The sequence below is a fragment of the Hyla sarda genome, chromosome 11 (genome assembly GCF_029499605.1).
Source record: "Hyla sarda isolate aHylSar1 chromosome 11, aHylSar1.hap1, whole genome shotgun sequence".
Classification (NCBI taxonomy): Eukaryota; Metazoa; Chordata; class Amphibia; order Anura; family Hylidae; genus Hyla; species Hyla sarda.
Window position 1 is genome coordinate 59,917,687 of NC_079199.1, and position 1,153,433 is coordinate 61,071,119.

Sequence of the window (1,153,433 nt, forward strand, 5' to 3'; positions counted from 1 at the left end):
TTTACTATTTTTTAGTTTTCTACCTTGATATTGCTCTGTATTTTCTGTAATTTTTGTCAGATTCAAAGACTGTGAAGGGGCGTTCCCCAGCAGGCGTGTTATCATTTGAAGCCATACAGGGGAGAACTTCCTCCCTCACTCTGCTACACACAGCCAAGAGCAGTTCAGTGTGAGATGAGCGATGATTGGCTAAAGCTGAAAACCCTCCTCAGCACTCCAGACTGCATTTCCTGATTTTGGACTTCTGCTGGGTCAGCAGAAGTCCAATGTATGTGGGAGAGATGGGGGGAAATGTGCTTTGGACAGGTAGGGAGACACCTATTGGCAGCTTTTTTAAACACAAATAGAACATAGAAAACTTATATGTTTTTTTTTTAAACAAAGTACATTAGAAAGATTTTTTATTTACCATAAGGAGTGCAATAGCAAAAATTAGCTTAAATGACAGTGCCCATTTAAGCTTAATTCTGTGCCCCCCTCCTAACCTCACCACCTGTCCTGAGTACTGCTCTAGTTTAAGCAAGACTAATTTATTTATTTATTGTTTTTGTTGTTTTTATTTTCTTGTCTATTGCATGCCGGAAATATTAAGTGATAATGGTGATGTAAGAATAGAATTAGGCGGGAATTATTTGTTTGTATTTGTATATAAAACTAAATAAAATAAATTAATAAATAAGACTAATACGGCAGCCAGTAAAGGACAGGTGGTGAGTCCAGAAGGGAGGCATTTAATTAAGCTTAAATACATATTTTTGAAAATGTTATATTTGGAAATGTTCTAATACATTAGGCTATACCACCCCAGTACAACCCCTATTACTTTTGGAGCAGTCCCATATTGCATATTTTCCCCCTCTTGTGCAAATTACTGAATTGTGCTGCTGTGGAGATCTGTGATACTGATATGATGCAGTATAATGTGAATTGTATTGCTGTGGAGCCATGTGATACACTGCTATGCTGCAGATTAATGTTTGTATTGGTGTGGAGTTCTTGAATATCCAGTGGGATTTTATGCACCAGTACAAAGAAAGGACATAATGGAAATAGAAATGTTTTAGAGACTGACAATTTTGTCCTCATGATATGTAATGGCAGTACTTTTTTCCTTTGGTGGGGGCAGCAAAATGTTTTGGGCCAGTCCTAGTGGGTATCAATGAAACTTACTCTGGTTGGTTGACAGTTACAAGTGGGGTTCCACAGGGGTCCGTACTGGGTATACTTGCATTCAATTTGTTTATTTATGACCTTGTAGAGGGATTACAGAGTAGAATTTTGATAGTTGCAGATTACATTAAACTGGACAACCACCAGAGGAGGATAACCTAATATTGTAGAGGGATTTGGAAAAGCTGAAGAACCAACATAGCAAATTAAGTTTAACCCCTTCCTGACCATAAACGTACCAACATGTCATGGGTTGAGTGAGGGGAACATGGCGCAGGCCTGAAAGTTGGGTCCATGTCGTTACCGGCACATACCCGCTTCTATCAAGAAACATCTGCCAGTAATAACAGACATCAGAGATTGCTCCAATATCTGTCATTTGAATGTTTAAATACCATGATCTATACTGATGGCTTCATTAAAAAATTAAATGCTGGTAATCCCTGATGTCTAGTGGTTCCATTGGTACCCCCACAATGAAATTGTGGGGTGCTGATGGGTTGCTGTAATAGCCCAGGGCCTTACCTGTGCTTCTGGGTCTTCTATGGATTGGCAATATTTAAAGCCTGCCTTAACCCCTTAAGGACCAAGGGCGTACAGGTACGCCCTTGGTCCTGCTCTCCTGATATAACGCGGGGTTACACAGTAACCCCGCGTCATATCACGGCGGGCCCGGCGTCATAGTGAAGCCGGGACCCGCCTCTAATAGCGCGCAGCGCCGATCGCGGCGCCGCGCGCTATTAACCCTTTAGCCGCGCGCTCAGAGCTGAGCCGCGCGGCTAAAAGTGAAACCGAAAGTTGCCGGCTAGCTCAGTCAGGCTGTTCGGGATAGCTGCGGCTAATCGCGGCATCCCGAACAGCTTACAGGACAGCGGGAGGGCCCCTACCTGCCTCCTCGCTGTCCGATCGCCGAATAACTGCTCAGTGCCTGAGATCCAGGCCTGAGCAGTCATGCGGCAGAATCGTTGATCACTGGTTTCTTATGAGAAACCAGTGATCAGCATAGGAGATCAGTGTGTGCAGTGTTATAGGTCCCTATGGGACCTATAACACTGCAAAAAAAAAGTGAAAAAAAGTGAATAAAGATCATTTAACTCCTCCCCTATTAAAAGTTTGAATCACCCCCCTTTTCCAATAAAAAAAAAAAACACAGTGTATATAAAAATAAAAATAAACATATATGGTATCACCGCGTGCGGAAATGTCCGAATTATAAAAATATATCATTAATTAAACCGCTCGGTCAATGGCATGTGCGCAAAAAAATTCAATTTTTGTGCATTTTTGGTCACTTTTTATTTCATTTAAAAATGAATAAAAGCGATCAATAAGTCCTATCAATGCAAAAATGGTACCGTTAAAAACTTCAGATCACGGCTCGAAAAATGAGCCCTCATACCGCCCCATACACGGAAAAATAAAAAAGTTATAGGGGTCAGAATATGACAATTTTAAACGTATTAATTTTCCTGCATGTAGTTATGATTTTTTCCAGAAGTCCGACAAAATCAAACCTATATAAGTAGGGTATCATTTTAATCGTATGGACCTACAGAATAAAGATAAGGTGTCATTTTTACCGAAAAATGTACTACGTAGAAACGGAATCCCCCAAAAGTTACAAAACTGCATTTTTTTCAATTTTGTCGCACAATGATTTTTTTTTCCGTTTCACCGTAGATTTTTGGGCAAAATGACTGACGTCATTACAAAGTAGAATTGGTGTCACAAAAAACAAGCCATCATATGGATTTTTAGGTGCAAAATTGAAAGAGTTATGATTTTTTAAAGGCAAGGAGCAAAAAACGAAAATGCAAAAACGGAAAAACCCCATTCCTTAAGGGGTTAAGCAAGCTTTAGCAATCGAATGTCGATAGCATAGATCAATGTAATGCAATACCCTAACACAGCTTCATAGGTGGAAAAACAGAAAAGTTATTGGAAATGAGAACACGCAATGATCAGATGATCATACTTATTTTTAGGCTTTCTATTAGGCTTTTAAGTTTGGTATCATTGGAATCATAATGACCCATTGAATAAAGTTAGCATGCCAGTTCTACCATATTGTGAACTCCCAAAAAATTGTTGCCCCACAAAATTTAGCAATTCCAATTTTTTTTATATTTTGCCCGACATATAATTATTTTCTGACTTTGTAATACATGAAATGATAAAATAAAGTGCACCAATGAAAAGTACAACTTATCCCACAAACAAAAAGCTCTGCTACAACTTTATCAGTGAAAAAAAAAGTCATGGGTCTTGAAAAGGAAGAAAACGTAATCTACAAATCAAAATTCGAGGGTTGGTGAATGGGCTAATGTGGACTAATGTAAGGTTTGCATTTGGGCCGTCAAACCAAAATGTACAATTATGTACATGTGTTAACTATATTATGTGCTATGTAAAAAAAAAAAAAAAAAAAAACAATGGGTAAAACTGCTACTGAAAAGGACTTGGGATGAACTTTAAAGACCATAACAAATTTGGGATTACACATCATCAGAATATCCTAGAGGGGCATTAGGATATAAGGCTATGTGCATGTATGTTCAACCTGGGAAATTCTCCTACTCTATACAGTGACCCCCCCCCCTGACATACGATAATTTCAACATGCGATGGCCTCTCAGAGGCCATCGCATATTGAAGGCAGCATCAACATACGATGATTTTGTATGTCGGGGCAATCGCATAAACGGCTATCCGGCAGCGCTGACTGCTTCAGCTGCCACCGGATAGCCGTTTACGGTACCACAAGTGCTCCGGTGAGTGTCTCTTACCTGTCCTTGGGGCTCCAGCGCCTCCTCTTCGGGATCCCTTGCATCGCCGGCGCTCTCCATCGTCGTCATCACGTCGCTGCGCAGCGTAGCGATGTGATGGCGGCGCCGGAGAGCGAAGATGCCGGGGAAGCAGAGGCATTGCCGGAGCATCGGGGACACGGCGACAGCGATGGAGGGCGACATATAGGGCAGTGGTGATGAGCGGTGACGGTCCAGAGCGGCGGGGACAGGTGAGTACAACTTTCTATACCAGTGGTCTTCAACCTGTGGACCTCCAGATGTTGCAAAACTACAACTCCCAGCATGCCCGGACAGCCAACGGCTGTCCGGGCATGCTGGGTGTTGTAGTTTTGCAACATCTGGAGGTCTGCAGGTTGTAGACCACTGTCCTATACTTTACATTGCACGGATCCCTCAACATACGATGGTTTCAACAAACGATGGTCTGTTTGGAACGGATTACCATCATATGTTGAGGGACCACTGTATACACTGTATAAACACTTCTATACCTATATATATTGTCCAATTATATAGAGCTCAACGAGCCACGTGTACAACTGTGTGGCATACATTTGCATGTGTTTAGACGATAAACTTAGCATATCCTTCGAGAGTTTTTCCCAGCATGGAACACAACGGTGCTCCATAGCATAATGTGATCAAGGAATAATTTACTTATTAATGACCTTGTAATTGCTAATATTATCTTGTCTCTCTTCTCTATCTAGTATTCATGATGCAAATCAAAAAATGTTGCAGTATCTTGTAATACCTTTTTTTATTGGACTAACAGCATTTTGTAGAGACAAGCTTTTGGGATTCCTCCCTTTATCAAGTCCAAAGCAAATCTACTCATTGCATCTGCATCACTGGACTAATACGGCCACTCACATTTACTATAGTATTCATGACATACAGTACACACTTGTCTCCATCTTCCCTCTCACCTCCCATCTTTTCCTCTTACAGATGGTAAATCCATACCTACAGGGACAGAGGCTGGACAACGTTGTAGCCAAGAAGTCTGTTCCGCATTTCTCTGGTGAAGAGGAAGAATAAGCAAAACCAAATGAGTGAGCCGTCTTTGCTATCTGCTGCTCCAGAGCCTCACTGACTGGCAGCATGTTTATTATTTATAGACCTGTGAATGGGAAACAGCTGGATTTATAACATTATGTTGTCATAGGTAATAAAAAATATAGACTTCTGCTCTCTGTTAAATTAGAGGAATGGTATCTTTTTTCTTGTGCATTTCTTGTGATGCTTTCAGGGGAAGTTTAACCAATTGCTTGCTGCCAAATTCTGTCAGTGTTAAAATGTAGTTACCAGTAAGATCCCATCTCCTGTGTCTGGCTGCAGAGATCACTCACTACTTTCCTAAATTAGTACTGTAAATTAGTAATAACTGCAATAAAAATTAAATCCCCCCAAGCATTGTACAGGATTTGTTTTGAAGCATTAATACAAGTTTATTTGGATTTCTACATGTCTGATCCCTTTGGTAAGTCTGGCTGTGGCTTACCCCTTCTCTTGATAACACATGAACAATCTGGCGAGCCGGACATTCCAGTGTATGTGGAGAACAAGAGAGATGGCTGTCGCCTGAATGCACGTTTGGCTAACAACTATATTCACACAGCGTAAAATGTGCAGAATGGCCGCTCAGAAAGCCCGCATTGACATAACGCACATTCGAATGATATGGCGGGAGCTATGACCACACGGAAATGTGCCGTCTCATAGATGGCAATGTATTTCCGAGCAAAATCCGCAGAAAGAATAGACATGTCTGTTCTTTCTGCGGACGTCAGAATCAAGATTTCCACTGTGTGCGCAGTGCAGCAGAATCCCATTGAAATCAATGCAGCGGAATGTTCGTGCGGAATATTCCAGCAGAATTCTGCACGGACATTCTGCCGTGTGAACATAAGACTTAAAGCCATGGCCACTATGGGCAACACCTCCAGTTCTTTTCTGCACAAGGTTTTAAGGGGTACTCCGCTAATTGATTAAAAATCAACTAGTGCCAAAAGGTAAAAAGATTTGTAAATGTTTTCTATTTAAAATATTAATCCTTCCAGTACTTATCAGCTTCTGTATACTACAAAGGAAGTTATTTTCTTTTTGAATTTCTTCTCTTTCTGACCAAAGTGCTCTCTGCTGACACCTCTGTCCATGTCAGGAACTGTCTAGAGCAGGAGCAAATACCCATAGCAAATGTATCCTGCTCTGGACAGTTCCTGACATGGACAGAGGTGTCAGCAGAGAGCACTGTGGTCAGTCAGAGAAGAAATAAAAAAAAAAGAAAAGAACTTCCTCTGTAGTATACAGAAGCTGATAAGTACTGGAAGGATTAACATTTTTAAATAGAAGTAATTTACAAATCTGTGTAATGACCATAGGGATGACTGTCCCCAATTACTCTCTTGTGAGATGTGTGTAATGGGCGGGTGGGGGGGGGGGGCTGGGGGGGGGAGTGGAGGGGTGGGAATTGGTAGAGGGAAGTGAGTAGGAGAGAGAAGATGAAAGAAAATAAAGAGGAATAAGTGATCGCTTGACCACTAAGAAAGTGTGATTATTTATTATAAACTATGGGATGGGTTAGTGGGTAGATGGACCACAGGGCCCTTGAGTCCAAATTCCCACTATCAAATAGACTTGGAGTAAATATATTTAATGAAATTACACTACAAGTATAAACAACACACTATAAAAACTATAAACATGAAAATGTGATGACCCATGGTGATGGCCGGACCACGGGGTGTAGCGGTGTAGATAAATGGGGCAAGGTGGTATTAACCCCAGGGGCAAGGTGTTGTTAACCCCTAATGTTCGTGATGCCAGAGTGGTTGTTTGGTATAGTAACCACAAGACTGGTATCTCCGCTATTACATAGTTACATAGTTAGTATGGTAGAAAAAAGACATACGTCCATCAAGTCCAACCAGGGAATTGAAGGGAAGGGTGTAAGGGGATAAAGGAAAGGGATTTAGTTTTATAATTCTGCATAAGATTTAATGTTATTTTGTTCCAGGAATGTATCTAACCCTGTTTTAAAGCTGTTAATTGTTCCTGCTGTAACCAGTTCCTGAGGTAGACCGTTCCATAAATTCACAGTCCTCACGGTAAAAAAGGCGTGTCGCCCCTTTAGACTAAACCTTTTCTTCTCCAGACGGAGGGAGTGCCCCCTCGTCCTTTGGGGGGGTTTAACCTGGAACAGTTTTTCTCCATATTTTTTGTATGGGCCATTTATATATTTATATACGTTCATCATATCCCCCCTTAAACGTCTCTTCTCAAGACTAAACAATTGTAACTCCTTTAATCGCTCCTCATAGCTAAGATGTTCCATGCCCCATATTAGTTTAGTCACGCGTCTCTGCACCCTTTCCAACTCCGCAGTGTCCCTTTTATGAACAGGCGACCAAAACTGAACAGCATATTCAAGGTGAGGCAGTACCAATGCTTTATAAAGGGGGAGCATTATGTCCCTGTCCCTTGAGTCCATGCCTCTTTTGATACATGACAATATCCTGCCGGCTTTGGAAGCAGCAGCCTGACATTGCATGCTATTCTGTAGTCTGTGATCTACAAGTACATAAGAAATAAAGTTCTCTCAGCTCACCTCCTCCACGGTCTGCAAGGACCCGAGCCCGGCCAGGCTTTAAAATTGTAGGTAAATGAAGAAAGGTAGTCCAGCAGTCCCTTAAAACGTAGATTCTTTATTTCACTTTTCTTTAAAAATACAGAGCACACACCATCCACCTTCACCTGGTCAGCAAACAACTCCTATGGACGCGTTTCGAATGCATGCGCGTTCTTGATCACCACACCACCTGTGTGTTCCTCACCTCCTAAATACCAAGTTCAAGAGGGAGGAGCACTAGCTTCAAGAAGACTTGTATAAAACACCGTTCGTGTACATTAAAACTTCTTACAAAAACAGGTAACTATTAAAACTTACTATTGCATGAAAAATGAATAGAACGGAGGAAAAACTATGTTGTCTGATTCTGCTCGGTGTGTTTTATGAATCAACCAGTAAGGTTATACGTGTTCTACACCGACAGCAGGTTATTAGCAACAATCGCATTGTGTGTAATGATTCTGGGAAATCCCCGTAATTTCATTCACGAGAATTCCACTGAATGAAATGTTTTTAATAATGCAACATTAATTCCTTCCGTATGTTCAGACCGTGCGGTATTCTGGTACGCAGAGTGTACTGCCAGAAGGCCTCACGGTTGAACAATTTTCTTTGTATGTCACCACCTCTTATGGGTTTCTTCACCTTCTCAATGCCATATGCTAAGAAATTATTTATGTTTCCATTATGTGCCTGTGCAAAATGTGTGGATGCACCCGATTTGTTTCTATTACTTTCCATTTTGACCGCGTCGTATAAGTGCTCGCGGATCCTGATTTTTAATGGACGTGAAGTGCATCCTACATATTTTAAATTGCAGGCAGTGCATTCAATTGCATACACGACATTTGTCGTATTGCAATTGATGTACTGTTTGATGTCATATCTGTGGTTATCTGTACTATCAGCAAAATCTTTGCACACCTTAGCAACATTGCATAGTTTGCACCGATTTGCTCCACACTTGAAGAAACCTTTGTTACTTAACCATGTGTTCACACATTGCGTTTCTGAGACGACTAGGCTCGGGGATAGACTATCCTTTAAATTGCAAGATTTTTTCGGCACCACAGCCACTCCTTGTGCCAAAAGACCTGCCAAGATCTCATCTTCCTTTAGGAGGTGCAGGTTTTTATAAATTAAACCACAAATGTTTTTGAAATGTGGATTGTGTGTGATTGCAAGTACCGGTTTTTGTGTTGTGTTATTATATATTGTTTTCTTTTGATTTGTCACAAGATTTTCTCGACTTTTGTTTTGGACAATTTTCATGGCTCTATTAAATTGTTTGTGGCTATAGCCTCTTTTTGTGAGCCTGTCCTTTAATTGTTTTGCCTCTTCCTGGAATGTGGAATGTGAAGTGCAATTGCGTTTCAACCTGGTAAGTTCTCCGACTGGAATGGCTCTTATGGTTTGTGTGGGATGGTTGCTATTGGCCCGTAAAATAGTGTTACCTGATGTAGGTTTGCGATATGTAGAGCTTTGTATTGTCTGTCCTGGTATGCCTGTGAGCTGTAAATCCAAAAAATTAACTGTAACTAAATCAACATGTTGTGTGAACCTTAAATTGAACTGGTTGTCATACAGATATTCCATGTACAGTGGTATGGAAGACATATCTCCTCTCCAAATGAGGAGAAGGTCATCTATGAATCTTCCATACCACTGTACATGGGTGGCAAAGGGATTGTGGCTTGAGAAGATGGTGGTCTCCTCCCAGTAAGACATGGTGAGGTTGGCCAATGAGGGGGAGTGTTTGGCCCCCATTGACACCCCACTGCACTGAATGTAAAATTGGTTATCAAAATTGAAAAAGTTATGTGACATTAAAAACCATGTAACTTGTTTAATGAATTCACACAAATCGCTTGTATAGTTGCTGTGACAATCTAGAGAGATTGGCCATGATAGCCTTAGAACACCATCTAGATTGTCACAGCAACTATACAAGCGATTTGTGTGAATTCATTAAACAAGTTACATGGTTTTTAATGTCACATAACTTTTTCAATTTTGATAACCAATTTTACATTCAGTGCAGTGGGGTGTCAATGGGGGCCAGACACTCCCCCTCATTGGCCAACTTCACCATGTCTTACTGGGGGGAGACCACCATCTTCTCAAGCCACAATCCCTTTGCCACCCATGTACAGTGGTATGGAAGATTCATAGATGACCTTCTCCTCATTTGGAGAGGAGATATGTCTTCCATACCACTGTACATGGAATATCTGAATGACAACCAGTTCAATTTAAGGTTCACACAACATGTTGATTTAGTTACAGTTAATTTTTTGGATTTACAGCTCACAGGCATACCAGGACAGACAATACAAAGCTCTACATATCGCAAACCTACATCAGGTAACACTATTTTACGGGCCTATAGCAACCATCCCACACAAACCATAAGAGCCATTCCAGTCGGAGAACTTACCAGGTTGAAACGCAATTGCACTTCACATTCCACATTCCAGGAAGAGGCAAAACAATTAAAGGACAGGCTCACAAAAAGAGGCTATAGCCACAAACAATTTAATAGAGCCATGAAAATTGTCCAAAACAAAAGTCGAGAAAATCTTGTGACAAATCAAAAGAAAACAATATGTAATAACACAACACAAAAACCGGTACTTGCAATCACACACAATCCACATTTCAAAAACATTTGTGGTTTAATTTATAAAAACCTGCACCTCCTAAAGGAAGATGAGATCTTGGCAGGTCTTTTGGCACAAGGAGTGGCTGTGGTGCCGAAAAAAGCTTGCAATTTAAAGGATAGTCTATCCCCGAGCCTAGTCGTCTCAGAAACGCAATGTGTGAACACATGGTTAAGTAACAAAGGTTTCTTCAAGTGTGGAGCAAATCGGTGCAAACTATGCAATGTTGCTAAGGTGTGCAAAGATTTTGCTGATAGTACAGATAACCACAGATATGACATCAAACAGTACATCAATTGCAATACGACAAATGTCGTGTATGCAATTGAATGCACTGCCTGCAATTTAAAATATGTAGGATGCACTTCACGTCCATTAAAAATCAGGATCCGCGAGCACTTATACGACGCGGTCAAAATGGAAAGTAATAGAAACAAATCGGGTGCATCCACACATTTTGCACAGGCACATAATGGAAACATAAATAATTTCTTAGCATATGGCATTGAGAAGGTGAAGAAACCCATAAGAGGTGGTGACATACAAAGAAAATTGTTCAACCGTGAGGCCTTCTGGCAGTACACTCTGCGTACCAGAATACCGCACGGTCTGAATATACGGAAGGAATTAATGTTGCATTATTAAAAACATTTCATTCAGTGGAATTCTCGTGAATGAAATTACGGGGATTTCCCAGAATCAGTACACACAATGCGATTGTTGCTAATAACCTGCTGTCGGTGTAGAACACGTATAACCTTACTGGTTGATTCATAAAACACACCGAGCAGAATCAGACAACATAGTTTTTCCTCCGTTCTATTCATTTTTCATGCAATAGTAAGTTTTAATAGTTACCTGTTTTTGTAAGAAGTTTTAATGTACACGAACGGTGTTTTATACAAGTCTTCTTGAAGCTAGTGCTCCTCCCTCTTGAACTTGGTATTTAGGAGGTGAGGAACACACAGGTGGTGTGGTGATCAAGAACGCGCATGCGTTCGAAAAGCGTCCATAGGAGTTGTTTGCTGACCAGGTGAAGGTGGATGGTGTGTGCTCTGTATTTTTAAAGAAAAGTTAAATAAAGAATCTACGTTTTAAGGGACTGCTGGACTACCTTTCTTCATTTATCTACAAGTACACCCAGATCCTTCTCTACCAGTGACTCTGACAGTTTAATCCCCCCTAAGACATACGACGCATGCAGGTTATTAGTACCCAGATGCATAACTTTACATTTATCCACATTGAACCTCATTTGCCAAGTGGATGCCCAGACACTGTCTATCCAAGTCATCTTGTAACTTATGCACATCCTCTATAGACTGTACTGTGCTACAAAGCTTGGTGTCATCTGCAAAGATAGAAACAGAACTGTTAATGTCATCCTCTATATCATTGATAAATAAATTAAACAACAGCGGTCCCAGTACTGAACCTTGGGGTACACCACTAATAACCGGGGACCAATCAGAGTACGAATCATTGACCACCACTCTCTGGGTACGATCCATGAGCCAGTGTTCAATCCAGTTACAAACTAAAGTTTCCAAGCCCAAGGACCTTAACTTACCTGTCAGACGTCTGTGAGGGACAGTATCAAACGCTTTGGCAAAATCCAGAAACAATATATCCACAGCCATTCCTCTGTCAAGGCTTCTACTCACCTTCCTCTTTGACAACTTCTATCCTTAGTAAACCCATGCTGGCTATCACTTATAATACTATTATCCCCTATGTATTCCTGTATGTAATCCCTTATAAGTCCTTCAAACAATTTACCCACAATGCACGTTAGACTTACCGGTCTATAATTGCCTGGCGAAGACCTAGAGCCCTTCTTGAAGATTGGTACCACATTCGCCTTGCGCCAGTCCCTTGGCACAATACCAGACACCAGAGAATCTCTAAATATCATGAACAAGGGTACAGATATTACTGAACTTACCTCTCTAAGAACTCTTGGGTGTAGTCCATCCGGCCCTGGAGATTTGCTTACATTTACTTTACTTAACTTACCTTGTACCATCTCTACATTAAGCCAGTTCAATACATTATATGATGTGTTACCAGCACTGACCTGGCCAATGTCAGCTCCTTCTTCCATAGTATATACAGAACTAAAGAACCCATTCAGTAGCTCCACCTTCTCTTGATCGCCCGTGACAACCTCCCCATTATCATTATTAAGGGGTCCTACATGCTCTGTCCTTGTTTTTTTTGTATTTATATATCTAAAAAAATATTTAGGATTAGTTTTGCTTTCTTTGACCACCTGTTTCTCATTTTGACTTTTTGCTGTTTTTATTACATTTTTACAGATTTTATTAAACTCTTTGTACTGTTTAAATGCTATAGCTGACCCATCAGATTTGAATTTTTTGAAGGCAATTTTTTTGTTGTTTATTGCTCTTTTAACCTCATTTGTCAGCCATGTAGGATTTAGTTTTAATCGTTTATATTTGTTCCCCTTTGGTATATATTTAGCTGTATAGTTATTTAGAGTTGATTTAAAGATGTCCCATTTACCTTCTGTATCAGTATTTGAGAACACCTCCCCCCAGTCTATGTCCTGTAGTGCAGCTCTCAGCAAAGGGAAATTTGCCTTTTTAAAGTTATATGTTTTAGCTTTCCCCGTCTGTCTTTGTTTTCTACATTTTAAGTCAAAAGTAACTATATTGTGGTCGCTATTACCAAGTTTTTCCCGCACAGTTACATTACCAATCAGCTCTGCGTTGTTGGAAATTATCAGATCCAACAAGGCATCACTTCTTGTTGGGTCTTCCACAAACTGGCCCATAAAATTATCCTGCAATAAATTTAGGAATTTTCTCCCCTTTGTAGTTTTAGCCAGCCCCCGTCCCCAATCTATATCTGGATAGTTAAAATCTCCCATTATTACCACTGTACCTGCCCGGGCGGCCCTCTCTATTTGTTTATACAGCCGACCTTCTATCTCTTCAGTGATATTAGGGGGTCTGTAGATTACACCAAATATAATTTTTTCAGTATTTCCCTCCTTTTGTAATTCTACCCACAGTGATTCCACCTCCTCAGAATCATCACACACTATGGCATCGTTCACACTGACTTTCATACCACTTCTTACATACAGACAGACTCCACCACCTTTTCTGTTCATTCTATCTTTGTGAAACAATGTAAACCCCTGCAGATTAACGGCCCAGTCATGCGAGGAGTCCAGCCATGTCTCAGTGACCCCAACTATATCAATATGTTCCTATTTATTTGCTAGGCTTCTGGCATTTGTGAACATACACTTTACATTTCCATTAAGTTTTACACATATAGTCTCACTAATGGGATTTTCAGAGTTATTGGGGTTAATGTTATTTTTTGAGTTATAAGGGCTAATTGTACTATTTAAGTTATTGGGGCTAATGGTATTTTTTGAGTTATTGGGTCTAACGTTATTATTTAAGTTATTGGGGCTAATGGGATTTTTTGCGTTATTGCGTCTAACGTTGTTATTTAAGTTATTGGGGCTAACGGTATTTTTTGAGTTAATGGGGCTTATTGTAGTTATTGAGTTATTGGGGCTAATGGAATTTTTTGAATTATTGGGATTACAATTTTTCGGGCTACATTTATTTTTACAGCTGGTTTGTAACGCATGAATCTCCTTATCCACTGCTCTTAACCTCCCCCCATAGGACTCCTCTCCACCCACCATTATGTCCTGACCCCTCTCTAACCTATCCATCCCACTGTCTGCTTTCTTTGCTTTATTATCCTCCCCCCACTCACCTAGTTTAAATACTCAGCCACCCCTTCCAGGATTCTCTCCCCAGCACAGCAGACCCCTTCCATTCAGGTGCAAATTATCTGTAGAATAGAGTTTGTACCCCAATGAAAAGTCAGCCCAGTGCTCTAAAAACCCAAACCCTTCCCCCTCACACCACGACTTAAGCCATGCATTTAACTCCCTAAGCTCCCGCTGTCTTTCCTGCAATGCGCATGGCACAGGAAGTATTCCAGAGAACACAACCTTAGAGGTCCTTCCCTTCAGCTTGGCACCTAGTTCCTTGTAATTATTCTTCAAGGACCTCCACCTACCATGTATTCTGTCGTTGGTTCCCACATGGACCACGACAGTTGGGTCATCCCCAGCCCCCCCTAGTAATTTGTCCACCCTTTCCACCACATGCCGAACCCTGGCACCAGGGAGACAGCAAACCATTCGGTTGAGGTGGTCTTGGCCACAAATTATTCTATCCGTCTTCCTGATTATAGAATCCCCTACCACAACTAACTGTCTTGGCCTACCTGCGTTACCATGCCCTACACTACTAGTTGAGCTGTTCCCATGGCTGTTAGGGAGACCAGTATCCACTAGGGTTGCCATCTCTGATACTGAGGCCCTCGCATCATCGCCCAACTTGGCAATTTTACTTGGGAGATCAGAAGCAGAAGTGACCTTCCTTTTCCTTGCCCCCTTTCCAGTCCCTCTAACTACATTAACCCAGCATTCTAATGGCTAGGAAGTGAAAGGAGAGTCCACAACCAAGTTATGGTTTAACGGAGGCTTTACTGAGTTAAGACAGGTGTTATTATCTTCACAGCTAGGCAAGAATCCCAGAGAGTCGACCAGTAACACGGAAAGGGCCCTGCAGCTTGCTGGGACTTGTAGTTGTTGTAATAGGTTTTAGTTCAGCCACGCAGACTAGAATAGACTTGATCAGTGTCTTGACTTTAGTAGAGACAGCAGACATAGATGAGATGACTTACTGACAATGTGATGTCTGTGCTTTGCTGTCCTTAGCAGAAAGAGAGAGAATTGTAATGGCCGCCCCCTTATATAGAGGGGGGCTGAGCCAAAGTCCATTGGTCAAGCTGTGGGTCATAGGTTAACCTGCTGCCCTCTGGGTAACATGAGACAACATAGACATAACATGTGACACACAGGTCCTTCAGACATCTCACAGGTCCTTTAGACTAGCTATACATTAAAACACTGACTATATTCCTACGACAATAAATGACAGTATAGTAACAGCAGGGGAGACACTGCAGAAGAGCCCCAGGTCACTGAGGGACTCAACCTGACAGGGCCTAAGTGTAGTGCAGGACCATGTCCTGTACTGGGACATTACAAAAACATGTCCCCTTTAAAAAATAAAAATAAGCATGGTATAAAAACAATATCATTTCATAAATAGCCAGACAGTCTTAAAAAGAGCTCAGTGCTTGTGGGGCAACCTGTAAAGGAAATGGGCAAGAGAACAGACACAGCAGGAGTACAGACACATGTCAGCTACTGAAGAAAGGGAAAGATCCCTGAAACACGTCTAGCCTGAGAACCCAACATCCTCAGATCACCAGCATCATGTCCAGATAGCCAAAGATCTACTATGCGAGCGAGCTAGTGTTTGCTTCCCACCGCAACACACGTGCCTCTCCACCACAAGGCTGCAGAGAACACAGCCCTCCACTCTCCGCATATGCTCACTGGGAGAGACGGTCTACCGGCAGCCACCTCGTACAGCTTGTAGCACTGCTGATCGAGAACAAGAGAAGGAAGGCTCGGACCACACTACAGGACGGGTGAGCGGGGACATAGTCCCCATATGACTATATCATTACACCTCTCCCAGGATTACATTGCAGAGAGTTATCACGCTGCGTGCTATAACCTCTTGCATAGAAGAACACAGCACTGTTGTGGAAATGTACAGAGTACTTTTCTCCACAGGAATACAATAAGTACAAATTGCTACATAGTAGCACCCTGTATCTACTACTAAACTATTAGAACTATATCTAGTACTTTTTTCCACAGGAATACGAGTGCAACTGCTACACATGTAGCATCTCTAGACTTTCTTTATTTGGCACCAAATCCCCATTTCTTTTACAGGTTGCCACACAAGCACTGAGCACTTTTTAAGACTGTCTGGATATTTATGAAATTATATTGTTTTTATACTATGCTTATTTTTATTTTTTAAAGGGGCTATGTTTTTCATTTTTATAGTTTTTATAGTGTGTTAACCCATCCCATAATTTATAATAAATAGTCTTTGCACCCTTTCTTAGTGGTCAAGTGATCTTATTCCTCTTTTTTTTTCTTTCATCTTTCCTCTCCTACCAGCATTCCTCTACCCATTCCCCCCCTCCATACCCCCCCCCCCCCCCCCCACCACCACTCACATCCCACAAGAGAGAACTTGAGGACTGTTACCCCTATGGTTGTTACACTAATTGTCTATCTATAAGCACATTGGGTGCAGTGCCTGACAGTTAGCCTCAGTACTCTCTATAGTAATTGTGAGCTGCACCACCTCTCCACTTTGCTCTACTAGTTTACAAATCTGTTTAACTTTCTGGCACCAGTTGATTTAAAAAAAAAAAAAAAAAAAGGCCCTTTGGTTGTAAAACCTTCAATATATTCCAATGCTGTTTTTCCTATTCTTTGTAATTTTACTTCAAATTGATTTTTATTTTTTTTCACACTAGGGTTATGGCTTGATGATATAACTGAGTTGTGAAGGCTATAAACAGATTTCTTTTTTTTATGACTATTGATAGATCCTATTTACTCTTATAAGATCAGGGTTCTAGTATTTTGAGAGCAAGAAACGTACTGCAGACTACGCTATTCTGGTTAAAAATGTTGGGACTCCTGACAGAAAGCACACAAATAAAGCCCAAGTGGCACTATAAATTGTATTACTTTATAATTCATTACATTTTATAGAATTTATAGTCCCTGCAGGACTGTAGATTATACATTCTCAGGAGCTGGGGGTAAGTAGTAGAGATTGTATACATGACTTTGGAAATACATTTGCTACAAATTTACTTAATTTATTAGTTCATTCCAGATCTTGCAGGTCACAGGTTATCACAGTTTGACAGGTTATATAAACACCAACACCTTTTTCCTCCTCCTGTAAGAAATTATGAAAGTCATATGTGACAAATATTGTGTAACATCATTCTATTCCATGGGCTTTACCAGTCACTGTAGAAGCGGTTCTAGATGCAGCAAGCCAACAGTTAGGATAGGGTACGTTGTCTTTGAAACACGCTTCCATAATAACAATAATAACAAGTATTCACAAAATATTATAAGGCCCTATTCCCACTGTGGAGATTCCACATACAGCAGCCTCCCATTGATTTCAATCGGATTTCTACTGCTCTGTTCACACGTCGGACATTCAGCAACAGAACTTTCAACAAGGGATTGAATTTTGGCAGAAGATTTTGGCAGGAAATGGCAGTTTATTATGTGGAGGTTAAAAAACGATTTAATTTTTTTAAATAAACTGGTGCCAGAAAGATTTGTAAATTATTTCTATTTAAAAATCTTAACCCTTCCAGTACTTATCAGTTGCTGTATTCTCCGCAGGAAATTCTTTTCTTTTTGAATTTATTTTTCAATCTGACCACAGTTCTCTCTGCTGACACATCTGTCTGGCTCAGGAACTGTCCAGAGCAGGAGCAAATCCCCATAGCAAACTTATCCTGCTCTTGACAGTTCCTTAGACAGACAGAGGTGTCAGCAGAGAGCACTGTGGTCAGACAGAAACTAAATTTAAAAAGAGCATACAGCTCTTTTTTTTATAGAAGTAATTTACAAATCTGTTTAACTTTCTGGCACCAGTTGATTAAATTTTTTTTTTCTCTGGAGTACCCCTTTAAACGGGAAATTCCACAGTAGAACTTTATCAGCACATCCCATTGACAGCGGTGGGAGGCTCCTGCAAAGCGGATTCTGTCAAGAATTTTCAAGTGGGAATCTTGAACTGAAATTGTGTGAACTGGCCCTTTCTGTAAGGCTGGTGTCTGCCAAAATTTTTCGTGGTCTACAGCAGGGGTATTTAGTGTTATGAATTTCTCCCACTGGTTCCTTAATGTTTTTAAATGAAGCACAACATAAAACATGTGTATTCCTTATCCTCGCACCTATTTATTTTAGCCTTGAAGCCCTAGTCTGGGTGACTCCTAGTTACCGCTTCTATCACATATTAAGGAATCCGAGTAGAACATAAAAAAGAGAAAAAGGGGAACAGGGTGCAGATGCTATCAAAGTGCCATTAAATCTTTTCACAGAGGATAATAGATGTACATATACTATCCTTTTGCGGGGTGAATCTAAAATCAAACAGGTGAGAGACTTTCTTATACCCACCTACTCGTGTTGTGCTGCAGGCACAACACTGTTAAAGAGGTTGTCCATCATAAGGTGATCTGTGTACGTACCTGGCAGACAGTAATGGACATGCTTAGGAAGGATCTGCCCTTGTCTTGGGTCTAAATGGCTATGTCATGAGATTACATAACACTGTGGCTAGCTTTTAGTGAACTAGTATTTCGTGTTTGACTTTTCTTTTTTTGACTACAAATCCCACAATTCCATTTGCCTCCCTCCCACACATCAGCCCCCCCACCCATTGAAAAATAAATGAGCTGCATCAATTCAAAAGACCTGTGGTGCCTACAGCTGTTGCATTAGTTGCAGATTGATCCCTCTCCCACCAAGCGATCACTCCACCCACTGAGGCAGACAGGCTCCCTGTCATCAGCTGACTAGTGAGTCAGGTCTTGGCCGCATTTCAACCTGGGAAAAATCTGAGACAACAGTCATTTTGTAGGCTGGTAAAAATAAATATTGGGGTGAAAATCACAGAAGAATTGTGAGAAAATCGTCACACACAGGTACAGACACTATATTATGAACTACACTAACTTTACAGCCCCTGTAGCATAGTCAAATAAAAAAAATTCCTGGAATACCCCTTTAACCCCTTGGGGACGGAGCCCATTATGACCCTAAGGACGGGAGCATTTTTTGCAAATCTGACCACTGTCACTTTAAGCATTAATAACTCTGGGATGCTTTTACTTATAAATTTGATTCCGAGATTGTTTTTTCGTGGCATATTCTACTTTATGTTAGTGGTAAATTTTCGGTGATACTTGCATCCTTTCTTGGTGAAAAATTCAAAAATGTCATGAAAAATTAGAAAATTTTGCATTTTTCTAACTTTGAAGCTCTCTGCTTATAAGGAATATGGATATTCCAAATAAATTATATATTGATTCACATATACAATATGTCTACTTTATGTCTGCATCATAAAATTGATGAGTTTTTACTTTTGGAAAACATCAGAGGGCTTCAAAGTTCAGCAACAATTTTCCAATTTTTCGCAAAATTTTCAAAATCGGAATTTTTCAGGGACCAGTTCAGGTTTGAAGTGGATTTGAAGGGTCTTCTGGTTAGAAATACCCCATAAATGACCCCATTATAAAAACTGCACCCCTCAAAGTATTCAAAATGACATTCAGTAAGTGTGTTAACCCTTTAGGTGTTACACAGGAATAGCAGCAAAGTGAAGGAGAAAATTCAAAATCTTCATTTTTTACACTGGCATGTTCTTGTAGACCCAGTTTTTGAATTTTTACAAGGGGTAAAAGGAAAAAAATCCTCTCAAAATTTTTAACCCAATTTCTCTCGAGTAAGAAAATACCTCATATGTCTATGTAAAGTGTTCGGCGGGTGCACTAGAGGGCTCAGAAGCGAAGGAGCAACAATGGGATTTAGGAGAGTGAGTTTTTCTGAAACGGTTTTTGGGGGGCATGTCCCATTTAGGAAGCCCCTATGGTGCCAGGACAGCAAAACCCCCCACATCGCACACTATTATGGAAACGACACCCCTCAAGGAACGTAACAAGGGTGAGCCTTAACACCCCACAGGTGTTTGACAACTTTTTGTTAAAGTCGGATGTGTAAATGAAAAAAAATATTTTTCCACTAAAATGCTGGTTTTAGGGTAATAGGAGAAAATGCCCCCCAAAATTTGTAACCCCATTTCTTCTGAGTATGGAAATACTCCATGTTTGGACGAAGAGAAGGAGCGCCATTGAGCTTTTAGAGAGATCATTTGTTTGGAATGGAAGTCGAGGGCCATGTACATTTACATGGCCCCCGACTTGGAATGGAAGTCGGGCGCCATGGTGCCAGAACAGTGGACTCCCCCACATGTGACCCCATTTTGGAAACTACACCCCTCACGGAATATAATAAGGGGTACAGTGAGCATTTACACCCTACTGGCGTTTGACAGATCTTTGGAACAGTGGGCTGTGCAAACAAAAAAATTACATTTTTTATTTTCACGTACCACTGTTCCAAAAACCTGTCAGACACTTTTGGGGCGTAAATGCTCACTGTACCCCTTATTACATTCCGTGAGGGGTGTAGTTTCCAAAATGGGATCACATGTGGGTATTTATTTTTTTGGGATTATGTCAGAACCGCTGTAAAATCAGCCACCCCTGTGCAAATCACCAATTTAGGCCTTAAATGTACATAGTGCGCTCTCACTCCTGAGCCATGTTGTGCACCGCAGAGCATTTTATGTACACATATGGGGTATCTCCGTACTGAGGAGAAATTGCATTACAAATTTTGGGGGTCTTTTTTTCCTTTTACCTCTTGTGAAAATAAAAAGTAAAGGGCAACACCAGCATGTTAGTGTAAAAAATTTTTTTTTTACACTAACAGGCTGGTGTAGATCCCAACTTTTCCTTTTCATAAGGGGTAAAAGGAGAAAAAGCCCCCCAAAATTTGTAGTGCAATTTCTCCCGAGTACGGAGATACCCCATATGTGGCCCTAAACTGTTTCCTTGAAATACGACAGGGCTCCGAAGTGAGAGAGCGCCATGCGCATTTGAGGACTAAATTAGGGATTGCACAGGGGTGGACATAGGGGTATTCTATGCCAGTGATTCCCAAACAGGGTGACTCCAGCTGTTGCTAAACTCCCAGCATGCCTGGACAGTCAGTGGCTGTCCGGAAATGCTGGGAGTTGTTGTTTTGCAACAGCTGGAATCTCCGTTTTGGAAACACTGCCGTACAATACGTTTTTCATTTTTATTGGGGGGGGGGGGGGGGACGGGGACAGTGTAAGGGGGTGTATATGTAGTGTTTTACTCTTTATTAGGTGTTGCTGTAGTGTAGTGTTTTTAGGGTACATTCACACTGGCGGGTTACGGTGAGTTTCCCGCTAGGAATTTGCGCTGCGGTGAAAAATTTGCCGCAGCTCATACTTGAAGCAGGAAACTTGCTGTAAACCCGCCCATGTGAATGTACCCTGTACGTTCACATGGGGGGGGGGGGGGCAAACCTCCAGCTGTTGCAAAACTACAACTCCCAGCATGCACGGTCTGTCAGTACATGCTGGGAGTTGTAGTTTTGCACTGGTTGGAAAACCTTCAGTTAGGTTCTGTTACCTAACTCAGTCTTTATCAACCAGTGTGCCTCCAACTGTTGCAAAACTACAATTCCCAGCATGTACTGATCACAGAAGGGCATGCTGGGAGATGTAGTTATGCAACAGCTGGAGGTACGCAACTACAACTCCCAGCATGCCGAGACAGCTGTTTTCTGTGTGGGCATGCTGGAATTTGTAGTTTTGCAACATCTGGAGTGCTACAATTTAGAGACCACTAAACAGTGATCTCCGAACTGTGGACCTCCAGACCTGTTGCAAAACTACAACTCCCAGCATGCCCAGACAGCAAACAGCTGTGTGGGCATGCTAGGAGTTGTAGTTTTGCAAGATCTAGAGGGCAGTATAGAGATCACTGTGCAGTGGTCTCTAAACTGCAGACCTCCAGCTGTTGCAAAACTACAAATTCCAGCATGCCCACACAGCAAACAGCTGTCTGGGCATGCTGGGAGTTGTAGTTTTGCAACATCTGGAGGGCTACAGTCTAGAGACCACTATAGTGGCCGCCCGCCCGCCGATCCCCGTCGCTCCGCAGCCTCCGGAGGGGTAAGTGGACTCCGGCGCGGCTCCTTTTCGTTTTCCCTGTTCTGCCCCGCCTATTGTGGGTGGGCAGAATGGGGAAAACGAAAGTAAACCCCCCCGCCCCCGATCTGCTATTGGTGGTCGTGTCTAGACCACCAATAGCAGGGATAGGAGGGGTGGCACCCGTGCCACCTCACTCCTATTGCTTTAGGGGGATCGTGGGTGTCTTAGACACCCGCGATCCCCCTTCTATTCCGGGTCACCGGGTCACCATAGACCCGTAATGACCCGGAATCGGCGCAAATCGCAAGTGTGAATTCACTTGCGATTTGCGCCGATCGCCGACATGGGGGGTCTAATGACCCCCCTGGGCATTTGCACGGGGTGCCTGCTGATAGATATCAGCAGTCACCCCGGCCCGGTCCCCCCCGGCGCGCGGCGGGGACCGAAATTCCCACGGGCGTATGGATACGCCCTTTGTCGTTAAGTACTAGGACGCAAGGGCGTATGCATACGCCCTTCGTCCCCAACAGGTTAAACACGTTTGTGAGTGATGGATCACTCTCAAAATTCCTTGTGGCAGTCCAGCATCCAAACCCGGTCATCAGCAATGGCGGTTATGTAATGGGAAGGACACTTTACCGTACTTTGCCGGCGCCTAAGGGAATTGTATCGATGCTTCTGCAATCACAAAGGTACAAGTACTTTAAATTAAATAAGACACTTGTTTATTGGTATCATCACAGGTAAAACAACGTGTTTTGTGAGGGGAGTGGTAAAGCACCCGTTTTTGTCTGGGAGACAAACAAGCTGTATACTCCCAGAGTGTCCTTCCCATATTTAGGAATCCAGGATGGGGGATACATTTTTGGGCATGATATATCTCCTTTATATTGGTCATCAATGGGTGCACATGATCTGTTTACACAGGGTGATCTGCGGCCGATCATTATTATTTAAACAACCACTCAAAAGATCCCATAAGCCAGCGAAAAAGCTGCTGATCTTAAGAGTGGCTCAGACAGGTGTGACCTTAAGGGTGTGTTCCCACAGGGCGTATACGCAGCGTATTTGACGCTGCGCAAAATGTATGGCAGCAGCGGGAAATACGCTGCGTATCCCTTGCTCACTATACACACAGGGCTTTCCGGCGGCAGCCCTATGTGTGTAGTGAGTTTTGTAGGCGGGGCCGTGTGCCGGCGTATCTGTGACGCGCGGCTCCGCCTCCAAAACTCACTACACACATAGGGCTGCCACCGGAAAGCCCTGTGTGTATAGTGAGCAAGGGATACGCAGCGTATTTCCCGCTGCTGCCATACATTTTGCGCAGCGTCAAATACGCTGCGTATACGCCCTGTGGGAACGCACCCTTAGGCTGGAATTCCACTGAGAATGTTCAAGCAAAAACGCTTAAAAAAAGAAAAAAATGTCCAGATGTTAGCTGCAAGTCCATAGTAAACTGCAAGATGCCAGATCCACTTGGCATTTTTCAGTTTGGCTTTTTTTTTAATTTTTTTATCCTTTGGGCGTTTTTCAGCTATTTTGGGCTCAGAGGCTGGTTTTCAAAAATGCCCTGCAAATCCTAGTTTGGTGTTTTTTGCACAGAAATCATAGTGTTTTCCTCCCAGAGAAGACTATGGGAGAGCAAAAACGCAAAGAAAAATGCCATGTTGATTTTAACTTTGGCGTTTTGCTGGCGGTTTTTAATCTTTTTTGGACTTAAGCGATCCAAAAAAGTGATGGAGATACCTTTTTAAATAACATTTTGTAGGGTTCCATTAAACAAAAATAATAAAAAAGATACAGTAGTGATGGAAAAAATTGTATTTAATGAAATGTATCTTTTTTATAACTAAATTTTTATTAATTTTTAAACAGGGATCAATTTATGTGTGCGGGCAGGGCAATAAAAATGTAGCCGGCAATAATAAAAATGTAGTGTGTGTGTGTTTTTCACTTTTTCTTTACAAGTTTTAGGTAGTACTACTACTCACAGCATGGAACACACTGTTCCATAATGGGGGTAGTAGTACCTGTACTAATTGACAGATTGCCACAGGTACGTTGCGATCCTTCTGTATAATTTATAAATGCGGCCGGACGCTGTTCTATGGTCCCCTGCACTGCCGTATATATACACCTATTCATATTTCCCGCAGAGAGCTGTGATTGGCCAGATGGTTCCAGCCAATCACAGCTCTCTGCGGGGAATATGAATAATAGGTATATCAGTGCCGGGGACCATAGAAGAGTGGCCGGCCGCATCTATAAATTATACAGGAAGATATAATTGGTGCATAAAAACAAACATATGTGACTGATAAAACGGGGGGCTGCTGTATTTTTAAAGGGAACCTTACAGACAGAACATGCTGCTGTTGCTGAGGGCAGCACAATGTAGACAGGCATGCCGTTTCCAGCAGTCTGTCGCTTCTGCAAGTATGTACAGTAGTTTAGTCAAACTTACATATGGGAGAGAAGAGTCCAGCATATTTATTAGGCACCGCTCCCCTGCCCATCTGATGACTGACAGGCTTCACTCTATGTACAGTGAATGGGAGATTCTGGATGAATACGTCATATTCATCACTAGTGTTGAGCGGCATAGGCCATATTCGAATTCGCGAATATTCGCGAATATATGGACGAATATTCGTCATATTCGCGGATATTCGCATATTCGTAATATTCTCGTTTTATCTGCGCATATGCGAATATTCACGTGTGCGAAAATTAACATATGCGAAAATTTGCATATGCAAAAATTAGCATAAGCGGAAATTCGCATATGCGAAAATTAGCATATGCATATTTTCGCATATGCGAAAAGTCGCACATCAGTTTCACACAGTAGTATTAGAGTCTTCTTACACCACATAAGCTGGAAGCAGAGAGGGATGATCACTGTGATGTGTACTGTGAAAAAAAAAAAATAGAATATTCGTAATTACGAATATATAGCGCTATATTCGCGAATATTCGCGAATTCGCGAATAAAATTCGAATTGCGAATATTTGCGACCAACACTATTCATCACTTGCTACACTGGGCGCATACTGCAGACTTCAACATGTACTGTGTATCTGCATATGAAAGACCGTTGGAAACGGCATGCCTGTCTATATTGTGCTGCCTTAAGCAACAGCAGCATGTTCTGTCTGTAAGGTTCCCTTTAAAAACACGGCGGCCCCCGTTTTGTCATTATACGGGAAGATCACAGCGGGTGTCAGGAGTGACACTCGCTGCAATCTGTCTATTAATGCAGGTACTACCATCCCAGCATGGAGCAGAGTGTGCTCCATGTTGGGAGAAGTAGTACCTGCAGTTAAGGACTGATCACAGTGGGTGTCACTCCTGACACCCGATGCGATCGTCCTATCTATTGCAGAGATGCAGAGCGACTTTCTCCTGCACTCCACATCTCTGCACTATACTACGGCCAGTGATATGAATAGAACATCACTCATTCATATTTCCCTCTGAGAGTGGAGATTGGCTGCAACCATCCGGCCAATCCCCACTCTGGGCGGAAAATATGAATGAGTGATGTTCTATTCATACCACTGGCAGGAGTATAGTGCAGAAATGCGAGCGCTGTATAGAGCCGCTCCGCATTGCTGCTATATTATGGGCAATTGCATCGGGTGTCAGGACGGGTAACACCCAGTGAGATCTGTCTATTAGTAAAGGTACTACTACTCCCATCATGGAACAGTTTGCTTCATGCTGGAAGTAGTAGTACTACCTAAAAAATGAAAAAAATTTAGAAAAAAAAGTGAAACACACACACACTTTATTAACCCCTTAAGGACTCAGGGTTTTTCCGTTTTTGCACTTTCGTTTTTTCCTCCTTACCTTTTAAAAATCATAACCCTTTCAATTTTCCACCTAAAAATCCATATTATGGCTTATTTTTTGCGTCGTCAATTCTACTTTGCAGTGACATTAGTCATTTTACCCAAAAATGCACGGCGAAACGGGAAAAAAAATCATTGTGCAACAAAATCTAAAAAAATACGCCATTTTGTAACTTTTTGGGGGCTTCCGTTTCTACGCAGTGCATATTTCGGTAAAAATTACACCTTATCATTATTCTGTAGGTCCATACAGTTAAAATGATACCCTACTTATATAGGTTTGATTTTGTCGCACTTCTGGAAAAAATCATAACTACATGCAGGAAAATTTATACGTTTAAAAATGTCATCTGCTGACCCCTATAACTTTTTTATTTTTCCACGTACAGGGCGGTATGGGACTCATTTTTTGCGCCGTGATCTGAAGTTTTTATCGGTATGATTTTTGTTTTGATCGGACTTTTTGATCACTTTTTATTCATTTTTTTAATGGTATAAAAAGTGACCAAAATACGCTTTTTTGGACTTTGGAATTTTTTTTGGGCCTACGCCATTGACCGTGCGGTTTAATTAATGATATATTTTTATAGTTCGGACATTTATGCACGCGGCGATACCACATATGTTTATTTTTTTTTTACACTTTTATTTTTTTTATGGGAAAAGGGGGGTGATTCAAACTTTTTATTAGGGAAGGGGTTAAATGACCTTTATTAACACTTTTTTTTTTACACTTTTTTTGCAGTGTTATAGGTCCCATAGGGACCTATAACACTGCACACACTGATCTCCTATGCTGATCACTGGCGTGTATTAACACGCCTGTGATCAGCATTATCGGCGCATGACTGTTCCTGCCTGGATCTCAGGCACGGAGCAGTCATTTGTCGATCGGACACCGAGGAGGCAGGTAAGGGCCCTCCCGGTGTTCGATCAGCTGTTCGGGACGCCGCGGGATACTTTCAGTTTCACTTTAGAAGCGGCGGTCAGCTTTGACCGCCGCTTCTAAAGGGTTAATACCGCACATCGCCGCGATCGGCGATGTGTGGTATTAGCCGCGGGTCCCGGCCGTTGATGAGCGCCGGGACCGAAGCAATATGATGCAGGATCGCGGCGCGATCCCGCTTCATATCGCGGGAGCCGGCGCAGGACGTAAATATACGTCCTGCGGCGTTAAGGGGTTAAAAATTAATAAAAATTTGGTTATAAAAAATTTGTAAAATAAATTTTTTTCCATCCCTACTGCATCTTTTTTTGTACCAGACAAAATTTTGAAAAAAATAAACACCAAAGGGGCCAAAAAGGAAAATTCCACACAAAGGTAAAAACGCCAGAAAAAAACTGCCAAGATGCAGGGAAAATAGTGGCAGTTTTTCTGGCGTTTTTAAGCCTAAAAAACGCAGTGCAAAAACCTCATCAGAATCCTAGCTTTGTGTAGGGTCTCATGTGCTGCATTTTGCTGTGTCTTTGCTGCTCCATGTTTTCCTATCCATTGAAGTCATTGGGTAGCAAAATACACAGCTGACTTCAATGGGTAGGAAAATACGCAGCAAATATACAGCAAAATACGACATGTGTGACCCTACCCTAAGTGTACGTTTACGTTCACACATACATATTTTTGCTGCAGATTTGCTGACCTGGATCATACTACTTCTGAGGCTGGTACCTTGGAGCCTGCAAGTTGCTCTGGGGCCCAGCTTACTGCAGCATCTCTCTGGTAAGCCAGGCCTCCTTTGCAACTCCTAACCAGTGTGCCTACAGGTGTTGCAAGACTACGACTCCCAGCATGCCCGGAGAGCCTCTGGCTGCCTGGGAATGCTGGGAGTTTTAGCTTTGCAACAGCAGGAGGCACCCTGGTTGGGAAACACTGATTATGGATAATATTTTATATATATATATATATATATATATATATATATATATATAAAAAAGATATCTAATACGCACAATTACTTGTATGAAAAAATACATACGTGTGTGTATGTATTTTTATTCAAATATATGTGTGTTTATGTAATGTATATATACAACCTATGTATAGAGCTTTATCGGGGAGATATATCTCTGTCTATCTATCTATCTATCTATCTATCTATCTATCTATCTATCTATCTAAGGTAGTAATCTGCAGCACTCCAAGAGTTGGTGCAAAAATAAAGTGCTTTATTCCATACTAATACAGAGCAACGTTTCAGCTGCCATGCAGCCTTTCTCAAGCATCATAGTAGTGACAAACAGGAAGTATATAAAGGTGTACAAGTGATTAAAACATTATGAGTATGCAATCAAATCATTAAGGCATACATAAATATAAGTGTACAACAACATAAGATACAAGGTAATAACACCATTGTAATTTAAGAGGAGCAGTGAATAGTGTATTAAAAATAGAAATGCAGGTCAAAGGCTGCAAAGTATTATAAAAAATCGCCAAAGTACATTAACAATCGTAATTAATAAACATGTGCAAAGTTTAAAATAGCGATCAGGTAGGCGGAGTATGTCGGCTGCACTCACCCCCATATCCATATAAGGAAAACGCCATGATGGCTAATTCATATCCCGGGACGTGTGGCATGTAGATAGATGGAAACACCCGGTCACATGACCTGTTTCATCACCACACGTCACGTCCGGTGTTAGGGTAAACAGTTTTGGTTGTCATGCAGGGAGTCGGGCAGGTCGATGGTTCCGAAAGCGAGGTCGGTCATGTGATAGTCACATGACTCAGTCTCGCTTCGTCCGCATCATCCTGTCCTAGTTTCCCTTCTCTGCGCGGCCGCGCTGATCAGGGGAACATCTCTGTAAATAGGTGCAGTAGACGTTGTGTGGCCGTCACCCTTAGCAACACCTAATAATAAGTAGAAGAAGTATAATATAGAGAAAATATAGTGAAGATAGAGAGATGGTGGATAAAGGTAGTTAGAGTAAAAGGAAAAAGTAAACATAAAATTAAAAATAAAGATATATAAAAGATAAATAATTAGAAATAAATAAAAATCAGTTAAAAATAAAAAATAAAAAAATAAAAAAATATATAAAAAATAAAGAAAAATAAATCAGCAAATAATAATAAATGAGAAATAAATGAAATAAATGACATGATACTATGTTGCACAATGTCTGTCTTGTTATTACACTGTGGCACATCCTTCCCTCTCACCTCTAGGTTTTTTTCTCTTACCCCCGCATTGCGTGCTTGGACATATGCTGACAGGGAGACCTCCTGTACCCGCGGGCATTCTAGATGTCCGCTGGGGATTCAGAGTGAGATTAACCATAAACAAGGTGGGCATTTCACCGGGGGGTGCCTGCGTCAGTGAGTGGAGCCATAGTTGGAGTTTTACTCTCGCTTACATAGCCATTATGATCAAAAAATAAAATAAAAAAATAAGAAGATAAAAAAAATGGAAAAATAATAAAAAAATAAATAATAAAATAATACCATGGTATTATTTTATTATTTTATTTTTTATTTTTTAATTATTTTTCCATTTTTTTATCTTCTTATTTTTTTATTTTATTTTTTGATCATAATGGCTATGTAAGCGAGAGTAAAACTCCAACTATGGCTCCACACATTGACGCAGGCACCCCCCGGTGAAATGCCCACCTTGTTTATGGTTGATCTCACTCTGAATCCCCAGCGGACATCTAGAATGCCCACGGGTACAGGAGGTCTCCCTGTCAGCATATGTCCAAGCACGCAATGCGGGGGTAAGAGAAAAAAACCTAGAGGTGAGAGGGAAGGATGTGCCACAGTGTAATAACAAGACAGATATTGTGCAACATAGTATCATGTCATTTATTTCATTTATTTCTCATTTATTATTATTTGATGATTTATTTTTCTTTATTTTTTATATATATATTTTTTTATCTGATTTTTATTTATTTCTAATTATTTATCTTTTATATATCTTTATTTTTAATTTTATGTTTACTTTTTCCTTTTACTCTAACTACCTTTATCCACCAACTCTCTATATTCACTATATTTTCTCTATATTATACTTCTTCTACTGATTATTAGGTGTTGCTAAGAGTGACGGCCACACAACGTCTACTGCACCTATTTACAGAGATGTTCCCCTGATCAGCGCGGCCACGCAGAGAAGGGAAACTAGGACAGGATGATGCGGACGAAGTGAGACTGAGTCATGTGACTATCACATGACCGACCTCGCTTTCGGAACCATCGACCTGCCCGACTCCCTGCATGACAACCAAAACTGTTTACCCAAACACCGGACGTGACGTGTGGTGATGAAACAGGTCATGTGACCGGGTGTTTCCATCTATCTACACGCCACACGTCCCGGGATATGAATTAGCCATCATGGCGTTTTCCTTATATGGATATGGGGGTGAGTGCAGCCGACATACTCCGCCTACCTGATCGCTATTTTAAACTTTGCACATGTTTATTAATTACGATTGTTAATGTACTTTGGCGATTTTTTATAATACTTTGCAGCCTTTGACCTGCATTTCTATTTTTAATACACTATTCACTGCTCCTCTTAAATTACAATGGTGTTATTACCTTGTATCTTATGTTGTTGTACACTTATATTTATGTATGCCTTAATGATTTGATTGCATACTCATAATGTTTTAATCACTTGTACACCTTTATATACTTCCTGTTTGTCACTACTATGATGCTTGAGAAAGGCTGCATGGCAGCTGAAACGTTGCTCTGTATTAGTATGGAATAAAGCACTTTATTTTTGCACCTACTCTTGGAGTGCTGCGGATTACTACCTTGGATGTGTGACTGCCCTGACCAGGCTATATCGCCGCTGGCACCGCTTTATTTATCTACCCTTTTGGATGTGCTGCTCTGTTGGTTCTTTGGAAATATCTATCTATATATACCTATCTATCTATCTATCTATCTATATATATATATATATACAGTGACCCCCCTACCTGCGATGGCCCCGACATACGATCATTTCAACATACGATGGCCTCTCAGAGGCCATCGCACGTTGAAGGCAGCATCAACATACAATGCTTTTGTATGTCGGGCCCATCGCAAAAACGGCTATCCGGCAGCGCTGTCTGCTTCAGCTGCCGCCGGATAGCCGTTTACGGTGCCCCGTGTACTCCAGTGATGGTCTCCTACCTGTCCTCAGGGCTCTGGAGTGTACTCTTCACACTCCCCTCCATCGCCGGCGCTCTCCTTTGTCGCCATCACATCGCACGCACGCCGTCCCTTCATCCAATAGGAGTGGCATGCGTAGTGACGTGATGACGGCGATGAAGAGCGGAGAGCGAGGATACCAGGGAAGCAGAGACGTCGGGAGCGCCGGGGACACCACGGGGACGCGGCGAGAGCGATGGAGGGCGACATCCAGGGCAGCGGTGACGGGTCCGAAGCGGCGGGGACAGGTGAGTACAGCTTCTTATACTGTATATATATTATGTAGCAGTTTTTTCCAAAAAGGGTGCCTTCAGCTGTTTAAAAACTTTAAAACTTCAACTCCATGCATGCACAGATGGACTTTTTGGGAATGCTGGGAGTTGAAGTTTTGCAACAGATGGAGACAACCATTTTGTGAATCATTGCTAATTAGTACAGCAGACGAAGCAGGATGAGAATGGTTGCCTAGTAACATTCTGAACGTTGGGGCTGGTCAGGTGACTGGGGCAGAAAACATCAGTAAGGAAGAAGTAAGCACAGAGCAGCATCAAAGAATGCTGTGACCTGTAGTTCATAGACAGCGTGTGGGGAAGGGAACAAGCAGGAAGGCAAAAAGGTTTATTGGAACCACGCACAGGAGATACAAAGGTCACAGTAGAATAACAGAAGCAAGGTTACTGTCCTTTACTGATCTGAGTTTTTTTTTTTTTTAATTCCGTTTGTTGGATAACCCTTTTAACCTCTTAAGGACGCTGGGTTTTTCTGTTTTTGCATTTTCAGTTTTTCCTCATCACCTTCTAAAAATCATAACAATTTCAATTTTGCACCTAAAATTCCATATTATGACTTATTTTTTGCACCACCAATTCTACTTTCCTGTGAGATTAGTCATTTAGCCAAAATATCCACGGCAAAGCGGAAAAAAAATTCATTGTGCGACAAAATTGAAGAAAAAATTCAATTATTTAAATTTTGGGACTTCCGTTTCTACGCAGTGCATTTTTCGGTAAAAATTACATCTTATCTTTATTCTGTAGGTTCATATGGTTAAAATGTTACCCTACTTATATAGGTTTAATTTTGTATTACTTAAGAAAAAAAAATCATAACTACATGCAGGAAAATTTATGTTACGCTGAGCGCTCCGGGTCCCTGCTCCTCCCCGAAGCGCTCACGGCGTTTCTCTCCCTGCAGCGCCCCGGTCAGACCCGCTGACCAGGAGCACTGCACTGACATTGGCGGCGGGGATTCGATTCGCATAGCGTAACGCGCCCGCTCGCGAATCGCATCCCAAGTCACTCACCTGTCCCGGTCCCCGTCTGTCATGTTCTGGCGTGCGCGGCTCCGCTCTCTAGGGCGCGCGCGCGCCAGCTCTCTGAGATTTAAAGGGCCAGTGCACCAATGATTGGTGCCTGGCCCAATCACCCTTATTAGCTTCCACCTGCTCCCTGGCTATATTACCTCACTTCCCCTGCACTTCCTTGCCGGATCTTGTTGCCTTAGTGCCTAGAGAAAGCTATTACTGTGTTTACCATTAGTGTTGCTCGCGAATATTCGCAATTCGAATATTATTCGCGAATATCGCATATTCGCGAATTCGCGAATTTCGCGAATATAGCTCTATATATTCGTAATTACGAATATTCGTTTTTTTTTTTCTTACAGTACACATCACAGTGATCATCCCTCTCTGCTTCCAGCTTGTGTGGTGTAAAGAAGGCTGTAATACTACTGTGTGAGACTGGCGTGCGTAAATTCGCATATGCGAAAATTAGCATATGCTAATTTTCGTATATGCGAATTTTCGCGTATGCTAATTTTGTATATGCTAATTTTCCCATGTGTTAATTTTCGCATACGCGAATGTTCGCATATGCGAAAATTAAACGAGAATATAACGAATATGCGAATATTCGCGAATATATGACGAATATTCGTCCATATATTCGCGAATATTCGCGAATTCGAATATGGCCTATGCCGCTCAACACTATTTACCATTACTGTGTTCCTGACCTCCTGCTATTACTATTGACTACGAACCTTGCCGCCTGCCCCGACCTTCTGCTACGTCTGACCTTGCTCTTGTCTACTCCCTTGTACCGCGCTTATCTTAGCAGTCAGAGAGGTGGAGCCGTTGCCAGTGGATACGACCTGGTTGCTAGCGCCGCTGCAAGACCATCCCGCTTTGCGGCGGGCTCTGGTGAAAACCGACACGGTCCACGCCAATCCCTCTCTGGCACAGAGGATCCACCTCCAGCCAGCCGAATCATGACAATTTATACCTTTAAAATTGTAATTTTTTGATCCCTAGAACTTTTTTTTTCCCACAAACGGGCCGGTATAAGGGCTCATTTTTTGCGCAGTGATCTGAGGTTTTTATTGGTACCATTTTTATATTGATCGGACTTTTTGATCGTTTTTTATTCATTTTTTCATGATCATGGTGGTCACAAAAAGTGACCAAAAATACTCTATTTTGGACTTTGTATTGCACATACGCCATTGACCGTGCGGTTTAATTAACAATATATTTTTGTAGTTCAGAAATTTCCGCATTCGGCGATACCACATATATTTATTTTTATTTACACAGTTTTTTATTTTTATATGGGAAAAGGGGGGTGATTCTTACTTTTATTAGGGAAGAGGTTAAATTATCTTTATTAACTTTTTTTCACACTTTTTTTTGCAGCGTTATAGCGCCACCTAGTGGCTATTACCCTGAACATACCGATCTCATACACAGATCATTGCCGTGCATTGACACGGCAAAGATCAGTGTTATTGGCGGTCAATTGCTCAAGCCAGGATTTCAGGCTTGGAGCAATCAATCGCCGATCGGACGTCGCGACGGAGGCAGGTAAGGGGACCTCCGCTCGCGTTCTAGCTGATCGGGACATCGAGATTTCCCCGTGATTGTTCCGATCAGCCTGACTGAGCTGCTGGGAAGCTTTTATTTTCATTTTAGACATGGTGATCAACTTTAAATGCCATGTCTAAAGGGTTAATAGCGCGCGGCACAATGATTGGTGCCACACGCTATTAGCCCAGGGTCCCGGCTGTCATTAGCTGCTGGGACCGACCCGTTATGACGTGACCCCGCGTTATATACCGAGACCGGGCGATTTTGACCTTAAAGGAAATTTGTCATCAGTGTCACCTGCACTAAACTGTCGGTACAGACAGGTAGTGCAGGTGACACTAATGACAACGGTTCTTACCTTGTCCTGTTCTGCACAGTCTTTCTTCGGTAATCTTCTCCGGTATCTTCAGCTCCAGGGTCGGCTTGGAGCATGGGCGGAGCTTAGTGACATCACTGCTACTGTTCTCTGCTGGGTCCCGCTGCTAGAGAACAGCAAAGGTGATGTCACTAAGTTCCGCCTATGCTCCAAGCCAGGCCCGGAGCTGGAGATATCGGAAAAGATTACCAAAGAACAACTGCACTTAACGGAACAAGGTAAGTACCGTTATCATCAGTGTCACCTGCACTACCTGTCTGTACCGACAGGTTAGTGCAGGTAACACTGATGACAGATTTCCTTTAAGGACCAGAGCATTTATTGCAATTTTGACCTGTGTCACTTTATGCATTAATAACTATGAGATGTTTTTACTTATCATACTCATTCTGAAGAAAAAATTTCGTGACATATTCTACTTTCTGTTAGCGATAATTTTTTGCTGCTACTTGCACCGTTGTTTGTGAAAAATTCCAAAGTTTCATGAAAACTTGGAAAATTTTGCATTTTTCTAACTGAAACTCTCTGCTTGTAAGGAAAACGGTAAATACAAATAAATTATGTATTGATTCACATATACAACATGTAAACTTTATGACTGCATCATAAAGTTGAAATTGTTTCACTTTTTGAAGACATTACTGGGCTTTAAAGTTTAGCAGCAATTTTCCAGTTTTTCACGAAAATTTCTAAATCTGAATTTTTCAGGGACCAGTTCAGTTTTGAAATGAATTTGAGGGTCTTTATGTTAGAAATCCCCAATAATGGACCCCATTATGAAAACTGCACCCCTCAAAGTACTCAAAATGACATTCAGAAAATTTGTTAACCCTTTATGTGTTTCACAGGAATAGCAGCAATGTGGAAGAGCACATTTTTCTGCCGTGATAAGTGCATAACGCATACGTACATCCAAGTAGTGTACTATTTTGTACCTGTTAATCTGTCAAGGGCCTAGATACTGTGAAAGGACAGACAAAAGTAATCACCGGGGAGGATGCAGCTGTGCTTGGGGAGAAGATGGCTAGAAGGGTGGAGAAGTGTTTAAACTAGGGACTTGGGGGGCGGGAACCTACAGCAAAGAGGGGGAAGATAGCGTAGATAGAGAGGTGGGAATTATTAATGTACCTGGGGGTGGAGCGGAGGAAGGGGTTAGAATAGTTAATAGATATAGGCTTCATAGGAAAATAAAACATATACCCTTGAATCCCATTAACCCCAATAACATAAAGGATGGAAATGTAAAGTGTATGTTCACAAATGCCAGAAGCCTAGCAAATAAAATGGGGGATCTGGAGGCCTTGATACTGGAGGAACATATTGATATAGTTGGGGTCACTGAGACATGGCTGGACTCCTCGCATGACTAGGCTGTCAATCTGCAGGGTTTTACATTGTTTCGCAAGGATAGAATGAACAGGAAAGGTGGTGGAGTCTGTCTGTATGTTAGAAGTGGTATGAAAGTCAGTGTGAACGATGCAATGGTGGGTGATGATTCTGAGGATGTGGAATCACTGTGGGTAGAATTACAAAAGGAGGGAAATACTGAAAAAATTATATTTGGTGTAATCTACAGACCCCCTCATATCACTGAAGAGATAGAAGGTCGGCTGCATAAACAAATAGAGAGGGCTGCCCGGGCATGTACAGTGGTAATAAGGGGAGATTTTAACTATCCAGATAAAGATTGGGGTCGGGGGTTGGCTAAAACTACAAAGGGGCGACAATTCCTAAATTTATTGCAGGATAATTTTATGGGCCAGTTTGTGGAGGACCCAACAAGAAGTGATGCCTTGTTGGATCTGATCATTTCCAACAACGCAGAGCTGGTTGGTAATGTAACTGAGAGGGAAAACCTTGGTAATAGCGACCACAATATAGTTACTTTTGACTTAAAATGTAGAAAACAAAGACAGGCGGGGAAGGCAAAAACATATAACTTTAAAAAGGCAAACTTCCTTGGGCGATCAAGAGAAGGCGGAGCTACTGAATGGGTTCTTTAGTTCTGTATATACTAGGGAAGAAGGAGGAGCTGACATTGGCCAGGTCAATGCTGGTAACACATCATGTAATGTACTGAACTGGCTTAATGTAGAGATGGTACAAGGTAAGTTAAGTAAAGTAAATGTAATCAAATCTCCAGGGCCAGATGGATTACACCCAAGAGTTCTTAGAGAACTAAGTTCAGTAATATCTGTAGCCTTGTTCACAATATTTAGAGATTCTCTGGTGTCTGGTATTGTGCCAAGGGACTGGCGCAAGGCGAATGTGGTGCCAATCTTCAAAAAGGGCTCTAGGTCTTCCCCAGGAAACTATAGACCGGTAAGTTTACCGTGCATTGTGGGTAAATTGTTTGAAGGACTTATAAGGGATTACATACAGGAATACATAGAGGATAATTGTATTATAAGTGATAGCCAGCATGGGTTTACTAAGGATAGAAGTTGTCAAACCAATCTAATTTGCTTTTATGAAGAGGTGAGTAGAAGCCTTGACAGAGGAATGGCTGTGGATATAGTGTTTCTGGATTTTGCTAAAGCGTTTGATACTGTCCCTCATAGACGTCTGACAGGTAAGTTAAGGTCTTTGGGCTTGGAAACTTTAGTTTGTAACTGGATTGAACACTGGCTTATGGACCGTACCCAGAGAGTTCTGGTCAATGATTCGTACTCTGATTGGTCCCCGGTTATTAGCGGTGTACCCCAAGGTTCAGTACTGGGCCCGCTGTTTAATTTATTTACTGTCGGGGTCCGCTTCCCTAGTTAGCCCCTAGTCACCCCTTAGTAACTTGATATTTATAAATATTATCATTGTAAATATGTATATTGTGTTGCTCATTTGTTTAGCGTCGCCGGACCTGCGGGTCATGTGACTTGGTTCAGAACTCTATGGTATGTTGAAGGACCTTAGGTGGCTCTTGAGTCACGTGTTTTCCCATAATGCCGTGTAATGGTGAGTGACAGTTGTTTTGGACCAATCCAAAACGGCCAGCCCCTGCCCATATAAGGGAGCTGCGGCCATTGATCGCTCTCTTGCGTTGCTGACTCTGAATGAGGTAGGACCTCCGCAACTTTCAAATACGTTTACTAGGCCAAAGCCTTGCGGCCTCGGCCTATACCACAGCGGTTATATAGATATAATTCCCTGCTACTCTCCGCAAGATCACTGGACCTAAACGCACAACTAAATCCAGCGGATTTATGCAATGGAATCTTCCTAAAGCTAAATTGAGCTTATCTGATTTCAACCAACTGTCAATCGCTGCTCAACTACAAATAGACTTTGTTATCTGGACTGTTATTGCTATTGTCTGCTTCAGAAAATCTTCAGTAAAAGTTCCTGCAAGTTTTCAGTTGACAGTGGTTGTGGACAATCCATTTATTTCGCACTCACTTATCGCTCTTGGGAGGGGTGGCAATAGGCCGTAGCCACATTACAGTATTTAACCCTCACCCTGGTGTCACAAGTGACAAGGGTTAACAGCGCCCTTTATAATCTAGAACAGCAACACCCCAACTTCCCTACACCCCGCCAAGGCACCACAAAGCCATTTTGGTGTAACGAACAGGATTCGGGTGTGTGCCTGCTGCTGTTGCCACTAGTGAAATAGTACTCCCCCCAATAACGGACTTTATTCATGGACTGTGGATTACATTCTAGTGTACGGGTCTGTGCTGTGTGGAGAAAGTGCGTGGTAAAGTAAGGGGGGAGACGAAGATTTATTCGCAGCAAGAATGTGCAAACTGCAAAATGAATACATGCTACGTTCCTCTGGTCCGGTCAGCACAGGAAGAGTTAACCTGCTGCCAGAGAAGCGTGCAAAAAAGTCCCGCGCTGTGCCACGTCCCGCCCCTGGGCGTGGCTGTCAAGTTGCTGTATCACAGCCGAAAGGGAACTTGGAAACAGAGGAGTCGTTTCTGGGAGGACCGGAATTCGGGGCTGCACCGATGACGTCCTTCCTGCCGGCCGCCATTTTGGGGAAGCCCAGTATAAAGGACACCCTGCACAATGACCTCTTCAGTCTGCACAAGGAGCCGGAGAGTACAGACATGGAGGAGAGCAACGTTCCACGTGGTGAGAACAGAAAAATGGCGCCTGTGCAACGGAAAGTTGTGGCGGTCGCAGTCCAACTATTCTAGGATATTGCCAACCATCTGCAGAGGTTGTCATTGGATGAAGAGGGGGCCTGCAATCTTCCCCCACTGCCCAATAATGATGATGACTGGCCGAATACACCTCCAGGAGACTGCCCCTCACCACAGGACTTTGGGCTCATGGGCCGAGATCCCATCAGAGGAGTCTGCAGTGAGTACCCCTCCAGAGGCGGCCTTTTCTTCCCCCTCCAGCCCTGAGCTTGAAATACCCCTGTCCAGCTTGCCGAGTGCACGACCGCACTCACCAGATTTGCCCCAGTGGATTTTTGGGGACGAGCCGGGACTCATCGAGTATATGCACGCGGTTCTACAACCTATACCTGGGAAGCCACTCCCACCAATTCCAACCACACAAAGAGAAAGGGCCCTTCAGAAAGCCGAGTTGGCTGAGTATATGGACAAAATAAAGGCCCAACAGAGAACTGTACGCCTTAAGCATGTGCATTTGCCTCCTGAGGAGAGAATTCGTTATCAGGAGAATACTAAAGAATTGGCAGCACTCTACATCCGCAAGTGGGATCATCTCCAAGAAGGGGAGGAGCCTTTAGAACGACGAAGAGCAACTGTGGCCAAGTTCGACAAGGTCAGAGGTTATGGGACACTCCTAGATTGCCATACAGGGCAAACCATCCTCGTAAACCGGCGAGCAGTACAGAGGCCATATCTTCATAAAAAGTTCTACTCTCTGGAGATGGGTGAGATAGTGGAGTACATCCCTGTCCAGGGCCTGCGTGGAGAATGGGATGATGTGGTCACCAGACCAACAGCCCCAACACAGCTTCCCTTCAAATACTTTCTGTCTACAGATTGGGAATCGGATCCCTTCAACCTGAGGCCGAAATGGTCTGCTCCAGATGCCTCCACCCCCATACTCAAGGAGGAGGAGCCTCCCCAACAACAGTCATCTTCTGTGTACAGCAAAGTGCTAAGACCTGCTCAGGACCAAGAAAGTAGGCCCAAATTGCGGGCACCAAAGACTGTACCTAGGCCCTCTCAGAGCAATGAGAGTTGGCCTCCTGCAAGGGTGCCAGCGAAAGTGCTCTGGCCCGCTCCTAGCATGGAGATGGAGCTAAAACCTTATGCACCAACCTTGATCCCGACCAGTAAACCCCTGGTCACCTTGAATCCCACTGTTACCCATTCTACTCTCACCAATGTGGTGTGGGAGAGTTACATTAACACCCAGCCAGCCCCTGATATTGGAAGGGCTAGGGGGTCTATAAGAGGCACAAGAAGAGTATGGAAGAATGTTTTCTGAAGGACTGTAAAGTAATGACTGTTGCTTTTCTTTGCTAACCACTTTTGTTTTTCAGTAACCAAGTTCAAGAAAATTGTGCCTAGCAGGACTATGCTAAGACTGTTCCAGTTCCAAGTTCATCAACGTAACCATTAAGCTTTGTGCCTAATCATTGGGTCAAGAGACTCCTAGCCAGTAGCAGATTCGTAAGTTTTGTGCCTGGCTGATTGTGGTAAAGCCGTGTTTCCCATAGACTCCTAGTGTAGGTTAGTGTTGAGCGGCATAGGCCATATTCGAATTCGCGAATATATGGACGAATATTCGTCATATTCGCGAATATTCGCATATTCGTAATATTCTCGTAATATTTTCGCATATGTGAATATTCACATGTGTGAAAATGCGCATAAGCGAACATTCGCATATGCGAAAATTTGCATATGACAATTTTCGCATATGCGAAGATTCGCACACCGGCCTCACACAGTAGTATTAGAGCCTTCTTTACACCACAAGATGGAAGTAGAGAGGGATGATCACTGTGATGTGTACTGTGAAAAAAAAAATAAAATAAAAAAAAAAATTAAAAAACGAATATTCGTAATTACGAATATATAGCGCTATATTCGCGAATATTCGCGAATTCGCGAATATGCGATATTCGCGAATAAAATTCGAATTGCGAATATTCGCGAGCAACACTAGTGTAGGTGGACTGCAGATCCTTACACGCCAGTTTTGTGTATATACCTCCATATTCATGAGACTTTCTTGCTAAAAATTCCACTTATCAGGTGTATGCGCCTGAACCTTGTTGGAGAGTTAATAAATGTGTAAACTTGTATAATAAAAATGTACATGGTTCTTATACACAGAAAAGATAACTTTGTGTTTGTGTACATAAAAAGTAGGTAAAGGTTGTACACGGAAAATGCCCGTTGGATGCACGTGTACACTAAAAACAAAAAACGTAAATAATTCTTGTATACATGTACATACAAATGTATAAAAATACTAAAAAGGTGTTTTAGTAGTTGCTAAATAGGTGACTCTCCCGGCTCCTCCGAGAGTAGCATTCCAGTCGCCAATCGCTAGCACCTGTCTCGGAAAAAAAAAATAACAATAGTAAACTACCCTTAAGATATCAAGACTAACTTCAGGACTTGCACACATAGTACCTTAAACTGCTCACTTAAATGTACTACCTCAGTCTTTAGTACATACACAAAGTAAAATAAAAGATATGTCTCACACTCAAGAAACACTTTAGGAATTGTAGCAAATTTATACTCAATTCCTGTCACTGTTAGGTACACTAACTCTCTTCTCTTTATTACGTGTGTGAGATGCTCTACCTGGCCAGTAGGTGCTCTTGCGAGCTAAAGATTAGACACGTATTTCTAAAGGTAACCTAGGTAGGTTATACTGTTGTGTTCTAGGGGTAAGTAGCGTGTAGCCGATAGAACCTAGTAGCTAACCTTATTGGTAGATAGCCTCAGGCAAGCCAATATACCCTACTGTGTACTAACAGGTGACTCATCGTGGCAAAACAAAAGAAAATGTCTTAGTGAGATATATATGTCTAGACAGATTGAGACTAAATGTATAGAGAGCTGTGTATAAAAATCCAAGGAGCTAGAGACTAAATGTTAGATAGCTTCATAATGTCTAGATAGCTTCATAATGTCTAGATAGCTTCATAATTGTCTAGTAAGGATACTGGCCAGACTAAAAGAAAATTTTGTCAGAATGTATATAATGTTTAATAATTCTGTCCTTGTCCTAGTCCCTCTGCCTTAGGGGACAGGCGTCGGGGTCGACTTGTTTTAAATAAGGGGGTTTGTGGTGTCCCAGCACCGTATTTCATACTGTGCCTTAGTTAGGGGGGTCCCCAAAGTCAGAGTCCCTAGGACTGTCGGGGTCCGCTTCCCTAGTTAGCCCCTAGTCACCCCTTAGTAGCTTGATATTTATAAATATCATTGTAAATATGTATATTGTGTTACTCACTTGTTTAGCGTCGCAGGACCTGTGGGTCATGTGACTTGGTTCAGAACTCTATGGTATGTTGAAGGACCTTAGGTGGTTCTTGAGTCACGTGTTTACCCATAATCACTGGACCTAAACGCACCCCTAAATCCAGCGGATCTATGCAACGGAATCATCCTAAAGCTAAATTGAGCTTATCTGATTTCAACCAACTGTCAATCGCTGCTCAACTACAAATAGACTTTGTTATCTGGACTGTTATTGCTATTGCCTGCTTCAGAAAATCTTCAGTAAAAGTTCCTGCAAGTTTTCAGTTGACAGTGGTTGTGGACAATCCATTTATTTCGCACTCACTTATCGCTCTTGGGAAGGGTGGCGATAGGCCCTAGTAACGTTACAGTATTTAACCCTCACCCTGGCGTCACGAGTGACAAGGGTTAACAGCGCCCTTTATAATCTAGAACAGCAACACCCCAACTACCATACATACCCCACCAAGGCACCACATGTTCATCTAAATAGTGTACTATTTTTTACGTGTTAATCTGTCAAGGGCCTACATGCTGTGAACGTCCAGGCAAAAGTACTCACCGGCTGGTGTTGTATTCAGATACTTTTTAAGTGTACTGTAGAGCATTTTTCTGCCCTCATAAGTGCATACCACATACCTACATCTAAGTAGTGTACTATTTTGTACCTGATAATCTCTCAAGGGCCTAAATATTGTGAAAGGCCAGCCAAAAGTGCACACCTGCTGCTGTTCTAGACAAATAGTGTTTTAAGCATAGTGAAGCTTATTGTACTCTCCTCATTTATGCACAAGTATGTCAGGCAGAGAAGGACAGAGGCAGAGAATGTGCACAGAGGAGTGGCAGAGGACTAAATCCTTCAGGCAGAGGTCACAGCAGACTAGGGGCGAGTGGCAGCAGGAGTTGCAGCGAGAGGCCTGATCTCCCGTTATCAGCCAGCGGTCGTGTCTCGACCAGCAACCCATCTGCCGTCGTCGATTGGTTAACGCGGTCATCTATTTCATCACAAGTGACATCTGACACCCCCAGTCAACAGTCGGTGGGTTCCTCAGACACAACCCTCAGTTAACATGGGCCGGGAGCAGTCCCTGTCCTCCCATTGCCTCTGTTCTATGCTGTTCCCTCCCCTACAGAAGTATATTATGCTGTGGGTTCAGCTCCACTATTCACTGAGGACGATCTAATAGAGGACAGTCAGCAGCTACTGCCCAGCCAAGAAGTGGAGGAAACATCCACCGCTTCTTTCGCTAGGCGGGCAAGTAGTGATGAGGAGAGTGACATGGGAGGCGGTGTTGCCAGGGTTCAGGGTCATGAAGCAGACACTGTTGAGGAACCTGAGGAGGACATCAGTGACGTGCAGACACTTGTTGATGATGAGGAAGCCGATCGCAATTGGAAGCCGGATGCAGAAGGGGCTTCATCATCATCAGAAGAGAGTTGCAGGTTGCCCGTGAAGCAGCAGCTGAGCCAGCAAGGAGGTAGCATAGTTGGCAGTCAGCATGGTGGCAGAAGTGGAAATTCTGGAGCCAAAGGTGCCCGGGGAAGACCACCTGCTTTGCGGCAGCCTACCTTCCCGGGAGGTAGTGGAACAGGGGCACACCCTCCTTGAGCTGCAGCGTCAGAACGGTATCCCACAACAGTGGAATTTGTGACGTTGCCACACGTTGGAATTTCACCCTCCATATGTTAGACCGACTGTACGAACAGAGAAAAGCCATCACCGATTTCTTGATGATCCAAGAGGATAGGGGTACTCCCCTGTGTAACTTCAATGTGAATCAGTGGCAGCTCATACGTGACACCTGCCGTTTGCTCAGGCCCTTTGAGGAAGCCACATTATTAGTAAGTCGCCAGGATTACGGGATGAACGAGGTCATTACACTGCTTCATTTCTTACAACATGTGTTGGAAACGATGGCTGGTCAGAGCACTGAAGACGTGGCGCCTACATATCACGACCACATGAGCCCTGTGGGGGCTGAACTGGAGGAGGGGCACAGTGGAGCACAGTTTAGGTTTCACCAAATGGGCATTTTTTTTCGAGTAATCTGACTGCAGAGGAAGAGCAGAAGCTGCCAGAGGAGATAGAGGGTTATGAGGAAGGCGAGACAGAGGACCCAGACTCACCGTGGCAGTATGCAGTGGAGATGGAGGCAGGGATTCCCTCTTTACACAAATGGCACGATGCATGCTCACCTGCTTGCGTAGTGACAGCCGAATTGTCATTATTCGGCAGCTGGATGACTTCTGGATCTCCACCTTATTGGACCCTCGCTACAGCCACAAAATAGGGGCCTTTTTTTACACCCACTGAGAGGGAGGACAAAATGACCTACTACAGAGGCATCCTAAGTAGTCAGTTGTCCGACACCTATCAGCACCATCGTCCATCCTCTTTCAGATCTGAATTTGGGGGGCCCCCTGCGCTCACCTTCCACTGCCATGGCGGCTGGGGAGGGGTGGGGTGGCAGCAGCAGTATCAGCTCCATCAGCAGCAGCCTGAGTCTACAGTCGCTGATAAGTAGCTTTCTTCACCCGCATAGTGAAGCAACTCATAAGCAGCAGGTAGACCTGGAGCAGCATGAGAGTAGATTGTCCATGGTGCCACACCAACACTTCACAAATATGGATAGTGCCAAACAGATTTAAGGCGCTGCTCCCCAGTTACAAACATTCTTCCACATTCTTTTGCTCTTCTGAGTGTTGCTGTGTAAGAGTGGGCGTGAAAGAGGAGTTTCAAAAACAGGAGTTTGAAAGCAGGAGGTTGAGATCGCTGTGAGTGTTCAATTCTGAACCCACAAGGTCTACAAAAAATTGAAGTGTAATTTTGACTGTCTGTTTTTTGCCTATACATTTGTGAAATCCCCATAACTAGATGGCCTCCATGTTGGAAAATGCAGTCCAATGTACATCCTGTTCAATGTATGCAATCCTTGAACAGCAGTTCGAGGGTGCATATTGTTGTGCGAGATGTGTGCTAGTTGTCCGTTTGGAAGCCCAGATCCTGCATCTAGAGGGGCGACTGGCAACAATGAGAAGCATTAACAACATGGAGAGGAGTCTCCTTCTCACTGAGCAGGCACTCTCGGGAGTAGAGGTGGGGGAGGACAGTGGGACGGAGTTGCAGGACAGTCAGGCAGTTAGCTGGGTTACAGTTAGAAAGCGGGGTGGGGGAAAAAGTGTCAGGGAGGCTAGTCCTGAACTGGCACACCCCAACAATTTTGCCCACTTGGCAGATGAGGGGGATGCCATTACAGAGCTAGCAGAACTGCAGCAGGATACTGCCTCTGACTGCCAGGGGGGTGTCTGCTCCAGTAAGGAGGGAGGGAGGAGTACAGGGCAGGCCAGACAGGTACTAGTGGTGGGGGACTCAATTATTAGGGGGACAGACAGGGTGATCTGTCACAAAGACCGGGATCGCAGAACAGTGTGTTGTCTGCCTGGCGCACGAGTTCGGCACATCGCGGATCGGGTTGACAGGTTGCTGGGCAGGCTGGAGAGGACCCAGCAGTCATGGTACATATTGGCACCAATGACAAAGTAAGAGGTAGGTGGAGTGTCCTTAAAAATGATTCCAGGGACTTAGGCCGCAAGCTAAAGGAAAGGACCTCCAAGGTAGTATTTTTTGAAATACTACCAGTACCACGAGCCGCACCAGAGAGGCAGCGGGAGATCAGGGAGGTAAACAAGTGGCTCAGAAGCTGGTGTAGGAAGGAAGGGTTTGGGTTCATGGAGAACTGCGCTGACTTCGCTGTCGGTTACCAGCACTACCATAGGGACCGGCTGCACCTCAATGGGGAGGGTGCAGCTGTGCTTGGGGAGAAGATGGCTCGAAGGGTGGAGGAGTGTTTAAACTAGGGACTTGGGGGGAGGGAACCTACAGCAAAGAGGGTGAAGATAGTGTAGATAGAGAGGTGGAAATTATGAATGTACCTGGGGGTGGAGCGGAGGGAGGGGTTAGAATAGTTAATAGGAATAGGCCTCATAGGAAAATAAAACTTACACCCTTGAATCCCATTAACCCCAATAACATAAAGGATGGAAATGTAAAGTGTATGTTCACAAATGCCAGAAGCCTAGCAAATAAAATTGGGGAGCTTGAGGCCTTGATACTGGAGGAACATATTGATATAGTTGGGGTCACTGAGACATGGCTGGACTCCTCGCATGACTGGGCTGTCAATCTGCAGGGGTTTACATTGTTTCGCAAAGATAGAATGAACAGAAAAGGTGATGGAGTCTGTCTGTATGTTAGAAGTGGTATGAAAGTCAGTGTGAACGATGCCATAGTGTGTGATGATTCTGAGGATGTGGAATCACTGTGGGTAGAATTACAAAAGGAGGGAAATACTGAAAAAATAATACTTGGTGTAATCTACAGACCCCCTAATATCACTGAAGAGATAGAAGGTCGGCTGCATAAACAAATAGAGAGGGCCGCCCGGGCAGGTACAGTGGTAATAATGGGAAATTTTAACTATCCAGATATAGATTGGGGTCCGGGTTTGGCAAAAACTACAAAGGGGCGACAATTCCTAAATTTATTGCAGGATAATTTTATGGGCCAGTTTGTGGAGGACCCAACAAGAAGTGATGCCTTGTTGGATCTGATCATTTCCAACAACGCAGAGCTGGTTGGTAATGTAATTGTGAGGGAAAACCTTGATAATAGCGACCACAATATAGTTACTTTTGACTTAAAATGTAGAAAACAAAGACAGGCGGGGAAGGCAAAAACATATAACTTTAAAAAGGCAAACTTCCCTGGGCTGAGGGCTGCACTACAGGACATAGACTGGGGGGAGGTGTTCTCAAATACTGATACAGAATGTAAATGGGACATCTTTAAATCAACTCTAAATAACTATACAGCTAAATATATACCAAAGGGGAACAAATATAAACGATTAAAACTAAATCCTACATGGCTGACACATGATGTTAACCCCTTAAGGACCGAGCCCTTTTTCACCTTAAGGACTGGAGCGTTTTTTGCAATTCTGACCACTGTCACTTTAAACATTAATAACTCTGGAATGCTTTTAGTTATCATTCTGATTCCGAGATTGTTTTTTCGTGACATATTCTACTTTAACGTAGTGGTAAAATTTTATGGTAACTTGCATCCTTTCTTGGTGAAAAATCACCAAATTTGATGAAAAAAATGAAAATTTTGCATTTTTCTAACTTTGAAGCTCTCTGCTTGTAAGGAAAATGGATATTCAAAATATTTTTTTTTTGGGTTCACATATACAATATGTCTACTTTATGTTTGCATCATAAAATTTATGAGTTTTTACTTTTGGAAGACACCAGAGGGCTTCAAAGTTCAGCAGCAATTTTGAAATTTTTCACAAAATTTTCAAACTCGCTATTTTTCATGGACCAGTTCACGTTTGAAGTGGATTTGAAGGGCCTTCATATTAGAAATGCTCCATAAAAGACCCCATTATAAAAACTACACCCCCCAAAGTATTCAAAATGACATTCAGTAAGTGTATTAACCCTTAGGTGTTTCACAGGAATAGCAGCAAAGTGAAGGAGAAAATTCAAAATCTTCATTTTTTACACTCGCATGTTCTTGTAGACCCAATTTTTGAAATTTTGCAAGGGGTAAAAAGGAGAAAATTTTTACTTGTATTTGAAACCCAATTTCTCTCGAGTAAGCACATACCTCATATGTCTATGTTAATTGTTCAGCGGGCACAGTAGAGGGCTCAGAAGGGAAGGAGCGTCAAATGGTTTTTTGGGGGCATGTCACCTTTAGGAAGCCCCTATGGTGCCAGAACAGCAAAAAAAAACACATGACATACCATTTTGGAAACTAAACTCCTCAGGGAACGTAACAAGGGGTAAAGTGAACCTTAATACCCCACAGGTGTTTCACGACTTTTGCATATGTAAAAAAAATATTTTTTTTTTACCTAAAATGCTTGGTTTCCCAAAAATTTAACATTTTTAAAATGTGTAATAGCAGAAAATACCCCCCAAAATTTGAAACCCAATTTCTCCCGATTCAGAAAACACCCCATATGGGGGTGAAAATTGCTCTGCTGGCGCACTACAGGTCTCAGAAGAGAAGGAGTCACATTTGGCTTTTTGAAAGCAAATTTTGCTCTGGGGGCATGCCGCATTTAGGAAGCCCCTATGGTGCCAGAACAGCAAAAAAAAAAACACATGGCATACCATTTTGGAAACTAGACCCCTCGGGGAAAGTAACAAGGGGTAATGTGAACCTTAATACCCTACAGGTGTTTCACGACTTTTGCATATGTAAAAAAAAAAATTTATTTTTTACCTAATATGCTTGGTTTCCCAAAATTTTTACATTTTTAAAAAGGGTAATAGCAGGAAATACCCCCCAAAATTTGAAGCCCAATTTCTCCCGATTCAGAAAACACCCCATATGGGGGTGAAAAGTGCTCTGCTGGCGCACTACAGGTCTCAGAAGAGAAGGAGTCACATTTGGCTTTTTGAATGCAAATTTTGCTCTGGGGGCATGCCGCATTTAGGAAGCCCCTATGGTGCCAGGACAGCAAAAAAAATAACACATGGCATACCATTTTGGAAACTAAACTCCTCAGGGAACGTAACAAGGGGTAAAGTGAACCTTAATACCCCACAGGTGTTTCACGACTTTTGCATATGTAAAAAAAATAATTTTTTTTTTACCTAAAATGCTTGGTTTCCCAAAAATTTTACATTTTTAAAATGTGTAATAGCAGAAAATACCCCCCAAAATTTGAAACCCAATTTCTCCCGATTCAGAAAACACCCCATATGGGGGTGAAAATTGCTCTGCTGGCGCACTACAGGTCTCAGAAGAGAAGGAGTCACATTTGGCTTTTTGAAAGCAAATTTTGCTCTGGGGGCATGCCGCATTTAGGAAGCCCCTATGGTGCCAGAACAGCAAAAAAAAACACATGGCATACCATTTTGGAAACTAGACCCCTCGGGGAAAGTAACAAGGGGTAATGTGAACCTTAATACCCTACAGGTGTTTCACGACTTTTGCATATGTAAAAAAATAAATTTATTTTTTACCTAATATGCTTGGTTTCCCAAAATTTTTACATTTTTAAAAAGGGTAATAGCAGGAAATACCCCCCAAAATTTGAAGCCCAATTTCTCCCGATTCAGAAAACACCCCATATGGGGGTGAAAAGTGCTCTGCTGGCGCACTACAGGTCTCAGAAGAGAAGGAGTCACATTTGGCTTTTTGAAAGCAAATTTTGCTCTGGGGGCATGCCGCATTTAGGAAGCCCCTATGGTGCCAGGACAGCAAAAAAATAACACATGGCATACCATTTTGGAAACTAGACCCCTCAGGGAACGTAACAAGGGGTTAAGTGAACCTTAATACCCCACAGGTGTTTCATGACTTTTGTATATGTAAGAAAAAAAATTTTTTTTTACCTAAAATGCTCGTTTTCCCAAAAATTTTACATTTTTAAAAAGGGTAATAGCAGAAAATACCCCACAAAATTTGAAGCCCAATTTCTTCCGAGTACGGCGATACCCCATATGTGGCCCTAAACTGTTGCCTTGAAATACGACAGGGCTCCAAAGTGAGAGTGCCATGCGCATTTGAGGCCTAAATTAGGGATTGCATAGGGGTGGACATAGGGGTATTCTACGCCAGTGATTCCCAAACAGGGGGCCTCCAGCTGTTGTAAAACTCCCAGCATGCCTGGACAGTCAGTGGCTATCTGGCAATACTGGGAGTAGTTGTTTTGCAACAGCTGGAGGCTCCGTTCTGGAAACAGTGGCGTACCAGACGTTTTTCATTTTTATTGGGGAGGGGAGGGGGGCTGTGTAGGGGTATGTGTATATGTAGTGTTTTTTACTTTTTATTTTATTTTGTGTTAGTGTAGTGTAGTGTTTTTAGGGTACAGTCACACGGGCAGGGGTTCACAGTAGTTTCTCGCTGGCAGTTTGAGCTGCGGCAGAAAATTTGACGCAAGCCGGATACTTACTGTAATCCTCCGCCCATGTGAGTGTACCCTGTACGTTCACATTGGGGGGGGGGGGGGACATCCAGCTGTTGCAAAACTACAACTCCCAGCATGTACGGTCTATCAGTGCATGCTGGGAGTTGTAGTTTTGCAACCGCTGGAGGCTCCGTTTTGGAAACAGTGACGTACCAGACGTTTTTCATTTTTATTGGGGAGGGGAGGGGGGCTGTGTAGGGGTATGAATATATGTAGTGTTTTTTACTTTTTATTTTATTGTGTGTTAGTTTAGTGTAGTGTTTTTAGGGTACAGTCGCATGGGCGGGGGTTCACAGTAGTTTCTCGCTGGCAGTTTGAGCTGCGACAGAAATTTTGCCGCACCTCAAACTTGCAGCTGGATACTTACTGTAATCCTCCGCCCATGTGAGTGTACCCTGTACGTTCACATTGGGGGGGGGAAAACATCCAGCTGTTGCAAAACTACAACTCCCAGCATGTACGGTCTATCAGTGCATGCTGGGAGTTGTAGTTTTGCAACAGCTGGAGGCACACTGGTTGTGAAACACCGAGTTTGGTAACAAACTCAGTGTTTTGCAACCAGTGTGCCTTCAGCTGTTGCAAAAGCTACAACCCCCAGCATGTATGGACAGCGGAAGGGCATGCTGGGTCTTGTAGTTATGCAACAGCCGGAGGCATACTACATTGGCTGGGGATGCTGGGGATTGTAGTTATGCAACAGGTGGAGACACACTGGTTTACTACTTAACTCAGTGTGCCTTCAGCTGTTGCAAAACAACAACTCTCAGCAGTCACCGACAGCCAACGGGCATGCTGGCAGTTGTAGTTATGCAACCACCAGATGCACCACTACAACTCCCAGCATGCACTTTAGCTGATTGTGCAAGCTGGGAGTTGTAGTTACACAACAGCTGAAGGTACACTTTTACATAGAAAGAATGTGCCTCCAGCTGTTGCAAAACAACAAGTCCCAGCATGCCCATAAGGGCATGCTGGGAGTTGTGGTGGTCTGCCTCCTGCTGTTGCATAACTACAGCTCCCAGCATGCCCTTGTTGCATGCTGGGAGCTGTTGCTAAGCAACAGCAGGAGGCTGTCACTCACCTCCAACGATCCTCGCCACACAGGTCAGTGCCTTGTCGTCTCCGCCGCCGCTGCTCCTGGGGCCCCGATCCCAACATTAACGCCGGGGATCGGGGTCCCCAGCACCCGGGGTGCACGTCCCGCACCCGCTCACGTCCTCCGGAAGAGGGGCGGAGCGGGTTGCGGGAGTGACACCCGCAGCAGGCGCCCTGATTGGTCGGCCCCGATCAGCCAGTAATTCTGGGTCATCGGGTCACTGGAGACCCGATTGACCCGGAATCCGCCGCAGATCGCTGGACTGAATTGTCCAGCGATCTGCGGCAATCGCCGACATGGGGGGACATAATGACCCCCCTGGGCGATATGCCGGGATGCCTGCTGAACGATTTCAGCAGGCATCCGGCTCCGGCTCCCCTCCGGCTAGCGGTGGGGGCCGGAAATGCTCAGGGCGTATCCATACGCCCTCGGTCCTTAAGGACTTGGAAACGGGGGCGTATGGATACTTCCTTTGTCCTTAAGGGGTTAAAAGAGCAATAAACAACAAAAAAATAGCCTTCAAAAAATACAAATCTGAGGGGTCAGCTATAACATTTAAACAGTACAAAGAGCTTAATAAAATCTGTAAAAATGTAATAAAAACAGCAAAAATTCTAAATGAGAGACAGGTGGCCAAAGAAAGCAAAACTAATCCTAAATATTTTTTTAGATACCATATATACTCGAGTATAAGCCGAGTTTTTCAGCACAATTTTTCGTGCTGAAAACACCCCCCTCGGCTTATACTCGAGTGAACTCTCCACCCGCAGTGGTCTTCAACCTGCGGACCTCCAGAGGTTTCAAAACTACAACTCCCAGCAAGCCCGGGCAGCCATCGGCTGTCCGGGCTTGCTGGGAGTTGTAGTTTTGAAACCTCCGGAGGTCCGCAGGTTGAAGACCACTGCGGCCTTCGACATCATCCAGCCCCCTCTCGCCCCCCTTTAGTTCTGTACAGTACTCACCTCCGCTCGGCGCTGGTCCGGTGCTACAGGACTGTCCGGAGAGGAGGTGGTCCGGTGGGATAGTGGTTCTGGGCTGCTATCTTCACCGGGGAGGCCTCTTCTAAGCGCTTCGGGCCCGGCCCCAGAATAGTCACGTTGCCTTGACAACGACGCAGAGGTACGTTCATTGCCAACGTACTTCTGCGTCATTGTCAAGGCAACGCCTCTATTCCGGGCCGGAAGCGCGGAGAAGAGGCGCCCCCGGTGAAGATAGCAGCCCGGAACCACTATCCCACCGGACCACCTCCTCTCCGGACAGTCCTGCAGCACCGGACCAGCGCCGAGCGGAGGTGAGTACTGTACAGAACTAAAGGGGGTGAGAGGGGGATGATGATGTCGAAGGCCGCAGTGGTCTTCAACCTGCGGACCTCCGGAGGTTTCAAAACTACAACTCCCAGCAAGCCCGGACAGCCGATGGCTGCCCGGGCTTGCTGGGAGTTGTAGTTTTGAAACCTCTGGAAGTCCGCAGGTTGAAGACCACTGAGGGCGGATGATGAGAAGAGGATGATGAAGGGGGGGGGGTGGGATGATGATAAGAGGATGATGAAGGGGGGGTGGGGATGATTACAAGGGGATGATGAAGGGGGGGTTGTGGGATGATTACAAGGGGATGATGAAAGGGGGTGGGGATGATGACAAGGGGATGATGAAGGGGGGTGGGGATGATGACAAGGGGATGATGAAGGGGGATGGGGATGATGACAAGGGGATGATGAAGGGGGGTGGGGATGATGACAAGGGGATGATGAAGGGGGGTGGGGATGATGACAAGGGGATGATGAAGGGGGGATGTGTGGGATGATGACAAGGGGATGATGACAGGTAATGAGGATGAGGGTCTGGATGATGACAGGCGGTGATGATGATGATGAGGATGTTAATGACGGGTCTGGATGATGACAGGGGGGGATGATGTATTTCCCACCCTAGGCTTATACTCGAGTCAATAACTTTTCCTGGGATTTTGGGTTGAAATTAGGGGTCTCGGCTTATACTTGGGTCGGCTTATACTCGAGTATATATGGTATATAAATGCAAAAAAACCAAGGACAGAGCATGTAGGACCCCTTAATAATGATAATTGGGAGGTTGTCACAGGCGATAAAGGGAAAGCGGAGCTGCTGAATGGGTTCTTTAGTTCTGCATATACTAGGGAAGAAGGAGGAGCTGACATTGGACAGGTCAGTGCTGGTAACACATCATGTAATGTACTGAACTGGCTTAATGTAGAGATGGTACAAGGTAAGTTAAGTAATATAAATGTAAGCAAATCTCCAGGGCCAGATGGATTGCACCCAAGAGTTCTTAGAGAGGTAAGTTCAGTAATATCTGTACCCCTGTTTATGATATTTAGAGATTCACTGGTGCCTGGTATTGTGCCAAGGGACTGGCGCAAGGCGAATGTGGTGCCAATCTTCAAAAAGGGCTCTAGGTTTTCCCCAGGAAACTATAGACCGGTAAGTTTAACGTGCATTGTGGGTAAATTGTTTGAAGGACTTATAAGGGATTACATACAGGAATACATAGGGGATATTAGTATTATAAGTGATAGCTAGCATGGGTTTACTAAGGATAGAAGTTGTCAAACCAATCTAATTTGCTTTTATGAAGAGGTGAGTAGATGCCTTGACAGAGGAATGGCTGTGGATATAGTGTTTCTAGATTTTGCTAAAGCATTTGATACTGTCCCTCATAGACGTCTGACAGGTAAGTTAAGGTCTTTGGGTTTGGAAATTTTAGTTTGTAACTGGATTGTACACTGGCTCATGGATCGTACCCAGAGAGTGGTGGTCAATGATTCGTACTCTGATTGGTCCCCGGTAATTAGTGGTCTACCCCAAGGTTCTGTACTGGGACCGCTGTTGTTTAATTTATTTATCAATGATATAGAGGATGGTATTAACAGCTCTGTTTCTATCTTTGCAGATGACACCAAGCTTTGTAGCATGGTACAGTCTATAGAGGATGTGCATAAGTTACAAGATGACTTGGATAGACTAAGTGTCTGGGCAACCACTTGGCAAATGAGGTTCAATGTGGATAAATGTAAAGTTATGCATCTGGGTACTAATAACCTGCATGCGTCGTATGTCTTAGGGGGGATTAACCCCTTAAGGACCAAGGACGTGCCGGTACGTCCTTGGTCCTGCTCTCCCGATATAACGCGGGGTTACACAGTAACCCCGCATCATATCACGGCGGGCCCGGTGTCATAGTGAAGCCGGGACCCGCCTCTAATAGCGCGCAGCGCCGATCGCGGTGCCGCGCGCTATTAACCCTTTAGCCGCACACTCAGAGCTGAGCCGCGCGGCTATAAGTGAAAGTGAAAGTTGCCGGCTAGCTCAGTCGGGCTGTTCAGGAAAGCTGCGGCTAATCGCGGCATCCCGAACAGCTGACAGGACAGCGGGAGGGCCCCTACCTGCCTCCTCGCTGTCCGATCGCCGAATGACTGCTCAGTGCCTGAGATCCAAGCATGAGCAGTCATGCGGCAGAATCGTTGATCACTGGTTTCTTATGAGAAACCAGTGATCAGCATAGGAGATCAGTGTGTGCAGTGTTATAGGTCCCTATGGGACCTATAACACTGCAAAAAAAAAAAGTGAAAAAGAAAAGTGAATAAAGATCATTGAACCACTCCCCTATTAAAAGTTTGAATCACCCCCCTTTTCCAATAAAAAAAAAACACAGTGTAAATAAAAATAAAAATAAACATATATGGTATCACCGAGTGCGGAAATGTCCGAAATATAAAAATATATCATTAATTAAACCGCTCGGTCAATGGCGTGCACGCAAAAAAATTCCAAAGTCCAAAATAGTGCATTTTTGGTCACTTTTTATATCATTTAATCACTAAGTCCTATCAATGCAAAAATGGTACAGTTAAAAACTTCAGATCACGGAGCCCTCATACAGCCCCATACACGGAAAAATAAAAAAGTTATAGGAGTCAGAAGATGACAATTTTAAACGTATTAATTTTCCTGCATGTAGTTATGATTTTTTCCAGAAGTACGAAAAAATCAAACCTATATAAGTAGGGTATCATTTTAATCGTATGGACCTACAGAATAAAGATAAGGTGCCATTTTTACCGAAAAATGTACTACGTAGAAACGGAAGCCCCCAAAAGTTACAAAACTGCGTTTTTTTTCCAATTTTGACGCACAATGATTTTTTTTTCCGTTTCACTGTAGATTTTTGGGCAAAATGACTGACGTCATTACAAAGTAGAATTGGTGGCGCAATATGGATTTTTAGATGCAAAATTGAAAGAGTTATGATTTTTTAAAGGCAAGGAGCAAAAAAATTAAAAACCACCGGTCCTTAAGGGGTTAAACTGGCAGAGTCACTGGTAGAGAAGGATCTGGGTGTACTTGTAGATCACAGACTACAGAATAGCATGCAATGTCAGGCTGCTGCTTCCAAAGCCAGCAGGATATTGTCATGTATCAAAAGAGGCATGGACTCAAGGGACAGGGACATAATACTCCCCCTTTATAAAGCATTGGTACGGCCTCACCTGGAATATGCTGTTCAGTTTTGGTCACCTGTCCATAAAAGGGACACTGTGGAGCTGGAAAGGGTGCAGAGTCGCGTGACTAAACTAATATGGGGCATGGAACATCTTAGCTATGAGGAGCGATTAAAGGAGTTACAATTGTTTAGTCTTGAGAAGAGACGTTTAAGGGGGGATATGATAAACGTATATAAGTATATTAATGGCCCACACAAAAAATATGGAGAAAAACGGTTCCAGGTTAAACCCCCCCAAAGGACGAGGGGGCACTCCCTCCGTCTGGAGAAGAAAAAGTTTAGTCTCAAGGGGCGACACGCCTTCTTTACCATGAGAACTGTGAACTTATGGAACAGTCTACCTCAGGAACTTTAAAATAGGATTAGATACATTCCTGGAACAAAATAACATTAATGCTTATGAAGAAATATAAAATCCCATCCCTTCCCCAATATCGCGCCACACCTCTACCCTTCAATTCCCTGGTTGAACTTGATGGACATATGTCTTTTTTCGAGGGTACTAACTATATATTCACAGACCTTTTTTCACCCACCTTCTTCACCGGGTACTGGTATTGCCATTCACCGCACCACTCTGTCACTGGGTCACTTTCAGGACTCCTGAGTCCTGATGCTACTGCTGCCACCTCCAGGCTGTCTCATTCAGCCACTATATGGTCTCTTCTCATGCTTCAGCCAACTCCAGGCTGTGTCATTCAGCCACTTTATTGTCTCCTCATACTGATGCCACCTCCAGGCTGTCTCATTTAGCCACTATATTGTCTCTACTCATGCTCCAGCCAACTCCAGGCTGTGCCATTCAGCCACTGTATGGTCTCCTCCTACTGATGCCACCTTTAGGCCCTATCATTGTGCTGCCATGTGACATGTGACTCCTTGTTAGATTTGGTCCTTTGTACCCACATGCCGGGGCCCGGGACACTAAAACTTGGGAGTTAAAAGTTCAAATTAAAAATCTTAAATTTAAATTTAAAAATCTTAAATTTTAAAATCTTAAATTTCAATGGTCTCCTCATACTCTGACAACTCCAGGCTGTGTCATTTAGCCAATATATGGTTTACTAATGCTGGTGGGCCTGGGTCTGGGCCTTAACATTTTTTATGGTAGCACTAGCTACCCTAAATCTTTAGTTTAAATTTCAGAATTCACTTTTTAATCTTAGGGATTGTGAATCCCTAGTGTCTACTCATGCCGCTGCCAACTCCTGGCTTTGCCATTCAGACACTATATGGTCTCCTCATGCTTCAGCCACCTCCAGGCTGTGCCACTCATCTAATATATGGTTTACTGATGCTTCAGCCAGCTCCAGTCTGTGTCATTCAGCAACTACATGGTTTAGTGATACTGCTGGGCCTATGACATTACCTATATATGTTTATGGTAGCACTAGGTACCATACATCTTCAATGGAAATTTCATCTTTTATTCTTAGAGATTGTGAGGCCCTGTTGACTCCTCATCTGCCACAAACTCTAGGCAGTCATTCAGCCACTATATTGTCTCCTCATACTGATGCCAACTCCAGGCTTTCTCATTCAGCCACTATATGGTCTCTACTCATGCTTCAGCCAACTCCAGGCTGTGCCATTCAGCCACTGTATGGTCTCCTCCTACTGATGCCACCTTTAGGCCCTGTCATTGTGCTGCCATGTGACATGTGACTCCTTGTTAGATTTGGTCCTTTGTACCCACACGCTGGGGCCCGGGACACTAAAACTTGGGAGTTAAAAGTTCAATTTAAGGCTGGGCCTGGGAATAAAAATTTTGCTATGGTAGCACTAGCTACCCAAAATCTTCAGTTTAAATTTCAGAATTCATCTTTTAATCTTAGGCATTGTAAAGCCCTGGTGTCCACCAGGGACGTGCACAGACATTTTGGAGGGCAGGGGCTCAAATAAAAAAAGGGCATTATAAAAAATAGCGCATTTATTATACCATAACATTTTTTATAAAAAGCGATCAAAACAAAAATGGAACCGATAAAAACTTCAGATCACAGTGCAAAAAATGAGCTCTCATATCGCCCTGTATGCAGAAAAATAAAAAAAAGTTATAGGGGTCAGAAGATGACAATTTTAAACACAAATTTTGGTGCATGTAGATATAAGTAGAAAAATAAAATAAAACCTATATAAATTAGGTATCCTTGTAACCGTATGGACCTACAGAATAAAAATAAAGTGTCATTTTTACTGAAAAGTGCACTGTGTAGAATCAGAAGCCCCCAAAAGTTACAAAATTGCTGTTTTGTTGTTTAAATTTTGCCCCACAAATATTTTTCTGGTTTTGCCATAGAGTTTGTGGTGAAATGATTGAAGTCATTACAAAGTACGATTTATGATGCAAAAAAACAAGCCCTTATATGGGTATATAGGTGGAAAATATAAAACGTTATGATTTTTAGAATGTGAGGAGGAAAACACGAACGTGAAAAAAATAACTTCTGTAGTTCTATTCTTCTTTTATTTTCTTCTGGGAATGTTTGATTCAGAGTTTCCCAACCAGGGTGCCTTCAGCTGTTGCAAAATTCCCAGCATGCCCGAACAGCCAATGGTTGTCTGGGCATGCTGGGAGTTGTAGTTTTGCAACAGCTGGAGACACCTTGGTTGGGAAACACTGGTTTGGTTATAGGCCATTATATGCTTGATCTCCTCAAAATCAACCCCCTCCCTCCCCGGCTCCACCCAATAGCTCAACTACAACCACCAGTATGTAAAGGAACATAGCACTACTACAACCACCAGTATGTAAAGTAACATAGCTCTACTACAACCACCAGTATGTAAAGGAACATAGCTCTACTACAACCATCAGTATGTAAAGGAACATAGTTCTACTACAACCACCAGTATGTAAAGGAACATAGCTCTACTACAACCACCTGTATGTAAAGGAACATAGCTCTACTACAATCACCAGTATGTAAAGGAACATAGCACTACTACAACCACCAGTATGTAAAGGAACATAGCACGACTACAACCACCAGTATGTAAAGAAACATAGCTCTACTACAACCACCAATAGTATGTCCCGGTTGTCGGGTGATAGGAGTCCCACATCCCTGAATATAAATATGTATGTGTATGTAAGTATGTGTGTGTTTCCCAACCAGAGTGCTTTCAGCAGTTGCAACAGCTGGAGGCACTCTGGTTGTGAGACAATGATAAATACACATACATGCATAAATCAGTGTTTCATAACCAGGGTGACTCTAGCTGTTGCAAAACTACAACTCCCAGCATGCCCGGACAGCCTATACAGCTGGCCGCACCCTGGTTAGGAAACACTGATTACAGACAAATATAAAAACTTATATACAAACATAAGTGTACTTCAGGGGCGCCATGCGATTTGCAACCACCACTGCGATAAGTGCTGTATCAATCCTGAATATCAATTCCTATAGATCACCAGGGTGATCCAAAAAAAAAACTATTTCCCATATATCCCAAAGCTTTATTATTAATTATTATTAACATTATGTGTGTTAATAATTAATAATAAAGCTTTGGGATATATGGGAAATAGTTTTTTTTTTTTTTGATCACCCAGGTGATCTATAGGAATTGATATTGAGCATTAACCCGCCATATATTGGTCTTTGTATGGCTGTATCAATCCTGGGCCTTGTTGGCCTAGTGACAGATACAGCACTGCATATAACATACATAAAATACTATACATATACACACTTACATTCACATACTCACACATATACCATACATGTGTATATACATGCAGTACATACACACCACACTATACACACAGGCTAGTAAGTAACAGACATTACACAGACATGTTCACACAATACATTTGCATACACATTACACACACATGTTCACACAATACATCTGCATACACATTACACACACATGTTCACACAATACATCTACATACACATTATACACAAATGTTCACACAATACATCTGCACTTACTTTTTTAGGAAGCTGGCTGGGCGCAGGGAATACTTCAGTAAATGGATGTTCAGGCAGGACTCTGTGCTTCCTGCTGCCTGCAGGAAGCACAGAGCTGCACTCATCGGCAGACAGGAAGTTACACTGTGCGAGATCGTTCAGCAACAGGAGGAGGAAGACGGAGGAGCTGGGGAGGAGGGGGTGGGGGGGGTTGTTAAAGGAACCGAATATCTCCAAGAGTGCCAGCGCTATACCAGTGACCCCTGCAGAGAGGCTCACTTCTAAATGAAGGGCAGGGAGATGCTCGGCTAAAGGGCAGGGTCAGGGCAGGGACTGGAAAGGGCAGGGGCTGAAGCTCCCTTTGAACCCTATGTGTGCACGTCCCTGGTTAAGCATGGGGGTGGATCAATCATGCTTTGGAGTTGTATTGCAGACAGTGGCACAGGGAAGATCTCACGAGTAGAAGGAAAAATGGATTCAATAAAATTTCAGCAAATTTTTGATGTTAACTTGATGCAATCTGTGAAAAAGCTGAAGTTAAAGAGAGGATGGCTTCTACAAATGGATAATGATCCTAAACACACCTCGAAATCCACGGGGGATTACATCAAGAGGCGTGAACTGAACGTTTTGCCTTGGCCTTCACAATCTCCTGACCTCAACATAATTGAAAATTTATGGATAGACCTTAAAAGAGCAGTGCGTGACAGACAGCCCAGAAATCGCAAAGAACTGGAAGACTTTTGTAAGGAAGAATGGGCAAAGATAACTCAAGCAAGAATTGAAAGACTCTTGGCTGGCTACAAAAAGCGTTTACAAGCTGTGATACTTGCCAAAGGGGGCCGTACAAGATATTAACACTGCAGGGTGCTCAAACTCTTGCAGATGCCATTTTTTTGTTTTCTGTTATTTTAAAAGTGTAAATGATGGAAATAAAATATAACTTTTGTTGACATATTAGAAGAATGTTAATCTGTAATTTGATGCCTTTTGGAAATGTGTCCATCAATCCTTGGCTTCTTTATGCACATGAATATAAATTTTTACCTGGGGTGCCCAAATTTTTGATCCCCACTGTATTCCCTGCTGTCAGTTCTGAGCCAGAGCCTCCGAGTGTCATGGATCTCTACAGCCGGATGAAAAGTGACGTGTGCGCAAGACAACATGACACGGAACAACGTAGAGAAGGCGAGAGAAGAAGATAGTGCTGTAGGGACCTAATGACAAAGGGGACCGGAGAGGAAGTGCACATTGCTGAGCATACATGCCGAGGAAGACACCGCAGACAAGACAACAACCATAATGTATGTAATGGACAAAAAGGAATAAGGAGATCATTCATTATATAAATATGGTATAATTTGAAGATTATTTATTAATAATAAAAATTCATAAATACCGTATTTTTTGCCGTATAAGACGCACTTTTTCTTCCCCAAAACTGGGGGGGGAAAAGTTGTTGCGTATTATATGGCGAATACACCCCTATCGCGGCAGTCCCTGCGGCCATCAATGGCCGGGACCCGCGGCTAATACAGGACATCACCAATCGCGGTGATGCCCTGTATTAACCCTTCAGACGCAGCGATCAAAGCTGACCACGGCGACAGCGATGGAGCGACATCCAGGGCAGCGGTGACAGGTCCGGAGCGGCGGGGACACGTGAGTATTACCTCCTATACCAGTGGTCTTCAACCTGCGGACCTCAAGATGTTGCAAAACTACAACTCCTAGCATGCCCGGACAGCCAACAGCTGTCCGGGCATGCTGGGAGTTGTAGTTTTGCAACATCTGGAGGTCCGCAGGTTGAAGACCACTATTGGGTTCAAAATCTTAATTTTTTTAGATTTTGCACCTGTAAATGGGTGCGTCTGATACGCCGGTGCGTCCTATAGGGTGAAAAATACGGTAATAAGGCACAATGTAAAAAAGGCAAAAATAAATAATTAAACACTCACAAATAATGAAATTGGATTGTGTCATGTGAATAGAGGGTATATCAATTAAATTAAATAAACTAAAAACTAGTGGCGAATTTAAGAAAATACTGTGTAAATTAAATGTAAAATGGGCAGACGGCCGCAAAGGTAAGTATACAGAGCACATGGGTCGAACTGCAATAAATATTAAAAATGTCAAAGGTGCAACAAAGCACGAGCAAAAAGATACCAGACCTACAGGAATACTGTGAAACTAAATATAATGGTGGAAAAAGCAATAAATAAACAATCCAAAGGTCAAATTGTGGTGCAAAAGTATTTATTAACCCCTTAAGGACCAAGCCCATTTTCACCATATGGACACTTTAAGCAGAAATAACTCTGGGATGCTTTTACTTTTCATTCTGATTCTAAGAATGTTTTTTCGTGACATATTCTACTTTATGTCAGTGGTAAATTTTCGGCGATACTTGCATAATTTCTGGGTGAAAAATTCCAAAACTTGATTAAAAATTTTAAAATGTTGCATTTTTTTAAACTTTGAAATGATCTGCTTATAAGAAAAATGGATATTCCAAATAAATTATACATTGATTCACATCTACAACATATCTACTTTATGTTGGCATCATAAAGTTGACATGTTTTTACTTTTAGAAGACATCAGAGGACAAAGCTCAGCAGCAATTTTCCAATTTTTCACAACAATTTCAAAATCTGAATTTTTCAGGGACCAGTTCAGTTGAAGTGGATTTGAGGGGCTTTCATGTTAGAAATACCCCATAAATGACCCCACTATAAAAACTGCACCCTACAAAGTATTCAAAATGACATCCAGAAAGTTTGTTAACCCTTTAAGTGTTTCACAGGAATAGCAGCAAAATGAAGGAAAAAATTCTAAATCTTAATTTTTTACACTTGCATGTTCTTGTATACTCATTTTTATTTTTATTTTACAAGGGGTAAAAGGGGAAAAAGCCCCCCGTAATTTGTAACCCAATTTCTCTTGAGTAAGGAAATACCTCAAATGTGAAGGTAAAGGGCTCTGCATGTGCACTACAAGGCTCAAAAGGGAAGGAGCAACAATTGGATTTTAGAAAGGGATTCCTGAGATGGTTTTGGGGGGGCATGTTGCATTTAGGAAGCCCCCATGGTGCCAGAACAGCAAAAAAAATAACCCACACGGCATACTATTTTGGAAACTACACCCCTCAAGGAACGTAACAAGGGGTACAGTGAGCTTTAACCCCCCACAGGTGTTTGACGACATTTTGTTTAAGTCAGATGTGTAAATGAATATTTTTTTCACTAAAATGCGCCCCAAAATTTGTAACCCTATTTCTTCTGAGTATGGAAATACCCAATATGTGGATGTAAAGTGTTCTGTGGGCGAACTACAATGCTCAGAAGAGAAGGAGCACCATTGAGCTTTTGGAGAGAGAATTTTGTTGAAATAGTTTTTGGGGGGCATGTCACATTTAGGAATCCCCTATGGTGCCAGAACAGCAAAAAACAAACAAACAAACAAAAAAAAAAACACATGGCATACTAGTTTGGAAACTACACCCCTCAAGGAACGTAACAAGGGCCTTAACACCCTACAGGTGTTTGACAACTTTTCATTAAAATCGGATGTATAAATGAAATAATTTTTTCCACTGAAATGCTGTTTTTTCCCCAAATTTTACATTTTTACAAGGGGTAATAGGAGAAAATGCCCCCCAAAATTTGCAAAACATTTCTTCTGAGTATGGAAATACCCCATACGTGGATGTAAAGTGCTCTGCGGGCGAACTACAATGTTCAGATGAGAAGGAGCGACATTGAGCTTTTTTCCCTATTTTCTCTGTGAAATTGAAAAATTTAGGTTAACAATGGCATTGTAGTGAAATATATATATTTTCACATCCAACTTTAATAAATATTCGGCAAACACCTGTGGGGTGTTATGGCTCACTATACCCCTTGTTACATTCCGTGAGGGGTGTAGTTACCAAAAAAGGGTCACATGTGGATATTAATTTTTTTGCGTTTATGTCAGAACATCTGAAAAATCAGCCACCCCTGTGCAATCACCAATTTGTACATGGCTCTCTCTCTCACTTCTGAGCCCTGTTGTGCGCCTGCAGAGCATTTTACATCCACATATGGGGTATTTCCGTACTCATGAGAAATTGTATTACAATTTTTGGGGGTCCTTTTTCCCTTTTTCCTTGTGAAAATGAAAAGTATGGGGCTACACCAGCATGTTAGTGTAAAATTATTATTATTTTTTTTACACCAACAGGCTGGTGTAGAACCCAACTTTTCCTTTCTATATGGGGTAAAAGGAGAAAAAGCCCCCCAAACTTTGCAACACAGTTGCTCCCAAGTACGGAAATACAGGTGTACATGTAGTGTTTTACCCTTTATTTTTTGGTAGTGTAGTGTTTTTAGGGGACATTCACACGGGCAAGGGTTTATGGTGAGTTTCCCGCTAGGAGTTTGAGCTGTGACGGAAAATTTGCCGCAGCTTAAACCTGAATCAGGAAACTCACTGTAAAGCCGTCTGGGGGAATGTACCCTGACAGACTATGCATGCTGGGAGTTGTAGTTTTGCAGCAGCTGGAGGCACTGGTTGGAAAACCCGAGTTAGGTTCTGTTACCTAACTCAGTATTTTCCAACCAGTGTGCCTCCAGCTGTTGCAAAACTACAACTCCCAGCATGTACTGATGCTGGGAGTTGTAGTTATGCAACAACTGGAGGCACACAACTACAACTCCTAGCATGCCGAGATAGCCGTTTGCTGTTCGTGCATGCTGGGAGTTGTAGTTTTGCAAGATCTAGAGGGCCACAGTTTAGATGCCACGGCACAGTGATCTCCAAACTGTACCTCTAAATCTTGCAAAACTACAAATCCCAGCATAACTAAAGAGCAAATGGCTGTCTGGGCATGCTGGGCACGCCCTGTTACCGGTGGTGAACAGAAACGCAGAGAGCCCTTAAGTCCCAGGATGCCCTTAGTCTTGGTGGGGTTAAAAGGTCAAAAGATTAAAATACATAAACTAAGAAGACACTGTGAAGTACGGGGATATACATGGTAGGCCTAGAGTAATATTTTTCTAAAAGATGCATTTATGTACTTGATGTATTTCTCGGTGTATATTAATATATATATATATATATATATATATATATATATATATATATATATATACACAAATCAAAAACATTTGAAGTATCTTGTAATACCTTTTTTTATTGGACTAACAGAATTTTGTAGAGACAAGCTTTCAGGATTCCTCCCTTTATCAAGTCCAATAGTCAAGGACAAATGATCAAAGGACTTGATAAATTATCAAGGAGGAATCCCGAAAGCTTGTCTCTACAAAATTCTGTTAGTCCAATAAAAAAGGTATTACAATCTGCATCACTGGACTAATACGGCTACTCATATTTACTATATATATATGTACACATACCTGAAGATGGTTTAGAACCCTGTGATGTCACACATTCTTGTGATGATGTCACCGTAAGCTGTACAAGGAGGTGCGCGCTGACTGCAATCTCTTCAGTGTGTTTTGCATTCACAACCTGTGGTGCAAAGTATTTGTTAGAGAGTTTCTATTTGCGATAGAGAATTCAAGATTTTGACCGTTCCTTGTCTGAAGAGAGAACCACAAGGTAAGTCTCAGCCTCTTCTGTTCACACATAAACAGGGCATTTTGTTTGTCAGTTTTTTTTTTTTGTTGTTGCTTTTTTTTTTTTTTAGCAAAAAAAACAAGAAATTAATTTCCAAAAGAAATAACAAAAGTTATATTCCTCATAGCATTGTGATAATACTTGGCTTAGGCATTAAACATAATAAAACGCACAGATAGTATCATGACCAGAGCTTTTTCTTGCTAAAATGCAATTATGCCCAAAAAAGCCCCCAAGAAAATAAGTCCTAATTCATGAAGTTCTAAAAGATATAAGTCTATGAGAAAGATTTGGTGGTGTAGTAAAAGAATGACAGAAATATTAGGGCAGAAATATAATATTATATAATAGTATTCTGTGTGTACTAACAATAGAAATACTCCGGGTACTCGGAAAGGGAAAACATTTTTCAAATCAACTAGTGCCAGAAAGTCATATAGGGTACGGATAGATCACAATGAGGTGGGGTAGGTTCATTAATAGTAAATGTATATAGCAGAATAGCCCAATTGTATCTACAGTATGAAGTTCACATGGCCCAGTGACCATACAGCCAAGCCCTTATAATCCGCCATTACTAGGACAGATTCAGGGTTGTCAGATATTACTAGGACCGGACAGGTTTAGGGTTATCAGATATTACTAGGACCGGACAGGTTCAGGGTTATCAGATATTACTAGGACCAGACAGGTTCAGGGTTATCAGATATTGCTAGGACCGGACAGGTTCAGGGTTATCAGATATTACTAGGACAGGACAGGTTCAGGGTTATCAGACATTGGAAACCTCAGGGAAGATGTCTCCATATAAAACACTTATAGAGAAGCGTCTTCTTCTGAGGCTGCGATGGTCTTAGTGTTATCTTGTGGTTCTGTGCTGGACATTTCTGCTCTGTATGAAGGATCTATTGTATAATGACAGTAATGATGACATGTTGTCTAATGTGTTCACTAATCTCTCTCTCTCTCTTTTTCTCTCTCTCTCTCTCTCTCTCTCTAGTGTTTTCAGGCTCTGACCTGTGACCATGGCCTCTCCACAAGACCCATTGCTGAAGGAGGAGGAAGAAGTAATGGAGGACCATAGTGATATGGATGTAGAAAGGGGCGATATCCCTGAGAGGCAGAACCTGCCATCTCTAAGCAGCAAATCCACCGCACTTTCCATCATCACCGTAGTGATCCTCGCCTTTGTTAATTTGCTCATCTATGCAAATCGCTCCAGCGTGGCGGGGGTGCTGCCTTATATACAGAAAGCATATGACACCAATGCTAGTCTGTCCGGCTTATTGAATACATTGTTCATTGGAAGCTACGTGCTGGTCGCACCAATTGCCGGATATTTGGGCGACCACTGTAATAAGAAATATACTGTTTGCGCAGGAGTCATCGTTTGGCTGAGCATGACACTTACCCTGTCATTCATCCCTGACGGGTATTTCCTGCTCTTCCTGATGACGAGTGGACTGGTCGGAGCCGGAGAGGCGACTTTCTGCACCATCGCCCCCTCCATCATTGCAGACCTTTTTACAAGTGACCAGCGGACCCGCATGCTGAACGTGTTTTACTCCGTCATACCTGTAGGCTGCGGACTAGGATACATCATCGGGCCCAAAGTGACTGATGCAGCAAGGGGCGATTGGCACTGGGCGTTTCGGGTCACCCCTGGCCTGGGCCTCATAGCTGTGGCTTTGATGATTTTGGTCACAAAGGAGCTTCCAAGAACGACTACAAACGGGAAGAACAACAAATCCCAGAAGTTTGCCAAATGGGCGACAGATCTGAAAAAACTATGTAAAAATCGAAGTTTCATGTTAACTACCATGGGATCGACGGCTGTATCCTTCATAGTGGGAGCCATAGGTGTATGGGGTCCATCATACCTGACCCACGCACGAACACTCCTACAAGAGAAGGACCCCTGCCGTGCTGAACAGTGTGACCATCACGACATCCTAATATTTGGTGTGGTTACAGTCGTCTCCGGCATTCTGGGAGTTGTAGCAGGGTCGGAGATAAGTAAAAGATATCGCAAATCCAACCCTCGGGCGGACCCGCTTGTGTGTGGCTGCGCAATGATGCTCTCCGCCCCTTTTCTTCTGTTGGCATTGACTTTTGGCAACATCAGCCTCGTTGCCACCAACATCTTCATCTTCATCGGAGAGACGCTTCTGTCAGTAAATTTCACCCTCATATCTGACATTATACTAAAAGTAGTAACTCCGTGGAGGAGATCTTCAGCCCTGGCCGTGCAGATGACAGTCTATCACCTCCTAGGTGACGCCGGCAGCCCGTACCTCATCGGCCTGATATCTGACACCTACGAACGAGGATATGCCAAATCCCCTCTTCTGAAATACCACAGCCTGGAGTATGCCCTCATGACCAGCACCATAATGGCAGTCATCGGAGGGGCCTTCTTCATGGCCACGGCCCTATTTATAGAGAGGGACGAAAAAGAAGCAGAGATGGAATCAGAACCTCCGTCATCCTCCTCCTCCTCCTCACTGCTTCCTGCCGATGAGGACCGCGCCTCAGACTGAGGAAAAGTCATTGCTTACCTTTATCTTGTTTACTTCATAAAAAAAAAATAAAAAAAATTGCTGCATTTGTTCTGTTCCACTTTACCCCTTAAAAATATTCTCTACCTACCCAACTGTGTCCAAACCCCAAATAGAAAAATGTAAATCTCCTCCCAAGACCTTAAAAAGACTATTAATAACAAGAGGGATATATATATATATATATATGATGTGTATGTGTTTGTGTATATGTGCATGTGTATGTATGTGTTTGTGTGTATATGTGTTTGTGTGTATATGTGTTTGTGTATGTACATGTGTGTATGTGTTTGTATTAGGGCTGCACGATATGTGTGATTGTGTTTATGGAGGTAAATATTGTGATTTCGATATTATAAACAAACGGTGAAGTTCACCCTATTTAATGTCCAATCCCCCTATTTTATATAGCCATCTTCCCCCAATTTCATGTTCACTGACTAAACAGAAAATGGAGGGAATTGGATATGAAATGGGGAGAAATTAGCTTAAAGGGGTACTCTGCCCCTAGACATGTTATCTCCTCTCCAAAGAATCAAGGATGTCTGATCTAGGAGTAGCCGGCCCCTAGTACACAGCCGTCACATCTCCTCCCATAGACATGAATGGAGGGGGTGTGGTGGCTGTGATCGCCAGTGATCTGGCATGGAGTGGAATTCGCTCCATCCACCGGATGACTGGGGTGCTGCGGTGGAGATCGCAGGTGTCCCCAGCAGCCGGACTCCCATGATCAGACATGTTATTCCCTATCGTTTGAATACGAGATAATGTCTAGCGGTGGAGTACCTGCCTGGTCTAGTGTAGTCTCCACCCGCTTCGGTGTTGTTGCGTTGCTCTATGGTGCAGCACAGCCACGTAGGAGGGAGCAGGAAGGGAGGAGGGGTGTTGTTTTTTTCCTCCTCACCTTCTCATAGCCACAACACTTTTATACTTTTTAATGACATCTCTCATTTTAACACCAAATAAATCTAAAGTGAAACTAAAGATAGTTTTAGACAATATCATTTTGGGGAGAAATTGGAAAAAAGGCAATTTAGCAAATTATTTTTTTGTGGGGGGGGGGGGTAGATTCCAGGCAGTGCACTTTTTGATAAAAAATGACATTATCTTTATTCTTTATTCTGTTTTTATGTACTACCTAAAAATTTTACCTTTTTGTGAAAAAATAAATTTGTATGATTAAAATTGTACTCTTCTGACCCCCATAATACTTATTTTTCTACATCAAGGGATATATGAGGCTCATTTTTTTGCTCCATGATCTGCAGTTTTTATCGGTGCCATTTTTGGTTTTATGGGACTTTTTTTTTACCACTTTTTAATATATATATTTTTTAACATTTACGCCATTGACAGTGTGGTTTCATTAATGTTGAATTTTAACTCCATAAGATGCGGGGCGTACCTGTACACCTTGCGCCCGCTCCTCTTACATGACACAGGCTCAGGAGCTGACCCTGTGTCATAGTGGGATGGTTATGGCGGCTAACAGCCGCTAGGACCCGTGTCTAAAGCTGGACATCACCGATTGCGGTGATGCCCAGCATTAACCCCTTAGACACTGCAATCAACTTTGAAATAAAAGTAATACAGTCCTGACAGCTCAGCGGAGCTGATGTGGACCATTGGGGTAAAACTGTGGTGTCCCGATCATCTGAGAGGATGGTGGGAGGGCCCTTACCTGCCTCCTTGCCGTCCGATCAATGATCTGATGCTCCAGCCATGGCAGGTGGAAGCAGCAGAGCACAAATAACACTGATCAATGCTATGCTATGGCATAGCATTGAATGGTGTATGCAATCCAAATAGTGTAAAAATAAGTTAATAAAAGTGAATCAACCCCTTAATGTGTGCAGGGACGTGCACAGACATTTAGGAGGGCAGGGGCTCAAGTTAAAAAAAAAGGGCAATTCTAAAATGTATAAAATGTCTGCCAGACTTAATGGGAATGCTCTGCAGAAAGCAAAGTGACGTCACAGGGGAGATGTACTGCGGCCCAGGGACACAGAGGACTCCCGGCTAGGCCCCCTTGACATTCGTAGCCCCCATAAAGGTTGGTGTTTTTGTAAAATAAAGTTAAGAACATTTTCTATGAAGGTCTGCCATGTGTATATACACTTTGGCTGCCCTATACTATACTGTATTATAGAGGAGATTCATCAAAACCTGTGCAGAGAAAGAGTGGTGCAGTTGTCCATAGCAACCAATCAGCTTGGTGCATTCATTTTGCAGAAGGCTTTTCCTCTGCAAATGTTTTAATAAATCTCCCCCTATATGCCCCGGTCTGACCTCTATATGACAGAACCCATCACCCACCCACCTTATGCAGGAATCTCCACACAGCCCTGGTTCTTACACTAAAGAGATGAACATCACACAAATATATGCTAACATTCTACAATATACAAGAATTGGCAAAAAAACAAGATGTGAGAACGAATAATTATAATTATGAAAAGACAGCCGGGCATAGCACAGCATACAGGATGGAGGCAGGGAAGCTCCGCCTCCATTGCACACAAGACTGAGTTTTCATACTAGCAATGTGGGGGCAATACCTAGAAAATAGGTAGACTGATTTTAGTAAGTATAACATTATCTTTCTCCTGTTCACCAGCACTGTAACCTAGTGTATTGGGTTAAGTGCGAGAAAACAGCCTGTCAGTTTCCCTTTAATTATATACCGTACCCCCCTTAATGAACTATATTCTGTGCCACCATTCATCTATTAATTCCCTATATACTGTGCCACCATTCATCTATTAATTCCCTATATACTGTGCCACCATTAATGAACTATATACTGTGCCACTATTAATGATCTATACACAGTGCCAGCATACATAAAAAATAATGTTCCAATATAAATGAAATATATACTGTGCTTCCATAAATTCCCTATATATTATGCTTCCATTCCTCTATTAATTCTCTATATACTGTGCTTCCATTCCTCTATTAATTCTCTATATACTGTGCTTCCATTCCTCTATTAATTCTCTATATACTGTGCTTCCATTCATCTATTAATTCTCTATATACTGTGCTTCCGTTCTTCTATTAATTCCCTATATACTGTGCTTCCATAAATTCCCTATATACTATGCTTTCATTTCTCTATTAATTCCCTATATACTATGCTTTCATTTCTCTATTAATTCCCTATATAATGTGCTTCCATTCCTCTATTAATTCCCTATATAATTGTGCTTCCATTTCTCTAATAATTCCCTAATAATGTGCTTCATACAATAGATACAAGCACATAACATAAAAGCACATACAGGACATTCCGTATATACTCGAGTATAAGCCGACCCGAGTATAAGCCGAGACCCCTAATTTCAACCCAAAATCCCAGGAAAAGTTATTGACTCGAGTATAAGCCTAGGGTGGGAAATACCTCATCCCCCCCTGTCATCATCCAGACCCGTCATTAACATCCTCATCATCATCCCCTTGTCATCATCCCACACATCCCCCCTTCATCATCCCCTTATCATCCCACACATCCCCCCTTCATCATCCCCTTGTCATCATCCCACACATCCCCCCTTCATCATCCCCTTATCATCCCGCACATCCCCCCTTCATCATCCCCTTATCATCCCACACATCCCCCCTTCATCATCCCCTTATCATCCCACACATCCCCCCTTCATCATCCCCTTGTAATCATCCCACACCCCCCCCCTTCATCATCCCCACCCCCCTTCATCATCCTCTTCTCATCATTCGCCCTCAGTGGTCTTCAACCTGCGGACCTCCAGAGGTTTCAAAACTACAACTCCCAGCAAGCCCGGGCAGCCATCGGCTGTCCGGGCTTGCTGGGAGTTGTAGTTTTGAAACCTCCGGAGGTCCGCAGGTTGAAGACCACTGCGGCCTTCAACATCATCCAGCCCCCCTCTCACCCCCTTTAGTTCTGAGTACTCACCTCCGCTCGGCGCTGGTCCGGTCCTGCAGGGCTGTCCGGTGAGGAGGTGGTCCGGGCTGCTATCTTCACCGGGGGCGCCTCTTCTCCGCGCTTCCGGCCCGGAATAGAGGCGTTGCCTTGACAATGACGCAGAAGTACGTTGGCAATGAACGCACCTCTGCGTCGTTGTCACGGCAACGTGACTATTCTGAGGCCGGGCCCGAAGCGCTTAGAAGAGGCCTCCCCGGTGAAGATAGCAGCCCGGAACCACTATCCCACCGGACCACCTCCTCACCGGACAGTCCTGCAGGACCGTACCAGCGCCGAGCGGAGGTGAGTACTCAGAACTAAAGGGGGTGAGAGGGGGCTGGATGATGTTGAAGGCCGCAGTGGTCTTCAACCTGCGGACCTCCGGAGGTTTCAAAACTACAACTCCCAGCAAGCCCGGACAGCCAATGGCTGCCCGGGCTTGCTGGGAGTTGTAGTTTTGAAACCTCTGGAGGTCCGCAGGTTGAAGACCACTGCGGGTGGGGGAGTTCACTCGAGTATAAGCCGAGGGGGGTGTTTTCAGCACGAAAAATCGTGCTGAAAAACTCGGCTTATACTCGAGTATATACGGTAGGTAATATACACACATACAAAGAGACACTTTGACACATATTTACAGGCCCAAATATACATTAAGAAACATAAATACACAGACACACATATAACATGGAATATATACAAACAGATATAGCCAACAAGCACATCATACATACAGGTACACGCATATATTCACTAACAGATATATACACACATACATAGATTCACTTGTTCATATATATATATATATATATATATATATATATATTATATATATATATATATCATAAAATGTTGCAGTATCTTGTAATACCTTTTTTATTGGACTAACAGCATTTTGTAGAGAAGCTTTCGGGATTCCTCCCTTTATCAAGTCCAAAGCAAATCTAAGCTCACAAGTAGAAGACACAGGTTACATGTCACCAATATGCAGGGGTTAAGACAATAGATGTGGAGAATTCACACTGATTCAAGATGGGCCATAAATTGTCCTGTTATAGGAACACAGACTAAATAGATAAGGATGAGAAAAAGGGGGAGGGAGGGGGGAGCAGGGGGAGACTGGTAATAAGCAGGACATAGTGAGATGTAAAAGAGAATCCAGTATAGTACAGGTTATAAGAAATGAGCTTCTTATCTCATTATCAAAATTTCTTATAACCTGTACTATACTGGATTCTCTTTTGCATCTCACTTTGCCCTGCTTATTACCACTCTCTCTCCTGATCCCCCCTCCCTCCCCCTTTTTCTCATCCTTATCTATTTAGTCTGTGTTCCTATAACAGGACAATTTATGGCCCATCTTAGTGTGAATTCTCCACATCTATTGTCTTAACCCCTGCATATTTGTGAGATGTAACCTGTGTCTTCTGCTTGGGAGTAGAGATGAGTGAATCGAACTTGACGAACCCGAATTTGTTACGAATTTCATGAAAAATTCGATTCGCAAGGAATACGAATATCGCCGCGATTCTATCGCACGAATCGCTTCATTAAACTCCATTTTACAGCGTTCGTGGCTATTGTAGAGCTAAGATGGCGGATCCACATGTGAGTACATGGGGCAGGGGATTATGGGAGGGCGGGAAACAGCGGCGGGAATGAAGGTAGGCGGGCTGACCCTGAACCACATGTGAGATGCAGCCTATCAGTGTTCACTGACCCCTGTGATGTCACAGCCCCTATATAATCGGCAGCCATCTTCCCTCTCTTCATTTCATCTATGCACTCAGATGGAGAGGACAGGACTGTGTGTGTGTGAATAGCTCATACCACAGCGTTACACTGCAACTGCTAGTCACATCAGCATTAGGGAAAGACAGGAGGGCAGAGTGCTGTGCTGTTACACTGAGAAGGATCATTGATAGCTAAACCTCCTATTCACGTTATTGAGCATTGCAGCAGAGAGGGGCAGATAGCTGTCAGCTGCCTCATACAGATCTCCAAGCTGCCTGAACTTTCTGAAGCATCTTATCTCCTCATTTTTCAGCCCAATTGAGTTTTTTTTTTGATCCACAAATCTTCTGCTGCTCAGAATTGTGTGACAGAGTGCAATTTAGGGTTTAATCCCTGGATTTTTTTTCTCTTAGCTGTGCTGCACTGTTGGGTCCTGCTGCTGTTCAGAAATAAGTCATATTAGAGTGGACTTTAGTGCCTTTTTACCATTTTTCACCTGTTACTCAGTCTCTGTGCTAAATTCAGTGTTATACCACACATTATACACCTGCCGGTGTATTCAAGAAACATTTTTTTTTCCTGAGTACAAATACGCTTAACAGTGGCCTTATCATTGCAAAAGGCCTAAATACAAGCACATAGCGTACCATATACCACCTTTTTTTCTGTCTCTGTGCTAAATGAAGTGTTATACCACACGTTATACACCTGCCGGTGTATTAAAGAAATTTTTTTTTTCCTGAGTACAAATACGCTTTTTCAGTGGCATTATCATTGCAAAGGGCCTACAAAATAGCATACCATATACCACCTTTTTTTCTGTCTCTGTGCTAAATCCAGTGTTATACCACACGTTATACATCTGCCGGTGTATTAAAGAACAAAAAAGGTTTTCCTGCGTAAAAATACGCTTAACAGTGGCCTTATCATTGCAAAGGGCCTATAGTCAAGCAAATAGCGTACCATATACCACCTTTTTTTCTGTCTCTGTGCTAAATTAAGTGTTATACCACACGTTATACACCTGCCAGTGTATTAAAGAAAAATATTTTTTTCCTGAGTACAAATACGCTTAACAGTGGCCTTATCATTGCAAAGGGCCTAAATACAAGCAAATAGTGTACCATATACTACCTTTTTTCTGTCTCTGTGCTAAATTAAGTGTTATACCACACGTTATACACCTGCCGGTGTATTAAAGAAAAAAAGTTTTTCCTGAGTACAAATACGCTTTTTCAGTGACATTATCATTGCAAAGGGCCTACATACAAGCAAATAGCGTACCATATACCAACTTTTTTCTGTCTCTGTGCTAAATTCAGTGTTATACCACACGTTATACACCTGCCGGTGTATTAAAGAAAATAATTTTTTTCCTGAGTAAAAATACGCTTAACAGTGGCCTTATCACTGCAAAGGGCCTAAATACAAGCAAATAGTGTACCATATACTACCTTTTTTCTGTCTCTGTGCTAAATTAAGTGTTATACCACACGTTATATACCTGCCAGTGTATTAAAGAAAAAAAGGTTTTCCTGCGTAAAAATACGCTTAACAGTGGCCTTATCATTGCAAAGTGAAAATAAAAGGAAAAAGAAGAGGCGTGCTCCTAGTGTGATACTGTTTGAGGCAGAAACGGGTACATGCGAGTTAGATGCACCTTACCGTGGTTAGTTGTGCTGCGGGCACAACACCTTTGTAAGCCTTCAGATAGCAACAAGCCGTTGGTATCCCTGGTCTGAGATCCAAGCGTGAGGTGGCGTTAGGTAGGTGGCTGCCTCTGCATCCCTAACCGTGACTGGCAAGTCCGGTTGTAACGTATAGGAACAGGGAGAAAAATTGGGATGAGATCCGGCGCCTCCTCCGATGTAATGAAGATATAACAAAACTGCCTATATTTAAAAAAGGCTGTTTTATTAGAGGGTGCAACTTAAAAGTTTCGAACCCGAACCGGGTTCTTCGTCAGGCAATGGGATAAAACACATACATGGCGCCAGTTTTAAATACACAGATCAGCTGAGTGCTACCGGGTCAGCGGGTCAAGGTCAGCATGAAGGTTAAACAAAGACATTTTATATTACAGTAAAAATGACTAAAATACAATAAAATTGAAACAAAATATATGATGCTGATATGTTATGAGATAGAACAAACACCTAGGAGAGTGTAATCTAGGTATTTGTTGTTTGACATAATGCCACGGCTTCCCGGCATCATGTCATGTCCTCGGGAATCCGTGTCCCGTTTCTGAGATTCTGATTAGATGTGTGGACATTATTGCAAGTATTTTTCAAATCTTGCATAGATGTATGTTCTTTTCAGCTTCGAGGTGTTATTCGTTTTTAACTTTTTAAGCTTTTACTGGGCAGCGCTGGAGGGCTTTTTTACGCATAATGGTTGTTATATCCATGGACCGGTATCCATGTAGACAGCGCAGGTGAGTATTTTTGCGTGACTAATGTGGCTGTTATTACATGGTTATCCTTCTGAGATTTGTCTATTTCTGGGTTTATAGTTTAAGTAGTTAGATATGGAGCATTTTTTATGCATGCTTTATTACTGTTCCGCTTCTTCCAGGGTAAAAACGCGCTGGAAACCCATAATTGTCATCCAACTCGGAGGTGGAGGAGTAAGGAGAATTATATTATATTATAGTTTCAACAATTTCATTAAGACCTCGCGGGAAGATGGTTTCTAGTTTATACATCCAAAAAACCTCCCGTTTTTTGAGTGTCTCAAAACGATTAGAACATGTTTCAGATATGACATCAATCGGAGTTATCTTGATTGGTTCTGTTATGGTTGGGTGAGCTATAGAGCAATGTCTAGAGAGGCCGTGCAGTTGGAATCTATTCTTTATGTTCTGTCTATGTTTATTCATTCTGCAGTGCAACGGTTGTATTGTTCGACCCACATACTGCAACCCACACATGCAGTCGATGAGGTAGATGATATACATTGACTGACAGGTAAGTCTGTGCTTAAGTACGTGTTCCTCTTTTGTTGTATTGGATGTAATTGTTTTCACATTATGTTGTATTTCCTTGCAACATTTGCATCTTTTTTGCCCACATCTGAAGCTTCCAACCGGTAAACTATTTTTTGGATTATTTACTTTATGTTGCCGTATTTGACTTGGAGCCAGGAGGTTTTTTAGAGTGGGGGCTCGCCGGAAAGTAATTCTTGGTTTTTCCGGGATCTTGCCTCTCAAATGTATGTCATTTAGTAGAATATGCCAGTTCTTTTTTAGTGCTGTCTGGATCTTATTGGCAGAATCACTGTATGTGGTGATAAAATTGTTTTTTTGTATTTCCGCATGTTTTTCTGGTTTCTCCATATTAGTTGGCTTTGTAGGGATCAGACAGTCAGATTGTGATTTACTAGATGCCTTTTTTAAGGCTTGCTTGATGATAGGCTTTGGATATTTCTTTTCTTTAAATCTGCTTTCAAGAATTTTTGCTTCTTGCATGAACGTAAGGTCCTCTGTACAATTTTTCCTGATGCGTTGAAACTGGCTGTATGGTACATTTTTGAGCCACTGTCTGTAGTGTCCACTGTTAAAGTCCAAATAACTATTAACATCGACTGTTTTGAAAAATGTAGAAGTGATAATTTTATTATTATTATTTTATTGTTAATGGTTGTAAGAAGAATGTCGGTGGGATCTTCAGGCCCGTCCCAGATAAAAAACAGGTCGTCAATGTACCTATGGTACATGATGATGTGGGACATGAGGACAGGATTACTAGTGATGAACTGGGATTCGAAGGCTCCCATGAACAGATTTGCATAGGCTGGTGCGACCTTCGAACCCATCGCGGTCCCTTTGTGCTGTTGGTATGTTGTTTTATTATATAAAAAATAATTATTGTGAAGAATAAAATTGAGACCTTTGATGAGAAAGTTTTTTTGTTGGATTTGTAGCGTAGTATCCTCATCTAGGAATTTTTTAACGCAGTCGAGTCCCAAATTGTGTGGGATGTTTGTATAGAGAGATGTTACATCACTTGTGACCAAATGATAACCAGGTTTCCATTTAATATTGAGTAGTGCTTGTATCAGCTGCGTGGAATCACGTAGATAGCTGGGAAGTGCTGTTACGTATGGTTGTAAGAAAAGATCAATATAATGTGCTAAATTGCTGTTGGATGAATTGATACTGGATATGATGGGACGCCCAGGTGGATTGGTTAATGATTTATGGATCTTTGGTAGAAAGTAGAAATATGGTTTGTTTGCATTACAGGTTTTAAGGTATCTTTCTTCATTTTTGTCCAAGATATTGCTCTCAGTGCCTTCTTGAATTAATGCGTGTAGTTGTTTCTCCACAAGTGGGAAGGGGTTGTGTCGGATCTCCATGTAGAATTCTTTGTCCGAAAGGATCCTCAGTGCTTCCTTTTCATAGTAGTCATGTTCCAATATAACCAGTCCCCCTCCCTTGTCAGCATTACGGATTACTATATTGGTGTTTTTTTGTAATCCTTTAAGAGCCTTAAACTCTTAATTTGTCAGGTTTTTCCTTTTGGTATGTCCTATAGATTTTTTGAGTTCCAGAGAGACTAGCTCATGGAACACATCTATGTTGGGGCCCCTCGCATGCGTGGGATAGAAGGTGGATGGCACTTTAACCGCTTGATGTATGATACCATCATTAGTTATATTGTCAGTATCAGTGCTTCTTCTGGGGTCCTGCCCTGATTGAAGTCCTTGTTCCTTAATTGCAAAGAATCTTTGTAGTGTCAGCTTTCTGATGAACCTGTTAAGATCCAGAAACAGTTGAAATTCATCCCCTTTATTAGATGGACAGAATGAGAGTCCTTTTTCCAATAGGGATATCTCAGCTGTTGACAGTTGATGTTTAGATAAATTAAAGATTTTTATTGTTCCATCGTTTCCTTCCTTGGTGCTTTTCTCGTTTCCATTTCTTCTCTTGTGCTTTCCTCCGCGCTTTCCTCTGTGTCTTCTATTTTTCTTTTGCTCCTCTTTTTCTGAAACATCTGTGGAATTTGTAGTTGCTTCATGGGGCACATCTCTAAAAAAGATTCCGATGTTTTTACTTCTTCCTCAAGGATTACAAAAAAACACCAATATAGTAATCCGTAATGCTGACAAGGGAGGGGGACTGGTTATATTGGAACATGACTACTATGAAAAGGAAGCACTGAGGATCCTTTCGGACAAAGAATTCTACATGGAGATCCGACACAACCTCTTCCCACTTGTGGAGAAACAACTACACGCATTAATTCAAGAAGGCACTGAGAGCAATATCTTGGACAAAAATGAAGAAAGATACCTTAAAACCTGTAATGCAAACAAACCATATTTCTACTTTCTACCAAAAATCCATAAATCATTAACCAATCCACCTGGGCATCCCATCATATCCAGTATCAATTCATCCAACAGCAATTTAGCACATTATATTGATCTTTTCTTACAACCATATGTAACAGCACTTCCCAGCTATCTACGTGATTCCACGCAGCTGATACAAGCACTACTCAATATTAAATGGAAACCTGGTTATCATTTGGTCACAAGTGATGTAACATCTCTCTATACAAACATCCCACACAATTTGGGACTCGACTGCGTTAAAAAATTCCTAGATGAGGATACTACGCTACAAATCCAACAAAAAAACTTTCTCATCAAAGTTCTCAATTTTATTCTTCACAATAATTAATTTTTATATAATAAAACAACATACCAACAGCACAAAGGGACCGCGATGGGTTCGAAGGTCGCACCAGCCTATGCAAATCTGTTCATGGGAGCCTTCGAATCCCAGTTCATCACTAGTAATCCTGTCCTCATGTCCCACATCATCATGTACCGTAGGTACATTGACGACCTGTTTTTTTATCTGGGACGGGCCTGAAGATCCCACCGACATTCTTCTTACAACCATTAACAATAACCATTGGGGCATATAATTCACAATGGAAGCTTCTACAGAAAAGATTAATTTTCTAAACCTGACCATCTCTCACATTGAGAATAAAATTATCACTTCTACATTTTTCAAAACAGTCGATGTTAATAGTTATTTGGACTTTAACAGTGGACACTACAGACAGTGGCTCAAAAATGTACCATACAGCCAGTTTCAACGCATCAGGAAAAATTGTACAGAGGACCTTACATTCATGCAAGAAGCAAAAATTCTTGAAAGCAGATTTAAAGAAAAGAAATATCCAAAGCCTATCATCAAGCGAGCCTTAAAAAAGGCATCTAGTAAATCACAATCTGACTGTCTGATCCCTACAAAGCCAACTAATATGGAGAAACCAGAAAAACATGCGGAAATACAAAAATCCAATTTTATCACCACATACAGTGATTCTGCCAATAAGATCCAGACAGCACTAAAAAAGAACTGGCATATTCTACTAAATGACATACATTTGAGAGGCAAGATCCCGGAAAAACCAAGAATTACTTTCCGACGAGCCCCCACTCTAAAAAACCTCCTGGCTCCAAGTCAAATACGGCAACATAAAGTAAATAATCCAAAAAATAGTTTACCGGTTGGAAGCTTCAGATGTGGGCAAAAAAGATGCAAATGTTGCAAGGAAATACAACATAATGTGAAAACAATTACATCCAATACAACAAAAGAGGAACACGTACTTAAGCACAGACTTACCTGTCAGTCAATGTATATCATCTACCTCATCGACTGCATGTGTGGGTTGCAGTATGTGGGTCGAACAATACAACCGTTGCACTGCAGAATGAATAAACATAGACAGAACATAAAGAATAGATTCCAACTGCACGGCCTCTCTAGACATTGCTCTATAGCTCACCCAACCATAACAGAACCAATCAAGATAACTCCGATTGATGTCATATCTGAAACATGTTCTAATCGTTTTGAGACACTCAAAAAACGGGAGGTTTTTTGGATGTATAAACTAGAAACCATCTTCCCGCGAGGTCTTAATGAAATTGTTGAAACTATAATATAATATAATTCTCCTTACTCCTCCACCTCCGAGTTGGATGACAATTATGGGTTTCCAGCGCGTTTTTACCCTGGAAGAAGCGGAACAGTAATAAAGCATGCATAAAAAATGCTCCATATCTAACTACTTAAACTATAAACCCAGAAATAGACAAATTTCAGAAGGATAACCATGTAATAACAGCCACATTAGTCACGCAAAAATACTCACCTGCGCTGTCTACATGGATACCGGTCCATGGATATAACAACCATCATGCGTAAAAAAGCCCTCCAGCGCTGCCCAGTAAAAGCTTAAAAAGTTAGAAACGAATAACACCTCGAAGCTGAAAAGAACATACATCTATGCAAGATTTGAAAAATACTTGCAATAATGTCCACACATCTAATCAGAATCTCAGAAACGGGACACGGATTCCCGAGGACATGACATGATGCCGGGAAGCCGTGGCATTATGTCAAACAACAAATACCTAGATTACACTCTCCTAGGTGTTTGTTCTATCTCATAACATATCAGCATCATATATTTTGTTTCAATTTTATTGTATTTTAGTCATTTTTACTGTAATATAAAATGTCTTTGTTTAACCTTCATGCTGACCTTGACCCGCTGACCCGGTAGTACTCAGCTGATCTGTGTATTTAAAACTGGCGCCATGTATGTGTTTTATCCCATTGCCTGACGAAGAACCCGGTTCGGGTTCGAAACTTTTAAGTTGCACCCTCTAATAAAACAGCCTTTTTTAAATATAGGCAGTTTTGTTATATCTTCATTACATCGGAGGAGGCGCCGGATCTCATCCCAATTTTTCTCCCTGTTCTTATCATTGCAAAGGGCCTACATACAAGCAAATAGCGTACTATTTAGTACCTGTATTTCTGTTTTATACCACACCTGGTTATATACCTGCCGGTGTATTAAAGAAAAAAAAGGTTTTCCTGCGTAAAAATACGCTTTTTCAGTGGCCTTATCATTGCAAAGGGCCTAAATTCAAGCAAATAGCGTACCATATACCACCTTTTTTTCTGTCTCTGTGCTAAATTAAGTGTTATACCACACGTTATACACCTGCCAGTGTATTAAAAAAAAAGTTTTTCATGTGTACAAATACGCTTAATATGCTCATCATTGCAAAGGGCATACATAAAACCAAGTAGTGTACTATTTAGTACCTGTATTTCTGTCTCGATGCTAAATTCAGTGCTATTCCACACATTAGTATACACTGGCTGGTGTATACAACAAAAAAATAGTCTTTTTTCTGCGTATAAATACGCGTAACAGTGCGCTCATCATTGCAAAGGGCATATATACAACAAAGGAGTGTACTATTTAGTAACTGTTATTCTGTCTAGGGCTTATATACTTTGAAAGGACAGCTGTAAGTAATCGCCTGCTGCTGTTCTATACCCTCATAAACGCACTAAGTATGTCAGGCAGGGAAGTGCCAGGACGTGAACAGAGAAGAGGGAGAGGCCTACATATGTCAGGCAGAGTTGGCAGCAGACTTGGGGCGAGTGGCAGCAGGAGTCGCAGCAATAGGCCTGAGCTCCCGTTATCGCCCAGCGGTCATGTCGTCGACCCATCTCTCCTCGTCAATTGGTTTGCACACTCATCCCCATCATCACAAGTGACATCTGACAACCCCAGTCAAGAGTCGGTGGGTTCCTCAGACACAACCCTCAGTTGGCATGGCCCGGGAGCAGTCCCCGTAATCCCATTGCCTTTGTCCTATGCTGTTCCCTCTCCCAAAGAAGTATCTCATGCTTTGGGTTCAGCTCCACTATTTAGCAAGGACGATGTAATAGAAGACAGCCAGCATCTAATGGGCAGCCAAGAATGTGAGGAGACATGCGTCCCTTGCTCCGCAAGGCGGCCAAGTAGTGATGCGGAGAGTGACGTGGGAGGCGGTGTTTCAATTGTTCAGGGTCCTGAGGCAGACACTGTTGTGGAACACGATGAGGACATCAGTGACGTGCACACATGATTTGATGATGATGAAGCCGATCGCAATTGGGAGCCGGGTGCAGAAGCCGGGGCTTCATCATAATCATCAGGAGAAGAAATTTGCTCTTTGTCTATGAGGCAGCAAGGCGGTAGCGCGGTTGGCAATCAGCGTGGTGGTGGCAGTAGTGGAAATTCAGGAGCCAAACGTGCCAGGGGGAGACCACCTGCATCGCTGCAAGCTACCATTCAGGGAGGTAGTGGAACAGGGGTTCCTGGAGACGGCACCAATAGAAGTGAAATTGTGCGAACTGCGGGTGGGAAAATCAGCTACTCTGCGGTGTAGTTGTTCTTCATAAAGAATCCAGAGGACCTTAGCGTAGTCACATGCAAAATCTGTGGGCAGAAAGTGAAGCGTGGCCAGGGTCCCATTCTCGGCACCACGGCCCTGCGTCAACACATGATTCGCCACCATAAAGCGGCCTGGGATAACCGTGGCTCCGAGGTAGTGGTCCAGCCTGCCGCATCACCCAGTGGCCATCCGCTCCCTTCGTCATCCAGCCAAGGCTCCACCACCTCAGCCGAAGGGAGCATTGTGTCAAACCCTCCTTCTTGCGCTCCTGCTTCCTCCGCTCGTAGTCAGCCATTCCGCCAACAATCGATCGGTGAAGCCATGTCCAAGAGACAACAGTATGCGCCCACTCATCCAACGGCGCAGAAGTTGAATGTGCTCCTGTCCAAGTTGCTGGTGTTGCAGTCCCTCCCTTTCCAACTGGTGGACTCTGCAGCTTTCAGGGAATTGATGGCTTGTGCCGAGCCGAGGTGGAGAGTCGCAAGCCATCATTTCTTTGCGAAGAAGGCAGTACCAGCCCTGCAGTTTGTACAAGAGAAGGTGGGCCAGTCCTTGAGCCTGTCGGTGTGTTCAAAAGTGCACGGAGCTGTAATTATGGGCAGGGACAATACATGTCTTTTACGGCCCACTGGGTAAATGTTGTTCTTGCACAGCCACAACAGCAACTTGGACAGGTCACACCGCTTCCTCCTCCACGCTCTCACTCCCAGGCAGTTGGTCCTTTTACAGTGTGCGCCTCCTCCTCCTCCCCCGTGTCCTCGGCCTCCACTGCACGTCCAAATCTCGGCGGCCCTTCATCGTACCACGTGTGTAGGGCACAGCGGTGTCAAGCCGTCCTTCACATGGTTTGCCTTGGCAAACGGAGTCACACAGGGGAGGAACTGCTGAAGTTCATTAGGGAAGAAATCCGAGTATGGCTTATTCCACGAAATCTGGAAATGGGAACCATGGTGACCGACAATGGGAAGAACATTGTGGCCGCACTGCGACAAGGAAGTGTGAACCATTCGCCCTGCATGGCACACGTGTTGAATCTGATTGTCAAGAAGTTCATCAATTCTTCACCCCATTTGCAAGATGTCCTGACAATGGCAAGGAAACTGTACATGCACTTCAGCCACTCGTACACCGCCAAGCACATTTTGCTTGAGCTGCAGCGTCAGAACGGTATCCCACAACATAGTCTCATTTGTGACGTTGCCACACATTGGAATTCCACCCTCCATATGTTGGACAGACTATACGAACAAAGAAAAGCCATCACGGATTTTTTGATGATACAAGCAGATAGGAGTACTCCCCTGTGTAACTTCAATGTGAAGGAGTGGCAGCTCATACGTGACACCTGCCGTTTGCTAAGGCCCTTTGAGGAAGCCACATTTTTTGTTAGTCGCTCGAATTACGCCATGAATGACGTAATTCCACTCCTACATTTACTCCAAAAAATGATTGAAAACATGGCTGGTCACGGCAATGGAGATGTTGCGCCTACATCAGAAGGCTACATGAGTCCTGTGGAGGATGAACTGGAGGAGGATGATGAGGGGCAGAGCGGAGCACAGTTTACGGTGGATGAGATGGCCGGTGTTTCTGGTCATTGGACAGGAGAGGAGGAGAAGGAGCAGCCAGAGGAGCTGGAGGGTTATTACGAGGGAGGCGAAACAGAGGACCCAGACACACCGTGGCAGTATGCAGTTGAGATGGAGGCAGGTAGTCCCAGCGAGTCACTGTCACAAATGGCACGATGCCTGCTGAGTTGCTTGCGTATTGACCCCCGAATTGTCAAAATTCGTCAGCGCGATGACTTCTGGATCTCCACCTTATTAGACCCTCGCTACCGGTCCAGAATGGGGGCCTTTTTTACACCCACTGAGAGGGAGGACAAACTGACCTACTTCAGGGAGCTTCTACGTAGTCGGTTGGCCAATGCCTATCGGCCACATGGTCCATCCACTCGCAGGTCTGACTCGGGGGGCCCTCTGCGCTCACCTTCCACTGCCACGGCTGCTGGGGAGGGGTGGCAGGAGCAGTACCAGCTCAATCAGCAGCAGCCTGAGTCTACAGTTGCTGATGAGTAGCTTCCTTCAGCCGCATAGTGAAGCTACATCAGCAGCAGGTGGACATGGAGCAGGACCTGAACCAGCAGGTGATGGCTTACCTCGACATGACCCTGCCAACAACCGTTGAAGATCCTTTGGACTTCTGGGCAGCCAAACTCGATTTATGGCCGCAACTAGTGGAGTTTGCCTGGAAAAGCTGTCTTGCCCGGCCAGTAGTGTGCCATCAGAGCGGGTGTTTAGTGCGGCCGGGGCCATAGTCACCCCAAGGTGAACTCGTCTGTCCACTAAAAATGTGGAGAGACTGACGTTTGTCAAGATGAATCAGGGATGGATCAGCCAGGATTTCCAGCCACCAATGACAGATGGGTCTGAGTAGATTGACCATGCTCCTACAACAAAATGTTCTCTATTGTGGTTGGTTATGAAACCCTCTGGGGCAGACCTGGGGATTGTATGGCCCGCTTGACACATACGGCCCTTTGATTGGCTCTGACCGGCCCACGCTGATTGGGGGACATCTATGCTGCCTCATCTGGGGGACATCTTTGCTGCCTAATCTGGGTGACATCTATGCTGCCTACTCTGGGGGACAACAATGCTCCTAATCTGGGTGACATCTATGCTGCCTAATCTGGGGGACAAGTATGCTCCTAAACTGGGGGACATCTATGCTGCCTACTCTGGGGGACATCTATGCTGCCTAATCTGGGTGACATCTATGCTGCCTAATTTTGGGGACAACTATGGTCCTAATCTGGGGGACATCTATGCTGCCTAATCTGGGCGACAACTATGCTCCTAATATGGGGAAAACTGAAGCTTCTGGCCTTAGGCCTATAATTTTTTTAAGTTTAGCAGTAGCTAAATACATGCTTAATGCAAATATCAACATTGATCTTTAAATGTAAGGGGTTATGAAACCCTCTTGGGCACTGCGAAGGACTGCTCCAGACTCATTCTGTGTCTTTCACAAACTACTTGCCTCCCTGGTGCCTCATGCCTTGGGCCTATAATTTTTTGAAGTTTAGCAGTAGCTAAATACATGCTTAATGCAAATTTCAACAATGATGGTTAAATTCTCTGCGCTCTGCCAGGGCCTTCTCCTACCCCGCCTGGGCCGATCCGAGGACCTCACTAACCAACTCACTAACTAATCCAATCGCTTATAGCGACGGGCGGTGTGTACAAAGGGCAGGGACTTAATAAACTCCAGCTTATGACCCTCACTTACTGGTAATTCCTCGTTTTAAGATAAAATAATTGCAATCACAGATCCCTATCACGAACTGGTTTCAGCGTGCAACACGCACCTGTCCTTGAAAGATTGAGAGACGCTAATCTGTTCAGTGGAGCGCTAGTGCGGCCCAGGACATCTGAGGCCATAACACACCTGTTATTGCTCGATCTCACAATTGATCGGGCAAGGTAAGGGGTTATTAAAGCCTCTTGGGTACTGCTGAGGCCTACTCCTGACTGCTCCTGGTGCAATGTATGGGGTACTTAAACACTCTTGGGTAGTATTATTGTTAAATTTACTGGTAATTTTATCAGTAATAAAATTGAATTTTGCAGAATACTAACCGTTACACAACGGAACGCTTGTTGCGTGTGATTTTTTTATGAAAAAAAAAATAGATGGAGAGGGATTAACTCTGCTTAATCATTTTTGGCGAATAGAATTCTTTTGCCTTTTGATTTTTTGGAGACAGATGCACTTACACACATGCAATAATTTTTTTAACCAAATTTCAAACATTGTGTGGTTTATTACTTTTGAGAAGAATGTCTTTGGGTAGTCCACCATCCTGCATTATAGAGTCTTCTGAACTGCTGTATATGCGCTTGTTTTAAAAAAAAAAAGGTATTTTGTCCGACAATTTCGATAAAATTTAGCATTTTTTGGGGGTGGGATTGTGAAGCCCGGGTGACGGGTGTGTAATGTGTACTCGTGCATCAGTCAACTCCAGTCTGTGTCTGTTAGGCAATATATGGGTTACTGATGCAGCAGAGGTGGGGCCTTGGTCTTGGAATTTCAACTATTTAAAAAAATTTAACATATTGTGTGGTTTATTATTTTATAGAAGAATGTCTTTGGGTGGTCCACCGTCCTGCATTATAGAGTCTTCTTATCAAAAAGGTATTTTGTCAGACAATTTAAAAAAAAATTGGGGTGGATTGTTTTTTTTTGGGGTGGATTGTGAAGCCCGGGTGTGTACTCGTGCATTATCCAACTCTAGGCTGTGTCTTTCAGGCAATCTATGGGTTACTGATGCAGCTGAGGTGGGGCCTGGGTCTAGGAATTTCTATTTAAAAAAAAAAAATCAACAATTGCGTGGTTCATTATTTTTGAGAAGAAAGTCTTTGGGTGGTCCACCGTCCTGCCTTATAGAGTCTTCTGAAATGATGGATATGCGCTTGTGCTTACACAAAGTTGTAGATAAAAATAAAAAAATGTATACAATTTTGTTGATTTTGGGGCGGATTGTGAAGCCCTGTGTGTACTGGTGCATCAGCCAACTCCAGGCTGTGTCCTTCAGGCAATAAAAGGGTTCCTGATGCCGCAGAGGTGGGGCCTGGGTCTGGGAACTTAACATTTTTGGATTGTGGGTGCTACAAAAAAAGATGAACACACCCTAATCCGTTCAGTGGAGTGCGCCTGTGGCCCCGGACATCTGAGGGCATAACACACCTGTTATTGCTCGATCTCAGGAGAAGGGGGTTCATCATCGGGAGAAGAGAGTTGCAGGATGCCCTTGAGTCAGAAAGGCGGTAGCACGGTTGGCAGTCGGCGTGGTGTGGCAGTACTGGAAATTCTGGAGCCAAACGTGCCCGGGGGAGACCACCTGCTTCGCGGCAGCTTACCTTTCCGGGAGTTAGCGAGTTACCAGCACCGGCCGATGAAAGATAGAGACACGCTAATCCGTTCAGTGGAGCTCGTCTGCGACCCCGGAAATCAGAGGGCATAACACACTTGGTATTGCTCGATCTCGTAATTCATCGTGCAAAGGTAGGGGGTTATTAAAGCCTCTTGGGTACTGCTGAGGCCTATTCTTGACTGCTCCTGGTGCAATGTATGGGGTAATTAAACACTCTTGGGTAGTGTTTTTTATTTTTATTTACTGATAATGTTATCAGTAATAAAATAGAATTTTCCAGAATGCTAATCGTTACACAACGGAACGCTTGTTGCGTGTGATTTTTTAATGAAAATAAAAAAAAATTTAAAAAAATTAACGGACAGGGATTAACTCTGCTTCATCATTTTGGGCGAAAAAAGTCCTTTGGTGATCTGATCTTTTGGAGACAGATGCGCTTGCACACATATTGAATTAGTTTTTGTAAAAAAATTTCAAACATTGTGTGGTTTATTATTTTTGAGAATAATGTCTTTGGGTGGTCCACCGTCCTGCATTATAGAGTCTTGTGAACTGTTGGATATGCACCTTGTTCTTACACAAAGGTATTTCTTTAAAAAATTTCTAAAATATTGTTGTTTTTTGGAGGGGATTGTGAAGCCCGGGTGTGTACTGGTGCATCAGCCAACTCCAGGCTGTGTCCTTCAGGCAATACAGTGGTCCCTCAACATACGATGGTAATTAGTTCCAAACGAGCCATCGTTTGTCGTATCCATCGTATGTTGAGGGATTCGTGCAATGTAAAGTATAGGAAGCTGTACTCACCTGTCCCCGCCGCTCGAGATGGTGTCCCCGGGCCTCCACTGGGCTCTCCGCTGTCTTCTCCGGTCCTCTGCTGTCTTCTCCGGTCCTCTACTTTCTTCCGCAAGGCCTTACTGGGCCTGCGTAGCGCCGTCATTATGTCGCTGCGTACGCCATTCCTATTGGATGACGTGCGCAATAGCGTATTGACGTCATCGGAGAGGGCCGAGAAGACACCGGAAGACCAGCGCTGGACCCGGAGGGCACCCCGGAGCATCGTGGAGGGGTAAGTAATACTTATCGCACTACACAGGGAACATCCGGCAGCAGCTATCCGGCAGCAGCTTAAGCATTTGGCGCTGCCGGATAGCACTTAATGCGATGGCCCGGACATAAAAAAGCATCGTATGTCGATGCTGACATCGACATGCGATGGCCTCTGAGAGGCCATCGTATGTCGATTTCCTCATATGTCGGGACCATTGTAGGTCGGGGGGTCACTGTATATGGGTTCCTGATGCCGCAGAGGTGGGGCCTGGGTCTGGAAATTTCTAATTTTTGGATAGCGGGTGCTACCAATGAGAAATCTTTGACAAAAATTTCATATATTGTGTTATTTTTTTTTTTTTGGGGGGGGGGGATTGTGAAGCCCTGGTGTGTACTCTTGCATCAGCCGACTCCAGGCTGTGTCATGCAAGCAATATATGGGATACTGATGCCGCAGGGGATGGGCCTGGTTCTAGAAATTTCTAATTTTTGGATAGCGGGTGCCAACAATGAGAAATCTTTGACAAAAATGTCATATATTGTGTTGGTTTTTGGGGGGGATTGTGAAGCCCTGGTGTGTACTCTTGCATCAGCCAACTCCAGGCTGTGTCATGCAGGCAATATATGGGTTACTGATGCCACAGGGGTGGGGCCTGGTTCTGGAAATTTCAAATTTTTGGATAGCGGGTGCTGCCAATGAGAGATCTTTGACAAAAATTTCTCATTGTGTTGATTTTGGAGGGGGGATTGTGAAGCCTTGGTGTGCACTGGTGCATCAGCCAACTCCAGGCTGTGTCCTTCAGGCAATATATGGGTTACTGATGCCGCAGAGGTGGGACCTGGGTCTGGAAATTTCTAATTTTTGGATAGCGGGTGCTACCAATGAGAAATCTTTGTCAAAAATGTTATATATTGTGTTTTTTTGGGGGGGATTGTGAAGCCCTGGTGTGTAGTGTACTAGTGCATCAGCCAACTCCACGCTGTGCCATTCAGCCACTAAATGGTCTCCTCTTGCTGCCAACATGTCCACGCTATGTCATTCAGTCACTATATGGTCTTCTGACACTGATGCCACCACCAGGCTCTGTCATTGTGCTGCTGTGCGGCAGTGTTTCTAAGAGCGATGCCGGTAATCTGCATGCTATTCTGAATAACAGTATTATTTCACTACCCCAGCACACTCCATATGCGTTTTAGGACACAGCAAAGTGTTCTACACCCCTACAGAGGCTGTATGTAGGCTAGAAATAGCCTTTTTTAACATTGATTCGCCGCGAATAAATTCGGATCAAAACAAACTTTCCGGGAAAATTCGGCGAATCGGCCGAATCGAATTTTTGAAAAGTTCGCTCATCTCTACTTGTGAGCTTATATTTGCTTTGGACTTGATAAAGGGAGGAATCCCGAAAGCTTGTCTCTACAAAATGCTGTTAGTCCAATAAAAAAGGCATTACAAGATACTGCAACATTTTATGATTTGCATCACTGGACTAATACGGCTACTCAAATTTACTATGTATATATATATATATATATATATATATATATATATATATAGATGTGTATGTATATATATATATATATATATATATATATATATATATATATATATATATATATATATATATCTCAATCACACATATACATAGATTCCCTTGCTCACATATATACACATACATAGATTCCCTTGCTCACATATATACACATACATAGATTCCCTTGCTCACATATATACACATACTTAGATTCACTTGCTCACACACAGACACACACACTGACATACATTTTCTCACATATATACACAGAATTGCTTACATGCTAACAGTAAGGCCCCATCCTCCTCTGCACAGGAACATACATGGAGGTGCACACATACACACACACACACACACACACACACACACACACATAGACACATCATACAGACAGACACATATACACACACAAACACCCATATAGACACATCATACAGACACACAAACTGACATACAATCACTCACATAAATACACAATTACTTACAGTAAGGGCCCCATGCCTCTCTGCACAGGCTGGAGATTCTTGGCCGGACAGACAGTGGGCAGGACTTCTCTCTGCCACATCTGCCCTTGTCTCCTCCGTGTGGAGAGGAGAAGAGAAATGGCAGATTATGACAGGGTGAGTGGCGCCCCCTTCCTGCAGGGAGGGCACAGCACCCTGCATCAAACCACATACAACTTCCCAACAAAAGATTATTTTACTGCTCCTGTCACCCAGTCCTGTCATCCAGTCTGTAGCTCCTTTTGTGAGGGCACTAGAGGGGCAGGTGAGGAAAAGGGGAGGGGCTCCAGACCCCTTTCACTCCTATGTGTGCACGTCCCTGGTGTCCACTCATGCTGCTGCCAACTCCAGGCTGTTTCATTCAGACAATATATGGTTTACTGATGCTGCTGGGCCTGGACCTAAACATTTTTTTATGGTAGCACTAGCTAGCCAAAATCTTCAGTTTAAATTTCAAAATGTATATTTTATTCTTAGGGATTGTGAAGCCCTAGTGTCTACTCATGCTGCTGCCAGCTCCAGGCTGTGTCATTCAGCCACTATGTGGTCTCCTCATGCTGCCAACACCTCCACGCTGTGTCATTCAGCCACCATATGGTCTCCTCATGCTGCCAACACCTCCACGCTGTGTCATTCAGCCACTATATGGTCTCCTCATGCTGCCAACACCTCCACGCTGTGTCATTCAGCCACTATGTGGTCTCCTCATGCTGCCAACACCTCCACGCTGTGTCATTAAGCCACTATACGGTCTCCTTATTCTTCAGCCTCATCCAAGCTGTGTCATTCAGCCACTATATGGTCTCCTCATGCTGCCAACACCTCCATGCTGTGTCATTAAGCCACTATATGTTCTCCTCATTCTTCAGCCTCATCCAAGCTGTGTCATTCAGCCACTATATGGTCTCCTCATGCTGCTGCCAGCTCCAGGCTGTGTCATTCAGCCACTATATGGTCTTCTCATGCTGCAAACACCTCCATGCTGTGTCATTCAGTCACTATATGGTCTCCTCATACTGGTGCCACCTCCAGGCTCTGTCATTCTGCCACTCTGCGGCAGTGATTCTAAAAGCGATGCCTGTAGTCTGCATATCATACTTAATAACAGTATTATTTCACTGCCCCAGCACACTCCATATGCGTGTTAGAACACAGCAAAGTGTTCTACACCCCTATTGAGGCTCTCTGTAGGCCAGAAATAGCCATATTTAAAATAGATTTGTGGCAAATAAATTAGGTTCGAACCAAATTATTTCGAAAAATTTGGTGAATCGGCCGAATCGAATTTTTCGAAAGTTCACTCATCTCTAGTAAGAAGCTTACTTGTGGTTATAGGAAGCGACTGATTTCAGTTATTTTTTTCAACCAAATATTAAGTTAAGGGTGCCAATAATTTTGTCCAGCCCATTTTTGGAGTTTGGTGTGACAATATTTCCAATTTGCTTTCTTTCCTCCCTTTTTTGGTTTAGTTCCAATACACACAAAGGGAATAAACATGTGAATAGCAAAACATGTGTTACTGCAATCCTTTTCTGTGAGAAATACTTCATGTTCTTGAAAAATGTCAGGGGTGCCAACATTTACAGCCATGACTGTAGGTTTTATTTTATTTTGCTTCTTTGAGAAAATAATGGGGGAGATTTATCAAAACCTGTCCAGAGGAAAAGTTGCTGAGTTGCCCATAGCAACCAATCAGATCACTTCTTTCATTTTAGAAAAGGCCTCTGAAAATTGAAAGAAGCGATCTGATTGGTTGCTTTGGGCAACTCAGCAGCTTTTCCTCTGCTCAGGTTTTGATAAATCTCCCCCAGTTTTTTTTCGTATACAGGGATGTTTGTGGTCTCATTTCTGGCACATTGATATTTAGTATTTATTGGTATCATTTTTGTTTTTATGGGACTTCACTTTTTATACATTATTTATGGTATAAGAAATGATCAAAAATTTTATGTATGCACCATTGACCCTGCAGTTTAATTAACATTATATTTTTTTAATACCACATATGTTTATGTTACTTTTTGTTTACATAATTTTTTTTTAAATGGTTAAAAGGGATGGCTCAAACTTTTATTAGGGAAGGGGTTAATTCACATTTATTAACATTTTATCAGCTATTAGCAGAAGCCCTCAGCTACAGGAATAAGTTCATTCAGTTATTTTATGCTCCGATCGTTGCTGGGAAGGGCGGCGATAGGCCGGAACATTGATTCAGCATACCAGCCCTCAGCCTGGCGTCACGAACTCTAGGGTTAACATTAACCCCTTATATATCTATACCATACCACCACTACCATACAACCCCCCAAGAGCTACCACAGTTTTTTCGTGACATATTCGATTTTATATTAGTGGTACATTTTCGGCAATACCAGCATCATTTCTTGGGGAAAAATTCCCACATTTCAGATTTTTTTTATATTTTGCATTTTTCAAACCTTGAAACTCTGCTTGTAAGGAAAATGGACATGCCAAATAAGTTATATATTGATTCACATATACAATATGTCTACTTTATGTTGGCATTAGAGATGAGCGAATCTAATCTGAAGAATCCGAATTTGTTATGAATTTCATGAAAAATTCGATTTGCAGAAAATGCAAATATCGACGCGATTCTATGGCGCGAATCGCTTCATTAAACTCCATTTAGTGCGGTCCAGGCTCCAGGGCATCTAAAATGGCGGATTCAAATATGAGGACAGGGGGCAAGGAACTCTGGGAAAGGGGGAACAAGGGTAGGTGGGATGACCCTGAATCACATGGAGGATGCAGCCAGTCACCCCTGGGATGTCACAGCCCTATATAATCGGCAGCCATATTCCGGCTAGCCACTTCATCTTTTCACTGCAGAGAGATAGGGCAGCACTGTATGTTACACAGACAAGCTTTTTCCAGCAGCGTTTCACCTCGTAGTCACATCAGCGTTCTAGTGGACAGAGAGCAGTGCATTTTTCACAGAATTTTTTTTTACTGCAGTCATTAATCTCCAAGTCACTTTCTACAGCAGTGTATTAAAGAGAGGGGCAGAGAGCTGTGTGTTGCCTCATACATTTGAACAAGTTGGCTCAGCTTGAGAAACCTTAGTAGAGGATGAAGGAATAATTTTTCAGCGCAACTCTTTGTCCTTGTTCCACAAAGAATGATGGTTATACTAGTCTGATGGTTATACTAGTCTGTAGACGGTATAATACCCAGCAATCCACTCCTAATGGTCTTTGAGAGAGTGCAATTTTGGGTTTAGTACACAGCAACTGTGTGCTTCAGCACTGTTGTGTACTGCTGGTGTGCAAAAATATAGTTTTTTAAGAGTACTGTAGCACACTTTTCTATTTCATAAGTGCATACCACATACCTACATCTAAGTAGTGTACTATTTTGTACATTTTAATCTGTCAAGGGCCTCGATATTGTGAAAGGCCAGGCAAAAGTACTCACCAACAGGTGTTTTACGCCACTACTTCTTTAAGCGCACTGTAGCGCATTTTGCTGCCCTCATAAGTGCATACCACATACCTACATCTAAGTAGTGTACTATTTTGTACCTTTTAATCTGTCAAGGGCCTAGATACTGTGAAAGGGCAGCCAAAAGTACACGCCTACTGCTGTTCTAGACAAAAACTGTTTTAAGTATAGTGAAGCGTATTGTACTCCCCTCATATATGCACTAAGTATGTCAGGCAAAGAAATGCCAGGACGTGCACAGAGAAGTGGCAGAGGCCTAAATTCATCTGGCGCAGGCAGAGGTCGCAGCAGACTAGGGGCAAGTGGCAGCAGGATTCGCAGCGAGAGGCCTGATCTCTCGGTATCAGCTAGCGGTCTTGTCTCGACCAACAACCCATCTGCAATCATTGATTGGTTAACACGGTCATCTACTTCATCACAAGTGATATCTGATACCCCCAGTCAACAGTCGGTGGTTTCCTCAGACACAACCCTCAGTTGGCATGGCCCGGGAGTAGTCCCTGTCCTCCCATTGCCTCTGTCCTATGCTGTTCCCTCCCCTAAAGAAGTATCTTATGCTGTGGGTTCAGCTCCACTATTCAGTGAGGATGATCTAATAGAGGACAGTCAGCACCTACTGCTTAGCCAAGAAGTGGAGGAGACATCCGCCGCTTCCTCCGCTAGGCGGGCAAGTAGTGATGATGAGAGTGACGTGGGAGGTGGTGTTGCCAGCATTTGGGGTCCTGAAGCAGACACTGTTGAGGAACTTGAGGACATCAGTGCATGCAGACACTTGTTGATGATGATGAAGCTGATTGCAATTGGGAGCTGGATGCAGAAGGTGCTTCATCATCATCAGGAGAAGAGGGTTGCAGGTTGCCCATGAGGCAGCAGTTGAACCAGCAAGGTGGTAGCATGGTTGGCAGTCAGCATGGTGGCAGAAGTGGAAATTCTGGAGCCAAACATTCCCGAGATGAGACCACCTGCTTTGAGGCAGCCTACCTTCTCGGGAGGTAGTGGAACAGGGGTTTCTGGAGACGGCGGCAGTAGCAGTCAATTAGTGCGGACTGTTGGTGGGAAAATCAGCTACTAAGCGGTGTGGCAGTTATTCATCAAGTATCTGGAGGAGGTTAACATAGCCCCATGCAAGATGCGTCGGCAGAAGGTAAATCGTGGCCAGGGTCCCAATGTTGGCACCAGGGCCCTGCGTCAACATATGCTGCGCCACCATAAAGCGGCCTGGGAGAACCGTGGATCCAATGTGGTGGTCCAGCCTGCTGCATCACCCAGTTGCACGCTGCTCCCTCTTTGAGCCAGCCAAGGCTCCACCACCTCAGCCGAAGGGGCCTGTGTGTCATACCCTCCTTCTGTTTCTCCAGATGTTCCTGCTCCTCATACTTTTAGTCAGTCATTCCGCCAGCAATCCATCGGCGAAGCCATGTCCAAGAGACAACAGTATGCGCCCACTCATCCAACGGCGCGGAAGCTGAATGTGCTCCTGTCCAAGTTGCTGGTGCTGCAGTCCCTCCCTTTTCAAGTGGTGGACTCTGCACCTTTCAGAGAACTGAGGTGGAGAGTGCCAAACCATCATTTCTTTGCGAAAAAGGCAGTACCAACCCTGCACAATTTTGTGGAAGAGAAGGTGGGCCAGTCCTTGAGCCTGTCGGTGTGTACCAAAGTGCACGGCAAAGCCGACATCTGGAGCTGTAACTATGATCAGGGACAATACATGTCCTTTACGGACCACTGGGTGAATGTGGTTCCTGCACAGCCACAACAGCAACTTGGACAGGTCACGCTGCTTCCTCTTCCACGCTCTCAGGCCGTTGGTCCTGTGACAGTGTGCGACTCCGCCTCCTCATTCTCCACCGTGTCCTCAGCCTCCAGTACACAGACAAGTCTCAGTGCCTCTTTAGCATACCATGTGTGCAGGGCACGGCGGTGTCACACTGTTCTTCACATGTTTTGCCTTGGCGAACAGAATCACACAGTAACTGCTAAAAGTCATTCATAAAGAAATCGGAGCATGCCCTACTCCACGAAAACTGGAAATGGGAACCATGGTGACTGACAAAAGGAAGAACATCTTGTCTGCGCTGCAACAAGTAAGACTGAGCCATGCTCCCTGCATGGCACACATGTTCAATCTGGTTGTCAAGCAGTTCCTGAAGTGTTCCCCCTATTTGCAAGACATCCTAACAATGAGAAGGAAACTGTGCATGCACTTCAGCCACTAGTACAACGCAAAGCACACCCTCTTTGAGCAGCAGCGTCAGAACAGTGTGTCCCCCAACATAGTCTGATTTGCAACGTTACCACATGTTGGAATTCCACCCTCCATATGTTTTACCGACTATACGAACAGAGAAAAACCATCTCCGATTTCTTGATGATTCAAGAGGATAGGGGTACTCCCCTATGTAACTTCAATATGAATCAGTGGCAGCTCATACATGACACCTGCCGTTTGCTCAGGCCCTTTGAGGAAGCCACATTATTAGTCAGTCACCAGGATTGCTGGATGAATAACGTAATTCCACTGCTTCATTTCCTACAACACGTGTTGGAAACAAACGCTGGTCAGGGCACTGGAGATGTGGTGCCTACATCTCACGGCCATATAAGCCATGTGGGGGATGAACTGGAGGAGGAGGGGGAGGGGCACAATGGAGCACAGTTTAGGTTTTGCGAAATGGGCGGTTTTTTTAGTCATCTGAAAGGAGAGGAGGAGCAGGAGCAGCCAGAGGAGCTAGAGGGTTTTGAGGAATACGAGACAGAGGACCCACCGTGGCAGTATGCAGTGGAGATGGAGGCAGGGAATCCCTCCGAGCCACTTGCACAAATGGCATGATGCATGCTCATTTTCTTGAGTAGTGACCGCCGAATTGTCACCATTCGGCAGCGGGATGACATCTGGCTCTCCACCTTATTGGACCCTCGCTACTGCCACAAAATAGGGGCTTTTTTTTACACCCACTGAAAGGGAGGACAAACTGACCTACTACAGAGACATCCTACATAATCAGTTGATCAATGCCTATCTGCGCCATCGTCCATCCTCTCGCAGGTCTGACTCGGTGTGGCCCTCTGCGCTCACCTTCCACTGCCCTGGAAAAGCTGTCCTGCTCTGCCCAAAGTGTGCCATCAGTGTTTAGTGTGGCGAGGGGCCATAGTCACCCCAAGGAGAACTCATCTGTCCATGAAAAATGTGGAGAGACTGACCTTTGTGAAGATGAATCAGGCATGGATCAGCCAGGATTTCCATCCACCAATGCCTGATGCATCAGAGTAGATTGACCATGGTGCCACACCAACACTTAGTATAGTAACATAGTAACATAGTTAGTACGGTCGAAAAAAGACATATGTCCATCAAGTTCAACCAGGGAATTGAAGGGTAGGGGTGTGGCGCGATATTGGGGAAGGGATGGGATTTTATATTTCTTCATAAGCATTGATGTTATTTTGTTCCAGGAATGTATCTAATCCTGTTTTAAAGCTGTTAATTTTTCCTGCTGTGATCAGTTCCTGAGGTAGACTGTTCCATAAGTTCACAGTTCTCATGGTAAAGAAGGCGTGTCGCCCCTTGAGACTAAACTTTTTCTTCTCCAGACGGAGGGAGTGCCCCCTCGTCCTTTGGGGGGGGGGGGGGGGTTAACATGGAACAGTTTTTCTCCATATGTTTTGTATGGGCCATTAATATACTTATATACATTTATCATATTCCCCCTTAGACGTCTCTTCTCATGACTAAACAATTGTAACTCCTTTAATCGCTCCTCATAGCTAAGATGCCCCATATAAGTTTAGTTGCGCGTCTCTGCACCCTTTCCAGCCCCACAGTGTCCCTTTTATGGACAGGCGACCAAAACTGAACAGAATATTCCAGGTGAGCCATTACCAATGCTTTATAAAGGGGGAGTATTATGTCCCTGTTCCTCGAGTCCATGCCTCTTTTTATACATGACAATTTCCTGCCGGCCTTGGAAGCAACAGCCTGACATTGCATGCTATTCTGTAGTCTGTGATCTACAAGTACACCCAGATCCTTCTCTATCAGTGACTCTGCCAGTTTAATCCCCCCTAAGACATACGACGCATGCATGTTATTAGTACCCAGATGCATAACTTTACATTTATCCACATTGAACCTCATTTGCCAAGTGGATGCCCAGACACTTAGTCTATCCAAGTCATCTTGTAACCTATACACATCCTCTATAGATTGTACCGTGCTACAAAGCTTGGTGTCATCTGCAAAGATAGAAACAGAGCTGTTAATGCCATCCTCTATATCATTGATAAATAAATTAAACAACAGCCGTCCCAGTACAGAACCTTGGGGTACACCACTAATTACCGGGGACCAATCAGAGTACGAATCATTGACCACCACTCTCTGGGTACGATCCATGAGCCAGTGTTCAATCCAGTTACAAACTAAAATTTCCAAACCCAAAGACCTTAACTTACCTGTCAGACGTCTATGAGGGACAGTATCAAATGCTTTAGCAAAATCCAGAAACACTCTATCCACAGCCATTCCTCTGTCAAGGCTTCTACTCACCTCTTCATAAAAGCAAATTAGATTGGCTTGACAACTTCTATCCTTAGTAAACCCATGCTGGCTATCACTTATAATACAATTATCCCCTATGAATTCCTGTATGTAATCCCTTATAAGTCCTTCAAACAATTGACCCACAATGCACGTTAAACTTACCGGTCTATAGTTTCCTGGGGAAGACCTAGAGCCCTTTTTGAAGATTGGCACCACATTCGCCTTGCGCCAGTCCCTTGGCACAATACCAGACACCAGTGAATCTCTAAATATCATGAACAGGAGTACAGATATTACTGAACTTACCTCTTTAAGAACTCTTGGGTGCAATCCATCTGGCCCTGGAAATTTGCTTACATTTATATTACTTAACTTACCTTGTACCATCTCTACATTAAGCCAGTTCAGTACATTACATGATGTGTTACCAGCACTGACCTGGCCAATGTCAGCTCCTTCTTCCCTAGTATATACAGATCTAAAGAACCCATTCAGTAGCTCCGCTTTCTCTTTATCGCCAATGACAACCTCCCCATTATCATTATTAAGGGGTCCTACATGCTCTGTCTTTGTTTTTTTTGCATTTATATATCTAAAAAAATATTTAGGATTAGTTTTGCTTTCTTTGGCTACCTGTCTCTCGTTTTGAATTTTTGCTGTTTTTATTACATTTTTACAGATTTTATTAAGCTCCTTGTACTGTTTAAATGTTATAGCTGACCCATCAGATTTGTATTTTTTTAAAAGCTATTTTTTTGTGGTTTATTGCTCTTTTAACCTAATTTGTCAGCCATGTAGGATGTAGTTTTAATCGTTTATATTTGTTCCCCTTTGGTATATATTTAGCTGTATAGTTATTTAGAGTTGATTTAAATATGTCCCATTTACCTTCTGTATCAGTATTTGACAACACCTCCCCCCAGTCTATATCCTGTAGTGCAGCCCTCAGCACAGGGAAGTTTGCCTTTTTAAAGTTATATGTTTTTGCCTTCCCCGCCTGTCTTTGTTTTCTACATTTTAAGTCAAAAGTAACTATATTGTGGTCGCTATTACCAAGGTTTTCCCGCACAGTTACATTACCAACCAGCTCTGCGTTGTTGGAAATGATCAGATCCAACAAGGCATCACTTCTTGTTGGGTCCTCCACAAACTGGCCCATAAAATTATCCTGCAATAAATTTAGGAATTGTCGCCCCTTTGTAGTTTTAGCCAACCCCGGACCCCAATCTATATCTGGATAGTTAAAATCTCCCATTATTACCACTGTACCTGCCCGGGCAGCCCTCTCTATTTGCTTATGCAGCCGACCTATCTCTTCAGTGATATTAGGGGGTCTGTAGATTACACCAAGTATTATTTTTTCAGTATTTCCCTCCTTTTGTAATTCTACCCACAGTGATTCCACCTCCTCAGTTCTGTAGATTACACCAAGTATTATTTTTTCAGTATTTCCCTCCTTTTGTAATTCTACCCACAGTGATTCCACCTCCTCAGAATCATCACAGACTATGGCATCGTTCACACTGACTTTCATACCACTTCTAACATACAGACAGACTCCACCACCTTTTCTGTTCATTCTATCTTTGCGAAACAATGTAAACCCTTGCAGATTGACAGCCCAGTCATGCGAGGAGTCCAGCCATGTCTCAGTGACCCCAACTATATCAATATGTTCCTCCAGTATCAAGGCCTCAAGCTCCCCAATTTTATTTGCTAGGCTTCTGGCATTTGTGAACATACACTTTACATTTCCATCCTTTATGTTATTGGGGTTAATGGGATTCAAGGGTGTAAGTTTTATTTTCTTATGAAGCCTATTCCTATTAACTATTCTAACCCCTCCCTATCCCCACCCCCAGGTATATTTATAATTCCCACCTCTCTATCTACACTATCTTCCCCCTCTATGTTGTAGGTTCCCTCCCCCCCAGCCCCTAGTTTAAACACTCCTCCACCCTTCTAGCAATCTTCTCTCTAGCCAACAGATTTAAGGCGCTGCTCCCCAATTACAAACATTCCTCCGCTTCAGACCTTTTTTCACCCACCTTTGTCACTGGGTACTGGTATTGCCACCCACTGCACCACTCTGTCACCGGGTCACTTTCAGGACTCCTGATGCTGCTGCTGCCACCTCCAGGCTGTCTCATTCTGCCACTATATGATCTCCTCATGCTGCTGCCACCTCCAGGCTGTGCCTTTCAGCCACTATATGTTCTACTCATGCTGCCGCCAACCTTAGGCTGTGCCATTCAGCCACTATATGGTCTCCTCAACTGCTGATAAACACCAGGCTGTGCCATTCAGCCACTATATGTTCTACTCATGCTGCCGCCAACTCCAGGCTCTGCCATTTAGCCACTATATGGTTTACCAATGCTGGGCCTGGGACATTATCTAAAAAAATTTATGGAAGCACTAGCTACCATTAATCTTCAATTTAAATTTGAAAAGTCATCTTTTAATCTTAAATGGGCACTGTCAGATACAAAAAATTTTCATATGCTGTAAAGCAGGTATAATCAATCGTTTTTGCAATTGCTTTCATTAGAAAATTTTCAGTATTTCATACTGAAAAAGCCAGTTAAACAACTGCCCCCCTGCCTGCTTGTACACATACTAGTCCTGCTGTGTCCATGCATCATCACCTATGTCATGGACACATTTCCTTGATTGACAGCTGTGAGTGCAGGGCTCACACCTGGAGGAAAAATCCTCCCACTGTCACCTTGTGTCCCGCTACTGTCAGTGAGGACAAGCTGGGAGTTGTAGTTTTGCTAATGCTGGGGGAGATGTAAGCAGACAGCATACTGAGGGAGGGGGCGTAGACCTGCACAGTGAGGCCATGCCCCCTCCCTTTGAGAAGAATTCAGACTAGGGAGCTACATTAAAGTGTAATAAAAAATAAATAAAGGTGCTAGACAAATAAAAATGTACATGGTCATGGTGATGTACATGGTCAGGATTAGGTACAGAGTTATATATTAAAAAAAAAAATTTGTTGGATCTGACGTGTACGCTTTAAGGATTGTGAAGCCCTATGCTTCCCTTATGCTGACACCAACTCCAGGCTGTGTCATTCAGCCACTATATGGTCACCTTTTGCTGCTGCCAATTCCAGGCTGTGTCATTCTGCCAGATTATGGTCTCCTCATGCTGCTGCCACCTCTTGGCTCTGTCATTGTGGCGCCATGTGACTCCTTGTTAGTTTGGGTTTTGTGGCCATACAGTATTAGTTCAAAGTAAACACCGGGATTTTAAACTTGGGAATCTAATATAAATCTTAACTTTAAATTAAAAAAAATCAATGTAATCTTTTCAAGACTGAGGCCCTATGGACGTCAACGTCATATTACCGGGGGAATTAATACAAGAATCAAATGAAACAGCTTAGAGCGATAACAATGAACCATAACTGATTAAATGAAACATTTGCACTTTCACAGTCAGGGGGTGCTGAGAGGCAGAGGCTTGAACTGGTGGTATCTCGCCTGGCGGAGGACCGCCAGCTCGATTTTAAGATACAAGTACAAGCTTTTTCACTGCAGCCACTTCTAGCTTTATGCGCCCACTTACCCAATGGCACAGAAGCTGAATGTGCTCCTGTCCAAGTTGCTGGTACTGCAGTCCATCCCTTTTAAAGTGGACACTCAGAGTATTGGGGTGTGCTGAGAGGCAGGGGCTGTAACAGGTAGTAGCTCGTCTCACGGCGGATCACCAGCTCGGCGTTCACCAGAATGGATAATCAAAAAATTTAAGTAAATTAAAATTAAATAATATCAAAATTACATAAAAATCTGCCACATCCAGATGCTCTGGGCAGTGATTCTAATAGTGATGCCTGTAATCTGCATGTCATACTGAATAACAGTATTATTTCACTAACACAGCACACTCCAATACGTGTTAGGACAAGCAAAGTGTTCTACTCCCCTATTGATCTGTAAAACAAAGAAAAACAGGCGCTCCCTTGTCGAGAATCAACGAGATCACAGGTGTGTGGGAGGGGAAAGGCTCACCCTGCCAGGTTGTGTGCACTCCCACACAACCAGGATATGCATTTGGTAAGATGATCCCGGTCTGCAGCCTTCCTAAAAACAGTAAGGAGTCGTATGGCAAACTTCGAGGAGGATAGGAATTCCGGCGCTGACCAAGGAGGAGACAATGGAGCCAGGTGTGTAACGAACAGATTTAATCCAATGCGACGCGTTTCACCGCGCTTGCGCGGTTTCATCAGGCATGGCAAACACTTCTCAGGGAGGGGTTTATATACATGCAGGTATTAACCCCTGCCTGACAAAGTGGATTTTCACATCAAATATATAAATGTAAACATATATAATCATAAAATGCGTATAGACACTTGATAAAAAAAAGGAAAAATGAATAATGATAGATAAAAATAGGAAAGGAAGAAGGGGGGAAAAGGGGAAAAAGAAACGCATAATGTGTGTAGAGACGTGGATCATGAAAAATATGTCATCACAACCCCTTATCTACATGTGGTCAGGATGTAACAAATGACAAATATATATATACGTATATATATATATATATATATATATATATATATATATATATAACGTAAAATGTGTAATAGATGAAACAGATTATATGTGGGTCAAAAATAAAAAATAATAAATAATTAATAAATAAAGTATTTTACTACATGGATATATATCTCATAAAAATGTCTCACATAAAACGAAGTGTCACATAACAACCTTATACTAGAAGGAATCAAGACCATCCCAGTAGTCCAAACGGGCGATATGAGGTATCTGACTATTGAAAAAAATGCTCAATGTGTGCTATTACTTAATATTACTTAATAATTATTTAAGGCAATCCTGTATTAAAAAGAATGGATCGTTGGCATACAGCTGTGGAGGGGACAACAAGAAAAAATGGGGCCACATGAGACCACAGAGAAGTCCAAAGAGGGGAGAGAAAAAACACCACACAAAGGTAGGTGTTATTTAATATTCTCTATGCTCTCATTAAGCCCATTAGGGGTCAATGTTAAAAGCTTGTGAATCCAGTAGGATTCACGATTAATGAGACTTTGGTACCTGTTTAAATAATCGGATGGAATTGTTTCAAGGATTGTTAGTTTTAAAGACTCTAAATTATTATCATGTTTGAAGGTGAAATGTTTTGACACGCTATGTAGCAAATACTTATGTTTAATGTTCCAACGGTGCTTATTCATACACGACCGCACTGTTTGTACAGTGCGGCCCACGTATTGAAGATTGCAACTAGAGATGAGCGAATTTACAGTAAATTCGATTCGTCACGAACTTCTCGGCTCGGCAGTTGATGGCTTATCCTGCAAAAAAAAGTTGAGCTTTCAGGTGCTACGGTGGGCAGGAAAAAGTGGATACAGTACTAGGAAAGAGTCTCCTAGGACTGTATCCACCTTTTCCAGCCCACGGGAGCACCTGAAAGCTGAACTCATTTATGCAGGATAAGTCATCAACTGCCGAGCCGAGAATTTCGTGATGAATCGAATTTACTGTAAATTCGCTCATCTCTAATTGCAACTGCATGTTAATAGGTATATTGCAAAGGAGGTATTGCATGTAACATTATCCTTAATTTTATATGATAACCGAGTTTGGGAGGAACAAAATGATGTAGTTCATTCTTTAATTAAACTACAACAAAGGCAACGTGAAATTCCACAGGGGGTACAAGAGCCGTCTTTAGATGGTGATTTAGTCTTGTATTTACCTGGAGCAACCATGTTCTGCAGGGTGTTCGCCTGTCTGAAGGTAACTCTGGGAATGGAGGGAATTAACTCCTTAAGAACTGGATCTTGGAGTATGATTGGCCAGTGTTTGTGTAATATTTGTTTTATATGTGAAGCTTCCTTATTATAATTAGTCACCAAATTTTTTTGAATTCAGAAGTTTGTACACATGAAGAGCTATTTTGATTATTGGTAGAGCTATTTGAAGTATTAATAATGTGTACTTTGGGAATGACTAGGTCTGACTGTTTTTTGTTTTTAACTTTGTTGTTTGATAAGGAGTTTTTTTGGGTACCCCTTTTCTGAGAAACGTCCCCTAAGGACAGCAAAATCCTCATCCGAGGTACAATTTTTTCGAATGCGCAGGTACTGTCCATACGGATAATGTGCACTGTCAAAATTAAGAAAGCTGTTAATATCTACTTTTAAAAAAAATGTTTTAGTGGAAATTTGACCTGTTGCTAACCTGGTTAGTTCTAAATCAAGAAATTGAATGGTATTAGTAGAATAATGCATTGTAAATTGTAGATCCCAAGAATTCTGATTCAACTCATAGACGAAATTTTCAGCTTCAGAAAATGTGCCCCCCCCAAATGAAAAAAAGGTCACAAATATACCTCCGGAAAAAATAAACTAACTGTGCCATGATAAGGGACTCGAAACGCCCCATAAAAAAATTTGCATAACTTGGGGCGAATCGAGTCCCCATGGCACAGCGCCGGGTCTGTCTGTACAAATTATTATCAAAACAAAAAAATATCTGATGTGAAAATCCACTTTGACAGGCAGGGGTTAATACCTGCGTGTATATAAACCCCTCCCTGAGAAGTGTTTGCCATGCCTGATGAAACCGCGCAAGTGCTGTGAAACGTGTCGCATTGGATTAAATCTGTTCGTTACACACCTGGCTCCATTGTCTCCTCCTTGGTCAGCAACGGGATTCCTATCCTCCCCAAAGTTTGCATCTCCTTACTCCCCTATTGAGGCTCTCTGTAGGCCAGAAATAGCCATTTTTAATAGCGATTCGCCGTCAATAAATTTGACCTGAACCAAATATTTTCGGAAAATTCGGCGAATCGGCCAAATCAAATTTTTCAAAAATTCGCTCATCTCTAGTTTGCATCATAAAGTTTACATGTTTTTTACTTTTTGAAGACATTAGAGGGCTTCAAAGTATAACAGCAAATTTCCAAATTTTCACGAAAAATTCAAAATCTAAATTTTTCAGGGACCAGTTAAGTTTGAAGTGGATTTGAGGGGCCTTTCTGGGGAGAAATACCCCATAAATGAATCCATTATAGAAACTGCACCCCTTCAAAATTACATTTATAAAGTTTGTTAACCCTTTAGGTGTTTCACAGGAATAGCAGCAAAATGGAGTAGAAAAATTTAAATCTGCATTTTTTTACACTAACATGTTCTTGTAGCCCCATTTTTTTATTTTATTTTATTTTTTTCATTTTTACAAGGGGTATAAGGAGAAAAAGCCCACAAAATGTGTAATCTAATTTCTCTCAAGTATGGAAATACCTCACATGTTGACATAAAGTGCTAAGAAAGCTCGCAACTTGGCTCAAAGAGAGAATGAACAACTGTGGGATTTTGGAGAGCAAATTTTGCTGTCATGGTTTTCAGGGGGCATGTTGCAATTAGGAAGCCCCCATTGTGACAGAACAGCAAAAAAACTTCCACATGGCACACTATTTTAGAAACGACACACCTTAAAGGGGTACTCCGGTGGTTAATTTTTTTGACTATGTGGCATCTTCTTTGTAAGTTTAGTTTTTTTGCAATATAGATGTGTTATATGTTTTGGCAGCATGTGTGTGTTTACCTACCTGTTTGTTCGGCAGGAAGTTCGGTAGTTCAGAGGATTTTCTTTTACTGTCGCCTACCATGTTCTGAATCTTCTGAATCTCTTGTGGACAAGACGTCAGAGCTTTTTTTTTCTCTCTGTCTGCATGACAGGAATAAGCCATGCCCCCTCATCTCCCCCCCTCCCGGAGTTCTGCATGAGAAGCCATAGTACACAGCTCCTTATCTCCTCCCCCCCCCCCCGCTCTGCTCCTGAGGACGCAGGTCTGCACAGGAGAACGGAACACAGAAGATAAATGTTTTATCTGGAGGGAAGGATTACAAGGTGCACGGGCCGGGGATGTACAGACTGCAGGGGAAGAAATCTCATACTGGATCTCTATATGTGAAGGGGGAGGGGAGGGGGACTCCTGAATGACACATGCTGGGAGTTGTAGGTTGTAGTCCCTGTTATGTGTGTGTATGCTTGTGTTTCCAAACCAGTGTGCCTCCAGCTGTTGCAAAACTGCAATTCCCAGCATGCCCTGACAGACTTTGGGCATGCTGGTGGTTGTACATTTGCAACAGCTGGAGGCACACTAGTTGGGAAATACTGTTCTAGCCTATTCAGGATACACATCATGTTACACCAGTGTTTCCCAACCAGTGTGACTCCAGCTGTTGCAAAACTACAACTCCTAGCATACCCAAAGGGCATGCTGGGAGTTGTAGTTTTGCAACACCTGGAGGCACCCTGGTTGGGAAACACTGGTGTATGCCCTACAGAGGTGTGGTGAACTACAACCCCCAGGAGACTACAGAGGCAGCTTGCTGGTGTTATACCACAGACTGAAGAATCCTGAATGACACATGCTGGGAGTTGTAGTCCCTTTTGTGTGTGTGTGTATGACAGTGTATCCCAACCAAGGCTGATTATATTAGTGTGCTGTGTATAAGGGGGCTGACCCGGGAAAATAGTAGGATGGGTAAAGGGCGGAACAAACAAACAAACAAAAAAAAGGAGCCGCCCCAAACCAGCAAGGCATGAGGCATGCTGGTGTGGTAGCCCTTGGGGGGTGTATGGTAGTGGTGGTATGGTATAGGTATATAAGGGGTTAATGTTAACCCTAGAAGAGTTCGTGACGCCAGGCTGAGGGCTGGTATGCTGAATCAGTGTTCAGGCCTATCGCCGCCCTTCCCAGTAACGATAGGTGCATAAAATAACTGAAGGTCCACAAGGAGATTTGAACTTGAACTTGCTTGAATAACAGTTACTGAAGTGCTTGCAATATTCACGGCACAGTAACAGTCTCATTCAAACAGTCCTTAGGTTGCTTAGTGACTGGCAATAGTTGCGGACCTTGAGTTAGACAATAAGTCTCTGAATTAAGGAAGAGATTTGCAGATCTGTCCGGATTTAGGGGAGGTATTAGGTCCGGTGATACTGCAGAGTGTTTGGGAGGTGATACACTCTATACTTATAAGAATTCTGCTGTACAGGTCCTTCTCTCATGAAAGCCCAGGAACAAGAGAGAGGTTGCAGGCTTGGCTGCACAGGAACAAGAGAGAGATAAGAAGGCCGCCGCTCCCTTATAGGGGCAGGGGCCGTGGCGAATCTGATTGGTCCGAACATCTGCATTACATGGTGTGATGGGATTGCTTACGTCACAGGGCCTCCAAAGGTCCTTAAGCTAAATACCATAGAGTTCACCTCGTCACATGACCCGCAGGTCCTGCAACACTAATGGAAATGAGTAATTAACCATTTATTTACATATACTATGCTATTTACATTAATCTATGCATAAATTACTAATTATACATTAGGATAGAGGTGACTAGGGGTAGAATGATAGACTAATAGGGATCCCTACATCCTAGGGACTCTGGCTATGGGGACCCATAAATAAACAAGTACCGTATAGTATGCGGTACTGGGACACCACACTGGGATTTGTAGTTTTCAGCACAGCAAGAAACAGGAAATAGAAGCAAAGATCGGAAAACAAAGTGGGGGATGAAAAGACAACAAAGAACAGAAATAGAGTAGGCTAAACAATAAGAAGACAAATGAAACAAAACAAATAGGGTAAGTTAAAAATGGAAAAATACGTTGACCACCGGAGTACCCCTTTAAGGAACGTAAAAAGGGATACAATGAGCCTTAATATCCCACAGGTGATTGACAAACTTTCGTTCTCCAAAAGCCCATTGGCACAACTTCTCTTCTGAGCATTGTAGGGCGCTCTCGGAGCACTTTATATCCACATATGAGGTATTTCCATACTCAGAAGAAATGGTGTTACAAATTTTGGGGGGCTTTTCATCTATTACCCCTTGTGAAAATGAAAAATTTGGGGTAACACTAGCATTTCAATTATAAAAATCTAATTTTTCATTTTCAGCTTTAACAAAAATTTGTCAAACAGCTGTGGGGTGTTAATGCTCATTGTACCCCTTATCATCATCCTTTAGGAGTGTAGCTTCCAAAATGTGGTGTTTACTTTTTTGCATTTATGTCAGAACTGTGCAAATCACCAATTTAGGCCTCAAATGTACATGGTGCGCTCTCACTTCTGAGCCCTGTGGTGTGCCCGCAGAGCACTTTTGGGGTCTTTTTTTTCCTTTTACCTTTTGTGAAAATTACAAGTATGGGGCTACACCAGCATGTTAGTGTAAAAAATAAAAAAAAATTACACTAACATGTAAGGGTGTGTATATGTAGTGTTTTACTCTTTATTTTGTGTAGTATAGTGTAGTGTTTTTAAGGCACATTCACACGGGTGGGGGTTCACAGCGAGTTTCCTGCTGGGAGTTTGAGCTGCAGCTGAAAATTTGCCTCAGCTCAAACCTGCAGCAGGAAACTCACTATAAACCCCCCGCCTGTGGGAATTTATCCTTTACATTCACATGGGAGGGATTGCTCAAACTTCCAGCTGTTGCAAAATTACAACTCCCAGCATGCATGGTCTGTCAGTGCATGCTGAGAGTTGGAGTTATCCAACAGCTGGAAGCACACAAATACAACTCCAAGCATGCCCTGACAGCCACTTGCTTTTTGTGCATGCCGGGAGTTGTAGTTTTGCAAGATCTGGAGAGCCACAGTTTAGAGACCACCACACAGTGATCTCCAAACTCTGCCCCCCAGATCTTGCAAAATTACAACTCCCAGCATGCCCAGACAGTAAACGGCTGCGCAGTGGTCTCCAAACTGTGGTCCTCCAGACCACCAACCATGATCGCCGCATCACTCTGCCACCTTGATCGCCGCTGCCGCTACTTAAAAAATATCATGTAAAATTCAGACCAGCTCTGACCTATATGATTTTTTTTTTTTTTTTGTACTAGATGTTATGTTAAAAGCCTAGACAAATAATATATAGCTGTAAATAACTATTAAAAGCAGTTTAACCCCTTAATTACTTATATAATTGCACATTATTCATTTTTGCAACACTCATTCTGAGTCCAAAGCTTTTATTTATTCACCTAAACACCCCTATAATTTTTTTTAACCCCTTAAGGACTAAGCCCATTTTGACCTTAACCCCTTCCCACTATAGGACGTATGCATACATCCAAACATCCGACACACTCGCGCATTTGGACGTATGCATACGTCTTAGCAATCTCTGGCACTGCCGCCGGCAGCGCAAGAGATCGGCGACGGGACCTGGCTGTTAATCACAGCCGGAGTCCAGCTGCAGCTGCCGGAGCCGCGATTGCGCCGGTCCCAGCAGCATTGACCCCGTAGATGCCGTGATCAATCCTGATCACGGCATCTATGGTGTTGACAGGGGGGCGCTCTCCCCCTGTTCATCGACGGCGGCGCGGATCAATGCCGTGATACGATCGCGGGTCCCGTTTGTTGCTATGGCAGCAGGAGGTCAGATCATGACCTCCTGTCTGCCTGCTACGGAAGCCTGTGAGATCCAGCCGCAGGCTGGATCGTACAGGCTGTAGTGTGTGCAGCTCAACAGGTCATACTGTGCTGCAGTACAAATGTATTGCAGCATAGTATAACCTGTAAAAAGTGTAAAAAAAAAGTTCTTTAATAAAAGTATGAAGTGTAAAAAATAAAATAACAAAAAATGCCCCTTTCCCAATAAAAGCCCTGTATTATCACCAAAAAAGATCAAAAACACAAATCATATACATAATAGGTATAGCCACATCCGTAATGACGTGCACTATAAAACTATAATGTAAATTATCCCGCACGGTTCACGCCGTAAAAAAATAAAAACATCAAAAAAAGCTAAAAATTCGCCAATTGTGGTACAAATAGCGGAACAAGAAAGATCAAAAGATAGCACGTATCACAAAAATTATACCAATAAAAATGCAGCTCATCCCGCAAAAAATAAGCCCTTACTCAATGGCGTCAGACGAAAAATAAAAAAGTTACGGCTGTTGGAAAATGAATGGCAGAAAAAGAATTTTGCTCAGAAAAGGAAAAAGTACATTGAAAGCTATATAAAATAGGTATCGCCATAATCGTACTGACCTACAAAATAAATATAACATCACTTTTACCGCACAGTGTACACCATAAAAACGCCAGAAATTTTCCAGTTTTTCACAATATTTTTAAGTTTTTCACAAAAAATGCTGCATGTGTCAACAAAAATGCACCACTTATATAAAGTACAATATGTCATGAAAAAACAAACTCAGAATAGCTCCGCTCAGAAAAAGCGTTAAAGTTATTACCATTTAAAGAGATACATGTCAAATAAAAAAAAAAAGAGCCTGGTCATTGAGGTAAAAAATGGGTCCGTCCTTAAGGGGTTAAGGACCAGGCCATTTTTATTTTAGCATTTTCGTTTTTTTCTTCCTCAGATATAGCTTGTCCTGCCTGTTTTTTCCCGGGTTTGAAATTTTGGTGCATAGCCCGGCAAAAGTGGCGCAGGATTGTAACTACATGGTGCAAAAAATCTAAAAAGTGGCACAATTTTTTTAACCATATATAAAAATAAGGGGGGAGTCTTTGAGAATCCCAAGTAAATTAATACCGTATTTATCGGGGTATACCACGCACCGGCCTATAACACGCACCCTCATTTTACCACGGATATTTGGGTAAAAAAAGTTTTTTACCCAAATATCCATGGTAAAATGAGAGTGCGTGTGTGTGCGCGTGTATACCCCGATACACCCCCAGGAAAGGCAGGGGGAGAGAGGCCCGCTTCTCTGCCCCTGCCTTTCCTGGAGTTTAGAGCCCTGCTGCCGCCGCTTCTCTCCCCCTGGCTATCGGCGCCGATATCCAGGGGGAGAGAAGTGGCGCCGACAGCCAGGGGGAGAGAAGGGGCAGCGGCACCCATTGCCGGCGTCGCTGCCCCGTTGCCTCCCCCCATCCCCGGTTGCATAATTACCTGTTGCCGGGGTCGGGTCCGCGCTGCTTCAGGCCTCCGGTGTGCGTCCCCTGCGTCGTTGCTATGCACTGCATGGCGCGGCGCACTGACGTCATGCACTGACGTCCCCGCCTCGGAAGTCCGGAGGTTTCCGAAACTTCAGACGCAGCTACGCATAGAATGTGGGCTGCTGCAGGGAGATCGCGGGGGGATAAGATGTTTTTTGCCTGGAATAAAGATCATTTAACCCCTCCCCTAATAAAAGTTTGAATCCCCCCCCTTTTCCCATTAAAAAAAAGTGTAAATAAAAATATACATATGTGGTATCACTGCATGCGGAAATATTTCGTTAATTAAACCACATGGACAATGGCGTACGCGCAAAAAAAAAATCCAAAGTCCAAAATAGCGTATATTTGGTCACTTTTTGTATCATGAAAAAAAGAATAAAAAGCAACCAAAAAGTCAGATCAATACAAAAATGGAACCATGCAAAAAATGAGCCCTCATACCGCCCCATACGCGGAAAAAAAAAGTTATAGCGGTCAGAATATGACAATTTTAAACGTATAAATTTAGATTTTTTCTAGAAGTACGACAAAATCAAACCTATATAAGTAGGGTATCATTTTAATCATATGGACTTACAGAACAAAGAGAAGGTGTCACTTTTACTGTGTAGAAACGGAAGCCCCCAAAAGTCACAAAATGCTATTTTTTCTTCAATTTTGTCGTACAATTATTTTTTTTATCCGTTTTGCCGTAGATTTTTTTATCCATTTTACTTTTGAGTAAAATGACTGATGCCATTACAAAGTAGAAAGAATTATGATTTTTTAAAGGTAAGGAGGAAAACCCTGGGTCCTTAAGCGGTTAATGGAAAGTATTTAGTACATATTATTATTCCAGACAATAAAGAAAAGACTTGGTGAGACTCACATTGGGAGTTGTATAGGCAATAAACCTTTATGTGGGGATTTGCTTCAAATGTGTAAAATGTAGGCATATAGTAATATGACAAATAAAAATTTTAATTTTTTTTTTATAAAATTGATAAAATGTACAAATATTTAACATTCTTCAATTATTCATTCTTGTTATGTGCGATCATTTGCAAAATGTTTTCCTCCATGAAGCCTATATTTTCAAGATGTTAAGAACTGCTCCAAAAACCATTCCCAGATGCCCTGGGGTATAGGTCCGCCAAACACATTTTCAGATCAGATCCTCCCAATTAGTTGGTTTATTAATTATGGGGGGCTTTACCGCGAAGCAGTGTCTTACCTGGTGTCTTACCTCCACTACCGTGAAGCAGTGTCTTACCTGGTGGTAGAATATCAGATCCCAGTTAAACCTACTGTATAGGCTCTGTTCACATCTGTGTCAGGGTCTTTGTTGTACATTCTGTCATATTTGCAGATACCATGCCGGAATTAGGTTAACCCTATTATATCTCAATTGGGTCCATCCAGCTCTGGATTTGTCATAGCACCAGTGACGTGGTGCAAAGCCACAACACTTGTGTGATGATAGCTTTAGAGGATAACAATATTCTTCTAATACATAGCATCTGGAGGGAAATGTAAATTTTGAGGCATACTAGAAAGCTTAATTTTCTGAAACATCAAGTATGAACACTCATCTCAACCTGATGAAAAGTTTATGTTTTTTCCCAAGGAATCTCTTGTTTTTCTCTCCCATGACATAGGGCTGATACATAATTGTAACGGAGCTGGATGTGGATCCTATTACCTGTGTGGCTGATGACTCGGAACGTATCGGGGAGCGGAGACTAAGGTGCCGCTGGTCTTCACCAGAGCCCGCCGCAAGGCAGGATGGGCATGCTGCGGCAGGCTACACCCAGGTCACTACCCCCGACACGGCTCGACCACACAGGTAGTTGGGCAAGGCAAGGTACCGAAGGATAAGGCAGTACCATAGTCAAACATTACAGAAGGTCAAGGCAGAGGTGCGGAGTCTAGTAACGTAACAGAAGGTCTGAATACACGGGAAAGACAAACAGGCAATAGGGAATGCTTAATCTCAGGCTAGTGGCACTGAAGATCCGGCAGGGAAGTGTGGGAGGTGCAGGGATTTATAATGTGGTGTCAGGTGCAAACACTAATTATGGGCACACTGGCCCTTTAAATTTAAGAGCTCCAGTCCCACGATGCAAATCCCAGCCCCGCTGGCAGACAGGGATACAGGAAGCGCAAGCTCCGGCCGTGAGTGCAGTGTGTAACAATAATTATTACCGTATCTGAAATGAAAAGAACACAAAAATGGGTTAACACAGTTTTTGTGCTTGAGCTATACCCCCTACACTGCCCCCCTGCGCTATGCACTGCTATATACCTTACATTCAGCAGAGGTAAGTAGGGATGCTATGCATCATTACTTACCTTTTTACACCATGTGTGCTGGGCACATTGCATCCAGCTCAAGGAGTGGTATCCTGAAGGCAGTGAAAAATGGCATTTTCACACAAGTGAAGAAAAGCCGCAAAAACGCTGCAAAAAGCAATGGCGTTTTTTGTGGTGTTTTTTTCTGCACCTAGCTGCAGTGTTGTGTCTGTTGCTGCACAATTATACAGGGTAATAAACAGTACACTAATAAACTATATTACTAACAGGTGAGGTAATTACCAGGTTTACAGGTCCTGTACCACTCACTACCTCATTTGGGGATGCTTGGTAAAGGAGATCAGGAAGACTTCCCCGAGATGTATTATTCACTAATAATTCTGGAATGTATTGTAGAGGATATAGCTTGAATGATTTAAAGCGGTACTCCACTGCCCCACAGCCACCACACCCCCTCCCATAGACTTGCATTGAGGGGCGTGGTGTTTTTACGAGGGGTGCGGCCGTGATATCATGACCCCTGCAACTAGCACCCAGCGTTCAGAACTAAATGTTCTGGACGCTGGGGCAGTGGAGTACCCCTTTAAGTAAGAATGCACAGAGTAGGTAGGTAGCAAGTGGGCATCCAATGTCACTGATACTGTAATTGCGCAGGGTAGGGATGAATGCATAGGGTTGCCATTTTTAGGGTTAGTGCTTTGTAGGAGACATAGGCCCAGATTTATCAAAGAATGTCTATGGTAGAGCTATTTTCCCACGATTATTTGGGTGGTGGGTTTGACAAGCGTGCATCTTATTTATCAAGAAGGTGCAGCAGGATGATGAATTTTGCACAGCTCTGCTGTGGTGGGAAAAGCTCTGCCACATACACTTTTTCTAGACGCTTGTGAGGGAGGGAAGAAGACAGTTTCGCTGGTCCTGAATTTGGAAGGTTAGGTGTTTTTACTTAATTTCTCAGAGTTGCTGGTACATTTTTACTGGCATTTTAGACACTAAAATCAAATTTGATGGCGGTGTCTAAGGGGTTAAAGCCGGGCATGAACCAGCTATGAGCGTGTGTCATAGAAGCTCCTGAGTGCGTGTCGAGAAGGAGAGTGGGACGCTTGTCTTCCACAAGGGGTTAAAGGTTAAATTGTGGAAGGTAGAAGTGATTCTCACGCCTACTGGTAGGTGGTGTAGCTTTGCACCTAAAAAAGTACCTTTGCGCACAAAATAGCGACTTTTGATAAAAATCGCAAATGATAAATACGTCACCACTGCATGGTCAAAAAGAAAAAGTTCTACGGTTAGGCAAAAAGTGAAACTGTCTATATCAAAAGACGCATTAAAGTCGCTAAATATGCTGCTTGCTCCTGAACTGCGCCAAAACATAGACAAAAAAAATGCTCTAAAAGCAATTATAAATCTCCCCCCATAGTGTAGGTATATAATAGACCTAGAATATTTTCTTTCTTTACCCCTAGTTGCCAACAATTCATATGGCATTGGGGGATATGTAACTACGTCACATCCTCAGTAATATTTGATCCTCAAATCCTGAAGTCATCCAAGCTACATCCTCTAAATCCGTTGTATGTAAATTGTTTGAGGGTTTTCTAAGAGATGCTATTTTGGAGTATCTTAATAAAAATAAACATATGACCCCATATCAGCATGGCTTTATGTGGGATTGGTCCTGTCAAACTAACCTGATCAGCTTCTATGAGGAGGTGAGCTCCAGACTGGACCAGGGGAAATCGCTGGATGTCGTACATCTGGATTTTTCCAAAGCATTTGATACAGTGCCTCATAAAAGGTTGGTGCATAAAATGAGAAGGATGGGGCTTTGGGAGAATGTGTGTAAGTGGGTAAGTAACTGGCTCAGTGATAGGAAACAGAGGGTGGTTATTAATGGTACTTATTCTGATTGGGTGACTGTTACTAGTGGGGTATCACAGGGGTCTGTCTTGGGTCCTTTTCTGTTTAATATATTTATTAATGACCTTGTAGAGGGGTTGAATAGTAAAGTAACAATCTTTGAAGATGATACTAAACTCTGTAAAGCGGTAAACACTATAGAGGACAGTGCACTGTTACAAATGGATCTGGATAGCTTGGAGGTTTGGGCTGGGAAGTGGCAAATGAGGTTCAACACTGATAAATGTAAGGTAATGCACATGGGGAGGAAAAATCCGGGCTGGGGTTATGTATTAAATGGGAGCACACTTGGGACGATTGACATGGAAAAGGACATAGGAGTCTTAGTTAACTGTAAATTTAGCTGTAGCGACCAGTGTCGGGCAGCTGCTGCCAAGGCTAATAAAATCATAGTGTGCATCAATAGGGGCATAGATGCCCACGACAATGAAATAATTCTACCGCTGTACAAATCACTAGTCAGACCACACATGGAATACTGTGTACAGTACTGGGCACCAGTGTACAAGAAAGATGTAGTGGAGCTGGAGAGGGTTCAAAGACGGGCAACCAGAGTAATCCGGGGAATGGGAGGACTACAGTACCCAGAAAGATTATCAGAATTAGAGTTACTTAGTTTAGAAAAAAAGAAGGCTTAGGGGAGACCTTATAACTATGTATAAATATATCAGAGGACAGTATAGAGATCTCTCCCATGATCTATTTATACCCAGGACTGTATCTATAACAAGGGGGCATCCTCTACACCTTGAGGAAAGAAGGTTTCTATACCAGCACAGACGAGGGTTCTTTACTGTAAGAGCAGTGAGCCTGAGGAGGTGGTCATGGTGAACTCTGTAAAAGAGTTCAAAATGGGTCTGGATGCATTCTTGGAGAGCAATAACATCACTGGTTATGTATACTAGATTTATAGGGACAAAACGTTGATCCAGGGATTTATTCTGACTGCCATATTGGAGTCGGGAAGGAATTTTTACCTCCAGTATGGGACTCATTGGGGATATAGGTTGAACTTGATGGACTCTGGTCTTTTTTCAACCTCATGAACTATGTTACTATGTTACCATGTTACTACAATACATTGAACAATCATTGGTGGATGATGCACCTTAACCCCTTAAGGACTCAGCCCATTTTGGCCTTAAGGACTCAGACAATTTAATTTTTACATTTTCATTTTTTCCTCCTCGCCTTCTAAAAATCATAACTCTTTTATATTTTCATCCACAGACTAGTATGAGGGCTTGTTTTTTGCGTGACCAGTTGTCCTTTGTAATGACATCACTCATTATATCATAAAATGTTTGGCGCAACCAAAAAACACTATTTTTGTGGGGAAATTAAAACGAAAAACGCAATTTTGCTAATTTTGGAAGGTTTTGTTTTCACGCCGTACAATTTCTGGTAAAAATGACATGTGTTCTTTATTCTGAGGGTCAATACGATTAAAATGATACCCATTATTACATACTTTTATATTATTGTTGCGCTTAAAAAAAAATCACAAACTTTTTAACCAAATTAGTACGTTTATAATCCCTTTATTTTGATGACCTATAACTTTTTTATTTTTCCGTATAAGCGGCGGTATGGGGGCTCATTTTTTGCGCCATGATCTGTACTTTTTTTTGATACCACATTTGTATATAAAAAACTTTTAATACATTTTTTATAATTTTTTTTTAATAAAATGTATTAAAAAAGTAGGAATTTGGGACTTTTTAAATTTTTTTTCGTTCACGCCGTTCACCGTACGGGATCATTAACATTTTATTTTAATAGTTCGGACATTTACGCACGCGGCGATACCAAATATGTCTATAAAAAATGTTTTTTACGCTTTTTGGGGGTAAAATAGGAAAAAACGGACGTTTTACTTTTTTATTGGGGGAGGGGATTTTTCACTTTTTTTTTACTTTTACTTTTACATTTTTTTACATTTTTTTTACACTTGAATAGTCCCCATAGGGGACTATTCATAGCAATACCATGATTGCTAATACTGATCTGTTCTATGTATAGGACATAGAACAGATCAGTATTATCGGTCATCTCCTGCTCTGGTCTGCTCGATCACAGACCAGAGCAGGAGACGCCGGGAGCCGCACGGAGGAAGGTGAGGGGACCTCCGTGCGGCGTTATGAATGATCGGATCCCCGCAGCAGCGCTGCGGGCGATCCGATCGTTCATTTTAATCGCGAACTGCCGCAGATGCCGGGATCTGTATTGATCCCGGCACCTGAGGGGTTAATGGCGGACGCCCGCGAGATCGCGGGCGTCGGCCATTGCCGGCGGGTCCCTGGCTGCGATCAGCAGCCGGGATCAGCCGCGCATGACACGGGCATCGCTCCGATGCCCGCGGTTATGCTTAGGACGTAAATGTACGTCCTGGTGCGTTAAGTACCACCTCACCAGGACGTACATTTACGTCCTGCGTCCTTAAGGGGTTAAGGGAATGGAAATCAAGTCGCCTAATTTCCTGTACCAAGCATCACCAAATACCACTCAACTGCTCATTCTCTTATGCTATTATAGCTTGGTACTATCTTTTAGTCTAATGTAAAATAAAGTTACATTTTAAGGTCACAATAAAATGGTCACAGTTCTGTAATGTTATGGTAAAGAGCTATTGTCCTTCATTGAGAATGGGTAGATGAAAGGTGGGGGATTTTGGTAGAGCGCTCTTGCTGTCAAGGGCGGACTCAGAATGCCATGGTTGCACAGGACAAAGTTTCGGCGCTCACATGCGCCTTCATCAGGTCCAAAAAAGGGTACTAAAATAGTGTAGGGACAAAAGGATAAACATAAGCAGGGGCATCCTAGAGCATTTGGCACCCGGGATGGACCCTTTGTTTGGCACCCCCCCACCCGCACCCCCCTTAATTACACCCCCTCCCCCCCTTTTATTTACCCCATCCTCCCCCCCTTAATTACACCCCCTCCCAGGAGCGGACTGACAACACTCAGGGCCCACGGACCAAAAAAAAGCAAGGGCCCCTACTAGGCTCTGCAGCTCATCAATCTTCTGCCACGCCCCTATTCCACATAAATCCCACACACAATAAACTAAAATGTATATATGTAAGAAACACTTTAACGTAGGTAAATTTCCATGACCAATAATACTGGTATAGAAGGAGTAAATATATACCACCACACAATAACTGGATAATACCGTCATACTGTACTGAATAAAACTACTATACACAGACCAGTATACTATAAAGGATCTGTATAAGTGATTATATACAGGACCATATGGCGTTAGATATCAGCTGTACACAGGATGTATATACCATATAAGTGATTGCAGTTACATTTTGGGACTCACAATTACGTATTTTCTGATCAGCGGCGTCCTCTTTCCTTTTCTTCTCCGTCTGGATAAGACCGCCATGTGGATCTCTTAACATCTGCAGGAAAAACATGTCAGACTTTGCATTTTTCCAGTGCCCTCCTCTACACAATCTTTCCATCTATAGGCCCACAAACTGTAATAATGCCCTCCTTGGTGTCCTGCACAGTAAACGGGCAGGTAGGTAGCCATGTAAATAGGTAACTAGGTAGGTAGATTAGGAAGCCAGATATGTAGGTAGGTACGGGGCTAGCTAGGTAGTTAGGCAGCCATGTATGAAGGCCAGGTATGTACATAGTTAGGTAGCTGGGTATGTGGGTAAGTAGTTAGGCATCCAGGTATAAAGTTAGGTAGCCCCCCTTCCCTGTAGGTATAGGCAGCAGAGTTAAACCCCCTTCCCAATAGGTATAGGAACAGAGTTAACCCCCCGTTCTCCTTAGGTGTAGGCAGCAGAGTCCCCCCACCCCCTTTCCCTGTAGGTATTGGCAGAGTTAAAAAAAAAAACTCCCCCCCGTTTCCCATAGGTATAGGCAGAGTTACCCCCCTCTTCCCCATTGGTATAGGCAGTTACCCCATCCCCCCTTTCCTCCCCTTTCCCCATAGGTATAGGCAGAGTTACCTCCCCCCTCTTTCCCATAGGTATAAGCAGGTACACCCCCCCTCTTTCCCATAGGTATATGCAATTACACCCCCCCTCTTTCCCATAGGTATATGCAGTTACACCCCCCCCTCATTCCCATAGGTATATGCAGTTACATCCCCCCTCTTTCCCATAGGTGTGTGCAGTTAGACCCCCCTCTTTCCCATAGGTGTATGCAGTTACATCCCCCCTCTTTCCCATAGCTATATGCAGTTACACGCCCCCTTTCCCATAGGTATATGCAGTTACACCCCCTTTCCCATAGGTATATGTAGTTACACCCCCCCTTTCCCATAGGTATATGCAGTTACACCCCCCTTTCCCATAGGTATATGCAGTTACACCCCCCCCCTTCCCATAGGTATATGCAGTTACACCCCCCCTCTTTCCCATAGGTATATGCAGTTGCACCCCCCCTTTCCCATAGGTATATGCAGTTACACCCCCCTCTTTCCCATAGGTATATGCAGTTACACCCCCCCCTCTTTCCCATAGGTATATGCAGTTACACCCCCCCTTCCCATAGGTATATGCAGCTACACCCCCCTCTTTCCCATATGTATATGCAGCTACACCCCCCCTCTTCCCCATAGGTATATGTAGAGTAACCCCCCTCCCCTATAGGTATATGTAGAGTAACCCCCCCTCCCCTTCCCCATAGTTATATGTAGAGTAACGCCCCCACCCCTTCCCCATAGGTATATGCAGAGTAAACCACCCTCCCCTTCCCCATAGGTATATGTAGAGTAACCCCCCTCCCCTTCCCAATAGGTATATGTAGAGTAACCCCCCCCTCCCCTTCCCCATAGGTATATGTAGAGTAACCCCCCCTTCCCCATAGGTATATGTAGAGTAACCCCCCTCCCCTTCCCCATAGGTATATGTAGAGTAACCCCCCTCCCCTTCCCCATAGGTATATGTAGGGAGTACCCCCCTCCCCTATAGGTATATGTAGAGTAACCCCCTCCCCTTTCCCATAGGTATATGTAGAGTAACCCCCTCCCCTTAGGTATATGTAGAGTAACCCCCCCTACCCTTCCCCATAGGTATATGTAGAGTAACCCCCCCCTCCTCCCCTATAGGTATATATGTAGAGTAACCCCCCCTCCCCCATAGGTATATATGTAGAGTAACCCCCCCTCCCCTATAGGTATATATGTAGAGTAACCCCCCCTCCCCCATAGGTATATGTAGAGTAACCCCCCTCCTCCCCTATAGGTATATGTAGAGTAACCCCCCCTCCTCCCCCCTATAGGTATATATGTAGACTAACCCCCCCTCCCCCATAGGTATATGTAGAATAACCCCCCTCCTCCTCCCCTATAGGTATATGTAGAGTAACCCCCCTCCCCCATAGGTATATATGTAGAGTAACCCCCCTCCCCTATAAGTATATATGTAGAGTAACCCCCCCTCCCCTATAGGTATATATGTAGAGTAACCCCCCCTCCCCCATAGGTATATGTAGAGTAACCCCCCTCCTCCCCCCCTATAGGTATATATGTAGAGTAACCCCCCCTCCCCCATAGGTATATGTAGAGTAACCCCCCTCCTCCTCCCCTATAGGTATATGTAGAGTAACCCCCCCTCCCCCATATGTAGAGTGAGAAAAATAAATAAAAAAAGGATGCTCACCTAATATCCCACGGAGCGAAATCCCCTAGGGGTGGTTTCTTCTTTTTTCTTTTGGGTGGATCGGGGTGGGGGGGGGGGAGGGGCACCAAGGGGGGAGGTGGAGGAAAGAAAAACGAGGGGGGGATAACTGGGAGGGAAGGAGGGAAACGGGGGGGGGGGGGGTAGAAAGGGGAGGAGCCGGGAGATGGGGGGAAAACTGAACTAATGTTAAAGTTCAATGCATTCATTCAGACGCTCCGGGGTCAGGCATTTTAATTTGTATATCCAATAAGCTACTCTGCAGTTGAGGGCAGTTAGTCTGTTGTCGGCGTCTTCTGCGATTTGTTCAATGGGTGTGATTTGGATGCATGAAAAATCTTTATCATGTTTTTCAGTCAGATGTCTGGACACGCTCTGTTTGAGATAGCCAACATTACAATTGTGTCGGTGGCCATTCAGTTGTTTCCTCAGTGTTTGTGAGGTTCTACCGACGTAGTAGAGGCCGCAAACGCAGTCGATTAAATACACTACATGAGTAGAGCTGCAGTCCAAATGTGTCTTTATTGCATAGGAAGCGGAGATGTTTTTGGTGGAAAACGATGTTCTCCCATGTTGGATGTTTAGGCAGCAAAGACATCCCTTGCTCCTGCATTTAAAGGAGCCTGGGGTCGAGGAAGTGGTTCTTGTCGTTCTGGCCTTCCTTAGGCGGCTGGGTGCTACAATGTTTTTGATGGTATGGCCCCTGCGGAAAGTTAGTTGAGGTCGTCCCGGAATGACTTTTCTTAGAATGGGGTCCACTAGGAGCGTACCCCAATGTTTTTCGAGGATTTCCTTGATTTTCTTGTGTTCCTGGTTATAAGTTGTAATGAAGTTACAGCCATAGGTGTTATTTTGTTCTTTGGTTTTTCCTTTTTTCTTTGGAGCTGTGGAAGGTGGGAGGTTGGAAGGTTCTTCAGGTTTGTGATGAATGCGTCCTTGAGGATGGAGGACAGATAGTTTTTTTGTTGGAATCTTTTTGTAAAATTTTGGACTGTGTTTTGTAGTCGGATGTGTTTGTGCAATTGCGATGGATCCTCCTGTATTGGCTATGGGGAATGTTGATTAGCCATTTTTTGTAATGGGCACTGTGGAAATCTAGGAAACTATTGGTGTCAACCTTTTTGAGATGGGTTTTGGTTGGGATTTTTCCCAGGTGGTGGCCAATGTTGACGTCCAGAAAAACTACTGAAAGCGGATCTAGGGTGGGTGTGAACTCTAGGCCCCAGTTGTTGTTATTGAGGTGTTGGATAAATCGATTAGCGGTGGTAGTGTCACCTTTCCAGATTATGAATAAATCGTCAATGTATCTTTTGTAATATGCGATGTGGGCTCTGAAGTCAAGGGGGTCCATGATGTACTTGACTTCAAACCCCCCCATGAAAAGGTTTGCGTAGCTGGGGGCCACCTGGGTCCCCATTGCTGTTCCTTTTTTCTGATGGTGTAGGGAGTCTCCATAGGAAAAGACATTATAGGTTAGTATAAATCGGAGGCCCTCCAATAAAAAATTGACTTATTCTTTTTTTAGGGTGTTTTTTTCTATCAAAAATTTCCTTGTCATTTCAATGCCCAGGTTGTGGGAAATGTTCGAATAAAGGGAAGTTACATCTAGAGTGATGAACAAGTGGTCCTCTTCCCATGAGAATTGAGAGAGATCATCAATTAAACTGGATGAGTCTCTGAGATATGATGGTAGCTCGGTTACGATCTCTTGTAGGAATAAGTCAATATAGTGTGACAGTTGAGCCAATGCCGGAAATGATAGGCCGTCCCGCAGGTTTTGTTGTGCATTTATGTATTTTTGGCAGATGGTAAAAAAATGGCAATTGGGGGGTTGTGGAGGTCAAGAATTGTTTTTCTTTTTTGTTGAGTAGCCCGTCTTTATGCGCTGTGGTACTGAGATTGGTATATTCTTTATGGTATTCAGTAAAATCAAAACCGAATGACCATGGATTCAGGAGTTTGTCTGGCGCAGAGAGGAACCATCAGGCAGCCAAGTAAAATCAATGGATTTATTAGATGCAACGCGTTTCGCTGCGCATGCCCAGCTTCATCATGCCTGATGAAGCTGCGCATGCGCAGCGAAACGCGTTGCATCTAATAAATCCATTGATTTTACTTGGCTGCCTGATGGTTCCTCTCTGCGCCAGACAAACTCCTGAATCCATGGTCATTCGGTTTTGATTTTACTCTTACCCAGGAGGGCTGCAGTGGACCTTCTTCTATATTTCTTCTGCATTTTACCTTGTTGTGTGTGGGCGCACAACCAACTTTGGTAAGCGGCTTGGGAATTACCGTCCCCTACCCCCACTAACAAGATCTACTGATCCCGCACATGAGGCGCCTTCCTCCCTCTCTCTTATGGTATTCAGATGAAGGATCGATGGTGAGTTGTTCATAGTAAGCCGTGTCAGAGAGGATGCGGATGGCTTCATCATGATAATCTTCGTGGTCTTGGATTACCACCCCTCCTTCTTTGTCTGCTCCTCTAATAACAATTTCCAGATTTTCTTTGAGACTTAAGGGCGATGTTTTCAGTTTTGGTGAGGTTCCTTTTCTGGCGTGCATTGTTCTTGGTGTTGAGTTGAAAAAATTCCTCCATGACGGAGTTGTAAAAAGCGTGAAGTTGGTGGACCTTATGGTGGTGTGGATAAAACTAACTTTTGGGTCTGACCTCCTGATGTATGTAGTCGGAGGGGGGGGGGGTTCTCAGTGGGGGGGGGGGGGGTATGGTTAGTTTTTTGAGCCTCTAGTTCGAAGTGCCTCTTCAGGGTGAGTTTCTGAGTAAAAGAGTTGAGATCAAGAAATAGGTTAAAGTCATCTGCCCCTTTTGTAGGGCAGAAGGATAGACCCTTAGCTAACACTGTGTGTTCCGCGTCCGTGAGTTGATGGGAGGAGAGGTTGAATATCCTGATGGGTTCTGCTTATTTTTCTATTGGGTCTTTTTCCATTATCAGACTGATGTTTAGATCGGCTTCTTCCTCCTCTGCAGCCCCGAGTTTTCTTTTTTCCGGTGTTTTCAGTATCGGGGTTACCGTAGTCATTGGTCTGAAGTATTGCGTGATTTTGTTGTTTCTTGCTGGATCCACTGAGTGTGTTCTGGCCGGAGTCTCGGTTCTCAGAGGGGGAAGTCTAAAAAAGACACCTGTGAGATGCTGCTCTGGGGTGATTGGACGTTGTTGGGGGAAATGGATTCTGTTTCATCTATGTGATTATGGAGAAGGTTGGATGGTATGATAGTCACTTCTCCGTTGCAGAATGGATCGTGGGGGGAGTTTCCCAGGTCCGACATGTCATGGTGGCGGTAGGAGCAGGTGGGAGAATCATCATATGTAGAGAAACATATGCTCACTTGTGAAACAGATCCCAACGATTCCACAGGGCTGGTGGTTGGTTCTACAGGTGCTGGTCTGTGTAGTACAGCTGGTGTAGGCCTTGGGGATTTGGGAGTAGGGTTCTTGGGGGGTATACCTTGTTGTGTGTAGAGGAAGCCTGTTGGTTGGGCATAGTGTTGGACAACGTATTGTTCTTAGTGGTAGTGTTGGAGTTTCTGAAGGTTTTAGTAAAGTGGGACCCTTTCCCTAAGCCTTTGTGGGGTTGTCTGGATTCGTTCCGTTCAGGGGTAGCACCTTGTTTGTATTTTGTTAGTGAGGTAGGGGCCTCTGTATTTTTTTCTTCACAGGGGTTACGAACTGGAGGTATTTTCTTGCGGTTTGCAGGATGTAGACAATTAGTGGCATAGTCGGTTCGGTCACTTTTCAATTTTTGGGATTTCGTTTTGATTAAATCCTTCTCAAAGTTTTTTATCCTTTGAGTTAGTCTGTTGTTGTTAATGTGAAAATTCGGATGAAGACTAAGTTGTTTCGAGTTGCTCCATGATGTGTCCTTCATTGTTTGCTTATTAAAAAGCAAAAGGCCAGAAGATATATTTAGTGTATTTTTTTCTATAAACCAAATTTTAAAAAAATGTTACCCTGTTAAAGCTTAACTGAAGGAAAATATGACAAATATTGTTAGGGATTTAACCTAAGTGCTTGCAGCAAAAACACTTTGTTAGGTTAGTATACATTAAAACCACCAAAATAATTCATCTTAGTATCTTCAAGTTTAAAATATATTTCTTTGTACTGTAAATTGTATACTGGTTTTAACAAATCTGGTCCTGGTTTATAGTTAGGCATTTATGCACCCAGACACACCGAAAATAACCACTAATAAATGGAAGATAGCAATGACTCAGACCCCGTTTTCCATCAGTGATCAACTGCGCAACCAAACAAATCCACAGTGTCTATATCCTTTTTGTGGCATCATATATCTTAGTTATTTAATATAGTTATGTTTTGTTTTTTTTTTTTTTTTTTTTGGGGGGGGGGGGGGGGGAGGCTTGGTTTATAGGGATATATTATAGTTGCCAAATAGTAGATCCACTCATAGTGGGCAATTGGGGATTTTCCTAGCCTTGGTACAGGAAAATATAGATTTAATAAAAGACAAGGGATGAGTATTATACAAATTACTTTCTTTTTACTACTGCAGCAGCAGCCAATCATGTTACAGAAAAAGAGAAAAAATTTATGAATGTGTAAATGAAGTATAGAAAGTCATCCAATCAGCAAGTAGCATGGTCCATAAAACCACTGGACCCAACTGTGACATCCTCTTTTTTGATGCGAACTGTATCTGTGAAGAAAAAACTGGAATAACTTCTTAACGATTAGGTCTGGAACATGTTGAAGAATTCATAGAACAAAAACTCCAGAATTTAATCTGAAAAAACATAAAATAGGGATGGGTTAATAGGGTGGGATAATACTCGTCTCTTGTCTTTAATAAAATCTATATTTTCCTGCACCAAGGCTAGGAAAATCCCCAATTTTATCACAAGACAAGAGACTCCTATTATGCAATTTTAAAGCTGATATAAAAATTAAATATGACATCTAAATGACATTTAAGAAATATATAGTGATGAAAGAAGAACCATGGAGACATGAGGTTCTGGTCTTAACCCCTTAAGGACCAAGCATTTTTCTGTTTTTACACTTTCATTTTTTCCTCCTCATAACCCTTTCAATTTTGCACCTAAAAATCCATATGAGGGCTTATTTTTTGCACCACCAATTCTACTTTGGAATGACATGAGTCATTTTACACAAACATTTATGGCGAAACGGAAAAAAAAATCATTGTGCGACAAAATTGAAGAAAAAACACCATTTTGTAAATTTTGGGGGCTTCTGTTTCTAGGCAGTACATTTTTCGGTAAAAATTACACTTTATCTTTATTCTGTAGGTCCATACGATTAAAATGATACCCTACTTATATAGGTTTGATTTTGTCGCACTTCTGGAAAAAATCATAACTACATGCAGGAAAATGTATACATTTAAAATTGTCCTTTTCTGAGCCCTATAACTTTTTTATTTTTCCACGTACAGGGCGGTTTGAGGGCTCATTTTTTGCGCCGTGATCTGAAGTTTTAAACGGTGCCATTTTTATTTAGATTGGACTTCTTGATCGCTTTTTATTCCTTTTTTTATGGTATGAAAAGTGACCAAAAATACGCTATTTTGGACTTTGGAATTTTTTTGCGTGTACGCCATTGACCGTGCGGTTTAATTAATGATATATTTTTATAGTTCAGACATTTATGCACGCGACGATGCTACATATGTTTATTTTTATTATGGTTACATATTTTTAATATGGAATTTGGGAAAAGGGGGGTGATTTAAACTTTTAATAAAGAAGGGGTTAATGTGTGTGTTTTTAAACTTTTTTTAAACTTTTTTTTTTTTACACTTTTAGTCCCCTTAGGGGACTTTTAGGAGGAATCATTTGATTCCTCATACAGATGAATGGGATTGCATACAATCCCATTCATCTGTGTGCTCTGCGCTCGATTGATAAAGCCTGGTCCTGCCAGGCTTTATCATTCAGAGAGCCGGAGCCGACTCAGGCTACCTCAGCAGTGGATCGCTCCCCCGCGATCACGCTGCGGGGGAGCGATCCACCCCACTAGCCCACCAGGGACTGGATACAGGCACCTTTAGACGCCGCTGTCAACTTTGACAGCGGCGATCTAAAGGGTTAATAGCCGGCCGCGGCGATCGCCACATGTCGGCTATTAACGCCGGCCCCCAGCTACAGGAATCAGCTGGGGGCTGGCCGGTATGACGCGGGCTCGAGTCGGGAGCACGCGTCATACCCCGGTAACGGCCATTGGACGAGTATAGACGTCCATGGTCGTTATCGGGTTAAATAAAAATCACGAAAAGTAGATTCAGAGGACCAATCTGCAGCTTTGGGGATATCAGATAAAGCACCACCATATACTGTAGTAGACATAGCGCCCTTAGTGGAATGAGTGCCAAAAATAAGGACATAGCATATTTGACCCATCTAGCTAGAGATGAAACTGGAAGATGAGGTTTAACATAAGATAAGAGAAGTTGAGAAGAGGAAGGAAGACATAAAGGAGATGTCCTTGATTCATAAGCTTTTAAGCAATGAACAACACAAAGATGTTCATTATGAGGAAAAGAAGGATGAAAAAATGTTACATAAACTAGTTTTTGTGCGTCTAAAAATAGAAAATTGAACACCATGAGGAGAAAAATTACGATGAGAAATATCCAAAGCCTTAACATCTGAAACACTTTTGAAGGCTATCAGGCATAAAAGAACCGTAAGTTTGATGTATAAACGTTTTAAAGATAAAAGATCATTAGCTTGCCAAGAAGTTAAAAGACTGAGTAGAATATGAACATCCCAGGTAAAATTGTATTTGGGAGTAGGGGGATGTTTGAAATGAATACCCAAGGCAAATAAAATCTGCCAAGGCAAATAAAATCATGAGGTGTATCAATAGGGGCATAGATGCCCACGACAAGGAAATAATTCTACCACTGTACAAATCACTAGTCAGACCACACATAGAATACTGTGTACAGTACTGAGCACCAGTGTACAAGAAAGATATAGTGGAGCTGGAGAGGGTTCAAAGACGGGCAACCAATGTAATACGGGGAATGGGAGGACTACAGTACCCAGAAAGATTAGCAGAATTGGGGTTATTTAGTTTAGAAAAAAGAAGGCTTAGGGGAGACCTAATAACTATGTATAAATATATCAGGGGGCAGTACAGAGATCTCTCCCATGATCTATTTATACCCAGGACTGTATCTATAACAAGGCGGCATCCTCTACGTCTAGAGGAAAGAAGGTTTCTGCACCAGCATAGACGGGGGTTCTTTACTGTAAGAGCAGTGAGACTGTGGAATTCTCTGGCTGAGGAGGTGGTCATGGTGAACTCTGTAAAATAATTCAAAAGGGGTCAGGATGCATGCATTTTTGGAGAATATTAATATTGCTGGTTATGTATACCAGATTTATAGGGACAGAACGTTGATCCAGGGATTTATTCTTACTGCCATATTGGAGTCGGGAAGGAATTTTTACCTCTAGTATGAGGGTTTTTTGCCTTCCTCTGGATCAACTCAGTAGGGACTCATTAGGGTTATAGGTTGGGCTTGATGGACTTTTTCAACCTTATGAACTATGTTACTATGTTACCCCAAAGCAATTTACAGATAAGAGGATGTTTGCCTATAGCTCAAAAAAAAAAAAAAAAAGGGGGTTTGTAATGAAAAGAAATAGTCGAGTGATAAACATTAATAGTATGGTAAGCCTTTCCTGAATCAAAAGAATCAGATAAGAAATTCATAATATGATTTAAAAATGCATGTATTGGGATCCAGATCCCATTCCAAGCACCAATGACACCAGAATTTCCATGCGGAACAATAGGCCTTCCTTGTACCTGGAGCCCAGGCTTCTGATAAGATGTTTTAAGCTGATTGTGAAAGTCCAAAATCATGTCTTTCTGACCCGATATGAACCTGGCTACTAGAGAGAGAATTCCCGATTGAATGAGAGGGGGAGGAAAACCCGATGGATTGAGGAGAATGGAAAGAGAGGACGGAAGAATTCTGGGAAAGTCGATTTTTGAGCTTTTGCATGTAGTAGGAATCTCGGAATGAGAGTGAAGGGAGGGAAGGCATAGAGAAGTTTTGAAGACCATGTCTGAAGAAAAGCATCCATGCCCAGGGCTTCGGGATCCAGACGCCAGCTGAAAAATTGAGGTATTTGATGATTCAACCGAGATGCGAAAAGATCTAGGTACAAAGGTCCCCAACGAAGATCGAATTTTTGAAAGATTTCTCTATCCAACATCCAATCGCTTCAATCAACAAGATATCGGGAATTCCAATCTGCTACTGAATTGGAAATCCCGGGAAGGTATTCTGCTTTGAGGATGATATCCCTGTCTAGGCAGAAATGCCAGAATTTCTTTGCAATGTCTGTTAAAAGTTTCGATTTTGTACGGTTCACATATTGAACTGCCGAGATATTGTCCATTTTTTATAGGATACAGCAATGAGATTTGTCCTTCGCAAAACTCTTGAGAGCGAAGGAGGCTGCTAGTAATTCCAAACAGTTGATGTGGAGGAGAGATTCCTCTATGGACCACTTGCCACCTGTGGAAAAGGAGCTGCACCATGGGCCCATCCAAGGAGGCTCACATCCGATTGTATGAGGAGGTCTGGCATGGAATTGAAGATTGTTTTTCCATTCCAAGCCTGATAGTGATCCAACCACCAAAGGAGTTCTTGTCTGGCCTCTGAGTCTAAGGTAATTCAGTCTGAATAACCTAGACCATTTCGTAAATGTAAGACTTTTAGACGTTGAAGAGCCCTGTAATGCAAAGATGCATAGGCACCGTTAGGTAAGCGTCTTTTAAGTCTATTTTGACTAACCAATCTCCTTGCCAGTGTAGATCTCTCAACAAATGGATGCCCTCCATCTTGAAATGTTGGTATTTTACAAATCCGTTGAGATGTCTTAAGTTGATTACGGGGCGGTGACCTCCATCTTTCTTTTTCACCAGAAAAAGGTTGCTTACAAAGCCTGGTGTGTGAAAAAGTATTTGACTGATTACTTTTTTGGAACATAGTTCCTTGATTTCTAATGTAATGAGATCTTTGTCTTGGTTGGAAAAATGTATGTGATGAGGCATCTCCCATTGTATTGGAAGGGAGTAAAATTCAATCTGATATCCCGTGATGGTGTTTAGCACCCAAGAATCTGACATTATGATTAATTTTCCTCCTAAAGGAGTTTGAGATTGTAAAGGAAGAAAAAGACTTACCTGAAGAAGGTCGAGATCTGAGGTATCCTCTTTAACCTCTAGCCCTCCATGGGTGACCTCTGGGTGGGAAGAAGGGTGTTGGTTGGTGAAAGGTAGGAGGTTAAGGGGTGCGGTCATAGAATAAAGAGCCTCTGTAGGATCTACGATCCAAGAATTGGCGGCTGGGAAAACGGCTCCTGCCTCTCCCGGCCTTGCCAAAAACCTTGGTATTAAAAACTTTTTTCATGGAGGTTTGTGCTTTCTCCAAAGAAGAAAATAAACCAATGTACTTATTCAACTCTTTTATAGAAGAGTCTCTGAAGAAGAATCCTTTGGTGGAAGTAGAGGGTACAGATTGGGCTAAATTGACCAATTGTGGGTCCAGTCTGGTAAAACAGACTTTCTGCGCTCACAGAAGGTCAAATTCCAGTTGTGGATAATACTTTATTCCTCCCTATCATTCCTGGGACGGGTGGCGGTAGGATACATATACAGAGAGGAACCCTCACCCTGGCGTCATGACAGTTAAGGGTTAATCCAACACCCTTTCATCACTGCACAGCTACACCCTACCTACCCTACACCCCCATGCTATCACATAATAAAATGTAAAAAAAAAAAAAAAATATATATATATATATATATATATATATATAAATAAAGTACATATATAAAATATTGAATATTGAATACTACTACATACTAAGAAAATATATAGGACTAAATGCAATGATATATATATATATATATATATATATATATATATATATGAGATTAAAGTATATATCAGAACAAGAATTAATCACAGCAGAAATAAATACATATACATGGAAAGAGACATTTTTTTCCTTATCTTGTGTTGTTGATTGGATGACTTTCTATACTTCATTTACATATTCATACATTTTTTCTCTTTTTCTGTCACTAGATTGGCTGCTGCAGTAGTAAAAGAAAGTAGTTTGCATAATAGGAGTCTCTTGTCTTGTGATAAAATTTGTTACATACAAGGCACATGTTTGTGTAAATTTTGAAAGGTTTTCTGTGACTCCAGACTTCTGGCTGAACCATGGTTTTCATGACCCAAACCAAAAGCATCTGAGGAGCAAGGTGAGACTAAACAGATTATATTTAGATGAATTTCGGGAGCAGGGACTTCTGTCAGATGCAGGAATCCTGTACTGTATGACTCATTGCTTTGGTAACATTTGTTGGGCTAAGTGCTTTGATCTTGCATATACTTTGGATGGCATCCTACACTGATAGCATAGGGTGTCCCAGTCAAAGAAAGGAATTTGTTGACCACTTTTAATTAAATTTTTGTTCTTGAATGTGAGGTGACCACAAGGCATTATTGAGAAGTTTGTTTGTTTAAGGTGTTCAACATGGGATCAATAATATGTTTATATAGTTTGGCCTTTTTTTGTTTAGATTTTTTTATGGTAAAAATGGGAAAATATGTTTTTAATTTTTACTAGCGGGTGCTTTGTTATTGTGGTGTCCCGGTAATGGACATGGTCCTGTACCTTGTGTCGTAAGTCCCCATAGTCAGAGTTCCTTCGTGCTGTTAGGATTCTCTTAGTGGGATAACCCTCAGTCGCCTCATGCTCTCTGCTGACATCTCTGTCCATTTTAGCAACCATGCATAGCAGATGCATAGCAGATGTATGCTAAGGGCAGCATGGTGGCTCAGTGGTTAGCACTGCTGCCTTGCAGTGCTGGGGCCTTGTTCAAATTCCACTAAGGACAACAATAAAGACTTATTATTACTATTATAATAACGTCAGCAGAGTGCACTGTGCTCGTGATGTCATCAGAGAGCATTTCAAAAAGAAAAGAATTTCCTCTGTAGTATTCAGCAGCTAATAAGGATTACGATTTTTTTTAATAAAAGTAATTTAAAAATCTGCTGGTAACAAAGAAATAGGGGGTCCGGCAACTTACAGTTAGACGCTAGCTGCTAATCGACTTGAGGTCCGTCCATGGGGCAGGGATAAGTGTGGGACACTCAGGAGGCGATTAACCGGTTGATTTCGTGCAAAAGCACTTCGTCCGGCCTCTAAATTACGTCATCGCAACCCCACTTTTATATCCGGATCAATTTGTTCACGTGACCCAGTTCATGTGGAAAAAAATAAAAAACTTTATTATATTCCTACAAAAAGTCAAAAATGTGCATAACATCATAAAACTATGATAGAACACAGGAACCAATTTGCTTAATAATAGCAGTTATTCTATAAAAGGAGAGAGATCCCCTTTATCGTTCAAGCCTGCCGGCCCTTGAGCTCCAAGGCGGATGATCCACCTGGCTTCTGCACGGATCAACATCGCATCACGGTCTCCACCATTCTCCGGTGGTTTAACTCTTTCCAGACCTCCAAATCTCAGATGGTCTATACTACTATTCTGGCATTCTTGCATATGTAGTATAAAGTGGGTTGTACCGCGGCCAGTTCTAATTGTATATAAATGTTTGCGGAACCTGGTATTCAGTTTTCTTTTTGTTTTTCCAATATAGTATCTCCCACATTTACATATTATAAAATATACTACAAAAGTGGATTTACAAGTTATTAATCCCGGAATTTTGTGCATATATCCGCCCAAGGATACTGTTTCAGTTGCTGCATTAAATTTGCAGTAACCACATCCACCACATTTTTTATTTCCTCTCGGTTCATATTTGGTTAACCAGTTCCTTTGCGTTTTTTGCACAGTATTTCATTTTTTATTCTTTTTTATATAATCAGCGATAGTTCCATTTTTTTTATATGTAATGATAGGGTATTCTTTAGTTATTTCAGCGATGTCAATGTCATTTTGAAGCAGAAACCAATTATTCAAAATGGCACGTTTTATTAAATTATTCATTTGACTATTCTTAAATGCAAAAAAACATCTTTCATTATTCTTATTCTCATTTCTCTTTCTACTTCCCTGCAATAATTCTTTCCTGGAGCAATTATCAATCTTATTTCTTGCTTGTTGTAGAACCTGGTTGGGATAGCCCCTTTTTCTTAATCTAGAGGGGAGCTCGTTTAGTTGCTGTTCACATTTATTGTCATCGCTATTTATCCTTTTCAGTCTTGTCATCTGGCTGAATGGTATTGAATCTTTAATGTTGACTGGATGTGAACTACCATAATGTAAATATGCATTTTTTGCTATTTCTTTGTGGAAACCTTCTGCTTGAATAACATTATCTCTGATAGTAATTCATACATCCAGAAAATCTAAAGTATTACCCCTAAATGCACTGGTAAATGTCGTATTTTTATCATTAACAGAATTCAAATGGTTAACAACGTTGTCAAACACCTCCTTTGAACCTTCCCATACTATCAATATGTCGTCTACATATCTCATGTAGCCCTTAATATTTCTGATAAATGGATTTGATGTTGTATATATATATATATTCACGCTCCAATATTGCCAGAAATGAATTTGCATAGGTGCAAGATGTAGGTGTCCCCATGGCCGCTCCATATTTTTGCTTATATCAACCACCATCATATTGAAACGTGTTGTTGGTTAAAATAAACATTAATGCTTCACATATGAAGTGTACAAATTGTGGAGATTTGTCCGTCTCTAAAAGGGCTTGTCGAATCGCCTGTATACCCGCATTATGTGGTATGCGAGTATACAGGCTCTCAACGTCAATTGAGCATAACTGGTATTCTGGTTGCCATGGGAAACTACCAAGAAATTCAAGTAAATCTCCCGTATCTTTAAGATAAGATGGAGTAGTCTTCAGAATTGGGCACAATATCCAATCTATGTATTTAGATAAATACTCGGTCACACTACCCATGCTTGCTACAATTGGTCGACCAGGAGGATTTATTAACGTCTTATGTACCTTAGGGAGTATGTATATTTTAGGTTTCGAGGGGTTGAGTGGAATCAATTTTTCAGCTTCTTTTTTATTTAACACTCCTTTACTCACTTGTTCTCTAAGAAAGGTACGTAGTTTTTCTAAAGTTTTTTTAGTGGGATCACTAGTTAGTTTTTCATATGTATTGTGATCGCTAAGTTGACGTGTAACTTCCTTATTATATTGTTCAGCGGATAATATAACAATGCTCCCTCCCTTATCTGAATGGGTTACTATGATATCTGGTCTCGAGGCAATCCAGTCCAATGCTTCTTTCTCCTGTTTAGATATATTGGAAATCTGTTCAGGGTATATCAGTGCTTTAACTTCCCTTAAGACTGCATTACCAAATAAATCCAATGGGGACACAGGGGCTATTGGAGGGTTAAAGGAAGAAGGTTTCCCTTTTGTAAATCTCATACCATCACTCTCGCCATGTGTGTTAACATCAGCGACAGTGGTGGAGGCATCACTTTCAGCCAGGTTGGCAAGTGCATGTACAATTTGTAATTCTGAACTATTGAAATCATAAGAAGGTATAAAACCCAGTGGGCCGATGGCACATGGGGCATTCTCATTACTACCAAAATCTTTACCAGTGTATTTCGAAAAAAACTTCTTAAGATTAATCTTTCTCATAGCTCTAAAAAGATCTATTTCAAATTATACAAAATCAAAGTGTCACGATTCGGCTGGCTGGAGGTGGATCCTCTGTGCCAGAGAGGGATTGGCGTGGACCGTGTCGGTGGATCGGTTCTAAGTTGCTACTGGTATTCACCAGAGCCCGCCGCAAAGCGGGATGGTCTTACAGCGGCGGTAGTAACCAGGTCGTATCCACCGGCAACGGCTCAACCTCTCTGACTGCTGAGATAAGTGCGGTACAAGGGAGTAGACAAGAGCAAGGTCGGACGTAGCAGAAGGTCAGGGCAGGCAGCAAGGATCGTAGTCAGGGGCAACAGCAGGAGGTCTGGAACACAGGCTAGGAACACACAAGGAAACGCTTTCACTGGCACAATGGCAACAAGATCCGGCGAGGGAGTGCAGGGGAAGTGAGGTATAAGTAGGGAAGTGCACAGGTGAAAGTACTGATTAAAACGTCATGCGCCAATCAGTGGCGCACCGGCCCTTTAAATCGCAAGGACCCGGCGCGCGCGCGCGCCCTAAGGAGCGGGGCCGCGCACGCCGGGTCAGCACAGACGGGGAACGGGTCTGGTAAGCGAGTCGGGATGCGCATGGCGAGCGGGCGCGTCCCGCATCGCGAATCACATCCAGACTGGGAGCATTATCGCAGCGCGCCCGGTCGGCAGGTCTAACCGGGGCGCTGTGAATAAGAGCACGCTGTGAGCGCTCCAGGGAGGAGCAGGGACCCGGAGCGCTCAGCGTAACAGTACCCCCCCCCCCCTAGGTCTCCCCCTCTTTTTGGAACCTGAGAATTTGAGGATAAGATTTTTGTCCAGGATGTTGTCCTCAGGTTCCCATGATCTCTCCTCTGGGCGGCAATTCTCCCAATCTACCAAAAATTTTTTTTTACCTCTGACCGTCTTGGATGCCAGGATTTCTTTCACTGAAAAAACGTCAGAGGACCCGGAAACTGGAGTGGGAGAAACAACTTTGGGAGAGAAACGGTTAAGGATGAGTGGTTTAAGGAGAGAGACATGGAAAGCATTGGGAATACGGAGAGAAGGAGGAAGAAGGAGTTTGTAAGAGACAGGGTTGATCTGGCACTGGATTTTGAAAGGACCAAGATAACGTGGTCCCAGTTTATAACTGGGGACACGAAAGCGGACATACTTGGCGGAGAGCCATACTTTGTCTCCGGGAGAAAAAATGGGGGGAATTCTTCTTTTCTTATCGGCATGTTTTTTCATCCGGGATGAAGCCTGTAAGAGAGAATTTTGAGTCTCTTTCCATATGGTGGCGAGGTCCCGAGTCACCTCATCAACAGCGGGCAGATCAGAGGGCATGGGAGTGTGAAGGGGGGGGGGAAGAAGGCGACGGCCGTACACCACGAAGAATGGGGATTTAGCAGAAGATTCGGAAACTCTGAAATTGTACGAGAATTCGCCCCATGGTAGAAGTTCTGCCCAGTCATCCTGGCGGGAGGAAACAAAATGTCGCAAATAATCACCCAGAACCTGATTAATTATTTCTACTTGCCCATTGGATTGGGGATGATAAGAAGATGAGAAATTTAACTTGATTTTGAGCTGATTAAAGAGGGCCCTCCAGAATTTAGACACAAATTGAACGCCTCTATCCGAGACGATATGCGTGGGCAGCCCGTGGAGGAGAAAAATGTGAATAAAAAATTGCTTCGCCAACTGAGGCGCAGAAGGAAGACCTGGAAGAGGGATAAAATGTGCCATATTGGAGAATCGATCAACGACCACCCAAATAACTGTGTTGCCATGGGATAAAGGTAAGTCAGTAATAAAGTCCATACCAATCTGAGACCATGGTCGTTCAGGAACAGGCAGAGGATGGAGGAGACCAGCAGGTTTCTGGCGAGGGGTCTTGTCCCGGGCACAGACTGTACAAGCCCGCACAAAATCAACAACATCAGCTTCCAAGGTAGGCCACCAATAAAATCGAGAGATGAGCAGGATGGATTTTTTGATGCCAGCATGGCCTGCGAGGTGTGAGGAAAGTCCCCACTTGAGAATCCTGAGGCGCTGGCGTGGAGAGATGAAGGTCTTCCCTGGAGGAGTTTGTCTGATGGAAGCTGGAGAAGTGGATATCAGACAGTCCAGAGGAATAATGTGTTGCGGGGAAGCTTCCACTTCAGAGGCATCTGATGAACGAGAGAGGGCATCAGCCCTAATGCTCTTGTTAGCAGGGCGAAAATGAATTTCAATGTTAAATCGGGCAAAGAACAACGACCACCTAGCCTGGCGAGGGTTCAGCCGTTGGGCAGACTGAAGATAAGAGAGATTTTTGTGATCAGTGTATATAATAACTGGATATTTGGATCCTTCCAGTAGGTGCCTCCATTCCTCAAGCGACAATTTTAAAGCCAGTAGTTCTCGATCACCAATGGAGTCGTTTTTCTCCGCCGGAGAGAAGGTCCTAGAAAAGAAACCACAAGTAACAGCATGCCCAGAAGAATTTTTTTTGTAGGAGTACTGCTCCAGCTCCCACCGAGGAGGCGTCTACCTCCAACGAGAAGGGCCTAGATGGATCAGGTCTGGAGAGTACGGGAGAAGAAGAAAAGGCAGTCTTGAGATGATTGAATGCGTCTTCCGCTTGAGGAGGCCAGGACTTAGGGTTGGCGTTTTTTTGGTTAGGGCCACGATAGGAGCCACAATAGTGGAAAAGTGCGAAATAAATTGTCTGTAATAATTGGCAAACCCCAAAAAACGTTCGATAGCACGGAGTCCGGAGGGGCGTGGCCAATCCAATACGGCTGATAGTTTTTCTGGGTCCATTTGTAGTCCCTGGCCAGAGACTAAGTATCCTAGGAAGGGAAGAGATTGACATTCAAAGAGACATTTTTCCATTTTGGCATATAATTGATTGTCCCGAAGTCTCTGAAGAACCATGCGGACATGCTGGCGATGTTCTTCTAGGTTAGCAGAAAAAATCAGAATATCGTCTAGGTAAACCACAATACAGGTATATAGAAGATCACAAAAAATTTCATTTACAAAGTCTTGGAAGACGGCAGGGGCGTTGCAAAGCCCAAAAGGCATAACCAGATATTCAAAGTGTCCATCTCTGGTGTTAAATGCTGTCTTTCACTCGTCCCCCTCCCTGATGCGGATGAGATTATATGCACCTCTTAAGTCCAGCTTGGTAAAGATGTGGGCGCCTCGTAGGCGGTCAAAGAGTTCCGAGATAAGAGGTAGGGGATAGCGTTTTTTTACCATGATTTTATTAAGTCTGTGGTAATCAATGCAAGGGCGTAGGGAGCCGTCTTTTTTGGAAACAAAAAAAAATCCAGCTCCGGCAGGGGAGGAAGATTTGCGGATAAACCCCTTTTTTAAACTCTCTTGGATGTACTCCGACATGGCTTGTGTTTCCGGAGCAGACAGAGGATAGATTCTGCCCCGGGGTGGAGTAGTACCAGGGAGGAGGTCAATAGGACAGTCATAAGGCCTGTGAGGAGGCAAAGTCTCTGCTTGTTTTTTGCAAAAAAACATCAGCATAATCCAGATAGGCCTTGGGGAGACCAGATAACGGAGGAACCACATGGTCTTGACTGACAGTACAGGGAGCAGGTTTAAGACAGTTCTTGTGGCAAGAAGTACCCCAGTTCTTGATTTCCCCGGAGGTCCAATCGAGGGTTGGGGAATGGCGTTGAAGCCACGGTAATCCAAGAAGAATTTCCGAAGTGCAGTTAGAGAGGACCAGAAATTCTATTTTTTCGTGATGGGGTCCGATGCACATTAAGAGGGGTTCCGTGCGGTAACGCACAGTACAGTCCAATCTTTCATTATTAACAGAGGCGATGGAGAGGGGGCTGGCGAGACTGGTCACCGGGATGTTGAACCTGTTGATGAAAGAGGCCAAAATTAAATTTCCTGCAGATCCGGAATCCAAGAAGGCCATAGCTGAGAAGGAGAAGGTAGAAGAAGAAATCCGCACAGGCACAGTAAGACGTGGAGAAGCAGAGTTCACATCAAGAGCTGTCTCACCTTTGTACGGAGTCAGCGTGCGTCTTTCCTGGCGTGGAGGTCGGATAGGATAATCCTTCAAGAAATGTTCGGTACTGGCACAGTACAGGCAAAGGTTCTCCATGCGGCGTTGTGTCCTCTCTTGAGATGTCAAGCGAGACCAATCAACTTGCATAGCCTCCACAGCGGAAGGCACAGGAACGGATTGCAGTGGACCAGAGGAGAGAGGAGCCGGGGAGAGAAACCGCCTCGTGCGAACAAAGTCCATATCCTGGCGGAGCTCCTGACATCTTTCGGAAAAACGCATGTCAATGCGGGTGGCAAGATGAATAAGTTCATGCAGGTTAGTAGGGATTTCTCGTGCGGCCAGCACATCTTTGATGTTACTGGATAGGTCTTTTTTAAAGGTCGCGCAGAGGGCCTCATTATTCCAGGACAATTCGGAGGCGAGAGTACGGAATTGGATGGCGTACTCGCCAACAGAAGAATTACCCTGGACCAGGTTCAGCAGGGCAGTCTCGGCAGAAGAGGCTCGGGCAGGTTCCTCGAGGACACTTCGAATCTCCGTGAAGAAAGAGTGTACAGAGGCAGTGACAGGATCATTGCGGTCCCAGAGCGGTGTGGCCCATGACAGGGCTTTCCCAGACAGAAGGCTGACTACGAAAGCCACCTTTGACCTTTCAGTTGGAAACTGGTCCGACATCATCTCCAAATGCAGGGAACATTGTGAAAGAAATCCACGGCAAAATTTAGAGTCCCCATCAAATTTGTCCGGCAAAGACAATCAGAGGCTGGATGCGGCCACTCGCTGCTGAGGAGGTGCAGGAGCTGGCGGAGGAGATGATTGTTGAAGCTGTGGTAGTAGCTGCTGTAGCATCACGGTCAGTTGAGACAGCTGGTGGCCTTGTTGCGCTGTTGCGACTGCTGGACGACCACCGTGGTGAGGTCAGCGATAACTGGCAGCGGGACCTCAGCGGGATCCATGGCCGAATCTACTGTCACAATTCGGCTGGCTGGAGGTGGATCCTCTGTGCCAGAGAGGGATTGGCGTGGACCGTGTCGGTGGATCGGTTCTAAGTTGCTACTGGTATTCACCAGAGCCCGCCGCAAAGCGGGATGGTCTTGCAGCGGCGGTAGCAACCAGGTCGTATCCACCGGCAACGGCTCAACCTCTCTGACTGCTGAGATAAGCGCGGTACAAGGGAGTAGACAAGAGCAAGGTCGGACGTAGCAGAAGGTCAGGGCAGGCAGCAAGGATCGTAGTCAGGGGCAACGGCAGGAGGTCTGGAACACAGGCTAGGAACACACAAGGAAATGCTTTCACTGGCACAATGGCAACAAGATCCGGCGAGGGAGTGCAGGGGAAGTGAGGTATAAGTAGTGAAGTGCACAGGTGAAAGTACTGATTAAAACCTCATGTGCCAATCAGTGGCGCACCGGCCCTTTAAATCGCAAGGACCCGGCGCGCGCGCACCCTAAGGAGCGGGGCCGCGCGCGCCGGGTCAGCACAAACGGGGAACGGGTCTGGTAAGCGAGTCGGGATGCGCATCGCGAGCGGGCGCGTCCCGCATCGCGAATCGCATCCCGACTGGGAGCATTATTGCAGCGCACCCGGTCGGCAGGTCTGACCGGGGCGCTGCGAATAAGAGCACGCTGTGAGCGCTCCGGGGAGGAGCAGGGACCTGGAGCGCTCAGCGTAACACAAAGTTTTCACTAATACCATAATTTAAGCCTTTTGACAACACTTCATAAAACATCTGCGGTATTTCTATGTCAGACAGATTAAAAACTAGTCTATCTTCTTCTAATTCCTCCAGGATACCGTTTTGTGTTTGTAATAGGGGCGGTGTTGATACATTTCTCTGTTTTTTTCTTCTTTTTCTTCCACCCCTCCTCGTTCTTTTACTAAAGGGACACTCGCTCCTTGTTCACACCTTGAATTGGTGGCGTCTTTTGACGATTCATCTGAGGTGTCTGACTCAGTGGTCCAATAATCGGGGCTTCTTTTCTTTCTATTATTTCTTTTCCTATAATTCATATTCCTACCTTTATTATTCACATTACTTCTCCAAGAAAATTCATTATTGGTATCGTAATCTCTTTTGTCCCTAAGGAATGTATCCCTTTTCTTCTCTTTTATTTCTGCTTGAAGTACCAAATTCTTTTTTTCTAGATTTAAAAAAAAATTCTCATATTGGCTTGCTGATACTCTTGTTTTATATTCCTTCTTTGATTTAATCAAATAGCAAAGAAATAGCAAAAAATGCATATTTACATTATGATAGTTCACATCCAGTCAACATTAAAGACTCAATACCATTCAGCCAGATGACAAGACTGAAAAGGATAAATAGCGATGACAATAAATGTGAACAGCAACTAAACGAGCTCACCTCTAGATTAAGAAAAAGGGGCTATCCCAACCAGGTTCTACAACAAGCAAGAAATGAGATTGATAATTGCTCCAGGAAAGAATTATTGCAGGGAAGTAGAAAGAGAAAGGAGAATAAGAATAATGAAAGATGTTTTTTTGCATTTAAGAATAGTCAAATGAATAATTTAATAAAACGTGCCATTTTGAATAATTGGTTTCTGCTTCAAAATGACATTGACATCGCTGAAATAACTAAAGAATACCCTATCATTACATTTAAAAAAAATGGAACTATCGCTGATTATATAAAATAGAATAAAAGAGAAAATACTGTGCAAAAAACGCAAAGGAACTGGTTAACCAAATATGAACCGAGAGGAAATAAAAAATGTGGTGGATGCGGTTACTGCAAATTTAATGCAGCAACTGAAACAGTATCCTTGGGCGGATATATGCACAAAATTCCGGAATTAATAACTTGTAAATCTACTTTTGTAGTATATTTTATAATATGTAAATGTGGGAGATTCTATATTGGAAAAACAAAAAGAAAACTGAATACCAGGTTCCGCGAACATTTATATACAATTGGAACTGGCCGCGGTACAACCCGCTTTATACTACATATGCAAGAATGCCAATATAGTAGTACAGACCATCTGAGATTTGGAGGTCTGGAAAGAGTTAAACCACCGGAGAATGGTGGAGACCGTGATGCGATGTTGATCCGTGCAGAAGCCAGGTGGATCATCCGCCTTGGAGCTCAAAGGCCGGCAGGCTTGAACGATAAAGGGGATCTCTCTCCTTTTATAGAATAACTGCTATTATTAAGCAAATTGGTTCCTGTGTTCTATCATAGTTTTATGATGTTATGCACATTTTTGACTTTTTGTAGGAATATAATAAAGTTTTTGATTTTTTTCCACATGAACTGGGTCACGTGAACAAATTGATCCGGATATAAAAGTGGGGTTGTGATGACGTAATTTAGAGGCCGGACGAAGTGCTTTTGCACGAAATCAACCGGTTAATCGCCTCCTAAGCTTCCCACACTTATCCCTGCCCCATGGACGGACCTCAAGTCGATTAGCAGCTAGCGTCTAACTGTGAGTTGCCGGACCCCCTATTTCTTTGTTGCCAGCAGTATCTTGTTTGCATTTTTCTTTCCTGGCACCACTGTTACGCAGGACATTTTGTATGTATATGGACTACCACTTTAGTTTGATATTTGTGAGACCTCTATTATTGATTGTGTTGCATTTTTTCAGTATACCGTTAGTTGCCACTGCCACTATCTATTTCTACTTTATATAAGTTAATTAAAAAATCTGTTTAACTTTCCGGAGCCAGTTGATTTAAAAGAAAAAAGGTTTTCACCGGAGTACCCCTTTAATGCTACAACCTTTCATCACTGCACTGCTACAACCTATTCACCCTGCACCCCACCAGCTACCACATTATATTTTTGTTATATTTTTGTTACATTTCATTTTTTTTACCACTATGCTAGTCCATCTAGGGACTATGGCAGGCTGTTAAAGCAGATCTACCATGTTGGCCACGGAGACCTTTAGAAGACCTCTGGATGCCATGACAACCAATTGGAACCCCACAATTACATCACAGAGGTGCCAGTTAGACCCTACAACCGCCCGTTTGTGAGGAATCGAATTTACTGTAAGTTCGCTCATCTCTAATAATGAAACATAGAAAACACAGAAGGTAGCAGCACACCGAGTTGCATGAAGGGTTGGGTGCAATTCAGTAGGGGACCCAAGGTCACAGGGCTCCAGAAAGTATAGAAACACAAAAAATACTGCAGCACTCCAGGGTACAGGTGAAAAAACTGTGAAGGTAGTTTTATTCCATCAAGGTGCAAAAAGCAACGTTTCAGCTGCTGGCATGCAGCCTTTTTCAAGCAGTTTACAAAGTGCAATACAAGGAGTATAAATATGGTGGATGCAGTGACATCACTGCTTACATCATTAATTTGCATAAATATCATAACAAACGCAATGCATACAAATATCACATAATCAGAACAATGTGCAAGTGCCAAAACAATACAGTGTGAAAGATGGCAGGACATACATACAAAATATAAGTAGCCTGGCAACAAAAGTGTAATACACTGAGACACAATTTATTATTTCATTATTGGATTTTGTGTTAGCTAACAATTATTTTATGTTTAATGACACCTTTTATGCACAGATCGCCGGAACCGCCATGGGGACCAATGTGGCCCCAACGTACGCCAATCTGTTTGTGGCGTCGTTGGAGGAGTCACACATTTATGTGTCCTACCACTTCAGTCATGTGCTGGGGTGGTGGCGATACATAGATGATGTGTTCCTCATTTGGAGCGGTTCCGGCGATTCTCTTCTTCAGTTTCACAGTTTTCTTATTAACATCAATTCTCACATTCAGTTTACACTTAATTATTCCCACTCATCAGTTCAGTTTTTAGACACTCTAGTCTCCATTGCAGACAATAAGCTATCTACTAGCTTATTTACTAATCCAACTGACTGTAACTCTTTGCTACATTACACTAGCAGACATCCACGACCTATGATCCAATCGCTCCCGCGGAGCCAGATGCTCTGCGCTAGGCATATTGTGAGTGACAACTCTCAAATCTCTAATACTCTTGATACCATGGCCTCTAATTTTTCTAAGAGGGGATATCCACGTTCACTTGTCTCTTGTTGCAAGGACAAGGTACTTGCCACTGATAGACAAGATTTACTCTCTAAACCATCCGTCAAGTCACATAACAAGAAGATGGCATTTGTATCACAATTCAATGATCAATCCCCTGCCATCACACGTATCATTAAACAACATTGGCATCTTTTACATTCTGCTTTTCCAGACATTTCAGAATTTGCTCAACCACATTTGATGTCTTATAGACGTGCCCCAAACCTACGTGACAAACTAGTAAAGGCGGATTGTTCCATTAGGTCTTCTGGTCAACGTTATTTAACTGTCAAAAACAAGGGGTGTTTCCCCTGTTGTAATTGTATTAATTGTGGAAAGATGATAAAGGGATCTTCATTTACTCATCCCGGCACAGGCAAAGTGTATAACATCAGACATTATTTAACATGTACTTCTAGCTTTGTTATTTATATTTTGGTGTACCCATGCAATTTGTTATACGTGGGTGAGACAACTAGCGAGTTTCGTGTCCGTTTTAATCAACATCGGTATACGATAAGAAAGGGTAGACTCGATCTCCCCGTTTCAAAACATTTTATTGATGCTGGCCATTCCGAACGCGACCTTAGATTTGCAATTATTGATCACATCCCGCCTCTTAACCCCTTAAGGACGCAGGGCGTAAATGTACGTCCTGGTGAGGTGGTACTTAACGCACCAGGACGTACATTTACGTCCTAAGCATAACCGCGGGCATCGGAGCGATGCCCGTGTCATGCGCGGCTGATCCCGGCTGCTAATCGCAGCCAGGGACCCGCCGGCAATGGCCGACGCCCGCGATCTCGCGGGCGTCCGCCATTAACCCCTCAGGTGCCGGGATCAATACAGATCCCGGCATCTGCGGGAGTTCGCGATTAAAATGAACGATCGGATCGCCCGCAGCGCTGCTGCGGGGATCCGATCATTCATAACGCCGCACGGAGGTCCCCTCTCCTTCCTCCGTGCGGCTCCCGGCGTCTCGTGCTCTGGTCTGTGATCGAGCAGACCAGAGCAGGAGATGACCGAAAACACTGATCTGTTCTATGTCCTATACATAGAACAGATCAGTATTAGCAATCATGGTATTGCTATGAATAGTCCCCTATGGGGACTATTCAAGGGTAAAAAAAAATGTAAAAAAATGTAAAAGTAAAAGTAAAAAAAAAGTGAAAAATCCCCTCCCCCAATAAAAAAGTAAAACGTCCGTTTTTTCCTATTTTACCCCCAAAAAGCGTAAAAAACATTTTTTATAGACATATTTGGTATCGCCGCGTGCGTAAATGTCCGAACTATTAAAATAAAATGTTAATGATCCCATACGGTGAACGGCGTGAACGAAAAAAATTTTAAAAAGTCCCAAATTCCTACTTTTTTAATACATTTTATTAAAAAAAAAATTATAAAAAATGTATTAAAAGTTTTTTATATACAAATGTGGTATCAAAAAAAAGTACAGATCATGACGCATAAAATGAGCCCCCATACCGCCGCTTATACTGAAAAATAAAAAAGTTATAGGTCATCAAAATAAAGGGATTATAAACGTACTAATTTGGTTAAAAAGTTTGTGATTTTTTTTAAGCGCAACAATAATATAAAAGTATATAATAATGGGTATCTTTTTAATCGTATTGACCCTCAGAATAAAGAACACATGTCATTTTTACCAGAAATTGTACGGCGTGAAAACAAAACCTTCCAAAATTAGCAAAATTGCGTTTTTCGTTTTAATTTCCCCACAAAAATAGTGTTTTTTGGTTGCGCCATACATTTTATGATATAATGAGTGATGTCATTACAAAGGACAACTGGTCGCGCAAAAAACAAGCCCTCATACTAGTCTGTGGATGAAAATATAAAAGAGTTATGATTTTTAGAAGGCGAGGAGGAAAAAATGAAAACGTAAAAATTAAATTGTCTGAGTCCTTAAGGCCAAAATGGGCTGAGTCCTTAAGGGGTTAAGAGAGGTGGAAACCGTGCTGCGGCTTTACATCGCTGTGAGTTACGTTGGATTTTTGACCTCAAGACTCTTAAACCACATGGCCTTAATGCTGAATTTCCTATTATGAACATATTCTGATGTGTCCACCCCCATTTGGTTTTAAGCCTGTAGATTGTTCGATCTGTATTGCTGAGATCTACATTGTGTATTATAATTCCTTCTTAAAATTTTTACAATTTTTTTTTTCAAATCACTTTTTGTCTTAAATATATATGTCCTCTTTTTATTTCAGAGACGAAGCGACATGTCTAGATACATCTTTATATACTTCTATATATTTGTTGGCTTTGATCACCAAGGATTGGCCGGAACCTTATTAGTATTATATCTTTTTTGAGTACATTTAGTAACATGGATTTAGTGGGCATGCTATGCTGGCAGACAAATTTCAGCTATTTATGCTGTTTATTTTGCAGGTGATCACCACTAGCAACGGGTCGATGTGAATGGACTTCATGAATGTGACACTTCTGGTTTAGGCGGAACTTGCCACCCCCAATTATGGATATAACTGCATGCTCAACTGTCTCGCCCGTCGGGTATTTCAGTTGCGCTGCTAATTGACTGCCATTGGCATCACCAGTGTATGTATTGTGCATCTGTTACCCACTTTGGTTATTCTCTACACATTGCTTCTTATATGTTGCCATTCTCTGCTATATTTATGCATGCATGCCCACTTGTGTTATTGCTTATGGTTTATGCCCAAACTTTTGCATGTTTATTCTTGCAGTCATGCCCACACTTCTGCCCTTAACCCATGCCCATACTTTTGCCCTTAATCCATCACCTACGCCTGCGCACACACCCCTGTAGGTGTGTGTTGCGACTTATTGCATTCACGCTGCGTATCAGGCTCCTTTGCGCATGTGCCGACATCTAGTATGTCCGCGCGGCGCTGCGTTAATTGTCACTTCCGGCCTCTCCCTCGTGTGCTTTGTTTACTTCCGCACACGCCAGCTCGCGCGCGTCTTTTCATGACAGCGCGGCTGACGTCTTTTCAATTGCCATGTCGGGTCCGCCATAATGCTCCGCCTCTGTAAGTGTTTATCTTTTTATTTGTACACTGTATTACACTTTTGTTGCCAGGCTACTTATATTTTGTGAGTATTTGTATGCATTGCGTTTGTTATGATATTTATGCAAATTAATGATGTAAGCAGTGATGTCACTGCATCCACCATATTTATACTCCTTGTATTGCACTTTGTAAACTGCTTGAAAAAGCCGAACATTGCTTTGTGCACCTTGATGGAATAAAACTACCTTCACAGTTTTTTCACCTGTACCCTGGAGTGCTGCAGTATTTTTTGTGTTTCTAATAATGAAACATAATGATTTTGTTCTTATGCTTTTTTTTAATAATTTTCCTGTAAGATAAGGTTCAACAAAGTTTAATAGCAGCTAATAATCCATCTGGTCTCCATAGACATCCAGCTGAGCTAAATGTACATGTTAGTGTAGAAATTAGTAATTTTAGGTTTAGAAGCATTACTAATACATCTATTTTTAAGTACTAAACCTTTGTAAATGTTTGTGCAGTATGTTTATCTTACTGTAAGTTGAAAGAAAAAAATATTTTCATATTCAGAAAAAAACCTTTAGTTCAATGAGGAAGGAAGGAGGAAATATTATCACCATACACCATCATACTGTTACTGACTGATGGCGAGGAGGCAGGTAAGGGCCCTCCCGCCATCCACTTAGCTGATTGGGACTCGCAATTTTGCCGCAGATATCCCGATCAGCTCCACTGAGCTACCGGCACTGTTAACTCCTGCATTTAGACACCGTGATCAGCTTTGATCACGGCATCTAAAGGGTTAATGCCGCGCATCAGCTCGTTTGGGGATGCCCTGCATTAACCGTGGGTCCTGGCTGCTGATAGCAATCGAGACCCATTGGGTAAGAAGTGTGATGAGCTCATGAGCGCGCTTCAAACTGGGGGAGAGGAACCAAGGCATATACGTACAGCCTTGGTCCTTAACAGGTCATGCTCTTTATATTGTTTGGATAGGCCCCTTTGTTAAAGGAGTACTCTAATGCCTATTCCTCCTCCGTTGTACCCGGGCTGAAAAACAAAAGTTAAAATAAACTTTCACTCACCTTCCTCTGCTCCCCCGGTGCACTGCTACAGCTGATCAGTCTTCTGGTCCCGTCTTCTCCCTTCTTCCTGTGCACGGATTGTCACACAGTGCTCAGCCTATCACCAGCCGCTAGATGTGATGATCAGCCGGTGATAGGCTGAGTGCCATGTGACGATCTGTGTACAGGAAGAAGATAGAACCGGAGGACCGATCAGCTGTAGCAGCGCTCCGGGGGAACGGAGTGAAAGTTTATTTTAAAAATGTTTTCAGCCCAGGATTAACGGAGGAGGAATAGTCAGCACTACAGTACTCCTTTAATAGTTTCCCCCATTATGGAGGCAACTATTATCAGAGGGGCCTACCTAAACTTTATGGGGGCAGCTATTAGAAGAGGGGCCTACCCAAACTTTATTTTGGGTAGGTCCCCATGTTTAAGTTGCCCCCATATAGTTATGGTAGGCCCCTCTCAAAGGGGCCTACAACTATATGAGGGGGTAACTATTAGCTAAAAAAGGCCTACAAAAACTATATGGGGGCAACTTGCTCTTCCTTTGCACTGCTCCGCTCTGTCAGACAGACTGCTGCTCCACACCGCTGCGCTGGCCTCCTTTTCCGAACTCCGCCTCAGAGATTCTGCAGGCACGTGACGTCAGGGCCGGTGTCAGCATGCAGAGCGCAGCGGACCTACCTCCCCGCGACCACTGCTGCAGTTTTAAAGAGACAGTGGCTGCGGCCCCTGAGGTACATCCTGTACAGCAGCAGCACTGCCGCACTGTGTGATCTGTGACTGATTTGACTGACTGTCACTCACTGACTGCTGGGGCCAACACATTGTACACTGACTGATTGACTGACTGTACTCGGTACAATCACTCACTAACACTGGTTATTGCTGGAACCGGCTGGGCCTCCTGGGGGTCCAGGCCACTTACAGGGATATTGGTTGTACCCCCCTGATGGCAGCCCTGGTTACATCAGACATATAGGCTATGCTGAGCTACACAGGTTTCCATAAGATGAGACATATAAAAAAGATCCAGTAAAAGGTCAATCTTTTAAGGGCTTGTCTCTGGAGGGCTGCACTGACTAAGTCATTGACATTCCCTTACCAGTTCAGTCTTTAATCCCTTAAGGACCAAGCCAATTTTCACCTTAAAGCGCACCCGTCAGATCCAACAAAAATTTTTTTTTTTAAATATATAACTCGGTACCTAATCCTGACCATGTACATCAAATTTTTTTGTGTCTAGCACCTTTATTTATTTTTTATTACACTTTTAATTTTGCTCACTAGCCTGAATTCCTCTCAAAGGGAGGGGTCGTGGCCTCACTGTGCATGTCTCCGCCCCCTCCCTCAGTATGCTGTCTGCTCACATCTCCCCTAGCATTAACAAAACTACAACACCCAGCTTGTCCTCACTGACAGTAGCGGACACAAGCTGACAGTGGGAGGATTTTTCCTCCAGCTGTGAGCCCTGCGCTCATAGCTGTCAATCAAGGAAGTGTGTCCATGACATAGGTGATCATGCATGGACACAGCAGGACTAGTATGTGTCCAAGCAGGCAAGGGGGGCAGTTGTTTGACTGGCTTTTTCAGTATGAAATACTGAAAATTTTCTAATGAAAGCAAGGTCCCTAGTGGTGGATGATGGATAAATATACCAACACTGTTGCTGTATAGAGATGTCGCGAATTGTTTGCCGGCGAACAGTTCCCAGCGAATTTAGCATGTTCGCTTTCGCATCGCCGGGCGAACATATGTGAAGTTCGATCTGCCCCCTATACTTTAACATTGCAGTGAACTTTGAACCTGTGAGTCAGAGTCAGCAGACACATTACAGCCAATCAGCAGCAGTCCCTCCCTTCCAAACCCTCCTACCTCTTGCACGGACGCCATTTTACCCTCATTCAGCATGCTGCAGGCTTAGGAAGTGGAGGGTCAGAGAAGCTGCTCCTGCTGTGCAGGGAAAGCGATAGCTAGGTTGCTGCTAGGTGGTGTATTCAGGGTCCAGTTTACTTCTAAAGCACTAGTGTAACATCTGCTTTAAGGACAGCACACAAAAAAGCCCTTTTTAGGGCTGAAAGATATCAGTCCGTGTGTCTTGCAACAGCTGGAGGCACCCTGGTTGGGAGGGAACCGCTGGTTAAAAGGTGTACTCCAGTATAAAACTTAAATTCCTTCAAGCAACTACAACAGTATTCAAAGGACTGAAAGATATCAGTCCGTGTGTTTTGCAACAGCTGGAGGCACCCTGGTTGGGGACCACTGCTTAAAAGGGGAACTCCGCTGGCAAGCTTTTTTTCTTTAAAGCAACTAACTACTACAGTATTCAAAGGGCTGAAATATATCAGTCCATGTGTTCTGCAACAGCTGGAGGCACCCTGGTTGGGGACCACTGCATAAAAGGGGAACTCCACTGGCAAGCTTTTTTTTCTTTAAAGCAAGTAACTACTACAGTATTCAAAGGGCTGAAATATATCAGTCCGTGTGTTTTGCAACAGCTGGAGGCACCCTGGTTGAGGACCACTGTATAAAAAGGGAACTCCGCTGGCAAGCTTTTTTTCTTTAAAGCAACCAACTACTACATTATTCAAAGGGCTGAAATATATCAGTCCATGTGGTTTGCAACAGCTTGAGGCACCCTGGTTGGGGACCACTTCGCTGGCAAGCTTTTTTGCTCATTGTCACACTAGTGCAAATCACATTAGGTTTGACAGTTGTGTGACAGCAAATAATAAAAAAAAAAAAAAAAAAAAAACGTTTTTGGCTGTTAAATAAAACCAGTTGTCACTGTCAGTTCATGTCACAGTTGCCAGTTTTTTTTTGCCTGCAGGGCAAATTGTGTCACCCTAGTGCAAATCACATTATGTGTGACAGTTGTGCAAATTAACCCCTTAAGGATCGGGGGTTTTTCCGTTTTTGCATTTTCGTTTTTTGCTCCTTGCCTTTAAAAAATCATAACTCTTTCAATTTTGCACCTAAAGATCCATATGATGACTTATTTCTTGCGCCACCAATTCTACTTTGTAATGACATCAGTCATTTTGCCCAAAAATCTACAGTGAAACGGAAAAAAAAGTCATTGTGAGACAAAATTGAAAAAAAAACACCATTTTGTAATTTTGGGGGCTTCCGTTTCTACGTAGTACATTTTTTGGTAAAAATGACACCTGATATTTATTCTGTAGGTCCATACGATTAAAATGATACCCTACTTATATAGGTTTGATTTTTTCGTACTGCTGGAAAAAATCATAACTTCATGCAGGAAAATTAATACGTTTAAAATTGTCATTTCTGACCCCTATAACTGTTTTATTTTTCCGCGTATGTGGCGGTATGAGGGCTCATTTTTTGCGCCGTGATCTGAAGTTTTTAACGGTACCATTTTTGCATTGACAGGACTTATTGATCGCTTTTTATTTATTTTTTCATGATATAAAAAGGGACCAAAAATGCACTATTTTGGACTTTGGAATTTTTTTGCGCGCACGCACGCAGAGTTTGTTACTTAACTAAGTGTTTTGCAAACAGTGTGCCTCCAGCTGTTGGAAAACTACAACTCCCAGCATGTACGGTTTATCAGTGCATGCTGGGAGTTGTAGTTTGCAACAGCTGGAGGCACACTTGTTGCGAAACACTGAGTTAGGTAACAAACTCAGTGTTTCGCAATCAGTGTGCCTTCAGCTGTTGCAAAACTACAACTCCCAGCATGCACTGATAGACCGTACATGAAGTTTTGTAGTTGTATAGAATTTAATCAGTGAGATTATGGATCTCAAAGACCACATTTGAACATGGTGCAATTGCCATGGTTTTGGTTGACAACCAACAAAGGACTGAGGTTTACTGTGGTATCATAGAAACAACCCTTAATATTGGTCATACCATGTGAAATACTATTACATCTATTGCACCATTAGGGTACATACTTACAGGCAAGTATATCTCAGCTCTATATTAAAGGCAATCTGTCATCAGTTTCACCTGCACTAACCTGTCGGTACAGACAGGTAGTGCAGGTGATACTGATTACAACGGTACCTACCTTGTCCCATTCCGTGCAGTCTTCTTCAGTAATCTTCTCTGGTATCTTTAGCTCTGGACCCGGCATGGAGCATGGGTGGAACTTAGTGACGTCACCGCTGATGTTCTCTGCTGGGTCCCGCTGCTACAGAACAGCAGCGGTGATGTCACTAAGCTCCACCCATGCTCCAAGCCGAAGCTCCAAGCTGACAGAGCTGAATATACCTGAGAAGATTACTGAAGAACGACTGAACGGAACGGAACAAGGTAAGTACCGTTGTCATCAGTGTCACCTGCACTACCTGTCTGTACCGACAGGTTAGTGCAGGTGACACTGATCACAGATTTCCTTTAATAAAAAATGGTAGGGATCCAGAAAGAAAGAAAAACGCAGAGCAAGTCAACAAACTATAACTCTCAACAGAGCTGACATTTAATAGATGATTCACCACAGGAAGTAGAGTGTTAAAATGGATTTCTTAGCACAGAAATTTTCGGCATAACCACAGGATAGGCAGGAGACCCTTAAGTCCCCCACCTATTTGAAGAAAAGGGACTCATATTTTTCATATATTTATGCTTCAATGAATGTGAAAGGAAATATGCAGCAAAAACAACTTATCCCCTATCCACAGGATACGGGATAAGTGTTTTATCGCAGGGGGGTCTGACCACTGGGGCCCCCACAATCTCCTGCACAGGGGCCATGGCTCTCTTGAGCAGAAGGCGTGTCGGGAAGCATACCGCATCCATGTATCTCAATGGGAGAGGTGGGGATGCAGCCTTCGTGCTTCCCCCTGTCTCTCATAGAGCTGTATGGGGAGGGGGCATATTGTCAACCTCACTGAGGTCGGCGCTACACGCATTAGCCGGCACACAGCACGGCAACGCGGGGGCCCCATTCGGGAGATCGCAGGGGGTCCCATCGGTCGGAACCCCCACGATCAGACACTTATCCTGTGGATAGGGGATAAGTTGTTTTTGCTTCAGATGTCCTTTAAGCCTCCATTGCAACATATATGGCAAATCCATTCTTCTTAGATCTATTTAGATTGCAAGAAGAATTGAAGCACATCACAAGGCAGGGGAGAAACATGTTTCCCCTCATCCTAAAAGAAGTACTCTAGTTTTTTGCCTATATCTTGCACACTAACCATCACTTTTCCTACAGTGTCATCTGTTTTATTCTCGAGAAAGGAAAGAAGGCGCTCCATGTGCGGGATCAGCAAATCTTGTTTGTGGGGGAAGGGGAGGATATTCCCAGGCCGCTTACCAAAAATGGTTGTGTGGTCCACACACAACAAGGTCTAGCGTGATATGAATGGTAAGGTTCACTGCAGCCCTCCTTGGTAGAGAATGAAACGGGAGTAGGATGACCGTAGATTGAGGAGTTAGTCCGGCGCAGAGAGGAACCGTGAGGCCAAGTTAAAATCAAAGGATTTATTGGATGCAACGCGTTTCACTGCGCATGCGCAACTTCATCAGGCATGATGAAGCCTGATGAAGCTGCGCATGCGCAGCGAAATGCGTTGCATCTGTTTTATTCTGGCACAGCTGCAACCATACATTTTATTACTGTAGCAGGGTCATGTAATCGCTAGTCTGACCGACTCAAAATCACAGTGCACAATGGGCCAGTCCTGGGTCAGCTGATTTCCTGTGAACTTTAGACTTCATTATCACCTACCAGAGTACTCAGGCTAGCTCCTAGATCTTTCTAAACAACCTAATTGTGATTATAGTTCAAATCACTTTTGCCTCATGGCAATATGCAGACATGGGATATTTACCTAAGGCTATCATAGGTGTTGTGGTCTCAGCGCAACCCATCTCGGTGAGTGCAACTAATATACTTGTCTTCATCTCACCTAAACATCCTTCACTAGGGGCCCATATCCCTGTTTTTCCTTTATTTCTCATTCATTACAGATAGGACATTCAGTCAGCCACCCACACCTCATAGACATTCAGGTTATTCTCCCCATGTTTTGTGCTTGGTCTGGCATCCATATTGGATATACATGGTATTATGTACTGCTTACATGTGTTCACATAGGAGTATTTGTGTACTGTTTGTGCTGTGCACTTTATCACCTTGTGTAATTCAGAGTTGCTATTTAGTTGTCTAGAGGTTGGTGCAAGCAGACGTGTGCCATATTTGTGGGACCCTCCCTTTGAGCCATGGTAGCCAGGATATGGGGTATAGTGTATGAGGATTAAATTCCTCCACTGGTATATATGTAATTTTAAGTGATTTTACATGTTTGTGTATTTTTTTGTGTCCAATAAAATTCATATTTCTACATATACTATAGTCATTTTGGTGTGCATCTACTGCTTATAGTTGTCAGCTTTTCCCCTTCTTTCTTGTATATGTCTTGTTATTGGCAACTGGTTGCACCCAAGTTCAGTAATTTATGGTGCTGTGCCCATCATTTTCTTTTGTTGTCGCAGGTACTCAAAGGGGCTTGGCTGCTTTGTCTCTTGTGTCGCAAACCCCTGATGATGTTTGCGGCACGTAAGTGCATGCTTTTATCTTCACATAGATCGTTATGTTGTGTGACACCTGATGTCGGCTGAATCATGTGATGAAAGGAGGTTTGGATGTTTCGTCGCTTGTGTGAGAAGTCAGCCCCAAGATGCTTGTGGTGTCATCAGGTATCTGTCACGTTATGTTGCCAGTGTTGTCAGTGCCATATGACAGCGTGAGGCAAAATCATGTGACACCTAGATGATGCCAGAAATATCAGCAGGGGCTGTGCTCTGTGCCTAGCTACCTGAACTCTGTGGTCCCTTTTTCAATCTTGTGGGCGCTTTCAGAGTTTACAGAAGTTCTAATGTAATACCCAAGAAAATTACACAGAGACATAAAATAGTGAAAAAGTATATATAGTCTTTATTAGTAGCGACTGATTTTAAAAAACAGAATTTAAAAGGAACGACAGTGGACAGACTACTAAGGCGTCTGGATGAGGGATAGAAACAGAGCTGGGCTACAGAACATCAATAAGAAATGGGAGATAATAAAGTGACCCCCATCCGGGTGTATATACATGTAAAAGGTATAGGCTGTACAAAAATATACTAGCAATTAAATACCAACATATGTAAACATATACACTCAGAATAACTACCGTATATACTCGAGTATAAGCCGACCCGAGTATAAACCGAGACCCCTAATTTCAACCCAAAATCCCAGGAAAAGTTATTGACTCGAGTATAAGCCTAGGGTGGGAAATACCTCATCCCCCCCTGTCATCATCCAGACCCGTCATTAACATCCTCATCATCATCCCCTTGTCATCATCCCACACATCCCCCCTTCATCATCCCCTTATCATCCCACACATCCCCCCTTCATCATCCCCTTGTCATCATCCCCTTGTCATCATCCCACACATCCCCCCTTGTCATCATCCCACACATCCCCCCCTTCATCATCCCCTTATCATCCCACACATCCCCCCTTCATCATCCCCTTATCATCCCGCACATCCACCCTTCATCATCCCCTTATCATCCCACACATCCCCCCTTCATCATCCCCTTGTAATCATCCCACATCCCCCCCTTCATCATCCCCTTGTAATCATCCCACATCCCCCCCTTCATCATCCCCTTATCATCCCACACATCCCCCCTTCATCATCCCCTTATCATCCCGCACATCCCCCCTTCATCATCCCCTTATCATCCCACACATCCCCCCTTCATCATCCCCTTGTAATCATCCCACACACCCCCCTTCATCATCCCCACCCCCCTTCATCATCCCCACACCCCCCCCCCCTTCATCATCCTCTTCTCATCATTCGCGCTCAGTGGTCTTCAACCTGCGGACCTCCAGAGGTTTCAAAACTACAACTCCCAGCAAGCCCGGGCAGCCATCGGCTGTCCGGGCTTGCTGGGAGTTGTAGTTTTGAAACCTCCGGAGGTCCGCAGGTTGAAGACCACTGCGGCCTTCAACATCATCCAGCCCCCTCTCACCCCCTTTAGTTCTGAGTACTCACCTCCGCTCGGCGCTGGTCCGGTCCTGCAGGGCTGTCCGGAGAGGAGGTGGTCCGGTGAGGAGGTGGTCCGGGCTGCTATCTTCACCGGGGGCGCCTCTTCTCCGCGCTTCCGGCCCGGAATAGAGGCGTTGCCTTGACAATGACGCAGAAGTACGTTGGCAATGAACGCACCTCTGCGTCGTTGTCACGGCAACGTGACTATTCTGAGGCCGGGCCCGAAGCGCTTAGAAGAGGCCTCCCCGGTGAAGATAGCAGCCCGGAACCAGTATCCCACCGGACCACCTCCTCACCGGACAGTCCTGCAGCACCGGACCAGCGCCGAGCGGAGGTAAGTACTCAGAACTAAAGGGGGTGAGAGGGGGCTGGATGATGTTGAAGGCCGCAGTGGTCTTCAACCTGCGGACCTCCGGAGGTTTCAAAACTACAACTCCCAGCAAGCCCGGACAGCCGATGGCTGCCCGGGCTTGCTGGGAGATGTAGTTTTGAAACCTCTGGAGGTCCGCAGGTTGAAGACCACTGCGGGTGGGGGAGTTCACTCGAGTATAAGCCGAGGGGGGTGTTTTCAGCACGAAAAATCGTGCTGAAAAACTCGGCTTATACTCGAGTATATACGGTATGTAGATGTAAATCCCGTATTGCACAATGCCCAGAGAAAAAAAGTTTTTTATGACCGCACCATGGAACAAAATAAAGTATGCAATTATGAGAGTGATAAACGGGTGAAAGGGTAGAGAGTCCCAGGAACCGGGATAGAACCATACACCAATGTTCAGCAATCACCGAGGTCCTGGAAAATATGACTCAAATATAAATCACCCATCTCACATCACAAGAGCATACAGCGGACATCTTACCCTAATACAGAACGCCACCCCTACAACGTTGTTTCGCAACAAGCTTCCTCAGGGAGTACTCCCTGAGGAAGCTTGTTGCGAAACAACGTTGTAGGGGTGGCGTTCTGTATTAGGGTAAAATGTCCGCTGTATGCTCTTGTGATGTGAGATGGGTGATTTATATTTGAGTCATATTTTCCAGGATCTCGGTGATTGCTGAACATTGCTGTATGGTTCTATCCCGGTTCCTGGGACTCTCTACCCTTTCACCCGTTTATCACTCTCATAATTGCATACTTTATTTTGTTCCATGGTGCGGTCATAAAAAACTTTTTTTCTCTGGGCATTGTGCAATACGGGATTTACATCTACATAGTTATTCTGAGTGTGTATGTTTACATATGTTGGTATTTAATTGCTAGTATATTTTTGTACAGCCTATACCTTTTACATGTATATACACCCGGATGGGGGTCACTTTATTATCTCCCATTTCTTATTGATGTTCTGTAGCCCAGCTCTGTTTCTATCCCTCATCCAGACGCCTTAGTAGTCTGTCCACTGTCGTTCCTTTTAAATTCTGTTTTTTAAAATCAGTCACTACTAATAAAGACTATATATACTTTTTCACTATTTTATGTCTCTGTGTAATTTTCTTGGGTATTACTTGTATTTCTCTGTATGCCAGAGACAAGGTTGGACCATAGGTCAGTATTTTGTGCCCCTCTCTTTTGGTTATTAGAAGTTCTAATGTGCTTCAGTATTTTTTTTTTATTTAGCAATCATGTGCACTATATAAAAGTCAAATGCCATTCAATAAAATGTGGTCATCTTATCCTGTGTGTTGGAAAGGTTATTTATGCAGCAGGTTGTGCAGGACATTTCTGGGTAGATCCAAACAACCAGGTGGGTGTCAAGGTATTTAGAAATGAGCATATGTTTCTGTACATTAGCAGTTATATCTATTGATATATAACATATCCAATATATATAGATAGAGAGATAACAATATGTACATCTAGGTAAAGGCATAGGGGGACATTTATCAAGGTATTTAGAGCCTTGTTTTGCTTCCTCTGGGTACACAAAAAGTATCACAAGTGCCTAAGCACTTTTTCATGTGACTTTTGTGGATAAGCAGAAAGTTACTAACAGCTTTACCTAAGGAAACTTCAGTTTTCACTTTGCGATTCACGATTTTATGATGTGTGAAAGTCGCATGTAAGCAGAAAAAGTCACAAACCCCTTACAAAAAATCACAAGTCTGCTCCAGGAGCAAATTTAAAAAGTCGCTAAAAAGTCTCAGCTGTGACATTTTTGTTTTGCTTATGTGCTCTAAATTTATCAACCCCTGTGATAGTATGGTAAATATGCACATAAGACAAAAAGGAGGGAGGGGGAGACAAGCAGAGGGCACAGCTGTGCAGTTAATCCGGTGAAATGTGGTGTGTGCACAGTGTAATGGACAGTGCTCACCTGGTAATGTTGTACGCAGAGTACAACATCTTATGAAGCATGTCACCCAGTCTTAGGGTAGTATGCCGCGAGCTGCCCGAGGAAGTCCCGTGTCTAAGATGCACTCTGACCGGTTTAGGAAGACTGGAATAGTCCCGTAGGAAACAAAAAAAGATCCTCGTGGTGGCGCTCAATCAGTAGTCGCTGGCAGTAGCCAATGAAGAAATGTAGATCCCCAGCGGACAATAACCGATGCGGACAGGTAAAATAAAGAAATGATTATATTTATTAGGATAAGATAAACGGACTACGCGTTACGAGGGGCTAGACCCCCTCTTCATCAGGTCCAAGAGGGGGTCTAGCCCCTCGTAACGCGTAGTCCGTTTCTCTTATCCTAATAAATATAATCGTTTCTTTATTTTACCTGTCCGCATTGGTTATTGTCCGCTGGGGATCTACATTTCTTCATCGGCTACTGCCAGCGACTACTGGTTGAGCGCCACCACGAGGATCTTTTTTTGTTTCCTACGGGACTATTCCAGTATGATTAAATATCTAAAGCAAAAACAAAAAAATGCCTTCAGAACTTGCTTACCAAAGCAGACAATGATAAATGTCACGCATACAGTGTATATACATATATATATATATATATATATATATATATATATATATATATATACACACACTTAGCTTTCTGTAGCCAGATGACAGGTTATGAAAGCTGTTCCTTTTTACACAGCCTGTAGACAGAGTCACTAACAGATGGTGAGAGGGAGCAAATTCAGCACAGGGTTGCAGGGGAGATGTCAATTCCAGCACAGCACGGAAGGAAGTGTGGCTGTGCTGCATTGGGTATGGTGAACGCATGGTGGGAGCAGGTATTAAAGTGTGAAGAAGGGCAGGGAAATCGGAACTAGCCATTTCTACAAAATGGCAGAGCAGCATTATGGGGGAAAATGGAAAAGGCCATTTACCACTAAAGAAGGCAGGGATCCTTGGTAAGCATGTCTATAGCAATATGACACTTAGTCACTAAAGTAATCTTATGTTGGATAATGCCTTTAAAATAACAAACTAACAATTTACCTATCTGATCTCGCGATGGTCCACCATTCAGACTTCTGTAGAAAACCAGTCTTTTTTGGAGCAGACACCACTTGACCACTGCAGCTAATAAGCTTACTTGATGGTTACAGGCTCCAAGCATCATGGCTCCAATCACTGAGCAGTGATGCCTGAGGTACAAGTCATGACTGCCGAGGCTGCTGATTGGCTTCACCAGTGCACCATTATTTCTGCACTGCTTTGATTGAGTTATTCCACAATAGAGAAGCAGAAGCAACCTATTTTTACTGACCTGGCTGCTGGAGGTTGCTGTTTTTTTTGCAGTGTACCATTATATACATAAATAAAAGACATAAGAAGAATCAGCCAACAACAGTTTGTTGTTTCTAAGCAACAAGAAATTTTACTGCACCTCAAAAAGTTAAAGACAGAGTAAAAGTAAAAAATGCAGAAAAAAAAGGCATGGAGATACAATACAAAGATGCCAAGATTTAGGTCAGCTAATTATAGAGTCAATGTTTATTAGATTCTGATGTTTAAAGTAAAGGACAAGATACTTTGGATTTTTTAAATACTACGTTAAAGGGGTATTCCAGGATTTTACTTTTATTTTACTATGATACAGGGACTGTAAAGTTAGTGTAGTTCATAATATAGTGTCTGTACCTGTGTGTTCTCACAATTCTTCTGTGATTTTCACTGCAATATTTATTTTTATCAGCATACAAAATGACTGCTGTCTCAGATTTTTCCCAGCTTGCAATGCGGCCGAGACCTGGCTCACTAGTCAGCTGTTGACAGGGAGCCTGTCTGCTTCAATGGGTGGAGGGATAGCTTGGTGGGAGAGGGATCAATTTGCAACTAATGCAACAGCTGAAGGCACCCTGATTGAAAACCACAGGTCTTTTGAATGGATGTAGCTCATTTATGTTTCAATGGGTGGGGTGGCTGATGTGTGGGAGGGAGGAAAATGGAATTGTGGGAGTTGTAGTCAAAAAAAATAAAAGTCAAACAGGAAATACCAGTTCACAAAAAGCTAGCCAAAGTGTTAGGGTGATCTCACAACATAGCCATTTCTCCCCAAGACAAGCGCGGATCCTTCCTAAGCATGTCCATTACTGCCGAGCAGGTACGTACTAAAATCACCTTATGGTGGATAATCCCTTTAAGAGTTAGCATAAATACTGCAAAAGGACCAGAGGCGTAGGAACTCTCAGAAATCTGGGAGGGGGGGGGGGGGGGATAGCATTCGTACCATGAGGGCAGAGTCACAAAAGGGGAGGAACCATTCAATGTTGCATGATGCTATAAAATCAAACTTCAGGCTCCTCAGCACAGGTACCTTCAGGAAGCAGTGAATTCAGGAGACAAGGATCTATCTGGACGGTGGGAGGCATGCTTTGTGTGAGGTCAGGGCGGGAGGGTTCTCTACAGCCTGTGTAGGCACCTTAACACCTTAAAGGGGTACTCTGGTGGCAAACTTTTTTTTTTCTTAAATCTACCGGTGCCAGAAAGTTAAACAGATTTGTAAATTACTTCTATTTAAAAATCATAATGCTTCTAGTACTTATCAGCTGCTGTATGCTCCAGAGGAAGTTGTGTAGGTCTTTCCAGTCTGACCACAGTGCTCTCTGCTGACACCTCTGTCCATGTCAGGAACTGTCCAGAGTAGGAGCAAATCCCAATAGCAAACCTATTCTGTTCTGGACAGTTCCTGACATGGACAGAGGTATCAACAGAGAGCACTGTGGTCAGACAGAAAACTACACAACTTCCTCTGGCGCATACATCAGATAATAAGTACTGGAAGGATTAGGATTTTTTAATAGAAGTCATTTACAAATCTGTTTTACTTTCTGGAGCGAGTTGATATGAAAAAATGGTGTTCCTCTGGAGTTCCCCTTTAACCCCTTAAGGACCAAGCCCATTTTCACCTTAAGGACCAGAGCATTTTTTGCACATCTGACCACTGTCACTTTAAGCATTAATAACTCTGGGATGCTTTTACTTATGAATTTGATTCCGAGAATTTTTTTTTGTGACATATTCTACTTTAACATAGTGGTAAATTTTCGTTGATACTTGCATCACTTCTTGGTAAAAAAAAAAATCAAAAATTTCATGAAAAATGTGAAAATTTTTATTTTTTCTAACTTTGAAGCTCTCTGCTTGTAAGGAAAATAGACATACCAAATAAATTATATATAGATTCACATATACAATATGTCTACTTTATGTTGGCATCATAAAGTTGACATGTTTTTACTTTTGGAAGAAATCAGAGGGCTTCAAAGGTCAGAAGCAATTTTCCAATTTTTCACAACATTTTCTAAATTGGAATTTTTCAGGGACCAGTTAAGTTTTGAAGTTAATTTGTGGGGCCTTTATATTTGAAATACCCCATAAACTACCGCATTATAAAAACTGCACCCCTCAAAGTATCCAAAATGACATTCAGTAAGTGTGTTAACCTTTTAGGTGTGTCACAGGAATTGCAGAAAAGTGAAGGAGAAAACTCAAAATCTTCATTTTTGTTCTTGTAGACCCTCCATTTCTGTTCTTGAATTTTTACAAGGGGTAATAGAGAGAAAAAGCCCCCCAAAATTTGTAACCCAATTTCTCTCTAGTAAGGAAATACCTCATATATGTATGTCAAGTGTTCGGCAGGTGCAGTAGAGAGGGCTCAGAAGGGAAGGAGCAACACTGGGATTTTGGAGAGTGAATTTTGTTGAAATGGTTTTGGGGGGCATGTCATATTTAGAATGCCCCTATGGTGCCAGAAAGGCAAAAAAAAAAAAGAAACACATGGCATACCCCCCATAAGGAACATAACAAGGGGTACAGTGAGCCTTAACACCTCACAGGTGTTTGATGACTTTTGTTAAAGTTGGATGTGTAAATGGGGAAAAAAAATTCACTAAAATGCAGGTTTTTCCCCAAATTTTACATTTTTACAAAGGGTAATAGGAGAAAATGACCCCCAAAATTAGTAACCCCATTTCTTCTGAGTATGGAAATACCCCATGTGTGGACGTCAAGTGCTCTGCTGGTGCACTACAATGCTCAGAAGCGGGGGAGTGCCATTGAGCTTTTGGAGAGAGAATTTGTTTGGAAATGAAGTCAGGGGCCATGTGCGTTTACAAACCCCCCGTGGTGCCAGAACAGGGGACCCCCCCACATGTGACCCCATTTTAGAAACTACACCCCTCACAGAATTTAATAAGGGGTGCAGTGGGCATTTACACCCCACTGGCATTTGACAGATCTTTGGAACAGTGGGCTGTGTAAATGAAAAATTAGGTTTTTCATTTTCACGGACCACTGTTCCAAAAATCTGTCAGACACCTGTGGGGCGTAAATGCTCACTGTACCCCTTATTACATTACGTGAGGGGTGTAGTTTCCAAAATGGGGTCACATGTGGGGGGGTCCATTGTTCTGGCACTATGGGGTCTTTGTAAACACATGTGGCTTTCAATTCCGGACAAATTTTCTCTTCAAAAGCCCAATGGCGCTCCCTCTCTTCTGAGCATTGTAGTGCACCCGCAGAGCACTTTACATCCAAATATGGGGTATTTATATACTCAGAAGAAATGGGATTACTAATTTTGGGGGGCTGTTTTCCTATTTTCCTAATTTTTCATTTTACCATCCAACTTTAATGAAAATTCTTCAAACACTTGTGGCGTGTTAAGGCTCACTATACCCCTTGTTACGTTCCGTGAGGGGTGTAGTTTCTAAAATGGGGTCACATTGTAAAATCAGCCACCCCTGTGCAAATCACCAATTTCGGCCTCAAATGTACATAGTGCGCTCTCATTCCTGAGCCTTGTTGTGCGCCCGCAGAGTGTTTTACGCCCACATATGGGGTATTTCGGTACTCATGAGCAATTGCGTTACAAATTTTGAGGGTCTTTTTTTTTCCTTTTAGAGCTAGTGAAAATAAAAAGTATGGGGCAACACCAGCCTGTTAGTGTAATTTATTTTTTATTTTTTTACACTAACAGGCTGGTGTAGCCCCCAACTTTTCCTTTTCATAAGGGGTGAAAGGAGAAAAAGCCCCCCAAAATTTGTATCGCAATTTCTCCAGAGTACGGAAATACCCCATATGTGGCCCTAAACTGTTTCCTTGAAATACGACAGGGCTCCGAATAGGAGTGGACATAGGGGTATTCTACGCCAGTAATTCCCAAACAGGGTATTGGGGGGGGGGGCAGTGTAAGGGGGTGTATATGTAGTGTTTTACCCTTTCTTATGTTAGTGTAATGATGTGTAGTGTTTTTAGGGTACATTGGCACTGGCAGGTTACGGTGAGCTTCCGGCTAGGAGTTTGCGCAGCGGTGAAAAATTTGCCGCAGCTCAAACTTGAAGCAGAAAACTCCCTGTAAACTAACCCGTGTGAATGTACCCTGTACATTCACATGGGTGGGGGGCAAACCTCCAGCTGTTTCAAAACTACAACTCCCAGCATGTACTGACAGACCCTGCATGCTGGGAGTTGTACTTTTGCAACAGCTGGAGGCACACTGGTTGGAAAACCTTCAGTTAGTTTCTGTTGCCTAACTCAGTATTTTCCAACCAGTGTGCCTCCAGCTGTTGCAAAACTACAACTCCCAGCATGTACTGATCGCCAAAGGGCATCCTGGGAGATGTAGTTATGCAACAGCTGGAGGTACACAACTACAACTTTTAGCATGCCGAGACAGCTGTTTGCTGTTTGGGCATGCTGGGATTTGCAGTTTTGCAACATCTGGAGGGCTACAGTTTTGAGACCACTGCACTGTGATCTCCAAACTGTGGTCCTCCAGATGTTGCATAACTACAAATCTCAGCATGCCCAGACAGCAAACTGCTGTGTGGCATGCTAGGAGTTGTCGTTTTGCAAGATCTAGAGGGTTACAGTTTAGAGATCACTGCACTGTATAGTGGTCACAGATTGTAGCCCTGCAGATGTTGCTAGGCAACTCACCGGCTTCCATAGGATCCAAGGAGCCGCATCGCCATCCTCTTTCACCATAATGGTCCTCTTTGACCACTATCATTATACCAAACTGATACTAAATATAACCACTGTACACAGACCAGAATCACCAATAAAACCACTATACATAGACGAGTAACTCTAATCATACCACTATACAAGGGACAAATATACCGACACAATATGACCACTTCCATTACCACCATATAATGACTAAATATTATTACCATGATAATGAATAAAACCACTGTACACAGACTAATATCCCCCATACAGCAGTGACAATATAGTAGTGACCTTGGCTCTACAGTTACACCAGGTGACTTTGTCTGTGATCGGAGTCATTCACTCATAGGCCTGTTAGTTTAACCTCTGTTGTATTTAAATTGTTTGAGGGTTTTCTAAGGGATGCTATTTTGGAGTATCTTGATAAAAACAAGTGTAAGACTCCATTTCAGCATGGGGTTATGAGGGATTGGTCCTGTCAAACTAACTTGATCAGCTTTTATGAGGAGGTGAGCTCCAGATTAGACCAGGGGCAATCACTGGATGTCGTATATCTGGATTTTTCCAAAGCATTTGATACGGTTCCACATAAAAGGTTGGTGCATAAAATGAGAAGGTTTGGGCTGGGGGAAAATGTGTGCAAGTGGGTAAGTAACTGGCTCAGTGATAGGAAACAGAGTATGGTTATTAATGGTACTTATTCTGATTGGGTGACTGTTACTAGTGGGGTACCACAGGGGTCAGTATTGGGTCCTGTTCTATTTAATATATTCATTAATGACCTTGTAGAGGGGTTGAATAGTAAAGTAGCAATCTTTGCAGATGATACTAAACTCTGTAAAGCAGTAAACACTATAGAGGACAGTGCACTGTTACAAATGGATCTGGATAGGTTGGAGGTTTGGGCTGGGAAGTGGCAGATGAGGTTCAACACTGATAAATGTAAGGTAATGCACATGGGGAAGAAAAATCTGGGCTGGGATTATGTATTAAATGGGAGGACACTTGGGACGGCTGACGTTTAGGAGTCTTAGCTAATAGTAAATTTAGCTGTAGTGACCAGTGTCGGGCAGCTGCGGCCAAGGCAAATAAAATCATGGGGTGAATCAATAGGGGCATAGATGCCCACGACAAGGAAATAATTCTACCACTGTGTACAGTACTGGGCACCAGTGTACAAGAAAGATATAGTGGAGCTGGAGAGGGTTCAAAGACGGGCAATCAGGGTAATACGGGGAATGGGAGGACTACAGTACCCAGAAAGATTATCAGAATTAGGGTTATTTAGTTTAGAAAAAAGAAGGCTTAGGGAAGACCAAATAACTATGTATAAATATATCAGGGAACCTTACAGAGATCTCTCCCATGATCTATTTATACCCAGGACTGTATCTATAACAAGAGGGCATCCTTTACCTCTAGAGGAAAGGAGGTTTCTACACCAGCACAGACGGGGGTTCTATACTGTACGAGCAGCGAGACTGTGGATTTCTCTGCCAGAGTCGGTGGTCATGGTGAACTCATGGTAAAATAATTTAAAAGGGGTCTGCATGCATTTTTGGAGAATAATAACATTACAGGTTATGGATTCTAGATCTATATCAACTGAGTAGGGACTCATTAGGGTTATAGGTTGAACTTGATGTACTCTGGTCTTTTTCCGACCTTATGAACTATGTTACTATGTTACTTTTGCTTTTTCTTCTCCATCCAGCCCAGACCGTCATGCCAATTCTTTCATCCACAGTTCATCTCCACAGAACCTGCCAGACAAACATTTTAGGATCCGTACTCTTTAACTACCTATAGCGCTCCATACAGTAATAATAAACCCTTGGATTCTCACACAGTAGAGTAAGTAGATATGGGGATTGGGGAAAGAGTAGGTAGGCACCTCCATTAAGTAGATCCCTTCACATGGTTTTCCTCATTACCGAGGTGGCCCAAGTAGGTAGGTCCCCATGTAGATCCCTGTTAGAATTTACTCCCTGTAGGCAGTAGCAGTCTCCTATAAGTAGGGGTTACTCCCTGTAGGTAGGTCCCATTGTAGATGGTTGCCCCCTTTACTAAGTTGAAGTCCCCAGTATATAGTTACAGTCCCCCACACACATCTATCATACATAAGCTTATCTATCATACAGACACCCACATCATACATATACACACATAATACATACATGCACACATCATACATACACAAACATCATGCATACACATCATACATACACCTGCCCCCCTACATCAAACATTACATACACACATCATACATATACACACTCCATACTTACATATACACCATTCCCCCTTCCAAACCATTCCAACCAAACACCTAAACCAACAGAACCCCTCCCCCCTGCACTTCCTCGGCCTCCTCACCTGTGTCGGCCATGAGTGGAGATCGGTACTGAGGTCCCCGAAAAACAGAGTTGGAGGCTCAGCCTCTCGCAGCTAGGCCGCACAGACTCCTTCACCAGGGCTGGATTGGGGATAAAAACCAGAACTGGAAATATTTGTATACCAGCCCCACAGCATTCAATCATTGTGGCAGCCGCAGGTCGCAGGGAAGGGACAATGAAGCCTGGCATTTGATTTGCCAGACTTCTGTTTCCTCATGTTGCAGGCTTGATACTGTTCACTTTGACTCAAGCTTTGAGTCAAGGGGCGCTGTATCAAGTGCGCAACATGACAGATTCAAAGGGAACCTGTCATCAGTGCAATCCCTACCATTACCTGCCCCAGATCTGTGGTCCCGATCGTCTGTTATCTTCCCTATTCTGGCGACTACCAACAGGTGACACTAATGACAGATCCCCTTAAATAATAATTATATACATATATATATATATATATATAACTTGAGGCGGTAGGCAGCACTTCCGATAGAATGGATATGGTGCAAGCAGTCTGGGGGCCCTGGTTTTGGGTCCAATTCATACAAAACATAAAGGATTCAGTGCTGCGGTCATCCTTTATGTTTTATATATATATATATATATATATATATATATATATAAATAATGTTGCCACCCCTGAAATTTTTTCAAGGAAATGAAGTATTTCTCACAGAAAAGGATTGCAGTAACACACGTTTTGCTATACACATGTTTATTCATTTTGTGTGTATTGGAACTAAACCAAAAAAAGGGAGGAAAAAAAGCAAATTGGACATAATGTCACACCAAACTCCAAAAATGGACTGGACAAAATTACTGGCACCCTTAACTTAATATTTGGTTGCACACGCTTTGGAAAAAATAACTAAAATCAGTCGCTTCCTATAATCATCAATAAGCTTCTTACACTTCTCAGCCGGAATGTTGGACCACTCTTCCTTTGAAAACTGCTCCAGGTCTCTCTTAATGGAAGGGCACATTTTCCCATCAGCAATTTTAAGATCTCTCCACAGGTCTTCCATGGGATTCAGATCTGGACTCATTGCTGGCCACGTCAGAACTCTCCAGCGCTTTGTTGCTATCCATTTCTGGGTCATATGTTTCTGGGACATATGTTTGGGTCATTGTCCTGCTGGAAGACCCAAGATCTTGGATGCAATCCTAGCTTTTTGACACTGGGCTGTACAGTGCGACCCATAATCCATTGGTAATCTTCAGATTTCATGATGCCCTTGCACACATTCAAAGCACCCAGTGCTAGAGGCAGCAAGTAAACCGCAAAACATAATTGAACCTCCACCATATTTCACTGTAGGTACTGTATACTTTTCTTTGTAGGCCTCATTCCATTTTTTTGTAAACAGTAGAATGATGTGCTTTACCAAAAAGCTTTATCTTGGTCTCATCTGTCCACAAGATGTTTTACCAGAAGGGCTTTGGGGTCCTCATGGGTCTTCTGCCATATTGTTTAATTTCATTTAAATGTCGACGGATAGTGTGCGCTGACACTGATGCTCCCTGAGCCTGCAGGACAGCTTGAATATCTTTGGAACTTGTTTGGGGCTGCTTATCCACCATCCGGACTATCCTGCCTGACACCTTTCATCAATTTGTCTCTTCTGTCCATGCCCAGGGAGATTAGCTACAGTGGCATGGGTTGCAAATATCTTGATAATGTTGTGCACTGTGGACAAAGGCAAATCTAGATCTCTGGAGATGGACTTGTAACCTTGAGATTGTTGATATTTTTCTACAATTTTGGTTCTCCAGTCCTCAGACAGTTCTCTTCTTCTCTTCCTGTTGTTCATGCTTAGTGTGGCACACACAGAAATTCTCTCCTTTTTATCTGCTTTGAGGTGTGATTATTTCATATTGCCCACACCTGTTACTTGCCCCAGGTGAGTTTAAAGGAGCATCACATGCATGAAACATTCTTATTTTTCCACAATTTTGAAAGGGTGCCAATAATTGTGTCCAGCCCATTTTTGGAGTTTGGTGTGGCATTATGTCCAATTTGCTTTTTTTCCTCCCTTTTTTTTGGTTTAGTTCCAATACACACAAAGGGAATAAACATGTGTATAGCAAAACATGTTTTACTGCAATCCTTTTCTGTGAGAAATACTTCACTTTCATGAAAAATGTCAGGGGTGCCAACATTTACGGCCATGACTATGTGTGTGTATATATATATATATATATATATATATATATATATATATACACACACACACACGCACACACACACACACACACACACACAAAACAAACAATAGCAGCAGCACATTCAAAGGGGTACTCCCATGGAAAAAAAAAAATTAAGTCGACTGGTGCCAGAAAGTTAAACAGATTTGTAAATCACTTCTATTAAAAAATCTTAATCCTTCCAGTACTTTTTAGGGACTGTATACTAAAGAGAAATCCAAATAAGAAAGGCATTTCCTCTGATGTCATGACCACAGTGCTCCCTGCTGAACTCTGCTGTCCATTTTAGGAACTGTCTAGAGCAGCATATGTTTGCTATAGGGATTTTCTCCTGCTCTGGAAAGTTCCTGAAATGGATAGCAGAGGTCAGCAGAGAGCACTGTGGTCATGAAATCAGAGGAAATGCCTTTCTTTTTTTGGATTTCTCTTTAGTATACAGCCCCTAAAAAGTACTGGAAGGATAGAGATTTTTTAATAGAAGTGATTTACAAATCTGTTTAACTTTCTGGCACCAGTTGATTTAAAAAAAAAAAATGTTTTCCACGGGAGTACCCCTTTAAGATAGAAGCCGCCAAGCAAAAGCAGCTTCAGGCAGTCTGTGAGAGAACAAGTCCCAATAAGGATACAAAAGCAAGTCCACTGCAACACTCCAGGTAAAACCAGGACACAAGATATTACATCAATGTGTACAGGAAAGGTTTCAGCTCTCTCCAGGACTTTTCTCCAGGAGAGATGTTGCCTGTGCACACACTGTCATACAGTTACTAAATAAAACAGTACATAAGGTATATAAGGAAGAATATTGGAGGAGATTCATCAAAACCCATGCAGAGGAAAAGTCCACCAGTTGCCCATAGCAACCAATTAGCTTGCTTTTTTTATTTTTCAAAGGCATTTTCAAAAATGAAAGAAGTACTCTGATTGGTTGCTATGGGCAAATAGTCGACTTTTCCACTGCACAAGTTTTGATGAATCTTCCCCATTATCACCAAACATATTACCATCAAACTGCTACTGACCAAATCCTGTATACTGAGACCAATATTACCAATAATCTCAGTATACAAGGAGGAATATTATCACCATACATATTACCATCATACTGTTACTGACCAAATCCTGTATACTGACCAATATTACCAATAATACCAGAATACAAGGAGGAATATTATCACCATACATATTACCATCATACTGTTACAGATCAAATCCTGAATACTGCAAAGCTTAAAGTGGTACTCTGCTGCTTTACTTTTTATTTCCTAACCACAGGATAGGGGGTAAGTGTCTGATCACAAGGTGTCTGACCACTGGAACCCCCTGCAGTTTCTTGCATGGCACTCTCCTAGTTCATTCATCTCTATGAACATGAGTGCTGTACTTGTGTACCTCCAGCTCTCACAAAGAGATAAATGAAGATGCAGTGTTGACCCTCACTCCATGGGTGAAGAGAGCTAGGATGCCATGGATAGGGAACAAGAAGTAAAGTAGTGGACTACTCCTTTAACAAATTTCTTTTGAATCTATAAAGTTTTTTTTAACAACCAGAGCAATGTTTTAGATTTTGAGAGGTGATTGTTTAAATATGTTTTTTTTTTTTTTTTTACTATTTTCCCAGCTAAGGCTTCTTTCACACTATACTGTTGCTCGGTTACAAACGAACGTTAATGCCTTTTTTTTCCCCCCTATTTTGGCTGCCATTAACGTCCATTATTGTAACAGAGCATAACGGCAGTTATAACGGGCAAAGAGGATCCTGTTCACTCAAATAGGATTCCTCTAACGTCTGTTAGAACTCCCGTTATTGCGGCTGAAGATAGCAGGAGAAAAAGAAGTGTCATGCACAAATTTTCCTAACGGCTGGTACACTGACGGGCATAAACGTCAGTGTGAAAGAAGCCAATATGCACAAGGAGCTGGGTACCAAGTCACTGGACCCACCCCAAGGACAAGTACCCTTGTCACCTCTCATCTAGGTATTAGTAATTTAACAGTTTATTCAGGATTTATATAAATATAATTGTACAAATGTATATAATTGGTTAATTACCTGTACAGACCGTAGCAGGACCTGCGGGTCACGTGATCAGGTAAACTCTATGGTTTTTGCTTAAGGACCTTTGGAGGTCCCCATGACATATTGCACCCATCGTTCCTTGTAACGGTGAGTGACAGTTATTCGGACCAACCAAAGGGCCCGCCCCTGCCCATATAAGTGCATGGCGGCCATTGCTCGCGCTCTTGTTCCTGTGCAGCCAAGCAAGCAACATCTCTTTTCCTCGTGGGCTGTTTTGAGAGAAGGATCTGCGCTGCTGTCATCAGTGAGTTAGGCCCGAGCCTTGGGCGACGGCTGATTATTACAAAACCGTGAGTGTATCAATCCCTAAGCACTCTGGAAGATCAATGGACCTTATCTATCCCCTAAATCCGGACGGATCTTCGCAATTAACCCTAAATTCAGAGACTTATATCCAAAGTCAAGGTCCGCAACAACTGTCAGTCACTGAAGTGTATAGAGACTGTTTGAATTAGACTGTTGCTGTTCATTGGATGTACCGAAAGCCTTTTAAGTAAAGTTTATCCAAGTTCAAATTCAACTACCTTGTGGACCTTCAGTCATTATTCGCCGGAGAATTACCTCAGCATATTAGCCCTCTGCCTGGCGTCACGAACAATAGGGTTAACCTTAACCCCTGATATACTAAAGCCAAACCCTGGTTACACTACCACTACCCCAGAGGCCTACCACAAAGACTATTGCGCAAAATTTGCAGGGACATTTAGAGTAAACCCAATGATAAATGTCCCCCTATGTGTTTATGTATGTATCTCTACCAAACAGTGTGTAGCTAGCTTTTGCAAAAACTACAATACCCAGCATGTCCGGACAGCATTTGGCTGTCTGGACATGTTGGGAGTTGTAGTTTTGCAACAGCATGAGACCCACTTGAAGACCCACTATGAAGCTGCACTGAGGCCGCTTCCGTGTGTACCTAGGAAGCTGTACCTGCGCAGTAGATGAGAATACAGAGCGGGGAAGGGCAGAGGAAGGCAATGAATACTGATCAGCAGGGCCGAGCACTGAACAAACAGTGCTGATATCACAGTGCCCTAGACAAGGATTGTAGCCCTGCCTGTGCCACTTGTTGCTCATTTGCATATTTTGAAAAATGAAGATAGAGCAATGGATGCGGGCACGGTGAGCATTGTTTTTTATCAGTGTCACCTGCACTACCAGACAGTATCACTGGTTAGTGCGGATGACTCTGCTGACAGGTTTCCTTTAAATATAGTAAAATATACTTAATTGAAAAACAATAAAAAATAAATAAGAAAATTACATTGCAAAAAAAGAGGACCAAAGTGCCCAGCAGGTCTTCCCTCTTCAGCCCCCCCCTTTAACACTTCACCCCTCTTCAGCCACGTTTCCCCTCTTCAGCCCCCCTTTTAACATGTCTCCCCTCTTCAGCAACCCCTTATAACATGTCTCCTGTTCAGCCCCCCCTTTTAACACGTATCTCCTCTTTAGCACCCCCTTATAACACGTCTCCCCTATCCAGCCCCCCATAAACATAGTAACATAGTTCATAAGGTTGAAAAAAGACCAGAGTCCATCAAGTTCAACCTATAACCCTAATGAGTCCCTACTGCATTGATCCAGAAGAAGGTAAAAAACCCTCATACTAGAGGTAAAAATTTCTTCCCGACTCCAAATATGGCAGTCAGAATAAATCCCTGGATCAACGTTCTGTCCCTATAAATCTAGTATACATAACAAGCTATGTTATTACTCTCCAAAAATGCATCCAGATCCCTTTTGAACTCTTTTACAGAGTTCACCATGACCACCTACTCAGGCAGAGAATTCCACAGTCTCACTGCTCTTACAGTAAAGAACCCTCATCTGTGCTGGTGTAGAAACCTTTTTTCCTCTAAACGTAGAGGATGCCCCCTTGTTATAGATACAGTCCTGGGTATAAATAGATCATGGGAGAGATCTCTGTACTGCCCCCTGATATATTTATACATAGTTATTAGGTCTCCCCTAAGCCTTCTTTTTTCTAAACTAAATAACCCTAATTCTGATAATCTTTCTGGGTACTGTAGTCCTAACATTCAACGTATTACTCTGGTTGCCCGTCTTTGAACCCTCTCCAGCTCCACTATATCTTTCTTGTACACTGGTGCCCAGTACTGTACACAGTATTCTATGTGTGGTCTGACTAGTGATTTGTACAGAGGTAGAATTATTTCCTTGTCGTGGGCATCTATGCCCCTATTGTTGCACCCCATGATTATATTTGCCTTTGCCGCAGCTGTCTGACACTGGTCACTACAGCTAAATTTACTGTTAACTAAGACTCTCAAGTCCTTTCCACGTTAGTCGTCCCAAGTGTGCTCCCATTTAATACATAATCCCAGCCTGGATTTTTCTTCCCCGTGTGCATTACCTTACATTTATCATCTGCTACTTCCCAGCCCAAACCTCAAACCTATTCAGATCCATTTGTAACAGTGCACTGTCCTCTATTGTGTTTACCGCTTTACAGAGATTAGTATCATCTGCAAAGATTGCTACTTTACTATTCAACCCCTCTACAAGGTCATTAATGAATATATTAAATAGAACAGGATCCAAGACTGACCCCTGTGGTACCCCACTAGTAACAGTCAACCACTCTCTGTTTCCTATCACAGAGCCAGTTACTTACAACTTACACACATTCTCCCACAGCCCAATCCTTCTCATTTTATGCAACAACCACCGTATCAAATGGTTTGGAAAAATACAGATATACAACATCCAGCGATTGCCCCTGGTCCAGTCTGGAGCTCACCTCCTCATAGAAGCTGATCAGGTTAGTTTGACAGGACCGATCCCTCATAAACCCATGCTGATATGGAGTCATACATTTATTTTTATCAAGATATTCCAAAATAGCATCTCTTAGAACACCCTCAAACAGTTTACATACAACAGAGGTTAACCCCTTAAGGACCAAAGGCGTACAGGTACGCCTTTGCACCCTTGTACTTAAGGACCAAGGGTGTACCTGTACGCCCGTGGGAATTTTGGCCCCCGCTGCGCAGGGACCTGACCGGACTGACTGCTGATATATATCAGCAGGCACCCCGAGCAAATGTCCAGGGGGTCCTGAGACCCCCCCCCCCCCCCCCATGTTGGTGATCGTCGAAAATCGCCGGTGAATTCACACCGGCGATTTGTGGAGATTCCAGGTCATACGGGTCTCTGGTGACCCGGAAAATAAGGGGGATCAGGGTTGTCCAAGACACCCACGACCCCCCTGAAGGGATAGGAGTGAGGTGGCAGGTGTGCCACCCCTCCTATCTCTGCTACTGGTCTTTCAGAAGTTACAACCAATAGCAGATTGGGGGCGGGGGGGGGGTTAACGTACGGTTACCCCGCTCTGCCCACCCACTGTTGTCCGGGCAGAACGGGGGAACTGACGGGGACCGGCACCGAAGGTCCATTTAACGTCGAGAACGCGAGTTGCCTAGCAACATCTGGAAGGCTACAGTTTGGAGCCCTGCAGATCTTACAAAACTACAACTCCTAGCATGCCCACACAGCAGTTGGCTGTCTGGGCATGCTGGGATTTGTAGTTTTGAAATATCTGGAGGGCCACAGTTTGGAGATCACTGTGCAGTGGTCTCTAAACTGTAGCCCTCCAGATGTTGCAAAACTGCAAATCCCAGCATGCCCAAACAGCAAACAGCTGTCTTGGCATGCTGGGAGTTGTAGTTGCGTACCTCCAGCTGTTGCATAACTACATCTCTCAGCATGCCCTTTAGCAATCAGAACATGCTGGGAGTTGTAGTTTTGCAACAGCTGGAGGCACACTGGTTGGAAAATACTGAGCTAGGCAACAGAAACGAACTGAAGGTTTTCCAACCAGTGTGCCTCCAGCTGTTGCAAAAGTACAACTCCCAGAATGCACGGTCTGTCAGTACATGCTGAGAGTTGTAGTTTTGAAACAGCTGGAGGTTTGCCCCCCCCCCCCCCATGTGATTGTACAGGGTACATTCACACGGGTGGGTTTACAGTGAGTTTCCTGCTTCAAGTTTGAGCTCCGGTAAATTTTTTGCCGCAGCGCAAACTCCTAGCGGGAAACTCACTGTAACCCCCCGCCAGTGTGAATGTACCCTAAAAACACTACACTACACTAACACATAATAAAGGGTAAAACATTACATATACACCCCTTACACAGTCCCCCCCAATAAAAATGAAAAACGTATCGTACAGCAGTAATTCCAAAACAGAGCCTCCAGCTGTTGCAAAACAACAACTCCCATTATTTCCGTACAGCCACTGACTGTCCAGACATGCTGGGAGTTTAGCAACAGCTGGAGGCACCCTGTTTGGGAATCACCAGCGTAGAATACCCCTATGTCAACCCCTATGCAATCCCTAATTTAGTCCTCAAATGCGCTTGGTGCTCTCTCACTTCGGAGCCCTGTTGTATTTCAAGGAAACAGTTTAGAGCCACATATGGGGTATTTCCGTGCTCGGAAGAAATTGCACTACAAATTTTGTGTTTTTTTTTCTCCTTTTACCCCTTATGAAAAGGAAAAATTGGTGGCTACACCAGCCTGTTAGTGTAAAAAAAAAAAAAAATTACACTAACATGCAGGTGTTGCCCCATACTTTTTATTTTCACAAGTGGTAAAAGGAAAAAAAGACCCCCAAAATTTGTAACGCAATTTCTCCTGAGTACGGATATATCTCATATGTGGGCATAAAATGCTCTGCGGACGCACAACAAGGCTCAGGAGTGAGAGCTCACCATGTACATTTGAGGCCTAAATTGGTGATTTGCACAGGGGTGGCTTATTTTACAGCGGTTCTGACATAAAGGCAAAAAAAATAAATACCCACATGGAAACCACACCCCTCACGGAATGTAACAAGGGGTATAGTGAGCCTTAACACACCACAGGTGTTTGAAGAATTTTCATTAAAGTTGGATGGGAAAATGAAAAAAAAAATTTCACTAAAATGCTGGTGTTACCCTAAATTTTTCATTTTCACAAGAGAAAATAGGAAAACAGCCCCGCAAAATTTGTAACCCCATTTCTACTGAGTAAGAACAGACCCCATATGTGGATGTAAAGTGCTCTGCAGGCGAACTACAATGCTCAGAAGAGAAGGAGCACCATTGGGCTTTTGAAGAGAAAATTTGTCCGGAATTGAAGACCACGTGTGTTTACAAAGCCCTTATAGTGCCAGAACAATGGACCCCCCCCCCACATGTGACCCCATTTTGGAAACTACACCCCTCATGGAATGTAATAAGGGGTGCAGTGAGCATTTATGTCCCACAGGTGTCTGACAGATATTTTGAACAGTGGTCGGTGAAAATGAAAAATTAAATTTTTAATTTGCACAGCCCACTGTTCCAAAGCTTTGTCAAACGCCAGTGGTGTGTAAATACTCACTGCACCCTTTATTAAATTCTGTGAGGGGTGTAGTTTCCAAAATGGGGTCACATGTGGGGGAGTCCACTGTTCTGGCACCACGGGGGGTTGTGTAAACGCACATGGCCCCGGAGCTCAATGGCGCTCCTCCTCTTCTGAGCATTGTAGTGCACCAGCAGAGCACTTGACGTCCACACATGGGGTATTTCCATACTCAGAAGAAATGGGGTTACAATTATTACCCCTATTAAAAATGTAAAATTTGGGGAAAACCCAGCATTTTAGTAAAAAAAATTATTTATTTTTTTCATTTACAAACTCAACTTTAATAAAAAGTCGACAAACACCTGTGAGGTGTTAAGGCTCACTGTACTCCTTGAGGGGTGTAGTTTCCAAAATAGTATGCCATGTGTTTTTTTGCTGTTCTTGCACCATAGGGGCTTCCTAAATGCGACATGCCCCCCAAAAACCATTTCAGCAAAATTTGCTTTCCAAAAGCCAAATTAGAGTCCTTCTCTTCTGAGCATTGTAGTTCGCCCGCAGAGCATTTTACATCCTGACTTGGGGTATTTTCATACTCAGAAGAGATGGGGTTACATTTTACATTGTAAAAATGTAAAATTTTAGGGAAAAACTGCACTTTAGTGAAAACATTTTTTTTTCATTTACACATCCGAATTTAACGTAAAGTCGTCAAACACCTGTAAGATGGTAAGGCTCACTGGACACCTCGTTACGTGCCTTGAAGGGTGTATTTTCCAAAATGGTATGCCATGTGGGGGGTATTCTGCACCATAGGGACTTCCTAAATGTGACATGCCCCCCATTTCAGCAAAATTCACTCTCTAAAATCCTAATGTTGCTCCTTCCCTTCTGAGCCCTCTACTGAGCCCGCCGAACACTTGACATTCACATATGAGGCATTTTCTTACTCCAGGTTACAAATTTTGGGGGGCTTTTTCTCTTATTACCCCTTGTAAAAAATCTAAAAACTGGGTGTACAAGAACATGCCAGTGTGAAAAATGAAGATTTTGAATTTTCTCCTTCACTTTGCTGCTATTCCTGTGAAACACCTAATGTGTTAACACACTTACTGAATGTCATTTTGAATACTTTGAGGGGTGCAGTTTCGATAATGGGGTCATTTATGGGGGTATTTCTAATATGAAGGCCCTTCAAATCCACTTCAAAACTGAACTGGTCCCTGAAAAATTCCGATTTAGAAAATTTTGTAAAAAAATTGGAAAATTGCTGCTGGACTTTGAAGCCCTCTGATGTCTTCCAAAAGGAAAAACATGTGAATTTTATGATGCAAACATAAAGTAGACATATTTTTTATGTGAATCAATATATAATTTATTTGGAATGTCTATTTTCCTTACAAGCAGAGAGCTTCAAAGTTAGAAAAATGCAAAATGTTCAATTTTTTCATCAAATTTTGGAATTTTTCACCAAGAAATGATGGAAGTATCGACAAAGATTTACCACTGACATAAAGTAGAATATGTCCTGAAAAAACAATCTCGGAATCAGAATGAAAAGTTAAAGTATCCCAGAGTTATTAATCCTTAAAGTGACAGTGGTCAGATGTGCAAAAAACCTTAAGATGAAAATGGGCTTGGTCCTTAAGGGGTTAAACTAACAGGTCTATGATTCCCAGGGTCACCTTTTGACCCCTTTTTTAAATATTGGCACCACATTTGCCATGCGCCAGTCCTTGGGAGCATTCCATGTTACCATAGAGTCCCTGAATATGAAAAATAGGGGTCTGTCTATTACATTTCTTAACACGTCGCCCCTCTTCAGCCCCCCCTTTTAACATGTCTCCCCTCTTCAGTCTCCCCTCTTTAGCCTCCCCCTTATAATACGTCGCCCCTCTCCAGCCCCCCATAACACGTCTCCCTTCTTCAGTCCCCCCTTATAACACGTCTCCCCTCTTCAGCCCCCCCCTTTAACATGTCTCCCCTTTTCCACCCCCCCATAAGACATCTCCCCTCTCCAGCCCCCCTCATAACACGTCTCCCCTCTCCAGCCCCCCTCTTATAACACATCTCCCCTCTCCAGCCACCCTATTATAACACGTCTCTCCTCCCCAGCCCCCCCCCCCCATTATAGCAGGTCTCCCCTTGCAGGCCTCTCAGCTCCCCTCTTCCTTCCACATAACTGGCCCCCCTATTTAGCCTCAACCCCCTGTTCCCTCCAAACAACAGCCCCACCTATCCAGCCCCTCACCACATACAAGGAACATGGAAGGACTCTCAGCCCCCCCCCCCACACACACACATAGCAGAACTCCCAACTCCCCTCCCCTCACACATAGCAGAACTCCCAGCTACCCCCCCCTCACACGTAGCAGAACTCCCAGTAATAAGATCAGGTTCCTCTCACCCAGTGCAGCACATCTTCCCCCGAGCAGCATCTGTTTCTGTGTGCCAGCAGGAGGAGGAGCCAGAGGAGCAGAGAGGAGGCAAGAGAGGAGAGGCAGCCAGGAGTGTCCTTTCTGTACTGTAAGTCAGACTCTGCAGCCTCCGCTTACTGTGTGATCCTGTCGGTTGGACAGGAGAGAAGAGTGGAAGAGCTGCTCATGGAAGCTACAGCTCTGCCTGTAAGTACCCATCAGCCGCTACCAGCTGCAGCTCTGGGTAGATCCACTCCCCCCCCCCCCCACCTATTCCTACACCCCTGAAAAGGACATTTTGTAGGTCATTTTGCATCACAAAAACTTGGTAAATTGATCCACCAAAAAAGCGGAGCACTGATTACAAATCCAACCAGCAATTAAAGGAGGTAATTGATTACAGGAATTCATAAACTAATCTGGATACATTTGTTATATGTAACAGCAACTTTTTAGCCATGTTATGCTAAGGCCACAGATCCTGTTATATTCAAGCATCAAAACTGATTACTTGAAGGCACTCGGGAGTGGAAACATACAGCTTGTGAACCTCCCTGAGCAATCTAAGCATTTAGATAATAGCATTAATATAACATATTAGAGGGTTTTACGTACCTATATTTATCCTTTGTATCCTTTGTTTAAGAATTAAGAATTTAAACATGTCTGAAGGAAATGTTGTACAACTTATAGCAATTTACATGAAATAAAAAAAATGACTATGTAACAGGTTGTAAGAAAATCTTTATATTACATGGCATCATCTGGAGCTTCAGTCTGTAGGTCTCCCACATCTGATAGGAAGGAAAGCATTCAGGGAACTGACAGTATGCTATAAACAATTCTCCATCTCCTTCTGGGAGGTTCAGGGGTTTGCAAATTATATAAAAAACAGTATTGTTCCGCATGGTCTAAGGGTCCCAATCTTACCAGCTGCGAGACTGAGGACTCCGGGAGTCTTGAGTAAATGGGAACAGGAAGCGACAAATTGTTCGCTGAAATTTCTCAATATCCTCCTTGAAGAGGAAAAGGCCAATCTGGAGCTGGCTCAAACTAAACTACAAACACAAAGAGAGGTGGCACTAAAATTTTAATCAGATCCAGAATTCAGTAATAAAGAAACACAATTGCAAAATAACATTGAATGTTTCCAATACCAACTGAAAATGAGGAAGCACATACAATTTATTAGAGATTTCCAGGACTTTAAGGATAATTAAAGTCTATTCGGTCCTGGAGAAAGGTGGTAATAGAGAACCAGATACAGAGGCATCAACCACTGATACAGAGGTATCAGAGAGCGAAAGATCCAGCAATAGAGGAGGAAGGGGACGAGCATTGGGAAGAAGCAGAGGCTATCGAAATAGGGGAAGAGCAAGAGGTAATAATAAGACATGTTGTCCTCCAATGGCTCCTTCCTCGTCTTCTTTTTTGAGAGGGACCCCTGCCAACTGCGTCCTCCGCAGAATCTGTAAAGAGATGCAAGGGGGAATATGCTCCACAGATTATTAATCTGTCCCAACATCAATTGAGTGATCCTCAGCTATAAGTGCTCTGTAAAGGCTTATCCTTTGTTCCTACCATCAGATTCGACTCTTTTGAGTGGACTAAAGATTTGAGTTTATTTGGCCGTAAACTTAAATGTCACAAATATCTCAAAATGTGTGAAAAACGGGAGGCACTCGAGTCGGGCCTGACGGTGGAAGATCTAAGAACCACCAGGGATCTGGTGTAGTGTTGCTCGCGAATATTCGCAATTCGAATTTTATTTGCGAATATCGCATATTCGCGAATTTGCGAATATTCGCGAATATAGCGCTATATATTCGTAATTACGAATATTCTTTTTTTTTGTTTTTTTTTGTTTTTTTTTCACAGTACACATCACAGTAATCATCCCTCTCTGCTTCCAGCTTATGTGGTGTAAGAAGGCTCTAATACTACTGTGTGAGACTGGTGTGCGAATCTTCGCATATGCGAAAATTTGCATATGCTAATTTTCGCATATGCGGATTTTCGCATATGCTAATTTTTGTACATACAAATTTTCGCATATGTTAATTTTCGCATGTGCGAATATTCGCATATGCGAAAATAAAACGAGACTATTACGAATATGCGAATATTCGCGAATATGACGAATATTCGTCCATATATTCGCGAATATTCGCGAATTCGAATATGGCCTATGCCGCTCAACACTAATCTGGTGGACCTTTTGGAGCAAAATGAGGAACCAATAAATGAAGGCCCATTTTCTGATTGTAAGTCTAAGAATAAAACTTTCCCGGCCATTGGTGAAACAGCACATATTGATGTATTTTTAGATCTAGTCTTGAGGGACCTTAGGACTCTTCCATCTAATCGAGGAAGGGATAACTTGTCTCGAGGTGAAAGAGAAGCCCTAAAAGAACTGCAGTGTAAAGAAAACTTTATTATCAAACCTTCCAACAAGGGAGACAATTTGGTAGTCATGGATAAAAAAATGTATATTAGGATGTGCCTCAGTTTATTAAATGATAAAAACACGCACGAGATACTATCAGAAAACCCTACATCTAGGTATAAACAGGAATTGGAAACAATTGTAAATAAAGCTTTTAAAAAAAAACTGATAGATAGAAATGAAAGAGAATGTCTGGTCCCGAAATGTCCGGTAACCCCCACGTTTTACGCTCTCCCAAAGATCCATAAAGGAACAACTCCCTTAAAAGGAAGACCAATTGTCTCGGGAATTGAGGGTTGAGCCAAAACGTGGGGGTATACATTGACAAAATTGTAAGACCATTTGTGGAGTCATTACCATCGTATCTTCGTGATACTACGGATTTGCTTAAAAAACTGGAGGGAGCATGTGTGGGGGAGACTGTCCTTCTATGTAGTATCGACGTGGAAGCCCTATATTCGTCTAATAGACATGAAATAGGACTCCAGGATGTGGCACACTATTTGTCATCAAGAGGTGTACAGTTAATGGAGCATAATAGATTTGTGTTGGAACTATTGAATTTTGTCCTGACAAAAAATGACTTCTTGTTTAATGGCCACACCTACCACCAATTAAAAGGGATGGCCATGAGGAGTCCATGCGCCCCCTCCTATGCAAATATGGTATTGGGGTGGTGGGAGTCCACGGTCACTTTCTCAGATGAGAGGGAAAAATTTAGTGATCTAACCGAGGTTTGGGTCCGCTTCATCGATGACGTGTTCATCATATGGAGCCGATCCAAGGAAGAATTTGATCAATTTGTCCGATCTCTGAATGTGAATGAGTTTGGCCTATTCTTCACGCATGAAACACATCAATCTGAGCTAGCATTTCAAGATGTAAAGATAACTAAGGGTCCGGATGGGTCTCTACACAGTACAGTGTTTCGTAAAAAAAAACATCCACCAACAGCCTCCTGAGGTGGGAAAGCTGCCACCCTGGGCCCCTGAAAAAGGGGATACCCAGGGGGCAGTACCTCTGCCTCAGGAAGAACTGTTCAGAAGTGAATGAATATAAGGCACAGGCAGAAGATACAAGACAGAGATTTAGGGCAAGAGGGTATCCAGTATATGTCCTAAATCGGGCATATAAACATGCAATACATACCCCACAAGAAGAACTTCTTATCCCTAGACCAAACAACAAAGAGAGTGGACCCCTGAGAATTATAGGTACATATAATGAGGTAAGTGAACAGCAAAAAAAAACCACATGGCATACCATTTTGGAAACTAGACCCCTCGGGGAGTGTAACATGGGATAAAGTGAGCCTTAAAGGGGTACTCCGGTGAAAACCTTTTTTCTTTTAAATCAACTGGTGGCAGAAAGTTAAATATATTTGTAAATGACTTCTATTAAAAAATCTTAATCCTTCCTGTACTTATTAGCTGCTGAATACTACAGAGGAAATTCTTTTCTTTTTGGAATGCTCTCTAATGACATCACAAGCACAGTTCTCTCTGTTGACGTTATTATAATAATAATAACACTTTATTTATTGTTGTCCTTAGTGGGATTTGAATCCAAGTCCCCAGCACTGCAAGACAGCAGTGCTAACCACTGAGCCACCATGCTGCCCTTAGCATACATCTGCTATGCATGGTTGCTAAAATGGACAGAGATGTCAGCAGAGAGCACTGTGCTCGTGATGTCATCAGTGTTCCCATAAGAAAGGAATTTCCTCTGTAGCATTCAGCAGCTAATAAGAACTGGAAGGATTAAGATTTTTTAATAGACGTAATTTACAAATATGTTTAACTTTCTGCCACCAGTTGATTTAAAAGAAAAAAGGTTTTCACCGGAGTACCCCTTTAATATCCCACAGGTGTTTCATGACTTTTGCAAATGTAAAAAAAATTTATAATTTTTACCTAAAATGCTTGTTTTCCCAAAAATTTTACATTTTTAAAAAGGGTAATAGCAAAAAATACCCCTCAAAATTTGAAGCCCAATTTCTCCCGATTCAGAAAACACCCCATATGGGGGTGAAAAGTGCTCTGCTGGCGCACTACAGGTCTCAGAAGAGGAGTAGTCACATTTGGCTTTTTGGAAGCAAATTTTGCTCTGGGGGCATGCCGCATTTAGGAATGATACCAGGACAGCAAAAAAAAAAAAAAAACACATGGCATACCATTTTGGAAACTAGACCCCTCGGGGAACTTAACAAGTGGTTAAGTGAACCTTTATACCCCACAGGTGTTTCACGACTTTTGCATATGTAGAAAATTTTTTTTTTTTTTTTACCTAAAATGCTTGTTTTCCCAAAAATTTTACATTTTTAAAAAGGGTAAAAGCAGAAAATACCCCCCAAAATTTGTAACACAATTTCTTCCGAGTAAGGCAATACCCCATATGTGACCCTAAACTGTTGCCTTGAAATACGACAGGGCTCCAAAGTGAGAGCGCCATGCGCATTTGAGGCCTAAATTAGGGACTTGCATAGGGGTGGACATAGGGGAATTCTACCCAAGTGATTCCCAAACAGGGTGCCTCCAGCTGTTGCAAAACTCCCAGCATGCCTGGACAGTCAACGGCTGTCCGACAATACTGGGAGTTGTTGTTTTGCAACAGCTGGAGGCTCCGTTTTGGAAACAGTGGCGTAACAGACGTTTTTCATTTTTATTGGGGAGGGGGGCTGTGTAGGGGTATGTGTATATGTAGTGTTTTTTACTTTTTATTTTATTTTGTGTTAGTGTAGTGTAGTGTTTTTAGGGTACAGTCGCACGGGCGGGGGTTCACAGTAGTTTCTCGCTGGCAGTTTGAGCTGCGGCAGAATATTTGCCGCAGCTCAAGCTTGCAGCCGGATACTTACTGTAAACCTCCGCCCATGTGAGTGTACCCTGTACGTTCACATGGGGGGGGGGGGAACATCCAGCTGTTGCAAAACTACAACTCCCAGCATGCACTGACAGACTGTACATGCTGAGAGTTTTAGTTTTGCAACAGCTGTAGGCACACTGGTTATGCATCACTGAGTTTGTGACCTAACTCAGTGTTTCACAACCAGTGTGCCTCCAGCTGTTGCAAAACTACAACTCCCAGCATGTACGGTGCATGGTGTACGGTGACTGCTGAGAGTTGTAGTTTGCAACAGCTGAAGGCACACCGGTCGTGAAACACTGAGTTAGGTAAAAAAAAAACTCTGAGTTTCACAACCATTGTGCCTTCAGCTGTTGCAAAACTACAAGCAGTCACCGACAGCCAACGGGCATGCTGGGAGTTGTAGTTATGCAACCAGCAGATGCACCACTACAACTCCCAGCATGCACTTTAGCTGTTTGTGCAAGCTGGGAGTTGTAGTTATACAACAGCTGAAGGTACACTTTTCCATAGAAAAAATGTGCCTCCAGCTGTTGCAAAACTATAAGTCCCAGCATGCCCATAAGGGAATGCTGGGAGTTGTGGTTGTCTGCCTCCTGCTGTTGCAAAACTACAGCTCCATGCATGCCCTTTTTGCATGCTGGGAGCTGTTGCTAAGCAACAGCAGGAGGCTGTCACTCACCTCCTGCTGCTGCTCCGGGACACAGGTCAGTCCCTCACCGCCGCCGCCGCTCCTGGGGCCCTGATCCCAACATTGATGCCGGGGATCGTGGTCCCCAGCTCCCGGGGTCCACGTCCCGCACCCGCTCACGTCCTCCGGAAGAGGGGCAGAGCGGGTTGCGGGAGTGACACCCGCAGCAGGCACCCTGATTGGTCGGCCGGTAAACCGGCCGACGAATCAGGGCGATTGTGAGGTGGCACCAATGCCACCTCACCCCTGCAGGCTATGGCTGATCGGGGCCGTCAGTAATTCCGGGTCACCGGGTCACTGCAAACCCGATTGACCCGGAATCCGCCGCAGATCGCTGGATTGAATTGTCCAGCGATCTGCTGCCATCGCCGACATGGGTGGGCATAATGACCCCCATCATGCAGCAGGCATCCGGCTCCGGTCCCCAACCGGCTAGCGGTGGGGACCGGAATTCCCACGGGCGTATGGATACGCCCTCGGTCCTTAAGGACTCGGAATTCAGGGCTATGTCCTGAAGAGGTTAAAAAAACTATAACTACATGCACCAAAATTAGTATGTTTATGCACCAAAATTAGTTTGTTTAACATTGTCATCATCTAGCCCGTTTACCTTTTTTTTTTTTTCGCATACGGGGAGGTATGAGGGCTCATTTTATGCGCCGTGATCTGTAGATTTTATTGGTATCTTTTTCGTTTTGATGGGACTGTATGACTCCCCATAGGAGACTATTATATGCAATCTTCTGATTGCATACATTGTTCAATGCAATGCCATAGCATAGCATTGATCAGTGTTATCGGCGCTCTGCTGCTCCAGCCAGGATATTAAGCAACGGAGATGGAGGCAGGCAGGGACCTTCCCCCATCCATACAGCTGTTCGGTACACCGCAATTTAACCGCAGCGGTCCCGAACAGTCCGACTGAGCTTCTGGGAATGGTTTAGTTTAGTTTTAGATGCGGCAGTCAACTTTGATCACCACATCTAAGGGGTTAATGCTGGGCATCACCGCGGTCGGTGATGTCAGGCATTAACCATGGATCCTGGTTACCCTGTTCACCCTCACCAAACTCAAAATACTGGGCAAGGATAAGGACTTGTTCACACAAGCGGATTTTGTTTCAAACTCACAGTGGGTTTCTGGTGGCAGATTTTAATCAGCGGAATCTCCACAGTGGAGATTCTGCAGCATATTCTGCGATGAGCATAAACACTGGGCTAGCCAGTAGTGTTGAGCGGCATAGGCCATATTCGAATTTGCGAATATTCGCGAATATATGGACGAATATTCGTCATATATTCGCTAAATTCGCATATTCGTAATATTCTCGTTTTATTTTCGCAAAAAAAAAAATAATATTCTTATTACGAATATATAGTGCTATATTCGCGAATATTCGCGAATTCGCAAATATGCGATATTCGCGAATAAAATTCAAATTGCGAATATTTGCGAGCAACACTACTAGCCAGTAGCAGCCCTGTGTGTACAGTGAGGTTGCTCGCCCAAACTTCACTGAACACACAGGGTTTCTGCCCATGTGTATGCTCATCGCAAAATATGCAGTGCATTTCCCGCTGTTCAGAGTGAATTTTTTTTTTAGTGCCTTTAACGCCCATTCTTGTGTCGGGGCACAACGGGTCCTGACGGCTCCCATTTACTATTATGTGGTCCAATGGGTACCATTGTTTTTTTTTACTGGAATAGTGGGAGAAAAATACAGTGCAAGCAGTCTTTTTTCTACCGCTATTCTCTCTAGCTCCCTCGACAGAGGTCACACTGCCATGTCCATACGGCAGTGTGAAAGAAGCCTTAGGTTCACATTTTAGAAATTATTTGCCCCCAACACCTATTTGTTATATTGTTTGCAAGATTGTGAAATATACAGCCTGTTTTTAGTGTTATATCACAATTTGTATGTGTAAAAGTTTTTAGAGGTTCCACTGTCCTTTGGTAGTAAACAAAATAGTAAAGACATAACCAATGTATGTGTCATCCATTCTGTTTCTCATCTCAAAGGGTGCACAATGTTCCCTTCTGTTGTCCAATAAAGTTGTTGTTTGACATACCTGAAATCTAAACTATTCATGAACTTTTTGGCTTGCCCGTCACTCACCTCCCTTATCGGTTGTCCCTCCTGTGTTCATGCAGCGTTGGCGTGCGTGCCCCCATCTCCTAGGGCGTGCCTGTGCCGGTGCTCAAAGATTTAAAGGACCAGTACGCCCTTAATTATTAGTTACACTTGCACCTCAGTTATAAGTTTTTACACCTCCCATCTCTCCTTGCCAGATCTTTGTTTGCCTTGTGCAATTGTGAAAGCTTTATTCTGTGTTTGCCCAGCAGTATTCTATGACCTGACCTTGCTCCTGTGCCGCCTGCCTATTAACCTTCTGCCACGTTCCTGACCTCGCTTCTGTACCGCCTGCCCTGATCTTCTGCTATCCTGATGACAAGTTGCCTGCATCCTCCTGTGCCACGTATCTCCTCAGCAACCTGTGTGGACGAGTCGTGTCAGGGGTAGCGACCTGGGTGCCGCCTGCCGCAGCAAGTCCATCCCGCTTTGCTGCGGGCTATGTCGAAAACCAGTGGAACTTTAGACTCCACTCCCTGACACGGCCCAAGTCAACATCCACAAAGGTACAGTGGATCCCCTATAACATGACTGTTACACTTGTGTGTGTATAGTGCAGCTGAAGAGATCAAAGTTACAGGAGTGCGGTGATAGAGTATGTAAATCCCTTCAATCCTTGACACTACGGTTCCCTCATTCCTACTTCTTAGAATTGACACAGAGAAAGTCTCACTGCTCTTACAGTAAAGAACCCCCATCTGTGGTGGTGTAGAAACCTTCTTTCCTCTAAATTTAGAGGATGCCCCCTTGTTATAGATACAGTGCTGGCTATAAATAGAACATGGGAGAGATCTCTGTACTCCCCCCTGATATATTTATACATAGTTATTAGGTCTCCCCTAAGCCTTCTTTTTTCTAAACTAAATAACCCCAATTCTGATAATCTTTCTGAGTACTGTAGTCCTCCCATTCCCCGTATTACTCTGGTTGCCCGTCTTTGAACCCTCTCCAGCTCCACTATATCTTTCTTGTACACTGGTGCCCAGTACTGTACACAGTATTCTATGTGTGGTCTGACTAGAGATTTGTACAGAGGTAGAATTATTTCCTTGTTGTGGGCATCTATGCCCCTATTGATGCACCCCATGATTTTATTTGCCTTGGCAGCAGCTGCCCGACACTGGTCACGTTTACTATTAACTAAGACCCCTAAGTCCTTTTCCTGGGCTAGACAGAGTCCTAATCTCCCACATCCCCAGACCCCACTGATGAATAACCTTCAGAACCGGGGTAGCATAAGCCGGGAGATGCCCATGTGGTGTGCGTAGATCCTTCACTTGCCCTCCTGTCTCCCATTCCTGGAAGAAAGGCCAAAACCATCCCCTACAGGAGGATACTCACAGAGGAGCCCTCTCTTTCCAGATGTTTACAATATTGGTCTAAAGAAAGGTATTCACTAAGAATACCATGGGGTTGACCATACATAACCCCCCTAGTCTCCTTGTACGGTAAGTAACCTCCCTCTTGACTAGGTTCAGTCTATTCCCCCATAACACTTGGAAGAACACACTGTATACATGGATCTAGAGAGGTTCTGGCAACATGCATACACTGCCCAGATATATCAACAGTGGGAGCAGAAATGTTTTGACAAGGTTAACCCCTTCCTGGAGGGTCAAAGACTAACCCTTCCACTGATCCACCTTCTGAACGGCGATCTTAAGCTTGCTGTCCCAGTTTTTTTTGGGGTATTCTTCTTGGCCAAATTTGATGCCGAGAACTTTTGCAGATTCCTGGGGCTCTGGAAGGGCGTCTGGGAGATCAAAACCAGGATCTCCCCCTCCCAGCCAGAGACTCTCGCACTCATCCCAGTTGATCTTGGACCCGGATGCCTCCGAGTAGCGGTCCACCTCTGACATCACCCATCAGCCCCTTCTCTTGTGAGGAGACAAACACAGTGACATCATCAGCATATGCTACTGCTCTCAGAGACGAATCCAGCACCGCTAGTTCCATTCCCACCCCTGCCAATGGTCCACAATCAATCCTCCTAAGGAAAGGATCAATTGCAAACACGTACAGCAACGGGCTCAAAGGACAACGCTGACGGACACCAGACCAAGCCTCGAAAGAGCGGCCAATCCAACCATTCACAAGTGGGAAAGCTTGTCTCTGGAACCTCCCCTGTCTTGAGGCCTTGTGACAGCATTAAAGTCCCCTCCAAAGACCACCTGCCGACTTGTAAAAAGATTGGGCTTTATCCTCATAAAGAGACACTTCCGGTCCCTCTTAGACTGTGGGCCATAGATGTTAATAAGGCAAAGTTTTTGTCCCTTTATGAGGATATCTAAGATCAAGCACCTCCCCATTTCTAACTCCATAACTAGTCAGGCATTCTACCGCTGCGGTAAAAAGGACCGCCTCTCCGCTATATGGCTCTGCCGCAAGAGACCAGTAGGAGGCCCCATTCTTCCACTCTCTTTTAGCCTTATATATAGATGACAGGTCTGTAAGCCTGTTGTCCTGCAAAAAAAAAAAAATTTATATCAGCATTAAAATGGGGAAAAAATCATAGGCCACAAATCGAGCCGTATCTGACTTAATGCTGGCAACGTTAATGAATGCCAGAGTCAACGGAGTGGGTGCCGTCATCAACGGTGATTGAGTTAGACAGCTTTTTTTTTCCCACCATCCTTCCCATCCACCCTACCACCCTCCTCATCAGATGAAGGTTTACTCCTTTTTAGTGACATGGATGTGTCCATTTTCCCTTTATTTACATTTTCCTCATCCCTTGATTCTGGGCCAGTCCCCCCCCCCCCCCGAAGACATAGGTTCCCCAGGGAGAGAGGACTCAGGGTCTCCTGTGGGCCCCAACGCAACATCCAGAACCTCACCTAAAGCCTCCTCCTCCGACGAGGAAATGTCGCGGAGGATTTGGAACCTGTTCGAGAGACCAATCAGAAGGGGGTCAGTTGTACCTTCTTTTGGCATCTGGCGGGTGGGAGAAGATCTTAAATCGCCCTTTTTCTTATTCCTCCGAGTACCCCGCTTTGATTCTGCCCATCTCCCACTGTCCTCATCCGTGCTCTCACCATGGGAGGACAGCGAGGAGACAGCACCTCCTCTATCTGGATCCTCCCAATCTCCTCATCCAGGGCCTCAGCAGTAAGACTGGTCGCAGGGACAGGATCAGAAACCACCTCAGTTGGTTCCTGTGACTCCCGAATCTCCCTATCCCTTTGACGCTTCTTGAGACGCCTCAGTTGGGCAGGCGTCTTCTGCTTACTTTTCTTCCCTGACCCCTGCACCCCTTCATCCCCACCAGCCGTACCCCCAGCAGAGCCCACCTCTCAAAGGAATGAGGGCAGCAACTGAATGAGTGACCTAAGTCCCTACATAGGTGACACCTAATCTCCGCACAAGATGCAGCGATGGCCTATTTCCCCACACAGAGTGCACTTCTACACAGTACAACTGGCACTAAAATGTGTGGGGTCGCCACATTTGTGACAGAGCTTCCGCTGACCCTGGTAGAAGATCTGGATACGATCTCTTCCGAGGAAGGTTGCAGATGGTATATGGGTAACAGTGTTTCCTGAACGCCTAAGCTTGACCATAAACGTCCAGGCCCCTGACCGGATGCCATATTCATCCCTATACTTTTTTGGGACCTACCTAGCCACGTCATGATGTCAAGACAAGAGAGTGATTTGTTACGGGTTAAAACAGTGACTTTCTTGGCATTGTTTTGGCGAGACACCGCCTGGATGGCAAAGTCTCGCCAGCCAGACTCGTTCTTTACCAGCTCATAATTCGACCAGAAGAGCTCAAGCCCCTCTGGCAGAACAAAGCTGATATCGAACTCAGGGGTACCATAAGGATGTATCAAGGCATAGATGTCAGCTGCCTTAAAGCCCAACTTCAGCAGAAGCTCAACAACTTTAGATCTTGGAGGAATTGTATCACTGCCTCTCCACCTCAGCCGGACCACATTCCTTCGGAGCCCACCTGGCCCGGCTGTCTCTTTCCTCTCGGAAGGTTGAAAGACCATGTCTCTCTATCCAAAAGGATAGATCAACCTCCCTACCTTTTAAATTGATTGATCTCTCCCCTCTCCTAAACGACGAAGGACGTATATTTACGTCCTCCGCCGACTCCCGCGATATGTCCCCACGTCACATCGGGTCGGTCCCGGCGGCCGGGACCCGCGGCTAATACAGGACATCACCGATCGCGGTGATGTCCTGTATTAACCCTTCAAACGTGGCGATCAAAGCTGACCGCCGCGTCTGAAGCGAAAGTGAAAGTATCCCGGCTGCTCAGTGGGGCTGTTCGGGACGGCCGCTGTGAAATCGTGGCATCCCGAACAGCTTACAGGACACCGGGAGGGCCCTTACCTGCCTCCTCGGTGTCTGATCAGCAAATGACTGCTCTGTGCCTGAGATCCAGGCAGGAGCAGTCAAGCGCCGATAATACTGATCACAGGCATGTTAATACACACCAGTGATCTGTGTAAAAGATCAGTGTGTGCAGTGTTATAGGTCCCTATGGGAGCTATAACACTGCAAAAAAAAAAGTAAAAAAAAAAGTGTTAAAGGGGTTCTCCGTGTGACCTCACGCTCCGCCCCTCAATGCAAGTCTATGGGAGGGGGCGTGACAGCTATCACGCCCCCTCCCGTAGGCTTGCATTGAGGGGCGGAGCGTGACGTCACACGGGGGAGGAGGCGTGACGTCACAGGCCGTCGGTCCTGTGGTCGCCGGTGATTAGTCCCGGAGTAAACACGCTCCGGGGACAGATTACAAACGGGGTGCCACGTGCAAGATCACGGGGGTCCCCAGCAGCGGGACTCCCGCGATCAGGCATCTTATCCCCCATCCTTTGGATAGGGGATAAGATGTCTAAGCACTGGAGTACCCTTTTAATAAAGATCATTTAACCCCTTCCCTAACAAGTTTGAAACTTTTCCCATAAAAAAAATAAAACAGTGTAGATAAAAATAAAAATAAAGATATGTGGTATCGCTGCGTGCATAATTATCCGAACTATAAAAATATATCATTAATTAAACCGCACCGTCAATGGCGTACACGTAAAAAAATAGTATTTTTGGTCACTTTTTATACCATTAAAAAATGAATAAAAAGTGATCAAAAAGTCCGATGAAAACAAAAATGGTACCGATAAAAACTTCAGATCACAGCGCAAAAAATTAGCCCTCATACCGCCCTGTATGTGGAAAAATAAAAAAGTTATAGGGATCACAAGAGGACATTTTTAAACGTATACATGATTTTTTCCAGAAGTACGACCAAATTAAACCTGTAAAAGTAGGGTATAGTTTTAACCATATGGACCTACAGAATAATGACAAGGTGTCATTTTTACCAAAATATGCACTGCGTAGAAACTGAAGCCCCCAAAAATGACAAAATTGTGTTTTTTCTTCGATTTTGTCGCACAATGATTTTTTTTCCCGTTTCGCCATGGATTTTTGGGTAAAATGACTAATGTCACTGCAAAGTAGAATTGGTGACGCAAACAATAAGCCATAATATGGATTTTTAGGTGGAAAATTGAAAGGGTTATGATTTTTAAAAAATAAATAAAAAGTGATCAAAAAGTCCGAACAAAACAAAAATGGTACCGATAAAAACTTCAGATCATGGTTCAAAAAATTAGCCCTCATACCGTCCTGTATGTGGAAAAATAAAAAAAGTTATAGGGGTCAGAAGAGGACATTTTTAAACGTATAAATTTTCCTGCATGTAGTTATGATTTTTTCCAGAAGTACGACAAAATTAAACTTGTATAAGTAGGGTATTATTTTAACCGTATGGACCTACAGAATAATGACAAGGTGTCATTTTTACCAAAATATGCACTGTGTAGAAACGGTAGAAACGGAAGCCCCCAAAAATGACAAAATTGATTTTTTTCTTCGATTTTGTCGCACAATGATTTTTTTTCCCGTTTCGCCATGGATTTTTGGGTAAAATGACTAATGTCACTGCAAAGTAGAATTGGTGATGCAAACAATAAGCCATAATATGGATTTTTAGGTGGAAAATTGAAAGGGTTATGATTTTTAAAAGGTAAGGAGGAAAAAACGAAAATGCAAAAACTGAAAAGCCCTGCGTCCTTAAGGGGTTAAGGCCCCCAGGAGACGCTGCTGCAAATTTCTCTCCCCAAAGCCCCAGGTGCCCCCGCTGGGGTAACGTTGCTGCCGCCGCTGGGGGTTCAACTGGACCAGGCCCTACATCCCCACCATTAATCTGTACCCCTTCACCACCCTCCTCCACATAATCCATAGTCAAAACGTTATTACCTGTTTTGGTTGATGTGCCCCCATACCTCCACCCGTGCTACAGCCCATATCACCGTTCAAAGCCCCAGACAGATTTTTATTAACAGATGAATTTTCCAGCACATCCACTCCTTCATTCACTCCAACATTAACCTTCTCATTCATACTGGCTTGACTGGTGCGTTCTGGTGCAGATATTGTACCATCAGCTTTGGGTACCAGAGCTGGAGCCACCGCCACAGGACAGGTCACCGATCCCTTATACATGGACCGGGAAGCCTGCCTAGCCTGTTTATTAGCAGCCCCAGCCCTGTTTTTACTGGTATCCTCCGCCTCATCAGTACTGGAGTTTTCTGCTCCTGGGCGCCGCTGATCCGGATAAGCGGCTCCAATACAAAATAAAGGTTTAAGTCCAGTCTTCCTGGGAGGCGAAAGCATCTTAGCCCCGGCAGCTCTTTCATGATGACACCGCTGCTCCAAAGGAACAGCAGTGCCAACGCTCAGAGCCGCTGGAGCTCCCGCAGCCGACTCTGGCACAAAGCCACCCCCCTCCCATTAGGGAGAAACCTAATGTGCCAGAGCCTTTACTGCCCATCGCTGGGCCAATATCACTGTCCGACCTCTCGGTAGATACTTTGTCTGCTCTACCACTGTTACTGCAAACAGCGATGGAGCTCACCAGCACACTAGACTCCATACTCTCCCCATTTTCCACAGCAGAACTCAGGCTGGGCTGAGAAATGGGGTTCACACAGTGAGCTGACCCTGTTCCTGGAGCTTGGTCTTCTTTGTCGTCTTCATTTTCCTTCCCCCAGGCGCCTCCTCTGGTAACTTATTTCCAAAGTCCTGGAGGTGACCTGGGGACTCCAGGAGCTGGATCTGGGCCATCAGCGCCCCTCCCTGGTGACTGGTGCTGCTCTCAGCCCTGCACTGCTAGAACCATGGCTAGATGACATTGCCACTTGGCCTGCAGGGAGCCCACTGTATGGGGTCAAATGTTGCAGACCTCCAGGTTGATTCGGCTCAACATTATTGGCCTCCGCAGCATCTCCTTCCTCCTTTACCCATGGCTGAAGCCCCCTCAGCTGTCTCTGCTTCTATCTCTCTCCATTTTATAAATCGGTCATCATTTAATAGTTTTTCATTGAATGGCCCGCTGTTATCCAAAAGAAAAGTTCTCTTTTTCTTTATCTTTTTCATTCAATTTTTCAGCTGTTTGATTTTTGCTGACAGCTCAGTCTTTTGCCGTGTGGGCGCAGTGTCCAACAATGCTTTAACCTTGCGTTCCTCATCCTGGAGTGTATACAAGGTGTTCCTGGCTTCTTCATACCCACAGAGGTATTCCACAACCCGGGAGCTTTAGGTGACTCCTGGCTCATAGGCATTCCCCATTCCTTTTCCACACCTCCATGGGCATTTAGCCTTGCTCCAGGAGGAGTGTCACAGTCCACATTTCCAGGGTTTCCACAGTACCTGTAGCAGTACTTGCATGCATGGTCCCGCAACTTGCTGGAGCAGCCTTGCGGCTACTCTTGGTCCCAACGGGTTCAGGGAGGGCAGGAGCTGCATCACTGCATCGCCTGGCAGAACATCTCAACCCGGAGATCTCCTCTGTAGCTGGTTGCTGGCTTCCCCTGCACGCCACGGACCTGGTTCGGGGAGAAGGTGTTGGGGTTCTCCTCTCCTCGCTCGTACCAGAACACACGCTCTCCCTCTGGGGAAGGAAGAACAGTGTCCAGCACAGATGTTCAGATGCAGAGCACACACACACCATACAATTCACCAAACGACCCACACTCCACACTCAGCAGGCTCACAGGAAGATGCTCCCTCTTATTGCCAGACTCCAGAGCTGGACTCACTATTCTGCTGGTGGGGTCACTATGTTTGTAATAGAGATGAGCGAACTTTTGAAAAATTTGATTCGGACGATTCGCCAAATTTTTCGAAAAAATTCTGTTCGATACGAATTTATTTGAGGCAAATCTATATTAAAAATGGCTATTTCTGGACTACAGAGGGCCTCAATAGGGGTGTAGATCACTTTGCTTTGTTCAAACACGCATATGGAGTAAAATAATACTGTTATTCAGAATGACATGCAGATTACAGGCATTGCTTTAAGAATCACTGCCGCAGAGTCTGGAGGTGGCATCAGTATGAGGAGACCATCTAGTGACTGATTGACACAAGGTGGAGGTGTTGGCAGCATGAGGAGACCATACAGTGGCTAAATGACACAGTGTGGAGGTGTTGGCAGAATGAGGAGACCATATAGTGAAGCATGAGGAGACCACCCTAAATGACACAGCCTGGAGTTGGCTGAAGCATGAGGAGACCATATGGTATCTGAATGGCACAACCTGGAATTGGAAGCAGCATGAGTAGACACTAGGGCTTCACAATCCCTAAGATTAAAAGATGAATTTTGACATTTAAATTGAAGATTTAGGGTAGCTAGTGCTACCATAAAACATTTTTAGGCCCGGACCCAGGCCCAGCAGCATCAGTAAACCATATATTGGCTGAATGACACAGCCTGGAGTTGGCTGAAGCATGAGAAGACCATATAGTGTCTGGATGGCACAGCCTGGCGTAGGTGACAGATGAGTAGACAATAGGGCCTCACAATCTCTAAGAATAAAAGATGAATTTTGACATTTCCATTGAAGATGTATGGTACCTAGTGCTACCATAAACATATATAGCTAATGTCCTAGGCCAAGCAGCAGCACTAAGCCATGTAGTTGCTGAATGACACAAACTGGAGCTGGCTGAAGCATCAGTAAACCATACATTGAATGAATGCACAGCCTGGAGGTAGCTGAAGCATGAGGAGACCATATAGTGGCTGAAGCATGAGAAGAGACCATATAATGGCTGAATGAGACAGTCTGGAGGTGGCAGCAGCAGCATCAGGAGTCCTGAAATTGACCCGGTGACAGAGTGGTGCAGTGGGTGGCAATACCAGTACCCGGTGAAAAAGGTGCGTGAAAAAAAAGTCTGATGCGGAGGAATGTTTGTAACTGGGGAGCAGCTCCTTAAATCTGTTTGGCACTATCCATATTTATGAAGTGCTGGTGTGGCACCATGATCAATCTACTCTGATGCATCTGGCATTGGTGGTTGGAAATCCTGGCTGATCCATGCCTGATTCATCTTCACAAAGGTCAGTCTCTCCACATTTTTCGTGGACAGACGAGTTCTCCTTGGGGTGACTATGGCCCCCGCCACACTAAACACCTGCTCTGATGGCACACTACTGGCCGGGCAGGACAGCTTTTCCAGGGAAAACTCTGCTAGTTGCGGCCACAAATCAAGTTACATAGTTACATAGTTAGTACGGTCGAAAAAAGACATATGTCCATCAAGTTCAACCAGGGAATTGAAGGGTAGGGGTGTGGCGCGATATTGGGGAAGGGATGGGATTTTATATTTCTTCATAAGCATTAATGTTATTTTGTTCCAGGAATGTATCTAATCCTGTTTTAAAGCTGTTAATTTTTCCTGCTGTGACCAGTTCCTGAGGTAGACTGTTCCATAAGTTCACAGTTCTCATGGTAAAGAAGGCATTTCGCCCCTTGAGACCCTGGCTGCCCAGAAGTCCAGCGGATCTTCAAGGTGTGTTGGCATGGACATGTCAAGGTATGCAATCACCTATTGGTTCAGGTCATACTCCAGGTGTACCTGCTGCTGATGAGTCGCTTCACTATGCGGGTGAAGAAAGCTACTCATCAGCGACTGTACACTCAGGCTGCTGCTGATGGAGCTGGTACTGCTCCTGCCATCCCACCCCTCCCCAGCAGCCATGGCAGTGGAAGGTGAGCGCAGGGGGGCCCCCCGATTCAGACCTGCGAGAGGATGGACGATGGCTCCGATAGGCATAGGCCAACTGACTACATAGAATGCCTCTGTAGTAGGTCACTTTCTCCTCCCTCTCAATGGGTGTAAAAAAAGGTCCCTATCTTGTGGCGGTAGTGAGGGTCCAAAAAGGTGGAGATCCAGAAGTCATCCAGCTGCCGAATGGTGACAATTCGGCTGTCACTACGCAAGCAAGTGAGCATGCATCGTGCCATTTGTGCAAGTGACTTGGAGGGACTCCCTGCCTCTAACTCCACTGCATACAGCCATGGTGTGTCTGGGTCATTCCTCATAACCCTTTAGCTCCTCTGTCTGCTCCTGCTCCTCCTTCTCCTGTCAGATTACTAGAAAAAACACCCATTTGGCAAAACATAAACTGTGCTCCACTGTGCCCCTCCCCCTCTTCCTCCAGTTCAGCCCCCACAGGGCTCATGTGGCCGTGAGAGATGTAGGCGCCACGTCTCCAGTACCCTGACCAGCCATCATTCTCAACACGTGTTGTAAGAAATGAAGCAGTGGAATGACGTCGTTCATCCCGTAATCCTGGCGATTTACTAATAATGTGGCTGCCTCAAAGGGCCTGAGCAAACTGCAGGTGTCACGTATGAGCTGCCACTGGTTCACATAGAAGTTACACAGGGGAGTATCCCTATTCGCCTGGATCATCAAGAAATCGGTAATGGCTTTTCTCTGTACAGTCGGTCCAACATATGCAGGGTGGAATTTCAACATGTGGCAACTAGATTTATAGGGACAGAAAGTTGATCCAGGGATTTATTCTGACTGCCATATTTGGAATCGGGAAGGAATTTTTACCTCTAGTTTGAGGGTTTTTTGCCTTCCTCTGGATTAACTCAGTAGGGACTCATTAGGCATATAGGTTGAACGTGATGGACTCTGGTATTTTTTCAACCTTATGAACTATGTTACTGTTAGTGATGTCGCGAACATAAAAGTTTGCGAACAGGCGAACCGGGCGAACCGCTATTGACTTCAATGGGCAGGCGAATTTTAAAACCCACAGGGACTCTTTCTGGGCACAATAGTGATTTAAAAGTTGTTTCAAGGGGACTAACACCTGGACTGTGGCATGTCAGAGGGGGATCCATGGCAAAGCTCCCATGGAAAATTACATAGTTGATGCAGAGTCTGGTTTTAATCCATAAAGGGCATAAATCACCTAACATTCCTAAATGGTTTGGAATAACGTGCTTTAGCCCCCTTTAGGCAGCACATAGAGCCCCCCTTTAGGCATCATATAGTTAGATCCCCCCTTTAGGCAGCACATAGATTCCCCCATATTGGGCAGCACATAGTTAGAGCCCCCCTTTAGGCAGCACATAGTTAGAGCCTCCCTTTAGGCAGCACATAGTTAGATCCTTCCTTTAGGCAGCACATAGATTCCCCCATGTTAGGCAGCACATAGTTAGAGCTCCCCTTTAGGCAGCACATAAGATTCCCCCATATTAGGCAGCACATAGTTAGAGCCCCCCTTGAGGTAGCACATAGTGGGATTTGAACCCAAGGCAGCAGTGCTAACCTCTGAGCCACCATGCTACCGTTAGCATACATCTAATATCCACGGTTGCTAAAATGGACAGAGATGTCAGCAGAGAGTACCAGAAAAATTAGGCATGTACACATGGATGAAAAATTGGGTATTGTCGCAGCCGCAGCTGTAGCAGCTGCCAGAAAAATTGCAGCACCATAACAAGTGCAGCAGCAGAGGCCAGAAAAATTAAGCATGTATACATGAATGAAAAATTGGGTATTGTCGCAGCCGCAGCTGTAGCAGCGGCCAGAAAAATTGCAGCACCATAACAAGTGCAGCAGCAGAGGCCAGAAAAATTAGGCATGTACACATGGATGAAAAATTAGGTATTGTCGCAGCCGCATCTGTAGCACCGTCCAGAAAAATTGCAGCACCAGAAAAAGTGCAGCAGCAGAGGCCAGAAAAATTAGGCATGTGCACCTGGCTGGAAAATTTGGTATTGTCGCAGCTGTAGCAGCGGCCAGAAAAATTGCAGCACCATAACAAGTGCAGCAGCAGAGGCCAGAAAAATTAGGCATGTACACATGGATGAAAAATTGGGTATTGTCGCAGCCGCATCTGTAGCAGCGGCCAGAAAAATTGCAGCACCAGAAAAAGTGCAGCAGCAGAGGCCAGAAAAATTAGGCATGTACACCTGGCTGGAAAATTTGGTATTGTCGCAGCTGCCACGGCCAGAAAAATTGCAGCACCATAACAAGTGCAGCAGCAGAGGCCAGAAAAATTAGGCATGTACACATGGATGAAAAATTGGGAATTGTCGCAGCTGTAGCAGCGGCCAGAAAAATTGCAGCACCATAACAAGTGCAGCAGCAGAGGCCATAAAAATTGGGCATGTACACATGGATGAAAAATTGGGAATTGTCGCAGCGCAGCTGTAGCAGCGGCCAGAAAAATTGGAGCACCATAACAAGTGCAGCAGCAGAGGCCATAAAAATTAGGCATGTACACATGGATGAAAATTGTGCATTGTCGCAGCCGCTGCTGTAGCAGTGGTAAGAAAAATTTCTGTTTGTTTCGCCATGCAGAAAGTGCCCTAAAACATTGCGACTTGAACCCTACTTGGTGGCGGATAAGTCACGCAACTCATCCGGCATTCAGAGTTCAAATACAGCAGCGTGTGGACCATTTTTAGCCCAAGACAGCTCATCTGATTGCCCAGTGTCAGTCCCTTTGGGATCCATCCCTCATATATCTTAATAAACAGCAAAGGAATAGAGAGGGCGCTACCTAGCGCATTACCACTAAAAACCAGGGTGAACAGAGGTAATTACAATGCTCACCCAGAATGTTACACTCGCCAAGTGTAACAATGGAAAATAACTTGTGTGTAAGTATGCCGGCAGCCGGTCCACCTTCAGAAAGATGCACAAGGAAAACAAGGAGCCTCCAAGGAGGTGGCGGACATCAGGAGGCGCTGGACACACTCGGAGGGTAAAATCAACTTTAATCACCCATCATGCAACGCGTTTCACAGATTATCTGCTTCATCAGGCATTATCTGCTTCATCTGCCTGATGAAGCAGATAATCTGTGAAACGCGTTGCATGATGGGTGATTAAAGTTCATCTTAATAAAGGTGAGGTAATCCAGACTTTTTTGACCAAGGCGACTCCTCTTCTCAGTGACAATACCTCCTGCTGCACTGAAGGTCCTTTATGACAGGACACTTGAAGCGGAACAGGCCAGAAGTTCGAGCTCAAATTGGGATGGCTCACGCCACAGGTCAAGCCGGCACACCCTGTAGTCAAGGGGTTCATCGCTCCTTAGAGTGTCGATATCTGCGGTTAAGGCCAGGTAGTCTGCTACCTGTCGGTCAAGTCGTTCTCTGATGGTGGACCCAGAAGGGCTGTGGCGATGCGTAGGACTTAAAAAGTTCTGCATGTCCTCCATCAACAGCATGTCTGTAAAGCATCCTGTCCTTGCCAGCGTGTTCGTGGGAGGAGGAGGATTACTTTCACCTCTTCCCCTGTTAGATCCCTGTTGTGCTGTGACATGACCCTTATACGCTGTGTACAGCATACTTCTTAATTTATTTTGGACCTGCTGAATCCTTTCTGCCTTGCTGTAATGCGGTAACATGTCATGCACTTTGTTTATACCGGGGGTCTAGTAGCGTGGACACCCAGTACAGGTCGTTCTCCTTCATCCTTTTTATACCAGGGTCCCTCAACAGGAACGACAGCATGAAAGACCCCATTTGCACAAGGACGGATGCCGAGCTACTCATGTCCCCTTCCTCGTCCTCACTGATGTGAGGGAAGGTATAATCTTCTTTCCCCCAGCCACATTCAAGACCACGGGAACCAGATAGGTGACAAGGAGCACCCTGGGATGCCTGCTGTGGTTGGTCTTCCTCCTCCTCTTCAAAGCCCAATTCCTCCTCTGACACCTCTTCATCACAATCCTCTTCCAGCATTGCCGCAGGTCCAGCAAGCAATGCTGATAAGGCTGTTTCTGGTGGTGATGGTGTAGACAATTCGTCCTCTTCACGCTCATCTACTGCCTGATCCAGCACTCTTCGCAGGGCATGCTCCAGGAAGAAAACAAACGGTATGATGTAGCTATGGTGCCTTCGTTGCGACTGACCAGGTTTGTCACTTCCTCAAAAGGATGCATGAGCCTACAGGCATTGCGCATGAGCCTCCAGTAATGTGGCAAAAAAATTCCCAGCTCCGCAGATGCTGTCCTAGCACCCCGGTCATACAAATATTCGTTGACAGCTTTTTCTTGTTGGAGCCAACAACATGCCAGTGAGGCACTTGATTTGCGACAGCCCGACACGTTGGAATTCAACACTCCTAATGGTCGACCGCCTGCTCCAACAAGAAAAAGTAAAAAAAAAAAAAAAATCCCCAACACGCTGGATATCTGACAAGTGCGCCATGGCCATGTAGGAACGCCTGAAATGGCTGCACACCTTCCTGGACTGCTTCAGGACATCCTGTAAGCCTGGGTACTTGAGCACAAAGCGTTGTACAATCAGATTACACACATGTGTCAACTTGCCCAACCTCAATGCCGCCAACAAATTTGTTCCGTTGTCACAAACCACCTTGCCGATCTCCAGTTGGTGCGGAGTCAGCCACAGGTCCACCTGTGCGTTCAGGGCCGACAGGAGCGCTGGTGCGGTGTGACTGTCCGCTTTGAGGCAAGTCAACCCCAAGATGGCGTGACACTGCCGCATCCGGGATGTGGAATAGCACCTGGGGAGCTGGGGGGGTACCGGTGATGTGGAGCAAGACGCAGCAGTGGAAGAGGACTCGACCGAGGATGTTATGGAAAAGGATGGAGAAGGAGGAGTAGAGGAGGTGGCAGCAGGCCTGCCTGCAAGTCGTGGTGGTGTCACCAACTCCTCTGCAGAGCCACGCATTCCATGCTTGGCGGCCGTCACCAGGTTTACCCAATGCGCAGTGTAGGTGATATAACTGCCCTGACCATGCTTTGCAGACCAGGTATCAGTGGTCAGATGGACCCTTGCCCCTACACTGTGTGCCAGACATGCCATAATTTCCTTTGCACAATGGAGTAAAGGTTGGGGATTGCCTTTTGTGCAAACATTTTTTGGCCGGGTACCTTCCAATGCGGTGTCCCAAGGGCTACAAATTTTTTAAAGGCCTCAGACTCCACCAGCTTGTATGGTAAAAGCTGGTGGGCTAGCAGTTCCGACAAGCCAGCTGTTAAACGCCGGGCTAGGGGGTGACTTTGAGACATTGGCTTCTTGTGCTCAAACATCTCCTTGACAGACACCTGACTGTGGGCAGATGAGCAGGAACTGCTCAAGGCGAGAGACGGAGAGGCGGATGGTTGAGAGGGGGCAAGGAGGGCAGCAATGGTTGACATAGCTGAAGATGCTGGACCAGGAGGAGGATGGCGGCTTTGAATTTGTGTGCTGTTTGTACTGACGTGTTGATCCCATAGGCGTTTGTGATGTGACATCATGTGCCTTCGCAAAGCAGTTGTGCCTAGGTGGGTGTTGGACTTCCCACGACTCAGTTTCTTCTGGCACAGCTTGCAAATTGCCTCGATGTTGTCAGAGGCAGACACACAAAAAAAAGGCACACTGCTGAGCTCTGCGATGACGGCATTCTGGTGGTGGCAACAGCATGCGTTGATTGACGTCCCGTCTGGCTTACCCCAGGTGCCGATGCATGCTGTCTGTCTGTGCCACTAGATCCTTGTGACGACCTCCCCCTGCTTCCAACTCATCTCCTCCTCCTGTCTCCCCATCTGAACTTTCTCCCTCTTCTTCTCTTCTAGCGGGCACCCACGTGGCATCCACGGACACATCGTCATCATCAACACCTTTACCACTATCTGACACCTCAAGAAAGGAAGCAGCAGCGGGTACAACATCATCATCACACCGTACATCCATGTGTGTAATGCTGCCTGACTGAGACATATCCCTGTTAACTACATCCTCTGGCAATAATGGTTGCGCAACACTCATGTCTTCAAACTGATGTGTAAATAACTCCTCCGACGGATCAAGTAAAGCTGGGGTGTTGGTGGTGGCGGCAGGTGGGCAAGTGGAAGCATGCGAGGTGCCCGAAGTTAGGCTAGAGGAGGAGAAGGATGGTGCGTCAAGGTTCCGAGCGAAAGCTATAGTAGATTGGGTGTCTTGTGATAGCCAGTCAACTAAGTCCTAAGAACTTTGGGGGTTCAGAGTACATGGCCTTTGAACACTGGCCATTCTAGGGCCAAAGGGAATCCCAGCACCATGATGGCCCCTGCAGGGTGGCCTTCCTCTGACTGTCATTTTTTTGGTTAAATTTGCACAAGTGTCACACCAAATGTGATTTGCACTAGGGTGACACAATTTGCCCTGCAAGCAAAAAAAACTGGCAACTGTGATGTGAACTGAAAGTGACTGGTTTTATTTAACAGCCAAAAAAGGTATTTTTTTTTTATTTGCACAACTGTCACAGCAAATGTGATTTGCACTAGGATGACACAATGTGCCCTGCAGGTAAAAAAAACTGGCAACTGTGACGTGAACTGACAGTGACTGGTTTTATTTAACAGCCAGAAAAGGTATTTTTTCTTTAATTTGCACAACTGTCACACCAAATGTGATTTGCACTAGGGTGACACAATTTGCCCTGCAAGCAAAAAAACTGGCAACTGTGACGTGAACTGACAGTGACTGGTTTTATTTAACAGCCAAAAAAGGTTTTTTTTTTTTTTTATTTGCACAACTATCACACCAAATGTAATTTGCACTAGGGTAACACAATTTGCCCTGCAGGCAAAAAAAACTGGCAACTGTGACGTGTACTGACAGTGACTGGTTTTATTTAGCAAACAAAAAAGGTATTTTTTTTAACTTGCACAACTGTCATACCAAATGTGATTTGCACTAGGGTGACACAATTTGCCCTGCAGACAAAAAAAATTCCAACTGTGATGTGAACTGACAGTGACTGGTTTTATTTAACAACCAAAAAAAGGTATTTTTTTTAAATTTGCACAACTGTCACACTAAATGTGATTTGCACTAGGGTGACACAATTTGCCCTGCAGGCAAAAAAACTGGCAACTGTGACGTGAATTGACAGTGACTGGTTTTATTTAACAGCCAAAAAAGTTTTTTGTTTTTTTTATTTGTATAACTGTCACACCAAATGTGATTTGGACTAGGGTAACACAATTTGCCCTGCAGGCAAAAAAAAACTGGCAACTGTGACGTGAACTGACAGTGACTGGTTTTATTTAACAGCCAAAAAAGGTATTTTTTTTTAATTTGCACAACTATCACACCAAATGTGATTTGCACTAGGGTGACACAATTTGCCCTGCAGGCAAAAAAAAACTGGCAACTGTGACGTGAACTGACAGTGACTGGTTTTATTTAACAACCAAAAAAGGGTTTTTTTTTTAATTTGCACAACTGTCACACTAAATGTGATTTGCACTAGGGTGACACAATTTGCCCTGCAGGCAAAAAAACTGGCAACTGTGACGTGAATTGACAGTGACTGGTTTTATTTAACAGCCAAAAAAGGCTTTTTTTTTTAATTTGCACAACTGTCACACCAAATGTGATTTGCACTAGGGTGACACAATTTGCCCTGCAAGCAAAAAAACTGGCAACTGTGATGTGAACTGACAGTGACTGGTTTTATTTAACAGCCAAAAAAGGATTTTTTTTTTTAATTTGCACAACTATCACACCAAATGTGATTTGAACTAGGGTGACACAATTTGCCCTGCAGGCAAAAAAACTGGCAACTGTGACGTGAATTGACAGTGACTGGTTTTATTTAACAGCCAAAAAAGTTATTTTTTTATTTGCATAACTGTCACACCAAATGTGATTTGTACTAGGGTAACACAATTTGCCCTGCAGGCAAAAAAAAAACTGGCAACTGTGACGTGAACTGACAGTGACTGGTTTTATTTAACAGCCAAAAAAGGTATTTTTTTTTTATTTGCACAACTGTCACACCAAATGTGATTTGCACTAGGGTGACACAATTTGCCCTGCAAGCAAAAAAACTGGCAACTGTGACGTGAACTGACAGTGACTGGTTTTATTGAACAGCCTAAAAAGGTATTTTTTTTTATTTGCACAACTATCACACCAAATGTGATTTGCACTAGGGTGACACAATTTTCTCTGCAGGCAAAAAAAAACTGGCAACTGTGACGTGAACTGACAGTGACTGGTTTTATTTAACAGCCAAAAAAGTTTTTTTTTTTTTTTTTTGCACAACTGTCACACCAAATGTGATTTGCACTAGGGTGACACAATTTGCCCTGCAAGCAAAAAAACTGGCAACTGTGACGTGAACTGACAGTGACTGGTTTTATTTAACAGCCAAAAAAGGTATTTTTTTTTAATTTGCACAACTAACACACCAAATGTGATTTGCACTAGGGTGACACAATTTGTTCTGCAGGCAAAAAAAAACTGGCAACTATGACGTTAACTGACAGTGACTGGTTTTATTTAACAGCCAAAAAAGTTTTTTTTTTTTATTTGCACAACTGTCACACCAAATGTGATTTGCACTAGGGTGACACAATTTGCCCTGCAAGCAAAAAAACTGGCAACTGTGACGTGAACTGACAGTGACTGGTTTTATTTAACAGCCAAAAAAGGTATTTTTTTTTAATTTGCACAACTATCACACCAAATGTGATTTGCACTAGGGTGACACAATTTGTTCTGCAGGCAAAAAAAAACTGGCAACTATGACGTTAACTGACAGTGACTGGTTTTATTTAACAGCCAAAAAAGTTTTTCTATTTTTTATTTGCACAACTGTCACACCAAATGTGATTTGCACTAGGGTGACACAATTTGCCCTGCAAGCAAAAAAACTGGCAACTGTGACGTGAACTGACAGTGACTGGTTTTATTTAACAGCCAAAAAAGGTATTTTTTTTTAATTTGCACAACTATCACACCAAATGTGATTTGCACTAGGGTGACACAATTTGTTCTGCAGGCAAAAAAAAAACTGGCAACTATGACGTTAACTGACAGTGACTGGTTTTATTTAACAGCCAAAAAAGTTTTTTTTATTTTTTATTTGCACAACTGTCACACCAAATGTGATTTGCACTAGGGTGACACAATTTGCCCTGCAAGCAAAAAAACTGGCAACTGTGACGTGAACTGACAGTGACTGGTTTTATTTAACAGCCAAAAAAGGTATTTTTTTTTAATTTGCACAACTATCACACCAAATGTGATTTGCACTAGGGTGACACAATTTGTTCTGCAGGCAAAAAAAAACTGGCAACTATGACGTTAACTGACAGTGACTGGTTTTATTTAACAGCCAAAAAAGTTTTTCTATTTTTTATTTGCACAACTGTCACACCAAATGTGATTTGCACTAGGGTGACACAATTTGCCCTGCAAGCAAAAAAACTGGCAACTGTGACGTGAACTGACAGTGACTGGTTTTATTTAACAGCCAAAAAAGGTATTTTTTTTTAATTTGCACAACTATCACACCAAATGTGATTTGCACTAGGGTGACACAATTTGTTCTGCAGGCAAAAAAAAAACTGGCAACTATGACGTTAACTGACAGTGACTGGTTTTATTTAACAGCCAAAAAAGTTTTTTTTATTTTTTATTTGCACAACTGTCACACCAAATATGATTTGCACTAGTGTGACAATGAGCAAAAAAGCTTGCCAGCAGAGTTCCCCTTTTAAGCAGTGGTCCCCAACCAGGTTGCCTTCAGCTGTTGCAAAACACACGGACTGATATATTTCAGCCCTTTGAATACTGTAGTAGTTAGTTGCTTTAAAGAAAAAAAGCTTGCCAGCGGAGTTCCCCTTTTAAGCAGTGGTCCCCAACCAGGGTGCCTCCAGCTGTTGCAAAACACACGGACTGATATATTTCAGCCCTTTGAATACTGTAGTAGTTAGTTGCTTTAAAGAAAAAAAGCTTGCCTGTGGAGTTCCCCTTTTTAGCAGTGGTCCCCAACCAGGGTGCCACCAGCTGTTGCAAAACACATGGACTGATATCTTTCAGCCCTGTGAATACTGTAGTAATTAGTTGCTTGAAGGAATTTAAGTTTTATTCTGGAGTACCCCTTTTAACCAGCGGTTCCCTCCCAACCAGGGTGCCTCCAGCTGTTGCAAGACACACGGACTGATATCTTTCAGCCCTTTGAAAACTGTAGTAGTTAGTTGCTTGAAGGAATTTAAGTTTTATTCTGGAGTACCCCTTTTAACCAGCGGTTTCCTCCCAACCAGGGTGCCTCCAGCTGTTGCAAGACACACGGACTGATATTTGAGCCCTAAAAAGGGCTTTTTTGGGGGCTGTCCTTAAAGCAGATGTTATACTAGTGCTTTAGGAGTAAACTGGACCCTGAATACACCATCTAGCAGCAACCTAGCTACCGCTTTCCCTATACAGCAGGAGCAGCTTCTCTGACCCTCCACTTCCTAAGCCTGCAAGATTGCTAAATGAGGGTAAAATGGCATCCGTGCAATAGGTAGGAGGGTCTGGAAGGGAGGAACTGCTGCTGATTGGCTGTAATGTGTCTGCTGACTCTGACTCACAGGGTCAAAGTTTATCTCAATGTTAAAGTATAGGGGGCGGATCGAACTTCACATATGTTCGCCTGGCAAGGTGAACGCGAACATTCTAAATTCACCGGGAACAATTCGCTACATCTCTAGTTACTATGTTAGGTACTGAGTGATATATTGAAAAAAAATGTTGTTGGATCTGACGGGTACGCTTACATTTTTCCAGTGCTTATTAGCGGCTGTGTACTACAGAGGAAATTCTTTTCTTTTTGGATTTCTTTTCTGTCATGACCACAGTACTCTATGCTGACACATCTGTCCATGTCAGGAACTGTCCAGAGCAGGAGAAAATCCCCATAGCAAACATATGCTGCTCTGAACAGTTCCCAAAATGGACAGAGGTGTCAGCAGAGAGCACTGTGGTCATGACAGTAAAGAAATCCCCAAAAGAAAAGAATTTCTTCTGTAATATACAACTACTAATAAGTAATGGAAGGATTAAGAATTTTTAATAGAAGTAATTTACAAATCTGAAAAATAATTGAATAGTAAGCGCTGTATTATACACACAAGTTACAAACTGACCTGTAGATAGTACAGTTGCTGAGCTGATAAAAATCTGTGGTTGCGGTGTAAGTGTAATGATCCCACAGCAATGATGTTACAGCGCGATCGCTGTGTATAGCAGTGAAGGAGGTGCCGCTCTGCAGATACGTGGGCTCCCTGAAGTGGTGTTCCAGAGGTTGCAAGTGGTTCTTACCGAATTGACTCCCGGATATAGCGGGTTACTTCTTTTAATGTTGTTTCCCAGAGTGTTACTTCATGAAGGGTCCGGTCTCTAGGAAGGAGCGTGGATTGCAGTGGGAGCGCGCCCCAGCCGGTGGCGCCTCTACCAACTTGCACGCATGCTACGATCAGGTTAAGGTTCCGACTGAGTGTGTTGTGAGTGACGTCACTATGGTATCCTCAGCAGTCCACAAGGCTATGGACGTATTTTTCGGAAGTCTCGGCTTCCTTGTCTGGAATCCAGACGAAGGAAGCCGAGACCTCCAAAACGTACGTCATAAGCCTTGTGGACTGCTGAGGATACCATAGTGACGTCACTCACAACACACTCAGTCGGAACCTTAACCTGATCGTAGCGTACTTGCAAGTTGGTAGAGGCGCCACCGGCCGGGGCGCGCTCCCACTGCAATCCACGCTCCTTCCTAGAGACCGGACCCTTCAGGAAGTAACACTCTGGGAAACAACATTAAAAGAAGTAACCCGCTACATCCGGGAGTCAATTCAGTAAGAACCACTTGCAACCTCTGGAACACCACTTCAGGGAGCCCACGTATCTGCAGAGCGGCACCTCCTTCACTGCTATACACAGCGATCACGCTGTAACAGCATTGCTGTGGGATCATTACACTTACACCGCAACCACCGATTTTTATCAGCAACCGTACTATCTACAGGTCAGTTTGTAACTTGTGTGTATAATACAGCGCTCACTATTCACTTATTTTTCAGTATATTACTTTCTACACAGTGTGCATCCATAGGGCAGCACATTTATAGTAAAGCAGCAGTACAATCACACATCAAACCAGACCCATCCAGCGCTAGTGATCTTTTTTATTCTCTAATTTACAAATCTGTTTAACATTCTGGTACCAGTTGATTTAAAAAAAAAAAGTTTTCTGCCGGAGCACCCTTTTAAGCCCAGTGGATAGGGAATAAATAGCTTTTTGCTAGGTTACCTCTTTAATAAACAATCTCTGTTTTCTATAACTAAGCCAGTTAGTTACTTACCCACCTTACACACATTTTCCTCTAGCCCAGGTATGAAATGTTTTGCAAAAATCAAGATGTATGACATCAGCGATTCACCCTGGTCCATTTTTGAGCTCACCTCCTCATAAAAGCTGCTCAGGTTAGTTTGACAGGACCGATTCCTCATAGACCCATGCTGATATGGAGTCATACATTTATTTTCATTGAGATACACCAAAAAACATCTCTCAGAAAACCCTCAAATAATGTACATACAACAAAGTTAAACTAACAGGCCTGTAATTCTTGGGGGCACCTTTTAGCCACTGCCATGGCTGTTTGGAGCATAGGAGTGCAGACTGGATAGCAAGGAGGCAGGTAAGGGCCCTCCTGCACACCTCTCAGCTGATTGGGACTGCTAAGGTGAAATTGTGATGTCCCCATCAGCTCAGCAGAGCCACCTGCAGTATATTTTCTGAATTTTAGACACCACAATCAACTTTATGTTCAAAGCGTTAATGCCAGACATCGGATCAGGGGCGGATCATCATTGGCGCTCATGGACACAAGGATGCCCCGGCGGTTACCTCTCTGCGGCCCCGCATTAACCTTAAAAACACAGGGGCCGCCGGGAGGGAGCGCACGCAGGGACGTGCGTGCACCCATAGAAGAGCAGAGCGGTGCAGTGAGGAGGACGCGCGCGCATGGTAAGTCACCAGCGGCACGTCATCTTCAGTGTTCCAACCACCTCTCCTCCGGTCCCTGGATCTACTGCTATGGCCCATAGGCCATAGCAGTAGATTGTGACCCCGGAGCGGTGGTCGGAACACTGAAGTGGGGCAGTAAACAGGCATACAGCCTCCAGCCATACACTGTATATGGCTGAAGGTTGTATGTCTGTGGGGGAACTGTACTGCACGTAATGTGGGGAACTATACTGCACCTAATGTGGGGGACTATACTGCCAACCTAATGTGGGGGACTATACTGCCAACCTAATGTGGGGGACTATACTGCACGTAATGTGGGGAACTATACTGCCAACCTAATGTGGGGAACTATACTGCACCTAATGTAGAGGACTATACTGCACATAATGTGGGGGACTATACTGCACCTAATGTGGGGGACTATACTGCACCTAATGTGGGGGACTATACTGCCAACCTAATGTGGGGAACTATACTGCCAACCTAATGTTGGGAACTATACTGCCAACCTAATGTGGGGAACTATACTGCCAACCTAATGTGGGGAACTATACTGCACCTAATGTGGAGATCTATACTGCACCTAATGTGGAGAACTATACTGCACCTAATGGGGGGGGTCTATACTGCACCTAATGTGGGGGAACTGCACAGAACCTAATCTGGGGAATTATACTGCACCTAATGTGGGGGAACTGTACTGCACCTAATCTGGGGGAACTATACTGCACCTAATCTGGGGAACTATACTGCACCTAATGTGGGGGAGCTATACTGCACCTAATGTGGGGGAACTAAACTGCACCTAATGTGGGGAACTATACTGCACCTAATGTGGGGGAACTGTACTGCACCTAATGTGGGGGAACTGTACTGCACCTAATGTGGTGAACTATACTGCACCTAATGTGGGGTGAACTATACTGCACCTAATGTGGGGAACTGTACTGCACCTAATGTGGGGGAACTGTACTGCACACCTAATGTGGGGAACTGTACTGCACACCTAATGTGGGGGAACTGTACTGCACACCTAATGTGGGGGAACTGTACTGCACACCTAATGTGCGGGGAACTGTACTGCACACCTAATGTGCGGGTGACTTGTGCTTCCAACCTAATGTGCGGGGACTTATACTGCACCTAATCTGGGGGAAGTACAACCTAATGTGGGGGAACTATACTGCACCTTAAGTGGGGGAACTGTCGGGGGGGGCCCATCATAATGAAGTGCTCCATCTTCCAGGAAGCCTTAATCTGGCCCTGCATCGAATAGCAGCCGAAGGACTGAACGAATTTGTACGAACGAATATGTAGCAATCTCAGCTCCTGAGCTCGCTTCACAGACCTGCCACAAGGCTCTGCCTTATTTATACTGGGCAGTCATTAAGGGGGTTAATATATTGATTTTTTTTTCTTCATCGCCGTCTATAATTGCTCCCACACTACATTTTAAAGGGCCAACACTTTCAATTATAAGCGTTTTACAATTTATATAGTTAAAGAACAGTGAGTTCTGCTTTTATCATTTTTTACATGTTTTATTTTTCCCCTATAGCTTTTTAATGATCTGTCAATTACTTCTTGTTTTAGTAGCCTGCATGTTTTTTTTTCATCATTTTTGCCATCTTTACATTTTTGTTAATCTATGTTGACATATTCATGTTTTCTTTTGTTCTTGACCCTTTTATTTCCATAAGGTATGTACCTTTCACAGTGAGAATTTAAGATATAAAAAAAAATATTCCACAGAGTGTCCATATTCTGTTTTTAAGGACATTATACCTATTTATAATGTTAAGGAATTCTTTGAGCTGTTGTGGTTCCTCAAAGAGTTCCCTTATTGAAGGATAAGTTATAATGTTTTATATTGGGGTCACTATTTCCTGTGTGTCCTTCTACCTGCACATTCGTTACTCTGTCAGGTCTGTTGGTTAATATTAAGTCCAGTAAGGCTCCCCCTCTTGCCGGGTTCTGCACCATTTGGGACAGACAAATATCTTAGCTACAGTCAGCAAACAGTTTTTTGTTATGAGTTTCACAGGTCTCAGTTTCCCAGTTTTCTCTTACTTTGTCATTGGTGCCAATGTGCACCAACCCCTCCTAGTAATCTGTCAACTTGATCTGTGATGTGTTAAACTCGAGTGTGAGGAAGACAACACACTGTTCGACGATCCTGGTTTGTGACAGATTGCCTGTCCCCTAATAATTAAATTGCCCACTATCATCACCATCAGATTTTCTATAAGTTTTCAGCTAAATGTTGACCCACAGCTGATTTTCCAATGTGCAAATCCGCCGCAGACTTCACTGATGTCTAAATCTGCTGCAAATTTTCTGTGGAAAATAACTTGCAAGACAATATATACTGTATATATAAACAAATATAGATGCAAATCAAAAAATTTTGCAGTATCTTGTAATACCTTTTTTATTGGACTAACAGAATTTTGTAGAGACAAGCTTTCGGGATTCCTCCCTTTATCAAGTCCAAAGCAAATCTAAGCTCACAAATGGAGGAATCCCAAAAGCTTGTCTCTACAAAATTCTGTTAGTCCAATAAAAAGGTATTACAAGATCCTGCAACATTTTTTGATTTGCATTTGCATCACTGGACTAATACGGCTACTCAAATTTACTACATAAATATATATATACTGTATTTATCGGCATATAACACGCACTTTTAAAACTTAAATTCAAGGCAAAAAGTCTGCCTGCGTGTTATACACCGATAAATCTTTTTGTCACTGATTTAAAGTGGCCGCAGCAGCGGCTGCTTGTTAAGGATTAGCAGCCTGGCCGCGGCTCCCCCTTTGTTTTTTTTACATTTTCCTTCTTTTCCCCTCTGCTTTTTATTGTATTGGTTTTTTTTTTATCTTTGTTACCTAGCCGCGCTCGGCAGGCCAGGTCCGGTGTCGGCTGCGGTCAGTGAAGCCGGATGAGTGATGTCCTCTGCTAGCTCCGCTGCACAAGATCAGGGACGTCCCTCATTCAATGCTGCTGCCGCTGTGACTATTCTAAGGTGGCTGCGGTTGGGCTGCCAGCGGCGACCACACTGACCAGCGGCGGATGCAGCTAATGATGAGTGACGTCCCTGATGCTGTGCAGCCGGCAGAGGACGTCACTCATCCAGCTTCACTGACCGCAGCCCGCAAGACCCGACACCGGACCTGGCCTGCCGAGCGTGGCTAAGTAAGGAAGATGGGAAAAATTTATATATCAAAAACGGAGGGAAAGGGGATGATGAAAAGGAGGCATGATGAGAAAGGGGCAAGATGAGAGCGGGCATGGTGAGAAGGGGGCATGATGAGAGGGGGGCATGATGAGAAAGGGGCAAGATGAGAGGGGGCATGGTGAGAAGGGGGCATGATGAGGGGGGCATGATGAGAAAGAGGCAAGATGAGAGGGGGCATGATGAGAAGGGGGCATAATGAGAAGGGGGCATGATGACAAAGGGGCAAGATGAGAGGGGGCATGATGAGAAGGGGGCATGGTGAGAGGGGGCATGGTGAGAGGGGGCATGGTGAGAAGGAGGCATGGTGAGAAGGGGGCATGGTGAGAAGGGGGCATGGTGAGAAGGGGCATGGTGAGAAGGGGCATGGTGAGAAGGGTGCATGGTGAGAAGGGGGCATGGTGAGAAGGGGGCATGTTGAGAGGGGCATGGTGAGAGGGGGCATGGTGAGAGGGGGCATGGTGAGAAGAGGGCATGGTGAGAGGGGGCATGGTGAGAAGGGGGCATGATAAGAGAGGGGTGGGGGAATGATAAGACAGTGGGGAATGATGAGAGGCTAAGGGGGTGGGGGGGGGGGTAGGTGTAAATGTGGCACACGGGCTGATAAAAGGGGAGGAATGATGTGGCACTGGAAGGGGGGACCAAACTGAAGTTCAGGCAAAATCAAAGTTAGAGGGATGATATGGCATTTAGTCTTTCATTTATCTTATATGTATTTTTTTTTTTTTTACTTAAATTTCCCTATTAAAATGGGGGTGCGTGTTATACGCCAGTGCGTGTTATATGCCGATAAATACGGTATATATATATATATATATATATATATATATATATATCGTATTTATCGGCGTATAACACACATTTTTTAGGCAAAAATTTTTAGCCTAAAGTCTACCTGCGTGTTATACGCCGATAAGCCGATGCAGTGGCTTTTTCAAGTGCAGAGACCGCCACCGCTGCCGTCTATCGGTGCTGCTGCCCCTTCTCTCCCCCTGGCTATTGGTGCTGCTGCCCCATTGCCGGAGCCGATAGCCAGGGGGAGAGAAGCGGCGCCGGCAATGGGGCAGCGGTGCCGACATACAGGGGGAGAGAAGGGGCAGAGGCACCCATTGCCTGCCCCGTTGCCTCTCCCATCCCCGGTTGTATAATTACCTGTTGCCGGGGTCGGGTCCGCGCTGCTTCAGGCCTCCGGTGTGCGTCCCCTGCCTCGTTGCTATGCGCTGCACGGCGTGGCGCAATGACGAGTGACGTCACTCGTCATTGCGTCTCGCAGCGCATAGCAACGACGCAGGGGACGCCACACCGGAGGCCTGAAGCACCGCGGACCCGACCCCGGCAACAGGCAATTATACAACCGAGGATGGGGGAGGCAACGGGGCAGCGGCGCCGGTAATGGGTGCTGCTGCCCCTTCTCTCCCCCTGTCTGTTGGCGCCGGCAATGGGGCAGCGACACCGATAGACAGGGGGAGAGAAGGGGCAGCGGCGCCGATAGCCAGGGGGAGAGAAGCGGCGGCAGCAGGGCCCTAGACCCCAGGAATGGCAGGGGGAGAGAAGCGGGCAGCGACGGCCTCTCTCCCCCTGCCTTTCATGGGGGCTTCTGCCGGGTAAGAAACAGTGTATCGGGGTATACACACGCACACACACGCACCCTCATTTTATCAAGGATATTTGGGTAAAAAACTTTTTTTTACCCAAATATCCTTGGTAAAATGAGGGTGCTTGTTAAAGGCCGGTGCGTGGTATACCCCGATAAATACGGTATATATATAGTTCAAAGTCTTTTGCAGCACTACTTTAAAGCATATAATAAATGCCACTAGGTGCCAGCGTCCACGGCCTGATCACAGCTCCACGAATATCCAAACAAGGGCGCAGCACTCCATTTAAATTTCAGTGCAGTTTTATTGTCTCATGTCACAGCAACGTTTCAGCTTCTCAATTAAACCTTTATCAAGCATAGTGATAGACACAAAGTCAGGGGCTTTTATAACAAAGTGTACAATCATCAATCCATAGTGCATAATTACTGACAATTGTAAATCATTACAATGATATAACAATAGTGTACAGTACATTAATATCAAAGTGCCACTGGTAGGTAAGGTGCTCATTAGTATATTGTTCCTAAGAACAAAGTACAAGTGCATACATAAAAGCAGGGCTTGATCATCAAAACTCCATAGGTAAGCTGTTAATTAGATAATATATATTGCAGGTGCATATTGTGTCATAAATATTAAAAAATATTAAGTTAATCAATGGGAGAAGGACTCGCCCTCTATTCCTTCTGTCATGGTGCTAAAACATATGCGCATGTGCTGGCGTCAGTGATCTTGAGGTCAGGGATCATGTGATCTCCTCACATGACTGCAATGCGGTCATGTGTCTCGCTCAGCTGAGCGATCATGGGACCTACTGCAAACTCCCCATCTGTTGCACGACAACCGGGATGCTAAAAGCACCCCGGCAGTCAATTGCAAGATGCCAGGAGTAATATCACAGTGGCTGCAACAGAACCAATAATTGGAGAACCCGATATACATACACAATGTAAAATGCCCTTTTAAAATAACAGAGCAATGTGATCGTGTATGAGAATTTAGACCTAGAACTAAGAACTCTCCCGCCGCTCCTAGCTGGTCTTCACTGCGCATGTCAGGAAGTGGCACATGTGCAGTTAAGACCAGTTAGGAGCGGCGGGGAGGGGGAGAGCCGGAGGGGGATCAATATTCTTAAGCGGGCACTGCTGCAGACGGCGATGCTGACATCACAGTGCCACTAGGCTCCTGAAAATCCTGCCCGTGCCAGTTACAGCCACATTTGCATATATAGAAAAACTAAGATTGCAGGCGAACGGCTAAACGGAGACGGCCAAGGTAGAGATCCTATGAATCAGCATCCCCCCACATTATCCGTCAGTACCTGTGGTTAGTGCGGGAGTGAACATGTGCAGTTTTCCTTTAAAGTCCGTATTGCCTTAATTTGTATTGTGACTCTTTCTTGAGAGAAATCATGAGTGTTTTTTTCCCTGTAAAACATGTAAGATGTGCCTTTAAAAACTGATAAACTGAAAAATTAATGTAGTATTCAAGGAGCAGGTATGAAGAAGGAGATAAAAGATTTGATAGCATCCATGTTGCCTATGTATTGGAGTGTAAATGTGGCCTCCAATTTGTAGGATGAATGTGCAGAAAACCAAAAACCACAATAGGGAAATGCCATTGGAGCCCTTCAAAAGGTTTTATGATGTCTTTCTGCTCATTTTGTGGAGCAACAATGCAAGAATCCTATAGGTCCTAAATTGACAGGTGTTTGTAAAATGAAAGAGCATACAAGGGGGGGGGGGGGGGGGGGATTAAATGAGCACTCTCCCTAAAGGAAATATATTTAAAGGGGTATTCCGGTCAAAACATCTTATCCCCTATCGAAAGGCTAGTGGATAAGATGTCTGATCACGGGGGCCCGTGGCTGGGACCCCCCGCGGTCTCCCTGCAGCAGCCCGCATTCTATGCGTAGCTGCTTCTGAAGTTTCGGAAACTGCCGGGCTTCCGAGATGGGGACGTGACGTCAATCCACGACCCCTCCATTCATGTCTATGGGAGGGGGCGTTGTGGCCGTTACACGCCTTCTAAGTGGCGGGCCCCCTGCGATCAGACATCTTATCCCCTATCCTTTCGTTAGGGGATAAGATGTTTTTGCCCGGAATACCCCTTTAAGCTGGATAATCCGATTTTAAGAAATGTAAACGTGGGACTTAAGTTAAACTGTTTTTTTAGGGTAAAGAGTGGTGAAGGGTCGGATCCCACTGAATACAGAAAGTTGCGCCCTTTTACAATAAATATATGGTTATCTGTTCAGTATATTAATTGTGCATCATTGGTGTCACATCTAGATCAGTGCTCTTCAACCAGCAAACCTCCAGATGCTGCAAAACTACAACTCCCAGCATGCCTGGACAGCCAACGGCTGTCCGGGCATGCTGGGAGTTGTAGTTTTGCAAAATCTGGAGGTCCGCAGATTGAAGACCACTTACCTAGATACATATGAAACCCTGAAAAAGAGTACATGGGTCTCTATTTAATCTAAGGAACACTTAGCAGCTTTATGTGTTTCTAGAGTTTGTATTAGTATGATTTTGAAATTTTGGAAGGAGTTTTGTGTAGTCGGATGAATCCCTGATGAAGTCGGTGGATGGTGACACTAGTTGGGTCTGACTGCCTTTAATTTAATTCTATGTGATATGCTACAAGAAGCAATTTCTGTGAGTAAAGTAAAAAATGACATCTTGACCTTTGAAAAATCACTCAGTGTGTCCCTCTTGCTTTTCCTCGTGTCTGTGCTTCTGCCTGCACTGTTCCTTGAGGCATTTGGATAGAGGAGCAGGGGTTAAACTGCAGAGAGGACGGACGGTGAAGGAGCCAGTCTGGGTGTGAGAACCAGAGAGCAGAAAAGAACAGAGCAGTGGTACAAGCTGCCCAAAGAGGAGGGATCCCTGGGTTATTGAAAGATTTGAGAGATGTAACAGACTTCTAAAGCATCTAAGATACTAAGCAGTGCCTAATGATGGGACAATGAACCTGTGATAAATGTGAGTAAACATAGTATATCATACTGTCCAAGGCTTTGTGACTGGGACGCTCTGTATAGACAGTGATTGAGCAGTATATATATAGAGATTGAGCAGTATACAGTAACCCCCCCCCCCCCGACCTATGATGGCCCCGACATATGATCATGTCAACATACAATGGCCTCTCAAAGGCCATCGCATGTTGAAGGCAGCATCAACATCCGATGCTTTTGTATGTCGGGGCCATCACATAAACGGCTGTCCGGCAGCGCTGACTGCTTCACCTGCCACCGGATAGCAGTTTACGGTGCCCAGTGTGGTCCGCTGACGGTCACTTACCTGTCCTCGGGGCTCCGGCACGTCCTCTTCTGGATCCCCTGCATCGTCGGCGCTCTCCATCGTCGTCATCACGTTGCTGCACACGCCGTCCCGCCATCCAATAGGTGATGGCGGCGACAGAGAGCGAGGGTGCCAGGGAAGCAAAGGCCTCGCCGGAGCGACGGGGACACCCAGGGACGCGGCAACAGCAATGGAAGGAGACATCCAGGGCAGTGGTGACGAGCGGCGGGGACAGGTGAGTGTAACCTCCAATACCAGTGGTCTTCAACCTGCGGACCTCCAGATGTTGCAAAACTACAACTCCCAGCATGCCCGGACAGCCGTTGGCTGTCCGGGCATGCTGGGTGTTGTAGTTTAGCAACATCTGGAGGTCTGCAGGTTGTAGAGCACTGTCCTATACTTTACATTGCACGGATCCCTCAACATACGATGGTTTCAACAAACGATGGTCCATTAGGAACGGATTACCATCGTATGTTGAGGGACCACTGTATATAGAGATTGAGCAGTCTGTTACAATAGAATATGAGGCTGCGTTCACATGTTCAGGTTTTTAATTGTAATTGTTGAATAGAAAGCCAGGAACAGATCATAAATGGAGACATGTACAGAATGGGTTTTATGGTTTTGGACCCGATACTGACAGGGAGCTTGAACCTGAGGTGAAGTGTAGATATTGATTGATAGATAGATATATTGATAGATATATTTTAGATTATAATACAGTAGGTATTGGCAGAATACCAAATAATGAAACTGTTGTGGCAATATAACTTTGGTTGTTTTCTGCTGCCATATAATAGACACTGTGTGAACCCTGCCATATTATAGAAACCTTGTAAATGTCCTGTTCTTTGCATTCCTGTGTGAGAGCATTGAGTATACAGAGTATTTACAGCATTTTCAGGGATGCAATGAGGACAAGTGGATGAGCACTCGTCTCCTGGAGGAGGAGGCCGGGGAAGTGTTAAAGGGGCGGGAAGGAGCGGCACCCTGGCTGAGAGCGGTGCTGAGTGCTGGCCAATGATGTGGGAGGCTTCAGAGCACAGCTCAGCTGGCAGACATTTAAATGAGAGACAGGCCGGCGCTGAGGCAATTTGTAGCCTGGATCTGAAGGATTTCCTCCGCATCCTCTCGCATGGACAGCACAGCAAGGAGACAACTCCTGTGAGGCAGGACCCATAGACTCTCCACACAGGTAACCCGGGGCCACTCAGCTCTCTCTATATATATCTATATACTGTACTATATTAACTTTATGTCCAACTTTATAGAATATAATTGACACTAAGCTACAAGTTACTTATTTGTGTCTATAAAATAAAAGCCTCATTACATACATACACATGCACCCTTTCTAAAAGCCTGAGTTTCGATATTTCCCACTATTCCTTTTATTTTCTGTATCCTGCATCATTGTAGTAATACCTGACATGTAGTGATATATCCATTAGACGGTAGGTAGTATTTATAAGGTGGTGTTCCTCTTACTAAGTTTATCTCTTTTGGTTCTGAAAGTGAACAACATTAACCTTGTTTGTTTTTTTTACATTGACATCATTACATTGCAGTTAATTTTATTTCTATGTTTATTTGCAAATTTTATTAAATTTATTTTTTTTTTTAACCTGATATAGTTGATAGATATAAGCCCAAGAAAGAGCAGCAAATCCAAGAAACCATGAAATCTTATAGTGGATGTACACAGATATGCAAGACCTGGTTAGAGGTTGAAGAATGTGTACAGTTGTCCTCTATTGGATAGATATGAATTACAGAGATAAATACATATAGATGGTGCCAGAATTATTATTATTATTAAAATATATAATTATAATAAAAAAAAAGAATTTTTCCAAATGTTCTACACCATGACCTGAATATTCAGAGTAGAGTATATTCACATGCTGCATATTTGTTGTAGAAATTTTTGCAGCTAAAACCCTCTTCATTATGTGTAAATGGGGTTGTATTGGCAGTGTGTGCGTATGGATCTTTGTAAGCATCACTCAAGCGAAGCGGACAGTTGCAGAAATTTTTGCCTAACAATCTGCCTTATAAATATATCTTTATGGCTTACTAGAGATCTCACACATCTTCAGCCTAGCAAGTTGACAGATCTAAATGGTATATATGTGCCTAGAAATGTTCTGCTGGCGCATAAACTTTAAAATTCCTATTGGTATATGAAATGGTCCCTCAAGTTACAATGGGTCCAGTATGACTATCGTATGTTGAAACCATTGTATGTTGAGACCATAACTCTATGGAAACCTAGTAATTGGATCTGAAGCCCCTAAAATGTCATCCAAAAATAAGAGAAAATGAGGATTAAAGAGAAATTGGTATATAATTAATATAGATAAAACAAGTTCTTACATATAAAAGTAATAAAGATCTGCTGGAAGCTGTAAATCACTGTCTATGTAGAGGACAGGAGCTTCTTCAGGGTCCTGTAGATCACACAGTGTCCCAAAAAAAGTAAAATGGAATCACCCTTGCTTGGTGTCCAAAGAAGTATCTAACCGTGGCACAGGTAAAGAGTAGTACAGAACATGTAATACCTCCCTGTACTGTATGGAGGCGCTACCAGACAGCCAGTCATTGCATGCACTTCAGTAATACAGGGGTTTTACCAGTGATTGCCCATTCTGATTTGTCTGTTCTTCCAGCCATTGACATGTTTCACAGATCTGGATTGTCCGTAGCATTGTATGTTGAGTCTGGTTTCAAGTTATAATGGTTCAGAAATGACCATTGTAAGTTGAGGGATCACTGTATTAATTCCTAGCTGCAAAAATGGATTGCGTAATGTTTTACTAAAATATATGTTGGCTATAGATTTAGGAGAACTGAGTCTATTTATCTTTTCAGTGAAATACAATTTGTTAAATGAGAATGGAGTGTCCTTATCCTAGGTTTTTATACTAATCAACATGAAATATTATTTGGAATGGCACTGTCATATCTGGGCAACTTAATGATGCTAAATGTGAATATCAAACTCTGTAACACACATTTAAACCTCATAGTATCAGTACATATGGCCTTAACACGAACAACCCAATATAGTTCAGTATGCTATAAAATGTAGAAAATATCTAATTTCCTTGGTAAATTTAATCTACTGTGAGTTTACCAGACTAGTTTGGGAGCTATCTGCTATTGAGAATCTATGACATACGTCTATGGATCTAGCAAGGCATTACCTTTTACTTTCTCCCTGGTGCACAAGTTTTGGTTCATTTCAACACAGCCGATATCTTTCTCCTTGCTTGAAGGTGTGCTGGGTCATGTACTAAGATATGATTGGTACATGTGGGCATTTACATGCGAGCATATGGTGGCCAATGGCCACACAATGATGCTGAATGTGGCAGTCACAACCTAGTACACATTCAAACAACACAGCTCACCTCCTTCAAGCCAGAAGAAAGCTATCAGCCACGGGGACCCAGGAGTACAAGGGGCCGAGGAAAGGTAATAACTTTTAAAGGGGTACTCCCCTGGAAGCCTTTTTTTTTTTTTTTTTTTTTTTAAATCAACTGGTTCCAGAAAGTTAAACAGATTTGTAAATTACTTCTATTTAAAAATCTTAAAGGGGTTGTGCGCTGCCCTGACTTTCGGAGCTCCGCTCACAGCGTCCGGAAATTCATTACTCCGAACGCTGTGTGCGGGCTTCCGTGTTCGCGGCCGCCGGGCGTGACATCACGCCAGGCCCCTCGTGACGTCTCGCCCGCCCCCTCAATGAAAGTCTATGGGAAGGGGGCGTGACCGCTGTCACGCCCCCTTCCCATAGACTTTGGTAGAGGGGCCGGGCGTGACGTCACGCCCGGCGGTCGCGAACACGGAAGCCCGCACACAGCGTTCGTAGTAATGAACTTCCGGACGCTGTGAGTGGAGCTCCGAAAGTCAGGGCAGTGCACAACCCCTTTAATCCTTCCAGTACTTATCAGCTACTATATGCTCCACAGGAAGTTCTTTTCTTTTCGAATTTCCTTTCTGTCTGAGCACAGTGCTCGCTGTTGACACCTCGGTCCATTATAGGAACTGTCCAGAGCAGAATAGGTTTTCTGTGGGGATTTGCTCCTACTCTTTCCATTTTAGGAACTGTCCAGAGGTCAGCAGAGAGCACTGTGGTCAGACAGAAAGGAAATTCAAAAAGAATAGCATTTTCTCTGGAACATACAGCAGCTGATAAGTACTGGAAGGGTTAAGATTTTTTTAATAGAAGTAATTTACAAATCTGTATAACTTTCTGGCACCAGTTGATTTAAAAAAAAAAATGTTTTCCAGTGGAGTACCCCTTTAAGATCCCTGGACAACCCCTTTTAACTCACTAGATTTCTTAGAAACTTTATGAAGCCTAGACATCTTTATGAAACTAAGGTCTTCAATCATAATTTGTGGCATTTTTTTGTACTTTGTAGTGTTTTTCCAAAATCGTGTGTCTTAGTACACACAATTTTGGTTACATTTTTCCCGTTACAAGTCACATGATTTTCTGAGCACATAATTCAGGGATCTCTCATGAAGAGTGGAACAAAAAAAAACCATGACACACATTTACACAGGCAAAAAATATGATCTGTAGGAAAAAAATACTGCTATACCACAGCATGCTGTTTTTCTGTTTTTTTTTTTTAAACTTTCACTGACCTAAAGAAAAAACTCCAAGTGAGCAAAAATAGGGAAAAGAAAAAATAATTTTAAGTTTTCCATTGATCATTGTTGGGATATATATATATCAAGTTTTCCACTGATCTTTCTCACCAGAAAAATGCTCTGCATTTTTCTGGCTGTTTTTTCCAACCTTAAATTTTTTTTGTAAAAAACACCATGTGTAAATACACCCTAACGGAAGTTCTGTCTGGAGGCTGTAAAGATTTAGTTCCGTATAGGTAGCGTAACCAGAAGGTCAGAGGTTTTCTTCTTAAAATCTGTACATTTACCTAACTTCAATCCCTCGGTGTCTCCTAAATAAACACATTAGATTATACTGATGGGCAGGACATTCTTTTGTAATGTTGTATCCTCACAGTGTGGTTTGTGTATAAAAATTGTACTCTGATGAAGAAGAAAATCTTGACAGAATCACAGCGCTGCACTTTATGTTGGCTGAAAAATAGGAAACCTCTCTGTTTTCCATGGTTAACTTTAGAAGACAAGCCAAGCAGTACATGCACTGTAGGTCTCTTCTGAGGTTTATAATAATGCTGCTGCATTAACAGTTGAAATTAAACAAATAAGATTTAGTATTGTAAACTAGAATACAATTGGAGAACTTTTTTTAAATATTTATACATGTAAAACTCACCGATTTTTGTCTTTGTCCGGAATATATGCCAGGAAAATCTCACCCTGTACAGCTCGGATGTACACAGTTGATGTTGTGTATTTGCGTACAGTCATGGCCAAATGTCTTGAGACAGACAAAAATGTTGCTGCTGCAGTGTTTGTCTTTTAATTAGATGTTTCTTTGTCCATGCACTCTTTAAGGATTAATCACAGGTTCTCAATGGGATTGTGATCTGGGGAGTTTCCTGGTCATGGACCGAACATTTCATTGTTTTTTGTTCACGAAGTCACTTAGTTATCACTTTCGTTCTTGTGACATGGTGCTCCATTATGCTGGAAAAAACATGGTTCATCACCAAATTGACCCTGGATCCTTGGGGGGGGGGGGGGGAAAGCTGTAAGAATATTGAGATACCAGAAAGTTCCAGAACCATCTCCTAAGGAGGATTTAGCTATGGGATTGGTTAAACCTATGCAGAGCTTGCTTAGGAATGACAGCAGGCAGGTGTTAGGCAAAGGCATTTGAAGACTGACCTTGAATTAACAAGGGTAGAAAATAAGCCACTCCTGTTCAAGAAACATCAGGGACAGACTGCCACATTCTGCATAAAGGGATAGGTTATTTCTCTGAGGAAACCCCCTTTAGACTGTTTGGGACTAGAGATAACCGAACCCGTAGAACCCAAGTTCAGTCAGAATTTTGATAAAAGCTCAGCTAGAACTCTAACTTTGGGCAGTTTGATTTGGCAGAACCTGCTAAAATAACATGGCAGAAAGGAGAAGGATGACATGACCTCAGAGAATCCCATCTTGCCCACCACTATAAAGGTCTATGCACATAGCTTCAGCAGCCGTCTTAGAGATAGCAGGTGTTAGGTAAATAGGAGTCTGATCACACAGACCAGTCCTGCTTCGCCCCAAAATGGAAGTCCTTTTTCACAGCTCATAAAAAGCCGTTACTACTTTACCTTCCAAAACCTGTTGCTACGGCCAAGGGATCATTTTTGGACCACTTGAAAAAAGAAATTACTTCATTTCATACCTCTGTTTACATTTTAACACCGGCAGGCCATCTGCATAATTTTTAGAAAATCCTCTAATGCAGTGTATTTTTATTTAACCTGTTATTTGCCACCAGGCACCATCTGTTTACCCATAGCTATATATATTGCCATAACTAGGAAATTAACTTTTGCCTTTAAACAGCTGTGTATACATACATGCTTAGGTGTATCAGGGCTTTTAGGGCAGGTTCGGACAGAACTAGTTTGGTCAGAACTCAACTTTAAAAAAGTTTGCTTATCACTATATGGGACATCAAAAAGCATGATTTTCAGAAGGAAAGGTAAATGCTACCATATGTCCCGTGTCTTGCCCACAGTAAAGCATCTTGAGACACTCATGTGTAGGGTTCCTTTTCATCCAAGGAAGCGGGCTGACTAACAATTTTGCTTAAGAACACTGCCATGAATAAAGAATAGTATGTATCTAAACATCCTCCAAGAACCACTTCACCCAACAATCCAGGAGCAATTTGTTGGGGAGCAATGCCATGGGTTCAGCATCATGGACCACCCATGTCACAGGAAGAACACAGATATTGTGAAAAAATCCATGCACTAATTAGGCAAGTATATGTTGCCGTCAGTCAGGATTTTGCCCCAAAGCTGATAGCTAGCATGCCAGGGCTCCTTTAAAAAGTTATAAAACTCTTGTATTTGTAGTTCAGTATACCATTGAAAGATTCAACTAAAAGATCTAAAAACACTGAAGTAGCAAACATTTTAAAAAACATTTGTGTCAGTCTTAAAAAATTTGGAATATGCTTATCACATTGAGCCTGGAGAAGCGAGTGGTAGAGCAGTTCACTCCCAGGCTCACATGAATCTCCACCCTGCTTTACTGGATGGACCCTTTAACCCCTTAAGGACACACGACGTACTGGAACGTCATGTGTCCGCTCCCGATCTATAATGCGGGGCCACGGTGTGGCCCCACGTCATAGCGGGTCGGGACCAGCCTCTAACAACGGCCGGGACCCGTGGCTAATAGCACACGGCATTGATCACGGTGCCGTGCGCTATTAACCCTTTGGATGCGGCGTTCAAATTGAACACCGCGTCTAAAGTGAAACCATGCCGATTAGCTCAGGGAGCTGTTCGGGATAGCCGCGGTGAAATCGTGGCATCCCTAACAGCTTACAGGACAGCTGGAGGGTCCCTACCTGCCTCCTCGCTGTCCGATCGCCGAATGACTGCTCAGTGCCTGAGATCCAGGCATGAGCAGTCAAGCGGCAGAATCATCGATCACTGGTTTCCTATGAGAAACCAGTGATCAATGTAAAAGATCAGTGTGTGCAGTGTTATAGGTCCCTATGGGAGCTATAACACTGCAATAAAAAGTGAATAAAGATCATTTAACACCTCCCCTATTAAAAGTTTAAATCATCCCCCCTTTTCCCATAAAAAAAAAACAGTGTAAATAAAAATAAACATATATGGTATCGCCACGTGCGGAAATGTCCGAATTATAAAAATATATAATTAATCCGCACGGTCAATGGCGTACGTGCAAAAAAAATTCCAAAGTCCAAAATAGTGCATTTTTGGTCACTTTTTTTTATATCATGAAAAAAATGAATAAAAAGCAAGTCCTATCAATGCAAAAAATGGTACAGTTAACTTCAGATCACAGCGCAAAAAAATTAGCCATCATACCGCCCCATACGCGGAAAAATAAGTTATAGGGGTCAGAAGATGACCATTTTAAACGTATACATTTTCCTGCATGAAGTTATGATTTTTTCCAGAAATACGACAAAATCGAACCTATATAAGTAGGGTATCATTTTAATCGTATGGACCTACAGAATAAAGATAAGGTGTTATTGTTACCGAAAAAGTAGAAACAGAAGCCCCCAAAAGTTACAAAACAGCGTTTTTTTTTTTTTTCCTATTTTGTCTCACAATTATTATAATTTTTTTCCGTTTCACCATAGATTTTTGGGCAAAATGACTGACGTCATTACAAAGTAGAATTGGTGGCGCAAAAAAATAAGCAATCATATGTATTTTTAGGTGCAAAATTGAAAGAGTTATGATTTTTTTTTAAAGGCAAGGAGCAAAAAACGAAAATGTAAAAACGGACCCCCCCCCCCCCCCAGTCCTTAAGGGGTTAAAGGTCTACGGCGCCATCCATAAAGCGGAATGTAGATTTCTGCCAGGAAATGGAGCGCACTACTTCTTCCCACTCGTTCTAATGATTGCTTGGTATCTAAGCACTGAGACCCTGACAAATCAAAACTTGTCTTAGTTGGTTGTTTTTTTTTCAACCCCTTAACCCCTTAAGGACGCAGGATGTAAATGTACGTCCTGGTGCGGTGGTACTTAACACACCAGGACGTACATTTACGTCCTGTGCATAACCGCGGGCATCGGAGCGATGCCCGTGTCATGCGCTGCTGATCCCGGCTGCTGATCGCAGCCAGGGACCCGCCGGCAATGGCCGACGCCCGCGATCTCGCGGGCGTCCGCCATTAACCCCTCAGGTGCCGGGATCAATACAGATCCCGGCATCTGCAGCAGTGCGCTATTTGAATGAATGATCGGATCGCCCGCAGCGCTGCTGCGGGGATCCGATCATTCAGAACACCGCACGGAGGTCCCCTCGCCTTCCTCCGTCCGGCAGAGCAGAAGATGACCGATAACACTGATCTGTTCTATGTCCTATACATAGAACAGATCAGTATTAGCAATCATGGTATTGCTATGAATAGTCCCCTATGGGGACTATTCAAGTGTGAAAAAAATAAAAAATAAAAAAAATGTAGAGTGAAAAACCCCCTCCCCCAAAAAATCCCCTCCTATTTTACCCCCAAAAAGCGTAAACATTTTTTTTATAGACATATTTGGTATCGCCGCGTGTGTAAATGTCCGAACTATTAAAATAAAATGTTAATGATCCCGTACGGTGAACGGCGTGAACAAAAAAAATAAAAAAAGTCAAATTCCTACTTTTTTAATACATTTTATAAAAAAAAATTATAAAAAAATGTATTAAAGTTTTTTATATGCAAATGTGGTATCAAAAAAAAAGTACAGATCATGGCGCAAAAAATGAGCCCCCATACCGCCGCTTATACGGAAAAATAAAAAAGTTAGAGGTCATCAAAATAAAGGGATTATAAACGTACTAATTTGGTTAAAAAGTTTGTGATTTTTTTTTTTAAGCGCAACAATAATAGAAAAGTATAATTTTAATCGTATTGACCCTCAGAATAAAGAACACACGTCATTTTTACCATAAATTGTACGGCGTGAAAACGAAACCTTCCAAAATTAGCAAAATTGCGTTTTTCGTTTTAATTTCCCCACAAAAATAGTGTTTTTTGGTTGCGCCATACATTTTATGATATAATGAGTTATGTCATTACAAAGGACAACTGGTCGCGCAAAAAACAAGCCCTCATACTAGTCTGTGGATGAAAATATAGAAGTTATGATTTTTAGAAGGCGAGGAGGAAAAAATGAAAACGTAAAAATTTAATTGTCTGAGTCCTTAAGGCCAAAATGGGCTGAGTCCTTAAGGTTAAAAAGGGCTTGGTCCTTAACCCCTTAAGGACCAGGACAATTTTATTCTTGCGTTTTAGTTTTTTCCTCCTCGCCTTCTGAAATCCATAACTCTTTTTTTTTTTTTTTTTTTTTTTTTTTTTTTTTTTTTTAGGGAGGAAATTTAAATGAAAACCAAAATTTTGCAAATTTTGGAGTGTTTCATTTTCACATTGTACACTTTACGGTAAAAAATGGTGTGTTTTTTATTCTGTGGGTCAATACGATTAAAATGATACCCATGGCTAGGTACTTTTTATATTTTTGTACCGCTTAAAAAAAAATCTAAAACTTTTTGTACAAAATATTTTGACCACCTATAACTTTCATTTTTCCGTATACAGGGCGGTATGAGGGCTAATTTTTTGCGCAGTCATTTGTACTCTTTATAGATACCACATTTGCATATATATAAAATGTTCAGATAAATTTTTATGATAAAAAAAAAAATTGGGGGGGAATAAAATGTGACAAAAAAGCGGCATTTTTGGACTTTTTTATTTTTTACGTTTACGCCGTTCACCGTACGGGATCATTAACATGATATTTTGATAGTTCAAACACTTATGCACGAGGCGATATCAAATATGTTTATAAAACATTTTACGCTTTTTGGGGGTAAAATGGGAAAACTGGACTATTTTATTGGGGGAGGGGATTTTTCACTTTTTTTTTTTTTTTTTTTTACATTTTTCAACTCTTTATTTTTTTTAATACTTTTTATGTCCCCATAGGGGACTATCTATAGCAATCATTTGATTGCTAATACTGTTCAGTGCTATGCATAGGGCGTAGCACTGATCAGTATTTTCGGCTATCTCCTGCTCTGGTCTGTTCAATCTCAGACCAGAGCAGGAGACGCCGCGAGACGGACGGAGGCAGGTGAGGGGACCTCCGTCCGCCATTACAGATAATCGGATCCCTGCGGCAGCGCTGTGGGCGATCCGATCATCTATTTTAACATGCGCACTGCCACAGATGCCGTGATCTGTACTGTTCACGGCATCTGAGGGGTTAATGCTGGACATCCGCGCGATCGCAGATGTCCGCCATTACCGGCAGGTCCCCGGCTGCCGTGTATGATGCGAGCACCGCTCCAATGCTCGCGGTAATACACAGGACGTAAATGTACGTCCTGGTGCGCTACGTACCGCTGCACCAGGACATACATTTACGTCCGTTGTCGTTAAATGACAGGGACACTTTAAATTGATAAGTATCACTTTTGATGTTTACTCTCTTTTTTGCTAAATTTAACTAATAAGAAAGGGTTAGTATCCTGATTCAGGTTAAGGATAAAAAAAAAATACACATATTCAACCTATTATGGGTATATGGAGGTCATAGAGGGGGATACTTTACAGAAGACCCCCTATGTAATCCAATTCAGAGATGAGCTACTGTATGCATCATGGGTCTATGCATTACAAGGATAAACATTCATGAGAATGCAACCATACAAAAGGGGTAGTCTTTGTGAGAAGTTCTGTATAGTAAATGTAAGTTGTCATACTAATCTTTGATTTTTACTGCATAGGGTAATGCAGCGGGATGCATTAACATGCAGCACATGGACTGTATATGGGCTTATTGTTGGAGAATCCAACGGGGTACAAAGATAAATCTGACAGGTCAGTTTTTTTTAACACTGTTTTGGGGGGGGAGGAGAAAAAAAAATCAATAAACATGGTTGGTATAGGCTCCCTTGGCCCTTTAAGCTGATATTTGACCAGGACTATTAAATGCATGGTGTTGGAGTATTACAATTGGAAAGAAGCTCATAATAGTGTAGTGTTGGCAGAATTTTCACTTAATTTCTCTGTCTCTGCTACATCTTTGTCAGAATTACTGCTGATATGAATGCAGAGAATGAATAACAAAGCTTGGCTTTACAGGGATGATCCTTGTAAAAAAAGCTCCCCTGATGGTAAGCTAGTCAAAGGAACCACAGGGGATTTGGGTGTTCTAGCTGTAATATATGCTTACATACTATGTGGGATTACAGCCACGTTAAAGCCACCCAACTGTGTTTAAGCTAGTCTCCCCATTTGATGCAGACTTCCTTTATGTTGTCTGGTCGGATAATAACATGTCTCTTATCTGTTACAGATGTAATTGTCATTACACTCTGCTTCACTCTCTCTTTCAGCTTGTCCCAATCTACTATAGGTTATTTCTGCTAAGTTGCATCTATACCATCTAACTTATGGACCTTCATACTTATTGATGGCTGACATTCTGTTATGTGACAAACTGAAAGGTACCTGCCTTTCCTTTTAATAGACTGTGATATTTGTGGAGCTCTTATAAAGAAGACTACATAATCTATAAAATATACACTGTGGGGGAGTTATTAACCTGTTGGGGACCACAGGTGTATGGGTACGTCCTTGTGCCCTGGTACTTAACGACCAAGGGCGTACCTGTACGCCCGTGGGAATTTCGATCCCTGCCGCTAGCCGGTCGGGGATCGGAACGGGATGCCTGCTGAAATCTTTCAGCAGACATACCGTGCAAATGACTGAGGGGGTCCTGAGACCCCCAAATGTCGGCGATTGACTCAAATCGCCGATCAATTCAGATCTGCGATTTGCGGTGATTCCGGGCTGATCCGATAGCCCGGAAAATAGGGATGATCGGAGCTGTCAGAGACAGCTCCGAGCATCCTGAAGGATAGGAGCGAGGTGGCAGGGGTTCCACCTCCTCCTATCCTCTGTGATTGGCCAATCAGGACTGACCGGCGAATCGCAGGGCAGGGGGGAAAGTTAATTTCACCCGCTCCTGGATGTCGGGGCAGAGCAGGGGAAGATGGTGGCGATGTGCGGGGGGCCGTGGATGTGGCGGAGACCTTAGTTCATGTGGGGACCAGGGACCGACGGCTGACAAGAGGCGGCAGGCAAGTAGAGGTAGCAGCTGCGGTGTCCCAGATGCAGCAGTGAAGATTGCTGTAAAGTGATCTTCACTGCTGCTTCAAGGAGTTTCAAAATTACAACTCCCAGCTTGCCCAGACAGTCCAAGCATGCTGGGAGTTGTAGTTCTGTAACATCTGGCCCTTCAGATGTTGCCAAACTACAACTCCCAACATGCCTGGGCACGCTTGGAGTTGAAGTTTTGCAACATCTGGAGGGCTACAGTGTGGAGACCACTACACAGTGGTCTCCAAACTGTTCTCCAGTTGTTGCATGATTACAACTCCCAACATGCCCTTTGGCTGTCTGGGCATGCTGGGAGTTGTAGTATTGCATCAACTGGGGGCACACTGGTTGGGAAACATTGTCTGTTTCCTAACTCAGTTTCCCAACCCGTGTGCCTCCTGCTGTTGAAAAACTATAACTCCCATCATGCACTGACAGACCATTTATGCTGAGAGTTGTAGTTTTGCAACAACTGGAGGCTCATAGGTTGGGAAACATTGAGATAGGAAACAGACAGTGGTGCAGAAACACTGCGGTAGTCTGTTACCTAAATCACTGTTTCCCAATACCAACTAGTGGGCCTCCAGCTGTTGCATAACTACAACTCCCAGCATGCACAGTCTGTAAGTGCATGCTTGGAGTTGTAGTCGTCCCCCCCCCCCCCCCCACACGTGAATGTACAGAGCGGGGGCTTACAGCAAGTTTCCCACTTCAAGTTTGAGATGTGTCAAATTTTCCGCTGCAGCGGGAAACTCACTGTAAACCCCTGCCCGTGTGAATGTATCCTAGAAACACTACACTAACCCAAAATTAAGAGTAAAGCACTACATATACACTACACCCTTACACGGTCTTGTACGTCAATTTTTCCAAAACTGAGCCTCCATCTGTTGCAATATAACTACTCTCAGTATTGCCGGACAGCTATTGACTTTCCAGGCATGTTGGAAGTTTTGCAACAGCTGGAGGCACCCTGTTTGGGGGAAAAAAAACGGACGTATAGTATTATTTGGTATTGGAGGAGAGTGTAACGCTTGCGTCCGGGTACACCCCTATGAAAATCCCTCAAATGCGTATGGCGCTCTCTCACTTCAGAGCCCTGTCATATTTCAAGGCAACAGTTTAGGGCCACACGTGGGGTATCTCCGTACTCGGGAGAAACTGCGCTAAAAAAATTTTTTTTTTTTGGGGGGGGGGGGGGGGGGGGTGGCTTTTTCTCCTTATGAAGAGGTAAAGTTGGGATCTACACCAGCATGTTAGTGTGGAAAAAATAAATAAATAAATTTAAAAAAAATTACTTTTTACACTAACATGCTGGTGTTGCACCATACTTAAAATTTTCATAAGAGTTAAAAGGAAATAGAGACCCAAAAATTTGTAACACAATTTCTCCCAAGTACGGAAATACCCCATATGTCGGCGTAAAAAATGCTCTTCGGGCACACAACAAGGCTCAGGAGTGAGAGCACACTGTACGAAAAACTAACCCCAAAATGTTCTTTAACTATATAAATAGCAAAAAGATCAAAAATGAATGTGGGCCCTTTAAAAAAAATTATGAGGAAGAAATAATAAACGGAGATCAGGAAAAGGCAAATATATTAAACAAATTCTTCTCAACTGTGTTCACCGAGGGAAAACGAAATGTCAGGTGAAATACAGCAAGATAAGGTAAACTCCCCAGTACAGGTCACCTGTCTAACCCAGGAAGAAGTACAGTGCTGCCTACAAAAAATCAAAATAGACAAATCACCAGGTCCAGATGGCATTCACCCCCATGTTCTAAAGGAATTAAGTAATGTGATGGACAGACCGCTATTTTTTATATTTATGGACTCTATAGTAACAGGGACTGTTCCCCAGGACTGGCGCATGGCAAATGTGGTACCAATATTTAAAAAGGGATCAAAAGGTAACCCCGGGAATTATAGACCTGTTAGTTTGACCTCCGCTGTATGTAAATTTGTTTGAGGGTTTTCTAAGTGATGCAATTCTGGAGTATCTTAATAAAAATAAATGTATGACCCCCATATCAGCATGGCTTTATGAGGGATCGGTCCTGTCAAACTAACCTGATCAGCTTTTATGAGGAGGTGAGCTCCAGACTGGACATGGGGCAATCGCTGGATGTCATATATCTGGATTTTTCCAAAGCATTTGATATGGTGCCACATGAAATGTTGGTGCATAAAATGAGAAGGATGAGGCTGGGGGAGAATGTGTGAAAGTGGGTAAGTAACTGGCTCAATGATGAGAAACAGATGGTGGTTATTAAGGGTACTTATTCTGATTGGGGGTACCACAGGGGTCCATCTTGGGTCTTGTTCTATTTAATATATTCATTAATGACCTTGCAGAGGGGTTGAATAGTAAAGTAGCAATCTTTGCAGATGATACTAAACTCTGTAAAGCAGTAAACACTATAGAGGACAGTGCACTGTTACAAATGGATAGGGATAGGTTGGAGGTTTGGGCTGGTAAGTGGCAGATGAGGTTCAACACTGATAAATTTAAGGTAATGCACATGGGGAAGAAAAATCCAGGCTGGGATTATGTATTACATGGGAGAACACTTGGGATGACTGACATGGAAAAGGATTTAGGAGTCTTAGTTAATAGTAAATTTAGCTTTAGTGACCAGTGTCGGGCAGCTGCTGCCAAGGCAAATAAAATCATGGGTTGCATCAATAGGGGCATAGATGCCCACGACAAGGAAATAATTCTACCACTGTACAAATCACTAGTCAGACCACACATAGAATACTGTGTACAGTACTGGGCACCAGTGTTCAAGAAAGATATAGGGGAGCTGGAGAGGGTTCAAAGACGGGCAACCAGAGTAATACGGGGAATGGGAAGACTACAGTACCCAGAAAGATTATCAGAATTAGGGTTATTTAGTTTAGAAAAAGAAGGCTTAGGGGAGACCTAATAACTATGTATAAATATGTCAGGGGACCTTACAGAGATCTCTCCCATGATCTATTTATATCAAGGACTGTATCTATAACAAAGGGGCATCCTCTACGTTTAGAAGAGAGGTTTCTACACCAGCACAGACTGGGGTTCTTTACTGAAAGAGCAGTGAGACTGTGGAATTCTCTGCCTGAGGTGGTCATGGTGAACTCTGTAAAAGAGTTCAAAAGGGGTCTGGATGCATCTTTGGAGAGTAATAACATTACAGGTAATGGATTCTAGATCTATAGGGACAGAACGTTGATCCAGGGATTTATTCTGACGGCCATATTTGGAGTTGGGAAGGAATTTTTACCTCCAGTATGATTTTTTTTTTTTTTTTTTTGTGGGCCTCCTCTGGATTAACTCAGTAGGGACTCATTAGGGTTTTAGTTTGAACTTGATGGACTTTGGTCTTTTTTTTTCAACCTTATGAACTATGTTACTATGTTACATTTGGGGCCTAAACGGGTGATTTGCACAGGGGTGGCGGCTGGTTACAGTGGTTCTGACACAAACGGGGTATTTCTAACATAAAAATACTAATTCCAGGGGCGTGGCAAGGCACCGTTGAAGATGGCATCTCCCTGTTAGAGCTCAGGCGCCATGAGGGTCCTGCCTGCTTTTTTAAGCCCTGACCACCAGCTATTACATGGGGAAGCCCTCTCGGAGGGTCCCCAGAAGAACCCCAGCTGCCCGGAACCTGCCTTCCACCCGGTCTGAGGAGGAATCCAGCGGTTCCTGCACCCTCTTCCTGTTCCTGGGCCTACTGCCTCACCCGCCATTATCGGTCCCGTCTGCAGTCTCGCACAGGGACTCCAGCTGCCTCCCAATTACCTGCTCCTGTGCTGCCTCCGGGATCCTCCTGTGGTCCCGGTTGTCGTCTGCGCCTCTGGAGTTCCAGCGTGTCCCCAGACTGCACAGCCTCCTGAAGGCGAGCGCGGGCCGCCGGTGCAGTCGCCCCTGACGCTGCATGTAGGCAGTGGTGGTGTCTCACCGCCAGGTCAGTCCTATTTTCCAGCGGCCTCTGCATTGCCCGTTGGCCCCGGGCGGCCTTCAGCGATGCCTAGGCTTAAAGGGTGTTCAGCTACCCTGCAGACTCCCTGGGCTGCGATTGCAAGGGAGCTCCCAACCTACCCCCCCCCCCCCTGTAGGACCGGTCTGTGGGACTTCATCTACTACTGGTAGACTTTCATCTCTGCCTTTGGTTTCCTGTGGCTCGGCCTTTAATATTGCATTCCTTGTTTTTGCTATGTTTTTGTCTTTAGACTTGTTTTGATCATTGCTCCTTTTGTTGCATATTTCTAGTGGTCACCTATGTTTTGCAATCTTTGGCATGACCTCGTGGGACGGCTCGCTTTGGGCTAGTCAGGCTGATTCCGGTGACTGTCTCTCATGTTGGTATTTTTGTGCCTTGCTTATGCCTATGATTTGGGCCTCTTCCTTGACCCTGAGGTCAGGGGTTCATTTTTTGATTGGTTATTGTCTATTTGTTTGATAATTGTATGTGGTCCCTGTTTTGTCTCCCCTCCCGATCTCCTGTTGTGTCCTTCCCTTCCCCTTCTCCCATTTTCTTATAGATCGCTGGAGGGAACCCTACCCTCCCATGCTGACCGGTGGCTTAGAGTGGACTCGACTCCGTCTCCCGCTCTTGGGTGAGTGTATTGTCTTTGGCTATATTTTCCCTTTACTTCCTTGATTATGGCTAAGTGTGTCTCCTTGAATGTAAAGGGTCTCAACTTGCATCTCGGGAGTTGATCTCGCAGAGGGCCGATAGTGTTCCTTTAGGAGACACACTTTGACCATTCTGGCTCTTTCCAATTCTTGCACAATCTTTACCCCATTGCCTTCTTGGCTTCTTTGGGTAGGAAGACGGCCGGGTGGCAATCTTACTCTCTCGCTCCTGCCCTTTCCAGGTTTCTTCTTCCTAAGCTGACCCCCTAGGCCGAAAAGTGATAGTGGAAGGTTACCTGGGGGGTAAGCCTCTTCTTTTATGTAATGTCTATGCACCTAACTCATCCCAGATACCTTTTCTGCGTCGGGTCCTCGCTCGGCTGAATAGATATTCCCCGTTGGCTTGGATTTTTGGGGGCGACTTTAACCCCTTAAGGACCAAGCATTTTTCAGTTTTTTACACTTTCGTTTTTTCCTCCTTACCTTTTAAAAATCATAACCCTTTCAATTTTGCACCTAAAAATCCATATGAGGGCTTATTTTTTGCGCCACCAATTCTACTTTGGAATGACATCAGTCATTTTACACAAACATTTATGGCGAAACGGAAAAAAAAATCATTGTGCGACAAAATTGAAGAAAAAACACTTTTATAAATTTTGGGGCCTTCTTTTTCTAGGCAGTACATTTTTCAGTAAAAATGACACTTTATCTTTATTCTGTAGGTCCATACGATTAAAATGATACCCTACTTATATAGGTTTGATTTCGTCGTACTTCTGGAAAAAATCATAACTACATGCAGGAAAATGTCTACATTTAAAATTGTCCTTTTCTGACCCCTATAACTTTTTTTATTTTTCCACGTACAGGGTGGTTTGAGGGCTCATTTTTTGCGCCGTGATCTGAAGTTTTAATCGGTACCATTTTTATTTTGATTGGACTTCTTGATCGCTTTTTAGTCATTTTTTTTTATGGTATGAAAAGTGACCAAAAATACGCTATTTTTTTGCGTGTACGCCATTGACCTTGCGGTTTAATTAATGATATATTTTTATAGTTTATTTACGCACGCGGCGATACCACATGTTTGTTTTTTATTATGGTTACATATTTTAATATGGAATTCTGGAAAAGGGGGGGTGATTTAAACTTTTAATAAGGAAGGGGTTAATGTGTGTGTTTTTAAACCTTTTCTTTGTACACTTTTAGTCCCCTTAGGGGACTTTTAGGAGGAATCATTAGATTCCTCATACAGATCATTGTGATTTCATAAAACCACAATGATCTGCGTGCTCTGCGCTCGATTGATAAAGCCTGGTCCTGCCAGGTTTTATCATTCAGAGCACCGGAGCCGCCGCAGCAGGAGAGGTAAGCCCTCAGGCTACCTCAGTAGTGGATCGCTCCCCCGCGATCGCGCTGCGGGGGGGGGGGGGCGATACACCCCACTGGACCACCAGGGACTTAATACAGGCACCTTTAGACGCAGCTGTCAACTTTGACAGCGGCGATCTAAAGGGTTAATAGACGGCCGCGGCGATCGCCGCATGTCGGCTATTAACGCCGGCCCCCAGCTACGGGAATCAGCTGGGGGCTGGCCGGTATGACGCGGGCTCGAGTTGGGAGCCCGCGTCATACCCCTGTACCGGCCATTGGACTAGTATAGACGTCCATAGTCTTTATCGGGTTAACCAAATTTTCTCCGCCATCCATGGATCATTTTTCAGTATCTGGTTCTCTCCCGCTCAGTTGCGCCTCCCTGTCTTGTTTTGTCACCTGATTTGCTTGTCCTTTGTATGATCTCTGGCAGATTAACCACCCCACAGACAAATCTTTTTAATTTTACTCCCACCCGCATAAGTTGCACACTCGTTTTGGCAATCTTCCTATGGTCCGTATGCTTTTCACTGCCTCTCTTGATCCTATTTCCTGGTCTGACCATTGCCCTGTGCTTCTTTCTTTTTCTCCCTTTTCTTCCTCTCCTCGCTGCTGTCACTGGAGGCTTAATGATTCCTTGCTAAAGTATTTGCCCTTCGGGAGTCGCTCCAGACATCAATAGCTGAATTTCACTCTAAGCCAGGGTTCTGTCTCGTCTCGGGCTGTACGCTGCGAAGCCCATAAATCGGTGGTTAGAGGGCATTGTATAGCCTTAGGTTCTCACTTGAAACTTGATGCTCTGGCCCGAACCCGGGAGTTGCAAATGCTTGTCTGCACCCTGGAGAGGGACTTGCTCCAAGGCCCCTCCCTTCGGGTTTCGAGGCGCCTGGTTGCGGTTGGGTGAGCTTGCGCTTCGAAAAGTGGAGCGACAGCTTCTCTATGCTAAGCAGCAATTTTATGAGAAAGGTAATAAGGCACATTTTATGTTGGCCAGACGCTTAAGAAACCGTGCTGCAGCCCAGGAGCCCTCGGCCCTGAGGGATCCTTCTGGTACCCTACACTACCATCCCAATGAAGTATATTGCCTCTTTAGGGAATATTACTCAAAACTGTATTCTCTCCCTTCACAACTTCCCTCCAACCCTGGGGAACGAGACGCTCGATTGGACTCCTTTTTGTACGTTTGTCATCTGCCATCCCTCACTGCAGATGACTGGGTGTCCTTGAACGCTCCAATCACGCTTGAGGAGATCTCGGAGGTTCTCAAGTCTCTCCCTGCGGGGCGTTCCCCGGGTCCAGACGGCTTCACCTACTTGTACTATAAAACTTTTTCTGCTCTCCTTCATCTGGTTGCTCTGTTTAACTCCTTTCTGGGGAGGGGGGGTGTCCTGCAATCCTTTTTTCACTCCCTGCTTACCCCTATCCCTAAACCGCGTAAGGATCCACATGATTGCTCCAGCTATAGGCCCATAGCCCTGCTCAATACCGACGTGAAGCTGTTTTCTAAGATTTTGGCTGCCCGCCTTGGTTGCCTCCTCCCATCACTTATTCACAAGGATCAGGTGGGATTTATTCCCTGTTGGGGGGGGGGACGACAATATGAGGCAGGTGATTGACTTGGTTGACCTGGTTAATAGGCGGTCTGAGCGGCCGTTGGCCTTAGTCTGGATGCTGAAAAGGCCTTTGATAGGTTAGGTTGGCTTTTTCTTTTCGTCACCCTTTTTGTCTCCCCTGATCTTCGCTCTGCGCATCAAGCCTCTTGCTGCTATGATCCAGGGGAAAGTGGATATCTCTGGGATTACCCTACATGACAGGGAATTTAAAATATGCCTATTTGCTGATGATGATCTTCTCACTCTTACTAATTCTGTGACTTCTCTCCCTACGCTTCACAGGGTCCTTCATGACTATGTTTCCAAAACTGAGATTCTTCCTTTAAATCTCCCTCCTTCACTTGGCTTCTCTTTTTCATTGGTCTCCCTCTGATCTTTCCTATCTTGGGATACGTCTCACCCCAAGCTACTCCTCTTTGCTCCACTAATTACACTCCACTCTTTCAGCAACTTCGGGCGCTCATGGATAAGTGGCGATCCCAATATATTTCTTTTTTCGGGTGAATCGCGGCGGTAAAGATGACAATACTCCCGAAGCTACTTTATTTTTTTGAAACGCTACCTATCTGTGTCCTGTTGTCTGCCTTGAAGGTGTTCCAGTCCGCAATTTTTTTTTTTTTGTTTCATTTGGGACGGTAAGGCACCGCCTACCGATGTCGGTAATGATGGCGGGCCGGTCCATGGTGGGTTTGTCTGTGCCAGACATTACTAAATACTACTGTGCGGCGCACTTGCGCCATCTGGCGGGCTGGGCTACCTATCGGGCTAGAGCTTGAAGTTTTGGCTAACCCCATACCACCTGAATACATTTCTCTGGTGTCCCTCCTCCCTGTTGTTCCCTCGGGCCCCCTACTGGGACCTATGTCCTTTTCTCGGTAGGTCTGAGAGTACTGCTCCAGGAAATTTCAGCTTTTCTCCCATGTCTCTCCACTTCAATCCTTTCTCTATAACCCTGCTTTTTCCCTGGGCCTCACGTCGGGTGTGTTTAGGGAGTGGGGAGGTCGGGATGTCTTTTGTTGCGCGGACATGGTGGATCCTCTCTCCTGTGATCTGCTTTCCTTTGAAAATCTAGTTTCCCGATATGGCCTTCCCTCCTCCGAGCGCCTCCACTATTTCCAGCTCTGGCATTTTATGACGTCGGCGTTGGGTACCTCTATGGTTTCCCTACCCATGGCCTCTGAAAGATTGTGCCGATTGGTTCCTCAGACCAAGGGTCTCCTTTCGGGTATATACTCCATCCTCAACGTGCCTTTAGCGGGGAGTGAGCCATCCCACAGTTGCTGGGAGGAGGCTTTGAACACCACCATTTCCCTGCCCCAGTGGAGGATCATATGGGAGAGGGCTTCTATCTGCACAGTTTATAAAGAAACACAATATAAGATGCTGATGGGCTGGTATCTCACCCCTGCCAAACTGTTTGAATCCTGACATTCCCCCGCAATGTTGGTGCTGTGGAGTGGGGCTTGGTATGGTTTACCACATATTCTGGTCCTGTCCTCTGATAGTCCCCTTTTGGCACTTGGTACGGGGGGTAGTGATGGACGTGTTGGGTGTTCAGGTCCCATTAGACCCCCTGATATATTTACAGTTCCTGTCCTCTAGGGTTCTGACTAAGCACCCGTTTAAACTGTTTATGCTTATTGTCTTGGCGGCTAAAACCCTTTTGCAAAGTTTTGGAAGCAGACTTCCCCCACCACCTCTGAGATGGATTTGCTGGCGAGGATTCGGGAGATTTGCTCCCTTGAGTCTCCCAGCGCCTCTCTTAATAATACCTTGCCCCTTTCAGTCGGTGTGGGAGCCATGGGACAGTTTTGTAGAAAAGCAGCCCCCTTAGCTTCTCCCCTATCCCCTCTCCCCTCCTGAGTCTTTCCCCTTGTTTTTATTTTTTATGTTGTGATGTCGTTTTGTTTGTTTGTTTTGTGATGTTGGGGCTGGTTCCCCCCTCCCCTCCCTCCTAATCGGACCTTTTGAGGTCTCTTCGGTCGCAACTCTGAGTCCTTTTGATTTCCATTATTTTAGGATCGAGAAAAGCCGGAGAAAAAAATAGTGCTTGCACAATCCTTTTTTTTTTTTTTCCTCTGGCTTTCTCTCCGAAAATAACGGCAGCTATTGAATACAAAGGGTCCATCGGGACCAGTTATTTGCCAGTATGCTCCGGCAAAATTACGGTCGGCAAACTGCAAAAAAAAGGGGAGTTTGATGGCTGAATTTGCCAGAGCATACCGGCAGTGTAAAGGGGGCCATAAACATTCTTTTTGCGTGACGGGGATGACAGCACAATGCAGATGAATGCGTCTCACATGAGCTGGTTCGTGAACACTATTCAATTCAGGTATATGCAGGCATGAGCCTTCAAAAAGGCTGTGGTTTGTAGTAGCAAAATATAAGTCCTTTAGAGGCTGTGATTATGATGTCCCCTCATTATATGCTGTTTTGGTGTATAGGAGCCCCTATAGGATCCTTCTTGTATGGGGATTGAATCCTGTTCACACACAAACATAAGGTCTCTCTTTCTAACCACTAACTGTCCCTAAGTCTGGCTCTCTCCCTCTGCTCTCTGCAGAAGTTCCCAGTGCTCTGAATGCTGTAAGTGACATCAGTGCCCTTTTATCTGTGTCCCTGGCTGTGTCCTATTGGCCTTTGTGCTTGATTGACACAGTAGGCAGCAAATCCCAATAGACCTTGGTTTTCGTGTGATCTCCTGCTTTTCCTAAGTCATCTCACTGTCCTCTGCCCGCCATGCTTCTTCCATCCGCCAAAAAACATGCTTTCAGGTTTTTCGTTCTTTTTACTGGCTCGTGCGGGCAGAACCCATAAAAGCTTGAGTGTTCGCTGAGCCGGAAAAATCCTAAGGTTCGGCCTGTGAACGATCCCGCATCAAAAGGTTTGTGGCACTGCAAAGACACCAGCAGCTTCAAATGCCTGTTTCCTGCTCAACTGACATTTTTTACAGCTGCGCTTTATACAATTTGTTTGATAGAAACCTTCCTTAACCCCTTAAGGACCAGGCCATTTTACACCTTAGGACCAGAGCGTTTTTTGAACATCTGACCACTGTCACTTTAAACATTAATAATTCTGGCATGCTTTTAGTTATCATTCTGATTCCAAGAATGTTTTTACGTGACATACTCTACTTTAACATGGTGGTAAATTTTTGTGGTAACTTGCATCCTTTCTTGGTGAAAAATCCCAAAATTTGATGAGAAAATTGAAAATTTTGCATTTTTCTAACTTTGAAGCTCTCTGCTTGTAAGGAAAATTGATATTCCAAATTTTTTTTAATTCACATTTCCAATATTTTGTCTTTGTTTTGCATCATAAAATTAACAAGTTTTTACTTTTGGAAGACATTAGAGGGCTTCAAAGTTCAGCAGCAATTTTTAAATTTTTGGCAAAATTTTCAAACTCACTATTTTTCAGGGACCAGTTCAGGTTTGAAGTGGATTTGAAGGGTCTTCATATTAGAAATACCCCATTATAAAAACTGCACCCCCCAAAGTATTCAAAATGACATTCAGTCAGCGTTTTAACCCTTTAGGTGTTTCAAAGGAATAGCAGCAAAGTGAAGGAGAAAATTCACAATCTTCATTTTTTACACTTGCATGTTCTTGTAGACCCAATTTTAGAATTTTTACAAGGGGTAAAAGGAGAATATTTATACTAGTATTTGTAGCCCAATTTCTCTCGCGTAAGCACATACCTCATATGTCTATGTAAAGTGTTCGGCAGGCGCAGTAGAGGGCTCAGAAGCGAAGGAGCGACAAGGGGATTTTGGAGAGTATGTTTTTCTGAAATGGTTTTTGGGGGGCATGTTTCATTTAGGAAGCCCCTATGGTACCAGAACAGCAAAAAAAAAAAACACATGGCATACCATTTTGGAAACTAGACCCCTTGAGGAACGTAGCAAGGAATAAAGTGAGCCTTAATACCCCACAGGGGTTTCACAACTTTTGCATCTGTAAAAAAATATATATATATTTTCACTAAAATGTGTTTCCCCCCAAATTTCACATTTTTGCAAGGGTTAATAGCAGAAAATACCCCCCAAAATTTGTAACCCCATCTCTTCTGAGTATGGAAGTACCCCATAAGTGGACGTCAAATGCACTACGGGAGCGCTACAATACTCAGAGGAGGAGTCACATTTGCAAATTTTGCTGAAATGGGGGGGGGGGGGGGGACGACATGTCGCATTTAGGAAGCCCCTATGGTGCCAGGACAGCAAAAAAAAAAACCACATGGCATACCATTTTGGAAACTAGACCCCTTGAGGAACGTAACAAGGGGTAAAGTAAGCCTTAATACCCCACAGGGGTTTCACGACTTTTGCATATGTAAAAAAATAAAATAAAACATTTTTCACTAAAATGAGGGTTTCCCCAAAATTTTACATTTTACAAGGGTTAATAGCAGAAAAGACCCCCCCCCCCCAACTTGTAAATACATTTCTTTGGAGTAAGGACATACCTGATTTTTGGATGATTTTGGCTCCGCTGGTGCACACCAGGTCTTGGTATAGGCACGAGGTCAGTCAGGGGCCTTGAGCTTTTCATAGCAGAAGATGTGGGACCCCCCCTCAAGGAGCGTTAATGGGTGGAGCACTGAGCCCTAAAATAGGGGAACACTATGGGGGACAACGGGCCGTAACTGGGGTATACAGGTGGGGTACAGAGGCCCGTAATATGGGGTACAGTGGGCCAGAAAATTATAAATTATAATAAAGGATATATTCCCAGAATGATGACCCAGAGCATAGCCAAAACTAAAAAAAATATGCCCACCCCAAACCCTATGCTCTGAGTCATCATTCTGGGAATGTGATGTGTGTAGCCGTCCCTAACCTGTTGCCTCAAATGCGCACCCGCTCAGGTGGAGAGAGAGCGCTGCGCATTTGAGGCAACATAAAAAAGTCCCCGATGATAGTGACCTATGACCCATTTTTGAAAAACACCCCCAGAGGTCTTATTATTTATTTTTTTTTTTTTTTTTTTTTTTTAGTTTTTTGGGGGGCAATTTAGTGGTTCTAGGAGGTTAACAATTTGGAATGTACTCTGGACTTGGTACAGTGGTCAAATTATGTAAAATTAAACTGAAAAGGGAAAATTTAGTACTCCATGGAAGTGTGATACTCCCTGAAGTAGCCTATGCAGAGGCCCGGATTATCTGGGCAAGTGTCGCACTGATCCGTGGTGTCCTTCCGTATCCCCCTCCTGCTACACCCTCTGCATCTTTTCTGGGTTCGTCCATTCTTTCCACTGTGTTGGATCACACCTGGAAAGTGATGGCCTGGGACGATCCTGGCGCCTATAACTCCAGACCCTTGGGAAGTCCGGCCTGCTCTTTCCCGGTCGCCAAAGATCAGGAACCTTAGGACTTCTTCTTGGTACTGAAGGAATGTCCCTGTGTTGCCAGCGTACTGGGATAGTACAAAAGCGTTGTACATGGCAACCTGTACCAAGTAGACTGCAACTTTTTTGTACCATGCCCGTGTTTTCCGCATGGCTTTATATGGCTTAAGGACTTGCTCGGAGAGATCAACTCCCCCCATATACAGATTGTAGTCCAGAATACAATCGGGCTTGAGGACCGATCCCACGGTACCTCGCACAGGGACAGGGGTGCTGCCATTCCCATAAACAGTGGTGAGCATAAGGACATCCCTCTTATCCTTATACTTCACCAACAACATGTTATCATGGGTCAGGGCACGGGACTCACCCTTGGGATAGGCGTCTGGACCAAACTTAGAGGGAGGCCTCTCTGGTTCTTCCGCACGGGCCCACAAGCGGACGTGGATCTGCAGAAAGGGATTTGAACAGAGGGATGCTGGTACAAAAGTTATCCACGTTTACGTGAAAACCCTTATCCAGCAATGGGTGCACAAGGTCCCAAACGAGTTTCCCACTAACACCCAGAGTGGGGGGACATTCTGGGGGTACAATACGGGAATCTCGTCCCTCATACACTATAAACTTGTAAGTGTACCCGGAGGTACTCTCGCAAAGTTTATAGAGCTTCACGCCATACCGTGCCCGCTTCTAGGGAATTTACTGGCGGAAGATGAGTCTCCCCTTAAAACTGATCAGAGACTTATCTACCGAGAGGACCCTGAGCGGTACGTAGGTCTCCAAAAATGGAGCGGGTGTGTGCGGGGGGGGGGGGGGGGGGGGGGGGCGGGAAGTATGTAGTGTGTGTGGTGCTTGGTGTAAAGTGTTTTTTTTTTTTTTTTTTTTTTTTTTAAATCAACTGGTGCCAGAAAGTTAAACAGATTTGTAAATTACTTCTATTAAAAAATCTTAATCCTTCCTGTACTTATTAGCTGCTGAATACTACAGCGGAAATTCTTTTCTTTTTGAAACACAACTGTCTGCTGACATCACGAGCACAGTGCTCTCTGCTGACATCTCTGTCCATTTTTAGAAATTGTCCAGAGTAAAAGGAAAGACCCATAGCAAACATATGCTGTTCTGGACAGTTCATAAAATGGACAGAGATGTCAGCAGAGAGCACTGTGCTCGTGATGTCAGCAGACAGTTATGTTTCAAAAAGAAAAGAATTTCCGCTGGAGTATTCAGCAGCTAATAAGTACAGAAAGGATTAAGATTTTTTTATAAAAGTAATTTACAAATCTGTTTAACTTTCTGGCACCAGTTGATTTTAAAAAAAAAAAAAAAAAAAAAAAAAAAAAACACATTTCACCGGAGTACCCCTTAAGGACCAGAGCATTTTTTGCACATCTGACCACTGTCACTTTAAACATTAATAACTCTGGGAGGCTTTTACTTATTATTTTGATTCAGAGATTGTTTTTTGTGACATATCCTACTTTAACATGGCAGTAAAATTTCGACGATACTTGCATCATTTCTTGGTGAAAAATTCCAAAATTTCATAAATTTGAAAATTTTGCAATTTTCGAACTTTGAAACTCTCTGCTTGTAAGGAACATAGACATACCAAATAAATTATATACTGATTCACACATACAACATGCCTACTTTATATTTGCATCATAAAGTTGACATGTTTTTACTTTTGGAAGACATCAGAGGGCTTCAAAGTTCAGCAGCAATTTTTAATTTTTTCACAAAATTTTCTAAATCTGAATTTTTCAGGGACCAGTTCAAGTTTGAAGTGGGTTTGAAGGGCCTTCTTATTAGAAATACCACACAAATGACCCCATTATAAAAACTGCACCCCTCAACGTATTCAAAATGACATTCAGTAAGTGTGTTAACCCTTATTGATGTTTCACAGCAATAGTAGGAAAGTGAAGGAGAAAATTCACTCATATTCTTGGAGACCCAGTTTTTGTATTTTTATAAGGGGTAAAAGGAGAGAAATCCCCCCGCTCTCAAAAAATGTATAACCCTATCTCTCTCGAGTAAGGAAATGCCTCATATGTGTATGTCAAGTGTTCAGCGGATGCAGTAGAGGGCTCAGAAGGGAAGGAGCGACAATGGGATTTTGGAGAATGAATTTTTCTGAAATGGTTTTTTGGGGGCATTTCACATTTAGGAAGCCCCTATGGTGCCAGAACAGCAAAAAATCCACATGGCATACTATTATGGAAACTACACCCATCAAGGAAGGTAACTAAATACCCCATATATGGCCCTAAACTGTTGCCTTGAAATACGACAGGGCTCTGAAGTGAGAGAGCGCCATGCGCATTTGAGGACTAAATAAGGGATTTGCATAAGGACGGAACCGGATGCAAGAATGACACTTGCCTCCGATACCAAAAATACCCTATGGCAGTGTTTCCCAAACAGTGTGCCTCCAGCTGTTGCAAAACTTCCAGCATGCCTGGAAAGTCAATCGCTGTCCGGCAATACTGGGAGTTGTCTTGCAACAGCTGGAGGGTCCGTTTTGAAAACAGTGTCATATGAGAATTTTTTTATTTTGGGGGGGGGGGGGGGGTCTGTGTAGGGGTATGTGTGTAGCGTTTTACTTTTCATTTTGTGTAATTTAGTATAGTGTGGTGTGTTTAGGGTACATTCACACGGCTGGGGTCTACAGCGAGCTTCCCGCTGGGAGTTTGAGCTGCAGTGGAAAACTTGCTGCATCTCAGACTTGTAGCAAGAAGCTCGCTGTAGACCCCGGCCGTGTGAATGTACCCTGTACATTCACAAGGGGGGGAGGGGTGCAAACCTCCAGCTGTTTCAAAATTACCACTACCAGCATGCCCTTTGGCTGTCCGTGCATGCTGGGGTTTGAAGTTATGCAACAGCTGGAGGCACACTGGTTGCAAAACAGAGTTTGTTACTTAACTCAGTGTTTCGCAACCAGTGTGCTTCCAGCTGTTGCAAAACTACAACTCCCTGCATGTACGATCTATCAGTGCATGCTGGGAGTTGTAGTTTGCAACAGCTGGAGGCACACTGGTTGCAAAACACTGTTAGGTAACAAACTTCACAACCAGTGTGCCTTCAGCTGTTGCAAAAACTACAACTCTCAGCATGCAGTGACAACTGAGGGCATGCTGGGACTTGTAGTTATCCAACAGCTGGAGGCACACTGGTTGCAAAACACTGAGATTGTTACTTAACTCAGTGTTTCCCAAAAAGGGTGCCTCCAGCTGTTGAAAAACTTCAACTGCCTGCATGCCCAGACCGCTGAAAGACATGTTGGGAGTTTTGCAATATCTGGAGGGTCACAGTTTGGTGACCACTGTGCAGTGGTGTCCAAGCTGTAGCCCTCCAGATGTTGCAAAACTTCAACTCCCAGCATGGCCAGAAAGCCTTTGGCTGTCTGGGCCTGCTGGGAGTTGTAGTCTGGCAACTCCTGGAACGCAGCAGTGAAGATCGCTTACCGCTGATCTTCACTGCTGCGTCTGCCTCCGCCGGTCCCCCGTGACCCTCCGCCATCTCTCTCCCCCCCCCCCCCCCCCCCCGCTCTGCCACCTTTCACCTCTAACCTCCCGCCCCCCTCCTGCCATTGGTCGGTAGTCCTAACGACCAATGGCAGGGGTTTAGGAGCGAGGTGGCAGCTGCCACCTCGCTCCTATCACTCAGGATGGATTGGAGTGGTCTCTGACTGCTCCAATCATCCCTATTTTCCCGGGCGATCGGGTCACCAGAGACACGATCTGCCCGGAACCCCCGCAAGTCATTGTCATTAGTCAGTGACTGACTAATGACAACGATCTGCGGCAGGGGACCAGTCTGATTGGTCCCTACTGCATAATGTCATCGGTCAGCTGTCCAGGACAGCTGAGATGACATTTCTATCACCATGCCAACGGACATGGTGATAGAAAATGTATTAGACATGTATACACGTCCATTTGCGGGAAGGGGTTAAAGCAGTACGCAGTTTTTTATTTATTTTTTATTTTATTTTTTTAACCCTCTGTCTTTAACTTGGTCATGTGGACATCATTCGGACCCACAGAAAGTTACACTGCTTAACCCTTAAGGACGCAGGACGTAAATGTACGTCCTGGTGAGGTGGTACTTAACGCACCAGGACGTACATTTACGTCCTAAGCATAACCGCGGGCATCGGAGCGATGCCCGTGTCATGCGCGGTTGATCCCGGCTGCTGATCGCAGCCAGGGACCCGCCGGCAATGGCCGACGCCCGCGATCTCGCGGGCGTCCGCCATTAACCCCTCAGGTGCCGGGATCAATACAGATCCCGGCATCTGCGGCAGTTCGCGATTAAAATGAACAATCGGATCGCCCGCAGCGCTGCTGCGGGGATCCGATCATTCATAACGCCGCACGGAGGTCCCCTCACCTTCCTCCGTGCGGCTCCCGGTGTCTCCTGCTCTGGTCTGTGATCGAGCAGACCAGAGCAGAAGATAGCCGAAAACACTGATCTGTTCTATGTCCTATACATAGAACAGATCAGTATTAGCAATCATGGTATTGCTATGAATAGTCCCCTATGGGGACTATTCAAGTGTAAAAAAAAATGTAAAAAAATGTAAAAGTAAAAGTGAAAACAAAAGTGAAAAATCCCCTCCCCCAATAAAAAAGTAAAACGTCCGTTTTTTCCTATTTTACCCCCAAAAAGCGTAAAAAACATTTTTTATAGACATATTTGGTATCTCCGCGTGCGTAAATGTCCGAACTATTAAAATAAAATGTTAATGATCCCGTACGGTGAACGGCGTGAACGGAAAAAAATTTAAGTCCAAAATTCCTACTTTTTTAATACATTTTATTAAAAAAAAATTATAAAAAATGTATTGTTTTTTATATACAAATGTGGTATCAAAAAAAAAGTACAGATCATGGCGCAAAAAATGAGCCCCCATACCGCCGCTTATACGGAAAAATAAAAAAGTTATAGGTCATCAAAATAAAGGGATTATAAACGTAATTTGGTTAAAAAGTTTGTGATTTTTTTTAAGCACAACAATAATATAAAAGTACATAATAATGGGTATCATTTTAATCGTATTGACCCTCCGAATAAAGAACACACGTCATTTTTACCAGAAATTGTACGGCGTGAAAACAAAACCTTCCAAAATTAGCAAAATTGCGTTTTTCGTTTTAATTTCCCCACAAAAATAGTGTTTTTTGGTTGCGCCATACATTTTATGATATAATGAGTGATGTCATTACAAAGGACAACTGGTCGCGCAAAAAACAAGCCCTCATACTAGTCTGTGGATGAAAATATAAAAGAGTTATGATTTTTAGAAGGCGAGGAGGAAAAAATGAAAACGTAAAAATTAAATTGTCTGAGTCCTTAAGGCCAAAATGGGCTGAGTCCTTAAGGGGTTAATGTGTCAGCGGAAGTCAGTCTTGGGTCAGCTGATTTCCTGTAAACTACAGGATGACCTCACCTATCAGATTAATCCTAATCACAGTAAAATTGTCATTTTACAGCGATTTTAAAAAAGCCAAAAATGCAGTAAAAGTTCAATGTGTGAGCACAGCCTAATGGCTTGAAATTTTTATAAAACACTTTAATTATCATTATAGGTCAAATGACTTTAGCCTCGTGACAGTATTTCTCTACACAATGCACTTTGAATAAGAAAATGCATCACAACTACATGTAATGTGAACTGACCTCAACCCAGAATTTAATGAGCCTCACCTATGCTTGCCACAGATAAAACAGGTAAAATGAGGCATACACAAGAACTTCTACATTATTCTCAATAATTAATATGTAAGGACAATCTGTTTTCCTTAGTCCTAACAGTAGCACAGATGGGGATAAATATCCTCCCCCCTGTGGACTGGTATAATGGTGGAATGTTAATGAGCCCAACTACCAAAATAAACAACTAATTACACCTATAAAGGGAAAGATCATCCCCCAGCCCACTGTTTTATAACAAGAAACTGCTACAACTAGGGTGGGAAATTTCTGTGCTGCTGTGAGGTTGAAGGGAAAACAAATTATCGTTGGAAATTAAAAATTCCCTTACATCCTACCAGCAGCACAGATGAGGTTCAAACAAGAAGCGGACCACATGGGAGGTCTTTACAGTTCACCCAAAGGCCATGAATTCAGACACCCTGACATCTAGCCTATAGTGCAAGATAAAGGTGGACCCAGTGCTCCAGGAGGCTGCTCTGCAGATAAGGTCTAGAGGGAGCAGACTTTATTCAGTGAAGGCGGCAACAGCCCTGGTTGAATGAGTTTGGTCAAAGTCTGGAGGAACAAAATACCATGCAATAAAGGCTTCCCTAGTAGCCTCCTTGATCCACCAACTAATGGTACGTTTGGATGCTTTGCAACCTTTGCGATTACTGTGAAACTGGATGAAGAGATTGTCGTCCTTCATGAAAACATCTAAATTAGATTCAGAGGCAACTGGACACATCCAAGGTATGAAATCTTGTTCTTCGGAGGAGGCAGGATGAGGAGCTAAGACAAGTAAGGAGATCACTTGGTTCAGAGTGGGCATAAATCTCAGAAGGACCCGGTCCTGTAGAAATTTTGTATAGGGTTCACAGGCAGAGAAAGCCTAAAGCTCTCCAATCCTCTTGGCCAATGCTGCTGCTTGCAGAAAGATCAACTTCCAGATGAGACATTTAAAAACTGCCTCCTCCAAAAGTTAAAGCAGGGAAGATGCTAACAAATCCCATTCCAGAATGGCCTTCAGTCTTGTAGGCTAGTCTTTTTGCCTCCTTTCAGGAACCTCTTGACAAGTGGGTCTTGAAAAAAAGGTCTATGAAGACAGGCTGAGATAGCTGACACCTCGACTCTCCTCAGAGAGATAAACCTTTATCCAATCCATCCTTAAGAAACTGCAGGATAGCTAGGAGGAGCAGATCGGCAAATGCCCTCCTTCCTGGAGCATTAAGCAGTAATGATTTTTATAATCCTGGAGTAAGCTTTCTTAGTAGACTCTGCTCTAGAATGTGACAAGGTTCTAAAGACTTACTCTGTTAGCCCTAGAAAGTTCTGCACTCTGCAAAAAGAATGAACAAGTCAATTCTTTCTGTAGAATCTGTTAAAATGCATTTCCCAGTAGTCCTAGCACTGGCTTATTCTGCCAGCATCTGTGGCATGTTTCTACCATGTAAATGGGGCCTTTATAGGGAAGAAGAACATAGTATATTCCACATAGTCAGGTAGATATCCTCCTTGAGGAGACACCATTTCTGGTGCATGAAGATTCAAAGCCCATTAGCACTCCACTGGGCATTCTGGGAAAAAGAATATGCAAGGCAGCTCAATCACACCACCTTCACATCTAGCATTCCCTAAATATCAGCTTTTAGCTCCATTGCCAGGCATGCTTAAATTTACTTTACTGTAGATCTTAAATTTGCTCCAGAATAACAATATTTTCTCATGTTGCTTCTGATCTTCCCCAAACAACCTCAGATTATGTCCCGTTGTTTATGTATTTTGCTTCTCATTAAAAATACTTTCCTCCTGAACCTTATTAAACATTTCACCGTATTTGAAAGTTTCGATCATGTCTCCATTTCTTTCAAACTACACAGATTTTAGTTTTTCCAAATATGTCAAAGGATTTTTGTAGCCATCTTCAGACCTGCCCTATTTTATCCATATCTTTTTGCAGATGAGGTCTTCATAACTTGACCTAATTATTCCCAATGAGGCCTTACTAGAGCTTTATAGAACATTATCATATTTAATGTCATCCATGCCCTGCCTCTTCTTGACAAGGTGCTCCGCCCTCATACTAGACTGTAATGCTGTAATGTATTTTTTGACTTTGTTGATAATGAGTGATGGAGTGGAATATTACTGTAGCATGTGGTATGGTGTAAAGCTTAGGAAACCTGGGCTATATATTATACTATCATGCTTTGTATGATTGTAATTTATTGTATGACTTGTAATGAAGAATGAATGATCAAAAAAACTCTTTCAATGCCATAAAGGGGAGGGGCATAAGCAGTATCACATAAAGCGCAGGCATGCAAAGGGAAGAGAAACGGAATGCAAAAGCTTAATAAAAGAATCAAGCTTCCATTGGTCCAACACCATATGATGTAGTAGGGAAGATTTAGAAATGCCTATTCTGTCTAATATCAGTTTTTCCATAGTGACAAAATGTTTGAGTGGCCAGAATCTCAGGGAGAGTTGGCAGGTCAGTGGATCTCCAGCACTTCGCTATAGCTGATCTAGTTACTGAGAGGTGAAAAGTAATAGTAAGACTAGTATAAGATAGGGACTCCAGACTGAAGGGGGGGAAAAATGGCCCCCTCTGGTCCCCAGGGAGCTTGTTCACCCAGGAGCTTAGTGAGCAAAGTATAAATGTTCTCCCAAAACTGCTGCACCGCCGGACACAATCACCACACAATCGCCACAAGGGAGCCAGTGTCTGCATTGCAGCATCAGCATATCGAGGAAATGTTGGGGTAACTCTCTGCCAATCTCAGTTTGGTAATGCACCACCGATACAGCAGCTTACGGGAGAACTCCAGATGGCCCACACATGGAGACACTCAGGGAGGGTATAAATAGCCAACCATTGTTGGGGTGGGTACCTAAAAGAAAAAAACATTTAGCGGAAAGCTAGTAGTAAGGAAGCACACAAGAAACCTCTTCAACATCTCTATTGAGGACAGCTTCCCTACAATATTTATTACATTTATCTTGTTTTATAGTCTGAAATGGTCTGAATGAGATGGTATAAGCCTTAACTAATGCTCACAGTGGGTCTAAGGACTGAGACCCAACACTATCTTCAGATAGGCCATCAGGGTGTGTATTATGTTCATCAGTTGGCATCACAAAGGAGCCAAAGCACATAGCTGTCAGCTTCTTATTTACACCTTCATATGTGTGAGGTTGCACTAAGAGAACCCATTCTATATCATGGTAATTTATTGGTGTGAACATGGTATTTTATAGTATTTCTATAGCATAATTTTTCTATACTTTATTTTATTTTTATTTTTTTACTATGCATGTTATCCGTTTTAGACAAATTGTCATGTGAGGAGATTGGGACTTTTTAACAATGTACATGAAGAGAACTAAGGACATTTTGTATGTGGCTAAAAAAAGAAACCGAAGATGAATAGAATCCAGACAAGCAATGAGATTGGCTTTATTTACTCTAGAAAAGTGGCGCCTCTAAGGTGATTTAATTAACTTGTATAAATATATGCAGTCTCCGGACAAAGATCTCAGTGGAGCAGTCTAACAGCCCGATAATACGATGATCCTCCGATGAGGGGCTGTATATATTGGGCTTACTTACTAATTGGGGTTGTAGTCATGCTTGATGCCTTAGGGTTAGGACAAACAGTAAGTAATTAGCAAATATATTTCCATGATCTGTGTAGCTGGATCTATGTAAACACAGCAACTGGCTGCAGTCAGTGTATATTGGGAATGAGGCAAATGTATAGACATCTGACCTCTCTAGGGTCAATACAATGTGTTTATACAGTGTGTGTCGTATCATCAAGCACGTCTGCAGATCATGGCTGCTCTCTGTTTTGTCGAATAATTGTTATAGGTATCATCAACCCCTATGTGTATGTCTGTACTGATGTGTACTCGGAATACTGTATTTATGTATCCACATAAAGTTCCCTGTCCTGAAAACAATGGAAATTTTTGCACCACTGGTGCAGATAGATGGGAATTAACAGCGCTGTCCACAACCAAGGAAAGTATTTCTTTTTTTCTTTAGTTCTTTATTAAAACATGTAACGTGTTTCAAGGATGCTCCGTCCTCTTCCTCAGGCAGACATTGATGTCTGAGGAAGAGGACGGAGCGTCCTTGAAACATGTTACATGTTTTAATAAAAAACGAAAGAAAAAATAAATACTTTCCTTGGTTGTGGACAGCGCTGTTAATTCCCATCTATCTGCACAAGTGGTGCAAAAATTTCCATTGTTCCTATTCCCACACTGCATGCGAGGGCGGGTTTAGCTGCAGTCCAAGAGTGAATCCGTCCATTCCAGGATCCACACAACCAGTCGAGGGGGGAAAAAAACCTTCATACTGGTACGAGCGTTGTGCCTCCATTCAGCACAACTGAATGATGTCACGATGCTCCGGCCCCTGTATCACTGGTCATTACGCACGGAGCGAGTCTGCTCTGTGCAGTAATGATAGCGGGATGCCGCAGCCGAGATCCCGGGGGTCCCCAACAGCGGGACCCTGGCAATCTGACATCTTATCCCTATCCTTTAGGATAGGGGATAAGATGTCTAAGGACGTGTCTTTAAGGACGCAGGGTTTTTCAGTTTTTGCACTTTATAGCCCTTTCAATTTTGCACCTAAAATTCCATATTTTGGCTTTTTTGCACCACCAATTCTACTTTTCAGTGACCTTACTCATTGTACCCAAAAATTCATTTTGCAACAAAATTTAAGAAAGAATTACATTTTGTAACTTTTAGGGACTTCCGTTTCTACGCAGTGCATTTTTCGGTAAAAATGACACCTTATCTTGTGTAGGTCCCAACTTTTATAGGTTTAATCTTATCTCTAGAAAAAAATCATAACTACATGCACGAAAATGAATGCGTTAAAAATTGTCATCTTTTGACCACTATACCTTTTTTGCGCGTACGTCATTGACCGTGCGGTTTAATTAACAATATATTTTTATAGTTCAGACATTTCCGCACGTGGCAATATCACATGTTTGTTTTTATTTACAGTTTTTTTTTTATGGGAATATGGGGGTGATTCTTAGCTATTTATTTATTTTTGCTATGTTACAGCCCCCTCTAGGGGCTATAACATGCATTACATTGATTCCTTACATTGATCCTTGGCATAGAACTACATGCAGATGATCAGTGTTATCGGGGCTTGACTTCTGCCTGGATCTATGGCATGGAGAAGTCAATCGCCGATCTGATGCACCTGAGGCAGGTAAGGGACCCTCCTGCTGCGTCGTAGCTGATTTTGACACTGCAATTTCACCGTGGTATTCTCGAACAGCCCGACTGATCTGCAGGGATGCAATTTCTTCAACTTTAGATGTGGCCATCAACTTTGATCGCCGCATCTAAAGGCTTAATAGCGCACGACACAGTGATTGGTGCCGCACGCTATTAGCCCAGGGTCCCGGCTTTCATTAGCCGCCAGGACCGACCCGCTATGATGCGGGGTCACAGTGTGACCCCTGCGTTCTAGACCGGGCGCAGGTCGTACAGATATGCCCTGCATCCTTCAGAGCTTAAACTTCTGGTAAAGTACTTGAACACAACAGTAACAACATTCAGTCCCTGAGTGGGCCAAACACCTGTGCCGCAGGTCTGCCTGAGGAAGTCTGAAGCCACAGGACAGCCTTTGGTGCTGGGACACCACATGTACACACAACCACATGGTCTCCAGGACTTGGACTGAGATGAAAAAGACAAGGAAATATGTATTTCCAACACTTCTTGCTGGTAAGCACACTGACAGGGAAAGAACGGCATGGTGCCTATATTGTTCTCATGTGATTTTTTTTTTTTTTTTTTAACCATATTCTTACACAATAATGTTCACTTAATATCTTTGCATTGTTGTTGGCGTCTTTTTTTTTTTTTTTTTGGTGTGACAACGCATTTTAATCCAATACTGGGATGTTGTTGTTTACCTGCACAAATAGTGACCATGGCTGCAAGTGAATAAATAAGAGTTGCCTGTATTTACTTAGTTAGTTTTAGCAACAAAACTAGGAGTTAGGAAATAATGCAACAAAGTTTGGTTTAATTTTCTTTAAGATCATTATGTTCCACTCATAGCCACGTGTGTGTGTGTATATAGATGTTGGTTCATTGTCTATATGACTAACCTCGATCTCATATGCTAAGCTTTCCCAGATGACTGAGAAGAAATAGGTTTTGCAAGGCATGAATCAGAGTTTATAATCTAGAATGTGGTTGGAAATTAAAATTCCTGGGGTGCCCTTTACACCTGGTTATCTTTTCATCAGACTTTATTTTACCCTAGGCATAATTGTTTCCCCTTTTTCATTTTATTACTAAATAATTTCAACATGAAATGCTTCTTACACACTGAACTATATAACTTCTACTAGCTTGTATGTGTATTGTAATCTACCGCTTAATCAGGGTTTTATTTAACAATCGGTAATAAGATTTGATGGAGTAGCTGCACGTGGAAGGTAACTGCACTGTCCTCGCCTGTAGTGTAATTGGATTTGTAGCTGCAATATGAAAACAAGTGATATTTGACAGAAGGTGGCAGCAAATACTGACAGCAAAACCAGTGAAATGTACAACACCCAGCATTAATGAGTTTAGGATTATGAAGTGGTGTTTTGTTATCACAGAGTAGAGTTTGGGTAGTTGGTTTCCATTTGATAGGTATAGATCATTGTATTAAAAATTTGATTAATTTGTCTAACCTCCTATATACATCTGCTGTTGTTTGTTCATTGAGAACATTTGGCACAATAGTTCATTTAACCCTTAAGGACACAGCCAATTTTATATTAGCATTTTAGTTTTTTTATTTTTCCTCCTTGCCTTCTAAAAATCATAACTTTTATATTTCCATCTACAGACCCATATGAGGCTTGTTTTTTGCATGACCATTTGTACTTTTGTAATGACATCACTCATTTTATCAAAATGTATGACAAGAAAAAAATATAATAAATATAAATATTTGTGTGGGGAAATTAAAAAGAAGACTGCAATTTTGGAAGTTTTCCTTTTCACGCTGTAGACTTTATGGCAAAAATTACATGTTTTCTTTATTATGTGGGTCAATATGATTAAAATTATACCCATGGTTAGATGCTTTTCTATTACTGTACTGCTCTAAAAATAATAATTTTTCTTTACAAAATTATTTCAATTTGCCCTATTTTGACCACCTATAGCTCTCATTTTCCAGTATATGGGGCTTTATGAGGGCAAATTTTTTGCACCTTCATCTTTAGTTTTTATTGATACCACTTTTGCGTATGTGACTTAGTTTTTTTTCTAAATTTTTTTTTGTGATGTGCCAAAAAAAAAGCAGCAATTTTGGACTTTTTTTTTTTTTTTTTTTAAAACATTCACGCAGTTCACCGTACTAGATCATTAACATTATATTATGAAAGTTCAGATAATTAGGTTTAAATTAATGTGTTTTTTTTAAATGCTTTTTGGGGTAAAATAGGGCCATTTTTTTTTATTGGGGGAAGGGCTTTTTCAAATTTTAAAAACTTTTTTTTACTTTTGTATACTTTTTATGTCCCTACAGGGGAAATTTTAGCAATATTTAGATTGCAGATACTGATCAGTGCTATGTTATCGGCGATCTAAGAAGATGCCTGGAGGACAGACTGAGGCAGGTATGGGGACCTCCGTCCGCCATTATGGATGATCGAATCATCTATTCCAAGTGCTGCATGCCGCAGATGCCATGATCAAAATTAATCATGGCATCTGAGGGATTAATGACGGACATCAGCGCGATTGCTGATGTCTGCCATTACTGGTGGGCCCTTGGCTGCTGATGGCAGCCTGGACAGTCCGTGCATGATGCGAGCACCACTCCGGTGTTTGCGTCATGTATAGGACGTAAATGTACGTCCTAGAGTGTTAAGTACCAGGGCACCAGTACTTAAGCAACAATTAAAATTGTAAATAAAAATGTCTGCTCTACCCCTATGTTGTGAAATCATATTTGGAGTCCACCCTTTAACCCCGACTGACCAAATTCAGTATACTGAGACCATTATTAATATAAAAGGGGACAAAAAATACTGCCATGCCATGAATACCGCATACTGAATAATACCACCATACTGTTGCCAAATATCACACCACAACAATCATTCTGTTACTAAATAAAAAAAAAAAACACTATACCCAGACCAACATATCTTTTGTACTGAAATTAGAGAAAATCTCATCTGTGAGTCACTGAATGTACAGTAACTGCACTGCATTCACTTTTATGATCTGCCAACTCCGGAGTCTGTAGTACTGATGTAGTGTAGAGTTTGCAGGTCATGAAAGTGATTTTTTTTTTTTTTTTTTATATCCCTCAGTACCTAATCCTGACCATGTACATTTAATTTAGCGCAGTAGTGTGAATTCCTCTCAAAGGGAGGGGGCTGGGCATCACTGTGCAGGTCTCCACCCCCTCCCTCAGTATGCTGTCTGCTCACATATCCCCTAGCATTAGCAAAACTACAACTCCCAGCTTGTCCTCACTGACAGTAGTAGGGCAAAAGCTGACAGTGGGAGGATTTTCCCTCAGCTGTGAGCCCTGCGCTCACACCTGTCAATCAAGGAAGAGTATCCATGACATAGGTGATGATGCATGGACACAGCAGGACTAGGATGTGTCAAAGCAGGCAGGGGGGGGGCAGTTGTTTGACTGGCTTTTTCAGTATGAAATAATGAAAATGTTCTAATGAAAGCAATTGTAAAACCTATTGGTTTTGCATGCTTTACAACATTATCAAAAGTATTTGTATCTGACAGTGCCCATTTAAGACCATCTTTGATATTTGGGCTCCTCTTTACTTATTACCCCTCATATATATTTGTTAGACTGCAATACAAAAAAAAAAAAAAAAAATCGCTCTTACTGCAGCTTCCATTGCCTTGTTCCCCGACCCCCCCCCCCCCCCCCCCCCCCAACAGCATTTCTTCTCTGAGCTTCAAGTGTACAGGAAGCTCCTGGATTCCTCCTGTAAAGCAATAGAAGAGCGAGCTGCTGGCTATCTTTCTTGTTGTGCCCCGTCTCGCAACTGTAAGTGCCTTTTTAAAAAGGCTTGTAGAGTTAATGGCTGCACACACCCAGGGATCTTGGGCAGGTCCCCCCTTCCCCTACTCTCCTTGTCAGTGCAGGCATCCAAGTCTACAGGAGGATCATTCAGTCCTCTGGTGGGCCAGTCTGACATGGTCAATAACAATGCTTTAAATGCCTAAACAAAAGGTGGGATCAAGAAGACGCCCACAGAAAAAAATCTAGAAACACATCTGTACTCTGGTGCGGAAGCTCTCTTGGCATCCGTTGTAATCCCATCATCCATCCAGAAGAATTGTCTGCTTTATGGTATTACAACTGAATGAGAAGGCTGCAGAGAAACGCAATGATACACGCCTATATGCAAATTCCAAAGTTGTGCTTGGCCTCCACAACCACCAAGGGTTTGGGGCCTAATCACTTTAGTTTACTTGTGATCCTAGTAATACACTATGGAGCGCTTTCTGCTTTTGTTGTAGGTACATATTTGAACTCGGAGACTGGATGCAAACTGAAATGAAAATTAATAAAGAAATGAATATTGGTGACTTAAATTCAATGCTACATTTTTAACATTTTAGGTAACCTCTAACATATGTAAAAATGTCCAAAGGTGTCCATAGCCTTTAAACCAGAAATAGTTTAGACTGGTTTCACACAGCATTTTCCAGAAAAAGTTGCATTTTTTTCTTTCATTTCTGCCACTGGTCTAAAAAGAAAACAACTGTTAGTTGGAAGACAACAGGGAATTATACAATGTAGTATCTGTATTGTACCATATTTTTTCTTTGTGTAAATGTTTGGTTGGTGAATTTTTATTACATTAACATCTCTAAGCCTGTGAAATAGCTCAATATACCTGCTCAGCCAACAGCTTGCTAATGCAGGTCACTGCTGTGGCCAGTGATTGAAGGAGCGGTCATTTCTCCAAATTTCTGATGCAGATACACCAAATCAAAAATCTGTTTTGTGAACAGGGCCATTATAGTGCCCATTTAATATGATCTCCATGGCCCTGCATAGCTTCTCTAATTAAAACATTTGAAGGGGTTATCCAGGATTAGAAAAACATAGCTGTTTTCTCCCAGAAACAGGGTGATATTGTAGCTTTGCTTAAGATGGATTTCTTGTGATCGTCCGGTTGAGGTAAATTTTGGGATCACACTGCAACCCAAAATTTGCTTTGCTTTACCATAATGCAACACACAGGACAATCCAAAGACCTTTGGTCACACAACCCCTGTTGCGGCCAAAATAACTATATGCCACTCAATTGTATTTAGGCTGGGGATAGTCATTTTTCTGCAGCTTTCTTTGCTGTGACACTTTTTTCATGAGACTTGCACCGGACGGTTCAGTCACAGATGTGTTGTGGTTTGGTACAAGGAATGTCTTCGGGAAACTTGTCTGGCATGATGCTCAGCAGTCTGAGAAAGCTTACAATACATATTGTGGCCACCCTGGTTACATAATGTAGAACTATTTTTTTTAATCTTTTATTTTTAACATTGGGAAAATAATATCGAGAGTGATGTCATGGTCATGTAAATGCTTATTGTTATGTTATTTTGATTAATAAGGAATTGTGTATCTGGCTTATAGTGTAGTCTAGACCAATATATGGTTACAGTATCCACTTCCTCATATTGCATTAGAACATGACTTAATGTCTCTACTATGTAAGACATTTAGGAATTTAAGTAAACCCTAGACTCATTATCTAGATTTTATGCCAATCAATGACTTTTCATTAAACGAAAAAAAAAAAAACTCTTACAACTCTGGATTAACTATGGAAAATGGGAGGAAATGCTGAAAGTCAAGAAATATGAATATTTATTAACCTCTTAAGGACCCAGGGTGTATGGATCCTGCTGACAGGTGAGTTCCTCTTCAGCCGCGGTTGGGCCCTTTACAGCAATGCACGTTGCCGTAAAGCGACATGCATTGCTGTAATGGGACCCTGTATACTACAACTTCCAGCATGCCCAGACAGCCCTTGGCATCTGGGCATGCTGGGAGTTGCAGTTTTGCAACATCTGGAGGTCCACAGTTTGGAGACCACTGTGCCCTTCCAGATGTTGCAAAACTGCACATCCTCAGCATGCCCTTACTGTCCAGGCATGCTGGGAGTTGTAGTTCTGTAACATCTGGCCCTTCAGATGTTGCAGAACTACAATTCCCAGCATGCCTGGACAGTTTTGCAACATCAGGAAGGGCACAGATTGGGAACCACTGTATTAGTGGTCTGCAAACTGTAGTCCTCCAGGTGTTGCAAAACTTCAACTCCAAGCATGCTGGGAGTTGTAGTTTGGCAACATCTGGCTCTAAAGATGTTGCTGAACTACTACTTCCAGCATGCCTGAGAATGTTTGGGAGTAGTGGTTTTGCAACAACTGGAGGCACACTGGTTGGGAAACATTGTCTGTTTCCTAACTCAGTGTTTCCCAACCCATGTGCCTCCAGCTGTTGCAAAACTATAACTACCAGCATGCACTGATAGACTGTGCATGCTGGGAGTTGTAGTTTTGCAACAGCTGGAGGTCCCCCCCCCCCCCCCCCTGGAAATGTACAGGGTACATTCACATGGGCAGGGGCTTACAGTGAGTATCGGGGTGCAAGTTTGCGATGCAGCAAATTTTGTGTGGCAGCTCAAACTCTCATCGGGAAACTCGCTGTAACCCCCCGCCCATGTGACTGTACCCTAAAAATACTACACTACACTAACACAAAATAAAATAAAAAGTAAAAAACACTACATATACACATACCCCTACACAGCCCCCCTCCCCAATAAAAATGAAAAACGTCTGGTACGCCACTGTTTCCAAAATGGAGCCCCCAGCTGTTGCAAAACAACAACTCCCAGTATTGCTGGACAGCCGTTGACTGTCCAACCATGCTGGGAGTTCTGCAACAGCTGGAGGCACCCTGTTTGGGAATCACTGGCGTAGAATACCCCTATGTCCACCCCTATGCAAATCCCTAATTCAGGCCTCAAATGCACATGGCGCTCTCACTTTGAAGCCCTGTCGTATTTCAAGGCAACAGTTTAGGGCCACATATGGGGTATCGCCGTACTCGGGAGAAATTGCCTAACAAATTTTGGGGCACTTTTTCTCTTTCACCCCTTATGAAAAGGTGAAGTTGGGGTCTACACAATCATGATAGTGTAAAAAAATTAATTGTTTACACTAACATGCTGGTGTTGCCCTATACTTTTCATTTTGACAAGAGGTAAAAGGGGAAAAAAGCCCCCCAAAATTTGTAATGCAATTTCTCCCGACTATGGAGATACCCCATATATGTGGGCGCAAAGTGCTCTGGGGGCGCACAAGGCCCAGAAGGGAGAGTGCACCATGTACATTTGAGGTGATTTGCACAGGGGTGGCTGGCTGATACAGCGGTTTTGACAAACGCAAGGGGTCTAGTTTCCAAAATGGTATGCCATGTGTTTTTTTTTTTTTTTTTGCTGTTCTGGCCCCATAGGGGCTTCCTAAATGCGACATGCCCCCCCCCCCCCCCCCCCCCGAGCAAAATTTGTTCTCAAAAAGCCAAATATGACTCCTTCTCTTCTGAGCATTGTAGTTCGCCCGTAGTGCACTTCTGGTCAACTTATGGGGTACCTCCATACTCGGAAGAGATGAGGTTTCAAATTTTGGGGGGTATTTTTTGCTATTAACCCTTGCAAAAATGTAAAATTTGGGGGGAAACACACATTTTAGTGAAATTTTATTTTATTTTTTTGCATATGCAAAAGTCACTTAATTCCTTGTTACGTTCCTCACTTAATTCCTTGTTACGTTCCTCAAGGGGTCTTGTTTCCAAAATGGTATGGCATGTTTATTTATTTATTTTTATTTTTTTTGCTGTTCTGGCACTATAGGGGCTTCCTAAATGCAACATGCCCCCCAAAACCATTTCAGAAAAACGTACTCTCCAAAATCCCCTTGTCGCTCCTTCGGCTCTGAGCCCTCTACTGCGCCCGCCGAACACTTTACATAGACATATGAGGTATCTGCTTACTCGAGAGAAATTGGGCTACAAATATAAGCATACATTTTCTCCTTTTACCCCTAGTAAAAATTCAAAAATTGGGTCTACAAGAACATGCGAGTGTAAAAAATGAAGATTGTGAATTTTCTCCTTCACTTTCCTGCTATTCCTGTGAAACACCTAAAGGGTTAAAAGGCTGACCGAATATCATTTTGAATACTTTGGGGGGTGCAGTTTTTATAATGGGGGTCATTTGTGTGGTATTTCTAAGATGAAGACCCTTCAAATCCACTTCAAACCTGAACTGGTCCCTGAAAAATGGTGAGTTTGGAAATTTTGTGAAAAATTGGAAAATTGCTGCTGAACTTTGAAGCATGTTGAAAAATATATATTTTTTGAAAACTATTTGTTTAAAATACATTTTCCAACATGTATCCGATACAGCCTGTATTTAGTCACACTAAATGAACACAGACATCTTTTAAAGGAATATAGCTTTGTTACATCCTGTGAGGGTACATTCACACTTATGCAGATTTGATGCTCAGTATTTTCAGCTGCAGATTTCAATGTAAACTAAATGACTGAGCACAGCTTCTAATCGGCAGTTACAAATCCTGAGCATCAAATCTGCGCAGGATATTGTAAGGAGATTCAGTAGTGCCTGCTTGTTCTTTTGCTATTAAAGTGATACTCCACCCCTAGCATCTTATCCCCTATCTAAAGGATAAGGGATAATTTGTCAGATCGCGGGGGTCCCGCCGCTGGGGACCCCCGGGATCTCCGCTGCAGCACCCCGCTATCATTACTGCACAGAGAAAACACCCCGCCCCCTTAATGCAAGTCTATGGGAGGTGGCGTTATGGCCACCACGCCCCCTCCCATAGACTTGTATTGAGGGAGCGGGCCGTGATGTCATGAGAGGGCAGAGCCATGATGTCACGATGCTCCGGCCCCTGTATTACCCGTCATTACGCACAGAGTGAGTTTGCTCTGTGCAGTAATGATAGCGGGGTGCTGCAGCGGAGATCCCGGGGGTCCCCAGCAGCAGGACCCCCACGATCTGACATCTTATAAGACGCTAGGGGCAGAGTACCCTTTTAAGTCATCTAGAAGATTTCAGAAGTACTAGATATGTGACAGGTTCTTAATTAACTAGCTTTGCTGCATTTAAAAGGAGTTCAGAGAAATATGTCTTATGGCATATCTACTAGATAGGTCATATTAATCAGACTAATGCCCATTCCTATAGATGTGGCTTTACAGGTGCACTCACATTTCTGTTGTCTGTTGGTCATATATAGTATATACGTTGTGTACAGTTATTAGAGGGCTGTAAAAATAGTCTGTACACCCCTGTTGGCTATGTCCAACCCTTTTATATAAAGTACAGCATGGTGTACACTTATGTGCCAGTCTTTTAGATGAGTTCCTCTTGTACACTTTACACTTCAGTATCCAGAGATCTAGGAGAATTTTCTCATTCCATATTTGTGCATTAAGAGCATGTATGCCATCTTTTTCTTATTTACATTAAAGAAAGGTTGTTGAAGGATATAGACTGAGTTATAAAGTTCTTTGAAGCCATATCTTGACAAAGGATCAGTCAGGAAACAAACTCCTAGAGTCAGATTCTGCATATGGCACTGAATTTAGAGGTAATACAGCACTATTATAGACTTAGTGTAATTGTATAAATGGATCTGAAGATGCCTTATTTTCCTATTCTGTGATCTTGAACTATTTAAAGTGACCCATGCCAGCTTTATTAGCCCTGGGATGTAGGAGGCCTATTTTTAAATTATTGGCACACTAGTGCAGATTTCAAATGTACCAAACATATGTTGGTGATGGGAGAGGGATCAGGATTTTTTTTTCAATTTTTCTCAAATACATTTCTACCCTTTGTGCTTGTCTGTAGAACATTAACTAAATATAGGACATTCACCCCATTTTTTTTAATTTTTTTTTTAGATACCTGTTGCATTCAATCCATGAGGTTGTAAGTAGAACTCACAGAAGTTTCTCTGCTCAAACAGCATTTCGAGCATTGTGGGATATCCCAATAATTGCCTCCAGATTCTCTCCGGTTAAAGGGGTACTCCGGTGGAATTTTTTTTAATTTATTTTTTTTAATCACCTGGTGCCATAAAGTTAAACAGATTTGTAAATGACTTCTATTAAAAAATCTTTACCCTTCCAGTACTTTTAAGCAACCTTATGCAACAGAGGAAATTTCTTTTTTGTCTTGTCCAGTGCTCTCTGCTGACACCTGATGCCCATATCAGGAACTGTCCAGAGCAGCATATGTTGGCTATGGGGATTTTCTTCTGCTCTGGACAGTTCCTGATGCGGGCATCAGGTGTCAGCAGAGAGCACTGTGGCCAAGACAAAAAATTAATTCTAAAAGAATTTCCTCTGTAGCATACAGCTGCTAAAAAGTACTGGAAGAGTAAAGATTTTTTAATAGTAATTTACAAATCCGTTTTAACTTCCTGGCACCAGTTAATTTAAAAATATTTAAAAAAAAAAATAGGTTTTCCACCGGAGTACCCCTTTAACCCCTTAAGGACCACAGGTGTATGGGAATTTCCGTCCTCACCGGGCGGGGACCGGACCGCGATGACTGCTGATATCTATCAGCAGGCATGCCATGTCAATGCCGGAGACCCCCTCCCCCCCCCATGTCGGCGATTCTGGGTCATACAGGTCTCTGCTGACCCTGTGTCCCGGAAAATAAGGGGGATCGGGGGTGTCAAAGACACCCCCGGTCCTCCTGAAGGGATAGGAGTTAGCTGGCAGGGGTGCCACCCATCCTACCTCAGAAGTGATCAACCAATAGCAGATTGGGGGCGGGGGGGGTTAACGTTCAGTTCCCCCGCTCTGCCCACCCACTGTAGTCCAGGCAGAGCCGGGGAACCGACTGTGAACGGCACTTTAGCGGTGATGACGTGCAGCAGGCTCCATGGATCTACGGAAGCCGGTGCGCAGTTGCCTAGCAACATCTAGAGGGCTACAGTTTGAGACCACTGGACAGTGATCTCCAAACTGTAGCCCTCCAGATGTGGCAAAACTACAACTCCCATCATGCCCAGACAGCTGTTTGCTGTTTGGGCATGATGGGATTTGTAGTTTTGCAACAGCTGGAGGGCTACAGTTTGGAGATCACTGTGCAGTGGTCTCTACACTGTGGACCTCTAGATCTTGCAAAACTACAACTCCCAGCATGCCTACACAGCAAACAGCTGTCTCGGCATGCTGGGAGTTGTAGTTGCGTACCTCCAGCTGTTGCATAACTACATCTCCCAGCATGCCCTCCTGCAATCAGTACATGCTGGGAGTTGTAGTTTTGCACATTCACACGGGCGGGTTTACAGTGAGTTTTCTGCTTAAAGTTTGAGCTGCGGCAAATTTTCCGCCGCATCGCAAACTCCTAGCGGGAAACTCTCCGTAAACCCGCCCGTGTGAATGTACCCTAAAAATACTACACTAACACATAATAAAGGGTAAAACACTACATATACAGCCCCTTACTCTGCCCCCCCCCCAATAAAAATGAAAAACTTATCATACAGCAGTGTTTCCAAAATGGAGCCTACAGCTGTTGCAAAACAACAACTCCCAGCATTTCCGGACAGCCACTGACTGCCCAGGCATGCTGAGAGTTTAGCAACAGCCGGAGGCACCCTGTTTGGGAATCACTGACTTAGCATACCCCTATGCAATCCCTAACATTGTCCTCAAATGCGCATGGCGCTCTCTAACTTCGGAGCACTGTTGTATTTCAAGGCAACAGTTTAGGGCCACATGTGGGGTATTTCCGTACTCGGGAGAAATTGCGTTACAAATTTTGGGGGGGCATTTTCTCCTTTTACCCCTTATGAAAAGGAAAAGTTGGGGTCTACACCAGCCTGTTAGTGTAAATTTATTTTTTTACTTTAACATGCTGGTGTTGCCTCATACTTTTTATTTTCACAAGCGGCAAAAGGAAAGACCCCCAAAATTTGTAACGCAATTTCTCCTTAGTACGGAAATACCCCATAGGTGGGTGTAAAATGCTCTGCAAATGCACAACAAGGTTCAGGAGTGAGAGTGTACTATGTACATTTGAGACCTAAATTGGTGATTTGCACAGGGGTGGCTGATTTTACAGCAGTTCTGACAAACACAAGAAAATACCCACATGTGACCCCATTTTGGAAACTACACCCCTCATGGAATGTAGCAAGGGGTATAGTGAGCCTTTACACCCCACAGGTGTCTGACAAATTTTTGTTAAAGTTGGATGGGAAAATGGAAAACATTTTCACAAAAATGCTGGTGTTACCCATGGAAAATAGGAAAAAATCCCCCGAAATTTGTAACGCCATTTCTTCTGAGTAGGAACATACCCTATATGTGGATGTAAAGTGCGGGCGAACTACAATGCTCAGAAGAGGAGTGGCATTGATCTTTTGGGTAGAAAATTTGCCCAGAATTGAAGGCCATGTTTGTTTACAAAACCCCCATATTGTCAGAACAATGGACCCCCCCCCCCCCCACATGTGACCACTGTTTGAAAGATCTGTCAAACGCCAGTGGGGTGTAAATACTCACTGCACCCCTTATTACATTCTGTGAGGGATGTAGTTTCCAAGATGGGGTCACATGTGGGGGTGTCCACTGTTCTGGCACCGTGAGGGGCTTTGTAAACTCACATGGCCCCCGACTTCCATTCCGAACAATTTCTCTCTCCAAAAGCTCAATGGCACTCCTCCTCTTCTGAGCATTGTAGTGCGCCAGCAGAGCACTTGACGTCCACACATGGGGTATTTCCATACTCAGAAGAAAATTCCCCCCAAAATTTGTAACACCATTTCTTCTATTACCCCTTGTAAACATTTAAAATTTGGGGAAATAACTGCATTTTAGTGAAATTTTTTATTTTATTTACACATCTGACTTTAACAAAGTCGTCAAACACCTGTGGGGTGTTACGGCTCACTGTACCCCTTGTTACTTTCCTTGAGGGGTGTAGTTTTCAAAATAGTATACCGTGTGTGTGTGTGTATAATATGTATATGTATGTGTATATATGTATGTGTATATATATATATAATATATATATATATATACATATACATATATATATATTATAATTTTTTTTTTTTTTTTTTTTTGCTGTTCTGGCACCATAGGGGCTTCCTAAATGGGACATGCCCCACAAAAACCATTTCAGCAACATTTGCTTTCCAAAAGCCAAATGACTCCTTCTCTTATTGTAGTTCGCCTGCAGAGCATTTAATGTCCTCTAACATGGTGTATTTCCATACTCAGGAGAGTTACACATTTTGGGGGGAATTTTCTCCCTTTACCCTTGGGAAATTTGGGGGAAAAAATGCACTTTAGTAAAAAAAAATTTTTTTTTTTCATTTACACATCTGACTTTAACGAAAAGTCATCAAACACCTGTTAAGGCTCACTGTACTCGTTGTTACATTCCTTGAGGGATGTAGTTTCCAAAATAGTATGCCATCCGAACACTTGACATACACATGAGAGATTTCCTTACTCGAGAGAAATCTGGTTACAAATTTTGGGGGGCTTTTTCTTCTATCACCCCTTGCAGAAATTCAAAAACTGGGTCTACAAGAACATGTTAGTGTAAAAAATGAAGATTTAAAATTTTCTCCTTCACTTTGCTGCTATTCCTGTGAAACACCTAAAGGGTTAACACACTTACTGAATGTCATTTTGAATACTTTGAGGGTGCAGTTTTTATAATGGGGTCATTTGTGAGGGTATTTCTAATATGAAAGCCTTTCAAATCCACTTCAAAACTGAACTGGTCCCTGAAAAATTCAGATTTTGAACATTTTTGGGAAAATTGCTGCTAAACTTTTAAGCCCTCTGATGTCTTCCAAAAACATGTCAACTTTAACGCAAACAAAGTAGACATATTGTATATGTGAATCAATATATCATTTATTTGGTATGTGTATTTTCCTCACAAGCAGAGAGTTTCAAAGTTAGAAAAATGCTAAATTTTAACTTTTTCCATCAAATTTTTGAATTTTTCACCAAGAAATTATGCAAGTATCCACAAAAATTTTCCACTTACATAAAGTAGAATATGTCACAAAAAAATAGTCTTGGAATCAAATTGAAAAGTAAAAGCATCCCAGAGTTATTAATGCTTAAAGTGAAAGTGGTCAGATGTGCAAAAAACGCTCTGGTCCTTAAGGTGAAAATGGGCTTGGTCCTTAAGGGGTTAAAGAAAGTGGGGCAAAATACTAAATATTGAGCTTACTGCATGTACGTTTTGGGGTCTGAACCCTTAGCCTGTCATGAAAACCATGTGCCCCCTTATGCTTTTTTTTTTACAGCTATGCAGACTAATTGAAAAGTGAATGAGAGCCTGCACAGCAGATAGTATATGTTGCAAATGTAGGAATTACCTACCCTACCAGTGAAAAGTATATGTATTGTATATAACAAACGTGTGTGTTTATTTTTTTATTTTATTTTTTATCTAAACATATATATATATATATATATATATATATATATATATATATATATAGTGTTTTTATTTCATAAATTAACAAAAGGAGTTTCATTAATCCCATCTCTCTACCATACCTAACTTTCCTGGTTGCCTGTCAGTGTCTGTTTTCCATGCTCCAGTAAAGACATGCGATGTTGAAGTGTAGCCACTACAGACTGGCTGTGTCATTGACATATCAACACCACCAAGGTCACATGTTGTGTTGAAACGCCATCTCTAGGTCATCACTGGAGCCAGCTGTAGCAGTGACAAGTCAACACTATGTTTTGTCAAGTATACATTGTTGGAGCTGCATCAGTAGGAACTGGCAAGGGTCCAGGAAAGTGTCAGAATGGGAGAAGCAGAGGTATGGTGTGTACTTTTGTTATTTTAGATGATTATCAATTCCCTTTAACAGAATACAACTTTAGGGTAGGGTCACACATTTGATGCTGCAGATACGCTGCCATCAGTCACAGAGCTATGGCAGAGCGAGCTCCCTGCTGCTGCTGCCATAGCTCTGTGTGTCAGTTGGTGACTGCCAGCAGGAAATCACAAGGGGTGCAGTCATGAGGGGACACAAGAGCTATGGCAGCAGCAGGGAGCTCGCTCTGCCGTAGCTCTGATACTGCCCGCATTGCATCTGCAGCATCAAATATGCTGCGGATGCACTCCTGTGTGACCCCACCCTTAAGCTGCATTATTAATTGCTCATGTCACCTGTTAGCCAACAGTTCTCTGCTGACCTCCCTATACACATGAATTTGTGTTCATGTGTTCTCAATGGGGTGGAAAGGTAAGCTGTAGCCAGACTACTCTGGTATTGACTTATACTTCCCAGAATAATAGGATTGGGGGATGGAAATCCAACTTGCCCAACCTTTCTCTCCACTGACACCTTAAAGGGGTATTCCAGAAAAAAAAATCATATTAACTGGTTCCAGAAAGTTAAACAGATTTGTTGTTGTTTTCTGTCTAACAGTGCTCTCTGCTGACATCTGTCTGTCTCAGGAACTGTTCAGAGCATGAGGTTTGCTATGGCGATTTGCTCCTACTCTGGACAGTTCCAGAGACAGAGGTGTCAGCAGAGAACACTGTTGTCACAGAAAAGAACAACTCAACTTCAGCAGCTAAGTACTGGAAGGAAGATTTTTTTTTTTTTTTTTTTTTTTTTAATGGACGTAATTTACAAATCTGTTTAAATTTCTGAAGCCAGTTAAGATATAAATTGTTGCTGGAATACCCCTTTAAATGTGAAAACCTGTGTTATTCAATTTTTTTGTGATTGTATATTTTTATATAATTGTTTAATATGTATCCTAGTTTAAAATACTAAACAATACCCTTTTTTTTATTTTTTAGGATGAACCGTTTGGTCTATTCATTGGGACCCATGTTCCTTCTCTTTGGACTCTTGCTACCAAACATTGAAGGTAATAAAAAAGTTCGTGGATCTCAAGGAGCCATTCCTCCTCCCGACAAAGGACAGCCCAATGACTCTGAACAAGACCAGACAGGGCCAGGGAATCGGGGCAGAGGTAAAGGAAAAGGGCAAGTTGAGGAGGTGCTGGAGTCCAGCCAGGAAGCACTACATATTACTGAAAGAAAGTATCTGAAGAGGGACTGGTGTAAGACACAGCCACTCAAGCAAACCATCCACGAGGAAGGATGCAACAAACGCACCATCCTCAACAGGTTCTGTTATGGGCAATGCAATTCTTTCTACATTCCCCGACATATCCGACGGGAGGAAGGATCCTTCCAGTCCTGCTCATTCTGTAAGCCTAAGAAATTCACTACAATGGTGGTTACACTCAACTGTCCTGAGCTACAGCCACCTACAAAGAAGAAAAGAATAACTCGTGTCAAGCAGTGTCGCTGTATTTCTATAGATCTGGACTAGCATCAAATTGGTTATCCTCTGCAATGGACTACACAATACATCCATACAGCTGGACTGCACCCATGCAGATGGTTTTTTTCATGTGTATAAAGCTACAATATTTGGACTTCAAATAATCTTCTGTCAGAGCTACCTTCAGCCTTCCTAGGGTAACCTAACAAACATTCTGCTCACCAAAGATGGACTGCCTGTCCCAGTAAAGCACAAAGGGCACCCTTACTTGGAGTACAAAAAACAGAGTGCAAGTTTCCATGTATACAATGTGTATATATCTTATTTATTCACACTTACATGTTTGTGATGCACATAAGGGGTAGGATAAAAGTAATTGTGTGTAAAGAATTTTATAACCTGGTTGGTCTAAGCGGGGAGCTGAATGAATCCTGCACATGATCATAGCAGAAAAGCAAATTTGGCTAAACAGTGACTTGACCATTTTCACTAATTGCATTGAGTGAAATAAAATTTCTTTAACTGGTTTAGGCTTTAAAGAAGCTAAACTTGAGTGTTTTGTTATACAAAGAATACCTGTACAAATAGGGATGCCAAGGTTGGTGGGTGAAAAAATCTTGACAGACCGTTGAACACTTTTTAGACTAGATAATATATATATATATATATATATATATATATATATATATATATATATATATATATATATATATATAATTAATAGTCATGGCCGTAAATGTTGGCACCCCTAAAATTTTTCAAGAAAATTAAGTATTTCTCACTGAAAAGCATTGCAGTAACACGTTTTGCTATGTTCATTCCCTTTGGTGGGACATTATGTCCAATTTACTTTCTTTCCTCCCTTTTTTTGGTTTAGTTCCAATACACACAAACTCCAAAAATGGGCTGGACAAAATTACTGGCACCCTTAACTTAATATTTGGTGGCACACCCTTTGGAAAAAAATAACTGAAATCAGTCACTTCCTATAATCATCAATAAGCTTCTTTCACCTCTGTCGGAATGTTGGACCACTCTTCCTTTGCAAACTGTTCCAGGTCTCTCTTATTGGAAGGGTGCCTTTTTCCCAACAGCAATTTTAAGATTTCTCCACAGGTGTCCAATGGGATTTAGATCTGGACTCTGCTGGCCACTTCATAACTCCCAAGCGCTTTGTTGCCATCCATTTCTGGGTGCTTTTTGACGTATGTTTGGGGTCCTTGTCGTGCTGGAAGACCCAAGATCTCTGACACAAACCCGGCTTTCTGACACTGGGCTGTACAGTGCGACCCAAAATCCGTTGGTAATCCTCAGATTTCATGATGCCTTGCACACACTTAAGGCACCCAGTGCCAGAAGCAGCAAAACAACCCCAAAACATCATTGAACCTCCGCCATATTTCACTGTAGGTACGGTGTTCTTTTCTTTGTAGGCCTCATTCAGTTTTCAGTAAACAGTAAAAACAAAAACCAGAAAGAGGAAATATATGGTCCTTCAGCCAATGATATACATGCCCTTGGAGACAATTTTACAAAATAATAATAACTAAACTGAAATCTACCAATGAGGCCACAGATAAACACATTAAGCTAAAATATATATAATTTTTATTAACCCCTTAAGGACACAGCCCATTTTCACCTCTAGGACGCAGCCCTTTTTTGCACATCTGACCACTGTCACTTTAAACATTAATAACTCTGGAATGCTTTTACTTATCAATCTGATTCCGAGATTGTTTTTTCGTGACATATTCTACTTTAACATAGTGGTAAATTTTTGTGGTAACTTGCATCCTTTCTTGGTGAAAAATCCCAAAATTTGATGAAAAAATTGAAAATTTTGCATTTTTCTAACTTTGAAGCTCTCTGTTTGTAAGGAAAATGGATATTCCAAATATTTTTTTTTTGGGATTCACATATACAATATGTCTACTTTATATTTTCATCATAAAATTTATGAGTTTTTACTTTTGGAAGACACCAGAGGGCTTCAAAGTTCAGCAGCAATTTTACAATTTTTCACAAAATTTTCAAACTCGCTATTTTTCATGGACCAGTTCAGGTTTGAAGTGGATTTGAAGGGTCTTCATATTAGAAATACCCCATAAAAGACCCCATTATAAAAACTACACCCCCCAAAGTATTCAAAATGACATTCAGTCAGCGTTTTAACCCTTTAGGTGTTTCACAGGAAAAGCAGCAAAGTGAAGGAGAAAATTCAAAATCTTCATTTTTTACACTTGCATGTTCTTGTAGACCCAATTTTTGAATTTTTACAAGGGGTAAAAGGATAAAATTTATACTTGAATTTGTAGCCCAATTTCTCTCGAGTAAGCATATACCTCATATGTCTATGTAAATTGTTCGGCGAAGGAGCGACAAGGGGATTTTGGAGAGTACGTTTTTCTGAAATGGTTTTTTGGGGGCATGTTGCATTTAGGAAGCCCCTATGGTGCCAAAACAGCAAAAAAAAAAAACATGGCATACCATTTTGGAAACTAGACCCCTTGGGGAACGTAACAAGGGGTAAAGTGAACCTTAATACCCCACAGGTGTTTCATGGCTTTTGCATATGTAAAAAAAAATAATAATAATTTTTTCACTAAAATGTGTGTTTCCCCCCAAATTTCACATTTTTGCAAGGGATAATAGCAGAAAATACCCCCCAAAATTTGTAACCCCATTTCTTCTGAGTATGGAAATACCCAATAAGTGGACGTGAAGTGCACTGGGGGCGAACTACAATGCTCAGAGGAGAAGGAGCATCATTGAGCTTTTGGAGAGAGAATTTGGCCATGTGCATTTCCAAAGCCCCCCCGTGGTGCCAGAACAGTGGACCCCCCCCACATGTGACCCCATTTTTAAAACTACACCCCTCACGGAATGTAATAAGGGGTGCAGGGAGAATTTACACCCCACTGGCATCTGACGGATCTTTGGAACAGTGGGCTGTGCAAATTAAAAATTTTATTTTTCATTTTCACAGACCCCTGTTTCAAAGATCTGTCAGACACCTGTGGGGTGTAAATGCTCACTGTACCCCTTGTTACATTCCGTGAGGGGTGTAGTTTCCAAAATGGGGTCACATGTGGGTATTTATTGTTTTGCACTTATGTCAGAACCGCTGTAAAATCAGCCACCCCTGTGCAAATCACCAATTTAGACCTCAAATTTACATGGTGCACTCTCCCTTCTGAGCCTTGTTGTGCGCCCCCAGAACACTTTGCGCCCACATATGGGGTATCTCCGTCCTCAGGAGAAATTGCGTTACAAATTTTGGAGGCTTTTTTTCTTTTACCGGTTGTGAAATTTTAAAGTATGGGGCAACACCAGTATGTTAGTGTACAAAAATGTTTTTTTTTTACACTAACATGCTGGTGTAGACCCCAACTTTACCTTTTCATAAGGGGTAAAAGGAAAAAAAGCCCCCCAAAATTTGTTAGGCAATTTCTCCCGAGTACGGCGATACCCCATATGTGGCCCTAAACTGTTGCCTTGAAATACGCCAGGGCTCCGAAGTGAGAGAGCGCCATGTGCATTTGAGGCCTAAATTAGGGATTTGCATAGGGGTGGACATAGGGGTATTCTACACCAGTGATTCTCAAACAGGGTGCCTCCAGCTGTTGCTAAACTCCCAGCATGCTTGGACAGTCAATGGCTGTCCGGAAATGCTGGGAGTTTTTGTTTTGCAACAGCTGGAGGCTCCGTTTTGGAAACACTGCTGTAGGATACGTTTTTCATTTTTATTGGGGGGGAAGGGGTGGTGGGGGGGGGGGGCAGTGTACGTGTGTATATGTAGTGTTTTACTCTTTATTTTATGTTAGTGTAGTGTTTTTAGGTTACATTCACACTGACGGCGGATTACACTGAGTCTCCCGCTAGGAGTTTGAGCTGCGGCTCCAGCTCAAACTTGAAGCAGGGAACTCACTGTAATCCGTCGCCAGTGTGAATGTAACCTGTACATTCACATGGGAGGGGGGGGGAACTACAACTCCCAGCATGCACTGACAGAACGTGCATGCTGGGAGTTGTAGTTTTGCAACAGCTGGAGGCACACTGGTTGGAAAATACTGAGTTAGGTAATAGAACCTATTACCTAACTCGGTATTTCCCAACCAGTGTGCCTCCAGCTGTTGCAGAACTACAACTCTCAGCATGTACTGATTGCCAAAGGGAATGCTGGGAGATGTAGTTATGCAACAGCTGGAGGCACGGAAGTACAACTCCCAGCATGCCGAGACAGCCATTTGCTGTTCCTGAATGCTGAGAGTTGTAGTTTTGCAAGATTTAGAGGGGTTCAGGCTGGAGATCACTGACAGTGGTCTCTAAACTGTAGCCCTCCAGATGTTGCAAAACTACAAATCTCAGCATGCTAAGACAGCAAACTGCTGTCTGGGCATGCTGGGAGTTGTAGTTTTGTAATATCTGGAGGGCTACAGTTTAGAGACCACTGTCAGTGATCTCTAGCCTGAACCCCTCAGTCTTGCAAAACTACAACTCCCAGCATGCCAACACAGCAAACAGCTGTCAAGGCATGGTGGGAGTTGTAGTTTTGCAACATCTGGAGGGCGACAGTTTAGAGACCACTCTCTAAACTGTCGCCCTGCAGATGTTGCTAGGCAACAGACTCTGGACACGCGGCGTCATACTTACCAGCACCGCCGCCGTAATCACAGCCGCCGCCGGGTAAGTGATCGCCGCCGCCATTACACGGTTCCCCCCGCTGTGCCCGGACACCGATGGGTGGGCATAGCGGGGGGAACCGAACTTTAACCCCCCCGCCCCCAGTCTGCTATTGGTCGGCCGCTCCGCCGATCAATAGCAGGGATAGGAGGGGTGGCAACCCTGCCACCTCACTCCTATCTCTTCAAGGGGGATCGAGGGTGTCTTGGACACCCTCGATCCCCCTTATTTTATCGCGGCGCCGCCGTTGATGGGCAGGGGGAGAGCGCTCCCCCTGCAAACACCGTAGATGCCGTGATCAGAACTGATCACGGCATCTATGGGGTTAATGCTGCCGGGACCGGCGCGATCGCGGCCCCGGCAGCTGCGGTGGGACTCCGGCTGTGATTGACAGCTGATTCCCACCCGCGATCTCCTGCGCTGCCCGCGGCAGAGCAGGAGATCGCTTGGACGTATGCATACGTCAATTTGCGCGAACGTGTAATTCGCCTGGACGTATGCATACGTCCAATAGCGGGAAGGGGTTAAAGATGATAAGAAAAACAATGCCTCACAATACAGTGCTCAAAAGGTATCAAATCAGATATAGCACTAAATAATAAACACAAAACCAGGGAAGGGGGTTTAGGGTACAGGTGAATAACCTTACCTGACCAACCCTACCTAGTCTAACCCCCTTGCCCTCACTACAATAAATGTGGACAGGGAATAGGGATACAACTGATATCCATAGTAGAAGTCACATATACATTAAGAATAAACAATGCAATGACTCAATATGTATTTACTCTTAATGACCTACGAGTTTCACCCTTACTTGTGGTTTAGGGTTCATCAGGGCTCAGGGGAGCAGTCAACATATCACAATAGATAATTATAATTTTTTGTACATAGTGTTTTATTGATTAAGAAACAAAAAGTGAAGCACACGTGATACAAATCACGTGTGCTTCACTTTTTGTTTCTTTATAATTTTTTGTACATAGTGTTTTATTGATTATTATCTATTGTGATATGTTGACTGCTCCCCTGAGCCCTGATGAACCCTAAACCACAAGTAAGGGTGAAACGCGTAGGTCATTAGGAGTAAGAGTATATACATATTGAGTCATTGCATTGTTTATTCTTAATGTATATGTGACTTCTACTATGGATATCACTTGTATCCCTATTCCCTGTCCACACTTATTGTAGTGAGGGCAAGGGGGTTAGACTAGGTAGGGTTGGTCAGGTCAGGTTATTCACCTGTACCCTAAACCCCCTTCCCTGGTTTTGTGTTTATTATTTAGTGCTATATCTGATTTGATACCTTTCTGAGCACTGTATTGTGAGGCATTGTTTTTCTTATCATCTTCAGTAAACAGTAGAATGATGTGCTTTACCAAAAAGCTCTATCTTGGTTTCATCTGTCCACAAGATATTTTCCCAGAAGGATTTTGGCTTACTCAAGTTCATTTTGGCAAAATTTAGTCTAGCTTTTTTTAGGTCTGTGTCAGCAGTGGGGTCCTCCTGGGTCTCCCGCCATAGCATTTTTTTTTAATTTCATTTAAATGTCAACGGATAGTTCGTGCTGAGCTTGCAGGACAGCTTGAACATCTTTGGAACCTGTTTGGGGCTGCCTATCCACCATCCAGACTATCCTGTGTTGACACCTTTCATCAATTTTTATCTTCCATCCACGCCCAGGGAGATTAGCTACAGTGCCATGGGTTGCAAACTTCTTGATCATGTTGCGCACTGTGGACAAAGGCAAATCTAGATCTCTGGAGATGGACTTGTATCCTTGAGATTGTTGATATGTTTCCACAATTTTGGTTCTCAAGTCCTTACACAGTTCTCTTCTACTCTTTCTGTTGTCCATGCTTAGTGTGGCACACACATACACCAAATGCAAAGACTAAGTGAACTTCTCTCCTTTTTATCTGCTTTCAGGTGTGATTTTTATATTGCCCACACCTGTTACTTGCCCCAGGTGAGTTTAAAGGAGCATCACATGCTTGAAACAATCTTATTTATCCACAATTTTGAAAAGGTGCCAATAATTTTGTCTACCCAGTTTGGTGTGACATTATGTCCAATTTTCCATTTTTTTTTTTCTCCCTTTTTTGGTTTAGTTCCAATACACACAAATTGAATAAAAACGTGTTACTGCAATCCTTTTCTGTGAGAAATACTTTTAAATACATTTTCTAGAAAAATTTCAGGGTTGCCAATATTTACAGCCATGACTGTGTGTGTGTATGTATAATATATATATTAATATATTATGTGTGTGTAATCTCTATCTAAAAGGGATAAGTATTTTCCTCAGGGAGAGGCACCGCTTCTGGTGTAAAACGTTGATTCAAAAAGGCCATTAGCACTCGGTGGGCTTGAGCCAGAGCTGATCAGAGGGCATGCTACCTTTTTATATGGTGGTGTGATGAGAAACTTTGCATAATATATATTCAAATCTAATCTCATCATTGAACTGTTTATTGGATAAATCTTGAAAAACATTTTAGTATTGATTTCCAATAAGCACCAACCTAAAAAAGAGAGAGTACACACAGTTATTTTCCTCCCCTAGGCTGCTCTGAAATTTACATGCCAAAAAGGTGTCCCAGCCAACTGTTCCTCTGTCTTCACTCCTTAATAATTACTTATCTGAACATCTGTCAATTTTTATTTCTCCCTGCATACCCAGCTTAGGGCTAAAAAGGTGCGATTCTGATCCCAGTATATGAGATGTCACAGGTTATTTGGCGCACGAGCCAAACAAGAGAAGAATGGGTGCATTTTCAGGAGTGTACACAAAATAATTAATGGAAGCAGAAAGGGGTTACCATTTTTTTTTTTTTACATTCATATAGCCCCTTTAATGTGTAATAACAGTGGGCTCATTGCACACAAAAGGATTGTTTTTCTACTGGATTCAATAAGAAACAACAGCAACAACTTGCCTACCATATTTTCCGGCGTATAAGACGACCCCCAACTTTTACAGTTTTAAAATATAGAGTTTGGGAGATACTACCCCTCTACCGCGATGCAAGGTACCTTACCATTGCTCCCTCACACTAGGTAGGCAGCATAGTTCCCTCACACTAGGTTGGCAGTATTGTTTCCCCCCCCCGCCCACCACCTTAGGTTGGCAGTAGATGATAGTTCCCCCACATAAGGTTGGCTGTATAGTTCCCCCCCACAATAAGTTGAACGTATACGGTAGGCAGTATAGTTCCCCCACATTAGGTTGGCAGTATACGGTAGTTCCCCCACATAAGGTTGGCTGTATAGTTTCCCCCACATTAGGTTGGCAGTATAGTTCCCTCCACATTAGGTTGTAGTTCCTCCACATTAGGTTGGCAGTATACGGTAGTTCCCCCACATTAGGTTGGCAGTATAGTTCCCCCCCACATTAGGTTGGCAGTATACGGTAGTTCCCCCACATTAGGTTGGCTGTATAGTTCCCCCCCACACACATTAGGTTGTAGTTCCCCCACATTAGGTAGGCAGTGCCCCCCCCCCCCCCCCCCCCACACACACACACAGACATACAGCCTTTAGCCATACACAGTGTATGGCTTGAGGCTGTATGTCTTTGTATCTCCTTACCATGCTTTGACCACTGCTCCTGCAGTCCGGGGTCACGATTTACTGCTATGGCCTATAAGCCATAGTAGTAGGCACTGGGACCGGAGGAGCGGGGGTCTGAGCACAAAAGATGACGTGTCGCTGGTAACTTCCCATGCGTGTGCATCCTCGCTGCTCTGCCATTTTTATGGACGCACTCACAGGACATCAGGGACTTCCCTGTGTGCGCTACCTCACGGTGGCCCCTGCGTTTTTAAAGTTAATGCGGGGCCGCAGAAAGGTAACCGGGACATCCTTTGTGTCCTGAAAAGATCTTTCGGGACACAGGGATGTCCTGAATGTGACGGGGAAAATTTATCTCAGCCGGGACACCCAGGGTCTGGATAATCCATACCCCGGACGTCCCGGCCGACTGCAGCACCCGGCGTATAAGACGACCCCCGACTTTTGAGAACATTTTTCCGGGTTTAAAAGTCGTCATATACACCAGAAAATACAGTAGATAAAATTAATAAATGCAGCATACAATATTCTTAAAAGTACTGCTTACCTTATTTCTGTCGCCTGGCATCCTGCAAATACACAAAATGCTGTACATTATAGAGTGGACCCTACAACATATTATTAATGTGTACTTTATCCTATGATATATACAACATTTGAGGGAACATATATGCATATATCCCTAGGTACAGGTCAGATTTAGGCAAGCTTCTGAACAAGATGTAGTAATTTTAATGGCTTCTCTGAAACCCAACCAGATGTTGGTTCCTCTTTGATCTGAAAAACACGTCAGGCTTCAGACAATAAGATTAGTTTACAATTTATTGTGCCTTTGATTCCTGCACACTGATGAGTTTTAAATTTGTTACCCCTCGCGCCGGCCGCACGAGGAGGGACCACAGAGGGGAAAAAAAAAAAGCCTAAAGGCGATGGCAAGGGTCTCATTTCAACATGGATTGGGTTTGATCGACTTTCAAGTAAAGTTTGATTTACTCTTTTTGCTGCTTCATAAAATAAAAGATACAATCTGAGTGGACAATGCAGGACCATATGCTGGTATATTCCAAAATCCATCATTGCCTTTGACTATAATTTTGCATGGATTCCCAATTTAAGTAAACTAACAATTCATTGAGAGTAAATCTTATTGGAAATCTAGACACTAATTGAAATAATTGAAATTTGCAGGGCAGAAACTGCAGAATAGAAAACAAATCTACAACACTATGGACAATGATGGAAATATCTATGGAGGTCATTTATCATTGTTTGCTTTAGTAACGCATTTTTTATTTTTTTGCTTTTGTTTTGCTTATGTGCTATATATTTATCATACTAACACAGAGTGTTTGATAAATTTGGAACACATAAGCAAGAGACATAAGTCGCAGTAGAAAATTTTGTGACATTTCTTGTGACTTTAATTTGCTCAGGTCAGACTTGGAGTTGACTTGCGCCTTTTTTAAAGGGGATTGCAACTTTTTTTTGCCTACGTACAACATTCACACATCATAAATATGTGACCACTGCAAAGTGAAAACTGATAATTGCCTAGGTAAGGCTTTTTGCAACGTTATGCTTACCCACAAAAGTCACACATGCAACTTTTTTGGGTGCCCGGAGTAAGCAAAAAGTAAAAAAATTAAAAGGCTCTAAATACCTTGTTAAATGTCCCCCTCTGCGTTACCAGTTTTTGTCCCATGAGTATTCTCCTCATCATTTCTGTATTTAAATTTCCACTTCATGCAGATTGAAAGAGTATTTAGTGAATGTTATATATTTTACATCACCCTCAGTTGTGGCACTTTTAAAAAGTAATGTTCAGTTTGAATATTGGTATTTCTGTAGTTGATCAGTTCTTTACACACATGACCAGTCCTTTAAAAACAAGTTAAATAAGATATAACTAGAGAAAAAAAAGTTTTTTTAAAGGCTTGTATTCCTATGATTACCCCTCTTACATTTTATGCTAGATTCACTCCTTGATTTTCTCATTCAATTCTTATATATACTGTAAAGAACCATATACTGCTGTTAAAAGATGCATATATACTTGGCTCCCGTTTTCATTGACTTCATTGTTCAATGGGTTTTTCATGGACAATTTTTTTTCATAAATAAGTTTGGATGCTGCAAAAATAAATCGTGCTCATCTGCCCTGATCCCATGCTGCAGACTGAGAGCACAGGAGACCTGGCTCTGTCAAAATGTCAGCTGCTTGGGAGCAGGGCAGGTTAATATGGTTTTTGTATTATTTTGGCAGCTCTTGGCAGGGCCGGACTGGGGATAAAAAGGAGGCCTGGAAATATTTGCATACCAGCCCTACAGCATTGCCTCATTGTGGCAGCTAGCGGCCACTGTGAAGAAACAGGGAAGCCTGGCATGTGATTTGCCAGGCTTCTGTAGCAGGACTCCACACGAGGTGCGTTCAGACATCAAACAAGGTGAAAAGATGCAGGCGCAGTGTGAGGAAAGCCTGACATTTGTTTTGCCAGACTTCCATAAAAAACTATGTTGTGGCTGTGTAATGGATTTAATGTATATAATCATATACATATATATTAATTGGTATAAAATGTCATATTTTACATCTGCTTAGTCCTTTTGCTCAAAATTAGCTGACCTGACAGAAATAATCTTCACCCACCAGTGTAGCCTGCAAGTCACCCTTAAAGGGGTTCTACGGTGCTTAGACATCTTATTCCCTATCCAAAGGAAAGGGGATAAGATGCCTGATCGCGGGAGTCCCGCCGCTGGGGATCCCCGGGATCTTGCACGTGGCACCCAATTTGTAATCAGTCCCCGGAGCGTGTTCACTCCGGGTCTGATTACCGACGACCACAAGGCAAACTGGGCGCCGCGTGCAAGATCCCGGGGATCCCCAGCGGCGGGACTCCCGCGATCAGGCATCTTATCCCCTTTCCTTTGGATAGGGGATAAGATGTCTAAGCACCGGAGAACCCCTTTAAGTCAGAGTACGCAGCTACACCATATAAGAGAAATTCTAGGCTTCCTCTACACAAGTTCCAAGAGGGAAGCCTGGCATTTAATTTGCCAGACTTCTGTCTCCATCACGTTGCAGGCTTGGTGCTGTGCCCTTTAACACATACTTTGAGTCAAAGGGCACAGTCTCAAATGTGCAACAAGGCAGACTTAGCTTACCTTCACACTGCCGTCGAACTCCATCTGAATGACCAGAGTTTAGCGGAGAGAAAAATAGTGCAAGTACAATTTTTTTTCTTCGCTAAATTCCACTAAACTACTGGATCCCTGAAGGACCACATTCAAGTGTTGAACGGGATGGATACAAATGGCCGCCAGTGTGAATGTACCCTTAATAATAATAACAAAAAAGGATGCAGTGAGTCTGTGAGGGACTGGGCACAAAGGGGGAGATTTATCAATATCGATTTTATACCTCTTAGGAAAAGTTGACCAGTTGCCAATAGAGCAACCAGATTGCTTTATTTTTCAGAGGGCTTTACATAAATTAAACAGGCAAGCTAATTGGTTGCTATGACCAACAGGTCAACTTTTCTTCTAAAAGTCAAAATTCCACTAAATTACTGGATCCCTGAAGAACCACATTCAAGTGAATGGGGTCCATCGGGAACCGGCAGTTTAAGTGAAAGAATAAATAAAGTGCCGAACGGACCCTTAACGGGATGGATATTAATGGCAGTGTGAATGCACCCTTAATAACAAAAAATGATGCAGTGAGTCTGTGAGGGACTAGGTACAAAGGGGGAGATTTATCCATATCGATTTTATACCTCCTGAGGAAAAGTTGACCAGTTGCCCATAGCAACCAGATTGCTTTATTTTTCAGAGGGCTTTACATAAATTAAACAAGCAAGCTGATTGGTTGCTATGGGCAACAGGTCAACTTTTCTTCTAAAAGTCTCAATAAAGATCCAAAAGCAAGTCCACTGCAGTAGAGCCCTGCATTGGGATTGGGATCCTGCAGGACCTAATGAAAAACGTGAGGGCAGGAATAAGGCTGCTGTAGGCAGGAGTAGGCAGACTTTAACCCCTTAAGGACCAAGGACGTAGGACTACGTCCTTGGTCCCGATCCCGCGATATAACGCGGGGTCCCACGGTGACCCCACATCATATCGCGGCGGGCCTGGCGTCATAGTGAAGCTGGGACCCGCCGCTAATAGCGCGCGGCACTGATCACGCTATTAACCCCTTAGCCGCACACTCAAAGCTGAGCCACGTGGCTAAAAGTGAAAGTAAAAAGTGCCGGTTAGCTCAGGGAGCTGTTCGGGATTGCCGCGGTGAAATCGTGGCATCCCGAACAGCTGTACTACTGGAGGAAGGTCTCTTACCTTCCTTCCTGCAGTCCGATCGCCGATTGAATGCTTCAAGCCTAAGATCCAGGCTTGAGCAATCAATCGCCGAAAACCCTGATCAATGCATCACTATGTAGATGCATTGAACACTGTTAAAGATCAATAAATGCAATGTTATAGCCCCCTATGGGGGCTATAATATTGCAAAAGAAAAGTGTAAAAAAATCATTAACCCTTTGAATTATCCCTTCCCCTAAAAAAGTTTGAATCACCCAGCATTTCCAATAATAAAAAAAAAAGTGTAAATAAAAACAAAAATAAACATATGTGTGCGGAAATGTCCGAATTAAAAAAATATTCTTCTAATTAACCCCTTAAGGACCAGGCCATTTTACACCTTAGGACCAGAGCGTTTTTTGAACATCTGACCACTGTCACTTTAAACATTAATAACTCTGGGATGCTTTTACCTATCATTCTGATTCCGAGATAGTTTTTTTGTGACATATTCTACTTTATGTTATTGGTAAAATTTTGTCGATCGTTTCTTAGTGAAAAATTCCCAAATTTGATGAAAAAATTGAAAATGTTGCATTTTTCTAACTTTGAAGCTCTCTGCTAGTAAGGAAAATGGATATTCCAAAAAAAAAAAAATGTATTCACATATACAATATGTCTACTTTATGTTTGCATCATAAAATTGACGTGATTTTACTTTTGGAAGACACCAGAGGGCTTCAAAGTTCTGCAGCAATTTTCCAATTTTTCACAAAATTTTCAAACTCACAATTTTTCAGGGACCAGTTCAGGTTTGAAGTGGATTTGAAGGGTCTTCATATTAGAAATACCCCACAAATGACCCCATTATAAAAATTGCACCCCCCAAAGTATTCAAAATGACATTCAGTCAGCATTTTAACCCTTTAGGTGTTTCACAGAAATAGCAGCAAAGTGAAGTAGAAAATTCACAATCTTCATTTTTTACACTCGCATGTTCTTGTAGACCAATTTTTTTTAATTTTTACAAGGGGTAGAAGGAGAAAATTTATACTTCTATTTGTAGCCCAATTTCTCTTGAGTAAGCACATACCTCATATGCCTATGTAAATAGTTCGGCGGGCGCAATAGAGGGCTCAGAAGCGAAGGAGCATCAAGGGGATTTTGGAGAGTACGTTTTTCTGAATTGGTTTTTGGGGGGCATGTTGCATTTAGGAAGCCCCTATGGTACCAGAACAGCAAAAAATCCCCACATGGCATACCATTTTGGAAACAAGACCCCTTGGGGAACGTAACAAGGGGTAAAGTGAACCTTAATACCCCACAGGTGTTTCACGACTTTTGCATATGTAAAAAAAAATCTTTTTTTCACTAAAATGTGTGTTTCCCCCCAAATTTCACATTTTTGCAAGGGTTAATAGCAGAAAATACCCCCCAAAATTTGTAACCCCATCTCATCTGAGTATGGAGGTACCCCATAAGTTGACCTGAAGTGCACTACGGGCGAACTACAATGCTCAGAAGAGAAGGAGTCATATTTGGCTTTTTGAGAGCAAATTTTTTGTCGGGGGGCATGTCGCATGTAGGAAGCCCCTATGGTGCCAGAACAGCAAAAAAAAAAAACACATGGCATACCATTTTGGAAACTAGACCCCTTGTGGAACGTAACAAGGAATAAAATGAGCCTTAAAGGGGTACTCCGGTGAAAACCTTTTTTCTTTTAAATCAACTGGTGGCAGAAAGTTAAACATATTTGTAAATTACTTCTATTAAAAAATCTTAATCCTTCCTGTACTTATTAGCTGCTGAATACTACAGAGGAAATTCTTTTCTTTTTAGAATGCTCTCTGATGACATCACGAGCACAGTTCTCTCTGCTGATGTTATAATAATAATAATGCTTTATTTATTGTTGTCCTTAGTGGGATTTGAACCCAAGTCCCCAGCACTGCAAGGAAGCAGTGCTAACCACTGAGCCACCATGCTGCCCTTAGCATACATCTGCTATGCATGGTTGCTAAAATGGACAGAGATGTCAGCAGAGAGAACTGTGCTCGTGATGTCATCAGTGTTCCAAATAAGCTAATAAGTACTGGAAGGATTAAGATTTTTTAATAGAAGTAATTTACAAATATGTTTAACTTTCTGCCACCAGTTGATTTAAAAGAAAAAAGGTTTTCACCGGAGTACCCCTTTAATACCCCACAGGGGTTTCACGACTTTTGCATATGTAAAAAAAATAATTAAAAAAATGTCACTAAAATTTGTGTTTCCCCCCAAATTTCACATTTTTGCAAGGGTTAATAGCAGAAAAGACCCCCCAAAATGTGTAACCCCATCTCTCCTGAGTATGAAGGTACCCCATAAGTGGACCTGAAGTGCACAACGGGCGAACTACAATGCTCAGAAGAGAAGGAGTCATATTTGGCATACATGGCATACCATTTTGGAAACTAGACCTCTTGAGGAACGTAACAAGGGGTACAGTGAGCATTTACACCCCACTGGTGTCTGTCAGATCTTTGGAACAGTGGGCTGTACAAAATTTTTAATTTGCACAGCCCACTGTTCCAAAGATCTGTCAGACACCAGTGGGGTGTAAATTCTCACTGCACCCCTTATTACATTCCGTGAGGGGTGTAGTTTCCAAAATGGGGTCACATGTGTTTTTTTTTTTTTTTTGCGTTTGTCAAAACCGCTGTAACAATCAGCCACTCCTGTGCAAATCACCTCAAATGTACATGGTGCACTCTCCCTTCTGGGCCTTGTTGTGCACCCCCAGAGTACTTTGCTCCCACATATGGGGTATCTCCGTACTCGGGAGAAATTGCATTACAAATTTTGGGGGGCTTTTTTCCCTTTTACCTCTTGTCAAAATGAACAGTATAGGGCAACACCAGCATGTTAGTGTAAAAAATTTATTTTCATAAGGGGTTAAAGGAGAAAAAGCCCCCAAAATTTGTAACACAATTTCTCCCGAGTACGGCGATACCCCATATGTGGCCCTAAACTGTTGCCTTGAAATACGACAGGGCTCCAAAGTGAGAGCGCCATGTGCATTTGAGGCCTTAATTAGGGATTTGCATAGGGGTGGACCTAGGGGTGTTCTACACCAGTGATTCCCAAACAGGGTACCTCCAGCTGTTGCAAAACTCCCAGCATGCTTGGACAGTCAATGGCTGTCCGGCAATACTGGGAGTTGTTGTTTTGCAACAGCTGGATGCTCCATTTTGGAAACAGTGGCGTACCAAACGTTTTTCATTTTTATTGGGGAGGGGGGCTGTGTAGGGGTATGTGTATATGTAGTGTTTTTTACTTTTTATTTTATTTTGTGTTGGTGTAGTGTTTTTAGGGTACAGTCACACGGGCGGGGGATTACAGCGAGTTTCTCGCTGCGAGTTTGAGGTGCCGCGCAAAATTAGCTGCATTGTAAACTTGCAGCCTGATGCTCACTGTAAGCCCCCTGCCCATGTGAATGTACCCTGTACATTCACAGGGGGGGGGGGAACCTCCAGCTGTTGCAAAACTACAACTCCCAGCATGCACAGTCTATCAGTGCATGCTGGTAGTTATAATTTTGCAACAGCTGGAGGCACATGGGTTGGGAAACACTGAGTTAGGAAACAGACAATGTTTCCCAACCAGTGTGCCTCCAGTTGTTGCAAAACCACTACTCCCAAACATTCTCAGGCATGCTGGAAGTAGTAGTTCGGCAACATCTTTAGAGACAGATGTTGCCGAACTACAACTCCCAGCATGCTTGGAGTTGTAGTTTTGCAACATCTGGAGGACTACAGTTTGCAGACCCCAATCTGTGCCCTTCCAGATGTTGCAAAACTACAACTCCCAGTATGCCAAAACTGTCCAGGCATGCTGGGAGTTGTAGTTCTGCAACATCTGAAGGGCCAGATGTTACAGAACTACAACTCCCAGCATGCCTGGACAGTAAGGGCATGCTGAGGATGTGTAGTTTTGCAACATCTGGAAGGGCACAGTGGTCTCCAAACTGTGGACCTCCAGATGTTGCAAAACTGCAACTCCCAGCATGCCCAGATGCCAAGGGCTGTCTGGGCATGCTGGGAGTTGTAGTATACATGGTCCCATTACAGCAATGCATGTCGCTTTACGGCAACGTGCATTGCTGTAAAGGGCCCGACCGCGGCTGAAGAGGAACTCACCTGTCGCCGCCGCCGCCGCCGTCTTCATCGCCGGGATCCGGGTCTTCAGGGTCGAGGTAAGTACCGGGGCCGGTCCCCAGCACTCCCCTGTCCCCCGCCCCGTCCTCCGGTCTTCCTCCCGTCCTCTCCGGACTTCCAGGGACCGGGCAGGGCGGGAGGAAGTAACCGCCCTCCCCCTGCGATTGGTCGGTTAGCTAACCGACGGATCGCAGGGGTAGGAGGAGGTGGCAGGCTTGCCACCTAGCTCCTAGCCTCCAGCATGGTCCTGGCTGTCTGTGACAGCCGGGATCATGCAAAATTACCAGGCGGTCAGGTCCCAGAGACCCGATCAGCTCGGTTTCGCCGCAGATAGCAAGGGCGATTTCCTACATGGCCCCCCTCAGCGTTTGCCCTGGATGCCTGCTGAAGCATTTCAGCAGGCATCCGCTTCCGATCTCTGACTGGCGAGCGGCAGAGACCGGAAATACAACAGGACGTTCTCTAACGTCCTTGGGCATTAAAGCCCAGGTAGCGGGGACATTAGAGAACGTCCTATGTCCTAAAAAGGTTAAACCGCACAGTCAATAGCGTATTTTTGGTCACTTTTTATATCGTGAAAATATGAATAAAAAGCGATCAAAAAGTCAGATCAATGCAAAAATGGTACCGACAAAAACTTCAGATCACGGCACAAAAAATGAACCCTCATAGCGCCCTGAACACGGAAAAATAAAAAAGTTATAGGGGTCAGAAGATGACAATTTTAAACGTATAAATTTTCCTGCATGTAGTTATGATTTTTTTCTGAAGTACGACAAAATCAAACCTATACAAGTAGGGTATCATTTTAACCGTATGGACCTAGAGAATAAAGATAAGGTGAAAAATGTACTACGTAGAAACGGAAGCCCCCAAAAGTTACAAAATGGCTGTATTTTTTCAATTTTGTCGCACAATGATTTTTTTTCCCGTTTCGCCATAGATTTTTGGGTAAAATGACTGATATAATTACAAAGTAGAATTGGTGGCGCAAAAAATAAGCCATAATACAGATTTTTAGGTGCAAAATTTAAAGAGTTATCATTTTTTTAAAGGTAAGGAGGAAAAAACGAAAGAGCAAAAACCGAAAAATGCCCGCTACTTAAGGGGTTAATAGTATTAATAGTGAATTAAAAAACAATAAATAAATTGTAAAACAGAAAACCAAAGTGCCCCCTTTCCTCACAGCAGGTTTCCCCTTTCCAGCCACACACAGACCAGGCCTCCATTTCCAAGCCCCCACCCCACCACAAATCAGAACTTAACTTCCCAACCCCCCAATATAGCAGGACTCCAGCCCCCTCCCTCATATAGTAATAATATTAGGTTCCCCTCTCACCCAGTGCAGCACATCCTCCTCCGAGTAGCTCCTTTTCCTCTCTGTTGTCAGGAGGGGGAGGAGCCAGAAGAGCAGTGAGGAGGCAGCCGTGCATGTCCTGTCTGTACACCTTGGAGTATAGACTCTGTAGCCTACGCTCACTTTATTAGCGTGTCAGTCTCAGGACCTGTGTGTGATGCTGCAGCTGCACAGGTGCTGAGTTCTGACAGGCTGACACAGTGACTGATGTATGTGTCGGGACTCCTCCAGCCACTGGCAGCACACAGGGTGGCCAACCTACCGGCAATTTTCCGGCCCTGGCTCCTGGACTCATTTATGAAACAAAACAACAACAAAAAACTAAAAAAAAAATACTAGGAGAAATTTGTTATCCTTATACACCAAAAGATTAAAATTTAAGGCAAACCGTGGTGTAAATGGTGCAAAACTGGTGTAAATTTTGTCAGAAATCTACTCCAGCTTTGGTGCACGGAGATTACATTACATCTTTACATAAAGTGTGCTGGTCAAAGATAATTCGAATTTATAAAGACTGTCATGTAAAACACTAGTCTTAAAGGGGTTGTCCAGGATTAGAAAATTGGTGCAGCACAACAGCACTACTCTTGCGCATAGGTTGGGCATAGTACTGCAGCTCAGTCCTATTAACTTCAATGGAGCCAAGCTGCAGTACCTGATACAACACATGGACAGAAGTTGTGCTTTTTTTTTTTTTTTTTTTGCCAGAAAGAAGCAAAGGATGAAATGTATTAAATGCCTTTATGCCCTGAGAAAGCGTTTGTATAACGTGAAACTGTTGGTTGTGCTCCTCTTGGTTATGTCACATGCTGTGAGCCAATAAAGAAGTTTTATCTGCAAATACGCTGAAGTGCCGCTTCTACTTCCTTTTATGCTACTTATATGTGGACTTTACCTGTGGCTGGCACCGGATCACTTTGTGAGTAAAAAGACGTGGAGGGAGATTTATCAAAACCTGTGCAGAGTAAAAGTTCCCCATAGCAACCAATCAGATTGCTTCTTTCATTTTTAACAAGGCCTCTGCAAAATAAAATAAGTGATCTGATTGATTGATTGCTATGAGCAACTGGGCAACTTTTCCTCTGGACAGGTTTTGATAAATCTCCCCCATTGTATACACCTGTACTATATCCAGAGTTCATACCAGTCTGGGTGGTGCAGCCGTGTCTTTCTTTTTTGTCGGAAATGTATTAAAACCTATGCAGAGGGAAAGTTGACTAGTTGACCATAGCAACAAATCAGATTATTTTATTAAGTTTGTTTTCTCTTTCAAGAGCTTTTTAAAAATGAAAGAATCAAATCAGATTGGTTGTTATGAGCAACCGGTCATCTTAACATCTGCGCAGGTTTTGATAAATCTCCCCCAGTGTTTTTATAATCCTGGATATCCCCTTTAATACATTTCCCCACTGACTTTAGTTTCCTCCACAGCTAGAAAACAAAGTACTCTGGCACATACTTTATCAGCGTATGTCCAAAGGACACCTGGGTGCATGAGCGCTTCTTATAGAAATGTTGGAGATTAACCCCTTAAGGACGCAGCCCTTTTTCACCTTAAGGACTGAGCCCTTTTTCGCAATTATGACCACCGTCACTTTACAAATGAATAACACGAAAACGCTTTTACCGAATATTCTGATTCTGAGATTGTTTTTTTGTGACATATTCTACTTTATTTTGGTGGTAAATTTTCGGCGTTAATTGCATCCTTTTTTGGTGAAAATCCCAAAATTTCATGAAAATTTTGAAAATTTTGCATTTTTCTAACTTTGAAGCTCTCTACTTGTAAGGAAAATGGATATTCCAAATAAATTTTATTTTTCTTCACAAATACAATATGTCCACTTTATGTTGGCATCATAAAATGGACATACTTTTGCTTTTTGAAAAAATTAGAGGGCTTCAAAGTAGAGCAGCAATTTTCAAAAATGTCATGAAAATTGCTAAATCTGAAGGGACAGATGTTACAGAACTACAACTCCCAGCATGCCTGGGCAGTCGAGGCATGCTGAGAGTTGTAGTTTGGCAACATCTGGAGGGCTACTGTTTGGGCACCACTGTAATAGTGGTCTCCAAACTGTGACCCTCCAGATGTTGCAAAACTACAACTCCCAGCATGCCCAGACAGCCTTTGGCTCTCTGGGCATGCTGGGAGTTGCAGTTTGGCCCCCCTAGTGGTTGCCACAGTAAAGATCGATTTACTTTCACTTTCAATTCCTCCTCCCCACTGTCAATTCCCTACCTGATCAGGATCCTGCAGGCTCCAGCGAAGATCCAGGGTCCCCAGGCATCTTCTCCTGCAGGTTACGGCCTCCATCTTCTTTCCAGAACCCCCCGAGATCCAGGGGCGGGCAGAACGGGGGGGTTGCCATGGCAACCCCCTGTCCTGCGCTGCCATTGGTCAGAACTCTGTTCTGACTAATACCAGGGGATAGGAGTAGATTGCAGCTTTGCGACCTCACTCCTATCCTTTAGGCTGATCGGAGCTGTTGCTGACAACTATTTTCCGGGTGATCGGGTCACCAGAGACCCGATCAGCCCGGAATTGGATAAAATCGCATGTCTGAATTGACATGCGATTTTCTCCGATCGCCGACATGGGGGGGTCTCAGGACCCCCCTGAGCGATGTGCCAGGGTGCCTGCTGAATGATTTCAGCAGGCATCCGGCTCCGGTCCCCAACCGGCTAGCGGTGGGGACCGGATTTCCCACGGGCGTATGGATACGCCCTCGGTCCTTAAGGACTCGGAATGCAGGGCGTATCCATACGCCCTGTGTCCTGAAGAGGTTAAAGGAGTACTCCACGCCTAGACATCTTATCCCCTATCCAAAACATAGGGGATAAGATATCTGATTGCGGGGGTCCCACTGCTGGGACCCCCACGATCTCTGTGCAGCACCCAGTGTTCTTTTAGAATGCTGGGTGCTGCGGCGGGGGTTGTGATGTCACAGCCATGCCCCTTGTGACATCACATAAGGCCCCCTCAATGCAAGTCTATGGAAGGGGGCGTGCTAGACTTGCATTGAGGGGGCGTGGCCGTGACATCACGACCCCTGCCGCCTGCCCCCAGCGTTTGGAACAAAATGTTCCGAATACTGGGGCAGTGGAGTACCCCTTTAAAGTCAGGAGATACTCCCGGTGTATACCTCAAATGTATTCCGAGCAATACTTGAAAAGTATATGAAAAAGATTTGTATTTTTCAAAACTTGGTTAGAATTCTATCACAGACATGGATATGTCCATTAGGATAATAAAGGTCGACAGTGTGAGCCTTTTCTAAGACATAAAGCCTACATTTTATTGCTTTGTATACATATTTTGTTCTGCAACAACATATTACCATACTAAAAGCCCATCAAAAAGAAAGAACACAGCAGTGCAACCTTGTTCAAGAATATTCAGAATTTCACAGCTGTCAGGTATTGCAATATGGATGCATTTGTTTGTAACATTAGTTTAAAAAGTAAAAAAAAGAAAAAATAATGAAATATCTCTTGCCAGCCTGAGTGTTTTTTTGTTTTGTTTTGTTTTTAATGAAATTTGCTGTCCAAGATTGACATGCTGCCTTATAAAGTCTACCAGGGGAAAGGATAAGACACTGATTTGTGCAGAACATTTAGGCCAGTTTCAAACAAGAGTATGACATGTATATTTTGGTGTCCATATTATGGCTGCAAGTTGGGTTCATAAGACACCAGGTCAGGTCAGATACTGTAGTGGTAAAATTGACACCTTAACATGCATGTAATGCACTTATGTGGAACCAAATGCACAGAGAATATGATGGAACATCATATATGTAAAGTAATGTAAGAAATCTAATATATATATATATATATATATATATATATATATATATATATATATATATATATATATAAACAAACAAAGAAAAAAAACACTCTCACTGTTTTGATTACTGCAGGCCCTGAGGGGGTTCAACACTATTTTAAAACATACTGATGTGTAACACACCTCTAGTCCTATAGGGATAAAACATAAAAAAAACCCTTCAGGCAAATTGAACGTTTTAAGGGTTTTTCTGATTAAAATGGTATTCTCATAACCCATATTAGTTATGTGGATATAGACTCATGTGGATAGGGGATAACTAGCAGATCAGTGGGATCCCACCCCATGGGGGATAGCATTTGATCACAAACATACTCGTTTGTCTTTTAACTTCCTTATTATGACCCCAATAGTGCTCACATGTTCCATTCAGCAGCTTAGAAATGCACCTATAACCAACGTTGTTGTTATACTTTGTAACAATTAGGTTATGAAGGTCAATGAGACAGCTCTTTGCTTTTACTCATCATGAGATGTGCCTTAACAGATGTCTCCATGACAATGAGACATTTGTGAAGGCCATCAGTCGGGACTGAACCAGCTGATATTACCGTGCCCTATAAAAGAGTTAGATTGCTTTTTAATTACTGATAAATTTCAGCTGTTGTCTTGGCTTTTCTTGACTTTTTGCACCTCCCTTTCTTTGTGTTTGTCACGATTCGGCTGGCAGGAGGTGGATCCTCTGTGCCAGAGAGGGATTGGCGTGGACCGTGCTGGTGGACCGGTTCTAAGTTGCTACTGGTATTCACCAGAGCCCGCCGCAAAGCGGGATGGTCTTGCAGCGGCGGTAGCAACCAGGTCGTATCCACCAGCAACGGCTCAACCTCTCTGACTGCTGAAGATAGGCGCGGTACAAGGGAGTAGACAAGAGCAAGGTCGGACGTAGCAGAAGGTCGGGGCAGGCAGCAAGGATCGTAGTCAGGGGCAACGGCAGGAGGTCTGGAACACAGGCTAGGAACACACAAGGAAACGCTTTCACTGGCACAATGGCAACAAGATCCGGCGAGGGAGTGCAGGGGAAGTGAGGTATAAATAGGGAGTGCACAGGTGAACACACTAATTAAGCCAACTGCGCCAATCAGTGGCGCAGTGGCCCTTTAAATCGCAGAGACCCGGCGCGCGCGCGCCCTAAGGAGCGGGGCCGCGCGCGCCGGGACAAGACCGACGGAGAGCGAGTCCGGTACGGGAGCCGGGGTGCGCATCGCGAGCGGGCGCCTCCCGCATCGCGAATCGCATCCCGGCTGGGAGAGGTATCGCAGCGCACCCGGTCAGCAGGTCTGACCGGGGCGCTGCAATTGCGAGGATGTTGCGAGCGCTCCGGGGAGGAGCGGGGACCCGGAGCGCTCGGCGTAACAGTGTTCAGTAAGTTATTCCTGTGTCATTTTACACTGTTACATATAACTTAATTTCTAATCTTATTTGTCTTGGTTTCTTTGTGTGTATGGATTACTTGGGTTATACTTTCATGTCAATAGCACCCTTGGAAATAGATTTAGTGAGAAAAATGGTGATGTGTTCAATACCTATTTGACCCACTGTATATCGCTCTCTTACAGCTTTGTAAAAAAGAGATTTTGCAGTATTTCAACCATCAGAGGTCTAAAGGGTGCGTAACTTCCCTTCGAATCCTTAGAAGTCCTCCTCCTCTTATGGAGCAGTATATTAAGGAGAGGAAATTTAGAACCTCATAAAAATAAACAGCATGAAGCAGCAGGCATAAGACGTTTTTATTAAAAGTGACGCTCAGCATATTTACATCTGTGCACCATAAATGCTGTGGGATTTTTTTTTTTTTACGTGTTCAAAATATAAGTGTAATGTCAACTAGAGGTTTATAAAGAACAACAAAGCTTTGCTCTTCAAGTGACATCATACACACAGTGCATCACATCCTCACATCCAAGACAAAAAGCAGTCAATGAATTAACCTTTCCGGATGAAGCGATCAGTGTAAAGAGGATATGAGAAGACTGGGACACATCAAACCTTCCAAATGAAATTTATTCATAGCATAAATACTGATTCTGTACTTTATGCAGAGCTTTTTTAGGATTCTAGCAAAAACATAACATTTTATCTAGATTTTTTTAACCTTAAATGGGCACTGTCAGAAAAAAAACTTTTGATATGTTGTAAAGCATGTATAACCAATAGATTTTGCAATTGCTTTCATTAGAAAATGTTCAGTATTTGATACTGAAAAAGCCAGTCAAACAACTGTCATCCCCCTCTCCCTGCCTGCTTGGACACATACTAGTCCTGCTGTGTCCATGCATCATCACCGATGTCATAGACACACTTCCTTGATTGACAGCTGTGAGCGCAGGGCTCACAGCTGGAGGAAAAATCCTCCCACTGTCAGCTTGTTTCCCGCTACTGTCAGTGAGGACAAGCTGGGAGTTGCAGTTTTGTTAATGCTAGGGGAGATGTGAGCAAACAGCATACTGAGGGAGGGGGCGGAGACTGCACAGTGAGGCCACGCACCTCCCTTTGAGAGGAATTCAGACTAGTGAGCTAAATTAAAAGTGTAATAAAAAATTAAATAAAGGTGCTAGACACATAAAAATTAGATGTACATGGTCAGGATTAGGTACTGAGTGATATATAAAAAAATGTAAATGTTTTTGTTGGATCTAACGGGTACACTTTAACCTCCCTGGCGGTATGATTCTGTCTGGAAATTTGTACCAAAAGCGGTACAATTTTTTTTAACTGAATTTCACATCTCCCTCCGCCCATTTCACATCTCCCCTGTCACATTCCCTCTCTCCCTTGTCACATCCCCCGTCACATTCTCCCCCCTCCTTGTCACATTCTCCCCCCTCCTTGTCACATTCTTCCCCTCCTTGTCACATTCTTCCCCCTGTCACATTCCCCCCCTTGTCACACTCCCCCCGTCACATTCCCCCCCTGTCACATTCCCCCCCTGTCACATTCCCCCCCCTGTCACATTCCCCCCCTGTCACATTCCCCCCCCCCCTGTCACATTCCCCCCCCTGTCACATTCCCCCCTGTCACATTCCCCCCCCCCTGACACATTCCCCCCCCCCTGACACATTCCCCCCCTTGTCACATTCTCCCCCCCCCCCCCTTGTCACCTTGTCTTGTCCTGCAGCAAAAACACTAGGTTTGCCGGGCAGATTTCAAACCTAGTGTATTTCCTGCAGAACAAGTCCTTTCCCCTTCAGCCAATCACAGGCTTTACACCACTGCGGCCTGTGATTGGCTGAAAAGTGAAAGGTCCTAGAAGATGAATAGTGAAGAGAGGACACCCCGGACCGCACAGAGGGGAACGGCATCTGCAGGGACCGGGATTAGGTGAGCAAAAGTTTTTTTTTATTTTACTACTTCTTCCTTTTACACTTAGCTCAGTGTTTTTCTAACAGGGGGCCTCCAGCTGTTGTGAAACTACTACTCCCAGCATGCCCGGACAGCCTTTGGCTGTTCGGGCATGCTGAGAGTTGTAGTTTTGCAACAGCTGGAGGCCCCCTGATAGGGAAACACTGACTTTTAGTATTTGTCTTTACCTGCTTTGGCCGGCCCCCGCAAGGGGAGCCGACCCGAGCAGATAATCACTTGTTTTCCCGGGGGCCGCATCGCTATATCGCATTGCTTTTGCGATATATCGTGCAGCCCGGCCGGGAACTCTGCAATTCTACCCCGAGCGTGACTCGGGGTTACCGATCCTAGCAGGGAAAATTAACCCCGAGTCATGCTCGGGAATACCGCTCAGGAGGTTAAGGACTCAAAACAATCTTTGTTTTTGCACTTTAGTTTTTTCCTCCTCATCTTCTAAAATTCCTAACACGTTCAATTGTGCACCTACAAACCCATATAAGGGCTTGTTTTTTGCGTCACCAATTGTCCTTTGTAATGACATTACTTATTTTATAACATAATCTGCGGCAAAACAAAAAAAATTATTTGTGTGGTGAAATGCAAAAAAAAACCACCAATTTGCAACTTTTTAGGGCTTCTGTTTCTAGGCAGTGCATTTTCCGGTAAAAGTGACACATTATCTTTATTCTGTAGGTCCATACGGTTACAGGGATACCCAATTTATTTAGGTTTTCTTTATTTTACTACTTTAAAAGAGGTTATAACTACATGCACCAAAATTAAAATGTTTAAAATTGTCATCTTCTGACCCCTATAATTTAAATTTTTCCACGTACGGGGCTATAAGAGGGCTTATTTTTTTGTGCCGTGGTCTGTAGTTTTTATCCGTACCATTTTTGTTTTGATGGGACTCTTTGATTGCTTTTTATTAATATTTTTATTGTGTATGAAGTGACCAAAAATTCACAATTTTGGAATTTGGTATTTTTTTACGTGTACGCCATCAAACGCGCGGTTTAGCTAACCTTATATTTTAATAATTCGGACATTTACACACGTGGTAGTACCACATATGATTATAATTTTTCTTTATTACATTATTTTATTTATAAAATAGAAAAAGGGGGGTGATTCAAACTTTTATTGTGGGGGGGAGGGTTCACATTTATTCTCATTTTTTTTTACCACTTTGAACTTTTATTTTATTTTTTTTTTTTAGCCCCCTTAGGCGGCTATACCATGCAATCTTTTAATTGCATACATTGATCACTGCTATGCCATAGCATAGCATTTATCAGTGTTACCGGCGCTCTGCTGCTCTAGCCTGGTATGGAGCAGTAGTTCACGGATCGGACAACGAGAAGGCAGGTGAGGACCCGCCCGTCGTCCAGTAAGCTGATCGTGACATTGCGTTTCTGTCGCAATAATCCTGATCAGCACCGCTGAGCTGCTGGAATAGTTTTACTTTCAGTTTAGATGCCGCAATCAACTTTGATTGCAATAAACTTTGATTGCGGTGTCTAAAGGGTTAATGCCGGTGTAATGAAGAAAACTGTTCCCTGAAGAGAAGTGTTCTCAAGCAGCTGATGAGTAATGCGGAGTCGGCAAAGCGACTGTGATTGGCTGAGATGCGCACACCCGCCCAATACTATTAATTGTTGGGGGGGGGGGGCAATTCTCTACAGCCTCCCTCCCTCCTTCCCCTTCAGTTGTAGTTTTTGAAACATCTGGAGATCCACAGTTTGCAGATCATTGCGCATAGGTCCCTAAACTGTGGCAATCTAAGTCTTGCAAAACTTCAACTCCCAGCATGCCCACACAGCTGTTTGCTGTTTGCGCATGCTGGGATTTGTAGTTTTGCAAGATTTAGAGGGGTTCAGCTTGGAGATCACTGTGCAGTGGTCTCTAGACTGTGGCCCTCTAGATCTTTCAAAACTACAACTCCCAGCATGCAGTTTGCTGTCTGGGCATGCTAGGATTTGTATTTTGCAACATCTGGAGGGCCACAGTTTGGAGATCACTGTTCGGTGGTCTCTAAACCGTTGCCCTCAAAATCTTGCAAAACTACAACTCCCAGCATGCACGAACAGCAAAAGGCTGTCTCGGCATGCTGGGAGTTGTAGGTGTGTGCCTCCAACTGTTGCATAACTACAACTCCAAGCATATCCTTCGGCGATCAGAACATGCCGGGAGTTGTAGTTTTACAACATAGTAACATAGTTCACAAGGTTGAAAAAAGATCAGAGTCCATTAAGTTCAACCTATATCCCTAATGAGTCCCTACTGAGTTGATCCTGGGGAAGGCAAAAAAAAAAACTCATACTAGGAGGTAAAAATTCCTTCCTGACTCCAAATATGGCAGTCAGAATAAATCCCTGGATCAACCAGCAATGTTATTATTCTCCAAAAATGCATCCAGACCCTTTTTGAACTCTTTTACAGAGTTCACCATGACCACCTCCTCAAGCAGAGAATTCCACAGTCTCACTGCTCTTACAGTAGAGAACCCCTGTCTGTGCTGGTGTAGGAACCTTCTTTCCTCTAAACGTAGAGGATGCACCCTTGTTATAGATACAGTCCTGGGTATAAAAAAAAAATCATGGGAGAGATCTCTGTACTGTCCCCTGATATATTTATACATAGTTATTAGGTCTCTCCTAAGCCTTCTTTTTTCTAAACTAAACAACCCCAATTCTGATAATCTTTCTGTGTACTGTAGTCTTCCCATTCCCCGTATTACTCTGGTTGCCCGTCTTTGAACCCTCTCCAGCTCCACTATATCTTTCTTGTACACTGGTGCCCAATACTGTACACAGTATTCTGTGTGTGGTCTGACTAGTGATTTGTACAGCGGTAGAATAATTTCCTTGTCGTGGGCATCTATGCCCCTATTGATGCACCCCATGATTTTATTTGCCTTGGCAGCAGCTGCCCGACACTGGTCACTACAGCTAAATTTACTGTTAACTAAGACTCCTAAGACCTTTTCCACGTCAGTCATCCCAAGTGTTCTCCCATTTAATACATAATCCCAGCCCGGATTTTTCCTCCCCATGTGCATTACCTTACATTTATCAGTGGTTAACCTCATCTGCCACTTCCCAGCCCAAACCTCAAACCTATCCAGATCCATTTGTACCAGTTCACTGTCCTCTATTGTGTTTACCGCTTTACAGTTTAGTATCATCTGCAAAGATTGCTACTTTACTATTCAACCCTTCTTCAAGGTCATTAATGAATATATTAAATAGAACAGGACCCAAGTTGGACCCCTGTGGTACCCACCCCACTAGTAACAGTCACCCAATCAGAATAAGTACCACTAATAACCACCCTCTGTTTCCTATCACTGAGCCAGTTACTTACCTACTTGCACACGTTCTCCCCCAGCCCAATCCTTCTCATTTTATGCACCAACCTTTTATGTGACACACTATAAAATGCTTTGGAAAAATCCAGATATACGACATCCAGCGATTCCCCCTGGTCCAGTCTGGGGCTCACCTCCTCATAAAAGCTGATCAGGTTAGTTTGACAGGACTGATCCCTCATAAAGCCAAGCTGATATGGAGTCATACATTTATTTTTAGCAAGATACTCCAAAATAGCATCCCTTAGAAAACCCTCAAAAATTTAAATACAACGGAGGTTAAACTAACAGGCCTATAATTCCCGGGGTCACTTTTTGACTCCTTTTTAAATATTGGCACCACATTTGCCATGCGTCAGTCCTGTGGAACAGTCCCTGTCTCTTTAGAGTCCCTGAAAATTAAAAATAGGGGTCTGTCTATTACATTACTTAATTCCTTTAGAACACGGGGGTGAATGCCATCTGGACCTGGTGATTTTTCTATTTTGATTTTTTGTAGGCGGCACTGTACTTCTTCCTGGGTTAGACAGGTGACCTGTACTAGGGAGTTTACCTTATCTTGCTGTATTTCACCTGACATTTAATTTTCCTCTGTGAATACAGTGGAGAATAATTTGTTTAATATATTTGCTTTTTCCTGATCCCCGTTTATAATTTCTTCCTCATAATTTTTTCACCTTTTTGCTATTTGTATAGTTAAAGAACATTTTGGGGTTAGTTTCACTCTCCTTGACAATGAGTCTTTCTGTCTCTATTTTTGCGGATTTTATCTGTTTTGTACATATTTTACATTTTTACATTAATGCTTCTTCACTACATATACACACCTTTACTCTGGAGCAATTGCTTTACAAATTTCGGGGGGGCTTTTTCTCCTTTTACCCCATATGAAAAGGAAAAGTTGGGGTCCACACCAGCCTATTAGTGTAAATTCTTTTTGCATTTTTTTACACTAACATGCTGGTGTTGCCCCATACTTTTCATTTTCACAAGAGGTGAAAGGAAAAAAATCGTAACACAATTTCTCTTGAGTATGGAAATACCCCATATGTGGATGTAAAATGCTCTGCGGACGCACAACAAGGCTCAGGAGTGAGAGTGCACTATGTACATTTGAGGCCTAAATTGGTGATATGCACAGGGGTGGCTGATTTTACAGCGGTTATGACAAACGCAAAAAAAAATAAATCCCCACATGTGACCCCCATTTTGAAAACAACACCCCTCATAAGGGGTGCAGTGAGCATTTATGCCCCACAGGTGTCTGACAGATTTTTGGAACAGTGATCCGTGAAAAATGTAATTTTTAATTTGCACAGACCACTGTTCCAAAGATATGTCAAATGCCAGTGGGGTATAAATGCTCACTACACCTCTTATTGAAGAGGTTATCCAAGTAAAATACTTTTTTTTATATATCAACTGACTCCAGAAAGTTCCACAGATTTGTAAATTACCTCTATTAAAAAAATCTTAATCCTTTCAGTACTTATGAGCTGCTGAAGTTGAGTTGTTGTTTTCTGTCTAAGTGCTCTCTGATGACACCTGTCTCTGGAACTGTCCAGGGTAGAAGCAAATCCCCATAGCAAACCTCTTCTACTTTGTGCAGTACCCGAGACAAGCAGAGATGTCAGACAGAAAAGAACAACTAAACTTCAGCAGCTGATAAATTATTGGAAGGTTTAAGATTTTTTAACTCCTTGAGGATGGAGGGCGTACCTATACGCCCTCAGCCCTCTCCCTGTCTGTCATAGCGGGTCGGGCCCGGCCTCTAACAACGGCCGGAAACCATGACTAATAGCGCGCGGCATTGATCGCAGCGCCGCATGCTATTAACCGTTTAGGCGCGGCTTTCAAAGTTTAACGCTACATCTAAAGTGAAAGTAAATCACTGCCTGTTAGCTCAGGGTGCTGTTTGGGATCGCGGGGAAATCGCGGCATCCCGAACAGCTGTACCTACCTTCCTCCATGCTGTCCGATCTCTGGATGACTGCTCAGTGCCTGAGATCAAGGCATGAGCAGTCAAGTGGCAGAATCATTGATCAATGGTTTCCTATGAGAAACCGTTGATCAATGTAAAAGATCAGTGTGTGCAGTGTTATAGCCCCCTATGGGAGCTATAACATTGCAAAAAAAAAAAAAAAGTAAAAAAAAAGTGAATAAAGATCATTTAACCCCTTCCCTAATAAAAGTTTGAATCACTCCCCCCCCCCCTTTTCCTAATAAAAAAAAAAACTGTGTAAATAAAAATAAACATATTTGGTATCGCCGCATGCGGAAATGTCTGAATTATAAACATATATTGTTAATTAAACCGCACGTTTAATGGCGTACGCGCAAAAAATTCCAGAGTCCAAAAAAGCGTTTTTTGGGTCACTTTTTATATCATTTACAAAATGAATAAAAAGTGATCAAAAAGTCCAATCAATGCATAAATGGTACCACTAAAAACTTCAGATCACGCTGCTAAAAATGAGCCCTCATACCACCCCATACACAGAAAAATATAAAGTTATAGGAGTCAGAAGATGACAATTTTAAACTTATAAATTTTCCTGCATGTAGTTATGATTTTTTCCAGTACGAGGACAAAATCAAACCTATATAAGTAGGGTATCATTTTAATCGTATGGACCTACAGAATAAAGATTAGGTTTAATTTTTACCAAAAAATGTACTACGTAGAAATGGAAGCCCCCAAATGACTGATGTCATTCCAAAGTAGAATTGGTGGCGCAAAAAATAAGCCATCATATGGATTTTTTGCTGCAAAATTTAAAGGGTTATGATTTTTAAAAGGTAAGGAAGAAAAAATGAAAGTGCAAAAACTGGAAAACCCTCCGTCCCCAAGGGGTTAATACAAGTGATTTACAAATCTGTTTAACTTTCTGCAGCCAGTTGATATATAATTTTTTTCCTGGAATATCCCTTTAAATTCTGTGTGGGTGGGGGTGCAGTTTCTAAAATGGGGTCACATGTGGGGGGTTCTATTGTTCTGGCACTATGGGGGCTTTGTAAACACAAATGGCCTTCAATTTCCAGACAAATTTTCTCTCCAAGAGCCCAATGGCGCTCCTTCTCTTCTGAAGCGCCCACAGAGCACTTTACATCCACATATTGGTTATTTCTACAAATCTTGGGGCTCTTTTTTTTTCATTTTCCCATCCAACTTTAATGAATATTCATCAAACACCTGTGTTCAGTACCCCTTGTTTTGTTTTTATGTCAGAACCGCTGTAAAATCAGCCACCCCTGTGGAAATCACCAATTTAAGCCTCAAATGTACATAGTGCGCTCTCACTCCTGAGCCCTGTTGTGTGCCAGCAGAGCATTTTACATCCACATATGAGATATTTCCGTACTCAGGAGAAATTGTGTTACAAATTTTGGGGGTCTTTTTTTTCCTTTTACCTCTTGTGAAAATGAAAAGTATATTTACTTTTTTACACTAACATGCTGGTGTGGACCCCAACTTTTCCTTTTCATATGGGGTAAGAGGAGAAAAAGACCCCCAAAATGTGTAAAGTAATTGCTGCCCTAAACTGTTTCCTTGAAACACGACAGGGCCCTGAAGTGAGAGCGGGCAATGCACTTTTGAGGCCTAAATTAGGGATTTGCATAGGGGTGGACTCGGATGCAATCGTTACAATTGGCTCCACTATCAAACATATTCTACACCAGTGATTCCCAAACAGGGTGCCTCGAGCTTTTGCTAAACTCCCAGCATGCCTGGACAGTTAATGGCTGTCCGGAAATGCTGGGAGAGTTATTGTTTTGAAACAGCTGGAGGCTCCGTTTTGAAAACACTACTGTACGATACGTTTTTCATTTTTATTGGGGGGGGAAGGGGGGGCAGTGTAAGGGTGTGTATATGTTGTGTTTTACTCTTTATTTCATGTTAGTGTAGTGTTTTTAGGGTACATTTCCCACTAGGAGTTTGAGCTGCGTCAGGAAATGTGCCACAGCTCAAACTTGAAGCAGGAAACTCACTGTAAACCCCCGCCCATGTGAATGTACCCTGTACATTCACATGGTGGGGCAAACCTGCAGCTGTTGCAAAACTACAACTCCCAGCATGCACTGACAGACTGGAGGCACACTGGTTGGAAAACCTTGAGTTAGGTTCTGTTACCGAACTCAGTATTTTCCAACCAATGTGCCTCCAGCTGTTGTAAAACTACAACTCCAAGCATGTACTGATCGCCGAAGGGCATGCTGGGAGTTGAAGTTATGCAACAGCTTGAGGCATGCAACTGCAACTCTCAGCATGCCGAGACAGCTGTTTGCTGTTCGTGCATGCTGGGAGTTGTAGCTTTGCAAGATTTTGAGGGCCACGGTTTAGAGATCACCGCACAGTGATCACCAAATTGTACCCCTCTAAATCTTGCAAAACTACAAATCCCAGCATGCCCAAACAGCAAACAGCTGTCTGGGCATGCTGGGAGTTGTAGTTTTGCAAGATGTGGATGGCCACAGTTTAGAGAGCTATGGGCAGTGATCTTCAAACTGTGGCTCTCCAGATGTAGCCAAACTACAACTCCCAGCATGTCCAGGCAGCAAATGGCTGACTGGGCATGCTGGGAGTTGTAGTTTTGCAAGATGTGGATGGCCACAGTTTAGGGAGCTATGCTCAGTGATCTGCAAACTGTGAGTCTCCAGATGTTTCAAAACTACAACTCCCAGCATGCCCAGACAACAAATGGCTGTCTGGACATACTGGGAGTTGTAGTTTTACAACAGCTGGAGGTCAACAATTTAGAGCACTGCCCATAAGGGTATGGCCACACATCGCAGAAATGCTAAATCATTGCAAGAAGACGTTGAAAATAAATGTTCCCCTGACAGCTGCCAGAGTGAGCATAGAGATCAGGGACATGATAAAGGACATATTCTGCTGCTGGTTGTCTGAAGGGGAAGGATGGAGGGAGGCTTTAGAGATCTATAGGGTTTACAGACAACTGTGTCCAGGCACAGCAAGGCTGCAAAATAGTGAGCAGAGCAGACTGCCCCCCCCCCACCCCAACAAACAATAGTATTGGGCGGGTGTTCGCATCTCAGCCAATCACAGTGGCTTTGCTGTCTCCACATTTCTCATCAGCTGCTTGAGAACACTTCTCTTCAGGGAACAGTTTTCTTCATTACATTTCAGTTCATTGTCCTGCTGGAAGACCCAAGATCTTGGACACAAACCAAGTTTTCTGACACTGGGCTGTACAGTGCGACCCAAAATCCGATGGTAATGTCAGATTTCATGATGACTTGCACACATTCAAGGCACCCAGTGCCAGAGGCAGCAAAGCAACCCCAAAACATCACTGAACCTCCACCATATTTCACAGTAGGTACTGTGTTCTTTTCTTTGTAGGCCTCATTCCATTTTCAGTAAACAGTATAATGATGTGCTGTACCAAAAAACTATGTCTTGGTCTTATCTGTCCACAAGACATTTTCCCAGAAGGATTTTGGCTTACTCAAGTTAATTTTGGCAAAATGTAGTCTTGCTTTTTTATGTTTCTGTGTCAGCAGTGGGGTCCTCATGGGTCTCCTGCCATAGCATTTCATTTCATTTAAATGTCGACAGATAGTTCGTGCTAACACTGATGCTCCCTGAGACTGCAGGACAGCTTGAATTTCTTTGGAACTTGTTTGGGGCTGCTTTTCCACCATCTGGACTATCCTGCGTTGACACCTTTCATCAAGGTTAACTAGGGAGATTAACTACAGTGCCATGGTTTGCAAACTTCTTGATAATGTTGCGCACTGTGGACAAAGGCAAATCTCGATCTCTGGAGATGGACTTGTAACCTTGAGATTGTTGATATTTTTCCACAATTTTGGTTCTCAAGTCCTTAGACAGTTCTCTTCTCCTCTTTTTGTTGTCCATGCTTAGTGTGGCACACACAGACACACAATGCAAAGACTAAGTGAACTTCTCTCCTTTTTATTTGCTTTCAGGTGTGATTTTTATATTGCCCACACCTGTTACTTGCCCCAGGTGAGTTTAACCCTTTAAGGACAAGACATTTTTCTTTTTTTTGCCATTTCGTTTTTTTTCCTCCTTAGCTTAAAAAAATTATAAGCCTTTCAATTTTGTATCTAAAAAACCATATGATGTCTTATTTTTTGTGCAACCAATTCTACTTTGTAATGATATTAGTCATTTTACCCAAAAATCTACGGTAAAATGAAAAAAAAATATATAATTGTACGACAAAATCGAAGAAAAAAAAAACGTAATTTTGTAAAATTTGGGGGCTTCTATTTCTAAACAGTAAATTTTTTGGTAAAAATTTTATTTTTTCTTTATTTTGTAGGTCAATACGATTAAAATGATACCCTACTTATGTAGGTTTGATTCTGATGTACTGCTGGAAAAAAAATCATAACTGCATGCAGGAAAATGTATATATTTAAAATTGTCCTCTTCTGACCCCTATAACTTTTTATTTATTTTTGCATAGGGTCTGTATGAGGGCTCATATTTTGTGCCATGATCTGAAGTTTTTATCGGTACCATTTTTTGTTTTGATCAGTCTTTTTGATCGCATTTTATTAATTTTTTATGGTATAAAAAGTGACCAAAAATACGCTATTTTGGATTTGGAAATTGTGCGTACACCATTGACCATGCAGTTTAATTAATTAATTACGATGCGGCGATACCACATATGTTTATTTTTATTATGTTTATATATTTTTTATATGGAATTTGGGAAAAGGGGGTGATTTAATAAAAATCTTTTAATAAGGAAGGGGTTAATGTGTGTGTTTTTGAACTTTTTTTTTATTTTTTAATTTTTATTTTTTAACACTTATAGTCCCCTTAGGTGAGCCACTGTGGAAGGAGTAACATAAGCCCTCTGGCTACCTCAGCAGTGGATCGCCCCCCACGATCGTGCTGCGGGGGGCCATCCACCCCACTGGACCACCAGGGACTGGATAAAGGCACCTTTAGACGCCGCTGTCAGTGGCAATCTAAAGGGTTAATAGCCAGCCGTGGCGATCACTGCATGTTGTCTATTAACGCCAGCCCTCAGCTACAGGAATCAGCTGGGGGCCGGTATGATGCTGGCTCGAGTCGTATTTTCCACAATTTTGAATTGGTGCCAATAATTTTGTCCAGCCCATTTTTGGAGTTTGGTGTGACATTATGTTCAATTGCCTTTTTTTTTCTCCCTTTTTTTATTTAGTTTCAATACACACAAAGGGAATAAACATGTATATCGCAAAATATGTGTTACTGCAATCCTTTTCTGTGAGAAATACTTCATTTTCTTGAAAAATTTCAGGGGTGCCAACATTTACGGCTATGACTATAAGTTCTGATGCATTTCTGGTGCTTCTCCTGTCTACACATCTTTAGTCATGTAACAAGGGTACATAGAGACTAGAAACATGTCAGAACTTTCTTGACTAAATGCAATTTGTATCTTAAATAAAATGTTGAAAAGTTTTGTACTGCATCAGCTGGATCCACCTTTTTCTATAAAGAAAGTGTGATGTCTGAAAAAACCCTCAGCTATTCATCAACATTTTAATATATTACAAAGAATGCTAATTTGTTATTAACATCTTCCTGACCTAATTCTTTAGAATTTAGCATTTCCTTGCATTTTTCTTACCGTATATGCTCGAGTATAAGCCGACCCGAATATAAGCCAAGGCCCCTAATTTCACCCCAAAAACCCAGGAAAAGTTATTGACTCGACTATAAGCCTAGGGTGGGAAATACATCATTCCCCCATGTCATCATCCAGACCCCCGTCCTCATCCCCCCCTTCATCATCACCGCCTGTCAATCCCTTCATCAGTGGTCTTCAACCTGCGGACCTCCAGAGGTTGCAAAACTACAACTCTTAGCATGCCCGTACAGCCATCGGCTGTCCGGGCATGCTGGGAGTTGTAGTTTTGAAACCTCTGGAGGTCCACAGGTTGAAGACCATTGCGGGCCTTCGTCATCATCCAGACCCCCCCTTTAGTTTTCTACTCACCTCCCCTCGGTGGGAAGGAAGGGTGAGCTGGTCCGGGCCATCTATGCTGCAGGGAACGTCCGGTGGAGAGGGTTAGTCCTTCCGGGCTTTCCTTTTTCACTGGGAGGCCCGGCCCCGGACTAGTGACATTGCCTTGACGACGACGCACAGGGAAGTTCATGCGCAGGGAGGCTGCGGATGAAAGTCCCTGTGTTTCGTCGGGGGGATTTGTAGTTTTGCAACCTCTGGAGGTCTGCAGGATAAAGACCACTGATGAAGGGATTGACAAGCGGAGAGTTCACTTGAGTATAAGCCGAGGGGGGCGTTTTCAGCACGAAAAATCATGCTGAAAAGCTCGGCTTATACTCGGGTATATACGGTAATATCACAATAATTACTTCTTGATTACTTGTTGGATCATTTGGTAACAATGCTCTTTGGTCACTCAAATTGACCTCAAGCATGAAATTAACCTCTGCATAGCCACTGTAATGGAAATTATCATTTATGTTCTGGGTGACCTTTCAATGAGAAACAATTTTGGTTGGTACATTTCTGATCAGTTTTTTACATTTACAAGTTTCTTGCTATAATATCACTAATGCTTGATCATTAGGATTGATGTGCATTATATTGCAAAGCACAGAAGCAAACAGACGTGTTCTTTGTTCAGACATGGGGCCACGCGGAACCTGACACTGTTGTGGTGTGTAACTTAAGAACCACTAATGGGAACACACTCATTTTTCAATGACTAAAACTATTCAGTATGATGACAATGTACTGGAATGTGCCCTGGATAACCCATGAAACCATAAACAGGATTGACTCTAGTAACATTTTCTATAATTACTGTTTATAATTACATTTTGTTATGTGTCATATGAAGAAGTTGATAATCTATGGTCAAGTGGTCATAACGTACTACATCTACATCCAGCATCACCAATTTCCCCACAATCTGTGTGCTGTGATGCATTCTGTATACAATGCCTTGGTGATGTCACCAGGTTCTGGCAAAGTAAAGTAATGATAGACAATTTCATGTAGTCCTATGTTTGGCTACAATAGATTTGCTAGTGCCATCAAATCAGCTGAAAGCTGAATTTTACTACCCATGATAGAAAACCATTGCATTTGTTAACTCTTTCCCAATCAAATATGTCACGAGACAATGACTTATATTTAATTCTTTAGAAGCTCCAAGCTTGCAGGAATATATTTCACTGGTGGGGGCTGAGGGCTGTCATGATGATGTAATGGCATCTTAAAGCAGTGTACACAAGATTATGTTACCTTCCCTGAAACATCTTGCAACTCCCTACACAGCCCAGTGATAGCTGATACTTGGCATCCCAGGTAAGTTATAGGGAAAAATCACAAAAGGCCAAGGGTCAGATACATAACATTTAAAGAGGACACAAAGGCCCATAATATATTTAAGCTATCAGCAGGGGAACCATAACTGCTGTGACACAGATATTTGACCCTTTAAGGACCCGGGCTTTTTCCGTTTTTTCATTTTCAATTTTTCCCCCTTAACTTTAAAAAATCATAACTCTTTAAAATTTTCACCTAAAATTCTATATGATGGCTTATTGTTTGCGTAACTAATTCTACTTTGTAATGACAGTCATTTTACCCCAAAATCTACAATGAAACGGGAAATAAATCAATGTGCGACAAAATTTATGAAAAAACACTATTTTATAAGTTTTGGGGGCTTCCGTTTTTATGCAGTACATTTTTCGGCAAAAATGACACCTTATCTTTATTCTGTAGGTCCATACAGTTAAAATGATACCCTACTTGTATAGGTTTGATTTTGTATAACTTCAGAAAAAAATCGTGAATACATGCAGGAAAATTTATACGTTTAAAATTGTCATTTTCTGAGCCCTATAACTTTTTTATTTTTCTATGTTCAGGGCGCTATGAGGGCTCATTTTTTGCGCAGTGATCTGAAGTTTTTAGTGGTATCATTTTTGTTCTAATCAGACTTTTTGATCACTTTTTATTAACTTTTTTGTGGTATAAAAAGTGATCAAAAATGCGCTATTTTGGACTTTGGAATTTTTTTGCGCGTACGCCATTGAACGTGCGGTTTAAAAAGCGGTATATTTTTATAATTCGGACATTTCCGCATGCGGCGATACCACATATGCCTATTTTTATTAACACTTTTTTTTTATTCTTGGAAATGCCGGGTGATTCAAACTTTTATTAGGGGAAGGGATAATTGAAAGGGTTAATGATTTTTTTTACACTTTTCTTATGCAATATTATAGCTCCCATAAGGGGCATTTACTGATCTTTAACACTGATTGATTGATCCCCCATAGGAATGGATCAATCAGTGTTTTCAGTGATTGGTTGCTCAAGCCTGGACCTCAGGCTTGACGCATTCATTCGGCGATCGGACTGCAGGAAGGAAGGTAAGAGACCTTCCTCCTGTTCTACAGCTGTTCGGGATGCCGCGATTATACCGCAGCGATCCCGAACAGCTCCCTGAGCTAGTCGGGCACTTTTACGTTTGTTTCTAGCTGCGCGGCTCAGCTTTGAGCACATGGCTAAAGGGTTAATAGCGCACGGCACCACGATCAGTGCCGCGCGCTATTAGCGGCGGGTCCCGGCTTCACTATGACGCCGGGCCCGCCGCGATATGATGCGGGGTCACCGTGTGACCCCGCGTTTTATCGCAGGACCGGGACTCAGGACGTACGTTTACGCCCTGGGTCCTTAACAGGTTAATGAAATATGGGCCGACATTTATCATTGTCTGTATTTGTGTCTAGAAAAGGCGCAAGCAGGGTTTATTTGCGCCTTTTTTGGTTTACACATTTCTGCTAACTTTGAGTTGCAATCCACTGATTTGACAATACACATGATATGGAAGGATTTTATGAACTGTGCCTTTTTTGTGAAAAGGAGCAAAAAAGGCGCAAAGCCACTGTGAAGTCTCTAAAACTCCACCAGCCCAGACTTAGCTTTTTGGTGTATGTGAAGAGAGAAATTACAGAAAATGTGACCTGCACAAAATTTATCAAATGCTCTGCGACCATTTAATAAATTTGGTGCTCCTACACATTACCTGCACACAAAAAAAGGCGTAGAAAAATGCTACACTTACACCTACAATGATAAATGCTGGCCATAGATTTTACTGTGGAAAACCCTACTGGTGAATGTGCCAAAAGTTCAATATCCAGATACATAGGATTAATACTATTTAACATAAGGCAATCAGCTGAACAAGTTAAATGAAAGTTCACCATTTTTCAGCCTGCAAAACTATAGGTAAAGTAAGATTTTTTATAAGGTAACATAAAAAATTTATCAATTTATGTTTTTAGGGGACCAAGCGCTTAGGACTGGTACATTCTCCATATTAAAAGTTTTTTCCTCACATTTTCAGTGTTTTTAATCCCTTGGTCTTTCCATTTTTGCACTTTCATTTTTTTTCCTCCTCTCCTTCTAAAAATCCTAACACTTTCAATTTTCCACCAACAGAACGTTTTATGTGCTACCAATTTTACTTTGTAATGAATATAATGATTTCACCACAAAATCTACAGCGAAACCAAAACGAAATTATTTGAGGGACAAAATTGACAAAAAAAAAAGTAAAAATTTTGTATCTTTAACTCCTTAACGACCAAGGACGTATATTTACGTCATCCGCCGGCTCCCGCAATATGCCACGGGGTCACGCGGTGTCCCCGCGTCATATTGGGTCGATCCCGGCGGCTATCAACGGCCGGGACCCGCGGCTAATACAGGACATCACCGATCGTGGTGATGCCCTGTATTAACCCTTCAGACGCGACGAACAAAGCTGACCGCCACATCTGAAGTGAAAGGGAAAGTAACCCGGCTGCTCAGTTGGGCTGTTCGGGACCGCCGCGGTGAAATCGTGGCGTCCCGAACAGCTTACTGGACACCGGGAGGGCCCTTACCTGCCTCCTCGGTGTCCGATCAACGAATGAATGCTCCGTGCCTGAGATCCAGGCAGGAGCAGTCAAGCGCTGATAACACTGATCACAGGCGTGTTAATATACGCATCATAAAGTTGACATGTTTTTACTTTTGGAAGACATCAGAGGGCTTCAAAGTTCAGCAGCGATTTTCCAGTTTTTAAAGTTTTCAAAATCAAAATTTTTCAGGGACCAGTTCAGTTTCGAAGTGGATTTGAGGGGTCTTCATATTAGAAATACCCCATAAATGACTCCATTATAAAAACTGCACCCCACCCCCCCCCCCCAAGTATTCAAAATGACATTCAGAAAGCGTGTTAACCCTTTAGGTTGAACAGGAATAGCAGCAAGGTAAAGGAGGAAATTCGAAATCTTCATTTGTTATACTCGCATTTTCTTGTAGACCCAGTTTTTGAAATTTTACAAGGGGTAAAAGGAGAAAAATCTACCAAAAAATTTGTAACCCAATTTCTCTCAAGTAAGGAAATACCTCATATGTGTATGTCAAGTGTTCGGAGGGCGCAGTAGAGGGCTCAGAAGGGAAGGAGCAACAATGGGATTTTGGAGAGTTAATTTTGCTGAAATTGTTTTTGGGGGGCATGTCACTAGAGATGAGCGAATCGATGTTGATGAACCCGAATTCGTTACGAATTTCATGAAAAATTCGATTTGCAACGAATGAGAATATCGCTGCGATTCGATCGCGCGAATCGCTTCATTAAATTTCATTTTACAGTGTTCCAGTCTATTGGACCTAAAATGGCAGATCCACGTGTGAGTACAAGGGGCAGGGGATTATGTGAGGGTGGGAATGAAGGTATGCGGGATGACCCTGAATCACATGTGAGAAGCAGCCTATCAGCATTCATTGACCCCTGTGATGTCAAAGCCCTATATAATCGGCAGTCATCTTGCCTCTCTTCATTTCCTCTATGCACTCAGATAGAGAGGATGGGACTGCGTGTGTCTGACTAGCTTATACCACAGCGGTACACTGCAACCGCTAGTCACATCAGCATTGAAAAAAAAGACAGGAGTGCAGAGTGATTTGCTGTTCACACTGAGAAGGATCATTGATAGCTAAACCTCCTATTCACATTGAGCATTGCAGCAGAGAGTGGCAGATAGCGGTTAGCTGCCTCATACAGATCAACAAGCTGCCTGAACTTTATCAACCTTCTTACCACCTAATTTTTCAGCGAAATTCTTTTTTTTTTTTTTGCTCCACAAATCATCTGCTACTCAGAATTATGTGAATTAGTGCAATCTAGGGTTTAATCCCTGTATATTTTTTTATTGTGGTGCTGCACTGTTGGGTACTGCTGCTGTTCACAAATACGTTATTTTTCAGCGGACTGTAGTGCATTTGTCTGCCCTCATACGTGCATAAAACATGCCTACATCAAAGCAGCCTACTATTCTGTATCTGTAACAAGTCTAGGTACAGGGAAAGTCCTGACTCCTGGCAAAAGTAATCACCTGCTGGTGTTTTTAAAAAATACTTATTTTTTCTGCGTATAGTTGCGCATATTATTGCCCTCATCAGTGCATACCGCATAGGTACATCCAAGTATTGTACCATTTAGTACCTGTTAATCTGTCAAGGTGCTCCATACTGTCAAAGTCCAAACAATAGTATTCACCAGCTTGTGTTTTTCAAAAATACAGAGTTTATTCTGCAAATAGTTGTGAGTATTACTGCCCTCATCAGTGCATACCGCATACGTGCATCCAAATAGTGTACCATCTTGTACCTGTTAATCTGTAAAGGGCCTACGTACTGCGAAAGGACAGCCATAAGTAATCACCTGCTGCTGTTCTAGACAAATACTGTTTAAAGAGTAGTGTAGCACATTGTAATACCCTCATAAACGCACTAAGTATGTCAGGCAGAGAAGTGCCAGGACGTGCACAGAGGAGTGGCAGAGGCCTAAATACTTCAGGCAGAGTTCGCAGCAGACTTGGGACGAGTGGTAGCAGGAGTCGTAGCGAGAGGCCTGAGCTCCCGTTATCAGCCAACGGTCGTGTCTCGACCAGCAACCCATCTGTCGTTGTCGATTGGTTAACACGCTCATCCACATCATCACAACAGTCAACAACAACAGTCGGTGGGTTCCTCAGACACAACCCTCAGTTGGCATGGCCCGGGAGCAGTCCCTGTCCTCCCATTGCCTTTGTCTTATGCTGTTCCTCTCCTAAATAAGTATCTTATGCTGTGGGTTCAGCTCCACTATTTACTGAGGACGATCTAATAGAGGACAGTCAGCAGCTACTGGCCAGCCAAGAAGGGGAGGAGACATGCGCCGCTTGCTCCGCTAGGCGGCCAAGTAGTGATGCGGAGAGTGACGTGGGAGGCGGTGTTGCAAGGGTTAAGGGTCCTGAAGCAGACACTGTTGGGGAACCTGAGGAGGACATCAGTGACGTGCACACACCTGTTGATGATGATGAAGCCGATCGCAATTGGGAGCTGGGTGCAGAAGGGGCTTCATCATCATCAGGACAAGAGAGTTGCAGGTTTCCCTTGAGGCAGCAAGGCGGTAGCACGGTTGGCAGTCAGCGTGGTGGCAGGAGTGGAAATTCAGGAGCCAAATGTGCCCGGGGGGGGACCACCTGCTTCGCGGCAGCCTACCTTTCCCGGAGGTAGTGGAACAGGGATTCCTGAAGACGGCGCCAGTAGCAGTCAATTAGTGCGGACTGTGGGTGGAAAAATCAGCTACTCGGCAGTGTGGAAATTTTTCATAAGGCATCCGGAGGAGGTTCATGAAGCTACATGCAAGATCTGTCGGCAGAAGGTGAAGCGTGGCCAGGGTCCCAATGTCAGCACCTTTACCCTGCGTCAACACATGCTTCGCCACCATAAAGCAGCCTGGGAGAACCGTGGCTCCGATGTAGTGGTCCAGCCTGCTGCATCACCCAGTGGCCATCTGCTCCCTCCTTCATCCAGTCAAGGCTCCACCACCTCAGCGGAAGGGAGCTTTGTGTCAAACGCCAACAATCCATCGGCGAAGCCATGTCCAAGAGACAACAGTATGCGCCCAGCGCAGAAGTTAAATGTGCTCCTGTCCAAGTTGCTGGTGCTGCAGTCCCTCCCTTTTCAAGTGGTGGACTTTCAGAGAATTGATGGCTTGTGCTAAACTGAGGTGGAGAGTCCCAAGCCATCAATTCTTTGCGAAGAAGGCAGTACCAGCCCTGCATAAGTTTGTACAAGAGAAGGTGGGCCAGTCCTTGAGCCTGTTGGTGTGTTCAAAAGTGCATGGCAGCGCTGACGTGTGGAGCTGTAACTATGCGCAGGGACAATACTTGTATTTTACGGTCCAAATGTGGTTTCTGCACAGCCACAACGGCAACTTGGACAGGTCACACCGCTTCCTCCTCCACGCTCTCGCTCTCAGGCAGTTGGTCCTGTTACAGTGTGCGACGCATCCTCCACCGTGTCCTCGGCCTCCACTGCACGTCCAAATCTTGGTGGCCCTTCATCGTACCATGCTTAATGCTAATTTCAACCATGATCTTTAAATTCTCTGTGCTCTGCCAGGGCCGTCGCCTACTGCGCCGGGGCCGATCCGAGCACCTCACTAAACCATCCAATCGGTAGTAGAGACAGGCAGTGTGTACAAAGGCCAGGGACTTAATGAACCTGAGCTTATGACCCGCACTTAGTTGGAATTCTTCTTTCATGGCAAATAATTGCAATCCCCGATCACTATCACGAACGGGGTTGAGTGGGTTACCCACACTTGTCGGTGAAGGATAGACACACTCTGGTCCGTTCAGTGTAGCGTGCGTGCAGCCCCGGACATCTGAGGGCATCACACCGGTTATTGCTCGATCTCGCGATTGATTGTGCTATGTAAGGGGTTATGAAAGCCTCTTGGATACTGCTGATGCCTACTCCTGACAGCTCCTGTGTCTTTCAGGAACTACTTGCCTTCATGATGCTTCTGGGTTTGGGCCTTTAATTTTACAATTGGTGAAATAGATACATACATGCTTAATTAAAATGTCAACATTTATGGTGCAATGTTTGGTGTTATTAAACCTCTTGGGTACATTTTTGTTCAAATTTTATGATAATTTTCTCAGTAATAAACTTGAATCTTCAAGAATAATAAACATTACACCATTGAACGCTTGTTGTGTGCGATTCTTTAATTAAAATTGTCAAAAATAATACAGAGATGGATGAACTCTGCTTCTTTATTTCAGAAAACATTACTTTAGAGAAGAATGTCTTTTTGTGGTCCATCGTCCTGCATTATAGAGTCTTCTGGACTCTTGGATATGCGCTTCTTCTTTAACAAGGGTACAAAAAAAAAGGGCCAGTTGCGCCTACATCTCATGGCCACATGAGCCCTGTGGGGGCTTGTTGGATTTGGTCCTTCGTCCCCACACACTGGGGTCTGGGACCCTCAAAGTTTGATTTAAATTTCAAATAAAAAAATCTGACATTTCAATGGTCTCCTCATGCATCAGCCAACTCCAGGCTGTGTCATTCAGGCAATATATGGTTTACTGATGGCGCTGCTGGGCCTGGGTATGGGAATTTCAAATTTTCTCATAGGTAGCACCCGCTATCCAAAAGTCTTCTTCATAAATTTCTACAATTGTTGTGTTTTTTTGGGGGGATTGTGAAGCCCTGCTGTGTACTCATGCATCAGCCAACCCCAGGCTGTGTCATTCAGGCAATATATGGTTTACTGATGCCGTTGCGGGGCCTTGGTCTGGGAATTAAAATTTTCTCATAGGTAGCGCCTGCTATCCAAAAGTCTTCTTCATAAATTTCTACAATTAGTGTGTTTTTTTTGAGGGATTGTGAAGCCCTGCTGTGTACTCATGCATCAGCCAACTCCAGGCTGTGTCATTCAGGTAATATATGGTTAACTGATGCCGCTGCTGGGCCTGGAAATTAAACATTTTCTCATAGGTAGCACCCGTCATCCAAAATCTTCGGTTTAAATTTCTTTATTCATCTTTTAATCTTAGGGATTGTAAAGGCCTAGTGCCTACTCATGCTGCCGGTAACTCCGGGCTGTGCCATTCACCCCTATATGGTCTCCTCACGCTGCCAACACCTCCACGCTGTGTCATTCAGCCACTATATGGTGTCCTCATGCTTCAGCCTCATCCAAACTGTGTCATTCAGCCACTATATGGTGTCCTCATGCTGCCAACACCTCCACGCTGTGCCATTCAGCCACTATATAGTCTCCTCATGCTGCTAACACCTCCACGCTGTGTCATTCAGTCACTATATGGTCTCCTGACACTGATGCCACCACCAGGCTCTGTCATTGTGCTGCTGAGCGGCAGTTATTCTAAAAGCGATGCCGGTAATCTGCATGTTATTCTGAATAACAGTATTATTTCACTACCCCAGCACACTCCATATGCGTTTTAGAACACAGCAAAGTGTTCTATACCCCTATAGAGGCTGTATGTAGGCTAGAAATAGCCTTTTTTTAATATAGATTTGCCGCAAAAAATTTCGGATCGAAACAAACTTTTTCGGAAAATTCGGCGAATTGACCGAATCAAATTTTTCAAAAGTTCGCTCATCTTTAATAATAGCGATAAAAATAAAAATCTCGTTAAGGATAAGATGGGTTGTTACCCTTGTAATCATACGAGATGTCTCTGCTGCCCAATGATAGGTACTGGCTCCAATGTATTCTTTTCGAACAGTGTTGATAGTAACAATAGACATGACATAAGGATTGTTATAGTTGTGACAGTTCATACGCTGTCTACCTACTCACGTGTGTTTGCGGTTTACAATATGTGGGCCACATGGTTCAAAGCGTGCGGTCCTGCATGAATATACATCGTTTCAATATACAACATAAATTCATGTTGCACAGTGTATCCCATCATTTAACATTAAAACATAACAATGATGTAAAATCACTTTAACTTACTGTTATCGAAACTATTCCATTACACATTAGAAATAGATTTAAAAGATTAGTTAACAGAGAGTCATTCTGGATCTTATCGTTTGGCATATTGTCCCCGGGGGGGCTTAATGAGACGATCAAGAATTCTAGGTAATTAATAATGTATAGTTATATTGTATTGTAAATTATGTATAATAATTTAGTTTTTGTTCATTTAATATTTTGCATTTATATTGCTCAATTGTGCATTTTATGTCCTAGTTACATACTTATGTTATGACTCCTTTAAGATTTCCCCTGAAAGGGTTCATTTTTAAACCATATAAAATGCATGTCTGTACTCACCTGAATATGCCTGATGAAGCAGTTGTACTGTGAAACGCGTTGCATCATGGGTGATTCAATGTCAGCTCCCTTTTACTATCGTGTCAGCACCTTGCTATCCTGTCGCCTACTGGAGGATTTCATTCAAGATTTATTGCATAGGACATGGAAAGGCTGCAGTCTTTCCATGTCTTGGTTTTTCTACTGTTTTCCATTGTTGCACTTGGCAGAGTGTAACCTCTTAGGGTAAGCGTGCAATTGTCCTTGCCCCCCTCCCCCAGTCTATCCCTTGGTAATACACTACGGAGTGCTGTCTACCTTTCTTTTCAGGTCGTCCTGTAGGTGTTTGCTGTGCATTGGCGGCGCAAATGTGCAGCAAACACCTACAGGATGCACTTATTTGATTTCTGTGGACCTGAGGAAGGTGCTTGTTAGCACCAAAACGCGTTGTCCTATCATTTCCTATTCAATAAATCCTTTTGTCCTGTGCAACCGCGGCTGTTGAGTCCTGTTCTTTACAAGCAGAAGCGCTCCACCCAAAAATCCCCTGTTTTTTCCTGTCTACTTCGCATCCACATTTCCGTACCCTTGGAGATACGGAAGAGGGGAAAGTGAGCTGCACACTGCATAGATCCCACTCATCCCTCTCCCCGCAGAGGGTTTTTGTTTTGCTCTGCTGGAATCTCCCGGCGGACCACGACGAAACCCAAGACAGGGTAGTGAGTTGGGCCCCTTCGTTCCTCCTACTATCTACTAGAGAGCGACTCTTCGTTTTTTACCTCTGCCTCTACCTTTCTTTTCAGTTCCATCAGCAAGAGCATTGAAGATGAAATGGGTCTGGGTCTTTCAGCATTGCAATGATCCCAAACACACCACCTGGGCAACAAAGGAATGGCTTCGTAAGAAGCATTTCAAGGTCCTGGAGTGGCCTAGCCACTCTCCATATCTCAACCCCATAGAAAACATTTGGAGGGAGTTGAAAGTCTGTGTTGCCCAGCAACAGCCCCAAAACATCAGTGCTCTAGAGGAGATCTGCATGGAGGAAAGGGCCAAAATACAAGCAATAGTGTGTGAAAATCTTGTGAAGACTTACAGAAACGTTTGATCTCTGTCATTGCCAACCAAGGTATATAAAAAAAGTATTGAGATGAACTTTTGTTATTGACCAAATACTTATTTTCCACCATAATTTGCAAATAAGTTCTTTAAAAATAAGACAATGTTATTTTATGGATTTTTTTCCCCTCTTATTCTGTCTGTCATAGTTGAGGTGTACCTATGATGAAAATGGGAGAACTTGCACAATTGGTGGCTGACTAAATACTTTTTTGCCCCCATTGCATGTGGAAAAAGGTATCTTGAGTAATAAAACAGACAATAAATTGTTTCTTAAATATCCTAATTTTCCCTGTTGATACTTTTTGCCCAAAGGGCATAAGACGTTGGACTACCCTCCCAGGTGCCCGATAGTGTTTGGGACGCGGTCCATTCTAGAATCACTTACCAAATATGTGGATTGGTTACTCCATCCACTCCTGGATGACATATATGCACTGGTAAAAGATACCAACAATTTTTTATTAAAAATCCAAGATTGTACATGGCACGAAAGGGTATCTATTGGCAGCAATAGATATAGAAAGTCTTTACACCAACATTCCACAGTCCCTCAGTTTACTATGCATCCATGAAATCTTATCAAAATCCAATAAGACTCCTTTGTGTGTTGACTTTATCTGTGACACCCTCACTCTAATACTAACCAGTAACTCGTTTCAATAAGACCAGGTATGGTATAAACAGATTAGTGGAGTGGCCATGGGCACTCCTGTGGCCTGTACTCTAGCTAATCTGTTTGTTGCAGTTTTGGAGAAAAACTATGTTTTTCCGCAACTAACCCATCCCGTAATGGATTGATAGTTACCACATATTCTTGGACGATATTTTTATCGTCTGGCGGGGCAAGAGTGAGGGCTTCACAGATTTTGTCAACCACCTTTAAAGGGTACCTCTCATCAAAAAAACTTTTGATATATTATAGATTAATGTATGCAGAATAACTTTACAATTGCATGTTATTAAAAAATATGCTTCTTTCTATTTAATTTTTCACTTTGAAGAAATGACCACTAGGGGTCTCCCTACCAGTCCTGGCAGCAAGCATTTCAGACTCATGCTGGAGTCCTAAACACTACGAGCTGCCAGTCTGCTTTGTTCACAAAGGAGAACACTCAGAGCTGCCAGCCTGCTTTGTTCACAGCCTGTTTGGCTGTGAACAAAGCAGGCTGGCAGCTCTGAGTGTTTAGGACTCCAGCATGAGTCAGAAATGCTTGCTGACAGGACTGATCAGGAAAAATACAATAGAAATCTAAAATATATCAAAAGTTTATTTGATGAGAGGTACCCTTTAAAGTAACAATATGAACTTAAAGTCATATAAAATCAGTACAGTCAAAATGGAATTCCTTGATGTGTTAGTAAAGTCAGAAAATGGATCACTTCACACATGGGGTTACAGAAAACCTACTGCCGGGAATGCCCTTTTCAGAGCTATCATCCGACTCATGTTAAGACCGCTTTACCGTACGGCCAATTTTTGTGTCTGCGGCTTATTAACAGTTCGGATGACGGCTTTTTAACACAGGCGAAAGATCTTGCCCAAAGATTAACTTTTAGGGGTTACCCTCAAGATGTTATAGATGCCGCTTTTATTAGAGCGGCTTCACACAATTGCAATGCCTTATTAAAAAGAAGAAGGAAAAAAAGTAATTATAAAGGTGAATGTCAAGAGTTGGAGTCTCAGAAGGCAGAATCCCCCTCCGATAGATTTTCTTTTGTGTCCGATGTCAGCCCCCTTTCCAATACCATTAAAAAAGCAATAAATGATAACTGGTCGCTTCTTCAAAAAGATCCTCTGTTAAGTAGTGTAACTCAAAATAGACCTGTAATAGCCTTTAGGAAAGTGAAGAATATAGGTAATCTGCTTACAAGAGGTCATTATGTAACAAAGCATATTAACATAACCAATATGGTGGGGAACTGCGTGTATAAAATATAACTTTTAATGATGTCAAATAAAATCACCAAAATAAATTGTGCTAGTGAAGATAAAAAATAATTAAATTGATATAGCCCTCCTATGCTCAACGTATAGATTACGCAGCATAGGATGTGGATTGCTCCCAACGTGTTTCAACCTAAGTTAAAGGCATCATCAGGGGAGGCTTACGCAATCTTGGCTACAAATATTTAGGTTATAATCAATAAGCACTTTACTGGTGCTAGTTAGCACCACAGGGTAACACTGTATGTCCGGTCTCCTGTAAAAAAAGGGGAAAAAAGGAAAATACAGTCTCAGACATATATCCATATTGCATGATTAATGTGTGCACATGCAATGCATGATAGCTACTCACGGCCTACAACCAGATTCCGGCACCTAGAGAGAACAATATACAATATAAATGTCACTCTATTGCCCTTTGGCATATCAGACCTGAAAAGCAAACATGGGGCCACAAGCAGCTACTTACGATTATCCCTGTAGTTCGCGGCTTATCCGGTTCAGCGCGACACCCGCAGTGGCGGGGAGCTGTTAATACATAGTCCAGCTACCGCGCGCTGACACCGGCAAAGCCGGCGTCTGACGTCATATCCTATCGGCTGGTGCATACGTCAGCCGACCGCACCCCCTGTGACGTAGCAGGGGGAGTGGTACTGGTACGCTGACAGCACTGAATGCCGAGCGGATAAGTTAACTATTTCGTGACTTAGGCTGAATAACTTCAATGGGTGATAACTTTGTGAAGCTTGGGAAGCATTATCCAGAGGTCTTTTGGTGACCGCTCGGGCCGTACTAGGCCTGCCTTCACATCAGGACACGATCATCTGCAGGTAAGGCACCAGATTTACCTTAAGTAGGCACAGGGTCCCTGGATGGAAAATGCCCACAGATGACCGGACACTGGCTAAAAAGACAGACCCATATTTGTTGTTAGCCCTCAGAAAATCATGCAGCCAGTATTGAATACGAGAGGTTATTAAGAGACCCATAAGCCAGTTATTTCTCATGTATCCAGATGTGTTACATACACATAAAGTCGTGAGACACCACAGGAGGAGGAATTGGATAAATGAATTATATAAATATGTACCAGAAAAGATGTACCAAAAGAAGGAGAAGATAATAAGTACACCTAGACCACACCTACTGCGTGCTTTTATGGTTATATTTTAAAGTTAGTTAATTATTGGCCTTAATATACCATAGATTCTATTGTTAGAGTGGGGGTCCCCACAGGGGATTCTGATATGGAATTGTGGTTGAGGGATAATGATATGGGCCTAGGGAGCCTGACTGCTCCTATCTAATCTAGGATCCCTAATCCTAGGCGGCGCACCTAATGTGGAGTTCACATTAACTCATAATTACTTTTTGTACAATGGCAAGCTTTACCACCAGCTTAGGGGCACAGCCATGGGGAGCCCTTGTGCCCCCACATACGCTAACTTGACCCTAGGCTGGTGGGAAGCGTCCATTGCCTTTGCCGACCAAAGAGAATCCTTCAGTGAACGTGCCCTTTTATGGGCACGTTTCATTGATGATGTTCTGATTCTCTGGCAAGGGAGTACAGTGGACTTTGAGGAATTCCTTAAATCCCTTAATGACAACAACATTGGTTTATTTTTTACATCTGAGATTCATGAAGCCAGCCTGTCATTTCTTGATGTGTGCATACATAAGGACACCACGGGAGGGTTACGTACCACCATTCACAGGAAAGACATGGCCACCAATAGTCTCCTGAGGTGGGAGAGTTGCCACCCGGGACCCCTCAAAAGGGGTATCCCGCGGGGGCAATATCTCCACCTCAGGAGGAACTGTTCTGACCCTGGAGACTTTTTCAGAGAAGCAAGAGACTTACAGTCTAGATTTCTGGAGAGAGGCTACCCCCGACATGTTTTGAACTCAGCTTATAAACAAGCGTTGGCCACACCAAGAGAAAACCTCTTAACACCTAAACCACGGGACTTGACACAGAGTAGTACACGTATAATAGCTACGTACGACCATGGAGCGCAGGCAGTACGTGAGGTTCTTAATAAACATTGGGATATCTTGCGTATGGACCAAGACATCAGGGAGATTATAGCGGATTATCCCCAGGTCACATATAGAAGAGGTCGGAACCTGGGAGACTTAGTCAGCCCCAGCCATTACTTGCCAGAGAGACAGGCAACTAACTGGCTGGATAATAACCCAGGTCCGATAGGCTGTTTTAAGTGTGGCCACTGTAAGGCCTGTACGAGTGTACTCAAAACAAAAAGCTTTACAAATGATATCACCGGCGAGGTAATAAAAATACGGGACTTTATTAACTGCAGCTCAAGATATATAATTTATTTGATACAATGTGAGTGCTCAATACGCTATGTGGGCAAAACGTCCAGGGAATTTAAACGCCGTGTGCTAGAACACTTAGGTGATGTGAGGAACAGGAGAGAGACATCAGTGGCCATGCATGTCAATCAGATGCATGGTGGTAACCCTAGAACATTAACATTTATAGGGATCGAAAGAGTTAGACCATCGCAACGGGGTGGTGATATAGACAGGATATTGCTTCAAAAAGAATGCCGTTGGATCCACAAATTAAATACACAGACCCCACATGGTCTTAATGACCAGTTAAACTTTGCGTGCTTTTTGTAAATAGTTATGATGGGGGCCCCCACTATTAATACACGGCGAGAAAATAGGCAGACAGAGGAGACCTTAGGAGGTCTATGAGGTAGCCTCACCGTTAGACAGGGACTCTAGGGACCCAGGAGGTTCGAGAGCGGGGTCGCCCTTTTTAGGGCGGGTGCGCCGCCAAGGATTAGGGATCCTAGATTAGATAGGAGCAGTCAGGCTCCCTAGGCCCATATCATTATCCCTCAACCACAATTCCATATCAGAATCCCCTGTGGGGACCCCCACTCTAACAATAGAATCTATGGTATATTAAGGCCAATAATTAACTAACTTTAAAATATAACCATATAAGCACGCAGTAGGTGTGGTCTAGGTGTACTTATTATCTTCTCCTTCTTTTGGTACATCTTTTCTGGTACATATTTATATAATTCATTTATCCAATTCCTCCTCCTGTGGTGTCTCACGACTTTATGTGTATGTAACACATCTGGATACATGAGAAATAACTGGCTTATGGGTCTCTTAATAACCTCTCGTATTCAATACTGGCTGCATGATTTTCTGAGGGCTAACAACAAATATGGGTCTGTCTTTTTAGCCAGTGTCCGGTCATCTGTGGGCATTTTCCATCCAGGGACCCTGTGCCTACTTAAGGTAAATCTGGTGCCTTACCTGCAGATGATCGTGTCCTGATGTGAAGGCAGGCCTAGTACGGCCCGAGCGGTCACCAAAAGACCTCTGGATAATGCTTCCCAAGCTTCACAAAGTTATCACCCATTGAAGTTATTCAGCCTAAGTCACGAAATAGTTAAGTTATCCGCTCGGCATTCAGTGCTGTCAGCGTACCAGTACCACTCCCCCTGCTACGTCACAGGGGGTGCGGTCGGCTGACGAATGCACCAGCCGATAGGATATGACGTCAGACGCCGGCTTTGCCGGTGTCAGTGCGCTGTAGCTGGACTATGTATTAACAGCTCCCCGCCACTGCGGGTGTCGCGCTGAACCGGATAAGCCGCGAACTACAGGGATAATCGTAAGTAGCCGCTTGCGGCCCCATGTTTGCTTTTCAGGTCTGATATGCCAAAGGGCAATAGAGTGACATTTATATTGTATATTGTTCTCTCTAGGTGCCGGAATCTGGTTGTAGGCCGTGAGTAGCTATCATGCATTGCATGTGCACACATTAATCATGCAATATGGATATATGTCTGAGACTGTATTTTCCTTTTTTCCCCTTTTTTTACAGGAGACCGGACATACAGTGTTACCCTGTGGTGCTAACTAGCACCAGTAAAGTGCTTATTGATTATAACCTAAATATTTGTAGCCAAGATTGCGTAAGCCTCCCCTGATGATGCCTTTAACTTAGGTTGAAACGCGTTGGGAGCAATCCACATCCTATGCTGCGTAATCTATATGTTGAGCATAGGAGGGCTATATCAATTTAATTCTTTTTTATCTTCACTAGCACAATTTCTTTTGGTGATTTTATTTGACATCATTAAAAGTTATATTTTATACACGCAGTTCCCCACCATATTGGTTATGTTAATATGCTTTGTTATATTTGATGCTGGGAATATTTGGATCTCCTTGTAGGATCTGTACCTTAAAAACATACAAATACAGCATAAAGAGGTCAATATGTGTCAGAAAAGTAAAAAGACATAGACTGGCTTAGTGGTACAGCACCAACATGGAATTACTGTTGTGGGAGCTGTAAATGGTGCCCAAGTTTGAAAAAAAGGAAAAACTTTCTGCTTGGAGGATCTGAAGTGTTTGTGAAAGATCTAATTACATGCCAGACCAATCACGTATTGTACGGAATCGAGTGCGCATGCGGCCATTTCTACATAGGGAGCACGATACCGAGGATCATTGAACATGTCAATGTAGAACATAAAGGTGATACCTCTGTGTTAAAGTTCTTTGGAATTGAAGGAGAGTCATTCCCGTTGCTGGGGGAGACAGAAGGAGGCTGTTGGATTCAGAAGGAAGCGAGATGGATTCTATACATGCGTGTTCAGGATCCAACTGGCCTGAATGATAAAGTGGATTTAAGCATATTTATATAATTTTCAAGCTGTGTTTTTATGTATGTTTTTAACTTTTTTTTTTTTATACTATTTTCACTGACGTCACTGCCAGGAATGTTATGTCGGCTCTGATAACAGTCAGGGAGTAGTCTGAAATGCACAAAATAGCTATCACGCTCATGGCGTCCCTCCTCCCCATGATATAAGTCTGTCGTTGTATTGAATAAAGCACAGCCGTTTCTTCATCTGTGGTGAGTGCCATCTCGATTCTTTTTATGCATATTTCATACTGATTTCCGGATTACATAGTTACATAGTTAGTACGGTCGAAAAAAGACATATGTCCATCAAGTTCAACCAGGGAATTGAAGGGTAGGGGTGTGGCGCGATATTGGGGAAGGGATGGGATTTTATATTTTACATTTCTTCATAAGCATTAATGTTATTTTGTTCCAGGAATGTATCTAATCCTGTTTTAAAGCTGTTAATTTTTCCTGCTGTGACCAGTTCCTGAGGTAGACTGTTCCATAAGTTCACAGTTCTCATGGTAAATAGTGTTGCTCGCGAATATTCGCAATACGAATTTTATTCGCGAATATCGCATATTCGCAAATTCGCAAATATTCGCGAATATAGCACTATATATTCGTAATTACGAATATTCTTTTTTTTGAATTATTATTTTTATTTTTTTTTTACAGTACACATCACAGTGATCATCCCTCTCTGCTTCCAGCTTGTGTGGCTCTAATACTACTGTGTGAGACCAGCGTGGACATTTTCGCATATACGAAAATTTGTATATGCTAATTTTCGCATATGCGAATTTTCGATTATGTTATTTTTATATATGCTAATTTTCGCATATGTGAATTTGCGCATGCGCGAATTTTCGTGTATGCGAAAATAAAACGAGACTATTACGAATATGCGAATATTTGCGAATATATGACGAATATTCGTCCATATATTCGCAAATATTCGCGAATTCGAATATGGCCTATGCCGCTCAACACTAATGGTAAAGAAGGCGTGTCGCCCCTTGAGACTAAACTTTTTCTTCTCCAGACGGAGGGAGTGCCCCCTCGTCCTTTGGGGGGCTTTAACCTGGAACAGTTTTCTCCATATTTTTTGTATGGGCCATTAATATATTTATATACATTTATCATATCCCCCCCTTAAACGTCTCTTCTCAAGACTAAACAATTGTAACTCCTTTAATTGCTCCTCATAGCTAAGATGTTCTATGCCCCATATCAGTTTAGTCGCGCGTCTCTGCACCCTTTCCAGCTCCACAGTGTCCCTTTTATGGACAGGCGACCAAAACTGAACAGCATATTCCAGGTGAGGCCGTACCAATGCTTTATAAAGGGGGAGTATTATGTCCCTGTCCCTTGAGTCCATGCCTCTTTTGATACATGACAATATCCTTCTGGCTTTGGAAGCAGCAGCCTGACATTGCATGCTATTCTGTAGTCTGTGATCCACAAGTACACCCAGATCCTTCTCTACCAGTGACTCTGCCAGTTTAATCCCCCCTAAGACATACGACGCATGCAGGTTATTAGTACCCAGATGCATAACTTTACATTTATCCACATTGAACCTCATTTGCCAAGTGGATGCCCAGACACTTAGTCTATCCAAGTCATCTTGTAACCTATACACATCCTCTATAGACTGTACCGTGCTACAAAGCTTGGTGTCATCTGCAAAGATAGAAACAGAGCTGTTAATGCCATCCTCTATATCATTGATAAATAAATTAAACAACAGTGGGCCCAGTACTGAACCTTCAACAGAAATATATAGAAAAAGACAGAGGAGACACAATGCGCATCTAAGCGTAGTAAAAAAATATATATATAGATAATCTGAGTGTAAAAGAAAATAATTAAATTAAATTAAATTAAATTAAAAATGGATGTCGGCTCCAAGGAGGGGGGGAGCAGCCGTTTCCAGATTGGTGTTTTAGGTTGATATGTTAGGTTTGCTCACCTTTCTGTGTTGTACCGTGGGCACAACACCAGTAGACGCTTGTTTCCCACTATTCTGGGGGACACAGATTGGAGGAGTGCAGCCGGCACTAGACCCGTTCTCACCGGCGGAGGACGGTCACTGGAATGGAAGAATATCGGTCCCGAGAAAAAAGAGAAGTGCTTCTGTGGGCGCTCACCTCCGTCACAGATATAGTCCGTCACAGGTATGTGGATGTTTCCGAGAACTTGGTAAAATAAAACCGCTTGGACACAGATGTATTTGGAAAATAAAAAGAAGGTTTAGTCCTTCAGCATGCAATACAGCAACGCGTTTCGAGGGGCGGGGACCCCCTCTTCATCAGGCTATCTCTGATAGCCTGATGAAGAGGGGGTCCTCGCCCCTCGAAACGCGTTGCTGTATTGCATGCTGAAGGAATAAACCTTTTTATTTTCCAAATACATCCGTGTCCAAGCGGTTTTATTTTACCAAGTTCTCGGAAACATCCACATACCTGTGACGGACTATATATGTGACGGAGGTGAGCACCCACAGAAGCACTTCTCTTTTTTCTCGGGACCACGGGACCGATATTCTTCCAGTACTGAACCTTGGGGTACACCACTAATTACCGGGGACCAATCAGAGTACGAATCATTGACCACCACTCTCTGGGTACGATCCATGAGCCAGTGTTCAATCCAGTTACAAACTAAAATTTCCAAACCCAAAGACCTTAACTTACCTGTCAGACGTCTATGAGGGACAGTATCAAATGCTTTAGCAAAATCCAGAAACACTATATCCACAGCCATTCCTCTGTCAAGGCTTCTACTCACCTCTTCATAAAAGCAAATTAGATTGGTTTGACAACTTCTATCCTTAGTAAACCCATGCTGGTTATCACTTATAATACTATTATCCCCTATGTATTCCTGTATGTAATCCCTTATAAGTCCTTCAAATAATTTACCCACAATGCACGTTAAACTTACCGGTCTATAGTTTCCTGGGGAAGACCTAGTGCCCTTCTTAAAGATTGGCACCACATTCGCCTTGCGCCAGTCCCTTGGCACAATACCAGACACCAGTGAATCTCTAAATATCATGAACAGGGGTACAGATATTACTGAACTTACCTCTCTAAGAACTCTTGGGTGCAATCCATCTGGCTCTGGAGATTTGCTTACATTTATATTACTTAACTTACCTTGTACCATCTCTACATTAAGCCAGTTCAGTACATTACATGATGTGTTACCAGCACTGACCTGGCCAATGTCAGCTCCTTCTTCCATAGTATATACAGAACTAAAGAACCCATTCAATAGCTCCGCTTTCTCTTGATCGCCCGTGACAACCTCCCCATTATCATTATTAAGGGGTCCTACATGCTCTGTCCTTGGTTTTTTTGCATTTATATATCTAAAAAAATATTTAGGATTAGTTTTGCTTTCTTTGGCCACCTGTCTCTCGTTTAGAATTTTTGCTGTTTTTATTACATTTTTACAGATTTTATTAAGCTCTCTGCACTGTTTATATAGTTTATAGCTGACCCATCAGATTTGAATTTTTTGAAGGCTATTTTTTTGTTGTTTATTGCTCTTTTAACATCATTTGTCAGCCATGTAGGATTTAGTTTTAGTCGTTTAGATTTGTTCCCCTTTGGTATATATTTAGCTGTATAGTTATTTAGAGTTGATTTAAAGCTGTCCCATTTCCCTTCTGTAACAGTATTTAACAACACCTCCCCCCAGTCTATGTCCTGTAGTGCAGCCCTCAGCCCAGGGAAGTGAGCACCCCGCTGAGCACCCAGCTGAAGTTTCCACGGACTGTAGTGCCCCATAACCGGTTGTTAGTGGTTTTGCCGGAGCTGTGTCGAGCTGTCTTTCATATCTGCCTAACATAGATCAATGATTCTGCTGCTTGACTGCTCATGCATGAGCAGTTATTCGGGGATCAGACACCAGGGGGCAGGTAGGCGGACCCTCGTGTTCTACAGCTGTTCAGGATGCCGCGGCGATCCCAAACAGCCCCCTGAGCTAACTGGCATCTGTTTAATTTCACTTTAGATGTGACTATCAACTTCAAACGCCACGTCTAAAGGCTAAATAGCGCGCGCTATTAGCCACGGGTCCTGGCCATCATTATTAGCCACAGGTCGTGGCCCCACATTATAGAAAGGAAGCGAACTCAGGGCGTACAGATACACCCTGGGTCCTTAACCGGTCATCAGACCACCCCCATGTCGGCTATCGCCGCAAATTGCAGGTGAATTCACACCAGCGATTTGCGGCGATAAAAGTGATGCGGGTCACGTGTGACCCGCTGACCCAGAGATACATGGTGATCGGAGGTGTAGGATACACCCCCAATCACCTTGTGTATGTATGGAAAGGGGGTGAGTTCAGTCAGCGGGCAGAGCTGCAAGAAGGAGCCAGGGACCCCCCTTCTGTGAGATCGGAGCCCCTCAGTGAAGAAGACACCCCCTTAGAGAAGGAAAAGAATACACTAAAGGGACAGGTAGGACTGTAAAATTTTTTAAAAGTTAAGTAAAAAAATAAAAAATAAAAAATCCCCCCCGACCCCCTAATAGGTCCTCAAGGGTCCGCTGCAGTTTTTTCAGCGTGATCCGGGCCCTATTAGGGGTTCAGGGAACTGCGATTTGCCCCCCTTTTATTTTGGTCGCAGCAGTTTTTTTTTTACCCCATATAACGGTGTGTGATTTCTAATCACACACCATTATAGATAAAGTTACACCAACCACAGAGACTACATACTCCCTCCCCCCCCAACCCACAAACCCCCCCCCCTTCCCCCTGCCACCGTAGAAAACAGGATCGCCAGGCATTTTCGGTGGCAGGGGCATATGTTTTTTTTGCCTCAGACTCCGAATCTGCCAGTGAGGACAAGGAAGATCCTACATTCCTGTGTTCTTCCTTGTCCTCCTCATCATCTAGTACTGATGAGGAGTCCCCTGTACGATGAGTCCCCTGATGAGTCCCCTGTTCGCACCCCCCATGATAGTGACCCATAAGGAGGGATGTCCTTATGCTGACCACAATTCATGGTAACGGCAGCTCACCTGTCCCTGTGTGAGGTACCACAACACCGGTCTTCAAGCCCGATTGTATTCTGGACTACAATCGGTATATCGGGGGAGTTGATCTTTCTGATCAAGTCCTCAAGCCATACATGGCCATGCGGAAAACACGGGTATGGTACAAAAAAGTTGCGGTCTACATGGTACAGGTTGCCAAGTACAACTCTTTTGTACTGTCCCAGTACCCTGGCAACATAGGGACATTCCTTCAGTTCCAAGAAGAAGTCCTATATGTCCTGATCTTTGGTGACCGGGAAAGAGCAAGCCGGACTTCCCAAGGAACTGAAGTTATAGGTGCCAAGATCATGGACCAAATGGACAAATGAGGTATCGTTGGAAAGGTCTTTGAAAGAGCTATCAGATGAGATTATTAGAATGTGCTGACAAAGTGATGAGCCATCTGGGCGTCACATTCTGCAGAGAGAAGATTTAGCTGGACCCGGTGTACACCCACATTATATCGTTAATGAAGAGTGTATCCTTGTTATGAACCTGAGGAAGGCTTAATGCCGAAACGCGTTGTCCGAAAATACTGAATAAACATTTGCTTTGTCCTGTGCCGGCCTGTGTTCTATTTCTGTTCTCCAAAAGGAGCAGCGCCTCCCATCAAAACCGTCTTTTTTCGTTTTATTGCCTATAATATATACTGGACCCCCTAATGGGAGCCCAGTGACGGTAAGGAGTGCCGCAGCCCCATAATCTGCAACCCAAAGCTCCCTAATCTCACACACCTACCTGCAGATTGCTATCACGCAAACCCCATAAGGTCAGTATATCACCGAGGTGTGGTGGAGGGTTCACACCGAGACTGATATACATAATAAGGGAGCGCCCCCTGTCTCTTTTTTCCTTTCCCTCTTGAAAAACACTTTAGTAATTTAGTGTACCCCATTTTATTAATTTACCCCAGGTAACGCTCCATGAGGGGGGTCCCACTGTTCTGGCTCCATTGGCAGCTATGTAGAAGCTCAAGGCCCCTTACTGCGCTCCTGCTCTTCTGTGACCAGTGTGCACCAGCAGAGCTGTTTACGCCCAGATATGAGGTATGTCCTTACTCCAAAGAAATGTATTTACAAATGTATGGTGACATTTACCACTTGTGAAAATGAAAAATTTGGGGTAACCCCAGCATTTTTGTGTAAAAAATAAAATGTTTCCTTCTCACATCCCAGTTAATGAAAATTTATCAAACAGCTGTGGGGTGTTAAGGCCTCTGTACCCCTTGTTACGTGCCTTGAGGGGTGTAGTTTCTAAAATAGTATGCCATGTGTTTTTTTCTGCTGTCCTGGCACCATAGGGGCTTCTTAAATGTGACATGCCCCCCAAAAACCATTTCAGAAAAACTCGCTCTCCAAAATCCCACTGTCGCTCCTTCCATTCTGAGCCCTCTAGTGCACCCACAGAGCACTTGACATACACATATGAGGTAATTCCTTACTAGAGAGAAATTGGGTTACACATTTTAGGAAGATTTCTCTCCTTTTACCCCTTATAAAAATTCAAAAACTGGGTCTACAAGAAGAATTTAGAATTTTCTCCTTCAATTTGCTGTGATTCCTGTGAAACACCTAAAGGGTTAAAAAAAACTTTTGAATGTCATTTTGAATACTTTGAGGGGTGCAGTTTTTTATAATGGGGTCATTTATGGGATATATATAATAAGAAGGCCCTTCAAATCCACTTTTAAACTGAACTGGTCCCTGAAAAATTTTGATTTTGAAAATGTTATGAAAAATTGGAAAATTGCTGCTATACTTTGAAGCCCTCTGATCTCTTCCAAAAGTAAAAACATGTCAACTTTATGATGCAAACATAAAGTAGAAATATTATATATATGTGAATCAATATATAACATTTGGAATATCCATTTTCCTTATAAGCAGAGAGCTTCAAAGTTGAAAAAAAAATGTAAATGTAACATTTTTTCATCAAATTTTGGAATTTTTTGCCAAGAAATGATGCAAGTATCGACAAATTTTAACTAACATAAAGTAGAATATGTCATGAAAAAACACTCCGAATCAGAATAAAAGGTAAAAGCATCCCTGAGTTATTAATGCTTATTAAGTCAGTGGTCAGATGTGCAAAAAATTTTAGGGTCCTACACTGAAAATTGGCTGGATCCTTAAGTAGTTAAGTGGTTAAAGTCCTGATCAATCATGGGCTGAAGATCAAGCCATCAAAGTTTCACTTGCCCCACCCCCAAGTCCATTATCTGTGCCCCGTTGTGAGAGCAGAGGGAGTTCAGCCAAATCCTGAAAAGGTGGATGCTGTCAAGGTTTGGCCTAAGCCTCACACTGTGAAAGATATCAGGAGCTTCCTGGGATTCGCCAGCTACTACTGCCATTCTATCCGGCACTTAGCCCAAATTGCAGAGCCCCTTACAGCCCTCCTGCGGGGCACGGCGAAGGAGAACTACACTGGAAGACTCCCTATTGATTGGGCCAAAGAGCAGGAGACAGCGTTTCAAGCCCTCAAGCTCCTGCTGACACAGCCACCCATTTTGGCGTATCTGGATTACAGTCAGCTGTCTCATATACTGATGCCAGTTTTAAAGGCCTAGGAGCCATCCTGTCCTAAGTCCAAGATGGTCAAGAGCGAGTGATTGCCTATGCCAGTCGGAAGCTGTGAGGAGCAGAGAAGAATGCTAATTATAGTTCTTTCAACTTGGAACTTCTCACCCGGGTATGGGCCGTGACTGAGAAATTCAAAGATTATTTGTCAGCCACGCCATTTACAGTTTATACTGACAACACTCCCTTGGCACACGAACACCGCTAAACTGGGCGCTCTTGAGCAACGATGGACTTCGAGGTTAGCCAACTTACAGCTTCACTATCAATACCAATACCAAAAAGGGGGCTGTAACAATCTTTATTGTTTAAAAACAAAAACACCTATATAAAATACATTTGTAAAATGAAAGGAATGGCAACTGCCCTGTGGGCATTGGTGTCGCGGCGGTGGTGGTCGCCGCTCGGTGCTGCGCCATTTTATGCTAGGGATGTTAGGAACCCACTCTAAATAGGTGGCCTTGACGTGGCGAGTGGGCTTGTACTTTTTGATCAAAAATGTATACTAACTACCTGTTAGTTTTTGATATTATGCTGAGAAGCAATCAGATCATTATACAAGATTGTAGATGTGCACCATGTCTGTTTTTCTACCCGAATTCAAATATATATAAAGCTTTATTACAAGTCCCATCTGTAAGGGCATATGCATTAAAATGCAAATACAGGTAGACAGTAGAGCAGGTATCCATAGATTAGATTACACACAGCACAGGAAGAAGGACTTTTTCGGAAACGGTCGTAGGGGTGGACGTCTCCTGGTGGCATTTGTGCTCTGTACATGTGGGTATCTGTTTGTCTGCACTTCAGCAAGGCTTTGAATAGCCTGTTTTAGTTTTTTTATGCACTTGCCATGCTCTTACAATGCTGTGTGTAATTTATGGATACCTGCTCCACTGTTTACATGTATTTGCATTTTAATGCATATGCCCTTACAGATGCTTTATATATATTTACTATCCAGGAGATATCCTATTTTGTCAGTTGCCATTCCTTTCATTTTACATATGTATTTTATATGTGTTTTTGTTTTTAAACAATAAAGATGGTCACTGTTTTGCATACCTGTGTCTGTTACAGCCCCCTTTTTGGTATTGGTAGATTCCTGCTGTTTAAGCAGGCATTACATGGTCCACTTATTTATGTCCTGGGAGTACATAGGGGTGATATGTATGTATAGAAACGGCAAGTCAAATGTCAATGCTATTTTGCTATCTCGGATGACGCCAGTCGAAGAGCCGCCCCAAAAAGATGAGTGGGAGGATGTGGAGATGCCTCCGTTTTACCAGCGGTTCATCCATCAAAATGTTGTCAAGGGTGAACCAAGGCCAGAGAAGGTTAAAGAGGATCTCTATACTTGGAAGACTGCAAGATAAAAGTCATCGGAGACCTGATGGATTACCTTCTGGTGAAAAAGGTACCAACTGTCTGTGTCAGGCCCATAGTGACTATGAGTGAAGCGACTGTGGCATCAGCGGAAACGACTGTTTGTGCACATAGGACTGTTGTATCGCAATTCTTTGGATCCAGTCTCCGGTGAACGACTATATCAGATTCTGGTTCCCAGAAGAGATGCGGCTATGGTCCTCAACGCCTACCATGACCAGTTGGGACACTTTGGAGTCCATAAAACGGAAGCTACATTTCGGAGAAGATTCTAGTGGATTGGGATACGGAATGATGTCGAGAAATGGTGCAGTGAATGCTCTGTCTGCAATGTTACCAAAAATGGACGTAAGGACGTGAAGGCGCCCCTCCATCCCATCCAGAGAAATAGACCTAACCAGTTGGTCACACTAGACCATGTGAAATTGGCTCCTACCTGATCCGGGTACATCTCCGCTCTCATCATGGTCGACGACGAAGTGGGTTGTCGTTGTTCCAGTCAAAGATCTCACGGCCAAGGAAATGGGTTGTGTGAGAGGATTATTCAAGTGTTTATCCACATGCTGCGAGCAGCCTCTCTGTCCCGCCATGAGGAGTGGCCTCAACTGTTACCTGCGGTACCCCTGAACGGGTGTAGATAGAGAGAAAATCCCAGGTTGGTTGCAGGGCGCACAATGCTAATAGCAGAAAACCACAGGCAGTGTGGATCATAAAAGCATTTGTTTTATTTAGGAATAGACAACGCGTTTCAAGAGCGTCCACTCTCTTTTTCAAGTCTCTCAACTGTTACCTGAACTGATAAATATCTACAACTCCACCGTCCACTGTTCCACAGGGCATAAACCCTTCTACCTGATGATGGGGAGGCATGGACAGCTGCCTAAGGACCGAACCTTCGGGCTGAAGCCCCAGCTGAGAACTCTCCCTTGCCCCCTTTGATCTGATTATCAAAGACGAATCCACGAGGCCCAAGAGATCGTCAACAAAAAAGTGAAGGAAGCTTGACAGAGGCAACAGGATGACTACAACCACCATGTGGCGGACAAACCTTTACTTGTTGGCGACAAAGTCTGGTTAAAGAAATTTCCTAGAACAGACAACTTGGACTCCATCTGGGGAGACGGAGCCTTACATGATAACAGCTATTCCCTACCCTGAGTCTGATGTCTGATGTCTAAGTGCAAAAGCCTGATTGTGAACCACAGGTCGTCCAAAGGAACAGTGTCAAACTCTGCCTGAAGGAGGACCTGCCAGTGCTTCTTCATGAATGCGTTCCTGGTGAAGGGATACATCCTTCTATTGACTTCCCCATGTTCTTGCCAACACAGCCGACATACATCTGTCTACCTCCGGCTCCTGTCTTGACCCCTTTGGCTACAGTCTATGTTCCTGCTCCGATAGCTCAAGAGGTGGTCCCTTCTCATACAGTTCCTGTTCAACCAGAAGAAACACCTGCTGCCCTTCCAGATCTACCCCAGGATCCTGTTCCTCAAGAGGTGGTGCTGTGCAGATCTCAGTGGCCCTCTCCGGGACAACTACCTGCTAGGTATCGAGAAGAAATGAGTACATATTACTAGTCAGTAATAAAATGTATAGCATTACAATAAGATTGTATAGCCTGCAAGAAAAGTATATATACTAAATCATTTCCTGTACAGTCAGAAAAGTAAAGTGAGAAAATGTATAATAGTCAGAAATGTATACTATATATTGCATATTGTGTACAGATAGTGAGTTAATGTACAATACAAAAAATGTCTCAAGTCAGGACTATTATCTCGTAGTCAGTATGTATATACTGTAGTCCATATCAATATCAATAATAAAAAAAAAATTCTATGTTTCGGGGAGAAGTAGCAAAAAGCCGATGGGCCCCGTAGCACAGGCATCTGGGTAGAAAGCTTCTTGCAGCCCGATCCGAAATATGTCATGTCATAGAAAAAAAGGAAAATAGTGTGCCTATGGTTTTACTTGTGTGTCTATGGTTTCATATGTGTGCATATGTATTGGCAGTATCTACAAGTGTTCATAGGTTTAAAATATCAGTAACAGTAATACAAATTACCGAATACAACCCCGTTACAATAACTATTACCTTCCTTTACTACAAAGGTCTTTGTTTACATTCTATTGGAGTATGTAAGGACATTCGTAAAAATGCCACATGAACTCTTACAACTGTTTATTACCCTATGAAGGACATTTGGACTAATGCCCCAGGAAAAATATATAGGCCTGATAAGTACATTCCAACCAATGCCCCAAGAACTATCTTGTTTGTTGTAACCAAGGCTCACTAGGCCATTTCTCCAACATCTGCCATCCAGGATGTTAGGCCAAGGACGGCTTTACTCTAAGGGGGAGTTTGTGGTGATCCAGTACAGAATCACGTGTTCTTCTGTACTCCTGCCCAACCTGTGTGGCAGATGCCGCTTTAACATCCGTCTTGGGCCCACTCCTTAGAACTCTCCATAATCCACTAATAATGTAATGTTACATAAGGGTTGAGAAACCTGTTGTCAAAACACTCCCAGTAGGGGACAACCAGGCTTATGAGCTGGCTCTACCTTGTACACAGGGCTACCATGAGGGGGTACAGACAATACCCCAGTAAGGGACCCAGGCTCCCACTGCAATCCCCCCCCCAGCAGCTGCTCCAGCACAGAAGCAGAAGACCACTGTTTAAACAGTGGTCTCCTGCTTCTTTACGTCTGCCGGCCACATGATGCAGCATGCTAAAGCTATGGAATTTCTTTCTCTAGTTTGGTTTGAGTTTTCCTGTGTTTGCATTTTTCTCCTCACATGCTTCAATAGAAAACCTTCAATAATACAATCAGGGAATCACATGACTTGCAATGAGCTGAAAAAATGGCTTTGGTCTTGGGGTAGCAAGTATTTTGGGTTTGTTGGGTTCCCGGACCTACCATTTTTGTGGCATTTTATGCTTGGTTGGAGCTGAAAAAATGTCACAAAGAAAACACCATTATCAATGCACACTATTTTGGGAACAAAAATGCCCCCCCAAAAAACTCGCATTATAGAAGTGTTTTTGTGCCTTGGTATGGGTAAATAAACCCTGCTACATGTATGTGTTAAGGAAGAATTACAGATTTCTTTCTTTGAGTTAGTTACTTTAAAAAAATGAAAGAGTAATACATAAATTTAGGTGCACTTCTGTGGTAGATGTAAACAGTGACATATGGCTAACCCTCAAACTGATGTTAAAATTGAGACATTAGCCAGAATATCCTTATATGAAGGACATACCTGATCCCGCACACCAACGCCAAGGTTTCTCAACACTAACACTAAACCTACCTGGCCGTATGGGCAAAACCAGGGGCCAGTGGGCAATTACAGCAGCATTAGGTCCGACTCACAGCCTGCTCCCAGTTACCACCAGTGTGACTGGGCACACATACAATGGGAGGGGGAGGCAGACTATAAGCCCCACCCAAGTTGGCTGATATGTTGCCGGCCTCACAGGTGAGCCTTACTGCTGCCTAGAAAGTGATCAAGTTGCATTAAATGTGGAGTTTATATACCTCCAAGTATAAGATTTAACCTCTTAAGGACGCAGGGCGTATCCATACGCCCGTGGGAATTCCGGTCCCCACTGCTAGCCGGTTGGGGACCGGAGCCGGATGCCTGCTGAAATCGTTCAGCAGGCATCCCGGCATATCACCCAGGGGGGTCATTATGCCCCCCCATGTCGGCGATCGCCGCAGATCGCTGGACAATTCAGTCCAGCGATCTGCGGCGATTCCGGGTCAATCGGGTCTCCAGTGACCCGGTGACCCGGAATTACTGGCTGTTCGGGGCCGTCTCTGGCGGCCCCGAACAGCCAGAGCCTGCAGGGGTGAGGTGGCACTGGTGCCACCTCACGATCGCCCTGATTCGTTGGCCGGATTACCGGCCGACCAATCAGGGCGCCTGCTGCGGGCGTCACTCCCGCACCCGCTCCGCCCCTCTTCCGGAGGGCATGAGCGGGTGCGGGAAGACGACCCCTGGTGCTGGGGACCCCGATCCCCGGCGTCCATGTTGGGATCGGGGCCCCAGGAGCGACGGCGGCGGCGAGGGACAGCCTGCGATGGAGCAGCAGCAGGAGGTGAGTTACAGCCTCCTGCTGTTGATTAGCAACAGCTCACAGCATGCAAAATGGGCATGCTGGGAGCTGTAGTTATGCAACAGCAGGAGGCAGACCACCACAACTCCCAGCATTCCCTTATGGGCATGCTGGGACTTATGGTTTTGCAACAGCTGGAGGCACATTTTTTTCTATGGAAAAGTGTACCTTCAGCTGTTGTATAACTACAACTCCCAGCTTGCACAAACAGCTAAAGTGCATGCTGGGAGTTGTAGTGGTGCATCTGCTGGTTGCATAACTACAACTCCCAGCATGCCCGTTGGCTGTCGGTGACTGCTGAGAGTTGTAGTTTTGCAACAGCTGAAGGCACACTGGTTGTGAAACTTAGAGTTTTTTTTTTTAACCTAACTCAGTGTTTCACGACCGGTGTGCCTCCAGCTGTTGCAAACTACAATTCCCAGCAGTCACCTTACACCATGCACCGTACATGCTGGGAGTTGTAGTTTTGCAACAGCTGGAGGCACACTGGTTTTGAAACACTGAGTAAGGTCACAAACTCCGTGATACATAATCAGTGTGCCTACAGCTGTTGCAAAACTAAAACTCTCAGCATGTACAGTCTGTCAGCGCATGCTGGGAGTTGTAGTTTTGCAACAGCTGGATGTCCCCCCCAATGTGAATGTACAGGGTACACTCACATGGGCGGAGGCTTACAGTAAGTATCGGGCTGCAAGTTTGAGCTGCAGCAAATTTTCTGCAACAGCTCAAACTGCCAGCAAGAAACTACTGTGAACCCCCGCCCGTGCGACTGTACCCTAAAAACACTACACTACACTAACACAAAAAATAAAATAAAAAGTAAAAAACACTACATATACACATACCCCTACACAGCCCCCCTCCCCTCCCCAATAAAAATGAAAAACGTCTGGTACGCCACGGTTTCCAAAACGGAGCCTCCAGCTGTTGCAAAACAACAACTCCCAGTATTGTCGGACAGCCATTGACTGTCCAGGCATGCTGGGAGTTTTGCAACAGCTGGAGGGACCCTGTTTGGGAATCACTGGCGTAGAATACCCCTATGTCCACCCCTATGCAATCCCTAATTTAGGCCTCAAATGCGCATGGCGCTCTCACTTTGGAGCCCTGTCGTATTTCAAGGCAACAGTTAAGGGTCACATATGGGGTATCGCCGTACTCGGGAGAAATTGGGCTTCAAATTTTTGGGGGTATTTTCTGCTTTTACCCTTTTTAAAAATGTAAAGTTTTTGGGAAAAGAAGCATTTTAGGTAAAAAAAAATTTTTTTTTTTTTACATATGCAATAGTCGTGAAACGCCTGTGGGGTATTAAGGTTTACTTAACCCCTTGTTACATTCCCCGAGGGCTCTAGTTTCCAAAATGGTATGCCATGTGGGGTTATTTTGCGGTCCTGGCACCATAGGGGCTTCCTAAATGCGGCATGCCCCCAGAGCAAAATTTGCTTTCAAAAAGCCAAATGTGACTCCTTCTCCTCTGAGACCTGTAGTGCGCCAACAGAGCACTTTTCACCCCCATATGGGGTGTTTTCTGAATCGGGAGAAATTGGGCTTCAAATTTTGGGGGGTATTTTCTGCTTTAACCCTTTGTATAAATGTAAATTTTTTGGGAAACCAAGCATTTTAGGTAAATTTTTTTATTTTTTTTTACATATGCAATATGCAAAAGTCGTGAAACACCTGTAGGGTATTAAGGTTCACTTTACCCCTTGTTACGTTCCCCGAGGGGTCTAGTTTCCAAAATGGTATGCCATGTGGTTTTTTTTTTTGCTGTCCTGGCACCATAGGGGCTTCCTAAATGCGGCATGCCCCCAGAGCAAAATTTCCTTCCAAAAAGCCAAATGTGACTCCTTCCCTTCTGAGACCTGTAGTGCGCCAGCAGAGCACTTTTCACCCCCATATGGGGTGTTTTCTGAATCGGGAGAAATTGGGCTTCAAATTTTGGGGGGGGGGGGGTATTTTCTGCTATTACCCTTTTTAAAAATGTAAAACTTTAGGGAAACCAAGCATTTTAGGTAAAAAATTTTTTTTTTTTTTTTACATATGCAAAAGTCGTGAATCACCTGTGGGGTATTAAGGTTCACATTACCCCTTGTTACGTTCCCCGAGGGGTCTAGTTTCCAAAATGGTATGCCATGTGGTTTTTTTTTGCTGTTTTGGCACCATAGGGGCTTCCTAAAGGTGACATGCCCCCCAAAAACCATTTGACGCTCCTTCCCTTCTGAGCCCTCTACTGCGCCCGCCGAACACTTTACATAGACATATGAGGTATGTGCTTACTCAAGAGAAATTGTGTTTCAAATACAAGTAAAAATTTTCTCCTTTTTACTCCTTGCAAAAATTCAAAAATTGGGTCTACAAGAACATGCGAGTGTAAAAAATGAAGATTGTGAATTTTCTCCTTCACTTTGCTGCTATTCCTGTGAAACCCGTAAAGGGTTAAAACGCTTACTGAATGTCATTTTGAATACTTTTGGGGGTGCAGTTTTTATAATGGGGTCATTTATGGGGTATTTCTAATATGAAGACCCTTCAAATCCACTTCAAACCTGAACTGGTCCCTGAAAAAAAGCGAGTTTCAAAATTTTGTGAAAAATTGGAAAATTGCTGCGGAACTTTGAAGCCCTCTGGTGTCTTCCAAAAGTAAAAACTCATCAATTTTATGATGCAAATATAAAGTAGACATATTGTATATGTGAATAAAAAAAAATTATTTGGAATATCCATTTTCCTTACAAGCAGAGAGCTTCAAAGTTAGAAAAATGCAAAATTTTCAAATTTTTCATCAAATTTTGGGATTTTTCACCAAGAAAGGATACAAGTTACCAAAAAATTTTACCACTACGTTAAAGTAGAATATGTTACGAAAAAACAATCTCGGAATCAAAATGATAACTAAAAGCATTCCAGAGTTATTAATGTTTAAAGTGACAGTGGTCAGATTTGCAAAATATGGCCGAATTCTTAAGGTGAAAAAGGGCTCAGTCCTTAAGGGGTTAAAAAACAAGAAGAAAAAAAACGTGGTCTCAAAAAGCAGGAGGTGCTCAACCCCAAATGCAGTTGTGCATTTATGTTTGGGGAGCAGATCCTGCGCTTGTGGTCCATTGCTAAGGGCAATCCCCAGCATAAAAATGCATACAATGGGGGATGCCTGCAGCAGACTACAAGTGCCACAATGGCATCCTACACCAGATGAAAGGTGTGGATGTAATACATACATTTTGGTGCTCTACTGTTGCACTACTGTGGTAGATGTAAACAGTGACATATGGCTAACCCTCAACACTGATGTTAAAATTGAGACATTAGCCAGACATTAGCCAGACATACCAGAGCCCGCACACCAACGCCAAGGTTTCTCAAGTGGCTCCTGGGCAATACCAGGGGCCAGTGGGCAATAACAGCAGCATTAGATCCGGCTCAGAGCCTTCTCCCAGTTACCTCCAGTGTGGCTAAGCACACATACAATGGGAGGAGGGAGGCAGACTATAAGCCCCAACCAAGTTGGCTAATGTGTTGCCAGAAACCTTGGCATTGGTGTGCGGGCTCAGGTATGTCCTTCATAAAAGGATATGCTGGCTAATGTCTAAATTTTAACTTCAGTTTGAGGGTTAGCCATATGTCACTGTTTATATCTACCACAGTAGTGCACCTAAATTTATGTATTATTCTATATGTCACACATCCACACCTTTCATCTGGTGTAGGATGCCATTGTGGAACTTGTAGTCTGCTGCAGGCATCCCCCATTGTATGCATTTTATGGAGATTGCTCTTAGCAACAGACTACAAGCGCAGGATCTGCTCCCCCAGCATAAATGCACAACTGCATTTGGGGTTGAGCACCTGCTTTTAGAGACCACATTTTTTTTCTTCTTTTTGTTTAAAAAAATTAAAGCAGCAATATGATTGGTTGCTATGGGCAATTGGACAGCTTTTCCTCTACACAGATTTTGATAAATTTCAAGACACTGGGGGAGATTTATAAAAACCTGTGTAGAGGAAAAGTGGTGCAGTTGCCCATATCAACCAGATTGCTTCTTTCATTTTCAAAGAGGCCTGTGAAAATGAAATTAGCAATCTGCTTGGTTACTATGGGCAACTCCACCACTCTTCCTCTACACAGGTTCTGATAAATCTCCCCCACTATGTTTAAAACCAGTCATTTGGGTATGGTCACGCAAAGCAGCATATTTGATGCTGTGGATGCACTACTGACCATCCCTAGAGTGAACCTCCTGCTGTGCCCTTGTGTCCTGTGTTATCTGCTCATAGCAGCAATCTGCCACAATTAGCAGACAAACATGGATCTGTAAGTCTTGCTTGCGCAGTTTACTTACAGACATTGTGGTCACTCCCCTGGCTCAAATATGCTGCCGATGCGCTACCCTTAAAGAGGGACATTTATCAAACCATTTAGACTGCTTTTTTCATCTATATTTGTGAATATTTCATGAAAAGTCTTAGGCTGGCCCTGTGCAACATTTTATTAAGAACGTTTATATTTCATTACTGTAAGTTTTAGTCTTATTTAGATCTCTTTGTGCAGTGGTCACTAATTTATCATGTGCAACTTTTTGTGAAATGTCTCACAAAAGTCTCACAAATGTTTCATGGGTCAGGTTAAGAAGTTATCACAGGGCAGGTCAACCTTGCCCTAAAGAGCTACCAAAATAGCTCTATTCAACAAGTTGTATTAAGGTCCATGCAACATTTGATACAATTGTCGCACAGCCGATTCTTTGCGACATTTAACCAGAATGTAATAGAACAGTTGTGTGAGAATTTGTCAAAGTCTTTGCGCCATTTGATACATTTCACAGTGACATTTGTGCTCTAAAAAAGTTCAAAACTCACCAGTCTTCGTAAATGTCCTTCATAGTATTCAGTGGTCCATCAAGTTACAATATTAATTGGTTCCAGGATGACCATTGTATTTTGAGACCATAACTCTATGGATACCTGGTAAATTCTGCCGTATTTGCAATAATAAATGTGGGCTTTTGTGGATATAGGGAAAAGTACAGGCATACTCATTCTTAATATTCCTTGAGCAGATCTCACTATTCACATAAGTCCCAAAGAGTCACAAAGGCCATTAGTAGCCTTTAAATACTACCCCTTTAGGCAATATCCAATTTGATAGCTTATAGTAAAATGCTTGAGCTGTAATTCATTTATAAGAACATATTCAGACACTCATGGTTAGATGATTCATTCTTCTGTTCTTTATTCTAAGGTTTCTGTAATATTCAAAGATGCAAGATGTATTAAAACAGCCTAGTGTGGCTCCCGACTAGTGTGATTAGACCTCTGCTATCGTGGACTTTATGCTGTTTTAATAAATCTTGCAAGCTTTGAATATTACAGAAACCATTGAATAAAGGACAGAAGAATGAATCATCTAACCATGAGTGTCTGAATATGTCCCTATAAATGAATTACATCTCAAGCATTTAACTATAAGCTATCTATAGTGGAAGCGGTGAACTTCAACCCAAGGACACTCACTGGCCCTCATTTACTTAGAAAATCGGGTTGTAAGTCTATGTTGCTTTCTTACCCGACTGCTTTTTTCCCCTGGTATTTATTATTATGTCGCATCCTGTTTGTCGCACGTGGGTTTTGTTGGTTTTGGTTTCCAACTCCTCTGAGCTGTCGGGAAAAAATCCACAACAATTCAACAAATTCGGGTTGGAAACCTTAATAAATACGTGGGAAAGCTCAGAAATGTAGGGTAACGCCCCTTTTTCGGGTTTGGGAGAATCCACATCGGGTCCGTCGAGAAAAAATGTTGCATCGTGTCGCAGACTGGCGCAGGATGTCTGCGACATGGCGCAGACAAAGATGCGACAAAAAAACCCGACAAAAGAGGTCGGGTTTAGAATAGTAAATGAGGGCCACTGTCTGTTAAAACCACTGGAATAATTGCCATTGTGATTATCTTGCCTTAACAATGTTCTTGTCAGCTATGTGCCATCTATGCACTTTGTATGTACTATTCCACTTTATATAACAAAATAGCACACAAACAGTATCTATATCTCTTAATATCTCCATCTTTAAATATACATCTCGGTTCATTACCTCTGATGAACTGTATCTTTATCTGTATACAGGGAAACGCGCTGGGATTAAAATTTGGGAATTAACCCATTGGAGCACTCCGATATTGGAGACCCTTTAACCTGTATGGGTTGTTGTTTTTTAATATTTTGGACTCTTTTTGTTATTTAATAAAGTTATTTTTAGCTATTTTTTGAAGAGGTGAAGTTCCACACCTGGACTATAATTAAGGTCTTCGCAGAGACTTATATTTATTGAGAATATCCAATTTGACTCAACCACCTCCAACTGGCATCAAGAGAAGAATGAAGCTTCTTCTATGACACTCCAAGGACTGTCTCAGCTCACGTGAAGGGGATTTTTCAAATCAGAAAATAAACTATTGTTAAAGTGGCTATCGCAAATTTTTTAAAGAAGCAGCACTATGCCTGTCCACAGGTTGCGTGTGCTATAGCAGCTCAGTTTCATTGAAGTAAATGGAGCAAAGTTGATGGTTGATGTAAAGTGCTTTATGGGTGCACTAGAGGGCTCAGAACGGAAGGAGTGACAATGTGTTTTTTGGAGAGAATTTTGCTGAAATGGTTTTTGGGAGGCATTTCACATTTGGGAAGCCCCTATGGTGCCAGAACAGAAGAAAAAAACAAACAAAAACAAAAAAAAAAACATGGCATCATATTTTGGAAACTACACCCCTCAAGGAATGTACAAAGAGGTACAGTGAGCCTTAACACCCCACAGGTGTTTGATGACCTTTTTGTTAAATTCAGATGTGTAAATGAAAAAAATTCACAAAAATGCATTTTTTTCTCCCAAATTTCATATTTTTAAAAGGAGTAAAAGGAGAAAATGCCCCTCAAAATTTGTAACCCCATTTCTTCTGAGTATGGAAATACCCCGTGTGTGGACGTCAAGTGCTCTGCTTGCACACTACAATGCTCAGAAGAGAAGGAGCCACATTTGGCTTTTGGAAAGCAAATTTAGCTGAAATGGTTTTTGGGGGGCATGTCATATTTAGGAAGCCCCTATGGTGCCAGAATAGAAGAAGAAAAACCACATGGCACACTATTTTGGAAACTACACCCCTCGAGGAATGTAACAAGTGGAACAGTGAGCCTTAACACCCCACAGGTGTGTGATGACTTTTCGTTAAAGTCGGATGTGTAAATGAAAAAAAAAATATTTTCACTAAAATGCAGTTTTTTCCCCAAATTTTAAATTTTTATAAGGGGTAACAGGAGAAAATGCCCCCAAAATTTGTAACCTTTTCTTCTGAGTATGGAAATACCCCATGTGTGGACGTCAAGTGCTCTGCTGCTGCACTACAATTCTCAGAATAGAAGGAGTGCCATTGGGCTTTTGGAGAGAGAATTTGGTTGGAACAGAAGTCGGAGGCCATGAGCATTTACACAGCCCCCCGTGGTGCCAGAACAGTGTGACCCCATTTTGGAAACTACACCCCTCATAGAATTTAATAAGGGATGCAGTGAGCATTTACACCCCACCGGTGTTTGACAGATCTTTGGAACAGTGGGCTGTGCAAATGAAATATTGCATTTTTCATTTTCACGGACCACTGTTCCAAAAAGAGTCTCCGGATGTGCTTAAAATATAACTTTTACTAGTAGCAATGAAAATTATTAAACTATTATAGGTGTTGATTCATGAAATAGCCAAATGGCAAAATTAAACAGAGAAGAGTGCTATTTTATGGATAATTGCTGAGCCCAGCCAACATCCCTATTGCACAATCACTGTTAAAACGTAAGATAAATACACAGCCAGCGCAGTCACTGGATAAGGTACGTAGCAAAAACTTGATAATTATGATAGAATTTCCACCAACGCGTTTCTGCCACCGTTTATGGTGGCGTCATCAGGGAGGAATATATAACTATCTTTCTATTATCCAGATATCGCAGGATTCTGAACATAGACAGTTGATATGCATATTTCTTTTCTCCACAGGCGGTGATACTGACTATAAGCTACCTGGGGCAATATGCTACATGCCTGATTCCACTGTCTCTATATAAGATTGTTATTATGCTTTCCTTTTTAGGTTTCTTGGGCATATACATTCATTGATTTCTATACATTTTGTGGTACCTATCTGGATAATAGAAAGATAGTTATATATTCCTCCCTGATGACGCCACCGTAAACGGTGGCAGAAACGCGTTGGTGGAAATTCTATCATAATATCAAGTTTTTGCTACGTACCTTATCCAGTGACTGCGCTGGCTGTGTATTTATCTTACGTTTTAACAGTGATTGTGCAATAGGGATGTTGGCTGGGCTCAGCAATTATCCATAAAATAGCACTCTTCTCTGTTTAATTTTGCCATTTGGCTATTTCATGTATCAACACCTATAATAGTTTAATAATTTTAATTGCTACTAGTAAAAGTAATATTTTAAGCACATCCGGAGACTCTTATGTTCTCACTTTTTTGATACTATGGGGGCTTTGTAAACACACATGGCCTTCAATTCTGGACAAGTTTTCTCTCCAAAAGCCCAATGGCGCTCCTCTTCTGAGCATTGTAGTTCACCCGCAGAGCACTTTACATCCATATATGGGGTATGTTCTTACTCAGAAGGAATGGGGTTACAAATTTTGGGGGGCTGTTTTTCCCCTATTTTCCCTTGTGAAAATGAAAAATGTAGGGTAACACCAGCATTTTAGTAAAAAAAATTTTTTTTCTTCATTTTCCCATCCATTTTTCCTTACTGAGGAGAAATTATGTTACAAAGTTTGGCGGTCTTTTTTTTCCTTTTACCTCTTGTGAAAATAAAATGTATTGGGCAACACCAGCATGCTAGTGTAAAAAAAAAAAAAAAAAATCACTAACAAGTCAACTTTTCCTTTTCATAAGGGGTGAAAGGGGAAAAAGCCTCCCAAAATTTGTAACTCAATTGCTCCCGAGTACAGAAATACCCCATATGTGGCCCTAAACTGTTTCCTTGAATTACGACAGGGCTCCAAAGTGAGAGAGCGCTATGTGCATATGAGGACTAAATTAGGGATTGCCTAGGGATGGACAGAGGGGTATTTTACGCCAGTGTTTCCCGAACAGGGTGCCTCCAGTTCTTGCTAATCTCCCAGCATGCCTGGACAGTCAGTGGCTGTCCGGAAATGCTGGGAGTTGTTTTTTTGCAACATCTGGAGGCTCCATTTTGGAAACACTGCCGTACGATACGTTTTTTCATTTTATTGGGGGGGCAGTGTAAGAGGGTGTATATGTAGTGTTTTACCCTTTATTATGTGTTAGTGTAGTGTTTTTAGGATACATTCACACAGGCGGGGGTTTACGGTGAGATTCCCACTAGGAGTTTAAGCTGTGGCGTAAAAATTGCCGCAGCTCAAACTTGAAACTCATTGGAAACTCCGGTCCGTGTGAATGTACCCTGTACATTCACATTGGGGGGGCAAACTTCCAGCTGTTGCAAAACAACAATTCCCAGCATGCATGAACAGACTGTGCATGCTGGGAGTTGTACTTTACAACAGCTGGAGGCACACTGGTTGGTAAACCTTCAGTTAGGCTCTGTTACCTAACTCAGTATTTTCCAACCAGTGTGCCTCCGGCTGTTGCAAAACTACAATTATAAGCAATTTGCAAGATCTAGAACGCCACAGTTTAGAGACCACTGCACAGTGATCTCCAAACTGTGGCCCTCCGGCTGTTGCAAAACTACAAATCCTAGCATGCCAAAACAGTAAACAGCTGTCTGGGCATGCTGGAAGTTGTAGTTTTGCAACATCTGGAGGTCAACAGTTTAGAGACCACTGTTTAGTGGTCTTAAAACTGTAGCCCTCTAGATGTTGCTAGGCAACAACTCACCGACTTCCGTAGTCGCAGGATCGCCGCACCAGGGAGAGGATCATCGCCCCCCCGCCGGAGGTAAGTGACCTCCACCGCCGCTGCCGGTCACACCACAGTTCCCCCCATTCTGCCTTGACTACCGTGGGTAGGCAGAGCGGGGGAACCGAACCTTAACCCCCCCGCCCCTGATCTGCGATTTGTCGGTCCCTGATTTCAGAAGGCATCCCGGTACCCGACCAGCTAGCAGGGGAGACCAGAATACCCACGGGTGTACCTGTGTGCCCTCAGTCCTTAAGGACTCAAGCTGGGGCGTACTCCCGATGTCCTTAAGGGGTTAAAAAGTTGCACATTTTGTCGCAACTTTTGTTGGGTTAAAAAATTGCACAAAAAATCGAAGACGAATCCCCATAGAAAGTGTAGTACTAAAGTAAGAAATGTAATCAGTACCATATTTATCACATGCCCTGCACCATGTAATAAATTTGGTGCAGGTACACAGTTTTCACCAAACAAATTAGATGAGTAATAAGATGTGCACCTACACCACTCTTGATGAATACCCCCCAATAGGTCTGATGCATGTCTGATCTTGCTAACATTATGCTTGTTTAGATCTTACGTACCACAATCTGTTGTCTCAGAGGCCATCGCATGTTGAAGGTAGCATCAACATACAATGCTTTTGTATGTCGGGGCCATTGCATAAACGGCTATCCGGCAGTGCAGACTGCTTCGGCTGCCACCGGATAGCAGGTTACGGTGCCCCGTGTGGTCCGCTGACAATCACTTACCTGTCCTCGGGGCTCCGGCGCATCCTCTTTGGGATCCCCTGCATCGTCAGCGCTCTTCATCGTCATCATGTCGCTGTGCACGCCGTCCCGTCATCCAATAGGAGTGGCGTGCGTAGCAACGTGATGGCGGCGACGGAGAGCGAGGATGCCGAGGAAGCAGAGTCCTTGCCGGAGCGCCGGGGACACCCCGGGGACGCGGCGACAGCGATGGAGGGAGACATCCAGGGCAGCGGTGACGAGCAGTGACGAGCGGTGATGGTCCGGAGCGGCGGGGACACGCAAGTATAACTTCCAATACCAGTGGTCTTCAGCCTGCGGACCTTCAGATGTTGCAAAACTACAACTCCCAGCATGTACTGACATGCAGTGCATGCTGGGAGTTGTACTTTTGCAACAGCTGGAGGCACACTGGTTGGAAAACCTTCAGTTAGGTTCTATTACTTAATTCAGTATTTCCAACCAGTGTGCCTCCGGCTGTTGCAAAACTACAACTATAAGCAATTTGCAAGATCTAGAACGCCACAGTTTAGAGACCACTGCACAGTGATCTCCAAACTGTGGCCCTCCAGCTGTTGCAAAACTACAAATCCTAGCATGCCCAAACAGCAAACAGCTGTCTGGGCATGCTAGAAGTTGTAGTTTTGCAACATCTGGAGGTCAACAGTTTAGAGACCACTGTATAGTGATCTTCAAACTGTAGCCCTCTAGATTTTGCTAGGCAACAACTCACCGGCCTCCGTAGTCACAGGATCGCCTCACCAGGGAGAGGATCATCGCCTGCCGGTGGTAAGTGACCTTCACCGCCGCTGCCGGTCACACCACAGTCCCCCCCATTCTTCCCTGACTACTGTGGGTAGGCAGAGCGGGGGAACCGAACCTTAACCCCCCCCCCCCCCCCGCCCCTGATCTGCTATTGGTCGGTCCCTGATTTCAGAAGGCATCCCGGTACCCGACCAGCTAGCGGGGGAGACCAGAATTCCCACGGGTGTACCTGTGTGCCGTCAGTCCTTAAGGACTCAAGCTGGGGCGTACTCCCTATGTCCTTAAGGAGTTAAAAAGTTGCACATTTTGTCGCAACTTTTGTTGGGTTAAAAAGTTGCACAAAAAATCGAAGACGAATCCCCATCGAAAGTGGAGTACTAAAGTAAGAAATGTAATCAGTACCATATTTATCACATGCCCTGCACCATGTAATAAATTTGGTGCAGGTACACAGTTTTCACCAAACAAATTAGATGAGTAATAAGATGTGCACCTACACCACTCTTGATGAATACCCCCCAATAGGTCTGATGCATGTCTGATCTTGCTAACATTATGCTTGTTTAGATCTTACGTACCACAATCTGTTGTCTCAGAGGCCATTGCATGTTGAAGGCAGCATCAACATACGATGCTTTTGTATGTCGGGGCCATCGCATAAACGGCTATCCGGCAATGCAGACTGCTTCGGCTGCCACCGGATAGCAGGTTACGGTGCCCCGTGTGGTCCGCTGACAATCACTTACCTGTCCTCGGGGTTCCGGCGCGTCCTCCTCGGGATCCCCTGCATCGGGATCCCCTGCATCGGGATCCCCTGCCGTTGGCTGTCCGGGCATGCTGGGTGTTGTAGTTTTGCAACATCTGGAGGTCTGCAGGTTGTAGACCACTGTCCTATACTTTACATTGCACGGATCCCTCAACATACGATGGTTTCAACAAACGATCGTCCATTTGGAACGGATTACCATCGTATGTTGAGGGACCACAGCAAATCTTACTCACTGAGGTTTTTCTTCTCTAACAATTTATTGCATACGGTCATTCAGAATACTGTGCAATTAATTTAAAATACGTTTTATTGAATTGATAGTGAAACACTTCCCATGGAGATTTTTTTTGGGGGGAGTATATACTTATAACAAATGTTGGATATTATGGCAATGGACAAAGTCAATATTATACTTAAACATAAATAAGATTATACAATATGGTGATATAGATGTTTCATTCTTTAGAGGACATCACATGGAGGAACATAAAAAGGGAAGAGTAACAAACAACCAAGAGTTATGGACATAAAAAGGGAAGAGTAAGAAACAACCAAAAAACTATATCTGTTGATTGAACCTGTAACATTGTTGAATATTCTAGATTGTACTTTCTCCATCTATGAAAAAGCTATACAACAATCCAAAATAAACTGTCATTCAAAGAAGTCATTCAAAGGGCACACAAGAGTGAGGTTCAGTGTATGCACAAATTCCAGTGTGTATGCACCAGTACCACCTTAATTCCACTCCATTTGGCATGCCACTAAACTTCACTATACCTACGCATATGCATGAATATAAAATCAATATAAAATATACCACTTATATAGTGGGAGATTTTAGCTGCTCAATGAAAGCTGAGGGTAAAAAATACAGAAACAACAGACATATATATATATATATATATATATATATATATATATATATATTTGGCTGCAATTTTCTCCTGGTCCTTTGTGAACCAGTTATAAAGCAGCTGGATGAAGCTTGTAAAACTCCTCTACATACAGAACACATGGAGAGCATTTTTTTATTAACAGATATTATCCTGCTTACATACATAAATAGAATTATATTTATATCTATATATATATATTTATCTCAAATATTCTATACAAGAATATACAAGTGCATTTATAAAAATAACAGAAATAAAACAATGTTAGCAAATAGCTTTAGCAAAATAATCTGGACGGATTGGAATTCCAGTTTAAAAACTAAACCTATTTGCCTCTTTAAAGCTTTCTCTTTCTCGCCCACTCTGGTTATATACACATTGGCTATTTAAGGCCCCTATGCCGACTAGGCCAGGTTGGGCCCCAATGTCCCAATATTAAACAAGAGGTCTTATCCTTAGTCCAAATGAGGCCGTCTCTCAGTATTGTCAGACAGACTGTGAGAATGCAGAAAAACAGTCTATTCAGCGGTATATCGATTATGTACATAATTGACACAGCTCAGTTGTTGGTGACACTTGCTTCTTTCTGCCGTAGCCGTTCTTTCTGTAATCCCAAAGGGAAAAAACAAACAAAAAACGAGATTAACTTTTTGGCAGAAATAATAATGAAAAGATTTACAGACTAATCTGTATTTACTATAGAACCCTGTAATCTCATCGCCTGCTTAAAATAAATCTTAGTGGCATAGAGCTGGTCAAGAGCAACTTTCTTTAATAGGTTACAGACTTAACATGGTTCCTCACACCTCAGTGAAAGTAATTTTCAAGCCACCTTCTAATGGCATCCTTGCCTCTCAGACTGGCTGCAGCAGCAGCAGCAGACATAACACAGAGACATCTCTTGTTAAGGCTGTCTAATGACGTCTTTCTCTCTGTACAAGCTGGATCAGATTCTCTCCGTGCATGAAGACTCATTTTAGCCAATACTTTGATGCCTAGTACAAGGCTGGGAATTTCCACTTGACTGGGGCAACAATTCAAGTTACCAGCTTCAAAGCAGGAATTTATTTTATTTTATTGTTATTTAACTTCTATTTCCTCAAAGAAAATAATTACTTGTGCGTCCTGAGATAAAGTCAGATACTGTGTTTCCAGGGGTGATTATATGATTGGATTTGGAAGTTGTGACAGATCTGATTGTGACTTTAAAAGGTGCTCTGTGTGGTAGGGTTAAACACCTCCACAAAACATATATGCTATATACCACTTAATAGTTAGTAAAGAAGATAAGTAATTCAAAGTACAAATAATTATTTTATTCCGTCCACTTTCAGCATGCCATCAGCAGATTTTTTTTTCAAACAAGCAATTTTAAACAGAGGTATACTGTAATCCACAATACTGATCCAAATTAAAGCCCAAGGTTTCGTCTCTCCCAGGCCTTGCGCACAGTGGATGTCAGTGTCTGTGTGGAGAAGAAGTAAGCTGTCCTGCTGGATTGGGTCAAATGACAGCACTGTTAATTGGAACCTGTTCTGCCTTGCAGGTGAACTGACAGATTTGTAGGCTTCTGTAAGGCTTTTCATTAGGGTACATTCACACGTGCGGATCTTCGCAGCGTATCTTGCTGCGGATCCGCCGCTGAATGACCTCCTATATGCTGCCTTTACATGTGCCTGCTCGGAGTGGCAATACGCCGCTAAAAGGAGACACACTGCGAGACACACTCGACCTAGCTCATTGAGTAGCGAAAGCGGCCGCGATGTGTGCGCGTACACTGCGCATGCGCGGCGACTCACACATCGCAGTATGTCTTCTCAGAGCAGCTTATTGCCGCACCAAGCAGGCAAATTTAAGGGCACCATACAGAGTTCCTTCAGCGGCGGATCTGCAGCGTAAAATACGCTGTAAATCCGCACGTGTGAACGTACCCTTACCCAGATTTTACTTGTTTACACTAACCTAAGGTTATAACTGTTGGCCAAAGAATTGTTCAGCTGCAGTGAGCATCCAGGCAGCTTTGTCAGCGGCTTATCTCTCAGAAAACAATAGGGTTGGGTGTTGAAAATCCATCAAGCCCAAACTTTTTCTCCACCGACAACATCTGCTTGTGGATGGTCAGGTGGCCACCATACACCTTTTGGCTATGTTCACATGGTAAAATTTCCATGCAAAACCCGGGGAAAAAAATCAGCTCAGAAACTCTGCCACATGAAGTTAAAGTATCTGTCAGACGGGTCTGAAAGGTACACTTTAACTTCACCCCCCTCCCCCCAAAAAAAAAAAAAAAAAAAAAGAAGATTTAAAGGATCTGAAATCCTTTCAGGGAAGGGGACAGATCCCTACTTTTGGACTTTTGGCGGTGGAAGGTCATTGGAACATCTGCTCATGCAGCCTTGTCCATACCCATGGACAAGCCTGTGCTGCTTCGGGACTGGTTAGTGTCCCAGTAGGTGTGGGGACCCCTAGTGGTGGGATTTTCAGGAGCCGTTTTATTTATTAAATATTCTAACCATATTAAAAATGGTCTTTAATTTTCATCAATAACAACATTAAAAAAAGTTTTGGATCTGACAGTGCCCATTTAAGTTTGTGGTGAATGGAATTTACGCTGTCCCATTCACATAGCAAATCTTCCATTGCATAAATTCTGCATTCCGGATTCTTTAAAAACATTGAACTTGTCAGTAGTTTTTGCAGGATTTCTCAGCAGAGTCCATTGAGGTCAATAGGACTCCGAATTCTATCTGGAATCTGTGTGTTGAGCGCAAGAAATGTTTGCATAAATCCAGCACAAATCCCATGCGCATTCCACATGGAATCTGCAAAAAATCTGCTGCCAGCTTGACAGAAAGGACTCTGAGCGGAAGCACAGGAATTCCACTGTGTGAACATGGAGAGTTAGCCAAACCTGTTGGTGGCAGTTGGTTAAGAAGGCTTTAGTATACAGTGCATGGATCTCATAGGGTACCTGTCATTTGAAAACACTTTTGGCATGTTGCAGAGACCCCCACAATCGGACATGATTTTATATGCATTTTATGACATATCACGAGACAAGCTCCATTATAAGCCTAAAAGCAGCTAGCTGGTGAATAAAGCATAGAACAGAGCACTTTCCAGAGCTCATTTTAGAGATCAGTGGGGGTCTGAACATTCAGACCCCAATCAATATAAACTTTTGACATGTCTCTGTGATATGCCATCATGAGCTGGCTAAGGCAAAGTGGCTTGATGGCACATTTCTAGCACAAACCTGCCAGTCTTCCATTCTGGCAATGCCCCTGGGCACATAAGGTGAAACCTGTCAACCAAGCTTAGCAGGAAGAGGATTAGCTCCCTGGGACCTTCCAGATGAATTTTCATCCCATTTTCAAACTATAGGCAATAGAAAAAAAAAAATGACGGTATTCAGGGGAGGCGCTGCTCCTCTTTGGAGGTCAGTAAATGAACACAAGCCGGCACAGGACAAAGCAAATGTTTATTCAGTAATTTCGGACAAGAAATTACTGAATAAACATTTGCTTTGTCCTGTGCCGGCTTGTGTTCATTTACTGACCTCCAAAGAGGAGCAGCACCTCCCCTGAATACCGTCATTTTTTTCTATTGCCTATACTATATACTGGACCCCCTGAGGGAGCCCAGTGATGGTAAGGAGTGCAGCAGCCCCACACATCTGTAACTCAAAAACCCTAATTGAGCACACATAGAAAAGGCAAACAAAAAATGAATGATAATAAGAGAAGAGAGACAACGTATACAGGTGATCTATTGGTGCACTGTGGGAGCCTGAGAAACCTAGAAACAAAAGTGTGAGTATAACGTGGTGACTCCGGATGCACTGTGGCAGCGTGTTTATCCTCTCTTCCCTTCCGTGGGCTGGTGTATTTTTCTAGTCCAGTGATGTTGCTATGGATGTACTTGTTAATTTTTTCAGGTCTCATACCAACACACTTTTGTCTCTAGGTTTCTCAGGCTCCCACAGTGCACCAATAGATCACCTGTATACGTTGTCTCTCTTCTCTTATTATCATTCATTTTTTGTTTGCCTTTTCTATGTGTGCTCAATGTCACAGTGCTTTTCTGCAGTATGTGTTTAACTGGTAACGGCAAACCTTTAAGAGAATAGTCTTCATTAGATCATAGCACATTTTTCTGGCTATTGCTGATTCTCATTATTTATGTTTTTTATTTAATTATTATATATGTTTAATAAAGCTTGTTATTTTATTTATATTTTCACGTCTGGTGCATTTATTTGATAGGAGGTGTACTAAAGTATTTGGCACCAAATGCAATTTACTTTTCGAGTTGAAAAGCAACTTTGGTCACATATCTTTGGTTATTTTGATAAATAATAATGTTAACTATCTGTCAAACAAAACTTACCAGGCTAGCTGTTGGGTTAATCTTTTTTGTCTCCACTTTCTTTTCTGCAGTCAGTTTATTCACAGACTCCTGAGCCAGTCGTAGCCTGAAATGATAAAACATTATAAAATTCCAGTTGAAACCCAACAGTAGAATTATACAATAATTTTGTTATTACTAGAGATGAGCGAATCAAAGCTGACGAATCCAAATTCATTATGAATTTCATAAAAAATTTGATTCGCAACAAATGCGAATATCGCCGCGATTCTATAGCGCAAATCGCTTCATTTAACTCCATTTGGTGTGGTCCAGGCTCCAGGGCATCTAAAATGGTGGATCCACATGTGAGGACATGGGGCAAGAAATCCTGGAAAGGCGAGAAGGCAAAGTGGGAAGGCGGGATGACCTTGAATCACATGCAGAATGCCGCTTATCACCAGCCAGTCACCCCTGTGATGTCACAGTCCTATATAATCGGCAGCCATATTGCGGATCATCACTTAATGCAGAGAGATAGAACAGACAGTGCGTGTGTGTGTGTGTCACACAGAAAAGCTTTTTCCAGCAGTATTTCACCTCCTAGTCACGTTCTGGTGGACAGAGAGCAGTGCTTTTTTCACTGAAAAGGATTTTTACTGAGGCCATTAACCTCCCAGACACTTTCTACTGCATTGTATTAAAGAGAGTGGCAGAGAGCTGTGTGTTGCCTCATACATTTCAACAAGCTACCTCAACTTCATAAACCTTAGCAGAGGAGGCAGGAAACATTTTTCAGTGCAATTCTGTGTCTTTGTTTCACAACAAATCATCTGCTGGTTATACTAGTCTGTAGACGGTATAAAATACCCAGAAGTTTATTCCTTATGGTCTTTGACAGACTGCAATTTTGTGTTTAGTACACAGTTTTTTTGTGCTGCAGCACTGTTGTGTACTGCTGGTGTTGTGCAAAAATAGTTTTTTTTTTAACAGTCCAGGACCCCAGGCGTACAGGTACGTCCCGACACCCTGGGTCTTAAGGACCCAGGACGTACATGTACGTCCATGGGAATTTCCAGGGTGACTGCTGATATCGATTAGCAGGCACCCCGCGCAAATGCCCAGGGGGGTCATCAAACCCCCCCCATGTTGGCGATCGGCGCCAATCGCAAGTGAATTCACACTTGCGATTTGCTCCTATTCTGGGTCATACGGGTCTATGGTGACCCGGAATATAAGGGGGATCACGGTTGTCCAAGACACCTACGATTCCCCTGAAGGGATAGGAGTGAGGTGGCAGGGGTGCCACCCCTCCTATCCCTGCTCTTGGTCATCAAAAGCAACGACCAACAGCAGATCGGGGGTGGGGGGTTTAACTTTCGTTTTCCCCGTTCGGCCCACCCACAATAGGCAGGGCAGAAGGGGGAAACCGAAGGGGACCGGGCGCCGAAGTCCACTTATCCATCGGTGGACGCTGCGGGACGCGATCGGCTGCGGTGATCGGCGCGGGCGGCATGTTGTGCATCTGGCTCCCTGGATCCTACAGAAGCCGGTGAGTTGCCTAGCAGCATCTGGATGGCTACAGTTTGAGACCAATATACAATGGTCTCTACACTGTAGCCCTCCAGATGTTGCAAAACTACAACTCCCAGCATGCCCAGACAGCTGTTTGGGCATGCTGGGATTTGCAGTTTTGCAACAGCTGGAGATCTAAAATTTAGAGACCACTGCACAGTGATCTCTATACTGTGGCCCTCTAGATCTTGCAAAACTACAACTCGTAGCATGCTCACACAGCTGATTGCTATCTGGGCATGCTGGGATTTGTAGTTTTGCAACATCTGGAGGTCCACAGTTTGGAGATCACTGTGCAGTGGTCTCTAACTGTAGCCCTCCAGATGTTGCAAAACTGCAAATCCCAGCATGCCCAAACAGCAAACAGCCATCTTGGAATGCTGGGAGTTGTAGTTGCATACCTCCAGCTGTTGCATAACTACATCTCCCAGCATCAGTACATGCTGGGAGTTGTAGTTTTGCAACAGCTATAGGCACACTGGTTGGAAAATACTGAGTTAGATAACAGAACCTAACTGAAGGTTTTCCAACCAGTGTGCCTCCAGCATGCACAGACCGTCAGTACATGCTGGGAGTTGTAGTTTTGAAACAGCTGGAGGTTTGCCCCCCATGTGAACGTACAGGGTGCATTCACACAGGCAGGTTTACAGTAAGTTTCCTGCTTCAAGTATGAGCTGTGGCAAATTTTTTGTTGCGGCGCAAATTTCTAGCGGGAAGCTCACTGTAAACCTCTGCCAGTGCGAACGTACCCTAAAAACACTACACTACCGCACACAATAAAGGGTAAAACAGTACATATACACCCCCTTACACAGTCCTCCCCCCCCTCACAATATAAATTAAAAACTTATTGTATGACAGTGTTTCCAAAACGGAGCCTCCAGCTGTTGCAAAACAACAACTCCCAGCATTTCTGGACAGCCACTGACTGTCCAGGCATGCTGGGAGTTTAGCAACAGCTGGATGCACCATGTTTGGGAATCACTGGCATAGAATACCCTATGTCCACCTCTATGCAATCCCTAATTTAGTCCTCAAACGCGCATGGCGCTCTCTCACTTCAGAGCCCTGTCATATTTCAAGGAAACAGTTTAAGGCCAGATATGGGGTATTTCCGTACTCGGGAGACATTGCACTACAAATTTTGGGGGTCTTTTTCTCCTTTTACACCTTAGGAAAAGGAAAAGCAGAGGGCTACACCAGCCTGTTAGTGTAAAAAAATTAAAAGACCCCCAAAATTTGTAACGCAATTTCTCCTGAATACGGAAATACCCCATATGTGGGCGTAAAATGCTCTGCGGGCGCATAACAAGGCTCAGGAGTGAGAGCGCACTATGTACATTTGTTGGTGACTTGCCATCTAACTTGACATCTAAATTGGTGACTTGCACAGGGGTGGCTGATTTTACAGTGGTTCTGACATAAACGCCAAAAAAGAAATACCCACATGTGACCCCATTTTGGAAACTACACCCCTCACGGAACGTAACAAGGGGTATAGTTAGCCTTAACACCCCACAGGTGTTTAATGAAAATTCTTCAAAGTTGGATGGAAAAATGAAAAAAAAAATTGCGGGTGTTCCCTTAAATTTTTCATGCCCCCCAAAATTTGTAACCCCATTTCTTCTGAGTAAGAACATACCCCATATGTGGATGTAAAGTGCTCTGCTGGAGCACTGCAATGCTCAGAAGAGAAGGAGCACCATTGGGATTCTGAAGAGAAAATATGTCTGGAATTGAAGGCCACATGTGTTTACAAAGCCCTCGTAGTGCCAGAACATGTGACCCAACTTTGGAAACTACACCACTCATGTAATGTAATAAGGGGTACAGTGAGCATTTACGCCCCACAGGTGTCTGACAGATTGTGGAACAGTGATCCGTGAAAATGAAAAATGTAATTTTTCATTTGCACAGCCCACTGTTCCAAAGAACTGTCAAACGCCAGTGGGGTGTAAATACTCACTGCACCCCTTATTAAATTTTGTGAGGGGTTTAGTTTCCAAAATGGGGGTCACATGTGGGGGGTCCACTGTTCTGGCACCACAGGGGCTTTGTAAATGCACATGGCCCCCGACTTCTATTCCAACAAAATTCTGTCTCCAAAAGCTCAATGGCGCTCCTCTTCTTCTGAGCAGTGTAGTGCGCCAGCAGAGCACTTGACGTCCACACATTGAGTATTTCCATACAATGGGGTAACAAATTTTGAGGGTCACTTTCTCCTATTACCCCTTGTAAAAATGTAAAATTTGGGGGGAAAAGCATTTTAGTGAAAAAAAATGTTTTCTTCATTAAACAAAAAGTGGTCAAACACCTGTGAGGTGTTAAGGCTCACTGTACCCCTTGTTGCGTTCCTTGAGGGGTGCAGTTTCCAAAATAGTATGCCATGCGTTTTTGTTTTGTTTTGTTTTTTTGCTGTTGTGGCACCATAGGGGCTTCCTAAATGTCACATGCCCCCCAAAAAAACCTTTTCAGAAAAACCTTATTCTCCAAAATCCCACTGTCGCTCCTTCCCTTCTGAGCCCTCTACTGCGCCCGCCGAACACTTGACATACACATATGAGGTATTTCCTTACTCAAAAGAAATTGGGTTACACATTTTAGGAAGATTTCTCTTCTTTTACCCCTTGTAAAAATTCAACTGGATCTACAAGAACATGCCAGTTTCTGTGAAACACCTAAAGGGTTAACAAACCTTTTGCATGGCATTTTGAATACTTTGATACTTTGAGGGGTGCAGTTTTTATAATGGGGCATTTATGGGGTATTTCTAATATGAAAGCCCTTCAAAACTTAACTGTTCCCTGAAAAATTTCGATTTTGAATTTTTTTTGAAAAATTTGAAAATTGCTGCTATACTTTGAAGCCCTCTGATGTCTTCCAAAAGTAAAAACATGTCAACTTTATGATGCGAACATAAAGTAGACATATTGTATATGTGAATCAATATATAATTGATTTGGAATATTCATTTTCCTTATTAGCAGAGAGCTCAAAGCTTACATTTTTTCATCAAATTTTGGAATTTTTCACCAAGAAGTGATGCAAGTGTCGACAAAATTTTACCACTAACAAAGTAGAATATGTCACGAAAAACCATCTCGGAATCAGAATGAAAGGTAAAAGCATCCCAGAGTTATAAATGCTTAAAGTGACAGTGGTCAGATGTGCAAAAAATGGCCGGGTCCTACAGTGAAAATTGTCTGGGTCCTTAAGGGGTTAAGCATACTGTAGAGCATTTTTCTTCCCTCTCTGTTCAACAACAAATGGTCTGCTAGTTATACTAGTCTGTAGACAATATTATACATACCCAGCAGTTTATTCCTAATAGTCTGAGTGTGTAATTTTGGGTTTAGTACACAGCGACTGTGTGCTGCAGCACTGTTATGTACTGCTGGTGTTGTGCAAAAATACGCATTTTTCTGCCCTCATAAGTACATACCACATACCTACATCTAAGTAGTGTACTATTTTGTATCTGTTAATCTGTCAAGGGCCTAGATACTGTGAAAGGACAGCCAAAAGTACACACCTGCTGCTGTTCTAAACAAATTATTTTTTAAGTGTAGTGAAGCGAATTGTACTCCTCTCATATACGCACTAAGTATGTCAGGCAGAGAAGTGCCAGGACAAGCACAACGGAGTGTCAGAGGCCTAAATTGATCAGGCGCAGGCAGACTAGGGGAGAGTGGCAGCAGGAGTCGCAACAAGAGGCCTTAGCTCCCATTATCAGCTAGCGGTCATGTCTCAACCAGCAACCCATCTGCCCTCATTGATTGGTTAACATGGTCACCCCCTTCATCACAAGGGACATCAGATACCCTCAGTCAACAGTTGTGGGTTCCTCAGACACAACCTTCAGTTGGCATGGCCCGGGAGCAGTCCCTGTCCTCCCATTGCCTCTCTCTTATGCTGTTCCCTCCCCTAAAGAAGTATCTTATGCTGTAGGTTCAGCTCCACTATTCACTGAGGACAATCTAATAGAGGACAATCAGCAGCTACTGCTTAGCCAAGAAGTGGAGGAGACATCCGCCGCTTGCTCCGTCAGGTGGGCAAGTAGTGATAAGGAGAGTGACGTGGGAGGCGGTGTTGCCAGCGTTCAGGGTCCTGAAGCAGACACGGTTGAGGAAACTTAGGAGGATCAGTGACGTGCAGTCACTTGTTGATGATGATGAAGCCGATCACAATTGGGAGCCGGGTGCAGAAGGGGCTTCATCATCATCAGGAGAAGAGTGTTGCAGGTTGCCCGTGAGGCAACAGCTGAGCCAGCAAGGTGGTAGCATGGTTGACAGTCAGCATGGTGGCAGAAGTGGAAATTCTGGAGCCAAACGTGCCCGGGGGAGACCACCTGCTTCGCGGCAGCCTACCTTCCCGGCAGGTAGTGGAACAGGGGTTCCTGAAGTCGGCAGCAGTAGCAGTCAATTAGTGCTGACTGTTGGTGGGAAAATCAGCTACTCGGCGGTGTGGCAGTTTTTCATCAAGTATCCACATAACAAAGCCACTTGCAAGATATGTCAGCAGAAGGTAAAGCGTGGCCAGGATCCCAATGTTGGCACCACGGCCCTGTGTCAACATATGCTGTGCCTGGGAGAACCGTGGCTCCGATGTAGTGGTCCAGCCAGCTGCATCACCCAGTTGCACACCGCTCCCTCTTTCAGCCAGCCAAGGCGCCACCACCCCAGCCAAAGGGAGCTGTGTGTCATACTCTACTTCTGTCGCTCCAGATGCTCCTGCTCCTCCTACTTTTAGTCAGTCATTCCGCCAACAATCCATCGACGAAGCCATGTCCAAGAGACAACACTATGCACCCACTCAACCAACAGAGCAGAAGCTGAATGTTCTCCTCTCTAAGTTGCTGGTGCTGCAGTCTGTCCCTTTTGTAGTGGTGGACTATGCCCCTTTCAGAGAACTGATGGCTTATGCCGAGCTGAGGTGGAGTGCCAAGCTGTCATTTCTTTGCGAAGGCGGCAGTACCAGCCCCACACAATTTTGTGGAAGAGAAGGTGGGCCAGTCCTTGAGCATGTCGACATGTACCAAAGTGCACGGCAGCACCGACGTCTGGTGCTGTAACTATGGTCAGGGACAATACATGTCCTTTACAGCTCATTGGGTGAATGTGGTTCCTGCACAGCCACAACACCAACTTGGACAGGTCACGCCACTTCCTCCTCCATGCTCTCAGGCTGTTGGTCCTGTTACAGTGTGCGACTCCGCCTCCTCATCTTCCACCATGTCCTCAGCCTCCACTGCACAGACAAGTCTCAGTGCCCCTACGGCATATGTGCAGGGCACGATGGTGTCACGCCGTTCTTCACATGGTTTGCCTTGGCGAAAAGAGTCACACAGGGGAGGAACTGATAAAGGTCATTCGTAGAGAAATCAGAGCATGGCTTACTCCACGAAAACTGGAAATGGGAACCATGGTGACTGACAATGAGAAGAACATCTTGTCTGCACTGTGACTGGGTAGGCTGAGCCATGCGCCCTGCATGCCACACATGTTCAATCTGGTTGTCAAGCGGTTCTTGAAGTGTTTCCCCCCATTTGCAAGACATTATAACAATGGGATGGAAACTTTGCATGCATTTCAGCCACTCAGCTGCAGCATCCAAACGGTATCCCACAACATAGTCTGATGTGCAATGTTGCCACACATTGGAATTCCACCCTCCATATGTTGGACCAACTAAACGTACAGAGAAAAGCCATCACTGATTTCTTGATGATCCAAGCGGATAGGGGTACTCCCCTGTGTAACTTCAATGTCTACCAGTGGCAGCTCATATGTGACACCTGCCGTTTGCTCAGGCCCTTTGAGGAAGCCACATTATTAGTCAGTCGCCAGGATTACGGGATGAACGACATAATTCCACTACTTCATTTCTTACAACACGTGTTGGAAATGATGGCTGGTCAGGGCAATGGAGATGTGGGGGCTATATCTCACGGCCACATGAGCCCTGTGGGGGCTGAACTGGAGGAGGAGGAGGATGAGGGGGAGGGGCACAGTGGAGCACAATTTAGGTTTCACCAAATGGGCAGTTTTTCTAGTCATCTGAAAGGAAAGGAGGAGCAGGTGCAGCCAGAGGTGATAGAGGGTTACGAGGAAGGCGAGACAGAGGACCCAGACACACCATGGCAGTATGCAGTGGAGATGGCGGCAGGGAGTCCCTCCCAGTTACTTGCACAAATGGAACGATGCATGCTCACTTGCTTGCGCAGTGACAGCCAAGTTGTCACCATTTCGCAGCGGGATGACTTCTGGATCTCAACCTTATTGGACCCTCGCTACCGCCACAAAATAGGGGCATTTTTTAGACCCACAGAGGGAGGACAAAGTGACCTACTGCAGAGGCATCCTATATAGTCAGTTGGCCGATGCCTATCGGCACCATCGTCCATCCTCACGCGGGTCTGAATCAGGGGAGGTGGGGGGCCCTTTGCGCTCACCTTTTACTGCCATGGCTGCTCGTGAAGGGTGGGGTGGCAGGAGCAGTATCAGCTCCATCAGCAGCAGCTTGAGTCTACAGTCACTGATGAGTACTTTTCTTCAACCGCATAGTGAAGCAACTCATCAGAAGCAGGTAGACCTGGAGCAGGACCTCTAACAGCAGGTGGTGGCATACCTTTACATGCCCATGCCAACACACCTTGAAGATCTGCTGGACTTCTGGGCAGCCAAACGATTTGTGGCCGCAACTAGCAGAGTTTGACCTAGAAAAGCTGTCCTGCCCGGCCAGTAGTGTGCCATCAGAGTGGGTGTTTAGTGCGGCTGAGGCCATGGTCACCCCAAGGAGAACTCGTCTGTCCACGAAAAATGTGGAGAGACTGGCCTTTGTGAAGATGAATCAGGCATGGATCAGCCAGGATTTCCACCCACAAATGCCTGATGCATCAGAGTAGATTGACCATGGTGCCACACCAACACTTCACAAATATGGATAGTGCCAAACAGAATTAAGTCACTGCTACACTGTTACAAACATTCCTCCGCATCAGACCTTTTTTCACCCACCTTTGTCACTGGGTGCTGGTATTGCCACCCACCACACCACTATCACCGGGTCACTTTCAGGACTCCTGAGGATGCTACTGCCAACTCCAGGCTATGCCATTCAGCCACTATATGTTTCCTCATGCTGCCGCCAACTCCAGGCTGTGCCATTCAGCCAATATATGGTCTCCTCATGCCTCACCACCTCCAGGTTGTGCCATTCAGCCACTATATGGTCTCCTCATGCTTTAGCCACCTCCAGGCTGTGCAATTCATCCACTTTATGGTCTCCTCATGATTCATCCAACTCCAGGCTGTGCCATTCAGACACTATATGGTCTCCTCATGCTGCCACTAACTCCAAGCTGTGCCATTCAGACACTATATGGTCTCCTCATGCTTCAGCCACCTCCAGGCTGTGCAATTCAGCCACTATATGACCTCATCATGCTTCAGCCACCTCCAGACTGTGCCATTCAGACACTATATGGTCTCCTCATGCTGCCACAAACTCCAGGCTGTGCCATTCAGCAATTATATGTTCCACTCATGCTGCCGCCAACTCCTGGCTGTGCCATTCAGCCACCATTTGTTCTCCTCATGCTTCAGCCAACTCCAGGCTGTGCCTTTCAGCCACTATATGTTCTCCTCATGCTTAAGCCAACTCCAGGCTGTGCCATTCAGCCACTATATGGTCGTCTCATGCTTCAGCCAATTCCTGGCTGTGCAATTCAGCCACTATATGGTCTCTTCATGCTGCCACAAATACCTGTCTGACAAGTTTACACCTCGTGGTTGAAGATTACCGTTTGAGTCATCACTCCCAGATGATTTGGCATTTACCAAGCAATGGGATGAATATACTGAAATGTGTTCATGTGGATTAATTGAGTGTCTTATTATAAAAAGGCGCACCATTGCATGCGAGTTGAAACAGAAAGCCTGTGAGATACGTAATCTGTTATTTTCTAAATATTCGGAATACCTTGAAATGGACAATTCTACTCTAAACAGACTACACAAATTAGAAGTAGACACCATTAATAAGAAAATACATGAATTTAATTGTGATAAAAATGACTATTTATGCAGCCAAATCCATAAATGGCCCAAACATCCAAAAAATACTACTCTACCTAATTTTCAAACACAATCTGTTCCTCTCGCATTAGCACCATCAACACATTGGCGAGATCGATCAGTAAGACCAAAAAATCCCAATTCCTCTATAGCTGTAAGAGGCAATTTGTTAAATCACCCACAGCATTTCCACCACCGTACTATAACTAATTCAGCATTTCATAAACATAAATCATCACCTAACAATTAAAATAAAAATGCCTCCCTTTCTTCATTATCTAGAAATAATAAAATCAATTATCCTACTCCTGTACCAACTTCAAGTAGTTCCACTCCCTTGGATTAAAGTCAACAGATACCTACAGTAAGTAATGATTTACCCGCTATTAAAATGGTTTGTCCACTACTTCCTACACTCGTTATAAATAAGAACATTTCGGCACCTTTATCCTCTAGATACACATTACCCCCAATTGTAAGTTGGCACTTATCCCACACATGGATACACCGTTATCTGACAGTTCGTTAGATTCTTCATTCCTCACTATTCACAATGTTTGTGTGTCTCTCTACACCTAACGAACTAGGTGCAACTTCATCACTTTTTTTTAGATCTCCCCTTCCCACATGTCAGCAATGCACCCACAGCAATAAATTCTACTGCCAGCCACCATCCAATTACACACTACTTCCCACCAAATGATCAATCTGACAAACATGATATATTTTTAATAACAGTATTTTAAATCAAGAACAAAAAATAAAAAAAAGTAAAAATATTCAATTTATCTGACCATATCTTAGCAAATCACAAGGTAAGCTTATTATCAAAGGGTTTAACCTTTTGTCCCGTTACCCGACCATGTGACTTCCTTCCAGTTATTTTTGGATTGAAACCTATACATTCGAAAGTTGACTCACCCTCGCCATTTTTCTATTTTAGAAAGAACAAAAACATAACCACTCTGTCCCTTCTATTTCTAGTGATACTTCACTATCAGCAACCATATGTCACGATACTCCTGTTAAACATGTACAAGTAAAACCCCCTCCCCATCCTTTTATCCTATTTACCACCGAGGTAGTTACCTTGATACATTTTACACAATAGTTATGAGGGACTTCAACGCTTTATGCGAGAGGTCCTTTGTCTCCAAAGATTCAGACAATTCAACAGAATCCGAAAGGAGAGCAATTTACAACATTACAGGAAAACACCTCTATCACTTTACGCCCTGTGGACAAGGGTGGAGGTGTCACTGTATTGAACCGTTCCGCATACATAAAGGAAGCAATAAATATTTTGTCGGATATAGATTATTGTATGTTATTAGAGGATGATCCTTCAGTGGAATACCACAAGATGTACTGTGAGTTAATCAAATCTGCATATGGCATGAATTTGTTGGATAGGAGGGAGCACAAATTTGTGTCTGTCAAAAACTTTCCCCTGCCACATTTTTATTATTTACCCAAATTACATAAAAATCTGCTTAATCCCCCTGGTTGCCCTATTTTTTCTGGTGTATTTTCCCTTACTGCAAATCTTTCCCATTTTGTTGACCTTTTTCTTCAGCCATATGTACTTAAACTTCCCTCATATTTAGGAGATTCGACACAGCTCATACAGGAATTACAAAATATCCCTTTGTCCCTAATATTTTCATTTTTGAAAGCCTTGTGCTCCCTCAACTCCAACATTAGTACTTGTTTAGGGGTTGAGGCCATTTGTTATTATTTTGATCAGGATCCCTTATTAAGTACCAGTCAGTCTAATTTTTTATTACAGCCACCCACATCTCCCCGCACGCCAGATCCCCTCTCCCTTGCTGTACCTGTCTGTGTATAGTTAATGAATAAAGAAGACGATGATTGAAGATTATATGATGAGTGCTGCATTATTTCCTTGCTTCTATTATCTATTGGATTCATTAAAGGACTGTATGAAATGCTTTGCACCACTCGTTTCGCCCCAAGTTATGCTAATCTGTTCATGGGACGATTCAAGTCCCCTATAATGGCGCAGCTCCCGGCTTTTAAAAGGTATGTTTGTTTTTTCATTGTTATATAGACTGTTTATTGTATGGTGGGGCACCAAAGCACAGGCAAAGGATTTTGTCCACAAATGAAATCAAAACTCATGGGACATTGAATTCACTGTGCTTCTTTCAAGCGACTCTATTCAATTCCTCGATTTAGAAATTTTCAAATCGGCCAATTCCCAGATATTGACAAAGACCTTTGAAAAAAGTTAACGTCAATAGCTTCTTGAATTATGATAGTGCACAATACCCTAGTTGGCTCAGAGGTGTCCCCTACGGGCAGTACCTGCGCAACTGGAAGAACTGCACCTTAGATTGCAATTTTGATGCACAGGCAGTTGTACTTAGGGGTCGCTTCTTAGAGAAGGGTTATCCTAAAACAATATTACAGAATGCTTATAAAAAAGTAAAAAATTACAAACAGTCCGATTTAGTTAAAGTAAAAAAGAATTAAAAACTGAACATAACTTTAGATAAAATTTTCTAACTAATTATAATCGTGAAGCTTCTAATAATTTTTTTTAACCCCTTAAGGACCCATGACGTACTGGTACGTCATGAGTCTGCTCCCGTTCTACAACCCTTTAGACGTGGCGTTCAAAGTTGAACGCCACGTCTAAAGTGAAAGGAAATCATTGCTGGTTAGCTCAGGGGGCTGTTCGGGATGTCCGCCGTGAAATCATGACATCCCAAACAGCTGTGAGACAGCAGGAGGGTCCCTTACCTTGCCTCCTGGTTTCCGATCGCCGAATGAGAAGCGGCAGAATCATTGATCAATGGTTTCCTATGATAAACCATTGATTAATCTAAAAGATCAGTGTGTGCAGTGTTATAGCCCCCTATGCGAGCTAGAACATAGCAAAAAAAAAGTTAAAAAAAGTGAAGATCATTTAACCCCCTTCCCTAATAAAAGTTTGAATCACCCCCCCCCCCCTTTTCCCATAAAAAAAAAAAAAAACTGTGTAAATAAAAATAAAAACAAACATATGTGGTATTGATGCATGCAGAAATGTCCGAATTATTAAGATGTATAGTTAATTAAACCACACGGTCAATGGCGTACGCGCAAAAAAAATTCAAAAATCCAAAATAGTGTATTTTTGATCACATTTTATATCATGAAAAATCATAAATAAGTCCTATCAATACAAAAATGGTACCACTAAAAACTTCAGATCACGGAGCAAAAAATTAGCTCTCATACCGCCCCATACGCGGGAAAAATAAAAAAGTTATAGGGGTCAGAAGTTGACAATTTTAAGTAGGGTATCATTTTAATTGTATGGACCTACAGAATAAAGTGAATGTGTCATTTTTACTGAAAAATGTACTGTGTATAAACGGAAGCCCCCAAAAGTTACAAAATGGCAGGGTTTTTTTCAATTTTGTCTCACTGATTTTTTTTCCCATTTCGCCGTAGATTTTTGGGTAAAATGACTGACCGGTGCAAAATTGAAAGAGTTATGATTTTTTAAAGGTAAGGAGGAAAAAACAAAAATGCAAAAATAGAAAAACCCCGGCTCCTTAAGGGGTTAAAGAAAAATTGGCCTATCATTAGGAATGACCCTATTTTAAAGGACTTGGTTCCTGTAAACCCAGGTGTTACATTTAGACGCTCAAAAAAATTTACATAATTTAGTTGCTCCAGGCCCATAAGCATTTCTGATTCCCATGAGTATGTTTGTACTCCATGCAGTAAAAGCTGATGCCTGTGTTGTTCACTTATAAAGGATGAAACACATGGTTTAATTTCTTTTCAAACGAAAAACTTTTAAGATTAAGGGTAATAATAATTATGAGACGCAATATCCAATATACCTTCTGTCATGCAGCTGTAACTTACAAAACGTGGGCCGCACTGTTCAGACAGTGCGGTCCCGTATAAATAAACATAGGTGGATCATAAAACATGGTTTTATGCTCCATAGTCTATCAAGACACTTTACTATTACACACCAAAAATCATCAGATCCTTTGAGTCTTAAAGGGGTATTCCAGGAAAAAACTTTTTATATATATCAACTGGCTCCAGAAAGGTAAACAGATTTGTAAATTACTTCTATTAAAAACTCTTAATCCTTTCAGTACTTATGAGCTTCTGAAGTTAAAGTTGTTCTTTTCTGTCTAAGTGCTCTCTGATGACACCTGTCTCAGGAAAGGCCCAGTTTAGAAGAGGTTTGCTATGGGGATTTGCTTCCCCAATACCAACAATTAATAAATAGAGAATCTTTTTGGATTTACAAACTAGTTACACTAGTCCCTTCAGGGTTGAAAGAATTAATCTAAAAGTTTCGATAATTTATTTATTAAATCTAGCAACCAAATAATTTTAATTTTATTATTATATATGTTAATATTGCCGGTTAGACTGTGGAGCATATTCAACACCTATTGTGCTATTTATTTTTTATGTAAATGCAAGCTAATTACCCTTTTTCAGTTTTGTGTATTTTTGTTTATTTTCCTTGCTTTTTGTGATGTATAACTGCTACAGTGTATACGTCAACTAGTGTTTTTATGTCCAGTTTACCTGTATTTTTCAGTTTTTTTTCTTTGCTTATTGTCTTTTATAACAAATGGATTATACCCAGAATAATATAATACCCGTGTTTCTCTCAAAATAAGACCGGGTCTTATATTAATTTTAGTCACAAAAAACACACTAGGGCTTATTTATTAACGGTACGGTATGTACATTGAACGACATAGCGGTTCCATGGTATTTAACGGTATTTACACCCCCCCATTATCATCATGTGATGGGCGCAGCTCTGCCCACCAATGTCCCCCCCCCCCCTCCGGTTTATCAGCCCCAAGCGGCACCCCACATCGGGGGACAAATCGTATGTCACCCGCGAGCGCAGCTTCTCTCCCCCCCTGCCAAATAATTATCAGCCGCTGTGCTGTACTTTGTATTCCTGTGCCGGCCGGCTTCTTACATCACAGTGGGCTCAGCCTATCATCGGCCGAGGCAGGACATCCCTGCGGCCGGTGATAGGCTGAAGGCTCTGTGACGTTCCCATCCCCAGGACCGCAGCGAGAACAGCGGAGGACAGTGAGGCCGGTTCCTTAGTAACGGGGGAACGCAGGATGAAGGTAAGTTTAAGTTTGTTTTTTAATATTTGCAGCCCGGGCATGGTCTAGGTCAGTGGTCTTCAACCTGTGGACCTCCAGATGTTGCAAACATTTGCAACATCTGGAGGTCCGCAGGTTGGAGACCACTGGTCTAGGTCTTATTTTCGGGGTAGGGCTTATATTGCAGCCCACCCCGATAATCCAGCTAGGGTTTATTTTCGGGTAGGGTGTATTTTTGGGGAAAATATTTTAAATATGTATTTAGATTTTTTGTAAATTGTGTGTCATCTAATATGTAAAGGGTTAAATCTTGGGTATATAACCCTGTCTGTATCTACGTTTGCCATGCCTGAGGAAGCTGCGCTTGCACAGTGAAACACATTGCATCTTGGTCAAATAAAGAAAGTTTTACCTGAACCACTACACCTGGATTGTATTTGTTTTGTTCAGTGCCATGAAAACCCCTGCTACCCTCGAAGTTGCACCAAGCTGCACAAACTCCAGGCGGTCATTCAGCCACTATATGGTCTCCTCATTCTGATGCCACCTCCAGGCTCTGTCATTGAGCCGCCATGTGACATGCAACTCCTTGTTAGATTTGGTCCTTTGTAACCACACGCCGGGGCCCGGGACATTAAAACTTGGGAGTGAAATCTTAAATTTCAATTTCAAAATCTTAAATTTCAATAAAATAAAAATCGATGTAATCTTTTCAAGACTGAGGCCCTATGGTCGTCGACGACATATAGTAGCTGTGGAATTACCACAAGAATCCAATGAAACCGGTTGGAGCGATCACAATTAACCATTGCTGATTAAATGAAACACTTGCAGTTCCACAAAGAGTAAGACAGGGGGGGGGGGGGCGGATGTGGTGAGAGGCACGGGCTGGAACAGGTGGTAGCTCGCCTCACGGTGAACCGCCAGCTCGATGTTCACCAGAATGTAAATAAATTCAAATTTAATAAAAATTACATACAAACATCTATTTACTCTCTTCAATTTTTATGCCATATGGTTTCCCTGCTGCCACATTCAGATGCTCTGTCGCAGAGATTCTAATAGTGATGCCTGTAATCTGCATGTCATCCTGAATAACAGAATTATTTCACTAACATAGCACACTCCATATGATTGTTAGAACAAGCAAACTGTTCAACACCCCTATTAAGGCTCTCTGTAGCCCAGAAATAGCCATTTTTAATACAGATTCGCCGCAAATAACTTCGGACCGAACCGATTTTTTTCAGAAAATTCAGCGAATCAGCTGAATCAAATTTTTCTCAAGTTCGCACATCTCTAGTTATTACTATGACCAATAATTAAATCTTCATCTAGAAGCATCAGTGTGCAAAATTAGGAAATATCCATTAATATGGTTAAGCAATAGTTTTAGACACTAATAATATTATTGTTACCTACTGTGATAATATTAGTTGACAGATAGAAACAAGTAGTGCATTGACACACACAGCTTAAGTGGCATAGTGGAAGCTGTGAGCGTAAAATACTTTTACAATCAATTGTCTGGGGCTAACTGAGAATTAGTGTTCTATATCTGCAATTGAAAAAGTACAACCAAGTGGAGGGGGCACAATATCTTTAGGTCATGTACCTATACCAATTATCACTATATGAAAACAGTATTATTAATGCACAAAAATGTACGTAGTCTTTTATATGCTTTATTTTAGAAACCACTGCCTTCATTACTGTAAATGATCAACTAAACCAATAGGTGAGCAGCTTGGAAAACAAGTTTCCACCACTTTTAAGCAGGGGTGTGACAAAGGTTGGGTGGAGTAAGTAAGTAAGCAAGCCAACTAGGATTCCATTAAAGGAGATATCTGGCTGAATTTTTTTTTTTTATCCATTTTGCCTGGGCTGCAAAAATTAAAATAAACTGTAACTCGCCTTCTGTTGCTCCCCCAATGTGACGATATCTGGCTTCTATCTCCTGGGCCTGATATTTTTCCACATCTTGTAGCCTGACATGTCACACTGCTGCTTAGGCCTGTCACATGACATTGCGCTCAGTATATCACCAGTCGAGGCGGGCCATCGCTGAGGCCGGCGATAAGCTGATTAGAGTGTGATGCGTCAGGAACCAAGATGAAAGGAAGACCGGGTTCAGAAGATAAAAGGCTTATCGACACATCAGGGGAGCGACGAGGGGAGAGTTACAGTGTGTTATTTTATTTTTTGCATACCGGGCACAATGTATAAAAACTAAATTCCACTGTATATGTACTTTAAAGGGTACCTCTCATCAAAAAACGTTTGATATATTATAGATTAATGTATGCAGAATAACTTTACAATTGCATGTTATTAAAAAATATGCTTCTTTCTATTTAATTTTCCACTTTGAAGAAATGACCACTAGGGGTCTCCCTACCAGTCCTGGCAGCAAGCATTTCAGACTCATGCTGGAGTCCTAAACACTACGAGCTGCCAGTCTGCTTTGTTCACAAAGGAGAACACTCAGAGCTGCCAGCCTGCTTTGTTCACAGCCAAACAGGCTGTGAACAAAGCAGGCTGGCAGCTCTGCGTGTTTAGGACTCCAGCATGAGTCAGAAATGCTTGCTGACAGGACTGATCGGGAAAAATACAATAGAAAGAAGCATATTTTTCATTAACATGCTATTGGAAAGTTATTCAACATTCATTAATCTAAAATATATCAAAAGTTTATTTGATGGGGGTACCCTTTAAGGAGGGAGATACAGTTTAAAAATAATTCCTAAAGACAGGTAAGGGATGGAGCCAAGATATGACCAAGAGCCAGCAGATCATCTACAAATATGTGATAGAATGGCCAGCAAAGCCTGCATTGAAAACCGGGGTATAGAGGGTGTTAGAGCAGTGGATGCATAGAATAGCCTTCCAGTAGAAGTGGTAGCAGCAAATACAGTGAATGAGTTTAAGTGAATAGTGAATAGGTAAAAATCTATCATTGATATAACATAAGGCCAGGGACTATTGATAGTATTCATAATATTAGTCAGACTAGAATGGGCCTCATCTGCAGACATTTAATGTTTCTATGGAGTGCAGCAGAAGGAAAAAAAAAAGTCAAGTTTAACCTAAAATCCAACTGTGTTGACTCAGATGAAGGCAAAAAAAAACCCTATGAGAATGAGGACAATTGCCCTAACAGGAAAAATTCCTTCCCGACTGCAGTATGGCAATCAGAATAAATTCTTAAATCAACATACTATCCCCATGAATCTAGCATCCATAACTTGTTATACACTGCTCAAAAAAAATAAAGGGAACACTTAAACAACACAATGTAACTCCAAGTCAATTAGACTTCAGAGAAATTACACTGTCCACTCAGGAAGCAACACTGATTGACAATCAATGTCACATGCTGTTGTGCAAATGGGACAGACAACTGGTGGAAATGATAAGCAATTTGCAAGTCATTCCCAATAAAGGAGTGGTTCTGCAGGTGGTGACCACAGACCACTTCTCAGTTCCTATGCTTCCTGGCTAATGTCTTGGTCACTTTTGAATGCTTGCAGTGCTTTCTCTCTAGTATGATACAGAGTCTACAAACCACACAAGTGGCTCAGGTAGTGCAGCTCATCAAGGATGGCACATCAATGCAAACTGTGGCAAGAAGGTTTGCTGTGTCTGTCAGTGTAGTGTCCAGAGCATGGAGGCGATACCAGGAGACAAGCCAGTACATCAGGAGACATGGAGGAGGCCGTAGGAGAGCAACAACCCAGCAGCAGGACCGCTACCCCCACCTTTGTGCAAGGAGGAGCAGGAGGAGCACTGCCAGAGCCCTGCAAAATTACCTCCAGCAGGCCACAAATGTGCATGTGTCCACTCAAACGGTCAGAAACAGACTCCATGAGGGTGGTATGAGGGCATGACGTCAACAGGTTGGGGTTGTGCTTAAAGCCCAAGACCATGCAGGATGTTTGGCATTTGCCAGAGAACACCAAGATTGGCAAATTTGCCACTGGCACCCTGTGCTCTTCACAGATGAAAACAGGTTCACACTGAGCACATGACAGATGTGACAGAGTCTTGAGACACCGTGGAGAACGTTCTGCAGCCTACAACATCCTCCAGCATGACCAGTTTGTTGGTGGGTCAGTAATGGTGTGGGGTGGCATTTCTTTGGGGGGGCCGCACAGTCCTCCATGTGCTTGCCAGAGGTACCATTAGGTACCGAGATGAGATCCTCAGATCCCTTGTGAGACCATATGCTGGTGTGGTTGGCCCTGGGTTCCTCCTAATGCAAGACAATGTTGGACCTCATGTGGCTGGAGTGTGTCAGCAGTTCCTGCAAGAGGAAGGCATTGATGCTATGCACTGCCCCGCCCATTCCTGAATCCGATAAAGTACATCTGGGACATCATGTCTTGCTCCATCCACCAATGCCACGTTGCACCACAGACTGTCCATGCATTTCTTTTAAACAAAAATTTTAAGCTAAAAGTCTGTCTGCATGTTATATGCCGATAAACTCTTTCTGGCCCCACAGAAACCACTGTGGTTCAATGATTTAAAGTGGCCGCTTTAAATCATGCCCGATTCCCATGTCCCTCCCCATCCCCGGCTTTCATATTTACCTGTTGGCGCACTCCTGCAGGCTCCAGCAGCATCCTGCGCTGTCACTGTACGCTGTACGGTGCGCACTGACTGTAAGCAGCGGCTTCTACGGGGGCCTGAAAGAGTTTAGCGGGGTATACACGCATCCTCATTTTAACAAGGATATTTGGTTAAAAAAAAAACACTTTTTTACCCAAATTCCCTTGCAAAAATGAAGGTGCGTGTTATAGGCCGGTGCGTGTTATACCCTGATAAATACAGTAAGAGCCCAAAACTGGACACAATACTCCATATGTGGTCTGACTAATGATTTATACAGAGGCAAAACCATGTCCTTGTCCTAAACCTCTATGCTTCTCTTATTACATTCCATGACCTTATTAGCCTAGTCAGTGGCAGCCTGGCACTGATCACTAAAATTTATAGTCTCTAGTCATCTGGATATGGTAACAAGGAGCTTGGAGTTTTCCCAAACCCCTGTGCACAGTGAACTCTGTCGTTCTAAAGATCTGTTTGCACTGGCTTCTTTAATGTAAGGTCTCCTTCCTTTGTGCTGAGCCTGCTGCGCTGCAGAATGGAGCTCCACTCTACAGCATAATGGCTCTCCTACGCATGCGCATGCCACAGCTGTTCTGCTGCAGAGTGGAGCTCCATTCTGCAGCATAGTAGGGTCAGCACAGAGGGGGGAGGTGTTACAATGAAGCCAGTTTGCACAGATCTTTAAAACAATGGATGTCACCATGCATGAGTGACTTGGAAACACCCCAATGCCCCAAGCGCCTCATTACCCTATCCAGAAGAGTGAGGATTACAGAATAACAGTGCCACTGACAGACAAGCTAAAAGTATGATTTTCATCAGTGTCACCCGCACTATAACCCTGCCCTAACAGGTTAGTGCGGATGATACTGATGACAGATTCCAGAAAAATAAATAAATAAAAATAACAGAAAAGTGGGACATAAATCACTCAAAAAACATAGAAAAAAAGGCCACACTTACTGGTAACTGGTACAAGGGCAGGTTAGGCAGCTATTCCCACTATGATGCAGGTCAGCCACAATGCTATATAAGGCGAGATCACACAGGTACAAAATACTACTGAACAACCACTCATACGTCTACTGTTCATGAGGGGGGGTAGCTGCTTAGTATTATAGTTGCACAAAGGAGGCATATATAGTGTGATTTATGTCCCTTTGTTCTGTGATTTTTTTCCCCATAATGTTAGTGTAGGGACACGCAAGAGACTGAGAACCCTTAACCTGGGTTACGAGCTTAAATATTTTGACCAAAATATTAACTAACATCTTTATCCTATGGAGTATATATTTTTTTATTATGTTGTTTGGCCTTGTAATGTTGAGGTAGCCTGGGGTGTCAGTGCTTATTGGGGTGCTAGGCAGCCTGTCTGATCAAATAGTATGGGCGTCACTAATAGGTTGTAAGCCAGCATAGTGCACTACATGCTATTATGTAATTGGCACCCTATTTGTGTGCAATTATAATACTAAGCAGTTACCTCCTCATGAATATTAGGTGTGAGTGGTTGTTCATCAGAATTTTGCACCTGTTCAACCACCCCTTATTTATTATTCTGGTTGATCTGCATCATAGTGGGAATAAGTGCTTAACTTTCCCTTGTACCAGTAACCAGTAAGTGTGGCCTTTTTTCTGTGTATTTGGATGACAGATTTCCTTTAATATAAAAGGAAAAAGGTTCTGTCTAGATCAATACTTAAAAGGGGTTATCCAGGAATAGAACAACACAGGTAATTTCTTTCCAAAACCGCTCCTTGTCTGTCTCCAGGTTGGGTGTGGTTCTGCCTCTTCGTTCCATTGAAGTGAACAGAGCAGAGTTATATTACCACACCCAAAGTGGAGACAGACAGAGAAAGGCTTTGGAAAGAAATTACCTGTGTTTTCCTGTTCTTGGATAACCCCTTTACATGCAATCTTGGCTCGGGGATGTGTGTGTTTTGATGCTAATAAGATGGGACCGCACTTGTTGTTTGGTTAAACAGATGAGAATTTACATTATCCCTGCTTTTGAGATTGGGTTTTCCTGTGTAAATACAGTAGAGAAGAAGGCATTTAGTAGATTAGACTTTTCCTTATTCTACTCAACTATTACACCCAGATTATTTCTTAGGGGCACACATTTTCAGTTTTAAAGGGATATTCCACCCCTAGACATCTTATCCCCTATCCAAGTCATCAGCTCTCCAGAGCTACATTTGCTCCATGGCTGATTATTCAAGATACAGGGATCGGAGGTTTGCGACTTCATGGCTCCGCTTCCTCATGACGTCACACCCCACCCCCTTAACCCCTTAAGGACACAGCCCATTTTCACCTCTAGGACGCAGCCCTTTTTTGCACATCTGACCACTGTCACTTTAAACATTAATAACTCTGGAATGCTTTTACTTATCAATCTGATTCCGAGATTGTTTTTTCGTGACATATTCTACTTTAACATAGTGGTAAATTTTTGTGGTAACTTGCATCCTTTCTTGGTGAAAAATCCCAAAATTTGATGAAAAAATTTAAAATTTAGCATTTTTCTAACTTTGAAGCTCTCTGCTTGTAAGGAAAATGGATATTCCAAATATTTTTTTTTTGGATTCACATATACAATATGTCTACTTTATATTTTCATCATAAAACTGACAAGTGTTTACTTTTGGAAGACACCAGAGGGCTTCAAAGTTCAGCAGCAATTTTACAATTTTTCACAAAATTTTCAAACTCGCTATTTTTCATGGACCAGTTCAGGTTTGAAGTGGATTTGAAGGGTCTTCATATTAGAAATACCCCATAAATGACCCCATTACAAAAACTGCACCCCCCCAAAGTATTCAAAATGACATTCAGTAAGTGTTTTAACCCTTTAGGTGTTTCACAGGAAAAGCCGCAAAGTGAAGGAGAAAATTCAAAATCTTCATTTTTTACACTTACATGTTCTTGTAGACCCAATTTTAGAATTTTTACAAGGGTAAAAGGATAAAATTTATACTTGAATTTGTAGCCCAATTTCTCTCGAGTAAGCATATACCTCATATGTCTATGTAAATTGTTCGGCGGGCACAGTAGAGGGCTCAGAAGCGAAGGAGCGACAAGGGGATTTTGGAGAGTACGTTTTTCTGAAATGGTTTTTTGGAGGCATGTTGCATTTAGGAAGACCCTATGGTGCCAAACCAGCAAAAAACACAAAAAACATGGCATACCATTTTGGAAACTAGACCCCTTGAGGAACATAACAAGGAATTAAGTGAGCCTTAATACCCCACAGGTGTTTCATGACTTTTGCATATGTAAAAAAAAAAAAAAAAATTCACTAAAATGTGTGTTTCCCCCCAAATTTCACATTTTTGCAAGGGTTAATAGCAGAAAATTCCCCCCAAAATTTGTAACTCCATCTCTTCTGAGTATAGAGGTACCCCATAAGTTGACCTGAAGTGCATTACGGGCGAACTACAATGCTCAGAAGAGAAGGAGTCATATTTGGCTTTTTGAGAGCAAATTTTGCTCGGGGGGCATGTCGCATTTAGGAAGCCCCTATGGTGCCAGGACAGCAAAAAAAAACGACATGGCATACCATTTTGGAAACTAGCCCCTTTGTGGAACGTAACAAGGAATAAAGTGAGCCTTAATACCCCACAGGTGTTTCACAACTTTTGCATATGTAAAAAAAAAATTTTTTTTTTTACCAAAAATGCTTGGTTTAGCAAAAATTTGACATTTTTGAAAAAGGTAATGGCAGAAAATACCCCCCAAAATTTGAAGCCCAACTTCTCCCGATTCAGAAAACACCCAATATGGGGATGAAAAGTGCTCTGCTGGCGCACTACAGGTCTCAGAAGAGAAGGAGTCACATTTGGCTTTTTGGAAGCAAATTTTGCTCTGGGGGCATGCCGCATTTAGGAAGCACCTATGGTGCCAGGACAGAAAAAAAAAAACACATGGCATACCATTTTGGAAACTAGACCTCTTGGGGAACGTAACAAGGGGTAAAGTGAACCTTAATACCCCAGAGGTGTTTAACGACTTTTGCATATGTAAAAAAATAATTTTTTTTTTACACTAAAATGCTTGTTTTCCCCCAAATTTTACATTTTTACAAGGGATAATAGCAGAAAATGCCCCCCAAAATTTGTAACCCCATCTCTTCTGAGTATGGAAATACCCAATAAGTGGACGTGAAGTGCACTGGGGCGAATTACAATGCTCAGAAGAGAAGGAGCATCATTGAGCTTTTGGAGAGAGAATTTGGCCATGTGCATTTCCAAAGCCCCCCCGTGGTGCCAGAACAGTGGACCCCCCCACATGTGACCCCATTTTTAAAACTACACTCCTCACGGAAGGTAATAAGGGGTGCAGGGAGAATTTACACCCCACTGGCATTTGACGGATCTTTGGAACAGTGGGCTGTGCAAATTAAAAATTTTATTTTTCATTTTCACAGACCCCTGTTTCAAAGATTTGTCAGACACCTTTGGGGTGTAAATGCTCACTGTACCCCTTGTTACATTCCGTGAGGGGTGTAGTTTCCAAAATGGGGTCACATGTGGGTATTTATTGTTTTGCACTTATGTCAGAACCGCTGTAAAATCAGCCACCCCTGTGCAAATCACCAATTTAGACCTCAAATTTACATGGTGCACTCTCCCTTCTGAGCCTTGTTGTGTGTCCCCAGAACACTTTGCGCCCACATATGGGGTATCTCCGTCCTCAGGAGAAATTGCGTTACAAATTTTGGAGGCTTTTTTTCTTTTACCGCTTGTGAAATTTTTAAGTATGGGGCAACACCAGTATGTTAGTGTACAAAAATGTTTTTTTTTTACACTAACATGCTGGTGTAGACTTTACCTTTTCATAAGGGGTAAAAGGAGAAAAAGCCCCCCAAAATTTGTTAGGCAATTTCTCCTGAGTACGGCGAAACCCCATATGTGGCCCTAAACTGTTGCCTTGAAATACGACAGGGCTCCAAAGTGAGAGCGCCATGCGCATTTGAGGCCTAAATTAGGGATTTGCATAGGGGTGGACATAGGGGTATTCTACACCAGTTATTCTCAAACGGGGTGCCTCCAGCTGTTGCTAAACTCCCAGCATGCTTGGACAGTCAATGGCTGTCCGGAAATGCTGGGAGTTTTTGTTTTGCAACAGCTGGAGGCTCCGTTTTGGAAACACTGCTGTAGGATACGTTTTTCATTTTTATTGGGGGGGGGGGGGGGCAGTGTACGTGTGTATATGTAGTGTTTTACTCTTTATTTTATGTTAGTGTAGTGTAGTGTTTATAGGTTACATTCACACTGACGGCGGATTACACTGAGTCTCCCGCTAGGAGTTTGAGCTGCGGCTGCTGCAGCTCAAACTTGAAGCAGGGAACTCACTGTAATCCGCCACCAGTGTGAATGTAACCTGTACATTCACATGGGGGGGGCAAAACTACAACTCCCAGCATGCACTGACAGAACGTGCATGCTGGGAGTTGTAGTTTTGCAACAGCTGGAGGCACACTGGTTGGAAAATACTGAGTTAGGTAATAGAACCTATTACCTAACTCGGTATTTCCCAACCAGTGTGCCTCCAGCTGTTGCAGAACTACAACTCTCAGCATGTACTGATTGTCAAAGGGAATGCTGGGAGATGTAGTTGTGCAACAGCTGGAGGAGGCACGCAAGTACAACTCCCAGCATGCCGAGACAGCCATTTGCTGTTCCTGAATGCTGGGAGTTGTAGTTTTGCAAGATTTAGAGGGGTTCAGGCTGGAGATCACTGACAGTGGTCTCTAAACTGTGGCCCTCCAGATGTTGCAAAACTACAAATCTCAGCATGCTAAGACAGCAAACTGCTGTCTGGGCATGCTGGGAGTTGTAGTTTTGTAATATCTGGAGGGCTACAGTTTAGAGACCACTGTCAGTGATCTCCAGCCTGAACCCCTCTAAATCTTGCAAAACTACAACTCCCAGCATGCCAACACAGCAAACAGCTGTCAAGGCATGGTGGGAGTTGTAGTTTGGCAACATCTGGAGGGCGACAGTTTAGAGACCACTCTCCAAACTGTCGCCCTGCAGGTGTTGCTAGGCAACAGACTCCCGGACACGCGGCGTCATACTCACCTCCACCGTCGCCGTGATCACAGCCGCCGGGTAAGTGACCGCCGCTGCCGCCGCCGCTACTACACGGTTCCCCCCGCTGTGCCCGGACACCGATGGGTGGGCATAGCGGAGGGAAACCGAACTTTAACCCCCCCGCCCCCAGTCTGCTCTTGGTCGATCGCTCGGCCGATCAATAGCAGGGATAGGAGGGGTGGCAACCCTGCCATCTCACTCCTATCTCCTCAAGGGGGATCGAGGGTGTCTTGGACACCCCCGATCCCCCTTATTTTATCGCTGCGCCGCCGTTGATGGGCAGGGGGAGAGCGCTCCCCCTGCAAACACTATAGATGCCGTGATCAGAACTGATCACGGCATCTATGGGGTTAATGCTGCCGGGACCGGATCGCGGCCCCGGCAGCTGCGGTGGGACTCCGGCTGTGATTGACAGCTGAGTCCCACCCGCGATCTCCTGCGCTGCCCGCGGCAGAGCAGGAGATCGCTTGGACGTATGCATACGTCCATTTGCACGATTGTGTAATTCGCCTGGACGTATGCATACGTCCAATAGCGGGAAGGGGTTAATGCAAGTCTGTGGTAGGGGCGTGGCTTGCATTAAGGGGCGGGGCATCATGAGGGGCCGTCATCAGCCACGGAGCAAACTTAGCTCCGGAGAGCTGATGACTCGAAAGTGCTGCATGAGAGATCGCGGGGGTCCCCAGCAGCGGGACCCCTGCATTCAGATTTCTAGGGGCGGAGTACCCCTTTTAAGTTTTCTATTTATTTAAGTGAAGAATATTTTTGGATTCTTTTCATAATTGTTACTTACATAATTCCTTTAATGTTATTCTTCTATAATTTTTACCACATCCCCACCACCTTCTTGTTTCGGTAATCTGAACGCTTTTCACTTATTTACCGCATCCCTAACTGTTTTGGTTAACCATGTTGGTTTTCTCCTATTTCTAACACATTTATCCCTGTAGGGTATGTGTTTTTCACAAGATTTATTCAGTGCTAGCTGAGTACCCGGCGTTGCCCAGTTTTTCCTTCCTAATCCTTGTTGGGGATGAAAATCAACAAAGGAGGAAGCTTTTTACTTCATATCCAGTCCTCATATATTGTTGTCATATCCAGTCCTCATATATTGTTGTCATATTCTGACCTCCTATCCCCACCTCCTATCCTGACCTCCTATCTTGACCCATAATATGTGTACCAGGTATTGAAATATCTCCAGCTGTACGGAAGTTATGTGGGAACATACATTTCCCATTGATTTGTATGGGACTTTAAACAAAAACCCCAACCCTGGCAAATGGGGGTGAGTAAGGGATAAATTACCTATCCTATGTTTGTTGTTGACATATAAGTAACATGTGTGCCAAGATTCATGTTAATATCTTTAGCCATTTGGACGTGATGCTGGAACATACACACATCCACACACAGCTTCTAGCTTCAAAATGACAGACTTCCATACAAACTTTCAATCCCTTTTTCACACCCTTAAGGATTGAATTTAGAAAAATCCTTTCTCATTCCTCGTCTACGTCTTAAAAACAATACCTGTGAAAAAATTCCGCTTTCTAGGTCCAAGGGTTTAGGCTGGGCATTGATGAGTCAGTGAGTCAGGCCTTCTCTTTTTAAATATGTAGATGTGCTTAAAGCGAAACTGTCATGAAATTTTGGTGATCTAACCTGCACACAACCTTTGTACTGTGTGCAGGTGGTGTGTATAGCAGGCTTTCATGACAGCAATAAAGGCTTTTATTCAAAGCCACTGATGGTCGGATAGGCGTGGCGCGAGGTACGCGATGCCCCGCCACCGCCACGCCCACCACCACGCCTACCCCGTATGTCCGCGCTGTGCCATCCAGCAAGCGCTTGCCCCGCCGTAGTCTTCCTACTCAGTGCGCCTGCGCAGTGCTAGGTGCAGAGAGCGTGTTTCCTCTCTGCACCTAGTATCGAGAACAAACCTGCTCTGTGCAGGTGCACTGAGGAGGAAGACGGCGGCGGGAGCAAACGCTTGCTGGATGACACACAGCAGTACGCAGGTTAGATTAGCTTAAGGGCACATGCACTGGGACCTGTGAGTCAATCACACAGAGGTCCCAGTGCAGACATACGGGGTTGGCGTGGCGGTGGCGGGGCATCGCGTACCTCGCGCCACGCCTATCCGTCAGTCAGTGGCTTTGAATAAAAGCCTTTTTTGCGGTCATGAAAGCCTGCAAATTTCAGGGAAAAATATTGCTATACACACCACCTGCACACAGTACAAAGGCTGTGTGCAGGTTATTGCACCAAAATTTCATGACAGTTGCGCTTTAAAAATGTCCCATTAAGCTTGTGCACTTTTATTCCTAAGGACAAAGTCCCAATCTATCTCACTAGGGTTGAAGTTAGTGAAAATTGGCCTCCCTGTTTCCTTTGCTTGACCTGCAGGTTTCAGGTCCTCAGTCTATATCAGGGTAGTTAAAGTCCCCTATAATAATGACCATCACTTTTTTTGCTGCCCCACCTGTTTGTCTTATTAGCAGATTTTCATAGCTTGTATCCAGTCATGTCTCGCTTATCCCCACTATGTCATAGTCTTCTTCCAACATTAATATATCCAGTTCTTCAATCTTATAATTAAGGCGTTTGGCATTAGTGTATATACTGATGTTTTTATTCATATTTTATTTCCTCTGATCACTTATGTCTGATCTAACCCCTCTCTTTGGTCCACCCCCGGTTTTAGTACTTCTCCCCAGTTCTCTATCTACAGTATCTTCCCCATCTATATTGTAGTTCTCCCTCACCCCAGTCCCTAGTTTAGACACTCCTCCACCCTTCTGGCCATCATCTTCTCAGTGAACACGTGAGTTCTCAGTGAACCCAAACGCCTTCTTTCTACACTAGTTTGCTTCCCTGATATCCCGCTGCCTCTCTGGTGTGACACGTAGTACTGGTAATATTTCAGAAAATACTACCTCGGAGGTTCTTGTCTTAAGCATGCTGCCTAATCCCTGAAATCATTTCTTAGGATACTCTACCTACCCCTAACTTTGTTATTGGTGCCAATGTATACTATGACCACTGGGTTTCTTCAGTTCTTTCCGGTAATGCATCAACCTGATCCGCGATGTGCCAAACTGGAGCACCTGGAAGACAACGCAGTTTGACAACGATGGTCTTTGTGATCACTCATCCTGGCTTTCTCTCTAATAACTGAATCCCTCACTTCCAGCACTTGTCTGACCTGCCCCTCCCCTCATTACTGGAGCAGACGTCCCCCAGGTTGTCAGAGGCAGTGTGTTGCTTCAGCAGCGCTAACTCTGAACTGACATCCCCTCATCTGCCAATCGGGAACAACTTGTTGGGGTGTGCCAGAGCAGCACTAGCCTTCCTGACCCTTATCCCTCTACCCCACCTTCTGTTACACATATACCTGCCTCTCTCTCCTGTACCTCCATACCACTACCCCCCCCCCCAACACACACCTAGAGACTCCTTGCTCAGGTAGCAGCATACTCCTCTACATGTGATCCCTATTTCTATATGCTTCAAGTTGTTCATTTAGATCCAGGATCTGAGCTTCCAAATTCAAATGAAAAATACACATGAAAATTCTGTGGACAGCAGATAAAGGAAAAAATGACCAGAAGTAGTGAAATTTATGTTGTTCTATCAGTAACTATCATTTGGTACTTTAGGGATCAAGAGGGAAAGCATCAAGGGGTCACATATGAAATCACAAAAAAAAGTAAGCCTGTCATCTTTAAAGAAGACTTGAAATAGTTTTTTTTTTCTTTCTTTACCTTAGAAAAACTATAATACTAAATATTACAAAGTCATAGTATCAAATATTAAGAGTCTAAATGTAATGAAATCTGGAAAGAAAAATAAAAAAGTAGACAAGAGGTAGATGTGTTATGCAAAATCATCTGAAAATGTCTGCATTAGGTATATTACCACATCCCCTGCCAAAGCTTTACGTGTCCCAAGGGAGGCTGTGGATTCAACTCCAAAGTATAACATGCATCTGGTTAGCTTTTTCCCACCATGCTAAGTTACACTATGTAAATCCATTAATTGATTTATTAAAGTCAATAAAATAAATGTCACAGAGCCCCATGCTGCTCAGTTCCCAGGTTTATAGTGAAACAAAACTTTGAGGGAACATTAAAGGAAGGAGACATGGGGACAGGAGAATGAACAGCGTGCAGAAATCAGCACATTTTTTATTAGCTCTATATAATGATATAACTAATACATGACTAGGACTCTGAAGGGTGGCCACCTAGGTGTTAAGCAGTGGTGGTTTATAGAATAGTAAGATTTTGCAAAGAAATTCTGTGGCTAAAGTGGGCAAAAAAAAAAGCCAACTTACACTTAAAGTGAATTTGTCACTTCTTTCTGCTGCTAAGAGCTGCAGACTATTGGATAGATTTTACTATCGAAATGCAAACTGTATCTTACCTGAAGTTGATAGTGGTTGCCAAATTTTTAAAATCAACTTTTTCTTTGTTAGCCAAGTGTCAGGGAGGTAGAGCCAAACTGATCAAGTCCCATAACCTGGCATACCTACTTGCTCAGACTCTCCTCCACTTGATTGATATAAAGCTTAAGCAGCTTAGCTCCACCTCCTTGACACATAGCTGAGAAATAAAAAGGTGATTACAGCAGTTTGGCAACCGCCATCAGCTCCAGGAAATGTACAGTTTGCATTTATACACTATGGGGGAGATTCATCAAAACCTTGCTGAGGAAAAGTTGACCAGTTGCCCATAGCAACTAATCAGATCGCTTATTTCATTTTTTTCAGAGGCCTTTTCAAAAATGAAAGAAGCAATCTGATTGGTTGCTATGGGCAACTGGTCGATTTTTCTTCTGCACGTCTTGATGAATCTCCCCCTAAGAACTATCCAAAAGTTTCTGAGTTGCCCATAGCAACCAATCAGAACACTTCTTTCATTTTTTAAAAGGCCTCTGAAAAATGAAAGCTATTTGATTGATTGCTATGGGCAACTCAGTTATGTTTTATTAAATCTCCCCCTGGTGTTTTATAACTAGAGCAGAAGCAGAGAAGTCAGTTATAACTGAGGCCCCTCTGCCACATAAGACAGTAGTGTTATAAAGAGTACATGGTAGGTGAGGGGCCCTATTATAGATTTTTCATTGGGACTTAAAGGGGTACTACACTGGAGAACATTTCTCTATAAATCAACTGGTGCCAGAAAGTTAAACAGATTTGTTATTTACTTTAAAAATCTTAACCCTTCCCATACTTATCAGCTGCTGTATGTTCCACAGGAAGTTATTTTCTTTTGAATTTCCTTTCTGTCTGACCACAGTGCTCTCTGCTGACACCTCTGTCCATGTCACGAACTGTCCAGAGCAGGAGCAAATCCCCATAGCAAACCTATCCTGCTCTGGACAGTTCCAAAAATGGTCAGAGGTGTCAGCAGAGAGCACTGTGGTCAGACAGAAAGGGGAAAAAGAAAAAAAAAAGAACTTCCTCTGTAATATACAGCAGCTGATTAGTACTGGAAGGATTAAGAGTTTTAAATAGAAGTAATTTACAAGTCTGTTTAACTTTCTGGCACCAGTTGATTTACAAAAAAATGTTTTCCAGGGGTGTACCCCTTGAAGAGCTTCAAGTTAAGTCTCTGAACTGAAGGTACACTAAAAGCCCCATGGTGGGTTTAATTTGGGCAGTGGTAATATGGTAAAAATTCATGTAAAGACCCAACAATAAATTGCACATTCTGGCACAGAGGTGTTTGTTTTAGGTCCTCTATGATGTAAGATGGAGACTGAATGGATTATATTCTGAAATCTAGTAAATTTTCAGTCAGTACCTTGAAATGTTTTTCATGTTCTAATACCAAACAGTTTATGCAGTGTGGCCAGGTGCAATTTCCTGTTGAAAAAGGCAACTGCAATCAGTGAATACCAGGGCTCAAGTCCTGCAGGAACGCATGGGAACTGAGTTCCTGCACTTTTTACACAGCAGGAACACCGTTTCCATAAGCAGGAGTCCTGGAGGACCAGCCCTTGAGTGGAAATCTTGGGTGAGTTCCCACACTTTTTTTCCCCAAGACTTGACCCCTGGTGAATACTATTAACGTGAAGGGATATACTTGGTCTGCAATAATGTCTAGGTAGGCGGTATGTGACAAAATAAAATCTGCATAGTCTAATTCTGAAGTTCACATAAATTTGTACTACAGTCATGGCCGGCCCAAGACATTGTGCTGCCTGGGTCCAAGAGTGAAATTAGGTAGGCAGCAGTTCCCCCACATTATGTAGGTAGCAGTTCCCCCACATTATGCAGGTTACAGTTTCCCAACATTAGGTAGCATAGTTTCCCCACAATAGATAGCAGAGTTTCCCCACATTAGGTAGCATAATTTCCCTGCATTAGGTAGCGTAGTAACATAGTAGCATAGTAACATAGTTCATAAGGTTGAAAAAAGACCAGAGTCCATCAAGTTCAACCTATAACCCTAATGAGTCAATACTTAGTTGATCCAAAGGAAGGAAAAAACCCTCATACTAGATGTAAAAATTCCTTCCCGACTCCAAATATGGCAGTCAGAATAAATCCCTGGATCAACCTTCTGTCCCTATAAATCTAGTATACATAACCAGCGATGTTATTATTCTCCAAAAATGCATCCAAACCCCTTTTGAACTCTTTTACAGAGTTCACCATGACCACCAATTCTTTTCTTCCCCATGTGCATAACCTTACATTTATCAGTTTTGAACCTCATCTGCCACTTTCCAGCCTAAACTTCCAACCTATCCAGATCCATTTGTAATAGTGCCCAGTCCTCTAAAGTGTTTGCCACTTTACAGAGTTTAGTATCATCTGCAAAGATTGCTACTTTACTATTCAACCCCTCTACAAGGTCATTAATGAATATATTAAATAGAACAGGACCCAAAACGGAACCCTGTGGTACCCCACTAGTAACAGTCACCCAATCAGAATAAGTACCATTAATAACCACCCTATCACTGAGCCAGTTACTTATCCACTTACAAACATTTTCCCCTAACCCCATCCTTCTCATTTTACGCACCAATCTTATGTGGAACCGTATCAAATGTTTTGGAAAAATGCAGATATACGACATCCAGCGATTCACCCTGGTCCGGTCTGGAGCTCACCTCCTCATAAAAGCGGATCAGTTTAGTTTGACAAGACGGATCAGTTTAGTTTGACAGGACCGTTCCCTCATGAAGCTGATATGGGGTCATACATTTATTTTTTTATCAAGATACTGAAAAATAGCATCACTTAGGAAACCCTTTTTTCATACAAACCCAATTTACATACAACCGAGGTTAAACTAACAGGCCTATAATTCCAGGTAGTCGCCGGAGGGACATCACTTGCGCAACATCCCTCATCATACCAGACCCGACCATGGACCCAGGTGGCAAAAAAAAGGGTGGGGGGGGGCAGCAAAGTACCACCCCTGAAAAATTGCTACAGTTGTTCTGTGCAAACAGACCAGATCGATAAGCCTTTACTCTCCATGAGCATCAGTGGGTATTGGATGCCCATGATTCTGTTACCAGTTCACTAGCTGTCCTACATTGGAGAACTAACCAAGCCATACTGGGAACACCCTGCAAGACCTACTGTTCTGGAAATGCTTGGGCCCAGTCATCTAACCATCACAATTTTAGATTTTTTTTTCTGTAAAACTGCGACTGCAGTTCTTGAGTCAAAGCCAGAAGTGTATTTAACCCCTTAAAGACTCAGGGTTTTTCTGTTTTTGCACTTTCGTTTTTTCCTCCTTACCTTTTAAAAATCATAACCCTTTCAATTGTCCACCTAAAAATCCATATTATGGCTTTTTTTTTGCGTCGCCAATTCTACTTTGTAGTGACATTAGTCATTTTACCCAAAAATGCACGGCAAAACGGAAAAAAAAAATCATTGTGCGACAAAATCGAATAAAAAACGCCATTTTGTAACTTTTGGGGGCTTCCGTTTCTACGCAGTGCATATTTCGGTAAAAATAACACCTTATTATTCTGTAGGTCCATACGGTTAAAATGATACCCTACTTATATAGGTTCGATTTTGTCGCACTTCTGGAAAAAATAATCACTACATGCAGGAAAATTTATACGTTTAAAAATGTCATCTTCTGACCCCTATAACTTTTTTATTTTTCCATGTACAGGGCGGTATGAGGACTAATTTTTTGCGCCGTGATCTGAAGTTTTTATCGGTAGGATTTTTGTTTTCATCGGACTTTTTGATCACTTTTTATTCATTTTTTTAATGGTATAAAAAGGGACCAAAATACGCTTTTTTGGACTTTGGAATTTTTTTGCGCGTACGCCATTTACCGTACGGCTTAATTAATGATATATTTTTATAGTTCGGACATTTACGCACGCGGCGATACCACATGTTTATTTTTTATTTTTTTACACTTTTATTTTTTTTATGGGAAAAGGGGGGTGATTCAAACTTTTATTAGGGAAGGGGTTAAATGACCTTTATTAACACTTTTTTTTTACATTTTTTTGCATTGTTATAGGTCCCATAGGGACCTATAACACTGCACACACTGATCTTCTATGCTGATCACTGGCGTGTATTAACACGCCTGTGATCAGCATTATCGGCGCTTGACTGCTCCTGCCTGGATCTCAGGCACGGAGCAGTCATTCGTCGATCGGACACCGAGGAGGCAGGTAAGGGCCCTCCCAGTGTCCGGTCAGCTGTTTGGGATGCCGCGATTTCACCGCGATTGAGCAGCCGGGTCACTTTCACTTTCACTTTAGAAGCGGCGGTCACCTTTGACCGCCGCTTCTAAAGGGTTAATACCGCACATCGCCGCGATCGGCGAATTGTGGTATTAGCCGCGGGTCCCGGCCGTTGATGAGCGCCGGGACCGATGCGATATGATGCAGGATCGTGGCGCGATCCCGCTTCATATCGCGGGAGCCGGCGCAGGACGTAAATATACGTCCTGCGTCGTTAAGGGGTTAAAAGGAATGGAGAATATAAAAGAAGGACTTCTACTTCTCTTTCCCACTAAATCCACTTCTGACTTTTGTCTGACGTGTTTTGGAAAACTACCACTGCAGTTTTTGAGCCAGATACTTACTCAGACCCATTTCAAGCTAAAAAAAATAAAAAAAAAAAAAAACTTGTTGTGTGGCTGAGGAATCTCTTTCTAAATACCTAAATCTGTGTTTGTGTATATGGAGTTAACATGTATAGCTATCCTCTGGTTTATCACACTGCCATCCCAGCACACACTAAGGTATTACTGATATGTAAGGGTTAATGTTTGCACTTAGCTGCCACCAATGGACGATCATTATGTACCAGTTTAATGGATCATTGGTCACCTAAAATTTCCAAGTTTAGTTTCTATGTAGAAACAGCTGGAAAGGGCTGAGGTCCAACACCCTCTCCACAGAAGGCTGGCCCCAAAAAAACAGTTTCATCTTGCTCTAGTCAAAGGATGTCTCCTAGTTTTGCTCCTGCTAGTCAACCAGTTTAACCTGTAAAGTCCCATTCAGTAAAGGTCAGTCCTAGTCAGTAACTTGTTTTGGCTTAAGCCTGCTGCAAGTAAGATAACCAAGATAACTAACAACTACCCTAAAAGTGCAAGAAGCGCATTAAAGACTCTGCCAGTATAACTGTGACCAAACCTTGGCTGCTATAGTCACATGACACAGTGATGACAATAGGAAATATTTGGGAAAGGTACGTTTGTTGGTGACCAGCACCACGAGAACAACACTGGATTTCATAAGGTAGCATGATCAAAGTTTAACATTTTGATGAACTTGAAAGTGTTATTATAGGGTCAGGAATCCCTAAAAATCTTGATTTTGGAACTGGAGCTTCCCTATTTGCCCTCATTGTTGGATGCCAAAATTTAACCTAAAAGATCCATAGAAAGATTCTTTTTGCATCTACCTCTAGTGCCTTATAGAGGGTATATTCAATGAGCAGGGGTCTGTGCATACTGCATCATCCTTTTATACTTCAAATACATCTTTTACCTGTGTAATGTTATGGAGCTACATAAATAATAATGGTCATAATAAAATAGACTGTTTAACAGATGTGTTAACCGTAGACCTGCATACTCCAGTCCACTCTGCACATAGTATAGAGGGTAAGCTGTTACTTTTTATGTTCCTGATTTCTAGTTATTTCAGATTAAACCACAGGATGACAAATCCCAAGATGCTCATACATTTATCAGACTTTGACCTGCTACTACTTAAAGCAAACATCCTACTTTTTCAGTCCATTCAGAAAGTCAGGGGTTTGGGGCATTCGGCTGGTGGGGCCAGCATCAGCTTCACTTTAAGTCAGACACCAGAGAAAATGGAAAAAAAAAAAAAAAAAAGATAAGAGAGGAAAAGCAACAGAGGAGGTTGGGGAATCTGTTCCAAATTAGCAAAGGTCTCCTTTCATTTTACTAGCAAGTAATTGGAAGCGGTAAAGAAAAGTGTAACTTATCGGATCTGGCGTGTTTATCTTTTCGTGAGGACAGGCAGCCGCTGGCGGGTTCCCTCTGGAGCCCTGGGGGGGGGGGGGGGGGGGGAAATCACCTTCCCTTGATGTCCATTTGATCCAAAAAGAAAACAAAGGCGCCCGTGGAACTAGCGAGTGTAATTTGGGCAGCCCAGATGCTGAGTAATGCATGGAAGGGCCTTGATTGGAAACGTACCTTTCTGTGGAGAAGACTTTGCTCTCTCGTTTCCACACGGCCTTGAAGTCACCGCAGAATTCGTACCACACCACAAAGAAGGTATTGGGGCTGATTTCCTTCTCATCGGACTTTGGCTTAGCTCCAAAATATCTAACGGTTTCTTTAAAGCTGTGAGTGGAAAGAAGAACTGTCAGCAAAAAAGATCTCCTGGAGAAAAAAATATATATCTTCAACCCCCTGCTCCCCAAACTGGATTAGCATAAAGTTATTTGAACCTGGGCAATCCTGCAATCATACTTGTGTACATGCCTTAAGGCCAGGTCTATTCGATGAGATCACGCTATAAAAGTTACATAATCTTAGTGCCACTTTAATGTGAGTTTTTTGTGTGACTTATCTATGAATCAATGTAGGTCATCTGCATCTATCGCAAACAAATTGGGAGGTAAGCTTTCCCTCATCCAGGGTAACGATTTAGATCACTGCCATAGCACTTTGTTTAATTACTCTGGTCAATGCAGAGCGGCTTGTTGGCATCCAGTACATGGGGTACACTATCCCAACAGCTTTTCCCCCTGGGTCACAAGACAAGTTGCAGGTCTTTTCACTCATCTGGCAAAGCTTAAATATACCTCAAAGTATACATGCATAGTTTACAGGTAATTTATGGTCAAAATGCAGTCTAATGTGAATTCTGCATATTATAAAAATGGAGAAGCTGAGTAGATTAATATATAGTTCTGTTGGAAAAGCCTTGGTAGAACCTGTAGTTCATTGAGTTAAACATCTACACATTTATGACTAATGAGTTAAGAGGGTGGTCCTAACCAGTGACTGACAGTGTTTTTGTTTGTACACTTATACAGGGAAGTCTGTCAATTTTTGATTAGGATTGCCTGCTGATTCGACTGCATTTTTAATATGACAAGTTCTCTTTAAGCAAAAGTCCTGATAAAGAATATTTAGGTTAATGGCTTTAGGCTTGGCAGATTGATATACAGTTTTGGGAAAAGTCTCAGTATAATTTGTCATTTATTCATGTAAACCTTTGCTCATTCTATACTCCATGTCTGACAGTTCTCTTTATGCACACTTCTACACAAATAGCTGTTTATCATTGAGCATTGCATTGAGCATTGCGCTTAGTATAGCGGAGAATGAACAGAATTGTACATGAAGTAATTAGAATTGTCTTGGATCCATACAGATTGAGCAGTATATGAATTCAACTGTAAACTGATATTCTACTGATATTCTGATTTACTAATTAATAAAGTATATGCACATACAGTAACTCTGGAAATCTAGCTTCACTGAGACCTTGAGACTGCAATCGTTTAGGACTTATGAGACTCTGTGATGTCAATCATTTTCCTTCTGTGATTAGGCATTATTATCCAGGTTATCAGAATTTTGAAATTTTTGTTAAGACTTCACAAACAAAGGTCTCACAGTTTCTATTAAAGGGAAAGCAAAATGAAAACTTATTTGAGCACAAGGAACAATATTAAAACATACCTGATGTGTGCTTTACTTAAATTATTCTCTTCAGTTTTATATTCGTCTTTGACTGAAAAAAGAAAATATATAGATATTATAAAATAATAAAATTAATGATTGGTTCAAAATCTAATACTGTTGCTGGATGATCCACATCACCACCCACTACTTCTGATACAAATTGGTGCGCCATGTGTGGTTGACATGGGAGACACTGCAGGTCAATGTTGCTTGGGTGCATTAAACAGCTAAGAAAAAGCAAGCTAAAAAAAAAAAAAAATCTTGCCCACAATTTGCCAATAGAAAATGTTTTAGACCATGAAGTCATGTGGAATAAAGCTTCTATGGTCTGCTGAAACAGAAATAAAGCATTTTTATGGACAGGGCAGTATCCACAGAAAGGGTACCTTTCATCACAAAAAACTTTTGATATATTATAGATTAATGTATGCAGAATAACTTTCCAATAGCATGTTATAAAAAAAAATGCTTCTTTCTATTTAATTTTCCACTCTGAAAAAAATGACCACTAGGGATCTCCCTACCGGTCCTGGCCGCAAGCCCTTTTTTTTTTTTTTTTTAAATAGATTTCAGACTCATGCTGGAGTCCTAAATCTCAGACTGCAGCCGGGACACAGACAAGCTCAGCACTGCTCCCTGCTGAGGAGCAGTGCTGAGCTTGTCTGTGTCCCGGCTGCAGACTAAGATTTAGAACTCCAGCATGAGTCTGAAATCTGTCAAAAAGGCTTGCAGACAGGACTGGTAAGGAGACCCTTAGTGGTCATTTTTTCAAAGTGGAAAATGTAATAGAAGCAATTTTTTTATTTTTTATAATATGCTATTGGAAAGTTTTTCTGCATACATTAATCTATAATATATAAAAAGTTTTCTTTGATGAAAGGTACCCTTTAAGGAGTAACTTTCAAATGATTTATACTGCACTAGTTGAGAGCAGAATATACATTGAAGAACAAGCTGAAATCTGTGATATATAATTTTATGTGATTTGAAGTAGGATTTATTAGTAAAAAGAGTAAATTTTGACCAGACAGTGAGTCTTGCTTACTCCACCCACTCAGAATGATTGACCATTGACCAACATTGCCCATTCACAAACTGATAGAGAGAAAGCTGTCAATAATTAGAGGTGGGTGGAGTAATTTGTACCCTCAATGACTCCCCTACAAATTATAATTTTTCACTCAGAATTCCTGCTCCAAAGTCACTTAACCCCTTAAGGACTGAGCCCTTTTTCACCCTAAGGACTCGGCCATTTTTTGCAAATCTGACCACTGTCACTTTAAACATTAATAACTCTGGAATGCTTTTAGTTATCATTCTGATTCCGAGATTGTTTTTTCGTGACATATTCTACTTTAACGTAGTGGTAAAATTTTATGGTAACTTGCATCCTTTCTTGGTGAAAAATCCCAAAATTTGATGAAAATTTTGAAAATTTTGTATTTTTCTAACTTTGAAGCTCTCTGCTTGTAAGGAAAATGGATATTCCAAATATTTTTTTTTTATTCACATATACAATATGTCTACTTTATATTTGCATCATAAAATTGATGAGTTTTTACTTTTGGAAGACACCAGAGGGCTTCAAAGTTCCGCAGCAATTTTCCAATTTTTCACAAAATTTTGAAACTCGCTTTTTTTCAGGGACCAGTTCAGGTTTGAAGTGGATTTGAAGGGTCTTCATATTAGAAATACCCCATAAATGACCCCATTATAAAAACTGCACCCCCGAAAGTATTCAAAATGACATTCATTAAGCGTTTTAACCCTTTACGGGTTTCACAGGAATAGCAGCAAAGTGAAGGAGAAAATTCACAATCTTCATTTTTTACACTCGCATGTTCTTGTAGACCCAATTTTTGAATTTTCGCAAGGGGTAAAAAGGAGATCATTTTTACTTGTATTTGAAACCCAATTTCTCTCGAGTAAGCACATACCTCATATGTCTATGTAAAGTGTTCGGCGGGCGCAGTAGAGGGTTTAGAAGGGAAGGAGCGTCAAATGGTTTTTGGGGGGCATGTCACCTTTAGGAAGCCCCTATGGTGCCAGAACAGCAAAAAAACCCACATGGCATACCATTTTGGAAACTAGACCCCTCGGGGAACGTAACAAGGGGTAATGTGAACCTTAATACCTCACAGGTGATTCACGACTTTTGCATATGTAAAAAAATAAATACATTTTTAACCTAAAATGCTTGGTTTCCCTAAAGTTTTACATTTTTAAAAAGGGTAATAGCAGAAAATACCCCCCAAAATTTGAAGCCCAATTTCTTCCGATTCAGAAAACACCCCATATGGGGGTGAAAAGTGCTCTGTTGGCGCACTACAGGTCTCAGAAGAGAAGGAGTCACATTTGGCTTTTTGAAAGCAAATTTTGCTCTGGGGGCATGCCGCATTTAGGAAGCCCCTATGGTGCCAGGACCGCAAAAAAAGCCCACATGGCATACCATTTTGGAAACTAGAGCCCTCGGGGAATGTAAAAAGGGGTTAAGTGAACCTTAATACCCCACAGGCGTTTCACGACTATTGCATATGTAAAAAAAAATAAAAAAAATTTACCTAAAATGCTTCTTTTCCCAAAAAAATTACATTTTTAAAAAGGGTAAAAGCAGAAAATACCCCCCAAAATTTGAAGCCCAATTTCTCCCGAGTACGGCGATACCCCATATGTGACCCTTAACTGTTGCCTTGAAATACGACAGGGCTTCAAAGTGAGAGCGCCATGCGCATTTGAGGCCTGAATTAGGGATTGCATAGGGGTGGACATAGGGGTATTCTACGCCAGTGATTCCCAAACAGGGTGCCTCCAGCTGTTGCAAAACTCCCAGCATGCCTGGACAGTCAACGGCTGTCCGACAATACTGGGAGTTGTTGTTTTGCAACAGCTGGAGGCTCCGTTTTGGAAACCGTGGCGTACCAGACGTTTTTCATTTTTATTGGGGAGGGGAGGGGGGCTGTGTAGGGGTATGTGTATGTGTAGCGTTTTTTACTTTTTATTCTATTTTTTGTGGTAGTGTAGTGTAGTGTTTTTAGGGTACAGTCGCACGGGCGGGGGGGGTTCACAGTAGTTTCTCGCTGGCAGTTTGAGCTGTTGCAGAAAATTTGCTGCAGCTCAAACTTGCAGCCCGATACTTACTGTAAGCCTCCGCCCATGTGAGTGTACCCTGTACATTCACATTGGGGGGGACATCCAGCTGTTGCAAAACTACAAGTCCCAGCATGCGCTGACAGACTGTACATGCTGAGAGTTTTAGTTTTGCAACAGCTGTAGGCACACTGGTTATGTATCACGGAGTTTGTGACCTTACTCAGTGTTTCAAAACCAGTGTGCCTCCAGCTGTTGCAAAACTACAACTCCCAGCATGTACGGTGCATGGTGTAAGGTGACTGCTGGGAGTTGTAGTTTGCAACAGCTGGAGGCACACCGGTCGTGAAACACTGAGTTAGGTAAAAAAAAAAAACTCTAAGTTTCACAACCAGTGTGCCTTCAGCTGTTGCAAAACTACAACTCTCAGCAGTCACCGACAGCCAACGGGCATGCTGGGAGTTGTAGTTATGCAACCAGCAGATGCACCACTACAACTCCAAGCATGCACTTTAGCTGTTTGTGCAAGCTGGGAGTTGTAGTTATACAACAGCTGAAGGTACACTTTTCCATAGAAAAAATGTGCCTCCAGCTGTTGCAAAACCATAAGTCCCAGCATGCCCATAAGGGAATGCTGGGAGTTGTGGTGGTCTGCCTCCTGCTGTTGCATAACTACAGCTCCCAGCATGCCCTTTTTGCATGCTGGGAGCTGTTGCTAAGCAACAGCAGGAGGCTGTAACTCACCTCCTGCTGCTGCTCCATCGCAGGCTGTCCCTCGCCGCCGCCGTCGCTCCTGGGGCCCCGATCCCAACATTGACGCCGGGGATCGGGGTCCCCAGCACCCGGGGTCGTCTTCCCGCACCCGCTCACGTCCTCCGGAATAGGGGCGGAACGGGTGCGGGAGTGACGCCCGCAGCAGACGCCCTGATTGGTCGGCCGGTAATCCGGCCGACGAATCAGGGCGATCGTGAGGTGGCACCAGTGCCACCTCACCCCTGCAGGCTCTGGCTGTTCGGGGCCGTCAGAGACGGCCCCGAACAGCCAGTAATTCCGGGTCACCGGGTCACTGGAGACCCGATTGACCCGGAATCGCCGCAGATCGCTGGACTGAATTGTCCAGCGATCTGCTGCGATCGCCGACATGGGGGGGCATAATGACCCCCCTGGGCGATATGCCGGGATGCCTGCTAAACGATTTCAGCAGGCATCCGGCTCCGGTCCCCAACCGGCTAGTGGTGGGGACCGGAATTCCCACGGGCGTATGGATACGCCCTGCGTCCTTAAGGACTCGGGATGCAGGGCGTATCCATACGCCCTGCGTCCTTAAGAGGTTAAACCTAATATGAAAGAATTCAGAATCTCTCTGTCTATCTTGTCACCTAGCAGGTTTGCTTTAAATAATTGCATCCAGATATGCTTTTACTTAAATGAGGTTATCCAGCAATAGAAAAACAGAACTATTCTCTACTAGAAACATTACCACACCTGTCCACAGGTTGTGTGTGTCATGACAACTTGGCTTCAATCACTTCACTAGAACTAAGTTACGGTTAGATGTTATGAAATATTATATTTTTCAATGTACAATATCAAAGATTTGAGTGTATAATGCTTAATTGATATCATGTACAAGTTACATTGTTGGATATATCTATAAATTGTCTGTTTTTTGCAATGCAATGCAAGTGAAGTGGAAACCCTCCATAGCCATGCACCCCTCCCTGTTCACAGGAGGTTTTTAAACTGATAGTGGATCCTGCATGTCACCCAGTCAGAGGCTATATGCCCAGCAGAGTGAGTAGAGTGAGCTTGTTAGTGTCCCACCCAAAGTAAAGCCACCTCCACATGGTGGATGGGGGACACGTTTTGACCCAAAAATGCCCTAAGAACATACATTTTTTTGACCAAGAGTGCTGCTGCAACCTTCTATTTGTATACTTTGTATTTGTCATTGTGGTGTGCACCTGTGTATTAGTAACATATGCTGGCTGTTTTTCTGTGTGTTTTTTTTTATATTTAGAACCTGACACAGTACAACAATGTTTCAGTACACATGGAGGGTGGGGATATTGGTCAAAAAGTTAACTATGGCCCAGATTTATCAAATGTGTGATGGAAAAAGTGGGGAGATTTTCCCACAGTAACCAATCACAGCTCAGCTTTCACTTTACCAGAGCTCGTTAGCTGAGCTGTGATTGGTTGCTGCGGAAAAATCTCTCCACTTTTTCTATCACACAGTGATGCACAAGTAGCATACAATCAAGAAAGGCTACACCCACAATCTTATGTATACTATGCCAGTCTATAAATGAGGAGGATTGTACTGGTAATGATCCATATATATGTATGTGTGAACACTCCATAATAATGGACACACCTTCAATTATCATATATACACCCATGACTATAGTATATAGGTTCAGACATGAGATCATTAGGGAGAAAAGGCTTAGAAAGGCTGAAAGAAGCTGAGAAAGACACTGCCATCTTGACTGGATGCACCATTTTGAGAGTAGTAACAAGGCCCTTTACAAAAATAAATCCTAAAATGACGAATGATGAAGGAGGATGTCCAAGATGGTGAGACAAGGCTACAGATATTCAAAGCCCATGACTTACACCAAGGACAGTCAACATCATTTTTATGTAATGTGTCATTTTCCAAGAACACAAATATCCCTTTTTTTTTTTTTTTTTTTGTAAAGATAAGGGTAAGAAGTCCCTCCATCATGAACCTCAAAATATTCAAGAGTATAAGACTTTTATCAGTTGCAACCTGCAGACAAATGCGATATTTAAGATGTAGATGTAAATTTTTAAAGAAATCAGTTCTGTTTTTTTAAGCGCTGGATAACCCCTTTAATATGTTACGCTGATGATTATGTGGCAGCAGGATATCTTTTTAAATCTCCTAAAGCGATCAGGATACAGAATTGCCTGAAACCCAATTGACTTGCATAGGACTTCAGGAAAATCTGTATCCTGATCGATATATCCATATGAAATTAATATCCTGATTGGGCTACTAAGTTGTCATAGGATTAAAACTAATATCCTGCTGCCACACCATGAAAGTTAAGTCCCAATGTCTTGTTCAATTTGGAGTTTTGCCAAGTATGTGCAACACTGTGAGGGTGCTGTTGACTTCCTCATTGGCAGTCCCAAAACCTTGTCTGGCCTCATAAGAACACAGCAAAGATGAATTAGCTTTTAGGCATATTATTTTGTTTTAAATGAAATTTGGAAGAAAATTTACATGATAATACTGGCCCTTCCTGTATTCGTGTCCAGTGCACAACTTGTTCTGTTCCTCCAAACTGATCATAACTGATCAAATTTCTTCAGTCCATTGGCATTAGGCTCCTGCCATCAGCTATTAAATCTTTGGTCGGCACCAAGTACGCCAAGCTGAATAGAATCATATTTTCTGAGTAATACTGGCTTTTGACATTGCTTTAAAAGCCAGTATTCATGTTGTTGCCACTAAGAATGAACCAAGAGTACTGATGTTCCTTATGCTTCTTATCACCAAGTTATATATCATGTATGAGCCTATACAAAATATCATACATTTCTTTATGCTAGCATTAAATGCATGAGCTACATGGTGGTCTATTGTGTATCTATCTCATTAAATGTTCCTTTTGAACAGTATAAAGTTTTTTGTATTGTTTTTAAAGGACCTTTTTTAAAGGGGTACTCCATTGGAAAACATTTTTTTTTAATCAACTGGTGTCAGAAAGTTAAACAGATTTGCAAATGACTTCTATTTAAAAATCTTAACCCTTCCAGTACTTATCAGCTGCTGTATGTTCCAGAGGAAGTTCTTTTCTTTTTGAATTTCCTTTCTGTCTGACCACAGTGCTCTCTGCTGACACCTCTGCTCATTTTAGGAACTGTCCAGAGTAGGAGCAAATCTCTATAGCAAACCTCTCCTACTCCGAACAGTTCCTAAAATAGACAAAGGTATTAGCAGAGAGCACTGTGGTAAGACAGAAATGAGATTCAAAAAGAAAAGAACTTCCTCTGTGGTATACAGCAGCTGGTACTGGAAAAATTAAGATTTGTTTTTATAGAAATTAGAAATCTGTTTAACTTTCTGGCACCAGTTGATTTAAAAAAATATATATATTCCAGGGAAGTACCCCTTTAAAGCAATAATTAAACATCACTTTAGAAAATTGATATTTTTGAAAAATAAAATAAATAAAAATGGATTAAAAGCACAATGTTTAGTATGATGTGTCTGAAGAAAATGTTGTATAGGTTTGCTTTGGATTGACCGTGCTTTTAATAGAGATTAGAGTTGACACATAATCATGCAAAAATTCCCACACAGCCATGATCAACATTTACTAAAACTTATATAATCGTGGCATCACACAATTCAAGTTATGCAAACTTTGGATGTCAAATGACATATAGCTATTTGATCAGCCAGGAGCAATGCATGCTGGGGCAAAGGAGACCCCTCCAATACTTTTTACTCCACTACAAGAACTTCCAAAATTTTATAAATAAGTACATTACTGAAGGAATCATGTTTGTACTTGGATGTCTATTGTTTTCGATGTGAAAAACCTCCACAAAAAACTGAAAAACATAGTTGAAAAATCAGCAGTGGTTAAAAAGTGTCACTAGAGTACCACACTGTCATTGAAAATTCATAATTCTCACTGTAATGTATAGAAACAATTCAAAAATGGGTGCAAACTTAAACCTTTTTACATTATACTTTTGCTAATTTTAAGTTTTTTTTAAAGGGTAGCACCCATTTTTACCCAGGAAGAAAGTGTGGTGGATTGTTTCTATTGTCTGCTCGTGTATCTGGGTGGAGCTGCAGCCCTGGTGTGGTTGACTGGAGAACCATTTTCCTGCTGTTTCACGAGTTGTGCCATTCATTGCACAACAATAATAGGGGAGTAATTCTAATATTGTTATATCACACTCACATTATTGAGGGATCTACACAAGGGAGTGCTCTGTGTACATATATGTTTTCACTGTAATGTATGTACTTTCTGGTTGCTGCAAGTAATTTATATAAAAAAATATCCCAACAGACAAGTATTATGTATATAACAGGTGTGACCATGATTTCCTACACATAGCTTTTATGGCCACCAGGAACTAGGATGGGTTCACCTGTTCTTAACTTTCATTGACATGACATATCATTTCAAGAGTACAAAAAGACCAAGAGGCCTATCCAGTTTGCCCCTGAGATAAGTTACTGGTGATTTTTGCACAAGGTTCTTTTAAAGTCATAAATAAAAACATTCTAAATGTTTATTTTATTATAATTTTTTATTTTTATTTATTTTTTGCTACCTAGGTTTTCATTTTGACAAGGCTTACTCATGGAATACAGCTTTGTGCAATCTTTTTCCCTGATATGCCAAAGGGACTTTTCCACTAAAATCAATGGTCTGTCCATTTAATGCCTAGATGAGTCACATGTACCTCCAGGATCAATGCTGTTCTTTATAGCCAACCTCCACTTATAGATGAGGGTCCCAGCTATCTATTTACACAGAATGCACTCTAAATATTTTTATTTTATTTAAGTAGACTTATACAGCAGACCACACCTTGAAGTTGTAAAATATCATTTATGTAAGAGGGGGGGGGGGAGGGCTTTAGAGGTGGGATGGCTTCTTCTAGCACCATCATGCTGCCTTTCTCAATCTAAGAACATTTCTCTGTTTTTCTGGCAAGGAGATCAGAAACTCCACAAAATAAACTATTCCCTGACAGTTGCTTAGCAGGACCTGGAACTACATGAACAGGTTCTTCAGTAACTTGTACTTCCAACAAACTGCTACAAGGTGCTTGAGCATGATATGCATGTTTCACAATTGTAAAGATCAGCATCTTCTCCACTTGCATGCCATCTGTCTAAGAACATCTCTCTACAGCACACTTCAAATGCTATTTACGTGTAGGTTGCAACACTGCCAGAACATGTTGTAACAATATGATTCTAATAAAATAAAATAACCTCAGAAGAGGAACGGGATGAATTATAAGACTGTAGGGGCTTGGAAAAGCAGTGGAGTGGCAATCACTAGAGAAGGCAGAGTGTGCCAGAGATTTTAAAAAGGGAAATAGTACTGAAGTATTAAATCATGAGAGTGGAAGGAAATGTGAATCTGTTAGTAATATTCAAGCATGCAAGTGAAAAATTTGCCATCTCCAAAGCCCATCGTAAAGTGTGGACAAGCAACTCAATAAGGTATTTTTAATAATTTCATATTTATGTCTGGTTTACATTACACGAACATTCTTAGATGCTTACATTAACTCTAAAGTGATAAACCATAAAACGTTCATACAAGTCTTGAGTCTGGGCACCTTGTAGAACAACATCCTGAAACTCTGATCCAGAAAGGTCCTATGACCACCACCAATTCTTACAATTGGATACAGCACAATTTCAGACTATATCTACCAAAACTTACCTAACTTGTCAATCAGCCTATGACAGTTTGCGTCATCCTGACACGAGGACGCTGCCGGTATCTGCAACTGCCGGGCACAGGAGAAGCGCTGCAGTCCACTTAACCGGAGCCCACCATCATCCGCGCTGCAAACTTGTGAGACGGCCGAGTCTCCAGCAGCCATAGGCGTGCATGCAGGGTGTGCCTGAGGCTCTATCACCTCCTTGCTGCAGCCCTGACCGGAGGAGCGGTGGTCGGAGCACTGAATTGGGGCAGTACACAGGCATACAGCCTCCAGCCATACACTGTATATGGCTGAAGGCTATATGTCTGTGGGGGAGCTATACTGCACCTAATGTGGGGGAACTATACTGCACACCTAATGTGGGTGAACTATTCTGCACACCTAATGTGGGGGAACTATACTGCACACCTAATGTGGGGGAACTATACTGCCAACCTAATGTGGGGGAACTATATTGCCAAGCTAATGTGGGGGAACTACACTGCCAACCAAATTTGGGGGAACTACAACCTATACTGCCAGCTTAATGTGGGGGAACTATGCTGCCAATCTAATGTGGGGGAACTACAACCTAATGAGGGAGAAATATACTGCCAACCTAATGTGGGGGAACTACAACCTAATGTGGGGGAACTATACTGCCAGCCTAATGTGGGGGGAACTACAGCCTAATGTGGGGAACTACATTCTAATGTGGGGGAACTATACTGCCAACCTAATGTGGGGGAACTATGCTGCCAACCTAATGTGGGGGAACTATACAAAAATATTAAATTGTACTGTTCTGATCCCTATGACTCTTATTTTTTTGTTAATGATTCTCTGGTTAGTCAGTCACCCTAATGTTTTAGATTAGCGGCTTTAATGATAACAGCTTTTGTCTATTTATTTTATATAATTCCTCAGCCATATACATTAAGGCCCAGATTTACCATAGTTTGTAGAGCTTATTTTCACGTATATTTGGCGCAACTCCGCTTATTAGCAACTTTTCTTTGTTTACATCCCATCGCTCATTTTGACATCTTGCTCACGTAGACGTTTTTTCACTTTCCAGTGCACCCTGATTTATCAACTGCGACTGTTGCAGATCTAGGCGCATCTGATTAAAAAGCTCCAGGAATCTACACCAGCTTGAACCTTGCTTATATTTCTTCTTTACTGATTTACGGCGGGCGGGAGATGTGTGGTGTGGGCGGGTAGGAGACAAGGGGGGGGGGATGTAAATCAGTGCCCCTGTCATTAAGTGAGGGTAGCTGGGATAGAATCAGATGTAGCCCTGGCAGCTTCAGAGTGATGCCAGCCCAGGCTCCTTTAACATACATCAGCGCTGCAGAGTTTTTGGAGTCCCTAATGTAATTTCACATTTCCCGCTGAGTCCCGTGATTGGCCGGGACCGAGCAGCCAATTACGGGACCAGGCGCGAAATTTGATATTACAGTAGGGACTAAAACTCCGCAGCTCTGTTATATGTTAAAAGGAGCAAGGGCTGGCATCCCTCTGCAGCTGCCCGGGACTCCTGCAGATGGGCTGGGAGATGTGCAGGAGCCGCCCCTGCCATCCCTCAGTGCTGCGGTAAACATGGAGGGATGGCAGGGATGGCTCCTGCACATCCCCCAGCTGCAGTGTCATGGCAGCTCGGGCTCCCTTTGCTATGGCGCTGTGGAGTTTACTGTCATTTCAAATTTCTCGCCGGTTACTTCCCAGCGGGAAGTCTGAAATTACAGTGATTTTCTGATCACCACCGGCCAGGCAGTGGAGCGCATTACCGCTCAATTCCCTGGCTTGCACAACTACAACTCCCAGCATGTCCTTACAGTAAGGACTTGCTGGGAGTTGTAGTTGTGAGGCGGGGGGCGTATGACAAACTTGTCACCTGCCCTCTGTTGCACAACTACAACTCCCAGCTTGCCCTGCTGGGAGTTGTGGGGCGGGTGACAAGCTTGTCACCTGCCCTCTGCCGCACTATTACAACTCCCAGCATGCCCTTACTGTGACTGTGCCCATGTGTAGTCTGTGTAGTCATGCTGCTGGGGGGGGGGGGGGGGTGTTGTCAGGTGACAAGTTTGTCACTCACCTGCACATCTCCCGCGCCACATGACTACAACTCCCAGCATGTCCTTACTGTAAGGGCGTGCTGGGAGTTGTAGTTGTGCGACACGGGAGATGCGCTGGCGGATGACAATAAATGTATTAACCTATTTTACTTGTTTTTTTTCTCATTTCAGACCCATGTATCCTGTGGACTACTTCGGATTCGGTGGACTGCATCGATGATCAGCTTTTTTTTCTTTCTGTTTAACGTTAATAAAATTGTTAATGCAGGCTTGTGGGGGGGGGGGGGGGGAGTGTTTTTTTGGAATACATTTTTTTTATTTATTATTTTTATATATTTTTTTCATTTAATTGCCAGGCTTAGTAGTTGAAGCTGTCTTACAGACGGAGTCCATTACTAAGCTGGGGCTTAACATTAGCCACAAAAACAGCTAGCGCTAACCCCCAATTATTACCCCAGTACCCACCGCCACATTTGGCTGAAAATAAAAATAGAGGGAACTCTATGCGTTAATTTTTTTAAATATTTAATTATTTATGCAAAAAAAAAAAAAAAAAGCATAAGGTTCCCCCTATATTTATTCTCAGCCAAATACCAACCAAGCAGCAACAGCCTGACGTTAGCAGGGTGGGAGAGGACCAATGTTACTGGCCCTCCCCAGCCTAAATAACGCCAGTCTGTTACCACCAAGGCCGTGGTGCGCCATTTTTGAAGCACTGGGCCTGTTGGCACCGACTCCTCTCAGCACCCCTGTGGTGGTGGTTACCGGGGTAATAATTGGGGGTTAGCGCTAGCTGTTTTTGTGGCTAATACTAAGCCTGGCTTAGTAATGGACTCCCTCTCCCACTACTAAGCCTGTAAAAGTAAATAAAAAAATAAAAAAACACAATACGTTTAAAAAAAAATGTATTCCAAAAAAACACTCCCTCAAAAGCCCTCGTTAACCATTTTAACATTAGACAAAAAAATAAATAAAAAAAAACACTGGTCACCGTAAAAAAATTTAACACACACACACACACACATATTATATATATATATAATTCTAAGCTGCAAATTGGTGTTCTGAAGTCATTTATTGGTTTTTGCTTATGTGTGCTAAAAAATGGTATTCAAAAGTGATTTATTGGTTTTTGCTTATTTAAGCCAAATTTATCAACCCCCCCCCCTGTGATAGTATGATAAATGTGCCATACATAAGCAAAACTGAAGCAAAAAAAAAATGCCCACAGAACTTGCTTACCAAAGCAACAATGATAAATGTCCCCCTAAGAGTTTATTTCTTCTTCCTTCATGCTGTATTTTTATTTCATTTACTCATTCGTTTAGTCTCAGTCAGACCCATTTGTGTCGCATTTTAAAGGGGCAAATGGCTACCTACTGATAGTTTAGATTCAAATACAGATTGTTCTGATTTATTGTTTTAAACTTGCATGATACTACATATTGGGTTTACTGAGTGCAATTCACATAGTGATCATGAGCAAATTGTGCAGGTCTGTTTATGTATGTGTGCATGCAAGCAATAGTGTGTGTGTATGTGTGTATATATATATATATATATATATATATATATATACACACATACATACACACACACACACACACACACAGGGTAGGCAGCACAACCTCAGGGATACAGCTGGAGTAAACAGGGGTGCAAGCGATGACTGTGGTCCCAGTCGCAGACCGTGTCCATCGATATAAACTCCAAAGAAGTCGCAGCACACTCAGGTAGCATATATTGCTAAATATTTGAGCTTTATTGGCCCATGTTATTACATTTTTCATTTTCACGGACCACTGTTCTAAAAATTTGTCAGACACCTGTGGGGTGTAAATACTCACTGTACCCCTTATTACATTACATGAGGGGTGTAGTTTCCAAAATGGGCTAAAATGTGTGTGTGTGTGTGGGGGGGAGGGGGTCCATTGTTCTTGCACTATGGGGGCTTTGTAAACACACGTGGCCTTCAATTCCGGACAAATTTTCTCTTCAAAAGCCCATTGTTGCTCCTTCTCTTCTGAGCATTGTAGTGCGCCAGGAGAGCACATTACATCCACATATGGGGTATGTTCTTACTCACAAGAAATGGGGTTACAAATTTTGGGGGGCTTTTTTTCCTTCCTATTTTCCCTTGTGAAAATGAAAAATTTAGGGTAACACCAGCATTTTAGTGAATTTTTTTTTTCATTTTCCCATCCAACTTTAATGAGAATTCATCAAACACCTGTGGGGTGTTAAGGCTCACTATACCCCTTGTTACATTCTGTGAGGGGTGTAGTTTCCAAAATGGGGTCACATGTGGGTATTTATTTTTTTGCGTTTATGTCAGAACCTCTGTAAAATCAGCCACCCCAGCAAATCCCTGCAAATCACCAATTTAGGCCTCAAATGTACATAGTGCGCTCTCACTCCTGAGCCTTGTTGTGCGTCCGCAGAGCATTTTACGGCCACATATGGGGTATTTCCGTACTCAGGAGAAATTGCGTTACAAATTTTGGTGGTCTTTTTTCCTTTTACCGCTTTTGAAAATAAAAAGTATGGAGCAACGCCAGCATGTTAGTGTAACATTTTCTTTTTTTTAAACTAACAGGCTGGTGTAGCCCCCAACATTTCCTTTTCATAAGGGGTAAAAGGAGAAAAAGCCCCCCAAAGATTGTAGTGCAATTTCTCCCGAGAACGGAAATACCCCATGTGTGGCCCCAAACTGTTTCCTTATAATACGACAGGGCTCCGAAGTGAGAGAGCACCATGTGTAAGTGAGTAGGAAATTAGGGATTGCATAGGGGTGGACATAGGGGTATTCTACGACAGTGAAACAGGGTGCCTTCAGCTGTTGCTAAACTCCCAGCATGTCTGGACAGTCAGCGTCTGTCCGGAAATGCTGGGAGTTGTTGTTTTGCAACAGCTTGAGGCTCTGTTTTGGAAGCACTGCCGTACAATACTTTTTCATTTTTATTTGGGGGGGGAGGGGGAACAGTAAAGGGGTATATATGTAGTGTTTTACCCTTTATTATGTGTTAGTGTAGTGTAGTGTTTTTAGGGTACATTCGTATGGGGGGGGAACCTCCAGCTGCTTCAAAAGTACAACTCCCAGCATGTACTGACAGACCATGCATGCTGGGAGTTGTATTTTTGAAACAGCTGGAGGCACACTGGTTGGTAGACCTTCAATTTGGTTCTGTTACTTAACTCAGTATTTTCCAACCAGTGTGCCTCCAGCTGTTGCAAAACTGCAACACCCAGCATGTACTGATCGCCGAAGGGCATGCTGGGAGATGTAGTTATGCAACAGCTGGAGGTACGCAACTACAACTCCCAGAATGCCGAGACAGCTGTTTGCTGTTTGGGCATGCTGGGATTTGCAGTTTTGCAACATCTGGAGGGCTACAGTTTAGAGACCACGGCACAGTGATCTCCAAACTGTAGCCCTCCAGCTGTTGAAAAACTGCAAATCCTAGCATGCCCACAAAGCAAACAGCTGTCTGGGCATGGAGGGAATTGTAGTTTTGCAACATCTGGAGGGCTACAGTTTAGAGACCACTGTATAGTGGTCTCAAACTGTAGCCCTCCAGATGTTGCTAGGCAACTCACTGGCTTCCGTAGGATTCAGGGAGCCGCATCGCTGTCCTCTTCTGCCGCCTATCACCGCCGCCGATCGCTGCCACCACCGATGGTTGTCTTGGACAACCCCGATTCCTTTTTTTTTTCCGGGTCACCGGAGACCCCTATGACCTAGAATTGCTGCAAAGCGCCAGTGTGAATTCACCGGTGACTTGCGGCGATCGCCGACATGGGGGGTCATATGACCCCCCTGGGCATTTGCGCGGGCTGCCTGCTGATCGATATGTCTAGGGACAGAGTACCCTCCACTGCATTCACTGAGGAAAATGAAATGCCAGGTGAAATACAGCGAGATAAGGTAAACTCCCCAGTACAGGTCACCTGTCTAACCCAGCAAGAAGTACAGTGCCGCCTACAAAAAATCAAAACAGACAAATCCCCAGGTCCAGATGGCATTCACCCCCGTGTTCTAAAGGAATTAAGTAATGTAATAGACAGACCCCTATTTTTAATATTCAGGGACTCTATAGTGACAGGGACAGTTCCCCAGGACTGACGCATGGCAAATGTGGGGTCAATATTTAACCCCTTAATGACCAAGCCCATTTTCACCTTAAGGACCAGGCCAATTTTATTTTTGCGTTTTTGTTTTTTCCTCCTCTCCTTCTAAAATCCATAACTCCTTTATATTTCCATGTACAGACCCATATAAGGGCTTGTTTTTTGCGTGACCAATTGTACTTTGTAATGAAACCTCTCATTTTACCATAAAATGTACGGCGAACCCAAAAAAAATTTGTTTAGGGAGTAAATTTAAATGAAAACCAAAATTTTGCACATTTTGGAGGGTTTTGTTTTCACACTGTACACTTTACGGTAAAAATGATAGGTGTTCTTTATTCTGTGGGTCAATACGATTAAAATTATACCCATGGCTAAATACTTTTATATTTTTGTACCGCTTAAAATCTAAAACTTTTTGTACAAAATCAGTAATCTAAAATCGCCCTATTTTGACCACCTATAACTTTTTCATTTTTCCGTATATAGGGCGGTATGAGGGTTCATTTTTTGCGCCGTCATCTGTACTTTTTTTAGATAGCACATTTTCATATATAAAACTTTTAGATCATTTTTATAATTTTTTTTGAATAAAATGTGACAAAAAAGCAGCATTTGTGAACTTTTTACATGTTTTATGTTTACGCCATTCACCGAATGGGATCATTAACATTATATTTTGATAGTTTGAATATTTACGCACGTGGCAATAACAAATATGTTTATTTAAAAAAATTACGCTTTTTGGGGGTAAAATGGGAAAAACTGACAATTTATTTTTATTGGGGGAGGGGATTTTTCACTTTTTTTTACTTTTACATTTTTCAAAATTTTTTTTACACTTTTTATGTCTCCATAGGAGACTATCTATAGCAATCTGCTATTGCTAATACTGATTGCTAATACTGTGCAGTGCTATGCATAGGACACAGCACTGCTCAGTATTATCGGTGATCTTCTGCTCTGGTCTGCTCGATCGCAGACCAGGGCAGAAGACCCCGGGAGACAGCCGGAGCTAGGTAAGGGGCCCTCCGGCTGTCATGCTGGATGATTGGATCCCCGCGGCAGCGCTGCGGGTGACCCGATCATGCAATCAAAGTGCCGCAATGCCGTAGATGCCGTGATCAGTATTGATCACGGCATCGGAGGGGTTAATGGCGGACATCCGTGAGATCGCTGATGTCGGCCATTACCTGCGGGTCCCCGGAACCTGCCGTGTATGACGCGGGCACCCTTCCGATGCTCGCGGTCATACACAGGACGTAAATGTACATCCTGGTGCAGGAATTCCCGCCAAACCAGGACATACATTTATGTCAGTGGTCATTAAGGGGTTAAGAAGGGGTCAAAAGGTGACCCTGGGAATTATAGACCTGTTAGTTTAACCTCGGTTGTATGTAAATTGTTTGAGGGTTTCCTAAGAGATGCTATTTTGGAATATCTTGAAAAATATAAATATATGACCCCGTATCAGCATGGATTTATGAGGGATCGATCTTGTCAAACTAACCTGATCAGCTTCTATGAGGAGTTGAGCTCCAGACTGGACCAAGGGCAATCGCTGGATGTCGTATATCTGGATTTTTCCAAATCATTTGATACGGGGCCACATAAAAGTTTGGTGCATAAAATGAGAAGGTTTGGGCTGGGGGAGAATGTGTGCAAGTGGGTAAATAACTGGCTCAATGATAGGAAACAGAGGGTGGTTATTAATGGTACTTATTCTGATTGGGTGACTAATACTAGTGGGGTACCACAGGGGTCCGTCTTCGGTCCTGTCCTATTTAATATATTCATTAATGACCTTGCAGAGGGGTTGAATTGTAAAGTAGCAATGTTTGCAGATGACACTAAACTCTGTAAAGCCGTAAACACTATAGAGGACAGTGCACTGTTACGAATGGATCTGGATAGGTTGGAGGTTTGGCCTGGGAAGTGGCAGATGAGGTTCTACACTGATAAATGTAAGGTAATGCACATGGGGAAGAAAAATCCGGGCTGGGATTATGTATTAAATGGGAGAACACTTGGGACGACTGACATGGAAAAGGACTTAGGAGTCTTAGTTAACAGTAAATTTAGCTTTAGGGACCAGTGCCAAGCAGCTGCTGCCAAGGCAAATAAAATCATGGGGTGCGTCAATAGGGGCATAGATGCCCATGACAAGGAAATAATTCTACCGCTGTACAAATCACTAGTCAGACCACACATAGAATACTATGTACAGTACTGGGCACCAGTGTACAAGAAAGATATAGTGGAGCTGGAGAGGGTTCAAAGACGGGCAACCAGAGTAATACGGGGAATGGGAGGACTACAGTACCCAGAAAGATTATCAGAATTAGGGCTATTCATTAGGGAAAAAAAAGTCTTAGGGGAGACCTAATAACTATGTATAAATATATCAGGGGACAGTACAGAGATCTCTCCCATGATCTATTTATACCCAGGACTGTATCAATAACAAGGGGGCATCCTCTATGTCTAGAGGAAAGAAGGTTCTTTACTGTAAGAGCAGTGAGACTGTGGAATTCTCTCCCAGAGGAGGTGGTCATGGTGAACTCTGTAATAGAGTTCAAAAAGGGTCTGGATGCATTTTTGGAGAGTAATAACATTACTGGTTATGTATACTAGATTTATAGGGACAGAAGGTTGATCCAGGGATTTATCCTGACTGCCATATTTGGAGTTGGGAAGGAATTTTTACCTCTAGTATGAGGGTTTTTTGCCTTCCTCTGGATCAACTCAACTCAATAATGACTTATTAGGGTTATAGGTTGAACTTGATGGACTCTGGTCTTATGAACCTTATGAACTATGTTACTATGTGACCCCTTTAACTTCATATTCGTCCTCAAACGAAGATACAATGCACAGACAGTGTGGATAGGGGCATTGACTTCCTAGAAGACTGCATCACCATCTGAAAACAATGTATGGACCATGAGATGTGTTGGTCCCTAAAATGTCCAGATACTTGTGAGATGTTACATAAATTTTAAAGATTAATATCAATTTTAAAAGTACTATAATATTGTACCCATACAGTAACCCTCGCCATGCTTGACAGATGGTGGTGTCAGCAAAGGTTTGGCTACTGCTCTGTCATGGATAACATCTTAGCGAACAGTCATGCCTGAACTTTACAGATACTGGTGCCCTTAAACTTTTATTCATCTCTATTCAAATGCTTAAACTATTCAATATATTAGTGGCACACTAAGAGGTGGGGGAAAGCAGTGCATGGAGAGTTGTGTGTCACTTTGTTATTAGTTGAAAGAAGACACATGTCAATCAAATTCAACCAAGGAGGGGAAGTAAGTGGTATGGGTGAATGAGGTGGAGTTGATGTGATACTATTTTTCTGCACATGCATTAATAATATTAATATATATTTTTTGACTGTATCCAAGTCTGTTTTGAAGCCCTCAACCGTTTTCGCTGGGACCAGCTCTTCAGGTAGACTGTTCCATAAATTCACAGTTTTAATGGTAAAGAAGGCTCTACGTCCCTAAAGACTAAACTTTTTCTTTCTTCAAAAGGAGGGAGTGCCCCTTGTCTCTTGAAGTTGTTTTACCTGGAACAAATTTTACCCCCTTTTTTGTATGGGTCATTTATATACTTAAATGAGTTGATCATATCCCCCTTAAACAGCTCTTCTCAAAACTAAAATGTAATTATTTGAATCTTTCCTCATAGGTAAGATGTCTTGTGCCTATTATTAGTTCAGTTGCACATCACTAAACTCTTTCTAGCTCTAAAACATCCCCTTTATGAACCAGTGCCTAAAACTGAACAGCATATTCCGGATGAACCTGTACCAATGCATTATAAAGCAGTAGTATTATGTCCCTGTCCTGTGAGTTAATCCCTCTTTTGATACATGACAATACTGCTGGCCTTTGAAGCAGCTGCCTTACATTGCAAGCGGTTCTTTAGTCTATGATCTAGTACAGATCAATTACACCCAGCTCCTTCTCTACCAGTGACTCTCCCAGTTCAACTCCACCTTTGACATATGATGCATGTCGTGTTTTTTTGTACCAAGATGCATAACTTTAAATTCATTCACATTGAACATCATTTGTCAAAGTAAGATTGTAGCACATCTTCCAAAGACTGTACCATGCTACAATGGTTGGTGTTCCCTACACCGATAGAAACAGAAATGTTAATCTCACTTTCTTCATCATTAATAAATAAGTTAAACAAACATGGGCCCAGTACTAAATCTTGGGGTGTACCACTAATGACTGGGAACCAATCAGAATGCACGTCCCTTAAGACAGTTAATCCAGTTACAAACAAAAGTTTCTAAACCTATTATTATTTATAGGTCCTACATGCTCTGTCCTTGTTTTTATATAAAAAAAAAAAGGGGGCAGGGGTTTGTTTTGCTTTTTGGCCACCTGACTTTCATTGTGAATTTTTGCTGCTATTATTACACTTTCACAGATTTTATTTGTAAGCTCTATGCAATGTTTAAAGGCTAAAGAGGACCCCTCTGATTTGTATGTTTAAATGCTTTTTCCCTTAATGCCCATTTTACATCAGTTATCAGCCATGTAGGATTTAGCTTTAATTGTCAAATCTTGTTCCCCAAAGGGATACATTTAACAGTATAGTTATTTAGTGTTGATTTGAAAATCTCCCATCCATCATCTGTATCAGTATTTGACAACAAATTATCCCAGGTTATGTCTTGAAGTGCAGCTCTTAGCCCAGGGAAATTTGCCTTATTAAAATATGTTCTTACCCTCCAAACATGGCTTTGTTTTCAACAATTGCATGGTTAGAAATAATCACACCTAAAATAGCACTTTTTGCGATTTTCACAAACTGGCTTATAAAATTATCCTGCAATAAATTTCTAAAACAATCCATGTCTGGATAGTTAAGATCTCCTATTATTACAACTGTACCTGCCTGGGCAGGACCCCCTATTTGTGTATGCAGCTGACCTTCTCAGTGGTGTTGGGGGGTCTATAGATTACACCAAAAATATTAATCTCAGTGTTTACCTTCCTTTCAATCCAACAAGGATTCCACATCCTCATAATCATCATATCACTTCTTACATGGAGACATACTCCTCCCCCTTTCCTATTCAGCCTATCCTTTATAAACAGTGTAAACCCGTGAAGATTGACAGCCTAGTCATGTGAGGAGCCTAGCCATATATCAATGGCAATAACTACATCAATGTGTTCCTCAAGGCCTCAAGCTGCCCCATTTTGTTTGCTAGACTTCTGGCGTTTGTGAACAAACTCTTTAGGTGCCATCTAGATTTACACATTTATAATCAGTAATGGGGCTTACTTGAATTATTGTGGGTACATTTGTTTTTACTGCTGGTTTGTTACACATGGATCTCTGTTTCCACTGCTATTAAACTCCCTCCCACAGATGTCTTCTTCCCCCACCATTATATTCTGACCACTCTCTAACCTATCTGCCACATTGTGTGCTTGATTTGCTGACCTCTCCATCCTCCACATAAATAGTTTAAATACTCTGCCACCCCTTCTAGTATTTCTAGGATTCTTTCCCCCAGCACAACATACCCTCTTCCCTTCAGGTGCAAATTATCTGCAGAATACAGTTTGTACCCAAACACTTCTCCTTTACAACCTGTACTGGTGTATCTTCAGCTCTCCCATGGAGATTCGTGGAGGGGGGGTGTAGACAACCGCTCCATGCATTGGTCAACATTGCTCTGTGCATGCTGGGCAGGATATCAGGGGGTCCCAGTGTTTGGACCAAACCCCCATGTCCCCATCTGTCCCATTTACTTCCTGTACCCCCTGCGGATAGGGACTAAGTAGTTTAGTATCGGAGCTCCTATTCAAGACATGCACTTTTAAGCCATGCCATTTATTAGTAGAGATGGGAGAATTTTTCAAAAATGAAGCAAACTTTGTCACAGTGTAATCCAAAGTGAATGTGCAAAAATGAAAATAAAGACTAACAACGTGAATGGGCTACTGCTGCTACCCATTGGAGCTGTAGCAGTCGAGGCATCTGATGATGGTAAGCCATGGCAAGCTGGCTGCATAGCTCCTTTTAACAGAAAGAAAATTTTACAATTGTGCCTGGTTTCCTTCTACAAAAAAATTGCCACATGGCAGAGTGCCATAGAGTTAAAATTAAAACCACCACCTGACCAAGCCCTTCCTTAATTGCCTACATTCAGCAGCAGTGTCGCCATCACCTGTTCCTGAGCTGATCATACAAGCAGGCCTACTCCTGTGTCATTTTGCAGATGTTCTGGCTCTACCTCGGCTCGACTCTTTATCTCTTATAGTGTCACCACTACTCTCTTGCTCTAATTACCTTACCTTATTACTGGGAGCACTTATAGGAAGGGTCCACTCTCAAGTTTTCTTTTCTTTATTTGTCATTATATTTACTACGTCTCTGAATAATGCTAGGGAATACATTGGAACTTTATAAATAATGTGTATACATATCAATACACATACATTTCGTACAGTAATGGTCTCAAATTCTTACCTTTCTCAATAAATTCTGTCATTCTGTCTTTAAAGGGTTGGAGATGGTCCTCTGGGGAATCTCTCATTACCACATTTGCTTGTTTTTCACACACTATGGAGAAAAAAAAAAAGTGGAGTCCTTGAAGGGTGGCATTCAGAACACTGATTATGGGGATAATTAATTAATGAATCTGAGGCTATACAATAAAGTGCTATATACACACAGTGTTTGGTGAAAATCCTGCATCAAACATTTTCCCTTGAAAGAGACTGTGCATAATAAAAAAAATAAAAAATAAAAAAAAATAACCACATACTCCTGTCACATAATCATCATCACCTCCACAGGTTCTTCGTCCTTCTGCCATGTTCTCTTCTATCTTGTACTGCCGAGATGCACTAACACATGTACTGCATGTAGCAGATACAGAGCAGGTCCTGGCCGTGTAGTCCTCGAGGAGTACAGATTTCCACAACACAACAGCAATAATTGCCCGACCAGAAGGAGCAGATCTAATGTTACATTTTTGCTTTATAGAATATAGATCAGGTAATGAACAATTATGAAGGGGGGGGGGTGGATGTACAGGGCCGAGCAGATTGTGCAGAAGAGTGTACCAAAGGGCTAGAGATGGCCCTGTTCACCAAATCTCTTAATTTGCATATTTAGATTTTTGGGCATAACTCTGGAACAGAGTAAAGTAAGAAAAAAGTAAACAACATTGGAATCAGCATCATCCACACTATCACCCACTACCAGCAGGTTGGTGCAGGTGATGTTGGTGACATATTCCCTTTAAATATATTTAGCTCTTCTCTGGTAATCATATCAAGAGTTGACAAAATGGGATTCAGAACCCTTTCTTTGTAGGGGTTACCTGTACTCAAATTGGTTAGGGCACTGAGACAACTATTGGAAGGAAAAGGTAAGGTGCTCCTCACCCTAAACTAGACTACTTTGAACTGGATTTCCTCCCTAGGGACAGAAGTGGGGCTAGCTGGAATATTTTTCAATGTTCACATCCAGCACAATGGTAGAGAGAAATACAGGCAATGACTCAAAATTGCATAGAAACATCTTTTATGGGGATGGTCTTCTCAAAGAAAATGGCCCCTATGAATGATATATGGTGGACCGAAAATCTACCACACAAAATCTCATCTGGATAAGGGGGGTAGTCTTTTGGAGAGGTTTGGAAGAAGATTTTTGTGCATAAATATTGTGAACCAGTGCAACATTAGAAATTGTCAGAAACACACAGTCATATGTGACAAAGCTTTAAATTAGTAACATAGTAACATAGTTCATAAGGTTGAAAAAAGACCAGAGTCCATCAAGTTCAATCTATATCCCTAATGAATGCCTACTGAGTTGATTTAGAGGAAGGCAAAAAAACCCTCATACTAGAGGTAAAAATTCCTTCCCGACTCCAAATATGACAGTCAGAATAAATCCCTGGATCAACGTTCTGTCCCTATAAATCTAGTATACATAACCAGCAATGTTAATACTCTCCAAAAATGCATCCAGACCCCTTTTGCACCATGACCACCTCCTCTGGCAGAGAGTTCCATAGCCTCACTGCTCTTACAGTAGAGAATCCCTGTCTGTGATACAAACACAAATCAGAGAATCATAACCACAGCTCTTCCTGGATCATTCTCACAATGATGTCACATTTAGAGACATATGGTGTAATGTTCAAAAGCAGCTATTGTAAGTTAACTAGCAGGAGAGAAGTGTGGTAGTCAAGTTTAGCCCCAGAGACTGTGGAATCAACAGTACAAATATTAGAAGATAGTGTTTACTGAAACTACAGATACATAATCAAACAAACTACATTTTTTTAATGATATATTATAAATAATAAAGTTCATCTATCATTTAGAAACACTTGACATCACACATCAAGTTTTGATGACTGGTCATAGTCTTAGTCATGAAACTCTTGGTCATTAGAAACAATGGGGGGGGGGGGAGTGAGGAGTAGCACACTTCACACCCTGGCTCACAACAGTCTACGGCACATCTAGTGAGGCTGTGAAGTGCGCTACCACACACCTTTCCCCATGTGTACTAATGATTGGTGGGGGTCTTATCTTATCACTGAGGCCCATATCAAAACTTTTGACATATCTCATGTCAGGGACACTTTCAGTCAAAAAGGTACCGGTAATCTAAATATCAGAAAAAACTATTTCACATTTAAAGTTTTGTGTATCAGCCTGGTAAAACCAAACTCGGCTCATGCTGTACTGATCTGATGACAGAAAATCAGTTTTAGCATTTTCCAGCTGAGACTCAAGACCACATTTTATAATTTAATGTCCATTTAAGTGTTCTTGTTCATATTTTGATTGCCAAAGTCTATACTTCACAGACGTTCCTTCTTTTGCCTCTAAAATTAAGTCATGCATGATCTCATATTCACTTGTTTCTTTGATCTATGGACCATATTATGTACACTAACTAAACAACCTCATCTATGTTATTTAGACATTTGATAAGAACCAAAAAATGCAAGAACCAAGGAACTGAAATAGATCTGGCAGCTCATTTGTTCTTGTTGAAGAAAATTCCATTTGACAGTTCTCGTAAATTTTAAGACTTATGGAGGTTTCTGATTGTTTAAGTGTATGCTCCAGTCTTCAAGTTTCTGTGTGTGTGTAATTTCTTAAACATTTAAAGATACTGATAATGCGATATGTAGGACCACTACAAGTATAGTAAACAGCCACTAATACTGTAGTTGATGCTTTGTGCTTTTCTCTCTTTTTCAGTTTGTGAGTGGAAGTAATTATGTGTTTATTATTATCTTAAGATGACCCATACTAATCAGGAGTGTGAGACACTAATTGAGAGTGGCGGCCATAACCATTTGCTGCATAGAGCATTGGAACTAGACCAGTGTCATGTTAGGGCAACCTTCTAGAGGAGAGGTCAGGAAACTCAAGAGGATAAGAACACGGAAGGGTCCAGGTTATGCAAACAAATCTCCAATTTCTGGAAGATCAAGTAAGCCTTTAAATTTCCTCTTGTAAGTGGTTTATGCTTTGGTAGCCCCAAAGTCTGCAGTACATATAGAGCAAGATATTTATTAAGTATTGTTTTTATCTTGGGTGCTGCACAGTTAAAATTAGTGACAAAATTATGACTATAATTCTTATTGGATTTTTTACTGTTTTTACATTTGTCGATTGTAAGGTTTGTGATTTCTTTCTCAATATTATTAGCAGCGTTTTTTTCAATTATCAAATCCTCTTGTCGCTGTACCTTAGCCTGATTGAAAGCTTTATTTAAAATAGATTTTGGGTAATTTTTCTCTCTAAAGCGACTCTGTAGAATACGGGATTGTTCCAAGAAATCAGTATTAGATGTACAATTTTTCCTGATGCGCAAATATTGCCCATAGGGCACATTGCAAACCCACTGAGGCTATTTATGTCCACTGGTTTAAAAAATGTTTTAGTTTTTATACTGCCGTCAGAATCCTTTCTGAGTTGGAGATCAAGAAAATCAATAGAGGAGGAAGAACAGTGTATAGTGAATTTTAAACCCCAAGTGTTCAAATTAAGAGTGTCCACAAAATCTTGTGCTTGGGAAAGAGAACATGTCCAAATAATGAACAGGTCATCAATATATCGCCTATAAAAGGAGACATACTGATTAAAAGCAGGGGACTGTGCGATATGAGAGGACTCGAAACGCCCCATGACCAAATTGGCATAACTAGGGGCGAATCGAGTCCCCATCGCACAGCCCCTGCATTGTCTGTAGATAATCTCATTAAAACTAAAAATATTATGTTCTAAAATGAAGAAAATAGATTCAGTAATGAAAAGTGCTTGAGTGGGTGAAAAATTACCATCTGAAAGAAGAACCTCCTTTATGGCCGCTAGACCAATGGAAGTGGTTATATTAAAGTGCACAAACATCGAGTGTCAAAAACAAAAAATCAGCAGGAAAGATAATGTTACTAACTTCCCTGATTAACTGTGTGGAATGTTTAAGGTAAGATGGAAGGGAAAGAACAAAAGGTTGTAGAAACAAATCTATATAATGTGATAAATTACAAGTAAGCGAACCTACACCAGAAATAATAGGGCGACCTGGGGGACAAAATAAGGATTTATGCAAGTTAGGTAAATAGTAGAAAATGGGTAAAGAATAATTTTTAACTAATAGAAAGTCACATCTTTTGTATTTAACAAATTATTATCAGTAGCACTTTTTATTAACTCTTTATATTCCACAAAATATATAGAAGAAGGATCACTATCCAAAACATCAAAATACTCCTTATCAGAAAGGATTCTGAGGGCCTCATCAATGTACCAGCAATGTGCGGGTTAACTATTATGTATAAATACCGCATGTGTCTCTACCCCTAACATGCCTGATGAAGCTGGTCATCTAGCGAAACGCGTTGCATGCCGGGTAAATAAACCATTTTTACCTCTGAAGTTTTGTGCGCTGCCTTTATCCTGGGCTGTTCCTTGGAGGGATCCGTCTGAGTACTTCACCTGTGTTGCCAGGAGCGGCTGCCATTCTTCGCCCGTTGAAGGGTTATTCCACGCTTTCCCCATAGTTGTACTTGGTTGCAGTACAACTATACTCGGTGAGCATTTCTGCTTGATTTCCATCTCCTCTTTACAATACGTTATCACACTAGGAGCGCTCTCCTTGTTTGTATTTGCTATTACTATAAAGGGCACAGGAGGGCACTATTACTATTTTGTGCCTCTAAAACCAAATGGGGTCACAGGCAGCACTATTACATAGGAAGGCATTATTACTATATGGGAGGCATTGGAAAAATAATACTGTATGAAGGCACAGGGGGAAATTATTAATGGAGTACTGTTGGGGCATTATTTGTGAATAGGATCACAATAGGTGGCACAGTTGGGGCATTATTAGTGAGTGGGGGGACACAGCTTAGGGAAATATTAGTGAGGACACTATTACCATGTAATGCACCAATGGGGTCCACATACTTTGCAGAGACATGTTACATTTGAGTGAAGTCTTTATGATCGTCTGAGCCACAAGGAGAAGAAAATGGAAAGAGAACAACAGAGAAGAGGGCACTGTAAAAGAATTCAAAAGGGGTCTGGATGCATTTTTGGAGAGTAATAACTTTACAGGTTATGTTGTATACTAGATTTCTAGGGACAGAACGTTGATCCAGGGATTTAGTCTGACTGCCATATTTGGAGTCGGGAAATAATTTTTACCTCTAGTATGAGGGTTTTTTGCGTTCCTCTGGATCAACTCAGTAGGGACTCATTAGGGTTATATGTTGAACTTGATGGATTCTGGTCTTTTTTCAACCTTATTAACTATGTTGCTAAGTTACTATGTAAATTGTGAGTCACTCGACTTTATTCCAATCAATTATATGGGCTACAGAGCTCCTATATTATACTAGTGTCTACCACTATATGGGCATTGTATGGGTGTAATATTGGTTATACTCATCAGAAGATACAGTATATGTGGTCATGGTGTAAAGGTATTATTTGGCCCTTGTATGGTGCTAGAGATGAGTGAAGTTACAGTACTTCGATTTGTCACAAACTTCTTGGCTCAGCATTTGCTGACTTTAGTCTGCATAAATTAGTTCAGCTTTCATGTGCTCTGGGTGGGCTGGAAAAGGTGGATACAGTCCTAGGAGAGAGACTCCTAGGATTGTATCCACCTTTACCAGTCCACCAGAGCACCTGAAAGCTGAACTAATTTATGCAGGCTAAAGTCAACAAACGCCGAGCCGCGAGGTTCGTGACAAATCGAATCACTGTAACTTCGCTCATCTCTATATGGTGCCATTAGTAAGTGCAGGGCTGTATTATGCTGAGCTATGCAGTTATAAATACTGTAGAAATTATTTGGGGCAGGGATAATGTACCTATGTGCTAAACATTTCCCTATGCAGCAGCTGACAAAGGAAATCTACCATTTCATGCGAATGGTTAACCATGTTATGTACAGTATTTACATGCTCTTAAAAAGCAGCTCTTCCTTCTGGCTCTTAGAAAGGGTGTCATCATGCCATAATAATGCACATGGACAGGGGTTTTCTTCATACGACAATTTCTTTAAGTGTGAGGTTAAAAGAAATACAGCTAACAATTTAGTCAGGTCAAGTAAGAGAACTACTTTTCTACATAAACCCAAAAGAGTTTTTGTCCACACAGCTTAAGGAAAACATTAACCAAGGTCCTTATAAAACATAAGCAACAATAAGACATCTGCAAATTAAACATTTTCTTTTAATAATATATTAGCAGAAAAAAAAAACCTTGAAATTAAGAAATCCAATCTACATGGTGCTGCTACGGCAGCAGCCTTTGATCTCCCAGCCTCAAACATACCCGTCAAAGCGTAAGCAAAGCTTATAAACTGTTTATTTTATGTCCCAGCTTTAAAACATTCTCCCGCTCTCTAATCTTGGCCCTGTGCTTTTCTTCCACAATCCCTTTTTACCAATTGAAAATTCTTTTCTTGGAGCTGTTAAGTTGTTGTTACACAAGCATTGGGAGAAGTATTTCTCTTATTAAACAAGAAAGCTCTGTGGAGTTAAACACATGGCCTTACAGATGACAGAGAGAAATTCTTGCATGCTCCAAGTCCATTTCCCACAGATTTGATGTACACGGGCACTGAACCTCCCACCCAAAGTTCATTTTTATTATTGTTATACACATCATATATTAACAAAAAATCCATATTGTTTACATTAATGTTATTTCATATTGCCGAGAAATTAGATAGCCATTTTTATCAGCTCTAGTGGAAAATTTTTTTTTTTTTTTTTTACTTCACAGCTCAGAATGAACATTCATCTGCTGATCTGCTTCTCAGTAAAGACTGTTCTTTGGTTCTAAATGTTAAATAATGAAATTCACTAAAATAAATATTTACTCTGTCGACAAATTTGTGAGATTGAAATTATAGGGGGATTTATTCTAGTAAAATAGCTCAAATAATTCTAAATGCAAATAAGGACAGCTTATCTCAATTAGGACCTGCTGGCAACTAGTTGATCTCCCTGGGTCTGGCTAGTTGTATGAGCAAAGTAGCTGGAAACGCACTCAGGTGTTGAATAAGCACACATGATTTTTAATCCACATGTGGGGCTGCTGGTCAATTGGTGTAAGATGGCGATCACGTCAAAAAATTTAAACCACTGCTGAAGGAAAATGCTGCACTCCAATGTCTTAAAGGGGTATTCCAGGAATTTTTTTTATTTGATTATGCTACAGGGGCTATAAAATTTGTGTAGTGCATACCCTGTCATAGTGTCACTACCTGTCTCTGATGGCTGGTCTCGTATTCTTAAATGATCTTTGCTCTGGATGTTCATTTTTAACAGCATATGACATTACTATCTCTGGAATTTCCCAGGATGCAGTGCGGCCGAGACCTAACATCATTAGTTAGGTGATGACAGGGAGCCTGTCTGCTTCAACGGGTGGAGTGACCACAGGGAATTAGCAACAGCTAGAGGCACCCTGATTAGCAAGCACTGACTTTTTTCATTGAATCTAGCTTGTTTTTTTGTTCAATGGGTGGGGTGGCTGATGTGTGGGAGGTAGGAAAGTTGAATTCTGGGATTTGTAGTAAAAAAAGAACACTTCAACAGGAAATACTGAGGTTCAAAAAAAGAAAGTCACAGTTTTATGGTAATCTCACAACACAGCCATTTAACCCAAAGACAAGGACAGATCTTTCCTAAGCATGTCCATTACTGTCTGGAAGGTAGGTGCTAAAATCACCTTATGGTGGATAACCCCTTTAAAGGAATACCCAATTTCATAGCCAAATAATTGGACAACGCATTTTGCAACTTTAATTTGTCATATCAGGTCCACATGTTTACACACACTAAAAGCCAAACATATATCCCTTATCAGAAGCCACATTTTGAGGTCAAATCTTAATTCATCCAAAAATTAAGATTTGACCTTCCAGCCTGGCTCCTGGTTCCGGGTTATGAGAAGATAGTTAAGTTTAGCTTTTCACTGTGTGTAAACATGTGGACCTGATGAAGAGAGTCTAATGCTCTTAAAACATGTTGTCTATTTGGAATAAAGGGCAACTTCTTAAAAATATTTAATTGCAATGCTTTCCTTCAACAGCGCTTTCACTGCCTGTACCTGTACTTTCAATAGCCTTCTATGATATCAATATGCCCAAACTCATAGATTGTGCAAGCAATGGTTGCCATATTTCAAGAATCCCTTTATATTTTCATTAGGCTTGTTTGCATACTACAAAAATTCCTACTCATTCCAACAAAAGAAAAAAAAAAGAGATAGGAAGACTACAATAGATTTGTGCAATAGATTTTTTTTTACAAAAAATTTGAGTCAATGGGGGAGATCAAAACCTGTCCAAAGGAAAAGTTGCTGGGATGCCCCTAGCAAACAATCAGATCACTTCTTTAATTTTTCAGAGGCCTTTTCAAAAGTTAAAGAAGTGATCTGATTGGTTGCCATGGGCAACTCTTCCTCTGTAGGTTTTGATGAATCTCCCCCAATGACCAATAAACAATACCCTGAGCAGTAACAAATACAGTGGTCCTTTAAGTTACAATATTAATTGGAGATACCATTACCTGGTGTGCAAAATAGCAGCTGGTCCTGACATAGGTAAAGTGCAGTAGGCTAAGTTTCCATTTGTTTTTTTCTGGCAGTTTTTGGAATACTGACACTGCAGCTTTTGTGTCAAAGCCAGAAATGTATTCAAAAGAAATAGGACATATAAAGGAAGGACTTACACTTCTCCTCCCTTATGGATCCACTTCTAACTTTGGCTCAAAAACTGCAGTGGCAGTTTTCCAAAAACAGCCAGAAAAAAAAAAACAAGTGGAAACTTAGCCATAGAGTATTGTACTATTCTATAGCAAGGTGTTACTTGACAGCAAATCAATGTATGTACTCCAATAATACAGCAGGTTTACCTACTATGATTGGTTAGGTTTTTCAGGCATTCACACAGGCCACAGATCTGGACTGTTGACTATAGTTTCAAGTTTTCAAGTTACACTGGCCCAGAAAAGACTATTGTATGTTAAAATATTGTAATCTGGGGATATATATGGGGGAGATTTATCAAAACATGTACAAAGGAAAAGTTGCCCAGTTGCCAATAGCAACCAATCAGATCGCTTCCTTCGTTTTCAACAAGGCCTCTGCAAAATGAAAGAAGCAATCTCCCTTAAAATAACTTGAGGGATCACTGCTTTTTCTTTTTTGTCTATTCAGGTATACTAAAAGGGCTATTGCCAGATAATATAATCATGGCTTCTAGGCCGTGTCTTGTTTGCAATGGCTGGAAGTGTATGGGAAGCTGAAAACAGCTGAGCCGGCTGCTTTACACAATTTGCACAACTCCTCATTGCACAATATATAGCTCATGGAGTTTAGTAAATAGGGTAGCTTTCAGAGCTTCTCCATTAAAGGGGTACTACCGTGGAAAACTTTTTTTTTTTTTTTTAATCAACTGGTGCCAGGAAGTTAAACAGTTTGTAAATTACTTCTATTAAAAAATCTTAATCCTTCCAGTACTTTTTAGGGGCTATATACTACAGAGGAAATGTTTTTCTTTTTGAATTTCTCTTATGCCACAACCACAGTGCTCTCTGCTGACCTCTGCACTCCATTTTAGGAACTGTCCAGAGCAGGAGAAAATCCCCATAGCAAACATATGCTGCTCTGGACAGTTCCTAAAATGGAGTGCAGAGGTCAGCAGAGAGCACTGTGGTCGTGACATAAGAGAAATCCCAAAAGATAAACATTTCCTCTGTAGTATAGAGCCACTAAAAAGTACTGGAAGGATTAAGATTTTTCAATAGAAGTAATTTACAAACCTGTTTAACTTTCTGGAACCAGTTTAGTAAAAAAATAAAAAAATAAAAAAAGTTTTTCACGGTAGTACCGCTTTAATGTCAAAAGGGAGTAAAGTGGAGGACTCAGCTGTTTTCACATCCAAATTACCTCAGTCTGTCGTAAACAGGCCAGAAGGAGCTGGAAAGACCTTGTTTTAGAGATAGGAGTGGGTTTCAGACTTGAACCTGCATCTATGGGACATTTATGGCATATCGTATGGATATGCCACAAATGTCTCAGATTAGAATATTCCTTTAGGCTGTATTTACACCTACAGTATCCTGTGCATAGTTGATGCACAGGATTTGAAGATGCAGATTTAATGCTGCAGAGTTCAATGTAAACTAAATAGCTTAAAATCTGCAGCTTAAAATCGTATGCATCAAATATGTGTAGGATACTATAGGTGTGAATACACCCTTAAGATGCTGTTTTAAAACAAAAACTACTGTGTCTGTATAGAATTCCACCATCAGTACCTACAATTCCACATTGCAATATTACCCGCTCAAGGACTAAGCCCATTTGATCCACAGACTAGTATGAGGGCTTGTTTTTTTTTATTTGCAACCAGTTGTCTTTTGTAATGACATCACTCACTTTACCAAAAAATGTATGGCACAAAAAAAAATTACTATTTGTGTGGGGAAATTGATAAGAAAACCGCAATTTAGCAAATTTTGGAATATTTGGTTTTCATGCTGAACACTTTATGGTAAAATAGACCTGTTATCTTTCTTCTGTGGGTCAATACGATTAAAGTGATATCCATGATTACATTCTTTTCTATTACTGTACCACTTTAAAAAAATTTGCAAACTTTTTAACCAAATTAGTGCATTTAAAATCTCTCTATTTTGCTGACCTAAAACTTTTTAATTTTTCCGTATAAGCGGCGATATGAGGGCTAATTTTTTGCTCCGTAATCTGTAATTTTTTTATACCACATTTGCATATGTAAAACTTTTAATACATTTTTTTTATCAATTTTATTTGGAATAAAATGTTATAAAAAAAAAGCATCAAATTTGGACTTTTTTTTTTACGTTCACGCCGTTCCCTGTACGGGATAATTAAATAGGTATTCCGGGCAAAAATATTTTATCCTCTATCCAAAGGATAGGGGATAAGGTGTCTGATCGCAGGGGGCCCGCTGCTGAGACCCCCCACGATCTACCTGCAGCACCCGCATTCTATGCGGGTGCTAAATCTCCAGTTTCGGAAACCTCCAGGTTTCTGGAACTGGGGACGTGACGCCACGCCACGCCCCCTCCATTCATGTCTATGGGAGGGAGCGCGACGGCCGTCACGCCCCCTCCCATAGACATGAACGGAGGGGGCGTGACGTCACCTTCCCAGTCCCGGAGGTTTCCGAAACTAGAGACACAATCCCTGCAAATAATGCGGGTGCTGCAGGGAGATAGCGGGTGGTCTCAGCAGCGGGCCCCCCCCATGATAAGACACCTTATCCCCTTAAATATTTTTGCGTGAAATACCCGTTTAACATTATATTTTAATAGTTCCAATATTTACACACGCGGCAATACCAAATATGTTTATACATTTTTATTTTTATTTTTTACACTTTTTGGGGTAAAATGGGGAAAAACTGACAATTTACATTTTTATTGTGGGAGGGGATTTTTCACTTTTTTTTACTTTAATTTCTTACTTTTTTTTTTACACTTTAATAGTACCCTTAGGGGACTATTTATAGCAATCATTCGATTGCTAATACTGTTCAGTGCTATGCATAGGACATAGCACTGATCAGTGTTCTCGGTCATCTTCTGCTCTGGTCTGCTCGATCTCAGACCAGAGCAGAAGACCCGTGGACGGCAGCGGAGGCAGGTGAGGGGATCTCCGTCTGCCGTTCTGGATGATCAGATCTGTATTGATCACAGCATCTGAGAGGTTAATAGCGGATATCTGCTTGATCGCGTATGATGGCCATTACCTCCTATCAGCAGCTGGGACCTGCCGCGCATGACCCGAGCATCGCTCCGATGCTCGTGGTTATGTATAGGACGAAAATGTACATCCTGGTGCATTAAATACCACCTCACCAGGACGTACATTTACTTTGTGCTTCGTTAAGGGGTTACACAAATACAGTTTGGAAACCCAGCAAAAACATATTTCATCTATATCAATCTAGGAGTCTAAATATAACCATATCAATTGTGGGGACGTTACTATTAGGGCAGAAAGCATATTTGTGGAATATTCAGCAATAAATTAGACACGGTCATATGCTGCCACAGCTGGTGGTGATCATAACAGCTGCACAATAAAGGTGTCCGGTTATAACTTGTTTTAAGGTAGTAAAGATCTTTACTTTACCTTCTAGATCTTTTTTGAGTTTTCTTAAGTCCTTCTCCATATCCTCAAATTTCACCTGTGCAGCCAGAAAGAAATCTTGAGGCTCAGGCAATGGAAAGAGACTCTTATCTGTCCCAGCATCCTAGAAAAGAGAACAATCTTAAAACATGCAGTTTCTATGTTAATAAACATCTTAAACGAGTAAAAAAAAAAAAAAAATGAAAAAAATAAATGGGCATAAACAAATTACATATAAATAGAGATGAGCGAAGTTACAGTAATTTGATTAGTCACAAACTTCTCGGTTCGGCAGTTGCTGACTTTATCCTGCATAAATTAGTTCAGCTTTCAGGTGCTCCGGTGGGCTGGAAAAGGTGGATACAGTCCTACGAGAGAGTCTCCTAGGACTGTATCCACCTTTTCCAGCCCACCGGAGCACCTGAAACCTGAACTAATTTATGCAGGATAAAGTCAGCAAACGCCGAGCCGAGAAGTTCGTGACGAATCGAATTACTGCAACTTCGCTCATCTCTACAAAACATTGAGCATCACCTAAAAGTTCCTGAACAACACACTAACCTGGTCAAAGTGTCGAAGATAATATCGCACCACATAATCCACAAGGCTGACTCCGTTATCCTGAAGACAAAGTAAAAGAGGCAAAATAAGCTGAATGAATATAATATAAAGCAGTATATATATATATATATATATATATATATATATATATATATATATATGTGTGTGTGTGTGTGTGTGTGTGTGTTTAAAAAAAAAAAAACACTTTTCTCAACTGCATTCACAGAGGAAAATGAAATGCCAGGTACAATATAGCAAGATAAGGAAACTCTCCTTCACATGTCCTTTACATAACAATAATACTTTCTTTTTCTGCTGTATTATATGTGTGGTGTATATAGTGGTTATTGTACCCTGCTACTTTTGGTTCATATCATCTTATTCCATAACATAATTAGACAGGAGGTAGTAATTTTTCCTCTGACAGGTACAGAGGTAACATGGCTATACTGTTCAGGCTTACTTGCAGTTTTTTTGCAGGTTGCGGTCTCTTGCTCTCTACTGTCCAGACCATCCAGGAGCTTCCCCAGGAGCCAGTGCCGGCAGCACTCCTGGGTCCAGACACGAGGATATCTGCCCACTGCCTTGGCGTGAAGTGCTTCATGGTGTTGTACTCACAGTGAAACACCACAAGGTGAGCAGAATTGTTATATTCCTCCATTTACTCCTGTTGCCAAAGGTAACGGCACATTGCTGCGCCTTGTATCTCTGCTTCCTTTTCATATTGTCTATCTACCTTCAGGCGTACTTGATATACCTATATCATTTATACATATGTGACTGGTGCCTCTTCTGCTCACAGCTATTGCATACCACATGGCAAACTATATTACCATTGTGGAGTCTTTTTTGTGTAGTACATTCCCTTGGAGATATTAATTTTGCACCAATATTTTATCTATACACTAAAAACAACGTGCTTCATAAAGCCTTGCCCTGTTTTCTCTTGACTAAAATACATTGGTCAAATATGTATTGTAAGATCCACTGACAATTATGTCACTCAAGTGCTCACTGCAAGGCAGACATTCCTCAGATGATTCAACATATAAATGTATATATCTCCAGAAGCCAGACATAAATCATACACTTACTTACACATAAATACCCAGGCAGATAAGGATCTACCAGTCATCAATTCACACATGTGAAACCCTCAATTTACATTTCTATAAAACATACATAGCAAGTAAAAAGACACATGCAGTAAGCTGTACTTATATAGTTCAATCAAGTTGCAAGCTACCAGCTGGACACAACATGGCAGTACTATTTAACTCTGATTTGGTGCCAAAGCCACTTAATTATTATACTCTACAAACATTTCATGAACATTTCCCGTGTATTATGTTTATTTGGAATATTTTATTGCAAAATCAAGAGTAATCCAGTATTAGCCAGACTGAAAATAACAAAATCTCTGGTATTGTTCCGCAGGCACCATCAGCAAGATTCTGTCCCCATTAAAGAGGTACTTGCAACAAAAAAGGTATTATGCGGCCACCAGTACAATGTACTTAATTTTCTTGTACCATTTATAGGTCAGTTATTAGCTCCATTGTGGTCCTACTACATGACTGGTGTTCATACTGGCTAGACTTGCAGAGGGTTACAGGTCCACTTTTATCCAATGAGAGCACTGATTTGACTCCTATTGAAGTAAGTAGAAAAAGTGACTTCTGTTTCACATATGACTCATTTCAGCAAGTCTGTTTGTAGGGGCCTGCCAAGCCTACGTGATTGATACATCATAAAAATCTACGGCTAGCAGAGGGTGTCACAATGTGCAGACAGGTCGAGCATTTGATTCATACAACACAGGCCGCTGTAGACCATCAGCACTGAACTTGTCCCAAACTATGAAAGGCCATTGGTGAAATGCGATCAAAAAAATTGCTGTTTCATGTAGAGAGTGCTGCTGTAAACCACCATCTACCAAAGTAGATATTAATTCTTTCAATGTATTTGCTTTAAATGCATAACACATAGGATAACAAGTTTCAGTGCCAATATATGGTGCATATATAAAACAATATAAAAAAACTGCATGAGGTCACATTAACATCTCTCTCTCTCTCTCTCTCTCTCTCTCTCTCGTGCATCAAATATGCACAGGACACTGTACTACTAATCACAAGGAAAAATCTGTCTTCAGCAGAGTGAAAACACGTTTTCAGCCTGATATCAGGTTACACTACCTATACAAGTCTATGGAGAGGTCAAGGGGCAAGAGGAGAGGAAGTGTAGCAAGGAACACAAACACGGACTCTGCAGACTTACTGTCCTACAGAAAGTGCTGGATTTACATGTTAGACTGTTAAATTACTATTCTTTATGTTGAAGCAACATCTGGGGGTTTGTTAAAGAAAAGAGGGGAAGTAGAATCCCCTATTTCTATGTATATGTACCCATCATACAGGCTAGCCTGCATCTACTTTGCTGCTAAGCTTATGGAATGCTGACAATGAGGTAGAGACTGCGGATGGGATGGGTGTTAATCCTGGTGATTATGCCAATTGTTGGTGTAACCCTGTCGACTACTCCAATTGTGCAATAGCGGACCAAAGATGGCTCCTGAACATGTGCCCCTTTGTTTGAGTCCCAACTTGGTCGCTGAACATGTGCTAAGCATTACAAAGTGGCCAATTGTGCTTTGGGTTAGTGTCCTAATACAGTTAACCATAAGCTATAGTTGTGAGCTGCACCTTCTCCCATTTATTGTAGTTAAATTGTTGCCAGAAATAGTGCCTCTCGCTATTTACATATATAGAACAATGTATCCTAAAAAAAATACCTGAACTGACAGTTACACCTTACCTTTGTGCTGTTGATGAAACAAACCCATTCTCTATATGTGAGTTTGATTTCATTTTTCCCTCTGTGGATTTGGTGAATATTGCTATATATTTATGTTCGGTTACTACCAGCTCTTAATGTAACATACTAATATTACATTAAAAGGCACAAGCCCATCTAAATCAATCTATAATCTTAAAGTTGATCCAGAGAAAGGCAAGCCACAGATATAATATTGCTGCCAACGCCTCATTGTAGATATAGAAAATCCTCTCTCATTTCAAATTTCTTCTTCCAGAATACATCCACAGGGAAAAATCCTAACTTGTGTATACAAACTTTATATAACCAACAACATTACTTTAATTTCTGTCACCCAAAAACACAAAGGAATTAAAAATAAATGATATGACGCTTACCCTGCTCTTGACATCTTTTAGTTTCGGCAGGATTTCCAGTCCAAATCCATCTGCTTGTCCTCGTGTCCGGTTGCCCCCATTCATATAGTTTCCAAAGGCAAGAATTAATCCCATGATGTCTTTTACACTATTCATTTCCAACAAGTTCTGGAAAAATAAGAACAGCAATGTACCACAATGTCTATAGGGACTCCCACTGATCAATAGACTAGGGGTCTCCCCTACCTCCTCAATAGTGATAAGCGGCATTGCCCATATTCAAATTCGCAATATTTCGCGAATATATAGACGAATATTTGTCCTATATTCGCAAATTTCGCATATTCATTATATTCGTGTATTCGCGGAAGAAAACAGTGAGTGGGTGGGCAACTTTACTATTGGTTGCTAGGGATGTTGTTGATAGCCTCTGACAAGTGTATTTGCATCATTCTAATTGTCTCACACGTGAAAAGAAGGAATATGCAAAAATTCATATATGCGAATATGCGCTTTTGCAATATTCGCGCTAAAAATCCGAAATGCGAATATTCGCGCCCACCACTACTCCTCAATGTACATGCACAGTAAGTGGCAGTCGAGCATGCTTGCTGACAATTCCATAGGGTTGATGTAAACAGCTGAGGAGTGTACTTTAATGGAGAGTGATCATGTATGCATGATAGTGACAGGCTGACAGTGCTGTTTCACCACAAGGTGAAAGCCAGTGCATTTTGGGGGAAAGGGAGGCAAATTCTGGAGTTCAGCAATGAGATGGGGGTAGAGGGTCCCAGAGGTCAGACCTCCCGCAATCAGACACTATCTGAAGGATAGGGTGAAAGTTTTAATTGGATAACCCCTTTAAAAGTGTGTGCTTGTCAATTTGGAATTACTTTATTGTGTTCTAAATCTTACAAAAAAAATGGATGTATCTGAATCTGATTTTCTATGATTTATCTTGGATGAAGAAGTACAGGAGAAGGAACTTTTTTTCAAAGGCAGGAATCCCTGTTTTTGTTTTGATCAGACTTTTTGATCGCTTTTTATTCAGTTTTTTATGGTATAAAAAGTGACCAAAAGTATGCTATTTTGGACTTTAGAATTTTTTTGCGCGTACGCCATTGACCATGCGCTTTAATTAACGATATATTTTTATAGTTCGGACATTTACGCACGCGGCGATACCACATTTTTTTAAAAGAGGGGGTGATTCCAACTTTTATTAGGGAAAGGGTTAAATGATCTTTATTAACTTTTTTTTATTACTTTTTTTTGCAATGTTATAGCTCCCACAGGGGGCTATAACATGCAGTACATTGATTTAATACACTGATCACTGCCATTGCATTCAATGGCAGAGATCAGTGTTATCGGCGGTTGATTGCTCAAGCCTGGCTTGGAGCAATCAATCGACAATCAGACGCGCAGGAGACAGGTGAGGGGAGCTCCTGCTGCATCCTAGCTGATCGGGACATTGCGATTTTACCGCGATGGTCCCGATCAGCCTGACTGAGCAGCCGGGATGCTTTGATTTTCACTTTTAGACAAGGCGATCAACTTTGATTGGCGCGTCTAAAGAGTTAATGCTGGACATCAGCCCCATCGGCGATGTCCGGCATCAGCGCGGGTCCCGGTTGCTTATAGCAACCGGGACCCACCGGGTATGATGCGTGCTCACCTCGTGAGTGTGCATTATTTATGGTGACACGCATACGGATGTTCATAAACGTCCATATGCGCTAAGGGGTTAAAGCTGAGCTGTGATTGGTTGATGTGGGAAAATTACTCAATTTTTTCTCTCACACAGTTTGATAAATCTGGGCCTAAATGCCTTGCTGCTTAGTAAACATTTACTTCCAACTCAGTCGCTTTCACTTTACCAGAGCTCCTTAGCTGAGCTGTGATTGGTTGCTATGGGAAAAATCACATTATTTTTTTCTCTCACACAGGTTGATAAATCTGGGACATAGTGTCTTAAGCAATGGTATATACAATGAGGTATTGGAAAATGTAACACTTACCTTGCAAGTCTTGGAGACAATGTCTATTTTCCTATGAACAGAGCCAATTCCCTCAGCGAAAACTGATTGGAAAATGATGCACTTTGATCTCTCTGTAAAATTTGGAATCTGAGATAGCTCGTACAGGAACCTGGATACAAACATGAAAGCATTAATGCAATATACAGCATTGGAATTTTATTAATACAATTATGTAATACAATTGAAAAAAGTTAATTAAATGGGCACTGTCAGATTTAAAAACTCCTCTGTGCTCACTCCTGTCCAGTCTATCAGACTCTGATCACAGCAGTAAAAAGAAGTACATGATCAGAATTTGGTACTGAAAAACATATTGCTTTTAATTTTTTATGGGATATGACAGATCGGTATATGCATATAAACTCTTGACTGTACCAGGGGCAGGTTTAATGCCATGCAGTTAAGAGTTTTATGCAAAGATATAACACAATCTTTCAATATGCAAAAAAACAACTGCACCACAGGTCTGAAGACTATTTGCACCTCTGTTGCAGTCCCCTGGGTTCCATTAGGGCAGCCATGCTTATCATCTCATCAGGTGTTGAATATTGATAAGCGGGGCGACACGAGGAGGACCCAGGGGGCCGCAACAGAGATGCAGATAGTCTTCAAACCTGCACCTAATGCAGATAAGAGTTTAATTGCATATTGCAAGATTGTGCTATATCTAGGGAATGGCTAAAGAGATTGGGGTAATGAATACATGTTTAGTGGAGTTGATTCAGCTGTCATTTTACCTTTAGATTGGGAGAATGGTCTTACAAAACTATTTGCACTTTACATGATGAACAATTAATTTGTATTAAACCACCACCCAAACGTAGCAATCACATATCTATGTTTATGTTGGTATATACTAATTATTTTTGCTATATGAGACAAGGAGCATGCCGCTTGATTCTTACTGTTCAGGTTTGTCCAACAGCTTCACATCTTCCGCTGTAGACGTCTCATAGTGCTTTTTGATGGTCTCCAGCTCATCCTTCTGAGCTCTCTGAATTTAAAGATGTAATTTATAGTTATAAAGTAGCCAAACAGGGGGAAATAAATAATAGCACGCAAGAACAAAATAATAATATCCCAAATAACCCAAACTTTTGACAATAATGATACAATGCATCAAGTATCAAGAAGAAAGAGAACTCAAACAGTAACATTGAAAATGTTGGCATCCATGACATCTAACAAAAGGTGACATCTAACAGCCACTCTCCCCCTATTGCTCACTGTGTTACTACAGTTCTGCTTTTTTTTCCTTAAAAGGAATGCATCACCTACATTTTTACTGATTAGAGGCAGACACTGAAGCATGCTTTTTTTTTAAATAAGTCTCTATTTACTGAAATATTTTGTATTTTTTTTGTAAAATTTTTGTACAGTGTTATGGGGCTGCCATCTGACCTGAGCTGTTTTAACAGCATTTCGCTATGTTTTACAGCAGGACCCATAAACTAAGACAACAATAGACTGAAGCTGTTCCATTTAGATGAATTGAAGACAGGAAGAAGAGATGCTGATCTCTGCTGTAAATGGTGGTTGATCCAGTGTTATCTCTCCACTGGTGTCTCCTTTTACTGTCTTCCCGAAAAAAATGGCATGACTGGGAAAAGATATGTACAGAACAAGAAGTATCATCTTAGTTCTAGCCCTATTGGCCAGAATGAAAAGTGCAAAACTTCTCAATTTAAAAGATTCTTTAAAAATATGGTTGTCATAAAAACACGAGTTATACAATGTGTAATTTTTTGGGGACACGTTTAATATAAAAGATGAGTTGCTCTTCAATGTTGTGATCCCTGGATAGCATTTATATACAAAGCAACATAATGACATTGGGGAAGATTTATCCTTGTCATTCGCAAGTGTGTTTTGAAGTCCTTTATCATACTATCACAGGGGATTGATAAATTTGGCATACATAATAAATCCCTTCAGAACACCATTTTGTATGTTTACTCCTCTCAGTTGCAACTTTCTGTGCGACTTTTTAAATGTGCTCTCCAAAGGCAGCTTTGTATTCCAGGTCCGAGCTGGCTTTGACTTGCAACTTTTTGGAGGGTGAAGAGTGAAGACTGAAATTTGCTTAGGTAAGGCTGTTTGCTACTTTATGCATACCAACAAAAGTCATGACATTTTGTGCCCCGCAGTAAGCAAAAAAATAAAAAAATAAAAAAGAGCTCGAAATGCATTGATATATTTCCCCCAATGTCAATATAACAATTGGACATCGGGTGTCCAGGATGCATGTGTAAGAAAGCTTGAGTATACAGTTAACTTTCACTTACAGATAACTTATAAAAAGCCAATATTCCCCCATACCACATAACCCCTTCACTACATAAAAAGGTTATACCGAACAAAGTAATGCCAGTGGGGTTATTATGTAAAAAGTGTATTAGTTATACACAAAATAGACTTACGTTTTCATACAAAGCTTCTAATGTTTCCAAATCCACGACTGAATCATCTACATTTAAGATAGCTGCGAAAAGAAAAGTGCAGGCTATTAAAAGACAAAATTTACTTAAATGACTCAAACTCCACCATTCTCTGGTTATTGTTGAATAATTTTTGACCATGAAGAATTTGCATACATGTAGAACTAGAGCTAAAAAATTCCTTTAATCCTAATGATATAGAGACAGGAGGTAGGACAGTTTTGAAGGACCCTTACTCAAGTAATCAAATAAGACAGGTTTTCACATTCAACTGAGATCAGGATATACTGCCAATAGGAGTCCATGAGAAGGGGTGTGTGTAAGGAGAGGAAGTGCAGGAAAGACAGAGAATCTGCAGACCTGTTTAACAGAAAGGACTGAATTCAAAGTTTTGACTGCTCAAGTACTGCTCTATAATTTCATCTATGCTGCTGCGTCTTCTGAGCCTTTGATACAAAGTGGGAAAACAAGATTTTCTATAATTTGTATGAATGTAGTTTAAGAGAGCCATCATAGCAGCTAGTCTTCATCCTCTGCAGCTAAGCTTCAGGAAAGCTTACACATAGTCTTAAAACCTGCAAGCTTTAGGATAGCTTATTCAAATTCTATTAGGATTGTTATTCTACTCCAATCTAATCCTACGGATTTAGACAGGCAGTCACAGCTTCTTCTAATCACAATACACAAATCAATAGTGTTGTGCTAACACTGCAATACAAGGTGCATTTGGTCATGTGTGTAAAGATAGAATCCTTTTATGTAAATACATTGTATTCCCTATAAAGCACAGCATGTTTTGCTCTTGAACATGTGACATTACTAAGATTTTTCTACAAAAAAATTCATAAAAAACCTACTTAACCAGCAATTTTAGAAACAATGAAATGGTTGCCAACTGCATAAAGATTTAATTTTGGTATTAGCTAAAGGACTCTTTAGGCCATGTTCACACACTGTAAAATCTGTAATTTTTTTTTTTAGCTATAAATGGCTAAAAAAGACAGTTGAGTTGCCAGTTGAGGAAGTGAGCTGCCAGTTATGGTTGATTTATTACATTCCTGACAATTGTCCTAATCTCAAATCATATTTCATCATGCAGATGATCTTGAGAATTGTGATGCATATCAAGTGAGCCAGCATAATTTATCATATGATATATTACAAAGAAAGAAAAAAATTATATGTAGGGAAAAAAAATAAAAAAAATATGTAATTGTGCAATTTTGTGGGGTAATAATTTTATTATTATTAATTATTTAACAGTTCGGGTAATTATGCCTGCTGCGATACAAAAGGATTTTTTTTTACAGTGTAGAGTTTATTTTTAAAAATGTTAAAAGGAAGTCATTTAAACTTTTATTAGGGGGGCCTGTTATAAGCCATGAGTAGATGGCTCAATGCTTAACAAAAATAGTCCCAGTAGGTCTTGGGATAATTCCTGTAAATCATTCCAATCCCCTTATTGGAAGGCATAACCCCCGCCGGGGAATAATACCCTCAACTAAAGACCTTAGAATGATCTTTTATTGTGACTGTTTAATATTGAATTCCAATACAACACATGTAAGGGTTGAAATTATCAGGTTGTGCAGTGAGACGAGTTAGGAGATTGCCCACCAAGTGGTACCATTATTAGCACTATTGAGAGAATACCCCAATTTAGGGTTTCATAATTGTTTTGTAGACCACATTTCCCACTGCACACCTGTCTAAAACCAACGAACACCTGCCCTAACGTTTCGCTAGAAAACTAGCATTCTTAAAGGGACATCAGGTACTGCGGTGCTGGAGGTCTATATAACCTCATATGACAGCATCACTTCCGATGCACTGTCTGTATTAACTAATCCAATGGGTGAATGCCTTTATGACAGCATCACTTCCAATACGCTGTCTGCATTAGCTAATCCAATTAGTGAATGCCATGTCATTGGTTGGCATTCCTCGGTCACATCTGCTGTTCCGTTCTTCCGGCCGTCAAGTCGCGCATGCTCAGTATGGGGTTTCGGAATCTCTGCACACCCGATCTCCTACACTGCGCATGTTCATTCGGGACTAGTAGATGGCTAGATGGCCCACACTGATCAATGTAATGCTGTTGCATTACATTGCTCTATGTTATCGAAGCTTGATTGCTCAAGGCTACATAAGGCAGGCCTTAACAATTGCTGAGCCATGGAAGATGCTGAAGACCAGGTAAGGACCCCAGTCTACTCCTGTAAATGTACTCTAAGGGTGCATTCCCACTTGGCGTATTTTGCTGCGTATTTGCTGCTGCATACTTTACTACCCATTGAATTCAATGGGAAAATAAAATGTTCAGCAGCAAATACGCTGCAAATATGCCAGGTGGGAACGTACCCTAAGGGTAGGGTCACACGTAACGGATCCACATCGTATTTTACGCTGCAGATCTGCCAGTAACCCGACCCATTTTTTGCTTCCAGCTGTTGCCAAGTCCCCCCACCCCTGTTCCCCCGCCTTGTCCTGCTTGCAGACACAATCCACCGCTACGAGCAGCCACACAGGCCTGAGAGTCAGTGAGTGCACTCTGACATTGCGGATCAGCCGCGATGTCTGAGTACACAGCACATGCGCAGTGCACTCAGACATCTCAGCTGCTCCACAATGTCAGAGTGCACTCGCTGACTCCCAGGCCCCTTGTGTGGCTGCTCATAGTGGCAAGCAGGCCAGGGGCGGGACAAGCCGGGGGAACAAGGGTAAGGGGCTTGGCAAGAGCTGGAGGCACAAAATGGGTCGGGTCACTAGCAGATGCACAGCGTAAAATATGCAGCAAATCCGTTACGTGTGACCCTACCCTAAAGGATTTACAATTGTATACTATGGAATATTCTTTTATCAGGTGCAGTATGAACCATGTAGCTGTACAGTGGAGTATGATCCAGGCTAGATTTGTGATGAACATTTTTGTATATATTTTTTTTAAATACTTATGTGTTTTATGAGTATTTAAACTGCAAGCATGTTAAAGTGTATGGAACAAGTCAGAAAAAAACAACATACTATGAATGACTGAGTATTTTTGTAACACAAAAAATACTAGTCCTAACAAAAGTAAGATACATAATTTGGCTCTGACACAAAGAATTTGTCTCATTTAGGCATCTTCCATACTAGTCTATATACAAAAATGTATGTAGTACATCACTTATGCCATGACACTAAAGCACTGGGTCTTCTTTTCTCATGTTTCATGTCAAACTCGCAAAAATTCATTTACCCTCATTAGACTAAACAAAACATGATACAGACTCTATTACTTCATTGGTGTCCTTTTGAGGCATCTCTTAAGTGCAAGATATAAGAATATAACTCCAATTAACCAAGGCATCATTGTTAAAGGGATTGTACAGGATTATTTAAGATGATTGTTTTCTTAGAGAAACTGTGCAACACCTGTTGGTTGTGTAAGGTATTGCAGCATAGCGCCAATCGCTCAATGAAACTGATCTGCAAACTTCAGGCATGGTGCTTTTTCTGGAAGAAAGTAGCCATGTTTTTTGGCTTAACATTTAAATAATAGTAAGAACACACACACACACACACACACACACACACAAACACACAAACACACAAACACACTATTTTTAATACTTATCACTCAAAGGTGTATTTTCTTTTAAAGGTGGCAACAGAGACAGCCCTCCTATTAGGCAGCCCCCTAAGGCCTCTATCTAAAGGGGGACTATTTTATTTAGTATCAGTATGGTGGTATTATCAGGTTACTATATGCTAATAATGGTAGTGCTTATGGTGTGGTGCAATTATTTGCCCCTTGTATAGTAGTGTTATTGGTCTCTATATAGTGGGTTTTATTTAAGAACAGTACAATCGTACTAGTCACTGCAGTAGTAATATGTCAATCTGGAATGGAAGTATTTTATGTTTTCAAACACTAACCCTTGAGAAACCTCTGCTTGCGCCCCTGGTGAGTGTCAATGAATACACTGTATGCACCTCCTAAACTTACAGGCTGGGGGGGTGGGTTGGGCAGGGGCCTCATGATCGAGTCGAGTTTTGCCTAAGGTCATGTTCACACATCCAAGATTTCCATGAAGAATACCGCATTGGAATTCCGCCAGAGTTTTCACTTGCACTAGAGTCCCATTGTATTCCATGGGATTCTCCTGCACTGTCCACATGGCAGAATTTAGATTTCCATGTCTGCAGAAAGAATGAACCTGTCCATTCTTTCTGCGGAATCCGCACAGAATGCATTGCAGTCTATGAGATGGCGCATTCCCCTTAGGGTGACAAACACAAGAAAATACAATGATGAAAGTAGAAGCTTAATATTATTAGGATTGGCGTTCACTTACAGAGCCTTTTGCAGATCAGCACTCATTTAAAGAGCCCTTTCACAGTTTGATCAGTTGCAGACCAGACCACACAATCAGTAGATTGCTTAAGCGGCCCTTTAACCTCCCTAGCGGTATGATTCCGTCTGGAAATTTGTACCAAAAGCGGTACAATTTTTTGCATTGAAATTCCACATCTCCCCCCGTCACATTCCCCCTCCCTTGTCACATTTCCCCCCCGTCACATTCCCCCTCCCTTGTCACATTTCCCCCCCGTCACATTCCCCCTCCCTTGTCACATTTCCCCCCCCCCATATCACATTCTCCCCCTCCTTGTCACATTCCCCCCCCTGTCACATCCCCCTCCCTTGTTGCATTCTCCCCCCCCTGTCACATTCATCCCCCCTGTCACATTCTCCCCCCCCCTGTCACATTCATCCCCCCTGTCACATTCTCCCCCCTTGTTACACTCTCCCCCCCGTCACATTCATCCCCCCGTCACATTTCCCCCCCTTGTTACATTCTCCCCCCCCTTGTTACATTCTCCCCCCTCCATGTTACATTCCACTCCCCCCCCGTCACATCCCCCCTTTGTCACATTCCTCCCCCCCCTGTCACATCCCCCCTTTGTCACATTCCTCCCCCCTTTGTCACATCCCCCCCCCTTGTCACATTCCCCCCTATGTCACATTCCCCCCCCCCTTGTTACATTCTCCCCTTTGTCACATTCCCCCCCCCCCCCTTGTCCTGCAGCAGCATACACTGGGTTTGCAGGCAGATTTCAAACCTAGTGTATTTGCTGCAGAACAAGCCCTTTCCCCTTCAGCCAATCACAGGCTTTACACCACTGCGGCCTGTGATTGGCTGAAAAGGGAAAGGTCCTGTAAGATGCATAGTGAAGAGAGCAGGGACCAGAGCGCACGGAGGGGAACAACATCTGCAGGGACCGGGACTAGGTGAGCAAAAGTTTTTTTTTATTTTCTTCCATTTTATTTTTACACTTAGTTCAGGGTTTTTCTACCAGGGGGCCTCCAGCTGTTGTGAAACTACTGCTCCCAGCATGCCCGGACAGCCTTTTGGCTGTCCGGGCATGCTGAGAGTTGTAGTTTTGCAACATCTGGAGGCCCCCTGGTTGAGAAACAATGACTTTTAGTATATGTCTTTACCTGCTCTGGCCAGCCCCTGCCACGGGAGCCGACCCGAGCAGATAATCACATATTTTCCCGGGGGTTGCATCACTACATCACAAAAAGCAAAAATCGCGATTCGATTGCTTTTGCGATATACTGTGCAGCCCGCACAGCAACTCTGCAATTCTACCCCGAGCGTGACTCTGGGTTACCGCTTCTAGCAGCGAAAATTAACCCCGAGTCACGCTCAGGAATACCGCTAGGCTGGTTAAATTCATCATGTTGGTCTCACATTCCCTGCTTACAGATTGCAATTTGTCGGTGATAGTGATTACTTAGGTCCCTTTGAACAGGCGAACTAAGCATTCATAGCAATTGGCCCATGTAAAAGTATGTTGGATTAACAAACTTTTTGTTGACAGATTGAATGTTTTGTGCAGCCATTTAAATATTTATTGTCCACTCTTCGCCAATAATACCATAGTAACATATAGTTTATAAGGTTGAAAAAAGACAAGAGTCCAAAGTTCAACCTAAAACCCTACTGTGTCGAACCCTCTAACAATGATGAGTTTAAAAATCTTAATGAATGATCCAGCAATCGTTCCGGCAGCCTGGCTTCAACTGAATGAGCCATGTAAGAGTTGTTAAATGGTCGTCCAATCAGGCAACCATTGGCTCTTTTCAATGGACCAGTTATTGAGAATGAAGAAGGACGGTCCAGCCCAAGTGTTACGCCGAGCGCTCCGGGTCCCCGCTCCTCCCCGGAGCGCTCGCTACACTCTCGCTACTGCAGCGCTCCGGTCAGATCCTCTGACCCGGTGCGCTGCGATACCGCCTCCAGCCGGGATGCGATTCGCGATGCGGGTGGCGCCCGCTCGCGATGCGCACCCCGGCTCCCGTACCTGACTCGCTCTCCGTCGGTCCTGTCCCGGCGCGCGCGGCCCCGCTCCCTAGGGCGCGCGCGCGCCGGGTCTCTGCGATTTAAAGGGCCACTGCGCCGCTGATTGGCGCAGTGGTTCTAATTAGTGTGTTCACCTGTGCACTCCCTATTTATACCTCACTTCCCCTGCACTCCCTCGCCGGATCTTGTTGCCATTGTGCCAGTGAAAGCGTTTCCTTGTGTGTTCCTAGCCTGTGTTCCAGACCTCCTGCCGTTGCCCCTGACTACGATCCTTGCTGCCTGCCCCGACCTTCTGCTACGTCCGACCTTGCTTCTGTCTACTCCCTTGTACCGCGCCTATCTTCAGCAGTCAGAGAGGTTGAGCCGTTGCTAGTGGATACGACCTGGTCACTACCGCCGCAGCAAGACCATCCCGCTTTGCGGCGGGCTCTGGTGAAAACCAGTAGTGACTTAGAACCGGTCCACTAGCACGGTCCACGCCAATCCCTCTCTGGCACAGAGGATCCACCTCCTGCCAGCCGGCATCGTGACACCAAGGTTGCAGGTAAAAGCAGTACTTTCTTTATTGGGTAGTATCAGACAGAACATATGAGAATGTGTTCCTACGAATCGCCTGTGTAGCAGGGCCTTAATACTGCTAAAAAGTAATACTTAGAGGAATGTCAGAAGCCAATATTAAAGCATGAACTAGGTTGTGGCTTTTGTTCTTAAAGGGGTACTCCGCCCCTAGACATCTTATCCCCTATCCAAAAGGATAGGGAATAAGATGTCAGATCGCCAGGGTCCCGATTCTGGGGACCCCCGGGATCGCCACTGCAGCACCACGCTATCATTACTGCACAGAGAGAGTTTGCTCTGTGCGTAATGACGGGCGATACAGGGGACGAAGCAGCGTTACATCATGGCTCCGGCCCTCGTGACATCACGGCCCGCCCCCTTAATGCAAGTCTATGGCGGGGGCATGACGACCACCATGCCCCCTCCCATAGACTTGTATTGAGGGGGCGGGCCGTGATGTCATGAGGGCCGGAGCGTGACGTAACGATGCCCGTCATTACGTGCAGCGCGAACTTGCTCTGTGCAGTAATGATAGCACGGTACCGCAGCAGCGATCCTGGGGGTCCCCAGCAGCAGGACCCAGGCGATCTGAGATCTTATCCCCTATCCTTTGGATAGTGGATAAAATGGCTAGGGGTGGAGTACCCCTTTAAAGGTTGATAATATAATTTTTATATTAGAATTGTGCTCAATGCTGTTTATAAAGAAATAAAGTTATAGGAGTTTATAAATGTAGGCTCTGTATTTAGATGTAATTCTGTAAATATTATTTTCTCTAAACCTATACTAATTCTGTATTGCAACCACTAGTCTCTTGTAATCCTTACTTAACTCCATCTCTTTCCTCATAAAAGTATTCTCCTAATTTCAATGGAGTTCGCCAGCCCCGTGTACCAGAATAGTATTTAGTTTACAGAAACATGTTGCCAGTACATATTTTCCCATTGTAAATTTCCAGTTTGAAGCAAAGGGATCCTTTTAAATTTAAGTGTTTTTCATTTTTCTCAAAGATCATTCTTTTTCTGTTTCCACTTATGTTTGACTAGCTTTTGGACACCAAATCTTGTTTCTCAATAGCTATTGGCTAAACCCTTTCACTTAAAATTCTACCAGCTACCTACGTTTCCTGTACCTAAGAACTACGTCCTCAACCAAAAGTTCAGTTTTTTAACTAATAAAGCACTTTAAAATAAAAACTAAAACTAAGTCAAAAGGCCTAATGGTATCTGGAGCCAAGACTGACAATGTGATGGCCAAAGCACTTTGATATGTAATATAGTGATTGTCTGACCATGTTTACAGGTTCTTCTATAGGGGGTGTCTGTTCTAAGCCTGAAAACCAAAACCCATCATTTATTCATTTTTGAAAGATTCCAAAAATAAAACATTCCAATTTTCTTGTACAAGCTTAATTTGCCACGGGAACATTGCTTCTATTGCAAAAAAAAGAAAAAAAGAAAAACATGACTGTTTGGACACCACAGACATTGGTTTTCAGTTGGATTGGATGAATGCTCCAATAGAAGAAGTGAGGAGCAAGTTTTTTTCCCTTTTGGAGAAGAGCCACTTTGCATACCCTTTTCCATAGGGCACTGTATGGCTTATAACACATATTTCAGTTTAGCGGTTTCCTCGAAGAGTCCCATAAAATATGAAACTAATGTCCTTGAGAGAACCAGGGATCAAGTCAGGCAGAAACAAATGGGAATGGAGTTCCTGCACTTTTTCCACAGCAGGAACACTGTTCCCATTAGTAGGAGTCCTGCAAGACAAGCCCTTGAATGGAAATCTTGTTTCCTGGGACGTGACCCCTTGATAGAACCATTTATTTTAGGCTAGTTTTCCACACAGGTTATTTTTTCTGGCGTTTTATGGAAAACTGCAACTGTAGTTTTTGAGCCAAAGCCAGTAGTATCTTCAAAAGGAATGGTAAATATAAAGGAAGGACTTATACTTTTCCTTCCTGCAGGATCCACTTCTGACTTTGGTTCAAAAACTGCAGTGGCAGTTTTCCAAAAATCAAAACACTATTAATAAAAAAAAAAATTTAAAAAACTTGTGTGGAAACCTAGCCTTACTGCAGTTACAAGGAATACTCATTCTACAACAAGGCAAATCTTACTCAGCCCAAACTAAGCCAAAAGGAGAGAGCTGTTTAATCCCCTTGTGTTATTATTCACCCTCCATCTTAATCCCCTTGTGTTATTATTCCTCCTCCATCTTAATCCCCTTGTGTTATTATTCCTCCCCATCTTTATCCCCTTGTATTATTATTCCTCCTCCATCTTTATCCCCTTGTGTTATTATTCCCCCTCCACCTTTATCCCCTTGTATTATTATTCCTCCTCCATCTTTATCCCCTTGTATTATTATTCCTCCTCCATCTTTATCCCCTTGTATTATTATTCCTCCTCCATCTTTATCCCCTTGTGTTATTATTCCCCCTCCACCTTTATCCCCTTGTGTAATTATTCCCCCTCCACCTTTATCCCCTTGTGTAATTATTCCTCCTCCATCTTTATCCCCTTGTGTTATTATTCCTCCTCCATCTTTATCACCTTGTGTTATTATTCCTCCTCCATCTTTATCCCCTTGTACCATTATTCCCCCCTCCATCTTAATCTCCTTGTACCATTATTCCCTCCTCCATCTTAATCCCCTTGTACCATTATTCCCCCCCCCCCCTCCATCCTAATCCCCTTGTACCATTATTCCCCCCTCCATCTTAATCCCCTTCTGCTATTATTCCCCCATCCCTCTGATCCCCTTTTGCCATATTGGATAATAATTGCTCAAGGGGATAAAGATGGAGGGGGAATAATATCACAAGGGGATTAAGGGGATTAAGATTGAGGAGGGAATAATGGGACAAGGGGATTAAGATGGGGGAATAATGGGACAAGGGGATAAAGATGGAGAGGGGATAATAGTACAAGGGGATTAAAATGGAGGGGGAGTAATGGGACAAGGGGATTAAGATCACGGCATGAGAAGTCAATCGGCAGAAGCATCGATCAATGGTTTCCTATGAGAAACCATTGAACAATTTAAAAGATCACTGTGTGCAGTGTTATAGCCCCCTATGGGAGCTATAACACTGCAAAAAAAGTGAAAAAAAGTGAATAAAGATCATTTAACCCCTTCCCTAATAAAAGTTTGAATCACCCCCCTTTTCCCATTTAAAAAAAAAAAAAAAAAAAAAAAACAGTGTAAATAAAAATAAACATATGTGGTATCACCGCGTGCATAAATGTCCGAATTATAAAAATATATCATTAATTAAAGTCACAGAAAACATTAAAACTTAGTTTTTAATATCACCATTTAGAATAACCATCAACAAAAACCATATATAACAATTCTGGTGCCGTACCCAATAGTCGTACATGCAACCAGACTGAGCAAAAAGTTACACCACCATCAATCAGACCACATATGCTGCACATCAACCAAGATAAGTTAATCGTTTGCAGACTATTAAAAAATGGCCACCAGCAGTTTTCCACCCTACTGCATTCTATCTGCCATCATGGGATTGTCCTCTTGCACCATTTCGCCCCTCTATTGTCCCCTGAAGAACTGAGGGAGTGAAACGCGTAGGACTACAGTCCTCCAGTAGCTTGATAAGTATTTTTCTGATCGAATTTGTGTATACTATATACTGATATCCATCTAGTGCAATACCTTGACTATCCATCTGGTAGTGTGTGGTGCCAAATTTGTGGACCACATACAGGATTACTTTGACGTCTGATATCTAAAAACTGTGACTCTATAGAGTAGCTCCTAGTAACCAGGAGTGATTGTTCTCTTTTTGTCCCCATGAAGTAACTATACTGTGGAGCAGCACTTCCTTGTCTATACCAGTCTGTGCATTCTTTGCTTGTTATTCAAAGAAAGGTTACCTATGGCAACCAGGCATCTTTGTTGATCTGATTTGAGTCATATATGTATTGTCCATGGCAACCAGACATTTTTGCTTATTTGATCGAGTCCTAAACTTATTTGAATATCTATTATATATTATCTCTATATGGATGAATTCCTTGTCATCAAGTGATATTTATGCGGACTCAACAGTTAGTTGATGACATTATGTTTGATGCCTTGGACTTTATAGTAGATATATTTACTAGTAAATTATCCAATTACAGGGATCTGTAAAATACATACTATATGCCACGATTACTGATTAATATATTTTTTTAGGCTATAGTAACCTCTACTATCTACATATAGCACAGATTTATTGCTCTGTAAAGGATATCAGTATGATACAAATTCCATCCTTGTGTTTATTAGGTTAGGGCACCCTCCCTATCCACCGAGATAGACAGGGCGCCCCAGTGAGACAGAGAGCCACTCTCCCTATTGTCCTATTGTAGGGCTGTCTTAGGGCATACCAGGGTAGGTTCCAGAGCGGGGCCACCCTTATCAGGGCGTACACTCCGCCTAGGTCTAGGCCTATGGTAGGGTGAGCATCTAGGGTCAGGACAGATATAGGGGCACTCTATATATAGCCCACTGCTATCCCCAGGTCCTACCCATACCTTCCCTGTCTGTATACCCACACTTTATGATAGGGTAGCCTATATACATTGACCTACCTTAATTTTCACTGCTGCTAGACAGGGGGACGTGTGTTTTTTGTTAGTCTGCAAATGATCAACTTATCTTGGTTGATGTGCAGCATATGTGGTCTGATTGACCGTGGTGTAACTTTTTGCTCAGTCTGGTTGCATGTACGACTATTGGGTACGGCACCAGAATTGTTATATATGTTTTTGTTGATGGTAATTTATTCTAAATGGTGATTTTAAAAGCTAAGTTTTAATGTTTTCTGTGACTTTACTTTTGATTGGTACATTAAAATGATAGATCATCTATTTCTGTGATTTTTTATATCATTAATTAAACCGCACGGTTAATGGCGTACGCACAAAAAAAAAGTCCAAAATAGTGTATTTTTGGTCACTTTTTATATCATGAAAAAATGAATAAAAAGCGATCAAAAAGTCTGATCAATACAAAAATGGTACCTCTAAAAACTTCAGATCACGGCGCAAAAAATGAGCCCTAATACCGCCCCATACGCGGAAAAAATTAAAAAGTTATAGGGGTCAGAAAATGACCATTTTAAACGTATACATTTTCCTGTATGTAGTTATGATTTTTTCCAGAAGTACGACAAAATCAAACCTACATAAGTAGGGTATCATTTTAACCATATGGACCTACAGAATAAAGAGAAGGTCTTATTTTTACCGAAAAATTTACTGTGTAGAAACGGAAGCCCCCAAAATTTACAAAATTGCGTTTTGTTTTCAATTTTGTCTCACAATGATTTTTTTTCCGTTTTGCCGTAGATTTTTGGGTAAAATGACTGATATCATTACAAAGTAGAATTGGTGGCGCAAAAAATAAGCCATCATATGGATTTTTAAGTGCAAAATTGAAAGAGTTATGATTTTTTAAAGGTAAGAAGGCCAAAACGAAAATGTAAAAACGGAAAAATCCCGGGTCCTTAAGGGGTTAAGATGGAGGGGGAATAATGGGACAAGGGGATAAAGATGGAGGAGGAATAATAACACAAGGGGATAAAGATGGAGGGGGAATAATGGGACAAGGGGATAAAGATGGAGGGGGAATAATAACACAAGGGGATTAAGATGAAGGGGGAATAATGGCACAAGGGGATTAAGATGGAGGAGGAATAATGGGACAATGGGATAAAGATGGAGGGGGGAAAAATAACACAAGGGGATTAAGATGGAGGGGGCATGCATTAGTATAAAGGTAAGAACACGCCTTTTGTCCACGGATAGCCGGGTACCCTTCGCACGCAAATTCCGCACGGGGGGGGGGGGGGGGGGGTACCCGCGGGCATACTTTCAGCCTTTGGGGGTACAGTCACCAAAAAGGTTGATGACAAAGAATATTAATTTCAGTGCACGACAATAGTAGTAGTATTCTTAAATACGTTTCATTAATTGTTTCTCTGTTGTAGATATAACTATGGAAAGCATTTTTTTAAGATTGATTGGATAAATACCAGTCAGGAGCAAGCTTTTTTCCTTTTCAAGTAGGGCTACTATGCATATTTTTTTTTTTAATAAATCAATGCTTATAAGACTCCACAACCAGTTTGGTGGTCTTCTAATGAAGACACACTACCCACCTCCCCCCTCCCACCCAGTCCCATCAATTATAAAATAATGCTTCTTTTTCATGCAATAGAAGCAGAGATAAGAAAACATGAATCTTTGGACACCACAGACAATAGTTTTTAAGTTGGATTGGAAAATTACCTCCAACATTTTCTCATGAAAAAACAAGCTTTTGTCCCTTTTGGGGGAGCTGTTTTGCATAGATTTTCCATTGGAGCACTGCATGGCTCATAACACTCCATACACCAATTTGGAGTCTCGTCAAGAAGATACACTAACACCTCAGTCCTATTAATGGCCAAGATAGAACAGATTACTTTACTGAAGCTTCAAGCAATAGAAATACTATAAGACAAACTTACTCCAGCCCAAACTAAGCCAGTAGACGAAAGCTGCTTCCCATTGTATAATGGTACTATAGATGACAAAAAACAGATTATACCACTTTACATTCCCATAAGTGATAAAAACCGTCTACATTTTACACCAACTTTATGGCAGCTGTACGTTATTAAGCAATGTACTGTTGTCTCATTTAGCAGCCAACAAGAGCAATGTCACAGGGCTCACACCTCCAACAGTCTGAAAAGTGCTAATGTTATGAAGCTTGTCTGCATGAAGCTTGCCATGTAATGCAAATTAGACTCATTAAAGCCAGTCTTTCCTGGTGGGTTTTCACTTCCCTCCAACACACACTGTCAACCTTCTGAATATCTCACCTACACCTAACAATAACTCCAAAAGGAAGCAGACGCATGCTGTGCAAGGCTGGTAATTTTATTGGGTTCCTCAACCTTTAAAAAATCTGTTACAAGCCTGGTCTGGTTTCTGAAATCCTTTTTTGCAGGGAAATTAAGGCAAACGTTTTTATGTGGCAATACAGTGTCTGCTCACTGCAAAAAGAATTTATACACAGCAGCGTCATTAGAGCAAACCTACTCCCATTAGAAAATAATAGCCGTCAGATGGGACACAAAGCAGAGCAGGGCCCAGCTCCCAGGCAGGCAGGCGCTCATAAAAACAACTACTCGCCAGCTACATTTCACACGCTTCAGTTATTGAATTGTTTTAAGTAGGAACTTTCCTTTGCGCCCTGAGCTTTAACGCACTAAATCCAAAATGATTATACAAGTCTTTCTCTGAACACCTCGGGCTGTAGATGCCACCAGGGAGATGGTTTACAAGATCTAGGAGAATACACGGCTCCTGTGACAGCCCAAATATTATCCTGGGAGCCTACGGAAATTCCACAAAAAATAGCAATATGAAAGACATGAGCTTGCAATATTAGAGTTATGGAAAATATGTTATAATCCATTTGGTGCCAATGCATTCCATAGCACAGTTAGATCATGTTAAAGGGAATGTGTCACCAGTTGGTATAGTAAGTGCTGAGCTCACTCCTATAGAAATGCTGGAGCATGTAGATTAAAGGTTGAATTATCTTGACCAAATTAATAATTTAAATGCTAAACAGTTTATATACTAACATATATTAATCAATTAATTGGTAGTTAGGGGGCGTGGCGTCAGTCATTAGTAGACATGGCCTAATAACATAGTATGCCTAATATTTTACTAATTTCCCTGCCTTTTAGCCCCTCAGTTTGCCCCTAAATGTCCAATTCCAGTGTCTCTGGGTGCCTTTTTGAAGATACTGCTGGCCTGCAACATCTACGGCCTAGCTCCAGCAAGGAGACTGCAGCCTGGAGTTTTGTCTGGAAGCTGGTGCTGCCTCCTTGTCTGGACAGAAGTTTAGTTCTCCATCCTCCGTGCAGTGACTGATCTTCCTGGTGCAGGGAGGACAGCCATTACTAAGGTCTGTGGTCTGTGAACTGCTCCTTCTCGCCTGCAGTCATGCTCATATGTTAACCCTTCAGGTGCTGTCCCCTCTCTTTTCTCCTGTTAACCCTTCAGATGCTGTCCCTTCTCTCTTACCCTCTTGTTAACCCTTCAGGCAGTCCCCAATTCCTCCCATTAACCTTTCCTTGGTCCCCAAATCTCTTTTTTGTTATCTGATTAATCTAGCCAATAATTGGGTAACTAATTGAATATACAAATAATTGTTAGTTGCAGCCCTAATTACAAATAAATGAAACCTTTGCTTGAAATTGAAAGTTTTTTTTTTAAACTTAAAAGTAAATATATTGTCTAGATTTGCTTTTTTAAAGGAGTAGAGCCAGATACTGAAACAAATTAATTTCTTCTAATCTATTTCCATTTTCTGATTCTATGTTTTTATTTCTTTTTAGTACATAACTGGAGCAGCTAAATTCCCAAAACTTTCTGCACAGCTATTATAGATATAATTTACAGCATAAGAAACAATGGACCAGAGCTAACACTTAAAGGGGTATTCCAGGCAAAAACTTTTTTTGATATATCAACTGGCTCCGGAAAGTTAAACAGATTTGTAAATTACTTTTATTAAAAAATATGCACTTTGCAGGCACCGAGGATGGGGTCTTTGCTGTAACTTCAGCCGATTCCCGTCGGGGTTCCTCTTTGTTAGAGCTCATGATGAGATGAGTCTTCCACTTGCCGACACTTCTTAGCTGGCTGGGACCACAAAGAGATCGCTACTTTGCACAGAGGCCTCCTAAATACCATTCAGGAGGCACTTCCATACCACGGCCCCGGCATCTGACGTCTGATTCGGGTCCTGATCGCCTGACCCCTTCGACGTCAGATCCGCCCAGCAGCATCACGGCCCTGCGTCACTTCGTCAAACCAGACGTAGCGAGGTGCGCATGGGGAGGAACAGGAACTACCAGCTGTTCCTCGGCTCTCTGTTTTGACCTGACGCATATGCGCCGGCAACCAGTGCTCCCCAAATGAAGACCGCATCTGGAACAAGTAAGTGGCTGCAGGCTCCGCAACCTCACCACACCAGTAAGGTATACAGGGGAAAGAAAAAACCCAGATACTATCGGGAATTACACTCACACCCCCAGCTTCTTCTACTACCTGATCTAAAAAGGAATGTGAGAGCACTTTATGGAGCATTAAAAGATATGTGATAAGCCTATCTGGCTGTATTTGTGGGAGGGGCGTTGAATAATTCACGCACGTCCCCCATCACACAGGTACGTGCATATTTGTGGGAGGGGCATTGTATATTTAAAGCACGCCCCCTGTCACACAGGTGCGTGCGTTGCGTTTGGCGGTGTCCCAGTTTACTGTGCACTGCAGGTAGATCGTACATCCCCTCTAGCAGTGTGGAGTTTTGGTGGCTGAGTTTTCTGGTGGGATTCTGGCTACGGTTTGGTAAGTGCCGGTATCCGACAATGCGTTCTTTGTTTTTTAAATCTTACATATTCGCTATCTTTGTCACAGTGGGTCGGGGGCAGGGGTCTTCAGCACTGCTGAGCGATGCAGCGTTGGTTCTGGGGTGCTGGCGGCTGGTTGGACTCATGTGGTCACCACGTGTTGCTTATCGTAAGGTTTGCTGCTTACTCTTTAACCCCTTAAGGACTCAGGGTTTTTCCGTTTTTGCACTTTCGTTTTTTCCTACTTACCTTTTAAAAATCATAACCCTTTCAATTTTCCACCTAAAAATCCATATTATGGCTTATTTTTTGCGTCGCCAATTCTAATTTGCAGTGACAGTCATTTTACCCAAAAATGAACGGTGAAACGGGAAAAAAAATCATTGTGCGACAAAATCGAAGAAAAATGCCATTTTGTAACTTTTGGGGGCTTCCGTTTCTACGAAGTGCATATTTCAGTAAAAATGACACATTATCATTATTCTGTAGGTTCATACGGTTAAAATGATACCCTACTTATATAGGTTTGATTTTGTCGCACTTGTGGAAAAAATCATAACTACATGCAGGAAAATTTATACGTTTAAAAATGTCATCTTCTGACCCCAATAACTTTTTTATTTTTCCACGTACAGGACGGTATGAGGACTCTTTTTTTGTGCTGTGATCTGAAGTTTTTATCGGTATGATTTTTGTTTTGATCTGACTTTTTGATCACTTTTTAATGGTATAAAAAGTGACCAAAATACGCTTTTTTGGACTTTGGAATTTTTTTGCGCGTATGCCATTGACCGTGCGGTTTAATTAATAATATATTTTTATAGTTCGGACATTTACGCACATGGCGATACCACATATGTTTATTTATTTATTTTTTTTACACTTATTTTTTTTATGGGAAAAGGGGGGTGATTCAAACTTTTATTAGGGAAGGGGTTAAATGACCTTTATTAACACTTTTTTTTAACTTTTTTTTTGCAGTGTTATAGGTCCCATAGGGACCTATAACACTGCACACACTGATCTTTTACACAGATCACAGTCGTGTATTAACACGCCTGTGATCAGTGTTATCTGCGCTTGACTGCTCCTGCCTGGATCTCAGGCACGGAGCAGTCATTCGTCGATCGGACACCGAGGCGGCAGGTAAGGGCCCTCCCGGTGTCTGGTCAGCTGTTCGGGACGCCGCGATTTCACCGCGGCGGTCCCGAACAGCCCGACTGAGCAGCCGGGTCACTTTCACTTTAGACGCGGCGGTCAGCTTTGACCGCCGCTTCTAAAGGGTTAATACCGCACATCGCCGCGATCGGCGATGTGTGGTATTAGCCGCGGGTCCCGGCCGTTGATGAGCGCCGGGACCGACGCGATATGATGCGGGATCGCGGCGCGATCCCCCTTCATATTGCGGGAGCCGGCGCAGGACGTAAATATACGTCCTGCGTCGTTAAAGGGTTAAAGTCAGCGTTTTTTCTGGGGTCCCTGGGGATGGGGGCCAGCGGGTGCACCCGGCGAAGCTTCAGTGTTGCTGCGCGGCTGACTGCAGTACACAGACACCGGTTCCAGGTGGCACTGTGTGCGTACGTGTACTGCTAGTCATTTGGATCACATAAAGTTTGATAAAAAAAAAAAGAAATAGCTTTGTGGCTTATAGTTATGTTGAGTTATCAGCATATTAGGACTGTATTTTGATGTTGATTAAAAATAATAATTTTTTACGGTTATAATACACTCATAATATCATATACAAGGGATAGTTATGATGTTTTTACAGTACATTCTTTTCCGTGTTATGCGCAGTATGTACAGTCATGGCTTCTGTACGGTACATATAATCGTAATGGCTTGTGCAGCGGGTATGGTGGCAGAGTGGTATACAGTTCATACTATCACAGTGTTTACAGGTATAGTGTTGTATACAGTACAGGCGCACAGTGTTATATGCAGAGGGTATGGTTGTAGGTATGTATTCAGTACATACATCTCGTAGCAATACATATATATAACCACACGGTTATATTATAATAAGTGGCTAATACGGTATTGTATTTGTTAATTGCAGTACATTTGGTTATTTATAGTTTATCTATGTGTGGTATGACTATTAAAGCAGTCTTAAGGCATATTTTTTCATGGTAGCATTTACAGTGCGCTAATTTCATTCATGTAGTTTCACACTTTATAATGTTTACAGTGCGTTTACCTTTGTAGATATATCATAGAATTGCAGTGCATAAGTTTGTAGCATTGGGGCACATGCGTTTCATTACATTAGTAACACACGTCTGTTACGGTCGTTGCATATGCGTTTGCATAGCTTTGGTTGCGTGTAATCTTTTCAGCGTTTTCTGCGGGTTTTCGTATTGAGTCTACAATAGAGCTTTCAAACGTAGAGGTGATAACGTTTTTTGTTTAGCAGGTTCACAGTATTATGTCATAGCCATTTATATCAATGCTTTATGGCATTCTATACTTGGCATACGTGTTGTGGCAGCGATGCTGATTGATACGCCCATGCCATTTATGTCATGCATATGCCTATGGCATTATACTGTTCATGGACGCTTACGATATTGTATGGTCGGTACTCTCATGGCATCAGTTTGATACGACAGGGGCTTCATTGTGCATACACTTATGACCTTCATACTGGTCATACGCTCTGGGTGTTCGTACGGTTCACACGCCTGTTCATGTTTACACGCTCAGGGCAGGTATACGGTCATACTCTTATAGCAATGATACTGTCCACACATTTATGGCATGCATACTTTTCATAGGCTCATCGCTTTTATACTATTCATTCGCTCCAGGCTGCATACTGGTTACACTTGTGGTGGTCACACCATTTTAGGCTCACTACACTTACTTTTCATACGCTCATGGCATGTATACGTTTATGGCATTTATAATGTTCATTAGCCCACAGTATTCATATTGTTCACCAGCTCATAGTACTTGTCATTACACGTTCAGGCCATTGATACTGTTCATACGCTGATGGCAGTTATATTGTTCAGGCAATATTGGTGTTTCCACGATTCTTATGCTCATGATATGCGTGTCATAGCCTCGTAGTGATTGATACCGTTTTGTACATCCATGGCATTTCACTGTCCAGACACTCGTGGCATTTATAAGGCCCTTATGCTCTTAGAAATTATACAGATCATGCTCACAGCACTCATTTTGTTATACGATATTGTTCACACGCTAGTAGCATACATACTGTTCATACATTCGCAGCAGTTACTGGTCACACACTCGTGGCATTCCTGCTGTTCAAATTTTTGGCAGTCATACGGTCTTGCGATCAGGGTATTTATATTGTTCATATGCTCCCGTTCTTCATACACTCATAGCTTTAAGGCGGTACATGTACTTGTGATGTTTTATGCCACGCATGTGCTTGTGCGTTTGTTCAGGCACTCAGGGCATTTATATTGCACGTGACAATATACAGTCATTCGCTCATAGTATTACGGTCGTTTTCCATCATACCTGCCACTTCTGCAGGGGTTTGTTTGAAATGGTTGTTCATTTCTGACACATATTCAGAACAACAGCATCACAACACATAGGTGGTGTATACCCCTCATATCTGCTACGACTGCAGAGGGATACATCGCATAGTCGTTGCTACTGACGCGTTTTCAGAGTGATCACAACACACAGGCGGTTGTATACCCAGTATACCTGCCACGTCTTCAGGGGGATACATTGCATACTTGTTTGTTACTGACACATTTTTTCAGAGCAACAACATCACGTCACATAGGTGGTTGCATACCCTTCATACCTGCCACGTCTGCGGGGGAATGCACCACGCTGTTGTTGTTACTGACACGTCTTCAGAGCGACAACATCACGATACATAGGCGGTGGTATACTCATTATACCTGCCACGTCTGCAGGGGGATCCATTGCATAGTTGTTGTTACTGACACGTTTTCAGAGCAACAACATCATCACACATTGGCCCCCGTATATCAATCATATGTGACACTGCTGCATTGGAATTTACTGAGCAGTTGTTGTTATGGTCACATTTTCTTAACAATAACATCACGACACATAGGCGGTGGTATACTCATTATACCTGCCACGTCTGCAGGGGGATCCATTGCATAGTTGTTATTACTGACACGTTTTCAGATCGACAACATTATCACACATAGGCGCCCATATATCGATCATTCGCGACACGGCTGCATTGGAATTCACTGAACAGTTGTTGTTATGGTCACTTTTTCTGCACAATAACATCCCGACACGTAGGCGGTGATATACCCATCATACCTGCCACGTTTGCAGGGGGATACATTGCATAGTTGCGGTTACTGGCACATTTTCAGAGCGACAACATCAGCGCACATAGGCGGTTGTATACCGATCAAACGTGACTCGGCTGCAGGGGAATTCACTGAGGCGTTGTTATGTTCAGGTCTCAGAACAATAATGTTGCGACACATAGGCAGTGGTATTCCCATCATACCTGCCCCATCTGCAGGGGTAACACTGCTTAGTTGTTGTTACTGATACGTTTTCGAGCAACAATATCAGGACTCAAACGGGAGACATGGATAGTATACACATCATACCTACCACGTGTGCAGAGGAATACACTGCGCAGTTGTTGTCACTGACGTCTTCAGGGCAACAACAGCACAACTTACATGTGGCTGTATACTCATATCTAACATGGCTGGAGGAGGATGAACTGCAGAGTTGTTAATGACATGCTGTCAGAGTAACAATGGCATGGTACATAAGGGTTGTAGTCCCTTCATGCCTGCCACATCAGTAGTGGGATACACTGCATAGGTTTTGTCACTAACACGCTTTCTGAGTTACAGTTTCATGACACATAAAAAAACAAGAAGAAGAAAGAAACAATGGTTATGCCAGACCTGTCAGGTGTACAGGCACGAGGGTACGCAAAGAACTGTCACACAGGTACGATGATTACGAAAAGACCTGTCATGTCTACAGGCACGACGGTTATGAAAAGACCTATTAAAGGTGCAGGCATGGTGGTTCTCGAATAGAACTACAGGTTCGAGGGTTATGCAAGGCACTGTCACGGTTGCAGGCACGAAGGATATGAAGTTATCTGTCAATTTCGGCAGCACATTACCCCGGAGTTCTGTTTGAGGCAGAAGTTCGGCGGTTTAAGGTTGGGTCAGTGTTCAGGATGGGGTCATTTGAGTGTAGTCGATGGCACATTGTCTGCGCATAGCCCTGGCCTGTCTATAGGCACGATGGCGATGCAAGGTTCAATTACTCGCAACAGGCCAATGCTTCGGAGTACAGTGGGTGGATAGTTCATTGTATGGCTGTCTGACAGTTCGGGTAGTCTACAGGTAAGTTTCTCGAGCTTAGTTCTAGTTATAGGTAAATATATTTGCACATCATGGTCAAGGTCTGTCATGGGGTCAGGTTACTGTGTGTCAGTTGGCCAACAGTTTGGGTTTGGCCTCTAAAATAGGGATTCAATAGTGTGGTTTAGGCCAGATAGGCAACTATCAATTCTCTCGGTTTAATGACACACCTCAGTGTATTTAGCTTGTATGCTAGCGTGGTCTAGAGTCAGGGCTGGCTTATTCTTTAGAGTAGGTATAGTGGTTATAGCTATCCATCACTAGGTAGAGCCTTCGTTCATAATTAGTTGGTTGATTCTACTGTCATAGGGTATGTATTAGGGTCTTCAGGGGCAGTGAAGTTAGGGGTGGGGTTGTTTATGATGTTATGCATTCTGCTACTTAACCTGCCAGGTCAGGGGTTTTGCCTGCTAAAGGGCCGCCCTCGATTGAGGCTATGGGCACAGTTCAGCCGCTGTTAGGTTAACCTTCCATGCAGGTCCATAGGACATTGGTGATGTGAATACGAGGGGAAGTTTGCTCTGACCACATTACAGTATGTTTCTCACACAAGGTAATTGATCACCACTTTGGGAGGTAATCATTGTGAATTCTCAGGTCACCCTTTTCGCATTGGGGCAGCATCGGCAGTATCAAGACACAAGGTTCCTCCGCACATTACATAGATGTTAGGCAGATGGAAGTCAGGCTGCTAGGCTACCTATGTCCCAAATCTCCACAACAAAATGGCTGATGTCTTGCAATTCCAATACTTTATTTTATTCCTGCACGGTTTTGTGTTTTGCCCACTAAAGGCTAACCCTTGGTCGCAGTTTTTGGGCACAGTTTAACCGCTTTACTATACAGTGTTAAGCATATGTGTTATTAGTTTCATTACAGGAACCACCGAAGTAGTATTATCTACTGGTGTGGGTAAGTCTTGCCGGTCACGTATGGCGCCCCGACCAAAAGGGATAAGCCTATCTGGTTGTATTTGTGGGACGGGCACTGAATAATTCATGCACGCCCCAGTTACACAGGTGTGTGTATTTGTGGGAGGGGCATTGTATATTTAACGCACGCCCCCTGTCAGACAGGTGCATGCGTTGCGTCTGGCAAACCATCCTTCCCCCCCCTTCTTTTCGTTATCAATTAATAGGGTATGCCCACTAAAGGCTAACCCTCGGTCGCGGTTTTTGGGCACAGTTAAACCGCTTTACTATACAGTGTTATGCATATGTGTTATTAGTTTCATTACAGGAACCACCAAAGAAGAATTATCTACTGGTGTAGGTAAGTCTTGCCGGTCAAGTATGGAGACTCCACAAACAAAAGGCAAGGCATGAAAGCCGCTCGCCCCAAACTGTTGTGTACCAACATAAATGACAATGGTATGCGTGTAGAATAAATGAGCAATCCGCTGCCATCTGGCTGATATGGTTCCAAGGAGAGATATGGCTTCAAACAGGATGCCGGCTCCACGAGGCGCAGGATAGACTCCGCATAAGACACTGTAAAAAGGAACACCGGTTTATTCTTGGGAATAAACCAGTTTCCTTTTAACCTGGTCTTATGCCGAGTCTATCCTGCGCCTTGTGGAGCCGGCATCCTGTTTGAAGCCATATCTCTCTTCTACTACCTGTGACAGGGACTCCCACTCAGTCAGTCTTCCATAGGGACAGGAATCAATGAGGCTGGAGAGGAGGGCTCTTTTTATTCTCAGGTTTTCTGTCCCTAGGGACAGAGTCCCTCTCTCAGGTGGTGCTGTTATGGTGAAGGGGAAAAACCATTTAAATTTATTTCAACCTCTGTCTGGATCAACATTCTGTCCCTATAGATTTACTATCCATAACCTATAAAGGTTATTACTCTCCAGAAATACATTCAGGTCCCTTTGACCTCTCTTATTAAGTTCACCATGACCCATTTCTCTGGCAGAGAGTTCCATAGTCTCACTGCTCCCACAACAAAGAACCCCCATCTGTGCTGGTGTAGAAACCTTCTTTTCTCTAGATGTAGAGGATGCCCCCTTGTTATAGATACAATCCTGGGTATAACTAGATCATGGAAGAGATCTTTGTACTGTCCGTGATATATTTACAATATCCATAGGTTTTTGGTTGCCCCTTTAGCAGTCTAGTCTGATAATCTATTTGGGTACTTTAGTCCTTTTATTAGTCTGGTTACCAGTCTTTGAACCCTCCCCAGCTTCACTATATCTTTCTTGTACACTGGTGCTCAATACTGTATACAGTATTTAATTTAGGTTGGACTAGTGACTCATATGCCCCTTTTGATGTACCACGATTTTAGTTGCCTCGGCAGATGTTGTCCGACACTGGTTGCTACAGGTAAATTTATTGTAAACAAACTCTTTTCCATGTCAGTCATCCCCAGTATTTTCCAATTTTTTGCAGTGTTGAACCTCATCTGCCACTTCCCAGCCCAAACCTCCAGCCTATTCAGATCAATTTGTAACTTGCATTGCACTGCCCTGCATTGTGTTAACCACTTTACAAAGTTTAGTATTACCTGCAAAGATTGACACTTTACAAGGTCATAAATAAATATATTAAAAATAATAGGACCCAAATCTGACCTCTGTGGTACCCAATTAGTAACTGTCACCCAAATGTAAATATGAACCATTAATAACCACCCTATGTTTCCTATCCCAGAGCCAGTTTAATACTCACATACATACATTTTCCTTCAGCCCAAGCATTCTTGTTTCATGTACAAACCTTTTATGTGGCAGAGCATCAAACGCTTCAAGATATTTGGCATACAGCGGTTTTCCACAATCCAGTCTTAAGCTCACCTCCTCATAAAAGCTGATCAGGTTAGTTTGACAGGACAGATCCCTCATAAACCTATGCTGATGTGAAGTCATACATTTATTTTCATTGAGATACTTTAATAAACCCTCAAAAAATTTACATACAACGGAAGTCAAAAGAAACCTATCATCAGATTTTACCATTTATAGCGCATGGCAGTGCGTTATATATGGTAAAATCTTTTCTCTTACCATCCACGGCAGATGTTCCTGCTGGTAGGGATGGTGAGAATATACATTTGGATAGTGTCTCCCGTGGGTGCTTAAGTAGTCTTCTAGGCAGGGAGCTATTCTCACACACTCATGTAATCTGGCCCTCTCAGTGTAATTGACAGCCCTGTCCAGGTCTAAGTCATCACTCTACTTCATTTGCTTAGGTACATAGTGGTGATAAGGGTTGTCATTCATGCTGAAGGGACGTGATTCTAGTCTGCACCATCTTTAGCTATAATCAGAAATGTGCCTCCTTTGTAAGATTTACATGTCGGTCTCAGTTTCCCAGTTTATATCAGGATAGATAGGTCTCCCATAATAACCACTTCATTGTGATTTGCTGACTTGTTTATTTGCATTTATAATTGATCTGCTGCTGCTTCCAATATATTTGGCAGCTTAAAGGGGTACTCCACTGGAAAACATTTTTTTTTAAATCAACTGGTGCCAGAAAGTTTAACAGATTTGTAAATTACTTCTATTTAAAAATCTTAATCCTTCCAGTACTTATCAGCTGCTATATGCTCCACAGGAAGTTCTTTTGTTTTTGAATTTCCTTTCTGTCTGACCACAGTGCTCTCTGCTGACACCTCTGTACGTGTCAGGAACTGTCCAGAGTAGGAGTTGTTTGCTATGGGGATTTTCTCCTGCTGTGGACAGTTCCCAAAATGGACAGAGGTGTCAGCAAAGAGCACTGTGGTCAGACAGCTGTTTCATATAGCAGCTGATAAGTACTGGAAACATTAAGATTTTTAAATAGAAGTCATTTACAAATCTGTTAAACTTTCTGGCACCAGTTGATTTAAAAAAAATGTTTTCCAGCGGAGTACCCCTTTAACCATGGGCGTATGGTTGCCCTGATACTTAAGGACCAAGGGCGTACCTGTACGCCCGTGGGAATTTGGTCCCCGTTGTGTGCCGAGGGGGAACCGGACTGGGATGCCTGCTGAAATCATTCAGCAGGCATCCCGTGACAATGCCCAGAGGGGTCCTGAGAATTCACCCCTGCGATTCCGGGCCATACGGGTCAGAAAATAAGGAGGATCGGGGTAGTCCAAGACACTAACGATCCCCTTGAAGGGATAGGAGTGAACTGGCAGAGGTGCCACTCCTCCTATCCCTGCTATTGGTTGTTCAGAAGCGAGCGACCAATAGCAGATTGGGGGCAGGGGGGTTAAAGTTCGGTTCCCCCGCTCTGCCCACCCACTATAGTCCAGGCAGAGCAGGGAAACAGGCGGTGACCGGCGCAGAAGGTCCACTTACCATCGGCGATGGGTGGCAGAGAACGGCGATCCTATGGAAGCCGGTGAGTTGTTGCCTAGCAACATCTGGAGGGCTACAGTTTGGAGACCACTGGTCTCTAAACTGTAGCCCTCCAGATGTTGCAAAACTACAACTCCTAGCATGTCCAGACAGCTGTCTCGGCATGCTGGGAGTTGTAGTTGTGTACCTCCAGCTGTTGCATAACTACATCTCCCAGCATGCCCTTTGGCAATCAGACCATGCTGGGAGTTGTAGTTTTGCAACAGCTGGAGGCACACTGGTTGGAAAATACTGAGTTACCCCTATGTCCACCCCATGCAATCCCGAATATAGTCCTCAAATGCGCATGGCGATCTCTCACTTCAGAGCCCTGTCGTATTTCAAGGAAACAGCTTAGGGCCACATATGGGGTATTTCCGTACTCAGGAGCAATTGCACTACAAATTTTGGGGGTCTTTTTCTTCTTTTACAACTTATGAAAAGAAAAAGTTGGGGTCTACACCAGCCTGTTAGTGTAACATTATTTTTATTTTTTTACACTAACAGGCTGGTGTTGCCCCATACTTATTATTTTCACAAGCTGTAAAAGGAAAAAATGACCCCAAAAATTTGTAACACAATTTCTCCTGAGTATGGAAATACCCCATTTGTGGGAGTAAAATGCTCTGCGGATGCACAAAAAGGCTCAGGAATGAGAGCGCACTACGTACATTTGAAGCCTAAATTGGTGATTTGCACAGGGGTAGCTGATTTTACAGCGATTCTGACATAAAACGCAAAAAAATAAATACCCACGTGTGTCCCCCATTTTGGAAACTACACCCCTTACGGAACGTAACAAGGGGTATAGTGAGCCTTAACAGTCCACGGATGTTTGACAGATTTTTGTTAAAGTTGGATGTGAAAAGGAAAAAACTTTTTCATTTTCACAAGGGAAAATAGGAAAAATTCCCCCCAAAATTTGTAGCCCCTTTTCTTCGGAGTAAGAACATACCCCATATGTGGTTGTAAAATGCTCTGCGGGTGCACTACAATGCTAAGAAGAGAAGGAGCGCCATTGAGCTTTTGGAGAAAAAATTTGTCCGGAATTGAAGGCCACTTGTGTTTACAAAGCCGCCAATGTGCCATAACAATGAACCCAACCCCCACATGTGACCCCATTTTGGAAACTACACCCCTCACATAATGTAATAAGGGGTACAGTAAGGATTTATGCCCCACAGGTGTCTGACAGATTTTTGGAACAGTGGCCCGTGAAAATTTTAAAAATGTACTGTTCCAAAGATCTGTTAAACGCCAGTGGAGTGTAAATGCTCCCTGCACCCCTTATTAAATTCTGTGAGGGGCGTAGTTTCCAAAATGGGGTCACATGGGGGTCCACTGCTCTGGCACAACGGGGTTTTTTGTAAACGCACATGGCCCCCGACTTCTGAAAAATTCCAATTTAGAAAATTTTGTGAAAATTGGAAAATTACTGCTGAACTTTGAAGCCCTCAGATGTCTTCCAAAAGTAAAAACATGAAAGACAAAAGGGAAAAAAGAGCGCTCCAATGTGAAGGATGAATATGGGGAGAAGGGAGCCCCTAGACTTGGAAAGACTCACCAGATGAGGTTGTGCGGCAGATAGAGGCACAACTCCCATAAACACGATCTCCTTGTGGAGGTGAATGTGAATCAAAATGGCAGACTGCAGCTAATCCCGCCCAGGCAACAGCGTGGGAAGACAAGGAAGCAAGGGTTCACACCAGTCCGGTGCAAACAAATGGGGGAGGTTTCACAGCGCTGTCCACACTCAGGTAAAAGAAGATTATTTTATTTCTTTACATGTTAGAAATAAAAGAATCTTCTTTTACCTGAGTGTGGACAGCGCTGTGAAACATCCCCCATTTGTTTGCACCGGACCGGTGTGAACCCTTGCTTCCAAAAGTAAAAACATGTCAACTTTATGATGCAAACATAAAGGAGACATGGTATATGTGAATCGATATATAATTTATTTGGTATGTCTATTTTCCTTACAAGCAGAGAGCTTCAAAGTTCAAAAAATACTAAATGTTCAAATTTTTCATGAAATTTAGGAATTTTCACCAAGAAATTATACAAGTATCGGTCAAAATTAACCACTATGTTAAAGTAGAATTTGTCAGGAAAAAACTATCTTGAATCAAATTCATAAGTAAAAGCATCCCAGAGTTATTAATGCTTAAAGTGACAGTGGTCAGATGTGCAAAAAATGCTCTGGTCCTTAGGGTGAAAATGGGCTTGGTCCTTAAAGGGGTACTCTGGTGGAAAACTTTTTTGTTTTTAAATGAACTGGTGCCAGAGTTAAACAGATTTGTAAATGACTTCTATTAAAAAAATCTTAATCCTTTCAGTACTTTTTAGCAGCTGTTTGCTTCAGAGGAAAATCTTAATTTTTTTAATTTATTTTTTGTGTTGTCCACAGTGCTCTCTGCTGACACATCATGCCCGTATCAGGAACTGTCCAGAGCAGGAGAAAATCCCCATAGCAAACCCATGCTGCTCTGGACAGTTCCTAACACGCAAAGAGGTGTCTGCAGAGAGCACTGTGGACAACACAAAAAAGAAATTCAAAAAGCAAAGAATTTCCTCTGTAGCATACAGCTGCTAAAAAGTTCTAAAAGGATTAAGATTTTTTAATAGAAGTAATTTACAAATCTGTTCAATTTTCTGGCCCCAGTTCATAAAAAAAAGTTTTCCACCGGAGTACCCCTTTAAGGGGTTAAAGGAGAAGTCTCATTCTAAATATAAAAAAAAAAAAAAACATAACCTTTATCTGTAGGATAGGGGATAAGTTTTAGATTGAGGGGGGTCCAACCGCTGGGCCCAAATCCCCCATCTCCAATCTCCTGTACAGAGTCCAGCCGAAGATTGCCAAACATCTCTCCCACAGAGTTATATTAAGGGGGTGTGACATCCCCCGCTTCAGATGGGGGTCGTAAAGCTCCGCTCTGGGGCAGAGCCAGAGCTTAATACGGATCCTGCGGATAGGGGATACATTTTTAGTTATATTTAGCATGAGACTTCTCTTTTAAAATAAACCGTTATTTAGTATTTTATTATTTTACTCTCCTCTAGAAAAACTGAGTTTTCTTAGTCTTCTAACAGATGGAAACCAATAAGGTTTTCAGTTGGGTTGCAACAAAATAATCTCTTGAACCAATCAGATTCCATACCAATGCTGTTTAATTGTTACAGAGAAAAGAACTAGAGATGAGCGAATCGAAACTGACGAACCGGAATTTGTTACGAATTTCATGAAATATTCGATTCGCAACAAATGCGAATATTGGGTCGATTCTATTGCGCGAATCGCTTCATTAAACTGCATTTTACAGCGTTCCAGACTAAAGGAGACCTAAAATGGTGGATCCACTTGTCACTACATGGGGCATGAGATTATGGGAGGGCGGGAAAGTATGGCGGGAAGGAAGGTAGGCGGGATGACCCTGAATCACATGCGAGATGCAGCCTATCAGCATTTATTGACCCCTGTAATGTCACAGCCCTATATACTCGGCCGCCATCTTGCATCTGCTCATTTCATGCCATATACACTGCAGAGATAGGACGGACTGCGTGTCCGTGTGTGTTGTCTGAAATGCTTATACCACAGCGTTCCACTGCCAACTGCTATTTACATCAGCGTTGTGGACAGAGAGAAGTGCATTGCAGTAAGGTAGAGATTGATAGACGACACTCACAAATGCAGTACAACACGGACGCTTTATTTCTTGAGGAGCAGCAGAATTTCAGCAGTTACAAGTATAGCAAACAAGCAACAATTGTTTCACACTACATGTGCTTCATCATGGCTTGAACACATGTAGTGTGAAACAATTGTTGCTTGTTTGCTATACTTGTAACTGCTGAAATCCTGCTGCTCCTCAAGAATGAAAGCGTCCGTGTTGTACTTCATTTGTGAGTGCCGTCTATCAATCTCTACCTTACTGGAATTCTACTTACCTTTGCAAGCGGACTGAGCACCACACACGAGGTACGCTGGGAGCTTCATTGGCTGCGCTGTATGTATTGGAACCTGGAGTTTGTATACCAATTGTGGGGTCAGATTTATTGGATAAGCGGTGCAAGCATTACTCTTATTGCTATACTGTTGGAGAAGTGCATTGCTTGTTCTGGCTGAAGGGTTTTTACGCTAGCCATCAACCTCACATTCACTTCATTCAGCATTTTACCAGAGGGGCAGATAGCTTTTCATTGCTTCATACATATCAACAAGCTGCCTGAACTTCATGAACCTTATCAAAGTAGACAGGAAAGATTTTGCAGCGCAATTCTGTTTATTTTTTCCACAAGAAATCATCTGCTGCTTATAATAGTCTGTAGACGGTATAAAAACCAGTTCACACCATTCTTAACACTCTGTGACAGAGTGCAATTTAGGGTTTAATCCCTATTTAATTTTTTTTAATTTTTTTTGTGGTGCTGCACTGTTGTGTCCTGCTGCTGTGCAACAGCAGACTGTAGTGCATTTTTCTGCCCTCATACGTGCATATCACATACCTCCATCAAAGCAGTCTACTATTTTGTATCTGTAACAAGTCTAGATACTGGGAAAGTCCTGGCAAAAGTAATCACCGGCTGGTGTTTTACAAAAATAGTGTTTTTTGGCCTATTGTGCATTTTTTTGCCCTCATACGTCCATGCCACATACGCACATCTAATAAGTGTACCATTTTGTGTCTGTTAATCCGCCAAGGGCCTACATACTGTGAAATTCCGAGCAACAGTACTCACCGGCTGGTGTTTTACAAAAATACTGAGTTTTATAGCGCATTTTTCTGCCCTAATCAGTGCATACCGCATTCGTACATCTAATTAGTGTAATTCAAGGAAAGACTAGTGGGGGAAGGATATCTCCGCTCCACTTGAAGTAAAAAATATCTTTAATGAAGTTCCATTAAAATAGAAAAATAGACGAAACAAAATCACACGTGTATAGTGAGCTAAAAAACGCACGTCACCAATCTAATTGGTGTACCATTTTCTACTGGTTAATCTGTGAAAGGCCTACATACTGTGAAAGTCCAAGCAACAGTACTCACCGGCTGGTGTTTTACAAAACTTAGAGTTTTTAGGCTCATTGTAGCGCATTTTTCTGCCCTCATAAGTGCATACCACATACCTACATCAAAGCAGTCTACTATTTTGTATCTGTAAATCTGTAACAAGCCTAGATAGTGGGAAAGTCCAAGTTGGTGTTTTACGATAATACGTTTTCCACGTGTACTATAGAGCCTTTTTTCTGTCATATGTGCATACCACATAGCTACATCTAAGTAGTGTGCTTTTTTGAACCTGTTAATCTGCAACAAGCCCACATACAGTGAAAGGCATGTAGTGAACCGTATTTTACTCCCCTTGTATACGCACTAAGTATGTCAGGCAGAGAAGTGCCAGGATGTGCTCAGAGGAGAGGCCTAAATTTATCAGGCAGATGTCGCAGCAGACTAGGGGCGAGTGGCAGCAGGAGTTGCAGCCAGATGCCTGAGCTCCCGGTATACGCTACCGGTCGTGTCTCTACCGACAACCCATCTATCATTGTCGATTGGTTGACGCGGTCATCCACTTCATCACAAGTAACATTTGATACCCCCAGTCAACAGTCGGTGGGTTCCTCAGACACAACCCTCAGTTGGCATATTGCCTCTGTCCTGTGCTGTTCCCTACCCTAAAGCAGTGGGTTCAGCTCCACTATTCAGTGAGGAAGATGTATTAGACGATAGTCAGCATCTGCTGCACAGCCAAGAAGTTTCCAGCATTCAGGGTCCTGAGTCAAACTGTTGAGGAACCTGAGGAGGACATCAGTGACGTGCATATAGAACTCAATGATGATGAAGCTGATCGCACTTGGGAGCCGGGTGCAGAGGGGGTTTCCTCATCATCAGCAGAAGAGGGTTGCAGGTTGCCCGTGAGGCAGCAGATGAGCCAGCAAGGTGGTAGCATGGTTGGCAGTCAGCATAGTGGTAGAAGTGGAAATTCAGGAGCCAAACATGCCCGGGGTAGGCCACCTGCTTCGCGACAGCCTGGAGATGGCGGCAGTAGCAGTCAATTATTGCGCACTGTTGGTGATAAAATCAGATACTCGGTGGTCTGGCAGTTTTTCCTCAAGCATCCGGAGGAAGTTAACACAGCCACATGCAAGATATGTTGGCAGAAGGTGAAGCTTGGACATGATAGCAATGTGGGCACCACGGCCCTGCGTCAACATATGATGCGCCACCATAAAGAGGCCTGGGACAACCGTGGCTCACATGTGGTGGTAAAACCTGCGGCATCACCCAGTGGCATGCCATTCCCTCCTTCAGCCAGCCAAGGGTCCACCTCAGGCGAAGGGAGCTGTGTGTCATACCCTTCTTCTGTCACTACAGATGCTTCTGCTCCTACTTGTAGTCAGCCATTCCGCCAACAATCCATAGGCGAAGCCATGACCAAGAGAAAACAGTATGCGCCCACTCATCCAATGGCACAGAAGCTGAATGTCCTCCTTTCCAAGTTACTGGTGCTGCAGTCCCTAAAATTTCAAGTGGTGGACTCTGCATCTTTCAGAGAATTGATGGCTTGTGCAGAGCCGAAGTGGAGAGTCCCAAGCCGTAATTTCTTTACGTGGAAGAGAAGGTGGTCAAGTCCTTGAGCCTGTTGATGTGTACCAAAGTGCACGGCAGCGTAGACGTCTGGAGCTGTAACTATTGTGAGGGACAAAACATGTTCTTTTACGGCGAACTGGGGAAATGTGGTCCCTGCACAGCCACAACAGCAACTTGGACAGGTCACACCGCTTCCTCCTCCACACTCACTCTCTCTCTCAGGCAGTTGGCCCTTTGACAGTGTGCGCCACTGTGTCCTCGGCCTCCACTGAACATACAAATCTCAGTGGCCCTTCATCCTGCCATGTGTGTAGGGCACGGCGGTGTCACGCTGTTCTTCACATGGTTTGCCTTGGCGAACGGAGTCACACGGGAGGAACTGCTAAAATTAATTCGTCAAGAAATCGGAGTATGGCTTACTCCACGAAAACTGGAAATGGGAACCACGGTGACCATCAACGGGATGAAGATCGTGTCCGCGCTGCAACAAGGATGTGTGAAACATGCATCCTGCATGGCACACGTGTTGAATCTGGTTGTCAAGCACTTCCTGAAGTCTTCACCCCATTTGCAAGACATCCTAACAATGGGAAGGAAACTGTGCATGCATTTCAGCCACTCGTACACCGCAAAGCACACTCTCCTTGAGCTGCAGGGTCAGAACGGTATCCCACAACATAGTCTGATTTGTGATGTTGACACATGTTGGAATTCCACCCTTCATACGTTTGACAGACTATACGAACAAAGAAAAGCCATCACCGATTTGTTGAAAAATAGGGGTACTCCCCTGTGTCACTTCAATGTGAACCAGTGGCAGCTCATACGTGACACCTGTCGTTTGCTGAGGCCCTTTGAGAAAGCCACATTATTTGTAAATTGCCTGGATTACAGGATGAATGACTTAATTCCACTCCTACATTGCCTACAACAAATTATTAAAACGATGGTAGGTCACGGCAATGGAGACGTTGCGCCTACATCTCACGGCTACATGAGCCCTGTGGAGGCTGAACTGGAGGAGGAGGAGGATGAGGGACAGAGTGGAGCACAGTGTAGGTTTGATGAGATGGGCGGTGTTTCAAGTCATCGGACAGGAGAGGAGGAGCATGTTCAGCTAGAGGAGCTAGAGGGTTATTATGAGGGAGGCAAGACAGAGGACTCAGACATACCGTGGCAGTATGCAGTGGAGATGGAGGCAGGGAGTCCCTCCAAGTCACTGGCGCAAATGGCATGATGCATGCTAAGTTGCTTGCATAGTGACCCCCGAATTGTCAGAATTCATCAGCGGGATGACTTCTGGCTCTCCGCCTTATTGGACCCTAGCTACCATCACAGAATTGGGGCCTTTTTTACACCCACTGAGAGGGAGGACAAACTGACCTACTACAGAGAGATCCCATGTAATCAGTTGACTCGCAGGTCTGACTCGGTGGGCCCTCTGCAGTACCAGCTCCATTATCAACAGCCTAAGTCTACATTTGATGATGAGTAGCTTTCTTCACCCGCATAGTGAAGCAACTCCTCAGCAGCAGGTAGACATGGAGCAGGACCTGAACCAGCAGGTGGTGGCATACCTTGACATGGCCATGCCAACAAACCTTGAAGATCCGCTGGACTTCTGTGCAGCCAAACTTGATTTATGGCCGCAACTAGCAGAGTTTGCCCTGGAAAAGCTGTCCTGCCCGGCCAGTAGTTGCCATCAGAGCGGGTGTTTAGTGCGGCCGGAGCCATAGTCACCCCAAGGTGAACTCATCTGACCATGAAAAATGTTGAGACTCACCTTTATGAAGATGAATCAGGCATGGATCAGTCAGAATTTCCACCCACCAATGCCAGAGGTCTCAGAGTAGATTGACCATGCTGCTACACCAACACTTTACAATTATGGTTATGAAACCCTCTTGGGTTATCAATTAGGGTTATGAAACCCTCTTGGGTACTGCGAATGCCTGCTCCTGACTGATCCTGTGTCTTTCAGGAACTACTTGCCACACTGATGCTTCTGGCCTTGGGCCTTTAATTTTTGGATGTTTAGCAGTAGCTAAATACATGCTTAATGCAAATTTCAACATTGATCTTGCAATGTAAAGGGGTTATGAAACCCTAGGGTGTACTGCTGATGCCTGCTCCTGTGTCTTTCAGGAATTACTTGGCTTACTGATGCTTCTGGGCTTGAGCCTTACATTTTTGGATGGTAGCACTACCTAACATGCATCTTCAATAGAGATTTCAACGTTCACCTTTTAATTTTAGGGGTTGTGAACCCCTCTTGTGTACTCATGCTGCTTCCTGCTCCACTCTGTCAGCCCTTTGGTCCTGTGACAGTGTGTGACTCCGCCTCCACATCCTCCACTGTGTCCTAAGCCTCCACTGCCCGGACAAGTCTCAGTGGCCCTTCAGCATACCATGTGTGCAGGGCACGGCGGTGTCACGCTGTTCTTCACATGGTTTGCCTTGGTGAAAGGTTTTGGAAACAATGGCCGCCAGGGCAATGGACGTTGTGCCTACATCTCACGGCCACATGAGCCCTGTGGGGGCTAGTTAAATTAGGTCCTTTGTACCCACATGCCGGGGTCCGGGACACAAACTTTGATTTAAATTTCAAATAAAAAAATCATACATTTCAATGGTCTCCTCATGCTTCAGCCAAGTCGAGTCTGTGTCCTTCAGGCAATATATGGTTTACTGATGCTGCTGCTGAGCCTGGGTCTGGGAATAACAATTTTGTTATGGTAGGTAGCACCAGCTATCCCAAATCTTCTATTTAAATTTCTGAATTCATGTTTTAATCTTAGGGATGGTGAAGGCCTAGTGTCTATTCATGCTGCTGCCAACTCCTGGCTGTGCCATTCAGCCACTATATGGTCTCCTCATGTTGCCAACACCTCCACACTGTGTCATTCAGCCACTATATGGTCTCTCCATGCTGCCAAAGCCTCCGCGCTGTGTCATTCAGCCACTATATGGTCTCCTCACACTGATGCCACCTCCAGGCTCGGTCATTGTGCCGCTCTGCGGAAGTGATTCTAAAAGCCATGCCGGTAATCTGCATGTTATTCTGAATAACAGTATTATTTCACTACCCCAGTGTTAGAACACAGCAAAGTGTTCTATATCCCTTTTGTGGCTCTCTGTAGGCTAGAAATAGCATTTTTTAATATAGATTCGCTGCAAATAAATTTGGTTCGAAATGAACTTTTTCAGAAAGTTTGTCGAAGCGGCCGAATCAAATTTTTGAAAAGTTCGCTCATCTCTAAAAAGAACATATGTAACATTGATCTTTTTGAACCTGTAAGTGATAAAATCCAAAATGTGTAATATTGGTCCATTAACCTCTATGGGTACACTATGTCGAATTTGTCTCTTATCTGTGAGCAAAGGATCTTAGGCAGAGCATCTTTTTGCTGTGAAATTTCAACTGGGAATCGGAAAATGCAGGTTTAAAGTGGTACGGTATGGCCTCAGACATATAATTCATAGTCAATACAGCAGTGGGCATCTTAGGCATGAACACTGCTGTATTGACTATGCATTATATGTCTGAGGCCATGCTGTACCGCCATAAACCTGAATTTTCAGATTCTCCATTGAAATTTCACAGCAAAAAGATGCTCTGCCTAAGACACAAATTTGGAATAGTGTACGCATAGAGGTTACTGGACCAATATTACACATTTTGGATTTTATCACTTACAGGTTCAAGAAGATCAAAGATCAGTGTGCATGAGTCTTTGATCAAAAAGTTAGAGAGCAAGTTCACAGTACAAAGTTAAGTTCGAAGTGCAGGACTTGAATATTTCATATTTATTTTTAATACAAGATCCCCCTTTGTTTGAAAGCAAATTATCTTCTTGGATTGAGAGACTTGGAAAAAAAAACTTTCAGTTGTTTTGCCAATGATTTGCAGGAAACATTCAGTGGATAACATCAAGCAAAATTGAGATAAATGAACAACTCAAAAAAAGACGTTCCTGAAGAATATATATTGGTGTTGCCAAATGCACTTTAAGAGCCCTACAGAGATTGCAACATTTGCACAAGCAAGAAGTCAGTCCTGGAAGCAACTTTCTGAATTCTGGGGAAAAATAAAACTTCAAAGAAGGGTTTTATACCAACGGCATTTGTAGTCCTTCTCCTTTGGCCAAATTAAAAACTCATACAAGAGTCATGTTCAATTAGTGTAACAAGTGAAGAATGCAAATAACGGCACATTCCCAACCAATAGAGTAAATAAAGAAATGCAATCTCACTAAATGAGCACAGCACATCCAAACTCAGTTAAAATCAGAGCTCATCCACATAATCCATATTTATCCCTGAATTTCAGAAGAATAAATATCATTGCTTTAATTTTCAGGGAGAAATTGGCACTCAGGAAGTATCAATCCCAAGTATTTACAACACCAATCCAAAGCAAATTCTAAAAGAGCATGCATCTAAACAGACTGATCAACCCCACCTTTTAGTGGGAGATAACTATAATAAATATATATAAATATGAAATAAATATAATTCACTTTTCACCTACACATTCCATAGTATTAGTAAGCTTAAAAATACAGTGGTCCCTCAAGTTACAATATGAATTGGTTCCAGGACGACGATTGTATGTTGAGTCCATTGTATGTTGAGACCATAACTCTATGGAAACCTGTTAATTGGTTCTGAAGCCCCAAAATGTCATCCAAAAATAGTAAAAGGTAAAGATGAAAGAAAAATAAGTAGATAACTAATACAGATAAAGCAAATCCTAATATATAATTGTAAGAAAGATCTGCTTGGAGCTGTAAATCACTGTCTATGTCAGTGTTTCCCAACCAGGGTGCCCCCAGCTGTTGCAAAACTACAACTCCCAGCATGCCCGGACAGCCGTTGGCTGTCCGGGCATGCTGGGAGTTATAGTTTTTCAACAGCTGGGGGCATCCTGGTTGGGAAACAATAGTTTATGTAGATGACAAGAGCTTCTTCAGGGCACTATACAGTACACACAGTGTCCCAAATGGAGCCACCCTTACTTGGTGTCCAAAGGAGCAGCTAACCCTGGCACAATAAAGGAGTAGTACAGAACTTGTAATTTGTCCCTGTACTGTAGGGGGCACTACCAGACACCAGTCACTAAATACACTTCAGTAATGCAGGTGATTTACCGGTAAAATGTCCATTCTGATTGGTCAGTTCCTCCAGTTGTGACATGTCTCACAAATCTGGACTGTCCTTATCATTGTATGTTGAGTCTGGTTTCAAGTTACAATGGTCCAGAAAAAAACATTATATGTTTACACTATTGTATGTTGAGGCCATTGTAAGTTGAGGGATCACTGTACAGAAAATAGCGTGCTAAGAATGTAGAGATTATTTTTTTTATAATTTGTATTTTTTTTTTTTTACAGAGAACACAAAACAGGGCCAGTATAAAAGCAGTGGACTGTATTCCATTGTGCAAAATATAATGGAATACAGGCACTTTTATGTCAATGGTAAGATAAGTATACACCCTGTTCCAAATTATTATGCAAATTATATTTTTCTCATTTACCTAAATAATTGATGTAAATAGCATTCAGCATAATATCATAAACATTTTATTGAACAGACCTTCTTATGATAACAGTATAAAAAAACTTACAATGCGCTGTTCCAAATTATTACGCACAGTAAGTTTCAAAACACTTGATAGTGAAACTGAAAATTGTGTTTTTTCATCAAAATCTATTTCAATCACACTTTTAACAACATTTTAACTTTTTAAACATTTTAACTCCTTAACCCCTTAATTAAGGACCAAGCCCATTTTAAAGGGGTACTCCTGTGGAAAACTTTTTTTTTAATCAACTGATGCCAGAAAGTTAAACAGATTTGTAAATTATTTCTATTAAAAAATCTTAATCCTTCCAGTACTTTTTAGGGGCTATAAACTACAGAAGAAATGTTTTTATTTTTGGATTTCTCCGATGTCACGACCACAATGCTCTCTGCTGTCCATTTATGGAACTGTCTAGAGCAGAAAATAATCCTGTGGTCGTGACATCAGAGAAATCCAAAAAGAAAAGCATTTCCTCTGTAGTATACAGCTTATAAAATGTATTGTAAGGATTAAGATTTTTTAAAAGAAGACATTTACAATTCTGGCACCAGTTGATTTAAAAAAAAAGTTTTCCACGGGAGTACCACTTTAACCTTAATGACTATGGACGTAAATGTACGTCCTGGTTTGGCGGGACTTCGCGAACCAGGACGTACATTTACGTCCTGTGTATGACAGCAAGCATCGGAACGGAGTTATGGATTTTAGAAGGCGAGGAGGAAAAAAATGAAAACGCAAAAATAAAATTGGGCTGGTCGTTTTATCCTCCTCGCCTTCTAAATTCCATAACTCTCTTATATTTCCATCTACAGACCCATATAAGGGCTTATTTTTTACATGGCCAATTGCACTTTGTAATGAAACCTCTCATTTTACCCTTAAATGTACGGTGAACCCCGCAAAAAATTTTTTAGGGAGGAAATTTTTATGAAAACCACTATTTTGCACATTTTGGAGGGTTTTGTTTTCACACTGTAGACTTTACAATAACGTGTTCTTTATTCTGTGGGTCAATACGATTAAAATGATACCCATGGCTAGATACTTTTATATTTTTGTACCGCTTAAAAAAAAATCTAAAACTTTTTGTACAAAATCAGTGATCTAAAATCGCCCTTTTTTGACCACCCATAACTTTCTCATTTTTCTGTATATAGGGCGGTATGAGGGCAAATTTTTTGCGCCGTCATCTTTACTTTTTATCGATACCACATGTGCATATATAAAACTTTTAGATAATTGAAAAAAAAATTTTTTAATAAAATATGACAAAAAAAGCAGCATTTCTGGACTCAATTGTTTACGTTTACGCCATTCACCGTACGGGATCATTAACATATTTTGATATTTCGGACATTTATGCACGGAGTGATACAAAATATAAATTTATAAAAATAAAAAAAAAAACGCTTTTTGGGGGTAAAATGGGAAAAAGACAATTTTCATTTTTATTGGAGGAGGGGATTTTTCACTTTTTTTTACTTTTTATATTTCATTTTTCAACTTTTATTTTACACTTATGTCCTCATAGCCGATCGCGGATGTCGGCCTTTACTGGCGGGTCCCCGGCTGCTGCTAGCAGCTGGAACCTGCCATGTATGACGCAAGCACAGTTCCGATGCTCGTCCTGGTGCGCGAAGTACCGCCAAACCAGGAGGTACATTTATGTCAGTGGTCATTAAGGGGTTAATGACTCAGCCCATAAGGGCCTTAGGACTCAGCGAATTTTATTTTTGCATTTTCGTTTTTTCAACCTCGCCTTCTAAAAATCATTACTTTCTTAGATTTTCATCCACAGACTAGTATGAGGGCTTACTTTTTGCTTGACCAGTTGTCCTTTGTAATTACATCACTCATTTTACCATAAAATGTATGGCACAACAAAAAAAAATACTATTTGTGTGGGGAAATTTATAAGATAATCACAATTTAGCAAATTTTGGAAGGTTTGGTTTTCACACTGTACAATGTACAGTAAAAATGACATGTTTTCTTTAGTCTGTCAGTTAATACGATTAAAATGATACCCATGATTATACACTTTATTATTGTACCGCTTTAAAAAAAATCGCAAACTTTTTAACCAAATTAGTAAGTTTAAAATCCCTCTATCTTTTAGATTTTTCCGGTATGAGGGGCGGTATGAGGGCTCATTTTTTGCACCAAGCTTTCTTCCCATGATTCTGGCCCAAAACATGACTCCACTACCGCCTTGCTGGGGTCGCAGCCTTGTTTTAACAGGGTGGCCTTCCAGCAACCATCCACTACTCCCTCCATCTGGACCATCCAGGGTTGCACGGCATTCATCAGTGAGCAGGACTGTTTGAAAATTAGTCTTCATGCATTTTTCTGCCCAATGCAGCCGTTTCTGCTTGTGAGCATTGGTTAGTGGTGGCCGAATAGAAGGTTTATGCACAGTTGCAAGACTCTGGAGGACTCTATGCCTTGATGTCCGTGGGAGTCCAGAGGCACCAGCAGCTTCAAATATCTGTTTGCTGCTATGTAATGGTATTTAAGCAGTTTTTCTCTTGAACCGATGAATTGATCTGGCACAAATCTTCCTCAATGTAACTTTATCTGAACTTGCCTGTGCTCTGAATCAGCCACAAATTTCTTAATAGTGCAATGATCACGCTTAAGTTTTCGTGAAATATCTAATATTTTCATACCTCAACCAAGGCATTGAACTATTTCACTCTTTTCGGCAGCAGAGAGATCCTTTTTCTTCGACATTCTGCTTGGAAATTGTGCTCTGCTTAAAGGGGTACTCCCATGGAAAACTTTTTTTTTTAAATCAACTGGTGCCAGAAAGTTAAACAGATTTGTAAATTACTTCTATTAAAAAAAATCTTAATCCTTCCTTCTTATTAGCTGCTGAATACTACAGAGGAAATGGTTTTCTTTTTGGAACACAGAGCTCTCTGCTGACATCATGACCACCGTGGTCTCTGCTGACATCTCTGTCCATTTTAAGAACTGTCCAGAGTAGGAGAAAATCCCCATAGCAAACATATGCTGCTCTGGACAGTTTCTAAAATGGACAGAGATGTCAGCAGAGAGCACTGTGGTCATGATATGTTTTAATAGAAGTCATTTACAAATCAATTTAAATTTCTGGCACCAGTTTCTTTTAAAAAAAAATGTTTTCCATGGGAGTACCCCTTTAAACCCTTAAGGACTCAGCCCATTTGGACCTCAGACAATTTTATTTTTACACTTTCGTTTTTTCCTCCTCCCCTTCAAAAAATATTAACTTTTATATTTTCATCCACAGTCTAGTATGAGGGCTTGTTTTTTGCGTGACCAGTTGTCTGTTGTAATGCCTTTCACTTTACCATAAAATGTATGGCGCAACCAAAAAAATACTATGTGTGGGGAAATTAAAAAGAAAACCGCAATTTTGCAAATATTGGAAGGTTTTGTTTTCACGCCGTACAATTTATGGTAAAAATGATGTGTTTTTTTTCTGTGGGTCAATACAATTAAAATGATACCCATGATTATACACTTTTTTATTACTGTTGCGCTTAAAAAAAAAAAATCGCAAAGTTTTTAACCAAATTAGTACGTTTAAAATCCCCCTATTTTGAAGACCTATAACTTTTTCATTTTTCCGTATAAGCGGTGGTCTGAGGGCTCATTTTTTTGTGCCGTGATCTGTACTTTTTATTAATACCATATTTGCTTATACAAAACTTATTAAATTTTTTTATAAATTTTTTTGGGAATAAAATGTTATAATAAAGCAGCTATTTTGGACTTTTTTTTTTTTACGTTCACGCCGTTCACCGTACGGGATCATTTACATTTTATTTTAATATTAAGGATATTTACGAATGCAGCGATACCAAATATGTATATAAAAAAATGTTTACACTTTTTGGGGGTAAAATAGTGAAAATGGGCCAATTTACGTTTTTATTGGGTAAGGGGGGGGGGGTTTCACATATTTTTAACTTTATTTTTTTAACTTTTTTTACTTTTATTTTTATACTCTTATAGTCCCCATAGGGGACTATTTATAGCAACCATTTGATTGCTAATCCTGTTCAGTGCTATGTATAGGACATAGCACTGATCAGGGTTATTAGTCATCTTCTGCTCTGGTCTGCGGGAAGGCAGATCAGAGCAGAAGACTCCCGGAAAACAGCGGAGGCAGGTGAGGGAACCTTCGTCTGCCGTGCAGGATGATCGGATCGCCACGGCAGCGCTGCGGGCGATCCGATCATCCTGTTAAGTGACCGCGATGCTGCAGATGCCGTGATCTGTATTGATCACGGCATCTGAGGGGTTAATGGCGGACATCCGCGGGATCGCGGCTGTCCGCCATTACCGGCGGGTCCCTGGCTGTGATCCACAGCCGGGACCTGCTGCACATGATGCCGGCATTGCTCCGATGCCCGCGGTTATGCTCAGGACGTAAATGTACGTCCTGGTGCGTCAAGTACCACATCACCAGGATGCAAATTTACGTCCTGCGTCGTTAAGGGGTTAATAATGTGGAACACCCACCTTTAGTAGTTTTCCCTTAAATTTGGCTCACCTGGCAATCTAATTATCACTGGTGTCCGAGATTGTTTTCTGTGATCAAAAGAGCCCATAGACACACAATGCCATAAAAGAGTTACACTGAAAAACTAAATATTTAATCTTTGTGTCACAAATAGAATGTGCATAATTTGAAGAACAGGGTGTACTCAATCAATGAGGGTACTCCGGTGCTCCAGCGCTATGAACATTTTGGTTGCAAGGCTCGAAAACTGAGGCCCTGATCGTGACATCACGCCACAACCTCCATTCATGTCTATGGGAAGGGGCGTGTCAGCCATGTCACCCATAGACCTGAATTGAGGGGGCGTGGCTTGACACTATGAGGGGGCTTGGCCGTGACTTCTTGACCTCTGCGGCAAGAACCTGGTGTTTTTTTTTTTTTTTTTAAGAGTACTGCGGAAGGTCCTTTGGCTAGGAAATAAAAATTCTAGCAGCGTAGTAAAGGAGTCATGAATCAGTAATCATATAGAGATGTTGATGTAGAGGGGGAAATTATTTAGTAAGGTGGTGACATGGAGCCAGGGGACAGTGTCTCTGGGGAGCAATGGGGAAGGAAAGTGAGACCTAAGAAGAATGGCAAATTTTTGGGCAAGTTCCAACAGTTCCATATGAGTAGAAGCAGACTGGCCCAAAACCGAAATAACAGAACCTAAACAGGATCATATCTACCACTACAACTAAGCTCAGAGGATAAATGAAAGAGGTATAGCAGCAATAATAGGGAATTCTAATGGAATCCACATTATTATACAAAAATTCTGGATAAAGGAATAAAATACCCAATAAGGCTAGAACCAATAAAACTCAATGAACCTAGAAGGACTTGAAATTGAGTTATTTGCACCATGTAGCAGAATGTTAGGGTAAATGGTAAAGTGCAGATGCAATTGAGCGTTCTAATATACGTTCTAATGGGTAGTATTCATGAAATGGTATATGTCAGGGATCTCCGAGGATTTCTATTTGGCAGCAGTGTGTGTTTTGGCTACAGTTAGTAAGTGGTTAATCACAGTCACATCTAAGTTAGGTAGGTCATCAAGAAGAAGGTGGAGTAAAGCCACCTCGGGTCCCCAAGAGATTGGGAATCCCACTACAAAGCATAGTGTGTGGTAAATAGTGTTCATAGGTTTGGATCTTCTCACACTCCCACCACACGTGCAATTATGTGCCCTATGTATGGGGTGAGGTACCACTGGTACAAAAACTTCCCTGCTGCCTCCAGATGGGAAGCATTATTCGAGACTCTTGAGCTGAGTAGGAACGCTTTTACCCACTGAGAAGGAGTAATGTTTTTTTTTTTAAGATCCGCCTCCCATTTGAGATTGCAAGAAAGAGATGTTGAGTCAGGTAAGAGTGCAGCGTAAACCCATGATATACCTTTCGTAATGTCCTTTCGTAAATGTCTAGATCCCAGGTAGAGGCTACGCTATAGTGAGTTAGTGACACTAGTTGGTAGGTTAAGTGCAGAAATAAAATGTCTAAGTTGTAAGTATTTATAAGTGTCAGTCTGAGGGACCTGGAATCTCTCCACCAGTTAGTGAAAAGGGAGTAAAATGTCAGAAATGTCAGATAAAGTTTGTGCCCCTTTTGAGATCCACAGGGAATAGCTGAGGTCAGAAATCTCCCAAAGGCTCCAGTGAGAACAAATTTGCCAAGGACTCCCTCCAAGTACTCCTTCTCTGTGTCCAGTGTAAGGAGCAGAGAAGGCGTTATCCAACACTCAAGTACAGAGTTAAGCAGTGGTTTGTCGGCCAATGACTAATCCCACCTGGTCTTTAGTGACCAGCTGGGGAGGACAGCGTTAAGCTGGAAAACAAAGATGGCAGCGAATAGTTTTAAATCCGTGTTTAACAGAGCAATAGGTTTTAAAATGACATGGTTCACCTGGGGACTTGCCTGGTTTGGGGAGAATGACCACCAGCGCTTTAAGCATCTCAGGTGGAAAGGACCCTCTATCTATAGCTTAGTTTGACATTCTAGTGAGATACGAGGCTAGTAGAGCAGCACGAGTCCTATAGTAATTGTTAGCGAGTCTATCCGGTCCTGGAGATTTGTGAAGTTTCAGTTTCTATATACCTAGTCAACAGTTAATGGGTTGGAACGATCAATCAACTGGGAGGAAGAAACTTGAGGAAGCTCCAAGGCATCCAAAAAGGATGCAATAGCAGTGGGAGCAGGCTGAGTAGTATTGGGGACATTTTTCTAATTATATAATGAACTAGAACAGTCTTCCAGGACATTCACTATACCCCTAGGGTTTAGAATATTGTCCATGCCAGTAGTATGAAAGTTTTAGTCTCTGCAGTGCCAAGTCAAATTTATGGGACTGTAAAGCATGCAATTGGCCGGTCAAATCAGAGATCCCCCTAGCACAATCTGAGTTGAATGCTGCCTTGTTCAGAGTGTGAGGGAAGCTATTCATACTTGTAAGGATACCATTTTGGATGTGGCTTCTTGTGGTGGGAGGCTTGCTAAAAAAATGACCTCTGATCATTGCCTAATTGTTGCATTTGTCATCTCACCATTATCATTATGTGCAAAATAGGCTTTGATTTCCTCAACCGTGGGAGCCAAATAGGAAGGATGGTATAAAACATAACTGTTGAGAAGCCACACATGGTCAGAGGAGCGAGGCAAGTGTTCCTTTAAGTTAAGGGTGATAGGACTATGGTCCGACCATGTTATCGTTCCAATAGCTGTCGACTACCCCAGCTGCAGAGTACAGTGTTGCACGAAAAAAAGTTGATCCTGGAATACATTCCATGTCTGGCTGAAAAGTAAGTGAAATCCCTCTCAACCGGGTGTTACATACGCCAAGGGTCATACAGCTGGGGGAGACCAAGTGTCTGGGCAAAGGGAGTTGGTTCCAATGACCTATTCAGAGATGTGGTGTGCATGGTCGGCCATTGAACCATTTTTAAGTCACCAGTTATAATTAAGAGACCCTGTCTAATAGAAGGGAGGAGCTTTACTAATTTCATTTAAAAAAAAAAGTGCTCCCTAGTATTGGGACTGTATAAAGAAGCCATGATGTATTGGATATTAATAATTGTGCAGACTAATATCACGTACCTGCCCTCACTGTCAACCAATTGCTTTTGTATTGAGAAAGCTACAGAGTTACAATTAAGTATAGAGACCGCACCTCTTTTACGCACCACAGGAGAAGACACAATAGTGGGGAACGATTTATGTCTAAGTCTATGAAGGTCCACCTCATTGAGATGGGTTTCCTGTATACAACATATGTCAGCAGAATGGGAACGTGGTTCTTTATAAAGTAGGGATCTTTTGAAGGGAGAAATAAGCCCTTTAACATTAAGAGAAAGTAGTTTAACTGTAATGATGATTGTAGGAAATCCAGGGGTGAATGCTGCGGCATATAGCAAAGAGGGGGAGTCCCCAATACCCACTCATATGAAAAAATAGATTCATAATGTTCACATTGCATTCATGGTTAAGGACAGAGATTATAAATTCCTCTGTAGCTATTCCAACATATACAGCAACAACAACAAGAAACAAAGAAAAAGAAAGCAACAAAAAGGAAAAGAGCAAGCAGAGGAAAGGAGTAGGTAGCCTAGCCAGCAGAGGGTTCATACCAAGCGGTATAAAGAATCATGTCCCTAAACGGCATCAGGACATTACAGAATACACCCAAAACGCAATGCATATAAAAAGCTAGAAAGAGATACAAGGGGTACTAAGGAATTATTGGTTAAATGTGAGAAAATAAAGAGATTACTGAGTAAGAAATCTCACAAACAAGATGTTTTATTTTATGCTTCTAGTGAGGTAAAATCGTTCACATTGGGAGCTTCTTCCCATAGGACACCGTGGACCAGCCGGGGAAACATGGGGTAAAGGGGGTTCTTTCCCCTGGAGAGGAAGCTTGAGCAGGAGGATGTCCTTTGTCAGAAGAGGGAGAATGCTGCAGAGTGGTAATGTTCCACGATTGGCAGAGCGCTGTTAAGTCCTTCGGGGTGTAGGCTTGGTCTTGGTTCCATTCTGAGTAATAATGAGTCCGACAGGGAATTCTCACTTGTATGTAATCTCATGAGCCCATAAGCATCTGGTGTATAGGGAAAATGCACGTCTGCACTCCATAGTGTAAACAGAGATCTGCATACTGTATATCTGCAGGTCACAGAACCGCTCAGGAAGCTCTGGTTTTGCTCTAGCTGCGGCCATTATGTGCTCCTTCGTGCAGTAAAATTGAACCCAAAAAATAACATCACAGGGAGTCACGGCAGGGAGTGGTTTAGCTTTAGGGAGGCAGTGGGCCCTAGTAATGAATACGTCCCAGTCATATAATTGAGGCACTATCAGAGCAAAAGTGTCCAGGAAGAACTCTTACAACAGATCAGGTATGATGGCAGATGGCAGCGTCTTTGAGCTTTAAAGCATCTATCCTTGCGCTGGACGATCCTTTCTTTATAAGTGTGTGTAACAAGCCGAAGGTGGGACTGGCATGTCCCTGCGCAGGTGATCCAGAAGTTGGTTGGGAGAGAGAGTGGTTCAAACACTATGCATTATTGTCTTGTAAATAGTAGTGTCCGCAACCTCATTGTGGGAGTTGGCCAGCTCCACCATTTTATTTTCAAGATGTGAGGTGCGTTCACCAATGACGCTGAGATCAGCACGGACTTCTTGTATAGCGGCAGAAATATCCATGTGGATGGAACGTTCAAGATCCTCCAGGAGAATTCTCATAGTCCCTTCAGACATAGGCGCCCCCTGAGAGGTCGCATTGGTTGGGGTAAGAGGACAATGTCCAGATAAAGGGTAAGACAATGATGAAGATAGCCCGCTATGTGACTGCTACTCATGTGGGTAAGCCCATGCGAATGCAGGATTTACTTAAGAATTTTTCCAGCAGCTGATATAAGCTTACTTCACAGTTTATATCTGAAGGTCTTTTCCTACAGATCAAACGCAGAGCTAGAATGGCATCCCTTGCTCCTTTGTTCAGGGGTTCGGGCTCCTTTAAGGGACATTTTACACAGACCAAGCAGCCTCTTCAGCCAGATAAATGATTGCAGAGGTTCCTCCGTGAGCTCAGTTGGTTTGAGCACAAGGCCTTACAGTAGTCTGCAGGAAGTGTTTTCTTGCTGCCCAGCTCTGAAAAAAAATCTGAGATTTTGTAATGTTGTCCAGGGCTGCAGTCCACCACTACAGTGGCAATAACATTAAGCATTGTAAAGCCTGTGGTTGAAGTCTGCCAAAACAGTAGTCCAGCAAGAAGTAAATTAATATAACATACTGTTAATAAATTACTGATTTTGCAAATGTCCGAGAGGTCCTAATGCCCACTGGATAAGATAGAGAAAGGTATAAGGCTATGCTTCTCATAAGGCACTTGCCTATATGAATGCAGAATGAGCAAGTATGCACTTACTGCAGCGCTGCAATGAAGGAGGATCTGCTGCCTTGCTTTATCAGATAATTTACACACTTATGAACAATTCTTCTGTATATATTTTTAAATATGTATAATACAATTTTTACAAGTGTAACTTTTCTTATTCTACTACCACAGATGGGTAAAAAGTTTCCCTAAGTCCAGCATTGCAGATAATTTTTAGACACAGTTTTGGCCATATTTAACAGGTTAAAGGAAGCAGTCACATTTCTGCATGTAAGTATTTGTCTGTGCCGCTATAAGCCCAGAAGAGAGGAACATAGTGATCAATGACTGGAAATCCTCTTTCTACCAAATGTATATTTAGAAAAGTAAAAACAGTGTCAGAGATGAGGCAGGAAAGAGTAATGATGACTTTTCAGTCTTGTTTAACAGTCTCCTGTGAACTTGACTTTTCAGACACGTCCCTCCCTGACTGTGACTATAAGATGCCTGGTGATTTATGAGGCAGGGGACATGGAACGTCTTATGTGGGATCAGGAGACTCCCTTGTTACATAAAGTCTGCAACAAAAAGTCTCTGGCACCAGAGATACACAGATCTAGGCTGGTCCTTCTGGCAGCTCTGTATAGACAGATTGCAGCCCTGATACATAACCCATTAGTCGCTGTAATACGTGTTCACAACGCAGATGTACAGCACAATGATCTATGAAGCGTTTTTCCCAACCAGTATGACTATATCAGTTGCAGCCGAAGGCTGTCCGGGAATGCTGGAAGTTGTAGATTTGAAATATCCGGAGGCATACTGGCTGGGAAACGTTTCTATAGATCAATGTGCTGTACATCTTTCTTGTGAACTGGTTGGGGAACACTGCTTTAAAGGAGCCTAGAATTGGAATATCATTAGAGATGAGCGAACTTTGGAAAAATTCGATTAGGCTGATTCACCGAATAAAAAAAAAAAGTGTTTCAATCCGAATTTATTAGCGGCAAATCTATATTAAAAATGGCTATTTCTGGCCTACAGAGAGCCTCAATAGGGGTGTAGAACACTTTGCTGTGTTCTAACACACATATGGAGTGTGCTGGATAGTAAAATAATACTGTTATTTCGAATGACATGGAGATTACCTGCATCACTTTTAGAATCACTGCCGCAAAGCGGCACAATGACAGAGCCTGGAGAATGAGGCTGAATGACACAGCGCGGAGGTGTTGGCAGCATGAAGAGACCAGATATAGTGGCTGAATGGCAGAGCCAGGAGTTGCCAGCAGCATGAGTAGACATTAGGCCTTCGCAATCCCTAAGATGAAAGGATGAATTCTGAAATTTAAACCAAAGATTTTGGGTAGCTGGTGCTACCATAACAAAATTGTTATTGCCAGACCCAGGCCCAGCAGCATCAGTAAACCATATATTGCCTGAATGACACAGCCTGGAGTTGGCTGAAGCATGAGGAGACTATATAGTGGCTGAATGGCACAGCCAGGAGTTGGCAGCATCATGAGTAGACACTAGGCCTTCACAATCCCTAAGATTAAAAGATGAATTCTGAAATTTAAATTTAAGATATATGGTACCTATTGAAGATGCATGTTAGCTAGTGCTACCATCCAAAAATGTAAGGCCCAAGCCCAGCAGCATCACTAAACCATGTAGTTGTTGAATGACACAGACAGAAGCAGTCTGCAGCAGGAGTACACAAAAGGGTTCATAACCCCTAAAATTGAAAGATCAATGTTGAAATCTCAATTAAGCATGTATGCAAGCTAGTGTTAACATCCAAAAATGTAAGGCCCAAGCCCAGCAGCATCAGTAAGCCAAGTAGTTCCTGAAACACACAGTCAGAAGCAGGCATCAGCAGTACACATGAAGGTTTCAAAACCCCTTGCATTGAAAGATCAATGTTGAAATGTCTATTGAAGAGGTATGTTCCCTCGTGCTATCATCAAAGAATTTAATGCCCAAGCCCAGCAGCATCACTAAGCACAGTAGTTCCTGAAACACACAGCCTGGAGCAGGCATCAGCATGAGTTTACAAGAGGGCTTTACAACCCCTAACATTAAAATGTTAATGTTGAAATCTGTATAGAAGATGTATGTGCTAACATCAAAAATTTTTAGGCACAGGCCCAGCAGCAGCAGTAAGCCAAGTAGTTCCTGAAACAACAGTGTCTGCTTCAGGACCCTGAACCCTGCCAACACCGCTTCCCACGTCACCCTTCTCATCACTACTTGCCCACCTAGCGGAGGAAGCGACGAATGTCTCCTCCACTTCTTGTCTGGGCAGTAGCTGCTGACTGTCCTCTATCAGATAGTCTATCCTCTATCCTCAGTGAATAGTGGAGCTGAACCCACAGCATAAGATACTTCTGTAGGAGAGGAAACAGCATAGGACAGAGGAAATGGGAGGACAGGGACTGCTCTGGGGCCATGCCAACTGAGGGTTGTGTCTGAGGAACCCACCGACTGTTGACTGGGGTGTCAGATGTCACTTGTGATGAAGTGGATGACCGTGTTAACTAATAGACGATGGCAGATGGGTTGCTGGTAGAGACACGCCAGCTAGCTGATAACGGGAGCTCAGGCATCTTGCTGCGACTCCTGCTGCCACTCGCCCCTAGTCTGCTGCGACCTCTGTCTGAAGGATTTAGGCCTCTGCCACTCCTCTGTGCACATCCTGGCACTACTCTGCCTGACATACTTAGAGCGTATATGATGGTAGTACAATATGCTTCACTACTCTTAAAACAGTATTTGTCTAGAACAGAAGCAGGTGAATACTTATGGCTGTCCTTTCACAGTATGTAGGCCCTTGACAGATTAACAGGTACAAAATAGTACACTATTTAGATGTACGTATGCGGTATGCACTGATGAGGGCAAAAAATACGCTACAGTACCTTAAAAAAATATATATTTTTGTAAAACACCAGCAGTACACAACAGTGCTACAGCCAAAAAAAGCTGTGTACTAAACACTAAATTGCACTCTGTCACAGACTATTAGGAATGGACTGCTGGGTATCATACAGTCTACAGACTAGTATACCCAGTAGGTAATTCTTTGTGGAACAAAGACACTGAATTGCGCAGAAAAATTATTCCTGCCTCCTCTCGTAAGGATTATGAAGTTGATGCATGAGGCTTGTTGAAATGTATGAGGCAACACACAGCTATGTGCCCCTCTCTGTAATACTATGCTGAAGAAAGTGACTGGGAGTTTAATGCCTGCAGCTGCAATGAAAATCCTCTTTAGTGAAAAAAAAACAATGCTCTCAGTCCATGAGAACGCTGATGTGACTAGGAGGATGTTAAACACTGCTGAAATGCTCTTTTCTCTGCTGAAACACACGCACACAGGGTGTCCCTCCTATCTCTCTGCAGTGTAATGAATGAAATGGCTGGCCGCAATATGGCTGCTGATTACACAGGGGTGACTGGCTGCTGATAGGCTGCATCCTGCATGTGATTCAGGGTCATACCGCCTACTTCCCTTCCCAGCGTCCCTTGCCCCAAATACTGACATGTGGATCTGCCCTTTTTAGATGCCCTGGAGCCTGGAACGCTGTAAAATGGAGTTTAATGAAGCAATTCACGATTTCCTGAAATTCGTAACGAATTGGGTTCGTCAGCTTCGATTTGCTCATCTCTAGTCAATACGATTGAAATGATACCCATGGTTACATACATTTCCATTGTACTGCTTTAAAAAAAAAAAATCTCAAAACTTTTTTTTATAAATTCAGTACGTTTAAAATTGCCCTATTTTGACTACCTCTAACTTTCTTATTTTCCTGTATTCAGGGATGTTAGAGGGCTAATTTTTTGCGCCATGATCTGAAGTTTGTTATAATACCACGTTTGTACATTTTTTACTTTGATCGCTTGTTATTAAATTTTTTTGCAGTTTGATGTGACAAAAAAGCAGAAATTTTGGATTTTTTTTCTTTACGTTTATGCTGTTCACCGTAGGGGATCAATAACATATCTTTATAGTTCGGACATTTACACACGCAACAATACCAAATATGTTTATTATTCATATTTTCTTTACCCTTTTGTGTATTAATATGCCGAAAAGGGGTGATTAAAAAAAGTATTGGGGAGGGGATTTTTTCAAATTTTTTTTTACATTTTAAAAACGTATTTTTACATTTATTTTTTACTTTTATAGCAAACATTAGATTGCTAATACGGTTCAGTGCTATGCATAGGGCAAAGTACTAATCAGCATTATCAGTGATCTTCTGGAAGGCAGATCAAAGCAGAAGGAAGGAGGCAGGTGAGGGGACCTCCATCCGCCATCTTGGCTGATCTGATCCCCGTGGCAGTGCCATGTCTGTGAATGTCTGCTCAGTGCCTGAGATCCAGGCATGAGCAGTAAAGCTGCAGAATCATCGATCACTGGTTTCCTATAATTTGAATCACCCCCCCCTTTTCCCATAAAAAAAAGTGTAAATAAAAATAAAAATAAACATATGTGGTATCGCCGCGTGTGGAAATTGTTAATTAAACCGCACAGTAAATGGCGTACACGCAAAAAAACTCCAAAGTCCAAAATAGTGCATTTTTGGTCACTTTTTATGTAATGAAAAAAGGAATAAAAAGCGATCAATAAGTCCTATCAATGCAAAAATGGTACCGCTAAAAACTTCAGATCACGGCGCAAAAAATTAGCCCTAATACCGCCCCAAATAAAGTTAAAGGGGTCAGAAGAGGACAATTTTAAACGTATACATTTTCCTGCATGTAGTTATGATTTTTTCCAGAAGTACAACGAAATCCAACCGATAAAAGTAGGGTATCGTTTTAATCGGATGGACCTACAGAAAAAAGATAAGGTGTCATCTACTGTGTAAAAACGGAAGCCCCCAAAAGTTACAAAATGGCGTTTTTTTCCAATTTTGTCTCACAATGATTTTTCTTTTCCGTTTCGCTGTAGATTTTTGGGTAAAATAACTGATGTCATTACAAATTAGAATTGGTGGTGCAAAAAATAAGCAATCATATGGATTTTTAGGTGCAAAATTTAAAGGGTTATGATTTTTTAAAGGTAATGAGGAGAAAACGAAAATGCAAAAACCGAAAAACCCAGCGTCCTTAAGGGCTTAAATAAAATCTATATTTGGTAAAAACTTACATTGGGGGAGATTGATCAAAACCTGTGTAAAGGAAAGTTGACCTGTTGCCAATAGTTACTTTCATTTTAAAAAGGGTCTGTGAAAAATGAAAGAAGCAATCTGATTGGTTGCTATGGGAAACTGGTAGATTTTTTCCTTACACAGGTCTTGATGAATCACCTCTTAAAGGGGTACTCCGGTGCTTAGACATTTTATCCCTTATCCAAAGGATAGGGGATAAGATGTCTGATAGCGGGAGTCCTGCCGCTGGGGACCCCGTGATCTTGCACGCGGCACCCCGTTTGTAATCAGTCCCCGGAGCATGTTTGCTCCGGGTCTGATTGTGGGCTATCACAGGGCGGGCGGCGTGTGACGTCACGTTCTGCCCCTCAATGCAAGCCTATGGGAGGGGGCATGATAGCTGTCACGCCCCCTCCTATAGGCTTGCATTGAGGGGCGGAGCGTGACGTCACACGGGGGCGCAGGCATGACGTCACACCCCGCCCGCCCTGTGATCGCCCGTAATCAGACCCGGAGCGAACACGCTCCGGGGACTGATTACAAACGGGGTGCCGCATGCAAGATCACGGGGGTCCCCAGCGGTGGGACTCCCCCGGTCAGGCATCTTATCCCCTATCCTTTGGATAGGGGATAAGATGTCTAAGCACCGGAGTACCCCTTTAATCAGTGCTATTAACATGATTCCCCATTTATATAGGTTTTGTTTTATTTTACTACTTTTAAAAATGATAACTTTTTTGTATGAAAATTAGTATGCTTAACCCCTTAAGGACCAAGCCCATTTTCACCTTAACCCCTTAAGGAACGGGGTTTTTTTTCCGTTTTTGCATTTTCGTTTTTTGCTCCTTGCCTTTAACCCCTTAAGGACCGGAGGTTTTTCCGTTTTTGCATTTTCGTTTTTTGCTCCTTGCCTTTAAAAAATCATAACTCTTTCAAATTTACACCTAAAAATCCATATGATGGCTTATTTTTTGCGCCACCAATTCTACTTTGTAATGACGTCAGTCATTTTGCCCAAAAATCTATGGTGAAGCGGGAAAAAAAATCATTGTGCGACAAAATTGAAAAAAAAAACGCTGTTTTGTAACTTTTGGGGGCTTCCGTTTCTACGTAGTACATTTTTCGGTAAAAATGACACCTGATATGTATTCTGTAGGTCCATACGATTAAAATGATACCCTACTTATATAGGTTTGATTTTGTCGGACTTCTGGAAAAAATCATAACTACATGCAGGAAAATTAATACGTTTAAAATTGTCATCTTCTGACCCCTATAACTTTTTTATTTTTCCGTGTATGGGGCGGTATGAGGGCTCATTTTTTGCGCCGTGATCTGAAGTTTTTAACGGTACCATTTTTGCATTGATAGGACTTATTGATCACTTTTTATTCATTTTTAAATGATATAAAAAGTGACCAAAAATGCACTATTTTGGACTTTGGAATTTTTTTGCGCGCACGCCATTGACCGAGCGGTTTAATTAATGATATATTTTTATAATTCGGACATTTCCGCACGCGGTGATACCACATATGTTTATTTTTATTTTTATTTACACTGTGTTTTTTTTTTTATTGGAAAAGGGGGGTGATTCAAACTTTTAATAGGGGAGGAGTTAAATGATCTTTATTCACTTTTTTTTTTCACTTTTTTTTTGCAGTGTTATAGGTCCCATAGGGACCTATAACACTGCACACACTGATCTTCTATGTTGATCACTGGTTTCTCATAAGAAACCAGTGATCAACGATTCTGCCGGATGACTGCTCATGCCTGGATCTCAGGCACTGAGCAGTCATTCGGCGATCGGACAGCGAGGAGGCAGGAAGGGGCCCTCCCGCTGTCCTGTCAGCTGTTCGGGATGCCGCGATTTCACCGCGGCTATCCCGAACAGCCCACTGAGCTAGCCGGGATGCTTTCGGTTTCACTTTAGACGCGGCGTTCAACTTTGAACGCCGCGTCTAAAGGGTTAATAGCGCGCGGCACAGCGATCAATGCCGCGCGCTATTAGCCACGGGTCCCGGCCGTTGTTAGAGGCCGGGCCCGACCCGCTATGACGCGGGGCCACGCCGTGGCCCCGCGTTATAGATCGGGAGTGGACACATGACGTTCCAGTACGTCATGTGTCCTTAAGGGGTTAAAAAATCATAACTCTCAATTTTGCACCTAAAAATCCATATGATAGCTTATTTTTTGCGCCACCAATTCTACTTTGTAATGACGTCAGTCATTTTGCCCAAAAACTGGGCTTCTGGAAAAAATCATAACTTCATGCAGGAAAATTAGTACGTTTAAAATTGTCATTTCTGACCCCTATAACTTTTTATTTTTCTGCGCCGTGATCTGAAGTTTTTAATGGTACCATTTTTGCATTGATAGGACTTCTAGATCACTTTTTATTCATTTCTTCATGATATAAAAAGTGACCAAAAATGCACTATATGGCGTGCATTTTTTTTGCAAGCACGCCATTGACAGTGCGGTTTAATTAAAGGAGTAGTCCAGTGGTGACTCAGTGGTTTACAACTTATCCCCTATCTTAAGGATAGGGGATAAGTTGCAGATCGCGGGGGGTCCGACCCCTGGGGCCCCCTGCGATCTCCTGTACGGAGCCCCGACAGCCCGAGGGAAGGGGGGTGTCGACCTCCGCACGAAGCGGCGGCCGACACGCACCCTCAATACAACTCTATGGCAGAGCCGAAGCGCTGCCTTCGGCAATCTCAGGCTCTGCCATTGAGATGTATTGAGGGGGCGTGTCGGCCGCCGCCTCGTGCGGGGGTCGACACCCGCTATCTCCGCGGAGAGCCGGGGCCCCGTACAGAGAGATCGCGGGGGGCCCCAGCGGTCGGACCCCCCGCAATCTCAAACTTATCCCCTATCCTTAGGATAGGGGATAAGTTTTTCACCACTGGACTACCCCTTTAACAATATTTTTTTTATAATTCGGACATTTCCACACGCGGTGATATCATATATGTTTCTTTTTATTTTTATTTACACTGGGTTTTTTTATGGAAAAAGAGGGGTGATTCAAACTTTTAATAGGGAAGGGGTTAAATGATCTTTATTCACTTTTTTTTCCACTTTTTTTTTTGCAGTGTTATAGGTTCCATAGGGACCTATAACACTGCATACACTGATCTTTCACATTGATCACTGGTTTCTCATAAGAAACCAGTGATCGATGATTCTGCAGCTTGACTGCTCATGCCTGGATCTCAGGCACTGAGCAGTCATTCGGCGATCGGACAGCGAGGAGGCAGGTGGGGACCCTCCTGCTGTCCTGTAAGCTGTTCGGGATGCGCTATTAGCCACGGGTCCCGGACGTTGTTAGAGGCCGGGCACGACCCGCTATGACGCGGGGCCACGCCGTGGCCCCGCTTTATAGATTGGGAGCGGACACATGACGTTCCAGTACGTCATGTGTCCTTAAGGGGTTAAGGATCAGAGTGGTTTTTTTGCAAATCTGACCACTGTCTCTAAGCATTAATAACTATGGAATGCTTTTACTTTTTATTCTGATTCCGAGATTGTTTTTTCATAACATATTCTACTTCATGTCAGTGGTAATTTGTGTCAATACTTGCATCATTTCTTGGTGAAAAATTCAAAAATTTTATGAAAAACTTGAACATTTTGCATTTTATTTTTATTTTGAAACTCACTGTTTATAAGGAAGATAGAGATACCAAATAGATTATATATTGATTAACATTTACAATATGTCTACTTTATATTTTCATCATAAAGTTGACATGTTTTTACTTTTGGAAGACATCAGAGGGTTTCAAAGTTCAGCAGCAATTTTCCAATTTTTCACAAAATGTTCAAAATTTGAATTTTTCAAGGACCAGTTCAGCTTTGAAGGGGATTTGAAGGGTCTTCATTTTAGAAATACCCCACAAATGACCCCATTATAAAAACTGCACCCCTCAAAGTATTCAAAAAGACATTCAGTAAGTGTGTTAAAATTGAGAATCTTCATTGTTTACACTCGCATGTTCTTGTAGACACAGTTTTTGAAATTTTACAAGGGGTAAAAAGAGAAAAAGACTCCCAGAATTTGTAACCCAATTTTTCTTGAGTAAGGAAATACCTAATATGTGTATATAAAGTGTTCTTACGCAGTAGAGGGCTCAGAAGGGAAGGAGCGACAATGGGATTTTGGAGAGTGAGTTTTTCTGAAATAGTTTTTGGGGGGCATGTCACATTTAGGAAGCCCCCATGGTCCCAGAACAGCAAAAACAGAACAGCAAAAAAAAAAAAAAAAAAAAATCATGGCAAACTATTTTGGAAACAACACCCCTCAAGAAACTTAACAAGGGTTACAGTGAGCCATAAAGGGGTACTCCGCCCCTGGCATCTTATCCCTTATCCAAAGGATAGGGGATAATATGTTAGATCGCTGCAGTCCCGCTGCTGGGGACCCCGGGGATCGCCGCTGCGGCCACCCCGCCATCATTACTGCACAGAGCGAGTAATGACTGGCGATACAGGGACCGGAGCAGCGTGACGTCATGGCTCCGCCTCTCATGACATCACGGCCCGTCCCCTTAATGCAAGTCTATGGCAGGGGGCGTGATGACTGCCACGCCCCCTTCCCATAGACTTGTATTGACGGGGGCGGGCCGTGACATAACGATCCTCCGGCCCCTGTATTGCCCGTCATTATGTGCAGAGTGAACTTGCTCTATGCAGTAATGATAGTGGGGTGCTGCAGCAGCGATCCCCGGGGTCCCCAGCAGCGGGACCCTGGCGACCTGACATCTTATCCCCTATCCTTTGGATAGGGGATAAGATGTCTAGGGGCGGAGTACCCCTTTAACTCTCCACAGTTGTTTCACGATTTGGAGTTGGATGTGTAAATTAATTTTTTTTCACTAAAATGCTGGTAATAAGGGGTAATAAGAGAAAATGCCCCCAAAATTTGTAACACCATCTCATTTGAATATGGAAATACCCCATGTGTGAATGTCAAGTACACTGCGGCAACTAGGCTTAGGAAAGCAAATTTTGCTGGAAATGGTTTTGGTGAGGAATGGTTTTGGAGGGAGGTTGAGAATATATAGGATATATACATAGAAAGCCCCTATGTGCCAGAACAGCAAAAAAAAACAAAAAACAAATGGCATACTATTTGGAATTACACCCCTCAAGGAACGTAACAAGGGGTACAGTGAGCCTTAACACCCCACAGTTGTTTGATAAATTTCCACTTAAGTTGGACGGGAAAATGAAAAATTAGATTTAAATTTTTTTTACAAAAATGCTGGTGTTGCACTAAATTTTTCATTTTCACAAGGGGTAATAGGAAAAAAGCCTCCCAAAATTTGTAATCCCATTTCTTTTGAGTATGGAAATACCCAATATGTGGATGTAACGTGTTCTGTGGGTGAACTACAATGCTCAGAAGAGAAGGAGCGCCACTGAGCTTTTGGAGACAAAATTTGGTTGGAATAGAAGTCGGGGGCCATGTGCGTTTACAAAGCCCCCATGGTGCCATAACAGTGAAACCCCCCCCCCCCCATATGTGACCCCATTTTGGAAACTAAACCCCTCACAGAATTTAATATGGTGTACAGTGAGCATTTACACCCTACTGACATTTGACAGATCTTTGGAACTGTGGGCTGTGGAAATGAAAAATAAAATTTTTTGTTTTAACGGACCACTGTTCCAAAAATCTGTCAAACACCTGTGGTGTGTAAATGCTCACTGTACCCCTTACTACATTACGTGAGGGGTGTGATTTCCAAAATGGGGTCACATGTGTGAGGGGTTCACTGTTCTGGCACTATGGGGACTTTGTAAACACACATGGCCTTCAATTTTTGCTGCATTCTCTCTTAAAAAAGCCCTATGGTGCTCCTTCTCTTTTGAGCATTGTAGTTCGTCCGCAGAGCACTTTACATCCACATTAGGGGTATGTTCTTACTCAGAAGAAATGGAGCTACAAATTTTGGGGGCCTTTTCTCCTATTCTCCCTTCTGAAAATCATTAGCATTTTAGTAAAAAAAAAAAAATTCTGTCATTGTTCATTTTCACATCCAACTTTTACAAAAATTCATCAAACACCTGTGGGGTGTTAAGGCTCCCTATACCCCTTGTTCCATTCCGTGAGGGATTTAGTTTCCAAAATGGGGTCAAATGTGGGTATTTATTGTTTTGCGTTTATGTCAGAATCACTGTAAAATTTGCCACCACTGTCAAAATCACCAATTTAGGCCTCAAATGAACATAGTGCACTCTCAATTCTGAGCCATGTTGTGCGCCCGCAGATCACTTTACATCCACATATGGGGTAGTTCCATACTCAGGAGAAATTGCGTTACAAATTTTGAGGGTCTTTTTTTCCTTTTATGGCTTGTGAAAATTAAAAGTATGGGGCACCAGCAGCATGTTAGTGTAAAAAAATGTAATTTCTTTACACTAACATCCTGGTGTAGACCCCAACTTTACCTTTTCATAAGGGGGTAAAAGGAGAAAAAGCCCACCAAAATTTTCAACACAATTTTTCCTGAGTACGGAAATACCCCATATGTGGCACTAAACTGTTGCCTTGAAATAGGACAGGGCTCCAAAGCAAGAGAGCGCCATGCGCATTGGAGGCCTAGGGCAGTGTTTCCCGAACAGGGTTTCTCCAGCTGTTGCAAAACTCCCAGCAAGCCTTGACAGTCGGTGGCTGTCCGGCAATACTGGGAGTTATTGTTTTATTTTTTTTAACATCTGGAGGCTCCGTTTTGGAAACTGTGTAGGGGTATGTGTCTATGTAGTGTTTTACTTTTTATTTTGTGTAAGTGTAGTGTAGTGTTTTTAGGGTACATCCACACGGGCGGGGGTTTACAGTGAGTTTCTTGCTGGGAGTTTGAGCTGCGGTGGAAAATTTGCCGCATATCAAACTTGCAGCAGAAAACTCACTGTAAACCCCCGCACGAGTGAATGTATCCTGCAAACCTCCAGCTGTTGCAAAACTACAACTCCCAACATGCACTAACCGACCAAACATGCTGGGAGTTGTAGTTATGCAACAGCTGGATGCACAATGGTTGCGTAACACTGAGTTAGGACGCAAAGGGCATGCTACCAAAGGGCATGCTGGGAGTTGCAATTGGAATTCCAGCTGTTGCAAAACTACAACTCCAGCATGCCCTTTGGCTGTGCATGCTGAGAGTTGTTGCTAAGCAACAGCAGGAGGTGAACAGGCCTCACCTCCTGCTGTATCTTACCGTCTGCACCCAACCACTGCTGCCATCACTATTGCTGCTCCTGTCTGCTGTCGCCGCTCCTGAGGGGACCCTTGCAGGGCCAGGGAAAGGTAGGTGACCTGCCCAGCAGGGTAGTGATTGGTCTGTCGTTCTGACCGATCAATCACGTGATCGTGAGGTGCCACCTCACTCCTGCTTGGTAAGGGTAAATGGTAAATTCACCCTTTTTTTCTGGGTCACTGGAGATCCAATTGACCCGGAATCGCCGCCGCCCCCCCCCCCCCCCAGGGGTTTGCATGGGGTGCTTACTGAATGATTTCAGCAGGCTTCCCGGTCCGGTCCCCACCCGGCACGGAGCAGGGACTGAAATTCCCATGGACGTACAGGTATGCCCTTTGTCCTTAACTACCAGGAAATCAGGGCATAGCTGTATGCCCTGTGTCTTTAACGGGTTATATTTGCCTTTTTCTGACTCCTATACCACTTTGTTTTGGATACAAGGATATATGTAGGTTTATTTTCTCTACCATTTTTGTTTTGATGGAACTTCTTGATCCCTTTTATTATTTCACTTTTTTTTTACTTTTATTTATTACTATTCTTTTAGTCCCCATAGGAGACTAATACATGTAATCATTCGATTGCTAACACTGAAAAATGCTGTGTGTATTGTTCAGTGTTATTGGTACGCCATTAGTGCAGACTGCCATATGTGGTGAACCACTGGGTGAATGACAGGACCACAGGTGTGGTGGTGTAGGTTGGTGGGATCAGATGGTATTAATCCCGGGGGCTGGATGGTATTAACCCCTAGCGTTTGTGACGCCAGTGTGGTTTTCGGGTTCCGGAACACCACACGCCCAGATTCTCCACTTTCCCAATTGCTAGCAGTAAAATGAGAGTCCACAATGAGTTATGGTAAAACACAGGCTTTACTGAGTAGAAGACAGGTGTAATTATCTTCACAGCTAAGGCCAGAATTCCCAGAGAGGTGGCCAGGACCCCAGAGGACCTCACAGCTTGCTGGAGCAATATAACTGTAATAAACTTGACTTGTAATTAGACTTGACTTGACTATGTGCAGGACTTGACTAGTTTCAGTGACAGCAGACAGACTTGAGGCTTACTGGAGATATGGTAGCTTTTATGGCCTTCCAGATGCTGATCACTTGCCCTGAGTTCTCTGGTAGCTGAGCTCAGTAAGGTAGCTGGTGGTAAGTGCTAATAGCTGCTTGCAGCATAAGAGCGTGAATTTTAATGGTTGCCCCTTTTTATAGTGGGGGGCTGGAGAACATGTGACATCAAATCATGTGACTGCATAACATAACATGCGACCGACTTACACAGGTCCTTGAGACCTCCCACAGGTCCTCCATACTACCTATACATAGGCATCCAGTATAGGCATTAAAGTGACACACACAGGGGGAGTCCCTGCAGGGGAGCCCCAAGGTCACTGAGGGACTCAACCTGACAGGGCCTAAAGGTAGTACAGGACCATGTCCTGCACTGGGATATCACACATAGCTTCCTGCATTAAAGGAGTGCCTATTGAATGGAACAGAGGCAGGTAGGGATCCTCTGCCTGTCTTCTCAGCTGACTGAGACCTCATGATTTCATTGCGGTGGTCCCAATCAGCACACTGAGCTAAACGGCAATCTAATTTCCCACACTTAGTTGCTGCGATAAACTTTGATTGCAATGTTTAAAGGGTTAATGCCAGACCATCAGCTAGATTGGCAATGCCCGGCACTAGCCGTGGGTCCTGCTGACAGCAATCGGGACCCACCGGATATCAAGTGCACTTCATACACCAGGAGCGGGACAAGGACATACATGTAATGCCCAATGACTTCAAGGGGTTAGAGAGAATCTGTGATCAACCCCCAAAAAATTATGTTAGCATTAAAATAGCCCTGACCTTTTTACAGTTTCTTTATACACCCTTCCATTCCTGAGATACAAAGTTTATAGTTTGTCTGACAATTCAGGAAATCAGTTAGATGGACAAAAACTTAATGTTAAAAATAGGAGGGAATAACACGTGATGGGCAGGGTTATACAGTCAATAGGTGTGAATGTTGTACACTGAGGGGCTTCTATGCCTAATACAAACCCTCTGACTAGCAGGTGTAGTCAGCCAGCTTACTTCCACATCCGGCCAATGCAAGGAAAGGTGTGGACTCACCCAGCAAACTGTAAACAAGAATTTCCAGCACGGCAGCTTCTCTTATGAACTTCCAGCTTTATTGCAATATAAATAATCCAACACACAGAACAGGAGAATGGTGACATGTTTCGGTCTGATTACCAGACCATAGTCATACAGTTCATAAGAGAAGCTGCCGTGCTGAAAATTCTTGTTTACGAACCATAATTCCACCCTTCACCTAATCTCTCTCCATTATTAAAATTCATGTCTATCTGACTAATAACCTGAATTTTCAGATACATTTTAAACCCACATGTCTTGGGCACAGAGGGCCATATGAATTAACTGTTAAAAGAAAATAAAGTGTGTAATCAGGGCACCCTATGCCCGCTACCTCTTGAGAGAGCCGCTGATCTGTGGTAAAGCATGTTGAGGGGGGCCAAGTGGTATGTTTTACAGTGTGCATAGCCCCTAGCACCCTGTAGGTGTACTGAAGGCTCAAAGAGTTTGTTTCAGTGCTGTTGTGATATGGCTAGCTGGCCCATGTGGTTAACTTACGTTCACTTTCTACACAAGCTTTATTCATAGCACAAGTTTTTAATGTGTGTGTGTAGTAACTCAATAAAGCTTATGGGTATTTTATATTTTTAAAAGTTGGACCCCTACCAATCTGTTTGCAGGAGCCATAATGTCCACTTGATTTGGTCAAAGCTGTAGTACAGTACATTGACAATGCTAATAAAACAGAATTTCGAAGCATGAGCCAATTTAAACATTGGAGAGGCTCCAACACTTCCATGAGCCAAAAACCTATTAGATAGCCGAGTGGCAGGGGTTCTGTCAGCAATAACCTTGATGATAAAATCATATATATATATATATATATATATATATATATATATACACACATATATATATATATATATATATATACACACACACACACACATATATATTGTGACACTGTGGCAAGGAAAGGGTGTATTTCCCCAGCTAACCGTGGAGAAACCTCTACCTGTGGCTTAATTAATGAGGTAGCAGCAAGGGAAGTGTGTTTTAACCCCTTAAGGACGCAGGACGTAAATGTACGTCCTGGTGCGGTGGTACTTAACGCACCAGGACGTACATTTACGTTCTGTTCATAACTGCGGGCATCGGAGCGATGCCCGTGTCATGCGCGGCTGATCCCGGCTGCTGATCGCAGCCAGGGACCCGCCGGCAATGGCCGACGCCCGCGATCTCGCGGGCGTCCGCCATTAACCCCTCAGGTGCCGGGATCAATACAGATCCCGGCATCTGCGGCAGTGCGCGATTTGAATGAATGATCGGATCGCCCGCAGCGCTGCTGCGGGGATCCGAACATTCAGAACGCCGCACGGAGGTCCCCTCACCTTCCTCCGTCCAGCTCCCGGCGTCTCCTGCTCTGGTCTGAGATCGAGCAGACCAGAGCAGAAGATCGCCGATAACACTGATCTGTTCTATGTCCTATACATAGAACAGATCAGTATTAGCAATCATGGTATTGCTATGAATAGTCCCCTATGGGGACTATTCAAGTGTAAAAAAAATGTAAAAGTTAAAGTAAAAAAAAAGTGAAAAATCCCCTCCCCCAATAAAAAAGTAAAACGTCCGTTTTTTCCTATTTTACCCCCAAAAAGCGTAAAAAATAAATTTTATAGACATATTTGGTATCGCCACGTGCGTAAATGTCCGAACTATTAAAATAAAATGTTAATGATCCCATACGGTGAACGGCGTGAACGAAAAAAAAAAAGTCAAAAATTGCTACTTTTATCATACATTTTATTAAAAAAAATGATAAAAAATTTATAAAAAGTTTTTTTATATGCAAATGTGGTATCAAAAGAAATTACAGATCATGGTGCAAAAAATTAGCCCCCATACCGCCGCTTATACGGAAAAATAAAAAAGTTAGAGGTCATCAAAATAAAGGGATTATAAACGTACTAATTTGGTTAAAAAGTTTGTGATTTTTTTTAAGCGCAACAATAATAGAAAAGTATGTAATAATGGGTATCATTTTAATCGTATTGACCCTCAGAATAAAGAACACACGTCATTTTTACCATAAATTGTACGGCGTGAAAACGAAACCTTCCAAAATTAGCAAAATTGCGTTTTTCGTTTTAATTTCCCCACAAAAATAGTGTTTTTTGGTTGCGCCATACATTTTATGATATAATGAGTGATGTCATTACAAAGGACAACTGGTCGCGCAAAAAACAAGCCCTCATACTAGTCTGTGGATGATAATATAAAAGAGTTAAATGATTTTTAGAAGGCGAGGAGGAAAAAATGAAAAACGTAAAAATTAAATTGTCTGAGTCCTTAAGGGGTTAAAAGGAAGTCCAACAGAATAATCTGGGCTCTCCCCAGAAGACAGCAAGCTGGCTGTAGGGAGAGGCAGGGGTCCTGGTGAGGAACACAGCCCAAGCTGTGAGTGGCCCCAAGAAGTGGTGTGGACAAGACACACAGCAACACTTGACTTGCACCACACACTAGTTGAGAGTTACTCAGCAGAGGTGGAGGATGAGGAGCATCAGCAGTCACTAAATATACTGGATGTCAGATAAGGGTCTGCCAGACTGCTAGGGGAGCTGAAGAACAGACCGAATGTCAAGTCCAAGAGCATCCAGAGACTCAAATGACAAGTGTGCCTCTGAATGAAACAGAATCTTCAGTAAAACAAGAAACGGATCAGGTACAGAAACATGGGTTCCATCCGCCAGCTGAAGATGAGCCCCAGGTGGGGCTAGAATTGCACAGTTATCTGGAAGAGGTGTCCGGAAAAAAAGCTACAGAGATGTCTGTGGATAATGCAGAAGTACTGAAGAGAGTACATGTGGAGCTGGGTGCTGCGCTTACTGTCATAGACAGAGTCCTGAGTGAAGAAGATGTGAGGTCTGGACCAGAGATGCATCGTGACCAGGAAGGTAAAACCACTGGACTAGATGTTGTTGTTGCAGACCCAGGAGCTCTTGACGTTTCTGCGAGTGAGCGGAGAGACAGTGGTGAAGTGAAAGAGAAGTCTGCTGGAGAGCGGTGAAACGTCCAGAGAGACTGTCCGGGGACTACCCTGAGACCCAAGGGGCCAAGATCCTTGCAAAGGGGACGACAACCCCTAAAGGAGGAGAAGAGATGGAACAAGTTGGTTTGAAAGAGACGGAAGCAAAGCTTCAGCTGCAGAAAAATGTGTTTTGGCTCTGCAGGAGGAACTGTCCTGCTCCGAGGATCTTGTGACCAGAAGGAGAGAGAATTGGAGAGTCTGGCAGAGCAGATCTCATTCAAGGAGGAAGAAGTGAATGTCCTGTGTGAGGCATATCTGGCTCTACAAAGTGATCACAAGGCTAGGTTGTTGGCCATGGAAGAGCTGGAGAAGGAGAAAGTAGTGATGGCTCAAAGGTGCAGAGCCTGGAGGTGCAGAACGAAACGCACCTTAAGTCTCAAGCAGCTACCTTGGAATCACTAGGAACACAGCTCTCTGAACAAGAGACTCAGCTAAAAGTCTATGAGCAGAAGGTGTCCAAGATGGCGCAGCTGAATAAAGACAATGAGCAGATGAGAGAACAACTGCTGTCCCTGGAGGATGCTGTCAAAAACTTGACAGAATTGCTGGAAAGAGAGAAGGTGAACTCTGCTAAGCTCAAGAGTGAGCAGCAGAAACATTTAAAGCTACTGGAGACTGAGGTGCTTTCTCTAACAGTGGAGGATTTTTAGCAATGGACTCAAGAAACGGTAGAGTCTGAAGACCATGGGAGGAAACCATATGAGAAGTGCTCTGAAGCTGAGACTGAGGTGAAACCCTATGAAAGGTCCTCTAAAGCTGCAGAGATATGGACATTGGATGGTGAAAATGCTGAGGCAGAGAAATTCTCTGAGGCCGAAGCTAAACCAGAGATAACTGCAGAAGTCCTGCAAATGGGTGATACAGGCCTGGTTGGCAACCAGCAAAGTTCGGGCGATGGCCGTACCGGTGACAGAAGACGACAAAAGCCTGGAGCATCTGCCTTATCGGCACCTAGTATCCAGAGCACTGCACAGACCAAAGTGAAGAACATGACGTTTGAAAGGTGTGACATGAATAGTGCCTTTTATAAGGAATTTGTGACCAGGTGACCAAAGGTGACCAAAAGTCTTGTGCTTAGTGGCTGATGAAAGTGCGAATGAAAGAAGGGTGCACCACTGAAGTGGTGCATATAAAACCTGCTGAATAAGTAAGCCAAGTGCCTCAAAACCTGTTGGCCTAAGTTGTTCAAAGAAAAGGAAGGGCAGTTGGACTCTGCCTTTTTGAATACAAGTGCTCCTTTCCGGTAGTCTGAGCAGAGGGGGGGGGCATATGTGACACTCCAAAGAACTGTTTGCCTGCTGATTGAGGTGGAAACGTGACATGTGGCGGTGTCCAGGATGATGCCATGGGAGAAATTCAGGGAGAAATTCTTACTATATATATATATATATATATATATATTTTGCTTATCCAACCTTCTAATATTGATGGCCTATAATTATATATATATATATATATATATATATATTTATAGGCCATCAATATTAGAAGGTTGGATAAGCAATTTAAGAGGAGTTATAATATGAAGAAGGAAAAGGGTAAGTGTAGCTCACTGGGGTATACTATTCCGAGGTTAACTGGAATGGCTGAATCCCAAAAAGACCTAGTAAAGTGAATAGGTATATATAATAAAATTATATAAAACCAGTCCTCAAGGATAGTGAAATCAAGAGATAAAAAGATTGAAAAAGGAGATAAAATGAGCAAGAAAAAGGTGATGTGGAACCAAATAAATGTATAATCAATAAGTTAAATGTCATAAAATAGATACTGAATAAATAATGATAGTAAATGAAAGTAAATGGATAATATAATGATAATAAAAGACCTGAATCAAGGATAATGCAGTAAAATAATACAATATAACATTTATTCACAAGATAACAACTTACATCTGGGCAGGGTCCTTGCACCAAATGTTAATAAGATATTGATATTAAAATATATGTTATATTAAAGAGTCATTTATAAAGCAGCCACCTAAAATAAGGCTAAAAAAAGTGGAAATGTTCAAAAATAAAATGGTTCGGTAATATACGGTAGTTCAGAAATAAAGTGGTTCGGTAATGCAGTTCATGAAATTATTTTTTAGCCTTATTTTAGGTGGTTGCTTTATAAATGACACTTTAATATTAAATCTATTTTAATATCAATATCTTATTAACATCTGGTGCAAGGGCCCTGCCCAGATGTAAGATATTATCTTGTGAATAAATGTTATATTGTATTATTTTACTGCATTATCCTTGATTCAGGTCTTTTATTATCATTATATTATTCATTTACTTTCATTTGATAACATTATTTATTCAGTATCTATTTTATGACATTTAACTTATTGATTATACATTTATTTGGGTCCACATCACCTTTTTCTCGCTCATTTTATCTCCATTTTATCTCTTTATTTCACTATCCTTGAGGACTGGTTTTATATAATTTATTATAAATACCTATTAGAATTATAATATGAAGTTTAAGAATAGTTACATTTGAAGTGCAGATCTTTTAAAAACTTCTCTAAAAAGACTAACTGAAAATACATATGTAAACGTTAGCATAGGCAATCAAGTTGACTGACCCTAATTTTGCAATTACATATACTAAGTGACTAGAACTACATATAAATTATTATAGTACTTATTTTGCTGTATATAGGGGCAGTACTGTACATTTCTTATGGAAGTATTCCTCATGATTGACTCTTTCATGTAGCAGAGAGCATTAGAGTTCTATTTGAACACCAGCAGAGTTTTACAGTCATTGTGATATACAGTATGAAGGTTAATGTGCTTGCTTAATCAATTTCAAGAATATCCTGGACAAATGTTGAGACAGTCACGTCAGAAGCTTAAACTGCACCCTCTACCCTTTGAATTGGCCACGCTCAGAATCTCTTTCAAAGGAACAACAAATCATGTGATTAAATTTCTGCTTTGGAGATCAAAGCTCTGTCTTCTTTCCTAACCTGAAGATTTCTTTCTAATGCAGGTCCAAAAAGGTTATAACCCAACCTTCAGTCCAGTTATGTATCATAAGACAACAAAAAACACAGGGGTCATCTGTTAATATATGTGGTGGATATTATAGGAGTTCAGGATGAAATTTTTTTTTAACAAATAAAAACATTAACTGTGTGTGGAGGGTCAGCTAAGTAAAGGTTATGACTAGAGATAAGCGAACTTTTGAAAAAAATATTCGCCTGATTCGCCAATTTTTTTGAAAAAATTTGGTTCAATCTGAATTTATTCCCAGCAAATCTATATTAAAAATGGCTATTTCTGCCCTACAGAGAGCCTCAATAGGGGTGTAGAACTCTTTTCAATGTTCAAAAGCACGCATATGGAGTGAGCTGGGGTAGTGAAATAATACTGTTATTCAGTATGACATGCAGATTACAGGCATCACTTTTTAGAATCACTGACGCAGAGTGGCACAATGACAGAGCCTGGAGGTGGAATCCGTATGAGGAGACCATATAGTGGCTGAATGACACAGCGTGGATGTTGCTGAAGCATGAGGAGACCATATTGTGGCTGAATGACACATCCTGGAGCTGGCAGCGGCATGAGTAGACACTAGGACTTCACAATCCCTAAGATTAAAAAATGAATTTTGAAATTTAAACCGAAGATTTAGGGTAGCTAGTGCTACCATAACAAAAAAAAAAGTTCCCAGGCCCAGCAGCATCAGTAAACCATATATTGCCTGAATGACAAAACCTAGAGTTGGCTGAAGAATGAGGAGACCATATAATGTCTGAATGGCTGAAGCATGAGGAGACCACTGAAATTTAAAAATGTTAAATGGAAATTTAAGAGTTTTAAATTGAAATTGAGGTTTTTGAAACTGAACTTTTAACTCCAAAGTTTTAGTGTCCCGGGCCCCGGCGTGTGGGTGCAAAGGACCAAATCTAACCAGGAGTCATATAACAGCACAATGACAGACTGGAGGTGGCATCAGTAGGAGGAGACCATATAGTGGCTGAATGGCACAGCCTAGAGTTGGCTGAAGCATGAGAATAGACCATATAGTGGCTGAATGAGAGAGCCTGGAGGTGGCATCAGAATGTGGAGAACATATAGTGGCTGAATAACTGCTTGGAGTTTGTGGCAGCATGGTGAGACCATATAGTGTCTTAATGGCACAGCCTGGAGTTGGAGGCAGATGAGGAGACAATAGGGCCTCACAATCTCTCAGAATAAAATATGAATTTTGAAATTTCCATTGAAGATGTATGGTACCTAGTGCTACAATAAACATATATAGGTAATGTCCTAGGCCCAGCAGCATCACTAAACCATGTAGTTGCTGAATGACACAGACAGGAGCAGTCTGCAGCAGGAGTTCACAAGAGGGTTTCATAACCACTAAGATTGAAAGATCAATGTTGAAATCTCAAATCAGCATGTATGTATGTAAGCTAGTGCTAACATCCAAAAATATAACGCCCAAGCCCAGCAGCATCACTAAGCCAAGTAGTTCCTGAAACACAGCCTGGAGCAGGCACCAGCATGAGTTTACAAAAAGGCTTCACAACCCCTAACAATAAAAGATCAATGTTGAAATCTGTATACAAGATGTATGCTATCTAGTGCTAACCTCAAAAAATGTAGGCACAGGCCCAGCAGCATCACTAAACCATATAGCTGCTGAAACACACAGCCTGGAGCATGCACCAGGATGTGTACATAAGAGGGCTTCACAACCCCTAACATTAAAAGATCAATGTTGAAATCTCGATTGAGCATGTATGTTTGCTAGTGCTAACATAAAAAAATTGTAATATCCAAGACAGTCCCAGCAGCATCAGAAATCAATATATTGGTGGAATGACACAGCCTGGAGGTGGGGAAAGCATAAGGAGCCCATATAGTGTCTGAATGGTACAGACTGGAGTTGGCCGAAGCATCAGGAGACCATATAGTTCCTGAATGGCACAGCCTGGAGTTGGCAGAAGCAAAAGGAGACAAAATAGTGGCTGAATGAAACAGCCTGGAGGTGGCAGAAGCAGCATCATGAGTCCTGAAAGTGACACGTTGGTAGAGTGGCGCAGTGGGTGGCAATACCAGAACCCAGTGATGAAGATGGCTGGAATGTTTGTAACTGGGGAGCAGTGCCTTAAATCTGTTTGGCACTATCCATATTTGTGCAGTGTTGGTGTAGCACCATGGTCAATCTACTCTGATGCATCTGGCATTGGTGGGTGGAAATCCTGGCTGATCCATGCCTGATTCATCTTCACAAAGGTCAGTCTCTCCACATTTTTTGTGGACAGACGAGTTCTCCTTGGGGTTACTATGGCCCCCACCGCACTAAACACCCGCTCTGATGCCACACTACTGGCCGGACAGCTTTTCCAGGGCAAATTCTGCAAGTTTGGCTGCCCAGAAGTCCAGTGGATCTTCAAGGTATGTTGGCATGGGAATGTCAAGCTATGCCTGCTCGTTCAGGTCCTGCTCCATGTCTACCTGCTGCTGATGAGTTGCTTCACTATGCAGGTGAAAAAAATTACTTATCAGCGACTGTAGACTCAGGCTGCTGATGATGGAGCTTGTACTGCTCCTGCCACCCCTCCCCAGAAGCCATGGCAGTAGAAGGTGAGCGCAGAGGGCCCCCTGAGTAAGACCTGCTAGTGGATGGACGATGGCGCAGATAGGCATCGGCCAACTGACTACGTAGGATCTCTCTGTAGTAGGTCAGTTTATCCTCCCTCTCAGTCGGTGTAAAAAAGGCACCCATTTTGTGCCGGTAGCGAGGGTCCAATAAGGTGGAGACCCAGGAGTCATCCCGTTGCCAAATGGTGACAATTCGTCTGTCACTACGCAAGCAAGTGAGCATGCATCGTGCCATTTGTGCAAGTGACTCGGAGGGACTCCCTGCCTCCATCTCCACTGCATACTGCCACGATGTGTCTGGGTCCTCTGTCTCGCCTTCCTCATAACCCTCTAACTCCTCTAGTTCATTATGCTCCTCCTCTCTTGTCAGATGACTAGAAACACTGCCCATCTCATCAAACCTAAACTGTACTCCACTGTGCCCCTCATCTTCCTCCTCCAGTTCAGCCTCCACAGGGATCATGTGGCCATGAGAAGTAGGCACCACGTCTCCATTACCTTGACCAGCCATCGTTTCCAACACTTGTAGGATATGAAGCAGTGGAATGACTTTGTTCATCCCGTAATCCTGGTAACTTACGCATAATGTGGCTTCCTCAAACGGTCTGAGCAAACGGCAGGTGTCACTGGTTCATATTGAAGTTACACATGAGATTACCCCTACCCGCTTGGATCATTAAGAAAATCGGTGATGGCTTTTCTCTGTTCGTACAGTCAGTTCAACATGTGGAGGGTGGAATTCCAACGTGTGGCAATGTCACAAATCAGACTATTTTGGGGGATACCATTCTGATGCTGCAGCTCAAGGAGGTTGTGCTATGCGGTGTACGAGTGGCTGAAGTGCATGCAAAGTTTGCTTCCCATTCTTAGGATGACTTGCAAATTGGGGAAACACTTCAGCAACTGCTTGACAAACCGATTTAACACGTATGCCATGCAGGGCGCTTGGGTCACCCTTCCTTGTCGCAGCGCAGCCACGATGTTCTTCCTGTTGTCGGTCACCGTGGTTCCCATTTCCAGTTTTTGTGGAGTAAGCAATTCTCTGATTTCTTTACAAATTACTTTTAGCAGTTCATCCCCTGTGTGACTCTTTTCACCAAGGCAAACCATGTGGAGAACAGCCTGACACTGCCGTGCCCTGCACAATGCTGAAGGGCCACAGCCTTGTCCGGGCAGTGGAGGCTGAGGACACGGTGGAGGATGAGGAGGCGGAGTCTCACACTGTCACAGGACCAACGGGCTGAGCATGGAGGAGGAAGCGGCGTGACCTGTCCTAGTTTGGGTTTGCGCTGTGCAGTAACCACATTCACTCAGTGAGCCATAAAGGACATGTATTGTCCCTGACCGTAGTTACAGCTCCAGACGTCGGCGCTGCCGTGCACTTTGTTACACACCGACATGCTAAAGGACTGGCCCACCTTCTCTTCCACAAAATTGTGCAAAGCTGGTACTGCCTTCTTTGCAAAGAAATGACGGCTTGGTACTCTCCACCTAGGCTCGGCACAAGCCATCAGAATAGCTCACTAAAAGTCAGAGAAGCAGGAGCATCTGGAAAGACAGAAGGACGGTATAACACACAGCTCCCTTCGGCTGAGGTGGTGGAGCCTTGGCTGGCTGAAGGAGGGAGCAGCTGGCCACTGGGTGATGCAGCAGGCTGGATCACTACATCGGAGCCACGGTTCTCCCAGGCCGCTTTATGGTGGCAAAGCATGTGTTGACGCAGGGCCGTGGTGCCAACATTGGGACCCTTGCCACGCTTCACCTTCTACAGACATATCTTGCATGTGGCTATGTGAACCTCCTCCGGATGCTTGATGAAAAACTGCCACACCGCCGAGTAGCTTATTTTCCCACCAACAATCCGCACTAATTAACTGCTACTGCCGCCATCTAAAGGAACCCCTGTTCCACTACCTCCCGGAAAGGTAGGCTGCCACAAAGCGGGTGGTCTCCCCCGAAACATGATACTGCCTTGCTGGCTCAGCTGCTACCTCACGGGCAACCTGCAACTCTCTTCTCCTGATGAAGCCCCTTCTGCACCTGGCTCCCAATTGCAAACGGCTTCATCATCATCGAGTTGTGTCTGCACGTCACTGATTTCCTTCTCAGGTTACTCAACAGTGTCTGCTTCAGGACCCTGAACCCTGGCAACACTGCCTCCCACATTACTCTCCTCATCACTACTTGCCCGCCTAGCGGAGGAAGCGGTGCATGTCTCCACCCCTTCTTAGCTGGGCAGTAGCTGCTGACTGTCCTCTATTGGATCGTCCTCAGTGAATAGTGGAGCTGAACCCATAGCATAAGATACTTCTGTAGGAGAGGAAACAGCAGAGGACAGAGGCAATGGGAGGACAGGGACTGCTCCCGGGCCATGTCAACTGAGGGTTGTGTCTGAGGAACCCACCGACTGTTGACTGGGGGTGTCAGATGTCACTTGTGATGAAGTGGATGACCGTGTTAACCAATTGACGACAGCAGATGGGTTGCTGGCCAAGACACGACCGCTAGCTGATAACGGAAATGCCTCTCGCTGCAACTCCTGCTGCCACTCGCCCTTAGTCTACTGCAACCTCTGCCTGAAGGATTTAGGCCTCTGCCACTTCTCACGTCCTGGCACTTCTCTGCCCGACGTACTTAGTGAGTATATGAGGGGAGTACAATATGCTTCATTACTCTTAAAACAGTATTTGTCTAGAAGAGCAGCAGGTGATTACTTTTGCTTGGACTTTCACAGTATGAAGGCCCTTGACAGATTAACAGGTACAAAATAGTAGACTGATTTGATGTAGGTATGTGGTATGCACGTATGAGGGCAGAAAAATGCACTACAGTCCGCTGAAAAAATCTTATTTTTGCACAGCAGCAGGACATAACAGTGCAGCACCACAAAAAAAGAAAAATGTGTATTAAACCCAAAATTGAGTATTAAGAATGGTGTGAACTGTTGATGTTTATTATACCGTATACAGACAAATATAAGCAGCAGATGATTTCTTGTGGGTAAAATACACAGAACTGCGCTGTAAAATCACTCCTGCCTCCTGTGAGAAGGTTCATGAAGTTAAGGCAGCTTGCTGATATATATAAGGCGATGAAAAGCTATCTGACCCTCTCTGATAACATGCTGAATAATGTGACTGGGAGGTTAATGGCTGGCATAAAAATCCTTCTCCGTGAGTACAAGGAAAGCACTGCACACTTCTCTCTGTCCACAACGCTGATGTGACTAGCAGTTTGCAGTGGAACGCTGCGGTATGATCAATTCAGCGTGTCTGTGTAACACAAAGAGACACGCAGTCGTGTTCTCTCTCTGCAGTGTATGGCATGAAATGAGCAGCCGCAAAATGGCTGCCGATTATATAGGGCTGTGACATCGGGGTCAATGAATGCTGATAGACTGCATCCCGCATGTGATTCAGGGTCATCCCGCCTACCTTCCTTCCCAGCATCCCCTACCCCATATACTGACATGTGGATCTGCCATTTTAGGTGTCCCGGAGCCTGGAACACTGTTAAATGGAGTTTAGTGAAGAGTTTTGCGAGATAGAATCGCGGCGATATTCGCATTCGTTGCAAATCGAATAAATCATGAAATTCATAATGAATTCGGGTTTGTCTGCTTCGATTCGCTCATCTCTATTGTATACCATCTGAATATAAACAAGCTTGTCAAACATTAAAGGGGTATTCCAGGATTTTTTTTTTTATATATATATCAACTGGCCCCAGAAAGTTAAACAGATTTGTAAATTACTTCTATTAAAAAATCTTAATCCTTTGATTACTTATGACCTTCTGAAGTTAAGGTTGTTCTTTTTTGTCTAAATCCTATCTGATGACACTTGTCTCGGGAAACGCCCAGTTTAGAAGAGGTCTGCTATGGGGATTTGCTTCTAAACTGGGCGGTTCCCGAGACAGGTGTCATTAGAGAGGATTTAGACAGAAAAGAACAACCTTAACTTCAGAAGCTCATAAGTACTCAAAGGATTAAGATTTTTTAATAGAAGTAATTTACAAATCTGTTTAACTTTCTGGAGCCAGTTGATATATAAAAAAAAGTTTTTTCCTGGAATACCCCTTTAACGAGGCTACAGGGGTATCGAGAGTAAGACTTTCACCAATTTAAAACTATTGGCCTACCTTAGGGGAGACCTAATAACTTAGGGGAGACCTAATAACTATGTATAAATAAATCAGGGGGCTGTACGGAGATCTTTCCCATGATCAATTTATACCCAGGACTGTATCTATAACAAGGGGGCATCCTCAACATTTAGAGGAAAGAATGTTTCTACACCAGCACAGACGGGGGTTCTTTACTGTAAGAGCAGTGAGACTGTGGAATTCTCTGCCTGAGTAGGTGGTCATGGTGAACTCTGTAAAAAGAGTTCAAAAGGGGTCTGGATGCATTTTTGGAGAACAACAACATTGCTGTTTATGGATACTAGATTTATAGGGACAGAACGTTGATCCAGGGATTTATTCTGCATATTTGGAGTCGGGAAGGAATTTTTACCTCTAGTATGAGGGTTTTTTGCCTTCCTCTTGATCAACTCAGTAGGGACTCCGAGTTATAGGTTGAACTTGATGGACTCTGGTCTTTTTTCAACCTTTTGAACTATGTTACTATGTTACCTGCAGTGTGCATGTTAAGCCTTGTTGAAGTGACATACTTTATGTAGAGTATATGGCCAGCTTTTGGGCCACAAATACTTATAACAGCAGCAGAAATAAAACAAGGATTTTTTGACAGTTATTATTTAGAGGAAAATTTCCACCGCAGGGCAATGTGCAATATTTAGTCACAAATATTTTAATGTTTTGCATAGTTTATATGTAGCCTATAGTTAACACATTACATCATCCCCAATTAATTTCCTTTCAAAAGCTTCTTGAAGGTACAGAAATTTCCACAAGGATCTGGGAATTTAACAAAGATCCCGGGAAATTTATGTTTTGGGACAACTTGTTTAATAATATTTAGAAAATGAGCTCTTGAGGTTATAGTGAAAGCACAGTTGGTGTTCAAGGAATGTGATGGGATCAAGACACCTTTGAGCTTTATAAACTGTGATAAATATTGTGCTTCAAGCTCAGACAATAAATTTCATAAAGCTCATTTGTTCAGTGAGCTTTCAGGAATATTGTTAACATTCACGATCCCAAGGAATGGTCTTTACAGTACCTCACATTTAAGTATGATTCAGAATTTATGCAAGATTTATAAAATGTAATTTTAGATGCAATTTTTCCATAAGTTGACTTCAGCTGTCAACATACTTCGAAACTAACAAGCGTGGAATCCATATGAAGCAATGACTTTACATATATTTTAATCTGTTAAAATTATTATGCATCCTGCACCATTTTGATTAACCCCTTAAGGACCCATGATGTACTGGTACGTCATGAGTCTGCTCCCATTCTATAACGCGGGCCCACGGCGTGGCCCCACATCATAGGTCAGGCCCAGCCTCTAACAACGACCGGGACCCGTGGCTAATAGCGCGCGGCACTGATCGCGGTGCCGCACGCTATTAACCCTTTAGATGCGGTGTTCAAAGTTGAATGCCGCGTCTAAAGTGAAAGTAAATCATTGCCGGATTGCTCAGGAGGCTGTTTGGGATGTCCGTGGCGAAATCATGGCATCCCCAACAGCTGTGACACAGCAGGTGGGTCCCTTACCTTGCCTCCTGGTGTCCAATCGCCTAATGACTGCTCAGTGCCTGAGATCAAGGCATGAGCAGTCAAGCGGCAGAATCATTGATCAATGGTTTCCTATGAGAAACCATTGAGCAATGTAAAAGATCAGTGTGTGCAGTATTATAGCCCTCTATGGGAGCTATAACATTGCAAAAAAGTGAATAAAGATCATTTAACCCCTTCCCTAATAAAAGTTTGTATCACCCCCCTTTTCCCATAAAAAAAAAAACTGTAAATAAAAATAAACATATGTGGTATCGCTGTGTGCAGAAATGTATGAATTATAAAAATATATAGTTATTTAAAAGGCATGGTCAATGGCGTACATACAAAATATCAATGCAAAAATTATACCGCTAAAAACTTCAGATCATGGCTCAAAAAATTTGCCCTCATACCGTCCCATACACGGATAAAAAAAAAAAATTAAATGGGTCAGAAGATGACAATTTTAAAAGTATAAATTTTCCTGCATGTAGTTATGATATTTTCCAGAAGTATGACAAAATCAAACCTACATAAGTAGGGTATCATTTTAATCATATGGACCTACAGAATAAAGAAAAGGTGTCATTTTTACCGAAAAATTTTCCAAAAGAAACGGAAGCCCCTAAAATTTCCAAAATGGGGATTTCTTTTAAATTTTGTCTCACAATGATTTTTTTCCCCATGTCACCGTAGATTATTGGGTAAAATGACTGACGTCATTACAAAGTAGAATTGGTGGTGCAAAAAGAAGCCATCATATGGATTTTTAGGTGTAAAATTGAAAGTTATGATTTTTTAAAGGTAAGGAAGAAAAAACAAAAATGCAAAAACTGAAAAACCCCGGGTCCTTTAGGGGTTAATTTGTTGCATAGAAGCAAGCCATAAACAGCAGAATATACCTGTAGAATGTTTAATCTCCCCCCCTCTCTTTTCTCTAACTGAGCACTTACTTCAGACTCTGCAGGGGGAGGTAGAGGGAAAAATTACATTCCATATCAACAAAGTGGAACGTGCAAAAATAGAGGGTTCTGGAGAACGCTACTGTATGCAGAGGTAAATGATTCAGCTAACGCCAACAATTACACAGGACTGGCTTTTACTCAAGAAAAGTCAAATCGATACTGGACAAGGCATTTCGGCGCACATTCGAGTGATCCTCAGGTCTACAAAAATGTAATGTCTGTTTTCCTGGCGGGTTTTCCTGTGTTGTGGCTTCAGGTGTCAGGTTATGGCACGCTGAGACCGGACACCTGAAGCCACTACACAGGAAAACCCGCCAGGACTACAAATATAAAATTTTTGTGGAGCTGAGGAAGGCGCGAGTGTGCGCCGAAACGCGTTGTCCTGTATCAATTTGACTTTTCTTGAATAAAAGCCAGTCCTTTGTAAGCGCCGGTGTGGAGTTGGTGCAGATGGGTGCTGCATGGTGGGGGCAGGTGTACCGGGGCGTTCCGGGGCTGGTTCTGAGGAATCAGCTCGACAGCTACCCTGATGTGACCTTTTTCTTCCAGGTCTTGCCATGAGGCTGAGAGGGTCTAGAGCCTAGGGAATTTAGTGCCTCGGGGAGTGATGACTTTGAGGTGACAAAACTCACTGGGAATATTGGCTCACTGAGTGGAAGCACGGTCACCATCAACTCTTCACCTTGTTGCACTCAGCTCTTGGTTCCCGGCCTTCTGGCTAGGATCAGAGATTTTTTTTTAGATCCAGCCAGATGTCCAGGCAGTATACCTGCACACATTCACTTATTTATTTCCTTTTTGTCACTGTGTCATTTTTTACGTGTTGTGTGTAGGATGCGGTGGCCCTTCTGGGTGTCAATCCTAGGGGTCTAGGAGAGGTGTGTATGGCCATTAGGTTCTGCACCTCCCTGCAAAAACCCCGGATACTCCTGCATGGGCAGGGCACAGACCGTTATCTGCTCTGCAGGCAGATACTTTAGCTAACGCTAAGGGGGATGCCTGGAACATTTGTGGTCCCTTAGTAGCTTCAGCGAAAAGGGATATCGAACCTGGAACCTTGCAGGTACCTTTTGGTCCGGAGGGGAAGAGTAAGGTTTGTTGTGGGGCCTCTCTCCTGTCAGAGAAGGACTTGCGAGAGACCACATCCTTTGTGCACATTTTTTTTGTGTAACACATTTGCACTTTTTCCTGCACTTTGGGTAATTCTGCAGTACAGTCCGTAATTATTACTGTTCAGAATACCATACAGAAATCAGTGGCTGCTGAAATACATCGTGCCACTCCACATTCCTCCTCAAAAACAGTGCATTCTTTCCCTACTGACCACTATTGGTCTGCAGAAGATTCTGTCAAACATTCCAACAAATGTCGCAAATATGCCCAAAAGTCATGAAAAAAAAAAAAGAAGAGGTGCAACACACGATGACCGCATCGCCACAAAAGCGTGCAAATTGAACAAAATGTGTCAAGAAATATGTCAAGAAATATTAGAAGGCTCACTAGCTATGTGCACCCAAGATGCAGGTGCTGATGTTTCTCCCCCCTGTACGGGCTCAGAAAGCCTCAAAAAGGAATAAACCCGATTCCATGAACCATGAATCTACCTCTTCTGAATATTCTACCACTGACTGATGAGTCTCAAGACTTTGAATACATCTTTGATAATGAGGATTATGATGATGTCCCTTATACGGACAAATCTGACACTATCATATTGGACAGCTCTGGGATACCATTTTTCAATCCCTCACAGATAAAACACCCCAGATCCGGGAAATGTCTCCCACACGCACAGGTGTCTAAATGTATTAAATATGGATTAAAAAGAACCTTGATAAATCTGACAGAAACCAATTAAGAGCCGAATGCCCACGCCCTTCCCTGCCTTCCAACACAGCTTCTACACCAGACATTGAACCTATTTTAATTAAATATCTTAAAAAGTGGGGGAAAAAAACAGAAAGGGTCTAGATCGCTCGTTCCCAGCTTGCCAAGACAAATTCTTGGATCTTCTTTGTCCATTGACCAAGATTTTGGAATGGTCCGAGGAAGCAGCGTCCACCAGTAATCCCATAGACGTGGATGTGTTGAAGGGTTGGGCATAAAGGGCAATATGCCTTTTCGGCAACACAAACGGAGACGTACAATATTGATGAAGCTAGATCACCAATTGGCATATCTAGCATCTTCTGAATCTGTTTCTAACTCTGAAGGTCTCTTATTCGGAGATGCTTTTATAAAGGAAATCTCTAAATATGTGGGCTACACAGTCATTGAAAAAATTTTTCCAACCCAAAATTTTTGGCAGGCCTGGAAGAGGAAAAGGCCACTCTTTCAGCCGCGCATTTTCATATGGACCACCTCAGAGAGGCCTCCCACAATACCATTTCAATGCATATACCACCCCGCCCACCCAAATTTACCCCTTTTTTCCCATACAGGGGCAGGTCTTGGAAATCATGAGGAAGAATAGGATTTACTAGATCAAATCCATCTCCAGGTAAGTCAATCTCATCTACTTTTTTCCCACATTCCATTGGGAGGTCGTCTATTTCATTTTTTCCACACTTGGAACATGCTCACTTCAGACGCATGGATCCTAAACACGATCCTAGGTTACAAGATAGACTTTGTCTCCCCCCCCTATTCAACCTCATCTCCCTCACCCTATCCAATTTTCCATGACAGATCAACATCTAGTAGATCTAGAAATCGAAAATCTTCATTCCAAAGGAGCTATTATTCTGATATATCTAAATTCTCAAGGCTTTCTAAGCAACCTATTTCTTGTCAAAAAGAAAGTTGGCAGTTTCAGAGAGGTAATCAATCTGAGAATTCTCAACAATTTTGTCAGATACAATCACTTCAATATGGAGGGCATCCATCTGTTAAGAGACCTACTCTTAAAAAGACAACTGGTTGATAAAAATAGACCTAAAAGGATGCTTATCTAACAGTTCGTATTCATCCAAACTTTCAAAGTCATCTTCAGTTCCTTTGGAAGAACCAACTATGGCAATTCACTTGCCTTCCTTTCGGACTTTCTTCCACCCCTTGGTACTTCAAGAAGCTCCTAAAGCCTGTAGTAGCCGTTTTACGCTCCCGGGGTGTCCATATAATAATCTATCTGGATGACATCCTTATCATGGCTCGATCTCTCGCATATATCCATCTTCATTCTCAATGGACTCTCTCTTCTTACGGATTTGGGTTTCCTGATCAATCAGGAAAAGTCCATTCTTATCCCTTCAAATAGTTGGAATTACTTGGTTTCGTTGACAACACGCGAACCACTTTTAAGTGTTCCTCTCAAAACATTGTCTTTAATGCGAAAAGAAATCCGATCTATACTCAGAAAGGACCTAGTTTCCCTGAGATTCGTCACCAGAATAGTAGGGTTACTTTCAGCTTCGACCCAAGCATTTTCCAATGCCTCAAGATTCAACATCTGAGAGACGGATTTCTGTACTCAGACGAAGTCCAACTTTCATCAGAAGCCAGAGAGGAACTTCTCTGGTGGCTTCAACATGTTCAATCATGGAATGGGAAGACTATTTTCAACTCAAATCCGGATCTCTCTATAGAATCAGACGCGAGTCTCACAGGATGGGGTGCATGTTGCGGCCCTCTTTCCACTGGCAGAAAATGGTCTCCAAGCGAATCTCTTCACCATATAAATTTTTTAGAACTCCTTGCAGGATTCTTTTGCTTTGAAAAGTTTTGCTAAACATTGTCCTCACGGTTGTATCCTCCTTTGCATGGACAATATCTCAGCGGTCAAGTATAACAATCAACTTGGAGGCACTCGTTCCAAACTTCTTGCCAATATTACGAAATACATCTGGCATATTTGTTTGCACAAGAACATAATCCTCAAGGCAGAATATCTCCTGGGTCTTTCCAATTTGGTTGCAGATTGGCACTCCTGCCATCTGACAGATTCCAGCGATTGGAAACTAGACCGTTGTTTTTCAACAAATCAATAATCTTTGGGGTCCTCTTCTAATAGATCTATTTGCATCCCATCTAAACACTCAACTCCCCAACTTTTACAGTTGGCATTCAGATCCCAAAGCCTCGATGCATTCCTCCAATCTTGGCCCAGGGGCATCTTTATGCATTCCCTCCTTTTGCCCTTATATCCAGAGTTCTTCTACAAGCCTTAATGCAGAAATCCAACTTGATTTTGATAACTCTGTGGTGGCCTTCTCAGACGTGGTTTCCCCAGTAGTGATGAGCGGCATTGGCCATATTCGAATTTGCGATATTCCGCAAATATACGGACGAATATTCGTCCTATATTTGAGAATTTCACTTATGCGTTATATTTGCATATTTGCATATGTGAACATTCGCATATTCGAGGAAGAAAACAGTGAGGGGGTGGACAACTTTGGTTGCTAGGGATGTTGTTGATAACCTCTGACAAGTATATTTTCATCATTCTAATTGGCCCACAAGTGAAAAGAAGGAATATGCAAATATTCACATATGCAAATATGTGCATATGCAGAAAAAAGTGAATATTCGTAATTTCGAATATATTCGCAATATTCACGATAAAAAATTGAAATGCAAATATTCGCGCCCAACACTATTCCCCAGATCCTCAAAATGGTAATCGATATTCCGAGAATCATTCCTTCTCACAACCTTCCTCTTCGGGATCCATCCGGAAAGCCTCATCCTTTAATTCTGTCGAATCAATTGTTTTTTTATGGATTTGAAAATTCGGGCCTTCCCAATCAATCCCAGAATTTTCTCAATCAACTAAAGACAGCCTCTCAGAGGCCTCGGCTCCGGGTACCAGATCGGCTTATCGATCAGCCTGGGAACTTTGGTTTCATTGGTGCACAAAATAGAATCTGGATCCTAAGCTTGCCTCTCTAGTCCACATTTTAAATTTCCTTTCTGAATCTTTTGATTCTGGTAATGCTTACCGTAATTTGAACCTATATTGTTCTGCTATTTCCTTTTACCACACTCCGATTGATGGTATTCCCTTCTCCTAAATACCATTCTACTTGGGACGTAAACATTCTTTTTGATCTACTTTTGTCTTTGGATGATAATAAATTTACTGTCCCTCATATTACTTTCTTTCAAGCTTACTATTCTCCCTTGTTTAATCTCCATTTAAAAGGGTATCTGCTGTCAAAGCATTGGATATTTCTCGGAGACAATACTTACCTCATGGTGTTCAATTTTCAATTGTTCGTCACGCAAAAAACAATCTACACTCAATATTCAATCCTTCTTTCTCTCATAATCTTAAACTTTGTGTTGTTGATTGTCTAAAAGCTTACAAATCTAGGACTTCCTTCTTCTCAACTTCTTATTTCCTATTGTAAACCTCATAAACCTGTTTCTTCCACTACATTAGCTAGAGGGATTAAATCATCCATGACCATGGCCGGTATAGATACCTAAATTTTTAGCACTCATTCTACCAGAAGGGCTATTTCTACTAAACTGGTCCAATCAGGAGTTTCTTTAGCAGACATTCTTAAAACAGCTAACTGGTCATCAGAATCCACTTATAAAAACTTTTATTTCAAACCTGACTCATGTTTCTATGTCTGTTAAATAATTATTATTTCATATAGAATGTATTATTTATTTCAGCTTTAAACTTGCATAATATGAGCCTCCATCCTGTAATAAAATTGGAGATTTTCCTAGTCTTGATGACGGAAAATATGTTTTTTTTTTTTTTTATTAAGGAAAGGAGGTGAATATTATCCCTCTCAATATCCCATCCCTATAACCTTTTTATACTTTCTCTTCTAGCTGTCTGCCTTTGACTGGCTGATCTTTGATTTCAAATGGATTCTGTTCCTGTTGTACTCTGTTGAGGACTTATTTTTTTTGAACTTTTCAAGGACTTGAGATGTTACTTGGAGATCTACTTAATTCAATTCCTATTCTCTCCCATACATCACTAAAGAAAGAGGCAGTTGGGAAGATAACAGTTCCTTATGATACCTAGCTTATACATGATTGGCTGTTTATAATGCACAACATGTCTGGTTATGCTATTTCAAGTTTGTTTTCACTGTATCTTATATACTTAACTATTTCACTGCTGATAAAACAGAAAGAATTGCGTAATATTCGTCTCCTGTCCTTAATAAAATCCATATTTTCCATCATCAAGACTAGGTAAATTCCCAATTTTGTCTTACTTCTGGAAAAAAAATCATAACTACATGCACAAAATGTAATATGTTTAAAATTTTTATCTTCTGACCCCTATAATTTTTTTTTTCTGCATATGGGGATGTATGAGGGCTAATTTTTTGCGATGCGATCTGAAGTTTTTAGTGGTATTATTTTTTTAAATTCACTTTTTATTAAATTTTTCACGATCTAAAAAGTGACCAAAAATACGCTATTTTGGACTTTAGAATTTTTTTTCACGTACACCATTGACAGCGCGGTTTAACAATATATTTTTATAGTTCGGACATTAATGCATGCGGCAATACCACACGTTTATTTTTATTACGGCTACGTGTTTTTTAGGGAATTTGGGAAAAGGGGGTGATTTTGACTTAAGGAAGGGGTTAATGGGTGTTTTTTTATTTTTTATTCAACTTTTTTTAGGGGAATTTTTGGAGGAATCATTAGAATCCTCATACAGATAAATGTGGTTTTATAGAACCAAATTTATCTGTGTGCTCTGCACTCGATTGATATCATTCACAGTGCAGCAGCTGGCATAGGATGTAAGGTAAGCCCTCCGGCTATCTTAGCAGTGCATCACGCTCTGAGGGTGGGGCATCCACCCCACTGGACCATTTTCTTGTGACGCACTTCATTTCCCTCCCACTCTCGCGATGCTTCGGCTTCGTTGGTGCTCATTCCTGTCAGCTACTCCTGACATCAGTTCCCTCATGCCCATTATTGTGTTTCTGTGCTCTGCCTGCCTCCCGGTGTCCTTTTCAGGACATTCCAGCAGACTCTGTATATTTTATGTTATTTTCTTCCACAGGTGTCCATTATCTTCCAATATCTCACTACCATAACCTTCCTGGTCTATATATTAATTGGCTATATATATAAAAAGCTAAATCATCGGTAGTTGCAGTATCTTGTAATACCTTTTTTATTGGACTATTATTTTCTTGCTAATAGTTATTCATTCATTATTTTTTTATTAATTATTTCTAGATTTTCATAATTATATTTAATATATTTATTCTAATTCATTACAACTATATACAATATGTCCTCTGAATAGTCTTTACCTAAGGACACCGAATTTCTGGCGGGTGACCAGATTCAAGATTTAGTTGACTGTTCTGTTTCTAGATCGGTTCAATCCGCCATTACTAATGCCATGGCTACCATGCAAGACTCTATTACTAAATCAGTTTTTATGGCCATGTCCCATTCCGCCGCTAAATTACACTCCCATTCTCAAAACCTCTCTCAGGGTCAGCCTAAAAAGAGGATTAATACTTCTGAAGACCATAATCCCTCCAAACAAAGAAAAACTGATAATATGGAGGTGGGTCAGGAAAAAGATTCAAGCTTGCTCCCTTCTTGCAGCCATACCTCATGTGCCCCAAAGTAACACGCTTTACCCTCTACCCGGGAGGAAGAACATAAACAGGTTCATAAATCCTCAAAAAGATACAAACCAAAATCTTTTGAAGAACATTCTTATGAGGCTTCTCTAAAGGAATTAGAAAATTCCGACTGATGATCCAATGTTTGACCCTGATGATACGGAGAACAGTGACTCCTCTTATGAGGATATATCTGAGGAATCCTCTATTTTAGACGCTGCAGGCTTACCATTTTTTGATCCTGCTCACATAAAGCACCCCCACTCAGGGAGTGGCTACCATCATCTCAATTGGATCCATTTATTTTCCACTGGATATAGATAGGGCTAGATAGTAAATTGAGGGTGGAATGCCCTAGACCTATTCTAACTGGTAATGCAGCTCAAATACCAGAATTAAATCCTATCCTGACAAAATACTTACAAAAGTCAGGAAAGAACCCTAAAAAAAGGGATCGACTGTTCCTTTTGGACCTGCCAGGATAAGGTTCTAGACCTCCTGGGCCCCTTGACTAAAATATTGCAATTATCTGAGGAAGCTTTTACATCTGGATACCCCATTGACGTACAGACCCTTAGGGATTGGGCCCAAAGGGCAATATGCATTTTTGGCAATGCAAATGAAGCCATATGCACTGAACGATGTAGGTCTATCCTCATGAAGCTGGACCCACAGCTTAATCATCTAGCTCCTACTGAATGTCCAAACTCCACCGATGGTCTCCTATTCGGCGACCAATTTATTAAGGAGATTTCAAAATATGTTGGTTTATTTTCTACGCTTGACAAAGGACAAGCATCAATTAAAAAATTGTCTCCAACAAAATTTTTGGGAAGGCTGGGAAAAGCCGGGGACGATTTCCTAGCCGAGACCCCCACTTCAAGTCCCATTATAAAGCCCCTCCTCAATATGAAAGGGCTTCCTTCCCAGTCCCCACCACCCAACCCTCCTTTCCCTGTAGAGGACGTCCTTGGAGGACACGCGGACAACGTTCTTCCACCCGCTCAAGACAACCCTCAGGTAAGTTAACCTCTTCTGCTTTTTTCCCCATCTTCCAGTGGGTGGAAAGATCCTTAATTTTTTCCCAAATTGAGAAAGGATATCTTCCAACCATTGGATCCTAAATACAGTCTTGGGTTACCAAAAAAACTTCATTTGTCCTCCAATCCAATTTGTACTCCCACACCCTATTCATTTTCCCAAAACAGACTGCCTTCTAATAAATACAGAGATCAAGGAACTATGTTCCAAAAATGCCATTATTCAAGTCCCACTAAATTCACCAGGTTTCATAAGCAATCTCTTCCTGGTCAAAAAGAAAGATGGCGGACACAGACCAGTCATCAATCTAAAAAATTTTAACAATTATGTACATTATCGCCATTTCAAGATGGAGGGTATCCATCTTCTAAGAGATCTTTTTATACCAGATGATTGATTAATAAAAATAGATCTCAACGACGCTTACTTGACAGTTACTATCCATCCACTGTCTCAACCTTATCTCCAGTTAATTTGAAACAATTCTAAATGGCAATTTACTTGTCTCCCCTTCGGACTTTCTTTAGCCCCTTGGTGCTTCACCAAGTTAATGAAACCAGTGGTTGCTGCCCTTTGGTCTGGGTGTTCGTCTAATAATTTATTAGATGACATTCTCATCAAGGCTTCCTCTTATCACCTGGCTCTACTTCACATGAATTGGACTCTCTCCCTTCTTTCCGATCTAGGTTTTCTAATCAATCAAGAAAATCCATTCTTTCTCCCTCAAAATAAGTGGAATTCCTGGGTTTTCTTGTGAATACTCATACAACCTTATTGAGTCTTCCCACCAAAAAACTGAAGAACATACGAAAAGAAATCAGATCTCTTAAAAATCTTTTCTTCCTACGCTCTATAGCCAGAATAGTAGGTCTCCTTTCTGCATCCATTCAGGCAATTTTTCCTGCCCCTTTACATTAAAGGGCCCTTCAACGCCTAATAATTTTTCACCCGAGAGAAGGCCTAGGTTATTCAGACGAAATTAGTCTTTCTTCAGAGGCCAAAGAAGGACTCAATTAGTGGTGCAAACATATCCAAGAATGGATGACAAGACCATTTTATATTCCAATCCAGCCTTAATATTGGAATCAGACGCAAGTCTCCAAGGTTGGGGAGCTCACTGCGGTTCCCTTTATCACTGTGGTTCCCATCTCCATATCAACTGTCTGGAACTTTTGGCAGGCTTTATTTCTATGAAAAGTTTTGCCAAAGATTTTTCCCATGGTTGCGTTTTGCTTCGTTTGGACAACATCTCGGCAGTCCAATGCATAAATCGCTTAGGAGGGACCAAATCGGAAACTTTAGCCAACATTGCCAAGGATATTTGGCACTTTTGTTTGGAGAAAAATATCATCTTGAAAGCAGATTATCTTCCGGGTCTCTCCAACACAGTGGCCGATTGGAATTCTTGATATCTAATCTATACCAGCGACTGGATGTTAGATCCTCCGATTTTTCATCAACTCAATATCCTTTGGGGTCCTCTTCACTTAAATCTCTTCACATCTCGGCTCAACCGTCAACTTCCACTGTTCTTCAGTTGGCGCCTCGATCCAGAAGCATCTGGTGTGGATGCCCTCCTCCAACCTTGGCCACAAAAAAAAAAACATTTATGCATTTCCTCCATTTTGTCTCATCCCCAGAGTTCTCCTTCAGGTCATCTCTCAGAAAGTGACAGTTGTTTTGGTAACTCCTTGGTGGTCGACTCAATCATGGTTTCCTCAAATTCTGGGAATGTTGACAGACTTCCCAGGGCTCCTGCCTCATTTCCCAAATCTTCTATTAGACCCACTTCAGAACCCTCATCCTCTCATTCTCTTTCACCATCTTCCTCTGGCCGCTTGGATAATTTTGGGTCAATCACAATTGGCTCTGAATTTTCTCAATTGACTAGAAACATCTTATCTGCATGGGCTCCAGGTACCAGATCTTCTTACAGATCTGCCTGGAAATTTTGAGCTGATTGGTGCACACAACAGGATCTGGATCCCATACGTGCTCCTCTCTCCCACATTCTAAATTATTTAACTTTCGCCTTTGATTGAGGAAAAGCCTATTGTACTTTAAACCTTTATTGTTCAGCCATCTCTTTCTACCATGAACCTATTGACTCTCTTCCTATTGGACAACACTCTCTAGTCCGCAAACTTCTTAAAGGCATCTGATTCCAAAGACCTCCCTTTACCTAAATATATGTCTACTTGAGACGTTAATCTATAATTGGATTTAATTTCATTATGGGGCAATAATGATTCACTATCCTTAAAGTTTTTATCTATTAAACTTACGACTCTTCTATGTTTAATTTCAATAAAAAAGAGTCTCCGATGCCCATGCTTTAGACGTTTCTCACAGACATTCTCCTCATGGTGTTCTTTTTCATATTCATAGATGCACTAAAACTAACCTTCATGAAATTTTCTACCCCACTTTTCTTCATCATGATAAGCTCTGTGTCGTTCGTTTGCCTAAAATCCTATGAATCTAGAATTCAATCTCTTAGACATCCTTCTTCTCAACTCAACTGTCTCCTCTCCCTGTCTCCTCTCCCACTCTTGCTAGATGGATTATGTGTGCCATGTCTCTCGCCAATATTGATATTTCTCTCTTTGGTGCACATTCCACTAGAGGTGCCATTTCTACTAAAATAATCCAATCTGGAGGTTCTCTCTCTGACCTCCTTAAAGCAGCTAATTGGTCTTCTGATTCCACCTTCAAAACCTTCTACTTTAGACCTCAACCCCATGTCTCTATGTCCACTCTTTAATATGAATTCTATTATTTATATACTACATTTTGTTTATATAATTATTATTGTACAAATCTTATGATTCTAATTATATAGCTTTGAACTTGCATAATGTGAATGTCTCCTGTCTTGACATAAAATAGGAGATGAGCATTATTCCTCCCTTAACCCTTTAATTATTTATATTGTATTTTTCAGCGTACTAACTGTCCATGGATCTGGATCTACTTATGTTACTTTGTTCCCTGTTGGATTTTCACCACTTTCTTTGCCAAGCTCTCCTTCACCTGCAGCGCTGAGTAGACGTCTCCACATCATCCGAATATCTTCTTCCCAAGATGTCGTACCTTGAACTGTTTCTTCCATCTTCCTCTGATGACTTCATTGGAATTCTTCTAGTTGACTTTTACCAGAACCTTTTTATTATTGATATTATTTATTCAAAGAAAGAGGGATATTTCAGTTGTGTTAGACCTTATATCACCAAGCCTTCACCTTGATTGGTCACTGTTACGTATAGCATGTTAGGTTGCATATACCTGTAAACCTGTGTGAGTAAAAAGTTTTCTAGTTATCTATTGAAAAAACATTTTAATTTTTGCTGCTATCTTTTGCAGTAAAGAAAGAATTGTCTTTCATAAAATCCATATTTTCCATCACCTAGGGTAGGAAAATCTCCAATTATACATTGATGGGATTCAATGGGCCCCTTAGGTGTCAATTGTGTGACAGATCTGGCACTCCTTCATTTTCATATTTTATTTTTTTTATTGAGAAAAATGGATTGAATGACATGAAGCCTTAACCCCTTCATGACCCATCACATTTTTATTCACATTTTTTCCTCACATTCTACAACCCAAAACTTTTTTAATTTTTCCACTGACAAAGTTGTATTGGGGGGCTTATTTTTTGTAGGACTAGTTTTACTTTTCATTGGTGCACTTTATTTTTTTATATAATGTATTACGAGGAAAAAAAAATTGTTTGTGTATATATATATATATATATATATATATATATATATATATATATACATACACACACACACACATATATGGAAGGCAACATTTTAAAAACATGATTCGACAATTTTGTGGGGCAATATTTTTTCAGAGTTAACAATACAGTAAATTTGACATGCTAACATGGTATGGTTCGATTTATGGATAAAAAAAAAAATACTTTGTTTCATGCCATATTCTGACCCCTATAACTTTATTTTTTATTTTTCCACAGTACCACTTTTGCCTATATGTGACTTTTGATCACTTTACTATTACATATCTGGGGCATGATGTGAAAAATCTGCAATTTTAGCATTTAAAAATGTTTTTGCATTTAGGCCTTTCACCCTGCAGGATTAAGATCATAATTTAATAGTTTGGACAATAATGCATGTGTTAATACCAAATATGTTCATTATTATTAATTGGGGGGTTATATTTAAATGTTTTTTTACTTTTTTTGTATACAATAGTAGATGGCTTAGATAGATCAATGTAAAGCTATTGAATTAGATTGATCTATGCTATCTGCTTTTGATTGCTAAGGGATGCGGATCCACCAAGCATTGGTAAGGACGTGTAAGCCCCAGTTTTTGCAGTGATCTTGCAGACCTATTAAAACATTTGACATTTCCCTATGACATTCTAAGTCACAGTGTCCTTTTAAATATTCTCACAAAAAGCAATATCACTTTTCTATTATTCAGCATCATTACAGTATTTATTAATTTCATACCTGACAAGTGAGAGGCACAGCTCCCCTTATGTCCCACAAGTCTAAGCTCCAGTCAGAGCCATCAACTGGAAACTTACCAATGTGTTAAACTGATTAAAAAGTAGCTAAAGCCTTAATAACGATCAAGAGGGCAATGGGCAGGGGGCTGGGAGTGGAGGGGAAAACTGTGTAAAACACAGCAAAGACCCTGTTATACTTTCATCTAAGTGGCCCTTGAACTAACAAGTGTTGTACTTCAAGGACTGAGATAATTTCTTCTGTAATGGTACACAGATGTCTCTGTATCCAGTAGGTAAGACGCAACACACACACAAAAAAAAAAAAAAAAAAAAACACACCTTTCCCATGTAGTTGAAAAGCTATAATATGTACCGCCAAAACATTATCCAGACAACCAAATAAATTAAATGCAGACCATGCACATAAAAAGTGGTGTCAAGGTGATCCCAAGAAGCAACTTACCCCCTCCCGAGGGCATAAGTCAAAACAATATATTAGTGGTTTGATGATCACAAGTTATTTCCAAGTTATTTCCATTCAAGAAAAAAAAAACTCAAGCTGAGGTCTAAAAACAGATATTATTTATGAAAAGGCCTTTGAAAAAAATGAAAAAATCAATCAGATTGGTAACTATGCGCAACTGGCCAACTTTTCCTCTGCACAGATTTTGATAACTATCCCACATGGAGTTTTGGCACTGGAATGAATAGAGGAACTACTAGGAACACTGAGATGACATCCAGGCATACCCTGCAACTAGCAGCAAGATCAATTGACTTTGGGTTAACCAAACAATACTTGCATTAGGTAACTTACAGCCCCCAGGCCAATCAGGAGACAGCAAAGGCTGATCGCTGCACTGCATTGCGGCTGCCAATATGAGGAAGGCTTAATACCCGAAATGTGTCATTGGTCAATAAAGAATACATTTTATCTGACAAACTCTTCTGTGTGAATCCATTGGGAGAAGCAGTGCCTAGAGAGGGATTATTTTGCTTATTCTTGCATTACCTGTAGACAGCATTCCACCTATCTTCATATCCCTACAGCATCGCAGCACTCCCCGGAATCCACTACGTTCCTGCACCCAATACATTTGAGCGATATGCGCATTTACATTGCGCTCAAGGTGAGCACAATACTAGCATTTTAATATATCTGGTTTATTGGGATTATGCACTAAGCACTAGGGGTGTGAATCGCCAATAATTTGGCGATTCGATTCGAATCGCGATACCAGGGTGGCGATTCGATATATCACAATATATCGCGATACTGTCATGTTGGCTATATATCACGATATCGCGATATTCCCTATTAAAAGCTTGGGAAAACTTATTCTAGCTGAGAAAGAACAAGATCCCGCGAGAGTTGTCCTGTGAGTGCGTACGTTCTCCTTCCTGTTTGTTCTGAGTCTGTAGTCTCGCGGTAGCAGCCTGCGAGTGGGACAGAGCTGATAACAGGTACACTGCCAACTAGTGGTCAGGAGTTTAAGTGTTATAAAAAAAAATAAGACAGACAAATAGGACTGTGACTCTGAGTGAAATACAGTAAATGTTAATTATAATAATTTATAAAAAAAAATCGATTCTCAGAATTTTAAAATCGATTCAGTATCGCGGAACAAAAAATCGCGATAATCGCGCAAATAGATTTTTTCTTACATCCCTACTAAGCACCTTGTGTGGTTTCTTTTTCTTTTCATTCTCCAACAGCCATTTTGTAGAGAAAGCTAAGAGGGAACAGTGCACAAGATCTACTGATACCAGAAAGCTTTCAGAAATACTTATCAAGTGAGCTTCATCAAGGGTTTAATCAAACATATAGCAGTTCTACCTGGGTTTAACATTAAAACACTTTAAAAGCATAGAGAGTGAAAGTTGACGGACAGTTTCTTCACCACCAAGATATGACATTGAGAAAGAACGCAACACCAGCGCTCAAAGTAGGGGCATAGAGACAAAGCAATAATAGAGAAGAGGAATCAGCGTGTAGAACTCACACCACATTTGGGGGACCAGAGATATGAGGAGGAGGGACAATGAGGAGGAGTTTATCATTATTTTAATTAATAATAATTATGTCCGTGATGAAGAATGGAGCAGAGGTAGGGCCAGAACATCTGTCAAATGTTCCAGACTTAGGCCTGTTGGTCTTGTCAGCTCAGAAGCAGTTGATAGCGATGCTTTTGCATGTGCAGGCTTCAGAAAAAAGCCTTCCAGAGAAGAGGCACAGTTGGGTAGTGCAGTACCTATCTCTTTACGATATTCTGCCATGTGGAAATTATTTTCTATTGTACCAGAGGCAGAAAAACAGCCACAGTACCGTCTCGATGGCAAAAGTAAGGGATAGCCACATACATGACACATACATAACTCAACATGATCCAAAAAAGGGATATTTACTTTTAACACAAAATGTACAGTAGAAAGAATAGATGGATCATTCAACGGGTATCTGTAACAAAGATTCTTACATATTCAGTTGTCTCAAACGACAAAACAGCATATTGGGAGACAGATCATGTGGATAGTGTGCACCATCTGTGTCTCCCGCTATGTTGTTTTGTCAATTGAGACAACTGAATAAATAAGACTTTGTTATGGATACCCATCTAGTCTTTCTACTGTACATTTTGTGTTAAAAAAATATATCCTTTTTTGGATCAAGGTGAGTGCTCAATTTATTCTTTCTACTGCACATTTTGTCTGCATACATTGCTCTACTGCAATTTAAATGTCTGAACACCTAGTAACGTATTTCACAGCCACTGTGTCCCATATTACCGACCTTGTATTCAGTGGATCTTGTTGTGCTTGGTGATATCTCTCAGAATACATTAATATTTACAAAAGCTATTTCTGATTCCCTATTTAGATTTTTTTATTTCAGCTTTTTAAAATGTCAATGTTTACAAAAGTGCTTTCTTCATTACTATGTTGAGACACACACATCCTATTACAATGCTGATTTTTATCTCGGTTCGTCTGTGAGCAGATCCCCGCTGCAATACTGTAATGCACATGTATTGAATAAAGTCGTTTGAAGAGAGCCAGAGTGGGTGAGTGCCATTTTTCTTCTATTCAATGTAATGGATTTTACATGCTCTAAATGCAAAACTTTACCATTTCTATTCACTTATATTGCTTCTATGGCATTGGTATTTAGATTGTCTAGAGAGATTAGGGCATACAAAGAGAATGCATGTCCATACTCTGACTCCAAAAAAAAAAAAGGGGATCAGAACTCAGAAAAGACCACCTACCTTGCTGAATGTCCTTCATGTCTAGGTGTAAGCTGGATATTAAAATTCCTACAGCCTGCGATCTCTTTCCATCAAGCAGTTTTATAATCTGAAATAAAGACCAAATTGTTAAGTGTAAGGATTTCTCTTTCAGATATCATGTTTTTTTAGATTTAGAAAAATTCCATATAATCTGCCCCATGGAAAAAGCACCAGGAAATTAACTTGCTGAACTCAACCAAGTTGCTGTACACATTTCTTTCAACAACAGCACCAAACCTAGAAGTATAATCTGGTGCTGTTGGTAGTCTTGTATGGATTTCCCTAATAGACCAGAGAGTCTCTAATTCCAGCGACCACAAGTATTAGAGAGAACATGTGTCTTAAACATGCTGTCTCCAGACAATGGATCTCACTCATATTTTCCAAAACAGAATACAACAGAATGACATCTTTATAACTACTATTATTGTTCACAAGACCACAATGCTGATCGCAGATGTATGAGCAAAGTATACGTCCTGCTGTCTTCTTTGACGATGGCTCCTTACATATTTAATCAGTTATTCTAAACTTTTGAGTTTGAAGAGCTTCATGCTATTTATGGTGTCTAGCAGTTACTTTAACTTCATAGAGAACCCAGTTCAGACATTCTAGGTCCTCCCCATAAAAAAATATTTGTATAAGACAGTTATTAGTACAGCTTAAAAATAGACATATTAAGATGTCCATCAAGTTCAACCAAGGAGGGAAAATGAAGGGGTTATGGGCTAAGGGGAAGGGATGTTATTCTATATTACTGCATATGTATTACATGTATTTATTTCCTTTAAGAATGTATCTAACCCTTTTTTGAAGCTTTTAGTTATTCCTGCTGTGACCAGTTGCTGAGGAAGACTGTTCCATAAATTCACAGTTCTTATGGTATAGAAGGCTTGTTGCCCCTGTAGACTAAACCTTTTTTTTCTTCAAAGGGAGTACCATTTACATTCTTAACCCCTTAAGGACGCAGGGTTTTTCAGTTTTTGAATTTTAGTTTTTTTCTCCTTACCTTTTAAAAATCACAACCCTTTCAATTTTCCACCTAAAAATCCATATTATGGCTTATTTTTTTGTGTCACCAATTCTACTTTGCAGTGACACATTATTCTGTAGGTCCATACGGTTAGAATGGTACCCTACTTATATAGGCTTCATTTTGTCGTACTTCTGGAAAAAGCATAACTACATGCAGGAAAATGTATACGTTTAAAAATGTCCTCTTCTGACCCTTATAACTTTGTTATTTTTCCTCATACAGGGTGGTATGAGGGCTCATTATTTTGCGCCGTGATCTGAAGATTTTATCGGTACCATTTTTGTTTTGATCGGATTTTTTGATTACTTTTTATTCTTTTTTTAATGGTATAAAGTGACCAAAAATACGCTTTTTTGGACTTTGGATTTTTTTTTTTACGTGTATGGCATTGACCGTGCCGTTTAACAATATATTTTTATAGTTCGGACATTTACGCACGCGGCGATTCCACATATGTTTATTTTTATTTACACTTATTTTTTTATGGTAAAAGGGGAGTGATTCAAACTTTTATTAGGGAATGGGTTAAATGATCTTTATTAAGACTTTTTTTTGCAGTGTTATAGCTCCAATAGGGACCTATAACAATGCACACACTGATCTTTTACACAGATCACTGGCATGTATTAACACGCCTGTGATCAGTGTTTTCGGCGCTTGACTGCTTCTGCCTGGATCTCAGGCACAGAGCAATCATTCGCCGATCGGACACCGAGGAGGCAGGTAAGGGCCCTCCCGGTGTCCTGTAAGCTGTTTGGGATGCCGCGATTTCACCGCCGTGGTCCCGAACAGCCCGACTGAGCATCCGGGACACTCACTTTTGCTTCCGACGCGGCAGTCCGCTTTGATCGCCACGTCTGAAGGGTTAATACAGGGCATCACCGTGATCGGTGATGTCCTGTATTAGCTGCGGGTCCCGGCCGTTGACATCCGCCGGGACCAACCCGATATGACACTGCGTGACCCCGCGGCATATCGCGGGAGTCGGCAGAGGACGTAAATATACGTCCTTTGACGTTAAGGGGTTAAATAACTTGTTCATACTCCTATTAAACTTCAATTCTGAAAATTAAACAAATGTAAAAGCCTACATTAATGGTTTCAGAGTTGAGGGTAGAAAAAGAGGGGAAGAGACAGACAAACAGCCCAACCTGTGCCGTTATTCCGATGTACAATTGTCAGGTATGTGAGTAACAAGGTTGTGCTCACCTGGTAGTGTTATGAGAGCATAACATCTAATAGCGTAATCCCCCCATTCTGGGGTAGAAGAGAAGGAGCTGCCCGTGGTGTTCCCGTAACAGAATTCCTCAATACGGTGGTTAGAAGCTTGGAGATGTTCCGTATACACAGCGTGGAAAAGGACCTCGTTCTGGTGGCCCCCCCAGCAGCAGGAAGAGGAAGGAGGCAGAGAGCTGACAGGTCTCATAGGAACAATGCACAAACTTCATGTGATTGTGCTGTCTTTTTTCCTTCATCCCCGGGACAATGTGCATCCAGAAACATTGAAGAGAGCGCCGGAACGAGGTACTTTTGCCACGCCGTGTATACGGAAAACATCTCTAAGCTACATTAATAGTTGTGTAGATAAAAAATCGTAGCATTTCAAGCAAACACCCTATTACAAAATGAGCAGAAAATCTTACTGCTATCACTTTCCTAATGCTTTTTGTGCGGCTTAATATATACTAAAGTCTTCATAAAAGGCAACATCATTATTTAAAGGAAGCTTGTGTTCATTTTAATGCTGCTCAAACCACAAGTCATTGGGACAGTACCCGGTGGCTTCTCCCCACCCTGTTAGCTTTGATAGATGGTTCTCTTTCTCTACATCCAAACAGGGTGAAATCTATCAATCAAAGCTGACAAAGTGTGGGGAAGCCACTGGGAGCCACCCTGATGACCTGCAGTTCAGGCACAATGAAAGTGGTGACCGTTCCCATTTAGGTAGTAGAAACCCCATTTAAATAACGCTGCCATCAAATGTTATCAAATTCTGAAAAGAAAGTTCTGGATTAAAAGTGTTCATTAGTACAGAGCCTTTAGAATTAAGAAATCTGCTAGTGTAAAGTATTGTACTCTAGAAAACTTTATTCTCAGTATGATATGGGTCATTACATGTGCTTTCTGATATAAATCACCTAATTTTCAGCCTTGCCATCTGTCTAGAAGCAGTGAAGATATTGTAGTGCCACTAAAAAAAACACGACACCAACAAGCCATCTCTTAAGATCCCATTACTTGTCAATTGCAGGATTCTGCTTAGATGCATCTGTGGATGATTTATCCCTCGGAAAATAGGATTGTAAGAAATTTAGGAGGTGTATTCTCTTTTTTTGTGAGGACACAATGTTTGTGGTCACTGAAATGTTAGGGAAGAATGCAGCTGCCTACAACTGGCTGTTGTAGGGTGACTGTATTAGAAGTGACAGATAAAATGAAGCGATTGATTACAGGGCTGGAGTCAGGCAGACGCATATTTTTTCCCTTGCCTTTTTTTCTGTACAGCAACTCTACACTTAGATGAACATAAATAATTTGAGCAATAAAAGTACAGCAGTCGTCACTTTAACCATATCTATGTGTAATATTATACACCAATCAGTCAGAACATTTAAACCAGCTGCCTAATATTGTGTACGTTCCTCTCATGCCTACAAAACAGCTCTGTTCTGTTAAGGTGTAGACCTTACAAGAGTTCTGTGTCTTGTGGTATCTGGCAACAAAACATTGGCAGCAGAAGAGGTAGTCTGGGCAGAGTTTTTTTTTTTAAAATACTTTTCTCTATAATTTTTCTCTAGCTGCAGGGAACATAAAGCAGCATACTTACCAGGCCTGCTCTCCCACGGCAGCCAGTCACTGCTGACTTTAGGCTTCCTCTGGAATACAGACACACACCTAGGACTTGACTGCACTGTAGTTCAGCAAAAACTGAGTCTCCAAAGAGAAGAGAGAGAAGAGATTCCTCCCAGGGCTAATATATGGGAGACTCTGGTGGGGTTCCATAGATCACCCTTAGGTCACATGGTCACTGACACCTCATTGGGTTACAATCACATGACAGATGTTTTACCACATGACAACTATTCTTAAAGCTTTAACATTTTATATGTACATTACATAGCATAACAATAACTGTACAAGGGGAACAGGTACAGGGAGCCCAGGGGACACTGCAGGGAGGCTGCCTGACAGGGCAGCAAGGGTACAGGAGTACAATTCCTGTACTGGGCTACCACACTTAGCAGGCATTGCCTGTCTGTGCAGAAATAGTAGAGTCTGGACGCTTGGGAAACTGTCAGTGGTGTGGGAGTAGGCTGCAGCCCAAGCAACATGAAAAAAAAAAAAGTTCCCTACCTTGACAACATTTTTAAGTCCTGTAAACAGTGAGGTCTTCATAGATCGAACTTGTTTTTAAGCACATACCTCAAATGATCAATTGCATTGAGATATGGGGAATTTGGAGGCAAATTCATCTCCATGAACACTGTCACATTTCTCTAACCATTCCTGAACACATTTTGCAATGTGGCAGGATGCATTATTCTGCTGGAAGAGGCCTCTACTTGAAAATACTATTGACATTAAGGAGTGTACTTCTGCAAAAATGTTTCTGTAGATACATTTCATATGAATACCATGATCCACAATCTCCCAGCAGAACATTGTGCAGAACACAATGGCCCCAAGTTACTATTGTGGACCTGACCTGCTTTTGTCAGATTGAGAGTTATAAATTCCGTCTGCGGCAGAATTATCCAAAATAATTCGCAAAAATAAACCAACGAACCAGAAAAGGGGCATGGCCAGTTTTCTCACAATACAACCTATTTACTATTGAATTCACACACAATCCTATGAATAGGTGGTTGAAACTGCCACCTTGTTGTAAGCAACACATAGACCTAGCCATCTACTGCTTTTAGACAGTGGACAAGGATCAGCATGGTTACTCTGACTAGTCTGCAAATCCCTATGTGTTCTGAGACATTACTGTCAAAGCTAAAACTATCTTTATCAGCTTGGGCTACAGTACCTCTTCTGTTGGCTCAGATCAATAAGTTTTGGGTACCTATAACTCTTTCATAGTTTGCTGGCTGTTCCACTTTAAGCCACTTTTGTTTTTAGGTACAAACCACTGCATACACCCTACTAAATCTATCATAATGAAGATGCTTTAATCCAGTGGATTACTCATCAAAAGTTTACCATTGTCAATGTTACTTATGTCTTCATGTCATGTAAATATTTGTCAGTAGCTAGAAAATTACAAATTGAGAGGAGAAAGCAAGGAGAGGGGTGCTCCCTCATTTGATCATAAAAAAGCTTTTTGGTTTCCTGGTACCTCACCACATATATGTATACTCACATGGACATACATGGCTCTACTAGAGATGTGTGCATAGGACACCTGCTGCACTTCTGACCCTATCCACTCGCAGGTATGTGTTGGATCAAATCACAAGCAGGTCTTTGATGAGGTGCTGCTGTTGCTACCAAAGAGGCAATATAATTCAGTGGTTTATTTTGATAGTATCAATGTTGAAGGGGACAACAAATTTTGTTTCACACTTGTGCCTTCCTCAAGTCCATATAAAAACATCAAGAATTGGCTCTTTCTGAGAATTTAGTGTGTCTGAGTCACTGTGGAGACCAAGTAGGGCCTCTTCACAGAGACCCAGACACGCTCAACTCTCATGTAGAGATCCAATTCTTGACCTGCTTACCATGCTTTTACATGGACCTGGGGAAAGCACAAGTGTGCGCCAAAACGCGCTGTCTTCTTTCTGTTGGTTCTACAAAAAAAAACTAAAACCTCAATTATATTGTCTCTGTTATAAAAAATAACAGCAGCAGCACCTCATCAAAGACCTGTTCTTTTCAATTTTTCGACTAGCTATAACACTAAGCTCCCTTAATAGCAAGGATGTCACAATAAAAACAATGGTATGGAGGTAGCAAAAGAAAAAAAAGTGTTTCCTAGTATTGGAATCTTTAACTCTATTATTGTCAAACGAATGGAAAAAAAAATACAACTATCAGATTTTACAAGCTTTGCCAGCAATGAATGGGTAAACATCTTCAGCAAAAAGAAAGAAAGAAAAAAAAATCTTCGTGATAAACACCCCACACCCAAAATCCTTTTATTCTAAATATTTGAGAAGACCATGTAATGCTCAGCCAAGAAGTTCAGGTCTCTAAACACAAATACACATGGTCACAATTACTTAAGAGACCGGGCCTTCTGGGAGAGAAACCAAGTCATTAACACTCCATTGACCGACTTGAGCCACTTTGAAAAACGACTATGGTACCAAGTACTACCTACAGCCTACAGTGCACAGCAAAGACACTCTTATGCCCAGCATGGCTATGATCTATAGTTATAGGAAAGTACTGTAGCTTCATGCCTAAGCTTTAAGTACATTCTGCACACTGGGCCAATCAAAGCTAGAAAATGTACAATAATGTAGTTATTTCCAATATTTTTTAACCATGTAATACTAACAAAGGGCAAAGAAATGGATATTTAAATGATGGGTCTTTGCAATGAAGAGGTATCCTGCTTGTGAAATAACTGCAATAACTTGCTTCACATTCAAAAGATCGATATGTACCACACTTTGGTTGTAGGCTTTAACATCCAGTTCATAATTGTTATTGACCTTTATTACCGAGTTGTAGACTCAAGAGCCACAGGATACAAATCATCCTCCTACACTCTAAGGTTTAACATTACCAATCCATTGCTCATCATGGGTTCCAGCAGCTAAAACTTCTAGAAGCCCTGCAGGCACCCCTGTTAGATTTGAAAAAAAATCAGCTTTGTTTGATTAGGCAGGATGAACATTTAAATGCTTCTTAGATCTGGCAATGTATGGGAGCAATATGTCAAGGGTAGGGTACAATAATTGTCATGCCAGATAAAAAAAATAAATAAATAAAAAATTAAATAGTTTATGCAATTTAACACGGACTTGGCATTCATAACATACAAGAGGGATGTAATTGCATGATTAAATTCTATTGTTATTCCTCTCATTAAGGATGCAAGACTCATCTGGTTCAACAAAAACTCCTGAGAAAATGGTCATCAGAAACTCTGCTGTACTGCAGAGTGATGAAACCAGCACATTAAGATAATGTAGAGGGTGGGTGGTGGAAGAATGTGCCATCTAATCTTTGGTGTCCGGTCTTGTCTAGATTTTGACAAGATTACATCATTTTCTGCAGGGAAATTTACCAATGGCAACAGAACATTACAAATCTGAACGTCACAATAGAGAACATTTGAACAGACCCTTTACTCAAAGATGATCTTCATATTCACAATTCATCTACAATATAGCTTCAAACAAGCTACTGTAGGTTCTGTTTATCTATAAACTATGAAGGAGATCATTCATGGTAGAGCTTTTTTTTTTTGCTCATGTTTGGCGCAGGTGGCGTCGCATATGCTACTTTTCCCCTTATCCTGCGACTTTCTGATTTTGCTTGCTCCAACGCACTTTTTCTCATTTAGCTCACGTAGCGTATTTTCTCTCTCAACTTTGCAGTGGTAACCTATTTATCAAGTAACACGTAACATATTTAAATGCTTACTTGTTTGCGTTGGCACTTCATTTTCTGACCAACACAGATCTTAACCCCTTAACGACAATGGACGTGAATGTACGTCATGGTGCCATGGTACTTAACGCACCACGACGTACATTTACATGCCACCATGACCGCGTGTTCGCGTAATGTGTGGCAGGTCCCAGCTGCTATCAGCAGCCAAGGACCCACCGGTAATGGCGGACATCCACGGATGTCCACCATTTACCCCTCAGATGCCGGGATCAATACAGATCCCGGCATCTGCGGCAGTGCGGTACTTTGAATGGATGATCGGATCGCCCGCAGCGCTGCCACAGGGATCTGATCATCCAGCATGGCAGCTGGAGGTCCCCTCACCTGGCTCCGACTGTCTCCCGGGGTCTTCTGCTCTGGTCTGCAGATCGAGCAGACCAGAGAAAAAGATCACCGATAACACTGATCAGTGCTCTGTCCTATGCATAGCACTGAACAGTATTAGCAATCAAATGATTGCTATAAATAGTTCCCTATGCGGACATAAGTGTAAAAAAAAAAAAAAAAAAGTAAAATGAAAGTAAAAAAATAAAAAAAATAATTAATACACATATTTGGTATCACTGCTTGCGTAAAAGTCTGAACTATTAAAATGTATTGTTAATTATCCCCATATGGTGAAAGACGTAAATGTTAAAAAAAATTTAAAAGTCCAAAATTGCTGCTTTTTTGTCAAATTTTATTAAAAAAATAAATAAAACATTTATAAAAAGTAAAACCTAAGCAAAAGTGGTACTGATAAAAACTACAGATCATGGCGCAAAAAATTAGCCCTCATACCCTCATATCCAGAAAAAAATAAAAAGTTATAGGTGGTCAAAATAGGGCAATTTCAAACATACAAATTTTGTTAAAATTGTTTGAGATTTTTTTTAAGCCGTACAATTATAGAAAAGCATGTAACACGGGTATCATTTTAATCGTATTGACCCACAGAATAAAGAAAACATGTAATTTTTACCGGAAATTGTACAGCGTGAAAACAAAACCTTCCAAGATTTGCTAAATTGCGGTTTTCTTTTCAATTTTCCCACATAAATAATATTTGTTTGGTTGCGCCATACATTTTATAGAAAAATAAGTGATGTAATTACAACGTAAAATTGGTGACGCAAAAAGCAAGCCCTCATAGGGGTCTGTGGATGGAAATATAAGAGTTATGATTTTTAGAAGGCAAGGAGGAAAAACGAAAATGCAAAAATAAAATTGGTCTGGTCGTTAAGGCCAAAATGGGCCTGGGCCTTAAGGGGTTAAACAAACCCTATTTAAGGTACTCTATGTGATAAGGTTTTAACGCTTTAGAAACAACATACCAACATTTTGCATACTACCATGCTGCTTTTTTTCTGAACTTAGCAATTGTGCAATATCTTAATCAAAACATTAAAGGGGTACTCCACTGGTAAACATTTTATTTTTAAATCAACTGGTGCCAGAAAGTTAAAGAGATTTGTAAATTACTTCTGTTAAAAAATCTTAATTCTTCCAGTACTTATCAGTTGCTGTTATGGTCCACAGGAAGTTCTTTTCTTTTTGAATTTCCTTCCTGCCTGACCACTGTGCTCTCTGATGACATCTCTGTCCATTTTAGGAACTGTCCAGAGCAGGATAGGTTTTCTATGGGGATTTGCTTCTACTCTGGACAGTTCCTAAAATGGACAGAGGTGTCAACAGAGAGCACTGTGGTCAGGCAGGAAGGAAATTCAAAAAGAAAATAACTTCCTGTGGATCATAACAGCAGATGATTAAGATATTTTAGTAAAATTTATTTACAAATCTGTTTAACTTTCTGGCACCTTTTGATATAAAAAAAAAAAAAAAATAAAATGTTTTCCAGTGGAGTACACCTCTAAACACAAATGAAACCTGGCATGTGCATTATCTAAGAAACCCAGGATCCCTATAGAGATTAAAATATAAATAAAGTACAAGAAATGTTGCACAGTTTCAGAGTATTGGCCAAACTGAAAACGCAAAGATTCAGGATTTGGTATTTAATTAAAGAAAAATCCTATCTAAACTGGTAATACAACTAAGCCAATAATACAACTACAATAAGCTAAGCCAAATATATCTAACAACTTCAAATTTGCCCTTCTTCTGCTTGGTCCATTTGAACTTAATTTTTTGTTACTACTCTCCAAAAAAAACACATTTCTTACACCCTTTTTTCTCTGTTTCTTTGCATGATTTAAATATGGAGGCAGAATGAGTCTATGAGAATGATAACCCAGCACTAGTTTCATTTCAGTTTATTTAATGAACATATACAGTATAAGCATGTAGTTTAAAAGAGATGTCTCATACTTAAAATTACTGAAAATTTTTTAGTTTTAGATTGCGGAAGGTCCGACCACCGGGGGCCTCTCACAATCTCCTGTACTGAGCCCGGGCTCTCATTGGGAGCAGCACGTCATGACCCCCGCCCAAACAGGAGATCGCGGTGGGCCCCAGCGGTCAGACCCCCCCCCCCATCTAAAACGTATCTGCTATTCTGCGGACAGGGGGATACGTTTTTCTGTAATTGTAAATATAAGACATCTCCTTTAATATAGAGGGAACAATGTGCAACTAGGCAACCACAGAGAGACAAATTCCATGCACAGACCAAACATTTCCTGAGCTAAAGCAATTGACCCTCTGTACCCCTGCAAGGCTATGTATTCTGCTAATTAAGCGTTGCATCCATAATAAAACATGTCTTAGTAAGTGTGGTTCTTTTCAATATGCACCTTGCTGTGCCAAAAGAAAAGCTTGCTGTCTAAGGCTATGTTCACATGGTAGAATTTCTAAGCAGAATTCTGCAGGAATATTCAGATCGGAAATTCCACTGCAGCAGAGTCCCATTGATTTTACTGGGATTCTGCTGCACCGTGCCCACGAAAGAATTCCCGTGGCAGAAATGTCTGCTGCAAAAATCCCAATGTTGGCATCCACATCCACATAAATAATGTTCATTGTTTCTGTAGATTCCACTCAGAAATGCATTGCTGTCTATGGAGACGGCGCATTTCAGATCGGTCCTAGCATCAGCAGAACATGCAAATTTGCAGAATGTCTGCCATTGTCCAATTTTCTGAAATTAGCATTTCTAGGAACACTCATTTGTCTTATAATTAGTCCGTGTAATAAGGACCTTAACCCCTTAAGGACTCAGGGTTTTTCCGTTTTTGCACTTTCGTTTTTTCCTCCTTACCTTTTAAAAATCATAACCCTTTCAATTTTCCACCTAAAAATCCATATTATGGCTTATTTTTTGCGTCGCCAATTCTACTTTGCAGTGACATTAGTCATTTTACCCAAAAATGCACGGCGAAACGGAAAAAAAAATCATTGTGCGACAAAATCGAAAAAAAAAACGCCATTTTGTAACTTTTGGGGGCTTTCGTTTCTACGCAGTGCATATTTCGGTAAAAATTACACCTTATCATTATTCTGTAGGTCCATACGGTTAAAATGATACCCTACTTATATAGGTTTGATTTTGTCGTACTTCTGGAAAAAATCATAACTACATGCAGGAAAATTTATACGTTTAAAAATGTCATCTTCTGACCCCTATAACTTTTTTATTTTTCCATGTATGGGGTGGTATGAGGACTCATTTTTTGCGCCGTGATCTGAAGTTTTTATCGGTATGATTTTTGTTTTGATCGGACTTTTTGATCACTTTTTATTCATTTTTTAATGATATAAAAAGTGACCAAAATACGCTTTTTTGGAATTTGGAATTTTTTTGCGCGTACGCCATTGACCGTACGGCTTAATTAATGATATATTTTTATAGTTCGGACATTTACGCACGCGGCGATACCACATATGTTTATTTTTTATTTTTTTTACACTGTTTTATTTTTTTTATGGGAAAAGGGGGGTGATTCAAACTTTTATTAGGGAAGGGGTTAAATGACCTTTATTAACACTTTTTTTTTACATTTTTTTTGCAGTGTTATAGGTCCCATAGGGACCTATAACACTGCACACACTGATCTCTAATGCTGATCACTGGCGTGCATTAACACGCCTGTGATCAGCATTATCGGCGCTTGACTGCTCCTGCCTGGATCTCAGGCACGGAGCAGTCATTCGTCGATCGGACACCGGGGAGGCAGGTAAGAGCCCTCCCGGTGTCCGATCAGCTGTTCGGGACGCCGCGATTTCACCGCGGCGGTCCCGAACAGCCCGACTGAGCAGCCGGGTCACTTTCACTTTCACTTTAGAAGCGGCGGTCAGCTTTGACCGCCGCTTCTAAAGGGTTAATACCGCACATCGCCGCGATCGGCGATGTGTGGTATTAGCCGCGGGTCCCGGCCGTTGATTAGCGCCGGGACCCACGCGATATGATGCGGGATCGCGGCGCGATCCCGCTTCATATCGCGGGAGCCGGCGCAGGACGTAAATATACGTCCTGCGTCGTTAAGGGGTTAAAGGGGTACTCCGGTGGAAAACTTTTTTTCTTTAAATCAACTGGTGCCAGAACAGTTGAACAGAGTTGAACAGATTTGTAAATTACTTCTATAAAAAAAAATCTTAATCCTTCCAGTACTTATTAGCTGCTGAATACTACAGAGGAAATTATTTTCTTTTTGGAACACAGTGCTCTCTGCTGATATCACGAGCACAGTGCTCTCTGCTGACATCTCTGTCCATTTTAGGAACTGTCCAGAGCAGCATATGTTTGCTATGGAGATTTTCTCCTACTCTGGACGGTTCCTAAAATGGACAGAGATGTCAGCAGAGAGCACTGTGCTCGTGATATCAGCAGAGAGCTCTGTGTTCCAAAAAGAAAATAATTTCCTCTGTAGTATTCAGCAGCTAATAACTATTAGAAAGATTGAGTTTTTTTTTTATAGAAGTAATTAACAAATATGTTTAGCTTTCTGGCACCAGTTGATTTAAGAAAAAAGAAAAAAAGAGTTTACCACCTAAGTTTCTGCATGGCATCAGATTGTTTACCTTGTGACAAAAAAATATGTGCCAGAAAATGGCACAAAATGCTGTCATATGCACTAACAAGGCAAGCAAAGGGGCATCCAATTTTCCTTTTTGATGCACAGCCACATAATTTAGGTGCAAACCCAGTGAACCAAAAAAACAACCAAACTAAACAGAAACAAGACTCATAAAACATAGGAGGTTTATTAAAACCTGTGCAGAGGAAAAAAGTTAAGCAGTTGCCCAGAGCAACCAGATGGCTCCTTTCTTAAAAATAAAAACAAACAATCTGGTTGCCATGGCAACTACTCCAACTTTTTCTCTGCATAGGATTTGATAAATTTCCCTATAATCATTTAGCCCTGGTGGGCTCATAGCTGACTATAGGAACTATTTTACTAATACATACTGTTCAATATTGATTCATAAGTAGGTCAAATGCATGAGATCATATAAAGGATCGGGAGAGAGAGGGTGGAGGATTTTGGATATTGAACAATAGTTTTCATTATTCTTTATATAAGATCACTTTTGGTTCAATATGTTATAACATACTGTAGTTATTAGGGTGACCAACTATCAGGAAATGGTGATCACAATACATGTGTACAGTGATCCCTCAACTTACAATGGCCTCAACATACAATAGTTTCAACATACAATGGTCTTTTCTGGACCACTGTAACTTGAAATCAGACTCAACATACAATGTACAGACAGTCCAGATCTGCGAAACGTGTCATTGGCTGGAAGAACTGACCAATTAGAATAGACATTTACACCCGTACTACTGAAGTGCATGCATTGACTGACTGGTAGCGCCTCCCTACAATACAGGGAGGTACTACATGTTCTGTATTACTCTTTACCTGTGCCACAGTTAACTGCTCCTTTTGACACAGGTAAGGGCGGCTACATTTTGCGTGTACTGTACAGGACCCTGAAGAAGCTCCTGTCCTCTATATAGACCAGTCTTTCCCAACCAGGGTGCCTCCAGCTGTTGCAAAACTACAACTCCCAGCATGCCTGGACAGCCTTTGGCTGTCCAGGCATGCTGGGAGTTGTAGTTTTGCAATAGCTGGAGGCACCCTGGATGGGAAACACTGACATAGACAGTGATTTACAGCTTCCAGCAGTTCTTTCTTACTTTTATATGTTAGGATTTGCTTTATCTATATTAGTTATCTACTTATTTCTATTTCATCCTCACTTTTTCTTATCTTTGGATGATATTTTGGTGGCTTCAGAACCAATTACCAGGTTTCCATAGAGTTCTGATCTCAACATACAATGGTTTCAACATACAATGGTCGTCCTGGAACCAATTAATATTGTAACTTGAGGGACCACTGTACACACCCCTGTAATATATAATAAATTAGTGTCCTGCATGTACAGAATAACTTAACTACCATATTCTATGATCTGTAAATAGACACTTTTCTGTTGAGCTCATGATCTAAAGCCTCTGAGCTATAACTGTATGACCCTCATACAGAATTTCTCTCCTGGGACTATCCCTAGTAAAGCTATGGTGACACATCTCTTTCCACTAACATGGGACCGTTGTTCTTCTGGTTTAAAGCTCCAAAAACACATGCAAGCAATTAGAGCGGTCCAAGGGGGAGAAGACGCCAGTGAGGCCGTTATGCTAACCCCGTCTTTGATATGTTAATCATGGTGCTGACAGATGAAGGGTGATGGATCACAATTCTTTATATCTCAAAAACATCCTTCTGTGTCATCACAACACTTTACAACTTTTTGTTGTGCAGTCCCCAGCAATACATTAAAGGGGTATTACAGGAAAAACCATAATATATATATATTATATATATAATATATATTATTATATATATATATATATATATATATCTCAACTGGCTCCAGAAAGTTAAACAGATTTGTAAATGACTTCTATTAAAAAATCTTAATCCTTTCAGTACTTATGAGCTTCTGAAGTTAAGGTTGTTCTTTTCTGTCTAAGTGCTCTCTGATGAAAAGTTTCTCGGGAACTGCCCAGTTTAGAAGCAAATCCCCATAGAAAACCTCTTTTAAACTGGGCGTTTCCAGAGAGCACTTAGACAGAAAATAACAACCTTAACTTCAGAAGCTCATAAGTACTGAAAGGGTTAAGATTTTTTAATAGACATCATTTACAAATCTGTTTAACTTTCTGGAGCCAGTTGATATATATAAAAAAATGTTTTTTTCCTGGAATACCCCTTTAATAACAAAATGTAATAGGAGAGAAATAGTTGTTTAAATTAAATCCCTCTGACTACATAAATTGTATTCCTAGTTACTTTGTAAAAAGAGCAGAAACTGATCAAAATTCACAGACCTATTTCTGTATACAGCTGTGCTGAACAAACTACAGCACTGGACAAAAGGGCAGTCTCAGTTTACCAGAGAAAGACAAATAAATTGGCTCATCTAACCGATATAAAGCTGTCAGGAATACAATGATTGAAAAAAAAAAAAAACAAGTTTAACAACTATTAGCAATTTACTTCAGGTTTAGGATTTTTGGGGCGATAAATAGCAGCCCAGTGGTCATTTAATCATGGACAAATCTTTTGATATATAGCTTAAAGGGGTATTCCAGGAAAGTACAAGGTTTTCACATCAACTGGCTCCAGAAAGTTAAACAGATTTGTAAATGACCTCTATTAAAATAATCAAAATCCTACCAGTACTTATCAGCTGCTGAAGTTGAGTTGTTCTTTTCTGTCTGACAACAGTGTTCTCTGCTGACACCTCTGTTTGTCTCAGGAACTGTCCAGAGCAGAAGAGATTTGCTCTAGGGATTTGCTCCTACAGTTCCTGAGACAGACAGACAGGTGTCAGCAGAGAGCACTGTCAACAGGCAGAAAAGAACACCACAACTTCAGCAACTGATGAGTACTGGTAGGATTTTGTAATTTACAAATCTGTTTAACTTTCTGGAGCCAGTTGATGTGAAAAGGTTTTGTTTTTCAACAGAATACCCATTTAGGTTATTTAAGAATCTGTTAGCACTTTCATGTAGCTTGCAACTGCACCACGAGTCATTGGGGCATCCCAGGCAGCTTCTCCCTGCCCCACCTACCTTTGATCCAATTATCTACAAACTGGGATATCAAGGCTTGTGGGTTAGTGACCCTCCCCCCCCCCCCCCCAATGACTTGCGGTTTAACCCCTTAAGGACCAGGCCATTTTACACCTTAAGGACCAGAGCGTTTTTTGCAAATCTGACCACTTTCACTTTAAACATTAATAACTCTGGAATGCTTTTAATTATCATTCTGATTCAGAGATCGTTTTTTTGTGACATATTCTACTCTTTATGGTAATTTTATGGTAACTTGCATCATTTCTTGGTGAAAAATCCCCAAATTTGATGAAAAAAATGAAAGTTTTGCATTTTTCTAACTTTGAAGCTCTCTGCTTGTAAGGAAAATGGATATTCAAAATATGTATTTTTTGGGTTCACATATACAATATGCCTACTTTATGTTTGCATCATAAAATTTATGAGTTTTTACTTTTGGAAGACACCAGAGGGCTTCAAAGTTCAGCAGCAATTTTGAAATTTTTCACAAAATTTTCAAACTCACTATTTTTCAGGGACCAGTTCAGTTTTGAAGTGGATTTGAAGGGTCATATTAGAAATACCCCATAAAAGACCCCATTATAAAAACTACACCCCCCAAAGTATTCAAAATGACATTCAGTAAGTGTATTAACCCTTTAGGTGTTTCACAGGAATAGCAGCAAAGTGAAGGAGAAAATTCAAAATTCCATTTTTTACACTTGCATGTTCTTGTAGACCCAATTTTTGAATTTTTGCAAGGGCTAAAAAGGAGAAAAATTTTACTTGTATTTGAAACCCAATTTCTCTCGAGTAAGCACATACCTCATATGTCTATGTTAATTGTTCAGTGGGCGCAGTAGAGGGCTCAGAAGGGAAGGAGCGACAAATGGTTTTTGGGGGGCATGTCACCTTTAGGAAGCCCCTATGGTGCCAGGACAGCAAAAAAAAAAACACATGGCATACCATTTTGGAACCTAGACCCATTGGGGAACGTAACAAGGGGTAACGTGAACCTTAATACCCTACAGGTGTTTCATGACTTTTGCATATGTAAAAAAAAATTTTTTTTTTACCTAAAATGCTTGGTTTCCCAAAATGTTTACATTTTTAAAAAGGGTAATAGCAAAAAATACCCCCCAAAATTTGAAGCCCAATTTCTCCCCATTCAGAAAACACCCCATATGGGGGTGAAAAGTGCTCTGCTGGCGCACTACAGGTCTCAGAAGAGAAGGAGTCACATTTGGCTTTTTGAAAGCAAATTTTGCTCTGGGGGCATGCCACATTTAGGAAGCCCCTATGGTGCCAGAACAGCAAAAAAAAAAAACACATGGCATACCATTAAGGAAACAAGACCCCTCGGGGAACGTAACAAGGGGTAATGTGAACCTTAATACACTACAGGTGCTTCACGACTTTTGCATATGTAAAAAAAAAATTTTTTTTACCTAAAATGCTTTGTTTCCCCAAAATTTTTACATTTTTAAAAAGGGTAATGGCAGAAAATACCCCCCAAAATTTGTAACACAATTTCTCCTGAGTACGGCGATACCCCATATGTGACCCTAAACTGTTGCCTTGAAATACGACAGGGCTCCAAAGTGAGAGCGCCATGCGCATTTGAGGCCTAAATCAGGGACCTGCATAGGGGTTGACATGGGGGTATTCTACGCCTTGCCTTGCCATGCCTAAACAGTCAGTGGCTATCTGGCAATACTGGGAGTAGTTGTTTTGCAACAGCTGGAGGCTCCATTTTTATTGGGGAGGGGAGGGGAGGGGGGCTGTGTAGGGGTATGTGTATATGTAGTGTTTTTTACTTTTTATTTTATTGTGTGTTAGTGTAGTGTAGTGTTTTTAGGGTACAGTCACACGGGTGGGGGTTCACAGTAGTTTCTCGCTGGCAGTTTGAGCTGCGGCAGAAAATTTGCCGCAGCTCAAACTTGCAGCCGGATACTTACTGTAAACCTCCGCCCATGTCAGTGTACCCTGTACGTTCACATTGGGGGGGGGGGGGGGGACATCCAGCTGTTGCAAAACTACAACTCCCAGTGCATGCTGGGAGTTGTAGTTTTGCAACCACTGGAGGCTCCGTTTTGGAAACAGTGGCGTACCAGACGTTTTTCATTTTTATTGGGGAGGGGAGGGGGGCTATGTAGGGGTATGTGTATATGTAGTGTTTTTTACTTTTTATTTTATTGTGTGTTAGTGTAGTGTAGTTTTGCAACAGCTGGAGGCACACTGGTTGTGAAACACCGAGTTTGGTAACAAACTCAGTGTTTTGCAACCAGTGTACCTTCAGCTGTTGCAAAAGCTACAACCCCCAGCATGTACGGACAGCGGAAGGGCATGCTGGGTCTTGTAGTTATGCAACAGCTGGAGGCATACTACTTTGGCTGGGGATGCTGGAAATTGTAGTTATGCAACAGTTGGAGACACACTGGTTTGCTACTTAACTCAGTGCGCCTTCAGCTGTTGCAAAACTACAACTCTCAGCAGTCACCGACAGCCAACGGGCATGCTGGGAGTTGTAGTTATGCAAACAGCAGATGCACCACTACAACTCCCAGCATGCACTTTAGCTGATTGTGCAAGCTGGGAGTTGTAGTTATACAACAGCTGAAAGTACACTTTTCCATAGAAAAAATGTGCCTCCAGCTGTTGCAAAACTATAAGTCCCAGCATGCCGATAAGGGAATGCTGGGAGTTGTGGTGGTCTGCCTCCTGCTGTTGCATAACTACAGCTCCCAGCATGCCCTTTTTGCATGCTGAGAGCTGTTGCTAAGCAACAGCAGGAGGCTGTCACTCACCTCCTACTGCTGCTGCTCCACGCCGCGCAGGTCAGTCCCTCGCCGCCGCCGTCGCTCCTGGGGCCCCGATCCCAAAAGGGATGCCGGGTATCGGGGTCCCCAGCACCCGGGGTCTTCTTCCCGCACCCGCTCACGTACTCCGGAAGAGGAGCAGAGGGGGTTGCGGGAGTGACACCCGCAGCAGGCGCCCTGATTGGTCGGTCAGGAAACCGGCCGACGAATCAGGGCGATCGTGAGGTGGCACCAGTGCCCCCTCACCCCTGCTGGCTCTGGCTGTTCGGGGCCGTCTCGATCAGCCAATAGTTCTGGGTCACCGGGTCACTGGAGACCCGATTGACCCGGAATCCGCCGCAGATCGCTGGACTGAATTGCATTTGTAAAAATTTATAGAAGTCTGCTTTAGGCAAGGAGTATTTGAACTGCAAGTCTTGGAACGACATTAAACTATCTTTATCAAATAAATGGCTGACTCGTGTGATACCTTTCATGGACCACAAATGCATATCTAGATATGGAATAGAAGCTTGGATTAAAGTGATTGGAAGAGAGCTGTATGTGGCAAGGGTAGTAAAGCCCGTAGCTGACAGGTATTTGTTCCAAGCTATATAGGACGCTTTCACAATAGGATTAGTAAGCGGAGGAGGAGATGTAGATTTCCAAAAAGGGAGTAAGAGTATGTCAGCTATATGACATGGAAAGGTGTATATATGTTCTATATGCACCCAAGGCACTTCCAGACTCCCCTTCCACCAGCCACACAGAGAACTGACTAATGTTGCCATATAATAACCATGTAGGTTTGGGACTCCCAATCCCCCAGCCTCTCTGGATTTAGCAAGAATATTCGCTGCAAGTCAGGGTTTCTTACCTGACCAGACAAAATTGGAAAGTATAGACTGGGAAGAGTAGAAAAAAAACAGTTGAGAACCAGGATGGCGAAGGGTTCTAAACAGGTAGAGGAAGCGTGGTAGCAAAAACAATTTTAAAAAGGTGGCCACTCGTCCCACCCATGAGATGTCAAATTGAGCTAGTCCGTTGGCCTCTTCAGCAATATCTTTGAGAAAGGGTGCATAATTCATTTGGTATAAGAGTTTATGGGGAAACACTAATTTTATGCCTAGATAAGTGAGGTCAGATTGGTGCCACTCAAATGGGTGAGTGTGTTTCAGGGCTTGTATAGTTTTATCTTCTATATACAAGGGCAGCGCTTGCGTCTTAGTGGCATTGAGGTGGTAGCATGATAATTTGCCAAAATTGTGGATAACTTCCATAGCAGCGGGTGCACAAGATGAGGGGTGAGTTAGTGTCAAAATTATGTCATCTGCGTATAGTGAAATTAAATGGGGTTTGTCTCCAATGCACACTCCAGGTATCTGAGTGCCTTCTCGCAAAGCATGGGGAAGGGGCTCTAAACATAAGATAAAGTAAGGGGGGGGGGGTGGGGGAGTGGGCACCCCTGCCTTGTGCCATTAGTGATGTTCATGATGTACAGATGTGGAGTCTGGGTTGCCTGGCAATGCCAGCGTCAGATGTCCGGTGGAAATCAGACTTGGTGGCTAGGTTGGCGCACGCCCGAGGTTATGAACCTGACAAAGAGGGGAGCCCCCTCAAATGCGTGGTTCTGCACCTGAAATAAAGCTTTAAAACTTCACATTGTATCTGTGTCTACCTCGGGTGTGCACCAACCTAGCCACCAAGTTAGATTTCCACCGGACATTTGGCTAGCCTTGCCAGGCAACCCAGACTCCACATCTTTACATCGCTTTCAGACCTCTTACCAAGCGGGACTGACGGCAGGCTGCCTCCCGACATATACATTCAAAGCACACATCAGTGTTGTGCCTGCCCGCACCACATAAAAAGATGAGCATCCTTTGATTTTTCCTAAAAAAAATACCTATTTTCGACATACTACACCATCGGAGTGCCATCTCTGCTTTTTTTTCTCCCTGCTCTCTCATTAGTGATGTTCAGGGAGCTGGAAAAAGTCCCATTTGCAAACACTCTAGCCGAGGGGCGAGTATATAAAGAGGTGATCGCTTCCAAAATCCCAGCGGAGTCAGTCAAATGCCTTTTCGGCCAGGGACAAAGCCTAATTGGTACGCATGGACCGTCGGTAAGACCACAGCTAGGCGGGATTCAAGTAGCTTAATGAAAATCTTGATGTCTTGGTTGAGTGGTGATATAAGCCTATAATTCTGGGGAAGGTCAGGGGATTTCACCGGTTTGGGAAGGGTAACTATAAGGACTTGATGGTTCTCAGATGAAAAAGTTTTTGTCTATTGCAGATTGAAACGGGGAAAGCGTGTCACAAAAGGATTTAATATAAGTTAATAAATCCATCCAGGCCAGGGGCCTTTTGGGAGGGAATGGGTTTAAGGATTTTAACCACTTCTGTTAGAGAAACAGGGAAATTAAGGGCCTGTAGCTGAAACTCAGTGAGCTTCGGCAATTAGAGGCTAGAAAGGAAAGAGTGGATAGAGTCGGACAGAGGGGGGGGGGGGGGCATGGGTGGAGTCTTGTAGATTACATAAGGAGGAGTAGAAAGCCCGAAAGCTCTCAGAAATATCAGGGGTGTATGCTGTGGATCCCTAGACAGAGTGCTTAAGGTGGGCTATACGAGAACGTTCATGCCTGCATTTGAGACATGAAGCCAGTAGCTTGCATGCTTTGTCATTTTGAGAATAGAATCTGGCTTTAGTTCACCTGAGATTCTTCTCATAAGTGAATAAAAGGAGCTCCTGTCTTAGGGTGGGCAGCTGGTTGGCCAGGTCAGAAGAGGGTTTCTTTTTATTTCGGACTTCCAAGTCCCGCAATTTTTGAAGAATCTGTCATTTGCGCCTCTCTTCTTTTTACTGATAGCACCATATTTTATTTAAAAAAATCTCTGAATGCCTTGTGGCAGTTCCACAGGAATTGGGTCAGTATAAGGAGTGGCATTGATTTGGAAAAAGTCTTTTAGATTGTTCCTTAGCGACTGGACATGCTCCGGATGGGACATCAGATAAGGACTCACTCTACACATGTAGGTAGGAGAGGTGTTGAAAGATTCATGCGAGGATAAGGATATAGCCGCGTGATCCGACAAAGGAATAGTTTCAATAGTGGATATCGCTAGGCTAGATAAGAGTGGGTGGCCCACCAGAAACATGTCCATCTGAGAGTATGTGTTATGCGTTAGGGAATGATGGGTATAGTCCTTATCAGTCATGTGCTGTATCCTCCACACATCATACAGCTCCTCAGACCAGAGGAGGGATGCCAGAGAGGCTGCAGTATGGTGAGCCAAGGATGTGGAATCTTGGAGAGAGTCCGCTACTAGGTTAAAGTCACCACATACCACCAGTGGGTCCTGTTGTACCAAGTGGGCAACCCTCAGGGTACTACATAGGAAGCAATATTGTCCATGATTGGGTGCATATAGTGCCACTAAAGTGTAAGGTATGTTGTTTATGGAACAGGAGAGGACAATAAAGTGCCCATTAGGGTCACATATAGAGTGAGCAACAGTATTTTTATCTGCTACCATCAATCCTCTGAATTTAGACTTATAATGAGAGTTAAATGTGGGGATACAAGGGGTGTTTGAGTCTTAGGAGATGCGTCTCTTGTACACAAATGATATCACCTCCTAGTGACATAGCCGTTTTCCAAAGGAAAGAGGGCTTAAACTGTTCACATTCAAACTAATCAGCTTAATACCCATAAAGTAGGAAAAAAAGCATAACGACATTCGGTTTTGTCAAATAAGAAATTGACCACAAGCGTCTCCCAGCAAGCACGCCTGGGCCATATGAGAACAGGTAATAAATACATCAGGGACAGACATGTAGTAGGCCATCTGAAAGAAAACAAAAACAAACAAAACAAGACAAACCAGCAAAACAATAAGCATAGCATATACAAAGGATATAACAGGTGAAGGCCAAAACCAATCTTCCTGAGTGGGGGAAATGTCCATGCCAAAGCCAGACCGAACTTCACCGCAGAGTAACCTAAAATAAAGTAGCGATCATCTGAAACCAGAGTCAGCGGATAGTGGACCAACTGTCGTGGATCTTGCGAGGTGTTGCAGAGGAAGATCTGTTGCTTGGTCCTAAGGAGATGTTCCATCTATGCAGAAGAGCTGTTCCTTCCTCCAGTGATCTTATTACATGCGTCACATCTTCATGTCGGACTAGAAGGCGCACTGGGAACCCCCATCTATATTGTATTTTTGCTGAATGCAGAGCGGAGGTAATGGGTTGTAGTGCAAATCTCAATTGCAGAGTTGCTGCAGATAAATCAGCCTATATAGTGACATGGTGGTAAGGTGCTGGTAAACCGCCATTTGTGCGGGGGAAGTTCATCAGCTTTTCTTTCACTGTGAAGAAGTGTATTTTCGCCAAAATGTCCCGAGGGACAGATTCATCCAGGTCTTTGGGACAAGGTACTCTGTGTGTTCTATCTCTAACTCCTGTGGAGAACAGGAGGGCAATGCAGCTTGTATAAGAGAGCAGACATATGTCGGGATTTCTGCAGGAGACACTGATTCTGGCACCCCGCGGAGCATGATATTGTTGCGCTGACTGCGATCTTCCAGATCGGTGACTTTTGCTTTTAAAGCAGCAATATCTTCCTTTGCGGCGTGATGAGAGTCAATGACTTCATTGTGGGAAGCAGCAAACTCCCAGAATTTCTGTTCAATATGATTCACCCGGGCACCCAGGTCTTCCACTGTGGCATGCAAGGGGTTAATCAAAGCAATCATCTCCTTCCTGAAGGAATTTTGCAAAGTTAGCAGCATGTGCTTTATCTGAGTGTCTGTGACAGCCTGGTCACACACTGAGACCTGATGTAAGTCATCCTCCTCTGCGGGAGGAGTTAGGTCACCAGGCAGATAAGGAATAGTGTTTGGGCTGAGGAGAGCCGCATGGCTACTGCAGCAGGGGATTGTGTGGTGGGGTCCCCGACAGGCTGGAGGTGGAGAGTGGTCTTGGTGGGGAGAAAGTACTCGGTACATGCGAGTTGTGTCCGGGGGAGGAGGCAGGAGACAATGGAGCTAAAGCTGCAGTCTCTTTGGCAGCCAGAGGCTGGACGGTGTGCAGTGCTGGGTCTGTGGTGGGGTGCCTGTGTTGCGCAGGCAGTGAGAGTAGAGGCTCCAGATCCCGCACGCCGCCACCATCTTGAAGAGTATCCCGCCGTCGGGAAAAGTTGAATTTTGCCAAGGTACCTTGTTTTTTTACCCTCCATTTTCGGACAGGCATGATGGCAACAAGATTCCACGTCTGTGGGTATTATTTGCTCTCTGGTACTTGCTGTATAGTCGGCTATTGAAAGCGGAGCTCAGTTAGACCGTGACCATTCAGTCCCGCAGCCAGTCCATAACCCCCTTCATCACACATGTCAAGGGTTTTCTTAGATATGTAGATGACATTCTGATAATATAGGAGGGATCTGAACAGAGTTTTAGCAAATTTGTGAACTAAACTGTGTCGATAGGGAGAACATTTTTACTAGTGTATGGGGAGATCTGGAGTTAGAATTCTTAGATGAAAAAAATGTATATAGAAGAAGGCTATATAACCACGAAATGTCACCACAAAGAAATAGCAAAAAACACTAATTTGGATTTCCAGAGTTTGCATCCCTATCATGTTAGGAAAAGTATTCCTCACAATTTTTGAGAATGAAAGGCATTTAACAGTTCCCCTGACAACTATAGGTTACACCCAGAGAGTGTAATAGAAGCAGGTTTTAAAAGGGCAGAAAAAAATTCCGAGGTATGAGCTTCTGAGAGAGAAAAAACCTAGAATATTAGATAAAAACTATTTACTTTCTCTTTTGATAATAACAACATGAATCAAAAAATATCAGAAGCAATAAAACAACATTGGTATATGTTGGAGGCAGATAGCTTATTGAACAAAGTAGCTTGCAATAAACCGCTTATTACACAAAGAAAGAATCGTACACTAGGAGATCAGTTGATGGAAGCTGTCCCTAAAGGTAATTATACTTGTGGAACTTGCAATCACTGTAGAAAGAACTTATATGGAATTTAACCGTGAATGTAGGTGGCTATTCACACACAGTTAAACTAATCACTTGTAGGACTACATATGTTGTTTACGCATTGATTTTGGTCCCAATAAAATCCAGCAAAATGGCAAACACCATTAAAAGTCAATAAGGTCACTCGGAAACCATTGGTGTCATGCAGTGAACTGCCCGGCTTCGTTTACCAAACCAAATTGAATCTATAATGGAGGACCATAAGGACCTCTGCCTTTCCTATGGACCCAACATTACCAATAGATTCCTATAGATGCAACAATAAACAATGTATGTTTTTGTTGCAGAGAGATCAAAAATGAAATCACGGAATACAGTTCAAATAGTACGGGTGAGAAATTCACCATGAAACACAGGCTTACATGCAAGTCGTCATATGTTGTCTATTTTTGGATTGTGTATGCGGGATGCAATACGTCAGTCGGACGACACAACCCCTGCAGAATCGCCTCAACAAGCACAGGCAGAGTATAAGGAACAAATCCCTTTTGCATGGAGTATTAAGACACTGTACTGTTATGCACTCGGAACAGAAGGATCTAATTTCTGTTATCTCAATAGACTATATCCCTGATAACATGTCCAATCGTTTTGAACTACTGAAGAAGAAAGAAGTGTATTGGATGTACAAGTTATCAACCATCTCACCGAGAGGTCTAAATGAAATACCGTATATACTCGAGTATAAGCCGAGTTTTTCAGCACGATTTTTCATGCTGAAAACACCCCCCTCGGCTTATACTCGAGTGAACTCTCCACCCGCAGTGGTCTTCAACCTGCGGACCTCCAGAGGTTTCAAAACTACAACTCCCAGCAAGCCCGGGCAGCCATCGGCTGTCCGGGCTTGCTGGGAGTTGTAGTTTTGAAACCTCCGGAGGTCCGCAGGTTGAAGACCACTGCGGCCTTCGACATCATCCAGCCCCCTCTCACCCCCCTTTAGTTCTGTACAGCACTCACCTCCGCTCGGCGCTGGTCCGGTGCTGCAGGGCTGTCCGGAGAGGAGGTGGTCCGGTGGGATAGTGGTTCCGGGCTGCTATCTTCACCGGGGAGGCCTCTTCTAAGCGCTTTGGGCCCGGCCTCAGAATAGTCACGTTGCCTTGACAACGACGCAGAGGTACGTTCATTGCCAACATACTTCTGCGTCATTGTCAAGGCAACGCCTCTATTCCGGGCCGGAAGCGCGGAGAAGAGGCGCCCCCGGTGAAGATAGCATCCCGGAACCACTATCCCACAAGACCACCTCCTCTCCGGACAGCCCTGCAGGACCGGACCAGCGCCGAGCGGAGGTGAGTACTGTACAGAACTAAAGGGGGTGAGAGGGGGCTGGATGATGTCGAAGGCCGCAGTGGTCTTCAACCTGCGGACCTCCGGAGGTTTCAAAACTAAAACTCCCAGCAAGCCCGGACAGCCAATGGCTGCCCGGGCTTGCTGGGAGTTGTAGTTTTGAAACCTCTGGAGGTCCGCAGGTTGAAGACCACTGAGGGCGGATGATGAGAAGAGGATGATGAAGGGGGGGTGTGGGATGATGACAAGAGGATGATGAAGGGGGGTGTGTGGGATGATGAAGGGGGGTGTGTGGGATGATTACAAGGGGATGATGAAGGGGGGTGGGGATGATGACAAGGGGATGATGAAGGGGGGTGGGGATGATGACAAGGGGATGATGAAGGGGGGATGTGTGGGATGATGACAAGGGGATGATGAAGGGGGGATGTGTGGGATGATGACAAGGGGATGATGAAGTGGGGGATGTGTGGGATGATGACAAGGGGATGATGACAGGGGGGATGTGTGGGACGATGACAAGGGGATGATGACAGGTGATGATGATGAGGGTCTGGATGATGACAGGCGGTGATGATGATGAGGATGTTAATGATGGGTCTGGATGATGACGGGGTCTGGATGATGACGGGGGGGGGATGATGTATTTCCCACCCTAGGCTTATACTCGAGTCAATAACTTTTCCTGGGATTTTGGGTTGAAATTAGGGGTCTCTGCTTATACTCGGGTCGGCTTATACTCGAGTATATACGGTAGTAGAGACAGTCCTATAAATGTATTCTGTGGATTTCTGGTTTATTATGCATTATCACACCAATTTGGGTGCATTTCTGTGTGTAAGCACATCTGGACACTACTGTGATACATTATGAAATGGTTGTCATTTTATATATGTTTTTTCCATCTAATTTTAACTATTTTTTATTTAATTTAATTTTTACATTTTCCCCAAAAAATTAACAAAAACCATATATCATAGACAAAAATAGGCTCTGAAACAAATATAATTGCCTATAAACTCTAGCTGTGCAGCTATGTAATACTATTTAATAATTGGAATCCCCATTCCACCTTCTTTTAGTGATGGACTAAAGTTTAGCTCTCATGCGAGTGTGTTTCCGTCCCCATATCATTTCATTAATTTCCCTCTGTAACCCTTTAAAAAAAATATGCCTTATCCATATAGGTGCCGCTCTAATTACGTGTAATGACATTGGAAGTATTATGATCTTTGTCAGTAATACTCTTTCCGCCATATTGATGGAAAGTTTATTCCAAATTGTGTTTTTTTTTTCCCTTAATTTTTCTATAAGTGGTTTCACATTCAATTGTGTAAATTTCTCTATTTTACCAGTTATTTTTATCCCCAAATATTCAAGACTTTCTCCCTTTTGAATTATTGGTATACCCTCAGTGTTAACCTGCCTCCCTTCCTCCAATAGAAATTTATCCTAAAGCCTGATAAGTGACCATATTCTTCTATAAAACCAATAATCTTCATAATTTTATCCTCAGGGTCTTTAATAAAAAGGACTATGTCATCAGCATCTAACAACATTCATTCCTTAATTCCATTAATACCAAATCCATCAAATATATCTGTTTCTCTAATTTTCTGCACCAGCGGTTGTTCAAATAAATTTTTGCTTTTGGGGAATTGTACATAGTTGTCACACTTCTCAAAAACTTCTCCTCCGGTTCATATGCTGAATTACTTTAAAGAGGAACCCGCACTCCACCCTGTCAAATGCTTTATGCGCATCTAGCGACATGATGGAGTGCCCCCCCCCCACCTATATTGCTGTATATATTTCTACCAGGAACAAATCCCTTCTGCTCTGCTCCTATTAACTTAGTGATCACTCTCTGTAGTTTTCTTGCTCATATTTTTGCAAATACTTTTTGGTCTGTTTTCTGAGATTGATACCAAAAAAGGGAAGGACAGTATAGAGATGGAGGCATTTAGACCAAAGTGATTATTGCTTCCGACATTGATGGGGACATAACCCCTCTTTCCAATGATTCATTAATTACTTCAAAAAAGGAAGGACAATAAAGGATCACTGAATGTCTTATAAATTTTAAATACCAGACCATTCAAGCCTGGTGCAGAATTAGAGGAAAATGACTTTAAAGCTGCTTTAATTTCCTCCAAACTAATATCTATATTTACCGTATTTATCGGGGTATACCACGCACCGGCCTATAACACGCACCCTCATTTTACCAAGGATATTTGGGTAAAAAAAGTTTTTTACCCAAATATCCATGGTAAAATGAGGGTGCGTGTGTGCGCGTGTATACCCCGATATACCCCCAGGAAAGGCAGGGGGAGAGAGGCCGTCGCTGCCCGCTTCTCTCCCCCTGCCTTTCCTGGGGTCTAGAGCGCTGCTGTCGGCCCTTCTCACCCCCTTCTCACCGCCGACAGCCAGGGGGAGAGAAGGGGCAGCGGCACTCATTGCCGGCGCCGCTGCCCCATTGCCTCCCCCCCATCCCCGGTGGCATAATTACCTGAGTCGGGTCCGCGCTGCTCCAGGCCTCCGGCGTGCGTCCCCTGCATCACTGACGTCATGCGCCGCGCCGTTCAGCGCATAGCAACGACGCCGGGGACGCACGCCGGAGGCCTGGAGCAGCGCGGACCCGACTCAGGTAATTATGCCACCGGGGATGGGGGGAGGCAACGGGGCAGCGGCGCCGGCAATGGATGCCGCTGCCCCTTCACTCCCCCTGGCTATAGCCAGGGGGTGAGAAGGGCCGACAGCAGCGCTCTAGACCCCAGGGAAGGCAGGGGGAGAGAAGCGGGCAGCGACGGCCTCTCTCCCCCTGCCTTTCCTGGGGCGGTATCGGCGTATAACACGCACACAGACTTTAGGCTAAAAATGTTAGTCTAAAAAGTGCGTGTTATACGCCGATAAATACGGTAATTCTCTTTTGTCACCCTCATCTAATACTGGAAGATAAAAGTTTTTGAAGATATTCCCCCATTTTGTTCTCCTCCTCCACACTTTCTTTTGTGTACAACCTTTGATAGTATTTTAGGGTAATTTCTTCTAACTTTAGAGGGTCTCTCGCTTCTTCCCTATACTGATTTTTAACCTCTTCAGGACATAGGGCGTATGGATACGCCCTGCATCCCGAGTCCTTAAGGACCGAGGGCGTATCCATACGCCCGTGGGAATTCCGGCCCCCACCGCTAGCCGGTTGGGGACCGGAGCCGGATGCCTGCTGAAATCGTTCAGCAGGCATCCCGGCATATCGCCCAGGGGGGTCATTATGCCCCCCCATGTCGGCGATCGCCGCAGATCGCTGGACAAATCAGTCCAGCGATCTGCGGCGATTCCGGGTCAATCGGGTCTCCAGTGACCCGATGACCCGGAATTACTGGCTGTTCGGGGCCGTCTCTGACGGCCCCGAACAGCCAGAGCCTGCAGGGGTGAGGTGGCACTGGTGCCACCTCACGATCGCCCTGATTCGTCGGCCGGATTACCGGCCGACCAATCAGGGCGCCTGCTGCGGGTGTCACTCCCGCACCCGCTCCGCCCCTCTTCTGGAGGACGTGAGCGGGTGCGGGACGTGCACCCCGGGTGCTGGGGACCCCGATCCCCGGCGTTAATGTTGGGATCGGGGCCCAAGGAGCAGCGGCGGCGGCGAGGGACTAACCTGCAGCGTCTGGATCGTTGGAGGTGAGTGACAGCCTCCTGCTGTTGCTTAGCAACAGCTCCCAGCATGCAAAAAGGGCATGCTGGGAGCTGTAGTTATGCAACAGCAGGAGGCAGACCACCACAACTCCCAGCATTCCCTTATGGGCATGCTGGGACTTATGGTTTTGCAACAGCTGGAGGCACATTCTTTCTATGGAAAAGTGTACCTTCAGCTGTTGTATAACTACAACTCCCAGCTTGCACAAACAGCTAAAGTGCATGCTGGGAGTTGTAGTGGTGCATCTGCTGGTTGCATAACTACAACTCCCAGCATGCCCGTTGGCTGTCGGTGACTGCTGAGAGTTGTAGTTTTGCAACAGCTGAAGGCACACTGGTTGTGAAACTCAGAGTTTTTTTTTACCTAACTCAGTGTTTCACGACCGGTTTGCCTCCAGCTGTTGCAAACTACAACTCTCAGCAGTCACCGTACACCATGCACCGTACATGCTGGGAGTTGTTTTGCAACAGCTGGAGGCACACTGGCTGTGAAACACTGAGTTAGGTCACAAACTCAGTGATACATAACCAGTGTGCCTACAGTTGTTGCAAAACTGCAACTCTCAGCAGTCACCGACAGCCAATGGGCATGCTGGGAGTTGTAGTTATGCAACAGCTGGATGTCCCCCCCAATGTGAACGTACAGGGTACACTCACATGGGCGGAGGATTACAGTAAGTATCTGGCTGCAAATTTGAGCTGCCGCAAACTTTCTGCTGCAGCTCAAATTGCCAGCGAGAAACTATTGTGAACCCCCGCCCGTGCGACTGTACCCTAAAAACACTACACTACACTAACACAAAAAATAAAATAAAAAGTAAAAAACACTACGTATACACATACCCCTATACAGCCCCCCTCCCCTCCCCAATAAAAATGAAAAACGTCTGGTACGCCACTGTTTCCAGAACGGAGCCTCCAGCTGTTGCAAAACAACTCCCAGTATTGTCGGACAGCCGTTGACTGTTCAGGCATGCTGGGAGTTTTGCAACAGCTGGAGGCACCCTGTTTGGGAATCACTGGCGTAGAAATCCCCTATGTCCACCCCTATGCAAGTCCCTAATTTAGGCCTCAAATGCGCATGGCGCTCTCACTTTGGAGCCCTGTCGTATTTCAAGGCAACAGTTTAGGGTCACATATGGGGTATCGCCGTACTCGGGAGAAATTGTGTTACAAATTTTGGGGGGTATTTTCTGCTTTTACCCTTTTTAAAAATGTAAAATTTTTGGGAAAAGAAGCATTTTAGGTAAAAAAAAAAATTTTTTTTTTTACATATGCAAAAGTCGTGAAACACCTGTGGGGTATAAAGGTTCACTTAACCCCTTGTTACGTTCCCCGAGGGGTCTAGTTTCCAAAATGGTATGCCATGTGGTTTTTTTTTTTTTGCTGTCCTGGCACCATAGGGGCTTCCTAAATGCGGCATGCCCCCAGAGCAAAATTTGCTTTCAAAAAGCCAAATGTGACTCCTCCTCTTCCGAGACCTGTAGTGCGCCAGCAGAGCACTTTTCACCCCCATATGGGGTGTTTTCTGAATCGGGAGAAATTGGGCTTCAAATTTTTAGGGGTATTTTCTGCTATTACCCTTTTAAAAAAAAAAAAATTTGGGGGGGAAAACAAGCATTTTAGGTAACATTTTTTTTTTTTTTTTTTTTTTACATTTGCAAAAGTCGTGAAACACCTGTGGGGTATTAAGGTTCACTTTATCCCATGTTACATTCCCCGAGGGGTCTAGTTTCCAAAATGGTATGCCATGTGTTTTTTTTTGCTGTTCTGGCACCATAAGGGCTTCCTAAAGGTAACATGCCCCCCAAAAACCATTTCAGAAAAACGTACTCTCCAAAATCCCCTTGTCGCTCCTTCCCTTCTGAGCCCTCTATTGCGCTCACCGAACACTTTACATAGACATATGAGGTATGTGCTTACTCGAGAGAAATTGGGCTACAAATACAAGTAAAAATTTTGTACTTTTACCCCTTGTAAAAATTCAAAAATTGGGTTTACAAGAACATGTAAGTGTAAAAAATGAAGATTGTGAATTTTCTCCTTCACTTTGCTGCTATTCGTGTGAAACACCTAAAGGGTTAAAACGCTGACTGAATGTCATTTTGAATACTTTGGGGGGTTTAGTTTTTATAATGGGGTCATTTATGGGGTATTTCTAATATGAAGACCCTTCAAATCCACTTCAAACCTGAACTGGTCCCTGAAAAATACTGAGTTTGAAAATTTTGTGAAAAATCGGAAAATTGCTGCTGACCGTTGAAGCCCTCTGGTGTCTTCCAAAAGTAAAAAAACGTCAATTTTATGATGCAAACATAAAGTAGACATATTGTATATGTGAACCAAAAAAAATGTATTCGTAATATCCATTTTCCTTACAAGCAGATAGCTTCAAAGTTAGAAAAATGCTAAATTTTCAAATTTTTCATCAAATTTATGGATTTTTCACCAAGAAAGGATGCAAGTATCGACAAAAATTTACCACTATGTTAAAGTAGAATATGTCACAAAAAAACAATCTCGGAATCAGAATGATAACTAAAAGCATTCTAGAGTTATTAATGTTTAAAGTGACAGTGGTCAGATGTGCAAAAAACGCTCCGGTCCTTAAGGCCAAAATGGGCTCCATCCTGAAGGGGTTAAGCATGCTAATTTTCTTATCTTTTTGATTTTTAAACATTCCTGTTAAAAATGTATTTGGTTTCCCTGTTTCTGTGTGTTGTTTTTGTCCCTTAAAGAATTGTGCATGCAGTGCCTTCTCCATAACCAATTTTTGATCTATTTCATGCCGATGTGCTACTTTTCCCCAGTTCTCTATTGTTGGTGCCCTCCCATATTCCTCTTCTGCTTTTTTGATGTTTTCAACACTCATTTTCTTTTGCTTTGCATTTCTTCTTACATTTTAGCAATATTTTTACATAGAATTTCCCTGAGGAAGGCTTTTAGTGTGTCCCACACAATAAAGATCAGTAGATCCTTTGTTAACTTCCCAAAAGCCAATAATTATTCCTTTACCCCTTTTACGACCTCCTCTATTGTCAACCAATGAGGGTTGATATACATACTCCTTACACCCCCTATTTTTTTTTCCATTCTGATTATGGAGCACACTAACATAGCGTGGTCAGATAGACATCTAGGTTCATAGGTCACTGCCCTAATTTCTTCCAATGCTGAATAATTAACAAGCACATGGTCTATTCTAGATGCAGTTTTGTGCAAGGCGTTAAAACAGGAAAACACTTTTTTCCTGGATGGAGTTTATGACAAGCGTCAACCCAGCTATTCTTCAACCATTTCTGCAATAGCGTCCTACCACCTCTTATCACTTTTCCTTGCCAATCCAATTCCCTTACCATTACACAGTTGAGGTCCCCGATGACAGAGATCCTAATATTCCTTGTCCTCCATAAATCTTTATTCTGATCTATTTTCATGTTATATAATTTTTTACGTCCTGATAACCTTGTGACCCAGTTGCTATTCTTTCCGGGTTTTTAAATAGCTTGGTACATACATGTTTTATCATGCCTGATGAAGAGTCCGGTGCGGGCTGTAAACTTAATGTTGCGTGACAAATATATATACCTAGTTTTTATCCTTACAATTGGAGCGACATTCATGGTCTTTTAGGAGGGGAAGCGCCACCAGCAGAGTCATATTTTCCCATGAAATTACTTCTCCTGTCTACTTGTACTTTTGGACCAAGTAGCCTAGGGTCATCTAGGAAGGATGCCATGGCAGCTGACCTCAACTACATCAGTGATTATATGTGCCAGTAAAGGTACTACTGACATGAAATTTTCAACAGTTGTTGGTATCAACTTAATTGCAAATGTGTCACACAAGAGGTTGCGTCAATGCCGGAGTAACTGTGCAAGGTGCTTGTCCAGCGGTTTACAAGTGATGCTTCAATGGGGCGCCTCTGAGGATTTCTGTTCTAAGTCCCAGTTCAGGGTTTTGAAATGATGGTACAGGAGCGTATGAAATAATGTTTTCTCTTTATTTTGAAAATGCATTTCTCAAGGGGTCTCTTGCTTCATCAGGTCATAACAAATGTTCTTTATATACATGTACAGGTTTTGAAAAGATGCGGGAGATGGGACATAGTGATGACATCACTTAATTACTGGATGTGATGTATCGGCTTTGATATCGCATCCCGGTAGTAATGCTGTTAAAAGCATAAGTTAAAAATAATAATAATAATTATTATTATTCATCAGTAGAGGAAAAGCGGCAACTTCAGAAGAGCCGACAGGTATGGAAATGTACTGAAATTGCTGTCTCGCATAGAGCCACGGTAAAGGTGTGTCGGCATAATAAATAAATAAATAACATGGGTCAGCATAAATACAAAGCAGCGTTGGCATAATATTACATTTGATTCAGATACAATAGCATATCAATTTAAGGATATGCCTCGTGTACGCATTTAAAATTGAAGAGGATTTGATTATATATATGGCAGAAAATTGTGCACATAAAAAATATATATTTTAAAATACATAGAGTATATAAACATACACACATTATATATTATAAATATAATTGAATGTAAAAAGGAGAGTTATCTACACAAAATGTAATTATAAAACCAAAGGACACAGCAGCTGTCGTTTTCATGCTACAGTGATAATGGACAAAACTACACCCTATAAGACAATAAGGATTCATGCTGCAACGATATACCTTATAAGACCATATGCATGTGATATATTATTGTAATAAGTATAACTGGACTGGTATAGTTGAAATATATATCAATGTCCTGTCACACATGTGTACATGAATAAATGTGCATGTACTGGATAGAAGGTATATAGGGGTATACAAGACCTGTTTAGAGTGATATATATACTGTGGTCTAAATGAATATCAGATAATGTTTTACCTCATTGGGTTTTTGTGCTTTGAGTCATGATGTGGAAATTGATAATATTGTATGGAGTTATACAGACGATCTGTGGGATGGGTAGGAGTATTATGGGAAGGGGGAGTCCAAAAAGGGAGATGTGATATTGGACTAACTGTGGTTATCGGATTAGTCCTATGGCTTGATTTAAGCCTCTTGGGGCCAAAGTGCCGAGACCAACAATCCAAAACATCTCTCGCTTAATGAGTTCTTCAAATCTAAAATAATAGAGTTCTCAGCCCTCAAATAACTCAGCCAAAAAGGTTGTACAATGGAGGTTTGGAAAGATACATACATTTTATTATAAATAACTTTTACACATAAAATTTCTCACAGGGCCTGTGTGATATAACCTAAAATAACATAAAAATATATACTTGATAATAAATGGACAATCTATAAAAAGGGAAACCGGTAAGATACAAGAAAAATGTCAAGTGTTTATGGAAGGACACTTCTGGATAAATATATATAACTGCAATAGTGATTGACCGCAATTCACATTCAATAGCAATTCGTGTTCAATAATGCGGTATCTGAATAACTGACGGTACTATGTACTGCTCACCGCTCCTTGAATAATCGCCGTCTACCACTCTGTAAAGGCTCCGCTGATGTATGTAAAAATTGCCGGTGTACAGTAAATAATATTGCGATTCTGCAGGAACAGTATACAGCCAAGGTGCTCCATACCGGGAGCATGTAGATGGTAAGTGGTTTCTGCTGCGGCGCTGGAGACACATGGTGGTATGCAAAGTAGTACCTGGCAGGGTACACAGATTGAAGCACACACAGTGGAATGCGGTGGTATATGAAATAGTACCTGGCAGGGTACACAGATGGAGGCAGCTGGAGTAGTACCTGGGAGGGTAGAAGGTAGGGTACACAGATGGAGGCAGCTGGAATAGTACCTGGCAGGGTACACAGATGGAGGTAGTTGGAACAGTGTGGCGGCAGGAGTGGCAGAATTTTCAATCTAATAGTGGTCAGATGGTAATGCAGGTAAAGTTCCTAAATAAAAAGTCCTTCCTTAGCACCTTGTTCAGGCAGGGTAGGTAGGCCAAACGCGTTTCGAGGCATGGACAAGTGTGTACTAGCCCCTTCCTCAGTGGCTTTAGAATGGTACACTCAGACAACAGGTCATTTATATAGGCAGCTCTGATTAATCAGCTGGGAGTTAGGAGATGTGGTTACTCATTCAAAATATGGCATGGATCATTATTTTTCCATTATATGATTCTATCCATGTTTTTCATCTCTGGATGATCCATGCCATATTTTAAATGAGTAACCACATCTCGTAACTCCCAGCTGATTAATCAGGACTTTATATTTAGGAACTTTACCTGGATTACTATCTGACCACTATTAGATGGAAAATTCTGCAGCCACACTGTTCCAACTACCTCCCTCTGTGTACTCTGCCAGGTACTTTTCCAGCTGCCTCCATCTGTGTACCCTACCTTGTACCCTGCCAGGTACTACTCCAGCTTCCTCCATCTGTGTACCCTGAGAGGAACAATTTCATATACCACCGCATACCACTGTGTGTGCTTCCATCTGTGTACCCTGCTAGGTACTACTTTGCATACCACAGTGTGTCTCCAGCACTTCAAAATCGCCTGAGCTCTGCAGCTGCCGACCGCAGCAGAAACAGCTTACCATCTACACGTGCCCGATCTGGAACACCTTGGCTGTATACTGTTCCGACAGAGTCGCAATAATATTTACTGTACACCGGCAATTTTTACATACATCAGCGGGGCCTTTACAGAGGACAGAGAACGGCGATTATTCAAGGAGCGGTGAGTGGTACATAGTACCATCAGTTATTCAGATACCGCATTATTGAATACGAATTGCTATTGCATGTGAATTGCGGTCAATCACTATTGCAGTTCTATATATTTATCCAGAAGTGTCCTTCCATACACACTGGACATTTTTCTTGTATCTTATAGGTTTCCCTTTTTATAGATTGTCCATTTATTATCAAGTATATATTTTTATGTTATTTTATGTTATATCACATGGGCCCTGTGAGAAATTTTATGTGTAAAAGTTTTTTTTATAATAAAATGTATGCATCTTTCCAAACATCCATTGTATAACCTTTTTAGGTATTTGAGGACTGGGAACTCTATTATTTTACATTCCATTGTCGTTTCACCTAAGAATACACGTGCACCCAGTTAACCTCGTACAATTTTTGTTGTGAGCTTTCCATCTATTTTGATAATTTTAGTTCTTCAAATCTGTTGTGAGTGGCTTCATCCATCTGATCTATCGGAAAGATCCATATCGAGTCTTTAATAGATGCATGTTTTTCCTGACAATGACGGGACACACTAAGATAGCGCCCTCTTTGTTGTTCCTCTTTTTATATTTTTTACCGCAATGTGTCACACAAGACACATCTCATGATGGGTAAAAGCAAAGAGCTGTCTCAAGACCTTCAACCTAATTGTTGCAAAACTTAACAATGATGTCGGTTTCAGGCAGATTCCTAAGCTTCTGAATGTTCCAGTGAGCAATGTTGGGGCCATAATACAGAAGTGGAAAGACAATTTCTTCATAAACTTGCCTCCACCAGGTGATCATTGCAAGATTTCTGATAGAAGAGTAAAAAGAATAATCGGAAGACTTCTCCAAGGACCAATTGTGGAGAACTTCAAAAATACATGCAATCAGCAGGTATTGTCTTAAAGAAAACAGTAAGTAATGCAACAGTAAGCAATCCCTTGACTGTATTAGCCTTGTCAGACACTTCCTGGCACTGGTTTAGCTTACTGTCTACCAATACCCCACATAATTGTACATAATTGTTCAATTTCATTTGCCATGTCTGTGCCCAAGCCTCCAACTTCCCCACATCCCTCTGTAATATTCTGTAATCCTTTTACATATTGATTTATGGAACCAGTAGAACTGAACCCATTACGGATCCCTGCGGTACCCCACTTGTAACGGTCACCTAACCAGAGTAAGCTCCATTGATAACACCCCCCCCCCTCCTTCCGATCACTCAGCCAGTTACTAAATCATTCACATATATTCTCGCTTAGTCCCAGCATCCTCATTTTATGTACTAAATTTTTGTGTAGTGCCTTAGAAAAGACCAGATACACAGCATCCACAGCTTCACCTCGGTCTAATCTATAACTGACCTAATCATAGAAGCTGATCAGATTAGTCTGGCAGGACCAATCTTGCATAATGTTGGTGCTGTGTTAGAAGGTTATTATTAGCTCCTAAGCTCCACACCCTCACTGTACCATTTGCCATAAATGTGTTGTAGATCGCATTAAGAGGTTAAACCAACTGTAACAATAGTTTCCTGATGGAAGATGGTAACATTGCAAACTGTCACCGGCGTATGTACTCTCCTGCTACAATGTTTTAATTGCCCCAATAAAGATTAAAAAATAATAATAATACAACTTTTAAAATATGTATGCAAACCTGTGTGCCTCCATTTTTACAGACTGACTTCAAACTATGTAGAAATTGATCCTGCAATAACCTCCTATCTCCAAGTTCTTGCTAATGGACAAACAAAAGGTTTTTGGATGGAGAATTGTTGGAGAGTAATCCTAAAGGCGCATTCTCATTTCAAAAAGTTAGGTAGTGGATTGATGAGGGCCAGGGTCAAATAGAGTGGCAGTGGGCATGCGCATCCAGTGCTTCATTCATTGTCTATGGGTCTGCCGAACATAGTCGAGCGCCAAACTCTGAAATATTCAGCAACCCCTTAGAGAATGAATGAATCGGTGCACTCCATATATTTTGGGGACACTTTTGTCCCCAATGTTGGGATCGGTGGATAGGGATATGGGGTAGCAACTTGAGATGGGAGTACCCATTTAACATGTTGGGGACTAAGGGCGTACAGGTACGCCCTTGCTCCCTGGTACTTAAAGGGGTTCTCCGGTGCTTAGACATCTTATCCCCTATCCAAAGGATAGGGGATAAGATGCCTGATCGAGGGAGTCCCGCCGCTGGGGAACCCTGTGATCTTGCACGCGGCACTCCGTTTGTAATCAGTCCCCGGAGCGTGTTTGCTCCGGGACTGATTACCGGCGACTACAGGGCGGGCAGCATGTGACGTCACACCCCCGCCCCCGTGTGATGTCACAGCTATCACGCCCCCTCCCGTAGGCTTGCATTGAGGGGCGGAGCATGACATCACATGGGGGCGGGGGCGTGACGTCACACGCCGCCCGCCCTGTAGTCGCCGGTAATCAGTCCCGGAGCGAACATGCTCCGGGGACTGATTACAAATGGGGTGCCGTGTGCAAGATCCCGGGGGTCCCCAGCGGCGGGACTCCTGCGATCAAGCATCTTATCCCCTATCCTTTGTATAGGGGATAAGATGTCTAAGCACCGGAGTACCCCTTTAAGGACCAAGGGCATACCTGTACGCCCGTGGGAATTCCGTTCACTGCCACACACAAAGCAGTAATCGGAACGGGATGACTGCTGATATCTATCAGCAGCAATCCCAGGACTTCGCCTAGGCGAATCACAGCTTTTTCCGGGCCGTTCGGGTCACTGGTGACCCGATCGCCCAGAAATTAAGGATGATCAGAGCTGTCAGAAACAGCGCCCACCATCCTGAACCATAGAAGTGAGGTGGCAGAGGATAGGAGGAGTGACACATGGATTGGTCAGGGGTCAAACGTCATGATCCCCCCCAGAGTGGGGTTAACTTGGTGACGGCTGCCCAGACTCAGTGGTGGCAGTGGCAGTGAGCGTGACAGGTGGGAGCGGCGGCAGCAGCGGATGTGACTGGCAGAGATGAGCGGGAGGGCCACAGTCTGAAGATCAAGGTGAGTGATCTACAATTGTGGCCCCCTAAAAGTTTCTAAACTACAACTCCCAGCATGCCCAGACAGCCTGTGACCCTCCAGATGTTGAAAAGCTATAACTCTCAGCATGCCCAGACAGTCCAGGCATGCTGGGAGTTTTAGTTCTGCAACATCTGGCCCCCCAGATGTTGCAGAACTACAAGTTCCAGCATGCCTAAAATTTTTTACAATTTTCATGACATTTTTGAATTTTCCACCCAGAAATGATGCAAGTATCAACGGAAATGTATCACTAACAAAGTAGAATGTGTCACGAAAAAACTCTCTCTGAATCAAATAAATAAGTAATAGCATCCAAGAGTTATTAATGCATAAAGTGACAGTGGTCAGTGCAAAAAATGCTCTGGTCCTTAAGGTCTTCGTCCCAGAGGGGTTAAAAAGTATATCCATGTCAAGAACTTTCCAGAGCATGAGCAAATCCCATAGCAAACCTTTCCTACTCAAGAGTTTCTGTCACTAACTGAGGTGGCACCAGAGAGCACTGTGGTGAGACTGGAAGGAAGTACACAACTCTCTCTAGAACATACAGCAGCTGCTAAGTACTGGAAAGCTTAAGATTTTTAAATAGAAGTAATTCACGAATCTGTCTAAGTTTTGAGCACCAGTTGACTTTAGAACTTTAAAAAACTTATGTACCCCTTTAACAACATATGCACGCAATTACTTAATACATGTTCGACTTAAAAGGGTTATCCAGGCTTAGAAACATAGAGCTGAATTCTTCTAAAAACAGAACAACAGTGAATGGAGCCAAGTTGTAATACTACACATAACCTGAGGATTGTTTTTGAAAGAAATTTGCTCTGTTTTTCTATTCCAGGATGACTCCTTTAAATGTGCTTGTTCCAGAGTGAAAAATACATACAGTACAATTCACCTTTTTTGCTTTTGTCTTTTTCTCATAAGACTCTGATAATGGCTTTTTCTTCTGCTGAATGCTGGCTTTACAAAACAGGTCTTCAAACTCTTTGGTATCTGCAATCTCTGGCTCTTTAAGAGACTCCCACAAGGAAGTGTTGGCACTAAAGTGATAAAAAGACATCAAGTCACATATCTGAGGACATGTCCCATATTAAAAGGCATAATTATTGGATGTCCTATCCTCAGGATAGGCTAGCAATAGCTGATCAGTGGGGAGTGGACATGAAGAATCAGCTGTTTTGGAAGCTGCAACCCCGGGATGTAAACACAGTAGACAGAGCTGGAAGTTCAGGATCAGTACATTGTGTAGTGGTGGTATCAGATTACTGCAACTCAGCTCCCATTAAAGGAAAACTGAAAGTCTGTTCAGCCGCACTAACTATAATGCGGGTGAACATGAGTAAAGTGATGCATTACTTATTTAAATTGGTCCGCACTTTTTTTTTTTTTTTTTTTTTAACATATGACCCTCGCTGGTAGAATGCTAATTATGTTAAGTGGAGATGGGAGCAAGCGTGTCATGGATTTTGTCCAGGACTCTTTCGGACATCTTTAAGATTATGCATGCAAAGATCAACTCTAATTACAAAATAATAAATGTTATTTCACTGAATATAAAATAGTCCATCACACATATTCATATTCTGATATACGGCTGACACTGTGTGTGGCTAACTATATGCAAACTCATAAGACATGTTATTCTCACAATTATTCGAGTTTCATAATTCCCCATAGAATATTTATTCCAATGTTTCTCATTAATATTACTTGCACTTTGTCAGGAAGTCACACCATAAATATTAAGGCCTAGCACTGTATGTTCCTATTAAGTATAACATAACAGCATCCATTTAGACTTTTGAAATATTCCACACATTCAAAGAGTTGAACATAACTAAGACAATAACTATCTTTTTGATAACATAAACATTCCTCGCTTCACACAAGTTTCTGATAAGAGAGTTCTCAGTAGTTGTTGTTCTGAAGAAGGGGGGGGGGGGGGGCACGTCAGCATGAGGTATTATGTGACCATATAGTCTTCTTGTAAAGAGAGGGGCCTTTATGGGAAAGCACCAAGAGGCATAAATGTATAATGAGATAAGAAGGCTTCCTGTGAGGGGAGATCCTTAGGTGCCAAAGAGGTCCTTTCAGATGCAACCCTATATGGGATAAGACTGTTTGGTAACTATACAATTGCTTCCTATTACATTTTCTTCCCCTCTTTTCCTCTATTTAGAGTTAGACACACAGCACATATTTTTGGAAGCGTACTAGTTCTTATTTGATAAAGATCATCTCAAAATGTGGATGAAAGAAGAAGAGTACTTTCCCTTCTTCTGCAGAGAACGGGGCATGTTCTATGCATATTAAAGGGGTTATCCACCAAAAGGTGATTTTACTATTTACCGGGCTGACAGTAATGGACATGATTAGGAAGGATCTGCACTTGTCTTGGGGCTAAATGGCTGTCAAGAGATTACCATAATACTTGTATTTCCTGTTTGACTTTTTTTTTTTTTTTTACTACAAATCCCACAATTCCATTTTCCTCCCTACCACACATCAGCCACCCCACCCATTGAAACATAAATGAGCTGCATCCATTCAAAAGACCTGTGGTTTTCAATCAGGGTGCCTACAGCTGTTGCATTAGTTGCAGATTGATCTCTCTCCCACCAAGCGATCGCTCCCCCCATTGAAGCAGACAGGCTCCCTGTCATCAACTGACTAGTGAGTCAGGTCTCGGCCGCATTGCAAGCTGGGAAAAATCTGAGACAACAGTCATTTTGTATTCTGATAAAAATAAATATTGGAGTGAAAATCACAGAAGAATTGTGAGAAAATCGTCACACACAGGTACAGACACTATACAATGAACTAACTTTACAGCCCCTGTAGCATAGTCAAATAAAAAAAAAATCCTGGAATATCCCTTTAATGCATACATATAATGCATATAGCATAATTTTTTTACCATCTAATTTATATCCAAATATTACTCCACATTTTGTACCAGAGAAGAGAGTATATAAATCTTATATTGTACCAATATGTCCTGCCAGATATACCCACCTAATTTAGAAAAAGGAATTATAAATCTTATATTGTGCTTAAAAATTATTTAGATAGGAATAGATATTTCCTCTAAATTTAGTAGTACAGATTATAAATCTGTACTTAAAAAAATCAGATTTGTGTGGTTAGTTAGGGGCCTAAATGCACAAGTGTGCAAGTCACTATATATATATATATATATATATATATATATATATATATATATATATATATATATATATATATTATTTGCCCATTCCTTATATCATTTGGTGTAATATTCTGTGTCAGTATAATAACATGAATATGACATGAACTAACCATTGCTGTAACGGATACCATTTTCTGTAACGTGTAGTTTTAATGCTCCTACCAATATAAGCTTATAATGCTTTATTAATTTTCTACATATGTTATTATCTCTTTAAGAATTAATACCATGAAAATTATTATTAAATTATCCTTTTACTAGATTTAAGTTACTAACAGTAGCTAATAATGCTTTACTAATTCTTTATGTATGTTCATATTTGATTGATGATTCATAGCTACATATAATCATTCTGTTTATATACTTATTTATGTTTATTTAATCACAACTAATAAATCTGTATATTTTGTAATACCTGCAATATTGCAATATCATAAAATGTATTATTTTATGATATTGCAAAAAGTACTGGTGGGAGTGCCAGATGTCAACCCCCTGCGAACCAGCTATTAATATCCTATCCTGGGGATAGGCCAACAATCAATTTTAACTGGAAAAAACTCGAAATAACCCTCAAATAACATATGGATTTCAGATTACTTATCATACAATTTTAGGTTTGTATTTAATAAATATTATTTCAGTCATCTATAGCTATATAGTGTATATGCACACATATATACAAATCACTATTTATTACCTGTTGGTCTTAAATTGAATTCTTGTCCAGTAAAGTGGCTTCATTGGGCAACCAGGCTCTACTGGGGGTTTACGGGGTGGTGCTTCTCTTGATAAAAATCCCCCAAAGAACGAACCAGGAACAGGAGGTGGTAGAGGACCAGAACCTGGAGGTGGTGGGGGAGGAGGACCAAAGCCTGGTGGTGGTGGTGGAGGACCAAAGCCTGGTGGTGGTGGTGGTGGTGGTGGTGGCGGCGGAGGAGGACCAGAGCCTGGAAGTGGTGGCGGTGGAGGTGGGCCAAAACCTGGAAGTGGTGGTGGTGGGGGCACAGGGCCAGGTAATGGAGATGGTTCAGGAGGACTAAAACCTGGTAAAGGTGGAGGTGGTGGAATACGACTTGCACTAGCCAAAGGAGGAACTGGTGATGGCTGTAACTGATTTCCATGGGTAAGAGGCACAATGGAGGATGGCTCCTGAGTTTCTGTAGGGCTTACAAGTCCCTGATTCAGTGATGGGATGTTCAATTTCTTAGGAACTATGTTATTGTTCTTCTGATTTTTATTTTCCTCATCATTGGGTTTCAAAAATGTGTCTCTGTCGGTCTGTATATAAACATTACGGAAGGTCTTTGGTAGGTTCTCATCTTCAGTTGAAATACAGGCATCTTTGACTTCACCCTTTCCCTTATTTAGTCTGTTTTCTAATTCCTCTCGCAGGCTTTGTATGGTTTCCTCCAGTCTTGAGGTTTGGACAGCCTGCTCTCCTCGTACATTAAAAATTTCAACTTCAAATTGGGACTAGAAAAAACAGAAAAGATATAAAAAACATTACAGGACATTAGTCAATGACCATTGCAATAATAGTATATGAAAAGTAAATTAAGTAGCATTGTAAGAGGAAAGAAAGCTAAAAGAGCCATGAGTTCGTTTAGGAGTGGGTACTTTCCAAAAGTTTTATTGACAATCTATACATAATGGTCATTATTCAAAATATGCCAGAAGGTGGCTATAAACCTTAGATTAAAGTCAGGTGAACCTGCTGCCAACTCTGGATTCAGCCATTTATTTAAAGTGTATGGTGGACTCCCAATGATGTTCGTGGAGAAAAGGGTTGGGTGTGATGGATTTTTGCCACCCAACTCTTTTGCTCTGGGAGAGATAAGACAGTGCCTGAGCTATCTAGTTGTGGCTTGCCCCTCCAGTCCCAATAAAGAAAACTTGAACCTTCGGCAGAGCGAACATGTGCGTGCATGAGGATGTCGGGAGAGATAACTGTCAGGGTTTGTGCGGCCGAAAGTTTTTGAAAATGTATGGGCACCTTTAAAACAATAATTGCTATTCCCATCCAAATAAGTTATCCCCTATCCGTACAATAGGTAATCTGCGGGCCAACTGTAGGACCCCCATTGACCCCAAAAATGGGAACAAAATTGGTCAGTGGTCCATTCATTCGCTACAGGGTGGCTGAACACTGCTGATCGCCAAACTCTGCAATGACAATCGGATCCCAAATGATCAGCTTGTTATTCCCTATCCTGTGGTTAGGCAATAACTTCATATGGGAATAGCCCTTTCAGAGTTTCTCATTAACGGCAGTAAAAAGTATATATACACCCAACTGGAATAACATTTTCATTGAAAGACTATTCCAAATATTTTATATGCACATGATTCAAAATATTGGAACAAAATTTACAACTAAATTTACTTCCAAAGTTGGTTGTTATACAGCTTTCAAAAATCACCCTTTGGCAAACGATAGGACATAAGTATCTGGGAAAAATTATCAAAGTATCTGGATCCAACACAATGGCAGGATTAACCTTTCCCATGTCTGTCACCACTTACAAAGTTACATAGGTATCTCCAATTTCTGTGTACCATATACGGTACCTTTGACTATCACTATACTATAATGTTCCACTGAACATTCATCAATACAGGCATCTGGGATGTTGTGTAGGAAGGCTTTGCCAATAAGTCTTGCAAGAAAAGAACAAAGAATAAACTAATGGCTTGAATGATAAACTATGTGTTCTGAGCATCCCAGCTTTTGACTTAAGCCGTGTGCAAAGTTGGCAACATTGCACAAAAAACTAGCGTCATAAAGACAGATTTCATTTTCCATATTGTAAACTTTTCTACTAATGTTAATCTATTCTAATGAAGTCAACATATTAGGGATCTGGAGAACAGATGAAGCTGATGGCTGATAAAATACCTCTCCATTTACTTTTTTAAGGACTTAATAATGCATCATATTTTCCCAACATTGTTTTGTAGTTATAAAGCATTTCTATTTGTGAGCATGCTGGAAAAAAAAATCTATGTAATGTGGCATGGGTCATTAAATGGTAATGCTGCGGGGCTCTCTCATCATCATCAAATTGCCCTCAATTAATAATGTCTATCTGGCAGTTGGCAAGAGACTAAACAACTTGCATATGGTTGGAATTAAGACAAGTAACCATTTTTATTCAGAAAACATAGCAAACTATTTTTCAAGACAGGTTTACTTTAAAAGAGCCATCCATATACAATAAATTGGATCCAAGGGCTTTACATCAATCCAATCAAACATTTTAGAGCCAGAAAAAATACCAACCTCAACTTTTCTCAAGATTCCTTATTAGTAATCCATCGTAAAAACTGGACAACTAGTGCCAAGTACAGTACATATCCAACAACACAATGTACTATATTCTTTCATTAACTGGTGTGTAGTCTTTAACATTCAGGCAACAAAGAGTTAGGCCCCTTTCACACTGTCGTTGCTCTTGCAGTAAGTTTTCTCCCGCTATTCTCCCCGGCTTCCCTGGTGCCAGTCACACTGCCATGTCATAACGGCAGTGTGAAAGTAGCCTAACATACGGGTGTACACATGATGGTTACATTCTAGATCTCTATAGGTGCCACTAGCACCTGAGCAATAGTCAAAGGGAATATATTACCTAGATTTTTTTCTTCTAATTGTAATCTTTTTAATTTAATGTTTATTAAGCAGCTGAGCTGTTCTTAGGGATATGCTTACCTGCAGGGTCCGTGGAACATAGACAAAACACATAACCTGTCGCATTCAAATTAATTGGAGATTTGTAGAACTTTGGAAAATTGCTAGCATCAGTACTGTTAAAAGCAAAAAAGTTGAGGAACACACAGCATTTTCGCGACTAAATTAATGTAGAAAGTACTAGGAACACTAAAGATCCCAGCATACCTAGTTAGCAGCCAGATCACATGACCCCATGCTATCCAATTATTGCAGTATGCAACATTCAGCTCCCAGGCCAATCAGGCGACAGCATAGGGGTGGGTTTAAGAGGCTGATAAAACCCTATGCACTGCATTGTGGCCATCATCTTGGAGAGAAAGCTGAGAGAGAGAGCAGGCATGGCACAAGAAGTACTGATCCGAGAAAATAGTTATCCAATACAAAGTAAGCTGTGCAAAGCATTGAGCAGTGGGTGGACCTCAGACAGTGACCTTCGGCCATCTCCCTGCATTACTGTTAGTGAATAAGGAATACACATTTTAGGCTGTTTCCTGTACTTCCTGGGTTTCATCAGACCTATAGGCCTTGATTTACTATTGTAAACCAAACTGCTTTTCTCGGGTTGTGAGCTACAATTTGGTGCATTGCGCCACAAATTGTGCCTGCACCAGATTTTTTGGTGCATTGTGCCCAAATGAACCTATAAATCCAGAAAGAGGCATGGTCTGCCAGAAAAGTGGCGTGATTTCGCAACCAGACCTATTTACTATTGAACTCACAGAAGATCCTATGAAGAAATAGCTGGAAATTTCCAGCAAGAAAAAGCTGGTCAGAAAACTTTCCAGATCTGTGAATCCCCATAGTAAATATAGTCTGGAATCCTGGAAGTCTGAAACATTTCTCACTAGTAAAAACCCAACACTCTTGGTACATGAGGGCCACAGTGTTTTTACCTGTGTTTAACATAAATATGCATTGAAAGCGATGAGAATAAAAATTGAGTAACAGTTTCTCTGCCACTTGACTATCCGATGAGTTTCCAATCACTGCAAGAATAACATCTACATCTCTTTCAATAAAAAAAAAAAAATAAGTTTCTCTTAAAAGGTTGGCATACTCTGCCATTGTGCATGATGGTGGCAGTAGCAGCTCTATGGGCACCACCTATTAGCCCAGGCTAGTACATTTAGCAGCAGCAGCCCAATGCTTGGTGGTAGAAAGAGCAGCTGCAACAGCAAGGAATAGTTGTCATTGTATTCCAGGGGGTTGTGTGGTTTCTGAGGATAATAAGGCCCTTGGGGATTGGTTGACCTTTCCCAGGTCATCTAAAGTATCTGACGATATTATATTAAGCCAGGTGTAGGTAGATTCCTTATAATCTTCAGTTACATGATGTTGGGGAAATGTCCATCCTAAATGGTCTGTTCCATCGTCTCTGTCTTTGCTTCCCTCACTAGTGCTAAGCAGAAGGATAGCATTAACCTTGAAGATAAGTTGCGTGATGACAGTCAGCTTTTGAAGTGTGTTGCAGAGGTGATAGAGATGGAAGTAGTGGCAGAGCAAAGCACTAGTAGGACTGGTGGTAGGCATGGTAAAAGATAGTATGACATCATGATGGATATGCTGAAAAGAAGCAAAGAGCCAATGATCAGATATCAGAAATTCATACTGAGAGAGGAGTGGTGGGAATGATGATGAGGAGTTTGATGATTATTATGTCAGCTATGAAAAGTGGAGCAGAGGTAGTGCCTAACATCTGTCAAATGTACTAGACATAGTCCTCCACCCAGCTCCCCTGCCTGTTACCACCGTCTACATTACCGGATCGCAAAAAAGACCTGAATGGTGAGTGCGGCTTCTGTCTGTTCTTTGCTTACGCATTGTGCTTTCTGCTTGGCTACACACCTCCGCTACAGGCTACACGTGAGTCTTGTCCTGTGTGTTGCTACACGTATCATCGGCTGCCTAGTTCCATATGTGCAGCCGCTTCATCCCTCTTCTGCTTACAGCTTTGCATCTGTGTTGTCCGTCCTGAGCACACGCTAGAGGCTTCCCTTGTTATACACGTGAAAGATGAATACTGACACATGTAATATGGACACTGGCTCCGAACAGGGAATACAGGTGGGGAGAGAGGAGGCGGGGTCATTTTTCCTGGTGTACAACATCCAGGATCAGCTCAAAGTGCTAGTTCGATCTCTTGAACAACGCATCACCACACTGGCTGATAAGGAGTGTCACCTATTTTGGACCATCAACTCTCTCCAGTTTTATCAGGCCAGCTCCCGAGCCCCAAGAGGGCTCAGAGTCTATAATGCTCCCTCTCAATACCAGGAGGATCCTGAGTTCCTTGCCGAATGGGAACAAGCCCACTTGGACCATGCGGCTAGGCTGACTGACATCGTCCTAAGGAGAAGCCAGACTGATTACGACATCACCACTGTTGCGCTCTGCAGAGCCAAGACTGAGTATCGTACTCAGGTGAGCGAAGCTACCGCCCAGACCTTCTTTAAAAAGCTGGACAAGAAATTGATGGTCACACAGCCAGAAATAAAAGAGCGCAAGAGGGAGAAATTTGTGCGAGACAAGGCCGATTACGACTCGGCCCAGATGTTCACCTTGCACATTTCCAATAAAAGAGCCACTCGACGCCAACATTTTCCATCTAACTGCAGACGAGGTAACGCACGCAGGCCATCTGTGGATTACTGGACTTCGGACTCAGATGCCACTGGCTCTGATGATGCAGCCAACATCCAGACTACTCATCCACAAGTTCCAGTCCCAGGTCTACTCCCTTTAGGAGAAAAACTAGGAGGGGAAGAGGGAAGAAAGGACACTGCCACCGCCTCCACCAAGAGGAAGGGGGTCACATGGAGGGACTAGAGACTGCCCCTGATCCTTTGAATGTCATGAACCTCACAGACATTTCTCTCACGGCTGAGTGCATGTCACTCTGGTCTAAAAGCTTGAATTTTGGCCTTAGCAAGCCCTTTGATGTCACAAAGTTCGAGGTGGACATCTTTAAGACAACCAGGAAGATGATGCTACATAAGATGTTTACTAATAAAAAACTTTGCATCCACCATTTCTGAAAACCTAGGGAGGGAGACATTTCAGCTATTGTGGGACCCCTGGGTTTCTCACCGATATTGAGTCTGACCCCCACATATAGGGATATACTCGACACATTATGCAAGCTGGCAGAAAACACTAAACCCTCTACTGGTTCCACCCTCGTTGAGGTTTTGCCGTTCAAGGGTGGTAATCCGTCTAAATTTTCCCCTTCTGTCCCAACAGGAAGTCCCATTGACTTGTTTGTTCGGGCAGTGACCAGGAACGTTAAGGCATTGCTTTACCCCCATTCGAATGACAACCTCACTCCGGGTGAAGCCAGAGCTCTCAAGTGGTTGGCATCCAGAGAGGACCTGAAAGTAGTTAAGGCAGATAATGGCGGCAGCACTGTTGTAATGACCACTGCTGCCTATGATTCTTAGAAAAAACGCAAGAGCTCACACCCCCTGCATGTGAAGAAGAGTATTCCTTATTCTTAATTCCTTCACCTCCGTAGGATTAACAGCGAAGATAAGGTTTTTGAGAGTCAGGCCAAAGACCTTAAAAAACGACTTTTGGCACGACATTATCCAGAGAACATCATTGACACTAGCCTTCAACAGGTCAGAAACATGGAAAGATCTGACTTCTTGATTGGCAAATACAAACATACTAGATCCCCTAAATGCTTTTGCTTCTCTCTGGCTAACTTCTATATGAACCAACAGGTGGCTAGTGCTATACGCCGCCATTGGTTCATCTTGGAATCTGATCAAGACCTATAAGATTTTGCCCAGCATCCCCCCTAATTACTTATAGAAAAAAATGTCACAATAGGAGATAAATTAAAGAATCATAAGTGTCAGCGACCAACATCACCCAGATAAAAACTGGTTCACAACGAACCCCCTGAAAGTGAATTACCCCTGCAGAAGTTGCTCCCACTGCAGATATATGCACACTGGTAATACCCTCACACTAGGAGGATGGTACCACCGGGTTAATGAATTGATAACTTGCAGGTCAACCTATGTGGCCCTACTATTCCCTTGCGGGTTATTCTATGTGGGCAAGACCATTAGGCAAGCTCCAGGTGCAGTTCCGAGAGCATGTTCGCTCTATCCGGACTGGCCTTGGGGCTCCTAGGTTTATTGCCCACATGAACCAGATACACAATGGTAGTTATGAACATCTCAAGTTCCTGGGCCTAGAGAGAATTCAACCACTCAAAAGCGGAGGGGACCGGAGAAGACACCTCCTCCAGCGAGAGGCTCACTGGATACTGCAGCTGAACGCCACCGGTAATGCTGGCCTTAATGACCGGAATGAGTTTGGTTCATTTTTGTTAATCTTTGATTGTATTTGTTCTATATTTACCTTGTTTTGTTGTCACTGTATTGTAAGTAGCACTGTTCATTATCTGTATTTGCCATCCTGTTTGTTGTGGCTGTGCCCCTGTTATGTGACCGCGGCTGCGATCACATGACTTAGATGTTAACTAGGCTGCTAGGAGACTGTCTGACGCCGCCCCTACGTATAGGAGAGCGGCGCCGGAAGACGCCATTCCGGCTAGAGGAAGTGCGCTCGGACACACGAAACAGCTTGTTCCGGGTCCCCGTCCTCCACTCAGCTCCCCCGCCTGTTACCACTGTTACCACGATCTACATGACCGGATCGCAATAAAGACCTGGATGGTGAGTGCGGCTTCTGTCTATTCTTTGCTTCTGCATTGTGCTTTCTGCTTGGCTACGCACCTCCGCTACAGACTACACGCGAGTCTTGTACTGTGTGTTGCTACACGTATCATCGGCTGCCTAGTTCCGTATGTGCCGGCGCTTCATCCCTCTTCTGCTAAGTACTATACATAGACCTGTTGGTTTTATCAGCTCAGGAGCAGGTGATGGATATGATATCCTGCCATGTGGAAATTCTTTTCTATTTTACCAGATGCAGAAAACCAAGAACAGGGCAGTCTCTGCAGAAAAAAAAGTAGGGCATAGCCAGGGTCTCAGTTTAGGAATTACAGCTCTACATAAGCACTTGTAGCGGCATAAAAGGCCTGGCTAGAAGTGTCACAAGTCCACCACTGGCTACTACAACTACAGTAAGGTCCATAAATATTAGGACATCGACACAATTCTAACATTTTTGGCTCTATACACCACCACAATGGATTTGAAATTAAACGAACAAGATGTGCTTTAACTGCAGATTGTCAGCGTTAATTTGAGGGTATTTACATCCAAATCAGGTGAACAGTGTAGGAATTACAACAGTTTGCATATGTTCCTCCCACTTGTTAAGGGACCAAAAGTAATGGGACAATTGGCTTCTCAGCTGTTCCGTGGCCAGGCATGTGTTATTCCCTCATTAACCCAATTACAATGAGCAGATAAAAAGTCCAGAGTTAATTTCAAGTGTGCTATTTGCATTTGGAATCGGTTGCTGTCAACTCTCAAGATGAGATCCAAAGAGCTGTCACTATCAGTGAAGCAAGCCATCATTTAGCTGAAAAAAACAAAACAAACCCATCAGAGAGCGCTAAAACATTAGGCGTGGCCAAAACAACTGTTTGGAACTTTATTAAAAAGAAGGAACACACCAGTGAGCTCAGCAACACAAAAGACACGGAAGACCAAGGAAAACAACTGTGGTGGATGATGAAGAATTATTTTCCTGGTGAAGAAAACCCCCTTCACAACAGTTGGCCAGTTCAAGAACACTCTCCAGGAGGTAGGTGTATGTGTGTAAAAGTCAACAGTCAAGAGAAGACTTCACCAGAAAGAATACAGAAGGTTCACCACAAGATGGAAACCATAGGTGAGCCTCAAAAACAGGAAGGCCAGATTAGAGTTTGCCAAATGACATCTAAAAAAGCCTTCACAGTTCTGGAACAACTTCCTATGGACAGATGAGACCAAGATCAACTTGTACCAGAGTGATGGGAAGAGAAGAGTATGGAGAAGGAAAGGAATATGATCCTAAGCATACCACCTCATCAGTGAAGCAGGGTGGTGGAAGTGTCATGGCATAGTGAGCATGTTTTTCTGATGATGGAACTGCTTCTCTTGTATTTATTGATGATGTGACTGCTGACAAAAGCAGCAGGATGAATTCTGAAGTGTTTTGGGCAATATTATCAGCTCACATTCCGCAAAATGCTTCAGAACTCATTGGACGGTGCTTCACAGTGCCAATGGACAATGACCCAAAGCATACTGCAAAAGCAACCAAAGAGTTTTTTAAGGGAAAGAAGTGGAATGTTATTCAATGGCCAAGTCAATCACCTGACCTGAATCTGATTGAGCACGCACTTCCAAAAGAACAAGTAGGAACTGAAGACAGTTGCAGTAGAGGCCTGGCAGAGCATCACCAGGGATGAAACCCAGCAATGTCTGGTGATATCTATGTGTTCCAGCTTCAGGCTGTAATTGACTGCAAAGAATTTGCAACCAAGTATTAAAAAGTGAAAGTTTGATTTATCATTATTATTCTGTCCCATTACTTTTGGTCCCTTAACAAGTGGGAGGCCCATATGCAAACTGTTATAATTCCTACACCGTTCACCTGATTTGGATGTAAATACCCTCAAATTAAAGCTGACAATCTGCAGTTAAAGAACATCTTGATCGTTTCATTTCAAATCAATTGTGGTGGTGTATAGAGCCAAAAATGTTAGAATTGTGTCGATGTCCCAATCTGTATGGACCTGACTAACACCAGTCCACTGCTCCCTATGGTCCACAGGCTAATATTAGCACTAGCCCACTACTGCCCACTCTTCGCTGGCTACTACCACAAGTATCTTTGCTGCTGCTTCTACCAGCCAGGCTTATACATACACAACTGAATTTAAAAACTACCAAAAATTTTCAAAGGGAGAGATTTTGGAAAACCCCTGAACCCCCAAAAAAGGAAAAAAAATGAGTCTTTGTATACAAAACTTATTTTTTCTATAAGACTTTGAGACACCAATGCAATTGCAACTCCCAAAAGGGAATTTTTTTGTAATGCTTAGAAAAGGACATAGCATCTTTTTCACTTGCCAGCCACAAAACCAGTTGCAACTGCAAAAAAATAATTTTTTTAAACAATTCTTTCAACTTTTTTAATGTTTTAAAAACACATTTATTTACTATGCTGTTGCAAATTTTTGGAATGCTTTGAAAAAGCATCTTCCGATACCTTTGTGTGTATTTTAACACAAGCAGACATCTGGCAATAAAAAGGGATACTTTATACACCTTTTTGTGTTGAAAGCACTAGTGCAGTGTTTTTAAATAGGCTGTCAGTTACTATGGGTTACTGCATGTCGCCACCCATAACTTTGACCTTAACTTTGCCTTAAAACAACTACTTAAATACATTTCTAGGTGACCCTAGCAGTGTTATACGGGGCTTTAGAGCTCTTAGTGTTACGGTATACACTTGAGGCCAATTTCATTGCTCGCCGAATGAAAGAGATACAGAGATATTCATAAAAGGGTAATCCAGGAATAGAAAAACAGAGCTAATTTCTTCAATAAACAGCACCACATCTGTCCTCAGGTTGTGTGTGGCATTACAAATTGGCAACACTCATCTTAATGTAACTGAGCTGTAATACCACACACAACCTGGTGAAAGGTGTTTTTTTTTTTTTAAAGAAATCAGCTCAGTTTCTCTATTCATTGATGACCCCTTTGATGAAAACCTGATCCAGAGAGCTCTGGACCTCAGACTGGGCAAAAGGTTCACCCTACAAGACAATAACCATAAGCACACAGCCTAGACACAGGAGTGGCATAGGATCAACTCTAGCGTAGGGACAACTCCCTTAGAGGCCCAACCAGAGCATTGACTTATAAGGCCATGTTCACACGGCAGAATTTCCACATTGGAATACATTTTTTTCGGAAGGTTTAGCAAGCCCACTGCTTGAGGTGAGGACAAGTGAGGTGGTGTGTTAGGCTGTGGAACGTGATCAGCTAAAATGTGATTTTATGGTTTCTGTAACTCTTAGCACCAAAGAGAACTGCCAGATTCCCTTGAAACAAAACTGCACACAGGGTTTCACAGCAATCTAACATTTCTGTCTAGGCAATAGGTGTATAAATACAGGTCAGATATAGCCCACCAGGGAATTTTAGACTAACCAATAGCTATCTGAGCATTTTCTGTGGGGAGAAAGAGCCAGTTCACAAACATATCTTTGTTAATTTAAATTAAGCATATTGTGAAAAGTGTTAACATATACATTAAATAGAGGTGGTAATAAATGGCTCACAGTGGCATCCATCAACCATAGGGTATTCTGACATTTATTTAACGTTTACACCATGAGATTTTCAATAGTTTTTCTTGACATATCCGTTAAACAGAATCCATTGTAGCTCCATAAGGAAGTAATATCAGTATTAGTCAGTAGGCTAGGAATCCCACATATGGGATGCACACTACAGACTGCCACAAAGCAACCTACTGTATATAGCCTGCTGACAGATTAAGGAATGTACTTTGGATCACTCCCTCTATAACCAGAATATTTAATTATTTAACACTACTTTATCATAGAAAGTTATTACAATGAGAGAACACAATCACAAGTTGACCTTCAATTCCCAATGGCGTCTGGTTGTAAAAGTTTTCCGCCAGTTTGGAAGGTTTACAAAATCTGCTATTTAGTTACAGAATTCATTTTAAACGTGAATGTCTATGGGGAGCTACAATACATTTCCCTGTTAAAGATACACCCCTGAGATAAAGCATTAACATGAACCCTTCACCACCGCCCCCTACTGAACAGGACAGAAACCTGGCAATCTATTCCTACTTCACTGCTTCCTGCCAAACACTACACATCTTTTTGTCTCGCAATATGTTGTGTAAACATTCAGTATGCATATAAATAGCGAAAGGAAAATGTTAAATCAGCTCCAGAAGAAAACATGTTGCTAGAAAATGAGAAACACACCGATCTGGGGTCACAAGAGCAGAGTGTAGATGAAATGCAATCAGGGCTCCGCCAGCATCCATAGAATGAAGCAAGTCATAAGAACAAGTAGAAAATGAGGGAGCACTTAGGAGCCGGAGTCTCTTGTAGGTGAAAACTTTGTCTTTTATTCAGGCGCAAACATGTTTTCCTATGGCCGGACGCCGAGGGGAACCACGAGGTGCGTGAACAGCTGCTTTGTTGTCGGGAACCAGCGCTTCTTCAGATTACACCCCCCTCATCACCTGAGGGCAGGTATGTACACCTCCATCACGTGACGGCGGGTGGGCGTTTACAAAAACGTTGCTTAAACACAATTTAATTCTGATACAAAGAACCCTGCAGGTGGATTCCCAGAACTAACGCCCAGGGGAGCCTGGGTTTAAACGACAGACTAGACATGAGTCTTTTCGTGTAATAACCTCTTTGATTAAGTACATGCAAAGGTATATTATTGTTCAGCAAAGTTCTAATAATTTATTTATGGTGTTCTTTGTATCAGAATTAAATTGTTTTTAAGTAACGTTTTTGTAAACGCCCACCGGCCATCACGTGACGGAGAAGGTGTACATACCTGCCCTCAGGTGACGAGGGGGGCGTAGTCTGAAGCAGCACTGGTTCCCGGTGCCAAAGCAGCTGTTCACACACCTTGTGGTTCCCCTCAGCGTCCGGCCATAGGAGAACATGTTTGCACCTGAATAAAAGACAAAGTTTTCACCTACAAGAGTCTCCGGCTCGTAAGTGCTCCCTCATTTCCTACTTGTTCTTATGACTTGCATTGCTTACCTGTTTGAGGTGGTAGCACAGAAGGGAGGAGGACATTAGGTGTTTTCGGGAGACACTACCTGAGTTGTGTACACATTAACCCCAGCAGCCCCGATCACTGCTGCGGTGTTGACCGCTATACCTGCTTTCTGCTATCCACAAAATGAAGGTCTGGAGTCCAAGTACATGTGACCATATGTGCAGATGCACATGGGGGCTTCACCTCTGCAGCAATGCAGGGCACCGCAGTATATATGCAATGTACTTTGATCATTTCCATCAGACAAAAAAGGTATACTCACTATTTATATTGACATGTTTTAACTCAGAATCAACTGAAGAACATACTAATAGAATACAAGGAGTGCCAATTCACTTTAAAGTCATAGCTGAAGAGCCTTTGTCAGAGATTTCAGCCACCAATCTTTTTGGGTATATTGCTTCAAGGTTTGTGCATCTGGATTTAGAGATTTTCTGCCATTCGTCTCTACAGATCCTATCAAGCTCTGTCAGGTTGGATGGAGGCAGTTGGTGGACTGCCATTTTCAGGTCTCTCCAGCGATGTTTGATTGGGTTCACATCTGGGTTCTGGCTGGGACACTCAAAGATATTAAAAGAGTTGTCCCTAAGCCACTCCTTTGTTGTCTTTGTTGTGTGCTTAGGGTCATTGGAGGAGATTTATCAAAACTGGTATAGAAGAAGACTGGTGAAGTTGCCCATAACAACCAGATTCAGAAGCCTTTAGAAATTAAAGAAGCAATCTGACTGGTTGCTATGGGCAATTGCACCACTCTTCCTCTATGCAGGTTTTGATAAATCTCCCCCCCCCCCCCCCTTGGTCTTGTTGGAATGGGAACCTTCAGCCTAGTTTGAGGGCCAGAGCACTATGGAGCAGGTTTTTAAGAACATCTCTATACTTTACTTAATTTAGCTTCCCCTCAACCTGGAATAGTCTCCCTGTCCCAGTTGCTGAAATACACCCCCAAAACATAAGGCTGCCACCACCATGCTTCATTTTAGGGATGCCTGATGAAGCAGTGCTACTTTGAAAGGTGTTGCATCATGGGTGAATAAACTAGAGCTCCCTTGTGTGTCCAGTGCCTTGAATCCCGTCGACATGGAGGTCATTTCTGTTGGTTGTCACTTTAGGGATGGTATTGAGCAGACAACTCCTTTGGGTGCTATTTTGCAAACTCCATGAAGTCTCTAGAACGAGTCCTGGATGTTCCAAACTTCTTCCATTTAAGAATTATTGAGGCCACTTTGTTCTTGAGTAGAGTTAAGCACATTTTTTAAAAGTTCAGCTCTGCGGGATCACAGAACTTTCTAAAAAAAAAAAGTTTGGTTCACGGCAAACAAGTTCTCTGCAAACTGACAATAAAAGCCTCAAACATGTGTATAACATTGCCTAAGAGCTCTAAAGTGCTGTATAACACTGCTAGGGTCACCTAAGAATATTGCTTTCCTTACCCGATAATATTTTTTATTGCTTACATTGGATGTCCTTATGCCAGGATAAAGCACCTCCTAAGGTATATTCTGGACTTTATGGCCGGCATTTATTATTGTAGGTATAAGTGAAGCATCTTTCTACTCTTTTTTGTGTGCTGGTAATGTGTAGGAGCACCAACTTTATTAAAATGGTTGCAGAGCATTTGATACATCTTGTGCAGGTAAACATTTTCTGAAATTTCTCTCTTCACATACACCAAAAAGCTTAGCTAAGTCTGGGCTGGTGTAGTTGTAGACTTTTTGAGTGGCTTTGTGCCCTTTTTTGTGCCTTTTCACAAAAAGGCACAGGTCATAAAACCCTTCCATATAATGTGTATTGCAACAAAAAATCTGCAGAAATGTGTAAACCAAAAGGCGCAAATAAACCCTACTTGCATTTTTTGCACGTTTTCTAGACACAAAAAACCGTCTTAAGACAATGATAAATGTCGGCCCGTGTGTGTGTGTGTGTGTGTGTGTGTTCGGAGGTCAGAGGTGTGAACCACAAGTAAAGCAGCAGTGCCAGTTGTGGACTATTCTGAACATTTGATTACCTAAGAATGTATTCAAGTAGTTTTAAAGTGTTTTTAAGGCTAAGTTCATTTTAAAGTTATGGGTGGCGACAAGCAGTAACAGCTTGTTTAAACCCATGGTAACAGCTTGTTTAAAAACACACTGTACTAGCGTTTATTTGTATGCATTTTAACACAAAAAAGTGCCCTTTTTTGTGGCAGGGAGTTTTAAAACGTACATTGCGTTGTCGGAAGATGTTATGGCTTTTTCCTATTGTTCCATACATTCTCCCCTTTTGGGAGATGCAACAGGATTGTTGACGGTGTCTTAAAATAGTGAAATAATAGTTTGTAAACATTAAAAAGTTTCAGCAGAAATCTCTAGAGAGAAATCTTTCCACCTATGTTCTGGTATGCATTTTCAGCGGTAAGACCTTACGTAGACTGTGCTGTGTCTTTCCAAATCTTGTCCAAAAGAACTGAATATGCCACAGGCAACTGAAGGTGAAGAAACCTCTCTAGAAATTGATTTAATTCAAGGCCCCAGAGCTAAATTTCAAGTGCCATAGCAAAGGACTTCCTATATACTTCTATTCTTCTATAATACTTCTATTCATGTGAAATTCTAGTTTTATTCCTTTTAATCTATTAGCAATAATTTCTCAAATTCTTTTTTAACATCATGATTATGAGGTACTTAGTGCAAAATGACAGGTGGAAAACTTGATTTTTGTCTTACATTTTAGCACAAGGCGTCAACAAAAAATGAAAAAGTCTGAGGAATGTCTGAATGTATTCTTGACTAACAAAGTTGACCTACATGTTTAAAATTATAGTGCGGAGTTCAATGAGCAAAACTACAGTTAATGAAAATTTTCGCTAAAAATAGTGCATATTAAAAAAAAAAAAAATCACAGGCCATGCTTTATAATTAAGCAAATAATGTTTTACACCATATAGACAGAAACCAAAACAAAACCAGGAGCGCTCCCTCTTGCAGGTCTGTAAAAGACAAAAGGTACAGAGCAGTAATGACAAGAAGCATGCTCACCTAGAGAGGTTGTGCATAATCCAGGCACAACACTTTACACTAGCATAGCAATAGGTGGTGTCCAGCTGCTGAGACTTACCAAACCATCCCGGGCATGCGGGTAATCAGAGGATTAAAGAAGAAAGGAAGAAGCTCCAAATTGCGCTGCTAGCTTGATCTGAAGAGTCAGGTAATATTATAAATTATACTATATAACTTACATGCAATGCGTTTCAAGGGCATTTTGGACTTTTCCTCTGAGAAAAAGGAGGAAGTAATATTACCTGACTCCTCCGATCAAGCTGGCGTGCTGTTTTGGAGCTTCCTTGTCCTTTCTTCTTTTAATCCTCTGATTACCATATAGACAGAGACAGGAACACCAGTGTAGAATACAGGCCAAACCTTATGCAGATTGGTTTAAAAGTTTCTTTCCAGACGCCACACAGAAATTATATCGAAAAATCTATAGTGATGTTCCAAGTATCATTAAAACCATAGGAATCTAAACATCATCTACAGCCAAGCACCAATGAACATGCAAACTGTGAAAGCTAAAAAGCACACCCATCTTGCAAGGTTTTCATCAAAGACTCAGTCTTCAATGTAGAGCCAAGTTTAGGATCAATGAACGATTAAGGGGCTGAAAGATTAAGAATTCCAAGCATTCTAGTGTAAAACCCATATTCTCAGTAAAAAGTGACAATTTCTATGCACAAAAACATTTCAGACATAGCAAATATACAATTCTTATGTGAAAACACAACACATAATGGCAATATTCTTTTTAAAGCAAGCGGCCATAGTACTCACTTTAAGGAGGGGGAGGGTTAAGGAGAAACATTAGGACTTTAAATAAGGTTATTCCTATCTTTTAAATAAAAGGCAAAGGGGCTTTTGGGCCTCAGGGCTAATTGCTACTAAAACGTCTGTACCCTTTATAGCTAGGACTAGCTATTCCTAGACAAAAGCCTTTCAAGGACCCATATAGATAAGGTTATATAACCACATCTGTTTAGGTTCTCAAGCCAGGAAACAGAGGTGTTGGGCTTCACAGTCGACTGTACCTAGGTTTCATGGTGGCCTCAAAATTCTTCTGTGAATTTTGCTCCAAAGTTAATTTTTAACAGCATACAAAATGACTGTTTTCTCGGGTTATCCCATGTTGCAGTGTGGCCCGAGAAATTACATCACTAGCCAGGTTATGACAGAAATCCTGTCTGCTTCAATGAGTGGAGCAACTGCTGGGTGGGAGAGAGATCATTCTGTAATTAATTGTATTTTTGCAACAGCTGGAGGCACCCTGATTTGAAAACACTGGTCTTTTGCATGAAATTTAGCTCAGTTTGTGTTTCATTGGGTGTAGTGGCTGATGTGTGGGAGGAAGAAAAGTGACCTCACACTTACAAACAAGGAATTATGGAACTTGTAGTTGAAGAAGGAAACCCCAACAGGAAATAGCCAGTTTACAAAAAGATAGCCACAGCATTATGGTAATCTCACAGCATAGCCATTTTTCCCCAAGACAAGAACGGTTCCTTCCTAAGCATGTCCATTACTGTCTGGCAGGTAAGTACTAAAATCACCTTATGGTGGATAACTCCTTTAAGTCTGGTTTAGGGTCTATAGATCTTTTTGGTCTGCTTTTTTTAGAGAATCAGTCTGTACTATAGTAATTTTGGTGTCTGTCCAGAGTCTGTTTTTATTCTGTAGTCTTGATATGGGGATTGTAGTAGTTAGGGGTCTGGAATGAGGATTATGTTAGTTTAGGGAGTTGGTCTGGGATCTGTATTAGTTTAGGGGGTCTGGGTCTACATTATTTGAACCATCAAAGACTGTTATAACTATGATCCAACAACCAGCAGAGAGTATCACATGCACAGGTTTTCACTCTAGAACAGGGCCAAATGTGCTACCTGTGGATTTTAACTTGGACGTACCCTTTCGATTTCACATTTTGCTTTTCAGTGGCCAGATAAAGTGCAAAATTCTGCAACCTATAGGAAATTCGAAAAACTAGGTATACCTCTCTATCTATAGTGTAGCCTCGATGTAATCATCCCGTTGCAAGCATAATCCTTACACTCTTTGACCATACCATGCATAAGGTTTACTGCAAGCAATGCTGATAATACATATCACTCTGATAATTCAACAACCAAGGAATAGAACAAAGCTTATTGGTGACCTCCACAGAACAAAGACATGGAGGTGACTGTTACAGGGGAATACATTTGATTTACTGAGACATTTTTTTATCTACCATTTGTGAGTAACCTCATAATACATCTGTTAATCTCATTAACAGATGTATTGGGAGGTTAATCACAAATGGTAATAAAGACACGATGACACAATGAGTGACCCGGCGGTCCAATTCCTTCTACTCTTTGATCCTTGGCAGTGACATAAATTCCAAGAGTTAACACATTTCCCACTTATATTAGCACTGCTGAGGGCTGTGTTGTGTGTTATTGCCTTCTACAAACTGTGGAACATGTTTAATATGAATTTTCAATAAGAAACTTAAACACAGGGGAATTAACAATGTCAATTACACAGCAGGACAGAAGTTACACATTAATAGCCAGACTGCAGAAATCCGAGACCAGGATAATTGCTCTCCACAGATCAGGAATCACTAACAGTTATTCACTAATGTCTATAGGCCTTACTGTGCCTAAGAGGCTATTCGGGGAGTTTAAAACCGTCAAGTAGGTAAATGGTAAAAATATAAATAATAAAAATAATAAAATCCACCACCCCCAGTATGCACAAACATTATCAGAAAGTAAAAGGGCAGGTAAAGTCCCTGCAGCTATCCACAATCTGTCAGTACACACAGGTTTTTTTTTTCTTTCAATCCCTTAAGGACTTTCAATTTTTCACCTAAAACTCTGTATAATGGCTTATTTTTTGTGCCACCAATTCTACTTTGTAATGACATCAGTCATTTTACCCAAAATTCTACAGTGAAACCAAAATCCAAATCATTGTGCGACAAAACTGAAGAAAAAATGCCATTTTATACCTTTTGGGGGCTTCGGTTTCTACGCAGTAAATTTTCCGTTAAAAATTACACCTAATCTTTATTCTATAGGTCCATAAAATTAAAATGATACCCTACTTCTATAGGTTTGATTTTGTCTTTTTTCTGGAAAAAATCGTAACTACATGCATGAAAATTAATATGTTTAAAATTGTCATTTTATGATCCTCATAACGTTTTTATTTTTCCGCGTATGGGGTGGTGTAAAGACTCATTTTTTTGCGCTGTGATCTGAAGTTTTTAGCGGTACTATTTTTGTATTGATCAGACTTTTTGATTGCTCTTTATTCATTTTTTCATGATATAAAAAGTGACCAAAAATACGCTATTTTGGATCTTGGAATTTTTTTGCGCTTACGCCCTTGACCGTGCGGTTTAATTAACTATATATTTTTATAGTTTGGACATTTATGTACATGGCGATACCACATGTTCATTTTTATTTACACTTTTTTTTAAATGGGAAAAGGGGGGTGCTTCAAACTTATTAGGTAAGGGGTTAAATGATCTTTATTTACTTTTTTTCCCCCACTTTTTTCCCCAACGTTATAGCCCCCATAGGGGACTATAACATGCAGTACATTGATTCAATATACTGATCAATGCTATTGTATTACAGTGATCAGTGTGATCGGTGGTCGATTGCTCAAGCCTGGATTTCAGGCTTGGAGCATTCAATCGCCGATCAGACATGCAGGAGGCAGGTAAGGCACCCTTCTGCTGTGTCCTAGCTGATTGGGACATTGCGGTTTCACAATGATGGTCCCTATCAGCCCGACTGAGCTGCCGGGAAGCTTTTATTTTCACGGCGATCAAAGTTGTTAATGCATATTAGCTTATGGCAACCGGGACCCACAGGGTATGATGCACGCTAACCTGCTGAGCGCGCACGTCATAACTCTTGAGCCGTCCATTTTCGGCAAGAGGTTAAACATACTGCAGTACCACTTGCAAAATGCAGATTTCAGTACAAAACATCTGTACACTGGGAGCATTTTTAGCATGGGGCATTTTGCCAAATGCCCCAAATTATGGGGTTATATCTCTATCCAGTGCTCCTCTTAAAGCCTTAAGGATATAGTGGGTTTTGGCCTTGAGAACACAACCAACTTTCATTTTATCCTCTTACATCTAGGTGCATTCTAGTGAAGCCCATAGATCATGCAAATCAATGAGGATGCTTGGAGATACTATTACCAAATGGCATTGTGCTCAGGGCACAACACCTAAGAAGGCACAGAGAATAATTCAGCAGTTTCTACGTCCAGTATACTTCTCTTTTTTGTAATTGCTCAAATTTACTGAATGTGTTTAGCTGAATATAGTCAATAGGCATAACTTTAACAGGTTATGTATTCTCTGAATGAACCTGAGCACAGTGTCATGAGACACTTTAGAATGGGAACTTAATTTTTATTTTCTGATGCTTGTTTATACAGCAGTGTAAAGGGTATTGTTCTGCCGATATGCTTCGTTCAGAACATTTTGTTCCGGATGCTTGGAGTGGGCAGCGGGTTGTGATGTCACGCCCACACCCCTAGTGACTTCACACCACGACCCCTCAATGCAAGTCTATGGGAGGGGGCATGGAGTCTGGCCCATCCCATAGAATTGCATTGAGGGGGCATGGTGTGACATCACCCTAAATGAATGCTGGGTGCTGCACAGAGATTGCGGGGGTCCCAGCTGCTGGACTGCCACAATCAGACATCTTATTATAAGATGTCTAGGGACAGAGTACACCTTTAAGATTTTTAAATAGAAGAAATTTACAAATCTGTTTAACTTTCTGGCACCAGTTGATTAAAAAAAGATTTTTTTTTCCACCGGTGTACTTCTTTAAGCCAATATGGAGCTATGCATGCACCCCCAGCAATAGAAGGTAGTAGTGCCAGCTGTAGCCTACAGTGAGTGAAAAAAATAAACCTGTACACCTCCAGCATTCCTACGGTGTTTCTGGTGTACTGCTCCAGTCCTTGGCTGCAATCCTCTTCCTGTCAGAAATCATGATGCTTGGACTGCTGCTACTTCTCTGTTGGACCAGCAGCTAGCAAACAGCAGTGGTGATGTCAGTAAGGTTTGCCCATGCTCCAAGTTGGCCCCGGAATGGAAGATACGGAAGAAGGTGGCGGAAGGACGAGAGCACGACAGGTTAGTGCAGGTGACACTGATGACAGATTTCCTTTAAACTAGTTGATACCAATAGTTACTTAGAATTCAGCAGAAGACAACATCACAAGTGGCTTCAGAACATTCCCTACAGTCAATATAAAGGAATGTTGTTGGCTGTTGTCAGAAGCATAGCTTGTATCTTCTGGGCCCCAGTGCAAAATCTGCAACAGGGCCCCATATGCCAATTAAAATACTGGTCCCTTATGGGGCAGATGTGTCTTGGCATCAGGCCCCGGTGTGACTGCTACCTCTATAGCCACGCCTCTGGCTGTTGTTGTCGTCCCCCCCCCCCCCCCCCCCAAGCATAACGGCAGAACAATACAACCTTTACACTGCTGTATGAACAAGCATCAGAAAATGAAAAATAAGTTCCCATTCTAAAGTGTCTCATGACACTGTGCACTGGTTCATTCAGAGAATACAAAACCTGTTAAAGTTATGCCTATTGACTATATTCAGCTAAGCCCATCCAGTAAATTTGAGCAATTACAAAAAAGAGAAGTATACTGGACATAGAAACTTCACACTGGTGCCAAATGGGTTGAATGAAATCACAGAAACTATTATTATGTCTGAACATCTTCATATTTACCGCAGCTCCATCGTTTCACTCTTTACTATCAATTGCCTAACACATGCATCACATGCATTTAACAGCGGGCTCCGGAACATGGTCCACAAGCAATTTCTTTTTTACTTGTTTATAATTCTTTTCTCTGAACATTTAGAGATTAATGCATCAAAATTAATGACTCAAATTAAATGGATACCTTTTTTTTCTAGCCAATGATACATCAATTATTTTATACAATTATTCTATTCACTATATTTACAATACTTTGTAACCACAACAGCCAGTGAAACAATGTATTCTCCAGACCATGTTTTCAAAATATTATAGGATCCAAACCAGGTTTTCTAAGTAATCCAGACACCTGTCAATCATTGGCGGCTCCCTATATAAATTCAATCAATTTAGGGTTCCACATATATAGCCACTGAAGAAGCGCGTTTGACATTGCTACAGACCACCAGACCACATACCAAACTGCAAATAGACTGTACACGGACTATATCTCCTGTTGCATATTTCCAACAGCTGCAACCCCTCTATTTTTGAACGACTACAGCAGCGCTTGATTTCCTCGATTGCCATCCACGAGGACGCCACACTCTGCCACTTACCCCACCACCCGGTCATCTGCTGCCAGCTGCTCCTCTGTGCCACTCCGCAAGAACATTACCTGAGAATGTCAGGATGCTAACATTGCCTCTTACGCAGTACTCAACCAGGCCGGCCGCCGGTCTGTGCCAGACTGCTAGGACACCACACGACCCACAGTACGGAGACTCTATGGGTGGGGAGTGGTGCAGTGCACCGATCTACAGTTTCATAAGTACGGTGAATTGCCTATATTGCAATAGAAACCCGTGTTGCATTATTGATTCCCTACATTCATATTGGGACTTATGCACTATTGATTCCCTACCATCATTGTTTTAAGTCGGCATTATTCTGCACATTAAGTAGTTACAGGTGGTCTTGAGATCAATATTATTGTTACCATATTTTTATTATTATTATTTTTATTTGTTCTTATTCTACTAGTATTCCTGGCAAGGGCCCTGCTGGTATACTTGATATGTACATTTTAATATATTATTAAATTCTTTATTAACACTACTGGTCATATCCTGCACATTTTCATTTATATACCTAGAGGACTGTTGTTCTATTTTAGAAATATTAATCCACCTGTTTTTCTCCACATATTTTAAAAGCTCAACTGTGTTGCTTTGAAAATATGTTATATTAGTTTTATGTTATTTTCCCATTTAGCAACAAACTTAAATTTCTGCGCCAATTTTAAATCCCCCAAAAATTTAGGTTACAAATGCAAATCACATGTAACAAGATATGTGAGATATTATAATTGTATGGTTCAGAGACCATATGCTGTCTTAACATGAGGCATTTTAATAACGCTACTGTTGCAATACCGCATAGGTTTTTGCTATGTTTTTTTGTAAAATAAGCAAACATTTTTTAATGATTATGCCATTGTGCGTGATCATAAATATTATGGTCCAGATATCAAAATAAGAGAAAGCCTGAAGAGATTTTGCCCACAGGAACCAATCACAGCTCAGCTTTCACTTTATCAAAGCTCATTAAGATATGAAAGCTGAGCAGAGACTGGTTGCTGTGGGCAAACATTCCAGGTTTTCTCTCACATATTTTAATAAATCTGGGCTCATATTTCACTAGTTTGGACAATTCCACACATGGCGATAACAAAAATGTTTATTTTTTTTAATTTATATTTTCCCCCCACATTTTTTTATTTGAAATTAGGCAAATGGAAGCATTTTACATATTTATTAGGTGTAGGGGCTTTTATATAATTTTATATATTTTTTACATCCAGCATTCTCTACACAATGCATTGCTATTGCAGAGCACTGTACAGAAAATTTGGTGCTTTACTGACCTCCGGCAAACTGCAGCTTGTGCAAAAATTATGGCAATTTTTCCCCAAGTGCAACTAAATAAATGTCCCCCTATAATTTAAAAGCTTTGGAAATTTGGCATTATATAATACATTTCTTTAAATTGTACTGAGGGAGAGGTCTTTATATTTAATGACATTTTTAATATTCTGTTTTACACTTTATAAGTCCCCCTAGAGGACTTTTATGAGTAGTCATTAGATTGGTTATTGCATTGCCCTGATCAGTTCAGTCAGTGCTCAGCTAGTACAACCTGCCTTAGGTGCAGATCAGACCCACTGAACACCAATGACGCTTGTAAAAACTTTTTAATGGAGGCATCTAAACTGCTAAATGAGCGACATTAGAGTGATCTTGGAAGTTAGTCAATAACAGCGAATGCTCTGTATTAAAAGAGTCTGAGAGGGGCTGAGTGGGGTTTCACCCTCAGTGACATCAATATACTCTAATAGGGCATTATGACTTCATAAGATGACCCCTTAAATAAGCAACAGAAGCCTCCATTATTATCCAGTTACATCACCTGCAATCCAACCATGAAAAAGATGCAATTATTTCACAATTACTTTGATCAAGACTACAATTGCAATCTGTATGAGGCATCTGCTTTATTTTAAATATGTCATCAATGTAGCAACTACAAAACAAGATATTCTTTAGGGGATGGCGATAAACACAAAGCACAGATCCTCATGTCCCTGAACTAACATAAAGGGTCACATGATAACGACATACACATAACCGCGCTGGGCTGTCTGGGGTACAGGATGATTACTCCACTCACTACAACTTTCCCTTATTAGTTGCTTCCTTATTGCTTGGGAACCCAGAACATTACATTATTGTAAGGTGAAGCAATCCTCTATTTTGCTTTTTAATCCATATTCCCATTTGCATGGAATAGTGTAGCAAAACAGAACAACAAAATATGAAAATAGTATCCACAACCACATACTCCTCAACACACCAACAATAGCTGTCCAAATTTTGTTATGTTTTCTCCTAGAAAGCACCTTCACTTGTGGAATGTATACAGCAAAAACTATGACCAGGTTCTTCTTAACGTATATGGGGACACCTATATGGTTCTGAAAGGGGAGCTAAATCATAATCAGGTAATTGCTTGAGTTATAATTCCCAGGCAGCTTATTACAATCAGTCTCTTAAGCAGCAGAGGGGTTTTGGTAACTCCCTCCTAATACATTCGCAGATACATATGTGGTAGGCAAACAGGGTGGGGGCGTGTTGTAGTGCATTGACAGGGCGTTGAGACTGGAGTTTGTGATGCCAGGGTAATGTTAACCGCCACACTCCAAGGATAGCAGCTTCCTGTGCCAAGCACTGGGTCAATAAATATGCAGGATTATGGAAACTAACCGAAAAGGTCTTGCAGGCAGATGTTACAGTCCATGCAGTTTAACAGCAAATTTTTGGTAGTGCAAAAAATGGGGTAAAGTTGCATAGAATGTCACTTTAAATGAGCACTCTGGGATTTGTAGTTGAGGTGCAGCTGTGATGACTTAATTTGGCTTAGCTGGACTTTGACTTGGGAGACCACTAACACAGATTTGGGGTGCTCAACACTATATCCACAGAATTGCTTACCGTCAGTAGTGTTGAGCGGCATAGGCCATATCAAATTTGCGATATTTTGCGAATATATGGACGAATATTCGTCATATATTCGCTAAATTTGCATATTCGTAATATTTGCGTTTTATTTGAGCAAATTCGTAAAATTTGCACTCCAGTTTCACACAGTAGTATTAGAGCCTTCTTTACACCACACAAGCTGGAAGCAGAGAGGGATGATCACTGTGGTGTGTACTGTGAAAAAAAAATATGAATATTTGTAATTGCGAATATATAGTGCTATATTCATGAATATTCGCAAATTCGCGAATATGCGATATTTGCGAATAAAATTTGCATTGCGAATATTCACGAGCAACACTAATCGTCAGGGGTGAACTTTGACTTTTGGATTGGAGCAGTCGTAGGCTTTCTACTCTTGTTCCTTGACTTGTGCAATGGGGCCCTTTCAGCACTATCCCTGCAATTTGGACAGTGGGATGCTAGCGGTTTAGTTTATTTGCTCAGCACTTGACTTCTTCACAGATTTCTCTGACTTTGATGCTGGACTGACTTTCCTCTCTCCTCCATGCCCAGGACCAGACTTCCTCTCCTCCTCACATACCAGACTCTGAACCTGTCCCCATTAGAGGTATGGGGCAGGTATGCTGCAAAGATGCTCACACTGTTCTGACTGAACTTACACTAACTGACTCCTCCCTGTCTAGCCAGACCAGGGGGATTAGGACTTGACTAATTGGCCACAGTGATCACATGACCCCTCTGCAACCTTTCCACACAGTACACTTTACACAGGATAAAAAGTATACATTAGTATAAAACATTAAATAATAAAGCAATTAAATGACACGTTCCCTGGAGCTGTGGGCCGAAACAGACACCTGAGAGGGCAGGCAGTGTAACATGTTCTGTACCAGGTTATCACACATAGCACCTGGTTCTGAATGCCAGGAAATGCAAGATTTCCTACACCAGTGGTCTTCAACCTGCGGACCTTCAGATGTTGCAAAACTACAACTCCCAGCATTCCCGGACAGCCAACGGTTGCAATATGTTACTGCTCGCAACTCCTACTTAAGGAAGTCTTCACTGATCTTGCCCGTGGGTCCCCTGACGCCTGTCTTTGGTCTGAAGGTTTTTATGCCGGCTTACACGTCCCCTACCTTTTTGGGTCATAACAGAAGGGATGGCCTGACATTCTCTGCTCTTCTTAGCGACACGTCCCTGAGGCCCCTACCGGACCTACTACCATCCGCCCCCCCTCTGCCTCCCATCATCTTCAATACCTTCAGTTAGGCCACTTCTACTCCAAACACAAATCTGTACTCAATCTACATCGCCCCATGACGACCTTTGAAGCATTGTGTGCTTCTGCATCGCCAGTGCCTCGCCCAGTGAGTGTCCTGTATGGTCTCCTCATGGAACAACTCCGTGACTCCCCCTTGCCATATTGGCAAGGCTGGGAACGTGAGTTGTGGAGCCCGATCACTGACCGCGATTGGTCCTTGACAACGACCCTGTGCCATAAAACCTCCTTCTCCGTAAGGCTCAAGAGACAAATTATAAAATCCTCACGAGGTGGTACAGGGTCCCGGCCCTTCTCTCCCGCATTTATCCGACCCTCCCGGACAGGTGCTGGTGATGCGGAACTAGTGGGGGGAACATGACCCATATCTGGGTGACTTGCCCTGCGCTAGCGGCCTTCTGGACGCAGGTCCTAGACGTGATTCGCCAGCTGACATCGGTAACCTTACCCTTAGACCCGCGCCCTCTACTTAATATTCTCCCTGGCTCCCCGACCAAATGGTCCAAATCCCTGCTGCGCTTTCTCCTGCTGGCCGCTAGGAATGTTGTCCCCTGCTCCCTTTAGTCTTGGCTTCAGGAGGTGTCACACATACATAGGATGGAGGAATTAGTTGCTGACTCCAGGGGAAGGATGGATGCTCACTTCGCCCTTTGGCGCCCATGGACAGAGTTCATTTCTTCTGCCGAATTCACTGTTCTCAATACACCACTCTCCCCGCAGCCCTCATGACGCCCCCACACCATTGGGCCCACGTCCGATTTTGCATTTGTCGGTACAGCTGCTAGCATTTCTCTTCACATGTTGTCACGGCTCGTTGATTGGAGATCTGGACTCGTCCCGCAAGGTAATATTCCACCTCCCTAGACCTCTACCTCCCTGGCTCCTGCTCTCCCTCCCCTGCTCTCCCTTCCACTCCCTCATCCTTTGCTCTTTCGTCTTCTTTTTCTCCCTCTCCTCTATTCCTGGTTTTTCCCTTCTTTCTCCTTTCAGTTATTACATCTTACTGCCATGGACTTCTGTTAGGTATAGTTGCCTACATGGCATTCGTCCTCTACAATTGTTGTCATGGTTGTACAGTTACTTTTTAGACCCCAATGCGTGTGAGGCATCCATTATGTTGTATGTACCCATTATTATGTGAGCCTACGTATATATTGCTATTATGGGTCTTTGGACTCGCTGCCACGCTGTTACGCTTAACCCCTTAACGACGCAGGATGTATATTTACGTCCTGTGCCGGTTCCCGCGATATGAAGCGGGATCGTGCCGCGATCCCGCATCATATCGCGTCGGTCCCGGCACTCATCAATGGCCGGGACCCGCGGCTAATGCCACACATCACCGATCGCGGAGATGTGCGGTATTAACCCTTTAGAAGCGGCGGTCAATGCTGACCGCCGCTTTTAAAGTGAAAGTGACCCGCCTGCTCAGTCGGGCTGTTCGGGACCGCCACAGTGAAATTGCGGTGTCCTGAACAGCTTACAGGACACCGGGAGGGCCCTTACCTGCCTCCTCGGTGTCGGATGGGCAAATGACTGCTCCGTGCCTGAGATCCAGGCAGGAGCAGTCAAGCGCCGATAACACTGATCACAGGCGTGTTAATACACGCCAGTGATCTGTGCAAGAGATCAGTGTGTGCAGTGTTATAGGTCCCTATGGGACCTATAACACTGCAAAAAAAAAAGTAAAAAAAAAAAGGGTTAATAAAGGTCATTTAACCCCTTCCCTAATAAAAGTTTGAATCCCCCCCTTTTCCCATAAAAAAACAGTGTAAAAAAAAATAAAAATAAACATATGTGGTATCATCGCGTGCGTAAATGTCCGAACTATAAAAATATATCATTAATTAAACCGCACGGTCAATGGCGTACACGCAAAAAAAAATTCCAAAGTCAAAAAAAGCGCATTTTTGGTCACTTTTTATACTATTAAAAAATTAATAAAAAGTGATCAAAAAGTCTGATCAAAACAAAAATCATACCGATAAAAACTTCAGATCACGGGGCAAAAAATGAGTCCTCATACCGCCCTGTACGTGGAAAAATAAAAAAGTTATAGGGGTCAGAATATGACATTTTTAAACATAAATTTTCCTGCATGTAGTTATGATTTTTTCCAGAAGTGCCACAAAATCAAACCTATATAAGTAGGGTATCATTTTAACCGTATGGACGTACAGAATAATGATAAGGTGTAATTTTTACCGAAATATGCACTGCGTAGAAACAGAAGCCCCCAAAATTACAAAATGGCATTTTTTCTTCGATTTTGTCGCACAATTATTTTTTTTTCCATTTCGCGGTGCATTTTTGGGTAAAATGACTAATGTCACTGCAAAGTAGAATTGGCAATGCAAAAAATAAGCCATAATATGGATTTTTAGGTGGAAAATTGAAAGGGTTATGATTTTTAAAAGGTAAGGAGGAAAAAACGAAAGTGCAAAAACTGAAAAACCCTGAGTCCTTAAGGGGTTAATTTGATTACCTTTGTTGCTTTGTTTTCTTATATCCTGAAAACTGAATAAATTTCTACTTTAAAAAAAAATAAAAGTTGCAATAAGTAGCAGGCTGCAATCTCCATACCTTAATTTTCAGACTGATTAATGTAATGATTAATGTAATTTGCAATCTGTTCCTTGTCTTGGACTTTTCTCCTGTGGGTGTGTCCCTCTGAGCAGTATTTGCTGGATGTAATGTCTATGCATTACGGCTGCTACAACTGTCATGTAGAAGTACAGCTTCCTTTGTAGACTGATTTTTCCTTATACAGCCCATGGGGAAACTCTTATCCCTTGTACAAACAGATTTTGATGCTGCGATTTCTCCTTCTCCCTCCAGAATATACTATGGGTACTCTGCCCCCTCTATACACTGATAGACTTCCTGTGAGATCTCCTTGTTACAGACTGCAGTGATCTACCCTTCCTAAGCCGGGATTTTAATCAGTAACTTAAGCCACATGAGCGGCCACACACAAGTCCATAATGCAGTTGGCCTCACCCTTCTACTGAATGTTTTTCAGAAAACCACATAAACTCTTCAGCTCTCTCATGCTTCTGATAGATTGGGCAGCATTTTCATGTTGACAGGTTCTCTAACATTTGTACATATCTAATAATGTGCTTGGAGTTAAGGAAAGAAAACAGTTTTTTTTATTAAAGAATTTTTCTTTAAAACAGATATTTGAGAATAAGTAAATAAAAGTACATTGCCGTCGTTCACGCCCCCTGCCGCCGTCCTTCACGCCCCCTAGTTCACAGCCAAGCACGCATGTAAATTAGCTTGGCTAAGCATGAACAGGAGGGACGGACTCAGTGTGTGACAAAAGCAGAGAGGAGGGGCAGACCAAAGATAAATGCATTATGAGACATGTAGGAAACTCTCAAAAACTGCACATCAGAAAACAACAAGGGGAGGAGAAAAACATGTGGAGGTGGGGGAAAAGTGACATCCCAAGCATGGCCAGCAGGGACTCAAAGGTAAGGAAAAATATACATTTACACTGGATAACCCCTTTAAAAAGACCAGGTTACAATATGATAACATAGATCCGGCTGTAAAGATGTTGTAAAGTCCAGATTATTTCAGGTCAGCTCTGTGAGTATCCGGGGAAGACCCCACATCAGAGACATGAAGCTTAGATAAAAGCCGTTATTTAACAGATAATAAAGAATGAAGCGAGGATAATATGAAGAGCTATTAGATGATACTAATATCATCTCTTGACTCCGGATCCATTACACCTCAGCTTATGGTCAATAATCCAGGCAATACGCAATGAAGAAGATGTAAAATAATGTAGAAAAGAAAAGAAAAAAAACAGGGGGTAGAATTTGATATGCTGGTGTTCTGACTGATGGGACAATTCTGTTGAGAGTTGGCCATGAGACATAACTTGAAGCTCATTGGACCCCATTTCAAATCTATACCAAAGTGTACCCCCTAATGTGCGATTTATTATACTGCTGTCATTTTATGCAACAGGGTGGAGGATGGGCCACATCAGCAAAAATTACCCAGGTGAAATTATTACCTTGCCCAGCCTATAGCTGTGCCTTTAAATTCCTTTTATACAAAATAAGTATTCTTGTAATAAAGAGGAGATCATTTCTACTGCAAAATAACTAGAAAACTGATTACAGTATAAACGGTAAAGGAAAAAAAAAACTGCAGATAAACCAAGTATATAATTAGAGCTGTATGCACATGCTATCATCCTGTTACCTAAGGAAGTGGTCCCCAGCCAGCAAACCAACCCATCACAATACCTCCCTTGGCACTAAACTTTGTCATTGATGCCACTATGGTATAAGTGATAGCATTATTTGCCTTGCTCCTGCGGGCACATAAGTATACAAAAGTCCATGGGCATATGAACCCCTGCGATTGGCCGATCAGAACTGCAGGGTAGGGGCGGGGGGGAAAGATCATTTCTCCCGCTCTGCCCGCCCCTGGATGTCGGGGCAGAGCGGGGGAAAGATGGTGGCGATGGTGCAGTGGGGACCAGCGGCAGCTACCTCTGATCATGGCGTGGGGACACCGGCGGCTAACAGGAGGCAGCAGGCAAGAGGCGGCAGGTAAGTGGCGGCGGCGGTTTCAGATGCACATGTGAAGATCGCAGTGAAGTGATCTTCACTGCTGTATCTGGGAGTTCAAAACTACAACTCCCAGCATGTTGGGAGTTGTAGTTTTGCAACATCTGGAGGGCCACAGTTAGCAGACCACTGTCCATCCAGATGTGGCAAAACGACAACTCAAAGCATGCCCAGACTGTCCAGGCATGATGGGAGTTGTAGTTCTGTAACAACTGGTCCTTGAGACTGTCCAGGAATGCTGAGAGTTGTAGTTTTGCAACATCTGGAAGGGCACTGTTTGGAGACCACTATACAGTGGTCTCCAAACTGTAGCTCTCCAGATGTCAATTCAAAGCATGCCAGGACTGTCCAGGCATGCTGGGAGTTGTAGATTAGAAACATCTGGCTCTTCACATGTTGCTGAAATACAACTCCCAGCATGCCTGGGCAGTTTGGGCATGCTTGGAGTTGAAGTCTTGCAACATCTGGAAGGCTACAGTTTGGAGACCACTACACAGTGGTCTCCAAATTGTTCTCCTTCAGTTGTTGCATAACTACAACTCCCAACATGTCCTTCGGCTGTCTCGGCATGCTGGGAGTTGCACTATTGCAACAACTGGAGGCACACTTTTTGGGAATCATTGTCTGTTTCCTAACTCAGTGTTTCCCAACCCGTGTGCCTCCTGCTGCTGCAAAACTATAACTCCCAGCATGCTCTGACAGACCATGCATGCTGGGAGTTGAAGTTTTGCAACAGCTGGAGGCACATGCAGCAACAGTCCAGCGTTAAGATATATGGTGCCAAAATGAATTCTTCTTTATTATAATAAAAGCCAGCAAACAGGAACACACATGGACAATGTGACGCGTTTCAGGCGCCTTAGTGCACCCTTAGTCATACATGGAGGCACATGGGTTGGGAAACACTGAGTTAGGAAACAGACAGTGGTGCGGAAACACTGCGGTAGTCTGTTACCTAACTCAGTGTTTCCCAACCAGTGTGCCTTTAGCTGTTGCATAACTTCAACTCCCAGCATGCACGGTGTGTCAGTGCATGCTGGGAGTTGTAGTTTTACCCCCCGGGGTCGTTGCTATGCGCTGAACGGCGCGGCGCATGACGTCAGAGCGCCACGCCGTGCATAGCAACGACGCTGGGGACGCATGACGGAGGCCTGGAGCAGCGCGGACCCGACTCAGGTAATTATGCCACCGGGGATGGGGGGAGGCAACGGGGCAGCGGCGCCAGCAATGGGTGCCGCTGCCCCTTCTCTCCCCCTGGCTGTCGGCGCCACTTCTCTCTCCCTGGCTATCGGCGCCGGCACCGATAGTCAGGGGGACAGAACGGGCAGCGGCGCCGATAACCAGGGGGTGAAAAGGGCCGACAGCAGCGCTCTAGACCCCAGGAAAGGCAGGGGGAGAGAAGCGGGCAGCGACGGCCTCTCTCCCCCTGCCTTTCCTGGGGGTATATCGGGGTATACACGCGCACACACGCACCCTCATTTTACCATGGATATTTGGGTAAAAAACTTTTTTTACCCAAATATCCTTGGTAAAATGAGGGTGCGTGTTATAGGCCGGTGCGTGGAATACCCCGATAAATACGGTATATTATGATCACTATTTCCTAGGTGTCCATCTACTTGCACATTACGCTGTCAGGTACGTTGGTTAATATTAAGTCTAGTAGGGCATCCCCTCTGGTAGGGCCCTGCACCATTTGGGACAGATAATTGTCTTTAGTTATAGTCAGAAACCTGTTTCCTTTATGAGATTCACAGGTCTCAGTCTCCCAGTTTATATGAGGATAGTTAAAGTCCCCCATTATTATCACATCATTTTGATTTGCTGCCTTGTTTATTTGTCTCAGTAATTGATCTTCTGGCTCTTCCATTATGTTTGGTGGCTTACAGCAAACCCATATCAGAATTTTTTTTTATCTCCATATATTTCTACCCATAATGACTCCACATTATCATTTCCCTCCTAAATATCCTCCAGCAGTGCGGCCTTCAAATTGGACTTTACATAAAGACAGACTCCTCCCCTTTCCGTTTTGTCAGATTCTTCCTGAATAGACAATAACCCTGTATGTTGACCGTCCAGTCACAGCTATCGTCCAACCAAGTCTCTGTTATAACGACTATGACATAATCCCCCTCAGAAATTTTCAACTGTACCCAATTTTTCTGCCCTCATAAGTGGCAGTGAGAGGCCTGAGCTCCCGGTATCAGCTAGCGGTCTTGTCTCGATCAGCAACCCATCAGCCATCATCGATTGGTTAACACGGTCATCCATTTCATTACAAGTGACATCTGATCCCTCCAGTCAACAGTCGGTGGGTTCCTCAGACACAACCCTCAGTTGGCATGGCCCGGAAGCAGTCCGTGACCACCCTTTGCTTCTTTCCTATGCAGTTCCCTCCCCTAAAGATGTATCTTATGCTGTGGGTTCAGCTCTACTATTCTGTGAGGATGATCTAATAGAGGACAGTCAGCAGCTACTGCCCAGCCAAGAAGTGGAGGAGACATCTGCCGGTTCCCCCACTAGGCCGGCTAGTAGTGATGAGTAGAGTGACGTGGGAGGCAGTATTGCCAGGGTTCAGGGTCCTGAAGCAGACACTGTTGAGGAACCTGAGGAGGACATCATTGAAGTGCAGACACTAGTTGAAGATGTTGAAGCCGACTGCAATTGGGAGCCGGGTGCAGAAGGGGCTTCATCATCATCATTAGGAGAAGAGAGTTGCAGGTTTCCCATGAGGCAGCAGCGGAGCCAGCAAGGTGATAGCATGGTTGGCAGTCAGCATTGTGGCAGAAGTGAAATTCTGGCACCGACACGTGCTTCGCGGCAGCCTACCATCCCGGTAGGTAATGGAAGAGGGGTTCCTTGAGATGGTGCCAGTAGCAGTCAATTAGTGCGGACTGTTGATGGGAAAATCAGCAACTCAGCGGTGTGGCAGTTTTTCATCAAGCATCTGGAGGAGGTTCACATACCCACATGCAAGATATGTCGGCAGAAGATGAAGTGTGGCCAGGGTCCCAATGTTGGCACCACGGCCCAGCGTAAACCTATGCTTCGCCACCATAAAGTGGCCTGGAAGAACCGTGGCTCTGATTTAGTGGTCCAGCCTGCTGCATCACCCAGTGGCACGCCGCTCCCTCTTTCAGCCAGCCAAGGCTCCACCACCTCAGCCGAAGGGAGCTGCGTGTCATACCTCTGCCATTATGTCGCTGAAGATGCTCCTGCTCCTCCTACTTTTAGTCAGCCATTCCACCAACAATCCATCGGTGAAGCCATGTCCAAGAGACAGCAGTATTCGCCCACTCCTGTCTAAGTTGCTGGTGCTGCAGTCCCTCCCTTTTCAAGTGGTTAACTTTGCACCTTTCAGAAAACTGATTGTTGTGCCGAGCCGAGGTGGAGTGAGCCGAGCCATCATTTCTTTGCAAAGAAGGCAGTGCCAGACCTGCACAATTTTGTGGAAGAGAAGGTGGGCCAGTCCTTGAGCCTGTCAGTGTGTACCAAAGTTCATGGCAGCACCGACGTCTGGAGCTATAACTATGGTCAGGGATAACACATGCCCTTTACGGCTCACTGGGTGAATGTGGTTCCTGCACAGTCCCAACCCCAACTTCGACCGGTCACGCCGCTTCGTCCTCCACGCTATCAGGCCGTTGGTCCTGTGAAAGTGTGTGACTCCGCCTCCTCAGCCTCCACTGCCCAGAAAAGTCTCAGTGACCGTTCAGCACAGTGTCACGCTGTTCTCACATGGTTTGCCTTTGCAAAAAGAGTCCCACAGGTGAGGAACTGCTAAAAGTCATTCGTAAAGAAATTGGAGCATTGCTTACTCTGGAAAACTGGAAATGGGGACCATGGTGACTGACAACGGGAAGAACATCTTGCATGCGCTGCGACTGGGAAGGCTGAGCCACGCGCCCTTCATGGCATACATGTTCAATTTGGTTGTGAAGCAGTTCCTGAAGTGTTCCCCCCATTTGCAAAACATCCTAACAATGGGAAGGAAACTTTGCATACACTTCAGCCACTTGTAGACTGCAAAGAGCACCTTTCCTTGAGCTGCAGCGTCAAAACGGTATACCCCAACATAGTCTAATTTGTGACGTTGCCACACGTTGGAATTCCACCCTCCATATGTTGGACCGAACACTTTGGACAAACAGAGAAAAGCCATCACCGATTTCCTCTGTGGGGAGCAGCGCCTTAAATCTGTTAAACACTATCCATGTTTATGAAGTGTTGGTGTGGCACCATGGTCAATCTACTCTCATGCATCAGGCATTGGTGGGTGGAAATCCTGGCTGATCCATGCCTGATTCTTCTTCACAAAAGGTCAGTCTGTCCACATTTTTCGTGGACAGACGAGTTCTCCTTGGGGTGAATATGGCCCCCGCCACAATAAACACCCAGTCTGATGGCAGACTACTGGCCAGGCAGGACAGACTTTCCAGGGCAAACTCTGCTATTTGCGGCCACAAGTCAAGTTTGGCTGCCCAGCGGATCTTCAAGGTATGTTGGCATAAGCATGTCAAGGTATGCTGCCACCTGCTGGTTCAGGTCTTGCTCCAGGTGTACCTGCTGCTGATGAGTTGCTTCACTATGTGGGTGAAGAAAGCTACTCATCAGCAACTGTGGACTCAGGCATGCTACTGATGGAGCTGATACTGCTCCTGCCACCCCACCCCTCCCCAGCAGCCATGGCAGTGGAAGGTGAGCGCAGGAGTCCCCCCGATTCAGTCTTGCGAGATGATGGACAATGGCGCCGATAGGCATCGGCCAACTGACTACATAGGATGATTTTTTAGTAGGTCAGCTTGTCCTCCATCTCAGTATGTGTAAAAAAAAGGCCCCTATTTTGTGGCAGTAGCGAGGGTCCAATAAGGTGGAGATCCAGAAGTCATCCCGCTGCCGAACGGTGACAATTTGGCTGTAACTACGCAAGCGAGCATGCATAGTGCCATTTGTGCAAATGACTCGGAGGGACTCCCCCTTCCTCCATCTCCACTGCATACTGCCATGGTGTGTCCGGGTCCTCTGTCTCGCCTTTCTCATAACCCTCTAGCTCCTCTGATTGCTCCTGCTCCTCCTCTCCACTCAGATCACTAGAAAAGCCGCCCATTGGATGAAACCTAAACTGTGCTCCACTGTGCCCCTCCCCCTCCTCCTCCAGTTCAGCCCCCACAGGGCTCTTGTGGCCGTGAGATGTAGGCACCATGTCTCCAGTGCCCTGACCAGCCATCGTTTCCAACACATGTTGTAAGAAATGAAGCAGTGGAATTACGTCCTTCATCCCGTAATCCTGTGGCTTCCTCAAAGGGACAGAGCAAACGGCAGGTGTCGCGTATGAGCGGCCACTGGTTCACATTGAAGTTACACAGGGGAGTACCCCTATCCGCTTGGATCATCAAGAAATTGGTGATGGCTATTCTCTGTTCGTACAGTTGGTCCAACATATGGAGGGTGGAATTCTAATGTGTGGCAATGTCACAAATCAGACTATGTTGGAGGATACCATCCTGACGCTGCAGCTCAAGTAAGTGTGCTGAAGTGCATGCAAAGTTTCCTTCCTATTGTTAGGATTTCTTGCAAATGGGGGGGAACACTTCAGGAACCGCTTCATAACCAGATTGAATAAGTGTGCCATGCAGGGCGCATGGTTCAGCCTACCCAGTCGCAGAGCATGCAAGATGTTCTTCCCGTTGTCAGTCACCATGGTTCCCATTTCCAGTTTCCGTTGAGTAAGCCATGCGCCAATTTCTTTACGAATTACTTTCCCATGTGACTTTGTTCACCAAGGCAAACCATGTGAAGAACAGCATGACGCCACCATGCCCTGCACACACAGTATGCTGAAAGGCCACTGAGACTTGTCTGGGCAGTGGAGGCTGAGGACACGGTGGAGCATGAGTAGGTCGGAGTCGCACACTTTCACTGCGGCGTGACCTGTCCAAGTAGGGAGGGACTGCAGCACCAGCAACTTGGACAGGAGCACATTCAGCTTCTGCGCCATCGGATGAGTGGGCGCATACTGTTGTCTCGGACCTGGCTTCGCCGATGGATTGTTGGCTGAATAACTGACTAAAAAAGGAGGAGCAGGAGCATCTGGAGAGACAGCTGAAGGGAGCTGTGTGTCATATCCTCCTTCTGAGGTGGTGGAGCCTTGGCTGGCTGAAAGAGGGAGCGGCGTGCCACTGGGTGATGCAGCAGGCTGGACCACTACATCGGAGCCACAGTTCTCCAGGCCGCTTTATGGTGTCAAAGCATATGTTAACGCAGGGCCGTGGTGTTAACATTGGGACCCTGGCCATGCATCATATCTTGCATGTAAGCCTGAAGAAAATGACCCAGGTTGGTTGGGGGTCAATAGACAACGTAGCCACATATACCCCTTGAGAACGCCCCGATGCGGCGAAACATGTAGGGGTGGACATACTGTTGAGTTTTAAACAACCCTCTGACAGTACAGTGGGAGTGTCTGCAGCACCGCACTGAATACTGGAAGGGAATTTTCCCTCATTAACCCTGCATATACCTGTCAGGGGTTATTTTAATTTCACACTGGGGAGTTTTTATTTTATACCAATAAAGGTTATTTTTTAAGGGTTGAGCAATAAGGGGTTTTCACCCCGGGTTTCGGCCTCGGGGTTAGATTAATTATATATTGCATGTGGCTATTTTAACCTCCTCTGGATGCTTGTTGAAAAACTGCCACACCGCCAAGTAGCTGATTTTCCCACCCACAGTCCGCACTAATTGACTGCTATTGCCGCCTTCTCCAGGAACCTCTGTTCCACTTCTTTCCAGGAAGGTAGCCTGCCGCGAAGCAGGTGGTCTCCCCCGGGCACGTTTGGCTCCAGGATTTCAACCTTTGCTCCTTTTTCCACCATGTCGACTGCCAACCATGCTACCACCTTGCTGGCTCAGCTGCTGCCTCATGGGCAACCTGCAACTCTCTTCTCCTGATAATGATGAAGCCCCTTCTGCACCCAGCTCCCAATTGCGATCAACTTCATCATCATCAACAAAAGTCTGTATGTCACTGATGTCCTCCTCAGGTTCCTCAACAGTGTCTGCTTCAGGACTCTGAATGCTGGCAACACCGCCTCCAACGTCACTCTCCTCATCTCAACTTGCCCACCTATCGGGGGAAGCGGTGGATGTCTCCTTCACTTCTTTGCTGGGCAGTAGCTGCTGACTGTCTTCTATTAGATCTTCCTCACTGAATAGTGGAGCTGAACTCACAGCATAAGGTACTTCTTTAGGGGAGGGAACAGCATAGGACAGAGGCAATGGGAGGACAGGGACTGCTCCCAGGCCATACCAACTGAGGGTAGTATCTGAGGAATCCACCGACTGTTGACCGGGGGTATCAGATGTCACTTGTGATGAAGTGGATGACCGTGTTAACCTATCGATGATGGCAGATGGGTTGCTGGTCGAGACACGACCGCTAGCTGATGCCAGGAGCTCAGGCCCCTAGCCTGCTGCGACCTCTGGCTGTAGAATTTAGGCCTCTGCCACTCCTCTGTGCACATCCTGGCACTTCTCTTCCTGACATACTCAGTATGCATATGAGTGAAGTACAATACGCATCACTACGCTAAAAACAGTATTTGTCCACAACAGAAGCAGGTGTTTACTTTTGGCTGTCCTTTCACAGTATCTAGGCCCTTGTCAGATTAACAACTACTTAGATGTAGGTATGTGGTATGCACTTATGAGGGCAGCAAAATGCTCTACAGTACGCTTAAAAAAGCACTGGGGTAAAACACCAGTCGGTGATTACCTTTGCCTGGACTTCCACAGTATCTAGGCCCTTGACAGATTAACAGGTAAAAAAAAATAGTACACTACTTCGATGTAGGTATGTGGTATGCACTTATGAGGGCAGAAAAATGCACTACAGTACGCTTAAAAAACATATTTTTGCACAACATCAGCAGTACACAGTCGCTGTGTACTAAACCCAAAATTGCACTCTCTCACAGACTATTTGGAATGGACTGCTGGGTATTATACTGTCTACAGACTAGTATAACCAGCAGATGTGTTGTGGGACAAAGACAGAATTGTGCTGAAAAATTATTCCTGCCTCCTCTGCTAAGGCTTATGAAGTTGAGGCAGCTTGTTGAAATGTATGAGGAAACACACAGTTCTCTGCACCTCTAATACAATGCTGTAGAAAGTGACTGGGAATTTACTGGCTGCAGTAAAAATCCTGCTCTCTGTCCACCAGAATGCTGATGTTACTAGGATTTGAAATGCTGCTGTAATAAGCTTTTCTGTGTAACACACACACAGGCTGTCCATCTTATCCCTCTGCATTGTAATGAAGGAAGTGACGAGCGGCAATATGGCTGCCGATTATATAGGGCTGTGACATCACAGGTGTGACTGGCTGCTGATTGGCTACATCCTGCATGTGATTCAGGGTCATCCCACCTGCCTTCTCGCCTTGCCTTTCCAGCGTTCCTTGCCCATGTACTGACATGTGGATCCACCATTTTAGATTCCCTGGAGCCTGGATGGCACTAAATGGAGTTTAATGAAGCTATTCGTGCAATAGAATCATGGCGATATTCGCATTCGTTGCAGATCAATTTTTTCATGAAATTCGTAACCAATTCGGGTTCGTCAGCTTCGATTCGCTCATCTCTAGATAGGACGATTGCAGTGTGTCAGGAGTGATGCCTGCTGTGACCTGTCCTTAACTGCAGGTACTACTGTTCCCAACATGGAGCACACTCTGCTCCATGCTGGAAGCTGTAGTACCTGCATTAATAGACAGATCGCAGCGGGTGTCACTTGTGATACCCGATGCGATCGTCCTATATAATGTACAGATGCAGGCGGCCATCGGCTCTTCTCTGTTCTCACTGTAGTATGAGTATATGCTGTATATATATATACATATTATTCCCATTTCCCACAGAGAGCTGTGATTGGCTGGAACCATCTGGCCAATCATAGCTCTCTGCAGGAAATATGAATAAATTCGCAGGAGTATAATGCAGAGATGCGAGCGCAGAAAAAAGCCGATCCATCTCTTCAATAGAAAGGACAACCGCATCGGGTGTCAGGAGTGACACCCAGGGTGATCTGTCTATTCGTAAAGTTACTACTACTCCCATCATGGAACAGTCTGTTCCATGCTGGGAGTAGTTGTGCTACCTAAAAAAAAATAGAGAAAAAAAAATGTCTATTAATGCAGGTACTACAGCTCCCAGCATGGAGCAGAGTGTGCTTCATGTTTAGGCAGTAGTACCTGCAGTTGAGGACAGATCACAGCGGGTGTCACTCCCGACACCCGATGCGATTGCCCTATCTAGATAGGGGAATCCGCCAGCATCTATACATTATACAGGACGATCACAGTAGGTGTTAGGAGTGACACCCGGGGTGATCTGTCCATTAGCACAGGTACTACTACTCCCATCATGGAACAGTTTGTACTACCTAAAAAATAAAAAAAAATAGAGAAAAAAAGTGAAAGCACACACACTTTATTAAAACACATTCTCAAAAAACATTACTAATAAAATATGTGGAACATACAGCAGCTGATAAGTACTGGAAGGATTAAGATTTTTGAATAGAAGTATTTCACTGATCTGTTTAACTTTCTGGCACCAGTTGATTTAAAAAAAAAAAATGTTTCAATGTGCAAAGCCTTTCTGCTTGATTGATATCTCTAGATGTTCTTATTGGCTCTTGGAGTAAAAATGCATTAACTTTATGCCACAACAAAATATTTAGTTTTTACACTCCTAGTACATAACTAGTATGATTTGGAGAGTAACATTACCCTCATGTGCTCAGAATCAGTACTGCAGCTTACTAAAAGGGATTTGTGCATCAAAACCAAAAATTAAAGCTGATCAGTTGCTGAGTCAGTTTCGATAAACATGGCCAAAGCAACTGAATTACTAGTCTACACTGCTACATAGTTTTATCCTATATAAAGAAAATACATAAAAAGATACATTTTCAGAAAGTTATTTATTTAGTACTAAGCTCTGGTTGGCTGCATTTACCTTCAAGTTTTCCAGCTCCTCCTTGTGCTTTCTTTTCTGATGCAAGATAGCAGCTTGGTATTCTGTGAGGAAAATAAGAATTAAGAGCATTTTTTTATTATGTATGGCTCGGAAAATAATAGCGTTGCACTGGAAGGACTGAGTTAATTAAGAAAATTGTGTTAATTAAGAAAATGAGTAATAATATTGTACTAGAAAGCTATGTTTATAAGAAACGTAACAAAACTGGTCTATACTATGCCATGTGGAGGAAGTGGTTAAACTATTTTCAGTTGAAATAGAAAAGCTATGAGGTGAGTCAAGGTTGGACTCCTAACTCAGAGAAAGTCACTCTATCTTTTTCCTTTTTTCTTTCCCCCTCTCTTTTTTGCCCTTTTGTAGCTTATGTATAATTGTCTCTGCTATTGACCCTGTGGTCTCCTTTATCTTGTGCTGGATTGGGTGGGGAAGGTGGGTAGGGACGGTATGTGTTAATGTAAAATCTTGTTTTGTTTGTATTTTTGTTTATGGTGTTTTGTAAGAAAAATAAGGAAGAATATAAATGTAAAAAAAAATAATTAAGAGCATGCTTCGCCAACCAGCTGTATTTGCTTTGAGGAAAAGAAACGTGGCAAAAATCTACACTTTTTTATGTGCAGTGATTTGTTCTCAATACCACTAATATAACAATAACCAATTTATTTCATGCTGTTCCGTATAAATGTGAAAATAATAATACCGTATTTTTCGCTGTATAAGGGGGGGGAGGGGGGGAGTTGGTGCGTCTTATACGGCGAATATACGCCCGAGACTGCTGCGGGCGAGAGCGGGAAGTCAGCGGTAAGTACAGAGGCTTCGGCGGTGCGGTACAGCGCTGACTACCCGCTCCCCGCCCGCAGCAGCCTCATGACCGCCGGTGAATCTTTCACCTCACACCGGATATGTTTATTGCCCTATGCCTGGAACATACAGTTCCGGGCGCCGGGCAGGTGAATTACTAATAACTGTATACTAAAAACCAGGGTGCCTCCAGCTGTTGTGAAACTACAACTACCAGCATGCCCGGACCGGCAAAGGCTGTCCGGGCATGCTGGTAGTTTTAGTTTCACAACAGCTGGTGGCACCCTGGTTTTTAATATACATGAATTCTTTTTTACCTGCTCTGGCCGGCCCCCGTCTGCAGCCGCACACAGGAGCCGGCCCGGGCAGATAATCATAGGTTTTCCTATGCCGGACATCCCTGTGTCCCGAAAAATCTTTTCGGGACATAAGGATGTCCGCGGGTCACTAACCATTCCCCAGTCCTCCTCCGGTCCTCCTGCGGTCTTTCCTGCGATCCTCCGCCTCTCTATGGTTGTACGTACGGTAGGAGGACCGGAGGAAGACTCGCGGCTGGGGCCTGGTGAGTGACCGGCAGCGCGTAATCTTCAGTGTTCCGGTCACTGCCATAGCAGTAGATTGTGACACTGGGCCAGAGGAGCGGTGACCGGAACACTGTGGGGGCAGCACACAGACATCCAGCCTCCAGCCGTATATACAGGGTGCAGAGCATCACTACTTACCTCCGCCCACTGTATAGTATACAGGGGGCATAGTGTATCCATGTATACTATACAGGAGCCCAGCAAGGAAAGAGTTAACCCACACTGCAGCTCTGAGTTAAATCTTTGTGCGCTCTCCTGTATATACAGCCATCTATAGATGACTGTATATACAGGATACAGTAGGCAGACAAGAACAATTGGAGGCTCCCTGTTACACACTGCAGTATGGGCGCACTCCCCAGGCGAGATCGCAAATGATGTCCTAACCTTTTTTTTTTCTCATTTCAGATACGTGAATGGGGAGGACTACGTCAGATTCAGTGTATTGCGATGATGACCAGCTTTTTTTTAATGTCAATAAAAGGTTTAATGAGGGCTGTGTGGGGAGTGTTTTTTTTTTTTAATAAATTTTTTTTTCAATGCCGGGCTTAGCGTTAGCCACAAAAACAGCTAGCGCTAACCCCCAATTATTACCCCGTTACCCACCGCCACAGGGTTGCCGGGAAGAGCCAGTACCAACAAGCCTGGAGTGTCAAAAATAGCGCTCCTGGCTGGGGTTATTTAGGTTGGGGAGAGCCAGTAACAATGGTCCTCGCCCACCCTGGTAACGTCAGGCTGTTGCTGATTGGTTGGTATCTGACTGACACTGAAAATATGGGGAACCACACACTTTTTTTTATTACAAAAAAAAACAACACATAGGCTTCCCCATATTTTCAGTGTCAATCAGACACCAACCAATCAGCAAAAGCCTGACATTACCAGGATGGGCGAGGACCATTGTTACTGGCCCTCCCCAGCCTAAATAACCCCAGCCTGTTACCGCCTAGGCCAAGGAGCGCTATTTTTGATGCTCCGGGCCTGTTGGTAACGGCTCTTCCCGGCACCCCTGTGGCGGTGAGTACCGGGGTAATAATTGGGGGTTAGCGCTAGCTGTTTTTGGGGCTAACGCTAAGCCCAGCTTAGTAATAGATTCCGTCTACAAGACGGCTTCCACTATTAAGCCTGAAATTTCAATTATAAAAAACACAACACATGAAATAAAAAATGGATTTAAAAAAACACTCCCCCACAGCCCTCGTTAACCCTTTTATTGACATTAAAAAAAAATGCTAGTCATCGTCACACTCCACCGAATCTCAGGTAGTCCTCTGCATTCACTTATCTGAAATGACATTTTTGGCGCTCTCCCCTGGGTAGAGCGCACATAATGCAGTGTGTTCCTAAAGAGGGAGCCTCCAATTGTTGCTAAACTACAACTCCCATCATGGGGGCTGTAGGTAAACAACAGCTGGAGTCTCCCTGTTTGGGAACACACTGCCAAAAAGGCTCTGTTCCCATTATGCAAAACGCATAATGAGAACAGAGCCATACTTACCACCCTGGCTTCAGGCCTGGACTGTGAAGCTCCGCCCCCTAATGATGTCATCACTAGGGGGCAGGGGCGGAGAAGTTGCAAGGGGTCTCAAGAGTGAGACCCCTGAGATCCGTCAGTCTGCCCTTGGACTACTACTCCCATCATGGAAAAATTTGTGTCCCATGATGGGAGTAGTTGTAGTACCGCAGTGCTGAGGGATGGCTCTTACACATCCCCCAGCTGCGAAACTGTATTGTGACTGTTAGGACTACTACTCCCATCATGGACAGACTCTGTCCATGATGGGAGTTGTAGTCCTCGGGCTGAAGGACAGATCGCAGCAGGTCATTCTCCAGAGACCCGCTGCGATCTTCATTTATTAACTTAAAAAGCCGGCAGCAACACTGCACTCCCCTCCCCCCCCCTCCTCCTGTATACAGATGTCACGATTCATAATCCCCGCCTCCGAGAGACAGGAGCTCTGATTGGTGGAAAGCTATTCACCACTATTAGCCAATCAGAGCTCCTGTCTTCTGGTGGGGATTATGAATTGTGACAGGTCTATAGAGGGGAGCGAGTGGAGCCGCTTCTACAGTATATAATTGTTATGTGTACTGTACCCCCCCCCCCCAGACTAATACTGACCCCTTCTATAGTGAGCGCTGGGACCGCTGTGTGATTGACAGGTCCCCAGCACAAGTGTCCGGCCCCACTGACCTTTATATGTTATAAATCTTTATGATACACACTGCCCGTCCTCCTCTTCATTCTTCTGATGCCGGAGACGCGCGGCTTCTGTATCATAGTCTATAGACAGAGCGCCCCCTCCCTGCCTCCACACTGCACAGGGCTGGGGCCAGACAACGGCAGGGGGCGCTCTGACTATAGTGAAAGCAGAAGCCGCGCGTCTCCGGTATCAGAAGAATGAAGAGGAGGACGGGCAGTGTGTATCATAAAGATTTATAACATATAAAGGTTAGTGGGGCCGGACACTTGTGCTGGGGACCTGTCAATCACACAGCGGTCCCAGCGCTCACTATAGAAGGGGTCAGTATTAGTCTGGGGGGGGGTACAGTACACATAACAATTATATACTGTAGAAGCGGCTCCACTCGCTCCCCTGTATAGACCTATCACAATTCATAATCCCCACCAGAAGACAGGAGCTCTGATTGGTGTATAGTGGTGAATAGCTTTCCACCAATCAGAGCTCCCCTCTCCCGGAGGCGGGGATTATGAATCGTGACATCTGTATACGGGAGCCGGCGGCAGCGCAGTGGAGCCGCATGTACCGCCGGCTTTTTAAGTTAATAAATGCAGATCGCAGCGGGTCTCTGGAGAATGACCTGCTGCGATCTGTCCTTCAGCCCCAGGACTACAACTCCCATCATAGACAGAGTCTGTCCATGATTGGAGTAGTAGTCCTAACAGTCACAATAGAGTCCCGCAGACAGGGGATGTGCGTCTCTCAGCGCTCCGGTACTACAACTACTCCCATTATGATTCTGTCCCATGATGGGAGTAGTTCTAGTACTGCAGTGCTGAGAGACGGCTCCTGCATCCCCCACCTGCATCTTCCACCGTCTGCCATTTTCTACGAGTCCTTGCTAGCACTCTTAGGTTTAGACTACTTTTCTTGCAAAAAAGCGAAATTGCGCAAAAAAGAAACATCTACTTTTTTTTTGCGCAATTGATAAATACCAGTCCACTGGATTAGGTGGTGTACGGTAGACCAAACTGGTGACAACTTTAGAAAACTGTCCACCAAAAAAAACGCAGCTCTATGCAAAAAAAGCGCAATTGCGCAAAATTTGTAGACGTGAAAAATGGTCTAAATGCAATGATACATGTCCCCCATAGTCTTCAAGGGGATTTCTATTATGAAATAATGGTGATGTTAATCAAGATTTAACAAGTCAAAAGTACCAAGACCCTCATCTCACCAAGTGGCAGGGGCCATTTTCGAATTTGCAATATTTTGCGAATAAATGGACGAATATTAGTCTTATGCTCGCGAAATTCACATATTCGCTATGTTCGTTAACTTTTTTTACATGCAAAAATCGTAATGAAATTTGTATATTGCCCATGGGCGATTATATCTTTCAACTAACACTATACCTTACACTAGAATCTAACTGCTAAACTAACCTACCCTATCTAACACTATCACTTTTTTTTTTTTTTTTTTTTTTTACACAGCACATCATTGTTATGAAATCGCAAAGTGCAGATATTCGCTGTAAAAATACGAATTTTGAATATTCGCGCTCAATACTACTTATCGATCAGCAGATAGTGTGAAAGTAAGCATATGCTAAAGCAACCTCATTACAGGTCTATGGGCAGTAAGCCTGTGGGAAGCTGGAAAGTCCTGTAGTTTTTTTTTTATTTATTTTAACCTCTTAAGGATCACCATTTTATTTTCATTTTTGAACTTTCATTTTTTCCTCCTCACCTTCTAAAAATCTATTTTCCACCTACAGACCCATATGAGGGCTTGGTTTCTGCACCACCAATTTTGTAATGTCATCAATAGTTTCACCACAAAATATATGGCGAACCCAGAAAAAATTTTTTTGTAGGGCTAAATTGAAAAAAACAAAGCAAAAAAAAACCAACAACTGCATTTTGTGAATTTGAGGGGCTTCTGATTCCACGCAGAGCATTTTTGGTAAAAATGACACCTTATCTTTATTCTGTAGGTCCATACGATTAAAATGATACCCTACTTATATAGGTTTGATTTTGTTTTACTTCTGTTAAAAAATTAACTTTATGCACAAAAATTTGGTTTAAAATTGCCCTCTTCTGACCCCTATAACTTTTTTTAATTTTTCCATATACAGGGATGTGTGAGGGCTAGTTTTTTGTGCTGTGATCTGAATTTTTTATCAGTACCATTTTTGTTTTTGGGGGACTTTTTGATCGTTTTTTATCCAATTTTTTTTAGGGCTTTTTGGGAAAAGAGGGGTGATTTAAACTTAAAGGAGATATCCAGTGGTGAAAAATGTATCCCCTATCCTAAGGATAGGGGAGAAGTTTCAGATCGCGGGGGGTCTGACCACTGGGGCCTCCACGATCTCCTGTATGGGGCCCTGACAGCCCGCGGGAAATGGGCGTGTTGACCACTGCATGAAGCGGCGGCTGACATGCCCCCTCAATACAACTCTATAGTAGAGACGGAGCGCTGCCTTCTACAATCTCCAGCTCTGCCATAGAGTTGTATTGAGGGAGCGTGTCGGCCGCCGCTTCGTGCGGTGGTCAACACGCGCTGGCAAGCGAGCTGGAGCCCCGTACAGAGAGATCACAGGGGGCCCCAGCGGTCGGACCCCCCTGCGATATGAAACTTATCCACTATCCTTTGGATAGGGTATATATATATTTTTCACCACTGGATTACCCCTTTAAACTAAAGGGTGAATAGCCAGCCGGGGCAATTGTTGCATGTCGGCTGTTAACGGCAGCCCTCAGCTACAAGAGCAGGCTTGAGTCGGGAGCCCGTGCCATACACAGTTAACGACACAAGGATGTGTATGCAAGTCCTTGGTCATTAACCAGTTATAAACAGGTACACTTTAGTTCTTTCGAGTCTGACCAGAGTGTTCTGTGTTAACACCTCTGTATGTGTCCAAAACTGTTCAGAGCAGGAGAGGTTATGGAAATTTACTCCTACTCTGGACTGTTTCTGATATGGACAGAGGTGTCAGCAAAGAGCACTGTGGTCAGACTGGAAAGACTTGTAGATAAGAAGAAAAAAAAAAAAGACAAAAAAAAACAGACGCAAAGATGCGCAACTATGTGCCGTTACTCCAACACAATAGATCAAGAGCAAATCATTGGTTATGCTAACCTTGTAGTGTTGTACTAAGAGCACATCTCTACACATCAGTCTTTGGAGCAGGCATGCTCAGGGAAGCCACAAATGTCATCTTGATTGATGACATTTGTGACTTCCCTGAGTGTGCCGGCTCAAAATACTGATGTGTAGAGAGGAACATGGCGGCTATGTGTAATATACAGAGTACTGTATACAGCACCGCCAATAAAGAACACAACTTTATCATTGGGAAATAATGTATCATCAGTGATACAAGATGAAAGGACCCTGGACAGTGCGGACTCACTGCACAGCTCCTTCCTCAAGGATCTAATGATCACGGGTGAAGGGCCTATAGGAGCATGTCTTTTTACCTACTTAGTGGGAATACTCCTTACACTGCCTGACCGACCCGAGATTTCCTCCGGACAGGATAGCTCCTGGCTGCACCCCGGCTACCTGCCCACCGAGTTGGTGCATATAGGATCACGTCTTTTTACCTACTTATGTGGGAATACTCCTTACACAGACTGGAAAGAACTACACAACTTCCTCTGGAGGATACAGCAGCTGATAAGTACTGGAAGGATTAAGATTTTTACATAGAAGTAATTTACAAATCTGTATACATTTTTGGCACCGGTTGATTAGAAAAAAATAAAATCACCAGCATACCCCTTTAAAGCCGATTATTTGGCCTGTGTAAAAGAGCCTTTTCTTCACTATAGACACTCAAAAAGGTGACTTTAGTGATTAAATGTCATACAGTAATGGACATGCTTACCAATTATCTGCGCTTGTGTTCGTGGTATATGGCCGTGTCCCATGTCCACCATCACGCTGCTGGTTTGTTTTTGGGAACTAGCTACTTCCTGTTTCTGTGGCCTCCCTTAGACTACAATCAACAGATTTATTTCACTCCTACACATCAGTCGTCCCACCCATTGCAGCACAGCACAACCAGACACAAGCTGTGAATCTGTGTGTGATGATGAATGCACGCACATGTGCAACAGTAATGTTATTAGGGGGCTGGCTTCACATACAACAGTCAAGACAGCCGAGCCCCCTGTTAGCACTTGACTTTTGATGTATTGTCTCGGACCGCAGGGCAAGCTGGGAAAAGTCTAAGACAACACTCATTTTGTAGGTTGCAGAAAATAAACGTCTAAAGAAAAGAAAAATAAATTTAATACTAGTATCAAATTGATAACTGGACTAACTTTGCTGCCCCTGCCTTACATTGGAAGAACCAAAAAATTCCAGAATACCCCTTTAATACTAGATCTGCAGGCTTTTTGAGGTTGACTGTGTCGTACTTAGTACTACATGTAAAGGTTGTGCAAGGTATTGCAGTGTTGTCTCTTTCACTTAAACATTGCACCGTCTTTACTAATAGTATGGCAAGTTCAAGTGCCAGCACTTGTAAATATTGAAGATGCTGCAGAGCTGCCATAAGCACCAAAATACTTTTAAAACAGCAGATTGGCAGAGGTGTCAGCAGCTTAACCCCTGCCAATATAGTATTGATGGCGTATCTTGATGATAGAACATTCATTTTTTATTATGGCCGACAACCTAAATAATCAGGATAAAAGCAGCAGGTGTCCCTCAACCATAGGAGGTTCATAGGAGTCCAATGCTAATGACTGATACAGTATGAGGTTACCTTGACCATCAAATAAAGGATATGAGGTCTGATTATAGCCCATTCAACAGCTGCCTAAAACTCTGTTCATGGTATGTTTGGTTTGTATGTTCCCTATATGCACATTATTTACTCAAAAAAAAAAAATATATATATATATATATATATATTTATTGACTTTAATCATATATCATTGTTAGAAATTAGTTAGTTTTTGAACATTTTGATTCGGCCGATTCGCTGAAGTTTCCGAAAAAATTTGATTGGGGACAAAATTATTTGCGGCGAATCGCTATTAAAAACGGCTATTTCTGGCCTACAGAGTCTCAATAGGGCTGTACAACATTTTGATTTGTCCTAACACGCATAGGGAGTGTGCTGTGTTAGTGAAATAATACTGTTATTCAGTATGACATGCAGATTGCAGGCATTGCTATTAGAATGACTGCCACAGAGCATCTGGATGTGGCAGTAGGGAGACTATATGGCATCAAAATTGAAGAGAACAAACAGCATGGATTTGGCAGAAGCATGAATAGAACATATAGTTGCTGAATGTCACAGCCTGGAGTTGGCGGCAGCATGAGTAGAACATATAGTGGCTGAATGACAAAGCCTGGAGGTGGCAGAAGCATGAGTAGACCTCATAGTGGCTGAATGGCACAGCCTGGAGTTGGCGGCAGATGAGGAGACCATATAGTGGCTAAATGACAAAGCCTGGAGGTTGCAGAAGCATGAGGAGACCACATAGTGGCTGAATGACGCAGCCTGAATGTGGCTGAAGCATGAGGAGACCACATAGTGGCTGAATGGCACAGCCCGGAGTGGGCGGCAGCAGAATCAGGAGTCCTGGAAGTGACCCGGTGACAGAATGGTGCCGTGGAGGGGGGGGGGGGGGGTCAATACAAGTACCCAGTGACGAAGGTGGTTGAAAAAAGGTCTTATGTAAAGGAATGTTTGTAACTGGGAGCAGCGCCTTAAATCTGTTTGACACTATACATATTTGTGAAATGTTGGTGTGGCACCGTGGTCAATCTACTCTGATGCATCAGGCATTGGTGGGTGGAAATCCTGGCTGATTCATGCCTGATTCATCTTCACAAAAGGTCAGTCTCGCCACATTTTTCATGGACGAGTTCCCTGCCGCACTAAACACCCACTCTGATGGCACACTACTGACTGGGCAAGACAGCCTTTCCAGGGCAAACTCTGCTAGTTGAGGCCACAAATAAAGTTTGGCTGCCCAGAAGTCCAGTGGATCTTCAAGGTGTGTTGGCATGGGCATGTCAAGGTATGCCACCACCTGCTGGTTCAGGCCCTGCTCCAGGTCTACCTGCTGCCGATGAGTTGCTTCTCTATGCAGTTGAAGAAAGCTACTCATCAGTGACTGTAGACTCAGGCTGCTGCTGCTGGAGCTGATACTGCTCCTGCCACCCCTCCCCAGCAGCAATGGTAGTGGAGAGTGAGTGCAGAGGGCTCCCCGCCCCCCCCCCCCCCCCAAGTCAGACCTGCGAGAGGATGGACAATGGCAACGATAGGCATCGGCCAACTGACTACGTAGGATGTCTCTGTAGTAGGCAAGTTTGTTCTCCCTCTCAGTGGGTGTAAAAAAGGCCCCTCATTTTGTGGCGGTAGCAAGGGTCACCCCGCTGCCGAATGGTTACAATTTGGCTCCAAAATATCCACTTCTGCCACCATGCCGACTGCCAACCATGCTACCACCTTGCTGGCTCAGCTGCTTCCTCACGGGCAACCTGCAACCCTGTTCTGATGATGATGATGAAGCCCCTTCTGCACATGGTCCCAATTACGATCGGCTTCATCATCATCAACAAGTGTCTGCAGGTCACTGATGTCCTCCTCAGGTTCCTCAACAGTGTCTGCTTCAGGACCCTGAACGCTGGCAACACCACCTCCCACGTCATTCTCCTCATCACTACTTGTCCGCCTAGCAGAGGAAGCGGCGGATGTCTCCTCCACTTGTTGGCTGGGCAGTAGCTGCTGTCCTCTATTAGATTGTCATCACTGAATAGTGGAGCTGCACCCACAGCATAAGTGGAGGGAACAGCATAGGACAGAGGCAATGGGAGGACAGTGACTGCTCCCGGGCCATACCAACTGAGGGTTGTGTCTGAGGAACTGTTGTCTGGGGGTATCAGATGTCACTTGCGATGAAGTGGATGACCGTGTAAACCAATCGATGACAGCAGATGGGTTGCTGGTAGAGACACGACCACCAGCTGATACCGGGAGATTAGGCCTCTTGCTGCGACTCCTGCTGCCACTCGCCCCTAGTCTGCTGTGACCTCTGCCTGCGCCTGATGAATTTAGGTCTCTGCCACAACTCTGTCCATGTCCTGGCACTTCTCTGCCTGACATATTTAGTATATGAAGGTAGTACAATATGCTTCACTACGCTTAAAACAGTATTTGTCTAGAACAGCAGCAGGTGTGTACTTTTGGCTGTCCTTTCACAGTATCTAAGCCCTTGACAGATTAACAGGTACAAAATAGTACACCACTTAGATGTAGGTATGTGTTATGCACTTATGAGGGGAGGACAATGCGCTACAGTACGCTTTAAAAAAGTATTGGATTAAAACAATAGCCGGTGATTACTTTTGCCTGGCCTTTCACAGTAACTAGGCCCTTGACAGATTAACAGGTACAAAATAGTACACTACTTAGATGTAGTTGTGTGGTATGCACTTATGAGGGCAGAAAAATGCGCTACAGTATGCTTAAAAAACTTATTTGTGCAAAACACCAACAGTACAGAACAGTGCTGCAGCACACAATCGCTGTGTACTAAACCCAAATTTGCACTCTCTCAAAGACTATTCGGAATGGACTGCTGGGTATGTATTATACAGTCTACAGACTAGTATAACCAGAATACCATTTGTTATGGAACAAAGACACAGAGTTGCGCTAAAAATGTATTCCTTCCTCCTCTGCTAAGGTTTTTCCAGCTGAGCCAGCTTGTGTATAAGGCAACACACAGCTCTCTGTAATACAATGCTGTAGAAAGTGACTGGGAGGTTAATGGCTGCTGTAAATAAAAAATTCTGTGAAACACACAAAGCGCTGTCTGACCTATCTCTTCAGTGAAAGGATGAAGTGACTGGCCGGAATATGGCTGCTGATTATATAGGGCTGTGACATCACAGTGGTGACTGGCTGCTCATAGGCTGCATCCTGCATGTGATTCAGGGTCATCCCGCCTACCCTTGTTCCCGCCTTCCCAGGAATCCTTGCCCCATGTCCTCACATGTAGATCTGCCATTTTAGATGCTCTGGGGCCTGGACCACACTAAGTTGAGTTTAATGAAGTGATTTGCGCAATAGAATAGTTGCAAATCAAATTATTCATGAAATTCGTAAAGAATTCGGATTCTTCATATTCGATTCATCTCTAGTCATTGTAACTGTATAGCAAAGTTCAGTCTGACTGAACATAATCTCTAAATATGAACATAAAATGGGTGTAACATAGATTTTCTTTTAAGTAACTGTAGCCAGAATTTTATTTCATGAAAAAAATAATAATAATAGTAATATATATATATATATATATATATTCTTCTAGTACCCAACTGCTATAGGCTATGTGGAAGTAGTTGTGTATTTCTTTCCATTCATACACAGGACTCCCTGTTGCCGTCTCCGCTGTGTCAGGAACTGTCAGAGCACAGAATCATATTTAAAAGAATTACATAACTTCCCCTGGGGGTAAATAGCAGCTACTTAGTACAGGAAGGCTTTATTTATTTATTTATATTATTTATTTATTTATTTTAAAGAGGTAATTTACAAACCTGTATAACACCCTTGCACCAATTGATTTAAAAACAATTATTTCCCTGTGGAGTACCCCTTTAAAGATTCTATCTGCAAAGCACTCTAAACAGCATGCACAATGTACCAAACATGTATTTAAGATTAGAAAGATAACAAAAGTAACAATATGATTACCATAACGCTATCCGCTAAAAAGTCTAAAAAAACAAAACAGCAAAACCGTAATATTTCTTCAGTGCAGAGGACATACGGACAAGTGTAGATGACATTATCTAGAAGACTTCAGCAGCTCTGAGTGACACTGGTTGACACCACAGGTGCACAGAATGCTGGAGCCATCATCAGTATGGTAATAAAAAGAAGCTCAAACATATTTATTAAATAAACAAACAAAAATTGTACAAACATGCAGCTTATAGGATGAGCTGCTGACATCATTGACACGGTCATGTAACTATTTCTGGAGGTCCTCAGCATTAGACACATAAGAGGTAGATCAGTGACATATTTTAACTTTCTAACAAAAATCCCATTTAAGAACCATACAATAAGCCTCTCCCTATCAAAAAAATGGCTGAGAACAATAGATTGTCTTCTGTGTATGATCTAAAGTTGTTTCCAGACTTGTGCCTTTTATAAGGTGTTAACCAACTAGGACTATTGCAGATTTTTTTTTTTTTTTTTTTTTTTTTTTTTTTGCAGTCAATGTACTGCAAATCCTGGGTAAAAAACAATGCAGAGATTAGGCAACTGAAAGGTGACTGTAAATGTCTTATTTCATGTGCAGCCAAGAGAACAAAGAGTAAATGAACAGAGCAATAATCCTTCAACCGGTAGTGGTTGGTGATACGTATCCAGTCAACTTTTGAAAAATTATCTATGGCCATTTCCTAGTTAGATCTATTTTTGTGAAAGTTCAACAACATGCAATTTGGAAACCATCGCTACTCAAGCTACAAGTCACCATCCAACTTTTTTGTAAGCCTGAATGGTAAACATATGTACACTTATCTGGTGATCGCCTTCTGCCATGCTACTGTATACCTAGGTATAGTGTGTGCAGCTGCTCCTCTAGGACCTTTAAATGATTACCATATTGGCTGTCACCTAGCTTTTTCTTATAAAACACTAACAAGACCACTACAAGCATAGGACATGAAATTGTTTTACGATAATACTAGTGCCAAATTCCACAGCACATAATCCCATCCCTGCATGCACAAGCTTATACCAGGCTCCATCCCAAAGCAGCTCTCTGTCCATTATTACTGCTGCGTACAAGAAAAAGACCAGATTTAGAGATCACACAGCAGACACATTGATCTGATCACTAAGCCATCTGGCCATTTTGATACAGTTTGCTTTGGATAAGAATACAATTTCTTAAAAGGAATTCCTTAAAATAACATCCTTGACCCACAGAATGACCGCTGGGACCCCCCACGTTCCCCAGTATAGGGCTCAGATTAATTTTTATGAATGGAGCAGCAACTGCCACATGTGCACTGTCACTCCATTCATTATCTAAGGAGCTGCCAGAGATGGCTGTGTACAGCCCTTGGCTTTCTCTGGCAGATCCTTTGAAAATGAATGGAGGGGCATCATGCATGCCTGGCTCCCAGAGGTCTGAAACTTATCACATATCATATAGGTACCCCTTTAAAACAGTATTTCAATGTAGTTAAATGACCTGAATATAGTCAGCTAGTGACTATGTTGGGGGTCATTCCACAAGCATATATAAAAGAGTACATCAACGCTTGAGGGAAATGTATAGCAGCAGACTACATTTGTGCCATTGAAGTCAACGGGGCTGTGCACATGTCCATCATTTATATAAATTGTTGACATATATGTGCCACAAAGGGCACAATTGTAATGTAAACTCGACCTTGCCCTGCATAAGGGACAGCTGCCTTGAACTTTATGGATGCTTAGAGGCAAGAGGAAAGCTTTGATTTACCTTTTTATTTACAGGATTTATCTTTTGGCGAATGCAGACAGGCTAACAAAATTCAGATAACCCAGGTTCTCTCCTGTGCATAGCAGAAGCCAAATCCCACCCTCACCTCCTTTATTGAATCTTTGTATTTGTTTTACAAAAGATGGAATTCCTCTAACAGGAAGTGTAATAAATATAGCAGGGAAGGGAAACATCTAGTGGTCAAGATTTTTTTTTTTCCTGTGAAATAAAAAGTGATTTTTTGTAATTAAAGTGACCTAGAAATATGTTAGGAGTCACACATGCTATTAAATGTAGGGAAGCTGTCTGAAATGATGGGTATCATTGAACAATTTATTTGTTATCCAATATCCCTTATACATTTTTTCCATATAATAAAAGTGTAGACATAATTAATTCTACAGAAACTTATTTAAGGCCATAAATAAATCTTATGCATATTAATACAAAATTACATAGCAAAGCAACCAACAACCAACAAGATAAGATAAGACAAAAGCTGATAAATGGTAGATAAGGTAACTAACAAAACTTCCAACCATTAAGGTAAAATACACTAGTAAGTTAATCTTTTATTAAAATCGATTATTTCATTAATTACCATTAAGTATTCCCCCTAAGAGACCATTGTAGACATTGTACAAGCAGCCAAAACTTTACATTTGACCTACAACTTATTTCAGCAATATTTGGAACACTATATACTTACTGCAAATAGAATAAGACATAACTGTAAGAAGTGGTACCGAAAGATACTGGTACCGAACATCTAAGGTCAGTGATAATAATGCAACCTCAGGGCCCCATCGTATCCCACTATAGTAAGAATTATTGTATGAACTTCCCTTTAGAGTTTCTGAATTAATGGATACTCCCACCATATATGGTAGAGGGCACCCACTCCTTGGTTGCATCTCCAACACCAATTACAAATCTTAGGTGATGTAGGATTTAAACAATAAGGGGTTAAAAGGGGTTGCCCACCCAAAACTAGCTTATCTCCTTTCCACAGATAGGGGATAAATAGCTGATCATGAGTGGTCCTACTGCTGGTACCTCCCACGATCTCCGTAACGGGACCCTAGCTCTCAGTTTAGCACTTGGTTATCTCCAGTGCTCCTATAGTAATGAATGGAATGCGTGCAGTCTACCGCATGCGCTCCTCACTGGGAGCCAGGGTCCAGTTTCGCGATCAACTAGAAACTCTGGAGGAAAGCGTAAACACAAACCTCCACTAAAAGGGCTTGAGGAAATCTTTAAGATTAAAGGGGTTATCCCCCATAAGGTGATTTTAGTACTTACCTGACAGAACTGGGCATTTCCTGTTGCATTTTGTTCTCTAAACTACATATCCCACAGTTCAATGCTTGCAAATATGAGGTCACTTTCCTTCCTCCCACATACACATCAGCCACTCCACCCATTGAAACACAGTGTTTGCTAACCAGGGGGCCTAACATGGGGGCCTACAGCTGTTGCAAAATTGAAGCAGGATAGGCTCCCTCTGATCACCTGACTGGTGATGTCAGGTCTCTATGCACTGCAACTTGGGAAATCCTGAGAGAGCAGTCATTTTGTATGCTGTTAAAAAATATTAGGGCGATAATCACAGAAGAATTGGGAGACCACCATCACACACAGGTACAGACACTATAATATGAACTACACTAACTTTACAGCCCTTGTAGCAGTGTCAAATAAAAAATCCTTGAATTCCCCTTTAAGGGAAGGTATACTTGTAGTTCATTTTTATTTTCCTTTTACATTGTCCTTGTATAGGTTGTATTGCATAGGGGAAACCACTAATGTAGAATGCGTTTAACCCCTTAGGGCCTTAGCCCTTTTTCACCTTAAGGACTCTGCCGTTTTTTGCAATTCTGACCACTGTCACTTTAAACATTAATAACTCTGAAATGCTTTTACTTATCATTCTGATTCCGAGACAGTTTTTTCGTGACATATTCTACTTTAACATAGTGGTAAATTTTTGTGGGAAATTGCATCCTTTCTTTGTGAAAAATCCCCAAATTTGATGAAAAAAATGAAAATGTGGCATTTTTCTAACTTTGAAGCTCTCTGCTTGTAAGGAAAATGGATATTCAAAATAAAAAAAAAATTTGGGTTCACATATGCAATATGTCTACTTTATGTTTGCATCATAAAATGTATGAGTTTTTACTTTTGAAAGACACCAGAGGGCTTCAAAGTTCAGCAGCAATTTTCAAATTTTTCACAAAATTTTCAAACTCCCCATTTTTCAGGGACCAGTTCAGTTTTGAAGTGGATTTGAAGGGTTTTCATATTAGAAATACCCCACAAATGACCCCATTATAAAAACTGCACGCCCCAAAGTATTCAAAATGATATTCAGTAAGCGTTTTAACCCTTCAGGTGTTTCACAGGAATAGCAGCAAAGTGAAGGAGAACATTCAAAATCTTCATTTTTTACACTCGGATGTTCTTGTAGATCCAATTTTTTTTATTTTTGCAAGGGGTAAAAAGGAGAAAATGTTTACTTGTATCTGTAGACCAATTTCTCTCGAGTAAGGTCATACCTCATATGTCTATGTTAATTGTTCGGCGGGCACAGTAGAGGGCTCAGAAGGGAAGGAGCGACAAATGGGGGGCATGTCACCTTTTGGAAGCCCCTATGGTGCCAGAACAGCAAAAAAAAAACACATGGCATACCATTTTGGAAACTAGATCCCTCGGGGAACATAACAAGCGGTAAAGTGAACCTTAATACTCCACAGGTGATTCACGACTTTTGCATATGTAAAAAAAATGTTTTACCTAAAATGCTTGGTTTCCCAAAAATTTTACATTTTTAAAAAGGGTAATAGCAGAAAATAACTCCCAAAATTTTAAGCCCAATTTCTCCCGATTCAGAAAACATCCCATATGGGGGTGAAAAGTGCTCTGCTGGCGCACTACAGGTCTCAGAAGAGAAGGAGTCACATTTGGCATTTTGGAAGCAAATTTTGCTCTGGGGGCATGCCGTATTTAGGAAGCCCCTATGGTGCCAGTACAGCAAAAAAAAAAAAAAAAAAAAACACATGGCATACCATTTTGGAAACTAGACCCCTCAGGGAACGTAACAAGGGGTAATGTGAACCTTAATACCCCACAGGTGTTTCACGACTTTTGCATATGTGAAGAAAAAAAAAATTACCTAAAATGCTTGGTTTCCCAAAAATTTTACATTTTTAAAAAGGGTAATAGCAGAAAATACCCCCCAAAATTTGTAACACAATTTCTCCCGAGTAGGGCGATACCCCATATGTGACCCTAAACTGTTGCCTTGAAATACGACAGGGCTCCAAAGCGAAAGAGCACCATGCGCATTTGAGGCCTAAGTTAGGGACTTGCATAGGGGTGGACATAGGGGTATTCTACGCCAGTGATTCCCAAACAGGGTGCCTCCAGCTGTTGTAAAACTCCCAGCATGCTTGGACAGTCAGTGGCTGTCTGGCAATACTGGGAGTAGTTGTTTTGCAACAGCTGGAGGCTCTGTTTTGGAAACAGTGGCGTACCAGACGTTTTTCATTTTTATTGGGGAGGGGGGCTGTGTAGGGGTATGTGTATATGTAGTGTTTTTTACTTTTTATTTTATTTTGTGTTAGCGTAGTGTAGTGTTTTTAGGGTACAGTCACACGGCTGGGGGTTCACAGTAGTTTCTCGCTGGCAGTTTGAGCTGCGGCAGAAAATTTGCCGCAGCACAAACTTGCAGCCGGATACTTACTGCAAACCTCCGCCCATATGAGTGTACCCTGTACAATCACATTGGAGGGGAGAAACATTCAGCGGTTGCAAAACTACAACTCCCAGCATGTACGGTCTATCAGTGCATGCTGGGAGTTGTAGTTTTGCAACAGCTGGAGGCATACTACTTTGGCTGGGGATTGTAGTTATGCAACAGCTGGAGACACACTGGTTTGCTACTTAACTCAGTGTTTCTCAACCAGCGTTCCTTCAGCTGTTGCAAAACTACAACTCTCAAAAGTCACCGACAGCCAATGGGCATGCTGGGAGTTGTAGTTATGCAACCAGCAGATGCACCACTACAACTCCCAGCATGCACTTTAGGTGATTGTGCAAGCTGGGAGTTGTAGTTATACAACAGCTGAAGGTACACTTTTCCATAGAAAAAATGTGCCTCCAGCTGTTGCAAAACTATAAGTGCCAGCATGCCCATAAGGGAATGCTGGGAGTTGTGGTGGTCTGCCTCCTGCTGTTGCATAACTACAGCTCCCAGCATGCCCATTTTGCATGCTGGGAGCTGTTGCTAAGCAACAGCAGGAGGCTGTCACTCAGCTCAAACTGCTGCTCAGGCACACAAGTCAGTCTCTCGTCGCCGCCACTCCTGGGGCCCCGATCCCAACAGGAACGCCGGGGATCGGGGTCCTCAGCTGCCGGGGTCAACTTCCCACACCCGATCACGTCCTCCGGAAGAGGGGCGGAGCAGGTTGCGGGAGTGACACCCGCAGCAGGTGCCCAATTAGTCGGCCGGTAAACCGGCCGACGAATCAGGGCGATCGTAAGGTGGCACCAGTGCCACCTCACCCCTGCTGGCTATGGTTGTTCGGGGTTGTCAGAGACGGCCCCGATCAGCCAGTAATTCCGGGTCACCGGGTCACTGGAGACCCGATTGACCCGGAATCCGCCACAGATCGCTGGGCTGAATTGTACGATATGCCGCGATGCCTGCTGATCAATTTCATCAGGCATCGGGCACCAGCTCCGCTCTAGCTGGCTGCGGCGGGCCGGGAAAGATCATGACGTTCTCATACGTCATGAGTCCTTAACCAGCCTAGCGGTATTCCCGAGCGTGACTCGGGGTTAATTTTCGCTGCTAGAAGCGGTAACCCCGAGTCACGCTCGGGGTAGAATTGCAGAGTTGCTGTGCGGGCTGCACAGTATATCGCAAAAGCAATCAAATCGCGATTTTTGCTTTTTGCGATGTAGTGATGCAGCCCCCGGGAAAATATGTGATTATCTGCTCGGGTCGGCTCCCGTTGCAGGGTCCGGCCAGAGCAGGTAAAGACATATACTAAAAGTCAGTGTTTCCCTACCAGGGGGCCTCCAGATGTTGCAAAACTACAACTCTCAGCATGCCCGGACAGCCAAAGGCTGTCCGGGCATGCTGGGAGCAGTAGTTTCACAACAGCTGGAGACCCCCTGGTAGAAAACCCTGAACTAAGTGTAAAAGTAAGAAGGAAGAAAATAAAAAAACCTTTTGCTCACCTAGTCCCGGTCCCTGAAGATGTCGTTCCCCTCCGTGCGCTCTGTTCACTGCTCTATTCATCTTACAGGACCTTTCCCTTTTCAGCCAATCACAGGCCGCAGTGGTGTAAAGCCTGTGATTGGCTGAAGGGGAAAGGACTTGTTCTGCAGCAAATACACTAGGTTTGAAATCTGCCGGCAAACCTAGTGTATTTGCTGCAGGACAAGAAGGTGACAAGGTGACAAGGGGGGAATGTGACACAGGGGAGAATGAAACAAGGGGGGGGGGGGGGGAATGTGACAAGGGGGGGGGGGGGGATGTGACATAGGGGGGAATGTAACAAGGGGGGGGGGAATGTGACAAGGGGGGGGGAATGTGACATAGGGGGGAATGTGACATAGGGGAGAATGAAACAAGGGGGGGGGAATGTGACAAGGGGGGGGGAATGTGACATAGGGGGGAATGTAACAAGGGGGGGGGGGAATGTGACAAGGGGGGGGGAATGTGACATAGGGGGGAATGTGACATAGGGGGGAATGTGACAGAGGGGAGAATGTGACAAGGGGGGAATGTGACATAGGGGGGAATGTGACAGAGGGGAGAATGTGACAAGGGGGGGGATGTGACAGGGGGGAGGAATGTGACAAAGGGGGGATGTGACAGGGGGGGAGTGGAATGTAACATGGAGAGGGGAGAAGGTAACAAGGGGGGGGGGAGAATGTAACAAGGGGGGAATGTGACAGGGGGGATGAATGTGACGGGGGGAGAGTGTAACAAGGGGGGAGAATGTGACAGGGGGGATGAATGTGACGGGGGGGGGGGAGAATGCAACAAGGGGGGGGGAATGTGACAGGGGGGGAATGTGATATGGGGGGGGGGAAATGTGACAAGGGAGGGGGAATGTGACGGGGGGAGATGTGGAATTTCAATGCAAAAAATTGTACCGCTTTTGGTACAAATTTCCAGACGGAATCGTACCGCTAGGGAGGTTAAGGACTCTGAAATGAAGACGTATGAGAACGTCATGAGTCCTTAAGGGGTTAAAGGGGTACTCCGGTGGAAAAAAATTTTTTTTTTAAATCAACTGGTGCCAGAAAGTTAAACAGATTTGTAAATTATTACTTTTAAAAAATCTTAATCCTTCTTGTACTTATTAGCTGCTGAATACTAAAGAGGAAAGTCTTTTCTTTTTGGAACACAGAGCCCTCTGCTGACATCTCTATCCATTTTGAGAACTGTCCAGAGCAGCATATGTTTGATATGGGGATTTTTTCTCCTACTCTGGACACCGGAGTACCCCTTTAAACGTATTCTACATTCATTAGTGGTTTCCCCTATTCAATCACTGTGCTCGTGATGTCTGCAGAGAGCTCTGTGTTCCAAAAAGAAAATAATTTCTTCTATAGTATTCAGCAGCTAATAAGTACTGGAAGGATTAAAATTTTTATTATAAAAGTAATTTACAAATCTGTTATCTTTCTGGCACCAGTTGATTAAAAAAAAAAAAAACGTTTTTCACTGGAGTACCCCTTTAAATGCCCACAAATCCTTAATTTGGAGCTGCCAATCCCAAATCATTTCCTAGAAGTGGTTCACAACATAAGCCAATTGCACTCTTAGTGGTGAAAGAGTGCATTTTTGGCATATGCTATTAAAGATTGTAAATACACAAGATATTACTCCTCCAGTTAATACTTTTGCAGACAGACGTTATACAGGGCCATAATAGAGGTGATAAAGGCAGGTAGTATCTTAAATTTACTCAATACTTCAGATAAAACACCTGAATTCACTTGTTTGAATGCCTTCTCCACATCTAGTGATAGGAGCAGAAAAGGCATGCAACCCCAAGTTCTATCTAATATTTGATGGCTCCGCACAAACCCCACCTGATCTTAATGAATAATAGAAGGGGGAATAGGAGATAAACATTAAGCAAGTACCTTAGCATATAACTTAAAAGGTACTCCGGCTCTAGACATCTTATCCCCTATCCAAAAGGATAGGGGATAAGATGTCTGATCGTGGGGGTCCCGCTGCTGGGGACCCCCACGATCTCCCTGATGCACCCACTTGTCATCAGCCTCACAGAGCGAAGATAGCTCCGTGTGAGGACTCATGTTACAGGGGCCGAAGCCCGTCACTCCCCCTCTCATAGGCTTGCATTGAGGGGGTGGGGTGTGATCACACTAGGGGGCGTAGCTGTGATGTCATGATACTCTGGACCCTGTATTGTGAGTCATCAGACTCGGAGCGATCTTTGCTCCGTGTGGCTGATGACACGTGGGTGCAGCAGGGAGATCGTGGGGGACCCTTTGGATAGGGGATAAGATGTCTAGGGCCGGAGTACCCCTTTAAGATCCCAATAAATAAAATTAAGCTTTCACATCCACAAAAAATGTGTCTAAAGTTTTAGTCACTAGGGTAGAGATGAGCGAATTGAATCGAACATGTCAAATTCATTCGAAATTTCATGAAAAATTCGACTCGGACCAAATCTTTGACTTGATTCGAAATGATTAATTTCTTCATTAGCGACACCTGCTGCGATCGTTCTCTATAATGTATAGATGCAAGCGGCATTCTCCTGCACTTGCACCTCAGTATTAGATAGGAAGATCACAGCGGGTGTCAGGAGAGACATATGCTGTGATCTGTCCTCAACTGCAGGTACTACTGCTCCCAACATGGAGCACACTCTGCTCCATGCTGGGAGCTGTAGTGCCTGCATTAATAGACAGATCGCAGCAGGTGTCACTTCTGACACCCAATACGATCGTCCTGTATAATGTATAGATGCGGGCGGGTGGCCTCTTTTCTCTGGTCCCACTGTAGTATGAGTATATGCCGTATATGTAGCCATTATTCATATTTCCCACAGAGAGCTGTGATTGGCTGGAACCATCTGGCCAATCACAGCTCTCTGCGGGAAATATGAGTCTGTGATGTGAATTCTATTCATTTCACTGGCCGGCCGGAGTATAGTGCAGAGATGCGAGCGCAGGAGAAAGCCGCTCCATCTCTGCAATAGAAAGAACGATCGCATCAGGAGTGACACCTGCTGTGATCTGTCTATTAGTACAGGCACAACTGTTCCATAATGGGAGCTGTAGTGCCTGTACTAATAGACAGATCACAGCAGGTGTCACTCCTGATGCGATCGTTCTTTCTATTGCAGACATGGAGCGGCTTTCTCCTGCGCTCGCATCTCTGCATCTATGCTGGGAGTAGTAGTACTACCTAGAAAATATTAAAAATAGAGAAAAAAAAGTGAAACACACACTTTGTTTAACACAATAATAAAATACATTACTAATAAAAAAAATTTATTTGAAAGAAGAGATTAGAGATGAGCGAACTTACAGTAAATTCGATTCGTCACGAACTTCTCGGCTCGGCAGTTGATGACTTATCCTGCATAAATTAGTTCAGCTTTCAGGTGCTTCGGTGGGCTGGAAAAGGTGGATACAGTCCTAGGAAAGAGTCTCCTAGGACTGGATCCACCTTTTCCAGCCCACAGGAGCACCTCAAAGCTGAACTAATTTATGCAGGATAAGTCATCAACTGCCGAGACGAGAAGTTTGTGACGGATCGAATTTACTGTAAGTTCGCTGATCTCTGGCCTCTCTATACCCCTGCCTGACTTGCATCCTTCTGTAATATAGATAAAAGTATAGACAAAATAATAATACATTATGAAGGAATAATATATGTATGGAATAGAAGATACAGCTGGCCTCTCTGTGTATATGTCCACCCCGTGAGCTGAAACTGTAGACAGCTGCCCCCAATTCACGGCAAATAACAGCAAAAATTCTCTCTCCCCCCCCCCCTTGCCAGTGCAGAGGCCAGTATGGGCTTTTCTCAGGTGTGTAATAATACATTACTATAAGGCTATGATTCCACTGAGTTTTTTTTCTTACCAGCAAAAACGTCAGGAAAAGCTGCCAGAAAAACTGCCACAGCTTTTTCCTGCCTTTTGGCAGTTTTTCTGGTGTTTTTATGTGGAAATTGCATGCTTACCCCTTTGGCAGTTTCCCAGCAGGCGTTTTTTCGTTGGGTACCACAAAAACAAAAAAAAGATGCAGGAATGGTGCAGTAGGGATGTCTGAATTTGTAGGGAATTATTTTATATGTTTTAAAATGACATTTTTTTTTCTATTTGTAACGTTTGATTTTTTTTTTTTTTTTTTTTTTTTGTGGCTTTATAATTTTTCAAACACCCAATAATGGAGTTTACATTTTATTCTATTCTCAGAGTAGAGAAAATCACTAATTAGACCAAAGTAGCTGCAAAGGTCACAGGTTAAATATGTGGTTAACCACAATTAATTTGCATAGTAAGTAGGTTGACTGTGCTCTTGTGGTTTACCACATATTTAACCTGTGACATTTGTAGCTACTGTTTATTCATAATGATTATTTCAGCTCTGCACTGAAAAGAAAAAAAGTCTTTGGGGATTTCAATAATTTCTAGGTTTATATACAAAATACACCCGTACAGCATATGTACCATGGTGCCCGGAGCACCTTTCGTTATGCCATATGGGTGTGTTTTGTATATAAACCTAGTATATTTAATAGTGGTACTTTTAGTCACTATACCCCCTTATTAAAAAAAATTCGCACAATAAATACTTCCCGGCAGAACTGTACAACAGACTGATTCAATCTTCTGCACACAGCAATGTAAACTATTTCTGCAGAACATCGCAGCTAGAAATATTGAATGAATATATATATATATATATATATATATATATATATATATATATTCACCGGTCTAAGAATATTATTTGTCTATTCTAACCTTTATTGTAATACTATATTACAGTATTCTATTCATTTTCACAGTCTGCTTTGCATATTAATATCGGCTGACCGGGGCTCAGTTCACTCCCCAGCTCAAAATAATTGTTCACTGCTTAGTAATACAAAATAATTTCGTTTTAAAACATTTAAATTTTGTTTTATTTTCGTGATACATAAGGAATTTTTTTCTTTTCAGTGCAGAGCTGAAATAATCATTATCAATAAACAGTAGCTACAAGGGTCACATGTTAAATGTGTGGTAAGCCACAAGAGCACAGTCAATTGACCTACTCATTATGCAAATTCATTGTGGTTAACCACATATTTAACCTGTGACCTTTGCAGCTACTGCAGTCTAGTTAATGATTTTCTCTTCTCTGGCAGAATAGAATAAAATGTAGACTCCATTCTTGGGTGTTTAAAAAACTTAAGAGTAAAAAAAAAAAAGGAAAATCAAACATTACAAATAGAAAAAAAAATGAAAATGAAAAGAAAATGAATTTTGTTTTAAAACTTTGTTTTAAAAATAATTCCCTACGAATTCAAACATCCCTACTGCATCATTCCTGCATCTTTTTGTGGTACCCAATGAAAAAATGCCTGCAGTGAAACTGCCAAAAGGGGTAAAAATGCTATTTCTACACAAAAGGTAAAAATGCCAGAAAAAATGCCAGAAAAACTGCCAAAACAGAAAATTTCCGGGGGCTGTTTTTCTGGCAGTTTTCCCTGAAATTTTTGCTGGTGGGAAAAAACTTCAGTGAAATCCTAGCCTTATAGTGATGTATTACTCGCCTGAGAAAAGCCTATACTGGCCTCTGCACTGGAGGGTGGGGGGAGAGAATTTCCGCTGTTAGTCCCGATCATTAGTTTTTCTATTCAATGTCAACCAGTGGAAAAGAAAACCATCAGTGAATAGAACTTATGACCACTGCTGAGAGAGCTTCTGTCAATTGGGGGCAGCTGTCTGCAGTCTCAACTCATGGGGCGGACAGATACAGAGAGGCCAGCTGTACCCCCTATTCCATACATACACGTATATTATTCCTTCATAATGTATTATCATTTTATTATATAACTTTTATCTATATTACACAGGGGTGCAGGTCAGGCAGGGGTATAAAGAGGGCAGCAACATCTCATGTATTTTATTATTGTGTTTAATAAAGTGTGTGTGTTTCACTTTTTTTCTCTATTTTAAAATGTTTTTTTTTAGGTAGTACTACTTGCACAGACTGTTCCATGATGGGAGCTGTAGTACCTGTACTAATAGATCACAGCAGGTGTCACTCCTGACACCCGATGCAATTTTCCTTTCTATTGCAGAGATGGAGCGACTTTCTCCTGCGCTTGCATCTCTGCACTATACTCCGGCTGGCCAGTGATGTGAATAAAATTCCCATCACTTATTCATAATTCCCGCAGAGAGCTGTGATTGGCCCCATGGTCCCAGCCAATCACAGCTCTCTGTGGGAAATATGAATAATAGGAATATATATATATATATATATATATATATATACATATATATATATATATATATATCTAAATGAGGCCACCTCCCCGTGGTGGATGGGGGACACGTTTTGATCAAAAAGTGCGCTAAGAGCCTAAATTTTTTTGACCAATGTGTGCTGCTGCAATCTTCTTTTTTTTTGTGTGTGTTATATATGGAATATACTCATACTACAGTGGGACCAGAGAAGAGCGGCCGGCCACCCGCATCTTCACATTATACAGGACGATCGCATTGGGTGTCAGAAGTGACACCTGCTGTGATCTGTCTATTGATGCAGGTTCTACAGCTCCCAGCATAGAGCAGAGTGTGCTCCATGTTGCGATCAGGAGTACCTGCAGTTGAGGACAGATCACAGCGGGTGTCACTCCTGACAACTAATGCGAATGTCCTATCTAGATGCAAGAAAGCTGCCCGCATCTATACATTATACAGGATGATCGCAGCGGGTGTCAGGAGTGACACCCAGGGCGATCTGTCCATTAGCACAGCAGGTACTACTACTACCATCATGGAACAGTCTGTACAAAAAAAAAAAAAAAAAAGAAGTACAAAAAGTACAAAAAAAAAAAAGTAAAAGTAAACACACACTTTATTGAAAACATTATTAAAATACATCACTAATAAAAATTTGCCGAGAATTTCTTCGAATCAAATTTTTTTTTTTTTTGCCGAATTGGACAATCCGAATTTTTAAAAAAAAATCGCTCATCTCTACACTAGGGGTCTCACTTCCACTGAAGCCACTTCACTTCCTCTTGTCATTCATTGAATGTTGTCAGGTTTCACCTTTCTCTAGTGAGAGAGACACCAAAACAAAACTCTGGAGATGGGGCTAAGTTTTGTGCAGGAGAGAGCTTGAACTGTGTGAATGCATGATGAGTCTGTCTGCCTCAGTCAGAGGGTCCACTCTGTGAAAAGTATATGCAAAGCTCCCTTCTCTCTGACCACCCATAAAGTTCTTGACAGTTGTCCCATGTGAAGCTTATCAGCAATTGACCACTTAGACAGGGGCTGCTTTTGTGATGTGACCCTTTCCTAGTTTTTATCCCCTATCCCCCTCCCTTTAGCTTCTTATCATTAGCAGTTCAATGCTTAGACCAGAGCTGCTGACCCCTATGATACCCCTATGATACTGGTGTAGTTTATCTCTCTGCTCACAATGCACCTTGCAAAGCCAGTGCATCAATTCCCTTTCTCCCACCACATGCCATGTGTAGTAGTGTACCGCCAGTCAACCACCCACACAATACCAGCATGTCCAATTCAGACATAGCAAAGCAGAGAAGAGTAGGTATTTTCCTGGGATTAGCATGACAAGTAAGGGAAAGTCCAGTACTGCTAGCAAACAGGCCAGCTCTAACCGCACCCCTTGAAATTAAGAGAAGGGGATCTCTCAGAGTCTCATTAACAGCAGTGAGAAACCAGACATCACCTTGTCTCCATTCTGTTTAATCTAACAAAACCATGCAGGGGCATTTACAGATAGAGCTCTAAAGTCTAATTTTAACCTCCCATTATAGCAGTATTATTAAGTTCAGCATCAGCATATGACAGTTTCCTATTGCATGGTCATGTTTGCAGAAGGAGTTGCTTCAAACATAGAAGGGTGTCAGCGTAAATGGCTCATTGTTTTACTACTCCCATCTTATCTAGGAGATAAATTGTAAGTTAAAGGTTCAATCCTCGCATTCATCTAGTAATTCCACAATTTGTCATAAGTAAGAGTATCCAAAAGAAACAGCACAGGCTACACAGTATAGATTAAGGGGCTCTACACAATATAGGTGGTAAATGTGTACATTATAAAAATAAAAAAAAACATTTAGAATCCTAGAACTATATAAAATATAAATGCACTAAAACTGTATGTAGAATTTTATGGATGTTTTTCTAGAAAACTATAATATTACAGGTTATGAATACTAGATTTACAGGAATAGGACAGATCCGGGGATTATTCTGATCGCCTTATTGGAGTCGGGAAGGAATTTTTTCCTCACATGGGGCAATTGGCATTAGCCTCATGGGGGTGGTGGGTTTGTGTTCCTCTGGATCAACACAGTAGGGCTATAGGTTGAACTTTTTTTTTTTTTTTTTTCAAGCACAATTACAAAGTTTATATCCAATCGGGGAAAAATACACCAAGTAATATATGGCAGAAATTCTGAGGATAGCCTCTGATTTGTGTTACTTCTTTTACTCACTGTCAGGGATGCAGATTAGCTTTATTTAATGGGTCTAATCATTGGCCAGTACTGTACATGCTGTTGGTATTCCCGTTGAAAACAACAGGGGTTCATTGAATGTGTTTTTAGCACATGATGCATGCTCAAATGAACACTGAAAAATGAAGCGTTAACTGGGCCTTAAAAGAAAAATATACACTGTTAAATTTCATTAATCTAAGAAAAAATGTGATAGGTTCTGGAATATTAGATGTGTTACAGTAGACTCTCAGGGAAAACTATTTAAAACAAAAACTTGGCAGCTAAAACAAAGTAAATAAGTTTTATTGATACCTGTGCAGAGGTAAAGTTGCCCAGTTGCCCATAGAAACCAATCAGATTACTTCTTTTACTTTTCAGAGGACTTTTTAAAAATAAAAGAAGCAATCTGATTGGTTGCTTTGGACAGTTGGACAACTTTTCCTCTGCACTGGTTTTGATAAATCTCCTACTATGTCCCTATGTTGGGTATAGGTATGAGTAATTTATTGCTTCTTATTTACTTTATTTTGAGCTGCCAAGTATTTAGAGTCTACTCTAACATATCTAATATCCTCAGCACAAGTATTGATAAATCTCTGCATAACTGCTTTAGAACATCTGGTAAATATAAATAAATATATATATATATATATATATATATATATATATATATATATATATATTTATGTTTATTATGTAGTTGATCTCTATTTTATGACTCCTAGCAGGTTGGGCAGTTAATATTAATGGATTTTAGATGACTTGCTTGCGCTGAATGGTGTCATAGCTACAGTAATTGTACAATGATCTAGATAGTTGCAATGAAGCACATCAACATGTATTTGGAATGATGATTCCTACTTCCTACTTGCACAGCAACATGACAACATTATACACCTCCATGTATACTAAAGTATAGAACATCATTTTCCATAACATAAAAGATTTATACAAGTCACCAAACATAGTAACACAAAAAGCTGATATTTCATGTGTTTCAATGCACTTCAAATATTGAAGATAGTACCACATCTGTAGAGTAGTCAATAACATTTGTTCTTGGAACTAGTGATCATTACACAAAAATATCACACTGTGTTAGGCTCAATGTATATTTCATGTGAGCCACATATTTCATGTATATACTGCGGAATATATATTAAATACAGTAAACCACATTTTTAAGGCTGCATAGACCTGATGTTGACTAATAATGTCCCCCTATTGGTTGTACCAGTAAACACCTGGATACCTTAACTTACTAGTTACTTCTCTTTTCTCTATTCAATGATCTGTATAAAAAAGTAGTTCCTCACATAGCTCTCGAGATCCTACTAATACTAAATGGGAGCTAAACTGCCTCGATTTTCTTCTCCATTGTCCAAACCTATTTATACATCATTTACTTTGTCATGCTCTTTTATAGACCTGCATAGAGAGATATCCGTACGATACATAAATATAGTCTCACTCCCTGTAAGAACGATATATACCGTTTCTCATATAGGAGAACACTCCTCAAATTTTTGTAAATATTTCATATATCTTTTCATGTGGCATCCCTGAAGAAATGACACTCTGCTACATTGTATAGTAGTAAGTGTACAGCCTGTGTAACAGTGTTTAATGTTGTGTCTCCTCAAAATAACTCAACACACAGCCATTAATGTCTAATCCTTGGCAATAAAAGTGAATGCACTCCTAAGTGGAAATGTCTAAATTGGGGACAAAGTGTCATTTGGGCTCAGTTATTTTTTATTTTCCTGCACTGCCTTAACCCCTTAATGACAATTGATGTAAATGTACCTCATGGTGCAGTGGCACTTCGCGCACCATGAAGTACATTTACGCTCTGTAATGACCATGACCACCAGACCGGTGCTCGCATCATACACGGTAGGTCCTGGCTGCTATCATGTCCGCTGGTAATGGCGTACATCGCGCTGATGTCCGCCATTAACCCCTCTGATGCCATGATAAATGGGATCATGGCATCTGCGGCAATGCTGTACTTAAAATGTATGATCAGATAGCCAACAGCGCTGCCGCAGGGTTTCAAACATCCAGCATGGTGACAGGAGGTCCCCTAACCTGCCTCCAGTCATCTCCAGGGGTCTTCTGCTCTTGTCTGAGATTGAGCAGACCAGAGCAGAAGATCGCCAATAACACTTACCAGTGCTATGCCCTATACATAGCACTGAACAGTATTAGCAATCAAATGATTGCTATAAAAGTCCCCTATGGGGACATAAAGCGCGTAAAAAAAAAAAGAAATTTTTTTTTTTTAAAAGGAAAAAACATTTAAAAATCCAATACAAGTGTAAATAGTCCCATTTTCCCCATTTTATCCCCAAAAGCATAAAACAAATAAACATATTTGGCATTGCAGCATGTGTAAAAGTCTGAATTTTTAAAATAGATTGTTAATAATCCAGTACGTTGAATGGCGTAAACGTAAAAAAAAAAAAAAAAAAAAAGTCCAACATTTTTCGTCTTTTTTTTGCAAAAAAAAAAAAATTATAAAAAATTAAAAAGTTAAATATAGGCAAAAGTGGTACTGACAAAAAAAAAAAAAAAGAGCCCTCATACCGCTCCATATACGGAAAAAAGGAGAAAATGGAAAGTTATAGGTGGTCAAAATAGGGCAATTTTAAACATACTCATTTTGTTAAAATAGTTTGAGATTTTTTTTAAAGCGGTACAACAATAAAAAAGCATATAACATGGGCATCATTTTAATCGTATTGACCCACAAAATAAAGAAATACATGTAATGTTTACTGTAAAGTGTATAGCGTAAAAACAAAACCTTCCAAACTTTGCTAAATTGCAGTTTTCTTTTCAATTTACCCACATAATATTTTTTGGGTTGCGCTGTACATTCTACGGTCAAATTAGAGATGTCATTACGAAGTAAAATTGGTGACACAAAAACATGCCCTCATATGGGTCTGTGGGTGATAAAAGAGTTATGATTTCTAGAAGGTAATAAGGAAAAAAACAACAACAAAAAAGCACAAATAAACTTGGCCTGGTCCTTTAACCACTTATGGACCCAGGGTGCCAGGGCATACAAGTACACCCTTATACTTAACCCCTTACAGACCCAGGGCGTATGGGTACGCCCTGGCTCTTTGATACTTAAGGACCCAGGGCGTACCTGTACGCCCGTGGGAATTTAGGTCCCCACCTCGTGCTGGGCAGGTACCAGACCGTGATGCCTGCTGAAATTCAGCAGGCAACCTGTGCAATTCAGACCGGCGATTCCGGGTCAATCGGGTCTCTAGTGACCCGGTGACCTGGGAAAAAAAGGGGTGAATGGGGCTGTCCAAGACAGCCCCACTCACCCTTACCCAGAAGGAGTGAGGTGGCACGGATGCCACCTCACGATCACGTGATTGATTGATCGGAACGACCGACCAATCACTGCCCTGCTGGACGGTGATCGGGGCTGGCGGAGGTCTTCTACCTCTGCCTGGGGGGGGGGGGGGCCTAAGGAGCCGCGGTGGCAGCAGCGACAGCGGTCCCGGGGGAAGGGTACAGAAGGGGGTGAGGCCTGTTCACCTCCTGCTGTTACTTCTCCTGTTTATTTGTGGGTGATTAGGTATTCTCCCCTTGAGATGTATGTCGTTTAGTAAGATGTGCCAATTTTTCTTTAAAACTTCTCTTAATGTACTTGCAGAATTGGTAAACGTGGTGACAAAGTTTGTTTTCTGTTTTTGTATCAGTTTCTTAAGTGTCTATTTTTTGTTCTTGTGTTCAGGCATTCTTTTTGTGTTTTCTTTTGTGCTTGTTTGAATGCTTGTTTTGCTATCATTGTAGGGTACTTTTTTTCTTTAAAACTATTTTTTTCAAGTATTTTTGCTTCCTTTATGAATTGATCTTCCTCCATGCAATTTTTTCGAATCCTTTGGAACTGGCTATAGGGGACAGTCTTGAGCCACTGTTTATAGTGACCGCTATTGAATTCTAAATAGCTGTTCACATCAACAGCCTTGAAGAAAGTGGAAGTTATGAATTCTGTGTCATTGTGGGAGACAGAGGTCTAAAAAGTGGATTTCTTCATAACTGTTTTCAAGAGTGAATTGTAGGCGCCAGTCATGTGTGTTCAGTGATTTCAGGAGAATTTCCGATGTTCCTTCTGGTCTGTCCCATATAAAGAATAAATCGTCTATATATCTTTTATATAGAATAATGTGAGATGTTAGACTTGGGTTGCTTAACCCCTTAAGGACCCAGCCAATTTTCACTGTGGGACAAGACCATTTTTTGCACATCTGACCACTGTCCCTTTAAACATTAATAACTCTGGGATGCTTTTACCTTTCACTCTGATTCCGAGAATATTTTTTCGTGACATATTATACTTTATGTTAGTGGTAAAATTTTGCGGATACTTGCATAATTTCTTTTGCATTTTTTTTATTTGAAGCTCTCTGTTTATAAGGAAAATGAATATTCTAAATAAATTATATATTGATTCACATATACAATATGTCTACTTTATGTTTCCATCATAAAGTTAACATGTTTTGGAAAACACCAGAGGGCTTCAAAGTATAGCAGTAATTTTCCAATTTTTCACAACATTTTCAAAATCGAAATTTTTCAGGGACCATTTCTGTTTTGAAGTGGATTTGAAGGGCCTTCTTATTAGAAATTCCCCACAAATTACCCCATTATAAAAACTGCACCCCTCAAAGTATTCAACATTCAAAAGGTTTGTTAACCCTTTAGATGTTTCACAGGAATAGCAGCAAATTGAAGGAGAAAATTCAAAATCTTCATTTTTTACACTCGCATGTTCTTGTAGACCCAGTTATTGAATTTTTACAAGGGGTGAAAGGAGAGAAATCTTCCTAAAATGTGTAACCCAATTTCTCTTGAGTAAGAAAATACCTCATATGTGTATGTCAAGTGTTCGGCAGGCGCAGTAGAGGGCTCAAAAGGGAAAGAGCGACAGTGGGATTTTGGAGAGTTAGTTTTTCTGAAATGGTTTTTGGGGGGCATGTAACATTTAAGAAGCCCCTATGGTGCCAGAACAGCAAAAAAAAAAAAAAAAAAAAAAAAAACACATTGCATACCATTTTAGAAACTACACCCCTGAAGGCACGTAACAAGGGGTCCGCTGAGCCTTAACACCCCACAGGTGTTTGACGACTTTTTGTTAAATTTGGATGTGAAAATTATTTTTTTTTTCACTAAAATGCTAGTTTTCCCTCAAATGTAATTTTTTTTACAAGGCGTAACAGGAAAAAATGCCTCCCAAAATTTGAAACCCCATCTCTTCTGAGTATGGAAATACCCCATGTGTGGATGTCAATTGCTCTGCTGGCGCACTACAATGCTCAGAAGAGAAGTAGCACCATTGAGCTTTTGGGAAAAAAATTGTTTGGAATGGAAGTCAGGGGCCATGTGCATTTACAAAGCCCCCTGTGGTGCCAGAACAGTGGACCTCCCCACATATGACCCTATTTTAGAAACTACACCCCTCACAGATTATAAAAAGGGGTGCAGTGAGTATTTACACCCCACTGGTGTTTGACAGATCTTTGGAACAGTGGGCTGTGCAAATGAAAAATTTAAATTTTCATTTTCACGGACCACTGTTCCAAAAATCTGTCAGACACCTGTGGGGCGTAAATGCTCACTGTACCCCTTATTACATTACATGTGGGGTGTAGTTTCCAAAATGGGGTCACATGTGGGTATTTATTTTTTTGCGTTTATGTCAGAACCGCTGTAAAATCAGCCACCCCTGTGCAAATCACCAATTTAGGCCTCAAATGTACATGGTGCGCTCTCACTCCTGAGCCTTGTTGTGCAGAGCACTTTACTCCCACTTCTGTACTCAGGAGAAATTGCGTTACAAATTCTGGGGGTCTTTTTTTCCTTTTACCGCTTGTGAAAATAAAAAGTATGGGGCAACACCAGCATGTTAGTGTAACATTTATTTATTTTTTACGCTAACAAGCTGATGTAGCCCCCAACTTTTCCTTTTCATAAGGAGTAAAAGGAGAAAAAGACCCTCAAAATTTGTAACACAATTTCTGTCGAGTATAGGGATACCCCATATGTGGCCCTAAACTGTTTCCTCAAAATACGACAGGGCACTGAAGTGAGAGAGCGCCATGCGCATTTGAGGACTAAATTAGGGATTGCATAGGGGTGGAAATAGGGGTATTCTGCGCCAGTGATTCCCAAACAGGGTGCCTCCAGCTGTTGCTAAACTCACAGAATGCCTGGACAGTCAGTGGCTGTCCAGAAATGCTGAGTTGTTGTTTTGCAACAGCTGGAGGCTCCGTTTTGGAAACACTGCCATACAATACGTTTTAAATTTTTTATTGGGGGGACAGTGTTAGGGGGTGTATATGTAGTGTTTTACCCTTTATTATGTGTTAGTGTAGTGTAGTGTTTTTAGGGTACGTTTGCACTGGTGTGTTACGGTGAGTTTCCCGCTAGGAGTTTGCGCTGCCGCCAAAAAATTTGCCACAGCACAAACTTGAAGCAAGAAACTTACTGTAAACCTGCCCGTGTGAATGTACCATGTACGTTCACATGGGGGGGGGGGGGGGTTCAAACCTCCAGCTGTTTCAAAACTACAACTCCCAGCATGTACTGACAGACCGTGCATGCTGGGAGTTGTAGTTTTGCAAAGCTCGAGGCACACTGGTTGGAAAACCTTCAGTTAGGTTCTTTTATCTAACTCAGTATTTTCCAACCAGTGTGCCTCCAGATGTTACAAAACTACAACTCCCAGCATGTACTGATCACCAAAGGGCATGCTGGGAGATGTAGTTATACAACAGCTGGAGGTACGCAACTACAACTCCCAGCATGCCGAGACAGCTGTTTGGGCATGCTGGGATTTGCAGTTTTGCAACATCTGGAGGGCTACAGTTTTAGAGAACACTGCAAAGTGATCTCCAAACTGTGACCCTCCAGATGTTGCAAAACTACAAATCCCAGCATGCCCGGACAGCAAACAGCTGTTTGGGCATGCTAGGAGTTGTAGTTTTGCAAGATCTGGAGGGATACAGTTTAGAGACCACTAGATAGTGGTCTCAAATTGTAGCCCTAAAGCTGTTGCAAAACTGCATATTCCAGCATGCCCAAACAGCTGTCTGGGCATGCTGGGAGTTGTAGTTTTGCAACATCTGGAGGGCTACAGTTAGAGACCACTGTCTAGTGGTCTCAGACTGTACCCTCCAGATGTAGCTAGGCAACTCACCGGCTTCCATAGGATCCAGCCGCACGACGTCGCCGCCCGCCAATCTCCGGATCGGTAAGTGGATCTTTGGCGCTGGTCCGTCAGTTTTCTCCATCCTGCCCCGCCTATTGTGGGTGGGCAGGACGGGGAAAATGAAAGTTAACCCGCACCCTATCTGCTATTGTTGGTCGCGTCTAGACCACCAATAGCAAGGATAGGAGGGGTGGCACCCCTGCCACCTCACTCCTATCCCTTCAGGGGGATTGTGGGCATCATGGACACCCGCGATCCCCCTTCTATTCTGGGTCACCGGGTCACCATAGACCCGTAATGACCCAGAATCGCGCAAATCGCAAGTGGTGAATTCACTTGCGATTTGCCGCGATCGCCGACATGGGCCTTGCACGGAATGCCTGCTGAATGATTTCAGCAGCATCCCGGTCCGATCCCGGACCGGTGCGCGGCGGGGGCCGGAATTCTCCATGACGTACGCGTACGTCATGGGTCCTTAAGTACCAGGTTGTCATGACGTACGCGTACGTCAAGGGTCCTTAAGGGGTTAAGATGTGTTGGGACTCAAAGGCACCCATGAATAGATTAGCATAGGCTGGTGCTACCTTCGAGCCCATCACGGTGCCTTTACACAGTTGATAGATTTTTTTTGTTGTAAGTGAAATTTTTTTTTTATAAAGAATGAACCCCAAACTTTGGATCAAGAAATCTTTTTGCACAGGGGGGAGTACTGAGGGATTTATGAATCTTAAGAAAAAAAGTAGAAGTAGGGTTTGTTAGCATTGTGTGTTTTTAGGTATTTGCTTTCTTCCCTGTTGAGAATGTTGTTCTTGCTTTCTTCCTTGTTGAGAATGTTGTTCTGTGCGCCTTCCTCGATCAGATTATGCAGGTTCCTTTCTATATGGGGGAAGGGGTTGCATGTGATTTCTTGGTAAAATGTTTTATCTGACAGAATTCTATGTGCTTCTTTTTCGTAATATTCATAGTCAAGTATAACTAGGCCCCTTCCCTTGTCGGCACACCTGATTGCAATTTCAGAGTTATTTTGAAGCTCTTTTATTGCCATGTGTTCTTTTTGGGTAAGGTTGTAGTTCTTTTTTTTTCAGGTTTCATAAGTTCCTGTGATACGAGTTCATAGAAAATCTCAATATTAGGGCCTCTTGCGTGGGTCGGATAAAAGGTGGAGGGCGGCTTGACCGCTTGGTGTATTATACCATCTTCATTGTCCCTCAGTGTGTCCCCATTTGCAACTGTCTTTTCATTTTTCATGGCAAAGAATCTTTGTGAGGTTATTTTTCTGATAAACCTGTTGAGGTCTAGAAAAAGTTGGAAGTCGTCCCCTCTATTAGAGGGGCAGAAGGAAAGACCTTTCTCTAATAGTGATGTTTCATAGGGGGTGAGATGATATTTAGATAGATTAAAGGTTTTTATTGATCTGCAGTTAGTTCCTTTGTCACTTTTTTCTCTTTTTTCTCTACTTTTCCCACCTCGCTTTCCTCTACATCTTATAAGTTCCAGAAAAACAAGAGCAAAAGGAAAGTAGAAGGGATGTTGGGTTGTTTGGTCCTGCTCATCCCTAAAAAAAGATTCGGAGGGGGTTGCATGGGTTTCATCTTGAGGTCCCCCATTCAATGCAATTTGGTAAAAACATGTCAACTTTATGATTAAAATATAAAGTAGACATATTGTATATGTGAATCAATATATAATTTGTTATGTCTATTTTCCTTATAAGCAGAGAGTTTAAAAAAAAAAAAAAAAATCACATTTTTCATCAAATTTTGGAGTTTTCCACCAAGAAATTATACAAATATCGACAAAAATTTACCACTGACAAAGTAGAATATGTCACGAAATATTTATTAACCCCTTAAGGATCGGGGGTTTTTCAGTTTTTGCATTTTCGTTTTTTGCTCCTTGCCTTTAAAAAATTATAACTCTTTCAATTTTGCACCTAAAAATCCATATGATGGCTTATTTTTTGCGCCACCAATTCTACTTTGTAATGATGTCAGTCATTTTGCCCAAAAATTGGAAAAAAACTGAAAAAAATCAGAAAAAAAAATCATTGTGCGACAAAATTGAAAAAAATATGCCGTTTTGTAAATTTTGGGGGCTTCCATTTCTACGTAGTACATTTTTCGGTAAAAATGACACCTTATCTTTATTCTGTAGGTCCATACAATTAAAATGATACCCTACTTATATAGGTTGATTTTGTCGGACTTCTGGAAAAAATCATAACTACATGCAGGAAAATTAATACATTTAAAATTGTCACCTTCTGACCCCTATAACTTTTTTATTTTTCCGTGTATGGGGCGGTATGAGGGCTCATTTTTTGTGCCGTGATCTGAAGTTTTTAACGGTACCATTTTTGCATTGATAGGACTTATTGATCGCTTTTTATTCATTTTTAAATGATATAAAAAGTGACCAAAAATGCACTATTTTGGACTTTGGAATTTTTTTGCGCGCACGCCATTGACCGAGCGGTTTAATTAATGATATATTTTTATAATTTGGACATTTCTGCACGCGGTGATACCATATATGTTTATTTTTATTTACACTGTGTTTTTTTTTTTATTGTAAAAGGGGGGGGATTCAAACTTTTAATAGGGGAGGAGTTAAATGATCTTTATTCACTTTTTTTTTGCAGTGATATAGCTCCCATAGGGAACTATAACACTGCACACACTGATCTTCATTATTGATTACTGGTTTCTCATAGGAAACCAGTTATCGACGATTCTGCCGCATGACTGCTCATGCCTGGATCTCAGGCACTGAGCAGTCATTCGGCGATCGGACAGCGAGGAGTGCAGGTAGGGGCCCTCCCGCTGTCCTGTAAGCTGTTCGGGATGCCGCGATTTTGCCGTGGCTATCCCGAACAGCCCACTGAGCTAGCCGGCAACTTTCGCTTTCGGTTTTAGCCGCGCGGCTCAGCACTGAGCGCGCGGCTAAAGGGTTAATAGCATGCGGCGCCGCGAACGGCGCTGCGCGCTATTAGAGGCGGGTCCCGGCTTCACTATGACGCCGGGCCCGCCGTGATATGATGCGGGGTTACTGTGTAACCCCGCGTTATATCAGGAGAGCAGGACCAAGGACGTACCTGTACGTCCTTGGTCCTTAAAGGGTTAAAGGGGTACTTCAGTGGAAAACTTTTTTTTTTATCAACTGGTGCCAGAAAGTTAAACAGATTTGTAAATGACTTCTATTAAAAAATCTTAATCCTTCCAGTACTTATTAGCTGCTGAATACTACAGAGGAATACATTTTCTTTTTCCAGTGCTTTCTGCTGACATCATGACCACAGTGCTCTCTGCTGACATCTCCATTTTAGGAACTGTCCAGAGCAGCATGTTTTCTATGGGGATTTTCTCCTACTCCGGACAGTTCTTAAAATGGACAGAGGTGTCCGCAGAGAGCACTGTGGTCACGATGTCAGCAGAGAGCTCCGTGTTTCAAAAAGAAAATAATTTCCTCTGTAGAAATCAGCAGCTAATAAGTACTGGAAGGATTAAGATTTTTTTAAAAGAAGTAACTTACAAATCTGTTTAACCTTCTGGCACCAGTTGATAAAAAATTAAAAATAAAGTTTTCCACCGTACCCCTTTAACGCTTAAAGTGACAGTGGTCAGATGTGCAAAAAATGCCTGGATCCTTAAGGTGAAAATGGGCTGGGTCCTTAAGGGGTTAAGGACCCAGAGCATACCTGTATGCCCGTATGAATTTCGGTCCCTGCTGTACGCAGGGCGGGGACCGGACCGGGATGCCTGCTGAAATCATTCAGCAGGCATCCCGTGAAAACGGCCAGGGTGGTCCTGAAACTCCCCCATGTCGGCGATCACTGCAGATTGCCTATGAATTCACACCAACAATTTGTGGCGATTTCGGTCATACGGGGCATGTGTGACCCGATGACCCGGAGTTAGATGGTGATCGGCGCTGTAGCATACACCACTAATCACCTCCTGTAGCTCTGGGGGAGGTTGTGATCTAGTCACCCCCCCCCCAGTAGCGCTGCTATTGGTCGGAGGAGGGTTTAATGTCCCTCCAGAGCCGGCGACCCCCCTCTGCCGAGATCTGTGCCCTTCAGTGCAGGGTGAGTATGTGTGCAGGGACAGGTAGAATGTTTTATTTATTTACTACCCCTGACCCCCTAATAGGTCCTCAAGGATCCACCGAAGATGGACCCCGAGCCCTATTAGGGTTTCAGGGCGCTGCATTCCCCTCCCCCCTTTTTTTTTCTTTGGGCAGCAGAGTTTTTTTTTTTTTTTTATAACGGTGTGTGATTTCTAATCACACACAGTTATATAAAGTTCACACCAAACACATACACTACACAGGTGCTCAAGCCTGATTGTATTCTGGGCTACAATCAGTATATGGGGGGAGTTGATGTCTCTCAAATCCTCAAGCCATATAATGCCATGCAGAAAACATGGGTATGGTACAAAAAAGTTGCGGTCTACTTGTTACAGGTTGCCATGTACAACTCTTTTGTACTGTCCCAGTACGCTGGCAACACAGGGACATTCCACCAGTTCCAAGAAGTCCTAAAGGCCCTAATCTTTGAGCAGGCCAGAGTTCTCAAGGAACTGGAGTTATAGGTGCCAGGATTGTCCCAGGCCAGCACTTTCCACTTGAGGTCCCCCACACTGGAAAGAAGGGACGATCACAGAAAAAATGCAGAGTGTGTCACAGGAGGGGGATACGGAAGGACACCACCACTCAGTGTAACACTTGCCCTGATCATCCGGACCTCTACATGAAAAACTGCTTCAGGGAGTATCACACTTCCGTGTAGTACAACATTTTCCCTTTTCATTTTGATTTCCCATAATTTGACCCCTATGTACCAAGTCTAGAGTACATTCCAAGTTTTAACCCCATAAACCACCAAATTGCTCAAAAAAATGTTTTATCAGAAAAAAAAAAAAGAAAAATTATAAGAGCTCTGGGGGTATTTTTTTTTCCAAAAATGGGTCATGGGTAACTGGGTCACTATCATCGGGGACTTTTTTATGTTGCATCAAATGCGCAGCGCTCTCTCTCCACCTGAGTGGGGTGTGCCTTTGAGGCAACAGGTTAGGGACGGCCACACACATCACATTCCCAGAATGATGATTCAGAGCATAGGGTTTGGGGTGGGCATATTTTTTAGTTTTGGCTATGCTCTGGGTCATCATTCTGGGAACATAACCTATTTTATCATTTTATGGCCCACTGTACCCCACTTTAGTAACAGTGTGCCCCATGTAACGCTCCTTGAGGGGGGTCCCCCTGTTCTGGCTCCATAGGCAGCTATGTAAATGCTCAAGGCCCCTGACTGTGCTCCTCCAAGACCTGGTGTGCACCCGCAGAGCTGTTTCCATCCAAATAGGAGGTATGTCCTTACTCCAAAGAAATGTATTTACAAATTGTGGGGGGCATTTTCTCCTGTCACCACTTGTGAAAATGAAAAATTTTAGGTAACCCAAGCATTTTAGTGTAAAAAATTAAATTTTTCCTTTTCACATTCCACTTTAACCCCTTAAGGACCAATACAAATAAACCTGTACGCCCCTGAAAGACCAGGCCTGTTTTTTCAAATCGGGGATGTCTGTCTTTATTAAAGAATAACTCTGGTAACGTTTTGCCAATCACGATAATTCTGACATTGTTTTTTTGTCACAAGTTGTCCTTCATGTACATAGTAAAAGTAAGCCGATATCATTTGTATTTTTTTTACAATGCAAAAAATCATGAAATTTTTACAAAAAATTAAGATTTTTTGCTATTTTAACACTAATAGGTTGCATATATTTATACATACTGACCAAATAGTTTATGAAACTTATACTTTCAGATGTCTACTTTATTTCGACAGCATTTTTTTGTTTTTAATTAACATTTTAAATTCGTTAGAAGCCTAACAATTTAACTTGAAATTTTGAAAAATTGAAAAGTACATATTTTTTTTGTGTGCTATGCAAGGTTTGCAGAAATTAAAAGGTAGTAGAACATAGGAACACCCCCCAAATTACCCCATTTTAAAAACTAGACCCCTCAAGGTATTCGCTAGGGGGTACAGTGAGTATTTTAACACCATAGTTTTTTGGCAGGAATTATTACAAAGTCAGTGTTAAAAATTCGAAATTTGCAATTTTTCACAAATGCATCATTTGGGGGGCATATTTTTTGTACATCACTTCTGATATTGAAAGAAATGCACCCTATATTTTATTTAGCTGCTTGTCCCATGTTCGGAAATACCCCCGCTTTGGCCATATATGGTTCCTTGGCCGTGTGGTAGGACTCAGAAGGAGAGGAGCGCCATTTGGCTTTCAGGGCAGAACAGTACCCCCACCCCCACAAGTGACCCCATTTATATACCGCACCCCTACAAGTTATTGGCTGGACCAGGGACCTCTCTGATTGGTCCTTGGTCGGCTGGCAGAATAACGCGTCTGTCTGTGACAGTTAAGGCTCCTGATGGATATATCCGCCATGTTGTGGGAATAAACACCCGCTCATGGCGAATATATCCATCACTGCTGCGGCTGGGTAGCTCAGTGTGTCCGCTCATGACTGCTGGCAGGAAATCCGCCGCCATGAGTGGACACACAAAGCTACCCAGCCGCAGCAGGGAGCTCATTACCGTGACTGCTGCATAATGTGTAGGATCACATGGTGGACATCCGCAGCATATTACATGCTGCGGATGTCCGCCAATGCGATCCTACACATTATGCATTTTTAAAAATTAGATTTGTTTAATAAATGTATTTTTAATTTATATATATATATATATATATATATATATATATATATATATATATATGTATATAATATATATATATATATATATATATATATTTTTTTTTTTTTTTATTTATTTTTAATTTTTTTTACACTTTTATTACATTTTTACACTTTTATTTTATTTATTTTTACACTTTTTAATGCTTTGGAATACTTAGTATTCCAAAGCATTGCAGTTATATGCTGCCTGCCAGTTTTCACTAGCAGGCAGCATATTAGGACGTGCCTCTGGCACGTCCTACAGGCAATACCCAGGGCAGACCTGGGGGTCTTTGTAGGACCCCCGGCTGCCCAGGTATGCAGCAGCACCCCGCGATCGCGCTGCGGGGTGCTGCAGAGGAGACAGAGGGAGCCCCCTCCCTCTGTCCGAACTCCTTACAGCGCGCGGTCACTTCTGACCGCGGCTGTAAGGGTTAAACTGCCGGGAGTGAAGTGAACTTCACTCCCGGCAGTGCGGCAGGCCCCGGCCAGCCGCGTATAACACGCAGCACCCCGCAAACGCGATGCGGGGTGCTGCAGGAGTGACAGAGGGAGCTCCCTCCCTCTGTCATAACACTTACAGCCCGCGGTCACTTCCGACCGCGGCTGTAAGGGTTAAAACTGCCAGGACCGAAGTTTACTTCGGTCCTGGCAGTGCAGCAGGGTCCCGGCTGTGTGATACAGCCGAGTCCCTGCCGCGATCTCGTGGGTGCACTGGGCAGCACCCACGAGAAGAATGGACGAGTAGACACGTCCAGGTGCAGGAACGCCCGCCAACCTGGACGTCTATACTCGTCCGTGGTCGTTATCGGGTTAATGAACAAATGAACATTTGTCAAAAACCTGTGAGGTGTTAAGGCTCACTGTGCTGCTTGTTACGTTCCTTGAGGGGTGTAGTTTTCAAAATCGTATGCCATGTGTTTTTTTTTTTTTTTTTGCTGTTCTGGGACCATAGGGGCTTCCTAAATGCGACATGTCCCCCCCCCCCCCACCCCATTTCAGCAAAATTTGAAAATGTAACTCCTCTTTTGAGCATTGTAGTGCTTCCGCACTGCACTTAACGTCCACACATGTGGTATTTCCATACTCAGAAGAGATGGGGTTACAAATTTTGGGGGGCATTTCCGCCCATTACCCCTTGTAAAAGTGTAAAATTTGGGGGGAAACCAGCATTTTAGTGAAAAAAAAAAATATTTCCACATCCAACTTTAACTAAAAGTCGTTGAACACCTGTGGGGTGTTAAGGCTCTCTGTACCCCTTGCTACGTTCCTTGAGGGATTTAGTTTCCAAATTAGTATGCCATGTGTTTATTTTACTTTTTTTTTTTGGTAGCAATCCTTTACACTATCCTATTTGATTGCATTTTTTGTGGATGCCATCATTTTATCATTTTATAGAATTTTATTTATAGATATTTTATCTGTTCTGCTATTCGTAAATTTTGTTAATTCTTCATCAAAAATTGAAGCACGTATTTTATCCTTTGTTCACCATTTATCAGATTGTCTGAGACTAGCCTTGAGGTGGTGATTGTGTTTTTTTCCTTTAGATTTGTAAATTACTTTTTTTTAAAATGTTAATCCTTCCAGTACTTCTTTAGAGGCTGTATACTACAGAGGAAATTTTTTTCTTTTTGGATTTATTTTCTGTCACGGCCACAGTGTTCTCTGCTGACACCTCTGTCCATTTTAGGAAATGTCCATAGCAGCATATGTTTGCTATGGGGATTTTCTCCTGCTCTGGACAGTTCCTGACATGGACAGACATGTCAGCAGAGAGCACTGTGGTCGTGACAGAAAAGAAATCAAAAAAGAAAAGAATTTCCTTTCTGCACAAATTGGTCATAAAATGTGATCTGATCTTCATCTAAGGCTGGGTCCACACTACGTTTTGTCCCATACGGGAGCGCATACGGCAGGGGGGAGCTAAAAGCTCGCGCTCCCGTATGTTACCGTATGCGCTCCCGTATGTCATTCATTTCAATGAGCCGACCGGAGTGAAACGTTCGGTCCGATCGGCTCATTTTTGCGTCGTATGCGCTTTTACAACCGGACCTAAAACTGTGGTCAACCACGGTTTTAGGTCCGGTTGTAAAAGCACATACGGCGCAAAAATGAGCCGACCGGACCGAACGTTTCACTCCGGTCGGCTCATTGAAATGAATGACATACGGGAGCGCATACGGTAACATACGGGAGCGCAAGCTTTTAGCTCCCCCCTGCCGTATGCGCTCCCGTATGGGACAAAACGTAGTGTGGACCCAGCCTAAGTCAGAGTTAGGTTAGAGTTAATTTCTCCCGCGTTTCCCACCGATCGAAGTCCGGGCAGAGCGGGGGCAAACACGAGTGGCGAGGGAGATCGGGTGTGAGCATGGCCGGCTTACTGGACTGGCGGTGGCCTCATGGAGGAGTGGCGGCATCGGCGGCAGCAGGAGGAGTGCGGCAGGAAAGGGCGGTGGTGGAGGAGGCTACAGTGAAGATCGCCGTAAGTGATCTTCACTGTGGCCTTCTAAAAGTTGCAAAACTTTAAAAGTTTCATAAAAGCCTTCTAAAAGTTTTGCAACATCTGAAGCGGCACAGTTTGGAGACCACTATACAGTGGTCTCCAAACTGTTGCCCTCCAGATGTTGCAAAACTACAATTCCCAGAATGCCCAGAAAGTCAGGGATGCTGGGCGTGTAGTTCTGCAATATCTGGCCCTTTAAATGTTGCAGAACTACAACTCCCAGCATGCCTGTACAGTCTGGGCATGCTTGGAGTTGTAGTTTTGCAACATCTGGAGGGCTACAGTTTGGAGACCACTACTTCGCGGTCTCCAAACTGTTCTTCCCCAGTTGTTGCATAACTACAACTCCTAGCATGCTCAGACTGTCCAGGCATGCTGGAAGTTGTAGTTCTGCAACATATGAAGGGCCAGATATTGCAGAACTACACGTCCAGCATCCCTGGCTGTCATTTTCACTCCGATGCTCGTGGCTATGTATAGGACGTAAATGTACGTCCTGATGCGTTAAGTACCAGCTCACCAGGACATACATTTACGTCCGGCGTCGTTAAAGGGGTACTCCGGTGGAACATTTTTTTTTTTTTTTTTAAATCAACTGGTGCCAGAAAGTTAAACAGATTTGTAAATTACTTTTATTAAAAATCTTAATACTTCTAGTACTTATTAGCTGCTGAATACTACAGAGGAAATTATTTTCTTTTTGGAACACAGTTCTCTGCTAAAACAAGAGCACAGTGCTCTCTGCTGACATCTCTGCCCATTTTAAGAACTGAAATAAAAAAGAGAACAAGGATGCGCTCCGTAGTGTGACACCAAGGGATAAAATAGGTAACGCACTGTGTGAATTGCGCTTACCAAAGGAGGTTGTACTACGTCCAAGTACAACCATGAATAAAGGTGCAATACAGGGCGGTCCCTGCATTTACTCCACGCCAATAAAATCTAAATAAAACCAATATCTCCAAGCAACAGGGCGGGATGAACAGGAGCGCTGAGACCAGGTACTAGGGTGAAAAGATTTATTTCGCACAATGCAATGCAGCGTTTCGCGGCGACCCACTTCCTCAGTCATATCAGAGGGTGTTTAACAGAGTATATATAGGAAAAAGGACTTAACCCATTCATGGGAAAAAGTTAAAACTTAACCCTTTCAGGGGAGAAGCCCTTGTTACCTAGAACATCTAGATACATAGAATTCATGCTATATAGACATACAAATAATATAATTCAAGAATACATACATATATACATATATATACACATATATATATATATATATACATACACACATATACATATATATATATATATATATATATATATATAAATCATATATAAAAAATGTATATAAAAATATATATAAATATATGAAAAACAATAAAAATCAAGTTTCCTGATTAGCTCAGCGAACGTTTTCAAGTGTCTCATTGAGACCATCAGGAAAAATCCAAAAAAATAGGGAGACCTTTTGGATTTTTACACTAGTCACTTTGTTTCCTGATGGTCTCAAGGAGACACTTGAAAACGCTCGCTGAGCTCATGAGGAAACTTGATTTTTATTGTTTTTAATATATTTATATATATTTTTATATATATTTTTATATACATTTTTTATATATATAAATTTTATATTATATATATATATATATATATATATATATATATATATATAGAATGTATTCTTGAATTATATTATTTGTATGTCTATATAGCATGAATTCTATGTATCTAGATATGTTCTCGGTTAGAAGGGCTTCTCCCCTGAAAGGGTTAAGTTTTTACTTTTTCCCATGAAGGGGTTAAGTCCTTTTTCCTATATATACCGTATTTATCGGCGTATAACAAGCACTTTTTAGGCAAAAATTTTTAGCCTAAAGTCTGTGCGTGTTATACGCCGATACACCCCCAGGAAAGGCAGGGGGAGAGAGGCCGTCGCTGCCTGCTTCTCTCCCCCTGCCTTTCCTGGGGTCTAGAGCGCTGCTGTCGGCCCTTCTCACCCCCTGGCTATCGGCGCCACTGCCCGTTCTGTCCCTCTGACTATCGGTGCCGGCGCCCCATTGCCGGCGCCGATAGCCAGGGGGAGAGAAGCGGCGGTGGCATAATTACCTGAGTCGGGTCCGCGCTGCTCCAGGCCTCCGTCGTGCGTCCCCGGCGTCATTGCTATGCGCTGAACGGCGCGGCGCATGACGTCAGAGCGCCGCGCCGTGCATAGCAACGACGCTGGGGACGCACAACGGAGGCCTGGAGCAGCAGGGACCCGACTCAGGTAATTATGCCACCGGGGATGGGGGGAGGCAACGGGGCAGCGGCGCCGGCAATGGGTGCCGCTGCCCCTTCCCTCCCCCTGGCTGTCGGATAACCAGGGGGTGAAAAGGGCCGACAGCAGCACTCTAGACCCCAGGAAAGGCAGGGGGAGAGAAGCGGGCAGCGACGGCCTCTCTCCCCCTGCCTTTCCTGGGGGTATATCGGGGTATACACGCGCACACACGCACCCTCATTTTATCATGGATATTTGGGTAAAAAACTTTTTTTACCCAAATATCCTTGGTAAAATGAGGGTGCGTGTTATAGGCCGGTGCGTGGTATACCCCGATAAATACGGTATATAAATAAAATGTATATTATAGATACTGTATATTAGTATGTAAAATAGATTTCTGGGTCGTGCTTCAATGATAATTCAAATTTTTTTTTTTAAATATAATAATATGCAATACGTTACTCCTCACAGGGCCCATGTGAGAAGAACACAATATAAAATGCAAGCAATCTTACAATATAAATATATCAGTCACTGGTATATATATATATAGCTTAATCGATGCATACAATGCCTATATTCTACTTAGCTGAAATTCACAATGGGATGCTGTTAGAAAAGATTGTGTGTCCTTTTGGACAAAACAGTTTGTATCAAATTGTATACTATGTTACCGGTCCTGTGTAGAATAGCTGTGGCAGCTCAAACAGCTTGCGCTGGAGGCAGGTACAGTTGTTCCCGTGCCTAGATGGATGACACAAAAGAGCTCCAGGTGGCGGTCCTAGATGGTGCTGATGATTTAGCCTAGCAAAGTCCTGATAGTAGGCGGTGGTGGTCATCGCGGGCTGAAAAGCGCTGGCAGGCGCTGGTGGTATCAGATGACCGGGAGACCGTTGGCGCTGGCAGGCGCTTTAGGATGTTCTTTTCCTTTTCCTCACCACTGGACTTAGATGCTGGCAGAGTGTAACCAGAGACCGCAAACTGAATGCACGGAGCTTGCCTCATGTTGCCGGCGTGTGACGTCAGCAGAGCTGGAATTGTGTAGACAGGACCGGACACATACAGGACTGGATCGGCTTCTGCACGAAAGTCCACAAGGTGTGATCAGCTTCCTCCGTAGGTAGTGAGCACAGTTCATGTGTAGCGTTAATACCAGTGATGGTACAAGACTAGACGCGTTTCAGGGTTCTCTAATGTGACCCTTTCCTCAGTAGTCATTACTACTGATGAAAGGGTCACATTAGGGAACCCTAGGGTCATTTGGTTCTATTGTGAATTTCAGCTACGTAGAATATAGGCATTGTATGCATCGATTAAGCCATATATATATATATATATATATATATATATATATATATATATATATATATATATATATATATATATATATACCAGTGATTGATCTATTTATATTGTAAGATTGCTTGCATATTATATTTTATATTTTGTGTGTTCTTCCCACATGGGCCCTGTGAGGAGTAACATATTGCATATTATTATATTTGAATAAAATAATTGAATTATCATTGAAGCACGACCCAGAAATCTACTTTGCATACCAATATACAGTATCTATAATATATATAAAATTTGCCCGGACCTTCCAGGATGGTGTAAATTAATATATATGAATATGAATATATATATATATATATATATATATATATATATATATATATATATATATATGAATATATATATATATATATATAAATATATATATATATATATATATATATATGAATATATATGAATATATATAAATATATATATATATATATATGAATATATATAAATATATGAATATGAATATATATATATGAATATGAATATGAATATATATATATATATATATATATGAATATATATATATATATATATATATATATATATATATGAATATATATATATATATATATATATATATATATATATATGAATATATATATGTATGAATATATTTATTATATATATATATGAATATATATATATATATATATATATATATATATGAATATATATATATATGTATGAATATATTTATTATATATATATATATATATATATATATATGTATATATATATATATATATATATATATATATATATGTATGAATATATTAATTATATTATATATATATATATATATATATATATATATATATATATATATATATATATATATATAGTCATTTACACTATCCTGGAAGGTCCGGGCAAATTTTCTGTTTGTAATTTACAATTCTGTTTAACTTTCTGGCACCAGTTGATAAAAAAAATAAAAAGGGTTTCCACCAGAGTACCCTTTTAATAACCACCCTCTGTTTCCTATCACTGAGCCAGTTACTTACCCACTTGCACACATTTTCCCCCAGTCCAAGCATTCTCATTTTATGCACCAACCTTTCATGTGGCACAGTGTCAAATGCTTTGGAAAAATCCAGATATACGACATCCAGTGATTCCCCCTGGTCCAGTCTGGGTTTCACCTCCTCAGCTGATCAGGTTAGTTTGACAGGACCGATCCCTCATAAAGCCATGCTGATATGGAGTCATACAGTTATGTTTATCAAGATACTCCAAAATAGCATCCCATAGAAAACCCTCAAACAATTTACATAAAACAAAGTTTAAACTAACAGGTCTATAATTCCCGGGATCACCTTTTGACCCCTTTTTAAATATTGGCACCACATTTACCATGCGCCAGTCCTGGGGAACCATCCCTGTTACTGTAGAGTCCCTGAATATTAAAAATAGGGTTCTGTCTATTACATTACTTAACTCCTTTAGAATTTTGTGTGCATTACTGTACTTCTTCCTGGGTTAGACAGGTGACCTGTACTGGGGAGTTTACCTTATCACACTGTATTTCACCTGGCAATTCAATTTCCTTGATGAATACAGTGGAGAAGAATTTGTTTAATAAATTTGCTTTTTCCTGATCCCTGTTTCTTTTATTTCTGACCCTTTTAATCCCATAAAGGTATATACATCTTACAGGGAGAATTTAAGAAATGTTTAAAAGTCTCCCATTTAGTGTCAGCATTCTTGTTTTTGAGGACATTATCCCTCTTTATATTGTTAAGGGCTTCTCTAAGTTGATCAAACTTTTCCTTCCTAAAGTTCATTGTTTTTGTGGCCCCTCAAGAGATTCCCTTATGAAAAAACAAGTTATAATGTATTATATTATGATTACTATTTCCTAGGTGTCCTTCTACTTGCACATTATTTACTCCGTCAAGTCTGTTGGTTAATACCAAGTCTAGTAGAGCGCCCCCTCTGGTCGGGCCCTGCACCATTTGGGACAGATAAATGCCTTTAGCTATAGTCAGAAACCTGTTTCCTTTATGAGATTCACAGGTCTCAGTCTCCCAGTTTATATGAGGATAGTTAAAGTCCCCCATTATTATCACATCATTTTGATTTGCTGCCTTGTTTATTTGCCTCAATAATTGATCTTCTGGCTCTTCCATTATGTTTGGTGACTTATAAAAAAAAACCCTATCAGAATTTTTTTTTATTTTCATCTCCATATATTTCTACCCAAAATGACTCTACATTATCATTTCTCTCCCATATATCCTCCCGCAGTGCAGCCTTCAGACTCAATTTCACATAAAGAAAAACTCCTCCCCCTTTACTTTTGGCCGATCCTTCCTGAATAGACTATAACCCTGTATGTTGACCGTCCAGTCACAGGTATCATCCAACCAAGTCTGTTATACCCAATATGTCATAATTATCCTCAGACATCAACCACTCCAGTTACTCTGTTTTATTGGTCAGACTTCTGGCATTAGTCAACATGAAATTTAAAGGTGTATGTTTTTTCTTCCTATGAAGCCTATTCCTATTAACTGTTCTAACCTTCCCTCCGCTCCACCCACAGGTATAATAATAAGTCCCCCCTCTCTATCTACACTATCTTCCCCCTCTATGTTGTAGGTTTCCTCACCAAGTCCCTAGTTTAAACACTCCTCCACCCTTCTAGCCATCTTCTCCCCAAGCACAGCTGCAGCCTCCCCATTGAGGTGCAGCCCGTTCCTACGGTAGAGCCGATATCCGACAGTGAAGTATGCCCAGTTCTCCATGAACCCAAACCCCTCCTTCCTACACCAGCTTCTGAGCCACTTTTTTACCTCCCTGATCTCCCGCTGCCTCTCTGGTGTGGCTCGTGATACAGGTAATATTTCTGGAAATATTACCTTGGAGGGCCTTGCCTTAAGCTTGCGACCTAAGTCCCTGAAATACTTTTTAAGGACACTCCACCTACCTCTTACTTTGTCATTGGTGCCAATATGTACCATGACTGCTGGGTCCTCTCCAGCCCCACCCAGCAACCCGATCCGCGATGTGCCAAACTCGAGCCCCAGGAAGACAACACACTGTTCGGCGATACTGGTCTTTGTGACAGATCGCCCTGTCTGTCCCCCTAATAATTGAGTTACTGGAGCAGACACACCCCTTGGCGGTCAGAGGCAGGTTTAAGCAGACTGTGATTGTCTATTTTTGTGACTTAGATGTAGATCAGATCATATTTTATGACCAATTTGTGCAGATATCCATATAATTCCAAAGGGTTCATATACTTTTTCTTTCAACTGAAAGTACTGGAAGGATTACAATTTTTTAATAGAAGTAATTTACAAATCTGTTCAACTTTCTGGCATCAGTACTCCACTGGAGTACTCCTTTAAGGCCAAAATGGGCTTTGTCCTTAAGGGGTTAAGCCTCTTGAGCATGGAGTTTACAGGAGCTTCACAGGTTGCCATTATGACATAACAGAGCTAGTGAGTATTAGAGACCTAGAGACCTTACACTTCCCCACCTTCCATTTGAGGATGCTCCACAGATGCTCAATAGAGTTTAGGTCAAGAGACATGCTTTGCCAGTACAACAACTTCACCCTCAGCTTCTCTAGCAAGCCAGTGGTCACCTTAGAGATGTTTGGCGTCATTATCATGTTGGAATACTGGCCTGTGGCCCAGTCTCTGAAGGGAGGGGATCATGCTTTGCTTCAGTATGTCACAGTACATGTTGGCATTTATGGTTCCCTCAATGAACTGTAGCTCCCCAGTGCCAGCAGCACTCATGCAGCCCCAGACCATGACACTCCAACCACCATGCTTGACTGTAGGTAAAACACTTGTCTTGGTCTTACTTTTTCATCTTGGTCTCATTGGAACACCGGACATGGTTCAAGTAATCCATGTCCTTAGTCTGCTTGTTGTCAGCAAACTGTTTGTGGGTGTTTAAGCATCATCTTCCGTCTGGGGCCAATTTGATGTCAGCAAATGGTCTGAGCACTGAGGGGCATACCTGCCACCCCTTTAACTTCTGCAGCAATGCTGGTAGCACACATACGTCTATTTCCTAAAGACAACCTCTGGATATGAATTCTGAATGGAACCTGTCCTGTGAAAACACTGTATGGTCTTGCCGACCATGCTTCAGCTTAGTTTCAGGGTCCTGTCAATCCTCTTAACCCCATAAGGACCAAGCCCATTTTAACCTTAAGGACCAAGGCAATTTTATTTTTGCATTTTAGTTTTTTCCTCCTCTCCTTCTAAAATCCATAACTCTGTTTTATTTCCATCTACAGACCCATATAAGGGCTTGTTTCTTGCGTGACCAATTGTACTTTGTAATGAAATCTCTATTTTGACCGTAAAATGTACGGCAAACCCCCCCCAAAAAAATTTTACGGAGGGAATTTAAATGAAAACCACAATTATGCAAATTTGGGAGGGTTTCGTTTTTACACTGTACACTTTACAGTAAAAATGACGTGTTCTTTATTCTGTTGGTCAATACAATTAAAAGGATACCCATAACTAGATACTTTAATATTTTTGTACCGCTTAAAAAATTCTAACACTTTATGTACAAAATCAGTAATCTAAAATCGCCTTATTTGACCACCTATAACTTTTTAGTTTTACCATATATAGGGCGGTATGAGGGCTCATTTTTTGCGCTGTCATCTGTACTTTTTATCGATATCACATCGGCCTATATAAAACTTTTAGATCATTTTTTATAATTTTTTGGGGAATAAAATGGGACAAAAAAGCAACATTTTTGGATAAAAAAAAAAAATATTTACGTTTACGCTGTTCACCATACATTATAATTAACATTTTATTTTGATAGTTCAGAGATTTTTGCATTCTTCTATACCAAATATGTTTATAAAACAGACAATTTTCATTTTATTGGGGGAGGGGATTTTTAACTTTTTTTTTATTTTTCAATGTTTTCTTTTTTCTTATTTTTTCTTTTTTTTAATATTTTTTAAATTTTTATTTATTTATTTATTTTTTTTACACTTTTTATGTCCCCATAGGGGACTATCTATAGCAATCATTTGATTGCTAATACTGTTCAGTGCTATGCGTAGGACATAGCACTGATCAGGTTTATCGGCTATCTCCTGCTCTGGTCTGCTCAATCTCAGACCAGAACAGGAGACGCCGGGAGACGGCCAGAGGCAGGTGAGGGGACCTCTGTCCGCTATTACAGATGATCAGATCTCCACGGCAGCAGATGCCGTGATCTGTACTGATCACAGCATCTGAGGGGTTAATGGCAGACATCCGCGCAATCGTGGATGTCAGCCATTACCGGCGGGTCCCCGGCTGCTAATAGCAGCCAGAACCTGCCGTTTATGACACCAGCACCGCTCCGATGCTCGCGGTCATACACAGGACGTAAATGTCCTGGTGCGTGAAGTACCGCCAAACCAATACGTACATTTACGTCTGTGGTCGTTAAGGGGTTAAAGCCTAGGCCAGTGTTTCCAAAAAAGGATTATCGACATACAGTGAAGAGCATACAGTGTTTTCACAGGACAGATTCCACTCAGAATTCATATCCAGAGGTTGTCTTTAGAAAATAGATGTATGCGTGCTACCAGCATTTCTGCAGAGGTTTAAGGGGTGGAAAGCATGCCCCTCAGTGCTCAGACCATTTACTGGCATCAACTTTTGCAAAACTGCAACTCCCAGCAAGCACAGACAGCCTTCGACTGTGCCGGCATGAAGGGTGTTGTAGTTTTGCAACAGCTGGAGGCTCCCTGGCTGTGAAACTCTGGCCTAAGCCTTCTTTATGAAGAGCAATTATTCAGATCCTCAGAGAGTTCTTTGCCATGAGGTGCAGTGTTGAACTTTCAATGACAAATATTAGAGTGTGAGAGTGATGGCATCAAATTTAAGACTCCTGCTCCCCACTTAGGGGTGTAAATTTTTTTGTTACCAAGGTATAAACATTAGTGACTGTGTGTTGAGTTATTTCGAGGGGACAGCAAGATTAAACACTGTTATATAGACCAATTAACCAAAAAATTGGACACTCGGCACTGCCCATGTCTCCTAGGCATACACCTTGTTGCCTTGGGCTATTGATCACAATCATGGGGAATAGACCTGTGATGCGACTTCGGTCGTGATAGTTCAATAATCAAATCTTACTTTAGAGATGTCTCACCTGGATGGCGGCGGCCCAAAGGGCGTGAAACTGGCATCGTTGTCCAGGTGAGACATCCCTGCAAGCTCTGCTTCAAACTTTACATACGGGGATTTGCTGGATATCTTTCGTTGAGGTTTTGTCGACCAATGTATAAAGCAAGTTGGAGATAGACCTTCTGGGTGAGTGCACTCGTATTTTATTTCTTTTGAAGTAAGAACTGTTATGTAGACTATGCACTCTTACTACTGCTCCCATCATGGAACATACACTATCCATGATGGGAGCAGTATTAGGAGGGACGGCTCCTGCCGGAGAAGCGGATGGCATTGCACTGTGTTCCCCCGATAGCCAGCTCTATAAAAAACACTAAGCCACACTGTAAAATTTTAAAAACCCTGCCAAGAGCTGTGAGTGGCCACTCTGTGCCGGCCATACAGGGTATTTGAGTATTAAGTTCTTAATGTGAAAAAGACATTGGTAAAGAGCAGAGTGGCATTATGATCGCAGTGGATCTCAGAAGTGAGAATCAGTGCAATTAATCCCTCAGCCCCTGTACTACTATCCCCAACATGGAAGATACTCTGTTCCATGATGGGGGTAGTAGTACAAGCACTATTGTAGTCTCCCCAGCTGCCTGAAGACTCCCGTAGCTGACTACTACTCCCATCATGGAAAAAGTCTGTGGCATGATGGGAGTAGTAGGAGTCCCGCTGCTTTGCAGGAGTCCTGGCGGCTGCAGAGTAAAATTGGAAAAACAGTACAGAACAGTGCACAAAACTATGGTGAAAACGTACACAACTGGATACATCCTTCACGTGTAAGTTTTCGTATGGTAGGTCAATGTATACGGTTGCATACGGTTTTAAAGTTGAAAACGTATACTGTGACTGTATGTACAATAGACAATGATGGAAGTAAAGGGCTGCATAAACAGACTAGAAATCATTCATGCAGCCCATGCATAACTGAGCTGTCTGATGGCATCTTTCTATTTGATTGCTGCTCATATTGGGCACAGGTTTGCCAGTCTAAAAGCCTTACACTCCCATTTCCATGGTTTATAAGATAGGCTAGGTTTACTTGCTTATCTATGTATCTAAAAAAGGATTTATTTTTTTCCAATTTTTCATTTATTCTCAAACTGTTCTTACTTTTAGCAAAAAAAAAAAAAAAAGGAGTACCTGTAAAGCATGTTTAAGCCATCACAAAAAGAAATAGGAACTTGTATAACTGCTTCCCTGGTATATTCCCACAGAATATACATCATGTGCATGGGAATATACACTGTGTCACACAAAGATAAATTTGAACCCTTAAAAAAAAAAAAATCTGCAGTAATATAAGTTGTTATGTGGAATCCCAGTACCAGAGTGCATCATGTCAGGTAAACATTGCTTCAGGTGCCTGCGCTAGGCCCTGTTGCTCAGGTGATGCTTTAATATTCATTGTAGTCTTTGTTAATTTATAATATTTTGCACTGTATCTTTAAGAAATGTACAGGATATATATATATATATATAAGAAGGTATGATGCGGAGTACCCAGGTGACCCCCGATTGCCCAATAGAAAGACCCCTAACTAGGCTATATATAGTGTAGGGGGGGAGGAGCTATTCATTTAGTGTCTAGCAGAGTTCAGTGCAGAGCTCAGTGTGAACTGTAGTGTGGAGAAGAGACAGCAGGAGTGTGAGGTGTTTCAAGGGAAGCCTATAATAAATCTTCAACCAAGCGACCATGCCATTCTGCAAGTGTTTCCCGCCCAGGAGGCGGTTGGAAATTCCTAAATGTGAGCATAATACCCGGTGAGTCGCAGGCCACACAGTGTCAGGACAGTTTCTTAAAGTATAATTACATATTTAGTTTATTATGCTGTTAAAGGGGTAATCCAGTGTCCTTAAAAAATTTGTACACAGCTAGGGCTGTGTAGAAAAAAAAAAAAAATAAAACTATACTTACCTACTGCAGCTCCTGTTAGTCTCTTTGCTGTCCCCAGATGCTCATCTCTTCTGCCTATATCAGAGATAAGAGTTTGGACCAGGACTTGCCCACAGTGATTCCATAAAGTAGGCAAGTCCTGCTCGAACCGCTTGTCTGCTTGACAAAAGCAGCTGGAAGAGACGAGCATCAGGAAACTAGAAAGTCAAACCGAAGCTTTACCACAACCTATGTGGGACCAGGGGTAGGCAAAAGTAGCTCCTTTTCTCAACAGCCCTAATATAATTTTTTTTAAGAACACTGGAACACCCTTTTAAAGGTATAAATATATGAACCTACCTGCTTCAGTGTATCTTAGTCCTACTTTCTCCTCCTCATCTTTTGGTTTTGGTGGTGGCCACACAGCCTGCAATCTCCCAGGAGTTCGATCCTCTGGGTCAGATGGAGTATTGTCCGGCTGCAATATAAGGTAAAAAAATAAGACACAAAAATTATATAAATAAACCAATCATATCACATTATATCACATTATATAAGTAATCACCAATCATCATTGTTGTTCACATTCTACTTTAATAAATTCAACAAGAAAGTGATGGACTTGTGGGTCCTCAATATGCCCTATGCAGTACCTCCATGAGATATTGTACTATTTCAAAGATGCAATGCTTCTAGGAGAAAATCTCTCTATAATATGGCATACTAAACCATATGAATCAAGATGGAAAAGTCTCTATTTGCCTCTATGTAAAATTAAAGGCACACAGAGACAAAGAATGGGCCAATAGTTTATGGGCACCCTATTGGTCCATGGAACATTGATTCCAAACATGGTTTTGTACGACCTGATAAACATAATTAAGTATCATTTACATAATAAAGAAAAAACATACACTTTTCATGTCCATAGTCTGTTCAGGGTCTATGGATTTGGATTTTTCAAAGATGGATTTTAATGATTCTTTTTCAGTTCTTTGCTTCCGTTTCACAGCCTCTAGATCAAGATTATCAGGTGGTGCGGTCTTCTTTGAAGTACCTGTGAAGAAAGACTTAAACGCTTCCAGTGCAGAATCTGGCTTCTCTTCTGTAGCTTGAGAATCTTGGCCACCATCATCAGTTTTACCTGAATCCTCCTCTTTCTCTTCCTGCTTTGGCAAGTCAAAGTTTAGCAGCTGGGAAAGTTGTTCCATGAATTTGGAGCTTGCCTTAGGCTCCACTGGTGACCTTACTTCTTTTTTCCGGATCAGAGACCCATTTTGAAGTTTAGATTTTTGCACAGGTTGGGAAAGTTTTAGCAAAGCAAAGTCACTATCCCCTTGTTTGACCGTAACAGTTTCTCTGTCATCTGTAGGTACCCCCTTCTTGTGCACACGTAAACCACTAAAAATGGCAGGCAGTTGAAATGGCTTCTCATCTGGGTTATCAGTAACAGGGGTAGATGTTTGAGAGCTTAGACTACTTTCAGCAATATGTGTGTCAATAAGTCCTTTGTCATCTATAGTGCTCTCTGCATTCTGTGGGTTTTTCAGGTCAAGCTCAGACTGGCCCTCTCTACCTATAACAGAATCCTCAGTCTTAGGCAACTCTGAATCCTGCTTGGGGCCATTGTTAAAGGATACTTGGGAATCAGATAGAAGCTTGGACACAGAAGTCTTTGTTTTTGTTTGGCATTTATCTTGCTCAGAGCCTTCTCCATCAGAATCGGAATCACTGGAGATGTGAACTAGAGTACCATGTACCAGCATACCATCCTGGTCACATTCTGTTTTACCTGGTGCTGTGTCTAATGGGGAATGCCTCTCGGACTTAGCATCCTCACAAGTGTCTGAAGCTTTCAGACTCTCACCGTACACTCCCTTCGTTTCATCCTTTTGCTCTTGTAAAACCAGGGTTTCCGTCCCTCCCAGGTTATCTATTTGTGGATAAACTTCTTTGTTTTCTTTCTCGGAGTCGTCACTTTTACCTTTTACTCTGGAGACTTGTGAATCCTCTTCATCTTGTAAATCCCCTCCTCTTGTAATGTCTGAATCCTTGTCTAATTGCTGCTCTTGACCAATTTGTTCATCTTTAAATTGTTCTTTTAACTCCTTGGGCTCCTCTGCATCATCTATTAAGGAGTCTGTTTGCTTTGTGGGGTCCCCATGTGCACCGTCAAAATCCACTTTGTTAGTTTGCTCTTCTGTTTTATTCCCCAATGAGCGGAAGGCTTTGAGAACTGCACTTTCCTCTTTGGGTTTCTGATTTTCCATTTTTGTAGTGATTCCAAAAAAGGACTTAATTGAAAATTTACTAAGCACAGATGGTGAAGCACTACTGGGCGAGTTTGCAGTTTGGGTTGCAGGGGAATTCGGCTCTTTAGTAACCACATCATTTCCTTCCATGTCCATTGATTTTTTTTTTATATAAAAAAAAAAAAAAAGAGAGAAGAGGTCTATAATCACAAGACCAGCAAAACTTCTGAATAGAAGCTTAAATCCAAAAGGAGGGGGACACCTCCATACAGGGAACTTCTTTATAATTATTTTAAAAAGTGATCTCCTAAAACAGTCTCTAGATTAGAATTATGCCATATTAAATCTACATTTGAGGAATACAAATACAACCGGCCTGTGTTACTGTCCGTTGTGTGCTGTAGTAGCCTGCAGATTCCAGCTTCCTGCTTTACGAAGGGGAGCTTACTAGTTGCTTGGCAGCTTAATCACTTATGACAGAGTTTTTGAGTAATGACTGGCTTGACAGCTATGAAAAGACCTCTGTGTTCACTTCCAGCTTCAGCACGCCAATTAAAATCCAAGAAAACGAAAGAAAGGAAGCAGCCAACGTGTCAAAGATAAAAAGTAAACCAAAAATAAGTGGTGTATGAAGTATGCAAGTCCTCTCAGCTGGATCAGGACAAGATCTCCTTCTTCCGCCTTGCTGCAGCTTCTCTACGGAGTGTAAATGTCAGTCTGGAGGAGGCCGGTTTCAAGTTACTTTACCTCCCAGCTTTCAGGTAACAGGTATTTAATGAGGTGGGAGGGTCTGACACAGTCAGCTCTAGGAAGGGAGGCGTGCTAAACAGACTAAACTGTGACCAGCATTATGTATTCCCATCCTGTGGAGCAGGCTAAAGACTCTGCTCATAAAACACATGGAGCTTGCAGCCATGTTCTCGTGGGATTTCCTGGGTGCCGCGCTATGATATCTCACCTAGTCCAAGTACACATTTAGACTTTCTATGAAGTTAACAACTGAGTGGGGGAGATTTATCAAAGGATTTAGACTGGTTTTTCCTGTCTAAATTTGTCGCACAGAAAGTCGCAGTCTAAATATGTGCGACTTTTCTGCCACTTTTGCTGTAGAGGATTTTTAGAACATGATGCATGCAAGTCTATTTTAGACGGAAATGCATTGGAAAATGCATTGGTGCTGAATTTATCAAGTGCGACTTTTGTGCGACAAGTCGCATCTGCCCAAAATACGCTGAAATGTCAGACCATGTTGGAGCAGGTCTAAATGCAGTTTAAGCTGTAGACCCTGAAGTCTGAGCACAGAATTTATCAAGGGCTGTGAGACCTTTGATAAATTAGGAGCACAATAGACAGGAGACTACCACATACGCTGGTCTATAAGCATACCCAGAATAGACTACATTAGTAAATGTCCCCCAGTGAGTTTAAATTTAAAAAAAAAAATCATGTATCATGTCTGTAAAATAAGTGTGATAGGGTTGTACTTTTGTAATTTAAGACTGAAAGTTTTAGCAATTATAAAATATATCCTGGCTAGTCAATCTCTCTCATCATACTTTAGTGAGTTAATGTAATACATAAATATATACATACACTGCTCAAAAAAATAAAGGGAACACTAAGATTAACATATCCTAGATCTGAATGAACGAACTAATTGTATGAAATACTTTGTCTTTACTTAGTTGAATATGCTGAAAACAATATCACACAGAAATTATCAATGGAAATCAAATATATCAACCCATGGAGGTCTGGATATGGAGTCACACTCAAAATCAAAGTGGAAAACCTCACTACAGGCTGATCCAACTTTGATGTAATGTCCTTTAAAACAAGTCAAAATGAGGCTCAGTAGTGTGTGTGGCCTCCACGTGCCCATATGACCTCCCTACAACGGCTTAGCATGCTCCTGAGGTGGCGGATGGTCTCCTGAGGGATGTCCTCCCAGACCTGGACTAAAGCATTCGCCAACTTCTGGACAGTCTGTGGTACGAAGTGGCTTAGGTGGATGCAGCGAGACATGATGTCCCAGAAGTGCTCAATCGGATTCAGGTCTGGGGAACCGGCGGGCCAGTCCATAGCATCAATGCCTCCCTCTTGCAGGAAATTCTGACACACTCCAGGCACATGAGGTCTAGCATTGTCTTGCATTAGTAGGAACCCAGGGGCAACCGCACCAGCATATGCTCTCACAAGGGGTCTGAACCGGTCATACTGGAGGATATTGCAGGCAGCAGAAGGTTCTCCGCGGCGTCTCCAGACTGTCACATCTGTCGCATGTGCTCAGTGTGTACCTGCTTTCATCTGTGGGCGACAGTGGAAAATTTGACAATCTTTGTGTTCTCTGGCAAATGCCAAACGTCCTACACAGTGTTTAGCTGTAAGCACAACCCCCACCTTTGGATGTCGGGCCCTCATACCACCCTCATGGAGTCTGTTTCTGACTGTTTGAGTGGACACATGCACATTTGTGGCATGCTGGAGGTCATTTTGCAGGGCTTTGGCAGTGCCTCTCTTTGCACAAAGGTGGAGGTAGCGGTCCTGCTTCTGGGTTGTTGCCCTCTTAGGCCTCCTACATGTCTCCTGATGTACTGGCCTGTGTCCTGGTAGAGCCTCTATGCTCTGGACACTACGCTGACAGACACAGCAAACTTTCTTGCCACAGCTTGCATTGATGTGCCATCCGGGAAGAGCTTAACTACCTGAGCCACTAGTGTGGGTTGTAGACTCAGTCTCATGCTACCACTAGAGTGACAGCACGGCCAGCATTCAAAAGTGACCAAACAGCCAGCCAGAAAGCATAGGAACTGAGAAGTGGTCTGTGGCCACCACCTGCAGAACCACTCCTTTATTGGGGTGTCTTGCTAATTGCCTATAATTTCCACCTGTTAACTGTTCCATTTGCACAACAACATGTGAAATTGATTGTCAATCAATCAGTGTTGCTTCCTGAGTGGACAGTGTGATTTCACAGAAGTGTGACTGACTTGGAGATACATTGTGTTGTTTAAGTGTTCCCTTAATTTTTTGAGCAATATATATATATTTTTTTTATACAGGACCCAAAAGTGGAAAAGAGCTAATGTGAATGCAGCACCACAGGAGGTCAGCACCATGTAGATCATGTATAAACCCTCATACCATCTGTCAGTTGCACTATTTACAAGGTTTAAATGCATATCCTGTTCCATAATGTTAAAGGGGTATTCCGGGCAAAAAACTTTTTTATACCCTATCCAAAGGATAGGGGATAAGATGTCTGATCGCAGGGGGCCCGCTGCATCTCCCGCTGCGGGTGCTGAATGTCATAGACATGAATGGAGGGGGCGTGGCGTGATGTCCCCGCATAGAATGCGGGTGCTGCAGGGAGATCGCGGGGGGTTTCCCTTTAAAGCTTTGAATTCAGGCCCCTATAGTGGAATGTTTATAGGACACATGCATTAAGACATTAGGTGAGATTTATCAAAACTTGTGCGGTGAAACATTGGAGCAGACGCCGATGGCAACAAGTTGGGCAACTGGTCCACTGATCCTCTGCAAAAGTTTGATACATTTTCCTCAAACCCCTGTACTGATTCCCTATTTACTGTATAAGCGCTACAAGCTAAAATAGACAATGGGGGATATTTATCAAAGCTGTCTATGTCCCGCATCAATACAGACCAAACTACAGAGTGTTAGGCTGGTCTATTGTGCGCCTAATTTATCAAAAGGTGCACAACTCTTGATAAATTCTGTGCACAGACTTCGGGATCTATGCTTTAGACTGTATTTAAACCTGCTCCATCATGGTCTGACATTTCGGCATCCTTTCAGCCGATCCGACTTGTCGCTGAAAAGTCACTTTTGATAAATTCAGCACCAAAGCATTTTCCAATGCATTTCCGTCTAAAATAGACTTGAATGCATCATGTTCTAAAAATCCTCTAGAGCAAAAGTCGCAAAAAAGTCGCACATTTTCAGACTGCGACTTTCTGTGCGACAAATTTAGACAGGAAAAACCAGTCTAAATCCTTTGATAAATATCCCTCAATGAGTATCAACAGCTCATACTATAGTGAACTCTGCACTTGCCTGCTGCGCTGGCTGTGGGCCAGGCCATACCCCTGCCTGCCCTGAATTCTTAGGAGCTGGGGCTGCCGCTTTAAGAGCTAAAGACTGCAGGGCAGAGTGAGAGAGGTCTAATCTCCTCCCTCTAGTTTCCTATGAGCATGGAGAGCAGACAGAGGAAAAATAAAGCCACACCGCCGATTAAGCACTGAGCAGAAGGGCTGAACAAGCAAGTAAAGTACAGTATAACACTCATCTTTCGTCTTTCATGGAAGAAGCCACAGCTGCTTAAATTGCATTACAATCCCGGCAGAGGCTATGAGGTAAATAATTTCAGAGCTCAGGATATAGATTTCTTCTCTGGCTGCTCCTGTCTTCTTATCATGAAGATTTGTTTCTGTGTTTCAGCAAGTTTAACACTTACCCTTAACAGGAGCAGCCAGTGAAGGAAAAGGGAAAACTTAGTGACATTTTTTTATGACACACAGTATCCATTTTGTTCCCCTCCTTAAGCCCCCCTTGTCCCCTCCAGACCCCTCTATCTATCCCTCTCTGTACTCCTCCAGACCCCGCTGTCCACCCCTGGCCCCTATGTACTTCTCCAGACCCCGATGTCCACCCCTGACCCCTCTTTCCTCTTCCAGACCCCTACATCCATCCCTGCCCTCCCAGTACTCCTCCAGACCCCACTGTACTCCTTGAGACCCCTTTGTCCATCCCAGGCCAATCTGTCCATCCCTGCACCCCTCCTGGCCCCTCTGTCCATCCCTGCCCTCCACCAGACCCCTCTGTGCCCCTACAGACCCCTCGGTCCATCTTGAGTTATATCCTGTGTTATACTCCCGAGCTGCACTTACTATTCTGCTGGTGGGGTCACTGTGTACATACATTACAATACTAATCCTATACTAATCATGAGTTACATCCTGTATTTTACTCCAGAGCTGTACTCCGTATTCTGCTGGAGGAGTCATTGTGTAAATACGCTACACTTTGGTCCGCCATGCTGTTCCAGTGTGCTCCACTGACTGCTGCTTGCCATAGCAGCCACTGACATAACAAGAGCTTGCAGTGAGCACAAATTCAGAGGTATGAAAGTGATCCTGTCCCCCTTATTAGATAGAAGTGTAACTTTGTAGAATGCTGTGAAGTTCGGGACACTGCTGCTGTACACTAACTGCAATAATATAACCCTACTGAAAACAAAAACAATAAACTTTAGGAAGGCAAAGTTTGATCAACTCAGAGAAGCCCTTAACAATAAAAAATGGGATACTGTCCTAAAAAAAAAAAAGAATACTGACACTAAATGGGAGACTTAAGAATATTTTAAATTCTCACTGTAAGTGGTATATACCTTATGGGAATAAAAGGGTCAGAAAAAAATGGATAATATGGATGATTAAAAAAGTTAAGGGGGCAATAAATGACAAAATTAAAGCATTTAAACTACTAAAACAGGACGGCAGAGAAGAAGCATTAAAAAGCTATATAGAGAAAAATGTAAAATATGTAAAAACAGATAAAAGCCGCAAAAATAGAGACAGAAAGACTCATTGCCAAAGAGAGTAAAACTAAACCCAAAATGTTCATTTACTATGTAAATAGCAAAAAGGTTAAAAATGAAAGTGTAGGACCTTAAAAAAATTATGTGGAACAAATTATAGACTGGGATCAGGAAAAAGCTAATTTATTAAACAAATCCTTCTTCACTGTATTTACCGAGGAAAATGAAATGCCAGGTGAAATACAGCAAGATAAGGTAAACTCCCCAGTACAGGTCACCTGTCTAACTCAGGAAGAAGTACAGTGCCGCCTACAAAAAAAATCTAAATAGACAAATCCCCAGGTCCAGATGGCATTCACCCCCATGTTCTAAAGGAATTAAGTAATGTGATCGACAGACCCCTATTTATTATTTATTATTCAGGGACTCTATAGTAAGAGGGACTGTTCCCCAGCACTGGCGCATGGCAAATGTGGTGCCAATATTTAAAAAGGGGTCAAAAGGTGACCCCAGGAATTATTGACCCGATAGTTTAACCCCCGTTGTATGTAAATTGAGGGTTTTCTAAGAGATGCTATTTTGGAATATCTTGATAAAAATAAATGTATGACACCATATCAGCATGGCTTTATGATCAGCTTTTATGAGGAGGTGAGCTCCAGACTGGACCAGGGGGGAATAGCTGGATGTTGTATATATGGATTTTTCCAAAGCATTTGATACGGTGCCACATAAAATGAGAAAGATTGGGCTGGGGGGATGTGTGTAAGTGGGTAAGTAACTGGCTCAGTGATAGGAAACAGAGGGTGGTTATTAATGGTACATATTCTGATTGGGTGACCATTACTAGTGGGGTAACAGAGGGGTCAGTCTTGGGTCCTATTCTATTTAATATATGAATTAACGACCTTGTAGAGGGGTTGAATAGTAAAGTAGCAATCTTTGCAGATGACACTAAACTCTGTAAAGCGGTAAACATAATAGAGAGGACAGTGCACTGTTACAAATGGATCTGGATAGGTTTGAGGTTTGGGCTGGGAAATGGCAGATGAGGTTCAACACTGATAAATGTACTTTAATGCACATGGGGAGGAAACATCTGGGCTGGGATTGTGTATTAAATGGGTGCTCACTTGGGACGACTGACGTGAAAAAGGACTTAGGAGTCTTAGTTAATAGTAAATTTAGCTGTAGTGACCAGTGTCGGGCAGCTGCTGCCAAGGCAAATAAAATCATGGGGTGCATCAATAGGGGCATAGATGCCCACGAAAAGGAAATAATTCTACCACTGTACAAATCCCTAGTTAGACCACACATGGTATACTGTTTACAGAACTGGGCACCAGTGTACAAGAAAGATATAGTGGAGTTGGAAAGGGTTCAAAGACTGGTAACCAGGGTAATACGGGGAATGGGAGGACTAAAGTACCCAGAAAGATTATCAGAATTAGGGTTATTTTGTTTAGAAAAAACAAAGCTTAGGGAAGACCTAATAACTATGTACAGAGATCTCTCCCATGATCTATTTATACCCAGGATTGTATCTATAACAATGGGGCATCCTCTACGTCTTGAGGAAACAAGGTTTCTACACCAGCACAGACAGGGATTCTTTACTGTAAGAGCAGTGAGACTGGAATTCTCTCCCGGAGGAGGTGGTCATGGTGAACTCTGTAAAAGAGTTCAAAAGGGGTCTGGATGCATTTTTGGAGATCATCATCATCACTGGTTATGTATACTAGATTTATAAGGACAAGACGATTTATTCTGATATATTGACATTTTTGGAGTCGGGAAGGAATTTTTACCTCTAGTATGAGGTTTTTTTTGCCTTCCTCTGGATCAACTCAGTAGGGCCTCATTAGGGTTATAGGTTGAACTTGATGGACTCTGGTCTTTTTTCAACCTTATGAACAATGTAACTATGTAACAGTATGATGGTAATATGTATGGTGATTATATGCCTCCTGCATACTGGTAATATTGGTCAGTATACAGGATTTGGTCAGTAACAGTAGGATGGTAATATGTATAGTGATAATATTCCTCCTTGTATACTGGTAACAGTATGTTGCTAATGTTTCCTTGTTATAAACCGGGGTTATTTGGTAACTATACGATTTATTTAGAGGCATGTGTTTTTATCATAGGTAATTGTCTTACCTTAACAGGCTAGGTTCAAACAGTGTATTTCAGAGATATTTCATTGTAAAAAAATGGGTCCACAAAATCACAGAAAGATTGCGTCCTTATTTTTATTAATGTGCTCTATGTAAGTCTATGGAAAAGTTGTTGTTTATCCACACGCAATCTTTCCATGATTTTGCGGACACATTTTTTACAATAAAATTCACCTGAAATACACTAATATAATATATATAGATTTTTTTCTTCAGTTATGTTTACTGTTGTACCAAACTATGATTAACATTTGGACCCTCCCATTTGTGGCCCCACCTCCAAGTAGCCACACCCAATACCAAAATGGGCGGCTTACTCTAAGATGTCCAGGCCTATTTTTTATCCCAGTCTGGCCCTGCCTAAAGTTAAGCATGGTGGTGGAAGTGTCATGATCTGGATCTGATGCAGAAGGGAAAAAAAACACAGCCAAAGGTGTGCCCCTGGGTGAGGACCGTCTGGAATAGTAAATCAGGATAAAGGGAAAGATGGGTCCTTACCCTTCGGTGTTGCACTAAGAGCCCAACACCTACAAAAGCATCTAGGAGAGAGTAAAGCCGGACAGCTGCCACGAGGAACTTCCCGGGGTGACGTCAGTCTCACCCGTAGCAGAACAATAGGAAAATTAATGAAAATGTGTTCCTCAATGAAGGCGCTGGTCCATGGATGCATATAATAGTTTTATTTTCATATGTAAAGCAATGTGTTTCGACCCCGGACAGGGGTCTTCATCAGGCATAAAATACAACATACAGAAGCCTTCCTTTTATATGATTAAGACGTATTTAAAAAGTGACTACTTCAGGGATACCTCAAAAAGCCGTGCGCAAAAAACTCAGTCCTCAAATTACGAATAAATAAATATATCAGATCAAATACATATACACAAACAATTAGGATATTAAAAAAATGACCTGAACGTCATAGAATATATAATATCAATAATAAAATACATAGCAAAGTGACAAGTGCTTTACCAAAAATATCCAGTAGATGGCAATGTTAGCCCTAGAAAAAGGGAGATGTAATACTTAAAGTGAATCACCAGATGGCTATACTTAGAATGATGTAGAGAAGTTTAACCTGTTAGATGTCATTAAAAGGCAGGACTAAAAGTAAGCCGAATCAACTTGAGGTAGATCTCCCCGGACACTAAGATCCGCGCATACACTGGCGATGATTGGACGGATACAGGTAGATAACGTATTGGCAGGGGCATATTTATGTGTTTATTGATGTTTTAAAGAAGGGTTATCCTAATGAGGTAGAAAATTGTATGCAGGCCATCCCCACAAGCGCCCCTGCTATAACAGAAATATGAAGAATTAAATGAAGAGTTTAATGAATATGGAAGGATCTGGGGTAAAATAGGCCTATAGTATTACTTCTGACAGTTCATTCAAACTGTCCAGCACCAAAGTTCCCATGCGATAAATCCAGTAAATCTCTTCCCTTTTTACATTTTTGCTAATTTGTTCATGGGTATGTTTGAAAATGATCTTATTTGGAATAACCCTACTTTAAGCCCCCATATTTTATATCGTCAATTTATTGACGATTTTTTTTTTTTATCTGGGAGGGACCTGTGGGTTCTGAGATTTTGCTTATTGATACCCTTAATAATAATGATTGGGGGATTACCTTCACCATGGAATCAAACGCGGATTGCATTACGTTTTTAGATCTGAACATTCCATTTTTACATACACTAATTTTAAAATCGTAGACGCAAACAGTTATTTAGATTTAACCAGTAATCAATATAAAAAATGGATCCAGAACATCCCGTACAGTCAGTATCGCCGTATCAGAAAAAACTGCACTAAAGATAAGGATTTTTTTATTCAATCTCATATTCTTAAAGAATCTTTTGGCCCCTAGTCAATTGCGACAGCACCGACAAATAACCAGAGACAATGGTTTATTACCGGGAAGTTTCAAGTGAAATAAAATAAATTGTCTATGTTGTAAAGAGATTATCCACGGCCTGACAACTATAACTTCTAAAAAAAATGGTGACACCTTTAATATCAAAACCAGATTAACGTGTCAATCTGAATATGTTGTTTACGTTATACAATGCATGTGCTCACTACAATATGTAGGACGCACTATATAGGCTCTCCATAATCGGCTCAACAAACATCGGCAAAATATCCGAAATACATTTTTATTGCATGGAGTATCTCGACATTGCGCACAAATTCATCCGGAATTATAGCATCCTATAACTATTACACCGTTGGAAGCAGTCCCTATTTATGTCTCAAATCGATTTGAACAATTAAAAAGGAAAGATTTATTGGATTTATCGCATGGGAACTTTGGTGCCGGACGGTTTGAATGAATTATCAGAAGTAATACTATAGGCCTATTTTACTGCAGCTCCTTCCATATTCATTCAACTCTTCATTTAATTCTTCATATTTCTGTTATTTTCTAGCTCATTAGGATAACCCTTCTTTAAAACATCAATAAACACATAAATATGCTCCTGCCAATACATTATTATCTACCTGTATCGGTCCAATCATCGCCAGTGTATGCGCGGATCTTAGTGTCCGGGGAGATCTCCCTCAAGTTGATTTGGCTTACTTTTCGTCCAGCCTTTTAATGATATCTAACAGGTTAAACTTCTTTACATCATTCTAAGTATAGCCATCTAGTGGTTCACTTGAAGTATTACATCTCCCTTTTTCTAGGGCTAACATTGCCATCTACTGGATGTTTTTGGTAAAGCACTTGTCACTTTGCTATGTATTTTATTATTGATATTATATATTCTATGGCGTTCAGGGCATTTTTTTAATATCCTAATTGTTTTAGAGTGTATATGTATTTGATCTGATATATTTATTCGTAATTTGAGTACTGAGTTTTTTGCTTTTTCCGGTATCCTGGAAGTAGTCACTTTTTTAACCCCTTAACCCCTTAAGGACTGAGCCCTTTTTCATCTTAAGGACTCGGCCATTTTTTGCAAATCTGATCACTGTCACTTTAAACATTAATAACTCTGGAATGCTTTTAGTTATCATTCTGATTCCGAGATAGTTTTTTCGTGACATATTCTACTTTAACGTAGTGGTAACATTTTTTGGTAACTTGCATCCTGTCTTGGTGAAAAATCCCAAAATTTGATGAAAAATTTGAAAATTTAGCATTTTTCTAACTTTGAAGCTCTCTGCTTGTAAGGAAAATGGATATTCCAAATAATTTTTTTTAAATTCACATATACAATATGTCTACTTTATATTTGCATCATAAAATTGATGAGTTTTTACTTTTGGAAGACACCAGAGGGCTTCAAAGTTCCGCAGCAATTTTCCAATTTTTCACAAAATTTTGAAACTCGCTTTTTCAGGGACCAGTTCAGGTTTGAAGTGGATTTGAAGGGTCTTCATATTAGAAATACCCCATAAATGACCCCATTATAAAAACTGCACCCCCGAAAGTATTCAAAATGACATTCAGTAAACGTTTTAACCCTTTACGGGTTTCACAGGAATAGCAGCAAAGTGAAGGAGAAAATTCACAATCTTCATTTTTTACACTCGCATGTTCTTGTAGACCCACTTTTTGAATTTTTGCAAGGGGTAAAAAGGAGAAAATTTTTACTTGTATTTGAAACCCAATTTCTCTCGAGTAAGCACATACCTCATATGTCTATGTAAAGTGTTCGGCGGGCGCAGTAGAGGGCTCAGAAGGGAAGGAGCGTCAAATTCCTTTTTGGGGGGCATGTCACATTTAGGAAGCCCCTATGGTGCTAGAACAGCAAAAAACCCCACATGGCATACCATTTTGGAAACTAGACCCCTCGGGGAACGTAACAAGGGGTAATGTGAACCTTAATACCCCACAGGTGATTCATGACTTTTGCATATGTAAAAAAAAATAAAATAAATTTTTTACCTAAAATGCTTGGTTTACCTAAAGTTTAACATTTTTAAAAAGGGTAATAGCAGAAAATACCCACCAAAATTTGAAGCCCAATTTCTCCCGATTCAGAAAACACACCATATGGGGGTGAAAAGTGCTCTGCTGGCGCACTACAGGTCTCAGAAGAGAAGGAGTCACATTTGGCTTTTTTGAAGGAAATTTTGCACTGGGGGCATGCCGCATTTAGGAAGCCCCTATGGTGCCAGGAAAGCAAAAAAAAAAACCACATGGCATACCATTTTGGAAACTAGACCCCTCGTGGAACGTAACAAGGGGTAAAGTGAACCTTAATACCCTACAGATGTTTCACGACTTTTGCATATGTAAAAAATAAAATAAAATTTTTACCTAAAATGCTTCTTTTCCCAAAAACTTTACATTTTTAAAAAGGGTAATTTGAAGCCCAATTTCTCCCGAGTACGGCGACACCCCATATGTGACCCTTAACTGTTGCCTTGAAATACGACAGGGCTCCAAAGTGAGAGCGCCATGCGCATTTGAGGCCTAAATTAGGGATTGCATAGGGGTGGACATAGGGGTATTCTACGCCAGTGATTCCCAAACAGGGTGCCTCCAGCTGTTGCAAAACTCCCAGCATGCCTGGACAGTAAACGGCTGTCCGACAATACTGGGAGTTGTTGTTTTGCAACAGCTGGAGGCTCCGTTTTGGAAACAGTGGCGTACCAGACGTTTTTCATTTTTATTGGGGAGGGGAGGGGGGCTGTGTAGGGGTATGTGTATATGTAGTGTTTTTTACTTTTTATTTTATTATGTGTTAGTGTAGTGTAGTGTAGTGTTTTTAGGGTACAGTCGCACGGGCGGGGGTTCACAGTAGTTTCTCGCTGGCAGTTTGAGCTGTAGCAGAAAATTTGCTACAGCTCAAACTTGCAGCCCGATACTTACTGTAAGCCTCCGCCCATGTGAGTGTACCCTGTACATTCACATTGGGGGGGGACATCCAGCTGTTGCAAAACTACAACTCCCAGCACGCGCTGACAGACTGTACATGCTGAGAGTTTTAGTTTTGCAACAGCTGTAGGCACGCTGGTTATGTATCACGGAGTTTGTGACCTTACTCAGTGTTTCAAAACCAGTGTGCCTCCAGCTGTTGCAAAACTACAACTCCCAGCATGTACGGTGCATGGTGTAAGGTGACTGCTGGGAGTTGTAGTTTGCAACAGCTGGAGGCACACCGGTCGTGAAACACTGAGTTAGGTAAAAAAAAAAACTCTAAGTTACACAACCAGTGTGCCTTCAGCTGTTGCAAAACTACAACTCACCGACAGCCAACGGGCATGCTAGTAGTTGTAGTTATGCAACCAGCAGATGCACCACTACAACTCCCAGCATGCACTTTAGCTGTTTGGGCAAGCTGGGAGTTGTAGTTATACAACAGCTGAAGGTACACTTTTCCATAGAAAAAATGTGCCTCCAGCTGTGTCAAAACCATAAGTCCCAGCATGCCCATAAGGGAATGCTGGGAGTTGTGGTGGTCTGCCTCCTGCTGTTGCATAACTACAGCTCCCAGCATGCCCTTTTTGCATGCTGGGAGCTGTTGCTAAGCAACAGCAGGAGGCTGTAACTCACCTCCTGCTGCTGCTTCATCGCAGGAAAGTCCCTCGCCGCCGCCGTCGCTCCTGGGGCCCCGATCCCAACATGGACGCCGGGGATTGGGGTCCCCAGCACCCGGGGTCGTCCTCCCGCACCCGCTCACGCCCTCCGGAAGAGGGGCGGAGCGGGTGCGGGAGTGACACCCGCAGCAGGTGCCCTGATTGGTCGGCCGGTAATCCGGCCGACGAATCAGGGCGATCGTGAGGTGGCACCAGTGCCACCTCACCCCTGCAGGCTCTGGCTGTTCGGGGCCGTCTCTGACAGCCAGTAATTCCGGGTCACCGGGTCACTGGAGACCCGATATCGCTGCAGATCGCTGGACTGAATTGTCCAGCGATCTGCGGCGATCGCCGACATGGGGGGGCATAATGACCCCCCTGGGCGATATGCCGGGATGCCTGCTGAACGATTTCAGCAGGCATCCGGCTCCGGTCCCCAACCGGCTAGCGGTGGGGACCGGAATTCCCACGGGCGTATGGATACGCCCTGCGTCCTTAAGGACTCGGAATGCAGGGCGTATCCATACGCCCTGCGTCCTTAAGAGGTTAAGGACTCAGCATTTTTCCATTATTGCATTTTCATTTTTTCCTCATCACCTCCCAAAAATCATAACGCTTTCAATTTTGCACCTAAAATTCCATATTATGGCTTATTTTTTGCGCCACCAATTCTACTTTGCAGGGACAGTCCTTTTACCAAAAAATCCACAGCGAAACGGAAAAAAACAAAATCATTGTGCGACAAAATTGAAGAAAAAATTTCATTTAGCAACTTTTGGGGGCTTCCGTTTCTACACAGTACATTTTTCGGTACAAATAACACCTTCTCTTTATTCTGTAGGTCCATTCAATTAAAATGATACCCTACTTATATAGTTTGGATATTGTCGTACTTCTGGATAAAAATCATAACTACATGCAGGAAAATTTATATGTTAAAAATTCTCATATTCTAACCCCTATAACTCTTTTTTTTCCGCGTACGGGCCGGTATGAGGACTAATTTTTTGCGCTGTGTTCTGAAGTTTTTATCGGTACCATTTTTGTATTTTTAAGTTTTGATCGCTTTTTATTCATTTTTTCATAATATAAAAAGTGACCAAAAATACACTATTTTGGACTTTGGAATTTTTTTGCGCACACGCCATTGACCGTGCGATTTAATTAACTATATATTTTTGTACTTTGGACATTTTCGCATGCGGCGATACCACATGTTTATTTTTATTTACAGTTTTTTTTTATGGGAAAAGGTGGGGTGATTCAAACTTTTAATAGGGAAGGGGTTAAATGACCTTTGTTAAGGGTTTTTTTTTTCACTTTTTTTTGCAGTGTTGTAGCTCCCATAGGGACCTATAACACTGCACACACTGATCTCCTATGCTGATCCCTGCAAAGCCATAGCTTTGCAGGGATCAGTCAGATAGGCGGTCGATTGCTCAAGCCTGTAGCTCAGGCTTGGAGCAATCAATCGACGATTGGACGCCGAGGAGAGAGACCTCCGCCTGCGTCCCAGCTGATCGGAACATCGCAATTTTATTGCGATGTCCCGATCCGCCCGACTGAGCTGCCGGGAACGGTTTGCTTTCGTTTTTGGACGCGGTGATCAGCTTTGATCACCGCATCTGAAGGGTTAATTGCGCGCCACACTGCGATCAGTGCCGCGCGCTATTAGCCACGGGTCCCAGCTGTTGTTAGAGGCCGGGCTTGACCCGCTATGACGCGGGGCCACGCCGTGGCCCCACGTTATAGATCGGGAGTGGACTCATGACGTAGCAGTAGGGGTTAATATGTCTTAATCATATAAAAGGAAGCCTTCTGTATGTTGTATTTTATGCCTGATGAAGACCCCTGTCCGGGGTCGAAACGCTTTGCTTTACATATGAAAATAAAACTATTATATGCATCCATGGACCAGCGCCTTCATTGAGGAACACGTTTTCATTCATTTTCCTAATGATCTGGGGCTGAGTGCTGCTGGCTCTGGTGAACAACAGTTCATTGAGCGAACCATGAATGCCAACATGTACTGAGACATACTGAGGAAGAGCATGATCCCCTCCCTTCGGAGCCTTAGATGCAGGGCAGTATTACAACATGATAATCCCAAACACACCTCCAAGATGACCACTGCCTTACTAAAGAAGCTGAGTGTAAAGATGATGTACTGGCCAAGCATGTCTCCAGGCCTAAACCCTGTCGAACATCTGTGAAGCTTTCTCAAACAGAAGGTGGGAAGGGCAAGGCCTTTAACATCTAACAGCTCCATGATGTTCTCATGGAAGAGGTTTCCAGTGCCAACGTGTGAAGCTATGGTGAACTCCATGCCCAAGAGGCCTAACCCCATGGGAAATTAGCATTTTTGCATTTTCATTTTTTCCACCTCTTCTTTTAAAATCCTTAACATAAATTATACCAAATTTGAATAATTTTGTTTTGCTTTATGGTAAAAAATAAAATAAAAAAATAGCTCATTACCATGTTCTCACCCCTACATTGCTGTGTTAGTGTTTATTTTTTGTGCCATGCGCGGCTTCACCCTGGAAGAGTCGCATGTGCTGTAGAGTAAACCAGCAGCGCAAAAAGGGAGGAGGATTATGCATATGTATGACCCGGGCGGAGCACCCACTTGCCCGAAGATGTTGTAGGGGTGCCCGGAGCTCCAGTCATAGCTCCGCCCATGCCCCAAGGACCTATTTTACATATGAAGATAAAGCGGAATAATGGCGGAATGGCTGGACGGTCCTGGACGCTGTAAGTATCATTTTGATCAGTATCGCCCGCACTACAAGCCTGAAATACAGGTTTGTGTGGGTGATACTAATGACAGATTTCCATTAAGGGTGGTCTTGCAGGTAGCTCTACTGGCTAGCTACGTGATCCCAAAAGTGAATTGCAAGTTCTTGAATATATGCCTTAGATATTTATGGCATATCCATAAGATATATCCTAAAATTCAGACAGAGGGGGGTCCCCAAACCGCCATCCCAGTTGGACCTAGAAAATTAATGAAAATATTTTTTTTGTCTTCATTTTTATGTGTGCTTTGAAAATCAGCAGTTTAGTAACTCCCATAAAAGTGAATGAAAAGAGCTACAAACATGCATGGCTTTATCTTTATTCATTCTGCAACTGAATATGGCAGACCATGTAATCTCTTATAAGTCTATATATTTTTCAAAATAAATTATTTCTATCTGCCTTCATAGCTAAGATGCTCCATGCCCCTTATTAGTTTAGTTGCCGGTCTTTGTACCTTTCCAGCTCTAAGATATCAATTTAATAAATTGAAACCTAGAACTGAACAGCTTACACCAGTTGAGGCTGCATCTATGCTTTATAAAGTGGTAATGTTCTGTTCCTTTCCTACAAGTCAATGCCTCTTAATACACAACATAAGTTTAGGTGCACAGGTTGGGAGATAGCAATATGTTATTATGAAGACATTTCTAAACCTGATTTTAATAGCCAACATTTTTAGGAGTTAATAACAATGCCAAAATGTATCCTTACATGTATATCGAGTGTCAGATGAAGACGATTCCTATCCGGCCTTCCTTGTTGATCCGAAACATCAGCCTGAAAATCTGCTAGAGATTTGGTGATACCTCTCACCATACTACCACCTCCTGCACAAATAAAAGAAAAGAAATCTTTAGTTAAAATTTTTTTTACAGTATAGAATATATATGTTTAAAAGCAAACAATACTACTGGCACACCCAATTCACCAATTGAAGCATCCACCTTAATAACTTAATATACAGCACTGTACTCGGCTATCTTTGGTTGTCCAATAGAGTTGGAATAGAGTGCAGCTGCTGTTACATTTAAAACAGAGGCACTCAGGAACCCCTTTCTTGGTGAACGGTGTGGGCAGGGCCGGCGTTAGGGCATGGCAAACTGGGCAATTGCGCTGGGCTGCTATAGTGTTTGTAACTGGGGAACCAGTGTAGCCCTGCAGCCAGCAGCATCCAGGATTGAGCCATTAACACCTTGCCCCCCCCCCCCCTCCTTCTCCTCCTGCTGCTGCTGCACAGTTTAGCTGCCTGTCGGCCGCCGATGAAGTGGATAGTCTGCAGGCCCCAGGAGGCATGAATATCTAGCAGCTCTTAAAGCATTTAATGCACCCAGCCAGCTTCCAATAAAAATAACTAGATGTAATGTGTAGATGTACATGTGTGATGTTAACAGTTTCTGTTACATGCATTTGTATATTTGTGTTGTGTGCGTGTAATGCCTGTATGTATATGTGTGAGTGAGTATGTATTTGTTGTATGTATGCATGTGTATATGACGGTGATATACAGTGGTGCATCTGTCACTAGGCCTACCTAAGGCCTAACCACAGTGCAGCAAATATCCCAGCAGTGGCAAAATCTCATAACATTTGAGATTTATATATATTTATATATATATATATATATATATATATATATATATATATATATATATATATATATAATATATAATATATATATTATATATAATATATATATTATATATAATATATAATATATATATTATATATAATATATAATATATATATCTCGTTATCAGTATTTCCCAACCAGGGTGCCTCCAGCTGTATAGGCTGTTCGAGCATGCTGGATTTGTAGTTCTGCAATAGCTGGGGGCATCCTGATTGGGAAACACTGATTTATGCATGTGTGTGTATATCAATGTATCACAACCAGGGTGCCTCCAGCTGTTGGAATACTACAAATCCCAGCATGCTGAGTTGTAGTTTTGCAACAGCTGGATACACTCTGGTTGGGAATATATATATATTTTTCCTTCTTTCCTATGATCTCTCATATATTAATATATATATATATATATATATTAATATATATATATATATTATATATATATATATATATATATATATATATATATATATATATATATATATATATACACATTTACATATATACACAGGGTGGGCCATTTATATGAATACACCTTAACCACGCAGGGTTTTTCAGTTTTTGCACTTTCGTTTTTTCCTCCTTACATTTTTAAAATCATAACCCTTTCAATTTTCCACCTAAAAAACCATATTATGGCTTATTTTTTGCATCACCAATTCTACTTTGCAGTGACATTAGTCATTTTACATAAAAATTCATGGCGAAACGGAAAAAAAAAATCATTGTGAGACAAAATGGAAGAAAAAACGCCATGTGTAAATTTTGGGGGCTTCCGTTTCTACGCAGTGCATATTTCGGTAAAAATTACACCTTATCATTATTCTGTAAGTCCATACGGTTAAAATGATACCCTACTTATATAGGTTTCATTTTGTCGTACTTCTGGAAACAATCACAACTACATGCAGAAAAATGTATACATTTAAAAATGTCCTCTTCTGACCCCTATAGCCTTTTTATTTTTCCACGTACAGGGCGGTATGAGGGCTAATTTTTTGTGCCATGATCTGAAGTTTTTATCGGTACCATTTTTGTTTTGATCTGAGTTTTTGATCACTTTTTATTAATTTTTTAATGGTGTAAAAAGTGACCAAAAATACGCTTTGTTGGACTTAGGATTTTTTTTTTACGTGTACGCCATTGACCGTGCGGTTTAATTAACGATATATTTTTTATAGTTCTGACATTTATGCATACGGCGAAACCACATATGTTTATTTTTATTTTTATTTACACTTATTTATATGGGAAAAGGTGGGTGATTCAAACTTTTATTAGGGAAGGGGTTGAATGACCTTTATTAACACTTTTTTAAAACTTTTTTTTGCATTGTTATAGCTCCCATAGGAACCTATAACAATACACGCCAGTGATCTGTGTAAAAGATCAGTGTGCGCAGTAACACGCCTGTGATCAGTGTTATCGGCGCTTGAATGCTCCTGCCTGGATCTCAGGCGCGGAGCAGCCATTCGCCGATCGGACACCGAGGATGCAGGTAAGGGCCCTCCCAGTGTCCTGTAAGCTGTTCGGGACACCGCAATTTCACCGCGACTGTCCCGAACAGCCCGACTGAGCAGCCGGGATACTTTCAATTTCACTTCAGACGCAGCAGTCAGCTTTGATCGCCGCGCCTGAAGGGTTAATACAGGGCATCACCGCGATGGGTGATGTCCTGTATTAGCCACGGGTCCTGGCGATTGATAGCGTGACCCCGCGGCATATCGTGGGAGCTGGCGGAGGAAGTAAATATACGTCCGTCGTTAAGGGGTTAATAAAATGGGAATGGTTGGTGATATTAACTTCCTGTTTGTAGCACATTAGTATATGTGAGGGGGGAAATTTTTCAAGGTGGATAGTGACCATGGTGGCCATTTTGAAGTCGGACATTTTGAATCCAACTTTTGTTTTTTCAATAGGAAGAGGGTCCTGTGACGCATCAAACTTATTGGGAATTTCACAAGAAAAACAATGATGTGCTTGGTTTTAACATAACTTTATTCTTTCATGAGTTATTTACAAGTTTCTGACCACTTATAAAATGTGTTCAATGTGCTGCCCATTGTGTTGGATTGTCAATGCAACCCTCTTCTCCCACTCTTCACACAGAGATAGCAACACCACAGGAGAAATGCTAGCACAGGCTTCAAGTATCCGTAGTTTCAGGTGCTGCAGAATGGGCAAAACAAAAATTGGAACAGGACCCTCAGTTTACACAGAAGATTTTGTTCAGTGATGAGGCAAACTTATGTGAATGGTGAAGTTAACAAACAAAACCACCGCTATTGGTCTGACACTAACCCACATTGGATAGATCCCTCCAAGACTGTTGGAACACAAAAATTGATGGTATGGTGGGGTATATGGGGTACAAAGATAGTGGGGCTATTTTTCATCAATGGAAACCTCAAGGCCACTGGATATGTGAAATTGCTACATGATGATGTGTTTCCCTCTTTATGCACTGAAGCTGGCACGTTCCCTGAGTTTTTCCAGCAAGATGGGGCACCACCACATTATGGGTGTGCGGTCCGAGCATTCCTAGATGAACAGTTTCCTGGAAAGTGGATTGGTCGTCGTGAGCCAGTTGAATGGCCCCCAAGGTCTCCCGATCTGACCCCCTTAGACTTTTATCTTTGGGGTCATCTGAAGGCAATTGTCTATGCTGTGAAGATACGAGATGTGCAGCACCTGAAACTACGGATACTGGAAGCCTGTGCTAGCATTTCTCCTGCGGTGTTGCTATCAGTGTGTGAAGAGTGGGAGAAGAGGGTTGCATTGACAATCCAACACAATGGGCAGCACATTGAACACATTAGGTGCCGTGACTGGCGGTGGGCTCCGAGTGTTGTAGCTCCAGCGCTTCTATTCAGAGTAGTGGTCGCGTCCTCGTGGCTACAAGGCGCGCGTAAGTGGCTGGCAACGGACCGGGTGAGACACCTATCGATGCGGGACTCACAAAGGCTTATGTAAGTGGTCTCAATAGTCGTATTGGGGGGCTGGACGCGTTTCAAGACTATACTCAGTCTTTTCCTCAGCAGCAATATAAATTACATAATTTATATTGCTGCTGAGGAAAAGACTGAGTATAGTCTTGAAACGCGTCCAGCCCCCCCAATACGACTTTTGAGACCACTTACATAAGCCTTTGTGAGTCCCGCATCGATAGGTGTCTCACCCGGTCAGTTGCCAGCCACGTACGCGCGCCTTGTAGCCACGAGGACGCGACCGCTACTCTGAATAGAAGCGCTGGAGCTACAACACTCGGAGCCCACCGCCAGTCACGGCACCTCTACCATAGGAGACGGCGGAGTCCCCCAACAGTGTCCTCTCCCGCAGTGAGAGATATAACAGAGTTTGTTCCAGCAAAGCGCACAGGAGAAAGTGCAGGAGAGATCGCAGTATCTCCAACTATCCCCAAAAGCCGCAGGAGAGACATCAGGAGGGATCGCAGCATCCCCAAAGAGAAACAGCATCCTGATAAGTACCGGTCCCGGGGTGGTGAGCATAACTGTATCATTCTACTAACTGTTACAATTGCCGGCAAGTATTACAACTCTGCTATCAAGTGATATATTAACTCTGTTACCAAGGGATATAACAGCGCTACATTGACATGCTTTAATGAACTGGATACTGACAGATTTAACTAATCATCGAAAGACTCATTAGACTGTGGTTATATTGCTATATATAAATAGCCCCATGGGTTGCTATTAGTTACTAACATCTAAGGAGGTCCAAACTCTAAAGAGGACCATTTGTTGGATATTCCTTAATTTTTGATTGGTCTCAGTAATACTATCATGTTTTAAATAACATTTTATATTCATGATTAATTCATTTTAACCCCTTAAGGACACAGCCCATTTTCACCTCTAGGACGCAGCCCTTTTTTGCACATCTGACCACTGTCACTTTAAACATTAATAACTCTGGAATGCTTTTACTTATCAATCTGATTCCGAGATTGTTTTTTCGTGACATATTCTACTTTAACATAGTGGTAAATTTTTGTGGTAACTTGCATCCTTTCTTGGTGAAAAATCCCAAAATTTGATGAAAAAATAGAAAATTTAGCATTTTTCTAACTTTGAAGCTCTCTGTTTGTAAGGAAAATGGATATATCAAATATTATTTTTTTTGGATTCACATATACAATATGTCTACTTTATATTTTCATCATAAAATTGACATGTTTATACTTTTGGAAGACACCAGAGGGCTTCAAAGTTCAGCAGCAATTTTACAATTTTTCACAAAATTTTCAAACTCGCTATTTTTCATGGACCAGTTCAGGTTTGAAGTGGATTTGAAGGGTCTTCATATTAGAAATACCCCATAAATGACCCCATTACAAAAACTGCACCCCCCAAAATATTCAAAATGACATTCAGTAAGTGTTTTAACCCTTTAGGTGTTTCACAGGAAAAGCAGCAAAGTGAAGGAGAAAATTCAAAATCTTCATTTTTTACACTTGCATGTTCTTGTAGACCCAATTTTTGAATTTTTACAAGGGGTAAAAGGATAAAATTTATAATTGAATTTGTAGCCCAATTTCTCTCGAGTAAGCACATACCTCATATGTCTATGTAAATTGTTTGGCGGGCGCAGTAGAGGGCTCAGAAGCGAAGGAGCGACAAGGGGATTTTGGAGAGTACGTTTTTCTGAAATGGTTTTTTGGGGGCATGTTGCATTTAGGAAGCCCCTATGGTGCCAAAACAGCAAATAAAAAAAACATGGCATACCATTTTGGAAACTAGACCCCTTGAGAAACGTAAAAAGGAATTAAGTGAGCCTTAATACCCCACAGGTGTTTCATGACTTTTGCATATGTAAAAAAAAAAAAAAAAAAAAAAATTTTCACTAAAATGTGTGTTTCCCCCCAAATTTCACATTTTTGCAAGGGTTAATAGCAGAAAATACCCCCCAAAATTTGTAACCCCATCTCTTCTGAGTATGGAGGTACCCCATAAGTTGACCTGAAGTGCATTACGAGCGAACTACAATGCTCAGAAGAGAAGGAGTCATATTTGGCTTTTTGAGAGCAAATTTTGCTCGGGGGGCATATCGCATTTAGGAAGCCCCTATGGTGCCAGGACAGCAAAAAAAAACGACATGGCATACCATTTTGGAAACTAGACTCCTTGAGGAACGTAACAAGGGATAAAGTGAACCTTAATACCCCACACGTGTTTCACGACTTTTGCATATGTAAAAAAAAAGATTTTTTTTTACCAAAAATGCTTGGTTTAGCAAAAATTTTACATTTTTAAAAAATGTAATAGCAGAAAATACCCCCCAACATTTGAAGCCCAATTTCTCCCGATTCAGAAGACACCCAATATGGGGATGAAAAGTGCTCTGCTGGCACACTACAGGTCTCAGAAGAGAAGGAGTCACATTTGGCTTTTTGGAAGCAAATTTTGCTCTGGGGGCATGCCGCATTTAGGAAGCACCTATGGTGCCAGGACAGAAAAAAAACCACATGGCATACCATTTTGAAAACTAGACCCCTTGGGGAACGTAACAAGGGGTAAAGTGAACCTTAATACCCCACAGGTGTTTCACGACTTTTGCATATGTAAAAAAAAAAATATTTTTTACACACTAAAATGCTTGTTTTCCCCCAAATTTTACATTTTTACAAGGGATAATAGCAGAAAATACCCCCCAAAATTTGTAACCCCATCTCTTCTGAGTATGGAAATACCCAATAAGGGGACGTGAAGTGCACTGGGGGCGAACTACAATGCTCAGAAGAGAAGGAGCATCATTGAGCTTTTGGAGAGAGAATTTGGCCATGTGCATTTCCAAAGCCTCCCGTGGTGCCAGAACAGTGGACCCCCCACATGTGACCCCATTTTTAAAACTACACCCCTCACGGAAGGTAATAAGGGGTGCAGGGAGAGAATTTACACCCCACTGGCATTTGACGGATCTTTGGAACAGTGGGCTGTGCAAATTAAAAATTGTATTTTTCATTTTCACAGACCCCTGTTTCAAAGATCTGTCAGACACCTGTGGGGCGTAAATGCTCACTGTACCCCTTGTTACATTCCGTGAGGGGTGTAGTTTCCAAAATGGGGTCACATGTGGGTATTTATTGTTTTGCACTTATGTCAGAACCGCTGTAAAATCAGCCACCCCTGTGCAAATCACCAATTTAGACCTCAAATTTACATGGTGCACTCTCCCTTCTGAGCCTTGTTGTGCGCCCCCAGAACACTTTGCGCCCACATATGGGGTATCTCCGTCCTCAGGAGAAATTGCGTTACAAATTTTGGAGGCTTTTTTTCTTTTACCGCTTGTGAAATTTTAAAGTATGGGGCAACACCAGTATGTTAGTGTACAAAAATGTTTTTTTTTTACACTAACATGCTGGTGTAGACCCCAACTTCACCTTTTCATAAGGGGTAAAAGGAGAAAAAGTCCCCCAAAATTTGTTAGGCAATTTCTCCCGAGTACGGCGATACCCCATATGTGGCCCTAAACTGTTGCCTTGAAATACGACAGGGCTCCAAAGTGAGAACGCCATGCGCATTTGAGGCCTAAATTAGGGATTGCATAGGGGTGGACATAGGGGTATTCTACGCCAGTGATTCTCAAACAGGGTGCCTCCAGCTGTTGCTAAACTCCCAGCATGCTTGAACAGTCAATGGCTGTCCGGAAATGCTGGGAGTTTTTGTTTGGCAACAGCTGGAGGCTCCGTTTTGGAAACACTGCTGTAGGATACGTTTTTCATTTTTATTGGGGGGGAAGGGGTGGTGGGGGGGGGCAGTGTACGTGTGTATATGGAGGGTTTTACTCTTTATTTTATGTTAGTGTAGTGTAGTGTTTTTAGGTTACATTCACACTGACGGCGGATTACACTGAGTCTCCCGCTAGGAGTTTGAGCTGCGGCTGCTGCAGCTCAAACCTGAAGCAGGGAATTCACTGTAATCCGCCGCCAGTGTGAATGTAACCTGTACATTCATATGGGAGGGGGGGTCAAAACTACAACTCCCAGCATGCACTGACAGAACGTGAATGCTGGGAGTTGTAGTTTTGCAACAGCTGGAGGCACACTGGTTGGAAAATACTGAGTTAGGTAATAGAACCTATTACCTAACTCGGTATTTCCCAACCAGTGTGCCTCCAGCTGTTGCAGAACTACAACTCTCAGCATGTACTGATTGCCAAAGGGAATGCTGGGAGATGTAGTTATGCAACAGCTGGAGGCACGCAAGTACAACTCCCAGCATGCCGAGACAGCCATTTGCTGTTCCTGAATGCTGGGAGTTGTAGTTTTGCAAGATTTAGAGGGGTTCAGGCTGGAGATCACTGACAGTGGTCTCTAAACTGTGGCCCTCCAGATGTTGCAAAACTACAAACCTCAGCATGCTAAGACAGCAAACTGCTGTCTGAGCATGCTGGGAGTTGTAGTTTTGTAATATCTGGAGGGCTACAGTTTAGAGACCACTGTCAGTGATCTCCAGCCTGAACCCCTCTAAATCTTGCAAAACTACAACTCCCAGCATGCCAACACAGCAAACTGCTGTCAAGGCATGGTGGGAGTTGTAGTTTTGCAACATCTGGAGGGCAACAGTTTAGAGACCACTCTCTAAACTGTCGCCCTGCAGATGTTGCTAGGCAACAGACTCTGGACACGCGGCGTCATACTTACCTAAACCGCCGTCATCTGGAGCTCCGCCGCAGGGTAAGTGACCGCCGCTGCCGCCGCCGCTACTACACGGTTCCCCCCGCTGTGCCCGGACACCGATGGGCGGGCATAGCGGGGGGAACCGAACTTTAACCCCCCCGCCCCCAGTCTGCTATTGGTCGGCCGCTCCGCCGATCAATAGCAGGGATAGGAGGGGTGGCAACCCTGCCACCTCACTCCTATCTCTTCAAGGGGGGTCGAGGGTGTCTTGGACACCCCCGATCCCCCTTATTTTATCGCGGAGCCGCCGTTGATGGGCAGGGGGAGAGCGCTCCCCCTGCAAACACCATAGATGCCGTGATCAGACTGATCACGGCATCTATGGGGTTAATGCTGCCGGGACCGGCGCGATCGCGGCCCCGGCAGCTGCGGTGGGACTCCGGCTGTGATTGACAGCTGAGTCCCACCCGCGATCTCCTGCGCTGCCCGCGGCAGAGCAGGAGATCGCTTGGACGTATGCATACGTCCATTTGCGCGAACGTGTAATTCGCCTGGACGTATGCATACGTCCAATAGCGGGAAGGGGTTAATTGTATTTGCAAGGGCCCTGTAAGTCACAGTACTTACCACGTCTTAAACAATTTGATTACTATAATTAATAAATATCATTTAACATATTCAGCCAGTTGTGCCCATACATCATTTACCCTGAGCCCCAATCCTTTCTTGTAAATTTGTAAATTACTTCTATTAAAAAATCTTAATCCTTTCAATAGTTATTAACTTCTGAAGTTTTCTGTCTAACTGCTCAATGATGATGTCACGTCCCGGGAGCTGTGCATGATGGGAAAATATCCCCATAGGAGCTGCACAGCTCCTGAGACGTGAGTCATCAGAAAGCAGTTAGACAGAAAACAGTAACTCAAATTCAGAAGCTAATAACTATTGGAAGGATTAAGATTTTTTAATAGAAGTAATTTACAAATCTGTTTAACTTTCCGGAGCCAGTTGATATATAAAAAAAAGTTTTGGCCTGGAATACCCCTTTAGCATTCTATTTTTTATAGTTCAGACATTTACACATGTGGCAATACCACATATGTTTATTTTTGTTTAGTTTTTTTTATGTGAAAGGGCAGGGTATTAGGAAAGGGGTTAAATCGCATTTATTAACTTTTTATATTTTTATTTTTGACTTTTACTACACTGTTCAATGCTATGCCATAGCATAGATCAGTGTTATCAGCGCTTTGCTGATCCGGCCGATTTCACTGCGGCGGTCCGAACAGCCTGACTGAGCTGCCGGGAACGATCAACTTTGATCCCCACTTCTAAGGGGTTAATGCTGGGCATCATTGCGATCGGTGATGTACGGCATTAGACATGGTTCCTGGCAGCTGATAGCTGCTGGGACCACCCGACTATGATGTAGGGTCAACCCGTAAGCCCGCGTCATAGCAGGGGAGCTGGCATAGCGCATATAGGTATGCCCTGTGTCCTTATAAGGTTAATAAACTTGCAACACTCTTGGCATGCTACATCCTGCATTAACTAAATGTGACTGACTTGTTTGGCTTTTGGGGCCTCACTTTTAATTTTATCCAGGGCCACATTACATCTAAAACCGGCCCTGGGTGTGGGTCCAACTTATTGGACCCATTGACATTGGTGTTCGGGCTGGGAGAAGAAGAAGTGTGCTGCCAACTACCAACAGATTGGGCAACAGAAAGAGTCAGGCCTGGACAGGCCACAACTCAGAAGGAAAGAATATTACTCGGTGCATTTTTGGTCTGCCATCTTCCAGTGTCTTTTCTTCTCCAGCAATGACAATGTGGGATCTTCATATTATATATTATATTATATTATATTATATTATATTATATTATATATATATATATATATATATATATATATATATATATAATTTAATATGCACAATTCTCATTGATCCACATTTGCAGTGTACGGAGTTTGTAGTAATCACTTATTTTTTTTGCTATAACATAATTTTTAGGCATTTTTTATTTCACATTCGCCACATTTAATTACATGTGGCACTATAAATACAGACACTATCACTTTCACATACACTATTACACATACATTTTTTCACACTGTCACATCACCATTTACAAAAATTTTCGTTGCACAGCACTTTTTTCACTTATTTCATTCACATTCACTTATGTTTTTGCAACACATTGTTTTAATTTATATACACCACATTTCTATACACTTTCTTCATTTATAGGTTTACTTTTTATATTTTCATATTATTTCATATATATATGAAATCATTAATTTTTATGTATATTTACTAGCAGAGTACCCAGCGTTGCCCGGTTTTTCCTTCCTAATCCTTGTAAGGGAGGAAAATCAACAAAAGAGGAAGCTTTCGTCTTCATATCTCATCCTCCTATCCCATCCTCCTATCCCGACCCGTAATATGTATTATTGAAAAATTTCCAGCCGTACTGAAGTTATGTGGGAACATACATTTTCCATTGATTAGCATGGGACTTTAAACAAAAACTCTGACCCTCAAAAATGGGGGTAGTTAAGGGTTAACTATCCTATTTAAGTGACGTGTCAAAGTATTATCGAAATATCTCCAGTCGTTTGGAAGTTATACAGTAACATATTTCCCATAGACTTGTATGGGACTTTAAAGGGGTACTCCGGTGCTTAGACATCTTATCCCCTATGCAAAGGATAGGGGATAAGATGCCTGATCGCGGGGGGCGTAGCTTGGCAGCCAGAGCGGATGGTCGCACGCTGAGTGAGCTCCGCAACAGATCCAGTCTAGCAACGAATTAACAGCAATTCGCCAGCCTTAAAACAGCTGTAATCCGACAGAATTACCATTGGACCCTACCACTATGCCCGGACGCCGCAAGAAACCTACCCGGCACGGATCTCTGGCGCGCTTCAGCTTCCAGCCGCGCGAGGCCCGGACCCAAGATGGCGCTGACCGTGCCTGCGCCACACCGCCGAGAGGAAGACTAGGCCCGCGCAGCAGGAGGGATGAGTCCAGCAGCCCGGCTAATCGGCGCCGCACCCTGTCTGACTCAGAGCTTCACTCACTTTCGGTGGGCAGGCAGCCGAGCACCCGTCAGCCAGACCCCTCCAGCAAACGGGGGACGGCAGCGGAGGCTCCATCTTCACCCCGCAGCACTAGCGACTCACCCGGAGCGGCTCAGAGTCTCCCTCCTGTATCCCCTTCTGGCAGCTCTACTAAACAGAGGAGCCGGCTCTCCACCCCGGTCTCTGACCAGGAGGTAAGACCCAGGAGCATAACACTGGAGGACATAACAGAGGGATGTGACCCACTGGCAGTTTTACAAGTGGGGGACAAATCTCTAACTGATACAGCCATGAAAAATATGCTGCTCCTGCTGCGCAGCTCATTTCTACAAGACATGCAAAAAATGGTTAACCCTTTGCAAGCCACTGTGCATGAACTAGGGGGACGTATCGATCATATTGAAACTAAATTCAGTGAGTTTGCGGATTCACATAATGACCTGATTTATTCCCATAATTCTATGGATGATGAGATAACATTCTTGAAAGCTAAAGTGGCGGATTTGGAAGACAGAAGCAGGAGGAATAACGTGAAACTAAGAGGCATATCTGAATCAATACCTCCAGCCGAGATACCTGCATATGTTAAATCCATCCTGCAAGCCACCCTTCCCGCTAGCTCCCTGCAAGATCTGGAGGTGGACAGAGCGCACAGGGTTCCACGCCCGAAACACCTGAATGACTCTGTCCCACGGGATGTACTAGCACGGATACATTTTTACAACATTAAGGAAAAGTTTATGGAATTTGCTAGGCGCAACGATGGCTTGCCTGCTCCATACCATCATATTTCTGTGTACGCTGACTTATCAGCCGCCACCCTGCAGGCCCGTAGGACATTGCTACCAATAACTGCTGCCTTGTGATCTGCAAAAATTATATATCGGTGGGGATTCCCTGGACGTTTAATTGTGAGACGCAATGATACTACTCACCTGGTGCGATCATTAGAGGAAGGAACTGCTTTATTGAAAAAATGGAACATTCCTCTGCCTTCTGTTGCTGGACCTTCTAAACCTACTCGTCTCCCTAGGAGTGCTACAGATTGGTCTACTTCATGAACGGTATGCTGGTGATTTTTCCATCTGTGCGATTTCGTGGCGGGCTCTGGACGTGTGCCCACGGTCTCTGGTTTCAGTGTGGACTCTGACCCCCACCTACCTGTGGACACCCCCTTAGGGGATACGGTGTCCTTTTCCCTATTGTCCTTGTTCATGTTTTTATTGTTGTTGGTGTTGTTTGTTGTTTGTCTGTTCTATTGGTGCCTTTATGTTCGCAAGTCTCAGGTACATGATCTGCATAACAACGGCGGATGCACGCTGGCTGGGAGGTGCGTTCTGTCCCCTTCTGATTCATATTTTACGACTTATTGTCATTGCATATGTAATTTCCACAAATGGTAATAACTATTGCTAGTCTTAATGCAAATGGGTTAAACGCTCCGCATAGGCAAGCTCATTTATGGAAAGAGGCTCAGTCTCTGAAGTGTGATATTCTATGTATACAAGAAACTCATTTATTGTCCAAAGACGCAGATAGATTACATCACCCTGCATTCTCTGACATTTACCATTCCCATTACAGCACGAAATCCAGGGGGGTAGCCATCGCCATCAAAAATACAGTCGCTTTCTCGCTGAAAGATTTTACTGCTGATGAAAACGGAAGGTATGTTATCTTGCGGTGTACCATCAATGCTTCTCAATTTACTATTGTGTCGGTGTATGCTCCTAATAAGGGGCAACTCCGCTTTTTAAAGCGCCTACTTAAAGTTCGTGGATCTCCTTGGGGATCTTTACTTATCTGTGGGGATTTTAATACTATAGTGGAGGTTTCACTGGACAGTACCTCTTCCTCCCGCTACACCTCTGCTACTCTTTCTTCTCTACTACTAGAGGAGGATCTGTACGACATATGGAGGATACAGCATGATACGGAGAAGAATTTTACTTTTCAATCAGGAGTGCACAACTCCTATTCCCGTATAGACTTGTTTTTGCTGGACAGATCTTTACTGTCCTCCTCAGGAAGGTCCTCCATAGAACAAATTACATGGTCGGACCATGCAGCTGTAACCCTGCAGTTGTCGGATAGAGCTTCCTCTCTGCCAGCTTACACATGGAGAAGCAACCCCTTTTTATGGTCCCACCCCCATTATGCTAAACGACTACAACAGGACATCACAGAATATTTTAGCCTTAATGCTAGTTCAATCTCCGACCCCATTGTGGTTTGGAACTGTCACAAGGCGGTAATACGGGGGGTGTTGTATAAAATATGGTGCTATCCTAAAAAGAGAAAGGGAGAAACACATAAATGAGTTACTACAGTCTTTAAAAATAGCTAAAAACGTTAACAAAACTTCCCCCTCAGCTGAGAACGCCTCTAAAGTAGCCTCCCTGAGAAGGGATTTATGCTATATCATGCTCTCCTCTTATGAGAAATCCCATAGGAAACTTCAAGCTAGGTACAATTCCCAAAATAATAAGGCGGGTAAACTTTTAGCCAGCCGTTTAAAAAAGCGCCAACTAAAATCGCGCATCCCATATTTAATACATCCACATCACAATACTAAGCTGTACACTGCTGACGATATTGCTGAAGGCTTTCAACAATTTTATTCCAATTTATATAATCTAAATCACCATATCTCTCCCCCTGATAACCTCAACTCTCTTGTGCATGATTACCTTGTTGGGCTTCACCTTCTGCTCCTCTCTCCGTCCCAGCTGTTAGATTTAAATAGGGACATCACCGATGAAGAGGTGTCAGAGGTTATACGGTCACTTCCTGCTGGAAAGGCACCTGGGCCCGATGGCTTTGTCACTTCTTACTATAAAATGTTTAAAGACACTCTAATACCCCATTTACGTGCATTTTGCCAAGCGGCAACCCTGGCGGGGACATTACCGGTTGAAAATTTACAAGCTACTATTGTCACACTTCCAAAACTGGGAAAGCCCCCCGATACACCCAAAAATTTTAGGCCAATTTCTTTATTGAATCAGGACATTAAAATATACGCGAAGCTGTTGGCCTCTAGAATGTCGCTGATTTTACCATCGTTAATTAATCTCGATCAGTCAGGTTTTGTTGCTGGACGGCAGACCTCTGACAACACGAGACGTTTTCTCAATGTGTTCCATCATCTTGAGCGAACTGGGAGTTCAGCTTTGGTTATGGCACTGGACGCTGAGAAGGCATTTGATCGCCTGCGGTGGTCATTCGTCTTCTCGGTCCTGGAATGCATGGGCTTCGCAGGGGGGATACTCTCAGCCTTATCTTCTTTGTATTCTAATCCGACGGCGAGGGTACTGGCGAATGGCTCATTATCGGACCCATTTTCAATCACGAATGGATCACGCCAGGGTTGCCCGCTGTCCCCTCTCATTTATATTTTGTCGTTAGAGCCGCTGGCTCAAGCTATACGTCAAGATGGGCGTATTGCGGGCATCACTATAGGGAGGAAGGAGCACATCATATCCCTATATGCGGATGATGTTATCCTCATGCTATCCAACCCCTCAATCTCATTACCAGTGGTAATGGATAATATATCACTATTTGGTAAACTCTCCTATTATCAGCTAAATGAAGTAAAAACTCAAGCCTTCCCTATAAATATCGACACAACCATGCAAACTTCTCTTAAAGCCCAATATAAATTTGATTGGCAAAACAAACACCTTAAATATTTAGGAATTCATTTATCCTTCCCACATAAAACACTCTATAGCGAAAATTATGAACCTTTGTTGTCCTCCTTGAGAGTCGAAGCAGAACGGCTGTCTAAATCAGATGTTTCCTGGGTGGGCAGAGTGGCTACCTTTAAGATGTTTCTATTGCCGAGGCTACTTTACCTCTTTCGTAATTTACCTATTTCCCTTCCCGCTTCCTTTTTCCGTAGAGCTCAAACTATTCTTTCTCACTTTATCTAGGCTGGTGGCAGACCTAGGTTGTCCACGAACATACTGTCCAAAACTAAATATGCAGGTGGTCTGGGATCTCCAGATATTAGACATTACTATACTGCCACGTTGGTGACCATGACGAAGCATTGGTGGCACTACCGGGAGGATATCCCGTGGGTGTCGATTGAGAATGAATCGACACACCCATTCTCAGTTAGAGATCTATTGTATGCGCCCTTTTGGAATGTGACTTTGCCTAAAATGTGCAACCCTCTTGTCAAAGCATCCTATGATGCGTGGGTGTACTATGTAACACACTCTGCTACCCCTAGACCCTCGAACAAAGGAGACCTTCCACTCACATTGATACAAGCTATAATCCCAGATTTAGATTTGAGACTTTGGCTACTTAAAGGAATATCTCATGTTAGGGATCTTTACACATCCTCCACCTTAAATATGTTCCAGTATATACAAGAGAAATATGACTTACCCAAACAAGAGTTTTACAAATTTTTAAGAGTCCGTCATTTCCTTCAAGGCTTGTTCCCCTTCAAGACAATCACTGATAGTTTATTACTTACACAACAATCTTCCCCCTTAAGGGGTTTGAAGCCGATTTATACTAATTTATCACTCACTAAGACCTTCACTAAATCATATCCTATGAGAATGTGGGAGAGGGACCTTGATCTCTCCTTTTCTTGTGAGGAGTGGCAACACACCTTTAAGACAATGCATAAGGCACTCCAGTGCACTACACATGTGGAATCAGGGCTTAAGACTATCCTTAGGTGGTATTATACGCCTGACAGGTTATCCAGAATATATCCGGATGTGTCGTCTTGTTGTTGGCGGGGTTGTGGGTGCAGGGGTACCCTTTACCACATACTATGGTCATGCCCTTTGATCAGACCTTTCTGGGCCTCGTGTAAACGTCTCTTAACTGACTTGTTAGGCAGACATATACCTTGGAACGCCTATTCAGTCTTACTTTTTTTGCGCTTGCATTCACTCCCACGCCACAATAGAGATATTTTTTGTATAATTTGCATTCTAGCAAAAATAGCTATAGTTAGTAACTGGAAATCCGCGACTGTGCCTTTGATTGACATGTTAATCAGTAAAATAAATACTACATACTCGTTTGAAAAAATAATAGTGAGGGACTCTGGTACTTACAAGCTTTTCCTTAAAAGATGGGAGGGCTGGTCCTCCTCCTCGAACTGCAGGGATATTTGACCTTATCTCTAGGGAATTTTTCTAAATCCTCGTCTCCTTTAGGTGAATGATTTTTTATATCCCCTCTGCTCTATATTTGCATAAGACCATTACTATAAAACTTTGCAGATAATGTCCTTTTTGTATAAATGCATAAATTCTAACCAACAAATTGAGACTTTGACGTCACGTCATTTTGTAGTATGTAATGACGTGTTGGACAAACCTACGTATATACCTGTTCGTCATCAGACATCACATTTTCACATCTTGGACTATGTACACTTGATCCACAAGTGCCTTGTTGTATTGTATGAAAGAAAAAACTTCTTTAATAAAAAATATTTTGAAAAAAAAGATGCCTGATCGCAGGAGTCCCGCCGCTGGGGACCCCCGTGATCTTGCACGCTGCACCCCGTTTATAATCAGTCCCCAGAGCGTGTTCGCTCCGGGTCTGATTATCGACGACCACAGGGTCGCCCCTCAATGCAAGCCTACGAGAGGGGGCGTGATAGCTGTCACGCCCCCTCCCATAGGATTGCATTGAGGGACAGAGCGTGACGTCACATGGGTGCGGAGGCGTGGCGTCACACGCCGTCGGCCCTGTGGTCGCCAGTAATCAGACCGGGAGCGAACACGCTCCGTGGACTGATTACAAATGGGGTGCCGCGTGCAAGATCACGGGGGTCCCCAGCGGCGGGACTCCCGCGATCAGGCATCTTATCCCCTATCCTTTGGATAGGGGGTAAGATGTCTAAGCACCGGAGAACCCCTTTAAACAAAAACCCGACCCTGGCAAATGGGGGTGGGTAAGGGTTAAATTACCCATTTTTTGTTGTTGACATATCAGTAACATGTGTGCCAAGTTTCATGTTAATATCTTTAGCCGTTTGGACGTGATGCTGGAACATACAATCACACATACACACATTGAGTTTCATATATATAGATTCACTTTCATTTTCCTATGTATACACATTTGTGATAGCCTGGGGGTGTGGGGTGTATGGTATATGGGGTGTAGCTGTGCGGTAATTAAAAGGGTGTCTGATTAACCCTTTCTATTCGTGACGCCAGGGTGGGTGCTCCTCTGCAATGCTTGTCCTACTGCCACCCTTCCCAAGAACGATAGGGAGGTATGGAATAATTGAATGACCACAACTGGAGAGTTTGCTGGAAAAAAAACAGTCGGAACTCTCACTGAAGATTTTATGCAAGCTTCATAACCGGAACAGTCTCTATACAGGCAAAGTCTCTTAGAGATTGACAGTGATTGGGACCTTAAGAATTTTAGTGTCGAGGTCCAGCAGTCACGCTAGCTTTAGCGGGGATTTAGTTTAGGACTCACGGTTTGATTGAGGCTGAGGATGCCAGGCTTCAGGCCTAGAGTGTCTTTGTAAGTTGCGCAGATCTGTCCTGATAGTCCGGCATCCACGAGAGCAGCAACCCAAGAGAGCGATCATTGGCTACAGCTCCCTTATATGGGCAGGGGCAGGCCTTAAGCTGATTGGTCCAGTACTTCTGTCAATCATCTTTAGAAAGGGTTATGGGTAATCATGTGACCCAATGACCTCCAAAGGTCCTCCAACATACCATAATATACATTATATGTACATATTTAATAATGGGTATATTTAATATAAACACTATAAAATTAGAGAAGGAGGAGGCGACTATGGGCTGTCCCACCTGGGGGACCCTACCTGAATGTAGTAACTCTGACTTTGGGGACCACCCTACAAGGTACGGTATGCACTACGGTACTGGGACACCACATATTTAAAGATACTTTATTCTATTTATTACATTTTTAGTTCATTATTATACACTACTTAATGTGTAGTATTAGGTATCTAGTCTAATGGCACACTATTGCTTGTTTTTATCTTTGCATCAGATCTTCGCAATAGCGTTTGTTTTTAGGGGTTGTTACCTCTTCCAGTATGGGCAGATGATGCTTGGCTCTCAAGAGAGTCCGCACCGTTGTGAGGAGTGTTCAACCGAGCAAGCTCAGCAACAGGAAGCAACGTCACCTGGTGGTGAGATGTCACATGCATAATTGCCTCATTATGGTGTTCCCCCACCGATATGTATTTAATATGTCCTTGTATCTGTGTTTTTAACCCCTTAAGGACTCAGGGTTTTTTGAGTTTTTTCACTTTTATTTTTCTCTCCTCATCTTTTAAAAATCATAACCCTTTAAATGTTGCACCTACAGACCTATTTGATGGGCCACCAATTGTACCTTGTAATGACATCAGTCATGTTATCAAAAAATCTATAAATATCTGTGGGACAAAATAGTAAAAAAAAATGCCATTTTGTAAATTTGGGGGCTTCCGTTTCTACGCAGTGCACTTTTCAGTAAAAAATGATACCTTCTCTTTATTCTGTAGGTCCATATGATTAAAATATTACCCGACATATAGGTTTGATTTTGTTTTACTTCTGGTGAAAATTATAACTGTTTGTACGAAAATTAGTATGTTTAAAAGTGTCCTTCTGACCCCTATAACTTTTTTATTTTTCCGCAAACAGGGTTCGAGGGCTAATTTTTTTGCGCAGTGATCTGAAGTTTTTATTGGTAACATTTTTGATTTGTTGGGACTTTTTGATCGCTTTTTATAGTATACGCAATTTTGGACTTTGGAATTTTTTACGAGTACGCCATCGACGGTGCGGTTTATTTTTTACTTACTTTTTTTTATGGGAAAAGGGGGGTGATTCAAACTTTTTAGGGAAGGGGTAAATCACATTTATACATTTTTTTTTTTTTTTTACAATTGTATAGCCTCCATGGGGGGGGGGGGGGGGGGGGACTATAACATGCAATCTTCTGATTGCATACACTGATCAATGCTATGCCCTGCGTCCTTAAAGAGGCACTGTCATTATGAAAAACTTTTTATATTTTGAAGTACTGCTGATAAGATCACTTTTAAATATATATTTAAAAAATGTAAACTTTACTTAAAAAAAAATATAAAAAAAATAAATAAATAAAAATCACAAATGAAAATGGCCACCACTAGGGGTCATCTGTCTTTATTCAGAACAACTACTCTGTATTTTGCATCATACTGGATACCGGCCATAAAGTGTGTTGGTATCCAGTATAGGAAATCACCATTGCACCACTACAGCCTTCAGCTGTTCCTAAACTACAACTCTTATGATGGGAGTTGTAGTTTTACAACATCTGGGGGTACAATCTTTGTAAAACTGTTTTAGAGCTGAAAAAAAAAACTTGCAAAACTACAGACAAAGGGTGTGCGGGTATGCTGGGAGTTGTAGTTTTGCAACAGCTAAAAGCAACATTTCTCTAACACAGTGCTGTACAATCATGGCAGCTCCAGCTGTTGCAATGCAAAACTACAACTCCCAGCATGCTTGAACAGCCAAAGCTTTGACTCCTGAATGACAAAGAAGCTGAATGACACACAGTGACAGCTATGTTGATTAGTATCCTGCTTTACTAGGAACAGATAGAAAATGTATGAATAATAACTAATGTGCAGGGATTTTCAAACTGCCAGGCTGCTCCCACACTACGAGCAGATGAGTCATTACAGTGAGGTAAAGAAGGATACACCCCCTCCACAAGGCAAGAAGGAAAAGCAAGTGAGCTAAGTATAAATGCTATTTGTTAAGAATATATAGGTCCTAGACACATAAAAATTATATGTACATGATCAGGGTTAGGTACTGAGTAACATATCAACTTTTATTAATTTTTTTTTGCACTATGAGAGGTAAGCTTTAAGAGGTTAAGCAGAAAAAATAAATATCCAGTGCAGTGTGTGGAAAATCAGGAACCTTTATTGTAGACCACATGGATAGCAACAGATAAAACCAACGTGTTTCGGGTCAAGCTGGACCGTTCGCCATGGCATGTCAAAAATTACAATTAAATGAGTTTAAATACAAAAACTAAATGGACACATGTCTATGACATCACACAATAAAAAATAAAAAAAACATGGAAAATGCACTCAGACATAGATGGATCCTGGATAAGATGGATTTGCCTAATCCCGCTAAGAAAATTGAGCAGGAGAAATAATGTAGCTGGAGAAAAAGAAAATGGCAGCACACTTGGTCAACAAAATGGAGGCTCTTAGCGCACTTTTAAAAAAAAATAAAAAACGTGTCCCCCCATCCACCACGCGGAGGTGGCCTCATATCGGATGGGACCCTAGCACTCACTCACCTCTGGCTGGGTGACATGATGGATCCACTACCATTCTAAACCACCTCCTGTGAAATAGGGGAGGGGATGCACAAAAAAAAAATGCAGTTAGCACCTAAACCCAATACACGGATGCACGCTGCTATGGCAAGTGCAAAACATGTAAAAAAAAGAAAATGGCAGCAGCACACGGTCAACAAAATGGAGGCCCTTAGCGCACTTTTTGGTCAAAACGTGTCCACAGCAGCCTGCACCCGTGTATTGGGTTTAGGTTCTGGCTACATTTTAGTTTTTTTTGTTTTTGCAATGTAGCTGGATTTATAATGTAGCTGCAGAGATTAACTACAGAAGAACTTACTTGGTTGGGATCTGTGCCCTCAGGTTGTACCATTTTTCTCCTATGTTTTCGTACGGCTCTCCTTCTCCGTCCTTTGGGTAACGTGGAAGGGCTTGATTAGATCCTGACGCAGCTGAATCACTTGAACATTTTTTTAGACGTAGTCCCCTTGGGATCATTTCACTGGTTAAATAATTAGAAAGCATGGTCAAGTCCCACCAAGTCCGTAATACTTTTACCTGAACAGTTTACAAACGTCTCATGAGTGAAATTAATTCCTGTGAGGGTGCGGGGCTATTGGTGGCAGATAAGATTTTGAAACACTAACTGTGCCTTGTCACTTCGATCCAGGACATGGAGTGGTTGAGTGGAATGAGATGCTGAAAGTTCAAGTGATTCAGCTGCCTCAGGATCTAATCAAGCCCTTCCTCATTACCCAAAGGACAGAGGAGGAGAGCCGGACGAAAACATAAGAAACAAGCGGTACAACCTGAGGTCACAGATCCCAAACAAGTATGTTCTTCTGTAGTCAATCTCCCCAGCTACATTATTACTCCTGCTCAAATTTCTTAGCAGGATTTGGCAGAACCATCTTATCCAGTTTCCAGGATCCATCTATCTCTGAGTGCATTTTCCACGTTTTGTTTGTGTTTATTTTTGTTGTGTGATGTCATGGACATGTCACCATTTAATTTTTGTATTTGAACTAATTTCATTGTAATTTTTGACATGCCATGACTAAGGGTCCAGCTTTACCCAAAACGCGTTGGTTTTATCTGTTGCTATCCATGTGATCTACAATAAAGGTTCCTGATTTTCCACACACTGCATTGGATATTTCTCTTTTCTGCATTGCTATTTGGTACTGGAGGCACTGGCGGCCAGTCCGTGCACAGGTGTGTGGATTTAGCTGAGGTGAGCCGTCAGTTCCGTTTCCTCCTGACTTTAATAGGCTAAGGGTAAAGGGGAGGAGGGAGGGGATTGGATCAATTTATGTATCTTTTTGAATTTCTCTCTCAATAAAATTTGTCTTTTTAGATAGTTTGCTGTGAGTTTGCATTTCATTTGTGGTAAGATTTTTTTAAGCTTATGGACAGGCCATTGGCTGACCAATAGCCTCAATGATGTTTTTTTTTTATACAAATCTTGTCTGTATAGGGTGGTACTGCTAGAGGCGGCCTCACGCTCCAGGCTGATTCTCTTATCAGCCTAGACAGTGACACTGTAACTTTAACAGCAGCAGTGACTTCTGGGTGCAGATGTGTTGCAGGCAGGTATATCTCTTTGATGTCTTTCATTTCCCTGCCCTGGCTGCACTGCTCCAAGAAGAGCCTTCACTCATCAGTAACTGTTGCAGCCTACTGAGCCTCACAGAGGAGAGGACATGAGGTGGATAGAGGGATTTGAAGCAGGAAATGAGGTGGACAGAGGAATCTGGGTGGGGGGGGAGGAGACATGATGTGGAAAGAGGGGTCTTGGGGGCATGAGGAGGATAGAGGGATCTGGGGGAAGGACATGAGAAGGACATTATGGTCTGGGGGGGGGGCATGATGAGGCCAGAGGGGTATGGAGGGGTCATGAGAAGGACAGAGGGGTCTTGGGGACATAGGGGTCTGCATGAGAAGGACTAAGGGGCCATAGAAGTATAGATGAGGAGGACAGAGGGGTGTAAGGGGACATAGGGAACAGAGTAGTCGGAACAACTAGGATGATATAGAGGTCTGGAGGATGACTTATGGGTCTGAAGGAGTATAGTAGTGGGGGGCATTTAGCCAAATGTTGAAAAAAGTTTTATAATGATTATTGTCTTTATATACAGAATGAAGATCTACTGTCAAAGTGAGGAACAGAATGATGTCTGGGTGTCAGACTCTGCAGAGGGAGATTTCCCTGGACAAAGACATTGGCCCTCATTTACAAAGACTGGAGTGTCTGTTAGGTTTTTTTTTTTTTTTCAGTGTACTCGTCTTTTTTTTCCTTGTGATTTACTAATCTGTCGCATGTCTTTTTTTGTGTTGCACGATATAAAATTCTGTCGCACGGGAATAAAAAGTGTCGCACTGGAAAAATTAAAATTAAACCAAATAAATAAAGTAAAGTTACTCTGCACAAGGATGTAACTTTACATTCATGATTGTTAATTGGTTAACAACCCAAAAGTTTTTCAAAAAAAAAAAAAAAAAAAATATATATATATATATATATATATATATATATATATATATATATATATATATATAAATTAAAAACATCTATTACATAATTTAATCAAAAGCTTTGAGGGGTTAAAAATGCTTTTAAAGTATAAAACAAGTAATTTAATCATGAACCACAATGGTCAACTGTCCCTTCCTCAAAAACACTAAATTTTGAGTGATTTCACAATTACTCCTAGTGATTTATCCATTTTGTCGGGTTAACGCCCATTTTTGAGTAAACCACGCCCATTTTGTAGGTTAAATTAAACTCAGTGTTTTTGAAAATGTAGGTTGTGTGCCTAAATTTTGGGCGCAGATTTGGTCGCACGCGGGATGCGACCAAATTTTGGGCGCAATAACCGAGAAAAAACGTCGGTTCTCCTTTAGTAAATGAGAGCCATTGTGTCTGGACAAGATAAAGAAAATGCATCTCTTACAGGCCAACAGTATTTGAGCCCTAGTAAACCATTTTAAATCTACTTCACACTAGTTTAACTATGAAATAAGCAAAAAAAAAAAAAACATATAAATGGAACTACAGAATTTAATTTCCAAGAGTACTGTATAATGAAAATTGTCTACAGCTTTGTATCATGCTACCAGTTCATAGGTAATTCTTTGCATTTACAGTCAAAGGCCATAAATACAGCTTAGAGATATTTTTCTAGCCACCATGTTTTGTGACACATGAATAAAATAGGTCATAAACCATTCACGGTGTGGGGGTCAAACATAGGACCTCACATAGATCCAGAGAACTGGACAATATGAGTAATGGGAGTGCAAATCACTTTATTTAAATGATTGGAGATTGCAGAGTGTTCTCATTCTCTAGTTACTGTAGTTCACATTCATTTGTCCGTGGTTTCCAAACCAGGCCATTTATAGAATTGTGCCAGTTCTAGTGGTTGAACTCCACTTTGTGTTTGCAGACATGAAAGTAGTTCAGCAGTCTCTCTTTTTTGACTCATAGAAAGGATAAGTCCTAAAACAAAATATGTGAAAAGATAGTGTGGTGTCCCAGCACCAAAGGTTGTCCTGTGGGTTAAAGATTGCCTCGGGCTGGTTATATGTTGGGCCCACTGCTCCATTATCTAACCTGTTATGTGATTAATTGCCATGTCATGTTATGTGTTAATTTATACTCTGTAGCTTTAAGGGATTGTGGCAGTGGGATCAGGTGACCTTGATTCCCCAATGGAAGACCCCCAAACCTAGTCCTTAATGTAGTGTAGGGGAGGAGAGCTCAGTTGTTAGGAGGAGAGCGTGTTCCAGCTAGCAAGCTGAGGAGAAGCCTTGGGAGAAGAAAGCCTACTAAATTGAACAGCATTGCCAAATCTCAGGAAAAGACCCAGCGCTCAGGTATAAATTCAAAAAGAAAATAACTTTCTCTGTAGTAAACAGCAGCTGATAAGTACTGAAAGGATTAAGACTTTTTAATAGAAGTGATTTACAAATCTGTTTAACTTTCTGGACCAGTTGATTAAAAAGCCAGGCAGTCAAGTTACATCTTTCAAGTCAGCACTTGCGGCTACTAGTCTTAAAGCTGCGTTCAACAGCCACTACAACTCCTAGCAAGGCGACAGGCTCCCCGGGTTCCACTCTGCCCATCCTTATGAAACCAAAGTCTAGCTTGTTTAAGTTCTGCTACCTCCAGCAAAGTAAAGAGACAGTTATCCATAAACTGGCCTCTGTGTATTATTTATCCTGCATCTGGCCCAACAGAAGCTGTCGTATCCTCGGACCGTGTAGGTTAACGGTGCCCTGGCGTCAAAAAGTTATATGTCTAAACACCTCAAGTCACAAACAGTATCCATACACCCTGCACCCCAGTCAGTAGCACTAGTGGCCACAACAATAGCATAGGTAGTTTTAAAATGCACATCATATCTTATACACTCTTAGACTCAACTAAGTTACCAAGACAACAAGAGTGCAACCCAATTTCTCTTAAAAAGAACGTCTTTCTAGTACCATGAACAGAGAGAAAAACAAATATGCAAATATCACTTCTCAAAACCCTAGAATTTCACATAGTAGCTTACAGAATGTTCTATATTCTGGTTATCTGTACCAGATACAGGAATGAACATAAACGGTTAAATAAAAGTTATTTTGCTGGAAGACAACAACTAAGGGTTCAATAGCTTAATGCAAGTTGCTCTATGTTCTAATGTTATGTTTTACATTAGAAATTCTATCATTTTGTACAGCATACTTTTCCTGAAGGGTCATTTAGCTGCCATGGAAGCAGATCTGCCTCATCTGTTGGAGCCAAGTGGTGGCATGTTGCTCTCCCAAGTGACTGTTGTATTAAAAAAGTGTGTTTAAAGAATAAAAATGCTGCAAAAACTAAGGTGTATAATTCCAGCCTTAATCATACTTGTCCACTCTAATAGACGGGAGTCTGAGTCTCCCAAAATCTCTAAAACTTTCAGCAAAGTAGGAATGGAACAACCAAAAAAATCTATATGAGCATTTTTCTTTTATATCAACTAGCTCCATAAAGTTAAACATTTACATTGTAAATGACTTCTATTAAAAAATCTTAATCCTTTTAATAATTATCCACTGCTGAAGTTGAGTTGTTCTTTTCTGTCTAGCAACAGTGCTCTCTGCTGACATCTCTGCTCGTCTCAGGCACTGCACAGAGTAGAAGATGTTTGCTATGGGGATTTGTTTCTACTCTGGACCGTTCCCAAGACATGTGTCATCAGACAGGACAGAAAAGAACAACTCAACTTCAGCATCTCATTTGTATTGAAAGGATTAATATTTTTTAATAGAAGTAATTTACAAATCCTTGCTTGTAGTAAGAAACAGCGTTGGGCACAGCCAACCATGCAGCCTGATATTCGCTCTTGATGGAACAGGTGTGTATGTATGTCGCTGCTTGTGGGGTGCTCAGCCAGGACAGAGTCATGAATCAAACATTTTAGAGAGCATAGAAAATAAGCGGCACTCACCACAGACAGCTAGCGACAACTTCTTTATTTCTTAGGCGTGCAGTAAAACATGCAGGTGCAGGGAGACAAGGACGCCGGGGAATCCGGCTGACTTGTCACAGCCGTATCGTGCTTCCGCACTTCGTCAGACCATCTCATCCACTGGGAGCTCACCAGGTAAATACCTGCCGGGCTCCACCCATGGGCGGTCATTTCTGTTACATATAAGTGCAAGTGCAAAAATACAAAAACGTAGAAAACGTATAAAAACATTTAAAAAACAGAAACTTAGCCGGAATTCGTATCACTGCACTAAGGACAGGATTAAAGAAATATACTTAGATCTAGTTTATCGTTCAAGCCGAGGTCTCCTTGTGGGTTCGTGCGCATTATCCATCGGGCCTTGAACTAGCAATTTGCGCCTGTCTGAACCGTCTATACTATCAATTCTTTCAATCCCAAAGAATTTTAATGATTTTGGGTCCCCTGCATGCATATTAATTACATGATCGATCACTCTTGGTGATCCTTTCCTCGATTTAATCGAGTATAGATGTTCCCGAAATCTGTGGTGCATTGGTCTGGTAGTGCTACCGACGTAAAATCGGCCGCAATCGCACACCAGGCCATACACCACAAATTTTGTCTTGCAACAAAAGAGATCCCTGCACTTAATATCCACACCTCCAATTGTAATAACTTTTTCACAAATCAAAGAAGGACACCATTTGCATGCTCCACACCTATAATTTCCTTTTGGGCTGCTAGATTGTAACCAATTTGGGTTAGATTTACAAGAGGAAAATTTACTTTTTGTAAGAACATCCCCCAAATTTTTGGCCCGTTTAAATGTAACTAGGGGCATTTCTTCACTAAAGCTGGAAAGGACAGAGTCTTTTTGAATCAAATACCAGTGTTTTGATACAGCCTTTGTAATAGCTGCACTCATTGGACTGAATCTAAATGAGAAGGAGAAGCGTTCCGGTCTCTCTCTTCTCGATCCAGGTCCATGCAACAGCATATTCCTATTTTGGCTTGATGCCCTTTTAAAAGGTCCGGGGTGGGGTCCATCACCGAGCCCTTATCGAAATATGTAGATTATTTGTTGAGACCTCTCTTAAAAGACGTTCCTGCTTTAGTTAAAGATACTAATGAGTTTCTATCGGTCCTGAATAATATGAGTTGGCAAAGAGGGTGCATCTTAGCCTCTATTGATATTGAATCCCTTTACACTAATATTCCCCAGAATTTAAGTGTACAGTGGATTAGGAAATTATTGAGTAAATCCAGTAAAAGTAGTCAGTGCATCGACTTTATTTGTGATGCTTTACTCTTTGTGTTAGTGAATAACACTTTTATGTTTGATGATGTATGGTACAGACAGATTGGCGGGGTGGCCATGGGCACTCCGATAGCCTGCACCCTCGCCAATCTGTTTGTGGCATGCTTCGAGAAGACCTTTGTCTTCTCGGAAATTAATCCTTTTCTAAACCACATAAAGGGATACGTCCGCTTTGTGGATGATATCTTTGTTGTGTGGTCAAGTTCTACAGATGATTTTGAGAATTTCGTCCAGTTCCTGAATATTGTCAATGATATGAACCTTAGTTTCACCTTTAAAACTAGTTCTACTCAACTTGAATTTTTAGACGTGTTGGTAACCTTAAATGATGAGGGTTTATCCACGTCTGGTTTCAGAAAAATAACAGCTGGTAACTCATTATTACATTATTCCAGTTACCATCCAGACCACACAAAATCAGCCATTCCTTATGGGCAGCTACTGAGATTAAGAAGAATTAATAGTTCTGAAGAAAATTTTAAAGTTCAAGCAAAAGATTTACTCACTAGGTTGGAGGACAGGGGGTACCCCAAACCAGTCTTGGATACAGCTTTAAAAAGGGCATCAAGCCAAAATAGGAATATGCTGTTGCATGGACCTGGATCGAGAAGAGAGAGACCGGAACGCTTCTCCTTCTCATTTAGATTCAGTCCAATGAGTGCAGCTATTAAAAAGGCTGTATCAAAACACTGGTATTTGATTCAAAAAGACTCTGTCCTTTCCAGCTTTAGTGAAGAAATGCCCCTAGTTACATTTAAACGGGCCAAAAATTTGGGGGATGTTCTTACAAAAAGTAAATTTTCCTCTAGTAAATCTAACCCAAATTGGTTACAATCTAGCAGCCCAAAAGGAAATTATAGGTGTGGAGCATGCAAATGGTGTCCTTCTTTGATTTGAGAAAAAGTTATTACAATTGGAGGTGTGGATATTAAGTGCAGGGATCTCTTTTGTTGCAAGACGAAATTTGTGGTGTATGGCCTGGTGTGCAATTGCGGCCGATTTTACGTCGGTAGCACTACCAGACCAATGCACCACAGATTTCGGGAACATCTATACTCGATTAAATCGAGGAAAGGATCACCAAGAGTGATCGATCATGTAATTAATATGCATGCAGGGGACACAAAATCATTAAAATTCTTTGGGATTGAAAGGATTGATAGTATAGACTGTTCAGACAGGCGCAAATTGCTAGTTCAAGCTCGGCTTCAAGTCGGCTTGAACGATAAACTAGATCTAAATATATTTCTTTAATCCTGTCCTTAGTGCAGTGATACGAATTCCGGCTAAGTTTCTGTTTTTAAATGTTTTTATACGTTTTCTACGTTTTTGTATTTTTGCACTTGCACTTATATGTAACAGAAATGACCGCCCATGGGTGGAGCCCGGCAGGTATTTACCTGGTGAGCTCCCAGTGGATGAGATGGTCTGACGAAGTGGGGAAGCACGATACGGCTGTGACCAGTCAGCCGGATTCCCCGGCGTCCTTGTCTCCCTGCACCTGCATGTTTTACTGCACGCCTAAGAAATAAAGAAGTTGTCGCTAGCTGTCTGTGGTGAGTGCCGCTTATTTTCTATGCTCTCTCAAATGTTTAATTTACAAATCCGTTTAACTTTCTGGAGCCATTGCTCCAGAAATTCTGTCTGCACCAGAATGTGTGCCAGAATTTGAGGCAGAATTGAAAACAACCCGACTAACTCTCCATTTTACTGTGAAAACCCAAAAAAGTGGCATGGTCACTGGGAAAAATGGGCATGGTAACCAAAAAGTGGCGTGTCAACATTTTCACAAAAAAACAGCATATTTACTATGGTTTGCATAGAAAATTTGGTGGATTTGAGCTGAAGAAAATCTGACAGATCAGAGCATATGTGAAAAAATAAAAAAGCAAAATGTAGGGTAAAGTGCAAAATGTAGGGAAACCTTAATAAATACCATGGAAAAAATTGTAGAGAATTAAAACCCACGAAGAAAACTGTACTCCACTCATAGTAAATCAGGGCCAATGCGTTTTACTTACTGTGCAACAAACCTACATTTAGTCTCAAATAAGCAGGTGATGTATTGGAAATGAGAATTTTGTGGGCTCAAATACAAAATCTCTAACAAGTACCATTTCCATTATTAGGCTATGTTTAAACAATTACATTTCCATGTGTTATTCCGCAATAGAACTTTGCACAGACATTCCACAGCAGCGGAGTCGCAGTGATATCAATGGGATTCTACTACTCTTTGTACACGGTAGAATTTCAGCAGCAGATGTTCTGCTGTGGAAATCTCGATTCAGAAGTCCAAAGAAAGAATAGATATGTCTATTCTTTCAGCCGAGTCCATGCCTAAATGCATAGCTGTATATGAGATGGCGCATTTCTGAGTTGTTCATGTTCTGACGATGCTCCACTGTCGGGTTAATGTCCGCAATTTTCTGTGTGGACAAATGTTTAATTATGTGCATCCTTTGCCACAAATATACACACAAATATTCATAGCCTTAGTGTGTATATTTCTGGAAAAGGTTGCACATAATTGAACATTTGTCTATACTGGCTTTTGTATCTATACACATCTTTTTCCAAACAAGTTTGCTTTATCCCTACAAGAATTTTATATAAAAATTATGTTATCACTACATACATTTTGTAGGATTATATTCCTGATATGTAGGTTGGGCTACCATGTCCATGAAAAATTTGTATGGGGATTCGATGTGAATAGATTGTATATATTTGGTTTCAGCATACGGAGTCTATAGAGTTATATGATGATATAGACTCACTGGCCACTTTATTGGATACACCTAGCTAGTACCAGGTTGGGCCCTTTTTGCCTTTAGAACAGCAACTAATCTTCATAGCATACTTTCTACAAGGTGTCGGACACATTCCTTAGAGATTTTGGTCCTCCTGTTCATGATGACATCACACAGTTGTGTGGTGTCCAGGTACCGTATTACATACTGTACCTAGTGTAGAGGTCCCCAAAGTCAGAGTAACTATGGTCAGTGTCCCTCAGGTGGGGCAGCCCCTAGTCGCCTCTTCTTAAGTCTAATTGTCTAATGTTAAAATATGTATATATTTAATAATAGTATATATCTAATATAATGTATATAGCATACTTACCTTCTTTAGCGGCGCACGACCTTCGGTCTTGTGACCATGTTAATCTCCTCTATGGTATGTTGGAGGACCTTAGGAGGTCCTTGGGTCACGTGTTGCCCACAATCCTTTCTAATGGTGATTGACATCAGTATGGACCAATTAGCACTAGTCCAGCCCCTGCCCATATAAGGGAGCTGTAGCCAATTATCGCGCTCTTGGGTTGCTGTTCATGTGGATGCCAGACAAGCAGGACGGATCTGGGTAACTTGCAAAGACACGCTAGGCCTGAAAAACCTACCGGCCTCAGCAGAACTAAAACCGTGAGTTCTAAACTACCCCAGCTAAAGCTAGCCTAACTACTGGACGGCAAATAATCCCCTAAATCCAGTGGAAAAGCGCATAATACCTAAAGACTATAAATTGCTAAAGTCCCAACCTTTGTCAATCTCCAAAGAAAGCAGTTGTATGCATAGAGACTGTTCCGTTTATGAAGCTTGCAGAAAACCTTCAGTATAATTTATAACTGTTTCAGAAAACTCTCCGGTTGTGGACATCCTATTATTTTCTACCTCCCTATCGCTCTTGGGAAGGGTGGCGGTAGGACAAGCATTACTGAGGAGCCCTCATCCTGGCGTCACGAATAGCAAGGGTTGACAAGCACCCTTTAAATACCACACAACTACACTCCCCATACCCTACACCCCCCAGGCTATCACAGTTGTATATTAATTGGCTGAACATCCCTGGTCAGTGAACTTGTAATTTTTTATTAAAATATACTAACAACCTGTTAGTTTTTGAAATTATGCTGAGAAGCAAGTAGATTAAAACACAAATTGCTGATGTGGGGCTATGTTTCTATTTCTCTATTTATGTTTTACATTTGTAGTCTGTCCGCTCTTTCATACCCAGCACTCCACCCATTCGGCCAAGGCATTTTTAATCAGCAGGAGACTGCATAATGGTTTCTTCCTAGCATTCTCCCAGCCCTCTGGCAGGGAGCACATGATAGGTGTTAACACTAGTGTGGTGCTTGGTGAAAGCCATTGTTGCTGTGATGCTTTGCCTGAGGGGGGTGGTGTGGCCCAGAGCCAGGGGCTTGGTCGGGCAGCAGTGTGGCTGCCTGGCCACTGGTTTTGGTACCCCTGTGGGCTTGGTGTTACAGAGGCAGTGGTCTCTCCTTTATCATAATGTATACTAACAGCCTGTTAGTTTTTTAAATTATGCTGAGAAGCAAGTAGATCAATACACAAATTGTGGATGTGCGGCTATGTTTCTGTTTCTCTATTTTTGTTTAACATTTATGCTCAACATGATCACTTGGTACTAAATGGGCGCAAAGTGTGCAAGAAAATGTCCCCTAAAAGTACACTGCCACTACCAGACTTAACTGTTGATACAGCCCTTGCAAATTGTAGCCTCAAGATCTCTGTTCTTAGCTGACAGATAGTCTTTATTTGTTACACATCTGCTTTGAGGTTTGATGTGTTGTGCATTTAGAGATGGAATTCTGCATACCTTGGTTGTAACCATTGGTATTTGAGTTACTGTTTCCTTTTTTTCATCTCAAACTAGTCTGCTCATTTAACTCTAAGATCCACAAGTTTTTTATTTTTTTATTTTTTTTTAATCCAAACAACTGCCGCTCACTGGATATTTTCTCTTTTTTGAATCATTCCCTGTAAACCTTTAGAGATGGTTCTCTGAAAATCCCAGTAGATCAGCAGTTTCTGAAATACCAGCCTGTCTGGCATCAACAACCATGCCACATTAATAGTCACTTAAATGCCTTTTCTTCCCGAGTCTGATGCTCTGTTTGAACTTCAGCAAGTTGCCTTGACCACATCTACATGGATAAATGCATTCAGTTGCTGCCATGTGATTGGCTGGTTAGTTTTCTGTGTTAACAAGCAATTGAATAGGTGTACCTAATGCAGTGGCCAGAGAATGTATATATTTTATAGGATGAGCCATAGTGTCAATAAGTTAATGAAGGACTGTATTCCATATAAACTCTGTAGTTTAGGAAGTATAATATGGATTGTCTATGTGCAGTTGACTAAAGTTCTTGCATATACTTCTAAACCGTTTTATAGATATAAACCTTTTACATTTATGTTAACTCAGATCCATTGCATTCATAATTATAAAAAGGATATAGAAAGAGGTGCCGGCACAACTTTCCTTCTAACACATACGCTGATGCAGAAAGGGTCTATTGGCAATACATACAGAGGGATTTGCATCCATGGGGTGCTCTTTCAGAAATGCAGTTCGCAATATTCGGCTAGGTTTCCACTTTTTTTTTGTACACCTAAAAAAAAGCCAGCAAAAACGCCAGAAAAACTGCCACAGGTTTTTCCTACATTTTGGCAGTTTTTCTGGCGTTTTCCCTGGTGTGTGGAAACAGCCAAATTTGTCCCCTGTTGCAGTTTTCTCACTGTCTTCTGGGTACCACTCTGTGGGTCGGATGCGGAGTGCCCGGTCCACAGAGTGTGAGGAGATGAGGAGGGATGTACTGCATCGCTACTCACCTCCCCCGGCCGTATAGTATACAGGGGTGCATAGTGTACCCGTATATACTACACAGGAGCCGGGAATCCTGTCACCAGACTGACAGAACTCCCTGCTTCTATAGCCCCTTTGTGCGGTATACAGAATATACAGCTATCTATAGATAGCTGTATATAGTGTATACAGAACAGGAGGTCCACTTACCTTCCTTGCTCCCTGTCCCCGTCGGGTCAGTGTAGCCCCCCCCCCAGTGATGACATCATTAGGGGCGGAGCTACAGACGGGAGTCAGGCTAGTAAGGGTCTGTGAAGCTCTGTTCACATTGTCCGTTTTGTATAATGTGAACAGACCCTTCTGGCAGTGTCTTCCGAGATAGGGAGACTCCAGCTGTTTCAAAACTACAACTCTCAGCATGCCCAGACAGCCAAAGGCTATGGTTTTGTTTTACGACCTTTAGAGGTTCCCGTGACGTATACACTGTAACTGTGAGTGACAGTCGCTACGGACCAATCCAAAACGGCCAGGCCCTGCCCATATAAGGGACCTGCGTCATCTTGATCCTTCTCTTGGGTTGCTGACTCTGGAAGAGATAGGACCTCCGCAGCTTACAAGACAATTTAGTGGGCCAAAGCCTTGCGGCCTAGGCCTATAGCATAGCGGATATACTAACCAATTCCCCACTACTCATCGCAAGATCACTGAACCTAATTACTCCCCTAAATCCAGCGGATCTCTGCCATACAATTCTACAAAAGCTGAATTGGGCTTATCTGATCCCAACCGACTGTCAATCGCTGCTCAAGCTGTATGTAAAGAGACCGTTATCTGGACTGTTATTACTACATGCTCAGAAATTCCTCAGTTAAAGTTCCTGCAAGTTTTCAGTTAACAGCGGTTGTGGACAATCCTTTTTTCTGCATCACCTACTGCTCTTGGGAAGGGTGGCAATAGGCCTAACAAGAACACAACATTTAACCCTCACCCTGGCATCACGAGTGACAAGGGTTAACAGCGCCCTTAATGATCCTACACAGCAACACCCAAAATACCTTGCACTACCCCAAGACAGTATCATCTCTTCTGTCACCACACTGGGAGCAGTAGTACCTGCATTAATAGACAGATCACAGCTAGTGAAACTTCTTACACCCGCTGTGATCCTCTGGTATAATGTATAGATGTGGGTGGCAGCTTCTCTATGGTCCCCTGCACTGACGTATATATAAACATTCATATATCCCACAGAGTTGTGATTGGCTGGAAACAACTCAACTTCAGCAGCTGATAATTAGTGGAAGGATTAAGATTTTTTAATAGAAGTAATTTACAAATCTGTTTAACTTTCTGGAGCCAACCGCTTCATTAAATTCCATTTTACAGCGTTCCAGGCTATTGGAGACCTAAGATGGCAGATCCACATGTGAGTACATGGGACAGGGGATTATGGGATGGCGGGAAACAGCGTCGGGAATGAAGGTAGGCGGGCTGATCCTGAATCACATGTGAGATGCAGCGTATCAGTGTTCACTGACCCCTGTGATGTCACAGCCCCTATATAATTGGCGGCCATCTTGCCTCTCTTCATTTCATCCATGCACTCAGAGAGGACAGGACTGCGAGTGTGTGAATAGCTCATACCACAGCGTTACACTGCAACTGCTAGTCACATCAGCATTAGGGAAAGACAGGAGTGCAGAGTGCTGTGCTGTTACTCTGAGAAGGATCATTGATAGCTAAACCTCCTATTCACGTTATTGAGCATTGCAGCAGAGAGGGGCAGATAGCTGTCAGCTGCCTCATACAGATCTCCAAGCGGCCTGAACTTTCTGAAGCATCTTATCTCCTCATTTTTCAGCCCAATTGAGTTTTTGTTTTTTGCTCCACAAATCTTCTGCTGCTCAGAATTGTGTGACAGAGTGCAATTTAGGGTTTAATCCCTGGAACTCTTTTTTTCTTTGTGGTGCTGTACTGTTGGGTCCGGCTGCTGTTCAGAAATACGTGATTGTTCAGTGGACTGTAGTGCATTTGCACCATTTTGTACCTGTTAATCTGTCAAGGGGCTACATACTGTGCAAGTCCAAACAATAGTATTCACCGGCTTTTTTGTTGCTTTTTTTTTTTTTTTTTTTAAATATCGTTTTTTTCTGCGTATAGTTAGGCATATTACTGCCCTCATAAGTGCATACCACATAGGTACATCCAAGTATTGTACTATTTAGTACCTGTTAAGCTGTCAAGGGCAAATACTGTTTAAAGAGAAGTGTGGCAAATTGTAATACCCTCATAAACGCAGGTAGAGTTGGCAGCAGACTTTAGGCGGGTGGCAGCAGGAGTCACAGTTAGAGGCCTGAGCTCCCGTTATCAGCCAGTGGTCGTGTCTCCACCAGCAACCCATCTGCCATCGTCGATTGGTTAACACGCTCATCCACATCCTCACAAGTGACATCTGACACCCCCAGTCAACAGTTGGTGGGTTCTTCAGACACAACCCTCAGTTGGCATGGCCCGGGAGCAGTCCCTGTCCTCCCATTGCCTTTGTCCTATGCTGTTCCCTCTCCTAAAGAAGTATCTTATGCTGTGGGTTCAGCTCCACTATTTACTGAGGACGATCTAATAGAGGACAGTCAGCAGCTACTGGACACATGGGGAGGGGAGGGGAGGACACATGCTCTGCTAGGCGGCCAAGTAGTGATACGGAGAGCGACGTGGGAGGCGGTGTTGCAAGGGTTCAGGGTCCTGAAGCAGACACTGTTGGGGAACCTGAGGAGGACATCAGTGACGTGCACACACCTGTTGATGATGATGAAGCCGATCGCAATTGGGAGCCGGGTGCAGAAGGGGTTTCATCATCATCAGGAGAAGAGAGTTGCAAGTTGCCCTTGAGGCATTAAGGCAGTAGCACAGTTGGCAGTCAGCGTGGTGGCAGGAGGGGAAATTCAGGAGCCAAACGTGCCCAGGGGAGACCACCTGCTTCGTGGCAGCCTACCTTTCCGGGAGGTAGTGGAACAGGGGTTCCTGGAGACAGCGCCAGTAGCAGTCAATTAGTGCGGACTTCGGGTGGGAAAATCAGCTACTCGGCGGTGTGGAAGTTTTTCATAAGGCACCCGGAGGAGGTTCACGTAGCCACATGCAAGATCTGTCTGTAGAAGGTGAAGCGTTGCCAGGGTCCCAATGTCGGCACCACGGCCCTGCGTCAACACATGCTTTGCCACCATATAGCGGCCTGGGAGAACTGTGGCTCCGATGTAGTGGTCCAGCCTGCTGCATCACCCAGTGGCCATCCGCTCCCTCCTTCATCCAGCCAAGGCTCCACCACCTCAGCCGAAGGGAGCTGTGTGTCAAACCCTCCTTCTGTCGCTCTTGCTTCTCCCGCTTTTAGTCAGCCATTCCGCCAACAATCCATCGGCGAAGCCATGTCCAAGAGACAACAGTATGTGCCCACTCATCCAATGGCGCAAAAGTTGAATGTGCTCCTGTCCAAGTTGCTGGTGTGGCAGTCCCTCCCATTTCAAGTGGTGGACTCTGCACCTTTCAGAGAATTGATGGCTTGTGCCGAGCCGAGGTGGAGAGTCCCAGTCCGTCATTTCTTTGCGAAGAAGGCAGTACCAGCACTGCATAAGTTTGTACAAGAGAAGGTGGGCCAGTTCTTGAGCCTGTCTGTGTGTTCAAAAGTACACGGCAGCACCGACGTGTGGAGCTGTAACTATGGTCAGGGACAAAACATGTCTTTTACAGCCCACTGGGAAAATGTGGTTCCTGCACAGCCACAACAGCAACTTGGACAGGTCACACCGCTTCCTCCTCCACGCTCTCGCTCCCAGGCAGTTGGTCCTGTTACAGTGTGCGACGCCGCCTCCTCATCCTCCACCGTGTCCTCGGCCTCCACTGCACGTCCAAATCTTGGTGGCCCTTCATCGTACCATGTGTGTAGAGCAGGGCGGTGTCAAGCTGTTCTTCACATGGTTTGCCTTGGCGAACGGAGTCACACAGGGGAGGAACTGCTAAAGTTCATTCGTAAAGAAATCAGAGTATGGCTTACTCCACAAAATCTGGAAATGGGAACCATGGTGACCAACAACGGGAAGAACATCGTGTCCGCGCTGCGACAAGGAAGTGTGAAACATGCGCCCTGCATGGCACCCGTGTTGAATCTGGTTGTCAAGAAGTTCATCAAGTCTTCACCCCATTTGCAAAACATCCTGAAAATGGCAAGGAAACAGTGCATGCACTTCAGCCACTCGTACACCGCCAAGCACACCTTCCTTGAGCTGCAGCGTCTGAACTGAATCCCACAACATAGTCTTATTTGTAACGTTGCCACACGTTTGAATTCCACCCTCCATATGTTGGACAGACTATACAAAAAAAGAAAAGCCATCACCGATTTCTTGATGATCCAAGCAGATAGGAGTACTCCCCTGTGTAACTTCAATGTGAACCAGTGGCAGCTCATACGTGACACCTGCTGTTTGCTGAGGCCCTTTGAGGAAGCCACATTATTTGTGAGTCGCCTGGATTACGCCATGAACAACGTAATTCCACTTCTACATTTCCCACAACAAATGATTGAAACCATAGTTGGTCACGGCAATGGAGACATTGGGGGAGATTTATCAAAACCTGTGCAAGGAAAACTTGCCCAGTTGCCCATAGCAACCAATCAGATTGCTTCTTACATTTTTCCCAGGCCTTCATAAAAATGAAAGCAGCAAGCTGATTGGTTGATATGGGCAACTGGGCAAGTTTTCCTCTGCATAGGTTTTGATAAATCTCCCCCATTGCGCCTACATCTCAAGGCTATATGAGCCCTGTGGGGGCTGAACTGAAGAAGGAGGAATATGAGGGGCAGAGCGGAGCACAGTTTAGGTTGGATGAGATGGCCGGTGTTTCTAGTCTGCGGACAGGAGAGGAGGAGCAGGAGCAGCCAGAGGAGCTGGAGGGATATGAGGAAGGTGAGACAGAGGATCCAGACACACCATGGCAGTATGCAGTGGAGATGGAGGCAGGAAGTCCCTCCGAGTCACTGGCGCAAATGGCACGATGCATGCTCAGTTGCTTGCGTAGTGACCCCCGAATTGTCAAAATTCGTCAGCGGGATGACTTCTGGACCTCCACCTTATTAGACCCTCACTACCGTCCCAAAATGGGGGCCTTTTTTACACCCACTGAGAGGGAGGACAAACTGACCTACTACAGAGAGATTCTACATAGGCCACATGGTCCATCCACTCGCAGGTCTGACTTGGGGGGCCCTCTGCGCTCACCTTCCACTGCCATGGCTGCTGGGGAGGGGAGGGGTGGCAGGAGCAGTACCAGCTCAATCAGCAGCAGCCTGAGTCTACAGTCGCTGAGGAGTAGCTTTCTTCACCTGCATAGTGAAGCAACTCATCAGCAGCAGGTAGACATGGAGCAGGACCTGAACCAGCAGGTGGTGGCATACCTTGACATGGCCATGCCAACAACCATTGAAGATCCGCTGGACTTCTGGGAAGCCAAACTTGATTTATGGCCTCAACTAGCAGAGTTTGCCCTGGAAAAGCTGTCCTGCCCGGCCAGTAGTGTGCCATCAGAACGGGTGTTTAGTGCGGCCGGGGCCATAGTCACCCCAAGGCGAACTCGTCTGTTCACTAAAAATGTGGAGAGACTGACGTTTGTGAAGATGAATCAGGGATGGATCAGCCAGGATTTCCAGCCACCAATGCCAGATGCCTCAGAGTAAATTGACCATGCTGCTACACCAACATTTCCCAATTATGGTTGGTTATGAAACCTTCTTTGGTAATGCGAATGCCTGCTCCTAACTCATCCTGTGTCTTTCAGGAACTACTTGCCTCACTGATGCTTCTGGCCTTGGGCCTTTAATTTTTGGATGTTTAGCAGTAGCTAAATACATGCTTAATTCAAATTTCAACATTCATCTTTAAATGTAAGGGGTTGTTTATGAAATCCTCTTGGGTACTGCTCCTGACTGCTCCTGACTCATTCTGTGTCTTTCAGGAAATAATTGCCTCCCTGATGCCTCAGGCCTTCAATTTTTTGAAGTTTAGCAGTAGTTAATACATGCTTAATGCAAATTTCAACAATGATCTTTAAATTCTCGGCGCTCTGCCAGGGCCTTCTCCTACCCCGCCGGGGCTGATCCGAGGACCTCACTAAACCATCCAATCGGTAGTAGAGACATGCGATGTGTACAAAGGGCAGGGACTTAATGAACCAAAGCTTATGACCTGGACTTAGTTGTGATTCTTCTTTTCTGGCAAATAATTGCAATCCCTGATCCCTATCACGAACGGGGTTCAGCGGGTTACCCGCACCTGTCTGTGAAAGAGACACACACGCTGGTCCGTTCAGTGTAGCACGCGTGCAGCCCCGGACATCTAAGGGCATAACACACCTGTTATTGCTCTATCTCGCGAGTGATCGTGCAATGTAAGGGGTTATTAAAGCCTCTTGGGTACTGCTGATGCCTACTCCTAACTGCTCCTGTGTCTTTCAGGAACTACTTGACTTCATGATGCTTCTGGGCTTGGGCCTTTAATTTTAGGATTTTTGAAATACATACATACATGCTTAATTTAAATTTCAACATTCATGGTGCAATGTATGGGGATATTAAATACTCTTGGGTAGTGTTTTTCAAATTTTCTGATAAATTATCACAGTAATAAACTTGAATTTTCCACAATAATAACCATTACACCATTGAACGCTTGTTGCGTGTGATTTTTTAAGATTTTCAAAAAAAATATGCAGAGGGATGAACTCTGCTTCTTTATTTCATAAAAAAATTATTTTATAGAAGAATGTCTTTTGGTGGTCCACCGTCCTGCATTATAGAGTGTTCTGGACTCTTGGATATGCGCTTGTTCTTAAACAAAGTTACAAAAACCAAAACTGGCCGGTCAGGGCTATGGAGACGTTGCGCCTACATCTTACAGCCACATGAGCCCTGTGGGTGCTTGTGAGATTAGGTCCTTTGTACCCACACGGCGGGGTCCGGGACACAAATTTTGATTTAAATTTCAAATAAATAAAAAAAAATCACACATTTCAATGGTCTCCTTATGCTGCAGCCTTTCAATGGTCTCCTCATGCTGCAGCTAACTCCAGGCTGCGTCATTCTGGTAATATATAGAGAGCACTCGCTGTCCTAAATTTTAGTTAAAGTTTTTCGTCAAAAATGTTTGTCTTTTTTATTAGGGATTGTGAAGCTTTGGTGCATACTCATACATCAGCCAACTCCAGCCTGTGCCATTCAGGCAATATATGGTTTACTGATGGCGCTGCTGGGCCTGGGTCTGGGAATTTCAAATTTTCTCATAGGTAGCACCCGCTATCCAAAATCTTTTTCAAAAAATTCTACAATTGTTGTGTTTATTTTTTTTTTTTTGGGGGGGGATTGTGAAGCCCTGGTGTGTACTCATGCATCAGCCAACTCCAGTCTGTGTCATTCAGGCAATATATAGGTAGCACCCGCTGTCCTAAATATTCTTAATTTTTTTCTAAAAATGGTTGTTTTTTCTTTGGGATTCTGAAGCCCTGGTGTGTACTCAATGCTGCTTCCTGTTACACTCTGTCAGCCCGTTGGTCCTGTGACAGTGTACTACTCCGCCTCCACATCCTCCACTGCCCGGACAAAAAATGATAACGCTGCTGGGCCTGGGAATTTCAAATTTTCTCATAGGTAGCACCCGCTATCCAAAATCTTTTTCAAAAATTTCTAAAATTGTGGTGTTTTTTTTTTTTTTGGGGGGGGGGGGGGATTGTGAAGCCCTGCTGTGTACTCGTGAATCAGCCAACCCCAGGCTGTTTCATTCAGGCAATATATGCTTTACTGATGTTGCTGTGAGGGCTTGTTGGATTTGGTCCTTCGTACCCACACAATGGGGTCTGGGACACTCAAAGTTTGTTTTAATTTTCAAATAAAAAAAATGATGACGCTGTAGGGCCTTGGTCTGGGAATTTAAAATTCTCATAGGTAGCACCCGCTATCCAAAATCTTTAAAAAAAAGCTGCTGGCAACTCCGGGCATTGCCATTCATCCACTATATGATCTCCTCATGCTGCCAACACCTCCATGCTGTGTCATTCAGCCACTATATGGTGTCCTCATGCTGCCAACACCTCCACGCTGTGTCATTCAGCCACTATATGGTGTCCTTATGCTTTAGCCTCATCCAAGCTGTGTCATTCAGCCACTAAATGGTCTCATCATGCTGACAACACCTCCACGCTATGTGATTCAGTCACTATATGGTCTCCTGACACTGATGCCACCACCAGGCTCTGTCATTGTGCTGCTGTGCGGCTGTGATTCTAAAAGCGGTGGTGGTAATCTGCATGTTATTCTGAATAACAGTATTATTTCACTAACCCAGCACACTCCATATGCGTTTTAGAACACTGTAAAGTGTTATATACCCCTATAGAGGCTGTATGTAGGCTAGAAATAGCCTTTTTTAATATAGATTCACCGCTAAAAAAATTGGATCGAAACAAACTTTTTCGGAAAATTCGGCGAATCGGCCGAATCAAATTTTTGAAAAGTTTGCTCATCTCTAGTTGCAGCCAATCACCGCTCTGAGGTAAATATGAATGAGTGAGTGGCCGGCCGGAGTATAGTGCAGAGCAGGGATGAGAGTGCTGTATACAGCCGCTCTGCATCTCTGTAATAGATAGGATGATCGCAGCGGGTGTCAGTAGTGATACCCCCTGTGATCTATTCTTACCTGCAGGTACTACTACTCCCAACATGATGCACACTCTGCTCCATGCTGGGAGCTGTAGTACCTGCATTAATAGACAGATCGAGTAACTTCTGACTCCTGTTGCAGTCTGTCTATTAATGCAGGTACTACTACTCCTAACATTGAGCACACTCTGCTCCATGTTGGGAGTAGTAGTACCTGCAGTTAAGGAAAGATCACAGTGGATGTCACTCCTGACAACTGCTGTGGTTCTCTTGTATAATGTATAGTTGCGGCCGGACGCTCTTCCATGGTCCCCTGCACTGCTGTATATATACACATATTCATATTTCCCACAGAGAGATATGATTGGCTGAAACCATCTGGCCAATCACAGCTCTCTGTGGGGAATATGAAAATATATATATATATATATATATATATATATATATATATATATATATACACACATATATATATACACACACACACACACACGTCAGTGCAGGGAACCATAGAAGAGTGGCTGACTGCATCTATACATTGTACAGGACGATCGCAATGGGCAATCTGTCTATTAGTACTGGTACTACTATTCCCATCACACCACATTTTTATTATTATCAGCTACATTTTTAGGTCGCCTGCCCACATAAATTGATCCCTGTTTTAAAATGTAATACAAATTTTGTTATAAAAAAGATTAAATTTCGTTATATACAATTTTTTCCTTCACTACTGTATCTTATTTTTGTTTTTTAATAGTACCCTACGAAATTTTATTAAAAATGTATCTCCATCACTTTTTTGGATCGCTTAAGTCAAAAAAGAAAAAACGCCGGCAAAAACGCCAAAGGTAAAACCAACATGTCGTTTTTCTTGGCATTTTCCCCAAAAAAATCTAAGTAGAAACTTAGCCTTACGGATGCAACAGATTTTACTGTGCAATAGAAAACCCTGCAAAAGAAATTTCCGTGCGACAGAACCATACGCCAGAAGTTACCGTGCAACAATTTTTCCCTGCAACAAAAAATATCGGGAAAAGTGAAACAGATTAGTAAATACCAAGTAAAAATTTTTATTTTTTTTTTAAAACAGAAACACAAACGACACTCCACTCTCAAATAAGGCCCATTGTACATACATATGCAAAGAGGAGAGAAAACACAGCAAAAGGTGCGCCCCTGGGTGAGGATCGTCTGGGAAAGGAAATCAGGATGAAGGGAAAGATGGGTCCTCACCCTTCGGTGTTGCGCTGAGGGCACAACACCTGCAGTAGCGTCTAGGAAGAAGGAGAGTCGGACAGCTGCCACGAGGAACTTCCCGGGGTGACGTCAGTAAAAAAAAAGTTGAGTTGTTACTCAATAACGGCGCTGGTCCATGAATACATATAACTTATTTTCATGAATATAGCAACGCGTTTCAACCCCGGATAGGGGTCTTCATCAAGCATAAAATACATAATACAGAAGGCTTACTTATATATGTTTAAAATATATTGACAATTGTGACTACTTCCGGAAAAGCCGTGTGCAAAAGGAACTCTATGTACAGATTCCAAATGAATAATAAATATTTCAGATAAAAATATACTCTAAGAACAATTAGGATATTAAAAAATAAAAAATAATAATGCCTTAGTGCCACAATGACAATTATAAAAAGCATTACTGTATTACTGCAAGCCTGCATAGCAGAGTGACAGGTGCTTTACCAAAAACAACCAGTAGATGGCAATATTAACCCTAGAAAGAGGGAGAGAGGTGTAATACTACAATTGAACCAGCAGATGGCCCTACTTAAAATGGAGAGGCTGGACTGAAAGTATATCAAATCCAATCGAAGAGGATCTGTCTGGACACTAGAATCTGCTCATACACAGTGGCGTTGCGACCCGGGTGCGGGGGGTGCGGAGCGCACCGGGTGACACCAGCCTGGAGGGGTGACACCACGGCCGGCAGCACCCCCCCACATCTGCACACCGTCACTCAACTCAGCCGGTATTTGGAGCATCCCCAAACAGAAGAGGCTTCTTCGATGACCTGCAGGCTGTCGCACTCCAGTTTCAGCCCCCGACACTAAATCCTATCCCCCAGCCCCAGGAAGCTGCCTCTTTAAGACCTGCAATGCTCTCTGGGAACAGAAGTGCCGTGCGCACGTCTGCTCCCTCCCCCGACGTGTCCCTGCCTCATGTGCTCCGCGTCTGCATGGGTGATAAATTCCTCCCCAACCCCCGGACATTCCTGGACCTGGAGCCGCCCGGGGAGAGGAGAAAGTGAAGACAAGAGACTGGTGAGCTGGTGAGACCTCTCTGCAAAACTGTTTATTTAATGCAGTGTTTCCCAACCAGGGTGCCTCCAGCTGTTGCAAAACTATTACTCCCAGCATGCCCAGACAGCCTTTGGCTGTCAGGGCATGCTGGGAGTTGTAGTTTTGCAACAGCTGGAAGCACCCTGGTTGGGAAACACTGATTTAATGTTTTAATGTAACAGGGAGAAAGGGGGTGCTGAGAGGCTCTGGGGGGTGCCATTGCCAGGAGGATGATCCTCCTTATGTATGATGGGGGTGCTACTGATGAATGATGGGGGTGCTGCACCCCCATTATCCATCAGCAGGATCATCCTCCTATGTGTAGCACCCCCATCATCCATCAGCAGGATCATCCTCCTGTGAGTAGCACCCCCATCATTCATCAGCAGGATCATACTCCTGTGAGTAGCACCCCCATCATCCATCAGCAGGATCATCTTCCTGGCTGATGATGGGGGGGGGGTGCCTCTGGCAGGAGGATGATCCTCCTTATGTATGATGAGGGTGCTACTGATGAATTATGGGGGTGTTGCACCCCCATCATCCATCAGCAGATCATCCTCCGGGATGATGGGGGTGCTACTGGCAGGAGGATGCTCCTGCAGATGTAGCACCCCCATCATCCTGGCCGTAGCACCCTCATAATCCATTGGGAAGATCATCCTTCTGCCAGTAGCACCCCCACCATCCTGGATGATGGGGGTGCCACTGGCAGGAGGATGATCCTCCTTATGTATGATGAGGGTGCATAAGGAAAGACTATAGAGAAGTCACCTGTAGTCACTGATATCATTATGTCCCATCAGAGTTGTAGTCACTTGTAAGTTCTAACTACAACTCCCAGCCAGGGCCGGTGCAAGGATTTCTGCCTACACAAGCGAAGCTCCATTTCGGGAATCTCGGTGGGCCGCAGCAATAAAACCAGAGAGGGTGGAGTGGTAGCAGTGACCTCTGCTGTGCGGCGGTGGGGCGCACAGGTGGGGGTCTTAGTATAAAAAAAAGTCTTCATTTTTCCGCCCCCATCAGCTGTGAGTCCATGCGCCCTCAAGCGGAAGCATGGTTTGCCTTATCACAGCACCGAGCCTGCTCCCAGCATAACCTCACCACTGCTTAGGTCATACTGGGAGCTGTAGTTTTAATTGGTGAAACCTTTTTTAGCGCTTTCCCATTCTTTGGCAATTGGTATATTTGATTATTATACTGGAATTTTTCACAATGCTCTACATCAGTGGCGCCTGTCACAACAGGCTAAAAACTAACTGGGGGGGGGGTGTAGGTATGGGAGTGACACCATTTTATATCGCACCGGGTGACACCAACCTTAGCAACGCCACTGCTCATACACTAGCGATGATTGAACCAATACAGGTAGATAACAATATACTAATATGGAACAATAAATAGATATGTCTGTTGATGTTTTTATAAGAAGTTTATGAAGAGGAAAATGGTATATATACAGTCATTAGGTGAAGAATTACAGGGGAAGCTAGAGTAAAGTGAGCCTATAATCAATGTTCCAATGTAACTTCTGATAGTGAGGTACGTCTCTACATAATGTTACAGTACTACTTCTGATAATTCATTCAAACCGTCCAGAACCAGAGTTCTCATGCGGTAAATCCAGTAAATCTCTTTCCTTTTTAATTGTTCAAATCGATTTGAAATATGAGCAGGGACTGCTTCCAAAGGTGCCATTGTTATGGGGTGCTGTATTTCCGAATGAAGATGCACAATGTCGGGATACTCCATGCAATAAGAATTTATTCAGGATGTTTGTTTAACAGATTATGAAGAGCCTGAGTAGTGCGTCCTACATATTGTAGTGAGCACATACATTGTATAACATTAATAACTTATTCAGATTGGCACGTTAATCTGGTTTTGATCTTAAAAGTGTCACTTTTTTTTTAGATTTTATAGTTGTCAGGCCATGGGTAATCTCTTTACAACATAAGCAGTTTCTTTTATGGCACTTGTAGCTTCCCGGTACTAGACAGTTATCACTAGTCATTTGTCGATACTGCCGCAATTGGCTGGGGGCAAGGAGGCTTTTTAGATTTGGTGCCCTCCGAAAGGTAAATTTTGGACCTTTATAAAGAGATTTTTTTAGATAGTTATCTTGGTGTAATATGTGCCAATGCGATTTCAGAATTTTTTTTAATATCCATAATATAACTATTAAAAGTAGTGATAACATTTCCGGCAAAGTTATTAAGCTGTTCAACAGCAAAGGATATTTTTTTTGGGAGATAGACAATTTTTTTGTGTTAGGCAACTGGCTTTAGTGAATGCCTCATTAATGATCTCTGTTGGATAATGTTTTGATTTAAAACAATTATTGGGAATATGTGATTGAGTAAAAAAATCCCTATCCTTGGTACAGTTTTTTCTGATACGCCGGTACTGACTGACTGACTATCATTTTTTATAATGATTGCTGGTAAAATATAAATAACTGTTTGCATCCACAATTTTAAAATGGGTATAGGTAAAAATGGAATGTTCATCATGAGAGATGACCAAGTCTAAAAACGTAATGCGCTCAGTGTTTGATTCCATGGTGAAGGTAATCCCCCAGTCATTCTTATATAGGGTATCAATCAACAAATTCTCAGAGCCAACAGGTCCTTCCGATAAAGAACAAATCGTCGATGAAGCGACAATATAAAAATAATATGAGGACTTAAAGTGGGGTTATTCCAGATAAAATAGTTTTCAAATACATACAATCATCATACATAAACACTACATACACACACATCATGCATAAACCCCCCCCCCCCCCCCCACACACACACACAAAGAAGGATAGAGAAAAAGATGTAGGAGATGGCAGCACCTCGTGTCCCCATAGGTAGTAATATGGAGGGATATCCTCTCTTTTGGGAGGGCTGTCACCTGTGGTGACGTATCAAGTATAAGCAGAAGAAATGTAGCAAAAACACTGCAGCGGCGCTTCCACCCAAAGAGGTCAGGATGCAAGGAATTTTTGTTTCAATATTTTTTTTTATTGAAAACTGTAAAAATACAGAAAATAAAAACAAAATAAAATCTCTCACATGAGGTGGTAAGACGCGTTTCAGGAGGACAATCTCCCTTTTTCAATTGCAAGGTGAGTGGTTGTATACATCTGAAGTGAATACACAGGTTTAACCTCTTAAGGATGCCGGGCGTACCTGTTACCCCACGTCATACCAGGTCGGTCCCCGTGGCTAATGATAGCCGGGACCCTGGGCTAATAGTGTGCGGCACCGATCGCAGCTAGGATGCAAGCGGAGGTCCCCTTACCTGCCTCCGATCGGTGATTGATTGCTCCAAGCCTGAGATGCAGGCTTGAGCAATCGACCGTCTATAACACTGATCAATGCAAAGTTATGGCTTTGCAGGGATCAGTGTAAAGGATCAGTGTGTGCAGTTGTCTAGCCCCCTATGGGAGCTATAACACTGCAAAAAAAAAAAAAAAAAGTGGAAAAAAAAAGTTAACAAAAGGTCATTTAACCCCTTTCCTAATAAAAGTTTGAATCAACCCCCTTTCCCCATTTAAAAAAAAAAAAAGTGTAAATAAAAATAAACATATGTGGTGTCGCCACGTGCGGAAATGTCCCAATTATAAAAATATATTGTTGATTAAACCGCACAGGCAATGACATATGCGCAAAAAAAATCCAAAGTAGCGTGTTTTTGGTCACTTTTTAGATCATGAAAAAATTTATAAAAAGCGATCAAAAAGTCCAATCAATACAAAAAGGATATCGATAAAAACTTCAGATCACTGCCCAAAAAATTAACCCTCATACTGGCCCATACACCGAAAAATAAAAAAGTTATAGGGGTCAGGAGATGAAAATTTTTAACGTATAACATTTTCCTTCATGTAGTTATGATTTTTTTCAGAAGTACGACAAAATTAAACCAATATATGTAGGGTATCATTTTAACCGTATAGACCTACAGAATAAAGTTAAGGTGTCATTTCTACCGAAAAATGCACTGCGTAGAAACGGACCCCCCAAAATTTACCAAATGGCATTTTCTCTTCAATTTTGTCGCACAATGAATTTTCTTTCCGTTTCGCCGTGGATGTTTGGGTAAAATGACTAATGTCACTGCAAAGTAGAATTGGTGGCGCAAAACATAAGCCATCATATGAAATTTTAGGTGCAAAATTGAAAGCATTATGATTTTTAGAAGGTGGTGAGGAAAAAATTAAAATGCAAAAACAGAAAAACCCTGCATCCTTAAGGGGTTCAATAGTGCAAAAAAAGGTGCCAAAGTAAGCATCAGGGGTAGGGTTGTGGCATCATAAATTAGCATATTAATTAGTAGGATCAAGGGTCCGAGTAGGTAGAAATGTAGTGGGCCAGTTGGGAACAAACAGGGTGGCATACATAAAATATATAAAAACATCAGGTATATGTGATATACATAATAATAGTTCTAGTGAAGGGATTTCAAAATATGTGCCAAAATGGCAGCAGCATTCGGCCAATCCCCTTCTTTCTAGTGGTGACATCAGTGGTAAGGATGGTGGTGCTGTCCGATTTTGAAACGGTCACGTGATAGGAGGCGGCCAATCACAGGGCCCGAGGAGACTTCATTCATTTCATTGGTTGCTCGTAGATAGTGTAGTGGCGGCCAATCACCAAGGTGGTGCATAATTTTGTGGTTAGATGCGCTATATGGTGCTGTCAGATGGGGACACGATCACGTGACTAGGGGCAACCTATCACAGGGATGGAGAGGCTTCATTCACTCCATAGGTTATTCAGAGCTGGGTGGTGGCCAATCAGAGGAGCAGCGTATTATTTCATAGGTGTATCCACTGTATTGTAGGGTATGGTGGCGTGGTAAGGAGAATATGAAAGGATGGAGAAGAAGAATAGCCAAATCGCATAGTGTGCCGGCCGAATGCCGACCAATTGGAATGAAGCTGCGTAGAATCCGTGGGGAGCTATGGTCCCAAATGCTGGGGATCACATTTTCATAGGACGGGAGTACTGTATAGCTGCAGGCGGATCCAAAAGTCTGGATGAGCTAATAGTTCCTAAAATGTGAAGATTAAAACAAGGAACAGGTCCGGAGAACAAGTGGTGATAAGGGGCTATGAAACAATCATAGAAGCCTCTCACCTTGCAATTGAAAAAGCGAGATTACCCTCCTGAAATAAGTCTTGCCACCTTAAGTGAGATATTTAATTTTGTTTTATTTTCTGTATTCTGTATACCAAGTTTTCAATAAATAGCTATTTAAACTAAAATTCCTTGCATCCTGGCCTCCTTGGGTGGAAGCGCCACTGGCCACTGCAGTGTTTTTGCTAATTTTTTTCTGCCCACACACTCACCTCACCCATTCCACAGCCTCCTAAACTGACAGTTGGAGGTCAGAGGCAACAGACAGGAGGCATCGCTAAGCCGGTTATAGCTAGGCTGCATGGACTCCAAGGTAGTCCAAAGGCCCGTATCACAGCAGCGCAGGGGGGGGTTCGTTGTGAGGCAGGGAGCAGTGCGTTTGGGGAAATGGTTAGGGTTTTTTCCGGGGTGCTGGGAGTGGATGCACGCTTTAAGTTTTATGGTGGGTTCCGGGGGGGGGGGGGGGGGGGGGGAGGGGGCAGTGCTTTGGGAAAATAGTTAGGGGTTTGTTCCGGGGTATGGGGAGTGAATGTGCATTTGAAGTTCGGTGGTGGGTTCCGGGGGGTTGGGGGTGCTGGGAAATGCTGCTGTTAAAGACATCTTAGCACAGCCCTTTTGCAGCCCACCACCGCCACACCAGTCACAGTCCCGAACCCCTGACACAGCTGTTCTGCTGGGTCTATGGTGCACAGCGCTGCTGCCCCATGCCGCCAGTCACCCTGCACTGTGACATAAGGGCAATGCGCCTGGTGGGTGGCGTAAGTAATTTCTAAGAAAAAAAGGCTATTAATTTTTCCGCGCCCCCTCGGCTCTGTAATCTGTGTGCCCTAAGCAGCCACTTGGCCTGCCTTATTATAGCGCCAGGCCTGGTTCTGCCACATTAGCTGGGTAGCAGTTCCCCCACCTTATCTAGGCAGCAGTTTTCCCACCTTAGGTAAGGTAGCAGTTCCCCACTTTAGCTAGGCAGCAGTTCCCTGCCCTCCCATTCTCCCAGGATACTTTCCCGCTGTTGATCATCTTCCCTGTTGGCTTCAGCGGCTCCCTCAGCATGGCCTATTTTTTAGTCTGCACTCCACCATCTGAGGACTTCTGATGTGCCGGAAAAAGGGTTTGACCTCTTAAGATCGATTGACAGGGTGAGGAGCCAATGACTCTTCACCCTGTCAAACTTCCCACCGAGCACCACATTTAACTGTAGACATCTCATTAGGGGGCATTTACAATTAAATGTGGGACACATGGGTGCCATTCCGTGATGGCAGTACATCACCACAAAAGCGGTAATGTCACGCCAGATCCAAGAGGTATATAATATTACAGTATAGATTTGTGTGTGTGCACTGTGCATAAGATTAATATGGGTTTTATTTTATTTAATTGGGGTTTTTCTGTAAGAATAGATACCCTAAGATACCCTTTCAGCAAACTGTGGTTGATTTGTATGGAGCCCATCAATTTTCACCCCTTCTAAGGGGTGAAAGGGTTAAAACTTGTAAGGTAAGGCTACGTCCACATCACATTTAGGCCATGTTCATATGGCCAAAAATGTGTGGACTGTCCGATCGGAAAATACAGGTAGACATTCCAATATTTGCTTGATAATGCGGCACTAGGGCCGATCGAAAATGTGCCTTCTTCAAAGATGACAATGCATTTCCAAGGGGAATCCACAGAGACATTGAAGAGGCTTAATGTTTCTGCAGAGGCAGGGATTCTGTAGAAATTCCATTGTGTGCACCGTGAGGAAGAACCGTGGGATATTCCTGTGGAATTCCTCCAAGAACTGCCGCCATGTGAACATTGCCTTTGGCTGCATTCAGGACACATTTCTAGGTCTGTTAGGCTGTCTGTAAACAAATTATCAAAAAGGATGTTGACATTTAGGCCAACATGTTGCTGATGGGACTACACACTTGATTGGGCCAACTTTGTCTATTTGTGGCTATGTTCAATTGATTTCTCCAGTGTATATAAACCTTTCATTTGTTATACTGTCTACCCATTTTGGCATTCAGGATGCAGCCAATTTTATTTTAGCATTTTTGTTTTTCCCTCCTTGTATTCTAAAAATCACAACTCTCTTATATTTTCATCCACAGAGGAGTATTAGGGCTTGTTTTACGTGCGACCAGTTGTCCTTAGTATTTTTGGCCACGCCATACATTTCCTGGTAAAATGAGTGATATATTTACAATTTGTGTGGGGAAATTGAAAAGAAAAAAATGCAATTTAGCTAATTTTGGAGGGTACACTTTACGGTAAAAAGGGCGTTTTCTTAATTCTGTGGCTCAATAAAATTAAAATGATACCCATGATTACATACTTTTCTATTTTACCGCTTTAAAATAAACTTTTTAACCAAATGAGTACATTTAAAATTCCTCTATTTTGATGACCTACAACTTTTTCATTTTTCCGTATAAGAGGCAGTATGTGGGCTAATTTTTTTGTGCCATGATCAGTATTTTTATTGATACCACATTTGCATACATGAAATAATTTAAAAAATTGGGGGGGGGGGGGGGGGGGGGGGATATTATGTGATTAAAGCTATTTTTTTTTTATGTTTATGCCGTTCACCATATGGGATCAGTAACATTTTGATAGAGATTTATGCATTCGGCAATACCAAATATGTTTATATTTTTACACTTTCTGGGGGTAAAATGGGAAAATTTACATTTTGGGGAGGGGATTTTTTTAATTTTTTTTTTACATTTTATGTCATGTCCCCATAGGGCATGGGCATAGCACTGATCAGTGTTATCAGCGATCTTCTGCTCTGGTCTGCCCAAGATGGACAGAGGCAGGTGAGGGGATCTCCGTCCGCCATTATGGATGATCGGATCATCCATTTTACCAACTGCACTGCCGCAGATACCGTGATCTGTATTGATCACTAGTGATCAGCGGCATAGGCCATATTCGAATTTGCGATATCTCGAGAATATATGGACGAATATTCGTCATATATTCGCGAAATTTGCATATTCGTTATATATATATATATATATATATATATATATATATATATATTTATTTGCATATATATGTGCATATTCGCGAATATTGAGCCCTCCCTTCTTCAGCCGGTGGCTGTCCGTGCATGCTGGAGTTGTATTTTTGCAACATCTGGAGGTCCGCAGGTTGGAGACCACTGCACTAGCCCATTAGTTCCCTATACCATTAAAGAAGGGAGGGCTCAATTTTCGCGAATATGCACATATGCGAAGAGCAGAGAGGGATGCAGTGATCACTGTGATGTGTACTGTGAAAAGAAAAGTGAATATTCGTAATTGCGAATATATAGTGCTATATTCGCTATATTCGCAAATTGAAATTCGAATTGCGAATATTCGTGAGCAACACTATTGATCACAGCATCTGAGGGGTTTATGGCGGACATCAGCGTGATCACTGATGTACGCCATTACTGGTGGGTCACTGGCTGCTGATAGCTGCTGGGACCTGCCGTGCATGATGCGAGCACGAGTCCTGGTGCATTAATTACCACCGCACCAGAAGGTACATTTATGTCCTCTGTCGTTAAGGGACTACGTGTATATATGCCTAGAATATCTGATGCTCTCTATTTTTACCGTAAAGTGAACAGCGTGAAAACAAAACCTTCCAAAGTGCAAAATTGCAGTTTTCTTTTCAATTTCCCCACACAAATAATATTTTTTTTATTCTGACACACAATTTATGGTAAAATGAGTGATGTCATTACAAAGCATAATTGGCTGCATATGGGTGTGTGGATAGAAATATAAAAGAGTTATGTTTATTTTATAAGGCGAGGAGGAAAAAGCAAAAATGCTAAACTAAAATTTGTTCTGTCCTTAGGGCCATAATGGGCTGTGTCCTCATGAGTTAAGAAGTTAAAGCGGATTGGTGGGCAATTTCTCTAGAAAATACCCAGACTATTCCAATTACTCTCTCAGTGTTGCAAGTCTGTTTATATTTTAGGCAAACAAAAAAGTTGTTTAATTCCAATATCTGAATTCAGCCTAAATCTCAAGGGCATGTTTAAACAATGTGGATCTACTACGGCTTTTCTGCAACTGATCTGCAATTACATTAAATACATTGCAGATAAGTTACAGGAAATGTTTCTGCATTTTTATATATATGTGTGAACATACACTAGGGTATGATTACTTTTAATTTATGAGTGTGCTATCCCAGGAACTGAATTCTGTCAGATTATTTTATGGGAAGATGCCCTGTAAAATTTAATGATTTAAATTTTTCACAACCACTGTTTATTAGTCCTAATTTTTAGGTACTTCTGGGTTCTTGAATAGCATAATGGTTCTTGGCAGAAAACTCTTAAGAACTCCTTGCAAACTGTGTTCAGCAAATCAGAAGAAATCCTTTTTGACAAACCAACTTGCACACAAGGAAGTCTCAGCCTCCAAAGGCGCCTATTATGTAATAATGTAGACAGTGACAACAGAGGGCAATGAAGTAGAAACAGCAAGGAAACCTCATGAAGAAAATGCATCTGAAGAACTACAAGCATGTGCCACACATGAATATAGTCTGTGCGCTAAACAAAGGGATTCACAAGGGATCTGAGAAAAAAAAAAAAAAAAAACATGGTGAAATTGTCATTTAGCCAAAATGTCTTTTTAGGCATACTAATGTCTGTTGGATTAAGGGAATCCTTGCTGATATGTCAGTTTTTACCTTAGTATAATTGTGTGCATAAGAAACCAGTTGGCATGTGCCACTGCATCATGGCATCAGGGGCAACAGATACCATGAACTTTAAACCATACTGGAATGTCAACTTTTGCTCTTGGAAAGATCCCTTGTTATGTGCACAGTAAAACAAAAATAAAGTAATATGAGTTATAACTAGATACAGTGTGGGTTTTTCTGATAATTGATAAGTGAGTAGCTCACAATCTGTAAAACTCATATAATCACCCTAAGACACAGGAGCTTTGAGTTGGTTTTGGAAACCAATTTTTACAGGTGATATGATAATGGTCAAGTCATGAGGCATCTGTAGGGATATCCTCAAATCATTACCTGTTAGGGGTATTTGAGGACTGTGCTTGGAAAACCCTGCTTTAGAGTACATTCACATGTACGCAGATTTGATGCACGGGATTTTCTGCTGCAGAATTCAATGTAAACTATAGGACTGAGCACAGCGTCTAATCTGCAGTTACAAATCCTGCGCATCAAATCTGCGCAGGATCCTGTACGTGTGAACGTACCCTTAAAAAGTACCTGTCAGGATAGTACAGCGGCAGGATATGTTTGAAACTCCCAGGCAATCTTGTAGCTATAGACTTACCCTGAGACTAAGGTGATTAGGAACTGTATTTCTGAAAGTCCCATAGACTTGAATGGGACTTCTGAAAATACAACTCCTGATCGCACTCGTCTCAGGCTATGAGATTGCTTGGAAGCTTGAGACATATCCTGCCAAAGGACCATCATGACAGGTACTCTCTGAAGATTTCACTAAAATTCCTTTAACCTATTGCGATCAGCAAAAAGATTTAAACCTTCTGCCTAATATTGTGGGTTGCGCTTGTGCCACTATGGACTACTCAAGACCTGTGAAGGTTTCATGTGAAATCTAGCACCCAAACATTAGCAGCAGATGCTCTGCTAAGTCCTGTAAGTGCTGAGGTGGGATCTTTATGCATTTTTCCTGCCCATTCCAAAATTTGGAGAGGGATTTTTCACCAAGGAACTCCTGGGAAAACAGACATGTCTTAAGGCAAGGGTGTGATGTCATAGAAAGGAGGTTGAAATTTAGGGGTTCCCCTGTGGCATCATAGCTAGGGGGAGACAGAGCGCTACATGTAGAAGTAGATCTGTACTTTTGAGAGAAAAAAGGAAAAGTAGTGATTCTGGGATGGTGAAGAACATTAACAAGAAAGTGACTCCTCCTACCTTTTGTACTTCCTACAGTAGAGAATATTCTCAAATCAAAAGTATTATATAAAAATATCTGCCCAGACTTTACCAGGATGACATTCTGCCAGATGTCTTAAAAGATGGTTCTAGATGTATAGCAAGGAGAGGTCAAAGTCTTGAAAATATTTTGTCCCATAGTCTTTTCACTTCATATAAGGTTCATATAAGGTCAAGAAATCTAATTGGTTAACTTACTTGGGCAATGTTCCATGTGGTAGGCAAATTCATGAGGCAAGTGCAGACTGTTACATCTAGTACTAATAACCAAACATTTAAAATTACATTGTAAATCTCTAGTATGTCGACATGTTGTATACTGCATTACAGGCGATATATGCAAAAAACAATACATTGGTTCCACCTGTTAAACGTATAGTGGAACATGTAGGTTTTTGGAAGGTATTCAGACTAGGAATATTTCAGATGCTATTACAGTGATCTCTCAACTTACAATGGCCTCAACATACAATTGTTTCAACATACAATGGTCAATGGACCATTGTAAGTTGAAACCAGACTCAACATACAATGCTACAGACAGTCCAGATCTGTGAAACGTGTCAATGGCTGGAAGAACCGACCAATCAGAATGGGCATTCACTGGTAAAACCCCTGTATTACTGAAGTGTATGCACTGACTGATGTCTGGTAGCGCCCCCTACAGTACAGAGAGATATTACATGTTCTGTACACTTTACCTGTACCAGGGTTACCTGCTCCTCTGGACGCCAGGTAAGGGCGACTCCATAACTTTTTTAGGACACTGTGTGTACTGTACAGGACCCCGAAGAAGCTCCTGTCCTCTACATAGACCAGTGTTTCCCAAGCATGGAGTCCCCAGCTGTTGCAAAACTACAACTCCCAGCATGCCCGGACAGCCTTCGGCTGTCCGGGCATGCTGGGAGTTGTAGTTTTGCAACAGCTGGGGACTCCATGCTTGGGAAACACTGACAGACAGTGATTACAGCTCCCAGCAGATCTTTCTTACTCTTATATGTAAGGATTTGCTTTATCTATATTAGTTATCTACTTATTTTTCTTTAATCCTCACTTTTTCCTTTTTTTTTTGGATGACATTTTGGTGCCTTTAGAACCAATTACCAGATTTCCATAGAGTTCTGGTCTCAACATACAATGGTTTCAACATACAATGGTCGTCCTGAAACCAATTAATATTGTGACTTGAGGGACCACTGTATGCTGGTTAATACCTGGTTACGTGTTGTTGGAAAATAGATGTTCAGTAATTTTGATCACTACAGATGGATTTCCACTTGTGTACATACATATATAATTTTTTATATATTTTTAGAATATATTTTTGAGTTCTTTATATTTTTTTTCTGTGTTCTCCCCTCCCCCTTTTTTCTATGCTTATATTTTTTATTTTCATGCTTATGTTCTTTGATATGCTGGAATTTAAGACATGTGTAGTTCTTAGTCACTGTGTTTGTAACGTTTTGTATGAGAATTATTATGATGTAAGGAGAATTAATATGCATGTGGATTTAACTTTGCACATGGCATAGTATAAAATGTGGAAATAATCTCTAAATAAAGTGCACACAGATTTCTCCCTCTCTCAAAGCTGAATATGCTAAATAACATCTGTAAAATAACATCTGTTAAATAATCCCATTTGCACCTGTTCCTTTTTATTTTTTTGAGGGGGGAGATGTTGCATGCAGTATTTTTTCTCCCGTCAAAAAATAACGGAATAGAAACGAATATTAGAAATTTAACATTGAAGTCTATGGCAAACGGATGAGCCCATAATGTCATCCGTTTGCACTTGGTTTATAATATCCATTTTTGAACAGTTATTACTTCTGAGAATGCTCAGAAGAGGCGACATCAGGGGACTCCTTCAGTGCTGCGGGACTATTACTACTCCCATTATGGAACATACTTGTTTCCATGATGGAAGTAGTAGTTCCCCCAGCTGCAGGAGTGTGGGGGCAGCTAGGGAGGCTACATTGGTGCTTGTACTACTACCTCCATCAGAGTCTGTTCCATGTTGGGGTAGTAGTACAGGGGCTGAGGGATTGATCGCACTGGGTCTCACTTCTGAGACCCAATGCAATCATAAGCTATTAAGCAGGGGAGCGGGCGGCATGCAACGGGGGCCATTTGTATATAAAAGTGCTGCGGGGGGAAAGACATATAATGCAGCAGGGGGTGCAAGATATATAGGAGCACTGCGGGGGGTCAGAAATATAACGTTATATACAATAAGACTAAATTATACAATACGATTGTATAAAATGATCCAGACCTCAAGGACGTAACCAAACGTAAAATATCTGGTACATGATGAACCAAATAATTAATATATGGTAAGGAGACTGTGCTTCAAATATAGATGATTTTATTAAAACATTAAAATATGACTAATACTATCAACACAGGGCCCTTGTGAGGAGAATAGTTAGATGTTAATACATATAAAACACCTAATATATACGCTGTACTGCTATTAGAAGAGAATGATCTATAAATATAGCTCCATACGCATTTAGACATAACTGTTGCCAATATATATGCAATAAAAAAATGTAAATATGATTTGTTTAATAAACATGTAAATGGCAGTTCAAAAATTGCTCCTAGGCATAGATGCCAGCAGATTTAAACAATAAAAATGTTCAACCATTTCAATCATATCTACATCTTAAACCATTTTATTGTTGTCATGCCCCCTCCCATAGGGTTGCATTGAGGGGGCGGAGCGTGCTGTCACACAGGGGTGGAGCCATGATGTCACAATGCTCCGTCCCCGTGGTCGCCAGTAATCAGACCCGGAACGAACACGCTCCGGGGACTGATTCTAACGGGGTGCTGCGTGCAAGATCACAAGGGGCCCCATTGGCGGGACCCCGCGATCAGGCATCATATCCCCTATCCTTTGGATAGGGGATAAGATGTCTTAGCACCAGAGTACTCCTTTAAGCACCTTGACAAAGGAATGCCGAAACACATTGGTTTTAAATATATGGCTAGTTTTTGAAAATATTTTAATGGAAATTGATTAAAAGTTTATATATAATATATATATATATATATATATATATATATATATATATATATATACAAGAATATGGATGCACTACTGTGGTAGATGTAAACAATACATTGGCTATCCCTCAACACTGATGTTAAAATTGAGACATTCGCCAGTGTATCCTTATATGAAGGACACACCAGAGCCCGCACACCAACGCCAAGGTTTCTCATTTTGGTGCGAGACCTAACGCTAGTCCTACCTGTGCTTGATAAACAGAACAGGGCCCATGGGCAATTACGGCAGCATTCGGAGGTGTGTAAACTCCAACATTAATGCGCCTTGAATATCTACCAGGCAGCATTAAGGAAGCACCTGTGAGGCCAGGCACCCATAATAGCCAACTCAGGTGGGGCTTGCAGCTTGCCTCCCTCCTCCCATTGCATGTGTGCGTAGTAACACTGGAGGGTATCTGGAAGGAAGTTGTGAGCCAGCCGAATGCTGCCGTAATTGCCCATGGCCCCTGTTCTGTTTATCAAGCACAGGTAGGACTAGCGTTGGGTCTCGCACCAAAATGAGAAACCTTGGCGTTGGTGTGCGGGCTCTGGTGTGTCCTTCATATAAGGATACACTGGCGAATGTCTCAATTTTAACATCAGTGTTGAGGGATAGCCAATGTATTGTTTACATCTACCACAGTAGTGCATCCATATTCTTGTATTGTATTCTAATTGTTACATATCCACACCGTTTATCTGGTGTAGGATTCTATTGTGGCACTTGTAGTCCGCTGCAGGCATCCTCCATTGTATGCATTTTTATGCTGGGGATCGCCCCTAGCAACGGACTACAAGGGCAGGATCTGCTCCCCCAGTATAAATGCACAACCGCATTTGGGGTTGAGCACTTCCAGCCATTTGAAACCACGTTTTTTGTTGTTTGTTTAAATTTTAAATTTGGAGGTGTGTAAACTCCAACATTAATGCGCCTTGAATATCTACCAGGCAGCATTAAGGAAGCACCTGTGAGGCCAGGCACCCATAATAGCCAACTCAGGTGGGGCTTGCAGCTTGCCTCCCTCCTCCCATTGCATGTGTGCGTAGTAACACTGGAGGGTATCTGGAAGGAAGTTGTGAGCCAGCCGAATGCTGCCGTAATTGCCCATGGCCCCTGTTCTGTTTATCAAGCACAGGTAGGACTAGCGTTAGGTCTCGCACCAAAATGAGAAACCTTGGCGTTGGTGTGCGGGCTCTGGTGTGTCCTTCATATAAGGATACACTGGCGAATGTCTCAATTTTAACATCAGTGTTGAGGGATAGCCAATGTATTGTTTACATCTACCACAGTAGTGCATCCATATTCTTGTATTGTATTCTAATTGTTACATATCCACACCGTTTATCTGGTGTAGGATTCTATTGTGGCACTTGTAGTCCGCTGCAGGCATCCTCCATTGTATGCATTTTTATGCTGGGGATCGCCCCTAGCAACGGACTACAAGGGCAGGATCTGCTCCCCCAGTATAAATGCACAACCGCATTTGGGGTTGAGCACTTCCAGCCATTTGAAACCACGTTTTTTGTTGTTTGTTTATATATATATATATATATATATATATATATATATATATATATATATATATATATATATATTATATAAATATATATATATATTATATAATTTATATATTATATAATATATATATATATATATATATATATATATATATATATATATATATATTCTGGATACTCAGGTGTCCATTCTCAACAACAGACTGACTACAGATCTTTACCACAAACCTACTGATTGCAATACCCTACTTAGATTCGAATCATCCCACCCTAGATCTATGATTTCATCATTACCTTATAGCCAACTATTAAGAGCCAGCCGCATCACTGATACTGACTACAAATTTAATGCTGCAGTTGACAGAATGGTCAAACAGTCACTACAGGGGCTATCCCAAACACATCATCTCAAGACATGTACAGCAAGTTAGAACAGAAAGACAAATGGGCAAATCCAACACATATAAAAAAAGATCAATCCATGAGAATACCATTCATTTCCACCTACAACGAAGTTTCCAGTAATATAGCAGCAACCATTAAGAAACATTGGCACCTGGTGAAAGATAGTTATCCCCACATTAGGGAATTTCAAATACCTCCACTCATGTCGTATCGTAGAGCACGTAACCTCAAGGACCACTTGGTCAAAGCTGACATCTCTGGACCAGGTAAACAACAGAAGTACTTGTCTGTGAAAGCGAAGGGTTGTTTTCCCTGTTTACGCTGTGTTACATGCAAGTATTTACAAAAAGGCACCACGTTCATACATCCTGACACTCAGAAAGAATTTCCCATTAAATTTTACTTAACTTGCGATAGTGACCATGTTGTGTATATCCTTTGGTGCCCATGCAAACACCTATATGTAGGTGAAACTAAAAATGATTTCAGGTCAAGATTGAACCAACACAGGTATTCAATCAGAAAGAAACGTTTGGACCTCCCTGTGTCTAAACATTTTACTGAAGCTGGACACACAGAAGCAGATCTTAAATGCATGATTGTTGATCATATTCCTCCCCCAAAAAGAGGGGGTGATAGAATAGCATCCCTCCAGGTTAGGGAACTCAAGTGGATCCACAACCTTAATACACTTAAACCAAATGGACTCAATGTAGAGTTCACTGTCTTACCCAAGATGTTGAGGCGCTAATAGGGTCTAGCCCTGGATGTTGGGGGGTATGAACCCTGCTAGAGGTGAATAGTGATTTATTCTTCTAACTAATCCCCTTTCTCTATTTTTCTATTTTAGTTCACATGCCTTCCGGGTACCTGCCTTGATGTCACTCCACCCCACATGCTATATCCCGCTTATATATTCCTGAGGAAACAGCAACTAAACATTCAGCTACTACTAGTCTTTACTTCTCGCTCTCTGGGTAATTGACACTACTCCCCCTCCACATACCTTTCTTTATATACCATGGAGTAATGGACCTACTAGCTGACTACCTATACTCCAGTGTGAATGTTCTTTGCATGAGGGTGCGATTTAGATTAAGGTCCAAAGATAGCGTGGGTTATAGGGTTTGGAGAGTTAAATACCCGATGTGCATGGGGCTACTGCTTCATATTTGGTGCAGAGACAGTCCATGTCCTTGGACAATACTCATAAGACACCCCCTAAATACAGAACCCGATACGCTATGGACCTTGTTATCTACGCACATTAACAAATGTTTTTGCATGGTAGAGTTTGTTAGGTTGTTCTAACAATTTTCATTTCTCTATTTTTTCAGCTATTTACTCTACATTTTACTGTGACACGGATATCGGTCCATACACACCGATGAAATCTTGGTTCATATATGCTGATGCCAGAACGGTCCCGGTTCATGTACACCGGTAAACTTATCTTAGTATGTATGGAGAGTGGAGTCGGCCCAAACACGCCGACTGGAGCTAGTCATTACCCTCTTTTCTATCTTTGCAGCTTGTTACTACTGTGGTCGGTTGCTAGGGGCAACCACAAGATTTGGAGCCCAAGTCCAAGCATCAGGGACTGCATTCCTTCTTGTCAACCTACCTTCTCTTTTGTCTGCTGCCTTTACATACTGCGGTCGGTTGCTAGGGGCAACCACAAGATATAGAGCCCAAGTCCAAGCATCAGTGACTGCATTTCTTCTTGTCTACTTACCTTCTCTTTGTCTGCTGCCTTTACATTTCAGCTTTCACTGAGACTTTGTTTGCTGTCCCCCAGGAATTGATATATTATCCCTTCATTTAGTGCTGTATTTACCATATATGAATGCCGAGTTAATTCAACCAATCAATATATACACACTGTGAACTGTGCGACGATATTGATATGGCCTTGATTCTTGAAATTTCATTTGGCACATGGATAAATTCTCACTGACAGGCAATGGAACCCTTCTGAGCATGCGCTAGCCATGGCTCGGTCCGGAGTCGGGTTGCCATGGATGCGAGGACGCGCTCCTGGTGTTACGTCCCATCCGGACCCGGAAATGCTTCTACTCTACAGTGATGCACACACTGCTTCCGGCGCTTTGGCGCCTGTGATCGGGATACATCAACGGCAGGACCCCGGAAGGCATTCACGTCTCGGCACGTAATTATTGATCACTGCTAGTGCACCTTTGATTTATTATGCTAAATACCGGTATTTTTATACCAGATGATGATCGGATGTTTATATATGAATGTAACACTGTATATATGATTGTTTACATTATTGATTGCACAATGTTTTCTGATGACCTCTTTGTTTACATATGTCAATCATGTATTACCTATGTCACATGACCTGGTGGGCGGTCTATAAATACCCACCAGTATCACTATGATTCACTTGAAAAAGCCAGCGTGAGGCTGGTGAAATGTTGTCTATGCACATGATGGAATAAAACCACCCTTTTTTGCAACTTGTGGAGTGCTGCATCATATTTACTATTATTTATGTACATTGTACATCCTCTCACCAAACGGACTTACTCTTTGAAGTTTTATCTCACATGCGACTCTACTTGGGTTATCTATGTGTTGCTTTGTCCTTGTAAACTCCTATATGTGGGTCAAACCACATGGAGCCTTAAGACAAGGATGAACAACCATAGATACTCAATTAGACGAGCAAAACTTGACTTGCCAGTTGCCAAACACTTCTGTGAAAAGGGTCACAACGAAAAACAGGTCAGATTTATGGCCATTGACCATGTGCCAGTCCCAGCGAGAGGGGGTAATAGACTGGCCAAGCTTAGAAAAAGAAAACTTTGGTGGATACACCAATTGAATTGTTTGAAGCCCAATGGATTGAACGTTGAATTTAATGCCATTTAGATAGAACCCTGAGAGACATTTTAATCTGCTATTCACTTTTTTCTTCAGACATATGGTGGTGATACCCATATTGTATACTGATACCTCGTTTTTATACCTTTCAGATATGGAAGATAGGAAGGATTCGATGGAATGTGAAGAAATACGCCACCCGTTCTGTGCCTATTTACATATCACTATGTTTTTTGTGCTGTTCTGTATCTACAAAAAAATTTTTTTTATGGTAGTAACCTAATCTGACCGGTTTTATGGATGTTACAGCGCCCGGGTTCTAGCCTATGTAACTGATGTAGTGCAGCTGCTGTGGGAAGTATATCACTGATAAGATTACATACATTTTGCACAAGTGTATTTTTCTTTAGCACTCACCATTTTTTGTTTTTTCTTAAAACAATTTTTAATCTTATTTTGTTATTTTTTATTTTATTTTATTTTTATTTTTATTTATTTTTTTTATTATTTATTATTTATTTTTTTATTTTATTATTATTTTTTGTTGTATTTTATTTATAAGTTTTTTTTATTTTGTCTTTTCTTTTTCTATTATTATTATTCATTTTAGGGTTCTGTAGGGATGTGCTTTATCCCTTAGATAGCCCTCCATATGTGATACGTAAATTGTTTCATGCTAGGCATGGGATTGGCGCCAATTGATGGCTGGCGCACTCCTGAATTGGATGCAGGGGGTAGACCAGGGGCCATGGGGGCTATATGGCCTCACAGCCTCAGGTCCCCCGGTTACTGCCAGATCTATGCCCTCTTTACACGGGGGGAGGAGTGGTGGTTCTGCATACCAGGGAGGCTCCCAGTCCTGAAATGCCAACAAGTTAATAGATACCCATACCCCTTGTGGGACTAATGTCAATGGAGTCGGCTTTCATAATCTAGAGAGCTTTTTCTTTTTGATTTTCTTTTTTTATATATACTATTTTGTTTATTTTGTGTTTTTGTCATTATTTTCATTTCATGCATTATCTTTATCATCATTTTTTTATAAAAAATGTTTTTTTTGATTATTTTAATTTTAATTTCAATTAATTTTTTTTATTTTCATTATTTATTTTCTATTTTGCATTTTTAATTTACCTTCTCACACATTGTTAGTTATATTTAGCCATATAGACACAGACACACTACATGTATTCATTCATTGCACATTGGATATTTTTCCACTTATTTATTCAGTTTTCCTTGCCCACGGCCGCTGCGTTTGTGCGTCAGTGGGCTGGACCCGAGTACCGGGCATCCATGTTAGAAGTGTCCCCGACGGGTGGTCTCCATGGAGACGGCGGTGCTGTTAGCGCCGCCGTTGCCATGGAGACTTTCGGTTGATGGTCACATGTTAGCTCCTGTGGTCATGTGATCGCATGGCGCCCCACGTGACTGGCCAGGCATCCCGGAAACAGGATGTGAACAGATTGGGAGATTTTCTGGCGCAGGCGCATACTGTTTGTATACAAGCCAAACGTGGCGAACGGCATGGCAACAGAGCGGGTAGGCGTTTTCTATATATGTATATTTAATTAATGTTTATATGCATCAGTGGTGTATTATTAACTATTATTATGATGGAGTTTTGTATATTCAAGCCACATTGCTTTTTAACTTTCACTGTGACACTGTACACATTATATATGTACCCATGGTACTCTTTAGCACTTTATTTTTTGTAATATTGCACTGTTATTTTATGTATTTTTATCACTGTATTGATTAATTATGTAATTACTGTTTATTACTGAGCTGGGTATATAACCCCAGCCTGTGTGTGGTATCACTATGCTTGAAAAAAGCTCCATTGAGGGGCTGAAACGTCGCACTGTTTGACATGTGGAATAAATAAGTTATTTTTTTGGACATTTGGAGTGCCGCACCATTTTTTGAAGTTATCAATTGGCTGTGATCGAGCCTGAGGAGCTGGCACCCGTCCACTGTGGTATAGTAGTGCTGCATTTTTTGGATATATATATATATATATATACACACACACACACACATATATATATATATATATATATATACACACACACACACACACATATATATATATATATATACACATATACACACACACACATATATATATATATATATATATATATATATATATATATACATATACACACACATATACATATATATATATATATATATACATATACACACACATATACATATATATATATATATATATATATATATATATATACACACACACATATATATATACATACGTACACACACACATTTTTCCATACTGCGAGTGCTGGGTTTTCGTTTTCCCAGGAGTCCCTTGGTGAAAAAATCCCTTTCCACCTGAGATGAAATGTGGAGGGTTAAACAATATAGCAACGGTGAGCTGTTATCCTGTTTTTCTTTTTTTTCTTTTTTACACTTCTCCCCAAAATCTGGAGGTCAAGTCTACAACTTGTTTCTTAAAAACATTCCTGAGAAATTCTGTTAAAGGATTAATTATATACTATAAAGGATACACTTCTTATAGTCAAGTTCTGACGCTCATATGACCAATGCTAGTACATCTGCACTCTGGCCCATTTGCGGCATTACAGCACATATGGGCAATGTGTGCTACAGTGGCTTCTGAGGGATCAGACCAGATAGGCTAGCCTTCATTTCCCACTCAGTGAGCTTTAGAGGCTCTGACGCTGGTTTACCAGCTATCCATTTTTGGACCTCTCAAAACTACACGCCACCTGTTTTGGAGATGCTCAGACCCAGGCCTCTAGCTGTAGCAATTTTGCCCATTGTTCATCTTTCCTATATGGTGTTGAGCACGAATATTCCAAATGCAAATTTTTACCGTGAATATCATCACTTCGTGATTTTGTGAATATTTAGAATATAGTGATATATATTCGTAATGATGAATATTTTTTTTTTCTTCACAAAAAAAGTTATCATCCCTCCCTGTTTACCGCTTGTGGTCCAAAGAAGGCTCCAATATTATTTACTGTGTGAAATGGTGTGAAGCGCAAATATTCCAGGTGAGCAACTAGAAAACAGGAGTAGTTTGTATATCAGTCTACCAGTATTATGTATGAGCAGTGTCTGGATGGCAAATTTCAGAAGAGCAGGGAAGACAGAGAGCGGGCCGTATCCCAGGAACACATGTGAGGCCGTACCAATGCTTTATAAAGGGGGGGTATTATGTCCCTGTCCCTCGAGTCCATGCCTCTTTCGATACATGACAAAATTCTGCTGGCCTTTGAAGCAGCTGCCTGACATTGCATGCTATTCTGTAGTATATGATCTACAAGTACACCCAGACCCTTCTATACCAGTGACACTCCCAGTTTAACCCCTCCCCCTAAAACATATGATGCATGCAGGCTATAAGTTACCCAGATGCATAATTTTACATTTATCCACATTGTGCCTCATTTGCCAAGTGGATGCCCAGACACTCAGTCTGTCCAAGTCATCTTGTAACATGCAGATCCTCTATAGACTGTACTGTGCTACAAAGCTTGGTGTCCTCTACAAAAATAGAAACCGAGCTATTAATCCCATTCTCTATATCATTAATAAATTAAACAAGAGCGGGCCCAGTATTGAACATTAGGGTACACCACTAATAACCAGGGACTAATCAGAGTACAAATCATTGACCTCCACTCGCTGGGTACGGTCCTTAAGCCAGTTTTCAATCAAGTTAAAAACTAAAATTTTCAAACCCAAAGACCCTAACTTACTGATCAATCATATATGGGGGAAAGTGTCAAATGCTTTTACAAAATCCAAAAACACTATATCCAGTGTCAACCCTCTGTCCAGGCTTTTCTCACTTCATAAAAGCTAATTAGGTTTGTGTGATAACAACTATTCTTAGTGAGCACATGCTAGTTATCACTTAGAATACTATTAACTCCTATGTTTTCCTGTATGTAATCCCTTATGAGCTTTTCAACCAATTTCCCCACAATGCATGTTAAACTTACCAGTCTATAATTACCTGGTGAAGACCTAGAGCCCTTTCTGAAGATCGGTAACACATTTGCCTTGTGCCAGTCCCTCAGCACAATACCAGACACCAGGAAATCTCGAAATATTTTGAGCAAGGGTACAGAAATGACTGAACTTAGTTTTTTAAGAACTCTTATGTGTAATCATCTAGTCCTGGAGTTTTGCTTACAATTTCTTTACTTAATTTACCTTGGACCATATCTACATTAAAGGGGTTGTGTGCTGCCCTGCCTTTCGGAGCTCCGCACGCATCGTCTGGAAGTTCATTACTCCGAACGCTGTGTGCAGGCTTCCGTGTTTGCGGCCGCCAGGCGTGACGTCACGTCCGGCCACCTCGTGACGTCACGCCCGCCCCCTCAACGAAAGTCTATGGGAAGGGGGCGCGACCGCTGCCACGCCCCCCTTCCCATAGACTTTGGTAGAGGGGCGGGCGTGACATCACGAGGGGGCCGGGCGTGACGTCACGCCCGGCAGCTGCGAACACGGAAGCCCGCACACAGCGTTCGGAGTAATAAACTACCGGACGCTGCGTGCGGAGCTCCGAAAGGCAGGGCAGCGCATAACCCCTTTAAGCCAGTTCAGTACATTACATGAGGTGTTTCCAGCATTGGCCTGGCCTACATCAGCTCCTCCCTCTTCCTTCATATATACAGAACTAAAAGAACCCATTCAGTGGCTCTGCCTTCTCTTGATCCCCAGTGACCCTTATTAATAAGGGGGCCTATATGCTCTGTCTTTTTTTTTTTTTGCATTTATATATTTAAAAAAATAGTCAGGATTTGTTTTGCTTTCTTTGGCCACCTGTCTTGCATTGGAAATCTTTGCTGCTTTTATCACACTTTTACAGATTTTATTAAGCGCTTTGTGTTTTTTTAAATGCAATTTTTTATGTTTAAGCATCAGTTGTCAGACATGCAGGATTTAGTTTTAGTCATTTATACTTGTTTGCCATAGGGATCAATTTAGATGTATAATTATTCAGTGTTGATTTGAAAATTTCCCATTCATCTGTATCAGTATTTGACAAAAGCTATCATTCTATGTCCTGAAGTGCTGAACCTAGCCAAGAGAAATTTGCCTTTTTAAATTTTATGTTTTTGCCCTCTCAACATGTAACAACAAAGAACAGTAAATGTTCACTTTCCCTGTAATGCCACCACAGAGAAATGTAGACATTAAATGGGTATTTCCTTCAGGGATATCTATGACATATGCACGGTATATGCCATAAAAATCCCCTAGATGCAGGTCCCATCTCAGAGATCTTACCTATATTGAGTTAGCATATAGGCCAGAGCACAGTACCTCTGTGATATGCCAGTGAACTGGAAGCAGAGGCTTAATGGCATAGAGAGCCTAAAAGGATCTATACAAAGAGTGCTGAATTTGGACAGAAACCGGAATACCTAAGGAGTAAGAATGGTTGTGCACAGCATGGCTGTGTAAGCAGGTGAATCAGGGAAGAGTCAGAGGAACTTTGGAACCATTGATGGGTCAGTAGGGCCTATCGGCATGCTAGCCTTGATTAGCAGCATCGAATGGATAATAAAAACTTGACTGTCCTGAGGTCAACAATGGGGCCTATCCAACAAAGTCTATTTAAATAGACTGGTGAGCAAGAGTTACAGTATAAAACATTGGGAGCTTTACCTTCTCCTCCCTAACAAAGTGCAAGTCGTAACAAGTCCTGCTTAACTCATTTAATGTAAAGGATAGAGTTTACTCTACCAGTAGAAAGGAGCAAATCGTATCACAATGATCAGATTTCAGTCTTAAGTTCTTTAAAAAATTCAAACCTTATGACCAGAGAGAAGTGAACTTTTGAAAAATTTGATTCTGACAATAAATCAGTTTTGATCCGAATTTGCGGCAAATCTATATTAAAAACTGCTTTTTGTGGCCTACAGAAAGCCTCAATAGGGGTGTAGAACACTTTGCTGTGTTCTAATACGCATATGGAGTGTGCTGCAGTAGTGAAATAACACTGTTATTCAGAATGACATGCAGATTACCGGCATCACTTTTTCAATCACTGCCACAGAGCGGCACAATGACAGAGCCTGTAGATGGAATCAGTATGAGGAGACCATATAGTGGCTGAATGGCACAGCGTGGATGAGGCTGAAGCATGATGAGACCATATAGTGACTGAATGACACAGCCAGGAGTTGGCAGCAGCATGAGTAGACACTATGCCTTCACAATCCCTAAGATTATAAGATTAATTCTGAAATTTAAACCAAAGATTTTGGGTAGCTGGTGCTACCACAACAAAAGTTTTTATTCCCAAACCCAGGATCAGCAGCATCAGTTGAACATATATTGCCTGAATGACACAGCCTGGAGTTGGCTGAACCATGAGGAGACCATATAGGATATGAATGGCACAGCCTGGAGTATTGTGTGTTCCAGTGACATTAGCTCATCGGAGGTACAGGAAAACATGATACAACTTAATTCTCCAACTGAAGAACCACAACAAAGAATGAACAACTTAAAGGGGTACTCGGTGGTTAATTTTTTTGACTATATGGCCTCTTCTTTGTAAGTTTTGTTTTTTTTGCAATATACAAGTGTTATATGTTTTGGCAGCATGCGTGTGTTTTTCTTACCTGTTTGTTGGGCAGGAAGTTATGTAGTTCAGAGGGTTTGCTTTTACTGTTGTGGACAAGATTTCACAGCTTTTCTTTCTCTGTCTGCATGAGACATAAGCCACTCCCCCTCATCTCATCCAGCTGAGTACACAGCTCCTCACTCCCCCTCCCTAGGCTCCGTATTCTAAGGATGCAGGTCTGCACAGGAGAAGATAAATGTGTTATGTGAAGATGACATGGTACACGGGCTGGGGATGTATGGACTGCCAAGGAATAAATCTCATAATGGGAGTGATCTCTATATGTGTAGGGGGAAGGGGGGCTCCTGAATGACACATGCTGGGAGTTGTAGTCCCTGTTATGTGTGTGTATGCTAATGTTTACAAACCAGTGTGCCTCCAGCTGTTGCAAAACTACAACTCTCAGCATGCCCTGACAGACTTTGGGCATTCTGGGAGTTGTAGATTTGCAACAGCTGGAGGCACACTGGTTGGGAAACACTATTCTAGCCTATTCAGCATACACATCATGTTACACCAGTATTTCCCAACCAGTGTGCCTCCAGATGTTGCAAAACTACAACTCCTATCATGCCCAAAGGCTGTCAGGGCATGCTGGGAGTTGTAGTTTTGCAACACCTGGGAGGTACCCTGGTTGGGAAATACTGGTGTATGCCCTACAGAGGTGTGGTGAACTACAACCTCCAGGAGACTACAGCGGCAGCATGCTGGTGTTATACCACAGACTGAAGACTCCTGATTGTCACATGCTGGGAGTTGTAGGCCCTCTTGTGTGTATGCGCCAGTGTATCCCAACCATGGCTGATTTATATTATTGTGCTGTGTATAAGGGGGCCGAGCCGGGAAAATAGTTGGATGGGTAAAGGGTGGAACAAACAAACAAACAAAAAAAAAGGAGCCGCCCCAAACCAGCAAGGCATGTGGCATGCTGGAATTTGTAGTTTTCAGCACAGCAAGAAACAGAAAATAGAAGCAAAGATAGGAAAACAAAATGGGGGATGAAAAGATAACAAACAACAGAAATAGAGTCACCTAAACAGCAAGAATTGAAATGAAACAAAACAAATAGGGTAAGTCAAAAACGGAAAAACACGATCACCGGAGTACCCCTTTAAAGCCTACTGGAACTGAGGAACTTCAAAATGGAAAATCTACAACCTGGGATAGTCAGTCAATTCCAACAGCTGGTGGTCAGTATACACACTTCCCTGTTTCTGCTAATCCTTGGCAATATTCCTTTTATTACTGGTCTGGTATTAACATGGCAATAATGCTGGGAGAGTAACTCAAGCATACCCACGTTTCCTGCAATACACAGTTCTATGGAGACCATATAGTGGCTGAATGACACAGCCTGGAGATGGCTGAAGCATGAGGAGATCATATAGTGTCTGAATGACACAGCGAGTTGGTGGCAGATGAGACAATAGGGCTTCACAGTCTCTAAGAATAAAAGATAAAATTTGAAATTTCAATTGAAGATATATGGTACCTAGTGCTACCATAAACATATATAGGTAAGGCCCAAGCCCAACAGGATCACTAAACCATGTAGTTGCTGAAAGACACAGACAGAAGCAGTCAGCAGCAGACGTAAACAAGAGAGTTTCATAAACCCTTACATTGAAAGATCAATTTTGAAATCTCAATTAAGCTTGTATGTAAGCTAGTGCTAACATCCAAAAATGTAAAAGGCCCAAGCCCAGCAGCATCAGTGAGAGCCAAGTAGTTCCTGAAACATACGGTCAGGAGCAGGCATCAGTAGTACACAAGTGTTTTATAACCCCTAACATTAAAATGTTAATGTTGAATGGTGATGAGCGGCATTGCCCAAATTCGAATTTGCGATATTTCACGAATATATAGATGAATATTCGTCCTATAATTGTGAATTTCACGTATTATATTCGCATATGCGAATAATTGCATATTTGGGGAAGAAAACAGTGAGGGGTTGCTATTGGTTGCTAGGGATGTTGTTGATAACCTCTGACAAGTGTATTTGCATAATTTTAGTTGTCCCACAAGTGAAAAGAAGGAATATGCGCATATGTGAATATTCACATATGCGAATATGAGCATATGCGGAAAAAAGTGAATTTTAGTAATTTTGAATATATAGCGAATATATTCGACAATTCGCGATAGTCGCCATAAAAATTTGAAAAGCAAATATTCATGCCCAACACTAATGTTGAAATCTGTATAGAAGATGTATGTTAACTAGTGCTAACATCAAAAAAATGTAGGCACAGCAGCATCAGTAAGCCAAGTAGTTCCTGAAACACACAGCCTGGATCAGGCAGCAGGATGCGTGCATAAGTGGGCTTCACAATCCCTAACATTAAAAGATCAATGTTGAAATCTGTATTGAGTAGGTATGTTTGCCAGTGCTACCATAAAAAAAGTGTAGGTAATATCCAAGACAGTCCCAGCAGCATCAGAAAACAATATATTGGCTGAATGACACAGCCTGGACGTGGGGAAAGCATAAGGAGCCCATTTAGTGTCTGAATGGTACAGCCTGGAGTTGGCCGAAGCATGAGAACATATGGTGGCTGACTGGCACAGCCTGGAGTTGGCAGAAGCATAAGGAGACAATTTTGGCTGAATGAAAAAGCCTGGAGGTGGCAGCAGCAGCAGCATCAGGAGTCCTGAAAGTGACCAGGTGACAGAGTGGTGCGGTGGGTGGCAATACCAGTACCCGGTGATGAAGCTGGCTGGAATGTTTGTAAATGGGGAGCAGTGCTTTAAATCCGTTTGGCACTATCCATATTTGTGAAGTGTTGGTGTAGCACCATGGTCAATCTACTCTGATGCATCTGGCATTGGTGGGTGTAAATCCTGGCTGATCCATGCCAGATTCATCTTCACAAAAGGTCATTCTCTCCACATTTCTCGTGGACAGACTAGTTCTCCTTGGTGTGACCAAGGCCACTGCCGCACTAAACACCCGCTCTGATGGCACACTACTGGCTGGGCAGGACAGCTTTTCCAGGGCAAACTCTGCTAGTTGCGGACATAGATAAAGTTTGGCTGCCCAGTAGTCCAGCGGATCTTCAAGGTTTGTTGGCATGGCCATGTCAAGGTATGCCACCACCTGCTGGTTCAGGTCTTGCTCCATGTCTACCTGTTGCTGATGAGTTGCTTCACTATGCGGGTGAAGAAAGCTACTCATCAGCGACTGTAGACTCAGGCTGCTGCTGATGGATCTAGTACTGTTCCTGCCACCCCATCCCTCCCCAGAAGCCATGGCAGTGGAAGGTGAGCGCAGAGGGCCCCCCTGAGTAAGACCTGCGAGTGGATGGACGATGGCGCAGATAGGCATCGGTCAACTGATTACGTAGGATCTCTCTGTAGTAGGTCAGTTTGTCCTCCCTTTCAGAGGGTGTAAAAAAGGCCCCCATTTTGTGCCTGTAGGGAGGGTCCAATAAAGGTGGAGAGACAGAATTCATCCCGCTGCCGAATGGTGACAATTCAGTGGTCACTACGCAAGCAACTGAGCATGCATTGTGCTATTTGTGCAAGTGACTTGGAGGGACTCCCTACCTCAATCTCCACTGCATACTGCCATGGTGTGTCTGGGTCCTCTGTCTCGCCTTCCTCATAACCCCTCTAGCTCCTTTAGTTGATCATGCTCCTCCTCTCCTATCAGATAACTAGAAGTACCACCCATCTCATGAAACCTAAACTGTGCTCCACTGTGCCCCTTATCCTTCTCCTCCTGCTCCAGTTCAGCGCCACAGGGCTCATGTGGCCATGAGATGTAGGTGGAACGTCTCCATTGCCCTGATCAGCCATCGTTTCCAACACTTCTTGAAAATGAAGCAGTGGAATGACGTTGTTCATCCCGTAATCCTGACGACTTACTAATAATGTGGCTTCCTCAAAGGGCTTGAGCAAACGGCAGGTGTCAAGTATGAGCTGCCACTGGTTTACATTGATGTTACATAGGGGAGTACCTCTATCAGCATGGATCATCAAGAAGTCGGTGATGCCTTTTCTCTGTTCGTACAGTAGGCACAACATATGGAGGGTGGAATTCCAATGTGTGGCGACATCCGACTATTTTGTGGGACACCGTTCTGACGCTGCAGCTCAAGGAGGGTGTGCTTTGCTGTGTACGAGTGGCTGAAGTGCATGCAAAGTTTCCTTCCCATTGTTAGGATGTTTTGCAAATGGGGGGAATACTTCAGGAACTGCTTCACAACCAGATTGAACACCTATGCCATGCAGGGCGCATGGCTTAGCCTCCCCATTCGCAGCACATGCAAGATGTTCTTCCCGTTGTCAGTCACCATGGTTCTCATTTCCAGTTTTCGTGAAGCCATGCTCCGATTTGTTTACAAATGACTTAGCCAAAGGGCTGAGAGCGTGGAGGAGGAAGCAGCGTGACCTGTCCAAGTTTGGGTTGTGGCTGTGCAAGAACCACATTCACCCAGTAAGCCGGAAAAGGACATGTACTGTCCCTGACCGTAGTTACAGCACCAGACGTCGGCGCTGCCGTGCTCTTTGGTACACATCGATAGGCTCAAGAACTGTACCACAATCTCTTCCACAAAATTGTGCAGGGCTGGTACTGCCCTCTTCACAAAGAAATGATGGCTTGGCACTCTCCACCTTGGTTCGGCACAAGCCATCAGTTCTCTGAAAGGTGCAGAGTCCACCACTTGAAAAGGGAGGGACTGCCGCACCAGCAACTTAGACAGGAGCACATTCAGCTTCTGTGCCGTTGGATGAGTGGGCGCATACTGTTTTCTCTTGGACATGGCTTCGCCGATGGATTGTTGGCAGAATTGCTGACTAAAAGTGGGAGGAGCAGGAGCATCTGGAGCGACAGAAGGAGGGTATGACACACCCCTTCGGCTGAGGTGGTGGAGCGGTGTGCCACTGGGTGATGTAGCAGGTTGGACCACTTCATCGGAGCCATGGTTCTCCCAGGCCGCTTTATGGTGACGAAGCATTTGTTGACTCAGGGCTGTGGTGCCAACATTGGGACCCTGTCCACGCTTCACCTTCTTCCGACATACCTTGCATGTGGCTATGTGAACCTCCTCTGGGTGCTTGATGAAAAACTGCCACACTGCTGAGTAGCTGATTTTCCCCACCAACAGTCCGCACTAATTGACTGCTACTGCCGCCGTCTCTAGGAACCCCTGTTCCACTACCTCCAGGGAAGGTAGGCTGCCGTGAAGCAGGTGGTCTCTCCCGGGCACATTTGGCTCCAGAATTTCCACTTCTGCCACCAAGCTGACTGCCAACCATGCTACCGCCCTGCTGGCTCAGCTGCTGCTTCACGGGCAACCTGCAACTCTCTTCTCTTGATGATGATTAAGCCCCTTCTGCTCCCAGCTCCCAATTGCGATCGGCTTTATCATCATCAACAAGTGTCTGCACGTCACTGATATCCTCCTCAGGTTCCTTAACAGTGTCTGCTTCAGGACCCTGAACCCTGGCAACACCGCCTCCCACGTCACTCATCATCACTACTTTCATGCCTAGCGGAGGAAGCGGTGGATGTCTCATCCACTTATTGGCTGGGCAGTAGCTAAGTGGATGACCGTGTTAACCAATCGACGATGGCAGATGGGTTGCTGGTCGAGACACGACCACTAGCTGATAACGGGAGCTCAGGCCTCTCGATGCAACTCCTGCTGCCACTCGCCCCTAGTCTGCTGCGACCTCTGTCTGAAGGATTTAGGCCTCTGCCACTCCTCTGTGCACTTCCTGGCACTTCTCTGCCTGACATACTTAGTGCGTATATGTGGGGAGAACAATACACTTCACTACACTTAAAACAGCATTTGTCTAGAACAGCAGCAGGTGATTACTTTTGCCTTGCCTTTCACAGTATGTAGGCCCTTGACAGATTAACAGGTACAAAATAGTACACTACTTAGATGTATGTATGCGGTATGCACTGATGAGGGCAGAAAAATGAGCTACAGTACCCTTAAAAAAATATATATTTTTATAAAACACCAGCAGTACACAACAGTGCTGCAGCCAAAAAAAAACGGTGTACTAAACACAAAATTGCACTCTGTCACAGACTATTAGGAATGGACTGCTGGGTATTATACAGTCTACAGTATAACCAGTAGATGATTTTTTTCTGGAACAAAGACACTGAATTGCGCTGAAAAATTATTTCTGCCTCCTCTGTTAAGGTTTATGAAGTTGATGGAGCTTATGGAATTGTATGTGGAAACACACAGCTATATGCCCCTCTCTGTAATACTATCCTGAAGAAAGTGACTGGGAGGTTAATGCCTGCAGCTGCTGTAAAAATCCTTCAGTGAAAAAAACAATGCTCTCCGTCCACGAGAACACTGATGTGACTAGGAGGATGTTAAATGCTGCTGGAATGCACTTTTCTCTGCTGTAACACACACACACAGGCTGTCCTATCTCTCTGCAGTGTAACGAATGAAGTGACTGGCCGCAATATGGATGCCAATTATATAGGGCTGTGACATCAAAGGGGTGACTGGCTGCTGATAGGCTGCATCCTGCATGTCATAAGGGTCATACTGCCTACTTCCCTTCCCGCCTTCCCAGCGTCCCTTGCCCCATGTACTGACATGTGGATCCGTCATTTTAGATGCATTGGAGCCTGGGACGCTGTAAAATGGAGTTTAATGAAGCGATTCATTAAGCAGGGATATTTGCTTAACTCCACACTACCTGTAGTCCTGGTATATTTAGCAGCATTCAAATGTATTTATTTCATTTCCTTGTGATGGTAAATAAAAACTAAAAGTACTTGTTCCTTTGAAGGGTGCTGAGCTCCTAAAAACTCACCACTAGGCACTTTTTCTAGCAGCCAAATTCCTCTTTTGGTTCCTATTGGTTTGGTTAAAAGAAATATACAAGAATGTGGTATGAAGACAAAACAGTAATAAATCCGCACTTACCACTCTATATGCGACTCAATGCTCCTAAGACCGGGGCTGACCGAGCATACGGCTGCAGAGTGGTGAGTGTGGATTTATTTTGGTTTTATCTTCATACCACATACATTGATATCTATCTCATTACATCCTAGCACCACCGCCGACTCACTACAGGATAGAGGACTGGTTACAGCCACCATTACTCCACAAATGGTCACCTGTTAACAGCCGAATTGAGCTAGTGCCGCTTTAGTCTTTTCCTCTTCACAAAGAAATTTACAAGAAGCCCATTAGTACAAAGCACTTCAATATTAGAAATTTCACTAGTTTGAGATAAAAGTGATTAATGTGTGCAACCACTAAATATTATCCAATCTTCCTGAAATTTGGCATACATATATCTTTAACTCCTTAAGGACGCAGCCCATTTGGGCCTTAAGGACGCAGACAATTTAATTTTTATGTTTTTATTTTTTCCTCCTCGCCTTCAAAAAATCATAACTCTTATATTTTCATCCACAGACTAGTATGAGGGCTTGTTTTTTTTGCGTGACCAGTTGTCCGTTGTAATAACATCACTCACTTTACCATTAAATGTATGGCGCAACCAAAAAAAAATACTATTTGTGTGGTGAAATGAAAAAGAAAACCACAATTTTGCAAATTTTGGAAGGTTTTGTTTTCATGCCGTACAATTTACGGTACAAATGACGTGTTCTTTATTCTTTGGGTCAATACGATTAAAATGATATCCATGATAACATACTTTTCTATTACTGTTGCGCTTAAAAAAATCGCAAACTTTTTAACCAAATTAGTATGTTTAAAATCCCCCTATTTTGAAGACGTATAACTTTTTCATTTTTCCGTATAAGCGGCAGTATGAGGGCACATTTTTTGCACTGTGATCTGCACTTTTTATTTATACCATATTTGATTATATAGAACATTTAATCCAGTTTTTTATAACATTTTTTGGAAATAAAAGGTTATAAAAAAGCATCTATTTTGGACTTTTTTTTTATTTTTACGTTCACGCCGTTCACTGTATGGTATCACTAACATTTTATATTAATAGTTCAGATATTTACGCACGCGGCAATACCAAATATGTATATAAAATTTATATTTTTTAACACTTTTTGGGGTTGAAATAGGGAAAATGGGACAATTTACGTTTTTATTGGGGGAGGGTGTTTTTCAAATTTTTTTTTACTTTTATTTTTACACTTTAATAGTCCCCATAGAGGACTATTTATAGCAATCACACGATTGCTAATCCTGTTCAGTGCTATGTATAGGACATAGCACAGATCAGGGTTATCGGTGATCTTCTGCTCTGGTCTACGGGAAGGCAGATCAGAGCAGAAGATGCTGGGAAGGCAGCAGAGCCAGGTGAGGGGACCTCCATCTGACGTGCTGGATGATCGGATCGCCGCGGCAGCGCTGCGGGCGATCCGATCATCCATTTTAGTGATCGCGATGCTGCAGATGCCGTGATCTGTATTAATCTGTGTTAATGGTGGACATCCGCGGGATCGCGGGTGTCCGCCATTACGGGCGGGTCCCTGGCTAAGATCAGCAGCCGGGACCTGCCATGCATGATTCGGGCATTGCTCCATTGCTCGCGCTTATGCTCAGGACGTAAATGTATGTCCTGGTGCGTTAAGTACCACCTCACCAGGACATACATTTACGGTGCTCGTCGTTAAGGGGTTAACATCACTGAGACTTGGGGCATAAGCAAAGTCATATGAAAATCACATCTTTTGAAAAATTTAACACGCTAACCCAGGTCCTTGGCTCTGGGGAATAGCTTACTCAAAAAAATTGTAAATGTAACACTATGCTTCGTTATTCTTTCTTGTATTATATATGGCATACACATACTAAATGGGTTACACAGGAAAAAAATAGTTTTTGTACCCAATAAGGATTCTTTTTTTAAACACAAAACACTTTCCAAGTCAGTAGAAACCGTGGTATTCCTCAGTTTTGCTTTACATACTGCTTTAGCAATTATCAGTAAGGATCACATATCTATAATGGACAACATTACAAAATCTGCAAGCTTGAGGTCATCGTCAGTGACTGTTCTCGGCTATATTTCACCCTGGGATAGTGTATAATGTCAACCAAAATGTCCCAGATCAATGGACTTCCTTTACTATATCCATGAGCATCCTGTAATATAACTCAGAAGATTGACATCCAAGAGATCTTGTGTTACAGTTAAGTGCTACAATGCTTTAGAGTCATAGCTTATGCCACATGGTAAGCAATTAAATAAAAGGGAAACCTACTGTAGCAATAAAACATTTCAGAAAAGCAGAAATATTATGAGCTGTCAGATTAGGTTTCCCAGTGTCAGAGAGGGAGTTTATTTATAAATGAGTCTTTTTCAGATTATTTCAGATAAATGTGTAACTAGAGTATGAGTGGCAGGGCACAGGATTTTTTATATTTTTTGTTTAAAACATCTCTTGCTCTTATGGCACATTCATCAACAATTCAACCATGCCACATTTTGCTTAGTACTGAAGTTACATGGCTACAGTCCAGTGGGGATCTACATGTCTTTATACTAGTTACATTTTTCTGCATTTTTCCTTTTAAACTAGCTCTGCTTTAAATTTCTTCCAATTATTTAATAGTTTTGAAAATCTAAGGCATGGCATCCATGTAGTGAATCCATCAGCAGAATGTAGACTCCTGCTGAGATCTGAAATCTATAAGGTAGCACAGAGTCTCCTACCATTTTATCACTTTATGTTTGTTCATGGGGTGCTGTATGTTGCATGTCTCCATCATTTTATTTTTGGTTGTATTCCTATGGAATCTGACAGAATGGGAAAGGATTTATACTTCCATTTGTAATCAGAGGAATAAATGCCATTTTACACCTATGTATGCCCATTGAATGAAGCAATGAATGTCAATGGCTGCCATGGATAATACTCTGAGCGGCACATTTGGGAATAGTACCAGAAGACCACCACTTTACTAAGACTTAAATAGGTAATCCTACCGCCCTAAAAATTCAAATGTTTAGATACAGGTCCCACCTATCTCTGGAACAAAAACCTCCCACACCACAGGCTCATGTATGCCAGTGTTTTCCACACAGCAAAAATATAATGCAGGTAATAGCATTGGTCAGTGAGTTGTTTGGACAGACCGTTATGCTGTACATGTGAAAGATATTTTCCCAGCTCTTCAAAGTTTTCTGGCATGCATTGTGTTCCCTTCATAGTCTACAGCTCCATGCATTTAGTTCAACTCTGCCTTCTCATACCTCTCATTCCGGTTCACTAGAATAGAATGAAGCTGCAGTAAACTGTAACACAGGCACAGCCACCACAAAAAGGGGTGCCTGTTCAACAATGAACTTACTGGAGTATTGTAGCTGATACAAATGGCTGATCAGCAAAGATTCCTAGTCAGACCCTCACAGATATAATATTGCCAGCCTTTTCTAGAAAAACCATACATTTTACAAAACCTGATAATAACCTTAAAGAGTACCTGTCATCAAGTAAAACTTTTGCTACGTTATTCCTTATATAATGTTAAGCATATTTGCCCTATATCTTCATAAAAAAAATCATCATCTTCTCATCAGTTTTTTACCTTTGAAAAAGCGGCCACTAGGGTTCTCTGCTATGTAGTGTTTAGCAGGCCCTGCATAGCCCTCGGACTTGTGCCGGACTGGCACAAGTCTGAACTCCGGAAGTGCTGGTGGGGCGGGACATGAGCGCGGCTCTGCATCTCTCTTGCTCCCTGCCTGTCAATCATGCAGGCGGGATCGAGCCCTTGCAGCAGAAAAAGCTCACAGGCAGTGAGCAGACTTTATAAAGGCATAACTCAAGAAATAATGGGCGAAATTAAAAACAAAAAAAGTGCAGGGGACTCAGGATGAAGAGGGGAACAGACAAGGAAGAATATAATCCCTCTTTACTTGGTGGCAGGTACTCTAAGATTTATAGTGGGACAAGGCTCTTAAAATATGATGTTCATCAAGCACAATTTTAATAATTTACTTTATGCTACTTTCCTGACACACTGGCATAAATGAACAGCCTGTTTACCCACTCTAAACTCATATACACTAGGATATAAGTGGAGGGGCTCTGCCCACTCAATTTACATATTCATTGTCTGTGACTCCACTTCACTAGGATGTGGAATCACAGACAATGAATATGTAAATTAAGTGGGCAGTATCCTGCCCCCCTGTGTGTGATTCACTGAATTAAGCAGAGGATCTTCTAGGAGACTTATCTCAGAACCTACTGGATGTATTTAAGTAAGAGACCCCTCATTGGACTCCTGCTTATCAACACTAATAACCCAGTTTATTGGGTTTTGTGTGGGTGAACTGGCCGACAATTTTCCTTTAATTTCTCATTGTTCTATTCCTCATAAAACAATTCTAATCCTAGAAGTTTACACACAAGTCAAAGTTCACTAGAGACCTAACGTTGTGCCCAGTTTCCCCTATGCAACATGAGACACCAGTGTATAATACATGGTACATGGTAAGTGAGTAGCCTTGTTACATTTTTTGCATTGGGGCCCAGGAGCTCAGCTGTGATGTTAAAAGTAAAGTATGTGTTCGCTAAAGTAACTGATTGAATGCTGGATAACATTGTTTCCAGGATCTAAATAAAGAGTGGGAGACCAACAAAGGAATTTAAGAGGTAGTGTGTGTTTTTATCCTTCTTTAAAAGCTGGGGACACTTCTAAAAAAAAAGTTTTTTTTAATTGATTCTCCCTTGGAGACTTATTACTTGTAACATCCTGTGTGAGCTGTGTGCCAAGGTTTCTCTCACACAGCCGACAATCTGAGCAGGTGTGTAATCCCTTCCTACTCCTTGTTGCTATCTCTAACACAGAGGGCATAAAGTCTGGCTGACAGACTTATTTTTTCCTGAGAAGTAGCTAATGGTAGGCCTAAGACAGTTTCTTCATTTAACATCCAGGAGCCAAATTAACAATAAAAAAATAAAAAAAAGCCTTAGAGACATGTCAAAAGTTATGATCACTCAAAATACTAAGCAAGTAGAAGTGTGCTTAATATGCCGGCTTGCAACAATCTCTCAGACTTATTGCTTTTGTTCTAGTAGTGATCTTCATCCTGCTGCCCCATTCTAAGTCATTGAAGCTGGACAGAAATAGCTGCAAGCTAGGGAGTGAAGTGCACATGCTCTTCTCCCTGCTCATTTTCCTGATCAATGGGGGTCTTGTCTAGATTACTTTTGAAAAATGAGATTCGGTCCAAATTTATTTGCGGCAAATCTATATTAAAAATGTCTATTTCTGGCCTACAGAGAGCTTCAATAGGGGTGTAGAACACTTTGGTGTGTTCTAACACACATATGGAGTGTGCTGGGGTAGTGAAATAATACTGTTATTCAGAGTGACATGCAGATTACCGACATCGCTATTAGAATCACTGCCGCAGAACGGCACAATGACAAAGCCTGGAGGTGGCATCAGTATGAGGAGACCTTATAGTGGCTGAATGACACAGTGTGGAGGTGTTGGAAGCATATAGAAGACCATTTAGTGGATGAATGACAGCCTGGAGCTGGAAGCAGCATGAGTAGACACCAGGGCTTCACAATTCCTAAGAAAAAAAGATGAATTTTGAAATTTAAATTGAAGATTTAGGGTAGGTAGTGCTACCATAAATTTTTTTAGGCCCAGACCCAGGCAAAGCAGCATAAGCAAACCATATATTCAGGGCCGTTTGAAGGAATTTGGAGGCCCCAAGCAAAATGGACATGGAGCCCCCCCCCCTTGATGTTCACGCATGTCACACTCTAGGGCCAGCGTCAGGACATAGTAACGCCGGCCCTTGAATTCTGGGAGCGCGACGTGAGCGAACGTCGATACGAGGCCCCTACATTAGGTGCGGCACAGTTCCCAGTTCCCCCCCCCCCCCCGTTAGGTGCGGCACAGTTCCCCCCACGTTAGGCTAGCAGTGTTCCCCCACATTAGGTGCAGTACAGTTCCCCCACATTAGGTGCAGTACAGTTCCCCCACATTAGGTGCAGTACAGTTCCCCCACATTAGGTGCAGTACAGTTCCCCCACATTAGGTGCAGTACAGTTCCCCCACATTAGGTGCAGTACAGTTCCCCCACATTAGGTTGGCAGTATACTTTACCCCACATTAGGTGCAGTATAGTTCCCCACGTTAGGTACAGTATAGTTCTCCCCACATTAGGCTATAGTTCCCCCATATTAGGTGCAGTAGAGTCCCCCCACATTAGGTGCAGTATAGTCCCCCCACATTTGGTGTAGTATGTTCCACCACAGACATACAGCCTCCAGCCATACACTGTATACCTGTTTACTGCCCTACTTCAGTGCTCCGACCACTGCTCCTCTGGTCTAGCCACCATAGCAGTAGGACCTGGGACTGGAGGAGCGGTGGTCGGAGCACTGAAGCTGATGTGCCGCTGGTCACTTACCATGCTGGCCAGCGCATGTCCTGTTTGCTGCTCCGCGTTGCTTTCCAATGGGCACACGCACGGGACGTCAGTGACGTCCCGGCGTGCAGTACCTCCCGGCAGTCCCTGCGAGGGCCGCAGAGTGTTAACAGGGGCATGGGATGTCCTTAATAGTGATGGGGAAATTAATCTGGGGGGGGGGGGGGCAATTGCCCTGTCCCCCCCCCCCCCTGGATCCACCACTGCATGCATTATATAAACACACACACACAACACACTGTACACATTACATACATGCTTCATACACACATACTGTACACATTACATACTGTACATGCATCACACAACATACTGTATACATTGCATACTGTACATGCATGCTTCATACAACATACTGTATACACACATACTGTACACATTACATACTATACATGCATGCTTCACACACTGTACATACATGCATCATACACACTACACATTACATACTGTACATACATGCTTCATACACACTGTACACATTACATACTGTACATGCATGCTTCATACACACACTGTACACATTACATATTGTACATGCATCATACACTGTACACATTACATACTGTACATGCATGCTTCATGCACAACATACTGTATACATTACATATTGTACATGCATGCTTCATACACACACTGTACACATTACATACTGTACATGCATCATACACACATTACATACTGTACATGCATCATACACACTGTACACATTACATACTGTACATGCATCATACACACTGTACACATTACATACTGTACATGCATCGTACACACTGTACACATTACATACTGTACATGCATCATACACACTGTACACATTACATACTGTACATGCATCATACACACTGTACACATTACATACTGTACATGCATCATACACATACTGTACACATTATATACTCTACACATTATATATTGTAGATGCATCATACACACATACTGTACACATTATATACTCTACACATTATATACTGTAGATGCATCATACACACAGCACACTGTACACGTTACATACTGTATATGCATCATACACACTACACATTACATACTGTACATGCATCATACACTGTATACATTACATACTGTACATGCATGCTTCATACACACAACATACTGTACACATTACATACTGTACATGCATCATACACATACTGTACATACATCATACACACATTGTACACATTACATACTGTACATGCATCATACACACACTACACATTACATACTGTACATGCATCACACATACTGTACACATTACATACTGTACATGCATCATACATACTGTACACATTACATACTGTACATGCATGCTTCATACACACACACACAAAATACTGTACACATTACATTCTGTACATGCTTCATACACACACACAGATAGAAGAGATCAGTGTTTCCCAACCAGGATGCCTACAGAGGTTGCAAAACTACAAATTCCAGCATGCCCAGACAGCCTTTGGCTGTCTGGGCATGCTGGGAGTTGTAGTTTTGCAACAACTGGAGGCACCCTGGTTGGGAAACACTGGTATAGATACACACATGCACTTTACATATAGTTATCCACAGTAGTAGCATACACACACAGGCACAGTACATAGACATACACATATGTACACACATGATTATACACACATATATATATATATCCAGGGACACCTACTTTAGTCAGTGCCCATGTTGTACAGCCTCTGCGGTCTCCTTTCCTCACAGCTCTCTCCTCACCCCTCCCCCTCCTTCTGCTCAGACGGCTGAAGGCTGAGAGAAGAGTCCGGGCTGAGGGAAGATACCTAGTGCAGCGGGGGTGGGCGAAGCGTGATTGTGCTGAGGTGAGAAGAACTCCAAAGCTGCAAATGAGCTTTTTTTTTTTTTAAAGTGAGACATTTGGGGGCCCTCTTGTTTGACTGGGTGCCTGAGGCCCGGAGCTCAAACTCCAAGAGCACGATTGCTAATCCGGCCCTGGTGATGGGGGAAATTGCCCTGTCACTACAGGACGGGCAAGCACAGGCTCTGCTCGGGGCCCCCCCAGCCAGCTCAGGGCCCCAAGCAATTGCTTGGTTTGCCTGTCCTGTAGCAACGGGCCTGCATATATTGGCTGAATGACACAGCCTGGAGTTGGCTGAAGCATGAGTAGACCATTGAAATTTATGATTTTTAAAATTAAAATTTCTATTTCAAAACCCTCAATTTCAATTTAACACACTTGAATTTAACTCCCAAGTTTTAGTGTCCCGGGCCCCGGCGTGTGGGTACAAAGGACCAAATCTAACAAGGAGTCACATGTCCCATGGCAGCACAATGACAGAGCCTGGAGGTGGCATCAGTAGGAGACCACCATATAGTGGCTGAATGGCACAGCATGGAGTTGGCTGAAGCATAAGAAGAGACCATATAGTGGCTGAATGAGACAGCCTGGAGGTGGCATCAGTATGAGGAGACCAAATAGTGGCTGAATGACTGCCTGGAGTTTGTGGCAGCATGGGGAGACCATATAGTGTCTGAATGGCACAGCCTGAAGTTGGCGGCAGATGAGGAGACAATAGGGCCTCACGATCTCTTAGAATAGAAGATGAATTTTGAAATTTCCATTGAAGATGTATGGTACCTAGTGCTACCATAAACATAAATAGGTAATGTCCTAGGCCCAGCAGCATCCCTAAACCATGTAGTTGATGAATGACACAGACTGGAGCTGGCTTGAAGCATCAGTAAACAATATATTGGATGAGTGGTGCGATGGGTGGCAATAGCAGTACCCAGTGACAGAGGTGGGGTCTTATGCGGAGGAATGTTTTTAAATGGGGAGCAGCGCCTTAAATCTGTTAAACACTATCTATATTTGTGAAGTGTTGGTGTGGCACCATGGTCAATCTACTGTCATGCATCAGGCATTGGTGGGTGGACATCCTGGCTGATCCATGCCTGATACATCTTCACAAAATGTCAGTCTCTCCACATTTTTTGTGAACAGATGAGTTCTCTTTGGGGTGACTATGGCCCCTGCCGCACTAAACACCTGCTCTGATGGAACACTACTGGCCGGGCAGGCCAGCTTTTCCAGGGAAAACTCTGCTAGTTGCGGCCACAAATCAAGTTCGGCTGCCCAGAAGTCCAGCGGATCTTCAAGGTGTGTTGGTATGGGCATGCAAAGGCATTCCACCCCCTGCTCCAGGTCTACCTGCTGCTGATGAATTGCTTCACTATGCGGGTGAAGAAATGTATTCATCAGCGACTGTAGACTCAGGCTGCTGCTGATTGAGCTGGTACTGCTCCTGCCACTCCACCCCTCCCCAGCAGCCATGGCAGTGGAAGGTGAGCGCAGGAGTCCCCCCAATTCAGACCTGCGAGAGGATGGACGATGGTGCTGACAGGCATCTGCCAACAGACTGCATAGGATGCATCTGTAGTAGGTCATTTTGTCCTCCCTCTCAGTGGGTGTTAAAAAGGCCCCCCATTTTGTGGCAGTAGCGAGGATCCAATAAGCTAGAGATCCAGAAGTCATCCGGCTGTCAAATGGTGACAATTCGGCTGTCACTATGCAAGCAGGTGAGCATGCATCGTGCCATTTGTGCAAGCAACTCGGGAGGGACTCCCTGCCTCCATCTCCACTGCATACTTCCATAATTCCACGGTGTGTCCGGGTCCTCTGTCTCGCCTACCTTATAACCCTCTAGCTCATCTGGCTGCTCCTGCTCCTCCTGTCCTGTCAGATTACTATAAAAAAAATGCCCATTTGGTGAAACCTAAACTGTGCTCCACTATGCCCCTCCCCCTCCTCCTCCTCCTCCAGTTCAACCCCCACAGGGCTTATGTGGCCTTGAGATGTAGGCACCACATCTCCAGTGCCCTGACCAGCCATCGTTTCCAACACGTGTTGTAAGAAATGAAGCAGTGGAATGACGTTCATCCCGTAATCCTGGCGACTAACTAATAATGTGGCTTCCTCAAAGAGCCTGAGCAAACGGCTGGTGTCACGTATGAGCGGCCACTGTTTCACATTGAAATTACACATGGGAGTACCCCTATCTGCTTGGATAATCAAGAAATCGGCTATGGCTTTTCTCTGTTTGTACAGTCGGTCCAACATATGCAGGGTGGAATTCCAAAGTGTGGTAACGTCACGAATCAGACTATGTCGTGGGATACCATTTTGATACTGCAACTCAAGGAGGGTGTGCTTTACGGTGTACGAGTGGCTGAAGTGCATGCAAAGTTTCCTTCCCATTCTTAGGATGTCTTGCAAATGGAGAGGGGACACTTCAGAAACTGCTTCACAACCAGATTGAACACCCCCTATGCCATGCAGGGTGCATGGCTCAGCCTTCCTAGTCGCAGCGCATGCAAGATGTTCTTCCCGTTGTCAGTCACCATGGTTTCCATTTCCAGTTTTCGTGGAGTAAGCCATGCTCCGATTTCTTTACAAATGACTTGGCAGTTCCTTCCCTGTGTGACACTCTTCGCCAAGGCAAACCATGTGAAGAAAAGCATGACCCCACAGTGCCCTGCACACATGGTATGCTGAAGAGCCACTGAGGCTTGTCTGGGCAGTGGAGGCTGAGGACATAGGGAAGGATGAGGAGGCAGAGTCTCACATTGTCACAGGACCTGTCCAAATTGGGGTTGTGGCTGTGCAGGAACCAAATTTCACCCAGTGGTCCGTAAAGGACATGTATTGTCCCTGACCGTAGTTTCAGCTCCAGACGTCGGCGCTGCCGTACACTTAGGCACCCACCGACAGGCTCAACGACAGGCCCACCTTCTCTTCCACAAAATTGTGCAGAGCTGGTACTTCCTTCTTTGCAAAGAAATGACGGCTTGGCACTCTCCACCTCGGCTGGGCACAAGCCATCAGTTCTCTGAAAGGTGCAGAGTCCACCACTTGAAAAGGGAGGGACTGCAGCACCAGCAACTTAGACAGGAGCACATTCAGCTTCTGCGCCGTTGGATGAGTGGGTGCATACTGTTGTCTCTTGGACATGGCTTTGCCGATGGATTGTTGGCGGAATGACTGACTAAAAGTAGGAGGAGCAGGAGCATCTGGAGCGGCAGAAGGAAGGTATGACATACAGCTCCCTCCGGCTGAGGTGGTGGAGCTTTGACTGCCTGAAAGAGGGAGCGGCGTGCCACTGGGTGAGGCAGCAGGCTGGACCACTACATTGGAGCCACGGTTCTCCCAGGCCACTGTATGGTGGTGAAGCCCATGTTGAAGCAGGACCGTGGTGCCAAGATTAGGGCCCTGGCCACGCTTCACCTTCTGCCGACATATCTTGCATGTGGTTTTATGAACACTCCGGATGCTTGATGAAAAACTGTCACACCGCCAAGTAGCTAATTTTCCCACCAACAGTCCACACTAAGTCTCTAGGAACCCCTGTTCTACCTCCTGGGAAGGTAGGCTGCTGCGAAGCAGGTGGTCTCCCCAAGGCACATTTGGCTCAAGAATTTCCACTTCTGCCACTATGTTGACTGCCAACCATGCTACCAACCTTGCTGGCTCAGCTGCTTCCTCACAAGCAACCTGCAACCCTCTTCTCCTGAGGATGATGAAGCCCCTTCTGCATCCAGCTCCCAATTGCGATCGGCTTCATTATCAACAAGTGTGTGCACGTTACTGATGTCCTCCTCAGGTTCCCCAACATTGTCTGCTTCAGGACCCTGAACCCTGGCAACAACGCCTCCCACGTCACTCTCATCATTACTACTTGCCTGCCTAGTGGAGGAATCAGCAGATGTCTCCTCCACTTCTTGGCTGGGCAGTAGCTGCTGACTGTCCTCTATTAGATCGTCCTCAGTGAATAGTGGGCCTGAACCCACAGGATAAGATTCTTCTGTAGGGGAGGGAAAAGCATAGGACAGAGGCAATGGGAGGACAGGGACTGCTCATGGGTCATGCCAACTGAGGGTTGTGTCTGAGGAACCCACCGACTGTTGACTGGGGGTGTCAGATTTTACTTGTGATGAAGTGGATGACAGTGTTAACCAATCGATGACGGCAGATGGTTTGCTGGTCGAGACACGACCGCTAGCTGATAATGGGAGCTCAGGCCTCTCGCTGCAACTCCTGCTGCCACTCACCCCTAGTCTGCTGCAACCACTGCCTGAAGGATTTAGGCCTCTGCCACTCCTCTGTGCATGTCCTGGTACTTCTCAGCCTGACATATTTACGTCTGTCCACATGCGTATATGAGGGGAGTACAATAGGCTTCACTATGCTTAAAACAGTATTTGTCTAGAACTGCAGCAGGTCTGCACTTTTGGCTGGCCTTTCACAGTATCTAGGCCCTTGACAGATTAACAGGTACAAAATAGTACACTACTTAGATGTACGTATGCGGTATGCACTGATGAGGGCAGAAAAATTTGCTACAGTACCCTTAAAAAAAAAATTGGTAAAAAAAAACAGCAAACAGAAGAGAACGTCCAGCACTCGATGTCCGTTGCAATAGTGTTTATTGGCATAAAAACAGATACGTGAACAGGACAGAGCGGACACAATAGTGCTGCAGTCAAAAAAAAGCTGTGTACTAAACACAAAATTTCACTCTGTCAAAGACTATTAGGAATGGACTGCTGGGTATTATACCATCTACAGACTAGTATAACCAGTAGATGATTTTTTGTGGAACAAAGACACTGAATTGCACTGAAAAATTATTCCTGCCTCCTCTGCTAAGGTTTATGAAGTTGAGGCAGCTTGTTGAAAAGTAGGAGGAAACACACAGCTATCTGCCCCTCTCTGTAATACTATGCTGAAGAAAGTGACTGGGAGGTTGATGCCTGCAGCCGCAGTAAAAATCCTTTTCAGTGAAAAAAAACAATGCCTTCCATCCACGAGAATGCTGATGTGACTAGGAGGATGTTAAACGCTGCTGGACTGCGCATTTCTCTGCTGTAACGCACACACACACAGGACGTCCGTTCTATCTCTCTGCAGTGAAAGGATGAAGTGACGACCCGGAATATGGCTGCATATTATATAGGGCTGTGACATCACAGGGGTGACTGGCTGCTGATGGTCTGCATGCTGCATGTGATTCAGGGTCATCCCGCCTACTTTCCTTCCTGTCTGGCCACCTTCCCAGCGTTCCTTGCCCCATGTACTGACATGTGGATCCGCCATCTTAGATGCCCTGGAGCCTGCACCGCAGTAAATTGAGTTTACTGAAGGGATTCACGCAATAGAATCACGGCGATATTCGCATTCGTTGCAAATCGAATATTTCCTGAAATTCGTAATGAATTCGGGTTGGTCAGCTTTGATTAGCTCATCTCTAGTTTTGTCACAGACCTTGACAGATCAAAACTTTTGGTATGCCAAAATGACAAGCACACTTTAAAGGGGTGCTGAAAACATCTTATCCCCCTATCCAAAGGATAGGGTATAAGATGTCAGATTGCGGGAGTCCCACCGCTGGGGACCCCAACGATCTCCAGGCCGGCAGCGGACAGGACACGGAAGCTTGCAGCTTCCACGTTCATGATTTCACACTACGATCCCTCCATTCATGCCTATGTCATAGTACATAGCCGTTATGCCTCCTCCCATAGATATGAATGGAGGTGGTGTGGCAGCTGGCATCGCCAGTTATCAAGCACGGAGCGGAGTTCACTTTGTGCACCAAATGACAGGGGTGCCGCAGTGGAGATCGCAGAAGTCCCCAGCGATGTTTTAAGCAGAGTACCCCTTTAGGTGTAAGCATAGGCTTTAAAGGGTTACTCCGCTCCCTAACGTCCGGAACATTGAGTTCCTGAACGCTGTGTGCAGGCTTCCGTGTTCACGCCCGCCCCCTCGTGACGTCGCGCCCACTTCCCATAAACTTTCATTGAGGGGGCAGGCCGTGACATCACGAGGGGGTGGGCATGAGCACAGAAGCCTGCACATAGCGTTCAGGAACTCAATGTTCCAGACGCTGGGGAGCAGAGTAACCCTTTGAAGAGGTTTTCCCACAGTTATGAAAAATTACTAAGAAAGGCATAAAAAAAAAAAAAAAAACGCCTAACCTTTCTAATGTCATGCAGCCATTTACTGACTTTTTTTTCTGTACGTACAGCATGTCACAACCAAAGACAGTGATTGCTTGGGCAATATGAGAATGGCAGTGTTGGCCAGTGTATTCATTCATTGTTATACTGCAGCTTGAAAACCTGGCACAGCTTAGCATTATTGAGCCAAGCATGGCACATACTGCAGTGTTTACCCAGAGCCAAACTTCTACATCTCTGCAGACATTTTTTATGCACAATTCTGCAATGGGAATTTTGCTTGTAATTCCACAAGTTCAATCCAATCCTTACACTTGACTGCTTATTCCTATTAACATCCCTTAGTCACACCTCACTAACTGGCATCGAACTCAGTCACATGTTTCAAGAGTTGCTCAATGAAAGATTTGTACAAAATATTAACAATTGTAACAGAAGATGGGTCTCTGCCAAACATTTACCAGGATCTTGGTGAAAAGTATTTTAAAAGATGATGAAAATTCCAGCAATAAAATAAAAGGGCAATTTTTTGTTTTCTCAAAATAATTGGAAGCCATCAACTTCCATTTAATATGACCAAAGCATAAACAGACTGCTGCATAACAAATGCAACATTTAATGCCAGTATTCCAACAAAATCTGGTTAGGTATTAAAAGGTGCGACTTCTGATAAAGGAGAGGACAACAGCTATAGAAGATGGCTATGCTACTTCATGATATTCTAAATCAAAAGACATAGGTCAGAGATACCTAAGCAATAAGAAAAAAATATTCTCCAGGGTAAAACTTCTAACATTCGAGTCATGCATAACATTATAGTTAAGGTGATCATAGAATAAAAGCAAGATTGTTTTTTACATAAAGTGCACATTAAGACTCAATTTTACAAAATCAATGAAGCTACTAACCTGGAGGAGGAAGATCAAGCTGCAAGGCAAGCAATTTCCCATTTCCTTTTGGCCTTTGCCTGAAATCATCCGTAATGCAGGAGTCAGGCCCTAGGTTAGTAAGACTAGATGCTTTGGTTTTACCCCCCAGTCTAGGGAGTGTTGATGGCTCTTTGATAAAATCCCGTACAGGCCAATGCATGTCCCTCCCCCATGATCTAGGATCATCTTCGAAAAGCTTTGTTGTGAAAGGGAGAATCTGGCGATGAAGCTGGGGACTGGGTAGTCGTGATGTAAATGGAGACGGGGTAGGAGACACCTCTTTATTGACATTATTCATTGATGGAAAGGAGTGACGAAGCGTAGCACAGTCTACAGGGGGGGCAGTGATCGGTTTTTCTACTTTGCTGTTAGATTGAAACGTGGTCAATAAGTTTAAAGATTCTTGGGATCTTGTTTTCTGCTTCACCAGACTGGGGCTTACACAGCCATGTCCTCCTTTGTGATTAAAATGCCCTAACAAATACCCTGTTTCCTCCACATTATCACTTTTAAGAACCCTAAGGAGGCTCTTGTTAACAAAACCAAGTATTTGGGGAACTTCCCTCTCAACCTTGTTTTCCACATCCATGTGTTTTTCTGAGATTTCCTCTTTGTCCTTCTCAAAAGTTTCATTTAGGTTAAGTACATCAACTTTAGTGACAAATTCATTTGACACAGCAGAGTGGACAGCAGTGACATTTTCACATCTGTCTTCCTTCGGAGGACTGTCTGAGAAGCTATAAGTAGTAACCACTTTCTGAACACAAGGGCGAAGATCTTGGACTTTGGCTACAACAGTCTTACAATCTTTCTCCATGCAGGCCTGGTCACTGTCAATATATTCCAGACTTTCTCTGTTTAATAACCTGCTGTGAGCTGTAATATCCTTCTGCTGCTCCTGCACCATCTTGAGAACATCTTGCAGGTCCCCCAAAGGGCTGTCATATGTAGACACTAAAGAAAAGTCACCAAAAACATCATTGTCATACAAAGATTGTGAACTGCCAGCTGATGACCCAAGGCCAAGAATCCCTGAACTCTCACTGGGCCTACCATGAGAATGTTGCACAGAAAGCCCGGACACATACAAGTCCTTGTTCTCCACAGACCGGAGTCTTGGACGTCCCAAATTTTCCACAGAGCCTGCCATAGAAACCTTTATCGATGGTGCCTTTTCTCTACCTGGTGCCATTCCTGCTTCAGGGGTGCCTTTCCACTTAATTTTTTTGTTCACAAAATCCTCTATGCTTTCCTTCCTCCGGCTAAACCGCCTTCCTTTTTTTCCCTTTGAGGCTTTCTTTTCCATTGAGGCCGTCAAGGATTCTTGGAAATCATTTGGGATGGAGGATTCATCCAGAAACGGAGATGCTCCAGCCAGGTCCTGAAATTTACCATCCTGATTACCCATTTTAGGTCTTGGGGTCTCTGATGTGTTGAGAAGATCAACCAGCAGTCTATCCTTAGCAGCAGTGAGCTTGTAAAGCTCTGTGAGCAGGTCCCGTGTATTAGTTTTTTTCCTCAAGGCCTCCGTAAAGCTTCCATAAGGTGGATCCCTGTGCTGTGCATGCTCTGTCTCCTCCCTGACTTGAAAACAGTTATCAAAGCATGCTCCAGCCTTGTCTCGAGTTACACAGCGTTTGTATGCGAATCCCCTGACATTACCCCGAGGAAGATAGAAGCTGACGTAACAGAGCTCCATTATGGGTTTATGCAATTGGAGGATTGAGTTATTGTTCTCCATTATACGCCTCTAATTATTCCAATATTTAAATAATATTGTCAGTGTTCTCTCTGCTTCATGACACAGCATGTGATAGCCAGGCGGAGAATCATCTGACCAACGTCCACAATAACTTAGCCTGTTAGAACAAAAAAACAGAAAAAATATTCAGCGTGTCAGATGCATATATACCCACAATGAGTCATTTAACATTAATGCTATTGACTATATCCTACCACCCCAGGACTGCAATTTACTAAATGCCATCCAAAAGGAGCCGATAGAATTTCCTACAAAACATGTTAGATTTGCATACAACATAACTGAAAATAGGAAAAATGTAAATCACATACAATAGCAGGTATCTGCATGAGAAACCTTAAAGGAGTTATCTCTGATAAGAAAAAGCTGCTTACCTCCAGAAACAGCACCACCGCTACCTGCAGGTTGTCTCTGTGTGTGGTATCAAGATTAAAAGGAAGTGATCAAAGGGATAAGCTGCAATACCACTAACAACCTGTCGACAAGTGTGGCACTATTCCTGGGTGCAAGTAGCCATGATATTCTAAACCTTGATAACCTCTGCTAGTTTCACACGGGTGTATTACATGTGCATTTTTGCATCTGTATAACAGACACAAGACCAGTTCAGGTCAAAAATGTCTGGATGAAAATGGACTTCTAATTAAGCTTTGCTTGTAGCACCTCACATACAGATATTTGAATATGAATCCTTTTGTATTAGGTGGCAACATATTCCACAATGGAAGCAAAACAAAGAAAATCTAATAATCATTGCAATGATGTATTTGACCATAAAACTTTACAAATCTAAATATCATTAAACAGGTTAATATTCAACCCTTTCATTCTTTCTGCCATAATAGTGAGAAAAACCATATATAGGATATTAAATTTATTTATCTATCCACCCATTATAGTGTTTCTCTACCAGTGTGGCTCTTGCTTTTGCAAAACTACAACTCCCAGCATGCTGGGAGTAAAAGCTCTGCCACAGCAGGAGGCACACTGGTTGGAAAACACTGCTCTATACACACATACACAGTCGTAGCAGAGCTGAATTTGTCGCTTTGATACTGCATCACTTGCACATCAGGTTATGTTAATAGAGAAGCTTTAACTGCAGAACTAGGTATAAATTGAAAGTAATACAATATGTGCGATAATATGTGTGAAATGACAAACTCCGCTTGCATACATCTGAATATAAACACGGTTTGTTCACCGGAAAAAAAATCAAGGCAAAAAGCACAATGCCAGAGGACGCGCATAAATGAGATTTTACATGTCACAAATTGATGCATTGTTGTTTGAAGCCAAAATTAGGAGTAGATAATTAAATTAAATTAAATAAATAAATGAAATATTGCCTTAACACCTTGCACTGGCTTCAAAGAATACATTAAAAGTGCCAATCAGAAATCACCTCAATGATGACTATTAACCCCTTTAGATATATCAACAGCCTCAGCAGTTCCTGGTGTCTACAACAAATCACATTAAGAGCAAAGCAAGCATCACACAACACAATACATCCTGACTCACCATTCCTGACAAGTAAAGTGAGTACTACAGGAAATTAAGGCAGCGTACCATCCTGCTGTTTAGCAATAACTGATCAGAAACAAGGTAGCCACCACATAAGCAGGAGGCCAGCAGATCTAGCTCCATTGGGTGGGGCATCTGGAGGAACTGGCAGTAATTCCTAGTGAATAGGACTTCCATCTCCAGGGTGAGACGACACAGTAAAGAGCAGTATTACATTTACCGAACAGTGAGACCTTCATTAGATGGAAATCAGGATGACATAAGCACACAGCCTTGTTATAGGTGGTTTATTCCCCAGGTGGAGGGGACATTCGGCATCAGCAGACTCATGCCCAAACTCCGATTGCATTAAAGTCCCACAAATAAAATGTACCTTGGTCTGTAATTACATTAATGGCTTCTGTTAGGAGTCTGGTGAATGTCTTGATAGCATTCACTGCAGACTGACAGAACGCCCACAAGAAGTTAAATTAATCTAGTGCTGTCCTTCTGTGCCAAGACTGGCAGCTGAGGCAAAATGTTATGCATCAGGTTGCCAATGTCTGGCTAACTATATAGCAGAACCAGAGGTGTTCGGGAATACAATGACTTAATTTATAAACTGTGTTCAATTAGAGGGAGGCAGACAGGTAATAGATCAGCAGTTATACTTGTTATTACATGGGGGCCATAAAAAGATAGCTTGTTAAAAAGTAGGCAATCTGTAGTTAGATAAAGGACATCTTAAAAGAACTAAATAAAAAAATTTAAGTGACATTGCCTTAGTGCGGGAGAGATATCTCTTAAAAAGGACATTTCCCATCTCTGCTTTTTAACCCCTATCCATATGGGGGTCTGACTGGTGTGACCCCCACTGATCCCAGAATAGGGATAAAAATTAATAGAGTGGCCTCATAGAGAATGAATGCAGTGTTGGCCTTGCTTGTGCTGTGTGCTTCATTTGGAGAATAATTGTGTACCCAAGGATCAGTAGGGGCCTATGAATAGAGGTTAAAATACAGCAACCTTTTTATCCCTCCATTGTGCCAGGGTTGCAAAAAGTAAAACAACAACTTTTACTCACCTTCCGCCGCTCCCCTGGAGCACCAATATTGCTCTTCTCTCATCTGGGCCTGTTATCTTCACATCCTGGAGCCCGAAGCGTCACACTACGATCAACTTATTGCGGCTGCAGTGATAAAAAGTTTCAGTGGAGTTCTCCTTTATCAAACAGCCGTAGGAATGCCTCTTTAGTAAAATTCTTACAGCAGTGCAGCACGAAAGTGAAATCTATGCCAGTCTCAGGTGGTAAATTTTTACGTAAAAGTCACAAATATTTGCGCTAACTAAAATGTTTTTTTTTTTTTAAATTGGCAACTTTTCCTGCGTTTTTTGCAAAACATTATAGCATTGTACAAAAATGTAAAACTTAATTATGATACTAGTTTTCTGTTAGAGGCTTAGGTTGTGGTTTCTGAGGCCGATGCAAAATCTGCAACAGGGCCCCATATGCCAATTATATTACTGGTCTATAATGGGGCAGATGTGCTTTGGGGCCCCCTTATGCACTGCTACTTCTGCTACCTCTTTAGCTACTCCCCGTATTCTGTTAGAAACTTTGATAATTCAATGTTTTGTGTAAAGTAAGGCAAAACAATTGTGACTATCCAGAGATCTATCTATTCTTTATGGTTTCCCTTTAATTTATAATTAAAAGGGAACCCATAACCAGGTTTTACCTTATAAACATGTTTACAATCGGCTATGGGGTTAAAACCTGATTCCTTCTATATGCGTTCTATAGCAGGCCGATCTTACCGTCCTTGGCAGTAGTTATGTGGGCAGTAACTTGTCACTGCATTTTGCACAGTATCACGTTTTGGCAGGCATAATTGACAGCTTAGGATCCTCTACATCACTCGCAGCAGCCAATTAAGTATCGGGTTCAGGTCATTACCGCACAAAGCCCTAAAGCTGTTTGGTTGCTTCAAGTGACACTTGCCTGATCACCTGCAAAGTGCAGTGACTAGATACAGCCCAGATGACTACTTAGTAAAAGTATTATTCTGTTGCATGCTGTATGGTAATGTCTACTGAGGACTGGAAGTCCAGGTTGCTATACGCAGGGTTTTTCAGTTTTTCACCAAAAATACGCAATTTGTGACTTTTGAATTTTTTTACGCGTACGCCCTTTACCGTGTGGTTTAATTAACATTATATTTTTCTATTTCAGACATTTATGCATGCGGCAATACCACATGTTTATTTTGACTATGTTCACATATTTTTTATATGGAATTTGGGGAAAGGGGGGTGATTTTAATTTTTAATATGGAAGGGGTTAATGTGTGTTAAAATTTTTATTTAACTTTTAATTTAAATTATATATATATATATATATATATTATATATATTATATATATATATATATATATATATATATATATATATATATATATATATATATATATATATATATATATATATCTATATCTATATCTCTATATATATCTATATATATCTATAGTTTTTTTTTTTTTTTAACCCCTTAAGGACCCGGCCTTTTTTTGCACATCTGACCACTGTCACTTTAAACATTAATAACTCTGGGATGCTTTTAGTTATCATTCTGATTCCGAGATTGTTTTTTCGTGACATATTCTACTTTAACATAGTGGTAAAATTTTGTGGTAACTTGCATCCTTTCTTGGTGAAAAATCCCCAAATTTTATGAAAAATTTGAAAATTTTGCATTTTTCTAACTTTGAAGCTCTCTGCTTGTAAGGAAAATGGATATTCCAAATAATTTTTTTTTAATTCACATATACAATATGTCTACTTTATATTTGCATCATAAAATTGGCGTGTTTTTACTTTTGGAAGACACCAGAGGGCTTCAAAGTTCAGCAGCAATTTTCCAATTTTTCACAAAATTTCCAAACTCACAATTTTTCATGGACCAGTTCAGGTTTGAAGTGGATTTGAAGGGTCTTCATTTTAGAAATACCCCACAAATGACCCCATTATAAAAACTGCACCCCCCAAAGTCTTGAAAATGACATTCAGTCCGCGTTTTAACCCTTTAGGTGTTTCACAGGAATAACAGCAAAGTGAAGGAGAAAATTCACAATCTCCATTTTTTTCCACTCGCATGTTCTTGTAGACCCAATTTTTTTATTTTTACAAGGGGAAAAAAGAGAAAATGTATACTTATATTTGTAGCCCAATTTCTCTCGAGTAAGCAAATACCTCATATGTCTATGTAAAGTGTTCGGCGGGAGCAGTAGAGGGCTCAGAAGCGAAGGAGCGACAAGGGGATTTTGGAGAGTACTTTTTTTTAAATGGTTTTTGGGGGGCATGTTGCATTTAGGAAGCCCCTATGGTGCCAGAACAGCAAAAATCCCCCACATGGCATACCATTTTGGAAACTAGACCCCTTGAGGTACGTAACAAGGAATAAAGTGAGCCTTAATACCCCACAGGTGTTTCACGACTTTTGCATATGTAAAAAAATAAAAATAAAATTTCACTAAAATGTGTGTTTCCCCGCAAATTTCACATTTTTGCAAGGGTTAATAGCAGAAAATACCCCCCAAACATTGTAACCCCATCTCTTCTGAGTATGAAGGTACCCCATAAGTTGACCTGATGTGTACTATGGGTGAACTACAATGCTCAGAAGAGAAGGAGTCATATTTGGCTTTTTGAGAGCAAATTTTGCTCGGGGGCATGTGGCATTTAGGAAGCCCCTATGGTGCCAGGACAGCAAAAAAAAAAACACATGGCATACCATTTTGGAAACTAGACCCCTCGGGGAACGTAACAAGAAATAAAGTGAGCCTTAATACCCCACAGGGGTTTCACGACTTTTGCATACGTAAAAAAAAAATTAAAAAAAATCACTAAAAGGTGTGTTTCCCCCCCAAATTTCACATTTTTGCAAGGGTTAATAGCAGAAAATACCCCCCAAAATTTGTAACCACATCTCTTCTGAGTATGGAGGTACCCCAAAAGTTGACCTGAAGTGCACTACGGGCGAACTACAATGCTCAGAAGAGAAGGAGTCATATTTGGCTTTTTGAGAGCAAATTTTGCTCGGGGGGCATGTCGCATTTAGGAAGCCCCAATGGTGCCAGAACAGCAAAATAACCCCCACATGGCATACCATTTTGGAAACTATACCCCTTGAGGAATGTAAGAAGGTGTAAAGTGAGCATTTACCCCCCACTGGTGTCTGTCATATCTTTGGAACAGTGGGCTGTAAAACATTTTTAATTTGCACAGCCCACTCTTCCAAAGATCTGTCAGACACCAGTGGGGTGTAAATTCTCACTGCACCCCTCATTACATTCCGTGAGGGGTGTAGTTTCCGAAATGGGGTCACATGTGTTTTTTTTTTTTTTTGCGTTTGTCAAAACCGCTGTAACAATCAGCCACCCCTGTGCAAATCACCTCAAATGTACATGGCGCACTCTCCCTTCTGGGCCTTGTTGTGCGCCCCCAGAGCAGTTTGTGCCCACATATGGGGTATCTCCGTACTCGGGAGAAATTGCGTTACAAATTTTGGGGGGCTTTTTTCCCCTTTACCTCTTGTCAAAATGAAAAGTATAGGGCAACACCAGCATGTTAGTGTAAAAAGTTTATTTTGTTTACACTAACATGCTGGTGTAGACCCCAACTTCACCTTTTCATAAGGGGTGAAAGGAGAAAAAGCCCCCCAAAATTTGTTAGGCAATTTCTCCCGAGTACGGCGATACCCCATATGTGACCCTAAACTGTTGCCTTGAAATTCGACAGGGCTCCAAAGTGAGAGCGCCATGCGCATTTGAGGCCTGAATTAGGGATTTGCATAGGGGTGGACATAGGGGTATTCTACGCCAGTGATTCCCAAACAGGGTGCCTCCAGCTGTTGCAAAACTCCCAGCATGCCTGGACAGTCAACGGCTGTCCGGCAATACTGGGAGTTGTTGTTTTGCAACAGCTGGAGGCTCCATTTTGGAAAGAGTGGCGTACCAGACCTTTTTCATTTTTATTGGGGAGGGAGGGGGGCTGTGTAGGGGTATGTGTATATGTAGTGTTTTTTACTTTTTATTTTATTTTGTGGTAGTGTAGTGTAGTGTTTTTAGGGTACAGTCGCACGGGCGGGGGGGTTACAGCGAGTTTGAGCTGCCGCGCAAAATTTGCTGCATTGCAAACTTGCAGCCCGATACTCACTGTAAGCCGCCTGCCCATGTGAGTGTACCCTGTACATTCACAGGGGGGGGGACCTCCAGCTGTTGCAAAACTACTACTCCCAGCATGCCTGAGAATGTTTGGGAGTTGTGGTTTTGCAACAGCTGGAGGCACACGGGTTGGGAAACACTGAGTTAGGAAACAATGTTTCCCAACCAGTGTGCCTCCAGCTTTTGCAAAACCACAACTCCCAAACATTCTCAGGCATGCTGGGAGTAGTAGTTCGGCAACATCTTTAGAGCCAGATGTTGCCGAACTACAACTCCCAGCATGCTTGGAGTTGTAGTTTTGCAACATCTGGAGGACTAGTTTGCAGACCACTAATACAGTGGTTCCCAATCTGTGCCCTTCCAGATGTTGCAAAACTACAACTCCCAGTATGCCAAAACTGTCCAGGCATGCTGGGAGTTGTAGTTCTGCAACATCTGAAGGGCCAGATGTTACAGAACTACAACTCCCAGCATGCCTGGACAGTAAAGGCATGCTGAGGATGTGTAGTTTTGCAACATCTTTGAGAGGCACAGTGGTCCAAAAACTGTGGACCTCCAGATGTTGCAAAACTGCAACTCCCAGCATGCCCAGACGCCAAGGGCTGTCTGGGCATGCTGGGAGTTGTAGTTTACAGGGTCCTATTACAGCAATGCATGTCGCTTTACGGCGACGTGCATTGCTGTAAAGGGCCCGACCGCGGCTGAAGATCTACTCACCTGTCGCCGCCGCCGCCATCTTCACCGCCGGGATCCGGGTCTTCAGGGACGAGGTAAGTACCGAGGCCGGGCCCCAGCACTCCCCCGTCCCCCGCCGCGTCCTCCGGTCTTCCTCCCGTCCTGTCCCGACTTTCAGGGGCCGGGCAGGACGGGAGGAAGTAACCGCCCCCCCTCCTGCGATTGGTCGGTTCACTAACCGACAGATCGCAGGGAATGGGAGGTGGTGGCAGGCTTGCCACCTCGCTCCGATACTTCAGCATGGTCCTGGCTGTCTGTGACAGCCGGGATCATGCAAAATTACCGGGCGGTCGGGTCCCAGAGACCCGATCAGCCCGGTATCGCCGCAGATCGCAAGGGCGATTTCCCATGCGATTTGCGGCGATCGCCGACATGGGGGGCCTACATGGCCCCCCTCGGCGTTTGCCCTGGATGCCTGCTGAAGGATTTCAGCAGGCATCCAGTTCCGATCTCTGCCCGGCGAGCGGCAGAGACCGGAAAACGCCAGGACGTACGGGGACGTCCTGGGTCCTTAAGGCCCAGGGTGCGGGGACGTCCCCGTACGTCCTGGGTCCTTAAGAGGTTAAATAAACTTTTAGTCCCCTTAGGGGACATTTAGGAGGAATCAGTAGATTCCTCATACAGATCAATGTGGTTCCATAGAACCACATCAATCTGTGTGCTCTGCGCTTGATTGATAAAGCCTGGTCCTGCCAGGCTTTATCATTCTCAAAGTGGCAGCCAGAACAGAGGCAAGCCCTCAGACTACCTCAGCAGGGGATCGCCACCCGTGATCACGCTGCAGGGCAGCGATCCATCCCATGACCACCGGTATTTGCGGCCTCAGCGGTGATCTCAAAGGCATAATAGCCGGCCGTGGTGGCTATTATTGGTGGCCCACAGCTACAGGAATCATCTGGGGTCTGGCTGCTATGATGCGAGCTCGAGTCCAGAGCCAGCGTCATACACTGCTTGCAGTCTCAGGATGAGCCGGCTCGTCCTTAGACGGCAATTGGTTAAACCCCCATAGCCCAGTGTAAACAGCATGACGGGTAAAACCTATTACAGGTTCCCTTTAATAAATGAAAGCTGAGTTGTGATTCTTTTCTATAGGCAAAACCAGTTTTGGTTTCAAGCAGAATTATAACTTTAGGCCTTTGTAGACCTCTGAAGATAGCAGAACACTGTACTGCCCTGCCATCAGTTGTGCATATACTGTACCAGGAGACTCAAGACTCCACTCTTCAGAATGGGGAGAAGCTCTCATTTGGAACTCTGCGATCATACACCTATTCTCTATCCCTGTCCTATACACTAACACTCTGCGATCATACACCTATTCTCTATGCCTTTCCTATACACTAACAGCTCCTGTTCGTTCATTCTCTGCATGCTGCGAGCACTATTTGTCGCAGCATGCAGAGGGCACTGCCTCTACACACAGCCAAGCTAATATTTATGGTCTTGCCTGATTTCTAGCAATAGGCTTTGAGTTTTTGAAGGTTGGATAACCCTTAAAGGGGTATTCCAGGAAAAAACTTTTTTTTATATATATCAACTGGCTCCAGAAAGTTAAACAGATTTGTAAATTACTTCAATTAAAATATCTTAATACTCTCAGTACTTATGAGCTTCTGAAGTTAAGGTTGTTCTTTTCTGTCTAAGTGCTCTCTGATGAGAGGTTTGCTTTGGGGATTTGCTTCTAAACTGGGCGGTTCCCGACACACGTGTCATCAGAGAGCACCTAGACAGAAAAAAACAACCTTAACTTCAGAAGCTCATAAGTACAGATAGGATTTTTTAATAGAAGTCATTTACAAATCTGTTTAACCTTCTGGAGCCAGTTGATATATATATATTAAAACAAATGTTTTTTTTTTCCTGGATAACCCCTTTAAGAATGAACATCAACTTTTCAGTAACTAGATATCACCACTTCTAATTTCACATTACTCATTGCTTTGTACTGTAGATTAATTAGCTTTTCATTCCGATAAGTAGAGCTTCATAGAATTCTCAAGAACAAAGCATTTTAAATAAAGCTGTACTTTCTCTTTGCCACAAAAATGTCATCCAATTATCAAAAGTCTCCTAAAAGAAGGAATTACTGATCCTTAAGGGAAAAAAGTTTCTAAATTAAAGTTGGAACCTGCATCGCTCAAATGTCTTGGTATTCAGGTTTCTTGCTTGGCCATTTTTAGAGTTCACTCAAAAAGGGGCAGGTGGTAATTCTGATGCTTATATCTGCTGCTACCATTATAAACAGAGGGTTATTCAAAAAAGATATTATAGACTCAGTCTTCATAATCAAGAGAATATAGCACAAACGTATTAACATGAGAAGACATCTTTTCAAGATTTAGCTATACACTACAAATGTTTAAAATGATTTCCATTGGTGGCACAGCAGAAGGGATTGTAGACATTGCACAGAACACATTTCCTTTGGGCGAGTACAACCTGTGCTCAAAAAGAGCATGGTTACAGTTTACCTTCTCACTCAGGTGAAAGGTGGCCTCTTTATTCAACACCAGCCAATCTAAAAATTTCCTATCAGCCCTGCAAGTCAATGGAAAAGTCACAGCGTTTTGGTTTGTGGTTTGGTTCTGCCCCTAAAGATGTTTTTGTAAAAAATGCCATGTCAAGGTTTATTGGTTATTTACCACTAATATTTACCACAAGAGGACATCATATTAAATAAGAGGGGCAAAGGTTTAAAAGTAACATCAGGAAGTATTACTTTACTGAGGGAGTAGTGGATGCGTGGAGTAGCCTTCCTACAGAAGTGGTCGCTGCAAATACAGTGAAGGAGTTTAACCCCTTAAGGACCAGGGTTTTTTCAGTTTTTGCATTTTTTTCCTCCTTACCTTTAGGATGCGTTCCCACAGGGCGTGACGCTGCGCAAAATTTATGGCAGCAGCGGGAAATACGCTGCGTATTCCTTGCTCACTATACACACAGGGCTTTCCGGCGGCAGCCCTATGTGTGTAGTGAGTTTTGGAGGTGGGGCCATGTTCCGGCGTCTGTGATGCGCGGCTCCGCCTCCAAAACGCACTACACGCATAGGGCTGCCGCCGGAAAGCCCTGTGTGTATAGTGAGCAAGGGATATGCAGTGTATTTCCCGTTGCTGCCATAAATTTTGCGCAGCGTCAAATACGCCCTGTGGGAACGTACCCGTAAAAAATCATAACTCTTCAATTTTGCACCTAAAAATCCTAATGATGGCTTATTTTTTGCTCCACCACTTCTACTTTGTAATGACATCAGGTCATTTTACCCATAAATCTACGTTGAAATGAAAAAAAAAAATCATTGTGAGACAAAATCGAAAAAAAAAAACGCCATTTTCTAACTTCTGTTTCTACGGAGTACATTTTTCGGTAAAAACACCACATTCTCTTTATTCTGTAGGTCTATACCATTAAAATGATACCCTACTTTTATAGGTTTGATTTTGTCGTTCATCTGAAAAAAAAATCATAACTACATGCAGGAAAATTTATATATTTAAAATTGTCATCTTCTGACCCCTATAACTTTTATTTTTCCATGTATGGGGCGGTATGAGGGCTCATTTTTTGTGCCGTGATCTGAAGTTTTTAGCGGTACCATTTTTGTATTGATCTGACTTATTGATCGCTTTTTATTAATTTTTTCATGGTATAAAAAGTGACCAAAAATACACTATTTTGGACTTTGGAATTTTTTGCGTGTACGTCATTGACTGTGTGGTTTAATTATATATTTTTATAATTCAGACATTTCCACAAGAGGCAATACCACATGTTTATTTTTATTTACACTTTTTTTAATGGGAAAAGGAGGGTGATTCAAACTTTTATAAGGGGAGGGGTTAAATGATCTTTATTCACTTTTTTTTTTCCACTTTTTTTTTTTTTGCAGTGTTATAGCTCCCATAGGGGGCTATATAACACTGCACACACTGATCTTTTACATTGATCAATGGTTTCTCATAGGAAACCATTGATCAATTATTCTGCCGCTTGATTGCTCATACCTGGATCTCAGGCACTGAGCAGTCATTTGGCGATCGGACACCAGGAGGCAAGGTAGGAGACCCTCCTCGTGTCCCAGAGCTGTTCGGGATGCCGCAATTTCGCCGCAGACATCCCAAACAGCCCCCTGAGCTAACCATCAGGGATTTACTTTCTCTTTAGACACAGCCTTCAACTTTGAACGCGTCTAAAGGGTTAATAGTGAGCGGCACCGCGATCATTGCCACGCACTATTAGCCACGGGTCCCGCACGCTATTAGCCACGCTATGACTATTATAGAAAGAGAAGGGACTCAGGACGTAGCGGTACGTCCTTGGTCCTTAACCCCTTAAGGACCCAGCCAATTTTCACTGTAGGACCCGGCCATCTTTTGCACATCTGACCACTGTCACTTTAAATATGAATAACTCTGGGATGCTTTTACCTTTCATTCTGATTACGAGATTGTTTTTTCGTGACATATTCTACTTTGAGGTTAGTGGTAAAATTTTATCGATACTTGCATAATTTCTTGGTGAAAAATTCCAAAATTTTATGAAAAAATTGAAAATTTAGCATTTTTTTTACTTTGAAGCTCTCTGCTTATAAAGGAAAATGAATATTTCAAATAAATTATAAATTGATTCACATATATAATATGTCTACTTTATGTTTCCATCATAAAGTTGACATGTTTTTACTTTTGGAAGACATCAGAGGGCCTCAAAGTATAGCAGCAATTTTCAAATTTTTCACAAAATTTTCAAAATCGAAAATTTTCAGGGACCAGTTCTGTTTTGAAGTGGGACTTGAATGGCCTTCATATTAGAAATATCCCACAAATGACCCCATTATAAAAACTGCACCCCTCAAAGTATTCAAAATGACATGCAAAAGGTTTGTTAACCCTTTAGGTGTTCTACATGAATAGCAGCAAATTGAAGGAGAGGGGTAAAATTTTGAAAGGGGTAAAAGGAGAGAAATCTTCGTAAAATGTGTAACCCAGTTTCTCTCGAGTAAGAAAATACCTCATATGTGTATGTCAAGTGTTTAGCGGGCGCAGTAGAGGGTTCAGAAGGGAAGGAGCGACAGTGGGATTTTGGAGAGTGAGTTTTTCTGAAATTTAGGAAGCCCTATGGTGCCAGAACAGCAAAAAAAACAAAAAAAAAACACATGGCATACTATTTTGGAAACTACACCCATCAAGGCACATAAAAAGGGGTCCAGTGAGTCTTCACACCCCACAGGTGTTTGACGACTTTTCGTGAAAGTTGGATGTGTACATTTTTTTTCCACTAAAATGCTAGTTTTCCCACAAATTTTTTTATTTTTACAAGGGATAATAGGACAAAATGTCTCCCACAATTTGTAACCCCCTCTCTTCTGAGTATGGAATACCCAAAGTTGGATGTGTACATTTTTTTTCCACTAAAATGCTAGTTTTCCCACAAATTTTTTTATTTTTACAAGGGATAATAGGACAAAATGTCTCCCACAATTTGTAACCCCATCTCTTCTGAGTATGGAAATACCCCATGTTAGGACGTAAAATGCTTTGCGGGCGAACTACAATGCCCAGAAGAGAAGGAGTCACATTTGGCTTTTGAAAAGCAAATTTTGCTGAAATGGTTTTTGGGGGGCATGTCCCATTTGGGAAGTCACTATGGTGCCAGGACAGCAAAAGAAAACCTACATGGCATACTATTTTGGAAACTACACCCCTCAAAGCATGTAACAAGGGGTCACAGGTGTTTGACGACTTTTCGTGAAAGTTGGATGTGTAAATGATTATTTATTTACTAAAATGCTAGTTTTCCCTCAAATTTAACATTTTTACAAGGGGTAATAGGACAAAATGCCCCCAAGATTTGAAACCCCATCTCTTCCCAGTATGGAAATACCCCATGTGTGGACGTCAAGTGCTCTGCTGGCGCACTACAATGCTCAGAAGAGAAGGAGTGCCATTGAGCTTTTGGGGAAAAAAAATTGTATGGAATGGAAGTCAGGGGCCATGTGCGTTTACAAAGCCCCCCGTGGTGCTAGAACAGTGGACCCCCCACATGTGACCCCATTTTGGAAACTACACCCCTCACAGAATTTAATAAGGGGTGCAGTGAGTATTTACACCCCACTGGCATTTGACAGATCTTTGGAACAGTGGGCTGTGCAAATGAAAAATTAAATTTTTCATTTTCACGGACTACTGTTCCAAAAATCTGTCGGACACCTGTGGTTCGTAAATGCTCACTGTACCCCTTATTACATTACGTTAGGGGTGTAGTTTCCAAAATATGGTCACATGTGGGAGGGGGTCCATTGTTCTGGCACTATGGGGGCTTTGTAAACACACATGGCCCTCAATTACGGACAGATTTTCTCTTCAAAAGCGCAATGGCGTTCCTTCTCTTCTGAGCATTGTAGTTCGCCCGCAGAGCACTTTACATCCACATATGGGGCATGTTCTTACTCAGAAGAAATGGGGTTACAAATTTTAGGGGGCTTTTTATCTTATATTCCCTTGTGAAAATGAAAAATTTAGGGTAACACCAGCATTTAAGTGAAATTTTATATTTTTTCTTCATTTTTCCATCCAACTTTGAAGAATTTTCATTAAACATCTGTGGGGTGTTAAGGGCTCACTATACCCCTTGTTACGTTCCGTGAGGGGTGTAGTTTCCAAAATGCGATCACATGTGGGTATTTCTTTTTTTGCATTTATGTCAGAACCGCTGTAAAATCAGCCACCCCTGTGCAAATCACCAATTTAGGCCTCAAATGTACATGGTTCAATCTCACTCCTGAGCCTTGCTGTGCACCCGCAGAGCATTTTACGCCCACATATGGGGTATTTACGTACACAGGAGAAATTGCGTTACAAATTTTGGGGGTCTTTTTTCCTTTTAACGCTTGTGAAAAAAATAAAAGTATGGGGCAACACCAGCATATTAGTGTAAACATTTTTATTTTTTTACACTAACAAGCTGGTGTAGCCCCCCACTTTTCCTTTTCATAAGGGGTAAAAGGAGAAAAAGTCCCCCAAAATTTGTAGTGCAATTTCTCCCGAGTATGGAAATAACCCATATGTGGCCCTAAACTGTTTCCTTGAAATACGACAGGGCTCCGAAGTGAGAGAGCTCCATGCGCATTTGAGGACTAAATTAGGGATCGCATAGGAGTGGACATAGGGGTATTCTACGCCAGTGATTCCCAAAAAGGGTGCCTCCAGCTGTTGCTAAATTCCCAGCATGCCTGGACAGTTAGTGGCTGTCCGGAAATGCTGGGAGTTGTTGTTATTTTGCAACAGCTGGAGGCTCCGTTTTGGAAACACTTCCATACAATACGTTTTTCATTTTTATTGGGGGGGGGGGACAGTGTAAGGGGTGTTTATGTATTGTTTTACTCTTTATTATGTGTTATGTGTTAGTGTTTTTAGGGTACATTCACACTGGCGTGTTACGGTGAGTTTCCCGCTAGGAGTTTGCGCTGCGGCAAAAAATTTGCCGCAGCCCAAACTTGAAGCAGGAAGCTTACTGTAAACCTGCCTGTGTGAATGTACCCTGTACATTCACATGGGGGGGGGAACCTCCAGCTGTTTCAAAACTACAACTCCCAGCATGTACTGACAGACCGTGCATGCTGGGAGTTGCACTCTTACAACAGCTGGAGGCACACTGGTTGGAAAACCTTCAGTTAGGTTCTATTACCCAACTCAGTATTTTCCAACCAGTCTGCCTCCAGCTGTTGCAAAACTACAACTCCCAGCATGTACTGATCGCCAAAGGGCATGCTGGGAGATGTAGTTATGCAATAACTGGAGGTACACAACTACAACTCCCAGCATGCCGAGACAGCTGTTTGGGCATGCTGGGATTTGCAGTTTTGCAACATCTGGAGGGCTACAGTTTTAGAGAACACTGCAAAGTGATCTCCAAACTGTGGTCCTCCAGCTGTTGCAAAACTACAAATCCCAGCATGCCCAGACAGCAAACAGCTGTTTGGGCATACTAGGAGTTGTAGTTTTGCAAGATCTGGAGGGCTACAGTTAGAGACCACTGTATAGTAGTCTCAAACTGTACCCTTCAGATGTTGCTAGGCAACTCACCGGCTTCCATACGATCCAGCCGCACGACATCGCCGCCCGCCGATCTCAGTCGCCCGCTGCCTCCGTCGCCCGCACGGATGGGTAACTGGATCTTCGGCGCCGGTCCCCGACGTTTCTCCATCCTGCCTCGCCCATTGTGGGTGGGCAGGACGGGGAAAAAGAAAGCTAACCCCCCTGCCCCCGATCTGCTATTGGTCATCGCTTCTGGCGACCAATAGCAGGGGTGGCACCCCTGCCACCTCACTCCTATCCCTTCAGGGGGATCGTGGGTGTCAGACAACTGCGATCCCCCTTATATTCCGGGTCACCATAGACCCGTAATGACCCAGAATCACGCAAATCGCAAGTGTGAATTCACTTGCAATTTGCCGCGATCGCTGAAATGGGGGGCGGGTCTGATGATCCCCCTGGATGTTTGCACGGGATTCCTGCTGAATGATTTCAGCAGGCATCCCGGTCCGATCCCCGTGCGGCAGGAGCCGGAATTCTCCATGACGTACACATACGTCATGTTTCCTTAAGTACCAGGGTGTCATGACGTACGCGTACGTCAAGGGTCCTAAAGGGGTTAAGAGGTTTAAAGGGTACTCCGTAGGAAAACTTTTTTTTTTTTTTTTTAAATCAACTGGTACCAGAAAGTTAAACAGATTTGTAAATGACTTCTATTGAAAAATCTTAATCCTTCCAGTACTTATTAGCTGCTGAATACTACAGAGGAAATTCTTCTCTTTTTGGAACACAGAGCTCTCTGCTGACATCATGACCACAGTGCTATCTGCTGACATATCTGTCCATTTTAAAAACTGTCCAGAGTAGGAGAGAATCCCCATAGAAAACATATGCTGCTCTGGACAGTTCCCAAAATGGATAGATGTCAGCAGAGAGCACTGTGTTCCAAAAAGAAAATAATTTCCTCTGTAGTATTATGCAGCTAATAAATACTGGAAGGATTAAGATTTTTTTAATAGAAGTAATTTACAAATCTGTTTAACTTTCTGGCACCAGTCTCTTTAAAAAAAAGATAAAAAATTCCACGGGAGTACCCCTTTAAGCATGCATGGGATAACCATAAGCATATCCTTCATAAAAGATAGGGCCAGGGACTATTGATAGGATTCAGATTATTGGGCAGACTAGGTGGGCCAAATGGTTCTCATCAGCCGACACATTCTATGTTTCTATCTTCCAAATGTTACTTTAACTACAGGTCTTTACTAGCAACCAATGCATAAGTAGCATCATTGCCACTACTCTTGCACACTATTAGTGATGAGCGGCATATGCCATATTAGAATACGCAATATTTCACTAATATGAGGACGAATATTCGTCCCATATTCGTGAAATTCGAATATTCGTTATATTCGTGACTATTTTTGAATTGCAAAATTTCGCTATTGCGAATGCAAAATTAATAGCGAAATTTCGCTCGTCTGCGCATGCAAATTGCTAATATTCGTGAGCAACACTACACACTATTGCTTACTGCTTGGTATTCTTACACAATCCAGCTGGGTTTACACATACTATTGTGGTCACAAAACAGCATTTTTTTCCCATTTAGTGTTTCTCTGTGCATGTTCCACTCCAGGGCCAAATACCAACCAAAATACTAAATCCGAACCCAGTCTGAGGATACGTACACATACTAATATACAAAACTTACAGTGATGACCTATTAAAGTCAATGGTAGTAAAACTCACAGTGGATCTCCCACAATGGGAAACCTAGTTCATCTGTATTTTGCAAACTGTAATACGAAGTGGAGGTTCATCTATGGGGCTAGAGTAGGCTTATATTCTCACATCTCAGCATGTTCTACTTCTATGGGTTTTGTGAAAGAAAACACCCTTTAAAAACTCTCGGAGAGGGATAAAATCTAGACGCATCTGTTTGTGATCCATATCACATTCGCAAAATGTACAATGACTGCACCTTTTAATGGGAGCAGCTCAAGTAGCAGTGATACAGCTACACGATTATCTCTCCATGACAGGTCCTTATTAACCTTAGTTCTTCATATACTTCATCATATCCAGAACATACCTGTGAATATGCATCATTTTACAGGTATTATTTCCATGTAAAATGTTTGTTTTACATTTTTCATCCTAGGGGCAGGGGTACCTGGAAGCTCAACAAAATAAATATTCCTCTTCTCATCCTCCACAAAACACCCAAGCTGAGTCACGTGACTATTAGTTCCAGAGGTATACAGGGGGCCAGAGAGGCCAGTACGTGGCGTGTAGTGGCATGTTGTGAACAAAGAAAAAACAAAAAGTCTTGCACTAGGCATACCCATATGTTGGATTTAGAATAATGGAACAGGTCAAGAAAACTAGCGAATGGTAAAATATAAACAATCTGGCATTCTGGTACCATGGGAAAGCTTATGTCTAGAAAGGGTGAGTATTAATCCTAGTCCGAGCAGAGGCCCACACAAAGGTGCCAAAACAATGCTGTAACTGCTTCCACTAAACAGATACATTTATAGGTATAGTCTGCATTAAAGACATTTACGAAGAGTGTTGGGTTTTTACTAGTGTGAAATAATGTTTCAGACTTGTAGGATTCCTCTCTATTTACTATAGGGATTCACAGATTTAAAAATTGGAAACATTTCTGACCAGCTTTTTCTAGATGGAAATTTCCAGCCATTTATTCACAGGATTTTCTGCAAATTTAAAGGGGTTATCCACCATAAGGTGATTTTAGTACGTACCTGGCAGACAGTAATGGACATGCTTAGGAAGGATCTGTGCTTGTCTTGGGGCTAAATGACTAAGTCACGAGATTACCATTACACTGTGGCTAGCTTTTTGTGAATTTGTATTTCCTGTTTGACTGTTCTTTTTTTGACTATGACAAATCCCACAATTCTATTTTCCTCCTTCCCACACATCAGCCACTCCACCCATTGAAACATAAGTGAGCTGCAGACCTGTGGTTTTCAATCAGGGTGCCTCCAGCTGTTGCATTAGTTGCAGATTGATCCCCCCCCCCACCCATTGAAGCAGACAGGCTCCCTGTCATCAGCTGACTAGTGAGTCAGGTCTCTGCCGCATTGCAAGCTGGGAAAAATCTGAGAAAACAGTCATTTTGTATGCTGGTAAAAATAGTGAGGTGAAAATCAAAGAAGGATTGTGAGAAAACCATCACACACAGGTACAGACACTATATTATGAACTACACTAACTTTACAGCTCCTGTAGCATAGTCAAATAAATAAAAATTCCCAGAATACCCCTTTAATAGTAAATAGCTGAACTGGAAAGAGATAAACTTCTGCCTGTGCTGGCATCCATCAGTCACAGGACTATCTGGTACAGGTGGACTAGCGCTGTGGTGGTGTGGATGCGGTCCCCCAGAGTATACGAAGAGTACATTCATAAGCATAAGAAAAGAAAGAAGGGGCACTCAAATCTTCTCTTTTCTGGACCTTTTATTCAGTGGTTATCAGCAGCAGGGACACCAGGCAGATGTTAAATCACGTCGGACCAGTAACAAACAGGAGCCCTGAGGGTAATAGCTATTTCATGCCGTTCCTGGTGCTTCTCCAGACCATGCCTCCACAGAGACATTGGCCAGGTTAAATACCTGCCTGCCAGGTATGTTACAGTGGTAGGCGTTTACCATATACAGAAGGCATTTAACCCTTGTACGTTTAACAAACATAGTGCAAAAAGACATACTGCAGCACAAGGTAGTTTCGGTCTGAATAACAGATTAGACATGAGTGCTTTTTTGTAATCTGTGGCTCCTTTATTTAAGCAAATCATATTGTTAAGAATGCTGCAATATCTGGATTTAAACATGTTACTGTACATGCCACATACTGGCCTCCCTGGCCCCCTGTATACCTAAATTGAAGATTTATGGTAACTAGTGCTACCATAAAAATGTTTAGGCCCAGGCCCAGCAGCATCAGTAAACCATATATTGGCTAAATGACACAGCCTGGAGGTGGCTGAAGCACGAGGAGACGATATAGTGGCTGAATGACACAGCCTGGAATTGGCTTAAAGGGGTATTCCGGGTAAAAACATCTTCCCTAACCAAAGGATAGGGGATAAGATGTCTGATTGCGGGGGGCCCGCCGCTGGGACCCCCGTGATCTCCCTGCAGCAGCCTGCATTCTAAGCGTAGCTGCGGCTGCAGTTTTGGAAACCGCCGGGCTGCCGAGACGGGGACGTGATGTCACGCCACGCCCCTTCCATTCATTTCTATGGGAGGGGGCGTAACGGTCGCAAACGCCCCCTCCCATAGACATGAATGGAGGGGGAGTGGCGTGACGTCACGTCCCAGTCTCGGAAGCCCGGCGGTTTCCGAAACTGCAGAAGCAACTACGCATAGAATGCGGGCTGCTGCAAGGAGATCGCGGGGAGTCCCAGCGGCAGGCCCCCCCCCCCCCCGCGATCAGACATCTTATCCCCTATTCTTTGGATAGGGTATAAGATGTTTTTGCCCGGAATACCCCTTTAAGCATGAGGAGACCATTGAAATTTTAGATTTTTAAATTGAAATTGAGGATTTTGAAATTTTAACTCCCAAGTTTTAGTGTCCCGGGCCCCGGCGTGTGAGTACAAAGGACCAAATATAACAAGGAGTCACATTTCACATGGCCGCACAAAGACACAGCCTGGAGGTGGCATCAGTATAAGGAAACCATATAGTGGCTGAATGAGACAGCCTGGAGGTGGCAGAAGCAGCATCAGAAGTCCTGAAAGTGACCCTGTAAGAGTGGTGCGGTGGGTGACAATACCAGTACCTGGTGACGAAAGTGAGTGAAAAAAGGTCTGATGCAGAGGAATGTTTGTAACTGGGAAGCAGTGCCTTAAATCTGTTTGGCACTATCCATATTTGTGAAGTGTTGGTGTGGCACCATGATCAATCTACTCTTATGCATCAGGCATTGGTGGTTGGAAATCCTGGCTGATCCATGCCTGAGTCATCTTCCCAAAAGGTCAGTGTCTCCACATTTTTCGTTACACTTTCTGTCGACATCTCATTCCTGTGGCTATGTGAACCTCCTCCGGATGCTTGATGAAAAACTGCTACACCGCCGAGTAGCTGATTTTCCCACCAACAGTCCGCACTAATTGACTTCTACTGCCGCCGTCTCCAGGAACCACTGTTCCACTACCTCCTGGGAAGGTTGGCTGTCGCGAAGCATGTGGTCTCCCCTGGGCACATTTGGCTCCAGAATTTCCACTTCTGCCACCATGCATACTGCCAACCATGCTACCACCTTGCTGGCTCAGCTGCTGCCTCACGGGCAACCTGCAACTCTCTTCTCCTGATGATGATGATGATGCCCCTTCTGCACATGGCTCCCAATTGCTTTCGGCATCATCATCATCATCATCATAAGTGTCTGCTGTATGCAAAAAATGTGCTACAGTATGCAAAAAAAAAAAAGGTGTGACTGGCTGCTGATAGGCTGCTTCCTGCATGGGATTCAGGGTCATCCCACCTACTTCACTTCCCGCCTTGCCTTCCTTCCCAGCGTTACATGCCCAATGTACTGGACCACAGTGAATGGAGTTTAATTAAGAGATTTGCGCGATAGAAACGCACAAAATTTGCATTCATTGCAAATCGAATATTTCATGAGATTCATAATGAATTCAGGTTCATAAGCTTTGATTCGCTCATCTCTAGTCACTGGGGAGAAAAATTGGATAAAGGGGGGGAATATTGTAATGAAAAAATGATTATTTAACTGAGGCACAACTACAGCTAAACAATGAGAATTCTTATACAAAAATTAAAAAAATAACCCCATACCTAGTCTGTCAGCAAAACTACAGACCCTATTAACCCCATCATGACCCAGCTAGTTTTGGCCTTCATGACCCAGTCCGTTTTTTTCAAATCTTAGAAATGTTTCTCTCTTAGAGATTAGCGAATTTACAGTAAATTTGATTCGTCACGAACTTCTCGGCTTGGCAGTTGATAACTTATCCTGCATTAATTAGTTCAGCTTTCAGGTGTTCCAGTGGGCTGGAAAAGGTGGATACAGACCTAGGAGACTCTTTCCTAGGACTGTATCCAACTTTTCCAGCCCACCGGAGCACCTGAAAGCTGAACTAATTTATGCAGGATAAGTTATCAACTGCCAAGCCGAGAAGTTCGTGACGAATCAAATTTACTGTAAATTTGCTCATCTCTAGTCTCTTTAAGTGGTAATAACTTTGGACTGCTTTTACCAGGCAAAGTGATTCAGAGGTTGATTTTTCGAGACATATTGTACTTTATATTAGTGGTAGATTTTTGTTGACACATGAAGCGATTTTTGTGAAAATTCTCATTTCTCTATGTTTGAAACTCTCTACTTGTAAGAGATATAGTCATGCCAAAAAAAAAAAAATGTAGTTATGAGTTCACATCCACAACATGTCTACTTTATGCTGGCATCATTTGTTAAACATACCTTTACTTTTTTATGACATTAGAAGGCTTATATTATTATTATGAGCATTTTTTCCAACAAAAGTTCAAAATCTTTTTTTTTTGGGGGGGAACCATTAACATTTTAAGTGTGTGTGTGTGTGTGTGTGTGTGTGTGTGTGTATATATATATACACATACATACGTTTACATGTATATATTTATAAAAAGCATTTTATTTATATATATATATATTTTTATTTTTTATTTTTTTTTTTACTTCTCTACAATAGCTCCCCATAGTGTCTAGTGCCCAAAACATGCAGTACCAAGTTTTGGACACTAGGGGGAGCTGTTGTACAACTTTAAAAAAAAAAAAAAATTGAGAAGATGAAAGTGAAAGTATAGCATGCAGTCGGGCACAGCGCCGGCAGCTCCGGACAGGTAAGGAACACAGGGGGACACTGGGGTCACCTAGCAGAGCAGTGTGTGTCCCCATCCCCGTGATCGGGACACACACACACACCAAGCTGCTTAGGATTTTTATGTGCAAAACACTGCCATCAGCTAGTCAGATTTGACTAGCTGATAGGAGCGATTGCTGTGGGGGGGAGGGGGGGTGAAACCCCCCTAGGTCCCGAGGCAAGATGGCTGGCTATCAGTGATAGCCACCATCTTACCCGGCGCAGCACTGCACTTTTAGTGGCGGCCAATATAATACATGACATACCTTCCCTTCCATGACGTACATGTATGTCATAGGTCGGGAAGGGGTTAAGGTATACAAGACATAATGTGGAAAATTGTATTTTATTTGAAAGAATGGCCGAAAAACTGTTTCCTCTTACCCCACGGGAAGTCAACTGGTATTTTCTTCCAAAAATACACAAAAGCTTAGTGTCCCCACCCAGGAGACCTATTGTCTCCGGGGTGGGGACACTAATGGAGCCATTATTGAAATATACCGACTGGCTCCTAGATCCCCTGCTTGTGGAGATACCTTCATTGGTTAAGTAGTGTTGGTCACGAATATTCGCATTTCAGCCCGGCCGTTGATGAGGAAGAAGAGGAGTGAAGACCCCTCTCCTTCTCCCATGTCTCCTTGAAGATATAGCCCAGCAGTTTGGCCCTGTGATCCGCCCCCTCCCCACCCCCACATAGTCGCCCACACCCCTACCCCCATCACAGATTGTATTGTTTTGTCGTTCGATCTCTTGTGCTTTTCTATTACAGGATTGAGTGGAGTGTTAGAGTAGCATGATGTGCGATGTATAGCTTAGGGAACCTTTGCTGTGTATAGTACTGTCATGCTTTGTGTGATTGTAATTTATTGTATGACTTGTAATGACTGAATGGACAATAAAGCTCTTTCAATAAAAAACAGGCAACTGTTTCAAGTTCGGGGATGAGTGGTATGTGCAAACCGGCAGCATAGCAATGGGCACGCCGGTTGCATGCACATTAGCAAATTTATATGTGGCAGCTTTTGAAAAAAGGTTTGTTTTTACCGCTGATAACCCCTATCTGAGACATGTTGCCTGCTATTGTCGCGTGGTGTGGTCAGACACTGAGGAAACGTTTATTGAGTTTGTGCTGCATTTGAACAATAAAAACAACATGAATTTTAAGTTTACCTGGAAGGTGGGTCCAAGGAATTTAGAGTTTCTGGATGTTTTAGTATCATTGGGAGAAGATACTTTAGTGACCCGAGGGTTTCAGAAACCCACGGCATGCAATACACTTCTGCACTTTAATAGTTACCACCCCGAACATACGAAGGCAGCGGTCCCCTACGGACGATTTCTAAGATTAAAAAGGATAAACATCCTACAGGCAGAAGAACTTAAACAGCGGTTATTGGCAAGAGGTTATACGATGCATGTACTAGAAGAAGTGATGAGGAAAGCAGAAAAAGTTAGCTGCAGGGGCTTGCTACAGAATAATAAAGAGAAAAAGAAGAAAGTAAGAAGGCATCAAAATAGGGACCCTAATACTAGGATCATCATGTAGGATATTCACGTTTCTGTTTCTCGTTTAAATATAGTCCGATGGTAAAACACATTAAAAAGTCTATAAAGAAAAAATGGTTCCTTATACAGAATGACGTAGATTTAAAAGAATAGGCCAACAGTGACCCACTAATAAAGTTTAAAAAATGTAAAAACATTTAAGACGTGTTAGTACAGAGTAAATTAAAAGAAGGTGCTAGATAAGAAACATGTTGAGGAAAATCTTTGAGCCCAGGGAACTATAGAGGTGTTGAACCTGTAACTGGTTCTCCTATCTCTGCACAGACAAAAGCGTTCGTCTAGGAGGAGAGATAGTTCAGTTCAGGGACAATATATGTTGCAGGAGCAATCACTTAGTCTACGCTATAATCTGTCATTGTAAACGATTTTACATAGGATGCACGACAAGAGCTCTAAATGTGAGGTTCAGGGAACATGTTAATGCTATAAAAACAAAAAAAGGCTCTCCTAGATTACGGTAATTACCAACGTAAGAGAAGAACAATGGGAACGTGAAAGCCATGTCATTTCTGAGATTGGAAAAATAAGGTAAACGGATTATTAAATCAAAAGCACAAGGTAGTTTCAGTCTGAATGACAGATTAGACATGAGTGCTTTTTTGTAATCTGTGGCTCCTTTATTTAAGCAAAACATATTGTTAAGAATGCTGCAATATCAGGATTTAAACATGTTATGTATGTCTTTTTGTTAAACGCACAAGGGTTAAAGGTCTTCTGTATATGGTAAACGCCTACCACAGTGATGTACCTGGCCAACGTCACTGGGGAGGCGTTGTCTGGAGAAGCGCCGGGAGCGGCGCAAAATAGCCATTACCATCATGGCTCCTGTTAGTTACTGGTCCGGGGTGGTTTAAGATTAGTGTTGCTCGCGAATATTCGCAATTCGAATATTATTCGCGAATATCGCATATTCGCGAATTCGCGAATTTCGCGAATATAGCGCTATATATTCGTAATTACGAATATTCGTTTTTTTTTTTTTTTCACAGTACACATCACAGTGATCATCCCTCTCCGCTTCCAGCTTGTGTGGTGTAAAGAAGGCTGTAATACTACTGTGTGAGACTGGCGTGCGAAAAATCGCATATGCGAATTTCCACATATGCTAATTTTCGCATATGCGAATTTCCACATATGCTAATTTTCGCATGCGCGTATTTTCGTATACGCGAAAATAAAACGAGAATATAACGAATATGCGAATATTCGCGAATATATGACGAATATTCGTCCATATATTCGCGAATATTCGCGAATTCGAATATGGCCTATGCCGCTCAACACTATTTAAGATTTGCCTGGCGTCCCTGCTGCTGATAACCACTGAATAAAAAGGTCCAGAAAAGAGAAGACTTGTGAGTGCCCCTTCTTTCTTTTCTTATGCTTATCAATAGTAAATAGGTTGAGTTAAGAAACTCTGCCCCTTTTTGGATCGACCAAGCCCCCTTTGTGACAGACCACACCCCTTTTTTCGGCTTTTCACAATGCAATGTTGGGCTTGTCGAATTTTCCTGGCTCACACTGACTGTCGCAGACACTATGCGTCAAAATAACCTGACAAAGACTAGTCGGTTTTAGCATAGTGAACGAGGGCCAATAAGTATAGCATCAGCACCATCTAGAGGATGCTGATCCTGTCAAACCAAGAAAACTCACTGCGATCCCAGGAAGCAAAATCCATATGTAAATTAGCTAACAGGAGGGAACATTTTAAATAAAACAATTGAGGGAGATCAGAAGAAATTTAGTCCCTTAATTGTGATGCCACGTGAAGGCCAAGAAAACGGGAAAGAAGATTGGAGTGAAGAGCCGGTGGTGGGGGCCTCGCTATAGCCCCGACCACCGCAAATTTAACAGCACCTGCTACGTCTTCTGTGCTCAGGCATGTTCAATATGTCCCTGCCCCGACCCTTCTATTAACAGGAGAGCAGCAGAAGGATTTATGCCTGGCCGCTTCACATGGTTCTGACCTTGCGACCCCACAACCGATGGAGAGATGCCAGTAAGTTAAACAGATTTGTAAATTACGTTAGAAATCTTAATCCTTCCAGTACTTATCAGATGCTGTATGCTCCAGAGGAAGTTCTTTTCTTTTTGAATGTCCTTTGTCTGACCACAGTGCTCTCTGCTGACACCTCTGTCCATGTCAGGAACAGTGCAGAGCAGGATAGGTTAGCTATGGGGATTTTCTCATACTATGGACAATTCGTAAAATGGACAGAGGTGTCAGCAGAAGCACTGTGATCACAGAGAAAGGAAATTCAAAAAGAAAAGAACTTCCTTTGGAGCATATGCAGCTGATAAGTACTGGAAAGGTAAAGATTTTTAAATAGAAGTAATTTACAAATCTGTATAAAGGAAAAAATGTGTGCAGCTCACAAATCTAAAATCCGAGGATATAGTTGGTTATATGCCGAAACCCCAACGGCCGGGAATAAATAATATATGAAAAGAAAATATATAACCAATCCTTCTAGGATTTTACCCCGAAGGGTGCACAATGAATCCCAAAATAATAGAGAAATTTCAATTGATATAAATTTTATTATACATATATAAAACAATTATATGAGATTGTATAAAATTATTCTAATCCTGGCACAGATATATTATAGGTGAATATTCCACTGGGCCCTAGTGGTATTGATCACCTAAAGTGGGAAGATTTTGTTCTAACAACCATAGACATATAAAAAAAAATTAATACAAAAATTTATAAAAAAAATTGTTAAAAATTATAAAAAATATACCGGTCTGAAAAAGATAATATGTCCTTCTCTGATGCAGCTGATATAATATCTTTGCGATAAATAGATGGACAAGTAATGTATCCACTATGCAGTTATTTTTTCAGTCTATTGGCTAATACAGGCTTGGTCTGGTCTGTATTGGATACTGCTGTTACAAAGTGAGATACATTGTAACAGCAGTATCCAATACAGACCAGACCAAACCTGTATTAGCCAATAGACTGAAAAAATAACTGCATAGTGGATACATTACTTGTCCATCTATTTATCGCAAAGATATTATATTAGCTGCATCAGAGAAGGACATAATATCTTTTTTCAGACGGGTATATTTTTAGAATTTTTTAACAATTTTTTAATTAATTTTTGTATTTTTTTATTTTATTTTTTTATATATCTATGGTTGTTAGAACAAAATCGTCCCACTTTAGGTGATCAATACCACTAGGGCCCAGTGGAATATTCACCTATAATATATCTGTGCCAGGATTAGAATAATTTTATACAATCTCATATAATTGTTTTATATATGTCTAATAAAATTTATATCAATTGAAATTTCTCTATATTATTTTGGGATTCATTGTGTACCCTTCGGGGTAAAATCCTAGAAGGATTGGTTATACATTTTCTTTTCATATATAATTTACAAATCTGTTTAACTTTCTAGCACCAGTTGATTTAAAAAAAAAATAAATAAATAAAAGTTTTTCAGCAGAGTACCCTTTAACCCCTTCCAGCAAATCGACAATTATGAACATCCATTTTTCCTGTCACTTAACACAAATGGAGGTTCATAAACGTTCCAATACATTTTCGATCACCATGATTATCGAAACGTCAACGCAGCTGTTCTTAACAGCTGACTGATGACACTATGCAGCTGGGGACCAATCAGAATGGTCCCCTGCTGCTGATCGTTGTCATTGGCCAGTCAGTAAGTGACTGACTAATGACTAGGGACTTGCGGGGTTCGCGGTAGATCCGGGCTGATCGGGTCTCTGGTGTCCTGAAAGCCGGGAAAATAGTGATGATCGGAGCTGCAACCTCCTCCTATCCCCTGCCATTTGTTGGTTAGGACTAACCGACCAATGGCAGCTGGGGGTGGGGGGGAGGGTTATAGTTGAAATCCCTGCTCTGCCTGCCCCTGGATGTCGGGCAGAGTAGGGGGGGGGAGATGGTGGCGGCGATTGGCAGGCAGCGGCGGAGGCAGCAGTAAAGATCAGTGGTAAGTATTCACTGCGGCCTTCCAGGAGTTGCCAAACTATAACTGGGCATGCTGGGAGTTGTAGTTTTGCAACATTTGGAGGGCCACAGTTTTGGAAACCACTGTGCAGTGGTGTTCAAACTGGAACCCTTCCAGATGTTGCAGAACTACAACTCTTAGCATGCCCAGAAAGGCCAGGCATGCTGGAAGTTTTAGTTCTGTAACATCTGGCCCTTCAGATGTTGCAGAACTACAACTCCCAGCCTGCCTGGGCAGTCTGGGCATGCTTGGAGTTGAAGTTTTGCAACATTTGGAGGGCTACAGTTTGGACGCCACTGCACAGTAGACTCCAAACTGTTCTCCTCCAGTTGTTGCATAACTACAACTCCCAACATGTCTTTCGACTGTCTGGGCATGCTGGGAGTTCTAGTTTTGCAACAACTGGAGGCACCCTGGTTGGGAAACACTGAGTTAAGTAACAAACTCAGTGTTTTGCAACCAGTGCGCCTCCAGCTGTTGCATAACTACAACCCCGAGCATGCCCCTCAGCTGCATGCTGAGAGTTGTAGTTTTTTCAACAGATGAAGGCACACTGGTTGCGAAACACAGAGTTTGTTACTTAACTCAGTGTTTTGCAACCAGTGTTCCTCCAGCTGTTGCATAAAGACAACCACCAGCATGCACGGGCAGCCAAAGAACATACCTGTAATGGTAGTTTTGCAACAGCTGGAGGTTTGCCGCCCCCCCCATGTGAATGTACAGGGTACATTCACATGGGCGGGGGTTTACAGCGAGTTTCTCTGTATACCCCTGCCTGTGTCAGTGTACACTAAAAACATTACACTAGACTAACACATAATAAAGGGTAAAACACTACATATACACCTACCCCTATACAGTACCCCCCCCCCCCCCAAATAAAAAAAAAATCTCGTATGACATGGTTTCCAAAACTGAGCCTCCAGCTATTGCTAAACAACTCCCAGTGTTGCCGGACAGCCATTGACTGTCCAGGCATGCTGGAAGTTTTGCAACAGCTGGAGGCACCCTTTTTGGAAAACACTGCCGTAGGGTATTTTTGGTAGCAGAAGCAAGTCTCATTCTTGAATCCGGGTCCATCCCTATGCAAATCCCTTATTTAGGCCTCAAATGCACATGGCTCTCACTTCAGAACCCTGTCTGATTTTAAGGCAACAGTTTAAGGTCATATATGGGATATTTCTGTACTTGGGAGAAATTTTCTAACAAATTTTGGGGGGCTATTTTTCCTTTTACTTCTTATGAAAAGGTAAAGTTGGGGTCTACTCAAGCATGTTATTGTAAATTTTTTTTCTGGTGTTGCCCCATACTTTTCATTTTCACAAGAGGTAAAAGGAAAAAAAGACCACCAAAATTTGTAACGCAATTTCTCTGAGTATGTAAATACCCCATATGGGGACATAAAATTCTCTGCGGGTGCACAGCAAGACTCAGGAGTGAGAGCACCATGTACATTTGAAGTGATTTGCACAGGGGTGGCTGATCATTACAGCAGTTCTGACAAACACAAAAAAAATATATATAAAACGTAACAAGGGATACAGTGAGCTTTCACACCCCACAGGTGTTTGATACATTTTTGTTAAAGTTGGAAGTGAAAATGAAAATTTTGTATTTTTTCACAAAAATGCTTGTGTTATCCCAAATTTTTCATTTTCACAAAGGGTAAGAGGAAAAAAGCCCCCCCAAAATGTATAACCCCATGTCTCCTGAGTACATAAATACCCCATATCTGGATGTAAAGTGATGTGCGGGCGAACTACAGGGCTCCGAAGAGAAGGAGTGCCATTGGGCTTTTGAAGAGATAATGTGTCTGGAATTGAAGGCCATGTGTATTTACAAATCCCCCATAGTGCCAGAACAATGGGGCCCCCCCCACTTGTGACCCCATTTTGACAACTATACCCCCTTAATGAATTTAATAACGGGTGCAGTGAGCATTTACACCCCACAGGTGTCTGACAGATTTTTTAATTGAATACAATTTTTCATTTGCACAGCCCACTGTTCCAAAGATCTGTCAAAGGCCAGTGGGGTGTAAATGCTCACAGCACCCCCTATTACATTCGGTGAGGAGGGTAGTTTCTAGAATAGGATCTCATGTGGGGGGATCCATTGTTCTGAAAGCATGGGGGCTTTGTAAATGCACATGACCCCCGACCTCCATTCCAAATAAATTCTCTCTAAAAGCCCAATGGCATGCCTTCTCTTCTAAGCATTGTAGTTCGCCTCAGAGCACTTTAATCCACATATGGGGTATTGCCTTACTCCGAAGAAACGGGGTTACAAATTTTGGGGGGCATTTTCTCCTATTACCTCTTGTAAAAATGCTAAGTTTGGAGAAAAACGTCAAACACCTGTGGGGTGTTAAGACTCACTGTACCCCTTGTTACATTCCTTGCGGGGTGTAGTTTCCAAAATAGTATGCTTTTTCTGCTGTTCTAGCACTATGGGAGCTTCCTATAAATGTGACATGCCCCCCAAAAACCATTTCAGCAAAATTTGCTTTCCAAAAGCCAAATGTGACTCCTCTGAACATTGTAGTGTGCCCGCAGTGCATTTGATGACCACACATGGGGTATTTTCATACTCAAAAGAGATGGGGATACAAACTTTGGGGAGCATTTTCTCCTATTACCCCTTGTAAAATGTTAAATTTGGGGGAAAAGCATTTTAGTGAAGCATTTTAGTGAAAAAAAAATTAATGTACACATCCAACTTTAACAAAAAGTCGTCAAAAACCTGTGGGGTGCTAAGGCTCACTGTACCCATTGTTACATTCCGTGAGGGGTGTAGTTTCCAAAATATTATGCCAAGTGTGTTTTTTTTTTATTGAATTTTCTCCTTCACTTTGCTGCTATTCCTGTGAAATGCCTAAAAGGGTTAACACACTGAATGTCATTTTGAATACTTTGACTGGTGCAGTTTTTAAATTGGGCTAATTTAAGGGGTATTTCTAATATGAAGGCCCTTCAAATCCACTTCAAAGCTGAACTGAAATTTTGTGTAAAATGGGAAAATTGTTGCTGAACTTTGAAGTCCTCTGGTGTCTTCCAAAAGTAAAAACATGTCAACTTTATGATGCAAACATAAAGTAGACATTGTATATGTGAATCTATATATAATTTCTTTGGTATGTCCATTTTCCTTACAAGCAGAGAGTTTCAAATTTAGAAAAATGCTACATTTTCAAATTTTTCTAACATTTTTGGATATCTTCACCCAAAAATTATGCAAATATCGACAAAAATTTATAGCTATGTTAAAATAGAATGTGTTACTAAAAAAACAAATCTCTGAATCAAATTCATAAGTAAAAGCATCCCAGAGTTATTAATGATTAAAGTGACAGTGGTCAGATGTGCAAAAAACGCTCTGGTCCTTAAGGAGAAAATGAGCTTGGTCCTTAAGGGGTTAAGGAACGGGACATTTTTCAAATTTGCACTTATGATTTTTAGAAGGGGAGGAGGAAATAAAAACAAAACACATTGAATTTTCTACCTACATAGCATGGTTTTAAATAAACCCTTTCTACTCACCTGACGTGTCCATTCCTGGTCAGTGCCGCTGAAACCCTTTGCTCCTTGGAAGTCCTCACCTGGTATCGTTCTAAAAATCTCAACACTTTAAAATTTCCACCTTTTTTTTTTTTTTTTTTAAACTCTATTAGTTTCTCAGGGGACTTTTAGGAGGAAACATTAGATTTCTGATACAGATCAATGTAGTTTCATAGAGCTACATTGATTCATGTGCTCTGCGCTCGGTCCAGCCAGGCTCTATCAATAATGGAGCCGCAGCAGCTAGGGAAGGAAAGGTAAGCCCTCAGGCTATCACCACAGTGAATGCCTCCCCCCCCCCCCCTCCCACCGTGATCACAGCAGCAATGTAAAGGGTTAATAGCCGCCCGCACATGTCAGCTATTGACAGCAGCCTCCAACTACAAGAATCAGCTGGGGGTTGTCCGGCATGGTGCAGGCTTGAGTTAAGCGCCTGCAACATTCACTGCTTTCCATCTTAGGACGAGCCGGCTCATCCTTAGATGGCAACCAGTTAAACCTATACTGTGTCATCACTGTGTTTACTATCCCATACTGTGACATCACTGTACATTAACCCGTTACTGTGATGTCAGTTTGCATGTTAACCCTGTACTGTGACTTTACAGTGCAAAGTTAATATACATGGCGACATCACAGTACAGGGTTAATACACACAGTTAAGCCACAGTACAGGAATAATACACACAGTTATGCCACAGTACAGGGATACTACACACAGTGATTTCACAGTACAGAGATAATACACACAGTGACATCACAGTACAGGGATAATTTACACAGTGATGTCACAGTGCAGGGATAATACACACAGTGGCTTAACAGTAAAAGGTGGGAATATTGCTTTAAAAGGAATCTAATATGTTTTTTGGGAAAATTCTGCAGATACACGTTTTGGACAAAAGTCTTCATTGCGATCTGAGCCAGAAGGAGAAGAGAGAGAGAAGGGAACAACTCTAATCAGAGATGGTGTAATCTATGAGTAACCAGATGTAACTCTAAACACTTATACGGTCTGTAGATTGCTTGTGTACAGCTGGTATCTTCCTTTATATGGTCACTGTTTGTGGGAATATTGTTCACTGTAAATTGGAAAATTAGACAAAATAAAAGGGTAACACACTACATATACACGTACCCCTACACAGTTACTCCTCCCTTCCCCAATAAAAATGAGAAACCTCTGGTACGGCATGGTTTCTAAAACGCAGACTCCAGCTGTTGCAAAACAACATCTTCCAGTATTGCCAGACAGCCATTGACTGTCCGGCATGCTGGGAGTTTTGCAACAGCTGGAGGCGCCCTGTTTGGGAAACACTGCCATAGGGTAATTTTGGTATCCGAGGCAAGTCTAACTCTTGCATCCGAGTCCGTCCCTATGCAAATATCTAATTTAGGCCTCAAATGCGCATGGCGCTCTCTCACTTTGGAGCCCTGTCGTATTTCAAGACAACAGTATAGGGCCACATATGGGGTATTTCAGTACTCAGGAAAAATTGCCCAACACATTTTGGGGGGCTTTTGCTCCTTTTACCCCTTATGATAAGGTTAAGTTGGGGTCTACACAAGCCTGTTAGTGTAAAAAAAAAAAAAAAGATTTACACTTACATGCTGGTGTTTGCCCATACTTTTCATTTTCACAAGAAGGAAAAAGAAAACAAGACCCCCAAAATTTGTAACGCAATTTCTCCTGAGTACGGAAATACCCCATATGTAATTTTCCATTTTCATGCCTAATTTCAACGCAAAGTCGTCAAACAGGTGTTAAGGTTCACTATACCCCTTGTTATGTTCCTTGAGGGGTGTACTTTCCAAAATAGTATGCCATGTGGGGGGAATTTTGCTGTTCTGTCACCCTGGGGACTTTCTAAATGCAACATGCCCCCCAAAAACAATTTCAGCAAAATTCAATTTCAAAAAGACAAATTTTGCTCCTTCTCTTCTGAGCACTGTAGTGCGCCAGCAGAGCACTTAACGTCCACATATGGGGCATTTTATTAATCAGGAGAAATTGGGCTTCAAATTTTAGGGTCCATTTTCTCCTATTATCCCTTGTGAAAAAGAAAAAAAATTGGGTTAACACCATCATTTTAGTGCTAAAATCTAATTTTCAATTTTCATGTCCAACTTCAACGCAATGTCGTCGAACACCTGTGGGGTGTTAAGGCTCACTATACCCCTTGTTATGTTCCTTGAGGGGTGTAGTTTCCAAAATAGTATGTTTTTTTTTTTTTTTTCTTTTTTGCTGTTCTGGCACCATGGGGGCTTCCTAAATGCAACATGGCCCCAAAAAACCATGACCGCAAAAATGTTTTCAAAAATCCTACAGTTGCTCTTTCCCTCTTGAGCCATGTTGGGAGCCCAAATAACACTGTATGTCAACATATGGAGGTATTTACATACTCGAGAGAAATTGGGCTACAAATTTTGTGGGGCTTTTTCTCCTTTTACCACTTTGAAAAATGAAAAAAAAAAATACCTGCTGCTGATGAGTTGTTTCACTATGCGGGTGAAGAAAGGTTGCTACTCAGGATGCTACTGATGGAGTTGGTACTACTCCTGCCACTCCACCCCTCCCCAGCAGCCATGGCAGTGGATGGTGAGCACAGAGGGCCCCCAAGTCAGACCTGTGAGAGGATGGACGATTGCGCCAATAGGCATCGGCCAACTGACTATGTAGGATCTCTCTGTAGTAGGTCAGTTTGTCCTCCCTCTCAGTGGGTGCAAAAAAGGCCCCCATTTTGTGGCGGTAGCAAGAGTTCAAAAAGGTGGAGAGCCAGAATTCATCCCACTGCTGAAGGCTGACAATTCGGCGTTCACTACGCAAGCAAGCATGCATTGCGCCATTTGTGCAAGTGACTCGGAGGGACTCCCTGCCTCCATCTCCACTGCATACTGCCACGGTGTGTCTGGGTCCTCTGTCTTGCCTTCCTCATAACCCTCTAGCTCCTCTGGCTGCTTCTGCTCCTCCTTTCCTGTCAAATGACTAGAAAAAACACCCATCTTGGGAAACTATAATTGTGCTCCACTGTGCCCCTCCCCCTCTTCCTCCAGTTCAGCCCCCACAGGGCTCATGTGGCCATGAGATGTAGGTACCACGTCACCATTGCCCTGATTAGCTATTGTTTCCAACGCGTGTTGTTGGAAATTAAGAAGTGGAATTACGTTGTTCATCCCGTAATCCTGGCAACTGTAATAATGTGGTTTCCTCAAAAGGCCGGAGCATACGACAGGTGTCGCATATGAGCTGCCACTGATTGACATTGAAGTTACACAGGGGAGTCACCCTATCCGCTTGGATCATCAATAAATTGTTGATGGCTTTTCTCTGTTCGTAAAGTCGGTCCAACATATGGAGGGTAGAATTCCAACATGTGGTAATGTCGCAAACAAGACAATGTTGGGGGATACCATTCTGGCGCTGCAGCTCAAGGAGGGTGTGCTTTGCAGTGTACGAGTGGCTGAAGTGCATGCAAAAGTTTCGGATGTCTTGCAAATGGGAACACTTCAGGAACCGCTTGACAACCAGATTGAACGTGTGCGCCATACAAGGAGCATGGGTCAGCCTTCCTTGTCACATCGCAGACAAGATTTTCTTCCCATTGTCAGTCACCATGGTTCCCATTTCCAGTTTTCGTGGAGTAAGCCATGCTCCGATTTCTTTAGGATTGACTTTTAGCAGTTCCTCCCCTGTGTGATTCCATTTGCCAAGGCAAACCATGTGAAGAACAGCGTGACACCGCCTTGCCCTGCTCACCTGGTATGCTGAAGGCGCACTGAGACTTGTCTGTGCAGTGGAGGCTGAGGATAGGGTGGAGGATGAGTAGGCGGAGTCGCACACTGTCAGAGGACCAATGGCCTGAGAGCGTGGAGGAGGAAGCAGCGTGACCTGTCCAAGTTGGTGTTGTGGCTGTGTAGGAACCACATTCACCCAGTGGGCCCTAAAGGACATGTATTGTCCCTGACCATAGTTACAGCTCCAGACGTCGGCGCTGCCGTGCACTTTGGTACACACAGACAGGCCCAAGGACTGGACCACTCTTACACAAAATTGCCTTCTTCGCAAAGAAGTGACGGCTTGGCACTCTCCACCTCCGCTCGGCACAAGCCATCAGTTCTCTGAAAGGTGCAGACTCCACCACTTGAAAAGAGAGGGACTGCAGCACCAGCAACTTTGACAGGAGCACATTCAGCTTCTGCGCTGTTGGTTGAGTGGGCACATACTGTTTTCTTTTGGACATGACTTCGCTGATGGATTGCTGGTGGAATGACTGACTAAAAGTAGGAGCAGGAGCATCTGGAGTGTCAGAAGACACACAGCTCCCTTCGGCTGAGATCGTGGAGCCTTGGCTGGATGAAAAAGGGAGCGGCGTGACACTGGGTGATGCAGCAAGCTGGACTACCACATCGGAGCCACAGTTCTCCCAAGCCGCTTTATGGTGGCACAGCATATCTTGACGCAGGGCCGTGGTGCCAACATTGGGACCCTGGCCACGCTTCACCTTCTGCTGACACATCTTGCATGTGGCTATGTTAACCTCCTCCGGATGCTTGATAAATAACTGCCATACCACCAAGTAGCTGATTTCCCCCCCCCAATAGTCTGCACTAAATGACTGCTACTGCTGCCGTCTCCACATTAACCCCTGTTCCACTACCTTAAGGGAGGGTAGGCTGCCGCGAAGCGGGTGGTGCACCCGGGCACATTTGGCTCCTGAATTTCCACTTCTGCCACCTTGCTGGCTCAGCTGATGCTTGACGGGCAATCTGCAACCCTCTTCTACTGATGATTAAGCCCCTTCTGCACCCGGCTCCCAATCATCATCAAGTGCACATCACTGATGTCCTCCTCAAGTTCCTCAACAGTGTCTGCTTCAGGACCCTGAACGCTGGCAACACCGCCTCCCATGTCACTCTCCTAATCACTACTTGCCCGCCTAGCGGTGGAAGCAGGGTAAGGTCTCCTCCAATTCTTGGCTGGGCAGCAGCTGCTAACTGTCCTCTATTAGATCGTCCTCACTGAATAGTGGAGCTGAACCCACAGCATAAGATACTTCTTTAGAGGAAGAAACAGCATAGGACAGAGGCAGTAGGAGGAAAGGGACTGCTCCCGAGCAATGCCAAATGAGGTTTCTGTCTGAAGAGCCCACCGACTGTTGACAAGTGGTATCAGATGTCACTTGTGATTAAGTGGATGACCGTATTTACCAAATTGATGAAGGCAGACTGGTTGCTGGTTGAGACACAACCGCTAGCTGATACCGGGAGCTCAGGCCTCTCACTGTGACTCCTGCTGCCACTCACCCCTAGTCTGCTGCGACCTCTTCCTGATGAATTTAGGCCTCTGCGACTCCTCTGTGCACGTCCTTGCACTTCTCTGCCTCATATGCTTAGTGCGTAATATGCTTCACTACACTTAAAACAGTATATGTCTTGAACAGCAGCAGGTGTGTACTTTTGGCTGTCCTTTCACAGTATCTAGGCCCTTGACAGATTAACAAGTACAAAATAGTACACTATTTAGATGTAGGTATGTGGTATGCACTTATGTGGGCACAAAAATGTGCTACAGTACACTTAAAACATATTTTTGCACAACACCAGCATTACACAACAGTGCTGCAGCACAGTGTCACTGTGTACTAATCCCAAAATTGCACTCTCTCACAGAATATTAGGAATGGACTGCTGCGTGTGTATTATACCGTCTACAGACTAGTATAACCCGCACACCATTTGTTGTGGTACAAAGACACAGAGTTGCGCTAAAAAAAAAAAATTGCTCCATCCTCTGCTGTTTTTCAAAATGGAGCCAGCTTGTTCAAATGTATGAGGCAACACACCACTCTTGCCCCTCTCTGTAATATACTGCTGTAGAAAGTGACAGAGGTTAATGGCTGCAGTAAAAATTATTTCCCGTGAAAATTGCACTGCTCTTTGTTCACCAGAACCCTGACGTGACTATGAGGTGAAATGCTGCTGTAAAAAGCTTGTCTGTGTAACACAGTGCTGTCCTATCTCTCTGCAGTAAAAGAGTGAAGTGACGAGCTGGAATATGGCTGCTGATAATATAGGGCTGTGACATCACAGGGCTGACTGGCTGCTGATAGGCTGCATCCTGCATATGATTCAGGGTCATCCCCGCCTACCCTTGTTCCCGCCTTCCCAGAGTTCCTTCCCCATGGATCCGCCATTTTAGATGCCCTGGAGCCTGGACCGCACTAGATTGGAGTTTAATGAAGCATTCCGCGCTATTTAATCACAGCAATTTTCGCATTCATTGCGAAATTAATTTTTCATGAAATTCGTAACGAATTTGGATTTGTCAGATTCGATTCGGTCATCTCTAAAAATAACCATAGAAAACCATTATTGTCAAAGAAGAGTGATGCAATTAACAAACCTAATATTGTATACTTAAAAGTAAATACACTGTTTTCTACAGAATAGTAGTTGTACCGATGGACATTACATAGAGACATGATTAATGACTCATAACAGATAATCCAGATTTACTTCTGAGTGCATCTCATACCAAGAAGTGGGTTATATGTATTTAAAAATAGCAATGGTCTACATTAGATTTATAAAGTTTACGACACGCATAAGGCTCGTTTCACATTAACTGCTGAAAAATGCCACTTTTTTAAAGGCCTTTTTGTGTTTTGTTTCTACAGAATTTTTTTTTCTTAACAAACAGAGCATGATAGGTATCTGTATCAGTATGTTTAAATGCTGAAAAAAGTTTAAAAAGGGGCCTAAATCAGTAGTGTCCCAGGACAGGTGTGCCAGCTACTACCCAAAGAAAGTTCCTGTCTCATAGAGGAAGAATTTCTTCTTCACAAAAGAAAAGAAGTTCAACAAGGGACACTCTGAATTACACTGATTTCTTTGTCAGCCTTCTGTCAAAATCTGTGAAATCAGACTTCCCCTAGCTTTGCCTTTTTGAGTGTTGCATACCAGAAGCTACAGCAGAGTTATTCTAGTGGAGCCGGCATTTTGCACTTTGCCTCATGAAAAACCAACCTGTGAAGATCAGCAGTTTTAGTAATATTGAATATTAACTTCTGCCACGAGTGTTGATAGGTCTCCATAGCCAAAGCTACACCCCCATCTGCACCCAATCGCACACATCCTCCTCCTCCAATACACTCACTACTACCAGTAGGCAACTGTACAGTGTGGTTTCTGCATTCACACTCCTATCACTCTCAGCATGCACCCACTGCCTGAAGGTGATAGGAGTGTGATTGCTGCAACCACACCATCACCCTCCACATACTCAAGTACATACTTTTTTTTACTGAGTAAAGAAAAATAAATGTAATGTTAACATAGTACACATAAAAGATAATCATATAGTTACAAAATAAGAGAATATAAGGAGTGAATATCACCATATATATCATCATCATACTGTCACGGACCAAGACCAACATTATCAATACCACCAGTAAGGAATATTATCACCATATGTGGTAATTAGCTGGCACAGTTAATTGAATTTGTGGGAGGGGTTTGGAACCAGCATATCTGTTGCAGCGTACAGCACAGGGTGTCTGCACCCGCTCAGGCTACGTGTCTGATTCCACTTCCATTTCCGGCTCCTGTCATCCAGGGAAGCTTCAGGGCAGGTAAGTGCATGGCTCATCTATGTTATTGGGAGTTAGGTTTAGCGCCGGAAAAAGGGGGCTCCGCAGCCGTACTGGGCTCCATTTAGACGGCCGCGTACAGGCTTGTATGCTGCAAGCGGCGGGCGGCTCCATGGGCAGAGCAGCATCTGCACCAGTGTTTATTTACATTACAGGCCACGTGGGCATCCCGGAGCGACACTTTAGAACTCAGCGTGCGCGGCTCCGGGATGTGTTGCCAATGCGGGTGTCGGTGCCGGGGATAAGCAAGCGTGCCAGTTCATAATTTTCCGGGGTATGAGATTGTCCGCATAGAGGGGGGGGGGGGGGGGGTTGGGTCAGCTGTTTTCTGTTGGGGCATGTGGTTCTGTTGCGGCCGGCTCTGGCGGTTGGCGAGCCGGCTCACTCTGCTAGGTCTCCATGGTAACAGTGGAGACTCTGCTACAGTTCTGGGGGGGCGCATTATGGAAGGGTGAGTGAGGGGTGCACGCTCTCCCTTTCCTTTTGTTGAGGGCCAGACTATGCTTCTTAGGGATAACAGCCTCTTGGTGATTGTCCTATCTGCATTGTGAAGGAAATATATATTTTTTATTATTTTATTTAAAGCGATAGGAAGCTAGGAGCAGGTTCATCAGAGTTCCTTCTCTTGAAAGGTGGTGGGGGGTCCAGTCTCAGACACATTTTCACGTAGGGGGTTTGTTCAGAACGGGTCCTAGTGAACACTAGGGGGGGGGGGAGGGAGGGAATCATGCGTCATTGAGTCCCCGTGCTCGGTCTTTCAGTTTGAGATGTGTTCTATCAGAGTGAGTAGGTTAACAATTATAATAGTCAAGTGCGGGGGGGGGGGGGGGGGGGGGGTTGATGTCTAGGCGCGGGGATGTTTCCTGAGCTTAGTAACGCGTCAGTCCGGCTGTACTTTGCTATGTCTTAGGTTTAGGAGTTTTATTAATGTTAGTCTGATTTGTGCATATGTCATGTTTCTTTAGATCCGGCTGACGATTCTTGAGCTTCATTCCTTATCCTTCGGTTGTACACTACCGTGGTAGGTGTCTTTGGGTATTTGCATTATTTTTCCCGTAATGTTGGCTCGGGCTTTAGTAACTCACTATATGTCATGTCATTGTCATCATAGGTTAGCGTTACCCTATCGATTTTTCTACAGCAAGTTTTCTTACAGCAAGCCATAAGCCATAAGGTAGCGTATCTTTTTTATTTTTTTTTATTTTTTATATTTAGGTTGTTTGGAGATTCAGCACATGGTAGTTAATGGTAGCTTCTTTAGATTTCTTTTAGTTGGTACTTCGGCTCAGTCACCGTGAGTAAAACTTATATATATTGTTATTGTCATTTCTAGGTGATGCTGCACATTTCGGGGGAACATGGAAGAGGCAGCTGGTTCCCTGTCACCAGCCAGATCCTCCGAGCAGGGGAGCGTCCAGTCTCTTAGGACCTGGACCATACCCAGAATTACGGCGGAATGACGTCGTTGGGGCACCCCTTTCCCGGCCACAGCCAGGAAGGCGGAGTTACATAGGATTCTGTGTTCTCAGGGAACCCCTGGCCCGCAGGATCAGGCAGACCAAGACCCTACCGCTCTGGTGCAGATCCATGCGTTGCTTAATACGCTTTCCACTTCCATGCACAAGTTGGTAGATAGACTAGCCAATCTCGAGGCTCGCCCTAGTCCAGGGGTCCCCACAACTGCCCCCAAGTCAACGTCATCTCCTGCGGCTGGTGGGCCTTCTGAGGTTGCGGGACCGTCCAGGGCTGCGTCAGGTCTAGCTTTGGTCATCACTTCAGAACCAGAGACCCCGTCTGCACTGCGTGGCACCCCGGAGGCTGCCTCAGTACCTTTAGTCGCTATGCCTTCAGCAGGGATTGCATGCCCAGGTACGTCCTCTTCTTCCATCACGCTCATTCCGGCTCACTTTATCCCAGAGGCCATCAGGAGGGATATATTAGAAGTCAAGGACGTTAACCTGGCCTCCCTTCTGGTTGCTTCAAAGGACGTCCTAGACAACAAAACTTTTGCATGAGGTGAGGTGTCCGTGGTGGTAAAGGCTAGGGATCCCCACCTTAGCAGGAAACTGAATATCCCAGAGATTGTGCTGGCCTTCGGCCTACACAGAGATGTAGTTTGCACTAGTAGTCCCAACAGGAGGATGGAATTGGATCAATATCTGCATAAATTGGTGGATTTAGGATACAAATACGGCAGGTATGCTTTTTACGATTACCATCAGTTATTTTCTGCTAAGGCAGCGGCTACTCTTTTCCAATTCCATCAAACTACCGATTGGGCCATACTAGACACGGAGCTTTTCTGTAGACCTCTTGCCGGCCTCAGAGCACCACTATGTACTGTCAGTAATCTACACACGCGACCAACTGGTGCTCCAATGCCATAGCAAGCCCTTCAGGTACCGAGTCTGTGCCACCACCTAAAGCTCAGTAAGGTCCTACTGTGGATAAGTTGGGCAGACCGGTGCACTATTTAGGTAGTGCACAGATCTGCAACAACTACAATTTGTCATCATGCTGTTTTAGTCAATGCAGATTATTACACATATGTAGCATTTGTCATAGGGCCCACCCGAAAAAAAAATCGGGACAGGAGGCGTTACTAGGTGGGGTGAACTCAGAAGTTCTCCGTGTCTATTTACATGACGATCTATGTCCGGATCTTGTCGATTTCTTGTGCAATGGTTTCATTGAGGGGTTCATTACCGGGCTCATGTGTCTACCTCAAGAAACCTTTGAAGGTCACAATTTACAATCAGCAGCAATTAACCCAGAGGTGGTGTCCGAATTACTGAGGGACGAAGTTAGGAAGGGTTTTATCATCGCACCTTTCAATCAATGGAGGGTTAGCCCCATAGGCGTTGCCTGTTGGAAGTTTTCTAATAAATTCAAATTAATTTACGACTTGTCTGCTCTCCATTCTTCCACAGTTCCCAGCATAAATTCTTTAATTCCCTCGGAGGAATTCACACTCAAATACACATCAGTAGACATGGCTATTCAACGTATCCTACTCCTTGGGCCGGGCACTTGGCTGTCGAAAGCTGACATATCTGACGCTTTCAAGTTGTTGCCAATTCGGCCAGAGCTATGGAAATGGCATGGCATCAAGTGGTACGGACAATACTATTTTGCAACCAAGCTCACGTTCGGGTCAAAGAGCAGCCCATGGTTGTTTGACACGTTTGCTGCAGAACTCGAATGGATCCTGCAAAATCATTGGTCTTGCTTGAACGTGTTACACTACCTGGATGATTTTTTACTTCTTGAGAGCCCAAGCAGCCTGCCCAAGGATTTGGATACACTTCTTGTAGTTTTTCGCAATCTAAACATTCCCGTGGCAGACAAAAAGGTGGAAGGTCCCTCCACGACCATTACATTTCTAGGCATTATTCTGGATTCAGTTAATCTGGAAGCAAGGTTACCGGGTGACAAACTGGCTCGTATCCGGGTGACTATACATGGAATGATTCGTTCCCCAGTTTCAAGTAGACGTCAGTTACAGAGTTTATTGGGCATGCTTAACTTTGCAAGGTGAATCATACCTCAGGGCAGGGCATTCGTTTATAGGCTCCTGGCTCTTTTACCAACAGCCCCTGAGGCAGAGTCTCCGGTGGTCTTTGATCAACCAGCCAAAGCAGACCTCATCATGTAGGATCACTTCCTGGCCGAGTGAAATGGGGTGTCAATGTTCATTCCCAAAGCTTGTAAATACTCACCTGTCGTTATTACCGATGCAGCAGCTTCCACAGGTTTCGCTGCTATTTCATCACCACACTGGTTTTCTGCGCCATGGCCAGCGGAGTGCCTAGCGCTGCCGGAGTTTTCAACTACATCTGCTCTGTTCGAGATCATCCCCATAGTGGGCAGACGGTGGTTTTTTACACGGACAATTCAGCCACCCGGGATATTATTAATAGAGGAAGATTGAGGTCTTTCACTATTATGTCATTTCTTCGGAGGTTAACGTACACAGCCTTGATCAAAAAGTTTCATATTGAGTGTGTGCATATTGAGGGGGCTAGAAATGTGGCTGCTGATGCGCTTTCACGTTTTAACTTTCAGGTATTTCGCAAAGCAATGCCGGAAGCGGACAAAACTCCAACTCCAGTTCCCGCCATCAGTTCTCTGACACTGGACTGAATAGTTTCTATTTGGGGGGCAGTAGGTCTCATTGGTCATTCGTTATCTCACAATACAGCCAGATCATATAAATTAGCTTGGAGAGCGTTTCAGAAATTTCAGACCATCTATCTCAGTAATTCCCGCTTTGACATTCCATACATCCTGGCATTCGTGTCATTTTGCCGCACTTCAGTAAAATTGTCACACAGTTCCATAAGTCTGTATCTAGCAGGAGTACAGCATTTCCGTTCATTGAGTTTCCCTAGCCATCCCTCCATTTTTTGTGCTCACCCGGTCAAGGCCGCGTAGAAAGGTATCCAGAAGACAGAAAAGCCTAGACCCCCTTCTAGGGTACCTTTGTCCACAGAGCACTTTTAACTCTTCAGTGGTATACTAGACAGCGTCCCTTTCGGGTGTCTGCTAGTTTGATTATCAAAGTCACCATATACTTATTGTATTATGGCTTCCTCAGACCGGGTGAGTTCATGAAAACCCAGTACAGTTCACATGTCCTGCTAGTCAAACATTTGTTGCCATCGGGCACTGGTTTTGAGCTAACCTTAGAGCATTCTAAAGCTCATCAGATGAGTCAGGTGTTGATCAGGTTTTTCCCCACTGGTAATGCATGGTGCCTGGTAAGAGTTTTCCAAGAGTTATTGAGTCTGTCACATGATCGCCCCAGCAACTCACCTTTGCTGCCGTTCCCGGTTCTACCATCATCTTCTAAGGACTTCATCAGACATGTTCACATTTTCGCCCGTACCATCGGCATTGATCCATCAATAATTTCAGGACATTCCTTTAGGATGGGAGCAGCATCATCTGCCTCAAGACATGCCGTTCCGTCCCATGTCATTAAAAAGTTGGGACGTTGGAACTCCCCTTTCTTCCAAAGATATATTCCCGACCCACAATCCGAGATGGCTAATGCTTTTAGTCATCTAGCTGATGTTTAATATATGTGTATATCTTTAATATAAGTTTATTCCTACCAGTTGGTGTTTTGCCCCCTTCTTCACAGGCTACCTCAGTCAGCCAGCCAGGCACACCTCAGGCATTGTTAACTAGGTAAGAGTGTTGCATCGTTACTAATCCTGCACGCGTTATTTTAACCCGACCACAAGTGGTAATTATCTGGCACAGTTAATTGAATTTGTGGGAGGGGTTTGGAACCAGCATATCTGTGGCAGCATACGGCACAGGGTGTCTGCTCCCGCTCAGGCTACGTGTCCCCACCCTCCCTCCCTTAATTTAAAAAAAGACAAAGAAGGAGCGCTCCATGGTGTAATATTGCAAAATCAATGTAAGACCCTAGGTGGAAAATAGCGCTTACCAAAACAAGTTGTGCATGGGCCAGCATAACTTGGGTGAGCGTATGAGACAGTGGTCCACTGCTGCCGTTCCACCAGTGTAGCAATGCAAAACAAAAACCTCCAAGGAACGTGGAGTTCAGGCGCTGAAGGACCAGACAGGGTAGAAGCGGTAAAACATTTATTCCCAGTGTGCAACGTGTTTCATGCATGTGCGCTTCATCAGGCATGTGGACAAGGGAACAGGAACTACTTTTATACATACCAAACACAGAAGATTAACCCCTCATTGTCAGAACAATCATCCAATGGGGGAGTAACAGGAAGTGACAAAATTTAACCCTACACTGTTCTAGGTGAACCAGTGGTCAAACCCACAACAGCAAAAAAAGTGCACCTTATACTAAGGTGCGAATGTGCACTGGCTTTAAACCTCAAATATTGCACTGTCCATAAAGTGCATACGATGAATAAAGACACATGTAAATATATATTAACTAAAAAAATATCAATAAGATGCAATATAAAAACACAAAAAATTATTAAATCAGCACGTGTTCTCAATGGTTTCGCTTAGTCCATTCGGAAATAAAGGGCATAATTTTAAGATCCAAAATGATTCCCGATTGATGAGTTTTTGGTACCCATTAGGTGTATCACCGGGAATCATTTCCAAAATTTGGACCTTCAAACAATCAGTCTTCTTACTGTGTGCTGTCATAAAGTGGTGTGACACACTATGTAATAAAAACCCATTTTTTATGTTGGAACAGTGCTTATTCATGCGAGCACGAACTGGCTGGATAGTGCGCCCAACATATTGTAAAAGACCGTCTCAGGATAATAAATAAAGTACAAATGAACTTTCACAACTGTAAGAACCCTTGCTGTAAAATGTGTCATTAGTAACCGCTGATGTAAAAGAACAATCAGTGCATACCATCCCACAGCAGAGACACTGTGGTTTATTGCATTTGTGCATCCCACGGTCCTTTGAGAGGACTGTAGAAGTGGGTGTAGATCTAAATTTGCTGGGGGCCCACTGGATTCTGTAAATTCATTGATCTTCTAAACGTGACCCCAGGATGTTCCGGAATAATATTTCTTAAAACAGGGTCGTCACGTACAATTGGCCAATGTTTGTTTAAAATATATTTGATGGTGTAGGCAGCACAATAAAAATTGGTGATAAAATTATACTTAAAATCACGATCTGTTTTGCTATTCTCCCTGGTCCTATTTGCACTGACTGACACTAATTCTTTTTGTGGTAGATGTTTAACTTTATTATAGGCATTATAGGCATTCGAAAGTAGTAGTACCCTGAGGAAGTCGCCCTTTTGAGCGACGGAACGCGTGGGGCTTCTTGTGGCCCCATCCTTTCATTGACCTCGTACATCTGGTCTAGTCCTCCATCTCTTGATATGCTTCATTTATGCCTGTGACTTGCAAGTATTATAGGTTATGTCAGTATTTTGAATTACTGTTTATTGTTATATACGCAGACACCCTTCTGCATAGCCTATATCTATGATGCATAATGGTCTTATATGTATGGTGTGACGCATTATTTAATTAATAGGACGGGTGCCTGTTTCTAGGTGAGGGGTTCATGGCCCCTCCCTAGGTGAGTGTTTGGGCTTGTTTCCAGCCCAGTATTTTAAATGGTTTTACTTTTTTCTTCCTTCCCCTTTTTCTGCAATGTGTGTACCTAATAAAATTTGCTTACTTATTTAATATTGGTGTGTTGGTGTGCTGATGTATATTCAGTGTTTTCCTTTTTCTTCTTTATTGCTATACTGCATACCCTTTGATACACTGATCAGCACCCACAATTGTTTACTAGATTGAGCCCCCAGCTTCTTACACATGCTTATGTTCTGACAATGAGGGGTTAATCTTCTGTGTTTGGTATGTATAAAAGTACTTCCTGTTCCCTTGTCTATATGCCTGATGAAGCGCACATGCACGAAACGAATTGCACACTGGGAATGTTTTATCGCTTCTACCCTGTCTGGTCCTTCAGTGCCCGAACTCCACGTTCCTTGGAGGTTTTTGTTTTGCATCCCTTAATTTAAGATTTCCCCTCTCTTATTTATTATTCCTTAGGGTAGCCCCCTTCTTCATAGGCTACATCAGTCAGCCAGCCAGGCACACCTCAGGCATTGTTAACTAGATAAGAGTGTCGCATCGTTACTAATCCTGTACACGTTATTTTAACCTGACCACAAATATCATCATTATACTGATCAAATTCTGTATACCGAGACCAATATTACCAGTATATTAGGAGGGAATATAATCACCATACATATCAAAATTATACTGTTACTGACCAAATCTTGTTTACCAATAATACTAGTATAGAAAAAGGAAGGTTATAACCAAACATAAACTGTCATACTGACCAAATCCCCTAGTGTCCAACATTATCAATAATATCAGTATACAAGGAGGAAGAGTTATCACCTTCTATATAGAAGTATACAAAGAAATATCACCATAAATATCATCATCATACTGTTACTGATCAAATCCAATATACATGGAGGAATATTATCACCTTATATTATTACCATCATACTGACCAAATCATGTATACTGAGACCAATATTACCAAAAATACCAGTCTACAAGAAGGAATAGTATTACCATACATATTACCACCATAATATTACTGACCAAATACTATACAAGACCAATATTACCAGTATACAAGGAGAAATATCCTCACCGTACATATTACCATCATACTGTTACTGACCAAATCTGAGAAAAACAGAATAATTGTCAGGATCCGGATTGGTATGCAGCGAGGACACTGGTGGTGGATCCTCTGTGTCAGTGGGGTGATGGCGTGGGCCGTACCAGGGGAACGGAGTCTAAGGGGTTACTGGTTTTCACCAGAGCCCGCCGCAAACCGGGATGGACTTGCAGCGGCACGTAACCCCCAGGTCGTTCCACCCGATAGTGACTCAACCCCAGCTGACAGCTGAGACAGGCGCGGTACACAGAGACAAGGCAAGAGCAAGGTCGGATGTAGCAGAAGGTAAGGGCAGGCAGCAAGAGTCGTAGTCAGGGGCAACAGCAGAAGGTCTGGGCACACAGGCTTGGGAACACACTAAACGCTTTCACAGGGCACAAGGCAACAAGATTCAGGAAGGACAGGAAGGGCAAGTGGGTTTTTATATACATGGCACAGGTGCAGGTACTGATTGGGCCAGGCACCAATTAATGGTGCACTGGCCTTTTAAATTTCAGAGAGCCGGGGCGCGCGCGCCCTAGAGTGCGGGGCCGCGCACGCCGGGACTGAACAGCCAGAGGACGGATATAAAAATGAGAAAAAACAACAAGAGGTGCGCCCCTAGTGAGGACCGTTTGATGATGATGAAGGTGTAACGTAAAGATGGGTTCTTACCCCTAGGTGTTGCGCTTAGAGCACAACACCTATAGTAGCGTGGAAATCAAGGGAAACCGCTGCCACGAGGAACAACCCGGTGTGACGTCCGTCAGTCCGGTAATAAGCAATGGGAAGAAATACGTGGATAGATTCCTCTCAAGAAGGCGCTGGTACCCAGGGATGGAGATAAACTTCTTTATTGGCAGTATTGCCAATAAAGAAGTTTATCTCCATCCCTGGGTACCAGCGCCTTCTTGAGAGGAATCTATCCACGTATTTCTTCCCACAGCCAGAGGACGGGGCAGTTGAGGAGATTGGGATGCGACTCGTGGGCGGGCGCGTCCCGCTACGCGGATCGCATCCCCGCCGGTGACACCAGTGCAGCGCTCCCAGTCAGCAGGTCTGACCGAGGCGTAACAATAATACTATTACTACCAGTACAGAAAAAAAAAGGGCATCACTTTCTAAAAAAATTAAATACATGCACAAGTGTACACTTATAGTGGTGTATGTTACCAGCAAGGGGCAAATAATACCATGACCACCACTACCATTAACACTGTTCTATTGTTACTGAATAAAATCCACTATAAAAAAAAGACCAATACTCCTACATACAATCACCATAAAGAGGTAGATGCCAGCTGTACACAGGATCCGTATACCATACAAGTGATTATATAAAGCATTTAGGAAGCCATTTATGCAGGTAGGCAAGTTAGGCAGCAAGCCATTTATGCAGGTAGGCAAGTTAGGCAGCCAGCCATTTATGCAGGTAGGCAAGTTAGGCAGCCAGCCAGACATGCAGGTAGGCAAGTTAGGCAGCCAGCCAGACATGCAGGTAGGCAAGTTAGGCAGCCAGCCAGACATGCAGGTAGGCAAGTTAGGCAGCCAGCCAGACATGCAGGTAGGCAAGTTAGGCAGCCAGCCAGACATGCAGGTAGGCAAGTTAGGCAGCCAGCCAGACATGCAGGTAGGCAAGTTAGGCAGCCAGCCAGACATGCAGGTAGGCAAGTTAGGCAGCCAGCCAGACATGCAGGTAGGCAAGTTAGGCAGCCAGCCAGACATGCAGGTAGGCAAGTTAGGCAGCCAGCCAGACATGTAGGTAGGCAAGTTAGGCAGCCAGCCAGACATGTAGGTAGGCAAGTTAGGCAGCCAGCCAGACATGTAGGTAGGCAAGTTAGGCAGCTAGACTTCTGTTAGTTCTGTAGAAAGGTTTGTAGTTCTTTAGCCAAGTATGTAGGTAGTTGGGTAGCTAGGAAGTTAGCTAGCCAGGTATGTAGGTAGTTAGCGAGGTATGTAGATAGGTTAGCTATGCAGCCAGATATGTAGGTAGGCAAGTTAGAAGGAAACAAAAACAAAAATACTCACCTGTCCCACACACCAGTCTCCTCCCCACTTTCACTGGCTTTGTTCTTCCACAGTGCAAGCGCCGATAAGTAACATAGTTGCGCCTGCACTGCGTGGGGGCAGAGGTCACGATCTCCTGCCAGTGTATGCCGTGTGCATGTGTCTCAGACTAAAAAGGCTGTTTTTACCTGATTGCGCAAACGTACTCACCTGCCTGGGGATCCTGGACAAGTGTCTTGTATCCCCATTAGCGGAACAAGCCAGACCTGGGGCTATGGGGCCACACCCAGGGCTTCAGCCCTTCACCTGTTGGGGACGAAGGGCGTATGCATACGACCTTGCGTCCTGGTACTTAAGGACCCAGGGCGTATCCATACGCCCATAGGAATTTCAGTCCCCACCGCACGCCGGGCGGGGACCGGACCGGTGTGACTGCTGATATCAATCAGCAGGCACCCCGTGCAAATGCCCAGGGAGGTCATTAGACCCCCCCATGTCAGCGAATTGACCCCCCCATGAATTCACACTTGCGATTTGTGCCGATTACGGGTCATACGGGTCTATGGTGGCCGGGTATATAAGGGGGATCGCGGTTGTCTAAGACACCTACGATCCCCCTGAAGGGATAAGAGTGAGGTGGCACGGGTGCCAACCCTCCTTTCCCTGCTATTGGTGGTCTACACGTGACCACCAATAGCAGATGCGGGGCAGGGGGGTTAACTTTCATTTTCCCCGTCCTGCCCACCCACAATAGGTGGGGCAGGACGAGGAAACCGGCGGGGACCGGCACCGAAGATCCACTTACCGATTCGGAAGCTGCGGGCGACGGAGATCAGTGGGCAGCGATGGAGATTGGCGGGTGGCGACATCATGCGGCAGAAGAGTACGGCTCCCTGGATCCTACGGAAGCTGGTAAGTTGCCCAGCAACATCTGGAGGGCTACAAGTCTGAGACCATTATACAGTGGTCTCTAACCTGTAACCTTCCAGATGTTGCAAAACTACAACTCCCAGCATGCCTAGACAGCTGTTTGGGCATGCTGGAATATGTTGTTTTGCAACAGCTGGAGGGCTACAGTTTGAGACCATTATACAGTGATCTGTAAACTGTATCCCTCCAGATCTTGCAAAACTACAACTCCTGGCATGCCCAAAGAGCTGTTTGCTATCTGAGCATGCTGGGATTTGTAGTTTTGCAACATATGGAGGGTCACAGTTTGGAGCAGTGGTCTATAAACTGTTGCCCTCCAGATGTTGCAAAACTGCAAATCCCAGAATGCAGGAGGTACTTAACTACATCTCCCAGCATGCCCTTCAGCGATCAGTAGGTGCTGGGAGTTGTAGTTTTGCAACAGCTGGAGGCACACTGGTTGGAAAATACTGAGTTAGGTAACAGAACCTGAAGGTTTTCCAACCAGTGTGTCTCCAGCTGTTGCAAAAGTACAACTCCCAGCATGCACGGTCTGTCAGTACATGCTGGGAGTTGTAGTTTTGAAACAGCTGGAGGTTTGCCCCCCCCCCCCCCCCCCCCCATGTGAACGTACAGGGTAAATTCACACAGGCAGGTTTACAGTAAGTTTTCTGCTTCAAATTTGGGCTGTGGTAAATTTTTCACCGCAGCGCAAACTCCTAGCGGGAAACTCACAGTAACACGCAAGTGCAAATGTACCCTAAAAACACTACACTAACACATAATATAGAGTAAAGCACTACATATACACCCATTACACTGTCTCTCCCCCCCCGCCGCCCCAATAAAAAATGTATTGTATGGCAGTGTTTCCAAAACGGAGCCTCCAGCTGTTGCAAAACAACAACTCCAAGCATTTCCGGACAGCCACTGAATGTCCAGGCATGCTGGGAATTTAGCAACAGCTGGAGGCACCCTGTTTGGGAATCACTGGAGTAGAATACCCCTATGTCCAACCCTATGCAATCCCTAATTGGGGTCACTGAGACATGGCTGGACTCCTCGAATGACTGGGCTGTCAATCTGCAGGGGTTTACTTTGTTTCGCAAAGATAGAATGAACAGAAAAGGTGGTGAAGTCTGTCTGTATGTAAGAAGTGGTATGAAAGTCAGTGTGAACGATGCCATAGTGTGCGATTCTGAGGATGTGGAATCACTGTGGGAAGAATTACAAAAGGAGGGAAATACTGAAAAAATAATATTTGGTGTAATCTACAGACCCCCTAATATCACTGAAGAGATAGAAGGTCGGCTGTATAAACAAATAGAGAGGGCCGCCCCGGGAAGGTACAGTGGTAATAATGGGAGATTTTAACTATCCAGCTATAGATTGGAGTCCGGGGTTGGCTAAAACTACAAAGGGGCGACAATTCCTAAATTTATTGCAGGATCATTTTATGGGCCAGTTTGTGGAGGACCCAACAAGAAGTGATGCCTTGTTGGATCTGATCATTTCCAACAACGCAGAGCTGGTTGGTAATGTAACTGCGCGGGAAAACCTTGGTAATAGCAACCACAATATAGTTACTTTTGACTTAAAATGTAGAAAACAAAGACAGGCGGGGAAGGCAAAAACATATAACTTTAAAAAGACAAAATTTCATTTGGCAGAGAGCTGCACTACAGGCATAGACTGGGAGGAGGTGTTGTCAAATACTGATACAGAAGGTAAATAGGACATCTTTAAATCAACTCTAAATAACTATACAGCTAAATATATACCAAAGGGGAACAAATATAAACAATTAAAACTGCATCCTACATGGCTGACAAATGATGTTAAAAAAGCAATAAACAACGAAAAAAATAGCTTTCAAAAAATACAAATCTGATGGGTCAGCTATAACAATTAAACAGTACAAAGGAGCTTAATAAAATCTGTAAAAATGTAATAAAACAGCAAAAATTAAAAATGAGAGACAGGTGGCCAAAGAAAGCTAAACTAATCCTAAATATTTTTTTAGATATATAAATGCAAAAAAAACCAGGACAGAGCATGTAGGACCCCTTAATAATGATAATGGGGAGGTTGTCACAGCCGATATAGAGAAAGCAGAGCTACTGAATGGGTTCTTTAGTTCTGTATATACTAAGGAAGAAGGAGCTGACATTGGACAGGTCAGTGCTGGTAACACATCTTGTAATGTACTGAACTGGCTTAATGTAGAAATGGTACAAGGTAAGTTAAGTAATATAAATGTAAGCAAATCTCCAGGGCCAGATGGATTACACCCAAGAGTTCTTAGAGAACTAAGTTCAGTAATATCTGTTCCCCTGTTCATGATATTTAGAGATTCACTGGTGTCTGGTATTGTGCCAAGGGACTGGCGCAAGGCGAATGTGGTGCCAATCTTCAAAAAGGGCTCTAGGTCTTCCCCAGGAAACTATAGACCGGTAAGTCTAACGTGCATTGTGGGTAAATTGTTTGAAGGACTTATAAGGGATTACATTCAGGAATACACAGGGGATAATTGTATTATAAGTGATAGCCAGCATGGGTTTGCTAAGGATAGAAGTTGTCAAACCAATCTAATTTGCTTTTATTAAGAGGTGAGTAGAAGCCTTGACAGAGGAATGGCTGTGGATATAGTGTTTTTGGATTTTGCTAAAGCATTTGATACTGTCCCTCATAGACGTCTGATAGGTAAGTTAAGGTCTTTGGGTTTGGAAACTTTAGTTTATAACTGGATTGAACAATGACTCATGGATCGTACCCAGAGAGTGGTGGTCAATGATTCGTGCTTTGATTGGTCCCCGGTTCAGTACTGGGCCCGCTGCTGTTTAATTTATTTATCAATGATATAGAGGATGGTATTAACAGCTCTGTTTCTATCTTTGGAGATGACACCAAGCTTTGTAGCACGGTACAGTCTATAGAGGATGTGTATAGGTTACAAGATGACTTGGATAGACTAAGTGTCTGGGCATTCACTTGGCAAATGAGGTTCAATGTGGATAAATGTAAAGTTATGCATCTGGGTACTAATAACATGCATGCGTCATATGTCTTAACCCCTTAAGGACTAAGCCCATTTTGGCCTTAAGGACTCAGACAATTTAATTTTTACGTTTTCATTTTTTCCTCCTCGCCTTCTAAAAATCATGACTCTTTTCTATTTTCATCCACAGACTAGTATGAGGGCTTGTTTTTTGCGCGACCAGTTGTCCTTTGTAATGACATAACTCATTATGCCATAAAATGTATGTCGCAACCAAAAAACACTATTTTTGTGGGGAAATTAAAAGGAAAAATGCAATTTTGCTAATTTTGGAAGGTTTCGTTTTCACGCCGTAAAATTTACGGTAAAAATTACATGTGGTCTTTATTCTGAGGGTCAATACGATTAAAATGATACCCATTATTACATACTTTTATATTATTGTTGCGCTTAAAAAAAATCACAAACTTTTTAACCAAATTAGTACGTTTATAATCCCTTTATTTTGATGACCTATAACTTTTTTATTTTTCCGTATAAGCGGCGGTATGGGGGCTCATTTTTTGCGCCATGATCTGTACTTTTTTTTATACCACATTTGCATATAAAAAACTTTTAATACATTTTTTATAATTTTTTTTAAATAAAATGTATTAAAAAAGTAGGAATTTTTTTTTTTCGTTCACGCCGTTAACCGTACGGGATCATTAACATTTTATTTTAATAGTTCGGACATTTACGCACGCGGCGATACCAAATATGTCTATAAAAAAAATTTACGCTTTTTGGGGGTAAAATAGGAAAAAACGGACGTTTTACTTTTTTATTGGGGGAGGGGATTTTTAATTTTTTTTTACTTTTACATTTTTTTACATTTTTTTTTACACTTGAATAGTCCCCATAGGGGACTATTCATAGCAATACCATAATTGCTAATGCTGATCTGTTCTATGTATAGGACATAGAACAGATCAGTATTATCGGTCATCTTCTGCTTTGGTCTGCTCGATCACAGACCAGAGCAGGAGATGCCGGGAGCCGCACGGAGGAAGGAGAGGGGACCTCCGTGCGGCGTTATGAATGATCGGATCCCCGCAGCAGCGCTGCGGGTGATCCGATCATTCATTCAAATCGCGCACTGCCGCAGATGCCGGGATCTGTATTGATCCCGGCACCTGAGGGGTTAATGGCGGACGCCCGCGAGATCGCGGGCGTCGGCCATTGCCGGCGGGTCCCTGGCTGCGATCAGCAGCCGGGATCAGCCGCGCATGACACGGGCATCGCTCCGATGCCCGCGGTTATGCTTAGGACGTAAATGTACGTCCTGGTGCGTTAAGTACCACCGCACCAGGACGTACATTTACGCCCTGCGTCCTTAAGGGGTTAAGGGGGATTAAACTGGCAGAGTCACTGGTAGAGAAGGATCTGGGTGTACTTGTAGATCACAGACTACAAAAATAGCATGCAATGTCAGACTGCTGCTTCCAAGGTCGGCAGGATAGTCATGTATAAAAAGGAGGCATGGACTCAAGGGACAGGGACATAATACTCCCCCTTTATAAAGCATTGGTACGGCCTCATCTAGAATATGCTTTGCAGTTTTTGGCACCAGTCCATAAAAGGGACACTGTGGAGCTGGAAAGGGTGCAGAGACGCGCGACTAAACTAATATGGGGCATGGAACATCTTAGCTATGAGGAGCGATTAAAGGAGTTACAATTGTTTAGTCTTGAGAAGAGACATTTAAGGGGGTATATGATAAATGAATATAAGGATATTAATGGCCCATACAAAAAATATGAAGAAAAACTGTTCCAGGTTAAACCCTCCCCAAAGGACGAGGGGGCACTCCCTCCGTCTGGAGAAGAAAATATTTAGTCTCAAGGGGCGACAAGCCTTCTTTACCATAAGAACTGTGAACTTATGGAACAGTCTACCTCAGGAACTGGTCACAGCAGGAAAATTTTACAGATTTAAAACAGGGTTAGATACATTACTGGAACAAAATAACATTAATACTTATGAATATAAATGAATAGAAATATAAAATCCCATCCCTTACCCAATATTGCGCCACACCCCTACCCTTCAATTCCCTGGTTGAACTTGATGGACGCATGTCTTTTTTCAACCATACTAACTATGTAACTATGTAATTTAGTCCTCAAATGCGCATGGCGCTCTCACTTCGGAGCCCTGTCGTATTTCAAGGAAACAGTTTAGGGCCACATATGGGGTATTTCCGTACTCGGGAGAAATTGCACTACAAATTTTGGGTGGCTTTTTTTCCTTTTACGCCTTATGAAAAGGAAAAGTTGGGGGCTATACCAGCTTGTTAATGTAAAAAAATAAAACATTTTACACTAACATGCTGGTGTTGCCCCATACTTTTTATTTTCACAAGCGTTAAAAGGAAAAAAAGACCCCCCAAATTTGTAACGCAATTTCTCCTGAGTACTAAAATACCCATATGTGGGCACAACAAGGCTCAGGAGTGCGAGCGCACCATGTACATTTGAGGCCTAAATTGGTGATTTGCATTGGTGATCCCCTTTTGGAAACTACACCCCTCACGTAATGTATTAAGGGGAACAGTGAGCATTTACGCACCACAGGTGTCTGACAGATTTTTGAAACAGTGGTCTGTGAAAATGAAAAATGTAATTTTTCATTTGCACAGCCCACTGTTCCAAAGATCTGTCAAACGCTAGTGGGGTGTAAATACTCACTGCACCCCTCATTAAATTCTGTGAGGGGTGTAGTTTCCAAAATAGGGTCACATTTGGGGGGGGGGGTGTCCACTGTTCTGGCACCATGGGGGGGCTTTGTAAACGCACATGGCCCCTGACTTCCATTCCAAAAATGTTTTTCCCAAAAGCTCAATGGCGCTCCTTCTCTTCTGAGCATTGTAGTGCGCCAGCAGAGCACTTGACGTCCACACATGGGGTATTTCCATACTCAGAAGAGATGGGGTTTCAAATTTTGGGGGGCATTTTGTCCTATTACCCCTTGTAAAAATTTAAAATTTGAGGGAAAATTAGCATTTTAGTGGGAAAAAAAAATCATTTACACATCCAACTTTCACGAAAAGTCGTCAAACACCTGTGGGGTGTTAAGGCTCACTGGACCCTTTGTTACATGCCTTGAGGGGTGTAGTTTCCAAAATAGTATGTCATGTGGTTTTTTTTGCTGTCCTGGAACCATAGTGGCTTCCTAAATGGGACATGCCTCCCAAAAACCATTTCAGAAAAACTCACTCTCCAAAATCCCACTGTCGCTCCATCCCTTTTGAGCCCGCCGAACATTTGACATACACATGAGGTATTTCCTTACTCAAAAGAAATTGGGTTACACATTTTAGGAAGATTTCTCTCCTTTTACCCCCTAGTAAAAATTCAATAACTGGGTCTACAAGAACATGCGAGTGTAAAAAATGAAGATTTTGAATTTTCTCCTTCACTTTGCTGCTATTCTCCTAAAGGGTTAACACACTTACTGAATGTCATTTTGGATACTTTGAGGGTGCAGTTTTTATAATACGGTCATTTATGGGGTATTTCTAATATGAAGGCCCGTCAAATCCACTTCAAAACTGAACTGGTCCCTGAAAAATTCAGATTTTGAAAATTTCGTGAAAAATGCTAAACTTTGAAACCCTCTGATGTCTTCCAAAAGTAAAAACATGTAAACTTTATGACAGAAAGACATATTGTATATGTGAATCAATATATAATTTATTTGGAATGTCTATTTTCCTTACAAGCAGAGAACTTCAAAGTTCGAAAAATGCAAAATTTTTGAATTTTTCATAAATTTTTTGAATTTTTCACCAAGAAATGATGCAAGTATCGACGAAAATTTACCACTACCATAAAAGTAGAATATGTCCTGAAAAAACAAACAAACAATCTCGGAATCAAATTTTAAGTAAAAGCATCACAAAGTTATTAATGCTTAAAGTGACAGTGGCCAGATTTGCAAAAAAATGCTCCCGTCCTTAGGGTCATAATGGGCTCCGTCCCCAATGGGTTAAAGGGGTACTCCGGTGAGATTATTATTTTTTTTAATCAACTGGTGGCAGAAAGTTAAACAGATTTGTAAATGACTTCTATTAAAAAATCTTAATCCTTCCTGTACTTAATAGCTGCTGAATACTACAGTGGAAATTATTTTCCGTTTGAAACACAGAGCTGTCTGCTGACATCATGCTCTCTCAGTGCTCTCTGCTGACTTCTCAGTCCATTTTAGAAACTGTCCAGAGTAAAAGGAAATCCCCATAGCAAACATATGCTGTTCTGGACAGTTCCTAAAATGGACAGAGATGTCAGCAGAGAGCACTGTGCTCATGATGTCAGCAGACAGCTCTGTGTTTCAAAAAGAAAATAATTTCCGCTGTAGTATTCAGCAGCTACTAAGTACAGGAAGGATTACAATTTTTTTAATAGAAGTAATTTACAAATCTGATAAAAATAGGATATTAGTCCTCAGCTCAATACCAAAAAAGATTAATGGGGGATGTCTGGTATCAATGAAAATATGTTAAACCTAAAACATACAATACTAGTATGAGAGAAAAGAAAGCTATTCAGGATTTACAGTCCTTGGCCGACATAACTATCCGCCCTGCGGATAAGGGTGGGACCGTGGTTGTCTTGAACACGACTGATTACAACCAAGAATGTTTAAGACAGTTACAGGATGCAAAGACATATAAAAAAATTAATAAGTGACCCCACTTCCACCTACAGCAAACAATTATGCAATTTATGCCATACTGCTTTGGAAAATGGAATTATTACCGAGGACGAGTCTAAATTCATACTGGGTACCCCTGAACGTTTACCTATTTTTTATTGTCTACCAAAAACTCACAAAAAAATTTTTAATCCACCTGGGCGTCCGATTATTTCTGGTATAGGTTCTTTAACATCAAATCTTTCACAATTTGTTGATCGTTTTTTGCAACCTTTTGTTCAGAAGACTGATTATTATTTAAAGGACACTACACAGATTATCAAATTACTTGAACACTTTACTTGGTCACCTGATCACATTTTAGCAACACTAGATGTTAGTTCTTTATACACTATTATAGATCACCAACAAGGGATAGAGTCAGTTAAAAAATTTTTGGAGAAAGGAGATATTCCATTAGAACAAATACAATATATCACATCTGCGATAGAATTTATACTCACTCACAATTATTTTTACTTTGACGGCACCTATTATTTGCAGCAAATAGGCACTGCCATGGGCACCAGGTTCGCGCCGAGTTACGCCAATTTATTCATGGCGGCGTGGGAGGATTCCACCATCACCCCCATACTCGGCGCGGGCCTGGTGCTATGGCAACGTTATATAGATGACATTATTTTAATTTGGAGGGGTACCCAGTGTGAGTTGGACGACTTCATCCTTGGCATCAACAATAATGACCGCAATTTGCAATTTACTTCTACCTACAGTAAAACCAAGATAGAATTTTTGGATATAGAAATTTTCCCAGTGAACACAAAACTTCATTGTAAAACATATACAAAACCCACGGCAAAAAACAGTTACATCAAATTCAATAGTTGCCATCTACCTAGATGGCTAATTAATGTTCCAAAAGGACAGTATAGACGTTTGAAACGCAACTGCACATCAGATATCGATTTCCAGGAGGAAGCCAAATTTTTGACTTCACAATTTTTAGAGAAAGAATATCCCCAACATGTGTTAAATAGGGCATTAGATGAGATAAACAAATTAGATAGGGCATCCTTTTTTACTGTCGATGACCATTCAGAAATGAATGACCAATCTATTAGGATTATTCTACCGTTCAACAGGGATTACAAAAGAATAGAATACATCATATTCAAACATTGGCACCTGGCCCAACAGGACAAACTGATAGGGAACTTGATGCCATCCCGACCGCAGATAGTCTACACCAAAGCTCCTAATTTAGGTATCACTATAGCTCCATCTGTCAAAAAAACAATTTCCCAAAAATCATCCACGTGGCTGACCACCAAAGGGTTCTTTCGTTGTGGTACATGTCCAATTTGCCTTCAATTAGGAGGCCCAAAGAAAACACTGGAGGTGATATCTACCACCAATGGTTTCAAATGGCAAATACCGAGTTTGATCACTTGTACCACTAAGGGTGTCCTATATATGTTACAATGTAATTGTAACAGACAATACATTGGTAGAACAAAAAGACCCCTTAGAGTTAGGATCTCTGAACATATATACAACATCAGAAAAGGCTGCATGAAACATCCTCTATCGTGTCATTTTGCCCAAGTTCACAATAGAGACCCTACTGGACTCATATTTGTTGGGATTCAAGTCATTTCTAAGGATTGGAGGGGAGGGAGTTATTTAACTCGTATGTCTAGAGCTGAAGCCCAAAAAATCTTTGAATTTGAAAGTCTTGAACCCAAAGGTCTTAATTCAAATCTAGAACTATTTGGTTTTCTCTAGTAATATCTCATTTGATGTTCTAGATAACACTATACGCTATCCCCTGGTCTCCTGTATTGTACCCTGTCCACCAATGATCCCTTCCTGGTTATCATCATTATCTTTTTTATTTTCTTTGATTATTCACATCTATATTTTTATTTTTATTTATTTTTTATTTTATTTATTATATATTTTATTTTTTATCTTTATTTATTCTTTCATATTTATTTTTATTTTTATTACTTTTTATTTTATTTTATTTATCTTTTATCTTTATTTCTATTTCTATTTTCATTTTTATTTATTTATATTTATTTCATTAATTTTTAATATTCACTCTCTGTATTTTTATTACCTATATTTATCTTCATTTCAATTTCATTGTTATCTTAATTTTACTTTATCTGATATTCCACATACATTATGTAATGTTCTATATAAATACTAATGATCACTCTCTTGATACATTATAGAAACCTGTATTGGTATATTCTCTTACTTAGATATATCACCCATGTCGGATTTTTTCTTTTACCCGATAGTCAGAGTTCATGTCACTATTCCTTACCTGGTCTTAGATATAATTCTAATTGTTTGGAGGCCTATAAAAACGAACAGAGACCGCATATGGTCATACACCACTGAGGAAGGGGCACTACTAATCTGCTTTGAACCCCGAAACGCGTTTGGTGACTGTGATTGAGCCTTTTATATTGGTCTAGTTCACACTACAGCTGCGGTTATACAAGCACTGATCGGATAGTTCCTCTCTGGAGAGATCTCACTTACTATTCATCTATTATATGGTCCTGTATTCAAATCCATCTGCTGAACCGCTGCAGAGCCCTCCATCATTGAATTAATATTTCCATCTGCATGCTTCAATGTTATCCAACGTCATCTAGTATCAACTAACCTCCCGCAAAAGGTCAGCTGACCTGCCATCAGCTGACCTGCTACATCAGACGCCAAGAGTTAACTCGCCGGTGAGAGCGGCTGGATATTCTGCGACCAACATTCCGCCCCGGCTAGAGTACACCTGACGCCAAGGGACAGCTCGCCGGTGAGAACGGCTGTATATCCTGTGACCATCACGCCGCCCCGGCTAGAGCACATTTGTCCATCGTCCATCTGTCCACCAGCGGTGCGGTGAGTGGCACAATCGTGCCAGTGATTTTATTTCTATTTGCAGGCCATTTGGCTGTGGAGTGGAGAAACCGGCAACAGCGATCCGATTCTAATACCCACTATACAAAAAATTCATATGTTATAATCATATACAGCATACAATCTTTTTGCAGGACATTGTTTCAGGCCAATTGTAGGATCTACCCTACAGGACATAACTCCATCATCTATAGGACTGTCACTTTTCATTTACAGGACTTTTTGCATTTTTTATTATTATTTTTTTCTATCAAGTCATTTTCTTTCCAGGAGGAACGTTTTATATTTACTTTTATTTTTATTTTTTGTGCACATTGAATTTACTACCATTCTGATCAGAGTAACACTGTATGTCACATCATCACCCAGTGTATCATTATACGGCTGTCATCCATAATAGATACATTTGTTATTAGGAGTACCTTTCGCTCTGTAGTGTAATAACTTGTTGCATTTTTTATATTTATTACTTTTTAACCAATTGTGCGCCACCGTAGGGCCCTGCGGGAACGCATGATTTAATATCTATTAAATATCATTTATATACCAATTGTGTTTCTCTTTTTCTCTATCATTGATACCAGACATCCCCCATTAATCTTTTTTGGTATTGAGCTGAGGACTAATATCCTTTCTATATCTCTCGGTGGGGGAGAGCTTTTAGTTAACCTCGCCCATTTTTTGTGGTTGAGCTACACATATCTACATTTCCCTAATTTACACATCTGTTTAACTTTCTAGCACCAGTTGATTTAAAAAAAATAAAATAAAAAGTTATTCACCAGAGTACCCCTTTAAAGCCCCCCCGCCCCCAGCAATGCCACTGACATCTGCATATACCATATTTATCGGCGTATAACATGCATTTTTTAGGCTAAAATTTTTAGCCTAAAGTCTATCTGCGTGTTATACGCCGATGAGCCGCTGCAGTTCAATGATTTAAAGCGGGCGCTTTAAACCAATGAACTGCAGCGGCTTTTGCAGGTGCAGAGACCTGTCGGCTTCTCTGTCCCTGCTTGTCTGGGGTCTAGAGCCCTGCTGCCACCGCTTCTCTCCCCCTGGCTCTCGGCAATGGGGCAGCGGCGCCGATAGACAGGGGTAGAGAAGGGGCAGCGACACCCATTGCCGGCACCGCTGCCTCCCCCATCCCCGTTTGCATAATTACCTGTTGCCGGGGTCGGGTCCGCGCTGCTTCTGGCTTCCGGTGTGGCATCCCCTGCGTCGTTGCTATGCGCTGCGAGCCGCAATGACGAGCAGCGCATAGCAACGACGCAGGGGACGCCACACCGGAAGCCAGAAGCAGTGCGGACCCGACCCCGGCAACAGGTAATTATAAAACCAGGGATGGGGGAGACAACGGGGCAGCGGCGCTGGCAATGGGTGCCGCTGCCCCTTCTCTACCCCTGGCTATCGGCGCCCCTGCCCCACCGATAGCCAGGGGGAGATAAGGGGCAGCGGCCCCGATAGCAGGGGGAGAGAAGCAGCGGCAGCAGGGCTCTAGACCCCAGGAAAGGCAGGGGGAGAGAAGCAGGCAGCGACGGCCTCTCTCCCCCGCCTTTCCTGGGGGCTTCTGCGGGGTCAGAAACATTGCATCGGGGTATACACATGCACCCTCATTTTACCAAGAATATTTGGGTAAAAAACTTTTTTTACCCAAAAATCCTTGGTAAAATGAGGGTGTGTGTTTTAGGCCGGTGCGTGGTATACCCCGATAAATACGGTACATCTGCACGTACAAGTGCTAAGGAAGCAATAATTTAAAGGGCAGTAAAAAAAATATCCAGTCGCAATCCTAGTGTCCAGAGATTGCCTTCGTGCCCTTTGTAAATGGTAACGTTTTCACTGCCAAAGGATTGGGAGGGTCACAGAGGAACATTGGGTTAGTGTGCCTCCTGCCATTTGACATATACATTGGGGATTACTCCCAACATAACCTTCAGCCTCTCCCATAGTAGATACCACACATCTATATATCAATGTCTAATTTTCTACATAAAAGGAGTCAGTGTCTCCTAAAGAGCAGAATATGGTGAATGAAAATGCTACAGAGGGCGTACAGAATTATACAAACCATATTGCCCAATTGTCTGTTCTGGGAACATACAGGGAGCATGGAAAATTGTAGACATGAGGAGGGGTTTTTAAAGGGGCACTCCGGTGGAAAGCTTTTTTTTTTTTTTTTTTTTGAAGAACTGGTGCCAGAAAGTTAAACATATTTGTGAATTACTTCTATTAAAAAAAATCTTAATCCTTTCAGTACTTATTAGCAGCTGTATGCTACAGAGGAAATTCTTCCTTTTTGAATTTCTTTTTTGTGTTGTCCACAGTGCTCTCTGCTGACAACTCTGTGTCAGGAACTGTCCAGAGAAGCACATGTTTACTATGGTGATTTTCTCCTGCTCTGGACAGTTCCTGATATGGGCATCAGGTGTCAGCAGAGAGCACTGTGGACAACACAAAAAAGAAATTAAAAAAATAAAGATTTTCCTCTGTAACAGCTGCTAAAAAGTACTGAAAGGCTAAAGATTTTTTAACAGAAGTAATTTACAGATCAGTTTAACTTTCTGGCACCAGTTGATTTAAAAAAAAAAAAAAAAAGTTACTGATTAACAAAACCCCTGGTTCCGATGGCCAGTGCCTACAGATAGGCCACAGACTTCTGTTGGAGGTGAAAGTCCTACCAGCATTTACTACCAAAATAGTGATGTGAAGCGGACATAGTCAAGAACTTGGACTATGTCAGAACTTGGTGATTAGAGAGGAGCGAACTTTTGAAAAATTCGATTTGGACGATTCGCCGAAATTTTCCCCAAAAATTCAGTTCGATCCAAATTTATTTGTGGCAAATCTATATTAAAAACTGCTATGACTACAGACAGCCTCAATAGGGGTGTAGAACACTTTGCTTTGTTCTAACACGCATATGGAGTGTGCTGGGGTAGTGAAATAATACTGTTATTCAGAATGACATGCAGATTACAGGCATCACTTTTAGAATCACTGCTGCAGAGCAGCACAATGACAGAGCCTAGAGGTGGCATCAGCATGAGGAAACTATATAGTGGCTTAATGACACAGCGTGGAGCTGGCAGCCACTTGACTAGACACTTGAGCTTCACAATCCCCAAGATTAAAAGATTTAATTTTGAAATTTAACCCCTTAAGGACCAAGGACGTACCGGTACGTCCTTGGTCCTGCTCTCCTGATATAATGCGGGGTTACACAGTAACCCCGCGTCATATCACGGCGGGCCCGGCTTCATAGTGAAGCCGGGACCCGCCTCTAATAGCGCGCAGCGCCGATCGCGGCGCCGCGCGCTATTAACCCTTTAGCCGCGCGCTCAGAGCTGAGCCGGCTAAAAGTAAAAGTTGCCAGCTAGCTCAGTCGGGCTGTTCGGGATAGCCGCGGCTAATCGCGGCATCCAGACCAGCTGACAGGACAGCGGGAGGGCCCCTACCTGCCTCCTCGCTGTCCGATCGCCGAATGACTGCTCAGTGCCTGAGATCCAGGCCTGAGCAGGCATGCGGCAGAATCGTTGATCACTGGTTTCTTTTGAGAAACCAGTGATCAATGATGAAGATCAGTGTGTGCAGTGTTATAGGTCCCTATGGGACCTTTAACACTGCAAAAAAAAGTGAAAAAAAAGTGAATAAAGATCATTTTACTCCTCCCCTATTAAAAGTTTGAATCACCCCCCCCCTTTTCCAATAAAAAAACAAAACAGTGTAAATAAAAATAAACATATATGGTATCACCGCGTGCGGAAATGTCCGAATTATAAAAATATATCATTAATTAAACCGCTCGGTCAATGGCGTGCGCACAAAAAAATTCCAAAGTCCAAAATAGTGCATTTTTGGTCACTTTTTATATCATTTAAAAATGAATAAAAAGCGATCAATAAGTCCTATCAATGCAAAAATGGTACCGTTAAAAACTTAAGATCACGGCGCAAAAAATGAGCCCTCATGCCGCCCCAAACATGGAAAAATAAAAAAGTTATAGGGGTCAGAAGATGACAATTTTAAACGTATTAATTTTCCTGCATGCAGTTATGATTTTTTCCAGAAGTCCGACAAAATCAAACCTATATAAGTAGGGTATCATTTTAATCATATGGACCTACAGAATAAAGATAAGGTGTCATTTTTACCGAAAAATGTACTACCTAGAAACGGGAGCCCCCAAAAGTTACAAAACTGCGTTTTTTTTTCAATTTTGTCGCACATTGATTTTTTTCCCGTTTCACCGTAGATTTTTGGGCAAAATGACTGACGTCATTACAAAGTAGAATTGGTGGCGCAAAAAATAAGCCATCATATGGATTTTTAGGTGGAAAATTGAAAGAGTTACGATTTTTTAAAGGCAAGGAGCAAAAAACGAAAATGCAAAAAACGGAAAAACCCCCGGTCCTTAAGGGGTTAAATTGAAGACTTATGGTAGCTAATGCGACCATTAAAATTTTTAGGCCCAGGCCCAGCAGCATCAGTAAACCATACATTGGCTGAATGACACAGACTGGAGGTGGCTGAAGCATGAGGAGACAATATGGTTTCTGAATGGCACAGCCTGGAGTTGGCAGAAGCATAGAAGCAGGAGGAGACCATTGAAATTTAAGATTTTTAAAAATAGAATTGAAATTGAGAATTTTGAAATTGAAATTTTAACCCACAAGTTTTAGTGTCCCGGGCCCTGGCATATGGGTACAAAGGACCAAATTTAACAAATAGTCACATGGCGGCACAATCACAGAGGCTGGAGTATGAGGAGACCATATAGTGGCTGAATGGCACAGCATGGAGGTGGCTGAAGCATGAGTAGACCATATAGTGTCTGAATGGTACAGCTTGGAACTGGCAGCAGCATGAGGAGACCATTGAAATATAAGATTTTGAAATAAAAATTTTAACTCCCAAGTTTTAGTGCCCCAGGCCCCGGTGTGTGGGTACAAAGGACCATATTTAACAAGGAGTCACATGTCACCACAATGATCGACCTGGAGATAGCATCAGTATGAGGAGACCAAATAGTGGCTGAATGACACAGCCTGGAGGTGGCTGAAGCATAAGGAGACCATGAAAATTTAAGATTTTGAAACTGAAATTGAGGATTTTTTAATTGAAATTTTAACTCCCAAGTTTCAGTGTCCCAGGCCCCGGCATGTGGGTACAAAGGACCAAATTTAACAAGGAGTCACATGTCACATGACAGCACAATTAAAGAGCCTTGAGGTGGCAGCAGCAGCATGAGGGCCATGCCAACTGAGGGTTGAGTCTGAGGAACCCACCGACAGTTGACTGGATGTGTCGGAGGTCACTTGGGATGAAGTGGATGACCGTGTGAACCAATCAATCTCGGCTGCTTGTCAAGACACGACTGCTAGCTGACACTGGGAGCTCATATCTCTAGTTGCAACTGCGGCTGCCACACACCCCTACTCTTCTGTGACCTCTGCCTATGCCTGATGAATTTAGGCCTCTGTCACTTCACTGTGCACATCCTGGTATTACTCTGCCTTACATACTTATTGCGTATATGAGTGGAGTACAATACACTTCACTAGGCTTAAAACAGTATTTGTCTAGAACAGCAGCAGGTGTGTACTATTTGCTGTCCTTTCACAGTATATATGCCCTAGACAAATTAACAGGTGCAAAATAGTACACTACTGGGATGTAGGTATGTGGTGTGCAATTATGAGGGCAGAAAATTGTGCTACAATACACTTAAAAATACTTCTTTTTACCTGTGTCCCAGATTCCAAAATTCTTTTATAATCAGAAAATGTCAGAATACCACCTTACATTCAATATAAGAAAATTATAGATATGTTCTCTGAAGAAAAGGATCCTTCATTAGTTGACAATATAAGTATTGTGTGTTTCAGTGACATTAACTCATGGGAGGAACAGAAAAACATGATACAACTTAATTCTGCAAGTGAAGAACCACTACAAAGAATGAACGACTTAAAGCCTACTGGAACTGAGGGAACTTCAAAACGGTAAATCTGGGATAGTCAGTCAATTCCAACAGCAGGTGGTCAGTATCCACAGTTCCCCGTTTCTGCTAGTCCTTGGCAATATTCCTTTTATTACTGGCATCAACATGGCAATAATTCTGGGAGTGTAACTCAAGGATACCCACGTTTCCTACAATACACAGTCAACCAATCCTTATAAATCAATCATCTGCAATTTCAGTGCCAAATTCCTATAATACAAAGCAGCCTTACTCTGATTTCAATGGACAAATTCAAGCACAGATTTATTCATAGGCGTGCGCAGCCTATTGCATTAGGGTGTGCACCCTAAAGCACAAACTCACGCTGCGCATATATATATATATATATATATATATATATATATACGCACACAGTTAGTATAGTTCCCCCACATTAGGTGCAGTATAGTTCCCCCACATTAGGTGCAGTATAAGTCCCGCCACATTAGGTGCAGTATAGTTCCCCCACATTAGGTGCAGTATAAGTCCCACCACATTAGGTTGGCAGTATAAGTCCCCACACATTAGGTTGGCAGTACAGTTCCCCCACATTAGCTTTGCAGTACAGTTCCCCCACATTAGGTTGGCAGTACAGTTCCCCCACATTAGGTGCCACCTAATGTGAGGGAACTGTACTGCACCTAATGTGGGGGAACTGTACTGCATCTAATGAGGGGGAACTGTACTGCACCTAATGTGGGGGAACTGTACTGCACCTAATGTGGGGGAACTGTACTGCACCTAATGTGGGGGAACTGATATGCATCAGTACAGTTCCCCTACATTAAGTGCAGTATACTTCCCCCACATTAGGTTGGCAGTATAGTTCCCCCCACATTAGGTTGGCAGTATAGTTCCCCCCACATTAGGTTGGCAGTATAGTTCCCCCCACATTAGGTTGGCAGTATAGTTCCCCCCACATTAGGTGCAGTATAGTTCCCCCCACATTAGGTGCAGTATAGTTCCCCCCACATTAGGTGCAGTATAGTTCCCCCCACATTAGGTGCAGTATAGTTACCCCACATTAGGTGCAGTATAGTTACCCCACATTAGGTGCAGTATAGTTACCCCACATTAGGTTGGCAGTATAGTTCCCCACATTAGGTGCAGTATGTTCCCCCACATTAGGTGCAGTATGTTCCCCCACATTAGGTGCAGTATGTTCCCCCACATTAGGTGCAGTATGTTCCCCCACATTAGGTGCAGTATGTTCCCCCACATTAGGTGCAGTATGTTCCCCCACATTAGGTGCAGTATGTTCCCCCACATTAGGTGCGGTATAATTCGCCACATTAGGTGTAGTACAGTTCTCTACAAAAGCAAAATAGACATGGAGGCCACCAGAATCTGGGGGTGCTACCTTCTCACTGGCAGGAACAGGGGGTTAATTTGAGGGTACTACCATCCTAATGGGGGGGGGTTAATCTGGGGGTACTACCATCCTACTGGGGGGGAGAGGGTTAATCTGGGGGTACTACTTGCCTACTCGGGGCCCCAGATTAACCCCCTCCTCCCCCCGGTAGACCGGTAGTACCGAAGATTAACCCCCTCCCCCCAGCAGGCAGGCAGTACCCCCAGATTAACCCTCTCCCCTCAGCAGGCAGGTAGTAACCCCCAGATTAACCCCCTCCCTCCAGCAGGCAGGTAGTACCCCCAGATTAACCCCCCCCCAGTAGGATGGTAGTACCCCCAGATTAACCCCCCCCCAGTAGGATGGTAGTACCCCCCAGTTTAACCCCCTCTCCCCCCTGTAGGAATGCAGTACCCCCCAGATTAACCCTATCCCCCCACCCTGTTAGAAGGTAGTACCCCCCTGATGACCCCCTCCCCCACCCAGTAGGATGGTAGTACCCCCCAGTTTAACCCCCTCTCCCCCCCTGTAGGAATGCAGTAGCCCCCAGATTAACCCTATCCGCCCACCCTGTTAGAAGGTAGTACCCCCCTGATGACCCCCTCCCCCCAGTAGGATGGTAGTACCCCCCAGTTTAACCCCTCTCCCCCCCTGTAGGAATGCAGTACCCCCCAGATTAACCCTATCCCCCCACCCTGTTAGAAGGTAGTACCCCCCTGTTGACCCCCTCCCCCCCCCCAGTAGGATGGTAGTACCCCCCAGTTTAACCCCCTCCCCCCAGACCCAGTAGGCAGATTGAAATAACATTCACTCACTCAGCGCGGTAATCCTGCGAGCCGCGTACCATCACGTCACGCTCTGGGGCCGGCGTCCTTGAATACAGCGTAACGTCCTGATGGTCATGTGACGGCAGTAACGCGCCGTCACATGACCGGACCAACTGAAGGTGAGCCGGAGCGGGGCGGGGCACAAACAGGAGCAGGAGGCAGTGCTGTGCGCACCGCACAGCGGGGGGGTCTAGGCTGGTGAAGGACGGTCGGGCACAGATGGGGGGAGCGTCTTGGTGTCACCCGGTGCGGGCCGCACCGCCACTGGATTAGGGTGTGCCTGGGCACTCCCGGCACACCCCGTGCGCACGCCTATGGATTTATTCAGTTTCTGGCCCCTTTGGAGCCAATTTGCCATACAATTATGCAGAACCATCCTCTTCAAATCAGAATCCAGTGCCAAAATCCACACTCTTATAGTTCTATTGGAAATATAGGCTGGCCATGGAGTTCTTGGCAATAATGAGGAAAACACGATGAAAGATGAAACGATGAAAAGATGAAACAAGATAATGATCTATAGATTCAATATCTGAATTATTATTTGCAAAAAAAAATTACAGTTGGCTAATTGCAGTAGTACTACTTATGCCAATGACATTTGTAGTTTTTGGCACATTTTTTAACTGTGCTAACTTTTTTGTATGTTTTTGCATTATATTATCTAAAGTTAACATGTCTCGCCAGTATTTCATTTTTATAAGCAAAATACTTATTTTTATATAATTTTTCCATTTTTTATACAAGAGTTTTCCTCAGGACACTTGCTTAAAGTATCTATAACTATTTTATATATGTTTGTTTGTAAGAGTCACAATATAGGATTGTGTTTTTTTAATTTTTATTTACATTCAAAAGATTTTGTGATTTAAATTTGTTATGCGTTTGCTGTCTTAGAAAACTGAATTGACACTTTTCAGCTCTTAAGTGAAAAATGAAATCAGCAGCCTTATCTGTTGAGCGATTAAAAAGTGGAATAGTTTAAAAAAACATGCCCTTGAAAAAGTTTGGGGGGGGGGGGGGGGTTGGTGTTCCCTAACAAAGGGGGAAAAAAAACAAAAAAATATTTTTGCTCAACACCAGCAGTACACTACAGTGCTGCAGCACATAGTCGCTCTATAATAAACCCAAAATTGCACTCTCTTACAGACTATTAGGCATGGACTGCTGGATACGTATTATACCGTCTACAGTCTAGTATAACCAGCAGACTATTTGTTGTGGAACAAAGAGGGCAGAAAAATTTGCTACAATATGCTTAAACGTATTTGAGTAAAACACCAGCAGGTGATTACTTTTGCCTGGCTTTTCACAGTATCTAGGCCCTTGACAGATTAACAGGTACAAAACAGTACATTACTTAGATGTAGGTATGCACTTATGAGGGCAGAAAAATTCGCTACAGTACGCTAAAAAAAAAAAGAAAAAAAAAATTGTCCGCAGTACACAAAGCTGGAGCACACAGTCACTAAACCCAACTAAACCCAAAATTGCAAAAAGACTCAAATACTTTTAAGAAAGGACTGCTGGGTATGGATTATACCGTCTACATACTAGTATAACCAGCAGACCAGTTGTTGTGGAACACAGATTTGCCTTAAAAAATTTATTTCTCCCTCCTGTGAAAACGTTTCTGCAGCTGAGGCAACACACCGGTCTCTGCCCCTCTCTGCAATACAATGCTGTTTACAGTGACTGAGGGGTTAATCGCTGCAGTGAGAATTAATTTCTGTGCAAATACGCTGTGCTCTGTTTTACAGAAGGCTGAGGTGACTAAGAGGTGAAACGCTGCTGCAACAAGCTTTTCTGTGTAAAACACACACACACACACCACAGCGATATCTGCCCTATCTCTATGCAGTTTAATGAATGATATGACGAGCCGCAAAATGGCTGCGACATCACAGGGGTGACTGGCTGCTGATAGGCTGCATCCTGCATGTGATTCAGGGTCATCCCACCTACTTCCCTTCCTGCCTTGCCACCTTTCCAGCATTCTTTGCTCCATGTACTCAAGCGTAGATCCGCCATTTTAGATACCCTGGACCAACAGTAAATGTTGTTTAGCGAAGCAATTTGCTCGCAGGGATATTCGCATTCTTGCTAATCGAATATTTCATGAAATTTGTAACAAATTCGGGTTTGTGAGCTTCGATTTGCTCATCTCTACTGGTGATAGGCGGTTACACATAAACAGTAAAGTACAAAGACCCCTTCTATTATCATTAACAAGAACAGTACAACTTCAAGAACAACACTTCTAGTGCACCATCTAAAAAGATAACTTACTAAAGAAAAGTTTAAGCAAAACATATTTCATACTTAAAGACAGCTTAAAAAAAGCCACAAATAACACAAGGATAAAAAGATTTGCTAATGTAAAAAAAATATATATTATATATCTCCAGACAATAACCTAATCCCAACCACATCCATCTGTCAGTCACATCCCTTTACTCCATCTGCCACCCTGAAGACTGAGACTCTTCCCCCTCAATCAGATTAGAGAGAACTCTGTGAACAGACCAACAGGCCACCAGAGACTAATGAAGACTTTGCTCAAAAGGAAAAACAGCATGTGATCCATGTTCCTATAAAAATAGACACAAAGAAACCCTGGATGTAGACATTTACGTATTCATGACTTCTCTTCTCGTCTAAATGAATAGACAAAAAAGTCCTGCAAGAGGAGCCTTCAGCAGACAAGCTGCTAAGGAGAAACATATAATCTTTTCATACCATAGCTAATTAACCTCGACTTGAGCTGGCAGATGACCTTTTTAAAACTTTGTTACAATGACATCTGTCAGACTCGGTTAATACCGTGCATTTGTGTTGCAATTTGTGTTTAATTTTATGAACTTCCATGTCTCTGTAGATGGAAAATTGAAAGAAATGCTTTTTAGAATAACTTGTTGTTTTCAAGGGGTTAGAGAATCTGAAGGTGGATAAGTTCAACCAAAACAATATATCGTTTAAACACAAATAATTGTTTTAGTCGACCAATAATAGACATTGTCTGAAGAAAAATTGGCTGTGTTAGAAGTTTTTTTTTTTAGAGAAAACATTATTCATTTAAAATCATACCTTCAGGAAAGAACATTCTCAGAATATTCTCAAAGATAATTTGTCTTTCGGCAGGCATTCTTGTTCATGTATGGGCAATTTGAATGTACCGAAAAGTATTGTATATATGACCGTTTATAATGTCAGTGCACCCTTCACCACTTGTAGATGCTCTTTTACATCATCCTCCAGGTAAATCTTCATTATACATTTTTGCCAAAAATGTGTAGAGGATATGGGCATCAAACAGGATTATGAAAAATAGGTCCTAAAAGAATTTGTAGGCGAGTAAAAGAGCAAGACAGCTTTTTCTGGAAACTGCACTAATCTCTTTCATGGGCTGAGTTGAAATAATACACACAGCCCACAATACAGCAACTAGGTCCCCTACTCCTCTCCTAAAACCCCTTTACTGTGTTATAAACTAACAGCAGATCTGTTTTTCTACAAACTGCTTGAAAGTCAGCAGTTCAAGGCTCTTGTAGGCTGCCAGTACTGTTATTAACTTCCGCACTCTAATCCACACATTGGCCCTCATTTACTAAGAAAATCGGGTTGTAAGTCTATGTTGCTTTCTTACCCGACTGCTTTTTTCCCCTGGTATTTATTATTATGTCGCATCCTGTTTGTCGCACGTGGGTTTTGTAGGTTTTGGTTTCCAACTCCTCTGAGCTGTCGGGAAAAAATCCACAACAATTCAACAAATTCGGGTTGGAAACCTTAATAAATACGTGGGAAAGCTCAGAAATGTCGGGTTACGCCCCTTTTTCGGGTTTGGGAGAATCCACATCGGGTCCGTCGGGAAAAAATTTCGCATAGTGTCGCAGACTGGCGCACGATGTCTGCGACATGGCGCAGACAAAGATGCGCCAAAAAAACCCGACAAAAGAGGTCGGGTTTAGAATAGTAAATGAGGGCCATTATGCTGAATGCTGGAAAATCTCATGTATTCTTCAGACATGAAAAGGAATGGAAGTGTCATCTAAATAGCAAAATTTGTCCTATCTTGCCATGAAAAACTATTTCCCATGCAGAATTACTCAGCTTTTAATAACCATGTAGAAGTGTCTAGTCACAGAACACAAGCTACATCGGCATTCATTACCCACTTGACCTTTCATATATTTTAATACAGAAAAATATAGAGCAAAATCCATTAGCGCCACTGATAAACTAAGCTGAAAAGTATTTTCTATGAACAAAACAATACACAAATACATATTGTAACTGAGTGAAATGAAGAGTAAGACTAGCTCTCTCAAGTATTGGTTCTCCTTTGGGTATTGAACCTTACTGAGCTAATTTTCAAACTCATTTGAGACATAAGAAGATAAAATGACAAAAAGGGTTTCATTTGACTTCAGTTGGACTCCTGCATTGCATCTGTGCGGTGTCCCAGCACCAATGGCTGTCCTGTGGCTTCGAAGTGCTTTGGGCAACTTTGCAGCACAAAGGACTACTGATTAACCTCTTAAGGACCGGGGTTTTTTCCGTTTTTGCATTTTCGTTTTTTGCTCCTTGCCTTTAAAAAATCATAACTCTTTCAATTTGGCACCTAAAAATCCATATGATGGCTTATTTTTTGCGCCACCAATTCTGCTTTGTAATGACATAAGTCATTTTGCCCAAAAATCTACGGTGAAACGGAAGAAAAAATCATTGTGCGACAAAATTGAAAAAAAAACGCCGTTTTGTAACTTTTGGGGGCTTCCGTTTCTACGTAGTAAATTTTTCGGTAAAAATGACACCTTATCTTTATTCTGTAGGTCCATACGATTAAAATGATACCCTACTTATATAGGTTTGATTTTGTCGGACTTCTGGAAAAAATCATAACTACATGCAGGAAAATTAATATGTTTAAAATTGTCAACTTCTGACCCCTATAACTTTTTTGTTTTTCTGTGTATGCGGCGGTATGAGGGCTCATTTTTTGCACCGTGATTTTTTGCACCGTGAGTTTTTAATGGTACCATTTTTGCATTGATAGGACTTATTGATCGCTTTTTATTCATTTTTAAATGATATAAAAAGTGACTAAAAATGCACTATTTTGGACTTTGGAATTTTTTTGCGCGCACGCCATTGACCGAGCGATTTAATTAATGATATATTTTTATAATTCGGACATTTCCGCATGCGGTGATACCATATATGTTTATTTTTATTTTTATTTACACTGGGTTTTTTTTAATTGGAAAAGGGGGGTGATTCACACTTTTAATAGGGGAGGAGTTAAATGATCTTTATTCACTTTTTTTTCCACTTTTTTTTGCAGTGTTATAGGTCCCATAGGGACCTATAACACTGCACACACTGATCATCATTGATCACTGGTTTCTCATAAGAAACCAGTGATCAACGATTCTGCCGCATGACTGCTCATGCCTGGATCTCAGGCACTGAGCAGTCATTCGGCGATCGGACAGTGAGGAGGCAGGTAGGGGCCCTCCCGCTGTCCTGTCAGCTGTTCGGGATGCCGCGATTAGCAGCGGCTATCCAGAACAGCCCGACTGAGCTAGCCGGCCACTTTCGGTTTCGCTTTTAGCCGCGCGGCTCAGCTCTGAGCACGCGGCTAAAGGGTTAATAGCGCGCGGCGACGCGATCGGCGCTGCGCGCTATTAGAGGCGGGTCCCGGCTTCACTGACGCCCGGCCCGCCGTGATATGACGCGGGGTTACTGTGTAACCCCGCGTTGTATCAGGAGAGCAGGACCAAGGACGTACCGGTACGTCCTTGGTCCTTAAGGGGTTAAGCAGAAAATTTGAAAAAATAGTTTTCGCACTCACCATGAAGTAGAACCTTTACAATTCACTGGCAACAGACATGGAAGGAAGAAAAAAAAAAAAAAACACACAGCAGAGGCTATGCGAAGTAATGGTAACAAGCCTTGTTTCGCGGTCTTCCCGCTTCCACTGGCCTCAATGCTGGATGCTACCAGAACTCTTAACAGGAAGTCCAGGATCGCTATCCAGGTGGAGGATTCAATTCCAAATGAAAATCAATATAGTGCAAAACAGTGAAAAATCTTGAAAAATAATAAGTTCTATTAAAATCAAAAGCAAACCGGTGCATTCATTTTAGAAATGCTGTTAATTAATTTCTATTGTTGAGACCCAGGATTCCAAGTGCCTCTGTGCGCAGAATCCACTCTCCCACTGTCTCAAGATATGCTCCCATTCTAGATTGTCAATCATCACTCTTTTCCATCCGAAAAAAAAAAATAAGTAGGTTTCCATCACTTTTATGTTTCACTTACATGTGCTCAATGAGCCTAGCTGATCCCAGTCCCATTATTATGGAGCGCTTATGCTCCCTAAAACGGATAAAAAGGCATTGCTTTGTGGAGCAGATAGAGTAGAATAATTTTTTTTTTTTTATATATATAATAAAATTGTGATGCAACATGCCAGTCTTTCCCAAACCAGGGTGCCTACGGATGTTGCAGAACTATAACTCCCAGCATGCCCAATCATTATTATTTACACATTTATGTTCATTATAACCAATAAATCTGCACAATTTTATAATACCTGCATCTTATTTTATTATATTGCAAAACTAACTTCCTAGCATTGCTGACATCATAAAGGACTTAATATATCTGAGAAATGGTCAGCCCAGATGTGAATTGCATTGCTTATATTTTTTGGCACTTCATAAGGTCATAATTTTTATAATTTTTGTCCCTAATTGACCATAATTCATAACTGAGTTAAAATTACCATTAGAGATGAGCATTACAGTGATTCTATTTGCCTCAAACTTCTCGGTTCGGCAGTTGCTTACTTTAGCCTGCATAAATTAGTTCAGCTTTCAGGTGCTCCGGTGGGCTGGAAACTCTCTCCTAGGACTGTATCCATCTTTTCCAGCCCACCGTAGCACCTGAAAGCTGAACTAATTTATGCAGGCTAAAGTAAGCAACTGCCGAGCTGAGAAGTTTGTGATGAATCGAATCCTTGTTACTTCGCTCATCTCTAATTACCATCAGAAGGTGTGGCCAAGATGCTTAATTGCCACAGCCTGACATGCCTCCTCATTCACTTCCACCTTTCAGACTCTCCTTGATGAATGTCAAAGCTCTGAACATCAATCAAGAAGGAGCTGGGAGGTGAGAGCAAGTGAAGAGGCATGCCAGGCTGTGGCACTTGAGCTGCTTGACTCCACTTCGTTAACACTCAGCTGAGTAAATGTAAAGTGAATTTTATACGTTTGGTGACCATGATAAGCTCCAGGAAAGGTACAGTTTACTTTTATAGATTATCAGCAATCAAACATTGTCTGCAGCTCTTAGCAGAAAAATACAGCTGACATATTCCCTTTAATAAAAAAAATAAAAAAAAAATTACAATTTTTTCTTTTTTATTCTTTAAAAGTATGCTTTTACATTCTGTCATTACCTCATAAAAGTAGTAAAACTGCTACAAAGTAGTTCTGGTATTTCCCACTCTTGGTCCAACACTTTTGTTCTCTATACTTCTGTTTTTGCACACTAATGGTCAATTCACATGTACAGTATGCTGTGCAGATTTGATGCGCAGGATTTTCTGCTGCAAATTTCAATGTAAACTGAATGACTGAACACAGCTTGAAATCCTGCGCATCAAATCTGTACAGCATACTGTACGTGTGAATAGACCCTAAAAGTCCTTAAACCAGCTGGCAATGTCAGATTAGGTGAACCCAGCAAAGATCTTTTTTTTTATTTATAAATTTTTTTTTGTTTGATACTTGTATGATAGTACGGTAAATCTGAAAAAAAAAAACGAAAAAAAAACAAAACTTCACAGTAAAAATTAGGGATTGACCGATTATTGGTTTTCCCGATATTATCGGCCGATAATCACGATTTTGGACATTATCGGTAATTACCTTGCCCCGCCCCCCGGCCAGAGACGACGGACGCCGCCGCTGCCCCATTGCCTCCCCCCATCCTCTGCCCACATGTCGCTGCCCCATCGCCTCCCACCATCCCCGGTGTTATAATTACATAATTACCTGTTGCCGGGGTCCGCGATCCTTCTGGCTCCTACGCTGTTGCTGCACGCTGTGTAATAACGAGTGACTTCCCCAACGCGACGTCACCTTCAGTGCGCACAGTGACAGCGCAGAATGCCGACGGAGCCAGAAGGATCGCGGACCCCTGGAAACAGGTAATTATAACATCGGGGATGGGGGGAGGCGATGGGGCGGCGGCGGTATGTCGGCAGAGGATGGGGGGGGGGGCAATGGCGCAACTGCGGTGGTTAGACTCAGGACCCCAGGAAAGGCAGGGGGAGAGAAGCGGGCGGCGACGATGGTCTCTGGCCCGGCAAAAGCAGCTGCAGTTCATTGATTTAAAGCGCCAGCTTTAAATCATTGATCTGCAACGGCTTCTGCCCCGCCGGGGGGGGGGGGGGGAGGTTGAAATAGCTAATAACTTATACCGGAATATCGGTATAAGTTATCGGATATCGTCCGGAAAGCTAGAGAAAGGAAGGAAGGCGCCTCATGTGCGGGATCAGTAGATCTTGCAGGTGGGGGTAGGGGACGGTGATTCCCAAGCCGCTTACCAAAGTTGGTTGTGCGCCCACACACAACAAGGTTAAGAGCAGAAGAGATATAGAAGAAGGTCCACTGCAGCCCTCCTGGGTAAGAGTAAAATCAAAACCGAATGACCAGGGAGTCAGGAGTTTGTCTGGCGCAGAGAGGAACCATCAGGCAGCCAAGTAAAATCAATGGATTTATTAGATGCAACGCGTTTCGCTGCGCATGCGCAGCTTCATCAGGCATGACAAGGGAAGGCTGGTAACAGATATATATACCTCCAGGAATTAACCATTAAAGTGCTTTTTGAAAGAGTTGTTATATAGAATTACATATCCACATATAAATGTGACAATGTATGAAAAATATATAAATAAATATAAATAAATATAAATAGGCAAACAGAAGTAATAATAAAACAGCAATATAAAAGCACAATGCAATCTTATAAACACATATATATATATATATAATATGATTATCGCATGAGGTGTGAATATAACACCACAAGCAACTCAAGGAGTCACACCGCTTAGCCACCGGTGCGGCATTCAACAGTGCAAGTTGGATATTATTTCAAAAAATGTATATGATATAAAAAGTTATGTATGTTAATTCAAAGGATAAAATTTTTTTTTATTGTATATCACTTCCTTATTAAAATAAAAAATAAATAATAAACAGTGCGGTAAACCAAATCGCAACTGACCAGAAGGGGATGTATGAACACTACTTGGAGAAAAGTGAAAGATGAACTAGAATGACTAGTGCGGTATTGAATACAGCACCCGGCGAAAACGCAGGGTGTGAATATTCGTAAAGAGATCCAAATTTACAAACAATAAATAATTAAACAAAAAATACAGAAATATCTATATGCAGAAAGGAAGGGAAAAACAAACGGAACTTAGATAATAAAACGTAAGGAATAATAAATACACAGTGGGGCGCTCCAGGGTTAACAGCACAGAAGGAACGAAGAAAAAAATAGATCAAAGTATAATATTTTGGAAATTAATCCATAAGAAAAAATGGGAAATTTTTAAACCCTAAACTATCAAATTTTTTAACTGTATCGATACATTCATTAAAACCTTGAGGGTGCAAAGTATGTAGTTTGTGAATCCAGAAGGATTCACGATTATTTAATCTTTGTATTCTGTTAGGTAAATGAATGGGGATAGTTTCTAGAATAATTAATTTCAAAGTTTCGGTGTTTTTTTGATGATGAAGAGTGAAGTGTCGGGACAAACTATGCAACAAAAAAACATGTTTTATGTTCCATCTGTGTTTGTTCATCCTGGAGCGCACCGTTTGTGTGGTACGGCCAACGTATTGGCGGTCGCAACCACAGGTTAATAGATAGATAGCAAAAGTGGTGTCGCAATTTAGTGAATCTTTTATTTTAAATGTTTGTTGTGTGAAAAAGGAAGAAAAAGTATCAGTTTGGATGATCCATTCACAACAAAGGCAGCAACTTTTTTTTTTACAAGGGAAACAATATGGTTTAATGGAACAGGAATTCTGTGGTGTAAGATGTTCGGAAAATCTACTGGGGGCTAATAAATTGCTGAGATTTTTGGAACGTCTGTAGGTGACATTAGGAACTGGGGGAATTATTTGGTTTAGAATTTTATCATTTTGAATAATGGGCCAGTTCTTAGTTAGTATTTTTCTAATATTAGATGCCTCAATATTGAAATTCGTAACAAAATTATATCTAAAGGGGTTATGAGGCTGATTGGAACTGGATTTTTTGGAAATAGATGTAACCAAATCAGATTGTTTTTTGTCTTTCACCTTCATATATGCCTTGGTTAGGAGCGATTTAGGATAGCCCTTCTGTATTAAGCGTTGTTTTAAAACCTCAGCTTGAGAAATAAAATCTGAATCAGAAGTACAATTTCTGCGAATTCGTAAATACTGTCCGAATGGCACCCCTCTTAGCCAGCTTGGATAATGTGCACTATCGAACTGTAAAAAACTGTTAATATCAACGGATTTGATTACATCTGATTTGGTTACATCTATTTCCAAAAAATCCAGTTCCAATCAGCCTCATAACCCCTTTAGATATAATTTTGTTACGAATTTCAATATTGAGGCATCTAATATTAGAAAAATACTAACTAAGAACTGGCCCATTATTCAAAATGATAAAATTCTAAACCAAATAATTCCCCCAGTTCCTAATGTCACCTACAGACGTTCCAAAAATCTCAGCAATTTATTAGCCCCCAGTAGATTTTCCGAACATCTTACACCACAGAATTCCTGTTCCATTAAACCATATTGTTTCCCTTGTAAAAAAAAAAAGTTGCTGCCTTTGTTGTGAATGGATCATCCAAACTGATACTTTTTCTTCCTTTTTCACACAACAAACATTTAAAATAAAAGATTCACTAAATTGCGACACCACTTTTGCTATCTATCTATTAACCTCTGGTTGCGACCGCCAATACGTTGGCCGTACCACACAAACGGTGCGCTCCAGGATGAACAAACACAGATGGAACATAAAACATGGTTTTTTGTTGCATAGTTTGTCCCGACACTTCACTCTTCATCATCAAAAAAACACCGAAACTTTGAAATTATTCTAGAAACTATCCCCATTCATTTACCTAACAGAATACAAAGATTAAATATTCGTGAATCCTTCTGGATTCACAAACTACATACTTTGCACCCTCAAGGTTTTAATGAATGTATCGATACAGTTAAATAATTTAATAGTTTAGGGTTTAAAAATTTCCCATTTTTTCTTATGGATTAATTTCCAAAATATTATACTTTGATCTATTTTTTTCTTCGTTCCTTCTGTGCTGTTCACCCTGGAGCGCCCCACTGTGTATTTATTATTCCTTATGTTTTTATTATCTAAGTTCCGTTTGTTTTTCCCGTTCCTTTCTGCATATAGATATTTCTGTATTTTTTGTTTAATTATTTATTGTTTGTAAATTTGGATCTCTTTACGAATATTCACACCCTGCATTTTCGCCGGGTGCTGTATTCAATACCGCACTAGTTATTCTAGTTCATCTTTTTCACTTTTCTCCAAGTAGTGTTCATACATCCCCTTCTGGTCAGTTGCGATTTGGTTTACCGCACTGTTTATTATTTATTTTTTATTTTAATAAGGCAGCGATATACAATTAAAAAAAAAAAAATGTTATCCTTTGAATTAACATACATAACTTTTTATATCATTTACATTTTTTGAAATAATATCCAACTTGCGCTGTTGAATGCCGCTACGGTGACTAAGCGGTGTGACTCCTTGAGTCGCTTGTGGTGTTATATTCACACCTCATGCGATAATTATATATATATATTATATATATATATATATATATATGTTTATAAGATTGCATTGTGTTTTTATATTGCTGTTTTATTATTACTTCTGTTTGCCTATTTATATTTATTTATATATTTTTCATACATTGTCACATTTATATGTGGATATGTAATTCTATGTAACAACTCTTTCAAAAAGCACTTTAATGGTTAATTCCTGGAGGTATATATATCTGTTACCAGCCTTCCCTTGTCATGCCTGATGAAGCTGCGCATGCGCAGCGAAACGCGTTGCATCTAATAAATCCATTGATTTTACTTGGCTGCCTGATGGTTCCTCTCTGCGCCAGACAAACTCCTGACTCCCTGGTCATTCGGTTTTTATCGTCCGGAAAGGTGACAGATAATCGGTATTGGCTCTAATAAAAAAAAAAAACGATATCGGTCGATCCCTAGTCAAAATAATAATTACTTATTCTCGAGTACATCCTCTGCAGGTGCAAAGAGTGGCTGATTATTCACAGGTGCTAAGAACAGAAGACAAGTTCAATTAAAAAGTGATTTAAGGCTGCAGAATGAAAATTAGTCAGTGTGAAGTGTATGCACTAAAGATTCTGTTCGTGAATTGAGGTCCTATTTTTTTTGTTCACATGAACATAAATAGATCATGAAATCTTTGCCCGCCATCAATGTTTTATGCATCATTTATAACTGTGCCAAATCTACACTGTGTGAACTAGCCCTTAAAAGGGATATCCTGTAATTGTTAGAAGGGTCTCACAAAAATAAAGGGGCCATTTAAATCAGTGGGTGGGTAGTGTGTGTAATGCTGGACAGGTCCACCAAGGAATAAGACACTCTTTATGACCACCCTCTATACTGGTTTATAGATGGTCTTAAACTGGCGATGCCACTATTATCTAGAATTACCTAAAGGTGCATTCACACAGGAGGAGACAATCTGCAGGAAATTCATAGCATACATGCAAATACATTTTCAAATGTAGATTTTTAAATACATTATCTGGCTGAGAAAACATGAGTGTCTAATTTTTATATTAGACAGAAGAAGAAAAGGTGAGCTATGATTTGCAGGATTTATAACTGCCGATTAGAAGCTGTGCTCAGTAATTTCGTTTACATTGAAATCTGCAGCAGAAAATCCTGTGCCTCAAATCTGTGTACGTGTGAACATACCCTATAAGATGAATTTTCTAATTTAAAATTAAAGATTTATGGTAGCTAGTAGCTAGCTAGCTAGTAATGTCCCAGCAGCATAAGAAGACCATATAGTGGCTGAATGACACAGCCAGGAGTTGGCAGCAGCAAGAGGAGATCATATAGTGGCTGAATGACACAGTGTGAAGGTGGCGACAGAATGAGAAGACCATATAGTGGCTGAACGGCAGCAGCATCAAAAGTCCTGAAAGTGACCCGGTGACAGAGTGTTGCGGTGGGTGGCAATATCAGTACCCGGTGTCGAAGGTGGGAGAAAAAAGGTCTGATGCGGAGGAATGTTTGTAACTAGGGAGCAGCACTTTAAATCTGTTTTGCACTATCCATATTTGTGAAGTGTTGGTGTGGCACCATGGTCAATCTACTCTGATGCATCAGGCATTGGTGGGTGGAAATTGTGACTGATCCATGCCTGATTCATCTTCACAAAAAGGTCAGTCTCTCCACATTTTTCATGGACAGACAAGCTCTCCTTGGTGTGACTATGGCCCCAGCCGCACTAAGCACCCGCTCTGGTGGCACACTACTGGCAGGGCAGCTTTTCCAGGGCAAACTCTGCTAGTTACGGCCACAAATCAAATTTGGCTGCCCAGAAGTCCAGCGGATCTTCAAGGTGTGTTGGAATGGGCATTTCAAGGTACGCCACAACCTGCTGATTCAGGTCCTGCTCCTGCTGATGAGTTGCTTCAGCGACTGTAGACTAAGGCTGCTGCTTATAGAGGTCGTACTGCTCCTGCCACCCCAACCCTCCCAGAGCCAGACCTGTGAGAAGATGGATGATGGCGCCGATAGGCATCGGCCAAATGACCACGTAGGAGGTCTCTGCAGTAGGTCAGTTTGTCCTCCCTCTCAGTGGGTGTAAAAAAGGCCCCCCATTTTGTGCCGGAAGTGAGGGTCCAATAAGGTGGAGAGCCAGAAGTCATCCCGCTGTCGAATGGTGACAATTCGGCGGTCACTACACAAGCAATTGAGCATGCATTGTGCCATTTGTGCAAGTGACTTGGAGGGACTACCTGCCTCCCTCTCCACTGCATACTGCCATGGTGTGTCTGGGTCCTCTATCTCGCCTTCTTCATAACCCTCTAACTTCTCTGGCTGCTCCTGCTCCTCCTCTCCTGTCAGATGACTAGAAAAACCGCCATTCCGCGAAACCTTAACTGTGCTCCTCCTCCAGTTCAGCCCCCACAGGGCTCATGTGGCCATGAAATGTAGGTGCCACAACTCCAGTGCCATAGTTTCCAACACGTGTTGTAGGAAATGAAGCAGCTGAATGACGTTCATCCCGTAATCCTAGCGACTGACTAATGTGGCTTCCTCAAAGGGCCTGAGCAAACAGCAGGTGTCACGTATGAGCTGCCACTGGTTGACATTGAAGTTACAAAAGGGGAGTTCCCCTATCTGCTTGGATCATCAAGAAATTGTGATGGCTTTCCCTGTTCATATAGTCGGTCCAACATATGGAGGGTGGAATTCCAACATGAAGTAAGCCATGCTCAGATTTCTTCATGAATGAATTTTAGCAGTTCCTCCACCGTGTGACTACGCTCACCAAGACAAACCATGTGAAGAACAGTGTGACACCGCCGTGCCCTGCACATATGGTATGCTTAAGGGGCACCAAGACTCGTCCGTGCATTCGAGGCTGAGGACAGGGTGGAGGATGAGGAGGCGGAGTTGCACACTGTCACAAGACCAACGGCCTGAGAGCATGAAGGAGGAAGCGGCGTGACCTGTCCAAGTCAGTGTTGTGGCTTTGTAGGAACCACATTCACTTAGTGGGCCATAAAGGACATGTATTGTCCCTGACCATAGTTACAGCTCCAGACGTTGGCGCTGCTGTGCACTTGGGTACACTACGACATGCTCAAGGACTTGCCCACCTTCTCTTCCACAAAATTGTGCAGGGCTGGTACTGCCTTCTTCACAAAGAAATGATGGATTGGCACAAACCATCAGTTCTCTGAAAGGTGCAGAGTCCACCACTTAAATGGGCACTGTCACCAACATTTTTTGATATGTTGTAGTTCTTATGTACTACAACATATCTCTAATATACTTTTATTTTATTTTTTTCATTAAAAAGGTTTAATTTACATTTAAAAACCGGCCACTGAAAAAAGGACTGATTTTGGAGTGGCAATCAGTCCTTTTTCAGTTAGGCTGCACTCGCTGCCTGCCTGTCAGACAGGCGGGAGCGAGCACATTGGCTCCCCGGCCACTGGCTGGGAGGCCACTCCTCCCGCACATCGCCGCCGCCGCCTTGTTGCCGCCGCTGTCCCTGCACGCCCGCTGCCGGACTCTGCAGTAACTGCAAGTGTAATGAGGGAACGGGGTATGCGGGGCGAGGGAGGGAGGGAACGGACTAGAAAAAAAAAATTGGATGGTGGGAGCTACCCTTGAAAAAGAGAGGGACTGCAGCACCAGCAACTTGGACAGGAGCACATTCAGCTTCTGTGCCGTTGGGTTGGATGAGTGGGCACATACTGTTGTCTCTTGGACATGGCTTCGCCGATGGATTGTTGGCAGAATGGCTGACTAAAAGTAGGAGGAGCAGGAACATAGCTCCCTTCGGCTTAGGTGGTGGAGCCTTGGCTGGCTGAAACAGGGAGTGGCGTGCCACTGGATGATGCAGCAGGCTGGACCACCACATCGGAGCCACAGTTCTCCCAGGCCGCTTTATGGTGGCGCAGCATATGTTGATGCAGGGCCGTGGTGCCAATATTGGGACCCTGGCCACACTTCACCTTCTGCCGACACATCTTGCATGTGGCTATGTTAACCTCCTCTGGATGCGTGATGAAAAACTGCCATACCGCCGAGTAGCTGATTTTCCCACCAACAGTCTGCACTAATTGACTGCTACTGCCACCATCTCCGGGAACCCCCGTTCCACTACCTCCCAGGAATGTAAACTGCTGCAAAGCAGTTGGTCTTCCAGGGGACGTTTGGCTCCAGAATTTCCACTTCTGCCACCATGCTGACTGCAAACCATGCTACCACCTTGCTGGCTAAGCTGCTGCCTCACGGGCAACCTGCAACCCTCTTCTTCTGGGTGATGATGAAGCGTCATCTGCACCCAGCTCCCAATTGCTATCTGCTTCATCATCAAGTGTCTGCACGTCACTGATTTCCTCCTCCGGTTTCTCAACAGTGTCTGCTTCAGGACCCTGAACACTGGCAACACCGCCTCCCACGTCACTCCCCACATTACTACCTGCCCGCCTAGCTTTGGAAGCGGCGGATGTCTCCTCCACTTCTTGGATAGGAAGTAGCAGCTGACTGTCCTTTATTAGAACGTCCTCACTGAATAGTGGAGCTGAACCCACAGAATAAGATACTTGTGTAGGGGAGGGAACAGCATAGCACAGAGGCCTCTGCCACTCCTCTGTGCATGTCCTGGCACTTCTCTGCCCGGCATACTTAGTGCGTATATGAGGGGAGTTCAATACGCTTCACTACATTTAAAACAGTATTTGTCTAGAACAGCAGCAGGTGTGTACTTTTGGCTGGCCTTTTACAGTAACTAGGCTCTTAAGACTTTATCTGGAACAAAATGGTACAGCACTTAGATGTGGTATGCACTTATGAGGGCAGTAAAATGTGCTCCACTACACTTAACATTATTTGTCTAGAACAGCAGCAGGTGTGTATTTTTGGCTGTTCTTTCACAGTATCTAGGCCCTTGAGAGTTTAACAGGTACAAAATAGTACACCACTTACTTACTATAGGTATAGGTATGCGGTATGCACTTATGAGGTGAGAAAAATGCACTACAGTGCACTTAAAGTATTTTTGCACAACACCAGCAATAGACACCAGTGCTGCAGCACACAGTTGCTGTGTACTACACCCAAAATTGCACTCTCTCTCAATCTCACTTCCTTCCCCATCAGTGCTTCTAGGCAGGATTTATGCTCGAGCTGAATCGCTGCTGTTCTTCTTTTCATCACACTGCTCTCTGTAATAGAACACTGTAGACAGTGACTGGGAGGTGAATCGCTGCAGTAAAAATGCTTTTCTGTGAAAGACACACTGCTCTCTGTCCATCTGTGCAACAGAACGCTGACTTGACTAGGAGGTGAATCGCTGCTGGAAAAAGCTTTTCTGGCGCTGTCTATATCAATCTCTCTGCAGTGAAAGGATGAAGTGACCGGCCGCAACATGGCTGCTGATTATATAGGGCTGTGAAATCACAGGGGTGAATGGCTGCTGATAGGCTGCATGTGATTCAGGGTCATCCTGCCTAACCTTGTTCCCGCCTTCCCAGGATTCCTTGCCCCATGTCCTTACATGTGGATCCGCCATTTTAGATGCCCTGGACCGCACAAAATGGAGTTTAATGCAGTGATTGGCTGATAGAATTACAGCGATATTCGCATTAGTTTTGAATCAAATTTTTCCTGAAATTCTTAAATTCGGATTCATCAGATACGATTCGCTCATCTTTAGTTATCTGACAGTCAGTAGCAAATCTGCACAATTTAGAGTAGATTTTCATTGCAGGTAGGATGTGGATTTCCCACAAGCAAAATAATAAAATCTGTATGTGAAAGCACTCTATGAAAGCACGCTAAGGGTCCATGACAGAGAGATCTCCACTCAGATAAAGTCTGGGCAGAAAACCCAAGGATAGCTGGTGCAAGGACTTCAGGGGCATTGCTAGACCCTATATCCAGATACGCATTTGCTCAATATTCGGCCACAAGAATGAACTTTTTTATTCTTTTAGTGGGGGGGGGGGGTATTCCAGAGACAGAAAGCCCTGCTGCTGAAATTAGGCGTGCAATGCATAGCAGAATCAGATTGAGAGTAATGGATTTCCACTCTAGAATCCATGCACACTATAGATTTTCAAAAGGGGTTTCTCAGTTTAGCTTAGAAAACCCACTTTTACACTCTCCATTAACCTGTTGTTAAGGGCGTAGAGCATACCTGGACGCCCTGGTCCAGTTACCAGGGTTTAAAAAGCATGCTCACCAGCTGAGCACACTTCAAACCCAGTGGGTTCCAACTGCCATCAGCAGCCAAGAGCCAGGGTTAATGCGGGGCATCACTGATCGGGCCAATGGCAGGCATTAACCACTTAGATGTCACGATCAAAGTTTATTGCGGCATCTAAAATTAAAGTGAAACGATCCCGGCAGCTCAGCGGAGCTGATCGGGACCATCTCGATGAAATCGTGATGTCCTCATCAGCTGGGAGGATGGCGGGAGGGCCCTTACCTGCTTCCTCGCTGTCTGATCAGTGGTCTGATGCTCCCAGCAAGTCATGTAGGCTGGAGCAGCAGAGCACAGATAACACTGATCAATGCTATGCTATGGCAATGCATGGAACAGTGTATGCAGTCAACTTTTATTATGCCTAATAAACGTTTAAATACCCCTGCAGTTCCCATTTTTTAAAATAAAATAACGTAATCAAAAATAAACACACACATGTGGTATCAGCACGTGCGTAGAAGTCCAAACTATTAAAATATAAAATGTTAATTAAACCGCACGGTCGATTGTGTACATGTAAAAAAATACTTCAGTCCAAAAATTATGCATTTTGTGTCACTTTATTTTCCATTTAAAAAAAAAATTCAAAAAAAAGTGATCAAAAAGTCCCACCCCCCGCAAAAAAAATAAATAAATAAAAAAAAAAAAAAAAAATGATTGTACTGATAAAAGCTTCAGATCCCAGCACAAAAAAAATGTAGTTATATATTTTTTTAAGTAGTGAAATGAAATAAAACCTATATAAATTAGGTGTTGTGCACAGTGGCAGGATTCCAACGATCTAACATCTTATCCCCTATGCCTTGGGTAGGGGATAAGATGTTTTTAGCGAAGTACCCCTTTAAGGCCAAAATGGTCTGAGTCCTTAAGGGGTTAAAATGGTTGTCTGGAAAACCAATTTTTAAATACCATGAGGGACATTTATCAATGTTTGCTTATGTATTCCTTTTTTCTAGTACTTTTTTCTTTGCTTTTTTTTTGCTTATGTGTGACTTATTTATCAACTGGTTTCAGCCTGTTGATAATTTTCTTTCACATAAGCAATTTTCTTTTTTGACTTTGGTAGTAGCTTTTTCTGCTCCACGTTTGAGCAGAAGTAAATTTAGTCAATTTTTAACCTTGTTGCAACTTTTTTTTGCGCAATTGTGACTGTCGCAGTTAATAAATACCAGACTACCCGTAGTCCATTTGAAAATTACTGCGTAGTTAAGTTTTGAAAAACTTTTATTAAAAATTTTATTTTATAAAAAAATAATTAAACACTCTTAGTTCTCACAGTTGACTTTTTATTGCAATCTTTTGATTGCTTTTAATGTTCAGTGCTATACATAGGTATAGCACTGATCAATGTTAACGGCGATCTACTTCTCTGGACTACTAGAAGGCCGACCAGAGGAGAAAATCACAGCCGACAGCAGGGAGCATGTAAGTAAAGGTCCAGTGGCCATCTTGATTCATCAGAACCCCACGATTTCACTGTGGGTAATCTGATGAATCCCCCAAGGACCACAGATACTTCAGATGCCATGATCGGCATTGATCATGGCATCTGAAGGGTAAATGATGGGCCTCAGCATGATCCCTGATGTCCTTAAACTTTTCAAGATGGGTGGTGACCATGGGGCCATTTTGAAGTCGGTCATTTTGAATTCAACTTTTGTTTTTTCAATAGGAAGAGGGTCATGTGACACACACTTATTGGGAATTTCACAAGAACAACAATGATGTGCTTGGTTTTAACGTAACTTTATTCTTTTATGAGTTATTTACAAGTTTCTGACCCCTTATAAAATATGTTCAATGTGCTGCCCATTGTGGTGGATTGTCAATGCAACCCTCTTCACACACTGATAGCAACACCGAAGAAATGCTAGCACAGGCTTCCAGTATCCGTAGTTTCAGGTGCTGCAGAATGGGCAAAACAAAAATTGGAACAGGACCCTCAGTTTACACAGAAGATTTTGTTCAATGATGAGGCAAACTTTTATGTGAATGGTGAAGTTACACAAAACCACTGCTATTGGTCTGACACTAACCCACATTGGATAGATCCCTCCAAGACTGTTGGAACACAAAAATTGATGGTATGGTGTGGTATATGTGGTACAAAGATAGTGGGGCCATTCTTCATCAATGGAAACCTCAAGGCCACTGGATATGCGAAATTGCTACATGATGATACGTTTCCTTCTTTATGCACTGAAGCTGGCACGTTCCCTGAGTTTTTCCAGCAAGATGGTGCACCACCACATTATGGGCGTCAGGTCCGAGCATTCCTAGATGAACAGTTTCCTGGAAAGTGGATTGGTCATCGTGGGCCAGTTGAATGGCCCCCAAGGTCTCCCGATCTGACCCCCTTAGACTTATCTTTGGGGTCATCTGAAGGCAATTGTCTATGCTGTGCAGATACGAGATGTGCAGCACCTGAAACTACGGATACTGGAAGCCTGTGCTAGCATTTCTCCTGCGGTGATGCTATCAGTGTGTGAAGAGTGGGAGAAGAGGGTTGCATTGACAATCCAACACAACGGGCAGAACATTGAACACATTTTATAAAGTGGTCAGAAACTTGTAAATAACTCATGAAAGAATAAAGTTACGTTAAAACAAGCACATCATTGTTTTTCTTGTGAAATTCCCAATAAGTTTGTTTTCACATGACCCTCTTCCTATTGAAAAAACATAAGTTGGATTCAAAATGGCCAACTTCAAAATGGCTGCCATGGTCACCACCCATCTTGAAAAGTTTCCCCCCTCACATATACTAATGTGCCACAAACAGGAAGTTTATATCACCAACCATTCCCATTATATTAAAGGGGTACTACCGTGGAAAACTTTTTTTTTTTAAATCAACTGGTGCCAGAAAGTTAAACAGATTTGTAAATCACTTCTATTAAAAATAAATCTTTATCCTTCCAGTACTTTATAGGGTCTGTATACTAAAGAGAAATCCAAAAAAGAGAAATGCATTTCCTCTCATGTCATGACCACAGTGCTCTCTACTGACCTCTGCTGTCAATTTTAGGAACTGTCGAGAGAAGCACATGTTTGCTATGGGGATTTTCTCCAGTTTCTAGGTTAGCAGAGAGTACTGTGGTCAGGACTAGAGATGATCGAATCGAAGTTGCCGAACCCGAATTCCTTACAAATTTCATGAAAAATCTGATTTGCAACAAATACGAATATCGCCACAATTCTATCGCGCAAATCGCTTCATTAAACTCCATTTTACAGCATTCCAGGCTATTGGGGACCTAAGATGGCGGATCCACATGTGAGTATATGGGGCAGGGGATTATGGGAGGGCAGGAATGAAGGTAGGCGGGCTGACCCTGAATCACATGCGAGATGCAGCCTATCAGTGTTCACTGACCCCTGTGATGTCACAGTCCCTATATAATCGGCGGCCATCTTGCCTCTCTTCATTTCATCTATGCACTCAGATGGAGAGGACGGGACTGCGTGTGTGTGAAGAGCTCATACCACAGCGTTACACTGCAACTGCTGCTCACATCATCATTAGGAAAAGGCAGGAGTGCAGAGTGCTGTGCTGTTACAATGAGAAGGATCATTGATTGCTAAACCTCCTATTCACGTTATTGAGCATTGCAGCAGAGAGGGGCAGATAGTGGTCAGCTGCCTCATATAGATCTCCAAGCTGCCTGAACTTTCTGAAGCATCTTATCTCCTCATTGTTCAGCCCAATTGAGTTTATTTTTATTTGCTCCACAAAACTTCTGCTGCTCAGAATTGTGTGAGTGCAATTTAGGGTTTAATCCCTGGATTTTTTTTTTTTTTTTGTGGTGCTGCACTGTTGGATCCTGCTGCTGTTCAGAAATACGTGATTGTTCAGTGGACTGTAGTGCATTTGCACCATTTTGTACCTGTTAATCTGTCAAGGGGCTGGCTACATACTGTGCAAGTCCAAACAATACTATTCACCCTTGAGGCAGCAAGGCGGTAGCACGGTTGGCAGTCAGCGTGGTGGCAGTAGTGGAAATTCAGGAGCCAAACGTGCCCGGGGGAGACCACCTGCTTTGCGGCAGCCTACCTTTCCGGGAGGTAGGGGAACAGAGGTTCCTGGAGACGGCGCCAGTAGCAGACAATTGGTGCTGACTGTGGGTGGGAAAATCAGCTACTCGGCGGTGTGGAAGTTTTTCATAAGGCATCTGGAGGAGGTTCACATAGCCACATGCAAGATCTGTCGGCAGAAGGTGAAGCGTGGCCAGGGTCCCAATGTCGGCACCATGGCCCTGCGTCAACACATGCTTCGCCACCATAAAGCGGCCTGGGAGAACCGTGGCTCTGATGTGGCCCAGCCTGCTGCATCAACCAGTGGCCATCTGCTCCCTCCTTCATCCAGCCAAGGCTCCATCACCTCAGCTGAAGGGAGCTGTGTGTCAAACCCTCCTTCTGTCGCTCCTGCTTCTCCCGTTTTTAGTCAGCCATTCCGCCAACAATCCATTGGCGAAGCCATGTCCAAAAGACAATAGTATGCACCCACTCATCCAACGGCGCAGAAGTTGAATGTGCTCCTGTCCAAGTTGCTGGTGTTGCAGTCCCTCCCTTTTCAAGTGGTGGACTCTGCAGCTTTCAGAGAATTGATGGCTTGTGTCGAGCCGAGGTGGAGAGTCCCAAGCAGTCATTTCTTTGCGAAGAAGGCAGTACCATCCCTGCATAAGTTTGTACAAGAGAAGGTGGGCCAGTCCTAGAGCCTGTCAGTGTGTTCAAAAGTGCAAGGCAGTGCCGACGTGTGGAGCTGTAACTACGGGCAAGGACAATACATGTCTTTTACGGCCCACTGGGTAAATGTGGTTCCTGCACAGCCACAACAGCAACTTGGACAGGTCACACCGCTTCCCCCTCCACGCACTCGCTCCCAGGCAGTTGGTCCTGTTACAGTGTGCAACGCCGCCTCCTCATGCTCCACCGTGTCCTCGGCCTCCACTGCACCTCCAAATCTCGGTGGCCATTCATTGTACCATTTGTGTAGGGCACGGTGGTGTAAAGCGGTCCTACACATGGTTTGCCTTGGCGAACGGAGTCACACAGGGGAGGGACTGCTAAAGTTCATTCGTAAAGAAATCTGAGTATGGCTTACTCCACGAAATCTGGAAATGGGAACCATGGTGACAGACAACGGGAAGAACATAGTGTCCACGCTGCGACAAGGAAGTGTGAAACATGCACCCTGCATGGCACACTTGTTAAATCTGATGGTCAAGCACTTCAAGTGTTCACCCCATTTGCAAAACATCCTGAAAATGGCAAGGAAACTGCATGCACTTCAGCCACTCGTACACCGCCAAGCACACCTTCCTTGAGCTGCAGCATCAGAACGGTATCCCACAACACAGTCTTATTTGTGACGTTGCCACACGTTGGAATTCCTGCCGTTTGCTGAGGCCCTTTGAGGAAGCCACATTATTTGTTAGTCGCCTGGATTACGCCATAAACTACGTAATTCCACTCCTACATTTCCTACAACAAAATGATTGAAACCATGGCTGGTCACGGCAATTGAGACGTTGTGCCTACATCACAAGGCTACATGAGCCCTGTGGGGGCTGAACTGGAGGAGGAGGAGGAGGAGGATGAGGGGCAGAGCGGAGCACAGTTTAGGTTGGATGAGATGGCCGGTGTTTCTAGTCTTCGGACAGGAGAGGAGGAGCAGGAGCAGCCAGAGGAGCTGGAGGGTTATGAGGAAGTTGAGACAGAGGACCCAGACACACCGTGGCAGTATGCAGTGGAGATGGAGGCAGGTAGTCCCTCCGAGTCACTGGCGCAAATGGCACGATGCATGCTCAGTTGCTTGCGTAGTGACCCCCGAATTGTCAAAATTCATCACCGGGATGACTTCTGGATCTCCACCTTATTAGACCCTCGCTACCGTCCCAAAATGGGGGCCTTTTTTACACCCACTGAGAGGGAGGACAAACTGACCTACTACAGAGAGATTCTACGTTGTCAGTTGGCTGATGCCCATCGGCCACGTGGTCCATCCACTCGCAGGTCTGACTCGGGGGGCCCTCTGCGCTCACCTTCCACTGCCACGGCTGCTGGGGAGGGTAGGGGTGGCAGGAGCAGTACCAGCTCAATCAGCAGCAGCCTGAGTCTACAGTCGCTGATGAGTAGCTTTCTTCACCCGCATAGTGAAGCAACTCATCAGCAGCAGGTAGACATGGAGCAGGACCTGAACCAGCAGGTGGTGGCATACCTTCACATGGCCATGACAACAACCATTGAAGATCCGCTGGACTTCAGGGCAGCCAAACTTTATTTATGGCCACAACTAGCAGAGTTTGCCTTGGAAAAGCTGTCCTGCCCGGCCAGTAGTGTGCCATCAGAGCGGGTGTTTAGTGCGGCCGGGGCCATAGTCACCCCAAGGCGAACTCGTCTGTACACTAAAAATGTGGAGAGACTGACGTTTGTCAAGATGAATCAGGGATGGATCAGCCAGGATTTCCAGCCACCAATGACAGATGGGTCTGAGTAGATTGACCATGCTCCTACAATATTTTCTCTATTATGGTTGGTTATGAAACCCTCTGGGGCAGACCTGGGCATTGTACGACACGCTTGTCACATACGGCCCTTTGATTGGCTCTGACCGGCCCGCGCTGATTGGGGGACAACTATGCTGCCTAATCTGGGGGGACATCTATGCTGCCTAATCTGGGGGGACATCTATGCTGCCTAATCTGGGGGGACATCTATGCTGCCTAATCTGGGGGGACATCTATGCTGCCTAATCTGGGGGGACATCTATGCTGCCTAATCTGGGGGGACAATTATGCTGCCTAATCTGGGGGACAATTATGCTGCCTAATCTGGGTGTCAACTATGCTCCTAATATGGGGGAAACTGATGCTTCTGGCCTTGGGCCTGTAATTTTTTTAAGTTTAGCAGTAGCTAAATACATGCTTAATGCAAATGTAAACATTGATCTTTAAATGTAAGGGGTTATGATACTGTCAGGATTTGGCAGGCTGGGGGTGGATCCTCTGTGTCAGAGAGGGATTGGCGTGGACCGTGTCGGTGGACCGGTTCTAAGTTGCTACTGGTTTTCACCAGAGCCCGCCGCAAAGCGGGATGGTCTTGCAGCGGCGGTAGTTGTGAAGCCTTGGTGTGTACTCTTGAATCAGCCAACTCCAGGCTGTGTCCTTCATGCAATATATGGGTTACTGATGCCGCAGAGGTGGGGACTGTTTCTGTGAATTTCAAAATTTATAGCGGGTGCAGCCTATTAGAAATCTTTGTGAAACATTTCTCAAGGTCTTTTTTTTTTTTTTTTTTTGGGGGGGGGGGGGGGGGATCGTGAAGCCCTGTTGTGTACTGGTGCATCAGCTCCAGGCTGTGTCCTTGAGCCAATATATGGGTTACTGATGCCGCTTTGGGGGGGGCCTGGGTCTGTGAATTTCTATTTTTTTTGGATAACGGGTGCTACCTATGAGAAATCTTGGTCATAAATTTCTAATTGTGTTGTTTTTTGGTGGGGATTGTGAAGCCCTGGTGTGTACCGGTGCATCAGCCAACTCCAGGCTGTGTCCTTCAGGCAATATATGGGTTACTGATGCCGCAGAGGTGGGGCCTGGGTCTAGGAATTTCAAATTTTTGGATAGCGGGTGCTACCTATGAGAAATCTTTGTCAAAAACTTCTCATATTGGTGTGTAGTGTACTAGTGCATCAGCCAACTCCACGCTGTGCCATTCAGCCACTTAATGGTATCCTCTTGCTGTCAACACCTCCACGCTGTCATTCAGTCACTATATTGTCTCCTGATACTGATGCCACCACCAGGCTCTGTCATTGTGCTGCTGTGCGGCAGTGATTCTAAGAGCGATGCCGGTAATCTGCATGTTATTCTGAATAACAGTATTATTTCACTACCCCAGCACACTCCATATGCGTTTTAGGACACAGCAAAGTGTTCTATACCCCTATAGAGGCTGTATGTAGGCTAGAAATAGCCTTATTTAATATTGATTTGCCGCGAACAAATTCGGATCGAAACAAACTTTTTCAGAAAATTCGGTGAATCGGCCAAATCGAATTTTTGAAAAGTTCGCTCATCTCTAGTCAGGACATCACAGGAAATAGATTTCTTTTTTGGATTTCTCTTTAGTATACAGCCCCTAAAAAGTACTGGAAGGATTAAGATTTAATAGAAGTGATTTACTGTTTAACTTTCTGGCACCAGTTGATTTATAAAAAAAAATAAAAAAAAATAAAAAAAATAAATAAATAAAGGTTTCTACGGTAGTACCCCTTTAAGGTGTATCCATATAAATGGCCCACCCTGTACAATAAGGTTAGTGCGGGACTGTACCTGCACACCTTTAATACTGCTATGTGCATTCAACAGTTTTATTTAGACCCTGATTGATTAGGGTAAGTTTAATTGATTTACCTCTGGGTTATATACACACTAACATTGGTGGTGTTTTTTTTATTCACATTATCAATACATGTTTATATTTTAGGTATTTCTCTTGCATCATTAGTTTGGTTGCACTTTTAATCACCCTAGAACCAGTTTGGTTTTTCATACTATAATTTCTGGGTGTATGCCGGACTTGTTATCAGTTTTAAACACTGAACATTTGTCTGTTAGTGTTTAATGCCTTGTGTCTAAAGCCCTTTAAACTATAATAAAATGATCACAGCTGCTTTTTTGAAAACTTTGTACTTTTTACTATAAAGTTTTGTCCTACAGAGGTACCAAGACACCAGTTAACATGGGGCTTTGAGGGCTGAAAGGTTAATCTTATTCATCTTTTCAAAGCAACTAGAGAGCTAAAAAGAGAGGGCTCGATAGACATGGATAATGAAGCAGAAAAATGCGTAGGAGGGGGCACTCAAAGAGAAAAGGCATAAATGCCAGCTACTCTACTATGAATCTAGCCCAGATCAAATAGTTATATAGTGCAGGACAAAGTGAACCAGTAATGCTAAAAATACACAGAAAAGGCTGCAATGGAATGGATCATATACACAAGGATTACCGGCAACTAGTTCTGAGCAGTATTTATCAAGCAAATGTTGCGTAATCCAAGAGGCATGATGCGACTTTCCTCTCCATAGAATTTAATTGAAGCGATTTACCCCTGCTGGATGATTGTGCCAATTACTTCTATGGAGTGTAATAGCTGGGTTGGAAACATTGGGCAGTACACCTCAGGCAACAATGAAGGAACCATATATATCTGTGCAGCAGTTGTGTGGTCTAAATCTATATCTTCCTTAGAGACTATCAAATCACAACCACAAGAATTTAATACAGACATGTCTAAAATAGAAACAGTAATAGTCCTTACGTATGTTGTATAAGAACCAAAATAGTAGTCATATGATCATCCATCACAAAAGTTCCCAGCTTCCCCAAAAGCCACATAACCCTATGTAGTTAAACTTAAGACACATACGGAAGTCACATACATTTTCAGCTGGGATCTGCAGCACATTGCAGTATAATCAGTCAGAATACATGACATTGCAGAAGAAATACTTGTTGTATAGAATGATCCAAAAAACAGTATTTTATATATAATCAATACAAGCAGAGAGCAAGAAGTCAAATTTTACCGCATAGCAATCAGCTGTAAAATCAAGATACAGAAACAACAAGACCCTATGCATCTGACTCATGTTGGGAAAAGGTAATCTACCAGTTGAAAGCAACCTAAATACATTGAACCTTTAAATTAATACACATGCATCAATAACACTGTAGCAAACACTAAAATTATAGCTTTCACAATATTTACCATATACTGTTTACTACAAATCTAAAATACATATTCTAGATGAAGTCACATCCACCTATGCATTCATTTTAGGTCACCTAGAGTATTGATTGGCAATCATGTAAAATATTACAAGGTGCTAAGACATTGGGCTCCTGCTCACCATGCTGGACGGGTGGCTGTTTCCTCTAGGGTCTCCAGAGACTTGCACTTTACCATCCTATTACTTTCAGCATGACCATTCAATCTGTTCTTCTTCACTCAGCATTATCTCCATCACCTCCTGCCCTAAATCTACATCCAGTCCTTATCCCATGGTAAAAAGCCACTTGTGCTGAGCTCTCCTTCATAGTCCAGATTATAATGTAACCTATATTAAGTAGCGTGATTCTCTCTAGTTCTGTATATTACGAGACCCCCACATCCCTAGCTCTCCTGTGCTGCATGTAAGCTGTCTATGGTGGTACCTTAGCTGCACGTTCGCTTGTGTGGATGTGTCTCTATGTGACCTCTTCTCCAGTCTGCAGCCCAGACCCTGCTAGAATATAGCTAACCAATCACTGCTTGTAGGGGCGGGTTTCCATCAAGGAATTCTTAACCCCCTCATGACCAACCACAGTTAATAACATGTTGAAAATCTCAAGTCCCAAGACCCACGTGAAAAAATATTAGGTTACTGCATAAGCAGCAATTTCAGAACATATTTCGGAAAGCTGTATTTTCCTTTATGTAGAGCTCTAGCAAGGATTTCAAATTTGTCACAAAGCTAGCTAAGGTAAAGTGACATGTTGAATTGCCCATTAGCTATGTCCCTGTTGAAAGCAAGCTGAGTAAAACATTGAGCTGCCCTCAGTGTCCAGTTGGTGCACTACAAATCCCATCCAGCAGCATCACTGCAGAATGACTTTATAAAAGCAATCACTTTACAAGCTGACCTCAGACATGGACCTAATGTCACCTGCATTACTGTGTCTAATTGGTGCACTACAAATCCAAGCAGCCCATAAAGCTATTACATTACAATAACTAGCAAGCTGAACAAAGCAGTGGGCTGACATTTTTTTAAACATAAATATGCTTTAAAATAATTTTGAATGTTTAATATGTGTATTTAATCAAACATATAGCATTTCTCAGAGTTTAACATAAAGATACATTTAAAAGCATTGTGGAATAGCCCTCTAAAGGGTTGAGAGTGAAAGCTGACTAGTGGGCGATTGATAAATCACCCCAAAATTAAAAAAAAATAAATAACCTTCAGATCTTTTATAAAAAATAAAAATAAAAAAAAATAAAATAAAAAGTAAAAAACACACATAAAAAAAAAAAAAATCATGTCTCAATAACAATATGCCTAGTTAAGGAATTGTTAGAGCACCATTTCCAGCACCAGTACATGTAGCAGAAGCTACTGGTGGTAATAGTAGCAGCTACGTCAACAAGTGCTGACTGTCTTCCATGGGTTATGTGGATTCGAAGGATTGTATGGCCCTTGCAGACTGGTTGACTCACATCGCAGGGTGTCTGCTCATAGTGGCGTATTGCCATTCCGAGCAGGCACATCCAAAGGCTCCCTGTAGCGGTCCTTCGGCAGCGGATTTGCAGTGTAAAGTAAGCTGTGGATCCACTTTTCTCAACATACCCTTAGATGAGACGTGAAAACCAGTTGAGGAGGAGTGGAGGTGTTCAGAGCAGGATGGTAGAAGAAGTAGTGAAGAGGAGCATAGTTGAGGTAGGGCCAGAACACATGTCAAACATACCAAATATGGACCTGCTGGTCTGAACACCTCAGGAAACTGTGGCCCTGCTGCACAGTCAGAAAGAAAAAAAAACTTCTATAGGAGGGGCACGATCATGTGGTCATGTACCTGTCTGGAATACTGTTATGTGGAAATGCTTTTCTTCCTTACCAGATGCAGAGAACAGGGCACTGTGCCGTTTCTTCAGATAGAAATGTATATGTGGACAGGATGCGAGTATAGACTATGGGATAATTTATTAAAACCTCCACATAGGAAAAGTTTTCCAGTTGCCCCTGATACTCCTTCAAATTCCTTTTATCTGTCTAGCAGCCAGGTCATGTCCACAGGTAGCACAATGTCTGTCTTGCCCACATAGTGTTGTGTCTTCTATCCTGTCATTTGTCCTTTGTGCAAAAACTGTTGCCTTCATGACACAGATTCACCAGTCACCCAGTTGTAGTGCATCTTAATTGGTACCTGGCCATTTGTTGGTGGTGTAGGTGCTACTATAACATCTTGTTGACTCCATGGCCTTTAGGTAACTAATAGGCTATACCCAGCCCAGTTGCATAATCATGTGTCAAGAGGGTGGGCCACTCCATGCAATCGTCAGTGTTCAACAGTCCCTTATTGTAAAATAAGGTTTCACTAGAAAGAGACCAGAAAATAGTGACTTCTTCATGGTTGCTGCCTATCTTCTTCCTCCTCCACAGACATCTTACAGTCCCCTACAGGGAAGAGTATAGGTTATCCTCCTCCAAGGAGGATAAGTTCTGCCATACTGTATTACAGTATTAATATCTGCTAAGCTAAACTGCAGAAGTTCCCTCACTAGCTCCAATCTGAGATTAGGAAACATGGTCACCAATTATGGCACAAACATCATCTAGGTGGCATGACATGTGCTAAATCTTGTCATCAAACATTACTTGAACAATTGTTTAGGGTTCAGTGATACGCTGGCTACATGGAAAAATTTTGCATTTGGTTTAGTCATTCTTAAGCTTCTAAACATGCCCTCCTTATTGTGCCATAATGTTCTTTCTCATTTGAACGGTGGACAACACCACGGTGGAACGCATAATAACACATGTTAGAATGCCTATACCAGCAGCCAGGGATGTGCAAAGACATTTTGAGGGGCAGGGGCTCAAGAAAAAAAAAAAAAAAAGTAGGCACTTATTTAAAAAAAAGTTAATAAAAAAATCTCTCACATATTAACACATCATCATTCCTGAGTTAAGGGACCTCTAGCAGTCATGTAGCTGAATTGGACACTAAACTCATCCTGAAGTGAGTAAGTGGACAACTTAATAATCAAGCCCACAGGCCTGAGCCTGGGGTGCAAAACCCCTATTAATTCCCACCCCTAAAACTCCACTTTTATTATTTCTATTAATATAAAGTGTGTAACTGAAGAATTATAACTTAAAATCAGGTAATGATATTGGTGATAGTATACATAGATTATAGCCAACTGGCTGATACTGATCTCAGTTGAACTGCAGTATCCACTTTATAACATCAACACCAAAAATTATTAAAAGCTGTATGCATGCCCCCTCCAGGGGTGAGAATTAATAGGGGTTTTGCACCCTGGGCTCAGACCTGTGGGTTTGGTTATTACTGAATAGGACCCCGCATTATCTCACAGAGGTCTCAATCAGCCCCCGAGAACCCGCCGGCACCAAAAATGAGCACTTTTAACTGCTGCCATCAACTTTGATCACAGCTTCTAAAGTGTTAAAAATGCTACACGGACTATAAAAGTTAGTGTCTGTACCTGTGTGTGATGGTGGTCTTGCAATTCTTCTGTGATTTTTCCCCAATATTTTTTTGTTTTGTTTTAACAGCATACAAAATTACTCAGGTTTTCCCAGAATGCAGCGTGTCAAGACATGACATCAATAGTCAGGTGTGCAAAGGTAGTCTGTCCTGCATCAATGGGTGGAGTGACTGCTAGGTGGGAGAGATCATTTTGCAACAACTGTAGGCACCCTGGTTCAAAAACACTTCTTTTGAATGGAATAAAGCTCATTTGTTTTTCAATGGGTGGGGTGGCTGGTGTGTGGGAGGGAGGAATGTGACCTCAAACTTAAAAACAAGGAACTATGGGATGTGTAGTTTAGAGAACAAAATCCAACAGAAAATACCCAGTTTACAAAAAGAGCCACAACATTATGGTAATTTCACAACATAGCCATTTAGCGCCAAGACAAGCACAGATCCTTCCTAAGCATGTCCATTACTGTCTGGCAGGTACGTACTAAAATCACCTTATGGTGGATAACCCCTTTAATGCCGAACATTGAAGTGATCAACGATGTCTGGCATTAATGGGGAGTCCTGGCTGCCGAAAGATTCACTAGCTTGAAAGCGAGCAAAACGCAGCATTTGCTGCATCTTAATCCATTAAATATTTAGAGGTACGCTTTAATAAGAAAATAAACAGTAAATACGGGATGAATACAGTACACAGGGTGGCAGGGATTACATTGGGAAACACTGCTATTTGCACACACACACACACACACACACACACACTATTTGCACACACACCTTCTAGCCTTAATTAGTAGTCTCCCCAGATGGTATTATTCCCCCAGGGCAGCAGTTGGGGTGGAGGCCATGAGCACAGATAAGGCAGCAGTAGCCCATATAGAGCAGAAGGGAGGCACAGTTAGGTTTCCTCTCCCTGCACTGTTCACTCTCCTGGGATCTGGTATTCCACCCTCATCACCAAAGGGATGTACACCACCACCTGAAAACCTAAGATGTGCCCTTTCTCTGACAGACACCATGTGCCCTGACCCCATGGACTTCTCGGTCACCAGATTAGACGATTGGCAACCTGCCAGTGTGACATGGATGTTTCATAAACTACTTGTTTAGCATGTCTAAATATATGCAGCATAGTAGTGCTAAAATAGGATAAGATTAAAAAAATATATATCATAATAATAATAATAATAATAAAGATACTAGGTCTGTAACCCCCTTAAGGACGCAGCCTGTTTGGCATTAAAAGGGGTTCTCCTCTGAAAAATATTTTTTAATCAACTGGTGCCAGAAAGTTAAACAGATTTGTAATTTACTTCTATTTAAAAATCTCAATCCTTCCAGTACTTATCAGCTTCTGTATGTTGCACAGGAAGTTCTTTTCTTTTTGAATTTCCTTTCTGTCTGACCACAGTGCTTTCTGACACCTCTTTCCATGTCAGGAACTGTCCAGAGTCGGAGAAAATCCCCATAGCAACCTATCCTGCTCTGGACAGTTTCTAAAAGGAACAGAGGTGTCAGCAGAGCACTGTGATCAGACATAAAGGAAATTCAAAAAGGAAACAACTTCCTGTGCAACATGCAGCAGCTGATAAGTATTGGAAGGATTAAGATTTTTAAATAGAAGTAATTTACATATCTGTTTAACCTGGCACTAGTTGATTTAAAAACAAATTTAAATGTTTTCTAGAGGAGTACCGCTTTAATCTCTTAACCCCTTAAGGACGGAGCCCTTTTTTACCTTAAGGACTGAGCCCTTTTATGCAATTCTGACCACTGTCACATTATGCATTAATAACAAAGGGATGCTTTTATCGATTATACTGATTCCGAGATTATTTTTTCGTGACATATTCTACTTTAACATAGCGGTAAATTTTTGTCGCTACTTGAATCCTTTCTTGGTGAAAAATCACAAAATTTCATGAAAATTTAGAAAATTTAGCATTTTTCTAACTTAGAAACTCTCTACTTGTAAGGAAAATGGATATTCCAAATAAATGTTATATTGATTCACAAATACAATATGTCTACTTTATGTTGGCATCATAAAATTGACCTATTTTTACTTTTTGAAGACATTAGAGGGCTTCAAAGTATTGCAGCAATTTTCTAAATTTATAAAATTTACAAAATCTGAATTTTTCAGGGACCAGTTAAGTTTGAACTGGATTTGAGGGGCCTTTTTTGTGAGAAATACCCCATAAATGACCCCATTATAGACACTACACCCCTCAAAGTGTGTTTACCCTTTATGTGTTTCACAAGAATTGCAGCAAAGTGGAGGAGAAAATCAAAATCTGCGTTTTTTACACTAACATGTTCTTGTAGCCCCATTTTTAAAAGTGGTAAAAGGAGAAAGAGCCCCCCAAAATTTGTAGTCCAATTTCTCTCGAGTACGTAAATACCTCATATGTTGACAAGGCGCTCTGCGGGCTCACAGCATGGCTCAAGAGGGAAAGAACTACTGTGAGGTTTTTTAAAACAAATTTAGCTGTCATGGTTTTTGGGGGCTATGTTGCATTTAGGAAGCCCACATGGTGCCAGAAGAGCAAAAAAAAAAAAAATAATACTATTATGGAAATTACACCCCTCAAGGAACATGACAAGGGGTATAGTGAGCCTTAACACCCCACAGGTGTTTGACGACTTTGCATTGAAGTTGGAAATGAAAACGGAAAATTAGATTTTTAAACACTAAATTGATGGTGTTACCCCAAATTTTTCTTTTTCACAAGGGCTAATAGGAGAAAATGGACCCCAAAATTTGAAGCCCAATTTCTCCTGATTAAGAAAAACACCCCATATGTGGACGTTAAGTGCTCTGCTGGCGCACTACAGTGCTAAGAAGAGAAGGAGCAGAATTTGGCTTTTTGAAATTGAATTTTGCTGAAATGATTTTTGGGGGGCATGTTGCATTTAGAAAGTCCACAGGGTGCCAGAACAGCAAAAATCCCCCACATGACATACTATTTTGGAAACTACATCCCTCAAGGAACATAAATGGTATAGTGAACCTCAACACCTCACAGGTGTTTTAAGACTTTGCGTTGAATTTGGACGTGAAAATGGAAAATTGGATTTTTAACACTAAAATGATGGCGTTACTCCAAATTTTTTATTTTCACATGGTGTAATAAGAGAAAAATCGACCCCACAATTTGAAGCCCAATTTCTCCTGGTTAAGAAAACACCCCATATGTGGATGTTAAGTGCTCTTCTGGCTCAGTACAGGTCTCAGAACAGAACGAGTGCCATTGGACTTTTGGAGAAAGAATTTTGCTGGAATTGAAGTCGGGGGCCATGTACATTTACAAACCTCCCATGATGCCAGAACAGCAGAAACCCCCCCCCCCCCCCCCCCCCCACACACACACACACGACCATTATGGAAATGACACCCCCCTCACAGAATGTAATAAGGAGTGCAGTGAGCATTTACACCCCCACTGGCGTTTGACAGATCTTTGGAACAGTGGGCTGTACAAATGAAAAATAAAATTTTTCATTTTCATGGACCATTGTTCCAAAAATCTGTCAGACACCTGTGGGGTGTAAATGCTCACTGTACCCCTTATTACGTTCTTGTAATTCGCTGTTCTGGCACTATGTGGGCTTTGTAAACACATATGGCCTTCAATTCCAGACACATTCTCTCTCCAAAAGCCCAATGGCGCTCCTTCTCTTCTGAGCATTGTAGTTTGCCCGCAGAGCACTTTACGTGGAGTTACAAATTTTGGGGGGATTTTTTTCCTATTACCCCTTGTAAAAATGAAAAATTTTGCATAACACCAGCATTTTTGTGAAGAAAACTAAAATTTTCATTTTCATGTCCAACTTTAACGAAAATTCGTCAAACACCTGTGGGATCTTAAAGCTCTCTATACCCCTTGTTACATTCCGTGAGGGGTGTAGTTTGCAAAATGGGGTCACATGTGGGTATCTATTTTTTTGCGTTTATGTTAGAACCACTGTAAAATCAGCCACCCCTGTGCAAATCACCAATTTAGGCCTCAAATGTACATAGTTCGCTCTCACTTCTGAGCCTTGTTGTGCGTCCGCAGAGCATTTTATGCCCACATATGGGGTATTTCCGTACTCAGGACTACTTTTTTTTTTCCCCCTTTTCCTTCTTGTGAAAATGAAAAGTATGTGCCAACACCAGCATGTAAGTGTAAAAAATTATTATTTTTTTTTTTACACTAAGGCTGGTGTAGACCCCAACTTTACCTTTTCATAAGGGGTAAAAGGGGAAAAAGCCCCCCAAAATTTGTTGGCCTATTTTTCCCCCCCGAGTAGGGAAATACACCATATGTGGCCCTATACTGTTGCCTTGAAATACGACAGAGCTCCGAAGTGAGAGAGCGCCATGCGGATTTGAGGCCTTAATTAGATATTTGCATAGGGACAGACCCGGATGCAAGAGTTACACTTGCCTCGGATACCAAAATTACCCTACGGCAGGGTTTCCCAAACAGGGCGCCTCCAGCTGTTGCAAAGCTCCCAGCATGCCTGGACAGTCAATGGCTGTCCGACAATACTGGAAGTTGTGGTTTTGCAACAGCTGGAGGCTGCGTTTTAGAAACTTTGCCGTACCAGAGTTTTCTCATTTTTTATTGGGGGGGGGGGGGGGGGGGGGTCTATAGCTTAGAGATAACTGTATAGTGGTCTCCAAACTGTGCTCTTCCAGATGTTGCAAAACTACAACTCCCAGCATGCTGAGACTGTCCAGGCATGCTGGGAGTTGTAGTACTGCAACATCTGAAGGGACATATGTTACAGAACTACAGCTACCAGCATGCCTGGGCAGTCTGGGCATGCTGAGAGTTGTAGTTTTGCAACATCTGGAGGGCTACCGTTTGGGCAACACTGTATAGTGGTCTCCAAACTGTGGCCCTTTGTCTGTCTGGGAGTTGAAGTTTGGCAACCCCTAGAAGGCAACAGTAAAGATCGCTTTACTGCTACCTTCATTGCTACTCCGCGCCGTTGTCTCCCTATCTCTGCAGCTCATCTCCGCTGATGCCACCGATGATCGCCAGTCCCCGCGGAAAGTCCCCAGGTACCGGCCGCCATCTTCTCCCCCAGCTCTGCCCGACATCCAGGGTCGGGTGGAGCAGAGGATTTCCATGGTTACTTGGTCATTTCATATACCATAAAAAATTTAAAAAAAAAAATACCATCAAAACAAGAATGGCATTGATAAAAACTACAGATCATGGTCCTCATATAGCCCCGTATATGGAAAAATAAAAAAGTTATAGGGATCAGAAGCGGAGAATTTTCAGCATACTAACTTTGGTGCATATAGTAAAACATTTTTAAAGTAGTAAAGTAAAACAAAACCTATATAAATTGGGTATTCTTGTAATCATATGGACCAACATATATAGGGTGTCATTTTTCCCTGGAAAAGTGCACTGCATAGAAAACGAAAGCTCCCAAAAGTTACAAAATGGCTCCCCCCCCCACCCCCACCCCAGGGAAGAAGGAAAAGCAAAGTGCAAAACAAAAATTGGCCTGGTCCTTAACCCCTTAAGGACACATGACGTTCTCATACGTCTCCATTTCCGAGTCCTTAAGGACACATGACGTATGAGAACGTCATGTGTTTTACCGGCCCCCCGCAACCATCTGGAGCGGAGCCGGTCCCCGATGCCTGCTGAAATCGTTCAGCAGGCATCGGGGCATATCGCCCAGGGGGGTCATTATGACCCCCCATGTCGGCGATGGCCGCAGATCGCTGGACAATTCAGTCCAGCGATCTGCGCCGGATTCCGGGTCAATCGGGTCTCCAGTGACCCGGTGACCCGGAATTATTGGCTGATCGGGGCCGTCAGAGACTGCCCCGAACAGCCATTGCCAGCAGGGGTGAGGTGGCACTGGTGCCACCTCACGATCGCCCTGATTCGTCGGCCGGATTACCGGCCGACCAATCAGGGCGCCTGCTGCGGGTGTCACTCCCGCAACCCGCTCCGCCCCTCTTCCGGAGGACGTGAGCGGGTGCGGGACGTGCACCCCGGGTGCTGGGGACCCCGATCCCCGGCGCCCCTGTTGGGATCGGGGCCCCAGGAGCAGCGGCGGCGGCGGAGACGACGAGGGACTGACCTGGTGCAGCGAGGATCGTTGGAGGTGAGTGACAGCCTCCTGCTGTTGCTTAGCAACAGCTCCCAGCATGCAAAAAGGGCATGCTGGGAGCTGTAGTTATGCAACAGCAGGAGGCAGACCACCACAACTCCCAGCATGCCCTTATGGGCATGCTGGGACTTGTAGTTTTGCAACAGCTGGAGGCACATTCTTTCTATGGAAAAGTGTACCTTCAGCTGTTGTGTAACTACAACTCCCAGCTTGCACAATCAGCTAAAGTGCATGCTGGGAGTTGTAGTGGTGCATCTGGTGGTTGCATAACTACAACTCCCAGCATGCCCGTTGGCTGTCGGTGACTGCTGAGAGTTGTAGTTTTGCAACAGCTGAAGGCACACTGAGTTAAGTAGCAAACCAGTGTGTCTCCAGCTGTTGCATAACTACAATCCCCAGCATCCCCAGCCAAAGTAGTATGCCTCCAGCTGTTGCATAACTACAACACCCAGCATGCCCTTCCGCTGTCCGTACATGCTGGGGGTTGTAGCTTTTTGCAACAGCTGAAGGCACACTGGTTGCAAAACACTGAGTTTGTTACCAAACTCGGTGTTTCACAACCAGTGTGCCTCCAGCTGTTGCAAAACTACAACTCCCAGCATGCACTGATAGACCGTACATGCTGGGAGTTATAGTTTTGCAACAGCTGGATGTTCCCCCCCTCAATGTGAACGTACAGGGTACACTCACATGGGCGGAGGATTACAGTAAGTATCCGGCTGCAAGTTTGAGGTGCGGCAAAATTTCTGCCGCAGCTCAAACTGCCAGCGAGAAACTACTGTGAACCCCCCGCCCGTGCGACTGTACCCTAAAAACACTACACTAACACACAATAAAATAAAAAGTAAAAAACACTACATATACACATACCCCTACACAGCCCCCCTCCCCTCCCCAATAAAAATGAAAAACGTCTGGTACGCCACTGTTTCCAAAACGGAGCCTCCAGCGGTTGCAAAACTACAACTCCCAGCATGCACTGATAGACCGTACATGCTGGGAGTTGTAGTTTTGCAACAGCTGGATGTCCCCCCCCCCAATGTGAACGTACAGGGTACACTCACATGGGTGGAGGATTACAGTAAGTATCCGGCTGCAAGTTTGAGCTGCGTCAAATTTTCTGCCGTAGCTCAAACTGCCAGCGAGAAACTACTGTGAACCCCCCGCCCGTGCGACTGTACCCTAAAAACACTACACTACACTAATACACAATAAAATAAAAAGTAAAAAACACTACATATACACATACCCCTATACAACTCTCCTCCCCAATAAAAATGAAAAACGTCTGGTACGCCACTGTTTCCAAAACGGAGCCTCCAGCTGTTGCAAAACAACTACTCCCAGTATTGCCAGATAGTCGTTGACTGTCCAGGCATGCTGGGAGTTTTACAACAGCTGGAGGCACCCTGTTTGGGAATCACTGGCGTAGAATACCCCTATGTCCACCCTTATGCAAGTCCCTAATTTAGGCCTCAAATGCGCATGGCGCTCTCACTTTGGAGCCCTGTCGTATTTCAAGGCAACAGTTTAGGGCCACATATGGGGTATCGCCCTACTCGGGAGAAATTGGGCTTCAAATTTTGGGGGGTATTTTCTGCTATTACCCTTTTCAAAAATGTAAAATTTTTGGGAAAACAAGCATTTTAGGTAAAAAAAATATATATTTTTTTACATATGCAAAAGTTGTGAAACACCTGTAGGGTATTAAGGTTCAAATTACCCCTTGTTACGTTCCCCGAGGGGTCTAGTTTCCAAAATGGTATGCCATGTGTTTTTTTTTTGCTGTCCTGGCACCATAGGGGCTTCCTAAATGTGGCATGCCCCCAGAGCAAAATTTGCTTTCAAAAAGCCAAATGTGACTCCTTCTCTTCTGAGACCTGTAGTGCACCAGCAGAGCACTTTTCACCCCCATGCAAGGTGATTTCTGTATCGGGAGAAATTGGGCTTCAAATTTTGGGGGGTATTTTCTGCTATTACCCTTTTAAAAAATGTAAAATTTTGGGGAAACCAAGCATTTTAGGTAAAAAAAATATATATTTTTTTTACATATGCAAAAGTCGTGAATCACCTGTAGGGTATTAAGGTTCACTTTACCCCTTGTTACGTTCCCTGAGGGGTCTAGTTTCCAAAATGGTATGCCATGTGTTTTTTTTTGCTGTCCTGGCACCATAGGGGCTTCCTAAATGCGGCATGCCCCCCAAAAACCATTTGTCGCTCCTTCCCTTCTGAGCCCTCTACTGCGCCCGCCGAACAATTAACATAGACATATGAGGTATGTGCTTACTCGAGAGAAATTGGGTTTCAAATACAAGTAAAAATTTTCTCCTTTTTATCCCTTGCAAAAATTAAAAAATTGGGTCTACAAGAACATGCGAGTGTAAAAAATGAAGATTTTGAATTTTCTCCTTCGCTTTGCTGCTATTCCTGTGAAACACCTAAAGGGTTAATTCACTTACTGAATGTTTTTTTGAATAATTTAGGGGGTGTAGTTTTTATAATGGGGTCTTTTATGGGGTATTTCTAATATGAAGACCCTTCAAATCCACTTCAAAACTGAACTGGTCCCTGAAAAATAGTGAGTTTGAAAATTTTGTGAAAAATTTCAAAATTGCTACTGAACTTTGAAGCCCTATGGTGTCTTCCAAAAGTAAAAACTCATAAATTTTATGATGCAAACATAAAGTAGACATATTGTATATGTGAACCCAAAAAAAATATATTTTGAATATCCATTTTCCTTACAAGCAGAGAGCTTCAAAGTTAGAAAAATGCAAAATTTTCATTTTTTTCATCAAATTTTGGGATTTTTCACCAAGAAAGGATGCAAGTTACCATAAAATTTTACCACTAAGTTAAAGTAGAATATGTCACGAAAAAACAATATCTGAATCAGAATGATAACTAAAAGCATTCCAGAGTTATTAATGTTTAAAGTGACAGTGGTCAGAATTGCAAAAAACGCTCCGGTCCTTAAGGTATAAAATGGCCTGGTCCTTAAGGGGTTAAAGGGGTACTCCACTGCTAGGCATCTTACTTCATAAGGATAGGGGATAAGACATCTGATCGTGGGGGTCCTGCTGCTGGAGCCCCCCCCACGATCTCCCACAGCACTTGGCATTCTAAACAAACACTGGGTTCCTGCGGCAGTGGTCGTAATGTCATGGCCATGCTCCCTTGTGAAGTCACACCACACACCCTCCATTCAGGTCTACTGGAGGGGGCGGGTCGGCCAACACACTCCCTCCCATAGACATGAATGGACAGGGCATGGCATCACAAGGGGCATGGCCATGAGGTCAACGTCACGGCCTTCGGCTCAGAGCTTTCTGAACAAAATGTTCAGAAAGCTGGGGCACTGGAGTACCCTTTTAACCCCTTAATGGCACAGCCCATTTTGACCTTAAGCAAATTTTACTTTTGCATTTTTTTTTACCCGCCTAGTCTTAACTCTTAAATCATAACTTTTTATGCTTTAAAATTTTCATCCTCAGACCCATATGAGGGCCTGTTTTTTGCTCGACCAATTGTCCTTCATAAATTACATCAATTATTTACCATTAAATGTATGGCTCAAATATTCTGTGGGTCCATATGATTAAAATGATATGTTATATGTTATATGCTTTTCTATTATTGTAAAAATTAAAAAAAAATTTTTAAACAAAATTAGTATGTTTAAAATCACTATTTGACCACCTATGACTTTCTCATTTTCCATATACAGGGTGGTACGAGTGCTCATTTTTTGCGCCATAATCTGTTCTTTTTATTGGTTCCTCCAGATGTTGCAAAACTACAACTCCCAGCATGCCCAGACAGCTGCTGGGCATGCTGGGATTTGCAGTTTTGCAACAGCTGGAGGTCTACAGTTTAGAGACCACTGCACAGTGATCCCTATACTGTAGCACAATAGAGCTTGCAAAACTACAACTCCTAGCATGCCCACACAGCAGTTTGCTGTCTGTGCATGCTGGGATTTGTAGTTTTGCAACATCTGGAGGTCCACAGTTTGGAAATCACAGTGCAGTGGTCTCTATCTGTAGCCCTCCAGATGTTACAAAACTGCAAATCCCAGCATGCCGAAACAGCTGTCTCGTCATGCTGGGAAAAGTAGTTGCATACCTCTAGCTGTTGCATAACTAGATCTCCCAGCATGCCCTTCGGCGATCAGTACATGCTGGGAGTTGTAGTTTTGCAACAGCTATAGGCACACTGGTTGGAAAATACTGAGTTAGGTAACAGAACCTAACCTAAGGTTTTCCAACCAGTGTGCCTCCAGCTGTTGCAAAACTACAACTCCCAGCATGCACGATCTGTCAGTACATGCTGGGAGTTGTAGTTTTGAAACAGCTGGAGGTTTGCCCCCCCCCCCCCCATTTGAACGTACAGGGTACATTCACACGGGCAAGTTTACAGCAAGTTTCCTGCTTAGAGTATGATTTTTTGCCGCAGCGCAAATTTCTAGCGGGAAGCTCACTGTAAACCGCCGCCAGTGTGAATGTACCCTAAAAACACTACACTACACGAACACAATGGGTAAAAGACTACATAAACACCCCCTTACACTGTCCTCTCCAATAAAAATGAAAAACGTATTGTATAGCAGTGTTTCCAAAACAGAGCCTCAGCTCTTCCGGACAGCCACTGACTGTCCAGGCATGCTGGGAGTTTAGCAACAGCTGGAGACACCGTGTTTGGGAATCACTGGCGTAGAATACCCCTATGTCCACCCCTATGCAATCCCTAATTCAGTCCTCAAATGCGCATGGCGCTCTCTCACTTCAGAGCCCTATCGTATTTCAAGGAAACAGTTTAGGGCCACATATGGGGTATCTCCGTACTCTGGAGAAATTGCGTTACAAATTTTTTTTTTTTTTGGGGGGGGGGGGGCTTTTTCTCCTTTTACCCCTTATGAAAAGGAAAAGTTGGGGGCTACACCAGCCTGTCAGTGTAAAAAAATTAAAAATTTTACACTAACATGCTGGTGTTGTCCTTACTTTTTATTTTCACAAGTGTTAAAAGGAAAAAAAGACCCCCAAAATTTGTAACGCAATTTCTCCTGAGTAAGGAAATACCCCAGATGTGGGCGTAAAATGCTCTGCGGGCGCACAACAAGGCTCAGGAGTGAGGGCGCACCATGTACATTTGAAGCCTAAATTGGTGATTTGACAGCGGTTCTGCCATAAACGCAAAAAAATAAATACCCACACGTGACCCCATTTTGGAAACTACACCCCTCACGGAACATAAGGGGTATAATGAGCCTTAACACCCCACAGGAGGAATTTTCATTAAAGTTGTATGGAGAAAAAACAATAATAATAATATTTCACTAAAATGATGGTGTTACCCAAAATTTTTCATTTTCACAAGGAAAAAAGGAAAAAAGCCCCCCAAAATTTGTAACCCCATTTTTTCTGAGTAAGAAAATGCCCCATATGTGGATGTAAAGTGCTCTGCTGGCGCACTAGAATGCTCAGAAGAGAAGGAGCACCATTGGGATTTTGAAAATAAAATTTGTCCGGAATTGAAGGCTACGTGTGTTTACAAAGCCCCCATAGTGCCAGAACAATGGACCCCCCCCCCCCCACCACATATGACCCCATTTTGGAAACTACACCCCTCACGTAATGTAATAAGGGGTACAGTGAGCATTTTTGCCCCACAGGTGTCCGACAGATTTTTGGAACAATGGTCCGTGATAATGAAAAATGTAATTTTTCATTTGCACAGCCCACTGTTCCAAAGATCTGTCAAACGCCAGTGGGGTGTAAATACTCACCGCACCCCTTATTAAATTCTGTGAGGGGGGTAGTTTCCAAAATGGGGTCACGTGGGGGGGGGGGGGTCCACTGTTCTGGCACCACGGGGGGGGGGGGGGGGCTTTGTAAACGCACATGGCCCCCGGCTTCTATTCCAACCAAATTCTGTCTTCAAAAGCTCAATGGTACTCCTTCTCTTCTGAGCATTGTAGTGTGCCAGCAGAGAACTTGACATCCACACATTGGGTATTTCCATATTCCGAAGAAATGGGGGTTACAAATTTTGGGGGTCATTTTCTTCTATTACCCCTTGTAAAAATATAAAATGTGGGGGAAAACCAGCATTTTTGTGAAAAATGTTTTCTTCATTTACACATCCGACTTTAGCAAAAAGTCAAACACCTGTGAGATTTTAACCCCTTAAGGACCGGAGGTTTTTCCGTTTTTTGCTCCTTGCCTTTAAAAAATCATAACTCTTTCAAATTTACACCTAAAAATCCATATGATGGCTTTTTTTTTGCGCCACCAATTCTACTTTGTAATGACGTCAGTCATTTTGCCCAAAAATCTATGGTGAAGCGGGAAAAAAAATCATTGTGCGACAAAATTGAAAAAAAAACGCTGTTTTGTAACTTTTGGGGGCTTCCGTTTCTACGTAGTACATTTTTCGGTAAAAATGACACCTGATATGTATTCTGTAGGTCCATACAATTAAAATGATACCCTACTTATATAGGTTTGATTTTGTCGGACTTCTGGAAAAAATCATAACTACATGCAGGAAAATTAATACGTTTAAAATTGTCATCTTCTGACCCCTATAACTTTTTTATTTTTCCGTGTATGGGGCGGTATGAGGGCTCATTTTTTGCGCCGTGATCTGAAGTTTTTAACGGTACCATTTTTGCATTGATAGGACTTATTGATCACTTTTTATTCATTTTTAAATGATATAAAAAGTGACCAAAAATGCACTATTTTGGACTTTGGAATTTTTTCGCGCGCACGCCATTGACCGAGCGGTTTAATTAATGATATATTTTTATAATTCGGACATTTCCGCACGCGGTGATACCACATATGTTTATTTTAATTTTTATTTACACTGTTTTTTTTTTTATTGGAAAAGGGGGGTGATTCAAACTTTTAATAGGGGAGGAGTTAAATGATCTTTATTCACTTTTTTTTTTCTTTTTTTTTGTGCAGTGTTATAGGTCCCATAGGGACCTATAACACTGCACACACTGATCTTCTATGTTGATCACTGGTTTCTCATAAGAAACCAGTGATCAACGATTCTGCCGGATGACTGCTCATGCCTGGATCTCAGGCACTGAGCAGTCATTCGGCGATCGGACAGCGAGGAGGCAGGTAGGGGCCCTCCCGCTGTCCTGTCAGCTGATCGGGATGCCGCGATTAGCCGCGGCTATCCCGAACAGCCCGACTGAGCTAGCCGGGAACTTTCACTTTCACTTTTAGCCGCGCGGCTCAGCTTTGAGCGCGCGGCTAAAGGGTTAATAGCGCGCGGCGCCGCATGCTATTAGAGGCGGGTCCCGGCTTCACTATGACGCCGGGCCCGCCATGATAAGACGCGGGGTTACTGTGTAACCCCGCGTTATATCAGAAGAGCAGGACCAAGGACGTACCGGTACGTCCTTGGTCCTTAAGGGGTTAAAGCTCACTGTACCCCTTGTTGTGTTCCTTGAGGGGTGTAGTTTCTAAAATAGTATACCATGTGTTGTTTTTTTTTTACTGTTCTGGCACCATAGGGGCTTCCTAAATGCGACATGCCCTCCAAAAACCATTTCAGCAAAATTCGCTTTTCAAAAGGCAAATGTGACTCCTCTTCTGAGCAATGTAGTGCGCCAGCAGAGCACTTGATGTCCACACTTTGGGTATTTCCATACTCAGAAGAAATGGGGTTACAAATTTTGGGGGGCATTTTGTCCTATTATCCCTTGTAAAAATTTTAAACTTTGGGGAAAACTAGCATTTTAGTGGAAAAAAAATCATTTACACATCCAAATTTAACAAAAAGTCGTGAAGCACCTGTGAGGTGTTAAGGCTCACTGGACCCCATGTTACGTGCCTTGAGGGGTGTAGTTTCCAAAATAGTATGCCATGTGTTTTTTTTTCTGTTCTGGCACCATAGGGGGTTTCCTAAATGTGACATGCCCCACAAAAACCATTTCAGAAAAACTCACTCTTCAAAATCCCGTCTCCTTTAATTTGCTGCTATTCCTGTGAAACACCTGAAGGGTTAAACCTTTTGAATGTAATTTTGAATACTTTGAGGGGTGCTGTTTTTATAATGGGGTCATTTGTGGGACATTTCTAATATGAAAGCCCTTCAAATTTACTTCAAAGCAGAACTGGTCCCTGAAAATTTTTTATTTTGAAAATTTTGTGAAAAATTGGAAAATTGCTGCTGAACTTTGAAGCCCCCTGATGTCTTCCAAAAGTAAAAAAACATGTCAACGTTATGATTAGAGATAAGCATACTTTTCAAAAATTCGATTCGGACTATTTTTTCTTGAAAAGTTTGTTTCGATCCGAATTTGTTTGTGGCGAATCGATATTAAAAAAAGGCTATTTCTAGCCTACATATAGCCTCTATAGGAGTATAGAACACTTTGCTGTGTCCTAAAAGGCATATGGAGTGTGCTGGGGTAGTGAAATAATACTGTTATTCAGAATAGCATGCAGATTACCGGCACCGCTCTTAGAATCACTGCCGCACAGCAGCACAATGACAGAGCCTGGTGATGGCATCAGTGTCAGGAGACCATATAGTGGCTGAATGGCACAGCGTGGAGTCGTTGGCAGCATGAGGACACCATATAGTGGCTAAATGACACAGCGTGGACATGTTGGCAGCAAGAGGAGACCATTTAGTGGCTGAATGGCACAGCGTGGAGGAGTTGGCTGATGCACTAGTACACTACACACCAGGGATTCACAATCCCTCCCCCCCCCTCCCAAAAAAAACAACCAAACACAATATAAAATTTTTGACAAAGATTTCTCATAGGTAGCACCCGCTATCCAAAAATTAGAAATTTCCAGACCCAGGCCCCACTTCTGCGGCATCAGGAACCCATATATGCCTGAAGGACACAGCCTGGAGTTGGCTGATGCACCAGTACACACCCGGCTTCACAATTCCCTCCAAAAAACATTTTAGAAATTTTTTAAAGAAATACCTTTGTGTAAGAACAAGCGCATATCCAACAGTTCACAAGACTCTATAATGCAGGACGGTGGACCACCCAAAGACATTCTTCTCAAAAATAAGAAACCACACAGTTTGAAATTTTTTTACAAAAACTAATTCAATATGTGTGTAAGCGCATCTGTCTCCAAAAGATCAGATCGCCAAAGGACTTTTTTTCGCCCAAAAGGAGTAGATTTAAAGGAGTACTCCGGTGCACACTTTTTTCATGTTATCCCGTCCGGGCTGCAAAATAAAAGAAAATGCACTCTATCTTACTTGCCAACGAGCCCCCGGAGCTCCGATACAGGTGTTCGGTCCCCGTACTGTATACTTCTTACTTCCTGTAAGCCCAGCACGTCACACGGAGCTTCAGCCTATCACTGGCCGCAGCGATGTCCCGCCTCGGCCGGTGATAGGCTGAAGCTCCGTGTGATGTGCCTGGCTAACCGGAAGTAAGAAGAATACAGCCCGGGGACCGAACACCTGTACCGGAGCTCCGGGAGCTCATTGGCAGGTAAGATAAAAGTGCGTTTTCTTTTATTTTGCAGCCCGGACGGGATAACATGAAAAAAAAGTGTGCACCGGAGTACTCCTTTAAGCAGAGTTAATCCCTGTCCGTATTTTTATTATTTTTTTCTATAAAAAAAAAATCACACGCAACAAGCGTTCCATTGTGCAATGATTAGCATTCTGGAAAATTCAATTTTATTACTGATAAAATTATCAGTAAATTTAACAATAACACTACCCAAGAGTGTTAAATTACCCCATACATTGCACCAGGAGCAGTCAGGAGTAGGCCTCAGCAGTACCCAAGAGGCTTTAATAACCCCTTACCTTGCCCGATCAATTGCGAGATCGAGCAATAACAGGTGTGTTATGGTCTCAGATGTCCTGGGCCGCACTAGCGCTCCACTGAACGGATTAACGTGTCTATCTTTCAAGGACAGGTGCGTGTTGCATGCTGAAACCAGTTTGTGATAGGGATCTGGGATTGCAATTATTTAACCTTAAAACGAGGAATTACCAGTAAGTGAGGGTCATAAGCAGGCGTTGATTAAGTCCCTGCCCTTTGTACACACCGCCCGTCGCTATAAGCGATTGGATTAGTTAGTGAGTTGGTTAGTGAGGTCCTCGGATCGGCCCAGGCGGGGTAGGAGAAGGCCCTGGCAGAGCGCCAAGAATTTAACGATCATTGTTGAAATTTGCATTAAGCATGTATTTAGCTACTGCTAAACTTCAAAAAATTATAGGCCCAAGGCCAGAAGCATCAGTTTTCCCCATATTAGGAGCATAGTTGTCCCCCAGATTAGGCAGCATAGTTGTCCACCAATCAGTGCGGGCCGGTCAGAGCCAATCAAAGGGCCGTATGTGGCAAGCGGGCCGTACAATGCCCAGGTCTGCCCCAGAGCGTTTCATAACCAACCATAATAGAGAAAATATTGTTGTAGGAGCATGGTCAATCTACTCAGACCCATCTGTCATTGGTGGCTGGAAATCCTGGCTGATCCATCCCCGATTCATCTTGACAAACGTCAGTCTCTCCACATTTTTAGTGGACAGACGAGATCGCCTTGGGGTGACTATGGCCTCGGCCGCACTAAACACCCGCTCTGATGGCACACTACTGGCCGGGCAGGACCGCTTTTCCTGGGCAAACTCCGCTAGTTGCAGCCATAAATAGAGTTTGGCTGCCCAGAAGTCCAGCGGATCTTCAACGGTTGTTGGCAGGGTCATGTCGAGGTAAGCCACCACCTGCTGGTTCAGGTCCTGCTCCATGTCCACCTGCTGCTGATTAGTAGCTTCACTATGCAGCTGAAGGAAGCTACTCATCAGCGACTGTAGACTCAGGCTGCTGATGATTGAGCCGGTACTGCTCCAGCCACCCCTCCCCAGCAGCCGTGGCAGAGGAAGGTGAGCGCAGAGGGCCCCCCCCTAGTCAGACCTGCGAGAAGATGGACCATGTGGCCAAAAGGCATCGGCCAACCGACTACGTAGAAGCTCCCTGAAGTAGGTCAGTTTGTCCTTCCTCTCAGTGGGTGTAAAAGAGGCCCCCATTCTGGGCCGGTAGCGAAGGTCTAATAAGGTGGAGATCCAGAAGTCATCGCGCTGACGAATTTTGATAATTCGGGGGTCACTACGCAAGCAACTCAGCATGCATCGTGCCATTTGTGACAGTGGCTCACTGGGACTACCTGCCTCCATCTCCACTGCATACTGCCACGGTGTGTCTGGGTCCTCTGTCTCGCCTCCCTCGTAATAACCCTCCAGCTCCTCTGGCTGCTCCTGCTCCTCCTCTCCTGTCCAATGACCAGAAACACCGGCAATCTCATCCACCTTTAACTGTGCTCCGCTCTGCCCCACATCATCCTCCTCCAGTTCATCCCCCACAGGACTCATGTAGCCTTCTGATGTAGGCGCAACATCTCCATTGCCGTGACCAGCCATGTTTTCAATAATTTTGTGGAGTAAATGTAGAAGTGGAATTACGTCGTTCATGGCGTAATTCGAGCGACTAACAAAAAATGTGGCTTCCTCAAAGGACCTCAGCAAATGGCAGGTGTCACGTATGAGCTGCTACTCGTTCACATTGAAGTTACACAGGGGAGTACTCCTATCTACTTGTATCATCAAAAAATCTGTGATGGCTTTTCTTTGTTCGTATAATCTGTCCAACATATGTAGGGTGGAATTCCAACGTGTGGCAACGTCACAAATGAGACTATGTTGTGGGATACCGTTCTGACGCTGCATCTCAAGCAAAGTGTGCTTGGCGGTGTACAAGTGGCTGAAGTGCATGCACAGTTTCCTTGCCATTGCAAATGGGGTGAAGACTTTATGAACTTCTTGACAACCACATTCAACACGTGTGCCATGCAGGGTGAATGGTTCACACTTCCTTGTCGCAGCGCGACCACAATGTTCTTCCCATTGTCAGTCACCATGGTTCCCATTTCCAGATTTTGTTGAGTAAGCCATACTCTGATTTCTTCCCTAATGAACTTCAGCAGTTCCTCCCCTGTGTGACTCCGTTCGCCAAGGCAAACCATGTGAAGGACGGCTTGACACCGCTGTGCCCTACACACGTGGTACGATGAAGGGCCACCGAGATTTGGATGTGCAGTGGAGGCAGAGGACACGGGGGAGGAGGTGAAGGCGCACACTGTAAAAGGACCAACTGCCTGGGAGCGAGAGCGTGGAGGAGGAAGCGGTGTGACCTGTCCAAGTTGCTATTGTGGCTGTGCAGGAACAACATTTACCCAGTGGGCCGTAAAAGACATGTATTGTCCCTGCCCGTAGTTACAGCTCCACACGTCCACGCTGCCGTGCACTTTTGAACACACCGACAGGCTCAAGGACTGGCCCACCTTCACTTGTACAAACTTATGCAGGGCTTGTACTGCCTTCTTCGCAAAGAAATGACGGCTTGGGACTCTCCACCTCGGCTCGGCACAAGCCATCAATTCCCTGAAAGCTGCAGAGTCCACCAGTTGGAAAGGGAGGGACTGCAACACCAGCAACTTGCACAGGAGCACATTCAACTTCTGCGCTGTTGAATGAGTGGGCGCATACTGTTGTCTCTTGGACATTGCTTCGCCGATCGATTGTTGGCGGAATGGCTGACTACGAGTGGAAGAAGCAGGAGCGCAAGATTCTGAGCAGCAGAAGATTTGTGGAGCAAATAAAAATAAACTCAATTGGGCTGAAAAATGAGGAGCTAAGATGCTTCAGAAAGTTCAGGCAGCTTGGAGATCTGTATGAGGCAGCTGACAGCTATCTGCCCCTCTCTGCTGCAATGCTCAATAACGTGAATAGGAGGTTTAGCTAGCAATGATCCTTCTCAGTGTTACAGCAAAGCACTCTGCACTCCTGTCTTTCCCTAATGCTGATGTGACCAGCAGTTGCAGTGTAACACTGTGGTATGAGCTATTCACACACAAGCAGTCCCGTCCTCTCCATCTGAGTGCATAGATGAAATGAAGGGAGGCAAGATGGCTGCCGATTATATAGGGGCTTTGACATCACAGGGGTCAGTGAACACTGATAGGCTGCATCTCACATGTGGTTCAGGGTCAGCCCGCCTACCTTCATTCCCGCCGCTGTTTCCCACCCTCCCATAATCCCCTGCCCCATGTACTCACATGTGGAGCTGCCATTTTAGGTCTCCAATAGGCTGGAACGCTGTAAAATGGAGTTTAATTTAGCGATTCGTGCAATAGAATCGCGGCGATATTCGTATTCGTTGCAAATCAAATTTTTCATGAAATTCGTAACAAATTCGGGTTCGTCAGCTTCGATTTGCTCATCTCTAGTTATGATGCAAACAAAGTAGACATGTTGTATATGTGAATCAATATATAATTTATTTGGAATATTCATTTTCCTTATAAGCAGAGAGCTTCAAAGTTAAAAAAAAAAAAAATGCTAAATTTTCAATTTTTTCATCAAATTTTGGAATTTTTCACCAAGAAACGATGCAAGTATCGAAATTTTTTTACCACTTACATCAAGTGGAATATGTCAAGAAAAAACTCTCTATGAATCAGAATGAAAGGTAAAAGCATCCCAGAGTTATTAATGCTTAAAGTGACAGTGGCAAAAAAATGGCCGGGTCCTACAGTGAAAATTGGCTGGGTCCTTAAGGGGTTAATCAACCCTGTGTGAACTTGTGTGAGTCTGAAAGTATGACTACTACTACTTCCATCATGGAACAGCAGCTGCCCTGCTCCTACCTCAATCAGCGCACCATGCTTAACATGTCTATTCTCTGCTGCTCATCTCTGTACCTGACAGAGATGAGCAGCAGAGAAGAGACATGTCCCGGCGGTGCACTGATTGCGCTAGGAGCAGGGCAGCAGCGGGAACGTGTCGAGCGACAGCGGCGAATGTATGAATGAATGAAGCCTACAAGCGGGACATGTCGGCTTCATTCATTGCCGCCGATTCCAGATATGTCCTTGTCTGCTTCAAGAAGATGACGAGCAGGCAACGGGAGGGGAAATAAGCACACTGGAGCCTATGAATTATTACAAATACACTGGGGCCAATTAATTATTCTAAAACACACTAGTGCCAATGAATGGAATAATGAATAAGGGGTTATTTACGTAGTCTGTCAAAATTCTAAATAATTTTGCGCCTTATTCTATTTTAAACACAAAAAGTTAATTTTAAAATTTAGTGGGTACGCAGGATGTATGTGTCCTAAAATTAACAAGGTGTGCAGTGTGTATTTTCAACCTTAAAATTATTAGAGTTTAAAATAAAAAAATGTATATATATATATATATATATATATATATATATATATATATATATATATTTTATAAATTATTTATATAATGAACATTAATGTTGTAGCAACTATCGCATTTGATAAATACACGACCACTGCAAAGTAAAAATAAAATAAAAAAATTACTATGTGAGCAGATTTCAGAAATTGAATGTAGCAAAAATCTAAAGACACAGCATGTATAGAAAAGTCGCACGTGCGCAAGTACATGCAACTTTAAGCAAAAAATAATAATTACTACAGAGCTTGATAAATATCCTTCAATATATCTACTTCATGTTGGCATCATAAAGTAGAAATCCAAACATAGAACAATGCTATAACAGATGCACACCCAAAATGGTAATTATCATAAATAATGCGCCGATACGAGCTGACACACTGCTGTGATGTGCGAGTTGGCGCACATGCACGGTGTACTCGCACACGTCATGGTCACACCCCCTGCTCTCTGAGTTAGGCAGAGAGCAGCTGTGATGTGCGAATATACTGTGCATGTGCGCTGCGACTTGCACATCGCAGTGTGTCTGTTCGTATCGGCAGATTGCTGCCCTGAGCAGGCACCTGTAAGGCAGCATACAGCGGGTCCTTCCGTGGCAGATCTGAAGCGTAATACGCGCTGGGGATCCGCTCGTGTGAACATACCCTTAGGAAGGATCTGTGCTTGTCTTTGGCTTAAATGGCTGTGTTTTGAGATTACTATAAAGCTGTGGCTATCTTTTTGCGACCTCAGTATTTCCTGTTCAAGTTTTCTTTATTACTACAAATCCCAGAATTCCACTTTCCTACCTCCCACACATCAGCCACCCCACCCATTGAACAACAAGCTAGATTGAATGAAAAAGGTCAGTGCTTTCTAATCAGGGTGCCTCTAGCTGTTGCCAAGTCCCTGTGATCGCTCCACCCATTGAAGCAGATGAATGATGTCAGGTCTCGGCCGCACTGCATCCTGGGAAATACCCGAGACAGGAGTAATTTTGTATGCTGTTAAAAATGAACATCTAGAGCAAAGACTGTTAGAGACAAGTACAGACACTATATTATAAACTATACCAACTTTACAGCCCCTGTAGCATAATCAAATAAAAAAAAATAAAAAATCATGGAATGCCCGTTTAAAAAGGCTCATGCTGAGCCACACTACAACAAGGAGACACTGGAAATGTTACCCCAGGACATGGGTGTGATGTATTATCAAGACTCCCTGTCCAAATAGTAAGTGCCTATGTAGAGCTTCTATTACAACATAGATACTCTCAAATTGTAAAAAAAAAAAAAAATAGATTATACAAAATAATGCAAAAGAGAAGCATACAAACAGCAATGATATGATTGTATAACATGGAGAGACCTACAGAGGGGAAAAAAAATCATAAAGACCAGCTACAATCAATATAAAGTCAACAGTATACATAATCAGAGATAATCAAAGTATTGAATGGATGAAGTAAGCTGGTATACAACAGTCTCATGAGGGGAAACAAACCAGGCAAAAATGGGACAGGAGGAACAGTGGAATAAATTAGCCCATGTCCTTCAGAGACCCATTGCGTTCCATCACAACATGTGACTTCCTCAGGGGTGTAGAGGTATTTCAGAATACAGTGTGTTATATATAAAACAAATTAGGCAAATACCTGCCAGATGTGCGTGTGTACATTCGTGGCTTGACAGGCATCAGAATAAGCGTCATCAAGCCTATGGGTCAAGGTTCTATGTGCGCGTGTAGTGCCCCGACAGTGTGTCATCAGCACCATGGGTCCGGGTTCAATATGATGTCAGTGCGTATAGCTAGATGTGCCGATGACAATACGCACTGAAATCATATTGAACTCTGACCCGTGGTGCTGGAGCGCTGGGCGCGCTGATAACAGACTGAGCGCTACAATCGCTGATACATTGAACCTTGACCCATACGCTTGATGACGCTTATTATGGTGTTTTTTTTGGGTGTGCATCTGTTATAGCATTGGTCTAGGTTTGGAGTTCTATTGGTTGTTATTATAATGCTTGGTAGCACCCCTGGCTTTATATAAACTATAGCGGAGCCACCCATTCTTGGGTGTACAAATGGCTTCATAAAGTAAACACGTTTGTACTTTTTGAAGTTATTAACCCCTTAAGGACCGAGGTCATTTTGACCAGAGCATTTTATTGCACATCTGACCACTGTCACTTTAAGCATTAATAACTCTGGGATGCTTTTACTTATGAATTTGATTCAGAGATTGTTTTTTCGTGACATATTCTACTTTATCATAGTGGTAAATTTTCGTCGATATTTGCATAATTTCTTGAAAAATGTGAACATTTTGCATTTTTCTAACTTTGAAGCTTTCTGCTTGTGAGGAAAATGGACATACCAAATAAATTATATAATGATTCGCATATACAATATGTCTACTTTATATGTGCATCATAAAGTTGACATGCTTTTACTTTTCAAAGACATCAGTGGGCTTTAAAGTTCAGTAACAATTTTCAAATTTTCTATATCTGAATTTTTCAGGGACCAGTTCAGTTTTGAAGTGGATTTGAGGGGTCTTAATAGAAATACCCCATAAATTATCCCATTATAAAAATGGCATCCCTCAAGGTATACAAAATGATATTCAGAATGTTTGTTTACCCTTGAGGTGCTTCACAAGAGTAGCAGCAAGTCTCCATTCAAAATAGCAGCAAAGTCTCCATTCAAAATCTCAATTTTTTATACGCGCATGTTCTTGTAGACCCAGTTTTTGAATTGGGAGAACAAAACGAAAAGTCGTGTTTGACGACTTTTCGTTAATTTCAGGTGTGTAAATGACTTTTTCTTTTTCACTAAAATGCATTCCCCCCCCCCCCCCCCCCAAATTTACCATTTTTTACAAGAGATACTTAGAAGAAATGGGGTTACAAACTTTGGGGGGCATTTTCTCCGAGTATGGAAATACCCCATGGGGGACATGTATCAAAGATTTTACCCCTGTTTTGTGGGTATTTTTTTGCGCAAAATTTTGCGCAAGCCCTTTTTTTTGCGCATTTTTTGCGCACGTTTTGGTAGAGCATGTCCTCCAGATGTGGCCGAATCAGGGTACCTTGGAGCTGCATATATAGTACACATGGATTTATTACCTGCGTTCTTTTCCTTTGCACAAAAAATTTTGACGCAAGAGCTGCTTTTTTTCCCGTAAATATAAGCCAACTTTAACTGCACGTAGCAATCCTTTCTTTTTCTGAAGGAAAGTTCTACTAAGGAACCACCAGAATGTTATAACTTTCCTATCTCAATTCCTCATTTGGTTTGCTTTATACTCCTTGGTTATTCCAAAGCACTTTTAAAATAATTTCCATATAGAATATTTGTTTACAGTGCAGTTATTCATTAGATCACTTGTATATTGGCATTGTTATTTTATGATCCAACAATTTAATACATTTACATAGAAAATGATTGATAGCTTACTTATCATTGAAAAAGCTCCGTCACATTAAAATAGCTTTGTAATCCACTTAACACTGTAGATCATTCTCCTTTTATTTTTAAAATGAACTGCTTTCCGTTATACTTTTCCCCAGCGCCCGGTAAGATGGTGGCTATCACTGATAGCCAGCCATCTTACCATGTGACCACGGGGGGGTTTCATCCCCCCCAGCGATCGATTGCTATCATCTAGTCAAATCTGACTAGCTGATAGCAGCGCGGTGTGTGAGTCCGGATCACGGGGATCGGGACACACACCGCTCTGCTAAGTGTCCCTTACCCGTCCCCCGGCGTCACTTACCCAGCCATGCGGTGCCCCGAGTGGTCCCGGCGCGAGCGGCGTCCTTTAGGCGGTCCCGGGGGTGGTGCGTCCCCGCGGTGAGTTTGCAGCAGCAGGGCGGCATCTTCATTGGCAGCAGTGAGATCGCCATCTCACTGCTGCCTCTGGGAGTTTCAAAACTGCAAACTGGCTTTCTTGGCATGTTGGGAGTTGTAGTTTTGCAACATCTGGGAGGGCCACAGTTTGGAGACCACTGGTCTCCAATCTCTGCTCTTCCAGATGTTCCAAAATTACAAATCTCAGCATGCCCACACTGTCAAGGCATGCTGGGAGTTGTTTTGTAACATCTGGAAGACCACAGATTGGAGACCATTATACAGTGGTCTACAAACTGTGGACCTCCAGCTGTTGCAAAAGTACAACTCCCAGCATGCCCAGACTGCCCAAGCATGCTGGGAGTTGTAGTTAGTCAACATCTGACCCTTCAGATGTTGCCAAAATACAACTTCCAGCATGTCTGGCCATGCTGGGAATTATAGTTTTGCAACAGCTGGAGGCACACTAGTTGTGAAACATAGTTCGTTTCCTAACTCGTTTTCCCAACCCGTGTGCCTCCAAACTATAACGCCAAACATGCACTGACAGACCATGCATGCTGGGAATTGAAGTTGTGCAACAGCTGGAGGCACACTGGTTTGGAAACACTAAGTTAAGTAAAAAACTTTCAAGTGTTTTGCAACCAGTGTGCCTTCAGCTGTTGCATAACTACAACCCTCAGCATGCATGGACTGCAAAAGGGCATGCTGGGAGTTGTAGCAGTATGCCTCCAGCTGTTGCATAACTACAAGTTCCAGCATGTCCTTCTGCTGTCACTGCATGCTGAGATTTGAAGTTTTTACAACAGCTGAAGGCACACTGGTTGCAAAACACTGAGTCTGTTTCTGTGTTTCGCAACCAGTGTGCCTCCAGCTGTTGCAAAACTACAACTCCCAGCATGCACCGACAGCCAAAGGGCATGCTCGGAGTTGTAGTTTTGCAACAGCTGGATGTTTCCCCCCCCCTCCCCCCAATGTGAATGGACAGGGTACACTCACATGGGCGGAAGTTTACAGGGAGTGCTGCAAGATTGAGATGCAGCAAACTCGCTGTGAATTTTTGGGACACAAAAAGTACGGAGATACCACATGTGGGCGAAAAGTGCTCTGCGGGCGCACAACAAGGCCCATAAGGTAGAGTGCACAATGTACATTTGAGGTGATTTGCACAGGGGTGTCACAGATGTTAAATGAAGAATAAGGACATTGGTATAATTGATGTGTTATAATTGGGTGCAAAAAGTGGTATTATTGTGAGATTAAAACGCCACATAATGAAGAAAAAAAAAATTCTAAAACTAATAACGAGGACACACACTGTTTAGGTGCAGATACGCTGCAGACAAAGCTCCTACTAAATAGAGCTGCGGTGTAAATTTATGCTCTGAGGAGAATTCTAAATTTAAACGCAATTCAAGAAAGTAGCTGCGCAAGAATGATAAATTTAACGCAGCTGCGCCAAATTTAGACAACAGGCAGAGGGGTAAAAAAACTTCTATTATACACTGGAAATGATACATGTCCCCCCCATGTGTGGATGTAAAGTGTTCTGCATGCGCACTACAATGATCAAAAGAGGAGGAGTAACATTTGGCTTTTTAAAAGCAAATTTAGCTTTAATGGTTTTTGGGTGGCATGACCCATTTAGGAAGCCCCTATGGTTCCATAACAGCAAAAACACACAAAAAAAAAAAACATGGCATACTATTTTGGAAACTACACCCCTCAAGGAATGTAACAAGGGGTACAGTGAGCCTTAACACCCCACAGGTGTTTGTCAACTTTTCATTAAATTCGGATGTGTAAATTAATTTTTTTCACTAAAATGCAATACGAGAAAATGCCCCCCAAAATTTGTAACCCAATTGTGGGTGTAAAGTACTCTGCGGGCAAACTACAATGCTCAGAAGAGAAGGAGCTTTTGGAGAGAGAATTTGTTTGGAATGGAAGTTGGGGGGCCATGTGAGTTTACAAAGCCCCCATGCTACCAGAACAGTGACCCCCCACACACCATTTTGGAAACTACACCCCTCACATAATGTAATAAGGGGTGCTGTTAGCAGCAGTGCACCCCTTATTACATTCCGTGATTGGTTTAGTTCCAAAACGGGGTTACATGGGGGGGGGCTTCCACCATTCGAACACCTTTGTAAACACACATGGCCTTCAATTCCAGACAAATTCTCTCTCCAAAAGCCCAATGGCGCTCCCTCTCTTCTGAGCATTGTAGTGCATCAGCAGAACAGTTTACATCTACATATGTGGTATTTATATACTCAGAAGAAATTGTGTTACACTTGGGAAAATGAAAAATTTGTGATAACACCAGCATTTTAGTGAAACTTTTTTTTAAATTTTCAATGAAAATTCGTCAAACACCTGTGGGAAGTTAAGGCTCACTATACCCCTTGTTACATTCCTTAAGGGGTGTAGTTTCCAAAATGGGGTCACATATGGGTGTTTTTTTTTTTGTGTTTGTCAGAATCGCTGTAACGATCGGCCACCCCTGTGCAAATCACCTCGAATGTACATGGTGCTCTCACTCCTGAGCTTTGTTGTGAGCCTGCAGAGCATTTTACATCCACATATGGGGTATTTCTGTACTCAGGAGAAATTGTGTTACAAATTTTTTTCCTTTTACCTCTTGTGAAAATTAAAAAGTATGGGGCTACAAGTAGCAAGTTAGTGTAATTTTTTTTTTTTACAACAACAACATGCTGGAGTAGACCCCCAAAATGTGTTAGGCAATTTCTCCCTTGAAATACAACAGGGCTCCAAAGTGAAAGAGCACCATGCATATTTGAGGCCTAAATTAGGGATTTGCATAGGGATATTCTACGCCAGCGATTCCCTAACAGGGTGCCTCCAGCTGTTGCAAAACTCCCAGTCAATGGCTGTCCTGAAATACTGGGAGTTGTTTTTTTTTTAACAGCTGGAGGCTCCGTTTTGGAAACAGTGCTGTACCAGATGTTTTTCATTTTTATTAGGGGGGGGGGAGGGGGGTAACTGTGTAGGGGTATATGTAGTGTTTTACCCTTTATTTTGTGTAGTGCAGTGTTTTCATGGTACATTCACACAGGTAGGGGTTCACAGCGGAAGTTTGAGCTGCAGCAGAAAATTTGCTGCATTTCAAACTTGCAGCGAGAAACTCCCTGTAAACCCCCGCCTGTGTGGATGTACCGTGTACATTCACATGGGAGGGGGGGGGGCAAACCTCCAGCTGTTGCAAAACTACAACTCCCAGCATGCAGTGACAGCAGAAGGGCATGCTGGGACTTGTAGTTATGCAACAGCTGGAGGCATACTGCAACTTCCAGTATGCCCTTTGGCTGTTGGTGCATGCTGGGAGTTGTAGTTATGCAACAGCTGGAGGCACACTGGTTGCAAAATACAGAGTTTGTTACTTAACTCCGTGTTTCCCAACCCATGTGCTTCCAGCTGTTGCAAAACTACAACTCCCTGCATGCATGGTTTGTCAGTGCATGCTGAAAGTTATAGTTTTGCAACAGCTGGAGGCACTCTGGTTGGAAAACACTGAGTTAGGAAACAGACAATGTTTTCCAACCAATGTGCTTCCAGTTGTTGCAAAACTACAAGTCCCAGCATGCCCAGACAGCCGAAGGGCATGCTGGGAGTTGTAGTTTCACAACAACTGGCAGAGAACAGTTTGGAGACCATTGTGTAGTGGTGTCTAAACTTTAGCCCTCCAGATGTTGCAAAACTTTAACTCCAAAACATGCCCATACTAAAGGGCCAGATGATGCCAAACTACAACTCCCAGCATTCCTGGACTGTCTGAGCATGCTGAGAGTTGTAGTTTTACAACATCTGGAAGAGCACAGATTGGAGACCACTGCACAGTGGTCTCCAAACTGTTGCCCTCCAGATGTTGCAAAACTACAACTCCCAGCATGCCCGGAAAGTCAAAGGCTGTCTGGGCATGCTGGGAGTTCTAGTTTTAAACCTCTTAGAAGCAGCAGTGAAGAGCACTTTACAGCGATCTTCACTGCTGCCTCTGATGCAGAGGCTGCGTCCTCCACTTGCCTGCCGCTGCTGCCTCCTCCACTTGCTTGCTGCCGATCCCCAGTCCCCACTGTCTGCGCCAGTCCTGTGGTATGTCTCCACTGCAGCTCTCATCTTCCCCTGCTCTGCCCAGACTTCTAGGGGCAGGCAGAGCGGGGGAAATTAACTTTAACCCCCCCCCCCCCCAGTCAGCTGTTGACAGGGACCAATCACAATGATCGCTGACCGGGGGGAGGGGGGGGGGGCGAATGCAGAAGTTGTCTCCTGCTGGTAACAGCAGGACTTCAGCCTGTTAACCCGTGCAATGACGTGCATCACCGGGTTAACTAAATGACTTGTATAAACGTAATGATGCACGAACTACCAGCATAACATGACGTTATCCCCCATAAATTACCCCATTATAAAAATTGCACCCCTCAAATTATCCACATTGACATTCAAAAGATGTGTTAACAGGAATAACAGTAAAGTGGAGGGAAACGTCAACATTTTCAGTTTTTACACTAACATGTTGTAGCCTCAAATTTTCTATTTTACTAGGGGTAGAAAGGAGAAAAAAAAAGCTCCTAAATTTGTTACCAAATTTCTCCCAAAAAAAAGAAATATTCCATGTGCGGACAAAGTGCTGTGCGGGTGAACAACAGGGCTTATTAGGGAAGGAGCAACATTTGGCTTCTGGAGAGAAATTTGGCTGTAATAGTCTTTGGGGGCTATGTTGCAGTTACAAACTCCCATCGTGCCAGGACAGTGGAAATCCCCCTCATGCGACACCATTTTGGAAGCTTCACCCCTCAAGGAATGTAATAAGGGTGCAGTGAGCATTTAAACCCCACAGGTGTTTGACACAATTTTAGAATAGTGGGCCATAAAAATGAAAAACAAATGCAATGCTCTCTCTTTCCCAAGTCATGTACGGAAAGTACGGAAATATCCCATGTACAAAGTACAAATTTTGGGAGTTTCTCTCTTTTTTACCTCTTGTGCAAATGAAAAGCATGGGGTAACACCAGCATGTTAGTACACTAACATGCTGGTGAAGTCCCAAATTTTCATTTTTATAAAGGGGTAAAAGTTCAAAAGCTCCCCAAAATTTATAACAATTTCTCCGTAGCACGGAAATACCCCATATGTGGTCCTAAATTGTTGCCTTGAAATACAACAGAGCTCCAGTGTGAGAGAGCTTGTTGCACATTGTAAGGACCAAGGCATGATTATGGAATCATGCATATATGTTATAACTGTATTTGTGTATAATGTATAATCTAAAACATGGATTCATTCGGACTGTGTATTTGTTTTTGCATATTTCAGTTTTATTGGGGGGGGGGGGTCTGTCTGTGAGTTATACCTCCTTTAGAAGTCAGGCACTCTGGCACTCCTATCATAAAACAAACTAAGATAAGGGACCAGGAAAGAGGGATGGCAGTTGCTCCCCACCCCCCTCCTTGTGGGGTCAGATTGATTCCCTTTTTCCTCCTAAAAAGCCACAATAAAACAGATGCTGTACAAACCTTTGTTCAAGCCCTGGGCAAAAGCTGACAAGATCCTAAGATACAGCTGGACTCTCACAAGGGCTGATATACCATTATGCTGTAAAGACTTTTTGTTTTCTGAACTTGTCTTGCTGAACTCGCTTATATATTTTTGTAACTGTATGTCATTTGTTTATTTTATATGTAGCACTGTGATACTTTTTATTTTTTAGATTAAATGTTTAATCAGCTCTGGTCTTTGAGCTCTAAATATAGGAGCTCACCTTTCTGAAGGAAGCTCTGGTTAATTTGGTGTCTTGCAGGGACAAGTAGTGGATACCCAGAGGTCTGGTGACTTTAAAGGGGCATTCCAGGAAAAAAAAACTTTTTTTTTTATATAATCAACTGGCTCCAGAAAGTTAAACAGATTTGTAAATTAGTTCTATTGAAAAATCTTAATCCTTTCAGTACTTATGAGCTTCTGAAATTAAGGTTGTTCTTTTCTGTCTAAGTGCTCTCTGATGACACCTGTCTCGGGAAACACCCAGTTTAGAAGCAAATCCCCATAGCAAACCTCTTCTGAGTATGAATAGTCCCCATTTATACTGGGTTTCTGCAGTATATTTGTCCGTTGTCCTGTCAAAAAAGGGATCCAATGTACACTGTACCCATCTCAGTCAGAAATGAATGGAGCTGCTACAGTATACGTCAGCATCACTCTTTTTGATGTGATGCTGACGGATACCTCTAACACTGCACAAATGCAGTATGAACGGGACGCAGTGTAGGGACACAGAGCACATCCGCGGCTTATTTCACACTGCGGATGCCCCCGGCAGCAGTCACACGGGGCGAGATCACTGCTGCGGCTGGGTAGCTCAGTGTGTCCGCTCATGACTGTGTGAGTGGACACACAAAGCTACCTAGCGCAGCAGGGAGCTCATTATCGTGACTGCTGGCGGGCATCCGCAGCATGTAATATGCTGCAGATGTGCGCCGTGTGATCCTACACATTATGCATTTTTATTTTTGATTATATTTAATAAATGTATTTTTATTTTATTTTTTACACTTCTTTACACTATTTTTTGTCTTTTTTACACACACAAATATAATATATATATATATATATATATATATATATATATATATATATATTTATTTAATTTTAATTTATTTTTTTTTTTTTACTACTACACACTTTTTTAATGCTTTGGAATACTTAGCATTCCAAAGTATTGCAGTTATATGCTGCCTGCCAGTTTTACACTAGCAGGCAGCATATCAGGACCTGCCTCAGGCACGCCTATCAGGCAATAACCGGGGCAGACTTGGGGGTCCTAGAAAAGACAGGTAAGCAGCAGCACCCCGCGATAGTTGCGGGGTGCTACAGGACAGACAGAGACAGAGGGAGCCCCCTCCCTCTGTCAAAACGCCTTACAGCTCGCGGTCGCTTCCGACCACGGCTGTAAGGGTTAAACTGCCGGGACCGAAGTTTTCTTCTGTCCCGGCAGTAACGCAGGTCCCCGCCCGCCGGGGATTACACACCGCACCCCGCGATCGCGCTGCGGGGTGCTGCAGGGGTGAAAGAGGGAGCTCCCTGTCATAACACTTACAGCCAGCGGTCAATTCCGACCGTGGCTGTAAGGGTTAAAATGCCAGGACTGAAGTTTACTTCAGTCCCGGCATTGCGGCAGGGTCCCGGCTGTGTGTTACAGCTGAGTCCCTGCTGCGATCTCGTAGGTGCACTGGGCAGCCCCCAAGAGAGCCATGGACGAGTATACAGCCTGGACGTGTATACACGTCCATGGTCCTTAAGGTGTTAAGGACTCAGCCATGTTCACCTTAAGGACTCAAAACAATCTTCGTTTTTGCACTTTCGATTTTTTTCTTCTCACCTTCTAAAAATCATAACACATTCAATTTTGCACCTACAGAGCCATATAAGTACTTGTTTTTTGAGTCACCAATTGTACTTTGTAATGACATTACTTATTTTCTAACAATCTGCTGCGAAAAAATTTGTTGCGTGAAATGTAAAGAAGAAACGCGATTTAACAAATTTTTAGGGCTTCCGTTTCTACGCAATGCACTTTTCGGTAAAAATGACACATCTTTATTCTATAGGTCTATACGGTTAAAACGATAAGTAGGATTTATTTTACTACTTAAAAAAAAAAAAAAAAATTATATATATAGGAAAAGGGTGTGATTAAAATTTTTACAAGGGGGGGAGGCTTGTTCACATTTATTTGTTTTTTTTTTTTAATAAAAAACCCTTAAAAAAATGTTTTAAGGACCCGGGGGTTTTCTGCTTTTGCACTTTCGTTTTTTCCTCCTTACTTTTAATGGCGGCTTATTTTTGCGTCACCAATTCTACTTTGTAATGACATCAGTCAAATTACCCAAAAATCTATGGCAAAACGGGAAAAAAATCATTGCGCGACAAAACTGAAGAAAAACACCATTTTGTAACTTTTGGGGCTTCCATTTCGACGCAGTAAATTTTTCTGTAAAAATGACTCTTCTCTTTATTCTGTAGGTCCATATGGTTACATTTTGTCGTACTTCTGGAAAAAATCATAACTATATGCAGGAAAATTTATACATTTAAAATTGTCATCTTCTGACCCCTATAACTTTTTATTTTTCTGCGTACGGGGCGGTATGAGGGCTCATTATTCTGAAGTTTTTTAGCGGTACCGTTTTTGTATTGATCGGACTTTTTGATTGTTTTTTATAAATTTTTTCAGGACATAAAAAGTGACCAAAAATACTCTATTTCGTACTTTGGATTTTTTTTGCATTTACGCCATTGGTTAAATAATTAACCATATATTTTTATAATTTGGACATTTCCGCATCTGGCGATACCACGTTTATTTTTATTGACACTTTTTTTATGGGAAAAAGGGGGGGGGGGGGTCATTCAACTTTTATTAGGGAAGGGGGTTAAATGAGCTTTATTAACTTTTTTCTTCACTTATTTTAATTTTTTTATTGCAATATTATAGTCCCCATAGGGCGCTATAACACTGCAAACACTGATCTTTTACATTGATCATTGTTTTTTCCTATACATTTGTGAAATCCCCATAACTAGATGGCCTCCATGTTGGAAAATGCAGTCCAATGTACATCCTGTTCAATGTATGCAATCCTTGAACAACAGTTTGAGGGTGCATATTGTTGTGTGAGATGTGTGCTAGTTGTCCGTTTGGAAGCCCAGATCCTGCATCTAGAGGGGCGACTGGCAACAATGAGAAGCATTAACAACATGGAGAGGAGTCTCCTGCTCACTGAGCAGGCACTCTCGGGAATAGAGGTGGGGGAGGACAGTGGGACGGAGTTGCAGGACAGTCAGGCAGTTAGCTGGGTTACAGTTAGAAAGAGGGGTAGGGGAAAAAGTGTCAGGGAGGCTAGTCCTGAACTAGCACACAGCCCAACAAGTTTGCCCGCTTGGCAGATGAGGGGGATGCCATTACAGAACAAGCAGAACTGCAGCAGGATACCGCCTCTGACCGCCAGGGGGGTGTCTGCTCCAGTAAGGAGGGAGGGAGGAGTACAGGGCAGGCCAGACAGGTACTAGTGGTGGGGGACTCAATTATTAGAGGGACAGACAGAGCAATCTGTCACAAAGACCGGGATCGCCAAACAGTGTGTTGTCTGCCTGGCGCACGAGTTCGGCACATCGCGGATCGGGTTGACAGGTTGCTGGGCGGGGCTGGAGAGGACCCAGCAGTCATGGTACATATTGGCACCAATGACAAAGTAAGAGGTAGGTGGAGTGTCCTTAAAAATGATTGCAGGGACTTAGGCCGCAAGCTTAAGGCAAGGACCTCCAAGGTAGTATTTTCTGAAATACTACCAGTACCACGAGCCACACCAGAGAGGCAGCAGGAGATCAGGGAGGTAAACAAGTGGCTCAGAAGCTGGTGTAGGAAGGAAGGGTTTGGGTTCATGGAGAACTGGGCTGACTTCGCTGTCGGTGACAGGCTCTACCGTAGGGACGGGCTGCACCTCAATGGGGAGGGTGCAGCTTTGCTTGGGGAGAAGATGGCTAGAAGGGTGGAGGAGTGTTTAAACTAGAGAAGGGCAAAGAGGGGGAAGATAGTGTAGATAGAGGGGTGGGAATTATAAATGTACCTGGGGGTGGAGCGGAGGGAGGGGTTAGAATAGTTAATAGGAATAGGCTTCATAGGAAAATAAAACTTACACCCTTGAATCCAATTAACCCCAATAACAAAGGATGGAAATGTAAAGTGTATGTTCACAAATGCCAGAAGCCTAGCAAATAAAATGGGGGAGCTTGAGGCCTTGATACTGGAGGAACATATTGATATAGTTGGGGTCACTGAGACATGGCTGGACTCCTCGCATGACTGGGCTGTCAATCTGCAGGGGTTTACATTGTTTCGCAAGGATAGAATGAACAGAAAAGGTGGTGGAGTCTGTCTGTATGTAAGAAGTGGTATGAAAGTCAGTGTGAACGATGTCATAGTGTGTGATGATTTTGAGGAGGTGGAATCACTGTGGGTAGAATTACAAAAGGAGGGAAATACTGAAAAAATAATATTTGGGGTAATCTACAGACCCAGTAATATCACTGAAGAGATAGAAGTTCGGCTTCATAAACAAATAGAGAGGGCCACCCGGACAGGTACAGTGGTAATAATGGGAGATTTTAACTATCCAGATATAGATTGGGGTCCGGGGTTGGCTAAAACTACAAAGGGGTGACAATTCCTAAATTTATTGCAGGATAATTTTATGGGCCAGTTTGTGGAGGACCCAACAAGAAGTGATGCCTTGTTGGATCTGATCATTTCCAACAACGCAGAACTGGTTGGTAATGTAACTGTGCGGGAAAACCTTGGTAATAGCAACCACAATATAGTTACTTTTGACTTAAAATGTAGAAAACAAAGACAGGCGGGGAAGGCAAAAACATATAACTTTAAAAAGGCAAACTTCCCTGGGCTGAGATCTGCACTACAGGATATAGACTGGGGGAGGTGTTCTCAAATACTGATACAGAAGGTAAATGGGACATCTTTAAATCAACTCTAAATAACTATACATCTAAATATATACCAAAGGGGAACAAATATAAACGATTAAAACTAAATCCTACATGGCTGACACATGATGTTAAAAGAGCAATAAACAACAAAAAAATTGCCTTCAAAAAATACAAATCTGATGGGTCAGCGATAACATTTAAACAGTACAAAGAGCTTGATAAAATCTGTAAAAATGTAATAAAAACAGCAAAAATTCAAAACGAGAGACAGGTGGCCAAAGAAAGCAAAACTAATCCTAAATATTTTTTTAGATATATAAATGCAAAAAAAACAAGGACAGAGCATGTAGGACCCCTTAATAAAGATAATGGGGTGGTTGTCACAGGCGATCAAGAGAAAGCGGAGCTACTGAATGGGTTCTTTAGTTCTGTATATACTATGGAAGAAGGAGCTGACATTGGCCAGGTCAGTGCTGGTAACGCATCATGTAATAAACTGAACTGGCTTAATGTAGAGATGGTACAAGGTAAGTTAAGTGTTATAAATGTAAGCAAATCCCCAGGGCCGGATGGACTACACCCAAGAGTTCTTAGAGAGGTAAGTTCAGTAATATCTGTACCCCTGTTCGTGATATTTAGAGATTCTCTGGTGTCTGGTATTGTGCCAAGGGACTGGCGCAAGGCGAATGTGGTGCCAATCTTCAAAAAGGGCTCTAGGTCTTCCCCAGGAAACTATAGGCCGGTAAGTTTAACATGCATTGTGGGTAAATTGTTTGAAGGACTTATAAGGGATTACATACAGGAATACATAGGGGATAATTGTATTACGAGTGATAGCCAGCATGGGTTTACTAAGGATAGAAGTTGTCAAACCAATCTAATTTGCTTTTATGAAGAGGTGAGTAGAAGCCTTGACAGAGGAATGGCTGTGGATATAGTGTTTCTGGATTTTGCTAAAGCATTTGATACTGTCCCTCATAGACGTCTGACAGGTAAGTTAAAGTCTTTGGGTTTGGAAATTTTAGTTTGTAACTGGATTGAACACTGGCTCATGGATCGTACCCAGAGAGTGGTGGTCAATGATTCGTACTCTGATTGGTCCCCGGTTATTAGTGGTGTACCCCAAGGTTCAGTACTGGGCCCGCTGTTTAATTTATTTATCAATGATATAGAGGATGGTATTAACAGCTCTGTTTCTATCTTTGCAGATGACACCAAGCTTTGTAGCACGGTACAGTCTATAGAGGATGTGCATAAGTTACAGGATGACTTGGATAGACTAAGTGTCTGGGCATCCACTTGGCAAATGAGGTTCAATGTGGATAAATGTAAAGTTATGCATCTGGGTACTAATAACCTGCATGCATCGTATGTCTTAGGGGGGGATTAAACTGTCAGAGTCACTGGTAGAGAAGGATCAGGGTGTACTTGTAGATCACAGACTACAGAATAGCATGCAATGTCAGGCTGCTGCTTCCAAAGCCGGCAGGATATTGTCATGTATCAAAAGAGGCATGGACTCAAGGGACAGGGACATAATACTCCCCCTTTATAAAGCATTGGTACGGCCTCACCTGGAATATGCTGTTCAGTTTTGGGCACCTGTCCATAAAAGGGACACTGCGGAGTTGGAAAGGGTGCAGAGACGTGCGACTAAACTAATATGGGGCATGGAACATCTTAGCTATGAGGAGCGATTAAAGGAGTTACAATTGTTTAGTCTTGAGAAGAGACGTTTAAGGGGGGATATGATAAACGTATATAAGTATATTAATGGCCCATACAAAAAATATGGAGAAAAACTGTTCCAGGTTAACCCCCCCCCCCCAAAGGACGAGGGGGCACTCCCTCCGTCTGGAGAAGAAAAAGTTTAGTCTCAAGGGGCGACACGCCTTCTTTACCGTGAGGACTGTGAATTTATGGAACGGTCTACCTCAGGAACTGGTCACAGCAGAAACAATTAACAGCTTTAAAACAGGATTAGATACATTCCTGGAACAAAATAACATTAATGCTTATGAAGAAATATAAAATCCCATCCCTTCCCCAATATCGCGCCACACCCCTACCCCTTAATTCCCTGGTTGAACTTGATGGACATATGTCTTTTTTCGACCGTACTAACTATGTAACTATGTAACATTGATCAATGATTCTGCCAAATGATTCTGCCTGGATCTCAGGCACGGAGCAGTCATTCAGCGATTGGACGTGCAGGAGTAAGGTAGGGACCCTCCTCATGTCTTTCTGTTGTTTGGGATGCTGCGATTTTGCCTCAGCAGTCACAAACAGCCCACTGAGCTAGCCGGGAGTAGTTTACTTTCACTTTAGATGCTGCGATCAACTTTGAACTCCATGTCTAAAAGGTTAGAGGCCAAGCTCGACCCGATATGATGGTGTGGCCCACGTTATAGAAAGGGAGCAGACTCAGGGCATACTGGTACACCCTGCATACTTAAGATGGTAAAAAGCTATGCATCATACCTTTCTTCTTGCTCCCATAGTGCAATCTCCATGCAGGAGAAAGTGGGCATTTCCCAGCAGGCATGACCTCACTGAAGCCTGCTGAGGGACCACTTCCGACCTAACATCATTGCAGTGCTGTGATGAATAGAAGGGAGTCTCTTTGCAGCTTTCAGTCTGTGCAGCGGTCAGTGAGGCTCTGTGCAGCTGTCAATCAAGCTCATTGCAGAGAAACACTTCCTGAGTTTGGTCTCCTGCCTTTACTAGCAGGAGACCGAAATCTGAGATTTTCACCAGACGGAATGTGTCCAGACCAAGAAAGGAGACCCCTGGTGGCCAGAAGTATACAACAGAAAAACTAACATAACTTTTTTTTTTTTTATGGAAGCCAATTACAAAAGTTATTTACAAAACAAATCAAACATTGAAAATCATGTTTAATAACAGTACCCATTTAAAGAATAGCTGCAGTAACATAGTAACATAGTTCATAAGGTTGAAAAAAAGACCAGAGTTTATCATCAAGTAAAAAAAAAAAAAAAAAATCTCATACTAGAGGTAAAAATTCCTTTCCGACGCCAAATTTGGCAATCAGAATAAATCCCTGGATCAATGTTCTGTCCTTAGAAATCTAGTATCCATAACCAGCGATGTTATCATTCTCCAAAAATATATCCAGACCCCTTTTGAATTCTTTTACAGAGTTCACCATGACCACCACCTCAGGCAGAGAATTCCACAGTCTCACTACTCTTACAGTAAAGAACCCCCATCTGTGCTGATGTAGAAACCTTCTTTCATCTAAACGTAGAGGATGTCCCCTTGTTTTAAATACAGTCCTGGGTATAAATAGAGAGAGATCTCTGTACTGCCCCCTGATATATTTATTCATAGTTATTAGGTCTCCCCTAAGCCTTCTTTTTTCTAAACTAAATAACCCTAATTCTAATAATCTTTCTGGGTACTCCATTCCCCGTATTACTCTGGTTGCCCGTTTTTGAACCCTCTCCAGCTCCACTATATCTTTCTTGTACACTGGCACCCAGTATTCCATGTTTGGTCTGACTAGTGATTAGTACAGTGGTGGAATTATTTCCTTGTCATGGGCATCTATGCCCCTATTGATGCACCCCATGATTTCATTTGCCTTGGCAGCAGCTGCCCAACATTGGTCACTACAGCTAAATTTACTATTAACCAAGACTCCTAAATCCTTTTCCACGTCAGTCGTCCCAAGTGTGCTCCCATTTAGTACATAATCCCAGCCCGGATTTTTCTTCCCCATGTGCATTACCTTACATTTATCAGTGTTGAACCTCATCTGCCACTTCCCAGCCCAAACCTCCAACCTATCCAGATCCATTTGTAACAGTGCACTGTCCTCTATAGTGTTTACCGCTTTACAGAGTTTAGTATCATCTGCAAAGATTGCTACTTTACTATTCAACCCCTCTACAAGGTAAATAATATATTGAATAAAACAGGACCCAAGATGGACCCCTGTGGTACCCCACTAGTAACAGTCCCTCAATCAGAATAAGTACTATTAAAAACCCTCTGTTTCCTATCATTGAGCAAGTTACTTACCCACTTGCACACATTCCTCCCCTGCCCCATCCTTCTCATTTTATGCACCGACCTTTTATGTGGCACCGTATCAAATGCTTTGGAAAAAAATCCAGATATACCACATCCAGCGATTCGCCCTGGTCCAGTATGGAACTCCACTCCTCATAAAAGCTGATCAGGTTAGTTTGACAGGACCGATCCCTCATAAAGCAATGCTGATATGGGGTCATACATTTATTTTTATTAAGATATGCCAGAATTGCATCCCTTAGAAAACCCTCAAACAATTTACATACAACGGAGGTAAAACTAACAGGTCTACATGGTGGGCCATTTATATGGATACACTAATAAAATGGGAATGGTTGATGATAGTAACTTCCTGTTTGTGGCACATTAGTATATGTGAGGGGGGATACTTTTAAAGATTGGTGGTGACCATGGCGGCCATTTTGAATCCAACTTTTGTTTTTTTCAATAGGAAAAGGGTCATGTGACACATCAAACTTATTGGGAATTTCACAAGAAAAACCAATGATGTGCTTGGTTTCAAGGTAACTTTAATTTTTCATGAGTTATTTACAAGTTTCTGACCACTTATAAAATGTGTTCAATGTGCTGCCCATTAAGTTGGATTTTCAATACAACCCTCTTCTCACACTCTTCACACACTGATAGCAACACCGCAGGAGAAATGCTAGCACAGGCTTCCAGTATCCGTAGTTTCAGGTGCTGCACATCTCATATCTTCACAGCATAGACACTTGCCTTCAGATGACCTCAAATATAAAAGTCTAAGGGGGTCATTCAACTGGCCCACGATGACCAATCCACTTTCCAGGAAACTGTTCATCTAGGTATGCTCGGACCTGACACCCGTAATGTGGTGGAGCACATAGGCGTGCGCAGCCTATTGCATTAGGGTGTGCACCCTAAAGCACAAACTCACGCTGCACGCGTGCGTAGAATAGAGAGATTAGAGAGATAGAGAGAGAGAGATACAGAGAGAGAGAGAGAGATACAGAGAGAGAGAGAGAGATACAGAGAGAGAGAGAGAGATACAGAGAGAGAGAGAGAGATACAGAGAGAGAGAGAGAGATACAGAGAGAGAGAGAGAGATACAGAGAGAGAGAGAGAGATACAGAGAGAGAGAGAGAGATACAGAGAGAGAGAGAGAGATACAGAGAGAGAGAGAGAGATACAGAGAGAGAGAGAGAGATACAGAGAGAGAGAGAGAGATACAGAGAGAGAGAGAGAGATACAGAGAGAGAGAGAGAGATACAGAGAGAGAGAGAGAGATACAGAGAGAGAGAGAGAGATACAGAGAGAGAGAGAGATACAGAGAGAGAGAGAGAGATACAGAGAGAGAGAGAGAGATACAGAGAGAGAGAGAGAGATACAGAGAGAGAGAGAGAGATACAGAGAGAGAGAGAGAGATACAGAGAGAGAGAGAGAGATACAGAGAGAGAGAGAGAGATACAGAGAGAGAGAGAGAGATACAGAGAGAGAGAGAGAGATACAGAGAGAGAGAGAGAGATACAGAGAGAGAGAGAGAGATACAGAGAGAGAGAGAGAGATACAGAGAGAGAGAGAGAGATACAGAGAGAGAGAGAGAGATACAGAGAGAGAGAGAGAGATACAGAGAGAGAGAGAGAGATACAGAGAGAGAGAGAGATACAGAGAGAGAGAGAGATACAGAGAGAGAGAGAGATACAGAGAGAGAGAGAGATACAGAGAGAGATACAGAGAGAGATACAGAGAGAGATACAGAGAGAGATACAGAGAGAGATACAGAGAGAGATACAGAGAGAGATACAGAGAGAGATACAGAGAGAGATACAGATATATATATATATATATACACACACACACACAAAAATACACTCTTGCTTGCATGCACACATACATAAACAGATAAGACAGCACTAGATGAATCCATTGTCACCGTAGTCATCCACATAGCCAATCCGGATACCAAACATGCAAGAAAGTCCAAGACCCCAGCACCAAAATTGGAAAAAAAGAGCTATTTATTGGTTCCTCAAAAAAAACTTTTGGGGAACCAATAAACTACAGCTCTTTTGCACATATCAGTTTATAATTTTTGGTGATTTGGTCTTGGACTTTGTTGCAAGACCTGTATACCATATAAGTAATTGTATCCGGGATCATATAAAAGGTAGATACCAGCTGTACACAGGATCTGTATACCATATAGGTGATTATAGTTACATCTAGGGACTCACAGGTAACATCATTCATCATGTCCTCTTTCCTTTCCCTGTGCATCTGGATCAGACTGACATGTCAACTTCTTCCAGGTAAAAATCGTCTCTTTAGCATCTGCAGGAAAAACATGTTTGACTCTGCATTTTTCCAGTGCAATGCCCCCTCATAATAAGGATAGTAGGTCCCCCATTAAGTAGGCCTATCCCCCACCATAGACCCCCTCAGTAGATAAATACGTCTGATAGGAGGTAGGTTGTTAGCTTGCTAGATAGGTAGGTAGGCAGGTAAGTAGGTAGCTAGCTACATGGGTAGGTTGCAACTATGTCAGTAGCTAGGTATGTTCATAGCTAGGTTGGTTGTTAGCTAGACAGCTTGTTAAGTGTCTAGGTAGATTGTTAGCTAGCTAAGTAGGTAGCCATACATGTAGGTAGTTAGGTTGCTAGGTAGGTAGCAAGGTTGGTTATGATAAACCACAGGGGTCCCCAAATAATGTGAAAAATCCCACGCATAAGACAAATGTAAAAAAACACAGAGAAGCAGCGTGTAAAGATAAACAATTAATAAAGTTTCATTGAGACAAAAATTCATAAAACATACATATTGCAAATGAACACCATGGTTCACCAAATATAGAAGACATAAAAGGAGACACAGACAGGACACTGAAAATATGGAGGTGGGCGCTCACTGAACTGTATTGTATTGGTATAACAATACATAAATAATAAAGTGCATAGCAAAAGTATGAATGATTAAGGTGCTGCTATGTTGCAAATAGTACAACAAATAAACAACATGAAATCAGAACAAAGTGCATTTCATAATTACCAAGTGGTACAGATGAGCAAAACCACACCGCCAAAACCCGACGTTTCGCCACGGAGGCTTCTTCCGGGGTGAGAACATTGATACATAAAAGGAATTTATGTCATATAACAAAAAAAAAACTCAGCTCTGACCGATAGTGAGAACAGAATAGAAGATAAACCTGGACCATCCCTCCCGTTGGAATTCGTGTATATATCTTCTGTGTTTTTATACACTGTTTTTGCACTTTATATGGAGTTTATCCTGAGAGACTATGTATACTCAAGTGCAATATGATAAATGCGTGCTAAACCATAGGGGAAAGCCTGTTTATTTTGTAGTGTAAGTCAATATTTAACCCTTAAGGACGCAGACAATTTTATTTTTAAGTTTTCGTTTCATCGCCTTCAAAAAATCATTACTCTTATATTTTCATCCACAGACTAGTATGAGGGCTTGTTTTTTGCATGACAAGTTGTCCGTTGTAATGCCACTCACTTTACCATAAAATGTATGGCGCAACCAAAGAAATACTATTTGTGTGGGGAAATTAAAAAGAAAACCGCAATCTTGCTAATTTTGGAAGGTTTCGTTTTCACGCCGTACAATTTACGGTAAAAATGACACGTGTTCTTTATTCTTTGGGTCAATAAGATTAAAATGATACCCATGATAACATACTTTTCTATTACTGTTGCGCTTAAAAAAAAAAAAAAAAAATCAAACTTTTTAACCAAATTAGTACGTTTAAGATAACCCTATTTTGAAGACGTATACATTTTTACATTTTTCCATATAAGCGGTGGTATGAGGGCTCATTTTCTGCACCGTGATCGTTACTTTTTATTGATACCATATTTACTTATATAAAACTTTCAATACATTTTTTTATAAAAAATTTTTGGAATAAAATGTTACAAAAAAGCAGCTTTTTTGGACTTTGTTTTTTTTACGTTCACACCGTTCACCGTACGGTATCATTAACATTTTATTTTAATAGTTCAGATATTTACGCATGCGGCAATACCAAATTTGTATATAAAGTATTTTTTTTTAACTTTTTTGGGGTCAAATAGGGAAAAATCGGACAATTTTCGTTTTTATTGGGGGAGGGGGTTTTTCATATTTTTTTTAACTTTACTTTTTTTTTTACACTTTAATAGTCCCCATAAGGGAATATTTATCGCAATCATTTGATTGCTAATGCTGTTCAGTGCTATGTATAGTACACAGCACTGATCAGTATTATCGGTCATCTTCTGCGGGAAGGCTGATCAGAGCAGAAGTCTCCCGGAAGGCAGCGGAGGCAAGTGAGGTGACCTCCATCTGCCGTGCTGTATGATCGGATCGCCGCGGCAGCGCTGTGGGTGATCCGATCATCCATTTAAGTGACCGCGATGCTGTAGATGCCGTGATCTGTATTGATCACGGCATCTGAGGGGTTAATGGCAGACATCCGCAGGATCGCGGATGTCCACCATTACCGGCGGGTTCCTGGCTGCGATCAACAGCCGGAACCTGCCGCACAGGATCCGGGCATCGCTCTGATGCCCGTGGTTATGCTTAGGACGTAAATGTACGTCCTGGTGCGTTAAATACCACGTCATCAGGACGCACATTTACGTCCTTCGTCGTTAAGGGGTTAAATGGAACTTAATAAAAGGTATATTTTATCATATGGAAGGTCCCTATTCAAATCAGTGCCTATAAGGTATGTAGGTTGGTTTTTAGCTAGCTAGGTCAGTTGGTAGCTAGGTGGATTGGTAGTTGATAGCTAGGTAGATAGCATGTAGGCAAAGTCAGATCACGATAAACAGTGTTAGGCTGGGTTCACACTACGTTTTCTCCCATATGGGAGCGTATACGGCAGGGGGGAGCTAAAATATTGCGCTCCCGTATGCCTTTGTATGCGCTCCCGTATGTCATTCATTTCAATGAGCCGGCCGGAGTGAAACGTTCGGTCTGGTCGGCTCATTTTTTGCGCTGTATGCGCTTTTACGACCGGACCTCAAACCGTGGTTGACGACAGTTTTAGGTCCGGTTGTAAAAGCGCATACAGCGCAAAAATGAGCCGACCGAACGTTTCACTCCGGCCGGCACATTGAAATGAATGACATACGGGAGCGCATACGAAGGCATACGGGAGCGCAAGGTTTTAGCTCCCCCATGCCGTATGCGCTCCCGTATGGGAGAAAACGTAGTGTGAACCCACCCTTACTTCACACTTTGTATGTTTAGTTCACAAATAGAGCAACTGATAGAGTCACTTCATACAATCATAGATGCATAGCCTCTAGTGTTATTCAAAGTGCATATATAATTAGGTGTTCCTGTTTCACATTTTGTGTAAACTGCGCATTCATAAACATAAGATGCATAACTTTGCCTTGATGTCAGGACCCTTTTTGTATAATTGCACAAAGTCCTGTGTATTACATTGGGTCCCTATATTAGCACCAGGTAATGTATTCACTGTTCACGTTCCAACAATGCGCTATTGCATTAGTGCCCGTCACTGGTGGCCCGTGAAGCAATATTAGAAGAATACACGCTACAATGTGATCCCTGATTAATTGAAGCATGTAGGATCACCTATGGCAATGTGAACGGAGCCCAAATACTTGAAACCAGCTACCACTACCTAGGAAACAGCGAAGTGCAATGGCATAGTGTTATACAATATGCAGCCAATGCATAACAAAGGAAGCTGTGTGCATATGTGGATTAGGAAATGGAGTGAGGGGCGCTAGTGCAATAGTGCAGTGTTGGGACATCTGCAATAAAGTGAACAGTGAATACATTACCTGGTGCTAATATAGGGACCCCATGTAAAACACAGGACTTTGTGCAATTATACAAGAAGGGTCCTGACATCAAGGCAAAGTTATGCACCTTATGTTTATAAATGTGCAGTTTACACAAAAAAAAGTAACACCTAAGTATATATGCACTTTGAATAATACTAGAGCAGTGGTCTTCAACCTACGGACCGCCAGATGCTGCAAAACTATAACTCCCAGCATGCCTTGACAGCAGTTGGCTGTCCGGGCATGCTAGGAGTTGTAGTTTTGCAACATCTGGAGGTCCGCAGGTTGGAGACCACTGCACTAGTGTTATTCAAAGTGCATATATACTTGGCTCTGCATCTATGATTGTATGAAGTGCACTCCATCAGTTGCTCTATTTGTGAACTAAACATACAAAGGACATTAACTCACATAGAATTGGACTGCAAAATAAAGAGCAGTAATAAACATTCACAGAAGTAACTGCATTATAGCGTGTCTATGTGAAAAGGGTCCAGTAGAGCACTGTTTCCCAACCAGGGTGCCTCCAGGTGTTGCAAAACTACAACTCCCAGCATGCCTGGACAGCCAAAGGCTGGGAGTTGTAGTTTTGCAACATCTGGAGGCACCCTGGTTGGGAAAAACTGCAGTAGAGCAAGTGTGAAGTAACACTGTGTATTGTGACTAAACCCCCCCCCCCCCCCCGGGTCACCGCCCCACACGATTCCCCATTCCAGAGTACCAAAGAAAATAACAAAAAATACTCACCTAGTCCCACGCAGCGATCTCCAGAAGAGCCGGGCCGCGTTCTCTCTTCTCCACAGTGCAGGCGCTGATGATTGACATCATCGGCGCCTGCATCTGGGAAGAGGTCACGGCCTTCACTGAACTCTGTGTGCACACAGTTCAGAAGCTCCGGCCGTGAGTGAACAGCTATGAATGCCTCCCTGGGTTAAATAGACCCAGGGAGCATATAATACAGCAAAGTCTGCGGGCAGAACTGGGGAGGATTCCCCCATGATCTGTCCTCCGGCATGATTTTCTGGGGGGGGGCGGGGATGTGTCCCCCCGGTTCCTACGCTCCCTGGATATCCCGAATGTGACGGGAGCCTGGGCTTGATTAGGGTGTGCCCAGGAACACCCGGCACACCCTGTGCGCACGCCTATGGTGGAGCACCATCTTGCTGGAAAAACTCAGGGAACGTGCCAGCTTCAGTGCATAAAGAGGGAAACAGATCATCATGTAGGCCACTGGATATGAAATTGCTACATGATGATACGTTTCCCTCTTTATGCACTGAAGCTGGCACATTCCCTGAGTTTTTCCAGCAAGATGGTGCACCACCACATTTCGGGTGTCAGGTCCGAGCATTCCTAGATGAACAGTTTCCTGGAAAGTTGATTAGTCATCGTGGGCCAGTTGAATGGCCCCCAAGGTCTCCCGATCTGACCCCCTTAGACTTTTATCTTTGGGGTCATCTGAAGGCAATTGTCTATGCTGTGAAGATACAAGATGTGCAGCACCTGAAACTACAGATACTGGAAGCCTGTGCTAGCATTTCTCCTGCGGTGTTGCTATCAGTGTGTGAAGAGTGCGAGAAGAGGGTTGCATTGATAATCCAACTTAATGGTCAGCACATTGAACACATTTTATAAGTGGTCAGAAACTTGTAAATAACTCATGAAAGAATAAAGTTATGTTAAAACCAACCACTGTTTTTCTTGTGAAATTCCCAATAAGTTTGATGTGTCACATGGCCCTCTTCCTATTGAAAAAACAAAAGTTGGATTCAAAGTGGCCAACTTCAAAATGGCCGCCATGGTCACCACCCATCTTGAAAAGTTTCCCCCCTCACATATACTAATGTGCCACAAACAGGAAGTTAATATCACCAACCATTCCCATTTTATTAAGGTGTATCCATATAAATGGCCCACACAGTATGTGTGTGTGTGTGTGTGTGTGTGTGTGTGTGTGTGCATATAATTTTTTTTTCTCATGTAGGTATGGCATTTCATATTTTATAACCGACCGCTAGCTAACAGCTGACATCAGTATATTGGACAACCAAAACTAACCAACTATGTTGTTTTGGGGGCATTTTTTAATGAAAAACAATGGGGGAGATTTATCAAAACCTGTGAAGAGAAAAAAAAAAATTGACCAGTTGCCCATGGCAACCAGATTGATTTTATTTATTATTTTTTTTTTAAAGGGCCTCTGAAAAATAGAAAGGAGCAATCTTCGGAGCAATCTGATTCAATTTCTCTCGTTCCCAGGTTTTGATAAATCTCCCCTAATGCGTCTGGATATAGTCTGAAAGAAGCCTCATTGAAGGTTCACAAAAAAGTAACATAGCTAAGGGTGAATCCACACGATGTTTTAGCTATGCGGGGGACTAGAGATAAGCGAACTTACAGTAAATTTGATTTGTCATGAACTTCTCGGCTCGGCAGTTTATGACTTTTCCTGCATAAATTAGTTCAGCTTTCAGGTGCTCCTGTGGGCTGGAAAAGGTGGATACAGTCCTAGTAGACTCTTTCCTAGGACTGTATCCACCTTTTCCAGCCCACGGGAGCACCTGAAAGCTGAACTAATTTATGCAGGAAAAGTCATAAACTGCCAAGCCGAGAAGTTCGTGACGAATTGAATTTACTGTAAGTTCGCACATCTCTAGCGGGGACTCCTGTCGTCTAATTTTTTTTACCCATATCCGATTTTTCTGACCAGACTAAAAACCATGGTATGCTGTGGTTTTCAGTCTGGTCATAAAACTGGATACGGGGCAAAAATGAGCCGACCGGAGTCACTGTCATTTAAATGATTGAGAAGGGGGCCGGGTCCAGTTGGGATAAGGGAGTGCCCGGTTTTCCCTTCCCCAGCCGGATCCATTCCCTGTATAGCTAAAACGGGGTGTGAATACACCCAAGTGTTTTTTTTTCTACACCTTTTCTTGGGGGGGTGGCAGTTTTCTGCCATTGCACCATATTTATCAAAGTGTCTCACAGCATTTGATTACTATGGTACCAAAAAAAAGGCGATTTACTAAAAAAGATGAATGTAGTAAATTCCTGCCCACTGCAAGTCAAAACCGAACTAAAGCACTTTCAGTTTTGTTCTAAATCAAAAAAGTCGCACTAAACACAATACAACAAATATATAACACACAAAAACCTTCCAAAATGAATGATAAATTCCCCCAAGGTGTCCACTGCTCCCATATACCTACACATCAGGGGATATTTATCAAAACCTATAAAGAGTAAAAGTTGACCAGTTGCCCATAGCAACCAATCACCTCACTTCTTTAATTTTTAAAAAGGCCTCTGAAAAATGAAAAAAGTAATTTGATTAGTTGCTATGGGCAAATTTATCTCTGCACAAGTTTTTATAAATCTCCCCCATGATGTATTCGACTGAATTTGCTGGTGGATGTGACTAATGGGGACATAAATGTAGTGTGAACCTACCCTATTACGCAGCATGCACCATTGTGAAACATGTGGCATATCTTCAGCCTGCTTGGTCTACTTTTAAGCTGTCTAAATGAAAGGTCAGATATTACACTATAGTGTAATATCTGACCTTTCATTTAGACAGCTTAAAATTAGACCAAGCAGGCTGCAGATATGCCTGGATATACATTCATAAAGCAGGCTGGATATACATTCATAAAAATAAAAAAAACAAAAAATAAATAATCATCATACAGAGTTCATGTCATACTGATAACCTCTTTCTATATTATGTTGCAGCACTTCTAGTGACAATATCACAAAAAAGTATTTCAATATGTCCAAAAAAAAAAAAAAAAGACAATCCCTAAAGTGATAAACATGCAAAAAAACTAAGTACTTAACTGGTAACTCTCACAGAATATCCCAAGCATAGGCAGTCACATTAGTGAAAAGTGTTTAAAAAGAGTAGTCTAGTCTGCTCACAGAGAAGCTGGTCCCAATGTGGTTACCCTACACACCTGAGAAGCTGCAAAGTGATGTGAAGAGTCCAGGGTGCTCTGATCAGTGGAGAAAAACAAGTTACTCTCCTTCCCCTCTGAAATAATTTATATGCATTTAAGATAACCAATAACCTGATGGCAAGGCATACAATGAATACGTTAATACAAAGGCTCATTTTATGTATGCAAAGCTTAGGGTTTGATTTTTGAACATACAGCAACTAGTGTAGCAATGTCACATGGTAATTTTACCATGGAATAACCATTCAATGTTCATCAACATGGTGTAACACTACAAACATTGGATGTTCACACCCAGGCTTGTTACAGAACATGCTGGGAAGTCCCCTTCCATCTACATAGAGCTTTCAGGAACTATTGTACAAACAGCCCCATGTATGGTATGAACTTTTCAGGTGCAGACATTTTTGTAAAGAAGCTGCTGTGTGTGAACATACCCTTACACTTCACAGTTACACCCATTTGGAACTTTTTCATTGAATGTTAAACACCCCTTTGCAGTCTCAGTGCTGTTCATCTAACACAATTCTCCCAGCAATATTTGGAATACATATGTAAGACATACCTAACATGCAGTATTAAGCTCACTCTCGTGGTTTAAGGATTTATTCATAGGTGTTTGAAAGAAATAAAAGAATCCTGACCTGTCTCACACCATCCAAATGCTATAATGATATGGAGCAGGAAATGAGCTCACTCCTTCCTCCTTGTATATGGCTCTCAAGACAGCATTGGCTCTACATCTCTCGTGTATATGCAAGATATTCAGAGATAGGTCACTTATTTTTGCATGTGTAGTTTGTACACCAGAACTTTATTCTTCATTTATCAAATCTAGACTGATGATCGCTTTTATTTCGTACTATGTTATGTATAGTTCCTATCTGCAGTGAATACAATATACATGCCTTGTGGCTTCTCAGTTAAAGGGGTTGTTCAGAAGATTATCTTCATATGGAAAAGAGCTCTCATGGTAAGATATAAAAAAAAAAAAAAAAAAAGTATTCACCTGTTGCTGATGCCAGTGCCTGCTGCTGTGCACTTCCTGCACTTGTCTCAAAACTTAGGAAATGTCTATTTTATGCAGACATGGAAACCCGCCCATGAAACGGTCACACACACCAATCTCTGTCTAGCATTTGGGCTTATGTTAACCACTGCTCCTTAGCCCCAGCCTCATTTCTCCAATACTATGTTACTAGAACTGAACAAAAGACACAGCAAAATGCAGTAACCTATATGACTTGCTAAAACAAATTATTAGACCTGTGCAGAGGAAAAGTTGATCAGTTGTCCATAGAAACCAATGAATTTCCTTCTTACATTTTTAACAAGAAGCCATCTGATTGGTTGTTATGGGCAACTGATCAACTTTTCCTCTGCACAGGTTTTGATAATTTTTCCCTATAGTTAATTACCAGTGCCTGTACAGACGTACAGTAAATTCCAGGGAATATAATGTAAGCCTATGACCGATACTACATAGAGGCATCAGTCATATATATGGACCTGTAGTATACATTCTTTTTTGCAGGATCCAGCTGAAAGGAGTAGCATTCCTAGGTAGAGTGAGCTATTCTATATTCCAAACCTGGATATATGTACCCAACAGATGCCATAATGACACACTTCAGGCATCTGTTAGGTGAATATGGCTCTGTGAATCTGTTAATCATACGTACCAGAACTATCCTGGATAGGGATCGACCGATTATCGATTTGGCCGATATTATCGGACGATAATCTCGATTTTGGACATTATCGGTATCGGCAATTACTTTGCCGATATGCCGATAATGCCCCGCCCCCCATCCCACTCATCGCCGCCGCTGCCCCCCCCCCATCCCCGGTGTTATAATTACCTGTTCCCAGGGTTCCGCGATCCTTCTGGCTCCTGCGCTGTTGTTGTGCGCTGCACTGCGTAATGAGCCGACCGGACCGAACGTTTTACTCCGGCCGGCTCATTGAAATGAACTACATACGGGAGCACATAGAAAGGCATACGGGAGCACAAGGTTTTAGCACTCCCCTGCCGTATGCGCTCCCGTATGGGAGAAAGCATGATGTGAACCAGCCCTAAACCATATGCGTTTTTAAAAGTGAATACAGTTCCGTCCGTTTTTATAAAAAAAAGAAAAAAACATACATTTTTGAAAATTTTGTCCATTTTTAATGGGAGGGATGTTGGGTGGGGACTTTAGGATGCAAATGCGCATGTGCAAAGTAAAAACCATATACGGTTTCCCATATGGAACTGCATACATGTGCGTTTCCCATTGACATTCATGTTAAAATAAAGTATGCGTTTGCCGTGGTTTGTCCCCAACCAACACCCCTCCCATTAAAAATGGACAAAAGTTTCAAAAACTAATGTATTTTTTATTTTTTTTTATAAATAAAAACGGACGGAACTGTATGCACTTTTAAAAACAGTATACGGTTTACAAACGCATACGGTTTACTTTTTCCCATACTGTTCCATCAGGTTTTTTTGCCATACGGTTTTCTTTAGAAAAACTGATTGAAAACAGTATGGCAAAAACATGATGTGAATAATGAAGTAAAAAAATGTGAATTAACCCCTTCCATACTAAAAGTTTCCATACCATTTTCTGGATAAGGGTTACCACGTGTACGTGGACAACTTTTATACCAGCATCCCTCTGTTCACATCCCTTGCTGCCAGATCCACGTCCGCTTGTGGGACCGTGCGGAAAAACCAGAGAGGCCTCCCTCTAAATTTTCTGCAGACACCTATGCCCAAGGGTGAGTCCCGTGCCTTTACCCATGAAAACCTGTTGCTGGTCAGGTATAAGGATAAGAGGGATGTCCTTATGCTGACCACTATTCATGGTAACGGCAGCTCACCTGTCCCTGTGCGAGGTACCACAACACCGGTCCTCAAGCCCGATTGTATTCTGGACTACAATCGGTATATGGGGGGAGTTGATCTTTGTGATCAAGTCCTCAAGCCATACATGGCCATGTGGAAAACACGGGTATGGTACAAAAAAGTTGCGGTCTACTTGGTACAGGTTGCCATGTACAACGCTTTTGTACTGTCCCAGTACGCTGGCAACACAGGGACATTCCTCCAGTTCCAAGAAGAAGTCCTAAAGGTCCTGATCTTTAGCGACCGGGAAAGAGCAGGCCGGACTTCCCAAGGAACTGGAGTTATAGGTGCCAGGATCCCAGAAAAAATGCAGAGTGTGTCACAGGAGGGGGATTCGGAAGGACACCACCACTCAATGTGACACTTGCCCCGATCATCCGGGCCTCTGCATTAAAAACTTCTTCAGGGAGTATCACACTTCCATGCAGTACTAAATTTTCCCTTTTCATTTTAATTTTCCATAATTTGACCCCAATGTACCAAGTCTAGAGTACATTCCAAATTTTAACACCATAAAACCACTAAATTGCCCAAAAAAAACTCATCTAAAAAAAAAAAAACTGATAAGACCTCTGGGGGTATTTTTTCTCTGGTCACTGAGTCACTATCATCGGGGACTTTTTTTGTTGCCTCAAATGCGCAGCGCTCTCTCTCCACCTGAGCGGGGTGCGCATTTGAGACAACAGGTTAGGGACGACACACGTCACATTCCCAGAATGATGATTCAGAGCATAGGGTTTGGGGTGGGCATATTTTTTAGTTTTGGCTATGCTCTGGGTCATCATTCTGGGAACATTACCTGTTTTATAATTTTATGTCCCACTGTACCCCATTTTAGTTATTTAGTGTACCCCAGTTATTTACCCCATGTAATGCCCCTTGAAGGGGGTCCCACTGTTCTGGCTCCATAGACCGCAACACAGAAGCTCAAGGCCCCTGAATGCGACCTGCTCCTCTCAGACCAGTGTGCAAGCTGTTTACGCCCAGACTTGAGGTATGTCCTTACTCCAAAGAAATGTATTTACAAACTTACGGTGACATTTTCTCCTTTTACCACTTGTGTAAATGAAAAATTTGGGGTAACCCCAGGATTTTAGTGTAAAAAAATCCAATTTTTCATTTTCACATCCCACTTCATGAATATTTATCAAACACCTGTGGGGTGTTAAGACTCACTGTACCCCTTGTTATGTTCCTTGAGGGATGTAGTTTCTGAAATAGTATGCCATGTGTTTTTTTTTTGTTTTTTTTTTGCTGTCCTGGCACCATAGGGGCTTCCTAAATGTGACATGCCCCGCGAGCAGAATTTGCTCTCAAAAAGCCAAATTTGACTCCTTCTCTTCTGAGCATTGTAGTTCGCCCGTAGTGCACTTCAGGTCAACTTATGGGGTACCTCCATACTCAGAAGAGATGGGGTTACAAATTTTGGGGGGTATTTTCTGCTATTTACCCTTGCAAAAATGTGAAATTTGGGGGGAAACACACATTTTAGTGAAAATATATATATTTTTTTTACATATGCAAAAGTCGTGAAACCCCTGTGGGGTATTAAGGCTCACTTTATTCCTTGTTACGTTCCTCAAGGGGTCTAGTTTTCAAAATGGTATGCCATGTGTTTTTTTTTTTTTGCTGTTCTGGCACCATAGGGGCTTCCTAAATGTGACATGCCCCGCGAGCAAAATTTGCTCTCAAAAAGCCAAATACGACTCCTTCTCTTCTGAGCATTGTAGTTCGCCCGTAGTGCACTTTAGGTCAACTTATGGGTTACCTCCATACTCATAAGAGATGGGGTTACAAATTTTGGGGGGTATTTTCTGCTATTTACCCTTGCAAAAATGTGAAATTTGGGGGGAAACACACATTTTAGCAACATTTATTTATTTTTTTTTTACATATGCAAAAGTCGTGAAACCCCTGTGGAGTATTAAGGCTCACTTTATTCCTTGTTAAGTTCCTCAAGGGGTCTAGTTTCCAAAATGGTATGCTATGTGTTTTTTTTTTTTTTTTTTGCTGTTCTGACATCATAGGGGCTTCCTAAATGCGACATGCCCCCGAGCAAAATTTGCTTTCAAAAAGCCAAATATGACTCTTTCTCTTCTGAGCATTGTAGTTCGCCCATAGTGCACTTCAGGTCAACTTATGGGGTACCTCCATACTCAGAAGAGATGGGGTTACAAATTTTGGGCTTTTTTTCTGCTATTAACCCTTGCAAAAATGTGAAATTTGGGGGGAAACACACATTTTAGTGAAAAATTTTTTTTTTTTTTACATATGCAAAAGTCGTGAAACCCCTGTGGGGTATTAAGGCTCACTTTATTCCTTGTTACGTTCCTCAAGGGGTCTAGTTTCCAAAATGGTATGCCATGTGTTTTTTTTTTTTGCTGTTCTGGCACCATAGGGGCTTCCTAAATGTGACATGCCCCGCGAGCAAAATTTGCTCTCAAAAAGCCAAATACGACTCCTTCTCTTCTGAGCATTGTAGTTTGCCCGTAGTGCACTTTAGGTCAACTTATGGGTTACCTCCATACTCATAAGAGATGGGGTTACAAATTTTGGGGGGTATTTTCTGCTATTTACCCTTGCAAAAATGTGAAATTTGGGGGGAAACACACATTTTAGCAACATTTATTTTTTTTTTTTTTACATATGCAAAAGTCGTGAAACCCCTGTGGAGTATTAAGGCTCACTTTATTCCTTGTTAAGTTCCTCAAGGGGTCTAGTTTCCAAAATGGTATGCTATGTGTTTTTTTTTTTTTTTTTTGCTGTTCTGGCATCATAGGGGCTTCCTAAATGCGACATGCCCCCGAGCAAAATTTGCTTTCAAAAAGCCAAATATGACTCTTTCTCTTCTGAGCATTGTAGTTCGCCCATAGTGCACTTCAGGTCAACTTATGGGGTACCTCCATACTCAGAAGAGATGGGGTTACAAATTTTGGGCTTTTTTTCTGCTATTAACCCTTGCAAAAATGTGAAATTTGGGGGGAAACACACATTTTAGTGAAAAAATTTTTTTTTTTTTACATATGCAAAAGTCGTGAAACCCCTGTGGGGTATTAAGGCTCACTTTATTCCTTGTTACATTCCTCAAGGGGTCTAGTTTCCAAAATGGTATGCCATGTGTTTTTTTTTTTGCTGTTCTGGCACCATAGGGGCTTCCTAAATGCAACATGCCCCCCAAAAACCATTTCAGAAAAATGTACTCTCCAAAATCCCCTTGTCGCTCCTTCCATTCTGAGCCCTCTACTGCGCCCGCCGAACAATTTACATAGACATATGAGGTATGTGCTTACTCGAGAGAAATTGGGCTACAAACATAAGTACAAATGTTCTCCTTTTACCCCTTGTAAAAATAAAAAAATTGGGTCTACAAGAACATGCAAGTGTAAAAAATGAAGATTGTGAATTTTCTCCTTCACGTTGCTGCTATTCCTGTGAAACACCTAAAGGGTTAAAACGCTGACTGAATGTCATTTTGAATACATTGGGGTGTGCAGTTTTTATAACGGGGTCTTTTATGGGGTATTGCTAATAGGAAGACCCTTCAAATCCACTTCAAACCTGAACTGGTCCCTGAAAAATAGTGAGTTTGAAAATTTTGAGAAAAATTGGAAAATTGCTGCTGAACTTTGAAGCCCTCTGGTGTCTTCCAAAAGTAAAAACTTGTCAATTTTATGATGCAAACATAAAGTAGACATATTGGAAATGTGAATAAAAAAATTATTTGGAATATCCATTTTCCTTACAAGCAGAGGGCTTCAAAGTTAGTAAAAGGGTACATTTTCAAATTTTTCATCAAATTTTGGGATTTTTCACCAAGAAAGGATGCAAGCTACCACAAATATTTACCACCATGTTAAAGTAGAATATGTCACGAAAAAACAATCTCAGAATCAGAATGATAAGTAAAAGCATTCCAGAGTTATTAATGTTTAAAGTGACAGTAGTCAGATGTTCAAAAAACGCTCTGGTCCTAAGTTATAAAATAGCCTGGTCCTTAAGGGGTTAAAGGGGTGTTCCAGGTATAACTTTTTTTTATATTTCAACTGGCTCCGGAAAGTTAAGCAGATTTGTAAATTACTTCTTTTAAAAAAAATCTTAATCCTTCCAATAGTTATTAGCTTCTGAAGTTGAGTTGTTGTTTTCTGTCTAACTGCTCTCTGATGACTCACGTCCCGGGAGCTGTGCAGTTCCTATGGGATATTCTCTGGCATATTCTTTGGCATAGTATTACAGAGAGGGGCACATAGCTATGTGTTGCCTCATACATTTCAACAAGCTGCATCAACTTCATAAACCTTAGCAGAGGAGGCAGGAATAATTGTTCAGCGCAATTCAGTGTCTTTGTTCAACAAAAAATCATCTACTGATTATACTAGTTTGTAGATGGTATAAAAACCAGCAGTCCATTTCTAATAGTCTGTGACAGATTGCAATTTTGTGTTTAGTAAACAGCTTTTTTTGGCTGCAGCACTGTTGTGTACTACTGGTGTTTTACAAAAATATATATTTTTTAAGGGTACTGTAGCTCATTTGTTACGCCGAGCGCTCCGGGTCCCCGCTCTTCCCCGGAGCGCTCGCAGCATTTACCTGCTCGCAGCGCCCCGGTCAGACCCGCTGACCGGAAGCGCTGCGATAGTGTCCCTAGCAGGGATGCGATCCGTGATGTGGGACGCGCCCGCTCGTGGTTCGCATCCCAGCCTGCTTACCGGACCCGTTCCCCGTCTGTTCAGTCCCAGCGCGCGCGCCGGCTCTCTGCGATTTAAAGGGCCAGTGTGCCGCTGATTGGCGCCTGGCCAAAATTAGTGAATTCACCTGTGTCCATGCTTATAATACCTCACTTCCCCTTCCCAGCATCGCCGGATCTTGTTGCCATTGTGCCAGTGAAAGCGTTCCTTGTATGTCCCAAGCCAGTGTTCCAGACCTCCTGCCGTTGCCCCTGACTACGATCCTTGCTGCCTGCCCTGACCTTCTGCTACGTCCGACCTTGCTCTTGCCTAATCCCTTGTACCGCGCCTATCTCAGCAGTCAGTCGGGGTTGAGTCGCTATCGGGTGGAACGACCTGGGGGTTACCTGCCGCAGCAAGTCCATCCCGCTTTGCGGCGGGCTCTGGTGAATACCAATAACCCCTTAGACTCTGTTCCCCTGGTACGGCCCACGTCATCACCCCACTGACACAAAGGATCCACCACCAGTATCCTCACAGTACCCGGATCCTGACAACATTCTTCTGCCCTCATCAGTGCATATTGCATATGTACATCTTAGTAGTGTACCATTTTGTACCTGTTAATCTGTCAAGGGCCTACATATTGTGATAGTCCAGGCAAAAGAACTCATCGGCTGGTGTTGTATTCAGATACTTTTTTTTAGTGCACTGTAGAGCATTTTTCTGTCCTCATTAGTACATACTACATACCTACATCTAAGTAGTGTACTATTTTTTACCTGTTAATCTGGCAAGGGCCTACATACTCTGAAAGGACAGAAAAAAGTAATCACCAGCTGGTGTTTTACAAAAATACAGGCTTTTTAGGCGCATTGTAGCGCATTTTTCTGCCCTTATAAGTGCATACCACAAACGTACATCTAAGTAGTGTACTATATTGTACCTGTTAATCTGTCAAGGACCTACATACTGTGAAAGTCCAGGCAAAAGTACTAATCGGCTGGTGTTGTACTAAGATACTTTTTTAAGTGTACCGTAGAGCATTTTTCTGCCCTCATCAGTCCATACCACATACGTACATCTATGTAGTGTACTATTTTGTTCCTGTTAATCTGTCAAGGGTCTAGATACTGTGAAAGGCCAGCCAAAAGTGCACATCTGCTGCTGTTCTAGACAAATACTGTTTTAAGCGTAGTGAAGCATATTGTACCCCACTCATATACACACTAAGTATGTCAGGCAGAGAAGTGCCAGGACGTGCACAGAAGATTGGCAGAGGCCTAAATCCTTCAGGCAGAGGTCGCAGCAGACTAGGGGCGAGTGGCAGCAAGAGTTGCAGCGATAGGCCTGAGCTTCCACTTCAGTGGTCATCCACTTCATCACAAGTGACATCTGACACCCCAGTCAACAGTCAGTGGGTTCCTCACACACAACCCTCAGTTGGCATGGCCTGGGAGCAGTCCCTGTTCTTCCATTTCCTCTTTCCTATGCTGTCCCCTCTCCTACAGAAGTATTGCTCTGGTTTCAGCTCCAGTCTTCACTGAGGGCAATCTAATAGAGGACAGTCAGCAGCTACTGCCCAGCCAAGAAGTGGAGGAGACATCCGCAGCTTCCTCCGCTAGGCGGGCAAGTAGTGATGAGGAGAGTGACGTGGGAGGCGGTGTTGCCAGGGTTCAGGGTAATGAAGCAGACACTGTTGAGGAACCTGAGGAGGACATCAGTGACGTGCAGACACTTGTTGATGATGATGAAGCCAATCACAATTGGGAGCCGAGTGCAGAAAGGGCTTCATCATCATCAGGAGAAGAGAGTTGCAGGTTGCCTTTGAGGCAGCAGCTGAGCCAGCAAGGCGGTAACATGGTTGGCAGTCAGCGTGGTGGCAGAAGTGGAAATTCAACGTTCAAACGTTTCCGGGGAGAACACCTGCTTCGCGGCAACCTACCTTCCCGAGAGGTAGTGGAACAGGTGTTCCTGGAGACGGTAGCAGTAGCAGTCAATTAGTGCAGACTGTTGGTGGGAAAATCAGCTACACGGCAGTGTGGCAGTTTTTCATCAAGCATCTGGAGAAGGTTCACATAGCCAAATGAAAGATGCTATTACCCTTTTTAAAAATGTAAAATATTTGGAAAACCAAGCATTTTAGGTAAAAAAAACATTTTTTTTACATATGCAAAAGTCGTGAATCACCTGTGGGGTATTAAGGTTCAAATTACCCCTTGTTACGTTCCCCGAGGGGTCTAGTTTCCAAAATGGTATGCATGTGTTTTTTTTTTTTTGCTGTTCTGGCTCCATAGGGGCTTCCTAAAGGTGACATGCCCCCCAAAAACCATTTGTCGCTCCTTCCCTTCTGAGCCCTCTACTGCGCCCGCCGAACACTTTACATGGACATATGAGGTATGTCCTTACTCTAGAGAAATTGGGTTTCAAATACAAGTAAAAATTTTTTCCTTTTTACCCCTTGCAAAAATTCAAAAATTGAGTCTACAAGAACATGCGAGTGTAAAAAATGAAGATTTTGAATTTTCTCCTTCACTTTGCTGCTATTCCTGTGAAACACCTAAAGGGTTAAAACGCTTACTGAATGTCATTTTGAATACTTTTGGGGGTGCAGTTTTTATAATGGGGTCATTTGTGGTGTATTTATAATATGAAGACCCTTCAAATCCACTTCAAACCTGAACTGGTCACTGAAAAATAGTGAGTTTGAAAATTTTGTGAAAAATGTCAAAATTGATGCTGAAATTTGAAACCCTCTGGTGTCTTCCAAAAGTAAAAACTCATAAATTTTATGATGCCAACATAAAGTAGACATATTTTATATGTGAACCAAAAAAATATTTTGAATATCCATTTTCCTTACAAGCAGAGAGCTTCAAAGTTAGAAAAATGCTAAATTTTAATTTTTTTGATCAAAGTTGGGGATTTTTCACTAAGAAAGGATGCAAGTTACCACAAAATTTTACCACTATTTTAAAGTAGAATATGTCACGATAAAAACAATCTCGGAATCAGAATGATAAGTAAAAGCATTCCAGAGTTGTTAATGTTTAAACTGACAGTGGTCAGATGTTCAAAAAATGCTCTGGTTCTTAAGGTGAAAAAGGGCTCAGTCCTTAAGGGGTTAAATTTAAAACTTTGTATTTTTTACTTAGGGATTGTGAAGCCCTGGTGTCTACTCATGCTTCTTCCAACTCCAGGCTGTGCCATTCATGCAATATATGGTTTACTGATGCTTCTGGTCCTGGGTCTGGGAATAAAAATGTTGATATGGTAGCACTAGCTTCCCCAAATCTTTGGTTTAATTTTCAAACTGTCTTTTTTTTTTGAGGGATTGTGAAGCCCTGGTGTCTACTCATGCTGCTGCCAACTCCTGGCTGTGCCATTCAGTCACTATATGGTCTCCTCATGCTTCAGCCAACTCCAGGCTGTGCCACTAAGGCAATATATGGTTTACTGATGCTGCTGGTCCTGGCTCTAGGAATAAAAATTTTGTTATAGTAGCACTAGCTACCCAAAATCTTCGGTTTAAATTTCAGAATTCATCTTAAAATCTTAGGGATTGTGAAGGCCTAGTGTCTACTCATGCTGTTGCCAACTTCTGGCTGTGCCATTCAGCCACTATATGGTCTCCTCATGCTGCCAATACCTCCACTCTGTGTCATTCAGCCACTATATGGTCTTTTCATGGTGCTAACACCTCCATGCTGTGTCATTCAGCCACTATATGGACTTCTTATGCTGCCAACATCTCCACGCTGTGTCATTCAGCCACTAAATGGTCTCCTCACGCGGCCAACACCTCCACGCTGTGTCATTTAGCCACTGTATGGTCTCCTTATGCTGCCAACACCTCCACGCTGTGTCATTCAGCCACTATATGGTCTCCTCATGCTGCCAATACCTCCATGCTGTGTCATTCAGCCACTATATGGTCTTCTCTTGCTGCCAACACCTCCACGCTGTGTCATTCAGCCACAATATGGTCTCATCATGCGGCCAACACCTCCAAGCTGTGTCATTCAGCCACTATATGGTCTCCTAATGCTTCAGCCACATCCAAGCCTTTTCATTCAGCCACTATATGGTCTCCTCATGCTGCCAACACCTCCATGCTGTGTCATTTAGCAACTGCATGGTCTCCTCTTGCTGCCATCACCTCTACGCTGTATCATTCAGCCACTACATGGTCTTCATATGCTGCCAACAACTCCACGCTGTGTCATTCAGCCACTATATGGACTTCTCATGCTGCCAACACCTCCACGCTGTGTCATTCAGCCACTATATTGTTACCTTATGTGTTCCGGCCACACATGCTGGCCGTGAGCGCATGGTCCCCTTACCTTCTACTGCTTACGGGGCTGGGACTCGCATCGCAGGACACGCCCGCATGCGAGCCCCAGTCCGTCACTCTCCGGGTGTTTCTCCTGCCTCTGCCTTTCTGCTCCCGCACGTGTCCCTTAGGGCGCGCGTGCGCCAGAGCTTTAAGAATTAAAGGGCCAGTACACTCATTAGTGTAATCCACCTGTGGCTCATTTATAAATTCCTCCACCCTCCTCAGTTCTCTGCCCGATCTTTGTTGCCTTGTGCCTTTGAGAAAGTGTTCCACTGTATTGCCTTGCCGTGTACCAGATCTCTTGCTCTTGTGACTTGACCTTGCTCCTCTGCCGCCTGCCTACTGACCTCCTGCTACGTCCTGACTAAGCTACTGTGTCATAGTGCAAAAAAAAAAAGAAGGGATATGTTACCCAGTACCTAATCCTGATCATGTACATGTCATTTGTATGTGTCTAGGACCTATATATCCCTAACAAGTATAATTTATATTTGGCTGACTTGCTTTGTGTTCTTGCCTTTTGGTGGGGGCATGGACATCTCTTTCCCTCACTATGGATGACTCATCTGTGAGCAGCCTGGCAGTCTGCAAATCACTGCACTCTGTAACCCTTTCCTCTCTGGTTAGTCTGCAAATCACTGCACAGTAGTTTTTATGCATACATTTTCTATCTGTTCCTAGTAAAGCTGGATGCTAATCAACATAGTTGTCACTGTGTGTGTCATTCAGCTTTCACAGACTCCTGAATGTCTGATCAGCTTCTTTGTCATTCAGGAGTCAGAGAAAGCTTTGGCTGTTCAAGTATGCTGGGAGTTGTAGTTTAGCATTGCAACAGCTGGAACTGCAGTATTTATAACTCACTGTGTTAGAGTAGTGTCGCCTTTCGCTGTTGCAAAACTACAACTCCCAGCATGCCCACACATCCTTTGTCTGTAAGATCTGGAGGCACGCAGCTGGAGAATACACAGCTCTAAAACAAAGTTTTAAAAAGATTGTACTCCCCAGCTGTTGCAAAACTCACACTCTCATCATGGGAGTTGTAGTTTAGGAACAGCTGAAGGCTGCAGTGGTGCAATGGTGATCTCCTATACTGGATACCAACACACTTTACGGCCGGTATCCAGTATTCTGCAAAATACAGAGTAGTCTGTCTGCATAAAGATAGATGACCCCCTAGTGGCGGCTATTTTTATTTTAGATTTTTTAGTAAAATTGAATTTTTTTTAAATAAATGTATATTTAATCCCTTAAAGACCCTTGACGTACACGATCATCATGACACCCTGGTACTTAAGGACTGATGACGTGCCCGTACGTCATGGAGAATTCCGGTCCCCGCCGGACACTGGGCAGGGATCGGACTGGGATGACTGCTGAAATCATTCAGTAGGCATCCCGTGCAAACGCCCAGGGGGGTTATTAGACCCCCCCCCCCCCCATGTCGGCAATCGCAGAAAACCGCAAGTGAATTCACACTTGTGAATCGCTGCGATTCCAGTGATACGGGTGACCCGCTGACCCGGAGATACAAGGTGATCGGGGGTGTAGGATACACCCCCCAATCAACTCCTGTATCTATGGGGAGGTGGCAATTTCATCACCCCCCCCCCCCCCAGGATCACTGCTATTGGCTGGATGATCCAGCCAATAGCAGCTGGTAGGGGTTAACAGCATCCTCCTGCAGCTCCCGCGGCTGGCTGGGTTCAGTCAGCGTTAAGAGCTGCTGGAGGAAGCCAGGGACCCCCCCTCTGCAGAGATGAGAGCCCATACAGAAGAAAAGAAGCCCCCCATAGATCAGGGAAATAATACAGCCCAGGGAAAGGTAGGGTAAAAAGTTTTTAAAAAGTTTTTAAAAAAGTAAAAAATTTACCCCCCCTGACCCCCTAATAGGTCCCCAAGGGTCCACCGCAATTTTTCAGCTTGACTCGGGCCCTATTAGGGGTTAAGGGCGCTGCATTTGGCCCCCCATTTTTTTGGGGCCGCAGTGCTTTCCCCCCCCCCCCCCATACAGTTAAAGTCACACCAATCACACACACACACACACCCTCCCCCCCGACAGCGCCACCCCCCCCCACCACCATAGAAAAAAGGCGATGGCTCGCCAGGCATTTTCGGCAGCGGAGGCATACGCTTTTCTTGCCTCCTACTCCAAATCTACCAGTGAGGATGATGAAGATGCTACATTCCTCTGTTCTTCATCATCCTCCTCATCATCTAGCAGTGATGATGAGTCACTTGTACGGAGGCGGAGACGCCGCCAGACGAGGCCACGCACCCCCCATGAAAGTGGCCCAGTGGCCGGCACAAGTACGAGCGACAATGCCGCTGGTACTAGGAGTACGACCCCCCAGACAAGTGTACCAGAGCCCCCTTCCAGTGAACCTGTCTGGAGACCCCCAGAGGCTTTTCAGCCATTGATTCCGGAGTTTGTTGGTGACTCCGGAATCCGGATTGACTCGGCCGGGTTCACTGAAATTGACTATTTCAGTTATTTTTTCAGTGACGGCTTTGTCAATCTGATGGTGGAGATATCTGTCCAGACGAATCTGTACGCCCAGAAGTTCATCGCCCACCACCCTGATTCTTTTATGGCCAGGTCCAATGAATGGTGTGCCATTGATGCAGTAGAGATGAGGACATTTTGGGGCCTCTTGCTGCATATGGACCTGGTCAAACAGCCAAGTGTCAGGCAGTACTGGAGCGGGGACATCCTGTACAAGACCCCGCTTTACAGTATGACCATGACACGGAAGCGGTTCAAGACCATTAGGAAATGCCTCCATTATGCAGATAATGAGGCATGTCCACCCTGAGGTTATCTCACCTATGACCGGCTTTACAAAGTGATGCCGGTAATCGATCACTTTGGGGCCAAATTTTTGGAGGCCTACGTACCGCACAGGGAGCTCTCAGTCGATGAGTCTCTTATTAGTCTTAAGGGGAGACTCATCTTCCTCCAGTATATTCCCTTGAAGCGGGCACGGTATGGCATGAAGCTCTATAAACTTTGTGAGAGTACCTCTGGGTACACTTACAAGTTTAGAGTGTATGAGGGACGAGATTCCCGCATTGAACCCCCAGAATGTCCCCCCACTCTGGGTGTTAACTCGTTTGGGAGCTTCTGCACCCATTGCTGGATAAGGGTTACCATGTGTACGTGGACAACTTTTATACCCTTTTATACCAGCATCCCTCTGTTCACATCCCTTGCCGCCAGATCGACATCCGCTTGTGGGTCCGTGCAGAAAAGACAGAGAGGCCTCCCTCTAAATTTGATCCAGACACCTATGCCCAAGGGTGAGTCCTGTGCCCTTACCCATGAAAACCTGTTATGGGATTTTCATCAAATTTTGGAATTTTTCACCAAGAAACGATGCAAGTATCGACAACATTTTACCACTAACCTAAAGAAGAATATGTCATGAAAAAACACTTTTGGATTCAGAATGAAAGGTAAAAGCAGCCCAGAGTTATTAATACTTAAAGTGACAGTGGTCAGATGTGCAAAAAAGGGCCGGGTCCTACACTGAAAATTGGCTGGGTCTTTAACCCCTTAAGGACTCAGGGTTTTTCCATTTTTGCACTTTCGTTTTTTCCTCCTTACTTTTTAAAAATCATAACCCTTTCAATTTTCCACCTAAAAATCCATATTATGGCTTATTTTTGGCGTCGCCAATTCTACTTTGCAGTGACATTAGTCATTTTACCCAAAAATGCACGGCAAAACGGTAAAAAAAATCATTGTGCGACAAAATCGAAGAAAAAACGCCATTTTGTAACTTTTGGGGGCTTCCGTTTCTACGCAGTGCATATTTCGGTAAAAATTACACCTTATCATGATTCTGTAGGTCCATACGGTTAAAATGATACCCTACTTATATAGGTTTGATTTGTGGCACTTCTGGAAAAAATCATAACTACATGTAGGAAAATTTATATGTTTAAAAATGTCATTTTCTGACCCCTATAACTTTTTTATTTTTCCACGTACAGGGCGGTATGAGGACTCATTTTTTGCGCCGTGATCTGACGTTTTTATTGCTATCATTTTTGTTTTGATCTGACTTTTTGATCACTTTTTATTAATTTTTTAATGGTATAAAAAGTGACCAAAATAAGCTTTTTTGGACTTTAGAATTTTTTTGCGCGTACGCCATTGACCGTGCGGTTTAATTAATTATATATTTTTATAGTTCGGACATTTATGCATCCGGCGATACCACATATGTTTATTTTTATTTTTTTTACACTGTTTTATTTTTTTTATGGGAAAAGGGGGGTGATTCAAACTTTTATTAGGGAAGGGGTTAAATGACCTTTATTAACACTTTTTTTTAACATTTTTTTTGCAGTGTTATAGGTCCCATAGGGACCTATAACACTGCACACACTGATCTTTTACACAGATCACAGGCGTGTATTAACACGCCTGTGCTCAGTGTTATCGGCGCTTGACTGCTCCTGCCTGGGCCCTCCCGGTGTCCGGTCAGCTGTTCGGGACACCGCGATTTCACTTTCACTTTCGCTTTAGAAGCGGCGCCGCTTCTAAAGGGTTAATACCGCACATCGCCGCGATCGTCGATGTGTGGTATTAGCCGCGGGTCCCGGCCGTTGATGAGCGCCGGGACCGACGCGATATGATGCGGTATCGCGGCGCGATCCCGCTTCATATCGCGGGAGCTGGCGCAGGACGTAAATATACGTCCTGCGTCAATAAGGGGTTAAAAAAGTTATCTTATCAGTAGTACTAGAAAATATAAAACATTTTTCATAATGAAAGTGCCTCTTTAAGTTATTTTTTTTAATTCAATACAGAATGGAATACATACAGAAAATCATCCCAGAAAAGATGTCTATGATAAGCATATTTAAGTATAAAAGTGTGTTAACCTATGCTAAGGTTTGTATTATCAGCTTGCTTTTATGGTATGACACATGTTGCAACTATGCACTACTTGCTTTAATATGCATTAATGAATTGCATTATTGGAAAGTGAGTATCTTTTACACTTTTATTGGTTTTACAATCACGTAAAACATGTGCCCCAAAGTAATTATTCATGTATGTATGAATTGAGTCCTTATTATGAATGGGTAACCTGTTTACATCACTTTGAATATTCGTCACTGAAGTGTGTGTTGTATTTTCTCAGATGCTGCTACACTAGATTATTACTCAAGGATAATATTGAAGCTGAGAAGTACAAATAATATTGAAGCTGAGAAGTACAGAAAACCTGTAAAATGTTACAGTACCCCATCCACATGTAGTGGAAGAAATCTGTATGTCAGGCCATGGTACGGACTGTTATATCTACACACATGAAAAAGGATGTGACAATATTCCATTATGAGGTATGGTATAGGCCCTACATACAAAAGAAAAGGTTGCAGCAGACACCACAGATAGAAAAAAATAGACATGATTACACACACATATACATACATACATCACACACACTCAGCCGCTCACAGCTAGGCCACACGAAGACCCACCGACCGGCACCTCAGAGGACAGGAGCAGATGTGCGTACCTGTGTGTCGCATGTCTGCACGTCGGCTCCCAGCAAGGCTGGACGTTAGCAAGGCGGGGGACATCTTTTATTCTTCTCCTAGGAAGCAATATTCTGGGCCGCACACAGCAGTGGCTGCCTCGAGCCTGGAGGGGCAAGAAAAAAGGGGGAGTGGGTCCGCTCCCACTTTACAGAGCCCGCAGTTGCCAATTGTTTTCTAGGTGACTATGGTCCCAGCTGCCTTGATGTCAGTGACATGATCCTTCCATGCAGATGTCTCACTGTTTTCATGATCTTTGAAACTCCATGAGGTGAGATCATTCATTGAGCCAGCGACCAAGAGAGATTGACAGTTATTTTGTGTTTCTTCCATTTTTTTTTGTTTTTTTTTTACAAATCTGTTTTTATTAAACTGTGTTTCTTCCATTTTTGACCAATCACACACACTTCTCACCAAACTGTTTGGCCATGGTAATGTAGCCCATTCCTGCCATGTGTATGTCTACATCTTGAGGGAGATTTATCAAAACCTGTCAAGAGGAAAAGTTTCCCAGTTTCCCTTAGCAACCAATCAGATCACTTCTTTCATTTTTAACAAGGCCTCTGCAAAATTAAAGAAGCAATCTGATTGGTTGCTATGGGCAACTGGGTAACTTTTCCTCTGGACAGGTATTGATAAATCTCCCCCACCCCCCCCCCCCCCTTGTCCTTGACATCCTTGGACAGCTCTGTGGTCTTGGCCATGGTGGAGAGTGTGGAATCTTTTTGATTGTTTGCATCTGTAGTGAGTGTTCCTTATCTAAAAGACACCTGGGAGAAGGGACGTGCACACATAGGAGTGAAAGGGGGCTGGAGCCCCTGCCCTTTTCCTCACCTGCCCCTCTAGTGCCCTCACAAAAGGAGCTGCAGACTCAGGGTGATAGGTGCAGTAAAAAGGATCCATTGCTGGGGAGATTTGTATGTGGTTTAATGGAGGGTGCTGTGCCCTCCCTGCAGCAAGGGGGCGCCACTTACCCTGTCATTATCTGCCACGGAGGAGACAGGAGCAGAGGAGGAAGAGAGAAGCCCCACCCACAGCAGGTCCGGCCACAAACTTCAGTCTATGCAGCCCTTACTGTAAGTAACTGTAAATATATGTGAGTGATTGTATGTCAGTGTGTGTGTATATATATATATATATATATATATATATATATATATATATATATGCAATCTCCACCACAGCACAAAAAATCAGAGGTCCAGGATCAAGTAGAAAGGCTTCCAAGTTTATTCACACCATAAATGTAATAGCGGTGCAACGTTTCGGCAAACTGCCTTTGTCAAGCATACAAATCATACAAAAAGCAAAACTTAAATACATCAAGGTGCTTTCTGATAGGTTTACAATCAGCTGTGATACATTGTGATTAATGATTCCATCCAACCCTCTAAAGGTGATTGGTTCTCATGTGTGACATCATCACAACAAGCAATGACTAATACAATAAAGTGCATATTCTCACTCTAGTGACCATACAATAGTTAGTAAATGAATAGGAGGGAGTGTACATGGCATCAGAATCATAACCGGCTCTATTGATTGTCACTAACTATCGTATAAGTACTTACGATCATTCCGTCCCTCCATGTGTCTATATGTTTGTAAACAAATGTATTGTGGCTGCGCGAAATCGTGCCTGCCGCGGCTCTCGTATGGCGAGTTCCACTGTTACTATGCGCATGCGTGGACCCATGTAACAAGGACACTATGGTTACCACAGACGCTTGCTATTGCGGCTGCGCAAAAGCCGCAGAGCGATACGCTCTTCTTTCGGTACAATACCGGATCGTGTGTTCCCAACCCAATGCACATGCGTCAATTCAAGGCGCAGCGCATAGGGCTCCAGGTTACCAACACTGATCAAACCTAGTGGAGTATGGGGAGTAGTAATCTATAGATGAATAACATAGCAACGTGTGTGTCAATATAAAAGTAAAAAAAAAATACAATGCAAAAATGCGAGCGGATAATAGTGATAAAATTATATTAATAGAAATATCATAGAGCATGTGAGAAAAACTGTCTCAATTTGATTGATGCCATGTGGATCACTCCCTCCTCTTCTTACATAGTGTCAACGTGACATCCTATACGTGATCTAAAATATAAAATATAGAAAAAAGGGGTTAAAAACACTCATGGCCATTCCTAGCACATATTCGATGTATATAATAAGAACTATACGGTTCAAGAGGTGAAAGAATGAAAAAAAGAAGGAAAAAAAGAAGGAAAAAAAGAAAAAAAATGAAAAAAAAGGAAGAAAAACAAAAGAAAATGAAAAGAATCAAGAAGGAAAAATAAAAAAAGAGAAATATGAAAAAGTAAGGAAGAAAGGAAGAAAAAGTAAGAAAAGGAAAAAGAAAAAGAAAAAAGAAGAAAAAGGAAATTAGGAGGAGAAAAAAAGCGGGAAAGGATGAAAGGAGAAGGGAAAGGGAGGTGAAGGGAAAGAAAAAGAAAAAGGGAAGGGGGAGAGAAGGAAAAAGAGAAAATAGGGGGGGAAAAAGGGGGGAGAAAAAAGAGGGGGGGGGGAAGGGAAGGGAGGGAAAGGAAGAAAGGGGGGGGAAGGGAAAAAAGGAAAATGGAAGGGAAAGGGAAGGAAGGGGAAAGAGAAAAAGGGGAAGAAGGAAAGAGAAAAGAAAAATTATTTCACATGTAAGGCTTTAAACTAAAATCAATGTTCAGACCTCCAGGTTGTAATGTATTCAATAGATAAATCCATTTTAACTCTTTTTGTTTTAATAACTTTTCCCAGTCTCTTCCTCTACGTAGTATGGGGACATGACCGGAAACGCAATTGGCTAATATTATGACCAAACTCCTTAAAGTGTTTCGGTATGGGCAAGTCAACCCTGCCCGTCCTAATCGATGATTTATGTCCATTTAATCTGATCCTGCACTCATTTATGGTTTCTCCAATGTAATACAAACCACATGGACATTGTAACATATAGACTACGAATGATGATCTACAGGTATATCTGTCCTTAATTTTAAATGTACGTCCAGTCAAAGGGTGACAAAATGTGTCACCCTTGATCATACTGTTGCAGTGACTACATTCCATGCATGGGAAATTCCCTTTCCTAGGGCCCAACCACGTGCGTTCCCCTTTTTTTTTTTTTTAAACTACCAACGTCAGAACTCACCAAACAGTCTTTCAGACTGCGATTTTTTTCTATAGGCCATGACTGGGGAGGCTTTAATGTCAGTGGTACGTGAAATAATGTCCCAATTTCTCTTGATAATCTTTGATATCTCTCCACTCTTAGTTGTGTATGTGGAGACAAAAGGTATTTTGTCTTCCATTGATTTTATTTTCTTAGTGAGAAGGTTAACCCGGGGGGGGGGGGGGTGACCGCAAGTTTATTCTTATGTTTTTTCAACAGTCGTCTGGGATATCCCCTTTGTTCAAATTTGTCACACATCCCTTCAACCCTCTCATTAAGCACGTCGGTGTTGGACACAATCCTTTTAACCCTGAGGAGTTGACTCCACGGTAGGGAGTCAACTATTGGTTTAGGATGGAAGCTGTCAAACGAGAGGAGATTGTTTCTGTCTGTGTGTTTACTGTATAGGTCTGTGACCAACCTATTCCCACAGACAGAAACAGTAGTGTCTAGGAATTGAAGTGATTCAGTCGATGTTACCATAGTAAATTTTAGTTCAGGATAAATTAGTATACAGTAGTATGTATATACAGCAATGGCGCCGGCAATGGGGCGCCGGCACCGATAGTCAGCAATGGCGCCGGCAATGGGGCGCCGGCACCGATAGTCAGGTTTAATTTGTTGAATTAAACCTAATTTATCCTGAACTAAAATTTACTATGGTAACATCGACTGAATCACTTCAATTCCTAGACACTACTGTTTCTGTCTGTGGGAATAGGTTGGTCACAGACCTATACAGTAAACCCACAGACAGAAACAATCTCCTCTCGTTTGACAGCTTCCATCCTAAACCAATGGTTGACTCCCTACCGTGGAGTCAACTCCTCAGGGTGAAAAGGATTGTGTCCAACACCGACGTGCTTAATGAGAGGGTTGAAGGGATGTGTGAAAAATTTGAACAAAGGGGATATCCCAGACGACTGTTGAAAAAACATAAGAATAAAATTTCGGTCACCCCCAGGGTTAACCTTCTCACTAAGAAAATAAAATCAAAGGAAGACAAAATACCTTTTGTCTCCACATACACAACTAAGAGTGGAGAGATATCAAAGATTATCAAGAGAAATTGGGACATTATTTCACGTACCACTGACATTAAAGCCTCCCCAGTCATGGCCTATAGAAAAAATCGCAGTCTGAAAGACTGTTTGGTGAGTTCTGACGTTGGTAGTTTAAAAAAAAAGGGGGAATGCACGTGGTTGGGCCCTAGGAAAGGGAATTTCCCATGCATGGAATGTAGAATCAAAGGCGAATGACCAGGGAGTCAGGAGTTTGTCTGGCGCAGAGAGGAACCATCAGACAGCCAAGTAAAATCAATGGATTTATTAGATGCAACGCGTTTCTACACCTTGATTCTACACCTATCCAGGAGGGCTGCAGTGGACCTGCCTTCATATCTCTTCTGCTTCTAACCTTGTTGTGTGTGGGCGCACAACCGACTTCGGTAAGCGGCTTGGGAATCACCTTCCCCTACCCCCACCTGCAAGATCCACTGATCCCGCACATGAGGCGCCTTCCTTCCTTTCTCTAGATGCATGGAATGTAGTCACTGCAACAGTATGATCAAGGGTGACACATTTTGTCACCCTTTGACTGGACGTACATTTACAATTAAGGACAGATATACCTGTAGATCATCATTCGTAGTCTATATGTTACAATGTCCATGTGGTTTTATTACATTGGAGAAACCATAAATGAGTGCAGGATCAGATTAAATGGACATAAATCATCGATTAGGACGGGCAGGGTTGACTTGCCCATACCGAAACACTTTAAGGAGTTTGGTCATAATATTAGCCAATTGCGTTTCCGGATTATAGATCATGTCCCCATACTACGTAGAGGAGGAGACCGGGAAAAGTTATTAAAACAAAAAGAGTTAAAATGGATTTATCTATTGAATACATTACAACCTGGCGGTCTGAACATTGATTTTAGTTTAAAGCCTTACATGTGAATTAATTTTCCTTTTCTCTTTCCTTCTTCCCCTTTTTCTCTTTCCCCTTCCTTCCCTTTCCCTTCCATTTTCCTTTTTTCCCTTCCCCCCCTTTCCCCCCCCTCCCCTTCCCCCCCCTTTTTTCCCCTTTTTTCCTTTCCCTCCCTTCCCTTCCCCCCCACCCCCTCTTTTTTCTCCCCCCTTTTTTCCCCCTATTTTCTCTTTTTCCTTCTCTCCCCCTTCCCTTTTTCTTTTTCTTTCCCTTCACCTCCCTTTCCCTTCTCCTTTCATCCTTTCCCGCTTTTTTTCTCCTCCTAATTTCCTTTTTCTTCTTTTTTTCTTTTTCTTTTTCCTTTTCTTACTTTTTCTTTCTTCTTTTTCATATTTCTCTTTTTTTATTTTTCCTTCTTGATTCTTTTCATTTTCTTTTGTTTTTCTTCCTTTATTTTCGTATTTTTTTCTTTTTTTCTCTTTTTTTCCTTCTTTTTTTCATTCTTTCACCTCTTGAACCGTATAGTTCTTATTATATACATCGAATATGTGCTAGGAATGGCCATGAGTGTTTTTAACCCCTTTTTTCTATATTTTATATTTTAGATCACTTATAGGATGTCACGTTGACACTATGTAAGAAGAGGAGGGAGTGATCCACATGGCATCAATCAAATTGAGACAGTTTTTCTCACATGCTCTATGATATTTCTATTAATGTAATTTTATCACTATTATCCGCTCGCATTTTTGCATTGTATTTTTTTTACTTTTATATTGACACACACGTTGCTATGTTATTCATCTATAGAATACTACTCCCCGTACTCCACTAGGTTTGATCAGTGTTGGTAACCTGGAGCCCTATGCGCTGCGCCTTGAATTGACGCATGTGCATTCGGTTGGGAACACACGATCCGGTATTGTACCGAAAGAAGAGCGTATCGCTCTGTGGCTTTTGCGCAGCCGCAATAGCAAGCGTCTGTGGTAACCATAGTGTCCTTGTTACATGGGTCCACGCATGCGCATAGTAACAGTGGAACTCGCGATACGAGAGCCGCGGCAGGCACGATTTCGCGCAGCCGCAATACATTTGTTTACAAACATATAGACACATGGAGGGACGAAATGATCGTAAGTACTTATACGATAGTTAGTGACAATCAATAGAGCCGGTTATGATTCTGATGCCATGTACACTCCCTTCTATTCATTTACTAACTATTGTATGGTCACTAGAGTGAGAATATGCACTTTATTGTAGTAGTCATTGCTTGTTGTGATGATGTCACACATGAGAACCAATCACCTTTAGAGGGTTGGATGGAATCATTAATCACAATGTATCACAGCTGATTGTAAACCTATCAGAAAGCACCTTGATGTATTTCAGTTTTGCTTTTTGTATGATTTGTATGCTTGACAAAGGAAGTTTGCCGAAACGTTGCACCGCTATCACATTTATGGTGTGAATAAACTTGGAAGCCTTTCTACTTGATCCTGGACCTCTGATTTTTTGTGCTGTGGTGGAGATTGCATATTTATGGACTGCTGACCTGCCAGTTGGCTGACCACATGCACATACAGAGAGGGTCTTTGCTGGCTCTTTCGCTTGGAATTACTATATATATATATATATATATATATATATATATATATATATATATATATATATATATATATATATATATATATATATGTGTGTGTGTGTGTGTGTGTGTGTGTGTGTGTGTGTATCTCTATGTATGTGCCTGTGCAGAGAGGGATGGCTGGGGCCTTAGTGTAAGTGACTGTGTATATATTGAGTGACTGTATGTCAGTGTGAGGTGTATATATGTGTGTTTGAGTGTGTGTCTATCTCTATGTATGTGCCTACATATGTGAGCAAGTGAATCTGTGTGTGTGTGTGTGTGTGTGTATATATATATATATTTGTGGTCAGAGCTCACCGAAACCGTGAACGTGCTTAGGTACCTAGATAACAACCCCTACCTAACTGGAACCTAAGCAGTCTGAAATGTGCCCATACTGCAGCGTATAGAGTAGGCCTGAATAAGAGGGAATACCCTGTAGTAAATGTGTGTAACTAAGAGAGAGTGGGTGGGAGCGAAGAATCCACGGCGTGCAGGGGAGGTGAGCCGCGGGTCCTTATGTACCTCCCGCTCCTCCCACAAATACGGCTAATAAATTAGCCTAACACTTGTGGTCAGAGCTCACCGAAACCGTGAACGTGCTTAGGTACCTAGATAACAACCCCTACCTAACTGGAACCTAAGCAGTCTGAAATGTGTCCATACTGCAGTGTATAGAGTAGGCCTGAATAAGAGGGCAAAGCTCAGAAAATGCAATCACAAAACTTTATTTACATAACAATCACATGACAAGAGACTGAAAAGCGGACGCCATCTCCTTGCGAGGATTCGGTATGTATCTCATGTAGCTAGCGGATTTCCAGCGACCAAGTTGTTTAATGACATGCGCCGGAACTTCATTACGAGACGCAGCGGTAGCTGCTCCTATACGAAATGAATGGCCCGATAGAGAGGAAGGATCACCTCCCATAGACTTGATCAAAACACGTAAATATTTAATAAAAATAGAAGTGGTTAAGGAATCATTATTAAACAACAACAAAGGAGTGTCGGGCCTTCTAAAAAGACATAGACTCAACAGCGTGTCAAGAACTTTCACCGGGCACCATTTATGAGTGGTGGGGAAATACCGGACCTCTATCACTTGGCCTGGAAGAGACGTCTTAATCATCGTCAAAGACAATATATAATGCTCCCCCTCTCGTACTAGCTGACTAAACTTAAGATAAGCACTAACTGAATTGCGGCTAGTAAATTCCCCGGGTCTAAGAAATCCATAATACCCCAGATACATGGCTGCTTTCAAAGATAGACTATTAACTAAACCAAACGGGGCATTATCTAACATGTCCGAAAGTTTCCTAAAAACATCACCAGAAATTGGCTGCCTAACGGGTGCCCTAGGCGCCTCTCTTTTAGCAACGCCCTTCAACGCTGCCTTAACTAAACGGGAGGAAAACAATGACGCCCTGTCTGGGTCAGTCAAGGACAGATGGTGTTGAATACCTGACAGATACAGCTTAATAGTATTATGGGTTAAGTGTAGGTCAGTGTGGCAAAACCCAATGAAAGCTAAAATAAAGGACACTGATCTAACGTCCCCTTCTGGAAAATCAACATGAAATTTGGAGAATGCTCTCCAGGCAGTGTCATAAACCCTACGAGTATTGGCAGACAGCGAATTAATGATAAGTTGCTTAGCTACTTGCCAGTGTCCCTCTAATCGAACATCAGTGTATGTAGCGGTGGGATCTGAGCCCCCGTCATCTCTGCCTCTGGCATCACCTGAAAGAAAAGTGAGAAATTTCTTCTAGAGAGAGCATCAGCAGCCACATTCTGAATACCACTTATGTGAGCGCAAGTATAATTGAATCCATGCTGTAACGATAACCACACTAACCTTCTAGCAAAAGACATAATTAAAGAACATTTTGACCTGCCTTTCAGAAGCACTTCTACTATTGCTGAATTGTCAGATACGAACAACACCGTGGTCTTCCTCCAATACTGACCCCAAGCTTGCGCTGCTGCCACTATAGGATATAACTCAAAGAGTGCGGAATTGAGCTGAAACCCAGGCAGCATGCTGACTTCAGGAGGCCAAGAGCTCGCCAATCATTTTTTACCGCAGATAGCAGCAAAACCTGAGATGGCAGCAGCATCGGAAAAAACTATGGGTGACTGATCGCTGACTTTTGGAATGAAAAAAGACACACCATTCCAGTCACGTAAAAATAATTCCCACATGCATAAATCAGATATCGCTTGCTGGTCTAGCTGGATAATGCTGTGTTGTTCTGGGACTGAAGGCAAAAGTTCTAAGAGACGGGAAATGAAAGTGCGGCCTTGCGGAATAATCCGCATAGCAAAATTTAACATTCCTAAAACTGACTGTAACTCTACCTTTGATATGTGGGGACTTTCTTTGAATCTGGAAATAACTGCTTTGACTCTCTGCAACTTCTCCTGAGGTAACCTGGCTTCCATATTTTGAGAATCGATTACAATCCCCAAAAAAGTGATAACCTTCAATGGGCCCTCTACTTTCTTAGGGGAAACTGGGACTGCTAACTGTTCAAAAACCGCTAACAATATGTCTAAATCTCGTGGGGTTCTATGCGGAGGCTCAACAAGCAAAAAGTCGTCCAGATAATGTATGTCATGACCACACGAAAATCTATTCTCTAGAATCCAATGAAGCACATCCACAAACCTGTTAAATAACCATGGGCTACTCCTCGCACAAAAAGTCAGCTTGACTGCAAAATAATAATTGCTCATCCATTTGATACCATGCCATTTCCACAACTGAGGCTGGATGGGCAGGAGCTTGAATGCATCGGATATGTCCGCTTTAGCAAGCCAAGTCCCCCGACCCATGTTGAGGATGATGGCAATAGCACTATCAACGGAGGCATATTTCAACGAAAATTCCTCTGCCGGTATGAGGGAGTTAAGACTAGGAGTAGACTTAGAATATGGCGCGGACAAATCATAAATCAACCTTTTTTTTATTGGAAAATTTACCCGTAACCAAACCAATGGGACTTACTCTCCACATGTCAAAAGGAGGTTGGGAAAAATCCTTTGTCCAATTCTGCCTGTATGAGAAGCGAAACAGTGTCTGGATCCGCTGAAGTTGATAACAGATTATCACACTCATAAGTAGCCTGAGGAAGCGTCACTAATCCTACATGGAATCCAGCACGGAACCCATTGAGCAGGAATTGGACAAAGCGCTGATTGGGGTGATCTGCCAAGAACAAACCAAGAAACTCAGTGTTCACCACGCCTAGGCAGGACTTCTCCGATTTTTGGGAGCAAGATGTCTTAGGATGAGCACGAAAACAGATTGTACAAATATGTAATAACCTGCACTGACCGAAGTTACATGATGTGTAATTAAAGTTATTACATATTTGTGACTTACCCAAAAAACAGATGGGCCTTCCCAGTTTATCAGTCAAACCTGACACTCTATTACCCTTAGAGTAGGAACCTGAAGTACCAGGCTTATTTTCTGTAGCATCGGAATTCGCCAGATGACACCATTCGGAGGAATGGGTGGTAGATTGGCATCTGGCGCATGCTGGGGCTTTAAGACCCGCAAAATGGACTTCATAATTAAACTCATTCAAGGCAGCTGCCGCTTTGGCAGAAAAAGACTTATGATAATCATAAAACGTGTGACCCCCGTACTTATGATAGAATTCTGTAATCTTGTACAGATACTGGTCTAGCTCCTCCCTCCTACCTGGTTTAACAGTACAGATAATGTCTCTATAAATACTGAAAGACATTATAAACTCCGACAACGTTAGCTTCCTGTTGAGCCTCACATCCTTGGATTTTAGAATCACCGAGACCTCACCACAGGCTATAGTTTTGTTCTCAGACAAATCATGTGTGGCTATCAACAGGGAAGCTAGGTTTACATCTTTACCCTCAATAATGTCTTTCTTGATATGTGCCGGTATAAAATGGGCTGGAGCTATATTAGGAATCACAGCCACTGTACCTGGACGGTTAACTTGCTGCGCTGACACCTGAGAAGTGGGAGGAACTAAAGGATTCAAAACATTCCTGCTTTCTAACGCCTCGACTCTAGTTTGCATATCTGACATGTTGTTGGACATATTGTTAATAAGCACATGAAGCTGTGTTAATGACGTATGACGTGTGTTTATGGAGACCTCTTCATTAGAGGGGCCAGCAGTGTCAGCCATCATCAGTCTTTAGAGTTCTTCCTTTCTGGCAGTCGCTGGGAAGGGGATCCCCCTCTTGACAAGTTCGGCTGTGATCTTCGGAATAGTCCAATTACGCAGAGATGACACACTAGCATGCCCAGAAGATCTAGCCACATTCTCCATGATCAACGCTGATTCCTCTATGTCAGAAGCATGCGACATACTGTAAAACAACCCCCTAAACTGTAAGAAAACTATCCCTAGACAAATTTACGCAGATTAGTGACCATCACCATAAAAAAACGCTACCCTTACCTGAAGTACTCACCTGCCGACCCACCTAAGACAAGGCGAATACCAAACAAATACTATAACACAAACCATGAAGTAACTGAGTGTCGCTGGTAACCACGCATGCTTGTGAACGCCCCCAGGCCATACCTTATAACCAGTGGTGACTGTAACCGTGGGAGAAATAGACCGAAGTAACCGCAACCCAAAGGCACGACCAGCTGAAGTTAAGATGGACTCGCTGAGAACCACCTGCTTCTGGCAACCCCCCTACCCCCTCTCCCCACCCCCTGGCATTAAATAAGACGTGTAAGCTACTAGGTGAAAGGCTGAATGAAAACATTGACAAGCGTATAAACCCTGGGGTGGCGTGGACCAAGCTGACCTGCAGCATGGCTCTGGACTGTGTACGGAATGCGCCACAACTCTCCTTATAAAGCAAAGATCGAGCCGTGCTGCTAAGGAGCAGGCACCACATGATGCGTGACTGAACCGGCTAACTGCTCCACAGACCTGTGTGTAGCGTGACCGAGCTGACCTGCAATAAACACCCCCTCCCCCCCTTGTAGCTTGAACCGAGCCGGCCAGCATGTAACAACTTGACAAGAGCCATGGCTGGGCTGGACGGGGGATCCCTCATAGTTACATAGTTACATAGTTAGTATGGTTGAAAAAAGACATACGTCCATCAAGTCCAACCAGGGAATTGAAGGGAAGGGTGTAAGGGGATAAGGGAAAGGGATGTAGTTTTATAATTCTGCATAAGCATTAATGTTATTTTGTTCCAGGAATGTATCTAACCCTGTTTTAAAGCTGTTAATTGTTCCTGCTGTGACCAGTTCCTGAGGTAGACCGTTCCATAAATTCACAGTCCTCACGGTAAAGAAGGCATGTCGCCCCTTTAGACTAAACCTTTTCTTCTCCAGACGGAGGGAGTGCCCCCTCGTCCTTTGGGGGGGGGGGGGGGTTTAACCTGGAACAGTTTTTCTCCATATTTTTTGTATGGGCCATTTATATACTTATATAGGTTTATCATATCCCCCCTTGAACGTCTCTTCTCAAGACTAAACAATTGTAACTCCTTTAATCGCTCCTCATAGCTAAGATGTTCCATGCCCCATATTAGTTTAGTCGCGCGTCTCTGCACCCTTTACAACTCCCAGTGTCCCTTTTATGAACAGGCGACCAAAACTGAACAGCATATTCCAGGTAAGGTCGTACCAATGCTTTATAAAGGGGGAGTATTATGTCCCTGTCCCTTGAGTCCATGCCTCTTTTGATACATGACAATATCCTGCCGGCTTTGGAAGCAGCAGCCTGACATTGCATGCTATTCTGTAGTCTGTGATCTACAAGTACACCCTGATCCTTCTCTACCAGTGACTCTGCCAGTTTAATCCCCCCTAAGACATACGACGCATGCAGGTTATTAGTACCAAGATGCATAACTTTACATTTATCCACATTGAACCTCATTTGCCAAGTGGATGCCCAGACACTTAGTCTATCCAAGTCATCTTGTAACTTATGCACATACTCTATAGACTGTACCGTGCTACAAAGCTTGGTGTCATCTGCAAAGATAGAAACAGAGCTGTTAATACCATCCTCTATATCATTGATAAATAAATTAAACAGCAGCGGGTCCAGTACTGAACCTTGGGGTACACCACTAATAACCGGGGACCAATCAGAGTACGAATCATTGACCACCAATCTCTGGGTACGATCCATGAGCCAGTGTTCAATCCAGTTACAAACTAAAGTTTCCAAGCCCAAGGACCTTAACTTACCCGTCAGACGTCTGTGAGGGACAGTATCAAACGCTTTGGCAAAATCCAGAAACACTATATCCACAGCCATTCCTCTGTCAAGGCTTCTACTCACCTCTTCATAAAAGCAAATTAGATTGGTTTGACAACTTCTATCCTTAGTAAACCCATGCTGGCTATCACTTATAATACTATTATCCCCTATGTATTTCTGTATGTAATCCCTTATAAGTCCTTCAAACAATTTACCCAAAATGCACGTTAGACTTACCGGTCTATAATTGCCTGGCGAAGACCTAGAGCCCTTCTTGAAGATTGGTACCACATTAGCCTTGCGCCAGTCCCTTGGCACAATACCAGACACCAGAGAATCTCTAAATATCATGAACAAGGGTACAGATATTACTGAACTTACCTCTCTAAGAACTCTTGGGTGTAGTCCATTCGGCCCTGGAGATTTGCTTACATTTACTTTACTTAACTTACCTTGTACCATCTCTACATTAAGCCAGTTCAATACATTATATGATGTGTTACCAGCACTGACCTGGCCAATGTCAGCTCCTTTTTCCATAGTGTATACAGAACTAAAGAACCCATTCAGTAGCTCCGCCTTCTCTTGATCGCCCGTGACAACCTCCCCATTATCATTATTAAGGGGTCCTACATGTTCTGTCCTTGGTTTTTTTGTATTTATATATCTAAAAAAATATTTAGGATTAGTTTTGCTTTCTTTGGCCACCTGTCTCTCATTTTGAGTTTTTATTACATTTTTACAGATTTTATTAAGCTCCTTGTACTGTTTAAATGTTATCGCTGACCCATCAGATTATAATTTTTTGAAGGCTATTTTTTTGTTGTTTATTGCTCTTTTAACCTCATTTGTCAGCCATGTAGGATTTAGTTTTAATCGTTTATATTTGTTCCCCTCATGCCTCCAGCTTACCTCCAGAGCGAGGGAAAGTACCCCGCCCGGCCAGCCACTAACCTGCTCGTACTCCGTGTGCGCCCGAAGCCCGCGAAGACAGTCAGCTGACACGCCTGGTCAGCTGATCGGAAGCGAAGAATCCACGGCGCGCAGGGGAGGTGAGCCGTGGGTCCTTATGTACCTCCCGCTCCTCCCACAAATACGGCTAATAAATTAGCCTAACACATATATATATATATATATATATATATATATATATGTAAGTGCATTTATGTATATGTGTATATATATGAGCAAGTGAATCTATGTATGTGCGTATGTATGTATGTATGTATGTGTGTACGTATTATATGAGCAAGTGAATCTATGTATGTGTGTGTGTATATATCTGTAAGTGATTGTATGTGTGTACCTGTATGTATGATGTGCTTATTGGCTATATCTTTTAGTATATATTCCATGTTATATGTGTGTCTGTTTATTTATGTTTCTTAATGTATATTTGTACCTGTATGTATGTGTCAAAGTGTCTCTTTGTATGTGTGTATATTACCTATGTCCTGTATGTGTCTTTATGTTATGTGCTTGTATTTATTGTATGAAGCACATTATTAGGGAATTATTGGAGGAATGTAAGCACATAAATGAAAGCACAGTATATAGGGAATTTATGGAAGCACAGTATATATTTCATTATATTGGAACATTATATTTTTTATGTATGCTGGCACTGTGTATAGATCCTTAGGGTGCGTTCACATGTGCCTATTTTTGCTGCAGATCTGCTGCAGATTTTGCTTCCCATTGACAATGGGAAGAGAAATCTGCTAAAGCAAACCTACAGCAGATCTGCAGCAGAAAATATGCACGTGTGAACGCACCCTTAGTGGTCGCACAGTATAGTTAAATAATAGTGGCACAGTATATAGTTCATTAATGGTGGCACAGTATATAGTTCATTAATGGTGGCACAGTATATAGGGAATTAATAGATGAATGGTGGCACAGTATATAGGGAATTAATAGATGAATGGTGGCACAGTATATAGGGGATTAAGGGGGGTATGGTATATAATTAAAGGGAAACTGACAGGCTGTTTACTCGCACTAAACTCAATACACTAGGTTACAAAGCATGTATACAAAAATTGGTCTTTCCATTTTCTAGGTATTGCTCCACATTGCTAGTATGCGAAGTCAGTCTTGTGCGCAATGGAGGCGGAGCTTCCCTGCCTCCATCCTGTATGCTGTGCTATGCCTGGCCGTCTTTGTATATTTATAATTCTTTTTTTTGCCAACTCTAGTATATTGTAAAACGTAAGCATATATTTGTGTGGTGCCCATTTCTTCAGTGTAAGAACCAGAGCTGTGTGGAGATTCCTGCATAAGTTGGGTGATTGGTGATGGGTGCTGGGTGCTGGGTGATTGGTGCTGGGTGATTGGGGATGGGTGATGGGTGCTGGGTGATTGGTGATGGGTGCTGGGTGATTGGGGATGGGTGATTTGGTGATGGGTTCTGTCATATAGAGCTCAGGTGGGGGCATATAGGGGGAGATTTATTAAAACCTTTACAGAGGAAAAGCCCTCTGCAAAACGATCTGATTGGTTGCTATGGACAACTGCACCGCTCTTTCTCTGCACAGGTTTTGATAAATCTCCTCTATAATACAGTATATTATAGGGCAGCTGTCACATGTTTTCTGTCAATAAGACTGACAGCACAGCCAAAGTGTATATACACATGGCAGACCTTCATAGAAACTGTTCTTGACTCGATTTTACAAAAACACCAACTTTTATGGGCATAGGAATGTCGAGGAGGCCTGGTGGGAGTGCACTGTGTCCCTGGGCCGCAGCACATCTGCCCATTAAGTCTGGCAGACGTTTTTTAAATTATGTGCTGCAAAAATAAAACATACTCATCTACCTCAGGATTTAGACCTGGTGCAATCTAAACCTTTGATGTGTCTGGACAACACCTCAAAAGTTTGTATAAATGACTTTCTTAAAGTGTCGCTAGCACTGAAAGGCTCAAGTCTTTTTGTTAAAAGTTCTGATCGCTTAGGGTCTCACTCTTTAGGATAAGTCACCAATATCCAATTGGTGGTGATAAGAGGCCTGGCAAACCCACAGCTGATTGGAGAGGCTGTGGTACCCCAGCAAGAACTGCAGCCTATTCAATGTTTACCAATCACAGCACTGTACATTCAGTAGCGGCTCTACCCGATACTACAGCATAGTACATGTTACATAAATGGAACAGAGCTGCAAAAAGCTGCAGAACCAGCCTGTAAAGAGCACACCTGAGTTATCCGGTTCCTCCTATTGGTTAGGTCCGTTCCTGAGCTTTGCTATTTCCCTAACATAGGAGTCAGTTTGATTTTTGTATCAAGTGTGAATTAAGTTCTAGTGAATCTTGATCTGTTTAGTATCTTGACCCATATTTAGACCTGTCAGTCTTTGTGCTTATTACTGCCAATAGAGACAGTGTTCAGCACAGCAATGACAGGGACCAGACATATAGGTCACGGGAAGAAAGGATTCCAAACTCAGTTTCACTTAGGGGTGCTTAGGGGTGCACAATCACAAAGAATAGTCCATCGATACAGTGGAATAAAAGAAGAACTGATGGCACTCACCAGATAGTTGATACAGGAATAATGAAATTTTATGTACAGTGCAAACAGCATACAAGGGAGTACAGGATGCCGCAGAGAGAGTGTGATAACTATTTCATGCGCGAGGTGCACTTCTTCACAGTCCTCCCCTGCTGTGGTCAGTGCCGATCTGAGAAACCTGGCTCTGATGTCAGTGGGCATATGTTTTAACAGAAAACAGGGAATCAGTGTTTAATAAAAACAAGTTAAAAACAAACAATGGACACCATTCAAATAAATATGCTTAGATCTACTTTATCATTAAAGGGGTTATCCACCATAAGGTGATTTTAGTACGTACCTGCCAGACAGTAATGGACATGCTTAGGAAGGATCTGGGCATGTCTAAGGGCTAAATGGCTATGTTGTGAGATTACCATAACACTGTGGCTAGCATTTTGTGAACTGGTATTTCCTTTTTGAGTTTTCTTCTTTGCCTACAAATCCCATAATTCCCTTTTCCTCCCTCCCACACATCAGCCACCCCACCCATTGAAACATAAATGAGCTGCATCCATTCAAAAGACCAGTGGTTTTCAGTCAGGGTGCCTACAGCTGTTGCATTAGTTGCAGATTGATCCCTCTCCCACCAAGCGATTGCTCTACCCATTGAAGCAGACAGGCTCCCTGTCATCAGCTGACAAGTGAAGTCAAGTCTCGGCCGCATTGCAACCTGGGAAAAATCTGAGACAATAGTCATTTTGTATGCTGTTAAAAATAAATATTGGGGGAAAATCATAGAAGAATTGGGAGAAAACCATCACAAACAGGTACAGACACTATATTATGAACTACACTAACTTTACAGCCCCTGTAGCATAGTCAAATAAAAAAAATCCTGGAATGCCCTTTTAAGACCTGTGGGTATCTGCAATTGAGTATGCACGATCCACTTTGCTTCTCTCTGTAGAAAAGTTTTTCTCCTGTCACCGCCAGCTGGTACCTGTACCCTCTCTATACCAAAAAACTCCAGAACATTAGTGTTGTGTAACATCTGGCTCTGCCCGAACACGAGGAGTTAAATGACTCTAGTTAGGCTGGAGCTGCTTGGAGCTCACCTGTGTCTTCTGGGTGTGGTTCTCAGCTCTACTACCTATCAGGAAGGTGAATGCCTGATCAGTGTTGAGCACGAATATTCGTTATGCAAAGTTTAATCGCGAATATTGGCACTTCGCGATATCGTGAATATTTAGAATATAGTTCTATATATTCGTAATGATGAATATTCTTTTTTTTGTTTGTGTTTTTTTCACATGCAAATTTTTATGCAAATTTTTCATGCAAATTTCTGCATGGAAAAAAAAGTCAACAAACATATTGAATATGAAAATTTCGCAAACATAGGATGAATAATGGTCATTATATTCACTAAATATCACAAATTTGAATACGGCCCCTGCCGCTCATCCCTGATCACCTGCCTATATAAGCTAGGAGCAGTGATCAGTTCATTGTCTGTGAAAGGTTATACATTTGCTGACTCCTCCTGCTTTCTGGATTCCTGCTTGTTTATTGATCTTTGGTTTTCCCTTGACTTTTCTCTTGCTCTGCATTCCAATACTCCGCTATTTCCTGGTACCGACATCGGCTAGACTGACATTGATTTTACCATGTGTGTGTCTTAGTGTTTCTCTGTTAGTTTGTGTGCCTCAAGCTGTTACATGACTCCTACTATTTTTGTATTTTTTATTTATTTTGACAATGCGGCCCTGCAGGGGTGGTTGTCAATCCATAATTTAGGCAATAGGTAGGGACAGTGGCTGTACGTTAGGGCTTCACTGTTCCCTGCCTTTACGTGAAACACTGCCTCCATGATCTTCTAAGACATGCTGTATAATTCTGGGACAACCCTTTTATGTTTTGATTGAATAGATGAGCACATCTATTCAATCAAAACACAAAAGGGTTCTCCCAGAGTTATACAGCATGTCTTAGATCATGGAGGCAATGCTTATGTTCTGGAGTTTATTTGCACCGCAAATACATTTTATTGTTGCTGCATCAACTAGTTAGTGCCATCAGTATTTATTTTGTTCCATTGAGTCTCTGTGCTTATGCTTTGTGTGTTTATTTATTTTGTCTTCTTATTCAGTATCTGTAAATCAGTGTCCTCTGTATTTATCATGCCTGAAGAAGAAATTGGTCCAGTTTTGTAATGCGTAGCATGTTTTAATAAAATAAGTTTTCATCATCACTCCGGGATCACCTTATTGGCAGCGCCTATTATCCTCCGTGGAGTTTGGAGTGGTATTTGAATCTTTATCAGCTGCTCTGGGACTAGAGTTTGACGGAGGCTGACCAGATGCTCAAATTTTTGTAGAGAATAATAATTTAGTGGATTTCTGATACCTAGCACCACTATGTGGGTTCCACGATATATCAGGGGCTATTACTTATAAGTTAAGGTGTCGCTAATTATGCTGCTGTTTCAGTTTCCTGTCATAAAGTGGCAGGGGCCTGTCTCATTTTAATAAGAGTCTATGAGTTCTAGTTATGCCTACAGCATATATGTGAGTGGGGGACCCATGAGCAGCAGTCTGAGAGAGGAGGCTACATGAATGTCATTCTGTGTGTGAGAGGGGGAAGCTTGAGCAGCAATCTATGTTAGGGAGGGCAGCTTTAGTTGAGCAGCCGTCTGAGGTTTGGTATAGGATATAGTAGGTTAATATGAGGCCCATTATTTTGTCTGTAGTTATGCCCCTACAGGGATCTTTATCCACTTCCTAAGGCATTCTTTACCCAGTGTATTGTATTTGGGAGAATTGAGTAGCATTCCAGATAGAGTAATAGTGGGTAGATGGGGCAGCAGGAGGCACAGTATTTGCAAGAGTAGTAGGATGGGGGTTGTGTTGTGTGGTTGTATAGAGGACTGGGATTGCTGCATAAGTGAGAGTCCAAAGATGTCTGGGCGGTATACTGGGCAGTTGTCAGGAGGCATCCTCATATCATGAAAAGGAAAAAGAACATTTACAACAAAAGACTTTTCACCTGTCAGTCACCAAATGAAATAATTATGTATTCTGTGACTGTGTCTTATCAGTTCAGGCCTAATATTTGAAATGAAAGGATGTTTTTGAGACCGGGCATCCCAAAAGAAGTAGTGATTTCAGACATAAAGTTAAACTAAGGCTGTTTACATGCATACATGGGGATTGACTGCTGGCGGTTAATCTAAATTGTGGGAGGAGTTATGGGGACTATAATTACCTCGGTCCCTAGGTGCCGGGTAGCGTACGAGTCAGATCGTTTCTGCGCGTCTGGGATCCTCCCACGTCACTTCCGGCTTCCGGTTTCCTCGGGTCAGGTAAGGGCACGGTCGGACCGTGCCTCTGTTTTCAAAATTTTTTTTTTTGTTCAGCGGGGGTCCCTGGGGCGGTCAGGCTGCCGAGCCAGGCCCGTATGTTAACCCTCGCTGGGGATCCGCTGCAGAGGGGGGGGGAGCTCGGTAGCTCTGTCATGCCACACGGCTGGCATCTCGTATTATCACGCTGTCTCCTTAGGTTGCCGGGGAGACGGTGTCACGTGGGTGTCGGCATGGGGCCGGGAGGAAGATCGTGGCCTCCCGGCGTACGGCTCCGCTGCATGTCGGCACTAATTAGGGTCTGCTGCATAAGCTGCGCCACAGCGGCTCTCGGGTGGAGCGGTCATGTTGTAACACTGTGAATTTAAGATAGTTGGGGCATTTTTTATACTTATCATGGCACATGGGGGGGGGGGGAAGCGCCACCGGAGGGTATGCATTGATGGGTGCCACCGGAGGGTATGCATTGTAGGGCGCCACCGGAGGGTATGCATTGATGGGTGCCACCGGAGGGTATGCATTGATGAGCATCCATGATACCTGTGAACTGTATGAGTTGTGGGAGGCACATGGAGCACTTACTTTCCATTCGCTTGTGGTTACTGTATACTAGATAGGTTCTAGCAACATACGCACCATATATTCACAACTGTCATAATCCTTTTTCCGCGGTTACCCTGGGGGTTAGTCAGGCCACATTATTTTAGGCTGACTGGGGGGGGGAGGGGGGGAGGGGCTATGTAGCCCATGTAGCATCGCAGTCCTGGGCAACACCACAGACAACATAGGGTTAACTCACTGAGGACAGATCACACATCTGGTAAATACGACAGGCATACAACATTTCAGTTAACAGAACTAACTGTGGAACGGTTTTCAGTTGATACAATCAGGGGACCTGCAGTCCTATGTAACACATAGTCTCCGTAAATACTAACAGTTACACGGGGGTTCCCTGTGGTACATGTGGCATTATGCACATATCGCAGGCGCGGTCAGTTATCATTTCAGCACTATCAGCTGTTACGCCTAGCGCTCCGGGTCCCCGCTCCTCCCCGGAGCGCTCACGACGTCTTTTTCCCTGCAGCGCCCCGGTCAGTCCCGCTGACCGGGAGCGCTGCACTGTCATGGCCGTTGGGGATGCGATTCGCACAGCGGGACGCGCCCGCTCGCGAGTCGCATCCCAGGTCACTTACCCGTCCCGGTCCCCTGCTGTCATGTGCTGGCGCGCGCGGCTCCGCTCTCTAGGGCGCGCGCGCGCCAGCTCTCTGAGACTTAAAGGGCCAGTGCACCAATGATTGGTGCCTGGCCCAATTAGCTTAATTGGCTTCCACCTGCTCCCTGGCTATATCTGATCTCCTCCCTTGCACTTCCTTGCCGGATCTTGTTGCCTTGTGCCAGTGAAAGCGTTTAGTGTGTCCAAAGCCTGTGTTACCTGAACTTCTGCTATCCATCCTGACTACGAACCTTGCCGCCTGCCCCCGACCTTCTGCTACGTCTGACCTTGCCTCTGCCTAGCCCTTCTGTCCCACGCCTTCTCAGCAGTCAGCGAGGTTGAGCCGTTGCTAGTGGATACGACCTGGTTGCTACTGCCGCAGCAAGACCATCCCGCTTTGCGGCGGGCTCTGGTGAAAACCAGTAGCCTCTTAGAACCGGTCCACTAGCACGGTCCACGCCAATCCCTCGCTGACACAGAGGATCCACTACCTGGAAGCCGAATCGTGACAGTAGATCCGGCCATGGATCCCGCTGAGGTGCCGCTGCCAAGTCTCGCTGACCTTACCACGGTGGTCGCTCAGCAATCGCAGCAAATTGCCCAACAAGGACAGCAGCTGTCGCAGTTGACCGCCACGTTACAGCAACTTCTGCCTCTCCTACAGCAACAACCATCTCCTCCGCCAGCTCCTGCACCTCCTCCGCAGCGAGTGGCCGCTCCTAGCCTCCGCTTGTCCCTGCCGGACAAATTTGATGGGGACTCTAAACTCTGCCGTGGATTTTTGTCTCAGTGTTCCCTGCATATGGAGATGTTGTCGGACTTGTTTCCTTCAGAACGGTCTAAGGTGGCGTTCGTAGTAAGCCTTCTTTCAGGAAAGGCCTTGTCTTGGGCCACACCGCTCTGGGACCGCAATGATCCTGCCACAGCCACAGTCCAGGCCTTCTTCGCTGAACTCCGGAGTGTCTTCGAGGAGCCAGCCCGAGCTTCTTCTGCCGAGACTGCCCTGTTGAACCTGGTCCAGGGTAATTCTTCAGTGGGCGAGTACGCCATCCAATTTCGTACTCTTGCTTCCGAGTTATCATGGAATAACGAGGCTCTCTGCGCGACCTTTAAAAAAGGCCTATCCACTCACATCAAGGATGTGCTGGCCGCACGAGAGATTCCTGCCAATCTGCAAGAACTCATCCATTTAGCTACCCGCATTGACATGCGTTTTTCTGAGCGACACCAAGAGCTCCGCCAGGAAAAAGACTTAGATCTCTGGGCACCTCTCCCACAGTATCCGTTGCAATCTACGCCTGGGCCTCCCGCCGAGGAGGCCATGCAAGTGGATAGGTCTCGCCTGACCCAGGAAGAGAGGAATCGCCGTAGGGAAGAAAATCTCTGTCTTTACTGTGCCAGTACCGAGCATTTCTTGGTGGATTGCCCTATCCGTCCTCCACGCACGCACCCAGCTCACGTCGGTGTGGCGTCTCTTGGTTCCAAGTCTGCTCCTCCACGTCTCACGGTGCCCGTGCGGATTTCTTCTTCAGCCAACTCCTCCTTCTCAGCCGTGGCCTGCTTGGACTCTGGTGCCTCTGGAAATTTTATTTTGGAGTCCTTTGTTAATAAATTCCGCATCCCGGTGACCCGTCTCTTCAAGCCGCTCTACATTTCCGCGGTCAACGGAGCCAGATTGGATTGCACCGTGCATTACCGCACAGAACCCCTCCTGATGTCTATCGGACCCCACCACGAAAGGATTGAGTTCTTCATTCTCCCCAACTGTACCTCTGAGGTCCTCCTCGGTCTGCCATGGCTCCGGCTTCATTCCCCCACCCTTGATTGGACCACCGGGGAGATCAAGAACTGGGACTCTGCCTGCCACAGGAAGTGCCTCTCCCCCCCTCCCAGTCCCATCAGGCAAGCCTCTGTGTCCCCTCATGGCTCCCGTCCTTGTGTCTCCCTGCCCCGTGCCAAACTTCACCCTCTGCCCTCCCTCCCCATTCCAACTCCTGCTGTACTGCCTCCCGTTGAGGAAGCCCCCCATTCTTTCCCGGTGTCCTCATCCCAGGGGAGGCAGTTACCGGACAAAAAAAAGGGGAGACCTAAGGGGGGGGGGTACTGTTACGCCTAGCGCTCCGGGTCCCCGCTCCTCCCCGGAGCGCTCACGGCGTCTTTTTCCCTGCAGCGCCCCGGTCAGTCCCGCTGACCGGGAGCGCTGCACTGTCATGGCCGTTGGGGATGCGATTCGCACAGCGGGACGCGCCCGCTCGCGAGTCGCATCCCAGGTCACTTACCCGTCCCGGTCCCCTGCTGTCATGTGCTGGCGCGCGCGGCTCCGCTCTCTAGGGCGCGCGCGCGCGCGCCAGCTCTCTGAGACTTAAAGGGCCAGTGCACCAATGATTGGTGCCTGGCCCAATTAGCTTAATTGGCTTCCACCTGCTCCCTGGCTATATCTGATCTCCTCCCTTGCACTTCCTTGCCGGATCTTGTTGCCTTGTGCCAGTGAAAGCGTTTAGTGTGTCCAAAGCCTGTGTTACCTGAACTTCTGCTATCCATCCTGACTACGAACCTTGCCGCCTGCCCCCGACCTTCTGCTACGTCTGACCTTGCCTCTGCCTAGCCCTTCTGTCCCACGCCTTCTCAGCAGTCAGCGAGGTTGAGCCGTTGCTAGTGGATACGACCTGGTTGCTACTGCCGCAGCAAGACCATCCCGCTTTGCGGCGGGCTCTGGTGAAAACCAGTAGCCTCTTAGAACCGGTCCACTAGCACGGTCCACGCCAATCCCTCGCTGACACAGAGGATCCACTACCTGGAAGCCGAATCGTGACATCAGCACTGCATCCGAACCAGATTGCGTTTTTGGCTGTCAGATTTCTTGTTCAGGTTGTTCTTAATTCCGTACACCAGTCTTGACTTTCTGCTACGTTTCCCATACTTCATACTAAACATCTGGTAACATGGGAATTGCTTCGAATTTAGCACCTCACCGAGTTGTCATACCATATGGATATTCTGGTCGATTAGTCTTATGAATATGTTATCCAGAGTGATTCCTTGTGTTTGCTTGTTTCAGAAACTCACGCTCTCATCTACGCTTGCCTCTCAGCATCAATTCTAAAACACTGATTGTGTTTAGGGTTATATTACAGGTACTTTAATTGTTTACATTCTTAAGGTTCTGCCTAGTCTTTTACACGGTATCTCAGGGTTACGATTTTCGTTATTTATACTTGTTTCGTTTAGGCAGCCTCTGCTTCCCTATCAACTCAGTCAACTCTACTTACCATCTCTACAGGTTCAGGTACCATATAGGATTTTATTATCAAGGGTATGTTTGCGCTTACAGTTAGTCAGCTGATTTTAGTTTTAATTTATCGTTTCCTGCAGGTTGCGGATCTATCACACGGCGTAAGTACAATTTGGTATACTTCGGTTGGAGGGAGGGGGAGTGGGGCGTGGGTTACTTCAGCCACTCTGGCTTTCCTCGTTCAGAGGTGGACTGCCGGGTCAGTCCTCGATGCCTCATGTTGGGGGGGGGGCAGGGTTCACGATATTGCTAAATAGGGGAGGGGGGGGATTCAGCCAGTAGAGGTGGATTGCCACGTCAGTCCTCGCGCCTTGTAAACTGGCTTAGTTAGTTCACCAGTCTTGTCATTTTCACTTCTAGAGGCAGATTGTTTTCAATCCACGCGCCTCATGTTGTCTCTTTTTGTCTATGGGAGGATAGCTTAAATTACACTTCTCTGACGAGGAACTATTTCATTATTTAAGGTGATGTCTGTGGCTTCGGGAAGTATGAAAGGGGTAGCAGGTCCCGCAACTCCAGCCAGATCTTCGCCGGCCAGATCTTTGATTGCCAGATCTTTGCCTGCCAGATCATCTCCTGCCAGATCTACCAATCAAGGGAGCGTCCTATCATTCAGGACTTGGACTATTCCCAAGATTGTTGCAGAGTTACGCCACCGAGGTATCCCCTTTCCGGCAACCGTTAGAAAAGCCGAGCTATTCAGACTCTTAAGCTCTCAGGAAACCCCGGGTCCGGCTGATCGGGCAGACCAAGAGTCAGGATCGTTAGATAAGATTCTTTCAGCTCTGGATAAGTTGTCATCATCCATGCAGGAGGTGCAGGGCAGACTGGGGGCTTTGGAAGCCCGGGCCAGTCAGGCCATTCCAGCTTCTTCTTCATCCGCAGAGGCAGCTGCTGTGCCAGGGATCTCGGCCGTAGTTGCTGGCCCTTCAGGATCCACCTCTATCCCTACTCCCATTGCCATCTCGGGTCCAGCCACCACTTCAACTCCAAGAGTGGTCGAGGCTGGGGCATCCATGGTCTCAGTCTTTCCAGGGGGTCCTTCTCCAGGTACGTCTTGTTCCTCCGTAAGTCTCATCCCGGCACACTTCATCCCTGAGGTCATCAGGAAGGACATCTTGGATGGCAAGGACGTTAATTTGGCATCCCTCCTGGTGGCCTCACAGGACGTGCTGGACAATAAGACGTTCGCTTGTGGGGAGGTCTCAGTGACGGTCAAGGCCAGAGACCCTAGGCTAGGCAGGAAATTAAATATTCCTGAGTTCGTTTAAGCATTTGGTCTGTACAGGGATGTTCTCTGTGCCGCCAATCCAAACAGGAGAATTGAGTTGGACCAGTACTTACACAAACTAGTGGACCTGGGGTATAAGTACGGTGGAACATCATTTTATGATTATCACAGGTCCTTCTCAGAAAAAGCGGCGGCCACCTTGTTGCAATTCCAGCAGGGTATGAATTGGGCAGTGTTAGACACAGAGCTCTTTTGCAGGCACTTCGCCGGTCTCAGAGCTCCCCTATGTGGCATCTGTCAGTCATCCACACATGGCACAAACTGGTGCCCAAACGCAGTCGTGGGCACATCATCTGTGGAAGGGGGACCAGCACCTAAAGCACAGGCAGGCCCCGCTGTCGACAAGCTGGGTAGACCAGTGCATTATCTCGGAAATGCACAAATCTGTAATAATTTCAATTTTTCATCCTGCCTTTTTAGCCAGTGCAGGTTGCTACTTATTTGTTGCATTTGCCACAGGGCACATCCCAAAAGCCAGTGCCCGAAAAAATCCGGGGCCGATGCATGACTAGACGGAGTGAATGCCGAGGTTCTCAGGTCTTTTTTGCAGGATCATCCAGACCAGGGTTTTGTAGAATTTTTGTGTCAGGGTTTCATCCAGGGTTTCCACACTGGGTTAGTATGCCTGCCGCATGATACTTTTGAATGTAGAAACCTTCAGTCGGCTGAAAATAATCGTGAGGTGGTATCAGAATTATTGAGCCAGGAGTTTCACAAAGGGTATGTGATCGGCCCTTTTCCCAGGGCTCCCTTCAACCAGTGGAGGGTCAGTCCGATAGGGGTAGCCTGTGGAAAATTTTCAAATAAATTCAGATTGATTTACGACTTGTCCGCACCTCATTCATCCGCCGCTCCAAACCTCAATTCATTAATACCGTCAGAAGAAGTGTCATTGAAGTATACATCAGTTGACATGGCAATTCAAAAAATATTGAACCTAGGTCCTGGCACATGGCTATCCAAAGCTGACATCTCGGATGCCTTCAAATTATTGCCTATACGTCCTGAGTTGTGGCAGTGGCACGGGATCAAGTGGGATGGCCTATATTATTTTGCCACTTACCTTTGGATCCAAAAGCAGCCCTTGGCTGTTTGACTCCTTTGCATCGGCTTTGGAATGGATTTTAGTTAATCAATGGTCATGTCCCAATGTCCTACACTATTTAGATGATTTCCTTTTACTAGAAAGCCCAGTCAATGTGCCCAGGAATCTGGAAACGCTTCTCCACGTTTTTCACTGTCTCAATATCCCGGTGGCCGAGAGGAAGGTAGAAGGCCCGGCAACTTCCATCACTTTCTTAGGGGTCACTTTAGATACAGTCGGCATGGAAGCCAGTCTCCCACAAGATAAGCTGGATCAGATTCGAACAGTCATCCACAATTTAGCATGCTCCCTGATGTCTAATAGACAGCAACTCCAGAGCCTTCTGGGTATGTTACATTTTGCAATGAGGATCATTCCTCAGGGCAGAGCTTTCGTGTCCAGATTACTTGCCCTTCTTCCAACAGCTCCCGATGCCAATTCTCCAGTGGTCCTTGACCAGGCTGCTAGAGCAGATTTTGCTATGTGGGACCAATATTTGACATCATGGAACGGAATATCCATGTTTATTCCCAGTTCCAACCAGCATTCTCCTACTGTTATCACCGATTCCGCAGCATCAGCGGGCTTTGCGGCCATACACAAGACGCATTGGTTTGCCGGGTCATGGCCCCCGGAGTTGCTGGCCTTACCAGGGTTCTCTTCCACATCAGCTTTCTTCGAAATTGTTCCAATAGTAGCAGCGGCCATGACGTGGGGCCACTTATGGCAAGGGCAGACTATAGTGTTTCACACGGACAACATGGCCATTCGCGACATCATTTGTAGGGGGAGGTCCAAGTCCTTACACATAATGGCATTTCTCCGCAGGCTAACTCATACTGCCTTACTAAGGAATTTCCACGTAGAATGTGTCCACATAGAAGGGAGGAAGAACGTAGCCGCTGACGCGCTGTCTCGCTTTAATCTCCAGGTATTCCGCCAAGTGATGCCCGGAGCGGACGAATTAGCTACACCAATACCCCCATTCAATACTTGGAGGCTGGATTAGACGGGCATTATGACGGAGCCATGAAGTTGATCAACCTGTCCCTTGATAAAAATACTGCTAGGTCGTACAAACTTGCTTGGGACACTTTTTTGCAATTTCTTCATACTCACCCCTCACCTCAACCTATGGACATATCCTACATTTTAGCATTTGTTTCCTTTTGCCACTTTTCGCTAAAGTTATCACACAGTTCCATAAGGTTATATCTCTCTGGCATCCAACATCATCGGTCCCTCATTTCAAGTGCACATCCGGTCAAGGCGGCTTTGAAGGGTATCCAAAAATCAGAGAAGCCTAAATCACCGTCCAGAGCTCCGTTATCTGCAGCTATGTTTCAGCAATTTAGTCGCACATTAGACAACCACCCTTTTGGGTTTTCCGCCAGCATTGTGTTGAAAGCAGCCCTGTATTTAAGTTATTTTGGGTTCTTGAGACCCGGGGAATTTACCAAAACCAGTTACAATTCCACGGCCCTTTTGGTCAAACACCTTATACCTTCAGAGAATGGTTACACACTTTTGTTGGATTGCACCAAAACTCAGCAGGACAAACAGGTTCAGGTGAAATATTTCCCTACCCAAAATCCTTGGTGCCCGGTGAGAGTTCTTCAGCAACTTCTTGGACCATTAAGCAATAAAGCTCCCGATTCCCCCCTACTACCTTTTCCTATGCAGCCGCTCTCCTCCAAAGATTTCGTGAGCCATATCAGGATCTTGGCTCGTAGTGCGGGATTTAACGCATCTTCCATTACCGGTCACTCTTTTAGGATGGGGGCAGCCTCCTCGGCCTCTAGACATGGGGTTCCCGCCCATATAATTAAAAGACTGGGCCGCTGGAAATCGCCATGTTTCCAGCGATATATACCTGATCCTCAGGTCGAAATGGCTCAAGCTTTCTGTAAACTTGCTGATATTTGATTCATACTTGCATCATTAAAACAATACTAAACGATCTGGTCTTTTGCCCTCTTCTTACCTTAGGTTAACCCCATATGGCCGGCAGGGCACACATCAGGCTTTAGTTATGTGTCATTATGTTAAGGTGTTTTATATTGTAATGTAATACACGCTCACAGTGAATAAACTGACCACAAATGGGGATTGACTGCTGGCGGTTAATCTAAATTGTGGGAGGAGTTATGGGGACTATAATTACCTCGGTCCCTAGGTGCCGGGTAGCGTACGAGTCAGATCGTTTCTCCCGCCCAACCCTCCCCTTTTATTTTAATTTAAAACTTCTCAAACCTCTTTGGGGTAGCCCTCTTCTTACCTTAGGTTAACCCCATACGGCCGGCAGGGCACACATCACGCTTTAGTTATGTGTCATTATGTTAAGGTGTTTTATATTGTAATGTAATACACGCTCACGGTGAATAATCTGACCACAATGTTATGGGTCTCATTTCAGTCAGTATTTTTACCTAATGTAGAAATGGATCCAATAACCGAAAAAGGGACAAATCTAGGCTTAAAGGAGTATTCCAGGCAAAACCTTTTTTTTATATATATCAACTGGCTCTGGAAAGTTAAACAGATTTGTAAATTACTTTTATAAAAAAATCTTAATCCTTTCAATAGTTATTAGCTTCTGAAGTTTTCTGTCTAACTGCTCAATGATGATGTCATGTCCCAGGTGCTGTGCATGATGGGAGAATATCCCCATAGGAACTGCACAGCTCCGGGACGTGAGTCATCTGAGAGCAGTTAGACAGAAAACAACAACTCAACTTCAGAAGCTAATAACTGGAAGGATTAAGATTTTTTAATAGAAGTAATTTACAAATCTGTTTAACTTTCCGGAGCCAGTTGATATATAAAAAGAAGTTTCGGCCTGGAATACCCCTTTAACCTCTACTGTGAATTTGGCCTTAACCCACATTCCTCTGCTCAAAAGGGTTGGGCAATTGTAATTTAACATACCCAATTTTTCTCTCCCCTTACATCATCTGTCGGGGAGATTTTTGAAACCCCAATACACATTAGAAAATTGACAGGTTCTCACTACTTTTTTTTAAGGTGTTTGGGGCCAGGAGCATTGAGCAGTATTGTAGACAGGGCTGCCATCAGAAATTTTGGGGACCCTTACACAGCTTGTAGTCTGCCCCCTTTTATTGCCCCCATAAATAATATTTCCCCCATACATAATATTGCCCCCTCACATTGCCCTCATACATATTACCCCCTCATATTGCCCCATACATATTAATGCCCCCTCACATAGTTCTCATACATAATAATGCCCCTTCACAAAAAAACACAAAAACACCACTCACCTCTGCCTCAAACCACCGCAGCTCCACTTCTCTCTCGGCTTCCTTTGCAGAGCTGCTGCTGCACAGGATGCCCGGGCTGGAGTGACAGGAGGGAGTCACCGGCTCCCTCCTGTCACGTCAGCCGTCGCAGCCGAGCGCACGCTTGACACGGTGTGCGTCTTAAAGGCACACTCAGTTTTGAAATCCGTGGTCGCTCGAGGATTCAGAACAAGTGTCCTGGATCCGTGGGTGCCTCCTCCTTTCACCTACTGGCCCAGTTGCAGGGGGTGCAATGAGGCCCACAGGTGAAGGGTCCAGTTATGCACATGCAAGGAGCGTTCAATCACAGGTCCCAGCATGTGGCAACCCTAGGGCCCCGGGCCACCCTGGGTGGCCGGGCCCCTTACTGGGGTACCGGCTGTACCCCCCTGATGGCGGCCCTGATTGTACATACAGTACTGATGATGGGGCAGCAGGAGGCACAGTATTTGCAGTATTAGTAGTGGTTCTCCCAAAGTAACTTCTGTAGGATCTATTATAATTACTGTAGGATCACAATTGCTTAGACTCTTCTGAAAACAGCAGACATTAGGGCAGTAGGCATGTGTGTTGGTAAACATAATGCAAATGTAGAATGAGAATCTGTGTTTGCAGCATTTATTATGCAATTTATTGTGCACACATTTGTACAAATTTTATTGTGCAATTGCACATGCAATTTGTGGATTTATAATCAACTTTTGAAAAATTGAATCACAACACTGAAGCACAAATCTGAGGTCCCCCCTGACTACCCATACATAACTGCACAACGTTTACTTTAAAGTGTTAACAAACAGAATCTGCAACTTTTGGTTTGAAGGGGTGCTCCGGGGAACTTAACCCCTAGCCCATCCTTTCCCTCTAACCAACCTATTTATTTGCCTAAATATCACATTTGTCTCTTTGCAAACCCCTCAATAAGACTAATCCCACCCTCCTGGAAGATAAACACCACATGATTTCTGTCTGGCTTCACAGCCACACATCCCCTCCCCCTTCCTCTCCCTGTGTGAGGATCTTGCCGGCAGAGGAGTCTCCTCAGCACATAATGCTGCTTTTTTCCTGCTGTGGATCTAATCACTGACTGCTGCCATTCAGAGCATAGCATGATTTATTGTTTGGGGAAGGATAGTTTGAAAGAAGAGACATGTACAGTGTTTGCTGCTTACAACAACACAGCATGCACACAGATAGTAAGAGCAATTGGCTGGCAGCCATTACACAGAGCCACACTGACTGCTGGGAGTTGTAGTGTTGGCTGCAAGCAAGAAAAAAGAATATTTAGGACATGATATGACAAAATCACAAAGATAACTACAAGGGACACAGAACAGGTATTGTGGTGGCTTTGGAGCATTTTAATTTTTCTTAACTTCCCTGGAGCAACCCTTTAAAGGGGTACTCGGGTGAAAAACTTTTATTTTTAAATCAACTGGTGCCAGAAAGTTGAAAAGATTTGTAAATTACTTCTATTAAAAAATCTTAATCCTTCATGTACTTATTAGCTGCTGAATACTACAGCGGAAATCCTTTTCTTTTTGAAACACAGAACTGTCTGCTGACATCACGAGCACAGTGCTCTCTGCTGACATCTCTGATCATTTTATGAACTGTCCAGAACAGCATATGTTTGCTATGGGGATTTCCTTTTACCCTGGACAGTTCCTAAAATGGACAGAGATGTCAGCAGAGAGCACTGTGCTCATGATGTCAGCAGACAGCTCTGTGTTTCAAACAGAAAATAATTTCCCCTGTAGTATTCAGCAGCTAATAAGTACAGGAAGGATTAAGATTTTTTTTAATAGAAGTAATTTACAAATCTGTTTACAAATTTTCTGGCACCAGTTGATTTAAAAAAAAAAAAAGTTTTTTATTGGAGTACCCCTTTAACCACTTAAGGACTCAGTGTGGTTGCCAGGTCAGGCCCGGCTAATGGCACTGATCAAGGTGGCGCTATTAACCCTTAAACACAGCGTTCAAAGTTGATTGCTGTGTTTAAAGTGAAAGTAAACTACTCCCGACTAGCTCTGTCGGCTGTTCGGAACCGCTGTGGCGAAATCGCGGCATCCCAAACAGCTGGAACACACAAGGAGGGCCCCGGCCTTCCTCCTGCATGTCCGATCGCAAAATGACTGCTCAGTGCCTGAGATACAGGCATGAGCAGTCAAGCGGCAGAATCCTTGATCAATGTTATGCTATTGTATAACAATGATCAATGTAAAATATCAGTGTGTGCAGTGTTATAGCTCATTGTTATAGTGTGCAGTGTTATAGCTCAATATAGATCATTTAACCCCTTCCCTAATAAAAGTGTAACATCTGCACTCTGGCCGCACACGCCGGCCATGAGCGCTCTCTGCTTATGTCCCCACTGCTGGCAGGGCTGGGATTCGCATCGTGGAACGTGCCTGCATGCGAATCCCAGCCTGTCACTCACCACCCTCATCTTCCGCCTCTCCATGCCCTCGCAGCCCCAGTGCACGTGCTCCTAGGGCGCACATGTGCCGGAGCTCTTTCCCTTAAAGGGCCAGTGCTCAATTAATCAAGTGTCTACACCTGTCTCCTGTCCTTTAATATCAGCTCCTCCCTTGTTTCCGTGCTGGATCTTTGGTTGCCTTGTGCCATAGTGAGTCCTGTGTCCCTGTTACCGAGTACCTGTTCCTTGCTACCTTACCTAGCCTGCACCTGTGTTACCTGCCCTGACCTAATGCCATCTTGCCATGTCCTACCAGTCTCCTTCTGTGCCACCCCACCTCCCAGCTACCTGTGTGGATGAGTCGTGCCAGGGGTAGCCACCTGGGTGCCGCCTTGTGCAGCAAGTCCATTCTGCTTTGCGGCAGGCTCTGGTGAAAGCCAGCGGCACATTGGACTCCACTCCCTGGTATAGCTCACATCATCATCCACACAAGCCCAGAGGATCCACCACCTGCCACGACCAGTTACAAAAGGTTGGAATCACCCCCCTTTTCCCATTTAAAAAGAAAAACTGTGTAAATAAAAATAAACATATGTGGTATCGCCGCATGTGGAAATGTCCAAATTATAAAAATATATTGTTAATTAAACCGCACGGTCAATGTCGTACGCGAAAAAAATTTCGAAAATCCAAAATTGTGTATTTTTGGTCACTTTTTATATAATGAAAAATGAATAAAAAGGATCAAAAAGTCCAATCAATACAAAAATTATACAGCTAAAAACTTCAGATCAAGGCGCAAAAAATTAGCCCTCATACCACCTAGTAAAAGGAAAAATTTAAAGGTTATAGGGGTCAGAAGATGACAATTTTAAACACATTAATTTTCGTGCATGTAGTTATGATTTTTTCCAGAAGTACGAAAAAAATCAAATTGTATGGACCTACAGAATATAGAGAAGGTATAATTTTTACCGAAAAATGTACTGCTTAGAAATGGAAGCCCCCAAAATTACTAAGTGGCATTTTTTTCTTCAATTTTGTCGCACAATTATTTCTTTTTCCGTTTTGCCGTAGATTTTTGGGTAAAATGACTGATGTCATTACAAAGTAGAATTGGTGGCGCAAAAGAATAAGCCATCATATGGATTTTAGGTGCAAAATTGAAAGAACTATGATTTTTTAACAAAAACAAAAGGGGTTAAATTGTGACTTTATCTATCATTTATTATTTCATATGTCTGTGACAAATTGTAATAAAATTGCGAGGTAATTAATGTCAGTACTGATAATCAAATACCCCATGCAAACACAGCCTTAAAAGGGTACTCTGTCACTAGGCAAAGGATAGAGGATAAGATATCTGATCGTGAGTGTCTCACTGCTGGGACCCCCGCGATCTCTGTGCAGCACCCGGCATTCTAAACTGCTGGGTTTCCGGCAGCAGTGGTCGTGACATCACATCACGCCCTTTTGTCATCACCATGTCCCTTCCATTCATGTTTATGGGAGGGGCATGATGGCCATCATGTCCTCTCCCATAGACATGAATGGAGGGAGCATGGCGCTGTCACACCCTCTCCCATGGAAATAAATGGAGTAGAAACAGGAGAAAAAGCCGGGATCTGTTGGCGCATGCCTTAATAATGTTCAGTAATCCAGTGTGGATATAAATTCTTCTTTATTGCCAGATTTTAGATGCGTTTCGAGGATACAACCTCTTTCTCAATAAAACATAGGCTGAGAAAGAGGTTGTATCCTCGAAACGCGTCTAAAATCTGGCAATAAAGAAGAATTTATATCCACACTGGATTACTGAACATTATTACGGCATGCGCCAACAGATCCCGGCTTTTTCTCCTGTTTCTACTCGATGTTCCAGATCAGAGAGGGACATCCCGCTCTGATTCCCGGGAGGCAGCTCCGTAAAAACACTGACAACCCCACAAGGTGAGCGGACACCTATAGTGGAATATATCCACATTGACCTATACCTGATGTTATAAAACATACTACTCTTAGAGGAAGCTCTGCTCTCTTCTTTTCCTATATCTATATTATGGAAATAAATGGAGGAGGCATGACGTGATGTCACAAAGGGGTGTGGTGTGACTTCAAGACCACTGCCACCGGAACCCAGCCTTCGTTCAGAACGCTAGGATAAGATGCATATCAGCGGAGTACCCCATGGGGTTAAAAGGAAGGAACTATGAGCAATTTCATTCTGTGAGTATGGTAACAAGTTCTCACTAGTTAACCCTCTCTGGATCATATCCTGAATGGGCACTCACTGATCTCATATTTATTGCTAGCTGCCAAATCTCTTATTCCCATTCATTGTGGACCCACCATCACTGTGGGAATGGATCGAAAAGGTCAACCAGATATGTAGATTCGAGGAGATATGTCATAGAGCGTCCAGAACGCATGACAAGTTTCAAAAACTGTGGAAACCGTGGCTGGTTTCTGAATTCAACTGTACATGGGTAAATTGACAGGTAGGGCTGGTGGATACTATGCTATAACGACTGGTTGGCTCAACTCACATACTCTCATTTGACTGACGGATGGTTCTCAGAGTGGCACCGCTGTCCCGTCCACAAATAGAAGAGGTTTGCTATGGGGATTTGCTTCTACTCTGGACAGTTCCCGAGACAGGTGTCATCAAAGAGCACTTAGACAGAAAAGAACAACTCAGTTTCAGCAGCTCATAAGTACTGAAAGGATTAAGATTTTTTAATAGAAGTAATTTACAAATCTGTTTAACTTTCACGAGCCAGTTGATATATAAAAAAAAAGGTTTTTCCTGGATAACCCCTTTAACCCCTTAACCCCTTAAGGAAGCAGGAAGTAAATGTACGTCCTGGTGAGGTGGTACTTAACGCACCAGGACGTACATTTACGTCCTGTGCATAACCGCGGGCATCGGAGCGATGCCCGTGTCATGCGCAGCTGATCCCGGCTGCTGATCGCAGCCAGGGACCCGCCGGCAATGGCCGACGCCCGCGATCTCGCGGGCGTACGCCATTAACCCCTCAGGTGCCGGGATCAATATAGATCCCGGCATCTGCGGCAGTGCGCGATTTGAATGAATGATCGGATCGCCCGCAGCGCTGCTGCGGGGATCCGATCATTCATAACGCCGCACGGAGGTCCCCTCTCCTTCCTCCGTCCGGCTCCCGGCATCTCATGCTCTGGTCTGTGATCGAGCAGACCAGAGCAGAAGATGACCGAAAACACTGATCTGTTATATGTCCTTTACATAGAACAGATCAGTATTAGCAATCATGGTATTACTATGAATAGTCCCCTATGGGGACTATTCAAGTGTAAAAAAAAATGTAAAAAAATGTAAAAGTTAAAGTAAAAAAAAGTGAAAAATCCCCTCCCCCAATAAAAAAGTAAAACGTCAGTTTTTTCCTATTTTACCCCCAAAAAGCGTAAAAAAATTTTTTTATAGACATATTTGGTATCGCCGCGTGCGTAAATGTCCGAACTATTAAAATAAAATGTTAATGATCCCGTACGGTGAACAGCGTGAACGAAAAAAAAAAAAAAAAAAGGCCAAAATTCCTACTTTTTTAATACATTTTATTAAAACATTTTATTAAAAAAAAATTATAAAAAATTTATTAAAAGTTTTTTATATGCAAATGTGGTATCAAAAAAAAGTACAGATCATGGCGCAAAAAATTAGTCCCCAAACCGCCGCTTATACGGAAAAATAAAAAAGTTAGAGGTCATCAAAATAAAGGGATTATAAACGTACTAATTTGGTTAAAAAGTTTGTGATTTTTTTTAAGCGCAACAATAATATAAAAGTATGTAATAATGGGTATCATTTTAATCGTATTGACCCTCAGAATAAAGAACACACATCATTTTTACCATAAATTGTATGGCGTGAAAACGAAACCTTCCAAAATTAGCAAATTTGCATTTTTCGTTTTAATTTCCCCACAAAAATAGTGTTTTTGGTTGCGCCATACATTTTATGATATAATGAGAGATGTCATTACAAAGTACAACTGGTCGCGCAAAAAACAAGCCCTCATACTAGTCTGTGGATGAAAATATAAAAGAGTTATGATTTTTAGAAGGCGAGGAGGAAAAAATGAAAACGTAAAAATTAAATTGTCTGAGTCCTTAAGGCCAAAATGGGCTGAGTCCTTAAGGGGTTAAAAAAGTAGCAATTTTGGACATTTTTTTTTTACATTCACGCCGTTCACCGTACGGGATCATTAACATTTTATTTTAATAGTTCGGACATTTACGCACGCGGCCATACCAAATATGTCTATTAAATTAATTTTTTACGCTTTTTGGGGGTAAAATAGGAAAAAATACTTTTTTGGGGGGGGGATTTTTCCCTTTTTTTTTACTTTAACTTTGACATTTTTTTACATTTTTTTTACACTTGAATAGTCCCCATAGGGGACTATTTATAGCAATACCATGATTGCTAATAATGATCTGTTCTATGTATAGGACATAGAACAGATCAGTGTTATTGGTCATCTTCTGCTCTGGTCTGCTCGATCTCAGACCAGAGCAGGAGACGCCGGGAGTTGGAAGGAGGAAGGTGAGGGGACCTCCATGCGGCGTTCTGAATGCCCGCAGCGCTGCGGGCGATCTGATCATTCATTGAAATCGCGTACTGACGCAGATGCCGGGATCTGTATTGATCCCGGCATCTGAGGGGTTAATGGCGGACGCCCGCGAGATCGCGGGCGTCGGCCATTGCTGGCGGGTCCCTGGCTGTGATCAGCAGCCGGGATCAGCCGTGCATGACACTGGCATCGCTCCGATGCCCGCGGTTATGCACAGGACGTAAATGTACGTCCTGGTGTGTTAAGTACCACCGCACCATGACGTACATTTACGTCCTGCGTCCTTAAGGGGTTAAGGAAGAGGATGTGGCAACTGCAAGGGTGGTCTTCCATGTGTAGTACTGACAAACACTGTATGCATTAATCAGGACTAGTGATGAGCAGCAGGGGCCATGTTCGAATTCGCGATATTTCGCGTATATATGGAAGAATATTCGTCCTATATCAGCGAAATACGCATACTCGCTATGTTCGTTCTCTTTTTTTTTTTTTTGCCATGCAAAAATTTGTTATGAAGTTCTCATAGTGCGCATACACAATTATATCTTTCACCTAAAAGTAGGAGGGAGGGATAAGTGTCCAGTCTGGAAATGCTGATATTCGCATAAATATTTGCATAAATTTGCATGAAAAAACAAAAAACGAATATTCGTCATTACGAAAATATATCACTATATTCTAAATATTCGTGAAATTGCGAATAGCCTATATTTGCGGTAAAAATTAGCATTTCAAATATTCGCACTCAACACTAATCATGACCAGATAACTTTGCTCATTACAGATTAGAATACATTTTGGGTCAGGCGACACCTTCCTTAAGCTTCCTAGCTTACAGGTTAGAGAAGTGAAATCCCTTCCTTACATGGGTTAGTCACTCCAGTAAAGCTCAGTAATCCTTGCAATATGCAGTAAGGCTGGAAGAAATAACATTTATGATTGAATACATTTTTTACCCTGGTTGAGAGATGCAAGATCACCCTACACTGGTGAGTAAAACTGTCATTTACAAATAGACATATGAGCAAAGTAATTTTTTAGAGCAATGTTAGAGCAATACTGTTATTTGGAGCAACCTGTAAAATTGGAATGCATCCCTAAAATTACAGTTTTGTGAAATAAATCTTAACCCCTTAAGGACCCGGCCATTTTTTTACACATCTGATCACTGTCACTTTAAGCATTAATAACTCTTAGATGCTTTTACTTCTCATTCTGATTCAGAGATTGTTTTTTTCGTGACATATTCTACTTTATGTTAGCGGTAAAATTTTGTCAAAATATTTGCATCATTTCTTGGTGAAAAATGCTAAATTTTGATAAAAAATTTGAAAATTTAGCATTTTTTTTAATTTGAAACGCTCTGCTTATAAGGAAAATGGACATCCCAAATAAATTATACATTAATGAACATATACATTATGTCTACTTTATGTTTGCATCATAAAGTTGACATGTTTTTACTTTTGGAAGACATCAGAGGGCTTCAATGTTCAGCAGCAATTTTCCAATTTTTCACAAAATTTTCAAAATCGGAATTTTTCAGGGGCCAGTTCAGCTTTGAAGTGTATTTGGGGGGCCTTCTTGTTAGAAATACCCCATAAATGACCCCAATATAAAAACTGCACCCCTCAAAGTATTCAAAATGACATTCAGTAAGTGTGTTAACCATTTAGGTGTTTCACAGTAATAGCAGAGAGTGAAGGAGAAAATTCTAAATCTTCATTTTTTACTCTCGCATAATCTTGTAGACCCAGTTTTTGAATTTTTACAAGGGGTAAAAGGAGAGAAATCACCCTAAAATTTCTAATCCAATTTCTCTCGAGTAAGGAAATATCTCATATGTGTATGTGAAATGTTCTGCGGGTGCACTAGAGGGCTCAGAAGGGAAGGAGAGACAATGGGATTTTGGAGAGTGAGTTTTTGTGAAATGGTTTTTAGGGAGCATGTCACATTGAGGAAGCGTCTGTGGTGCCAGAACAGCAAAAAAAAAAAAAAAAAAACACATGGCAACTATTTTAGAAACTACACCCCTCAGGGAATGTAACAAGGGGTCCAATGAGCCTTAACACCCCACAGGTATTTGACGACTTCTTGATAAAGTTGGATGTGTAAATGATATTTTTTTTCCACAAAAATGCATTTTGTCTCCAAATTTAAAATTTTTACAAGTGGCAATAGGAGAAAATGTCCCCCAAAATTTGTAACCCCCATCTCTTCTGAGTATGGAAATACCCCATGTGTGGACGTCAAGTGCACTGCGGGTGCACTACAATGCTCAGAAGAGAAGGAGTCACATTTGGCTTTTGGAAAGCAAATTTTGCTGAAATGGTTTTTGGGGGGCATGTGGTGCCAGAACAGCAAAAAAACAAAACAAAACACATGGCATACTATTTTGGAAACTACACCCCTCAAGGAACGTAACAAGGTCTACAGTGAGCGTTAACACCCCACAGGTGTTTGACGACATTTCGTTAGTCGGATGTTTAAATGTAAAATTTTTCTTTACTAAAATGCTGTTTTTTTCCCTAAAGTTTACATTTTTACAAGGGGTAATAGGAGAAAATGCCCCCCAAAATTTGTAACCCCATCTCTTCTGAGTATGGAAATACCCCATGTGTGGATGTCAAGTGCTCTGCTGGCACACTACAATGCTCAGAAGAGAAGGAGCACCATTGAGCTTTTGGAGAGAAAATTTGGTTGGAATAGAAGTCGGGGGCCTTGTGCGTTTACAAAGCCCCCCATGGTGCCAGAACAGTGGACCCCCCATATGTGACCACATTTTGGAAACTACACCCCTCACAGAATTTAATAAGGGGTTCAGTGGTACAAGTGGTAAAAGGAGAAAAAGCCCAAGTGTAACCTAATTTCTCTTGAGTAAGGAAATATCTCATATGGTAATGTAAAGTACTTTGCAAGCGCACTACAGGGCTAAGAAGAGAAGGAGCAACAATAGGATTTTGGAGAGAAAATTTGGCTGAAATGGTTTTTGCGGGGCATGTCAAATTTATGAAGCCCCCATGGTGCCAGAACAGCAAAAGAAAAAAAACACATGGCACACTATTTGGGAAACTAAACCCCTCAAGGAACGTAACAAGTGGTACAGTGAGCCTTAACACTCTACAGGTGATTGATAAACTTTCATTAAAAAGGCACATGAAAATGAAAAATTAGATTTTTTTTCCCATTAAACTGCTCGTGTTACCCCGATTTTTTTTCATTTTCACAATGGGTAATAGGGGAAAATGTCCCATAAAATTTGTAACATAATTTCTCGCGAGTCAGGAAATACCTCATATGTGGATGTAAAGTGCTCTGTGGGTGCACTAGAGGGCGCAGAAGGGAAGGAGCGACAATGGGATTTTGGAGAGCAAATTTTGCTGAAATGGTTTTTGGGGGACATTTCACATTTAGGAAGCCCCCATGGTGCCTAAACAGCAAAAAAATTAAACATGGTACACTATGTGGGAAACTACACCCCTCAGGGAATGTAACAAGGGGTACAGTGAGCCTTTACACCCAACAGGAGTTTGACGAATTTGACGTGAAAATGAAAATTTTGATTTTTTCACTAAAATGCTAGTGTTACCGCACATTTAAAAAGTAATAGGAGAGAAAGCCCCGTCCCAAATTTTTTACATAATTTCTTCTGAGTATGAATATACCCCATATGTGGATGTGCTTAGAAGAGAAGGAGCGCCATTGGGCTTTTGGAGAGAGAATTTGGTTGGAATGGAAGTCAAGGGCCATGTGCATTTACAAAGCCCCCATGGTGCCAGAACAGTGGAAAAACCCCACATGTGACCCCATTTTGGAAACTACACCCCTCAAGGAATGTAATAAGAAAAAAAAATTCACGGACCACTCTTCAAAAAAATCTGTCAAACATCTGTGGGGTGTAAATGCTCACTGCACCCCTTACTACCTTCTGTGAGGGGTGTAGTTTACAAAATGAGGTCACATATGGGGGGGGGGGGGGTCCACTGTTCTGGCAGCATGGGGGCTTTGTAAATGCACATCTCTTCAATTCCAGCCAATTTCTCTCTCCAAAAGCCCAATGGCGCTCTTTCTCTTCTGAGCCCAGTAGTGCGCCCGCAGAGCACTTTACATCCACATATGGGGCATTTCCTTACTCAGAAGAAATGGTGTTAGAAATTTGGGGGGGCTTTTTTCCAATTACCCCTTGTGAAAATGAAAAATTTGGGGTAACACCAGCATTTTTGTGAAAAAAATAAAATTTTTCATTTTCACGTCCAACTTTAACGAAAACACCTGTGGGGTGCTGAGGCTCACTATACCCCTAGTTACATTCCGTGAGGGGTGTGATTTCCAAAACAAGGTCACATGTCGGTGTTTTATTTAGTTTTATTTTTTGCAATTATGTTAGAATTGCTGTAACTATCAGCCACCTCTGTGCAAATCACCAATCTGGCCTCAAATGTGCATGCTGCACTCTCACTCCTGAGCCCTGTTGTGCATGCACAGAGAACTTTATGTCCACATATGGGGTAATTGCGCTACAAATTTTGGGAAAATGAAAATATTTTTTTTTTACACTAACATGCTGGTGTACACCCAAACTTTACCTTTACATAAGGGGTAAAAGGAGAAAAAGCCCTCTGAAATTTGTAACACAATTTCTCCCTAATACGGAAATACCCCATATGTGGCCTAAACTGTTGCCTTGAAATACAACAGGGCTCCGAAGTGAGAGAGTGCCATTCGCATTTGAGGCCTAAATTAGGGATTTGCATAGGGGTGGAACCGGGTGCAAGTGTTACAATTGCATCTACCAAAAATACCCTGCCGCAGTGTTTCCCAAACAGGGTGCCTCCAGCTGTTGCAAAACTCCTAGCATTTCCAAAGAGAGAAAATGAAATGGCACATCTTATAGTCTTTTTGTCAATTATGACATATGGCCCCTGTAGTTGTAGGTGGACTATGACGAGCACTTTTATGGTGGTGCAAGAAGCCTTATAAAGCAGGACATCCAATGTAGATCCACAATAGAAGAAATGAAAAGGCAGCACTCACCATGTGTTTCATCTGTGCTGTGGGGTACACACAGAGCTGGTGCTTTCACAGGACAAGCGACACATGTTTCGCACACCTAGTAGATCCACTGGCTCCTAAGTCAAACCCTATGCCTTTACTTCCTTAAATACTCATAGCAAACACACTCACCTGAATGTTAATTGCGGTTCCGGGTCATACATTGCTACACTCTGCGCGCCGGCCGCGTCCATGCCACAGGTGGATAGGGGTACTGGAAGCCACCGGGTCCATCAGGTGACATGATCTGATTTACGTGATTGTCAGCCCGCCCCTTGCTGAGGAAAAAGCTCCTCCCGCTTTTAGCAGCACCAGTGTCACTGAGGTGCTGGACACGTGACCTCCAGGACCTAGCAACCAACGAGACGACAACTCACCCGGCATGTATTACTGTAATATTTTAATAGAGCCGCAATGTTAAGTAGGAGACTATAGGGAATAAGCTAAAACATATACATGTGAGATACTGTATAAGGACTATATACAAATATGCAAATTACTAGAAAGGGTAATACGCTACTGTTAAGGCCGTAGAAAAATAGAATCACATGAATTTATAAAAATACGGACACATCAGTTTTGTCATTAAGACCTGGAGAACCCATTGCGTCTGTTTTTAGTATCCATCTTGCTTCTTGTTGTAATAGTGCTTTATTTATATCTCCCCATTATGGGGGTTATTCACTACTTCCAACTCCAGAAATTGTAAGACGTTTAGGTTTCCTCCATGTTCTTTTCGTACATGTTCGATCAAACGAGGGTATCCTATGGCCTACAGATCGACTTAAAGTGCTCTTGCACCCTAATATACAAACAGTGGATTGTCTTCCCTATGTAGAACAATCCGCACGGGCATTTGATCACATATACAACAAATTTACTTTCACATGCAATCAGGTTCCTAATTTTACATTCCACACCTCCTAGTCTCAAGAATTTAGCTTCAGAATTTAATCTGCAGTGGGTACACTGCCTGCATCTCAAATTTCCGTGGGGGAGGCATCCTCCAACCATGTTTGTTTTCTCTTTAAATTGATTGTTGCCCAATATATTAGCGACTAGCCAGTGTTTCATTTCTTCTATAACTGAAAAGGGGGCGTCGTTCTGCCACTTCCTTCAGATCAGGGTCGCTTTCAATAATGCACCAGTGTTTTCGTATTGTGTTTTGGATTATTTTATCCATTGCTGTATGTTTTAAAGATAAAACAAACCTTTTTTTCCGCTCTTTATTTCTTTCAGTAACTCATCTCTTTTTGATGTTCTCACATTTTCATATGCCTTTTGGATTAAAATAGAGGGGTAACCCTGAGCTTCTAATCTATCGGCCAATTCTCTCACCTGTCTTTCAAAGGATTCGTCCTCACTATTTATCCTCCTAATGCGGATGAATTGGCCATAAGGAATAGCTTTTTTTAACATGGGGGATGAAAGCTCTGGTAGTGAAGGAGGGCATTTGTAGCAGTTGCTTTTCTATAGTTTGAGGATTTAATTTTGTTGTACTCAATCCCCACCTTCCCATCCAGGAACTCCATCTCATGACTTCCGTACCCATAGGTAAAGCGCATTTCAAAGTCGCCGTTATCGCTGAGGTAATCAATAAATAGTTTAAACTGAGATTCACTCCCTTTCGAGACAACAAAGACTTCATCCATACAGCGAACAAAAGTGCCAATGTATTTTACAAAGGGGTTCCGGGCAGTAAATACAAAATATTTTTCATAATCAGCCAGAAATAAATTGGCAAAAGTGCATGCCACGGGGGTCCCTATAGCGGTCCCAAACCCGAATGTCTTACATTTTGCAGGGTTGTAAGTAGTAAATAACCCCCATAACTGGGAGATAGAAATAAAACATTACTCCAAGAAGCAAGATGGATACTAAAAACAGATGCAATGGGATCTCCAGGTCTTAATGACAAAACTGATGTGTCCGTATTTTTAAAATTCATGTAATTAAATTTTTCTATGGCCTTAACAGTTGCTTATTAACTTTTTTAGTATTTTGCATATTTGTATATAGTCCTTATTAGAGATGAGTGAATCGAATCTGACGAATCCGAATTTGTTACAAATCTCAGTAAAAATGTGATTAGTAACGAATGTGAATATTGCCGTGATTCTATCTTGTGAATAACTTCATTAAACTCCATTTAGAGTGGTCCAGGCTCCAGGGCATCTAATATTGCGGATCCACATGTGAGGACATGGGGCAAGGAATCCTAGGAAGGCGGTAACAAGGGTAGGCGGGATGACCCTGAATCACATGCAGGATGCAGCCTATCAGCAGCCAGTCACCCCTGTGATGTCACAGCCCTATATAATCGGCAGCCATATTGCGGCCATTCACTTCATCCTTTCACTGCAGAGAGATATATAGGGACAGACAGTGCTGTGTGTTACACAGAAAAAAAATTTCCAGCAGCGATTCACCTCCTAGTTAAGTCAGCCTTCTGTTGCACAGAGGGACAGAGATCAGTGTGTCTTTCACAGAAAAACATTCTTACAGCAGCGATTTACCTCACAGTCACTGTCTAAAGCGTGCTATTACAGAGAGCAGTGTGTTGCACAGAAGAACAGCAGAGATTCAGCTCAAGCACAAATCCTGCCCAGAAGCACTGATAGGGAAGGTAGTGATATTGAGAGAGTACAATTTTGGGTGTTGTACACAGCGACTGTGTGCTGCAGCACTGGTGTCTACTGCTGGTGTTGTTCGCAAATACTGTTAAGCGTACTCTAGCTAATTTTTCTGCCATCATAAGTGCATACCACATTCCTACATCTAAATGGTCTACAATTTTGTACCTGTTAAACTCTCAAGGGCCTAGATACTGGGAAAGTCCAGGCAAAAGTAGTCACCGGCTGGTGTTTTACTTAAATACTTTTTTAAGTGTACAGTAGCGCATTTTTCTGCCCTCATAAGTGCATACCACATACGTGCATCTAAGCACCTGTTAAACTGTCAAGGGCCTAGCTACTGTGAAAGGCCAGGCAAAAGTACTCACCGGCTGGTGTTGTACTCAAATACTTTTTTTATATGTAGTGTAGCGCATTTTTCTGCCCTCATAAGTGCATACCACATACCTTCATCTAAGTGGTGTATTATTTTGTACTTATTAGACTTTCAAGGGCCTAGATACTGCAAAAGTTCAGGCAAAAGTACTCACCGGCTGAGGTTGTACTCAAATACATTTTTAAGTGTACTGTAGCACATTTTTCTCTCCTCATAAGTGCATACCACATACGTACATCTAAGTGGTGTACTATTTTGTACCGGTTAAAATCTCAAGGGGCTAGATACTGTGAAAGTCAAAGCAAAATTACTCACCGGCTGGTGTTGTACTCAAATACTTTTTCAAGCGTACTGTAACGCATTTTTCTCCCCTCATAAGTGCACACCTCATACCTACATCTAAGTGGTGTACTATTTTGTACCTGTTAAACTGTTATGGGCCTTGATACTGTGAAAGGACAGCCAAAAGGCCCTGCGTTAACATATGCTGCACCACCATAAAACGGCCTGGGAGAACCGTGGCTCCGATGCAGCGGTCCATCCTGGTGCATCACCCAGTGGCAAGCCGTTCCCTGTTTTAGCCAGCCAGGGCTCTACCACCTCAGCCGTAGGGAGCTGTGTGTCAAACCCTCCTTCTGTTGCCCCATATGCTCCTGCTCCTCCTGCTTTGAGTCAGTCACTCCGCCAGCAATCCATCTACAAAGCCATGTCCAAGAGACAACAGTAGAAGCTGAATGTGCTCCTGTCTAAGTTGCTGGTGCTGCACTCCCTCCCTTTTCAAGTGGTGGACTCTGCACCTCTCAGAGAACTGATGGCTTGTACCGAGCCTTGGTGGAGAGTCCCAAGCCGTCATTTCTTTGCGAAGAAGGCAGTACCAGCCCTGCACAATTTTGTGGAAGAGAAGGTGGGCCACTCCTTGAGCATGTCGGTGTGTACAAATTGCACAGCAGCACCGATCTCTGGAGCTGTAACTATGGTCCTTTACGGCCCACTGGGTGAATGTGATTCCTGCACAGCCACAACACCAACTCTGACATGTCACGCCACTTCCTCCTCCATGCTCTCAGGCCGTTGGTCCTGTGACAGTGTGCGACTCCGCCTCCTCATCCTCCACTCTGTCCTCAGCCTCCCCTGCACGGACAAGTCTCAGTGCCCCTTCAGCACACCTAGTGACAGCCAAATTGTCACCATTCGGCAGCGGGATGACTTCTGGCTCTCCACCTTATTGGACCCTGGCTTCCGGCACAAAATGGGGGCCTTTTTTACACCCATTGAGAGGGAAGACAAACTGACCTACTACAGAGACATCCTACGTAGTCAGTTGGCTGATGCCTATCGGCACCATCGTCCATCCTCTCCCAGGTCTGACTCGGGGGGGGGCCCTCTGCGCTCACCTTCCACTGTCATGGCTGCTGTGGAGGGGTCGGGTGGCAGGAGCAGTACCAGCTCCATCACAGCAGCCTGAGCCTACAGGCGCTGATGAGTACCTTTCTTCACCCACCTAGTGAAGCAACTCATCAGCAGCAGGTAGACCTGGAGCAGGACCTGAACCAGCAGGTAGTGGCATACGTTTACATGCCCATGCCAACACACCTTGAAGATCTGCTGGACTTCTGGGCAGCCATACTTGATATGTTGCCACAACTAGCAGAGTTTGCTCTGGAAAAGCTTTCCTTTCCAGCCAGTAGTGTGCCATCAGAGCGGGTGTTTAGTGTGGCGGGGGCCATAGTCACCCCAAGGAAATCTCATCTGTCCACAAAAAATGTGCAGAGACTGACCTTTGTGAAGATGAATCAGGCATGGATCAGCCAGGATTTCCACCCACCAATGCCTGATGCATAAGAGTAGGTTGACCATGGTGCAACACCAACACTTCACAAATATGGATAGCGCAAAACAGATTTAAGGCGCTGCTCCCCACTTACAATCATTCCTCCTCATCAGACCTTTTTTCACCCACCTTCATCATCGTGTACTGGTATTGCAATCCACCGCTCCACTCTGTCACCGGGGTCACTTTCATGACTCCTAATGCTGCTGCTGCTGCCACCTCCAGGCTGTCTCATTCTGCAACCATATGTTCTCCTCATACTGACGCCACCTCCAGTTTGTGCCATTCAGCCACTATATGGTCTCCTCATGCTTCCGCCACCTCCAGGCTGTGTCATTCAGCCACTATGGGGTTTCCTCATGCTGCCGCCAACTCAAGGCTGTGTCATTCAGCCACTATATGTTCTCCTCATGCTGCAGCCACCTCCACGCTGTCATTCAGCCACTATATGGTCTCTTCATGCTTCTGCCACCTCCAGGCTGTGTCATTAAGCCACTATATGGTCTCCTCTTGCTGCTGCCAACTCCAGGCTGTGTCATTCAGCCACTATATGGTCTCCTCATACTGCCACCAGCTCCAGGCTGTGTCATTCAGCCACTATGGGGTTTCCTCATGCTGCCGCCAACTCCAGGCTGTGCCATTTAGGCACTATATGTTCTCCTCATACTGCCACCACCTCCACGCTGTGTCATTTAGCCACTATATGGTCTCCTCATGCTTCTGCCATGTTCAGGCTATGTCATTCAGCCACCATGTGGTCTCCTCATGCTGCCACCAGCTCCAGGCTGTGTCATTCAGCCACTATATGGTCTCCTCTTGCTGCTGCCAACTCGAGGCTGTGCCATTCAGCCACTATATGGTCTCCTCATGCTTCCGCCACCTCAAGGTTGTGTCATTAAGCCACTATATAGTCTCCTCATACTGCTGGGACATTACTGTTAAATATATCGGTCGCTATGACACGGTCAACCAGAGAACAAGAGCGAGATCTTGCTAGTATAAAAAAATACATTTATTGTAATCTTCTTGACATCAGGACAGACATAAAACAAAACATCTTCATGTAAAGACAATCCTTAGCATACAGTAGATACAGTAGGAAGGTTGTGTAGGCATGTCCTTAGACTTGTCTCACCAGAGGGAGTTTGTGTGTTGGATCCATCTTGGAGACCTTTTAAGATGGCCGCCTCTGTTAGCATCCTCTTAGCTGTCAGCTTTCATCAGGCTGGCTTGGTCTGGTCTGGCTTGGCCCTGCCTTCCTCTTTCCTTGGTTAGCTTAGCTTAGCTTCTTCCTCCGTTAGCTTAGCATCCTTCATTAGCCTAGCTTCCTTTGAACTCCCAACCCTATATAACATAACTATGGGTGGGTTTACTATGATTGAAGTGTGTCCTTTATATATGTTGGCATGTTTATCCTAAGTAATTTTGTGTCTACTATACATTAATATACCTATATAGTATATATATCCTCCTAGTGGGTTGGCTGAATATATTTATATCTCATGGGTGTATACATTATGTCATGGCTACATTGTTATCTGATTGGATACTACTAACCTTACATAGTTACATAGTTAGTACGGTCGAAAAAAGACATATGTCCATCAAGTTCAACCAGGGAATTAAGGGGTAGGGGTGTGGCGCGATATTGGGGAAGGGATGAGATTTTATATTTCTTCATAAGCATTAATGTTATTTTGTTCCAGGAATGTATCTAATCCCGTTTTAAAGCTGTTAATTGTTCCTGCTGTGACCAGTTCCTGAGGTAGATCGTTCCATAAATTCACAGTCCTCACGGTAAAGAAGGCGTGTCGCCCCTTGAGACTAAACTTTTTCTTCTCCAGACGGAGGGAGTGCCCCCTCGTCCTTTGGGGGGGTTTAACCTGGAACAGTTTTTCTCCATATTTTTTGTATGGGCCATTAATATACATATATGGTACTTCAACGAGACTGTGTGACTATTCCCCTGAAATAGTATATAGTGTGTCATGAAATACTTCTTAGCTTAGCAATTCTATCTATAGGAGTCAGCTAGCTCAATTTATATTTTAACTTGTTTCAAAGGTTATTTCATCCATTTTGTATTCAATATCCTTGATCCACAGATTACAATGATATTGTATATTAAAAATACCTTGCCACATTTTACAATTACTTAATTATTTTTATGGTTGCACTAGCTACCATATACCGTATTTATCGGGGTATACCACGCACCGGCCTATAACACGCACCCTCATTTTACCAAGGATATTTGGGTAAAAAAAGTTTTTTACCCAAATATCCATGGTAAAATGAGGGTGCGTGTGTGCGTGTTATACCCCGATACACCCCCAGGAAAGGCAGGGGGGGAGAGAGGCCGTCGCTGCCTGCTTCTCTCCCCCTGCCTTTCCTGGGGTCTAGAGCCCTGCTGCCGGCCCTTCTCTCCCCCTGGCTATCGGCGCCGCTGCCCGTTCTGTCCCCCTGACTATCGGTGCCGGCGCCCCATTGCCGGCGCCGACAGCCAGGGGGAGAGAAGGGGCAGCGGCACCCATTGCCGGCGCCGCTGCCCCGTTGCCTCCCCCCATCCCAGGTGGCTTAATTACCTGTTGCTGGGGTCGGGTCCGCGCTGTTGCAGGCCTCCGGTGTGCGTCCCTTGCGTCATTGCTATACACTGCGCGGCGCACTGACGTCATGCGCCGCGCCGTGCAGCGCCGGCACCGATAGTCAGGGGGACAGAACGGGCAGTGGCGCCAATAGCCAGGGGGAGAGAAGGGCCGGCAGCAGGGCTCTAGACCCCAGGAAAGGCAGGGGGAGAGAAGCGGGCAACGACTGCCTCCCCCTGCCTTTCCTGGGGGTGTATTGGCGTATAACACGCACATAGACTTTAGGCTAAAAAATTTTGCCTAAAAAGTGCGTGTTATATGCCGATAAATACGGTATCTTCAATTTAAATTAAAAAATGGATCTTTTAATCTTTGGGATTGTGAGGCCCTATGGTCTCCTCATGCAGCAGGGACATTACCTAAACATTTTTATGGTAGCACTAGCTACCATAAATCTTCAATTGAAATTTGAAAATTCATCTGTTAGGGTACGTTCACATGTACACAGATTTGATGCACAGGATTTTCTGCTGCAGATTTCGATGTAAACTGAATGACTGAGCACAGCTTCTAATCGGCAGCTACAAATCCTGCGCATCAAATCTGCACAGGATCCTGTATGTGTGAATGTACCCTTAAGCTTACCTTAAACTTAGGGATTGTGAGGCCCTATGGTCTCCTCATGCTGCTGGGATATTACCTAAACATTTTTATGGTAGCACTAGCAACCATAAATCTTTATTTTAAATTTGAAAATTCATCTTTTAATCTTAGGGATTGTGAGGCTTCATGGTCTCCTCATGCTGCTGGGACATCACCTAAACATTTTTATGGTAGCACTAGCTACCATAAATCTTCAATTTAAATTAGAAAATTAATCTTTTAGGTTATGTTCACATGTATGCAGATTTGATATGCAGGATTTGATGCACAGGATTTTCTGCAGCAGAATTCAATGTAAACTGAATGACTGAGCACAGCTTCTAATTGACAGTTACAAATCCTGCGCATCAAATCTGCGCAGGATCCTGTATGTGTGAATGTACCCTTAACCTTCGGGATTGTGAGACCCTATGGTCTCCTCATTACCTAAACATTTTTATGGTAGCACTGGCTACCATAAATCTTCAATTTAAATTTGAAAAGTCATCTTTTTATCTTAGGGATTGTGAGGCCCTATGGTCTCCTCATGCTGCTGGGACATTACCTAAACATTTTTATGTTAGCACTAGCTACCATAAATCTTCTATTTAAATTAGAAAATTCATCTTTTTATCTTAGGGATTGTGAGGCCCTATGGTCTCCTCTTGCTGCTGCCACCTCTAGACTCTGTCATTGTGCCGCCATGTGACTTCTTGTTAGATTGGGTTTTGTGGTCATACAGTATTAGTTCAAAGTAAATGCTGGGACATTAAACTTGGGAATCTAATATAAATCTTAAATTTAAATTTAAAAAAATTGATGTCATTTTTTCAAGACTGAGGCCCTATGGTCGTCAACGTCATGTTACCTGTGGAATTATCACAAGAATCCAATTTTTTGGGAAAATTCGGCAAATCTGCCGAATCAAATTTTTTAAAAATTTGCTCATCTCTGGTCCTTATATCTCACATGTGTATGTTTTAGTTTGCTCCATATAGTCTCCTACTTAACATTGTGGATCTATTAATGTATTACGGTAACACATTCTCAAGATATGCTCTGTGTGTAGCCCCATGCCATAAACTACAATAAAGCAGAGATGAAACTCCTAGCAAGCCTGGTCAGTCAAGGCCTGTTCGGCAATACTGGGAGTTGTTTTGCAACAGCTGAAGGTTCCTTTTGGAAACAGTGCCATACGAGACGTTTTTAATTTTTATTGGTGGTGGTGGTGGGGGGTTAACTTTGTAAGGGTGTGTACACGTAGTGTTTTACTTTTTATTTTGTGTAGTGTAGTGTAGAATATTTTGGGTACATTCACACAAGTGGGGGTTCACAGCAAGTTTCCCGCTGGGAGTTTGAGCTGCAGCGGTAAATTTGTCACAGCTCAAACTTACAGCAGGAAACTCACTGCAAACCTGACTGTGTGAATGAGCCCTGGGATGGGAGCAAACCTCCAGCTGTTGTAAAACTACAACTGTTACGCCTAGCGCTCCGGGTCCCCGCTCCTCCCCGGAGCGCATACGGCGTCTCTCTCTCCGCAGCGCCCCGGTCGGTCCCGCTGACCGGGAGCGCTGCACTGTCTTGGCCGTCGGGGATGCGATTCGCACAGTGGGACGCGCCCGCTCGCGAATCGCATCCCAGGTCACTTACCCGTTCCCGTCCCCTGCTGTCATGTGCTGGCGCGCGCGGCTCCGCTCTCTAGGGCGCGCGCGCGCCAGCTCCCTGAGACTTAAAGGGCCAGTGCACCAATGATTGGTGCCTGGCCCAATTAGCTTATTGGCTTCCACCTGCTCCCTGGCTATATCTGGTCTCCTCCCTTGCACTCCCTTGCCGGATCTTGTTGCCCTTGTGCCTAGTGAAAGCGTTTTGTGTGTCTAAAGCCAGTGTACCAGTACTTCTGCTATCCACCCTGACTACGAACCTTGCCGCCTGCCCCCGACCTTCTGCTACGTCCGACCTTGCTTCTGTCTACTCCCTTGTACCGCGCCTATCTTCAGCAGTCAGAGAGGTTGAGCCGTTGCTAGTGGATACGACCTGGTCACTACCGCCGCAGCAAGACCATCCCGCTTTGCGGCGGGCTCTGGTGAAAACCAGTAGTGACTTAGAACCGGTCCACTAGCACGGTCCACGCCTATCCCTCTCTGGCACAGAGGATCCACTACCTGCCAGCCGGCATCGTGACAACAACTACTATAATACACTGACCGACCGTGAATGCTGGGAGTTGTAGTTATGCAACAGCTGGCGGCACACTGGTTGGGAAACACTGAGTTAGGTAACAAGCTACCACAGTGTTTCCGCACCAGTGTACCTCCATCTGTTGCAAAACTACAATTCCTAGCATCCACGGTCTGTCAGTGCATGCTGGGAGTTGTAGTTTTTTAACAGCTGAAGGCACACTGAGTTAGATAACAAATCCTAACCCAGTGTTTCGCAACCTATGTGACTCCAGTTGTTGCATAACTAAAATTCTCACCATGCACTGATAGCCAAAGGGCATGCTGGGAGTTGTAGTGGTGTGTCTTCCACTGTTGGTGTGCCTTCCGCTGTTGCCTCTCTCCTTTGCCGCCAATCATCTTCTCCACCGCCGCCAGACCTGGAGCCCCGATCCCGCCACATACACCGCAGATCGGGAGTGTCTACTACTGGCACCCGCTCTCACCTTCTGGAAGGCGGAGCGGGTGCCGTTAGTAACACCCCCAGCAGGAGTCCTGTCTAATTGGACGGTAACGGGCGACGAATCAGGACGAGCATGTGGTGGTACCAGTTAGTTTTGCTCTCGAATATTCGCATTGCAAAGTTTATTCGCGAATATGCGATATAGCACTATATATTTGCAATTACGAATATTCGTTTTTGTTTTTTTTTCTTCACAGTACACATCACAGTGATCATCCCTCTCTGCTTCCAACTTGTGTGGTGTAAAGAAGGCTCTAATACTACTGTGTGAGACTGCCGGGCGAATTTTCGTAAATGCGAACATTTGCATATGCAAATCTGCATATGCTAATTTTGTATATGCTAATTTTCACATATGCAAAAATAAATCGCAATTATTACGAATATGTGAATTTAGAGAATATGTGCCGAATATTCGTCCATATATTCGCGAAATATCGCAAATTCGAATATGGCCTATGTACACTAGTACCAGTGCCACCTCACTCCGGCTGGGAAAGGGTAATAGGTGCTGTCTTGGACAGCACCAATCACCCTTTTCAACCTGGTCACCAGGGACCGGATTGACTCGTAATCACAGCAAATCACCGGTCTGAATTGGGACGGTCTCAGGACCCCTCCAGGGGTTTGCATGGGGATGGCGCAGGGATTTCAGCAGGCATCCCCATCCGTTCACCTCCCGGTTACCGGCGGTGAACGGAAGCGTCCAGGGTGTACAGGTACACCCTGGGTCCTTTAGTCCCAGGACGCCAGGGCATACCTGTATTCCCTGTGTCTTGGAGGGGTTAAAAAAAAACCTTACAAGATATATTGAACTTTTCTTTACCACATGATTTAATAAATGTAACCATCTTCTGAATGTTAAACTTTGTCTGGGAACATGGCATGAACTATGCAATAAAAGGGCATATCTATGGGGGTTGCTGAGGTAGCAGTTGTTCTGGTACCATAGAGACCCAGAGGCATAGGAAGACATCAGTATTCTAAATAGGATATGGTCGAAAGGGGGGCCTGTTACATATTTTGTATTGGGGCTCTGGACATAGAAGTTATGATTCTGGTACAATATATGCTCAAAAAATGTTGCACAGTGTGATGTTTATTAGATCATGTATGACATATATTTATTATAGTGCATTTCAGATGTTCTTGAATAGCAAATACATGCACTATTTTTCCACTATTGTTTATTTTACTTTTTTTTTTTGTTAATGAACATCTGTACCTTATATGTGTTTAAAGATTTATACTGTACTTGCCTCTATATTTAAGCCTTTCAGAAGTTGAAAATGGATGATTTCAGAAACGGAATTAAAGCTGGCCCTTGATTCCACCTCACGTGTGTGGAGTCATTGTCCTCGGAGTTCAATGTCAGTATGGGAAACAAAGAGTCTCCATGTAAAAATGAATCTATTATGCAAGGTACTACTGCTGTGAGTATTTTATCTTTAATACACCTGCATGGATATATAATTTTACAGTCACCTGTCTATAGTCAATGCTTGTACTTATTTTTTATGTAGTTTCCTCTAAGCATATACAGTTGCTTTCTTCATTACTAAGCAGTTACTGTTAAGCATGCATTTTGAGAGTAAAGTTTAATTTCACAAATGTTCTGCTCCAAATCTGCATTTCTCTACTGTAGGGCAAATTCAGTGAACATAAATAAAGTTGTTGTCTGGTATCCAGCAATTACTGGAGAAGGGGAACAGAGATATACTGTCACTCCCTACAGTAACTTGGTAAATGTGCCCTAGGAGAAGGTCAATATACAAATAAGGCTAAATAATTCATCCAATGAGGCAAAGATAACTAGTATAAAATATAACTTTTACTAGAAGTGCATTAAAACTTAATACATAAATGATGAAGCCACATACATGTAATGGCCCACAAAATAATGCACATGTGAAGAAAAGATGAGGTCCAACATTGACCTACATAGGCAGGGGATGAGGGTACAATTGAGTATACTAATCAACTAATCCTACCTGCAATACAACCAGTCCCTATCTGACAATACGTGTGGAAAGGGAAGGGGAATTATAGTTCAGTAGTGGTATCGTTGTAACACACTGCGCTCCGGACTCTGTCAACGGCCATGAGCGCAGCGCCCCCGTGTCCCTGACTCCCGGCGGGGCCGGGATTCGAATTGCGGGACGCGCACGCATGTGAATGCCGGCCCGTCCATTACCTTGCTCCACTCCTGCTGCTGGTTCCTCTCAACCCCGATGCGCGCGTCCCCATCCCTTAGGGCGTGCGCGTGCCGGAGCTTTGAAATTTAAAGGGCCAGTGCGCCCATAATTAGTGTACCCACCTGTCACCATGTTATACGTTTTTTGCACCTCCCACACCCCCTGCCAGATCTTCAGTGCTCATTGCCTAAGAGAAAGCATTCCATTGTCTGTTTTGCCTACCCGTGTTTCCAGACCTTCCTGCTACGTGTCTTGACTCCGAACCTTTGCCGCCTACCTAGACCTTCTGCTACGTTGACTATGCTTCTGCCTCATCCTCTGATACCCCGCTTTCTCCAGTTATCTGTGTGGTCAAGCCATGTTGGGGGTAGCGACCTGGGTGTCGTCTGCCACAGAAAATCCATCCTGCTTTGCAGCAGGCTCTGATGAAGACCAGCGGCACCTTAGACTCCGCTCCCCAATGCGGTCCAAGTCATCACAGGTAGAGGATCCACATCCAGTTTTGTGACAGCCCACATTCAGGTGCGTGACAATCCTATTGTACAACAATTCGCATGCTCCTTGTTCCTGCGCGTTTCTCCCAAACGTTAACATCGGGTTCATCAGTGATGGAAGAGAAATAGAGGTACAATAAGTAAATACTAAAGGTTTTAAATACAATACAAATAGAGGGCCTTGACAATTAAAAACATATATAATAACTAAGTACGAACATGATAAATGGTGTGAATGGTCATTGTCAGACAAATTGTCAATAGGTCGCCAATATGCAGTTTGTCACCTGTACAGTATTATTGCCCGGTTTGTCATGGGGTAGTGATCAAACACGGTGGTCACTTGTTCATAGTCATGAAAAGGGGTCCAATGGTATAATTAATAGGGTTGTGGAAGTGAGGTCACAGTTAAAGTTGTTAGTGGTTAGTAATATTTATAACTACTGACTGACATGCATAGATAACAAATATAAACAAATTAACCCCAATATCTTGTAGGCGAATAAAGCACCAATAACTTCCAGGTATAATAGGCGCATATCACCATAAAATTGCATATCTTATATTAGATGGTATATGAGATAACAAACAGAATGTATCTTATAGCCTAATGACCAAATCGAGATGGAAAACAGGACCCTTAATTTATGGGTGACCCACGCAGCAATAAATATCAGATGCCACTGCCGATAGCTGAAGGCATCATGGGTGAGTCCCCGGACCCGACCTCGGATCTACAGTGTTAGATAACAGAGCAGGATGATGATTCCATCGCTTCCGTCCATCATGGTCGGTGGCCACCTTCCACGATCTAATGGCCAAGGAATTAAAATATATATGCTGGCAACAGCCATCAAAACCAAGAAAAAGGCAAACTCACGAGATCTGAACAACGTGCCCTCAGAGACTTAACCCCTTTCGTTTTTTCCTCCTTACCTTTAAAAAATCATAATTCTTTCAACTTTGCACCTAGAAATCTATATGATGGCTTATTTTTTGTGCCACCAATTCTACTTTGTAATGACATCAGTCCTTTTACCCAAAAACATACGGAGAAATGGAAAATAAAATCATTGTGTGACAAAATTGAAGAAAAAACACCATTTTGTAAGTTTTGGGGGCTTCCGTTTCTACGCAGTACATTTTTCGGTAAAAGTTATACCTTCTCTTTATTCTGTATGTCCATACGATTAAAATGATACCCTACTTATATAGGTTTGATTTTGTCGTACTGCTGGACAAAATCCTAACTACATGCACGAAAATGTATACGTTTAAAATGGTAATCTTCTGACCCCTATAACTTTTTTTTCCTGCGTAAGGGGCGGTATGAGGGCTCACTTTTTGCACTGTTATCTGTTTTTAGTGCTATAATTTTTGTTTTGATTGGACATTTTTATCGCTTTTTATTCAATCTTATGTGATCTAAAAAGTGACCAAAAATATGCTATTTTGGACTTTGGAATTTTTTTGTGCGTACGCCATTGACCGTGTGCTTAAATTAACAATATATTTTTATAATTTGGACATTTCCATACGTGACGATACCACATATGTTTATTTTTATTTACAGTTTTTTGAATGATCTTTATTAACTATTTTTTTCACTTTTTTTTGTAGTGTTATAACACTGCACACACTGATCTTTTACATCAATCTTCGTCATCTCATAGGACAACATTGATCGATGATTCTGCCGCTTGAATACTCATGCCTCTATCTCAGGCACTGAGCAGTCATTCGGCGATCGGCGAAGCAGGAGGCAGGTGAGGACCCTCCTTGTGTCTGCCAGCTGTTCCGAACAGCCATCTGAGCTAACCAGCAGTACTTTACTTTCACTTTAGATGCGGTGATCAACTTTGAACGCCATGTCTAAAGGGTTAATAGCGCGCAGCACCGCAATGACACCGTGGCCTCACATACAGAGCCAGTGTGCTCTGTAGTGATGACGCCGGGGTGGCGCTGCAGAGATCGCAGGAGTCCCCAGCGGCAGGACACCCGCGATAAAACATCTTATCCACTATCCTTTGGATAGTGGATAAGATGTCTGGGGAGGAGTACGCCTTTAACGAAGCCACAGAGTTAATCAAATAAATATACATCCCTGCCCCCACTGGTAACAGCTCATCCAGGATGGCACATCAGTGCAAGCTGTGGCAAGAAGGTTTGTTGTGTCTGTCAGCGTAGTGTCCAGAGCATGGAGGCACTACCAGGAGACAGGCCAGTACATCAGGAGAAGTGTAGGAGGCCGTAGCAGGGCAAAAAACCAGCAGCAGGACCGCTACCTCTGCCTTTGTGCAAATGCGCCACTGGCACCCTGAGCTCTTCACAGATGAAAGCAGGTTCACACTGAGCACATGTGACAGCCATGGAGAACATTATACTGCCTGCAACATCCTCCAGTATGACCGGTTAAAACCCCTTGTAAGACCATATGCTGGTGTGGTTGACCCTGGGTTCCTCCTTATGCAAGACAATGCTAGAACTCATGTGGTTGGAGTTTTTCAGCAGTTCCTCCAAGAGGAAGGCATTGATTCTATGGACTTGGCCCACCCGTTCACCAGACCTGAATCCGATTGAGCACATCTGGGACATCATATCTCGCTCCATCCACCAACACCACATTGCACCACAGACTGTCCAGGAGTTGGCATATGCTTTAGTCCAGGTCTGGGAGGACACCCCTCACCTCATCAGGAACATGCCCAGGCATTGTAGAGAGGTCATACAGGCACGTGGAGGACACACACTACTGAGCTTCATTTTGACTTGTTTTATGGCCATTACATCAAAGTTGGATCAGCCTGTAGTGGGGTTTTCCACTTTTATTTTGAGTGTGACTCCATATCCAGACCTCCATGGGTTGATAAATTTGATTTCCATTGATAATTTTTGTGTGATTTTGTTGTCAGCACATTCAACTATGTAAATACGAAAGTATTTCATATGATTGATGATCCATATTAGACCAATATAGGGAGGGTTAATCCAAACAATATACCAAAAGATCACCGTAGTGATCCACTAATTCCCTAAATTTACCATATATTAAGAAAAAAAAAATGTTTATTATTTCATATTAGTTCACACACAAGAAAGATTAAAAAAATCAGGGTGTCTCTCTTTCCAGAATTGTTTTGTGCAAAGAGTACTGCCAGGACTCAATAGTAATACAGTATGCACCTGCAGTGTGCCATACTGAGGGAAAGGACACCACTGTGTTTTAAAATCAATTTGTAGCCCCCCTCGACATGTTTCGCCGTACACACGGCTTTGTGGTAAACTTTGACCCTGTGAGTCAGAGTCAGCAGACACATTACAGCATATCAGCAGCAGTCCCTCCCTTCCAGACCCTCCTACCTCTTGCACGGATGCCATTTTACCTTCATTCGGCATGCTGCAGGCTTAGGAATTGGAGGGTTGGAGAAGCTGCTTGTGAGCGCTCGTGGCATTCCTCTCTCTGCAGCGCCCCGGTCAGACCCGCTGACCGGGAGCGCTGCACTGACATTGCCGGCGGGGATGCGATTCGCATAGCGGGACGCTCCCGCTCGTGAATCGCATCCCAATTCACTCACTTGTCCCGGTCCCCGGCTGTCACGTCCTGGCGTGCGCGGCTCCGCTCCTTAGGGCGCGCGCGCGCCAGCTCTCTGAGATTTAAAGGGCCAGTGCACCAATGATTGGTGCCTGGCCCAATCAGCCTAATTAGCTTCCACCTGCTCCCTGTCCATATTACCTCACTTCCCCTGTACTTCCTTGCCGGATCTTGTTGCCTTGTGCAAGTGAAAGCGTTTATTGTTGTCCAAAGCCTGTGTTTCAGATCTCCTGCTATCCTCATTGACTACGAACCTTGCCGCCTGCCCCGACCTTCTGCTACGTCTGACCTTGCCTCTGCCTAGTCCTTCTGTCCCACGCCTTCTCAGCAGTCAGCGAGGTTGAGCCGTTGCCGGTGGATACGACCTACGACCTGGTTGCTACCGCCGCAGCAAGACCATCCCGCTTTGCGGCGGGCTCTGGTGAAAACCAGTAGCAACCCTAGAACCGGTCCACCGACACGGTCCATGCCAATCCCTCGCTGACACAGAGGATCCACATCCAGCTAGCCGAATCCTAACACTGTTCCTGTTGTAATAGGGAAAGCGATAGCTAGGTTGCTGCTAGGTGGTGTATTAAGGGTCCACTTTACTCCTAAAGCACTAGTCTAACATCTGCTTTAAGTATTGAAAGAGCAAAAGGTGAGAGACTATCCGATGGCGCCTTCCTGAATGACTCAAAATTGCCGTGAGTTTAAACAAGGCAATTTTATTGGAAATAGTGCAACATAAAAGTTTCGAATCCGGACCAGATTCTTCGTCAGGCAGAATGATTCACAGAGAAAATGCGCCAAGATTTAAATGTCCGAGTCCCACAACTACCACCGGGTCATAGGGCGAAAAAATGGGAGGGGAAACATTACATCACATTACACAATCTATATACAAAACTCCATATACATCCAAACGTTATGACAATAAGATAAAAAGTCAGAGACATTAAATTAATGTACTTGTGCAACAAAAAATAATTTAAATGAACAAATTACGCCCCTATACCTTCACTCTGAAGTCGCAGCACTAGCCGCTAATTACGGGATCTACTGCCTGTAGTTAGACAGTCAATCTCTAGAGCGGACCGATTGAGGAGATGGCGCACAGATTATACACTCCACCGCTTGTTGCAGCGCTGGAGCCACTGGGAAAAAAGCCCACTGTGACTCGGGGCTAATAAAGAAACAATTCAGATGCGGTGCTGCTATAATCGAAAAAGAAAAAAGCGCAAGACAGCTATTAAAGAGGTGCGTAACTAACACATAAGCGTTCCCATCGGGAAAGTCCCATTGCAGAATCAATACCAAATTGTATAGTGACTGCCGGCAATAGAAAATGTATATATAGATAAAAAAGGTGTGAAATATAAAATATAATATAAGAGGGTATATTATTAACTGCCTCTTATACAATTAAAGGGGTATATTAATAACTGCCTCTACAAAGTGGTTATATATATCAAAATGACATATAAAAAATATAAAAAAATACATGATGAACCCTCATTGCATATAAATATAGGGGTAGAATAAATACTGAATAAAAAACCCGTTCTCATAAAAAAACAATTCTATACCAAAATTCCATATTGAATTAATTAATTTCATAATACAATGTATCTGAAAACATAAAATATCTGCCTGATGTAAATAATACTAAAAGAAATCACATACAGGTATAAGAAGCTAGAGATATAGGTAAAAATCATCATAAGTGAGATTTATATTATCGTCTCTGTAATCTCATTAAGACCACGTGGGGAAATGGTGCCTAACTTGAAGATCCAGTATACTTCACATTTTTTTAGAAGTTCAAAACGATTAGAATTGTGTGCGCCAATGTAATCAATGACTACAGTTTACTTTAGAGGCCAGCAAAAATGAAATACATTTTCTGGATCTTTGCATTTCCCATGATAATAGCAAATTTATTACTTCTACCTTTTTTTAAAGTGTTGACGTTAACAGCTACCGTATTTATCGGGGTATACCACGCACCGGCCTATAACACGCACCCTCATTTTACCAAGGATATTTGGGTAAAAAAAGTTTTTTACCCAAATATCCATGATAAAATGAGGGTGCGAGTGTGCGCGTGTATACCCCGATATACCCCCAGGAAAGGCAGGGGGAGAGAGGCCGTCGCTGCCCGCTTCTCTCCCCCTGCCTTTCCTGGGATCTAGAGCGCTGCTGTCGGCCCTTTTCACCCCCTGATTATCGGCGCCGCTGCCCGTTCTGTCCCCCTGACTATCGGTGCCGGCGCCGATAGCCAGGGGGAGAGAAGCGGCGCCGACAGCCAGGGGGAGAGAAGGGGCAGCGGCACCCATTGCCGGCGCCGCTGCCCCGTTGCCTCTCCCCATCCCCGGTGGCATAATTACCTGAGTCGGGTCCGCGCTGCTCCAGGCCTCCGTCGTGCATCCCCAGCGTCGTTGCTATGCACGGCGCGGTGCTCTGATGTCATGCGCCGCGCCGTTCAGCGCATAGCAATGACGCCGGGGACGCACGACGGAAGGCCTGGAGCAGCGCGGACCCGACTCAGGTAATTATGCCACCGGGGATGGGGGGAGGCAACGGGGCAGCGGCGCCCCTTCTCTCCCCCTGGCTGTCGGTGCCGCTTCTCTCTCCCTGGCTATCGGCGCCCGCACCGATAGTCAGGGGGACAGAACGGGCAGCGGCGCTGATAACCAGGGGGTGAAAAGGGCCGACAGCAGCGCTCTAGACCCTAGGAAAGGCAGGGGGAGAGAAGCGGGCAGCGACGGCCTCTCTCCCCTGCCTTTCCTGGCCGTGTATCGGCGTATAACACGCACACAGACTTTAGGCTAAAAATTTTAGCCTAAAAAGTGCGTGTTATACGCCGATAAATACGGTACTTGGAATTTAACAGTGGGCATTATAAGCAATGGCTCAAAAATGTTCCTTTTAGCCAGTTTCAGGGGATTCGTAAAAACTGCACGGAAGACAGTATGTTTAGAGAAGAAGCTAGAATCTTGGAGACCAGGTTTAAAGAAAAAAAGTATCCTAAAATGATCATTAAACAGGCTTTACAAAAAGCCCATAAGAAAACACAGAAAGAATGCCTGCATTCTGAAAAAAGAAGTAATAAGGCTGTTGCTGTGCAAAAAACTAATTTTATTACAACTTTTAGCAACTCCTCAAACAGAATATGTGAGGTTTTAAAGAAGAACTGGCATATTCTGTTAAATGACATACACCTTAAAGGGAAAATACCGGATTGCCCGCAGGTAACTTTTCGGAGGGCTCCGACTTTGAAAAATCTGCTGGCTCCGAGTCAGATTCGACAACACAAAAATAAAAATGTAAAAGATGATTTACCTTTGGGGAGTTTCAGATGTGGAGTCAAGCGCTGCCTGTGCTGTAAAGAGATTAGACATAAAACTAATGTTATCACATCATATGCTACTAGTGAGTCATTTCAGATCAAACACAGACTCACCTGTCAGTCTTCGTTCGTGACATACCTCATTGACTGTGTGTGTGGTCTCCAGTATGTAGGGAGAACAATCCAACCCTTGCACTGTAGGATCAACAAGCACCGACAAAACATTAAAAAACTATTTCTACTTCATGGGCTATCACGTCATTGCACCTTACAACACCCCAATGAGGCAGCTCCCATTCAAGTTACTTCCATTGATTACATTGGCACACACAATTCTAATCGTTTTGAACTTCTAAAAAAACGTGAAGTATACTGGATCTTCAAGTTAGGCACCATTTCCCCACGTGGTCTTAATGAGATTACAGAGACGATAATATAAATCTCACTTATGATGATTTTTACCTATATCTCTAGCTTCTTATACCTGTATGTGATTTCTTTTAGTATTATTTACATCAGGCAGATATTTTATGTTTTCAGATACATTATATTATGAAATTAATTAATTCAATATAGAATTTTTGTATAGAATTGTTTTTTTATGAGAACGGGTTTTTTATTCAGTATTTATTCTACCCCTATATTTATATGCAATGAGGGTTCATCATGTATTTTTTTATATTTTTTATATGTCATTTTGATATATATATAACCACTTTGTAGAGGCAGTTATTAATATACCCCTTTAATTGTATAAGAGGCAGTTAATAATATACCCTCTTATATTATATTTTATATTTCACACCTTTTTTATCTATATACCGTATATACTCGTATACTCGAGTATAAGCCGACCCGAGTATAAGCCGAGACCCCTAATTTCAACCCAAAATCCCAGGAAAAGTTATTGACTCGAGTATAAGCCTAGGGTGGGAAATACCTCATCCCCCCCTGTCATCATCCAGACCCGTCATTAACATCCTCATCATCATCCCCTTGTCATCATCCCACACATCCCCCCTTCATCATCCCCTTATCATCCCACACATCCCCCCTTCATCATCCCCTTATCATCCCACACATCCCCCCTTCATCATCCCCTTGTCATCATCCCACACATCCCCCCTTCATCATCCCCTTAGCATCCCCCCCCCCCCTTCATCATCCCCACCCCCCTTCATCATCCCCACCCCCCTTCATCATCCCCACACCCCCCCTTCATCATCCTCTTCTCATCATTCGCCCTCAGTGGTCTTCAACCTGCGGACCTCCAGAGGTTTCAAAACTACAACTCACAGCAAGCCCGGGCAGCCATCGGCTGTCCGGGCTTGCTGGGAGTTGTAGTTTTGAAACCTCCGGAGGTCCGCAGGTTGAAGACCATTGCGGCCTTTAACATCATCCAGCCCCCTCTCACCCCCTTTAGTTCTGAGTACTCACCTCCGCTCGGCGCTGGTCCGGTCCTGCAGGGCTGTCCGGAGAGGAGGTGGTCCGGTGGCATAGTGGTTCCGGGCTGCTATCTTCACCGGGGGCGCCTTTTCTCCGCGCTTCCGGCCCGGAATAGAGGCGTTGCCTTGACAATGACGCAGAAGTACGTTGGCAATGAACGCACCTCTGCGTCGTTGTCACGGCAACGTGACTATTCTGAGGCCGGGCCCGAAGCGCTTAGAAGAGGCCTCCCCGGTGAAGATAGCAGCCCGGAACCACTATCCCACCGGACGACTTCCTCTCCGGACAGCCCTGCAGGACCGGACCAGCGCCGAGCGGAGGTGAGTACTCAGAACTAAAGGGGGTGAGAGGGGGCTGGATGATGTTAAAGGCCGCAGTGGTCTTCAACCTGCGGACCTCCGGAGGTTTCAAAACTACAACTCCCAGCAAGCCCGGAAAGCCGATGGCTGCCCGGGCTTGCTGGGAGATGTAGTTTTGAAACCTCTGGAGGTCCGCAGGTTGAAGACCACTGCGGGTGGGGGAGTTCACTCGAGTATAAGCCGAGGGGGGTGTTTTCAGCACGAAAAATCGTGCTGAAAAACTCGGCTTATACTCGAGTATATACGGTATACATTTTCTATTGCCGGCAGTCACTATACAATTTGGTATTGATTCTGCAATGGGACTTTCCCGATGGGAACGCTTATGTGTTAGTTACGCACCTCTTTAATAGCTGTCTTGTGCTTTTTTCTTTTTCGATTATAGCAGCACCGCATCTGAATTGTTTCTTTATTAGCTCCGAGTCACAGTGGGCTTTTTCCCATGGCTCCAGCGCTGCAACAAGCGGTGGAGTGTATAATCTGTGTGCCATCTCCTCAATCGGTCCGCTCTAGAGATTGACTGTCTAACTACAGGCAGTAGATCCCGTAATTAGCGGCTAGTGCCGCGACTTCAGAGTGAAGGTATAGGGGCGTAATTTGTTCATTTAAATTGTTTTTTTGTTGCACAAGTACATTAATTTAATGTCTCTGACTTTTTATCTTATTGTCATTAACGTTTGGATGTATATGGAGTTTTGTATATAGATTGTGTAATGTGATGTAATGTTTCCCCTCCCATTTTTTCGCCCTATGACCCGGCGGTAGTTGTGGGACTCGGACATTTAAATCTTGGCGCATTTTCTCTGTGAATCATTCTGCCTGACGAAGAATCCGGTCCGGATTCAAAACTTTTATGTTGCACTATTTCCAATAAAATTGCCTTGTTTAAACTCACGGCAATTTTGAGTCATTCAGGAAGGCGCCATCGGATAGTCTCTCACCTTTTGCTCTTTCAATACTTTCTACACCGGACTGAGAAGTTACGGGAATCGTATACCGAGGCTGCCACCTGTCACCGACTTGAGCGAGTACAACACCACACGGTAAGGTGCAATTTATCCATACACCTTTCTTGTTCATCCCGCAGTATTACACCAGGAGCGCACCTCTTTTCTTTTTATAATTGTTCTAACATCTGCTTTAAGGACAGCACCTAAAAAAGCCCTTTTTAAGGCTTAAATATCAGTGCGTGTGTCTTGCAACAGTTGGAGGCACCCTGGTTGGGAGGGAACCGCTGGTTAAAAGGGGTACTCCAGTGTAAAACTTAAGTTCCTTCAAACAACTAACTACAGTATTAAACGGGCTATAAGTTCAGTCCATGTGTCTTGCAACTGCTGGAGGAACCCTGGTTGGGGACCTCTGCTTAAAAGGGTAACTCCACTGGCAACCTTTTTTGCTCATTGTCACACTAGTGCAAATCACATTTGGTGTGCAGTTGTTCAAATAAAATAAAAATAATACCTTTTTTGGCTGTGAAATAAAACCAGTGCTGCCTAAAGGGGGGCTCTAACTATGTGCTGCCTAATATGAGGGGAATCTATGTGCTGTCTAAATGGGGCTCTAAGTGCTGCCTAAAGGGGTATCTTACTTTGTGTTGCCTAAAGGGGGCTCTATGTGCTGCCTAAAGGGAGGCTCTACCTATGTGCTGCCTAAAGGGGGCTCTAACTATGTGCTGCCTAATATGGGGGAATCTATGTGCTGCCTAAAGGGGGGATCTAAGTATGTGATGCCTAAAGGGGGGCTCTATGTGCTACCTAACTATGTAATTTTCCATTGGAGTTTTGCCATGGATCCCCCTCCAGCACGCCATAGTCCAGGTATTAGTCTGCTTGAAACAACGTTTAAATCATTATTGTGACCAGAAAGAGTCCCTGTGGGTTTTAAAATTTACCTGCCCATTGAAGTCAATGGCGGTTCGCCCGGTTCGCGAACATTTGCGGAAGTTCACGTTTGCCGTTCGCGAACTGAACATTGTATTGTAGCACAGTACACTGAAACAAATACCACCATAAGCCACCTGGTGGTAGTTTTGAAATTACACTTTAAATGAAACATCATCACGATGGCTTGTTAAGATATCTTTCTAAGCAACACCAATGTGATCATATCAAAGGGGTACTCCACTGGAAAACGTTTTCTTTAAATCAACTGGTGCCAGAAAGATAAACAGATTTGTAAATTACTTCTAGTACTTATCTGCTGCTGTGTGCTCCAGAGTAAGTTCTTTACTTTTTGAATTTCCTTTCTGTGTGACCACAGTGCTCTCTGCTGACACCTCTGTCCATTTTAGGAACTGTCCAGAGTAGGAGCAAATCCCCATAAACCTCTCCTGCTCCAGTATACACAGAGTTCCTGGGCTTATTACGCAAAGGCAGTGCTAGCAGACACATGAAAAGATAAACTCACTGTTCCAGTAGAGTATAAACGACCAGCCGGTCTTCTTCTTTTTTCTTTTTTCAATAAAGTATGCAACATTTACAATTCAGCCAGGTATTCTTGGCTCAGAGGCAACAGGATATGACGCAACGTTTTGAGGGGCATGCCCCCTTACTCATGCGTTAATGAACCTGTTGAAAGACCTCCTTATGTACGTATATGCACACCTAATTTCAGTTAGTTAAGATACATTCTATAAATATATGAATAACATTTTTACAAATACATTATACCTTATACTTTCTAATATTATAAATATTATAAGAAAGGTCTAAAACTACATATTTCATTAAATCCTGAAGGTTGGATAGTTTCAAGTTCTGTTATTCAGAATACTTCCCTATGGAGGAGCTGCTTTTTGTTACTCTCCTTATTCACACCTTGCGTTATCTGTTCTATCACTTGCCATCTTAAATCACTGGTTCTATGGTTATTTTCTAAAAAAAATGTCTAGCTACTGAGGTTTCTCCAAATTTGTCTTCTGTGGGATAGGTCTTATTTTCCAATGTTTTCCTTATAGCATTTTTATGTTCAGCAATACGTATTTTTATCATCCTGCTAGTTTGCCCTACATAGCCCATACCGCACGGGCATTTTAATAAGTAAATAATGTTCTCACTAGTGCAACTAAAATAGCCTTTCACCGGAATGTTATGTCCTTTTTTGGGTTGATGGATGTTATCCTCTTTGATAATATTACTACATTGCATACATGACAGGCTGCATGTAGCCAAAAATCTCTGTGTATCCTTCTTTTTTTTACTGCAATATCGCCTCTAATTAAAGTATCCCCTGTGGATTTCCCTTTTGTGTGTACGAACATAGGTGGATCCTTAAAAAGGTTCACATATTTTGGATCGGACTTCAATATTCCCCAATGTTTTTGAATAGTTCTTTTTATCATTGGGCTATTTTCATTATATGTGCCTGTGTACATTATTCGTTCATTTTTGGTTTTATCTTTGTCTTTATTTTTCTTTATTAACAGATCTTGCCTGTTCATAATACTAACTTCCTTCTCTGCTTCTTTTAGATGTTTTTTTGTCATAACCTCTTTCTAAAAACTTATTTTCAATTTTAATTTAACTTTTTTCATATTCTTCCATTGTGCTAGAAATTCTTTTTGCGCAAATTAACAGACTTTTTGGGAGCCCCCGAAATACAGTGGGTGAATGAAAGCTATTTCTATGTAGCATATTGTTTTGATCAGTTTTTTAAGTATATGATGTTATGAATTTCTCTTCTTTAATCTCTACTTCTACATCTAGAAATTGAATTTTAGTACTGTCATAGGTTAATGTGAATTTAATTGTAGGATGTGGTGTATTGAGTTTTTCTACGAAAGACAGTAATTCTGCCTCCTCTCCCTGCCAGAGCATGAACACGTCGTCCACATAACGAAACCATGTGGGCAACATGTTCATGCCCCAGGGGGAGAAGATGACATCGTCCTCAAATGCTGCCATAAAGGCATTAGCTAGACTAGGTGCCACTGGCGACCCAATTGAAGTTCCATCTATCTGAAGATAGAAATCTGTATCAAAACAAAAAAAAAACATTTTGTCAGGACATAATCTAATAATGACATCAAAAAGCTATCATTTCATTTGAAAGTTTTACATTTTTGCACAGAGTGTCATATATACAACAAATACCCTCAGTTTGAGGGATATTCGTGTATAAACTTTGCACGTCTAATGTGCATAAAAAAGCAATCTTTAGCATTCAGTTTTTTTAGTTCGCACAAAAACTGATTAGTGTCAAACAGAAATCTAGGCAGTTTCTTAATTTCAGTTTGCAGGAAACTATCCACAAGGACCGTGAGCGGTTCCAGCAGGGAGCCCGATCCGGAAACAGTCCTTGTGGACTTTGGGAAGTAAATACAAAACAGGTACCCTAGGAAAATCAACTTGTAGACTTTTAAACATCCTTTGTGAAATAATGCCATCATTAACATTTTGAATCAAAAATGAATCAATCTCTGTTTTCAAAGCCGTTGTGGGATCGGCGGTCAAACGTTTATACACTTTATTATTTTTTAATTGATTCTAAGTACATGTCTCGATTCATAAGTACTATGGCTCCTCCCTTGTCGGCTCTCTTGACAACAAGGGAGGAGTCATTTTTTAGAGCAACCAGAGCCTTTCTTTCAGCCGCTGTTACTATAGAAAAACTTTTTAAATTGTTATTCCAATTTTTCTCTACTTCGTTTTTTACCATTATTTAAAAAGTTTCCAAGTTACTCGAATTCAGCAGCGGTTCAAATTTGGACTTAGATCATTTACGGAGTTTTTCAGGAACTGTCATTAATGGCGATGCACCTGTGGAAGCAAAAGTTTTTTCTATTATCCTGCAGATACATTTTCATTTGAATATTCCTAGTGAATTTATACATATCCACTTTAAAATCAAAGACAGTGCTTTCAAATGATGGTACATATCCCAATCCTTTGTTTAGGACTGATAATTCATCTCTAGTTAAATTGCGTCCCGAAATATTTATCACTAGGTCATCTTTTAAATCTTGCTTTTTTCTTTTTTGTTCCTGTTGATTCTTGCCGTTTCTCCTCCGAACTCGTTTCGTCTGTAGTATTGTCCGACTCAGAGGCAACAGGATATGACGCGACGTTTCGAGGGGCACGCCCCCTTACTCATGCGTACCTGAACCTGTTGAATCGTTTCCGGATCGTTTCTGGATCGAGCTCCCTGCTGGAACCGCTCACGGTTTCCTGCAAACTGAAATTAAGAAACTGCCTAGATATCTGTTTGACACTAGTCAGTTTTTGTGCGAACTAGAAAAACTGAATGCTAAAGATGTGCGTTTTTTATGCACATTAGACGTGCAAAGTTTATACACGAATATCCCTCAAACTGAGGGTATTTGTTGTATATATGACACTCTCAAAGTAAAACTTTCAAATGAAATGATAGCTTTTTTGATGTCATTATTAGATTATGTCCTGACAAAAATTATTTTCGTTTTGATACAGATTTATATCTTCAGATAGATGGAACTTCAATGGGGTCGCCAGTGGCACCTAGTCTAGCTAATGCCTTTATGGCAGCATTTGAGGACGATGTCATCTTCTCCCCCCCGGGGCATGAACATGTTGCCCACATGGTTTCCTTATGTGGACGACGTGTTCATGCTCTAGCAGGGAGAGGAGGCAGAATTACTGTCTTTCGTAGAAAAACTCAATACACCACATCCTACAATTAAGTTTACATTAACCTATGACAGTACTAAAATTCAATTTCTAGATGTAGAAGTAGAGATTAAAGAAGAGAAATTCACAACAACATTATATACTATAAAAACAGATAAAAACAATATGCTATATAGAAATAGCTTTCATTCACGGACTGTATTTCGGGGGCTCCCAAAAAGTCAGTTAATTCGCGCAAAAAAGAATTTCTAGCACAATGGAAGAATATGAAAAAAGTTAAATTAAAATTGAAAATAAGTTTTTAGAAAGAGGTTACGACAAAAAACATCTAAAAGAAGCAGAGAAGGAAGTTAGTATTATGAACAGGCAAGATCTGTTAATAAAGAAAAATAAAGACAAAGATAAAACCAAAAATGAACGAATAATGTACACAGGCACATATAATAAACATAGCCCAATGATAAAAAGAACTATTCAAAAACATTGGGGAATATTGAAGTCCGATCCAAAATATGCAAACCTTTTTAAGGATCCACCTATGTTTGTACACACAAAGGGAAATCAATAGGGGATACTTTAATTAGAGATTTTTGACTACTCCTAAAAAGGGTACATTTGCATGCCTGTCATGTATGCAATGTAGTAGTATTATCAAAGGGGATAACATCCATCACCCCAAAAAAGGACATAACATTCCGGTGAAAGGCTATTTTAGTTGCACTAGTGAGAACTTTATTTACTTATTAAAATGCCCCTGCGGTATGGGCTATGTAGAGTAAACTTGCAGGATGATAAAAATACGTATTGCTGAACATAAAAATGCTATAAGGAAAACATTGGAAAATAAGATCTATCCCACTGAAGACAAATTTGGAGAAATCTCAGTAGCTAGACATTTTTTAGAAAATAACCATAGAACCAGTGATTTAAGACGGCAAGTGATAGAACAGATAACGCAAGGTGTGAATAAGGAGAGTAACAAAAAGCAGCTCCTCCGCAGGGAAGTATTCTGGATAACAGAACTTGAAACTATCCAACTTTCAGGATTTAATGAAATATGTAGTTTTAGACCTTTCTTATAATATTTATAATATTAGAAAGTATAAGGTACAATGTATTTGTAAAAATGTTATTCATATATTTATAGAATGTATCTTAACTAATTGAAATTAGGTGTGCATATACGTACATAAGGAGGTCTTTCAACAGGTTCAGGTACGCATGAGTAAGGGGGCGTGCCCCTCGAAACGTTGCGTCATATCCTGTTGCCTCTGAGCCGAGAATACCTGGCTGAATTGTAAATGTTGCATACTGCACTTTATAGAAAAAAGAAGACCGGCTGGTCGTTTATATTCTACTGGAACAGTGAGTTTATCTTTTCATGTGTATGCTAGCATTGCCTTTGCGTAATAAGCCCAGGAACTGTGTATACTGCATGTTTGGGAGCTACGAGTGGAGCTCCACATCTGGTGATTGATTACAGCACCATAGAAATTTGCTCATTGTGATACTCTCCTTCTCCAGACAGTTCCTAAAATGGACAGAGGTGTCAGCAGAGAGCACTGTAGTCAGATAGAAAGGAAATTCAAAAAGATAATAACTTCCTTCCTCCTTATACATCTTATCCCCTATCCAAATGATTTTTTATGATTCCTTTGAACCACAATTCAAAAGCAATGTCTGATTTTCCTTTTCCTTTTGTAAGTTTCAAGTTATTTTAGGGAGCTTTGTGGACTTTTGTATGTCTTTAAAGGAAGAATACGAACAATTCTGTGCACATATTTATCTAAGACTATTTTAAAGGAGATCTCTAGGATAGAAAACATATATCCTATCCTAGCAGTTGGACCCACGCAATATCCCACCCAGCGACCCTGCTCTCCTCCTGAATGGGGCGTGTCAACCACCACACAAAGCGGTGCCCAACACGCCTCATTAATGCATCTCTATGGAAGAGACAATGTGCTGCATTTGGGAATCTCCACCTTTCTCATAGATCTACAGTACAGACCAAAAGTTTGGACACACCTTCTCATTCAGAGTTTTCTTTATTTTCATGACTATGAAAATTGTAGATTCACACTGAAGGCATCAAAACTATGAATTAACACATGTGGAATTATATACATAACAAAAAAGTGTGAAACAACTGAAAATATGTCATATTCTAGGTTCTTCAAAGTAGCCACCTTTTGCTTTGATTACTGCTTTGTACACTCTTGTTGAGCTTCAAGAGGTAGTCGCCTGAAATGGTTTTCACTTCACAGGTGTGCTGCTGTGGAGGAGGAGGTGTGATGGTGTGGGGGTGCTTTGCGGTGACACTGTTGGGGATTTATTCAAACTTGAAGGCATACTGAACCAGCATGGCTACCACAGCATCTTGCAGCAGCATGCTATTCCATCCAGTTTGCGTTTAGTTGGACCATCATTTATTTTTCAACAGGACAATGACCCCAAACACACCTCCAGGCTGTGTAAGGGCTATTTGTCCAAGAAGGAGAGTGATGGGGTGCTGCACCAGATGACCTGGCCTCCACAGTCACCGGACCTGAACCCAATTGAGATGGTTTGGGGTGAGCTGGACCGCAGAGTGAAGGCAAAAGTGCCAACAAGTGCTAAGCCTCTCTGGGAACTCCTTCAAGACTGTTGGAAGACCATTTCAGGTAACTACCTCTTGAAGCTGATCAAGAGAATGAGTATGCAAAGCAGTAATCAAAGCAAAAGGTGGCTACTTTGAAGAACCTAGAAAATGGCATATTTGCAGTTGTTTCACACTTTTTTGTTATGTCTATAATTGCACATGTGTTAATTCATAGTTTTGATGCCTTCAGTGTGAATCTACAATTTTCATAGTCATGAAAATAAAGAAAACTCTGAATGAGAAGGTGTTTCCAAACTTTTGGTCTGTACATGGACATGGAGGATGTATGATGGCCATCCTTATGAAAGGGAATAGTTTTTTTTTTTTTTTTTATCCCAGAGTACTCTTTTAAGACAGGCAGACTGATACCATTTACAAGTACTGATCTACTAGATCAGCATTTATTAAAAGTTGACTTCACAAGGCTCATAAAATTGCCCATGCTGTTCTACACTTAAATCATTGTTCGCCACAAATCCCTTGTTTAAACAGGGAGATATCCACAGGTGACTAATGATTTTTGGTGCTGCATGAATTCAGTAATCAGCCAGAGGACAGACATTTGCCCATTCAGCAGCTGATTACTCTGACTTGTATATAATTGCTCAATGATTCTTATTAGAGATGAGCGAATCGAAGATGACGAACCCGAATTCTTTATGAATTTCATGAAGAAATTGATCGGCAACGAATGAGAATATCGCCGCGATTTAATCGCGCAAATCGCTTCATTAAACTCCATTTTACAGCATTCCAGGCTATTGGAAACCTAAAATGGCAGATCCACAGGTGAGTACATGGGGCAGGGGATTATGGGAGGGCGGGAAACAGCGGCGGGAATGAAGGTAGGCGGGCTGACCCTGAATCACATGTGAGATGCAGCCTATCAGTGTTCACTGACCCCTGTGATGTCACAGGCATCTTGCCTCTCTTCATTTCATCTATGCACTCAGATAGAGAGGACGGGACTGCGTGTGTTTGAATAGCTCATACCACAGCGTACCACTGCAAATAGTCACATCAGCATTAGGGAAAGACAGGACTGCAGTGCTGTTGTGTTCTCACTGGGGAAGATCTTACGATGTATAAACCTCCTATTCACGTTATTGAGCATTGCAGCAGAGGGCGGCAGATAGCTGTCAGCTGCCTCATACAGATCTCCAAGCTGCCTGAACTTTCTGAAGCATCTTAGCTCCTCATTTTTCAGCCCAATTGAGTTTATTTTTATTTGCTCCACAAATCTTCTGCTGCTCAGAATTGTGTGACAGAGTGCAATTTAGGGTTTAATCCCTGTATTTTTTTGTTGTTGTGGTGCTGCACTGTTAGGTCCTGTTGCTGTTCAGAAATACGTGATTGTTCAGTGGATTGTAGTGCATTTGTACCATTTTGTACCTGTTAAGCTGTCAAGGTGCTCCATGCCGTCAAAGTCCAAACAATAGTATTCACCGGCTGGTGTTTTACAAAAATACAGAGTTTTTTCTGCCTATAGTTGTGCATCTTACTGCCCTCATCAGTGCATACCGCATACGTACATCCAAGTAGTGTACCATCTTGTACCTGTTAATCTGTAAAGGGCCTACATACTGTGAAAGGACAGTCGTAAGTAATCACCTGCCGCTGTTCTAGACAAATACTGTTTAAAGAGTAGTGTAGCATATTGTAATACCCTCATAAACGCACTAACTATGTCAGGCAGAGAAGTGCCAGGACGTGCACAGAGGAGTAGCAGAGGCCTAAATACTTCAGGCAGAGTTGGCAGCAGACTTGGGGCGAGTGGCAGCAGGAGTCACAGTGAGAGGCCTGAGCTCCCGTTATCAGCTAGCGGTCGGGTCTCGACCAGCAACCCATCTGCCGTTGTTGATTGGTTAACACACTCATCCACATCATCACAAGTGACATCAACAGTCGGTGGGTTCCTCAGACACAACCCTCAGTTGGCATGGCCCGGGAGCAGTCCCTGTCCTCCCATTGCCTTTGTCCTACGCTGTTCCCTCTCCTAAAGAAGTATCTTATGCTGTGCGTTCAGCTCCACTATTTACTGAGGACGATCTAATAGAGGACAGTCAGCAGCTACTGGACAGCCAAGAAGGGGAGAAGACATGCGCCGCTTGCTCCGCTAGGCGGCCAAGTAGTGATGCGGAGAGTGACTTGGGAGGTGGTGTTGCAAGGGTTCAGGGTCCTGAAGCAGACACTGTTGGGAAACCTGAAGAGGACATCAGTGATGTGCACACACTTGTTGATCATGATGAAGCTGATCGCAATTGGGAGCCGGGTGCAGAAGGGGCTTTATCATCATCAGGAGAAGAGAGTTGCAGGTTGCCCTTGAGGCAGCAAGGCAGTAGCACAGTTGGCAGTCAGCGTGGTGGCAGGAGTGGAAATTCAGGAGCCAAACGTGCCCGGGGAAGACCACCTGCTTCGCGGCTGCCTACCTTTCCGGGAGGTAGTGGAACAGGGGTTCCTGGAGACGGTGCCAGTAGCAGTCAATTAGTGCAGACTGTGGGTGGGAAAATCAGCTACTCAGCGGTGTGAAAGTGTTTCATAAGGCATCCAGAGGAGGTTCACGTAGCCACATGCAAGATCTGTCGGCAGAAGGTGAAGCTTGGCCAGGGTCCCAATGTCGGCACCACGGCCCTGCGTCAACACATGCTTCGCCAGCATAAAGCAGCCTGGGAGGACCGTGGCTCCGATGTAGTGGTCAAGCCTGCTGCATCACCCAGTGGCCATCCGCTCCCTCCTTCATCCAGCCAAGGCTCCACCACCTCAGCGGAAGGGAGCTGTGTGTCAAACCCTCCTTCTGTCGCTCCTGCTTCTCCCGCTTTTAGTCAGCCATTCAGCCAACAATCCATCGATGAAGCCATGTCCAAGAGACAACAGTATGCGCCCACTCATCCAACGGCGCAGAAGTTGAATGTGCTCCTGTCCAAGTTGCTGGTGTTGCAGTCCCTCCCTTTTCAAGTGGTGGACTCTGCACCTTTCAGAGAATTGATGGCTTGTGCCGAGCCGAGGTGGAGAGTCCCAAGCAGTCATTTCTTTGCAAAGAAGGCAGTACCAGCCCTGCATAAGTTTGTACTAGAGAAGGTGGGCCAGTCCTTGAGCCTGTTGGTGTGTTCAAAAGTGCACGACAGTGCCGACGTGTGGAGCTGTAACTACGGGCAGGGACAATACATGTCTTTTACAGCCCACTGGGTAAATGTGGTTCCTGCACAGCCACAACAGCAACTTGGACAGGTCACACCGCTTCTTCCTCCACGCTCTTGCTCCCAGGCAGTTGGTCCTGTTACAGTGTGCAACGCGGCCTCCTCATCCTCCACCGTGTCCTCGGCCTCCACTGCACGTCCAAATCTCGGTGGCCCTTCAGCGTACCACGTGTGTAGGGCACGGCGGTGTCAAGCTGTTCTTCACATGGTTTGCCTTGGCGAACAGAGTCACACAGGGGAGGAACTGCTAAAGTTCATTCGTAAAGAAATCCGAGTATGGCTTACTCCACAAAATCTGGAAATGGGAACCATGGTGACCAACAATGGGAAGAACATCATGTCCGCGCTGCGACAAGGAAGTAGGAAACATGCGCCCTGCATGGCACACGTGTTGAATCTGGTTGTCAAGCACTTTCTCAAGTCTTCACCCCATTTGCAAAACATCCTGAAAATGGCAAGGAAACTGTGCATGCACTTAAGCCACTCGTACACCGTCAAGCACACCTTCCTTGAGCTGCAGTGTCAGAACGGCATCCCACAACATATACTTATTTGTGACGTTTCCACACGTTGGAATTCCACCCTCCATATGTTGGACAGACTATACGAACAAAGAAAAGCCATCACCGATTTCTTGATGATCCTAGCAGATAGGAGTACTCCCCTGTGTAACTTCAATGATAACCAGTGGCAGCTCATATGTGACACCTGCCATTTTTTGAGGCCCTTTGAGGAAGCCACATTATTTGTTAGTCGCTTGGATTACGCCATGAATGACGAAATTCCACTCCTACATTTCCTACAACAAATGATTGAAACCATGGCTGGTCACGGCAATGGAGACGTTGCGCCTACATCTAAAGGCTACATGAGCCCTGTGGGGGCTGAACTGGAGGAGGAGGAGGATGAGGGGCAGAGCGGAGCACAGTTTAGGTTGGATGAGATTGCCGGTGTTTCAAGTCATCGGACAGGATAGGAGGAGCATGAGCAGCCAGAGGAGCTGGAGGGTTATGAGGAAGGTGAGACAGAGGACCCAGACACACCGTGGCAGTATGCAGTGTAGATGGAGGCAGGTAGTCCCTCCGAGTCACTGGTGCAAATGGCACGATGCATGCTCAGTTGCTTGCGTAGTGACCCCCGAATTGTCAAAATTCGTCAGCGGGATAACTTCTGGATCTTCACTTTATTAGACCCTCACTACCGTCCCAGAATGGGGGCCTTTTTTACACCCACTGAGAGGGAGGACAAACTGACCTACTACAGAGAGATTCTACATGGTCCATCCACTCGCAGGTCTGACTGCGCCCTCTGCGCTCACCTTCCACTGCCATGGCTGCTGGGGAGGGGAGGGGTGGCAGGAGCAGTACCAGCTCAATCAGCAGCAGCCTGAGTCTGCAGTCGCTGATGAGTAGCTTTCTTCACCCACATAGTGAAGCAACTCATCAGCAGCAAGTAGACATGGAGCAGGACCTGAACCAGCAGGTGGTGGCATACCTTGACATGACCATGCCAACAACCATTGAAGATCCGCTGGACTTCTGGGCAGCCAACCTTGATTTATGGTACAGCAGGAAAAAGATGACCTTTAGCCAGGCGCTCGGGGGTCCAAGGATGTCACAACCAAATAATGGGAGTGAATAAAGGTTCAAACTTTATTGGTAGGTAACTGATGTTACCTACCAATAAAGTTTGAACCTTTATTCACTCCCATGATTTGGTTGTGAAATCCTTGGACCCCCGAGCGCCTGGCTAAAGGTCATCTTTTTCCTGCTGTACCAGTTCCATTTCAGGATTTCCTTTGGACCTATCCTGTGACCTGCGGGCCTGCACGGACTCCTACATCACTACCTCAATTGAGGCTACATGCGTATTTAATATACGCTCCAGGTGATCGGCCATCCATTAAACCCCTGACCTGTTCCCACTTTCTGTGGGGTGCTACTTGCCACCTAGGGTAATGCACTAGGCGCCTTTCTGGGCCCTCTCTCTTTTTTTTTTTTTCTTTATTCACAAACTTGATTTATGACCGCAACTAGCAGAGTTTACCCTGGAAACGCTGTCCTGCCTGGCCAGTAGTGTGCCATCAGAGCGGGTGTTTAGTGCGGCCGGGGCCATAGTCACCCCAAGGCAAACTCATCCTTCCACTAAAAATGTTCATATAGTTTGCTTGTGTATACGCACATAGTTAATTTGGTCTATACACTCAGGGTTTCATGCTAATGCCAGTTCCTATAGTTTTCACACGTTAGTGTTTTCAGTGCACTTCTGTAGATTCATTGTAGTATCTGCAGTGCATAAAGTTTCATAGCATTAGGGCACATGCGTTCCTCACTTAGTATTTATACAGCTGTTGCGGTCGGGGCATCGTATCTACCATGCCAGCAGGGAGTGGTACTCAGTAGTTGTTGTTGACATGTGTTCAGAGCTACAGCCTCATGACACACAGGTGGTGTTTACCCATTATAACTGCCACGTCTACAAGGGGATACATTGCAATTGTTGTTATTGACACGCCTTCAGTGCGACAACATTACGACACAGTGGTGGTATACCCATTATACCTACCCCATGTATGTGTGTGTATATATATTTATATTTGTATATAAAAAGGGAAAATCGCTTCGGGTCAGTGCTTTCTAGTTATTGTACAGTGGGACAGACATCGTATGTATAAATTCATGTGTTGTATCATACATCAGCGCTTCATGCAATTATATAGTTGTACTGGGCATGTGTGTTGATAAGTTGCTCTGTGCATCTGCTTATATGGTTTGTTCAGTGCATATGTTCGTTCATGCAGTTCATTCTAGCTATACGTTCATAGGTTGTTCTGTGCACGCGCTCAAAGTTTTGTACAAACGCCCCCTAGTTTGTCTATGTATACGGTCGTGGGTTGTTTTACTCAGTAGTTATTGCTGACATGCTTTCAGAGTAACGGCCTCACGACCCATAGATGGTTCATGCCCTTCATGCCTGCCACATCTGCAGGGAGATGCATGGCGTAGTTGATGTTAGTTACATGTCTTCATAATGACATAACACGATACATAGGGGGTGTATACCCATTATGCCTGCCATGTCCAGGGGGGTACGTTGCATAATTGTAGTTACTGACACGTCTTCAGAACAACTTTAACACAACACATAGGCAGTGCATACCCATTATACCTGCCACATCTGCAGAAGGGTACGTTGCATAATTGTTGTTACTGACACGTCTTCAGAATAACAATAACACGACACATAGGCGGTGTATACCCATTCTACCTGCCACGTCTGCAGGGGGGGTACATTGCATAATTATTGTTACTGACACGTCTTCAGAACAAATATAACACAACACATAGGCGGTGTATACCCATTATACCTGCCACGTCTGCAGGGGGGGTACGTTGCATAATTGTTGTTACTGACACGTCTTCAGTGCATCAATAACACGACACATAGGCAGTGTATACCCATTATACCTGCCACATCTGCAGGGTTATACATTAGATAATTGTTGTTACTGACACCCCTTTCAGAGCGAAAACATTACGACACATAGGTGGTGGTATAGTTAAATTCATGTGTTGTATTGTATATCAGTGCTTAATGCAGGTATTCAAGTCGTTCAGGCATATGTACGGATAAGTTGCTCTGTGTATCTGCTTATTTAGTTGGTTCAGTGCATATGTTCACTCAAGTAGTTCATTCTAGCCATACGTTCATAAGTTGTTCGGTGCATGCACTCAGTTCATACTTACGCCCATATAGTTGTCTGTGTATTACATTGGTTGAGGTTTTAAATTCGGCTGGACCAGTTACGTCTACAGCTCAATCCAGATACAACCTGACACGATTTCAGGTTGGCGACAATGTCATTATACGTTATGTTATTCAGCTGTTGGGTTATGCACAGGGATATTGCTTTATTTTCCATTGTTAATTGCCAAGTTCATAGGTCTGTTATGGGGGCAACCTGGTTGGTTCAGGTTGGGGGTCATATTATTAGTTAAAGATTTGGTTGAGTCTTTCATTTATGTTCGGCCTGTCATGTCTACAGGTTTATTCAGTTGCAACCTGACACTACTTCTGGTTGGCGGAAACGTCATTATGCGTTCATATGTTTACTTAGCATTTGGGTTGTGAGTACAGGGACTTAGCTTAGGTCTGGGTGGTTGGTTTTGTTGTCTCGGCTTTAGGTTGACGATAGTAATCATATGTTGGTTGAGTCTCATCGTCATGTTTGCTGCATTAGTGGTTTCATTGCCGGTCACGTCCACAGGTTGGTTACAGTGGTAACCTGACACAAGTTGAGGTTGGTGACTAGTTAGTCACATGTGTATACACGTTGGTAGCACTTGGAGTTGTTCATATGGGCATAGGGTTGTTCTCTGAGACTTTTTCACGTCTACAGCTCACAGAGATCTTTCAGCACGCAGACTGGTATACGTTCACAATGTTTTACGTCAAATGCCCAGAGGAGGTCTCACGTGCAATTTTGCATTTATCGGGTTTCGCCACTCTAATTGCATCTAGTATAATACTAACAAAGTATCTGTCAGGTATCCAGCATAGTTTACGTGGTTTAGCCTTGACGGGGCGTCATTGTTTGCGTCCCATGCCATCAATCTGCCCTGAAGAGTGCGCGCAGAGGGAGGTTCGCAAGCCCTCCAGCCATCAGCCCTGGCAGCTGGCTTAGTCAGTTGGTTAGTTGACGTTTAGGTATTCCCCAGTGGGACATCAGCACAGCTTAAATGTCAGAGGCCACGCTGTTCTTGAGTTGTCGTGGTTTCTTAAGGTTTAGGGGTATCATATTTCGATGCTTGACCGTAGTTACATTAGTTTGTTGGGATACAGATAGTTACGCATTGAAATTGTGTAGCAGAAGAAGGTCATTGTCCGGTCAGGTTGTCATCATGCGGGATTTTCTCAAGTCACGAGCAATGCTCAGCCTGAGTGTTGCAAGCTTTGCTTCCGCACATCAAGGATCCAGCGGGATCAGCCGCTGCCATTGTCAAGGGGGTAGCATTTATTACTACGTTACAGGCTAGGAACACACAAGGAAATGCTTTCACTGGCACAATGGCAACAAGATCCGGCAAGGGAGTGCAGGGGAAGTGAGGTAGGGAAGTGCACAGGTGACGGTACTGATTAAAACCTCATGCGCCAATCAGTGGTGCACCGGCCCTTTAAATCGCAAAGACCCGGCGCGCACGCCCTAGGGAGCGGGGCCGCGCGTGCCGGGACAGCACAGACGGGGAACGGGTCTGGTAAGCAAGTCGGGATGCGCATCGCGAGCGGGCGCGTCCTGCATCGCGAATCGCATCCCGGCTGGGAACATTATCGCAGCGCACCCGGTCGGCAGGTCTGACCGGGGCGCTGTGGATAGGAGAACGCTGTGAGCACTCCGGGGAGCAGGGACCCGGAGCGCTCGGCGTAACAGTACCCCCCCCCCCCTTGGGTCCCCCCCTCTTTTTGGAACCTGAGAATTTGAGGATAAGGTTCTTGTCCAGGATGTTGTCCTCAGGTTCCCATGACCTCTCCTCTTGTGCCGCAATTCTCCCAATCAACCAAATTTTTTTTTTTACCTCTGACCGTCTTGGATGCCAGAATTTCCTTCACCGAGAAGATGTCAGAGGACCCGGAAACTGGAGTGGGAGCAACAACCTTGGGAGAGAAGCGGTTAAGGAAGAGTGGTTTAAGGAGAGAGACATGGAAAGCATTGGGAATACGGAGAGAAGGAGGAAGAAGGAGTTTGTAACAGACAGGGTTGATTTGGCACTTGATTTTGAAAGGACCAAGATAACGTGGTCCCAGTTTATAACTGGGGACACGAAAGCGGACATACTTGGCGGAGAGCCATACTTTGTCTCCGGGAGAAAAAATGGGGGGAATTCTTCTTTTCTTATCGGCATGTTTTTTCATCCGGGATGAGGCCTGTAAGAGAGAATTTTAAGTCTCTTTCCATATGGTGTAGAAGTCCCGAGTCACCTCATCAACAGCGGGCAAACCAGAAGACATGGGAGTGGGAAGGGGGGGGAAGAGGGTGATGGCCGTACACCACAAAAAAAGGGGATTTAGCGGAATACTCAGAGACTCTGAAATTGTACGAGAATTCGGCCCATGGTAGAAGATCTGCCCAGTCATCCTGGCAGGAGGAAACAAAATGTCGCAAATAGTCACCCAGGACCTGATTAATTCTTTCCACTTGCCCATTGGATTGGGGATGATAAGAAGACGAGAAGTTTAAATTGATTTTGAGTTGATTACAGAGGGCCCTCCAGAATTTTGACACAAATTGAACGCCTCTATCCGAGACGATATGCGTAGGAAGCCCGTGAAGGCGAAAAATGTGTATAAAAAATAGTTTCGCCAACTGAGGCGCAGAAGGAAGACCTGGAAGAGGGATAAAATGTGCCATCTTAGAGAATCGATCAACGACCACCCAAACAACTGTGTTGCCATGGGATAAAGGTAAGTCAGTAATAAAGTCCATAACAATCTGAGACCATGGTCGTTCAGGAACAGGCAGAGGATGGAGGAGACCAGCAGGCTTCTGGCGAGGGGTCTTGTCCCAGGCACAGACTGTACAAGCCCTCACAAAATCAACAACATCAGGTTCCAGGGTAGGCCACCAATAAAATCGAGAGATGAGCTGGATGGATTTTTTGATGCCAGCATGGCCTGCGAGGTGTGAGGAGTGTCCCCACTTGAGAATCCTGAGGCGCTGGCGTGGAGAGACGAAGGTCTTCCCTGGAGGAGTTTGTCTGATGAAGACTGGAGAAGTGGAGATCAGAAATACCGGAGGAATAATGTGTTGCGGGGAAGCTTCCACTTCAGAGGCATCCGATGAACGAGAGAGGGTGTCAGCCCTAATGTTCTTGTGAGCAGGGCGAAAATGAATTTCAAAGTTAAAACGGGCAAAGAACAACGACCACCTAGCCTGGCGAGGGTTCAGCCGTTGGGCAGACTGAAGATAAGAGAGATTCTTGTGATGAGTGTATATAATAACTGGATATTTGGATCCCTCCAGCAGGTGCCTCCATTCCTCAAGCGCCAATTTTATGGCCAGTAGTTCTCGATCACCAATGGAGTAGTTTTTCTCCGCCGGAGAGAAGGTCCTAGAAAAGAAACCACAAGTAACAGCATGTCCGGAAGAATTTTTTTGTAGGAGTCCTTAGATGGATCAGGTCTGGAGAGTACGGGAGCAGAAGAAAAGGCAGTTTTGAGGAGGCCAGGACTTAGGGTTGGCGTTTTTCTTGGTTAGGGCCACGATAGGGGCCACAATAGTGGAAAAGTGCGGAATAAATTGTCTGTAATAATTGGCAAACCCCAAAAAACGTTGGATAGCACGGAGTCCGGAGGGGCGTGGCCAATCCAATACGGCAGATAGTTTATCTGGGTCCATTTGGATTCCCTGACCAGAGACTAAGTATCCTAGGAAGGGAAGAGATTGACATTCAAAGAGACATTTTTCCATCTTGGCATATAATTGATTGTCCCGAAGTCTCTGAAGAACCATGCGGACATGCTGGCGGTGTTCTTCTAGGTTAGCAGAAAAAATCAAAATATTGTCTAGGTAGACCACAACACAGGTATATAGAAGATCACGAAAAATTTCATTTACAAAGTCTTGGAAGACGGCAGGGGCGTTGCAAAGCCCAAAGGGCATAACCAGATATTCAAAATGTCCATCTCTGGTGTTAAACGCGGTCTTCCACTCGTCCCCCTCCCTGATGCGGATGAGATTATATGCACCTCTTAAGTCCAGCTTGGTAAAGATGTGGGCGCCTCGTAGGCGATCAAAGAGTTCCGAGATAAGAGGTAGGGGATAGCGGTTTTTTACCGTGATTTTATTAAGTCCGCGATAATCAATGCAAGGACGTAAGGAGCCGTCTTTTTTGGAAACGAAGAAAAATCCAGCTCCGGCAGGGGAGGAAGTCTTGCGGATAAACCCCTTTTTTAAATTCTCTTGGATGTACTCCGACATGGCTTGTGTTTCCGGAGCAGACAGAAGATAGATTCTGCCCCGGGGTGGAGTAGTATCAGCATAATCCAGATAGGCCTTGGGGAGACCAGATATTGGAGAGGCCACAGGGTCTTGACTGACAGTACAGGGAGCAGGTTTAAGACAGTTCTTGTGGCAAGTAGTACCCCAGTTCTTGATCTCCCCGGTGGTTCAATCAAGGGTTGGGGAATGGCGTTGAAACCACGGTAGTCCGAGAAGAATTTCCGAAGTGCAGTTAGAGAGGACCAGAAATTCTATCTTTTCGTGATGGGGTCCGATGCACATTAAGAGGGGTTCCGTGCGGTAACGCACAGTACAGTCCAATCTTTCATTATTAACAGAGGCAATGTAAAGGGGTCTGGCGAGACTGGTCACCGGGATGTTGAACCTGTTGATGAAAGAGGCCAAAATAAAATTTCCTGCAGATCCGGAATCCAAGAAGGCCACAGCAGAGAAGGAGAAGGTAGAAGAAGAAATCCGCACAGGCACAGTAAGACGTGGAGAAGCAGAGTTCACATCAAGAGCTGTCTCACCTTTGTGCGGAGTCGGAGTGCGTCTTTCCTGACGTGGAGGTCGGATAGGACAATCCTTCAAGAAGTGTTCGGTACTGGCACAGTACAGGCAAAGGTTCTCCATGCGGCGTCGTGTCCTCTCTTGAGGTGTCAAGCGAGACCGGTCAACTTGCATAGCCTCCACGGCGGAAGGCACAGGAACGGATTGCAGTGGACCAGAGGAGAGAGGAGCCGGGGAGAGAAACCACCTCGTGCGAACAAAGTCCATATCCTGGCGGAGCTCCTGACGCCTTTCGGAAAAACGCATGTCAATGCGGGTGGCAAGATGAATAAGTTCATGCAGGTTAGCAGGGATTTCTCGTGCGGCCAGCACATCTTTGATGTTACTGGATAGGCCTTTTTTAAAGGTCGCGCAGAGGGCTCGTTATTCCAGGACAATTCGGAGGCGAGAGTACGGAATTGGATGGCGTACTCGCCAACAGAAGAATTACCCTGGACCAGGTTCAGCAGGGCAGTCTCGGCAGAAGAGGCTCGGGCAGGTTCCTCGAAGACACTTTGAATCTCCGTGAAGAAAGAGTGTACAGAGGCAGTGACAGGATCATTGCGGTCCCAGAGCGGTGTGGCCCATGACAGGGCTTTCCCAGACAGAAGGCTGACTACGAAAGCCACCTTTGACCTTTCAGTTGGAAACTGGTCCGACATCATCTCCAAATGCAGGGAACATTGTGAAAGAAAACCACGGCAAAATTTAGAGTCCCCATCAAATTTTTCCGGCAAAGATAAACAGAGGCTGGATGCGGCCACTCGCTGCAGAGGAGGTGCAGGAGCTGGCGGAGGAGATGATTGTTGAAGCTGTGGTTGTAGCTGCTGTAGCATCACGGTCAGTTGAGACAGCTGGTGGCCTTGTTGCGCTATCTGTTGCGACTGCTGGGCGACCACCGTGGTGAGGTCAGCGACAACTGGCAGCGGGACCTCAGCGGGATCCATGGCCGGATCTACTGTCACGATTCGGCTGGCTGGAGGTGGATCTTCTGTGCCAGAGAGGGATTGGCGTGGACCGTGTCGGTGGACCGGTTCTAAGTTGCTACTGGTATTCACCAGAGCCCGCCGCAAAGCGGGATGGTCTTGCAGCGGCGGTAGCAACCAGGTCGTATCCAGCGGCAATGGCTCAACCTCTCTGACTGCTGAGATAAGCGCGGTACAAGGGAGTAGACAAGAGCAAGGTCGGACGTAGCAGAAGGTCAGGGCAGGCAGCAAGGATCGTAGTCAGGGGCAACGGCAGGAGGTCTGGAACACAGGCTAGGAAAACACAAGGAAATGCTTTCACTGGCACAATGGCAACAAGATCCGGCAAGGGAGTGCAGGGGAAGTGAGGTATAAGTAGGGAAGTGCACAGGTGACGGTACTGATTAAAACCTCATGCGCCAATCAGTGGCGCACCGTGCCTTTAAATCGCAAAGACCCGGCGCGCGTGCGCCCTAGGGAGCGGGGACGCGCGTGCCGGGACAGCACAGATGGGGAACGGGTCTGGTAAGCGAGTCGGGATGCGCATCGCGAGCGGGCGCGTCCCGCATCGCGAATCGCATCTCGGCTGGGAACATTATCGCAGCGCACCCGGTCGGCAGGTCTGACCGGGGCGCTGCGGATAGGAGAACGCTGTGAGCGCTCCGGGGAGGAGCGGGGACCCGGAGCGCTCGGCGTAACAGTAGGTTACAGGATTGAGTAGGGATTACGAGCTTAGTAAGAGGTTTAGTTAGGTAGGCTCGCTATACGAATGAGCACCGACCACAAATTTATATATATATATATATATATATATATATATATATATATATATATATATATATATATATGTTTCTATGCATAAATAAAGCTGCCAGGGCAGTGGGTACAGCACAGGGAAGCTGATGTATATAGCCCAACAGTATTATGTCCATATTTACGAATGTCTGTGCTGTGTGTCCTCTGAACTGGCTAACACATACTACATATATTATACACGTAATATGGGCCAGGCAGGGCAGAGAACACAGCACAGACATTGGTATACAGTGACAACACTGCGGGACTATATACATCAGCTGTGCTGTACCCACTGCCCTGGCTACTATGTATATGTTTCTATGCATAAATATAGCTGCCAGGGCAGTGGGTACAGCACAGGGAAGCTGATGTATATAGTCCTGCAGTATTATGTCCCTATAATGCTGTGCTCTGCTGTGTGTCCTCTGAACTGGCTAGCCCATACTACATATACTATATACGTAATATGGGCCAGGCAGGGCAGAGAACACAGCACAGACATTGGTATACAGTGACATAACACTGAGGGGCTATATACATTAATTGTAGCCTTGACTACTATATACATGCATATATTTATAGCAGCCAGGGCAGTGGGTACAGCACAGCTGATGTATATAGCCCCACAGTGTTATGTCAGTGTTTCCCAACTAGGGTGCCTCCAGCTGTTGCAAAGCTACAACTCCCAGCATGCCGGGATAGCCTTTCGCTGTCTGGGCATGCTGGTAGTTGTAGTTTTGCAACAGCTGGAGGCACCCTGTTTGAGAAACACATCACTGTATATCAATGACTGGCCCATACTGCATATACTATATGTAGTATAGGACAGAGGGCACAGCAGTCACTGGTATACAAGTAGTGACTTACATGCTCGGACACTAGGACCTAACTACAGACCTCCTCACCTCTGATGGCCGCCCTGCAGATCAGAGACTGTCAGACTGGACGGAGCTCCGCTGGTATGAAGTGAGGATACAGGCCGCAGAGGCTGTACAGCTGGCAGGCAGTGTCTCTCTCTCTCTGCGGTGAGCAGCCGGGGGAGGGGTCGGACGAGCAGGGACCAAGTTGCAGCAGCCGTCAGCTCCCTCTCTTAAAGGGGCAGCAGGAGCTGGAGCAACGTGTGAAAGGTGAGGGGACAGTGGAGCCGGGGACAGCTCCCGCTCCTCAATAATAGGGGCAGCAATCTCGGGGCGGGGGGGGGGGCAATTACCCTGTTGCCCCCCCTGGATCCACCACTGATACTGCCACGGTGTGTCTGGGTCCTCTGTCTCACCTTCCTCATAACCCTCTAGCTCTTCTAGCTGCTCCTCCTCTCCTGTCAGATGACTAGAAAAACCACCCATTTCGTGAAACCTAAACTGTGCTCCACTGTGTTCCTCCTCCTCCAGTTCAGCCCCCACAGAGCTCATGTGGCCATGAGATGTAGGCGCCATGTCTCCATTGCCATGACCAGCCATGGTTTTCAACACGTGTTGTAGGAAATGAAGCAGCAGAATGACTGACTAATAATGTGGCTTCCTCAAAGGGCCTGAGCAAACGGCAGGTGTCACGTATGAGCTGCCACTGGTTGACATTGAAGTTACACATGGGAGTCCACTTGGATCATTAAGAAATCGGTGATGGCTTTTCTCTGTTCGTATACTGTAGTTGGTCCAACATATGGAGGATGGAATTCCAATGTGTGGCAACGTCGCAAATCAGACTGTGTTGGGGGATACCGTTCTGATGCTGCAGCTCAAGGAGGATGTGCTTTGCGGTGAACGAGTGGCTGAAGTGCATGCAAAGATTCCATCCCATTGTTAGGATGTCTTGCAAATGGGGGGGAACACTTCAGGAACTGCTTGACAACCAGATTGAACAAGTGTGCCATGCAGGGCGCATGGCTCAGCCTTCTTCTCAGCGCAGACAAGATGTTCTTCCCGTTGTCAGTCACCATGGTTCCCATTTCCTTTTTACATGGAGTAAGCCATGCTCCGATTTCTTTATGAATAACTTAGAAGTTCCTCCCCTGTGTGATTCCATTCACCAAGGCAAACCATGCGAAGAATAGCATGTCACCTCCGTACCCTGCACACATGGTATGCTGAATGGGTACTGAGACTTGTCTGTGCAGTGGAGTCTGAGGACACAGTGGAGGATGAGGAGGCGGAGTCGCACACTGTCACAGGACCAATGGCCTGAGAGCGTGGAGGAAGAAGCGGCATGACTTGTCCAAGTTGGTGTTGTGGCTGTGCAGGAACCACATTCACCCAGTGGGCCTTAAAGGACATGTATTGTCCCTGACCATAGTTACAGCTCCAAACGTCGGCGCTACCGTGCACTTTGGTAAACATCGACAGGCTCAAGGACTGACCCACCTTCTCTTCTACAAAATTGTGTAGAGCTGGTACTGCCTTCTTTGAAAAGAAATTATGGCTTGGCTCGGCACAAACCATCAGTTCTCTGAAAGGTGCAGAGTCCACCACTTGAAAAGGGAGGGAGTGCAGCACCAGCAATTTGGACAGGAGCACATTCTGCTTCTGCGCTGTTGGATGAGTAGGTGCCTACTGTTGTCTCTTGGACAAGGCTTCGCCAGTGGATTGTTGGCGGAATGACTGACTAAAGTAGGAGGAGCAGAAGAATCAGGAGCGACAGAAAGAGGGTATGACACATAGCTCCCTTTGGCTGAGGTGGTGGAGCCTTGGCTGGCTGAAAGAGGCAGCGGTGTGCCACTAGGCGATGCAGCAGGCTGGACCACTACATCGGAGCCACGGTTCTCCCTGGCCACTTTATGGTGGCGCAGCATATGTTGACGCAGGGACGTGGTGTCAACATTGGGACCCTGGCCACACTTCACCTTCTGCCGAGACATCTTGCAGGTGGCATCTTAACCCCTTAAGGACCAAGGACGTACCGGTACGTCCTTGGTCCTGGTCTCCTGATATAATGCGGGGTTACACAGTAACCCCACGTCATATCACGGCGGGCCCGGCGTCATAGTGAAGCCGGGACCCGCCTCTAATAGCTATTAACCCTTTAGCCGCGCGCTCAGAGCTGAGCCGCGCGGCTAAAAGTGAAAGTGAAAGTTGCTGGCTAGCTCAGTCGGGCTGTTCGGGATAGCCGCGGCTAATTGCGGCATCCCGAACAGCATACAGAACAGCGGGAGGGCCCCTACCTGCCTCCTCGCTGTCCGATCGCCGAATGACTGCTCAGTGCCTGAGATCCAGGCATGAGCAGTCATGCGGCAGAATCGTTGATCACTGGTTTCTTATGAGAAACCAGTGATCAATGATGAAGATCAGTGTGTGCAGTGTTATAGGTCCCTATGGGACCTATAACACTGCAAAAAAAGTGAAAAAAAAAAAGTGAATAAAGATCATTTAACTCCTCCCCTATTAAAAGTTTGAATCACCCCCCTTTTCCAATAAAAAAAAAAAACACAGTGTAAATAAAAATAAAAATAAACATATATGGTATCACCGCGTGCGGAAATGTCCGAATTATAAAAATATATCATTAATTAAACCGCTCGGTCAATGGCGTGCGCACAAAAAAATTCCAAAGTCCAAAATAGTGCATTTTTGGTCACTTTTTATATCATTTAAAAATGAATAAAAAGCGATCAATAAGTCCTATCAATGCAAAAATGGTACCGTTAAAAACTTCAGATCACGGCACAAAAAATTTGCGCTCATACTGCCCCATACACGGAAAAATAAAAAAGTTATAGGGGTCAGAAGATGACAATTTTAAACCTATTAATTTTCCTGCATGTAGTTATGATTTTTTTCCAGAAGTCCGACAAAATCAAACCTATATAAGTAGGGTATCATTTTAATCGTATGGACCTACAGAATAAAGATAAGGTGTCATTTTTACCAAAAAATTTACTACATAGAAACGGAAGCCCCCAAAACTTAAAAACTGCGTTTTTTTTTTCAATTTTGTCGCACAATGATTTTTTTTCTGTTTCACCGTAGATTTTTGGGAAAACTGACTGACGTCATTACAAAGTAGAATTGATGGCGCAAAAAATAAGCCATCATATGGATTTTTAGGTGCAAAATTGAAAGAGTTATGATTTTTTAAAGGCAAGGAGCAAAAAACGAAAATGCAAAAACGGAAAACTCCCCGTTCTTAACCCCCCGGGTTAATCTCCTCCGGATGCTAGATGGAAAACTGCCACACTGCCCAGAAGCTGATTTTCCCACCAACAGTCTGCACTAATTGACTGCTACTGCGACCGTCTCCAGGAACCCCTTTTCCACTACCTCCCGGGAAGGTAGTCTGCCGCGAAGCAGGTGATCTCCCCCGCGCACGTATGGCTCCAGAATTTCCACTTCTGCCAACATGCTGACTGCCAACCATGCTACCTCCTTGCTTGCTCAGCTGTTGCCTCACGGGCAACCTGCAACTCTCTTCTTCTGATGATGATGAAGCCCCTTCTGCACCTGGCTCCCAATTGCGATCGGCTTCATCATCATCATCAGCACTTTTCTGCACGTCATTGATGTTTCCTCATCACTACTTGCACGCCTAGCAGAGGAAGCGGCGGGTGTCTCCTCTACTTCTTGGCTGGGTAGTAGCTGCTGACTGTCCTCTATTAGATCTTCCTCACTGAATAGTGGAGCGGAACCCACAGCATAAGATACTTCTTTAGGGGAGGGAACAGCATAGGACACAGGCAATGGGAGGACAGGGACTGCTCCCTGGCCATGTCAACTGAGGGTGTGTCTGAGGAACCCACCGACTGTTGACTGGGGGTATCAGATTTTACTTGTGATTAGGTGGATGACCGTGTTAACCAATCGATGACGGCAGATAGGTTGCTGATCGAGACATGACCGCAAGCTGATACCGGGAGATTGCGACTCCTGCTGCCACTCACTTCTAGTCTGCTGCGACCTCCTCCTGCGCCTGATGAATTTAGGATTCTGTCCCTCCTCTGTGCACATTCTGGCACTTCTCTGCCTGACATACTTAGTGCGTATATGAGGAGAGTACAATACGCTTCACTACACTTAAAAAGTTTTTGTCTAGAACAGCAGCAGGTGTGTTCTTTTGCCTGTCCTTTCACATTATCTAGGCCCTTGAAGGATTAACAGGTACACAATAGTACACTACTTAGATGTAGGTATGTGACATGCACTTATGAGGGCAGAAAAATGCACTACAATACATTTAAAAAAAAGTATTTGAGTATAACACCAGCCGGTGAGTACTTTTGTCTGGTCTTTCACAGTATCTAGGCCCTTGAAAGATTAAAATGTACAAAATAGTACACTACTTAGACGTAGGTATGTGGTATAGGGCAGAAAAGTGCGCTACAGTACGCTAAACCCCTTAAGGACACAGCCACTTTTGACCTTAAAGATTCAGCCGTTTTTTTGCAAATCTGACCTCTGTCACTCTGTAAGCATTAATAACTCTTCAATGCTTTAACTTATTAATTTGATTCCAAGATTGTTTTTTGGTGACATATTCTACTTTATGTTATTGGTAAATTTTCGGCAATACTGGCATCATTTCTTAGTGAAAAATGCAAAAATTTCATGAAAAATGTACTTTGTAACTCTCTGCTTGTAAGGAAAATGGACATACCAAACAGGGGAGATTTATCAAAACCTGTCCAGAGAGGGGCGGAGTCTGACCGCTGAGCTGGATGGCTGCTTAATGTAGTAGCTCTCCACAGCCTCTGCTCTTACCTGCCTTTGCAACACTCTCCACGACCCCAAAATGGGCAGAAATGGCAGAGACCAGTCGGAGAATACTCTAGGCACCGCAAAGGGACAAAAAAAACAGGCGCACATGGCAAAATTCTTGAAAAAGCGAACTCAGCAGAGCCCGGCCAGGCTCTCCAAGATGGCGCTGGCCTCCTCAGCAGACGCGGAGAGGGAGGAGGACTCCGAGGACGAGAGTTACGGAGGGAGCCAAATGGACTCGGGAGGAGAAGACAGTAAAATGTCACTCACCAAGGTCTTCTTGAAAAAGACGGTACAGCAGGCTGTCGCCCGAGCTCTTCAGACTGCGTTCGCCCCGGTACTCCAGGAGCTGGCAGAAATCAAGGCTGAGGTACGCCATGTCGGGCAGCGCACGGACCATCTTGCAACAGCCCTCATGGAGGCTGTCTCCTTCTGCAACTCGGCCTCACACCAGATGCAACTCCACGAGACCCAACTGAACAAAGCATTTCTGCTATTAGAAGACCAGAAGAACCGTAGCAGACGGAAGAATGTAAGGATCAAGGGGGTTCCTGAATCGTTTGCAGACGAGCCCCTGCCTGCAGTGACAAAGCAGATCTTCAGTACGCTACTGGGTGAGGAGCGGGCAGCCGCCAATGTTATAGAACGTGTCCACAGGGCTCTTCGGCCGAAACCACCATCCACTGAACCGCCGAGAGATCTGATTTGTGGCCTCCTCAGTTTTGTGGACACTGCTGCCATATTGAAGGCTAATAGAGAAGCAGGTTCTGTGCTATTTGAGGGGAGCCCAGTCCTCATATTCCAGAACATTGCCCCATCCACGCTGGCTAAACGCCAGATTCTCAACCCTCTACTGCAAAAGCTACAAGAGAGACGCTTTCCGTACATGTGGTTGTATCCTTTTGGCATTTCTATAATGAAAGATGGAAGAAGCATTTCTATCAGACACCCTGAGGAACTGGAGAAGGTTTGGGAATTCACGGGCATTGAACCGCTCTACATACCCTCTAAGCTCCCAGTGGACATGTGCCTCAAACTCCCACCGCTCCCTAAATTGCCGCAGGACCTGAAACCTGACAAGCAAGCTGCGAAAGCTCAAAAACCTCCAGACGCCACCTGAAATGGAATGCTACATTCTGCGATAAGTACCCCTGTCAAGTTTTTTCTCTTTTTTTTCTTCGGGACTTATGTCCTAAGAACTGTTTATTTGTCTGTTGAACTGTTGCCGGTTATTTTCTACATGTCCTATGGACTCTGGGGACTTTGTTTTTTCCGCAGCATCTACCACCCTTGTACTTGGAACTGTGATCCGCTGCCATTCCCACCCTACCCCCCCTCTCCCCCCCACCTCCTAACCCCTTCCACGGCACCTTCTCCCCTCTCCTCTCTCCACAGGTACGGACCATCCAGGTTGCCTTTGATAAAGGGGAAAGGCCTATTTCACTGTGCACATGATGCTGTGCAATGCTCATCCGGACTTTTATTGCTGGTGCCTTCATCTTCACCGAACGCTGTTTCTCCCGGGCCTCCCTTTAGTTTAGATCCGAGCAGATCATTTGCATATGTTTTGTTGTTTGTTTTTGTTTGTTTATTGTTTGTTTTCCGTGCCTTGTCCAAAAATGCCATTAAACTATTTTATTCTTGGTTTCATAGTGGAAGCACCAACTCCTCTTCTAGAGGAGTCGCCATAGCTCTCCATAAGGATCTATTGTTTCTTAAAGGTAAGATCGGATCCATGCCATACACCCTAGCCACACTCTATGCTCCCAACAGACATCAAGTCACATGGCTGCTGAGGGCTCTGGAGAGACTTTTACAATGGAGGGCTCTGGAGAGACAATTATACTGGGAGCTGACATTAATGTTGTGCTGGATCCATTGATTGATTCCTCGATGCGACGGTCCGCTGTCTCTCCCTTGGCCCTTCGTACCCTTCAAAATAAGCTCTGTGAAATAGGTTTAGCTGACAATTGGAGATTGCTCCACCCTGGGGATCACCAATGCACGTTCTATTCTGCTCCAAATCAATCTTCTCATCGGCTAGACTACATTCTGTCATGACAGACTTGTCTCCTCCATACAGCACTCAGAGATTGGCCCTAGGATGCTTTCAGACCACACACCTTCTCGCTTGCAAATCTTCCCAAGCGTGGCGTCTAAATAATTAGCTGCTGACCAACGCCTCACACGTAGGGGAACTGACTACACACTTACAATCCTTTTTTGAGCTTAATCTAACTCCAGAGGTTTCCTGGCTGATGGTTTTGGAAACCCTCAAAGCTTACATGAGAGGGCTATTAATAGCCCTAGGCTCTCATGTTAAAAAAGAACGAAATAAAGCAGTTGCCTCGCTTCTGGCCCGCTTATCCGAGCTAGAGGGGACTCTCTCTGCTCACCCTTCCCGTGCTGTTGCCCAGGAGACCTCTGCAGATAATGTAGTGCGATTCCGTCAGAAGATTTTTCTCCACGGGGATAAAGGTGGGATACTGATGTCAGCACTAATCAAAAAACGCTGAGAAAAATGTTCAAACCGTCATTGCAAACCCGCTCTGGGACAGAGGTGACTGACACTGCGCACATAGAAAAAGCTTTTCAGGAATATTAGAAAGGGCTTTACAACATCCCGCATGTTATCCCTGATGAACTGTCTAGATCACATGCTATTTCACAATTTCTCCACTCCCTTCGCATTCCCACCATTTCCTCCACGGAGGGGGGGGCTTTGCTGAAGCCCTGCACCACAGAGGAAAGTAGTTCCACCCTGGCGTCCTTCCCTTTGGGTAAAAGCTCTGGCCCGGATGGGCTCAGCATGGCCTATTACAAGGCTTTTAAAGATGCACTTATGCCCAAGTTGACTTTGTGGTGCAATGCTCTGCTTCAGGGGCATCCTCTCCCACCACAGACGCTTAAAGCATACATCACTATACTTCCTAAGGAATGAATGGACCATAAACTCTGCACAAGCTATAGACCCATTTCGCTCCTAAATTTAGACATTAAAAATTGGGCCAAGATTCTAGCACAGCGGTTGGGTCGCCACTTGCCCCATTTAATTAATGTGGATCAGACTGAATTTGTACGGGGCAGAGAGGGTAAGCATAACGCCTACAGGGTCATGTACGCTATTCACTATGCTACGAAGTACAACTCCTGGGTACTGACGCCGAAAAGGCTTTCGATGGAGTCTCATGGGAATATCTCCAACACACGTTCCACAAGATGGGTATACCCACCCAATTCACTGCTGCTATTATGTCACTATATTCCGACACTAGCGCTCGCATTGAATGGCATACAGCTTTCAAAATAAAAAACGGCACACAACAGGGTTGCCCCCTCTCCCCATCTCTGTATATAATAGTGATGGAAACATTACTGCAATCCATTCATCAAAGTGGCAAAGTCTCTGGCTTGGAAGTTGATGGACAGATGCACACGACGGACGCTTTTGCCGATGATTTACTGATCCTCATCACCAACCCAGAGATGGCGTTACCGGCCATCACAGACCTAATTGACACATATGGTAAACTCTCTAACTTTAAGGTCAATTATTCAAAGTCTGAGATATTTAACGTAACACTATCCCCTCAGAGGGCCTCTCAGCTCAAATTTCAATCCCTGTTCACGTGGCCGAAACATAGTATACAATATCTAGGCATTGCCCTCCCTGCATCCCTCTCGGATCTCTTTGCTCTCAAAGAGATCCGAGAAGGATAAAATCAGAACCCAACTAGACCCGTACAAGTTGCCTTATCTCTCATGGATGGGCAGGAAGAACCTCCTGCAAACCTATATTATGCCCTCTATACTTTATATTTTACGTATGATCCCTGTTAGCTTGCCGACGACATATATACTCCAATGGAAAAAGGTTTTCACTACCTTCCTGTGGTTGGGTCAGAAGCCCCGTTTACCGCACAGCCTTCTCATCAGGAAAAGACATCAGGGCGGCATGGGCCTCCCAGATGTCGAACAGTGGCACAAAGTTATACACCTGCAGCAATGGGCGGAAATTCTCTCCTCCGCGAGCTTGCTAGGGGCCAATTCACTGGAGCTGTCCCAACTGAGTACTTCAAAAATAGCAATTGACAGAGCTGTTTGGCTCCCAACGAGATCACTGTTAACCCTAATCAATAATCGCCTACTGAAGGGCACTCTCCAGGTGAAAAAAGCCTTTAACAGATGCATTGACCACAATGGTACAAACAAACCAATTTTTTCTCATGCTTTACCGAGCTCATTGATTCCTTACATACTCTCACCAGACGCTCATACAGTGGAGGGGATCTGGCCACTCCTTGCCTCGGTCCCATTGAAGGAGCTTTGTGTAGGGGGTAGGCCACTTTCCCATGAGCTATTGGCAACCCTGCTGCCTCATCTCTCTTAATTTCTTACAGACGTACACAATAAGGAGATCATGTGCCTCCGTGCTTAGGGTGTATGGCATCGGTGAGGATCTTCCTTGGCTAGAGAGATTGGCATTTATGTGCACACCTGATAGTAGTGGACCGAAGCTGACTGTATATAGATCTTTATACTTACAGGATGGTGGGCGCCTTGATCCTCTTTTCCTTGTTTCTTTGGAGAGGGAGCTGGGTGTACAGCTATTGGAGGAAGAGAGGAAGTGGATTCTTAGGAACTCACATGGGGTTTCCCGTTGTGTTAAGTTACAGGAGGGCCTCTACAAATTGCTTACACATTGGTATCGCACACCTGTGCTGCTACACTCTTGGAGTCTATCACCTGACGCTCTGTGTTTTAGATGTAATACTGACACGGGTTCCATCTCTCACATTTGGTGGGACTGCCCTGCTATAACGTCATATTGGAGGGATGTTAACATGGCCATTAATAAAGTTTTGGGAGTACTGGTATTGCTGTCCCCGACCCAGGTTTTTTTGGGACTGCCCAACCAGACATGCCCACCTCCCCAGAAAGCCCTGCTTAACCAGCGAATTGCTGCTGTGAAAGCTCTGATTGGAAGCTGATAAGACCTTAAGGGGTCAACATGTGCCTCCTTGTATTTTGTGATATGTGAGACTTATCTATTGTGATGCCATCTCTCATTTTTACACCTCCACGTATTACAATGTTCTTATCCTGCTTTCTGTTGTGTTTTGTATGGAAAATTGAAAATAAAGAATTGATAAAACAAAACAAAAAATCCTGTCCAGAGGAAAAGTTGCCCAGTTGCCCATAGCAATCAATCAGATTGCGACTTTCATTTTTAATAAGTCCTCAGCAAAATTAAAGAAGCGATCTGATTGGTTGCTTTTCCTTTGCACAGGTTTCAAAAACTTGTAGACCCATTTTTTGAATTTATACAAGGGGTAAAAGGAGAAAAAGCTCCCCAAAATTTCTCTCGAGTAAGGAAATACCTCATATGTGGATGTAAAGTGCTCTGTGGGTCCACTAGAGGGCTCAGAAAGGAAGGAGCGACAATGGGATTGTGGAGAGCAAATTTTGCTGAAATGGTTTTTGGGGGTACGTTGCATTTAGGAAGCCCCCCATGGTGCCCCATGCTATTTTGGAAACTACACCCCTCAAGGAACGTAAAAAGGGGTACAGTGAGCCTTAACACCCCACAGGTGTTTGACGACTTTTTGTTAAAGTGGGAGGTGTAAATGGAAAAAAAAAGAATTCCCACTAAAATGCAGTTTTTTCCCCAAATTTACCATTTTTACAAGGGGTAATAGGAGAAAATGCCCCCCAAAATATGTAACCCCATTTCTTTTGAATATGGAAATACCCCATGTGTGGACGTAAAGCACTCTGCGAGCGATCTGAGAAGAGAATAAGCGACATTTGGCTTTTGAAAAACACATTTTGCTGAAATGGCTTTTGGGGGGCATGTCACATTTAGGAAGCCCCTATGGTGCCAAAACAGCAACAAAAAAAAAAAAACACATGGCATACTATTTTGGAAACTACACCCCTCAAGGCACCTAACAAGGGGTACAGTGAGCTTTAACACCCCACAGGTGTTTGATGAATTTTCACTCAATTTGGACGTGAAAATGAAAATAGTTTTTTTTTTTTTTTCACTAAAATGCTGGTGTTAACCCAAAGTTTTCATTTAGTAATAGGAGAAAAAGCCCCCCAAATTTGTAACACTATTCCTTCTGAGTATGGAAATACCCCATATATGGATGTAAACTGCTCTACGGGCCCACTATAATGTTCAGAAGAGGAGTGCCATGGAAAGAGAGTTTAGTTGGAATGGAAGTGCATTTACAAAGCCCCCCATGATGCCATAACAGTCCCCCCCCCCCACATGTGACACTATTTTGGAAACAAAACCCCTCCCGGAATGTAATAAGCTGTGCAGTGAGCATTTACACCCACTGGCTTTTGACAGATCATTGGAACAGTGGGCTGGGCAAATGAAAATGAAAATTTTTCATTTTCACGGGCCACTGTTCCAAAAATCTGTCAGACACCTGTGGGGTGTAAATGCAAACAAAATAACATTAATGCTTATGCAGAATTATAAAACTACATCCCTTTCCCTTATCCCCTTACATCCTTCCCTTCAATTCCCTGGTTGGACTTGATGGACGTATGTCTTTTTTCAACCATACTAACTATGTAACTATGTAACTATGTAACTATGTAACTATGATTCGCGCTATAGAATCCCGGCGATATTCACATTCATTGCAAATCGCATTTTTCAGGAAATTCATAACAAATACCAATTCGTCAGATTCGATTCACTCATCTCTAACAATGATCCCAAACAAAGTGCCCGGGCAACAGAGGAGTGGCTTCATAAAAAGCATTTCAAGGTCCTGGAGTGGCCTAGCCAGTCTCCAAATCTCAACCCCATAGAAAACCATTGGAGGGAGTTGAAAGTCTGTGTTGCCCAGCGACAGCCCCAAAACATCAATGCTCTAGAGGAGATCTGCATGGAGGAATGGGCCAAAATACCAGGAACAGTGTGTGAAAACCTTGTGAAGACTTACAGAAAACGTTTGACCTCTGTCATTGCCAACAAAGGGCATATCACAAAGTATTGAGATAAACAAAGTATTGACCAAATACTTATTTTCCATCATAATTTGCCAAAAAATTCTTTAAAAATCAGACAATGTGATTTTATGGATTTTTTTTTCTTATGTCTCTCATAGTTGAGGTATACCTATGATGACAATTACAGGCCTCTCACATCTTTTTAGGTGGTAGAACTTGCACAATTGGTGGCTAACTAAATACTTTTTTGCCCCACTGAATATACTGAAAATGATCATGGAAGAAGCTATTTTTTTTTTTTTTTAAAGCTGCTATGAAAGATGTGCAGCTGTTTAGGGCTAATAGGGGAGGTACCAGGTATAGCTCTATCTACAGCAGCAGCATGGCACACAATGAGCAAGGCAGGAGATGGATGGGTGCATGTGTTGAGTAGCAACAGTGGTACCAGGGGTAGAAGTTGCTTCTACAGCAACTGCAGTAGTGGTAGTGCAGTATGGAATAGGTGAATCTGGCTGAACAATATGGCTCTGTAGAGGGCACATACTGGAGGCATCATAAGCAAGCTTTCAGCACTAGGAATTAAATTTAATTGAAAAAACATATTACTCTGAGCCAAGAAGATTTAAAAAATTGATGCTTTGTGGTTTTTTTCCCAATTCAAAAACATACTGATAGGCTGATTTGGGACTTGAGTTAAAATTTACATAGTAACCCCGTAAGGACAATGGCCGAGATTTATTATTGTCTTTAGACTGTTTTTTGTGTCTAGAAAAGGGGCAAAAAACGCACAAGGAGGGTTTATTTGCGCCTTTTTTGCGCCTTTTGGTTTACACATTTCTGCTGATTTTGAGTTGCAATCCACTGATTTTGACAATACACATGATATAGAAGGGTTTTATGAACTGCACCTTTTGGTGAAAAAGGCGCAAAAAAGGCGCAAAACCACTGAAAAGTCTCTAAAACTACACCAGCCCATACTTAGCTTAGCTTTTTGGTGTATGTGAAGAGAAAAATTTCAGAAAATGTTTACCTGCACAAAATGTGTTAAATGCTCTGCGACCGTTTAATAAATTTGGTGCTCCTACACATTACCAGCACACACAAAAAAGGTGTAGAAAAATGCTTCACTTACACCTACAATGATAAATGCCGACCATTGTACGTAAATGCACATTCTGATGCCATGGTATTCGCACATTGGGATGTAAATTTACGTCCTGTACATGAAAGGAGCACAGGAGCTGCACTCTCTACATGTATGGCAGGTCCCAGTATGCAACTTATACTTGTGACCATGACCATGTGTCATAGTCAGCTGATGTTACTCTTAGCTCCAGGAGATGGCTCGTACTACTATGGGAAGTACTTGATGATAAGAACAAGCTGGCTCATCCTGAGAGGGTAGCATGTTAAAATGCTGTCCAAAGGCAATTTTAATAGCCAGGCCTGTATTGGTGTAGATTTGCTGTGTTTTGGAGGGGTTTGCGACTTTTGAATGACATTCACACTTGATGAATCCGTATCCACTGCAAAGTAAAATCTGAAATTGCCTTTGGAAAGGCTGTTTTTATTTTTAGCTTACAGACAATAGTTGCAAAACAAAAGTGCTTGTCGCACATGCAACATTTCATGCGCCAAATGTAAGCTAAAACCATCTCTAAATACAATGCTAACTGTTTGATTAAACCCAGAAAATACGGGTATTCCACATTCACTTTCAATACTTTTAATCACTGTTCTAAAAATGTTCAATATTTTTTAGTTTCAGAAATGAAATGTGCCATTTCTTAATGAATTTCACATGCTAAATTCAAATATAATAATGAAATTTGTTAGTTGGCTCTAGTTTTCATGCAACAAATAACACAGGTAATAGGCAAAAATTCCCTGTTCTATAGGTAAAAAGTAAAGTTGTGAGCATGAAAACAGCTGTTCTTACATAATTTTGGGGTGCTAAAAACAAAAATTACTTAAAACAAAAGTATATTGGCTCTAGTTTCCATGATATAAGCAACCAACTAATGAAGTAAGGTTTATAAAATGCATGATACAACTTACACCATAAATTGCATAGTCAGTATTGGTGACCAATAGAAAGCGTACCAAGATGATGCAATATTAGCTAATATAAGTCACCAAATTCTATAAAAGTCATAGTATCTTTTGCTTGGCAAGTTTAGGGTGGGTTCACACTGTGTTTACTAACTACGGGAACCGGAACAGGGGGACTGAAAACCGTCTCTCCTGTATCCCCAGACCTCAAATGTGCAGTTCATGCAAGACCCGGCCCCCTTCTCATTCATTTGAATAAGCCGACCGGAGTCACATCGTCGGCTAATTTTTGGCCCGTATCCGGTTTTCGGAACCGCAGCATACCACGGTTTTCAGTCCGGTCAGAAAACCAGATACAGGGCAAAAATTAGCCAACCAGAGTCACGATGTGACTCCAGTCGGCTCATTCAAATGAATGAGAAGGGGGCCGGGTCTTGCATGAACTGCACATTTGAGGTCTTCACAGACTGCCCCAATGATATTGAGCTCTGGAGACTGAGATGGCCACTCCAGAACCTTCACTTTGAAGGACCATTTGAACATCGTGACTCCGGTTGGCTAATTTTTGCCCCGTATCCGGTTTTTGGACCAGACTGAAAACCGCAGTATACCGCGATTTTCAGTCTGTTCAGAAAACCAGATACAGGTAAAAAAAATTAGCCAACCGGAGTCATGATGTGACTCCGGTTTGCTCATTCAAATGAATGAGAAGGGGGCCGGGTCTTGCATGAACTGCACATTTGAGGTCTCCCCAGACTACCTCAATGATATTGAGCTCTGGAGACTGAGATGGTCACTCCAGAACCTTCACTTAATTTTGCTGTAGCCAATGACAGGTCAACTTGGCCTTGTGTTTTGGATCATTGTCATGTTGGAATGTCCAAGTACGTCCCATGCACAGGTTCCTGGATGATGAGTGAAAATTGTCTGCCAGTATTTGTTGATACATTACTGCATTCATATTGTCATTAATTCTGACCAAATTTCTTGTGCCTTTGTAGCTCACACATCCCCAAAACATCAGCAATCCATCACCATGTTTCACAGTAGGAATGGTGTACCTTTCATCATAGGCATTGTTGACTCCTTTCCCAAGGCAGCGTTTTTGGTTGTGTCCAAACAGTTAAATTTTAGTCTAATCACTACATATGAGTTGTGCCAGAAGGTTTGAGGCTTGTCTATGTGCTGTATCAACAATAGTGTTGAGCGGCATAGGTGATGTGTACTGTGAAAAAAAATAAGCAAATATTCGTAATTTTGAATATATAGTGCTATATTCGCGAATATTCGCGAATATGCGATATTCACAAATAAAATTTGAATTGCGAATATTAACGAGCAACACTAATCAACAAATACTGGTGGACAATTTGCACTCATCATCCAGGAAGCTGCTCATGGGACGTGCTTGGACATTCCAACATGACATAATGATCCAAAACACAATGCCAAATCGATCTGTCATTGACTACAGCAAAATAAAGTGAAGGTTCTCTAGTGGCCATCTCAGTCTCCAGAACTCAATATCATTGAGGCACTCTGGGGAGACCTCAAATGTGCAGTTCATGCACGACAGCACCAAGAATTTAGGGGAACTGGTGGCTTTTTGCCAAGAAGAATGGGCAGCTTTACCATCTGAGAAGATAAAGAGCATCATCCACAACTAACACAAAAGACTTCAAGCTGTCATTGATGTTAAAGGGGGCAATACACAGTATTAATAACTGGGGTATGTAAACTTTTGATCAGGGTCATTTGGGTACTTTGTGTTGTGATTTATGATTTAAAAAGAGTAAACACAGTTGTTTGACAATAAATGGCTTTAGCCAACCCTTAACCATGAGTGAAAGAAAAGTTTTTGTGTTATCATTCATATTCTCTGAACAATGGTTAAAAAAATCATAAATTCTGTACAGGTATGTAAACTTATGAGCACAACTGAATACTTTTCCAGCACGTATAGTGTCTCAAACAGTACGTATAACTCCCTGTAGGGATAAAAATCCCCCATATAGAGTTAGGCCCCAACCAAGGTAAGTTACCAACTCCACAGTGGTGGCTGTTCTGCTCCTCTTTGGTAAACACGAAGAGGGATGTTTCCATTGGCCAATGTCACCACCTGGACTTCTAGAAGACGTGCCAGTGGAAAACAAAACCTGCCATTTTGTAAATTTGGGGGGTTTAGTTTCCTCTCAGTGGCCCTGATTTACTATTGTAAACCCAACATGTTTTGTCAGGTTGTGCGCCAGATTCTGGAACATTGTGCCAGAAATTCTGTACCAGAATTGAAAAATCCCAACATATTTACTACGGTTTTCACACAAAGTGTGCTGGATTTGAGCTGAGGAAAACCCCAGAGTTCAGAGCATGTGTCAATAAAAAAGCAAAACGCAGGGAAAAATGCAAAACATAGTGAAACCTTAGTTAATACCTTTGGGAAAATACCTGTTGGGAAAAAAAAATCACAAAGAAAACTACACTCCACACATTAAATCAGGGCCAGAATCCTTATTCTGTATCTCCATACTTTTACAATGATATCCAATTTATATAGGTATAATTATGTTTTTAAAAATTAACTTTGTGTTTGAAAATTTGTATTTTGAAATTGTCCATTCATTTTCCTGTATATACGGTGCTGTATGAATGTATTTTTTGTGCCCTGTTGTTTTAATTGGTAACATTTTTGTTTTGATGGGACTTTTTGATTTTTTTTCCTGATAGATGGCATATAATATATATAATATGCAATTCTGGACTTTGGTGTTTTTTTACGTATACACCATTGATGGTTTTATTAACATTATATTTTCATAGTTTAGACATTTACACACGTGACAATACCACATATGTTTATTTTTGTTTATTTTATTTCATTTTAACAAATGGAAAAAGGGGGGTTGTTCAAACTTTTACTAGGAAAAAGGCTTATTCACATTTATTATATTTTTAACCTTTTATTCACAATTTTTTTAGTCCCCATAAGGGACTATTGAATGTAGTATTTTGATTGCAAACACACAACAATGATGTTTCATAGCACAGCATTGATCAGTGTTATCGGTGCTCCATTGCTACAGGCTGCCATGGCTTCCTGAAGTACTGGAGCACCGATCAGACAGGATGGAGGGAAATAGAAACCCTTCGCCTATCCTCTCAGCTGATCGAAACCCTGCAGGTGTCCCAATCAGCTCTGCTTAGCTGGTAGGATCAGAATTTTTACATTTTAGATGCCGCAATCAACTTTTATGGTGAGGTCTAAGGAGTTAATGCCGGACATTCCCTTGATCAGTGATGTCCAGCATTAGCCAAGGCAGCACTGCACTGATAGCATCCAGGACCATCCTATATGAGGAGAGTGGATGCAGGGCGTTCATTTACACCCTGCCTCCTTAAAGGATTAATTACCTTACTACTGGGGTGACATACTGTAACAAATCTCCTCCTCATTAACCCCTTAAGGACACAGCCCATTTTGGCCTTAAGGACGCAGCCAATTTTATTTTCGTGTTTTCGTTATTTCCTCCTCGCCTTTTAAAAATCATAACTCTTTTATATTTTCATCCACAGACTAGTATGAGGGCTTATTTTTTGTGCAACCACTTGTCCCTTGTAATTACATAATTTACTTTACCACAAAATGTATGCAAAATAAAAAAAATATATACTATTTGTGTGGGGAAATTGAAAAGAAAACCACAATTTTGAAAAATTTGTAAGGTTTTGTTTTCACACTGTACAATTTACAGTAAAAATTACATGTTTTCTTTATTCTGTGGGTTAATACAAACAAAATGATACCCATGATTACATACTTTCTATTATTGTAACGCTTTAAAAAAAATCTCAAACTTTTAAACAAAATTAGTATGTTTAAAATCCCTCTATTTCGACGACCTATAACTTTTTCATTTTTCCGTATAAGCGGTGGTATGAGGGCACATTTTTTGTGCCGTAATCTGTACTTTTTATTTATACCTATTTGCATTTATTAAACTTTTAATTAATTTTTTTAAATTATTTTTTTAAGATTATGTGACAAAAAAGCAGCAATTTTTTACTTTTTTTTTTATATGTTTACGCCATTCACCGTACAGGATCAATAACATTATATTTTGATAGTTCGGATATTTACGCATGCGGCAATACCAAATATATTTATTAATTAATTTATTTTTACACTTTCTGGGGGTAAAATGGGAAAAATGGGACTATTTACATTTTTATTGGGGGGAGGGGATTTTTCACACTTTTTTACATTTTTTTTAAACTTTTTTCTTTTTACACTTTAATAGTCTCCATAGGGGACTATTTATAGATATCATTTGATTGCATAAGGCATAGCACTGATCAGTATTATTAGCTATCTTCTGCTCTGGTCTGCTCGATCTCAGACCAGAGCAGAAGACTCCTGGAGATGGCCAGAGGCAGGTGAGAGGACCTACAGCCGCCATGCTGGATGAACAGATCCCAGTGGCAGCACTGCGGGCGATCCGATCATCCATATTAAGTGCTGCACTGCTGCAGATGGCGTGATCTGCATTGATCATGGCATCTGAGAGGTTAATAGCACACATCAGCGCGATTGCTCATGTGCGCCATTACCGGCGGGTCCCTGGCTGCTAATAGCAGCCGAGACCTGCCGTGCATGTCACGAGCACCACTACGGGGCTCGCAGTCATGTAAATGTAAATGTACGTCCTGGTGCGTTAAGTACCAGGGCACCAGGACGTACATTTATGTCCTATGTCATTAAGGGGTTAATTACCTTCCTAATATGACACTAACAAAACCTCTTTCTGTCATTACCTTCATGATAACACACTGTAACAAACCTCCTTCTCATTTAAATTTCTTACTCCTGTTGTAACACAGTAACAAACCTTCTCCTGATGTAATTACCTTCCTACTGGGGGAGATGCACTGTAACAAACCTCCTTCACTGAAATTGCAAACTACTGGGTGACACGCTGTACCAAATCCCCTCCTAATGCAATCACCATACTGCTGGGGTGACACCAAGGAGCAGAGATCTCCACACACAACAGCAGTGACTGTACGGGAAATGTGTTTCCACCACTCCATCTCAGCCCCACCTGCTCTACAGCATCACCACAGGGTCTTCAGCCACCATCTTTCCTATTCTGCACAGCTGAGCTCCTCCCACAACATGTTACTGGTCACATGATGGTAACATCATCACAGGTCCTACACCTCCAATATCTAGCAGGCTGGATTCAGGGGAGGAGGGAGGGTAAGCATAAATTCAAGTGTCGGTTCTGAAGGACTACGGGAAAAAGTGCAAAAGTGCAGGGACACCATTCCCATGGGTTCCTGCAGGATATGAGCCCTGGCTAGCTTCTTTGTTATCATCTTGTCTGCCTTATCTATCTCATCCTGTAACTGTGCCTGTAATAACTCCATGTCCCACTCAATCGCCAAAATTCATATGATTCTCCAGCTACACCTGATCTCCTATTCCTCAAGTTCTAGCTCCTTGCCATTCATCTCTTCTTTCAGTGCGTTAAGCAAGATATGGAAGCTGTCCATCTTCCCTTATCCTTTGTTCCGTCATTGTGATCATTTGCTCAAAAATAAATATCAGAAGGATGGCATTGATGATGCCAGTGTTGTCCCTAATCACAAATCTGGTGGCTTCTTCAAAGGATCTGAGTAAGCAATATTATCCCTAAGAGCTGCCATTGCCTTTGTCAGCCACTATCACTGACTACATTTCCCTATGATGAGAATGTACTATAAGTCCTTTTGCAGTACTCACCTCATACCCCGTTATACTACAATGCAAGAACAAAGATGATGATAGTGTCCAAGAGTTGTAGCTATTCAATCAGCCATTGTAAGTTAATATTCTTATTTTTACAGAAGGCATTTTAATTTAAAGTTCTTGTCCAAAATTACAAGAACATGACACTTTCTACCAGAATTAGAAGGAAAGGTGCTATATTTAACTAGCCCTGCTCTTTTCTGTGTATATTATGAACTGACTCTTGTTTCACCTGGCTTGCTTCACTTCTCTTTGCTTCATCCCATTGCACTGTGTATTTGTGTCTGCTACATAAGAGTTAGGCTGGAACTCCACTGAGGTTTTTTTTGCAAAAACGCCGTAAAAGACGCCAATTTTCCCGCGCAGCATTTTTTTCAGAGAAAAAATGCAGCATCCAAATGTTAGCTGCAAGTCAATAGTAAACTGCAAAATGCCAGATTCACATGGCGTTTTTCATTTTGGCGTTTTTTTTAATCCTTTTGGCGTTTTTCAGCAATTTCGGGCTCAGAGGCTGGATTTTCAAAATGCCCGACAAAACCTTGTTTGGCGTTTTTTGCCCTGAAATTGTGGCCTTTTTATTCTTTTTTGGACTTTAGCGATCCAAAAATTGATGGAGATACCTTTTTTATAAAAAATTTCATAGGGTACCATTAAAAAATTATAATAAAAGAGATACAATAGTGATGGAAAAAATTGTACCTAACAAAATGTATCTTTTTTATTTTGAAATGTTTATAAATTTTTAAACAGGGATCAATTTATGTGTGCGGGTAAAGCACTAAAAATGTAGCCGACAATAATAAAAATGTAGAGTGTGTGTGTGTGTGTGTGTGTTTTTCACTTTTTTTTTTACATTTACATTTCCATGATAGGAGTACTAGTACCTGTATTAATAGACAGATCACCTGTTGCGATCCTGTATAATGTATAGATGCGGCCAGCTGCTCTTCTATGGTCCCTGACGCATATATACACATATTCATATTTCCCGCAGAGAGCTGTGATTGGACAGATGGTTCCAGCCTATCACAGCTCTAGGAATAGGTGTATATATATACGGCAGTGCAGGAGACCAGAGAAGACCGGCCGCTGCATCCATACATTATACAGGAGGATCACAGCGGGTGTCAGGAGTGATACCCGCTGTGATTTTTCCTACTACTACTCCCAACATGGAGTACACTCTGCTCCATGCTGGGAGCTGTAGTACCTGCATTAGTAGACAGATCGCAGCAAGTGTCATAAATTACACTCACTGCGATCTGTCTATTAATGCAGGTACTACAGCTCCCAGCATGGAGCAGAGTGTGCTCCATGTTGGGAGTAGTAGTACTTGCAGTTAAGGACACTTCACTACTGACACCCGCTGTGATCGTCCTGTCTATAGCAAAGATGGAGCGGCTGCATACAGTGCCCACATCCCTGCTCTGCTCTGTACTCCGGCCGGCCACTCACTCATTCATATTTTCCTCAGAGCTGTGATTGGCTGCAACCATCCGGCCAATCACAGCTCTGGGTGGGAAATATGAATAGAACATCACTCAGAGTACAGAGCAGAGGTGTGAGTGCTGTATAGAGCAGCTCCGCTTCTCTGCTTCAGCTCCGCTTCACACTTTATAAAAATTTTTACAAAAATGTTGTTGCAAAAAATAAACATTTAGTTAAATAAATTTTTACATCCCTACTGCATACTTTTTTTTTTGCACCCAACTATTTTGTAAAAAAAAAAGCCAAAGGGGCCAAAAACGACTAATTCTAAAAGCAGTACAATAATGGAAAAGCATGGATATAGTTTTAATCGTATTGACCGATAAAATAAAGAAAACATGTCATTTTTGCCATAAAGTGTACAGCATGAAAAAGAAACAGTCCAAAATATGCTAAATTGCCGTTTTCTTTTCAATTTCTCCATACAAATAATTTTTTTTTGTTGTCCCATGTATTTTATGATAAAATGAGTGATTACAAAGTGCAATTGGTCACACAAAAAACAAGTCCTCAAATAGGTCTGAAGATGGAAAAATTGGCTGTGTCCTTAAGGGGTTAAGTGCTGCTTATATATTGTATATTGTGCATTGATATATTTCTGTGGCTGACCTCTTGCTTTCTGACCTAGTTATGTGCTTACCCTGGTATCACATCTGTCTCTGCCTTCGGTGCCAACTTCTCAACTGTGTCCTCACTTCATCCTATTCCATGTTACCCCTTTTCGACATGTTTGTGTGAACATTTTCCCAAAGCAGCCATGTCTCCCAGCCATGTATCTGGACCCTAGCCAAACATAAAGGTAAAAAGGCTGCTGTCCAGTTAGCTCTTCCTCTGGGTATTCTATGAATTAGATTATTACACTGATGTAAAATTAAGTAGGTGAAGAATGCAGAATGCGTCTTAAGCTTATACATCATTTTATTTTCACATTCCAATTTTCTAAATGTTGTTATGCTGTATTGTGTTATTGTAGAGAGATCAACCATGACTATATACAGGATGGTTCATTGGCAATGTAGGGCAGACTATGAGGGCAAAATCTAATCTCACAGGCCTCCCTGCTTCATCTCCTTTCAGCTGCATAATCAGCTTTTCGTCAGCAACCGGGATAAATTCCATGCACTTGCAAATGCTGTATAAACATGATTAACCCTTTGTATGTGACTTATGAGATTTTATTGTATTTCCTCTAGTCAACAGGTATTAGGCTCTGTGCATATCTAATGGGGTACCACTCTAGTTGCGTTGGTCAGAGAACAGATTGTTCAACCAACAGATTGCTGCTGATGAGAGCGCAGCTGAGAAGATTCTATATGTCACATGTGGTTGCACAGTCAGAATTTCATTAGCCCCTGCACACTAGTAGTTGGCACACCTTGGGAGGCATGCCCAGAGAAAAGTTGCCTGGGAGGAGGAGGACCACCATGTTGAGGGGGTTGGGTGCTGATGTGCTCAAAATGAATTTCCAGAGATAGATCCTTTCAGATCGGTATCAGAAACTACATAGTTATAGACAACTGCTGTGAGAGAGAGTGTTTAACCCCTAAAGGACCAGGCCAATTTTCACTGTAGGACCAGAGCATTTTTTGCACATCTGACCACTGTCACTTTAATCATTAATAACTCTGGGCTGCTTTTACCTTTCATTCTGTTTCTTCTGTTTTTTTCTTGACATATTCTACTTTATGTTAGTGGTACATTTTTGTCGATACTTGCATCATTTCTTGGTGAAAAATTCCCAAATTTGATGAAAAAATTAAAAATTTAGCATTTTTCTAACTTTGAAGCTTTCATTCTGTAAGGAAAATAGACATTCCAAATAAATTATATATTGATTCACATATACAATATGTCTACTTTATGTTTGCATCATAAAGTTAACATGTTTTTACTTTTGGAAGACATCAGAGGGCTTCAAAATTCAACAGCAATTTTCCAATTTAAAAAAAAAAAATTCAAAATTGGAATTTTTCAGGGACCAGTTTAGTTTGAAGTGGATTTGAAGGGCCTTCATATTAGAAATACCCCACAAATGACCCCTTTATAAAATCTGCACCCCCCCCCCCCCAAAGTATTCAAAATGACAATCAGTAAGTGTGTGAAACCTTTAGGTGGTTCACAGGAATAGCAGCAAAGTGAAGGAAAAAATTCAAAATCTTCATTTTTCACACTCGCATGTTCTTGTAGACCCAGTTTTTGAATTTTTACAAGGGGTAAAAGGAGAGAAATCTTCCTAAAATTTTTAACCCAATTTCTCTCGAGTAAGGAAATACCTCATATGTGTATGTAAAGTATTCGTCGGGCGCAGTAGAAGGCTCAGAATGGAAGGCGCGACAATGTGATTTTGGAGAGCGAGTTTTTCTGAAATGGTTTTTGGGGGGCATGTCCCATTTAGGAAGCCCCTATGGTGCCAAAACAGCAAAAAAATAAAAAAAAAATACACATGGCGTACTATTTTGGAAACTACACCCCTCAAGGAACATAACAAGGGGTACAGTGAGCCTTAACACCCCTCAGGTGTTTGACGACTTTTCGTTGAAGTTGGATGTGTAAATTAATTTTTCTTTTCACTAAAATGCTGGTTTTCCCCCAAATTTTACATTTTTACAAGGGGTAATAGGAGAAAATGGCACCCAAAATTTGTAACCCCATCTCTTCTGAGTATGAAAATACCCCATGTGTGGACGTAAAGTGCACTGCGGGCGCACTACAATGCTCAGAAGAAAAGGAGTCACATTTGGCTTTTAGAAATAATTTTTTTTAATGGTTTTTGGGGGGCATGTCCCATTTAGGGAGCCCGTATGGTGCCAGAACAGCAAAAAAAAAAAAAAAAAAACACATAGCATACTATTTTGGAAACTACACCCCTCAAGGAATGTAACAAGGGGTACAGTGAGCCTTAACACCCCACAGGTGTTTGACAACTGTTCGTTAAATTTGGATGTGTAAATGATATATTTTTTTTCACTAAAATGCTGGTTTTCCCCCATATTTGAAATTTTTACAAGGGGTAATAGAAGGAAATGCCCCCAAAATTTGTAACGCCATCCCTTCTGAGTATGAAAATACCCCATGTGTGGAAGCCCCTATGGTGCCAGGACCACAATAAACCCCCCACATGGCCTACTACTTTGGAAACTACACCCCTCAAGGAACATAACAAGGAGTACAGTGAGCCTTAACACCCCACAGGTGTTTGACGACTTTGGATATGTAAATTAATTTTGTAACTTTTTTAATAAAATGCATTTTTTTCCCCAAATTTTACATTTTTACAAGGGGTAATAGGAGAAAATGCCCCTGAAAATTTTTAACCCCATCTCTTCTGAGTATGGAAGGGGGTGTGGGGGGGGAGGAGTAGGTAGTGTGTGTGCTTGGTGTAACTGTAACTGTATGGGGGGGAAAAAAAGCGCTGGGGGCAAAAAAAATGGGGGGCCAAACCCCTAATAGAGCCCGGGTCACGCAAAAAAAAAATTGCGGCGGACCCTTTAGGACCTATAAGGAGGTCAGGGGAAATTTGTTTTTTACTTTTTTTTCACACTTTTTATACTTTTAACCCTACCTGTCCCTTTGCTGTATTCTTTCCCTGCTCTAACAAGGGGTGTTCTTTTCTGAGGGGCTACGATCTTCACATCTTCCGGCCAATAGCAGCCGGCAGGGGAGGGGTTAATGGCCCCTTCTCGCGGCTCTGCTAGCCCACTGAGTTCAGCCAGCGGAGAAGGAGCCAGGGACGCCGTCTGCAATTGGCCGGACGATCGGCCAATAGCAGCGATCCTGGGGGGGTGATGAAATCGCCACCTCCCCATAGATACAGGAGGTTATTGGGGGTGTATCCTACCGATCACCATGTATCTCTGGGTCAGCGGATCCCGCATCACCGGAGTCCCACAAATCGCAGGTGTGAATTCACCTGCATTTTGCATCGATCGCCGACATGGGAGGTCTGATGACCCCCCCCCTGGGCATTTGCGTGGGGTGCCTGCTGATCGATCTCAGCAGTCACCCCGGTCAAGTCCCCGCCCGGTGCGCGGCGGGGACCGAAATTCCCACGGGCGTACAGGTACACCCTTGGTCCTTAAGTAGTTAAAAATGCTTGGTCGGATTAAAGGAAACAGCAGCCCAAGAGTGGAAATGTGTCTGTTGCAATCAGTACAATCTAAATATCCTAAGATAAAAATAAATAATATAAAGGCAGGCTATGTGAATCATGTTGTTTTTTTCTACTAACAATCTTCTGTGTTTCTAAGTATTACTCCTCCCTTTGTTGGAAAAAAAACGTTTTAACATTCTCATGTGCATATATTGACATCATAGCCAGTAATGCTGTAACTGTTAAAGTGATATCAGGCCTGCCACCCAGACGGAATAGGATGCTTTCATAAACACACACCCATGTACCCCAACAATATGCACACCATTCAAGCCTTTATCAGAGGTATAGGTGTAAGGGTATACATATATAGTATTTTCATCTAAGGTTAAAGTGTAAATGTATATCTTTGAGAGACTTATTTATGGTAATGATTTACTGATGTTTTAAATGTGGCTTTACACCCAGGCCCGTCGCTACAGGACAGGCAAACCAAGCAATTGGTACAGGACGGGCAAACCAAGCCAGTGCTTGCCCGTCCTGCAGCGATGGGGCAATTCCCCCCATCACTATTAACCCTTTAATGATGCAGGACGTATATTTACGTCCTGTGCCGGCTCCCGCGATATGAAGCGGGGTCGCGCTGCGACCCCACATCACATCGCGTCGGTCCCGGCACTCATCAACGGCCGGGACCCGCGGCTAATACCACACATCGCCGATCGCGGCGATGTGCGGTATTATCCCTTTAGAAGCGGCGGTCAAAGCTGACCGCCGCTTCTAAAGCGAAAGTGAAAGTATCCCAGCTAGTCAGTCAGCACAAGTATATTATTCTATCATTACTATTGTAATTCATTATAACTTGTGTAAATGCTGTGAATAAATATTATGTATAAAATATGTGTTAAAAACTAGTGATTAATGAATAGACTGTGTATATAAAGTATATGTGATAAAATAAATATGTGATAAAAAAAAATATATATGTGTGATCAAAAATTAATTATTAATCATCACACAACAAATTCATATAATATTAATTCATAATAATAATAAGCGGTGCATAAATAATAACAATACTGTGAAGAAACGTGAAATAAGATATTATGTGAACAATTAATAAATAATATAAGTGGTAAAAATATATAAAATATATGTGTATAAAATCTAATTATAACTATAAGATCATACATGATTCCGTCGAGCAAAAAAATCTAAGCAGTAGAAGAATTTTCTATATCAGTCTCATACATATGTCTGAATATATGACCATGTCCAGATGTTACAGTCCGTGATGCAATTCTTCAAACGTGGAGATGAGGGGGGGGGGGGGAAGAAAGGCCGATCACAATAGAGTCATCTAAAACAAGGAAGGAAAAATAAAATAAATTAGTATAAAGATACTAAGTGATTAAAACATCATTTAAAAAGCAAAAGCTGCTGAAAGAAAACGTCCGGTGATAAGAGAAATGGGGCAAATGGTTGTATTTCATTAAGTCCAAATGGTTGTAGGGTATAAGGATGCCAAATTCATTTGCTTTCGCACTGTGCTAGAATTTTCGGGATATCACCACCTCTGATGCCTAGGTTTACTTGATCAATTCCTTTTACCTTCCGGAGGTTTCTATCACACTCATGTTCCAACAAGAAGTGCCTTGCAATGGGTTTTAGTTCTTCTACATGTGCCCGCGTAGCCGCCTGTCTAATGTCTCGCATGTGTTCCCGCACCCTGACCTTTAATGGTCTAGTAGTTAGTCCGATATAGATTTTAGGACATGGACAATAGGCATAATATACCACTGCTTTGGAATCGCAGGTGATATGATGCCGAATTTTGAAAGTTTTCTGTCCACCAGAATCACTGAAATCGGTGCTTCTCACAATGTTAGGACATGCAACACATTTACCACATGGAAAACAGCCATTTTCTATGGTACCCAAATTAAATAGATTCGGAGTAGATGTTGCATACTCACTTTTCACAAGGATATCTTTCAGATTGCGGGCACATCTTGCTGTCATCTGTAGTCTATCTGGAACATAGTGGGGAAGGACAGAGTCCGTTTTCAGGATGGGTAGCTGTTTTTCAATTGCTCGTCTCATCTCTTCCCAGTGTGCATTGTAATCTGATATGTAGCGTATGGTGTCATATGAAATACGTGGTGGTTTCTTTTGAAGTAGTTGTTGTCGTGGCGTCTCTCTAGCATGTCGATATGCTTTTTTCAAACACTGTTGGCTATACCCTCTCTCTTTAACCCCTTAAGGACGCAGGACGTAAATGTACGTCCTGGTGAGGTGGTACTTAACGCACCAGGATGTACATTTACGTCCTGTGCATAACCGGAGCGATGCCCGTGTCATGCGCGGCTGATCCCGGCTGCTGATCGCATCCAGGGACCCGCCGGCAATGGCCGATGCCCCCGATCTCGCGGGCGTCCGCCATTAACCCCTCAGGTGCCGGGATCAATACAGATCCCGGCATCTGCGGCAGTGCGCGATTTAAATGAACGATCGGATCGCCCGCAGCGCTGCTGCGGGGATCCGATCATTCATAACGCCGGACGGAGGTCCCCTTTACTTCCTCCGTCCGGCTTCTGGCGTCTCCTGCTCTGGTCTGTGATCGAGCAGACCAGAGCAGGAGATCGCCGATAACACTGATCTGTTCTATGTCCTATACATAGAACAGATCAGTATTAGCAATCATGGTATTGCTATGAATAGTCCCCTATGGGGACTATTCAAGTGTAAAAAAAAATGTAAAAAAATGTAAAAGTAAAAACAAAAGTGAAAAATCCCCTCCCCCAATAAAAAAGTAAAACGTCCGTTTTTTCCTATTTTACCCCCAAAAAGTGTAAAAACATTTTTTATAGACATATTTGGTATCGCCGCGTGCGTAAATGTCCGAACTATTAAAATAAAATGTTAATGATCCCGTATGGTGAACAGCGTGAACGAAAAAAAAAAAAAAAGTCCAAAATTCCTACTTTTTTAATACATTTTATAAAAAAAAAATTATTAAAAATGTATTAAAAGTTTTTTATATGCAAATGTGGTATCAAAAAAAGTACGGATCATGGCGCAAAAAATGAGCCCCCATACCGCCGCTTATACGGAAAAATAAAAAAGTTAGAGGTCATCAAAATAAAGGGATTATAAAAGTACTAATTTGGTTAAAAAGTTTGTGATTTTTTTTAAGCGCAACAAAAATATAAAAGTATATAATAATGGGTATCATTTTAATCATATTGACCCTCAGAATAAAGAACACATGTCATTTTTACCATAAATTGTACGGCGTGAAAACGAAACCTTCCAAAATTAGCAAAATTGCGTTTTTCGTTTAAATTTTATGATATAATGAGTGATGTCATTACAAAGGACAACTGGTCGCGCAAAAAACAAGCCCTCATACTAGTCTGTGGATGAAAATATAAAAGAGTTATGATTTTTAGAAGGCGAGGAGGAAAAAATGAAAACGTATAAATTAAATTGTCTGAGTCCTTAAGGCCAAAATGGGCTGAGTCCTTAAGGGGTTAAACCTTTTTCGTAGGACCCTTGCTTGTTCTTCAAACATTGTGTCAGTGGAACAAATTCTTCTGATTCATAAATACTGTCCGACGGAGACTGCATCTTTCATATATTTAGGATGTGCGGAAGTAGCATGAAGGTAAGTATTGGTGGTGGTCGGTTTTCGATATAATGTGGGGGAGCTATACTGCACCTATTGTGGGGGAACTATATACTGCACCTAATGTTGGGGACTATATACTGCACCTAATGTGGGGGAACTATATACTGTACCTAATGTGGGGGACTATATACTGCACCTAATGTTGGGGACTATATACTGCACCTAATGTGGGGGAACTATATACTGTACCTAATGTGGGGGACTATATACTGCACCTAATGTGGGGGACTATATACTGCACCTAATGTGGGGGACTATATACTGCACCTAATGTGGGGAACTATATACTACACCGTATGTGGGGAACTATATACTGCACCTAATGTGGGGGAGCTATACTGCACCTAATGTGGGGGGAACTCTGCTGCACCTAATGTGGGGGGAACTCTGCTGCACCTAATGTGGGGGAAACTCTGCCGCACCTAATGTGGGGGGGAACTCTGCCGCACCTAATGTGGGGGAACTCTGCCGCACCTAATGTGGGGAGAACTCTGCCGCACCTAATGTGGGGAGAACTCTGCCGCACCTAATATGGGGGGAACACTGCCTCACCTAATGTGGGGGGAACTCTGCCGCACCTAACGTGGGGGGAACTGTGCCGCGCCTAACGTGGGGGGAACTGTGCAACACCTAACCTGGGGGGAACTGTGCCGCACCTAACGTGGGAGGAACTGTGCCGCACCTAATGTGGGGGGAACTGTGTCGCACCTAACGTGGAGGGAACTGTGCCGCACTTAACATGGGGGGAACTGTGTCGCACCTAACGTGGGGGGAACTGTGCTGCACCTAATATGGGGGCCTCGTATCGACGTTTGCTCACGTCGCGCTCCCAGAATTCAAGGGCCGGCATTACTATGTCCTGATGCCGGCCCTAGAGCGTGATGTGCGTGAACATCAAGGGGGGGGGGGGGCTCCATGTCCATTTTGCTTGGGGCCCCCAAATTCCTTCAAACGGCCCTGTGTACACCTTGAGGTCTGAGATTTCATGAAGGCATCACTATGTCCGGTCATAGGAGCTGACAATGAGAGAACGAGTGCAGGTTGTGATAAACTGGAAGCTTTGGAATTGTGTATGTAATCTTAATCTCAAAGTATAATTATTGTTACATAGCAGAGGACAACTGTTGATACTCACCAGCAATGACCATGATCAGAGTTCTTTTGTTTATCTTGGCTTGGCTTAAATCCATTTTATGACCCTAAGTTGTAGCAAGGAGATTGATACCTATGGGATAGAGGCCAATAAGAAAGTGTCATCCACTTTTTCAGTGATTGAAGAAAAGTAGTTTATCTGTGATGAAACATAAAGTAAAGAGGACAGAACTGGAAAGTAACCACATGAGAGGGCAAAGTGAACCAAAAAATTCAGAAGGTACGATAGTAATAAAGTAGATATTTATTATAATTATTATTTATTATTTTAAGCTATATAACCTTAATTTTGATCTTTGTGGGTACTGGAGTCCTCCAATTCCCCGTATTACTCTGGTTGCTCGTCTTAGAACTCTCTCCAGCTCTACCATATTTTTCTTGTACACTGATGCCCAGTACTGTACACAGTATTCTATGTATGGTCTGACTAGTGATTGTTGTGTGCATCTATGCTCCTTTTTATTTGCCTTGACAGCAGCTTTCTGACACTAGTTGCTACAGTTACATAGTTAGTATGGTTGAAAAAAGACATACGTCCATCAAGTCCAACCAGGGAATTGAAGTGAAGGGTGTAAGGGGATAAGGGAAAGGGATGTAGTTTTATAATTCTGCATAAGCATTAATGTTATTTTGTTCCAGGAATGTATCTAACCCTGTTTTAAAGCTGTTAATTGTTCCTGCTGTGACCAGTTCCTGAGGTAGACCGTTCCATAAATTCACAGTCCTCACGGTAAAGAAGGCGTGTCGCCCCTTTAGACTAAACCTTTTCTTCTCCAGACGGAGGGAGTGCCCCCTCGTCCTTTGGGGGGGTTTAACCTGGAACAGTTTTTCTCCATATTTTTTGTATGGGCCATTTATATACTTATATACGTTTATCATATCCCCCCTTAAACGTCTCTTCTCAAGACTAAACAATTGTAACTCCTTTAATCGCTCCTCATAGCTAAGATGTTCCATGCCCCATATTAGTTTAGTCGCGCATCTCTGCACCCTTTCCAACTCCGCAGTGTCCCTTTTATGAACAGGCAACCAAAACTGAACAGCATATTCCAGGTGAGGCCGTACCAATGCTTTATAAAGGGGGAGTATTATGTTCCTGTCCCTTGAGTCCATGCCTCTTTTTATACATGACAATATCCTGCCGGCTTTGGAAGCAGCAGCCTGACATTGCATGCTATTCTGTAGTCTGTGATCTACAAGTACACCCAGATCCTTCTCTACCAGTGACTCTGCCAGTTTAATCCCCCCTAAGACATACGATGCATGCATGTTCTTAGTACCCAGATGCATAACTTTACATTTATCCACATTGAACCTCATTTGCCAAGTGGATGCCCAGACACTTAGTCTATCCAAGTCATCTTGTAACTTATGCACATCCTCTATAGACTGTACTGTGCTACAAAGCTTGGTGTCATCTGCAAAGATAGAAACAGAGCTGTTAATACCATCCTCTATATCATTGATAAATAAATTAAACAACAGCGGGCCCAGTACTGAACCTTGGGGTACACCACTAAGGCTGGGTCCACACTACGTTTTGTCCCATACGGGAGCGCATACGGCAGGAGGGAGCTAAAAGCTCGCGCTCCCGTATGTAACCGTATGCGCTCCCGTATGTCATTCATTTCAATGAGCCGACCGGAGTGAAACGTTCGGTCCGGTCGGCTCATTTTTGCGCCGTATGCGCTTTTACAACCGGACCTAAAACCGTGGTCAACCGTGGGGGATTAAACTGGCAGAGTCACTGGTGGGACCAATCAGAGTACGAATCATTGACCACCACTCTCTGGGTATGATCCATGAACCAGTGTTCAATCCAGTTACAAACTAAAGTTTCCAAGCCCAATGACCTTAACTTACCTGTCAGACGTCTGTGAGGGACAGTATCAAACGCTTTGGCAAAATCCAGAAACACTATATCCACAGCCATTCCTCTGTCAAGGCTTCTACTCACCTCTTCATAAAAGCAAATTAGATTGGTTTGACAACTTCTGTCCTTAGTAAACCCATTCTGGCTATCACTTATAATACAATTATCCCCTATGTATTCCTGTATGCAATCAGTTATAAGTCCTTCAAACAATTTACCCACAATGCACGTTAGACTTACCGGTCTATAATTGCCTGGCGAAGTCCTAGAGCCCTTCTTGAAGATTGGTACCACATTAGCCTTGCGCCAGTCCCTTGGCACAATACCAGACACCAGAGAATCTGTAAATATCATGAATAGTGTTGAGCGGCATAGGCCACATTCGAATTTGTGAATATTCGCGAATATATGGACGAATATTCGTCATATTCGCGAATATTCGCAAATTCGTAATATTCTCGTTTTATTTTCGCATATGCGAAAATTCGCGTGTGCGAAAATTACCATACGCGAAAATTCGCATATACAAAATTAGCATAAGCGCAAATTTGCATATGCGAAAATTAGCATATGCAAATTTCGCATATGCGAAAATTCGCACACCGGTCTAACACAGTAGTATTAGAGCCTTCTTACACCACATAGGCTGGAAGCAGAGAGGGATGATCACTGTGATGTGTACTGTGAAAAAAATAAAAATTAAAAAAAATTAAAAAAAATGAATATTCGTAATTACGAATATATAGCGCTATATTCGCGAATATTCGTGAATTCGCGAATATGCGATATTCGCGAATAAAATTTGAATTGCGAATATTCGCGAGCAACACTAATCATGAACAAGGGTACAGATATTACTGAACTTACCTCTCTAAGAACTCTTGGGTGTAGTCCATCCGGCCCTGGAGATTTGCTTACATTTACTTTACTTAACTTACCTTGTACCATCTCTACATTAAGCCAGTGCAGTACATTACATGATGTGTTACCAGCACTGACCTGGCCAATGTCAGCTCCTTTTTCCATAGTGTATACAGAACTAAAGAACCCATTCAGTAGCTCCGCCTTCTCTTGATCGCCCGTGACAACCTCCCCATTATCATTATTAAGGGGTCCTACATGCTCTGTCCTTGTTTTTTTTGTATTTATATATCTAAAAAAATATTTAGGATTAGTTTTGCTTTCTTTGGCCACCTGTCTCTCATTTTGAATTTTTGCTGTTTTTATTACATTTTTACAGATTTTATTAAGCTCCTTGTACTGTTTAAATGTTATAGCTGACCATTCAGATTTGAATTTTTTGAAGGCTATTTTTTTGTTGTTTATTGCTCTTTTAACATAATTTGTCAGCCATGTAGGATTTAGTTTTAATCGTTTATATTTGTTCCCCTTTGGTATATATTTAGCTGTATAGTTATTTAGAGTTGATTTAAAGATGTCCCATTTACCTTCTGTATCAGTATTTGAGAACACCTCCCCCCAGTCTATGTCCTGTAGTGCATCTCTCAGCCCAGGGAAATTTGCCTTTTTAAAGTTATATGTTTTTGCCTTCCCCGTCTGTCTTTGTTTTCTACATTTTAAGTCCAAAGTAACTATATTGTGGTCGCTATTACCAAGGTTTTCCCGCACAGTTACATTACCAACCAGTTCTGCGTTGTTGGAAATGATCAGATCCAACAAGGCATCACTTCTTGTTGGGTCCTCCACAAACTGGCCCATAAAATTATCCTGCAATAAATTTAGGAATTTTCTCCCCTTTGTAGTTTTAGCCAGCCTCCGGCCCCAATCTATATCTGGATAGTTAAAATCTCCCATTATCACCACTGTACCTGCCCAGGCGGCCCTCTCTATTTGTTTATACAGCCGACCTTCTTTCTCTTCAGTGATATTAGGGGGCCTGTAGATTACACCAAATATTATTTTTTTAGTATTTCCCTTCTTTTGTAATTCTATCCACAGTGATTCCACATCCTCAGAATCATCACACACTATGGCATCGTTCACACTGGCTTTCATACCACTTCTTACATACAGACAGACTCCACCACCTTTTCTGTTCATTCTATCCTTACGAAACAATGTAAACCCCTGCAGATTAACAGCCCAGTCATGCGAGGAGTCCAGCCATGTCTCAGTGACCCCAACTATATCAATATGTTCCTCCAGTATCAATGCCTCAAGCTCCCCCATTTTATTTGCTAGGCTTCCGGCATTTGTGAACATACACTTTACATTTCCATTAAGTTTTACACATATAGTCTCACTAATGGGATTTTCAGAGTTATTGGGGTTAATGTTATTATTTGAGTTATATGGGCTAATTGTAATATTTAAGTTATTGGGGCTAATGGGATTTTTTGAGTTATTGAGTCTAACGTTATTATTTAAGTTATTGGGGCTAATGGGATTTTTTGCGTTATTGGGTCTAACGTTGTTATTTAAGTTATTGGGGCTAACAGTATTTTTTGAGTTAATGGGGCTTATTGTAGTCATTGAGTTATTGGGGCTAATGGAATTTTTTGAATTATTGGGATTACAATTTTTCGGGCTACATTTATTTTTACGGCTGGTTTGTAACCCATGGATCTCCTTATCCACTGCTCTTAACCTCCCCCCACAGGACTCCTCTCCACCCACCATTATGTCCTGACCCCTCTCTAACCTATCTATCCCACTGTCTGCTTTCTTTGCTTTATTATCCTCCCCCCACTCACCTAGTTTAAATACTCAGCCACCCTTTCCAGGATCCTCTCCCCCAGCACAGCGGACCCCCTTCCATTCTGGTGCACATTATCCGTAGAATAGAGTTTGTACCCCAATGAAAAGTCAGCAAAGTGCTCTAAAAACCCAAACCCTTCCCCCTCACACCACGACTTAAGCCATGCATTTAACTCCCTAAGCTCCCGCTGTCTTTCCTGCGATGCGCATGGCACAGGAGGTCCCTTCAGCTTGGCACCTAGTTCCTTGTAATTATTCTTCAAGGACCTCCACCTACCATGTATTCTGTCGTTGGTTCCCACATGGACCACGACAGCTGGGTCATCCCCAGCCCCCCCTAGTAAATTGTCCACCCTTTCCACCACATGCCGAACCCTGGCACCAGGGAGACAGCAAACCATTCGGTTGAGGTGGTCTTGGCGACAGATTATTCTATCCATCTTCCTGATTATATAATCCCCTACCACAACTAACTGTCTTGGCCTACCTGCGTTACCATCCCCCACACTACTAGTTGAGCTGTTCCCCCGGCTGTTAGGGAGAGCAGTATCCACTAGGGTTGCCATCTCTGATACTGAGGCCCTCGCATCATCGCCCAACTTGGCAATTTTACTTGGGAGATCAGAAGCAGAAGTGACCTTCCTTTTCCTTGCCCCCTTTCCAGTCCCTCTAACTACATTAACCCAGCTCCCTACTTGGGCCTCCTGGCTAGTTTCTCCAACCTCCATTTCTACCCCACTAACTGCTTGCTCTGTAAGATTGTCAATCGCCCTCAATGTTGCATTTTGCTCCTCTAGATCTCTAATACGAGTTTCCAGGTGGGCAACATGCTCACATTTGTCACAGCGGTATTCACCCTGAAGCTGCTGCTCCAGAGATGTATACATGTGGCACAATGTGCACTGAAGAAAACCTCCAATCCTGCTGTCCATATCCTTGGTGACAAACAGCTGTTATTAACTATTAAGAAAAACTACTTTTATCAAGGGAGTGTAATACTTACAGTTACAGTGGGTCCTGCTTACAACTCCTGCTTTTTTATACTTCTGCGTATAAAACTTCTCAGATGTTAACACTTAAGAATACAACACTTTAGAATACAAACCCAGCTTCAGTTAGACTCAGTCAGAGCAGAGCTCACAGAGTTTCCCAGTTAATTTTAACCCCTTAAGGACTGAGCCCTTTTTCACCTTAAGGACTCGGCCATTTTTTGCAAATCTGACCACTGTCACTTTAAGCATTAATAACTCTGGAATGCTTTCAGTTATCATTCTGATTGTTTTTTCGTGACATATTCTACTTTAACATAGTGGTAAAATTTTATGGTAACTTGCATCCTTTCTTGGTGAAAAATCCCAAAATATGATGAAAAATTTGAAAATGTTGCATTTTTGTAACTTTGAAGCTCTCTGCTTGTAAGGAAAATGGATATTCCAAATAATTTTTTTTAATTCACATATACAATATGTCTACTTTATGGTTGCATCATAAAATTGACGTGCTTTTACTTTTGGAAGACACCAGAGGGCTTCAAAGTTCAGCAGCAATTTTCCAATTTTTCACAAAATTTTGAAACTCGCTTTTTTTCAGGAACCAGTTCAGGTTTGAAGTGGATTTGAAGGGTCTTCATATTAGAAATACCCCATAAATTACCCCATTATTAAAACTGCACCCCCCAAAGTATTCAAAATGACATTCAATCAGAGTTTTAACCCTTTAGGGGTTTCACAGGAATAGCAGCAAAATGAAGGAGAAAATTCACAATCTTCATTTTTTTACACCCGCATGTTCTCGTAGACCCAATTTTTTAATTTTTGCAAGGGGTAAAAAGGAAAAAATTTTACTTGTATTTGAAACCCAATTTCTCTCGAGTAAGCACATACCTCATATGTCTATGTTAATTGTTCGACGTGCGCAGTAGAGGGCTCAGAAGGGAAGGAGAAACAAATGGTTTTTGGGGGGCATGTCACCTTTAGGAAGCCCTATGTTGCCAGAACAGCAAAAAACCCACATGGCATACCATTTTGGAAACTAGACCCCTCGGGGAACATAACAAGGGGTAAAGTAAACCTTAATACCCCACAGGTGATTCACGACTTTTGCATATGTAAAAAAAAAAAAAAAAAATTTTTACCTAAAATGCTTGGTTTCCCAAAAGTTTTACATTTTTAAAAAGGGTAATAGCAGAAAATACCCCCCAAAATGTGAAGCCCAATTTCTCCCGATTCAGAAAACACCCCATATGGGGGTGAAAAGTGCTCTGCTGGCGCACTACAGGTCTCAGAAGAGAAAGAGTCACATTTGTCTTTTTTGAAGGAAATTTTGCTCTGGGGGCATGCCGCATTTAGGAAGCCCCTATGGTGCCAGGACAGCAAAAAAAAAAACACCTGGCATACCATTTTGGAAACTAGACCCCTCGGGGAACGTAACAAGGGGTAAAGGGAATCTTAATACCCCACAGGGGTTTCACAACTTTTGCATATGTAAAGAAAAATTAAAAATTTTACCTAAAATGCTTGGTTTCCCAAAAAATTTTCATTTTTACAAAGGGTTAAAGGAGAAAATACCCCCCAAAATTTGAAGCCCAATTTCTCCTGATTCAGAAAACACCCCATATGGGGGTGAAAAGTGCTCTGCTGGCGCACTACAGGTCTCAGAAGAGAAGGGGCTAAGTGAACCTTAATACCCCACAGGCGTTTCACGACTTTTGCATATGTAAAAAAAATAATAATTTTTTTACCTAAAATGCTTCTTTTCCCAAAAATGTTACATTTTTAAAAAGGGTAAAAGCAGAAGATACCTCACAAAATTTGTTAGGCAATTTCTCCCGAGTACGGCGATACCCCATATGTGGCCCTAAACTGTTGCCTTGAAATACGACAGGGCTTCAAAGTGAGAGCGCCATGCGCATTTGAGGCCTAAATTAGGGATTGCATAGGGGTGGACATAGGGGTATTCTACGCCAGTGATTCCCAAACAGGGTGCCTCCACCTGTTGTAAAACTCCGAGCATGCCTGGACAGTCAGTGGTTGTCTGGTAATAATGGGAGTAGTTGTTTTGCAACAGCTGGAGGCTCCGTTTTGGAAACCATGGCGTACCAGACGTTTAAAATTTTTATTGGAGATGGGAGGAGGGCTGTGTAGGGATATGTGTATATGTAGTGTTTTTTACTTTTTATTTTATTTTGTGTTAGTGCAGTGTAGTGTTTTTAGGGTACAGTCGCACGGGCAGGGGTTCACAGTAGTTTCTCGCTGGCAGTTTGAGCTGCGGCAGAAAATTTGCCGCAGCTCAAACTTGCAGCCGGATACTTACTGTAAACCTCTGCCCATGTGAGTGTACCCTGTACATTCACATGGGGGGGGGGAACATCCAGCTGTTGCAAAACTACAACTCCCAGCATGCGCTAACAGACTGTACATGCTGAGAGTTTTAGTTTTGCAACAGCTGTAGGCACACTGGTTATGTATCACTGAGTTTGGGACCTTACTCAGTGTTTCAAAACCAGTGTGCCTCCAGCTGTTGCAAAACTACAACTCCCAGCATGTACGGTGCATGGTGTAAGGTGACTGCTGGGAGTTGTAGTTTGCAACAGCTGGAGGCACACCGGTCGTGAAACACTGAGTTAGGTAAAAAAAAAATTAGTTTCACAACCAGTGTGCCTTCAGCTGTTGCAAAACTACAACCCTCAGCAGTCACCGACAGCCAATGGGCATGCTGGGAGTTGTAGTTATGCAACCAGCAGATGCACCACTACAACTCCCAGCATGCACTTTAGCTGTTTGTGCAAGCTGGGAGTTGTAGTTATACAACAGCTGAAGGTACACTTTTCCATAGAAAAAATGTGCCTCCAGCTGTTGCAAAACCATAAGTCCCAGCATGCCCATAAGGGAATGCTGGGAGTTGTGGTGGTCTGCCTACTGCTGTTGCATAACTACAGCTCCCAGCATGCCCTTTTTGCATGCTGGGAGCTGTTGCTAAGCAACAGCAGGAGGCTGTCACTCACCTCCTGCTGCTGCTCCGTCGCAGGACAGTCCCTCGCCGCGACCGTCGCTCCTGGGGCCCCGATCCCAACAGGGACGCCGGGGATCAGGGTCCCCAGCACCCGGGGTCTTCTGCCCGCACCCGCTCACGTCCTCCGGAAGAGGGGCGGAGCGGGTGCGGGAGTGACACCCCCAGCAGGCGCCCTGATTGGTCGGCCGGTAATCCGGCTGACGAATCAGGGCGATCGTGAGGTGGCACCAGTGCCACCTCACCCCTGCTGGCTCTGGCTGTTCGGGGCCGTCAGAGACGGCCCCGATCAGCCAGTAATTCTGGGTCACCGGGTCACTGGAGACCCGATTGACCTGGAATCGCCGCAGATCACTGGACTGAATTGTCCAGCGATCTGCGACCATCGCTGACATGGGGGGGGGGGGCATAATGACCCCCCTGGCGATATGCCGGGATGCCTGCTGAATGATTTCAGCAGGCATCCGGCTCCAGTCCCCAACCGGCTAGCGGTGGGGACCGGAATTCCCACGGGCGTATGGATACGCCCTGCGTCCTTAAGGACTCGGAATGCAGGGCGTATCCATACGCCCTGCGTCCTTAAGAGGTTAAACACCTGAGAGCAGTTAATCAATTAAATTTTCTTTCAACTAAAATGCCATGTAACAGTCGATTTAAAAGTCCATTTGTTACAGTGTACTGTGCTCTATTACGTAATATCTGTACCCCTTTTCATGATATTTAGAGATTCACTGGTGTCTGGTATTGTGCCAAGGGACTGGCGCAAGGCGAATGTGGTGGCAATCTTCAAAAAGGGCTCTAGGTCTTCCCCAGGAAACTATAGACCGATAAGTTTAACGTGCATTGTGGGTAAATTATTTGAAGGACTTATCAGGAATTACATACAGGAATACATAGGGGATAATTGTATTATAAGTGATAGCCAGCATGGGTTTACTAAGGATAGAAATTGTCAAACCAATCTAATTTGCTTTTATGAAGAAGTGAGTAGAAGCCTCGACAGAGAAATGGCTGTGGATATAGTGTTTCTGGATTTTGCTAAAGCGATTGATACTGTCCCTCATAGACGTCTGACAGGTAAGTTAAGGTCTTTGGGTTTGGAAACTTTAGTTTGTAACTGGATTGAACACTGGCTCATGGATCGTACCCAGAGAGTGGTGGTCAATGATTCGTACTCTGATTGGTCCCTGGTTATTAGTGGTGTACCCCAAGGTTCAGTATTGGGAACGCTGTTGTTTAATTTATTTATCAATGATATAGAGGATAACATTAACAGCTCTGTTTCTATCTTTGCAGATGACACCAAACTTTGTAGCACAGTACAGTATATAGAGGATGTGTATAGGTTACAAGATGACTTGGATGTCTGGGCATCCACTTGGCAAATGAGATTCAATGTGGATAAATGTAAAGTTATGCATCTGGGTACTAATAACATGCATGCGTCGCATGTCTTAGGGGGGATTAAACTGGCAGAGTCACTGGTAGAGAAGGATCAGGGTTTACTTGTAGATCACAGACTACAGAATAGCATGCAATGTCAGGCTGCTGCTTCCAAGGCCGGCAGGATATTGTCATGTATAAAAAGAGGCATGGACTCGAGGGACAGGGACATAATACTCCCCCTTTATAAAGCATTGGTACGGCCTCACCTGGAATATGCTGTTCAGTTTTGGGCACCAGTCCATAAAAGGGACACTGTGGAGCTGGAAAGGGTGCAGAGACGCGTGACTAAACTAATATGGGGCAAGAAACATTTTAGCTATGAGGAGCAATTAAAGGAGTTACAATGTTTAGTCTTGATAAGAGACGTTTTAGGGGGTGATATGATAAATGTATATAAGTATATTAATGGCCCATACAAAAAATATGGAGAAAAACTGTTCCAGGTTAAACCCCCCCAAAGGACGAGTGGGCACTCCCTCCATCTGGAGAAGAAAAGGTTTAGTCTCAAGGGGTGACACGCCTTCTTTACCATAAAAACTTTGAACTTATGGAACAGTCTACCTCAGGAACTGGTCACAGCAGGAAAAATTAACAGCTTTAAAACAGGGTTAGATATATTCCTGGAACAAAATAACATTAATGCTTATGAAGAAATATAAAATCCCATCCCTTACACCCCAATATCGCGCCACACCCCTACCCTTCAATTCCCTGGTTGAACTTGATGGACGTATGTCTTTTGTTAACCATACTAACTATGTAACTATGTAACCGCTTTAAAGAGCTTAGTATCATCTGCAAAAAAATCATACTTCCCTGTGCAATCCCTCTACAAGGTCATTAATAAATATTAGTAACAGTCACCCAATAGGATTATGTACCATTAAGAACCACCCTCTGTTTCCTATCACTGAGCCAGTTACTTACCCACTTACAAACATTTTCCCTCAGCCCAATCATTCTCATTTTATGTATTAACCTTTTATGTGGCACTGTATAAAAAGAGTTGTAGACTCAAGATGTATGACACCCAGCGTTTCGCCCCAATCCAACCTTAAGATCACCTGCTCATAAAGTTTACGTTCACACGAGTGGATCCACAGCGTATTTTATGCTGCAGATCCGCCGCTGAAGGACCCCTGCAGGGTGCCTTTTGATGTACCTGCTCCGAGCGGCAATACGCCGCTACCGGCAGACACTGCTGCGATGTGCTGCTGCGATGTGCGAGTTGAATGGCTAGTACCTTAAAGGAGAGGTTGGTACTTAATAAAAAAGGCACTTGTACTTAAATACACATGCTCTCCAAGTGGCTTTATTGAAGAAAATATTTTCTTTAGGGCCTGTTCTGCTGTCTCCCGAAGGCTATCAGAGTAATATAGTGTCCTACTAATGTTGGCTCCTACTGAGGCAGCTGATGCCAGCTCAGGGGGCTCGATTGGATAGACAAGTCAATCCCTCCGAGCACAGGAAAGTGATGACATGCCTGTGTGAAAAGGCAGGGAGAGGGGGAACCAGGAGAAGGGTGCAGTCAAATTGAAAAAGAAACCAGCTGAACTCTCAGCTCAACTAATCTTAGCAAATTTAAGTATATTACAATGGTACGCAACTTTTGATATTACAAATACTTGAAGTAGCTAAAACTGTTCTTTATTCTAAGTTGCAGTAAAAACACACCTAATTAAAAGTGTGATGCCACAACTAGAGATGAGCGAACTTTTGAAAAATTTGTTTTGATCCAAATTTATTAATCTGTATTAAAAACGGCTATTTCTGGCCTACAGAGAGCCTCAATAGGGGTGTAGAGCACTTTGCTGTGTTCTAACACGCATATGGAGTGTGCTGGGGTAGTGAAATAATACCATTATTCAGAATGACATGCAGATTACCGGTATCACTTTTAGAATCACTGCCACAGCGCGACACAATGACAGAGCCTGGAGGTGGCATCAGTATGAGGAGACCATATAGTGGCTGAATGACATAGCGTGGAGGTGTTGGCAGCATGAGGAGACCATATAGTGGCTGAATGACACAGCGTGGAGGTGTTGGCAGCATGAGGAGACCATATAGTGGCTGAATGACACAGCGTGGAGGTGTTGGCAGCATGAGGAGACCATACAGTGGCTGAATGACACAGCGTGGAGGTCTTGGCAGCATGAGGAGACCATATAGTGGCTGAATGACACAGCATGGAGGTGTTGGCAGCATGAGGAGACCATATAGTGGCTGAATGACACAGCGTGGAGGTGTTGGCAGCATGAGGAGACCATATAGTGGCTGAATGACACAGTGTGGAGGTGTTGGCAGAATGAGGAGACCATATAGTGGCTGAATGACACAGCGTGGAGGTGTTGGCAGCATGAGGAAACCATATAGTGGATGAATGACACAGCTTGGATGAGGCTTAAGCATTAGGAGACCATATAGTGGCTGAATGACACAGCGTGGAGGTGTTGGCAGCATGAGGAGAGCATATAGTGGCTGAATGACATAGCGTGGAGGTGTTGGCAGCATGAGGAGACCATATAGTGGCTGAATGACACAGCGTGGAAGTGTTGGCAGCATGAGGAGGCCATATAGTTGCTGAATGACACAGTGTGGAGGTGTTGGCAGCAGGAAAAGACCATATAGTGGCCGAATGACACAGCATGGAGGTGTTGGCAGCATGAGGAGACCATATAGTGGCTGAATGACACAGCGTGGAGGTCTTGGCAGCATGAGGAGACCATATAGTGGCTGAATGACACAGCATGGAGGTGTTGGCAGCCTGAGGAGACCATATAGTGGCTGAATGACACAGCGTGGAGGTGTTGGCAGCATGAGGAGACCATATAGTGGCTGAATGACACAGTGTGTAGGTGTTGGCAGAATGAGGAGACCATATAGTGGCTGAATGACACAGCGTGGAGGTGTTGGCTGCATGAGGAAACCATATAGTGGATGAATGACACAGATTGGATGAGGCTTAAGCATTAGGAGACCATATAGCGGATGAATGACACAGCGTGGAGGTGTTGGCAGCATGAGGAGAGCATATAGTGGCTGAAGTTTGAAATTTAAACTGAAGATTTTGGGTAGCTAGTGCTACCATATTTTAAGTTTTTATTCCCAGACCCAGGTCCAGCAGCATCAGTAAAATATATATTGTCTGAATGACCTGGAGTTGGCATGAGGAGACCATTGAAATGTATGATTTTTAAATTTAAAATTAAGATTTTGACCTTTAAATTTAGGATTTTGAAATTGAACTTTTAACTCCCATGTTTTAGTGTCCCGGGCCCCGGCATGTGGGTACAAAGGACCAAATCTAACAAGGAGTCACATGTCACATGGCAGCAAAATGACAGAGCCTGGAGGTGGCATCAGTAGGAGGAGACCATATAGTGGCTGAATGGCACAGCCTGGAGTTTGATCAAGCATGAGAAGAGACCATATAGTGGCTGAATGGCAGAGCCTGGAGGTGGCTGACGCATGAGGAGACCATATAGTGTCTGAATGGCACAGCCTTGAGTAGGCAGCAACATGAGTAGACACCGGGGCTTCACAATCCCAAAGAAAAAACTGTTTAAGTTTGAAATTTAAACTGCAGATTTAGGGTAGCTAGTGCTAACATAAATTTTTTTAGGCCCAGACCCAGGCCCAGCAGCATCAGTAAACCATTTAGTGGCTGAATGACACAGCCTGGAGTTGGCAGAAGCATGATGAGACCATTGAAATGTATGATTTTGAAATTTAAATTGAAGATTTTGAAATTTAAATTAAGGATTTTGAAATTGAACTTTTAACTCCCAAGTTTTAGTGTCCCGGGCCCTGGCGTGTGGGTACAAAGGACCAAATCTAACAAGGAGTCACATGTCACATGGCAGCACAATGACAGAGCCTGGAGGTGGCATCAGGAGACCATATAGTGGTTGAATGGCACAGCCTGGAGTTGGCTGAAGCATGAGGAGACAATATAGTGTCTGAATGGCACAGCCTGGAGTTGGCGGCAGATGGACAATAGGGCCTCACAATCTCTAAGAATAAATGATGAATTTTGAAATTTCAATTGAAGATGTATGGTACCTAGTGCTACCATGAACATATATAGGTAATGTCTCAGAACCAGCAGCATCACTAAACCATGTAGTTGCTGAATGAAACAGACAGGAGCAGGCAGCAGCAAGCATGAGTACACAAGAGGGGTTCACAACCCCTAACATTAAAAGGTGAATGTTGAAATCTCTATTGAAGATGCATGTTAGGTAGTGCTACCATCCAAAAATGTAAGGCCCAAGCCCAGCAGCATCGCTAAACCATGTAGTTGCTGAATGACACAGACAGGAGCAGTCAGCAGCAGGAGTACACAAGAGGGTGTCATAACCCCTTACATTGAAAGATCAACATTGAAATCTCAATTAAGCATGTATGTAATCTAATGCTAACATCCAAAAATGTAAGGCCCAAACCCAGCAGCATCAGGAAGCCAAGTAGTTCCTAAAACACACAGTCAGGAGCAGGCATCAGCAGTACAGAAGAGGGTTTCATAACCCCTTACATTGAAAGATCAATGTTGAAATCTCAATTAAGCATGTATGTAAGCTAGTGCTAACATCCAAAAATGTAAGGCCCAAGCCGAGCAGTATCAGTAAGCCAAGTAGTTCCTGAAAGACACAGTCAGGAGCAGGCATCTGCAGTACTCAAGAGGGTTTCATGACCCCTAAGATTGAAAGATCAATGTTGAAATCTCTATTGAAGAGGTATGTTCCCTCGTGCTATCATCAAAGAATCACTAAGCATCACTAAGCACAGTAGTTCCTGAAACAGGCATCAGCATAAGTTCACAAGAGGGCTTCACAACCCCTAATAATAAAATGTTAATGTTGAAATCTGTATAAAAGATGTATGTTAGCTAGTGCTAACATCAAAAATTTTTAGGCACAGGCTCAGCAGCATCACTAAACCATATAGTTGCTGAAACACACAGCCTGAATCTGGCAGCAGCAGAAGTACACAAGAGGGTTTAATAACCCCTAACATTAAAAGTTGAATATTGAAATCTGTACAGAAGATGTATGTTAGCTAGAGTTAACATAAAAAAAAATTAGGCACAGGCCCAGCAGAATCAGAATCAGCCAAGTAGTTCCTGAAACACACAGCCTGGATCAGGCAGCAGGATGCATAACCCCTAATATTAAAAGATCAATGTTGAAATCTGTTTTGAGCATGTATATTTGCTAGTGCTACCACAAAAAAATTGTAAGTAATATCCAAGACAGTCTTAGCAGCATCAGAAAACAATATATTGGCTGAATGACACAGCATGGAGGTGGGGAAGCATAAGGAGTCCATTTAGTGTCTGAATGGTACAGCCTGGAGGTGGCCGAATCATGAGGAGACCATATAGTGGCTGAATGGCACAGCCTTGAAATGGCAGAAGCATAAGGAGGCAAAATAGTGGCTGAATGAAACAGCTTGGAGGTGGCAACAGCAGCAGCATCAAGAGTCCTGAAAATGACCCGGTGACAGACTGGTGCGGTGGGTGGCAATACCGGTACCCGGTGATTAAGGTGGCTGGAATATTTGTAAATGGGGAGCATTTGGTGTTGGTGTTGGTGTTGGTGTAGCACCATGGTCAATCTACTCTGATGCATCTGGCATTGGTGGGTGGAAATCCTGGCTGATCCATGCCTGATTCATCTTCACAAAGGTCAGTTTCTCCACATTTTTCATGGACAGACGAGTTCTCCTTGGGGTGACTATGATCCCCGCCGCAGGGCAGGACAGCTTTTCCAGGGCAAACTCTGCTAGTTGCGGCCATAAATCAAGTACTGCTCCTGCCACCTCACCCCTCCCCAGCAGCTATGGCATTGGAAGGTGAGCGCAGAGGGACCCCGAGTAAGACCTGTGAGTGGATGGATGATGGCGCCGATAGGCATCAGCCAACTGACTACGTAGGATCTCTCTGTAGTAGGTCAGTTTGTCCTCCCTCTTAGTGGGTATAAAAAAGGCCCCCATTTTTTGCCGGTAGTGAGGGTCCAATAAGGTGGAGAGCCAGAAGTCATCCCGCTGCCGAATGTAGACAATACGGCGGTCACTACGCAAGCCACTGAGCATATATTGTGCCATTTGTGCAAGTGACTTGGAGGGACTCCCTGCCTCCATCTCCACTGCATACTGCCACGGTGTGTCTGGGTCCTCTGTCTCACCTTCCTCAAAACCCTCTAGCTCCTCTAGTTGATCTCCTCCTTTCCTGTCAGATTACTAGAAGCACCGCCCATCTCATGAAACCTAAACTGTGCTCCACTGTGCCACTCATCCTCCTCCTCCAGTTCAGCCCCCACAGGGCTCATGAGATGTAGGCACAAAATCTCCATTGCCCTGACCATCCATCGTTTCCAACACTTGTAGGAAATGAAGCAGTGGAATGACGTCATTCATCCCGTAATCCTGGCGACTTACTAATAATGTTGCTTCCTCAAAGGGCCTGAGCAAACGGCAGGTGTCACGTATGAGCTGCCACTGGTTCACATTGAAGTTACACAGGAGAGTACCCCTATCCGCTTGGATTATCAAGAAATCAGTGATGGCTTTTCTCTGTTCGTACAGTCAGTCCAACACATGGAGGGTGGATTTCCAACATGTGGCAACGTCACAAATCAGACTGTGTTGGGGGATACTATTCTGACGCTGCAGCTCAAGGAGGGTATGCTTTGCAGTGTATGAGTGACTGAAGTGCATTCAAAGTTTCCTTCCCATTGTTAGGATGTCTTGCAAATGGGGGGAACACTTCAGGAACTGCTTGGCAACCAGATTTGACACATGTGCCATACAAGGTGCATGGCTCACCCTTCCTTGTCGCAGCGCGGCCAAGATGTTCTTGCCATTGTCGGTCACTATGGTTTCCATTTCCTGTTTTTGTGGGGTAAGTCATGCACCGATTTCTTTACGAATGACTTTTCAGCAGTTTCTGCCTTGTGTGACTCTTTTCGCCAAGGCAAACAATGTGAAGAACAGCGTGACACCGTCGTGCCCTGCACACATGATATGCTGAAGGGCCACTGAGACTTAGAGGATGAGGAGGTAGAGTGGCGCACTGTCACGGGACCAACGGGCTAACAGCGTAGAGGAGCAAGCGGCGTGACCTGTCCAAGTTGGGATTATGGCTGTGCAGGAACCACATTCACCCAGTGAGGGTGGGTCTGGGACCCACGCCAGCACTGCTCAACACAGGAACCCCACAAGTGCAATCTTGCATCTGATCCTGCCCAGAATTTACACTGTATGTTTGGACCTGAGGAAGGCACTCTCTGTGTGCCGAAAGGCGTCATCCATTGTTTCAAATAAAAATATTTATTGTCCTGTGCTGGCTCGAGTCTTCCCATTTGTGACCATATCGAAGACCGTATTTTCTCAATTTTTCACTTGTAGAAGGGTGGAGGAGTGTTTTAAAATAGGGACTGGGGGGGAGGGAACCTACAACATAGAGGGGGAAGATAGTGTAGATAGAGAGGGGGGACTTATTAATGTACCTGGGGGTGGAGCGCAGGGATGGGTTAGAATAGTTAATAGGGATAGGCTTCAAAGGAAGAAAAAACATACACCATTGAATTGCATGATTACTAATGCCAGAAGTCTGACCAATAAAACAGATGAACTGGAGGGGTTGATGTCTGAGGAGGATTATGACATGGTGGGTATAACAGAGACTTGATTGGACGATACCTGTGACTGGGCGGTCAACATACAGGGTTATAGTCTATTTAGGAAGGATTGGACAAAATGAAAAGGGGGAGGAGTCTGTCTTTATGTAAAGTCCAGTCTGAAGGCTGCACTGCGGGAGGATATTTGGGAGGGAGACGATAATGTGGAGTCATTATGGGTAGAAATATATGAGATTAAAAAAAAAATTCTGATAGGAGTTTGCTATAAGTCACCAAACATAATGGAAGAGGCAGATCAATTACTGAGGCAAATAAACAAGGCTGCAAATCAGAATGAGGTGAGAATTATGGGGGATTTTAACTATCCTGATATAAACTGGGAGACTGAGACCTGTGAATCTCATAAAGGAAACAGGTGTCTGACTATAAATTATCTGTCCCAAATGGTGCAGGGCCCAACCAGAGGCAGCGCCCTACTAAACTCAATAATAACCAACAGACCTGACAGAGTAACTAATGTGCAGGTAGAAGGACATCTAGGAAATAGTGATCATAATATAATACATTATAACTCGTTCTTCAATAAGGGAATCTCTTGAGGGGCCACAAAAACAATTAACTTTAGGAAGGCAAAGTTTGACCAACTCAGAGAAGCCCTTAACAATATAAAATGGGATAATGTCCTCAAAAACAAGAATACTGACACTAAATGGGAGACATTTAAAAATATCTTAAACTCTCACTGTAAGATATATATACCTTATGGGAGTAAAAGGGTCAGAAATAAAAGAAAACCAATATGGATGAATAAAAACGTTAAGGGGCAATAAATCACAAAAATAAAGCATTTAAATTACTAAAACAGGACGGCAGTGAAGAAGCATTAAAAAGCTATAGAGAAAAATGTAAAATATGTTAAAAAAAATAGAGACAGAAAGACTCATTGCCAAAGAGAGTAAAACTAACCCCAAAATGTTCTTTAACTATATAAATAGCAAAACGGTCAAAAATGAAAGTGTAGGCCCTTTAAAAAAATGATAAAGAAGAAATTATAAACGGAGATCAGAAAAAGCAAATATATTAAACAAATTCTTCTCCACTATGTTCACCGAATAAAATGAAGTGCCATGTGAAATACAGTGAGATAAACAGGTAAACTCCCCAGTACAGGTCACCTGTCTAACCCGGGAAGAAGTACAGTGCTGCCTACAAAAAGATCAAAATAGACAAATGGCCATTTCCGGATGGCACCCCCGTGTTCTAAAGGAATTAAGTAATGTAATATACAAACCCCTATTTTTTTTATTCATGGACTCTATAGTAACAGGGACTGTTCCCCAGGACTGGCGCATGGCAAATGTGGTGCCAATATTTAAAAAGGTGACAAAAAGTGACCCCGGGAATTATAGGCCTGTTAGTTTAACCTTTGTTGTATGTAAATTGTTTGAGGGTTTTCTAAAATATGCTATTTTGGAATATCTTGATAAAAATAAATGAATGACTCCATATCAGCATGGCTTTATGAGGGATCGGTCCTGTCAAACTAATCTGATCAACTTTTATGAGGAGGTGAGCTCCAGACTGGACCAGGGGGGGAATCGCTGCATGTTTTATATCTGGATTTTTCCAAAGCATTTGATACGGTGTCACACAAAAGATTGGTGCATAAAATGAGAAGGATGGGGCTGGGGTGAGAATGTGTGTAAGTGGGTAAGTAACTGGCTCAGTGATAGGAAACAGAGGGTCGTTATTAATGGTACTTATACTGATTGGGTGACTTACTAGTGGGGTACCACAGGGATCCGTCTTGGGTCCTGTTCTATTTAACATATTAATTAATGACCTTGTAGAGGGGTTGAATAGTAAAGTAGCAATCTTTGCAGATGATACTAAACTCTGTAAAGCGGTTAACACAATCAAGGACAGGGCACTGTTACAAATGGATCTGAATAGGTTGGAGGCTTGGGCTGGGAAGTGGCAGATGAGGTTCAACACTGATAAATGTAAGGTAATGCACATGGGGAGGAAAAATCAGGCCTGGGATTATGTATTTAATGGGAGCACACTAGGGACGACTGATGTGGAAAAGGACTTGGGAGTTTTAGTTAACAGTAAATTTAGCTGTGGCGACCAGTGTCGGGCAGCTGCTGCCAAGGCAAATAAAATCATGGGGTGCATCAATGAGCATAGATGCCCACGACAAGGAAATAATTCTACCACTGTACAAATCACTAGTCAGACCACACATAGAATACTGTGTGCAGTATTGGCCACCAGTGTACAAGAAAGATACAGTGGAGCTGGAGAGGGTTCAAAGACGGGCAACCAGGGTAATACGGGGAATGGGAGGACTACAGTACCCAGAAAGATTATCAGACTGTGGAATTCTCTGCCGGAGGAGGTGGTCATGGGGAACTCTGTAAAATAATTGAAAAGAGGTCTGGATGCATTTTTTGAGCGTGAGAACATTACTGGTTATGTATATTAGATTTATAGGGACAGAACGTTGATCCAGGGATTTATTCTCACTGCCATATTTGGAGTCGGGAAGGAATTTTTTACCTCTAATATGAGGTTTTTTTTTTGCCTTGCTCTGGATTATCTCAGTAGGGACTCATTAGGGATATAAATTTAACGTGATGGACTCTGGTCTTTTTTCAACCTTATGACTTATGTTACTATGTAAGTGCCTTTCACGGCCTGCAAGGGCACAGTGTCACACCAGTGCAACTCATATATGGTGTAACAGTAGTGTACATAAAAAAAATAAAAAAAATAAAAATTCACTGTAATAGATTGAATAGCAGTCAGTTGTCTGCAAGCGTGTGTGTCAGGCCTACAGCATCTACTCTGCCAACTTCTGCCAGTGCACAGTGGCACTCATATCTGTTGTCACAGTATATTGCACGCATAGTACCACTAATTGAAAAAAAAATGACAGGCAGAGTCAGGCCACCCTGCAGGGGCAGTCGTGGTGCTGTGATTCCTTTTGGCCCTAGAATAATGCTCAGTGTTCAGAGGCCACGTACCCTGAACTCGAAAAGTTCTGAGGACATAGTTGACTGGCTAACACAGGACACCAAATATTCTACAGCTTCCGCTCAGAACCTTGACGCACCATCCTCCTCTAGCTTAGCTTCGGGCACCTCTCCAGTTACCACTCGCCCGCCTGCCACCACCACCAACACTAGCACCACAGCTGCTTTACTTGATCCATCAGAGGAGTTATTTACACATCAGATGGAAGAAATGAGTGATGCGCAACCATTATTGCCAGAGGATGTAGATAACAGGGATATGTCTCAGTCAGTCAGCATTACACACATGGACGTACGATGTGATGATGATGATGTTGTACCCGCTGCTGCTTCCTTTCTTGAATTGTCAGATACAAGTGAAGCGGTTGATGATGACAATGCATCCGTGGATGTCACGTGGGTGCCCACTAGAAGAGAAGAAGAACAGGGGGAAAGTTCAGATGGGGAGAAAGAGAGGAGGAGAACCATCTGCCACTCCGTCTCTCGCCTTGAGCATTTCCTGCTCATCTGCCCACAGTCAGGTGTCTGTTAAGGACATGTTTGAGCGAAAGAAGCCAATGTCACAATGTCACCCCCTTGCCCGGGATCTGACAGCTGGCTTGTCTGAACTCTTAGCCCGCCAGCTTTTACTATACAAGCTGGTGGAGTCTGAGGCGTTCAAAAAATTTGTAGCTATTGGGACACCGCAGTGGAAGGTACCTGGCCGAAATTTCTTTGCACAAAAGGCAATCCTCAACCTGTACTAGATTTTGCAAAAGGAAGTAATGGCATGTCTGGCACACAGTGATGGGGCAAGGGTCCATCTGACCACTGATACCTGGTCTGCAAAGCATGGTCAGGGCAGGTATATCACCTACACTGCGGATTGGGTAAACCTGGTGACGGCTGCCAAGCATGGAATGCGTGACTCTGCTGAGGAGTTGGTGACACCGCCACGACTTTAAGGCAGGCCTGCTGCCACCTCCTCTACTCCTCCTACTCCATCCTCTTCCATTACCTCCTCGGCTGAGTCCTCTTCTGCTGCTGCGTCTTGCTCCACATCAACGGCACCCCCCCAGCTCCCCAGGTGCTATTCCACATCCCGGATATGGCAGTGTCACGGCGTCTTGGAGTTGACTTGCCTGAAAGTAGAGAGTCAATCCGCACCAGCACTCCTGTCTGCCCTGAATGCAAAGGTGGATCAGTTGCTGACTCTGCACCAACTGGAGATTGGCAAAGTGGTTTGTGACAACGGAACACATTTGGTGGCGGCATTGAATTTGGGCAAGTTGACACATGTGGTGTGCATGGCACATGTGTGTAATCTGATCGTGCAACACTTTGTGCAGAAGTACCCAGGCTTACAGGATGTCCTGAAGCAGGCCAGGAAGGTGTGTGGCCATTTCAGGGGTTATTACACGACCATGGTGGACTTTTCAGATATCCAGCGGCGAAGCAACATGCCAGTGAGGCGCTTGCTTTGTGACAGCCCGACACGTTGGAATTCAACACTCCTAATGTTCGACCGCCTGCTCCAACAAGAAAAAGCCATTAACGAGTATTTGTATGACCGGGGTGCTAGGACAGCATCTGTATAGCTGGGAATTATTTTGCCACGTTACTGGACGCTCATGCGTCCTTTTGAGGAGGTGACAAACCTAGTAAGTAACACCAAAGGCACCATCAGCGACATAATACCATTTGTTTTCTTCCTGGAGCGTGCCCTGCGAAGAGTGCTGGATCAGGCCGTAGATGAACATGAAGAGGAAGAGTTGTGGTCACCATCACCACCAGAAGCAGCCTTATCAACATCGCTTGCTGGACCTGCGGCAATGCTGGAAGAGGATTGTGAGGAAGAGGAGTCAGAGGAGGAATGTGGCTTTGAGGAGGAAGACCAACCCCAACAGGCATCCCGGGTTGCTCGTTGTCACCTATCTGGTACCCGTGGTGTTGTACGTAGCTGGGGGGAAGAACATACCTTCAGTGAGATCACTGAGGACGAGGAACGGGACATGAGTAGCTTGGCATCCAACCTTGTGCAAATGGGGTCTTTCATGTTGTCTGGCCTGTTGAGGGACCCTCGTATAAAAAGGCTGAAGGAGAACGACCAATACTGGGTGTCCACGCTACTAGACCCCCGATACAAGCAGAAAGTGCCTGAAATGTTACCGAATTACCGCAAGGCAGAAAGGATGCAGCAGGTCCAAAATAAATTAAAAAGTATGCTTTACACAGCGTATAAGGGTGATGTCACAGCACAACGGGAATCTAACAGGAGAAGACGTGAAAGTAATCCTCCTCCTCCTCCCACGACCACGCCGGCAAAGACAGGACGCTTTACAGACGTAAAGTTAACGGAGGACATGCAGAGCTTTTTAAGTTCTACGCATTGCCACAGCCCTTCGGGGTCCACCCTCAGAGAATGACTCGACCGACAGGTAGCAGACTACCTCGCCTTAACTGCAGATATCGACACTCTAAGGAGCGATGAACCCCTTGACTACTGGGTGTGCAGGCTTGACCTGTGGCCTGAGCTATCCCAATTTGCGATAGAACTTCTGGCCTGCCTCGCTTCAAGTGTCCTGTCAGAAAGGACCTTCAGTGCAGCAGGAGGTATTGTCGCTGAGAAGAGAAGTCGCCTAGGTCAAAAAAGTCTAGATTACCTCACCTTTATTAAGATGAATGAGGGATGGATCCCGAAGGGACTGACAGTGGCCGATACATTCGACTAAACAAGGCCTTATCAGATGAGCTGCCTTGGGCTAAAAATGGTCCACACGCTGCTGTATTTTATCTCTGAATGCCGGATGACTTGCGTGACTTATCCGCCACCACTTTCTGCCTGGGAAACAAACATCAATTTTTCTGGCCGCTGCAACAATACCTAATTTTTCAGGCATGTGTACATGCCTAATTTTTCTGGCCTCTGGTCCTGCACTGTGGCTTCAAAAACCAAACCAAAAAAAGGCACATAACAGGGATTAAACTGATAGGAATAGTACTACTTAACACACCACTCCTATCTGGTGGCACATTAGATTGCACGCGCAGTGCCCCAAATTTGAAGTAGGAGGTCCGACCAAGCATCTTTTTCTATCTCCCAGTTCCTAAAATCGATGTAATATACACGTCCCCTGATAGGGGACGTAACAGGGATTAAACTGATAAGAATAGAACTACTTAACACACCACTCCTATATGGTGGCACATTAGATTGCACGCGCAGTGCCCCAAATTTGAAGTAGGAGGACCAACAAAGCATCTTTTTCCATCTCCCGGTTCCTAAAATCAATGCCATATACACGTCCCCTAATAGGGGACGTAACAGGGATTAAACTGAAACTGAAAAGTACTACTTAACTCACCTTTAGAATAATTCAGAGAGAGGAGTCTGAAGAAGAGGAGTCAGAGGAGGAAGTTGGCTTTAAGGAGGTGGAAGACCAAACACAACAGGCGTCCCAGGGGGCTTGTTGTCACCTTTCAGGGGCCCTTGGTGTTGTACATGGCTGGGTGGAGGAAGAGACCTTCAGTGACATCAGTGAGGACAAGGAACGGGACATGGATAGTTTGGTATTGAACCTTGTGCAAATGGTAAGTTTGCGGTTGTGCAAATGGACTGTTTGCGGTTGTTTTGCGGTGCGTTAAATGGTGAGTTTGGTCTGTCACTGCGAAGCAGGCGTAACTAACCCTTACACTACCTGATCGATACAACATCATATCTGATATTTTAAAGCACGTTATTCCAAACAATTTAGGAATGTTAGGTGATTTATGCCCTTTATGGACTAAAACCAGACTTTGCATCAACTATGTACTTTTCCAAGGGAGTTTTGCCATGGGTCCCCCTCCGGCATGCCGCAGTCCAGGTGTTGGTCCCCTTGAAACAACTTTGCCATCACTATTGTGGCCAGAAAGAGTCCCTGTGGGTTTTAAAATTCGCCTGCATATTGAAGTCTATGGCGGTTCGCCCGGTTCGCAAACTTTTGCGGAAATTCGCGTTCGCCATTCCAGAAAGGAAAATTTTATGTTCGCAACATCACTAATTAACAGGTACAACATAGTACACTACTTAAATGTACGTATGCGGTATGCACTTATGAGGGCAGAAAAATGCTCTACAATGCGCCAAAAAACGCTGTAATTTTTTTTAAACACCAGCCGGTGATTACTTTTGTCTGTCCTTTCCCAGTATGTAGGCCCTTGACAGATTAACAGGTACAAAATGGTACACTTATTAGATGTAGGAATGTAGTGTAGGTATGTAGTATGCACTGATGAGGGCAGAAAAATTCTCTACAATACACTTAAAAAAAGGTCTGAGTACAACACCAGCCGATGAGTACTTTTGCCTGGACTTTCACAGTATGTAGGCGCATGACAGATTAACAGGTACAAAATAGTACACTACTTGAATGTACGTATGCGCTATGCATTTATGAGGGCAAAAAAATGCGCTACAATGAGACTAAAAACTCTGTATTTTTGTAAAACACCAGCAGGAGATTACTTTTGTCTGTCCTTTCACAGTATGTAGGCCCTTGACAGATTAACAGGTACAAAATAGTACACTACTAAGGTGTACGTCTGCGGTATACACTTATGAGGGCAGAAAAATGCGCTACAATGGGCCTAAAAAATTTGTAATTTTTTTTAAAACACCAGCTGTTGATTACATTTGGCTGTCCTTTTACAGTATGTAGGCCCTTGACAGATTAACAGGTACAAAATAGTACACTACTTACATGTACATATGCGGTATGCACTGATGAGGGCAGAAAAATGCTCTACAGTACCCTTAAAAAATATATATTTTTGTAAAACACCAGCAGTACACAACAGTGCTGCAGCCAAAAAAAAAAAAGCTGTGTACTAAACACAAAATTGCACTCTGTCACAGACTATTATGGATGGACTGCTGGGTATTAGACCTTCTATAGACTAGTATAACCAGTAGATGATTTTTTGTGGAACAAAGACACTGAATTGGGCAGAAAAATTATTCCTGCCTCCTCTGCTAAGGTTTATGAAGTTGACGCAGCTTGTTGAAATGTATGGGGCAACACACAGCTATGTGTCCCTCTCTGTAATGCTATGCCAAAGAAAGTGACTAAGTGACTGGGGGGTTAATGCCTGCAGCTGCAGTAAAAATCCTTTTCAGTGAAAAAAACAATGTTCTACGTCCACAAGAACGCTGATGTGACTAGAAGGATGTTAAACACTGCTGAAATGCGCTTTTCTCTGCCGTAACACACACAGTGTAATGAATGAAGTGGCTGGCCGCAATATGGCTGCCGATTACATAGGGCTGTGACATCACAGGGGTGACTGGCTGCTGATAGGCTGCATCCAGCATGTGATTCAGGGTCATACCGCCTACTTCCCTTCCCTCGTTGCCTTCCCACCTTCCCAGAATACCTTGCCCCATGTACTGACATGTGGATCCGTCATTTTAGATGCCCTGGTGCCTGGAACGCTGTAAAATGGAGTTTAATAAAGCTATTTGCGCAATAGAATTGTGGCGATATTCACATTTGTTGCAAATCGAATATTTACTGAAATTCGTAACAAATTCGGGTTTGTCAGCTTCGATCCACTCATCTCGAACCACCACCAATAAAATGCTCCTAACATACCTGCTCCGCAATGGGTCAAAATGGCGGGGCAGGTAAACAGCAATACAAAGTGTAAATATTTTTAAACATATAGGATGATACCATGTATAGAGTCAACCTTGTTTAATGTGAATAAATGAATGCCAAAACCTCATGTACAATTGCTCCCTCCCTGCCAACGAGTTTCTATCAGTGCTATAATGTAGATAAGCAGCACTGATGTCATCAGAGTAGAAAACACTGGGGGAGCATGAAGGTTATAGACAGAGTCCCCACAATTTGAACGGGAACAGTACAGCAGGTCAATAACTACCAATCAATACATCAGCCAATTCAAAATAGTCATGAATGCTGAATCTGTATAAAAGATGTAATATGCAATAACGCGGCTGGCTGCAGTGGCAGACACTCACGGTTGATCTTTCAACATGTCCAGCCATGTAGGTAGAGAGGGGGAACCCTAGTGTGGTTTATCAGAAGATAGAAAAGGGTCGGCACTAATTAAGTCACATCAAGGCATAATAGCTAGGTTCCAGTGTGGGACCATCCTTTTTGGGATGGCCACCCCACCTAGGAATAGGGCCCCAGACTAGGGTATTACATGGTCATATTAGGTTTAGGACCCTCCCAGCAAACCCCCTGTTCCACTCCCACAGATGGACACTCCAGGGACACTGACATTTCTCTTAATTTATTTTATTCCACTATACTTTTTCCTTTGAATTATATGATGTGCTTTCATCTGTGTGCATACTTTTCCTCCTCTGTACATAGTCAAACATGACTGTGACAAGTACCACTGGTCTTTGTAAGGCACAGCAATTCAAACTCTGGTTCTTTACTCATTACTCGGCATAACATGGCTGTTAGCATCTACATCTCATAGTAATGGAACGGGAGGCAGACACTCTAACTATAGGCAGTGTCATGGGAGTATTCGCTAGCAGCACTAGTCCAAGTCACATGACAAGGTCAGTCATTTGATGCTGATGGTAAACTTTCCGCAACGGACGCCGAGTGATGATATCACATGCTGCCCTGCTCGGACATTTAATTGAGAGCCGGCATTCAACTCTCTGCTGTCTGCCACTTCAGACGCATGGACCCGCTCCTAACTACAGAACCGTGAGTGGCCGCGTTATTGCATATTACATCTTTTATACAGATTCAGCAATCATGACTATTTTGAATAGGCTGATGTATTGTTTGATAGTTATTAACCTGTTGTACGGTGTTCCCGTTCGAATTGTGGGGACTCTGGGAAACCGTATACGGTTTTAACTTTGCACATGCATATATTCATTCTAAAGTCCCCACTCAACACCCCTCCCATTAAAAATGGACAACATTTTCAAAAAACGTATATATTATTTTTTATGAAAACGGACGGAACCGTATGCACTTTTAGACGATTGAAAAACGCATGTTTACTTTTTCCCATACAGTTTTCTTTAGAAAATGATGTAAACCCACCCTGAGCCTGGGAAAAATCTCCTCTCTAAGCTCTGTTTTTACATGATCAATACAGGCTCCATATACTTACATTGCAAGTGTGTCTCAATCACGTGACACAGAGCAAGGAGAAAACACGCTGAGCACAAAACTTCTCTTGGCTCATTCTCCTGATCATTGAAGATATGAACACTCCTAATTTTTTACATGTCAAAAGTAGTGATGAGCGGCATTGCCCATATTCGAATTTGCGATATTTCGAATATTCGCATATTTGAATATTCGAGGAAGAAAACAGGGAAGGGGTGGGCAACTTTACTATTGGTTACTAGGGATGTTGTTGATAACCTGCATCATTCTAATTGGCCCACAAGTGAAATGAAGGAATATGTGAATATTCACAAATGCGAATTTTGCACATATGTGAATATTCACATATGCTGATATGTGCATATGCAAATATGCGCATATGTGAATATTCACATATGCGAATATGCGCATATGCGGAAAAAAGCGAATAATCCCAATTTTGAAAATATAGCGAATATATTCGCAATATTCACGAATTAGCAATATTCACGATAAAAATTTGAAATGCGAATATTGGCGCCCAACACTACTCAAAAGTCTTTCCAAATGACAGTGATCATTTAAGGGCGTAACTTTCTAAAGGATTAGAATTTTTGAGATTGCCCTGTCTGGCCCAATCTGTAAATCCCCCACTACCACTACCCCCATTGTTTCTTCTCAGTCAATGTTAGAGATTACAGCAGGAATGGGGAGTAAGTTACACACTGTCTAAAGGAGTGAACAGAGGGAAGAGAAACCTTGGAGCATAGCTCACACAGGCTGTTAAAAGAAAGCTATGAGAGCTCAGAAAAGGTAATTTGCAGTTGAAAATCATAGGCTGTGTACAAGTAAAGAAAGAAAATAGAGCTCACACAGCAGGAAGTAAAAACAAAATATTTTTAATAAGGACCCTTTTTGCACCATAATAAGTAGTGTTGCTCGCGAATATTCGCAAGCCGAATAATTACGAATATTCGTAATTACGAATATTCTTTTTATTTTATTTTTTTTCACAGTACACATCACTGTGATCACCCCTCTCTGCTTCCAGCTTGTGTGGTGTAAAGAAGGCTCTAATACTACTGTGTGAGACTGGTTAACATAAGCTAATTTTCGCATATGCAAATTTTTTGCTTATGTAAATTTTTGTATATGCTAATTTTCGCATATGTTAATTTTCGCATACGCGGATTTTCGCATATGCAAAAATAAAACAAGAATATTACGAATATGCGAATTTAGCAAATATATGACGAATATTCGTCCATATATTCGCAAATTCGAATATGGCCCATGCCGCTCAACACTAATAATAAGTACAAAGTAAGAATAAAAAAGGCATCCATAGCTTTAAATGTATTTTCTGTTTTATGTTGCCCTCTAATTTTAGCTAGAACTGCTTGTAAACCATATTATATGCAGTTTTTGTGCATTCATTTTTCTCTTGAAATAAGTTTGAAAAAAAAATCTGCAAAGATTTTTCAGGTGTGCACAATGTTGTGTACAATGTTTATCAAAGTGGTGATTGTTTTAAACAAAATGAAAAGATTATTTTACTAATTATTTAACTAATTGGCCATGATTTACTGTTTGTCTACCTTTTTCCCCCTTTTCATGTTTTTTGTTGTATTAATGGATGTGTTTTTCACATGTTGGAAATCTTTGACGGTTTTCAGTTATTTATCCTCTTTGTTAAAAGTGAAACATTGCAGGGTGGAAAGACACCAAAACAATGAACAAATTTATAAATTAGCATTGAAAATATAGAAATTCTTGTTCACATTTTGGAAAATTAATTTGTGTAAAGTGACTTTAGCTTAAAAAAAAAAGGAAATTAAGAATTACAGTGAAATACATTTCCCCATACTTTTGTTATCTAAATTTAAACAAACCTTCAATAATAAGCTAGGACCATTAAGTAAGGAAAAAGATAAAACAAGAATAAGTTTCTCTCCACATGACTTGGGTTCTACATGTTTTTCATACTGAATGCTGAGACCTTTTTGAAACTGCCATAGTATATTTAGAGCTTTATTTTCTTAATATCATCTGCATATCATCCAGCAGATGTCAGTATAATGCAGGTTGTGAGTTAATCACTTAGGAGATTCCTTTACCACTTGCTAGCCTATTTTATAAGTGTTTGCAATATGCACATTAATGCACTTTGTTCTCAGGATGTACTTTCTCATGTTTGAAGATGCCATTTAGAAAATATATGTGACTTTCTATAGTGTCTCTTGGGGAATACCTCCTTTTCCATGTCCTAGGCTGTAGTATAGCCCGCTATAGAAAAGATTTCATAGTATTTTACAGAAAAGTTTATTATTATTATTGTTATTTTAAAAATCTTTTATTTTTGTTAAAAAAAATGACATTTCATATAATTGAAGTACAGATATTGCAGTGCAGATACATAAATGTTTGTACATTTTGTGCAAATATTTTTAGTAAATATTTTTTTTACATTTCATCCCTGTTTCCTTTTCATTTTTTTTATTCTAAAAATACAAAGTTTGTTTTTGCAACATAAGTTGGGTTCTGAGGCAAGAAAATAACTTAAAGGAGTACTCTAGTACAGAGTACTCCTGCTCCGTCCTGCCCGGGCTGCAAAAAAAAAAAAAAAATGAAAATAAACCATCTCTCACCTTCCGGGGTTCCCGCGGAGTGCCACTACAGCTGATCGGTCCTCTTGTCCATCTTCTTCATACTTCCGTGTGAGCGAAGCATCACAGGGCGCTCAGCCTATCGCCGGCCGCCGCGATGTTCTGCCTCGGCCCATAATAGGCTGAGCTCCATGTGATGCTTCGTTCACTCGGAAGTATGAAGAAGATGGACCGGAGGACCGATCAGCTGTAGTGGCGCTCCGCAGGAACCCAGGAAGGTGAGAGATGGTTTATTTTAATTTTTTTTGCAGCGACAGGACGGAGCAGGAGTACTCTGCACCAGATTACTCCTTTAACTTCTGACAGGCCACAGACCTAGCAGTCCACAGCTGGAGTATGGCTTTGATAAGTGGCCACACATCAGGAGGTCCATCGGTTGCAGGAAAGGGTATTTTTTTTTAATGTACACTACTGTTACACCAGATATGAGTTACACCGGTGTGACACTATGGACTGGCAGGCCCTGAAATGCACACGTGTGAAGGAAACTGACTGCTATTATTTCGCAGTCAAAAAATTTTTTTTTTTTCTTTTTTGTACACTACTTTTACACTAGATATGAGTTGCACTGGTGTGACACTGTGCCCTAGCAGGCCCTGAAAAGCACATGTGTGAAGGAAATTGACTGCTATTATTTCATAGTCAAAAAAGTTTTTCGTTTAAATGTACACTACTGTTGCACCAGATATGAGTTGCACTGGTGTGACACTGTGCCCTGGCATGCCCTGAAAAGCACCCGTGTGAAGGAAACTGACTGCTATTATTTCACAGTAAGAAAAGTGTTTTTTTTTTTTAAATGTACACTACTGTTACAAGAAGGAAGATAGTAATCTTCAGCTCACCTCCCACTGGTCTTGCACGGATCCTCAGCCTGGCCTGGCTTGATACACGTAGCACAAAAAGAAGAAAGTCGATCCAGAAATTCCACTAAAACATCGATTTATTGGTTATTCAGCAGCATAAAATATCCTGCATGGATAGAATTCACCACACACCACCTGGCCAGTGATTCACAGCAAAATGGACACGTTTCGAGCGCATGCGCGCTCTTGATCACCATGTTGATGGTGATCAAGAGCGCGCATGCGCTCAAAACGCGTCCATTTTGCTGTGAATCACTGGCCAGGTGGTGTGTGGTGAATTCTATCCATGCGGGATATTTTATGCTGCTGAATAACCAATAAATCGATGTTTTAGTGGAATTGCTGGATCGACTTTCTTCTTTTTTTACACTACTGTTACACCAGATATGAGTTGCACTGGTGTGACACTGTGCCCTGGCAGGGCCTGAAAAGCACACGTGTGAAGGAAACTAACTGCTGTTATATTACAGTCAAAAAGGTGTTTTTTTTTTTAATGCAAGCTATTGCGACACCAGATATGAGTGGTGGCACTGGGCAAGTGGGCACAGTATACGCTGTGAGCCTGACACACACGCTGGCAGGCAGGCAGGCAGGCAAGTGCAATTAGATTACACAGGGGGGAAAAAAAGCAGACTGATGTTCTAGCCCTAAAAAGGGCTTTTTGGGGTGCTGTCCTTACAGCAGAGATCAGATGAGTCCTTCCGGACTGTAGTGGACACTGAACACACTAGCCTACACTCCTCTCACTAAGTATGCAGCTTCCGAATGAATCTAAAATAGATGCTGTCCAGGAGGTGGGAGGGTCTGGAAGGGAGGGTCTGCTGCTGATTTGCTGGAATGTGTCTGCTGACTGTGAGGTACAGGGTCAAATTTTAATCAATGATGACGAATAGGGGGCGGACTGAACATCGCATATGTTCGCCCGCCGCGGCGAACGCGAACAAGCTATGTTCTCCGGGAACTATTCGCCGCCGAACTATTCGGGACATCACTAGTCTTGCACCATAGGGATTGAGGAGAACTTCTTATAGTTGAAGAACTCTCAACTGGTGTTTGAAGGCTTTCCATCCACTGCACCAACACAGTTTGGAAACTTGTATGCAATGTCAATCTACTGTTGTCTAAGGTTGAGGAGTGAAATCCTCACAAAAACAATCCCATAGGACCTTGCCCCACACAATGCTTGAGATTGTAGACTCTCTATGCCAGAACTGGAACTGCAGTGAAGAAAGCTCTCCTGTAGCTAGAAACCTGCAATAATAATTTAAAAAAAAATTACATTTGAAAAATAAATTATCAATGGTAAATAGTCAAATGGAAAATAAAGATATTCCTTATAGTAACCATGAGGCGTTCCTCTGGTAAAACACTTCTCCGGAAACGAGAGTCCTGGTGCAGAAACTGTGTCCCCACTTGCTGCAACAGACTGTCAAAACTTGCCACAGATATCTGCAAAAAGGAGCTGAACTTCTCCGGATGGCTACGAAGGTCAATATATAGAGTGGCATGTACCAATGTATCATCCGGGCACATGTGATGGAGTGGACCCAATAGCTTTGTCTCCGTCCCCATCTTTCCTCGTCTAGTCGTCTTCTCCTCTCGATTCTCAGCAGCAGGACATCACAATTGAAAAGACTGTCAATAAGCAACATCATGAATAAACTCAAGAGATGCTGTCAGACAGCAAAGAGACACAAACTGCACTCTCCATCTCAATGCTCTATACAGACTTACAATCTTTGTTTGGAGCTTCCTTTTATAGCTTCCTAAATCTGGAAGAAGCAGCGTTACACAGAACGGAAATCGGAAAAAAAAAAAAAAAGTTAAATAATGGATATTAACCCCTTTGGGAATCAGCCCATTTTCACCTTAAGGACTCAGCCCTTTTTTTGCAACCCCCCAATTTCATGCAAATTTTGCATTTTTCTAACTTTGAAACTCTCTGCTTGTAAGGAAAATGGACATTAAAAATAAACTAAATAGTGAGTCACAAATACAATATGTCTACTATGTTGGCATCATAAAGTTGACATGTATTTACTGTTTGAAGACATTAGAAAGCTTCAAAGTATAGCAGCAATTTTCTAAATTTTCACAAAAATCCAAATTCCATTGGGCTTTTGGAGAGAAAAGCTTGTTGGAATTAAAACAAACAAAGCCCGGATTGTGCAAGAACAGCAGAAACCCCCTACATGTGACACCATTTTGGAAATTAAACCACTCAAGGATCGTAACAAGGGTTATAGTGAGCACTTACACCTCACAGGTTTTTTGAACAGTGGGCTGTAAAAGTTAAACATTTGATTTTTAACACTGAATTGCTGGTATTAACCATTTTTTTTTTACTTTTAGAAGTAGTAAGAGAAAAAAGGCTCCACAAAATTTGTAGCCCCATTTCTCCAGAATAAGGAAATACCCAATATATGGCGGTAAAGCACTATGCGGGTGCAAACCAGGGCTTAGGAGTGAGAAAGCACCTATAAGATTTGAGGCCTAAAGTGGTGATTTGCATTGCAAAGGCCAAGGATCTGACAAAAAATCTAAAAAAAAACCTGGCAAGTGACCACAATTTTGAAACTACACCCCTCAAGGAAGGTAACAAGGGGTACAGTGCATACTTACACCTCACAGGTTTTTTGAACATTGGGCCGTAAATTGAAAAATGTGATTTTTTTTACACTAAAATGCTGGGGTTACCCAATTTTTAACATTTTCACAAGGGGGTAATGGGAGAAATTGGGTTATAAATTTTGGAGGGCTTTTTCTCATAACTATGTAGTACATCCACATATGGGGTAATGTGCTGGGTGGGCGCACAACAAGGCTCAGAAGTCATAGAGGTGTGTGACAGAATTAGAGAAAGTTGAATTCCAACTTTATCTTGTAGATGTTAATAAGGGGGAGGGAGGGTGCAAAGGCTACTGATGCGGTCTCTAGGGTAGGAAGCTACGGGTAAGAGTTAAAGGATACTACCAGGTTGAACAGAGGTCTGGAGTTTATGAGAAAGCCAGGGCTTCCATACAGCTTCAAACTTGTCATGTGTGTGAGAATGCCAACTAGTTATTTCTTCCATACTTCATATCTGATTAAAGGGGTATTCCAGGAAAACACGCTCCAGAAAGTTAAACAGATTTGTAAATTACTTCTATTAAAAAATCTTGATCCTTTCAATAATTATCAGCTTTCGAAGTTGAGTTGTTGTTTTCTGTTTGGCAAAAGTGCTCTCTGCTGACATCTCTGCTCGGGAACTGCACAGAGTAGAAGAGGTTTTCTGTGGGGATTTGCTTCTAAACTGGGCGGTTCCCGAGACACGTGTCATCAGAGAGCACTTAGACAGAAAAGAACAACTCAACTTCAGCAGCTCATAAGTACTGAAATAATTAAGATTTTTTAATAGAAGTAATTTACAAATCTGTTTAACTTTCTGGAGCCAGTTGATATATATATAAAAAAGTTTTTTCCTGGATAACCCTTTTAATCTTTTCTATCCACTGGGTCTTAGAGGGTGGTGCAGTCTGTCGCCACATCAGTGGTGCCAGTAACTTAGCAGCCGCCAGCATGTGTGTAGATAAGGATTTAGCGAATGGTCTGAATGAGGAGGTTGGGAGGGCCAGGGCTATGGAGGCCATGTTGAGGGAGATAGAGCATTTACATATTAAATTAATTGTGTCCTCAACTTCCTTCCAGAAGGTATGAATATTAGGACACAATCTCCATATGTGCTCAAATGTACCCACAGCATCACTACATCTCCAACACATCTTGTTGTGGGATAGCCCAAACCTAAATAAGGGAACATCGGAGCACACAACGACGCAGATCATCTGTCAGGCTAATGCCCATTTACCGCTCCCAAGAGTGAAGATATTAGGGGTGTGAAGTGTTGCCACTCTGAACAAGATGGTTATAAAATAACGATAATTTCAACTTGCCTTGAGTGCCATTTACGTAGAGCTCATCTATCCACGAAAGGGACTTGGCAATAGAGAACTTTTTCAAAAATGATATGCCTGTCTGTCTAGCTGCATGGGCATGGAGGGGAGCGGAGGGGTGAGGTCGCATCAGAGACTGGAGTACCTCACTGGGTGTGGTGTTGTCCGGGAGAAAATCAGCCAGGGTGGTAGAGGACACCGAGGACCAAAATGGGTTAGTGTAGTCTCCTAATGTGTAGTCTCCTAATGCCTGAGGAATTAGTGAGGCTGTAGGGGGAACTTCCTTCGGGTCAGAGTCGGGGTTAGCGATACCACATTTGACCATTAAGGTACCTCTTAGTAGCAGGGTTTGGAGGGAGGAGACCTAATTGTCTAATTTCAAGGTCTGGGTCCTGAAGCAGGCCCCTGTCAGTGGCTAGTTCCACCCAGCACTTCAACTGGCTCATGGATCGTATCCAGAGAGTGGTGGTCAATGATTCGTACTCTGATTGGTCCCCGGTAATTAGTGGTGTACCCCAAGGTTCTGTACTGGGACTGCTGTTGTTTAATTTATTTATCAATGATATAGAGGATGGCATTAACAGCTCTGTTTCTATTTTTGCAGATTACACCAAGCTTTGTAGCACGGTACAGTCTATAGAGGAGGAGTATAGGTTACAAGAGGACTTGGATAGACTAAGTGTCTGGGCATCCACTTGGCAAATGAGGTTCAATGTGGATGAATGTAAAGTTATGCATCTGGGTACTAATAACCTGCATGCGTCGTATGTCTTAGGGGGGGATTAAACTGGCAGTCACTGGTAGAGAAGGATCTGGGTGTACTTGTAGATCACAGACTACAGAATAGCATGCAATGTCAGGCTGCTGCTTCCAAGGTCGGCAGGATATTGTCATGTATAAAAAGAGGCATGGACTCGAGGGACAGGGACATAATACTCCCCCTTTATATATCATTGGTACGGCCTCACCTGGAATATGCTGTTCAGTTTTGGGCACCAGTCCATAAAAGGGACACTGTGGAGCTGGAAAAGGTGCAGAGACGCGCGACTAAACTAATTTGGGGCATGGAACATCTTAGCTATGAGGAGCGATTAAAGGAGTTACAATTGTTTAGTCTTGAGTAGAGACGTTTAAGGGGGGATATGATAAATGTATATAAGTATATTAATGGCCCATACAAAAAATATGGAGAAAAACTGTTCCAGGTTAAACCCCCCCAAAGGACGAGGGGGCACTCCCTCCATCTGGAGAAGAAAAGGTTTAGTCTCAAGGGGTGACACGCCTTCTTTACCATAAGAACTGTGAACTTTTGGAACAGTCTACCTCAGGAACTGGTCCCAGCAGGAAAAATTAACAGCTTTAAAACAGTATTAGATACATTCCTGGAACAAAATAACATTAATGCTTATGAAGAAATATAAAATCCCATCCCTTCCCCAATATCGCGCCACACCCCACCCTTCAATTCCCTGGTTGAACTTGATGGACATATGTCTTTTTTCGACCGTACTAACTATGTAAGTGGGTTGCTTTATATTAAACCTCTACACCAGGGAGACCTAGGACAACATTTTATTTTTTATGGGTCAAGATAAAGTGGGCCAGACATGGTTTCCCTTTTCTCCATAGAAAATCAGAGAAGAGACATCTGATCTTCTGGAGATAGGATTTGGGGAGGTGTATAGGGAGTGTCAACAATGTGTAAAGAAACATGGGGAGGACATAAGTTTGCAAAATATTTTTGCGTCCCCTCCATGATAAGAATGGCAAATCATAGTAGTGCAGTGTATTAGTCAGCTTTCGCAAAAGAGGTGTAAAGTTACATTCAAACAACATGGACAGTGCACTTGGTAGTCTGATTCCTAGATATTTCATGGAAACAGAGGGACACAGAAATGGGGCACGGGACTTAATTTCCAAAACTGCATGAGCAGGTAGGGAGATATTAGGGATTTCAGACTTAGAATAGTTCACATTAAAATTGGACGCCCACCCAATGGCTGACAGGAGCCGAAGCCCCCCAGGTACGGACTTGCGAGGGTCCATGAGCAATAGCAGAACATCATCCACAAAAGCCAACACCAAGTGTACATGTGAGCCAATTTGTAGACCTGAGATCTCCGGGTCCTGCCTGAAGCCCTGAAGAAGTGTCTCTACAGTCAGGATGAACAGAGACTAGGCATCGGCTAGTGGAAGCACCTGTAATGCACGAAACAGTGCTGTCCCGAGACCCCTGCCTCTCAAACCCTGCCTGCCGAAGCTATGTATGTGCACCGATGCACCGGAGATGTATCTTGTCTAGGAAGGAAGATATTCAGCAAGATCTGTCCTGTGAAGGGGTGTGTGTCAATGGTAAGTTGTATAAAGAGGAGTAATAGTCTATAAAGGCTCTAGCAATATCCTTGGTGGAGGCATGAGAAATGCCATTAGAAGTAGTGATCTTGTGTATAAACGACTTTTCCCTCTTTTTGCTCAGCATTGCGGTCATTAATTTACCTCCTTTGTCACCATGGGCATAGATTTTTTGCTTAAGAAATTGTAGGGACCTGGCACTTCTTGCATTAAGCAGATCTTTTAAGTTATCCCTAAGGGAATTCAAAGTCTCATATACATCTTGTGCAGCGGACTACATATGTTGCATTTCCAGGGCGGAGATCTTGGCGAGGAGCAGCTCAAGCTCCCTAGATTTCTCCTTCCCGACTCTGCTGCCCAAGGAGATAAGATGACCCCTAATATATGCCTTATGAGACTCCCATACACATGGAAGTGAAAGGTCAGGCATTGTGTTTAGTTCAAAATATTGTTGGTGTCGAGAGGTCAGCTCTGATAAACAGGAGCAGTCAGGCGCAGGAATCAGCAGTACATCCGAGGGTTTCATAACCCCTTACATTGAAAGATCAATGTTGAAATCTCAATTAAGCATTTATTTTAGCCAGTGCTACCATAAGGTATATTGCGTTAATATCCCAGTCCCATCATCATCAGAAAACAATATATTGGCTGACTGACACAGCCTGGAGATGGGGAAAGCATAAGGAACCCATGTATTGACTGAAAGGTACATCCTGAAGGTGGCTGAAGCATGAAGAGACCATATAGTGGCTGAATGACACAGCGTGTAGGTGTTGGCAGCATGAGGAGACCATGTAGTGGCTGAATGGCATAGCCTGGAGTTGGCAGCAGCATAAGTAGACACTAAGCCTTCACAATTTCTAAGATTAAAAGATGAATTCAGAAATTGAAACCGAAGATTTTGGATAGCTGTTACGCCTAGCGCTCCGGGTCCCCGCTCCTCCCCGGAGCGCTCACGGCGTCTCTTTCCCTGCAGCTCCCCGGTCAGTCCCGCTGACCGGGAGCGCTGCTCTCTCATGGCCGTTGGGGATGCGATTCGCACAGCGGGACGCGCCCGCTCGCGAATCGCATCCCAGGTCACTTACCCGTTCCCGTCTCCTGCGGTCATGTGCTGGCGCGCGCGGCTCCGCTCTCTAGGGCGCGCGCGCGCCAGCTCCCTGAGACTTAAAGGGCCAGTGCACCAATGATTGGTGCCTGGCCCAATTAGCTTAATTGGTTCCCACCTGTTCCCTGCTTATATCTAGTCTCCTCCCTTGCACTCCCTTGCCGGATCTTGTTGCCTTAGTGCCAGTGAAAGCGTTCTTTGTGTGTTTATACCCTGTGTACCAGAACTACTGCTATCTCCCCTGACTACGAACCTTGCCGCCTGCCCCCGACCTTCTGCTACGTCCGACTTTGCTTCTGCCTACTCCCTTGTACCTCGCCTATCTTCAGCAGCCAGAGAGGTGCCGTTGCTAGTGGATACGACCTGGTCACTACCGCCGCAGCAAGACCATCCCGCTTTGCGGCGGGCTCTGGTGAAAACCAGTAGTGTCTTAGAACCGGTCCACTAGCACGGTCCTCGCCATCCCTCTCTGGCACAGAGGATCCACCTCCTGCCAGCCGGCATCGTGACAGTAGATCCGGCCATGGATCCCGCTGAGGTTCCCCAGCAGTCCATCTCTGATCTCACCACGGTGGTCGCCCAGCAATCCCGACAGATCGCCCATCTATCCCACCGGCTGTCGGAAATGTTCACCATTGTGCACCAACTTCAGTCGCAACTGCAGCAGCAATCATCTCCTCCGCCACCTCCTGCACCCCTTCCGCAGCGAGTGGCCGCTCCTAGCCTCCGCCTGTCCTTGCCGGACAAATTTAATGGGGACTCTAAGTTTTGCCGTGGCTTTCTTTCGCAATGTTCCTTGCACTTGGAGATGATGTCGGATCAGTTTCCTACTGAAAGGTCTAGGGTGGCTTTCGTGGTCAGCCTTCTGTCTGGAAAGGCCCTGTCATGGGCCACACCGCTCTGGGACCGCGATGACCCCGTCACTGCCTCTGTACACTCCTTCTTCTCGGAAATTCGAAGCGTCTTTGAGGAACCTGCCCGAGCCTCTTCTGCTGAGACTGCCCTGCTGAACCTGGTCCAGGGTAATTCCTCCGTTGGCGAGTACGCCATACAATTCCGTACTCTTGCTTCTGAACTATCCTGGAATAATGAGGCTCTCTGCGCGACCTTTAAAAAAGGCCTATCCAGCAACATTAAAGATGTTCTGGCCGCACGAGAGACTCCTGCTAACCTGCATGAACTCATTCATCTAGCCACTCGCATTGACATGCGTTTTTCTGAGAGGCATCAAGAGCTCCGCCAGGAAAAAGACTTAGATCTCTGGACACCTCTCCCACAGTCTCCACTGCAATCTGCGCCTAGGCCTCCCGCCGAGGAGGCCATGCAAGTGGATCGGTCTCGCCTGACCCTGGAAGAGAGGAATCGCCGTAAGGAAGAGAATCTTTGTTTGTACTGTGCCAGTACTGAACATTTTCTGGTGGATTGCCCAATCCGTCCTCCACGTCTGGGAAACGCACGCTCGCACTCAGCTCTCGTGGGTGTGGCGTCTCTTGATGCCAAGTCGGCTTCTCCACGTCTCACGGTACCTGTTCGGATTTCCACTTCAGCCAGCTCTCCCCTCTCAGCCGTGGCCTGCCTGGACTCTGGAGCTTCTGGGAATTTTATTCGGGACTCCTTTGTGAATAAATTCCGGATTCCGGTGACCCGTCTTGTCAAGCCACTCCACATTTCCGCGGTCAACGGAGCCAGGTTGGACTGTACCATACGTTTCCGCACGGAGCCCCTTCTTATGAGCATCGGATCTCACAACGAGAGGATTGAACTTTTGGTCCTCCCCAATTGCACCTCGGAAATTCTCCTTGGACTTCCCTGGCTTCAACTTCATTCCCCAACCCTGGATTGGTCCACTGGGAGATCAAGAGTTGGGGGTCCTCTTGTTCCAAGAACTGTCTAAAACCGGTTCCCAGTAACCCTTGCCGTAACTCTGTGGTTCCTCCTGTATCTGGTCCCCCTAAGGTCATTAAGGACTCTGCCTGCCACAGGAAATGCCCCTCCCCCCCTCCCAGTTCCATCAGGCAAGCTTCTGTGTCCCCTCATGGCCCTCGTCCTGGTGTCACACTGCCCCGTGCCAGGTCCCGCCCTCTGCCCTCTCTCCCCATTCCTACTCCTGCGGTTCTGCCTGCCGTTGAGGAATCCCTCCATCCTTTCCCGGTGTCCTCATCCCAGGGGAGGCAGTTACCCGATAAAGAGAAGGGGAGACCTAAGGGGGGGGGTACTGTTACGCCTAGCGCTCCGGGTCCCCGCTCCTCCCCGGAGCGCTCACGGCGTCTCTTTCCCTGCAGCTCCCCGGTCAGTCCCGCTGACCGGGAGCGCTGCTCTCTCATGGCCGTTGGGGATGCGATTCGCACAGCGGGACGCGCCCGCTCGCGAATCGCATCCCAGGTCACTTACCCGTTCCCGTCTCCTGCGGTCATGTGCTGGCGCGCGCGGCTCCGCTCTCTAGGGCGCGCGCGCGCCAGCTCCCTGAGACTTAAAGGGCCAGTGCACCAATGATTGGTGCCTGGCCCAATTAGCTTAATTGGTTCCCACCTGTTCCCTGCTTATATCTAGTCTCCTCCCTTGCACTCCCTTGCCGGATCTTGTTGCCTTAGTGCCAGTGAAAGCGTTCTTTGTGTGTTTATACCCTGTGTACCAGAACTACTGCTATCTCCCCTGACTACGAACCTTGCCGCCTGCCCCCGACCTTCTGCTACGTCCGACTTTGCTTCTGCCTACTCCCTTGTACCTCGCCTATCTTCAGCAGCCAGAGAGGTGCCGTTGCTAGTGGATACGACCTGGTCACTACCGCCGCAGCAAGACCATCCCGCTTTGCGGCGGGCTCTGGTGAAAACCAGTAGTGTCTTAGAACCGGTCCACTAGCACGGTCCTCGCCATCCCTCTCTGGCACAGAGGATCCACCTCCTGCCAGCCGGCATCGTGACAATAGCTAGTGCTACCCACCATAACAACATTTTTATTCCCAGACCCAGGCTCAGCAGCAGTCTCAGTAAACCATATATTGCCTGAATGATACAGCCTGGAGTTGGCTGAGGCATGAGGAGACCCCAGGGCTTCACAATCCCCAAGAAAAAAACACAATAATTTTTGATATTTAAAATGAAGATTTTGGATAGCTAGTGCTACCTACCATAACAAAATTGTTATTCCCAGACCCAGGCCCAGCAGCGGTATTAGTAAGCCATATATTGCCTGAATGATACAGCATGGAGTTGGCTGAAACATGAGACCCCAGGGCTTCACAATTCCCAAGAAAAAACACAAGCATTTTTGAAATTTTAAATGAAGATTTTGAATAGCTAGTGCTACCTACCATTTTTATTCCCAGGCCCAGCAGTGGTATCAGTAAACCATATATTGCCTGAATGTCACAACCTGGAGTTGGTTGAAGCATGAGGAGACCCCAGGGCTTGGCAATACCCAAGAAAAAACACAATAATTTTTTTAATATAAAATTAAGATTTTGGATATCTAGTGCTACCTACCATAACAAAATTTTTATTCGCAGACCCAGGCCCAGCAGCGGTATCAATAAAACATATATTGCCTAAATGACACAGGCTGCAGTTGGCTGTAGCATGAGGAGACCCCAGGGCTTCACAATTCTCAAGAAAAAATACAAGAATTTTTTAAATGTAAAATGAAGATTTTGGATAACTAGTGCTACCTTCCATAACAAAATTTTTATTCCCAGACCCAGGCCCAGCAACGGTATCAATAAACCATATATTGCCTGAATGACACAGCCTGGAGTTGGCTGAAGCATGAGGAGACCCCAGGGCTTCACAATCCCCCCCAAAAAAATACAAGAATTTTTGAAATTTAAAATGAAGATTTTGGATAGCTAGTGCCACCATAACAAAATTTTCAGTCCCAGACCCAGGTCCAGCAGCAGTATCAGTAAATCATATATTTCCTGAATGACACAGCCTGGAGTTGGCTGAAGCATGAGGAGACCATTGAAATGTCAGATTTTTTTAATTAAAATTTAAGATTTTGAAATTTAACTTTTAACTCCCAAGTTTTAGTGTCCTGGACCCCGGCATGTGAGTACAAAGGGACAAATCTAACAAGCCCCCACAGGGCTCATGTGGCCATGAGATGTAGGTTAAATGTCCTGACCAGCCATTGTTTCCAACACTTTTCGCCAAGGCAAACCATGTGAAGAACTGCGTGACACCGCCATGCCCTGTACACATTGTATGCTGAAGGGCCACTGAGACTCTTCCGGGTAGTGGAGGCTGAGGACATGGTGGAGGATGAGCAAGTGGAGTCGAACACTGTCACAGGACCAACTGACTAACAGAGTGGAGCAGGAAGCAGCATTAGTACACAAGAGGGGTTCACAACCCCTAAAAGTAAAAGGTGTATGTTGAAATCTCTTTTGAATATGCATGTTAGGTAGTGCTACCATCCAAAAATGTAAGGCCCAAGCCCAGAAGCATCAGTAAGCCAAGTAGTTCCTGAAAGACACAGTCAGGAAAAGGGATCAGCAGAACACAAGAGAATTTCATAACCCCTAAGATTGAAAGATCAATGTTGAAATCGCAATTAAGCATGTATGTAAGCTAGTGCAAAACATGCATAAATTTAAGGCCCAAGCCCTGAAGCATCAGTAAGCCAAGTAGTTCCTGAAAGACACAGGAGCAGTCAGGAGCAGGCATCAGAAGTACCTAGGAGGGTTTCATAACCCCTTACATTGAAAGATCAATGTTGAAATTTCTATTAAGCATGTACTTAGCTTGTGCTAAACATCCAAAAATGTAAGGCCCAAGCCCAGAAGCATCAATAAGCCAAGTAGTTCCTGAAACACACAGTCAGGAATAGGCATCAACAGTACCCTAGAGGCTTTCAAAACCCCTTACATTGCACAATCAATGTTGAAATTTCAATTAAGCATGTATGTAGCTAGTGCAAACATCCAAAAATTAAAGGCCCAAGGCCAGAAGCATCAGTGAGGCAAGTAGTTCCTGAAAGACACAGGATCAGTGAGGAGCAGGCATTCGCAGTACCCAAGAAGGTTTCATAACCCCTTACATGTAAAGATCAATGTTGAAATTTGCATTAAGCATGTATTTAGCTACTGCTTAACATCCAAAAATTAAAGGCCCAAGGCCAGAAGCATCAGTGAGGCAAGTAGTTCCTAAAAGACACAGGATCAGTCAGGAGCAGGCCAATTGAGTTAGCAGGCCAATTGTGCAATTTAGGGTTTAATCCCTGGATTTTTTTTGTGGTGCTGCACTGTTGGGTCCTGCTGCTGTTCAGAAATAAGTCATATTAGTGTGGACTTTAGTGCCTTTTTACCATTTTTCACCTGTTACTCTGTCTCTATGCTAAATTCAGTGTTATACCACACGTTATACACCTGCCGGTGTATGAAAGAAAAAAAAAGTTTTTCCTGCATACAAATACGCTTAACAGTGCCCTTATCATTGCAAAGGGCCTACATACAAGCAAATGGCGTGCCATATACTACCTTTTTTTCTGTCTCTGTGCTAAATTCAGTGTTATACCACACGTTATACACCTGCCGGTGTATGAATGAAAAAAGAAAGTTTTTCCTGCGTAAAAATACGCTTAACAGTGCCCTTCTCATTGCAAAGGGCCTACATACAAGCAAATAGCGTGCCATATACTACCTTTTTTTCTGTCTCTGTGCTAAATTCAGTGTTATACCACACGTTATACACCTGCCGGTGTATGAAAGAAAAAAAAAAGTATTTCCTATGTACAAATACGCTTAACAGTGCCCTTATAGTTACATAGTTACATAGTTAGTATGGTTGAAAAAAGACATACGTCCATCAAGTCCAACCAGGGAATTGCATTATCATTGCAAAGGGCCTACTACATACAAGCAAATAGCGTACCATATACCACCTTTTTTTCTGTCTCTGTGCTAAATTCAGTGTTATACCACACGTTATACACCTGCCGGTGTATGAAAGAAAAAAAAAGTTTTTCCTGCGTACAAATACGCTTAACAGTGGCCTTATCATTGCAAAGGGCCTACATACAAACAAATAGCGTACCATATACTACCTTTTTTTCTGTCTCTGTGCTAAATTCAGTGTTATACCACACGTTATACACCTGCCGGTGTATTAAAGAAATTTATTTTTTCTGCCTACAAATACGCTTAACAGTGTGCTCATCATTGCAAAGGGCATACATTAAACTAAATAGTGCACTATTTACTACCTGTTATTCTGTCTCTGTGCTAAATTCAGTGCTATTCCACACATTAGTATACACCTGCTGGTGTATTTTAAAAAAAGTGTTTTTTCGAAGTAGAAATACACATACCAGTGCGCTCATCATTGCAAAGGGCATACATACAACAAAGGAGTGTACTATTTAGTAACTGTTATTCTGTCTAGGGCCTATATACTTTGAATGGACAGCCGTAAGTAATCGCCTGCTGCTGTTCTATACCCTCATAAACGCACTAAGTATGTCAGGCAGGGAAGTGCCAGGACGTGCACAGAGAAGGTGCAGAGGCCTACATATGTCAGGCAGAGTTGGCAGCAAACTTGGGGCGAGTGGCAGCAGGAGTCGCAGCAATAGGCCTGAGCTCCCGTTAACACCCAGCGGTCCTGTTGTCGACCCATCTCTCCTCGTCAATTGGTTTGTACACTCATCCCCATCATCACAAGCGACATCTGACAACCCCAGTCAAGAGTCGGTGGGTTCCTCAGACACAACCCTCAGTTGGCATGGCCCGGGATCAGTCCCCGTAATCCCATTGCCTTTGTCCTATGTTGTTCCCTCTCCAAAAGAAGTATCTCATGCTTTGGGTTCAGCTCCACTATTTAGCGAAGACAGTCAGCATCTAATGGGCAGCCAAGAATGTGAAGAGACATGCGTCCCTTGCTCAGCAAGGCGGCCAAGTAGTGATGGGGAGAGTGACGTGGGAGGCGGTGTTTCAATTGCTCAGGGTCCTGAGGCAGACACTGTTGTGGAACACGAGGAGGACATCAGTGACGTGCACACATCTTTTGATGATGATGAAGCCGATCGCAATTGGGAGCCGGGTGCAGAAGCCGGGGCTTCATCATAATCAGGAGAAGAGATTTGCTCTTTGTCTATGAGGCAGCAAGGCAGTAACACGGTTGGCAATCAGCATGGTGGTGGCAGTAGTGGAAATTCAGGAGCCAAACGTGCCAGGGGGAGACCACCTGCTTCGCGGCAAGCTACCATTCAGGGAGGTAGTGGAACTGGGGTTCCTGGAGATGGCGCCAATAGTGCGAACTACGGGTGGGAAAACCAGCTACTCTGCGGTGTGGTTGTTTTTCATAAAGAATCTGGAGGACCTTAGCGTAGTCACATGCAAAATCAGTGGGCAGAAAGTGAAGCGTGGCCAGGGTCCCAATCTCGGCACCACGGCCCTGCGTCAATACATGATTCGCCATAATAAAGCGGCCTGGGATAACCGTGGCTCCGAGGTAGTGGTTCAGCCTGCCACATCACCCAGTGGCCATCCGCTCCCTCCGTTATCCAGCCGAGGCTCCACCACCTCAGCCGAAGGGAGCATTGTGTCAAACCCTCCTTCTTGCGCTGCTGCTTCCTCCGCTCATAGTCAGCCATTCCGCCAACAATCCATTGGCGAAGCCATGTCCAAGAAACAACAGTATGCGCCCACTCATCCAACGGCGCAGAAGTTGAATGTGTTCCTGTCCAAGTTGCTGGTGTTGCAGTCCCTCCCTTTCCAACTGGTGGACTCTGCAGCTTTCAGGTAATTGATGGCTTGTGCCGAGCCAAGGTGGAGAGTCCCAAGCCGTCATTTCTTTGCGAAGAAGGCAGTACCAGCCCTGCATAAGTTTGTACAAGAGAAGGTGAGCCAGTCCTTGAGCCTGTCGGTGTGTTCAAAAGTGCACGGCAGCGCCGACGTGTGGAGCTGTAACTACGAGCAGGGACAATACATGTCTTTTACGGCCCACTGGGTAAATGTTGTTCCTGCACAGCCACAACAGCAACTTGGACAGGTCACACCGCTTCCTCCTCCATGCTCTCTCTCCCAGGCAGTTGGTCCTTTTACAGTGTGCGCCTCCTCCTCCTCCCCCGTGTCCTCGGCCTCCACTGCACATCCAAATCTCGGTGGCCCTTCATCGTACCATGTGTGTAGGGCACAGCGGTGTCAAGCCATCCTTCACATGGTTTGCCTTGGCGAACGGAGTCACACAGGGGAGGAACTGCTGAAGTTCATTAGGGAAGAAATCCGAGTATGGCTTACTCCACAAAATCTGGAAATGGGAAACATGGTGACCGACAATGGGAAGAACATTGTGGCCGCGCTGCGACAAGGAAGTGTGAACCATTCGCCCTGCATGGCACATGTGTTGAATCTGGTTGTCAAGAAGTTCATCACGTCTTCACCCCATTTGCAAGACGTCCTGACAATGGCAAGGAAACTGTGCATGCACTTCAGCCACTCGTACACCGCCGAGCACACTTTCCTTGAGCTGCAGCATCAGAACGGTATCCCACAACATAGTCTCATTTGTGACGTTGCCACACGTTGGAATTCCACCCTCCATAGGTTGGGCAGACTATACGAACAAAGAAAAGCCATCACAGATTTTTTGATGATGCAAGCAGATAGGAGTACTCCCATGTGTAACTTCAATGTGAACGAGTGGCAGCTCATACGTGACACCTGCAGTTTGCTGAGGCCCTTTGAGGAAGCCACATTTTTTGTTAGTCGCTCAAATTACGCCATGAACGACGTAATTCCACCCCTACATTTACTCCAAAAAATGATTGAAAACATGGCTGGTCACGGCAATGGAGATGTTGCGCCTACATAAGAAGGCTACATGAGTCCTGTGGGGGATGAACTGGAGGAGGATGATGAGGGGCAGAGCGGAGCACAGTTTACGGTGGATGAGATGGCCGGTGTTTCTGGTCATTGGACAGGATAGGAGGTGAAGGAGCAGCCAGAGGAGCTGGAGGGTTATCATGAGGGAGGCGAGACAGAGGACCCAGACACACCGTGGCAGTATGCAGTGGAGATGGAGGCAGGTAGTCCCAGTGAGTCACTGTCACAAATGGCACAATGCATGCTGAGTTGCTTGCGTAGTGACCCCCGAATTGTCAAAATTCGTCAGCGCGATGACTTCTGGATCTCCACCTTATTAGACCCTCGCTACCAGCCCAGAATGGGGGCCTTTTTTTACACCCACTGAGAGGGAGAACAAACTGACCTACTTCAGGGAGCTTCTACGTAGTCGGTTGGGCGATGCCTATCGGCCACATGGTCCATCCACTCGCAGGTCTGACTCGGGGGGCCCTCTGCGCTCACCTTCCACTGCCACGGCTGCTGGGGAGGGGAGGGGTTGCAGGAGCAGTACCGGCTCAATCAGCAGCAGCCTGAGTCTACAGTCGCTGATGAGTAGCTTCCTCCAGCTGCATAGTGAAGCTACTCATCAGCAGCAGGTGGACATGGAGCAGGACCTGAACCAGCAGGTGATGGCTTACCTCGAAATGACCCTGCCAACAACCGTTGAAGATCCGCTGGACTTCTGGGCAGCCAAACTCTATTTATGGCCGCAACTAGCGGAGTTTGCCCTGGAAAAGCTGTCCTGCCCGGCCAGTAGTGTGCCATCAGATGGCAGGTGTTTAGTGCGGCCGGGGCCATAGTCACCCCAAGGCGAACTTGTATGGCCACTAAAAATGTGGAGAGACTGACGTTTGTCAAGATGAATCAGGGATGGATCAGCCAGGATTTCCAGCCACCAATGACAGATGGGTCTGAGTAGATTGACCATGCTCCTACAACAACATTTTCTCTATTGTGGTTGGTTATGAAACCCTCTGGGGCAGACCTGGGGATTGTTCGGCCCGCTTGACACATACGGCCCTTTGATTGGCTCTGACCGGCCCGCGCTGATTGGGGGACAACTATGCTCCCTAATCTGGGGGACATCTATGCTGCCTAATCTGGGGGACAAGTATGCTCCTAATCTGGGGGACATCTATGCTGCCTAATCTGGGTGACATCTATGCTGCCTACTCTGGGGGAAAACTATGCTCCTAATCTGGGTGACATCTATGCTGCCTAATCTCGGGGACAAGTATGCTCCTAATATGGGGGACATCTATGCTGCCTACTCTGGGGGACATCAATGCTGCATAATCTGGGTGACATCTATGCTGCCTAATCTGGGGGACAACTATGGTCCTAATCTGGGGGACATCTATGCTGCCTAATCTGGGGGACAACTATGCTCCTAATATGGGGAAAACTGAAGCTTCTGGCCTTGGGCCTATCATTTTTTGAAGTTTAGCAGTAGCTAAATACATGCTTAATGCAAATGTAAACATTGATCTTTAAATGTGAGGGGTTATGAAAACCTCTTGGGTACTGCAAATGCATGCTCCAGACTCATTCTGTGTCTTTCAGTAACTACTTGCCTCCCTGGTGCCTCTGGCCTTGGGCCTTACATTTTTGGATGTTTAGCAGTAGCTAAATACATGCTTAATGCAAATTTCAACAATGATCGTTAAATTCTCGGCGCTCTACCAGGGCCTTCTCCTACCCCGCCTGGGCCGATCCGAGGACCTCACTAACCAACGCACTAACTAATCCAATCGCTTATAGCAACGGGCGGTGTGTACAAAGGGCAGGGACTTAATAAACGCCAGCTTATGACCCTCACTTACTGGTAATTCCTTGTTTTCAGATTAAATAATTGCAATCACAGATCCCTATCACGAACTGGTTTCAGTGTGCAACACGCACCTGTCCTTGAAAGATAGAGAGACGCTAATCCGTTCAGTGGAGCGCTAGTGCGGCCCAGGACATCTGAGGTCATAACACACCTGTTATTGCTCGATCTCGCAATTGATCGGGCAAGGTAAGGGTTTATTAAAGCCTCTTGGGTACTGCTGAGGCCTACTCCTGACTGCTCCTGGTGCAATGTATGGGGTAATTAAACACTCTTGGGTAGTGTTATTGTTAAATTTACTGGTAATTTTATCAGTAATAAAATTGAATTTTGCAGAATGCTAACCGTTAAACAACGGAACGCTTGTTACGTGTGATTTTTTAATGAAAAAAATAAATAAATAGATGGAGAGGGATTAAGTCTGCTTAATCATTTTTAGGCGAATAGAATCCTTTTGCCATCTGATTATTTGGAGACAGATGCACTTACACACATGTAATAATTTTTTTAACCAAATTTCAAATATTGTGTGGTTTATTACTTTTGTGAAGAATGTCTTTGGGTGGTCCACCATCCTGCATTATAGAGTCTTCTGAACTGCTGTATATGCGCTTGTTTTTTTAAAAACAGGTATTTTGTCTGACAATTTCGAAAAAAATTTGCATCAGTCAACTCCAGTCTGTGTCCGTTAGGCAATATATGGGTTACTGATGCAGCAGAGGTGGGGCCTTGGTCTTGGAATTTCAATTATTTAAAAAAATTTGAACATATTGTGTGGTTTATTATATTATAGAAGAATGTCTTTGGGTGGTCCACCATTCTGCATTATAGAGTCTTCCTTACTGCTGTATATGCGCTTGTTTTAACAAAAAGGTATTTTGTCAGACAATTTAGAAAAAAATTGCGTTTTTTTGGGGTGGATTGTGAAGCCCGGGTGATGGGTGTGTAGTGTGTACTCGTGCATCAGTCAACTCCAGTCTGTGTCCGTTAGGCAATATATGGGTTACTGATGCAGCAGAGGTGGGGCCTTGGTCTTGGAATTTCAATTATTTAAAAAAATTGAACATATTGTGTGGTTTATTATATTATAGAAGAATGTCTTTGGGTGGTCCACCGTCCTGCATTATAGAGTCTTCTGAACTACTGCATATGCGCGTGTTTTAACAAAAAGGTATTTTGTCAGACAATTTTAAAAAAAAATTGCGTTTTTTTGGAGTGGATTGTGAAGCCCGGGTGTGTACTCGTGCATCAGCTAACTCCAGGCTGTGTCTTTCAGGCAATCTATGGGTTACTGATGCAGCTGAGGTGGGGCCTGGGTCTAAGAATTTCAATTTAAAAAAAATAAAATTCAACAATTGTGTGGTTCATTATTTTTGAGAAGAAAGTCTTTGGGTGGTCCACCGTCCTGCCTTATAGAGTCTTCTGAAATGTTGGATATGCGCTTGTGCTTACACAAAGTTGTAAATAAAAAAAAATGTATACAATTTTGTTGATTTTGGGGCGGAATGTGAAGCCCTGTGTGTACTGGTGCATCAGCCAACTCCAGGCTTTGTCCTTCAGGCAATAAATGGGTTCCTGATGCCGCAGAGGTTGGGCCTGGGTCTGGGAATTTAAAATTTTTGGATTGCGGGTGCTACAAAAAAAGATGGACACAACCTAATCCGTTCAGTGGAGCGCGCCTGTGGCCCCGGACATCTGAGGGCATAACACACCTGTTATTGCTCGATCTCAGGAGAAGGGGGTTCATCATCGGGAGAAGAGAGTTGCAGGTTGCCCTTGAGTCAGCAAGGCGGTAGCACAGTTGGCAGTCAGCGTGGTGTGGCAGAAGTGGAAATTCTGGAGCCAAACGTGCCCAGGGGAGACCACCTGCTTCGCGGCAGCTTACCTTTCCGGGAGTTAGCGGGTTACCAGCACCGGTCGATGAAAGATAGAGACACGCTAATCCGTTCAGTGGAGCGTGCCTGCGGCCCCGGAAATCAGAGGGCATAACACACCTGGTATTGCTCGATCTCGCAATTGATCGTGCAAAGGTAGGGGGTTAGTAAAGCCTCTTGGGTACTGCTGAGGCCTACTCTTGACTGCTCCTGGTGCAATGAATGGGGTAATTATACACTCTTGAGTAGTGTTTTTTTTTTTTTATTTACTGATAATTTTATCAGTAATAAAATGGAATTTTCCAGACTGCTAATCGTTACACAACGGAACACTTGTTTTGTGTCATTTTTTTATGAAAATAAAAATAAATAAATAAATAAATAAATACGGACAGGGATTAACTCTGCTTCATCATTTTGGGCGAAAAAAGTCCTTTGGTGATCTGATCTTTTGGAGACAGATGCGCTTACACACATATTGAATTAGTTTTTGTAAAAAAATTTCAAACATTGTTTGGTTTATTATTTTTGAGAAGAATGTCTTTGGGTGGTCCACCGTCCTGCATTATAGAGTCTTGTGAACTGTTGGATATGCACTTGCTCTTACACAAAGGTATTTCTTTAAAACATTTCTAAAATGTTGTTGTTTTTTGGAGGGGATTGTGAAGCCTGGGTGTGTACTGGTGCATCAGCCAACTCCAGGCTGTGTCCTTCAGGCAATATATGGGTTCCTGATGCCGCAGAGGTGGGGCCTGAGTCTGGAAATTTCAAATTTTTGGATAGCGAGTGCTACCAATGAGAAATCTTTGACAAAAATTTCCTATATTGTGTTGGTTTTTTGGGGGGGATTGTGAAGCCCTGGTGTGTACTCTTGCATCAGCCAACTCCAGGCTGTGTCACGCAGGCAATATATATGGGTTACTGATGCCCCAGCACACTCCATATGCGTTTTAGGACACAGCAAAGTGTTCTATACTCCTATAGAGGCTGTATGTAGGCTAGAAATAGCCTTTTTTAACATTGATTCGCCGCAAATAAATTCGGATCGAAACAAACTTTTCGGTAAAATTTGCCGAATCGGCCGAATCGAATTTTTGAAAAGTTCGCTCATCTCTACTTGCCTCGTTCTAAAATGTTTGCTAACATCTAGAGATTTTACCAATGTTTTTATTGATTGAATTACTGTTTTCCCACAGTCCCATTGATTATACTGCTAGCAAATCAGAAACTCCACTCATGTGCTTATTGATTGTTTTCCTAGTGTCTCAAAGATTGTATTGATTGCTCGACTTGAGTTCTAAGCCTTGGCTGACAGCTTACATAGACAGAACCTTCAATGAAATTTCAACTTTTTATTAACTTAATAGTCTTAACATTGCCCTTCTCTTCATATGTATCATGTACGTATCCCATTTGTATGCCTCAGAAATGTCCCAGATTCAGCAATGCTAACAATGTCTTGCTGTTTAGGACAATATTCTTCTATTTGGGTAGTGAGGATCTCAGCAGCCGGACCCCACGAATCAAAACTTCTGACATGTCAGAAATGTTTTACAACTTCAGGAACTCTTTGGCCGGGTTCACACAGGTGAAACTTTTGTGGAATGTCTGCACGGAATATTCCGTATGGGCATTCCACTGCAGCAGAGTCCTATTGATTTCAGTGGCATTCAGTGGCTGTTCACATGGCAGAATTTCCACACCAGATGTTCTGAAAGTCTATTGAAAGCCCACTTTGAGCGGTACTGTAGCCAAGCCAAACATATGATGCCATCAAGTTCTGTACACAAGCCAGTTTCCATTTAACAGGACTTATGCACAGAATTTATTGGTACGTTAGCATCTCTCTACACCTGACAAATGATCCAGCAATTGTTTGTGCGATCCGCCCCACCCTAAGTTCAAGCCATGAATAGGCTCTGCAAGCAAGCTCTGATCTATGACATCAATGTTAGTTTATCATGCATGGTCAAGCTATGTAATAGGGCCCTAAGGCTTTTATTTACCTCTGTTTTTAATATATTTTAGGTGGGTAGTGCAGCTGGCTTTGGTTTGAGGGTACTGTGATATTACTGTAGTGTATTTGTTATTCATTTTTTTGTAACCATCCATATGATCATCCATGCACTATTGTGTGATAGATGCACAGGAGGCTAATTGCAAATTGTGACAATAAAAGAAAATGGGCCTGGAATTCAAACAAATAACAAATGGACTTATAGATTTAAGAGATTTTCAAAAAATTAAGACTCTAAACAGATTTATTATCTGACTCTGAATCATAGTGAGAAATATATACAGGTGAAACTCGAAAAATTAGAATATCGTGTAAAGTTAATTTATTTCAGTAATGCAACAAAAAAGGTGAAATTAATATATGAGACTCATTACATTCAACGCAAGATAGTTCAAGCCGTGATTTGTTATAATTGTGGTGATTATGGCTTACAGCTCATGGACACCCCAAAGCCCCACCCAAATTACTATGATTTGGGGAGCCATGTCATCTGCTGGTGTTGGTCCACTGTGCTTCATTATGAACAGGGTCAACACTTTCATCTACCAGGAGATTTTGGAGCACTTCATGCTTCCTTTCCTTTTAAGTTGCGTTACTGAAATACAATGGACTTTTGCACGATATTCTTATTTTTTGAGTTTCACCTGTATGTATATATTTATCAAAATTTAAGGCAATCTGAGGGCAAACCACCATTGGCCACAGCAATATACATTCACCAAACAAATGAGGCCAAATATGATGCACTGTATCCAAACAATTATCAATCTTTATTATGCAAAAAACACATTAAAATGTACATTAAAAACTGAATACACATGTAAAAAAAATGGAGGTGGGGAGAATAATACTAATCACATATGATGCGGGTATCCAGAGGGTTAGTATCAAGATCTAATATACACATAATATCTCATATCCTGGTAGATATACACATGAATTAAATTATAATGATAAGGCCTACAAGGATATCTATAGTAATCAATGCAGATTAATAGCATAGTAGGTAATAAATACAACAACAACACTATTGTATAGAAAGTTGATACATAGCCATGCACCCTATAAGGCAATGATTCCCAACCAGGGTGCCCCGGAACGCCCTGCCTGGGGTGCCGCTTCGCTTCTGTGGGATTTTTTTTTTCCAATAATTTCACACCCCGGCCTGCATGCCTGTGACTCCTGGCACCACAGGGAGGAAGAGAAGCATGTGCATTGCATGTGCATGCGCACTGGGCACACACTGTCTACACAGGCACGTGTAGTAAAGGGGAGAAGGGGATGCTGCTCACCAGATTTGCTGCTCCGGATTCCCGGTTCCCCGCAGAAGGCATTGAGCCGGAACAAGCCAGCTTGCTTAAGATACTGTGTCCTCTCCACTCTCTGTTACCCCCTTCTCACCCCTGTCATCCATGTCCACCTTGGCCACCCTTCTGTCACCCCTGTCCATCCCCCTGTCACCCATGTTAACCCTCCACTCCACCACTTTGACCACCCCCAGTCTACCCCTCCGTCACCCATGCTCACCCCCTATTCACCCCTCTGTCCCTTTGTCACCCCTTTCTACCCCTCTCTGTCACTCCTGTCCACCCCTCTTTTACCCCCTTGTCACTCCTGTCCACCCCTATCTGTTACTCCTGTCCAACCCTCGTTTACCCGCTTGTCAGCCCTGTTCACCCCCCCTCGTATCCCATGTCCACCCCTCTGTCTCCCATGTCCACACTCCTGTCATCCATGTCCACCTTGACCACCCCTCTATCACCTCTGTCCATCCCCCTGTCACCCATGTCCACCCCCCTAATCACCCCTCTGTCCCTTTGTCACTCCTGTCCACCCCTCCTTTACCCCCTTGTCACCCTTGTCTACCCCTCTGACCCCCTGTCTCCCATGTCCACCCTTCTGTCATCCTTGTCCACCTTGGCCACTCCCCTATCCACTCCTCTGTTAGCCCTGTCCATCCCCCTGTCACCCATGTTCATCCCCCCATTGTCCACCCCTTTGACCACATCCTTGTCACACATGTCCACCCCTTATTCACCCCTCTGTCCCTTTGTCACCCCTGTCCACCCTTTGTTACCACCTTGTCACCTGTCCACCCCCATCACCCATGTTCACCCTCTATCCACCCCTCTGACCACACTCTTATCTACCCACTGCCCGCCCTTTCTACCCCCCCTATCCACCCCTCTGTCTACCCCATCACCCCTGCCTACCACCGGTTTTCCCCTCTGTCACCCCTGTCCTCCCCTTTGTTACTTATGTACTCTATGCTACACCCCCTGTCACCCCCTACACCCCTCTTATGTACACACCTCTACACCCATATACACTCCTCTACACCCATGTACACTCCTCTACACCCAAATACACTCCTCTACACCCATGTACACCCCTCTGTCACCCCCTACACCCCTCTGTCACCCCTTACAACCCTCTGTCACCCTTGTAAACTCCTCTACAGCCCTCTGTCACCCATGTACTCCTCTCTGTCACCCCCTATGCCCCCCTGTCACCCATGTGCACTCTTCTACACACATCTGTCAACCATGTACACCTCTCTACACCCATCTGTTACCCATGTACACCCTCTGTCACCCCCTATGCCCCTTGTCATCCAGGTACACTCTTCTGCACCTCTCTGTCACCCATATACATTCTTCTACAACTATCTGTCACCCATGTACAATCCTCTACACACCTCTGCTACCCATGTACACCCCCTGTCACCCATGTACACCCCTCTGTCACCCATGTGCACTCTTCTACAAGCATCTGTCACCCATGTACACCCCTCTACACCTATCTGTCACTCATGTACACCCTTCTGTCACCCCCTACATCCTTCTGTCCCCCATGTACACCCTCTGTCACCCATGTACACTGCTCTAAACCCCCAACACCCCTCTGTTGCCTATCTACACTCCTCTACAGACCTGTCACCCATATACACCTTTCTACCCCCTCTGTTACCCATATGCCCCTGTATTTCTCTTCACTTGTAAAAGGGGAATTTGGAAGCTGATGCTAGAAAAGTGTGGAATAGTTTTTTTTTTAGTTTTTTTTGTAGTTCTTACAGTGAAGAGTTGTGGCTGGAAGAAATCGTCATGATGGCCCAGACCATGACGGGAATGATGCTGATTAGAGAAGGCGGAATTTGTGAGTTGCTGTATAAGCCAACAGATAAATAGGTATTGCTTCTTTTTCCTTATTTTTTATTTTTTTTTGCTTGTCAAGTTCGGTCGGGGTGAGAACCCGAGCAGAAAAAGGTTGGGAAACACTGCTGTAGGGAGACACCTCACCACCTCTCCTGGGGAGAAAGTGAGGTGTCTCTTTACAGGGTGCATAGCTATGTATCGACTTCTTATGCAATAGTGTTGTTATTGTATTTATTACCTACTCTTATATATGTTATTAATCTGTATCGATTACTATAGATATCCTCGTAGGCCTTATCCTTATAATTTGATTCACATGTATATCTACCAGGATATGAGATATTATGTGTAAATTAGATATTGATACTAATCCTCTGGGCAGCCGCATCATATGTGACTAGTATAACCATCCCTACCTCCATTTTTCTGCACGTGTATTCTATATACCCATCTCTCCTTTAGTTTTTAATGTGAATTTTAATGTTTTTGTTTTTTTTTGCATAATAAAGATTGATAATTGTTTGGATACATTGCATCATAGTTGGCCTCATTTGTTTGGTGTATATATATATATATATATATATATATATATATTTATTTATAATGATTCTGGGTTGGATCAATCTGTTTAGACAGGATGACTGCAAATTTGAAAATGTGACAATGACGTTTAGTTATCTTGGAGAGTCATTCACACTTTTATCTGTGAGAATGTTGCCCTAGTTCTTGCAAAGGAATAAAAATGCAGTGGTGCATGATATTGCTTTAGAGGTGTCTTGATAATAATACAATTATGAGGAAATTGCATAAAGACATACAATTTTCTCTTAAAATGTGTGGAAGGTTTATTTCTCTTGGTACCTGTGGTAAACAGAAAAACTAAACTTCAGGTATAGCTGCAAAGTTATCATTTTTTATTATGGGAACAAAAGGGAGAACTGGTATAATTATGTGAAAAGCTTTAGCGAATAGTGTCTGTTGACACATATAGCCCCTTGTTTTGGCATTCTTTTACCCTGTTAGATCACACTAATTGTAACTAATTTCACTTTGAATCATTTGATTTGAATAGCCAATAATGCAGGTATGAAAAACACAATTACAAAAGAGAAGGGCAAATACAAAATGTATTAAATTGTTTTCCCTCCTCACCTTTTAAGAGGCATAACTCTTTTATCATTTCATCCACAGAGCCATATGAGGCCTTTTTTTTTTGCATAACCAATTGCACTTTGTAATGAAATCTTGAATGTTATCATATAATACACGGTGTAACTAAAAAAACAATTATAATTGAAAAAAAAGGGGACACAATTTTGGAAGAATTTTAAGCAGTGCACTTTAAGGTAAAATTGACAAATTTCCTTTATTTTGTGGATCGATACAATTAAAACTATACTATATCTCTACATGCTTGTCTGTTACTGTACTAAGAAAGAAAAAATCCTTTTGTTAGAAAATGTGGATGCTGACAATCGCACTATTCTGATCCCTCTTATTTTTCTGTACACTGGCAATATGAAGGCAATTTTTTTGCTTCGTGATCTGTAGTTTTTATCTGTTCCACTTTTGCATTTGTGTGAATTAGATTTTTTTAAACATTTTTTTAACCCCTTAAGGCTTTCTCTACTTGTTTTTTTGTCCTGAATTTTTTTTGGGTTTGAAAAAAAACCCAAGAAAAACGCCTGAAAAAACGGCAGTGCAATTTCCTGCATCTGGCGTTTTTTCTGGCGTTTTTCTCTGATGTTTTTTACAATTGTGTGGAAACTGCACCTTGGCAGTGATGTAAAAAAAATTATTTAACAACATAACCCCAATTGAGCACATTCCACCGGGAAGGGAAAGAAAAATAGGTTTGAAATCCTGTCATGCAAAGAAATGTTCTGGATTTACAGCCTCCAGACACTACAACCACATGGCCTGAATGAAGCGGTGGAATTAATATCTTAAAAAGATGAGATAGATAACAACTGACACAACAACCATAACAAACAAACTGAATCAAAACAAAACAAATAGCTGATAAGTACACATCCATCCACCATGCGCATGTATGTGTGTGTATGTATATACACATACACATATGCAATAAATAAATGTAATTATCCTTGTGTGGGGAAATGAGTTTCTGTATCTAATATTAAAAATTTAAAATTCAAATGTATGTTTAGAAAATACAGGGCATTACCCTGCCGAGGGGCAGGACTATTACATGCCGGTGTCATCACACATTGGCTGGGCAAGCTATATCCCCCCTGCTTTATAGGTCTCCGTCGCGGGCCACTTTGCATTTCTGCATTTTCATTTTTTAACCTACTGCAAAGGTCCGGTCTCGATCATGCCGATGTTGCTCTCTTCTTTTTACTGATCGACGCCGGTCCCCCATCCAATAAGCGGCCAGGAGGATGGAGGTGTGGACGGACCAGCAATCGGTGCCTCAGACCTCTCACCCAGCCACTGCAGATCTCCTAAGGGAGAGCGTTTGAAATAGCCCGACGTCTGCAGAATCATTACATATTTGTTACGCCGAGCGCTCCGGGTCCCCGCTCCTCCCCGGAGCGCTCGCTACACTCTCCTCACTGCAGCGCTCCGGTCAGATCCACTGACCCGGGGCGCTGCGATACCGCCTCCAGCCGGGATGCGATTCGCGATGCGGGTAGCGCCCGCTCGCGATGCGCACCCCGGCTCCCGTACCTGACTCGCTCTCCGTCAGTCCTGTCCCGGCGCGCGCGGCCCCGCTCCCTAGGGCGCGCGCGCGCCGGGTCTTTGCGATTTAAAGGGCCACTGCGCCGCTGATTGGCGCAGTGGTTCCAATTAGTGTGATCACCTGTGCACTTCCCTATATCACCTCACTTCCCCTGCACTTCCTTGCCGGATCTTGTTGCCATCGTGCCAGTGAAAGCGTTTCCTTGTGTGTTCCTAGCCTGTGTTCCAGACCTCCTGCCGTTGCCGCTGACTACGATCCTTGCTGCCTGCCCCGACCTTCTGCTACGTCCGACCTTGCTTCTGTCTACTCCCTTGTACCGCGCCTATCTTCAGCAGCCAGAGAGGTTGAGCCGTTGCTAGTGGATACGACCTGGTCACTACCGCCGCAGCAAGACCATCCCGCTTTGCGGCGGGCTCTGGTGAAAACCAGTAGTGACTTAGAACCGATCCACTAGCACGGTCCACGCCAATCCCTCTCTGGCACAGAGGATCCACTACCTGCCAGCCGGCATCGTGACAGTAGATCCGGCCATGGATCCCGCTGAAGTTCCTCTGCCAGTTGTCGCTGACCTCACCACGGTGGTCGCCCAGCAGTCACAACAGATAGCGCAACAAGGCCAACAGCTGTCTCAACTGACCGTTATGCTACAGCAGTTACTACCACAGCTTCAGCAATCATCTCCTCCGCCAGCTCCTGCACCTCCTCCGCAGCGAGTGGCCGCTTCTGGTCTACGACTATCCTTGCCGGATAAATTTGATGGGGACTCTAAGTTTTGCCGTGGCTTTCTTTCCCAATGTTCCCTGCACTTGGAGATGATGTCAGACCAGTTTCCCACTGAAAGGTCTAAGGTGGCTTTCGTAGTCAGCCTTCTGTCTGGAAAAGCCCTGTCTTGGGCCACACCGCTCTGGGACCGCAATGACCCCGTCACTGCCTCTGTACACTCCTTCTTCTCGGAAATTCGAAGTATCTTTGAGGAACCTGCCCGAGCCTCTTCTGCTGAGACTGCCCTGTTGAACCTGGTCCAGGGTAATTCTTCCGTTGGCGAGTATGCCGTACAATTCCGTACTCTTGCTTCAGAATTATCCTGGAATAATGAGGCCCTCTGCGCGACCTTTAAAAAAGGCCTATCCAGCAACATTAAAGATGTTCTGGCCGCACGAGAAATCCCTGCTAATCTACATGAACTCATTCACCTAGCCACTCGCATTGACATGCGTTTTTCCGAAAGGCGTCAGGAGCTCCGCCAGGATATGGACTCTGTTCGCACGAGGCGTTTCTTCTCCCCGGCTCCTCTCTCCTCTGGTCCCCTGCAATCTGTTCCTGTGCCTCCCGCCGTGGAGGCTATGCAGGTCGACCGGTCTCGCCTGACACCTCAAGAGAGGACACGACGCCGCATGGAGAATCTCTGCCTGTACTGTGCTAGTACCGAACACTTCCTGAAGGATTGTCCTATCCGTCCTCCCCGCCTGGAAAGACGTACGCTGACTCCGCACAAAGGTGAGACAGTCCTTGATGTCTACTCTGCTTCTCCACGTCTTACTGTGCCTGTGCGGATATCTGCCTCTGCCTTCTCCTTCTCTACTATGGCCTTCTTGGACTCCGGATCTGCAGGAAATTTTATTTTGGCCTCTCTCGTCAACAGGTTCAACATCCCGGTGACCAGTCTCGCCAGACCCCTCTACATCAATTGTGTAAACAATGAAAGATTGGACTGTACCATACGTTTCCGCACGGAGCCCCTTCTAATGTGCATCGGATCTCATCACGAGAAGATTGAACTTTTGGTCCTCATCAATTGCACTTCTGAAATTCTCCTTGGACTTCCCTGGCTTCAACTTCATTCCCCAACCCTGGATTGGTCCACTGGGGAGATCAAGAGTTGGGGGCCCTCTTGTTCCAAGGACTGCCTAAAACCGGTTCCCAGTAACCCTTGCCGTGACTCTGTGGTTCCTCCTGTAACCGGTCTCCCTAAGGCCTATATGGACTTTGCGGATGTTTTTTGCAAAAAACAAGCTGAGACTCTACCTCCTCACAGGCCTTATGATTGTCCTATCGACCTCCTCCCGGGCACTACTCCACCCCGGGGCAGAATTTATCCTCTGTCCGCCCCAGAGACTCTTGCCATGTCTGAATACGTCCAGGAAAATTTAAAAAAGGGCTTTATCCGTAAATCCTCCTCTCCTGCCGGAGCCGGATTTTTCTTTGTGTCCAAAAAAGATGGCTCTCTACGTCCTTGCATTGACTACCGCGGTCTTAATAAAATCACGGTTAAGAACCGCTACCCCCTACCCCTCATCTCTGAACTCTTTGATCGCCTCCAAGGTGCCCACATCTTTACCAAACTGGACTTAAGAGGTGCTTATAATCTCATCCGCATCAGAGAGGGGGATGAATGGAAAACGGCATTTAACACCAGAGATGGACACTTTGAGTATCTGGTCATGCCCTTTGGCCTGTGCAACGCCCCTGCCGTCTTCCAAGACTTTGTTAATGAAATTTTTCGTGATCTCTTATACTCCTGTGTTGTTGTATATCTGGACGATATCCTGATTTTTTCTGCAAATCTAGAAGAACACCGCCAGCATGTCCGTATGGTTCTTCAGAGACTTCGTGACAATCAACTCTATGCCAAAATAGAGAAATGTCTGTTTGAATGCCAATCTCTTCCTTTCCTAGGATACTTGGTCTCTGGCCAGGGACTACAAATGGATCCAGACAAACTCTCTGCCGTCTTAGATTGGCCACGCCCCTCCGGACTCCGTGCTATCCAACGTTTTTTGGGGTTCGCCAATTATTACAGGCAATTTATTCCACATTTTTCTACCGTTGTGGCTCCTATCGTGGCTTTAACCAAAAAAAATGCCGATCCCAAGTCTTGGCCTCCTCAAGCGGAAGACGCCTTTAAACGGCTCAAGTCTGCCTTTTCTTCGGCTCCCGTGCTCTCCAGACCTGACCCATCTAAACCCTTCCTATTGGAGGTTGATGCCTCCTCAGTGGGAGCTGGAGCTGTCCTTCTACAAAAAAATTCTTCCGGGCATGCTGTTACTTGTGGTTTTTTTTCTAGGACCTTCTCTCCGGCGGAGAGGAACTACTCCATCGGGGATCGAGAGCTTCTAGCCATTAAATTAGCACTTGAGGAATGGAGGCATCTGCTGGAGGGATCAAGATTTCCAGTTATTATTTACACCGATCACAAGAACCTCTCCTACCTCCAGTCTGCCCAACGGCTGAATCCTCGCCAGGCCAGGTGGTCTCTGTTCTTTGCCCGATTTAATTTTGAAATTCACTTTCGGCCTGCCGATAAGAACATTAGGGCCGATGCTCTCTCTCGTTCCTCGGATGCTTCTGAAGTTGAACTCTCTCCGCAACACATCATTCCTCCTGACTGCCTGATTTCCACTTCTCCAGCCTCCATCAGGCAAACTCCTCCAGGAAAGACCTTTGTTTCTCCACGCCAACGCCTCGGAATCCTCAAATGGGGTCACTCCTCCCATCTCGCAGGTCATGCGGGCATCAAGAAATCTGTGCAACTCATCTCTCGCTTCTATTGGTGGCCGACTCTGGAGACGGATGTTGTGGACTTTGTGCGAGCCTGCACTATCTGTGCCCGGGATAAGACTCCTCGCCAGAAGCCCGCTGGTTTTCTTCATCCTCTGCCTGTCCCCGAACAGCCTTGGTCTCTGATTGGTATGGATTTTATTACTGACTTACCCCCTTCCCGTGGCAACACTGTTATTTGGGTGGTCGTTGATCGATTCTCCAAAATGGCACATTTCATCCCTCTTCCTGGTCTTCCTTCAGCGCCTCAGTTGGCTAAACAATTTTTTGTACACATTTTTCGTCTTCACGGGTTGCCTACGCAGATCGTCTCGGATAGAGGCGTCCAATTCGTGTCTAAATTCTGGAGGGCTCTCTGTAAACAACTCAAGATTAAATTAAATTTTTCTTCTGCATATCATCCTCAATCCAATGGACAAGTAGAAAGAATTAACCAGGTCTTGGGTGATTATTTACGACATTTTGTTTCCTCCCGCCAGGATGACTGGGCAGATCTTCTACCATGGGCCGAATTCTCGTATAACTTCAGAGTCTCTGAATCTTCCTCCAAATCCCCATTTTTCGTGGTGTACGGCCGTCACCCTCTTCCCCCCCTCCCTACCCCCTTGCCCTCTGGTCTGCCCGCTGTGGATGAAATTTCTCGTGATCTTTCCATCATATGGAGAGAGACCCAAAATTCTCTCTTACAGGCTTCATCACGCATGAAGAAGTTCGCGGATAAGAAAAGAAGAGCTCCTCCCATTTTTTCCCCTGGAGACAAGGTATGGCTCTCCGCTAAATATGTCCGCTTCCGTGTCCCTAGCTACAAGTTGGGACCACGCTATCTTGGTCCTTTCAAAATTTTGTGCCAGATTAATCCTGTCTCTTACAAACTTCTTCTTCCTCCTTCTCTTCGTATTCCTAATGCCTTTCACGTTTCTCTTCTTAAACCACTTATCATCAACCGTTTCTCTCCCAAATCTGTTCCTCCCACTCCTGTTTCCGGCTCCTCGGACATCTTCTCCGTCAAAGAGATTCTGGCATCCAAAAAGGTCAGAGGGAAAACCTTTTTTTAAGTGGATTGGGAGGGTTGTGGTCCAGAAGAGAGATCCTGGGAACCTGAGGACAATATCCTAGACAAAAGTCTGCTCCTCAGGTTCTCAGGCTCTAAGAAGAGGGGGAGACCCAAGGGGGGGGGGTACTGTTACGCCGAGCGCTCCGGGTCCCCGCTCCTCCCCGGAGCGCTCGCTACACTCTCCTCACTGCAGCGCTCCGGTCAGATCCACTGACCCGGGGCGCTGCGATACCGCCTCCAGCCGGGATGCGATTCGCGATGCGGGTAGCGCCCGCTCGCGATGCGCACCCCGGCTCCCGTACCTGACTCGCTCTCCGTCGGTCCTGTCCCGGCGCGCGCGGCCCCGCTCCCTAGGGCGCGCGCGCGCCGGGTCTTTGCGATTTAAAGGGCCACTGCGCCGCTGATTGGCGCAGTGGTTCCAATTAGTGTGATCACCTGTGCACTTCCCTATATCACCTCACTTCCCCTGCACTTCCTTGCCGGATCTTGTTGCCATCGTGCCAGTGAAAGCGTTTCCTTGTGTGTTCCTAGCCTGTGTTCCAGACCTCCTGCCGTTGCCCCTGACTACGATCCTTGCTGCCTGCCCCGACCTTCTGCTACGTCCGACCTTGCTTCTGTCTACTCCCTTGTACCGCGCCTATCTTCAGCAGCCAGAGAGGTTGAGCCGTTGCTAGTGGATACGACCTGGTCACTACCGCCGCAGCAAGACCATCCCGCTTTGCGGCGGGCTCTGGTGAAAACCAGTAGTGACTTAGAACCGATCCACTAGCACGGTCCACGCCAATCCCTCTCTGGCACAGAGGATCCACTACCTGCCAGCCGGCATCGTGACAATATTACATATGCAATACAAGACAAGGTGCGTAATATAAGGGTTAGTCAAACTGACCATCTGTGGGTTATTTTACAGAATGCTCACTTCCATTTATAATGTAAATGTCTTCTTTTCTATGGATTTTTATTATTTTATTTTCATGTTATGTAACACACACATGTGATTTTCGCGGGCAAATGAGGTATAAATAAAGGACATGCACACTGCCCAATCAGATAGCCTGATGAAGAGGGGGTCCCCGCCCCTCGAAACGCGTTGCTGTATTGCATGTTGAAGGAATAAACCTTCTTTTTATTTTCCAAATACATCCGTGTCCAAGCGGTTTTTATTTTACCAAGTTCTCGGAAACATCCACATACCTGTGACGGACTATATCTGTGACGGAGGTGAGCGCCCACAGAAGCACTTCTCTTTTTTCTCGGGACCACTGGACCGATATTCTTCTACTCCCAACATGAAGCACACTCTGCTCCATGCTGGGAGCTGTAGTACCTGCACTAATAGACAGATCGCAGCGAGTGTAACTTCTGACACCTGTTGCGATCTGTCTATTCATGCAGGTACTACATCTGACAACCCCAGTCAAGAGTCGGTGGGTTCCTCAGACACAACCCTCAGTTGGCATGGCCCGGGAGCAGTCCCCGTAATCCCATTGCCTTTGTCCTATGCTGTTCCCTCTCCAAAAGAAGTATCTCATGCTTTGGGTTCAGCTCCACTATTTAGTGAGGACGATGTAATAGAGGACAGTCAGCAGCTAATGGGCAGCCAAGAATGTGAGGAGACATGCGTCGCTTGCTCCACAAGGCGGCCAAGTAGGGATGCGGAGAGTTACGTGGGAGGCGGTGTTTCAATTGTTCAGGGTCCTGAAGCAGACACTGTTGTGGAACACGAGGAGGACATCAGTGACGTGCACGCATCTTTTGATGATGATGAAGCCGACCGCAATTGGGAGCCGGGTGCAGAAGCTGGGGCTTCATCATCATCAGGAGAAGAGATTTGCTCTTTGTCTATGAGGCAGCAGGGTGGTAGCACTGTTGGCAATCAGCGCGGTGGTGGCAGTAGTGGAAATTCAGGAGCCAAACGTGTCAGGGGGAGACCACCTGCTTAGCGGCAAGCTACCATTCTGGGAGGTAGTGGAACAGGGGTTCCTGGAGACGGCGCCAATAGCAGTCAAATAGTGCGGACTGCGGGTGGGAAAATGAGATACTCTGCGGTGTGGTTGTTCTTCATAAAGAATCCGGAGGACCTTAGCGTAGTCACATGCAAAATCTGTCGGCAGAAAGTGAAGCATGGCCAGGGTCCCAATCTTGGCACCACGGCCCTGCGTCAACACATGATTCGCCACCATAAAGTGGCTTGAGATAACCATGGCTCCGATGTAGTGGTCCAGCCTGCCGCATCACCCAGTGGCAATCCGCTCCCTCCATCATCCAGCCAAGGCTCCACCACCTCAGCCGAAGGGAGCATTGTGTCAAACCCTTCTTCTGGCGCTCCTGTTTCTTCCGCTTTTTGTCAGCCATTCCGCCAACAATTGATCGGTGAAGCCATGTCCAAGAGACAACAGTATGCGCCCACTCATCCAACGGCGCAGAAGTTGAATGTTCTCCTGTCCAAGTTGCTGGTGTTGCAGTCCCTCCCTTTCCAACTGGTGGACTCTGCAGCTTTCAGGGAGTTGATGGCTTGTGCCGAGCCGAGGTGGAGAGTCCCAAGCCGTCATTTATTTGCGAAGAAGGCAGTACCAGCCCTGCATAAGTTTGTACAAGAGAAGGTGGGCCAGTCCTTGAGCCTGTCGGTGTGTTCAAAAGTGCACAGCAGCGCCGACGTGTGGAGCTGTAACTACGAGCAGGGACAATACATGTCTTTTACGGCCCACAGGGTAAATGTTGTTCCTGCACAGCCACAACAGCAACTTGGACAGGTCACACCGCTTCCTACTCCATGCTCTCACTCCCAGGCAGTTGGTCCTTTTACAGTGTGCGCCTCCTCCCCCGTGTCCTCGGCTTCCACTGCACGTCCAAATCTCGGTGGCCCTTCATCGTACCATGTGTGTAGGGCACAGCGGTGTCAAGCCGTCCTTCACATGGTTTGCCTTGGCGAACGGAGTCACACAGGGGAGGAACTGCTAAAGTTCATTAGGGAAGAAATCCGAGTATGGCTTACTCCCCGAAATCTGGAAATGAGAACCATGGTGACCGACAATGGGAAGAACATCATGGCCGCACTGCGACAAGGAAGTGTGAACCATTCGCCCTGCATGGCACACGTGTTGAATCTGGTTGTCAAGAAGTTCATCAAGTCTTCACCCTATTTGCAAGACTTCTTGACAATGGCAAGGAAACTGTGCATGCACTTCAGCCACTCGTACACCGCCAAGCACACTTTGCTTGAGCTGCAGCGTCAGAACGGTATCACACAACATAGTCTCATTTGTGACGTTGCCACACGTTGGAATTCCACCCTCCATATGTTGGACAGACTATACGAACAAAGAAAAGCCATCACAGATTTTTTGATGATCCAAGCAGATAGGAGTACTCCCCTGTGTAACTTCAATGTGAACGAGTGGCAGTTCATACGTGACACCTGCCGTTTGCTGAGGCCCTTTGAGGAAGCCACATTTTTTGTTAGTCGCTCGAATTACGCCATGAACAACGTAATTCCACTCCTACATTTACTCCAAAAAATGATTGAAAACATGGCTGGTCACGGCAATGGAGACGTTGTGCCTACATCAGAAGGCTACATGAGTCCTGTGGGGGATGAACTAGAGGAGGATGATGAGGGGCAGAGCGGAGCACAGTTTACGGTGGATGAGATGGCCGGTGTTTCTGGTCATTGGACAGGAGAGGAGGAGCAGGAGCAGCCAGAGGAGCTGGAGGGTTATTACGAGGGAGGCGAGACAGAGGACCCAGACACACCGTGGCAGTATGCAGTGGAGATGGAGGCAGGTAGTCCCAGGGAGTCACTGTCACAAATGGCACGATGCATGCTGAGTTGCTTGCGTAGTGACCCCCGAATTGTCAAAATTCGTCAGCGCGATGACTTCTGGATCTCCACCTTATTAGACCCTCGAGAATGGCCCACAATGGGGGCATTTTTTACACCCACTGAGAGGGAGGACAAACTGGCCTACTTCAGGGAGCTTCTACGTAGTCGGTTGGCCGATGCCTATCGGCCACATGGTCCATCCACTCTCAGGTCTGACTCAGGGGGCCCTCTGCGCTCACCTTCCACTGCCATAGCTGCTGGGGAGGGGAGGGGTGGCAGGAGCAGTACCGGCTCAATCAGCAGCAGCCTGAGTCTACAGTCGCTGATGAGTAGCTTCCTTCAGCCACACAGTGAAGCTACTCATCAGCAGCAGGTGGACATGGAGCAGCACCTGAACCAGCAGGTGATGGCATACCTCGACATGACCCTGTCAACAACCGTTGAAGATCCGCTGGACTTCTGGGCAGCCAAACTCGATTTATGGCCGCAACTAGCGGAGTTTGCCCTGGAATAACTGTCCTGCCCGGCCAGTAGTGTACCATCAGAGCTGGTGTTTAGTGCGGCCGGGGCCATAGTCACCCCAAGGCGAACTCGTCTGTCTACTAAAAATGTGGAGAGACTGACGTTTGTCAAGATGAATCAGGGATGGATCAGCCAGGATTTCCAGCCACCAATGAAAGAAGGTTCTGAGTAGATTGACCATGCTCCTACAACAAAATTTTCTCTATTGTGGTTGGTTATGAAACCCTCTGGGGCAGACCTGGGCATTGTACGGCCCTCTTGCCACATACGGCCCTGTGATTGGCTCTTACCGTCCCACGCTGATTATGGGACAACTATGCTGCCTAATCTGGGGGACAACTATGCTCCTAATCTGGGGGACATCTATGCTGCCTAATCTGGGGGACATCTATGCTGCCTAATCTGGGTGACATCTATGCAGCCTAATCTGGGGGACAACTATGCTCCTTATCTTTAGGACAACTATGCTCCTAATCTGGGACACAACTAAAATCCTAATCTGGGGGACATGTATGCTGCCTAATCTGGGTGACATCTATGCTGCCTAATCTGGGGGACAACTATGCTCCTTATCTGGGGGACAACTATGCTTCTAATCTGGGGGACATCTATGCTGCCTACTCCTGGGGACAAGTATGCTCCTAATCTGGGGGACATCTATGCTGCCTAATCTGGGGGACAAGTATGCTCCTAATCTGGGGGACATCTATGCTGCCTACTCTGGGGGATAAGTATGCTCCTTATCTGGGGAACAACTATGCTTCTAATCTGGGGGACATCTATGCTGCCTACTCCTGGGGACAAGTATGCTCCTAATCTGGGTGACATCTACGCTGCCTAATCTGGGGGACAAGTATGCTCCTAATCTGGGGGACATCTATGCTGCCTACTCTGGGGGACAAGTATGCTCCTAATCAGGGGGACATCTATGCTGCCTAATCTGGGTGACATCTAATCTGCCTAATCTGGGGGACAACTATGCTCCTTAACTGGGGGACAACGATGCTCCTAATCTCTGGGACAACTATGCTGCCTAATCTGGGTGACATCTATGCTGCCTAATCTGGGGGACAACTATGCTCCTAATATGGGGAAAACTGATGCTTCTGGCCTTGGGCCTATAATTGTTTGAAGTTTAGCAGTAGCTAAATACATGCCTAATGCAAATGTAAACATTGATCTTTAAATGTAAGGGGTTATGAAAACCTCTTGGGTACTGTGAATGCATGCTCATTCGGTGACTTTCAGGAACTATTTGCCTCCTTGGTGCCTCTGGTCTTGGGTCTTAAATTTTTGGATGTTTAGTAGTAGCTAAATACATGCCTAATGCAAATTTCAACAATGATCGTTAAATTCTCGGCGCTCTGCCAGGGCCTTCTCCTACCCCGCCTGGGCCGATCCGAGGACCTCACTAACCAACTCACTAACTAATCCAATCGCTTATAGCGACGGGCAGTGTGTACAAAGGGCAGGGACTTAATCAACGCCAGCTTATGACCCTCACTTACTGGTAATTCCTCTTTTAAGGTTAAATAATTGCAATCCCAGATCCCTATCATGAACTGGTTTCAGCGTGCAACACGCACCTGTCCTTGAAAGATAGAGAGACGCTAATCCGTTCAGTGGAGCGCTAGTGCGGCCCAGGACATCTGAGGCCATAACACACCTGTTATTGCTCGATCTCGCAATAGATCGGGCAAGGTAAGGGGTTATTAAAGCCTCTTGGGTACTGCTGAGGCCTACTCCTGACTGCTCCTGGTGCAATGTATGGGGTAATTAAACACTCTTGGGTAGTGTTATTGTTAAATTTACTGATCATTTTATCAGTAATAAAATAGAATTTTCCAGAATGCTAACCGTTACACGCTTGTTGCGTGTGAATTTTTAATGAAAAAAATATAAAAATACGGACAGGGATTAACTCTTCTTCATCATTTTAGGCGAAAAAAGTCCTTTGGTGATCTGATCTTTTGGAGACAGATGCGCTTACACACATATTGAATTAGTTTTTGTAAAAAAATTTCAAAAATTGTGTGGTTTATTATTTTTGAGAAGAATGTCTTTGGGTGGTCCACCGTCTTTGGGTGGTCCACCGTTTTGTGAACTGTTGGATATGCGCTTGTTCTTACACAAAGGTATTTCTTTAAAAAATTTCTAAAATGTTGTTTATTGGAGGAGATTGTGAAGCCCGGGTGTGTACTCGTGCATCAGCCAACTCCAGGCTGTGTCCTTCAGGCAATATATGGGTTCCTGATGCCGCAGAGGTGGGGCCTGGGTCTGGAAATTTCTAATTTTTGGATAGCGGGTGCTACCTATGAGAAATCTTTGTCAAAAATGTCTTATATTGTGTTGTTTTTTTGGGGGGGATTGTGAAGCCCTGGTGTGTAGTGTACTAGTGCATCAGCCAACTCCACGCTGTGCCATTCAGCCACTATATGGTGTCCCCATGCTGCCATCACCTCCACGCTGTGCCATTCAGCCACTATATGGTGTCCTTATGCTGCCAACACCTCCACGCTGTGCCATTCAGCCACTATATGGTGTCCTCATGCTGCCAACACGACCACGCTGTGCCATTCAGCCACTATATGGTGTCCTCATGCTGCCAACACCTCCACGCTGTGCCATTCACCCACTATATGGTGTCCTCATGCTGCCAACACCTCCACGCAGTGCTATTCATCCACTATATGGTGTCCTCATGCTGCCAACACCTCCTCGCTATGTCATTCAGTCACTATATGGTCTCCTGACACTGATGCCACCCCCAGGCTCTGTCATTGTGCTGCTGTGCGGCAGTGATTCTAGGAGCGATGCCAGTAATCTGCATGCTATTCTGAATAACAGTATTATTTCACTACCCCAGCACACTCCATATGCGTTTTAGGACACAGCAAAGTGTTCTATACCCCTATATAGGCTGTATGTAGGCTAGAAATAGCCTTTTTTAATATTGCTTCGCCACAAACAAATTCAGATCGAAATGAACTTTTCAGGAAAATTTTCTGATCTCTAAGCCTAATAACTTTTTAATTTTTGTAAAACACCAGACGGTGAGTACTATTGTTTGGACTTTCACAGTATGTAGGCCCTTGAAATATTAACAGGTAGAAAATGGTACACTACTTGTATGTACGTATGCGGTATGCACTGATGAGGGCAGAAAAATGTACAACACGCAGAAAAAAATCAGTATTTTTGTAAAACCCCAGACGGTGAGAACTATTGTTTGGACTTTCACAGTATGTAGGCCCTTGACAGATTAACAGGTACAAAATGGTACACTACTTGGATGTACGTATGCAGTATGCACTGATGAGGGCAGAAAAATGTGCAACAATACGCAGAAAAAATATGTATTTTTGTAAAACACCAGCAGGTGATTACTTTTGCCAGGACTTTCTAGACTTGTTACAGATACACAATAGTAGACTGCTTTGATGTAGGCATGTGTTATGCATGTATGAGGGCAGACAAATGAACTACAGTCCGCTGAAAAAACGTATTTGTGAACAGCAGCAGGACACAACAGTGCAGCACCACAAAAAAAAGAAAACAGGGATTAAACCCTAAATTGCACTCTGTCACAGAGTGTTAAGAATGGTGTGCACTGGTTTTCATACAGTCTACACACAATTATAAGCAGCAGATGATTTGTGGAGCAAAAAAAGCACAGAATTGCGCTGAAAAAAAAGGTGATGAGATGGTTCATAAAGTTCAGGCAGCTTGTTGATATGTATGAGGCAACGAAAAGCTATCTGCCCCTCTCTGATGAAATGCTCAATAACGTGAATAGGAGGTTTATATATCGTAAGATCCTTCTCAGTGAGAACACCAAAGCACTGCAGTTCTGTCTGTCCACAATGCTGATATGACTAGCAGTTGCCAGTGGTACGCTGTGGTATAAGCAATTCACACACACGCAGTCCGTCCTCTCTCTCTCTCTGAGTGCATGGATGAAATGAGCAGCAGCAAGATGGCTACCGATTATATAGGGCTGTGACATCACAGGGGTGAATGAATGCTGATAAGCTGCATCTCGCATGTCATTCAGGGTCATCCTGCCTACAAATGACGTTTTCTCAAGGTATCATGGGAAAGGACGGAGCCCCATCCATATATCCCATGTCGGTAATTAATACAACACCTGATATAAAACAAATGCGGTGTAGCAGATACAAAAACAGTATAAAAGTTACAAATACAAAAACATAGATACATTTAAAACAACATGTCTCCTAGGGTTTTACAGAAAGGAAGACAGATCATTGCGATCATTAAGACCCAGAGCTCCCGTGGCTCCGGTCCTAATGATCCACTTCGCCTCGGCTTGCAATAACCTAGTGTGGCGATCTAAGCCCCCTTCATAATTCTTTGCAGACCCATGAATCTTAAACTTTTAGTATTGCCATTGTGGATTTCTTGAACGTGGGAGATCAGTCGGGGACATCCTCTTCCTGTTCTAATTGAATTACTGTGCTCATGAAACCTATGGAACAAAGGTCGAATTGTTTTACCTATATAAAATAGGTGACATGGACATAGAACCACATACACTACGAAATCAGAGCGACATTTGATAAATCTGAAATTCTATGATTAACACAACCTAGTTGAACATTCGCTGAGTCCTCAAACTGATTGCAGAAGGAGCAGTGTTTACATTTAAAATTACCCTTGGGAAGACTCTGCTGCAACCAATTCAAGTTTTCTTTGGGAATCCTGCTCCTGACTAACTTGTCCCTAAGGTTACGGGTCCTTCTGAAAGAGGCAACCGGGGGTGCCCTATTTAGGGTTCTGAGGTCCATGTCAGCTTGTACAATGTGCCAGTTTCTCTGTATAATTTGTCTAATTTTATCTGACATAGGGCTATGCTCAAAAGAGAAAATGGCATGGGAAAAACCGCCCTTCTTGCCACCCTCCCTTTTGAACACCAGTTCCTCCCTATTTTTCACTCTTACTCTATACAACGCATCCTGTATGATCTGCTCCTGTATACCCTCTCTCTCTCAGCCTTTCCATCAGTTTACAAGATTGTTCCAAGAATGTTGAATAATCTGAGTTGTTTCGGAGCAACTTCAAAAATTGGCCGTAGGGCAGTGATTTGGGTACATGAGTCGGATGAAAACTATTAAAGTGCAATAAAGAGTTGGTGGCTGTTTTTTTGCGGAAGCCTTTAGCTGTAACACCAGACGGGGAGGTAAGCAATGTGACATCAAGAAACTGTAATTCTGTGTTGGATATGATGGATACTGCATATTCATATTGTTGTCATTAATATAACCCACAAATAGTTTGAACCTCTCTTCGGAACCGTCCCATATTATCAAGCAGTCATCTATGTATCTTGACCAATGTATAATGCTCAATCTAAATGGTTTGTTTTCTGAGTAAATAAAATGTTCTTCCCATAAGGCCAAAAACAAAATAGAATAGGTTGGTGCCACTGGTGTGCCCATCACCGTTCCGGTCCTTTGGGCAAACCAGTGGCTACCAAACTGAAACGCGTTGTGCTCAAGAACAAACAAAAGGGCATCACAAATTAAATTAATACATGCCTGGTCCTTGTTCGCCCTCTCCAAGAAAGCCCGTACTGCCTTTATACCATCTTGGTGGCGAAAACGGGTGTACAGAGAGACCACATCAATGGAGGCCAATCTGTACCCTGGATGCCACTCAAGATCCATAACTGCAGAAGAGCCTTTGTATCTGCAAGATATGAGGGTACGGAACTGAGGAAAGGGTGTAAAAACCAATCCAGGTATTGAGACAGGGGCTCAGTAAGAGAGCCTCTGCCCGATATGATTGGTCTTCCAGGCGGTTTTGAGAGGGTTTTATGAACCTTGGGTAAAAAATACCGACTTGGTTTTTTGGGATTACTTGGACACAGTTTCTCAGCCAATTTTTTTTAGGAATCACTCCATCTAGGATAGCTTTCCTCAGAAGTGACTGCAATTTCTGGAGATAGTGACCGGATGGGTCTCCATTAATTTTGGTGTAGGTGGTTACATCCTCTAGCTGCCTCATCGCCTCCTCAACATAGTCTTTTGTGTTGAGTACCACAACATTTCCGCCCTTGTCAGCCAGTTTCACTGTGATGTCTTTATTATTTTTAAGCCAACTCAGCGCTTGGAATTCTTCATCAGTTAGATTATATGAGCCACTGGGTAAATGAGGCTCCTAGTCTCTGTGACTACAATTGAGCTGAAAATTTCAAGACTAGAACCCGGCTACAAGGGCGGAAAAAATGAAGATTTTGTACCTCCAGTAAATTTACCATACTCTTTTGGGGCAGTACCATCACTCTCACATAATAGATCGAACAAATTCATAACTACCTGTTCATCTGTTTCTGTTTGCAAATTCGGTAGAAAACCCAACGGCCCAATCACAGCCGGGCCAACTGGGAGATTACGGGTTGTATGTACAGGATGACTACTTTTTGCATGTAGAATATAGTTGCCAGCAGTTGGTTTACGGCGCAAACATAATAACCAGCACAAGGAACAAACGGAGACACTAAATAATACTACACATGGGGATTTATCTGTTGTAAATCTATCAGCAACAATTCTATCTGCAACACATTCTCTCAAAAGGACTTACATGCGTTCCCACCAAGAGAGGCAATCTATATCAGACAATTAAAGACGTGAATCGTTTCGTGAGGGCTCTCACTGTCAAAAAACATTTTCTTCAATATGAAATATCTGATAATATGGGTTCTGAGAACATCTATGATAATACCATTCTTCGACAAAAGGAGTTTCTTAATATTACTGGTACTTCTACTCTGCCTCTGTCATCCTCTTTTGAGGATCAGAGTACTTTGTTAGATCTCATGGATTTGCGATATATGACATCACCTAATGATACGTAATTAGGAATCAGTGAAAGCAAACTCACCTTTTCTACCAGTAATCCATCATTCTACCCAGTGCAATCAAGAACCGAATCAATGGGTGCTTTCCAAATGAAACCCCCAATCTAAATCGAAAACAATCTGCTGCACTCCAACAATTGGTTAAAAATGAAAATATTTTGACAAGGCAGGCAGACAAAGGGGGGTCAGTGGTAATTTTGGATAAAGCGCTATACAAAAAACTTATCCTCCAACAACTTAAGAATACATCTACTTATAGAAAAGGTGCATCCAATCCAACCGTCACAATAAAAATGAAAATGGAGAAACTATTGGATGAAGGGGTACAATTGGGCATCATCACAGAGAAACAAAAGAACTCTCTCTTACCTGATTTCCCGATATGTCCCATTTTTCATGGGTTTCCTAAAACCCACAAAAACATGTTTCCCCCTCCACTCCGCCCTATTGTGGCGGGCATCGGTTCGCTTCAGGAACATCTGGGCGAATGGTTGGATCATCTCCTTCAACCACTAGTATCCAGAACTTTGGGTTTAATTCATGACACTAAAACACTATTACTAGCTGTACAATCTTTTTCTTGGACTACACAAGACAGATGGTTATCATGCGATATCACGGCATTATACACTTGTATTCCGCATTAATCTCCTGTATCAGCAATAGGTTTTCATCTCAACAAATACTCAAACTATAACAACACATTAAAACAGTTCATGTTGGATGTACTCCTATTTGTGTTAAAACATAATTTTTTCTCCTTTGATGGCCAGTACTTTTTTCAGATCACAGGATGCCCCATGGGGCCAAATTTTCCCTGTCTCTAGTGAATTTATACATGTCCCGCTGGGAGGAGGTACATCTATAATCGTCCAATAACATCTTCCGCCCCCTTGTGGGGTGGTATGGACGATATATAGATGACCTCCTCCTGGTGTTGAGGGGGAACGATGAACAGGCCATCTCGTTTGTAAATTACATAAACGATAACTGTCATAACCTAAAAATCACCTACCAACTTGATGGTAACTAAACCAATTTTCTGGACTTGACCCTCATGGGAGATCCTCTTAAGAATGTGGTACATACCAAACAATTCCGTAAACCAACTGCTGGCAACAACATTCTACACGCAAAAGGTAGTCATCCTGTACATACAACCCATAATCTCCCAGTTGGAGAAGTTATGCGTGCCAAAAGAGCATCTTCCACCATTCAAGTCTACCAGACAACATGCCGAAACATTGTGAATCGCTTTAAGAAACAAGGCTATACATCAGCCACATTGAATAGAGCTCAACGTATAGCCGATTCCAAAGAAAGAGAAGTGTATCTACAAGAACCCACATCTAGTCCTGCACATCTGGATTCTACATACGTAGCCACTTTCTCTACACCGTTCTCAAGTGACTTTCAAAACATATGTACCATTTTACAGAAACATCTACTTGTGCTCGGGGCTACAAATAGCGAGCCTACCTACTTAATACTAACTCAACTATGGCTAGGCAGTCTGAACTGTGCCATATACTGCCGCGTAAGGGTACACCTTGTAAAATAAGAGGGCAAAACTCACACCAAACAGGCAACTCAGAAATCAAAACAAGCTTTATTAGTAATTACAACATAAGCGATTCAAAAGCACACTGCATCTCCAATTTCGGGTTTGGAACATAACGTATGTACGCACTGGACTTCCAGCGACCTAACTTCCTGATAACATGAGCAGGAACACCATGACGAGAGGCAGACGCGGCTGCCCCTATGCGTAGAGAATGACCGGATATGACCGAAGCATCATGGCCTAAGGATTTAACTAAAACACGTAAATAACGAACAAAAACTGAGGAAGTAAGAGCAATGTTATTAAACAACAACAAAGGACATTCTGGACTGTCATGAACACGAAGAGCAAGTAACGAGTTAAAGACCAAGACCGGACACCATTTGTGAGAGGTTTTAAAATATTTGACGTGCACCTTCTGACCGGGAAGTGATGTCTTAGTGTTGTCCAGAACGAGAGTGAAATGATCCGTGGCTCGCTGCAATTGCCCCAACTTGAGAAATGGAGCGGTACTAGTTCTACTCGTGAACTCGCCCGGCCTCAGAAAGCCATAGAAACCTAAGAAGAGGGCTGCTTTTAGCGTTAAACTATTACCTAGACCAAACGGGGAGTGATCCAGGGCATCTGCCAGCTCCCTAAACAGCGACCCCGAGATGGGCTGCCGGCCTGGCGGCTTTGGTACTCTACTTTTGGCAACCCCCTTAAGGGCAGCCTTAACTGCATGCATGGTAAACAATGATGCCCGATCCGGGAACTTCAAAGTAACAAAGTGTTGTATGCCTGCTAAATAAATCTTTATGGTGTTATATGCTAGCCGTAAGGAGGAGTGGCAAAACCCTATAAAGGCTAAAATAAAAGATACTGAAAGGACATCGTTATGCGGGTGAGACTGACAGAACTTAGTAAACAGATTAAAGGCCGTACGGTAAACTTTCTGAGTGTTACGGGAAAGTGAACTATTAATCAAGTCCTGACCTACAGACAAATAGGCATTTAGTTCAAAATCAAATCGTGGAACGCTGGAACCATGCATCCTGATGGATCGGCCTCTGGCATTACCTGGAAGAAAAGTGCAAAATTGAGCCTAGACAGTGCATCAGCAGCCGTGTTCCTAACACCATCTATATGAGCACTAGAAAAGTGAAAATTATGTAACAAAGATAACCATACCAGTTTACGCATCAAAGACATGACCTGTGGGGACGAGGATCTACCTTTAAGTAGAATATACACCGTAGCTTCATTATCAGAGACAAACAGTACTGACTTCCTGAACCATAGGTGACCCCACACACTGGCAGCTGCAACTATAGGGTACAACTCAAACAATGCTGAGGACCTGCTAAAACCCGGAGACTGAAATACCTCAATTGGCCAAGCACTGGCCAACCAATGATTCTCCCAAATGGCTGCAAAACCCACTGAGGAAGAAGCATCGGAAAAAACTAAAGGAGAGGCATTATCGATACCAGGGGTGAAAAAGGATACCCCATTCCAGTTAGTCAAAAACGTATGCCACATAGCAAAATCGGCAATCACTTGTTTATCAAATATGACTACGTCGCTTTGGCCAGGCACAGAATTCATAGCGTCTAACAACCTGGAAACAAAACTCCTACCCTGTGGAATTACACGCATGGCAAAGTTCAGCATGCCGAGAATGGATTGCAGCTGCACCTTGGTCACCCGGGGTGAATTGACAAGATCATGCATGGCCTGTCTAATACGTGAGAGCTTGTCGAGCGGTAATCAGGCTTCCATGACCTGTGTGTCTAGAACAATACCTAAGAAAGTCAGTGACTTGCAAGGGCCCTCAACTTTTTTATCTGACACCGGAACCGCCAGTTGCTGGAACACTGCTAACGAGGTTGTCAAGTCCCTGGGGCACACGTTACCTGGCTCAATAAACAAAAAATCGTCCAAGTAGTGGATGACATGGGAACAGTCAAACCTGTTTTCCAGGAGCCAGTGTAGGGATTGCGCAAATTTATCAAATAACCAAGGACTACTCCTGGAACCAAAAGTTAACTTAACAGCAAAATAATACTTGTCGCGCCATTTAATACCGTGCCACTTCCATAGCTGAGGCATAATGGGCAGGAGCTTAAAGGCATCGGAAATATCGATCTTGGACAGCCACGTGTTACCGCCCATTCTCAGGATGACCGCTATTGCCTCATCTATGGAAGCATATTTCAGGGAGAACTCTTCATAATAAGAGAGTTAGAGAGTTTAAACTAGGTGTGTGTGCAGAGTAAGGGGCGGACAAATCATAAATTAAACGAAGTTTATTACTGAATTTCCCAGCCACCAACCCCAATGGGCTTACTCTCCAAACGTCAAAGGGGGGCTCATCAAACGGACCAATAACAAAACCCTTGTCTATTTCAGCTTGTATCAGGGTATCTACAGCCCTAGGGTCCCTTAGAGCAGAACGTAAATTGTCACACTCATACGTAGCAGAGGGTAAAGTAATGAAACCTGTGTGGAAACCTGACCGGAATCCATTAATCAAAAACTGAACAAAACACCTATCTGGATGATCAGCAAGAAAATGTTCTAAACACAACACGTCTATCACTGCTAGTCATGCTTTCGACTTCTGTGGACAACTGGCCTTAGGATGGGCCCTGAAACAGAATGCACAGACATGTAAAAGTCTACACTGGTTATAATTGCAAGACCCAAAATTGAAATTATTGCAAATTTGAGATTTACCAAGATACTTGATGGGCCTACCTAACTTGTCAATCAAGCCCGAGTGTTTCTGATTCCTAGGCTGAAATGTGGGTGAAGACGTGCCGGGATTTACCTCGGATGGGGAATTAACAGTATTGCACCATTCTGTGGTATGGGCGATGGACTGACACCGAGAGCAAACGGGGGCTTTAAGACCTGCAAAATTATTGCAGAAAATCTCGGTGTCAACCAACGCCCAATTAACTGTATAGTTGTACTGCACTAGAGCTGCCGCCGCCTTAGCTGAAAATGACTTATGATAATCATAAAACGTGAACCCACCATATTTATGAGCTAACTCTGTGACTTTGTACAGATACATGTCAAGCTCTTCACGTCTTTCTGGCTTGACTGAGCATAAAACGGCACGATAAATGGCGAACGCCATACTGAATTCAGCTAGTGTAAGCTTGCGACTTAACCTTACATCTTTTGCTTTCAGAATGACCGACACCTCACCGCAAGCAATAGTCTTGTTCTCGGAAACATCATGAGACGCAATAAGCAAGGAAGCGAGATTAACATCCTTACCATCAAGAATGTCCTTCTTCAGATTAGTCGGGATAAAATGAGCTGGCGCGACATTTGGCACGAGCATATTAAGTCCAACCGGTAATACTGAAGCCTGCGGGGTAGCAGAAACCTGAGGGGGAACGGAAGTGTGTGGAATGGCCGAAGTCAAACCCACCACTGGGGCCGGAGCGGGAGCCTCCGAACTCTTACACTCCAAGGTATCAACTCTAGAGCACAGCGAGTTAATTAACGTATGCAACTGCAAGATGGACGTATTGAGTGTCTGCATGGACACTTCTTCACTGCTAGGGCCTGCTTGATCACAGGGTCCCGAGTGCTCAGAGACCAATAAGCGATAAAGTTCCGCCTTGCGGGCAGTAGCCGGGAACGGGATGCCTTTGCGGACGAGTTCAGCCGTCAGTTTAGGAATGGTCCAGTTACGAAGAGATGGGACGCTACCCAGATCCGATGTTCTAGCGACATTGTCCAGAACAGAAGCTGCATCTTCAATGTCTGATGCGTGAGACATTTCTGAAAATTAGATATACAACAATCAAATCCTGACCCAAGGAACAACCAAAAAACGAAATATACCTGTCAGAGCAAGACTAACCCGGAAATCAAAACCACTGCCACCACAGAATCAGACTAGAAAGTGAAGAGTACCGAGTGGTGACTAGACACATGCTAACAGCGTGACACGTAAAGTTACTCGTGACTAACGAACCCCTTGGCCCAAAGACGTGATGAGCAGGGGATAAAGAGTACACCCAAGGACGTGATGGGTAACGAACTAAGACATGAATACCTGGGCTTCCTGAAGCCTAAAACAGACCGCACCTTGACAACTGGGTTATGACGGTCAATCTCGACACGAACAGGCGCTGGAACAACGTAGAAGCTAAAGCGAGGCGAGACCACCAGGATGAACACTGCGAGCCAAAGGAGAACCGTATGAAGAGAATGTTTACTATAACTAACCCAAAAAATGGACTGCACATACCTGTACCGAGGGTGGTAAGCCAACACGAAGTTCACGACAGCAGATGTTTAAGCCACAAGAGCGTGCGTGGACAACTGCTGAATAAACACACAGGCATATAACTTAACAACACACAGGCTAAGGCAGATCCACACGAGGACCCAAAGACGAGTTGAGTCGGTGGAAAGGCTGGAATAACGTAGAAGCTGAAGCGAGGCGAGACCACCAGAATGAACACTGTGAGTCAAAGGAGAACCGTATGAAGAGAATGTTTACTATAACTAACCCAAAAAATGGACTGCACATACCTGTACCGAGGGTGATAAGCCAACACGAAGTTCACGACAGCAGACGTATAAGCCACAAGAGCGTGCGTGGACAACTGCTGAATAAAACACACAGGCATATAACTTAATAACACACAGGCTAAGGCAGATCCACACGAGGACTCAAAGACGAGTTGAGTCGGTGGAAAGGACACGAACCGAGCCCCAAAGGGCGAGTTGGGGGAAGAAAAAACAACTTGCATAAACATAAAACTTTAAATTAACACCTATATACATATATGCTAAATTCCAAATATACTCTTTTATCTCTTTTACCTAAAAACGACCGGGCCAAAGACAGCGAAGTAGCGTAAAGATGAACTTCGAGCCTAGACAGCTACACAGCGTTACTGAGCTAGTAAGGCGATAGTCTAATGAAGGAGGTAGAAAGTGAAAACAAGAATAATGGCAAAGGTAAACCCACCACATAACTGAACAGGTACAGATGTGGATCAACACCTACAAGGCGCTTAGTGAGGCTATGACGAAGGATTAGCTAGTAACATGACAAAAACACTTAACCAGGTAAAAGAGTAACCATAGGAACACAAGAACAACAGAACAGCAGCGCACATTGAAGACCATGCTACAAGCCAGGCAAACTAATTTAGGAACAACCGCCTTATTCACTACCACAACAAGTTAGAGTAAAACGGTACCAAACAACGAGCAAAGTAAATAACTACGACTAGCAATAAATAGCAATAAATATCATGAAGCAATAAATACCATGAAGACAGAGGCGAAACAGCGGAAGGCAAATTGACCATGTGAGAACAGAATTATAGTACCAGACAAATAGCGGAGCATATAGTGGTAGTGTATCAGCAGCGTATGCAAAAGGAATGTGAGTTTGATTGAATATATATATATATATATATATATATATGCACATATATATATATATATATATATTTTTTTTTTTCAAAAACAACTAACGAACTAACAGACTCATGAGTTAAAACATGACTAATACAGACCAATGTATGTGGCCGAAGTGTAGATACGAGAAGCAATAGTGTAAAATACATGGAATATGAAACAGATTAGGTATATGAGAAGCAACTGCGGAACAAACGCGTCAACCAGTGAAATACACAGCAGGGACATCTGTGACACATTAACGAAGCGTGACCAGTAGACAACGTGTACTGACACTAAGACTAACACCTGGAACTACAAGACTATAATACCTACAGTATGCAAACAAGCACCCAGCATGCAGAGCTGAGCCGCAGGAGGTGTGTAACGAACTGGCCGCCGGCTGAGACTGGTGACCGAATAAGAAAGCCGGCATGCGTAAGGCAGCGGAACGGGACGGGAGAATACCGCGGAGCTCCGAAGGACATATGCTCTGAAAGGTAACTCCCGATGTCACCTCCCCCAGCCAGCACCAAACATCTGAAAAGAAACCCCCCGACATGCAGAGCCGGGCAGCCGGAAGCGCACAACGTTGCTCAGCAGCCCGCTACAGCTGCTGAACAACAACACCATCATGCGAAAGGCAGGGCACGGGGGACAACCGCAGGGCTCATACAAGACACGAGCCCCCAGACTCCTGCAGTCACTCCCCGGACCTGCTCCGCCGTCGCCCCCTACCTAGCGTCTGAACTAACCTGAAATGACGTGCACAGCAGAGCACAGGAACGAACACGAGGCTGGAGAGACTTCCCACGGCGTCTGACGTCACGGACTCCAAACAACGCGAGAGCCGCGGCGCACTGAACACAGGGAGCCGCGGCTTTTAAGCGCAAGTACCGCCCCTCCCACAAACACAGGTTAAGTGACTCAGTCAATTAACCTTCGCACTTATCCTACATCAAGACGAACATGTCGCTGCTCTCTTACAAAACGGCACCCGCTGTGTTGCTAAAAAAGGCAAATCTTTACTGGACATTCTTTCCCCTAGTCAATTTTCATCATCAAAAAACATAGCTACAAATTGGTTGGCAACTAAAGGCTGCTACAGGTGCAATGCGGTCAGGTGCATATGTTGCAGCCTTATAGTCAACACTTCAATTTTTTCATCTACTTTTACTAAAAGAAATGATACTATACAAAGTTTGTTAAATTGTAACTCCACACATATAGTATATTTGGTAACACAGAAGCACATGTGTTTGTTATTCTTAAAGTGGCGTGATATGTATGTACCACTCTAGAATTTGGGTGACATATACAACATGTGCTCATTATGATATATATATATATATATATATATATATATATATATATATATATTGAGAATGCCATATTGTATACAGTCAGCAAGTTATATACTATAAAATCTCAATTGGTAGTATATAATATGTTAGCCTCTGCGTACATATGTCATGTCTTATTTTGCAGATAGGAATTTCTTGATTATAGTGTTGACAGGTATTTTTAGATTATTTTTCGGTATTGTATATAGGGTATACCATCATTAGGTAACACGTGTGTATATCACTGTGTCACACATATCAACTTCAAATCAATCTTGTGACATGTTATATCCCTGTCTATCTACTCGGTTATTCATTTATTTAGCAATAGCTAACATCTCTTTTTTTGATTATGCTGGTGAATACTTACATAAATATTTTTTTTTTATCATACTCTCCCCATATTTTGCAAATTATTATCTCATATTGGTTATGGTTGACAATAGTGGTAGTCTGAGGGAATTATATTGTTACGCCGAGCGCTCCGGGTCCCTGCTCCTCCCCGGAGCGCTCGCAGCGTTCCTCTCTCTGCAGCGCCCCGGTCAGACCCGCTGACCGGCAGCGCTGCACTGACACTGCCGGCGGGGATGCGATTCGCATAGCAGGACGCGCACGCTTGCGAATCGCATCCCAAGTTACTCACCTGTCCGGATCCCTGACTGTCACGTCTTGGCGCGAGCGGCTCCGCTCTTTAGGGCGCGCGCGCGCCAGCTCTCTAAGATTTAAAGGGCCAGTGCACCAATGATTGGTGCCTGGCCCAATCAGTCTAATTAGCTTCTCCTGCTCCTCGTCTATATTACCTCACTTCCCCTTCCCTGCATTGCCGGATCTTGTTGCCCTTGTGCCTAGAGAAAGCGTTTACAGTGTTTGCCTTACCAGTGTTCCTGACCTCTTGCTATCTCCATTGACTACGAACCTTGCCGCCTGGCCCGACCTTCTGCTACGTCTGACCTCGCCTCTGTCTAGTCCTTCTGTCCCACGCCTTCTCAGCAGTCAGCGAGGTTGAGCCGTTGCCGGTGGATATGACCTGGTTGCTACTGCCGCAGCAAGACCATCCCGCTTTGCGGCGGGCTCTGGTGAATACCAGTAGCAACCTAGAACCGGTCCACCGACACGGTCCACGCCAATCCCTCGCTGACACAGAGGATCTACATCCAGCCTGCCGAATCCTAACAGTAGATCCGACATGGATCCCGCTGAGGTCCCGCTGCCAGTTGTCGCTGACCTTACCACGGTGGTCGCCCAGCAGTCTCAACAGATAGAGCAACTAGGACAGCAGTTCGCCCAACAAGGACAGCACCTGTCGCAGTTGACCGCCATGCTACAGCAACTTCTGCCACAGCTACAGCAGCAACCATCTCCTCCGCCAGCTCCTGCACCTCCTCCGCAGCGAGTGCCCGCTCCTGGCTTCCGCTTGTCCCTGCCGGATAAATTTGATGGGGACTCTAGACTCTGCCGTGGTTTCCTGTCACAATGTTCCCTACATTTGGAGATGTTGTCGGACCAATTTCCTACAGAACGGTCGAAGGTGGCTTTCGTGGTTAGTCTCCTGTCTGGGAAGGCCCTGTCATGGGCCACACCGCTCTGGGACCGCAATGATCCTGTCACTGCCACTGCACAGTCCTTCTTCACTCCACGTCTCACTGTGCCCGTGCGGATTTCTCCTTCTGCCAACTCCTCCTTCTCAGCTGTGGCCTTCTTGGACTCTGGTTCTGCGGGAAATTTCCTTTTGGCCTCTTTTGTTAATAAGCTCAACATCCCTGTGACCCGTCTCGTCAAGCCGCTCTACATTTCCTCGGTCAACGGAGTAAAATTGGACTGCACTGTGCGTTACCGCACAGAACCCCTGCTCATGAGCATTGGACTGCATCACGAAAAAATTTAATTTTTTGTTTTCCCAACTGCACCTCTGAAGTCCTCCTCGGTCTGCCATGGCTCCAACGCCATTCTCCTACCCTTGACTGGACCACCGGGGAGATCAAGAGCTGGGGTGCTTCTTGCCACAAAAAATGCCTCACGTCTGCTCCCAGTCCCGTTAGTCAAACCTCAGTGTCTCCTCCTATACCTGGTCTCCCCAAGGCCTATCAGGACTATGCCGAGGTTTTTTGCAA

At 43.0% G+C, this 1,153,433-nt stretch overlaps 5 protein-coding genes across 10 annotated transcripts in view; 4 read left to right on the top strand and 1 right to left on the bottom strand.

The window, feature by feature from the left end:
- SCG5 (secretogranin V) overlaps positions 1–5,390 on the top strand; it is a 61,839-nt gene extending 56,449 nt beyond the window's left edge. The window contains exon 6 of the mRNA XM_056547309.1: positions 4,929–5,390. Within this exon, the coding sequence (XP_056403284.1) occupies positions 4,929–5,018 (90 nt within the window). The 3' untranslated portion in view covers positions 5,019–5,390. The remainder of the gene's footprint in view (positions 1–4,928) is intronic.
- Positions 5,391–36,978: 31,588 nt separating this feature from the next.
- LOC130295196 (uncharacterized) lies at positions 36,979–41,167 on the top strand. The gene is made up of 2 exons (XM_056545667.1): positions 36,979–39,963; positions 40,408–41,167. Exon 1 carries the CDS (start codon positions 38,315–38,317, stop codon positions 39,716–39,718), a length of 1,404 nt encoding a protein of 467 aa, XP_056401642.1. The 5' UTR covers positions 36,979–38,314; the 3' UTR covers positions 39,719–39,963; positions 40,408–41,167.
- Positions 41,168–64,711: 23,544 nt separating this feature from the next.
- LOC130295397 (protein spinster homolog 1-like) lies at positions 64,712–67,479 on the top strand. The gene is made up of 2 exons (XM_056546094.1): positions 64,712–64,867; positions 65,886–67,479. The coding sequence occupies exon 2, from the start codon at positions 65,911–65,913 to the stop codon at positions 67,423–67,425; it is 1,515 nt and encodes a 504-aa protein (XP_056402069.1). The 5' UTR covers positions 64,712–64,867; positions 65,886–65,910; the 3' UTR covers positions 67,426–67,479.
- A 151,881-nt stretch (positions 67,480–219,360) lies between these two features.
- GREM1 (gremlin 1, DAN family BMP antagonist) lies at positions 219,361–271,778 on the top strand. Of its 4 annotated transcripts, none has more exons than XM_056545937.1 (2): positions 219,361–219,517; positions 270,773–271,778. In XM_056545937.1, the coding sequence occupies exon 2, from the start codon at positions 270,774–270,776 to the stop codon at positions 271,311–271,313; it is 540 nt and encodes a 179-aa protein (XP_056401912.1). In that variant the 5' UTR covers positions 219,361–219,517; position 270,773; the 3' UTR covers positions 271,314–271,778. The 4 variants fall into 4 exon arrangements, with proteins under 4 accessions (XP_056401912.1, XP_056401914.1, XP_056401913.1 ...); XM_056545939.1 differs by lacking the exon at positions 219,361–219,517 and adding an exon at positions 230,098–230,151; XM_056545938.1 differs by lacking the exon at positions 219,361–219,517 and adding an exon at positions 269,647–269,777.
- Positions 271,779–352,137: 80,359 nt separating this feature from the next.
- FMN1 (formin 1) lies at positions 352,138–882,000 on the bottom strand. 3 transcript variants are annotated; one of them, XM_056545728.1, is made up of 19 exons: positions 881,956–882,000; positions 782,757–784,636; positions 690,531–690,646; positions 671,842–671,959; positions 615,450–615,511; positions 574,409–575,184; positions 571,396–571,540; positions 531,197–531,284; positions 436,795–436,856; positions 435,280–435,368; positions 434,354–434,483; positions 432,354–432,500; positions 429,139–429,198; positions 428,581–428,701; positions 416,363–416,455; positions 394,110–394,161; positions 392,610–392,759; positions 356,497–356,581; positions 352,138–352,711 (listed from the first exon to the last, which is right to left on the bottom strand). In XM_056545728.1, exons 2-19 carry the CDS (start codon positions 784,516–784,518, stop codon positions 352,667–352,669), a joined length of 4,101 nt encoding a protein of 1,366 aa, XP_056401703.1. In that variant the 5' UTR covers positions 784,519–784,636; positions 881,956–882,000; the 3' UTR covers positions 352,138–352,666. The 3 variants fall into 3 exon arrangements, with proteins under 3 accessions (XP_056401703.1, XP_056401701.1, XP_056401702.1); XM_056545726.1 differs by having other exon boundaries at positions 881,652–881,971; XM_056545727.1 differs by lacking the exon at positions 881,956–882,000 and adding an exon at positions 786,064–786,151.
- Between the last annotated feature and the right edge of the window lie 271,433 nt (positions 882,001–1,153,433).

What these genes read in the sequence shown, in the direction of transcription:
- LOC130295196 (XM_056545667.1), top strand. Translation starts at nt 38,315, where the DNA reads ATGACCTCTTCAGTCTGCACAAGGAGCCGGAGAGTACAGACATGGAGG.
- FMN1 (XM_056545728.1), bottom strand. Translation starts at nt 784,518, where the DNA reads ATGGAGAACAATAACTCAATCCTCCAATTGCATAAACCCATAATGGAG. An exon ending in TTGTCTCCAAGACTTGCAAG is followed by an intron (nt 432,501 to 434,353) that starts GTAAGTGTTACA and finishes TTATTTTTCCAG; the next exon opens with AACTTGTTGGAAATGAATAG. An exon ending in TTAACCCAACAGCTAGCCTG is followed by an intron (nt 352,712 to 356,496) that starts GTAAGTTTTGTT and finishes TTGGGATTACAG; the next exon opens with AAAGAACGGCTACGGCAGAA.
- LOC130295397 (XM_056546094.1), top strand. Translation starts at nt 65,911, where the DNA reads ATGGCCTCTCCACAAGACCCATTGCTGAAGGAGGAGGAAGAAGTAATG.
- GREM1 (XM_056545936.1), top strand. Translation starts at nt 270,124, where the DNA reads ATGTCACCTGTTAGCCAACAGTTCTCTGCTGACCTCCCTATACACATG. An exon ending in GTTCTCAATGGGGTGGAAAG is followed by an intron (nt 270,207 to 270,772) that starts GTAAGCTGTAGC and finishes TTTATTTTTTAG; the next exon opens with GATGAACCGTTTGGTCTATT.